The 1,153,433-nt window shown below is 41.8% G+C and overlaps 5 protein-coding genes and 1 long non-coding RNA gene across 11 annotated transcripts; 4 read left to right on the top strand and 2 right to left on the bottom strand.

Moving 5' to 3' along the window:
• Positions 1-233,770: 233,770 nt before the first annotated feature.
• On the top strand, positions 233,771-237,757 carry LOC140194653 (alveolar macrophage chemotactic factor). Its single transcript, XM_072251908.1, has 4 exons — positions 233,771-233,872; positions 234,822-234,954; positions 235,463-235,546; positions 236,298-237,757. Exons 1-4 carry the CDS (start codon positions 233,812-233,814, stop codon positions 236,353-236,355), a joined length of 336 nt encoding a protein of 111 aa, XP_072108009.1. The 5' UTR covers positions 233,771-233,811; the 3' UTR covers positions 236,356-237,757.
• A 31,884-nt stretch (positions 237,758-269,641) lies between these two features.
• Positions 269,642-353,289, bottom strand: cnot6l (CCR4-NOT transcription complex, subunit 6-like). 2 transcript variants are annotated; one of them, XM_072253152.1, is made up of 13 exons: positions 353,125-353,289; positions 316,473-316,654; positions 316,089-316,211; positions 315,152-315,338; positions 311,558-311,643; positions 309,390-309,479; positions 308,411-308,479; positions 301,742-301,899; positions 296,059-296,213; positions 282,249-282,397; positions 280,719-280,952; positions 280,096-280,298; positions 269,642-274,331 (listed from the first exon to the last, which is right to left on the bottom strand). In XM_072253152.1, exons 3-13 carry the CDS (start codon positions 316,198-316,200, stop codon positions 274,122-274,124), a joined length of 1,653 nt encoding a protein of 550 aa, XP_072109253.1. In that variant the 5' UTR covers positions 316,201-316,211; positions 316,473-316,654; positions 353,125-353,289; the 3' UTR covers positions 269,642-274,121. The 2 variants fall into 2 exon arrangements, with proteins under 2 accessions (XP_072109253.1, XP_072109252.1); XM_072253151.1 differs by lacking the exon at positions 316,473-316,654 and having other exon boundaries at positions 269,643-274,331.
• An 11,491-nt stretch (positions 353,290-364,780) lies between these two features.
• On the top strand, positions 364,781-433,378 carry mrpl1 (mitochondrial ribosomal protein L1). 2 transcript variants are annotated; one of them, XM_072253149.1, is made up of 9 exons: positions 364,781-364,864; positions 383,561-383,666; positions 391,296-391,563; positions 393,868-393,951; positions 395,754-395,825; positions 400,902-401,013; positions 405,337-405,437; positions 430,850-430,931; positions 432,424-433,378. In XM_072253149.1, exons 2-9 carry the CDS (start codon positions 383,590-383,592, stop codon positions 432,534-432,536), a joined length of 909 nt encoding a protein of 302 aa, XP_072109250.1. In that variant the 5' UTR covers positions 364,781-364,864; positions 383,561-383,589; the 3' UTR covers positions 432,537-433,378. The 2 variants fall into 2 exon arrangements, with proteins under 2 accessions (XP_072109250.1, XP_072109249.1); XM_072253148.1 differs by lacking the exon at positions 364,781-364,864 and adding an exon at positions 364,907-364,964.
• On the bottom strand, positions 432,677-453,541 carry LOC140195207 (uncharacterized). Its single transcript, XR_011885388.1, has 3 exons — positions 453,379-453,541; positions 448,417-448,477; positions 432,677-434,278 (listed from the first exon to the last, which is right to left on the bottom strand). It is a non-coding gene; the product is annotated as an uncharacterized lncRNA (long non-coding RNA).
• Positions 453,207-1,017,704, top strand: fras1 (Fraser extracellular matrix complex subunit 1). Of its 3 annotated transcripts, XM_072253145.1 has the most exons (71): positions 453,207-453,885; positions 466,811-466,842; positions 664,355-664,462; positions 667,627-667,719; positions 668,591-668,750; positions 671,254-671,387; positions 680,179-680,262; positions 682,865-682,966; positions 687,631-687,822; positions 688,788-688,877; positions 694,839-694,986; positions 700,706-700,849; positions 712,420-712,554; positions 721,957-722,100; positions 729,147-729,287; positions 738,760-738,900; positions 744,483-744,656; positions 752,711-752,851; positions 765,122-765,265; positions 768,331-768,483; positions 768,593-768,739; positions 770,350-770,496; positions 775,162-775,302; positions 780,150-780,290; positions 780,616-780,756; positions 786,853-787,123; positions 799,470-799,554; positions 804,983-805,303; positions 826,413-826,575; positions 832,136-832,314; positions 847,575-847,697; positions 849,174-849,288; positions 853,394-853,531; positions 855,282-855,314; positions 859,396-859,527; positions 863,441-863,569; positions 864,687-864,934; positions 866,059-866,195; positions 875,305-875,467; positions 879,811-879,964; positions 880,844-881,107; positions 884,168-884,356; positions 906,903-907,022; positions 909,722-909,901; positions 912,378-912,502; positions 917,164-917,304; positions 927,856-928,083; positions 928,717-928,830; positions 935,837-935,987; positions 938,134-938,293; positions 941,959-942,127; positions 945,981-946,227; positions 949,134-949,478; positions 953,045-953,205; positions 961,316-961,463; positions 962,694-962,899; positions 974,183-974,339; positions 975,180-975,380; positions 977,105-977,292; positions 977,995-978,270; positions 989,999-990,231; positions 995,652-995,812; positions 999,125-999,339; positions 1,001,274-1,001,424; positions 1,001,508-1,001,615; positions 1,004,723-1,004,882; positions 1,006,774-1,006,890; positions 1,008,851-1,009,017; positions 1,011,241-1,011,446; positions 1,012,168-1,012,314; positions 1,015,969-1,017,704. In XM_072253145.1, the coding sequence occupies exons 1-71, from the start codon at positions 453,813-453,815 to the stop codon at positions 1,016,545-1,016,547; spliced, it is 11,655 nt and encodes a 3,884-aa protein (XP_072109246.1). In that variant the 5' UTR covers positions 453,207-453,812; the 3' UTR covers positions 1,016,548-1,017,704. The 3 variants fall into 3 exon arrangements, with proteins under 3 accessions (XP_072109246.1, XP_072109247.1, XP_072109248.1); XM_072253146.1 differs by lacking the exon at positions 855,282-855,314; XM_072253147.1 differs by lacking the exons at positions 989,999-990,231; positions 995,652-995,812; positions 999,125-999,339; ... (6 more) ...; positions 1,012,168-1,012,314; positions 1,015,969-1,017,704 and adding an exon at positions 980,843-981,172.
• A 49,054-nt stretch (positions 1,017,705-1,066,758) lies between these two features.
• Positions 1,066,759-1,128,000, top strand: anxa3a (annexin A3a). Of its 2 annotated transcripts, XM_072253143.1 has the most exons (14): positions 1,066,759-1,066,838; positions 1,082,616-1,082,668; positions 1,085,058-1,085,180; positions 1,092,166-1,092,253; positions 1,093,988-1,094,082; positions 1,098,107-1,098,220; positions 1,105,759-1,105,849; positions 1,109,784-1,109,863; positions 1,110,501-1,110,560; positions 1,111,830-1,111,923; positions 1,112,010-1,112,105; positions 1,116,795-1,116,853; positions 1,121,164-1,121,286; positions 1,126,556-1,128,000. In XM_072253143.1, exons 2-14 carry the CDS (start codon positions 1,082,654-1,082,656, stop codon positions 1,126,613-1,126,615), a joined length of 1,098 nt encoding a protein of 365 aa, XP_072109244.1. In that variant the 5' UTR covers positions 1,066,759-1,066,838; positions 1,082,616-1,082,653; the 3' UTR covers positions 1,126,616-1,128,000. The 2 variants fall into 2 exon arrangements, with proteins under 2 accessions (XP_072109244.1, XP_072109245.1); XM_072253144.1 differs by lacking the exons at positions 1,105,759-1,105,849; positions 1,109,784-1,109,863.
• The last annotated feature ends 25,433 nt before the right edge of the window (positions 1,128,001-1,153,433 follow it).

The following is a 1,153,433-nucleotide window of genomic DNA, read 5'->3' as shown; positions in this document are numbered from 1 at the left end:
AAATTTGGGGTGACTTGTAAGTTTTTTTTTGTACAAGGGAGGGATTTCGATCTTTTTTTTTGAACAGCTTCCATAGTTTTCTTTGTTTTGTGACTATCTGGAGAAGACAAATTTCAGAGTTGTGTACTGCATACCTACTTCAAGAATAAATAAACCTCTGAACCTCCAAACCTTTTGAATGAGAAGGAGGGGATCCAGGGGGAAGTGATAGGCAGGTGAGAAGAGGTAATGGGGAATAGAGGAGGGGAGGAGGATTTTAAAGGATGGAGAAATCGATAATCATGCCATCAGGTTGGAGGCTACCCAGAGGAAATATAAGATGTTGCTCCTCCACCCTGAGGGTGGCCTTATCATAGAAGAAGGAATGGAAAAGAAATGAGTTTTCCACTACTGAAATAATTAGAGCAAAATGAAAAGCTCACTTCAGAGTATAAAACTCAAGATTGAGAAACATTCTCGACAAGCGTTCCAAAACATAAACTAATATATCCAAGCATAGTGAGACACTAAAATCAATAAAATTGATCAGCTTATAGAACAGTACAACATAGTACAGGCCCTTCAGCCCACAATGTTGCGCCAGCTGTCTCTGGACAAAATATAGCTGTCAAAGTCTTCCCGACAAGATCATTACTACAGACTATAGAATAGTATCCCACAGGAACAGGATCTCCAGCTCGCGATGTAGTGCCAAACTAATTAAACTAGTTGCTTAAACATCTAACTAATCCAATCCTTCCTTCTTACACAATGTCTATATCCCTCCATTCCCTGCACATGCGTACGTCTAAGATCCACTTAAACAGCTCAACCATATTTGCCGTTAATATCCTTCAGCAAAGGAAAATTGTCATCCCTGTCTGAAACTCTGTAACTGACTTCCTCCAGCACTGTACAGATAATGCTTAATGGGAAATGAATGCCAAGAACAAATAGAAAATCAGTCTATGACAATCAGCATTTAGCACAAGGTGCCTGTGCTAGATAATCTTTGTCTTTCCCTTCCCCTCATCATGCTCCACATTTTTCACTGAATGTGATGGCATGTTTAATTCTCCTCATTCCTTTGCTGGTCTCCCAATGAGATTGAACACATTGGCTTCTATCACATTAGACTCATAGAAAAGTACAGCACAGAAGCAGACCCTTCAGCCCATCTAGTCTATGCCAAACCATTTAAACTGCCTACTCCCATTGACCTCCTTACCCCTACCATCCATGTACCCATCAAAACATCTTTTAAATGTTGAAATCACGCTCACATGAACTTGTGCTGACAGCTTATTCCACACTCTCACAACCCTCTGAGTAAAGAAGTTTTTTCTCATGCTCCCCTTAAATTTTTCACCTTTCACCCTTAACCCACAACCTCTAATTGTAGTCTCACCCAACCTCAGTGGAAAAAGCCTGCTTGCATTTACCCTGTCTATAACGCCTCATAGTTTTTTCAAAACCCTCTCAATCCTCTATGACCCATGGAATAAAGTCCTAACCTATTCGATCTTTCCCTATAACTCAGGTCTTCTAGACCCGGCATCATCCTTGTAAATTTTCTCTTTACTCTTTCAACCTTATTAACATCTTTCCTGTAGGTAGGTGACCAAAACTGCACACAATACTCCAAATTTGTCCTCACCAATGACTTATACAACTTCAATATAACATCCCATCTCCTGTACTCAATACTCAGTAACTATAAATGTACTCTCAATACTGCCTATAGATTATCAGTCTTAAATATAGTGATCACAGTGAATTATGTTGCAAATGAGTGCTAAAAAGGTATGGTTATTGAGCTGGTGAATGAAAATTACAAAACCATTTCAGGTCTTCCCAAAGATGAGAGAAATAGTGAATGGCTGAGCAGCTGTGTATTATCAAGTATTATCAGTTAGACAGTCTGATGCAGCTGGTTAAGTAAGGGGTCCTAGAAAATTCACTGTAGTCCTGATGCTTGACCTGACTTGGGTAGTAGAATGCAAAATATCAAGCTTTTGTAGTTTTCCTGGCTATTCTTCTTAGGCAATCCCTTGGGATTGAGAATGACTTTCTTCCACTTTGAGTTTGTTGGTTGTGAGTAGCTAATGCAGCCACGCTAGGAACCACAGACTCTTCCTCAGATAGACAGGAGGTGCTGATGGCCCTCGTGTGTTGTAGTTCATGAAGATTCGCTGCTTCTGTGTGTTCCCGATGTATGAATGCAAGGTCCCCAACTCCCTTACTTTGAACATTATGAGTTCAAAGCACCAGAAGAAAGTAGGAATGGTGCTTTTATCCAAGAAGATTTTGAATACATCCAACTCTTTCATCTGTCCATCTGATAATCCCTTCCTGTTTAAAAATGTGCAGTAGAACAGGAAGGAGCACTCCTCTCTTGTCTCACATTAACTCAACAAAAAATCCTCTCCCTCCATGAATTTTTCAGTGAGTGTTAGTTACATTACTGTAACAATCAATGAAAATTATTCACCAAATTCAATCCAGGGTGTTGAGAGGCAGTTAGTTCATTCAGAGAGATGATTATCCATTTTAAGTAGATACTCTTGGCAGTTAGATATTATCAGTTGCCATCTTAACAGTCCAAAATCCAATCTACACCCTCAAGATGACCTTAACTTCATTCTAATTATTCACAGCAAACCAGTAATACCCTTTCTGAACTATTTTGAGTCATCAGAAGGAATGAAATGAACAAGTGCATAAACCTTCAGGTTGTTAACAAAATAAAGATTATGACTCCCTAGGCTACAAAGATGATCTAATAGCTGCATAGTTGCCCATTTTTCATGAAGCCTGTAACGATAGCAAAGCCCACACCTGGTCTACCTGCACTGTAAGCTGAAGGGAAAGTGAAGGAAATTGCTGTGACAGGTGGTGATGGAATAATGAAAGGGGGCCTGTGAAGGGAAGAGTTGAAAGGAAGGGAGACTGACTGAAGTAGTGAGGTGAGGGGAGAGTGATGCCTAAAGAAACAGACAAGTGCATATGTGATTTCTATGCATTAACTGTATGTTCACAGTTCAGTTGTAGCTGCTTAGAGTATGTTTAGGCATCTATCAGTTTCTGTCTACACTGCTAATTGCTTATGTGTCAGTGTACTTCTCTCTTCAGTAACCCTGGAACCAGGTGCCATTGGAAAGACCTCACTTTGTCAAGTTCATGTGATGTCTACCAACCTCCCCATGGATGTCCTCCACTCCTCATAGCTGGAGAAGAGGGAAGTCATCCTTAATCAGAAGAGAGTGCCAGAAAGAAGTCCTTCTCAAGAATTGTCAAGTCAAGTTTATTGTTTCTCCGGACCAGTGTGTAAAGCACAGTAGTACACTAACACATACTGTATAACAATAACTTATGAAAGTAAGGATGAAATCTACCAATGAATTTTGCATAAATAAAGTGCATAAATTAAATATTGTCAGGTATTGAACAGATTAACCAGTGACACTTCAAATACAATGTGGCAGGGAGCTCAGAAGTCTCATGGCCCGAGGGAACAAACTGTTTCCCCATCCTCACCATTCCTATCTTTATGCATCAGCCATTCTCAGTCTTTTGTAGGGACTTCCAGTCTGATACTCGGCTGTTCCCATAGCAGATGGACATGCAGCTTCTCAGGAAGCTCTCAATGGTTCTCCTACAACATTCAGTTAAGATGGTGGGGTGGGGGTGGGAAGTGGAGGCTCTACTGTGCCTTCTTGTTAAGAGAGGTGATTGAGGGACCAGGTGAGGTAATTGTGATGTGAACTCCCAGGAACTATGTGTACTTAACTCTCTACAGGGGAGCTGTGTACTTGCAAACAGGGATGGTTTATCTGCATCTTCCTGAAGTCGACAATGGTTTCCTTGGTCTTCTCCATGCTCAGACTTAGGCTGTTCTTCTCACACCAGTCCACCAGCTGCTCCTCTTCCTTTCTGTAATCTGAGCCACCTCCTTTGTTGCCGAGGCCAACCACTGTTGTGTCTTCCTCAAACTTGATGACAGTTTGAGCTGAATCCTGTGACAGAGTCATGCATCAGCAGTAGGCTGAGCATACAGTCAGGCGAGCACCAGTGCTCAGCAAAATCAAATAGAATTGTGGCCTTTCTGTTAATAAGACCAGGATCCAGTTACAGAGGGAGGTGTTGAGACCAAGCAAGGACAGTTTCCCTACAAATTTCTGGGCTACAGTGTTAACCACCACACTGAACTCTTTAAATAGTAGCCTGGCATAGGAGACTCCATTTTCCAGGTGGCACAGGACAGAGGCTATAGCATCATCAGTGGATTGATTTGAGCAACAAGTGAACTGTAAAGGGTCCAATGTAGCTGGAGGTAAGGCTTTAATGTGCTCCATGACCAGCTGCTCAAAGCATTTCATAATAATCAATGCTAATGCCACCAGATGATAGTCATTTAGACAAGATATTGTTGCCTCCTTTGGCACTGGAATGGTGTTTGCCACCTCAGAAACCAAGGAGAAAATGGTCTGTTCCAGGGAGATGTTGAATATATCCATCAGCACCTCAGGTAGCTGGGTGAACCAGTACCTGCAGTACAATCAACAAATGGCTACTGCTCACTGACAGTTTGAGATGCCTTTGTACTTCTCACAAATACTTAAATATTCTTTCAGTCTGGATTCTGGAATCTCATTCCTTGGGATACCCAATCTTGACCCATTCACTGTAGTGTGGTGGCAGATTAAAGACTTAGATTAAAAGCATGGAGACAAAACCATGGCTTTAACATAATAAAATTGAAAGGCAGTTTGTTGGGAATCAGCTGCAATTCACTGGTATACATACAGGTGAATAACCTTCATTTCAGGACTATGATATAGAGATGAATTTGTGATCCCATTGCAGCATAATCAGGAATGATCAAGTTAATAATCAAGAATAATCACAAAGCAAATAATTAGAAGCCTGTGATCTGGTCATTTGTGATCATGAATAATTGATTCAATCTGAAGACCAACTCCATTTGTTCTAGGAGCTAAGGATGCACAAAGTGAAAAAATGTGGCTGTTATCTCATTGAAGTGATTCTCAACTTCCTCAGCCACTACCACCACTATCATTTCTTCAGGGTAGGTGGCTTCTTACATAGAAGCTGATCTCTGCAGGAACATGTTGTGACTAGCCTAATAGTGGAATTAGATTTTATGAGAACTCTGGGTGGTTTTGAAGTGTGGCTCAGCCTTTGCAAGAGCGAGGAAAGAACAAACAGGGATAGAAATGAGATGAAAGGTACATCAAAGCAAAGGTCCAGCCTGGAGCCTAAAACTGCAGAAAGCTTCCTTCAATGATTGTATTTTGCTATTTGTGTCACAAGGTAGCAGTCAGGCACAATATTCTACACACTACCATATGATAGCAGAAGGTAGTGCATGTCAATGAATGCAATTCTGGAAATTTAATTGCATAATTCTTTTTTTCAGCCTTATGGTTTTAAAAAAAATGATGGGAATGGTGGAGCAACTCAATGGGACGAATAGCCTAATTCTGCTCCTATGTCTTATGGTCCTATGACCTAAAAAGTCTGAGTGCATTCATTCAATCTATGTCCTTCATAATCTCATACACCTCTAAAAGATCACCTCTCTTACATTCCTAGCAATGAAGTCTTAGCCTTTCCAACATCTCCCCATAACTTTGTCCTTCAAGTCCTGGTAGCACTCTTGAATAGTTTCTGCACTCTAATTTAATAACATCTTACTTACAGCATCGGTACCCTACACAACCACACCTTAACCTCCCAACGTCTATATCAATGCCCTGAGTTATGAAGGCCAGTGTGTCAAAGGCCTTCTCACCACCCTGAATACCTGTGATTCCACTTTCTGTAATCAATGTACTTGTATTTAATACTGTTTGTCAACACTCCCCAGGGCTTAACTACCTGGATTTCACTTTCTAAAATATCTTTTATACAAATTAAAGTCCATTTGCCATTCCTCAGCCTACTTCCTTCTTCATCTACTATACCACCTCCAGTATCATTTGCAAACTTAGTAACAAGTCCTTATGCAAAATGTTGACATAGAAGACAAGTAACAATGGACCCAGCAACAACCCCAGACAGATTCTGAGATAAGTATCACACTTCCACCTACAAATGAAACATAGCAACTTCTGCCTGAGAAGCAACTTGGATCTGCTCCAAACTGCCTACTAGAGCAACAGGTCAACAGCAGACCTCATTTGCTCTTCACTCAACCTTGGAACATCTGGACACCAAAGTTGCATACATCAGGATTTTTTGTTGACTACAGCTCAGCATTCAATACCATCCCCTCAAAAATTATCAGTAAGCTCCAAGTCCTTCACCTCAATACCCTCTTGTGCAACTAGATCCTTGATCTCCATCAGCACAGGTGTTCCACAAGTCTGTGTGCTTAGCCCCCTACTCCACTCGCTTTGACCTTATGACTGCTCCAATGCCATATTCAGGTTTACTCACACTATTGTCATAGTCTGAATCAAAGGTGGTGATGAATCAGCATCTAGGAGGGAGATTAAAATCTGACCCAGTGGTGCCACAACAACAACCTCTAACCTAATGTCAGCAAGACCAAGGAGCTGATTAGTGACATCAGGAGAAGGAAACCAGAGGTCCATGAGCCATATGAGGTCATATGAGGATCAGAGGTGATGAGCACTGGCAGCACAGTACTTCCTTAGGAGTTGGCAAAGATTCCCATGACATCTAAAACTTAGACAAACTTCTATAAATATGTAGTGGAGAGTATATTGACTGGCTGCATCATAGCATGCTATGGAAACACCAGTGCCCTTGAATGGAAAAATCCTACAAGAAAAGGACACAGCTCAGTTCATCACAGGTAAACCTTCCCCATCCATCTCCTGCAGCTCCACACAAAGACCTTTGGCCTTTGAGGGGTCTATTCTCTCTAGTTAGTCTTCCTCCCTTAATACAATTATAAAATCACTTTGCATTTTCCTTAATCCTCTCTGCCAAAGTTACCTCATGCCCCTTTTTTGCTCTCCCAATTTCCTCCTTGAGTACATTCTTCTATTCCCATTGACTGACTTGATTCAAATTCCCTGTTCATGACACATGCATCCTTCTTTTTCATAGCCAGAACCTCAATATATCCCTCATCATCCAGGGTTGCCTCCTCCTACCAGCCTTCCTCTTTAGGAAGATGTAGACCTCATGCCCACAAACAACCACTCAATCCACCTTTGCAAGCTCCTTTCTCAGACCATCAAAATTTGTTTTACCCCACTTTATAACTTGAACTTTTGCATTAGTTCTGTCCCCTTCCTTAATTATTTTATAATTAATTGAACTATGGTCAATGGTCCTAAAGTGATCCCTCATTATCACCTCAGTCTCTTATCCCACACTATTACCCAAAGGTAAGTCAAGATTTGCCCTCTCCTTAGTAAGCCCGTTATATATTGCCCAAGGAAACTCACCTGGACACACTTAACATCCTAAATTCTTCTCATGGTGAAAACCTGTTTCCCATCAACAGACCCAGGTGATGGTGGAACTGATGGTGATGGGACTAAAGGGCTGGTGTTTACAGGCTTTAACTTGGAAATGTGGGAAGTGGGATTGATCTTGAGGGTCTTGGGAAGTTGCAAGGTGTAGGCCACCAGCTTTACTTTCCTGAGAATACTGAAGGGACACCAATTTCCTGTACTCCATTCAGAGAGGCAAATCCTAAGTCAACGGCCCAACCTGTTGCCCAAGCTGCAAAACTCATCCTGGTCTTCTCTTGTGGTTAGTCTTTATTTAAGCCTTCCAGGTAGAGGCTAACAAAATCTCCGTTGCCCTAGTCCGTTTCTCCTTCCAGCATTGGGCTAGATCTTCAGCTGCAGCAGCCCCAACATTGGCCTCCTGCTCAGGGAAGAGTGGTGGAGAACTGGCATTCCAGAGGAGACATCTTGTGCGCTGAATGCCGTAAAGGTGGCCTCTGACCACATCAAATGGTCTCACCACTCATCCAGGCTTGCAGAGGCCAGGCTCCTTAGGGTTCATTCCAAATCTTTGTTCACCCACTCCATCTGACCATTGGACTGTGGATGAAGCCCAGACGAAAGACTGTTGGCCCAGTTACAGAATGCCCTCCAAAACCATAATGTGAATTGTGGACCCTGATCCAACACAATGTCCATTGGAAAACCATGGATCCTGAAGACCTGGTGTAGAACAATTTCAGCTTTTCTGCTGCCAATGGTAGTCTGTCCAAGGCAATGAATTTACAGGGCTTCAAAAACCAGTTGACAATTACCATGATAACAGTCTTCCACTTGGAAGGAGGAAGATCTGTGAGAAAGTCCATGGAGATGTGCACCAATGGTCTTTCCAGAACAGGCAGAGGATGAAGGAGCCCTTGAGGTTGGGTACAGGCCTCCTTGCTCCAGGCACACACCTCACATGCCTGCATATGTTGACAGACTTCCATCACCATTTCAAGTCATGAATCTCTTAGTGAACTCGAGGGTCCTTGCAATCCCTGGGTGAGCGACCATTCTCGATGCATATCTCATTAAGAACTTGAGACCAGAAGAGACTAGGAATGAACAGCCAACTTGGAGTGCCATTCTGAAGAATCTCCCCTTGTGCCTGTGTCTTGTGAACAAGTGTGTTGATTCTCCAATGAATTGATGCTATCACTGTGGCTTGGGGTGAAATGGAAGTATGCTGCTTTTCTTGTTCAGGTTCGCTGAACTCTGGGACAAGACACCTGGTTTCTGGTTCTTTGACCCCTGTCAAAAGGTCAGGATGAAATTAAAATGTTTAATGTTCACCTCTGCCAGGGATAGCCACCTGGAAAAGAAAATACACATGTTTATTGTCAGTTTATTGTCCAAAAGTGTCCATTGAGGCAATACTGCACCCATTGACTTCCATGAAGGTCTGGGTTAAGTGCAACCAAAGTGGGATCTGTTGTGAACCCGTTGTTTGAGCTCTGCAAAAGCAGCCTTTGCTTTGGTAGTCCAAACAAAAGGACCCGTGGATCTCTTGGTTAATGCTGTCAGCTGAGCCACCACTGAGCTAACGTTTCAGATGAACTTAAAATTAAAGTTGGCAAATCACAGGAATCATTGGACTTGTTTCATACTAGAGGGTTGTGGTCAATTTCTGATTGCCTGTGTCCTACTAGGGTCCATCATGAAATTGCCATTAGAGGTGATGAAACCCAAAACTGAAATGGAGGCTACATGAAATTTGGACTTCTCCAGCTTGACATAAAGTCCATGATTAAGAAGCCTCTTTAGGATATCTCTGATGTGAACAACGTGCTCTTCCATGAACTTCAAGAAAAATTATTAATTATTACTTTATTGTCATCAAACAATTGATACTAGAGCATCCAATCGTCACAGCGATATTTGATTCTGCACTTCATGCTCCCTGGAGTACAAATCAATAGTAAATATTAAAAAAATTTAAATTATAAATCATAAATAGAAAATAGAAAAGGGAAAGTAAGGTAGTGCAAAAAAACCGAGAGGCAGGTCCAGATATTTGGAGGGTACGGCCCAGATCCGGGTCAGGATCCATTCAGCAGTCTTATCACAGCAGGAAAGAAGCTGTTGTCAAATCTGGCTGTATGAGTCTTCAAGCTCCTGAGCCTTCTCCCAGAGGGAAGAGACATGAAAAGTGTGTTGGCTGGGTGGGTCGTGTCCTTGATTATCCCAGCAGCACTGCTCCGACAGCGTGCGGTGTAAAGTGAGTCCAAGGACAGAAGATTGGATTGTGTGATGTGCTGTGTTCACGATCTTCTGCAGCTTCTTCCTGTCTTGGACAGGACAACTTCTATACCAGGTTGTGATGCACCCTAGAAGAATGCTTTCTACGATGCATCTATAAAAATTAGTGAGGCTTTAGTGGACAGGCCAAATTTCCTTAGCTTTCTCAGGAAGTAGAGGCACTGGTGGGCCTTCTTGGCAGTGGACTCTGCTTGGTTGGACCAAGTCAGGTCATTTGTGATATTGACCAAGGAAATTAAAGTTTTTGACCTGTTCCACATGTGCACCACTGATCTAAATGGGGTTGTGCAGTCCACTACTCCTTCTGAAGTCACCAACCAATTCCTTCATCTTGCTGTCATTGAGGGATAGGTTATTGTCTTCACACCATGCCACCAGGTTCTTAATTTCCTCTCTGTACTCAATGGATTAGGAGACAAAGGCTTACTTATAGAGAGCATCCCAGAGCACATAGTTTATAAAGGCCTGGAAAACTGTTGATGCTTTTACAAGGCCAAAGGGCATGACCAGATGTTCAGTGCCCTGTTGGTATATTGAAACCTGTCTTCCACTCATCACCTTCCTTTGTGCCAACCAGGTTGCATGCACTCCACAAGTCCAGCTTCAAAAATACTCTTGTCCCTTGAGGAATTTTGAAGGCAGTGCTCATGAGTGAAAGTGGGTAATGATTCTTGACCATTATGCAATTCAGCCCTCTATAATCAATAGATGGCCACAGGCCCCTGTCCTTTTTCTATACGAAGAAGCCAGCACCAGCTGGAGAGGTGGAGGGCCAAATGAATTTCAGGACAGGAGCCTCCTTAATATACTCCTCCATACTACTTCCCTCCAGGCCTAAGAGCACATGTAATTGACCCCAGGAGGACAAGTACCAGGCAGTAGATTTATTGCACAGTCGTAGGATCAGTGTGATGGAAGAATTGAGGCCTTGTAGATGGGAGGGATTTCTAACATCTTGAGTGCTGCAATTACCACAGAACTTTCCCCTGAGGACAACTCCTAAGACTCCATCTGTAGGAGGGATGATTCACCAGACCCCAGAGATTCCTCCAAAGGATCACAAGAGTCTTTAGTGGAAACAGAGGCTATATCACAGTCCATATCCTTATCCATATTCTCAGATAATGGGGAGTGAGGCAGGACAATTGGTCCTCATGCTCCTGGAACTAGGCTCCAAGGGTCTCTCTTTTGGAGCCTTCCCATTAGATGATATCTGGCAACTAGAGCCTTTAGGTTTAGCTGCTAGAATTCCAGACTGCTTGGCGTTGGGCACAAACTTGGCTTCTTCCTATACTAGAGAACTAGTTCCAGCACACCCCTGACTGGACAGGGTCAAGACTTGCACAGGCCTGTTGTCTGGAGCCAGATTGTCTGCCCTTGAAGACAGGACTGTTTTCTGAAGGCTCTAGGTTACCCCAAACAGAAATCTACCACCTCATCAGCCAGTGGTCCCAGGGGAGTCTGGGAGGTCAGAGCACCAAGCTGAAAACATATCTTCTTGCAGCAACTGGGCCATGCAATTATTCCTCCTTCCTCCAGTTCACAGAAGGGTTATGCTGGGAGAGCCAAGAGTACCCAAGGATCATGGGCATGTGAGGAGACTCAACGATATAGAAACTAATGTCCTCTGCCCTCATCCGCAAAACCAATATCTGCTGCCAGATCTGCCCAGAACCAACGGATGGCTGCCCAAGGCGCTGGTGAGACCTCACTTGGAGTACTGTGGGCAGTTTTGGTCTCCTTATTTAAGAAAGGATGTGCTGACATTGGAGAGGGTACAGAGAAGATTCACTGGAATGATTCCAGGAATGAGAAGGTTAACATATGAGGAACATTTGTCCGCTCTTGGACTGTATTCCTTGGAGTTTAGAAGAATGAGGGGAGACCTCAGAAACATTTCAAATGTTAAAAGGCATGGACAGAGTGGATGTGGCAAAGTTGTTTCCCATGATGGGGGAGTCTAGCACGAGAGGGCATGACTTCAGGATTGAAGGGTGCCCTTTCAGAACAGAAATGCGAAGAAATTTTTTTAGTCAGAGGGTGGTGAATCTATGGAATTTGTTGCCACAGGCAGCAGAGGAGGCCAAGTCATTGGGTGTATTTAAGGCAGAGATTGATGGGTATCTGAGTAGCCAGGGCATCAAAGATTATGGTGAGAAGGCAGGGCAGTGGGACTAAATAGGATAAAATGGATCAGCTCATGATAAAATGGCGGAGCAGACTCGATGGGCCAAATGACCTACTTCTGCTCCTTTGTCTTATGGTCTTATGGTCTAAGACAGTTGAGGGCAAAGGGCCGACTCAACTCCTGCTGTGGTATGTTGAGCTGACAGGCAGTTCCCATGTCCAGGAAATTTCTAGCTGCCCCAGAGTCAAAAAACAACACTCACCCTTCGTCGGTTCATACCCTAGGAGATTTCCATCCTGAGCGTGACACTAAACTCCACGAGGCTGGGGCTAGTGGCTGCTACTGTCACAGTCCTCCTGACCCTGGATGGTCTTAACAGTTCTTCCCATTCCAGCCATTCTTTTGGGCCAAGCAAGGTCAATAGTGAAGTCGGACACTGACCATCAGCCCTGTCAAATCTTCCTCAGTCTGAACCTTGGCTGGCTCTGGCAGGGTGATGGAACACCTTCCTCATGGCCACCATGAATTCCTCTGAATCCAGGCAAGCCTTTAACCTTCATTCCCAATGTTGCGGTGGTCCAGGCCAGGGCGCTTCCAGTCAGAAGACAGATAATGAAGGCTGCCTTTCTGCACTCCAAAGGGAGCCAGGACGGCTGGAGTTTGAAGACCAATGAGCATTGAACGAGGAGGCTACAGCAAAAGCCCGAGTCACCATCGAATTTCTCCGGGGCTGGAAGATGCACTGGCACTGTAGCAGGACAGATTGGTTCTCCTGAGCAACTGACCTCTTCCTTGCGCAAGTTGACCAACGGCTACCTGGAGGTCATGTATCTCCAGATTCTGTCTGGAAATATTTTCACTGTGGCTGGTAACTGCAAAGAAAAGACTGATTCCCCACTGGCTCCATTCTGGCTCAATTGTACTGTGACCAGAGTCCATGGCGAGGATGGTTTGAACCTGATTGTGGAGTACCTAAGGCTAGGATTGAGACATAGTATCAAACTGGAATGTGAACTGAGCACAAAACAAACGCTAAATTATATCACTAGTAGGGCTTACGACTGAGTACTGAGGTTCTGTTCAGGTACTCCAAGTACTCAATTCTTGGCACCCAAAACATGGTTGGCAATTAGCAGGAAGGTCCTGAATATTTAAAGCTCCAGAAAGTGACAGTGTAAACACCAGAAGCTGGCACTGTTGGGTGTGTGTTGTAACACTGCCCATCCCAGTTTTTATATTTGTCAAAGCCCAAAGTTCATCCACCTTACTTGTAGGACCTCTTGCACTGAAATTAATGCAACTTAATTCAATAGACTTTCCTCACTCTGCCATTCTTCTGCCTGTCTTGCACATTCAACTTGCTGACACCGACTTCAGCATCACATTGCAGGCTCTCATTTGCATTCATGATGCTTGAGATCCCACACTTCTGCCAGTCTCCCTCTTCCCACCACCCCCAGCCCCACCCCAGAAGAGCTAGCTATTAAGTGAACTTAGTCAGACATTTCCTCTCCTGAGAGACATTGTGATCTCAGTGAAATTTCCACATCATGGGCACACAAGATTCTCACGTGACTCTACTTTGGATCATTGCAAGGGAACCTGAACCATTTTTCTTTCAAGAAAAGACAACCAGGGAAATCTGAAGGTAAGCCAGGTACAAACTAATCTTGTTCCCATCACCTCCAATAAGACCACCTGATGTAAAGTATGTATTCTAGGTGTGTCATTAACCTCTGACAATGCCCATTGGGAGTATGCAAACAGCTAATCAAGAAAAGCAGCTTTTTGGAAGGATCAGTGGGTGGGGTGGCTGTAATTGACAGGTGAATCAGAATGCAGACTTCATGGACCGGACCATGACAGATATGGACATTGTGTAGACAGAGGAATTAGTTTAGCTGCCACTTGATAACTAATTTGATTGGTTTGGCACCACACTGTGGGCATAAGGGCCTGTTCCTGTGCCATGTTCTATGTTCACTCGGCTGTTTGAATTTGTTGCTCTAGATTCCAGCATCCGAAGTGTCTGGCGTCTCTAACTGACTCAGGGTCTTTTGAATTGGTTATTCTCCAGTGTGGGTGCCTCACACATTCTCAGACACCCTTCTTTGCATACTGCCTGGGCATTGCTTTGATTGTGTGGCCAATTTCCTGTCTATAGATCAACTCATTTTCCACGAATTACTTCTTCTTTAATTTCTTCAAATCCCTGATAGCACTCCTCCACAATAACATTATGTGTAATGAATGTTTTTTTTCTAGTGAACGTTGCTTATATGATGTTATGCTCCTTTGATGTTTTTGTAACTATATTTTTCACTACACATGCACATACATTAATTGTTTATATGATTGTAAACTCAAGTTTGTTTTGCTAAACACCAAGTCTTTAAATATCATGACAGCTTTTCATGGCAGAATGTCTTTGTCTGTTTATTCAGCTCACAGCATGTGTTAGCATTCAGCATGACTCGAATTTCTCACATTGATACTGACCAGATATCCAGGCAACATCATTGTGACCAGGCTCCCCACCATGCTTTCTTCATTTTGCTACATACTACAATGCTGGTTCAGATCAATTTTGCTGGAGTGAAATAGAACTAGGGAAACTGGAATCTGAAAGGAATGGGACAGAGATGGAAATCAAGAAATAATGGTGATTTGAACTGTTATATTCAAAGTTCAAAGTAAATTTAAAGTAAAGTTCAAAGTAAATTTAAACTACGCATGAGGTGCCGGAGGATTGGAGGATAGCTCATGTTGTTCCGTTGTTTAAAAAAGGCCCTAAAAATCCAGGAAATTATAAGCTGTTAAATTTGACGTCGGTAGTAGGTAAATTATTGGAAGGAGTACTAAGAGATAGGATCTACAAGTATTTGGATAGACAGGGACTTATTAGAGAGAGTCAACATGGCTTTGTGCATGGTCATCATCATCATCGTCAGGTGCCATACCCAGTTTGAGCTTTGACTGCCATGGCCACACACTCCTGTTTCGGGTCAACTGGATCAATTCATTGGTATTCATTTCCAGTTCTCTGGCTGCTGTCTCCAATCATCATTTGACTTTGTCTTCCTCTTGCTTTCTTCCCTTCAATCTTCCCCATAATTACTGTGCATTCTAACTCCTCTTTTCTAATCACATGTCCAATGAAGTTACGTTGCCTTTTCAAGATCTCATACATTATTTCTCTTTTTGCGTTTGCCCTGTTCATGACATCCTCGTTAGATATTCGTTTCGTCCATGATATTCTTTGCATCCTCCTCAAAAACCACATCTCTGCTGCTTCAATTCATTTCCTCATGTTACTAGATATTGTCCAACATTCTGAGCCATATAACGTAACTGGATAAACGTAACATTTCAGTACTCTGAAGCCGGTTGTCATGCCTAGTATACTCTTCATTCTCGTAAAGGTGTCTTTTGCCATCCCTATTCTTCTTTTGATGTCCATGTTGCACCTGCCATCTGATGTCACCCGGCTTCCTAAGTAGCAAAGGTTCTGTACCTGTTTTATGTCTTCCCTGTTTATTCTCAGCCTGCAGATAGGATTCTCCTTCTTTTTGAATATCACCATACATTCTGTCTTTTTGTAATTTTTGCACTTTCTTCACAACTATATCAATTAAGTTTTGTAGTTCTTCCTCCGCACTTGCAATTAACAGTGTCATCTGCATATCTGAAATTATTAATGTTTTCACCGCCAACTTTGATTCCCAAGATGTCTCTTATTTTTTGTAATATTGTTTCACTGTACACATTAAGTAAATCAGGGGAGAAAACACAGCCTTGTCTAATGCCTCTCTTGATTTTCGTAAACTGACTCACTTCTCCATCTATTCTTACAGCGGCAGTTTGTTCCCAGTACAGATTTTTGATTAGGCAGAGGTGTTTTGAATCTAGATATAGAGTTCTCTGTAATATTTCAAATAACTTATTGTGTTTCACTTTATCAAATGCTTTTGTGTAGTCAATAAAACAAACAAACAAATCTTTTTGCACTTGAATAGTTCGTGCTGATAGTATCCTTAACATCAATATTGCATTTTATGTACCTTTGTCTTTCACAAAACCACATTGTTCTTTACCTATTTCAGCTTGTATCTTACTTTTAACTCTTGTCATCAAAATTCTTAGAAGTATCTTGGTGATATGACTTATTACACTTATGGTCCTATGTAATTCACATTCTATTGCTCCAGGTTTCTTAGGAAGAGTGATAAATACTGATTTTTTCATCTCTTCTGGTATTATTCCAGTCTCATAAATGTCATTGATTAAATCAGTAAGTTTTTCAATTGCATAATCTTCAAGGGCGATAACTTGTTCTATTACTAATTCATCAGGGCCTGCTGCCTTTCCTTTTTTCAACTTATTTATTGCATTACAAACTTCGGATTTTAAAATACTTGGACCTTCAATGTTTTTCTTAATTTCTGGTTTTTCGCCTCGACTGTCTTCAAACAATTCCTGAATATACTAAGTCCATCTGTTCATAATCTCATCTTTTTCTATGATAATGGTACCGTCCTCTGCTTTCAAACATCCACCTGAAGAACAGAGGAGCTTTTTACCAGTGATATTCTTGATTTGTTGTTGTAACCTTGTTGGATCAGTAACAGAGATTCCTTCAATTTGCTCACATTCCTGGTTTAACCATTCTTCTTTGGCTTTTTGACATAAGCTTTTAACTTTTTATGTAAGGACTTATATTCTATAGGATTTGCTTTCTTCTGTCTCCTTTCTTCCATTAGATTTTTGATTTCATCTGTCATCCATCTATTCTTTGTGCTTTTTACTTTTTTAGGAATCACTGACTTTGCTGATTCTACCAAGGCATCCTTTAGAGAGTTAAATTTCATTTCTACATGATTGCTATCATCTTCAACAGATTCTATTTCTAGACTTTGAAATCTATTCCTTACTTCAATTGTAAATTTTTGTCTTATGTTTTCTTCTTTAATTAATTGCAAGTAGTCAAGGGATTGTTCAGGTTTTTGCTTCTTTAGTTTTTTTAAGTTTTACTTTTACATGACATACTACTGGGTTATGGTCACTATTACAGTCTGCACCTGGATATGTTTTGCATTGAGTCACGGAGTTTCTAAATCTTTGGTTTATATTAATAAAGTCAATTTGATTTCTAGAGTTATCACCTGGACTCTTCCAGGTCCACAAATATCTTGGATGGGTTTTAAAGTAGGTATTCATAATGACCTGATTATTCATCTTAGACCATAAGACCATAAGACAAAGGAGCAGAAGTCGGCTATTCGGCCCATCGAGTCTGCTCTACCATTTTATCATGAGCTGATCCATTCTCTCATTTAGTTCCACTCCCCCACCTTCTCACCATAACCTTTGATGCCCTGGCTACACAGATACCTATCAATCTCTCCCTTAAATACACCCAATGACTTGGCCTCCACTGCTGCCCGTGGCAACAAATTCCATAGATTCACCACCCTCTGGCTAAAAAAATTTCTTCACTTCTCTGTTCTGAATGGGCGCCCTTCAATCCTTAAGTCATGCCCTCTCGTACTAGACTCCCCCATCATAGGAAACAACTTTGCCACATCCACTCTGTCCATGTCTTTCAACATTGGAAATGTTTCTATGAGGTCCCCCCTCATTCTTCTAACTCCAAGGAATACAGTCCAAGAGCGGACAAACGTTCCTCATATGTTAACCCTCTCATTCCCAGAATCATTCTAGTGAATCTTCTCTGTACCCTCTCCAACGTCAGCACATCCTTTCTTAAATAAGGAGAACAAAACTGCTCACAGTACTCCAAGTCAGATCTTACCAGCGTCTTATAGAGCCTCAACATCACATACCTGCTCCTATACTCTATTCCTCTAGAAATGAATGCCAACATTGCATTCGCCTTCTTCACCACCGACTCAACCTGGAGGTTAGCCTTAAGGGTATCCTGCACGAGGGCTTCCAAGTCCCGTTGCATCTCAGAACTTTGAATTCTCTCCCCATTTAAATAATAGTCTGCCTGTTTATTTCTTCTGCCAAAGTGCATAACCATACACTTTCCAACATTGTACTTCATTTGCTCCTTCTTTGCCCATTCTTCCAATCTATCCAAGTCTCTCTGCAGATTCCCTGTTTCCTCAGCACTACTGGCTCCTCCACCTATCTTTGTATCATCAGGAAACTTAGCCACAAAGCCATCTATTCCATAATCCAAATCATTGATGTACAACGTAAAAAGAAGCAGCCCCAACACGGACCCCTGTGGAACACCACTGGTAACTGGCAGCCAACCAGAATAGGATCCCTTAATTCCCACTCTCTGTTTCCTGCCAATCAGCCAACACCCTATTCACATATGTAACTTTTCTGTAATTCCATGAGCTCTTATCTTGCTAAGCCACCTCATGTGTGGCACTTTGTCAAAGGCGTTCTGAAAATCCAACTATACAACATCCACTGCATCTCCCTTGTCTAGCCCACTTATAATTTCCTCAAAAAATTGCAATAGGTTTGTCAGGCAGGATTTTCCTTTAAGGAATCCATGCTGAGTTCTGCCTATCTTGTCATATGCCTCCAGGTACTCTGTAACCTCATTCTTGACAATCGATTCCAACAACTTCCCAACCACCGATTTCAAGCTAACAGGTCTATAATTTCCTTTTTGCTTCCTTGCCCCCTTCTTAAATAGCAGAGTGACATTTGCAATTTTCCAGTCCTCCGGAACCATGCCAGAATCTATCGACTTTTGAAAGATCATTGCTAATGACTCCGCAATCTCTACAGCTACTTCCTTCAGAACACGAGGGTGGATTCCATCTGATCCACGTGATTTATCTACCCTTGGACTATTCAGCTTCCTGAGTACATTCTCTGTCGTAATTGTGACTGCGCACACTTCTCTTCCCTGCCACCCTTGAGTGTCCAGTATACTGCTGATGTCTTCCTCAGTGAAGACTGATGCAAAATATTTGTTCAGTTCCTCCGCCATCTCCTTATTTCCCATTACAATCTTTCCAGCATCATTTTCTATCGGTCCTATATCTACTCTCACCTGTCTTTTACTCTTTATATATATGATTTGCACCATTCTACCCATTTCTTACTTCTTTCATTTCTTTCCCCTAGTCCAAATTTTCCTATGGTATTTCCATCAGCACCTTGTCCTACTTTAGCATTTAGATCTCCCATGACAATAACAATATCTTGAGATTTGTTCTTTGCTTGTTCAAGCTCTTCATAGAATTTATCTATATCCTCATTTGTTCCATCTGTTGTTGGTGCATATACCTGTATAATTGCTAAATCAAATGGTTGTTCTCTGAATCTAATGAGGAGCACTCTTTCTGATATTGCCCAATGTCCTAAAACACTTTTTGCCATGTTTTCATCCATAAGAATTCCTACTCCATTAGTATAGGATGTTCCACAAGAATAAATTAGTGTTTTATTTCTATTCTGACATGTTCTTGCACCTATCCAACGAACTTCGCTAATTCCCATGATGTTAATTTTTAGTCTTTCCATTTCATTTATCACAGGGTCCAATCTTCCTGCTTGATATAGGGTTCTTACATTCCAAGTGGCAATAATTTCCTTTTGTGTTACTTGAATTTTATGAGCAGTAGCTTGATGACGGTTGGGGATCCCCTGCTGACGAGAATCAACCGTGCTGAGCAAAGCATCTTCAGAATTGTCTTGAAGATCCTCTTGACGCTGTTGTTGTGTGATACATTTTGTGGGTTTGTCCATGGCTTTCTTAGCAAATAGATTCTAGGAAACCTAGTACCTAGCAACGGTGGTTTGCTATTGCCTACCATTAGGCGAACTAAAGAATCACCATTTCTCTTCCCAAATGTTCATCCGCCTGTACTATAGCCAGTGACATTTGAGGTCCTAGCTCATTTGCCTTCTTCATCAGAAGTTCAGTTACTGAACCTGCCGGATCTGCCGTTGGCCTTTGCTTGTATCTTGAGCAGGAACCTTTGCAGCTGCTACCGTTCCGGGTCAGAGCGGCCCTGAGAGCAATGAATGACTAAGGGGTAACTCCACTTTCCCCAAAGCTCTGAAAGTCCCCAATCAGAGCCTCATCACCGGTTGCAGTTTAGAGTCATACCCAGGACAAATTTGGAAGGGCAAACCAAGGTAGAACATACAAGGTAAATGGTAGGGCACTGAGGAGTGCAGTAGAACAGAGGGATCTGGGAATACAGATACAAAATTCCCTAAAAGTGGCATCACAGGTAGATAGGGTCATAAAGAGAGCTTTTGGTACATTGGCCTTTATTAATCAAAGTATTGAGTATAAGAGTTGGAATATTATGATGAGGTTATGTAAGGCATTGGTGAGGCCAAATTTGGAATTCGTGCATGGTAGGTCATGTTTAACCAATCTATTAGAGTTTTTTGAGGAGGTTACCAGAAAAGTAGACAAAGGGAAGGCAGTGGATGTTGTCTACATGGACTTCAGTAAGGTCTTTGACAAGGTCCCACATGGGAGGTTAGTTAGGAAAATTCAGTCGCTAGGTATACATGGAGAGGAAGTAAATTGGATTAGACATTGGCTCAATGGAAGAAGCCAGAGAGTGGTAGTGGAGGATTGCTTCTCCGAGTGGAGGCCTGTGACTAGTGGTGTGCCACAGGGATCAGTGCTGGGTCCATTGTTATTTGTCATCTGTATCAATGATCTGGATGATAATGTGGTAAATTGGATCAGCAAATTTGCTGATGATACAAAGATTGGAGGTATAGTAGACAGTGAGGAATGTTTTCAAAGCTTGCAGAGGGATTGGACCAGCTGGAAAAATGGGCTAAAAAATGGCAGATGGAGCTTAACACAGACAACTGTGAGGTATTGCACTTTGGAAGGACAAACCAAGGTAGAACATACAAGGTAAATAGTAGGGCACTGAGGAATGCAGTAGAACAGAGGGATCTGGGAATACAGGTACAAAATTCCCTAAAAGTGGTGTTACAGGTAGAAAGGGTCATAAAGAGAGCTTTTGGTACATTGGCCTTTATTAATCAAAGTATTGAGTATAAGAGTTGGAATGTTATGGTGAGGTTGTATAAGGCATTGGTGAGGCTGAATTTGGAGTATTGTGTGCAGTTTTGGTCACCAAATTACAGGAAGGATATTAATAAGGTTGAAAGAGTGCAGAGAAGGTTTACAAGGATGTTGCCGGGACTTGAGAAACTCAGTTACAGAGAAAGGTTGAATAGGTTAGGACTTTATTCCCTGGAGCGTAGAAGAATGAGGAGGGAATTGATAGAGGTATGTAAAATTATGATGGTATAGACAGAGTGAATGTAATCAGGATTTTTCCACTGACGCTAGGGGAGAAAAAACCAGAGGACATGGGTTAAGGGTGAAGGGGAAAAAGTTTAAAGGGAATATTGGGGGGGTGTTTCTTCACACAGGGAGTGGTGGGAGTGTGGAATGAGTTGCCAGATGAAGTGGTAAGTGTGGGCTCACTTTTAACATTTAAGAAAAACTTGGACAGGTACATGGATGAGAGGTGTATGGAAGGATATGGTCCAGTTGCAGGTCAGTGGGACTAGGCAGAAAAATGGTTCGCACAACCAAGAAGGGCCAAAAGGCCTGTTTCTGTGCTGTAATGTTCTGTGGTTCTAAATGTCACCATATACAACTCTAAGATTCATTGTTTTGTGGGCATACTCAATAAACCCATAGAATATTAACTATAACAGAATCAATAGAAGTCCGCACCAACCTGGGCATTCAACCAGCGTGCAAAAGACACCAATCTATGCAAATACGAAAAGAAAGAATAACAATAATAAATAAATAAGCAATAAATGTCAAGAACTTAAGATGAAGAGTCTTAGAAATTGAGTCCATAGGTTAAGTGAACATTTCAATGATGGGTCAAGTGAAGTTGAGTGAAGGTATCCCCTTTGGCTCAAGAGCCTGATGATTGAGGCATAATAACTGTTCCTGAACCTGGTGGTGTGAGTCTTGAGGCTCCCGTGTCTACTCTCTGATGGCAGCAGCAAGAAGAAGGCAGGTCCTGAGTGGTGGAGGTCCCAGATGATGGCTGCTGCTTTCCCAAGACAGCAATTTGTGCGGATGCATTCAATGGTGGGAGGGCTTTACCCACGATGGACTGGGCTGTATCCAGTACTCTTTATAGGATTTTCCGTTCAAGGGTATTGGTGTTTCCATACCAGGCTGTAATGCAGCCAGTCAATTTACTCTCATCTATATTATTCATCTATAGAAGTACAAAGTTTTAGATGCCATGCCGAATATTCCAACACTACTAAGAAAGAGGTGCTGCCGTACTTTCTTCATAATTGCACTTATATGCTGGAGCCAGGACATGTTCTCTGAAATAATAACACTGAGGGATTTAAAGTTGCTTTTCCTCTCCACCTCTGATCCTCTGATGAGGTCTAGTTTATGAACCTCCGGTTTCCTTCTCCTGAAGTCAAAAGTTGTTGTTGTGGCACTACTCAGTCAGATTCACAATCTCCCTCCTTTCTATAGGCTGATTCTTCACCACCTTTGATTCAGCCTATGACAGTGGTGTCATCAGCAAACTCGAATATAGCCTTGGAGCTGTGCTTAGTCACACATTCATGAAGTGAGTAGAGCAGGAAGCTGAGCACACAGCCTTGTGCTGCACCTCTGTTGATGGATTCATGGAGGAGACCTTGTTGCCAATCTGAACTGACTGGAGTCTGCAAGAGAGGAAATCAAGGATCCAATGCACAAGGAGGCATTGACGCCAAGATCTTGGAACTCATTGATCAGTTTTGATGGTATGATGGTATTGAATGCTGAGCTATAGTTGATAAAGAACATCCTGATGCATGCATCGTTGCTGTCTAGATGTTCCAGGGCTAGGTGAAGAGCTAATGAGATGGCATCTGCTGTCAACCTGTTGCTCCACTAGGCAATCGGAGTGGATCCAAGTCGCTCCTCCAGCAGGAGTTGATATGTTTCATCACCGACCTCTCAAGGCACCATCACTGTGGATGTAAGTGCTACTGGACAATAGTCATCTAGGCAGGTTACCATGCTGTTCCTAGGCACCAGTATAATTGAAGGCTGCTTGAAGCAGGAGGGTACCTCAAACTGCCGATGCGAGATGTTATAGGTCTCAGTGAACAGTCCAGCCAGTTGATCAGCACAGTTCCTTAGTACTTGGCCTTGTACCCTGTCTGAGTTGGATGTTTTTCTTGTGTTCACCCTCATGAAGGCTGCTCGCATATCAGCCTCAGAAGGTCAAGTGATATCTGTAACAGTGAAATTGTCATGGTCCGGTCTGAAATCCGCATTCCGGTTCACGATCTGATCCGCGGACTCCAGACTCCGGGTCTTCTGGCTGTCCCTGGTTTCAGATGGACTTAATCATAAGCACCTGATGCAATCTTGGGGCTGGGAATATAAGTGGCCCTGGGATCAAGTGTGGGTACTGGGTTGTCTTGTCAGTCTCTCTTTGAAGCAACCTACTGCTGAAAGACTAGTGCAGCCATTGAGATATAGGTTTGGCTGTTCTGTAGCCTGTTGAGGTTACCAGCCACCTTGAGTTTTGAAGCCACCCAGGACCTGGGTCCCTTCCTGTCCCTTGCCTCTGTGGGGAAAGCCAGGCTATTTGATGTTACCCTGTGGTTAGTTCTGTGCCTTCCTGTCCTTGCCTCTGTAGGGTAGAGTCCTGTGTCCTACCCAGGAGCCCGGGCCTCGCCATGTTTCCGCGAGGCCTCCAGGAGCCTGAGCCTCGCCACGTCCTGCCTGGTTTTGGGGTCTGAGTGTGACTCAGGACCCAGGTTCTGGGTCCTTGTCCAGTCTCTGGCTTGGAGTCCATGCCCAGGCTCCTCGTTCCCAATCCCTCATCCTGGTCCTGCTTCCCTAGCCTAGACTGTGTTCCTATCCCTACTCCTAGTCCGCATCCTGCCCCGTCATTTAGTTTTGTCCTGTCCTGTTCCTAGTACTTCAGTGTCTGTGTCTTGCATTTGGGTCCGTTCCCAACGCCCCCCTTGTGACAGAAATAGAATTAAAATTATTTACTGAAGTTGAGGATGACTTTCATCATTGAAATCTGTCTTCATTGATATGTAGCTCATAAGTATGAAAAACTGTGATAGCTTTGGAGCCATTGTTTCCCTGCATCAGAGACACAAGTAAATCCTGACCCCAGGTTCTGCCTGGGTGGAGTTTGCAGGTTTTCCCTTTCCTCCCACACTCCCAAGCTGTACAATTGGTTAATTGACCTGTTTCCACTGCTCACAGTAAATTGCCCCTGTATGTATAGTATGTCAGTAGTAGAATCTGGGAGGAGATGCATTGCGAATGTGGGGGAGTATTTTTAAAAAAGGGATTAATGTGGGATTAGTGCAAAATGTGTGGGCTCTGTGGGTCAAAGGTAATGTTTCCATTGTGGCTCACTGATAGCAGATAAGCAGTGATAGGCATTTTTATGGAAATATGTCTTAATTCACAACAGAGGTTAATTGTAATTAGAAATAAAGGCTCTATCAGAAGGATGTTAGACTGGGGAGCTTCATTGCAAAGCCTGATATGAAACAGGCAATTGCTAACATTTAAGCAGCAAAAACATGAAATGCAAATACATTCATTTCATTCATACATTCTGACAAGAAAACCGAATCCAACTATGGTTTAAACATGTTAAGATCCAAAGAGAAGCCGTGTAATGTTGTCAGGAAAAGTTGTAGGCCTGAGGATAACAGTTCAGCCAAAAAGGACCAAGTGTTTGTTTAATACAGGTGTTCCTATCCTGGGGTCCATGGCAATAAAAGGTTGGGAACCTCAGCTTTAATAGAAGAAAAATAAAATAAGAGTAAATTTGTGAGGAACATAAGTTTTTACAAGTATGTAGGAAGAAAGCAAAAGCAAGTGTAGACCCTTTTTATTAATCATTCTGATGCAATTAGAAAGAGGAGAATCTGAACTGGAGATAGAGAGAGTGGCAAACTAACTATACAGTACAAATGCTTTGATTCTATCTTCATGGGTCTGGTCACAAATAACTGTCCAAAAACACTGGGGAACACTGGGAAGCATGAAAGGAAGTCAGGAATTGTTTTTAAAAATTATTGGAGAAATTAATGGCACTGAAAGCCATTAACCCCCCAGGGGTGAAAATCTACATTCCAGTGTGGTTAAAGGGACAGTTATGGAACTAATAGACATGTTGTTTATTAAATTTAAAAAATCATTTGTATGTGGAACAGTTCCTGCAAGTTGGACGTTGCCAATTAGAATACCTCTTCAGAGTAAAGGAGAAAAAATAGGGAACTACAGACTGATTAGCAATTGATAAACAAAATGCTATAGTCTACTATAAAACATGTGATATCGGATCACTTGGAAAAATTCATCACGATTAACAGTCAGCACAGTTTTTTGGTGGATTCATAAAATTATACTGCATAGGAACAGGTCTTCAGCTCAATATTTCTATCACAATCAAGTTGCCCATCTATGCTGATCCCATTTTCCTGCATTTGACCGAAATTCCTTTAAACCTTTCTATTTATGTACCTGTACCTATTCAAGTGCTGGTACCTGTTGCTTTCTTAAGGTTGTTATAGCCAGGAGTAGTAATGGGGACAAGCTCCCACAACCAATTAAATGCTCCCAGTGGCATGTGACTCAATTAGTCTCTGACAACCAAGTCCAGCTCCTGGTCTTCATGTGCGGCTTAGCTTTGTAAACCTGGCGGAACCACTTCTACTGACAGGAGAAGGGGAAAAGGAAGGTTGCTGGTGCCTTAAAACCAGTTGCTTTGGGCGAGGGGGCTCATCAGCTGTGGTTGGCAGCTCATCTAGGAGAAGCTGTATTGTGGCTATACACACTCATGTGGAAGGCTTTGACAGTAAACCCCGAGGGAAGAGTCCGGAGCTGGGGTCCCTAAGGTAGCTCTACCTTGAGTTCAATGCTGACTGGCTACTCCTGTAACTCCACTGGTGCCAGGCTCTGCCGTTACTTTGTGTTCATTAAATGTGTGGGGAGTGGGGGCTTGTTACATGGGCAACAGCTTGCTTTCCATATTGTACTATCCTGGCTTGTTTGCATATCTAGACAGCTAGGGCACAACATGCATGGTCAACCCGACCAACAGAGGCCTCAGACAGTCGAGAGCAAATGTCTTTTTAACATAATTGTACCTGTTTCTATCCCTTCTTCTGGTAGCTTGTTCCATAAACTCACCAACCTTCTGTGTAAAAAGACTCCCTCCTCAGATCCCCTTTAAACCTTTCCCTTCTCACAATAAGCCTATGTTCTCTCGTTTTAGACTCCCCTATCCTGGAAAAAGACTGCTGCTATCTGCCCTATCAATGCCCCTCATAATTTTATAAAACTTTGTATAGTTATCCCTCAGCCTCCATCACTTCAGGGAAAATAATTGCAGGCTATTCATTTTCTCCTTGTATCTCAAAACGTCCAGTCCAGGCAACATTCGTTAGAATCTTTTCTATACCCTCTCTAGCTTAATCCTTCAATATCATCCTCCCTTCCAGGGAATTGATGGGAATTGATCCTAAGGTCTTATTGTTCAACAACACTGGGCCCTGCCATTCAATGTATATGTGCTGCCCTGGTATAACTTCATTTCACATTTGCTTGAATTATGTTCCATCAGCCAATCACCTACCCACTATCACACTTTATCTTTACGACAAGGAAATCTGTCATGAATGAACAGCGGCAGGCAGCCAAGTTTCAGCGCTCCAGCTTCCTGGAGTACGGTTAGTTGCCACTGTCCCCTTAAGACTCTGACTGCCAATTATTGCCTGCCACATTCCTTCACGGAAAGTCTGTACTGAGTGCTCAGTCGCTGGAGTTCTATTTCTAGCGCTACTGTTTGTGATTTTGCCTTTGGATTTTGTTTGTGTCATCTTGTTTATTCTGAGTCCAAGTCAATTCTAGACCTTACTCTACACTTGGTTTCACCATTATCCATAGCTCCCTTGTTACAGTATTATTGAGCCATTGTGAACCCAGCACAGTACGAATTTCTGTGACTGCATTGGAGCCCGTGTTGGCAGACACATATGCATCAGGAGATCCTCTCCAATCTCCAGGAACTCTGTCTCTGTTAGGCAGGATCTGAGTTAAGGCTGATTTATACTTGTGCATACTAGCTTACGCTGTAGCCTACGCAAGTGGACTATGCCGTTGTGGGCATTTATGCTTGTGTGTTGGTGTGTCTGCGTCTCTCTGCAATTCACCGCCAAAAAGCTAGTTGGCATTGGGGTTTCTATGCCACTGTGTTGAGTTTCTTTGTGTTGAAACTCAACACGAAGAGACTCAAACTTCAAACAATGGTGACTGAAACTGAAGGAAGGTGAATTTTCTGTGCTTGTCCGGCCACTGAGACATGGACGAGGAAGTACATTTCAAATATTTTCGGATGTCGGCAGGTAGATTTGACGATTTGGTTCATCGTCTCCAACCATTTATTTCGCATCATTGTACGCACAGTATACTCAGAGACTGGCAATCACCATTCGAGTTTTAGCTTCAGATGGAAGTCAACAGGCTGTAGCAGCTAGCTACAAACTGGCGTCAAGCACAGGGTCCTCCATAATTTCAGAGGTCTGTAAAGCTTTATGGAAAGCTTTTCAGCCAGAGTTCCTTCCCTGCCCTTCAGCCTCCCAATGGGAAGCTATTGCAGTGTAGGAGGAAATGCGATGCTACCAAGCGGACCAATCACAGTTCTTCGGTCTGTGTCGCCGTGACACAGTTACATTTTGGAAGAGGTGCGCGTTAGGCTACAGTGTAGGGTTCAGTGTAAGTACAGTGCAGGTACGTGGTTACGCCATACCTACGGCATACATTTGATGCACAAGTATAAATCAGCGTTTAGGCTGGATCAGATGCATGTTCGAGCTGGAGACTGTCATTATTCATAAGGGATTGCTCCACCTACTGGCTCCCAAGTGGTATGACAGTAACCCTGAAGTATGCCAAAGATTCCTGGTACAATGAACCTTGGCCTTTCAGTTACAGTCATCCAAGTGGCTGTCAGAGCACAATAAGGTAGCCTTTATCACCTTGCTTCTTACTGGAAGTGCCCTTGCCTAGGTCACTGCACTCTGGGAGAAGGATTCACCTGTCTGTATCAGTGCAGACGTCTTTTCCAAGACTTTGAGGAGGGTGTTCTATCACCCTGTCGGAGGGCTTGGGTTTGTGATAAAGCCCCTCAAATTGCGCCAGGGGAATCATTCTGTGGCCGATTCTTCCATAGATTTTTGTACCTTGGCTGCAAAGAGCACTCGGAATATGAAAGCACCGTCTGCTTTATTCCAGAAGGGAGTAAGTGATGCCCTTGCTGTTGCGACCTGGTAGAGGATGCAGAGAGTCTTATGGACCTGGCGATTTGACTCGATAACTAATTACCCGGAAGGAGAAGGGATAGACAAAGGAGATTATTCTGAAGAGACTCTCCCCCGACTATCCTCTGTCCTCTCCTATTCCCTGGACTAGGAATCCTCCTCAACCACTGCCAATCCCAGCCTCCAAGAGATCTGTGCAAATATGCTGAACCAGGCGCTCATGAGCTGAAAGGGGGAAGGAGGGAGAGGTGCTGCATGTGCTGCAAGACTTTATCAGATCTCTCATCCCTGACTGCTGAGAAACTCCCGGGACTGCCCAGCATAGGGAGTGCTGTGCCGTTTGCTACACTCACTCTGGTTCAGCTTCCCATGTCACTTTCACAGGGAGTCCAGAAACATTCCCTAGACAGCTTTATTGACTCTGGTGCAGTGGGGGATTGTTTGGACCTTGGACTCGCCAGAAGATTGAAAATCCTGTCTCAAGCTGTGGCTCCTTCCAATAGTCCTGGATGGGAGACCTTTTGTGCCAGGCAGATCAACCACCAAACATCTCCACTCAAGGTCAAGATTAGCCAACATGTGGATTCAATCCAGCTCTGCCTCATTCACTCTGAATCAGAATCAGAATCAGGCTTATTATCACCGGCATGTCATGAAATTTGTTAACTTAGCAGCAGCAGTTCAATGCAATACATAATACAGAAGAAAAAATGTAATAAAATGAATAGATTAAAAATCATGCAAAAACAGAAATAATATATATTTAAAAAGTGAGGTACTGTTCATGGGTTCAACGTCCATTTAGAAATCGGATGGCAGAGAGGAAGAAGCTGTTCCTGAATCGCTGAGTGTGTGCCTTCAGGCTTCTGTACCTCCTACCTGATGGAAACGGTGAGAAAAGGGCATGCCCTGGGTGCTAGGGGTCCATAATAATGGACGCTGCCTTTCTGAGACACAGCTCCTTGAAGATGTCCTGGGCACTTTGTATGTTAGTACCCAAGATAGAGCCAACTAGATTTAGGACCGACTGCAGCTTATTTCAGTCCTATGCAGTAGCCCACCAACACCGCCCCCCCATACCAGACAGTGATGTAGCCTGTCAGAATGCTCTCTACAGTACATCTATAGAAGCTTCTGAGTGTTTTTGTTGATATACCAAATCTCTTCAAACTCCTAATGAAGTACAGTCACTCCCCAGAAATACCACTCATTCTGGGCCATCCCTAGCTGTCATCCCACAATTGGAGAGTCAATTAGACTGCTGGAATTGTTCTGAGTAGGTCAAATGAAATACCTCCAAAAGGGGCCTTCTGAGTTACCTCCCAAATTAGCTTCTGAGTTTACTTCCGAGACAACTTCCGACATGCCTGCCGAATTACCCGTTTAACCCTCTGCCTCTAATCCCAGTGTATCTAATTTGTCCAGAGTACCTCCATAATATTCAGACCTGCTGGAGGTCTTCAGCATGAAAAGGGCCACGACACTGCCTCCGCACCTAGCCTACGACTGCGCCATCAATCTGCGACTGGGTACTTGTCCTCCTCGGGGACAGCTCTACTCTCTATCAGCCCCAGAGAGAAAGACCTTGGGGGGCTTCATCTAAGAAGCTCTGCTGTCACCAGGAAGGATGGTGGACTAAGGCCCTATGTAGACAACAGGGTGCTAAATAAGATCACTGTTAAAAAACCGTACCCTGTCCCTCTCATGAACATGGCCTTTGAGATTCTCCAGAGAGCTATAATATTTAGCAAGTTGGACCTCTGTAGCATCTACAACCTAATCCACATTCATGAGGGAGGCAAATGGAAAGCAGCATTCAACATACCTACGGACATATACTGGATCATGCCTTTCGGATCAACAAATGCTCCAGTGGTATTTCAAGTCTTCATGCTCTGGGAGATGCTACACAACTCCATCTTTGTCTAACTAGACAATATAATTATTTTCTCTCAGTCTACTCAAGAACTCATCCAACAAATCCATTGTAGAACTTGCTGGCTTCTCGAGAATCAAGCTTGAAGAGCGAAATCCATGTATCTACAGTCTCCTTCCTTCAGTTTGTTAAACCTAATGGCAACCTACAAATGGACCCCGATAAGACCCAGGCCATGTGGAATTGGCCGCAACCCACCTCCATGAAATAACTCCTGCAGTTTCTATGTTTTGCCAACTTTTACAAGCAGTTCATCTGCAATTTCAGTTCAGTGATGACGCTGCTCACCAACATAACCGAGAAATCTACTGGGCCCTCTGTTGGATCCCAGAGGCTAAGGTAACTTTTGCAGAGATAAAACAAACATTCATGTTCACAGCTATCCTAGTTCCACCAGACCCTGACTTGCCTTTTGTGGTAGAGGTCAACACGTCAGACATGGCTGCAGGGGCCATATTGTCCCAACGACCTTGCCTCGGACCACAAACTGCATCGCCATGCCTTCTACTCAAGACATCTTTCTCCCGCAGAAGCAAACTATGACATCAGGAATCAGGAATTGTTGGCCAGTTAAAATGGCACTGGAGGAGTGGAAGCACTGGTTAGAGGGGTCCAAACATTCGTTTTTGTTATGGACTGACCACAAAATCCTAGCCTACATCCAGGATATGAAGAGGTTAAACTTCCTTATTACTTACCGCCCACAATCAAAAAAATCAAAAACCAGAATCCTCAACAGTTCGAAGCCCCTAATGGGGAAGAGAGCCCTTCAGCTATAATTTCCAGTTCTGGAGTGGTGGCGTCATCTACTGGAACATAGACTTGAAAGTGCACCGAGCCCAAGAGCAACATGGGACAGACCTAGGTAATGTTCCCAGACCTGTTCATTCGGAGCTGCTCAACTGGGGACACACTTCAAAGCTGGCTGGGCATCCAGTGGTGGCTCACACCCTAGAGTTCATCAAGCGATATTATTGATGGCTTAGCATGGCTAAAATCTCTGGGAATATGCCTTAGCATATGACTTCCGCACACGAAGTAAAGAACCCTGACCACAGCCTCAAGGTTTGCTTCAGTGTCTTCTCATTCCTACTCGCCCTTGTCCCAGACTTCCATGGACTTTGTCACTGGTCTTCTGGCATCTCAGGATAAGACAGTAACCATGGTGGTCAAATCAAGTTTATTGTCATTTAACTATATACATGTATACAAACGAGACAACATTCTTCCGAACCAGGACGTAAAGCACGGTAGTCCATATAGCACACAATAACCTATGAAAGTAAGGATGGATTACACACAAATAAACAAACTAAAGTGCATAAGTTAAATATTGTAAGGAACAGAACAGATTAACTAGTGACTTTCAATACGATGTGGCAGGGTGTTCAGAAGCCTAATGTTCTGAGGGAAGAAGCTGTTTCCCATCCTGACCATTCTTGTTTTTATGCATCGGAGTCTCCTGCCTCATGGTAAAAATCAAAGAGCATGCTGGATGGATGGGTGGGATTCTTAATCATACTGAGGACCCTGCGTATGCAGCACTCCTCATAAATGTCCCGGATGGATGGTAGGGAGACCCCCATGATCTTCTCAGCCTTTCTCACAGACTTTTGTAAGGACTTCCGGTCTTTTGCTCAGCTGCTCCCACACCAGATGGGGATGCAACTTGTCAGGATGCTCTCAATGGTGCTCCTGTAAAATGCAGTTAAGATAGTTGGGGGGCAGTGGCGGGATCCTCACTTGTCTCAATTTCCTTAGGACGTGGAAGTGCTGTTGTGCCTTCTTGTTCAAGGAAGTGATATTAAGGAACCAGGTAAGGTCATCCATGATGTGAACTCCAGGAACTTGGTGCACTTAACTCCTTCTAGGGAGGAGATACGTATTCGCAGAGGAGGGATGGTTCATCGGAACCTTCCTGAAGTCTACAATGATTTCCTAGGTCTTGTCACACCAGTCCACCAGCCACTCCACTTCCTCTCTGTTTCTGTCTCATTATGATTGTTGATGAGGCCAACCACTGTTGTGTCATTGGCAGCTTGATGACACGGTTTAAGCTGGATCCTGTGACACAGTCATATGTCAGCAGTGTGAACAGCAGTGGGTTGGACACTCGGTCCTGGGGAGCGCCAGTGCTCAGCATAATGCAACTAGTGACGTTGCACTCAAGCTTGGTGCGGCCACCGCGAAGGTCCGGTGGGGAAGGACCACAGTTTAAGGTTCATCACCCGTGGGAGTGTGAGGGGTTGGGTGGGGAGGAGACTAACCCTCATCAGCGGTGTGGACAGATAATCAACATGGTGCCCCAGGAGTGGGTGGAATTGTTGATTTGCAAAAAGCATCAGAGCCAACGCCTGCCTTTATTGTTGATAATTTTATTGTTAATAAGTTTTAACTCTTGACCAAGGGTTGAGAGTAAATGAACGGTTTATTGTAAACATCTTTCATATGTAAATGAACAGAGAGTCAACGCATTATTTTATTGTAAATAACTTTATTGAATAAGGACTCAGAGTCAACGAATGTTTTTTCTTATATGTAAATAACTTTATTTTGTAATACTTCTGAATAAAGTATTTTTAGAGAAACAAAAACTAGTGACGTTGCTGCCCACATGGACTGACTGTGGCCTTTCTGTTAATGAGTCCAGGATCCATTTACAGGAAGAGGTGTTGGGACCCAGCAAGGACACTTTCCCTGTCAGTTTGTGGGAAACTCAAGTATATAAGCAGAAGCTTGGCATATGAGACCTCATTTTTCAGGTGGGACAGGACAGAGTAGAGGGTAGATGCTATTGCATTGTCGGTGGATCGATTTGAGCAATAAGCGAACTTGAAAGGGTCTAATGTAGACAGGAATAAGGCTTTAATACACTCCATGACCAACCGCTCAAAGCATTTCATAATGGTTGATGTTAATGCCACTGGAGGATAGTTACTTAGGGAGGTTACTGTTGCCCTCTTTGGCACTGGAATGATGGTTGTCACCTTGAAAACCGAAGCGACAAAGAATTCCAGAGAGATGTCAGTTAGCTGGAGTAACCCTCAGTTCGGCTAGCTGCTTAATCTAGGGGAAACAGCCCTTAGCCCAGCTAAGCTTAAGAAATCACGTTTGGGTGGATGCTGCACAATGTGTCTCCTGTTACAAGTCAGGACCACGAAATAAGGAACAGTACACATTTGACTATAGGGTTAGTAAAGAAACAAAAAAATGGACCCGTTCTCATGAAACAGTCTAATGCGCAGCGTTGAGGTGCGTTTAATAGGTAGCGGGAGCTTGTCCCCACTCTCCACCCCCCCCCATTGAGGTGCGTTTAATAGGTAGCGGGAGCTTGTCCCCACTCTCCACTCCCCCCCCATTGAGGTGCGTTTAATAGGTAGTGGGAGCTTGTCCCCACTCTCCACCCCCACCCAGCTGTAACAACATTAAGGAACCAGATATTTGTTCAATGCAGCATAATGAGGTGAAATCTGAAGTTTCCATACATATCAGTAAGAAATGCAAAGTATGACAGGAATACAACCTTGGACGATATTTATATTTCCTCACAATTTGCACAAGTTCTATTATGATTATTTTATTTTATCTTGTTGCGCAAGTTAGATATAGTTCATGTTTATAATTTAGGTTCTATGTAGAGATAGCTCAGTAGCGTAGTGGTTAGCACAACACTTTACAGTACAGACAGCCTGGGTTGAATTGCCTGTAAAGGGTTTGCACCCAGAGGAAACCCCATGACCAAGTGGGTTTCCTCTGGGTGCTCCAGTTTTCTCCCGCAGTCCAAAGACATACTGGCTGGTAGGTTAATTTGGTTATTGTAAATTATCCTATGATTAGGATAAATCAGGGGTTGCTGGGCGGAGCAGTTCGAAGGGCAGGAAGAGCCTAATCCACGCTGTATCTCAATAAATAAATAGACTTACGTTTGTCATCTTTGTAACCTACTGCGCTGCTTCTGCAAAACGCTAATTTTCATAACATTTATACCCTGGGTATGTAACCTCATAACAATAAACTTACAGTCAAACTGATTTAAACGGTGAGAGATCTGAAATGTTGATGTGCAGAACAAACTGTGTGACTTGTACCCCAGTTAACTAAAAGCAAGCATACAGGTGCGGCAAGCAATTAAAAAGGCAACTGGACTATTGGTTTTCTTTGCAAGAGGCTTTGAACACAGCAGCAAGGATATCTTGCTACAGTTATACAGAGTCTTGGTGAAACCACACTTACAATACATTATGCAGGTTTTATCTCCTTATCTGGGCAACACTTACAATACAGTTCTTTCGTTATGTGCCTCATATGATGTGCACAATCATGGTCTTTCCATGACCGTGATTGTTCTTAGCAAATTTTTCTACACAAGTGGTTTTCCATTGCCTTCTCTGGCCAGTGTCTTTACAAGATGGGTGACCCCAGCCATTATATGACCAAAAGACATAGGAGTAGAATTAGGCCCTTTGACCCATCAATTCTGTACTGCCATTTCAGCATAGCTAATCCATTTGCCTCTGAACCCATTCTCCTGCCTTCTCCCCATAACCTTTCATGCCCTGACTAATCAGGAACTCCACAGCTGCCAGGGGCAATAAATTCCACAGATTTTCCACGCTCTGGCTAAAGAAATTTCTCCTAATCTCTGTTCTAAATGGACGTCCCTCTATTTTTAGGCTGTGTCCTCTGATCCTAGACTCTCGCATCAAAGGAAGCATCTTCACATCCACTCTATCTAGGCCTTTCACCATTAGATAGGTTTCAATGAGATTCCCCCCCTCCCCCATTCTTCTAAATTCCAGCAAGTACAGGCCCACAATCATCAATCGCTGCTCATATGACAGCCCTTTATCATATCAATACTCTTCAGAAATTATCTGCCTGGCATCAGTGGTTGCATAACCAGGGACTTGTCATATGCACCAGCTGCTCATATGACCATCCACCACATGCTCCCATGGTTTCACATGCTGATCAGGGGGAGCTGAGCAGGTGCTACACCTTGCCCAAGGGTGATCTGCAGGCTAGCGGAAGGAAGGAGCACCTTACACCTCCTTTGGTAGAGACGTAGCTCCACCCCAGCAACACTACCATAGAGTAAGTGCAGCAAAGGTTCATTGGATTGATTTCTGGAATAGCAGGACCATTGGAAGAGCAGATGTTCGTTTGATAAGACCTGTAATCACTAAAGTTCAGAAGAATGAGAGGGTATCTCATTGAAAAATAGAATAGAAACTGCTGACAGGATTAGACTGGAAGGTGTATCCCCTAGCAAGACATTGTGCAATGAGGGGTCACATTCACAGGATTTAGGGGAAGACATTTAGGATGAAGATGAAATTCTTCACTAAGAGGGTGTGGAACTTGTGGAATTTTCTACTACAAATTGTGGTGGAGACCTAGCTGCTAGGTATATTTAAAAAAGAGGTAGATAAAGGTGTCAACTTCCATGAGGAGATGGCAAAAATATAGTACTGAGGAAGGGTATCAATTATGATTAAACTGAATGGGAGAGTAGGCATTGAAGGGCTGAAAAGCCAACTCCTTCATATTATTTTCTATGTTTCCATGATTTATCCATGCCTCACTAAGGAAATTAACAATGGATTGAAAGGAAGGTCACTCAATGATACCAAGATTCGTCATATGTCAGAAGAATGGGAATATTTTGGAATCAAGAAGGAGAAAATTGGTTATGCGAATAAGCTGACAAGTAAAGTAGAAACATAATAATGAGAGCTGGCCACTTGAATATAAAATATATAAAGATGAAGTGAATATTGGTCTTTTAAAACTTGAGGATAGAGAATTAATAATAGAAAATAGAAAAATGGCAGAGAACTTGAACAGATTTGCATCTTCATCTAGGCAAGCTAGTGGGACAAGAGTCCCATGAGTCTGATGGTCAGTATGCTGGGATCTTAAAAAATAATAGCTGCACAGTGATGGATGCATTGGTCATGAATATTGCAACTAAGCAGAGACCCGTTGCCATGGAAGGCTGATTTGAGACTGGGGTGCTGAACTTGGTGGCTAAAAACATTGATCCAGGCAGTCTTGCCTTGTGATCCAATCTACATCCCAGGCCACATCTTCAACTTATTCCCTACTGAAAGGAGAAGCCATTGAAAGTAATTGGCTAACACGTGTGTAAGATTGGTTCTGAAATTTTAGGTAGGGATAGGAGAACTAGACTCTTGAAACAATAGGAAGAAAAGCCAGGGAGTAGTAGAAAGGGGTAGATACAGAAGAACTGGATCCAAGGATCAATAGAAGAATTGGCTTTGGATATTTTTCCCCTTTGAGTGCTGCTCCATTTAAGGCATCTTTTTCTTCGAGACTGCCTTGCAGATATGGGCCCTAGGTAGGTACTTCACCGAGTTGTACTTTTTAGATCTTCATTGGAATATTGATGTTAAGTGCTTTGAAATCATAAAATCTGCTGATATTGTTGAAGTAGAATTCTTCTCTGGACTAAAACTGTCATCCGACTTAACTTGTTGGAAGAATGGCATCACAGTCTTCTTTGCTATTCACCCAGATATTTTGTCACTGTCAGGTTAACCTTTCCGAATCTCTCAGCAAATGTTATGGTACTTCTTAGAACCACACACCTTCACTATTTCCCCAGTATCCTATTCTGTCATTTCTAACCTGCTGGAAGGTCACGGTACACAAATATTGTCATGTAGGCTGTATCATATCACTTTGTGGTTTGTGATATCTTAATCTGTTATAACTCTATATTTCATATTTACTTCCAAATTGGGCTTAAGAAAACTTAACCACATCCTGGGTCACATATACATCAGCATTTCTGCAGGAGTATATTTTGTGGATTGTGGTTTGGTTCAATAGCTGAGAAGAAATAATGTACAGTGTCAAAGTTCCATGATGATCTATTGCTCATGACCTATTTTCCTTCAAAGCTTCATCGATTATGTGAACTGCATTTCAGTTCAAAGTACATTTACTATCAATCTATGTGTACATTATACAATCTTAACGTTTGTCTCCTTACCGTCAGCCAAAAGACAAAGAAACCCCAAAAAAACCCATTTTTAAAAAAAGACTGTTAAACACCCAAAGTGCAGAGAGAAAAAGAAATTGTGCAAGCAATAAAAGTAAGCAAATAGCATCCAGATCTAAAGTTTTACGAAAGTGAGTCCACAAAAATGAAAACAACAGGAATTCTGCAGATGCTGGAAATTCAAGCAACACACATCAAAGTTGCTGGTGAACGCAGCAGGCCAGGCAGCATCTCTAGGAAGAGGTACAGTCGACGTTTCCTGAAACGTGACTGTACCTCTTCCTAGAGATGCTGCCTGGCCTGCTGCGTTCACCAGCAACTTTGATGTGTGCTCTACAAAAATGAAGCTAGGCATCACTGCAGCTGGAGCAGGCCGCAGGCTCATTTCAGCACAGAACAGAGCCGAGTAAATGTCACGGAGCAGAGAGCAGTACTGGTCCATCCCTCACCTCCCATCCTGACACCCTGACCTTTTCAATCTGTACCAGTGCTTAAATCGTTCAAACATTGGGTCACTCCTCACTCTCAGACCCCGGTTCTGTTGGTTTGATATGCTCTGGGGTCCCCCGCCACAATTCAGCCTGTACCCAACCTTTCCAATACGGCTCGGCACTTGAATCAATCAAACCATAGATCTTTCCTCGCTCTCAGGAATGGCCCTGGCTCTGAATCAAATCTTCTTTTCTCCACCTTGCCTTCGCTCACCTCAATTCTGCCTCGCCTCCACTCATCTCCCATCGTTTGCAGTGATTGTTTACTAGAAAATGTGTTATTAATGAAGTATTTAGTTGTTTTTTTGTTTTGTTTGCTGCCGATATGTAGTTGCTAGGCTTCACCAGTGCCATCTTAAACCAGAAGACTTCCTTGAAGCTGAGTGAAAGGATTAATGAAGGTGGTCTTCTGGAATTGCTGAAACTGACTGGCATCCTCTAAAAGACCATGAGTGACAAAGACATTCATAGTTCCTATAAAGCTCTGTGCCAATGGATACCCACACAAGCTTTATTTCTAACCTCACTAAATAGTTGTGGATGCCCAGGCATTTTTCAAAATGAACCTTACAGTTTGATTGGAATGGTTATGTAGTTGACTTTCACATGAAGACCTGTGCTTCAGTAGGTATGTTCTGCAGCCTAACATACTCAGATTCACACTCAGATTCATTTATTTATTTGTCATATGTACATTAAAACATACAGTGAAATGCATCATTTGTGTTCACAGACAACACATGTGCCTGTATTACTGCACATTCCAGCATCAACAAAAAGTGCCCATAATTCTCAGCAGAACACAGCAAGCAACAAAACAACAGCTGAACAAGCCCTGGTCCTCCTCCCAATCCACACATATATACAGCCCTTCAACTCCAGGACAGGACGTCTCAGCAGACTCGTGGATGTGCAGACATTGGACCTTCGACTTCCCCAGCAGACTTGCAGATTCAGCCATCAGGCGTTGACTTCCAGACTTCTGATCAATCTTTAGTCTCATCTCCAGGACTTGCCGATGACAATGGGTCCCCAAGCTCCGGACTCACCAACACTTGTGCCTCCTGCCTGCAGGGAACTCTGATCCCAGAACCCACTGATGACTTGCTGACCTGGGGGCCTCTGGCCCTCGTCCTCGCTGATCAGCTGGTCTAACATCCAGTCATGAACATTCTCTGTCCAGTTCACTGGACTTCGAATGTGGAGCAGAAGCTTAAACTTAGGCCTGATCTCAAACTCCCCCACATTCCTGTGCCTAAATCCTAACGTGGCTCCCATTTCCTGTCTCTGTCCTCAAAACCATCCCTGCAAATTTAAAAAACAACTAAGTCAGAGCAATGACCTTGATAGAGACCACAGCCTGACTTGAAACTACCAACTACTTGCTAAATCTTCTATATCTTTGCCCAAGCCAGACCAATGGAGAGGTCCATTAGTTCCTGCCTTCAAGTTCACTCTTTCCTAAGGTTCTTCATGGGGCTTTTCAATAATCATGCTTTGCAATTCCCTCAGCAGCACTACGCTATGTCCTTACCCTATGCAACTTTAGTTGGTAGCCAATTTGTACCTGTATAGACCTGTATTCCCAGATCACTTTGTACTACCTTACTCCTCAGTGCCCTGCGGCTCACTGTGTAAGACCCACTCTGGTTGGTCCTCCCAAAGTGCAACACTTCACACTTGTCTGCATTAAATTTCATTGCCTTTTTTTTCCAGCTGGTCCAGATCCCACTGTAAGCTTTGATAGTCTTCCTTGCTGTCCACTACACCCCAGTCTTGTCATCTGCAAATTTGTTGATCCAGTTAACCACAGTATCATCCATCACCAATCCCTACAGCACTCTACTGGTCACAGGCCTCCAGTAAGAGAGGCAACCATCTACTGCCACTCCCTAGCTACTCCCACAAAGCCAATGTCAAATCCTATTTACTACCTTCATCTTAAATGCAGAAAGATTGAACATTCTTAACTAACCTCCCATATGGGAATTTGTCAAATGTCTTGCTAAAGTACATATAGGCAACTTCAGCTGTCTTGCCTTCATCAACATTCCTGGTAATCTCCTTGAAAAACCTTAAAATTGGTTGCACATGACCTACCACACACAAAACCATGTTGACTATCCCAAATCAGTCCCTGTCTATCCATATATTTGCACCCATAGAATACCTTCCAGTAACTTTCACTCTACTGATGTCAGGTTCACCTGCCTACAACTTCCTGGTTTATTGTTAGAGACTTTCTTAAACAGTGGAACAGTATTAGCTACCCTCCAATAGTCTAGTTCCTCACCTGTTGCTAATGATGATTTGAATATCTCTGCTAAGGGCCCTGCAATTTCTGCACTTGCATCCCACAGGGTCCTAGGGAACACCTTGCCAGGCCCTGGGATTTGTCTGCCCTGATCTGCCTCAAGACAGCAAACATCTCTCCATCTGTAATCTCTATAGGGCTCATGACTTCACTGCTGCTTTGCCTCAGGCCATAGACTGTGTCCGTCTCCCAAGTAATACAGATGCAAAAAATCCATTTAAGATCTTCCTCATCTCTTTTGCCTCCACACATAGATTACAGAACTGATCTTTTAAAGGACCAATTTTGTTCCTTACAATACTTTTGCTCTTAAAATATCTGTAGAAGCCCTTAGGATTCTCCTTCACCTTGTCTGCTAGAGCAATCTCATGCCTGCTTTTAGCCCTCCTGATCTGCTTCTGAAGTGTTGTCTTGCATTTCTTGTACTCCTCAAGCACCTCATTTGTGTGGGCACATGGCCAAGTGGTTAAGGCATTGGACTAGCTACCTGAAGGTCGTGAGTTTGAGCCCCAGCCGAGGGAATGTGTTGTGTCCTTGAGCAAGGCACTTAATCACACATTGCTCTGCAACAACACTGGTGCCAAGCTGTATGGGTCCTAATGCCCTTCCCTTGGACAACATTGGTGTTGTGGCGAGGGGAAACTTGCAGCATGGGCAACTGCTGGTCTTCCATACAACCTTGCCCAGGCCGGTGCCCTGGAGAGTGAAGATTTTCCAGGTGCAGAACCATGGTCTCGCAAGACTAACGGATGCCTTTACTTACAAGCACCTCATTTCTTCCTGCACCCACTTTTTTTCCCCTTAACCAGAGCCTCAATATCTCTTGAAAACCAAGGTTACCTAAACTTGCCATCCTTGCCTTTTACTCCAACAGGCACATACAAGGTTTGTACTCTCAAAATTTCACTTTTGAAGGCCTCCCACTTACCATGTACACCTTTGCCAGAAAACAACCTGCTCCAATCTCCACATGCCATTTCCTTTCAGATACCATCAAAATTGTCCTTCCTCCAATTTAGAATCTCAACCCAAGGACCAGACCTATATTTTTCCATAATTACCTTAAACTAATGGCATTATGATCACTAATGCAAAGTGTTCCCCTACACAAACTTCTGTCACCTTCCCTGCCTCATTCCCCAATAGCAGATCAAGTATTGCATGCTCTCTCATTGAGACTTCTATGTGCTGATTAGAGGAAACTTCCCTGAACACATTTGACAAACTCTATCCCATCTAGCCGTTTTACAGTATGCAAATCCCAGTTAATACAAACGTTTGTACATAGAAAGTTAAACCACTACTATAACAACCTTATGTTTCTTTCAACAGTCTGCAATCTCTTCACAAATTCTCATAAATCCTGTGGACTGTTGGATGGTTTATAATATAGCCCCATTAACATCGTTATACCTTTCTTATTGCTCAGTTCCATCCATAAGGCCTCACTAGATGATTTCTCCAGTCTGTCCTAGCAGAGCACTGTGACATTTTCCTTGATGCCTCTCCTCCCCTTTAATCTCTCCCACCAATGAAACCCTGGAAATTTGTGCTGCTGGTCCTTCCTTCCTTAACGAAGTCTCACTAATGGCTACAACATCATAATTCTATGTGTTGATCCATGCCCTGAGCTCATCTGTCTTTCCTACAATACTTAGACCATAAGACATAGGAGTAGAATTAGGCCATTCAGCCCATCAAGTCAGCTCCACCATTCCATCATGGCTGATCCCAGTTCCCACTCAATTCCTTACACCTGCCTTCTCACCATATCCTTTCATGCCCTGACTGATCAGGAAACTATCACCTTCCATCTTAAATAATCACACGGACATGGCCTCCACCGCAGCCTGTGGCAGAATATTCTACAGGTTTATTACTCTCTGACTAAGAAAATTCCTCCTTACCTCTGTTCCAAAAGGTCACCCCTCAATTTTGAGGCTGTGCCCTCTAGTTCTGGATACCCCCACCGTAGGAAACATCCTCTCCACATTCACCCTATCTAGTCCTTTCAACAGTCAGTAGGTTTAGTGAGATAACCCACATTCTTCTAAATTCCAGTGAGTACAATCTCAAAGCTGCCAAACACTCTTCATATGTTAACCCCTTCATTTCTGAAGTCATCCTTGTGAACACTCTCCAATGGCGATACATTCTTTCTGAGATATGGGGCTCAAAACTGTTGACAATACTCCAAGTGCGGCCTGACTAATGTCTTATAAGGCCACTGTATTATTTTCTTGCTTTTATATTCTATTCCCCTTGAAATAAATGCCAACATTGCATTTGCCTCAGGGAACTCCTAAGTCCCTCTGCACCCCTGATGTTTGAACCTTCTCCCCCTTTAGTTAGTAGTCTGCACTGTTCCTTTTACCAAAATGCATTATCATACATTTCCCAACACTGTATTCCATCTGCCACTTTTTTGCCTATTCTTCCAATTTGTCTAAGTCCTGCTGCAATCGCATTGCTTCCTCGGCACTACCTACCCCTCTACTTATTTTCAATATCATCCACAAACTTTGCCACAAAACCATCAATTCCATTATCTAAATCATTGATAAACAATGTGAAAAGCAGTGCTCCCAATACTGACCCCTGAGGAACACCACTAGTCACTGGTAGCCAACCAAAAAAGGACCCCTTTATTCCAACTTGCTGCTTCCTTCCTGTCAGCCATTCCACTATCCATGCCAGTATCTTTCATATAACGCCACAGGATTTTATCTTGTTCAGCAGCCTCATGTGTGGCACATTAACAAACACCTGAAAATCCAAGTAAATGACATCTAGTGCCTCTCCTTTGTCTACCCTGCTTGTTACTTCATCGAAGAACTGTCAGTCAAGATTTCCCTTTACAGAAACCATGCTGACTTTGACTTATTTCATCATTAATCTCCAAGTACCACAAAACCTCACCCTTAATAATAGACTCCAACACTCTAACTAGCCTATAATTTCATTTATTTTGCCTTCCTCCCTTCTCAAACAGTGGAGTGACATTTGCAATCTTCCAGTCCTTCAGGACCATGCCAGAATCAAGTGATTCTTGAAAGATCATGACTAATGCATCCGCTATCTCTCTCAGGACTCTGGGATGTAGTCCATCTGGTCCAGTTGACTTATCCCCCTAAAGATCTTCCAGTTTGCTTAGCATTTTTTCCTTTGTAATAGCACTCACTCTTGCTCCGTGACACTCACAGACCTCTGGCAGACTGCTAGTGTCTTCCACAGTGAAGACAGCTGCAAAGTACCTATTAAGTTCATCTTCCAATTCTTTGTCCCCCTATTACTACCTCACCACCATCATTTTCCTGTGATCCAATATCAACACTCACCTCTTATTTACTCTTTATATAACTGAAAAAAAAAACTTTTGGTATGTTGCCTTGCAACCTTAAATGCTTTCCCTTGGCTTTTATGCAGTCATTAGCTTCCCTTGTCAGTTACCGTTGCCTACTGCTGCCATTTGAGAACTTCTTCCTCTGTGGGACATATCTATCCTGCACCTTGTGAACAATTCCCAGAAACTTCAGCCATCTCTGCTCTGTCATCATCCCTGCCAGTACTCTCCTCCAATCCACCTGAGCAAGCTCCTCTCTCATGCCTCTGTAATTTCCTTTATTCCATTGTGATACTGACACATGTGAGTTATGCTTCTCCCTCTCAAATTCATCAATAATTCTTGAATTGAAACACATGCAACTCAGAATATTAATCCCAGCATGCTCAACCTTTTAATTTCTGACTTTGTCTGAGGTCTCCACAACCACTCCACTATCTGTTCTGGTTCTCATCTACTCTGGCACTCTGGTTGTCGTTCCCCGCAACTCTAGTCTACCACCCACCCCACCCCGGGGCAGTCCTAGCAAACCTATCCACTAAGATTTTAATCCCCCTCCAGTTTAGATGCAAACCATTTCTTCTGTACAGGTCCTGTCTCCCATGGGAGACCTATTCTCCAAAAATCTGAAGCCCTTCCTCCTACACCAAATTCCTTAACCATGTGTTAAACTGTATGCTCACATGGCATGGGTAGAAATCCTGATATCACAACCCTTGAGTTCCTGTCCTTTAATTTAGCACCTAACTCCCTGAACTCTCTTTGCAGAACCTTGTCTCACTTCCTATCTATGTCATTGGTACCTATACGGAGCACGACCTCTGGTTTCTCACCCGCCCACTTAAGAATGCTGAGGACTTGATTGAGATGTCCTGGAAGGCAATGTACCATCCAGGAATCTCATTCTCTTTCTCAGAACCTCCTTTCTGTCCCCCTAACTAAAGAATCCCCTATCACCACAGCTCACCTCTTCTCCCTCCTTCCTTTCTCAGTTACAGAGTCAGTCTTAGTGCCAGAGACCTGACCACTGAGATCTCCCCCTGCTAGGTCATCCCCACCCCAACAGTATCCAAAGTGGTGTACCTGTTGTTGAGGGGAATGACCACAGGGGTTCTCTGCACTGGCTGCTTAACCCCTTTCCCCTTCCTGACTGTCACCCAGTTTCCTGTGTCCTGTACCATCGGTATAACTACCTCTCTATATGTCCTATCTATCATCCTCCCAGCCTCCCAAATGACCCGGAGTTCATCCAGTCCCAATGCCAACTCCTTCACACGGAATGTTAGAAGCTGCAGCTGAATGCACTTCTTGTAGGTGAAGTTGTCAGGCATACTGGTGCCCACATCCTGCAAGAGGAGCACTCAGCCATCCTGCTTGGCATCCCTACTGCTCTATCTGTGCAATTATAAAGAAGGAAACAATGAGTAAACAGCTTTTCACTTTCTCTCACTCAAGATTCCCCTCACTGAAGCTTTGAACAGCTAAAGCTTCAAATCCCCACTCTAACAAAGGTACTCTGCTTGCCTGTGCCTTATTTTGTATTTGTCCTTGCTGATGAATCCTAATCTTTGATTGGCTGCTGTTCAAATGCCGAAACTCCCATGAAGCACTGCTTTTTAATGCACACTCACCAATGTTTTACAAAAGTTATTTTTTTTTTACTATTGTTTATTCAAGTGATGTGGGCTTCATAGCTGAGCCAGCATTTAATTTAATTGTCTGTCTCTAATTGCCCTTGAGAAGGTGTGTTGAGCTGTCTTCTGAACCACTTCAGTCTGTAAGAAGTGGATACACACATAATGCTTTTAAGGAGGGTGGGTTCCTGAACTTTGACTTAGTGACAGTGAAGAAAATGCAATCTATTTCCAAATCAGGGGTACGTGAGTGTTGGGCAATTCCAGGTAGCTGTTTGCCTATGCTTTTGCTGACCTTGTCCTTTTAGCAGTAGGATCTTGGGTTTGGAAGGCACTGTCTAAGGATTCTACAGTACATCCAACAGATGGTACAATCTGCTACTACTGGTTATAGATAGGAAGCCGATCAAACACATTGCTATGTTTTGTATGGGGTTGAGCTTCTTGATTGTCTTGGAAGCTGCATTTATCCAAGCAAGTGGACAGAATTCCATCGTTCTCCTGATGTGTCTTTTGGATGGTGGGCAGGTTTTGGGGAGTTAGGAGATAAGTTACTCATCACAGGCCTCCTAGTCTTCGACCTACTGTTGCAGCACAATGTGTATATGGCTACTCCAATTCAGTTTCTGATCAGTCCTAGGATATTGATGGTGGAAGATTCGGTAACAGTAATGGCCTGGAATGCCAAAGGCTGATAGATTGTCTTTCTCTTATTAGATATCATCATTGCCTGGTACTTTTGTGGCATAATTTTTTACCTGCATCAATTAGCCCAGGCCTAAATATTGTCCAGGTCTTGCTGCATTTGAATGTTAACTGCTTTATTACCTGAGGATTTGCAAATGAAATTTCAGCATTGTGAAATCATCAGTGAGCAACTTTATTTGTCTTCTTACAAGTGAAGGTCCTTGCTGAAGCAGCTGAACGTGGTTGGGCATGGGACACTACCTTGAGCAACTCCTGTAGGGTGGTCTTGCTATCAAGTCCACAATAACAGCTCACAACTGGGGTTCTTCATGTAGAGGTCATAATACGTTTTTGCTATTTCCCTCACCACCATAGATATTCTTTTAATAATTAATGAATCAAGTATAGAAAGTCATACAATGCTGCTCTGAGGAAACAGATGAGCTTCTAAGAAAATGTTTTGAGTCAGTAGACTGGTCTATGCTCAAAGACTCAGTTGCCAGCCTAGATGAGTATGTCACTACCATCATAAATTTCATCAGCAAAAGTGTTGAAGACTGTGTACCAAGGAGGGTGTTCCAAATCAGAGAGTATGGATATACTGGGAGATCCACTCTTCTCTGAAGTCTAGATCTGCAGCATTCAAATCAAGTGACCCTTACCGGGACCAGAAGTCAAGATGTGACAATGGTAAAGCTATCAGAGATGCTAAGAGACCGTATCAGCCCAAAATTACATACTGCAACAGACCTCTCTGGGGTACTGCCACCTTGTCATGTTGGAGAGGCTCGTGTGGACCTGAGAGCGATGCTGTCTGGAGCTTAGCTCCTGGTAGGATCACCCACGGCGGTAAGGGCAAGGGGGAGGATCCAGACAAAGCATGGCCCAACCAAGATCTCAATGGCAGAGCAGCCAGGAGATGGTAGTAAATTAGGGCCTCTGGAATCTCTTAAGTATGAGGACTACCACAACGGCTGTGGAGGCAGAGGAAGACTACAGCAGCAGAGGGTCCCCAATCATCTTGGTCTTCATGCCATTGGATTTTGGCCCTTCCTCTGTCAAGAATCATGTGGCGGCTGTTCGTGCATCAGTCTCGCCATGCTAAATGAACTCATGCACAGACATTTCTCCTGGCTTGGTAATCCAATCAACCAACTTAGATAAAGCCTTGTGGCGATCAGGAAGTGGTGACAGGAGCAGGACAGTGCAGTCGGGATGCTCCCAGCCACAACCTGGCACACAGACAGTGTGTGTTAGATACAGTTGTCTTGCTCTCGAACTGAGGCAGATAGGCCTTATCAGCAACTGCACCCATGATTGAGCAGACCTATTCAAAACCCACTCTGCTCGCCCCATATGGGGAAGGGGCTAGAAAAGATGCCCCATAAACAGCTGGCCTCCCTACTCCTGACTGGATTACTGTGTCCAATGGGATCACCAAACTGCAGTCTGAAACTAAAGCATATGAATTTCGGACCCTGGAATGCATTGACACTTATGATCAGTGAAACCAGTGACCATCCTGAAAGATGTACTGCCATCATCTCAAGAGAGCTGAGAAGATTCCAAATTGACCTTATCACCCTCTCTGAAACGCAACTGGTCGAGGAAGGGCAATTGAAGGAGAAGAAGGGTGAGTACACCTTTCTCTGGAAAGGGAAATCAGCAGATGAACCCAGAATCCAAGGAGTTGGATTCACCATAAAGAACAGCATCATCAGTCACCTCTCCGAATTGCCATTTAACATCAATGAATGTCTCATGACCATGTGCCTTCAGCTCCCTAACAACCAAATGGCTACAGCTATGAGTGCCTGTGCTCCAATCCTAGGCTCACCAAGCAATGTTAAGGAGACCTTCTACGCTGACCTAGACCGCATATTATCAGATATTCACAAGGAAGATAAGGTCATTCTTCTTGGAGACTTCAATGCTGGAGTTGGCAGGGACAGTGACTCCCGGAAAGGCACAATGGATTGCTCCTTCTTTCCAAGTGTGCTGAATATCACCAAAACCCTGTTCCACCAGAGAAATAAGGTGCAAACTTCATGGATGTATCCTCATTCAAAGACTTGGCATCTTATAGATTACATCATTGTTCAGAGGAGAGATCGCAGAGATGCAAAGAGAAAAGAGCCATGGTCAATGTTGATGATGGCTGGACACACCATTGGCTTATTCATTCACAAATGACCATCAAAATCATTTTTGAAGAGTAGAGCGCAAAAGAAGCTGAGCCATCCCAGGTTCAACGTCAAGAGTCTAAAAAAAACTGTGAAGATACAATGTCTTCAGGCCACCCTTTCTGAAAGACTCCCAAAGCAGTATCCAGAGGACAATGAAGCAGACTGAACCATACTGAAGATCACCATCATTGATGCTTATAAAAACATCATTGGATACAAGACCAGGAAAAATAAAGATTGGTTTGATGAAATAGAAGAGCTTGTCAACAACAAAAGGAAAGCTTTATTTGCCTGGCAGAAGGACATCAACTGCAAGGCAAAAAGAGAAGCCCACTGCAAAGCTAAGGATATAGTCCAGCATCAAAGTCAGAGGTGGACTGAGAGGGCCCTAGAAATACAACAGCTAAAACTAATTGGCTACACCAGTGATAATTAGATGTGTCATAGTGAAGGGAGTGAATACGTACACAATCAATTATTTTGTGTTTTATATTTGTAATTAATTAAGATCACTTTGTAGAGATCTGTTTTCACTTTGACACGAAAGAGCCTTTTTCTGTTGATCAGTGTCAAAAAAGCCAAATTAAATCCATTGTGATTCAATGTTGTAAAACAATAAATCTTCCAAGGAGGGGGTGAATACACTTTTATAGGCACTATAATTCCCCTTCACTCCAAAGGTGGACAAAGACTGCTAAAGGACAATGATGACATCAATTCTTGATAGAAGGAACACTTTCAGAAGCTACTTAATCATAACACCACTGTTGACAATGCAGTCATCAACCAGCTCCCACAATGACCCATGAAGAAGTACATGTGTAAGCCTTCAAGTATCAAAGAGGTGCAGAGAGCTTGCAAGAAATTGAGGAACAACAAGGCCATTGGGATATCCTCAAGGAAGGTGGCACAGAACTTTTAAATCATATTCATGACTTCCTTGTCAAGATCTGGGACCAGGAGAAGATTCCAGCTGAACTCAGGGATGTCCCAATTGTCACACTCTGCAAAAAGGGTGACAAAGTTGACTGCTGAAATTATAGAGGCATCTCCCTCCTCTCTACAACAGGCAAGGTATTCGTGCAAATTTAATATAACCAAAATGGCTTCTCTGAGGTGTTATATTAAAATGGCTCTCGTACTGCTAATTGCTGAGCAAGGGGTTCTCTGTAACAGCAATGCTTGGCTTATACAATGTGATAATGGAAACTGTATTCATTTGTTAGCCCAGGGGTCCCCAACCTTTTTTGCACCGCGGACCGGTTTAATATTGACAATATTCTTGCGGACCGGCCAACCGGGGGTTGGGGGGAGGTGTTCAAGTAGGGTTAAACTCACCTCATCATGTCTTTTACAGTTAGGGTTGTCAACTTTCTCATTCCCAGATTACGGACAAAAGTAGCAGTCAAATCCCGGGACACTTTACCCCAGGAAAGACTACCATGACTATGAAGCTTGCGCGGGCACCTGTGTGCGCATGCGCGACGTGCGCGTGTACGTGCCGATTTTTTCCCCACAAATTGGTTTTGCCTTCATATTCACACCTACACTGTATATATATTATTTCTAGGCTGTGTATTTATCATATCATTTCTGTCTTTACTATATGTTAGTGTTATTTATTTTCCATTTTATGTGTTATTTGGTATGATTTCTTAGGTTATTTTTTGGGTCTGGGAACACTCAAAACTTTTTCCCATATAAATTAATGGTAATTTCTTCTTCCCTTCACGCCATTTCGGCACGAAAGGTTTCATAGGAACGCTCTACCTTAGCGGGGGAAATACGGGACAAACCAATTTAGCCCATTATATAGAATATCCCGGCAAATACAGGACAGTTGGAAACCCTATGTTCAAGTTCAACAGTGCGCGACAGGGAATGAGGAAAGGTGCAGCTGATTCTTATCGTTTCCTCACGGTCCGGTAGCACATGCTTTGCAGCCTGGTGGTTGCGGACCGCTGTGTTAGCCAGTGGAAGTCATGTTCTGTTATCCTGTATATGTGTGCTGAGTTGAGGAGCGCAGACTTTTTTGGGAGGCGAGCGGAGAGGACGGACGTGTGAGGAACAAACAGCAGTTCCAGGGTGGCAGATACCGAACCTCGGGGGTTTGGAGGGTGGCTGGAGTCTCAGAAGGACGTTGTGGATGGAATCGGAGGTGTGAGCGCCAACGTATTAAAATATTATGTGCACAAGACTGATAAGTTACTTATGTGGCACCTTTTCTTTTAGTTGTTGCTACTAACCCTTCACCAAAATTTGCTATAAAGTATAATTCTTTACTTGCACTTTGTATACTGTTTCATATTTGTGTCCTGGCTGATCATTGGGCGACTCACACCTTATCCGCACCAAAGCATTTGCACTGTTTGACGGGGTCGACAGCTATTCACCCTAGGCAACAGGAGTCAGTGGGGGCAAAGGCTGTTACATTTGGAAGGGAAGATGGCGTCGCAACGCAGCTCGCAGCGGCCACTCCAGTGGTGATGTCTGTTATTTGTCAAGTAGGGTGCCGTGCACAATCCTGATTTGATGGAGATGGACGTGAGAGCACAGAGATACATCTGGAGAAACCTCTGAATTGCCTGCTGCTGCTGCTACTGTGTGGCCCAGAATCTCTGGAGGAGAAGGCCCGAGTCCTTGGCTTTGCTTGTTGCTCGGCGGCCAGGGCGGGGTTGAAGCACTCAGTAGAGAATGGTGCTCGGAGAGGCTGTGTCAGAGGGCTGATCGGAGGCTCAAAGTTTTTGGACGGACTCAGAGTCCGCTGCGGTTGGGTGCTTCCAATGGTGTGCATCGGCAAGTTGGCAGTGTTTGGAGGTTCATGGCAGGGAGAGTTCCTCCCTTCTGCCACCTGCGTGGGATGATGAGTCTATCGGGACTTTGAGACTTTTTTTTATCGTGCCCATGGTCTGCTCTTTATCAGATTATGGTGCTGCTTTGCACTGTTGTAACTATATGTTATAATTACGTGGCTTTGTCAGTTTTAGTCTTGGTTTGTCCTGTGTTTTCTTGTGATATCATTCTGGAGGAAAGTTTGTATCATTTTTTAATGCATGCATTTCTAAATGACAATAAACATAGAAACATAGAAAATAGGTGCAGGAGTAGGCCATTCGGCCCTTCGAGCCTGCACCGCCATTTATTATGATCATGGCTGATCATCCAACTCAGAACGCTGCACCAGCCTTCCCTCCATACCCCCTGATCCCCATAGCCACAAGGGCCATATCTAACTCCCTCTTAAATATAGCCAATGAACTGGCCTCAACTGTTTCCTGTGGCAGAGAATTCCACAGATTCACCACTCTCTGTGTGAAGAAGTTTTTCCTCATCTCGGTCCTAAAAGCCTTCCCCTTTATCCTCAAACTGTGACCCCTCGTTCTGGACTTCCCCAACATCGGGAACAATCTTCCTGCATCTAGCCTGTCCAATCCCTTTAGGATTTTATACGTTTCAATCAGATCCCCGCTCAATCTTCTAAATTCCAACGAGTACAAGCCCAGTTCATCCAGTCTTTCTTCATATGAAAGTCCTGCCATCCCAGGAATCAATCTGGTGAACCTTCTTTGTACTCCCTCTATGGCAAGGATGTCTTTCCTCAGATTAGGGGACCAAAACTACACACAATACTCCAGGTGTGGTCTCACAAAGGCCTTGTACAACTGCAGTAGTACCTCCCTGCTCCTGTACTCAAATCCTCTCGCTATAAATGCCAGCATACCATTCGCCTTTTTCACCGCCTGCTGTACCTGCATGCCCACTTTCAATGACTGGTGTATAATGACACCCAGGTCTCGTTGCACCTCCCCTTTTCCTAATCGGCCACCATTCAGATAATAATCTGTTTTCCTATTTTTGCCACCAAAGTGGATAACTTCACATTTATCCACATTAAATTGCATCTGCCATGAATTTGCCCACTCACCCAACCTATCCAAGTCACCCTGCGTCCTCTTAGCATCCTCCTCACAGCTAACACTGCCGCCCAGCTTCGTGTCGTCCGCAAACTTGGAGATGCTGCATTTAATTCCCTCATCCAAGTCATTAATATATATTGTAAACAAATGGGGTCCCAGCACTGAGCCTTGCGGTACCCCACTAGTCACCGCCTGCCATTCTGAAAAGGTCCCGTTTATTCTCACTCTTTGCTTCCTGTCTGCTAACCAATTCTCCATCCACATCAATACCTTACCCCCAATACCGTGTGCTTTAAGTTTGCACACTAATCTCCTGTGTGGGACCTTGTCAAAAGCCTTTTGAAAATCCAAATATACCACATCCACTGGTTCTCCCCAATCCACTCTACTAGTTACATCCTCAAAAAATTCTATGAGATTCGTCAGACATGATTTTCCTTTCACAAATCCATGCTGACTTTGTCCGATCATTTCACCGCTTTCCAAATATGCTGTTATCACATCTTTGATAACTGACTCCAGCAGTTTCCCCACCACCGACGTTAGGCTAACCGGTCTATAATTCCCCGGTTTCTCTCTCCCTCCTTTTTTAAAAAGTGGGGTTACATTAGCCACCCTCCAATCCTCAGGAACTAGTCCAGAATCTAACAAGTTTTGAAAAATTATCACTAATGCATCCACTATTTCTTGGGCTACTTCCTTAAGCACTCTGGGATGCAGACCATCTGGCCCTGGGGATTTATCTGCCTTTAATCCCTTCAATTTACCCAACACCACTTCCCTACTAACATGTATTTCACACAGTTCCTCCATCTCACTGGACCCTCTGTCCCCTACTATTTCTGGAAGATTACTTATGTCCTCCTTAGTGAAGACAGAACCAAAGTAATTATTCAATTGGTCTGCCATGTCCTTGCTCCCCATAATCAATTCACCTGTTTCTGTCTGTAGGGGACCTACATTTGTCTTTACCAGTCTTTTCCTTTTTACATATCTATAAAAGCATTTACAGTCAGTTTTTATGTTCCCTGCCAGTTTTCTCTCATAATCTTTTTTCCCCTTCCTAATTAAGCCCTTTGCCCTCCTCTGCCGAAATCTGAATTTCTCCCAGTCCTCAGGCGAGCCACTTTTTCTGGCTAATTTGTATGCTTCTTCTTTGGAATTGATACTATCCCTAATTTCTCTTGTCAGCCACAGGTGCACTACCTTCCTTGATTTATTCTTTTGCCAAACTGGGATGAACAATTGTTGTAGTTCTTCCATGCAATCCTTAAATGCTTGCCATTGCATATCCACCGTCAATCCTTTAAGTGTCATTTGCCAGTCTATCTTAGCTAATTCACGTCTCATACCTTCAAAGTTACCCCTTTTTAAGTTCAGAACCTTTGTTTCTGAATTAACTATGTCACTGTCCATCTTAATGAAGAATTCCACCATATTATGGTCACTCTTACCCAAGGGGCCTCTCATGACAAGATTGCTAATTAACCCTTCCTCATTGCTCAAAACCCAGTCTAGAATAGCCTGCTCTCTCGTTGGTTCCTCGACATGTTGGTTCAAAAAACCATCCCGCATACATTCCAAGAAATTCTCTTCCTCAGCACCTTTACCAACTTGGTTCACCCAATCTACATGTAGATTGAAGTCACCCATTATAACTGCTGTTCCTTTATTGCACACATTTCTAATTTCCTGTTTAATACCATCTCCGACCTCACTACTACTGTTAGGTGGCCTGTAGACAACTCCCACCAGTGTTTTCTGCCCCTTAGTGTTACGCAGCTCTACCCATATCAATTCCACATCTTCCCGGCTTATGTCCTTCCTTTCTGTTGCGTTAATCTCATCTTTAACCAGCAACGCCACCCCACCTCCTTTTCTTTCATGTCTATCCCTCTTGAATATTGAATATCCCTGAACGTTGAGCTCCCATCCTTGGTCACCCCGGAGCCATGTCTCTGTGATCCCAACTATATCATAATCATTAATAACAATCTGCATTTTCAATTCATCCACCTTGTTACAAATGCTCCTCGCATTGACACACAAAGCCTTCAGGCGCTCTTTTACAACTCTCTTAGCCCTTATACAATTATGTTGAAAAGTGGCCCTTTTTGATGCTTGCCTTGGATTTGTCGGCCTGCCACTTTTACTTTTCTCCTTACTACTTTTTGCTTCTACTCTCACTTTACACCCCTCTGTCTCTCTGCACTGGTTCCCATCCCCCTGTTGTGAACTAACCTCCTCTCGCCTAGCCTCTTTAATTTGATTCCCACCCCCCAACCATTCTAGTTTAAAGTCACCTCAGTTGCCCTCGCTAATCTCCCTGCCAGGATATTGGTCCCCCTAGGATTCAAGTGTAACCCGTCCTTTTTGTACAGGTCACGCCTGCGCCAAAAGAGGTCCCAATGATCCAAAAACTTGAATCCCTGCCTCCTGCTCCAATCCCTCAGCCACGCATTTATCCTCCACCTCATCGCATTCCTACTCTCACTGTCGCGTGGCACAGGCAGTAATCCCGAGATGACTACCTTTGCAGTCCTTTTTCTCAACTCCCTTCCTAGCTCCCTATATTCTCCTTTCAGGACCTCTTCCCTTTTCCTACCTTTTCCTAATAAACAAGGACTGAGTGTCCTCATAAACTAATCTAATCTAACCAGCTTTCACCTCCGGCAGAAGATCTCCTGCTTCAGTCTCAGTGTGAGACTGAGGAACATCTGACATGATCTTTACAGCACAACCAGCTCCATCCACTACCAACTCCACCCTCTACCACCTCAATGACCTACACCCGCCAGCCAGCTCCATCCTCTACCACCTCAATGACCTACACCCGCCAACCAGCTCCATCCTCTACCACCTCAATGACCTACACCCACCAACACTGCAATAGTGGATCAGAGATTGGCCTCCTCAGTCACCTCAAGACCCATGAGTGACCAGATCAACCAGCAGGAGTAGAATCATACTCAACTGCGAGTAATCGCTGATAATGATGATGACTATAACAAGCTACAATACAAAGTCAGGCAGCATCACTGGCAATAGCACATGCCTTCCTAATGAGCTTAACACTCTTTCTGCACATTTTGAACAGGAGGGAATGAGAATATCACTCCCACCCCCATCCTGTCTGTCATCAGTGCATTTGAATCTATGATGACAGTCACGTATGTGAGATCAGTCTTAACCACAGAAAGCATTGGGTCCAGATGGTGTCCCTGGCTGTCTTTATATCATGTGTGGATCAGCAGGCAAGAGTATTTGCAGGCATTTTTAAATTCTCCCTTGTCAGGCTGTGATTCCCTCCTGCTTTTATACCTCCACCATGATTATTCTATATATTGGCACTCCACAAAGATACAGCCTCAGCCTCATGATCTACTCTACCTCCTCCACTATGGTCTACATTGTACATTCATGTGTCAAGTCAAGTTAAGTTTAATGTCATTCAACTTTTTACATGTATACCATCAAATGAGGTAACATTTCTCCAGACCAGGGTGTAAAGCACAGTAGTACACATGTCACACAAATAGCACGTAATAGCTTAGGATAAACAAATATTGTAGGATACAGTACAAATTATCCAGTGACACTTTGAATGCAATGCAGCAGGGTGTTCAAAAGCCTAATAGCCTGTGGGAAGAAGCTGTTTCCCTATCTGACTGTTCTTGTCTTTCTGCATTGGCATCTCCTGCCTGATGGTAGAAAGTCAAAGAGGATGTTGGATGAATGGGTGGGATCCTCAATAGTACTAAAGCCTGATTTATACTTCTGCGTTAACTCGACGCCGTAACCTACACAAGTGGCCTATGCACGTTGAGAGCATTTATACTTGTGCGTTGGTGTGTCTGCATCGCTCTGCAATTCGCGCACATCATGCATGCGCACACAACTGCCCGTGCAAGGCTTCATGGTCATGGTAGTCTTTCTCGGGGTAAACAAGCAGCGAGCATCTTTTTTCGTAAAAGCGAAATGTGTCCTTCATAATTTCGGAGGTCTGTAAAGCTTTATGGAAAGCATTGCAGCCAGAGTTCCTTCCCTGCCCTTCAGTCACCCAATTGGAAGCTATTGTAGTGTAGGAGGAAATGCGATGCTACCAAGGAGACGAATCACAGCTGTTGCGTTCTGCGTTGCCGTGACGCGCGGTTACATTTTGGGAGAGGTGCGCATCGCAGTAACGCAGGCTCTGGCGTAGGGATCCGTGTTGCCTTTGCGTAGGGTTTGCGGCAACGCAGCACTTACAGCGTCACATTGACACAGGAGTATAAATCAGGCTTAAGTGTTCTGCATACGCAGAGCTCCTGAAATATATTCCCAATGGATGGTATGGAGACCCATATAATCCCCTCAGTCATTCTCACAGTCCTTTGTAGGGACTTCCAGTCCAATGCTCTGCTGCTCCCATACCAGATGGAGATATAGCTTGTCAAGATGCTCTCAATGCTGCTCCTGTAAAACTCAATTAAGATGGGGGGGGTGGGGGGAAGCCTCGCTTGCCTCAATCTTCTCAGGAAGTGGAGGCACTACTGTGCCCTCTTATTCAGGGAGGTGATATTGAGGGACCAGGTGAGGTCATTCATGATATGAACTATCAGGAACTTGGTGCACTTAACTCTTTCTCTACGGAGGAGCCATGTAAGCGCAGAGCAGGAGTTCATCGGCACCTTCCTAAAGTCCACAATCATTTCCTTGGTTTTCTCCACATTCAGACCTAAGTTGTTGCTCTCACACCAGGCCACCAGCTGCTCCTCTTTCTTTCTGTACTCCACCTCATCATTGTTGTTAATGAGGCCAACCACTGTTGTGTTGTGTGCAAAGTTGATGACACGGTTTGAGCTGAATCCTGCAGCACAGTCATGCGTCAGTAGTGTGAACAGCAGCTGGCCAGACACTGCTCTAACCCCATCAGCAAGTTTGCAGATGATGCCACCAGAGTGGGCCATATCTCAAACAACAATGGATCTGAGCAGAATAAGGAGATAGAGAGCTTAGTCTCATGCTGTCATGACAAAAGTCTTTCCCTCAATGTCAACCAAAAAAAACCTGGTCATTGATTTTAGAAAGGGGGGCAGTGCACATGCTCCTATCTGAGAGAGATGAGTATTTCAGTGCCTACGTTTGAACATTAACAATAGCCTGTCTGGTCCAACTATGTTGAAATCACAGCCAAGAAAGCTCACCAGTTCCTCTACTTCAGGAAGCCAAGGAAATCTGGCATGTCCCCATTGACCCTGATCAATTTTTATGGATGCACCATAGAAAGCATTCTGTCTAGTATGGCAACCTCTCTGCATTAACTGCAAGAAACTGCAGAGAGTTGTGGATCGAGTTCAGCACATCACAGGAAACAAGCTCCCCATTACAGGCTCTGTCTATATTTCTTGCTACCTCAGTAAAGTAACCAGCATAACCAAAGACACCGACCACCCTGGACAATCGGCCTTCGCCCCTCTCTCATCAGGCAGAAGACAAAGAAGCCAGAGGGTACCTACTATCAGATTGATGGACAATTTCTATCCCAGTTATCAGACCCTTTGGATGTTTTGTATGATAAGGTTACCTGTTGCCTCACAATAAGACTCATTTTTGGTAGCATTTACACTTTATTCTGCATTGTTATTGCTTTACTTCATTCTACCTCAATCCGCTGTGTGATGATGTAATCTGTGTGAACAGTATGCAATACAAGCTTTTCACTGTATCGTGGTACATGTGACAATCATAAACCAATACCCATGTTGGTCACCTTGATCATTTAGGCCAAAGGTCATGTAATAACGCTGTATGACTCTATGTTTCTACAGCAGCTCAGGCAAGTCTGTGGACAGAAACAAGTAAAATAACTTTTAATCAGAACTGGCAAATTTAAAGTTTTAAGCTGCAGAGATTGGAAGGGTTGGAAAGGACAAGGTAAATGTCTGCATAAGGTGGATACCCTGATTATCCGATTATCCAGGTAGCATAGCCATTCTTGGTGCCATCCAAGAGAATGTGATGGATGCATATTAATTCCAAATTATCTGTTTGCAGGTAATGTTAATAGATGTGGATGAATAAGGGTACTAGAGGGAGAGAAAAAAATGTTAGACTTGTGAAATACAAAGTACAACTCTTGCTCAAATAAAATCTAAAATCAAAGCGAATGCTAGAAACAGCAAGCAGACAGGAACATTGAGTTAATATTGCAAGAGCATCCTTGTACAAATGGGTAGGCCCACTGTCTCTGCCCCATTGAACTTGTGTCTGCAGACCTCAACTCCATTCTATTTCCCTTGGTTCAGTCCCTTCCCACCTACATCTCACCATCTGTAATTTCTTCGGCTCTTCAACCTTTTGACCACATTTTGACTCAGACTCGCTATCATAGCCAAATATACTTTTTTGGAACGTGCCTCCGCCGCCAACTTACTCCAGTTGGCTTTAGGATTCGTTTTCGAGCCTCTCAATTTGGACCTTCTGAGGATCCCAAGTACTCACATTTTATTGACTCTGCCTCTCGTCGCTTCTCCCGTCAAGCTCTGAAGGCAACTCTCTCCACCATGAGGAGGTACTTGGTGTCCCTATCCCAGACCCTTCCACACCTCCGGGACACTTTCTTCGCCGTCTGTAATGGTCCTACCCATTATTTCATTCTCTGTCGGATCCATGCCTGCAATCACCGTTTTTTTGACCTTGTCATGTTAGGCAAAGATCGCAAGATCTTACATCTGCAGACCCCAGAGCCTGCTGGCCCTGAAACTAGCAGGCATGAACTTCAGATTGCGGCTCCTGCCATTGATCTCCCCGGCTCCAGCACCCCAGGGCATATTCAAAACCCGGACTCCAGCAACAACCATGGACACCTTCACAGCGATTGCGCAACCACCAACTGCGACTCCAGCCTTGAACTCCAGGCCGGGTCTTTATGTGCTGCTGTTGTGACTCCTGTCTCCCCTTCCCCCACCACCACTCCGCAGCCCCGTCTTCCTCAGATTCCACCGTCAGCTCCTGGGCCCTCAGAGGCTCCGTCTTCCTCTCACCCCAATCCTCCCCTCTCCACTGACACCCCCAGCCTCCCCCCTCCCACCTCTGATCCCAGTTCTCATCCGTGCCGAGTCTTTACCATCCCCTCCGACCTTCAACTGTCGGAGGCAGAACGCTCTGTCCTCAGTAAGGGCCTCACCTTTGTCCTCCTTTGCCCACACCTCAGCGAGTTCCGTGTTCGCCATGACGCAGAACTCTTCTTCCGCCGTCTCCGTCTCTGAGCCTACTTCTTCAACAAGGACTCTTCCACCCCCACCGATGACCCCTTCTCCCGTCTTCAACCCTCCTCCTCTTCATGGACACCCCGCTCTGGTCTTCTGCCTGCTCTAGATCTCTTTATTGCTAACTGCCGACGGGACATCAACCGTCTTGACTTCACCGCACCTTGTTCCCATTCCAACCTCACTCCTTCCGAACGCTCTGCTCTCCACTCCCTCTGCACTAATCCTAACCTTACTATTAAACCCGCCAATAAGGGGGGTACTGTTGTAATCTGGCGTACTGACCTCTACCTTGCCGAGGCACAGCGACAACTCACAAATACCTCCTCTTATTTACCCCTCGATTGTGACTCCACTAAGGAGCACCAGATCATTGTCTCCCACACCATCACCGACATCATCCGCTCAGGGGATCTCCCATCCACTGCTACCAACTTTATAGTTCCCACACCTCGCAGTTCCCATTTCTACCTCCTACCCAAGATCCACAAACCTGTCTGTCCTGGCAGACCTATTGTCTCAGCTTGCTCCTGCCCCACCGAACTCGTTTCTGCATACCTCAGCATGGTTTTATCCCCCCTTGTTCAATCCCTTCCTACCTATGTTCATGACACTTCTCACGCTCTTAAACTTTTCGATGATTTTAAGTTCCCTGGCCCCCACCGCTTTATGTCCAGTCCCTATATACTTCCATGCCCCATCAGGAAGGTCTCAAAGCTCTCCGCTTCTTTTTGGATTCCAGACCTAACCAGTTCCCCTCTACCACCACTCTGTTCCATCTAGCGGAATTAGTCCTCACTCTTAATAATTTCTCCTTTGGCTCCTCCCACTTCCTCCAAACTAAAGGTGTAGCTATGGGCACCCGTATGGGTCCTAGCTATGCCTGCCTTTTTGTTGGCTTTGTGGAACAATCTATGTTCCAAACCTATTCTGGTATCTGTCCCCCACTTTTCCTTCACTAGATCGATGACTGCATTGGCACTGCTTCCTGCACGCATGCTGAGCTCGTTGACTTCATTAACTTTGCCTCCAACTTTCACCCTGCCCTCATGTTTACCTGGTCCATTTCCGACACCTCCCTCCCCTTCCTAGATCTTTCTGTCTCTATCTCTGGAGATAGCTTATCTACTGATGTCTACTATAAGCCTACTGACTCTCACAGCTATCTGGACTATCCCTCTCCTCACCCTGTCTCTTGCAAAAATGCCATCCCCTTCTCGCAATTCCTCTGTCTCCGCCGCATCTGCTCTCAGGATGAGGTTTTTCATTCTAGGAGGAGGGAGATGTCCTCCTTTTTTAAAGAAAGGGGCTTCCCTTCCTCCACCATCAATTCTGCTCTCAAATACATCTCCCCCATTTCACGCACATCTGCTCTCACTCCATCCTCCCGTCACCCCACTAGGAATAGAGTTCCCCGGTCCTCACCTACCACCCCACCAGCCTCCGGGTCCAACGTATTATTCTCTGTAACTTCTGCCACCTCCAACGGGATCCCACCACTAAGCACATCTTTCCCTCCCCCCCCCCCGCTTTCCGTTCCCTACGCCATTCATACCCCCGATCCCTCACCACTGATCTCCCTCCTGGCACTTATCCTTGTAAGCAGAACAAGTGCTACACATGCCCTTACACTTCCTCCCTTACCACCATTCAGGACACCAGACAGTCCTTCCAAGTGAGGCGACACTTCACCTGTGAGTCGGCTGGGGTGATATACTATGTCCGGTGCTCCCGATGTGGCCTTCTATATATTGGCGAGACCCGACGCAGACTGGGAGACCGCTTTGCTGAACATCTACGCTCTGTCCGCCAGAGAAAGCAGGATCTCCCAGTGGCCACACATTTTAATTCCACATCCCATTCCCATTCTGATATGTCTATACACGGCCTCCTCTACTGTAAAGATGAAGCCACACTCAGATTGGAGGAACAACACCTTATATTCCATCTGGGTAGCCTCCAACCTGATGGCATGAAAATTGACTTCTCAAACTTCCGCTAATGCCCCACCTCCCCCTCGTACCCCATCCATTATTTATTTATATACACACATACTTTCTCTCTCTCTCTCCTTTTTCTCCCTCTGTCCCTCTGACCAAACCCCTTGCCCATCCTCTGGGCTTTCCCCCCCTCCCCCTCTTCTTTCTCCCTGGGCCTCCTGTCTCATGATCCTCTCATATCCCCTTTGGCAATCACCTGTCCAGCTCTTGGCTCCATCCCTCCCTCTCCTGTCTTCCCCTATCATTTTGAGATCTCCCCTCCCCCTCCCACTTTCAAATCTCTTACTAGCTCTTCCTTCAGTTAGTCCTGACAAAGGGTCTCAGCCCGAAACATTGACCGTACCTCTTCCTAGAGGTGCTGCCTGACCTGCTGTGTTCACCAGCAACTTTGATGTGTGTTGTCTGCAACATTTCACATGCTCTTGGTCTCCTCAATAATTTTCAATTTCCTTGCCCCGATGGCCTCTTTTTCACCGTGGGTGTCTAGTCCCTATATTATTCTATCCTTCATTCAAGAAGGACTTAAAACTCTCTGCTTCTTTCTTGACAAAAGACCCAAACAGTTCCCCTCCACCACCACTCTCTGTCCAGCAGGGAACTGGTCCTCACCCTCAACAATTCCTCCTTTGGCTCCTCCCACTTTCTCCAAACTCAAGGGGGGGCTATGGGCACCCACATCGGCCCAATTATTTCTGCCTTTTTGTTGGCTATGTGGAACAGTCCTTCCTGGAAAAGCTTTCCAACTCTTTCTGATCTACATTGATAACTGCATTGGTGCTGCTTCATGCACCCATACTGAGCTCATCAATTTCATCAACTGTGCCTTCAACTTCCACCCTGTTCTGAAATTCACTTGGTCCATTTCTGACACCTCCCTCCCCTTTCTCAATCTGTCTTTCTTCATCTCTGGAGACAAGCTGTCAACAGATATCTTTTATAACCCTACCAATTCCCACAGCTATCTCTGTCTCATCCTATCTCCTGTAAAAATGCTATTCCCTTTTCTTGGTTCCTTTGCCTCTGCCACATCTGTTCCCAGTATGAGACTTCCCTTTGCAGTACATTAGAGATGTCATCCTTCTTCGAAGAACAGGGATTTCATAAGATCATAAGACCACAAGAATCAGGCCATCGTGTCTGCTCCACCATTTCATCATGGCTAATCCAATTTGCCTCAGCCCTAATCTCCTGCCTTCTCCCCATATGTCTGAGTGCCCTGACCTATTAAGAACCTATTAACCTCTGCCTTGAGTACACCCAATGACTTGGCCTCCACAGCCACCTATGGCAATGAACATCCCATATTCACCACTCCCTAGCTAAGGAAATTCCTCCTCATCTCCATTCTAAAAGGTCCCTCCTCTATCCTGAAACTGTGAAAATGGCAGAGTTTGTCATCAAAACGTTGGTCAAAATCAATACCTGTACCCTGCTGGAAGCCTGAGAAGAGCTTATTTGTCATATATGCCAGGAAGGCACTAGATTCGATGTGCGCCTATGCTACAAGATCATCTACCTTATTCCATATACTGCACACGTTCAAACATAACACCTTCAGTCCTGTATTCACCCTTTTTGATTTTGTCCATCTCTTAGGTTGCAACTCATCCTGTTGTCTGCAACTTTGCTCTATCAACAGCCTCTCCTCATTACATAGTACCTCTGTTTGTAAACCAGCTACCTCATCTTCAGCACTATCATCCATCTTTCCTCCTTGCATTGAAATAATGCAGCTCAGGACAGCATTCACACCATGTTCTACCTTTTGATTCCTAACTTTGACTGAGGTCTTACAAACATCTGCCTCCATGATCTCTCCACTAACTGTTCTGGTACTCTGGTTCCCAGCCCCCTGCAACTCTAGTTTAAACCCCACCATGCAGCATTAACAAACCTTCCCACTAGAATATTGGTCTCCCTCCAGTTCAGGTGACCCCTCTGTACATGTCCTCCTTCCCTAGGAGAGAGCCCAATGATCCAAAAATCTTACGCCCTCCTTCTTACACGACCTCCTTAGCCATGTACTAGACTGTATGGTCTTCCTAGTTCTGGCCTCACTGGCATGTGGCATGGGTAGTCATCCTGAGATCACAACTCTGGAGGCCCTGTCCTTTAACTTAGAACCTAACTCCCTGAGCTCCCTATGCAGAGCCTCATTATTCATCCTACCCATATCATTGGTACCTACAACCTCTGTCAGTTCACCCTCCATCTAAAGAATGCTGAGGGCTCAATCTGAGATGTCCCGGGCCTGGGACCCGGTAGGCAACATACCATCCGGGAATCTCATTGTCACCCACAGAACCTCCTGTCCATTCCTCTAACTAACAAATCCCCTAGCAACTAGAGGCAGTGCGAAGTCAAGATGGTGTTAAACAGCGACTCCTTTGCTTGCTTCTTCGGAAACAGCTCTACCTCTCAAGACCCAGACCTGGAGTTACTCTCTGACCTCGGTTCTCTGCAGGAATGGGAACCACTCTCCGGGCCTCGCGACTGGCCGCATTTTGATATGCCAAGGACGCGGCCTAGAAGGCAAGCACACCTTCAGGGTTCCAGATTTTCATGCCTCTGGAGGCGGGCTGATTCAAGGCCAGCGTCCCTGACTGAATCACCACTGGAGAACGCAGAACATTGGGAGCAGCGGATTGGCTGCTGGGAGCTGTGCGTCCAGACAGCTGCGCCATTTTGCTGTCGACTTTCTGGGCGCAGAGCTCGGAAAAAGTGACGCAACAGACTTTTAACATTGTAAATCAGCGAGTTGTTTGCTATGTCTCTCTTCTTGCTGTGAAACAGGGACACCATTTTTCCCTTATTGGGAAGAGAGAGAGAGCCTGTGGTATGTTGATTGACTGGGTGAACGAGTAGCTTTTGGAGTACTGCAAGTCTGTGTCCTTATTGATGACTTGATGCACACTTGAGTGCTTGGTGGAAGGTGCTGTTGCTTTTTTCCTGGTGGGGGGAGTTGTTGTCTTGTTGCTGCCTGTTTGTGGGAGGGGGGAGCTGAGGGGACTTTGGGGTTCTAACGTTTAACTGTCGCTCATTCTTTGGGGACACTCCCCTGTTTTTGTAGATGCTTGTGAAGAAAAAAGAATTTCAGGATGTATATTGAATACATTTCACTGACATTAAATGCATCTATTGAAACCACAACCTGCTTTTTCTCCTCTGTGCCCCCGCCCCCAGTTCTGAGTAACAGAGCCAGACAAATTCCTGTCCTCCACTATTAATGCTGCCCTTACCCGCATCTCCTCCATTTCACAGACATCTGCACCTATTCCATCTTCCCACCACCTTAACAGGGTTAGAGTTTCTCTTGTCCTCACTTACAAACCCCATGAGCCTCTGAATCCAATGCATCATTCTCTGTACATTCCGCCATCTTCAAAGGGGTCCTATCACCAAACATGTCTTTGCCTCCCCCCCATCCCATTTCCCACTGAGATCGCACCCTCCATAATTCACTTGTCCATTCATCCCTTCCCACTAATCTTCCTCCTGACACATATCCCTGCAAGCAACAAAAATGCTCCCTCACATCCATTCAGGGCCCCAAATAGTCCTACCACACGAGGCAACAATTCACCTGCAAATCTGTTGAGGTAATCTCCTGTATCCAGTGTTCCCGATACAGCCTCCTCTACACTGGTGAGACCCAGTGTAAACAGGGAGACTGCTACATTAAGCACCTCTGCTCCATCCACAATAAGAGGAATATCCCCATTCCCATTCCGAGATGTCAGTCCATGGCCTCCTCTTCTGCACATTGAGGCCATTCCCCGGGTGGAGGATCAATACCTCATATTCCATCTTTCCCTCCCACTACCCTTTTCTTCTATTCCCGACTCTGTCCTCTTTTTTTCTCCGGCCCTTTGTCTTTTCCACCTATCACTTCCCAACCTCTTCCTTCACCCCGCGCGCCCCCCCCACCAACCAACTGGCTTCACCTATCACCTTCTAGCTTGTCCTTCTTCCCCTCACCCCATCTTTTAATTCTGATGTATTCCCCTTCCTTTTGGGTCCTGATGCAGGGTCTCAGCCTGAAAGGTCGATTGGTTATTCACTTCCATAGATATTGTCTGACCTGCTGAGTATCCCCAGCATTTTATGTGTGTAGCTCTAGATTTCCAGCAGCTACAGGAGCTCTTGTGTTCCTTATAGGATAAACTGGACGCAAATGGTAAAAGCTGGTTATATGAAATTAGAATTGAGTTTCAAGGGCTGCAGCATGTCTGTAGATGAAAGATAAGATGCTCATTCTTCAGCTTATTGGGCACCCGTAAGTTTCAAAATACTTCATGGTGAAGTAAGACTGTTCACCCAAGCACCAATGAATGCCTCTGCATTTCCTCAAGTGCCATCCACAACCTTAGTCCCTCTCTCCCATTTGGGTCTATTACATTACACACATTTCATGCAATCTACAGTAAATCAATTATTATCTCTTATCAGCGAGAATTCAACATACATTTCCCAGAAGAAGAATTGTGAGCTAACATTTGTTTCAGCACTGATTAAGATCTCACCGTTGGTAGAATCTGATAGTATCAATAGATTTCCTGTACACCACCAATATTGATGCAAGGAAAGAAGATGATCTGCAATGTACCAGTTACTGCTGCCAGTGTAAGGTCTTTGAAATATTTACACTAAGATCAACAGCATTTTGATACCCCTTCAGTGGATCCCCTTATCCAATTTTGTTAACATTTGATGACTTTCTTCAGCTTCATCTGACTATTTTCAGCTTCTTCAAATTTCACATTTGAGGTTTTTGCCATGTGCATATATCCGCTGGGTATAAAAGCCATAAAAATCACCTCTTCACAGCAGCAGCACAGTACACTACAGACATGACAAACAGAAATTGCATAAACTTAACAAAATTATACATACCTTACATAACAGATTGAACAGAAGTAGAGATAACAGGCAGGATAGACAAATGAGAGTCAGTAGATGTTGCTTACTTGGATGTTCAGAAAACCTTTGATAAGATGCCGCACATGTGGTAAAAATAGGAGGACCAGCATTGTGGGAACATGATTAGCTAAGACAACTACAATTTGATTAGGGATCCATCCACCATCTGCAGGCCACATTCCTTGTAATAGAGTCAAATGAAAGTGAATTCAGAAAGGTACTGGATGATGCCACAACTGCCTCCATGCTGAACAGCATGAAGAATTGCCCAACAGGTGTTATTGCCAAACTCAGTGCTCTGGTTAGAAAGCAAGGAATGCTGCTCAGCGGAATCGTAAAAGTGACAAAAGCAGTTGTCCAACTACAACAGCTTTTGTAGGTAACAATCTGAGAAAGCTTCTGATATGTTAGTCAGACAGTTACTTGTGAAATGTGGCTTGGTTTTGAGTAGAAAGAGAGTTCAAGGAGCTTCAGGAAAGTTGCAAGCATTCAGCTTTTGTGAGTTTAAAGAACCAGAAACTACTCTGTGTGCATTAAAGTTATTGCATGAACTTCAAATGGGAGACAAAAAAGTTGCTTGTAAGAGTAGATGCAAAGACCAAAGCCCAGCTGGATGAATGGAAGGCCAAGAAGAAAGGAGTCAATGAAGATACAAAAACAGATTATTCATTAGTTGATATTGTGGATGAGGAAACCAAGAGGTGAGATGAGATCATAGAGGGAGCAATAGAAGGATTAATAAGAGAATACACCAGTGAACTAAATGCACCTTCCGAAGGTCAAGAGTCACAAGCTAGAAGAAGAAAAAGGAATAAAAAGAAAGTTGGCTACCACTATTAGAGCCACTTTCTGCAGGCTCAGAGTCAACTCTTACAACCACCACAGAGGAGGCCCTAGATCCTGAGATTATTTCACAGCCACAAGTCTCACCAAGCAAAGTGATCCCTCTTGTCAGGAAAGATGTGTAGCCCCCCGGTAAGACTCAGGCTCACTCAGCTCATTTCCGTCAAGGGGGAGCAGCCTTCGGCCCCACCAAACTAGGTAATCAAGTTTGTGTGGGTGCCATGTGATGTACCCCACCGGCCAAATAACAGACAGCGCACAATGTATGATTTACAGATTACACATTTTAAATCTTACTGGAACTATGTAATTAATAGAGATTCAATACAAAAGGAAAGTAAAAGGTGCCAAACTTATCAAAGTTCAACCACTTCATGCACAACCATTGGAGCTCAATTAATGGAGTCTTCTCTCCACCTTTCAATCTCCTCCAACCTCCACGACCCGCCGCCTGGGACCAACCATGGTGGTTGACCAAAGCACGTCCAGCACGTCCTTCCTCTTCGGTTCTCCTCCAGAAAAACCCTGGGCCTCAGACTCCTCTCCTTGCTGAAAACCCTGGGCCTCGGACTCCCACTTAGGGTCCATTCCGTTGCCCAGCTTACAGTATCGCGTCTCCTCTCTCTGTTCCCATCGCGCCTTCTGCCCAAAGCCCATGAAAACAACAGCTTACAGACACACAAGAAAGAATAACATCTATCCCAATTGGTTAGCAAATGAATACAATTCTCATTATCAGTAATTATAACCCAAACAAGCTGCTACCATTAATTCAGCAGTTAACATTACAGAGAAGCCATTTTATTAGCCTAAGCAGCAACATACAAGAAGAAACCCCTTACAGATGTTATTCCACAAGAGTAAGAAATCCTCCACAACAATTAAACTCTTAGGTCTGAATGGCACAATGTAAAATTTACTATGCTGAGGTTGTCTGTATATGTTAGTCGTTTTATATAGAATACTGTGTATATAGTTGAGATGCATTCTATATTGAGTTGGAGTTTTTAGCTAAGCATAGAGGAGTGTTCTGTATTTAATATTTCAGTAATATTTGAGTAATCTTTTATATATTGTTTGATTAAGCCTTTTAGTTTGTTTAAATAATTCATTATGGGTTATATGTATAAATATATGAACTGCATATGTCATCATGCCACCATGTGATACATAGTTAGACCCAAATTTCAGACTCCCATCTTCCTTTGAATTAGTTTCATATTTTGAAGTTACAAAACATAACAAGATCAATGCAAAGGATATATGTTTTGATATATATTATGACAAATAATAAAGTTAATATTTAAACTTGGGTGACAACTGGAGATATGTCTCTACTAATGGTGGTGTAAGGCACCCTTTCCTCCACTAGGCTTCAAACCACCTTTGGGCAAGGTGTGATACCTCTTAGTCCCCCCCAGTCAGGGTCATGTGAACCACCTTTGGGCAAGGTGTGACACCCCTTAGCCCCCCAATCAGGGTCATGTGAGCCATGGGAGCAGGTGGTGTACATCAAAAGTCCTGGTTATGTGACCACTGATGCCAGGCAAACAATCTCTGAAGAGTATTGATGATAGCTGGGGCCACCTGTCTTGTAAATGACACACCATTTCTATAGAAAAACAGCACAGCACATAATAATGAAGATGATGATGATGAATGTCTAAACTAAGAAAATATCAGGAGCATTCAACTAAAAAGGATTTATGCAAACAAATCTGTTAAAATATACAGTGTAATGTAATATTTTGAAAGTGTGGCAGAATAGACAGTCAAAAAAAGGAATGAATATTGATCTTATGGCAATTCCCCATAGTATTACCAGTACACATTCCATTTGTGGCATGTCCTGGTCCTGAAAAATTTAGTCTACTGCTAATTTCACTTCCATGTTCTGTTTTGCAAAGCTTAAATCTTTACTGAACATTGGTTTTCTCTTTGTACGGCCAGTAATCGTACATGATATTTCAAAGGATTTGCTATTTGTACTCGTTGTCGGCTTTCTTGCTCACGTACTTCAACAAATATTTTTGTATAGCTCTAGAATCTGTGGTTGGTGAAACCATTTGTCGTAAGAAGACTGAAACTGGTGGCAGATTTTCGACTCTGCACTTGACCTCATTAAATGCAAGAAACCAGCAGATGTTGTAAATGACATTTTGCTTCTTCATAGTCTACAACGGAGTTCGCACAAAATTATTAATCTGATTTAAAACTCAGTTTCTTTTGCATAAGCCATTGAAAACAACACTCTTGCTAAATAAGGGATAAGTTCATTTTAACTGGAATCACAAGTATAATTATTGTTAAACGATTTCCATATCTCAACAGGAAAATGTATACATGTGGAGATTAGTTCCCTCAGAACTTCCATAGATTTTGGAATTTTGCTTTAGTTTGTTAGCACTATTTCATATTCTGCCTTAATCTATATACATATTCCAAATTTTGCTTTCTAAAAATAATTAGTCATAAAGAAGGTTCTTAACCAGCTTGTCGATTTTGGACCGTAAGACCATAAGACATAGGAGCAGAATTAAGCCATTCATCCCATCAAATCCACTCCACCATTCCATCATGGCTGCTCTCAGATCCCATTCAACCGCATACACCAAGTCTTCTCACCATATCCTTTGATGCCCTGACCAATCAGGAAACAATCAACTTCTGCCTTAAATATACCCACAGACTTGGCCTCCACCACAGTCTGTGGCAGAGCATTCCACAGGTTCACCACTCTCTGGCTAAAATCCTCCTTAACTATGTTTTTAATTTTGAGGCTGTGCCCTCTAGTTCTGGATACCCCCACATAGGAAACATCTTCTCCACATCCACCTTATCTAGTCCTTTCAACATTCAGTAGGTTTCAATGAGGTCCCCCCATATTCTTCTAAATTTCAGTGAGTACAGGCCCAAAGCTGTAAAATACTCCTCATATGTTAACTCCTTCATTCCCGGAATCATCCATGCGAAAATCCTCTGGACTCTCTCAGTCCTTGTGCAAGACTCCCAGAAGTTTAATTTACAGGTTGAGTCTGTGGTAAAGAAGGCAAATGCAATGTTGACATTTATTTCAAGAAGAATAGAATATAAAAGCAAAGAGACAATGCTGAACCTTTATAAGACAGTAGTCAGGTCACACTTGGAGTATTGTTAACAGTGTTGGGCCCCATATCTCAAAAGAGATGTGCTGTAATCAGAGAGAGCCCAGAGGATGTTTGCATGGATGATTCCAGGAATGAAGGGGTTAACATATGAGGACCATTTGGCAGTTTTGTCCCGTTGCACTTCTGATGTTTGAATTTTCTCCCCATTTAGATAACAGTCTGTATTATTGTCCCTTTTACCAAAATGCATTATCATACATTTCTCAACACTGTATTCCATCTGCCACTTCTTTGCCTATTCTTCCAATTTGTCTAAGTCCTGCTTGCAAATGTATTGCTTCTTCAGCACTATCTATCCCTCCATCTATCTTTGTATTATCCACAGACTTTGCCACAAAGCCATAAATTACACTATCTAAATCATTGACAAATAATACTGACCCCTGAGGAACACCACTAGTCTCTGGCAGCTAATCAGAAAAGGCCCCCTTTATTTCCACTCACTGCCTCCTGCCTGTCAGCCATTCCCTTATTTGTGCCACCTTCTTTCCTGAAATGCCATGGGACTTTATCTTGTTAAGCAGCCTCATATGTGGCACCTTATCAAATGCCTTCTGAAAATCCAAGTAAATGACAGCCACTGCCTCTTTTTTGTCCACCCTGCTTGTTACTTACTTGAGGAGCTCTAACAGATTTGTCAAGCAAGACTTCCCTTCACAGAAACCATGCTGAGTTTGACTTGTTTTATCATTAGTCTCCAAATACCCCGAAACCTCATCCTTAATAATAGATTCCAGCACTTTCCCAACCACTGAGGTTAGGCTAACCAGCCTATAATTTCCTTTCTTTTGCCTTCCTCCCTTCTTAAAGAGTGGAGTGACGTATGCAATTTTCCAGTCCTCTAGAACCATGCCAGAGTCAAGTGATTCTTGAAAGATCATGACTAATGCATCTGTTATCTCATCAGCAACCTCTCTCGAGATGCTGGCATGTAGACCATCTGGTCCAGATGACTTACCCACCTCAAGACCTTTCAGTTTGTCTAGCACTTTTTCCTATGTAATAACTCCCTGACACTCATGGACCTCTGGCACACTACTAATGTCTTCCACAGAGAAGACTGTTGCAAAATACTCACTAAGTTCATCTGCCATTCCTTTGTCTCCTATTACTACCTCACCAACATCATCTTCCATTGGTTCAATATCAATTCTGACCTTCCTTTTACTCTTTACATAACTGAAAATACTTTTAGTATCCTGCTTTATATTATTGGCTAGTTTGCCCTTATATTTCACCTTTACCCTTCTTATAGCTTTTTTTAGTAGCCTTTTATTGGATTTTAAAAGCTTCTCAATCACACAACTTCCCACTCACTTTTGCTACCTTATATGCCCTTTCACTGGCTTTATGCAGTCCTTAACTTCCTTTGTCAGCCTCAGTTGCCTACTCCTGACATTTGAGAATTTCTTCTGTGGGACATATCTATCCTGAGTCTTGTGAACCATTCCCAGAAACTTCAGCCATGTCTGCTCTGCTATCATCCCCGCCAGTATCGTCCTCCAATCCACCTGAGCAGGCTCCTCTCTCATGCCTCTGTAATTCCCTTTATTCCATTGTGGTGTTGATACATCTGACTTCTGCCTCTTATACATGTGACACGTGACTTTTCGTGTTGCTGAATGCCACATATCCTATATAACTGGTTTTCTGACTGCCAAAAATTGTGTGCCAGAGAACAAGAAAGCCCTTCAGAGCCTTTTTGTAATTTCATGAGCAGTTCTCCTCATTGTCAACAGCAAAGTGTGCCACTTCATTGCTGATGACAAAATCTCAGCTCCTACTTCGCACACTCTCTTTGGGATTTCCATCATTGTCTGAATCAAGTTACACAGAGGATATAAATTGTTAAGGAAGAATGCAGTGCAGGTTTTATATGTCTTGTGCCTCCAGCAAGTCTACTACTAATGGTCTATTACATTTCTTGACTTACCAGGGGAGCATTACCCAGCACGGCAGCACAAGACAAACTAGTTTGTTCATCTAGAAATAACAGCTTTGATTTAATGTAGCCTTATTCATAAAATAAAAGGTTCCAATGCATTTTGCAAGAAGATTATTGAACAAGAATGAACAGCAATCTACTAAAGGAGATATTTGGACAGATTGTTGAAAGCTTGGTCAAAAGGTAATGATATTAGGGAGCATCTTGAAGGAAGAGAGAGAGAGTGAAATAGAAAGTTTTGGCAAGGGGATTTTAGAGCTGAATTCCTAATTCTTGAGCTCTGTGGCCATGAGAACACTTTTTCCCCAGCTATTCAGGCTACCTTGATTTTAACATCTCCATCAGGGCTCCTTATAATGTACGCTTGTTGCAAGGGGAATGCCCCTTTTTTCCACTCAGCTATAGCTCTTCGCCTCTGAAATCGTGTTGATAACTATTCCTATGTAGGCCCTTCATACCTTCCCCCACACGTAGAACCTAAAACTGGGCACAATGCTACAGTACTCTTGTGCTCCGTGCCTCTATTTATAAATACCCCAAAACCATGAGCTTCATTAGCCATTTGCTTAACCTGCTCTAAAATTTTCAATAGGCCATGTACAGTATATATACTATCTGTCTGTTCTTAAAACCTTAAATTTACGCTTTATACCATTATTTCACATTCTTCCTCCCAAATTATAAACCTTCACTTTTGTAGTGTTAAGTTTCATCTGTCATTGAATTGATTATTCCACCACCCTATTCTTATCAGTTCACTGTGCTCCCAAATATTGTGTTCTATGTAAATTCCTGATTATTATTCCCTACCACCAAGAGTAAACAGGATTAGTCCATATCTCTTGGTTCCATTTCATCATCATCTTTGAATAAAGTATCATTTGCAGTTTTCCTGTCATTAGATATAACCTGTGAATCAATAGATTTCAGGAGGGTTATATTCAGGAGCTCTGCAAGTTCCTCCCTTGTTCCTTTCTGCAGCTTAAAGTGCATGCCATCTGGACAGGTGATTTATCCACATTAACTCGAGCTAGCCTCTCTAGTACATCCCCTTTAGGGTCCACCTAACACCTTAATCACATCTTCCTTTGATGACACTCCAGCAGCATCATCTTCCTCAGTTAAAAACTAACAAACATGGCAGCCATGATCTTTAATCAGCTCCTCTTTCTGTAGGTATACCTACAGAATGCTTTGGACTCACTTTTATGTCAGCGACCATTCACTCCCATACTCCTCTTTGCCTGTCTTATGTCATTTTTCCTTTCTCTGATCATCCTTACATTCACTTGTGTAAACAACCTGGCCTCTTCGTGTATTGGTTTACCTGTTCTCCTCATTGTTTGGTTATCCATGAACATCTGCCTTTAATTTTGCCTCACTTCAAACTCTTGAGAATGTTCCTAGTTTGAAACATTTCAATTTAAAGGTCTTCCTTTGCTCAAAGACTTGTTCAAAGCAAATCTCTACCAGTAGTTTGAAAGTTTGGAGCAGATCGCAGAGGTAGAGAGCTTCTAAAGCAAGAATAAGTATTCTTAAAAGCCAAGATCTACTTAAACTGGAACCAAATTAATTCAACAAAATTCAGAGCTAACAGAGACAGGTCATGGTGTGATCCAGGATATTAGCAGCAGAGTTTATGAACTTTAACTTTAAAGTCAAGGCCATCATAAATTCTGCATGTGGTAGAATTTATACAAGGTAGAATGAGGGAGGTCAGAGAGTTCATCATTTATTGGGCACTTAGAAAACTACAGTTAAATCTCTCTGTGCAAGTGAACTAAACATAAGAAATATTAGACAGTAGATATTTTGATATCCAGGGAGCATCAAAAATGGCTATTCACAGGATTCAATGCCAGGCTGGACCTATAGGAATTAATACCATTTCAATTGTATGGCAACTTTATTCATTTGATATGATCTCTCCACAGTGGAGCCAAAATGAGATTCCATGGTCATTTACATCAACTCCATTTTCATGTCAGTTAATATACAGTTTAATATTAGAGTGAATTTTGTATCCATTTTTGAATTAATTTTAATTTTGGTGAGCCAGCTATATTATATTCTTTTCTGATTGTTATTTGCTTCATTAACGTCTTTTACATTGTCGCTTTTATTCATTCTTTTTCTTCCTTGTCTTACCTTAGAATAAATCCAAGACAATTTCTGAAACCATCATATGTCTACCAGATAAGGTCTGACTCAAAGTTGATGTTCCATTGCCAAGCTGACTGCTCACAAAGGAATTCCATTGACAACAGGTCTTGAGCTTGTTTTGCTCAGAGTTCAGAGCTACACAAATTGGAACCGTTTGCATTTTCACCACTAGGGTACGCTGTAACTTCACTTTCATCTATTATTTGAACAAGGATGAGATGACGGAGAATTGTGCTCTGGAGGTTAATGTCAAACCATATTAATGAAGAGCAATGGGGAGATAGGATTTGATTCCTGTCACCTGAGGGAATACAAGTTAATGATAGGCTGTAATAAGTAAGCTAGGTAAGAGTGACGAGTCCAGGAATGAACATGTGTTTACAGCATCATGCTTTGGCATACAGCTTCTGAGCAGGCTCCTGATTTCTGCTTTAATTGGTCTCAGAGGTTTAGGGGAAAGGATATTTGATGAAATCCAACAAGAAAATGTTTTGTACTGTCTTTATCTGAGGTGCTAAATACAATGTAAATAGAGCACTTTCCTGGAGCTCAGTGCACTGGACTGCAGTATTGAGGCAATGATTTCACTGGTGAGGAACATAGGCATCCAGAATATTTCTTTCCCCGAACTTTTGGATCTCCATAGTTTATAAATTTGTCAGGCTTTATTCATTATTTTCTGCAATTTTGTCTGCTCTTTGACATTCATTGCAAGGTACAGCAGTGTGCTCTGCCTCTCCACGGGCTCCAGCAGCACACATGTGAAATCTCTTCAGATCAGGGAGCCCTCTCCTTCTCTTGCTGCCACTAATCCTCCCGTTGGAACAGCAAAAGGAGAGTAAAAGAATGTCATTTACAACCATCAAATGGCACTTACATTCTAAAGTGACTCCAACCATTAAACATTGTCATCTTCCCTCAATTAGGGTAGATGCAGGGTAACTTAAAATTATTAAATATCATCTCGAAGTACCTATCTCAGAAGATTCTGACAGGCCACATAAAAACAAACTAGAAAGAAGAGTAACTGCTATTTGTCTCCAATCATTTGGAAAGCGGTGAAATGATCGGACAAAGTCAGCATGGATTTGTGAAAGGAAAATCATGTCTGACGAATCTCATAGAATTTTTTGAGGATGTAACTAGTAGAGTGGGTAGGGGAGAACCAGTGGATGTGGTATATTTGGATTTTCAGAAGGCTTTTGACAAGGTCCCACACAGGAGATTAGTGTGCAAACTTAAAGCACACGGTATTGCGGGTAAGGTATTGGTGTGGGTAGAGAGTTGGTTAGCAGACAGGAAGCAAAGAGTGGGAATAAACAGGACCTTTTCAGAATGGCAGGCGGTGACTAGTGGGGTACCGCAAGGCTCAGTGCTGGGACCCCAGTTGTTTACAATATATATTAATGACTTGGATGAGGGAATTAAATGCAGCATCTCCAAGGTTGCGGACTACACAAAGCTGGAGGGCAGTGTTAGCTGTGAGGAGGATGCTAAGAGGATGCAGGGTGACTTGGATAGGTTGGGTGAGTGGGCAAATTCATGGCAGATGCAATTTAATGTGGATAAATGTGAAGTTATCCACTTTGGTGGCAAAAATAGGAAAACAGATTATTATCTGAATGGTGGCCGATTAGGAAAAGGGGAGGTGCAACGAGACCTGGGTGTCATTATACACCAGTCATTGAAAGTGGGCATGCAGGTACAGCAGGCGGTGAAAAAGGCAAATGGTATGCTGGCATTTATAGCAAGAGGATTCAAGTACAGGAGCAGGGAGGTACTACTGCAGTTGTACAAGGCCTTGGTGAGACCACACCTGGAGTACTGTGTGCAGTTTTGGTCCCCTAATCTGAGGAAAGACATCCTTGCCATAGAGGGAGTACAAAGAAGGTTCACCAGATTGATTCCTGGGATGGCAGGACTTTCATATGAAGAAAGACTGGATGAACTGGGCTTGTACTCGTTGGAATTTAGAAGATTGAGGGGGGATCTGATTGAAACGTATAAGATCCTAAAGGGATTGGACAGGCTAGATGCAGGAAGATTGTTCCCGATGTTGGGGAAGTCCAGAACGAGGGGCCACAGTTTGAAGATAGAGGGGAAGCCTTTTAGGACCGAGATTAGGAAAAACTTCTTCACACAGAGAGTGGTGAATCTGTGGAATTCTCTGCCACAGGAAACAGTTGAGGCCAGTTCATTGGCTATATTTAAGAGGGAGTTAGATATGGCCCTTGTGGCTACGGGGGTCAGGGGGTATGGAGGGAAGGCTGGGGCGGGGTTCTGAGTTGGATGATCAGCCATGATCATAATAAATGGTGGTGCAGGCTCGAAGGGCCGAATGGCCTACTCCTGCACCTATTTTCTATGTTTCTATGTTTCTATTCACAACAAAGTTGTTTACCATCCCATCTCCACACACTCCTCATTCTGAGGAACCCCAAAATATAGATAAAAGTACAGCTCAGTCACATTACTCACTGGACTGGCACTGGCAGTAAAATGAGCTCCAAAAGATTATGCTCACTCCTGGTACTTGACCAAACACTCATAACTGAAAACATTTTTATTCCCTTCTGAGTACTTCAAGTAACTTCATATTCCTCAACTCTCATTTTGCCCCAATAGTTTAGCAGACAGATCATGAAATAAACAAGTTGTGACCATCACAAGACCTGCAATATTTAGACCATAAGACATGGGAGCAGCATTAGACCATTTTGCCCAAGGTATCTGCTCTTCTATTCCATCATGGATGATTTAGTATCCCTCACAGCCCATTTTCCCTACCTTCTCCCCGGAACAGTTGACACCCTGACTAACCATGAACCTATCAAACTCTGCTTTAAATACTCAATGTTTGGTCTCCACAGTCATCCATGATAATAATTTCCACAAACTCACCACCCTCTGTCTAAAAGAATACCTTCGAATCTAAGTTCTAAATGAATATCCCTCTATTCTGTAGTTGTGCCCTATGATCCTAGACTTGCCTACAACAGGAAACATACTCTTCACTTTCACTCTTTCTAGACTTTTCAATATTTGATAGTTTCAATAAGATACCCCTTCATTCTTCTAAACTCCAGTGAGTACAGGTCAAGACCCATCAAACACTTCTCATACATTAACTCTTGCATTACTGGAATCGTTCTCATGAACCTGCTCTGGGCCCTCTCCAAAGCCAGCACACCTCTTCCTAGATAAGATGCCTCAAACAGCTCTCAATACCACAAGTGCATTCTGACTAATACCTCAGCATCACATCCTTGCTCGTATATTCTAGTCCTCTTGAGTGGTAACACTGCATTCACCTTCCTTACTATCAACTCAACCTTCAAGTTAACCTTTAGGGTATCCTGCACAGGGACTCCCAAATACCTCTGCATCTCTGATTTTTGAATTTTCTCCCCACTTAGAAAATAATCTACAACTTGATTCTTTCTAGCAAAGTGCATGACCATTCACTTGCCAACTCTGTACCCCAACATTTTTTTGACCCATTTTCTTAGTCTGTCCAAGTCCTTTAGCAGATTCCCTGCTTCCTCAAAACTACCTGCCCCTTCACCTATCTTTATATTGTCTGCAAATTTGGGCACAAAGCCATTTATTCTGTCCTCCAAATTGTTGACATATAAGGTGAAAAAAAAGCCCTGTGGAACACCACTCGTCACCAGCAGCCAGATGGAATAAACCCCCTTTATCCAAACAATTTGCAGCCTGCCAATCAGCCAATCTTTTATCCATGCAGGTATCTTTCTTGTCATACCATGGGCCCTTAACTCTTTAAGCAGACTCCTGTGTGACACCTTGTCAAAGGCCTTCTGAAAATCCAAGTAAACAACATCCACTGACTCTCATTTGTCTATCCTGTCTGCTATTTTCTCAAAGAATTCCAACAGATTTGTCCAGCAAGATTTCCACTTAAAGAAACCATGCTGACTTCGGCCTACTTTATCATGCACCTCCAATCATCCTTAATAATGGACTCCAACATCTTTCTATCCACTGAAGTCAAGCTAAATGTCCTTTAATTCTTTTCTTCTGCCTCGCTCCCTTCTAGAGTGGAGTAACATTTCCAATTTTCCACTCCTCCGGAACCATTCCAGAATCTAGTGATTCTTGGAAGATCATTATTAATGCCTCCACAATCTCTTCAGCTATCTCTTTCGGAACACTGGTGTGTAGTCCATCTGGTCCAGGTGACTTACTACCTTCGGACCTTTCATCTTCCCAAGTACTTTCTCCTTAGTAATAGCAACTATACTCCTGCCCCTTGACACCCTTACATTTCTCACATACTGCTAGTGTCTTCCACAGTGAAAACTGATACAAAATACTTATTAAGTTCATCGACCATTCCTTGTCCACCATTACTACATTTATAGTGTCATTTTCCAGTGGTCCGATATCCACTCTCATCTCTCTTTTACTCTTTACAAACCTAAAAAAAAACTTTGGCATCCTCTTTTATGTTATTAGCTAACTTACCTTCATATTTCATTGTTTCTCTCCTTCTGCATTTTTTTAAGTTGCCTTCTGCTGGTTTTAAAAAGCTTCCCAATCCTCTAACTTCCCTCTAATTTTTGCTACACTATATGCCATCTCTTTTGCTGTCTTTGTCTTCCCTTGTCAGCCACAGTTGCCTCATCTTCCCTTTGGAGTCTTCTCCATCTTTGGGATGTATCTATCCTGCACTTTCCAACTTGCCCGCAGAAACTCCAGCCATCCCTGCTGGTGCCCCCTTCCAATCATCTTTGGCCAGCTCCTCTCACCATGTCTCTGTAATTCCCTTTACTCCACTGTAAGACTGATAGAAATATGAGAAAATATGCAGATCTGGAAATCCAAAACAACACACAAAATGCTAGAGGAGCTCAGCAGATCAAGCAGCATCTATGGAAAAGAGTAAAGAGTAAACACTTTGGGCCAAGACCCTTCTTCGTGATGAGAAAGGAAGGGGAAAAGTCAGAGTAAGAAGGTGGGGGAGGGGAGAAATGTGCTGGAGAAGGGGGAATCTGATAGGAAAGGAAAAAGATCATAGAAGAAAGGGAAAGGGGAAGAGCACCAGAGGGAGGTGATAGGCACCCTCACCTTCTTACTCTGACTTCTCCCCTTCCTTTCCAGTTCTGAAGAAGGGCTCAGCCCAAAATGTTGACTGTTTACTCTTTTCCATTGTTGCTGCCTGACCTACTGAGTTCCTGCAGCATTTTGTGTCACACATTTCACATTTGACTTTATCTTCTCCCTCTCAAACTGCATTTAATCATTTATAATGTATAACAAGTGGAATTGGAATTGCCTATCCTTATCCTCCCTTGATGAGGTGAGCTCTTTCAAAGTTCAATTTATTATCAAAGTGCATATATGTCAGCAGAAACAACCCCGAGATTCACTGACCTGCATGCATACTCACTAAATCCATAGAATAATGACCATAACAGAATTAATGAGAGAATGGTGTGTGAAGTTATTCACTCTGGATCAAGAGCCTGATGGTTGAGGTGTAATGACTGTTCCTGAATCTGATGCTGTGAGTTCTGAGGCTCCTGTACCTTCCTTTTGCTGGCAGCAGCAAGGAGAGAGCATGTCCTGGGGGAGGGGGGCAGGTCCCTGATGATGGATGCTGCTTTCCCGTGACAGTACTTCATGTGGATGTGCTCAATGGAGGGGAGGGCTTTACCTGTGATGGGCAGGGCCGTATCCACTACTTTTTGTATGATTTTCAGTTCAAGTGCATTGGCATTTCCATACCAGGCTGTGATGCAGCCAGTCAATATACTCTCCACTGCTCACCTAAAGAAGATTGTCAAAGTGTCATGGTCCGTTCCGTGAAGTCTGTGTTCCGGTTCACGGTCCGGTCCATGGTTCCTTGTTCCGGAGTTTCCCTGGTTTCTGTTGTGGGCACATGATTCTCGTTTTGGGGCTGAGACATAAATACCTCTGCAAACCAGGGATTCCCTGCTGGACTGTTCTGTCCCCATCCCTGTCTTTTCCCCCCTTGCCTGACTCTCTGCCTGCTCACCTAGCCTGGATACCACACCTGTATCACTGAAGTTTTACTGCTGGAGCTAGACTGGAGCCTTGTTAGGTCAAGATAAGGAACTGTCTGTCATTCTTTGGTGTTTGTCTCTTCTTGTCCTTGCCTCCACGGGGTAAGTCAGGCCATTCTGCCATTGCCCTGTGGTGGTATCTGTCTTGTCCTTGCCTCCATAGGGTAAGTCAGGCCATTCTGCCATTGCCCTGTGGGGGAACCTGTCTTGTCTTTGCCTCTGTTGGGTAAGTCCAGCCATTCTGCTGTTAGCCGATGGATGGTCCTGTCCTGCCTTGGCATGGAGATGAAGTTGAGTCTTGGCTTGTCTAAGTATAAGTCCTGGCTCTATGCCTATGTACTGTCCTGTGTCATGTTGAAGATGAGTCCTGGCTTTTTGAGGGATAAGTCCTGGCTCCATGTTGATGTACAGTTCCCAGTCTGTCTCCAAGCTCCAGCCTCTGAGTTATCAGCCTCTGCAGTCCAGCAGGGAATCCCTGGTTTACAGAGGTATTTATGTCTCAGCCCCAAAATGAGAATCATGTGCCCACAAGACCCCAAACCTGTCTCCAAGCCTCAAGACCCCAAACCTGTCTCCAAGCCTCAAGACCCCAAACCTGTCTCCAAGCGCAAGCCTCAAGACCCCAAACCTGTCTCCAAGCCTCAAGCCTCAAGACCCCAGCCTCCAGTCCTTGTCCCTGCTCCTTGTCTGTATCCTGTCACGTCCCTACTCTAGTTAAGTCCTGTTCCTTGTACTTCGGTGTCTGTGTCATTTAGGTCTGCCTCCAATGCCCCCAATGTAACACAAAGTCTTAGATGTCATGCCAAATCTTAGCAAACTCCTAAGGAAGTAAGGGGCTACCATTCTTTCTTCGTAATTGCACTTACAACTCGACCTGGAACAGGTCCGAGGAAATAAAAACACTAAGGAAGTTAAAGTTGCTGACCCACTCCACCTCTAATCCACTGATAAGGATTGGGTCATGGACCTCTGGTTTCCTTCTTCTGAGGTCAATAATCAACTCCTTGGTCTTGAGTAAGAAGTTATTGTTATGGCACCACTCGGCTAGATTCTCGATCTCCCTCTTATCTGCTGATTCATCACCACCTTTGATTCAGCCTAAACAGTGGTGTCATCAGCAAACTTGGATATTGCATTGGAGCTGTGCTTAGCCACACAGTCATAGGTGTAAAGTATGTAGAACAGGGGGCTAAGCTCACAGCCTTGTGGTGCACCTGTGCTAATGGAGAACATGGAGGAGATGTTTTTGTCAATCCTAACTGACTGGGGTCTTCAAGTAAGGAAATCAAGGATCCAATTACACAAGGAGGTATTAAGGCCAAGGTCTTGAAGCATATTGATTAGTTTTCAGCTAATGATAGTATTGAATGCAAAGTTGTAATTGATAAAGAGCATCCTGATGTACGCACCTTTGCAGTCCAGATGTTCCAGGGTTGAGTGAAGAGCCAAAGAGAAGGCATCTGCTGTAGACCTGTTGCTTCAGTAGGCAGTTTGGAGCAGATCCAAGTCACTTCTCAGTCACGAGCTGATATGTTTCATCACCCACTAACCCCTCAAAATACTTCATCACTGTGGATGTAAGTACTACTGGATGATAGTCATTGAGGCAGCTCACCACCTCCTTCCTAGGCACCAATATACTAGGGTCCAGGATATCTCATCTAGTCCTCAGCATTCTTAAGTGGGAGGGTGAACAGCCAGAAATTGTGGTCCTTGTAGGTACCAATGACATGTAAGTATCAAGGATCTGCATAGGGAGTTCAGGGAGTTAGGTGCTAAGGTGCTAATGCCCTCCAGGGTTGTGACCTCAGGATTGCTACCTGTGCCACAGGCTAATGAAGATCGAACTCGGAAGATTATACCGTTGAATACGTAGCTAAGGAGTTGGTGTAGGAGGGAGGGCATAAGATTTTTGGATCATTGGTCTCTCTTGCAGGGAAGGTGGGACCTGTACAGAAGGGATGGTTTGCACCTGAACTGGAGGGGGACTGATATCCCAGTGGGAAAATTTGTTAGTACTGCATGGTGGGGTTTAAACTAGAGTTGCAGGGTGATGGGAACCAGAGTCCCAGAAGAGTTAGTGGAGAGGTTCTGGAGAAAAAGGTTGGTAAGACCTCAAACAAAGTTAGGAAAATTAACAGAAGGCAATGAAAAAGTCACTACAAAGGTAAAGATGGAATATGAAAGTAAGTTAGCCAATAATATTAAGGAGGGTACCAAAAGTTTCTTCAAATACATGAAGTGTAAAAGAGAGGCAAGGGTGGATATCAGAGCACTGGAAAACAATGCTGGAGAGTAGTAATGGAGGACAACAAAATAGCAGATGAACTGAATAAGTATTTGCATCAGTCTTAACTGTGGAAGACACTAGCAGTATGGTGGAAGTTCCAGGTTCTAGGGGTCATGAATTGTGTCATTACCATAACTAGAGAGAAGGTTCTTGGGAATCTGAAAGGTCTGAAGGTAGATCAGTCACCTAGACCAGATGGTACACACCCAGGGTACTGAAAGAGATGGCTGAAGACATCATGGAGGCATTAGTAATGATCTTTTAAGAGTCACTAGATTCTGGAATGGTTCCAGAATGCTAGAAAATTGGAAATGTCACTCCACTCTTCAGAAAGGAGAAAGACAGAAGGAAAGAAACTATAGGCCAGTTAGTCTGACCTCAGTGGTTGGGAAGATGTTGGAGTCAATTATTAAGGGTGAGGTGCCAGGGTACTTGGAGGCATATGATAAAATAGGCCATAGATTTTCCTCAAAGGAAAATCTTATCTGACAGATATGTTGGAAATTTTTGAAGCAGTAACAAGCAGGATAGACAAAGGAGAATTGGTTGATGTTGTGTACTTGGCTTTTCAGAAGGCCTTCGACAAGGATCCACACATGAAGCTCCTTAACAAGCTACAAGCCCATGGTATTACAGGAAATATTCTAGCATGGATAAAGCAGTGGCTGATTGGCTGGAGGAATAAAGGGAGCCTCTTCTGACTGACTGTCAGAGACTGGTGGTGTTCCACAGGGCTCTGTGTTGGGACCAATTTTTTTTTTTTTTTAACATCATATATCAATTATTTGGATGATGCAATTAGTGGCTTTATTGCAAACTTTACAGATGATATGAAGATAACTGGAGGGGCAGGTAGTTTTGGGGAAGTAGAGAGGCTACAGAGAACTTAGATTAGGAGAATGGGCAAAGCAGTGGCAGATGGAATACAGTGTCTGGTGTATGGCCATGCACTTTGGTAGAAGAAATGAAAGGGTTGACTATTGTCTAAATGGAGAGAAAATACAAAAAAAAACTGAAACACAAAGGGACTTTAGGGAATTGTGAACAAAAAACTCTCAAGGTTAATTTGCAGGTAGTCTGTTGTGAGGAATGCAAATGCAATGTTAGCATTTATTTCAAGAGGATTAGAATATAAAAGCAAAGGTGTAATGTTGAATCTTTATAAAGTACTGGTGAAGCCTCACTTGAAGTATTGTAAACACAAAATACTCTGCAGATGCTGGGGTCAAAGCGACTTTCACAACACGCTGGAGGAACTCAGCAGGTCAGGCAGCATCCGTGGAAATGATCAGTCATCGTTTCGGGCCAAAACCCTTCGTCAGGACTGAAGAGGGAATGGGCAGAGGCCCTATAAAGAAAGTGGGGGAGGGTGCGAAGGAGAAGGCTGGTAGGTGCCAGGTGAAAAACCAGTAAGGGGAAAGATAAAGGGGTGGGGTAGGGGAAGCATGGAGGGGATAGGCAGGAAAGGTGAAGAAGGAATAGGGGATTGTATAATGGTAATAGAAGGAGACGAAACCATGAGGGACATTGACTGATTATTTCCACGGATGCTGCCTAATCTGCTGAGTTCCTCCAGCATGTTGTGAGTGTTGCCTTGAAGTATTGTGAGCAGTTTTGGGTCCTTTATCCTAGAGGATGTGCTGAAACTGGAGGGGGTTCAAAGGAGGTTCACGAAAATGATTCCAGGATTGAATGGCTTGTCATATGAAGAGCATCTGATGGCTCTGTGCCTGTATTCACGGGAATTCATAAGAATGGGGGGTGACCTCATTGAATGGATATTACTTAGACAGTTCCCCAGTGCACAATGGGATTTACCCCAGGTTATTGAATTCCCCATTGTGTTACGGCCCGGGGAAGTAGCGAGAGTGATGGGAAACTCCAAATTTCCCAGAACCTTAGGCCAAGGCCCTCTTAATGGATGCTCTGGAAGACCACGAAGAGGAGCTGGGCTTACCTACAGGGTACTGATAAGGCCCAAACTGCAGAAGCCCTCGGTTGTACAGGTGAACAGGATGGCAGTGTCGTCAGGAACACTACGAAGAGGGAGGTCACTTTCAAGCGGGGGATGCCCCGGGTGCATCTTTTCCTGGTGATGGTAATGTCCAGTGTCCCTGTGAGACAAGCCAGGGAGAAACTCTCTTCGAACAAGGGAATGTTGACTGCTGAGTCATTCAACTCTGGGGACTCCCCAATTCCTGTGGGTTGGAAGAGGAGGTTGATTAAAAAAAGATGTTGAAGCTGGGGGTGTCTTTTCCACTGACAAGTTTGATGTGGGTTGTTCCAAGAGCACTCTTCACACTCTCTGGGTGACCGAGGATACACCGTTCAGAGAAAGGCCATGACGACTGGCCCCTGCAGAGGTGGAAGGTGTTCAGCAGCACTTGTGTAAGCTGAAGGAAGCTGGGATCATCACCGAGTCCTGAAGCCCCTATGCGTCCCCAATAGTAGAGGTCCAAACGAAGAATGGGAAAGGATGGATGAGTGTGGGCTATAGGACTCTGAACAGGCGCATTGTCCCTGACCAGTATACTGTCCCAAAGATTGAAGATGTGTTGGCCTGTCTGAGCGGTGTGAAGTGCTTCAGTGTGCTGGACTTGAGGAGTGGATATTACCAGATCCCTATGAGTGAGGCCGACAAAGAGAAGATGGCATTTTTATGTCCTCTGGGATTTTTCCAGTTCAAAAGGATGCCCCAGGGCATATCGGAAGCCCCTGCAACCTTCCAGCAGGTCATGGAGAAGATGGTGGGGGAAGATGGTGGTGCCTGCTTGAGGTATTGGTATATCTGGATGACCTCATAGTGTTTGGGTCCACCTTGAAGTGAGGCTGCTGAAGGTGCTGGGCCACCTAAAAGCTGAAGGGTTAAAACTTTCCCTGGACAAGTGCCAGTTCTGTAAGACATCTGTCAGCTATGTTAGGCACATAGTCTCACGGGATGGAGTAGCTATTGATCCATCTAAGAGAAAGGCGGTGACCACATGGCCAAGGTCCCAGACTGTGAGTGCTTTGTGCTCATTCCTTGGGTTCTGTGGGTATGATCAGAGGTTCGTGAAAGGCTATGCGAAAGTGAGTCACCCTTTAAATCAACTTCTGTGTGGTTACCCTCTCTTGGGGAAGAAAGGGGTGAGGAAAAAAGGAGAAGAGGGTAAAGGGGATCTTTGCCCATCGGAGCCTTTTGGACCGAGGTGGAATGCGAAATGTGAAGAGGCCTTTCAGACACTGAATGAGCTGCTGACACAGGCGCCTGTGCTGGCTTTTGCAGACCCCCGATTGCCATATTTACTGCATACCGATACTAGCAGAGAGGACTTAGGGGGCATCCTGTATCAGGATCAGGGCACAGGGTGAGACTGGAGTCTGTCATCCTCTGAGGAAAAACTACCCCACACCAAAGTTGGAGCTCCTGGCCTTGAAATGGACTGCGGTGGATAAGTTGAGTGACTACCTCTCCGGTGCCAAGTTTGAGGTGAGGACAACAATCCTCTAACTTATATCCTGACCTCGGTGAAATTGGATGCCATAGGCCATTGGTGGTTGGCGGCTTTGCCTGCCTATGATTTCTGCCGGGAAGTAGGAACATTGACGCTAATGTTTTGTCCCGACATGCTCATGAAGGGCTGGACAGGGACGATGAGTGGGAGAGCGTTCCTGCCCCGGGGGTGAAGGCCATGTATCAGTTTGCCATTACTGGGAAGGCAGAGGAAAAGGAGGGGCAGGATCGAGCGGTAGATCAATTGGGAGCTTCTGATGGCGCCATTCCACAAGTTTACTGTAACCTGACCGCTCTGAAGACAAACCAGTTGCCGGAATTGAGTCCTGGGGGAGTGGCAGCTGGGGATGACCCAGGTATCGGTACCATTTGGTCAGCAGTCAGAAAGGGAGACATGGCCCAAGCGGAGAAGACAAAACACGCTACAGTGCCTCCATTACTGAGAGAATGATCCAGATTGGAGTTGAGAAACCAGATCTTATATCAGGTCACGTCTACTCCGGACCGATCTCAGCATTCCCAGCTGGTTCTGCCTGAGAAGTATCAGAGGATTGTGTTGAAGTCACTTCATGATCATTCTGGCCATTTGGGAGTTGAAAAGACCTATAGGTTGCTCAGAGATCGGTTCTACTGGCCCCAAATGAAGCCAGAGGTCGAAGAGTACTGCAGGTCGTGCATTCGCTGCATATGGAGGAAGACATTGCCTACGAGGGCGGCTCCATTGTCCCACTTGCAGAGTGCGGGGCCCCTTGACCTGGTGTGTATGGATTTCCTGTCAATAGAACCAGATGGAGGGAAACCGTCCGCCAACTGGAAATTCCAGATGCGACCTAATGATGACAACGACAATGACAAGAACCAGATGCCAGCAACATGGAGAATGTCTTGGTCATTGCCGATCACTACACCAGATATGCTCAAGCTTTCCCTACCAAGGATCAGAGGGCATTCACGGTCGCCAAAGTGTTATAGGAGAAGTATTTCATTTATTATGGCCTTCCCAGGTGGATACATAGTGATACAAGAGTAGGGTCATACATAAACTACTCAGCATGCTTGGAGTCAAGAAGTCGAGGACTACTACATATCATCCGCAAGGTGATCCCCAGCCCGAGAGGTTTAGTTGGACCTTGCTAGACATGCTAGGAACCTTGGAAATCAGCAAGAAGAACAAGTGGAGTGGACATATTGGACCTCTGTTCCACTGCTACAACTGTACACAAAACAAAGCTACCGGGTACTCATCATATGTTTGCACGCAAGGCGAGGTTGCCCATCGACCTCTGTTTCGGGACTGGCGAGGAAGACCTACCACCAAAGCCTCATCTGAAGTATATGTCTGATATAAGAAGGGAGCTGAAAAAGGCTTCTGAATTAGCCAAGGTCATAGCTGCCAAGCAGAATCAAGGAAATAAGAGGAGGTATTTTCAAAAGGTTAGGTTCTCCCATCTCTTGCCAGGAGACCAAGTCCTCATAAGGCATTTGGGGCTACCTGGGAAGCATAAGTTTCAAAGGTTTCAAAAGTACATTTAATGTCAGAGAATTGTATACAATATACATCCTGTAATTCTTTTTCTTTGCAAACATCCATGAAAACAGAGGAACGCCCCAAAGGAAGAATGATAGTTAAATGTTAGAACCCCAAAGCCCCCCTCAGCCCCCCCTCCCATGCAGAAACAGCAGCAAAACAATGACCCCCACCCCCCACCACCAGCAAATAAAGCATCTGCACCCTCTACCGAGCACAGAAGATGAGGAAATGGGGGTATGGTAACTTATGCTAACTCCCTGCTGATTGAGGAAGAGATTCCCAAACCTTCTCATGCTGAGTCAGGTGAAATCGGGGCAGGACTATCTGTGGACAGACTAGGTTTCATCAGGACCATGAAGGGGATGATGGAGGGGCTCAGTCAAGTGGCAAAGAGATCTGACTTTCAGGAGGGCACGAGCAATATACTGGGGTGGCAGTATCCCATGGAGTGTCGGGATCGAGTAGATGACGGGATAAGGAGGCCTCAAAGAATCAGGAGCCCCCCAGAAAGGCTGGCCTATGTAGCACCAGGGGAACAGAGTGCTATGACTATCCCCCTAGTGAGATATGTCACTACCCTTTACAAATGGATTGGAGGATCTGACATCACAAAGCTCTTTTACAAACGGTGTTATTAATAATGGGATGATAAATTATTTCAAAGTCATGAGGACATGACTACTTTGGTGGGGGGAGAGTGTAATGCACTGGTTCACATGGTTCATATCTTTTCTCTGTTATTTTTTCTTTTCTCTGTGTAAGCTGCTTGTTTGGGTTACTGTTGAAAAGAGATAGGAGAAATGTGTGCCATCCAATTGGGATGAATGGATTCAGGGAAGGTTTCTTTGGTGAGGAACACTAAGGTTGGGCTTGGGGCTTTTGAGAGGGTGGGGAGGGAGATGACTGAACAGAAGAGGTTGGAGGAGTCGACCCGGAGTGGGGCCATGATTTGTTGAAGCCCGAGGAGATCGAAGGAGGATCGGCGAAGGGGAAACCGTGGGCTCCATTAGACTGTCCAATTTTAAATGGGCCCTTTTTTTTTTGCTTTCTCTTTACTAACCCTTTAGTCAAATTCAGAATTATAAAGCTAAATCTTTTAATTGTCTGTGGTGTTCTGTCTGTTATTTCGTGGTATTTATTTGTAACGGGGGAACAAATCACACAGCATCCACACATACGGGGGAATGTGGGGGGCTTTGCACTTCGATCTCCCACACTTGGCAGGGCTGGAGGGTGTCTCTCCTAGACTTATGTAGCCAATGGAACCAGAGCATTACACTAGACTTTTGAGGTGTTGGTGTTCGTGCCATCAGGTTGGAGGCTATCCAGACAGAAAATAAGTTGTTGCTCCTCCAACCCGAGTGTGGCATCGTGGCAGTAGAGGAGGCCATAGACTGACGTGAGGATGGCAATGGGAATAGGAAGTGGAAATGAAACAGGTGGCCACCGGGAGATCCCGCATTTTCTTACGGACGGAGCCACCCTCCCACCCACCCCTAAGACACCAACAGAATGCCAGAAATGCGAGTGTTAGGAGACAGAAGTAAGTGCAGTCACATTTTCTAAGGAAAAGGTTCTTGGGAAATTGAAATGTCTGAAGATAGATATATCACCTGGAACAGATGGACTACACCCCAGGTATCTGAAGGAGGTAGCTGAAGAGATTGTGCAGGCATTAATAGTGATCTTTCATGAATCATTAGATTCTGAAATGGTTCCAAGGGGCTGGAAAATTGCAATTGGCACTCCACTCTTCAAGAATGGAGGGTGGCAAAAGACAGGATATTATGGGCCAATTAGCCTTAGTTCAGTGGTTGGCAAGATGTTATTAAGGATTTGGTTTTGGGGTACTTGGAGGCATGTGGTAAAATAGGCCATAGTCAGCATGGTTTCCTCAAGAGAAAATCTTGTCTGATAAATCTGTTGGAATTTTTTGAGGAAATAGCAGGCAGGATAGACAATGGAGAATCAGTGGATGATGTTTACTTGGATTTTCAGAAGTCCCTTGACAAGGTGCCACACATGAGGCTGCTAAGCAAGAAAAGTGCCTATGGTATTACAGGAAAGATTCTAGCATGGACAGAGTATTGGCTAACTGGCAGAAGGCAAAAAGGGAGAATAAATGGAGCTTTTTCTGATTGGCTTCTGATGATTAGTGGTGTTTCACAAGGTTCAGTGTTGGGTCTGTTACTTCTAACATTATATGTTAATAACCTGGAAGTTGGAATTGATGCACTTGTGTCCAAGTTTGCAGATGAGACAAAGATAAGTGAGGAGTGTGTAGTGTTGTGGCTGCAGGGAGCTGCAGAAGGACTTGGACTGATTAGGAGAATGGGCAAAAAAGTGACAAATGGAATACAGTGTATGGTCATGCAAATGCAAAACTCGGAGGTGCCTAGTACAGGATTCCCTAAAGTTTAACTTGCAGGCTGAGTTGATAGTAAGGAAGGCAAATGAAATATTAGTATTAATTTTCAAAGCAAGTATGTAATGCTGAGACTTTATAACGTATTGGTCAGATCACATTTGGAGCATTGTAAGCATCTTTGGACCCCATATCTAAAATGCAGTTGTGGAGAGTCCAGAGGAGCTTTACAAGAATAATTCCAGGAATGAAAGGGTTAACATATATGGAGGGTTTATTAGCTCTGGGCCTTTACTCGCTGGAATTAAGAAGAATGAGGGGGAGATCTCATTGTAACCTACAGAATACTGAAAGGCCTAGGTAGAGGATGTGCAGTGGATGTTTCCAAGTGTGGGACAGTCTAGCACCAGAGGGCACAGACTCAGAATAGAGGATATCCCTTTAAACAGGGCTAAGGTGGAAATTCTTTAGCCAATGGGTGGTTAATCTGTAGAATTTATTGCCACAGGCAAACCATTAGGTATATTTAAAGAAGAGGTTGATAGTTTCCTGGTTAGTAAGGACATAAAGAAGACAGCAGAATGGGATTGAGAGGGAGAATAAATCTGCCATTATAGAATGCTGGAGCAGACTATAGTCAATGGACCAAATAGCCTAATTCTGCTACCATGTCTTATGGTCTTATTGAGGAAGATATTCCAATAATATTCCAGGTTTTTGGCCCAGCTACAAAGAGGGAAAGATAATGTACTTCCAGGTTCATGTGATGCGTGACTTAGAAAAGAAACATTTACAGTAGATGTTTCCGGATATCAACTCTTCTTCATCTTCTTGCTGGTAGAGTTTGAGATTTGGAAATGCTGGTAGGGTAGCCTAGGTGAGTGACTGCAGTGCATTTTGCCAGTGGTGTTCATTGTAGCTGTAGTGTGGCAGCAACGGATGAAGGGCATATCAGAATGCGGAGCGTGGTTCCAATCAAATGGACTGATTTGTCCAGATTCCATCAAAGTCTCAGGAGAGCTGTTGGAGTTGCTTGTTCCGGGCAAGAGCACATTTCTTAATTGCTACAGTTAGGACAGTGTAAATTGGTAAATTTGTTCATTATTGTCACAGGTTCAATGAAAAGCTTGCCTTGCATACTATTCACACAAATCAATTCATTACAACAGGGCACTGCAGTAGGACAAGGTAAAACAATGACACAATGCTGAAAAAGGTGCTGCAGTTACAGAAAAGTGCAGCGCCAATAGACAGTGGGTGCAAAGTCATAATGAGGCGGACTGTGAGGTCAAAACCATACCTTATCATACTAGGGAACTGTTCAGAAGTTTTATAACAGCAGGATGGAAACTATCCTTGAGCCTAGTGATAGGTGCTTTCAGAGGTTATACATGCTTTCAGGCTTTTATAACTTCTGTCCAATGGAATGGGGAAGGAGACTGAATGCCAGGATTGGGTCAGGCCTTTGATTATGTGGCCTCTTTACCAAGACAGTGAAAAGACCTCTGGTTTAAGAGCTTAAACTTCCAGTTTAAGATGGCACCACTAAGTTGGATAGCAGTTTACAGGTAGTTTAAAAGGCAAGAAAGTTGACTATAAACAACTTAATAGCACTTTTTCTGAGGTATATTGTGGTAAACTATCACCACAAACGATGAAGAGGCAAGTGAAGGCAAAGTTGACTCAAGGGATGAGTTGTGCTGGTGCGTACAAAGTCAGAGCGTAACATTTTCGAGACTGTGTGGGAGTTGGAAATGGTGTCGGAATTGAGGATGCAGTTGGAGTGAGTAATTCAGAGAGGACTCAAGGCAGAGGAGTATCAATGCCCATCCATAAACAAGGAGTGATGTTGGGTTAGCGCTGAGTTGATTTGGAAAGTTCAAGGATGGCTTCAGGCCCAGATAGACTGGAAAGGCAAGACATCGGGACCAGAGGCAGGGGCTGGGCAGATTCTGCTCACTCTTCCGCAATGTTCACTCTTTTCTCCATGGCACTGAGGCTGGGAGACTGTTCTGGCTGCTACGTGCTTCATGGTGATTTGCTCCACTATATGATGAACTGAGACCGAGGCTTTGGGCCTACACAGGGTGCTCTGGGATTCAGGTCTATAGACTCATTTTGGTTCTGAATGCTGTTGCTTGATTTAATGTTTGTATGATTTGTGTTATTTTTCTCTTTCTCTGCGCATTGGCTTTTGGTCTTTTTTTTGATTGGGTTCTTTTGGGTTTCTTGCTTTGTGACTGCCTGTAAGCAGATGAATCTCAAGGTTGTATAATTTATACATACTTTGATAATAAATGTACTTTAAATCCTTTGAATTCTTTAAAGAACAGAGAGAATTCATGAAGAGGAGGCTGGTTTCTGTGATATGCTGACCTCTCTGAAATTTCTTGCACTTTTGGGCAGAGCAGTTGCCATACCAACCCAAGATGCATCCAGATAGGATTATCTAAATTGTGTACATCAATAAAAATTGAGGGTCAAAGTAGACTGGTCAAATTTCTTTTGGCCGCCCGAGGAAGTAGAGGCAATGCTGATCTTTCTTGTCTGTGGCATCAATGTGTTGGATCAGGCCAGGGTATTGGTGATGGTCACTCCTGGGAACCTGAAGCTCGCAACCTCAGCACCATTGCTGTAAATAGGAACATATGCACTGTCTCCTTCCTGAAATCAATGACCAATTCTTCTGTTTTGCTGACATTGAGGGAAAGTTTGCTGTCATGACACAAAGTTCATAGGCTTCCTATGTCCTTTTTGTACGCTAACTCATTGTTATTCCACAGATAGCCACGATGTGCTATCATCTGCAAACCTGTTAGAGCAGAGTCTGTCCATGCAGTTAACGTATGTACAGGGAGCAGATTAGGGGATTGTTGACACAGCCTTAAGGGGCACCAGTGTTGAGAGTAATCGTGGCAGAGGTATTTCTGTCTACTCTTACTGATTGCTCTCTAATGATCAGGAAGTCTAAGAAGTGCTGAGTCCCAGATCAAGGAGTTTGGAGATGAGTTTGTGTGGTACTCTGGAAGAATAATCTTACGTCCACAAAAGTGACGGTGGATTCAGGTACATTTGAGATTGTTAGGGAGGGTGCTGACACTTTAATCCAGTTCTGTTCAAAAGTGCCTCAAATTAAGCTCATTAGGAATGGATGCGCTGATGTCAGCAATGCTGCCTGGTTTCATTTTGTAACCTGTTACAGAACCTAAGCTCTACCACAACTGACAGCTGGTCTGGGATTCAGTTTTGGACTAGCATTGTATCTTGGCATTCCAGATTCTCTACAGCATCCCGTTTCAAATGGGATGGGCTCTGAAAAGACCTGACAACTCAAACCATTTCTCCATTAGTAACAATAAATTGTTCTCCAACTTACAGTCCTGCTGACAACTCAGTTTGCTCCACGTGAAATCAAGAAAGAGCAGAGAGAACTGAAATTTAGAGAAGACTATTTGACAGACAACCTAGCTGAGTGTGCCACCACTGTAACAGACTTTATTAGCAAGTGTGGTGATGACTGTACGCCAAAGAGGGCAATCTTGTTGTTTCCAAACCAGAAAACATGGATGAACTGGAAGATACACTCCATACTGAAGTCTTGGACTGCTGTGTTTCAATTGGGTAACCGCTTCCCATGCATAAAATCAAGATCAGAATCAGGTTTAATATCATTGGCATATGTCGTGAAATTTGTTATTTTGCAGCAGCTGTACATTGCAACATCGCAATACATCAATAATAATATTTTATATACATATATATAAATACATGAAGCCATGTGCACTGCTAGAAATGTAAATAAGTAGTGCACAAAGAGAGCAAAAAAAATAGTGAGGTAGTGCACATGGCTTCATTGCCCATTTAGAAATCTGATGGCAGAGGGGAGGAAGCTGTTTCTGTAGCATTGAGTGTGTATCTTTCTTGATTGTAGCAATAAAAAGAGGGCAATTCCTGGGTGATGGGGGTCCTTAATGATAGATGTCACCTTCTTGAGTCATCACCTTTTGAAGGTGTCCTCAATGCTGGGAGTTTAGTGCCCATGATGGACCTGTCTGAGTTTACAACTTTCTGTGGCTTTTTCCAGTCCTTACAGTGGTCTCTCTATACTTGATAGTGATGCTAGCAGTTAGAATCCTCTCCACGATACATCTGTAGAAATTTGCTAGAGTCTTTGATGACATAACGTCTTCTCAGACTCGTAATGAAATATAACCTCATGCATGCCTTCCTTGCAATTGCATCAATATGGTTAGATCTTCAGAGATGTTGACACCCAGGAACTTGAAACCGCTCACCCTTTCCACTGCTGATCCCTCAGTGACGACTAGCGGAATTTCCCTCAATTTCCCCTTCCTGAATCTACAATCAATTTCTTGCTCTTACTGATGTTGAGTGCGAGGTTGTTGTTACAATGCCACTCAACTAGCTGATGTGTTTCACTCCTGTGTGCCTCCTCAGCACCATTTGAAATTCTGACAACAGTAATTCTGTCAGCAGCAAACTTATAGATGGCACATGAGCTTTGCCTAGCCACACAGTAGCAGGCATAGACAGAGTAGAGCAGTGGGCTAAGCACTCATCCTTGAGGTGTGCCAGTGTTGATTGTCAGTGAAGAGGAGCTGTTATTTCCAATCTGCACTGACTGTGATCTTCCAATGAGAAAGTCAAGAATCTAGTCCCACTTTTTTGAGCTTGTTAATTAGAACTGAGGGTATGATTGTGTGGAACGCTAAGGTGTAACCAATAAACAGCAGCCTGACATAGATATTACTATTGTCCAGGTGATCCAAGGCCAGTGAGATTACCTCCATTGTCAGCCTATGGTGGTGATAGTCATATTTCAGTGGATCCAGGCTCTTGCTTAGGCAGGTGTTGAATCTGGCCATGAGCAACCTTTGAAAGTACTTCATCACAGTTGATATGAGTGCAACCAGGTCATGCTCATTGAGGCCACTCAGCTTGCTTTTGCTGGGCACTAGTATGATTGAATTGGGTGAGAACCTTGAACTACAGCAGTGAGAGATTGAAGATGTCCTTGAATACCTTCATAAAACTGTAAGAGTTGCCAGGGGACAATATCAATCCAAAATTGGTCCCAGGCCAATCACAGTTCTGAGAAGACTTGCATGCTATAACAAGCTACAAAACAAAATCAGGCAGGACTACCAACAACAATGATTCCCTTCCTGACAAGATTAATGAATTCTATGCATGTTTTAAACAGAAGAAGGATGGAATGTCACCACCTGCCCTGACAGATTCACATGAACCTGTACCTGTCATGGTCCGGTCCGTGAGTCTGCATTCCAGTTCATGGTCTGGTCCGTGGACTCAGGACTCCGGATCTTCCAGCTGGCCCTTGTTTGAGTTAATCATAGGCACCTGATTCCCATCTTGGGGCTTGCAATATAAGTAGCCTTGGGATTAAGTGTGGGCTGCTGGTTTGTCTTACCATAGAACCTACAGCACAGAAACAGGCTTTTTGGCCCTTCTTGGCTGTGCTGAACTATTTTCTGCCTAGTCCCACTGACCTGCATACGGACCATATCCCTCCATACACCTCCCATCCATGTATCTGTCCAACTTATTCTTAAATGTTAAAAAAGAACCCGCATTTACCACCTCGTCTGGCAGCTCATTTCATATTCCCACCACTTCCTGTGTGAAGAAGCCCCCCCCAATGTTCCCTTTAAACTTTTTCCCCCTCACCCTTAACCCATGTCCTCTGATTTTTTTCTCCCCTTGCCTCAGTGGAAAAAGCCTGCTTGCATTCACTCTCTATACCCATCATAATTTTATATACCTCTATCAAATCTCCCCTCATTCTTCTAAGCTCCAGGGAATAAAGTCCTAACCTATTCAACCTTTCTCTGTAACTGAGTTTCTCAAGTCCCGGCAACATCCTTGTAAACCTTCTCTGCACTCTTTCAACCTTATTTATATCCTTCCTGTAACTTGGTGACCAAAACTGAACACAATACTCCAGATTCGGCCTCACCAATGCCTTATACAACCTCATCATAACATTCCAGCTCTTATACTCAATACTTCGATTAATAAAGGCCAATGTACCAAAAGCTCTCTTTACGACCCTATCTACCTGTGACGACACTTTTAGGGAATTTTGTATCTGTATTCCCAGATCCCTCTGTTCCACTGCACTCCTCAGTGCCTTACCATTAACCCTGTATGTTCTACGTTGGTTTGTCCTTCCAACGTGCAATACCTCACACTTGTCAGTATTAAACTCCATCTGCCATTTTTCAGCCCATTTTTCCAGATGGTCCAAGTCCCTCTGCAGGCTCTGAAAACCTTCCTCACTGTCTACTACACCTCCAATCTTTGTATCATCAGCAAACTTGCTGATCCAATTTACCACGTTATCATCCAGATCATTGATATAGATGACAAATAACAATGGACCCAGCACTGATCCCTGTGGCACACCACTAGTCACAGGCCTCCACTCAGAGAAGCAATTCTCTACCACCACTCTCTGGCTTCTTCCATCGAGCCAATGTCTAATCCAATTTACCACCTCTCCATGTATACCTAGCGACTGAATTTTCCTAACTAACCTCCCATGCGGGACCTTGTCAAAGGCCTTTCTGAAGTCCATGTAGACAATATCCACTGCCTTCCCTTCATCCACTTTCCTGGTAACCTCCTCGAAAAACTCCAACAGATTGGTCAAACATGACCTACCACGCACAAAGCCATGTTGACTCTCCCTAATAAGCCCCTGTCTATCCAAATGCTTGTAGATTCTGTCTCTTAGTACTCCCTCCAGTAACTTACCTACTACTGATGTTAAACTCACCGGCCTATAATTTCCCGGATTACTTTTCGATCCTTTTTTAAACAACGGAACAACATGAGCCACTCTCCAATCCTCCGGCACTTCACCCGTAGACAGCGACATTTTAAATATTTCTGCCAGGGCCCCCGCAATTTCAACACTAGTCTCCTTCAAGGTCCGAGGGAACACCCTGTCAGGTCCCGGGGATTTATCCACTTTAATTTTCCTCAAGATAGCAAGCACCTCCTCCTTTTCAATCTGTACAGTTTCCATGGTCTCACTACTTGATTCCCTCAATTCCATAGATTTCATGCCAGTTTCCTTAGTAAATACAGACGCAAAAAACCTATTTAAGATCTCCCCCATTTCCTTTGGTTCCGCACAAAGCCGACCACTCTGATCTTCAAGAGGACCAATTTTATCCCTTACAATCCTTTTGCTCTTAATATACTTGTAAAAGCTCTTTGGATTATCCTTCACTTTGACTGCCAAGGCAACCTCATGTCTTCTTTTAGCCCTCCTGATTTCTTTCTTAAGTATTTTCTTGCACTTCTTATACCCCTCAAGCACCTGATTTACCCCCTGTTTCCTATACATTTCATATAACTCCCTCTTCTTCTTTATCAGAGTTGCAATATCCCTTGAGAACCAAGGTTCCTTATTCCTATTCAATTTGCCTTTAATCCTGACAGGAACATACAAACTCTGCACTCTCAAAATTTCCCCTTTGAAGGCTTCCCACCTACCAATCACATCTTTGCCAGAGAACAACCTGTCCCAATCCACGCTTTTTAGATCCTTTCTCATTTCTTCAAATTTGGCCTTCTTCCAGTTCAGAACCTCAACCCTAGGATCAGATCTATCCTTGTCCATGATCAAATTGAAACTAATGGTGTTATGATCACTGGAACCAAAGTGCTCCCCTAAACAGACTTCTGTCACTTGCCCTAATTCGTTACCTAACAGGAGATCCAATATTGCATCCCCTCTAGTTGGTCCCTCTATATATTTATTTAGAAAACTTTCCTGAACACATCTTACAAACTCTAAACCATCTAGACCCCTAACAGTATGGGAGTCCCAATCAATGTATGGAAAGTTAAAATCCCCTACCACCACAACTTTATGTTTCCTGCAGTTGCCTGCTATCTCTCTGCAGATTTGCTCTTCCAAGTCTCGTTGACTATTGGGTGGTCTGTAATACAATCCCACTAATGTGGCCATACCTTTCCTGTTTCTCAGCTCCACCCATAAGGACTCAGTAGACAAGCCCTCTAATCTGTCCTGCCTGAGCACTGCTGTAATATTTTCCCTAACAAGCAATGCTACTCCCCCACCTTTCATTCCTCTGCCTCGATCACATCTGAAACATCGGAACCCTGGAATATTAAGCTGCCAGTCCTGCCCTTCCTGTAGCCAAGTTTCACTAATTGCTACAACATCATAATTCCACGCGTCAATGCACGTCCTCAGCTCATCCGCCTTCCCCGCAATACTCCTAGCATTGAAATATATACACCTCAGAAGATTTTTACCACCACTCACAACCTTTCCATCAGTGGATTTGCTTAAACTTTCAACATCATTTATTTTCACCCCAGCCACACTGTCAGCTCTGGCACTTTGGTTCCCATTCCCCTGCAAATCTAGTTTAAAGCCTCCCCAATAGCACTAACAAACCTCCCTGAAAGGATATTGGTCCCCCTGTGGTTCAAGTGTAACCCGTCTCTCTTGTACAGGTCCCACCTGCCCCAGAAGAGGTCCCAATGATCCTGAAATCTGAAACCCAGCCCCCTACACCAGTCCCTCAGCCACTTGTTCCTCCTCCAGAGCATCCTATTCCTACCCTCACTGGCACCTAGCACAGGTAGCAATCCTGAGATTACCACCTTTGAGGTCCTGCTTTTCAACTTCCTACCAAGCTCTCTATACTCCCTGTCCATGACCTCTTCACTCTTCCTTGCTATGTCATTGGTACCGATGTGCACCACGACATCTGGCTGGTCACCCTCCCACTTCAGAGTGTCATGCAATCGATCAGAGACATCCTTGACCCTGGCACCTGGGAGGCAACAAACCATCCTGGATTCTCTGTCACGACCACAGAACCTTCTATCTGCACCTCTAACTATCGAGTCCCCTATCACTACCGCTCTTCTCTTTCTCCCCCCTCCCTTCTGCACTGCAGAGCCAGACTCAGTGCCAGTGATCCGGCTACTGCAGCTTGTCCCAGGTAAGTCATCCCCCCCAAAAGTATCCAATGCGGTATACTTGTTGTTGAGGTGAATGGCCACAGGGGAACCCTGCTCTGCCTGCCCTTTCCTCTTCCCTCGCCTGACAGTGACCCAATTTCCTGTCCTCTGCTCCTTTGGCGTAACTACCTCCCTGTAGCTACGATCTATAACCTCCTCATTCTCCCGAATGATCCGCAGGTCATCCAGCTCCTGCTCCAGTTCCCCAACGCGGTTTGTCAGGAGCTGCAGCTGGATGCACTTCTTGCAGGTGTCGTTGTCAGGGACACCGGAGGGCTCCCTGACTTCCCACAACCTGCAAGAGGAGCATTCCAACATCCTGCCTGGCATTCTCTCTACGCTAGACAATCTGAACAAAAAACTTACCGGAACCTACCCTGGCCTCTGCCTGTTCTCGCCAAGCAACCTTGGAGCAACCTGCTGATGGAAGGCTAGTGAAGCCATTTGTGATCTCTAGGCCTGGTTGGAGGACCACCGCTTCATGGAGCCTTGTTGTCACTTGTTGGAGTAGTCTTTGTGGTGTGGATTCGGCTGTTTCCTGGGCCAGCTGAGTGGCTGCCAGCCACTCCAAGCTAGGTAGGGATCTGGCTGTTTCCTTAGCCAGCTGAGGTTTCTGGCTGAACTGAGACTTGGAGCTTCCCCCAAGCAGAGCTGGAACTGTCTGTTGTTCTTTGGTGTTTGTCTCTTCTTGTCCTTGCCTCTGTGGGGTAAGTCAGGCTGTTCTGCTGTTGCCCTGTGGAGGGTCCTGTCTTGTCTTGTCTTGTCCTTGCCTCTGTTGGGTAAGTCTGGCCATTCTGCCATTACCTGGCGGAGGGACCTGTCCCACCTTGGTGTGGAGATGAAGTTGAATCCCGGCTTGTCTTAGGATAAGTCCTGGCTCTATGTCTACGTTCTGTCCTGTCTCATGTTAGTGTCATGTTAAAGATGAGTCCAGGCTTGTCGAAGGATAAGTCCCGGCTCTATGTTGATATTCAGTTCCCAGTCTGTCTCGGAGCTCCAAGAACCCAGGCCTCGACGACCCCACAGGCAAGCTCCAAGAACCCAGGCCTCGACGACCCCGCAGCCAAGCTCCAAGAACCCAGGCCTCGACGACCCCGCAGCCAAGCTCCAAGAACCCAGGCCTCGACGACCCCGCAGCCAAGCTCCAAGAACCCAGGCCTCGACGACTCCGCAGCCAAGCTCCAAGAACCCAGGCCTCGACGACCCCGCAGCCAAGCTCCAAGAACCCAGGCCTCGACGACCCCGCAGCCAAGCTCCAAGAACCCAGGCCTCGACGACTCCGCAGCCAAGCTCCAAGAACCCAGGCCTCGACGACCCCGCAGCCAAGCTCCAAGAACCCAGGCCTCGACGACCCCGCAGCCAAGCTCCAAGAACCCAGGCCTCGACGATCCCGCAGCCAAGACCCAAGACCCCAGCCTGTCTCCAAGCTCAGGCCTCTAGCCCCCAGCCACATCCTGTCCTCAGCCTCAAGCCAAGCTCAAGACCCAAGACCCCAGCCTCAAGCCAAGCTCAAGACCCAAGACCCCAGCCTCAAGCCAAGCTCAAGACACAAGACCCCAGCCTCAAGCCAAGCTCAAAACCCAAGACCCCAGCCTCAAGCCTCAAGAGCAAAGACCCCAGCCTGTCTCCAAGCTCAGGCCTCTAGACCCCAGCCACGTCCTGTCCTGAAGCCATGTCATGTCCCTGCCTGGTTCCGGGGTCCGATCCCGAGGCAAGACCCAGGTTCTGGGTTCTTGTCCAGTCTCGGGCTCGGAGTCCAAGCCTTGTCTCCTAGTCCATGGTTCCTAGCCCTGGTCCCGCTTTCCCTAGCCCTAGTCTGAGTTCTTGTCCCTGCTCCTTGCCTGAATCCTGTCACGTCCCTACTCCAGTCAAGTCCTGTTCCTTGTACTTCTGTGTCTGTGTCTTGCATTTGGGTCTGTTCCCAGCACACCACGTGACAGTACTTATAGTCAGCATTGCATATGTCAGACCAGTCTTCTGGAAAATTACTCATGGAATGCATTTGGCATGGATAGTGACCCTAGCCTTTGTTAGACTCCTGTTTATTGACTACAGCTTTGCTATCAGTACCATATTTCCAAACAAACTCTGCTCCAAATTCTCAGACCTGTGACTCACCCCCACCCTCATTTGAATCTAGATCCTTGACTTCCTAAACAAAACAGATCACATCAGGCAGCATGTCTCCGTCATGATTATTCTAAACACGGGTGCCCCACAGAGCTGTGTTCTTAACCCCATACTCTAAATCCTGTACACTCACAAATGTATGGCCGGATTCTGTTCTTCGAGCTTGCAGGTGAAACCATGTTGTGGACCATCTCCCAAATAATGATGAGTCAGAGGACAAGAAAGAGATAGAGAGCCTGCTGGCATAGTATCATGACAATAACCTTTCTATATAAGTCAGCAAAATAAAAGATGTAGTCATTGGTTTTAGGAAGGATAGTGAGTGGTACAAACACACTTGTTTATACAAATCGTGCTGAGATTGAAATGGTTGGGAGTTTCAAATTCCTAGGAGGAAACATCACCAATAACCTGCCCTGGTCCAAGCACGTACACTCCATGGCCAAGAAAGCCTAGCAGTTCCTCTACACTCTCAGGAAAGCCTAGCAGTTGCTCTACACTCTCAGGAAAGCATACCAGTTCCTCTACATTCTCAGGAGGCTAAAGATATTTGGCTCCTCCAGTTTGACACTCACCAATTTTTATTGACACACCATAGAAAAATTATTATCCGGATGTATCATATAACAGCTTGGTATGGCAACTGTTCTGCCCATGACAGCAAGAAACTGCTGAGTGTTGTCGACACAGCTCAGCACATCATGGAAACCAGACTTCACTCCATGCACTCTGTCTACAGTAAAGCAGCCAACATAATCAAGTACCTTTCACAGTTTGGACATTCTCTCTTCTCCACCCTCACACTGGGCAGAAGATGGGAAAGCCACAATGTATGTACCACCAGCTTCAAGCACAGTTTTTATCCTGTTGTTATTAGATTAATGATTGGTCCTCTTATACAATAAGATGAACTCTTAACATCATGATTTACCTTGTTATGGCCTTAGATCTTATTGCCTTCCTGCACTTGCAGTTTCTCTCCAAGTATAACACTATATTCTGCATTCTGTTATTATTTTACCTTTGTACTACCTCAATGTACTGATATGTTGAAATGATCTGTATGGATAGTATGCAGAACAAAGCTTTTCTTCGTAACTTGGTACCTCTGACAAATAATAAAGCAACTTATCATTTAGAACGATAGTGCTGCCACTCAGCCGCTATGGGAATATATGGTTTTTTTCTGAACAGGACTGTTTAGTAGTCACTCCTACAGTACTCTCATGGACAGTTACATCTGCAACAAGTCAAGTCACTTTTTATTGTCATTTCGACCGTAACTACTGGTACAGTACACAGTAAAAACAAGACAAGATTTTTCAGGACCATGGTACTACATGAACAATACAAAAACTACACTGAACTATGTAAAACAACACAAAACTACACTAGACCACAGACCTACCCAGCACTGCATAAAGTGCACAAAACAGTGCAGGCATTACAGTAAATAATAAACAAGACAATAGGCACTGTCGAGGGCAGTAGGTTGGTGTCAGTCCAGGCTCTGGGTATTGAGGAGTCTGATGGCTTGGGGGAAGAAACTGTTACATAGTCTTGTCGTGAGAGCCCGAATGCTTCGGTGCCTTTTGCCAGATAGCAGGAGGGAGAAGAGTTTGTATGAGGGGAGCATGGGGTCCTTCATAATGCTGTTTGCTTTACGGATGCAGCGTGTGGTGTAACTGTCTCTAATGGCAGGAACAGTTAGATTGGTCAGATGAGATCAAGTAGCTAACCCCTCAAATCTTTTCTTTTTTTATTAATTTGAGATTCAGTGCGGAAAAGGCCCTCCCAGCCCTTCGGGCTGCATTGGCCAGCAATCCCCGGATTTTAATCCTCGCCTAATCACAGGATAATTTACAATGACCAATTCATCTACCAACTGCTACGTTGTTGGACCGTGGGGAGAAAACAGGATCACTGAGATATTTTCTTTCATTTCATCATACAAGTTTTCTCCAACGGTGAAAAAAGTTAATCTGATCAGGTTAATAAACCTTACAACTTGAGTTAAACTTTAAATGTTGTACTTCATGAATTTCACCAAGTTTACAGAATCTCAGTTTATGGCCTTTCGCTTGTGTTTGTAATTGCATTCCAGAATTCCCCACTACAGAGATGCCTCCAAGTCAGTCACCTTCCACAAGGTGATAACATCTGCTGCTGACTTCAGGCCTTAAGAGACAGCAATGAACCACTGATACCTAGCAGACTCTCCTCATTCTCCGCCATCCTCAACAGGATCCTACAAGTTGCCTCCTACCTCACCATTATTCAGGGCCCCAAACAGTCCTTCCAGGTGAGGCACCAGTTCACCTATGCGTCTGTCAGGGTCATCTACATTATCCACTGCTCCTGGTGCAGCCTCTACATCAATGAGACCCAATGTAGTTTGAGGGACTGTTCCATTGACCATCTTGCCTCAAAAGGCAGGATTTCCCGATGGCACCCATTTCAGTTTGATTTCCAATTCCATTCCAACATGTCAGTCTATGGCCCGCTATCATGGAGGCCACTCTCAGGCTGGAGGATCAACACGTCATATTACATCTGGGTAGTCTCCAAACTACCCAGAATATCAATTCCTCTAACTTCTGTGAATTTCTAATCCCTCCCCCCCTCTCTTTTTCCATTACCCTTTCCCCATTCTGGCTCCCATTTTACCCCTTCTTTTCCTCTCATCTGCCCGTCGCCTCCCCTTCTCTTTCCCTTTCACCAGTGGTGCACTCTCCTCTCCTATTTAATTCCTTCCTCTTCAGCCCTTTCCCTCTTCCACCTATCATCTCCCAGCTTCTCACTTCACCTCCCCCTCCCAATCCACAGGGTTTCATCTATCACTTGCCTATATGTGCTCCTTACCCTCCCCACTCCCCAACTTCTTATTCTTTCCCCTTCCTTTCCAATCCTCATAAAGTAGCTCGCCCTGAAACATTGACTGTTTATTCCCCTCCATAGATGCTGCCTGACCTGCTGAGTTCCTCCAGCATTTTGTGTGTGTTACTCGGAATCTCCAGCATCTGCAGAATCTCTTGTGTTTAAGACTTCATTGTCGTTCTACAGCAACTCAAAGGATTTGGAAGCCAACCAGGTCTTAACCCCATACAGGATTTTACTGATCTTTATAATTCCATTGAAAGTAGTGATGACAACAGTTCAGAATAAAGCGCTGTACTGGTAGTGAAACCTACCTAAATGTTAACTTCAGTGCTTCTTCCAAATGTTGATCAACACACAAGTGCACTGATTCATCAGCTAAGATGATCTCAAGTGTGGTTAACCTTCTAATGCAGAACAGGAACCTAACACTGAGCTAAATCTGACAAATGTTCAGCTGGGTACTGAATATATTGCAGACTATAAATTTCACACCTCTGTAACTACTGCTATTTGTCACGCTCCTCCATCCGTTGCATATTCTATACCATCCGATACAAGAGTTTCACTTTTTGTCACTCCTTCCTTCTGCAGTATGCCATTGTATAGATCGTCTACACTGTCCCACATTAGCCTCTCACAATGTGTGACAGTGCACAAAACATACCTTTGGTGACACTTGGATTTTCCTTTCAGTGTCTATATGGCATGTCAGTTTAAAGAAAGAATCTACAGTTAAATCTTATCATTTGCAATCCTTGAATATCCCAAAACAATTTGTGCACAACGACATACTATTGGAACATTAGTTACTGTTTTTAGACAGAAAAAAATTAAAACAGACAAGTCAAAGATTTTTTAGGTTTCCACTCAGATGGTTCACCCAGTTTTCAGCAATAGCTTATTAGCCATCTCATCCTTCTCGTTACCGTGCTTACTTAGTCAATATCACAGATGCAACAACATCTCTAATGAGAGAACAGTATATCTGGATGAGGCCAGATAAGGTCAGTTACTTAGACAACATGTTTGCAAATACTTCAGCCTAGTTTCTTGCATTAAAAAACTACGTATAGCATGTCACCTTTCCTAAGTCTGACGTCTAAATTCCTGAAATGAAAAACTGTGGAAAGCGGCCAGTGAGTGAGTGGGCCAGTGAAGGAGTGGAGCTTTGAGGCTTTGACTTGAGAGATTCTGGCAGTTTTGGCAGTTGGACTGTGCGATCAAGATTTGAATAGCTCTGCAGAAAGCAGGTGATTAGACAATCAAGATTTGAATAGCTCAGACTCAGCAGAAAGCAGCTGATTAGGCAATCGAGGTCAGGTGACCAAGCAGTTTGAAAAGCTCAAACAATAAATAGAGGGGTAGCTCAAGCGGAACGGCCAGTGAGTGAGTGGGCCAGTGAAGGAGTGGAGCTTTAAGGCTTTGACTCGAGAGGTGGAGGATAAGCTTTCTGCCAATTAGGCTTTACAATGCCCCCTGAGACAGTAATGTGCCTCTCATGTGAAATGTGGCACTCTTGGGGGAGCTCCCCTCTCCCACAGAGTCACATCTGCCGGAAGTGCATGCAGCTGGGCAATATGGAAGATCGTTTAAGGAATCTGGAGCAGCAGCTGGATGACCTTCTACTCAAAAGGGAGAATGAGTCATTCATAGATGAGAGCTACAGGGAGGTAGTCACACCTAGGCAGTCGGAAGCAGGTCATTGGGTGACAGTCAGAGGGGGGAAAGCGAAGGTGAGCAGACAGGTAGTGCAGAGCACCCCGTGGCCATTCCCCTGAATAATAAGTTTACCGTCCTGGATACTGTTGGCGGGCACAACTGACCAGATGTGAGCCATGGTGGCAGGGCCTCTGGCACTGAGTCTGACCCTGTGGTGCAGAAGGGTGGGACGGAGAAGAGGAGAGCTGTCATCATTGGAGACTCTATAGTCAGGGGAGCAGACAGGAGATTTTGTGGATGTGAGAAGGACACCCGCATGATTTATTGCCTCCCGGTGCCAGGGTCCAGGATGTCTCTGACCGGGTGCACAATATCCTGGTACAAGAGGGAAAGCAACCAGAAGTCGTGATACATGTTGGTACCAACGACATAGGCAGGAAGAGGGATGAGGTCCTGAAGTGTGAGTTTCGGGAACTAGGCAGAAGGCTGAAAAACAGGACCTCAAGGGTGGTGTTCTCAGGATTGCTGCCAGTGCTACGTGATAGTGATGGTAAGAATTGGAGGAGATGGCAGTTGAATGCGTGGCTGATTTATTGGTGCAGGGTGCACATTTTTAGATTTTTGGATCATTGGGATCTCTTCTGGGGAAGGTGGGACCTGTACAGATTGGATGGGTTGCACCTGAACTCGAGGGGGAGCAATATCCTTGCAGGTAGGTTTGCTAGCATGGTTCAGGAGGGTTTAAACTAATTTGCAAGAGGGTTGGGACCCAGAGCGATAGAGCAGTGAAAGCAGTGCATGGAGTAAAGTCAGATCTAACATATAGAGAGGCTTTGAGGAAAGAGAAGCAGAATAAACGGTGTAAAGACAGTAAGGTAGAAGGGCTGAAATGTGTGTACCTCAATGCAAGAAGCATGCGGAACAAAGCTGATGAACTGAGAGCTTGGATACATACATGGAATTATGATGTAGTGGCCATTACAGAGAGTTGGCTGGCACCAGGGCAGGAATGGATTCTCAATATTCCTGGAGGGGGGAAAAAGGGAAGGATGGGTGGCATTACTAGTCAGGGATACTATTACAGCTACAGAAAGGGTGGGTAATGTAGCAGGATCCTCTTTTGAGTCAGTATGGGTGGAAGTCAGGAACAGGAAGGGAGCAGTTACTCTATTGGGAGTATTCTATAGGCCCCCTGGTAGCAGAGATGCTGAGGAGCAGATTGGAAGGCAGATTTTGGAAAGGTGCAAAAATAACAGGGTTGTTATCATGGGTGACTTTAACTTCCCTAATATTGATTGGCACCTGATTAGCTCCAAGGGTTTAGGCGGGGCAGAGTTTGTTAAGTGTGCCCAGGACGGATTCCTGTCACAGTATATTGACAGGCCAACTAGAGGGAATGCCATACTAGATCTAGTATTAGGTAGCAAACCAGGTCAGGTCACAGATCTCTCAGTGGGTGAGCATCTGGAGGACAGTGACCACTGCTCCCTGGCCTTTAACATTATCATGGAAAAGGATAGAATCAGAGAGAACAGGAAAAATTTTTAATTGGGGAAGGGCAAATTATGAGGCTATAAGGCTAGAACTTGCGGGTGTGAATTGGGATGATGATTTTGCAGGGAAATGTACTATGGACATGTGGTCGATGTTTAGGGATCTCTTGCAGGATATTAGGGATAAATTTGTCCCAGTGAGGAAAATAAAGAATGGTAGGGTGAAGGAACCATGGGTGACAAGTGAGGTGGAAAATCTAGTCAGGTGGAAGAAGGCAGCATACATGAGGTTTAGGAAGCAAGGATCAGATGGGTCTATTGAGGAATATAGGGTAGCAAGAAAGGAGCTTAAGAAGGGGCCATGAGAAGGCCTTGGCGAGCAGGGTAAAGGAAAACCCCAAGGCATTCCTCAATTATGTGAAGAACAAAAAGATGACAGGAGTGAAGGTAGGACCAATTACAGATAGGAAGTGAGCGAGGTCCTCAATGAATACTTCTCTTTGGTATTCACCAATGAGAGGGAACTTGATGACGGTGAAGACATAATGAGTGAGGTTGATGTTCCGGAGCATGTTGATATTAAGGGAGAGGAGGTGTTGGAGTTTTTAAAATACGTTAGGACGGATAAGTCCCCAGGCCTGATGGAATATTGCACAGGATGCTCCATGAGGCGAGGGAAGAGATTGCTGAGCCTCTGGCTAGGATCTTTATGTCCTCGTCGTCCACGGAAATGGTACCAGAGGATTGGACGGAGGTGAATGTTGTTCCCTTGTTCAAAACAGGTAGTAGGGATAGTCTGGGTAATTATAGACCAGTGAGCCTTGTGTCTGTGGTGGGAAAGCTGTTGGAAAAGATTCTTAGAGATAGGATCTATGGGCATTTAGAGAATCATGGTCTGGTCAGGGACAGTCAGCATGGCTTTGTGAAGGGCAGATCATGTCTAACAAGCCTGATAGAGTTCTTTGAGGAGGTGACCAGGCATATAGATGAGGGTAGTGCAGTGGATGTGATCTACATAGATTTTAGTAGGGCATTTGACAAGGTTCCACATGGTAGGCTTATTCAGAAAGTCAGAAGGCATGGGATCCAGGAAAGTTTGGCCAGGTGGATTCAGAATTGGCTTGCCTGCAGAAAGCACAGGGTTGTAGTGGAGGGAGTACATTCAGATTGGAGGATTGTGACTAGTGGTGCCCCACAAGGGTCTGTTCTGGGACCTCTACTTTTTGTGATTTTTGTTAATGACCTGGATGTGGGGGTAGAAGGGTGGGTTGGCAAGTTTTCAGACGACAAAAAGGTTGGTGGTGTTATGGATAGTGTAGAGGATTGTCAAAGATTGCAGAGAAACATTGACAGGATGCAGAAGTGGGCTGAGAAGTGGCAGATGGAGTTCAACCCAGAGAAATGTGAGGTGGTACATGTCCACAGATCCCTGAAAGTTGCCTCACAGGTAGGTAGGGTCGTTAAGAAAGTTTATGGAGTGTTAGCTTTCATAAGTCGAGGGATAGAGTTTAAGAGTAGTGAGGTAATGACGCAGCTCTATATAACTCTGGTTAGGCCACACTTGGAGTACTGTGTCCAGTTCTGGTCGTCTCACTATAGGAAGGATGTGGAAGCATTGGAAAAGGTACAGAGGAGATTGACCAGGATGTTGCCTGGTTTAGAGAGTATGGATTATGATCAGAGATTAAGGGAGCTCGAGCTTTACTCTTTGGAGAGAAGGAGGATGACAGGAGACATGATAGAGGTGTTCAAGATATTAAGAGGAATAGATAGAGTGGACAGCTAGCGCTTCTTCCCCAGGGCACCACTGCTCAATACAAGAGGACATGGCTTTAAGGTAAGGGGTGGGAAGTTCAAGGGGGATATTAGAGGAAGGTTTTTTACTCAGAGAGTGGTTGGCACGTGGAATGCACAGCCTGAGTCAGTGGTGGAGGCAGATACACTAGTGAAGTTTAAGAGACTACTAGACAGGTATATGGAGGAATTTAAGTTGGGGGGTTACATGGGAGGCAGGGTTTGAGGGTCGGCACAACATTGTAGGCCGAAGGGCCTGTACTGTTTTGTACTATTCTATGTTCTATGTTTTATGTTCTATAACCAACCTATGCCTGCTTTTTCCCATTCCCAAAAATTCTGTGACCTCAAGAAAGCTTCCAGTCATCAGTTCCAAGCAGAGAATTCTCTCTTAGGAGTGCTGCTGTTGTACAATTCCAGTGACCTGGTTTCAATGCTGACGTTGATTGCTCTGTATGTGGAGTTTACAAGTTCCTCTGTGACCACATGGGATACTCCTGCATGTTCCACTTTCCACACACATCCAAAGGTGTGCTGGTAGGTTAATTGGTACTGAAAAATACTCCTCAAATCGGAGAGGGCAGTAGGATCAGTCAAGAGTTGACGGGCATGTGGCAGAGTGGGTTACATGATAATAACTGGGAGAAATTATAGTACAGATCCGAAAGCAGTCACAAACATGATAGGCTGAATGGCCTTATTCAGAAAGTATGTATTTCAGGATTTCTCCCATCATAATAAAGCATCCTCAACAAAATTTCAGATTCCAGAGGCTTGTTAAATTCTCTGTTGTGGAAGCTTAAATGTGTATCTGTGTCATGGGCAGCATGTCTGTTGAATGTTGTACATTTTAATCTAATCCATACTAAAAGGTGATATATCGTACATCATAGTGTCAGACAGTGTGCTGGAGATTAAACTGACCTCAGTTTCAAGGCATCAGCAATACAAAACTCAGCTCCTGTAGCAAGTGTTTTAAAACACACAACTTAGGACATAGAACAGTATAACACTGAACAGACTATTCAGCACACAATGCTGTTCCGATCTTGAAGCTAATTTATACTAAATATGCTCAGAATCAGAAAAGGAATTAGGTTTATTATCACCGGCATGTTACATGAAATTTGTTAACTTAGCAACAACAGTTCAATGCAATACATAATATAGAAGAAAAAAAAAATAATAGTAATAATAAAAAATAAATAAATCTTATTCGGTATACTTTATGCAGTATACGTATATTGAATAGATTAAAAATCGTGCAAAAAACAGAAATATTATATTTTTTTTTTAAGTGGAGGTCATGGCCAAGGATTCAATGTCCATTTAGGAATCGGATGGCAGAGGGGAAGAAGCTGTTCCTGAATCGCTGAGTGTGTGCCTTCAGGCTTCTGTACCTCCTACCTGATGGTAACAGTGAGAAAAGGGCATGCCCTGGGTGCTGGAGGTCCTTAATAATGGACGCTGCCTTTCTCAGATACCACTTCTTGACGATGTCCAGGGTACTTTGTAGGCTAGTACACAAGGTGGAACCGACTAGATTTACAACCTTCTGCAGCTTCTTTTGGTCCTGTGCAGCAGCACCACCGCCCCCCGCCCCCCCATACCAGACAGTGATGCAGCCTGTCAGAATGCTCTCCATGGTACATCTATAGTGGTTTGAGTGTATTTGTTGACATACCAAATCTCTTCAAACTCCTAATGAAGTATAGCCACTATCTTACCTTCTTTATAACTACATCAATATTTTGAGACCAGGTTAGATCCTCAGAGATCTTGACACCCAGGAAATTGAAACTGCTCACTCTCTCCACTTCTGATCCCTCTATGAGGATTGGTATGTGTTCCTTCATCTTACCCTTCCTGAAGTCCACAATCCGCACTTTTGTCTTACTGACGTTGAGCGCCACGTTATTGCTGCAGCATCACTCCACGAGTTGGCATACCTCACTCCTGTACACCCTCTCGTCACCATCTGAGATTCTACCAACAATGGTTGTATTGTCAGCAAATTTACAGATAGTATTTGAGCTATGCCTTGGCACACAGTCATGTGTATATAGAGAGTAGAGCAATGGACTAATCACACACCCTTGAGGTGCACCAGTGTTGATCGTCAGCGAGGAGGAGATGTTATCACCAATCCGCATGGATTGTGGTTTTCTGATTTGGAGGTTAAGGATTGAATTGCAGAGGGAGGTACAGAAGCCTAGGATCTGTAACTTCTCAATCAGGATTGAGGAAATGATGGTATTAAATGCTGAGCTATAGTCAATGAACAGCATCCTGACATATGTGTCTGTGTTGTCCAGGTGGTCTAAAGCCACGTGGAGAGCCATTGAGATTGCATCTGCCATCAACCTGTTGTAGTGATAGGCAAATTGCAGTGGATCCAGGTCCTTGCTGAGGCAGGAGTTCAGTCTAGTCATGACCAACCTCTCAAAGCATTTCATCACTGCAGACATGAGTGCTACTGGGCGATAGTCATTAAGGCAGCTCACATAATCCTTCCAGGCAATGGTATAATTGTTGCCTTTTTGAAGCAAGTGGGAACTTCCGCCCATAGCAGTGAGAGGTTGACAGTGTCCTTCAATACTCTGGCTAGTTGGTTGGCACAGGTTTTCAGAGCCTTACCAGGTACTCCATTGGGACCTTCCACCTTGTGAGGGTTCACTCACTTTAAAGACAGCCTAACATCAGCCTCTGAGATGGATCACAGGATCATCAGGTACACCAGGGATCTTCACAGCTGTAATTGTTTTCTCCTTTTCAAAGCGTGCATAGAAGGCGTTGAGCTCACCTGGTAGTGAAGCAATGCTGCCATTCATGCTATTGGGTTTCACTTTGTAGGAAGTATTGAACTGACTTTATTTCTTATATCCTTCACATATATGAGGAGTAAAAATCTTTACGATACGTCTCCATCTAAATGTGCAATGTGCAATCATAGTAATTTATAATAAATAGAACAGTCAATGTAATATAGAGTACACTCAAATCATCGTGAGTTCATCAGTCTGATGGCCTGGTGGAAGAAGTTGCCTGTTGGTCCTGCCTTTTATGCTGCGGTATCATGAGGATCATGAGGATTCAATGGCAGGACCGAATCACCAACCAGGAAGTCCTTGACAGAGCCAACAGCACAAGCATTGAGGCAAGGATCCTCCAGGCCCAGCTATGCCGGACTGGCCATGTAATCTGCATGGGTGAAATAAGAATCCCCAGGCAGCTGTTCTACGGTGAGCTTGAGCATGGCAGTCACAATCAGGGCCGCCCAAAAAAAGATTCAAAGACAATCTGAAATTGTACATCAAATGGGCAGACCTCCAGCCTCGACAGCTTGAGGAGTCCGCAGCCAACAGGGCTGCATGGCGCGCCCTGACCAGAAAAGCTGAATCTGACTTTGAGGATGACCGAAATCAGTGCCTTGCAGCAGCACGAGACCTACGCCACAAAGCTGTGAATGCACCTGTTCTAACAACACCATTCCATGTCCGACCTGCAACCACATGTGTGCTTCAGCCTTCGGCCTCCGACGCCACACGTGTATCCACAGATGGCTGCACAATGTTTAGCCTTCCTTAGACCCCGAGAGACAACCACCACCACTTTCCGGCTGGTAGCAGCTGGAATAGTTGTGGTTGGGATGGTTTGGGTCCCTAGTGATCCTACGGTACCTGCCTTTGTAAATGTCCTGAATCATGGGAAGTTCACAACTACAGATGTGCTGGGCTGTCTGCACCACTCTCTGCAGAGTCCTGCGATTAAGGGAGGTACAGTTCCCATACCAGGTAGTGATGCAGCCAGTCAGGATGCTCTCAGTTGTGCCCCTGTAGAAAATTCTTAGGCTTTGGGGGCCCATACCAAACTTCCTCAACTGTCTGAGGTGAAAGAGGTGCTGTTGTGTCTTTTTCACCACACAGCTGGTGTGTACAGACCACGTGAGGTCCTTGGTGATGTGGATGCCGAGGAACGTGAAACAGTTTACCCTCTTAACCCCAGATCCATTGATGTCAATAGGGGTTAGCCAGTCTCCAGTCCTCCCATAATCCACAACCAGCTCCTTTGTTTTTGCAACATTGAAGGAGAGGTTGTTTTCTTGACACCACTGTGTAATGTCTTGCAAGATCTGCCAGAGTTGTCGTGCATCCAATGTCACCTCCAACCTCATTCTAAATTGTCTCTTCACCTTTGAAATAGCCCTTCACAGATCATACCTGGTTTTCTGGTACAGGCCTGGATCAACAGACTTGAATGCCACAGATCTAGCCTTCAGTTAATGACATACCTCCTGGTTCATCCACGACTTTCGGTTTGGGAATAAGTCCTTTTAGGCACACGCTCATCCACACAGGGTTTTAATGAAGTTGGTAACAAATGCAGCATACTCATCCAGGTTCAAAGATGAATCCCTGAATACAGACCAGTCCACTGATTCAAAGCAGCCCTGTAGGTGCTCCTGTTCTTCCCTTGTCCATATCTCCTTGGTCCTCACTGCTGGTGCTGCAGTCTTCAGTCTCTGCCTATACTCAGGGAGTAGAAGTACAGTTCCTTCTATAAATCCTCCATTCATGTGTCTATCTAAAAGCCTCTTGAAGTCTAACAATCTATTTCTACATCTACCCCTGGTAACCCATTCCAGGCACCACTCACTCTCCTTGTAAAAGTCATGCCACTCATATTGCCTTTAAACCTACCTCCTCTAACCTTAAAAGCATGCCCTCTGTATTTGACATTTCAACGCTGAGAACAAGATTCTGACTGTATCCCATGTCTATACTTCTCACAATTTTACAAACGTTCATCGGGTTTTCCTCCACTTCTGATGCTAGGGAATAGGGAAAACAGCCCAAGCTTGTCCAACATTTTCTTACAACTCATACCTTCTAATCCAGGCAGCATCCTTGTAAATTTCTTCTTCACACTTTTGATAGTCTCCATATCCTTCCTATAATGGGGTGATCAGAACTGCACAAAATACCCCAAGTGCGGTCTGACTAAAATGGTGTTTAGCTATTTAATACCATTAATGGTATTAATAACTTCCTTACTCCTGTACTCACCAGCCCAATCAATGAAGGCAAGCATGACATACACCTTCTTTACCAGCTTATCCATTTGAGTAACCACTTTCAGTGAACTGAGGATGTAGACCCCAAGTTCACTCAATAACTAACATATCTATCACTAACTGTTTAATTTATTCTTTCATTTACATTGCAAAGTGCAATTCCTCACTCCTTCTCTGATCAAGTTCCATCTGCCACTTTTCTGCACATAACGGATCTATACCCTGCTGTATTCTTTGAATATCATTTACAACTGTCCACAACTCCATCAACCTTGGTGTCATCTGTAAACTTGCTAAACTACCCATCAGCATTTTCCTCAAAATCATCAAAATATAGTATATCACAAGCAACAGAGGTCCCAGCACTGATGTTTGAAGAATACTACTGGTCACAGACTTCCAGCCAGAATAATAGCCTTCCATCCCTACTCTCTGCCTTCTATGGTCAAAACAGTTCAAAATCCAAACCTTCAATTCACCTGGAGTCCATTCATCTTTATCTTCCGTATCAACCTACCATGAGATTTATTTTGGATGCTAAGTGTCCCTCTCAGTTCCAACCTTTAAGACCCAACCAGTCTACTCTCAAACCTTAACAAAGTGACAGAATGGGCCTTTACCGATGTCATCATGCCCACTGCCGCCCAGCTTCAATTTCAGCAAGACCACTGAGCTGCAGACTTCATCATGGTTTTGGTCCGAATTTAGAGCTGATATCCTAAGGTAGCGTGAGAATAACTGATCTTTATATCCTGACAGAATGTGGCATCAAAGAAGCTCTGATAAAACTGAAGCCGATAAGCACCAAAAAGGAAACATTCCAAAGGGTGGAGTTAGACCTTTCCCAAAAGAAGATGGTTGTGTTGCTGAATGTTAATCAGCCCAGGAGATGACTGCAGGAATTCCTTGGGGTGGTGTCCTAGGCCCAAACAACTTCAACTGGTTCATTAATGAGTACAATAAATTGCAGAGTTGGAAATACAGCCTAGTTTATCACAAAAACCAGCCTCTCCTATCTCACTATTACAAGATTCTTGAACAGATTTTTGTATGATAAAGATGAATTCTTGATCTCTCAGTCTACATTGTTGTGGCCTTTTATCTATTTATCTTTCTGCTCTGCTATTTCTCTGTAACTATAACTGTATTTAGTTATTGCTTTTACAACCTCAATATACTTACATTTGTTTGGATGCAAAACAAAGTTTTTGGAACGTGTGATAGTAATAAATTAATTACCAATTATCAATAAATGTCCTCTTCAAAGGTGAGAAGTCGTCATACTATGTTCAATTCCTCAGCAAATGTGCCTGCCTATATGCAGACAAAACTCAAGGTGTAAAATTTGTTCATTCTTTGATGATAAATGTGCTTTGAATCTTTGAAATGAACCAGTCCATTTTTTATGCCTAGAAAAAGCTCAGGCATAAGTAAGGAGTAGCAGACACCAATCATGCCATAAGACCAATCAGGCAATGATCATCTCCAAGCGTGGGTTCTACCACCTAACCTTGAAATTCAATTGCATTACCATTGCAATGTCCCCTCCATCAATATCCTTGAAGAGGTGGAGAGGGGTCGCCCTTTACCAGAAACTCAACAGAATTTGCCATGTATATAATATACTTCGTAGCTACAAGAACATGTCAAGAGAATATTCCCATATTCTCCACAATTCCATATCACATAGATGGGGCTAGATGATCCATTGAGCCTGTGTTGCCTCTCAGAGAAATCCTGTCAATCTTATTTCCTTGTAAACTTCTCAGATGCCTATCAACATCTCCTGGATTTCTGCCATCCATCTATATGGGATGATTTTCTATGGACAATTAACCTATCAACTAGCACATTTTTGGGATGTGAGAAGAAATTAGAAGATATAAGGCAGTGAGGTGAAATTCACTTCCCTTAACTAGATGAGTCAAGATGCTTGATTGGCTCCTCATCCAGCAACCCAGGCATTCAATCCCTCCACCTCTTACACACGATGCCTGCAACGCATCCTTCTCCAAGTTAATATAAGTTGCAAGTAGTTACTCATCTGTCCAAAATCTCCCAAATCAATGACCTTACTAGAAAAATAGAGTACATGGGAACAGCATGACCTGCAGTATCCCTCCAAGTCACACATCATCCTGTCTTGGAAATGTACCAACATCCTTTCATCACCATTGGGGGTAAATCCCGGAATTTGCTGTGCAACTGCATTACAAGAGCACTTCCACCAGAACGTCTGAAACAGATCAGTAAGACAATTCTCAAGGGCCATTGGGGATTAATAATAAATGCTGACATTGACAATGACACTCAGATTACTAAAAAAGGAATATATCATAAAGAAATAGCTCACAAAGGAAATCATGAGCCGGGCCAGAGTTCACAGTTAGCAGTGAGCTGTTCTTTTTGTGGTGCACAGGTGGCTGGATCATTGATACTGAGGAACCACCATAGAAAGCGTACTTCTGTGTTGCTGGGTGGGTCTATAAAAAGGCTCACACATAATCACAGTGAAAACTGACTCACACATGACCCTGGATTGTCAAAGTTAATATTTCTGAATGTCTCAGACAAGTATATTTTTTAACCTTCAAAATATAAAAAAGGACATTTTTTTTAAAAAAATGCATTGTTGAAAACCATCAATAGACATTCAAGTGATTTTCCCGCACTGGGACGAGTGATGATACCCTTTCTGCACCTGGTCCAACTCAGTATGGGATGTCTGAGTTGATCGCCAACCACAAGCAGTGGGGGATCTCCACAAGTTCACCTCGCACACCGTACTCATGATTTCTAGCATGCAGGTGGAGCAATATCTGTAGACATGCTCATGCTTCTACGGTATATGTGAAAAGCCTGATGTTGCTGATGGTAATACAGCACAGTGGCAGCAGTTCTGCAGGGAATTGCTGCAACTTCCCTGCAAAATAGGTAGAAGTGCAAGAGACATCAGGAACATCAGATAGCTTGATGAATAATAGGCCTAAATATCTCCTACTTATTACATTCAAAGTTGAAGACAAATTGGCAATGCAAACCTTGTGGTAAGATATAAATGTGGAGAAATTCAGGTGCAGTCTTAAGAGTACATTGACAAGTGACTACAAATGCTGGAATCTTGTAACAAGCAAGATGCTGAAGGAACTTTGCAGGACAGACAGCAGCTGTAGAGGAAAGTGGACATTCTATGTTTTGGGTTGAGGCCCTTCATCTGGACTGAAAGTTCGAGGACAGGTAGCCAGTATGAAGGGTGGGAAAAAAGGTGGTCAGTGACAGATGGATCCAGATGTGGATGGGCAACAGGTGGAGGTGACAGAGGGCTGCAGACGATGGATACCAATAGCAGAGAAAAGCAGAGCGTGTAATCCAATAAAAGGCCTGATGTTGGGCCAGGGACCTAATGGGAGGAGTGTGTGTATGATGGGCCGATATATAGGTGGAGGAGGGGAAAGAAACAGGGTGATGGGGGGCTGTGAAGCATGTAGGAGGAACTGGATCGATCAGAGAAAAGGAACAGAGGAGGGGCTATTTACTTGTGACTAAAGAATACAATGTTCATGGTCATTTACTTTACGTTTACTTTATACTTTATTGTCACCAAACAATTGATACTAGAGCATACAATCATCACAGCGATATTTAATTCTGCTCTTCATGCTCCCTGGAGTACAAATCAATAGTAAATATTAAAAATTTAAATTATAAATCATAAATAGAAAATAGAAAAGGGAAAGTAAGGTAGTGCAAAAAAACTGAGAGGCAGGTCCGGATATTTGGAGGGTACGGCTCAGATCCAGGTCAGGATCCATTCAGCAGTCTTATCACACTTGGAAAGAAGCTGTTCCCAAATCTGGCCTACAGGTCTTCAAGATCCTGAGCCTTCTCCCGGAGGGAAGAGGGAAAAAAAGTGTGTTGGCTAGCTAGGTTGTGTCCTTGATTATGGCCATGTCCTTGATTATCCTTGATTTCCCCTCAATCTTTCAATCCAGTTGGCTGGCTTCAACCCAGACATTAGCTGTCCATTTCCCTCCACAATTGCTGCTGACAACTGAGTTCCTCCACCATCTTTCTTGTAGAACAATGACCAAAATGGTCGGCATCTGTAACATTCATTTTGCAACCAAGGTCTAAGAGTCAGAATGTTGCTCATATTCTTTCTCCTCTCCTGGGACCAGATTTGGCAAGTCAGCCACAAGTTAATTCTGATTTTGGGGGAAGGACCTTTGACCAGATATATCCTACCAACTTCAGCAGTTCCAGCTACAGCAGTAACATCTCACTGCTTTGGAGAATTCAATGATAGGCTCTCCCCACTCCCCCTAAGGGAAATGTTTCACAATTTGGTTTAACAGGAAGGTTCCACCGGAAATAATGCAAAGTCATGTCAGTCTCAGAAGGATGACTCAAGACAGAAAGTCCCAGGTCAGATCTTCTAGAAATATTCATTGTTGTGCTTCACTCAGTTCTCAATTACTAAGTGCTGAAGAAGAGTTATTCAGTTGGATTTTTGGCAAGGGTGAGTTAAAGTTAAATGAAGGCCAACACACCATATGCCTGTCACCACCCTATCAATTTATGGAGCATCTTTGAGGGATCTATAGACATCCCTCTGTTTTCCCACACTGCTAAGAATCCTGCCATTAATTCTGTACTCTGCCTTCAAGTTCAAACCTCCAAGGTGAATCACTTCACATTTTTCAGTATTGAACTCTATCTGCCACTTGTCAGCCCACCTCTGCAGCCTATCCATGTCCCATTGTAACCTATGACAACCATAGAACCATAGAACATTACAGCACAGAAACTGGCCTTTTGGCCCTTCTTGGCTGTGCCGAACCATTTTTCTGCCTAGTCCCACTGACCTGCACCTGGACCATATCCCTCCATACACCTCTCATCCATGTACCTGCCCAAGTTTTTCTTAAATGTTAAAAGTGAGCCCACATTTACCACTTCATCTGGCAGCTCATTCCACACTCCCACCACACTCTATGAACCCATTAATGTTCCCTTTAAACTTTTCTCCCTCCACCCTTAACCCATGTCCTCTAGTTTTTCTCTCCCCTAGCCTCAGTGGAAAAAGCCTGCTTGCATTCACTCTATCTATACCCATCATAATTTTATATACCTCTATCAATGCCTTATACAACCTCACCATAACATTCCAACTCTTATACTCAATATTTTGATTTATAAAGGCCAATGTATAAAAATCTCTCTTTACGACCCTATCTACCTGTGACGCCACTTTTAGGGAATTTGTATCTGTATTCCCAGATCCCTCTGTTCTACTGCACTCCACAGTGCCCTACCATTTACCTCGTATCTTCTACCTTGGTTTGTCCTTCCAAAATGCAATACCTCACACTTGTCTATATTAAACTCCATCTGCCATTTTTCAGCCCATTTTTTCAGCTGGTCCAAATCCCTTTGCAAGCTTTGAAAACCTTCCTCACTGTCCACTGCACCTCCAATCTTTGTATCATCAGCAAATTTGCTGATCTAGTTTACCACATTATCATCCAGATCATTGATATAGATAATGAATGACAATGGACCCAGCACTGATCCCTGTGGCACACCACTAGTCACAGGCCTCCACTCAGAAAAGCAATCCTCCACTACCACTCTCTGGCTTCTTCCATTGAGCCAACGTTTAATCCAGTTTACTACCTCTCCATGTATACCTAGCGACTGAATCTTCCTAACTAACCTCCCACGCGGGTCCATGTCAAAGGCCTTACTGAAGTCCATGTAGACAACATCCACTGCCTTCCCTTCATCCACTTTCCTGGTAACCTCCTCGAAAAACTCTAATAGATTGGTCAAACATGACCTACCACGCACAAAGCCATGTTGACCCTCCCTAATAAGTCCCTGTCTATCCAAATACTTGTAGATCCTATCTCTTAGTACTCCTTTCAATAATTTACCTACTACCGATGTCAAACTTACCGGCCTATAATTTCCAGGATTACTTTTAGAGCTCTTTTTAAACAACGGAACAACATGAGCTACTCTCCAATCCTCCACACTAGTCACAACTCCACCAACCTTTGTGTCATCTTCAAACTTACTAATCCACTCTTCCACTTGATTATCCAGGTCATTTATAAAAGTCACAAAGAACAGGGGTCCCAGAACAGGTTGCTGCAGAACACCACTGGTCACCAACCTCCGGGCAGAATACTCTCCATCTGCCACCCTCTAGTTCTGTGAGCAAGCCAATTATGAATCCATACAGCCAAGTTTCCCTGGATCCCATGCGCCCTGACTGACTGAATGAGCCTACTAAACACATTACTAAAATCCACATACTCGACATCTACTGCTCAACCTTCAGCAGTTTGTTTTGTCACTTCCTCAAAGAATTCAATCAGGATTGAAAGGCACAATCTTCCCCTCACAAAGCCATGCTGAATATGAATATTAGATTTTAGATTAGATTATGAGGACACGCAGTCCCCTTTTATTGTCATTTAGTAATGCATGCATTAAGAAATGATACAATATTCCTCCAATGTGATATCACAGAAACACAGGACAGACCAAGACTGAAAAACTGACAAAAACCACATAATTATAACATATAGTTATAACAGTGCAAACAATACCATAACTTGATGAAGAACAGGCCATGGACATGGTAAAAAAAAAAGTTCAAAGTCTCTCGAAAGTCCCACATCTCACGCAGACGAGAGAAGGAAGAAAACTCTCCCTGCCATGCCCGACCACAGTCCGACTCTGAGTCGTCCAGAAACTTCGAGCCTCAGACCAGCCCTCCGACACCAAGCACCATCTCTGCCGAGCACTTCAACCCCAGCCGCGGCCGCCAGTAGCAGGCAAAGCCAAGGATTTGGGGCCTTCCCTCCGGAGATTCTCGATCGCACAGTAGCAGCGGCAGCATACCGGGCATTTCAGAAGTTTCTCCAGGTGTTCTCCTGTGTTTCTCACGGCTGTCTCCGTCAAATCAGAATTGCGCACAGTACCCTATTTAACAAATACGATATCATTTCACCGGAGAGCTGAGCATGCTGTATCACGCCGCCATCTTCTCCTTCCACCTCTAAATGTATTACTAAATGACAATACAGGTTTCCCCTGCTATCCGAAGGTAGAGTGTTCCTATGAAACGGTTCGTAAGCCGAAATGTCGTAAAGCGAAGAAGCAATTACCATTTATTTATATGGGAAAATTTTGTGAGCGTTCACAGACCCAAAAATAACCTACCGAATCATGCCAAATAACACATAAAACCTAAAATAACAGTAACATATAGTAAAAGCAGGAATGATATGATAAATACACAGCTTATATAAAGTAGAAATACTTCTCTACAACGATTGCCTGCACAGATCTCCGTAGCGAAAATCTCACGCAAGTGCTCTCGGCAGAAAATCTCACGCAAGCGCTGTTGGCATAAACGCGCTCTCCAGTAACCTTTAAACTATGAAGCTGCCAAATCTACCAAATAACACGTAAAAATACACAGCCTATATAAAGTAGAAATAATGTATGTACAGTGTAGTTTCGCTTACTGGAATTGGGAAAACAGTGCCGAGCACACCTGATGATGGCGTGTTAGACTGAGTCGTCGCAGGCTGGGTGGTGCAGTGGCCCCTACCCTCCGGGCCACCGACCTGATACATTGCCGCACAGAACGCAGCAGTAGCCAGGAGGCATACAGCACATCTTAAAGAAAAAAGCCGAAATAAACATGCTAATTAATTAGGTGCTGTCCGGCACATAATTGTTGGCGCAGATCAGTGCCGATTGCCGATTGCATCGCCTCTGATCTGGGCCGACAATTACGTGTCGGTGGCACCTAATTAATTAGCATGTTTATTTCCGCTTTTTTCTTAAAGATGTGCTGTATGCCTTCCGGCTACCGTTGCGTTCTTCGCGAACCGGTACAGTACCTGTCCGGGGCCCGGGTGTTGGGGTGGTGGGACACGGAGGTGTCATCTCATCGTCGATCAGGGCAGGCAGCTCATCTTCTCCTTTGACTGCCTGCCTCGATGTTGAAGGTCGAGGTTTGTCGTCTGCTGTGGCTGATGTGGAAGGCTTGCTTGACTGCTGAGCCTCGCGCATTTTTCTATCATACAGTTGTTTGTAAGCACTCAAACCATCTTGCAAATATCCCCTAAACCTATGTACCCTTTCAAAATTAAAGTCGTACTTTATCATTGCAGCGAAAATCTCACGCAGTTGCTTCACTTTCTGCATTCGGTTTCGATTGTTATCCTTTCCTCTTCCAACTGCATCAGCTCTTCATCTATCAGTTCTTGGTCATGGGATGCCAAAACCTCTTCAACATCATCTTCATCAACTTCCACAAGCCAAACTCACTTTGTCCTTGCTTCGTTCACCACGATCGAAACGCTTAATTATGTCTAGTTTTACGCTAATTGTAACACCCTTCCTCTTTCAGGCTTTTCCGACACCTTAGAACTCATCTTGCTAATGGCTGCTCAATGCAACGTGTTTCAGCAATGCCGTTCCGAATCCGGGGAGAGCGGCTGCTCGGGGCACGCACTGCCTTTTATCGTGCGCTGATTTTTTGTCACGCGCTGCCTTTCTTCATAACAGTGAAAACACCTTCTGAAAGCGAAAACAGGGTGCTAATGTAGGTCTTTCATAACAGTGAGGTTTCGTAAAGCGAACGTTCGAAAAGCAGGGGACGCCTGTAAAAGAGGACTGCGTGTCCTCATAATCTAATCTAAAATCTAATATTCATATTCAGCATGGCTTTGTGAGGGGAAGATTGTGCCTTTCAATCCTGATTGAATATTAGGTATGAGATTGATAGAGATTGATAGGTCAGTGATTGGGTATTGTGTTGGAGCAGTCTCTGGAGATCAGGAGAGCAGTAGGTGGGATATGACAGTTGAGTGCCTCTTGTTGAACTGCATCTAGGCCTGTGGCCTCCATTCCCTGCCTTTATCTCCATGTTTGTCTCATCCTACTGCCTATTCATTTGGTGCTTGGAAGACTTCAGATTTGCCAGGGTGTATGAAATTTCTCCCTCCAGCACATTGACCAAGACTTCCAGAGCTGTGTTAGGAACCTAACGTCTTCTATAATTTTTCATTTATAACTGATAAAAACATAAAAGCACCCCAAAGGCCCACTTGGTAAAGTTTTGATTGTTTTTCATTAATAAAACTTTGTGACAACAATAAATACAACCAAGCAGCATTTACATTTTGTTTTCAGAATGCTTTCAAAATCTTTTCAAATATTCTACAACTCAAAAGCGTAATGTTCAAAGCTCAAAGTAAATTTACAATATGCAGCCCTGAGATACAATTTCCTGTGGGCATACTCAGCAACTCTATAGATTAGTAACTATAATACGATAGATGAAAGATCAACCAGTGTGTAGAAGACAACAGACTGTGCAAATGCAAATTTAAATAAATAGCAATAAATAACAAGAACATGAGATCATGAGATAAAGAGTACGTAAAGTGAGATCATTGGTTGTGGGAATATCTCAATGGATGGGCAAGTGAGTGTAGTTATCCCCTTTAATTCAAGAGCCTAATTGTTGAGAGGTAGAAAGAGTTCTCGAACCTGGTAATGCGAGTCTGGTGGTTGAGAATACCAACAGAGTAAATGCTCAGGCAGAAAAAGGACAAAAACCTAAAGGTAAGGTAATTGTGTGAACTAAGATTTTACTGAAAATGGATTTCATTCCAGATGCTTATACCAGCAAAAATTCTGCTAACAGTCTCCTGTATTCACCAAATAGATCACAACTTTGCTAAAGGAAATCGAACGAGGCATCGTACTTTACAATATCTTCTCAGGCGCTCAACTCATTTCCTGGTAGTTTGCAAAGCAGGCTATCTTTAGCTGCAGTAAAAGCAAGTAAAGTGAAAATATCCAAGCATGATCAGCAAAATGCACAAGCTCCTTAAAGAAGCAAAAGACAGTCGTTATCAATGTGTCTAACAAGTGGCAGATTTCTACACGTACTTTGTACTTGAAAATCAGGGTCTGTAGATTACAAATCATAGATAGGCTTCATTATATAGTTTGAGGAATCAGTATGCAGACATACCTCACCAGCCCATGTCCACTGCATTGATTTAGTTGCACTTATATAGATTGAAAAAAACCCAAAGCTGATACCTATTAGTAACTTAAGTTTAACAACTTCAATTACCTGAACAGCAATAAAACTTAAAAACACACAGAAAGTGAAATTAAAATGAAAAATCAAAAAACGTGAGTGCAAGCTGTTCAGAACAATTTCCACAATCTGCATAGTTTTTCCTTCCCTTTAGATGTACAGGTGGGCTTGAAGCCAATTCACAAAGTCACTACCCTTTTAAAATTGGGCCTCCTGCTGATACAAGCAACAGGGAGCAAAGCGTTGCCTACATTTAGGTCACTAATATGAGTAGATAGCATAACTTTCAGATCCAACTTACAAAAGGTTAGCTGTGTTTGAGGATCATCATGCTTCAATATGTTTTCCAACTTTGTGTTCAGAAATGTGTGTCATGGAGAACTGGGAAGTAGATAATGTTGTTTCATAGGGGGCAATTGATCCACAGAAAGAACAATCTGATCTAAAAGCTAATACCAGGTCTCTGATATTAGCTGGACAGATTGTCAAGGAATCTAAATTCATTGAAGGTCTTGATGGGATAGTCTCATTATTTTACCATAGGATATTGAATGTCAGGCACTCAAAAAAATGGAAACCAGGTAGAAGGAAACAGTAAAAACAGAAGACCAATAATGGGAATCCATTAGGGTGAGAAACTAAGCTGTGAATAGACACAATGAGAGACTCAAAATTCAAGTTTATTTATCACATACACATTGAGACATACAGTGAAACGTATCTTTGTGTTAGCAACCAACACACCCGATGATATTCTGGGGGCAGCCCACAAGTGTCACCAGACATTCTGGTGCCAATATAACGTTCCCATAATGCTCAGCAGAACAACATAGGACACAACAAGCAACAAAATGACAACAGCAAAACAAGCCCTCTTTCTCCCTCCCACCCTTGCACATACATAGTCCTTTAACCCCAGCAGTCTTGAAACCCATTGACGGAGAGGATTATCAGAGATTCAAGGACTAGAAACTAGGATTGGGGAGGGGAGGCAAATGACTTTCTTGAGTAAACAGCTCTAGGAAATACACAAGAACACAACTTTTTATTTGTCTCTGTGACTCTATAACAGATTGAGTGGAGAACAAGTTTCTGTGCAAAAGCAAATAGACTTGGAATTTTATTGTAGCTCCACTCACAACATGCTGGAGGAACTCAGCAGGTCGAGCAGCATCCATGGAAAAGATCGGTTGACGTTTCGGGCCGGAACCCTTCGTCAGGTGGAAACGTCGACCTATCTTTTCCACGGATGCTGCCTGACCTGCTGAGTTCCTCCAGCGTGTTGTGAGTGTTGCTTTGACCCCAGCATCTGCAGATTATTTTGTGTTATTGTAGCTCCAACTCTGCAGTGTTTGACACAGAGAATAGCTTCAGGTGAGTTCAGTTCAAAGGGAAGAAACAATCCTCCTGTTAATATAGCAAGGCTTAAGAACATCTTATTGGCCCATCAGACACAATGGCATTCCAGGGCCTGATAGGATTTCTAAGTAGTTGATAATCTAGAAGTTAGAAGTGAAGTAAAATTACCTTTACAGTTTTACTGGGGGGAAAAGTGATGAAGGTAGAATCAAACAGAAACATGGTAAAAATAATAGGATAAGCACAAAGACAGCAAAATACAGCTTAAATCAACTCGGAACTCATTACAGGACTGTCAGAGATGATAAAGATTAAAAGATGCAACAAATCTACATCTGGATCCAACACAGTGAAAGTTCTGCATTGTTATTTTCATTCTCCAAAAACTGAAAACCAAAGCAAAATTGACGACATTAACTTAAAAATGAATGGAAGTACCAGAAAAATGAAAGGGCTGAAAGAAATTAGTGTGTGGACAATGGGTTGGAATTGATGGACAAATAGACCAAAATAGTACCAGTATTGAAAACAGAAAACAACAGAAACTCTGGCAATGGCAGATACACTCAACTTCACTCAGTGTAAATTAGTGAAGTTGTTTGTCGGATGTCAGCAGGAGGATTTTAGGAGCAGAAAATGCTGAAAATACTTAACAGGTCAGCTAGCTTCTGTGGAAAGAGATCTAACATTTTAGGTAAATGGTCCTTCGTTGGAAATTTAAAAATGTGCAGACAGAACAGATTTTGAACAAATGGAGAGGGGGAGAAATTCAGATTGTGTAAGAGTGGAAGGTGGGATTAACTGAATAAGCAAGAGGACCATGGAGCAAAGTGTACGGGGCTGTAAGTATATGGGACCAGTAAAAAACAAAAAATCCATCTAGGGAATCCAAGTGTTAAGTCAGAACCATTCCAAGCATAGACTGTCTGAAAGACTTCGTATACATGTGCTTTTATTTAAATGGGGTATGATGTGGGATGTGTGGGAATCTGGTAGACAAAAGATGAAAAAGCCTATTATGGCCTTGGGAAAGAGGTTTAGGGTGAAGAATGAAATAGGGGAAAGAAAATACTGGTTGACAGTTTGTCTCCTAAACCGAAGCTAAAGGAAGGAAGGAAACTGACAGAGATGGGCCATGTGAAGGCAGGGTGGGGATATAACTTTGAATCCATGCAGGCAAAATTGTCCAATCTGTGTTATTGTCATGACGCAGTATCTATACAGCCATCTGTCTGCCCAAAAAAAGAGATGAGGAAGAGGCCCAAGTAATCAGAGGTGCAAAGGGACTTGGGAGTCCTCGTGCACGATTCCCTAAAGGTTAATTTGTAGATTGAGTTGGTGGTGAGGAAGACAAATGCAATGATAACAATCATTTTGAGAGGACTGGGACATAAAAGCAAAGATGAAGCTTTCTGAAGTATTGGTGAGGTATTGTGAGCAGTTTTGGGTCTCTTTTCTAAGAAAGGATGTGCAGGCATTGACAAGGGTTCACAAAAATGATTCCAGGATTTAAAGGTTTATCACATGAAGAGCGTTTGATGGCTGTGGGCCTCTGTTCTCTGGAATTCAGAAAAGTTAGGTGTGACCGCATTGAAACATATGAAATGTTAAAAGGCCTTGAAAGAGTGGATGTGAAGAGGATGGCCGGGAAGTGGGGGTGGGTGGAGGTCTAACACCAGAGAACACAGCCTCAGAAGAAGGGTGTCCTTTTAGAATCGAGTAATGGAGTTAAGGAAGAATTTCTTTAGTCAGAGTGGTGGATCTGTAGCATTCGTTGCCACATGCAGATGTGGAGGCAAAGTCATTGCATATATTTAAGGCAGAGCTTGATAGATTTTTGACTGGTCAGGGCATGAAGCGATACAGGAGGAAGGCAGGAGATTGGGGCTGAGAGGAAAATTGGATCAGCCATGATGAGATGGTGGAGCAGATGCTATGTGCCAAATTGCCTAATTCTGCTCCAATATCTTATGGTCTTATGTCTTTAAACAGGAACAGAACTTCCTACTTAATCCACAAAGAGGCAGGCACAGCCTTGATTGACACAAGTTTACTTCAAGTCTCCTTATACTTGGAAGAACCAAAAGAAAACTAGTGGATATTATTTAATGTTTAAAAAAAACAAGTTAAGCAAGATACGATGACAGTGATAGATGGGAACTGTTTGCATCTCCATCTAAGAGCTCAAGGGCTGTATCATAAAGAGACCTGCCTCCATGATGAAATACAAAGATATAGACTGAGTAACTAGAAAATTGGTTCTAGGTGGTCTCTGAGGTATCATAGATGCAGTTAGAAAAAAGATTCATCAAGGGAAGAAAAGGAATGGTATAGAAAGAAAGAAGCACAAGTTGAATATGATAGTTCTATCAGATGAGTCAAGCTTCTGTGACTGGGGAAGGATATGTATTATGAGTTTGGAAGTCATCTGGGGAAGATGTCCAGAAGGCAAAGTTAGTGATGGTCTGGGTTAAAAAATGCCTGATGTTGATGATGGGCTCCTGTCTACAAGGTTTTCAGGTTAGGGGGAAGATTGAGCTTCAATCACCACATGACAGTAGCATTGTCTTCTCATCTTATTTAATCGCATGATGACTCATTAAATCTGGAAGGCAGATGCTAGAAGATCAAGGAGGTTCAGCTGATGGGTATAATGAGAAAAGACTTGTAATCCTGTAACCACCGAGCAACACAGCTCTCAGTAGGACAGATCCTGCCTGACTGATGATGGAGCAGCAGCCAAACTAAATATGATAAAATCTCCAATACCAGAACATCTAACGTGAATCTCATAAAATCTATCACCTAAACATACAGTAAATAAAGCATGGATTAATAAAACTGGTGGAAAATAAAATAACTGGCATGTGAAAGATGTTGTTCAAAGGGAAGAAAATCAGTGTAGGAAGATGGGATCAGAGTGGAGTAGTGTGGACAATAGCTCATGGCTAAGTCCAAGCAGTTTCTGATTTACGTCATAAACTTAGATTCAGAAATGGAAAATACTTTAATTAAAATTCCTAGTACAAGTTGCAAGAGATCTCAGAATCTTAGGGCAAACCATTCATCCAACCATTGCAGAACCACAAGCAAAAATGTTAATAGCATGTTGAAATAAAGACCAAGTTAACTGACTGCAAGTCAAAGGATGGTCTGCTGAAACTGTGATGTGTACCAATCAAGCAGCATTTCGAACATTGTGCTCTACTTCAGTCAAAACGTAACAAGGGAGACATTTAAGCTTGAGAAACAAAGCAAAATAGGGTTACAAGATTGATCCCTAATGTCAGGCCTGTCGGTTAAGAGGAAAGACAAGAGAGACTTGTACCTAGAAATCTACTTCACTTGGTAGTAGTAATTGTTCAATACAATAGTGATTATCTGCTTAACCCTTCTTCCAAAATCCAATGCCAATGAAACATTATTACAAGTTATAGACCAAAAATTCTGGCACGTGGTTTGGGTTTTCTCAGCATTAAACATCTGAAATCATTGATATGTGGATGAAACACAAATGCAATTCAAATCACACCTCTCTAGAAATGCAACCTGGCATTTTTGATTTTAAATCTCCACTGGAACCAAAGTTATCAATCATGTATAAAACATCATTTCCTGTACAACAGAGCTGGCAAAACAGATGAAAGCAAACTAGTTCATGTGAAAAATTTGGATTCTCAGAAGTTGGAAATGATCAAACACAATTAGAGAACGCATTATTGGAAGTATTATGTACAGTATACAAGAGTGATAATGGATTGAAAGTTTATTAACAGAGAGGAATAACTGAATTATTTTCAGGTTATGCAGCTGTACTCAGTGGATGCTGTAAAGATCACTGCTGGGCCCCAGCTGTTCACAGTCTATGCCAGTGAAGGGATCATGTGTAATTTATCTTACTTTGTTGATGATTCAAAGCCTGGGGAGTTGGAGAAGATGTGGGTTATGCAAGAGCATGGTAGATGGAATATTAACATGGGAAAACATGAGGCCATCCACTTTGGCAGAAACAAATTAGAAGATTAAAGTACTTTTTTCAAATGATGAAGCACTGCAATTGAAACAGGTAGATTCAGCATGCAATTAGGAAATCAAATGCTATACTGTTTCTTTATGAAGAGGATGCCATTCCATGAATACTGACATCTTGATACAATCATACAGAGCCCTGATGACAGAGAGAAACACAAGAAGATGAGAAATAGGAGAGGTAGTAAGCCACTCAGTTCCTCAGTCAACAAGATTATAGCTGATTTTCTATCTAAGCACTATATTCCTGCTCAATCCCTAGTGTACAAATTGGTTCCTTAAGCCTGCTCTGCCAATTAAAAAGATCACTGTTGATTTTCAAACTCAGCACTATATTCCTCTTCTATTCCTTTGATTCCTGTAATTTCCAGAAATATATATATCTCTGTTTTGAATGTAATCAATAACTGACTCCCATATTATCACAGACACCCCACCTCTCCCGGAAGTTCCGGGAGTCTCCCGCATATTAATAGTGGCTCCCTGATGCCCACAAACTATATACAGTATCACGGGAATCAATTTTTTTTGAGAGCGAGCAAGTGAGAGAAAGCAAGCGACAGCACGAGAGCAAGCAAGTGAGAGCGCGAGGGAGCGAGCGAGAGAGAGAGCGAGAACGCGCCATGGCAGAGTGTTCCAAAAAAAAAAGAAAATATAAAACGTACGTCACCCCAGACTACACTAAAGTGTACCCCTGCCTAATAGGGGTCAAAAATAATGACAGTGTTGCTCACTGCACTGTTTGCAACAGTGACTTTTCTATTGTCCATGGTGGGTTAAGACTGTAAAAGACATGTTGAGGTGAGTTTAACAGGTGTCATTGCTTCATTAGCATAGCTAACGTTATTTAAACTAGCTGGCTAGCTGCTAAGGAGTTACTCTATTGCAGACATCCCACCTCTCCCGGAAGTCTCCCACAAACTGATGGTGCTACATCCCTGAAATCAGTTTTTGCAGGGTGGGATGTCTGGTATCAGGATAGCAAATTCCAACAATTCTCAACCCTTTGAGTGAAGGAATTGCTCCTCATTTCAGTTGTAAATGGCCTATCCATTATTTTGTGAATCCATAGTCCTACACTCCTCATAAACACAAGAGATTCTGAAGTTGCTGGAAGTCCAGAGAAATGCGCACTAAGTGCTGAAGGAAATCAACAGGTCAGGCTGCATCTATAGGAAGGGATAAACAGATAACATTTCAGGCTGAGGCCATTCAGTTTGGACCGGGGAAACACTATCCCTCGCAACTAGCTTACTGAGTCCACGGAGTCGTCTGCACATTTCAATGGAGTCATCTCTTATTCTTCTAAACCCTATAGAATAAATGCCCAGTTGACTCAATTCTTCCTCTTACGTCAGACTCATCATCCAAGCAACCAGTAGCAAGTAAGTCCTTCCTTAGGTAAAGGGTGCAAAACTGGGCACTATACTCAAGCTGTGGCCTTAAATAGCACACTGCAATTAATGATGCTTAGTAAGCCATCATTACTCTTGTACTCAAATGCTCCTGCAATAAAAGCTAACATAATATTTACCTTACAAGTTGTGAAATATTTTGTACAAGCCAATCTCCCTGTCTAAGGAAGTGTAATATCTCTGGTTTAAGACCATGCTTTATTTTATTAATACAGTTATGCTATTGGGTATTTTATCTTCTGCATATTTTCTCAAAATGCAATGTGTTCCTTTAACTATATTATACAATCGAGTAACTCAGTTGATTGATAAGTTAGACTTGTTAAATTAGCCAACAGGATTTGTCTTGTTAACATTTATCCAATAAGAAGGCCAGCAACATTCTAGACAGATTGGGGGTAGCCATTTTCTGGAAGGAAAAGAAGAGAAATGAAAGAATGGAAACACATGACAAACATGAGTGAAGAACGTGGTGAAACACTCAAAGGACCCATTTGGAAGAACAGATACTGCTGTCAGAAGAACCTCATGCAGACAATGGTCTCACAGACGTTGTACAGATAACTTTTAATTAGCTAGCTATCACACAATCTTGGAGAATGTTGAACTCCCTGTCCTTGGACATGGCAACCAATCACTGACCACATTATCTTCTTTCTCCTACCCCCACACTCACTCCCCATCTCCGCATTACTGCCCCTGAAGTCTTGGGTTCAGCTGATCAGTTTGAAATCACAAGTTTTGATTCCATGCCAAAAGCTGAAACAGGCTAACAACCACAGTAACTTATTTCATCATTAGCATTCACTTCTTTATATATTTCCCAACAAAGAATTACAAAATAAGATTAAAGCACAAATGGGTATTAGAATATCCTGAGTACAAGTCAAAGAAATTCTAGTGATCACAGCCATTCCCAAAAAAAACTATTGATTAATGACCAAACCAGGGCTCCTAATACAGCAGTAATAATAAAGATGGAGAAGGATGAAGCCGAGATTCACCTGGATGTTACCAGTGAAGAGCACATCAGATGTGAGGTGAGACAGGAAAGACTGGGTTTGTTTTCTTTGCAGCAGAGCTGGCTGGAGAGGGATTTGATCAAGACGGGTAAGATCATGAGGGGCAAAGAAAGGGTACATGTATGAGTGAGTTTCACACGGAAGGTGGTGAATCTGTGGAATTAATTTCCACAGTCGACTGTGGAGGCCAAGTCATTGGATATATAAAGTTGGGAAAGACTGCTCTTTACGAAGGAGTGGACTGTGTAGTTAATTTAATGGCTAATCTCTTGCACAAGATGGCTTTCAATACTTATTTTCATTATACTTAAAACATTATATCTGTAAAACCACACTCACCTCCCCCACTACAATCTTCAGTAGTGATCTCACATGTTTTATGTAATCATCACTGACATAATTATCTTGCTTTAAAAATCCCCAGCCTATTTTTGTATAAAGTATAAATCGGAAGGGTTCACTCCAGACAGTCCATTAATCAGCAAATATCTGTCAGTGTTGCATAACATTTTTCACCAGTCAATTAAATTAGCATGTAGCAGAATATCCCTCCACTGTCCATTTAATGAAAGAAGAATTAAGCAAGAAATAAAATAACCTCAGAGATTTTGCAGAGTTGTTGGAATATATTCCAGGTTTTCACAATTTAGAAGGGAAAAGAACTTCGCATGAAATAACTTGATTCACATCTGTACATCTTTCTGACTGACAAGGATCCTTCATGCAAAGAATTAGCAAAACGTGAAAATACAAGCTGTAAATTTACCTGCAGCAGGGACATAGGTAGGTAAAAATTACCTAGCTCCTGCCGTTAAATGTAATTTCACATCGTCTTCGTAGAAATCAAAAGATGACATTGGTACATTTAAATTGCTTCTTTCGACCTCTTCTGAATTTCTTCTTCATTTTTGAAACACAGTGATGCGTTTTGAATCTTGGCAGGCAGGAGTTTGCACTCCTTTGATGACTAATCCTGGTTCGAGATACTGATGCTGGCTGCAAGCAGGGCCATGGGTAGGTGAAGTTTACCCAGTCCATTGTACTTTGCATAAAAACTCCATTCACGGAGAAAAGTCAATCTTCTGAATCTTCTACTCTGTTTCACTCTAGAGGCTACATTATTGGAGTTGTTTAAAGAGGGTAGATAGCTTTTTGAATGGTTAGGGTGTCAATAGCCTGAATTTACTGGTTACTTTTATCTTTCCAGGCTCTATGTGGAAGGTTGTCCGGGGCCTTGCACTTCAAAAGATAATGCTAATGTTGAGTAGACATCTAGATCACAGTCAGATTTATTGAAATGAATTTGTTGTTTTTGGCGGCCATAATGTGCAAGACATACAAATTACTACAAATTACAGACAAATAAACAAATGAAAAATTAGGTAGAGTTCATGGGTACATAGACTGCTCAAAACTTGGATGGCAACGGGGAAGAAACTTTTCCTAAAACATTGAGGGGTGGCTATTTAGGCTCCTGCACCACCTTCCCTGTGGTAGTAATGAAAAGAGAACATGTCTAGATGGTGAGCATCTTTAATGATGGATGCTGTCTTCTTGTGGCAGCACCTTTTCAAGATGTCCTCAGTGATGGAGAAGGTTAACATAGATAGCATAAAACATTGCAGCACAATACAGGCTCTTAAACTTGGAAAATGTGTTGCTCAAGTGGTCGATGGTTTGGCTGAGTTGTTCTCAATTTACTCGCAAATGTTTCACCACCATATGAGGAGACATTGAAGTGTGCTGTTAATTGTGGTGTTCTCTGAATGCTTGGCCTCAAAATACTTATCAGTCAGCTGATTGGTTGTCATTACGGGAACTCAGTTGTGATGTGGGGTGCAGAGGGGGAAGTCTCGTCACTCTTTGGTTGTGTGGTTACCTTCATGTATTGTGGTCTGGAATTCTGCCCTTCAATGTTGTGCTGACCTATTTAACCTACTCCAAGATCAAGTGGGCTTGCAGATCATCCCAACGGCGGAGCAGGCGGAAGAGGAGACATCTCCCAACGGCTGCAAAGGCGGACGAGGATGCCCAACAATGGGTAGGGAGGCTTGCGAGCACGCTGCAAGAACTGTCGTAGACCCACAACACTCAGGGCTTGTCTACCTAGCGTGTGAAGCCTGGATTCGGCGGACTGCGCGGAAGAAACCATCACTGGTTCAATGGGCAGAAAGGCGATTCTCAGCAATGCGTGGTGGAGCGCTAAGAGGGCACAGTGAGACACACAGAACACTGCTGGCCATCCACTGCATCCTGACCTATCTCCAGCCGTCTCGACTATGTCTTGCCACTGGGTCCAGATAGGCCGGGACGAGAGAGTGAGGCTGACGACCTGCACAACTCTCCCTCACTTTAATCCACGTCAAGCGCAAGTCATGACTTCAAACCCAACGCGCAGCCTGAAGTCCTGTGGCGATGGGGGAGTGGCGAAGCAGCAGGTACGGATACACTGGAAGCTGTAGTCACAAACCTGCACACAGGCCGCCCAGGGCATAGGGTCGCTCTCTACTGGACTGAAGCAGCAGTTGAGTTCGGAAGCCCCCTGGGTGTCTGAGCAGCCCTCTTTAGGATCGCTCTGCTCACCTCCATGGAGGAAGGGGCTGGAAAAGGTGCCTCAAACATGGTCTGCTTCACCTCACCCTGGCCAGCTTACCGCGGCTGGTGGGGATCCCTCATAGCGGTCGACCTACAACAGTGAAGAAGAAAGTGATGGTGCTCAACCTTGGCACATGGAACGTGAGAACTCTGCGAGATAACATCAAGGCAGACAGACCAGAGAGAAGAACTGCACTGGTTGCAAAACAGCTAGCTCGCTACAACGTGGACATAGCAGCTCTCAGCGAAACGCACCTAGCAGACAAGGGCCAGCTGACAGAACATAGTGGTGGATACACGTTCTTCTGGAGCGATCGCAGCAGCGCTGAACGACGAGAAGCAGGCGTGGGATTTGCCATCAATTCTAACCTCGCCCGTAAAATCACCAAGCACCCAGAGAGCATCAACGACCGCCTGATGACACTTCAGCTCCCACTTGCAAACAAGAAGAGTGCTACGCTGATTAGTGCCTACGCTCCCACCATGACCAACCCAGATGACATTAAAGACAAGTTCTATGAGGAACTCGACGCCCTCATCTCAGCAATCCCACAGTCAGAGAAGCTCATCGTTCTCGGGGACTTCAGTGCCAGAGTAGGGACAGACTACCAAACCTGGGAAGGGATCATTGGAAGACACGGCACTGGCAAGTGTAACAGCAACGGCCTTCTGCTCCTCAAGACGTGTGCCACACACGACCTTGTCATCACCAACACCCTGTTCCGCTTACCCACCCGTAAGAAGACGTCATGGATGCACCCACGCTCGAAGCACTGGCATCTGATTGACTACATCATCACCAGGAAGAGGGACAGGATGGATGTCAGAGTGACGAGAGCCATGTGTGGTGCTGACTGCTGGACCGACCACCGCCTCATTGTGTCCAAGTTCAGGCTTCGCATTCTGCCCGTGAGAAGACCCCAAGGGCAGAAGACTGCAAAGAGGTTGAATGTCTCTAAGCTGAAAAGCAGCAGGGTTGCAGAAGAATTCGTCAATGACCTTGAAGGCAGACTGCCAGACACACCACAGGATGATGGGACCAGCGTTGAGGAACAGTGGATGGCCTTCAGAGATGCTGTCTACACTACCGCCCTCGAACATCTCGGACCAGCAACCCGAAGAAACCAAGACTGGTTCGATGAGAATGATGAAGAAATACAGGCACTACTAACGGAGAAACATCAACATTACAGAGCGCATCAGAACGACCTCACATCGCTAGCCAAGAAAGGTGCCTTTACCAACGCAAGAAGAAAGGTGCAGAAAAAACTTCGCGAGATGCAGGACAGCTGGTTCAGCAAGAAGGCCGATGAAATCCAGGGCTATGCAGACAGCCATGACATAAAGCGCTTCTACGATGCGCTTAAGGCTGTATACGGACCCAGTCCTCTGGCTCCTCACCTCTCCTCAACACAGATGAGACGCAGCTGCTGACAGAGAAGAAGCAGATTCTGGATCGGTGGGCTGAGCACTTTAACAACATCCTTAACCGCCCTGCCGACATCAACGACGAGGCCATTGCCCGCCTGCCCCAGGTAGAGATCAACAAGAACCTCGACACCCTCCCCACAGTAGATGAAGTCAGGAAGGCAGTGAAGCAACTCTCCTGTGGCAAAGCACCAGGACCCGATGCAATCCCTGCTGAGGTATACAAAGCAGGAGGCCCTGTCATGATCCAAAAGCTGACTGTACTCTTCTAGTCCATGTGGAAAAAGGGACAGGGCCCGCAACAGCTGAAAGATGCCAGCATAGTCCACATCTACAAGAGGAAAGGCAACCGCCAGTCTTGCGACAACCACCGAGGCATCTCCCTCTTGTCCATTGCGGGGAAGATTCTGGCCCACGTCCTGCTCAACCGCCTTCTCCAACATCTTGAGCAAGGTCTGCTCCCAGAAAGCCAGTGCGGCTTCCGTGCTGAACGTGGGACCGCGGACATGATTTTTGCTGCGCGCCAACTCCAGGAAAAATGCCAGGAGCAACACAGCGACCTCTTCATGACCTTTGTCAATCTAACCAAGACTTTCGATACGGTCAGCAGAGAAGGCTTCTGGAAGATCATGGAGAAGTTTGGCTGCCCCAGCAAGTTCATCACAATTGTCCGGCAGTTCCACGACGGTATGATGGTGAAAGTTCTGGATGACGGCGACGAGTCGGAGGTCTTCCCAGTGACAAATGGTGTCAAACAAGGCTGTGTTCTTGCCCCGACTCTGTTCAGTATGGTATTCTCTGCCATGCTGACAGATGCCTTCCGTAACTACGAAGAAGGAATCCACGTCAGGTACAGGACTGACGGCAGGTTGTTCAACCTTAGGCGCCTGCAGGCAGTTACAAAGGTGCAAGAGACTGTCATCAGAGACTTGTTGTTTGCTGATGACTGCGCACTCAACACCAGCACAGAGCAGGAGATGCAGCATGAAATGGACTGCTTCTCACAAGCCTGCGACAACTTCGGTCTCACTATCAGTACCAAAAAGACCGAAGTTATGTACCAGCCTGCCCCAGGAAAGCCATACCAGGAGCCGTGCATCACGGTGAAGGGCCAGAACCTCCAGGCAGTCGACAACTCACCTACCTGGGCAGCATACTCTCTCGCGCAGTGAACATAGGCGCTGAGGTCAACAACAGGATTGCCAAAGCCAGCGCCGCCTTTGGGAGACTCCGTGAGAACATCTGGGAGCGGAGAGGACTCAGCCTTACCACCAAGCTGAAGGTCTACTGTGCAGTGGTCCTTACCACCCTCCTTTACGCCAGCGAGACCTGGACTGTCTACAGCAGACACGCCAAACAGCTCAACCACTTTCACCTAAGCTGTCTCCGCAGACTCCTCCACATCAGGTGGCAGGACAAAGTCCCCGACACGGAAATCCTGGAACAAGCTGGGCTCTGCAGCGTCTGCACCCTCCTGCTGAAAGCTCAAGCCAGGTGGGCTGGACATGTGGTCAGAATGCCAGACAGCCGATTGCCTAAGCAGCTGCTGTACAGAGAACTGTGTCAGGGCAAGCGCTCAGTCGGGGGGCAGAAGAAACGTTACAAAGACTGCCTCAAAGCGTCCCTCAAAGGCCTGGGTGTTGACATCAACACATGGGAGACGCTTGCCCTCGACCGTCCAGCTTGGCGCAGTAAGGTCACCACAGGAGCCCGTGCAGCTGAAGTCAGGCGCATCATCGAGGCGCAATGAAAGCGTGCTGTGCGCAAGGCCTGAGCAGCATCCACTGCCACGACAGCACCCACCCACTTGTGTCCCACATGTGGGCGAGACTTCAGGGCCTGGATTGGCCTCATCAGTCACCTCCGGACCCACAGCCACCAATCTCCCATTTGACTCTGAAGCCATGGTCATCTTCGACTACGAAGGACGAACAACAACTCCAAGATCAATATAGAAACATAGAAAATAGGTGCAGGAGTAGGCCACTCGGCCCTTCGAGCCTGCACCGCCATTTATTATGATCATGGCTGACCATCCAACTAAGAACCCCGCCCCAGCCTTCCCTCCATACCCCCTGATCCCCGTAGCCACAAGGGCCATATCTAACTCCCTCTTAAATATAGCCAATGAACTGGCCTCAACTGTTTCCTGTGGCAGAGAATTCCACAGATTCACCACTCTCTGTGTGAAGAAGTTTTTCCTAATCTCGGTCCTAAAAGGCTTCCCCTTTATCCTCAAACTGTGACCCCTTGTTCTGGACTTCCCCAACACCGGGAACAATCTTCCTGCATCTAGCCTGTCCAATGCTTTTAGGATTTTATACGTTTCAATCAGATCCCCCCTCAATCTTCTAAATTCCAACGAGTACAAGCCCAGTTCATCCAGTCTTTCTTCATATGAAAGTCCTGCCATCCCAGGAATCAATCTGGTGAACCTTCTTTGTACTCCCTCTATGGCAAGGATGTCTTTCCTCAGATTAGGGGACCAAAACTGCACACAATACTCCAGGTGTGGTCTCACCAAGGCCTTGTACAACTGCAGTAGTACCTCCCTGCTCCTGTACTCGAATCCTCTCGCTATAAAGGCCAGCATACCATTCGCCTTTTTCACCGCCTGCTGTACCTGCATGCCCACTTTCAATGACTGGTGTATAATGACACCCAGGTCTCGTTGCACCTCCCCTTTTCCTAATCGGCCACCATTCAGATAATAATCTGTTTTCTTATTTTTGCCACCAAAGTGGATAACTTCACATTTATCCACATTAAATTGCATCTACCATGAATTTGCCCACTCACCCAACCTATCCAAGTCACTCTGCACCCTCTTAGCATCCTCCTCACAGCTAACACTGCCACCCAGCTTCGTGTCATCCGCAAACTTGGAGATGCTGCATTTAATTCCCTCATCCAAGTCATTAATATATATTGTAAACAACTGGGGTCCCAGCACTGAGCCTTGCAGTACCCCACTAGTCACCGCCTGCCATTCTGAAAAGGTCCCGTTTATTCCCACTCTTTGCTTCCTGTCTGCTAACCAATTCTCCATCCACATCAATACCTTACCCCCAATACCGTGTGCTTTAAGTTTGCACACTTATCTCCTGTGTGGGACCTTGTCAAAAGCCTTTTGAAAATCCAAATATACCACATCCACTGGTTCTCCCCTATCCACTCTACTAGTTACATCCTCAAAAAATTCTATGAGATTCGTCAGACATGATTTTCCTTTCACAAATCCATGCTGACTTTGTCCGATCATTTCACCGCTTTCCAAATGTGCTGTTATCACATCTTTGATAACTGACTCCAACAGTTTCCCCACCACCGACGTTAGGCTAACTGGTCTATAATTCCCTGGTTTCTCTCTCCCTCCTTTTTTAAAAAGTGGGGTTACATTAGCCACCCTCCAATCCTCAGGAACTAGTCCAGAATCTAACGAGTTTTGAAAAATTAACACTAATGCATCCACTATTTCTTGGGCTACTTCCTTAAGCACTCTAGGATGCAGACCATCTGGCCCTGGGGATTTATCTGCCTTCAATCCCTTCAATTTACCTAACACCACTTCCCTACTAACATGTATTTCGCTCAGTTCCTCCATCTCACTGGACCCTCTGTCCCCTACTATTTCTGGAAGATTATTTATGTCCTCCTTAGTGAAGACAGAACCAAAGTAATTATTCAATTGGTCTGCCATGTCCTTGCTCCCCATAATCAATTCACCTGTTTCTGTCTGTAGGAGACCTACATTTGTCTTTACCAGTCTCTTCCTTTTTACATATCTATAAAAGCTTTTACAGTCCGTTTTTATGTTGCCTGCCAGTTTTCTCTCATAATCTTTTTTCCCCTTCCTAATTAAGCCCTTTGTCCTCCTCTGCTGAACTCTGAATTTCTCCCAGTCCTCAGGTGAGCCACTTTCTCTGGCTAATTTGTATGCTTCTTCTTTGGAATTGATAACTATCCCTAATTTCTCTTGTCAGCCACGGGTGCACTACCTTCCTTGATTTATTCTTTTGCCAAACTGGGATGAACAATTGTTGTAGTTCATCTATGCTACCTTTAAATACTTGCCATTGCATATCCACCGTCAATCCTTTAAGTGTCATTTGCCAGTCTATCCTAGCTAATTCACGTCTCATACCTTCAAAGTTACCCCTCTTTAAGTTCGGAACCTTTGTTTCTGAATTAACTATGTCACTCCTCTCCATCTTAATGAAGAATTCCACCATATTATGGTCACTCTTACCCAAGGGGCCTCTCACGACAAGATTGCTAATTGCTCAAAACCCAGTCCAGAATAGCCTGCTCTCTAGTTGGTTCCTCGACATGTTGGTTCAAAAAACCATCCTGCATACATTCCAAGAAATCCTCTTCCTCAGCACCTTTACCAATTTGGTTCACCCAATCTATATGTAGATTGAAGTCACCCATTATAACTGCTGTTCCTTTATTGCACACATTTCTAATTTCCTGTTTAATACCATCTCCGACCTCACTACTACTGTTAGGTGGCCTGTACACAACTCCCACCAGCGTCTTCTGCCCCTTAGTGTTACGCAGCTCTACCCATATCGATTCCACATCTTCCCGGCTTATGTCCTTCCTTTCTATTGCGTTAATCTCTTCTTTAACCAGCAACGCCACCGCACCTCCCCTTCCTTCATGTCTATCCCTCCTGAAGATTGAATATCCCTGAACGTTGAGCTCCCATCCTTGGTCCCCCTGGAGCCATGTCTCTGTGATCCCGATTATATCATACTCATTAATAACAATCTGCACTTTCAATTCATCCACCTTATTACGAATGCTCCTTGCATTGACACACAAAGCCTTCAGGCGCTCTTTTACAACTCTCTTAGCCCTTATACAATTATGTTGAAAAGTGGCCCTTTTTAATGCTTGCCCTGGATTTGTCGGCCTGCCACTTTTACTTTTCTCCTTAGTACTTTTTGCTTCTACCCTCACTTTACACCCCTCTGTCTCTCTGCACTGGTTCCCATCCCCCTGTTGTGAACTAACCTTCTCACGCCTAGCCTCTTTAATTTGATTCCCACCCCCCAACCATTCTAGTTTAAAGTCACCTCAGTAGCCCTTGCTAATCTCCCTGCCAGGATATTGGTCCCCCTAGGATTCAAGTGTAACCCGTCCTTTTTGTACGGGTCACGCCTGTGCCAAAAGAGGTCCCAATGATCCAAAAACTTGAATCCCTGCCCCCTGCTCCAATCCCTCAGCCTCTCATTTATCCTCCACCTCATCGCATTCCTACTCTCACTGTCGCGTGGCACAGGCAGTAATCCCGAGATTACTACCTTTGCGGTCCTTTTTCTCAACTCCCTTCCTAGCTCCCTATATTCTCCTTTCAGGACCTCATCCCTTTTCCTACCTATGTCATTGGTACCTATATGTACCACGACCTCTGGCTCCTCACCCTCCCACTTCAGGATATCTTGGACACGATCAGAAATATCCCGGACCCTGGCACCATGGAGGCAAACTACCATCCGGGTCTCTGGACTGCGTCCACAGAGTCGCCTATCTGACCCCCTTACTATTGAGTCCCCTATCACAACTGCCCTCCTCTTCCTTGCCCTACCCTTCTGAGCTACAGGGCCAGACTCTTTATAATCCTTCCCTCCTATTTTCCCTCTATTTTTCCATTATCCATAGGCCAGTCTAAGAGTTTCTTAAATGCTTGAATGTATTTACCTCAACCACCACTCCTGTCAGCATATTCCACGTACCCACTACTTACTGTGAAAAACACTTACCTCTGCCATCCTCCAATCACCTTAAAATGATGCCCCCTCATATTAGCCATTTCTGTCCTGGGATAAGGTCTGTAGCCATCCACTCGACCTATGCCTCTTGTACACCTCTATCAAGTCACCTCTCATCCTCTTTCTATGAAGGGGTGCCCAACACTGAACTCAATATTCCAAGTGTAATCTAACCAGGGTTTTGCAGAGCTGTGGCGTCACTGTACCTCACAGCTTTTGAACTCAATCCCCAGACTAAAGGTGGCCAGCACACCCTGTGCCTTAATAACCCTATCAACTTGCTTAGCAACTTTGACTGGTTTATGAAAATGGACCTCAAGATCCCCCTGTTCCTCCACACTGCAATAAATCTTGCCATTAATCCTGTATTCCGTCTTCAAATTCAACCTTACAAAGTGAATTACTTCACACTTTTCTGGGTTGAATCCCATCTGCCACTTCTCAGACCTGCTCAGACCTGCCAATGTCCCGTTACACCCTCTGCAATCCTGCACTATCCCTCCACCTCTCTGCCTTCAATGTGCTTTGTCACATCCTCAAAGAATTCAATCAGGCTCATGAGGAATGGCCTGCCCCTCACAGCGCAATGCTGGCTATCCCTAATCAGACGATGCTACTGTAAATGCTTGTAGATCCTGCCTCTAAGAACCTTCTCCAATAATTTGTCCTTTACTGAATAATTCTCACTAGTCTATAATTCCCAGGGTTATCCCTACTCCTTTATTCGAGCAAAGGAGTAACATTTGCCACGCTCAGATTATCTGGTACTTCTCCTGTGCCCAATGAGAATGCAAAGATCAACACCAAAGGAGCAGTAATCCCTTCCTTCACTTCAGTTGTAAGTTGGGGTATATCACATTCAGCCCTGAGACTTGTCTATCATAATGTTTTTCCAAGGACTCCAGTACATCCTCTTTCTTAACGTTGACATATTCCAGCTTATCAGCCTGTTTTACATTGTCCTCACAAACTTCAAGATCTTTCACTGGTGAATACTGAAGCAAAGTATTCATTAAGGACGTAACCTACTTCCTCTGATTCCGGGCACACATTTCCTCTTCTATTTCTGATCTGTCCTCCCCTCATTATAATCATGCTCCTGTTCTTCACATACGTGTAGAACACTTTGGGGGTTTTCCATAATGCTACTCGCCAAGGCCTTCTCATACCCCATACTAGCTCACCTGTCCCATCTTCAGCTCCTTCCTGGATTTCTTGTAACTCTCTAGAGCCTTGTCAACCATGGCCCTTCCCCTACCATCCTTTCCTTGTCGCAATAGGACAAAGCCACGCAGAATCCAATACAAGTGCTCGATAAACAACCTCCACATTTCTGTTGTGCATTTCCTTGAGTACGTCTGTTCCCAAAGTAGGCTACCAAGATCCTGTCTAATGGCATCATAATTCCTCCTCTCCCAAATAAATATTTCCCCATAACATCTGCTCCTATCCCTCTCCAAAGCTATAGTAAAGGTCAGAGAGCTGTGGTCATTGTCTCCAAAATGCTCACTCATCCAGCAATCTGCCACATGACCTGACTCACTGCCTAGTATTAAATCCAGAACAGCCTCTTCTCTAGTCAACCCATCTACAGTACAGAATGGTGTCAGGAATTCTTCCTGGACACCCCTAACAGATTCCACCTGATGCAAACTTTTTGCCTGTGATGTGCCTGTGATGGAGCTGGCTATGTTTATAACCTTCGGCAGTCTCATTCACTCCTGTGCATTGGAACCAGAATGTTCTCCACCACATGTCTGAAGAAAATTGCTGGAATCTTTCATGACATATCAAATCTCCTCAAACTCCTAACAACATGGATGAGGCAGGAAGTGCCTGACAGGGTGAGTAACTGAGGGCTTGAACACCTCCTGTTTCTTATACTAGGCCTCTCTGCCTCCCAGTGCTCCTTCTCCATTGACCTGGTTACAGGCCAGAGATTCCCAGGAGTCTTTAGGGGTGCAGCATTTAGACCATAAGACCATAAGACAAAGGAGCAGAAGTAGGCTATTCGGCCCAGCGAGTCTGCTCCACCATTTTATCATGAGCTGATCCATTCTCCTATTTAGTCCCACTCTCCCGCCTTCCCACCATAACCTTTGATGCCCTGGCTACTCAGATACATATCAACCTCTGCCTTAAATACACCCAATGACTTGGCCTCCACTGCTGCCCGTGGCAACAAATTCCATAGATTCACCACCCTCTGACTAAAAAAATTTCTTCGCATTTCTGTTCTGAAAGGGCGCCCTTCAATCCTTAAGTCATGCCCTCTCGTACTAGACTCCCCCATCATCGGAAACAACTTTGCCACATCCACTCTGTCCATGCCTTTTAACATTCGAAATGTTTCCATGAGGTCTCCCCTCATTCTTCTAAACTCCAAGGAATACAGTCCAAGAGCGGACAAACGTTCCTCATATGTTAACCCTCTCATTCCCGGAATCATTCTAGTGAATCTTCTCTGTACCCTCTCCAACGTCAGCACATCCTTTCTTAAATAAGGAGACCAAACCTTCAGATCTTCTTCAGATTTTGAGTGCATGCTCTGTCCACCTGAGAATTTCATCCCATGATAGAGTTTGAATAGAGTGTCACTTACTGGAGTCCAGAGTTGGGGCTGCAGATCAAGTGACTTACCCACTGTAAGCAACTGAGTGCCTGGGAGAATAGACGAACGCAAACAACAGGAATTCTGCAGATGCTGGAAATTCAAGCAACACACATCAAAGTTGCTGATGAACGCAGCAGGCCAGGTAGCATCTCTAGGAAGAGGTACAGTCGACATTTCAGGCCGAGACCCTTCGTCAGGACTAACTGAAGGAAGAGTTAGTAAGAGATTTGAAAGTGGGAGGGGGAGGGCGAGATCCAAAATGATAGGAAAAGACAGGAGGGGGAGGGATGGAGCCAAGAGCTGGACAGGTGATTGGCAAAGGGGATACGAGAGGATCATGGGACAGGAGGTCCGGGAAGAAAGACAAGGTGGGGGGGAAACCCAGAGGATGGGCAAGGGGTATAGTCAGAGGGACAGAGGGAGAAAAAGGAGAGTGAGAGAAAGAATGTGTGTATAAAAATAAATAACAGATGGGATACGAGGGGGAGGTGGGGCATTAGCGAAGTTAGAGAAGTCGATGTTCATGCCATCAGGTCGGAGGCTACCCAGATGGAATACGAGGTGTTATTCCTCCAACCTGAGTGTGGCTTCATCTTTACAGTAGAGGAGGCCGTGGATAGACATGTCAGAATGGGAATGGGATGTGGAATTAAAATGTGTGGCCACTGGGAGATCCTGCTTTCTCTGGCGGACAGAGCGTAGGTTTTCAGCAAAGCGATCTCCCAGTCTGCGTCGGGTCTCGCCAATATATAGAAGGCCACATCGGGAGCACCGGATGCAGTATATCACCCCACCGACTCACAGGTGAAGTGTCGCCTCACCTGGAAGGACTGTTTGGGGCCCTGAATGGTGGTAAGGGAGAAAGTGTAAGGGCATGTTTAGCACTTGTTCCGCTTACAAGGATAAGTGCCAGGAGGGAGATCAGTGGGGAGGGATGGGGGGGACGAATAGACAAGAGAGTCGCGTAGGGAGCGATCCCTGCGGAATGCAGAGGGCTGGGAGGGAAAGATGTGCTTAGTGGTGGGATCCCGTTGGAGGTGGCGTAAGTTACAAAGAATAATATGTTGGACCCGGAGGCTGGTGGGGTGGTAGGTGAGGACCAGGGGAACCCTGTTCCTAGTGGGGTGGCGGGAGGATGGAGTGAGAGCAGATGTACGTGAAATGGGGGAGATGCGTTTGAGAGCAGAGTTGATAGTGGAGGAAGGGAAGCCCCTTTCTTGAAAAAAGGAGGACATCTCCCTCGTCTTAGAATGAAAAGCCTCATCCTGAGAGCAGATGTGGCGGAGACGTAGGAATTGCGAGAAGGGGATGGCGTTTTTGCAAGAGACAGCGTGAGAAGAGGAATAGTCCAGATAGCTGTGAGAGTCAGTAGGCTTATAGTAGACATCAGTGGATAAGCTGTCTCCAGAGACAGAGACAGAAAGATCTAGAAAGGGGAGGGAGGTGTCAGAAATGGACCAGGTAAACTTGAGGGCAGGGTGAAAGTTGGAGGCAAAGTTAATAAAGTCAACGAGCTCAGCATGCATGCAGGAAGCAGCGCCAATGCAGTCGTCGATGTAGCGAAGGAAAAGTGGGGTACAGATACCAAAATAGGTTTGGAACATAGATTGTTCCACAAAGCCAACAAAAAGGCAGGCATAGCTAGGACCCATACGGGTGCCCAAAGCTATACCTTTAGTTTGGAGGAAGTGGGAGGAGCCAAAGGAGAAATTATTAAGAGTAAGGACTAATTCCGCTAGACGGAGCAGAGTGGTGGTAGAGGGGAACTGATTAGGTCTGGAATCCAAAACGGAGCGGAGAGTTTTGAGACATTCCTGATGGGGGATGGAAGTATATAAGGACTGGACATCCATGGTGAAAATAAAGCAGTGGGGGCCAGGGAACTTAAAATCATCGAAAAGTTTAAGAGCGTGAGAAGCGTCACAAACATAGGTAGGAAGGGATTGAACAAGGGGGGATAAAACCGTGTCGAGGTATGCAGAAACGAGTTCAGTGGGGCAGGAGCAAGCTGAGACAATAGGTCTGCCAGGACAGACAGGTTTGTGGATCTTGGGTAGGAGGTAGAAACGGGAAGTGCGGGGTGTGGGAACTATAAGGTTGGTAGCAGTGGACGGGAGATCCCCGAGCGGATAAAGTCTGTGATGGTGTGGGAGACAATGGCCTGGTGCTCCTTAGTGGGGTCACGATCGAGGGGCAAATAAGAGGAGGTATCCGCGAGTTGTCGCTGTGCCTCAGCAAGGTAGGGGTCAGTACGCCAGACTACAACAGCACCCCCCTTATCGGCGGGTTTAATAATAAGGTTAGGATTAGTGCGGAGGGAGTGGAGAGCAGAGTGTTCCGAAGGAGTGAGGTTGGAATGGGGACAAGGTGCGGTGAAGTCGAGACGGTTGATGTCCTGTCGGCCGTTAGCGATAAAGAGATCCAGAGCAGGCAGAAGACCAGAGCGAGGTGTCCATGAAGAAGAGGAGGGTTGAAGACGGGAGAAGGGGTCATCGGTGGGGGTGGAAGAGTCCTTGCCGAAGAAGTAGGCTCGCTACACTAACATTATTTTTCTTTTACTATGGACAGATTCAAATATATGGATGGCAAGTTCACTACAGTAACTGGCAGGGATGTGCAGTGATGGCCCATATGCAGAGGGAGAGATACTGAAATAGATGAACAGTTCACTGGCTTTTATTGAGAAGTGTGCAGAATTAAAGGAAAACCAATAAATGCTAGGCTAACAGTGCCATTAACTGAACTGGAATCTAATGCTGACACTATGGCTTGGAACAAAGATAAGCATGCACATAGAACATAGAACAGTACAGCACAGAAACAGGCCCTTTGGCCCACAATGTTGTGCCAAACTAACTAAAAAGTAAATCAATAAAACCCAAAAAAAAAACCCTCCCACCAACACCATGTCTGTATCCCTCCTTCTTCCTTCCATCCATCTGCCTGTCTAAACATCTCTTAAAATCCTCAAATGGATTTGCCTCTACCACCATAGCAGGCAGTGGATTCCAGGTATTGACCGTCTAAGTAAAAAAAAACTTGCCCCTCACATCCCCTTTGAACCTACCCCCTCTCACCTTCAATGCATGCCCTCTACTATTAAATATTTCTACCCAGGAAAAAAGATGCTCCCTGTCGACTCTAACTATGCCTCTCATAATCTTATAAACCTCTATCAGATCTCCCCTCAGCCTCCATCGCTCCAGAGAAAACAACCCAAGTTTATCCAGCCTCTCCTGAGAGCACATGCCCACTAAACCAGGCAGCATCCTGGTAAACCCCTTCTGCACCCTCTCCAAAGCTCAATACCCTTCACATAGTGGGCAACCAGAACTATGTACAATACTCCAGATGTGGCCTAACTAGAATTCTATAAAGTTGCGACATAATCTCTTGACTTTTGAGCTCAATGTCTTGACTAATGAAAGCAAGCATTCCATAAGCCACTTAGCCACCCTATCAGCCTGTGTAGCCATTTTCAAGGAGCTATGAACTTGGATCCCAAGATCTCTCGCCTGAGCAGCACTGCCAAGGGCCTTGCCCTTAACAGTGTACTGTCTCCTTGCATTTGCCCTGCTGAAGTGCAATACCTCACATTTATCTGGGTTAAACTCCATCTGCCATTTCTCTGCCCATATCTGCAACTGATCTATATTGTGCTGTATTCTTTGCCAGTCTTCTACATTATCCACAACTCCACCAATCTTGGCATCGTCCGCAAACTTGCTACAACATGAAGCGTTAATGTAGCTCTGCTTTTGATCAAGAGTAAGGGAGTTAAACACCACCACAATGTAATAATCGGTGGCTGGAACGTGCATACCCACAAGCTTGATTACCGATCCCGTTCTGCAGCCTGCCGGTGAAGCCATCCGTACCCCATGGCAGAATCCATGGTTGTGACAGTAACAGCTTCTGCAGATATAAACAAAATAAAAATATACCATGGAAATGAAATTCAGAAGAAATTTTCCCAGTTGCTATGGTTTATGTTTGCACCTTCTGAGGATTTGGGATCCCGGGGCAGGGATTGACTTCTGATAGGTTGGTATCCAATGGTTGAGGTTCAGTTCAGAGGATTTAGGATCCCAGGTCAGGTGGGACCTCTATGAGTTTTGATCTGGGGGGTTAGATTGCACTCCAAGATGATGAGTTAGGAGCAGAGTATTGATCTTGTGGGCAAGCAAATTGCAATGTGAGAAAATTAGGATTTCAGCTTAGAGTGGGCTGATCCTGGAAAGAGATTCAAATCTTTGTGGAGGGGAGCTGCTTCCAAGATGGGAGGAATAAGATGCAAAGAAAAGGGATTCAAATGTGAGGATTCTGTGAACTAAACATAATTGGTTTATGATTCTCACAAGTATCGTGATACAGTGAAAAGCTTTTGTTTGCAGCCTGTCCAGACAGATCATGGAGTCTTAAGAATAATGCAGCAAAGAAACAAGCCCATCAGCCCAAATGGTCCACGCTGACCATAACATTCTCCTTGCTCGTCCCATAACTCTACAAGACCCGCCCCTCCATGTACCTATCCAAATGACTCTCAAATGTTGCATTTGTACCCATATCTACACTTAAGTACATCAAGGTAATACAAAAGAAATGCAACATTTGTTGATTAGTGGTTGCTGATTGCTGAAGGCCCAGTGAACCAAATGGTTTGCATCCATGTTGCATCATTTTGACTGTATGACCCTATGACAAGCCCAGTTTGCAAACCATTGTGCTATGTTCATGAGATAATTTATTTACTTGTCAACTGGGTGAACTAAAATCTTATTATGTAGTTTTATCTAAGCTAGTTATATATTTTTTTTTAATTTATTCATTGACAGGATGTGGGTGTCACCAGCTAAGCCAGCATTTATTGCCCATCCTTGGCTGCCCTTGAGGAGATGGTGATGAGCTGCTTTCTTCAACCGCTGCAGTCCCTGAGGTGTTGGTACACCCGCAGTGCGGTTAGGGAGGGAATTCCATGATTTTGACCCAGTGACAACGAAGGAACGGCAATATGTTTCCAAGTCAGGGTGTTGAGAGACTTGGTCACATTGATCATACTTCATCAGGATTGAAATCTTACAAGTAAATTTGGAATTAGCCATTGCTAATATTTATTTATTTATTTATTGGCATACAGCGCGGAATAGGCCCTTCCAGCCCTTTCAGCTGTACCACCCAGCAACCCCCAATTTAATCCGAGCCTAATCACAGGACAATTTACAATGACCAATGAACCCACTAACCTGTACATATTTAGACTGTGGAAGGAAACCGGATCACCCAGAGGAAACCCACACAGTCACAGGGAAAACGGACAAACTTCTTACAGTAGCCGCAGGAATTGAACCCAGGTCACCTGTACTGTAACATGCTGTGCTAACCACTATGCTACCACTTGTGTATAGTTTGAAATTCTCAAACTGCAATATGATCTCCTTGGGATAATGATTTAATTCTGTGATTTGTCAGCAAGTTTTAAGGGTCATTTTTGGCAGTAATTTGTTTGAATATTTATCTAAAAATATTTCAAATAAACCACAGCATGTGATACACTGCATAACTAATTGACAATCAGAAGTCAAATAGTAATGCATTAAAATGATTAATAGTGATCGGTGATCAAATTTTAAAGATGATGCCAAAAGCCTGCTCTGACAATATGAAAGTGAACACAGGATATAACTACAACACCAGATGTCCGTTCTTGCACTTCACATATTTAATTTGGTAGAAAACTGCAACCTGGCGCTGTGCCACAAACTGTCTGCACCAGTGATGACTTGGGGCACCATCTGTGTGGAGTTTGCACATTCTCCCTGCGAGCTTCCCCTTTAGTGCTCCACTTTGCTACCACATCCCCGATTAGTAAATTAGTTGGTCACTCCCAGGGTGTGAGAGCCACAGGAGAATCAGGAAGGATTCAATTAGTATTTGAATCACAATAGACTACAGGAAAACAACTGGGACTCATGAATGCCCTGAAGTTCAGTATAAACATGGTGGGCCAAAGAGCATCCTTTTATGATACTCTTTGATGATAAATGTGAAATGATGATCCCACAAGTCAGGAAATCAGTCCTCTGAACTGTGCAGCAGCATTTGTTTCCCCAAGTGAATACCCTACAAAATTTAATAGAAAGCAACATAATTAGTAAGTCAAACTTCCTCCAAAAGATGATTACAAAGCTTGGTTGTAGATTAAAGAGTCAAAGGGGAGTGTGGGTGGAAGAGGGAATGATGATCATAATGGTGACTTTTGAGGACAGTTAATTCTGGCATTGACCTGGATTGATGGAAATCAACTTAATCACAACTTTTAGATGACTTACTGTAACCATTCTAATCCAGGTGGACACAAGAATGCAGCAATAAAAAATGTTCAGGCTCAGGAGATGGACTTTGATTCTCCCTAATCCTTTGACCTTGGTCTTCTCTTTGGCAATCAGTCATTTTTCATGCAAAAAGTTAATAAACAAGTCCCCAATATGCAGCTGTGAGTAAGGAGGAACTTGGGGATTTTACATTAAAAAATTTAAACTTCTTCTGAGAAAGTAAATATTATAAATAGCAGATCTATAAAATTATACATTCACTTTGTTAACCTAACTTTAATGCTTTGCATAAATTGAATGAATTTGGGCCATTCATCTCAACCCAGGCATTACTCAGCTCAATGAAAATATTTTATAATTAAATGTTTGCTGAAACTACATTATATATGAAGTTATATTAGATTAATTTAGTTAAAAATGTACACCTTTGTCATAATTATAACACTGTAATAGGTTTGAATGTTAAGTCAGGAAAGCTTTTTTTAATCAGTGAGGGAGAAATGCTACCATGAGGGTAGATATGGTAAATGACATGGATGGATTAAAGAAGAAAATCAGGAGTTTTTTTTCAAGAAATGTGAACAAAACATTTCTCTCCATATTTTCTGCTTTTTTGTTGGTGTATTTACAATGCTGGCACAGCAGTTAATACTGCTGCCACACAGTCCCATCAACTACTCACATTTGATGCTGACCTTGGTTTACTGTTTATCTTCATTTTGCATGTTCTCCTTGTGATGAATATCGGCCATTGGAATGCTCTCCCTCTAGTATAATGGATATTGGAAAATAACAAGTGCTCTGTCCCAAAGAGAGGCCAGTAGGTTAATTGGCAAGTGTAAACCACCACTAATGTGTGTGGGTAGCAAAAGGATTATGAGGTTGATGGACATGTGAGGGATAATAGAGTTATAGAGTCAGAAGAGTAGAGCACAGAAACAGGCCTTTCAGCCCATCTAGTCCATGGTGAAACCACTTAACCTGTCTATTCCCATTGACCTGCACCATAGCCCTCCATACCCCTACAATCCATGTACCTATCCAAACTTTTAAATGTTGAAATTGAGCTCACATGCACCACTTGTGATGGCAGCTCATTCCATGCTCTCACAACTCTGAGTGAAGAAGTTTCCCTTCATGATCCCTTTAAACTTTTCACCTTTAACTCATGACCTCTAGTTGTAGCCCCTACTAACCTCGGTGGATAAAACCTGCTTGTATTTTACCCTATCTATACCCCTCATAAATTTTTATATCTCCATCAAATCTCCTCTCAATCTTCTACATTCCAAGGAATAAAATTCTAACCTATTTAATCTTTCCTTATAACTCGGGTCCTCCAGGCCCAGCAACATTCTTACAAATTTTCTCTGTACTCTTTCAACCTTATTTATATCTTTCCTGTAGACAGGTGAATAAAACTGCCCAAAATACTCAAAATTAGGCCTCACCAATGTCTTATACAACTTCAACATAACATCCCATCTCCTGCATTCAATACTTTGACTTATGAAGGACAATGTGCCAAAAGCTTTTTTTATGACCCTATCTACCTGTGACATCACTTTCAATGAATCATGGATCAGTACTTACAGATGCCTTTGTTCTACTGCAATCCCCAGTGCTCTACTGTTCACTGTGTAACGCCTACCTTCAAACTTGGTCCTACCAAAGTGTAACACTTCACATGTGTCTGAATTAAATTCCATCCGCCATTTTTCAGACCATGTTTCCAGCTGGTCCAGATCCTATTTCAAGGCATGTTGCTTCCTTGCTGTTCACTAAACCCCTAATCTTGGTGTCATCTGCAAATTTGCTGACCCAGTTAAACACATTAACATCCAGATCATTGATATAGATGACCAACAACAATAGACCCAGCACCGATCCCTGCGACACACTAGTAATAGGCCTCCAGTCAGCGAGGCAACCACCTACTACTGCTCCCTGACTTCTGCCACAAATCCAATGTCTGATCCAATTTACGAATTCATCTTGGATGCCAAGCATTCTTGACCAACCTCCTATGTGGGACCCTGTGAAGTGCCTTGCTAAAGTCCATGCCTTGCCTTCCAGTGCCTCCACTGCCATGACTTATTCATCATTCCTAGTAGGGAACGTCGACTCAGACCATGAGAGGCCTGCATCGGGCATTTTCATGCCTTACAAGGCGCAGATTGGAAGTCTGTGTGGGGCACCACTCCTCACACAGACACTAGAGCAATGAGTGATTAAGTGCCTTGCTCAAGGGCACAAACACGCTGCCACAGCTGAGGCTCGGACTAGCGACCTTGAGGTAACTAGATGAATGCCTTAACCACTTGGCCACATACCTAGTAACTTCCTTGAAAAGCTCTATAAGATTGGTTAGACATGATCTACCATGCACAAAGCGACACTGACAATCCTTTATCAGTCCACTCAAATATTCAATCCCGCAGAATACCTCCCAATAACTTTCCCCAGTAGTGGTGTCAGGCTCACCAGCCTACAATTTCCTGATTTAATTTTAGCACCTTTCTTAAACAGTGGAACAACATTAGCTATCATCTAATTCCATGGCACCTCTCCTGCCACCTAGGATGATTTAAATATCTCTGCTAAAGCCCTAGCAATTTCTGTACTTGCCTCCCACAGGTTCCAAAGGAACACCATGTCAGGCCTTGGGGATTTAGCCACACTAATTTGCCTCAGAACAGCAAACACAGCCTCCTCTGTAATCTGTATAGGGTCCATGAAGTTGATGCCATTTTGCCTCACTTCTATAGACTCTATGTCCATCTCCTAAGTAAATACAGATGCAAAAAACATAGTTAAAACCTCCGTCATCTCTTTTGGCTCCACACATGGATTACCATTCTTATCTTCCAGAGGACCAAGTTTTGTTCCTTGCAATCCTTGTGCTCTTAACATATCTGAAGAATCCCTCGGGATTCTCCTTCACCGAGTTTGCTGGGGAAACCTCATACCTTCTTTTAGACTTCCTAATTTCTTATGTGTTCTCTTGCATTTCTTGTAGTTCATAAGCACCTCATTTGTTCCTACCTGCCCATACACCTTTTTTCTCTTCACCAGGGCCTCAATATCTCTTGAAAACCAAAGTCCCTTACACTTATTAACTTCACCTATTATTCTGACAAGTGCATATAAGCTTTATACTCTCAAAATTTCGTTCTGAAGGTCTTCCACTTACCAACTACACATTTGCCAGAAAAGCAGCCTGTCCCAACCCACACTTACCCAATCATTTCTGACACAATCAAAATTCTCCCTCCTGCCATCTGGAGCTGGTGTTGAGGCACATTGTGTAGTCCTGTGTAGGTCTGTAGTCTAGTGTAGTTTTTGTGTTGTCTTACGTGGTCTAGTGTAGCCTTGTGTTGTCTCACTTAGTCTAGTGTAGTTTTGTGTTGTTTCATGTTGCACCATGGTCCTGGAGGAATGTTGTTTCGTTTTTACTGTGTACCGTACCAGCAGTTTATGGTTGAAATGACAATAAAAAGCGACTTGACTTGATTGGCATTTCTCCAATTTAGAATCTCAACCTACAGACCAGACCTACCTTTTTGCATATTTACTTTGAAATTAATGGCATTGTGGTCATTGGATGCATTGTGCATTGTGGTCATTGGATGCATTTGCCTAGACAAATTTCTGACACCTGCCCTGTCTCAATCCCTAATAGCAGATCCAGTATCGCACACTCTCTCATTTGGACGTCTACATGCTTATTAAGTAAACTTTCCTGACTATATTTAACAAATTCTATCAGATCTAGTCCTTTTACAGCATGGGAATCCTAGTCAATGTGAAAGCTTAAGATCACCTACTACAACAGCCTTACGTTGCTTGCAGTAGTCTGTGATCTCTCTACAAATTTGTTCTTCAAAATCCCACAGACTGTTGTGTGGTTGATAAGATAGCCCCATTAGCATGGTTGTACTCAGTTCCAGCCATAACACCTCATGAGATGAGTTCTCCAAACTCTCTGACTGAGCACTGCTGTGACATTTTCCGACTATTAACGCCACCCCTTCTCCTTTAATCCGTCCGGCAATGTCGCATCTAAAACAACAGAACCCTGGAATATTGCCCCTCCTGCAACCAAGTGTCACTAATGATTACAATGTCATAATTCCATGCCCCTAGCTCCTTCACCTTTCCTACGATATTTCTTGCATTGAAGTATACGCAGCTCAGGGTATTAGTCGCACCTTTTGATTCCTGAATTTCTCTGAGATCTTAGCATCAGTCTCCACAACCTCTCCCCTATCTGCTTGGCACTCTGGCTCCCACTCTCCTGCAGCTCCAGGTTAAATCCTCCTCCCCTCCACCCCCTTCAACACTAGCAAACTTTCCACTAGGATATTAGTCCCCTGCCAGTTCAGGTGCAAACAGTCTCTTCCGTACAGGTCCCATATTCCCTGCAAGAAAGCCAAATGATCCAAAACCTGAAGCCCTCCCTTCCACACTAACTCCTTAGCCACATGTTAAGCTGTATAGTTTTCTTATTTCTGGCCTCACCAGTATGCAGCATAGGTAGCAATCCTGAGATCACAACCTTGGAGGTCCTGCTCTTTAACTTGGAACCAAGCTCCCTGTACTAATTTTGCAGAACCTAGTCACCCTTCTGACCCAAGTCATTGGTACCTCCATGGACCATGATCTTTGGCTGTTCACCCTCCCACTTAACAATGCTAAGGAGTCAATCTGAGATGTCCCAGCTCTGGTACCCAGGAGGCTACATACTATCCAGGAATCTTGTTCTCATCCACAGAACCTCCTTTCTTTTTCTGTAACTAACAAATCCTCTATTACCACAGCTCGCCTCCTTTCTCCCCTTTCTTCTGATTCAGAGAGCCAGACTCTGTGCCTGAGACCTGACTGCTGTGACCTTCCTCTGCTCAGTCATCCTCCCCCCCTCCCCAACAGTATCCTGAATGATATACCTATCATTGAGGGGAATGACCACAGGGGTACTCTGTAATGACTCGTTAACCCCTTTCCCCTTTTTGCCTGTCAGCCAGTTTAATAAAAAGTTACAGGGAAATTAAAGGGGACTGATGAGAATGCTTTGAGAGCCAGCATAAACTGATTAGGCCAAAGGCCTTAGAAAAATATGGAAAATAATATGAGAAATAATACAATAACAAAGGGGAGAAAGAAATAAAAGGTTGTGCTGATTAGGTTAGATTAAACAGGAAAGAACATGGTACACATGCTGCATACCTTCTGGCAAAGACTCGTTGGGCACAATGGCCTGTTAATGCACTCTATATAACAAGTAATTGCTAACACTTCTTCCCTTAAACAAAGCTGACAGCCATGGTTCAGTTACTTACAACTTTTCCAGTAAGTCAGAAGATAGTGTCATCAAATCCCACTCTATAAACCTGAGCATTAGACGAAACTGAAATGATATTGGTTTACCAAAGGAATCCTGCATGGCCAGAAGGTGCAGTTTTCCAGGTAAGGTTGTATATCTGTTTTCTCAGATAAACATAAAAATCTCAAGCCACATTTTTAATTATCAAAATACATATAAAATGCAAAAATGTTTAGAGATACAAACAGAGGGATGGTTTCCTTAAAATTATTGCTAAGCCATTTTGGAGCATAGTGTAAAGTACTTCTTCTGCACAAAGGTTTGTTCAATTGTGAAGCCTATTCGCCCATAAGACTCCCAGAATGAAAATGAAATTTTCAGAATTTTATATCATTCAGAGTTGTAAGGATTATGAACCATTCTTACCTCTGAAGTACATCATTCCTGATCAAATCAAATGCTCTGCAGCCAAATATCAGGGGTATTTTCTAATCATAAACTAGAGAAAATCTGCAGATGCTGAAAATCCAAGCAACACACACAAAATGCTGGAGGAACTCAGCAGGCCAAGCAGCAACTCTGGAAAAGAGTACAGTTGACTTTTTCCACTGAGACCCTTCAGCAGGGTTCTGCTGAAGGGTTTCGGCTCGGAAGGCCAACTGTACTCTTTTCCAGAGTTGCTGCCTGGCCTGCTGAGTTCCTCCACCATTTTGTGTGTGTTGCTGGGGTTTTTTCTACCTAGACAGTGGTAAGTGGATGGAACGCACAGCCTGGTGAGGTGGTAGGGGCAGACAAAACAGGGATATTTAAGAGACTCTTAGGTAGGCACATGCATATAAGAAAAATGAAGGTCAATGTGGGAGGGAAGGGTTGGGTTGATTTTGGAGCAGATTAAAAGGTCAGCACAGCATTGTGGGCCTTAGAGCCCATACTCAGCTACACTGCTCTATGTTCTATGTAAACTCCCATTAATTGCATCACTATTTCATCAATTTCAAAGAATCTAAACGGCAATGGCAAACACGTACTATTTCATTGCAAATATTTTCACAACAAATCTCATGAATGCTCTATTACAGGGTTAATCCCAGGATTGAAATGCTTATCATATGAGGAGTGTTTGATGGCTCTGGTTCTCTACTCACTGGAATTCAAAAGAATGAAAGAGGACCTCATTGGACCCTATCGAATGTTGAAAGGTCTCAACAGAGTGGATGTTCAGAGAGGATGTTTCCTTTGGTGGGGGAGTCTAAGACTAGAGGACTCAGCCTCTGAATAGAGGGACATCCATTTAGAAAAGAGATAAGGAGGAATTCCTTTAGCCAGAGAATGGTGAATCTGTGGAATTTTTTGCCCCAGAAGCTATGGAGGTCAAGTCATCGGGTATAATTAAGGCAGCATTTGATAGATTCATGATTCGTCAGGCATGAAAGAATACGGGGAGAAGGGGCTGAGGGGGAAATGGATCAGCTTTGATAGAACGGTGGAGAAGACTTGATGGGTCAAGTGGACTAATTCTGCCCCTATATTGTATGGTGTTATGGTCTATTTGTGACTAAGTTAGCACCTAATAAGCAAGGCTGACAGAAAATATTTCTAAACCTGACACACAAAAGTAATAAATCTACAAATATAGAAAATACTTATTCAGCTTCAAGTAAAAATAATTGTCTGAACATTGGAATGATTTTGAGCATGAGATTGTAGACAATGCCGGGGCAGCTTAGAAAAACAGGTACAATGGTACATCTTTCTTCATGATTAAGAGCTTTAAGGGTTCATCACAACTTTTGGGTTATCCCATCAGTCACTTGGAAATGGCTGCCCACAACTGGGCAGGTTGGTGAACGTGTTAGCTGAGTAAGAGGAATATACCAGCCAAAGATTTCTAATCAGAACATTCAAGTACGCATATCTATTTTAAGCATTTCATATTGATGAGGCAGCAAAAAGGAAGAATGTACTTTAAAGGGTTTCTGAAATTGTTTGCAGAGTGATTGATGATGCTGAGTGAAGATTTCCATATAAGCATTCAAAATTATATGGAAGAACTTTATGACTCTGCCACTGAGATTAGTTCCAAGGTCAATGCAGTCATTACACCTCACACCTCTTTCTCTCTACCCACTCAGCAGAGAGTTCAGCATAAGCACCAAGTTTCCAGAGGCAAGCCACCCATACTTTTATCTGACACAGCAAGCCGCACCATACCTTCAGCAGATCTGCCGGAGTCATCCCGCTGATAAATGCCAGCCTGTTGCTGAGTGGTGTGATCTGTGTAGCAGATGCCTCTACCAGGAGTGGAACTGATCAAGTTCTACCCAGAGAGCCATTAAAAACTAAAAATGACAACCAGTTAAGACCCCTACCCCCATCTATTCCTACCTCATCCTCAGGGATTAGCCAGCTGTCAGACCTTAGAATATTTAAATATTTCTGAATGTCACAGATGTGTTCAGTGCAATAAAATTAATATTTATTTAAAATACTTAGCATCTTTAAAATTTATAATGATGAACTAAACTAGTGGTGCCAGTGACCAATGGTGATGTTTTGTAGACAGTGCACAAAACTACTAGCTACTCTTGTAGATATACTGTACTTCTGAACTGCAATCACTGCAGTCTGCAGCCTGTAATTTCCCTTTTAAGGATGTTCTTTCAAATTGACTAAACAATCCGGCACCTTTGCAGTCTCCTGGGGGGATTCAGCAAACTAGATTCTCCAGAGTGCAGGTGCGGCTGAGGTGCCGTCGCTGGGGGTGAACAGTGTGTCAAAGCCTGGTGGCAGAAGATGAATCTGTGTTTGGTTCCATTTCTCCACGCCAATTAATCACCAAGAGATTAAAGTCATCAAGGATAAGAGTGGAAAATGAACAAGTATTCAGTGCCATCTGCCTGCGTTTGACTGGTCTCCCTTTCTTCTTACTACTGCTATCAGAGGGGGTGGTTTTGGGTCCCATGCTGCCAGGTTCAGGAGCAGTTGTTGAACCTCGATTCCTGGTTGGGCATCACTCACCTCAGCACTGAACGGCTCCTTTCCCAGGACTCTGCAGTTCGGGTTCCATGTATTTTTGTTTACCTTTTTTTTAACTATTTGTGCAATCTGATCAAGGCGTCAAGGCCAAGGGCAAACGGGGAACTGGTGTTCACCTCACTGCTCCACGAGGTTTATTCACCACAGTGCTGAACTGGCTCCATGCTTGTTGGCTGCAGCCTCTGTGCTCCTGGACTGACTTCACTCACCTCAGCACTCAACTGGCTCCGCGACTGTGGAGTTACTTTCAGAAACTCTGCAGTTCATGTTCTGTATGTTAGATTTTTTTTTATCGTTTGCACAATCTGTTCATTTTTCGCACATTGGGTGTTTGATGGTCTTTATGGTATGGGGTTTATTAGAGGGGTTCTCTTGTGTTGTTTTGTGGCTGCCTGTAAGGAGACGAATCTCAGGGTTGTATACAGTATACATACAGTACTTTGATAATGAATGTACTTTGAACTTTGAACTTAAACTCAGTTCATTCAGGGATTCAAGAGCAGAATTAGGCCATTCTGCCTATTGTGTCCCTCTGGTATTTCATCATGGCTAATTTATCATCCCTCAACCCCATTCTCTGCCTTCTCCCCATAACCTTTGACACGCTTACTAATCAAGAACCTATCAACCTCCACTTTAAACATACCCAATGACTTGGCCTGCACAGCCGCCTGTGGCATTGAATTCCCCAGATTCACCACCCTCTGGCTAAAGAAATTCCTCCTCATCTGCTCTACATGGTCCCTCTATTCTGAGGCTGTGCCCTCTGGTCCTAGACTCACCCACTATAGGAAACATCCTCTCCACATCCACCCTATCTAGGTCTTACAACATTCGATAGGTTTCAATGAGATTCCACCCCTCTCCGTTCATTGTTCTAAACTCCAGCAAGTACAGGCCCAGAGCCATCAAACACTTCTCATACATTAACCCTGTATGTAAATTACCCAGATCTCTCACAGCATTTCCTGTCCAAGGAAACAAACTTAACTGTTTACCCAACATTAGTTTCAGACAATTTATACCACCTTATCAGTAAATTTCTGAGAATCAGATTTCAGAGTACGGTTGGGAAATGGCAGACACAGACTTTCATAGCTCCACTGGACTTTACACCATAGAAATTGGGTCCTTAGCCCATCATGTACATGCCAGTCACAAACAAGAGAAAATCTGCAGATGCTGGAAATCCAAGCAACACACACTAAATGCTGGAGGAACTCACCAGGCTAGGCAGCATCTATGGCAAAGAGTACAGTCAATGCTTCGGGCAGAGACCCTTCATCAGGACAGGTCCTGCTGAAGGGTCTCGACCCAAAACATCTACTGGTTGGTCTTTTCCATAGATGCTGCCTGGCCTGCTGAGTTCTTCCAGCATTTAGTGTGAGTTTCTTGTACATGCCAGCATGTTTTTCACATTGCTATTGATACTGATTTATTATTGGCATAATAATAAACACAGGCTCTGCAACAGGTGTAATCTTTGCTCAAAAACTCCCAGACTAAAAGTTATTCGAGCAAATACAACTGTGGGTGAAGAGACGATTTTGATTTAAGCACGTATGACATATGTATAAATAGATGTCTCACAATATGACTAAGTTATTTCAAAACTATTATCAAGAACTTCAAATAACAATTATCAACAGAGTTAAATTAACAACTGCACATGAATTGAGTAATACGTTTTGAAATGTCATTCGCTCCACTGATGGTATCACTGGGGATTTGGAAAACATCTTGAACGTGTGAAGCACAGCCACCTACTCAATAATGCTCCTCCACTTTCCTCAACTACGTACTTACTTTAATCTCTGAAGATCACCCGGTGCATAATTAATATAATGTTTCCAATTTATGATTAAGTTCATCTTTGGAGAAAATAGTTCCGTTTATCATCCGAGAATGTACACTGAATACATCCACGAAAAACGGAAGAGCCCCAAAGAATGAATGACTGAAAAATGTTAGAGCCCCAAAGCCCCCTCTCCCGCGCAAACATCGATGCGTCAACCTCCCCTCCCCCACCGCCCGTTTCAGCAAAAGTGTCCGCATGTACCCTGCACCCAGCAACAGCAGAGCACCCAAAGAGACCATGATCAACAGTCAACAAAAATTATTGTTTACCCAACAGTGTCCCTCTCCCCCTCTCCAAAGAACCAAAGAGCTATCATTTATTTTCAGAGTGAAAGGGGAGAGAGTCCCCGTTCACTCTGAAAATTGCTGACATTCGCTGTTCAGATGTTACAGTCTGCTGCATCGGTTTTTATTCCGAGATTGTCCAACTCGAGATTCGGCAGCAAAGTCCACTCCCCGCTACCCCCCGGAATGAATTCAAGATTCTCAACAGTTGAGTGACAAAGTATTTCTTCAACTTTTCCTTTTATCTTTCTACCTTTTGACACAACTTCTTAATGAGTACACTGCAGCTGTCTTTCATAAACAAGCTGACTGATGATGCTGATACCCTGGCTGTAGAGGACGTGTGTGAAATTTCGGACAAGATAAATACTGTATGTTAAAAGATTTAAATTTAAAGGCGTTGGATATTTGAAAGGAGATTAATAATCAGGTCTATATGAAGTATATCTCATGATATTAAAAGCATACAAATACAAAGTTTTAAATGACAATTTTTTTCAAAACTCCATCCCCTCCTCTCCAACACACATGACCCTTCCACCTCTCATCAATGTAGTTATAAAGAAGTCAAGACAGCGGTTATACTCTTAGGAGTTTGAAGAGATTTCGCATGTCAACAAGTACACTGAAAAACTTCTATAGTTGTACCATAGAGAGCATTCTGACAGGCTGCATCACTGTCTGGTATGGGGGGGGGGGCTACTGCACAGGATCAAAAGAAGCTGCAGTGGGTTGTAAATCTAGTCAGCTCCATCTTGGGCACTAGCCTATAGGGTACCCAGGACATCTTCAAGGAGCGGTGTCTCAGGAGGGCAGCGTCCATTATTAGCGACCTCCAGCACCCAGGGCATGCCCTTTTCTTTTTTTCCTTTTTAAAATTTTTTTATCCCTGAACCCTTGAGTCAGTGTTAGAATTATGTAAACCATAGCTTACAAAACAAAATTATCCATAAAATAAAAACAAACATGGAAGAAATAAGTATCAATATAATAACTACGTGTGTCTATTTAGACCTCTAATAACAGAAAAGACTGCCATTCAGCAATATGCCTCACCACTACATTCACCACTATTCCCCCCCGAAACCTAAATATTTGCCCCATTTTTGTGTATAGATGTCCAATCTATCAAACTGTTTGTAAAACACACGTTAAAAAGCTGCCACTTTGGCTATTTCTGTAACCCACTCCTGAAATAATGGTTCCCCCCTCCCTCAAGTCCCTCCAACCTCTGAGTATAATTTGTCTTCCTACCATTATACTTGTCTGGATCCAATTTTGAGAGTGTTTATCCCCAAGTAACCCAAATGTGTCTCCCAAGACAAAAAGTCTGGGGCAGAAAGGGAGTTGGAGGATAATTTCAGCATAATTGTATAAGGGCTAAGAGAGTTGTAAAAGAACGCCTGAAGGCTTTGTGTGTCAATGCAAGGAGCATTCGTAATAAGGTGGATGAATTGAAAGTGCAGATTGTTATTAATGATTATGATATAGTTGGGATCACAGAGACATGGCTCCAGGGTGACCAAGGATGGGAGCTCAACGTTCAGGGATATTCAATATTCAGGAGGGATAGACATGAAGGAAGGGGAGGTGGGGTAGCGTTGCTGGTTAAAGAAGAGATTAACGCAATAGAAAGGAAGGACATAAGCCGGGAAGATGTGGAATCGATATGGGTAGAGCTGCGTAACACTAAGGGGCAGAAGACGCTGGTGGGAGTTGTGTACAGGCCACCTAACAGTAGTAGTGAGGTCAGAGATGGTATTAAACAGGAAATTAGAAATGTGTGCAATAATGGAACAGCAGTTATAATGGGTGACTTCAATCTACATGTAGATTGGGTGAACCAAATTGGTAAAGGTGCTGAGGAAGAGGATTTCCTGGAATGTTTGCGGGATGGTTTTTTGAACCAACATGTCGAGGAACCAACTAGAGAGCAGGCTATTCTAGACTGAGTTTTGAGCAATGAGGAAGGGTTAATTAGCAATCTTGTCGTGAGAGGCCCCTTGGGTAAGAATGACCATAATATGGTGGAATTCTTCATTAAGATGGAGAGTGACATAGTTAATTCAGAAACAAAGGTTCTGAACTTAAAGAGGGGTAACTTTGTAGGTATGAGACGTGAATTAGCTAAGATAGACCGGCAAATGACACTTAAAGGGTTGACGGTGGATGTACAATGGCAAGCATTTAAAGATCGCATGGATGAACTACAACAATTGTTCATCCCAGTTTGGCAAAAGAATAAATCAAGGAAGGTAGTGCACCCGTGGCTGACAAGAGAAATTAGGGATAGTATCAATTCCAAAGAAGAAGCATACAAATTAGCCAGAGAAAGTGGCTCACCTGAGGACTGGGAGAAATTCAGAGTTCAGCAGAGGAGGACAAAGGGCTTAATTAGGAAAGGGAAAAAAGATTATGAGAGAAAACTGGCAGGGAACATAAAAACGGACTGTAAAAGCTTTTATAGATATGTAAAAAGGAAAAGACTGGTAAAGACAAATGTAGCTCCCCTGCAGACAGAAACAGGTGAATTGATTATGGGGAGCAAGGACATGGCAGACCAATTGAATAATTACTTTGGTTCTGTCTTCACTAAGGAGGACATAAATAATCTTCCAGAAATAGTAGGGGACAGAGGGTCCAGTGAGATGGAGGAACTGAGCGAAATACATGTTAGTAGGGAAGTGGTGTTAGGTAAATTGAAGGGATTGAAGGCAGATAAATCCCCAGGGCCAGATGGTCTGCATCCCAGAGTGCTTAAGGAAGTAGCCCAAGAAATAGTGGATGCATTAGTGATAATTTTTCAAAACTCGTTAGATTCTGGACTAGTTCCTGAGGATTGGAGGGTGGCTAATGTAACTCCACTTTTTAAAAAAGGAGGGAGAGAGAAACCGGGGAATTATAGACCAGTTAGCCTAACGTCGGTGGTGGGGAAACTGCTGGAGTCAGTTATCAAGGATGTGATAACAGCACATTTGGAAAGCGGTGAAATGATTGGACAAAGTCAGTATGGATTTGTGAAAGGAAAATCATGTCTGATGAATCTCATAGAATTTTTTGAGGATGTAACTAGTAGAGTGGATAGGGGAGAACCAGTGGATGTGGTATATTTGGATTTTCAGAAGGCTTTTGACAAGGTCCCACACAGGAGATTAGTGTGCAAACTTAAAGCACACGGTACTGGGGGTAAGGTATTGGTGTGAGTGGAGAGTTGGTTAGCAGACAGGAAGCAAAGAGTGGGAATAAACGGGACCTTTTCAGAATGGCAGGCGGTGACTAGTGGGGTACCGCAAGGCTCAGTGCTGGGACCCCAGTTGTTTACAATATATATTAATGACTTGGATGAGGGAATTAAATGCAGCATCTCCAAGTTTGCGGATGACACGAAGCTGGGTGGCAGTGTTAGCTGTGAGGAGGATGCTAAGAGGATGCAGGGTGACTTGGATAGGTTGGGTGAGTGGGCAAATTCATGGCAGATGCAATTTAATGTGGATAAATGTGAAGTTATCCACTTTGGTGGCAAAAATAGGAAAACAGATTATTATCTGAATGGTGGCCGATTAGGAAAAGGGGAGGTGCAACGAGACCTGGATGTCATTATACACCAGTCATTGAAAGTGGGCATGCAGGTACAGCAGGCGGTGAAAAAGGCGAATGGTATGCTGGCCTTTATAGCGAGAGGATTCGAGTACAGGAGCAGGGAGGTACTACTGCAGTTGTACAAGGCCTTGGTGAGACGACACCTGGAGTATTGTGTGCAGTTTTGGTCCCCTAATCTGAGGAAAGACATCCTTGCCATAGAGGGAGTACAAAGAAGGTTCACCAGATTGATTCCTGGGATGGCAGGACTTTCATATGAAGAAAGACTGGATGAACTGGGCTTGTACTCGTTGGAATTTAGAAGATTGAGGGGGGATCTGATTGAAACGTATAAGATCCTAAAGGGATTGGACAGGCTAGATGCAGGAAGATTGTTCCCGATGTTGGGGAAGCCCAGAACGAGGGGCCACAGTTTGAGGATAGAGGGGAAGCCTTTTAGGACCGAGATTAGGAAAAACTTCTTCACACAGAGAGTGGTGAATCTGTGGAATTCTCTGCCACAGGAAGCAGTTGAGGCCAGTTCATTGGCTATATTTAAGAGGGAGTTAGATATGGCCCTTGTGGCTACGGGGGTCAGGGGGTATGGAGGGAAGGCTGGGGCGGTGTTCTGAGTTGGATGATCAGCCATGATCATAATAAGTGGCGGTGCAGGCTCGAAGGGCCGAATGGCCTACTCCTGCACCTATTTTCTATGTTTCTATGTTTCTATGAAACTTGAAACTTCACCAATATACTTATGTATCATAATCCAAAATTTTTGAATTCTGGGACAGGACCAGATCACATTGTACCAAGTCCCCTTTATCCACCTCAAAGCACCAGCATTCAGGGGTGTTTTTCAACCCTAATCTATGTAACCTTGCTGGAGTCCAATGAAAACGGTGTAGTATCTTAAACTGAATAAGGCACACCCTCTGGTCTCTTGACATTGTTTTGACATTTTTGCAAATTTTGTTCTACTCTTTTGTCTCAAAAGTCACACTCAGGTCTTTTTCCCATGCTCTTTTAAGACCCAACAGAATTTTGTCCCCAAAAATTTGTGTTAAAGCTGAATAATAAGTTGAAGCTTCGTGACCTTTACCATATGCAGCCAGTACAGTAGACAGTATCATAGCAACTTGGGGGATTGTGGTGTAGAACCAAAAGTTGTGTGTGGCAGATGATGCAGTTGAAGGTAGCTCCAGAATTGTGACCTAGAAATCTTGTATTGTTGGGTTAATTGATTAAAAGATTTTAAACTATCACCATTATAGTGGTCTCCCAATTTAATTATACCTTTCTCTTGCCATTCCCTTCAGAAGAAGGGGACTTATCAATACACAACTTTGGATTCATCCAGATACTCGAGGCTTCATTCAAGTATGGATTAAATTTAAATAATCTGGCTAGTTTATTCCAGAACAAATGCATATGTGATATAATTGGGTGAGACCTTGCCTCAGGAGGTAACTTGACAGACAAACATTGTAATGGAGGGATGGGAGGAAGAGCAGAGCACTGTATACGATACCAAGGAGATGCTCTCTCTGGAGGGAGAGACCAATGTGCTAAATGCTTAAGAGTAAAGGCATAGTAATAATATATTAACTTTGGCAAACCTAAGACCCCCCCTTTCAACTGGCAATTGTAATTTGTTGAAGTTTAAACATGGGCGTTTACCATTCCAAATAAAAACCTTAGTTATTTTATCAAATTGCTTAAAATATGTTAATGGGATTAGCACTGGTAAGGATTGGAAAAGATAATTAATCTTTGGAATGCTATTCATCTTCAAGGCAGTTACTTTTCCTGACATTGACAAATACAATGATGATCATCTGTGTAAATCACATGAAATTCTCTGCAATAATGGATCAAAATTTGCCTTTACTAAATCCTTCAGTTGAGGAGGAAATTTAATACCTAAATATTGTATACCCTTCTTTAGCCAGTGAAGTTGGCCTGGGTTCAGGGGAAGCAGGTTCAGGGCAATATGCAGTCAACAGCAGTGCTTCTGATTTCGTCCAATTAACCTTATAACCTGAGAATCTAGAGTAAGACTTTATAATGTTAAAAAAACATGGCACCGACCAACTAGGGTCCGACACAAATAATAAAATATCATCCACATAAAACATCAGCTTATGAACCTGTCCTCCCACAGATACCCCTATAAAGTTCTCATTCTCTCTGATAGCTGCTGCCAGGGGCTCCAAAGCTAGACAGAACAACATTGGGGAAAGTGGGGAACCCTGTTGGGTACCCCTTCTAAGAGAGAAATAAGGGCATGCTCTTTTCTCACTGTTACCATCAGGTAGGAGGTACAGAAGCCTGAGGGCACACACTCAGTGATTCAGAAACAGCTTCTTCTGCCATCCGATTCCTAAATGGACATTGAACCCTTGAACACTACCTCACTTTTTTAATATACAGTATTTCTGTTTTTGCATTTTTTAATCTATTCAATATACGTAATTGATTTACTTATTATTAACATTTAATTTATTATTGTTTGTGTTCTTTTCTCTGCTAGATTATGTATTGCATTGAGCTGCTGCTGCTGCTAAGTTAACAAATTGCAGGTCGCAGGCTGGTGATAATAAACCTGATTCTGATTCATCCAAGCCCTAATCCGAACATTGAGACTGAAACACGGTACAGAATTTAACACAGAGAAGTGCAAAGTTCAACAAAGCAAGAGATACACAATGAATGGGTGCTTTGTAGTTTGGAAGAACAAAGGAGCCTCAGAGCATGTGCTGATGAATCCTTATGGGAGCCATGTCGATCAATGAAGTGATTAAAATGATAAATGGGATGCCTTCTTTTATCAGTTGAGGCACGTGATGTAAAGCGGGGAGGTTAAACTAGAAGGATGTACAAAAACCCATTGGAACACTGTTTGAGCACAGCCTCCAGCTGAGAAAAATCACATTATTGGTAAGATTTAATTGCACTGGAGAGGGGACAGGCAAGATTTATGAAAATTCTTAGCCATCAGAAAAGATCCAGTAAGATAAGTTGAACTGAGTTGTCTGCAGTTAAGAGAGCCTTAGAGTAAATTTCTTAACTTTTTCTTTCAACAGAAAAGAGTGGAAAAACCAAGGGGCAAAGATTTAAAATGCTTGGGAGGATTAGAAGCTGGTCTGATGTGGTGACATGTTTACATAAGGATTTTTAGCGCACTTTTGTGTTTGGTTTTGGAGTTCAAAAGGATGTGTTATGGGTTTTATTAAACTAAATGTTTCACTTCGTTGTGTTTGCAAAAACCTCAAAGAGATATTGGTTATTTCTGACCACTTGTCCATTCATCAAAAGTGGGTATGTATCAAGCAAATCTCTCCTATGCCCCCATGGTTACAACAAAAATAACCTCAGCCGAATCAGTGCCTCTTTAAACATTAATTCACCAGTCCTGATAGCACTCTCATTAACCTCCCATGCATCCTCTAATGCTCTGTCTTTCCTCCTGAGCTAAACATTCTCATTCTAAGCATTCTAATTGAAGCCCATTGTTTAATAGAAGCCTAGTGTGATCTTCCTACTTTTTTATTCTATGTTTCATCACTGAAGCCAATATTTATATGCCCCTTAACCACATGACCTACCTGGTGAAGATGGCGCTGAGCTGCAGTCTCCATCAGACTTAGCTGTTTTTCAATTTGTAGGATGACTTTGGATCACAAAGGAGAGCTGGGGGTTGGGGGTGCAGGTTAGTGTTCAGGGACAGGGATATGTGGACATTGAGGTCAGGCCAGAGCCCAAGCCTCTGCTCCGAGCTTCACATTCCGCATCCAAAGGCCAACGTCGTGGACATGTGAAAAACTACCTCGGCTTGATATGTGCAATCAGGGACCATCTTTAGGCATGACGAGACCTTATGTGATTGTATAATTGTGCTAAGTAGAATAGTATAAAGGCACCTGCTCTATCCCGGCTGTCATACCTCACTGTCAGGTAACCATGTCCGCCGAGGGTCACCAGTTGAAAAAACACAGATGATAAGCCGCAACAACTCGCTAGTGCAAGGGGGCTTATTTAGTGCCAGGTGAAAAAAGTGCAAAAGCTAACCAAAAGTTGTGAAGAAAATAATACTTATGAATAGACAAATAAAAACAAACACCTATCTACAAACCAATTACAAGTATACAGAGGCTTTCTCCACAACACATTTTGTCTTTAACTTTCCAATATAACAATTCACCAACCATCAAATCCAACCTCCACCCCTCTCTAGCAAAGCCAGACTGAGGGTTTAAATCTACCTCCACCTGGCCTAGAAGGACCAGGAAATTCTACTGTTGGTCTGGGGGAATCACGTGATCAGAACATAATAATTATTTCACGTGAAGAATTGGAATATTTTAAACAAGGATTCCAACATCCTACAGTTTCATTCCACAACAAGTGCCTTAGTTAAGCCCACAGATCAGTGTCCACACGCTCAGTTGAATATAAGAGAATAATGCCTTCCCCCAGTGGTGTTGCCTGTGTAGGGTGTGGTCCGCCTGCTCCCACTAACACAGGCATTATCTTAGGACACCCCAAACTGCCCCTTGGGTCTTTGGGGGCCATCCTGCTGTCTGCAACCCGATGTAACAGTGTGAGTGAAAATAAATGAGATTGCTGGAATGCCTGTGTCCAGAATCCTTATTTTTATGAGATATAAATCAGTAGAGCATGTTAATTGAAGGGATTGTTTAGATTAGCCAAAGTTAGCAATTGTTTTTCTGTTGGGGATGTGTAAATGGTGAACTCAAAAGAACTGCAGGACGAGAGGCAAAGTGTGTGAACTACTGGGGAAAGGAGACCAGGGACAGAATGAGGAGGACAAACCCGGCAAAGGGACAAGATTAGCATTGCCAACCTGTTCTGTCCAACCAACCAACATGCAGATTCCAGTCTGAATCCATGTTAACATAATTTTTGCTGTTGTGATCATCTTCATCTTTGCCTCGCTGTTCCTTTGCATGCCATTACCATCATTCCATCCACGTCAACTTGCATCTGATGGGCACTCCCAGTTTGTGTTAATTCTTTTAATTTTAATTTAGCCCCGTTAATGATAGATAAATACATATGGCGAAATCTTTATGAGTAGGAAGGCAATGAAGCCTTGAATTCTAATTCTGCAAAGAAATGGAAACTATAGAAAATGTGTCAGTAGAATGTTACATACCCGGAGTATGATTTTATTCTGTTCCTGTCCGATCAGCGACACCCGTGTGCCTTATTTGTAATTCTGTACTGTCTAATGAAGCCATGAAACCATCAAGACTGCAGAATCACTTCTGTAAAAGACACGCAGAGAAAACTACTTATGGTATTGCTCTGTTCCAGAAGATTAAAGAATCATACCAAGTGTTGCACATTCAAAAAATTTGTCAAGAAAGCTAAAGTGACCTTGATAGTGGTCTCATTGAGTCTCATAACATTTCCAAAATGACAGCAAAGTGTGGAAAATCTCATACAATTGGTGAAAGATTAATAATGTCTGCTGCATCAGAAGTGCTCACCACTGTTCTCAAAATGGATACCAGTATTTTAAAATCAATTCTTCTGAGTAATAACTTTTTAACTAGTCATGTTGATGAAATGTGTCAAGACACTGAGTATCAGCTATGCATAGAGCTACAAAAAGCAGAATTTGGGATATAACTGTGCAAGACAATAAGGCTTTGCTAATGGCAATCCGAGAACATGATCTCTCATGCAACAGATGAAGCACTATATATAACAGGTTGCCATGCTGGTTTTGTGGCATTTATGAAAAACAAAATCCCAAGTCTGTTTGCAATCCATTCTGTAATTTATTGTCGACATCTCGCAGCCAAAAACCACAGACAGCAACCTTTTTCATGCATGACTCTTGTCATAGCTTCTATCAACAAAATTAAAGCTCATCCATTAAAGAGCAGCATATTTCACCAGTTTTGCCAAGATAACGATGGAGAGTTTGAATGCTTCCTTCGTCACACTGAAGCGCGTTGACTGTCAAAAGGCTGCTGCTTAAAACATTTCTTTGATCTTTTTGAAATTGTGGGTGAAATTTTGCTCAAAGTCGACAAGAATTTGGGAAATAAGATTGAACTTCTGTGTGGACATGTGGCATACATAGCTGTTCGAGATGACAAAATGAACATTCTAACTATGAAACTTCAGGGTGAGAATTTCAATTTAATCCAGGCAAAAAGTGCGGTGTCCACTTTTATTGGAAAATTAGAAATATATAAGCAAAACATTGGGAGAAGAATGTTCTCACAGTTTCCCTTTATGGAAAGTAAGGCAATCTCTTTCACAGAGTGTGATTTACACCGCAGTCACTGAAGAAGTATTTTCAGAACCGATTCAAGGATTTGAAAGATATGGAATTCTGGACAGGGTAATTAATCCATTTCTTTGCAAGGCAGAAAAAACAGGAAGAGAACTTGCAAGAAGAAATTATTGAAATTCAGAATGATGAAGAAGCAAAACTGCTTTTCAAAACTGTTGGCTTTTTTGGTATGTGGCTACTGTCATACAAAGTTTCCTGGTCTTTGAAAAGCCAAACTGCTCTTCATTGCATTTCCATCCTCCTACCTTGTTGAAAGAGGCATCAGTGCAGTGAAACACATACTCACAAAAAACAGAAATCACTTGGACGTTGTTATGCATGGGGACTTGAGGCTTTTGCTGTCACAACTTGAACCAGATATTTCAACTCTTGCTAAAAACCATCAAGCTAAAGGTTCACAAAGCTGCTATGCAGCATACAGGTACTGTGTAAGCTAGGTTGAAAGACAAATAAAAATGTATATCAGAATGTTTCTCATGTTAGCATATGGTAGACATGTTTTTACAATGTGTGGGTGCCGGAAAGTATATTGTGCCGGAAAGGGCCATTAACAAGTATGAATGTGCTTTAGGAAACACTAAGTTCAAGGATGCATTCATTGATTGCATTGTATGAAGATAGTCCATATCTACACTAGTGTCTGCACTGATTTTGTTCATTTACAGTCAATCAAAATAACACATACACTGGATGAATTCAAAGTTCAAAATAAACTTATTATTGAAGTGCATATACGTCATTATATACAACCCTGAGACACAATTCCTTGTGTGCACACTCGGCAAATGTATAGAATACTAACTATAACAGGATCAATGAAGGATCAACCAGAGTGCAGAAGACCACAAACTGCACAAATGCAAATATAAATAAATAGCAATAAATAACAAGAACATCAGATAATGAGATGCAGTCCTTAAAGTGAGATCATTGGTTAAAGGAACATTGGTTATAGGCTCCTCGAGGATCCCGCAGCCAAGCTCAAGACCCAAGAACCCCAAGCCTCAAGCCTCTAAAGCTAAGACCCCAACCTCGTCCTGTCCTGAAGCCATGTCATGTCCTTGCCTGGTTCCGGGGTCCGAGCCCGAGGCAAGACCTAGGTTCTGGGTCCTTGTCCAGTCTCAGGCTCGGAGTCCAAGCCTTGACTCCTAGTCCATGGTTCCTTGTCCTGGTCCCACGTTCCCTAGCCCAAGTCTGCGCTCTTGTCCCTGCTCCTTGCCTGAATCCTGTCACGTCCTTACTCTAGTCATGTCCTGTTCCTTGTACTTCAGTGTCTGTGTCTTGCATTTGGGTCTGTTCCCAGCACCCACTTGTGACAGAGGTATTGAGACCAAGGTTTTGGAGCTTATTGATTAGTTTTGAGGGAATGATGGTATTGAATGCCGAACCGTACCCAATAAAGAGCATCCTGATGTAGGCACCTTTGCTGTGCAGATGTTCCAGGGTTGCGTGAAGAGCCAATGAGATGGTACCGGCAATGGATCTGTTGCTCTGGTAGGTAAATTAAAGCAGATCCAAGACACCTCTCCGGTTGGAGCTGATATATTTCATCACCAACCTTTCAAAACACTTCATCACTGTGGATGTAAGTGCAACTGGGCAATAGTCATTGAGACAGGTCACCTCACTCTTCTTTGGCACCGGTTTAATTGAAGCCTGTTTGAAGCAGGTGGGTACCACGCACTGCTGAAGCGAGAGGTTAAAGATCTCAGTGAACACTCCAGCCAGTTGATCAGCACAGGCTTCTAGTAATTGGCCAGGTACCCATCTGGGCTGGAGGCTTTTTGTGGATTCACCCTGCTGAAGGCTGCTCACATTCCAGCCTCAGAGACTGAAATCACTGGATTATCAGGGTTTGTGGGAGTTCATGATGGTTCCTTCATCTTTTGACAGTCAAAGGAAACATGGAAAGCATTGAGGTCATCTGGAAATGAAGATGAGGCTTCAGATGTAGTATTTAAAATTCAAATCTGAATCCTTGTCTTGTTAATTCTGATTTTACAAGGACAGCCAAACTCTGAAGTTTATCAATGAAAAAACAGAGACAAGAACAATATATTATGGTGTGTAATTATATGCGTACATAATAAAGAGCTTCAGTTTCCAGTATGCAATGCCAACCCAAACAGGAGGTGGTACTGGAGAGCTGGGCACTTACTTGGGTCGAGCGGGAGCCATGAAAGAAAAAGGCTGCACTGGAAGCGAGTGAGGATGGCAGCCTGCGTGGCAACAGAACACAGTGTGTCCAGAAGTTTACCGGATTCACCAAAAGAGATGCAGGTGAAGGAGCCCAAGAAGACTAGAAATGGATGGGCTAAGTCTTCCTGCACCTATGCAGTTCACCAGCAATCTAACTGGTAACCAGAAGCACCTTAAACAACGATTCAATAAAGAACTTCGGGAAGGCAGAGTGAGGTTAAGATGGCACTAAATGGCAACTCCTTTGCTTGCGTCTTCAGAAACAGCTCTATTTCCATCTTTAATATCTTTATTTTTCCCTTTCAGGGTTCTTTTGAAGACCCTGACCTGGAGTTACACATTGACTTTGGTTCTTTGCGGGAATGGGACCCGCTCTCGGGGTTTCAGGACTGGCTGTTGTTCGGCACACCAAGGATTCGACATCACACCTGTGGGATGTCGAATGCTGGGTGAAGCTCAAAGTCTTTGGGGTAACTGCAAGTCTGTGTCTCTGCTATTTCTTTGCTCACGCTTGAGTGCTCGGTGTTAGTGTTGATGATTGCTTTTTTTTGCCAGTGGGAGGAGGGAAGATTGTTGCTCGCTGCTGCTTACACATGGGAGGGAGGGGAGCTGGGGGTGACAATGGGGTTCTTATGTTTAGCTGTCATTCATTCTTTAGGGCACTTCTCTGTTTTTGTGGATGTTTGCGAAGAAAAAGCATTTCAGGGTGTATATTGTATACATTTCTCTGACATTAAATTGGACCTTTGATACTTTGAATATATATTTAGCAGCAAATAGAGACAGAAGGATGGATGAAAATTTTCTACATGTTATTAGCGAAGGTACTTTGGACATCTACAACAGCTTTCAAATTGATGAGACAGCCTGTAAATTGGACACACTGGTGAAAAAATTTGAGGAATATTTTGTCACAAGTAAAAATATCATGTTTCAAAGATGTAAGTTCTTTTCCTGTGACTAAAACCAAGATGTAACCTTTTACCAAAACTTAGCTGAGCTTCACACATTGAGTAAGTCTTGTGATTTTGGGGAGTTGAGAGACGCACTAGTTAAAGACAAAAGAGTTTGTGAAGTTTAAAGAGAAAGATTGCTCAGCAAAAAAAGAAGATTTAACACTGGAAAAGCCTGTGTAGGGTAGTAGAGACCACACAAACACAAACCAAGGAACTGCACAGGGCTGAAACAACAGTGCATGCTGTGAAAACAGAGGGGCATAGCACAAGGCATTTCACAAAGAGGTGGGCTCAAACAGCAAATGCAGCAAGTGTGGAGGTAGACAAATCCCAAAAACGTGTCCTGCTTGTGGAAAGTCCTGCAATAGTTGTGCGAAGGAGTATCATTTTGCAAAGAGCTGCAAAGCTGAGATTACCAAAAGAAAGATGCACACAGTTGCTGAGGAAATGGAGGGAATCCTCGTAGAGTCTTTAAAGATTGCAGGGGTTGGTGAGATGAAATGGATTGTTCCAGTGACTATGAATGAGACTGTAATTCCATTCAAACTTGACTTCAGAGCCCAGGTGAATCGGTTGTTCATCAATGATTACAAGACTCTCAAAGTAAACAGTAAGATTTACCTAGTGAAATTAAAAGTGACACACGATATGTGAAAAAATGTACCAGTAAAAGGGGGCTGTGTAGTGACCTTCAAGCACAAGGGGCAGCAACTAAAAGAACAGCTACTGGTTGTGGTAAAGGGAGTACAAACAATAGGTGCATGTAAAAAGCTCAAACTGGTGGAAAGACCAAAGGTGACCACACTTCACTTATGGAAGACTATGCAGATGTCTTTGAGGGGCTCAGGTGCTTACCTAATGATACTGAAGAAACTCCTAACAACATCCATGAGAGCTCCAGAGAGGCACAAGAACCCCACCTTCCACAGACATCCATACCAGCTACACCAGTGTGACAGTCAGGGTGCCAGTGCTGAACCGAGTGATCATGATGAAGAATTCGCCCGTCTTGCTTCCACACCATGCAGCTTTCGCTCAAAAATCTGTCTCTTATCGATTTCCAGTTAAAAACTGGAAATCAAAATATCTCCGTGGTCTTCTCTGTAGTTGAAGAGGAAAAATGAAATGAAAGATGGGGAGACTACACAGACCCCAAGGTCAGGACAACGGCAACAGTTCAACACAAACCAACAGGAGGAGTTGCTGTGTATGATACATACTCAACAGAGTGTGCTCTGTAAATTGAGACAGAAGCGGTTGGAACTTGAGCAAAGACTCCCAAATCACATGGAGGTAGTCCATGGCTCCATTATGTGGCATGCAGAGCGAATTATGGTCACACGGCAAGAAAAAGAACAGAGGAGAGCAAATACGATCTTAGCAGAAGGATGTGAAAGAAAGGAACATTTTGATCAAAGATCTCAAAAACAGTACAGTAATATTAACACAGCAAATGAAAGCAAGACATCTGGGGAACAAACTGCAGACGAAATGGATCATCAAACCACCTCGGAGACTGATTGAGAGTTGTTGAATGAACAGGGGACTGTATTTGCTCATTACAATTGAAGTTAATGTAAAAATATTTGTTGGAAACATTATTGTTTCTTGCACATTTATGAGGACATAGTATTATGTTTGTTCTTCCTTTAAATGGGGGAAATATGTTATTATATGTGTAAAGTTCCAGTGTGCAATGTAGGTGGTTTACCCAGAACCGAAATTGGCGTTGGAGAACTGGACATGCACTCAGGTCGAGCTGAAGCCATGACTGTGAATAGGTATGTGTTAGTTTTACCCAGGCTGCTTGTCTTTATTAAGAGCAAACATAACAAGCAGGATATGCAAGTTCATCAGCAGGTCATCAGCTTCTGTATTGTGGCACATATTAGGAAGCATATCAAGGCCTGAGAGTAATTGGTAAGGAAATGTACTCTAATGGCATCAGACATGAATCGATTCAATTATATTTAAGCAACTTGGGAGTCTTCTCCTTGGAGCTAAGAAGGGCAATAGAACATTTCATACAAAATACCCATTATCATGAAGATTTAGCTGGAGCAACAAGAAGGATTTGTTTCCAATAGCAGAAGAACTATTCACAGATTTAACTTACCTGACAAAATAACCGAAGGTAATTTAACAAGATAGCACTTTATACAGTGAGATTTTACAATCTGAAAGTCACAACCCAATGGAGTCATAATTCAGACTCAAAAGAGTTGCAACAAGTCCAACTGAAGGAACTTCTCTGCTATTATAGCATTCTATGGTATTGTACGTTTTCACAAAAAAAAACAATGTGAGGTGTTTTATGTTTAAGGGAAACTGTAACAACCTATTTATTGTACTCCAAGCATTGAACACAATAAGCGCAGAAACAGAACTTCATGTAATACATCATCACGTCTGACCAGCCTCTTAAAGTGAACCCCAACTCAATGTCAGTGGTTGTGAATTATGTATGTTTCCACGAATTACATTACCTTACATAGCCACTCCCAGCCTCCCCCCTCCCCCCCCCCCCCCACCAGCAATGAGACCCTGTCTGGAGCTGGGACAAGCTGCCCGGCTCTGATCCTATGTTCCATGGGTGGAGGAATACCAGGTGCCTCTGGCTCATCCATAGGTGTGTTGACACGCCCACGGTCATGTCATGACGGCAGAGGCATGATAGTGGAATTCTCCACATCTTGGTGGGCCAGTTTAAAGTGATCTACCAAAACGCATTCAGGTTTACCCCTCTTATCTAGAATAGAAGTCTTTGCTGTCCATTCCAAAACACAGAGCAGGCCACCATAAGGGATAAGGGGGCCTGAGGGGATGTTGGTGTGCATCATGGTAGCTGAAAGCAAACGAGGTGGAGTGTAGGACAACAGGAAGCCGAGAGTGTTGTACGCCTCATTGGTGATGGGAGGCAGGAGTAGGTGAAAAGGAATTGAATTTACTGAGGAGGGTGGAATGCTGTTGAGAGGCCGGCTAGGCGGTCGTGGCATCAGGAATAAAATCACCTGGCACTCGTAATGGCTGCCCATACACTAACAGCCGCAGACGACTGCAGGTCCTCTTCTGGAGCTGTTCTGAGCCCCAGCAGGACCCACAGGAGACAATCATTCCAGCACTCATTCATCAGGGAATCCCGCAGAGCAGCCTTCAAGGAGCGGTAAAACCGCTCGCATGGGCCATTGGACTGTGGGTGATACACTATGGTGTGATGTATCCTAACGCTGAGGTTCTGGGCCATCGCAGCCCAGAGTCTCACATGAACTGGGGACCGCAGTCAGAGGAAATATCAGATGGGGTGCCAAGTGGAGGAGCCTAGGTGCTGATGAACGCTTGAGCCACAGCCATTGTCGATGCTAGAGAGACAATCTCTGGCCACCATACAGTCCACCATAGTAAGAAGGTGCATGAAAAAAAGGTTAAGGGAAGGGGGAAGAGACCTAACAATGTCCACATTGACATGGTCAAACCATCGCTCAGCAACCTTAAAAGGTGCCAGTGGTGCCTGGACATGACGGTTAATTTTTCCTGCTCTGCTTACACCGCACACAGGCACACACATCCTCCTGAAGGCCAAGCCACACAAACTTTAGAGGTGCAATTAGGTTCTGTGAAGCCTTCTGGCCCAGATGCCTAAAGCCATACACGGAGTTAAAAACAGTCCACCTCCAGTTTGTGGCACTACGGGGCGAGGACAACTGGTTGAGATGTTGCACAGGAGAGAGATCCCAGATTTGCTGAACTTAATGTTAGGTCACCGGAGGCCCGTGACTGCTGTTCAGTAAGCCTGGACCTCTGGGTCAGCAGCTTGGTTGGCACCTATGTGTATGGACTCAGCAGCTGGCTGTGAGAGGCAATCAGCATTATTTTTACCCTTGATATGTTATATCAGTTGTGAATGCAGATTTGTAAGCCAGCTGGCATTGCTACCTTGCCGACCAAGGGTCTGATATTCTGGCCATCGTGTGCATGAGGGGTTTGTTGTCAATGAACACTGTGAAATGGTGACCCTCAAGAAGAAAACGAAAATGATAGAAACTGAGAAACTCATGGTCAAACATGGGGGACAGAGCTGCGATGGAATAAGGCAAGTGGCTGTGAAAGACCACTGACCAACAGTTCGTGCACAGCACCCCAGGCATCGTTAGTAATGGCTATGGGTACATTGGGGAGTGGTCGTGCCAGTAGGGTCACGTTGGAAAGAGCTTGTTTGGTATCATCAAATGCCCCAATCACGTCCACTGACCAGTCAAGCATTTGATTATAGGTGTTGTCTTTAAGCACACTATACGGGGAGCATAAGTCCGGCAGCTCATGGAATGAAGCGGTGATAGAAATTCACGATCCCCAAAAGCTCACGTAGTTTTTTAGCAGCATGGGTGGTGGGAAGTCTATAATAGCTACCTTTTCTGCAAGGGGTTTTGCACCTTCTGCAGAGATGTGATGGCCGAGAAAGTCAACGGTGACAACCCAAGCTGGCATTTAGCAGAGTTAATATTCAAACCGTGTTGGCTTAAGCATTCAAAAAGTCTGCTGAGATGAGATATGTGTTCAGATTTGGATGCACTGGCAGCAAGTATGTCATCCAGGGAAACAAAAAGAAGATCTATGGCTTTTAATAAAGAGTCCTTCAACCCACTGGAAAGTCTGTGCTGCATTTTTGGGCCAAACGGTATGCGCAGATATTCAAAGAGGCTCAATGAGGTAATCACAGCCGTTTTTGAAAAGCACACAAGCACATGATGCTAGCTCCTAAATAAATAGACTTTGGAAAAAATGAACTATTCAGCTAAACGTGCAAAAAGTCTTGGATGTCTGTGACCGGGTAACGATTGGGGCTGGTGACTTCGTTAAGGTGTGGTAATCATCACATGGGTGGCAACCACCATCGGACTTAGAGACTATTTGGAGGAGCGAAGCCCAGATGCGAACCAGTTGGAGTACAACGCCGAGTCTTTCCATGTTGGCAAACTCAGCCTTCACGTTTAGCAGCTTTTCCGGGTGTAGACATGGACTGGCAAGCCAGTTATGGAAATGTGGTGCTCAACCCCATGTTTTGTGACTGTAGTGGAGATGTGGGCTTGGTGAGTTCTAGGAATTCACCCAGCAGTCGAGTAAACTCCCATGTGGGGAGGGCATGCACTTGACAGAGTCATTATGGGGAATTACTGAGTTAGCAGGGTAATGACCCAAAGTCCATAAGACCATAAGATATAGAAGTAGAAGTAGGCCATTCGGCCCGTTGAGTCTGCTCTGCCATTCAATCATGGACTGATCCAATTCTTCCAGTCATCCTCACTCCCCTGCCTTCTCCCCATGCCCTTTGATGCCCTGGCTAATCCAGAACCTATCTATCTTTGCCTTAAATGCACCCAGTGACTTGGCCTCCACAGTCACTCATGGCAACAAATTCCACAGATTTACCACCCTCTGACTAAAGTAACTTCTCCACATCTCAGTTCTAAAAGGACATCCTTCAATCCTGAAGTTGTGCACTCTTGTCCTAGAATCCCCTACCATGGGAAATAACTTTGTCATATCTAATCTGTTTAGGCCTTTTAACATTCAGAATGTTTCTATGAGATCCCTCCTCATTCTCCTGAACTCCAGGGAATACAGCCCAAGAGCTGCCAGGTGTTCCTCATCAGTAACCCTTTCATTCCTGGAATCATTCTTGTGAATCTTCTCTGAACCATCTCCATTGCCAGTATATCCCTTCTAAAATAAGGAGCCCAAAACTGCACACAATACTCCAAGTGTGGTCTCATGAGTGCCTTCTAGAGCCTCAACATCACATCCCGGCTCTTATATTCAATACCTCTAGAGATGATTGCCAACATTGCATTCGCCTTCTTCACAACTGACTCAACCTGGAGGTTAACCTTTAGGGTATCCCGCACAAGGACTCCCAAGTCCCTTTGCACCTCTGCATTTTGAATTCTCTCCCATCTAAATAATAGTCTGCCCATTTATTTCTTCCACCAAAGTGTATGACCATACACTTTCCAACATTGTATTTCATTTGCCACTTCTTTCCCCATTCCCCTAAACTATCTAAGTCTCTCTGCAGGCTTTCTGTTTCCTCAATACTCCCCGCTCCTCCAACTATCTTTGTATCATTGTCAAATTTAGCCACAAACCCATTAATCCCACAGTCCAAATCATTGACATGCATCATAAAAAGCAGCAGTCCCAACACCGATCCCTGTGGAACTCCACTGGTAACCGGCAGCCAGCCAGAATAGGATCCCTTTATTCCCACTCTCTGTTTTCTGCCGATCAGCCAATGCTCCACCCATGCTACTAACTTCCCTGTAATTCCATGGGCTCTAATCTTGCTAAGCAGCCCCATGTGCAGCACCTTGTCAAAGGCCTTCTGAAAATCCAAGTACACCACATCTACTGCATTTCCTTTTGTCTACCCTGCTTGTATTTTCCTCAAACAATTGCAGTAGGTTAGTCAGGCAGGATTTTCCTTTCAGGAAACTATGCTGGCTTTGGCCTATCTTGTCATGTGCCTCCAGATAGTCCGTACACTCATCCTTAACAATCAATTCCAACAACTTCCCAACCACTGATGTCAGGCTAACAGGTCTATAGTTTCCTTTCTGCTGCCTCCCACCTTCTTAAATAGCAGAGTAACATTTGCAATTTTCCAGTCATCCAGTATGGTGCCAGAATCTATCGATTCTTGAAAGATCATTGTTAATGCCTCTATAATCTCTCCAGCTACTTCCTTCAGAACCCAAGAGTGCATTCCATCAGGAGATTTATCCACCCTCAGATGATTAAGCTTCCCGAGCACCTTCTCAGTCGTAATTTTCACTGCACATACTTCATTTCCCTGACACTTTTGAATGTCTGGTATACTGCAGATGTCTTCCGCTGAGAAGACTGATGTAAAATACGCATTCAGTTCCTCTGCCATCTCTGCGTCTCTCATTACAATAGCTCCAGCGTCATTTTCTATTGGTCCTATATCTACCCTCAACTTCTCTTTTACCCTTTATATACTTAAAAAAGCTTTTAGTATCTTCTTTGATATTAGTCACCAGCTTCATTTCATAATTCATCTTTTCTTTCCTAATGACCTTCTTAGTTTCTTTCTGCAAGTTTTTAAAGCTTTCTGATTCTCTATCTTCCCACTAGCTTTGGCTTCATTATATGGCCTCTCTTCTGCTTTTACTTTGGCTCTAACTTCTCTTGTCAGCCACAGTAGTATCCTTCTTCCATTCAAAAATCTCTTCCTATTTGAAATATATTTGTCTTGCGCTTCCCTCATTTTTCACATAAACTCCAACCAATGCTGCTCTGCTGTCCTTCCTGCTAGTGTTCCTTTCCAATCAACTTTGGCCAGTTCTCCTCTCATGCCATTGTAATTTCCTTTATTCCACTGAAATACAAGCACATTGGAAATTAATTTCTCCTTCTCAAATTTCAAATTTCAATCATGTTGTGATCACTGTTCCCTTAGGGTTCCTTAACCTTAAGCTCTCTTATCACCTCCCGAACATTGCACAATACCCAATCCAGCACAGCCAATCCCCTAGTGGGCTCAACAACAAGCTGTTCTAAAAAGCCATCCCTTAGACATTCTACAAATTCTCTCTCATGAGGTCCAGTACTAGCTTGGTTTTCCCAATCCACTTTCACGTTAAAATCCCCAATGATTATCATGACATTGCCCTTCTGCCACGCCTTTTCTATCTCCTGCTGTAATTTGTATTCCACATCTTGGGTGCTCTTTGGAAGACTGTATACAACTACCATTAGGGTCCTTTTACCCTCGTTATTTCTTAACTCAACCCATAGAGACTCTACACCTTCTGATACTATCTCATCTCTCATCCCTTTCTAATGATTTAATATTATTTCTTATTCACAGGACCACACCCTCTGCCTACCAACCTATCTTTCCGATACACCGTATATCCTTGGATGTTCAGCTCCTAATGGCAGCCATCCTTTAGCCAAGTTTCAGAGATGGCCACTGCTCACACTTACCAATCTGTAGCTGAATTTCAAGATCGTCCATTTTATTTCTTATACTGCATGCATTCAAATATAACGTTTTCAGTCAAGTATGTTTTGCTTTCTGTTTTAACTGCACCATGCCTCTGTTGCCTGTGAATCATCCCACTGGCTGTGATCATGCCTCATCTTCTCCCCATCCTTTTATCATCTCTGTTGCACGCTATCTTTGATTTATTTCTGTTTCCCCCTTCCTCAGCCCTATCAGTCCAGTTCCCATCCCCCTGACAAATTAGTTTAACCCCTCTCTAACAGCTCTATTAAAGCTGCCCACTAGGATATTGGACCCCTTTGGGTTCAGGTGTAACCCATCCTTTTTGTACCTCCCTCAGAAGAGGCCCCAATGATCCAGGAACCTGAAGCACTGCCCCCTTCACCAATCTCTCAGCCTCACATTAATATGCCTGAATCATGCTATTCTTGTGCTTGTTAGCACTTGATGTCCACAAACTGGTAGTTCTTACGATTGACTAACAATTCTTGGACACATAGGAAATCTGCACCAAGCAGAGGTCTATCACTTTAGCCAGACGAGGTCCCATGTGTAACGTCACCCATTGGGTCCTGTAGGTCTGGATCCTGCTGCAGTTGGTGGCCTCCAGTGAGGTTTTGTCCCTCTTCGTCTACTCATCAGTAGGTGATATTGGCACCACACTCACTTCAGCACCCGTGTCACACAGGAATCATCACCCTGAGAGGGTGTCCATATTAACAGTAGACCTCCCTGGCAGCTAGAACCCACGGTGTTCACAGACCTCTGATTTCCTGATGCACTGGCCGTGTTGAAGCTGCAAGGCAGTTGGCATTTTCTAGCATTTGTACAAAAGCAAACTTGGTAAAAGCACTGATGTGGGGTAATCTGTTTTGCAGCATTAGTTAGTTGTCTATTTCGCGTTCTTATGTTGGGAGCCTTGCTGGCAGGGCTTAGTGAGGCAGGGAAAAGAGGAGGAATTATGCACTGCTGCCCAGCTGAGTATAGCCTCATTTTAGAATACTCCACCTAGTCCTTCACGGGTGCATTAGCAAGGGCAATGCAAACTTGATCAGGCATTTGCGGCATAAAGAGTTCTTTAAAAATAAAACAAGGATGATGATTTCCCAGGAATGGACAAGTGGTCCATTAGCTCTGATGGCTTAGCATCACCGAGTCTAGGCAAGGAGAGCAACTGTTTGACGTAATCAGACTCTGATGGTGACTTTTCAGTGTCTGGTATTCATTGAGTTCGGCAGGTGTTCAAGCAGACTCACCACTCTCACTACAACTTTCAAAAGGGCATTATTTAGCTGGCTGGTGGATTCAAAGCGGCAAATACCAAGGATGCTTACAAAATGCAAACATGACAAAAATAGAAAATATTTTGATTTAATAGAGCATAAGATGCGTAGTTTCCATATTCATTTTTCTGTTCCGTGCTATTCCGTTGAGAGTACAATTTATTTGATCAGTTATAAAATTAGCAGGAAAATTATTTTTACATCAATAAATGCCAGTAATCACTTCACACCTACGGCAAACTAGTGATAATAGATTTCATGATAAATTCCCCTTAGTGGTTTGCAGTGTCGTTCTTCGTTTCTCGAGTACTCATTTAGCACCAGCACTCATGCTGTATATTATAATACTGGGATTATAATTTTTGCAAATTAGATTTTTCCTCCTATTTTACAGCTATGTTTACAATAGTGTTCTTGCAATATTATATATCTGCAATTCAGGATTATATATCTGCAATTCAACACACATTCTAAGAGCATATCTTTTCTGCACATCTCAAAGCTTAACCCCTTTTCTGTTCCATGACCCTAACAAATTCAGCTGTCTATAAACAAAAGTATGTCATTCCTTCCAAAAAGTGCAATGCTTTCTTTGATCAATACAACCATGACTTCATTCCATACCACATCCTTTCAAAATATACTGTAACCAGAAATGTTTAAAGGCAGTTCCTGTAGTTCCTGTCCATATTTAAACTTGGCCTCAATTGTAGCTCACTAGCCCCAAGTAGCAAATTGTTTCTGTATCTTACTGATCTCAGTGGTCACCACATTAACACCTTTACCTGTATGATCAAGCAGTGCTAATGAACTGTTTTGTTGTGTCTGTGCACAATTACATATCAATTAAGTAAAGGTATGCATGCAGGAGAAAGCCATCATGAAAAAGCCATCATGGGCACTAACAAAGGCATGAGTACAGTATAGTACACAATGAAAGACACGCTGAATTTAAAGTGAAAATAGCATGGCAATGGCTTCAGTCGGGGAAGTTGATAAATTTGATAGCACTACTGAAGGCTGAGAGTTGTATATCGAGAGGTTGGAACAATGTGGAGGAGCAAAAGAAAGCTCCTATGCTTCTTAGCTTAATGGGTGAAAGAACGTACAGTCTCTTACGCAACTTAGTAACCCCTGCAAAGCCAGTAAGCAAGATGTTCGATGAAATTGTTACAATTTTACAAAATCACTTCAGCCCTAAACTGCTGGTAATAGCTGAGAGGTTTAGATTTTACAAAAGGAACCGGTCAAAGGATGAAAGCATTTCTGTATATGTTGAAAAACTGTGCAAACCTTCCTAGTACGGTGACTTTAGATATGTACCTTCTGATGCATTAAGGGAGAGGCTTGTACGTGGCATAGGTAGTCAAAGCACTCTAAAGAGGCTGCTATTCAAAAGAGACCCAACCTTAGAACAGGCATTTACTATTGTAGTATCATTAGAGACTGCAGTAAAGGATGCAGCAGACTACAGAAAAGAAGATTAGAATGTGAAATGCACAGCTTATCCCTGAATGGTGCAAAAATCCAGGAATGTTCTCAATCTGGCAAATCCTCCCATGGTGCAAATGACTGTTGGTTCAAAGAAAAAGTCTGCAGTAAGTGTCACAGGCAAGATCACAAAGAGGGAATGTGCAAAGCAGAGTAAAAGCTCAACCAAGTTACAAGTCTCAAACAGAAAACTAAGCAAATGCATGCAGTTACTGAATGTAAAACAGAATCAGACAACATAGAGTCTGACAAAGGTTAACTGTCATGCCTAGAACTGCATAGTAGAACTAAAGCAGATCACAAAATCATCTGGATCACAATAGATGTGTCCAGTGTAAAACTGAAAATGGAGCTGGATACAGGGTTAAATTTGTCCATAATTCCAGAGGCTGACTACGACAGACTGTTTTCTAAGGTAACATTAGAGAAAACCTCAGTGATGCTAAAGACCTACACAAGCAAAAAAGTGTCTCCTAAAGGCAAACTGGAAGCAAATATGACGTATGGAGGCCAAACACAACATCTAGAGCTTTATGTATTGAAAAGCAGACAGCCAGCACTTTTCAGATGTGAATGGTTGAGAAAAATCCAACTAGACTGGCACTCAGTCAAAGCTCTCAGTATGGCATCAACAGGCAACTGCAGCCCAAATGGTAGCACTAACCAGAGACTGGCCCAGCTGCTCAATGCTAATCAGAAGGTGTTTGAGAAGGGAATAGATAAACAGATCGAGGACTTGGACAAAGGCTGTTCAGGATGCCAAAAAGTACAAAATTCAACCCCACAGGCAGCATTACCCCATGGGAGTGGCCGTCATCACCATGGCAAAGAGTAGATATTGACTATAATTGCCCATTCGTGGACTCCATGTTGCTGATTGCTGTGGATGTTCTTTCAAAGTGGCCTGTCACGTGTCCAGCACCCATGAATATGTAATTGAGTCAAGTTTTATAAACAAACATAAACATTTATTAAACTCTGCTCAACAATAGCGAAAAGTATTCAAACGACTAACTTAACTGGAAGTTAACTGCTATACGGCAACTCTGGAACAGTTCTTAAAGTGGTAAATTCAAACACAGTCTTAAAATGGTAAATTCGAAAGTCCAAGTGATTTACACAGTCAATAAGGAGAGACTTCTCTGGAAACGGATTTCTTCGAAGACATGACATTACTGCTGATTTCGTCCAAAGGATTCACGGTGAAGGAAATAAAATGGCTTAAAGGAACTGACACACATCAAAGTTGCAACCAGTTAGCCCTGATGAAGGGTCTCGGCCTGAAACGTCAACTGTACCTCTTCCTAGAGATGCTGCCTGGCCTGCTGTGTTCACCAGCAACTTTGATGTGTGTTGCTTGAATTTCCAGCATCTGCAGAATTCCTGTTGTTTGCGTTTTTAAAGGAACTGATCTTTCCCTGGTGAATGAACACTGCACAAACCTTCCTGATCTTACAGGGGTTATCTCAGATGCAGGCCACTATCTCTGAACGAAGATTCAATAAGGTCGATCCTGTATTAAACCACTGAACAACACCAACTTTACTCAATCCTTCAGGTTCCCGTATTTTAGTAAGGTCTTCACTCTCGAATACTAGACTTATAATAGAAAGAAAAACTCCAATTTAAAATGAAACTGCGTCATGAGACGAATATGCAGCATAACGGAGTAACTGATGAATTAAACAATGAATCAATTGTGTAACAACAAGGGTTTCCCGTTATATACCTGTTGAGAACATGTCATCAAGTGACCTCACACTAGCGGGCAAATTACATCACCCCACCATCACAAGATCATCACATCATGCTCACAAGATACTCAATTACATCATGGTCATAAGACAGTCACAAGATATCCATGAGGTATGTAACAGGCCAGAGGTTATATCAATGAAGTTAACCATCTCAGTATAGACTGTCATCACTCTGAGGACTATCTTCCGTCAGAAACAGCTTACCCAAACAAATTGTGAGTGACAACGGATCACAATACACATCAGAAGAATTCCAAATGTTCATGAAAAAAAAGTGACATCAGATATTTCAAGTCAGCTCCTCACCACCCAGCAATGAATGAGTTAGCTGAAAGGTTTATCCAAGCCTTCAAAAAGTCCATTAAAGTGATGGACATGAAGGACATTTCTCTACAGCACAAGGTGAACAATTTCCTTTTTGTGTATCGGAACTCTGTTCATACAACAACGAATCAAACACCTGCAAAGCTGTTCTGAGATCTCACTTAGACATCCTGAAACCAGACCTCCAGATGGAACTACAGAATAAAGAGTTCAGCCAGTTTGCAAGTAAAGCAGCAAGGAGCTTCAAAATTGGACAGGGAGTCCTAGCGCTTGATTACTGTGAAGACAAGTGGACACCCAGTAAGATAGCTGCAAGAACTGGACCACTGATGTACATAGTGGATGTTGGAGATCAGACATGGAGATGTCCTGTGGACCAGATACCGGATGCTCAAAAGAAGAACACACCTGAGTCGACTGCATCCAACAAGGTGGTCACATTACAGTCACCAGACTTGTCTCTCAGTGATGATGTCACCGACAGCAGCGTGACACAGGAAACCAAGAATGTTGTCTTAGACAAGACACCTGCCAAACCTGATGCCATTCCACAGGTCCAGAGGCACTATCCTGAAAGAAACAGAGCACCACCCAAAAGACTGAACCTTTAGAACTATGAAGTTAGTGATAGACTGTTATTGTGAAAGCACATTTATTTTGAGTATGGGTTTATGAAAGTGAAATTGAATGTTTTGTACACACACAGTTTTATGTTGCTTTAATCTATAGGAGGAGGAAGTGTAATGTACGGATCTATTTCTTTTAGAGCAATGACAACCTTCCCCTATAGCACTATGTATTGACTTGTTGTCTGTGCATGCACTGTTTATGCATGCACGTTGTTCTCTCTCTCTCATTGCAATGTGAATACAGTTAAAGCCATCTCCCGTGTGTGTGCCTTTACTTTATTGATATGTAGTTGTGCACCATCCCCTTTCTGTCTATATTGTTACTGCTTGTCCTTCCTGCCTACCTACGCACATCCTCTTTCACTTCGGTTACCATGTCCTAGTTCCTCTTCCACTCATCAGGTAAGTTGAAACCCCCCCACCCATCTCTCAGCACTATGTTGGGCTTCCCATTAGGGCATGGACAGATGAATTCTACCCAGTCTGCACAGGTTCCTGATCCATAGCTGGATCCAGTGCCAAAGGAGTTGAAGTTTTCATTCCTGTCACAGTTTTGCAGAGATACTTATTTGCACCTTTTCTAAGTTTACCTGCTCGTCAGCACTGCAAGCCAATCAGAAATCATCACCTTTAACATTCTGATGTTTAAAACTCTATCTGCAGACCTCATACTTTTTCCTACCCATGCGATTTGTTCCAAGATCGTGTGAAACTTCCTGCAATTCACTTTCACTGACAGAATTCCATGCACCAGTTTGCTCGATGCATCGACCTGGCACAGACACACAGCACACTCTTTAGGACTCGTATCTACATTTAGACCTCATAACAAAAACAATTATGGATTTTTAGCACCTATATCACCACCTTATTACTGGCATCATCCAAATAGCACCCCAACACTGATACCACCTCCCTCCACCACCCTGACACTGATACCACCTACTCTAGCGACACAGGTTTCTCAAAGTGCACTATTCCAGTTACCTTGCTGTCATCTGAAAGATAGTACATCTTAAGACTCGAGGGGTAGCACTCACATAGGCCCCAGCTATGCCTGCCTTTTGTCAGCTATGTAGAACAGTCCATGTTCCAAGCTTTCACTGTTAATGCTACTCAACTCTTTCTGTGCTACATTGATGACTGCATTGGTGCTTCTTCATGCACCCATGCTGAGCTCGTCAACTTCATCAACTTCGCTCCAAATTCCATCCAGCCCTTAAATTCACTTAGACCATTTATGACACCTTCCTCCTCTTTCTCAATCTCTCTGTCTCCATCTCTGACAAAAGCTGTCTACCGACATCTTTTATAAACCAACCAATTCCCACACTTACCTTGACTGTAGGTTTTCCCACCTGTAAACTGCTGTTTCCTTTTTGTCAGTTCCATTGTTTCCACTGCATCTATTCCCAGGATGAGGCTTTCCCTTCTTGAAAAGAAAAAATATTAATATAAATCACAAGCATAAGTAAATAGTGTAAAATAAAGAATAACGAGGTCGAGTTCCTGAGTTCATGACCATTCAGAAATCTAATGCCAGTTGGGATGAAGGCTCGAATTTTTGAGTGTGGGTCTTCAGCTTCCTGTATCTCCTCTCTGATGTTAGTAACTCTCCCCCACCACCGTCATCCAGGGCATGATCTCTCCTCACTGCTGCCATCAGGAAGGAAGTACTGGAGCCTTTGGTCCCACACCACCAGGCTCAGAAACAATTATTACCAGTTAATCATCAGGCTCCTGACCCAGAGTGGTTAACTTCACTCACCCCAACATTGAACTGATTCTACAAAACATGGACTTATGGATTCACTTTCAATGACTCAATATGTTCTCTATATTTATTACTTATTTATTCTTATTATTTTGCTTTTTGTTTATTTTGTTTTTGCACAATTTGTTCTCTTTTGTGCATTCGTTGCTTGTCTGTCTTTGCTGTGTACAGTTTTTCATTGATTCTGTTGTGTTTCTTAGTATTTACTATGGATGCCTGCAAGAATATGCATTGAAGTAGTGTATGGTGACATATATGTACTTTGACCATTAACTTGCTTTGAAAGGAGGCCCTGTCTAGGATGGTGAGAATGGAAGCCACCTTCTTCAGACACCACTTCTTGAAGATGCCTCGATGGTGGGGTGTGTTATGCCCATGATGAAGCTGGCTGAGTCTACAAACCTCTGCAGCCTCTCGTGATCCTGTGCATTGGAGCTTCCATGCCAGGCTGTGGTGCAGCCAGTCAGAATGCTCTCACCGTACTTTTATCAACATTTATAAGAGTCTCCGGAGACATACCAAATCTCCTGAAACTCCTAAAGAAATAGAGCTGCTGATGTGCCTTCTTCATGTTTGTATTGATGTGTAGGGCCCTGGATTGATCACCCAAGATGCTGACACCCAGGACCTTCAGGTTTGTTGTTTAAAAGCAATTCATCATATCCAATTATTTAAAGATAGGTGTGCAGACCAGGGAGCTTGGGCTGTATCGGTCAAACCTTTAGTTGAAGTAGTCACTTGAAATCAAGTCTGAATCCACTCTGTTAAGGTCTAGGTGCCTGAACAGGCACTGCTATGAACATTCCCCTCCTATTGTTCACAAATGGTGACTGTACTTGATAAAATAGCATAGATCGCTGTTCCCTTTTGACCTTCTCCCTCATTTCCTACCTGATCCCAGAATGGATGGCCTTGTGGGCGCTTGCATGAGTGGTGTACTTCCCGCAGCTTCCTAAGGGCAATCTTTGGAAGCCCTTCTATAATCAGAAAGAGGTATTGAATAACAGTGGTATGCAGTAAAGGCTGGGTACTGTACATCATACTCTACTGCATACAATAACGTTACTGTATCTGTATAGTTCCTTGCAACAGAAGCAGATGTTTCTGCTTACCAGTTCACAAATGAAATAATAGCCTGCTTCTTGGCCTAAAGTAATCTATTAACAGTTCTTCCTAATAGGCTTTGCCTAAGATGCTCATATGACCCACCTATCTTACAGTTGAAGCAATGGGCATTGCAGAGTTCATGATCTAAGCAGGTCCTTTCACAAATGAAAACCTTAGATGCCTGTTTGACTAAAGCTTGCTTTCACTAATAATACTGTCCTTTGAAAATATAATTACCTAATGAGCAATGTACTCAATATTTTGCAGTATACAGTGCCTATAAAGAGTATTCACCTCTTCTTGGAAGCTTTATCGTTTTACATCATTGAATCACAGTGAATTTAATTTGGCTTTTTTGACACTAATCGGCATAAAAAGACTCTTCTGTATCAAAGTGAAAACAGATCTCTACAAAGTGATCTAAATTAATTACAAATATAAATCACAAAATAATCGATGGCATGTATTCTCCTCCTTTAACATGACACACCAAATCATCACTGGTGCAGCCAATTGGTTTTAGAAGTCACATAATTAGTTAAATGGAGATCACCTGTGTGTAGTCAAGGTGTTTCAATTGATTGTAGTAAAAATACACCTGGATCTGGAAGGTCCAACTATGGGAGCAAGAACTGGAGGGTTGGAGTTGCTGAGCTGAGACTGGCAGTTGGGGCTATGGATTGAGTGGGTGGGGACTTTGGCATGGAGGAGCCTAGTAGTTTGGAAAGGGTTAGTTTGTAGCCTATGGCTGCAAAAGGGAGAGGGGGTGCTGAGACTGAAGGTAGAGGGTGGGAGACTGTGGAATACTCCAGAAGTAAGGGTGGTAGCCAAGAAAGGGGTGCATCAAGTGAAAGACCTGAAGTAATGGGGGACAACAAATTGAGGAAAATGGGTGAATTGGAGGAATTTATAGTTCTGTATAAAATTAAAGGTCAGAAGGATGGAGAAGGGGGATTTAGAGCCCTTAATCCTTTGAAAGTGGCAGCAGCATTAGAGAACCAAATAGGTAAAGGATTCCAGGCCAAGATTTTATCTAATGGATTGTTGAAAATTTGTTGCAAAGATATTGACCAATACAACAGTGCTAAAATGGTGGGGAAATTGGTTGTGAAAGTGGAGTGTATTACTCTGAAAGAAAGGAAAGGAGTTAAGGGGGTAGTGTATGGTATTTGGTCTGGCATGACTGAAAAGGAAATTTTGGACAATATTAAAGGTGGTTGAGTGATTGAAGCCAAATGATTAAAATCAAGAGAAGATGGTAATTGGGATTCCCCTGTTCTGGCTTTTGCAGGTGATGTTCTTCCAACTAGAGTCTATCTTGGGTGCATGTCTTATCAAGTTAGAGAATACATTAGGCTCCCTTATGCTGTTATAATTGCCAGAGATTTGGACATGTTGTTGGTTCATGTCAAGGTAAAAGAAGATGTATGAAATGTGGAGAGGATCATGATATTAAAGCATGTAAGGCAGCAGTGCCCAAATGCAGTAACTGTGGAGGGGACCATATAGCGGCGTTCGGAGGACGTGAGTATTTTAGTAAGGCAAAGCAGATTCAGGATGTTAGTATCCAACAAAAAATATCATATGCTGAAGCAGTAAAGAAAGTTGATAGAGAGCAAAGTATAAGTAAAGAAAAGATTGAAACGATAGGGAGTCAGCACATTCCGAGTTCTCCAACTATGGTTCCTTCAAGCATGTTGTTGATGACTAAAGAGTCTTTTTTGGCGTTTGTTGTTGATGTACTGGTCAGGGCTAAAACTACAGCCAAGAGGTCGGATATGATGAAAGTAGTTGTTGGAGCTGCAGAGAGATTCCTTGATATAAAACAGATTTCACCGGAAAAATTACATGAGTATATGACAGACAGACAATCACTGAATACATCCCAGTTGTCGGGATCAGAGAGTACGGAGGTGCTTTATATGGATGAAGAGGCCAATAATTAGTATTTGGATGTTTTTAATATTACAATGGAATGCAAGAAGTTTATCCGCAAATGGTCAAGAATTAAAAAGATTTGTTGGAACTTTTAAAAACAAGCCTGATTTGATCTGTATAGCTGTGTACATACATCTATTGATGCTTCTGGACACATCTTCAGTGATGTTCCTGGAATCATCGGGTGTTTCGGGTCTTTCAACATCATACAACCTCCTCCAGGTGACCCAGCCGGGGCTGATCAGACCCCAGCTTGTGTCCAGATGGCTAGCTACTTATGACTCCATGGCTTCCCTCTTTTGAGCCACAGCCATCTTGAGGCCCTCTCTGCCACATCAGTGGTACTGTGGATGGCTCTTCTCTTCCTCTCTCCCTCGATGCCCAAAATGCTGAAGGCTCTAACTAAAGAACGGGCTACAAATCCCCTACAACCAACCTCCACTGGGAGACACCTCACTCTCCATCCAGCTGCTGACAATTGCTGACCAGTCCTGTGTACTTGGAGAGCTTCCTTTCAAAGGCCTCCTCCAAGCTATCTTCCCATGGGATTGTCAGCTCCAGCAGCACCACTTGCTTAGTAGACTCAGACACTAGGACAATGTCTGGTCTCAGGATGGTGGTTGCAATATGGTTGGGGAACTTCAGCTGCCCCTCGAGGTCCACCAACAGCTGCCAGTCCCTTGCAGAGGTCAGAATGCCTGCAGATGTTCTTTTGGCAGGTATTGGCTGCTCCCCAGCTCTGACAAAGGCAATGGTCTGCTTGGAGGGTCGGGACCACTTCGCCCACTCAACTCCTGTGCTGACGGCTTCAGCGATGGTCTTCAGGACCTGATCATGCCTCCACCTGTACCGTCCCTCACCAAGTGCCCTTGCACAGCCGCTGAGGATGTGCTCCAGGGTTCCTCGCTTGGAGCACAGTGGGCACGCAGATGACTCTGCCTTGCCCCATGTGTGCAGGCTTGATGGGCTTGGAAGCACATCGTACACTGCCTGGATGAGAAATTGGATGAGGTGTGGTTTAGCTTTCCAAAGATCAGCCCAGGTCACTTTCCTCTCAACCGCATTCTCCCATCTTGTCCAAGCTCCCTGTTGCATCATTCCCACCGCCTTGCAGGCTCTCATCTCCTCCACTACTGCTCTCACCTCCTCCTGAACTAGACAACGCCTTTCCTTCCCTCTGGTGTCCATTTGGGGAGTTGGAAAGGATCCTAGCCCAGCTCGGCCTCGTGTGTCCACTACCTCCAGCCTCCTGTGACGCAGCCTCGCCTCTGCCTCCTGAACAGCTTCCTCTGCCCTCCACTTCCTGCCAGTACTTACTTGGATCCCTGCTCTAGCCACCTTCGGGTCACTTGAGTCCCTATACTGTAGCACTTCTCTGGCTCTTGTTACCTTGAATTCTTCCTCCAAGGATTTGAACGGCAGTTGTGGTTTGTTGTGGTGTCCATAGAGTGCGATGCTGCTCAGGCTCTTTGGCAGCCCCAGCCATCTCCTGAGGTGGTTGCTAACCCTCCTCTCTAAGGTTTCGACTGTCGAGATCGGAACTGCATAGACGAGGAGGGGCCACAGGATTCTGGGAAGAATGCCATGCTGATACACCCAGGCTTTAAACTTCCCAGGTAGGCCAGACTTGTCCACAGATTTCAGCCAGCCATCCAGCTTGGTGCAGGTTGCCTGAATGGATGTTGTGTCCCTTAAAGAGCTGTCAAAAACTTTGTCTAAGCTCTTGACAGGCTTTTCTGTGATGGTTGGGATGGCTGTGCCTGCGATGCTGAACCGGAACTTGTTCTCCACCTTCCCTTTCCTCAGCACCATCGATCTTGATTTGGCAGGTTTGAAACGCATCCGGGCCCACTCCACCAGCTTTTCGAGCTCTTGCAGAATCCTCCGGCAGCCTGGGACTGATTCTGTGGTGACTGTGAGGTCATCCATGAATGCCCTGATAGGTGGTTGCCGTTGAGCGGAATTCATTCTGGGCCCTCTGCACTCTGGTTCAGCAGACTTAGTGAGCATGTTCATGGCTAGGGAGAACAGTGTCACTGAGGCAGCGCACCCTGTGATGATGCCGATCTCCACCTTGTGCCAGGTTGATGTAATTGCTCCTGAAGAGACCCTCATCCTGAAGTTGCTGTAATAATCAGCGATAAGGTCTCTGATTCTGCTGGGGACGTGATATTTGGTCAGTGTGAGCTGCACCAGCTTGTGCGGGAATGGAGCCATATGCATTTGCCAGGTCGAGCCACAACACTGACAGGTTGCCCTTGTTCTCTCTGGCCTCCCTGATGAGCTGTGTCACCACACCAATGTGCTCCAGACAGCCCGGCATCCCTGAAATGCCACCCTTCTGGACTGATGTATCAATATAGGTGTTCTTTGCTAGGTAGGTGCACAACCGGTTAGAAACTGCACTGAAGAAGATCTTCGCCTCGACACACAGCAGGGAGATGATGCAAAACTGATCTATCTGGGTGGCATTTTCCTCCTTCGGCATCCACACCCCTTCAGCCACTCTCCACTGTTCTGGGATCTTCCCCCTTCTCCAGAAGGTTCTCAGGATCTTCCACAGATGCAGCAGGAGTTTGGGGCAATTCTTGTACACTTTGTACGAGGTGTTGCTTGGTCCTGGAGCCGAGCTTGCCCTTGCTTTGCGGACAACCTCTCTGACTTCCTTTAGTTGCAGCTCTGACATGTCGAACTGCACATCTGGTTCAGGTGGGTCTATTAGGATGCCACACTCTCCACACTCCTGCTCTCTTTCAGGATCATTACATATCTTCTTCAGATGTTGGTCTATGTCTTCCTGCGAACAGGCCAGTTTCCCACTGCGCTTCTCCCCCAGCAACTCCTTGGTGAACTTGAAGGGGTTGGCAATAAAGGCTGCAGGTTTTCGAGCCCTTTCACGACGCCGCCTCCGATGCCACTCTGCCCGGCAGGGGACTCTGATCTTCTTTCGTAGTATGCACATCAGCTGGGCCAAGCCAATGCACTCCTCTTCTCCTGCCTCCTTGTATTGGGACTTCAGCACTTTCATCTCCTGCCTGATGTTGTGGATCCTCAATGCTCTTTGGTTCTTCGAGTAAGATGCTTTGGAGCCTTCCTTCTCCTCTTCTCCGAACCGTTCAGCTGCGATACTGACAATAATTGTTGTGATGGCTTGCAGCTTCCTATCAACCCCTCCCTTCGCTGTTGCCTCCAGAATTTGGTTAACATCTTCATCAAACTGCTTCCACAGTGAAGTCATGTTAGCTGCAGGCCATTTGATCCACCTCCTGTTAGACTTCATGTTAGAGGGATTAGTTTACAACACTTGGAGGAGACATGGTTAAAGCCTCATTTAGATTTTGTGATCCCTGGATATGATAGTTTGAGAGCTGACAGAACAGGTAAATCTGGTGGGGGGTGTGCAACTTTCATAAAAGCAGGACTCCAGTTTAGAAGACTTGATTTTAAATCTAACCTTGAAATTGTGGCTGTGGAGGTTTGGCGCTCTCGTGGTCAAATAACTTTGATTAACTTTTATAATCCAGGTAATATGATGTTATCAGATTTGGATGAAATTTTGAATAAGGTAAAATCCCCAGTAATCTGGGTTGGAGATTTCAATGCCCATAATCCTATATGGAGTAGTGAAAGTAAAGATAGTAATGGAGTGGTAATAGAGGAGTTTCTAGATAAATACAACATGGTACTGCTAAATGACGGAAGGCCTACAAGATTTAATATTGTAAAGAATACTTGTAGTCACTTAGACTTATCTATCACTTCCTCAAATTTAGCTGGGGTTGGGGAATGGGATGTTATGGACAGATACACACTAGGAAGTGATCACTATCCTATATTATGTTTATTTGGTAGAAATTTGATAGTAGGAGAGGTCTGCTAGATATAATTTTTCTTTGGCCCATTGGGATGAGTACCAGGAGAAAGCTGTGGATATAATAGAAGAGATTAATAGCGAGGGCTCCATAGATGATTGAAATGAATCCCTCTGTTCTATAATTCATAAAGTTGCTCAGTTGACTATTCCACTACGGAATGTACTTAAGGCTTAAGCATTAGTTTTGTGGTGGAATAAAAATTGTGATATAGCAGTAAGAAACAGAAAAAGAGCTTACAGGAAATTAAGAAAGTACCCAGTGTTAGATAATGTTATGGAGTATAAAAAGGAAAGAGCAATAGCAAGGAGAGTAATTAAAAATGCAAAGAGGGATAATTGGAGAAGATTTTGTGGAACCCTGGGCCCTGAGACACCTATAAAGCAGCTATGGATGATCATTCACAGAATGTCAGGGATATATAGGAAACCATCTATCCCAGCTTTGCTAGAAGGAGATATTGAAGCTGTAACCAATAAGGAAAAGGCTGATATGTTTGTAGAGGTGTTCCAAGCATTACACAGTTCTGGAGAGTTGGATGATTTGAGAAAGGAAATTATGTTAAAGGAAAGTTGGAAATTGGACAGGAGTTTGGATGATAATGATTCCATAAATTTGTTTTTCTCTCTTCAGGAATTGCAGGAAGCTATCCAATCAGGTTCAAACACTTCTCCTGGTAGGGATGGACTGTGTTATGAATTGCTTAAGCATTTAGATGACTCTGTATTAATAGAAATTCTAGCATTGCTTAATTCAGTGTGGAAAGAAGGAAAATTACCAGTAGAATGGAAGCATGCAGTGGTAGATCCAGTTTTAAAGCCAGGTAAGGACGCGTCTAGTCCTAGTTCATATCGGCCTATAGCATTAATGTCAGTGCTTTGTAAGACTATGGAACGAATGGTCACCAACAGACGTTTATTTTTTGGAGAATAAGGGACATTTTGCTGTCTATCAAAAATGGTTTTAGAACTGGAAGATCAACAATGGAATCTGTTGCCCTTTTAGATCATGATATTAAAAAAGCATTTCAAAATAGAGAGGTAATGGTAAGTGTATTTCTAGATATTGAAAGAGCATATGACTCACTATAGAAGGATGACTTAAGGCAGGTACAAAAGGCTTTAAGATCAGTTGAAAACTGGGCTAATAAATGGGGTTTCAGGATTTCTGCTTCTAAGTCCAAATACATGATTTTTGGCTTTAGAAGAAAGATTCCTGATTGTGAATTGTGTCTATATGATTCTCCACTAAAAAGAGTCAATGTATTCAAGTTTTTAGGTGTCTGGTTTGATGAAAGACTTACTTGGAGGGTTCATATAGATAAAACAATTGGAAAGTGTGAGAAAGTTTTAAATGTTATGAGAAGTATTGCTGGATGCGACAGGGGAGCAGGGCGGGAAACTATGTACTTAATATATCTAGCTGTGATTAGATCAGTTATAGATTATGGTTGTATTGCTTATGGTTCCACTGCTACGGCAGTGCTTGGAAAACTGGACACTGCAGTCCAAAGCACTTAGACTCTGTTGTGGAGCTTTTAGAACATCAGTCCCGGCATTAGGTGTGGAGATGGGAGAAATGCCTCTACATTTAACACGAATTCAGTTGGGCCTGCAGTATTGGGTAAAACTAAATGGATTCACTCACAGCTGTCCATCAAACTGTTTTTTGCAGGGGAAGTTGGACCGCCAAAGTAAAATTGAAAGATACCCATTTTAAGATTTGGTTAATAACTGGGCTGTGGAATTGAAACTGACTGAGGAAGACATAGTTGACCAAATTTGCTTGCCACCCGTCCTTTTTTGGCTCTTTCCAGAAACAGAAGTAGACCTATTCCTCTTTTTTCAGCTTCAAGGAAGCAGTGCAATTTCATCAGCGTTCATCACAAATGAATATTTAAATAAATGGGGATCTTATCTGAAGATTTTTACTGATGGCTCAGTGGACCCAGAGAGCAGTAGGGCAGGATTTAGGATGTATGTGTCTCCACTTGGAGTTAAGATTGGTCACCGGGTTTCAGATGGTGTTTCTGTCTTTGCAACAGAATTATTAGCAATCCTCTGGGCCTTATGGTGGATAGAAGACTCTCAACCACATAGGGTTATCATCTGTTCGGATTCTGCTGCTGCCTTAGAGTCTATAAAAGGGAGTAAATCAAAAGCTCATCCTGACATAGTTATTGAGATTCTCTTAGTGCTTGTGGTAAACCATGTATATATGTTGTAACTCGGTTGCCTGTCTGGACACACCCCTCTGCTGACTGCCCCTGTGGCTCCTCCCACAGAATCCTGTATAAAGGTGTTCGCCTTGCCCCTCCCCTCAGTCCAGGGGCAGACACTCACTGTGGAGGTCGTATTGTACAGCGAATAAAAGCCTTTCAGTATTCACCAAACCTCAGTCTTTTGGAGTAATTGAAGGTGCTTCAATTTTATTCGCTGTACGTTTTAAAACATGGAACAGTCCCTGAGACCAGACAAATTAGACCTCGATCTGCAAATGCCTGATGCTGGATACGCTTTCGAACTCTGGCTGGCCTGCTTCGAAGCGTATCTAGAGGAGATTAAAGCAACCGATCCCATAGCGAAGCGCAGAGTCCTACTCTCCAGGGTCAGTCCACGGGTTTATTCGCTGATCAGAGACCAGCCAAACTATGACTGCGCGAAGAACGCACTCAAAAGACAATACCTGCGGCCGATAAACAGCGTCTATGTTTGGCATCGCTTAGCGACACGGCAACAACGGTCCGGGGAATCGAGTGCTGAGTTTGTCCAGGCCCTACGGACGCTCGTGCAAGCCTGCAATTGCCAGGAGCTGACGGCGGCACAGCATGCAGAACTCCTAGTGAGAGACGACTTCGTCACGGAGACCAGGTCAGTGTACGTGCTCCAGCGGCTGCTGGAAAAAGCCGATCTTACCCTAAGTTCGGCGATCGAGCTGGCTGATACGTTGGAGGCCGCTCTGCATAACTCCGAGGCTCTCCAGGCACGCGATCCCCGGATGGCCTCGTGGGCGCCGCAAACCCCGCAACCTGCCAGCGAATCGACCTTGGCTGCCGCCAGTCGTGAGTCCGCGAAGTGTTACTTCTGCAGACTGGAGAAGCACCCCCAGAAACGCTGCATGGCCCGACAAGCTACCTGTTCCAGCTGCGGAAAGAAGGGCCACTTCGCCAAGGTCTGTAAGTCAAAACCGCGAGCGGGATCGAGCAGCGCCACGTGCCAGACGTGGGGGTCACCATCTTCCCTGCACACTGCCACCACGTGCGAGACATGGGGGCAGCCATCTTCCCTGCCGCCATCTTCCCTGCACGCCGCCACCACGTGCGAGACATGGGGGCAGCCATCTTGGTCGGCGCCACCTCCCACCACCTACGACAAACAGGTGCTCACGGGCCACCCCACCGCGCCGGACCAAGACAGCGACCCCACCCTGGCTTCCGTGACCCTCGACCAAAGCGCTCCCCACCAGCTCGCAAGGTCAATGATGGACATCCTGGTGGAGGGGCACAGGACAAGCTGCCTGTTTGACACAAGCAGCACGGAGAGTTTTATCCACCCGGCCACGGTGCAGCATTGTGGACTCATGATATGGCTGGTAAGTCAGAGAGTCACCATGGCCTCTGGATCGCATACAACAGACATCCGGGGGGGTTGTGTAGCGACACTAGTGGTGCAGGGCACAGAATATCAGGACTTTATGTTACTGGTCTTGCCTCAACTGTGTGCCCCTGTGCTGTTGGGGTTGGACTTCCAGAGCCACCTGAAAAGCATGACAATGAAGTATGATGGGCCCCTCCTGCCAATTACTGTCATAAATCCCCTGTTTTGTAGAGATATGTCACGTACCCCGCTACTGACCACACACACACACCGACCCGCGCATCCCACCCAACATCATGCCAACTGCCACACTACCGACACCACTTGCGGCCTCTCCACCCTCAGGATCCCTCCCCCATCGCTATTCACCAACCTGACCCCCGGCTGTAAACCTGTGGCAACTAAAAGCAGGAGGTACAGCGCGGGGGACAGAGCTTTCATTAAGTCGGAGGTGCAGCGGCTGCTCAGGGAGGGGGTCATTGAGGCAAGCACAAGTCCTTGGAGGGCGCAGATGGTGGTTGTTCGGAACGGGGAGAAGAATAGGATGGTCGTGGACTATAGCCAAACCATCAATAGGTTCATGCAGCTCGACGCGTACCCTCTACCCCGCATCGCGGATATGGTCAATCAGATAGTACAGTACAAGGTGTACTCGACCATAGACCTAAAATCCGCTTCCCATCAGCTCCCCATCCACCGGGAGGACCGCCCTTACACTGCCTTCGAGGCGGACGGCAGGCTTTATCAATTCCTGCGCGTCCCTTTTGGCATCACGAATGGTGTATCTGTCTTCCAGAGGGCAATGGATCAGATGGTGGACCAGTGCCAACTGAAGGCCACGTTCCCATATCTGGATAACATCACCATCTGCGGTCACGACCAGCAGGATCACGACAACAACCTCCAAAAATTTCTCCAAGCGGCCAAATCTTTCAACCTCACCTATAACAAGGACAAGTGTGTATTTGGGACCACCCGACTTGCTATCCTTGGGTGTGTCGTGGAGAATGGAGTCATTGGCCCTGACCCCGACCGTTTGCACCCCCTGTTGGAACTCCCTCTTCCCAATACCCTCAGAGCCCTCAAAAGGTGCCTGGGCTTCTTTTCATATTACGCCCAATGGGTCTCTAACTATGCAGACAAGGTCCGCCCCCTGGTCAAGTCCACCACATTCCCCCTCTCTGCCGAGGCCCACACGGCCTTCAACCGCATAAAAGGGGACATTGCCAAAGCAGCAATGCATTCGGTGGATGAGGCCATTCCCTTCCAGGTAGAGAGTGACGCCTCCGACTTTGCGCTGGCTGCTACCCTCAACCAGGCAGGAAGACCAGTGGCGTTCTTCTCCCGTACCCTTCAAGGCCCTGAAATTCGGCACTCTGCGGTAGAGAAAGAGGCCCAGGCCATAGTGGAAGCTATAAGGCACTGGAGGCACTATCTTGCCGGCAAAAAGTTCACCCTGCTAACTGACCAGCGCTCAGTCGCGTTCATGTTTAATAATCAGCAGCGGAGCAAAGTCAAAAATGATAAAATTCTGAGGTGGAGAATCGAACTGTCCACCTACAACTATGACATCAGGTACAGGCCTGGGAAGCTCAACGAGCCCTCCGATGCCCTATCCTGGGGAACATATGCCAGCGCACAGATCGACCGGCTATACACCCTACATGTAGACCTTTGCCACCCGGGAGTCACCTGGCTTTTCCACTTCGTGAAAGCCCGGAACCTGCCTTAATCCCTTGAGGAGATCAGGATGATGACCAGGGACTGCCAAGTCTGCGCAGAGTGCAAACCGCACTTCTACCAACCCGAAAAGGCACAACTAATCAAGGCCACCCGCCCCTTTGAGCAACTGAGTGTTGACTTTAAGGGCCCCCTTCCCTCCATCGACCGCAATGTGTACTTTCTTAACGTAATTGACGAGTACTCGCGGTTCCCCTTCGCCATCCCCTGCCCCGACACCACTACCACGTCAGTTATAAAAGCCCTGCGCAAGCTCTTCACTCTGTTCGGATACCCATGCTATATCCACACTGACAGAGGGTCCTCGTTTATGAGTGACGAGCTGCGCCAATATCTACTGGCTAGGGGAATTGCAACCAATAGGACCACGAGCTATAATCTCCGGGAGAATGGATAGGTAGAGAAGGAGAATGGCACAGTGTGGAAAGCCACACTCTTAGCCTCAGGTCAAAGGGACTGCCGGTCTCCCGCTGGCAGGAGGTCCTTCCCGAGGCACTCCACTCCATCCGCTCCCTGTTATGCACAGCCACCAATGCCACCCTCCATGAGCGACTCTTTTCTTTTCCCAGAAAATCGACCACTGGAACCACCCTACCAACTTGGCTGACGTCCCCGGGGCCAGTGCTGCTCCGGAAACATGCGAGGAGCCATAAATACTCCCGATAGTCGAGAGGGTTCACTTACTTCATGCGAACCCCCAGTATGCCTACGTGGTTTTACCTGATGGGTGGGAGGACACGGTCTCCATCCCGGACCTGGAGCCTGCAGGAGCTCCAGGCCCCTACCCTGAACACTCCGTGGTGACTATTGACCCCGTACCCACCAATGTATGTACCTACGAGACACCGTGCACCCCAAACCCTATACAGACACCACATGACACTCCCATACCGGGCGCGACGCACATGCACGAGGGATTACCGACGCCTAACGTGCTGGCACCTGAAGTCAGGCCGGAGCCAGCACAACCGCCATCGCCGGTGCAATCACCGCCGGTGCTACGTAGATCACAGCGACGGACTCGACCGCCTGATAGACTTGACCTGTAAATATACTTCTTGTAAATATTGTCAGTCACTTCACCCCACAGGACTCTTTTTAAAAAAAGGAGGGGTGAATGTGGTAAACCATGTATATATGTTGTAACTCGGTTGCCTGTCTGGACACACCCCTCTGCTGACTGTCCCTGTGGCTCCTCCCACAGAGTCCTGTATAAAGGTGTTCACCTTGCCCCTCCCCCTCAGTCCGGGGGCAGACACTCACTGTGGAGGTCGTGTTGTACAGTGCCTTTCAGTATTTTACCAAACCTCAGTCTTTTGGAGAAATTGAAGGTGCTTCAGTGTTGTTTAGAGTAGGGAAGATGGGTTGTGCAGTTAGATTTTCATGGATACCTGGGCATGCTGAGGTGGAGGGAAATGAAATTGTGGATGGCATTGCAAAGTCTTCCTTACAGAGCAGGCAAGTAGAAATTAGAGTTCCCCTAGGCAGAGCAGAATTGAGAAGTAGGATTAAAAAAGTATAAAGAAGAAGTGGCAGGAGGATTGGAAAGATGAATTAAGGGGCAGGTATTATTTTTCTAGTTAAAAAGGTCTCAGACTGCTATCTTTTAAGTCGTGGAGATATGGTGAAATTTACCAGACTTAGGTTGGGGTATTGTGGGTTAAACCATTATTTAAAGATAATAGGAAATCATCCTACTCGATTATGTGACTGTGGTAGTCCAGAGACAGCCCAGCATGTTTTGCTGAGCTGTAATCGATACATAATTGAAAGAAGCATGTTGTTCAAGAGGCTATCTGGCTTAAATTTATTTTGGTTTTCTATTAAATCTTTGTTTGGCCATCAAGAGAATTAACATCTGATTGAAGAGTATTATTCAGTTTATACGTGAGACTAGGTTGTATTCGAGAATTTGAGTTCCTTGAAGTTCTATAATTAATTATACATCCTGCAGAGGGCTGTAATATGCCTAGATGCGTCTAAACAGGAAGAAGAAGAAGAAGAAGAAGAAGAAGAAGTCGAAGTCGTCAGTATTCTGGCAAAAACTACACCATGAAGACAAAATAACACTCCAAGCAACTCCATGAAAAGGTTATTGAAAAGCACAAGTCAAAAAATTTCCAAGTCACGGAATATCCCTTGGAGTACAATTAAGTCAATCATTGAGAAATGGAAAGAATATGGCAAAGCTGTAAATCTGCCTGGAGCAGGCTGTCCTCAAAAACTAGTGACTGTGCAAGAAGGGGACTGGTGAGGGAAGCTACCAAGAGACCTATGATGACTCTGAAGGAGATACAAGCTTCAACGGCTGAGACGGGGGAGACTGCACATACAACTGTTGTCTGGGTGCTTCACCAGTTGCAGCTTTATGGGAAAGTGGCAAAGAGAAAGTCACTTTTGGGGGAAAAAAAATACTCTCATGAAGTCTCAACTAGAGTTTTCCGAAAGGCATTTGAGAGACTCTGAAGTCAGCTGGGAGAAGGTTCTATGATCTGATGGAACCAAAATTGAGCTTTTTGGCCATCAGATTAAATGTTATGTTTGGTGCAAGCGGAACATCACACATTGAATGGCAGAGCAGCCTCGACGGGCTGAATGGCCAACCTTTGCTCCTATATCTTATGGTCTAATATCAAAAACATGCCATCCCTACTGTGAAGCATGGCGATGGATGCATCATGTTGTGGGGATGCTTCACTGCAGCAGGTCCTGGAAGGCTTGTGAAGGTAGAGGATAAAATGAATGCACCAAAATACAGGGAAATTCTGGAGGAAAATCTGATGCAGTTCAGAGGAGAACTGCGACTTGGGAGAAGTTTTATTTTCCAGCAAGACAATGACCCCAAGCATAAAGCCAAAGCTACACAGGAATGGCTTAAAAACAGGAGTGGCCAAGTCAGTCCAGATATCAATCCAGTTCAGAATTTGTGGCTGATGTGAAATTGGCTGTTCACTCACAATCCCCATGCAATCTGACAGAGCTTGAGCAGCTTTTTAAAGAAGAATGGGGAAAAATGGCAGCGTCCAGATATGCAAAGCTGATCAAGACTTATCCATACAGACTCAAGGCTGTAATTGCTGCCAAAGATGCATCTACTAAATACTGGCTTGAAAGGGGTGAGTAATTATGCAATCAATTATTTTGTATTTTAAATTTGTAATTAATTTAGATCACTTTGTAGAGATATGTTTTCACATTGATATGAGTCTTTTTCTGCTGATCAGTGTTAAAAAGGGGGGGTAATTCAATTCAGGGGGGGTGGGGAGTGAATGCTTTTTATAGGCACTGTATGTGATGACATTTGGCTGTGACTTACTTTTTTTTTATTTGCAGTCTTGATCTTATATTTTCTTTAGCTAAAGGAATCCAGCCTCCCAAACTGATGTTGTGCATGTAGATTTCAAAAAGGTATTTGAAATGGTTCCACATTAGATCTCACAGCGTAATGATAATGCTGTGTTTAGCAAGTCCACATACATGTGTCTGCCTTAGTGTGATATTATTATTTTAACTGGTATTCAAATGGATAAAACCCCAGTTATTGAGAAATGTGCAATATCCGAGTCTGAGTCTGTGGGACGACCCAGTGTTTGGACAACCTAAGTGCCAGGCCAGATGGATTGAAAAGGCAGGGCGTCAGGACCAGAGGCAAGGGTCGAGCTGATTCTGCTCTGCAAAATTTTACCCTGCTCTCCTCATTGCTGAGGCTGTGAGACTGCTCCAGCTCCTACACGAGCTTCGTGGTGATTCACCCCGCTGAGTGAAGAATTGAGATGGAGGCTTTGGGCCTACTCTGGGCTGCTCTGGGATGCGGGTCCATGGACTCTATTTGGTTTGGAAAGTTGCTGTTTGCCTTTGTTGTTGTTTGTATGATCTGTGTTTTTTTTTGATCTTCCCCTGCACATTGGGGGTTGGTCTTTCTTTTTCATTGGGTTATTTCGGGTTGCTTGCTTTGTGACTGCCTGTAAGCAGACAAACATCAAGGTTGTATAATTTGTACATACTTTGATCATAAATGTACTTTGAATCCTTTGAATATTGCTTCATCAAGGAAGAGTCACTCTAATATACCGTATCTGTGAGAGATAAACTAAATCAATAGCTTGTTTATTACAATCACAGGTACTGAAATGCAGTAAAAAAAACTTTGTTTTGCATGTTGTCCATGCAAATTATTTCATTACAACAGTGCATTGAGGTGGCACAAAGTAAAACAGTAACGGAATGCAGAGTAAGTGTACAGTTACAGTAATGGTGTGGTTCTGACAGACAAAAGACTCAAGCCCATAACGAGGTAGTCTGTGAGATCAGGAGTCCATCCCATCCTACCAGTCAACTGTTCAATAGACTTATAACAGCGAGATAGAAACTGTCTTTGTGTTTGGTATCTGCTTTCAGACTTTTTTAATCTTCTGACTAATAGGAGGATGTCCAAGATGGGTAGGATCTTTGATCTTGTCAGCTTCTTTAACAAGGCAGCAGGATGTGTAGACAGAATCCATGGAGCACGGGCTGTCTGCTGTGCTGTGCTGAGTCGTGTCTCCAAATCTCCACAGTTTCTTGCAGTCTTGAGCAAAGCAGTTGCCGTGTCAAGCCTTGATATATCTGAATAACATTGTAGTGTCAGTGGAGCTGAACTAAACAGTGGGGCTGAGAGAAGATAACAACGAGAGAAGAAGCTGAACACTTACTGACCAAATGTCCAGCGTCATTGGATGTGGCCAGGTAAACTCCACCATTGCTTCCAATTTTCAAAGATACTTCTAATGTCGGAGAAATGTATACAATATACATCCTGAAATGCTTTTTCTTTGCAACCAACCACGAAAACAGAGGAGTGTCCCAAAGATTGAATGACAGTTAAATGTTAGAACCCCAAAGTCATGCCCCAGCTTCCCTCCCTCCCGCGTGTAAGTGGCAGCAAGCAACGATCCCCCCTCCCCCACCAGCAAAAAAAAGCATCAGCGCACCCCCCCCCCAACCAAGCACTCAAGTGTGCCGCAAAATGACAGCAAAGACAGACTTGCAGTACCCCAAAGATGGACGGGAGGGATCACTGACAAAGGAAAAGTAGCCCAGTGTATGCAGCACTCTGATAAAGATCGCTGCGTGGAAGAGAGATCACGATAATCCTCTCGGCAGTCCTCGCAATCCTTTGTCGGGTCTTGTGGTTAGATGGAGAGAAGTGTGGGAGAAGGCTGTTCTCCAAAGTCCTAAACATCTCCTAAGTTAATTGGATACATTATTGGCTTGTTGGTAGAAAGCAGGTGGTGATGATAGAAGTTGGTTCTTGGGCTCGAGGCCTGTAACTAGTAACGTGCCTCAGGAGTTGTTGCTGGGCTCATTGTTGTTTGTCATCAATATCAAGATTTTGTATGAGAATGCACAAGGCATGGTCAGTAAATTTGCAGATGACACTAAAATAGGTGGGAGGGTAGACAATGAAGAAAGTTATCAGAAATTATGGGGAGGGGGCATCGTGATCAGCTGAGTAACTGAGCCGAAGATTGGCAAATGGACTTCAAATCAGAGGTGTTGTACTTTGGAAAGTCAAATACAGGTAGAATGGCGGTGAACAGCAGCGTCCTGGGTAGTGTTGCAAAAAAGAGGGACCTTGGAGTACAAGTATATAGTTCACTGAAAAGCAGACAGGGTGGTGAAGAAGGCTTTTATCATGCTGATCTTCATAAGTTACAGCACTGAACATCAAAGTTGGTACGATTGTACAGGACGCAGGAAAGGCTGCATTTGGAGTGTTGCATTCAGTTTTGATTCCCCTGCTATAGGAAAGATGTTATTAAACTGGAAAAAGTGCAGAATAGGTTGACAAGGGTACTTCCAGAACTTGAGGGACTAAGTTTAAGGAAAAGTTTGGACAGGTTACAATGTTATTCCATGGAGCATAAGAGATCGAGATAGGTGATCATATAGAGATGTATAAGCTGATGATGTACAATAGCAATTTGTAAAAGCAGTTGAACAGGTACATAGATTTGAAATTTTTAGCAAGTTATACCTAAACACTGACAAATTAGGGTAGCTTGGATGGAGCATCTTGCTGGGCATGCACCAGTTTCATCAAATGGGCTATTTTCAGGTTGAGTAATTCTGACTACCTGGGGAGTAATTTTAAATTTTGCTTGTTTTGGAAGTTCTTCATTAAGACTGAGGGTACGATGGTGTTGACCACTACAATGTAACCAACAAACAACAACCTGATATACTGTAGGTATTGCTGTTGTCTAGGTGATCCAAGGCCAAGTGGAGAGCCAGTGAGATTGCATCCACTGTAGACCTAATGTGGCAATGGGCAAATTGCAGTGCATCCAGGTCCATGCAGGAGATGTTTCTGGCCATGACAATTTCTCAAAGCACTTCATCACAATAGATTGTACCCCATGCAATGCATATTGAGAAAGTAAGGAGGCATGGGATCCAAGGGGACATTGCTTTGTGGTTCCAGAACTGGCTTGCCTACAGAAGGCAAAGAGTGGTCATATTCGGCATGGAGGCCTGTGACCAGTGGTGTGCCTCAGAGATCTGTTCTGGGACCCCTTCTCTTTGTGATTTTTATAAATGATCTGGATGAGGAAGTGCAGGATGGGTTAGTAAATTTGCTGATGCCACAAGGATCGGGCGTGTTGTGGACAGTGTGGAGGGCTGTCAGAGGTTACAACAGGACATCGATGGGATGCAAAACTGAGCTGAGAAGTGGCAGATGGAGTTCAACCCAGATAAGTGTGAGGTGGCTCATTTTGGTAGGTCAACTATGATGGCAGAATATAATATTAATGTTAAGACTCTTGCCAGTGTGGAGGATCAGAGGGATCTTGGAGTCAGAGGCCATAGGACACTCAAAGCTGCTACAGGTTGACTCTGTGGTTAAGAAGGTATACGGTGCATTGACCTTCATCGATCGTGAGATTGAGTTTAGAAGCCGCGAGGTAATGTTGCAGCTATATCAGACCCTGGTCAGACCCCACTTGGAGTACTGTGCTCAGTTCTGGTCGCCTCACTACAGGAAGGATATGGAAACTATAGAAAAGATGCAGAGGAGATTTACAAGGACGTTGCCTGAATTGGGGAACATGCCTTATGAGAACAGATTGAGTGAACTTGGCTTTTTCTCCTTGGAGTGACAGAGGATAAGAGGTAACCTGATAGAGGTGTATAAGTTAAGAGGCATTGATCGTGTGGATAGTCAGAGGCTTTTTTTCCAGGGTTGAAATGGCTAACATGAGAGGGAACAGTTTTAAGGTGCCTGGGAGAAGGTATAGAGGATATGTCAGGGGTAAGTTTTTTTTTATGCAGAGTGGTGAGTGCATGGAATGGGCTGCCAGCGACAGTGGTGGAGGCAGATACGATGGGGTCTTTTAAGAGACATGGAGCTTAGAAAAATAGAGGGCTATGGGTAACCCTAGGTAATTTCTAAAGTAAGGACATGTTTGGCACAGCATTGTGGGCTGAAGGGCCTGTATTGTGCTGTAGGTTTTCTGGTCTATGTGAGTGCAATTGGGTGATAGTCATTGAGGCAGCTTGCCCTGCTCTTGGGCACTGGTATAGTTTTTGTCCTTTTGAAGCAGGTGGGAACCTTTGACTGCATCAGTAAGCGATTGAAGATGTCCTTGAATACTCCCAAAGGTTTTCAGTGCATCTTCAGGGCCTAACATCTTGCGAGGGTACACTCTCTTGAAAGATGTTCTGATGCCAACCTCCGAGACAGATCACAGGATCAACAATGTTGTAGGGATTCACACAGGTGTAGTTTTGTTCTCCCTTTCTAAACGTGCATAAGAGGCATAGAGTTCATCTGGGAATTAAGCACCACAGCCATTCATAATGTTAGGTCTTGCTTTGTAAGAGGTAATGATATGCAAACCCTACCAGAGCTGGTGTACGTCTGATTCTGTCTCTAATTTCAATTGGAAATGTTTTACAATAGCCTTCTGTAGGTTGTACCTGGACTTCTTGTATAGTTCTGAACCAGCATTCTTGAATGCCACAGATTTAGCCCTTAGCAGACTATGAATCTCCTGCACCAAGATAGAAACATAGAAAACCTACAGCACAACATAGGCCCTTTAGCCCACAATGCTGTGCCGAACATGTCCTTACTTTAAAAATTACCTAGGGTTACCCTTAGCCCTCTATTTTTCTAAGCTCCATGTACCTATCCAGGAGCCTCTTAAAAGACCCTATTATAGCCATCCCCACTACAGTCATTGGCAGCCAATTCCATGCACTCACCACTCTCTGCGTATAATTTTTTTAAAAAACTTACCCCTGACATCCCCTCTGTACTTACTTCCAAGCACCTTAAAAATGCAGCCTCTCATGCTAGCCATTTCAGCCCTGGGAAAAAGCCTCTGACCATCCACACGATCAATGCCTCTCATCATCTTATAAACCTCTATCAGGTCACCTCTCATCCTCCGTCGCTCCAAGGAGAAAAGGCCGAGTTCACTCAACCTATTCTCATAAGGCATGCTCCCAAATCCAGGCAACATCCTTGTAAATCTCCTCTACACTCGTTCGGTGATTTCCACATCCTTCCTGTGGTGAGGTGACCAGAACAGAGCACAGTACTCCAAGTGGGGTCTGACCAGGGTCCTATACCCCTGTAACATTGCCTCTCGGTGCTTTAACTCAATCCCACGATTGATGAAGGCCAATGCACCACAATGCCTTCTTAACCACACAGTCAACACGTGCAGCAGTTTGGAGTGTCCTATGGACCCGGACCCCAAGATCCCTCTGATCCTCCACACTGCCAAGAGTCTTACCATTAATACTATATACTTTATGATGAGTTAATCATAAAGTATACTCCACCTCCTCTAACTTTAAAAGACTGACCTGTCCTGTGTTTGCGGAGAATGGTGGAGCCTTCGGACTGCAGCGCTGCATCCAAAGTGGTGAATGTAAGTCATGTTCCCATAAAGTAAAGTACACAGCGGCTGCTGATCACACTTGGGTACTGCGATCATGCTCTGAGGTCTTTGGTCATATCTTCCAGAGATTGTACTTTCAAAAGAAGAATAGTTTGGAGGGCATTTCAATCGTACCAGTGTACCTTCTTTGCTTCTGTTTTCTTAAAGGGGAGCTGCGTTCACGACCCAAGTCTGCCATTTGGGGTTCACTAATTATGAGTATTGATAATTTTTAAATCTCTTGAAATAATGTTGCTTACTGAAGTACCCGTGGCTGTGACTGGATTTCAGCTGTAGTAGTCCGAAATGGGAATGCTTGATTATTCCCATAGGAGCTGCATACAAGGAGTCACCACTTAACAATGCCATCTTACATCTTTTTCAGAGAACTGGTCCCCATATAATAAGTAGTCAAGAAAGGGTAGAGAGAATTAATGGACACTGTATTAGGAGGTGCTGGAACAGGAATGGGTACGGTTAACTCCTTGAATATTGGAAATTGATTTATTCTTCTCACATAGTAAAGTACAGTGGAAAAACCTTTTCTGCATGCCTATCATTTCAAATCATAAATGTGTGGAGGCAATACAGAGGGAAAAGCTGAGGGATGCACTGAAGCTTGGTGCAGCCAAGGTAGAGACTCTGTGGGGAAGAACCACATGAAGTGACTGAGCTGGGAGGGGAAGCCCCTCAAAGGAGGAAAGTGGGTATAGCCCCAGGGGGCTATATGAGTGGCAATGGTGCAATGATCAATAATGTTAACTTCTGAATGTATTGGCCAAACGACACTAAGACTGTAAAAGGTTTTGCACAGTTTTTTTTCCTTTTGCGTATATATTTTATTACAAATATTTTTTTATTTTTGGAATAAAGATGTGAAAAACAATCACAGAATACAGAATGTTACATTTGCAGAGTCAAGTGTGGTGCAAACAGACAATAAGGTGAAAGGCCACAACAAAATAGATAGTGAGTCAAGAGTTCATGATATAGAAAGTCTGGTGACAGTGGAACCAATGCTTCCCTTGAGCTTTGTGGTGTGTGTTTTCAAACATTTGTATCTTCTGCCTGATGGGAGGGGGAGAACAGAGAATGGCTGGGATGGTGGGGTCTTTGGTTAGAATCAGATTTATTGTAACTGACTTAAGTTGTGAAATCTGATTATGTTCACTGCTCTACAAGGCAGCAAGACATATGGACGGTGTCGATGGCTGGGAATTTCGATTTTGTTATGGTCTGAGCCGTGCCCAGAACTTCTGCAATTTCTTGCAGTCTTGTGCAAAGCAGTTGTCATACCAGCTGTGAGCATCTGGAGCCAATGTCTTCTATGGTGCATCTATAGAAACTGGTGAGGGGACGTCTTGAATTTCCTTCTGCTCCTGAGGAATTAGAAGTGCTGGTATGCTTTCTTGACCATGGTATCCATGTGGTTGGACCAGGACAAGCTACTGGAGATATATACACCTAGAAACTTGAAACTCATGCCAGGGTGTCACCTGTTGCATCTGCCGAGGAGAGGAGACACCGGAGTCGGTGTGGGAGAGAGCAGTGGCCTCTGGGTATTCTGGATTCCATGCTAGGTTAGGTGCTGGCTCCTCCCATCAGTGCTGCTCTCTAGTGTTCGCTGAGTGGAAGACCAGCTGATCTGCACTAACATGTGATAAGGAGCTGCTCCATACTTGTTCTTGCAGAAACGTGGCTCCAGGACAGCATCCCATGCACCCTCAATCTACAGGCCAGGACACTCAGGGTCTTGGGCTATATTTTTTTTGTGACTGTGTTTTTCTACTTTTGTAACTACGTGCTGTGTGTGCCTGCTGGTTCTGTTTACAACCTGAGCCCCAGAGGAACACTGTTTCATTTGACATTATAAATGTGTAAGCTTGAAAGACAAATAAACTTGAACTTAACCTTAACCTCCACCTCAACATCATGAGTGCTTCACCCCACTTCCTGAAATTAAACATTTGTTTTGGTGACATTTTGCTGAGAGGAAAGATTATTATCATGGCCACCCATGTCACTAGGTTCTCTGGATCACTTTTGTTCTGTCGCATTGTTGTTTGAGATTTGGCCCACTACAATAATGTAATTTGCAAACTTCTAGATAGAATTAGGGCAGAATCTGGCCACACAGTCATGAGAATACAGGAAGTAAAGAAGAGACTGAGGACACAGCCCTGAAAGACACCAGTGTTGAGGTTAATCATGGTGAAGGTGTTGTCAACCACGGCAGACCTGTTTCAGCAGAAAGTGAATTACAGTGGTTAGAGGTTGTCAGGGGGGCTGGAGTTGATGTGTGTCACGACCAGCCTCTTCAACAACTTGATGGGGAATGCCAGAGCCACCAGGCGGTAGTCACTAAGGTATGTTACTTTACTTGTCCACCGGGACAATAGTGGACCTTGTGAAGCAGGTGAGCTCAGATTGAACCAGGGAGAGGTTAAAAATGTCTGCAAGTACCCAGCCATCTTTTCTGTGCAGGATCCGAGGACGTAGCCAGGAACTTCATCTGTGCCAGATGCTTTCCATAGACTCAGTCACAGGAAGACTGGCCTGCAAGTCTGAATATAGGTACAGGAGCACTGTTGAGGTGGGTGGTGTCATTTCACTACCCTTCTGTTCAAAACGTGCATAGGGTGCATTGAGCTCATCGGTAAGCGATGTGCTGTTTTCAGCAAGCTGTCCGATTTCATTTTATATTCTGTTACAGCACTTACGTCCTGCCACCACTGACACCTTGTCTGGACCTTTATTTCAGACTGATATTGTTTTTTGACACCCTCGTGCCTCAATTTCCTGTACAGATCTGGGTTGTCTAATTTCAACACCACAGACCTGGACTTCAGTAGGGAATGGATTACTTGGTCCACACGTGGTTCCTGATTGGGTCACCACGGTTGACCTTTTCATCAGCAACAGCGTGCCTGACTCTGTGACCGAGATGATATATTGCTCCTATTGTCTTGTATTCTCGATTTCTTACAGTGCTAACCAGAGTAGATGTTGGAACCGTGAGTTCTAAAATGGTAGCTCTGATCCTAAATCTGGATTACATTCTGATTAATGTCAATATCTGCCTTCTCTGCAGAGCAGTGATTGGCTACGTGCATCCTATCAGCCTTAACATTTTGATGTCTGATTTGACCCACATTACAAATATACAGCACACAAAGTCATCAAATGCTAATTGGAATCAGAACAGTCAACGCAACAGCCCATGAATGGATGTGACAGAACTAAGTCTTGCAATGACTGCAGTCTCAAAAAAATTCACTTATTCACTGGACTGTGGTTCCTGATAATGAGTGAAATAACTTTCTCACTCAGAACTTGCCATCTGGTTTTGATATGTATCTTTTAACCACCTACCCCCAAATGTACTCCTTGTGGATACAGTGGCTTATTTTTAAACAACTGCTTTCATATTCTTAAGACTTGTGGTATGTGGCTTCATTGTGGTAAATACCGTCAAGATGAATTGAACAATTTCCAGTAAGTTCAAAAAAGTCACAGCTATCATGTACATCTGGTAAGACCTACTGACAAAAAATTTTTTGCAACTTAAGGCACTGCCAATGAAAGTTTGTTGTCTTAAAACAGAAAACTGATTGCAGTAGTGCAACACTTGCAAGGAGCAAATTGCCTTTGTATTTACATGAGATTAGACTCTTGGTTTTGTATTCATTCAAACCACTGAGGGGAAATAATAAATCTTTAAAATATTACTGTTCCACAGTGAGGAAAGATGATCATTGAAATTTCACACATGGAATTTTAATAACCAAAGCTTGACATTAACCCTTCCCTACTATTGGAATGATCATAGTTGTGTTGTTGAGATGATCATGATACTTTCCCTCTGCAAGGTTCCTAACATCAGCCCACTACATGCCAGTGTCAAAGAGCAGAGATAAAATAAGATATTCTACAGATGATGGAAATCCAAAGGAATCCACATAAAATGCTGGAGGAACCCAGCAGGTCAGGCAGCCTCTATGGAAATGAATGAACAATCTTGAAGAAGGATCTCAGCACAAAATGTTGATTTTTTATTCATTTCTATAGATGCTACCTGAGTTCCTCCAGCATTCTGGATGTCTTACTCAAAGAACAGACACCTCTTGATGATGTCATCAGAACCTGTGTTTCCATGGCTTGAGACAGGCCAGCAAAATTTGTCAGACACCCATGTTCCATCCACCAAAAGTTCAGATTTGTATAATTTCTTCTACTTTTTAAACTTCCTCACAAGGTAGTAAGTCAAAGAACAAACCCTACTATTCCTTTCTTGCCTTACCTTGGTGAGAATTGTTCTTACGGTGACTTGAGCACTCCATAGATCCTTTAGATCCTGCTGTTGGTGGTATTTGCAGACATTTTAACCTCTCCCTTCTTCAGTATGAGGTTCCCAGATGCTTTAAAAAGACCACTATCCTCCCGGTACCTCAGAAAAAGAAGGCAAATGCCTTAAAGACCACAACCTGGTGCTTCTGCCATCCACTATCATGAAATGTTTCAAGAGGCTGGTCATGGCATGCATTAACTCTGGCCTCCCAGACAACCAAAATCCACAGCTATTCGCCTACAGCTGAAACAAGTCTACTGCAGACCCATCTCCCTGGTCCCACATGCCTCTGGAGCATTTGGACAGTAAAACATCTACACCAAACTATTGTTTATTGACAGCAGCTCTTGCCTTCAATACTATAATTCCAAACAAAATCATCACCAAACTCCTAGACCTGGAATTCTGCATATTCCTTTCAAACTTACCTTTGAATTCCTGACTTCCCACAATACATGAAGAAAGGAACCAAAATATTCGAAACACCTATCCTCAACACAAATGCCACACAAGGCTACATGTGAGCCCCGTGCTTGGCTCCCTGTACACTCAAGACTGCACAACCATATTCTGCTCTATTCCTGTTTATAAGTTTGCAGATCATACAATTGCTGTTGCTGCATCCATCATATAGGACTCCACCATCTAGGCCATGCTCTCTTCTCGCTGCTGCCATCAGGAAGAAAGTACAGGAGCCTCACCACCAGGTTCGGGAACAGTTATTACCTCTCAACCATCAGGCTGTTGAAGCAGTGGGGATAACCCCACTCAAGTTCACTTGTCCCATCACTGAACTCCTCCCACAACCTATGGACTCAGGGATTCTTCATCTCATTCTCGGTATTTATTGCTCATTTATTATTATTGGTATTATTATTCTCTTTTGTATTTACACATTGGTTGTTCATCTGCCCTGAGGGGTGTGGTCTTTTGTTGATCCTTTTGTGGTTCTCGGATTTATTGAGTACGCCCACAAGGATGTGATTCTCAGAGTTGTGTGTGGTGAGATGTATGAAGTTTGATGTAAATTTTATTTTGAACTTTAAACTTTGAAGTAGGCAATTCCTCAAATAATATTGAGCCAGAGTACAGGGAGGGAGATGGAGGCCTGCCGGAATGGTGTCATAACGATAACCTTTCCAAACTTTTTGTCAGCAGAATAACAGAATGGACCATTGACGTCAGGAAGTGGGGGATGGGGGGAGACGAGGTGGAGACAGTGCACATATTCCTGTTTACATCAACAATGCTAAGCTCAAAAGGGTTGAGAGCTTTAGGCTCCTAGGAGTGAACATCACCATTATCCTATCCTCATCCAACCATGAGGATGCCACAACCGAGTAAGCCACAAGTACCTCTCCTTGCTCAGGAGTCTAAGGAAATTTGGCATGACCCCTTTGACTCTCACTAGTTTTTATCGATGCACCGTAGAAAGAGTCCCATCTAGATGCATCACAGCTTGGCAACTGTTTTGCCCATGACTACAGAGAGTCTTGGACATAGATCAACACGTCACATTAACTGGCCTCCCCTCCATGCACTCGTCTGTACTTCTCATGGCCTGATAAAGTAGTCAGCTTAATCACAGATCCCACCCATCCTGGACATTTTCTCTTTTCTGCTCAGGCAAAAGATACAAAAAGACCCGAATGTACGTACCCCTAGACTCCAGGACAGCTTTCTATCACACTGTTCAAAGGCTACTGAGTAATTTCCGAGTAAAATAAGATGGACACTTGACCTCACAATCAACCTTGCTCCTTATTATCTACCTGCAATGCACTTTCTCTATAACTATTACACTTCTATGTTCATAATGCATTCTGTTATTGTTTTACCTCAATGCTCCGTTGTATAATGAAATGATTTGTATGGACGGTATTCATGTTTTTCACTATGTACCTTAGTACATGTGCCAACAGTAAACTAATTTATCTATTTACAGCTCCTAAGTGTTTCTCAGACATGATACGTTTCCTTCTGTATTCAGCTGGGAGTATCGGGAAATAGCAATTAAGGACTTGGGAGGTGAAACTATCTGATTCTCATACTGCAATGATCAGAAGGTCCAGCAACATCTTGCCTCCTATAACACTGTTTATATGTGGATTTTTCTCTTGCCTGTTTGTATTATTTTATGTAAATAATTCTGAGAATGTTGCACATCAGCTCATTTATTGTATTCAATATAATACTTACAAGTTCTTCAGTTTCCATAGTATCTACATGTAGTTCACAATTAGTCCTGTTGCACTCCTAATACTTACTTGATGGTTAAACATTTAGCTAACCAGCCTTTCGGCCTAACATCATTCAGGTCTGAAATAGTCTGTGAAAAATGAATAATTAATGTGGAACCCAAGAATTTTCTCTTCCCATTACCCTAAATTGAACAATCCAATTATTATTAATTCAAGGCACCATTTCAACCTCATAGTTTTAAGCAAGCTCTCCAGTAAACTGGTTTAGGAATTTTCATATTGAGTTACAGATTGAACTCCACTGTAAATACTAAATTTAAATAAAACTTTTTTTGCAACACACATCAAAGTTGCTGGTGAACGCAGCAGGCCAGGCAGCATCTGTAGGAAGAGGTGCAGTCGCCGTTTCAGGCCGAGACGTCCTGACGTTTCAGGCCGAGACGTCCAGACAGATGCTGCCTGGACGTTTCAGGCCGAGACGTCCAGACAGATGCTGCCTGGCCTGCTGCGTTCACCAGCAACTTTGATGTGTGTTGCTTGAATTTCCAGCATCTGCAGAATTCCTGTTGTTTGCGTAAAACTTTTTTTGTGTGTGTTTCGCAGATATTTTTCTCCCCGGGTTGCAATAAACAACTTGCAACAAACAATTCACAAATTTTTTGCGGGCATACTGAATTTTCCTATTTCTGCCCAGGCTGTTGGAACATTAATAGTGAAATAACGTATTAAATATTATTTTGATTAGCTAGGTTTAGAAGATGAATTTAAACTAAGCCTTTGTCAGTATTATGCTCTCCAAATTGTGGTGCTAAATAAAATGTCCAGCATTTGGAAGTCTATAAATCCATCATAAAGGCCAAGTTATCTTCCACACATCATGGATAATCACAGTGCAAATTGGAAGTGTGCAGGAACATGTAACTTCCCTAATAATTATGCAAAACATAAGGTTACGTATGCATTTGTTTCACAACAATTGGATGAAATTTGATGTAAAATGAAAGTAGTCAGGTTGTTTGTAATTTCATGTTATGGTTTTGATTCTTTAAAAATAAGTACTGAAAGTTAATTTGCAGTACTTTAGAGGTAAATAGTGTAGTAATTATTAAGTATTACTCATTCATAGAAAATTACAGCATCAAAATAGGCCCTTCGGCCCATCTAGTTTGTGCCGAACTATTTAAACTGTCTACTCCCATCGACCTGTACCCCTGGACCATAGCCCTCCATACCCCTACCATCCATGTACCTATCCAAACTTCTCTTCAATGTTGAAATCAAGCTTGCATGCACCACTTGTGCTGGCAGCTTATACCACAATCTCACAGCCCCATGAGTGAAGAAGTTTTCCTACGTGTGCCCCTTAAACTTTTCACTTTCACCCTTAACCCGTGACCTCTAGTTGTCCCACCCAACGTCAGTGGAAAAAGCCTGCTTGCATTAAACCTGTCAACACCCCTCATAATTTTGTATACCTCTATCAAATATTCCACATTCCAAGGAATACAGTTCTAACCTATTTAATCTTTCCTTATAACTCAGGTCCCCCAGACTGGGCAACATCCTTGTCAATTTTCTCTATACTCCTTCAAAATTATTTACATCTTTCCTGTCAGTAGGTGACCAAAACTGCTCACAATACTCCAAGTCAGAACTCACCAATGTCTTGTACAACTTCATCTTAAATGTTATAACTTTGAATGTTTAAACTTTTTCCCTTGCATTCTTAGTCTTCCCCCACCACATGTACTAAATTCACAGCTACTCTAGTGTAAAACAGTGCAGAAACAGAGCTCTAGCCCACACATCACCATCATTTTCATACTGACCATCAAGTATCGCTGTGCTTAATCTTATCGACCAGTACTTGACCTGTAGCTTTTACAGTGCATTCCAGATAGCATCTGCCTGCTGTTTAAAAAATAAATAAATAAATAAATTTTCAAGTTGGATCATTCTACTCCTCACTTTAAAACTATCTACTCTAGTTTTACAGATTTCTGTTACAGGGAAAGGTATCTTAATCAAAGACACGACCCACCCAGCTAACACACTTTTCGTCCCTCTTCCCTCTGGGAGAAGGCTCAGGAGCTTGAAGACTCATATGGCCAGATTTGGGAACAGCCTCTTTCCAACTGTGATAAGACTGCTGAACGGATCCTGACCCGGATCTGGGCCGTACCCTCCAAATATCCGGACCTGCCTCTCGGTTTTTTTTTTGCACTACCTTACTTTCCCTTTTTTATTTTCTATTTATGATTTTATAATTTAAGTTTTTAATATTTACTATTGATTTGTACTCCAGAGAACGCAAAGTGCAGAATCAAATATCGTTGCGATGATTGTACGTTCTAGTATATATTGTTTGGCGACAATAAAGTGTAAAGTAAAGTACTTTCAACCTTAATAACACCTCTCTTAATTTGTATACTATGATGATGTAGCCCCTCGGCCCCCTACACTTCAAGAAAAACAAAGCCAGTCTACCCTGTATCTCCTCATAACTAAAGCATTCTGTCCCACGCATCATCAACTAAATTGCTTTTTCAGTATAACATCCTCTCTCTAGTGTGACAGCAAGAACTGCACACAACACCCCAGCTGTGGCCAAACTGGTATTTTATAAGTTTGTACCATCACGTCCTAGCTAATAAAGGCCAGCATCTTGTAAGCTTTCTTCGGCATCGTATCTACCTGTGCTCCCACCTTTGGAGATCATTAGAGGTGAAAACTAAGGTCCCTTTGTTCCTCAAAACTCACCAGTACATAAATGCTCATGGTATATGTCCTACCATTTTGGACTGTCCAAAATGAATCACTTTGTACTTATCAAGATTGGATTCCTTCTCCCACTGCTCTACCCAATTGATTGGCTGATCAATATTGTTCTGAATCCTTTGACTATCCCCTGCATACTCAACAGAACTGCTAATTTTTGTCATCTGCGGACGTACAACTCATACCTCCTACATTCCGATTAAAATTGCTGGTATATATAGGATGACCTTTAAGGGACCAGCAGCAATCTGCATGGTACACCACGGGGCATTGGTTTCTACAACCCTCTACCATCCCTCCTACTTCAATAATCTTCAATATCCCAGCTCTCACCATATAAACCCATGTGGCAGTTTTTCACACACTTTATATCATATCAATTGTGTTAGTTCTTATCAAAGGTTAATCAGGATATCCCACCAACAAATATCAATGACGCATGTGTTACAAGGAGGCTGCCTTCCTGTAAAGCAGTTCATATTACAATTTTCTGTAACGTAAAGTGAATCTCTGGCTCATACATCAAGAAATGTGAGCTGAACAATACAACTTTTTGTTTATTAATTTACTTTTTAATCACATGAAATATGTAAGAGTGAACTTTATTCGGTATCTCAAATTCTTGAGCCGTGTTCTATGGAATTTGTGAAAGCAGTTCTTCCATTATTGAAATGGTCTGAAAGTTGGTGCCTCCTGTGCTTGTTAACTATCCCTGATCTGACACCTGCCTTTCCAAGTTTAGTTTCAACCTGACTCGCTGAATTTGCTGACAACTTACTCATTTAAGAGCAAAATGTATAGATTCACCAAGATGACTGATGTGATTTTTTTCCCTATTTGACCTTCTATCTCAAATGCCCATCTAGAAGGGTATTACATGAACAATACCATATCTCACTCCCTTATTTATCAATATTTTAGATTGATCATCAATTCCTTGCTGTAATTACTGTCATCAATGTCATATATAAACTAAATTGACTATTCAATAATAATGATGATCATCCTTAATTTGTTTTGAAGCAAGCAATTTGTAGTTTAATATTTTGAATTGTTCTGATAAGATCTACTGAGTTTTTTCCATTGCTGGAATTTATTTAAAATTATATGGTATATGTGCTTTTATTTTTAAAATCTCTTCAATCTTTAGACCTACTTTTAATTAATTTTTCAAAACGTTTTGCAAAGTTGATTAATTTTGAACATTTTAATGGTTTGGTTCTGAAGTAATTTTACGTATTTCCCTTCTGTCAGTTCAATCCTTGGAGCTGCTGAATACTACACATTCCCACCACGTCTGATATCCTCCTGATGATCTAACTCAACTAGCAACCCAGCCTGAAAGTAGGTGGGTAGTGGGACTAGATGCTAAATTAGACAGTTTCAAACTGGCTGTCAGTATCATCATGTGAGGTGCTTTACACCCACTTCCCTTGATGCACACAAAGCACCTACCTTTATGCTGCCCACTCATTAATACTTCCAAGTAAAGCAGAGATTCATGTGCATCTCCTCCAGCCTGCTGTGTTGCATTCGGTTCTCATGATGTGGCCTCCTCTACATTGACAAGATCAAGCACAAACTAGGTAACCTTCTGTAGAGCATCTGTGCTCTGACCACTATAGATATGAAACATAGAGACATGAGACTGGAAGTGCTGGTATCAGGACCATAATACAATCTGCTGGAAGAATGCAGTGGGTCGAGCAAAATCTGTAAGAGTAAGGAAATGTCCATGAAACCCTGTGACTACATCATTTCACTTCCTTCCTCGTTCAATGAAGTAAACATCCCTTGCAGATGAAGCAGATATTCTTGTGCAGCTTGCTCAAAGTATTTGGTATTCACAATGTGGTATCTATTGTATTAGTGAAACCATGTGTAAACTACATGACAGTTCTGCAGAGGCCCAGCAGTGTGTCCACAATAACCACCTTGAGCTTTTCTGGTTGCATGTCATTTAAACTCTCCATTGCATTCCCAAGCTGACCAGTCTATCCTCAGCTTCCTCCACGGCCATGGTGAGGCCAAATTAAAGGTAGAAGAAAAAAATAAACTTGTATTTTGCTTGGCTAGCCTATAACTCAATGCCATCAACATTGGATGTTCCAATTTGAAGAACCTCCTCCTGCTGTGTTCCTCCATGCTCCCAACTACCCAGCTAGATTCATTCTCCCTGGACTAGTCCAAATCAATGGTCTTCAGTCCAGGTGAAGAGTCCTGCCCAGAAACATTGACTGTCCATTTCCCTCCACAAATGCTGTCTGACCTTCTGAGATCTTTCAGCAGATGTGTTTTTTTTTAACTATTAAAGGGAAGATTGGAGCCTCTGGTAAACACTGACCAACAGTACCAGCTGATTCCCCTCCAGATCACACAATATTCTGACTCAGAAAAATGTGGCAGATCCTTCTTGGTATTTAATTCCAGGGTCTCAGTTCCCATTAGCAATGTGGGAGCATTTTCACCAGCAGGACTGTTGGTGCAGGACAGCAGGAAGATAACTCGTCATCTTTTCAAGGTGAATTAAGAATGAACAAAAAACACTGGCCTTACTGGCAATGGCCAGATTCCAAAGAACACTGACGTTTTAAAAAAACTTTCTGGATTTCTATTTATTTTATTGAGATACAGGACTGAATAAGCCATTCCAGTACCTCAAACCGTGCCACCCAGCAATCCCTTAACTTAACCCTAACCTAATCATGAGACAATTTACAATGACCAATTAACCCACCAACTGGTAAGTCTTTGATCTGTGGGAAGAAACCGGAGCACCTGGAGAAAACCCATGTGGTCATGGGGAGAACATACAAACTCCTTACAGGCTGTGGTGGAATTGAAGCCGGGTCACCTCTACTGTGAAACTCTGTGCTGACCACTACGCTCATTTTAGGCAGAATATATTGATGGATGATACACAATGTGGACTCCACAGATCTTGTATCCGTAGTGGCCTGGAGACCCTCCAGGCATACATTTTGAGATTGTGGGAGAAAATAGCTGTTACAATCCATATCAGGAGTCAAGCAACAAGGGTGTGGGTGCGGTGGACAGAGAGCTTGCCTTGTGGACAGGCCAGAGAATAGGGCAACTCCAGTGCTGGCTTACAGAAGATAAGGCCAAAACGGATGGAAGACTCAAATGAGAACTTTGGTGGAGCAACTCACAGCGGAACGAGAAACTGTACAGTGAAAGGTTTGGTGTAATGCAGACCTGGCACAGTGAAGGTATCCAATATCAAGGAAAATGGAAGAGCCAAGCATTAGGCTATCATGAGACATTGTGCGATAACTGGAGATCATGCTTCCAAGGGAGCAAATGTAGGTACAACCCTGATATGGCATTAATAGTCACTGACTCGGCTTCTACTCCAGAATAACTAGAAACCAAACAATGGCTGGTTGCTCCAGTAAACCCACAAACTTCTGTGAAGAAAAGTGAGCTGACTGCCACCTGAGCTCACACTGTCTCCGTCACGAAGGTGGGCAGAGCATCCACCCAGCAGGAACCCCCTGTCCTCTTTGATTTTCCCAAACCCCTGTACTGCTCCCCATCAGCATCTATGATTGAGTGTTTTTCCCAGATTGATGGCACTCACACCACAAAAGCTCAGTATGAAATCAGATCTTCTCGACCTAATATATGAAGGTGCCCTGCTGAAAGAAAGCAGCTCTCCAGCTTCACTATTTCCAGTTTCAGGTCTGTGCTGTATGGGAGCATGAGGACAGACAGAGAGGTGGAAGTGAGACACAAGGAGGATGCACAAGGGTGATTAGTCTCATCAGCATTCTTTGGTTGATAAATTTAGACCTGCCTTTGCTTTTTGAATCACATCCAGTTGGCTACGTTAACAATCAGCAACAGAAGGATAATATGGCATTACTGATGAATGGAGAACCAAGGATCTGAGTTACTAGATTTGCAAATGGTGCAGCTTTTCAGGGACACCTAACAAAGAGATGTTTGGGTTATTTTCTCTGTCTCCTCCTCCTTCACCTCTGCAGCTTCTGGCAGTTTATCTGGTGTCAGAAGCTAAGCCACATGATGTCAAGATTGTGCAGTGACCATGCACCCTGTACATCAACTTTGGTTCTGCCAAGTACAGCAACACTCAGGGCACACTCACATTGTTATTTCAATGTGCTTTCAGTCCGCCCTGTCACACTTCATGTGGGTGGAATGACAACATTCCTTGTCCACACACTCTCCGAACACACATAGATAATGCAGCAAGGTCCTATTGGGGAGTCTGGCGGGTTTCTAAGATTGTAGTCCAGTGATATAGAATAGGTTGTGAGTGGGGTTTGCTATGGATGAGGTCTGAGGCAGAGCTCATTGTAGGTTGCTGAGGTTTATTATATGTGGGGTTTGTAAGAAGGATGAAACCACATCAGGAACCATCATACTGTCTTCCCAGAGAACAACTTGTCCTGAATACACATACTGTATCACACTGCATCAAATAAAAGTCTCTTATTGCTGGATATTACATGAATTTATTGTGTATTAAATAAGTAAAAGATGAAAACCAAACTTTAATACATACTGTACTTGGCCAACTACATTTTGCAACAAAAAGGTGCCAGAAAAAGATCAGCAATATCATGAAGGATCCCACGCACCCTGCCTATGGACTGTTTGTCCCACTTCCATCAGGGAAGAGGCCATGTAGTTTCAATGCCAGGACCACCAGACTCAAAAACAGTGACATCCCCCAAACTGTCAGCTGATCAACACCGCCACCCATTATAAACTAATCTTGTGTATTTGTATTTACTATGCTTTTATTGTGTTCTTTATGCTTACTGTATTTTTATTCTACATTGGGTCTGGAGTAGCAATCATTTTGTTCTCCTTTACACTTGTATTCTGAAGAATGACTATCTTGAATCTTATTGATCAGCTTCTGAATGCAGCACAGTCCTTGAGCTGTCTGCTTTAGCATCCATCAGTGAAAAGGAAAGGCAATGCCACAGGCCCTCTGGGTATCAATCTTAATAGCTAAGAGCTTGCACCATGCCCTCAGAGAGTAAGGTAAGGCGCTGGACATGGTTTCTCTCATCCACCTCAATGACCACTGTGCTTCAGTTAATAATCTTATCTGGGAATCTCTTAGCTTAGCAGTGGGTCCAGGTCAGCAAGGACCTGGAGCCATTGCTATTTGCCTATCGCCACCATAGGTCAATGGCAGATGTAATCTCAATGGCTCTCCACCCAGCTTTAGACCACCTGGACAACACAAACACCTACATCAGGATGCTGTTCATTGACTATAGCTCAGCATTTAATACCGTCATTCCCATAAACTTGATTGAGAGGTTGCAGAACCTGGGCCTCTGTACCTCCCTCTGCAATTGGATCCTCAGCTTCCTAACCAGAAGACCACATTCTGTGCGGTTTGGTGATAACATATCCTCTTCGCTGACCATCAACGCTCAACGCTGGTGCACCTCAGGCGTGTGTGCTTAGCTCACTGCTCTACTCTCTATGTAGACTATGACTGTGTGCTAGGCATAGCTCAAATACCAACCATAAATTTACTGATGATACACCATTGTTGGTAGAATCTCAGGTGGTAACAAGAGGCGTACAGGAGTGAGATATGCCAACTAGTGGAATGGTGCCACAGCAACAACCTGGCACTTAACGTCAGTAAGACAAAAGAGCTGATTGTGGACTTCAGGAAGGGTAAGATGAAGGAACACATACCAATCCTCATAGAGGGATCAGAAGTGGAGAGAGTGAGCAGCTTCAAGTTCCTGGGTGTCAAGATCTCTGAGGATCTAACCTGGTCCCAACATATCGATGTAGTTATAAAGAAGGCAAGACAGCAACTATACTTTATTAGCAGTTTGAAGAGATTTGCCATGTCAACAAATACACTCAAAAACTTCTATAGTTTACTGTGGAGAGCATTCTGACAGGCTGCATCAGTGTCTGGTATGGAGGGGCTACTGTACAGGACCAAAAGAAGATGCAGAAGATTGTAAATCTAGTCATCTCCATTTTGGGTACTAGCCTACAAAGTACCCAGGACATCTTTAGGGAGCAGTGTCTCAGAAAGGCAGCGTCCATTATTAAGGACCCCCAGCACCCCACCCGAGGCATGCCCTTTTCTCACTGTTACCATCAGGTAGGAGATGCAGAAGCCTGAAGGCACACACTCAGCGATTCAGGAACAGCTTCTTCCCCTCTGCCATCTGATTCCTAAATGGATATTGAATCTTTGGACACTACCTCACTTTTTTTAATATACAGTATTTGTTTTTGCACTTCTTTAAATCTATTCAATAAACGTAATAGATTTACTTGTTTATTTATTATTATTATTTTTGGGTTTTTTTCTCTGCTAGATTATGTATTGCATTGAACTGCTGCTAAGTTAACAAATTTCACGTCACATGCTGGTGATAATAAACCTGAGTCTGATTCTGATGTTCATGTCTCCCTCTAATGAGAGAGTAGGAATGCAAATGCAATAAATCTCATAGCCCCAAACAAGAGAAAATCTGCAGATGCTGGAAATCCAAGCATCACACACAAAATGCTGGAGGATCTCAGCAGGCCAGGCAGCATCTATGGAAAAGAGTAAACATTGGTGTTCTGGTCCAAGACCCTTCAGCAGGACTGGAGAAAAAAGATGAGAACTTAAAGCAAGAGGGTGGAAGGGAGTGGAGGAAGAAAATATGAGGTAGTAAGTGATAGGTGAGATCAGGAGAGGGAGTGAAGTAAAGAGCTGGGAAATCGATTGGTGAAACAGATTGGCTGGAGAAGGGGGAGCTGATAGGAGAAGACTGAAGTTCATGGAAGAAAGAAAAGGTTGGAGGAGCACCAGAGATGGGCAGGTAAGGTAAGAGAGCAAAATGAGAATGAGAATGGTGAAGGGTGACCATTAGTGGAAGTTTGAAAAATTGCTTCTCATGCCATCAGGGTGGAGGCTACCAAGACGGAATATAAGGTAACACACATCAAAGTTGCTGGTGAACGCAGCAGGCCAGGTAGCATCTCTAGGAAGAGGTACAGTCGACGTTTCAGGCCAAGACCCTTCATCAGGACTAACTGAAGGAAGAGTTAGTAAGAGATTTGAAAGTGGGAGGGGGAGGGGGAGATCCAAAATGATAGGAGAAGACAGGAGGGGGAGGGATGGAGCCAAGAGCTGGACAGGTGATTGGCAAAGGGGATATGAGTGGATCATGGGACAGGAGGTCCGGGGAGAAAGACAAGGGGGGGGGGATCCAGAGGATGGGCAAGGGGTATAGTCAGAGGGACAAAGGGAGAAAAAGGAGAGTGAGAGAAAGAATGTGTGTATAAAAATAAATAACGGATGGGGTACGAGGGGGAGGTGGGGCATTAGCGGAAGTTAGAGAAGTTGATGTTCATGCCATCAGGTTGGAGGCTACCCAGATGGAATATAAGGTGCTGTTCCTCCAACCTGAGTGTGGCTTCATCTTTACAGTAGAGGAGGCCGTGGATAGACATATCAGAATGGGAATGGGAAGTGGAATTGAAATGTGTGGCCACTGGGAGATCCTGCTTCTTCTGGTGGACAGAGCGTAGGTGTTCAGCAAAGTTGTCTCCCAATCTGCGTCGGGTCTCGCCAATATATAGAAGGCCACATCAGGAGCACCGGACGCAGTATATCACCCCAGCCAACTCACAGGTGAAGTGTCGCCTCACCTGGAAGGACTGTCTGGGGCCCTGAATGGTGGTAAGGGAGGAAGTGTAAGGGCATGTGTAGCACTTGTTCCGCTTACACGGATAAGCGCTAGGAGGGAGATCAGTGGGGAGGGATGGGGGGGACGAATGGACAAGGCAGAAAGCAGAGGGGGGGAGGGAAAGATGTGCTTAGTGGTGGGATCCCACTGGAGGTGGCGGAAGTTACGGAGAATAATATGTTGGACCCGGAGGCTGGTGGGGTGGTAGGTGAGGACCAGGGGAACCCTATTCCTAGTGGAGTGGCGGGAGGATGGAGTGAGAGCAGATGTACGTGAAATGGGGGAGATTCGTTTGAGAGCAGGGTTGATAGTGGAGGAAAGGAAGGAATATAAGGTGTTGATCCTCAAACCTAAGTGTGGCCTCATGGCAGCAGTAGAGGTGGCCAATGACTGACATGTCGAAATGGAAATGGGAGCTAGGATTGAAGTGGGAGGCCATCGGGAGACCCCACTTTTTCCGGCAGGTGCTCAGCAAAGCGATCCTCTAACCTACATCAGGTCTCACCGATACACAGGAGGCCGCACCGGGAGCACCAAACACAGTATGTGACTCCAACAGACTCACAGGTGAAGTGTTGCCTCACCTGGAAGGATTGTTTGGGGCCCTGAATGGTAGTGAGGAAGGAGGTGTAGGTGTTCCACTTGCAAGGATAAGTGCCAGGAGGAAGATCAGTGGGGAGGGACAAATGGACAAGTAAGTCACATAATGAGCGACCCCTGCAGAAAGTGGGGACGGGGTGGGGGAGGGAAAGATATGCTTGGTGGTGGGATCCTGTTGGAGATAATGGAAGTACAGCAGTGCTCTACAGTAGCTTCGATATCAATGTGATCCTTGAGCTTGATGGTTTTTAGCAAGAGTTGAAATATCTGCTTCAAGTTATGACAGCAAAAACCTCAGGTCCCCAAGCACAACAATGTCCAAATGGTTTCTGGTTTTTTGTGGCTATGTGGTTCACTATGTGCCTCTTTTAACAAGGTAGAAAGATGGAAATGCAATGAAGAGCAGTTCGGCTTTTCTCCAAAGACCAGGAAACTTCATATGACAGTGTAGCCACAGAGCAGAAAAACTGACATTTTTGAAAAGCAATTCTGAATTTCAATAATTTCTTTTTGCAAGCTCTCTTCCTGTTCCTCCACCCCCTCGCAAACAAATGAGTTAATTACTCAGTCCGGAATTTCCAGATTGTTCAAATCCTTGAATCGGTTCTGAAAATCCTTTTTCAGTGACTGCAGGTTTAAGCAGTATAACTATATTACCATATAGCAATTACAGCACGGAAACAGGCCATCTTGGCCCTTCTAGTCCGTGCCGAACTCTTACTCTCACCTAGTCCCACCGACCTGCACTCAGCCCATAACCCTCCATTCCTTTCCTGTCCATATCACTATCCAATTAAACTTTAAACGACAACATCAAACCTGCCTCAACCACTTCTGCTGGAAGCTCGTTCCACACAGCCACCACTCTCTGAGTAAAGAAGTTTCCCCTCATGTTACCCCTGAACTTTTGCCCTTTAACTCTCAACTCATGCCTTCTTATTTGAATCTCCCCCGTTCTCAATGGAAAAAGCCTATTCACGTCAACTCCCCCTCATAATTTTAAACACCTCTATCAAGTCCCCCCTCAACTTTCTACACTCCAAAGAATAAAGAGCTAACTTGTTCAACCTTTCTCTGTAACTTAGGAGATGAAACCCAGGCGACATTTTAGTAAATCTCCTCTGTACTCTCTCAATTTTATTGACATCTTTCCTATAATTCGGTGACCAGAACTGTACACAATACTCCAAATTTGGCCTTACCAATGCCTTATACAATTTCAACATTACATCCCAACTCCTATACTCAATGTTCTGATTAATAAAGGCCAGCATACCAAAAGCTTTCTTTACACCCTATCCACATGAGATTCCACCTTCAGGGAACTATGCACCTTTAGTCCTAGATCCCTCTGTCCTGCAGCATTCTTCAATGTTCTACCATTTACCATGTATGTCCTATTTTGATTAGTCCTACCAAAATGTAGCACCTCACATTTTTCAGCATTAAACTCCATCTGCCATCTTTCGGCCCACTCTTCTAATTGGCCTAAATCTCTCTGCAAGCTTTGAAAACCTACTTCATTATCCACAACTCCACCTATCTTAGTATCACCTGCATACTTACTAATCCAATTTACCACCCCATCATCCAGATCATTAAAATATATGACAAACAACACTGGACCCAGTACAGATCCCTGAGGCACACCGCTACACACCGTCTTCCAATCTCACACACAGTTATCCAACACTACTTTCTGGTGTCTCCCATCCAGCCACTGCTGAATCCATTTTACTATTTCAATATTAATGCCTGACGATTGAACCTTCCTAACTAACCTTCCATGTCGAACCTTGTCAAAGGCCTTACTGAAGTCCATATAGACAACATCCACTGCTTTACCCTCATCAACTTTCCTGTAACCTCATCAAAAAATTCAATAAGATTTGTCAAACATGACCTTCCACCCACAAATCCATGTTGACTGTTCCTAATCAGACCCTGTCTATCCAGATAATTATATATACCATCTCTAAGAATACTTTCCATCAATTTACCCACCACTGATGTCAACCTCACAGGCCGATAATTGCTAGGTTTACTCTTAGAACCCTTTTTAAGCAATGGAACCACATGAGCAATACGCCAATCCTCTGGCACCATCCCCGTTTCCAATGACATTTGAAGTATTTCTGTCAGGGACCCTGCTATTTCCACACTAACTTCCCTCAAGGTCCTAGGGAATATTTTGTCAGGACCCGGAGACATATTCACTTTTATATTCCTTAAAAGTGCCAGTACTTCCTCTTCTTTAATCGTCATACCTTCTTGTTTCCTTTACCTTACACAATTCAATATCCTTCTCCTTAGTGAATAGCAAAGAAAAGAAATTGTTCAAAATCTTCCCCATCTCTTTTGGCTCCACACAAAGCCGTCCACTCTGATTCTCTAAGGGACCAATTTTATCCCTCAATATCCTTTTGTTATTAATATAACTGTAGAAACCCTTTGGATTTATTTTCACCTTACTTGCCAAAGCAGCCTCGTATCTTCTTTTAGCTTTTCTAATTTCTTTCTTAAGATTCTTTTTACATTCTTTGTATTCCTTGAGCACCTCATTAACTCCAAGCCGCCTATATTTATTGTAGATCCCTCTCTTTTTCCAAACCAAGTTTCCAATATCCCTTGAAAACCATGGCTCTCTCAAACTTTTAACCTTTCCTTTCAACCTAACAGGAACATAAAGATCCTGTCCCCTCAAAATTTCACCCTTAAATGACCTCCATTTCTCTATCACATCCTTCCCATAAAACAAATTGTCCCAATCCACTCCTTCTAAATCCTTTCGCAACTCCTCAAAGTTAGCCTTTCTCCAGTCAAAAATCTCAACCCTGGGTCCAGTCCCATCCTTCTACATAATTATATTGAAACTAATGGTATTGTGATCACTGGACCCGAAGTGCTCCCCAACACATACCTCCGTCACCTGCCCTATCTCATTCCCTAACAGGAGATGCAACACTGCCCCTTCTCTAGTTGGTACCTCTATGTATTGCTTCAAGAAACTATCTTGCACACATCTGACAAACTTCAAACCATCCAGCCCTTTTATAGAATGGGCTTCCCAGTCTATGTGTGGAAAATTAAAATCTCCCACAATCACAACCTTGTGCTTACTACAAATATCTGCTATCTCCTTACAAATTTGCTCCTCCAGTTCTTGGTCCCATTAGGTGGTCTATAATACACCCCTATAAGCATCACTACACCTTTCCTATTCCTCAATTCCACCCAAATAGCCTCCCTAGACGAGTCCACTAATCTATCCTGCCAGAGCACCGCTGTTATATTTTCTCTGACAAGCAATGCAACACCTCCCCTCTTGCCCCTCCTATTCTATCACACCTGAAGCAACGAAATCCTGGAATATTTAGTTGCCAATCACACCCCTCCTGCAACCACGTTTCACTAATAGCTACAACATCATATTTCCAGATATCAATCCATGCTCTAAGCTCATCCACCTTTCTTACAATGCTCCTAGCATTAAAATAGATGCATTTAAGAAACTCTCCACCTCTTACTCTCTGTTTATCCTTAATGGAGCAAGTAACTTTGTTATCTTTTTCTTCCTTGTCCCCTGCTTCTTTGGTCTGAGTGCTCCCGATCTCTGTCCCCTGCCTATCCTCCCTCACACACTATCTACTAGCTTTCTCTATTTGTGAACTAACCTCCTCTCTCCCAGTACTGTTGCAAATCACCATCTGTGAAAGAGAGTACCATACCTTTCATGCAAGGGAACAGTAAGAACATTCTTCTCCCAATGGTTTGCTTATATAATTCCAATTTTCCAATAAAAGTGGACACTTGCATTTTTTGCCAGGATTAAATTGATATTCTCACCCTGCAGTTACATGTTTAGAATGGTCATTTTGTCATACAGATCGCCTAGGTATGCCATATCTCCAGATAGAAGTTCGATCTTGTTTCTGAAGCTCTTGTTGACTTTGAGCAAAAATTCAACCACAGTGTCAAAAAGATCAAAGAAACATTTTAAGCAGCAGCCTTTTGACAGCCAATACATTTCAGTGTGAAGAAGCAAGGGTTCAAACTCTCACCATTATCTTGCTACTCCTTCTGTTGCACAAGAAATCCATTAAGACCTGAGGTTTGATCAATTTAAACATTGAGCCAAATTGGAAAGGTCAGGTATGGGCCAAATTGAGGCAGTGGGGGCCCAGGCATGAGACTGTATTGAAGTGGCAGGGCCCCAGTCCAACAGCAAAGAACGACATAAGGTTTGGATGATTTCACTTCTGGGCCAGATTGAAATGGTCAGGGTGTCGGGAATGGAGGTTTACTCATCTCTGTGCTGAACTAAGGCTGTGATCTGCAAGTAATGGATTTTGATTCAGATGCAATGATTCCTGGTTTCATGAACTTCAGTTCTGAATGCTAGTTGCTTACTTTTATTGTTTGCACAATTTGTTTTTGTTTTCTCTCTGCACGTTGGGTGTTTGACAGTTTTCTTTTGTTTTATCGGGTTTCTTTGGTTTGTAGCTGCCTGTAAGGAGATGAATCTCAAGGTTATATAAAGTACACATACTTTGATAATCAATGTACTTTGAAGTTTGAAGTAATCAAATTAATTGGAGGTATGGTCGGAGGGTTTCATGGTTTGTTAAACTGCACAACCCTTCATTGTTCCTTAATGTTTTCTGGATCACCAGTTTCACATTCAGCTTCCATACCTCTATTCCATCTTTCTGATCTTCCTGGAGTTAATGGTCAGCCAGTAGGAGCCAACGGTCATTGACGTGAGTTCAGTGGGTCTGACCGTGAGTACTTGGGCTACAAACTGGGGGACTATCCAGGATCAGACTAACTATGTGGTTTTAACCAGATGTATTGCAGTCTTACCCCATCTACAGGATTGTTGGGTATTGCACGACCTGGCAACTTAATAGATTCAGTGGAAGTGAATTAAAGATGCTGTTAAAATCGCTGCCCATCACAAAGATTTAGATTTCCACAGAAAGTAGTAATGGGAATTGCTGGAAGGTGCTAGCCATTCATTCTACAGATCAAAGGCAGTAATGAGTCAAACATACATTGCATCCCTGTCAGAAATCAAATAAAACTGCAGATTCTAGAAATCTGTCTTTTAAAAAAAAAACAAATTGCTGGAAACCTTCAGCAGGTTAAGCAGCAGTTATGGTAAGAAGAATAGTTAGCGTTTGTGTGCCAGAGCACTGATCTCACAAGAAAAAGTTTTGAATTTGAAATTATATTGTTGAAGTGGCCAGAGAGACAAGCAAACATTCAGTGGCCAGAATGAGGAAAGTTGCACCAGCATATTGCTTTATGCACAGAGATACTGGAAGCCAAGAAATAATTGTTTAGGGCTTACCTATAAACTAAAGTGATTATTTCTAAAATCAGGCATAAATAAATGGAGAAAGTTCATCCTTCATCCTTGTATTGTTTTGGAAGAAATGATTCAAAGAATGAACAATTATGCTTATGTCATGTTTTTCTTTGCTCTGATGTCATGACTTCCTTTGTATTTGCACTTAAATACAAGTCTGATTATGCCAAATCAAGACACTCTGAAGGTTGCCAGCTTCTGACTGAAACACAAAGGTCATACAGATTTGCTGACGATGAAGACTCAGACTACGTTTTTGTTGGTGGCGGTAGCTGTTGTTTGCCTAGCTGCTCATGGTAAGTACTAGCCATGTAGTTTAAATTAAAACTGGATGATTGGCAATTATGATTCATGATGGATTTAATTGGTTCTGAAGCAAGATACATGTTCATGTTACTACTGCAAAGCAAGTGCGAATGATAATTGTAAATATTTGAGAAGTATATGATTGTGCCATATACTGTTTGAATACTTTCATAGAAATAGTTTGTATCAACTTCTCATTTAAAAGGAAAGTGAGTACAGATGATTACTGTCCCATATATGAAACAAAATCCATTATAGCTTAAACATCCAATACGATTAATCTATGTTGGCATTACTCTGATTATAAGAATTAAAATAGCTGACCTTTTGGGGGGAGTTTCAGTGACCGATTATAAAGCCCTGAAATGAGTCATTGTAGATAAGATTGGATCCAATCAAGCTGGTAGTCTAGACTGAAGTGAGTAGCATTCACCACTGATAATTTATCATGCTGTTACGGTATAGTGTAAACATATTTTCATCTTCAATTCCAAATTATTCAAAGACTTTCTCTTGTATGCCCACTTTGTATCGAGCTAGTGCCCAACACAGGATAGCAACCAATTCAATGAAGTACTGAGACCTGTTTTGCAAATATTTTCTGTTAACTGACAAGGTTTCTGTCACTGGCAGATACTCAAAGTTATGCCCATTACCTTTATAGAATGCACTAGGGAAACATGTAATTTTCCCTTTAATTTGCAGACAAATTGGGGAAGGATTGTACATATTAATAATGAATAGGCCATTATATACATTCAGTAACAGCATAAGATTTTGGAACAGTATAGGAATTTGGAAAACAACATCTAAAACTGAATTTTCTGTATTGTATTATTCAAGGAAGCAGTTTGCAACATGTCAGCAATTTTTTTCCAGCTACTTTTAACTTTCTTGGCACTATTATAGACCTTTCTTTTTCTTTTCCTTTTGTGATAGGTTTGTGTGCAGCAGGTCAAAAAATCTCAAGATGCAGATGTGTGAGAACTACATCTCATGCCATTGATCCCAGAAAGTTTCAACATATCGAGATCTTTCCTCAGGGTCCCTACTGCAGAAAGGTGGAGATTTTGTAAGTACAAAATTCAGCCTCCTATAGTGAATCTAAGAATTCAACTCCACAAGTCTGAAAAATTATAGTTTGCTTGATGCAGAGTTAGCAGGTGGAATTAATAAATTTTACATTATCTTAAATAAGCTTCCCACACTGATAAAATTGAAATCACACATTTATGTCGACTCCTTAGTCAGTAAGTGTGGAGAAATGTTGAATTAAACATATTAAATATATTTTAATATCTGAGTATGTCCTTAACATGATCTATTTTCATTGTGTTTTAAGACAGCAAATCTTATAGCTGTCTAAGGTTTGTCTGTAATTTATCAGAATTTTAGATCTGTTTGCATAATGGCCCTTCTTTTTGAAACTGCCTTTGAATGTATTCATTTAATGGCTATCTTTTGTTCAATGAATGTTTTAAATCACTGTTCATATAAATTATGATAGAAAACTCATTTGCAGGAAACAGTGCCATATCTTCTTTATTTTAACCAAAACACTTTCTCGTTATGCATTACAGAATTACCCTGAAGACAGGGACAAAGGTCTGTGTGAATCCTGAAACCGCATGGGTCAAAAGAGTTATTAGGATCTTGATTGAAAGGTAAATCCTGTTCATTTAGGCAAAATTTTTGTATCATCTGGATTTTAATTGCATGCAGGACCATCTACACGTGCATAATGCACTAAAGTTCAATTAAGCACATTATTAATGTGAGAAAAATACATAGATTTATAGAATATCTTTCAGGACATTAGAACAACATTTCACAGTACAGGTGACCCAGGTTCATTTCCCGCCACTGCCTGTAAGGATTTTGTACGTTCTCCCTGTGTCTGCGTGGGTTTCCTCCCACAGTCCAAAGACATACCAGTTGGTAGGTTCTTTGGTCATTGTAATTGGTCCTGTGATTAGGCTAGCATTAAATCGGAAGATTGCTGGGTGCTGTGACTCGACGGGCCAGAAGGGCCTATTCTGCACTGTATTTCAATAAATAAATATTTCAAAAGTCATTGCAACATTTGTGTTATCACTGTTGTTACATAGAAAACACAGTAGCCTATTTGCACTTGGCAAGTTGCCTTGTGAAAATGATCAAATAATTTATTTTTATTTTAGTCGTCTGAAGAATAAGCCATTGTGATAATACTGATATAGTATTGAATCTTCTATGTCCACCCAAGTGAACACTTTAATGTCTCATTTGATAGCTCATCCAAAACATGAAATCTCTCACTTTGCTCTTGTTCAATCACCGATCTCCCAGCAGAAAGCAATACTTAGCTGGTAAATTTCAATTAGAACCAAACTAATGTTTCAAACTCACTTTATCTTTCTTTCTGGTATTTCCTAGAAAGAAAAGCAATGAAGCCTCTCTGCCAACCACTGCAGCAAGTCCATTGGCCGGATGAAACAAAATGTCCCTTTGATAAAGCAGATTAATGAGCCAAACAGTTATTGATAAAGCACATCGTAATAGTCCTGTCAATAGCTGAAATGTTCTGTTTGTTTACATATGAAATCCTCAAATCTTTGTCATTTGTTCATTATCTTTAATTCTTCTATATAGCTCCTGAGCCATAAATTTTAATATACCATTATATGTTTGTCAATAATTTCACATATGAGTATAGAAATGCAATGGAATTTTATTTTTTTATTGTTGATAAATATCAATTACTTCTTCAATAGAGTTAAATGGATGGAAAGCTTGAAGATGCATGTTTTAAGCTATTAAATTCAAACATTAACCAGTGTTTGACTACTAGATGTTAAGGTTTCTAATGATAATGTAATCGGATACAATGGTAACATGAACTCAATGCATTTTGTAATGTCATTTGCATAGGCATTGAGCTAGAACATGAAGGGCTTCTTAAAAAAACAGTGAGTTAAAGTGTCTCTGTTTATGGGAGGGGCTGATGTGTTTACTTTGTGTGGGGGCACCTCGCACATCTCCATCCCTCCCCCTTAGCCCCAACTACCACAAGCCAAACAACAGAAAGAGCATTGTGTTACTTATGGAGGAAGCCAGGTGGGTTGTAGTTTGTGGCTGTGTGGGGTAGTCTGAGTTAAAAAGGTGATCGTGATCAGGTGGACATCAGGTGAGTGGGTATAGCTTCAGGAATGTGTAAAGAGCAACTAAAGTCCCTGAAAACAAAAGCAGAAGCATTTTGGAGGGAAACGGAGACCAGGCAAAACACTTAACTTGGGGCATACCCAGAGGAGAAAAGACACAGTCCCTCTTTTAGGCTCAACCTGTATCAGAATGCAAAGCCCACATCATCTTTCACAAGCATGAATTGTGACAAAGAATCTTTTTCTCCAAGTCATGTCTAAACATGCCTTGCATCACGTTGGATAGCATAGTGACATCTCCATCATTAAAATAGGGTAAATTTCGAGAAATCATCAACGATCAGGTTTATCATTAAGATCACCTAAATCGTAAACGTTGCACCTCACGAAGAATTTCTAGCCCATTGTTTCATGTCCTGAATGGAAGGTAGCTCTGCTAAATTGTTATACTATTGGAAACCAAATGACAAATTATTTTGTACCAAGATTTTTATAGTTTAAGTAGTTGAAGGTGTTAATTAGATGGTGTTAATGCACAATTGCAGTAACTGCTTATTTTTTAAATATTTCATTCCACTTTTGTATGCATCTTTACAAGTCCTTACACATATACCTGGATTATGTGTACCACTGTAAATGTAGAATGTGAGTGTATGTGTATCTTCAAAACCAGTGTAACAATTGATATAGATGTTGATGCTTTGATAAACCATGCACTGCTCTTAGTTGTCTACATTCAATAAAGTCTTTTATTTTGAAGCTCTATCCTTGTCAATCACTCTACTGACCAGCAATATAATCTACAGATCCTCAATGTAAAGACCAGTACTGGTTGTTGCTCCTTAGGGAAGTAGCAGGACACAAACAAAATGCAAGGTTTGTGAGGTGGACTTTTAGTTCCCAACCTGGTTCCCACGGACACCTCAGTCCATGGCATAAGAAAAGGTTGGAACCCCTGAGTTACAGTAACATTAATGATAGGCAGTGGACAATATGCACATGGCAATTATCCTGACAAGTACCAGAAGCCTAAATGATTTACCCAGTGGCCAAATAAGTGGAGATATTCTTGAGCATGAATAGTATAATCAGGGCCCCGAAAGAAGGGAGAACAGAGCAACCGGGGGGGGGGGGGGGGGGGGAAGGAGGTTCTAATATTACTATAACATGAGCTAGAGACATTCAGATCATCTGTGAATTTATTAACTTTGTAAGATGAGGCTCCTTACAAGAATGTCGTGAAAACTTTGAAATATTTTAACAAAGTGTCTTCAACAGTTTTAAGAGTTGCAAATTAAACAACTGCAACCAGTGACCAGAAAGCACACATGCTAAAACATGAGATTTTCAAATGTTTTAGATCACATGCTATGGCTTCAGTAATGTGTCCTGTAAGCAAAATAGGATTCAAGCAGAACTGTTTGAACTTAAACTTCAAAGGAGAGAGAGAAATAGCCATCAATATGGAAATATCAAGCAGAATTGCTGAAGGCACTCTGCGAAGGTGCAGATGGGAAGCAAGTCCACAGAAATTACAGTGACTCCATGATCATCCACAATCAGGTCATGTGGATGCTGCAAATGCAAGTAGATAAGACGAGTAAACTCGTCATGTATTCTCTGGAATTAAGAAAAGTTAAATAATATCCCATTAAAGCTCACAGCATTCCTATAAGATTGGAGCCAAGGAGGCTATTTTCCCTGTTGAATGTATATGAATCGGTTACATCCGAAATAAAGGATATGGAGCCAGGGAGGCTGTTCCCCCTTTTGTGGAGTATATAACAAGTGGATACATCCCCAAATAAAGGATAAACTATATATAATTTAGATGAGGAGAAATTTCTTCACAAGGCTATAGTATGATTAATCTTCGGAATTTTCAAACCCTGGATGAATGTGGAAGCTCAATCATCTGTTAAACTCAAATTCTGATGTCTGAGCAATAAGGAAATCAAGGGACATGAAGATAACACAAGAACATGGCTTTGCAATAAAAGTTTAGTAAGAATCATGTTGTCTGCTTCTGCTCTTCTTTTGCATGTTCTTATGCACAGGGCATATTAAAGTGCAAGATCCAGAGGAGGACCTGTAACTGTTGACAAAGATTGTGGTCCTTGTGTGTCTCAAATTCATAGGATAAATTTGTAGGGTAGCATAGTAGTTAGCACCAGCAGCCACAGCCTGTCAGAAGTTTGTACATTCTCCCTGTGACCTCACAGGTTTCCTCCGGGTTCTCTAGTTTAACCTAAGAGTCCAAAGACATACCAGTTGGTAGGTTAGTTGGTCTTTGTAAATTGCCCCATGACTAGGCTAGGATTAAATCTGGGGGGTGCTGGGCAGCACACCCTAAAGGGCCAGAAGGATCTATTCCACACTGTATCTCAATAAATAAGTATAAAATATATACCAGTATCTTTGTGGTAAAATCCATACAATGGAAACAGGCCAAAGACATAGCGACAAGTAAGAGAAATGGAATTTACTGGGAGAAAGGAATGAATAGGAGATTCATGACTATACACTGATAATTATGCACATTGATACCAAGCAAGTTGGTTTATCATGAATCACAATGTCTATCACAAATACCTCAAATACTTTCCTTAACACAAGAGTAACCTGCTGATGGACACACATACAAGAAGTTCAAAGTACATATATATGTCACCATATACTGCCATGAGATTCATTTTCTTATGGCAATTCACAGTAGAACAAAGAAACACAATAGAATCAACAAAAACCTATACACAAACATAAACAGACAAACAACTATCATGTTTGTTGATAGAAGACTACAAATAGTGCAAATACAAAAACAACACAATAACAATAACAAATGAACAAATAAATAAATAATATTAAGATATGAGTTGTAGAGTCTTTGAAAGTGAGTCCTTAGTTTGTGAAATCGGTTCAGTATTGGGGTGAGTGAAGTTATCTACTCTGGGGCAGAAACCTGATGATTTAGGAGTAATAATGGTTCCTGAACCTGGTGGTGTGTCACCTAAGGCTCCTGTACCTCCTTTCCAATGGCCATAATGAGAAGAGAGTATGGCCTGGGTGGTGGGAGTCCTTGATGATGGATGTTGCTTTCCTACAACAGTTCTCTTTGCAGGTGTGTTCAATGGCGGGGAGGGCTTTATCTGTGATGGACTGGGTTATGGCACAGACAAACTTTTGGTTCACCAGTGCACAACTATGGATCCAGTTACATATTGCTGGTAACTGGATTCAAAAACAGCATGCACAACAGATTGTCAAAAGATCCAATGATATGGAACCAAGATCTATGGGGAAATTGAACAGCACTGAATGGCTAATTTTCCCAGAGGCTGAGTTAGAAGAATCAATGAAGTATACATTTTGAGATGTTACAAGTGTTTTTTTTTAATTAAACACATGCATTTACTGCGTTATCTGTTCAGGTATCTGGTTGCAAAGGCAGTTAATTTGCCATTGGGTTGATTGTGGCAATATCTGCAGAAAGTCATTGTGAGATGGAAAAGCAAAATTACAGAGGACAATATGAGGAAAGCCAGAAATTCAGATCAAGGTGAAATGCTGTTAAACGAAGAATAAACCATTTTGTTCAATGCATCATTTGGACAGCAGATAATTACAGGGCACAGCAAGTAGTTTAGAAGAGGAATCTGACTTGCTCAAAGGTTACAAGAAAGTCATTTCACTGGAAAGTTAGGCCAACAGATGTAATGTGGCAAAAATCCACATAGGGTGGAAGGCAGTAAGCTTGGTGCAGAATTTGCAGCAAGTACTGAACAAGGCTGGATGAATCTTGAGAAAGACTGCATGATTTTGAAAACTTTACTTATTCACTGAATTACTAAATAACCAATTCAAGCTCAGGATGAAGTGGATAATTTGGAGGATGATTGTAATATGCCATGCAGGCGAGTTACAAGCTCCAAAGGTCCTGTGAAGTATATATTCCTTTGTCCTCAATATAACTTGGCTCCAGATATTTTAACATAAGAGCAGAAAAGGCAGTTGAAAATGACAGTGACCGGCATGAGTCTACTGGAAAATATCAACAGAGGGAGAGTGAGAGCGATAACTTTCTATCTACATAAAATCTGAGTATCCCCTTTCAAAGGGAATCTGGTGGTCCATGTTGTAGTAATATTGCAGCAATCAGTATGTCAAGTATACTTCATCCAGATTGCAAAGGTTGGACATCTAGAGATCATGTACTGTTCGTAAATTGTTCCCATCTTTTCATTTCTATCTCTACCTAAAGATTGGCACACTTGTTCCAACACTTCTGCAAATACCTCCTTTAACAATCAACCAGGAGGAGACAAATCGATTATACTTTTATACTTTATACTTTATTGTCGCCAAACAATTGATACTAGAACGTACAATCATCACAGCGATATTTGATTCTGCGCTTCCCACTCCCTGGATTACAAATATTAAATATTAAAAATAGTAAAAGATAGTAAGTATTAAACATTTAAATTATAAATCATAAATAGAAAATAGAAAAATGAAAAGTGAGGTGCTGCAAAGAAAACCGAGAGGCAGGTCCGGATATTTGGAGGGTACGGCCCAGATCCGAGTCAGGATCCGTTCAGCAGTCTTATCACAGTTGGAAAGAAGCTGTTCCCAAATCTGGCCGTACGAGTCTTCAAGCTCCTGAGCCTTCTCCCAGAGGGAAGAGGGATGAAAAGTGTGTTGGCTAGGTGGGTCATGTCCTTGATTATCCTGGCAGCACTGCTCCGACAGCGTGCGATGTAAAGTGAGTCCAAGGATGGAAGATTGGTTTGTGTGATGTGCTGCGCCGTGTTCACAATCTTCTGCAGCTTCTTTTGATCTTGGACAGGACAACTTCCATACTGGGTTGTGATGCACCCTAGAAGAATGCTTTCTACGGTGCATCTATAAAAATTAGTGAGGGTTTTAGGGGACAGGCAAATTTCTTTAGTTTTCTCAGGAAGTAAATGCGCTGGTGGGTCTTCTTGGCAGTGAACTCTGCTTGGTTGGACCAAGTCAGGTCATTTGTGATATTGACCGCAAGGAACTTAAAGCTTTTGACTTGTTCCACTTGCGCACCACCGATGTAAATTGGGTCATGCAGTCTGCTACTCCTTCTGAAGTCAACAACCAATTCCTTCGTCTTGCTGATGTTGAGGGATAGGTTAATGTCTTCGCACCATGCCACCAGGTTCTTAATTTCCTCTCTGTACTCAAACTCATCATTACCCGAGATACTGTGACAAGAATACACATGGATAAGATGTAGCTGTCCTGTGTGATCAGCAGTTGGTCTGCCACCTGTCTTCAGGAGAGAGAGAGATAAGGGAAACAATGGAGCAGCATTTGGAGATGTGTAATGAAGGGACGGGCGAGAGAGCTGTCTAGAGCAGCCCCCCTTTTGAACCCTGAACTGTTTGAAGTGATGGACAGGCCATACCCCAGCAGGGGGATAAAAAGGGACAGGTTCGCTAAAGCAGGACACACACGACACCCGAGGTAACAAGACCCTGGAAACGGTGCGTCTCTCACAAGTCGGTGGGAAGTACCGGGCCATAAACGCACAGGATGGAAAGGTACAATCGACGGGAACCTGGTGTGTGTCCACCCTTGCCTGGGTGCCAGGTTCAGCGCAGGGAAACGATCGTGTCTGGAAACGGAGGGGTCATGGTCGGTGACCTCAGATGACATCACAAAGGACTCGCCCGAAAGCTGACTGCGGAGGTCTGTGTGTGGAAGCCTTGACTATTCATTCATCTTTTGCTCTCTCTCTCCTCCCTCCCCCCCACTGTCCATCGCCACAGCAGCGATTACTGCGAACTGAACTGAACTTTGTGTTACTTTGAAACTGGTCATTTACCCCTAGACAACGATAGAGCTTGATTGATTCTGTTATCTTAATTCTGTGTACATGTATGTTTATCATTGCTGAACTGTTGCATTTATTATCCGTTTGATTAGAGTACTGTGTTGCTTGTTTCTTTAATAAAACTTTCTTAGTTCTAGTAATCTAGACTCCAACTGAGTGATCCATTTCTGCTGGTTTGGCAACCCAGTTACGGGGTACGTAACAATACGGCCTACAATTGTTGTGTCATCAGCAAACTTATATATTGAGTTTGATGGAAACTTGGCAACACAATCATGGGTGTACAGTGAGTACAGCAGGGGGCTGAGTACACAGCCTTGTGGGGCACCAGAGCTCAGGGTGATTGTAGAGAAGAGCTTGTCCCCTATTTTTACAGCCTGGGTCCTGTCTGTGAGGAAGTTGAAAATCCAGCTGCAGATCTGAGTGCTAAGGCCCAGGTTCTGGAGCTTAGGAATCAGTTTACTTGGAATGGTGGCATTAAAGGCAAAGCTGTAGTCAATTAAACGGAGCCTTGCGTATGCGTCTTTATTCTCCAGGTGTTCTAAGGAGGAATGTGGGGCCAGAGAGATGGCATCTGCTGTTGACCTGTTGCTCCGGCAGGCGAATTGCAAAGCGTCGAGGTTGACCGGTAGGCTGTGGTTGATGTGTGCCATAACCAATCGCTCGAAGCACTTCATAGCAATTGATGTCAGAGCCACAGGTCGATAGTCATTCAGGCATGCCACCTTGCTCTTCTTCAGCACTGTTGCCTTCTTAAAACACGAGGGGATCTTAGACTGAACAAAGGAGCAGTTGAAGATGTTTGCAAACACTCCAGCTAGCTCACTTGCACAGGCCCGGAGAACCCATCCCAGGACGCCATCTGGGCCCGTCGCCTTCCTTGGATTTATCTTCAGGAAGGCCCTTTTAACGTCCTCCTCAGTGATGATGAATCTCGATGCCACCAGGTCCGGTTCATCCGGAGGGTCGGGACGCTCCTCTTCTGTTCGAATCTTGCGTAGAATACGTTAAGTTCATCAGGAAGAGAAGCGCTACAGTTATTGATATTCCCAGCCTTTTATTGCACCCAGTGATCTCATTTAGACCCTGCCATAGTCTACTGGCATCCTTCTTGTTAGCCTGGGCTTCCAACTTGGCTCGATATTGCCTCTTGGTGCCCTTAATGGCCTTCTGGAGTTAACGCCTGGATTCCGTGTAGCGACTGGTATCCCCGGACAAAAAAGCCGCAGCTCTAGCCTTTAAAAGGGACTTGACCTCATAATTCATCCAAAGTTTCCGGTTAGGGAATACCCGGATCGTCTTGCGAGACAAACAGTCCTCCGTGCATTTCCAAATAAGGTCTGTGACAGCTGAGGCATACTCATCGAGTTTAGTTGCCGAGTCCTTGAATACTAATCAGTCCACCGATTCAAAGCAGTCACGGAGGACCTCATCCATTTCCTCTGTCCAACACAACACTACTTTTGACACCGTGACCTCCCACTTTAGTGACTGTTTGTAAGCCGGGAGGAGGAGTATGGTCTGATGGTCTGATTTTCCGAAGTGAGGTCGTGGGACAGAACGATAGGCATCCTTGACTGCTGTGTAGCAGTGGTCAAGTATATTCGGGCCTCTAGTGGGGCAGGAGACATGTTGGTATAACTTTGGTAGTGCCTTTCTGGGATTGGCCTGGTTAAAGTCCCCGGCTGTAATGAGCAAAGCCTCCAGATACCTGGTCTCAAGTTCACTGATGTTGGCATACAGTATGTTCAGAGCACATTCCACGTCCGCCTGGGAGGGAATGTAGACCGCTGTCAGTGTGACCAAGGTGAATTCCTGTGGCAGATAGTAGGGACGACACTTCACTGACAGGTGTTCCAGGTCCGGGCTGCAGGAGCTTGTCAGTTCCACTGTGTCTGAGCACCACGCAGTGTTGATCAGTAGGCAGACACCACCGACCCTCGTCTTGCCCGAAGACGCCATGTGGTCCATCCGATGGATCAAAAATCTCTCCGGTCAGATGGCAGTCGGGGTTGGCAGGGGAGAGCCAAGTCTCGGTGAAACAGAATACACAGCAGTTCTGCATCTCCATGCAGTAGATGAGTCTCCCTTTAAGATCATCCACCTTGTTCTCTATGGCTTTCACATTAGCTAGTAGGATGGTGGGCATAGGGACCCTGAAGCCCCTCAGCTTCAATCTGACTAGCAACCCAGCTCTTTTCCCATGCTTTCTCAGTAATTAGTGCATCTTTGTAGGTTTCCATCGATGCAGTGTGTTGTTGTCAGCTGTTTGAGGTTGGTGGACGCATCCCGCGGAGGTTGATCAGCGGATCGCGTTGTCGGGCGCTCCGGGTCGGGCCGAGTGATGGTGGAGGCTCCGCTGCCACTTCCAGCTGCCAGAGGCCTGGGCTGTCAATTGGGTTGGGCCCCAAAGTTGACACTTAATCCCAGATGGCCGGGCTCCTGGCTGAAACAAGTCCGTAAACCGAGTCACGGTTGCGGAGGCCTCCGCTCCAGTCGAGCCTCGGGCTCAATTAATTTGGAATATACTATACAGTATGTCCACATACATGTATAGTATATGATTTAGTGTGCTAGTATGGCATTCACATTGGTTTTTAAAATCCTGTTTATTGAGGGAAGTGCAGTGTATTCCCTAAGAAAAGGAATAGTCACTGTAACAATTGTCATGGTCAATGGACTGAATGGTACCAAGATAATCAATTTTTTTTATTGGAGAAAGGCTAACTTTAAGGAGATGCGAAAGGATTTAGAAGGAGTGGATTGGAACAGTGTTTTTAACAGGAAGGATGTAATAGACAAACGGAGGTCATTTAAAGCTAAAATTTTTAGGGTACAGAAACTTCATGTTCCTTTTAGGTTGAAAGGAAAGGTTAAAGGATTGAGAGAGCCATAGTTTTCAAGGGATATTGGAAACTTGGTTCAGAAAAAGAGAGATGTCTACAATAAATATAGGCAGCATGGAGTAAATGAGGTACTCGAGGAATATAAAGAATTTTAAAAGAATCTTAAGAAAGAAATTAGAAAAGCTGAAAGAAGATACGAGGTTGCTTTGGCAAGTAAGGTGAAAATAAATCCAAAGGGTTTCTACAGTTATATTAATAGCAAAAGGATAGTGAGGGATAAAATTGGTCCCATAGAGAATCAGAGTGGACAGCTATGTGTGGAGCCAAAAGAGATGGGGGAGATTTTGAACAATTTCTTTCCTTCGGTATTCACTAAGGAGAAGGATATTGAATTGTGTAAGGTTAAGGGAAACAGGTAGTGAAGTTATGGAAACTATGATGATTAAAGAAGAGGAAGTACTGGCACTTTTAAGGAATATAAAAGTGGATAAGTCTCCGGGTCCTGACAGGATATTCCCTTGGACCTTGAGGGAAATTAGTGTGGAAATAGCAGGGGCTCTGACAGAAATATTTCAAATGTCATTAGAAACAGGGATGGTGCCGGAGGATTGGTGTATTGCTCATGTGGTTCCATTGCTTAAAAAGGGTTCTAAGAGTAAACCTAGCAATTATCGGCCTGTGAGTTTGACGTCAGTGGTAGGTAAATTGATGGAAAGTATTCTTAGAGATGGTATATATAATTATCTGGATAGACAGGGTCTGATTAGGAACAGTCAACATGGATTTGTGCATGGAAGTTCAAATCTTATTGAATTTTTTGATGTGGTTACTAGGAAAGTTGACGAGGGTAAAGCGGTGGATGTTGTCTATATGGACTTCAGTAAGGCCTTTGACAAGGTTCGACACAGAAGGTTAGTTAGGAAGGTTCAATCATTAGGTATTAATATCGAAGTAGTAAAGTGGACTCAGCAGTGGCTAGATGGGAGACGCCAGAGAGTAGTGGTGGATAACTGTTTGTCAGATTGGAGGCCGGTGACTAGTGGTGTGCCTCAGGGATCTGTACTGGGTCCAATGTTGTTTGTCATATACATTAATGATCTGGATGATGGAGTGGTAAATTGGATTAGTGAGTATGCAGATGATACTAAGATAGGTGGAGTTGTGGATAACGAAGTAGGTTTTCCAGCTTGCAGAGAGACTTAGGCCAGTTAGAAGATTGGGCTGAAAGATGGCAGATGGAGTTTAATGCTGATAAATGTGAGGTGCTACATTTTGGTAGGACTAATCAAAATAGGACATGCATGGTAAATGGTAGGGCATTGAAGAATGCAGTAGAACAGAGGGATCTAGGAATAATGGTGCATAGTTCCCTGAAGGTGGAATCTTATGTGGATAGGGTGGTGAAGAAAGCTTTTGGTATGCTGGCCTTTATAAATCAGAGCATTGAGTATAGGAGTTGGGATGTAATGATAAAATTGTACAAGGCATTGGTAAGGCCAAATTTGGAGTATTGTGTACAGTTCTGGTCACCGAATTATAGGAAAGATGTCAACAAAACAGAGAGAGTACAGAGAAGATTTACTAGAATGTTACCTGGGTTTCAGCACCTAAGTTACAGAGAAAGGTTGAACAAGTTGGGTCTTTGTTCTTTGGAGTGTAGAAGGTTGAGGGGGGACTTTATAGAGGTATTTAAAATTATGAGGAGAATAGATAGAGTTGATGTGGATAGGCCTTTTCCATTGAGAGTGGGGGAGATTCAAACAAGAGGACATGAGTTGAGAGTTAAAGGGCAAAAGTTTAGGAGTAACATGAGGGAGAACTTCTTTACTCAGAGAGTGGTGGCTGTGTGGAACCAGCTTCCAGCAGAAGTGGTTGAGGCAGGTTCCATGTTGTCATTTAAAGTTAAATTGGATAGCTATATGGACAGGAAAGGAATGGACGGTTATGGGCTGAGTACAGGTCGATGGAACTAGGTGAGAGTAAGCGTTCGTCACGGACTAGAAGGGCCGAGATGGCCTGTTTCCGTGCTGTAATTGTTATACGGTTATATAGTTATAAAGATGACACATTTACTCATGAAATAGGCAGATAGACACCAACACACACAAAATACTGGAGGAACTCAGCAGGCCAGGCAGCATCTATGGAAAAAAGTAAACAGTTGACATTTCAGGCTTTCCAGCATTTGCAAGTTTTCTCCCTGAAACGTTGACTGTTTACTCTTTTCCATAGATGTTGCCTGGTCTGCTGATTTCCTCCAGCATTTTGTGTGTGTTGCTTGGATTTCCAGCATCTGCAGAGTTTCTAATGTTTGAGATAGACACCGACACTACTTAATGGAATAAACAAAAATACATTAAGTAAAGCTACTGAATGTGAAGTGTAACAAGTTATGTGAAACTTGGACTCACTAGAGAGATCAAAACACAGAGAGGGGCTGGGCCCAGCTGCTTGGTTGAGTATGGTTAAAAACTCTCAACGTCTAAGGACAAGAACTTTATTCAACATCAACAGGTGCACTCCGTTGGAAGCCTGGACAGTGAGATGCCCATAAAAGAATGTTGTTGACTGGCATATTCCAGGCTACAGGAGTACATGCTGAAGGATGCACTGAAGCTTGGTGCAGCCAATGCATAGGTTTTATGAGGAAGAATCACAGTCTAGGGTCCTTCCACTACCAGATATTGAAATATTGAATAATGAAAGTGCATATTAACCGGGGGGGGGGGGGGCACATGAATACATGAATGGCAATAGTGTTAAGGTTAAAAATAAACATTAACACTACCATATGTATTGAACAAATGACACTAAAAACGTAAATACTTTTTGTACTGGGGTTTTCTCTTTCTACAGTAGATATATTTCATTATCAATTATTTTGAGCACTGGTCATCTGAGATCTGGTAATATCAATAACCTCAAAGTAATTGGAGCTTGTCACAATAGAATAAATTAATTTGACATGAATATAAGCTCTTGATTACTTAAAAGCAAAATTCCTTTTGGGAGTTAGTTAAAATTTGAAGTGAAACCAGCCACATTTCTTCAAGTTTTGAAAGACCTTTTAAAACAAAAAGTAGTCAGCTAGAAGATAAATTTATTTGAATTTTGGGGTGCCAAGTTATGTTCATTTGAATTTCACAAAAATATTCTGGTCTATCATTGCTTCACTCTCATACCCTTTCAGACATTGGTAGCTATTGCCTCACCTGTCTGACTCCTAGAGACTCAAATTTGCTGATACTTTTAATATCTCTCCCCATTCCCACACCATCACCTTCACTCCATGACAAACTTGGGGAACAGCACTTCACTTTCTACGTGGGTAGTTTACAAAAACAATGAATTCTCCAAGTTAAGGTAAATGGCTTCACCTTAGTCCCTTTCCTCTCTCCTTCTCATCTACCCAGTTCCTACTACACTCTACCCTACCCCCCCCCCATTGCTCTGTTTCTTTCCCCTCTTCACCCACTCTGTCTACTCATTAAACACACATACTCCTCTCATTGGGCTTCCCCCACCCTTCTCCCAGTTGTCCCATTTGTTGGCAGACTGGAAGAGACTGAACAGCATCTTTGAATAGATTTTGTGTCCTCCATAGAATTATGCTCTCCATTGCTTCTGAGCACAAGGTTAATTGTGCCTGCATGGGTCCTTTGAAAGCATTCAATACAAACGTAGAGACCGGATTTGCCATAACTTTGTTAATTCACGTATAAATCCTTCTGAATGATCTGAGGGATTCTGATACCGTCATCAGAATTGTACTCAATATTTACTGTGAAATTTTACAGAGACAATAGAGAAAGCTTTGCTCAAGGGACAGTGAAAAGGAAAATTAAACTATAGTTAGCTTATACCCACGAAAATCCCCATTCTCCTGTGAAGGAGAATAAGGTTCACTGTTGAATTGGAGTATCAATGACCCCTTTGCTATACTGCAGCACCCTATTTATAATTACAAGATAGAAATATCCTGAATAGTTCACCTAAGGATGTTTATAGTTTGGTTTTCATCACCCAATGATGACAATGTAAGAGCAGAAGAGATTCAGAGTACTCATAAGGATGTGAACTATGGCTCTTTGGGCCACCTCAAACCAAGAGAAGTGAAAATTTACACGTTCCTCTTGACTACTAACAATCCTCTTCCTTCTATTTTTCTTGATCTCCTAAACAACAAAGATATTCAAAGGTATTGCCTTGGTAACATTCAGGTGTAAGAATTTCTAAACCACAATCTTACATCAGTGGGGGTTCTGTAAGTTGAGTTTCAACAGAGAAGTAACATATGTTGCAATACTGCTGCACAAACAATAATTCCACCCTTCACAGCAGCAGGCTGCTGATGGAAACCCCAGTTCTCGCAAATTCTGCACAACTGCTTCTGGCAATATTCCCAACTAAAGAATAAACTAAATATGAAATAAAACAAGGATAGGAGCAACAGAAGCAAAGCTATAATGTTGAAGCTTTATAAAGCACTGGCGAGGCCTCACTTGGAGTATTGTGAGCAGCTTTGGGCCCCTTATTGTAGAAACTGTGCTGAAACTTGAGAGGGTTCAAAGGAAGTTCACAAAAATGATTCCAGGATTGAATGGCTTGTCATACAAAAAGCATCTATTAGCTCTGGGCCTGTGTTCACTAGAATTCAGAAGAATGTGGAGTGACCGCTTTGAAACCTATTGAATGGTGAAAGGTCTTGATAGAGTGAATGTGGAGAGGATGTCTCCTATGGTGGGAGAGTCTAAGACCAGAGGACACAGCCTCAGAATAGAGGGGTGTCCTTTTTAGAACAGGAATGAGGAGGAATTTCTTTCACAAGAGAGTAGTGAATCTGTGGAATTCTTTGCCACTGTGGAGGCCAAGTCTTTATGTATACTTAAGGCAGAGGTTGATAGACACTTGATTGGTCAGGGCATGAAGGGATAAAAAGATAAGGCAGGACACTGGGACTGAGAGGGAACTTGCATCATCCATGATGGAATGGTGGCACAGACACAATGGGCCAAATAGCCTTTATTTGGCTGAGATCTTTTGGTCTAAAACATGGCCTACTACATAATTGGGCTGAGTATTACCAGCATTTTCTGTTTTTATTTTACATTTCCAGCACTGGCAATTTTCAACTGTTGTAGTACCTTTTTTTATTCTGGCATCTTCTCCCTTCCTTCTCAGTCCTGAGGAAGCAACTTGGCCAGAAATGTCAACTATCTCTACATTTCCATAGATGCTGAGTCACTCCAATATTTTGGGTGTGTTGCTTTGGATTTCCAGCATCTGCAGACTTTCTTGTGTTTATGACTCATTATCCTGCTTGGTCTAACTATGCTAAGGTACTTTCATTCCTTTTTCTCATGTATCATCAGTAAGCTTTGACATCTTAAAAGTGATTAATAAACAGATTATGCTATGTAAAAATTCACACCTCAAATATGTCTCTGGTCTTGTTGCAGTTAGTCTTTGTGGTTGAATGCTACACATTCGAACCACATGCTATCGCTCCAGGTAAAGGCTCTCCAAAGTGGAGACATCTTCTCTGCAGTTTACACTATTAACCACAGAGCTCTCATTTGTTAAAACGATCTTGGCTCCCTGGACTGAACACTCAGATGCATACCCCATGGTCCTCCTGTGTGCTGCTGTGCTAGAAACCTGGTGCAAACCCAGGCTCACTGATGGGAATCTCACAGCAAGGGTCACCTATGCTGGTTACAGAGGAGCTCCTGTGAGAGTTTGTGTGTTCCTGTCAGGATTAAAGGCAAATTGAATAGGAATAAGGAACCTTGGTTCTCAAGGGATATTGCAACTGTGATAAAGAAGAAGAGGGAGTTGTATGAAATGTATAGGAAACAGGGAGTAAATCAGGTGCTTGAGGAGTATAAGAAGTGCAAGAAAATACTTAAGAAAGAAATCAGGAGGGCTAAAAGAAGACATGAGGTTGCCTTGGCAGTCAAAGTGAAGGATAATCCAAAGAGCTTTTACAAGTATATTAAGAGCAAAAGGATTGTAAGGGATAAAATTGGTCCTCTTGAAGATCAGAGTGGTCGGCTTTGTGTGGAACCAAAGGAAGTGGGGGAGATCTTAAATAGGTTTTTTGCGTCTGTATTTACTAAGGAAGCTGGCATGAAATCTATGGAATTGAGGGAATCAAGTAGTGAGACCATGGAAACTGTACAGATTAAAAAGGAGGAGGTGCTTGCTGTCTTGAGGAAAATTAAAGTGGATAAATCCCCGGGACCGGACAGAGTGTTCCCTCGGACCTTGAAGGAGACTAGTGTTGAAATTGCGGGGGCCCTGGCAGAAATATTTAAAATGTCGCTGTCTACGGGTGAAGTGCCAGAGGATTGGAGAGTGGCTCATGTTGTTCCGTTGTTTAAAAAAAGATCGAAAAGTAATCCGGGAAATTATAGGCCGGTGAGTTTAATGTCAGTAGTAGGTAAATTATTGGAGGGAGTACTAAGAGACAGAATCTACAAGCATTTGGATAGACAGGAGCTTATTAGGGAGAGTCAACATGGCTTTTTGCGTGGTAGGTCATGTTTGACCAATCTGTTGGAGTTTTTCGAGGAGGTTACCAGGAAAGTGGATGAAGGGAAGGCAGTGGATATTGTCTACATGGACTTCAGTAAGGCCTTTGACAAGGTCCCACATGGGAGGTTAGTTAGGAAAATTCAGTCGCTAGGTATACATGGAGAGGTGGTAAATTGGATTAGACATTGGCTCGATGGAAGAAGCCAGAGAGTGGTGGTAGAGAATTGCTTCTCTGAGTGGAGGCCTGTGACTAGTGGTGTGTCACAGGGATCAGTGCCGGGTCCATTGTTATTTGTCATCTATATGAATGACCTGGATGATAATGTGGTAAATTGGATCAGCAAGTTTGCTGATGATACAAAGATTGGAGGTGTAGTAGACAGTGAGGAAGGTTTTCAGAGCCTGCAGAGGGACTTGGACCAGCTGGAAAAATGGGCTGAAAAATGGCAGATGGAGTTTAATACTGCCAAGTGTGAGGTATTGCACGTTGGAAGGACAAACCAAAGTAGAACATACAGGGTAAATGGTAAGGCACTGAGGAGTGCAGTGGAACAGAGGGATCTGGGAATACAGATACAAAATTCCCTAAAAGTGTCGTCACAGGTAGATAGGGTCGTAAAGAGAGCTTTTGGTACATTAGCCTTTATTAATCAAAGTATTGAGTATAAGAGCTGGAATGTTATGATGAGGTTGTATAAGGCATTGGTGAGGCCGAATCTGGAGTATTGTGTTCAGTTTTGGTCACCAAATTACAGGAAGGATATAAATAAGGTTGAAAGAGTGCAGAGAAGGTTTACAAGGATGTTGCCGGGACTTGAGAGACTCAGTTACAGAGAAAGGTTGAATAGGTTAGGACTTTGTTCCCTGGAGTGTAGAAGAATGAGGGGAGATTTGATAGAGGTATATAAAATTATGATGGGTATAGATAGAGTGAATGCAAGCAGGCTTTTTCCACTGAGGCAAGGGGAGAAAAAAACCAGAGGACATAGGTTAAGGGTGAGGGGGGAAAAGTTTAAAGGGAACATTGGGGGGGCTTCTTCACACAGAGAGTGGTGGGAGTATGGAATGAGCTGCCAGACGAGGTGGTAAATGCGGGTTCTTTTTTAACGTTTAAGAATAAATTGGACAGATACATGGATGGGAGGTGTATGGAGGGATATGGTCCGTGTGCAGGTCAGTGGGACTAGGCAGAAATTGGTTCGGCACAGCCAAGAAGGGCCAAAGGGCCTGTTTCTGTGCTGTAGTTTCTATGGTTCTATGGTTCTATGGAGAGCTGTAGTGAATGGTGCAGCATAGTAAATATGGGACATTTCTGGGCTCTGGACATACTTGCTCAACCAGCAGACAGATCGCCCAGATCCTTATGCACTCCCTCATCACCTCCTGTGAATATAATGTAAGTTCCTGCCTCCCCGTCATTGCTAACCATGCATCTGAAGAAAGGGAGACAGCAGCTTCCACCATATCCAACTGGTGGTGATCAGAGAGATTGCCATATCTATGTGGTCAGTCCAAATAACACAACCGCTGCCAATCCCCAGGAACAACCCATAATCACCGTGTTAGCCAAATTACTCCCCAACTCAATCTCTCAGCACTGAGGGACCACACTCCTGCCCCAAACTCACCCGACACAAGCCTTCACAGGCTGCCTGTGTCACGAGCGATTTAATTTAGGAAATGCACCAAGTTCCAAGCACAGCAGCACTCTCAGTAATGCATCCCTAAGTATATAATACTACGATGACCACAGCTTGCACAGATCCATCAGCACACCCATTTTTGGGAACATAACCAGGGCACTGAGAAAGGTACCACTTTCTTCAGTTTTAAAATTTTCATTTAGGTCAACCATCAGGAGCCTACTTTCTCATCTTTACCTGTTCAAGAGCCAGCAGCACTCTCATCCAGCTGGAGGCCAAAGTGCAGCAACAGTTCATCTTGCCATTTGTTAATATGCAATTCAAAGTATTTGGCGTTATTCATACCAGCTGACGTTTCAGTTGGTGCTTCAGTGTTCAACAGAAAGTCTGACTTACTATTCTAACGAGGTAAATCCTGGAGTAAATTCTGAGAACAACTCTTACTCAATGCACATTTAAATTTATATGAATCCTGCTGGGTACACAAAAAATCTTATTAAAAAAAGAGGAAGCAAAATGACTTTCATTTGTGCCACTGCTTACAAAGGCAAATAGCAAAAGTAGAGCTATCCTTTAATAAATATCTGTTTTTATTCCATAACAGATGCTGTGACAAAGAAAGGCATAGATGTACAGCAGGCAGCACAAATATTTGACAGTGAGTTAGTGCCGGAAAGTTTAGAAATTACATAATGCCATACTAAAACAAAATTTAATTTACTTGCTACAATTAATAACCCAGCAGTTTAAAGTTAAAATTACAGTCAACAATGCCATGAGTTTTCTTTCTCTTAAATTAATGGATTTCAGCCAAACATCATTGCAATGAAGTTTCAAATTGACTACGTATTTTGTAGCCACAAAAAGCAATAAAGTAAACAAGTTAAGATAATCAGAATCGAATGCAGCTTCAAAAAAAAAGCACAATCAAAAATCTAACTAAGCAAAGCTATTTTTAAATAATAATGGATCAGCTTTCAAAATTCACTAATGACAAATTGAGTAATTTATATTGTGATAACAGTTCTTGAAAATGTCATCCAGATGTTGTTATCCTTTTAATATGCAACAATGTTTAATTTACTAAGGTTTAATAAAGATAATTTTTTTTTAAAAATCAATAGGTCCATTCACAACAACTAAATTTATTCACTAATTTGTTCCTTTGTTTTTAAATAATTCCTACAAGTTCAAATCCTTGTATTCCCTGAAATGTGTAAGCTTTGACCAAGGACTTGATATTTTTATATCAGTGCTGATAGGAAGTTATGACGTATATATCTGTACATTTTGAGCACAATCAAAGTGAAAATCAAAAGTTCAGTCTATGGAATTTTCATTAGATCTGACAATGGGTGTTTGACCTTAAATGTTAATTTGGTCTTTCTTTCCACAGGTATCATGCAACCTGCCAAGTGTGTTCAGCATTCTCTGTTTTTATTTCAGGATTCCAGCATCTGCAGTTTTTTTTTAATTTTCATTGTAGAATCTGCCAACTGGAGCTTTGAATTGATTAAGGCTGTATCTTCCCATTTTAGAGAAAAAAATGCTTCCTTTCCCGAAGATAAATCCCCCAAGTTTGAGATCAAGTGAGTTTCATATTCAGATTAATGAATGGAATGTACTTTTGTTATTGATTTGGAAGAGAACCACATATGAGGTGCTCATCAGGCTGCTTCCACTCCTGACTTTACACTTACACATTGCAGCAGGGTCAGGAAGGCGTCAGAGATCAGATACCACCACATTTGGCCTCCCACTCTCTACTTGACTCAGCAATGTAGCCTGGAAGGAGCCCAATTACTTTGAGCACTCTTCATTTCTGGCTTTACATGACGTCACACAGCAAACTTGGATAGAAAGGCATGTGATTGTTTTAGTGTTTTGTATGTTTTAATCAATCAAACAAATTTTACTGTAAAATTTAACTATATCAAATACATTCAGAAAATGTTGAAAGGCCACTGTTTGCACAAGCTAATTGTAGCATTTCAAATGCCCATAAAGGCACATGAGGTGACAGGATGTGTCATTTGAGGCCTAGTCATTGGCCTTACACTGTTTGGTTGTATGCGACAGATATGTGTGATGCTTGCTGGCACAAAATGTGATGGCAACTCCAGGATCACATCAGGAATAAGCCTGAGGCATAGATCAGACCTTTCCATTTAGGTTTTGCTGGGAGATGCTGTAGTTTTATGTTGTATTGCCACTTTTTCCTTCAGCATGATGACAGTGTTTTAGAAATCCTGCACAATTGTCTGCATTCCACATGGAGACCAATGGCAGAACCTTGCTGAGATCTCCCAATATTTACACTGCGTCAGGTTAGGATCAATTCCTGTTAGAATTCATATGTTTGTATCTAGGAGGTAGTGGTAGTTTTGTGTGTCAAAGTGGCTACAAGATACGTAACAGGCAGAGCAATCACCAGTGACTGGGATCATGGACAGTAGGAAAAGGGTAGATGTTACATATTTTTGAGATTGCGGAGATATTTTTCTTACTTTATAGCGATCCGAATAAATGCGTACAGATTCCATAAACTTTTTCTTTAGTAGCACTAAGATAAAACTTAATGCAGAGATGTATTTAGGAGTGGAGTTTAGCCTGCACTCAGCTTTACCCGCACCTGAAAATTTTAAAACTAAAATCATTTTCACATTGTCTATAAGAGAAAAGGAATTAAAAAGCAAGCCAACAAAAACAACAACTGGCAGGGCCCTATTCTGGAAAAAAACGACCAAAAATAGTTTCGTCAAAAACACTCAACAGGTCTGCATCATCTGTTAATTGAAAATACTGGACTACATTTTGTGGTGCTTTGTTTGAAGGAAGTCTAAGATTCTTCTTTCAGAAAGGACATCATCTAGTTGCCAAAAGCTTAGTGCAGAAACATCAAAGAAATTATCATTTTAACAATGAAGAATAAATTCATGCATTGGTTCAAGTATTAAGGCAACTCAACAATGTGCTATAGAAAGGGAGGTAAACTTCATCAGAAATTGAAATTCTTTCAAGAAGTGAAAGAAACAAATGCAACCATAAAAAGCATTATTAAAGCTGTTTAGCCATAATCATATCTGGAGTGATGTTTTAATTATAAATATTACAAGGTATTTTTCTTCATTCACAAGTACAATAGTAGTAGCTGCTCAGTTACAAGAAGGTCACTCTGTGAAGTGCATGCTTTAACAATAAGTTCTACAAAAGACTTAACCACTGGTATAATTTTGTTTTACAAGTCAATAATTTGATATGTTTCATGGCAAACTCACTGTGTCTATTAATGCTCTAAACACCAAATGAGATCAAACAACTTCAGTTTCACAATATAGCAAGCTATAGCTCCAAAAGGGAAAACGGAAGGATAACCCAATGTAATGCTTTAGAAAGGAAAAGGCCTTGTAGACTGGGTGTAAAGGTGCTTTCACAGCTGAGGCCAAAGCAGAGAGGCTATAAATGTAAAGTGTTTATAAATAAACCCAAATTTGTGTTATCTGTTTTTTACCCAGAGTATACTGGAATGTGAAATCTTCTACGGTAAGTACCAGTTAAATGATGAGCACAGATTAATTTAAAGGAAGGATGGAAATTGAAAATGAGACAGAACCCAGCATGTGTTAGAATCTGTGGTCAATTACCTTATGAAATAACTCATCATACAGCACAGAAACGGGCCCTTCAGCTCAACACAATGTCCACATTGACCACTACCCACTTTGAAATTTGAGAAGGAGAAACTACATTCCAATATGTCGGTATTTCAGTGGAATAAAGGAAATTACAATGGCATGTGAGGGGAAATGGCCAAGGTTGACTGGAAAGGGACACTAGCAGGAAATACAGCAGAGCAGCAATGGCTGGAGTTTCTGTGAAAAATGAAAGAAGTGCAAGACAGATATATTCGAAAGAAGAAGAAATTTTCAAATGAAAGGAGGACAGCAATGTGGCTGACAAGTGAAGTCAGAGCCAAAGTAAAAGCAGAAGAGAGGGCATACAGAAGTGAGGTTATACTAGCAAGCCAGAGCTAGTGGGAAGATGGAGGATAGGGAAGCTTTTAAAAACTTGCAGAAGGAAGCTAAGAAGATCATTAGAAAGGAAAGGATGAATTATGACAGGAACTGAGTGCATATTTTGCATCAGTCTTCACAGTGGAAGACATCTGCAGTATACCGGACATTAAAGAGTGTCAGGGAAGTGAAGTATGTGCAGTGAAAATTACGACTGAGGGGAGTTCAGGAAGCTTAATGGTCTGAGGGTGGATAAATCTCCCGGTCCTGATGGAATGCACCCTCCAATTCTGAAGGAAGCAGCTGGAGAGATTGCAGAGGGATTAACAATGATCTTTCAAGAACCGATAGATTCTGGCATTGTACCGGATAACTGGAAAATTGCAAATGTTACTCTGCTATTTAAGAAGAGTGGCAGGCAGCAGAAAGAAAACTATAGACCTGTTAGCCTGACATCAGTGGTTGGGAAGTTGTTGGAATCCATTGTTAGGGATGAGATTACGGAATACCTGAAGACACATGACAAGATAGGCCAAGGCCAGCTTGGTTTCCTGAAAGGAAAATCCTGCCTGACTAACCTACTGCAATTTTTTGAGGAAATTACAAGCAAGATAGATAAAGTAGATGTGGTGTACTTGGATTTCCAGGTGGCCTTTGACAAGCTGCTGCACATGAGGCTGCTTAGCAAGATAAGAGCCCATAGAATTACATCGTCATAGTCATATTTTAGTAATCCCGGGGGAAATTGGTTTTCGTTACAGTTGCTCCATAAATAATAAATAGTAATAGAACCATAAATAGTTAAATAGTAATTGTAAATTATGCCAGTAAATTATGAAATAAGTCCAGGACCAACCTATTGGCTCAGGATGTCTGACCCTCCAAGGGAGGAGTTGTAAAGTTTGATGGCCACAGGCAGGAATAACTTCTTATGACGCTCTGTGCTGCATCTCGGTGGAATGAGTCTCTGGCTGGATGTACTCCTGTGCCCACCCAGTACATTATGTAGTGGATGGGAGACATTGACCAAGATGGCATGCAACTTAGACAGCATCCTCTTTTCAGACACCACCGTGAGAGAGTCCAGTTCCATCCCCACAACATCACTAGCCTTACAAATGAGTTTGTTGATTCTGTTGGCGTCTGCCACCCTCAGCCTGCTGCCCCAGCACACAACAGCAAACATGATAGCACTGGCCACCACAGACTCGTAGAACATCCTCAGCATCGTCCGGCAGATGTTAAAGGACCTCAGTCTCCTCAGGAAATAGAGACGGCTCTGACCCTTCTTGTAGACAGCCTCAGTGTTCTTTGACCAGTCCAGTTTATTGTCAATTCGTATCCCCAGGTATTTGTAATCCTCCACCATGTCCACACTGACCCCCTGGATGGAAACAGGGGTCACTGGTACCTTAGCTCTCCTCAGGTCTACCACCAGCTCCTTAGTCTTTTTCACATTAAGGTGCAGATAATTCTGCTCACACCATGTGACAAAGTTTCCTACCGTAGCCCTGTACTCAGCCTCATCTCCCCTGCTGATGCATCCAACTATGGCAGAGTCATCAGAAAACTTCTGAAGATGACAAGACTCTGTGCAGTAGTTGAAGTCCGAGGTGTAAATGGTGAAGAGAAAGGGAGACAAGACAGTCCCCTGTGGAGCCCCAGTGCTGCTGATCACTCTGTCGGACACACAGTGTTGCAAGCACACGTACTGTGGTCTGCCAGTCAGGTAATCAAGAATCCATGACACCAGGAAAGCATCCACCTGCATCGCTGTCAGCTTCTCCCCCAGCAGAGCAGGGCGGATGGTGTTGAACGCACTGGAAAAGTCAAAAAACATGATCCTCACAGTGCTTGCTGGCTTGTCCAAGTGGGCGTAGACACGGTTCAGCAGGTAGACGATGGCATCCTCAACTCCTAGTCGGGGCTGGTAGGCGAACTGGAGGGGATCTAAGTGTGGCCTGACCATAGGCCGGAGCAGCTCCAGAACAAGTCTCTCCAGGGTCTTTATGATGTGGGAGGTGAATGCCACCGGTCTGTAGTCATTGAGGCCGCTGGGGCGCGGCATCTTCGGCACAGGGACGAGGCAGGACGTCTTCCACAACACAGGAACCCTCCGGAGCCTCAGGGTCAGGTTGAATACATGGCAAAGTACTCACATAGCTGACGGGCACAGGCTTTGAGCACCCTGGTACTGACACCATCCGGTCCTGCAGCCTTGCTTGGGTTGAGACGTTTCAGCTGTCTTCTCACCTGTAGAGCTGTGAAGCCCACTGTGGTGGTTTCGTGTGGGGAAGGGGTATAGTCATGAGAGCAGGGTGGGGGACTGTGAGGAGGGGTAGGAGGGGAGAGTGGGATATGTGTTGGTTGGGGGCCGACAACAGATGGCTCATGTGTGGGATGTACAGGGGCCACACTGTCAAATCTGTTAAAGAACAGGTTAAGTTCATTGGCCCTGTCTGCACTGCCTTCCGCTCCTCTGTTGATAGTTTGCCGGAACCCAGTGATGGTCCTCATCCCCCTCCAGACCTCTCTCATGCTGTTCTGCTGGAGTTTCCACAAGCTTCCTCCTGTACCTGTCTTTAGCCTCCCTGATCCTGGCTTTCAGGTCACTCTATATTGGGGAGTTAGCAGCATGGGTAGAGCATTAGCTGATCGCCAGAAAACAGAGTGGGAATAAAGGGATCCTATTCCAGCTGGCTGCCAGTTACCAGTAGAGTTCCACAGGGGTCAGTGTTGGTACTGCTGTTTTTTGATGGTGTATGTCAATGATTTGGACTATGGGATTAATGGATTTGTGGCTAAATTTGCCAATGATACAAAGATAGGTGGAGGAGCGGGTAGTGTTGAGAAAACAGACAGCCTGCAGAGAGACTTAGATAGTTCAGGGGAATGGGCAAAGAAGTGGCAAATTAAATACAATGTTGGAAAGTGTATGGTCATACACTTTTGGTGGAAGAAATAAACAGGCAGACTATTATTTAGATGGGAGAGAATTCAAAATGCAGAGATGCAAAGGGACTTGGGAGCTCTTGTGCAGGGTACCTTAAAGGTTAACTTCCAGGTTGAGTCGGTTGTGAACAACGTGAATGCAATGTTGGCATTCATTTCTAGAGGTATAGAATACAAGAGCAGGGATGTGATGTTGAGGCTCTATAAGGCACTCGTGAGACCACCCTTGGAGTATTGTGTGCAGTTTTGGGCTCCTTGTTTTAGAAAGGATATATTGACATTGGAGAGGGTTCAGAGAAGATTCACAAGAATGATTCCAGGAATGAAAGGGTTACCATATGAGGAACGTCTGGCAGCTCTTGGGCTGTATTCCCTGGAGTTCAGGAGAACAAGAAGGGATCTCATAGAAACATTCCAAATGTTAAAGAGCCTGAACAGATTAGATATGACAAAGTTATTTCCCATGGTATGGGAGTCTGGGACAAGAGGGCACAACTTCAGGATTTAAGGATGTCCATTTAGAACAGAGATGCAGAAAAATTACTTTAGTCAGAGGGTGGTTAATCTGTGGAATTTGTTGCCACGAGCGGCTATTGAGGCCAAGTCATTGGGTACATTTAAGGCAGAGTTAGGTTCTTGATTAGCCAGGGCATCAAAGGGTATGGGGAGAAGGCAGGGGAGTGGGGATGACTGGAAGAATTGGATCAGCCCATGATTGAATGGCGGAGCAGACGCGATGGGCGGAATGTCCTACTTCTGCTCCTCTGTCTTATGGTCTTATGTTGATTGAACTGGATGAGAAAGCTCAAGAGGAGTTTCTTATGAAGGATCAACACTAGTATGTACTTACTTGGTTAAGTATACTACTTGGCATAAAAAAGTTGTATTTTAATATCAAATGCTGCCAATGCAAATTTTGTAATCCTTGCTTCGATATTTCAATTGCAAGAAAACTCTTATTCCACTACCCAATTGTTCAGATATGCAAACAGCTTGGCATCTTGCTCATCTGGTGTTGATTCCCACACTTCCTTTAACACAGAAGTGCCTGATTCCCACACTCTCTAATACAACATGGTTCCAAATACTGTATTTCATTCAAACTCACTAAGGTCTCTTTTCATGTGCTCCCCTGAACCTGGAAGGCCATGATTTAATTAAAGTCACTGCGTCCCTATTATATGCACTTGGTGTGCTAGCTTAAGAAAGCTTTACTTTACTGTCATTTTGTCCTCAGGTTTTTTGACAAGAATCATACAATGCCCTGTACAATTATAACTTTATAAAAGGGGTACTATACTTAAGACTGCATGATTTTAAATTTGAGTGCATTATGATTGCAAAACCATTTCCATTTTTGATTCCCATTTTTTAACTCTTGACCCCTCTGCTAACATCATGCTTATTTTCAGGCAATCTATCATCTCCAATATCCACCTCAAACTTTCAGTACCATGTCAATCATCTATCACAAACATAAACACACAGAAGAGTAGAATTAGGCTATTTGGCCCATCGAGTCTGGTCTGCAATTCCATCATGGCAGATTTGTTATCCCTCTCTACCCTACTTTCCCTGTAACCTTTGACGTCCTGACTAATCAAGAACTTATCAACCTCCACCTTAATCTCTTCCTACCTTTTTGCCGATCCAGACTCAGTTCCTCATCAGTTAACCATGCATCCTTTTGTGTTTCTCTGGCACTATTCAGTTTCCAATTTTAGAGCAAACTCAAGTACTCTATCCCATTTTTACCTCTTTAGCTCTCACCATGCAGGGACTCCCAAGTAATCCTTGCAAGTTGTGGACACAATCACAGATACAAGCCTCCCCTTCATGGATTCTGTCTTCTCATCTCACTGCCTCAATAAAACAGCTGATAAGATCTCACCCACCCTGGACATTCTTCTTTTCCCTTCACACCTTATCATCCATCCAGGCACAATACAGTACTTGGGACTCAATATCAAATTGAACAATTTCAATTATCAGCCTCTCTTGTCAGTGTCAGAATAGAAACATAGAACATAGAAACATAGAAAACATACAGCACAATACAGGCCCTGTGGCCCACAAAGCTGTGCCGAACATGTCCCTACCCTAGAACTACCTAGGCTTTACCCATAGCCCTCTATTTTTCTAAGCTCCATGTAGTTTCCAGGAGTCTCTTAAAAGACCCTATCGTTTCCGCCTCCACACCGTCGCCGACAGCCCATTCTACGCACTCACCAATCTCTGCGTAAAAAACTTACCTCTGACATCTCCTCTGTACCTGCTTCCAAGCATCTTAAACTATGCCCTCTCGTGCTAGCCATTTCAGCCCTGGGGGAAAGCCTCTGACTATCCACATGATCGATGCCTCTCATCTTGTACACCTACACCTCTATCAGATAACCTCTTATCCTCTGTTGCTCCAAGGAGAAAAGGCCAAGTTCACTCAACCTATTCTCATAAGGCATGCTCCCCAATCCAGGCAATGTCCTTGTAAATCTCCTCTGCACCCGTTCTATGGTTTCCACATCCTTCCTATAGTGAGGCGACCAGAAATGAGCACAGTACTCCAAGTGGGGTCTGATCGGGGTCCTATATAGCTGCAACATTACCTCTCAGATCTTAAACTCAATCCCACGATTGATGAAGGCCAATGCACCATATGCCTTCTTAACCACAGAGTCAACCTGTGTAGCAGCTTTGAGTATCCTATGGACTCAGACCCCAAGATCCCTCTGATCCTCCACACTGCCAAGAGTCTTACCATTAATACTATATTCTGCCATCACATTTGACCTACCAAAATGAACCACATCACAGTTATCTGGGTTGAACTCCCTCTGCCACTTCTCAGCCCAGAATGAGCCAGTTCTGAGAACAGGTCAACCACTTGTAGCATAAACTTAGTTTACTGCACTCCACAGATGTTATCTTAACTACAGTTCATTTCTGGAATATTTTTGCGTTCTACATCTCACAGTACGAGCACATTTCAAAGTTGCTGGTGAACGCAGCAGGCCAGGCAGCATCTCTAGGAAGCGGTACAGTCGACGTTTCGGGCCGAGACCCGTCTCGGCCCGAAACGTCGACTGTACCTCTTCCTAGAGATGCTGCCTGGCCTGCTGCGTTCACCAGCAACTTTGATGTGCGTTGCTTGAATTTCCAGCATCTGCAGAATTCCTCGTGTGTACAAGCACTTTATAATATTTAATATTTCTCTTGAACCGCTGGCACAGAAAGCAATGACATTACTTATAGTCCTATACACATCTGATGATGAGTCATTGACCTGAAATATTGATCCCATTCTACAATCTTGCCAACACTCACATCAAACCATTCAGTAGAACTAATCCTGCCAATCACCAAGTTGATAATTGTTGCCAAATCTCCCCACATCTCCCTTGTTATGAATAGTGCATTCCAACTCAGATGTTTCTTGCTTTGGAATCAATAACTAAATGATCTGGCTAATGATATGCAGCCCCAAAAAAGTGGCATTTTTTTTGTAATCTCTTCTCAGAATGACTTTTACCCAGGCAACAGATTAGTAAGTCCCTCTTAAATCAGTGCAAGAAGAAAAATTCCCAGTAGCCATTAAAATGTTATTATTTTTAATTTTCATTCAGCAGCACTGAGGTTCACTCAAGGCAGCGACCAAGCATATGTAAGAGGTAGCATGGTAGCGTAGTGCTTTACAGTACAGGTGTCTCGGGTCCAATTCCCACCACTGCCTGTAAGGAATTTGTATGTTTTCTCCATGACTGTGTGGGTTTCCTCTGGTTTCCTCCCACAGTCCAAAGACATACCAGTTGGTAGGTTAATTGGCCATTGTAAACTGTTCCTGAGATTAGGCTAGGATTAAATTGATTCCTGGGATGGCAGGACTTTCATATGAAGAAAGACTGGATGAACTGGGCTTGTACTCGTTGGAATTTAGAAGATTGAGGGGGGATCTGATTGAAATGTATAAAATCCTAAGGGGATTGGACAGGCTAGATGCAGGAAGATTGTTCCCGATGTTGGGGAAGTCCAGAACGAGGGGTCACAGTTTGAGGATAAAGGGGAAGCCTTTTAGGATCGAGATTAGGAAAAACTTCTTCACACAGAGAGTGGTGAATCTGTGGAATTCTCTGCCACAGGAAACAGTTGAGGCCAGTTCATTGGCTCTATTTAAGAGGGAGTTAGATATGGCCGTTGTGGCTACAGGGGTCAGGGGGTATGGAGGGAAGGCTGGTGCAGGGTTCTGAGTTGGATGATCAGCCATGATCATAATAAATGGCGGTGCAGGCTCGAAGGGCCGAATGGCCTACTCCTGCACCTATTTTCTATGTTTCTATGTAAATCGGGATTGTTGAACAGCAAGGGCCTATTCCAGTACGTACGTAAAAACGTAAATATGTACGAAAGTAAGTAGATTTCAGAAGCTAAAATTAGACAGGGTTTTTGAGGAAATATAAAGAGATCAGGAGGCCTAAAAGGGGCTATGTGTTTGGCAAGTAGAATTAAAGAGGATCTCTAGGCAGTTAATGCATACCTTGAAAACAAAAGGATAATTATGGAGAGGGTGGAGGGATTGGAAGATGTACATCTCCAGCATGAAAAACAAAAGGCGAGTTACCAAATGAGTATTTTACATTGGTATTCACCAAAAAAGACATGGGAGATAGCAAAATCAAGATGGGGTGGACCAATATTCTAAGACATGTTGATATCAAAGAGTTAGTGGGGTTGAGTCTCTTGAAGAGCAGTAAAAGTGGACAAAGCCCCAGAGCCTGATGAGATCTATCCCAAGTTATTGAGATATATATTGCTGGGGCCTTGTATCATCTTTAGCTGCAGGCAAGATCCTAGAGAGGTGGAGAATAGCCAGTGCTGCTCCTCTATTTAGTAAGGGCAGCAGAGATAAACCAGTAAATTACATACCTTATATAAGTGGCAGGGAAATTATTGGAGAAGATTCTTAGGGATAATATCTGCTAACATCTGGAAAAGCACTAGGCTCATCAGAGTTAGTCAGCATGACTGTGTGGGGAAGGCTACATCTTACAAATTGTATTGAGTTTTTTGAGGAGGTGATGAACTTGAATGATTAGGATAGAGCAGCAGACTTAAAAAACGCTTAAAACAAAGTTTCTCATGAAAGGCTGATCCTAAAGGTTAATGAACATGGGATCCATGCAGGCTTGGTAGATTTTTTTGGCCATAGAAGACAGTGCTGGAGGGGTGTTATTTTGTCCAAATGTCTCTGATCAGTGGTGTTCTGCAAGGGTAGTGTTGGGACTTCAGTTGTTTGTACATATAAATTTTGGGATGAAAATAGATGGTCTGATGAATAACTCAAACACGAGGAAATCTGCAGATGCTGGAATTTCAAGCAACACACATAAAAGTTGCTGGTGAATGCAGCAGGCCAGGCAGCATCTCTAGGAAGAGGTACATAATCATAGTCATACTTTATTGATCCCGGGGGAAATTGATTTTCGTTACAGTTGCACCATAAATAATAAATAGTAATAGAACCATAAATAGTTAAATAGTAATATGTAAATTATGAAATAAGTCCAGGACCAGCCTATTGGCTCAGGGTGACTAACCCTCCAAGACAGGAGTTGTAAAGTTTGATGGCCACAGGCAAGAGTGACTTCCTATGACGCTCTGTGCTGCATCTCGGTGGAATGAGTCTCTGGCTGAATGTACTCCTGTGCCCACCCAGTACATTATGTAGTGGATGGGAGACATTGACCAAGATAGCATGCAACTTAGACAGCATCCTCTTTTCAGACACCACCGTGAGAGAGTCCAGTTCCATCCCCACAACATCACTAGCCTTACGAATGAGTTTGTTGATTCTGTTGGTGTCTGCTACCTTCAGCCTGCTGCCCCAGCACACAACAGCAAACATGATAGCACTGGCCACCACAGACTCGTAGAACATCCTCAGCATCATTCCACAGATGTTAAAGGACCTCAGTCTCCTCAGGAAATAGAGACAGCTCTGACCCTTCTTGTAGACAGCCTCAGTGTCAGTCGATGTTTCGGGCCGAGACCCTGCGCGTAAAAGTTGCTGGTGAACGCAGCAGGCCAGGCAGCATCTCTAGGAAGGTCTCGGCCCGAAACGTCGACTGTGCCTCTTCCTAGAGATGCTGCCTGGCCTGCTGCGTTCACCAGCAACTTTTATGTGTGGTCTGATTAATAAGTTTGCAGACAGCATAAAAATTGGTAGAGTTGTGGATAGCAAGAAGGTTATCAAAGGCTTCAGCAGGATAGCGAGCAGTTAGATATGTAAGCAGGTAAATAACAGATGGAGTTTTACACTTTGGGAGGTCAAGTAAAAAAGGCAAGCTTATCATACATGGCAGGACTCACGTACAGAGGGATCTTAGGGTACAAGTCCATAACTCTTAAAACATGGCAACATAAGTACATAAGCAGTAAAGATGTATGAAATGCTTGCCTTCATCAGTCAGGGTACTAAGTAGAAAAAGGGCATCACGATAGCATAGTGGTTAGCATGACGTTTTTAGAGCTCAGAGTGTTCTGGAGTTTAGAGTTTAATTGTGGCACCATTCTGTAAGGAGTCTCTCTTATGTCCTCCTCAAGGAAAGCATGGGTTTTCTCCAGATCCTACAGTTTCCTCACACATTCCAAAGACCCTACTTGGGTAAGTTAACTGGTTGTTGTAAGTTGTCCTGTGATTAGGTTAGAGTTAATCCGGGTGGTCAGGGGTTGCTGGGGTGGAAGGGCGTACTCCATGTTATGTTGCGAAATCAAAAGTTATTAAGTCATATTGCTGTTATATAAAACTCAGGTTAGGCACATTTACAATATATGTGCAGTTCTGGTCATAGCTTTACAATGTGGAGGCATCGTGGTTAGCACAAACACCATGGACTGAAGTACCTGTCCCTGTGCTACACTGTACTCTTTCATGATTTAATGATTCGTACCATGAACATACACGTAAAACAGTTTTCTGGAGCCCTTCTCTCTTACCTCCATAAGACCATAAGACAAAGGAGCAGAAGTAGGCCATCTGGCCCATCGAGTCTGCTCCGCCATTTTATCATGAGCTGATCCATTCTCCTATTTAGTCCCACTCCCCCACCTTCTCACCATAACCTTTGATGCCCTGGCTACTCAGATACCTATCAATCTCTGCCTTAAATACACCCAATGACTTGGTCTCCACTGCTGCTCGTGGCAACAAATTCCATAGATTCACCACCCTCTGACTAAAAAAATTTCTTCGCATTTCTGTTCTGAATGGGCACCCTTCAATCCTTAAGTCATGCCCTCTCGTACTAGACTCCCCCATCATGGGAAATAACTTTGCCACATCCACTCTGTCCATGCCTTTTAACATTCAAAATGTTTCTATGAGGTCTCCCCTCATTCTTCTAAACTCCAAGGAATACAGTCCAAGAGCGGACAAACGTTCCACATATGTTAACCCTCTCATTCCCAGAATCATTCTAGTGAATCTTCTCTGTACCCTCTCCAACGTTCTTAAATAAGGAGACCAAAACTGCCCACAGTATTCCAAGTGAGGTCTCACCAGCGCCTTGTAGAGCCTCAACATCACATCCCTGCTCCTATACTCTATTCCTCTAGAAATGAATGCCAACATTGCATTCGCCTTCTTCACTACTGACTCAACCTGGAGGTTAACTTTAAGGGTATCCTGTACGAGGACTCCCAAGTCCAGTTGCATCTCAGAACTTTGAATTCTTTCCCCATTTAAATAATAGTCTGCCCGTTTATTTTTTCTGCCAAAGTGCATAACCATACACTTTCCAACATTGTACTTCATTTGCCGCTTCTCTGCCCATTCTTCCAATCTATCCAAGTCTCTCTGCAGACTCTCCGTTTCCTCAGCACTACCGGCCCCTCCACCTATCTTCATATCGTTAGCAAACTTAGCCACAAAGCCATCTATTCCATAATCCAAATCGTTGATGTACAATGTGGAAAGAAGCAGCCCCAGCACTGATCCCTGTGGAACATCACTGGTAACTGGCAGCCAACCAGAATAGGCTCCCTTTATTCCCACTCTCTGTTTCCTGCCAATCAGCCAAGGCTCTATCCACGTATGTAACTTTCCCGTAATTCCATGGGCTCTTATCTTGTTTAAGTAGCCTCATGTGTGGCACATTGTCAAAGGCCTTCTGAAAATCCAAATATACAACATCCACTGCATCTCCCTTGTCTAGCCCACTGGTAATTTCCTCAAAAAATTGTAATAGGTTTGTCAGGCAGGATTTTCCTTTAAGGAATCCATGCTGAGTTCTGCCTATCTTGTCATATGCCTCCAGGTACTCTGTAACCTCATCCTTGACAATCGACTCCAACAACTTCCCAACCACCGCAAATTAATATCCATTGTTTCTTACCCTTAGATTTATTTAAATCGCAATAGTTTTAAGCTTCCAAGGGAGTCTTACCTAAACAATGAGACACAGAGAATGGACATTTACTATAAAAGCATCAAAGTGCAGTAAAGGCTTTCAAGTTTCCAACATATTGGAATCATTGCATCAAAAGATATAGATTTCTTCTACACAGTTTTAAAAGCTGCTGCTAATCAGAAATATATATTTAAAAAATGGACAGAAGATAGCATTGCATACAGCATCATTAGACTAAAGTACAACTTTCCGACTTGTATCTGGTTAATGAAGGGCATAGATTGTTTAATTTTGTATGATGTTTATAATGCAACATGACAATAAAGTGCAGCAGCATGAGATTAAATTAATAAACATTCATAATTTTGTTTTGAATTTACAGCACTATATAGAATACAGGCAATGTAGAAATTAAAACTCACCAGTGTTAATGGGGGTGGAGGAAGAAGCCCAAATGACACTCATTTATTGTATCATTCAAAACTCATTAAACACAGGAGAATATTTTCAAATGGTTGTTTATTGCCTACAGTTAAAGAAAATAAAATACACAGGTGCAAGGGAAGAAGCAGACATAATTTAGCCCCATACATTTAGAGCAATACCTGACCTCCGTATCCAAAATTACCTTTCTTTAAATCTTTCTTCTAGTAGCATAAGCGAAGCACTCCTGTCTGAGCTGCCAAAAGTTTAAAGACACACTATGTGAATAATTACTGGCTTGGTTCGTATATTTCAAATAGTAATTAAACAACTCTGGTCAAGAGCAGATCAGATATTGTAATATATTTAAGAAAGTCTGTATATTAAAATTTTTCACTTTATACATTTCACTTTTTGGATTTAAAAAGAATTTAGCCAGTGAAAATCCAAGAACTTCCTACAATGTACTCAAAGTATATTACCATCTGATATAATACTAAGAGTCAATTTACTCTACATCATTTTAATCCATTGACTTTGAGAAGAAACGTATATTTTTGTAGAGAGGGGAGAGAGCAATATCTGATTGCTCATAGTTCAGGAGAATAAATACTACCCAATGACCAATAATTCAATACAGACTCTGGTGACCCAGCACAATTCACTTTCATTTCCTATTAACCACCATGATAATTTTTAATAACAATATTTTCTTTAAAAATACATGTTATAAAAATAAAGATGGCCAAATGCTGAACATGTTTGATCAATGTTTTAAAAAAACAAATTCACTACTACAACATTGATAAACTATAATCTTTTAATACAATATAAGCGAAGTTTTGCAAACCGAAGCACCACAGTCTCAAAGAGTCATATCACTCATTTTTTCTTGGTATAATCGAACGTCTAAAAACATGCACAATATCCAAGTTATGCAGTGATTTAACTGCAGCTCACTCTAAAATCCCACTGGCCACTTAGCAAAATCTTTAAAGATGTGTTAAATCAGAACTACAATTTCCGTCCAAATTACATCTTCTAAAATTGTGTGTATAAGTAGCCTCAAAGTTACACTTTCCAGAGCTCAACTGAAGAAAGCAAATACAAGAAAGTCTCAATGGCCATCCTTTAGGTGTTTACACAACAGTACATCAATTCTAAATTCATTTTGCCTTCCAAGATCAGCATGCACTTTCTTGTAGTAGTGGCTTAAACAGCTGAGGTACAAGATGTAAAAATCTGAACCCATTTATTCTGATATTTTCAGAACTTGGTCTCTTTCCCAATGGTAAGATGGGAAAAATTTTGTGGGTCATCAGAACCAAGAATTTAATGATTCATTTATGAATTATCAAGGCAGAGATTTTTGAAAATAAATTAACTTTATTTCAAACAAATTAACAAAAGTACAATGATCTTTTTCAGTTCTTAGGAGCCTGATCTGATTTAAAAAGAGGTACTTAGAAATAGTCCCTGAAGAACTGATGTGGAAAATGCATTTTAAATTAGCTCAATTTAAGAATCCTGCACTAACATGTAAAGTACTTGTGAGTTAAAAGCTGATTAAGTGGTTTACTTTTGGTATATGGTTAACTGCATTTTTCTCTCTCTGCAGTGTATTAATCTCTGCCATAAACAATTCTAAAAACATGTAACTATTACCTCTAAAATCTGCCTTTTGTAACTGAAGTAATGAAACTCACGTTTCACTATAAATCACATTACTGAACATAAATGCTGAGTGATGTGATACCTTGAAAGACTGGAATTCAGTAGCTTTTCAATCCATTGAAGTTAGCAAGGATTTCTGATAAGAGAAATTATTACTGAACAAGGAAGGAGAAGCTTTCCACATCAAATACATAATACCTAAAAAGTAATGAATACCTTATGCATATGTAGCCTTTGTCACTGAGAGTAGGTCCCCTGCTTTTCACAAAGGCAAAAAAGACAAGTTGTGCTAGGAATAGGATGGAAAAAAAGCTGGTCTCAGAACTCATTGTGCCATACCTGACTTATGGTGCAGTTTCCAATGTCTCACATTCCTTACACCAAAGATAAACACGCTACAGAGCTTGTACAAAATTGTTTTTAAGTTGTTTTTCTGCCTTTTTTTTACATAAAACTTCACAAATCTTAATAGATTTATTGTACAGAATTTTAAAAGTTGCCTAGGGAAGGCCTGTCAGGTTTTCTCTGCTTGCTTGGGCAGTGTTGGTACTTCAGCAAATCGAATGAGGCACATTGTTATGAAACAATTGATATAAACGTAACAGATATATGTATGAATCTGACTGTGCTTTCTGTATTATTTGCCTGGACAACTGTAATTAACACACATGGCAAATTTGCTCATCTCTGTTTTACATTTTTTCCTTTAAATGTTATTTCACTCAATTGAAATATATAACTTTATTATATATTTTAATTTAACAAACACAGTTATCAGAATTTTGGAAAAATACATACAGAAGCAAAGAAAACCTGAGGAACACCCTCTTGCAACAGAGTGTCTCGATTCCTTTATATTGAAAGCAGACAAAGTTTGCAGCTATTAACATTTAAGCTTTCCCAAAAATTGTTTTCCTCTTCAATTATAAAAAAGAAAACAAATATTCAGTAAATGGGCTCCTCTGAAGTTCATATACAATCATTACAGATTAATTTCAAATTCCATTTTATACATACAGATCAGACAAAATATTTGGAGTGAAGTATGGGAGGATAATATTGCTTGTAGTTATTAAAATAAATGCATGGAATAAGCTAATTTATCATGTTTTAAGAAGCAAGATCATAATAATTTTATGCACTAGGATTAGGATAAATAAAAGGGCCTAAAAAGTTCAAATCTTCTCAACCAAAAAAATCTAGTTTTTAGAATTTACTTGGTCCTTCTGGTGTCCCACTATCATCAAATTTATCTTGCTCCATAATTTATGTCCTTAAATACACATTCTTTCAAAAATGTAGGCTTTAGAATTAAAGTGCTGACTTAAAACAGATTTCAGATAATCTTGATGCCAAAATCCAGTCAAATATCAGAGGTGGTTAATGGTAAATATTATAAATAGGCCTTGGCCGCTTGTAAACTTTATTCAATGTAATACCAGCATTATATATTCAATTAAAAAGATTTCCATATCAGAAGTTATGTTGTTCTTTTGATTCAAATAACCCTACATATTGGTTCTTGAAATGCAGTAGTTTTTCCCCCTCCCTCTTGTGGCTGGGGTGGGGGGGGGGGGGGACACATTAAACAGATTTCATATTTACTGCACCAATCAAAATCCATTTCTTTATAAAGTGCAATACATTATTGGAATAAACAGCTTGAAAATTAACGACCATTAGATGGTGCTCATTTACTGCACAATAACTTTAAGGTACTTGATTTCACAACTAACTTATTTCTGATGCTTCTCAATTACTGCTTACTCTATGGTTTACTTCATCGTATCAAGAAAAACTTGGTCTCAACCAATCACTTTACTAAATTGTACTCCCCTGCATATGCAGCAGATTTCTTCTTCAAACATCTTGGATTACTTTTAAATACATTTTCAGTAATCAATTTGGAAAATTTTAAACTTGCCTCTCTCTCGAAAGCAATAAATAACAGGCACCTTTAATGAAACCAGGTATGAACTACATACCAAGCAAAAAAGAGATTAGACCAAATCACAGCTGGACAAATTTCCCTATGGCTTCAATTAGCTCTTCATTCAGATCCAACAGAGATCCACTAAACTGCTGAAAGGACGAGAATAAAGGAGGAATGCTGGTCTTCAAAAGCAAAAACATACAAAGAATTAAATGTATTAAACAATTAAAGCAAACAATGAGAATACTGTAAATGACTGACATAGACAAGGAAATGGAGGATGACAAATGAAAAGGCATTAAATTGTCATCCAAATATTGAGAAATGAGTCAAGACAATTTTGGTACCGGACATATAAAAAGATCCAAGGCAACTAGGGCAGGGACAAAACTTAGAACAAGTATCTCAAGGTATTTTGCCTGTCGGTCTTTGGAAGAAGAATCAATGGCACTGTATAGCAAAGCATGTAATGCTGCTGTTTTAATGCCAGATTAGGCATATAATCCGACAGGAAAACATGAACACAGTATATAACATTGTGAGATTAAACACTTCGAGTTATGAAAAATGCTAGTTCCAGTGTCCCCAAAGGTTTGAGTAAAACATCAGTTTGTTTGCTCCGGCCTTAGTGACAACACAGTGAAATAAACTATGAAACAGTAACACTAGAAACCTACAGAACACACACTTTAAAAGAGAACAAATAACGTTCTTTTTTTTTTTACAAGCCATACTTCACTCCGTCATACTTTGATTTTATAATTGTACAAGTCCATAAAAGCAGGCAGTGCCTCCAGGTCAGGGCTCCAACTACCTCCTGTTAGGCAAGTGCACACCATTCAAAGGTGGCAGAAAAAGCTGAAGTTCAAGCTGTATTAACAGTGAGAAGTGATCAGAAGGAATATGGGGGTGCGGACATCCAGTGATAGAGTTTTCCACAAGCCACTGAGGATCCAAAGGGCCAAGAACACCCAGCACTCTCATTAGAGTCTTGGAATAGAAAATGTAGTCAATAACACCCTAGGAGACAAAATAAAAGGAAAATGATTTTGACATTAACCTGCAGCAAGTGAACTTCTATCTATCTTACTGAAATCATAAACATCTTTCAGGTCAATAAAGAAATATTAAATTATTGACAGAAAAAAAGTTCAAAGGAAGCAAAGGGTTGAGTCAATTTATTTACATTGTCAACCACGTGGACATATGCACCTTTCTAAGCACATCTTCCTACAAAGATATATTTTATTAAAAACTATGAGGAAAGAGCAGGGATTACAAATCACCACCTGGAAGTTCTTGATTGTTAACCCATTTACTACATCATGAGTCATATAGGGGAAAATTCTTTATAAGCAGTTCTTAAACTATCTTGCAGTACTCATCAATCATAAGAAAAGTTATACCTAAAGGTATTCAATTGTCATGAGTGCAATTTACCTATTGGTAGTACTGTTCCATTTGAAGTAATTTTGGCTCACCTCTCACACACAAAACATTAAGATATAATCCAGGTTGAAAACAAATGGTGCTGCTGAAGGTGTCATCTTTCAAATAAGATGCTCAACCAAAGTCCCAGCTGCCCACAGAAGTAGATATAAAAAATGCCATGATACTATTTGAAGAGCAGCAGGGAAATTTATCTCGTGTTCTAATATTTACCCCTTAAATCAAAAATCATTAATACATTTAAGATGAATATGAATCCTACTGTGCTGTGCTCAAACTTGGTTGATACACTTCATTAGATTATTTTAAAAAACGCTGCAAATCATTTGTTTCAAACTCTTGGAGACTTGCAAAATCAAGAGCTGTACCATAAATGGGGAGGGGGATCACAAAAATTGAAATTGAAATCTAAGAGTGACATCACTCACAAAACAATGTCTCAAAGTTATACATGTAAAAGGACACAATTTACCTGGAACATCTGTGCCTGCATTTGTCACACAATTGCTCTCATCATTTTTATTTACCCTTTTCTCACATTCCCTTGTTTGAGTTTTCTCTATGTACCTATCTAATCCTTTCATAAATTTAAATCATATGATACAGAATGCCATTTTAGTTGATCAAATCTGTACTAGCTCTTGGATTGACATGTCAAGAAAGTCTATTCCTATATTACCAGAGTACAAAATAAAGCTCATTTGGTATCCAAACTTAACATTAGAATTTCAATTAATCTGCATTGGTATCCCGTCTTAATCCTCAACATTTGTTTCAATTGTATAGCATAAAGATGTGCATAAGGTTTTACACACTTGTGTAAAACTGTATGCCTTTAATATTCCCCACCTCATGTTTTCTAAACAAAAACAAGTAAAATTAGAGGCTGTAATATCCTTAACCATGCAAGGCAGTGTAAGTTTACCAGTTATTATTTCAGGTTATACTTCATATACTTTATTGTTGCCAAACAATTGATACTACAACGTACAATCATCACAGCAATATTTGATTCTGCGCTTTGCACTCCCTGGAGTACAAATCGATAGTAAACATTAAATATTAAAATTATAGATCATAAATAGAAGATAGAAAAGGGAAAGTAAGGTAGTGCAAGAAGACCGAGAGGCAGGTCCGGATATTTGGAGAGTACGGCCTAGATCTGGGTTAGGATCTGTTCAGCAGTCTTATCACAGTTGGAAAGGAGCTGTTCCCAAATCTGGCCATACAAGTCTTCAAGCTCCTGAGCCTTCTCCCGGAGGGAAGAGGGACAAAAAGTGTGTTGGCTGGGTGGGTTGTGTCCTTGATTATCCTGGCAGCACTGCTCCGACAACGTGCAGTGTAAAGTGAGTCCAAGGACGGAAGATTGGTTTGTGTGATGTGCTGGGCTGTGTTCATGATCTTCTGCAGCTTCTTTTGGTCTTGGGCAGGACAACTTCCATACCAGTTTGTGATGCATCCTAGAAGAATGCTTTCTACAGTGCATTTATAAAAATTAGTGAGGGTTTTAGGGGACAGGCCAAATTTCTTTAGTTTTCTCAGGAAGTAAAGGCACTGGTGGGCCTTCTTGGCAGTGGGACTCTGCTTGGTTGGACCAAGTCAGGTCATTTGTGATACTGACCCCAAGAAACTTAAGGTTTTTGACCTGTTCCACCTACGCACCACCGAAGTAGATGGGGTCATGCGGTTCGCTACTCCTTCTGAAGTCAATAACCAATTCCTTCGTATTGCTGTCGTTGAGGGATAGGTTATTGTCTTTGCACCATGCCACCAGGTTCTTAATTTCCTCTCTGTACTCAAACTCATCATTACCCGAGATACGGCCTACAATTGTGGTGTCATCAGCAAAGTTATGTATTGAGTTCAATGGAAACTTGGCTACACAATCATGGGTGTATAGTGAGTCTTCTCCCTGGATTGTCACCTTGTCGTGGTGGAGAAGCTTGTGTGGTCCTGTGATCCCGAGAGCAATGCCGTCTGGAGCTATGCTCCTGGCAGGGTCACCCATGGTGGTAAGGTCGAGGATGAAGTCCCTGACAAAGAACAATCCAGCCAAGACCTCAACGGTGGAACAGGCGGACAAAATTACTTCGGACTCAATGGCTGTGAAGGCAGATGAAGGCTGCAACAAATTCATCAGCTTCAATCGTCGTGGTTTCCATGCCACTGGAATCTGTTGGTTGATTTGTCAAGTATCATGTGCTTCTTGGAGCGCAACATCAAGTACACGTTAAACAAATACACGCACAGGCGTCTTCGCTCTGTGGACCACTTCTTCAGAATGGAGACCATCATCCTCGACCTCGAGAGATAGCCACGACGACAATGACAAACAGTGAGTACAGCAGGGGCTGAGTACAAAGCCTTGTGGGGCACCGGTGCTCAGAGTGATTGTAGAGGAGAGCTTGTCCCCTATTTTTACAGCCTGGGTCCTGTCTGTGAGGAAGTTGAAGATCCAGCTGCAGATCTGAGTGCTAAGGCCCAGGTTCTGGAGCTTAGGAATCAGTTTATTTGGAAAGATGGTATTAAAGGCAGAGCTGTAGTCGATTAAAAGGAGCCTTACGTATGCGTCTTTATTCTCCAGGTATTGTAAGGAGGAATGTAGGGCCAGAGATGGCATCTGCCGTTGACCTGTTGCTCCGTTAGGCGAATTGCAAAATGTCGAGGTTGACTGGTAGGCTGTGGTTGATGTGTGCCATAACCAATCGCTCGAAGCACTTCATAGCAATTGATGTCAGAGCCACAGGTCAATAGTCATTCAGGCATGCCACCTTGCTCTTCTTCGGCACCGGGATTATCATTGCCTTCTTAAAACACAAGGGGATCTTAGACTGAAGCGAGGAGCAGTCGAAGATGTCAGCAAACACTCCAGCTAGCCCGCTTGCACAGGCCCGGAGAACCCGTCCCGGTATGCCATCTGGGCCCGTCGCCTTCCTTGGATTTATCTTCAGGAAGGCCCTTCTAACGTCTTCCTCAGTGACGATGAATCTCGATGCCACCAGGTCCGGTTCATCCGGAGGGACCGGGACGCTCCTCTTCTGTTCGAATCTTGCGTAGAATACATTAAGTTCATCAGGAAGAGAAGCGCCACAGTTATTAATATTCCCAGCCTTTTCTTTGCGCCCAGTGATCTCATTTAGACCTTGCCATAGTCTACCAGCATTCCCCTGGTTAGCCTGGGCTTCCAACTTTGCTTGATAGTCCCTCCTGGCACCCTTAATGGTTTTCTGGAGTTCACGCCTCGATTCCGTGTAGCGACTACTATCCCCGGACCTGAGAGCCGCAACTCTATCCTTTAAAAGGGACTTGACCTCATAATTCATCCAAGGTTTCCAGTTAGGGAATACCCGGATCGTCTTGCAAGACACACAATCCTCTGTGCATTTCCAGATAAAGTCCATGACAGCTGAGGCATACTCATTGAGGTTAGCTGCCGAGTCCTTGAATACTAGCCAGTCCACCAATTCAAACCAGTCACAGAGGACCTCATCCATTTCCTCTGTCCAACGCAACACCACTTTTGATACCGTGACCTCCTGCTTCAGTTTCTGTTTGTAAGCTGGGAGTAGGAGTATGGCCTGACGGTCCTATTTTCTGAAGTGAGGTAGTGGGATGGAACTGTAGGCATCCTTGACTGCTGTGTAGCAGTGGTCAAGTATATTCAGGACTCTAGTGGGGCAGGAGACATGTTGGTATAACTTTGGCAGCACCTTCCTGAGGTTGGCCTGGTTAAAGTCCCTGCCTGTAATGAGCAAAGCCTCCGGATACCTGGTCTTAAGTTCACTGATGTTGGCATACAGTATGTTCAGAGCACACTCCATGTCCGCCTTGGGGGGAATGTAGACCGCTGACAGTATGACTGAGGTGAATTCCAGTGGCAGAGTAGCGACAACACTTCACCAACAGGTTGATGACAGGTTGGAGATGTGGCCCATTCCAACCAGCACCTCTCTGGACCAGACAACAACACATAAGTGACATCGGAGACCTCAAAGTGCCCCAGACACTTCCCTGGAGCGACCACTGTAGAGCCCTGTTGGTGGACATTCACAGCTACCAGAAGTGAGGCCTCTGCCAGTGACCTGGGAAACCGAGCCCGTTGATGACTTTTTGCGAAATTCTTTCCTCGGGCAAGTGCACAGTTGTTGTACTGGTGATATTTGCTGACTTTTCAACCAAAATATCACATATTAGAGGAGTTAGCAATACTTAAATATTACCTTAGTGTAAATGCACTCAATTCTCAACAATATTTTAGTACCAAGACTAAAATTAGTACCTGGCTTGAAGTATAATGAGAAGTTGATAGACTAGGACTTTCTTTCCCCCAGAGCATAGGAGTCAGTGTGGTGGTGTTAAGGAGTAAATGTACAATCATGAAGGTTACTAATACGACAGATGGTCCCATGGTCTCTTATCACCCCCAGAATAGGTGAGTCTAAGACTAGAGGGCATAGGCTTAATGTGAGTTAATATTCTCCCCACAGTGTGTGTTGGATATATGAAACAAGAGGAAGTGGAATAGGCAGGTACAATTACAACATTTAAAAGATATTGGGACAATTTCATGGCTAGGTTTATAAGGTTATAGGCCAAATGGAGGCAAATGGGGCTCGCTCAGGAAGCCACCTTGTCTGGCACGGGCAAGTTGGGCCAAAGAGCTCATTTCCATATTGTACAATGTTATGGCTCAACTAACATCTTAAAATAAAACATACAATTAAAGCTCCAAAAAACTAAAAGTTTAAAAATTTAAACATTTTATTAAATTGCACTTATATGATCTGATGCCTGACTTTCAGAACAATTCCTGTCAATTGAACTGAATGGAGTTACTGAACTCACACAAGGTCTAATGACCAACACTGTGATTTCCAGTGATCTAGGACTGCAGGAAGTTGGCACTCTGTCACAAGACTCCATGAAGAATCTAACATCAGAGTGCAACTGGAAAGTTTGAAATTTCACCAAGTCACTCTGAGAAATGTTTTGGATTTTTAATCTGACGCTCCCTGTAAAATGTCATGAAGTACCACCTGAATACATCAGAATGCTGGTCTTGGTTTTGAGTTTAATTATATGAGCAAATACACTTTTAAGTATTTAGTCAACAAGTTGGCTGAGTGCTTGAGTACAATTCTGAGCACAATTTTCTCTGAAAATAAGCACACAAACTTAATTAGAGCACTCAAAAATTTAATTCTGCACCATCAGCACAAAATTCACCAGAAACACTTCATTACTGGATGCAAACTTGTACCCAACAAAGAACTGCAAGAGGTCTGTAAGGCACAAGCTCAAGATTACAGAAACCACAGTGTAGTCAATTACTTACCTTGAAGTCAAAAGTATAATTTGTGTAAGGCATCAAGTTGTTTTCATAAGCGCTCTTGAGTTGGAAATCATGAGTAATTCTGCCATCTGAAGTTCCATTCTTTCCATTGCAGCTGAAGTTTGTCAAACACTCGTTGTACCTCAGTTCCTTGAAATCCTTGTGATTCTGTGCAACACCTCCAGTGCTCAAGTATTCCACAACGCCTACACACCAAGTGATTCAAGCCATTACTTATCAGTTACCAGAAACATGTAGTTTAGAGACAGATAATTTTTGTTTACAGCATTATGCAGCAATTTGTGTTCTTATGCAGCAAGTATCATGAACATTATAATGCATTTTACAATATTAACCCGTTGAATACAAGGAATTGTAATATCTTAGCAATAAGATCCTTATCCACCTCCAAAGGTGGCCAAAGTACATGCAAAGAATTTAAAACTGAACTGATTATTTCTTTTCAGTATAATATTTAAGATATATTTTACATCTATAATTCCACTCTTTACAGAAAATCATAGTAAAATCTATGGACAACTTTTGTTTTAAAATTTATGTGTTTATTTACAATTTAAAGCCCAAGTACTAATCAATTTACTGTATACTGTTCTGAACAATCTTACCCGAATCTGGCAGTGAATTAAGGTCTGCGCACAGCACCAACGGGATGCAGTTGGGGTCTGCAGAAGGACAACTTGGTCTAAGGGATACAGCTGACTTCTCAAGGATAGCTTTGAGTTCAGATATAATCATCATGGTTTGAATGAGCTTCACATCAGAGTATTCAGGGTCCCAGTGCATATGTGCATTAGCCACCAGAATTAGCTGCTTCTCTGCTCCATGAAGTGCCTTTGCACCTGAAAGGGATGACGCCTTTAAATGTATGCAGCAATTGAACAAAAAAAACAAAGTTAGATTTACTTAGTGTCTTTCACAATGTCAGGACATCCCAAAGTGCTGATAGCCAAAGAATGTTCACTTGCATTTCTGGAAATATGGCTACAAACTCATCCACAATAAAGTCTCACAAACAGTAACAAAACAAATCTCTTACATGCTGCCTAAAGAAAATCATCAGCTGAAGGGGTAGTTGAATTTTTCTTATCTGATTTGAACAATGTTGTGAAATGTTTAACATCCACTCGAGGATGAAATACATATTGGTTTAATGTCAGATTTGAAAAAAATCACTACTTCCAACAGTATTACACCAGATGGACTGTATCCAAGGAGGTAGCTAACATCAGCATCCAAGACAGACATTTGCCACAAACATAATGTATACTGAAAGATACAGCTTTAACTAGATTTTCTTAAAGTGAGTCCAGCAGTGAAATGTTTAGTAGCATGTTCTTCCGGTTCACTGTTCTACCCCTGGGAAAGATGTCGAGTCAAAAACATCTTTAACTGATCTTGGCAGGCATTACTAAATATCTGCTCAAATTACAAAGGACAAAGGATAAATGTTATGCAAAAAAATATACCCGAGTATTGGTCTTCCCCTCAAATGCAAATCACACAAGAAGCTTAAGCATTCTGTTCTTTAAAAAAATGTTTCTGTTTTTGATGGAGAGGAAATAATGATCTTAATAATATTTGATCTGTGCTTATGGATGCTTCAGTGTGAAGTATTACAAAAGAGCAACAATATAAAGGTCATTCCCTAAATACCGTTTGACTTTCAATAGTCTTTGATAATGAAAACATTATATATTTGAGTTTTCTTTCACTTCAGTGTCAGATGACACATCAGAAAAAGAGATATTTTACAAGTCACCCTGGGTTAACCTCAACTAATTTTTCTATGGAACAGCATTAACAAAGGCCAATAACCAATCTTTATACCTCAGGAATGGGACATAAATGGAGCAAAATATTTCATACAAACTTAACTCTTCTACATATATGCACAGCCAGCGCAGATAACAATACTCTCCTACTTAAAGTAAGAAAGGAAAAATATATATAGTGAAATCTAATATAACAAAATCAGCAGAGATTAACCTACTCTTCCATCAGCAGGGAAATTCAGAGATTAAGTTATCTTTTAAAAGCAAGCACTGAGCAAAAAAAAAAATCACATCCATTAGCTTTATCAAAAAGTCAAAGAGTTTACTTTTAATTTGCAATTCTAAAAAATACACAACATGTACCTCCAAAAAGATCCTTGTGGACTTCCAAAAGTACTGCGACCCCAATGTTATCTTTCGTCATGACTCGATTTAGCATTGCTTCAGAGCCATCTGAATTGGCCATTGCCAATTGGTTGAATTCCACAGTGTGCTTCTGCACCAATGCAAACCTGAAGTTGAGAGAAAAGAGAAAGAGGGGTCGGGGGAGGGAGAAAGAGAGAGAGAGAGAGAGAGAGAGAGAGAGAGAGAGAGAGAGAGGGGAAGTGAGGGGGAGATGGAGGAATGAGGGAGGTGAGAAGGAGTGAGGGGGAAGTGAGAGAGGGGTGGAGGTGAGAGAGGTGGAGGTGAGAGAGGAGTGGAGAAGTGGGGGGGAGTGAGATGGGGAAGTGAGGGGAGGAGTGGGGGGAGGGAAGTGAGGGGGAAGTGAGAGAGGGGTGAAGAAGTGGGGGGAAGTGAGGGGGAGGGAGTGAGGGGGGAGGGAGGGTGGGAAGTGAGGGGGGAGTGAGGGGGAGGTGAAGTGGGGAATGGGGGAGGTGAGAAGGGCGGAGGGCGAGTGGGAGGGAGAAGGGAAGAAAGAGAAGACAGAAAGAGAGGGGAAGAGAGAAAAGATATTAAGTATTTCTTACAAAATAACCAAACAAAGGCATACAGGGTCAACACACAGCATATTATCAAAATTGAAACATCAGATAGCACATTTCAATCATCACATCTTACAATATAAAAATGTAAATTAACTTTTAACTGCAATAAAAGTGATTTTATGTTCTAACTTCTGGCCACTGGCAAGGTGACAAAGGTTACAATGTCTCTATTAAGGGATTAAATTGTAAAGTTAGTGAATTACCAATGTATCTTACCTTTACAGTTTATGCCATAACAGAAATAACTTACAACACAAAATTAATAGTCAGAAACCAAAACAAAAACATCATTCATGCCTCCACTCCCTACTCACCTGTCTAAAATTTCTTAAAGAGTAGATTTAGAGCAGTGGTTGCCAAACCTTTTTGGTTACCACCCCCTTGGCTCCCAGAGCACATCCTGAGCCCACAACTTCTGACTATTACGTAAAAACTATAAAGAATCTTGATTTACAATGCACAGTGAAAGGAAAAGGAACTGCAAATTCAAAGCAGTGACAAATAATAGCGAAGTATATTCAAATCTACTTAAAACTACAAATAAAATTACATAATTACAGTAAAGATCCATTTTCATCAACAATTTTAGAGCATACATTAGGCTAACTATTCAATACTTCTTGCTTTTTCGCCTTTCAATGAGATGGACGGTACAGTGATATCAACTTCTCAGTAACAGGCTGAATGTCAATCAGAAACGGTCTCACATTTTTATGTTCAGTAATCAGCAGTCTGTTTTGTTGTTTTGAAAGAAGTTGGGTGATTGCACTAAAATTGTGCTCCACTAAATATGATGTTGGAAAGGCAATAGAGAAAATCTTGACATGTTTTCCATGGTGCAAGATAGTGTTCAGAGACTTCTTTCTGCAACCATGTCTTGATATTACTTCGTGAACCTGGGCTTCAGCTCAAAGTCATTTTGTAGCGAGATCATTCTTCCTCCATCCATTAGTGCCTCATTACAGGTGTTCAGGAATGGATTTATTACCCAATCTAGAATTTGGATCAAGAGGTCCTGAAATCTCTCTGACTTGTCTCTATGCTGCTCACCCAGTTGGGCACTGTATACTTGAAGGTCATTCAAGTTCAGGCTCAGTGTATTGTCATCCTGCTGGACACATGTATACCACCAAATGAAACAACATTCCTCCAGACTAAGGTGCACAACACAGTACATATACTCAGGTATATAACACAAAAAAAATTACCACAAATAAAAAGGTGCACATACAACACAAGTTAAAAAGTACATAGAATAACGCTACTGATCCTTCATAAGTGATTAGACATGGATGGTGGCAGGGAGTTCAGTAATCTTACAGCCTGGGGAAAAAGAAGATGTTTCCTACTCTACCAGCTCTTGTCTCAATGTTATGGTACCTCCTGCCTGATGGTAAGATGTCACAGTGAATGTTGGATGGATGGGAGGGATTATTGACAATGCAAAGGGCACTGCACACGCAGCACTCCTGCTAACTATTCGCGATTGGTGGAAGAGATACCTCGATAGTCCTCTCAGCAGTTCTCGCAATCTTTTTAGGAAGGATTGGTATTATGTCTTTCTCTTCCAATTCAGAGAGGCTCAGAAATTGGAAAAGGTCAAGCCAGCCAATGTTACGCTTAAATAGGTTTAATTTGGACAGAAATGTAGAGACAACTGATTGACTTTGATCTCACATCTTTTACTTGCAATTGAAGATCGATTTCATTAAATTTTGTGAATAATTCAGACAAAGAACATGCCTAATATTTTTGAGTTGATTACTGAATGAAGCATCTGAGCCTTCAAAGAATTTTACCACAGTTTCAATAAGTACATAAGAGTGTCTCAGGCAGTTTCCTTTTGAGAGCCATTTGACTTCTGTGTGCAACTGCAAATGTTCAAACCGTTAAATAAATAAATAAGAAAGAATTGAGAGAATTTACCACTGTGATAACAGTATTTAGTGATTTGTACAGCTGATCACATAGGTTTTTTGCAACAAGATATTCATTGTGAATTACACAGTGAATGGTAAACATGTCATGTACAGCTTTATTCAAGAAAGTAATACCCCACAGTGGTATTCTGTCACTGATGGTGCCCCATCAGTTGCACAAGGGAGAATGTTAATGAGCAGCCATTAACATTCAACAACCACACAACCACACAACCAGCACTTTGGCTGTTGTTAGTTGCTTGGTGCAACTACAAATCCATATTTCAGATTCTCCACACTATACTGTCTTTTTCGTTTGGTCTGTTTTGGCCATTTTCATTGTGGATTAACAAACATGGTAAATCAACTATCGTTTAAGTCTAACCTCAAGCACTGCGATCAATAAAGGGGAGAGTTATGATGTCATCATAGCTCAGACAAAATCTGATTCTGCGTGAAGAATCATTAACTGGGGCAGCGATATCCTGGTTGGGCCATAGAGAAATGCAGTCAAGGGCACTAAGAAAGGGCAGATTCTGCATTTTACCCAACTGAAAGCCATACTCAAATTCACAGATACTGTGTCACTGCTTAGCGTACGGGAATCATACTATTATACTATACTAGTACACTAGTATCTGTACTATAGTGAGGTGAGGACTTCCGTCGGCCAGTTGACCATGGATGTTGCACCCTAGCTGTCTAGGTACATGAGCCTAGGCAGTAAGCTATTGCCCATGTGGCAAACTCCCCCTCTCCATACATCTGACGAAGCCAAAGGAACAGCAGAGATGCTACAGTTTGGTACCAGCAGTGTCGCAGGAGTTGCCAGTCAGCATTGAATTCAAAGTAGGACTGCCTCAGACACCAGCTCCAGATTTTTCCCTCTGGGTTTACTCCCAAAGCCTTCCCCATGACTGGTTGCAATCCACAAGGCAGTAGAGGTTTGAGATTTTCTTGTCCTAGATGTGCTGCCAACCATGGCTGACAAGCTCCATCTGACCGAAGCGACTGGTTTTAAATCACCAGTAGCCCTCTTTGACCCTTCTCCAGTACCATAGTAGTGAATGGCAATAATGTGTGGACCAGGCCCAGAAATAACACGAGTTCTTCAATTCAAATTTCTCATATGTCAAATACAGAAGTGTCACATAGCTTTTCAACATTGTATGAAAATTCAAAGTAAATTTATTATCAAAGTACATTTAGGTCACCATATACAACTCTGAGATTCATTTTCTTGTGAGCGTCCTCAATAAACCTAATAACCATAATAGAAGTAGTGAAACCATACCAAAAGGGAAGACAGCCAAAGACAGCAAACTGCAAATACAAAAATTTATAAAGGATAGTAGATAGATAGACAAGGTTAAATTAGATAGATAGGCAATAAATATTGAGAACATGAGATGACGAGTCCTTGAAAGAGAGTCAACAGGTTGTGGAAACAATTCAGTGATGGGGTGAGTGAAGTTGAGCGAACTTAACCCCTCTGGTTCAGAAGCCTGATGGTTGATGGGTTCGAACTGTTCCTGAACCTGGTGGTGTGAGCCCTGAGGCTCCAGACTTTTGATGCTGCTTTCCTCCAGCAACGCTCCACGAAGATATGCTCAATAGTTGGGAGAGCTTTACATGTGATCAACTGGGCTGTATCCACTACTCTTTGTAGGATTTTCCTTTCAAGGCCATTAGTGCATCCATACTAAACTGTGATGCAGTCAGTAAATATACTCTCCAGCACACATCTTTAGAAGTTTGTCCGTTTTATATGTCATGACGAATCTTCACACACTCTTGAGGAAGTAGAAGTGCTCCCATGCTTTCTTCGTAATTGCACTTTCATCTTGGGCCCAGGACAGGTCCTCTGAAATGGAAACACCGAGGAATTTAATTTGCTGACCCTCTCCACCTCTGATGCCCCGATGAGGACTGGCTCTCGAACATCTGGTTTTGTCCTTTTGAAGTCAAATATCAGCTCCTTGGTCTTGCTAACATTGAGTAAGAGGTTGTTGTTGTGACACCACTCAGCCAGATTTTCAATCTCTCTCCAATATGTCATATAGTCATAGGTGTAAAGTGCGTGTAGCAGGCAGCTAAGCACACAGCCATGTGGTCCACCTGTGCTGATGGAGATCATGGAGGAGATACTGTTGCCAACCCAACCTGACAGGGGTTTCCAAGTGAAGAAATAGAGGATTCAATTGTACCAGGAGGTATTGAGACCAAGGTCTTGAAGCTTTTTGATTAGTTTTGAGGAGATAATATTATTGAATGCCAAGCTGTAGTAAACAAAGAACATCTTGATGTATGCATTTTTGCTGTCCAGATGTTCCAGGGTTGAGTGAAAAGCCAATGAAATGGCACCTGCTGGAGCCCTGCACATTGGAGCAGATCTAAGTCACTTCTCAGACAGGAGTTTTTATGTTTCATCATCAATCTCTCAAAATACACATCACCGTGGATATAAGTGCTACTCGAGGCAGGTTACCACATTTTTTATAGGCACCGGTATAAATGAAGTCTGCAAAAATGGTTGGGTACCACAGACTGCTGAAGTGAGCGGTTAAAGCTCTCTTTCTTCTTCTTTCTTTATTAATCTTTTTATTGATTTAAAAGAAACGTAATTACAAACGAGAGGAGAATTATCTCAAATACATATATCAATAACAAAGAGATTGAAATAGACATTATCAAAATCATACACAGTGTTAAGCTAGTACATAATATATAATAAAAAAGAAAACAGCAATTCTACTCTTATCAGTTCATAAAGAGGAAAGAAAAAACTTTGAATTTTAAATGAAGGAGGAAAAAAAACTCACTACACTATACAAAATAAAAGAGGGAAAAAGGGACTGGGCAGTCCATTCTGAGGATACGACCAGAAAAAAAAAGAAAGACATTCTGATCAAATCTAAAACTTCGAAGAAAAAAACTTGGAAGAGTAATAAATCAAATCAAATGAAAATATTGGATAAAAGGTCGCCAGATTTGCTCAAATTTAAAGGATGTATCAAATGTCCGACTTATTTTCTCTAACCTTAAACAGCCAATAAAAGACAGTAGGTGAACTAGAATGCTTCCATTTTCGTAGAATGCTCTCCCAGCCAATAACGTTGAGCAGAAACAGGAATATTTCCTGGTTTCGATGGGGTAATCCCAAATATTGCCGTCAGTAAATTAGGTTGTAGGTCCAGATCCAAGACTTTTGATGATGATTTAAAAACATCCCTCCAAAAATTATCTAACTTTATACAAGACCAAAATATATGAGTTAAAGTGGCCACCTCAATATTACATCTGTCACAAATAGGACTGATGTTGGAAAAAATACGTGCTAGTTTATCATTTGACATATAAGCCCAACGTACTACCTCGAACTGTATCAAGAAACGACGGGCACAAATAGATGAGTTATTAACCAAATGAAGAATTTTACTCCATTAATTATCTGAAAATGACTCGAACTTCCAATTCCCAAGCACGTTTAATTTTATCATTAGATATCATTTGTAAATTCAATATCCGTTTATAAATTATAGCTATCAACCCTTTTTGAAGTGGTTTAAACTGAAAAAGAGCATCTGTCATATTAGGTGGATAGGCAGAAGGGTAATTTGGCAGCAAACCACGTAAAAAAAATTCCTAATTTATAAATATCTAAAGAAATGTACATTAGGTAAACCATATTTATCCACTAACTGAGAAAAAGATATTAAACAGTCCTGTAAAAACAAATCTGAAAAAGTTGTTACTCCTTTGGTTTTCCAAAATTAAAAAGATCTTATCCAAAATTGATGTTTTAAAAAATAATTAAAATGGATATTACTAGAAAGAATGAAATTATTTAACTCAAAAAATCTATGAAACTGAAACCAAATTCTTAAAAGTATGTTTAATAATAGGATTAAGTTTTGTCTACCAATCTTATAAAACAAAAAGGGAAGAGGAGCTCCCAGTAAAGAGGCCAAAGAGAACCCCTTCACCAAGTTTTCCTCCAAATCCAACCATGAAGGACATTCATGTATGTCTGAGTAATGAATCCAAAAAGTAATATATCGAATATTAATTGCCCAATAAAACATTCTAAAATTTGGTAAAGCCATACCACCATCCTTTTTTAATTTTTGTAGTAAAGGTTTACTCAATCTAGGACTATTATTATTCCAAATATAAGATAAGATTATAGAATTTATTCTATCAAAAGATGTTTTAGGAACCAAGGTAGGAACTGCCCGAAATGTATATAAGAATTTCGGTATAACTATCATTTTAATAGCATTAATTCGACCTATTAATGATAACGTCATAGCTGACCATTTAGAAAGCGTTTGTTGGGTGTAGTCAATTAATGGGAGAAAATTATACTTATATAGGTCCTTAAAATTTTTAGTAATTTTAATACCTAGACAAGTAAAGTAATTTTTAGCAATACTAAAAGGTAATTGATGATATTGATCTGAGTGATTATTAATAGGAAATAACTCACTTTTATATCAATTTAATTTATATCCAGAAAAAACACATGCAGAAAATATAGATAGTATAGAAGGAATAGATTCCTAGGATCTGAAATATAAACTAACAGGTCATCTGCATGCAATGAAACCTTGTGTACTTTGTCCCCTCTTAAGACCCTGAACAGTATTGGAATCTCTAAGAGCAATAGCAAGGGGTTCTAAAGCCAAGTTAAATAATAAAGGGCTAAGAGGACATCCCTGCCAAGTACCTCTGTATAATCTAAATCAAGGAGATTTTTGATTATTAGTTATAACTTCGCCAAATAAACCTTCTGAACAGAGGGCAAGATCTTTTTCAGCGTGTTGGCGCAAAGACTTACAGAGTACCTGAAACAAAACCATTTCATTGATACGTCAATCCAAAAGGCGGGCATAGCAGGCTTCTTGGGATGCCCTGAACATACCAGCGGCATATGACATCAAATCCAGATGGCTAAGAAAGAAGGAAAGGATCTGCATGTCTTGTTCCTCGACCTGGCCAACGCCTATGGATCAGTTCCTGATTCCCTACTGTGGACTGCTTTTGAATTCTTTCAAGTGCCTGCAACAACAACAAATCTGGTAGAACACTACTTCCAGGATCTGCAAGTTTGTCCTACAACATCAGACTTCACTACAGCGTGGCAACCACTGGAAGTAGGCATCATGGCGTGGTGCACCATCTCCCCATTGGCCTTTACTATGTCAATGGAGCTCATTATCAGAGCCTCAAAATGGGTTGCGGGAGGTAAACAGCTAGTTTGGTCAACGGTTACCACCGATACGAGCCTATATGGACGATATAACGATACTGACGACAAATGTCCCCTGCACCAAGAAACGTCTGAAAAAGCTTCATCAAAACGTCACATGGGCGAGGATGAAGATCAAGCCCAGCAAGTGCAGAAGCATCTCCATTGTCAAAGGTCAAGTCATGGATAAAAGATTTCATATTGACGGAACACCTGTCCTAACTGTTTCAGAAATGCCAGTGAAGAGCTTGGGCCGAGTGTATGATGCTAAGCTCAAGGACACTGAGCAGTTTAAACAACTAAAAAAGGATACCATCATGTACATAGCTTGCATCAACAAGACCTTGCTGCCAGGAAAACTCAAACTGTGGTGCTTCCAGTTCAGCATACTCCCAAGACTCATGTGGCCTTTAACAGTGTATGAAATCCCCATCAGCAAGGTTGAAAAGCTTGAAAGAATGATCAGCACACATGTAAAACAGTGGCTTGGACATCTGCGATGCTTAAGTCCTGTTGGACTGTACGGGAACGGCAAATTGGAATTACCAATTGCAAGTCTTGTGGAAGAATTCAAATGCACCAAAGCAAGACTGGTCATGACCCTCAATGAATCTGAAGACACTGTTATTCGAACAGTGGCCCCCCCCCCCCCATGTGGCAACGGAGAGGAAGTGGAACCCATCTGAAGCCGTTCAGAGTGCTAAGTCTGCTCTTTGCTTCAGGGATGTGGTTGGCCAAGTCCAACATGGGAGAGCCGGGCTCTGGCTCATCCCAAAAGCTCCTCAGTGGCACAAGTGCAGAAGAGACGGTTCGTGGTGGAGGAGTTGAGAAGACAGGAGGAGGCACAGCGAAACACCAGGGCCATCTCAATGGCCAAGCAGGATCAATAGACTAATTGGGAGAGCCTGGAAAAGGGGAAACTTAGCTGGCGTGACATCTGGGAGATGGAGGGATCTCCGCTAAGTTTTGTCATCAAAGCCACTTATGACCTCCTACACACACCCCTGAAACCTGAACCAGTGGTGGGGAGCACCTGGATCACTAAGGCACATTTTAACAGGATGGACCACGAGCCTCACCCAGGGGCAGTACACTTGGCGGCATAACCAAGTTCTCAGACAGCTGGCATCAATCTTGGAACAAAGGCGAATCACCACAAATGCTCTCCCACAAACATTGGCAGGAAATGTCCACATCACACAATTTGTACCAGCAGGCCAACCTCCAGAGCACCATATAACATCAAAAGATATAAGCATTCTGCAGGTTGCTCGGGATTGGAAAATGGACAAGGACTTGGAAAAAAAGCTTGTGTTTCCCCCAGACATTGTGGCTACAACACTCCAGCCAGACATAGTCATGTGGTCCACAACAGCCAAGCTGGTATATGTTGTGGAATTGACAGTAACATGGGAAGATGGTGTTGAAGAAGCTTATGACAGGAAAAAGACCAACTACTCTGAACTGGCAACTGAAGCTGCCCAGAATGGTTGGAAGACCAAGATTTTCCCGGTAGAAGTGGGATGCAGGGGATTCGATGCTACATCTACGACCAGATGGGGGTGAGGGGTCACTCCCTCCAACAATCAATCAAGTCCTTGTCAAATGCAGCAGAAGAAAGCAGTAATTGGATTTGCATTAAAAGGAAAGACAACAACTGGGCTGCAAGATGAAGACAGGAGGGTATGGAACTGAGGGGGTGTATCTGGGACGCCAGGTAGCACCGTTGAGCCCTCTGGAGACGCTGTGGGCTTATCAACGCAACAACAAAGAAGGAGGGTGCCCACCTGATGACCCAGATGACGAATTCAGTGAGCTCTGCCCAGTAGCAGACAGGCTTCAAGAATCTCACTAAAAAGCGAATATAACATGTTCGAAAAGAACTTTAATGGCTCACCGGTTTCCATATTTTCAGGCAAACCCAGTATGCATAAACTCACCCTGCGACTTCTGCTTTCCAGATCAATCGTTTTCTTCTTAATTCTTGATAACTCCAAGTAACCTCATTGATTTTCTTTTCCATAGAAGATAACTTCAATTCTTGTTCTTTGATAGTTTGACTTGTTAACTCCTGTTCTCTTTCAATTCTATGAGTGCTCTGTTTAAGCATCTGATATTGATCTTCCAGATTCTTCAAAGATTCCTGAACAGCAAAAATAGTTTTTTCAAGCTTTTCATTAGTGTTCGTCAGCTTATCGATTTTGGTGTCTACCGTACCAATCTTAGCATCTATAGCTTCTATTAAAGAGAGCATTCTTTCTGAAGTAGAGACGTCCTCTGATTTCTTTCTTTGTTCAGCTTCGGGAAAAGTTTTGCCACTTCTTAATTCAATTCCAGATCGAGTATCAGCCATCATAATTAAATCATAAATCCTTCAGCAAAAGTAATAAATCTTCAAACTTTAAACAAATCTAACAGTGGAAAGTAAGTTGTAAAAGATGGAGCTGCGACAAACACGCCTTACTCCATAAGCTGCCAAGGAGAGACCTGTAAAGATCTCAGTAGACACTCTAAACAGTTGATCAGCACAGGTCTTCAGTACTCAATCAAGCACCCCATCTGGGCCAGATGTTTTCTGTAGGTTCACCCTCGTGAATAATGTTCTCACGTCAGCCTCAGAGATAGAGATCATCTGGAGTTGTGGGAGTTTGTGATAGTTTCTCCATGTTTTGATGGTCAAAATGAGCATAGAGGGCATTGAGCTCACCTGGAAATTAAGTACTGCTCTCATCTATGTTGCTTGATTTCATTTTGTAAGAGGTGACAGCACTTAAGCCCTGCATTGAGCGCTGTCTTCATTGATTTAAGTTTAGTCGAGAACTACCACTTTTCCTGTGAGAAGGCTTTCCAGAGATTGTATCTGGACCTTTTATAACTTTCTTGATCATCAGACTTGAATGCCTCTAATCTGGCCCTCAGCAGACTGCGAATCTCATGGCTCAATCCGGGCTTCTGGTTGGAGAAGACTGAATGATTTTGTGGGGACACACTTGTCTACGTCTATTTTTATAAAGTCCATGACAACCATGGTATATTCATTCTGATCCACAGATGAGTCCTTGAACACAGCCCAGTCCACCAATCCTGTAGTCACTTCTCTTCCTCCCAACCTCTGCTTTCCTAATCTCTGGAGCTTTGCTCTTTAGCATCTGCCTGTATATGTTTTATAGTACAAGCTTCAAGCAAAGTCTAAAAGAAGTTAGCAAGAGATGAGGTGATTCTATGATCATTGTAATCAATTACGAAACATTTAGGATCAAAGGCTTATAAAAAGTAATTCATTTCTTAAATTAAGCCTATAATCCCCTAACTGTCCCCTTGCTACTGAGTACCACCCCCCACCCCTTAGAAACTCCTACTATCACCGGGGGGGGGATATTGCACACTTTGGGAATCACTAATTTAGAGGGAAGCAAATCAAATGTCCAAGTCTACAAATGCCAAATGAATGACTGATTTGAAATAGTCTAAACATGAAATCTCAGAAAGAATTTAGGGGAAAAAAAAGAATTCAAATCCAAGACACAATAGCTTCGAATGCAATTTTGCAACAATCTGGCGTAGAGTATTATGTAAAAATCAAGAGTTCACTCAGCTAGTGGAATATAATTACTATAACTGTAAATATGAGTTATAACATATTGGAATGAAGCAAAACAAGCTATGGGGAAACTGGTGAGTCATGCAGCAAGAGACGGTTGATGTTTCAGGTCAGGAGCCCGCATCAGGCAAACCACCCCAATTCCCGTTTCTCTCTCCTCATCTACTTGAGCTTATGACAATAAACTTTACTTCAACTTTCGACCTTCTTGTTACATTCAACTCAGGCCCCATCACCGCTCTTCTACCCACCTATCACCCACATACTCCTTCTACAAGCTGATAGCCTGCCCTGGTCCAACCAGGTTGACACCAAAACCAAGAAAGCTCACCAGTGTCTCTTCCTTGGGAGAATCAAGACATTTGGCATGTTCCCTTTGATACTCACCAATTTTAAATGGATGCACCATAGCAATTATCCTGTCCAGGTGCATCACAGCTTGGTATGGCAACTGCGCTGCTCATGACCACAAGAAACTGCTGAATTGTGGACACAGCTCATCACCTCACAATAACAAGCCTTCACGTCATGGACTCTGCTGCCGCGGTAAAGCAAGCCAGCATAATTTTCTCTTCTTCCTCCTCCCTTTGGGCAATAGATACTAAAGCCTTGCAGGCTCATAAACCACCAAGCCTATAGACAGCTACCATCCTGTTGCTACAAGATTATTGAACAGCTCTATAGAATGATTAGATGGACTCTTGACTTCACAATCTACTTTGTTATGACCTTACATCTTGTTGCCTATTTCACTTTCTCTGTTAGTGTAATAATCATAATTCTGCACTCAATGTTTTACCGTGTAGTATCTCAATGATCGATATGAACTGTATGCAAGACAATAATAAACCAATTTACCACTGGCTCCCATCCCTCACTATTCCCATCTGCCCTCCACACTTCCCTTACTTAATTCTATGCTCCATTTTCCTTTCCTATTAAATTTGAATATCTTCATCCCCTTCTTGCCTTCACCTATCACCTCCCTGCTTCTGTCACTATTTCCACTCTCCCCTCTATCTGCCTATCACTTCTCTTCACCTGGATCAATCCATTGTTTGCAAACTCTTGCTCTGCCCTTCTCTTCACCTTTCTATACTGGCTACCTCCTCTAGCTTTCAGTCTAAGTAGAGGATCTCAACCATATGTCAACTATCCATTTCACTCCAGATGCTGCATGACCAGACAAGTTCCTCCAGCAGTTTTATTTTTGCTGATTCCAGCATCTGCAGAATTGTGGGTCCACTCGTAATGGCTATGCTGCCTGGGAAGAGGATTTTGAAGGTTAATTAATTAGGCCTACTTGTCTGTCAGAGATGTAAAGGAGATAAATTGAAACAGGAAAGGAGAAAGGAAAATAACGTGATGAGAAACAGAACATGACAAATAAAAATATTGAACATAATCAGCAGGTTAGGCAACATCCATTGAGAACAAAGCAAAGAAACGTAAAAACTACCAAAGCTGGAAATCTGGAACAAATACAGAAAGTAGCCCTACCCATCATTTACAGAGCTCTATGTTACACCATGACAGAAGTGCACTGAAAACGGAAAAGCTTCATGAATTTCAAATTTCTAAGTATCTTGCATGTGCAATATGGTTCAATAACCTAAAACTATAAAGTGTATAAAAGTTCAATAAAGTGTGATCCTATTGCTTATGCTAACTTACAAGCAATATACTCAGTACCACAGTTCAGTAAAATTGGCAGAAAAGCTGGAGCTTAACTGGCAAAAATGAATAATGGAGTAGGAGCATTTTCAAACCAACTTCAAGGATGCATCAGGACTGGGTAAAAAAAATCACCAAGCTTCTCCAAATATTTCCAGAAATACATGATACCAAATTTCAGACCAATTTGTACTTTGTCATTTAAGCTTAAACTTCTGGCTCACCACCTCTACTCAGCAGCCCCAATCTTCTGCTTACACTGTACCACAATTACTTTTGGCTGAAGGACAGAATAAGTTACAATGAACATGCCTTTGAATTCTTCTTTTTACAAGAAAATCTTCAACTATATTATCACAAGGGTTGCAACAAACCACATCCGAAAATACACCTATTACAAATTACATTTTCTTGACAGAATACGAGAACACCCAGCCAGGCAAAGCAACATTTTCAAATAAACATGAGCCACAACACCTGCTAGCTTACCACCAAATTGTGATTATGGACTTTAATTCTAGTGGATGTATCATAAAATCTATAAATTCCTTACACTGGATTAGCGAGTGGCTTTGTCAATCATAGCAACCATTTTAGACATACATGATGAATGAAGTTAATGTCTTCAAATATAGTGCCCATTGTGAAAATAACAAGGTTTCTAAGTTAACAAATTTAAAATTCTCTTCATCAGAAGCTCACTGTAACAGAGACTATTTCATATCCAAAATGCTAAACATACTTCTCTGTTTTGAAGAATATTGCACATCCATCTACATGCTTCCTTTCCTGTTCAGACATTAATTTGGCACGAGATTTTGGACAGAAGAACCCATCATAGCCTCGTTGCTTCAACTCAGGCAGAAAGAGATTAAAGTATTGCTCCGTTTCTACTTCCTATTAAAGAAAAAAGAACTTCGTAAAACTTGAAAATCTATCAAGACCAAAAAAGCTAAATGGCGAACAATTTGAACACATATTTATAGTAGATGACCTATTGAGAGACATTAATTGACAGTGTTACAGTGCCAGAAATCAGGTGAGAATCCCAGCCCTCCCTGTTGCTATGTCAGGAACATAGTGCAAGCTCCTGCCCGCTCTGCCTCTGCAAGCTGCTATGCCAAGAACCTGACACAAGTCCATGTCCTCTGCTTGCTCTGTCACACCAATAAATTGCCCATTGCTCAGTGTATAGGAATTTCCTGTGAAAGCAAATGTTAAACTAGCAAAGGGAAGAAGTCTGACTGCTCAAAACTGAGATGTTGAGCTTTGATACTGCACAACAACCACCATAACGAACAGAATTCATTGCTGGCGATTGTCTGCAGCTATCTGATATACTGACTGACTGGATTCTGCGGCTTTTTCTCTGATTGCATAATTGCACCACAGCTTTTCCCAGCTTAAAGACTCTGTTATGGAGAGCAAGGGAGAAGGGAAGGGAAGAGAGGAGAGGAGAGGGAAAGGACAGAGGAAGGAAGCGAAATTACATCTTCTAGGACATTGATGAAGGACTGTAAGATTCAAGCAGTCTATCAACACATCAAGGAGGTGCTGTCAGGAGTGGAAACAAAATGCAGGAGGTTCATGGCACAGCAGTTCATGGATTCCTTTTATTTTTGAAAGAGGATACTTACCTGGAAGTGCTTGCAATGGGTGGCTAAGAGTATCAAAATGAACTGGCATCCTGTGGGGTAGTACCAAGCAGAATAGTCTTGTATTTATTAAGTTCAAAAGGTCCCTTATTAAAAAGTTTTAACTTCTACCAGCTTCAAAGATTTGTCCAGGTGACATATACCAAAAAAACCCAGAAAATAAAAGTAGACTATTTAAAACTTAGCCTGATTTGCCAATCAACACGATCACTGTTAATAATCTATTTCAGTATGCTGATCCTGCCTTCTCCCTATATCCCTTGAGTCCCTAATATCTGTTCATTCTCTCCCTCTAAATGTATACCATTCTGTACAGATGTGTTTTCATTCTTTCCACCTAAACAAACCACATCACTGCATCTGCCATATTGCTAAGACCTTCACCAATCAGCCCACGTTCTCTTGCAGCTCATTACTAATCACGCCACTTTCTTCATCTCCACGTTTTGTGTCTTCAATGTATTGAAAACCATGTCATTGAAACATATCAAAAAATGAAGTAGTTCCAGAAATCACACTTGAAGGATGCCAACACATACTTCCTTCATGTCTGATAATGAGATCAGTGCCATCCTCTGCTGTTGTCCCCTGGCCCATTGTGTATTCACATTAGCAGTGCTCTTTTAATTGCCATTAGATTTCATTTTGACACTATCTGAAATATACCATATTACAAAACATCTTTTGGAAGTTCGCATACACATTAACCACCACTTTAAAAGGTCACTTAAAAAACTGGAAGTCAAGCAAACGTAACATACCTTCAATAAATCTACAATGGGTTATTATTAAACTATTTTCATGTAATCATTAACTTGGTCCTGGATTTTCAGCTTCTCACAAGTACAACTAACTAGCTTTGCTTATTAATAGTTGACTACATTTGTAGTTCTTTAATTGTGTGGCCACATTTCCATTGAAACACCTTCAGACTAGTTTGCCTTCCTAACCTAAGCACTATCAAATTTTTAAATTACTTCACTAAATGTAATGCTATCAAATATTACCTCTTCTTCTACAATGGAACTATTACAAACTTCTTAATTAATGGCAGGGAGTGCAAAGTACACCATTGTCTTAACAATATGACATCTTTTGGATGGTTAATTACGCATCCTTCAATTTATGTTTATTCTTAAAGAAAAATATCTGACTTCAAATGCATAATATTTTGCAACAGATATCAAAAGGAGTAACTGGGGGAAAAAGCCATATTTCCCTCTTCTTTGATCTGTTAAAATCTGTGAACATGAGAAGTATATAAATGGCTTCTCAAAGTGACAATATTGTACCTGATTTACCAAACAGTGAAAAAATACTCCTCCATTCTCAAAGTAGGTTATTAAAATGGGCTTTGTTGCCAAGAAAAGATGACAGTAGAAATAATCTCTTAAAGGTCTAATGACAAAAACTGAGCAGTTGTCAAGGTACATCTACAGTTGCAAGAAAAAGTTTGTGGACCTTTGGCAATTACCTGGTTTTCAGCATAAATTACTCATAAAATATGGTCCAATCTTCATCTAAGTCACGATAATAAACAGACACATTTGTCTAAACTAATACACACGTCGTGACGAAGGGTCTCAACCCGAAACGTCGACTGTACCTCTTCCTATAGATGCTGCCTGGCCTGCTGCGTTCAACAGCATTTTTTGTGTGTGTTGCTTGAATTTCCAGCATCTGCAGATTTCTTCGTGTTTGCGTGTTTAAACATACAAACAATTGTAGTTTTCATGTGAAAATTGGTCACACTGTTTAATCATCTACAGTCCAAGCTGGAAAAAGTATGTGAACCCTTGTATTTCATCACTGGTAAAATCTCCTTTAGCAGTAATAACCTCCACCAAACATTTCCTGTAGCTGCTAATCAGACATGTTGGCGTGTGACCAAGTGGTTAAGGTGTTCGTCTAGTGATTTCAAAGTCACTAGTTCGAGCCTTGGCTGAGTCAGCGTGTGTGCCCTTGAGCAAGGCACTTAACCACACATTGCTCTGCAACGACATCGGTGCCAAGCTATATTGGCTCTAGTGCCTTTCCCTTGGACAACATCGGTGACATGGAGAGAGGAGACTTGCAGCATGGACAACTACTAGTCTTCCATACAACCTTGCCCAGGCCTGTGCCCTGGAAACCTTCCAAGGCGCAAATCCATGGTCTTATGAGACTAACGGATGCCTATATAATCAGTTGCACAACAGCAAATGAGAAACTTTAGACCTTTCCTATGTACGAACCTGTTTCAGTTCATCAATATTTTCAGGATACCTTGCATGAACAGTCCTCTTCAGGTCATGCCACAGCATCTCACTTGCATTAAGGTCTGGACTCTGATTTGGCCATTCCATTTTAAACCATTCTGTTGTTGATTTACTCATCTTTTGAATCATTGTCTTGTTGCATCATCCAACTTCTATTAAGCCTCAGGTGATAGACCGCTACCCCAACATTTTCCTGTAAAATGTCTTGATGCAATTTGGAATTCATTGTTTCATCAACGGTGGCAAGCTGCCAGGCCCTGAAGCAGCAAGGCAGCCCCAAACTATGATGCCCTTTCCACCACGTTTCACAGTTGGAATGAAGTTTTGGTGTTGGTGTGCAGTGCCTTTTTCCCTCCAAACATAGCAGTGTGCATTTCGGCCAAAAAGTTCAGCTTTTGTCTTACCTGTCCACAGAACATCATTCCAGAAGCATACAGGTGGTCCTTTGCAATGATTTTTTTGGAAAGCAGTGGTTTCCTCCATGATGTCCTTCTACGAACACCATTCTTGTCCGGTGCTTTTCTTTTAGTGGCACATGAACAGAGACCTTAGCAAGCTCTAGAAATTTCTACAGGTCTTTTGGGTTAGGCTTGCATTCTTTTTCTCCTCCTTCAGCATTGCATGTCATGCTCTTGGTGTGATATTTGCAAGACACCCATTCCTAGCGAGAGTAGCAACAGTACTGAATGTCCTCCATTTGCAGACAATTTCTCTCACTGTGTACCTGATGAACACTGGAGTCTTTAGAAATGCTTTTGTAGGCTTTTCCAACTTCATGCCTCTCTACAATTCTTCTAAGATCCTCTGAAAGCTGTTTTAATCGAGGCATGGTGCACATAAGCAAATCTTGAGAAGAGCAGGCTCTGTCAGTAACCTGACTTTGTGTGTTTTTTTTTATATAAAATTGGGCAGAGCACCTCTACACCCCTCACCTCCAATCTCATCTCATTGATTGGAACACATGACTCCAAATAGTTTTTATAGAAGGCATTACCCCAGAGGTTCACATACTTTTTTGAACCTAGACTGTAATTGCTTAAATGGCATACTCAGTATTGAAGAGAAGAAATACAATTGTTTGTGTGTTACTTGTTTAGGTAGATTGTGTTTGTCTATTATTGTGATTTAGATGAAGATCAGACCACATTCTATGAGTAATTAATGCAGAAAACCAGGTAATTGCAAAGGGTTCACAAACTTCTTCTTGCAACTGTATATATTTTTTCAAATAGAAAGAATTTCCATTTCAGTTCTACACCACATCCCATTGTGGTATTATAGCATCTATTTATTGTTTTCCATTCAGAACTTTGTAACTATACAAAAGACAAATATCAAACAAATCAATGTAACATAGGCAGATTTTGCAGAAGAATCCAATTATTATTAATTAAAGGGACAGGTAATTGAAAAAGCAGCATAATAACACTACGCTAAAGTCATGCCTGGAATTGTCACTGCAGTTTCATGGTTTAGCACTCAATGTAGTTAACCTGGGATAAAGTAGAAGACACAGAAAGCATTGAGTATACAACACTTAAATTGATTGGATGCTAAGAATTGACTGGCTGCCATTTTCTTGAGGTTCCCAATCATTCCTGGAACACATCTGAACCACTCCAATCAGGTTCCCACTCCCGCCATGGACTGAGCCCTTTGGATATGATCAGAACTGAGATAAGCACTTGTATACTGGATAAGCCAAAATGTTCTCGGACTAAAAACTGACAAGATTTAAACCATTTCTTCAGGCCATCAAAAATTAATACTTTCCATTCAACTGTTTCTCCATGAAACTAAAGTAGATTGCTCATAAGCTTAGTTCCTTTTGTCAACCAAGATGAACTTCAGACCTACAAATCTGCACTGTTTCTCAGTTAACTAACATCCTAGATTTGAAATTCTGATCACGCATAGCCTTCTCTTACCATATTTTTTAGGCAAATCTAGCCCTAAAACCCTCCATTTGCACTCTTTCTCTTTTGACCTCTTCAGCCTCAACTCCACAAATGTGATCTTCTGTTGGGGGCCTCACCTGCTTCTGAACAACCTTTTTATTTTCAGATTACTAAAACCTACCAACTGCATCAGTCATAGCCATATCATCATCTTACTCGGCTTCAAATTTTGTTTAATAATAACCCTATGTAGACCCTTGAGGTGTTTAGCTAATAAATGCAGACGTGATAATTTTATTTTTCTTGGAAACATGATCAAAAGACAACATTAAAAAGGGAGTTCGGATTATGGAAACAAGTGCACGTTGTTCATTTCTTCATCCTGAGTAGCAAAGGGAGACAAATCTTGAACATCATCATCCTTCCTACACAATGGTTGCAAGTTACAATCTAAACTCAACCATTCTACCTCGGATTTGAATATTGAACACTGTGGTATTTAGCCACCCCATCATGTATATGAATGGTATACAGCTCCCTCATCAATTATTACAACTTTTCTTTTTTATTGTTGGCAGGGAGGAATAACATTTGTTTAATGCATATCTGGCTACCTGAAGGCTTAAGATGTCAGCATCACAGTTTACGATTTCTTCCATGATCCCTTTTTTCCTGTACTCCCAGTTCAAAGCCCAGGATGGGCAGTAGCCGTACAGCTGTCTTGTAGCATATTTGTCACATAGAACATTATAACACATGACAGTGAACAATGCTGTAAAGAAAATCCATACATCATTAAAAGGTGTATACCATTATCAGTTCAACACTGGGATTTCACTGGATATGATGGAACAATTAATAAAACATGCAATAAAATTAATATACATGCAGAATTAAAGACAAAACTACATGGACGTTACAGATTGATATCACTGTGACCCAAAAATGCACAAGGATGATTTATTAGAAATTACAAAGTTCACAAAAATACAAACATGCTAATAAAAGAACATTAGTGTGACTTCAGATTAAATGCAAAATAAATATTTTTATTGTAATTCTTCAATTCATAACAATACCATCAACATAAACCACTATTAGATCAGATATAATATATGTTCCATAACTGGAGTTCCTTTAATTTTGTATCTGAGTACTTGATCAATAACCTTGGGAAAAAAAACACCTGCTTCTGATATTGCTATACATAAGAGATACCCATACTTTCTATATGTTCATCAAGAAAACTAGTTTTATCAGACTTTAAGAAACAAAATTGTCTATTGCTGTTAACAGTATAACTGTTGCTGAAAAAATTACACTGTTTAGCCACAGTACACACTATCATGCATTGCAGAGAGCATGGATGAATGGAAGGTTGGTAGCAGGAAAGAGGGGGTAGAGAGGGTCGGGTCTAGGGAAGCTGTGGGGAGTGGACAATTAAAGAGAATCTACCAGGGTTCGATTCCTAACACGAACTGCTGCTGATGATCTGACAGTCTGATCTGCTACCCTGGTCAATGCATTGCAAGAAATTATGTTGTCATGTGCACAGGACAACACAATTCATCAGGAAATTCAATACTCAGCCACTTTTCCAAAGTAGTTCAAATCAATCCATAAAAGTTCATATTCCTTAATGGACTAAAGCCGATTACTAACACACAGTGCCAAGTAAACATAACATAATCAGTTAAGTAGATTTGTGTTCATGAAACTTAACAGTGAAAAAATAGAGAAATAGTTAATCAACCAAATCAATGAATTTATGGTTCTTTAAAAGCTCCTCTAGGTATTGCTTTAAGAGGGAAAGCCAAAAGAAAACTAATGAACACAACACAATTGAATGGGAACAGCATGACAACATTTCTGCAGTAGATGGAAGTACGAGTCTAACATTATGGTTCATCAAGAATCAGATGTCTTTACAAATTACACCAGAATCACAGAGGAATTTTGCCAAGTAGTTATCCAATGAGCTATTCATTAGACAGCACAGTAACAGTCTTCATTTCTCAATCGTGTCTAGTGTTGTTCATCTTGTACTTTACACAAACTGCTAATTGCGATCCTGTATTGGAAGTCTCCTACCAATATTGGAAAAAAAAAACTATAAATAATGCAATTCAAACTCACTTTAAGTGCAGGATAAACACTGCAGCAGACTTCAATTTTAACTCAATTACTGGGCATCAATGAATTCAAATGCTGGAATTTTCACCTCCAAATATGATCATGAAATCAAGACTCAATAGAGTGCGTGAGGTGGCAATAACTCAGCCCGTGGCAGCCAAAAGTGTTGCAATTAAGATGGGACTTGGAAGTAACCCAAGTTAGTTGAAACAAAGGCCTTCAAATACTTTTTCAGGTATCTTATAAATACGAGGTTTTCTTTTTCCTTCCTCACAACTCTTTCAGACATTGAGTTCTACATCCCAACTGTAATCAGAGAATTGAACAGAGAGGGTACATTTTGCCCTTCAACTTAGTGCCTGCTCCAAGTAAAGGAATCCCATCAGTCCTAGTCTCCCATCTTAACTCATGGGTCAGCCAATTACTTACCTGTGTCTATTCAAACCCCCTTCGAAAAATGTGACAGATTCTATTGCCATCTTTCCTTTGTGCAGTGAGTGCCTAATCAGGGCTTACCTGTGTAACAAAGTTCTTCCAACTATTAGGAACAATCTGTATATCGCTATCAAATATTTGCTCAGCTGTTTTTGATTGAGAGAACAACCTCAAGACCTCCACCTAATCCTCACTGGCTCTCTACTCGGCCTTTGACCACCTGGACAATACCTATTGTTTACTGATTACAGCTCAGTGTTCAAGAGCATCATTCCCTCAGTACTGAAGAGACCACAATCAGTGTGGATTGGTAACAGCATCTCCACCTTGCTGACAATCAACACTGGTGCACCTCAAGGATGCATGTATAACCCACCGCTCTGCTCCCTCTATACATAATGGTGTGGCTAGGCACAGCTCAGACACCATGTATAAGTTTGCAGAAAACACTTCTGTTGTTGGCAGAATCCCAGATAGCAACAAAAAGGCACACAGGAGTGAGACACACTGCCTGGTTGAGTGTATTGCAACAACAACCTTGCACTTAACATCAGCAAAACTAGGAACTGATTGTGGACTTCAGGAAGGGGAAGTCAGAAGAACACACACCAGTCCTCAAGGAATCAGCAGTGAGAAGGGTAGGCAGCTTCAAATTCCTGGATACTTCTGTGACCCATTGTGTGGCCAGTTAGCACTCAGACTTCGATCTGTTCGGGTCGGTGGCATATGAGAACACGAGGTATCACAAACACGGAGAGCTGAACTAGTAGATATAAACGCGGTGTGCGCATGCATGTGTGCTTACGTAAGAGATGAAACTCGTGTTAGTTCGGTGAGGCAGAGTCACCAGTTGCGAAGAGTGGTTCCCAACGATTTGGACGGAACGCCAGAGTGGGGCGTGTATACTCACTGGGGGAGCTACATTTCAGCATACGCATTTTGAGAGTGTAATGCAAGCAGGCATCACGATGGCAGATTGTGGAGTACATACTCTTGTGGTTTTTATGTATGTGATGTTTAACTGGTATCCATAACTTATATTTTGCGTAGTGTGGTAATTAGTGTGGAGATATTTCGGGGAGAAGTTTTACCCAGATATATCTGTTAGGATGGCAACTATTGAGGTCAGGCAACATCAGGCCAAGAACCCTGATGATCTGAGCCAGCCTGTGACCCTGCTTGCTCACAAGAGAAATTAAGCTAACTGACTTGTAGTGGCTACATATTTCCATGCACTCCTTTTTGAAAACAAAAAGTCCCATTTGCCATTTTCTAATCTTCTGACAGCTTCTCTTTATCGAAGGAAATTTTCCTCAAGCTGTTTGTCATGATACAAGGATAACTCATTTCCATTCCTTTTCTGTGTGTTCTGAAGTGGCTAATACAAGGCCTACATCAAGAGGCAATGAGGACATTGTATTAGCATCCCTCCCAAGAAGGCATTAAGAACAAGGTTTGAAGCATTTGCTACCTCTGAAAATCTTTAGCTGTGTTACGAACTGGAGTAGATTCAAACAACAGGAATTCTGCAGATGCTGGAAATTCAAGCAACACACATCAAGGTTGCTCGTCAGTTAGTCCTGACGAAGGGTCTCGGCCTGAAACATCGACTGCACCTCTTCCTACAGAAGCTGCCTGTCCTGCTGCGTTCACCAGCAACTTTGATGTGTGTTACTGGAGTAGATTACTTGTTTCAGAAGTCTGGTGTCCATTTTGAACTGGCTTAGTATAATTTGTCTTAATACTCAGGATGTTGATCTAGAAAGGAAATTAGGACAATGCTTCCAAGTGTTACTTCCCCTCAGTAACCTCAGATGCATCCCATCAGATGAGGTTAAGTATGGTCAGCCCTTCCAGTATATCTGAATTAATGTTCACACCATCCTTTAGTTCCACTTGACTCCCCCCTCCCCAGTTGACCACATACTCTCCTTTAAGATTGACCAAAAAGAGTACTCCTTTAAGATCATAATTTAACTTTGCTTCTTTGCAATTCTTTTATCCTTACTTGGTTCAACCCTCCCACTACATATCTACAGATTGCTCTTTGGTTTCCCTTTTTCTATTAAAAGCATTCTTTTCTCATGTCTTCTTTTCCTTTCTCATTTCTCCTGTCAGCTAAATATTTTATCCTCTCAAATTATTATTCACATGGCAAGAACCATATACTCACTTCACATTTCATTTGATCAGGGGAGCTCTGCCTGTGGTTCATAACCCTCTCTGAGTATTCTGTGTCCTTTCATGCCTTTTACTCCAGTAAATACATCTAGCAAAGCCTACCATTTCTGACCTTCAACAATATCCTAATCATTTTGGGGTAACTGAAATCTCCACCTTCCACTTCCCTCAGACACCAGCACTCCGCAGTAAATATAGGTAAATAATTTTCATGAAAACCTGCTCCTCCATTTCCTCTTTACTGCGTGTTGGCCTATAACATATAGTGTTAACCACTTTGCTTCTAAAATCTAACAACTGCTGCAATTAGCATCTGAAAGATGCCTTTCCTCATATTCCAGGCTCTAAATGATAAAAGAAGGTACTCCATGCTTTCTTTAACCACCCTATATATCTATGTTCTGACCTTAAAGCAATTTGTTAAAAGGCATTTCAAGAGTGGTTCCACTCCTTATCCCAAGTATCGCATATTTATCATGTATTCCTTTGTCTTGACAACCCTCCACAAATTATCTCACACTTGTGCAGACTGAATTCCACTTGCTACTTTTATGCTCAATTAACCAGGCCATAGGCATCTTACTGAAACTTCCTTTCTATTATCGAATACACTGCTATTTTCAGCAACATTGGCAAACTGGTTCTGAAAACAAGTATGAGTCAACAGACCATTGCATCAATGAGGAAGTACTGCACCGTAAGAGATGTCATCATTCACATGACATATTAAACCATAACCTATCTGCTCTCTTAAATGCACATCCAGGCACTATTTCAATGAAGGAAACTATTCCCCATGTTTTGCTTCACTTAACCATAATTAACTAATAATAACTGGTCACCATCACTTTGTTGTTTGTGGGAGCTTGCTGTCAACATATGGACTGCTTTATTTCCTAGGTTACAATAGTAATTCCAAGATTATACCATACAGTGCAAAAGTCTTAGGTACATATATTTAGCTAGGGTACCTAAGACTTTTGTACAATACTGTAGTAATTTTATGTATTGCACTGTACTGTCACACAGAAAAAAAATTCATGACTTATGTGAGTGATGATAAACAGGATTCCGAAATGGATCTCAATTGTGAACCGAGAGTGGAAAGGGGGCAGGGAGAGGGCAATCATGGTTGGAAAAAGGGGAAGGGAGAGGGGCGGGAGCAGGAAGCACCAGAAAGATGTTCTGTAATGATTAATAAACCAATTGTTTGGAAACAAATGACCTCTCAGGGCTGCACCGCCCCCACCCCTGGAACTCCTTCTCTGTCACCTTTTCCACACCCCTCCTGCAGTGTCCCACCCTCACCATTCCCAACATCCTTTGCTTCTGCCGGATTTACAAACTTGCTCTCTACTCCACATTGACAAATACAGTACTGTGCAAAAGTCTTAGGCAGCTAAGCTATCTGCCACTGAGAAGTGGCAGATGGAGTTCAACCCAGATAAGTGTGAGGTGGTTCATTTTGGTAGGTCAAATATGATGGCAGAATATGGTATTAATGGTAAGACTCTTGGCAGTGTGGAGGATCAGAGGGATCTTGGCGTCCAAGTCCATAGGACACTCAAAGCTGCTACGCAAGCTGTCTCTGTGGTTAAGAAGGCATCCGGTGCATTGGCCTTCATCAACCGTGAGGTTGAGTTTAAGAGCCAAGAGGTAATGTTGCGGCTATATAGAACCCTGGTCTGACCCCACTTGGAGTACTGTGCTCAGTTCTGGTCCTCTCACTACAGGAAGGACGCAGAAACCATAGAAAGGGTGCAAAGGAGATTTACAAGGATGTTGCCTGGATTGGGGAGCATGCCTTATGAGAATAGGTTGAATGAACGCGACCTTTTCTCCTTGGAGCGACAGAGGATGAGAGGTGAGCTGATAGAGGTGTAGAAGATAATGAGAGGCATTGATTGTGTGGATAGTCAGAGGCTCTTCCCCAGAGCTGAATTGGCTAGCATGAGTGGGCATAGTTTTAAGGTGCTTGGAAGTAGGTACAGAGGAGATGTCAGGGGTAAGTTTTTTTTTTTACGTAGAGAGTGATGAGTGCATGGATTGGGCTGTCGGCAGCGGTGGTGGAGGCGGAAACCATAGAGTCTTTTAAGAGCCTCCTGTATGGCTACATGGAGCGCAGAAAAATAGAGGGTTATGGGTAAAGCCTAGGTAGCTCTAAGGTAGGGACATGATCGGCACAGCTTTGTGGGCCGAAGGGTCTGTACTGTGCTGTATGATTTCTTGTCTCTATATGCGCCTAAGACTTTTGCACAGTATTGTATAACTGACCACATAGTGCTTCAGACCAGCCAGGGATTGTGAAAAAACAGCATATAAATGCAAATCTCTTTTTCAGCTGTTAACTGCTGACATAAAATACTTCTACTAAATTAATCAAATTCTTCAAAAAAAAAAGGTTAATAATCAATTAAATAAATCAATTAAAATGCATGACAACCCTTTCATATTACTCAAGCAGCCAGGAATCTGTGAAAATCCACTACATCATCAATTTAATTCTAAAATAATGCAAGTTTATACTATATTACCTGTTGGCAACACTTGGTCTCTCTCCTTCAATGTGACCCAAGGTCGCTGAGGAAGCTGCTCTGGATGAACTTGGGAGAGAAAATAAAAGCTCTCTTTAAAATACAATTTTTTAAATTTTATTTAACCCATGCTCTAACAACACCAGGATTGAAACAAGAGAATACACAATCAGGAACAGCATTTTTCCAAAACATTCACTGGAAATTTCAAAAAACAAAACCTGTTTATGTTGTTTATTTTTCTGATTCATTTAAGAGGTGTATTTTGGCTTGGTGAGAAAGGGACAATGGAAGGTCAAAACTGGGAGTGAAAAACATCATGTCTCAAGACTTAACATTATTTTCACAACAAATTTTAAACTGAAAGTCTCACAATGGGATAATGCTGAAGAAAGTGTAGAGAAGATTCACCAAGAAGATTCACCAGGATGTTGCCCAACACTAAAGCAAGATAGTGTTTTAGTAATGGGGAAAGACTTGAGAGGTTAGGTCTGTCTTCCCTAGATTGGATGAGGTTAAGAGGGAACATGACTGATGGACTGTATATAAAATAATGAAGGGTTATAGAGAAGGTAAACTACAAAAATCTTTCTCCCTTATCAAAGGTAAATAAAACTAGAGGACGTAAGATTGAAGGGGGCTTGAGGGGAATCTTTTTACCACCCAGTGAGTGGCACAAATCGGGAATGTATCATAGGAGAAAGTGAGGGAGGCAAAGTTGTTGACAGCAATTAAGAGATGTCCAGATGAACATTTAAATTGCCTTCACATTGAAAGCAATGGGCCAAGTGTTATAAGATAGGCTTGACACGCATGGATGTGCACTGGTCAGCGCAAACATGGTCAGCTGAATAACCTGTTTGCATGCTGGATGATCCTATGACTGTGACTTTAAAAATCCAGAGATGTAATAATTTTAAAAATGAATGCAGTAACAAAATATTACTAAGATATTAGTGCAAGGATCTCATTGATATACCTGCTAAATTATCAAGCATATAGTTCAGTAGCTTTCTTGTTCCATCTGGTTCTTGATAGAGGTTCAAGATATCCTGTGACAAAGGATTGCCTGTCACCAGAAAATATTAAAATCCCATTAAATTCCGTATGTTGATAATAAGGCTGAAAAAAAAAGTGATATCTATTATTGTTAGTTCCCTTATAAATTACTTCTCAATCACAACTCAGCAGGCAAGGTGAATAAGGAGTCAAAAATCAAAAAAGACTGATCACAGCTAGCAAAAACCTGAGAAGCTAGGGCAAAATTGACAAAAAGTACCGATTTATAATCTTAACAGAGGAATTAGCGACCACGATGTTGAAAATAATAATGGTATAAAAATAATAAAACTAAATGATAGTTATTGAAAGAATTACACGTTTCCCTAATCACCGAGAAATTAATTTCCAATGCATGGATTCAGATTTCATTTTAATTTGATTAATAATGTGAAATGTAAGGATTCCAGGAGTTAGACAAACATTAGCTTGTATCCTTCTATAGCTAAAAGTATACAGCACAAAAAGTACATAAAAATACTTCTGCACATTTCAAACATCACAATTACTTCCGTCCTTGGACTCACTTTACACCGCACACTGTCGAAGCAGTGCTGCCAGGATAAACAAGGACACGACCCACCCAGCCAACTCACTTTTCATCCCTCTTCCCTCGGGGAGAAGGCTCAGGAGCTTGAAGACTCGTACGGCCAGATTTGGGAACAGCTTCTTTCCAACTGTGATAAGACTGCTGAACGGATCCTGACCCGGATCTGGGCCGTACTCTCCAAATATCCAGAACTGCCTCTCGTTTTTTTTGTGTTTTGTTTGCACTACTTTACTTTCCCTTTTCTATTTATGATTTATAATTTAAAATATTTAATATTTACTATCAATTTGTACTCCAGGGAGCACGAAGCGCAGAATCAAATATCGCTGTGATGATTGTACATTCTAGTATCAATTGTTTGGCGACAATACAGTATAAAGTACTTTGCTTTATAATTAGTGCAGTAACTCTTTGATGATGTGTTAATATTAGTAGATTAGAAGAGGGATTAGAAGATTTCACACAGATACTGGAAAAACACCCTTAGATAAACTACGTTGGAGAAACAAACTTTGAAAATCATGTCAAACAGTAAACAAAATAGAAACAAGGCACGAAATATTTTGAACTGTACTCTTATAAACTACAAAACCGCAAGACAGTAGGGAACTTAGCATTAACACGAGAAATTCTGCAGATGCTGGAAGTTCAAGCAACACACATCAAAGTTGCTGGTGAACGCAGCAGGCCAGGCAGCATCTCTAGGAAGAGGTACAGTCGACGTTTCAGGCCGAGACCCTTCGTCAGGACTAACTGAAAGAAGAGCTAGTAAGAGATTTGAAAGTGGGAGGAGGAGGGGGTGATCCAAAATGATAGGAGAAGACAGGAGGGGGAGGGATGGAGCCAAGAGCTGGACAGGTGATTGGCAAAAGGGATATGAGAGGATCATGGGACAGGAGGCCCAGGGAGAAGGAAAAGGGGGAGGGGGGAAAAAAACCCAGAGGATGGGCAAGGAGTATAGTCAGAGGTACAGAGGGAAAAAAAAGAGAAAGAATGTGTGTATATAAATAAATATATATTACTTATAATATATATTTACTTATAATATATATAAACTTAGCAGCTGTGTTCTTCAAACATGTGGCTTTGACAGAGGTCACACAGCAAATGCACTTTTAAGGAACTACACCAAAAAAAATTCTGAAAGATTGCATTTTACAGAGCAGAATCAGAATTAATATCACCGTGATATTTCTTAACTTTACGGTGGCAGTGCAATGAAATACATGATACAGAGGAAAAAAAATCTGAGTTCACTTCACTTATTTAAAACTGAACTACTTTGCATAAGAAGTTCCTAGACAATGACCACCTTTTTTTACTTGATCACATCTGCTTTGCTTTTAAACTGAAAGTGTATTTCAGAATAAATGAATATGTAAACATAAGTGATGTTATGAGATGGTCATAAAGCATATACTACCAACAGTTAAGATCAATGTATTTTTTTTAAAAGAGCATTCAACAATATTTTTAAGTTCCAAAAGTTATAAGTTACAAGATAGGATACATGAAAGAAGATACTCATCAGGCCTGACCTTTTAACCCCAGGGTTTGTAGCTGGAACAGTCGTCCTAGCTCGTAAGGCAAAACCCGTAACAGATTGTTATTTAAAAGCAAATCCCTGTAAAAGAGTAAAAAAGCTTCAATGTAGACTTTTGTTCAGCTTTTCATGTTTTTCCCCAAATGCTACTTTTCAAATTTCAGATTTTTTGTATCAAGTAGCATCATAATCAGGCAAAGGTCAATGGCTTCCAGAATCATGGGACAGGGATAATGTCCCACCATCTCTAGCCTTGTTGTAATCTTTATGCACATAAGTTTTTAAATCAACCACAGATTGCTGTGCCTCTGAATCCCTAACTACTGATGTTAAATACAACTCCACTCCATTCATTTTTGCTTTATATAATTCAAGAAGTTTAATATTAATTTCTTTTTTAAAGCCACTGCCACTACGCTGGAGTGACCTATTTACAAAACACAATGATAGTATGGTACCATTACATAATGGTTCTTAAAAAATTGAAGTATCAGTGAAACCCTTTAAAAATATCACCCAGTGATTGTTGCATTTCTCCAGCCCGGCTTCCTATATCCTAAATACCCAGAGCAGCATGCCAATAAGCAAAATAGCCCACAATCAACATTGTGTTATTATTCTACAGTACTATCATATCCATTGAGTTAAATCATTGGACTACCTGGCAATAACACAAGGAGATTCCATGACCATTTCTCATTTCCAATCTTGATAAGCTCAATACAAGTACAAGAGACAAACAAATGGTTCCAAATACTTTTACCTAAAAAGCATCCCACATGGCTTTCTCTCAAGATCTGCCAGTTCATTGGTGTCTGTTTCCAGCCTATTTGATTCATTTCACAGAACACTTTCTAGTGGCTGAATAGATACCGAAGCCCACGTGCACTGGCCTCTTAGCCGCAATGCTCAAAGTATAAAAAACATAATGTCCCTCTAACCAAAATGTATCTATAGCACTTGTATCTGCCCAATAATATAAATAATTGCTCAAACAAAAATAACAGCACAATCTTCCTAATTATTAACAACTTCCCCACTGCATGGAACCACTCCAAATCCCTTGCTGGGACTAGATCTGCACAAATACTATCTTGAAAAAATGTCTTTTTTCCGCATTCCAAGAGCAAAGTCATGTTCCTGAATTCTGTTGATAACTGTGGAAGTACCCGCAGCTGCATCTTCAGGAAGGACGTCTTAAGAGAAATGCATTAAACTACAAGGAAGCATACTCACAAGCAGAGGTCCTTCAGACTTTAACCCAGAGAATGCACCATATTATCTTCCTGAGACTGTACCAAGGCCTTTGTCAAAAATGCCTGACTGATAACCCAAAAGGTATTGGAGGCAAAGTCACTGCTTGTCTCAGATGTTGAGCAAGGTTACCCTGGGCAAGTCCACAGGAGTTGAACTATGATATAAACCTACTGTGTGCTCTTAGAATTCAGTGTGGGCTTGTCACGCCTATTTCTTTTCTTGATACAAGTCACCAAGATGCAGAGAACATTCATTTGACTAGTTCTGTGTCAAGAACAAGTACTCAATTCGCGTAGGTACTATTGTCCAGGTTGCAGCTAATCATCTTCAGAGTCTGCAGCGATGCAAATATTCAGAAATTCCTCTCAAATGCAGAGCAATAAAAATGATTTTATTTTGTAAGATACAAATCTTGAACCATGATAGACAGCTCTACTTTATGAAGTTTATGTCTCTGAAGGAGCAGCCATACTTCCTCACATACAGAGTACGGAATTGTTTGCCAATCGGTTACATTATCCATGCCTCAAAAATCCACATCCATGTTGCTGGTCTCGTGACTGGCAGACAACACTGGAGATACTTTGGATGGCAATGAATGAATTAGATGTCACTCCACTTTTCAGTTTGTGATCAAAGCCATTCAGGGGCTGAAACCTGATTTTGGCTCAAGCACTGCCGTATGTCTTGAGAACAACCAAAGATATGGAACAATTCTGCCAGATCCTGCCTCCATTCAGAGTTTTGCACTGGTATGATCATGTTCAAATGGGTAGGTTTCACATAAAATGGAGATTCCGATAATGCAAGTAGACGATGTTGACTAGTAAATGTTGCAGAGATCTACAAGACTTCTTTTCAAGGATCTCGGGAAATTTGGACTGAAGTCTTTAATGAATTCTTTGGTTCGAAAATTTTTTTAAATACTTTTACAATTTGGAATAGCTAGAAAATGCAATACCTTACCTTATATAAGGTTTTTTAAGATCTTGACTGGGTCTCACAATAAACACTGCTATTGCACTACAATAAGCTCTGCAGAATTCATCCAGCTTGCTTTTAGAATGAACAAATCAATAGGCTTGAAATTTACAGCGACTACATTTTCATTGCTAGTCTTTAAACAGATTTACACTCAATGTTGCTCTGTGAGTGTTAATAGACATTTGAACCATTAGTAACCAATCGGGTTTCTTGGCTATGAATGCCACTTAAGAACTCATTTACATTATAGTAAAATGGAAACATTTAATTTTTTCAGGTAAAATACTATGTTTAGGAATTGAAGGATACCAAATGTCAACACGACGTTCAGTATATTAAGGAATTCTACAAACCCACAATAAAGGCAACTTTGAGAGCCATTCATTTCTTGTTCCTCATTGATGGCTTTCCTCACCAATATGCTATGCTCAACCATCCCCTCTTCCTATCAGTTATCCTGGAGTAGCAGGCAATGACTTCAGCTTATTTTCTTTACACAAAGTGTTGTAGGATTAGGTAAATGTACAGCAACTCTATTTTCCTACTTCAAGGTCTGTAAGTTCCAAATTGTTAAACTGATTTCTTTTCAGCTATCCCAGCAACTTTTATACCTCAAGCAGATGATGTTACTGGGTAGCTATTTTTTAAAGTTTTAATTCCACTTTTGCACTGCAATTTTTGATTCAACATTGGAGTATTTCCTGGTGATGCTGCACTTGGTTTGTATGTTGGTTTGATACTGCATTCTTCCAGAATTCTAGTACACACCTCTAATTCCACAGATGCACAGGAGAAAGAGACTTCTGTTCTTTGGGTTTTAAGCTTTATGTTTCAATGGACTTTGCATTACTGTCTCACCAGGCTTTATGTATCCATTCGTTTCCTGGAACTTCTGAATTGGTATAGTTTCATTTTTAAGTCTTCTGATGAGCAACTACAACAAAAGGAAAAAGCTAAAAAGAGAATTGCAGTTCCAAATGCCCCATGAAGTTAGAAACTAACCTTCATTTTTATTAGTCAGAACAGAGCAACGGCACTCAGTTACGGGAACATCTGGAACATATTCCTACCAGTCACATGATTTGAATGTTTCATTCAGATTGTTTTAAAACATACTAAAAGCAATTCTTAATTTTTAAAGCAGCAGCAACAAAACTTATAATATTGAGAATCAAAGGACCATTTATTTTTTATTGAGATCACCTTTATATATAGAACTTCAGTCATGACCTTAGACATATACTTAATTCATAGTAATTCAATTGTGAACTGCAAAATAGTTAAGTCCACAACTTTAATCTTATAGAAGCTACTGTGCTTGTAGAGAAAATTGATCTTAGTCACTTACCTGAGTGACACCATATTTCCAATTTCAGCTGGTAAACTGCGCAATTTATTAGAGGATAGATCCAAGTAAACTAGATTATTGAGCTTGGCAATATCAGGTGGAATGCGTGTAAGGTTGTTGTCGTTCAGATGCAGCACAGTCAAATGCGTCAAAGACCACAGTGAAGTACTCAAGCTCCTCACTTTACCTATATGAAGAAAAGAACATTGAAATATAAAAATATTTTAGAGAGTTTACCTAGATCTAAATTTTTAAAATAATTGCATATATGCTGGCTGTATTAAATATTTGTCGGACAGTGGATTTCTCAGATTATCTGCATTTTAACAGAGAATCACAAGATAACAAAAACATTTGCAATCAGCCAGACCTCTGGCATCTCTGCAATTACAGAATAAATAGCTTAGCAGTTTGGCTTTAATCTTCATTTCGCTGAAGGATCTTTTATTGTACTTTATGTTATTTGCTGGTCAGAATCTTGAAGTAAGGTAGGAGTCAAGTCGAATCATACCCTTATGATACACCAGACAAAAGTAGGTTACGTAGATTTTTCTATTCCCGGCCTTGAAATGTGGATGCCACTTTTAGCATTTTTACCACCAAAACCAAGACCAACTGTTCAATACACAAGAGGAGGGCATTTCCCAGATGAATAACCTCTGCATCTAATCTAGAGTGACTGGACAACTGCGCATAACAAATTTTCAAACAATAACTTGCCAGTCTGGACCATATGCAATGCAACTGGTGCATTATGGCATTTCTAAAATGGAACAAAAACATTATGCCTTAAAGAAAATTCAAAAGATGAATTTTTACATTTCAAATTTCACAACATCAACTTTCAAGGCTTCAAATAACTGCCAGCATTTGCTCTAAGATCCTTACACCCCATGAGGGAAGCATGGCAGCATTTGGCAGAGCCACAGTTACTCACCAGAGATTTCCAATTCTGCCCAGTGTGATTTCTTCCCATTAGCTGCCTCTTCTAATGACATGATTGCATATATTTTACGTAGATCTTTTGGATCATATTTTTCTTTTGACATTCCTATTAAACCTAGAAAAGAAAAATTGTTGGTTTCTCAATGCAAATGGCAATACCTTTCTCCTTTATTTACATTTCTATTATCAACATGAAACTGAAAATCTTACATCATATGACAGTGCAACGTCAAATTTATAGCTTTAATTAGCATCTGCACAATCTCAAGACACTGGTATTGATTCCAGCACACTGCCAAACACTTAAACATTAGTGTAATTTTCTTTACAAGATGGTCAGATGGATCAAAATTCAACTGCAGTAGGCCCTCCTTACCTGCAAGGGACTGGTTCCGGGACCCCTCACGGATACCAAAACATGCGGATGCTCAAGTCCCTTATTCATTCTGTCTCAATACCGTTGACCTTAGGACCCAGTGGAACCCTGGACCTTATTTAACCTGTCTCAGTGCGGTGGGCATTAGGACCCAGCGGCGGAGCTCTGAATCCGCAGTGTTTCTGTTCACGAAAACAATCACGATCACGATTGAAAATAAAGTGGAAATAATAAAGCGATCAGAAAGAGATGAAACGCCATCGGTCACTGTAAAAGCGTTAGGCTACAGTCGGTCAATGATCGGAACAATTTTAAAGGATAAAGTGAGAAAGGCTCTGCCCCGATGAAAGCTACAATTATTACTAGGCAACGCAGTGGTTTAATTATTGGGTTTTGGGGTTTTGGGTTTTTGATTCTCTACATCAACCCGGCACGGATGGAGAGCGCGCTTGGGAGCGGTCTGTCACTGGATCGAACTCGGGAATTTTTGTTCCCGAGCCAGCGCTGAAACATATGTTTCTTAAGTGTTTTATATGCATAGAAAAGTAAAATACATACTACATACTAAGACAAACGTTTGACTAACTGACGCTAAATAATACCGGATGTACCTGTTCCAACTTACTTAGTAAGAGAACTTCCGTTTTTTTTTCCGATTCTGGTCCACGATAACCTATGCACATCCTCCCATATACTTTAAATCATCTCTAGATTACTTATAATACCTAATATAGTGTAAATGCTATGTAAAATAGTTGGTATACTGCATTGTTTAGGGAATAATGACAAGAAAAAAAAGTCTGTACATGCTCGAACAACAAGTGCTGGAAGAGCACTTCCGGGTTTTCTCGATTCACGGCTGGTTGAATTCGCGCATGTGGAACTCGCGGATAAGGAGGGCCAACTGTATATAAAAGTATCAGATTGATTATCACTGACCTATGTCATGGAATTTGCTGCTTTGGGACAACAGTATAGTAGAAGACTTAAAAATCACTAGAAGTTTCAAAAATAAATAAATAGTGTAAATAAACACTGACAACTTGACAGTCACATTAAGTCCCTAGTGAGCATTCCTTTTGATGAATTCAGTTTATAGCAAAAGAGTTCCTGCTCTTCTGCATTAGGCACGCAAGCCACTCAAGTTCATTTGTAGTATTACAGTATTTTGAAGGAAAGGATTATTTTGATTCAGCTGATATGGAGTGTTATTTGACATCTCATTAAAAAAAGGACTACTCTGCTTCATAATGCATGAAAATTTCAATTATAACTACATATTTAAAAATCTGCTGCTTAAGCTTGTAACATGGTTACAACTAATTCACCATATAGGAAACAAAGCAATAAATGTAGGAGACAAGTCAGCAGTGCCTCAAGCTTGGTTAACAATTTAGCCTCAAATATTTATTTTTGCATGCCTGGAACCTATATGGACTGACAAACAAGAGAAAATCTGCAGATGCTGGAAATTCAAGCAACACACACAAAATGCTGCAGGTGACCGTACTTTTTTCTCCATAGATGCTGCCTGGCCTGCTTAGTTCCTCCAGCATTTTGTGCGTGTTGCACTTATATGGACTGATTAGCTTTGTCTCTTAAGTCAGAAAATTATTTTATTTGCATTTTCAGAAGCCATTTAATAATATGCCCCATAGAGAACTATAGAAGGTATATACGATTCAGAAGTGCCAGCATTTGTACATGACACAAAACAGTGAAAGACACTGATCAGATGAGGAGGATTGAAGTAAAACATCCAAGTTGACAATATTAGGTCCAATTCTTTTGCAAAACATTATTGACAATTTTAACGAGTTTTTAACCAGCAAATTAATGAAAACAGCCATCTTTGCAAGGTACAGTGCACCTGAATGCATATAAAGAATTTTCACTGACCGCAAACAGAAAACAAAATGCACAAGTATCCCAATCATTTCCAGGGGTGCATAATAAAACTGGTACATAAATATATTATAATATAAAATATTAAGGGGAATGTAAATATATCACAATCTTCATGCCTTAAGTTAATTTCCTTTTAGGGCCAGAGATTTCACTAAACTATAACAAAGATTCAATCCATATCAAAAATGTTTACACCTCATTCATCAATGCTTAACACTTCTAAGATATTTTACAGTGATACCTGTTTGTAAATCCCTGAAATTCTCATCAACATCAACTATCCTGGAGACACTCCAAAACACAATCAATAGAACTAGTGACATGAACTTCTGGAATTCAGTGTTTAAATGCTCATATCCACAACTGGCTTCCCACTTCGCATCATGGCTGTGAATCCTATCAACTTCACTGTCGTTCCAACCGCAAAGTTTCGCTTAAATGATATAACTTCTGAGAATGATTTTAAGAACTTTAGCTTACAGAGAACATTAGATTTTAATCAACAAGTTTCCTTGCTGGTGTCTGATTAGAAATACCGTAATGACATTTCTTAGATCCTGAGGTAACATTGTAGTCCCCTGCCCAAGGCAACTCCTGACGATATCAATTTCTCAATATTCATGTTATGGTTATCCTATTAATAGGAAAGGGTGTGCAGGGAAATGATAGGGTATCCCAAGACATCAGCTGTACACTTTTGGGAATTCAATGTGGAAAAAACTGGAGAAGGAGACCCATTAAAAAAATTACTTAGCCAAAACATTTACTGATTGTCTATTTTACAGATTTAGTCTTATCCATACCATAACTCTTTCTATACACAGAATCCATCTCAGTACAAGTTTTTAAAAACAAACTAAGGATTTTATTCTACCACAAAACCACCAAGTACCAAACTATGAGGCAAGTAGTTTTGATATTAACTGCCACAGGGTATATTCAGGGCATTAGGACCAGAAATGACAACTATCATTGGGCATATAGTCAGCCCTCCATATCCACAGGGGATTGGTTCCGGGAACCCCTCGGATACTAAAATTCGTGGATGCTCAAGTCCCTTATATAAAATGGCGTAGTATTTGCATATAACCTAAGCACATCCTCCCGTATACTTTAAATCATCTCTAGATTACTTATAGTACCTAATACAATGTAAATGATATGTAAATAGTTGTTAGACTGTTATTGTTTAGGGAATAATGACAAGAAACAAAAGTCTGTACATGTTCAGTACAGATGCAACCATCGTAGCTCAGTCTGGGAACGCTGATGCTACCTCAGCGAAAATAGCATTCAGTGTTTGTTTTGCAGCAGACGTTAGAGAGGAAGTGCGCACCCTGAGCAGCGAGAGTGGTGAAAAGTGAGAATAGCGCTCAGCATTTGTTTTGCAGCCAGCCGTCATAGAGACAGTGTGCACCCCACTCAGCGAGAGTGGCAAAAAGCAAAAATAGCATTCAGCGTTTGTTTTGCAGCGAGCCATTATAGAGGCAGCGTGCACACCATAGCTTTGAACTGCGTGAGATTTTCGCTACGATTGACAGTGCTGCAATGATTGCAGAAAAGTATGACCTTAATTTTGAAAGGGCATGTAGGTTTAGGGCAGGTTTGCAGGATGTTTTGAGTGCTTACAAAGAACTCTTTGATAGAAAAATGCATGAACCTTCCAGTATGCTCGCTGTCTTCCAGATTCTGGTAAGTGAAACTACACTGTACCGCACATACATATTTCTTCTTTATATAGGCTGTGTATTTATCATATCATTCTTGCTTTTACTATTTGTTAGTGTTATTTTAGGACTTATGTGTTATTTGGTATGATTTGGTAGGTTATTTTTTGGGTCTGGGAACGCTCAAAAATTTTTCCCATATAAATTAACAGTAATTGCTTCTTCACTTTACGCTATTTCCACTCTACTTTCAGATAGCAGGGGAAACCTGTACAGTATTTTTGATCCACGGTTGGTTGAATCCGCGGATGCAGAACCCACGGATACGGAGGGCCGACTGGATAAGGCAAAGGTTGATAGACTCTTGAATAGTCAGGACACAAAAGACCTGAACAGATTAGATATGGTAAAGTTATTTCCCATGGAAGGCGGGGTCTAGGACAAGAGGGCACAACTTCAGGATTGAAGGACATCCATTTAGAACAGAGATGCAGAGAAATTTAGTCAGAGGGTGGTAAATCTGTGGAATTTGTTGCCACAAGCAGCCGTGGAGGCCAAGTCATTGGGTGGATAGTTAGGTTCTTGATTAGCAAGGGCATCAAAGGGTAGGGGAAGAAGACAAGGCAGTGGGGATGACTGGAAGAATTGGATTAGTCCATGACTGAATGGTGGAATGGGCCAAGTTGCCTATTTCTGCTCCTATATCTTATGGTCTTATCTTATAGCACAAAGAGGTACGGGGATAAGGTAGGAGATTAGGCTGAGAGGCAAATGGATCAGCCATGATGAAATGGTGAAGCAGACTAGTTGAACAAATTGGCCTAATTCTGTTCCTATGTCTAATATTTAATAAGTACCTGTCAAATTACAAATGAAAAGAAAATTATTTTGACATTAAGAATTAAGTCATTTTTGTGAAATAATGCTAAAAGCTAAATAATTCCATAATTGAAGATATATTTGAAAGCCACAGCTCCTCAATAGTCTGTGTATATTATTACCACTGCTCATTATTTTTATTAATTACAGTCTAATTGTGCCCAGTAATTTCCCACGACTTTTCAGAATAAATAAGCTACAACAATAGTATAAAAGCCGAAAAAAGATAGGTTGTTTAAAAGCAACACACATCAAAGTTGCTGGTGAACGCAGCAGGCCAGGCAGCATCTCTAGGAAGAGGTGCAGTCGACGTTTCAGGCCGAGACCCTTCGTCAGGACTAACTGAAGGAAGAGTGAGTAAGGGATTTGAAAGTTGGAGGGGGAGGGGGAGATCCAAAATGATAGGAGAAGACAGGAGGGGGAGGGATGGAGCCGAGAGCTGGACAGGTGACTGGCAAAAGGGATACGAGAGGATCATGGGACAGGAGGTCCGGGAAGAAAGACGGGGGGGGGGGGTGGGGGGGGGAACCCAGAGGATGGGCAAGAGGTATATTCAGAGGGACAGAGGGAGAAAAAGGAGAGTGAGAGAAAGAATGTGTGCATAAAAATGAGTAACAGATGGGGTACGAGGGGAAGGTGGGGCATTAGTGGAAGTTAGAGAAGTCGATGTTCATGCCATCAGGTTGGAGGCTACCCAGACGGAATACAAGGTGTTGTGCCTCCAACCTGAGTGTGGCTTCATCTTTACAGTAGAGGAGGCCGTAGATGGACATGTCAGAATGAGAATGGGATGTGGAATTAAAATGTGTGGCCACTGGGAGATCCTGCTTTCTCTGGCGGACAGAGCGTAGATGTTCAGCAAAGCGGTCTCCCAGTCTGCATCGGGTCTCGCCAATATATAAAAGGCCACATCGGGAGCACCGGACGCAGTATATCACCCCAGTCGACTCACAGGTGAAGTGTCGCCTCACCTGGAAGGACTGTTTGGGGCCCTGAATGGTGGTAAGGGAGGAAGTGTAAGGGCATGTGTAGCACTTGTTCCGCTTACACGGATAAGTGCCAGGAGGGAGATCAGTGGGGAGGGATGGGGGGGACGAATGGACAAGGGAGTTGTGTAGGGAGCGATCCCTGCGGAATGCAGAGAGAGGGGGGGAGGGAAAGATGTGCTTAGTGGTGGTTTCCCGTTGGAGGTGGCGGAAGTTACGGAGAATAATATGTTGGACCCGGAGGCTGGTGGGGTGGTAGGTGAGGACCAGGGGAACCCTATTCCTAGTGGGGTGGCGAGAGGATGGAGTGAGAGCAGGTGTACGTGAAATGGAGGAGATGCGTTTAAGAGCAGAGTTGATAGTGGAGGAAGGGAAGCCCCTTTCTTTAAAAAAGGAAGACATCTCCCTCATCCTAGAATGAAAAGCCTCATCCTGAGAGCAGATGCGGCAGAGACGGAGGAATTGCGAGAAGGGGATGGCGTTTTTGTAAGAGACAGGGTGAGAAGAGGAATAGTCCAGATAGCTGTGAGAGTCAGTAGGCTTATAGTAGACATCAGTGGATAAGCTGTCTCCAAAGACAGAGACAGAAAGATCTAGAAAGGGGAGGGAGGTGTCGGAAATGGACCAGGTAAACTTGAGGGCAGGGTGAAAGTTGGAGGCAAGGTCGAGTTCTGCATGCGTGCAGGAAGCAGCGCCAATGCAGTCATCGATGTAGCGAAGGAAAAGTGGGGGACAGATACCAGAATAGGCACGGAACATAGATTGTTCCACAAACCCAACCAAAAGTCAGGCATAGCTAGGACCCATACGGGTGCCCATAGCTACACCTTTAGTTTGGAGGAAGTGGGAGGAGCCAAAGGAGAAATTATTAAGAGTAAGGACTAATTCCGCTAGACGGAGCAGAGTGGTGGTAGAGGGGAACTGATCAGGTCTGGAATCCAAAAAGAAGCGTAGAGCTTTAAGACCTTCCTGATGGGGGATGGAAGTATATAAGGGCTGGACATCCATGGTGAAAATAAAGCGGTGGGGGCCAGGGAACTTAAAATCATCGAAAAGTTTAAGAGCGTGAGAAGTGTCACGAACATAGGTCGGAAAGGATTGAACAAGGGGTGATAAAACAGTGTCGAGGTATGCAGAAATGAGTTCGGTGGGGCAGGAGCAAGCTGAGACAATAGGTCGGCCAGGACAGGCAGGTTTGTGGATCTTGGGTAGGAGGTAGAAACGGGAAGTGCGGGGTGTGGGAACTATAAGGTTGGTAGCAGTGGATGGGAGATCCCCGAGCGGATAAAGTCGGTGATGGTGTTTAAAACATTGTTCAAACAAAGCCTGTTGAAAATTTTGAAAAACATCATGTAGTGAACGGTCATAACTAATATTGAGAGATGAAGGTAAGAACAGATAGAAAGGGATAGGTTGATTTCCTTGTTCAGGAAGAGTAGATGTAAAAAAGACTAATTGCACACACACAATGTTTTTACTGAAAAGTTTAATGCTGAACCAAGGTTGTCAGTTGCATGGCCAAATGGCAGTACCCATTATAATAACCTGTGCAAAAAACTGTTTTCAAAGTCAGGTGGGGAAGAGGGATATCTCAGTCTCTGCCCTTGCAATAGATCCATGCTTCTAAATCAAACAGATTGGCAGAATAGTAGCTGAAGAAAGTAATTCTGTCCCTTATTTCCTACCTTCAGTGTGACAGAACAGGCTGGCAATGCTAATTCTCCTGCTAACCTCGCTCCTTTGCCTGTTTAATCACTCCTCCCCATTCTGTCTCTACTCTCCTTTCCCCAGTAGTTCACGTACTTTGCCCTCCCATTCTGCAGTTCTTCGGAGTTCACCATTTACATACCCCAACAATCATTAGCTTGGCTAATCAAAACTTTCCTTTCAGTTAACGTGCTCTACTGGTTTATAACTTATAAAAATAAGGATTCCAGACACAGGCATTCCAACAATTTCATTTATTTTCACTCTCCCTGTTACATCAGGTTGTAGACAGCAGAACAGCCCCAAAAGACCCAAGGGACAGTTTGGGGTGTCCTAAAATAATGCCTGGGTTAGTGGGAGCAGGCGGACCACACCCTACACAGGCAACACCACTGGTGAGGAGGCATTATTCTTTTATATTCATCTGAACATGTAGACACTGATCTATGGGTTTAACTAAGGCATTTGTTGTGGAATAAAACTGTAGGATGTTAGAATCCCTGTTTAAAATGTTCCAATTCTGCATCTGAAATAATTATTATGGTCAGATCATGTGATTACCCACCCCCTCCAGACCAACAATAGAATTTCTTGGTACTTCTAGGCCAGGTGGAGACCAGAGTTGATGGCTGGTGAATAGTTATATTGCGCCTTTGCTTCCTGAGAAAACTAAAGAAATTTGGCCTGTCCCCTAAAACCCTCACTAATTTTTATAGATGCACCGTAGAAAGCATTCTTCTAGGGTGCATCACAACCCAGTATGGAAGTTGTCCTGTCCAAGACCAAAAGAAGCTGCAGAAGATCGTGAACACGGCGCAGCACATCACACAAACCAATCTTCCATCCTTGGACTCACTTTACATCGCACGCTGTCGGAGCAGTGCTGCCAGGATAATCAAGGACACGACCCACCCAGCCAACACACTTTTCATCCCTCTTCCCTCTGGGAGAAGGCTCAGGAGCTTGAAGATTCGTACGGCCCGATTTGGGAACAGCTTCTTTCCAACTGTGTTAAGACTGCTGAACGGATCCTGACCCGGATCTGGGCCGTACCCTCCAAATATCCAGACCTGCCTCTCGTTTTTTTGCACTACCTTACTTTCCATTTTTCTACTTTCTATTTATGATTTATAATTTATATTTTTAATATTTACTAACTTTTGCTATTTTTAGTATTTTTAATATTTAATATCTGTAATACAGAGAGTGGGAAGCGCAGAATCAAATATCACTGTGATGATTGTACGTTCTAGTATTAATTGTTTGGCGACAATAAAGTATAAAGTAGTTAAAGATAAAGTGTGGCGGGAAAAAGCCACTATATATTTGTAATTTTTTTGTACATACATGGCTGTTTTCATTTGTCTATTTGTAAGTACTTTTTTTCTTCACAACTTTTGGGTAGTTTTTGCATTTTTTTCAGCTGGCACTAAATAAAACCCCTTGCACTAACGTGCTGTCCTGGCTTACCATCTCCCCCCCCCCCCCCCGCCCAACTAGTGACCCTCATCGGGCACACTTACCCACACCTGTTAGCAAGGTATTACACTCAGGGCACCAAGGTCAAGTTCAGCAATGTCAATATTCAACTTAATTTCCAAGCTAATTCAGAACACAAATAATTGAAATCAAGTTTTTCCTAAAATTTTACTAAACAACTCTTTCAGTAAAGTCACTGTGCTATTAGGAAGGAGACATTTTTAATGTGCAATATTTACTTCCATCTTTTATCAGTGATCCAATTTTGATTAAGCAATATGTGGTCCCATTACAAAATACCTAATAAGTTATGGGAACTACAAAGGCTGGGTACCTGCAGCCGTAAACTTGTGGTTTTGTTAACAAGAACTGTTGTGTGAGAAGTTCCTAGAGCCTGAAATCATGTGGGAGCTGTAAAACCAAAAACAGAGTAAAGAAGAAACCACTGCCTTTACCTCTTGTGTACCTAGTTCTTGCATTTCCTCCTTTATTCTCCCAATTCAAATAACATAATAATGTCATTGTCCCCAGCTGCCTTCTCCACATCGGCAGCTCTTAGTTTTTATACAATGGACATTTTTTTTGCCCAAAAGCCACAGTGACAAAGAAGGTAACATAGAAACATAGAAAATAGGTGCAGGAGTAGGCCATTCGGCCCTTCGAGCCTGCACCGCCATTTATTATGATCATGGCTGATCATCCAACTCAGAACCCCGCCCCAGCCTTCCCTCCATACCCCCTGATCCGCGTAGCCACAAGGGCCATATCTAACTCCCTCTTAAATATAGCCAATGAACTGGCCTCAACTGTTTCCTGTGGCAGAGAATTCCACAGATTCACCACTCTCTGTGTGAAGAAGTTTTTCCTAATCTCGGTCCTAAAAGGCTTCCCCTTTATCCTCAAACTGTGACCCCTCGTTCTGGACTTCCCCAACATCGGGAACAATCTTCCTGCATCTAGCCTGTCCAATCCCTTTAGGATCTTATACGTTTCAATCAGATCCCCCCTCAATCTTCTAAATTCCAACGAGTACAAGCCCAGTTCATCCAGTCTTTCTTCATATGAAAGTCCTGCCATCCCAGGAATCAATCTGGTGAACCTTCTCTGTACTCCCTCTATGGCAAGGATGTCTTTCCTCAGATTAGGGGACCAAAACTGCACACAATACTCCAGGTGTGGTCTCACCAAGGCCTTGTACAACTGCAGTAGTACAACTGCAGTAGTACCTCCCTGCTCCTGTACTCGAATCCTCTCGCTATAAATGCCAGCATACCATTCGCCTTTTTCACCGCCTGCTGTACCTGCATGCTCACTTTTAATGACTGGTGTATAATGACACCCAGGTCTCGTTGCACCTCCCCTTTTCCTAATCGGCCACCATTCAGATAATAATCTGTTTTCCTATTTTTGCCACCAAAGTGGATAACTTCACATTTATCCACATTAAATTGCATCTGCCATGAATTTGCCCACTCACCCAACCTATCCAAGTCACTCTGCACCCTCTTAGCATCCTCCTCACAGCTAACACTGCCACCCAGCTTCATGTCATCCGCAAACTTGGAGATGCTGCATTTAATTCCCTCATCCAAGCCATTAATATATATTGTAAACAACTGGGGTCCCAGCACTGAGCCTTGCGGTACCCCACTAGTCACCGCCTGCCATTCTGAAAAGGTCCCGTTTATTCCCACTCTTTGCTTCCTGTCTGCTAACCAATTCTCCATCCACATCAATAACTTACCCCCAATACCGTGTGCTTTAAGTTTGCACACTAATCTCCTGTGTGGGACCATGCTACAAGAAATACTACACAAAAGCCCAGAAAAAACAAACCTGTTTTCCTCTCCACAGAAGCTGCCTGACTTGCTTAAATATGTATATATTCATTTCTTTTTCAACTAACTGCAGCATTTTGCCTTTGTACAGTAGAGGCCCTCTGTAAGTCATACCTGACTAAAATTTCTCAATAGAATTAAGTGTTATTTTCTCGCATCCATTACTGGAATACAAAAGTCATGCATACATTCGATTCTGGAGTGGTTTATAAGCCAATATGTATGCTGGATAAAGAACTACAATTGTACAAATCTACTTTTCACAAACCATATGGCTACCTTATACTGAGATAAACTGACCTCAAAATCTGAAGACATAAAAAGGAAGCACCAATGATCTTAACTCAGCTAAATTTTCCAAATATAGTTCTGCAATAGGTCTTGTCCTTCACTTTTGAAATATTAAATGGCTTGGCTGCATGGAAGGTAGTTTTTTTAATGTGAGAATATTCATGATTTCACCTTTCAAAAAGTGCCTTTTCTTCAGATGTTGGTGTTATAAACTTCAATGGACAAGAAAATATACATTATATAGAAAACAATGTTTCTGAGCAGAGAGAACTTTAACAAAATTACCAAGCCTAACCAGGCTGGAACAGAAATTTACTCATCTACCTAAACATGGAAAGGCATAATAAATGTTTATCCTGAAAACAATGATTAACTAATTGTTTCCTATTGAGGTTAGTAAGACAGGTATTAAAAAAAATGTTCGTTGTGTGGCTTCTTGCTGACGAATACACATATTATCCTTAATTTGTTAGTGTCAGGCATAGCAGAGAAACAGGCCCTTCAGCACAGGCCCACGCTGACCAAATCTCACCCATTTACACCAATCCTAAATTAATCCCATTCTCCTTACAGTTTACAAGGCCAGCTTGAAAAAGTCCCTAAAGAATTATCACCAGCATATCACTTGTGGAACCAGAGGAGCCACACACTGGACCAGTGTTATACTACCACAAGAAAGTTTACCGTGCCATCCCACACCAATACTTCAGAAGGTCTGATCACCTGGCTGTTCTTTTACTTTGACCATAGGCAGAGACTGAAGAACACAGCACCAGTAGTGAGAACCAAGAAGGAATGGACAAGGGAGACAGAGGAGTGCTTACAGGACTGCCTTGAGTCAGTAGGATGGACAGTATTCAAGGATTCATCTTCAAATCTGAATGAATATGCCATAGTTGTCACTGACTTCATTAAAACCTGTGTGGTTGTGTGTGTGCCAATGAGAACATACTACACAGATCTGAATCAAAAATGGTGGACAAAGTAGGAAATTCATATTCTGCTGAGGGCTAGGTTTGTGGCATTCAAGTCTGGTGACCAAGGCCGATACAAGTCCAGGTATGACTTACAGAGGGCTACCTCAAGAGCAAAAGAACAACTCCAATTGAGGCCAGAGGTGGAATCAGATGACGGTCAACTCTGGTAGAGTTTGCAGGCCATTACTTCCTACAAAGCGAAACCCAACATCATGAATGGCAGTGAGGCTTCAGCCCCAGAGCTTTCTAAGCACACTTTGAAAGAGAGAATAAAACTATATCTATGAGGCTGTAGCACCCAGTGACCCTGTGATCTTTGTCTTGGAGGCCGACATAAGAACATCTTTCAAGAGGGTGAACCCTCGCAAGGTGACAGGCCCCGATGATGTACCTGGTAGGGCTCTGAAAACCTGTGCCAACCGACTGGTGGGTGTGTGAAAAGACACTTTCAATCTCTCACTGCTACAGTTGGAAGTACCCACCTGCTTCAAAAGGACAACAATCGTACCAGTGCCCAAGAGCAGGGTGAGCTGTCCTAATGACTATCATCCAGTAGCACTCATATTTATGGTGAAAAAGTGCTTCGAGAGGTTGGTCACGGCTAAAATCAACTTCTACCTAAGCAAGGACCTGGATCCATTGCAATTTGCCTATCACCACAATAGATTTGCAGTGGATGCAATCTCATTGGCTCTTCATGTGTCCTTGAAGCACCCGGACAATAGTAATACTTATGTCAGGTTGTTGTTTATTGACTGCAGCTCAATATTTAACACAAATTATTCCTACATGTCTGACCAAAAAGTTCAAAAACCTGGGCCTCTGTATGTCCCTTTGTAACCGGATCCTCGACTTCCTCACCTGAAGACCACAGCCTGTGCAGATTGGAAATAACATCTCCACCTCACTGATAAGAAAAACTGGCACATATCAGGGATGCATACTTAGCCCACTGCTCCACTCTCTCAACACTCATGACTGCATGGGTACGCACAGCTCAAATGCCATCTATAAATTAGCTGATGACAACTATTGTTGCAGAATTTCAGATGGTGTCAAGTTGATGTACAGCAGTGAGACAGATCAGCTGGTTGAGTGGTATCACAGCAACAACCTTGAACTCAACGTCAGTAAGACTGAAGAATTAATTGTGGATGTCAGAAAGAGTAAGGCATGGGTACACAAGCCAGTCCTCATTGATGAATCAGGAGTGGAAAGGGTGAGCAAATTCAAGTTTATAGGTGTCAGCATCTCTGAGGATCTATCCTGGACCCAACATATCAATGCAGCTACAAAGGAGGCACAACAATGCCTGTATTTCATTAGGGGTTTGAGAAGATCTGGTAAGTCACCAAAAGCACTTGCAAATTTCTACAGATTTACCATGGAGAGCATTCCAACTGGCTGCATCACCGTCTGGTATGGGGTGGGGGCACAGCACAGGATGGAAATAAGCTGCAGGGTGTTGTGAAGTCAGTCAGCTCCACCATCTGCACCAGCCTCCCCGGCATCCATTTCATCTCCAAGGAGCGATGCCTCAAAAAGGAGACATCCATCAGGAAGGACCCCATCACCCAAGGACATGCCCTCTTCTCATTGCTTCCATCAGGAAGGAGGTACAGGTTCGTGAAGACACACACTCAACAATTCAGGAACAGCTTCTTCCCCTCTGCCATCTGATTTCTGGATGGACATTGAACCCACTTACACTACCTTACTACTTTCTTTCCCCTTTTTGCGCTATTTAACATCTTAAATATATATATTTACTGTAATTTACAGTTTATTATGTATTGCAATGTACAGATTTCATGACATATGCCAGTGATATTAAACCTGATTCTGATTCTAAATGCTCAAATTTTATTATTTAGCTACACAATAGGGCAATTTGCCCACTTTGGTTTGTGGGAGGAACTCTGAGCACCCAGAAGAAACTGATTCAATTACAGAAAAATGCACAAATTCCACACAAACAACACTCAATGCCAGGAATATAAATGAATTTTCTGCACCATAAGATAGCAATGCACTATGCCATCCAGCAGAAAAACAACATTTCTACACCTGTCAAAATAAACTAAGCAAATTTAAAGCAAAATTTCACACAGCGAGTTTCCTTTGCTAGTGTGGTTGTAAAAATCATCAGAAACAAAACAAAATCAACAATTGGCAAGGTTCTTCAGATAAAATAGCTTTTTTTTTTGGATTTAAAACTACAGAGGTTTGTATATGCCAACATAAAATTACAAAAGATCTGTTTACATCATTTATATTATGGCCAAATTATTTGCCAAGGGAAATCTCACATGCAATTGTGGTTGTGTACATCCCTCCCTCTGTCAACCCGACGTCGGCATGTAACATCATTTACACCATCATAGCCAGATTACAAACCCAGCACCCGAGTGCCCTCATTACCATCTCGGGTGACTTCAACCATGTTACCATGGCTAGAACACTGCCCAAATTCACGCAGTATGTGAGCTGTACAACCAGAGGGGAGAGGACTCTGGATTTGATGTACGCTAACGTTAAGGATGCATACAGCTCCTCTCCCCTCCACCCATGAGGAAGGTCAGATCACAACCTGGTGCATCTAAAACCCTGCTACGTGTCTCTGGTGAAGAGTAAACCTGCAACCTCGAGGACAGTGAGGAAATGGTCGGAGGCTTATGAGGCGCTCCACGGTTGTTTTGACGTGACAGACTGGCAGGCACTCTGTGAGCCACATAGAGAGGATATTGATGGGCTCACAGAGTGCATCACTGATTACATCAACTTCTGTGTGGACTGCAATGTTCTGACAAGAACTGTCCTTTGTTATTCAACTAACAAGCCATGGGCACCGAAGGATATTAAGGACATCCTGAACACTAAAAAGAGGGCGTTTAGAGAAGGAAATAGGGAGGAGCTGAGGGCAATACAGAGGGACTGAAAGCCAGGATCAGGGAGTGTGGCGACCCACTTTCTGGCACACACGAACCGGCTCACAACAGCGCGCGCAGGCAGAGGGCCTGCCCCAAAAAGGGCGCCAGGCCATCTTCATCAGCAGGGGGAAAATCCCGCGCGCAGAAAGGGTCTGGGAATATGCATTCCCCACAGCAATCCCGCCCAGGGAGGGCGGGAACGGGAGGGCTTTAAAGCAGGCCGCGAAGTTTGAATAAATCTCTTTCATCGCAACTCTAACTCACCGACTCCGTGTGGTTATTCTAGCGCTGTGTGTAGCACACCGCTACAATTGGTGACCCTGACGGCCCAAACGATATTTGGACCAGAGATGACCGACGCTGCATCTGTTCACGCAGTTTTGTTAAAACTGCCAAGCTTCTGGAAGCTGCGACCCCAATTATGGTTCGAACAAGCAGAAGCACAATTCCACATTCGGCAGATAACCTCGGAGTCCACTCGCTACTACTACGTGCTGAGCTCACTCGACCAGGAGACTGCTGCACAAGTAGAGGAGTTTATACAGTTGCCCCCGGAGGACGGCAAATACACAGCATTCAAAGCCCTGCCCATAAGGACTTTCGGACTCTCACGGCGCGAACGAGCACGCCGCTTAATGCACCTGGATGGTTTGGGAGACAGGCCGCCGTCAGCATTAATGAACGAGATGCTGGCCCTGGCTGAAGGACACAAACCCTGCCTCATGTTTGAGCAGGCATTCCTAGAGCAACTGCCCGAGGACATATGCCTGTTGCTGTCCGACGCAGATTTCAGGAACCCCCAGGAGGTGGTGGCCCGAGCAGATGTGCTGTGGAATGCCAGGAAAGAGAGAGGGGCATCCGTCGCACAGATCACCAAGCCGCATGCCCAACGACAGACCAGACCAGGCCCGGCAGCAGAGCCTACAAAACCCGGCGACGGGAGGGAGGAGCCCAACGAACAATGGTGTTTCTACCACCAGCAGTGGGGCACAGAGGCCCGCCGCTGCAGACCACCCTGCAAATTCCCAGGAAACGCCAGGGCCAGCCGCTGCTGATGGCCACGGCGGCTGGCCATCAGGACAGCCTCCTGTACGTCTGGGACAAGCAGTCGGGACGCCGCTTTTTGGTCGACACCGGAGCGGAGATCAGCGTCTTACCTCTAACGAGTTACGACACCCGCAACAGAGAACCGGGACCCACCCTGAGGGCCGCTAATGGCAGGACAATACGAACCTACGGCACCGCACGGTGCGGCTACAGTTCAGCTCCAGCCAGTTCACGTGGGACTTCACACTGGCCGCCGTGGCCCAACCACTGCCGGGGGCAGATTTTCTACGAGCCCACAGCCTGCTGGTCGACCTGCAAGGGAAGCGATTAGTCCACGCCAAGACTTTTCAAACGTTCTCCCTGGGTGAATCACAGTTGCCAGCCCCACACCTGGACTCCATCACGCTGTCCGATGATGAATTCACCAGGGTCCTGGCGGATTTCCCATCAGTACTGACACCGCAGTTCACGGCAGCCATGCCCAGACACGGAGTACAGCACCACATCCCGACCCAGGGACCACCCCTCCACGCCCGTGCTCGAAGGCTTCCCCCGGACAAGCTCCGACTGGCGAAGGAGGAGTTCAAGAAGATGGAGGAATTAGGGATCATACGACGGTCCGACAGCCCATGGGCCTCCCCCCTTCACATGGTGCCCAAGGCAATGGGGGACTGGAGACCACGCGGTGACTACCGCAGACTGAACGAGGCTACAACACCAGACCGCTACCCTGTGCCGCACATTCAAGACTTTGCAGCAAACCTACACGGCGCAAGGATCTTTTCCAAGGTAGACCTCGTCCGGGGATACCATCAAATCCCTGTACATCCGGACGGCATCCCCAAAACAGCACTTATCACCCCATTCGGACTTTTCAAATTCCTCCGAGTGCCGTTTGGTCTAAAGAATGCCGCACAGACTTTCCAGCGGCTAATGGACATGGTGGGACGCGACCTGGACTTTGCATTCATCTATTTGGACGACATCCTCATAGCCAGCAGTAGTCGGCAGGAGCATCTGTCCCACCTCCGCCAGCTCTACTCCCACCTGAGCGAATTCGGCCTTACAATCAATCCAGCCAAATGCCAGTTCGGACTCGAGACCATCGACTTCCTGGGCCACAGGATTACTAAAGACCCCGCTGCCCGCCAAGGTAGACGCGGTCCGCCACTTCCCCCGACCCAACACAATCAAAGGCTTGCAGGAATTCGTGGGTATGGTGAATTTTTACCACCATTTCCTCCCCTCAGCAGCCCGAACCATGCACCCTCTGTTCACCCTGATGTCGGGTAAGGGCAAGGACATTACCTGGGACAAAGAGACCGCAACCTCTTTCGTTAAAACCAAAGAAGCCTTAGCAAACGCCGCGATGCTAGTGCACCCCAGAACAGACGTTCCTACTGCCCTCACGGTGGACACATCCAACACAGCGGTCGGTGGAGTGCTGGAACAACTCATCGAGGGTCGCTGGCAACCCCTGGCGTTCTTTAGCAAACACCTACGACCACCCGAACTCAAATACAGTGCTTTCGACCAGGAGCTATTGGCACTATACCTGGCAATCTGGCATTTCAGGTACTTCTTAGAAGGTAGGCCCTTCACCGCGTTCACAGACCACAAACCGCTTACCTTTGCGTTCACAAAGGTGTCCGACCCCTGGTCGTCCCGCCAGCAGCGACATCTGTCTTACATCTCCGAGTACACAACGGACATCCGGCATGTCTCTGGAAAGAACAACATCGTGGCGGACGCACTTTCCAGACCTACCGTACAGGCCCTGTCCCAGGGGGTGAACTATGCAGCGCTGGCAGAGGCACAGCAGGAAGACACTGAGATCCCCAGTTACAGGACTGCAGTCTCCGGTTTACAGCTTCAAGACCTCCCCGTAGGCCCAGGTGAGAGGACCCTACTATGTGACGTAGCTACCGGCCAACCCCGCCCCATCGTCCCAGCAGCCTGGCGCCGGCGGGTTTTCGAGTCCATTCACAACTTAGCGCACCCCTCCATCAGGACAACCATCCAGCTGGTCGCCAACAGGTTCGTGTGGCATGGACTTCGTAAGCAGGTCAGTGAATGGGCCAAAACGTGCATGCAGTGCCAAACGGCCAAGGTGCAGCGGCACACCAAGGCTCCGCCGCAGCGGTTCGAACCCACTCGCTGGAGGTTCGACCACATCCATGTGGATATCGTGGGGCCCCTGCCAGTGTCACAAGGAGCGCGGTACCTCCTAACGATGATAGACCGCTTCACCAGATGCCCAGAGGCAGTCCCGCTCACCGACACCACCTCCGAATCCTGTGCCCGAGCACTAATCGCAACCTGGGTAGCATGCTTTGGGGTACCGGCCCACATTACCTCCGACAGGGGCGCCCAGTTCACCTCCAGCCTGTGGTCGGCTATGGCCAGCCTTTTAGGAACACAGCTACACCACACAACTGCCTACCACCCACAGTTGAACGGACTAGTGGAGCACTTCCACCGTCACCTGAAATCGGCTCTCATGGCCCGCCTGGAGGGGCCTAACTGGGTGGACGAACTTCCCTGGGTCCTGCTCGGAATCCGCACGGCGCCCAAGGAGCATCTACACACCTCGTCGGCCGAGTTGGTGCACGGCGCGCCCTTGGTTGTCCCAGGAGAGTTCATACCAGCCCCAAGGGGGCAAGAGGAAGAACCCACAGCAGTCCTGGACAGACTACAGGAGAGGCTCGGTAACCTGGCCCCCATACCCACTTCACAGCACGGACAGAGCCCGACCTGCGTACCCAAAGACCTGCAGAACTGTAAGTTTCTTTTTGTACGACGGGACGGACACCGGGCACCGCTACAGCGGCCCTACGAAGGACCGTTTAAGGTGATCAGGAAAAAACGGGTCCACGTTTGTGCTGGACATTGGGGGGAGAGAGGAGGTATTCACGGTGGGCCGACTCAAACCGGCCCATGTGGACTTGGCACAACCGGTCCAGTCTCAGGCACCATGGCGCAGGGGCGGACCTCCCAAACAGAGGCCGATCCAGACTGTGGACATTGGGGGAGGTATCGCCAGTTCTGGGGGGGGGGGGGGGGTTATGTGGCAACCCACTTTGTGGCACACACGAACCGGCTCACAACAGCGCGCGCAGGCAGAGGGCCGGCCCCAAAAAGGGCGCCAGGCCATCTTCACCGGCAGGGGGAAAATCCCGTGCGCAGAAAGGGTCTGGGAATATGCATTCCCCACAGCAATCCTGCCCAGGGAGGGCGGGAACGGGAAGGCTTTAAAGCGGGCCGCGAAGTTTGAATAAATCTCTTTCATCGCAACTCTAACTCACTGACTCCGTGTGGTTATTCTAGCGCTGTGTGTAACACACTGCTACAGGAGGCTAAAGACAGGTACAGGAAGAAGCTTGAGCGGAAACTCCAGCAGAACAACATGAGAGAGGTCTGGAGTGGGATGAGTACTATCACTGGTTCCGGCAAACTAGCAACAGAGGAGCTGAAGGCAGTGTGGACTGGGCCAATGAACTTAACCTGTTCTTTAACAGATTTGACACTGTGGCCCCTGCCCATCCCCCACATGAGCCATCTGTTGTCGGCACCCAACCAATACATTTTCCACTCTCCCCTCCTACCCCTCCTCACAGTCCCTCACCCTGCTCTCATGACTATACCCTTTCCCCACACGAAACCAGCACAGTGGGCTTCACAGCTGAACAGGTGAGAAGACAGCTGAAACGTCTCAACCCAAGCAAGGCTGCAGGACCGGATGGTGTCAGTACCAGGGTGCTCAAAGCCTGTGCCCCTCAGCTATGTGGAGTACTTCGCCGTGTCTTCAAACTGAACCTGAGGCTCCGGAGGGTTCCTGTGCTGTGGAAGATGTCCTGCCTCGTCCCTGTGCCAGAGACGCCGCGCCCCAGTGGCCTCAATGACTACAGACCAGTGGCATTGACCTCCCATATCATGAAGACCCCGGACAGACTTGTTCTGGAGCTGTTCCGGCCTATGGTCAGGCCACACTTATGTAACGCTCAGTTATATTGGCTCATATATGTCTAGGGGAAATCCCACCCAGCACCTGCCTCAATGCTTCCCACAGAGTCGGTTGCCCCCTGAATCAATCCCAAACATCAATCGTCAGCCAGCACACCCAGTACTTTTTACCAAGTACACTTTATAGATATTACTAATTCTATGACATTAATATAAATTCGATACAGAAAAGGAAGTAATGGAAAAAAAAGATGCCAAGACTTATCAAAGTCCAAGTTCTTTGCGCGCATCCGTTGGAGCTCAATCGATTCCTGACGACCACCCAAATCCTGTCGACTCACGGCTCGGGACCACCCAAAGTGATCGACCGGCGCCTTTCCGCACATCCTCCCCTTCTCTCCTCCGACTCCCCGCCAAAACCCCGTCCCCAGTCATATGATACAGCATTATCATCCGAAAACAAAACGATACATGACCACCCATTGGCTAATAGCACCCTGCTATCTGTATTAACCCAAGCAAATGTTTAGCTAGAGACTTTCTCAGCATTTAACATAACAAAGAAGCATTCCCAGTATAACATAACAAAGAAGCCATTTTAAATTTAACACACAAAAAAAAAGAAAGACACCATACACTTAGATCCCCTCCAGTTCGCCTACCACCCCCGACTAGGAGTTGAGGATGCCATCGTCTTCCTGCTGAACCGTGTCTACGCCCACCTGGACAAGCCAGCGAGCACTGTGAGGATCATGTTTTTTGACTTCTCCAGTGCATTCAACACCATCCGCCCTGCTGTGGATGCTTTCCTGGTGTCATGGATTCTTAATTACCTGACTGGCAGACCACAGTACGTGTGCTTGCAACACTGTGTGTCCGACAGAGTGATCAGCAGCACTGGGGCTCCACAGGGGACTGTCTTGTCTCCCTTTCTCTTCACCATTTACACCTCGGACTTCAACTACTGCACAGAGTCTTGTCATCTTCAGAAGTTTTCCGATGACTCTGCAATAGTTGGATGCATCAGCAAGGGAGATGAGGCTGAGTACAGGGCTATGGTAGGAATCCTGTCACATGGTGTGAGCAGAATTATCTGCAGCTTAATGTGAAAAAGACTAAAGAGCTGGTGGTAGACCTGAGGAGAGCTAAGGTACCAGTGACCCCTGTTTCCATCCAGGAGGTCAGTGTGGACATGGTGGAGGATTACAAATACCTGGGGATACGAATTGGCAATAAACTGGACTGGTCAAAGAACACTGAGGCTGTCTACAAGAAGGGTTAGAGCCGTCTCTATTTCCTGAGGAGACTGAGGTTCTTTAACATCTGTCGGACGATGCTCAGGATGTTCTACGAGTCTGTGGTGGCCAGTGCGATCATGTTTGCTGTTGTGTGCTGGGGCAGCAGGCTGAGGGTAGCAGACACCAATAGAATGAACAAACTCATTCATAAGACCAGTGATGTTGTGGGGATGGAACTGGACTCTCTCACGGTGGTGTCTGAAAAGAGGATGCTGTCCAAGTTGCATGCCATCTTGGACAATGTCTCCCATCCACTACATAATGTACTGGTTGGGCACAGGAGTACATTCAGCCAGAGACTCATTCCACCGAGATGCAACACAGAGCGTCATAGGAAGTCATTCCTGCCTGTGGCCATCAAACTTTACAACTCCTCCCTTGGAGGGTCAGACACCCTGAGCCAATAGCCTGGTCCTGGACTTATTTCCTGGCATAATTTACATATTATGGTTTTATTACTATTTAATTTTTTATGGTGCAACTGTAACGAAAATCAATTTCCCCTGGGATCAATAAAGTATGACTATGACTAAAAACTCACATTTTCCTCATATTGAACTTTTTAATGCAAACCTGTTAAACAAAGCAAGCTTAAATGCACTGTACCTTTCCCAAATAATAATTAAATATTGCCTTTCTTGTCTTGTCATTTAATCTAACAAAAAGATTTAGTCTCTCCTTGCATCTTGAACGCAGTCCCATAGTCCAGAGGTGACAGGGCACAATTTAAATGTGCAGTATACCCAACTTCTTAGTATTATATTAATGCTATTCGGGGCACTTTACTGATCACAGAATGATATATTATTGAAGGAGCCATCACATTTCATTTCACTGCTTTACAGCATCTTCAAGACTTTCATGGCCTACCAAAAGTGTGGTGCCCAGAACTGAACATAACACTTTGGTTTAGGTTTAATAGTATTTTATGTTTTGACATAGCTCTTCTTCATTCATATTGAATATCTTATCGTAATTTGTGCCTACAGCATTCTGTCACACCAACTAATTTTCCTCCTTCAAAACGGCTAATTTGCATTAAGACAGTGCCTCCTACATGCCCACCATACAAGATTATGTGTCTTTGATCAGATCCCATTCCAAAGAAACTTAAGTCTTCAATGTACATTTTTTAACTCAGGACATTTTTTCTTATTCTCCTCACCAACATGCATGACTGCATGGGGGTACTTAGGAGATTACAACTCTTAGTTTCTGTTCATCAATTTACATCTTATTTTTCAAAGCTGCCCAAGATGTTGCTGCTGTTGCTGATATTAGGAATGTACTCCACAGAGAATTTCCTCGCTCTCTACCTCAACGGACTAACAACCAATTGCTACCTTCTTGATATCGCTGCTGTCCTACAAGGGACTATCTTCTGGAATGTACTTTTCAGAAAATCCTTATGCTCCTATGATTCCAGCTGCTTCTTTAAGCTTAATATTCTTGAGTTTAAACAGAGTCATTATTTTCTTGGCATATCCAATGTAACAGAACATTGGCTAGTCCTAAAAAATTAAGGTACACTTCTTGGTTGTTAGGATTGAAGCTGTACTCAGCGATATTGATACCATTAAATTACAACAAATCAGAAACAGCAATGTGACATGAGGCTTTTTACACCATTCCTTTCGTATAGGACATAGACATTGAATAGTACAGTACAGGAACAGACTCTTTGGCCCACAATGTTGTGCCGTACCAGCTAAAAGGTACATTTAAAAACCCCCAAAACCCCTCCTACCTGTACAATGTCCTTATTTTCCCATCTTCCTCACGTTCATGTGCATATCAAAACATCTCTTAAAAGCCTGTAATGTATTTGCTTCTACCACCATGCCAGGCAGCGAGTTCCAGGCATCCAGCACTCTCTGAGTAAAAAATTTACCCTCACACCCCTTTTGAACATACCCCTTCTCAGCTTCACTATTTGCCCCTTGATATTAGACATTTCAACCCTAGGAAAAAGATACTCCCTGTCTAATCCATCTAAGCCTCTCATAATCTTATTATCCTCTATGAGATCTCCCCTCAACCTCCACTGCTCCAGCGAAAACAACCCAAGTTTGTTCAGCGTCTCATGATAGCAAGGCTGCAGCCTGGTAAACCTCACGCACCCTCTTCAAAGCCTCACATCCTTCCCATACTGGGGCAAACAGAACTATATTCCACAAGTTTCAAAATAGCATTTCATTTTGTTTGAATGTTATTAAATACTCACACCAATTACTGACAGCAGAAGGTAAAATGGTCACTAATACACACAAAGAAATATACTCTTAAAACAAGTACTCTGCATAACTAAATAAAATAAAAGAAACAAGATCGAAAGTAATTTTGGCAGAGATAAATTGCAAAGCGTAATTATGAAAGATATGACAGAGTTATTAATACAGAGGAACATAAAATTCAAAGTGACATTCACAGATTAAGCACCTGGGCAAAACTGTGGCAGACAAGATTTCAGAGCAGGTAGGTGTAAGCTTGAATCAACAAAGAGAAAGATCAATATTAGTTCACCTGTGAAGAATTACAAACATTGATTAACAATGTTAATTGTATTAACAAATAGATTAACATTTGTGTGCAAGGAGATCAGTAAAAATGTAATAGGTGAAAATTTAATTAAAAACTTCAGATGCTGGAAAATGCAGCAGGCAAAATATTTTAAATAACCAAAAATGTGAATCTCAATGCTTACAATCAGAGTTATAATCTAAAAATGAAAGGTAGTTTTGTTATAGTGTATGCTAGACTATATCTAGAGTATTGTCTGTCGTTCTTAGCACCATAGCTTACTAAGCATACAGTCGGCCCTCCGTATCCACTGGGGTTTGGTTCCGGGACCTCCCTGTGGATACCAAATTCAGCGGATGCTCAAGTCCCGTTTATAAAATGACCCTACGTATATCCTCCCGTATACTTTAAATCATCTCTAGATGACTTATAATACCTAATGCAATGTAAATGCTATGTAAATAGTTGTTATACTGTATTACTTAGGGAATAATGACAAGAAAAAAAGTTCTGTACGTGTTCAGTACAGACGCATCCATTGTAGCTCTCCTGGGAACGCTGATGCTGCCTCGGCACCAGCCGATGCCGGTTCTCCCGTGATCTTTAATTTCTTGAGGCTGTAGTGCTTTACACAGCTAGCCAGCCAACCATTACTAGCCTTAAACTCCTTCCTCTCGCTCACAACACAAGTAGCGAAGGAGCGAGACATGAGGCAAACAATGCTCAAACAATGAGTAATACTTTTAATCATCTCTAGATTACAGTATTTTAGCCTTTGAGGAATTGCTTTGATCACTTAATTGCTTTTTAGGAGCGATTTTTTCACAAAAACAAAGGGTGCACACAACACAAGTAGCGACCGAACGAGACACAAGGCGAACAATGCTCAAACAACAAGTGCTGGAGAGAGAATTTCCGAGTTTTTTTTTTGATCCCGATTCGCGGTTGGTTGAATCCGCGGATGCGGAACCCCGGATACAGAGAGCCGACTGTACAGTGACCTTGGTAAGTGTGCAGAACCACAATGCTACAAGGTGAGGACATAAACAGGCAAGGGAGCTAACAGAAAACAAAAGTAGAATAACTTAATTGGTGTTCTTAGGATTTTGAAAGCAGAGGGAGTGTTCGACAGATCCAGGAAGATCATAGGATAGGTGTACAAAACTTCAAAAACCGAAACAAAGTCTTTCATTAGAGAAGCCAGAAAGCACTTCTTTGCAAAAAAAAAATGACAGGAATGAGTAAATTTCTCCCTGTTGTGATGGGGTCCTGAATTACCCCCATGAACTGTGCTTTTGAAAAGAGAAAGAGAGAGGTGTCCAATACAGGCACCTTGTTAAAAAGAGAGGGATAGAAAGAGAGAGGCCAAGACTGCTCACAGTTTGTTTATACTCTCTACAAGGACACTGGCAGCTTCCAAGTTCTTATAGAGAGAGAAGGGAGGAGCTGTTTGATAGACAGCTAATATTCAGCACGGTGAGATAAATAGAAAGTCAACTGTTAGACCTGGAGACACATGGTTTTGGACACTGAATTAGATTTGTAGTGCCAACAGAAAAAGTAGGTTTTGGAGGAACGATCAGGCGGATTGATCAGTGGCTCTCGCAGTGTGAAGAGGGAGTGAACGGTGGGGAGTTATTTGTGTGTCCAACCCTCGCCTGGTTTGACAATTCCACCACAGAAGAACGGTCCTCTTTGTTGTGGTCATAGTCAGTGACTTCTAAAGGATTTTGGAGGACAACGGGAAGATCGATGGCGTCAGCTCACCTGAAGACTCAAATTTCTCCCTCTCTCTCTCTCTCCATCACTACTCAACTCAATACCACAAACTGAACTCAACTTTACTCATCATCGTAAGACTTAAGACTCTACTTACCCCTAGACTCGAAGAAGCTTGGTTTTCATATATTTCCTCACATATATGTATGTGTGTGTGTGTGTGTGTGTGTGTGTGTGTGTGTATATATATAAACACACACACACACACACACACATATATATGATTTTATATATAAAAAAATTTATATATATATAAAATCATTGCAAACCTGTTTGATATGTCTGCATTTATATTACTGTATTGCATAGTTACTAATAAATACCATTAGTTAATAGCAATACTGGACTCCAAAGTGTTTTCCATTTCTGCTGGTTCTTTAACCCGTCACGGGGTACGTGACACCGTAAAGACTACTTTTTCCTCAATCCAAGGAATATGGAGCTGAAAGGCCTGCCCACATATATAATCACAATTTATTAAGTCAATAAAATAAAAACCGGATTTTGCCTAAACTGATAACATGCTTTAAACTAGACAAATAAGCGTTGACGGGGGTGGTAATACCATGCATTTAATCATTGAATACCACAAAGTAATTTTGTTCTCTATGTCTCAGGTTCTTGCAGTTCTGGAAAACAAAACAAAAATATAAAACTAAATTGTATTGAAAAATAATTTAAATTATAAACTTCTGGTATTTGTCTGAGTCTTGCCTTAACTTTTGTAAATTTGCACAATGGAAATTTAATGGAATCTAGCTGCAATCAAAGCAATCATTATCCATAAATACAAATTTTAAATATTTGTCAAGCATCTTTAATGAATCAGGATATCCTAAAGTTCTCAGAAAACATTCCTAACATTGTACAAGAAGGCGGCACTTTTTCTGAAGTTTCGTAGACGGGGAAGAGTACAGGGATTAATTCCAGAGCTTTGTTTTTAAACATTTAAGGCACAGCTTCTAACACCGAGACAAAGCAGAGAGGAAATGTTAAAGGGCTTAAATTCAGAGAACAAAATAGCTATCATCCTGTTGTAGGGCAGAAGAGGTTACTGAGACAGAGGAGCAAAATCACTGAGCAACTGAGTACAGGAAGTCAAACTTTTTAAAGATCATGGCACAACAAGACCGAAAAACAATGTTTTGGTTATATGAGCAACACACATAAAAGTTGCTGGTGAACGCAGCAGGCCAGGTAGCATCTCTAGGAAGAGGTGCAGTTGACGTTTCAGGCCGAGACCCTTCGTCAGGACTAACTGAAGGAAGAGTGAGTAAAGGATTTGAAAGTTGGAGGGGGAGGGGGAGATCCAAAATGATAGGAGAAGACAGGAGGGGGAGGGATGGAGCCAAGAGCTGGACAGGTGATTGGCAAAAAGGATACAAGAGGATCATGGGACAGTAGGTCCGGGAAGAAAGACGGGGGGGGGGGGGGCGGGGGGGAGGACCCAGAGGATGGACAAGGGGTATATTCAGAGGAACAGAGGGAGAAAAAGGAGAGTGAGAGAAAGAATGTGTGTATAAAAATAAATAACAGATGGGGTACGAGGGGGAGGTGGGGCATTAGCGGAAGTTAGAGAAGTCGATGTTCATGCCATCAGGTTGGAGGCTACCCAGACGGAACATAAGGTGTTGTTCCTCCAACCTGAGTGTGGCTTCATCTTTACAGTAGAGGAGGCCGTGGATAGACATGTCAGAATGGGAATGGGATGTGGAATTAAAACGTGTGGCCACTGGGAGATCCTGCTTTCTCTGGCGGACAGAGCATAGGTGTTCAGCAAAGCGGTCTCCCAGTCTGCGTCGGGTCTCGCCAATATATAAAAGACCACATCGGTAGCACCGGACACAGTATATCACCCCAGCCCACTCACAGGTGAAGTGTTGCCTCACCTGGAAGGACTGTTTGGGGCCCTGAATGGTGGTAAGGGAGGAAGTGTAAGGGCATGTGTAGCACTTGCTCCGCTTACACGGATAAGTGCCAGGAGGGAGGTCAGTGGAGAGGGATGGGGGGGACGAATGGACAAGGGAGTTGCGTAGGGAGCGATCCCTGCGGAATGCGGGGGGGGGGGGAGGGTAAGATGTGCTTAGTCGTGGGATCCCGTTGGAGGTGGCGGAAGTTACTGAGAACAATATGTTGGACCCGGAGGCTGGTGGGATGGTAGGTGAGGACCAGGGGAACCCTATTCCTAGTGGGGTGGCAGGAGGATGGAGTGAGAGCAGATGTACGTGAAATGGGGGAGATGCGTTTAAGAGCAGAGTTGATAGTGGAGGAAGGGAAGCCCCTTTCTTTAAAAAAGGAAGACATCTCCCTCATCCTAGAATGAAAAGCTTCATCCTGAGAGCAGATGCGGCGGAGACGGAGGAATTGCGAGAAGGGGATGGCGTTTTTGCAATAGACAGGGTGAGAAGAGGAATAGTCCAGATAGCTGTGAGAGTCAGTAGGCTTATAGTAGACATCAGTGGATAAGCTGTCTCCAGAGACAGAGACAGAAAGATCTAGAAAGGGGAGGGAGGTGTCGGAAATGGACCAGGTAAACTTGAGGGCAGAGTGAAAGTTGGAGGCAAAGTTAATAAAGTCAATGAGCTCTGCATGCCTGCAGGAAGCAGCGCCAATGCAGTCGTCGATGTAGCGAAGGAAAAGTGGGGGACAGGTACCAGAATAGGCACAGAACATAGATTATTCCACAAAGCCAACAAAAAGGCAGGCATAGCTAGGACCCATACGGGTGCCCATAGCTACACCTTTATTTTGGAGGAAGTGGGAGGAGCCAAAGGAGAAATTATTAAGAGTAAGGACTAATTCCGCTAGACGGAGCAGAGTGGTGGTAGAGGCGAACTGATTAGGTCTGGAATTTCTTCCCGGACCTCCTGTCCCATGATCCTCTTGTATCCCTTTTGCCTATCACCTGTCCAGCTCTTGGCTCCATCCCTCCCCCTCCTGTCTTCTCCTATCATTTTGGATCTCCCCCTCCCCTTCCAACTTTCAAATCCCTTACTCACTCTTCCTTCAGTTAGTCCTGACGAAGGGTCTCGGCCTGAAACATCGACTGCACCTCTTCCTAGAGATGCTGCCTGGCCTGCTGTGTTCACCAGCAACTTTTATGTGTGTTGCTTGAATTTCCAGCATCTGCAGAATTCCTGTTGTTTTGATTATATAAAATCATTATCACCTTACACTCAAGATTCACTAACATAATAGTAACTAAAATTATCATTGTGGCCAAATGACAAATTCTAAGATCTTAGGAAAGATTTTGGCCTGAAACACTGACTACTTATTCTTTTCCATAGATGCTGCCTGACCTGCGAGTTCCTCCAGTATTTTGTGTGTGTTGCATTTGACTGGTTCTCCTTCCAGCCTCAGTCACTTCCTCCATCTATTTTCATATTGGTCTTCTTGCAAGCTTGCTTTTCGTTATTATCCACTGGTAGGAACAACAAAGTATCATCTTCAGCCGGTCTCTGAAGCATCTGGGTGTTTCATGAAGTCACGGATCACTATTGCTCAAACTCTCCCTCAAAGTCCAAAGAACAAAAGAGCTGACCATGGATTCCAAGAGGAATGGAGACAGGCTCACACCGATCAACAACAATGGGACCGCAGTTGAAAGGGTGGGTAGTTTCAAGTTCCTTGGTATACACATTACTGAAGATCTCACCTGGAATGTACACACCAGCTGTGTGGCAAAAAAAAGCACAACAGTGTCTCTTCCACCTTAGGCAGCTTAAGAAATTTGGCACGGGTGATAAAGTTTAAGGGAATGAGGGATTCTTAGATCCCTGTAAACAATGAATTAAGTACTGACTATGTCTGAGACTACAGTGTGTTTGAATAATGTCTCACAGCTGCCTTCTTTGGAGCAAGATGATTAAAGTTCGCCCAGATCCACATAAGATGTCCCTGGGCTTTTCACACCTTTTGATTTTGACAAAAAGCAGTACCTGATGGAAATTAGACAGAACATTCCTTTCTTAATTAAAGCATAAATTTGACGGATGTTCTTATCTTTGTAATTAAGTTGTGGCTCCAGCAAACCAGGTAGGACATTCCTTCCTTTAATTAAGGTGGCTGGAGTGTCTAACAAATTGATTGTACTTTTGTATCAATAGTCCATTGACTTGACCGGAATAGTTATTAAACTGATTGTTCTCTGTATCAATAGTCCATTGACTTGACCGGAATGATTATCAAACTGATTGTTCTTTTGTATTGGTGGCCTTATAACTTCTGACAATTCTGACATCAGGCAGTGAACTTGTAGAACCACCAGGGAGATGAGAAAGGGTCTCTCCCTGATGGCAGGTCCAAGTTCACTCGCCAGCTGAGCTTGAAGAAATAAACGGGTGAAAAGATAAGTAGTGATCTTTTTGTGCTGTCGTTATTTGATCTAGCAAAGTTACATTTACACGAGCCTCTAATTCTTTAAGACCTTCCGAAGGGGCACCACACAGAGCATCCTGACTGGCTGTATCACTGCCTGGAACGGGAAGTGCACCAGCCTGATCGCTGGGCATTGCAGAGAGGGGTACGGACAGCCCAGCGCATCTGTGGATGTGACTTCTGTCCAGTGAGGACATTCACAGCAGCAGGTGCATAAAAGAAAGCCTGGAAGATCATCGGGGACAACAGTCACCACAACCATAAACTATTTCAGCTGCTTCCATCTGGCAATTGGTACCGCAGCATTAAAGCCAGGACCAGCAAGCTATGGGACAGCTTCTTTACATTGCGAAGGAGTCATAAGGCAAAGATTTTTACTCCCTTATGTCGTGGGACGGATGTAAGATTTAAATAAATTCAAATAAATTCATGCTTGAAGATGCTGCCACTTTCTCGAACATCAAGCATGTGGTACTATTTTCAGATCACACAATAAAAAAGAAAACTAAATATTTGCCTCCCAATCACATAGTGAACTCACCCTCCAAACAACCCTTCGTGCATTTGAGAGTCAAACCTCAAATGAATTAAATTGTCACCGGAGCAAGCTGATCCATTTGCTCATGGATCAAAAAGAAATAACACTGCAAGCCTGAATTTTCCTCCTTGGAACTATTTTTTATTGAAGGTTTTTAATTTTAAAAAGTTGCAGGCACTGGAAAGTTAATTACAAAATGCCAAGGCTAAACAACTGTAAATAACTTTTGGCCTCAAGCTAGAATTATGAAAAGCAATTGCAAGGAGGCAGGTAATATATAACTTGACTTAATCAACCTCAACTAACAATGTTTGTAATAATACTCGTATTGACTTAGTGATACTTAGCAAACTCCACTTGTCACCTAATTTAATCAAAACCATTTTAAAAAGAACTAGGAAGCCAACTAAAACTGACTTCCCTCATGATGCTTTGAACAGAATTACATAAAATTACAATAAAGGAATATGCTTGACAATTCGATCATTCCACCATTACCCCAACAGCCCTTATTCCAAACATTAGTTGTTTCTATTCCTTCAACAGCCTCCAAACAGTTTCAGTGATCAACTCTAATAAACTTTGCACCACCTTTATGAAGAAATATTAGCACTCTATAATTTGAACATTTTATTTTGTAACCAAGTGAAAGTACTTAAGTATAGAAGAGGCCTTACTGCAATTACACGAGACTTTGATAAGACCATACCAGAAGTATTTTGTACTGTTTTAGTATTATATAGTCTCATAAAATGGTATATAGTTGCAAGAAAATGTCTGTGAATCCTTTGCAATTACCTGGTTTTCTATATTAATTACTCATAAAATGTGGTCTGATCTACACCTAAGTCACAATAATGGACAAACACAATCTGCCTGAACTAATAACACACAATTGTACTTTTCACGTCTTTATTGAATACATTGTTTAATCATTCACAGTCTAAGCTGGAAAAGTATGTGAAGCCTTAAATTTACTAACTAGTAGAACCTCCACCAAACAACAGCGAGGAGGAAGTTTAAACCATTCCTCCATACAAAACTGTTTCAGTTCATCAATATTTCTGGGATACTTTGCATGAACAGTCCTCTTCAGGTCATGCCACAGCATCTCAATTGGGTTAAGGTCTGAACTCTGACTTGCCCATTCCAAACCACGAATTTTCTTCTTTTTAAATCTTTCTGTTGTTGATTTACTCTTGTGTCTTGGATCATTGTCTTGTTGCATCACTCAACCTCTATTAAGTTTCAGGTGACTGACCACTACCCTAACATTCTCCTGTAAGATGTCTTGATACAACTTTGAGTCCATTATTCCCTCAATAATTGCAAGCTGTCCACCCCTGAAGCAGCAAAGCAGCTGAAAGTCATGATGCTCCTTCCACCATGCTTCATAGTTGGGATGAGGTTTTGGTGTTGGTGTGCAGTGCCCTTTTTCCTGCAAACATAGTGGTGTGCATTTATGTCAAAAAATTCAACTTCTGTCACATCTGTCCACTGAACATTGCCCCAGAAATATTGGGGAACATTTAAGTGATCTTTTGCAAACTTCAGACATGCAACAATGTTTTTTTTTTGGAGAGCAGTGGTTTCCTCTGTGATGCCCTTCCAAAAACACCATCCTTGTTCAGCATCCTTCCCATAGTGGACACATGAACAGAGACTTTAGCAAGTTCTAGACAATTCTGCAGGTCTTTTGCTGTTACCGTTGAGTTCTTTTTCACCTCCTTCAGCATTCATTGATTGGAACACCTCATTCCAAATAGCTTTTGTAGAAGGCATTACCCCAGAGGTTCACATACGTTTTTGAACTTAGACTGTGATTGTTTAAATGGTGTACTCAGTATTGACAAGAAAAAGTGCATCTGCTTGTGCGGTATTAGTTTCAGCAGATTGTGTTTGACTATTATTGTGACTTAGACGAAGATCAGACCACATTTTATGAGTAATTAACGCAAAAAACCAGGTAATTGCAAAGGATTCACAGACATTTTCTTGCAACTGTATATGCCATAGAGATTAGAGAAATTTAGTAGACTATATCTCTATTCCCTGGAATTCAGAAAAATGAAAGGCAACATTATTGGAACTTCAAATTCACAGTGTGGCTGTGAGGAAGATACTTCTCACAGCTAGTAAAGCTAATGATCACAGATTCAGAATAAGGGGTGACCCAATTCCTTTGAAGATGCAGACACATTTCTTCACAGGATAATGAATTCTTGGAATTTTCTGTGTCAATGGATTAAGTGACTCAATCATTAAAGTTATTAAAAAAAATACATGTACGAATAATAATGACCTGGGACATTGAAATAATGCAGGAAAAACAGTGCTGAGGTAACAGAGCAGACATGATTTTGATGAATGGTGGCACAGAATCAAAGGTCCATAATTCTTACTCCTGCCCATTTCCTACGTCCTCAAACATACTTAATCTTCCAATACTTTTACTCAAGATGCATGAAATAGCCTGTAGTTCACCCTCCATGTACCAGGCTGTATCTGTGTGCACTTATCGTGCTTCTGTTCTAGTGCTTTGACATCCTTCTTCAAATATGGTTCCCAAAATAGGAAAGAACTCAAAATAGATTTACCAACAGATACCAACTCCTGACACAGAACTCTGGATTGGAATAGCATTTTATAATTAAGAAAGGCCTCATTCCCCTAAACGTATTATGACTACATGAAACGTAACCCTGGACCCCAGTGCTTCCAAATCATTAGTACCAACACCTCTCCACTCAATTTATTGATTGTTTAGATTATAAAAATAAATTCTCTCTCAAAACCTCAGACTATCCTAGACAAAAGACCAATAAATGATTTAGTAAATTTTGAAATTACTTGTGCTATTTGAAACCTGACAGCCAATTTACACACAGTAATACATCAAAACAGAAATGATCTGGTGTGATAACCTGGTAACCTGATAAAATATTGACTGTTGACCAGCACAGTTCTGCTCTTCAACAAAATACTGCCATGGGAACTTTTACCAGTAACATACACAAGTAACTGTACATTTATTTAATATCCCATCCGAAAGATAGCACTTCCAACAATATTAAGTACCCTGTACAGTGTCAGTGCTGATTTTGTGCTCAAATTAATGCTAGGATGCATACAATCAAGAAATTGATAGATAAATGTAAACTAGGAGACTTGTTTGGCTGGAGACATAAATACACAAAGAACTTATAAAAGGGAAAAGAGTAGTGAGCACAAACAGGGACTTCTTACAAACTGGTAAATTTATAATGGAATTAAGTAAATGACAAAGCACTAAGTATTGATAAAAAAAAGTTAAAATTATATAGAAAGCTGATACGTCCAAAGGATTTATATCCCAGTCATGAAAAAAGTGGTTCAAAGAATTATTGTCAGGGGTAAGTTTTCTTGCACAGAGAGCGGTGAGTGCATGCAATGGGCTGCCGGCAACTGTGGTGGAGGCAGATACGATAGGGTCTTTTAAGAGACTCTTGGATAGGTACATGAAGCTTAAAAAATAGAAGGCTATGGATAACCCTAGGCAATTTCTAAAGTATGTACATGTTCGGCACAGCTTTATGGGCCGAAGGGCCTGTATTGTGCCGTAGGTTTTCTATGTTCCTGGAAAAAATAAAGAGTAGGAATATACAGTGTTCTCAGGTGGTCCGGGTGTAACTATGTAGATTATCATAGCGATCAGTGCCTGAGCTCCAACTTTTCACAACCATATAAACTTGATTAGTTTTCTGAGTTGGTGAACAAGGTGATGAGGGAGGACACTGGTGTTAACAAATTGGACTTTAGTAAGGAGTTTGACAAGCTCCTCATGGAGGGTTGATCAGGAAGATTAAGACACATGGGATTCACAGTGAATAGGTAGTTTGGTCTCTCAGAATCTGCTGGCCCATAGACAACAGAGGGAAGTTGTGGAAGGCTGGTGGTCTGCGATCAGTAGTGTTCTTCAGGGATTAGTGCTGGGACCTCTGTTATACACCTTGAATGAAAATGTAGATAGGTGGGATAGGATGTTTGCAGCCAACACAAAAATGGTGGAATTATGGACAGTGAAAAAGGCCATCAAACAAAACAGCAGGACAGAGACAAGTTACATTTATGGGTGGGAAAATGACAATGTAGTTTAATCTGAGAGTGAGGTTTTGCACTTTGAGGGGTCAGATTTAAGGGGAAATTATCGTTAGCAGCAGAATCCTTAACAGCATTTATGTATTAAAGTTGTTGTCCAAGTTCATACCTCCCTAAATGTGGCGATGCAAGTAAATAGAGTAGTAAGGAAGGCACTTGGCATACTTGTCTTCATCACTAGGGACAGAGTACAAGAGTCAAGACGTCATACTGCAGTTGTATAAAACTTTGGTTAGGCTACACCTGGAGTATTGTGTGCAGTTCTGATCAGCCCATTACAGGAAGGATGTGGAGGCTTTGGAGAGAGTTCAGAAGTTTACCAGGTTGCCTCAATTAGCTACAAGGAGAAGTTGAGCAAATTTGTATTGTTTTATCGAGAGCAGCAAGACTGAGGAGACACCCAATGAATAGCTGGTATCTTTTCCTAGGGTCAAACTATCGAATACTGAAGAGCATGACAATAAGGTGAGAGAAGTAAAGTTTAAAAAAATGTGCAGAACAAATATTGTTTTATATAGAAAGTGGTAGATACCTGAAATGCACTGCTGGGTTGGTAGTGGGGGTAGGTATGACAGTGGCTTTTAGCTGGGCACATGAATATGTAGAGAATGGAGGGATATGGATCACATGCAGGTAGAAGATATTAGTTTAACTTAACATCCTGCTGAGCACAGACATTGTGGGCCAAATGGACTGATTTGGTCTTTACTGTATAATTTGACAGAGCGCAGAAGATATTTATTTTTCAAGTTTGTGGATAATACCAACCTAGGTAGGATTGTGAGTAACAAGAATGCAAGGGATCCCAAGGGGAAATGCAGAAACCGTGGGACTGGCTGAGGGAATGGAAATTTGGGAAAAATGTAATTTCAACCATTTGCACACACAGGAAAGCAGAGCATTTGTTAAATAGTGAAAGGTCAGTCCTGTTGACATTAAAAGGATCCAAGATGTGCTTGTACTGAAGAAAACATGCAGATAAAGCAATCAATTAAGAGGACAAATACTTTATTAGGCTTTGAATTACAGGAATAATTGTTACTTTAATGGTACAGGATCTTGGTAAGACTGCACCTGGAGAACAGTGTACAATTCTTATCTAAGAGTAGATGTAGAAGGAATGCAGAAATTATTCATTATACTGGTTCTAGGAATGGTAAATTCCCCCATGAGGAGAGACTGAGTAATACCTTATTACCTATAATACCTTATTCTCTATAATTTAGAAAAATGAGAGGAAATCTCAACCACAGTTACAAGATTCTTAAAAGGCTAAATGCAGGTCAGAGTGCAAATTCTGCAGATATTAGATGTCAGATATTTCCTCTGTCTGAGTCCAGTACCAGAGGACACAGGTTCAAATTAAGGGGCAGGCCATTGAGTACAGAACAGAAATTTCTTCAACCAGAGGGTGATGAACTTTTGGAATTCTTTGTCTAGGAGGGCAGTCTCAGTATTACTACTCACTAAAAACACTGATCATAATTTTACATTAAGAAAATCAAGAGATATGTGGGTAATTATGGGAAAATGATGATGAGGTAGAAGGCAAGCCATAATTTTAATGAATATTGCAGGCTCAATAGGCTAGAGAGTCTATTCCTGTTTTTATTTCTTTCCATCCATCTCTCTCAGAGACGAGAGTATTAATTAAGACATGACTGAACTCACAATGATACTTTTGCAGACGTGGTGAACGAAAATGTGTGGGTTATTTTTAATCCTCAGGGCAGAACCCTGGGGGAATTGAAAGTATTGTGCAAATATATAGTGTTGACTCTCGAACAGTAGAAAACAGAAACAAATAATTTAAATCAAACAAATAAGCTGCAATATGAAACTTTCAGTTTCGTGTGTTTACTTATTGTCCCTTTTTAATTCTTCTGGCTATTTTCTTCGACTCCCCTAGGATAACCCAACCCCCGTGAACCAGGCATTCGGGTACATTATCAACCAAACAAATCAAATTCCCAAACTCCTCGCTCACAGGCAGAAAGTTCCCCCACCCCTCCTACTCCAACTCCAGCCTTTCGGAATGAGGCTGAAGGATCTGCTGCGTGGAACAAACACCGAGATAAGCGAGAGGTACAAGGCCTTCGCACTCAACTTTCCACACAACATCGGATCCCTAGCACTGGCGGCGGCGGCAGGAAGCCCGACCCTTACCGGGCTCCTTCTCCAGCTGCTCCCCGCGGCCTTCACAACGGGATCGGATTCAAACCCCGGCCTCTCAACCAGACCCGGCCTCAGAATTTCCCCAACTCCCTGGCCTAGTGTCCCGGCAGGAGCAGGGGCTTCCCGAGTCCGAACCCCGGGCTCCGCACTCACCTTCAGCTGCCGCGGCGCTCACATCTCCGCAGAGCCGCAGGGCGGGAGACACTGACAACGAAATGCGGCCACTAAGCTGCGAATCCAACCCAGGCCGCGCCGACTCACTGAGCCGCTGTCATGGCGCTACCTCCGCCAGCAAAGCTAACAGCCGCCTCACTTACTCCTCCCACTACCTGTACACAATATGCACAGTGTATGCGTGGTGCAATGTATTCAGTGTACTCTGAGGATAGGGTGTAAAATTATATACACACATTGCACAAAAAACAATGTGTGTAGTCTGTGCGCACCCTTGGGTGGCGAATATACAGCACAAATCATCCAAACTATACGTATATGCACATACTGCGGCCCATATCCAAACAACACACAGTATAAATACTACATACACACACGTGTATATATATATATATAAAAACAACATACGTCCATATATGTATAAACAATAGCTGTACATTTACACAATTGAGTCTGAGATACTTAAGTTCTTTTCACATACTGTATCACACTGCTTTTGTACCCAGCACAAAGGAAATTAATCTAAAATACAATAACCAACCACAATCAGCTCCTTTATGCACAGGCCACTTTCTTGTCAAATTTGTTCTGCACTCAACATCTGTATGATGTGCATGCAGTTGAGCGTTACATTTTAATGTCACTTGTGCAGAACTTCCTTGAACATTGGGTTCACAAATGGCACAAGCCAATCGCACAGAAGCCCCCTAAAAAAAAGGGCCTAATTTTGTGCAAATCGAGGGCCAGCCCTACCAAGCACATAGCTCTTTTATGTCATTTAGATCCAACAAAATGTTTTGACCACATGCCTGCCATTGCTCAGAAACAAGTCACAAATCGGTGATCCCCTTCTTCAGCAATATCTGGAGCTGAACCTCAAATCCTATTTCCCCCACCCAATCTCCAGAGATAACTAACGCACAATGTTCCAAATTGATCTGACTCCTGGACTCATTCCAAGTCATTAAGAGTATTCAAAGAAAAGCACAAACGGTTCATAGACTAAATGAAAAGAAAGGTGAGTGGAACCTGAGCCGTAATCATGAGGACTATAGTGAATGTTGAGGCAAAAATATAAAAAGAAGTGTAAGCAGGAGTTATTTTAATAAGACAATATATATCATACTTGGACAAAACAGAAGCCATGTTAAAGGACCTGCTTACATTGAAAATTAGACACAAGATGTTATGGCTGAAGCTCAAATAGAAGATGAACATTCATCATATGTATGGGAAATGACATCCAGGCTTTGCTTCCGGTTAAATACCCCTGGCCTGATTGGGAGAAAATGGCAAGTTTGCAGACAACACCACAGTGGTTTGCCTGATCAGAGGGGATGACGAGACAGCCTACAGGGACGAGGTCCAACACCTGGCTGCGTGGTGTGCTGACAACAGCCTGGCCCTTAACACCCAGAAGACCAAGGAGATCACTGTGGACTTCAGGCATGCTAGGAGCCACACTCATGTCCCCATCTACATCAACGGAGCTGTAGTGGAGTGTGTATCAAGCTTCAAGTTCCTTGGTGTCCACATTTCTGAGGATCTCACCTGGTCTCTGAACTCCTCCATCCTGATCAAAAAGACGCAACAGCGTCTTTATTTCCTGAGGAGCATCAAGAAAGCTCACCTCTGTCCCAGGATACTGATGGACTTTTACCACTGTACCATTGAGAGCATACAAACCAATTGCATCTCAGTGTGGTATGGCAATTGTCCCGTATCAGACCACAAAGCACTCCAGTGTGTGGTGAAAACTGCCCAGTGGATTATCGGCACCCAATTGCCCACCACTGAGAACATCTGCCATAAACGCTGCCTGGGCAGGGCAAAAAGCATTATCAAGGATGCATCTCACCCTAACCATGGACTTTTTACTCTCCTCCCATCCGGTAGGCGCTACGGGAGCCTCCGCTCCTGCACCAGCAGGCACAGGAAGAGCTTCTTCCCTGAGGCTGTGACCCTGCTGAACCTCATATCACAGCACTAAGCAGTATTGCACCCATATTGTACTGTCTCAGTACTTTTATATTTGTGTGCTGTAGCCTTACTTTTTATTCACAGTTATTTTGTAAATAACACTATTCTTTGTATTTCTAGTTAAATGCTAACTGCATTTCATTGGCTTTGTATCTGTACTCGGCACAATGACAAAAAAGTTGAATCTAATCTAATAAAATTAAGAGTGGAACTTGCATCCCAAGGGTAGATATGAATCAGATGCATTCAGTAACATGTATGTTTTAGAGAGACTGAGTGATTGAAGCTTAGTAGATAGTGTATTTAATTTCATCCAACTTAAACTGAAATTATTTACTTTTAATTCAAACACATATGTTAGTATGATTTAATTCAGTTATTGCAATTCAGAACCATTTTTATTAGCTTTTCCCACACTGAGGTTTTGTCAAATAACCATCTACTCCCACTCTAGCTTCTACCACCAAGCCAATGCTGAATCCAATTTACCACTTCATCCTGAATGCCAAGTGATGTAACCTTCTGGACCAACCTTCCATGCGTGACTTTGTCAAAGGCCTTGCTAAAGTCCATGTAGACAACATCCACTGTCTTTCCTTCATCAAACTTCCTCGTAACCATCTGAAACATTCTATTAGATTGGTTAGAATGACCTACCATGCACAAAGCATTGTTGTCTTTCCCTAATCAAGCACTGTCTAACCAAACATCTATATATCCTGTTCTTTAAAATACCCACAGCTGATGCCAAGTTCACTAGCCGTTAGTTTCTTGGAGCTTTCTTGAGGAAAAGAACAATATGTGCTATCCACCTGTCCACCGGCACTTCATCTATACTGAAGGATGTTATAAATATCTCTGCCAGGGCCCCTGAAGTTTCTGCACTAGCCTCCTACAAGGCCCAAGGAAACGCCTTGTCAGGTCAGGTCCTGGGGACACAGCTAGTTTAATTTTCCTCAAGTCAGCAAGTACCTACCCTCGGTAATCCCGATACCTTCCACAACCTCAGTAATCTTTGCCTCAGTCTTATAGCCCCTGGATTTATCTCCTGATGCAAAATATTTGTTTAAGATCTCCTCCATTTTTTTCATTTACATGTATAGTTGACCATGTTAATCTTCAAGAGGCCAATTTTGTCCCAGCTATCCTTTTGTTCATTATATATCTATGGAAAATAATATGTAGCGTTAAGTTTTATGATTTATCGTAAAGCACAACGGAATGTATTTCTACCCAACTAAAGAAGTCAGACCCCGTTTGTACATTAGTGTGATAGGAGCTACAAGAAGTGCTCAGGAAGAATCTACTAATTAAAACTAGTAGATCTGTTCTTCATACATCACCATGTTAACTAAGGCCTTACTTAATCAAGGGACCACATTAGCAGGAGACTTTGGCAACAAAACTTGTTTGTCCATGGAAGGCAGAGAGTAGGGGTTGAAGGCTATTATTCTGGGTATTAGGTCCATGACCAGTGATATTCTGCGAAGATTAGTGCTGGGACCTCAGTTGTCTGTGATACAGATCAATAAGCTGATGAAAATATATGTATATGGGTGACTTAAAAATACAGCTGGATATTGACAATTACAGATATGGGCAGATAAGTGGCAGATGGAGTTTAATCCAGTTAAGTGTGAGGAGTTGCACTTTGGGAGATGAAATGAAAGGAGAAAGTTTATAGTTAATTGTAGATCACTTAATAGCATTGAAGTGCAGAGGGAACGCGGAGTCCAAGTCTATGGCTACTCAAGTGGATAAGGTGGTAAAGTACGTATATTGCATGCTTGACTTCATTGATTGGGTGATGAGTATAAGGAAGTTATGCTGCAGTAATATAAAACTTTACTCAGACCACACTTCAAGTATTTTGAATGCAATTCTGTTCGCCCCATTAAGGGAGTGATGGGAGACTGTAAACAACAGGAATTCTGCAGATGCTGGAAATTCAAGCAACACACATCAAAGTTGCTGGTGAACGCAGCAGGCCAGGCAGCACCTCTAGGAAGAGGTACAGTTGACGTTTCAGGCCGAGACCCTTCGTCCTGAAACGAAGAGTCCTGACGAAGGGTCTCGGCCTGAAACATCAACTGTACCTCTTCCATGTATTAGAAATTATGAGTTATAATGAAAGTTTGAACAAATTTGGGTTGTTCAGCACAGGGCATCAGAGTCTGATTGGACTCTGGGAACCTGATAGAGGTACTTAAAATTGTGAGAAGTATAGACAGGGGAGATGGCCTTTTCCCCAGTGCAGAAATGTCAAATACCAGAAGGCAAGCTTTTAAAATTAAAGGGGGAAGTTTAAATTCGATGTAAGCAGCAAACGTGTTGGCACAGAGCCTTGTAGGTGCCTGGAATGGATTACCAGGGCTAGTAATAGAAGCAGGTAGCTTAGAGAGTTTAAAAGACACATGAATATGAAGGGTGCATTGATTTTGACTCAAGTCACTGGAGAATTGGTGGACATGAAAGTCTTTATTCTTCACAACGAACTTTCTCTTGGAGATGTTCTCTGTAGAGTCTCGAACTCAAAAGTATATCCTAGTTCCAAACCCTTAAGATCAAAGGCAACTGCAGGTGAATCAATACAATTTCAATCGTTACATGGACATTGTTTGCTTCAGTATTTTGAGTTGGCAATGTTTCTTTGGGATTGCATAGAAAACATCTGTGAATTTTCAAATACAGTACTGTTAATGGGACAAGCTAATTGCAAGCTTCCTTGAAATTGTTTACAATGCTTCAAACTACTTAAACCCATAGATTGATACATATGCGAATAACTTGGTCACAATTCTGCATATCATTGCTCTTAGTTTGTGGGCCAGCCTGTGCTTCAGACAGTCCCGTTTATCCGCAAGGGAGTGCTTCTAACCTCAATTTACTATTTACATTAAGAGCAGAAGACTGGCTCTTGCCTGAATTAATATCCGCCCTCCAGAAAACTCCCTAACATACCCTCCTCTTGACCCTTGGACAGAATCTGTCTCAGGAAGGCTAAACTTTAAGGAGAATCTAATTAAGTAGAGCAGTAAAAATATCCTTCACTTTGGATTTCCTCCCCAATTAATAACCTATCATGTATCTACGTTTGTACATCTACATTATCTATCGTTCCTAGTTGGCTATCAACAAGACTAAGCAGAGATAGCAAAAAAAGTTCTTGAAATTTAATCATATCCTCTTCTTGGACACATATGTCTTCTTGATTTAATTCAGTCTTGACTTAATTCAGGCATAGCTCAAATACCATCTATAAATTTGCTGATGATACACCCATTGTTGGTAGAATCTCAGGTGGTGATGAGAAGGTGTACAGGAGTGAGATATGCCAACTATTGGAGTGGTGTCACAGCAACAAACTGGCACGCAATGTCAGTAAGACGAAAGAGCTGATTGTGGACTTCAGGAAGGGCAAGACAAAGGAATACATACCAATCTTCATAGAGGGATCAGAAGTTGAGAGAGTGAGCAGCTTCAAGTTCCTGGGTGTCAGAATCTCTGAGGATCTAACCTCGTCCCAACATATCAATGTAATTATAAAGAAGGCAAGACAACAGCTATACTTTATTTGGAGTTTGAAGAGATTTGGCATGTCAACAAATACACTTAAAAACTTATATAGTTATACCATGGGGAGCATTCTGACAGGTTGCATCACTGTATGGTGGGGGGAGGGGCTACTTTACAGAAGTGAAAGAAGCTGCAGAAGGTTGTGAATCTAGTCAGCGCCATCTTGGGTACTAGCCTACAAAGTACCCAGGACATCTTTAGGGAGCAGTGTCTCAGAAAGGCAGTGTCCATTATTAAGGACCTCCAGCACTCAGGGCATGCCGTTTTCTCACTGTTACCATTAGGTAGGAGGTACAGAAACCTGAAGGCACACACTCAGCGATTCACGAACAGATTCTTCCCCACTGCCATCTGATTCCTAAATGGACATTGAATCTTTGGACACTACCTCACTTTTTAAAAAATATACAGTATTTCTGTTTTTGCACATTTTAAAAAATCTATTCAATATACATAATTGATTTACTTGATTATTTATGATTATTATTCTTTTCTCTGCTAGATTATGTATTACATTGAGTTGCTGTTGCTAAGTTAACAAATTTCACGTCACATGCCGATGATAATAAACCTGATTCTGATTCTCATTCTGAGAATAATCTGACAACCAGTCACATAGATCGATCTACAGGAGGATTTGGAATGGTCCCTATTCAAAAAGAACCTCACCCCAGTGGCACTCCCTTCCACACTATCCCTTTGATAGCTGGCCTAGCCGTTGAAGGGGTCCAGCTCATTTGTGTTCACTCCCATTCAGGCTGGTGTGGCTGCCTTCAGATGCTCTGTGCAATTTCTTCTTTTTCTCAGTCTGACCTGCCACCAAAGTTCTGATCCACGTAGCTAATCATCTACTTCTGTTGTGTTTTTAATATTTCAGTAATTACTTGAGTAATATTGTAAATATTTTGTTTGATTAAGCATTCTTTGTTGTTTACATAATTAATTACGGGTTATATGTAAAAGTACATGAATGGCACACGTCATTGTCATCGTCATGGCTATCCCTCGAGGTCGAGGATGATGGTCTTCATTCTGAAGTTGCCCACAGAGCAAAGACGCCTGTGCGTGTATTTGTTTAACGTGTACTTAATGTTGCACTCCAAGAAGCACACGATACTTCACAAATCAACCAACTGATTCCAATGGCATGGAAACCACGACAAATGAAGCTGGTGGATTTGTTGCAGCCTTCATCCGCCTTCACAGCTGTTGAATCTGAAGTAACTTCATCCGCCTGTTCCACCATTGAGGTCTTGGTTGGATTGTTCTTTGTCAGGGACCTCACCCTCAACCTTACCGCCATGGGTGACCCTACCAGGAGCATAGCTCCAGATGGCATTGCTCTTGGGATCAGAGGACCACACAAGCCTCTCCACCACGACAAGGTGACGATCCACGGAGAAGACATCATTGTGCCACCATGTCATAAGTACGTGCCTCACTAAAAGTAAAACAAAACTAAGCACAGTCATCTCCTGGCTTTTCTTTCAACTAATTTTATGTTTTCGAGCATAATCCCATCCAGAATCAGCCTTCATTACAAATTACCGTTACCATTACATTTTAACACTCTAATCACTGTTTGCTGACATGCTCTTCCTGTGTCTTCTGCATTTGTGTTCTCATTCCTTTTCATTCGCATGTCTGCTTCCATCTAAAGGCTGATGGTTATTATTTGCTTTCCTGTAATGAGGGTGTTAGTAGGCTGACTCACTTGGTCAGCTTTCTCCCTCTGGTTCTCCATGGTCAGTAAAGGTGGACTCTCATTTGCATTTTACCAGACATGATGGACTTAAAGTACATTCTGCATTTGCATTCTTGGAGACAGGAATGCCCTGAATCCTGGTTATTCATTTGTATTTTTTGAGACACACACTGTGATTGTTTCAACAAGCTTCCCAAAAGAACTAAAATTCAACCAGCACATTGACAATATCCAATATAGTGTGACATTCTGGGTGGGGACATGGTCAACAGCCTGCCCCTGCATTTCTAATGACCAGTACTGTTTATTGTTCTTGTGTTAAAATGCTTTTGTGGGATTATGGCGGGAAGTTCCAGTTCATTTATTGTTACATTTTAGCTTGGGTTATACAGTTATTTGCTTGTGTATTTGTGGGTCACCCTAACTGTAACCGGGGTGTGTGATGGTCACCTCCCCTGTCTGTATGAGACTGGTTGGGTTCACTCTCTGGGTCATGGTGCCCGGTTTGTTTTGTGTTTATCATAATAAGACGGTTGTTGAGTTAAAGAGCTTCCTCGTTTGTCATTATTGACCAAATGCTCACCACAATGTGTTTTGTTAAGAAAAGCAATATTTCAGTTCACTCTCAGGTGTTCCAATCTCCCTCCAAAAACATAGATGTCAAATTCTCCCCCTTGAATATACACAAATCACCAAATCCCCAAAATGCCAATTTCTTTCTAGAATGTGGGAATCTTATTTCTGGAATAGAGTCACACATATTTCCATCACCTTAACCTGGATTCCACATGAAATCTGGGTCTAACTGATTGCAACAGACTGGAATCTGGGTCCCTCTCACTCCAATACTCCAAGGCAAAGAAAAAATAGACACAAACATAAAGCACAGATAAGACAAAACAAAAATCTTTGCTCACACTTTTGTTCTTCTGCAGCTTCACAAATAAACTGGAAAAAGAATTTGGAACAAACATTTAATACATAATAAACACATTTTCCAAAGAACATTCGAAATGAAAAGGTGGGGCCTCTACACATGCACATACACACAATATATTAGAGATGGCATAAGAAGACATCCTGCAAATTCATTTCACATCAAATAACAGAATCTTCCACTTGGATAAATTGAAACACCTTCCAAAACAGATTTATCAAACGTGACTTTACAATACTTCACTCATGTATTCTTTCTTTCTTTCCCACTGTCCTTTAAGTGAATTTAGGTGTGACAATACACAACATTTTTCGAAGCCAAACTACTTCTCTCAATGTTTAAATTCAGCAAAGCATCTTTGTTGAAACATAGAAACATAGAAAATAGGTGCAGAAGTAGGCCATTAGGCCCTTCGAGCCTGCACTGCCATTCAGTATGATCATGGCTGATCATTCAACTCAGAACCCTGTACCTGCCTTCTCTTCATACCCCCGATCCCTTTAGCCACAAGGGCCATATCTAACTCCCTCTTAAATATAGCCAATGAACTGGCCTCAACTGTTTCCTGTGGCAGAGAATTCCACAGATTCACCACTCTCTGTGTGAAGGAGTTTTTCCTCATCTCGGTCCTAAAAGGCTTCCCCTTTATCCTTAAACTGTGACCCCTCGTTCAGAACTTCCCCAACATTGTGAACAATCTTCCTGCATCTAGCCTGTCCAATCCCTTTAATATTTTATATGTTTCAATAAGATCCCCCCTCAATCTTCTAAATTCCAGCATGTATAAGCCTAGTCGATCCAGTCTTTCATCAAATGAAAGTCCTGCCATCCCAGGAATCAATCTGGTGAACTTTCTTTGTACTCCCTCTATGGCAAGAATATCTTTCCTCAGATTCGGGGACCAAAACTGCACACAATACTCCAGGTGTGGTCTTACCAAGGCCTTGTACAAATGCAGTAGTACCTCCCTACTCCTGTACTCGAATCCTCTTGCTATGAATGCCAGCATACCATTCGCCTTTTTCACTGCCTGCTGTACCTGCATGTCCACTTTCAATGACTGGTGTGCAATGACACCCAGGTCTCGTTGCACCTCCCCTTTTCCTAATCGGCCACCATTCAGATAATGATCTGTTTTCCTGTTTTTGCCACTAAAGTGAATAACCTCAAATTTATCCACATTAAATTGCAACTGCCATGAATTTGCCCACTCACCTAACCTATCCAAGTCACCCTGCATCCTCTTACCATCCTCCTCACAGCTAACACTGCCGCTCAGCTTCATGTCATCAGCAAACTTGGAAATGCTGCATTTAATTCCCTTGTCTAAGTCATTAATATATATTGTAAACAATTGGGGTCCCAGCACTGAGCCCTGCGGTACCCCACTAGTCACTGCCTGCCATTCTGAAAAGGTCACGTTTATTCCCACTCTTTGCTTCCTGTCTGCCAACCAATTCTCTATCCACATCAATACCATACCCTCAATACCGTGTGCTTTAAGTTTGCACACTAATCTCCTGTGTGGGACCTTGTCAAAAGCCTTTTGAAAATCCAAATATACCACATCCACTGGTTCTCCCCTATCCACTCTACTAATTACAGCCTCAAAAAATTCTATGGGATTCTTCAGACATGAAATGTGAACAAAGTCACCAGAAAGACACTGAAACTACTGGATATAGAAATGTTTTAGTCAACCAAAACGAGCAGCAAGCATCACGTTGAGACCCTCTTGTAGGAAGAGGTCTCCCGAATAATATATTACATGACATTTTGATATGCTAAAGATCAAAAGTAAAAGCAGGATAATTCCATAGTTACAATATATCTACAATGCTTCCTTTGAATTGCATATACAGTTGAAGTCAGAAGTTTACATACACCTTATCCAAATACATTTAAACTCAGTTTTTCACAATTCCTGACATTTAATCCTAGAAAACATTCCGTGTCTTAGGTCAGTTAGGATCACTACTTTATTTTAAGATGTGAAATGTCAGAATAATAGTAGAGAGAATGATTTATTTCAGCTTTTATTTCTTTCAACACGTTCCCAGTGGGTCAGAAGTTTACATACACTTTGTTACTATTTGGTAGCATTACCTTTAGATTGTTAAACTTGGATCAAACATTTTGGGTAGCCTTCCACAAGCTTCTCACAGTAAGTTGTGGGAATTTTGTTCCATTCCTCCAGACAGAACTGGTGTTTGTAGGTTTGTAGGCCTCCTTGCTTGCACACGCTTTTTCAATTCTGCCCAAAAATAATGGAGGAATTGGATGATACACAGGTAGAGGATACTTGCATAATTTGGCTTCAAAATTGGCACAACATCATGGGCTGAATGGCTTATGCAGTGTTGGTACTACTCTATATTCTTTGTTCTGTTGGAACTTCAGACCTTGAACAGAGGCAGCAATCATTGACAGATGTGAAGATCATGCAGTGAAGATGAGGTCAGAAGAAACTGATCATGCACCTTCTCATCAATGGTTGCTCAGGAACTTATCTGAACATCAGTGAATTTGTGAAGGTGCTGTGCTTTGACTTTAAATGTGTAAAAGAAACTTATGCTTCGTACAATGGGGATGAGAGTATGTGAATAGTCTTCTCTCTCCCTTCTTGAAGCTGCCATGAGCTTCCTGCAGCCTGCCACTTTCATTCTCCATTCCACTCTGACATATTGATCTGAGGCCTCCTGTGCTTATATAACAAAGCCGTATGTAACGTTGAGGAACACCACCTCATCTTTCATCCAGTATTTTACAATCTTCTGGAGTCAACATCAAAGTCTACAACTTTAGGTTACTTGTTTTCTGTGTTAGAACTCAAAGAGTCAAGCAACGTCTGTGGAGTCAAAAGGGGTAAGTTGACATTTTGGGTTGAGACCCTTCATCAGTCCTGAAGCTGCCCACGTGCGACCTCTTTTAACATGGTCAAGTGTTGCACACCAACTACCACATGAGCTTGACAGAATGAAGTTTTATTCAGATGGAAAGGGGCCAGACCAAGAATCTATAGACCAAGTTTGGCAACATAGACATCAGAGTACAGATAGGGAGAAATGTGCGCAAGACCTTAATTTGCCCACACTCACTTACGCATATGAATAAACTCAAACACATACTCGTGCCCACTACCATCTCCTTGCTGTCTTCATACATCCTCTCATTCTCAATCTCCCTTGTCCCGATATCTCCTCTCCTTCAAAGTCCTCCCACCCTCTTACAGTTCTCTTCCTTCGGACCCCTTCCCACCAGCTTTTAGAGCCCCCACTTTCTCTTGCACCTTATAACTCCACCCCTTTCCCTGCCCAGTGGGAAGGGCCGTTTCAAGTGGCACCTGAAATGTGCACTACAAACTCCCACATCAATAATTTAACAAATATACATGTGCGCTGGTTGGGAAAAAAATATATATATATAGCCGGGTAAGATGTTGGGTGACTGAAAACAGCGAGTAACAGCCAACATTCAGGAAGTTGTGTGGCTAGAGTTCTGTTGCACACGCCTCTCGTAAGGTATCGGAACCAAAGTTTGGGAGTCTGTATTGTGGGGGACATTAAATAAGTAAAGCACGGCTACAATAATCGGCAATGGCGGCGGGCAGGTGCTGGCGAGGTTAGTTGGGGGCGATGTAGCGGAAGTGGGGCTTTTCCTCGGGTGCTAGTGTCTTTTGTACCGGGACACCTAGCGTTGGGGGTGGGTGGTTGTTGTCGCCGCCCTGGAAATGAACGGGGCGGGGAGGAAGAGAGACAGAGAGGAAAAAAAACAAGCTGGAAGTGAGGGGGGGGGGTAGGGAAAGAGGAAGAGAGACTCCCCTGGCTTGGGGAATTAGTGGTGGATACTGGTAGTCGTGAGATGACCGGCAAACGTCATCATTCATTCTTTAGGATGTAGGACGCGAGCTTGTAACTGAATCTAACGAATTTACCTCATTCCTCAAAGATCTTGCATGATTGTGATTTTTCACGACAGGTCTTCAAACAACTTTCACAGTGAAGTGTTGTAGCACCATGCAGAAAACAATTGTTTTACCTCATACCACTTTTAAAGCGGAACTGACCAATATTACGTGTATTATACCTCTAGTAGGAAGGCAGAATCACGCCTGAAATAATTGTCTGCCTTACATAGCACAGTTTTCTCCAGATGCTAGGTTTGTTAGGCTGTCTTCCCTGTTCGGGCTTTAACTGTCTGTACTTCTGAGTCTGTAGTTGAACTGTGATTTTGTTTTCTGCAAGCTTTAGTACGTATTTCTAAATCTTCCTTTCTAAAATCTTCTTCCAATGTGGAATACATTTTTCTATCGTGACTTCGTATAATTTGTATAAATTTGTTGAGTCACTGCTGCCACATTGGTAATTTTGATGTGGGCTTCTTTACTTTGTCCCCAACTCTGAGTAATGATAGTTCTTTGTTACCTCTATTATTATAATGTGTGGCTCTGTTAGTTTCCTCCAGTTATCACCTTTCATTCTTCTGAGGTTCTTGTTCCAGCAGGCATTCTGCCATTTGGAGTAGAGTTCTCCTTTGTATTCCAATAAGTTTGTATGCAAGACTGCTTGTTGTCTCTTGTTTATAAAAGATGGGAGGATTGTGGTGTGATTGTTTAGCTCTTTTTCAGCTCAAACCGGGTTAACAATGGATTCCGTTTATCAGGATGTTCTTGAGGCTTTTTTTTCATAAGCTGAAAAATACTTAAAATCTTTTGAGATGGTAACTGTTTCATGAGTGAAATCAAATGAACACAAACCAATAAGAACAGTATCTAAAAGTGCTGAGAGAGAGGCAACTTGTATTATTCATAGGAATGGGTATATACATTGGACTTATGAATTTACTACTGTGAGAGCTCATATGTACGGTTGCCTGTACTTTGGGCATTTTTAACCTGTGGAACAGCCTGTTGTCCCTTGGTCACCTTCACTGAATTCTGTGCCTTTCCATTACTCTGAGGAATGTTAGGTTGTCTCTTTCTTTGAAAATCTCAAAGTTTATCTATTTTGAGCTGCGGTTAGTTATGTGATAAACACATTGGGTTGTCACAGCTTTTCCCTGAGCTTGTGTATGATCATAAATGAACAAGTCTTTCTTTCACAGAATTGCCATTTATTAGGCAGCATGTACCTTGTGTTGAACTGGTACTTGGAATTTGACCTGTTGCTCTCATCCACTCCTGAGACCCTTGATGAAAGAGAAAAAGACATTTGATGTCTTTTTCAATGTAAATTTAAAAATAATTCCTGTTTGTAGGAGTTATTTTTCAATCCACATTATGCACACTTTTACCTCATTTTTCTTATTATTAATTTCTCTTTCAGCCACTCAAGTTGCTGTCTACAGTATTGTAATATTTAAATGAGTTTAGTTGTACTTTCCCTGTTTTGACTATGCTTCAGTAGGTGTATCTCTGAAGCATTTCTGGCGTGGGTTTGGATAGCTCTGCAGCTTTGTGTGTCCAGATAAAATTTTTGTTTGTTTATTTAGAGATACAGCATGGAACAGGCCCTTTCAGCCGAATGAGCCGCACTGCCCAGCAACCCACCTATTTAACCCTATCCTAATCACAGGATAATTTACAATGGCCAATTAACTAGTATGTCTTTGGACAGTGGGACGGAACTGGAGCACCCACGTGTTCGAGGAGAGGGAATACAATCTCCTTGCTGGAGTTAATGCTTTCTCAAGTTGGACACTCTCACTTCAAAAGTAATCTAATTTCCAACTGATTCATTCAGATTTTCAAAATTACTACAAGCTTGCCTTCATTATGGTCCCTGCTCCTAGTTGCAATACCCTTGTGATGCTTGATGTGCACTCATATGAGGATATTTAATATGATGTAAATTTCACCTTTGTGATTAATAAGATGGAATAAATACTTTTGTCTGCTGTGGTTCTGTCTGCTAAGAGCTGGTATGGACCCAATGGGCCTCCAATGAACCTGAATGCACAGTCACTATTACAAAAGCAAGGTCAGTCTTCTGGAGAGACAACCTTCAGAAGGCATCTGGCCTGGATGATGTTCCTCGCCGTGTCCCTAGATCCTGCGTAGATTAGCTGGTAAAGGCATTTGCAGGGAATTTTAACTTTCCCCTGCTCCAATATGACATTCCCACCTGCTTTGAGAACACCACTACCATCCCAGTATCAAAGTAAATCAAGGTAATGTGCCTTAATGACTGCTGCTTGGTGTTTCTAACAGCCACCATCATGAAGTGCTTCGAGAGGCCAGTCATGGGGCATGGATTAACTCCAGACTCCCAAATAATGTAACAATGTTGACTCAATGCAGTTTTTACTTGCTGCTGAACCAGGTCTACACCATCTCCTTGGCTCTACATTCATTTTGAGAGCATCTGTACAGTAACGACATATATGCTAGATTACAGCTCTTCCTACAACTCTATAATTCCAAGCAAACATCTCCAAGCTCGTAGAGCAGCAATTCAATACTTCCCTTTGCAACTGTATCTTTGACTTCCTGATCAACAGACTACAGTCAGTAAGGATTGGCAGCAATACCCCTGCCATGATAATCGTATTTACTTTGACCTTCACTGATTTTTATCAATACACCATAGAAAACATCCTACTTGGATGCATCACAGCTTGATATTGCAGCTGCTGTGCCCATAACCGCAAGAAACTTCAGAGACATGCGGGCACAGCTCAGCTCATCATGGAAACCATTTACGAACTTTGTCAATATTTCTTAATGTAGAGCAGCCAGTTTTGTCGAAGGCCGCACCAATCCTGGTCACTCTCTCTTCTCTTCCTTCCACAAGACACAAAAGGTCTCCTCTTGGCAGCTCAAAGAGTAAGATGCTTTTGTCGTGGCTCCATCCTTCACAACTTACTTTCCACTGTTAGATTTGTTTAAAGCTTTGAAGATTTATTACCTTTGCTGAGGGATTTACGATTCAGTTACAATGGCTGATACTCGATCTGGAATTGAATTAAGAGGTGGCAAAACTCTTCCCAAAGTTGAACAAACAAAGAAATCAGAGGAAGACTCTACTTCAGAAAGAATGCTCTCTTTAATAGAAGCTATTAATGCTAAGATCGGTACAGTGGACACTAAGATCGATAAACTGACAAACGCTAATGAAAAGCTTGAAAAAACCATTTTCGCTGTTCAGGAATCTTTGAAGAATCTGGAAGTTCAATATCAGACGCTTAAACAGAGCACTCATAGAATTGAAAGAGTACAGGAGTTAATGAGTCAAACTATTGGAGAACAAGAATTGAAGATGTCTCTTACGGAAAAGAAAATTAATGAGGTTACTTTGGAGTTATCAAGAATTAAGAAGAAAACCATCGATCTGGAAAGCAGATGTCACAGGATGAATTTACGCATACTGGGTTTGCCTGAAAGTACGGAAATCGGTGAGCCATTAAAGTTCTTTTCGAACATGTTATATTCACTTTTTAGAGAGATTCTTGAAGCCTGTCTGATACTGGACAGAGCCCACCGAATTCGATGTCCTTAGCCTTCAGCCGAAATGAAACCTTGTCCTGTGATATTATGTTTGCATTACTTTACAACCAAAGAAGCTATTCTTCGGGATGTATTCAAGGAAGCTATTCAAGGAAAAGGGATAAGCTAATTTATAATGGAGTAAAGATTTGTATAGTTGAAGATTTTACCCCAGAGATTTATGCTGAAGGAATTAAGTATCGGGAAGCCATGGCTGAACTTTATAAGATTAACTGTTGTCCTTCTCTGCGCTATCCGGCTCGTCTGATAATTACTCCACCTAATACTCGTCCAAAACGGATTGACTCCCCAGAAGACGGTTGGAAATTTATAAAGGAGTTGAAGCCCATTTCGCAAGCAATTTGAAAAGTTAATCCTCAGCTGGGAGCTGTTTGTAGCGGCTTCGATGATGAAAGTCCGCTCCACATTTTATGAGTGCCCAGACATGCACTTGGTTGATTTACTTAGATCTGTTGTTTGCTTTAATAGTTAATATAGGTTTGGATTATATATAATTTTTTTTCTTTGATTTGTAAGTCTTTAACACTAGTTGTAGTATATTATTTGGTTGGATTTATCTTTTTTTTGAATACTTTGAATATTTTGAATGAATCTAAGATGGCTATCGTTAGTTAGGTTTAACTATTAATATAATATGAAAATATTTGGAATTTGTTTATTTCTTTACGTACCCTTTGTTATGTCTTTTTGGTGGTGGTAACGTATTACGTTGTAAGCAGGGGCTGCTAACTGGAGATGGGTCAAGGGTCATTAGAGTAGCACGCTGTCTGCCTATTGGACGTTTTCCGGGGGGGGGGGGGTGGGTCTATTAGATTAGTTTTTTTTCGACTCGGCAGTCCTGAAAGGTGTTTTTTTTTTTATCAATTATCTTGGTTTTTTTTCTGATCGAGTCATGCTTTGTCTTTTCTTCGGATTTAGTTTGCGCCTGTGTATTAGCTTACTTTATAAAATTTTAAATTAAACTTTAAATATGGATCTTAATAAATTAATGTAATATTTTGGAATCTGAACGGTATGAACCAGACTACTAAGCGCAGAAAGATTTTTAAGAAATTAAAAATTTCATGTGGATATTATTTTTGCGCAGGAGACTCCTATCTGTAGGCAGGATGAAAATCGTTTTTTTAAATTTTGGAAGGGACCCTTATTTCATTCTTCAGTAAATAAAATAAGAGGGGTATCTATTTTTATTAATTCTAAAACTTCTTTTGTACATTTTAATGCTGTTACTGATTTAATTGGCAAATATTTAATTGTTATTGGTCTGTTATGTGGTCAAAAGGTGGCTTTAGTGTGTGTTTATGCACCTAATATAGATAGCCCTGAATTTTTTTAAGAAGCTGTTTTCTGTGCTGCCAAATTTAAATGAACGTAAATTGATTATGGGCGGTGAATTTAACTGCTGTCTCAGTCTGTCGATTGACAGATTGTCCACCAATCCGTTGCTTCCTAATAAAGCTGTGATTTGTATTAATTCTTTTTTATTAGAATATGGTCTGGTTGATATTTGGAGACTTATGCATCCTAAAGATAAGGATTTTTCTTTTTTTTTTCCATATGTATACCATAAATACTCAAGAATTGATTATTTTTTTTCTGGACACATGATTGGTGCCCTCTGTCGCTGATTGTGCATATGATGTGATTCTGTTGTCGGATCATGCACCCATGAAATTAACTTTTCAGTTCTCTGGTAATACTCTGAAGATACCTCAGTGGAGATTTAATGCTACATTGCTACAAGATTCAACCTTTGTAATTTTTATGGAAAAGCAAGATTCTCTATTTTTTGAATTAAATATAATTGAGGGAATGTCAAACTTAGGTATTTGGGACATGATGAAATCTTTTCTTAGGGGACAGATAATTTCATACTCAGTAGGTTTAAGAAGGAAAACCAAGGCATAACTTTTAGTGATTACTAATAGGATTAAAGAAATAGACAAAGTTTATTCAGTAATGCCTAGTGAAGATCTCTATAAGGAAAGGGTGGAACTCCAAACACAGCATGATTTGCTTTTGACTTTTCCCATTAAGCAGCAACTTCTTAAATCTAAAAGTCCCCATGCATATAAAATTGACAGGTCAGGCAAATTATTGGCTGGTCAATTAAAAGCAAATATGGCTAGAAGACAGATCTTGAAAATATGAAGACCTGATAGAACTGAAATGGTAGATCCTTATGAAATTAATAAGGCACTTATGATTTCTACTTTAACCTTTATAAATCTGAATTTTCAGACAATATTACTTTTATGAATAGATTTTTGCAAAAATTGAATATACCTGAAATTTCTAACCAAGATATTAATACAGTAGATGCGCCTATTAAACAAGAGGAAATAGCAAGGGCTATATCCTCTTCCCAACCAGGTAAGGCTCCGGGACCGGATGGATATACAATGGAATTTTATAAGACTTTCAGTGAAATACTTACATGTCAATTATGTCAAATTTTCACTGATTCTATATCCTCCAGGAATCTCCCGAAAACTTTTTATGAAGCTTCAATCTCATTAATTCCTAAAAATGAAAAAGGTTTATCTGAACGCACTTCCTATAGACCAATCCCTCTACTGAATGTGGATTTTAAAATTATTTCTAAGATCTTGGCTAATAGACTTGAGAGTATTTTACCTAATGTTATTTCCAATGATCAATCTGGATTTATTAAAAATAGGTGTTCATGTTTTAATATTCGAAGATTATTACATGTTATTCACTCCTCTCCTTCTAAAGTATCTGAATGTGTTGTTTCTGTTGATTCAGAGAAAGCCTTTGCTAGGAGTGGTCTTACTTATTTGAGGTTTTGGAAAGATTTAATTTTGGTCCGGGAATTTATTTCCTGGATCAAATTGATCTATCAAACCCCTATGGCTGGACTTACAACTAATAATCAAAATTCTCCTTACTTTAGATTATACAGACGCAGGAATGTCTTTTTAGCCCTTTATTATTTAACTTTGCTTTAGAACCCCTTGCTATTGCTTCCAATACTGTTCAGGGTATTAAGAGAGGGGACTAAGTACACAAGGTTTCATTGTATACAGATGACCTGTTAGTTTATATTTCAGATCCTAGGAAATCTATTCCTTCTATGTTATCTATATTTTCTGAATTCAGTAGTTTTTCTGGATATAAATTAAATTTACATAGAAGTGAGTTATTCCCCATTAAAAATTAGACAGCTCAATATCATCAAGCACCTTTGGTATTGTTAAAAATTACTAAAAATTTTAAGGACCTGTATAAATATTTTCTCCCATTAATTAATTGTACACAACAAATTCTTTCTAAATGGTCACCTATGACATTATCATTAATAGGTCAAATTAATGCTATTAAAATGATAGTTCTACGGAAATTCTTATAGATATTTCAGGTAGTTTCTTCCTTTGTTCCTAAAACGTTTTTTGACAGAATAGACTATAATCTTGCATTTGGAATAATAAAAATCCTAGATTGAGTAAACCCTTATTGCAGAAATTAAAAAAGAATGATGGTATGGCTTTGCCAATTTTTAAATGTATTATTGGGCAATTAATATTCAATATATTGCTTTTTGGATTCATTTTTCAGACATACAAGAATGTCCTTCATGGTTGGATTTGGAGGAAAACTCGGTGAAGAGGTTCTCTTTGGCCTCTTTACTGGGAGCTCCTCTTCCCTTTTTGTTTTCTAAGATTAGTAGACAAGACTTTAATCCCATTATTAAACATACATTAAGAATTTGGTTTCAATTTCATAGATTTTTTGAGTTAAATAATTTTGTTCTTTCTGGTGATATCTATTCCAATTATTTTTTTAAACTATCAATTTTGGATAAGGCCTTTTAAATTTGGGAAACCAAGGGAATGACAACTTTTTCAGATTTGTTTTTAGGGGATTGTTTAATGTCTTTTTCTCAATTGGTGGATAAATATGATTTATCTAATGTACTCTTTTTTTAGATATTTACAAATTAGGAATTTTTTACGTGGTTCGCGGCCAAATTACCAAGTGGTTTCATTTTAAACCACTTCAAAAAGGGTTGATAGCTATAATTTATAAACGGTTATTGAGTTTACGAATGAAATCAATGATAAAATTAAACATGCCTGGGAATTGGAATTTCAAGAGTCATTTTCAGATAATCAATGGAGTAAAATTTTTCATTTGGTAAATAACTCATCTATTTGTGCCATTCATTCCTTGATACAGTTCAAGGTAATGCATCAAGCCCATATGTCAAAGGATAAACTAGCAGGTATTTTTTCCAACATCAATCCTATTTGTGACAGATATAATATTGAGGTGGCCACTTTAACTCATATGTTTTGGTCTTGCATAAAGCTAGATACTTTTTGGGGAGATATTTTAAAAATGCTATCAAAAGTCTTGTACCTGGACCTACAACTTAATTTATTACGGCAATCTTTGGGATTATCCCATCGGAAGCAGGAAATATTCCTGTTTCTGCTCAACGTATGATAGCCTTTTCAACTTTATTGGCTAGGAGTGGAAGGATTTTACTGAAGTGGAAGGATTCTAATCCACCTACTGTCTTTTATTGGCTTTCCTCCATTATATCCTGTTTAAATGTAGCCCCCCCGGCCACCCTCAGGGTCGCTCGGCTCGCTGTCGTCTAGGGAAACAGCCTCGGCCCCACCAAACTGGGTAATTCGTTTGTGTGGATGCTGTGTGAGGTACCCCGCCCCGCCCAAATAACAGACATTACACCAGATGCAATTAAATGATTTACAGTTTATAGATATTACTGGAACTATATAATTAAAAGAGAATAAAATATAAAAGGAAAATAAAAGGCGCCACACTTATCAAAGTTCAATCTCTTTGTGCACAAAAACCGTTGGAGCTCAAGGACCTTCTTCTTCACCCTGCGAGCCCTCGGACCACCTCGACCGGCCGCCTGGGACCAACGACGGTGGTCGACCAGACGCTCCACACGAGTCCGTCTCCGTCTCCTCGCCGAACGTCCCGCTCGGGGTCCGACCCCGTTAGCGGACTCACAGCACCTGGTCCATCCTCTGTCTCGCTCTCCCGCCTTCTCCCCCAAAACCCCACGCATACAGTATCTTCAAATACACCAAAACCATAACAACTATCCCAATTGGTTAATAGCACCCTCTTAGCACCCTCTAAACCACAATAAGCTGCTAGCGCAAACTTTCTCAGCGTTAAAGCACAACAAAGCCGCATTCCCCAGATTAACATAACAAAAACGCCATTTTAATTAGCCTCCGCAGTAACATAAAAATCGAAACCCCCTTACACTCTCCCCCCACCAAATAAAGTCATGTCCTCATGACTTCTAAATAACTCGCTACCCAACACACAACACACACATACACAGATACACACAGTGACAGTGCTCCCCAAACAGTGGACCTTACTCCCGTCCCACGGGCGCTAAATAGGCCAACCTATCTGGGAGCTTCTTAACCCTCTGAGACCTCCGTACCCCCTCACCTAAACCCACAAGGCTCAGACACTACTAGGGATACCTCGGGCCTGCTTGCCAACTCCTCTCTCACTCAGGCCACCACTACAGCTCGGAGCCCCCTGTCCCGTGGCCGGGGCCCCGCCTCTCCTCCTTCCTGATCCTGCCGTAACTCAGACTGCCCACAGCTAGCCCTCCCCACTACACCTGACTCAGTGGGAGAAGGGCCAAAAGTCTCTTCCTCAATCACGGGGAAGTTAGCGAAAGACAGCATATACCACATGTGCAGCACATCATCCTTCGAATCCGTATTCTTCCTCATTCCTTCGATCGGTAGCTGCTGTTTGAGTTTCTCCAAACTGAAACATTTAGCTGGGGCTACCCCTTCAGCCTCCTGCAGTCGAGACGTCAGCTTCTTCGGGGACTCCTTCAACTCTCGCCACAGCCTCAGCAGTTCTGACTCAGGGTTCCTGGCCATCTCAATCTGGGACGCAGTTACCCCACCAGCTTCTTCCACCCTGACCTGAAAAGCAGCAGTTAAAGGATGTTCAGCCTCCAGTTGTTTCTTCCTGAGGGCGTCTTCCAGGTCAACTTTCAGTTTTTCCACTTCATTTAAACTCGCGATAGTCATCTTCAGGTTCCTTTCAAGCGTCCGCCTCCCTTTTCCGAGATCTGTCCTCCATTTCTTTACCTCCTCGGGAGTGTAGTCAAACTCCCCTCCCTGGGCTCTCGGTTTTCTGTTGACCTTAGTCAGAACACTTCCTTGATCTTCCCCAACTTGTAAATCTTCCAATCTGTTCTGAATGGACATCTTGAGTTTCTGCTGATCCCTTCGAAGGTGGGTTTCTTCTCGCTGGATTAATTCGTCAGTATATGACCGCAGTGCGGTGCAAATCCCCTCTCTTCCCTGTGTCTCATTCAGATTGACGACCTGGGTTTCCATCCCCCGGTCCACCACCGTCTGTCCCAACACCAGGAAGTTCAACTGGTATGTCGGGTCATTTTCCTCACATTGCACCAAACTCCTCCAGCCAAAAACTCCTCCACATTTGACACTTCGCTTCGGTCGCCCGGGCTCAGCCACTCGTCTCGCCTCATAGTCCCCCCAGGCGAATCCAAGCTCTAGGCAGTCATCCACATACGTCAAAACTCCACACACCTTCACTTCCCCCATGGTTTTCCTCATGCCCCGCGGGAAGGATGCAGGGGGTCCGGATATGCCCTTGGGCATCTTTTCGGATCGGAAGAATCCTAGGGAACTAGTAAAGGCCATCTTCGGCTCAGCAGCCGCACTCCTCAGGATCTGGCAACATCCACTCCTCAGATCCAGCACATTAAACCATGTCGCATCATCCACACACACGCTGCCTTCATCTTCCGCGCCGCCAGGTTCCAGTTGCCGCGACCTCTCTCTCACTGAGGTGTCTTCAGCGGTCAACTCCCCTCCCTCGTGGTAGTTCGGAGCATCTACTAAGAGGGTCTCACCCTCAGCTACTTTCCCCAAGCCGTACCACCGCTGGGTCTCGTTTAAATTCGGTACCGACTCAAGGCTGCTACACACGTCCTCAGAAGCAACTCGACACGCTGGGTGCCCAGAAAATGCCTCCATGAACTCCAGGGTCATTAACCAATCATCGTCTTCTGGATAATTACCGGCACTAGTACCCAAAGTCTCGGGTGCCCTTGCGGTTGTCAAGGATAAATGCTTCAGACACCGGTTGTAAAACGAACTGTACAACAACTTGATCTGTGCGCCGGGGTCAAGGATAGGTTTAGCATCGCTTCCCTCTATCCATAACGACACCCTGGGGCGTGGCCCCTCCAAGCCTTCAGGAATAGGGTCTTTTCCTTGCGGAAGTTCAGTGGTACATTGCTAGGAACGTGCTTCCCCAGAGACCGCAGGCCGTACCCCCACTGGGCCTCCACTAAGTTTCCCGACACCTCTCTGATCAGCTGAACAACTGATCCCCTGAAATGATCCCCCTGGCACTACAAGCAATTTAGCCGCCCTCCTCGCCAGAGAAGACACACTGAAAACTTTCCCCCCTCTTTCAAATAACTGACAGCTGTCACTCTGGTGTAAGTGAACCTGACAGCTCTCACACCGTCACCAGCCCGCCTCCTCAAACTTTCAACCAATCCCTGTCGCTCTCCCTCAACCAAGCACTGCCACTCATCTAACAACTGAGAGATCCGCTCCGCCCACGTCTCCGCCCCTCCTGGGGTGGACACTATCCGCAGTGCCAGGCGGAGCCTGCCAGAGCTAGAACATTTATTCGCAGACTCTACCTCCAAATCAGACCACTCTTTCCTCTCTCTCCCAACTGCATGGACAGCCCCGAGTGCCACCTCTAACTCGTCAATGCTAGTCTGAACTCGAACAAAGACCGCACCCACAACGCATACAGCAATCAACAGCAAATAACCCACAGAGACACACATTACAGATTTAAACAGGGCACCCACACAGCATACCAACAGACTCAAGCATCCCGGACGAGCCCCCACAATGTAGCCCCCTGGCCACCCTCAGGGTCGCTGGGCTCGCTGTCGTCTAGGGAAACAGCCTCGGCCCCGCCAAACTGGGTAATTCGTTTGTGTGGATGCTGTGTGAGGTACCCCACCCCGCCCAAATAGCAGACATTACACCAGATGCAATTAAATGATTTACAGTTTATAGATATTACTGGAACTATATAATTAAAAGAGAATAAAATATAAAAGGAAAATAAAAGGCGCCACACTTATCAAAGTTCAATCTCTTTGTGCACAAAAACCGTTGGAGCTCAAGGACCTTCTTCTTCACCCTGCGAACCCTCGGACCACCTCGACCGGCCGCCTGGGACCAACAACGGTGGTCGACCAGACGCTCCACACGAGTCCGTCTCCGTCTCCTCGCCGAACGTCCCGCTCGGAGTCCGACCCCGTTAGCGGACTCACAGCACCTGGTCCATTCTCTGTCTCGCTCTCCCACCTTCTCCCCCAAAACCCCGCGCATACAGTATCTTCAAATACACCAAAACCATAACAACTATCCCAATTGGTTAATAGCACCCTCTTAGCACCCTCTAAACCACAATAAGCTGCTAGCGCAAACTTTCTCAGCGTTAAAGCACAACAAAGCCGCATTCCCCAGATTAACATAACAAAAACGCCATTTTAATTAGCCTCCGCAGTAACATAAAAATCGAAACCCCCTTACATAAGAAACCATAAAAGCCATAGAAAAACTACAGCACAGAAACAGGCCTTTTGGCCCTTCTTCGCTGCGCCGAACTATTTTCTACCTAGTCCCACTGACCTGCACACGGATCATATCCCTCCATACACCTCCCATCCATGTATCTGACCAATTTATTCTTAAATGTTAAAAAAAGAACCCGCATTTACCACCTCGTTTGGCAGCTCATTCCATACTCCCACCACTCTCTGTGTGAAGAAGCCCCCCCCCTAATGTTCCCTTTAAACTTTTCTCCCTCACCCTTAACCTATGTCCTCTGGTTTTTTTCTCCCCTTGCCACACTGGAAAAAGCCTGCTTGCATTCACTCTATCTATACCCATCATAATTTTATATACCTCTGTCAAATCTCCCCTCATTCTTCTACGCTCGAGGGAATAAAGTCCTAACCTATTCAACCTTTCTCTGTAACTGAGTTTCTCAAGTCCCGGCAACATCCTTGTAAACCTTCTCTGCACTCTTTCAACCTCATTAATATCCTTCCTGTAATTTGGTGACCAGAACTGAACATAATACTCCAGATTCGGCCTCACCAATGCCTTATACAACCTCATCATAACATTCCAGCTCTTATACTCAATACTTCGATTAATAAAGGCCAATGTACCAAAAGCTCTCTTTATGACCCTATCTACCTGTGATGCCACTCTTAGGGAATTTTGTACCTGTATTCCCAGATCCCTCTGTTCTACTGCACTCCTCAGTGCCTTACCATTTACCCTGTATGTTCTACCTTGGTTTGTCCTTCCAAAGTGCAATACCTCACAGTTGTCTGTATTAAACTCCATCTGCTATTTTTCAGCCCATTTTTCCAGCTGGTCCAAGTCCCTCTGCAGGCTCTGAAAACCTTCCTGACTGTCCACTGCACCTCCATTCTTTGTATCATCAGCAAATTTGCTTATCCAATTTACCACATTATCATCCAGATCATTGATATAGATGACAAATAACAATGGACCCAGCACTGATCCCTGTGGCACACCACGAGCCACAGGCCTCCACTCAGAGAAGCAATTCTCTACTACCACTCTTTGGCTTCTTCCATTGAGCCAATGTCTAATCCAATTTACCACCTCTCCATGTATACCTAGCAACTGAATTTTCCTAACTAACCTCCCATGCGGGACCTTGTCAAAGGCCTTACTGAAGTCCATGTAGACAACATCCACTGACTTCCCTTCATCCACTTTCCTGGTAACCTCCTCGAAAAACTCCAATAGATTGGTCAAACATGACCTACCACGCACAAAGCCATGTTGACTCTCCCTAATAAGTCCCTGTCTATCCAAATGCTTGTAGATTCTGCCTCTTAGTACTCCCTCCAATAACTTACCCACTACCAACGTCAAACTTACCGGCTTATAATTTCCCGGATTACTTTTCGATCCTTTTTTAAACAACGGATCAACATGAACCACTCTCCAATCCTCCGACACCGACATTTTAGCTATATCTGCCAGGGCCCCTGCAGTTTCAACACTAGTCTCCTTCAAGGTCTGAGGGAATACCCTGTCAGGTCCTGGGGATTTATCCACTTTAATTTGCCTCAAGATAGCAAGCACCTCCTCCTTTTCAATCTGTACAGTTTCCATGATCTCACTACTTGTTTCCCTTAATTCCATAGGCTTCATGCCAGTTTCCTTAGTAAGTACAGATGCCAAAAACCCATTTAAGATCTCCCCCATTTCTTTTGGTTCTGCACACAGCTGACCACTCTGATCTTCAAGAGGACCAATTTTATCCCTTACAATCCTTTTACTCTTAATATACCTGTAAAAGCTCTTTGGATTATCCTTCACTTTGATTGCTAAGGCAACCTCATGTCTTCATTTAGCCCTCCTGATTTCTTTCTTAAGTATTTTCTTGCACTTTTTATACTCCTCAAGCACCTTATTTACTCCCTGTTTCCTTATACATGTCATACAACTCTCTCTTCTTCTTTATCAGAGTTGCAATATCCCTTGAGAACCAAGGTTCCTTATTCCTATTCACTTTGCCTTTAATCCTGACAGGAACATACAAGCTCTGCACTCTCAAAATTTCTCCTTTGAAGGCTTCCCACTTACTGATCACATCCTTGCCAGAGAATAACCTGTCCCAATCCACGCTTTTTAGATCCTTTCTCATTTCTTCAAATTTGGCCTTCTTCCAGTTCAGAACCTCAGCCCTAGGACCAGATCTATTCTTGTCCATGATCAAGTTGAAACTAATGGTGTTATGATCACTGGAACCAAAGTGCTCCCCTACACACTCTTCCGTCACTTGTCCTAACTAGTTTCCTAACAGGAGATCCAATATTGCAGCCCCTCTAGTTGGTACCTCTATATATTGATTTAGAAAACTTTCCTGAACACATTTTACAAACTCTAAACCATCTAGACCCCTAACAGTTTGCAAGTCCCAATCAATATATGGAAAATTAAAATCCCCTACCACCACAACTTTGTTTCCTGCAGTTGCCTGCTATCTCTCTGCAGATTTGCTCCTCCGGTTCTCGCTATTGGATGGTCTATAATACAAACCCACTAATGTGGCCATACCTTTCCTGTTTCTCAACTCCACCCATAAGGACTCAGTAGACAATCTGTCCTGCCTGAGCACTGCTGTAACATTTTCCCTGACAAGCAATGCTACTCCCCCACCTTTCATTCCTCTGCCTCTATCACATCTGAAACATTGGAACCCTGGAATATTAAGCTGTTAGTCCTGCCACTCCTGTAGCCAAGTTTCACTAATTGCTATAATGTCATAATTCCATGTGTCAATCCAGGCCCTCAACTCGGCTGCTTTCACCGCAACACTCCAAGCATTGAAATAGATACATCTCAGAAGATTTTTACCACCACTCACAACCTTTCTATTTGTGGCTTTGCTTGAACTTTTAACATCATTTATTTTCACCCCAGCCACACTGTCAGCTCTGGCACTCTGGTTCCCATCCCCCTGCAAATCTAGTTTAAGGCCTCCCCAACAGCACTAACAAACCTCCCTGAAAGGATATTGGTCCCCTTGTAGTTCAAGTGTAACCCGTCTCTCTTGTACAGGTCCCACCTGCCCCCTACACCAGTTCCTTTGCCACTTGTTCATCCTCTAGAGCATCCTATTCTTACCCTCACTGGCACGTAGCACAGGTAGCAATCCTGCGATTACCACCCTCGAGGTCCTGCTTTTCAACTTCCTACCAAGCTCTCTATACTCACTCTCCAGGACCTCCTCACTCTTCCTTTCTATGTCATTGGTACTGAAGTTTAGAGAAAATAAGAAGTCAGACATTTAATCCTTTAAATTTGAGCAAATCTGGCGGCCTTTTATTGAATATTTTCATTTGATTTGATACTCTTCCAATTTTTTTCCGAGAGTTTTAGATTTAATCAGAAAGTCTTCCCTTTTTTTTTGGTCGTATCCTCAGAATGGACTGCTTAGTCCCTTTTTTTTTCCTTGTATACTGTAGTGGTTTTTTTTTTCCTCCTTCATTTTAAAAATTTAAAGTTTTCTTCTCTGTCTCCATGAATTGATACGAGGAAAATTAGCTGTCTTTTTTTTTATTATGTACTACATATTAGCTTAATACTATGTATGATTTTGATAATATCTATTTCACTTTGTGTGTATTGTTATTGATATATTTGAGATAATTCTCCTCTTGTTTATATATACATATTCTTTTTCAATCAATAAAAAGATTAATAAAGAAAGAAAAGCCTTAAAGCATATACCATTTGGCTGAAGGAAGTGCTTCTATCCCACTGTTTTAAGACTATTTGAATGATTCTCTATATGATAAGAATGAATCTTGACATTACAATGTATCTCCCTATGAACTTGCATTTTATTGTCTGCCTGCAGTGTGCTTTCTCTGTAACTGTAATCCTTTATTTGTCACTCTATTGTTTTACCCTTTACAATCTCAGTGCACTGTTGTAATTAATTTGTTTGTATGAACGGTATTCAAGACAAGTTTTTCCAATTGTGAGTGTCTGGATGTGCAGACTGTTATTGGACAATAGCAACCCAGTATATTTAAAGGGCAAACAACAGGAATTCTGCAGGTAACTTGGCAGAAAAACTAAATCTTCTTGAAATATTGGAAAATTTAACAATGTTACAAGCTAGGCTTCAGCTGGAACACAATATGCAGTTCCTGACATATGGGTGTGATATGGTGCATGAATAGAGATTCACATTCTGGTAAGATGGCAGCGGGCTTGGTCACAGTAGCTTCTATGGGGGTCAGCCAAAGGTGTTGTTGTCTTTTTTTTAAACAAACTTTTTACGATTGCAAGACCCTGCTGGACATAAGAAATGGAAAGAGCTGGACTTGGTGTGGATTGTGTTGCTGCCTAAGTCAGAGAGGCGTTGGAGGAGACGGTGTGCAGTCTAGTCGCTTTTCTTGTGATTGCTAGACCCTGTTGGACATTGTTAATGTGGAGTGGTCCAAGTCCAATTCACTGATTTATTGGCGGACTACGGGGGAGCTGCGTGGCCTTGGTTGCATCAAGCTGTGGTGTCACCATATGCAGCTGCCCAGCAGAGAGGCATTGGAGTTGTTGCACTCCTTTGGAGTGCCGGAGGCAGTGTGCAAGGTGTCCAAGCTGGAGTCGGTGCTGTCCCCTAGTATTCGCTCTGCAGAAGACGAGCCATGTTGTGCTTGACTGCAGACTGCTGCAACATTCATGGACTCGGGGACTTGGACTATATATTTTCTGTGTGATTGTATTTTACTGCTATCTTGTATATGCTCTATGTGGCTTGGGCCATGTACGTCTGTTGGTATTGTGTTTTTTCACCTTAACCCCAGACTAATGTCATTTCATTTGGCTTTATTCATGGGTATTCGTATATGTTTGAATATCATTAAACTTGAACTTAATCAGGCCTGACAGTTTCTGAGATTTAAGAAAATGAATGTCATCTGCACCGTATTTCACTTGCACTGTAATTCAATTTGCATTAAGTCCCTCCTGCCTTGATCCCCAACATGGACACTATTTCAGTTGTTTGCTCTTCCTCTCCATTTCCTCCTTCCATATTTGCTTAGAGCCTTGTGTAAAGTCAACAATCTATGTCTGTTTACAAATACTTATTGATGTGAGTATTTTGAGTATTTTCTATTTTTATTTCAGATTTTCAGTTTCACCTTTTGGGAGCAAGTGGAAGTGTTTGAAGTTTAAAAAGGATTTGATAGTAATTGGGTAAAACTGGATGAAAACCGTATTTCATTTATTTTTGGTACCTTAAATGGGGTGTATGTTTTATCCGACTGCCTGGTGTATCTAACAATATCACTATATCCTCAGTTTTGTCCTCTAACAAAATGGCAGTATTAGAACCTTGTATGTGCATCTGCTGCTGGTGTACTAAGTGCTGGGAAGTGGGTCATTGCTATTGAGAACTCGCTCATGGTAGCCCTGCAAACTACAGTAGAGAAAGAAAATGCCATTTGGAAGGAGTGGAAAATGGAAGAGGGAGATAAAAATCAACAGGCAAGTAAGCAAGTTAGGATGGGAGGAGAGGAGTTAAATAGTGCAGAGTTGGGTATTGTAGTCCATTTCTCTTCCCTCTGCCCACACTCCACCCCTTCCCCTTCCCCTTCCCTACCCCATGCAGTAGTCTGATTAGGTCCCATACTACAGTGAATGACTGACTTAGCTGTCACTGGTGCGAGAGTTTGCAGCATTTTGTTGAGACGCCGTTGTCTATTTGATAAAAGACTGAATAAAGTAATCGTTGGAGAGTCAGTATAAATAAAAATGATAGCCTAACAAGGACCTTTATAATTCAATAATTTTCCCCTTTTGTTTTGCTTGTGTTAAACCTTGTGTTTTATTGTGAGTCAGTTAAAGTGTGTGATCTTTCGATCTTTCTTTTTAGATAAGTCAGAATCATCAGCATCAGTGTGCAAAATAAAGCAGAAATGACAGCAGTGGCAGGATGAATTACAGCCATAATGTATCACATAGTTGCAAGCACATTTCAGTGTTTAATATCTAACTAGTAATAAAGATGATTATAGTTGTTTTTCTTTATTTTTCAGTGCTCACTGGATGCCATATATCTACATTAATGAGGGATCAGAGCTGGAGTGGAATATGCCCTTTACTGAAGAAAGATTTTCCAATCAGGCATTTTGCTGCACTGAAGTATGATATTTTTCAGTTATTTAAACATTATGTATGTGTGTGTACGTGTGTGTGTGTTTTTTATATATATATATATATATATACACACACACACACACACATACACACACGCAAAAGTTTGGGCACCCTGCATGATCAGTACTTAGTAACACCCCCTTTGGCAAGTATCACAGCTTGTAAACGCTTTCTATAGCCAGCTAAGAGTCTTTCAATTCTTGTTTGGGGGATTTTTGCCCATTCTTCCTTGCAAAAAGCTTCTAGTTCTGTGAGATTCTTGGGCCGTCTTGCGTGCACTGCTCTTTTGAGGTCTATCCACAGATTTTGAATGATGTTTAGGTTGGGGGACTGTGAGGGCCATGGCCATTTTGGATTTTGAGGTGTGTTTAGGATCATCATCCTATTGTAGAAGCCATTCTCTGTTCATCTTCAGCTTTTTTTTTTACTGACGGTGTGATGTTTGCTTCCAGAATTTGCTGGTATTTAATTGAATTCATCTTCCCTGTACCAATGAAATGTTCCCTGTACCATTGGCTGCAACACAAGCCCAAAACATGATTGATCCACCGCTGTGCTTAACAGTTGGAGAGGTGTTCTTTTCTTGAAATTCTGCACCCTTTTTTCTCCAAACATACCTTCACTCATTGCGACCAAAAAGTTCTATTTTAACTTCATCAGTCCACAGGACTTGTTTCCAAAATGCATCAGGCTTGATTAGATGTTCCTTTGCAAACTTCTGACGCTAAATTTTGTGGTGAGGACGCAGGAAAGGTTTTCTTCTGATGACTCTTCCATGAAGGTCATATTTGTGCAGGTGTCGCTGCAGAGTAGAACAGTGCACCACCACTCCAGAGTCTGCTAAATCTTCCTGAAGGTCTTTTGCAGTCAAATGGGGGTTTGGATTTGCCTTTCTAGCAATCCTACAAGCAGTTTTCTCGGAAAGTTTTTTGGTCTTCCAGACCTCAACTTGACCTCCACTGTTCCTGTTAACTGCCATTTCTTACTAACATTACAAACTGAGGAAACGGCTACCTGAAAACGCTTTGCTATCTTCTTATAGCCTTCTCCTGCTTTGTGGGCATCATTTATTTTAATTTTCCGAGTGCTAGGCAGCTGCTTAGAGGAGCCTGTGGCTGCTGATTGTTGGGACAAGGTCTGAGGAGTCAGGGTGTTTATAAAGCTTTGAAATTTGCATCACCTGGCCTTTCCTAATGATGATTGTGAACAATCCCTAGCCCTAACAAGCTAATTAAGGTCTGAGACCTTGGTAAAAGTTATCTGAGAGCTCAAATCTCTTGGGGTGCCCAAACTTTTGCATGCCACTGTATGTATATACAGTATATGTGTGTGCATATATGTGTGTGTGTGTGTGTGTATATGTACCTGTGTGTATGTATATATTTATGTATATACGTATAAAAATGATTTCTAGAGAGATTTACTAAATTATTAATCTCTGTATGAGGTTTTTATCTAACAATAATGGAACTAGCGAGAGGCGGGGTGGAGCTGTGTCTCTAGCAAAGGAAGTGTAAGGTGCTCCTTCCCAACTAGCCTGCGGGTCACCCTTGGTCAAGGTGTAACACCTGCTTTAGCTCCCTGATCAGGGTCACATGAAGCCATAGGAACTGGTGGTATGAGCAGCTGGTGCATATCACAAGTGCTGGTTATGTGATCAATGACGTCAAGCAGACAATCTCTGAAGAGTGTTGATAGTGGCTGGGGTCACCTGTCTTGTAAAGATGCTGCCCAGAAGAAGGCAATGGCAAACGACTTCTGTAGAATTTGCCAAGAACAATCATGGTCATGGACCATGATCACCTGTGTCATACAACACGACACATAATGATGACGATTGGAACTAAGTTAGTGAAGTAACTTCGACTCTCTCAAGTGCTTCTTGTATAGACTTGATGAAAGGCTCTTGTGTTCTTGTAACTCAATGAGATCGTGTCTAATCTGTAATTTAGCACCAAGCATCTCGCTTTTCCACGTGCCTATAATACCTTATGTTAACATAAGTCTTTCAAGCTCTGATTTAAAATAGGTAATTGATCTACATAGCATGAACAACTGCTATTTTGGGAACAGAATCCAAATTCTTATTCCCTCTGAAAGAAATGTTGGTGTTTGATTATAAACAAGCTCAGTTTTGCCAGGTAGATTGATGTCAATGGTTCCTTTCATTGTATAATTGAAAATTTCTCTCCCTTGAATTGTGGGAACGCTTATGTAAAGGCATTCAGAAACACAATCTCGAACAAGGAAATGGCGGCGTAAGGAAAGGGTCTCTTGACAAAGAGAAGGTAAACTGCCCCAAAATCGAAATTAGACAAATACTTAATATTGTATAACTATATTAATAAAAGGGGCAAGGATGATGTCTAAGAACAAGATTAAAAAGTCCGCTCAGAAGGCTGATAAACACAAAGAGACGCAGCAAGGCGCCGGACCTAGCTCCCCCACGGCAAGCTAGGATGGAGATAATGAGGAGGAATCCATAAATCTGTCTTTGATTCTCAGAGAGATTCGCGAGTTCCGACAAGATAACAACAAACAGCTGGAAGATATTAAAGAAGAAATAGTAAAAACTAATTCGAGGATAGATGAAGCCGAAGTGAGGATTGTAGGAATTGAGGAGAAGCTATAAAACGCAGAGGAAGTGATAGTAGAAATGCTAAAGCTACAAGAGCAGCTCCAGTGGAAGCTAATAGACCAAGAAGGCCGCTCAAGAAGGAAAATGTGAGGATCTACAGAATTCCTGAAGGAACTGAAGGTAAACCTGGACTGATGATTCCCTTTGTGGAGAAGCTGCTTAGAGAGAACCTTGACGTACCGGACGCAAAAGACCTACAGATAGAAAGGGCTCACCGTGCGTTGGCACCACAGCCTCCGGCAGGCGCCCAGCCCAGATTGATTCTAGTCAGATTTCTCATTTACAGAACGAAGGAAGAGGTGCTTAAACGGGCATGGCAAAAGAAAAGTTTCATGTGGAGCAACTGTAAAATCAGTGTAGACCACGATTACGCACCAGGGATCCTTGCCAGACAGAAGAAATATGCGGAAACACGGAGGGTTTTGAAGGAAAACAGCATCAGATTTCAGACCCTGTATCCAGCTCGGCTGAGAGTCTTTTACGACGAAGGGACAAAAACTTACGCTACGGCGGAGGAGGCAATGTCGGACTTGGTGGACCGGGGACTACCTATTAAAGGTATCACCCAACTGGAGTCGCTACTGGAGAGGATTCAGCAGAAGTCGTGGCAGCCAGTGCGGCAAGGACGTTCCACACGAACCAGAGTGTCAAACTACAAGGAAAAGCTGCAAATATTCAGACGCGAATGTACAGAGACTGAAAAGAGTAAATCGGACTTAAAGGTAAAATGAAAGTTGGTAACTGAAAATAAACTAGACGGATTAACTTGAATGATAGCAATATGGTCGAGACCTAAATAGGAGAAAATTCTCTATGATTATTCACACTGCGGAGGGCCCTCTGACACAGGGTGAAGATAGAGGTTATCCCTCTGAACTGAGGCGGGTCAGTGCTCAGGCCTCACTGTTGGAAGTTGGGAAAAATTTTCAAATGTTATACATTCAAAAATGTCTAGGGTGTGGTTATATGTTTTGGTTTACTGTTGAGAAGGGATTGCTTACTGTTTGGTTAGAAAAGGAGAGTTTTTTCTGCTAGAGAAAAATGCAAATTGAATTGGTAAAAATAATTTCCTATAATGTTAATGGGGTTTTGAATCCAATTAAAAGAAATAAGATTATGTCTAAATTGAAAAAAGAGAGGGCACAAATAGCTTTCCTCCAGGAAACATATGAGCCAGAAACACAATCTCTCTGAAATGGTCAGTTGATGCTCAGCTGTTGGTACCCGACCTTTAAATCAGAGGTGGTAGGTTTAAGTTCACACCATTTCAAAAACTTGAGGAGAAAAATCCAAATGATATTTTGGTATTGGATGAGGCATGAAGCTGAAGTCTAGTGTCCATTCAGATACATGTTGTATAAATAAGAGGGGTAGGCGTAATAAGCTGTAGCTTCAGCCTATACCCTTTTGGTCTGTTTTAAAGAATATCTATGTTTTTTTTTGTTGTAATTTTGGCCTATAAAATCATCATTATGAAATCATCGTTGAAAATGATGCTTTTTGTTATGTTTGTACTGACCGAAATAAATTTCTTTTATTCATTCATACATACATGTAAGCAATTCCATAAAACAATTATGAAGAAGAATAAAGAAGGTTTGCTAATATTGTCTGGCTTCCTCAATCACAAAAAACAAATGTTCACGATTTTTTTTAATCTGTTAGGAGTTTGTTGTGTAGATACTGACTGCTCCCTTACCTATATTATTATAGTGGGCATATTCAAATGCAATTCATTGGCCAGGAAGCACATTGAGAAATCCTGGGCTGGGAAAGATATATTTGCTTTGTTGTTTTTAAAACAATTTTGTGTATGTCATTTGGAAAATGTTAAATAACTTTTAAGGAAAGTTAAGTAAAGACCAACAGGTGGCTGAAGACATGGTGCAGGAGGGAAGGCTTCAGATATATCGATAATTGGGCAGTTTTCCAGGGAAGGTGGGACCTGTTCTGGCGGGACGGTTTACATCTGAACTGGAGGGCGACAAATATTATTGCAGGTAGGTTTGCTAGAGAGGCTCCAGTGGATTTAAACTGATATAAGTGGGGTGGGAAACCAGAGAGTAGGAACAGATGTAGGGGAGAAGGAAGAAAAAGGAGATAGTAAAGTTGTTTGCACCGTTCGTGATAAACAGAGAGTAAGAGATGGAAGGTTTCTTAAATGCGTTTATTTTAATGCTAGGAGCAGTGTAAGAAAGGTGGATGAGCTTAGAGCATGGAAATAATGATGTTGTGGCTATTCGTGAAACATGGTTGCAGAAGGGGTGTGATTGGAAAGTAAGTATTCCTGGATTGTTGCTTCAGGTGTGATAGAATCGGAGGGACAAGAGGGGGAGGTGTTGTATTGCTTGTCAGAGAAAATATTACAGCGGTGCTCTGGCAGGATAGATTAGAGGGCTCGTCTAGGGAGGCTATTTGGGTGGAATTGAGGAATGGGAAAGGTGTAGTGACGCTTATAGGGGTGTATTATAGACCACCTAATGGGGACCAAGAACTGGAGGAGCAAATTTGTAAGGAGATAGCAGATATTTGTAGTAAGCACAAGGTTGTGATTGTGGGAGATTTTAATTTTCCACACACAGACTGGGAAGCCCATACTGTAAGAGGGCTGGATGGTTTGGAGTTTGTAAAATGTGTGCAGGATAGTTTTTTTTTTTTTTTTTTTTTGCAGCAATACGTAGAGCTACCAACTAGAGAAGGGACAGTGTTGCATCTCCTGTTAGGGAATGAGATAGGTCAGGTGACAGAGGTATGTGTTGGGGAGCACTTCGGGTCCAGTGATCACAATGCCATTAGTTTCAGTATAATTATGGAGAAAGATAGGTCTGGACCCAGGGTTGAGATTTTTGATTGGAGAAAGGCTAACTTTAAGGAGATGCGAGAAGATTTAGAAGGAGTAGATTGGGACAATTTCTTTTATGGGAAGGATGTAATAGAGAAATGGAGATCATTTGAAGGTGAAATTTTGAGGGTACAGAATCTTCGTTCCTGTTAGATTGAAAGGAAAGGTTAAAAGTTTGAGAGATCCATGGTTTTCAAGGGATATTGGAAACTTGGTTCAGAAAAAGAAATATCTACAATAAACATAGACAGCATGGAGTAACTGAGGTGCTTGAGGAATATAAAGAATGTAAAAAAAATCTTAAGAAAGAAATTAGAAAAGCTAAAAGAAGATACGGGGTTGCTTTGGCAAGTAAGGTGAAAATAAATCCAGCGGGTTTCTACAGTTATATTAATAGAAAAAGGATAGTGAGGGATAAAATTGGTCCCTTAGAGAATCAGAGTGCACAGCTATGTGTGGAACCAAAAGAGATGGGGGAGATTTTGAACAATTTCTTTTCTTCAGTATTCACTAAGGAGAAGGATATTGAATTGTGTAAGGTAAGGGAGATAGGCAGGGAAGTTATGGAAACTATGATGATTAAAGAAAAGGAATATAAAAGTGGATAAGTCTCCAGGTCCTGATAGGATATTCCCTAGGACCTTGAGGGAAGTTAGTGTAGAAATAACATGGGCTCTGACCGAAATATTTCAAATGTCATTAGAAACGAGGATGGTGCCGGAGGATTAGCGTATTGCTTATATTGTTCCATTGTTTAAAAAGGGTTCTAAGAGTAAACCTAGCAATTATCGGCCTGTAAGTTTGACATCTGTGATGGGTAAATTAATGGAAAGTATTCTTAGAGATGGTATATATAATTATCTGGATAGACAGGGTCTGATTAGGAACAGTCAACATGGATTTGTGCGCGGAAGGTCATGTTTGACAAATCTTATTGAATTTTTTGAAGAGGTTGCTAGGAAGGTTGAGGAAGGTAAAGCGGTGGATGTTGTCTATATGGACTTCAGTAAAGCCTTTTACAAGGTTTCACATGGAAGGTTAGTTAGGAAGGTTCAATCGTTAGGTATTGATATTGTAGTAAAATGGATTCAACAGTGGCTGGATGGGAGATGCCAGAGAGTAGTGGTGGATAACTGTGTCAGATTGGAGGACGGTGTGTAGCGGTGTGTCTCAAGGATCTGTACGGGGTCTGTTTTATATATATTAATGATCTGGATGATGGGGTGGTAAATTGGATTGGTAAGTATGCTTAATGAAGTGGGCATTCAAAGCTTGCAGAGAGATTTAGGCCAGTTAGAAGAGTGGGCTGAAAGATGGCAGATGGAGTTTAATGCTGATAAATGTGAGGTGCTACATTTTGGTAGGACTAATCATGGTAGAGCATTGAAGAATGCAGTAGAACAGAGGGATCTAGGAATAATGGTGCATAGTTCCCTGAAGGTGGAATCTTAAGTGGATAGGGTGGTGAAGAAAGCTTTTGGTATGCTGGCCTTTATAAATCAGAGCATTGGGTTTAGGAGTTGGGATGTAATGTTAAAATTGTACAAGGCACTGGTAAAGCCAAATTTGGAGTATTGTGTACAGTTCTGGTCACTGAATTATAGGAAAGATGTCAACAAAATGGAGAGAGTACAGAGAAGATTTACTAGAATGTTCCCTGGGTTTCAGCACCTAAGTTACAGAGAAAGGTTGAACAAGTTGGGTCTTTATTCTTTGGAGCGTAGAAGGTTGAGAGGGGACTTGATGGAGGTATTTAAAATTATGAGGGGGATAGAAGTTGACATGGATGGGCTTTTTCCATTGAGAGTAGGGGAACATTCAAACAAGACATCAGTTGAGAGTTAGGGGGCAGAAGTTTAGGGGTAACATGAGGGGGAACTTTACTCAGAGAGTGGTAGCTGTATGGAATGAGCTTCCAGCAGAAGTGGTTGAGGCAGGTTCGATATTGTCATTTAAAGTTAAATTAGATAGCTATATGGACAAGAAAGGAATGGAGGGTTATGGCTGAGTGCAGGTCGGTGGGACTAGGTGAGATTAAGTGTTCGGCACGGACTAGAAGGGTCGAGGTGGCCTGTTTCTGTGCTGTAATTGTTATATGGTTATGTTTTCACCTTATTTTGTTCTGATATAACAGAGCTACCAAAAAAGTACAGAATGATCAGAAGCAAGAGGACCTAAACACCAACATCAAGAAAAAGGCCAAATCAAACAGGCGCAAAGTATATGGTTTGACAGCCTTGGAACCGATTGATGATGTCTATCAGGTCCAGTATTATCCAAAGACAGTGTTTGACATTGAGACGGCAATTGAGTCTCTGAAGAAGTTTCAGCAGTTAGATTTTACTTATCCAAAGCAGCCTGTTTACATTGATTTGCGTCTTGACATGAAACTGGAAAAGAAGGTAATGTTCATAAGTATCTACTTTACATTTTGATTAAAAATAGCCTATGTTACTGATTTTAAACTCCTATTTCTGAGAGGAATCAGTGAAGTGTTTCTGTGTTTTTTAATATTATTGCACGTAAATAGCTATTTGACCTTTTACTTATTTTGTACAAAGAGGCCTTCCAGTCTATCAGTTTCATGCCAGCTCCCCATTAAGCAATCCTTAGAGCCTCAGGCCCACTCTCTTTCCTTTGTAACCCTTTAATATATCTTATTTTTCTTGCATGACCATCATCTTCCTGTTTGTTGTTTTTGCCATTGATGTGGAATAATTTACAGCAGTATATCTGGGATGTGGGAAGAAACTGAAACACTCAGTGTAAACTTGCACAGTTCTGTGGAGAATGTTCACACCCACACAGCCAGCATATTCAAAGTTCAAAGTAAATTTATTATTAAAGTACATATATGTCACGGTATGCAGCCTTGTGATTCATTTTCTTGTGGGCATACTCAATAAATCCGTAATAGAATAATGACCACAATAGAATCAATGCACCAGCTGCACCATCTTGGGCATTCAACCAATATACAAAGGACAACAAACTGCCAGTACAAAAAGAAAGAAATAATAATAAATAAGCAATAAATATTGAGGGCATGAAATGAGTCCTTGAAACTGAGACCACAGGTTGTGGGAACATTTTAATAATGGGGCAAGTGAGGTTGAGTGAAGTTATCACTCTTGGTTCATGAGCATGATGGTTAATGAATAGTAACTTTCCTGAACCTGGTGGTGTGAGTCTTAAGGCTCCTGTACCTTCCAGGTGGCATCAGCAAGAAGAGAGCATGTCCTGGTTGGTGGTTTCCCTGGTGATGGATGGCTGCGTTCCTGCGACAATGCTTTGTGTAGATGTGTTCATTGGTGGGGAGGGAATTGATGTTTCCATAGCAGGCTGTGATGCAGCCAGTCAATATACTGTCCACTGTACAGCTATAGAAGTTTGTTAAAGTTTTAGCTGTCATGGCAAATCTTCTCAAACTCCTAAGAAAATAGAGGCGCTTCTGTGCTTTCTTTGTATTGGACAAGTAGGGTTAATGCAAGTAGGCATTTTCTATAGGGGTTGGGTGAGACCAGAAGTAGAGGTTATAGTTTTAAGGTGAAATATTTAAGGAGAATCTGAGGGGGAACTTCATTTGGTGGGTTGTGCAAGTATGGTACAAGCATAAGTGGTGGATGCAGATTTGATTGTACCATCTAAGAGAAGTTTTGATTCGTACATGGATGGGAAGGATATGGAGGTTCTATTGTGCAGGTGAAGGTTGATGGGACTAGACAGAATGACAGTTCAGCATGTGCTGCAGTACTCTGTGACTCAACGACTGTTAGTTCCCTTTTCATTTAGATGCAAATATCATAAAGTAAAACTGTTAATCCAGAACACTTGGGACTTGGTGGTGGACTAGCAGATTTTCTAGATATCCGATGTCATTTTATTACTACTCAAAACACTTTGAATTCGCGATTTTTAAGTGAAACTAGAAAATTTGAGGTAGTAGAGGAAAAAGAATCTGGTAAGTTTCAAGACAACAAACATCACCCAGTGATCCAGATTTGTGAATGGTTGGATCGTATGGGATTATTTGAATTTTACTGTAAGTAATCCCTGGCATTTATGTGCCTTATGGTTCATTTTTGTAGGTCAAAATCGGTTTCTCTTTAAATTTTCAACCTAGTTGCTCTGTATGAATCAAGTCTGATAATGTTGGGTCTGTTTGTCCCTTTAACTAGTTCTGCTATCCTTCATAGAATTGTCAACCAGGAAATGTTAATCATAACAAAAAGTACTGTGACATAAGTTAACACTCACCTTCAACTGGCATTTTATTCATATGCATTTTTTGGTTTATTAATGTAGATCAAGCCCAGAGGGCTAAGAACTCTAATCTTTATTGTTCTGGTAACTTGAAAGCAGTTGGTTCAGAGTTGAGTTTTTTTTTTGTTGTACATATGAAAGCATTATTTTAATGAATATCCTCTAATTCTTCTTTCCACAATTTGTCCTGCCTCATTCTCTAGCCAAAAGAGCAATAAGATCAATTGCTAATCAATTTTGTCAAGAGAGGATGAGAATTGAAGTAATTTGGAATGTTTCTTAATAGTAGCTGCTTAACACAACAATAATAATATCAGAAACTTGGTCAGGTGTGTTCTGTTAACCTAAAAGAAAACGTACTCTTATTAAATATTTTGGATATATGAATGTTAAGTATACTTTGCGACATTTCGACCATGACTTGAGGTTTTTCTTGTATTCAGAAAAAAGTGGATCCATTTGTCAGAATTGTGCAGTTGCCGTATTCTTTTATGACCAAGCTCAACACTGTGGTTGTATTCACAGAGGTGAGTAAGAATTGTATACATGTTTAATTTTATTTAGAAGTGCCTTGTAGTAGACTTTGTGGATTCTTGTGTGTTCCATGGATGGGATGTAACTCTTAGTAAGCTGTCCTAGACCAGCGGTCCCCAACCACCGGGCCGCAAAGCATGTGCTACCGGGCCGCGAGGAAGCGATATGACTTGGCGATACGAGTCAGCTGCACCTTTCCTCATTCCCTGTCACGCCCTCTGTTGAGCTTGAACGCAAGCGAGGTCATTACCCACACGTCATCCATGTCAGCGCGGGAAGGAGCTCAATTCCTCGAGCTTGTGAATGACGGCGGGCTGAAAAGTATGTTTGACATAACATCTCTGCCGGCATTCTGGATCAAAGTCAAGGCTAAAAATCCTGAGATAGCCACGAAAGCACTGAAAACGTTGCTTCCATTTCCAATATATCTCTGCAATGAATGCAACGAAAGCTGAATTGCGGAATAGACTGGACATAAGGAACCTCCTTCGACTATCGCTGTCTCCCGTCACCCCTCGATAGGACCGTGTTGTTGTAGGGAAACAAGCCCAGGGCTCCCACTGATTCAGCGATATTGGTGTGTTGCAATGATTTTATATGTTCATATGGGGAAAATATGTGCTGTGTGTTTAATATCCAAACGTTACTTAAAATGTTATGATGCTATTGACTTATATAACCATATACAATTACAGCATGGAAACAGGCCATCTTTGCCCTTCTAGTCCGTGCCGAACGCTACTCTCACCTAATCCCACGGACCTGCACTCAGTCCATAACCCTCCATTCCTTTCCTGTCCATATAGCTGTCCAATTTTTCTTTAAATGATAATATCGACCCTGCCTCTGCCACTTCTGCTGGAAGTTTGTTTTAGTACTTACTTCAAGCTCCCCTGATAATTGAGTTATCACTATATTCACGCGAGGAAAATATGTGCTGTGTGGTTAATATTAAATTCATTAGATAAACCCCTTCAGAAAGGAAATCGAGTGTATTAGCCATTTATCACCTATATTCCGGTCGTGATTAACACCCCCCCCCCGAACAGAATCGCCAAAAAAATCGTACACGCATGCGCACTGGTGCCCGCGCAAGGCTTCATGGTCATTGTAATCTTTCTCGGGGTAAATCCAGCGTATTTGACTGCTACTCTTGTCCGTTGGCAACCCTACCGCTCCCCGGTCGGCCGGTCCGCAAGAATATTGTCAATATGAAACCGGTCCGTAGTGTGAAAAAGATTGGGGACCCCTGTCCTAGACTACCAAAGACTGGTATGATATGTTTATTAACTGAAATGTTTTGGAACTTTATGAAGAATGAAAGAAAGGAGACTGCCCAAATGGGAAAATTGAAGATCCTTTTTAAAATTAAAGCACTAGTTCCTTTTTCATGTCAGGTCTGATTTATTTATCTTTTGCATATGACTGCCTAGAATCTGTAGTTTGGCTAGGTATCCCATGAAACTTTAATCATGTGTATTTTGTTATTGATTTTGTAATCTTTCAAGTGTGGGATTACTCTCAATAGTATCCTCCAATTAGGATTCTTTAAAACACTGCAGGTGTTTGAAATCTACAATACAAATATAAAATGCTGGAAACAGTTAGCAGAGTGGAATGAGGAACAATTAATGTTTAAGGTCAAAGATATTTTGTCAGAACTTTGTGTTCTTGAAAGGGTCTTTAAGCTGTAAGCTAATTCTTTCTGTTGATGCTGCTTGACCTGATGAACATTCCCAGGATGTGTTAAAGTCTCTCTTCAATAACATATCTAAATATACTGGTCTCCCTTCAGAATCCAGAAGAAGTTACTGTTGCTCAGCAGCATGGAGCGGATGTTGTGGGTGGAACGGAACTTGTACAAAAGGTACGTACTTATGCAGTTGAATTTACTTTTCACAGCTAAAAGTGAATACACCATCAAAAAGTTCCTTACTATCATGCTGACCTATTAGTGAAATCTGGTGATCTTATTTTTAAAATTTCAAAATTAAGAGTTATCTTGCATTTTTGCCTTATAATGTAAATCATGAAGCACAATTTTAGGTAGCTATTTCTGGCACTATCATTTTTTTTGGGAAATCATTAGGGCTTCCTTTGTAGGTTGTTTTTCAGCCCCAAATTCTTGGTGCAAATCGTTCAGTATCAAGGGTGCAGCAGTTTTTCAAGGAAAATGGTCTTTGTGAATTAAGCAAAAGAGAAACTATGTTGTCTCTGTAACTGAGAATCTGCATGACTCTCAAACTTCGGAGGAATAATTTATTTTTCCGTTATGGATGCTGGGTACCCTTTATTTGACAAAAGCTGTTGCTTTAGAAGAGCATTCTGTTGACTAGTTTCTTACGTGAAGACTAATATATGCTTTCTTGCCCAAGGCAACCAGCATATCTGTGCTTTCTTTCAGCAGTTGTTCATACTTCTCACCTGATTATGCCATTATTGTTTTTCCTTTGGCTTCTAATCATGTATTCATTACTTTGAGGATTTATGGATTTAGGAGTAAAGATGAATGGCTGTCACAGGTCCCTGCTTTTCAAGCAGAGACTCGTGCGTCCCAGCTAGCAGACGCTCTCCAGGCTTACTCAAAAAACTGCTATTATTTTATATATATTGAAATCAGTTTTCCACCCTCAGATCTCTCTCGACTCATTCTACAGCTAACTCCTTTTTTTTGTGCTTGTAGTAATCCTAATAGAGGTAGAACCTGCAGTTCACTGATGTAATATACTGCAAGCATCAGCAGTTAGAAATAGAATAGAATATACTAAGTAAACAGAGATGAATGCTGAACATGGAACAGCATTCAGTGTTATGCAGTTGTAACTGAATCTGCAGATTTGCTACTTTGCTAACTTACATTCTGCCAGCGTACAATACTGAAACTGCAACATTGCAGACCCTATTAGGGAAATTATCTTCACACCACTTAGTCTGTCAAGTACCCTCTGAGAGGTGCATTTCAGTGAGACTCCACAGTATACCTGTTCTACTAAATCTTTCCTTAGGACAGCCATGCTCTCCCTGGAATGTTCATTACCTCACTTACAATAAAAACAAAATAACATGCAGGGAGGTATCATCAAGCTGATGATTTGTTGCAAAGCTTCCTTCCTTTTATAACCCGTTCTTTTCTGGCTGTCTGCCTACTACATTAAATGTACTTTGTGTTACCTGAACAGCAGCAGAGCCATAGCGGCCTAACGCTTGGCAGTTAGCCTAACATTTTACGGCACCAGCAACTGTAAGGAGCTTATGTTCTCCCCATCGGTGTGTGGGTTTCCTCTGGATGGTCCAGTTTCCTCCCATATTTCAAAGATGTACAGGTTAGAGTTAGTAATTTGTGGGAAGGCTATGTTGTGCCAGATGTACAGTGACACTTGTGAGCTGCCCCCAGCAAATCCTCGGACTGTGTTGGCTATCGACGCAAATGACACATTTTTCTAGGTTTTAATGTACCTGTGACAAATAAAACTCAACTTGAGTATTGTTTCCTAAACACAACATTTAAGGTTCTTGAACAATTAAAATAATAATCTGCTATTTTCATACTTTTCCAAATAAGGAAGAGGATCTCGTATTTTATCATATTCAGATTTACCTACTTATCACATGTATATTGAAACATATTGTGAAATCAGTTAAATTCATTTACAGCCAACACAGCCCAATGATGTGCTGAGGGTAGTCTGCAAGTAGAATTGACCTCTGGTGCTCTCTGAGGTTTGTTCATTTTCTGGACGATTGTCTGAAGTTCTAATGGATGCTCTGACTCCAATGACACAACGGTGAATTATTTAACTGTTGTAAATTACCGCACATGGTCTGTTAGTGGTAAGCGCATTCAAAAGAAGTGATGAACGAGCATTTATTAAAATAAGTTGCAGAGTTACAGGGAGAGGGAATCGGCCTGGGAGCAGTCATAGATCAGGTGGCCCGAATGGTTACCTCCTTTTGTTAAATTTAAGTCTGAATATTAAATGATAGTTGAATTACACTGTTCTCATTGCTCATGTTACATTGTCAGATGTGCCTCATATTTGTGGCGCATTGGGTAGCATTTTTGCCATTTCTGTAGCATTTGACAGTTTTTCATGAGGCTGAGTTACTGGATCAATGCTCAACCCAGCAGGGATGGAAAATGTGCAAGGCGGCATCTATAGAAATGAATAAATAATTGACATTTTGGGCCAAGACCCTTCATCAGGACTGGAAAGGAGGGAGAAAACACCAGAATAAAGAGGTGTGGGAGGGAAAGGAGGATAGCTAGAAGGTGATGCGTGAGCCAGGTGGATAGGAAAGATAAAGGGCTGGACAAGAAGGAATCTGATAGGAGTGGAAAGTGGATTGTAGGAGAAAGGGAAGTTGGGGGGAGTGGGACCCATGAGACCATAAGATAAAGGAGCAGAAGTAGGCCATTTGGCCCATCGAGTCTGCTCCGCCATTTTATCATGAGCTGATCCATTCTCCGATCTAGTCCCACTCCCCCGCCTTCTCACCATAACCTTTGATGCCCTGGCTACTCAGATACCTATCAATCTCTGCCTTAAATACACCCAGTGACTTGGCTTCCACTGCTGCCCGTGGCAACAAATTCCATAGATTCACCACCCTCTGACTAAAAAAATTTCTTCACGTTTCTGTTCTGAATGGGCGCTCTTCAATCCTTAAGTCATGCCCTCTCGTACTAGACTCCCCCATCATGGGAAACAACTTTGCCACATCCACTCTGTCCATGCCTTTTAACATTCGAAATGTTTCTATGAGGCCTCCCCTCATTCTTCTAAACTCCAAGGAATACAGTCCAAGAGTGGACAAACGTTCCACATATGTTAACCCTCTCATTCCTGGAATCATTCTAGTGAATCTTCTCTGTACCCTCTGCAACGTCAGCACATCCTTTCTTAAATAAGGAGACCAAAATGGAATATAAGGTGTTGTTCCTCCAACCTGAGTGTGGCTTCATCTTTACAGTAGAGGAGGCCGTGGATAGACATGTCAGAATGGGAATGGGATGTGGAATTAAAATGTGTGACCACTGGGAGATCCTGCTTTCTCTGGCGGACAGAGCGTAGGTGTTCAGCAGAGCGGTCTCCCAGACTGCGTCGGGTGCTCCTGATGTGGCCTTCTATATATTGGCGAGACCCGACGCAAACTGGGAGACCGCTTTGCTGAACACCTACGCTCTGTCCGCCAGAGAAAGCAGGATCTCTCAGTGGCCACACATTTTAATTCCACATCCCATTCCCATTCTGACATGTCTATCTACAGCCTCCTCTACTGTAAAGATGAAGCCACACTCAGGTCGGAGGAACAACACCTTATATTCTGTCTGGGTAGCCTCCAACCTGATGGCATGAACATTGACTTCTCTAACTTCCGCTAATGCCCCACCACCCCCTCGTACCCCACCCGTGATTTATTTATATATACACACATTCTTTCTCTCTCTCTCCTTCTTCTCCCTCTGTCCCTCTGACTATACTCCTTGCCCATCCTCTGGGGTTCCCCCCCCCTGCCTTTTCCTTCTCCCTGGGCCTCCTGTCCCATGATCCTCTCATATCCCTTTTGCCAATCACCTGTCCATCCCTTGGCTCCATCCCTCCCCCTCCTGTCTTCTCCTATCATTTTGGATCTCCCCTCCCCCTCCCACTTTCAAATCTCTTACTAACTCTTCCTTCAGTTAGTCCTGATGAAGGGTCTCTGCCTGAAACGTCGACTGTACCTCTTCCTAGAGATGCTGCCTGGCCTGCTGCGTTCACCAGCAACTTTGATGTGTGTTGCTTGAATTTCCAGCATCTGCAGAATTCCTCGTGTTTGCGTTGTTGTTCATTGATCCTGTTTACAGTTACTGTTGTATAGATTTGCTGAGTGTGCCTGCAGGAAGAAGAATGTTAGGGTTGTATGTGGTGACATGTATGTACTCTGATAGTACATATTACTTTGAACTTTTCTCTGTTAAGTAGGTTAAGTTGTGCACAGAATAAATCTGCACAAATTGTGTTTTCTAAACAACTTATTCATTGTAGGGAATAAGAAGTAAATAAGAAACTTTAGACAACTTTCTTCTTTGAGTAACTTTAAAGAGCAAGCTATTGCATATTCATATTCATTTTCAACTAAATATCTGGAAGAAACACATTTAGTGTTGATTTTGAAAGTGAATTGTGTTTGGTGCGTCAGAGTTTGTTTACTTAAAGACTGAGAACCAGCCAACAGTCTATCCAATCTTCAATTTATTGTGTAGTAACTGTTATAAATATTGAAATCTTTCAAATGCTGCTTTGATGAATGATTAGATGTTGTGTTTTAAATGGTTACACCTTAAATGAGTAACAAATGAAAACTTCAGGATTTTTTTCCCACTGTTTCATCAGTTGACAGTTTTATTCCATGCGTTCAGTATGTTTCCTTTGGGTATTGAATTTTATTTATTTTTTTTGTCAATTAATTATTGAAAAATTTAGCCTGAAACATCTAAATCCCTGTCAGTATTGGCAATTCTCAGGTTACCCGAGGCAGAGTAAAATCTTTCTCAGCAGTTTCATTAGCGCCAACACTTCATTCCACTTCCTTGATGCCCTTCCCTTACTGCTTTGCACAATTATCACAGGCAGATTTTATAGGAACTCCTAATAACATTTGAGATTTCATCTTGCTTCAATTTAGAGAAGAAACATTGACTCATCAGATTGGCTAAATGCAAACACAGTTCTCCTAGGTATTTTGCTTGCTTTTATTAGATCCTTTAATACTGTGTCCCAATGGTGATAATTGATTTTAATGGAAGCAGTGGAGAGCTTATTCAAGATGTTATGATACCAGTAGTTAACAAAGCAAAGTTGAATTGAGACACGTTGAAAAGAAATATAGTGGTGAATAACTTGTCCAACAGATTTGACTACCTGTTGCCCATTACTGAGTCCATTTTATAAATTATTTTTAGATCTTGGATGAAGAAATTCAAGGGGACTTCTATGTCTCTGCTCCTGACATAGTATCCAAACTGGTGCCTCTCAAAAACAAGCTAAGGAAGAAGTTTCCTAAAAGCAAACGGGGTAAATATAAGAAAATATAATGACTACATTTATGTACTTGCTTTACATGTTTATAAGTTATAATATACAGGTTTCCCCCGCCATCAGAAGGTAGAGCGTTCCTGTGAAATGGTCTGTAAGCCGAAATGTCGTAAAGCGAAGAAGCAATTACCATTTATTTATATGGGAAAATTTTGTGAGTGTTCGCAGACCCAAAAGTAACCTACCAAATCATGCCAACTAACACATAAAACCTAAAATAACAGTAACATATAGTAAAAATGAATGATATGATAAATACACAGCTTATATAAAGTAGAAATACTTTTCCACAATCATTGCCTGAACTGCTCTCCGTAGCGAAAATCTCACGCAAGCGCCGTCGGCAAAAACATGGCGCAAGTGCTCTCCAGTAACCTTTAAGCTATGAAGCTGCCAAATCAGACCAAATAATACGTAAAAATACACAGCCGATATAAAGTAGGAATAATGTATGTACAGTGTAGTATCACTTACCGGAATTGGGAAAGCGTGGAGCCCACTGATGATGGTGTGTTAGACTGAGTCGTCGGAGTTTGGGTGGTGCAGTGGCCCCCACCCTCCGGGCAGCAACCCGATACATTGTCCTGAAGTATGCAGGGGTCCAGCGGTAGCCGGGAGGCACACAGCACATCTTTAAGAAAAAAGCCGAAATAAACATGCTAATTAATTAGGTGCCGCCCGGCACGCAATTGTCGGCCCAGATCAGTGCCGGTTGCATCGCCTCTGATCTGGGCCGACAGTTATGTGTCGGGCAGCACCTATTTAATTAGCATGTTTATTTTGGCTTTTTTCTTAAAGATGTGCTGTGTGTCTCCCGGCTACTGCTGCATTCTCTGCGAATCGGTATCTGTCCGCGGCTTGGGTGTTGGGGTGGTGGGACACTGGGGTGTCATCTGGTCGTCTGTTTCCATTAAAGCAGGCAGCTCATCTTCTCCTATGACTGCCCGCCTCGATGTGGAAGGTCGAGGTTCATCGTCTGCTGTGGCTGATGTGGAAGGCTTGCTTGACTGCTGAGCCTCGTGCATTTTTCTATCATACAGTTCTTTGTAAGCACTCAAACCATCCTGTAAATATCCCCTAAACCGACGTACCCTTTCAAAATTGAAGTCGTACTTTATCATTACTCATTTGGTTTTGATTGTTATCCTTTTCTCTTCCAATTGCATCAGCACTTCATCTATCAGTTCTTGGTCATGGGATACCCAAACCTCTTCAACATCATCTTCGTCAGCTTCTACAAGCCAAACTCACTTAGTTCTTACTTAGTTCACCACGATCGAAACGCTTAATTATGTCTAGTTTTACGCTAAGTGTAACACCCTTACGAGCTCTTTCAGGCTTTTCCGATACCATAGAACTCATCTTGCAAATGGCGGCTCACAGGCATGTGTTTAAGCAATGCTGGCGAGAATGCAGTTCCGAATCCGGGGGAGAGTGGCTGCTTGGGGTGCGCACTGATTTTTTTTGCATGCTGCTTTTCTCGTAACAGTGAAAACACCTTCTGTTAGCGAAAACAGGGTACTAATGTAGGTCTTTCGTAACAGTGAGGTTTCGTAAAGCAAATGTTCGAAAAGCGGGGGACACCTGTACAATAATTCCATTGGCAAATTTATATCTCTTCTGCAGGAACTGTCAAAGCCCAAGGTGATTACTCAGAATTAAGCTACACTTATTTTGCAGTACAAACTGAATATGCACTTCCTGCTTGATAGTTGAAAATAAGCTTTGTGTTCTCAAAATGCTCAGGAAATGAAATAAAAGTGTTATTTACTTTTGGATAATGCTAACCTATTTGCTTTGTTTATTTCAGTAGCTTTAACATTCAAAAGCATTGATTTAGTAGTGATGTACTGTCTTAATGAAGCAGTATTGTAAACTTTGCGGATATGTTTTGTATTCAATTTTTTTCAAAATAGACCATTATTTTCACTTTGTTCTCCAAGGTACTAATGGTCACTTCCAATTTTAATATGTTAATGTTGTGCTCTCCTAACAGGAGCATTATAGTTTGCTTACCCCAGTCCAAAAAATACCTGTTGAAGTCTACTTTGTTTTCAGTTCTTTAATTAACTTATTGACCAGGCTGCCACATTTCCTATAATACTATTATAGGAAATGCCTGCAATGTAGTACTTGTTTTTGCTAATGCATATAACTGAAAAGCTAATTTAATATTCCAATATGCTTTGATAAAAGAAACCTGAATTGTTTTGCATTCTGTTGCTGACATGCTGGACCTCTACCACTCTGCAGAGCTGTGATAACTTTTGTATTGAAGTAGACGAGTGTTTCCTGTTCATTTGTGTCCTTTTTAATTATGTCTGATATTCATGTTCTTCTTGTGCAGCTCTCTGGAAATTTGTGCCTGTTATAATAAAGGAAAATTTAATGTTTTGTTTTAAATTTTTAAAAAATTGCACATTTTATTGTCACAAATTGTTGCAAAGCACTATGCAGAAATGATGGAACTAAATTTGCTATTGCTCCAGACAGAGGGACGGGAAAGCAGTTTATTGTGGTAATCGTCTCAAAGGCAGAGAAAAAAATGGGAAAGATTTAAGGATGAAACTTTGATACTTTTATGTTAAAGAACACTAACATGACTTGATCAAAATATTTCTTGTGGCCAAAGTGATCTAGGATCAAAAATTATTGCATTGTTGCTACCCATAGTCAGATTTCATTCTGGCCCTGTGTCGTATTCAAGAAATGTCCATTTTCAGTCCTGTGAATGAATCTGTGAATTTTTGGTGTGCAGAATATGTTTCAGTGAAGAACCACAATGGCTCAAGTGAATATTACATTTTTATCAGTATGCCTTATTGAAATAATCGTTTGATAAATAATTGCAGATATATAAATAAAATAAATCTATTGTTGAAAAATATCGAAGATAGAAACTATTTAAAAATTTTTTTATGAACAAAAGGAAAATGAAAACTGATTCAGCTAGCCACAGAGTAGGTGCAATTTCTAGTTACAGTATTTACTTATTTAGAGATGCAGGATAGTAACAGACTCTTCTGGCCCAACAAGCTCTTATCACCATTATAGCCATATGTCTTGGGAACATGGGAGGAAGCTGGAAAACCTGGAGAAAATCCACACAGTCACAGGGGGTAAATGTACAGATTCCTTTCAGGCAGTGGCAGGAATAGAACCCTGGTCACTGACACTATAATAGCATTGCTCTATCCACTACCCAACTGTGCTATCCATACATTGATCTGAGAACATCTGAGTTATGTTGGGATTTTTCATGGAGTCTTAAAGGACAGTGTAAACTTCGTCATATTTCTTGGCTTTTGGGCAAGAAAACTTGCCCACTGAAGCTGTGACAGACCCTGTGGACCCATTAAGTTCATGTGAAGAAACGATTTGGGGCAATTATAATATTTTTAATTTCAGTTCTTCTTTTAAATTGTATTATTTTGTATAGTATTTGTACATGTTTATGAATTTCTTTGCCAGTCACAAACATTGAACTTAAACAATAGCATGTTAAGTTGGGCCAGTGATATTCTGGTGGGAGATTGGCCACTTATGCTTGGAGCGACCCTGGCACCACTGATCAACCAAATGTTAGTGGCTCATTGGAAAACTTTTCAGAGATAGGCTTGAGGAATATGGTTTAAGGCAAGCAATACATGAAATTGGGCTGTTTAATGGCAGATTACTATCTGACCCCATCCATGTCCAACCTGTGTATTTACAAACAAGAGAAAATCAGCAGATGCTGGAAATCAAAGCAATACACACAAAATGCTGGAGGAACTCAGCAGGCCAGGCAGCATCTATGGGAAAAGATTAAAGAGTCAGCATCTCAGCCCGAAACGTCAGCTGTATACTTTTTTCCATAGATGCTGCCTGGCCTGTGTGTGTATTGCTGTGTTAATTGACAGGATATTTAAATCAACCACTTGTCATGAAATTTTTTTGTAAATAACTATTATTTGGGGAACTTATTTTGTATCTGTAGTAATGTTCGTACGATTTCAAATGTTAAAAGAAATTCTGCGTCTCCTGCATAACTGATGTTGAAGACACTACTACTTGGCATATATGTGGAATTTGAAGCACAATATTATTTTAGGATAGGAAATAAATTTTTGCTAAAATGATTTGCAGACCTCCAATCTGCTGCCGTGCTGCCTGGTGTACAACTTAAACTACCATACCACTTCTGCAGTATTTTTAAAAGGGAGGTTTCTCCTGTTGGATTTCTTTTGAAATTCCATGTTATAATCGAATGCAGCAAACTCGTTAGACTTATTCTGTATTTTCTGTAACTTTGTTTCCCAGGTTCTGTTGGGCACAATATTCCTGAAATGATAAAAGTATTTAAAACTGGCCATGAATACCAGGTGGAACGTGATTGTTATGTTCTTTCGAAAGTAGGAACGGTAAGTTCAGTTGGAACACCAGAGACTTGTTTTATACTTAATGTTCGGTGCTTAAGTTTGTTGTAAAGTAGATGTTCCTACCCTGATCATACCTTGCTTTGTATCTTCAGCAATTGAGCAATTTTTTCAAAAGCAACTGACCATTTCACTTGAATATTTATAATACTGCCATATTCTTGCCTATGTCATACTTTTTGGAAGATCTAACTTCCTTTCAGGGGATGAAATAATTTTAGAGGAAAAATATGCATTTTACTTTTAGTAAGACAGAAGATGGAGAGGGATGTATCAACCACAGAGAACATCTGATAAATAAAGTTAGGGTGGTAGTGGTTACCAGTACATTAAGCTTCTTCCTCTGTAAATGTGTTGTTCATGACAAGACATTCTCTAAGGAAAGAGATGTGACTGTGGAAGTGAGTCTTGGTCAACTCCTTTGAGCACTAGATGGGAAAGAGAAACCATTGAGAGTGAACAAAGTTAAAGGGCAGATGGAAATCCCATCAGAAAGGGAAACTTCCTGGTTAACATTCCTGGAAGAGAAGTGTTAATAAATTTATCAGTAAATGATGATAAATAAAAGCTGTGGATGCTGGAAATCTGAAATGATCTGAACAGAAATGATCAACATATCAGTTCTACACCCTTTCACCAGAACTGGCAAAGAAAGATATCATTGAAGCAGGAGAGAAGGTGATGTAAGGATGTGTAGAGCAAAAAGAACATCTTTTTGAGGGGGGACTGAAGATAACCTAATAATGCCAGTTACCAGCACATTTAGCTACTGATACGAAATCAACATCCAAAACTATAAAGCTGCCAACCTGAAAAATTACAGGAAGAGAAGAATAAACAACAGGAATTCTGCAGATGCTGGAAATTCAAGCAACACACATAAAAGTTGCTGGTGAACGCAGCAGGCCAGGCGGCATCCATAGGAAGACATGCAGTCGACGTTTCAGGCCGAGACCCTTCGTCAGGACTAACTGAAGGAAGAGTGAGTAAGGGATTTGAAAGTTGGAGGGAGAGGCGCTGCTTCCTGCACGCATGCGGAACTCGTTGACTTTATTAACTTTGCCTCCAACTTTCACCTTGCCCTCAAGTTTACCTGGTCCATTTCCGACACCTTCCTCCCCTTTCTAGATCTTTCTGTCTCTGTCTCTGGAGACAGCTTATCCACTGATGTCTACTATAAGCCTACTGACTCTCACAGCTATCTGGACTATTCCTCTTCTCACCCAGTCTCTTGCAAAAACGCCATCCCCTTCTCGCAATTCCTCCGTCTCCGCCGCATCTGCTCTCAGGATGAGGCTTTTCATTCTAGGACAAGGGAGATGTCTTCCTTTTTTAAAGAAAGGGGCTTCCCTTCCTCCACTATCAACTCTGCTCTTAAACGCATCTCCCCCATTTCACGTACATCTGCTCTCACTCCATCCTCCCGCCACCCCACTAGGAATAGGGTTCCCCTGGTCCTCACCTACCACCCCACCAGCCTCCGGGTTCAACATATTCTCCGTAACTTCTGCCACCTCCAACGGGATCCCACCACTAAACACATCTTTCCCTCCCCCCATCTCTCTGCATTCCGCAGGGATCGCTCCCTACGCAACTCCCTTGTCCATTCGTCCCCCCCATCCCTCCCCACTGATCTCCCTCCTGGCACTTATCCATGTAAGCGGAACAAGTGCTACACATGCCCTTACACTTCCTCCCTTACCACCATTCAGGGCCCCAAACAGTTCTTCCAGGTGAGGCAACACTTCACCTGTGAGTCGACTGGGGTGATATACTGTGTCCAGTGCTCCCGATGTGGCCTTTTATATATTGGCAAGACCCGACGCAGACTGGGAGACCGCTTTGCTGAACATCTACGCTCTGTCCGCCAGAGAAAGCGGGATCTCCCATTGGCCACACATTTTAATTCCACATCCCATTCCCATTCTGACATGTCTATCCACGGCCTCCTCTACTGTAAAGATGAAGCCACACTCAGGTTGGAGGAACAACACCTTATATTCCGTCTGGGTAGCCTCCAACCTGATGGCATGAACATCGACTTTTCTAACTTCCACTAAGGCCCCACCTCCCCCTCGTACCCCATCTGTTACTTATTTTTATGCACACATTCTTTCTCTCACTCTCCTTTTTCTCCCTCTGTCCCTCTGAATATACCCCTTGCCCATCCTCTGGGTCCCCCCCCCCCCCTTGCCTTTCTTCCCGGACCTCCTGTCCCATGATCCTCTCATATTCCTTTTGCCAATCACCTGTCCAGCTCTTGGCTCTATCCCTCCCCCTCCTGTCTTCTCCTATCATTTTGGATCTCCCCCTCCCCCTCCAACTTTCAAATCCCTTACTCACTCTTCCTTCAGTTAGTCCTGACGAAGGGTCTCGGCCTGAAACGTCGACTGTACCTCTTCCTACGGATGCTGCCTGGCCTGCTGCGTTCACCAGCAACTTTTATAGGAAGAGAAGGATAATTGGCTCTTTGGTACCATCTATCTTTCATCGAGATCAGAACTGAGCTCTCAACCAGAGAAAACGCCAAGCTGCACCCAACCTGTTGAGTCCTGTAAAAATTCTTTAGGTTTCAATAAGGTCTTTCATTTAGATAAGCACAAGAGAATTCAGGCTTTTTCTTGGGCAAGATTTAATCAATACGGTTTGTGGATTGGACTCTGCAGTTCATGTTGTGACGTGTTTCTGGCTTCTAGTTGCTCCTTTTTTTTTTGCTATTTTGGGCGATTTTTGAATCGGGGCAGCCTGCAGATAACAAACACAGATGTGAACTGAATGTGCCTGGACTCTTTCGATTTTGTGGTTTGTGTTTTTTGGGGTTTTTTTTGTTGCTGTTTGCTCAATTTTGTGTGTGTGTAGTGGGTTAATGTTTTTCTTTGAAATCGTTCCATGCTTTTCTTTGTTTCATGGCTGTCTGTGGGAAGATGAATCTTAGGGTTGTATACTGCATACATACTTCGATAATAAATATACTTTGAATCCTTGAATCAAAGCCTGCCATCCCTCTTATCAGTCTTGCAAATCTTCAATGCACTTATTCTGTAACAAGCATACCCTTTTCCAGGCTAAGGAGACCCAAAAATGTATGTAATATTGCAGCTGTGGTCTCACCAACATCCCTTCTAACTGCAGAAAGCTATCTATACTAAACTCCTAATGAAGGTCAACATACAATCAACCTTCCAAATTGCTTGCATATTGATTTTTGGTGATTTGTGTACAAGTGTGCTCCAAGTCCCTTTGAATATCAACATTACACTGGAGTCTTATGATTTATGACAAAATCTGCTTTGCTGATTTATGCATCAAAGTGGATCATTTCAAAGTTTTCACATTGTTGTATCTACCATATTCTTGCCCAGCCACTTAGCCTTTCTCCTCTTGAAACCTGCTTAGAACCTTCTCGCTATTCTTGTTCCTACCTTGCTTTGTATCATCAGCAATTGTGAAAATATGAAGTTTGATCCATTCAGCCAAAATTTCAGTAGATAGGTCAAACATGATTTCTCTTTAAATTCAGAGTCACTCTATTCATTGTTGTTCTTTTCTTGGTGTTCTGGTATTGCATCCTTCATTCTAGATTCCAACATTTTCCATGGCACCTGGGTAACAGGTAAGTAGCTCCCCCTCTTTGTCAACTTCCCACTCTCCATCAACCTCCCAATCTCCATCCCCTGCCCCAGTGATAGCCAGGGTTTCATGATATCTGCATTCAATTCCTTTGGAACGTTAGAATGGGATCATCAGAACTGGGAATTAAGGACTTTCTCTCACCAATCTCTTTACAGATTCTATCTTTTTACTCCTACTTCCTTAACTTCCTTACCCTGCTACATCCTTGGTTTTCTGGAATGTCAGACAGGTTGTATGTATTGTCCCTGAAGGCAGACACAAAACAGTTAACTTCTCTTCCATTTCCTCTGCTCCCTAATACTGTCACTAAGGGACTTGTAAGCTCTTGATAGTCTATTACTTTTTACGTACCTTGCAAACTCTTGCAACCTGCTTTTGTGTTCATTGTCATTGTATTCTTGTATTCTGTCTTGCCTTTCATTCTCAATTTGATAACTCCTTTGCGTTTTAAAATGTTTCCAGTCCCAAATACGGTAAAACTGCATCCTACTTCCCCTTCCGCTCCCCCTCCCCGCAAACCCCACCTTCCACCACTCTCCCATATCTTCACATTTTCCCATGCTCAGATTAATAAACCTCCATATCCTGATACCCAGTCGGAGCAAGGCGCCTCACCTATATAGCTTGTGGTTTGAGTCATTCTAGCTTGATGTGAAAAGAATTGAATTAATACCAGATGCAACTGATACAAATTGGTTACTGTCAGCATTACTTTTGTAATTTTTTTCAGATCTATGCATCTCCAGATTCCTTTAACATGTTGGTCCAATTTTGAAATGTTAGGTAGATTAAGGTATAATATAGTGTCTAAATTTGATTGTGAAATTGTAATTTTCAGATGAAATGTGGCATATTTCATATGATGAGTGCTTACCCTCAAATATCTCTTTTTGAAACTAAATTGGTGAATTTGGTTGTTTTGATTAACAGTACTGTTATCAAGAACTGTAGTATTGTGGAACAAAATGATACATCAAATTTTTTACTTAATGAAAATCAAGAAAATTACAGATGCTAGATATCTAAAATAAAAACAGCAAACACTCAGCATCCACAGAAAGAAGAACAGTTAACATTTAAGGTTCGTGACTCATTGTCAGATTCATTCCCATTCCACAGATGTTGCCTGATGTACTGAGTGTTTCCAGGATTTTCTGTTCAAATGTACTGGTTTGCTTATGAAACCTTTAACAATTGAATTTTTACATGTGCATATGAGGTACAGATTAAATTTGAAGATAATGCAACTATTTTAAGTGGACTTCTCTTCAAGTTTGATTTTAAAAATGATCCAATTTCCTTTCATTTAGGTAAAATAAGTTGTAACATGAAGATAGATTATCAATTGATGTGCGTAGTACTATATTTGTCACTGTGGAGCGGAGAGAGAGTTTGTAAATCTGGCATGGAGTAAAGGATATTGGGAATGGTGAGGGTGGAGTGCTACGGAAGGGGTGTGGGACAGGTGGCAGTGATAGAGTTCCAGAGTGGCGGGTGGCATGAGTGCAGACACACCCAGCCCTGAGACACCAGGCAAGGTCATTTGATTCCAAACGATTGGTATATTGATGATTATAGAATGCCTCTAGTGCTTCCTGTTCCATTCCCTCTCATTTCCCCTTTCCACAACCATGATTCCCTTTTCCCTACCCCCTTCTCACTCTCAGTCCACAATAGGGACCCATATTAGAATTATGTTTATCATCACTTACACATGTCATGAAATTTGTTTTATCTTTTTTGGCAGCAGTATAGTAAATTATATAAAATTACTACAGTACTATGCTGAGGTCTTGGGCACACCAGTTTAATGTATGTGCTTAAGACCTTTGCACAGTATTGTATATTTTAAAAAGTTTGCGTAGGCCCTTCCTTGATTACTCTAAATTCTTGAGAACAGAATCTTCTCATAATCTGCGGAATTCCTTTAGGAGGGTGAACCCACAGAATGCGTCTGGCCCAGTCGGTGTACCTGCCCAAGTACTGAAGTCCTGTATGCTAATCAGCTGGCGGGTGTGTTCATTGATGTCTTTAACATCTTCGTTGACTGCAGCTCAGCATTCATCCCCTCAAAACTAATCCATAATCTCCCAGACCTAAGTCTCGATACTTCCTTGTGCAACTGGGTCCTCTATTTCCTCACTTGTGCACCCCAGTCATTTCCGATTAGAGCTCACTTTGAAATTTGAGCAGGAGAAACTAAATTCCATTGTGTCGGTATTTCAGTGGAATAAAGGAAATTACAATGGCATGAGAGGGGAATGGGCCAAAGTTGACTAGAAAGGGACACTAGCAGGAAGGACAGCAGAGCAGCAATGGCTGGAATTTCTGTGAATAATGAGGGAAGTGCAAGATGGGTATATTCCAAATAAGAAGAAATTTTCGAATGGAAGTAGGATGCTACAGTGACTGACATGTGAAGTCAGAGCCAAAGTAAAAACAAAAGAGAGGGCATACAAGGACACCAAAGCTAGTGGGAAGATAGAGGATTGGGAAGTTTTTTTTAAAAACTTGCAGAAGGAAACTAAGAAGGTCATTAGGAAGGAAAAGATGAGTTATGAAAGGAAGTTGGTGGCTAATATCAAAGAACATACTAAAAGCTTTTTTAAGTATATAAAGGATAAAAGAGAGTTGAGGATATATATAGGACCAATAGAAAATGAAGCTGGAGAGATTGTAATGAGAGATGCAGAGATGGCAGAGGAACTGAATGCATATTTTGCATCAGTGTTCATAGTGGAAGACACCTGCAGTACACTGGACTTCCAAGAGTGTCAGGGAAGTGAAGTATGTGCAGTGAAATTACGACTTGAGAAGGTGCTCAGGAAGCTTAATGGTCTGAGGGTAGATAAATTTCCTGGACCTGATGGAATGCTCCCTTGGGTTCTGAAGGAAGTAGCTGGAGAGATTGTGGAAACATTAACAATGATCTTTCAAGAATTGATAGATTCTGGCATTGTACTGAATGACTGGAAAATTACAAATGTTACTCTGCTATTTAAGAAGGGTGGGAGGCAGACCTGTTAGCCTGACATCAGTGGTTGGGAAGTTGATTCGGTAGTGAAGAAGGCGAATGCAGTGTTGGCATTCATTTCTAGAACTATAGAATACAAGAGCAGGGATGTGATGTTGAGGCTCTATAAGGCACTCACTCATGAGATCACACGGAGTATTGTGTACAGTTTTGGGCTCCTTGTTTTAGAAAGGATATACTGATATTGGAGAGGACTCAGAGAAGATTCATGAGAATAATTCCAGGAATGAAAGGGTTACAGGTTTTCCCCACCATCCGAAGGTAGAGCGTTCCTATGAAACGGTTCGTTAGCTGGAATGTCATAAAGCGAAGAAGCAATTACCATTTATTTATATGGGAAAATTTTGTGAGCGTTCGCAGACCCAAAAATAACCTACCAAATCATGCCAAATAACACATAAAACCGAAAATAACAGGAACATATAGTAAAAGCAGGAATGATATGTAAATACACAGCCTATATAAAGTAGAAATACTTTTCCACAATCATTGCCTGCACTGTTGTCCGTAGCGAAAATCTCATGCAAGCGCCGTCAGGAAAAACACGTGCAAGCGCTCTCCAGTAACCTTTAAGCTATGAAGCTGCCAAATCAGACCAAATAACGCATAAAAATACACAGCCTATATAAAGTAGAAATAATGTACGTACAGTGTAGTATCACTTACGGGAATCAGGAAGACAGCGCCGAGCACACTGATGATGGTGTGTTAGACTGAGTCGTCACGGGTTGGGGGTGGTGCGGTGGCCCCCACCCTCCGGGCAGCAAACCGATACTCATCCGCGAAGCATGCAGTGGTCCAGCGGTGGCCGGGACGCACCCAGTACATCTTTAAGAAAAAAGCCGAAATAAACATGCTAATTAATTAGGTGCCGCCTGGCACGTAATTGTCAGCCCAGATCAGAGTCAGTTGCCGATTGCATCGCCTCTGATCTGGGCTGACAATTACGTGCTGGGTGGCACCTAATTAAATAGCATATTTATTTTGGCTTTTTTCTTAAAGGTGTGCTGTGCCCCTCCCGGCTACTGCTGCATTCTCCGCGAATTGGTATCTGTGGCCTGGGGTTGGGGTGGTGGGACACTGGGGTGTCATCTCATCGTCGTCTGTTTCCATTAGGGCAGGCAGCTCATCTTCTCCTATGACTGCCTGCCTCGATGTCGAAGGTCAAGGTTCGTCGTCTGCTGTGGCTGATGGGGAAGGCTTGCTTGACTGCTGAGCCTCGCGCATTTGTCTATCTTACAGTTCTTTGTAGGCACTCAAACCATCCTGCAAATATCCCATAAACCAACATACCCTTTCAAAATTAAAGTCGTACTTTATCAATGCAGCGGAAATCTCACGCAGTTGCTTCACTTTCAGTTCGCTACTGCATTCGGTTTCGATTGTTATCCTTTCCTCTTCCAATTGCATCACCTCTTCATCTATCAGTTCTTGGTCATGGGATGCCAGAACCTCTTCAACATCATCTTCGTCAACTTCCGCAAGCCAAACTCACTTTGTCCTTACTTCGTTCACCACAATTGAAATGCTTAATTATGTCTAGTTTTACGCTAAGTGTAACACCCTTACGAGCTCTTTTAGTCTTTTTCGATACCTTAGAACTTATCTTGAAAACGGCTGCTCACAGGCATGTGTTAAAGCAATGCCGGTGAGAATGCCGGTCCGAATCCGGGGGAGAGTGGCTGCTCGGGGCGTGCGCTGCTTTTTATCATAACAGTGAAAACACCTTCTGTTAGTGGATACAGGTAACTAATGTAGGTCTCTCGTAACAGTGAGGTTTCGAAAAGTGAACGTTCGAAAAGTGGGGGGCACCTGTACTGTATGAGGAATGTCTGGCAGCCCTTGGGCTGTATTCCCTGGAGTTTAGGAGAATGAGGGAAGATCTCATAGAAACATTCTGAATGTTAAAAGGCATGAACAGATTAGATATGGCAAAGTTATTTCCTATGATAGGGGAGTCTAGGACAAGTGGACACAACTTCAGGATTGAAGAACGTCCACTTAGAACTGAGATGCGGAGAAATTACTTTCGTCAGAGGGTGGTAAATCTCTGGAATTCGTTGCCACGAGCAGCTGTGGAGCCCAAGTCATTGGGTGCATTTAAGGTAGAGATAGATAGGTTCTTGATTGGCCAGGACATCAAAGGGTATGAGGAGAAGGCAGAGCAGTGGGGATGACTGGAAGAATTGGATCAGCCCATGATTGAATGGCGAAGCAGACCCGATGGGCTGAATGGCCTACTTCTGCTGTCATATCTTATGGTCTTATAGTATCTCTGCAAGAACCATTGGCACAGGTGTAGCACAAGGCAGTATGCTCAGCCTCCTGGTCTACTCACTCTATGCCTGTCATTGTGTGGCTAAGTACAGCTCCAGTGCTATATCTAAGTTTGCTAAACTGTAAATGCCTGAATCAAAGGTGGTGCCAAATCAGCATATTGAGGGAGATTGAAAATCTGGTTGAATGAAGTCACAACAACCTTTCACTTAGTGTCAGCAAATTCAAAGAGCTGATTATTGACTGCAGGAGGATGAAACTGGAAGTCCATTAGCCAGTACTCAATAGGGGATTGGAGGTGGAGAGGGTCAATAACTTTGAATTCCTTGGTGTTATCATTTCGGAGTATCTGCACTCGATCAGCACACATGTTCCATTACAATGAAGGCACGGTATCGCCTCTACTTTCTTAGAAGTGTGTGCAGATTTGACATGTTATCCAAAACTTTGACAAACTTCTACAGATGGACAGTGGAGAATATCTTGACTGGTTGCATCACAGCATGGTATGGAAAAGCCTACAAAAAGCAGTGGATACAGCTCAGTCCATCACAGTAAAAGTTGTCCCCACCATTGAACGCATCTACATGGAGCGCTGCTACAAGAAAGCAGCATCCATCATCACGGACTCCCACCATGCAGGCCGTGCTCTGTGGCATGTTTTGTAAACTTCGGTAAGATGGTGGCACACCCAGTCATAGCAGTTTATATGGGCCAACCACAGTTGACAAGGGAGGTCACTCTGCTTGGCATGAGAGACTTGTGGCTGTGAAACTATTTCAGGTTCTGAGGACTTCTCCGTGGTGGTTGTAAGAATTGACTCTGAGACGGCAGGAAGTGGTTCTGACTATTCTGGACAGCTTTTTTCTTTCTCTCCTTTTCTCGGCTTTTCTCTCTGGATCTACTTTGATCCTTGCTTCTCTTTCATACCTTTCCCTTTCTCATTCATGTCCTTTCTCTCCATCTCTTTTCAGTTTGACTTTTTCTCACCTTTTTGAAAAACTAGGTCTTGTTATCCTCTTTTATTTCCATAGTACTTAACTCCTCCTCTTTCTTTTCCTTTTTATTCTTTCTTGTTGATGCATCTTGAACTTTGGAAGATGCATTTAGTTCAGTGAAGTATTCTCCTATTAATCTTTCTATTGCTCCTTTGATGATCTGATCTCTGCTCTTGGTTTCCTCCACAACATTTGACAAATCCTCTTTTTTCGTATCTCCATTCACCCTTTTCTTTTTGGCCTTCTATTCATCCAGCTGGGCTTCGGTCTTAGCATCTACTTTTACAAGCAGCATGCAACTTTCCTGAAGCTCCTTGAACTCTCTTCCAGCTTAAAACATTTTGCAAGTTAGAACCTAATTAACATATCAGAAACTTTTTCAGATATGTTGCCTACAAAAACTGTTGTAGTCAGACTGCGGCTTTCGTCACTTTCATGATTCCTTTGAACAGCATGGTCCTTTCTTGATCCAATATGCTTTCTGACCAGAGGTGGAAAGGTTGACACCAACACCTTTTTGCCCTCTGTTGGGCAACTGTTCATGGTGTACAGCATGGAGGCAGTTGTGGTATCATCTAGTAACTTTCTTAATTCACTTTCAGTTGACTCCATTACAGGGGATGTGGTATGCAAACGGTTGATGGATCTCCAATCAAGTTGTAGTTGTCTTAGCCACTCACATCTGCACAATGCTGGCCCTCCTGTTTTTACGAGATACAAGTCCAATGTGATTTGTTGGTTGTTATATTTCACTGTTATGAATGTCATCCCCACAGGAATGATCTTTTCTCCAGTATAAGTTGGATATCTGGAGGCTTCAGTTCAGTATCTTTGAAATATCATTCAAATTAATTGTGTGAAATAATTGAAACAGCTGAACCAGTGTCCAATTCCATTTTAATTAATTTGCCATTCACATCTGGTGTAAGCCATATTGTTTGAGTGTTGTTAGTTTGCATATTGTAAATCTTAAGGCTACTTATTCCTGTGTCACTCTTACCATCATTAGATTTTTCATTGATGGTGTGGAGTTTTGTGCTCTTTTTGAAACTGCAACTTAACTTTCTATCTTCCGATAAGATGGTGGCACATTTGGATGCAGGGGCCTATTGGGGGCCAACGAAAGCTGTTCTTTTTTCTTCGTTATATATGTTTTTTACGACCGCAAGACAATGCTGGACTCCCAAGAACTTTGGGTACTGCAGACCTCCAAATAGTAGCCAAGATGTGGGGTTGAGATTGCAAAGGGAACTGGAAAAGGCATGTAATAAGGGTAATGTCACAATTATAATTTGGGACCTCAATTGCAAGGGGATTGGGAAAATCATGTTGGTGTTGGATCGCAAGAGAGGAAATTTGTTGAATGCTTATGAGATAGCTTCAGGGAAAGGCTATCTTAGATTAGGTCTTGTGTAATAACCCAGATCTTATTAGGGAGCTTAATGTAAAGGAACACTAAGGAGGCAGTGATCATAGTATAATTGAATTCATACTGCAGTTTGAGAGGGAGAAGCATAAGTCACATGTATCAGTATTGCAATGGAATAAAGAGAATTACAGAGGCATGAGAGAGGAGCTTACCCAGGTGGAATGGAGGAGGATATTGACGGGCCTGACATCAGAGCAGAGATGGCTGAAGTTTCTGGGAATAGTTCACAAGGTGCAGGATGGGTATGTCCCACAGAAGTTGTTCTCAAATAGCAGGGGTAGGCAACTGTGGCTGACAAGGTAAGTCAAGGACTGCGTAAAAGCCAAGAAAAGAGCATATAAGGTAGCAAAAGTGAGTGGGAAGTTGAATGATTGGGACGCTTTTAAAATCTAACAAAACGCAACTAAAAGGCTATAAGAAGGGAAAAGATTAAATATGAGGGCAAACTAGCCAACAGTATAAAATAGAATACTAGAACATTTTTCAGTTATATAAAGGGTAAAAGGAATGTCAGAGTTGATATTGGACTACTGGAAAATTATGCTGGTGAGGTAGTAATGGGGGACAAAGAAATGACAGATGAACTTTATGGGTACTTTGCATCAGTCTCACTATGGAAGACACTAGCAGTGTGTAAAATGTCTGTGAGTGTCAGGGAGCAAGAGTGAGTGCCATTGCTATTACAAAGGAAAAAGTGCTAGGCAGTCTGAAAGGTCTTGAGGGGGATAAGTCAACTGGATCAGATGGACAACATCCCAGAGTCCTGAGAGAGGTTGCTGAAGAGATAACGGATACTTTGGTCATGATCTTTCAAGAATCATTTGATCCTGGCATGGTCCCGGAGGACTGGAAGATTGCAAATGTCACTCCAGTCTTTAAGAAGGTAGGAACGCAAAAGAAAGGAGATTATATGCCAGTTAGCCTCAACTGGAAAAGTATTGGAGTGTATTATTAGGGATGAAGTTTCAGGGTACTTGGAGACTAATGATAAAATAAGTCAAAATCAGCACGGTTTCTGTGAAGGAAAATCTTGCCTGGGAAATCTGTTCGAGTTCTTCAAGGAAGTAACAAGCAGGATGGACAAAGGAGAGGTAGTGGATGTCATTTACTTGGATTTTCAGAAGGCATTTGATAAGGTGCCATACATGAGACTGCTTAGCAAGATAAAATCCAATGTCGTTACAGGAAAGATACTGGCATGGATAGAGGAATGGCTGACGGGCAGGAGGCAGTGAGTGGGAATAAAGGGCGTCTTTTCTGGTTGGCTGCCAGTGACTAGTGGTGTTCCTCAGGTGTCAGTATTGGGTCCGCTACTTTTCACATTGTTTGTCAATGATTTGGATAATGGAATTGATGGCTTTGTGGCAAAGTTTTTGAATGATATGATGGTAGGGTGTACTGAAGAAGCAATGCGATTGCAGCAGGACTTAGACAAATTGGAAGAATGGTCAAAAATTTGGCAGATGGAACACAGTGTTGGGAAATGTATGATAATGCATTTTGGTAAAAGGAACAATATTGTGGACTATTGTCTAAATGGAGCGAAGGTTCTAACATCAGCGAGGGACTTAAGAGGGACTTAGGAGTCCTCATGCAAGACACTTCAGCTGGATTGGTTGAAGCAGCCAAATTTCAAAGCAAACTGTATGCCTTTAAATACAATGTACTCAACAAAATTGGCACTCATTTTTTGTTGGCTATTTCATTTGCTTTAAGATATTGCTCATTATCTCAGTAAACATGAGCCAGTTACCCATTGAGCAATCAAACCTGTCTTTTCTGATGGAAACCGTCATTTTTGCTCTTTATTTTATTTATTATTATCATCGTCACCCAGTACTCACTGTTTATAAACTCATGAATTCTTCCATTTTCTGCCTTTAAACTCAAACATCTCGCTGTACTTGAGCAGGTAGATAGTTGTCTGGAATTCATTTTAAAAATACCTCAATGCCACTGTTATGCCTTATGAACACCAAAACATTAAATTAATTGCAAGAAAAAAGATGGGAGCCCAAGGGAATGGGTCTTAGTTTGTTTTTACTTTAAGCGAGGGGCATGCATAATGAATTATTTAAACAACAAAGAATACTTAATTAAACAATATATTTACAGTATTACTCAAATATTACTGCTATAGTAAATATAGAACACTATCTTCTGCTGCCATCAGGAAGGAGGTCCAGGAGCCTTAGGACCCATGCCACCAGATTCAAGGACAGTCATTACCCTTAAATCATCAGGCTCCTGAACCAGCAAGGATAACTTCACTTGCCTCAACACTGAACTGAATCCACAACCTATGGGCTCTCTTTCAAGAACTTTCCAGCTCATATTCTCAGTATTATTTATTTATTTTTACTGTTGTTGTCATTTTTTTCTCTATTTGCACAGTTTTTTCCCACACATGAATTATTGTTAGTATTTGAGTGTAATTTTTTCATTGATTCCATTGTATTTCTGCTTTGAATGCCTGCAAGAAAATGAATTTCAGACTAATATATGATGAAATATATATAGTTTGATAATAAATCTACTTTGATATTGTAATATCCAAATTTTTGACATTTCATGGTCATCTCCAGGACACTGCGGCTGTGAAGATTGCCCTGGCTGCTGTGCGCTATGCCTGCTAATATGATGAACTGATAATCGAGGCTTTGGGCCTACTCTGGGCTGCTCCGGGAAGCAGATCTGTGGACTCGATTTTAGTTCAGAATCCTGTTGTTTGCTTCAATTGTTTGCATGATTTTATTACCTTTTTTTCTCTCTCTAGCACATCGAGGGTTGGTCTTTTATTTTTATTTTTTTTAAATGGGTTCTTTCGAGTTTCTTGCTTTGTGGCTACCTGTGAGCAAGCAAATCTCAAGGTTGTATAACTTATATATTCTTTGATAATAAATGAATCTTGCATCTTGATGTAATTACAGGGTTTGATAGTAGGCTTCAGAGTCACTGGGTTATACAGAACGGAAACAAGTCTCATGGTGCATTGAAGCAAGGGTCATTTTGCTCTAAACTTTTCTTAACCATGTACCTGTTCAAGTATGTTTTTAAATGTTAAGATAACTGCTTCAAGCACTTCGGTAGTTCATTTCATATATGGACCACCCTCTGGGTGGAAAATCTTGCCCCTCAGGTCTCCCTTAAAACTTTCCCTCCTTGACGATGTCTTGGATGCTATGGAGGCTAGTCCCCAGGATAGAGCTGACTAAACTTACAAGTTTCTGCAACTTACTTCGATCTTGTGCAATTGCCTTTCCCTCCCCCCTCCCCCCCACCCCCACACAATACCAGACAGTGATGCAGCCAGTCAGAATAATCTCCATGGTACATTTGTAGAAGTACCTGATCCCTTGAGTCCTGGTAACATTGCCATGAATCTTTACTACTTTTGTCTGATAATCTTAATATTTGAAACTTGTGGATGACCAAGACAATACTTATGTGGAAATTAAACTAAACTCGTGTTTTGACTTGTGTTTCCTTAAGCAGTAACGGTTGCAATTGTAGTGTTCAAATGGCAGGAAGTTGTGTGTTTGGTTATTGTCATTGGAGAGTGTGTTCGTTACAGCTGTGTATCAATTGGTTTGTAATCTTTCACTGACCTGGCCTGTTTAAATGTAAGTCACCAAAGCTTAACAAAATGGGAAGTCTAATTCAAGACAAGTTTGGCTGCTAGCTGTGCTGTATGGGGAACTTCCAGAGAGAGTGTGTAACAGAACATAGCAGATAATATGGAACATGTATTTTGGAATAACTATAGGGGAGGGGGTGAAAGAAGGGGACAGTTATATGCTTATTGCGACTGCACTCCATTCCCAGCACTAAAAATAAAGTTGAAGTACTGCTGCAGCTTTTGCATTCTCATTATGCGCTCGTAAACGGCAATAAAGATCAGTGTACTCTTAACATGGAGGTGGCTTGGTGTCGTGGGCGTTCTGAAATGATTTAAATAATGAATTAGTAATGTAACTGGATGTTGCTTGTGAACCTTCTGTGCTTGTAAAAAAAACATTATTTTTTGTAACCTTAACTGGTAGATTGTGGAATAATGATTTCTGAATACATTTCCTGAAGGTTTCAGATTCAACTTATTTCATTATTTAATCATAAAATCTGAACCTGTTTGGAAAATTTGTGATGATTTACATCTAATCTTAACTCGCTTTTCCCCCAGAACAGCAGACTCATTAGAGGAAGTGTCCAGTGCAAGCGTGGTTAACAATATTTTAAGCCACATCAAAAACTGTCAGAAATCTGTTTAAGATTAAAATCGGTTACTGTGTAATTTATTTATGAAACAGAAGGTAACTTCCATTATTTCCAGCATCTTTTCATCATATAGTGATAAGATAAATGTTATAGTTATTTGTGCATTAACACTGAAGTTGTTAGAACTGATGGAATGATCTATATCGTTCTATGTATTTAAATGAGATACAGCCACTCTTATTGGAACTGAATAATACTAAAATGTACATTGGGATCGTTGTGATTTAAGTATTTTGATTTTTATTTCCAAGTTTGTCTTTATGAAGTTAAATGTTGGTATCCATTAGCTTTAACTTTAAACATTAAATATTAATGGAGCTACTTTGGTGACTCATACTTTATAAAAGGATGGTCTTCAGATTTGATTTGACTTTCTGGTTACAGTTCACTGCCTACCTTGAAACCAACTGTCACAGAGGTTTTGTTTTTTTTTCTCCCTCATACTCCACGTAATTTGCCAGCAGTTATCAGTACAGGGGCACACCAGTGTTGATGATATTGGGCAATTTGAACATCAACAAAACATTACAGCTCTGTACAGGCCCTTTTCGGCCCACAATCTTGTGCTAACCTTTTAACCCATGCCTCCTGCATAGCTCTACATTTTTCTGTCATCAAAGTGGTCAGTTCAGAGTTTCTTCAATGCCTGCAACCAATCAAGCTGAAAGATTCGTATCATCTGAAAATCAAGCTGTAAAAAGTTTAGTATTTAATTTTAAATTTACAAGACAAAAACGCCCTTGGTGCAAATATGTTTATGGTGCAAGCTGAAATAGGACAAACTCTTGGAGAAAAATGTTGTTAAAAGCTTTGAAATTTTGAATTGATTATCAGAAGAAATCAAATCCTACATAAATGAAACTTAATTTTAAGTCCAAGGAGATTATTAAACATTAAAATTCAACTGCCATTAACATGAGAAAGTCTGCAGTTGCTGGAAATACAAATGCTGGAAGTACTGAGCAGATCAGGCAGCATCTACGGAAATGAATAAAGAGTCGGCAGCTGTTTTGGGCCAAGATCATTCATCATTTAAAATACCATATTCATCAACATACAGTACATCTCAGAAATATCCGAAAAGAAAGGTGACTTGTGCATCTTTGCAAAGAGGAGAACTGACAGGATATAAAAAGATAAAAATAGCCCAAAATGTTGACAGTCTATTCACTTCCATAGACGCTGCCTGACCTGCAGAGTTCCTCAAGCAATTATGGTCACAACTCCTTCACTACAGAGTAACATTTTTGTGCTTTTTTCCAATGGAGAGAATGCTTTATAAATCTTATCAGTTCACTGATCTCTACAACACACATCAAAGTTGCTGGTGAATGCAGCAGGCCAGGCAGCATCTCTAGGAAGAGGTGCAGTCGACGCTTCAGGCCGAGACCCTTCGTCAGGACTAACTGAAGGAAGAGTGAGTAAGGGATTTGAGAGGGGGAGGGGGAGATCCAAAATGATAGGAGAAGACAGGAGGGGGAGGGATGGAGCCAAGAGCTGGACAGGTGATAGGCAAAAGGGATACGAGAAGATCATGGGACAGGAGGTCCGGGAAGAAAGACAAGGAGCGGAGGGGGACCCAGAGGATGAGCAAGGGGTATATTCAGAGGGACAGAGGGAGAAAAAGGAGAGTGAGAGAAAGAATGTGTGTACAAAAATAAGTTACAGATGGGGTACGAGGGGGAGGTGGGGCATTAGTGGAAGTTAGAGAAGTCAATATTCATGCCATCAGGGTGGAGGCTACCCAGACGGAATATAAGGTGTTGTTCCTCCAACCTGAGTGTGGCTTCATCTTTACAGTAGAGGAGGCCGTGGATAGACACGTCAGAATGGGAATGGGATGTGGAATTAAAATGTGTGGCCACTGGGAGATCCTGCTTTCTCTGGCGGACAGAGCGGAGATGTTCAGCAAAACGGTCTCCCAGTCTGCGTCGGGTCTCGCCAATACATAAAAGGCCACATTGGGAGCACCGGACGCAGTATATCACCCCAGCCGACTCACAGGTGAAGTGTTGCCTCACCTGGAAGGACTGTTTGGGGCCCTGAATGGTGGTAAGGGAGGAAGTGTAAGGGCATGTGTAGCACTTGTTCCGCTTACACGGATAAGTGCCAGGAGGAGATCAGTGGGGAGGGATGGGGGGGACCAATGGACAAGGGAGTTGCGTAGGAAGCGATGCCTGTGGAATGCAGAGAGAGTGGGGGAGGGAAAGATGTGCTTAGTGGTGGGATCCCGTTGGAGGTGGCGGAAGTTACGGAGAATAATATGTTGGACCCGGAGGCTGGCGGGGTGGTAGGTGAGGACCAGGGGAACCCTATTCCTAGTGGGGTGGCGGGAGGATGGAGTGAGAGCAGATGTACATGAAATGGGGGAGATGCGTTTAAGAGCAGAGTTGATAGTGGAGGAAGGGAAGCCCCTTTCTTTAAAAAAGAAAGACATCTCCCTCGTCCTAGAATGAAAAGCCTCATCCTGAGAGCTAGGATGAGGGAGATGTCTTCCTTTTTTAAAGAAAGGGGCTTCCCTTCCTCCACTATCAACTCTGCTCTTAAACGCATCTCCCCCATTTCACGTACATCTGCTCTCACTCCATCCTCCCGCCACCCTACTAGGAATAGGGTTCCCCTGGTCCTCACCTACCACCCCGCCAGCCTCCGGGTCCAACATATTATTCTCCGTAACTTCCGCCACCTCCAACGGGATCCCACCACTAAGCACATCTTTCCCTCCCCCCCCCACCCCCCGCATTCCGCAGGGATCGCTCCCTACGCAACTCCCTTGTCCATTTGTCTCCCCCATCCCTCCCCACTGATCTCCCTCCTGGCACTTATCCGTGTAAGCGGAACAAGTGCTACACATGCCCTTACACTTCCTCCCTTACCACCATTCAGGGCCCCAAACAGTCCTTCCAGGTGAGGCGACACTTCACCTGTGAGTCAGCTGGGGTGATATACTTCTTCCGGTGCTCCCGATGTGGCCTTTTATATATTGGTGAGACCCGACGCAGACTGGGAGACCGCTTTGCTGAACATCTACGCTCTGTCTGCCAGAGAAAGCAGGATCTCCCAGTGGCCACTCATTTTAATTCCACATCCCATTCCCATTCTGACGTGTCTATCCACGGCCTCCTCTACTGTAAAGATGAAGCCACACTCAGGTTGGAGGAACAACACCTTATATTCCGTCTGGGTAGCCTCCAACCTGATGGCATGAACATCGACTTCTCTAACTTCCGCTAATGCCCCACCTCCCCCTCGTACCCCATCTGTTACTTATTTTTATACACACATTCTTTCTCTCACTCTCCTTTTTCTCCCTCTGTCCCTCTGAATATACCCCTTGCCCATCCTCTGGGTTCCCCCCCCTTGCCTTTCTTCCCGGACCTCCTGTCCCATGATCCTCTCGTATCCCTTTTGCCTATCACCTGTCCAGCTCTTGGCTCCATCCCTCCCCCTCCTGTCTTCTCCTATCATTTTGGATCTCCCCCTCCCCCTCCAACTTTCAAATCCCTTACTCACTCTTCCTTCAGTTAGTCCTGACGAAGGGTCTCGGCCTGAAACGTTGACTGCACCTCTTCCTAGAGATGCTGCCTGGTCTGCTGCGTTCACCAGCAACTTTTATGTGTGTTGCTTGAATTTCTAGCATCTGCAGAATTCCTGTTGTTTGCACTGATCTCTACAGTTTACAGTAACGCAGGTTACAATAGTGCACCTTGCACAGGGGCAGGAAATCACCGCCTACTACTGTTTGCTTTCAGTCCTTATCTACACTCTAGGAGTTGTTGTATTACCACTTATAGTGGTGAAAATTGATAGACTTTTATTCCCTTTGCAAATTCTGATTCATTTTATCTTTATTGAGTCTATATTTGATTTACTTTGATCCTTGTTGATTAAAAGATAAAGGAACCAGCAAATAATGGAAACTGACGTAAACATAACTTAATTCACATTTGTAAAAAGCAAACCAGATTAATATTTTGGGTCTTAAGATTTGGATGGAGGATTAATGATAATTTTTCTCTTGATTGTTCCTAATTGATTTGCAATATTTTTTATTATTTTCTACTATTCCTTGGATTAGAATGCATTTTATAAATAAGATCAAGGAAGAAACATTAGCAAGATTCATGCATTTTCACCTTAATGAATTTTAGTCAATTTCATGGTAAAATAAGTTATTTAAGTGAATTTATTTTTGTGACTGTAATAGTCGCAAATAACTATAAACAGGTTTCAAAATATCTCTGCTGATATTATAGAAGTTTTGTATTTATGATTTTTCTTATTCAATGCCATCACAATCAAGATGATAAATAAGTTTAATAACATGACTTCTAACTCGTGTGTAGCTTTGGCTTCTGTTCCATTGAAGTTTTATTAAACGAGCCAAGTATTGTGATGTTTACCCCTGTTGGTACTGGAAACAATTGTAATAGTGTGCATTAGGATTTAGACCTCAAATATACACTTTCAGTGAAAATGTTCCTGTTCAGATTTCATCTTCAGCATTGCCATGGATGAGGGAAATGTATAGAGAATTTATGGAGAAATATATTTATTCTTGTTCCTCCTTCTGTATTAGTAAGTAGCAGATTGTTCCTGGCACTATTACATGTTGAAAAAGTTGTTATTCATAGCTATTTTGTATCAGTGAGAACAACTGTTAGGTAGCACCCCATTATAGTTTATATTCAGAATATTGAACCTCGTGTGCATTTCAAATCAATGTTGCATGTTTATGCTGATTTATGCTGATTTTCAAGTTCTTTGTTCTAGTTTGTTTTCCCTTCATAGTAGCAATTCTTTTCAGACTTATGAAGGTGGCCATAATTCTAGGATTTGCTCTATCCACTGTTAATATTTATTGAATTTTTTTCCAACTTCTCAAGTACAGTTTGAAATTGTGATCTTGTTTTTCTAGTGAGAGGTATCATCACTGAGTACTTCCTTGTTTTTACTTTATATCCTCACTATTGCATTTGCAATGTGCCAATGATGAGAAATCCAGATTTCACTTGTGACTTCCTCTAACCTTAACATGTTCAAACTAATTATACCCCCACGATTGCCTTGGCTGACTCACTTTAAACATGGGAACAAACTCGAGTTTGCTCACCTTAATCATTCAATATATCATTTCATGAGCAGTAAATTTTAATTGATTAAAGCTTAAAAGCAATAGATGTGCTGTATCTGTGCATTTTTATGCATATATCTTGTAGCAGTAAATTTCTTGTGTATAAAGTGAACAAAAATACTATAACATTAAATATGGTGTAAAACAGTGGGCCTAATCTTTAAAAAAATGTTTAAACTGCTTTAAAAAAAATTACTCCTAAAATGGATGAATGAATCAAGAGTATTGTGCAAGATTGGGTATTGATCTAGGAATGAATTGTAGTTTGTGTATTTATTCATCAGAAATAGTATTTGTGTATCTTAAGGGACATCTACTGCAAAATTATACTGCCATAGTTAAACCTCTACTTTTAACAATGGCGGTTTTGGTGCTGTCTTACTGAAATTGATTGTTGATCATTGTAAGCTTGGACAGCACTTGATCAGAACTTGAGATACAAAAGTAGAAAAGTGTTGTGTTTCCTGGATGTGACATCCTCATTTTGATAGTAGCATAAATTTGAAATGATTTGTGTTGTAATTGGATTTTTCTTTAATATAAAAGTTAAGACTCCCTAGTTAACATAGACATAAAACAGTACCACACATGTACAGGTCTGATGACTCACAATCTTTGTACTTGCCTAAATGGCTCTGAAGTGTGGTAACAAACAAGAGAAAATCTGCAGATGCTGGAAATCCAAGCAACACACACATTGCTGGAGGAACTCAGCAGGCCAGGCAGCATCTAATAAAAGAGTACAGTCGACATTTTGAGCTGAAATTCTTTGGCAGGACTCAGTCCTGCTGAAATGTTACCATATCTGTTTCCTTGGCTTTCCCTGGCAGTATGAACCAGGTATCTACCATTCTTTGTGAAAAAGGGGGGAAAAAAAGACTTGTCAAATAAATCTTCTTTAAACTTCGCACCTTCTCACTTTAAAAATGTGCCCTCTATTATTTGTCATGTTCGCCCAGGGGTAAAGGCTCTACCTAGCATGTCTACCTCTTTAATAATCTTAGCTGATATACTTAGATCAGCTTGTCCCATAGTCACCAATGCTCTAGATTAGTGGTCGCCAACCCGTCGATTGCGATCGACCAGTTGATCTTTGAGACTTTCCCAGTAGATCCCCGAAAAAAATCAAAAATAAATACACAAGTACTGTTGTAAAGTGAGCATTATAAAAATAATTAATACTAATTAGGATAACAGTAATATAGCAATACTTTTGCTTCTGAAAGCTGTTTGAAAAGGGAGATTGTTTCCGGTTTGCGGGGTTTTAGTTCCATTCTTTCTGTCCAGTGCTCATGTGTGTAGCTCCCCCGCCATGCATCGCGGTTTCAGTGTAGCTTGTGCTGCATCAAAGTGACCAATTAGATTAAATAAGAGTACAGACTGTTGCAAACATCAATATACAGCACTCGCTGGTGATATCCTTGTAGCATGGCGGGGGCTCCACGAAGGAAGGCAAAAACGTAAAAATTCCATCCAGAATGGAAGAGGAATTTCTTTTTACCTTGGTGAAAGGCAAGTGTGTATGTATGTTGTGCCACCAAACACGAGCACTGATTAAAAGAGGGAATCTGGAGCGGCACCACAACACCAACCACCAGAAGCTTAAAGACACCCCCCCCCCCCCCCCCCAAAGAGCGCAATTCATTCCAGGAAAGTTGAGAAGCTGAAATCGGGGTTGAAAGCCCAGCAATCATTTTTCACAAAACATGCTGCTCAAAATAAGGCTGCTGTTGAAGCATCATTTCATGTAAGCCACCCAATGTTCCCCAAACTCTGGACCATGGACCGATACATTGCCGCGAAGAATGCAGTGGTGCAGCGGTAGTCGGAATGCACCCAGCACATCAGATGATCTGGGCTGACATTACCGTGCTGGGTGATACCTAATTAATTAGCTTGTTTATTTCGGCTTTTTTCTTAAAGGTGAGCTGGGTGCGTTCCGACTACCACTGCACCACTGCATTCTTCGCGGCCTGGTATTGGTCCGCGGCCTGGAGGTTGGGGACCACTGGGCTAAACACAAGAAGCCTTTTACAAATGACAATTAATTCAAGGAAGCAATGACCATTACTGCAGAGACTGTTCTTAATAACTTTGAAAACAAAAACGACATCACAACCGCAATACATAATATACCGCTTGGCTCTGCAACAGTGACAAGGAGGGTATTGTCACTGTCAGAGGGTGTGGATATTTTTCACTACAGTTCGATGAATCCCTAGATGTAATGCAAACAGCTCAGCATGTTATATTTGTCAGAATGGCTTTCCAGGATTTTACAACAAAGGAGGACTTCCTCACTCTTTTGCAATTAAAGGAGAGAACGAGAGGTGAGGATATTTACAATGAGTTTAAAAATATGTCTGTGAAAATGACATCCCCATTCATAAACTGGTGGCAATTACTACTGATGGGGCCCCAGCAATGCACAGTGTGCGCATTGGTTTTATAGCACTAAAAGTCAGTGACTACTTCGGGTCAACTTATCTATGTGAAATTGCATTTTCACAGATGAAAATTATTAAATCTAAGTACAGGAGCTGTCTTACTGACAGACACCTTACAGACTGTCTCAGACTGGCTGTCTGTAGTTATGAGCCAAATTTCAGGGAACTAGCAGAAAGTATTCAGCCCCAGTCATCACACTGAGTGCAACAATCAATTTTTATTTATTTATTTTTCGTGTTGAAATAAAATTAAATAATGAAACTTAGAATTAAAGGTGTGAAATATTGTAATATTCTGAAAGAAAGACAGCTATGGCCTGTTTCATATGCTACTTACAGTGTTTTCTATTTTGAATTAATTTGAAAGTTTGACAAAAGTATTTTGTGTAATTCAAATACAATTAGCCCAAATAAAAGGCCTCAAATTGGAAGTACAGTCTGAGCTGTGTTTCCTCTAAATGATTTAGTAGGTAGATCTTGCCTCTCACTAAGGTCGAGGTAGGGGATCTTGGGCTTGAAAAGGTTGGTGACCACTACTCTAGAGAAAGCAATCAAAATGTATACATTCTCTCCTTGCAGCTTGCATTCAACAATTCAGACAGCACCTTGGTGAACCTCTTCTGCACCCTCTTCTAAGGCTCCGTGTTCTTCCTGTAATGCGTAACTGTAATTGTACATGATGCTACAAATGTGGCCTAAACAAAGCTTAAGATAGTTACACTATGACTTTCTGACTTTTGTATTCAACACCCTGACTAATGAAGAAAAGCATGCAACATACCTCCTTTATCACCCTTTTACTTGCTGCTTTCAGGGAACTATGGACCAGCTCTCCAAAATCCACTTTTTACTGTACACTCTTCACTGTGACACCCCAGTGCGTAAAATCTCATTTATTTGACAAATTTCCTCACTATCCACAACTCTGCCAATTCCTGCAAACTTACTAATCAGACCATCTGCATTATTGTATATACCACAAGCAGTCCAGCACCGATGGTTTCCAGATCACTGATCACAGACATCCAGTCAGAATAACACATCTCCTCTGCTAATTTATGGCCAAGACACTATGTGTTGTAACCTTCTGTATCAGCTCACTTTGAGGGACCTTGTTGAAACTTTAGTAAAGTCAATGCATACAACATCCATTGCCTCATCCCTGTCAATCAAATTTGTCACCTCCTCAAAAAATTAAGTGTGGGTGACTGCAGTTGCAAGGCGTCAGGAGGAATTCAACAGGTCAGGCAGCATCTGTGCGGAGTGGAATAGACAGTTGACTTCTCGGGTTGAGACACTTCATCAATCTGGGTGAAGGGTGTTCATCCGAAATGTCAACTGCCCATTTCCCTCTATAGATCGTGCCTGATGTGTTGAGTCCCTCAGCAGCTTTTGGTGTAAGACATCACCCATCCTGCCCTGCACAAAGCCATGCTGATTACCCCTAAAGTTAGGAGCACGGAAAATCTCAGTGTTCCCCCGCCCCCCCCCCCCCCTCGGAACTCTGAGTTAGCTACAATGACAGGAGGATTGGTTGAGAGTTGACTTCGTTTGGAATTCTTCTTAAGCCCATCACCCGTACTGGGGCATAGGCCACCAACAGCAGCTCAGCAGAGTCCTCTGTCCTGGGCTGAAGGTTGATTGGGCCTGTGGCTTCTGCTCTCACCACACAACTTCACATGCATCTTCTAAGCAAAGATCCTTCCTTGCCCAGGGAGCTTCTGTTGGCACTTCAGTAGTGCTGGGATTTTATGGCATGGGGTTGCTGACCCCATGCCCACCCCTCCTGCATTGTTGGAATTGAGGGCAAAATTGATAAGCTTTCACTTTGATTGCCATGCAGTCGTCCTTGCTGAATTTAAGCATGTGAGGACTGAACATAGACAGAGTTCAAGTGCGTGCCACCAAGTGGTAGAATTGCTGCACTTCATCAGGGAGAAGTAGCTTGCATTTAAACAACGGCTGTGGAGAGATACTGTCGAAAAATAACTGGTAGCTGGTAAATGAACGGAGGGTGGACTGGAAAATCTTAAGTGAGCAACAGTCAACAAGTTCAACAGTTGTGGGATGTGAAGCTACACATTCATTAAGTCCTATATGACTCAGATTTTATTTGTGTTGACGGTATTCTTGGCTGTATACTGTACTTAGCTGTTCAATTGCTTTTCAGCTGGATATGCCAAAAGAACACATTATAGCGAATGTTGCTACAATCATCAAGGATGTGTGTACCCAGAGACCAGTGAGTTTTGGTGAGTGATAATTCAAGACATGCTAGTGATATTAAACCTGATTCTGAAATCTTTTGGAAAAATGCACCAGATATCATCCATGTGATATTCAGTGTATACTAAATCTATATAAATAGTGAAGATGTGATGCAATTTGTGGGAGTACTATGGAAACACAATGCTTTTTGTTGTTCTTGAGGTTGTAGTTGCAGTTTACCTGGAGCTTGCATGGTGATTAAGTGAGTTCAGTGAATCTCTTCAGCCATTGACTATGAGGTTTGCAAAAGAAATTAGTATGGAATTGCTAGTCTTCCTGAGATTCTCACAAGGATGAAAGGAAGTTCAGGTGGATAGTTTACTCTGATTGAACTAAATAAAAAGATCTTTTGTGCACATAATGAATAACTTAATAAAGGTCTTTTGTGCACTTAATGCATTGCGTGTGTGTGTGTGTGTGTGTGTGTGTGTGTGTGTGTGTGAGAGAGAGAGATGGAAGAAAACAGTTGAGCCCTCATTTCTAACATCCTCTAATGAGAGCATAAATTCAGAATGGCTTGTGCTCCATCTGGATAGTTTAAAAACAATAAAGTCAAAGCTCTTTGATTAACAGCAGAGAAGGTTCTGAGTTCTTTATCCTTACTAAGTTAGCTATAATTAGAAGAATGATTTTAAAAAATTGCTGGAGAAAGGATGGTAAAATTCACAACTTTTACTCCAATTTCTCAATCCAATTGAGAATTTGTGGCTGGATGTTAAATGGGCTGTTCACTCATGATCCCCATGCAATCTTTGACAGTGTTTGAGCAGTTTTACAAAGAAGGATGGGGAAAAATTGCTGTCTACAGATGTGCAAGGCTGATAGAGCCCTATCCACACAGACTCAAGGCTGTAATTGCTGCTGTAAGATGCATTTAATAACTACTGACTTGAAGGGAGTGATAATTATGCAATCAGTTTTGTGTTTAATAATTGTAATAAATTTAGACTATCTTGTTTTCACTTTGACACAAAAGAGTCTTTTCTGTTGATCAGTGTTTTTAAAAAAGCCAAATTAAATCCACTGTGATAGTGTTGTAAAACAATAAAAAATGAAAACTTCCAAGGGGGTGAACGCTTTTTATAGGCACTGTATACAAGTGCATAATACACATAGACAGACATATAATTCATTTGCATGCCACTAAGCAATAGTTTCTGCTTCATTGTAGAGTTGAAGTGCCTTTTTAAAATTGTTTTTTTCCAACTAAGATACTTATTGAAGTAAAATATGAATTTAATATTTGGATTAATATCTTCACAAGTTAGAAGGAAGTATATCCAATGTTCCTTTATCAATGACCAATGACCATTTTAGATACTTCCCTTAAACTTTGAATACCAATTTTTAAAAAAACAAAGAAATTACATATTTCATAAGACTTGCTGCAGATCCTGGGCTTAGTTTGTATTTCCAATCTATATTTTTATTTTTAATATAAACACTGCCTAATTTAACTTGTCTGTCTTTTCTCAGGTCCATTTGTTGAAAGAGCAATTATTTGCAGTGCAACCAGTGAATCTATGTTGTTTAAAGTAGATCCTTTCTTGCCTCAAATAACAGAAGACAATGAAGAAGAGAATCAATAGCACTATGGTTAATTATTAACTACTTTTGTACAAACTACCAATGGCATATTGTGATGCAATAAACATTTATATATGTAATAAGTTGATAAGCTGAATATAAAAAGGAATCTCTGAACAGGAGTCAAGTGCATCTTATTAAAGTTGATTTAAAAGGCTTGTTAAATCTTACAGAATAGTACTCTTAAAAACAAGACTCTGCCTTAGTCAGCAGGTTTTCAGCAGATATGGCTTATCACTGACCTCTTCACTTTGGTTCCAGTGTTTGAAGATTTTCTGTTGATAGTTGCAAAGTTAAAGTTTCATTCAAAATAACCATAATTTTATTAAATAGTGGAGCAGATTTGAAACATTTATTGATTTGTTCTTAGTTACAATGTTTCTATGACTTCAGCATCCTTACATTATTCTCAAGAAATGGTGCATAATCTTGAGGACAGGAAATTGCTTCCAGACTTATCCATAGTCATGTTTGGGTGAATATCTGGAGCAAGGTACAGTATTTTAACTAGGATACAATGTGAGCACTGATACATGTCCTTTTGTTGAACATTCCACCGACAACATTAAAAGAGTGCTTCCATAATCATACTTGGCTGGATGGAGTTTCTTCTTTGAGATGAATTGTGGAATCCTCCATATTGCCATATTATGTGAAGAATGACAGATTACTGTAAGTATATTTTAACGATTTGATCTAATGTTGGTACACTTTATTTTTTTATGTGAATATCAATACAAGTCTGCATTAGTTTACTAACAGTACCTGTGTAGTTTTGGTAGACAATACACAGAATAATAGCTGTCAGTTATGTTCTGATGTTTTCTGTAAATAAAAAGGAATAAGTCACTACTTTGAACACCTTCCTACTTATTTTGTACAGGAAAAGGAAGTAATTCTGCTTCTGCTCATACTCCTATTCTAGAAAGTATTGTGATTTGTTTCTAGAAGTTTCTATCTTTATCTACCTCTCACCTTTACTATTTCTGTGCAGAAGTGAGCTGATATTTTTCTAGCAATGTTGTTATGGTTTACAGGATTAGTCTCAATGGCTTAAAGGATTTTTAAAAATCTGTGCAAGTCAGGGGTGACATGCTGGATGACTAGAAGACAGCAAATGTGTTATCTTTATTCTGGAGGGCAATAGATATATAGACCTGAGTTTAATGTCAGTGATAGGCTGAATCTAATGTTAGTGGTGGGAAAAGTTCAAGTTCGTTGTCATCTGACTGTATATGTATACAACCAATCAAAACATTATCCTGGACTATGGTGCACACCCACTAAACCCATATCACACACAGCACATAAAACAAAATATTGCCACAAGCACTGAATAAAATATAATTCAAAGTGCGTGCAATGCACAGCACAGATAACTAGTTCACAGCTCGCTGTTCTAGTGACAAGACCTCAGTGGTGGTATGGTATTCGTTAATCTCACAGTTTGAGGGAAGAAGCTGTTATCTAGTCTGGTAATTCTAATCTTGATGTTCCGGTACCTCCTTCCTGATGGTGGTGGGTCGTAGAGATTGTGCGATGGGTAGTAGGGATCCTCAGATGGGCACTTCATGTACAACACTCCTGGTTAATGCCACAAGTGGGGGGAGGAAGATCTCCATGATCCTCTGGGGTTTTTACTATCCTCTGTTGGGTCTTGCGGTCCAATGCCTTATAGCTTCCATATCACACAATGATGCAACTAGACAGAACTAGACAGAACACAACGCTCTCGATGGTTCTCCTGTAGAAGTTGTTAGAATGGAACACAAAAGCCAGAAATTAATCGAAGATCATCAGTATCTTTGTTAAGGGGAGATCCAGTCCAGCAAATTTGTTTCAATTTTTCCAAAGGCTGCAGAACATACTGATGAGCTTAGTGCAAATTAACAACATCATAAAAGTGAAAAAGAAGGGCATATAACATAGCAAAAATTAGTGGAAAGTAAAGGATTGAGAAGCATTTAAAAACCAGAAGGCAACTAAAAAAGTCATAAGGCGAGAGAAGATGAAATCTGAAGGTAAGTTATCCAATAATATAAAAGAGAATGCAAAGAAGTTTTTTCAGATATATAAAGAGTGAAAAGGAGGTGAGAATGGTATTGGACCACTGGGAAATGACCTGGAGAGGTAGTAATGGGGGGAACAAAGAAATGGCAGATGAACTTAAGTATTTTGCATCAATGTTCACTGGAAGACACTAGTAGTATGCTAGAAATGTAAGAATGTCAGGGGGCAGAAGTGAGTGTAGTTGCTGTTACAAAGGAGAAGGGCATTGTGACGATGAAAGGTCTGAAGGTAGATAGGTTACCTGGACCAGATAAACTACACCATAGGGTTCTGAAAGAGCAGAAGAGATTGTGGAGGCATTAGCAATGATCTTTCAAGAATCACCAGATTCTGGATGCTACTTGAGGACTGGAAAAGTAAAAATATCACTCCACTCTTTTAAGAAAGTAAAGAGGCATTAGAAAGGAAATTATAGGCCAATTAACCTGACTTCAGTGGGTGGAAAGATGGACTCCAAGGACGGGCTTTAGGGGTACTTAGAGGCACATGATAAAATTGGCTAAAGTTAGCATGCTTTCCTTAAGGGAAAATCTTGCCTGACCAATCAATTGGAGTTTGAGGAAATAACAGGCAGGAGAGACAAGGGAGAGTCAGTAGTTGTTTACTAGGATTTTCAGAAGGTCTTTGACAAGGTGCCGCATATGAGTCTGCTTAACAAGATAAGAACCCTTGGTTTTACACTGAAGATAAGCATGAAAAGAAGATTGGCTGACTGGCAGGAAGCAAAGAGTGAGAATAGAGGAAGCCTTTTCTGGTTGGCTGCTGGTGACTAGTGTTCTGCAGGAGTCAGTGTTGCCACTGCTTTTTATGTTATATGTCAATGATTTGGATGATGGAATTGATGGCTTTGTGGCCAAATTTGTGGACGATATAAAGATGGGTGGAGGGGCTAGTTGTGTTCAGGAAGAAGAGAGTCTGCAGAAGAACTTGGACATATTGGGAGAATGGGCAATGAAGTGGCTGATGGAATATATTGTAGGGTGTATGGCCATGCATTTTAGTGGAAGGAATAAAGGTGTAGACTGTTTTCTAAATGGGGAGAAAACACAGAGGTGCAAAGAACTTGGGAGTCTTTGTGCAGGATTTTCTAAAGGTTGATGACCAAAAGTTTAGGACCCTTGTAATTTAAGACAAGTGACAAATTACATCCAAAAATTAGTTTGATAATAGGAGACTAAGATTGATGGTGGAGGATTGTTTTTGTGAGAAGCTTGTAACATAGTCATAGTCATACTTTATTGATCCCGGGGGAAATCGGTTTTCGTTACAGTTGCACCATAAATAATAAATAGTAATAGAACTATAAATAGTTAAATAGTAATATGTAAATTATGCCAGTAAATTATGAAATAAGTCCAGAACCAGACTATTGGCTCAGGGTGCCTGACCCTGGCCTTACGAATGAGCTTGTTGATTCTGTTGGTGTCTGCTACCCTCAGCCTGCTGCCCCAGCACACAACAGCAAACATGATAGCACTGGCCACCACACCAGTGATGTACTACAGGCTACCAAATTATATTGATTAATCAGATGAACAGAGCAACAGCAGATGGAATTTACAAACATGTAATATTGAAAGTGTGAGGTAATTTATTTTGGGAAAATTAGTAAGGATAGAGTATATACAATGAAAGGTATGTCTTTTGTACAGGTGTGCTGAACTCCTCTATCATTGAGGATGGGGATATTTGTGGAGCCTCCTCCTCCAGTGAGTTGGTTGATTGCCCATCACCATTCATGGTTGGATGTCAGAATCAGGTTTATTGTCACCGGCATGTGATGTGAAATTTTTAAACTTAGCAGCAGCAGTTCAATGCAATACATAATCTAGCAGAGAGAAAAAATAAACAAGTAAATCAATTACATATATTGAATAAATTTTTAAACATGCAAGAACAGAAATACTGTGTAGTTTAAAAGAAGTGGTGTCCAAAGCTTCAATGTCCATTTAGGAATCAGATGGCAGAGGGAAAGAAGCTGGTTCTGAATCGCTGAGTGCGTGCCTTCAGGCTTCTGTATCTCCTACCTGATAGTAACAGTGGCAGAATATAGCATTAATGGTAAGACTCTTGGCAGTGTGGAGGATCAGAGGGATCTTGGGGTCTGAGTCCATAGGACACTCAGAGCTGCTATGCAGGTTGACTCTGTGGTTAAGAAGGCATACATTGCATTGGCCTTCATCAACCGTGGGATTGAGTTTAAGAGCCGAGAGGTAATGTTGCAGCTATATAGGACCCCACTTGGAATACTGTGCTCAATTCTTGTTGCCTCACTACAGAAAGGATGTGGAAACCAGAGGAAGGGTGCAGAGGAGATTTACAAGATGTTCCCTGGATTGGGGAGCATGCCTTATGAGAATAGGTTGAGTGAACTCGGCATTTTCTCCTTGAAGCGATGGAGGATGAGAGGTGACCTGATAGAGGTGTATAAGATGATGAGAAGCATTAATCATGTGGATAGTCAGAGGCTTTTTCCCAGGGCTGAAATGGCTAGCACAAGAGGGCATAGTTTTAAGGTGCTTGGAAGTAGGTACAGAGGAGATGTCGGGGTATGTCTTTTACGCAGAGAGTGGTGAGTGCATGGAATGGGCTGCCAGCTGCGGTGGTGGAGGCGGAAACGAATAGGGTCTTTTATGAGACTCCTGGATAGGTATATGGAGCTTGAAATATAGAGAGCTATGGGGTAAGCCTAGGTAGTTCTAAGGTAAGGACATGTTCAGCACAGCTTTGTGGGCCGCAGGGCCCTGTATTGTGCTGTAGGTTTTCTATGTTTCTAAAAGGGCATGCCCTTGGTGCTGGACATCCTTAATAATGGATGCTGCCTTTTTGAGACATCACTCCCTAAAGAGGTCCTGGGTACTTTGTAGGCTAGTACCCAAGATGGAGCTGACTATATTTACAACCTTCTGTAGCTTCTTTCGGTCCTGTGCTGTAGCCCCTCTATACCAGGCAGTGATGCAGCCTGTCAGAGTGCTCTCCATGGTACAACTATAGAAGCTTTTGAGTGTATTTGTTGACATGCCAAATCTCTTCAAACTCCTAATAAAGTATAGCCACTGCCTTGCCTTCTTTACAACTACATCGATATGTTGGGACCAGGTTAGATCCTCAGAGATCTTGACACCCAGGAACTTGAAGCTGCTCACTCTCTCCGTTTCTGATCCCTCTATGAGGATTGGTATGTGTTCCCTCATCTTACCTTTCCTGAAGTCCACAATTAGCTCTTTCATCTTACTGATGTTAAGTGCCAGTTTGTTGCTGCAGCACCACTCCACTAGTTGGCATATCTCACTGCAGAGCTTAGATCTGATCTGTTGATTGTGGCACTACTTAGCTCTGTCTATTACTTGCTGTTTATGGTGTTTGGCAGGCAAGTAGTCTTGTATTGTGGCTTCACCAGGGTGACATCTCATATTGAGGTATGCCTGGTGGTGTTCTCGGCATGCCCTCCTGCACTCTTCAGCATTGATCCCCTGGCCGGGTAGTAATGTTAGAGTGGGGGATATGCCAGGCCATGAGGTTACAGATTGCAGTTGAGAACAATTCTGCTGCTGCTGATGGCCCACAGTGTGCCATAGACACCCAGTCTTGGGCTGCTAGATCTGTTTGAATTCTATCCCATTTAGCACAGTGTTAGTGCCACACAACATGGTGGAGGGTTTCTTCAATGTGGAGATGGGACTTCGTCTCCACAAATCCTGTGCAGTGGTCACTTCTACCAATGCTGTCATGGACAGATGCTTCTGTGGCAGGCAGGTTGGTAAGAATGAGGTCAAGTGTGTTTTTCCCACTTGTTGATTTCCGCACCACCTGCTGTAGTCCCAGTCTAGTAGCTCTGTCCAGTAGGACCCGACCAGCTGGGTCTGTGGTGATACTACTGAGCCACTCTTGGTGATGGACATTGGAGTCCCCCACCCAGAGTACATTCTGTACCTTTGCCACCTCAGTGCCTCCTCCAAGTGATGCTCAACATGGAGAAGTACTGATTCATCAGCTGTGGGAGGATGGTACGCGGTAATCAGCAGGAGGTTTCCTTGCCCATGTTTACCCTGGTACCATAAGACTTCTTGGGGTTCCGAGTCAATGTTGGGTATTGTCAGGGCAACTCCCCCTCTGTTGTAAACTGCTGTGCCACCACCTCTGCTAGGTCTGTCCTGCCAGTGAGACAGTCCATACTCAGGAATGGTGATGGAGTCTGGAATGTTAACTGTCAGTTCCATCAATTAAAATATCATAAACCTCAGCTATCTGTTAATGGGTAACATAATCAAATGAAAGCAATACCTGTGTGCATGTCACTAATAACAGCTTCTTAAAATGGGTTCTTCAATAATGAAGTAAATATGAGGATGCGAGATTTGATTTCGTTGTTTCCCCTCAAATTGGGTAAATGACTTGGACTAGGGATAGATCAGACTTCCTAAGTAATGAGCTCTTGGTTGTTATGGTATCTATTATCAGACCTTAATACCAAGGACCATAAATTCTAGCAGTTATACTAAGGACTGCAACGGTCATTGGTTCTAGACTTTAAAACTCCGCAGTCATGAACATTTTTTCTACAATTCAAAATTACAAGAAACTTTTAAAGGATATCTGAATGGCAACCTTTAGCCAACCATCTCCCCATACTGTTTTTCTTTGGACACAATTGATTCTTGGAGGGGTGTATCTTTACAGTAATCAAGCAGCCTTCACTAGTTCATGTCACTCATTTAATGGAGAAAAAATCTAAAGATGTCGCAAAGTGCAGTTTCTTGAAGGTAATATAAGAAATACACTAGAGAAATGGCATATAGTAAATTCCTGCAACAGCAATGTGAGACTGTCTGACATTTCCCTTCAATACATGTTAGAAAGCAGTAACATTTTGTTTCTTTCCTAAGATGCAGCAAGGTCAAAATAGTATTGAGTATTCATCACCTGAAATCCATGCTCATTTGGCACAAGTGTCCGATATATTTCAAAGGCATTAAACTCTGCATGAGGTGACAGTGACTTGAAGCTAACTTGGCCTAGAATAAATGTAAGTTAGTCGTGACTCATGTTTTATTTGTATTGAATGTTAGGAGCTTCATATCATATTTTTCAGCTATGTTCCGTTATTTGCAAAGCCATGTATATGAATCAAAGGCTACAAATTCGGTGTGATCAGATCCCATTTTTAAAGATGGTAAATTTAGGTTACTCTTGGGTTAAAGGAGAATATGGAATGGACCAGCAGTTCTTGAGGACAAAAGGAAGTTTCAAAAAATATTGCAGATTCCCATCAATGCTTGAGTCAGTTGTATCCTGGACTGTCTGTGTAAAATGAAGAGTTAAGGTAAAGGCTTAAAGTAATGTTAAAAAAAAACATACTTAGCTTTTGTTGTTTTGAGTAACAATTCATCTATAGAGAAAGGAAATAACAATAGTGGTTCTGGCACATCTGCTGTGGATAAAAAAGGGCAATTTTAGCATTGATGGAATTACTTAGGAGGCATGCTAGCAGCTGTACTTCATTAGGAGTTTGAGGAGATTTGCATGTTATGAAAGAATCTAGCAAATTTCTACAGCTGAAGCATGCAGAACGTTCTGAATGGTTGCATCAACGCTTGGTATGGAAGCTCCAATGTACAAGGTCAAAGGAAGCTGCAGAGAGACTTAGCCAGCTCCATTTCGGCACAATTCTCCCCATCATCAAGGATATCCTCTAAAGGTTGCACATCAAGAAAGCGGCATCCATCATTAAGGACCCTCAATCTCCAGGACATGCCCTCTTCTCATTACTATCATTAGGGAGCAGGTAGAGGAGCCTGAAGATGCACTCTCAAAGTTTTAGGAACAGCTTTCTCCCCTCTGCCATCAGATTTCTGAACAGTCCATGAACTCATGAACACTACATCACAATTTGTCTTTTACACATTTATTTTTTATTGCAACTTATACTGCATGTTTTGCAAGATGCTGTTGTCATGAAATAACACATTTTACGGCACAAAGATGCTGGAGGAACACAGCAGGCCAGGCAGCATCTACAGAAAAATGTACAGTTGATGTTTCGGGCCAAAACATCAACTGCACTCTTTTCCTAGATGCTGCCTGGCCTGCTGAGTTCCTCCAGCATCTTTTGTTTGTATTGCTCGGATTTCCAGCATCTACAGATTTCCTCGTGTTTGAAATTTTATAGCATACGTAAGTGATAATAAACCTGATTCTGATCCTGAGAAGATTAAAACCAAATTGATTAAAAGACAAAGGTTTTTTCTGCTCTTTCCCAAAATGAACCACTTGATTTTTAGATGTTGAAAGTATTAATCTCTTGGAATTGTGAAATAGCAACTGAGGAATAAAATTATGGTAACAATCTGGAATATATAAAAAGCTCTAGTCATGATGACACAAGACTGCTGCATTGTAAAAAAAAAAAAAAAAATCTGGTTCATTGATTCCCTGCAGAGGGAAAATCTGCCATGTTTGCCTATTCTGTGCTACCCTGTGGGTGTAATCAGCCCCTCAGCCATAGGGTGACTCTTAATGACATTCCTCTATGTATGTAAGCTTCTTCCAGCCATGCTGGGCACGTGGCCAAGTGGTTAAGGTGCTTGTCTAGTGATCTGAAGGTCGCTAGTTTCAGCCTCAGCTGTGGCAGTGTGTTTGTGTCCTTGAGCAAGGCACTTAACCACACATTGCTCTAGTGTCTGTGCGAGGAGTGGAGCCCCACACAGACTTCCAATCTGCACCTTGTAAGGCATGAAAATGCCTGACGCAGGCCTCTCAAGGTCTGAGTCGATGATCCCTCCCTCCTCCCTCTTTCTCCATCCATGCTGGCATTGGCTGGAATGACCACAATAAAGTTCATATGAAAAACACCCATCCTCACATCAAAGGTACCTTCCATCTTATTCGGTGGCTCTATAATTGTTTTAGACTATTTACATATTACTATTTAACTATTTATGGATTTATTACTATTTAATTATTTATGGTGCAACTGTAACGAAAACCAATTTCCCCCGGGATCAATAAAGTATGACTATGACTAGATAAAATAACATAAATAACAGATTGGATAGCTTGGATCTAAGCATCCACCGTCACTATTCAACCAAGTAAGGGACCAGGTGCAGTAGGAAAACACATCTCTAGTTGGAGTCATATCTTGAAAAAAGGAATATGGTTGTGGTTGTTGAAGGTTATTCATCCCATCCTCGGGACCCCATTGCAGAAGTTTCTCAGAGTAACGTTCTAAACCCTAAAACTTTAAGCTATATCATCAATGAAAAAAATGTTTGATAATGATTGCATTATATTAAATTCTATTCACAAGTCTGACAAATAAAGCTGTTCATGTCTCACTTAGGCATAAATAAGTGGTAATGGACATTCACAACACTAAAGTGCCAAACAATAACCATCTCCAACAAGATAAAGTTTGTTCGTTGCCCCTGATGTTTATTCACAAATGCTCAGTCAACATCTTCATTCACCAGACTCAATTGGACCTGCCACATCAATACTATACATCAGATGCAACATATACTGGTGCAAGTATTTCATCTCCTAACACCAAAAAGACTTTCCACGGTCTTCTAGACTCAAAGTGGCAAACACAGGTAGATAACGTGGTTAGGAAGGGATATGGGATACTGTCCTTCATTAGTTGGGGCTTTGAATACAGAAGAAGGGAAGCTATATTCTAAAATAATAAAATCTTGGTCAGACCTCAGCTGGAGTACTGTGTGGCTGCACACAGTACTTCAGCTGAGGTCTGACTAACCACATTGTACACCTGTGTTTGCACTTTCAAGTATCTATGGATTTGTATTCCAAGTGACCTCAAATTCATCAATACTCCCTAAGACCCTTCCATACATGGTATTTATCCTAGCCTCATTAGTGGTCACAAAATGTATCACCCCACATTTGTCTGGATTAAACTCCCTGCAGGTTATCCGTCCATTTCACTAACACATTGATATCTCTCTGCAGACAGACTACCTTCCACAGTACCAACAATTCACCAATCTTCATGTCACTTGCAACGTTATTGATCATGCTTCCTATATCCACAGTGAAGTCATTCCACACATATATAAGAAACAACAGGAATCTCAGCTAGTCACAGGCTACCAATCATAAAAAACAACTCTCGGCTACCACTCTCTGTCTCCTTGCCAAACTAATTTTCGATCCTGTTTGTCAACTTGCTCTGGATTCCATAGCTAAAATCTTTTGAAATGGTATCCCATGTGGGACCTTGTCAAAGGGCTTACTAAACTCAATGTAAATCACATCTAATACTTCACCTTAGTGATACATATGGTTAGCTCATAAAGATATTTGATGAAATTGGTCAGGCAAGGAAATGCCCTTGGCAAAGCCAAGTTGGCCATTTCTGATTAGTTTCTTCCTTTTCAAGTGATCATTAAGAACACAAGAAATAGGAGCAGAAGTAGGTTATGTGGCCCATCGAGTCTGCTCCACCATTGAATAACGTCATGGCTGATCTGGCCATGGACTCATCTCCACCTACCTGCCTTTTCCCCATAACCCTTAATTCCCCTTCTATGCAAAAATCTATCCAACCTTGTCTTAAACATATTTACTGAGGTAGCTTCCACTGCTTCATTGGGCAGAGAATTCCACAGATTCACCACTCTCTGGGAAAAGCCGTTCTTCCTCATCTCCATCCTAAATCTACTCCCCCAAATCTTGAGGCTATGTCCCCTAGTTCTAGTCTCATCTATCAGTGGAAACATCTTTCCTGCCTCTATCTTATCTATCCCTTTCATAATTTTATATGTTTCAATAAGATCTCCAGATTAATCTACCGTTTCAGATTTTTTTTCCAATATCTTGTCTACCACTGATATTGGGTTCAAAGATCTATAGTTAGTAGATCTTTCCTGGCTGCTTTCTTGATTTGCTGTCCTCCTGTCATCTGGTACCTCACTTGTGTCCAGCAAAAACTTAAATATCTCGGCCAGAGCCCCAGCAATCTTTTCCCTTGCCTCCTGATGCGGCCCATCCAGTTCTGCAGATTTATTGATAAATTAATAAATTGGTTTACTGTCACGTACTGCGGTACAGTGAAAAACTTGTTTTTCATGCCATCCACTCAAATCATTTCATCATATCAATTCTTTGAAGTCCTGCAAGGGAAAAGCAATAACAGAATGCTATTATAGTGTTACAGTTTCAGCAAAAGTGCAGTGCAGGAATGTAATGAGGTGCAGCGTCATGAAAAGGTAGATTAAGAATTCAAGAGTCCATCTTATCATACAAGAACACCATTCAAAAGTCTTACAACAGTAGCATAAAAGCTTTCCTTGAACTTGGTGGTACACGCTTTCAGGCTTTGATATATTCTGCTTGATGGGAGCAGTGACAAGAGAGAATATTTGGTGTGGGTCAGGTCTTCGATTATGATCTCTGCTTTACTGAGGCAGTGTGAAGTGTGGAGTCCACGAAGAAGAGACTGGTATTTGTGATGTGCTAAGTTGTATCCACAACTCTCTGCAGTTTCTGGCAGTTTTATCCACCTTTATGCCTTCTAAGGCATCAAATAAGCACTCTTTATCTAAGAGGATTTGCACTAACCTGTCACCTACCTCATCACTGAATTCTCAATTACAAAATCTGTTTCCTTTGTGAGTTCTGATGAAATTACTGATTTAGGACCTCAACTATACCTTCTGCCTCCATGTAGAGATTCAACTTGTTGTCCCTTCCGGGCCATACTTTTTCTTCTTATTCTTTTGTCCTTAAAATACATATAGAATAACTTCAGATTTATCTTCGTCCTGCCTGCCTGTGATTTTCAATGAGCCCCGCTTAGCTGACCTAATTTCTTTCTAAAATATCTTTTATATTTTTAATAGGCCTCCCCTCATTGGTTCCTCATACCTATGATAAACCTCCTTTCTTCCCTATATCCAATCCTCAATAACCTTCGACATTTCGAGTTCTCTATACTTAGTCATAGTCATACTTTATTGATCCCGAGGGAAATTGGTTTTGTTACAGTTGCACCAACCAAGAATAGAGTATAAATATAGCAATATAAAACCATAAATAATTAAATAGTATTATGTAAATTACGCCAGGAAGTAAGTCCAGGACCAGCCTATTGGCTCAGGGTGTCTGACCCTCCAAAGGAGGAGTTGTAAAATTTGATGGCCACAGGCAGGAATGACTTCCTATGACACTCAGTGTTGCATCTCGGTGGAATGAGTCTCTGGCTGAATGTACTCCTGTGCCCAACCAGTACATTATGTAGCGGATGGGAGACATTGTCCAAGATGGCATGCAACTTGGACAGCATCCTCTTTCCAGACACCACCGTCAGAGAGTCCAGTTCCATCCCCACAACATCACTGGCCTTACGAATGAGTTTGTTGATTCTGTTGGTGTCTGCTACCCTCAGCCTGCTGCCCCAGCACACAAGAGCACACATGATAGCACTGGCCACCACAGACTCGTAGAACGTCCTCAGCATCATCCGACAGATGTTAAAGGACCTCAGTCTCCTCAGGAAATAGAGACGGCTCTGACCCTTCTTGTAGACAGCCTCAGTGTTCTTTGACCAGTCCAGTTTATTGTCAACTCGTATCCCCAGGTATTTGTAATCCTCCACCATGTCCATCTTTGAGTGAGCTATAGTCCAAGATAGAATTAGATGTTTTCAGTTCAATTCAAGAAGCTGTTATTGACCTGCCTGGTCCATTGATTTTTTTCCAGTATGTTCTGATTCTAGTTTCAGATTTCCAGAATCTGCCACTTTTTAAAAATAAAACATTATTCTTAATGGCTCACTTGCTATCAGCCAGTCTGCTGACTAATCAGAGCCATCAAATTAGCATTCTGGTATTGAAGACTCAGTCTGCAAGTTGTGTCTAATTACTATGCATCCATGCCCAAGTGCCCTTTTTTATGTGATTTGTTAGAGCATGGCTTGGGTGTCAGTAAGTTATAGAAAATGGAAAGCATATGAACACCAGCTAATTAGAGTTTGATGGGAACACTGTAGATGAATAGAATGAGAATCAGTTATTGTGTTCTTTTAAACAGTAATGGCTGTTACTGATGCAGTATAGAGGGCAATTTAAAAGCTGCCTAGTTGAAGACTACAACACCAAAATCCCAAAATGATAGTAGAGGTAATGTGTAAATGTCTTATGTACTGTCACTGCAATCACTTTCAAAGAACCTAAAGGCAGAAATGTTCTCATCACTGCTATCTGGGAGAGGTTCTGAGTATGAGGACACACACTCAGGGAGGGCTTCCTCCCCTCTGCCAGCTGTTTTCTGAACAGTCCATGAACTTCACCTCACCATTTTCCTCCCTTTTTACACTATGTTTATTTTTGTGTATTTCTTATTGTAACGTACAGTATTTTTAAAATGTATGGCACTGCACTGCTGCTGTAGAACAACAAATTTCATAACACATGTCAGTGATAATAAACCACAAGAGGATGAGCCTTGCAGTGAATACCCACCAGGTCCTCCACTGCCTACCTACTGCACTACCATGACTTCCAGGAATAAAGGCTTATGGCAAGACCTTGGAAAAGGAGGACCATATCTTGGAAGCCACCTGTCAGTGAAGGGAAAGAGCAGTATCTCTACCTTCAATGCACCAGCCAAGCCTTTGGTCATTTGAGAAAAGTGCTGCACAAAACAGTGATTCCTGACCTTCTGTCCACATATGGCACTTAAAACTACTTGCAGAAGGCACCAGAAAAGTACCCGAGGACCAACAGATCACAGTACCTGTGTGCTCTTCCAGACCGACATCAGTACTCACTCTCAGTCAGCTATTTCAGGCAAGCCACATTGTTCACACGCTTGACACTAGACTCCTGAAACAGATATTCCATTCTGTGAACTGTCATGGGTAAAGATCACCAGGCGGACAGAGGAAATTTTCAAGGATGTGCTCAAAGTCTCCTTGAGGAAATGCAATACCCCAGTGACTTCTGGGAATCCCTGGCTCACAGCTGTTTATAACGGAGGCAAATTTTAGATTGTATTGAAAACTTCAAAGCCATATATCAGGCAGATACAGAGACTATGCATAAGAGGCAGAAGGAAGAACCCCTCCTTCACGTGCTACCCAGCAGCATCTCCTATCCCATATGTAGAAGTCTGCAGTTCATACATTAATCAGTCAAAATTAACAAAACAGTAGACGAAGCAAGTCTTCCTTTAGACCAAGGGACTACCAAGGGAGAAGTACATGGAGCGCTTAAATGGTTCAAGTTTGGACATGACTGCAAACTTAATATTCCTGATTCTAACTTTTTGAAAAGACTGGGTCTCATATGTTTAAAGGGAGGGTGGAAGGCTGGGTGTGGTATTAGTCATAACCACAAAGGAGTACAGTTAGACTTTATTTGATTATTTAATCTCTCTATTTCTCTACAGCAGACAATGAGATTGAGGTGGCCAGGTGTGGGCCGTGTAAATCTGCACTAAAGACAACAGACTGTATGTTTCATAATTATCCCTCTTTTTGGTTTCCTAGGTCTTGGGAAACAAACTAGCAAAAAAGGTTATAGCAAAAAATACAAACGTACAAAAAGCTGAGCACAAAGGGACTTGGGAGTCCTTTTGCAGGGTTCCCTAAAGGTTAATTTGCAGATTGAGTCTGAGGTGAGGAAGGCAAATGTGATATTAACATTCATATCCAGAGGACTAGAATATAAAAGCAAGGATGTAATGTTGAGATTTTGTATACACTGGCGAGGCCTCACTTGAAGTTTTATGACCAGTTTTGGGCTCTTTATCTTAAAAGGGATGTGCTGAAACAGGAGAAGGATCAAAGGAGGTTCATGAAAATGAATCTAGGATTGAATGGCTTGTGATATGAATAACGTTTGATTGTTCTGGGCCTGTATTCACTGGAATTCAGAAGAATGAGGGGTGACTTAATTGAAACCTATCGAATGGTGGAAGGCCTTGACAGAGTGGATGTGGAGAGGATGTTCCCTATGGTGGGACAGTCTAAGACCAGAGGACACAGCCTCAGAATAGAGGGGCGTCCTTTTAGAAGGGAGATAAGGAGGAATTTCTTTAGCCAAGGAGTGGTGAAACTGCAGAATTCTTTGCCACAGGCAGCTGTGGAGGCCACGTCTTTATGTATATTTAAGACAGAGGTTGATAAATTCTTGATTGGTCAGGGCATGAAGAGATACAGGGAGAAGGCAGGAGATTGGGGCTGAGAGGAGAATTAGATTAGCCGTGACGAAATAGCAGAGCAGATTCGAGGGGCCAAATGGTCTAATTCTTCTCCTATATCTTATGTTCTAAGACTTAATTTTATTTAAGATTATCTTTATTTGTCACATCTACATTGAAACATATAGTGAAATGGATTGTTTGCATCAATGACCAACACAGTCATCACCCACAACTTACTAACCCTGACCGTATGCTTTTGGAATGTGCAGGAACCGGAGCACCTGAAGGAAACCGACGTGGTCATGGGGAGAAAGTGTAAACTCCTTACAGATAGTGCTGGAATTGAAACCAAGTCACTGGCACTGTAACAGTGTTATGTTAATTGTTATGTTAAAGGAAAAGCAGGTGTTGGCTAACTCCTATTGCGGAGTTTCAATCTGGAATGTCAACCATACCTCTGCTTCCACAGTTGCTGCCTGATCCACAGAGTTCTTCCACTAGTTTGTCTTTTGTAACATCGCCAACATTTTGTAACACCAACATTCCAAGCAACTTTTAAATGATGTGAATAGTCACAATTGTTTCCTAGTTTTGATTGAAAATTAGGAACAAGTAAGTTTGATTTAGATGTTGCATGAGACCTACCAAAAGTACTGGCTTTGCTGTTTTTCCTTTGAAGTTCGGTTAGCTGCAGGGCCTCCACTGTCTGGAAAAAAATGTGAAGATTATAAACACAAGAGATTCTACAGATAATGGATATCCAGAGTAACACACACAAAATGCTGGAGGAACTCAACAGGCCAGGCAGTGTCTACGTAGGATAAACAGTCGATGCTTCAGGCCGAGATCCTTCATCAAGGTTATGATGAAGCGTTGCAGCCCAACTGTTTAGTCCTCTCCACAGATGCTGCCTGACCTGCTGAGCTAAGTTCCTCCATCATTTTGTGTGTTACTCTAAAATAAAAAGATTGATTTGATGAGATTGTAATCTATTAAGTCAATACCTGAATCTGAATCAATACACCACAGAGTTTATAAAAACAGTCGTAGATGAGTGCGTCATTCGGAGTCTTTCCTGGCCAGAAGTCCTGGATAACCCCTGAGACCTGTGATCTGCTGAAATCAGAGGCATTCAAATCTGGCGACCAAGAAAGTTATGAGAGGTCCAGGTATGATCTCCGGAAAGCCACCTCATGGGCAAAGTGCCAATTTCAATCTAAACTTGAATCAATGAATCAACAGTTGTGGCAGGGCTTGAATGCCATCACCTCTTGTAAAGTGAAATCAAGTAACATAGGTGATACCTGGGCTTTGCTTTCAAATGAGCTCAATGCCTTCTACGCTCTCTTTGACTGTCAAAACATGGAGGAACTATCACAGAACTCACACAGCCCCTGATGATCCTGTGACTTTGTTCTCTGAGCTCAACAGAAGAGCATCCTTCAGGAGGGTGAACCCACAGAAAGCATCCTACCCAGATGGGGTACCTGACTAAGTACTAAAGACCTGTGCTGATTAACTGGCTGGAGTATTCACTGAGTTCTTTAACCTCTTGAGTGGTGCCATAACAACAACCTCTTACTCAATGTCAGCAAGACCAAGGAGCTGTTTATTGACTTCAGGAGGAGGAAACGAGAGGTCCATGAGCCAGTCCTCTTTGGAGGATCAGAGGTGGAGAGGGTCAGCAACTTTAAATTCCTCAGTGTTATTACTTCAGAGGACCTGTCCTGGGCCCAGCACATAAGTGCAATTATGAAGAAATCACAGTAGCCACCTTTACTTCCTTAGGAGTTTGTGAAGATTCAGCATGTCATCTAAAACTTTGACAAACTTCCAAAGATGTGTGGTAGAGAGTATATTGACTGGCTGCATCACAGCCTGGTATGGAAGCACCAATGCCCTTGAATGGAAAATCCTACAAAAATATAGTGGATATGGACCAGTCTATCACAGATAAAGCCCTCTCCACTATTGAGCACACCTAGATGGAGTGCTGTTGCAGGAAAGCAGCACCCATCATCAGTGAGCCCCACCACCCAGGTCACACTTTCTTTTCACTGCTGCCATCAGGAAGAGGTTTCAGAAGCCTCAGGACTCACACCACCAGGTCCAGGAACAGTTATTACCCCTCAACCATCAGGCTCCTGAACCAGAGGGGATAACTTCACTCAATTTTACTTGCCCCATTACAGAAGTCTTCCCATAACCTATGGACTCACTTTCATCTCATGTTTTTGATATTTATTGCTCATTAATTAACTTACTCCCTGTCTACTCTATCTATGCTTCTCATAACAAAATAAACCTCTCTCAGATCTCCCCTCAGCCTCAGGCACTTCAGAGAAAACAACACAAGTTTGTCCAGCCTCTCATGATAGCTCATACCCTCTAAACCAGGCAGCGTACATACTGGTAAACCTCTTCTGCACCCTCTCCAATCATCCCTATAGTGGGCTGACCACAATGCTCCAGATGTGGCCTAACCAGAGTTTTTTAAAGTTGTAATATAACCTCCTGACTTTTGAACTCAATGCCTCGACTGATAAAAGCGAGCAATCCATAAGTCTTGTTAACAACCTTATCGACCTGTGTAGTCTCTCAAGGAGAGGTGAACTTGGATCCCAAGACCTCTCTGCTCAGCAACACTGGTAAGGATCTTGCCCTTACATTCCAATCCCAAGGCATTCTTCAATTATGTGAAGAACAAAAGGATGACAGGAGTGAAGGTAGGACCGATTAGAGATAAAGGTGGAAAGATGTGCCTGGAGGCTGTGGAAGTGAGTGAGGTCCTCAATGAATACTTCTCTTCGGTATTCACCAATGAAAGGGAACTTGATGATGGTGAGGACAATATGAGTGAGATTGATGTTCTGGAGCATGTTGACATTAAGGGAGAGGAGGTGTTGGAGTTGCTAAAATACATTAGGACGGTTAAGTCCCCGGGGCCTGACGGAATATTCCCCAGGCTGCTCCACGAGGCGAGGGAAGAGATTGCTGAGCCTCTGGCTAGGATCTTTATGTCCTCGTTGTCCACGGGAATGGTACCAGAGGATTGGAGGGAGGCAAATGTTGTCCCCTTGTTCAAAAAAGGTAGTAGGGATAGTCCAATTATAGACCAATGAGCCTTACATCTGTGGTGGGAAAGCTGTTGGAAAAGATTCTTAGAGATAGGATCTATAGGCATTTAGAGAATCATGGTCTGTTCAGGGACAGTCAGCATGGCTTTGTGAAGGGCAGATCGTGTCTAACAAGCCTGATAGAATTCTTTGAGGAGGTGACCAGGCATATAGATGAGGGTAGTGCAGTGGATGTGATCTACATGGATTTTAGTAGGGCACTTGACAAGGTTCCAAATGGTTGGCTTATTCAGAAAGTCAGAAGGCATGGGATCCAGGGAAGTTTGGCCAGGTGGATTCAGAATTGGCTTGCCTGCAGAAAGCAGAGGGTCGTGGTGGAGGGAGTACATTCGGATTGGAAGGTTGTGACCAGTGGTCTCCCACAAGAATTGGTTTTGGGACCTCTACTTTTCGTGATTTTTATTAACGGCCTGGATGTGGGGATAGAAGGGTGGGTTGGCAAGTTTGCAGACGACACAAAGGTTGGTGGTTTTGTGGATAGTGTAGAGGATTGTCAAAGATTGCAGAGAGACATTGATAGGATGCAGAAGTGGGCTGAGAAGTGGCAGATGGAGTTCAACCCGGAGAAGTGTGAGGTGGTACACTTCGGAAGGACAAACTCCAAGGCAGAGTACAGAGTAAATGGCAGGATACTTGGTAGTGTGGAGGAGCAGAGGGATCTGGGGGTACATGTCCACAGATCCCTGAAAGTTGCCTCACAGGTAGATAGGGTAGTTAAGAAAGCTTATGGAGTGTTAGCTTTCATAAGTCAAGGGATAGAGTTTAAGAGTCATGGGGTAATGATGCAGCGCTATAAAACTCAGGTTAAGCCACACTTGGAGTACTGTGTCCAGTTCTGGTCGCCTCATTATAGGAAGGATGTGGAAGCATTGATAAGGGTACAGAGGAGATTTACCAGGATGCTGCCTGGTTTAGAGAGTATGCATTATGATCAGAGATTAAGGGAGCTAGGGCTTTACTCTTTGGAGAGAAGGAGGATGAGAGGAGATATGATAGACAAGATATTAAGAGGAATAGGTAGAGTGGACAGCCAGCGCCTCTTCCCCAGGGCACCACTGCTCAATACAAGAGGACATGGCTTTAAGGTAAGGGGTGGGAAGTTCAAGGGGATATTAGAGAAAGGTTTTTTACACAGAGAGTGGTTGGTGCATGGAATGCACTGCCTCAGTCAGTGGTGGAGGCAGTTAGTGAAATTTAAGAGACTACTAGACAGGTACATGGAAGAATTTAAGGTGGGGGGTTATATGGGAGGCAGGGTTTAAGGGTCAGCACAACATTGTGGGCTGAAGGGCCTGTACTGTTCTATGTTCTAAACAGTGTACTGTCTCCTTGCATTTTCCCTACCAACGTGCAACACCTCACATTTATCTGGGTTGAACTCCATCTGCCATTTCTCAGACCAGATCTTCAACTGATTTATATCACAGTGTATTCCTTTCCAGTCTTCTATACTATCCACAACTCCATCAATCTTGGTATCGTCTGCAAACTTACTAACCCACCTACCTACATTTTCATCCAGGTCATCTGTATACACCACAAACAGCTGCGGTCCCAATACAGTACAGACCTCCAGTTCGAATAACTACCTTCAACCACTACCCTGTCTTCCATGTACTTTGATAAAAAAAATTACTTTGAACTATCGATTGCATCCTAAGCCTATCTTAAATAGTTACTGTAAATTGACTTCACTTTGCATTCAATGTGCCTGAGAAGGCATGTGTTTGTAGGTAAATATTGACTGTTAACTAATTTACGTATAATTGTCTGTTAATTTACGTATTATTACGTAAGCAGCAGCGATCAATTCGCTGAAAACACAGGAGGGCGCCATTGGATGCAAGAATAAAATTGTAAACTGAAGCACAAACTTTCTTGCAACCGTCAATCACGGAAACATTTGACCTTCCTTCCCGAAAGGAAGAGTACACAAGCGCCTTTCTGTGTCATTTTGCGGAGGTCCAGCGAACCGGTCCTTCAGCTGAGCGATCGAGTCCGCGGAAACTCCCCGGCGCTCGCGGGGGATCGGGTTTCACTCGTCACGTGACGCAGTGGCATCCCGGCCCGAACGGGTTCGCGCTCAATTCTAACTTCACGGACTCCCACACTTCCCTGATTTTCCATCTCATTCCTCCCAAGTCGCCTCGACCTCACATGCGTTGCTCTCATACGGTGGAAGCCCGTGGGTACTCTGGAAGGCAAAGCTTCCTCCTGCGACCCCCGACTTTCTGAGAGAAAGACCACTCTCATAGTTGTTCCATTTGATCGGCTGATTGAGCTATTAAGGACCAAGGTTCGCGACAGATTTCTTTCTCTCTCAATTTGGTGACTTCGTGAGCATTGCAATCTGCGAAAGATTTCGCCGTGAAGCGCCGGGAATACCTTGCATGGGAAGAGTAATGATCATACAATAAGTTTCTGATTTGAAAACCCTCCATATCCCACCCCTCCCCCAAATTACACATACCTCCTCCCGTCTTCCCCCGATCCTTGCCTGCTCTCTCTATCCCCGTAGTAACTGGCAAGGAGAGGTAGATCTCGACTTGTGCAGGGGACTCGCATCCACCCGGCAGCTCGGCGAGCACCTCCGATCCAGCGCCGAAACGTACGCTACCAAAACTCGCTGCTACTGGTGCGGCTCATCCCGCCCCCATTACGTGCTGAGGGGGGGGGGAACCTTGGAAAGAGCACTTGCAGCCACATGAAAACATTTGGCTCCGGCGCAACTTGCAAGTGCTCTTTAAAAAAAAGACATTTATCTATTTATGCAGTCTCCGATGCATTAGCTTAAACAGCACGACGGATCCATGAAATGTATTTTGGAAGCGGCCGACTATCGACTTTAAACTAACAAGAAAATATTACCAACCAAGAGAGATTTTCTTTAACCGGATCACCATCATGAATGACTTGAGTCCTTGGGTTGGTGCTGCTGTGCTGATCGGCTTAGTAACCTTGCCGCAGCCGACTGAAGGTTGGTACATGCAATATACAAGTTTACTAAGTGACGTTGTGTTTCTTTCCATCAATTTTTGTACCAAATCTCTACTGCTTGTACTCTTCGAAGTGATTTCTTCTGAACAAGGATTCAAACTTTTGCTATAGCGTTAATGTTAGGAATAAGCCTAACGGTAACCAAAACTAAAAATGGGGAAAAAAAAGCACTTTAGGTAGTTTGTATTTAAATTGCAATTGAAACAAGCACATTAGGAATTTTCCAGACGTATCCCGAAAGACAATTCTATCACCTAGCTGCACAAATTGTTACATTTTTCAGAAATGGCAGTTTCAGGAAATTCTGTTGCGCCCTTATTTGATTATAATGGTCCGTATTAGAGTTCCAGTACCGTTTGTATTTGGGAAGGAAAACTCGCTGCAAATTCCACCCATTCACTTATGGGAATGAATACGAAATTGCCTAAATTGTGACACTGGTACCAATATCGAAGTTCCTTGACTATTTAATTCTCTTATCGACCTGTACTTATCGAGTTGCATTGCGTTTACTCTTTTTTTCCTGAATCGAATGCCAGAATTGTGGTTTCGTAGGTACTTTGTCGCGGCGGCTCATTCATAATTCGGCGGCCGTCTTTGAGTTGGGTTAAAAGGGCAATATTCTATTTTAATGCAAGGAGTGTTCATGGATATGGGCACAACACATCTTCCACATACATGGCCAAGTTATGTCTTCGGAATTAGGAGTAATTCAGGTGAATATTTATCGTATGTTTTACATAATGCCATATCACCTCTTGAAATATGCTACAAACTGGTGGGGTCCACATTTTTGCAAGGGTATTTGCACAGGTATTACTGTAAGTTTGTCGTCTATTTAATAAATATAGGAACCAGCACTTATATATAACTTGGAAAGAGCAATCAAACAATATTATAGTGTCACCGTAAACAACCATGTCCTTTTTAAGATATAGCTTCCTATGCCTTGTGTGACAGCCGTCCCAGGCTACGGGGCACGTTTTGACCTCACCGCACCTCAGAGCTCTGCACTCACGACGCGGTGTGGGTGTGCATTTATTTAGTTTAATTTTCTGAACGTGGCCAGAATAATATAGAAGCTACAATCATATTTTTCATTCACTCCTCAGCTGTAACAGTTTTCTAATTTTGTCTTTAGTTCTGCCTTTTATGTGCGCTCATTAAGGCGCGCGCAACTACTTTTAATACCTCTATTATTGGCTAGTGTGTTGCAAATTTTAAGTGTTTCTCCAGGTATTAATTATGGTTATATTACAAGAGTAAGCGACAATTTAAAGAAGGTACAGTAAAGATATAATTGATCTAGTATTCATTAAAAGTAGGATAAATTATTCTGCATAACTGGTAACTTTGAGCGGATCCTTTGTTTGGAAATCAATTCAGTAGATGGGGAAATGATATAGAATCAGAATCAGGTTTAATATCACCGACATAGTTCGTGAAATTTGTCTTTGCGGCAGTAGTACAATGGAATAGCATACAGGAAAAACTGAAATACAATAAATATAAACAAATAGTTAAGTTAAATAAGTCGTGCAAAAATTTTTAAAAAGTAGTGAGGCAGTGTTCATGGATTTAATGTCCATTCAGAAATTGGATGGCAGAGGGGAAGAAACTGTTCCGGAATTGTTGAGTGTGCCTTCAGGCTCCTGTACCTCCCTCCTTATGGTAGCAAGGACAAGAGAGTATGTCCGGGGTGATGAGGGTCCTTAATGATGGATGCCACCTTCTTGCAGCACTATTCCTTGAAGATGTTGTGGCCAGTGCCCATGATGGGGATGATTAAGTTTACAACTCTCTGCACTTTATTTTGATTCCGTGCAGTGGCACCTCCGTACCAGACAGTGATGCAACCAGTCAGAATGCTCTCCATGGTGCATCTGTAGAAATTTGCAAGCACCTTTTGTGACATACCGAATCTCCTCAAACTCCTAATGGAATATAACCACTGTCGTGCCTTCTGTGTAATTGCATCACTATGTTGGGCCCAGAATAGATCTTCAGAGATATTGACACCTGGGAACCTGGAATTGCTCCCTCTTTCCACATCTAATCCCTTAAATGAGGACTGGTGCGTGTTCTGTCGTCTTACCCTTTCTGAAGTCCACAATCAGTTATTTGGTCTTACTGTTATTGAGTGCAAAGTTATTGCTGTAACACTACTTAACTAGCTGATAAATCTCACTCCTGTATGCCCACTCATCACCAGACATGTTTTCTGCAGAGGAGAGGTTGATATGGACTTTACAAAAAAAAAGATTGATTTTTGCTTGACTCTTGCATCATGATTACAATAAATGAGGCAAATCTTCTCTCTATTTTAGATAGAAAAGAGTGGAATTTGTTACTGCCATTAATATGTTAATGATACAATAAGGATTAGCTACTGGAAATGAGCTTCAGAATCAGGTTTATTATCACTGAATGTCTGCCATGAAATTTGTGTTGTGGCAGCTGTGCAATGACATAAAAATTACTGTAAATTGCCAAATAAATAAATAGTGCAAAAGGACGGAATAACAAAGTAGCATTCATGGATCATTCAGAAATCTGATGGCAGCAATGAAGAAGCTGTTCCTGAATTGTTGAGTGCAAGGCTTGGTTGTAATGCGATGATAGTTACAAGAAGAGGGCATTACTCGATAGTGAGGGTCCTCCTTCAGGCATAGCCTCTTGAAGATGTTCTCAATGTTGAGGAGGGTTGTGCCTATCATAGAGTTGGCTGAGTCTACAATCCTCTGCAGCCTCTTCAGATCCTGTGGATTGGAGGCTCGACACCAGGCTGTGATGCAAACAGTCAGAATACTGTACATCTAAAGAAGTTTGCAAGAATCTCTGGTGACATACCAAATCTCCTCAGACTCCTCATGAAGTAGGACTTTTAGTTGAGTACCAGGATTCATACTAATTAAAATGCTCAACACTGAACTTGCCTTGCATTGTGTAACATTATTTAATTATGAAGTTGCTGGAATGAATACACAGTGAAAATTGCTTGGTGATTCAAGCCATCTGATGCTAACAATTGGGAACTCGCAGCCACTTTATTAGGTACACCTGTAGACCTGCTTGTTAATGCAAATATCTAATCAGCCAATCATGGCAACAACTCAATACATTGAGCATGCAGATATGGTCAAGTGATTCGGTTACTGTTCAGACCAAACATCAGAATGCAGAAGAAATGTGATCTAAGTGATTTTGACCATGGAATGATGGTTGGTGTCAGATGGGGTAGTCTGAGTATCTCAGAAACAGCTGATCTCCTGGGGATTTCATGTGCCTAGAGTTTACACAGAATGGTTCAAACCCCCCCCCACCCCACCTGAACAAAAAAATCCAGTGAATGGCAGTTCTGTGGGCCTCCTGTACCTAATAAAGTGGCCACTGAATGTAGATTAACAGGTGGAGTTGTGATTTTAAATTTTAGATATATCCACATCCACTTTTGAATGTTGGTACCAGAGCCCACCACTAAGTTGATAATGTGGCTATGTTCACTTGTGAGTGTGGATAAATGTGAAGACATAGTTTTCCTAGAGAAATCTGTCTAACATATCCACACATATTTTCCCATTTAAGAGTTTTTTTTTGAAGGGATTTGGGGGAAAAAAGTTACTCTCAAGTTTAAAAATTTGTTGAAGTATTATGCTTTAGAGGTGCACAGAAAATGCTAATATGCAAACAAAGCAAATTTGTCATTTTTAAGTTGATTGTATAGATGTATACAGTTACAAACACCTTTAACAAATTATATTGGAAAGTCTTTGATCTTACCTAATCAAATGAAAGTGGACATTAAAGTAGTCTGGAACTCAGATCAGTCAGCAGGATTTTAGGAAATGTAATACTGTATGGTAGTAAAGTTGTTAAAGAGAAAGTTGCAGGAGTTTTTACCTGGTAGTACCATCAGAATTGATAGAAAATTAGTGAGAAGTCATCTTGCATATTGTGTTAGATTTGATGTGGGCAAGGTGTCATCTTCTTAATTTTGAATTCAAAATTGTGTGTTCTATTTGAATTAAGTGTACTTGATATTAACTATATTTTGCTGAGCTAAATATAGGTTGTGTAATCAAAGTATCTATCATTTTATATTTTCCAGGATTGATTCCTGCTTTTTTGACATATTTTTGCTTAGCATCTGACTGCTGCAGACATTTTAGTTTGTATGTTCAAGGTTCATGGGCTCTGTAGACTAAACTGGCAGTTAATTGCCCATCCTTACTTGAACTTGTGAAAGTGTTGATGAGTTGCATTCTAGAAGTGTTGCAGTGCTTGAAGTGTGTTGTAACCAAAATCATGTTTGGGAGAGAGTCCAGGATCTTGACTCAGTGATGGTGAAGAAACATGATTTTCCAAGTCAGAACTGAGTGTGGCTTGGAGGGCAACTTTGAGCAGCTGGTGTTCCCATGCTTTGGCTGCCTTTGTAGATGATAGAGACCATTGGTTTAGAAGGTGTGTAAGGAGCCCTGGTGATTTGCTGCAGTGCAATAGTGCAGATTATTGCTGCTGTGTGTATGAGTGAATGTTTGTGGATGGATTGCTATGTCCTATATGGTATCAAGCCTCATGAGTGTTGTTGAAACTGCACTTCTCTAAGAAAGTGAAGAGTATTCCTCAAATGCCTGACAAGCGTTGTTTTGCAGAGTCAGGACCGGACATCCTAACTGTCCAGAGCTGATGTTGAGAGGTCAGAGATCAGTTCCCTCCAAATTGTACCACTGTGCGGACACCTCTGTCTTTCTGGTGGGACAGAACACACGCAGGGATGGAGATGGTGGTGTTTGGGACTTTGACAATAAGGAATAATTCAGTGAGTTTGACTATGTAAAGTTGATCAGTCTGTGAGACAGCTCTCCTGGATTTGACAGAAGCTTTCAGATGCTGGCAAGGATGACTTCACAGAGTCAATGAGGCAATTTCTACTGCTGGTCAGTTCTGGGTGACCCAGTGGATTTTATTTCTTTGCCGCTTCCTAGTGGTTCATTACAACGGAATAGGTTGCTAGGCCATTTCAGAGGTAATTCAGGGGCAGGTAAGAGTTGTTCACATTGCTGTGGGGTCTGGAATCACATTATGCTGAAACAGGTAAAGTAGGCAGTTTTCACTGCCATACCCCCTCAGGTCAGGGCAGTACAAGATAGAGAGCCCATGTTGCAGGCTTCCCCCTCTTCCCCCATCCGATGAATCCGTGGAACAGCAGAGACCAGTACAGTTTGGCACCAGTGGCATAGCAGGAGTTGCCAGTCAGCATTGAACTCGACATAGGACTGCCTTAGGGACTCTAATTCTGGATTTTTCCTCTGGGTTTACTCCTGAGGCTTTCCACATGAGTGGGTATAGCTGCAAGGCAGTGGAGGTTTGAGATCAGAGTTTTCCTTCTACATGAGCTGCCAACCATGGTTGATCTGTCCAAAGCACCTGGTCCTGAGGCACTAGTAAACCCCCCTTTCACTTTTAGTCAATAGAAGCAGTTGAGCTGGGCTGTGTAGCTAAGCCACATGTGAAGACCTGGAACTGCACTTGGTTGTTGGAGGCTATTTGAGACACACACCATTGAGAGCATCTAATAGGTAGTGGGAGCTTATCCCCACTACCACCCCCGGCTATAACAGCCTTACGGAATCTTAGGGAAGACTCAGTGATAATATGACCTTGTCATCACTTCTCCCACCCCACCCACCGAATCTTAGTATATGTGTTAGTGGGTTAACATGTGAATGAGAAAGTTCCAATGACACTCCTGTATGGAAGAACAAGAGCGTTGCCTGACTGGAGTTAATGTTTCTTAATGTTTCTTTTATTTTGTTTTTATTTTTTTATTGAGATACAGTGTGGAATAGACCCTTCAAGCTATGCCGCCCTGCAAACCCCCCCCCCCCCAACTTAACCATAATCTAATGATGGGACAATTTACAATGACCTATTAATCTACCATTCGATATGTCTTGAATTGAATTGACCTTATTACTTACATCCTTCATATACATGAGGAGTGAAACTCTTTACTTTACATCTCCCTCTAAATGTGCAATGTATAGTAATTTATAATAAGTAGTATGTACAACAGGATAGTCAATATAACATAGAAATACTCATGTGTCAGCATGAGTTAATCAGTCTGATGGCCTAGTGGTAGAAGCTGTCCTGGAGCCTGTTGGTCCTGGCTTTTATGCTGTGGTACCGTTTCTTGGATGGTAGCAGCTGGAGCAGCTTGTGGTTGGGGTGACTCAGGTCCCCATTGATCCTTCGGGCCCTTTTTACACACCTGTCTTTATAAATGACCGGAATAGCGGGAAGTTCGCATCTACAGATGAGCTGGGCTGTCTGCACCACTCTCTGCAGAGTCTTGCGGTTGAGGGAAGTACAGCTCCCATACCGGGCAGTGATGCAGCCAGTCAGGATGCTCTCAATTGTGCCAGTGTAGAAAGTTTTTAGGATTTGGGGGTCCACACCAAACTTCTTCAACTGTCTGAGGTGAAAGAGGCACTGTTGTGCTTTTTTCACCACATAGTCAGTATGTACAAACCACGTGAGATCCTTGGTGATGTTTACTGTGCAGGGTGATGACTTCTTCTCTGTTAGATGCCTCTTTATTATTTGAGATTAGGCCAATCAGTGTAGTGTCATCAGTAAACTTAAATAGCAGATTGGAGCTGTGGGTGGCGAGACAGTTATGGGTATACAGAGAGTAAAGGAGGGGGCTTCGGACACAGTCCTGAGGGGTACCTGTGTTGAGTGTTAGAGGCGCAGAGGTGAGGGAGCACAATCTTACCACCTGCTAGCCATCTGACAGGAAGTCCAGAATCCAGCTACATAAGGCAGGGTGAAGGCTGAGCTTTTTGTCAAGCCTGGAGGGAATTATGGTGTTAAATGCTGAACTATAGTTCAAGAACAGTATTCTCACATAAGCATCCCTCTTCTCCAGATGTGTAAGGACACTGGTTAGAGCTGTGGCTATTGCGTCATCTATCAATCGGTTGTGTCAGTAGGCGAATTGTAGAGGATCGAATGTAGGTGGTAGCAAGCTGTAGATGTAGTCCTTGACCAGCCTCTCAGAGCATTTGCTTATTATTGAGGTGAGTGTGACAGGACACCAGTCATTCAGACATGTTACCTTAGTCTTTTTAGGTACCGGAACAATGGTGCATGTTGTGAAGCAGGAGGGCACTCAACATTAGGAGAGGGAGACGTTAAAAATGTCTGTAAACACACCTGCCAGTTGTGCTGTGCACAACCTGAGGACTGCCCTGGGATGCTGTCCAATCCCGCAGCCATGCAACTGTCCACTTGTTGGAAACACCTGTGTACTTCAGCCTTGGGGACGACCAAGCTGCAGGTCGCATCAGTTGTAGGTCTCCTCAAGGGCTCAGTGTGGGCAACACTGAATCAAGCATAAAAAAAGATTTAGCTCATCTGGGAAAGAGGTAGTGATGTTGGAAACTCCTCTGCATTTAGCTTTGAAGTCTGTGAAGGTGTGCAGACCTTGCCATAAGCTGCATGTGTTGTTGGTGGAAAGTTGTGTCTGGATCTTTGGACTGTGGGGGGAAACTGGAGCACCCAGAGGAAACCCATGTAGTCATGCAGAGAATGTACAAACTCATTACGGACAGCGATGGGAATTGAACCCGGATCGCTGGTACTGTAAAGCATTGTGCTAACTACTACGCTATTATGCCACCTGAAGGTGATGTTACATTGAGACCATATTATGGTAATGTTAAAAAAAAATTCATGATGCAGTGAAGTTAATCCTGATGTCCTGATTAATAGTTAGTATTTAAACAGCATTACTAAAATAATCTACTTAATCATCTTTGTTTAGCTACATGTGTGAAAAATATTGTTTTGTTATATCTCTCGTAATAGGAGTGTCCATGCACTTTCTTAGCTATAAAGTTCTTTGACAGCAAAGGTGTATGAAAGATGCTATACAAATGTAAGACTTTCTTTTTATTCAGAAGCTTTTCAATTTTTTTTGAGTTAAAGTTAAACAATGAATCCCAAAATCTTGAGGTACCAGTTGCTATATTGAAACATAGTACATGGGAACTAGTGTGACTTTTAAGTTTTTAGAGTCTGTTCCATTGCTTAAAGTGCTCCTAACCATCACCACCGTCACTCTTATCTTTGCACTAAGCCTCTTGACACTTTCAACTAGAGAATTTCAACTAATCCACTATCTGTAAACTTCTGGGGGATTAAATTCCGGATTTCCAAAACGGTCTGTGTGTTTGCTGGCTGCAGGAGAAAGAATTGAATGAAAATGCTTCCTTTGCTAATTCATGTATAGTCAAACTGTATTTTTTTTCGATTGATACCCTTCTGCATCAGTTAAGTAGATGAATTTCCCAACTATTTTACGCAGTTGAACTAGATCAAGATGTAACTACATTAATTCAAAGCAGTACAAATTCAGGTAATCTAACCTTTCCTCTAAACGGCAACATTCTGGTATTTTTTCATTAAAGGAAATTAATCCCTTCAACGTCAATATTTTGAGTGCTCAAAAATGAATGCATGTCGATTCGGAGCTGATATGTACACATAAATCATTATTTTGACACATTTGAATTAAAGTCCCTTCATTGCAAAAGCCAACATTTTTCATTAGCCTTTCTCAGTGACTTTTAATAAAACATAATATGTGGTTATATGTGCTCACACAAAACAAAGTTCATTGTCTTATGTTAACACAACAGCTGAAAATTTGTTTTATATTTTTACAAGCTTTTGAAAATGAGAAAAGGGATGCTCAGTGGGAGAAAGATTGTCTTCCTTCAGATCATGGTACTAAATTTTTAAAATCACATTCATTTTGATGATGTCTCCAGTTGATAGTTAAAAAGGTCAATTCTCTTGGCTTTCACTTGTGTGCTGAAGATCACATGAGAGAGGGAGCAAAAGAAATAAACAATGGAATCATTGCAGCCAATCAGAATTATATAATTAGATGTAATATTTCTTTAAACGATGAAGCTGAATTGTGGAAATGGAAGTGTAATGGCCTGGTTCATATTTTTACTGTTATGCTGTGTGTATTTCACTTTGGCAGTTCTGTAAGAGCAGTCTGTTCTGTTTCCATGCTTGTTTGGGTTATTGTTGAAGGTAGATGAGGAGAAATGTGTGCCATCCAATTAGGATGGTCAAATTAAGGGAAGGTTTTCTCTGGTGAGGTTGGACTTGGGGTTTTTGTTCAAGAGGAGACGAAGAGAGAAGATGCTGGGGAGAACTGGTCGTAGTGTACAATCTGGTGGGAGACCGTTTGTTCGAGATGGATTGCGAGTGATGTTTGGAAGATGGGGTGTGCTTTCACGTTGACCGAGGGCCCAGCGTGTGAGTGACAGAGAAGTTCAAGATCAGCTCCAACTTGGGTACATTTGACTGTTTAATTAGAATGGGCCCTTTTCTTTTTGTTATTCTTTACTAACCCTTTAGTTAAGATTCGTAAATATAATTCCTTTAATCGTAAGCAGTGTACCGTCTGTTATTTCATGGCACCAATTTGTAACAGGGTAGCAAATTATGCATCATCCACACAAAGTGGGGTTTGGGGTAGGCTCACACCTCAATCTCACGAGTTCGGTGGGACTGGAGGTTGTCTTCCCTAGTCTTATGCAGCCGAGGAAACCAGAGAATTTCAGAAGTTACTCTTTGGACTTAACAGAAAATTTGGATAGGAAGCTACCTATGGTCTATCATCATTGGTCAGGGTAAAGTAGGTGGGAGCTTTGGGGAGGGAAGCCAAGATTAAGGGCTTGTGTCTGACGTCTAGAATGAAAGTATGTGATTGTGCTCTGAGTGAATGGTTAGTAAGAAAAGAGATGATAGGAACATTTTGCTTGATTTGTCATATCATTCACTTTCTAGCTTCTGCTGCTTCTGTAACTTGTTGCTTGATATATTTTCCTGGATTACTTGTGTAATGTTGCTCTTGCCTCAGTTCCATTATCTTTAGAGAAAAGTGGAGCTGAAGTCCATCCACGATTGCATTTAGCCAATGTGCCCGGTGATTTACTTCTGTCTTGCACAGTTGATCCACAATAATGGAGTTTACTGAAAAATAGTATTTTAACCAGGATATTTGAATTCCTATACAGGTCCTCTCCAGCTTACAGGCACCCAAATTATGTACAGCCTGTACGTATGATTAAGCGTGAGGTAGATCAGTAGTATGGATTTGCCATTCAGCAGCTATGTGGGAATTTGGTTTGTAGCAGCATTTCCAACACATGAACTGTTTCGTTTATGAACGACGGAACCCTGCCATTATCTGGGGAGGACCAGTATATATACAACTTTATTTTCCAATATACCTTCATTTTCTTTTGCAGCTTACTTATGATAAAGAGACCTAAACAACAAACATAAAAAGATAAATTGTTATTATTTTTCTGTCTTTATTATACATTGGATACAACAGGGTTCCAAATATTTAAACACTTAAGTAACTTAATATAGAATCTGAGTAGCATTTCTTCAAGAGCTTTTTTTGATTAATCTTTAATGACAATGCACAGTAATTTTCATACCAATACACCCTGCAATTATTGTTAGAATTTGTTTAAGGATAAAACTCTAAAAAGGATACACAGGTATCCTCTCAGAGTTCAGACAGAATGATAAATCCTACAATTTTTTTCTTGAATCGTACTGCTTCCACATTACAGTGAAATATAGCACATTATTTTTGATGCTGGTAAAAAGTTCTAGGATGTCTTCACTTGTATCTTATGTGACGAGATTTGACACAGGATTGCTGGATCAAAGTGTTGTGGTGGGATTGGCAGAATGTGACTGATAATGAGGAGGAATATGTGCTGGGAAATCAGGGAACTAATTTTCTGACTGTTGTTTCTTCCAGGTGTCACTCCGTGCTGAAACATCAACTCTCAGCCACTGTATTAAAATTTAATATTAAATTATGTAGAGTAGTAAATTGTGTCTTCAAAGTAACTATGACTTGAGGCTTCCATGAAGCAATGGAAGATCACAGTTGTATTTGAGATCAAATTGAATGTCCATAATATATGATCAGTGAATTTCTGCACACTACAGTCTGTCATTGTTTGCTTCAATGTGTTTTCTGCATCTCAAGGAGAGGATAGCATAATTTCCCCTTGCAGTTGTCTTTCCAGAGCATTGCAGGAAGAACAGGCCATTTGCCCTAGGGGTAGGTATTGTTAGGACAATGTGGCTAGACTTGGGTGCCGAATGGAATAGTTATCTGGTTGCCTTTCATCCTTTGATAGCTTTCCCCTTTTCTGTCTGCCATTCCCAGCATTGCTCTGATTACAGAGCAACACCCCGATCTCCTTACCTGTAACCTGCTGATCCCATAATCACTTGAATCCCAGGTTTTAATCTCCCAGTCTGGTGCCCACTTCCCCCCATTCTCAAAGCTCATAGGAGGTCTTGAACTCCCATTGTCTCTGTCCCCATACTCCTTGCTGGGTTTGCACAGAGGGATTGCTAATTGTCCGTGCTAGGCTCCCTCCTACTTGCAGGCCGGTATCCTTGTATTCGTTTTCAAGAGCAAGGCTCAATGTGCTTTATTAGCTAAATAGGACCAATTAGACAAACAACTACAGCAATATGTACTGGTAGTGAGTGGTGGGAAAAGCAGTTGCCAGTACTATTAGATGACGCTGCAAATGTGGCATCAAATAAAGTTTGATGTTTCAAGAGTAGTACATCTGTGACAAGCAATCAACTAAATTTGTACAGTATGTACAGAGGGATAAGTGTTGGAACTGATGTTGGAAATGTTTGTTGCATCTTGAATTTGTTGCAGGACCTGGAGGATGTCAGCTTCCAGTATTTTTTACTTACAGGTGAAATTCCAGGGAGCTTTATTATCTTAATAATATATAAAGTAGGAAAAGGTACAGCCTTTGTCAGTAAGCCAATCATTTTGAACAGACCAGCTTTCTGATGTAATATTTTAACAAAAGTTTTGATGTTTAACCTGGATTTTGTAAAGCCAAAGGCCGTCACATGAAGTGTTATTTTATTTTGTATTCATGAATTATTAGTTGCTAAAAATCAAAAATAAAGCTAGTTGAGTAGCCTTGGCAGAGTAACAAAGAACTTTTTGTATGCCTTAATATTTATGCCTGTTGTCAAAACACTCACCTTTGTGGTAAGAGGTTGAGAGTGAAAATCTCACTCGAGGAGATTGAGCACAAGGGCTAGATTCTTGCAACTGTGTAGTATTTAGAGAAAATTGCACTGTTGGAGCTGACATTATTTGGATAAAATTACAGTCCTGTTAAATTGTGCACTGCTCCAACACATATGAGAAACTCCATGACGTTGATTGAAAAATAAGCAGGGGGTCCTTTTGCACAGCAATTGTTCCTGAATGGATCAACTGGTCATTATTTTATCTGTCTTTATAACTACTCTTTTGAATGAACGCCCAAGACTTGTCAGTCCTTAGTCTTTTTTGCTACTTTGTCTGATAGCATTCCTTTGAAATGTCATGATGCATATTACCTAATTAAAACAGCCATCTAAATGTAGGGTATTGATGTGAGGGTATTACAGCTAAACTTGTTTCAATGGCTATCCATAGCCTATGTATTACTGAGAATGACAAGTAACTGGGAATAGGATCCCAACTCTCCCTTTCATGTGTTACTAAGACCGATTGTGGTCTTCTCTGATTACCTCTGGCTGTGATAATTCAACTAGCTGCAGAGCAGAAATTAAGCCTATGGTCTAGTCTCATAGAATGTATTCATCCTCTGAAAAAGGGAGCCATTGACCAGTATATTAAAAAATGCAACGTGAAAGAAGGCAATAAACTGTGGTATAATTGTACATGAGGCAGAATTAGAACTTATCTAATTTATCCATGGTTCTTAATGAACTGACTTTGTGTTTTCTTTCTCCAGGTGTGTGCATTCATCAGGGGTCACTTTTTGCGGTAGGTTAAAATTTCATTAATTTCATAAGAGTTGTATTTCTTTTCATTATGTATGTCACAGTTCAATGGAAGAATGTTAAGAAGTATGAAGGTTTGATGTAGCACCTTTGAAAATATTGCTGGTATCAATCTGTACACTTATTGACCACTTTATCAGGTACAGGATGTACCTATTAAAGTGGCCACTCAGTGTTGATTTCAAATACAAAACTCCACAAGGTCATATAACAGATGATCATTTTTTTAAAAAAGTGCTGCAATTAATGTAAGCATGACGAATATTACATTATGGTTAGCTATGCGAAATGCAACTCTCATGTTAAATATGAGATGTACTTGGGCAGGGAATGACACTGCATTTCAATATCCCATAACATTGAACACGCGGAGTGAAATAAAGGACCAATTATTGCTGTAAACATGTTTTCTAATTAAACTGTATTGGGTAATCATTTGGAGAAGAGAGGTTTTAATTTAATTTAAATTGTAGTTATAATCCAGCCACCTTCCTTTCAAATGTTGAAGACCTTTTCATTTTTAATTAAGCATCTAGAAGTTTGTGTCAATCTCTAATAAATTTGCTAAAAGGAAATGGCTTGTATTTAGCAGCCTTTAGGACTGAGGTTGTCAAACATTATTAGGAATGCTCCACTATTGCAATTCTTGAAGAAGTTAAATCAGCTGAATCACAAGGTTAATGTTTAATTTCTTTGTTGAGAGGCAACACTTAAGCAGCTACCAACGTCCTGTTATGCTTGTGTTATAAACCAGACTCACAGCAAAGTAAATGCTGAGTTGCACATACCCACAATGCTGTTAGTCATGGAAACCCTGTCACAGATTGAAGAATTTTCCACTATTAAAAATGTCATGGTTTTTGGCATTATGATGTCTTGTACTACTAATGATTTTGCCTTTAGTATGGGTACAACAAGCACTTCTACGTGAAATCATCTCAGTCTTAAACTTTATTTTGGAACATTTCAACTCATTGCGCATGTTCCCTGATTTTTCTTTTTATTAATGGAGTTGTTTTGGATGTGGGGTGAGGATGGAAATTATTGTATATCTGACTATTGAAAAAGAAGACACTGATCATAGCTGGAAAATGGGGAGAATGCTTAGAAGTTGAAAAGAGATTTAAGATCTCTTAAGATACAAGAGATCTTAAGTGGAAGTGACGTAATATTAATTAATAAAAGGAAGCAAAAGTAGTTGAAGGTTAATTTTTGTGATGACATACATAGATGATCAAACCACATTTGGTGTATGGTGTATATATAACTTTGGTTACTAAATCTATGACTCTGGAATTGGTCCAAAGAGATTTAAAAGGATGTAATCAGAAATGTGTGCTTATTTAGGAAAGCATAAAACAGATGGTACCTCTTTACGCCTACACTGGCAAATGTTCTATCAGAGGTCTTTCCAATTCTGAAAGTTTTGGATAACACAGATAAAGGAAATGAAATAATGTTTGTGGGCAAGTGCCAACTATCAATTTCACTATCCTTGCATTTACATTTTAGTCCTCTCGAAATGAATGCTAACATTGCATTTACCTTCCTTACTACTTCAAACTGAAAGATGACCTTCAGGGAATCCTGCACGAGGACTACCAAGTCACTTTACACCTCTGATTTCTGAATTTTCTCTGCAGTTAGAAAATGGCCTACACTTTTACTCCTTCTACCAAAGTGCATGAGCATACACTTCCTGCCACGTCTTTGCCTACTCTCCTAATCTGTCCAAGCCCTCCTTCGGACTTCCTGCTTCCTCAGTATTACTTGCTCCCTTTGTACCTATCTTTGTATTGAAAACATACTTGGCCTCAAAGCCATCAGTTCCTCTCATACAGATCATTACATATATGAGGGCTGATTGATAAGTTCGTGGTCTAAGGTAGAAGGAGTCAATTTTAGAAAACCTAGCACATTTATTTTTCAACATCGTCCCCTCCTACATTTACACACTTAGTCCAGCGGTTGTAGAGCATATGGATCTTGGACCTCCAAAAAGTGTTCCCAGCAGGGGTGATTGATAAGTTCGTGGCCTAAGGTAGAAGGAGATGAGTTATTAACTTCAAACTTTCTGCATTATCACTCAGAACTGAACTGCACGAGCATGTAACGAGAGCGTCTTGGACCTCCAGGTGGTCTACAGCAGGGGTGATTGATAAGTTCACGCCTAAGGTAGAAGGAGATGAGATATACAGCTCTCGTTACATGCAGGAGTGGTTCAACTCTTTGAGTGAAAATGCAGAAAGTTTGAAGTTTCTCCTCATCTCTGTCTACTTTAGGCCACGAACTTGTCAATCACCTCTGCTGTGGACCACTTTCTGGAGGTCCAAGACGCCGACTTCTACAAAGAAGGGATCCGTATGCTCCATGACCGCTGCACTATGTGTGTAAATGTAGGAAAAATAAATGTGCTAGGTTTTCTAAAATTGACTCCTTCTACCTCAGGCCACAAACTTATCAATCACCCCTTGTAGAGTGAAAGGTGCCGGACACACAAAAACATTGATAACCATTAGTCATTGGCAGCCAACCGGAAAGGCTCCCTTTATTCCCACTCCCTTTTGCTAGTCAGCCAATCTTCTGTTTCTGCTTGTATCTTTCCTGTAATACCCTGGGCTGTTATCTTGTTCAATAGGCTCTTATGTGGTGCCTTGTCAAAGGTGTTATGTTTTGTAACTTCAAAATATTAAATGAATTCAAGGAAACACTGATGTCCAAGAAATGTGGGTGTAATTTCATGTTTTACATTAAGTGAGGTGTGCATGTATCATGGTAGCGTGATGTATGTAATTGACGTATTTAAGCGAAAAAGAAATAATTCAATATTATTGAAATATTAAATACATAACAAAAGGCTTCTGAAAATCCAAGTAAACAATATCCACTGATTCTCACAAACACGAGGAGATCTGCAGATGATGGAATTTCAAGCAATACACATAAATGTTGCTGATGAACGCAGCAGGCCAGGCAGCATCTCTAGGAAGGGGTACAGTCGACATTTTGGGCCGAGACCCTTCGTCAGGACTGTATCTCTTCCTAGAGATGCTGCCTGGCCTGCTGCGTTCACCAGTAACTTTTGTGTGTCCACTGATTCTCCTTTGTATATCCTGCCTGCTATTTCCTCAAAGAATTCCAACAAATCCTTTAGATTTCCCCTAAAGGAAACCATGCTGACTTTGGCCTACTTTATAACGTACCTCCAAGTACCCTGACAACATCCTCAAGACTCTAACATCTTGCCAACCATTTGATGACTTCCTCCTGCATTTTGTTGTTTTTTAACCATTTAAGTCAGATCTAGAGAGAACGAAATTAATTGGTGACTGTTTTGAGGATTAAATAATTGTGCAGGAGAATTCTGAACTTGGCAGTTTTCGTGGTATATTTTGGAGGAAAGAAGATAGCTGTGCTCATTAACAATGCCAGAAAGGTCCCATGACCTATTTTAACATAATTAAAAATAGTACACGTTTGTACATGAGTTGTGGACTGGTGCAAAGTGCAAGTTCAAATAAGTAAAAGTTGTTAAAAAGCCCCTGTTTTCGGGTAGAAGCAGGATCTCTCATCAGTGCTGGTGCTAATCCTCTGCACAGAAGTAATTTCAATTTAATGTTTTCTGCATGCATTAGCTTTCAAATACTAACTGCTTGTGACTGATGTTCAAATTTGAAACATGGATGTTTTGGTTCTTTTCCAAGTAATGGTTCAAGACTTTGAGAGATCAGGGTATTGACTACATGAGACCTTTTATTATTTTTCACTTGTACTTTTCAATGATATTTTTCTGTTTTTAAATAGTTTTTACAGTAATGTATTGCATAACTTACTTGCTTCATGGGAAAAGCTAATAGCTTTTTGCTTACAAGGCCTTTCATTTTGAAAACAGACAATACCTAACACTGCTTTTTCATTAGCCCACTGAAGTTCTTGGCCTAGAAAGGGGTTACTTGCTGCCTGGAAAAGGGTTACCATCAAGGACATCTTCACGAAGGTGCCATCCATCATTAAGGACCCTGACCTTCTAGGACATGCCCTCTTCTCATTTCTACTGTAACGCTCAGCTATATGGGCTCGTATATATCTAAGGGAAATCCCGCCGGGCACCGGCCTGGACGTTTCCTGCTGGGTCGGTTGCTGTACCACTGCCACCCAAATCAATCCCAAATGTCAATCATCAGCCAGCACACACAGTGCGTTCTACCAAGTACACTTTATAGATATTACTAAGTCTATGACATTAATATCAGTTCAATACAGAAAATGAAGTAATGGGGAAAAAAAAAGGCACCAGGCTTATCAAAGTCCGAGTTCTTCGTGCACTAGTTGGAGCTCAATCGATTCCGGACGACCACCCGAATCCTGTCGACGCACGGCTCGGGACCACCCGGAGTGATCCACTGGAGCCTTTCCGCACGTCCATCGTCCTCCCCGTCTCTCCTCCAACTCCCAGTCTCTCCTCCGTCCTCCCCGTCTCTCCTCTGACTCCCCCCGCCCAAAAATTCCGTCCACCGTCCTTCCCATCTCTCCTCCGACTCCCCGTCAAAAACCCCATCCACCGTCCTCCCCATCTCTCCTCCGACTCCCCCCAACCCAAAAACCCCGTCCACCGTCCTCCCCGTCTCTCCTCCAACTCCCCGTCAAAACCCCCGTCCACCGTCCTCCCCGTCTCTCCTCCGACTCCCCCAACCCAAAAACCCCGTCCACCGTCCTCCCCGTCTCTCCTCCGACTCCCCGTCAAAACCCCCGTCCACCGTCCTCCCCGTCTCTCCTCCGACTCCCCCCAACCCAAAAACCCCGTCCACCGTCCTCCCCGTCTCTCCTCCGACTCCCCGTCAAAACCACCGTCCTCCCCGTCTCTCCTCCGACTCTCCGTCTCTTCTCCGTCCTCCCCGTCTCTCCTCCGACCCCCCCCAAAAACCCCTCCACCGTCCTCCCCGTCTCTCCTCTGACTCCCTGTCAAAACCCCCGCACTACTGTCGTCCTCCGTCTCTCCTCTGACTCCCCGCCAAAAACCCCGTCCACTGTCCTCCCCATCTCTCCTCCGACTCCCCGTCTCTCCTCTGACTCCCCCCCGCCCAAAAACCCCGTCCACCGTCCTCCCCGTCTCTCCATCGACTCCCCGCCCAAAAACCCGTCCACCATCCTCCCTGTCTCTCCTCCGACTCCCCGCCCAAAAACCCGTCCACCATCCTTCCCGTCTCTCCTCCGACTCCCCCCCAGCCAAAAACCCCGTCCACCGTCCTCCCCGTCTCTCCTCCGACTCCCCCCCGCCCAAAAAACCCCGTCCACCGTCCTCCCCGTCTCTCCTCCGACTCCCCGTCAAAACCCCATCCATCGTCCTCCCCGTCTCTCCTCCGACTCCCCGCCAAAAACCCCCGCACATCCGCCGTCCTCCCCGTCTCTCCTCCGACTCCCCGTCAAAACCCCGGCACGTCCATCGTCCTCCCCAGCTCTCCTCTGACTCCCCGCCAAAAACCCCTGCACATCCGCCGTCCTCCCCGTCTCTCCTCCGACTCCCCGTCAAAACCTCCGTCCACCGTCCTCCCCGTCTCTCCTCCGACTCCCCGTCAAAACCCCGGCACGTCCGCCGTCCTCCCCGTCTCTCCTCCGACTCCCCGTCAAAACCTCCGTCCACCATCCTCCCCATCTCTCCTCCGACTCCCCGTCAAAACCCCGGCACGTCCGCCGTCCTCCCCAACTCTCCTCCGACTTCCCGCCAAAAACCCCTGCCCGTCCGCGGTCCTCCCCGTCTCTCCTCCAACTCCCCGCTAAAAACCCTCGCACGTCCGCCGTCCTCCTCGTCTCTCCTCCGACTCCCCGCCAACAGCCCCCGCACGTCCGCCGTCCTCCCCGTCTCTCCTCTGACTCTCCCCCCCAAAAACCCCCACACGTCCGCCGTCCTCCCCGTCTCTCCTCTGACTCCCCGCCAAAAACCCCCGCACGTCTGTCGTCCTCCTCGTCTCTCCTCCGACTCCCCGCCAAAAGCCCCCGCACGTCCACTGTCCTCCCCATCTCTCCTCCGATTCCCCGCATGTCCGCTGTCCTTCCCGTCTCTCCTCCGACTCCCCGCCAAAAACCCCCGTCCACCATCCTCCTCATCTCCCCTCGATTCCTCGTCTCTCCACCGTCCTCCCCGTCTCTCCTCTGACTCCCCGTCACAAACCCCCGCACGTCCACCGTCCTAGTCTCTCCTCCGACTCCCCGCCAAAACCCCGTCCCCAGTCATATGAGACAGCATTATCACCCCAAGAAATGATAACATGACCACCCATTGGCTAACAGCACCCTGCTGTCTGTATTAACCCATGCAAATGTCCAGCTGGAGACTTTCTCAGCATCTAACATAACATAGAAGCCATTTTAATCCACATACGCAGCAATTTAAAAGATTAACATTACAAAGAAGCCATTTTAAATTTAACATACAAAAAAAAAGACCCCGTACACTCCCCCCCGACAAATAAAAGTCATGCCCTCATGACGTTAACAGGATTCACCAGTGCTCCTTGCAAAACACAAATCCCAACCCAGGTGCATAAAGCAGTGACTTAACTTTCCAGGGCTGTAGAGATCACACTCTGTTCTCCTGGCGCTGTATAAATCAACCTCTCCGGGGCGCGGGGGTGCCTACTCCTCTGAGACCTCTGTACTTCCTTCGCTGACTCTTCCGGTTCAGCCACCCCAGGTGACACCCCGGGCCTACCTGTCGGACCCTCACCCTCACGGGGACCCCTCGGCACCTGTGAGCCCCCTGCCTCAGGTTCTGGCTCCACCCTCTCCTCCCCAATTCCAGCTGTATTACAGGCGGCTCTGCAACACCCTCCCTCCTCTCCCCTAACTCAGTGAGGGAAGGGCCAGGAGCCTCTTCTGGCACCGGGGAATCAGCGAACGGAAACAGGTACCACAAGTCTGAATCATCGTCTTCCGATGACGTATCCCTTTTCGGGGTGGGGACCGGCCCCGTCTCCTTCGCAGTGGGCTCTTCCCTCGCCCTGCGCCCTCGCAGAGTCCTCGTACTAGCTGTAAACTCCCATTCGGACTCTGGGTCTACCTTCACCTCTTGACCCAGAGGCAACAGGTGGTTCCGATGGAGTACCTTGGCAGGCCCCTTCCCATCCTCGGGTCTTACCCGGTAAACAGGGAGATTCGGCATCTGACTCTCCACCACATAGGGGGTGGCTGCCCAACAATCCGCCAACTTGTGCTTACCAGGTAGTCCTAAGTTCTGGATAAGGACTCAGTCTCCCGGCAATAGCTGGACGAACTTTACTTTCTGATCATACCTCTTCTTATTCCGCTGATTCTGCTTGGTGGCCGCCGCCTCAGCCAACTCGTACGCCCTTTTCAACTCTCTCCTCATATCGGACGTGAACTTCAGATATGGCTTCGAAGGTATTTCACCCACTTCAGTCCCAAAACACAGATCAATGGACAACCTCGCTTCCTGTCCAGACATCAGATAATAGGGCGAGTACCCCGTAGCGTCATTGCGAGTACACTACTATCAGGGAGCAGGTACAAGAGCCTGAGGAAGCACACTGAATGTTATTAGAACAGCTTCTTCCCCTGCACCATCAGATTTCTGAATGGTCTATCAACCCATGAACATTACCTCACTGTTCCTGCTCATTTTGGACAATTGATGTTTGTGTATATTTCTTAATGTAACTTCTGGTGTGTTTTCTGTGTTGTACTCTACTACACATAACAGCAAATTTAATGACACCTTAATGATAGTTGTCCTGATTCTGATGCTGCATGTCATTTTGGCAGAACAATCTCTTTTTCCCGAGACCCCATTTGTTGAAAGGTCAATCTTTTGTTTGTTCTGTCCTGTGAGTACAAGGTGGGGGTTAGAGCAGGAGTTTCCAACTTTTTTTGATGCCATGGACTCCTACCATTAACCACGAGGTCTGTGGACTCGCGGTTGGGAACCCCTGAGATAGAGGATATGGGTGAAGGGAGGTCTGAGAAGGGTGGAAGAGGATGGGGTAGGGGTGAGATGCAAATTAATACCTTGTATTTTGGTTGGATTTTCAGTGACAGTGAAGGGTCAGTAGTCACTTTTAGCTACTGATTGGAGGCCAGAATTTGTGATAGTTAGAACAATGAGCCAGGGTTATGAGAGTGAAAGTTGGGTTCATAGCCCAGTTTTGATCTCCCTAATTTTTATTTTGATTCTAAATCTGAGTTGGGGCAGGGCTTATTAATGGGGAAAGGGAGGCTCATGGTATTGAGTTTATGATCTGGGTTGAAGGTGGGTGGGTTACCAAGGGGCCCACGAAGGGTCTCAGGGAAAGCCAGAAACAGTAATCATGTAATTTCATGCAACCTACCCGAAGGATCTTCACTATATGGAACTATCAAGTGTTTTACCCTATAACAATGAACCAGGCCTTCCGTATTGGGGAAAAAAAACATTGCACAAGAAGCTCCCATTGTCCTTGCATGCATAATGGAATGGCCTTGGATGCCATCACTGCACGTTGCTGTATACTTTTGCAACTACGTGGGATAGTTGAACAAGCTAGAAGGAACATTTAATAAATATTAACAATTTGTTGGGGAAGATAGAGAGTTATACGGTTGAACTTCAAGCCAGTTACTAAATCACATTTTAATCAATGATTATAATGGCCCCAGTACCTGGTGACTCTGCGCGTGCTCTCCTGAGCAAACTGCCCTCCACACTATCCTATACCCGAGAAATCCTTCTAAACCTCCAATCTGCTACATCTAGCAAGATCAACCACACTGTGGCGAAGTTACTGACCCAGATGGAGATCATAGATGCGCCAGAATTGCTTCTTCAACTCCAGACCGCACCTGGACCTGACCAGCGAGGCCTGGTCCGAGGCTCACCACGTTCCCGGAGACCCGCGGTCTGTTATGGTGCCGGAGCGCTTGGAGACGCGGCCCATTCCGACCAGCACCTCCCCGGAGCAGACGACCATACAGAAGTGACATCGGAGAACTCAAGGTGCCCCAGACGCTCCCCCAGAGTGACCACCATAGAGCCCCATTGGTGGCTATCCACAGCTGCCAGAAGTGAGGCCTCCGCCGCCGACCTCGGAAATTGAGCCCAAGGCTTGGCTGGAGCGGAGGCCTCTGCAACCATGACTCAGCTCACAGACTTGTTTCAGTTGGTAGCCCGGTCCTCTGGGATTAAGTGTCGGCTTCGGGGCCTGACCCGGAGCGCCTGACGATGCGATCCCCGTGGGACGCGTCCACTAACCTTAGAGCTGCATCGATGAAAACCTGGAAAGATGCACTATTTACCAAGGAAGCGTGGGAAAAGAGCTGGGCTGCTGGTCAGATTGAAGCTGAGGGGCTTCAAGGTCCCTGTGGCCACCATCCTACTAGCTAATGTGCAAGCCATAGAGAACAAGGTAGATGATCTTAAAGGGAGACTCACCTACTGCAGGGAGATGCAGAGCTGCTGTGTATTATGTTTCACCGAGACCTGGCTCTCCCCTGCCACCCCCAACTGTGCCATCTGACCAGAGAGATTTTCGATCCATCGGATGGACCGCACGGCGTCTTCAGGCAAGACAAGGGGAGGTTGTGTCTGCCTACTGATCAATACTGGGTGGTGCTCGGACACAGTGGCACTGACAAGCTCCTGCAGCCTAGACCTGGAACACCTGTCGGTGAAGTGTCATCCCTACTATCTGCCACGGGAATTCACCTCGGTCATACTGACAGCGGTCTACATTCCCTGCCAGGCGGACGTGGAGTGTGCTCTGAACATACTGTATGCCAACATCAGTGAATTTGAGACCAGGTATCCGGAGGCTTTACTCATTACAGCTGGGGACTTTAACCAGGCCAACCTCAGAAAGGCACTACCAAAGTTATACCAACATGTCGCCTGTCCCACTAGAGACCTGAATATACTTGACCACTGCTACACAGCAGTCAAGGATGCCTACCGTTCTGTCCCACGTCCTCACTTCGGAAAATTGGACCATCAGGCCATACTCCTACTCCCAGCTTACAAACAGAAACTGAAGCGGGAGGTCACGGTGTCAAAAGTAGTGTCACGTTGGACAGAGGAAATGGATGAGGTCCTCCGTGACTGCTTTGAATCGGTGGCCTGGTTAGTATTCAAGGACTCGGCAGCTAACCTCGATGAGTCTGCCTCAGCTGTCACGGACTTTATCTGGAAATGCACGGAGGACTGTGTGTCTCGCAAGATGATCCGGGTATTCCCTAACCGGAAACCTTGGATGAATTATGAGGTCCAGTCCCTTTTGAAGGCTCGAGCTGCGGCTTTTAGGTCCAGGGATACTAGTCGCTACACGGAATCCAGGCATGAACTCCGGAAAGCCATTAAGGGTGCCAAGAGGCAATATCGAGCCAAGTTGCAAGCCCAGGCTAACCAGTTGGATGCCAGTAGACTATGGCAGTGTCTAAATGAGATCACTGGGCGCAAAGAAAAGGCTGAGAATATCAATAATTGTGGCGCTTTTCTTCCTGATGAACTTAACGTATTCTACGCAAGATTCGAACAGAAGAGGAGCGTCCCGACCCTCCGGATGAACCGGACCTGGTGGCATTGAGATTCATTGTCACCGAGGAGGACGTTAAAGGGCCTTCCTGAAGATAAATCCAAGGAAGGCTCCGGGCCCAGATGGTGTCCCGGGACGGGTTCTCTGGGCCTGTGCAAGTGAGCTAGCTGGAGTGTTTGCTGACATCTTCAACTGCTCCTTGCTTCAGTCTAAGATCCCTTTGTGTTTTAAGAAGGCAACAATAATCACGATGTCAAAGAAGAGCAAGGTGGCATGCCTGAATGACTATCGACCTGTGGCTCTGACATTAATTGCTATGAAGTGCTTCGAGCGATTGGTTATGGCACACATCAACCACAGCCTCCCGGTCAACCTTGACACTTGGCAATTCGCCTACCGGAGCAGCAGGTCAGCGGCAGATGCCATCTCTGTGGCCCTACATTCCTCCTTAGAACACCTGGAGAATAAAGACGCATATGCAAGGTTCCTTTTCATTGACTACAGCTCTGCCTTTAATACAATCATTCCAAATAAACTGATTCCTAAGCTCCGGAACCTGGGCCTTAGCACTCAGATCTGCAGCTGGATCTTGAACTTCCTCATAGACAGGACTCGGGCTGTAAAAATAGGGGGCAAGCTCTCCTCCACAATCACTCTGAGCACTGGTGCCCCACAAGGCTGTGTACTCAGCCCCCTGCTGTACTCACTGTACACCCATGATTGTGTAGCCAAGTTTCCATCAAACTAAATATATAAGTTTGCTGATGACACAACAATTGTAGGCTGTATCTCAGGTAATGATGAGTTTGAGTACAGAGAGGAAATTAAGAACCTGGTGGCATGGTGTGAAGACAATAACCTATCCCTCAATGTCAGCAAGACGAAGGAATTGGTTGTTGACTTCAGAAGGAGTAGCGGACCGCACGACCCCATTTACATCGGTGGTGTGCAAGTGGAACAGGTCAAAAGCTTTAAGTTCCTCGGGGTCAATATCACAAATGACCTAACTTGGTCTAACCAAGCAGAGTCCACTGCCAAGAAGGCCGACCAGCGCCATTAATTCCTGAGAAAGTTAAAGAAATTTGGCCTGTCCCCTAAAACCCTCACTGATTTTTATAGATGCACCATAGAAAACATTCTTCTAGGGTGCAAAACAACCTGGTATGGAAGTTGTCCTGTCCAAGACCGGAAGAAGCTGCAAAAGATGGTGAACACAGCCCAGCACATCACACAAACCAATCTTCTGTCCTTGGACTCACTTTACACCACACGCTGTTGGAGCAGTGTTGCCAGGATAATCAAGGACACGACCCACCCAGCCAACACACTTTTCGTCCCTCTTCCCTCTGGGAGAAGGCGCAGGAGCTAGAAGACTCGTACGGCCAGATTTGGGAACAGCTTCTTTCCAACTGTGATAAGACTGCTGAACGGATCCTGACCCGGATCTGGGCCGTACCCTCCAAATATCCGGACCTGCCTCTCGTTTTTTGTGTACTACCTTACTTTTTTCTGTTTTTTATGTATGATTTATAATTTAAATTTTTATCACACATTTGTATTTATTATCGATTTGTACTCCAGGGAGCACGAAGCGTAGAATCAAATATCGCTGTGATGATTGTATGCTCTAGTATTAATTGTTTGGCGACAATAAAGTATAAGTAAAGTAAAAAAGTAATAGTAGGTTCTACTGTCTTATTTGGTGCTTTTTCAGATAATTGATAAATACAAAAGTTATCTAAAAAACCATGGAAACAGACAGTTATGATGATTGCTAGTTGAAGAGACTACTTAACTACAGGCGGTGAATGTTTCATTATGACATTCTCCACATATTTGGCACTCTGATCCAAGCTTTCCTAGCTACAATATAACAATATCTGCAAGACATATCCATTTTTATGGAGTCATTGTATTTCTGCACATTGAAAGGTATGAGTAGTAAATGATGAGGTAGCCAGTTATGCGTTGGGAAACTGATCATCACAAGGAAGATGAAGGTGAGTGAACCACTTGTTGTTAGGAAGGTACAATTAGCACAGACATGGCAGAAACCATTCATTGTACATCAAAAGAACAGAATGTTAGAGGCAGATGTTTACACATGGTACCTGACCATAATGCTTTGTTTGGGAGGAAGCTTTGCTTTGAATGTTTTCATAAAATAAGCAAGCATTAAAAAAATCATAATTTTTGGGCATGAAATTACAGTAATTATGTATGAGATTTTTTAAATATTCAGAGCAACACTGTCTTCCTTTGTTAATAGTTTTATTCTCTATTTGAATTTTTGGTCATCCATCACTTTAAATCCTTAACCATGTTCTTTCTATGACTTCAAATCAAAATATATTCTGATCTTGAACTGCTCGTTTTCTTTTCGTCCTTTCAAATTCTCTTAAGAATCTACATCTGTATTTGGATCAGATGGCCAACTCTTGCTCATATTTTTATTATTATTCTCTAATCGTGTTGTGATCTCTTCTTTTAATTATATACTAGTAAAAATATTGTATGGTAGACTAACAAGAACGGAGTCCATTTTTTTATCTTGGAGTCAACACAGTTCAGAAGACGATCTGTTTAGCACATCCCAGCAGAACTATTCTCTGCTCCCTCTCTGAAATCTTGTGTTTATATTCTTATAAATGTAAATGCAATTTTGTTTTGAAATCTGTTCCTTCCACCTTTGTTGGCAGTAAATTCCATGTCATTAATGCTCAAATTTCTTAAAGAAAGAAAGTCTTCCTTACATCCTTCCTATACATCTCATTCTGAACCTTAAATTTGTGTCGTCTGGTTGATGAATCACCAGGGAATGAGGACAGTTTTTCTTTGTTGATCATGCTGAAACTTCTATCATCTTGCACACACCTATCAAATCTCCCTTCTTTGTACAAACAAACCATCCCAGCCCCTCCAGTTTCATCTTGCTTCTGAAATTGAAGTGAATTGAATTGACTTTATTTCTTACATCCTTCACATACGTGAGTAAAAATCTTTACGTTACGTTTCCATCTAAATGTGCAATGTGCAGTCATAGTAATTTATAATAAATAGAGCAGTCAATGTAATATAGGGTACACTCAAGTGAGCACGAGTTCATCAGTCTGATGGCCTGGTGGAAGAAGCTGTCCTGGAGGCTGTCGTTCCTGGCTTTTATTCTGTGGTACGGCTTCCTGGATGGTAGCAGCTAGAATAGATAGTGGTTGGGATAACTTGGGTCCCCAATGATCCTCCGGGCCCTTTTGACACACCTGTCCTTGTAAATACCATGTGAAGTTCACAACTACAGATGTGCTGGGTTGTCCGCCACTCCCTGAAGAGTCCTGCGATTAAGGGAGGTACAGTTCCCATACCAGGCAGTGATGCAGCCAGTCAGGATGTTCTCAATTGTGCCTCTGAAAGTTCTTAGGATTTGAGGACCCATACTAAACTTCCTCAACCGTCTGAGGTGAAAGAGGCATTGTTGTGCCTTTTTCACCACACAGCTGATGTGTACAGACCATGTGAGGTCCTTGGTGATGTGGATGGCTAGGAACTTGAAGCTGTTTACCCCCTCAACCCCAGATCCATTGATGTCAATAGGAGTTAGCCCATCTCCATTTCTCCTGTAATTCACAACCGGCTCCTTTATTTTTGCGACATTGAGGGACAGGTTGTTTTCTTGACACCACTATGTCAGAGGGATGACTTCTTCCCCGTAAGCCACCTTGTTATTGTTTGAGATAAGGCCAATCAATGCAGTGTCTTCGGCAACTCTAATTAGCAGATTGGAGCTGTGGGTGGTGACACAGTCATGGGTATACAGAGAATAAAGGAGGGGACTCGGTACGCAGCCCTGAGGGGTTCCTGTATTGAGTTTCAGAGGGTTGGAGATGAGGGAACCCACGCTTACAACCGGCTGGTGATCTGACAGGAAGTGCAGGATCCAGCTGCCCAAGGAAAGGTCAAGACCGAGGTCTCTGAGCTTCTTGTCGAGCCTGGATGGCACTATGGTGTTGAATGCTGAACTGTAGTCCAAGAATAGCATTCTCACATAAGCATCCCAGATGTGTAAGGACAGTGTGTAGAGCTGTGGCTTTTGCGTTACCTATCGATCAGTTGTGTCACTAGGCAAATCGTAGGGGGTCCAGTTTGGATGGTAGCAAGCTGCAGATGTAATCCTTGACCAGCCTCTCAAAGCATTTGCTTATTATTGAGGTGAGTGCGACAGGACGCCAGTCGTTCAGGCATGTTACTTTGGTGTTTTTTGGTACAGGGACAATTTGAAGCAGGTGGGCACTCTACACTGGGAGAGGGAGAGATTAAAAATATCAGTAGACACACCTGCCATTTGTGCTGCACACATCCTAAGTACTCGCCATGGGATGCCGTCTGGTCCCTTATCCGTTGGAGCTTTCTAGCAAAATTCTCTGCACTTTCTCAAGGACCTTTGCATCCTTACTGAAGGGTGGTGGCCAGAACGGGATCCAATACTATAATTGTGCCTTTGCTGGTCAGCAAGACTGTGGTGAGACTAAGCCTATGGGGAAGGGGAGGCTGGTTGAAATGGACTTCTCTCAGTAGGACCAAAGAATGCAGGATTTGCTAGCCATTAGAAAGCCATTTAAACAGTTTGAGAATTGATACATATGAAGTAGGAAGATAAAAACGGGAGTTGGTCAAGTGGTCCTCTCCAGTATAATGGTTGCTATGTTAGCTTGCTTACCTCCCATCAGACTCCCTTAAATGCCCAAAGTCTATTCAATGCAATATTGAAAATGCTCAATTGATGAACATCCACAGCTCTTCTATGTGGAGGATTCCAAAAAATTATCACTCCTTGATTTGCTTTGTATGTCTCCGAAATGACTGACCTATAATTGTGGCAGATACATTACTAATCAGTATCAGGTTTATTATCACCGGCACGTGTTGTGAAATTTGTTAACTTAACAGCAGCAGTTCAATACAATACATAATATAAAAGAAAAACGATAATAAGTGAATCAGTTACAGTATATGTATATTGAATAGATTAAAAACAGAAATAATATATATGTTAAAAAGGTGAGGTAGTGTCCAAGGTTTCAATGCCCATTTAGGAATCTAATGGCAGAGGTAAAGAAGCTGTTCCTGAATCACTGAGTGTGTGCCTTCAGGTTTCTGTATCTCCTATCTGATGGTAACGGTGAGAAAAGGGCATGCCCTGGGTGCTGGAGGTACTTAGACGCTGCTTTTCTGAGACACTGGTCCTTGAAGATGTCCTGAGTACTTTGTAGGCTAGTAATCAAGATGCAGCTGACTAAATTTACAACCTTCTGTAGCCTCTTTCAGTCCTGTGCAGTAGCCTCCTCCCCCATACCAGACAGTGATGCAGACTGTCAGAATGTTCTCCACAGTACATCCATAGAAGTTCTTGAGTGTATTTGTTGACATACCAAATCTCTTCAAACTCCTAATGATGTATTCTTACATTTGTTACGTTACGAACCCAGCAGCAGCAGAATATGGGATGGAATCAGGATACTATTGCAACACAACAAAATTTATTAGCATTTAAGCAGAAACATAGAAAATTAAACAAGCGACTCACTTAAAACGAAGTTAACAGTGCTATGCGTCTATAGCTCCCAAGCAGTTAAACTTAGAAACACTTCTAAACAGAGTCTTACTGAAGCACTGTTTAAGAATGTCAGTTCAGAAAGATTCAGGGATTCACAGGGTAATTGAAAGGAGAGACTTTTAGATTCGAAGTGTAGTGAAGAGACGATCTTGAAGGTGGAGATTCAAAATACAGTGAAGAAGCGAGTCTCGCAGAGATACGTCAGAAACAGCCACCGTACCTTTCCGAAGGCGATCTGGCAGAGACGCACAGTAACTTTTGAACAGTGATTTCACCAAGTGGCCACCCTACCTTTACAGTGGAAGCGAGTTCACGATGCGGTCTGTTTCGAAGAGTCTACGAAGAGTCCACAAGAACTGAGAATTTCACCATGTAACTGATAGATGTCCCTTTTCCAGGACTGGTCACCACACACCCATGACATGCAGGGGTTTACCAAAATGGGTGCCAAACACCCACGTTTGGATTATGAAATGTCAGTCATTTCCGAAATACACAGCGTTAGAGACTACTCACTCCCTTTTGGGTTTGATTGAAGCTTGCACTCTTCACTCTCACTAACGACTCTGCTGTCCAAACACAAAGACTCTCCACCAAAGTGTGTCTCTGGAGCAATCTGCGCTGCTCCTTTTATACTCTTGGGGTAGGTCCTCGCTGACACTCACAGAAACAAAGTCATAGATTCCCAGTACATCACGTACTCTCCCAGGAATTGAAACTGGGGTTCATAACACCTGCTCCCAAGAAGAGAAAATTTTGATCTATCAGGAACAAAATTTTAACTACAATTTACACAATATACAAATGTACAAAATCTGTAAAATGTACCATACATATACGGTTATCATACAGCACTCTACAAACTAATATATTACAGGTGTGTATACAAATATCAAATTTCACTCCATTAATAATAAAAAAATGCATTGCAAGTTCAACATCCGGACAACCTGTTGGCAATTACATTATCTTTACCTTTAACATGAGTTACTAAGAGATCATATTCCTGTAAAATTAGACTTCAGTTCAGTAACCTACTTTTGTTTTTCATTACTCAAAATAATACTAATGGGTTATGATCAGTGTAAACCGTGAGTAGTTTCTGAGTTGTGACAACATGCACATCAAAATGTTGCAGAGCCACAAGTGGTTACCACAATACCACGCCCGAATTTAGCTACGGGTCATCCCAAAGTGGTGGCCACAGGGTACTCAAACCGAATCCACGTATGGATTATCACCAACAGTAGCTTATCACAAAGGGGACCATCTTCAAGGGAAAACTACCACCCAGGCAAGGGTAGACACACCGGTAGATTCCACAAGGTTATCCCAATTACACCACGTGATAGCCACTTATCCAAACCCACTACATACGAAGTAACTCCAACAGTGATTTGCCACAGGGGTGCCTTCTTCAGTGAACTACCACACCCAGACAAGGGTTAACACACACGTGGTATTCACAAAGGTTTTCCCTCACCAGATAACCCACTCCTGTGGATTAGTTATGTGACAACCACACTTTCGTATTCGAATAGAATCAAACTCACCCTTACAGGCCACTTGGAGAGAGTCCAAATAGTGATCTCTTTGTCACTAGGTTTCTTCTGTTTCAAATCATCTCTCTTCCCTCTTCTCTGCAACTACCTCCAGCTGCAGCAACCATGAGAGTCATTTATCAATACTCTGGATCAATCCCAACTCACCCCTTTGGACTACTGAAAGTTTAAACCATCGACCCCACCCACTGGTGTCTTTCCATGATCGAAACCATATTCGACTCCCCTCTAAAAGCAAGTCTTTGATCAAGGAGCAAAATTTTTAATTGTGAATTACAGAGTGTAAAGCAATACATATGTGATTATTATGTAGCACATTACAGAAGCATATACAAATACTAGTTTCTATTTCACTCTTAAACTTAACATCCAGACAGTCAATCAACCATGATATTATCTTTGCCTTTCACATGGTTTGTTACAAAATCAAATTCCTGCAAAACCAGATCCTGTTGTATTCAAAATGGATTTTGATCAACCATTTTCCCTTGTCCACTTTAAAACAGAACAATTAGCTATCACGTGATCAGCTTGCTTCCCAGCTCGAATAGGACCTTCAAAGACTGCCTGAACTTTACCCTGAACAGGTGCCAACTCATCACCAATGTTTTCTAAACTAATCACACTCATTAAACTTACTGAAATCATAATTACCTTGTAAAAAAAGTTCCAAACAAGTCATTAATTCTATTTCCAAGACCTTTAGTCCCATGTGGTTCCATAGTAACACCTGCAGGTGGTCCACTTCCCTTTATTTTGAAAAGTCTTCAAGCCCTGCCTCTCCAAACCACAAACTTGGTAAACAAAACCACAACCCTGGGGTTGTTTATTTCTAAATTCCAAAACATAGTTGAACAACCCAACATGTACTGTCTCAGCAGACCACTGCTCCTTCAGCAAGGTCAAAGGTCTTGAAACCAATCCAGACTTCTCAGAATGACTGAATTCCTTTCCAACCAAATCAGACATGTCAGGCTTTACTTGAGCTTCAACACCATGTTCAGCATCCCGCAGGTTTACAGATGCTTCAACAGCCTGAACACAGGCAATTGGGACTGCCTCCTCTTCCAGGCTTTCATCACTTGTCCCAGCTTCAGCTTCTAATTCACCTGGATCATCCCAGCTACTCTCTTGGAAGCTCTCATTCGGGAGAAACTAAACCTTCTGGGTTAAGGCAAACTTGTCTGCTAACTTAGCAGACTCTGAAAAGGTAGCAGCCTCTTTCATCTAGGTATATCTTTATCTCATCAGGGACACAACCTTTAAATTCTTCAATCAAAACCAACTCTTTCAAGTTTTTAAAATCATCACCCATATTTTTGTATGTGCATCATCTCTCAAAACACACAGATCTGTCATAGGCCAAAACTACATACAGTGGCATGCAAAAGTTTGGGCACCCCGGTCAAAATTTCTGTTACTATGAATAGCTAAGTGAGTAAAAGATGAACTGATTTCCAAAAGGCATAAAGTTAAAGATGACACTTTTCTTTAATATTTTAAGCAAGAAAACCTTTTTTTATTTCCATCTTTTACAGTTTCAAAATAACAAAAAATGAAAAGGGCCTGAAGCAAAAGTTCAGGCATCCTGCATGGCAGTCCTTAATAACACCCCCTTTGGCAAGTATCATAGCTTGCAAATGCTTTATGTAGCCAGCTAAGAGCCTTTCAGTTCTTGTTTAGGGGATTTTCTATTTTAACTTCATCAGTCCACAGGACTTGTTTCCAAAGTGCATTAGGCTTGTTGTTAGATGTTCCTTTGAACCTTTTGAATAGAACTTTTTGGCCACAATGAGCAAAGGTATGTTTGGAGAAAAAAGGGTGCAGAATTTCATGAAAAGAACCCCTCTCCAACTGTTAAGCACCGGGGCGGATCGATCATGCTTTGGGCTTGTGTTGCAGCCAGTGGCACAGGGAACGTTTACTGGTAGAGGGAAGAATGAATTCAATTAAATACCAGCAAATTTTGGAAGCAAACATCACACCGTCTGTAAAAAAGCTGAAGATGAAAAGAGGATGGCTTCTACAACAGGATAATGATCCTAAACACACCTCAAAATCCACAATGGACTACCTTAAGAGGTGCAAGCTGAAGGTTTTGCCATGGCCCTCACAGTCCCCTGACATAAAAATAAACATCATGGAGAATCTGTGGATAGATCTCAAAAGAGCAGTGCATGCAAGACGGCCCAAGAATCTCACAGAACTAGATGCCTTTTGCAAGGAAGAATGGGCGAAAATCATCCAAGTAAGAATTGAAAGACTGTTAGCTGGCTACAAAAAGCGTTTACAAGCTGTGATACTTGCCACAGGGGGTGTTACTAAGTACTGACCATGCAGGTTGCCCAAACTTTTGCTTCGGGCCCTTTTCCTTTTTTTGTTATTTTGAAACTATAAAAGATGGAAATAAATAAGTTTTCTTGCTTAAAATATTAAAGAAATGTGTCATCTTTAACATTATGCCTTTTGGAAATCAGTTCATCTTTTACTTGCTTAGCTATTCACAGTAACAGAAATTTTGACCGGGGTGCCCAAACTTTTGCACGCCACTGTAAGTCTGGTTCTCGGACCTTAACCTCGCCATCACTAGCTCAAATTCCCTCTGTTTATTTGCTTCTCTTTCCATCACCTCCATTTTAAATTTCTCGAACTTCATTTGCTCCAAATGTAGCTGCATCTCAATGTTACTTACTGGAAACTTCACTAACACCTCCTCATCAAACACATTCGTATCCACATAGTGCTCAACTATCTCCCTTTATCATCAAACACATTCGTATCCACATAGTGCTCAACTATCTCCCTTTGAATCACCAGTTTTGTTGTAGTCGTTGTTATCCCCGTAAGCTTCAATTCCTTAGTAATTTCCGGCACTTCACCCTTTTTTGTTTTTCCTAATGCCGCAGGGGTTGGTGATATCAGAAAACTCCCAACATGCATTGCTGCTGAATTCCACACACAAACCAGTTAAACAAAAAGAATCATGTATTTCCCCTTTTCCCAATTAGATCGTTAATTAACTAGTAAGCTCCAAATTGGTCTGATCGTGGACGAGCCCCTAGTTGTTAACGTTATGAACCCAACAGCAGCAGAATATGGGATGGAGTCGAGATATTATCGAAACACTTCGAAATATATTAACGTTTAAGCAGAAACATAGAAAATTAAACAAGCGACTAACCTAAAACGAAGTTAACAGCGCTATACGTCTATAGCTCCCAAACGGTTAAACTTAGAAACATTTCTTAACAGAGTCTTACTGAAGCACAGTCTCAGAATGTCAGTTCAGAAAGTTTCAGGGATTCACGGGGTAATTGAGAGGAGGGACTTTTAGATTCGAAGTGTAGCGAAGAGACGATCTTGAAGACGGAGATTCAAAATGCAGTGAAGAAGTGAGTCTCGCAGAGATACGTCAGAAACAGCCACCGTACCTTTCTGAAGGTGATCTGGCAGAGACACACAGTAACTTTTGAACAGTGATTTCACAAAGTAACTACCCTACCTTTACAGTGGAAGCAAGTTCATGATGTGCTCTGTTTCGAAGAGTCCACAAGAAGTGAGAATTTCACCACGTAACTGATTGACGTCCCTTTTCCAGGACAGGTCACCACACACCCAAGACCTTGCAGGGGTTTACCAAAGTGGGTACCAAAAATCCACGTTTAGATTACGAAATGTCTTAGTCACCTCCGAAATGCACAGCGTTAGCGACTACCCAATCCCCTTTGGGTTCGATCAAAGCTTGCTCTCTTCACTCTCACTAACAACTCTGCTGTCCAACACAACGACTCTCCACCAAGGTGCCTCTCTGGAGCAATCTGCGCTGCTCCTTTTATACTCTCAGTGCAGGTCCTCACATGACACTCACAGAAACAAAGTGACAGATTCCCAGTACATCACGTACCATCCCAGGAATTGAATCTCGGGTTCATAACACACTATCTAACACATGGGAGCAGTTTCTTAAGATGTACTCTTCTGATTATTTTCAGAATCTCTACATTCAGTATGAACACTTCTCATTTTTGTAAACTCCATTCAGTTTAGACCATTTTCTTGATCTTTGTGAGCCAAAGTTCTTTATTCCTGGAAACCAGCTAGTCAATCAAAGCAGCATTGACTGCACTAGTGACACCAATATCTACATTGCTGCCCAATTTTTGGTCCTGTATTTTAAGAAAATGTCTTTATTCATTTAAAACTGTATTTAGATTTTCCCCTGTAGACCTTAGGTCTGTAATGAATCAGTATTTTGTAACCTGATTTAACCAGCACATGCCAGATAGTAAAATCAAATTCTTTCAGTCTAATAATCTTCGTCAAACATACCAGTGTTGAACCTGTATGCCACCATACTGAGTTTAGCCCTTTTCAGAACTTGCCTCCTTGAATCCAAGACGTGTACAGTATTTCTGGTGTGGACTCAAAGCCTACACAAAATGCAGCAAGACTTCCTTAGTTTTCTAGTTCAACTCCTTGGCAACATAGAATTTACCCTCCTGATTGCTCGCTGTTATTTTCCAGCACATCAAATCTACAGTCTTTTCTCTTCATGGTTCCCTAGAGTGATTAGAATCAGAAATAGTTTACAAGATAAAAATTTTGGATTTATATGATTACTTAACTGAGCAAAGTATTGATTTATCTGTGAACGTTATAAGGTTGACATGCTAAAACATATATTTCAAATCACAAAAAAGACACCAACCGTATACAGAGTTAACAGATTTACATACTGTATTAGCCGATACCATTTCTATTAATCATCTTGCAATGATTATATTTTACTCACAATTTCTGGATTAAAAAACCCATCTAGTAGACAGGGATACGAGGCAGAAACGTCACTCAATTTAATATAAATAAATTCTGCCATCAATTTTAACACAACTAAAGGATGATTGTTGAAAACTATTTGTTTACAGGAGTTCAGTTTTTGCAAGACATCCTAAAATAAATGCTCTGGGTATTTTAGGACATTAATATTCAAAACAAATCAGTGGGAGGTAGTTTGTATTGAAAATAAGACCATTGTAGATTCTGATTTTTATCACCAGAGATGCTGCCTAACAAGCTGAGTATTTTCAATATGTTTTGACTTTCTAATGTAATTATTTGTTGTAACAAGGATCTAGTGGTTTCCTGGCATATATGACGAATAAATTCTTCTTGTGCTTCCATGAAGATGGCAGTGTTTGTCATTGAAACGTCGGTTATAATCGATATCTGCACCTGGCTGGAAGCCTGAGAAGAATTTACTTGGTGGAACAATTCATATATGTTTTCATGCCATAAACCTTCCAACATCAGCAGTTAAAAGGTTTGATTTCAGTGATGAAAAGTCATTGATGTGAAGGTTATGTCTGTTCCTCTTCCTACAGACGTGGGCTTGATCTGCTGAATATTTTTAGCATTCAGATTCCAGTATCGACACCATTTTGTGGGTGTATGATCAAATAATAAGAAATGTATATGCCAAAGTTACGGATAAAATTCATATATACCTAGCAATGAGGTAACAGGAAATACAAGTATTGGTCCATCAACCAAGGGATCAACCTCAAAAATCAACTTTGTTGCAAACAGGACTTAATGCTTTGGTGAATCCTTGGCGAGACTGGAAGGGACTGATATTAGAAGATGAATGTTCTAGCTTGCAGAGGGAAAATAATCATTTGATCAGGGCTTATTTTCTGTTAGAGAGCTGTTGACTGTCAATCAGTGTGGAGGCAAAAATGCTTGCAGATAAATTCTTTTACCTCTTGCCTGGTACAGGGACTGAAAGTAATTTGAGAATTGAATGGGCTGGGGCAGAGTGTCAGGGAAGCATTCCAGGAATTGTGAGCAAATGGTATATTTATTTTGGAAATGTCTTTGTTGTAGCATAGACACATTTCCATTTTTACATCTGAGGACTACCGGGTAGAAAGCCTTTGCATTACCAGAAAAAGAATCACAGAATTGCAAGTATGGGACTCTGATTTTTCAGCCTTTGAATGACAAGATAAATTCAGAACATTGGCTCTCAACTTTCATCATTAAATAGTTCTTCATCATTAAACAGTTCCTTTTAAGATCATAAGACATGGAGCAGAATCAGACCATTCAGCCCATCGAGTCTGCTCCACCAGGTGAAAATGGCAGATTTATTGTCCCTCCCAATCCAATTCTACTGCATTCTCCCAATAACCTTTGATACTTTAGTAATCAAGAATCGATCAACTTCTGCTTTAAATGTACCAGTCTGTGGCAGTGGATTCCACAGAGTTACCAACCTCTGAATAAAAATATTTCTCTTCACCTCTGTTCTTAAGGGACACCCTTGTATTCTGAGGCTGTGCTCTCTGGTTCTAGACTCCCCCACTATTGGAAATATCCTCTCCATGTCCACTCTATCTAGGCCTTTCAATATTCGATAGGTTTCAATGAGATTCACCCTGATTCTTCTAAACTCCACCAAGTACAGACCCAGAGCCATCAAACGCTCTTCATATGTTAACGCTTCATCCCAAGAGTCATTCTTGTGAACCTCTTCTGGACTCTCTCCAATGCTGGCACATCCTTCTTTAGATAAGGAGTCTAAAACTGCTCCCAATACTCCAAGTGCAGTCAGACCAATGCCTTAGAAAGCTTTAGGTTTATTCTAGATTTCATGAAGAATGAAATAGTTGGTACATCATCCAGCTTTGTGTCTTACTCACAACTTGTGTAAGCACTTTGTGTTGGCAATTTATACATTTCAGTGTGGCATACAAGCCTTTTCAGTCAGTTCCCCAAGTGAGTAGCAACCAGCAGATGCAGCACTTATGTGCTTTCATCATTACTGACGTGAAACTTTTCAACTCAACAAGTGGACTGAAATTGAAACAAGGTTTTAAGAAGTGCAAAGGCAGTGCTTTAACATGCTTTGCCTAGTACAGTTAAGACCATGAACCAGTTTTACTGGAACTTATGAAAGAAATTAGTGGGATGCTGCACCATTTAATTAAATTGGCTTTTGCTGTTCCAGCACAAGCTTTAATATTTGTAAGTTTCTTACCTTAGTAGTTCATTGTTGGAGCCTTGGTAACATGCAGTCATCTAAGCAGTACTTGCTCTTCAGCAGTTCAATAATTTACTAGCAGTACGTCTTTGTCCATCCACAAGGGTAGCTAATGACCAACTAGCCATTTTTGGCATCACTTGTTAATGATTTGAAGCTGTGAACTGGAGGATAATTTAGACATAAGTGGTCTTCACTTCCAGTGTTTAGCTTGGTGGTCAAGTAAACATTCGAAGATTAGCTCATGGATGCTATTTGATCTGATGCCCATTGTATACTCTTGTCCAGGTTTCTTTTCTGCGGCTGTTGGTGAAAAATTGTGGTGGTGAGAATCCTTCCCTTCAGCCTTCCGTCAGCTGAAAGTGAAGAGATAACCTAAGGTGAATATTTGATGCGAATGAGGTTGAATTGGGCAGGATAAAAAATGGTCAATCTTCCATCATGGTATCTGTACTACTCTTTGACCTCAGTAGAACTGAAAACACAGAATGCATAATAGATTTCCAATGTGATGCTGCACACTTTATTTTTTATGCAAGTTAAATTTCACTCACATGCTTATTTTTTTTTGGCAATTGATTGATAATTGTTGATTTTGTCGATTGAGTGATGTGGTGCTTTGCAGTCTCTGAGGGTGTTCCATGAGGCTTCGAGTGAAGTGTGTGGCCTCGAGACCAAGAAGCCTGGAGCCTGGGTGCGAGCCCACGATTGACTCCATTTCTCGGCAATCTGGCCGATTAAAGCACTGTGGAATATTGAAATCACTGAGGCGAGTATGGAAGACGAGCAGATGTCCAGTGCCATCTACCAGCCTCTCGCTGCTGTCAGAGGAAGGTGTCTGTGTTTGAATGATCTCTCTCTGCCTCGATGTTGTTGGAGGATGGTACCAGAGTTCTCGGTCTTGGGCAAGGTTTAATTGATGTGGTTTGTGGATTGGACTCTGTAGTTCAGGTTATGATGTGCTTATGATTTCTGGTCGGTCTTTTTTTTGTTGCTATTTTTGGCAATTTTCAATCGGGCAGCCTGCAGATAACGAACACTGAGATGAGCTGAATATTGCTGGACTGTTTCAGTTTTCTGTTTTATATTCCGTGTTTTGCACTCATTTTATTGCCATTTGCGAGATTTGTTTTTTATTGTGTGTGGGTGGGGGGGTGTGGAATGTTTGATGTTTTTCTTTGAACAGGTTCCATGATTTTCTTTGTTTAACTGCAATCTGTGGGGAAGATGAATCTCAGGGTTGTATACTGCATACATACTTGCATTATGAATGTACTTTGAATTTTTGATTTTTATTTCTTGAGGAGCAAGAGTTCTTATTTAAGCATGTGCAACAGCCAAAATGCTGTTTTAAAGATAAAAAATTAAATTAATTACAATTTTAGATAGTTGTAGAAAGATGTAAAGTAAACAGAGAGCCCTTTCAGCTTTGTCATACCATCAGTAATATATTTTCGTCACATTTGGCACGGCAGCTGTTTCTGTCCAACATTCCTGCACTGAGGCATTTCTGCCTACAGCTGTTAAGTTAATCATTGGGGTTGAATTTAAGACAAAAGCTATCAGCTGCCTCCTGGAATAGTACTTGTGTGTCAGAGTTGAAGGAAAAATGATGGATCAATAACAAAAGGTTGTGGGGTTGCTCAATAGTAGGGGAAAAATGAGATTTGTTCAACTAGAGGTGATTCCCTGCTTAATTTAAATATGTTAATATCTCTATTTAAAAATAGAAGTAATTTAGTAATGTTATCAGAAGTAATTTTGATGTCAAAAATTAAGGATGCCAGAATTGAGTAAATAATTTTAAATAATTGAGTATTTTATTAAAATGCACGCAATAAATCAGTAATTTCTTTTTAAATATGGAGTTTACTGTGGCAGCAGACAATTACTAGTATTCCCATACAGTAAAGAGTATATGAACTTTGCAGTGTATTCTGTTAAATATATATTTAAGAAACATGATTTGCCTTTTTTTTGTCCCGAGCTATAACTTTAGAACTATGCTCTTGCCTGGACTTTTTGTTATTCTTATCTTGTCATACTTCTCTTGTACTTCCTGTCATACATCTTCTTATCAGCTTGGCTGTTTTCTCGCATGAAAAACATTATTTACTTCTTCCATAATGCATTTCGAAAGCATGTGCTCGTGAAATTTTGCTTTTATTATGTTGTTCTGTGAGAAGAGTTGAAGAGTCATTAAGATGTGATTCATGTACTGCTTCCTTTCGGATACTTTACATTTTATTGGAGGTGTAAGAACGCCAAAATATGTCAAAAATATATTTTTATGCTTTGAAGCAATACTGGGCAAAATGCCATGGAGGCTGATTAAAAATTTCAGGTAGCACACACAACCTGCTGCTATCTTACTGTTTTGACCAAGATTTTGCTCCTCTGATCTGCAGGGTCCGTCAACAATCCTTTCCACTCAAATGCACAACAAATGAAATAAGATGAGCGATGAGATTTGTATTTCCGCAAGATTTGCTTCCCATCTGCTCCATCATAATACTCATTTCCTTGGCTGATGAATGAGTATTGAGATACTTAAGAAACAGTATTTATAGATTACGAGATCCATCATTGGAAAGCTTCCACAATTAGGTCTTTAGAGGGAAGGGTTGTCATTGATGAAGCAGCTTAAGGTGCCTCGGCTTAGGAAACTTCCCAAGCAATCCCGCTGGACTGTGACGATTCCCCAACATTAGTTATAGTAACATTGCTTTTTGGGGGGCATTGGCTTCATTTTTATCACGGGTCCTTGATACTCAGTCAAGTATTAATTTGATGTCAAGGATAGAGATTCTTTCGTCACCTGTAGAATGAAGCATCTCTGTTTTATGTTTGGATCAAAGCTGTAGTGAGTCCCTGAGCTGAGTACTCTTGCTGAAAGCCAAATTGTAGATGAGTCAGTAAGTGCCACTTCTTTGACAGCTTTTGCCTCTGTTTTGATTGGGTTGCTTTATGTCCATCAGTTGAGAGTTCTAAAACAGAATAATTTGGATAAAGTACATATCAAAGTTCAAAACACATTTATTATCAAAGTATCTTATCGTATACATCCTTGAGATTCGTCTCCTTATAGGCAGCCACAAAACAAAGACACCCAATAGAACCCATTAAAAAAAGAAAACACCCATATGCAAAAAAAAAATGTCAACAACAAAAAGTAGGCAAATAATGTTCAGAGCTAAAGTTCACGAAGATGAGATCACAGCCATGAAGCCAGTCATCATTGTAGACTGTCCAGGAGCCTGTTAGTTGCAGGCTACAGCCTCAGTTCAGTGCGGAGATGGAGTAAACCTCACTGTGCAGCGAGCTGAACACCAGACCGTCCCTTGCCTCTGCCCCGACACCTTGACCTTTTCCATCTGGACCGGTGCTTATATTGGCCAAGCATTGGGTTATTCCTTGCTTGTGGACCTGGGGCCTGCTCTCAGTCCCGACCCCACTGCCTCGATTCTGCCTGTACCTGACTCCTACCTGACCCGGTGCTTAAATTGGTCAAACATTGGCTTATTCCTCGCCTTGAGCCCAGGCCCCGCCGCTTTGACTGTTAAAGTTAAAGTCTGTTCCGAGCCTTGTGGCCCATCAGGCCAGTGCTTATGCCAGTTTCTGTGGCGTGAAGCAACTGAGAGTACGAGACCCCCCCCCCCCCCCCGGGATAGGACGCCAGTCTATCATGAGGTTAACCCCCAGCATTTGCCGGTACCCATTTTCAGCTGGGTGGACTGGAGCAGTGTGTGGTTAAGTGCCTTGTGCAAAGATACAATATGCTGCCCTGGCCGAGACTGGAACCAATGACCTTCAGATCATGAGCCCAACCCCCTAACCACTTGGTGCTTTGCCATAAATCTGCCACTTTGAATCAGCTCCAGGTCTGCTCCAGCAACGGCAATCATTGGCTTGTTCCCTGCTTCAGGCCCAGGCTCTGTTGCCCATGTATATATCACACTGCAACATTCCTGCACCTTCAAGACTTAAGTTCAGAGTGCAAAAATGCCAGGTCGTACATATGCTTCAAAAGTTCAACTCCAAAAGGGAAGTTACAGGCTATTGATTGTAATGACCTTTTTCAGAAAAAGTGAGATTAATAGAGTAATTTAGTGGTCACCAACCTTTTTAAACCCAAGGTCCCCTACCTCGGCCTTAGTGAAAGGCAAGATCAACCTACTAAATTGTTTAGAGAAAAAACAGCTCAGATTGTACTTCCAATTTGAGGCTCCTTTATTTGGACTAATTGTATTTTAATTACATAAAATGCTTTTGTCAAACTTTCAAATTAATTCAATCAAGAAAACACTGTAACTAGCATATCAAACAGGCCATAATGGCATCGAGCTCATCCAATAACGCCTTGAATAAGTGGTGCTGGTGCAATTTTGCTCAAATCAAGTTTATCAGTTTGACCACCAGTGTCATTACATGAGAAAAGTCCATGACCTTCCCAGCCAAGGCCTGCTGATGAATCACACAGTGATAATCCAGGAAGTTGGGGATATCAGGGTCATTACGGCACAGTGCTATAAAACCAACGCGTACGCCGTGCATTGCTGGGGCCCCATCAGTAGTAATTACCACCAGTTTATGAATGGGGATGTCATTTTCACGGACATATGTTTTAACCTCTTGTTCTCTCCTTTAATTGCAAAAGGGTGAGGAAGTCCTCCTTTGTTGTAAAATCCTGGAAGGCCATTCTGACAAATACAACAAGCTGAGCTGATGGTATTACATCCAGGGATTCATCAAACTGTCGTGAAAAATATTCACAGAGTGACAAGTCCTTTAACACTTGTCGATCCATGTCCTCTGAGCAGCATGTTTGCTGGGCCTTCAACCCCGATTTCAGCTCCTCAACTTTCCTGGTATTGGTAAACTGTTACTGAGACACTAGTATAAGTTTCAGGGGTATGCAAGCTAATGACACCACTGGTTTTGTTTCCCATTTCTTTTTACATTTGGGGAATGTTGGAATTTGAAGGGGGATAAGTGTTGTAATGTGAGCATTATAAAGATAAGTTAATACCAATTAGGATCATGGTAATATAGCAATACTCCCGCTTGGGAAGCTGCTTGTAAAGAGAGATTGTTTCCGGGTTTGTGGGGTTTTCCTTCAGGTTTTTTCTGCCCGGTGCGCATTAGTAGAAACCTCTGTATTACTGTCCCAGATAAGTTGTTCCTTTTGGGTCTGAAGTTGTCGGGTGGTCCTTTTTCAAAGTAGATGTTACTACATATTCGCATCAAAAGGTTTATCAGACGTAATGTATTTGTGTATTTATTTTTCATTTTTTTTTGGGATCTACTGGGAAAGTCTCAAAGATCGACCGGTCGATAGCGATTGACTGGTTGGTGACTACTAACGTAGTTAGTAGTTTAGTTTGCTGGCAGTGCAGTGTCGCTGTATTTCAGTCGCACCAGTTTGTTCTGAAGAGACTCAATATAAAAATCATGGATTGATGATGAAGCAGGTGCCTTGTTAACTTTTATAAAGTAGAAGTTACAGGGTGAGGGGGGAAACAGGGTTAAGGAATATGATAGTACATGAGATTAGAAAGCTGCTTGTGGAGGATGATTGGCACAGGATTGTTTTGTCTGTGCATTAACTACACATTTCCAATTAATTCTCTGCATCCTTTTTCTTTCTGACTTCCCACTCAGATGGATTTTAGCAATTTTCTGCTTATTCACTTTTTATTCCCTTCCCTTTTTCTATGGCTCCATATTCATCATTACACTTTTGCATGAACAACACAGACAAAATTGTCCACAGTAGATTTCTATACTGTACCTGATTTAACCAATTCTTCTTTGCTGCAACTGTCTCTTCTTGATTATAAAAATAAAACAAGCCATTAGCTTAATTTTTCCATCTGTCGGAGTTGAGAACTGTGTCACCAGGGAGAATAGTCTGATTTCCATTGAGTGCTGGGTAAACTGTAGTTGATGACGTCAAACTATAATGTCTCCCTTTCTCGAGCACTCACTGTCCTTTTGGCCTGCTGTTGATTTTCCACAGCTGTTATTGATTGCTGCCATTGTTGGAGGGAGAAGAAACAAATTTGAACCAAATCAAGTTAGACTTCTGGCTTGTCAGCCACAATAATTTTGCTGCAGTCATGCAAAGATTACAATGTCCGAATTACATATGCCACAGATCTTTGAATCTTTTACTTCGCAAATTGACCCTAGCAATGGTAATATCTCTTCCGCCAGTTAAAGTGTTGAAAACATTACCCAGTACTCGATTTGAATACAGTCATACAACATGTTTATCTGATGCAAGTCACAGCAATTCATTGCCTTCTAATACTGAGCAAGGCATTGTATGAAGTGCATTTTTTTTTTGCAGGATGCAGGTCATAGGACGATCTATGGACAATATAATCTGAAAGTGTTTTAAACTTATAGGTTATATTTTTTCCACACTTTTTCTTCTGTTTATACTTGTGATGGAATTCTGTAGGTTGTATCTTACATCTTTTTTCTTGCAGTTATTGAAAGATGCCAGAAAGAAACATTTCTGTCCTGTAGAAGAAATCCAAGATTTATGTTTTATAAGAAATAAGCATTGCAGCTGTTTAATCTATTGATCTAGTAATGGACTCTAGTACAGTACTGTACATTTGAATTGCAGTGGAGACAGGAGTTTAACTGTCCCAAGAAAGGTGTGATTTGTGACTGACATCAATATTAACAGAAATTGAAAGCTCAATAAATAAGAGTAGAAAACTACTTGCAGCACAAGCTTTTAAATGAACAATTAGGTTTTACTTTCTCATTGTGGCAGTATGAATCCCTCAATCCCAAGGTAAGAGGTTTGTATGGGTAATTCTTTCTGCCTTGAAAACCAAAGAGTGATACACAGCAATGTTTCAAGCCAAGTTAGCACAATGAGGAGGAATAGTACACTATGAGTCTGTGCAATGCAAAAAGAATGGTTAAATAATGAGGAAACATAATTTTCAGTAATTAAAAATATAAATGTTTTGCAATACACTACAAGAAGGTTGAAACATTTCCTTACATAATGTTTTGCAGGATCTTTTATGCGTATCTGAGAGGGTTGAAGTGACTTAGGTTTGCATCTGAAAAATGGCATTGCACTGAGAGCAAAAATTAGTGGGAAGTTGGAAGAGTGGGAAGCTTTTAAAAACCTACAGAGAGCAACTAAAAGAGTCATTAGCAGGGAAAATATGAAATATGAAAGCAGGCTAGAAAACAATATTGAAGTGAATAATAAAAAGATTTTCAAGTATGTTAAGAATAAAGGAGAGATGAGAGTGGATGTAGGACTGCTAGAAAATGAGGCTGGAGAAATAATGGGGACAAGGAGATGGCAGATGAACTAAATGAGTATTTTGTATCAGTCTTCACTATAGATATCACTAGCAGTGTGCCAGATGTTGAAGGATTTGAAGGAAGAGAAGTGAGTGCAGTTACAATTACAAGGAAGAAGGTACTCAAAAAGCTGAAAGACCTAAGGGTACTTAAGTCACCCGGACCAGATGAGCTGCACCCCAGGTTTCTGAAGGAGGTAACGGTAGAGATTGTGGAGGCATTGGTAATGATCTTTCAAAAAATCACTGGACTCTGACATGGTACCAGAGACTGGAAAGTTGCAAATGTCACTCCACTCTTTAAGAAAGGAGGAAGGCAGCAGAAAGGAAATTATAGACCAGTTAGCCTGACTTCAGTGGTTGGGAAGATGTTGGAGTCAGTTGTTAAGGATGAGTTTATGGAGTACTTGGTGACACAGGACAAGGTAGGGCAAAGTCAGCATGGTTTCCTTAAGGGAAATTATTTCTTGATGAACCTGTTGGAATTCTTTGAGAAAATTACAAGTAGGATCAATAAAGGGGATGCAATGGATGTTGTATATATGCACTTTCAGATGTCCTTTGACAAGGTGTCACACATGAGGCTGCTTACCAAGTTAAGAGCCCCTGGTATTGCGGGCAAGTTACCGGCATAAAGCATTGGCTGATTGGTAGGAGGCAGTGAGTAAGAATAAAAGGATCCTTTTCTGGTTGGCTGCCTGTAACTAGCGGTATTCTGCAGGGGTTGATGTTGGGATCTCTTCTTTTTAGCTGTATGTCAATGATTTAGATGGTGGAATAGATGGCTTTGTTGCCAAGTTTGCAGATGGTACGAAGATTGGTAGGGGAGGGCCGATAGTGTTATGGAAATGGGTAGGCTGCAGAAGGGCTTAGACAGATTAGGAGAATTGGCAAGGAAGTGGCAAATGAAATACAATGTTGGAAAATGCATCGTCATGCGCTTGAGTAGTGGAAATAAGTGTGCAGACTATTTTCTAAATGCAGAGAGAATCCAAAAATCTGAGATGCAGAGGGACTTGGGAATCCTTGTGCAGAACACCCTAAAGGTTAACTTGCAGGTAGAGTCAGTGGTGAGGAAGGCAAATGCCATGTTAGCATTCATTTCAAGACATCTAGAATACAAAAGCAAGGATATGATGCTGAGGCTTTATAAGGCACCTTGAGAACTTTGAACAGTTTTGGGCCTCTCATCTTAGAAAAGATGTGCTGGCATTGGGGAGGGACCAGAGGAGGTTCACAAGGATGATTTCAGGAATGAAAGTGTTATCATACGAGGAACGTTTGATTGCTCTGGGTTTGTACTCGCTGGAATTTAGAAGGATGATGGGGAGGGGGGATCTCATTGAAACCTTTCGAATGTTGAAAGGTTTAGACAGAGTAGATATGGAAAAGATATTTCCCATCGTAATGGAGTCTAGGATGAGAGGGCACAGCCTCAGGATAGAGGAGTGTCCACTTAAAACAGAGAAGTGGAGAAATTTCTTTAGCCAGAGGGTGGTGAAATTGTGGAATTTATTACCACAGGCAGCTGTGGAGGCCAGGTTGTTGGGTGTATTTAAAGCAGAGCTTGATGGGTTCTTCATTGGACACAGCATCAGAGGTTACAGGGAGAAGGCTGGGAAGTGGGGCTGAGGAGGAGAGTAAAAAAAGGATCAGCCATAATTGAATGGTGGGACAGACTCAATGGGCCAAATGGCCTAACTCTGCTTTTATGTCTTATGGTCTTAATGGTATCTGTCTGAATTTTAGGGATAAGCTTCTATAATGAATCTTGGTTCTACTAACTGGGAGAAGTTACTCTAGGGCATGATTACATGTCTGCACTTCATAGTTCACTGCAGGCTTAGCTTCAGCTACATTCTCAGAGTTAGTTACAGAAGACAAGTATCAAAAACTCAGAACTTTGTCTTATCTTGTTGAGGCATAAAAACAGATACAATAGAATCTATTGCATTTATTCAAAGTAAAATGCATAAATATATGGTTCAAACAAGCAATTGACGTTTTTGGACCTATTACATTGGAAACAGTGGATATCTTGTAGCTTGGGTATTATGAGTGTTTATTTATTAGTTATCTTAGTGGAAGCTCAGCTACTCTCTATTGATTATGGGCTGTTCTGATGAAGACTTTGAAGAGTTTCCCTCTCCACCTTATGCTGTGACAATTGGAAAAGAATGTGGAGGCCAGATTTAGTTATGAGAGAAATCTGATTCCGATTCAGATTAGAGACAAGTGACACACAAAATGCTGGAGGAACTCAGCAGGCCAGGCAACATCTGTGGAAAAGAGTACAGTCAATGTTTTGAACCAAGACCCTTCATCAGGAGTGCTGCTGAAGGGTTTTGGCCCGAAATGTCAACTGTATTTTTTTCCATAGATGCTGCCTGGTCTGCTGAGTTCCTCCAGCATTTTGTGTGTGTCACTTGGATTTCTAACATCTGCAGATTTTCTCTTTTTTTGGAGGGGGGGCTCGAGACAGAATCAGGTGCATAGCAGCTCTGGCAGGGTTTGCAGGCCATTTCTTCCAACACAGCAAAACCTAACATCATGAATAGCTGTGATGAGCTCAATGTTTTGAAAGGGAGGATAAAACTACATCTCTGTGAACTACTGCAGCTCAAACTGCTGATCCTGTGATCTCTGTCTCAGAAGCCAATGTCAGAGCATCTTTCAAGTGGGTGAGCCCTCAATGCGCCAGGGCCTGATGGTGTACCTGGTAGGGCACTGAAAACCCATGCCAACCAACTGGCGGAAGTGAGCAAGGACATCTTCAGTTTCTCACTCTTCAATTACAGGTTCCCTCCTCTTCAAAAAGGTGACAATTGCATCAGTGGCCAAGGGAAGCTGCCTCAATGACTATCGATCATTTGTGCTCACTTCTGCTGTGATGAGGCACTTTGAGTGGTTGGTCATGGTTAGAATCAACTCCTGCCTAAGCAAGGATCTGGACCTGCTGCAATTTCCCTATTGCCACAAGATGTTTCAAGCAGATATAATTTCACTGGCTCTCCAGTCAGCCTTGGAACACCTGGACAACAGGAATACCTACATCAGGCTGCTGTTTATTGATTACAGCTCAGCATTCAACACCTTCGTACCCTCTGTACTAATCAACAAGCTCCAAAACCTGGGTGGGTCTCTGCACCTCCCTTTGTAACTGGATCCTTGACTTCCTCACTGGAGACCACTGTCTACGCAGATCAGAAGTAAAATCTCCACCTTGTTGATAATCAACACTGGCGCACTTCAAGAATGTGTGCTTAGCCCATTCTCTACACCCAAGACTGCGTGGTTAGGCACAGCTCAAATGTCATCTATAAATTTGTCGAAGACACAACAATTGTTGACAGATTTTCAGATGGTGATGAGGAGGTGTACAGAAGCAAGATAGATTAGCTGGTTTAGTGGTGTCGAAGCAACAAATTTGCAATCAACGTCAGTAAAGTCAAGGAATTGATTGTGGATTTCAGGTAGAGGAAGTCGAGGGAACACACACTAGTCCTTATAGAGGGGTCAGAAGTAGAGAAGGTGAGCAGTTTCAGGTTCCAGCATGTCAACATCTCTGAGGCTCTATTCTGAGCCTAGCATATTTATGCAAATTACAAAGAATGCACGATAGCTGCTATATTTCATTAGGATTTGAGGAGAACTGGTATGTCACCAAAGACTCTCGCAAATTTCTACCGATGTACCATGGAGAGCATTCTAACTGGTTGCATCACCATTTGTTTTGGAGGGGCCATTGCTCAGGATCAGAAGATGCTGCAGAAAGTTGCATGCTCAGCCAGCTTCATCATGGGCACCAGCCTCCCCAGCATCCAGGACACCTTCATAAGACGATGCTTCAAAAAGGCAGCATTCATCATTCAGGGCCCACATCACTCAGGACATACCTTTCTCTGGTTGCCACCATCAAGGAGGAGGCACACACTCTCAATGTTTCAGGAATAGCTTCTTTCCCCTCTGTCGCCAGATTTCTGAATGGACAATGAACCCATGAATACTACCCCAGTAACTTTTTCCCTTCTCTTTCAGCATGTCTTATTTTAAAAAATATACATACTGCTGTCGCAAAACACTAAATATCACAACATATACCATGATATTAAACCTAATTCTGAACCCATGATGGAAAGTTACATTAATAGTTTAATGCTGTGATAGTGCATTTGAGATTAGTTTATTGCAAAGCCAGTCTTTATTTCCCACTTTTCAAACTGAAGCCACTTAGTCTGACTTTACCCATGGTGGTTAGTTTCTCTGGAATGCCTCATGCATTTTTACAGTTGCTTTTACAAGCAGTAACAGGAATTTAAAGGTAAATCTAGCAGATTTCTAATGCTTTCCATGCTTTCTTTGATAAAACTTAAAACAAAATTATTTGCATTTTAAGATTTGGCACTCACCATGTTTCATCAGTCAGTGATTGATTGCCTATCACATCGCACTTTAGCACTGTTATACCAGATAAGACTATTTGTGGTCTTTTGGAAAGACAGGAATTTTTATTGTCACCCAGGACCATTTTATAGCTGTTCATCTTGATTTATTGTAAAGTAGGAGGGAAAAGGGAAATGAATTCCTGCAACAGGATGTTGTAAAGGATTTGATCACATTTTTCTTTTATTTTTTGCCTTCCTTTAGGTGGCAAAAGGATGTCAATTTTCTTTCAATGTATGTTTACCGATTTGATCAATTCATTTAAATCTAACTAGCCAGTTAGTGCTGGAGTTGGCACAAGTTGTGTGACTAAGCTGTTTGAGCTCCTATTACATTTTTTACGTTGATAGCTTAAGTATGGAAGCCATATTGCAAGACTAGTAATGAACTTATTTGAAGTACAAGTTGTTCAAGCCCTGCAAGTGTGGGCAGTTGACAGAAGCCAAGCACTCACCATCATCTAAAGCATTCATGATCATCTTTATTTGGAAGTTTTGGGTGGGTCATCTACCTCTGCCTTCTGAAGTCTGCTTTGTCACACATGTCAATAATTGCCCATTTAAATTATTTCCACTTTGTCAGCAAGAGGTAACTAAGCATCCTGGATATATTTTGACACCATTGTTGAAGATTTGTACTGTGGAACAAGTCATGCATTTAACATGAGTGTTTTTACAGATACCAATTGATGCCTACCACCAAAGTGGAAAACTGCCCAGGAAGGCCTGGTCCAAAAGAAGTTTGCAAATTGAAATCAAGCCAATGACTGCTGTATTGGCTCTTTCTCATTCATCACTATAGTGATATTAAGTGTCACTGGGTCCGTATTAAATGGCAGTTGCTCACTTGCGGTTGGATCACTGATGCTCTTTTTGGGTTCTGGACCTCTTGTATCTTTGATTAAAACATCTAGTTATGTGGGCAAAAACACCTTGTTAATAAGAGAGGTCAGAGGAGAATGGCCAGACTGGTTCAAGCTGATAGGAAGGTGACAGTAACTCAAATAACCACACTTCACAACGAGAGAGCATCTCTGGATGCACAACAGTTTGAACCTTGAAGTGGGTGAGCTACAGCAGCAGGAGACTGTGAATGTACAATAATACACGCAGTGGCCGCTTTAATTAGGTACAGTACCTTTTGGCCCTAATAAACTTGTAAGTGTGTGTATTTCGAGATTGCATCTCTGACTTTTGCTTTAAGATGATAGGTAGGGACGAGAGCGTTAAAAAAGACATTTGCTCTGGAGATGCTTCCATTCCTAAACATTGCTGAAATACTTGTAATTGGAATTTTTTGGGAAACCTTTGCAATGCAAGATTATTTATGACATTTTTAACTTAAACTTCGCTTTATAGCTGAGAGAACTGCTTTAGAAAAGATATAAAATGCAGTATGTTATCACAAATGCACAATGATCCTTGTGCAGAGTCTTCTACTCAGTGTTATCCAGTTTTGTATGTGTCTTTCAAAAATGTTGCATTGTATGATTATTTAAGACATTGTTAGTGCCCACTTCTGTAAATCAGATATCATTATCCTCTTGTTAGGATCTGCTCTTTGACCTGCTTTTCAGTAGCAGCACAGAAGCCCATATAAGTTGATAAGTTATTACAGACAAATATAAATTTGCTGTTTTCCCTCAGCTGATTCCCAGCAGGATGTAAACATTTCTATAGCTATTCATGGGTTGAAACAAGTCAAGTGCAGAACAAAAGGTCAATATTCTCCTGGGTTAAGGGACATTTTCTTTAGCTGAAAGGAGTTTTAAAGTGCTTCCTAGTGTTCAATGTAAGCAGTGGTGTTCAACCCAGATTATGGTGAGATACTAATGGAAATTCAGACCATTGGCAAATTAAAGACCATCAGACAAGAGGGTAGGACGTATGATTTCCTTTCAGCTCTATAAATTACAAAATACTTGTAATCAGAAATTTTTGTGAAATCTTTGCTGCAGTGCAAGATTGTGACACTAACTTTGCTTTATTGTATTGCTAAAATAACTACTTTAGAAAAGGTACAAAACATATTATCACAAAAGTTACAAATATACAGTGACCTTTGTGCAGAGCCTTCCACTCAATGTTGATCCAGGTTTATACACACGCCTTTCAACGATGTTGTATCTTAAAATTATCAAATACATAGATATAAACCCATTTTTAAAAGTATACTGTACATGATTTTCAATAGAGGAACCCAATATGGATGCAATATGTAACAACTGGCTGAAATTCATTGAACTTTCTGTGAATTGGCATTATTCTACATTATGACTCCGCTGTACAAATAAATTGTATGAAAAATGTGTTGCCTTGTAAGCTGCTGCTGCTGAAAACCACTTGCCTTATTTATTGTAGTGTCATTTTGTCAGAAGGAGAAGAGAAGTGGTGTGATTCTTCTGACTTCAAAGGGAATTATGGATGATATTCATGGAAAGGAAATACAGCAAAACTTAGGTGGTCACTGAGCTGATGGTAACACACATAAAAGTTGCTGGTGAATGCAGCAACCTGACGAAGGGTCTCGGCCTGAAACGTCGACTATACCTCTTCCTAGAGATGCTGCCTGGCCTGCTGCATTCACCAGCACCTTTTATGTGTGTTGCCTGAAATTCCAGCATCAGCAGATTTCCTCGTGACTGAGCTGATGGTGACTGGTAATATTTGGTTTTGATCAGAAAATAGCACTTCCCTCAGCAACATATGCAGCTTTGCAATGATTCTCCTGGTTGCCTGGCTGAGCAGGATAAAACAGTACAGGCTGTCCCCAGGTAATGACAGAGCTCCGTTTTTACCAATGTCCATAAGTCAATTCTGTACATAAGTTGGAAACTTAGCAAAAATTTCTTGATATGGTAGCCATACTTATAGATTATTGTAATGACATCAAAAACACTTAACACTAGTAAGACGTTCAAAGTAAATTTATTATCGAAATAATCAGTATAGTATATTATAGTACTGAGGAAGAACAATTAGTGAATATGGAGACAGATGGAGAAAATTAATTCTGTCATTTGTAGAAATGGAAATATGTAGGTATTATGGGACCTCATTCTACGTGCTTGGGTGTCCATAAGTCAGCTATTTGTAACCCATTCTGTGTACATTTGGGACACTGTTTCAGCGCCAAAAGCCATCCTGAATTTAAGAGCAGCTGATATTGTTCCAAGGGGAATTCAGGATTGCCCTTTCTTTGCCACCAGAATTGTACCAATGAGAATATCCAATCTTCCACCTGAAAAGTTCAGTCATGAACTGAGCAAACTCATGAATCAAGTTCTCTCTCTCTGTGAGATGCATTCCTAGCAATATCATCTTTCTCTAAACATTTCTCAAGTCATCTGTCATCTGATTGTCTTTTAAAAATGCAAAAGTATCTATCTGCATTCTTCTGCACTGTTTTGGAAAGCACTGCCCATGTTTACAAAGAACTTGGAACAGTATCTGTTGACTCAGTGGCAGAGCTGTCCTCTGTGACTTGCTAGTTACTTTGATGATGGATATATATGCTTGGCAGAACAAATTTATCTTTCTCTTTCATGCTACTTTGACCAAATGTGAAATCCTATCAGTTCGTGATTGTATCCTGCCAAGCCGATTATGCACAATATCGCCCTGTAACACATGGGTGTGGAGCTACAGATGGAAGTGGAAGTGGGGGGTGAGTCTGCAGGTTTGAATTAAGTTTTGCAGCTGGTCATGACCGAATACCAGGAGTGGATGTTACTTGGCCAAAACCTTTCATATGTATATTTTGGGTTGGTAAATAATCCATATTCTGGCAAGCGAAAGCTGCAGAACTAATTATTTATTGAGATACAGCGGGGAATAGGCCTTTTCAGCCCCCTGATTCACACTGCTCAGCAATCCCCTGATTTAATCTGAGCCTAATCACAGGACTATTTACAATGGCCAATTAGCCTACCAACCAGTACGTCTTTGGACTGTGGGAGGAAACCAGAACACCTGGAGGAAGTCAGTGTGGTTATGGGGAGAACATACAAACTCATTACAGGCAGTGGCAGGAATTGAACCTGGACCCACCTATACTGTAAAGTGCTATGCTAGCCACTATACTACCATCATCCCTAATTTAATTTCCCTTGTTTCTCCAGTGAAGGTTCAGGAGTGCAAAGGGTTTTAGAATAGACAGTGATTCTGAATTTAAGGGTTGTTTAGAAGAGCAGGTAGGTGTAGTTCATGTTCGGCATCAGTCTGAGATAAAAGGCCATGAGTGAAAGGCAATGTTATTTGATTAAGAAGTTCAAACTATATTTGTTAAAAAGGAGAAAGAGCGCTGGGATTTTTGTTTTAACGATTTGTATTTGGAAAAATGATTAAATATAGATAGAATGATGAGGCATTTAGAGATTAACCTGGTGCCATTTCAAGTAAAGTGAAGCTGCTGCCGCTGAGTGGAGCTTTCTCCACTGTACCCAGTAACGCAACTTAACTTCAAATTCAAAAGCATAGGTCTCACTGGTCCCATGTGATTTTTTTTTCAATTTTCTGAAAGTTGGCCTTGGTAGCACATTTTGAACTGTTGTAGTTATCATCCTCGAATCTAAGGCCGAGACTGCTGAAATTAATTTCATCTGAGATCCTTGCCTGTCAGAAAGAAATTGCAATCACCTCAATGGCTTGGACTGTGTTTAAGTTCAAAAACTATCTTAAAAACAGAACCCACCTCCTCAATCCTCAGCTATTGTTATGGGTTTTTATGTGTGTATTCATATTTTGAAAATGAATTCCTTGTTGTGTCTACGTGAAGCTGGGAGGAAGGAATCATTCCTCAGATACTTTGCAGTTTTCCTTTATTGCTGGGTGTTATTTTCCATCAAGGAGCAATTCCAGATCTGCTCTTTTTTTGTGTTTTAACTTACTTCATGCAAGTGATTAGTGCAGGAGGGAAATGCTGAAACTTGTTCACCTACCTCGAACAGTAAAAAAAATACAAGTGCCTATAAAAACTATTCAACCCTCCCAGAAAGTTTTCGTGTTTTATTGTTTAACAACATTGAATCACAATGGACTTATTTTGGCTATTTTGAAACTGATCAACAGAAAAAGACTCTTTCGTGACAGTAGGGGAGGCTCCTCCAACCTGAGTGTGGCCTCATCGTGACAATAGAGGAAGCCTCCTGTATATTGGTGAGACCTGATGCAGATTGGGAGACTGCTTTGCCAAGCACCTAGCCTCCGTCTGCCAGGGAAAGCAGATACTCCCAGTGGCCACCCAGTTTAATTCCACTTCCCATTCCCATTCTGACATGTCAGTCCATGACCGCCTCTACTGTCGTGGTGACTACTGTCAGGTTGGAAGAGCAAACCCTTGTATTTCATCTGGGTAGCCTTCAACCTGATGGCATGAATATCGATTTCTCGAACTTCTTGGAATGATCCCCCTCCCTTTACCATTCCCCATTCCCATTTCCCTCTCTCACCATCACCTCCCTCTGGTGCTCCTCCCCCTTTTCTTTCTTCTATGACCCTCTGTCCTCTCTTATCAGATTCCCCCTTCTCCAGCCCTGCATTTCTTACACTTTAAACTTTAAATCTCTACTTCACACCTCCCCCCCTCCGGTTTCACCTATCACCTTGTGGTTCTCCCTCCCCTTACTATCTAACTCTGACTCCTCATCTTTTTTTCCCAGTCCTAATGAAGGGTCTCAGCCTGAAACGTTGACTGTACTCGTTTTCTATCGATGCTGCCTGACTTGCTGAGTTACTACAGGAGTTTGTATGTGCTAGTCTAAACCCAGTCTAGATGTGCAAAATGTAAAACTATTGACAAATAAGAAAATCTGCAGATGTTGGAAATCCAAGCAACACACACAAAATGCTGGAGGGACTCAGCAGGTCAGGCAGCATGCTTCGGGCTGAGACCCTTCTTCAGGAAAGGAAAGGGGAGGAAGCCATTAACTAGATTTATCAGTGTTATCTAGGAAGGAGAAGCAGAATTAATGCTACAGATTGAAGACCTAACACCTTTTCTGCAAGTTCAGATAAAACAAAACTTGTTTTTCGTTCTTCTCACTTCTGATAAAGACTTTTCTATTGAAATATTATCTTTGTCTCTTTTCACAGTAGTTGTCTGATCAGCTGAGTATTTTAATTTCAGGTTTCCAGCATCTTCAGTTCTTAAAATTTTATTTTGTAATTTTTTTTCTTGGTATAATATATCTCTTGACTCAAACTCCCCATATTTCCCTTAAGCTTGAAGGAGGAGAAAGCCAGAGCTGAATAATTGAATTAATGTGTTGAGAAAATTTACAAGAATAATTCTGGTAATGAGTTATTTCAGATGCAGGATGAGGGTGGAGAAGCCAGTGCTGTGAGAACACGTGGGGGCAATGAAGATTGAGAGGATTTTTGACCGTTCAAGATTATTGAGAAATGTTCCTATTGCCAACCATCAAGGGGCTACGGATTCATTTTTAAAAATTTATCCAAGGGATGTTGCTTTGCAGGCTAAGCCAGCATTTAATTTCCCATCCCCATTTGCTGTGGAGAAGTTGGTCGTACTTTGCTGTCTGAACAGTTCTTGAGTTCTGGGTATAACTACAATGCTTTTAGGGAAGAAGTTCTAGACATTTGATCCAGTGCTAATGAGGTTATGATGATACATTTCCAAGTCAGGATAGTGTGTGACTTTGAGAAAAACTTTGAGCTAGTCATGTTTTAAAAATTTTGCTCCCCTAGTCCTTCTAGCTGGTAGAGGCTGTGATTTGGAAGGTACAGACTGATGAATATTAGTGAGTAGCTGTAGTGCATCCTGTAGATAATACAAACTGTTGCTACTGTGAATGGTTGTTGATGGGATCCTTATCAAGCAAGCTGCTCTGTCCTGTATGATGAAGCTATTCTTGAGCATTGTTGAAGCTGGATTCGTCTAGATGGTTCTTGGTGATGGACAAAATACAGAGGAATGCTAGGAAAACTATAGTTTAGGCATTTATAATGTTCTGTAACATTCCTGTAAAACTGGTGGAAACAATCAATAATGACTTTCAAAAAGGAATCTGAAATATCTGTTATTAGATTTATTGAGTATGCTCACAAGAAAATGAATCTCAGAGATGTATACAGTGATGTGTACTTTGATAATAATTTTACTTTACCTTCAAAATTCTGTGGACTGAATGGCAGCCTCCTGCACTGCAGGAATTTTATAATTCTTTGAATGTCCACCAGTTGTTGTGCTCTGTGCTGAAATTTGGTTTTGTTGGAAGGTGAGTTGAATTAATGGCTGACAATCTCATTCAGTTACCACCAGATAGCAGGGGTAAATTTCTTTCCGGTGTATTTATTTGGTTTTTATATCTCATTCTTTGGGTTTATAAGATATCACCTTTAAACTTTTTCCTTACAGCTAAATTAATAAAAACAAAAAGACATAATTCATGGTTAAATAAAACAAAAAATTATAATGGTATTTCACATTTTGATGAAATTTTGAATCCTGATTTTATGTGCCAAGTATATGAGGCATGATATAAAGCTCTTTGAGAGACAGATTTTCTTGGAGTGTCTCCATTTTGGCTACTGTAGCTTTGGTAGAAACTTATTTAGACACAGGATTTAAAGTTACAGGGAAGTTTTGGGATTGGAACTGGCTAAATGTGGCAAGTATGCATTGTGGCAGATACTGTCCGGCATTATGTCAGCAATGGTTCAATTTAATATCAGAGAATGTGTACAGCATACAACCTGAAATTCGTACTCTTTGCAAACATGACAAAACAGGAAAAACCCAAAGAATGAATGACAAGAACATCAGAACTGTTTTGATGTTACAATCTGCCACGTTGCTTCTCCAAGCCCTCCCAACTTGAGGACTGACAGTCTCTGTCTCTCTATCTCTCTGTCTCGCTGTCTCTTTCGTCCACCCTCCCCCCCCCGAAAAGAACAAAGGGACATGAGATAAAAAGAATATGCTGATACAGGTGTCCCCCACTTTTCGAACGTTCGCTTTACAAAACCTCACTGTTATGAAAGACGTACATTAGTACCCTGTTTTCGCTAACAGAAGGTGTTTTCACTTTTACGAAAAAAACAGCGTGCGATAAAAGGCAGCGCGCGCCGAGAGCAGCCGCTCTCCCCCGGATTCGGAACGGCATTCTTGCTGGCATTGCTTTAACACGTGCCTGTGAGCAGCCATTAGCAAGATGAGTTCTAAGGTATCGGAAAAGCCTGAAATAGCTCGTAAGGGTGTTACACTTAGCGTAAAACTAGACATAATTAAGCGTTTCGATCGTGGTGAACGAAATAAGGACTAAGTGAGTTTGGCTTGTGGAAGCTGACGAAGATGATGTTAAAGGGCTGATGCAATTGGAAGAGGAAAGGATAACAATCGAAACCGGATGAGTAATGATAAAGTACGACTTTAATTTTGAAAGGGTAGGTCGGTTTAGGGGATGTTTGCAGGATGGTTTGAGTGCTTACAAAGAACTGTATGATAGAAAAATGCGTGAGGCTCAGCAGTCAAGCAAGCCTTCCACATCAGCCACAGCAGACGACGAACCTTGACCTTCGACATCGAGGCGGGCAGTCATAGGAGAAGATGAGCTGCCTGCTCTAATGGAAACAGACGACGAGATGACACCCCAGTGTCCCACCACCCCAACACCCAGGCCGTGGACAGATACCGATTTTCAGAGAATGCAGCAGTAGCCGGGAGACACACAGCACATCTTTAAGAAAAAAAGCCAGAATAAACATGCTAATTAATTACGTGCTGGGCGGCACCTAATTAATTAGCATGTTTATTTTGGCTTTTTTCTTAAAGATGTGCTGAGTGCCTCCAGGCTACCGCTGCATGCTTCATGCATTGGTATCGGTTTGCTGCCCGGAGGGTGAGGGCCACTGCACCACCCAAGCTCCGACGACTCAGCCTAACACACCATCATCAGTGTGCCCGGCGCTGTCCCAATTCCGGTAAGTGATACTACACTGTACATACTTTCTACTTTATTTCTACTTTATATCTTCTGTGCATTTTTATGTGTTATTTGATATGATTTGGCAGCTTCATAGCTTAAAGGTTACTGGAGAGCGCTTGCGCCATGTTTTTCCTGACGGCGCTTGTGTGAGATTTTCGCGACAGAGAACAGTTCAGGCAATGATTGTGGAAAAGTATTTCTACTTTATATAAGCTGTGTATTTATCATATCATTCCTGCCATTCCTGCTTTTACTATATGTTACTGTTATTTTAGGTTTTATGTGTTATTTGGCATGATTTGGTAGGTTATTTTTGGGTCTGCGAACGCTCACAAAATTTTCCCAAATAAATAAATGGTAATTGCTTCTTCGCTTTACAACATTCTGGCTTATGAACCGTTTCATAGGAACGCTCTACCTTCGAATGGCGGGAGAAACCTGTGCTTGGATGAACTGGAAGAAGTCGCTCAGGTCTACAAAAACCTCTGGCAACATCTTTTCTAGTTCATAATCTGATTAGGGATAGTCAGCATGGCTTTGTCAAAGGCAGGTCGTGCCTTACGAGCCTGATTTAATTCTTTGAGGATGTAACAAAACACATTGAGGTAAGTAGAGCAGTGGATGTAGTGTATATAGATTTTAGTAACACACATCAAAGTTGCTGGTGAATGCAGCAGGCCAGGCAGCATCTCTAGGAAGAGGTACAGTCGACATTTCAGGCCGAGACCCTTCATCAGGACTCAGTAAGCCAGATTTCAGTAAGTCATTTGATAAGGTTCCCCATGCAAGGCTTCTTCAGAAAGTGAGGAAGCATGGGATCCAGGGAGACCTTGCTTTGTGGATCCAGAAATGGCTTGTCTGCAGAAGGCAAAGGGTGGTTGTAGATGCTTCATATTCTGCATGGAGGACGGTGACCAGTGGTGTTCTGCAGGGATCTGTTCTGGGACCCCTCCTCTTTGTGATTTTTATAAATGACCTGGATGAAGAAATAGAAGGGTGGGTTAGTAAGTTTGCTGATGACACAAAGGTTGGGGGTGTTGTGGATAGTCTGGAGGATTGTCAAAGGTCACAGTGGGTCATCGATAGGATGCAGAACTGGGCTGAGAAGTGGCAGATGGATTTCAACCTAGATAAGTGTGAAGTGGTTCATTTTGTTAGGTCAAATTTGAAGACAATATAATAATGGTAAGACTCTTGAGGATCTGAGAGATCTTGGGGTCTGTGTTGATAAGGACGCTCAAAGCTGCTGCGTAGGCTGACAGTGCTGTTAAGAAGCTGTATGGTGTGTCATCAACCATGGGATTGAGTTCAAGAGACGTGAGGTAATGTTACAACTATATAAGACGTTGGTCAGACCCCACTTGGAGTACAGTGTTCAATTCTGGTCACCTCACTGTAGGAAGGATGTGGATTCTATAGAGAGAGTGCAGAGGAGATTTACAAGGATGTTGCCTGGATTGGAGAGCATGACTTATGAGAATAGGTTGAGTGAACGTGGCCTTTTTTCCTTGGAGTGACGGAGGATGAGAGGTGACCTGATAGAGGTGTACAAGATGATGAGGGGCTTTGATCGTGTGGACAGCCAGAGGCTTTTTCCCAGGGCTGACATAGCTAACCCGAGGCGGCATAGTTTTAAGGTGCTTGGAAATGGGTACCGAGGGGATGACAGGGCAAGTTTTTCACATGGAGAGTGGTGGGTGTGTGGAATGTACTGCCAGCGGCGGTGGTGGAAGCGGATACAATGGGGTCTTTTAAGAACCTCTTAGATAGGTTCATGAAATAGAGGGCTATGCTCTGGGGCAATTCTAGGCAGTCTCTAGAGTAGGTTACATGGTTGGCACAGCAAAGAGCCTGTAATGTGCTGTAGTTTTCTATGTTCTATGTTCTATTGTGATGTTTGGGCAAAATCTTTAAAGACAAAGTGCAACTTGCAAAATCTTTGAACAGGATTAGCGTGTTGCCCTTGTGTAAAGAAATGTTTTTTGTTGATGTATTATTCATTTCTGTGACAAGCAGTCACATTTAGATGCTTTCCTAAACACCTGGAATAAATTTTAAAGAAATTCTTACTACTGCAACTAATACCCAGTGGGAAATAGGTGATGATGAGAAGTTGTGTATGTAATAATTATGTGTGTAATAACAGGAGGAAGCCAGTAAAAGACTCATTGAACATGGAGCAGGGCTATATCATTAGCAAGCGGTTGATTTTGATTTGTCAGAACCTGTTAGACCTCTCATTGTTTAACCACCAATATTGAGTTGAATGTCTGGAGTCATTGTGCTCGTTGGGATATAATAAGGTATAATTTTTAGCTGTTGTAAATATAGGTTTTGCTAACATAATTCAATTTGAGGCTTCTTCACTTGTGACATAATAGGCTATGACCTTCTGTAACCATCTGGAAATAAAATTGCCTTTGGCCTGAGGTTAAGAAGAGCAAGGATAAGGGACCCTTTTTCTCGGTACTTGTGTTCAGTTCAAAGGCTATGGTCCAGAAATTCCTTGATTTGGAGTGAATGAAACACTGATTTTACCCTTGTGATGGACTAGTGGGGAAAGTTGATTCATTAAGACCTCTACTTGACTTGTCCCACCCTTTGTACACACTGCAAGGATGCCGTTATACAGCGATCCAATGCTAGGATTTGCAACAGGGTCCTCGCAGCAGTTGAGGAGGGTGGGTGTCTGATTTCTTGCCCTTGTGCAGAGGGAGTGGCTCACAGCTGCACACTCTCATTTGTGACCTTTACAGTATCTATTTGGTGTGATCAAGAAATAGTGTTAGCATGGGTAAAACTGCAGCTGGACTTCCATCACAATTTTATTAAATATTTCATTAAATTGTATTAGTAATGCACTACTGCTGATGCACTTAAGCCTGTTGTCAGGTCAGGATGTCTTCTGGATGTCTCTGGTGAGCATAATGTTTGCTTTACTGGTGATGTTAGGCAGCAGTAAGTAGGTGGTAGAGGAAGGAGCTCTCTTTACAAAAGCTGATTAGTGTACACAAACTAGTTAGCTTGGACCAACTGCACACTCATATGTCAAACTACTGGAGACTCTCATACTGATTGATACCAACCATATTGAATAACTGCACAGAATTATCTACCCTGAAGGTAACAAAGACGAATAGCTACAATTATTTAAATTGTTCTCTTCCTTTGGATGTCAGCTTTGGTGGCTTTGCAATTGCTGCAATATAAACTTCTAATCAGCCGATGATGGATAGCAAAAGATATCATTTTCCAAAGTACACAAGATATTTTGCAGTCTTTCTCTCGCTCACTCTCCTCTCGTGCTCTCGCTCTCTCTCACAATGATGAGTCTGAACTCAGGAAGAAGATAGAGAGCCTAGTGACACGATGTCACGACAACTTTCCCTCAATGTCAGGAAAACAAAAGAGCTAGTTATGAACTTTGTCAGGGGTGGGGGGGGAATGTTGCACATATTCCTGTTTACATCAAGGATACTTGTTATTATATTTGTGTGCTGTAGCACTTTTTTTATTCACAATTATTTTGTAAATAACACTGTTCTTTGCATTTCTGGTCAGATGCTAAATGCATTTCATTGGCTTTGTATCTGTACTTGGCACAATGACAATAAAGTTGAATCGAATCTAATCTGAGGTTGAGAGCTTCAAGTTCCTCGGAGTGAACATCACCCATAGGCTGTCCTGGCCCAGCCGCGTTGATGCCACGGTCAACAAGTTTACTAGTGCCTCTACTCTCTCAGGAGGCTAAAGAAATTTGGTATGCCCCCTTTGACACATGATTTTTTTAAAATCAATGAACCTATCCAAATGCATCATGGCTTGTATGGCAACTGCTTTGCCTGTGACTGCAAATAGCTGTAGAGAGTGGTGGACACAGATAAGCACGTCACAGAGTTCAGCCCTCCCCTCTATAGATTCTGTGTAGAATTCTCCCAGCCTTAGCTAAAGCAGCCAGCATAATCAAATACCTCACCCATCACTGTCAATTCTCTCTTCTCTCTCCCATTGGACAGAAGTTAGAACAGCCTGAAAGCCCATAGCATCAGGCTGATGGACAGCTTCTATACACTGTTGTAAGACTGTTCAACAGTTTCTTCTATGATTAAAAAGGACTGTTAACTTCAAAATTGACCTTGGTATGATCTTGTGCTTTATTGTCTAGCTGCACTGCACTTCCTTGGTAACTGTAACCCTTTATTCTGCAACTCTGTTCTTGTTTTACGATGTTCTACATCTGTGCACTGTTGTAATGAATTGATCTGTATCAATGGTATGCAGGACAAGTTTTTCACTGTGCGTGTGACAATAATCGATATCCCAATTTAACAGTGGGTGAAGCAAGCCTCCTTTTGGTATTTGTGTAGGTATATGATGTTACGTGATGACTGCACCCTACCTGCATGTTGGCTTCCAACTCATTTCAGCCAGTCTGCATGCAACGCTGGCTGGTAACATTTTCAGCTCTGATTGAAAGCTGGCCATCCAAGCACTAAGTTTGTGCACTCCGGATCTGGATAATTTCTGCATTCAATTACTTTTGGAAAGACTCCAGGGTATTGATATTCACTAATTTTCCTTGAAATATATTCTATAATTAATCACATGGTTTATGTCTTAAAATTGCCTTTGGTTAGTTTACAATTGTATTCTTTTTTTCAGTTTTCCATCTTTAATTTAAACGATTCATCTTTTCTTCTTTACTTTCTTGGAAGCCTGAGTGCTTGCGTCCTAGATGCTTGCACTTCAGGCTGTAAAGGTATATATTTTCCAATTTTTTTCCTTATACAGCAACTAGTAACATAACCTTGCCAGTCTCCTCTGTCTTGTTGAGGATAATTGGCTAGAGCTCAGAGGGCACTTTGACAGCAGTTTGATTTCTATTTGACGTGGCTTCTAATGCATTCTATTTTGGCTACATTGCATTCTTTGGAGATGTTAACTAGTTCATTAACCTAATTCTGCCAGATATCTGAAGCACTTGGTAGATTGGGCTTCAAGATGGGAGTGGACCACAAATGTGTTTTTTTTTGTAGCAGAACGCATGGTCATGAGAGATGGAGCAAAAGATATAGCGATAACTTACTGTTGTGATTTTCCCAAAAGAACAGAGGTGATTCATTGGTGACCACAAAAATAATCTGGGGAGGTTCTGCCCTCAGCCGCACCCCAGTGACATTTGTACGTCCTGTTAGTGGCCATCCTGTTCTGGTGTGTATGCTTCAGTGTGCAGGCTGCTGCATGGCTGCACAGACGGTGAAACTATTGCATGCCCTTGTACAACACTGAGCTTGTTGTGAAGACAGCATTGATAGACATGGTATTTTTGGTCTGGATCGCAGATGCTGGGTTAAAAACTTTACTGCTATCAAATGTTGATATTGATCTTCTGAAGATGAAGAAAAGCATGAAAAAGCAGAAATTTTCAGAATGTGCTGGTAATGTCAGAATTAGACTTCAGGGCTAGTATTTTTACAAAGGGTACGAAGAGGACACAGCTTCAAACAAAACCAGTCAAAAGCAAGAGTCAGCAGACCTTTCACAAACATTTGATAACACTGCTGCCAGTGGGGGAAGATCAGCAGAGGAACAATTGGTCTATTTGTCTGTATATTTGTTTTTAGTGAATTGTGCACTGAAGCAGCCACAACTGGAATCATCAATGATCTTCTTTACCTTTTTGTAGTTTTTAACCACATTGGCCCCATCCACCAAACTTTGTCTAACAACTGCTTCCCATACAGTCCCCTGAATTATGTTTCTTATTCCGTGTGTTCTCTATCTCCAAACCTGTAAAATTACTGCTGCTGTAATGCCATGTGCTTCAATTTATTTTCTGGTGAAATCTTTATCCTTATCTTCACCTAAGCTGAAACTCTCAGTTTTGACGTTATCCTCCCGTACTATTTCATTGCCTATCTGCTACTGCAAAATACAACTCATCCAAAACTCTTGCTTAATGGCTTCTCCTCTTAGTCCCATACTGCTACCTATCTTTGTTCTTTGCCACTCACATTCCATCTGACATTGGAACATCTTTTAAGTCTGTAACACGGATTCTGTAGATAATTGGCGGGGGGGAGGGCGCCAAAACTTTTGCAACTTGCCCTAATAAATTTGGACAATTCAAAATAAGGAGGAAATCATTTCACATTTCATTGTTGTTTTTCGCCCATGCTTTTTATTCTGGAAATGTATCAAAATTATAATGTGTGGGACTGGGCACGGGGTCACCTACCCAGTTGGGGCATTCTTTGCAATAATCCTTGGAGTTTGCTCCCAGTTTAAAGGTTAGCTATTAAAGAAGGTTATTGCTGTCTCTTCTGTGTGGAATTAAATCAGTTTAGACATTTTGAAAGCACTTATCTTCTCATTAAATTACAAATAATTGAGAGTATTGAGTTCTTGGCATCTGGAGTGGAGAAAATTGGCATAGGAGTGTTCTTGTTTTTGCTGAGTGCAACTCTTTGAGGGTTCCGTTTTCATGTAAAGATAAAGGAGAGACTTGTACTTACAACCTTGGGTTGACCCAATGTGGTTTGCGATCACTGAAGTACTATTGAAGTGCAGTCACTGTAATGTTGACGAAGGTGAGGGTGACATTAGGGCTGGTACCATTGTTCCTTGGTGTTTGAAGTCAGAAGCTAAATGAGAATCTGAGTGTCTGTATTTACTTCAGACAACCCACCAGGGATCACTTTCAAAGTTTCATCTGTTGATCGCGATTTATTTTATGACTTTCACTATTTGATGATTTTTGAGTTAAGGAACTCAGAATGGCTTTCTTATCAGTTCTTTGCATTCATGGTGGTAAACAAAGATTGGATTACAATACAGTCCAGGCTCCAAACACTTCTGTTCAATATCTACATGAAATCACTTTTACAATCTAGTTCATGCTTTAATATATTTGTTTGTTCTTTCTGTACAATGGGCTTTGCAAAAGTTCATTCAAAAGTTCTGTCCTAAATGAAAACCCAGAAATGAAATAACCAGCACAACCCAACTTACTGCTTGCTGGCTGTTCAGCTGAAGTGCATCAGTAGGTTGATGTAAATGTTTTAACCTGCATTCCTCCATTTTATTTGGAGGCAGGGGATTATGCTTAGAAATTCTAATGCACTCTGAAGAGTGCTACGTGTATACTGATGCAGTGGGATACAAGCTTGAGTCAAGATTCACAACGAATAGCATACGTGACTTCTGGCGAGGGTTACGTACCATTGAAGACTTCAAAGCCAAATGTAGTGGTGCCGCCAACAACGTGGCTCTCTCCCGGATGAGCTCAATCGCTTTTATGCTCGGTTCGATGTCGCTAACTCTGAGCCTCCGAGGAAAGCCACCGCTACAACTTGTAACCTGGTCATCTCTGAGGCACACAGATGTTTCCAACGAGTGGACAGTCACAAGGCTGCGGGACCGAATTACGTCCCAGGGCGAGTACTCAGCATGTGCACAGTACAACTGGCAGGTGTGTTTACAGACATTTTTAATCTCTCCCTCTCCCAGTGTAGAGTGCCCTCCTGCTTCAAATTATCCACCATTGTCCCTGTACCAAAAATGACCAAGGTAACATGCCTGAATGACTGACGTCCTGTTGCACTCACCTGAATAATAAGCAAATGCTTTGAGAGGGTGGCCAAGGGTCACATCTGCAGCTTGCTACCACCCAAACTGGATCCCCTACAGTTCGCCTACCTACACAGCCAATCGACAGATGACGCAATAGCCACAGCTCTACACACTATCCTTACATATCTGCGATGCTTATGGGAGAATGCTGTTCTTGGACTACAGTTCAGTATTCAACACCATATTTCTATCCAGGATTGACAAGAAGCTCAGAGACCTCGGCCTTATTCCTGCCTTCTGCAGCTGCATCCTGAACTACTTGTCAGATTGCCAGCAGGTGGTAAGAGTGGGCTCCCTCACCTTCAACCCTCTGACTCTCAGTACAGGAGCCCCTCAGGGCTGTGTACTGAGTCCCCTCCTTTACTCCCTGTATACTCATGACTGTATTGCCACCCACAGCTCTAATCTGCGAATTAACCCCAATTGATTGGTCTAATCTCAAACAATAATGAGGTGGACTACAGGGAAGAAGTTATCTCTCTAACACAGTGCTGTCAAGAAAACAACTCCTCCCTTAATGTCGCAAAAACAAAGAAACTGGTTGTGGATTACAGGAGGGATGGAGACAGGCTAACCTCTATTGACATCAATGGGTTGAGAAGTTAAACAGCTTTAAGTTCCTCGACATCTACATCACCGAGGGCCTCACATGGTCTGTACATACCAGCTGTGTGGTGGAAAAGGCACAACAGAGCCTCTTTCACCTCAAAAAGTTGAGGAAGTTTGGTATGGGCCCCCAAATCCTAAGAATTTTCTACAAGGGCACAATTGAGAGCATCCAGACTGGCTGCATCACCGCCTGGTATGGGAACTGTACATCCCTTAATCGCAGCATTCTGCACAGAATGGTGCAGACAGTCCAGCTGATCTATAGTTGTGACCTTCCCATAATTCAGGACATTTTCAAAGACAGGTGTGTAAAAAGGGCCCAAAGCATCATTGGGGACCAGAGTCACCCCAATCACAATCTATTCCTGCTGCTACCATCTGGGAAACGGTATAGCAGCATAAAAGCCAGGACCAACAGGCTCCGGGACAGCTTGATTAACCCATGCTGACTTGAGTGTATTTCTGTGTTACATTGACTGTTCTATTTATTATAAATTATTATAAATTACTATGATTGCACATTGTAACTGAGATGTAACGGAAAGATTTTTACTCCTCATGTATGTGAAGGATGTATGAAATAAAGTCAATTCAATTCCAGGAGACCAGCTTTGTAGATGTTCACAGTCTGGATCTCTTCTCCTGAGAGTGAGTTTGGGAGACTGAGCTCAGGCCTAATTGATCATTGGAGTCCTGTGGATAGAGGGGAATGTTTGGGGTGGCTTGAGACCAGGGTGGTTGGCATGTCATGGGGGCAGTTTGGGAGCACAGCTGGTAGTTTGTAGCAGATATACCACTCCTTTCAGCCCTTTCACCTCTAAAGAAAACAGACCCATCCTATTTAGTCTCTGCTCATTGAGGAAATGCTTCATCCGAGCACCTGCAGTGTTCCATCAGGAGTGTTGCACAAGGCATGATGGTGTCCTCTGCCACAGGAAGGCAATATCAAACTTGAATTAGAAGTAAGACAGTCAAATTTTGGGAGTGACTCAAAATTATCTTCCTATTATATTTCATTCATGGTGGAAAAATAATTGCTTTTCAGTTGCATTACACTGGGAAAATAAAAACACAGTTCTGCAATTGAATTTCCAGGCAATTATGAGCCCGTTGTTTATGTTTCCATATATGCCCAAATTTCCAGCAGGATTGATTTGTGTAAAATTGCCATGCTAGGTTATTACCTTTTTCCTAAACCACCTCAAAATGCATCCTGCCTTAACCAAATCCCTTGTTCTTGTAACACTGGATCCTTCTCTTTTCCTTATCTGAGTTTCCTTCTACTTTGCCACTTGGCAGTTCAAGCAAACTCCTTTCCATTCCATCCTCTTTTCTTCCTCTCTCCCCCTACAACTCTCTAGCACTCTTTCCCTTCAAACAAACTTTTCTTTAATACTGAACTTGAAAATATATCAGAATTGCAAAATAAAAGCTGTTATACTTCTTTCTCCCCATTTGTATCTGTTTTTATACATTATTGTGCAGAAATTGTAAGTTAGAACCATGGTCATTGACCTTTTCTGATATTCTGACAGGAGTAACAGAGTTGTACACATAGAAACAGACAGTTCATTTCCACCCCCCTTCACCCCACCCTATATCCACTCTGACCAGTGAGCACCCCTCTACATTAATCTCATCTTCATCACTTAGTTCATAGCCTTCTGTGCCTAACTGGTTCAAATGCTCATCAAGAGATGACTCAAATACTGTCAGCAGCTCCTTTACCACTGTCTCAGGAAGTGCACTGTAAGCATTTGTCACCCTCTGGGTGAGAAAAATCCCCTTTGTATCCTCTGTGGATCTCTTCCCTCTTACCTTATATCTGTGTCCTCTTATTTTGTGGTCTACTGATAAAGGCAAAAGTGTCCTGACCTCCTCAGTTTTTATATATCTCATTCGCGTCCACTCTTAACCTTCTCTGCTCTAGGCTGACCAGACTAGATTATACAGTCTTTTCTTTTAACTGAAAAGCACCATCTCAGGTAGTACCCTGGTAAAACTCCAACATGCAGCAAAACTTTACAACAGGATTGCAAATTATGTTTGATGATCATTTCTAGTATTGAATGCAAAGACTAATCTAGTAGCTCTACATGCTCCTCTAGTATTCACGCCAAGTTCATAATTTGGCTGTACTGAAGATGGGTGACAATGGTGGTGGAACATCTTTCCAAGTTGAGCGCAAAAGTTGGTTTGAACATCTGAGGGATACCAGTACAGTACTTGAATTTCTATTGTGTTTACTTTTAGATATGATTGTCAAACCACCTGCATATCAGAAAATTGGTTTCAAATACCATCACCATTTTAGTTGTTCTTTCATCATTAAATACTTTTTATTCCCCCAAACAATATCAACCAGTATTTCTACTGTAAGGAATGAATACTTCTAAGCATTGTTAATTTTCACTGGAATGAATTATGCAGATTTCAGCTTTTCTGAGTATACTGAATCATATATAAAATTGTAGTATTTGGAAAAAGAAATAGCCTTGAACAATCATTAATCCCTAAATGGGAAGTTTTGTGTCACTTCATATAACTTTTTCTCCCCAGCTTCCTGAATGCCTCAGTGTACATTGCATTTTGGAACTTCTCCAATATTCGTAGTTCCAGCCAAAAGTTTACAATGAGAACGATGGTGAGACTGTCAGTGCTCTTCAATGCTATGGAGGAAATCCGATGGTGATTCCATCAGATCACAAGTTTACACAGCTGAACGGAGTCACCTACAGTAGCATTCACTGATTCCTTTCTGTACCACTGGGGGAGCTGTTGCAACTACAGCATCATTTGTAACAATCTGAATTGGCAAGAAGCACCTCAGCTATTTAAAAAAAGATCTCCATTGTTAAATAGACCCTGGAAATATTGTGTTGTATAAAATGAGTCATTAATAGCATGTTAAGATGTACTTAAGCATATATTTGGTGTGAAAACCTAAAATCTATTTTTGTATGTCTATTTAAATTGTCGTTGTCTGAGATGAGGTTTTCAGATTTCTATACAGGTTTAAAATAACAATAAAAAAAACTTTTTAATTTATGAGGTTTACTCCTCTCTGTACTCAACTGAGACTGTGGCTTGCAATTAAGTGGATTATGGATTTGCTGCAATGATGACTGATTTCCTGGCTATGGACTCACTTTTGTGAATGTCGTTTGCTAGCTTTGATTGTTTGCACGGTTTGATTTTATTTTGCACTTTGGATGCTTGTTTTTTCTTAATGAGCTCTATTGGGTTTCTATGTTTTGTGGCTGGCTGTAGGAAACAAATCTCAAGGTTGTATATAGTATACATACTTAGATAATAAATGTACTTCGAACTTTTGATGGTTTCACTTTTCTTAATCACATGGGTATGTTATGATCTTTAAGTTATACTCAAAAATATTTATAAGTTTAGGGTGAAATTGTGATTTTATTTCTTGGTTTGCTGGCAATGATAAACCTTTGATGCACTTGGTCAGTAAATCTAATTGATAACCTACTACTGTGTGATACCTGAGACCCTCTTGATATCAGGAAGGATGAAGTCCATACTCCTGAGGTTGCTGGAGCAGCTTTCATTTGATACTTGAGCTTAGTGGCTTCTTCACAAAATTGAGACTATTTGTTTTATCTTAAAGCATCTTCAGTCCTTCTCAGGCTTTTTAAGCTTTCCAACTTTATATCTCCATCTCCAGCTCCATGAAGAGTATTCTGCAAGTTTATTGTCATGTGCATAAGTAACCTGAGGTACAGATACCCGAGAAGATTTTGCCTGTAGTTGCATCACAGGCACATTGTTTCAGGCAAAACAGAACATTAGTTGTATCTAAATTTTATAAGACTGCAAAGCAAGACATAACTGCAAACAAAAGTGAGACAAGCTCATGGTGATATGTAGTGTTCCATTGTTGACTTAAGTTTAGGAATGTGCAGGTTAGTTCAAGAAGTTGAGGATTGCAGCAAAGTAGCTGAACATGGTACGATGGACATTGTAAACATTCTACTTGAACTGGTTTGTTTAGTGCTGATGTTTGCGATTAAACCATGGTCATCATTGGAGATAGCAAAACACCAGTGTTTCTTTTTCCATGGTTAATATTGTGAATCAGGCCTGCGGCAGCCCTAATTTGGGACCGAGGGTGGCTGCACATCTGAACTCTGCACAGTGACCATGCAACTAACTGGAAACAGTTCAACAATGCAGAATGCATCTGGTTTGCAAGTGTCCTTTAGTGAAAGAAATATGATATACTTGCCTAGCTGGCTTATGAGTTAGACTCCAGTCATATCAGTCTTGTGTCTAGCATCTCACTGAGTTAAGGTGACAACAGGAATAAGCAGCAAATGCTTGTCTTGCCACTGATCTTGTCATCTCATGAACAAATGAGAAATAAGTCAGCACCACCCTGATTAATACACTACGGATTAGCTGCGGTGCTGTATCTTGCATTTACATAGCACCTCTAATGTACGAAAACATCTCAAAGGGGTTCACAGGAGTGTAGTTTTTAAAAAATGAATGACTTGGACCTTTCAGAGGAATTGACCAAGGATAGTGTTTTGGGAAATATCTTAACGGAGTGGAAATGGAAGATTTTGGAGAAATAAATGTGGAGTGGAATTGTGGTCCTTCTGTGGGAATAAAGGAGGCTATTGAGATTCAGAGGTTGGTGCGATAGAGTAATGTAAGTGGGTAGAGAAAAATTGTGAGTTTGACTTATTGGTGACCTTGAGTCATTGCAAATCAGTGAGGGGGAGTAGGTTCTGCATATATGTAGTATGGTTTAAAAAGGAGGGGAAAGCCTAGCTTGTTAGGAAAACTTGGAATAAAGCCAAGACTATTAGTGTTGTAAAGTGAACCCACATTAGTGTACCAGTTAGAGTTTAAAAACTGGGGGAGTGTATTTTGCTATTTTGTAAATGGTTAAATTATGCCTTTCATTATTGTACTCTCATTAATAAACCTATGAAATTCAGATGATTTCCTACCTGCTTGCTTACTTAACTGTGATGTGATAAACTGGGGAAACGGAGGAGTAAATAAATAATTGAAAGCAGCTTCATGGGAAAATTGAAGGTGGTTTTGGAGCTAATAAAACAAAGTAAGCTGGTGTGCAAGGCAGGAACGTTTCATCAGAAGCCTCATTGCGCTGTTTTGTCAGCACTACCTGACTGCCTGGGGAAAGTCAACAAGAAAATAGTTTCGTTTTCAAATCAGCACTTGTAATGTACTAGATATTTGGCATCTTCCAACCGCCCTTTTTGTTTGCCTAAATATGTCACATCTTCATGCTGCACATTTGACTTTTAGCAGCCTAAAATTCAGCAATGTATTATAAAGCTTGCAAATTTCTAGTTCACTAAATTGTCTATTGTGTGAATCTTTTGTCTTGTGACTTTAGACAGGACTTTGTGAGGTTTCAGAAGTTTGTCATCTTTTCTGTGGTTGAGGTTCATATAGAGAGAGCACTGTTATTTCAGCAATTAATGCAGCACCCGCAGGAAAGGTAAAGCCTTTGTCTTCTGCCAGAGCTAGGTATTTATAGCTGAAGTTTATTCATTCATCTATTTTTTGGGATGCATTATATTGCCAAAGGGAAAAAAGACTGAATGTGCAGACTATTAATGTGTTTGTAGAAGATCTTGGAAAGTATTGGAGGAGATGTATGTCTTGAGTATTCCATCCTAAGTATCTACATTAATCATTTTTTGTTCTTGAATCTACTTGCCAAAAACACCTTTGTGTATTTTCAGATACATTTTTATTTATGTTTTATGAAGAGATAACTAATTGCCACAAGTGCCTGTTCTTGATAAAGACAGGAAATACTAAAAGGAATTACTTGGATAATTTGTTGGTTATGTCGATTTAGATTTTTCTGTGAGCTGGGGCTGATAAACTGTGGATTTGATGTGATTCCTGCCTGGAATTACAAACACAGCAACATTTTTGTGTGTGCTGCCATTTTATCTGATTGCCACACAATGTGTTTGAAGTTTCCTGCAGCCTTTGCCCTAGTTGTACTGTTGCCAGATTTTTTATATGGAACAGGTTTTAATGAATTTCTTATTACAGATTATCACTTCAACTCTTGGAGCTAATCAAGTCTTTCAGGAAAGCAAAGGTTGACTTAATGGCTACAAATGTTTGGATGAGAAGAGCTGCCAAATACTGTGCATCCATATCACAGAAGCAGGAGGGAAAATTAAATAGACATCCAATGTCATTGCTGGACATTGGACAAGTTATTTCTTTGGCTGATATTTTCATCATCCTGTGTATTTATTAATTGCAGTTATTGTGAATTAATTTAAGCGAATTTAGTCACATTATTTATGGATATGTGTACTGTTAGGAATGTGTGCATTTATTAGCCATTGCCAGATGTTGATGTTAATTGCCTTCATCAATAATTTCGGTTTCATCAGTATTACTTTGTATAGTTTGCATTTTTTTTAATGAAGAGACACCTACAGTGCATCTGTTGCAAATAGTCATGGCGTCACTTAGCACAGAACGAGGCTCTTTGGCAAACTGATTCCCTATTGGCCCTCAAGCAGTAATCCCACACTTACTCTCCCAATATTGCCATCAGCTCCTCTCAGATTCCACTGCTCACCTGCACATCAATTTACAGTGGCCATTTAAATGACATTCTGCACACCTCTGTGACACGGGTAGAATTCGGTGCTTGTGCAGCTCCAGGGCTGGTAAATGGATCAATACTTTTTAATAGATGTGTGATTGTCCACAGGAAGACTTCAATTTCTTCTTCTCAGGAGGTCCCTTCGAATGATGACTTGCCTCTGTACCAGTTCCGTGGCTAATGAGGCTAGTGTGGGACCCGCAAACGCTAACACATGGGAGAGGAGATGCTTGATAAGTGGGAAGGTGAGTTCTTTGAGGTCATGTGCTCCTTCTGCCATTTATGCCAGGCTTCTGCATTCTGATAATTTGTCCTCAGATTTTCTAAGTCATTTTAAGGTGAGGCTTCATTTGAATAGTCAATGGCCTAAGGGCATCTGAGTGGATAAGAAGGTCTAGGCTTTGGTATAGCACCCATGACTATTTCTTCATTTTACTCTTCAAAAAAAAATCTCATTTATTATTGGAAACACCCAGAGAAACAGCATCTCTCTGTGGAATAAGTGAACTCAAGTCTTCCGTTACTACCCTTGAAATCAAGTTGATGAAAAACGTAGAGGAAATCACTATCCGAAACTTGCCCTCTTCTACTAAACTGTAAAACACTAAGGTGAGCAATAGAATATCAGACAGGCACGGACCTGCATTCCACCATGCATTGGTTTTCCAGCACATCTGACAGTGTTCTTATTATCTTGTGTATTGTGACAATGAACCTCGTCAGATGTCTGTGAGATTACCTTGGCTTTATAATGTACATGAGAGGAAGCTCAGAGAAATAGACCCAAATAGACTGGAGGGAATTTCACCAGCACTGCAGTTGGAATGAGCTGCAAGTGAAAGATAAGTATTATTTGCTACCTTATCCTTCGCACCATCAAAGTGATCAAAGGGATTGTAATTATAGTGTATTGACTTCCACCAGAGCAAGTATTTGTACAGTCTTTTATTCTGTGGCCATCTTCACAGCCACCTCCCGCTTAAAAAAGCTTCGGGTTCTCATTTGTAAATGGTATTTCTAATTAGCCAGGAATTCAGCCTTTGTGAAACAAAACACTGTGTTTTTCTGCCAAAGGCAATCTTGGAGCGCAGTAATACATAAAAGGACATTATAATGTGAGAAATCATGCTAGCTAACAGCCACAGTTTTGCATGACAATTGAGTAAAGAATTCTGACAGTTCTCAATGAGTAGATTCTGGTGAGGATGTAGAATCTGTTACTATTTGGCGAGTCAGAAGCTGAGAGGATAGGCATGCAGCAAAACTCAAAGTTTGGTATCTGACTCTCCTGGTTCAATTTCCTGTGCTACCTTGGGGCTCAGCTTTTTTATATTAGGGGAATTAAGGGTTATGGGGAAAAGGCAGGTTGGCAGAAACGAGTTCATGGCCAGATCAGCCATGATCTTATTGAATGGTAGAGCAGACTTAGGGCCTACTCCTGCTCCTATTTCTTATGTTTTTATATTTGTGTTCTTCTGTTTTACCCAAATACGAGAAAATCTGCTGATGCTGGAAATCCAAAGCAACACACACACAATGCTGGAGGAAGTATCTAGGGAGAAGAATAAACAGTTGGCGTTTCAGGCCAAGATCCTTCATTAGGTCTCAGTTTCCCAAACGCTTTTTAAACTCAATGAGCACTTGTTCACACACTTCCTTTTAATTTATCCAGTGAGCAGGAAAATTTATTGGATACTTTGTGATATTTAATAATAAGCAAGTTAAAATGTGTTGCTGTAGTTATATGAGTAATTTGGCAGGGGGATGGGAACTGAAGTGATAGAGCAGAGGAGGGGGAAAACAGAAATTAATCTAAGATAGTGAGCAGTAAAGATGTCAGGAAAGACAGGCAGGTGATGGGGCAAATTTGCAGCCATTGGGATGAGTTGCAGTGCAATAAAGTTGCAGTGCAATCAAAACAAAAAATACCAAATACTGGACTTAAGGTGTTATACTTAAATGCACGCAGCATAAGGAATAAGGTGGATGATCTTGTCGTACAGCTACAGATTGGCAGGTATGATATTGTGGCCATCACTGAGACGTGGCTAAAGGATGCGTGTCTCTGGGAGCTGAACGTCCAAGGATACACGGTGTATCGGAAGGATAGGAAGGTAGGCAGAGGGGGAGGCGTGGCTTTATTGGTAAGAAAAGATATTAAATCATTAGAAAGAGGCGACATAGGATCGGAAGGTGCAGAATCTTTATGGGTTGAGCTAAGAAATTGCAGGGGTAAAAGGACCCTGATGGCAGTTATTTATAGGCCTCCAAACAGCTGCAGTGATGTGGACTACAAATTACAACTGGAAATAGAAAAGGCTTGTCAGAAGGGCAGTGTCATGATAATTGTGGGGGATTTTAACATGCGAGTGGATTGGGAAAATCAGGTCGGCACTGGATCTCAAGAGAGAGAATTTGTAGAATGTCTACGGGATGGCTTTTTAGAACAGCTTGTTGTTGAGCCCACTAGGGGATCGGCTGTACTGGATTGGGTATTGTGTAATGAACCGGAGGTGATTAGAGAGATTGAGGTGAAGGAACCCTTAGGAGGCAGTGATCATAACATGATTGAGTTCACTGTGAAATTAGAAAAAGAGAAGCTGAAATCTGATGTGTCAGTATTTCAGTGGAGTAAAGGAAATTACAGTGGCATGAGAGAGGAACTGGCCAGAGTTGACTGGAAAGGGACACTGCTGGGAAGGACGGCAGAGCAGCAGTGGCTGGAGTTTATGCGAGAAGTGAGGAAGGTGCAAGACAGGTATATTCCAAAAAAGAAGAAATTTTCGAATGGAAAATGATGCAACTGTGGCTGACAAGAGAAGTCAAAGCCAAAGTTAAAGCAAAGGAGAGGGCATACCAGGAAGCAAAAATTAGTGGGACGGCAGAGGATTGGGAAGTTATTAAAAGCTTACAAAAGGAAACTAAGAAGGTCACTAAAAGGGAAAAGGTAAACTATGAAAGGAGGCTAGCAAATATTATCAAAGAGGATACTAAAAGCTTTTCCAAGTATATAAAGAGTAAAAGACAGGTGAGAGTGGATATAGGACCAATAGAAAATGGTGCTGGAGAAATTGTAATGGGAGATAAGGAGATGGAAGAGGAACTGAATGAGTATTTTGCATCAGTCTTCACTGAGGAAGACATCAGCAGTACACCAGACACTCAAGGGTGTCAGGGAAGAGAAGTGTGTGCAGTCACAATTACGACAGAGAAAGTACTCACGAGGCTGAATAGTCTAAGGGTAGATAAATCTCCTGGACCAGATGGAATGCACCCTCGTGTTCTGGAGGAAGTAGCTGTGGAGATTGCAGAAGCATTAGCGATGATCTTTCAAAAGTCGATAGCTTCTGGCATGGTTCCAGAGGACTGGAAGATTGCAAAATATCACTCTGCTATTTAAGAAGGGGGCAAGGAAGCAAAAAGAAAATGATAGACCTGTTAGCTTGACATCAGTGGTTGGGAAGTTGTTGGAGTCGGTTGTCAAGGATGAGGTTACAGAGTACCTGGAGCCATATGACAGGATAGGCAGAACTCAGCATGGTTTTCTTAAAGGAAAATCCTGCCTGACAAACCTATTGCAAATTTTTGAGGAAATTACAAGTAGGCTAGACAAGGGAGATGCAGTGGATGTTGTGTATTTGGATTTTCAGAAGGCCTTTGACAAGGTGCCGCACATGAGGCTGCTAAACAAGATAAGAGCCCATGGAATTACAGGAAAGTTACATATGTGTATATGCGTTGGCTGATTGGCAGGAAACAGAGAGTGGGAATAAAGGGATCTCTTTCTGGTTGGCTGCCAGTTACCAGTGGTTTTCCACAGGGGTCTGTGTTGGGGCTGCTTCTTTTTATGTTGTACACCAACAGTTTGGATTATGGAATAGATGGCTTTGTGGCTAAGTTTGCTGATGATACTACGATAGGTGGAGGGGCCGGTAGCGCTGAGGAAACAAAGAATCTGCAGAGAGACTTGGATAGATTGGGAGAATGAGCAAAGAAGTGACAAATGAAATACAGTGTTGGAAAGTGTATGGTTATGGACTTTGGTAGAAGAAATAAATGGGCAGACTATTATTTAAAAGGGGAGAGAATTCAAAGTTCTGAGATGCAACGGGACTTGGGAGTCCTCATGCAGGATACCCTTAAAGTTAACCTCCAAGTTGAGTCGGTGGTGAAGAAGGCGAATGCAATGTTGGCATTCATTTCTAGAGGGATAGAGTATAGGAGCAGAGATGTGATGTTAAGGCTCTATAAGACACTGGTAAGACCTGACTTGGAGTACTGTGTGCAGTTTTGGTCTCCTTATTTAAGAAAGGATGTGCTGACATTGGAGAGGGTTCAGAGAAGATTCACTAGAATGATCCGGGAATGAGAGGGTTAACATATGAGGAATATTTGACTGCTCTTGGACTGTACTCCTTGGAGTTTAGAAGAATGAGGGGGGAACCTCATAGAGACATTTCGAATGTTGAAAGGCATGGACAGAGTGGATGTGGAAAAGTTGTTTTCCATGATGGGGGAGTCTAGTACGAGAGAGCATGACTTGAGGATTGAAGGGCACCCATTCGGAACGGAGATGCGAAGAAATTTTTTTAGCCAGAGGGTGGTGAATCTGTGGAATTTATTGCCACAGGTGGCAGTGGAGGCCAAGTCATTGGGTGTATTTAAGGCAGAGATTGATAGGTATCTGAGTAGCCAGGGCATCAAAGGTTATGGTGAGAAGGCAGGGGAGTGGGAGAAAATGGGAGAATGGATCAGCTCATGATAAAATGGCGGAGCAGACTCGATGGGCCGAATGGCTGACTTCTGCTCCTTTGTCTTATGGTCTTATGGAGTAAGATCTAGTAGTCTGAAAACTGGCTGGCAGAACCAAAGTTGCAAGCTTGGTGGATGATTGGAGTTATACTCCATAAAGGGATGTGACATGTATAGTATAAGGTGTGGAAGAAAGCATATGGAAATTTCCTATTCTACTGGTAGTAAATGACTACAGCCCTGAAATAGCTGGAAAATTCATTCCAGTGGTCTCCCAAGCACTTGTTTGTGTAGACTGATTTGGTATCTGTAAGTCAGTGTTTGAAACCTGTGAAGGACCTGTATAATGTTGGCTCTATTGCAAACTGTATAGACTATAAAAGAAAAATGTTTTGGTGCAATGCAAAAAATGTTGGAGGACCTCACTGCTGTGTATTTAATGTTTCAGTAATACTGTAAATATTTTGTATGTTATGGTTTACAGGCATTGCGGGTTATCTGCAAAAGTATGTAAATGGCATACATCATCATATCACCACGTGATAAGTGTACATCTCATTTAAAGTAAAGTTAGAGTCTCATTCTTTCAATTAAGTTTTATGTTTTTGAGTTACAAAACTTAGCAGTGGTGATGAGGTATTGTTTTGAAATTTATCCGTTGACCACTTTCCTGTTTTTAAAAAAAAGTCCAGTGAGACATTCGAATTTAAAAAAAAGTACAGCGAGAAACTTGAGTAAATTAAAACTGCAACACGTGCATGATCGAGTTTATATAAAAACAAGTCCAAAAACGGACAGATTCATGGGTTCATAAACAGTGAGTACTGGGTGATGATCATTTGAAAAAAGGGCAGCTACATCAGAATGACTGCTGTATTAGATTACGCAAAAGATAACTGAATATTGCATACTGAGCAATGTTTTAAAGCAAATGGAATTTCCAGTGAGAAATGAGTACCAGTTTTGCAGAGTACATTGAATGGAAAAGCATACAGTTTGTTTATCAAACCAGCAAAAATGATCTTTGTTGTTATCGTAAAAATAATGCGGGAACATTTAGAACTGAAGCCATTGTTGATTGCAGAATGTTTTAGCTTTCATAAGTGGAATCAAAAGGAAGGGGAGTCCATTTCAGCTTGCATGTCTGATGCACTGAGGCATCGTTTAGTTTGTGGAATCTTAGAAGAAAGCATTCAAAGACAACCCCAAACTGAAGCACCAAACAAATTTAAAAGAGCAGTTGAAATAGCTGTATCAATGGAAACAGCAGACAAAGACACAATTAAGATACAGTCAGGAATGAAAGTGAGCATGAACAAAATTGCAATGTCCAAGTTGAAACTGGACAGGCCAAACCAATTGTGTTACTGTTGTGGCAGGGGCTCACATACACCAGCGGTCCCCAACTACCGGGCCGCAGAGCATGCGGTACCGGGCCACGAGGTAACGATATGATTTGGTGATATGAGTCAGCTGCACCTTTCCTCATTCCCTGTCACGCACTGTTGAGTCAATACGCATGTGAGATCATTACCCGTGCGTCATCCGTGTCAGCGCGGGAAGGAGATCAGCTCCTCGAACTTGCAAATGACGGTGGGCTGAAACGTATGTCTGACATAACAGCTCTGCCGGCATTCCGGATCAAAGTTAAGGCTGAATATCCTGAGATAGCCACGAAAGCACTGAAAACGTTGCTTCCATTTCTAACATATCTCTGCGAAGCGGGGTTTTCTGCAATGAATGCAACGAAAACTAAATTGCGGAATAGACTGGACATAAAGAACCCCCTTCGAGTATCGCTGTCTCCCAGCACCCCTCGATAGGACCGTCTTGTTGCAGGAAAACAAGCTCAGGGCTCCCACTGATTCAGTGATATTGGTGTGTTGCAATGATTTTATATGTTCATACGGGGAAAATATATGCTGTGTGTTTAATATCCAAACATTACTTAAAATGTTATGATGCTATTGACTTACTTATATAACCATATAACAATTACAGCACAGAAACAGGCCATCTCGGCCCTTCTAGTTTCTAGTCCGTGTCGAGCGCTACTCTCACCTAGTCCCACGGACCTGCACTCAGCCCATAACCCTCCATTCCTTTCCTGTCCATATAGCTATCCAATTTTTCTTCAAATGGTAATATTGAACCTGCCTCTACCACTTCTACTGGAAGTTCATTCAACACTTACTTCAAGCTCCCCTTTCCTCGCAGATAATTGACTTGTCACTATATTCATGCAAGGAAAATATGCGCTGTGTGTTTAATATTAAATTCGTTAGATAAACACTTTTAGAAACGAAATTGAGTTTATTAGCCACTTATCATCTATATTCCGGTCGTGATTAACACCTCCCCCCCCCCCCGAACAGAATCGCCAAACATGATTTACGGAAAAAAAATCGGCATGTACACGCACGTGCAATGTCATGCATGCGCACTGGTGCCCGCGCAAGGCTTCATGGTCGTTGTAGTCTTTCTCTGCTGTGACAAAATAGCAAGTTATCAGAAGATTGAGGCCGATAAGAAAGACAATGGGGGAACATTCAGAAATGTTAATGGGAGACGAAAGAGATTAACGAAAGGAGACACAGTTCCGAGTATTGTCAGAGACCGGTTGCTTTGAACCTGAACTGTTTGAAGTTTGATGGACAGGCGATACCCCAGCAGGGGGATAAAAGGAACAGGTTCGCTAAGGCAGGACACACTATGACACCACGAGATAACGGGACCCTGGAAAAGTGGTGTGTCCCCACAAGTTGGTGGGAGTTTTGGAGGTCTAGTCGCGGGACCAACCATAGACGCACAAGGTGAGAAGGTATGATCAGCGGGAACCTGGTGTGTGTGTCCACCCTTGCCTGGGTGCCGGGTTAACCGCAGAAGAACGATTGTATCCGGAACGGAGGGGTCACAGTCGGTGACCTCAGAAGACATTAAAAAGGGCTCGCGCCGAAAGCTAACTGCGAGGAATATCAAAGGTCTGTTGAATCCGATTTGAATATCGGCATTCGCTCTCTCTCTCTCTCTCTCTCTCTCTCCCCCCAACGGTACGACAGCGATTACTGCGAACTGAACTCTGTGTCACTTGAGACTGATCATTTTACCCCTAGACTGCGATAGAGCTTGATTGATCCTATTATCCTAGTTCTGTGTACATGTGTGTTTTATCATTGCTAACCCGTTGCCTTTATATCCTTACGTTTAGAGTACTGTGTTACTTATTTCTTTAATAAAACTTTCTTAGTTCCAGTAATCCAGACTCCAACTAAGTGGTCCATTTCTGCTGGTTTGGCAACCCAGTTACGGGGTACGTAACACTGTGTAAAAAGAACGTATTTGACCGCTACTCTTGTCAGTTGGCAACCCTACACCTGCCCCCCCACCACCACCGGGTTGGCCGGTCTGCAAGAATATTGTCAATATTAAACTGGTCCGCAGTGCAAAAAAGGTTGGGCACCCCTGACATACACCAAACCGATGCAGACTTAAAGGTGAAACCTGCAGAAAATGCAACATAGTAGGACACATGCAACGAGTACGTCAGGCAGACTAAAATAAATGGACTGCACAAGGAAGAGAAAAAGGTAAGAAGTCAAGTTGCAGTTTCAAAGAGTCTGGAGAAAAGATAATTCTTATGGAAATAGCATTCATAACAGTAAAATACAACAACAACAAGCCACATTGGGCTTGTATGTGTTAAAAGCAGGAGGGCCGGAATTGTGGGATCGTGATTGGCTGACCATACTGGATATAGTACTAAACAATGGACTGGTCAGGTACTAGATACTTAGTTGGTGACAGTGACCACAACACCCTAACTTTTAACCTAGCCTTGGTCAACGATAGGTGCAGATGGTATCGTAAAGTATTTAATTGGAGGAGAGGGATTTCTAAAGCTATTAGGCAGGAAATTGAGCGTGTAAATTGGTAACAGATGTACTCAGGGAAGAGCACAACAGAAATGTTGATGTCGTTTAGGAAGCACTAGCATGGGGTTTAGGATAGGTTTGTTCCATTGAGACAGGGAAAGGTGAAGGAACCATGCTTGATGAGATGTGGAGCATCTAGTCAAAAGGAAGAAAGAAGCATGCTTGGGAAGCAAGGATCAGACAGCGCTATTGATAGTCACAAGGTAACCAGGAATGAGCTTAAGAAGGTACTTAGGAGAACTAGAAGGCAATGTGAGTAGCATTAAGATACCCCCAGGGTGTTCTACACATACATAAAGAACTGGAGCATGACTGGAGTGAAAGTAAGGCTGATCAGTGATAAAAAAAGGAAACAGATGCCTGGACTTGGAGGAGGTAAGGGAGGTGCTTAATGAATACTTGGCTTCAGTATTCATTAGAGAAGGGGACCTTGACAAATGTGAGGACAACACAAAACAGGCTAATATGTTGGAGGTAACATCCCAGGGCTGAACAGGACATAGATGCAAAGGAAGAGATTGTTGGATCTTAGATGATCTTTCAGAAGATTGGTGGGCAAACTATTGAAGGGGGTCATTAGGGAGCGCATTTACAAGTATCTGGAGAAGCATAGTCTGATTAGGATTTGTCAGCATGGTTTTGTGTGGGGCATGCCGTGCTTCACAAGCTTGACTGAATTCGAGGATGTGACAACACAAATTGATAAAGGTAGTGCGGTAGATGTGGTTTATATGGGGGTTAGTAAGGTGTTAGATAAAATTCCCCATAGTAGGCTCATTCAGAAAGTCAGGAGGCATGGGATCCAGTGAAACTTGGCTGTGTGCATTCAGAATTGTCTTGCCCACAGAAGGAAGAGGGTGGTTATAGATCACTGCTCTTTGAGATTTTTTATAAATTGCATAAATGAAGAAGTGGAATGGTAGGCTTATAAGGTTGCAGAAGGTTGGTGGTGTTGTGGATAGTGTAGAAGGTTGTCTTAGGTTACAATGATAGGTTGCAGACTTGGGCTAAGAAGTAGCAGATGGAGAGTTCATTCCAGAATATGTGAAGTGATCCACTTTGGGAGGTGAAACATGAAAGTAGGGAACAGGGTAAGTGGCAGGATTCTTAGCATTGAGGAGGAAATGAGGGATCTTGGGGTCCTTCCCAATTGATCTGTCAAAGTTGCCATGCAAGATGGTGGATAAAAAGGTGTATGGTGTGTTGGCCTTCATTAGCCAGGGATTGACTAACCACGAGTTAATGTTGCAACTCTATAAAAGCTATTGGTTAGACCATACTTGGAGTATTGTGTTTAGTTCTGGTCACTGCATTATAGGAAGAATGTAGAAGCTTTGGAGAAGGTGCAGAGGGGATTTACCAGGATGCTACTTGGAGTTCTGCATGTCTCATGAGAAAAGTTTGTGTGAGCTGGGGTTTTGTCTTTGGAGAGGAGGATGAGGGGTGACTTGATACCAGTATATAGGATGATAAAACACATATTCCCAGGGTGGCATTGGCAAATATGAGAGGAATTGGAGGGAAGCATAGGAGGGATGTCAGGTAGAAATGTGGGTGTATGGAAGGCACTTCCAGTGGTGCTGGTAGAAGCAGATGCATTGGAGACCTTTAAGAGACTTTTCAATAGGCACTTGGATGACAGAAAATGGGGGCTATGTGTGAGGCAAGTGTTAGTTTGATCTTGGAGTAGATTGGAATGTTGACAATACATCATGGGCCAAAGTGCTTGTATTGTGTTGTACTGTTCTGTGTTCAGATCAGTTCAGTGCCCAGCGAACTTGTCATAAGTAGTTATGAATGGTACTGAATCACTAGTATTGTAGAGGAGTCTCGAACAACATCCACCATTCTCAATAGTGGTAGCAATCAGCCTGGTCATGTTAAAGGCAAGGCTGAAGTATTTGCAACCATCTTCAACCAATTTTGATTTGTAATGATATTTGTGTGTAATAGTTACATGTAGAAGTGTTGTGAAGAAAGCACAGCACTGCTTCTACTTTCTTAGGAGTCTGTGGAAATTCGGCATGACATCTAAAATTTTGAGAAACTTCTATAGATGTATAGTAGAGAGTGTATTCACTGGCTGCACCATGACCTGATATGGAATCACCAATGCCCTAGATTAGAAAATCTTACAAAAAGTAGTGGATTTGGCCTAGTATATCACAGGTAAAGCCCTCCCAAACATTGAGCACATCTACATGAAATGTCGTCTTAGCAAAACAGCATCCATCATCAGAGATCCCCACCACCCAGGTATGCTCTCTTCTTGCTGTGGCTATCAGACAGAAGATAAAGAGTTGCAGGACTTGCATTGCTAGGTACAAGAACTGTTGCTACCCTTCAACCATCAGTCTCTTGAATAAAAGGGGGCTGGTAAAATATTGTATTAATCCAGAATCAGGATGTGCAAAACTTTTAAGTCATTAGTCAAGACCTTTCTAGATTGTAACTCAACTGATCCTGCTGAGTACAAAGCAACTCACTAGACTAAGATGTGGAAGAATTGTTTGACAGAAGTACTATTTGACAGGAGGGCATTTTATTAATTATTCCACTTAAATGTCCTTCTGCATAATCAATAACCAGATCCAAACAGCTTAGCTGTCTCTAAAATTCAAGGTAAATGCTAATTTAGGTACATGTTACAAATACTATTACTGAAATCAGAGAGGGCTTACAGGAGCCTGAAGAAGGTTGTGGAAATAAGGGAAAATGGGGTTGAGAGGGATAATAAATCAGCCATGATGAAATGGTGGAGTAGATTCAAAGGGCCAGCTGGTCTAATTCTGCTCCAATGTCTTATGGACCCACTTTTAATATTTTAGGAACAGCTTCTTCCCTTCTGCCATCAGATTTCAGAATTGTCCATGAACCCATAAACACTACCTCACTATTCCTCTTTTGCACCATTTACTTGTTTGTTGCACTTTACTGCTATCACAAAATAACAAATTTCGCGACATACATCAGTGATATCAAACCTGCTTTTGGTTCTATATTTAATACAGTAGTTAAGCATTCAATGCTTCAAATTTCAGATTCTTTTCATGTGCTTTGCTAACAATAAAGGTGTTATTCTAGTTCTACAAAATAGGTACTGAAAGATAAAATTGTTTTAAGGGTCCTTTCGTACAATTTAGCTTTTGGCACTTCATAATTCCCAACCATCTGAGTTTAAACCTTTCCAGAAAGGTAGGATCAATGGAGTCATAATTTAAGACGTGCACATATTTCTAAATTTTGGGTTTAAATTCAGTATTGAACAAAAAATAAAGCAGGAAATATCCAGCAGGTCAGACAGCATCTGCTGAGGGAATCTGATTCTTGCTTTTTAGAATCTAACTGCAACCCAATTGGCATGTTATACTTACACTACGCTATGTTCCCTTCCAATAGTTGTATCTATTTGTTATTAGGAACTCTACCTTGAATATATTGAGTACAGCTGCAACTTTTCTCAAAGTACAGTTAAACTAAATAAATTTCCAATGCTATGGGATGTCACTGTATCTAATAGAGAGTACCGCACTGAAATTTGTTGGGGTTGTACAAATGACTTCTGTAGTTTTAGGCTCTGTGTAGAAAAACAAACCCGAGTCCCTATTCCTCACAGTGTATTCCAGGGTGCTGTGCAGCAGATAGACCTAAATGAAATTCTTCTGACAATAAGACAGTATATTACCCCTGAATGAGGCCATATATTTTAAAACATTGTTCCAACAAATTTCTTTGTACTCTAGTCAAGAGGATTGTAATGAGTGCAAAGGTGAGTTTGGGCTGGCAGTAAAAACGGCTTCCATTGAAGTGGGTTGAAGTACAACATGCTTGTGCAACTAATTTTAATGCAAATTCAATTAATTTAATCTAAGATATTAAAAACAAATGGTACGTTTCTTTTTAAATCGGTCCTCAGCCAGATGATTGATGGAGGTGAGAGTTTCCTTGGTTTACTGTAATAATGTTTTCCAACTGTTCTATACTGATTGAGCTGAATGAATATTTTTGAGGAAAATGGTTAGAGAAAACAGACTGGTCAATGTGCACTTACATCTAATTTCAAAAAGAATTAATTTGTTTTCTGATTAACAAGATTAATGAGAATGGTTGTCATTCTATAAATATTAAACATATATTTAAGTTCTTGCTCATATGGTCTGTATCTTAAGTATCAGTATCTGAAGCATGTGTCCACAATGCTAGAGTGAGTGAAAGGAAATAGGATCCTAACATGCACACTGACAGTTCCTAAGTATGAGCTATTGAAATATATCATTTAAAATGTTTGTACTCTTAGAGCATTGCCTGGCTTCATTTTTTTTCTTGCTCACCACCTGGCTACAAATATATTTGCCTTTTGTCCGTGACATGTCTGTGAGCAAACTGTGAATGGGTGTTTATGTTTCAGACTCTTTCCTAAGATTTGTATTGCTAATCCTCAGGCAAGTGACTTGAGGAAATCACACATATGCTTGCCATTTTTTGTTGCATGATGCGTTCATTGGGGAAGTGCTGGGTAGTAAAATTGATGATCATTCATTGTGAAGACTTGAGGCAAGCACTGACTTGATCCATTGAACAGATGTTCCAACAACTCAACCTGTTGTTGTTGGGCCTTGCACATGCATTTCTTTTATAGATATAATGAATGAAGAGGAAGAATTTTATGCTGAGATTATTTAAAACTGATGTACGCTGAAAGAGATACAGTTGGGCTGTGTCATTGATCTAGAAACTTAAAAAGAAAATTCATACACTAAAACTTATATAAATGACAAAAACGTCATTTTCAAAATGTGCACAGTGACTGATTTTAAAATTAAATTGAAATCTTGAATTATTTGGGCTACATAACTCCCTTCATTTCTGTCAGCTATCTATTGAAGAGATCTCTGCATTCCAGATGTTATTTTTGCACATATATCACACAGATCTTTGGAAATTGGTGAAAAATTAATTATTTGCTATGGCGAAGGCAAAATTTTCACCACTTAGGGATGACTCAAAACAGAACAATAAGAAGATAGAAAATATTGTGCAGAACACTGCAGTAATAATGAAATCATAAAGTCTGAAAATCTTGATATCAACAGGTGAATGTTAAATTATACACTCTTGGTATTAGCTGTAGCAATGGACAACACTGTGGTTGATGACTGCATGTGAACTAATCCAAAGATTAGATTACGAAGAAAGATGATACTACCCAGGTTTGTATATCTTGCAAGAAGGCATGATTTGATTCAGGTTTTTAAGATTTTGACAGGATAGCCAGAGAGAGATTTTGTCCTACATGCGTAGACTACATCAAATAGATTTAAATTTAAAATAAAAAAAAGCAGACTAAGTAAGATGGAAGTAGCATTACAATTCTTCATCCATTGAATGGCAGAAGTGTGCCACTCTGATCCAGTAGGGAGGAAGATGCTGGTTCAGCATATAATTTTATATTTGTTTTTTTTGATGGGCAAGTGTATAAATAGTTATGGAGGCAATGGTAAGATATGAAGTATTATTGATCTCACTGATGTCATATCAGGCTCAAGGGAGTCTGTGAATTATTCCTTGTGGTTCTGGTTTTTAAGATAGCTGGCATCTTTTTCCAGAAAAATGCTGAAGGTTTTCTAACATTTGTGAAGTGTTAGGCCCCCATTAACTAGGTTTAAATAGATTTCCTTAAGTTATTTGATCATTGCCTCACAGCTGCTAAAAGTCATAATATGAAAATGAATCTCTTGTCTAAACTAGGAGTTGGAGGCTGTAGGAGGTAATATTCTTGGCATAACTATATGTCACAGTCATATTAATTTTAGATATATCTGTTGCTTCTCAAAAGCATGGGTTTACAGTACAGCAGAACTAATTTTAGCATGTAATTTTTCAATACTTTACCAATCTGAAAAACTGTAAAATTGACATGATGCAATACTGCTGGCATGCAGATTAAAAAGTAAACTACCTCATTGAATTCATGAAAATGATTACATGTATAAATTTCATTAAAACATCTGAGAGCAGAAAGGATCATTTGGTGAACCTACTGATAATGTATTTGACAAACTGACAGATGAACCTCAGAATCTGACATCAGTTGAAAAGGATAAACTGCTCTGCAGCTTTATTTTAGTAATGCTAGAAAGGATTTACCTCTTGAGCTCCCCATTTGAGTGTGTGCACGTCACCATGCCTGCAGTAAGTATCATTTTTCTAAAAATGGGACTGGACTTTCAATTTAGAACATTCTAGGATTACAATGTACATGGTTCACAGTCGATGAAGTTCTTTTGATATGTACAGTGTGTAACCCTCGCTTAGTCTAGTGGTATGATCGAGGGGTGATATCCCCTGCCCAGCCAAACCTTAGAACTTTCGTTTGGGTGAATGCTGTGCCTTGTGTCCCCTGTTTCAAATCAGTATCCCGTAATGACGAGCCGTACACAGGATGAGGTTAAATAATTAAGATTTTATAACCCTTACTTGAGCTATGGGGTTAGTAGAGAACCAAAATTAAAATAAAAAGGTGCCACTATATCTTTATTCAGTCTGTGCACTAATAATTTGTTGGAGCTCACGCAATATCCTCTTTTCACCATTCAATCTCCTCTGAACTCCGCTGGGTCCCGAGCCTGCTCGGAGCCCGCCTCGCTAGCCATCTCACAGCATGTCTTCGTGTGCGTCTTCTCTCTTCATCCCCATGGCGTGTTCTCACCAAATCCCATGCAAACAACAGCTTTCAGATACACAAGAAAGAATAACTTCTGTTCCAATTGGTTAGCAATGAATACAAGTCCTGTTATCACTAATTATAACCCAAACATGCTGCTACAGAGAACCCCTTACCTCAGCAGTTAACATCACAGAGAAGCCACTTTATTATAACACTACAGAGAAGCCATTTTATTAGCCTTAGCAAGTAACATGAAAGAAGAACCCCTTACAAGTGCAAGAAAAAGTTTGTGAACCCTTTACAATTACCTGTTTTTTTGCATTAATTACCCACAAAATGTGGTCTGATCTTCATCGAAGTCGCAATAGTAAACAAACACAATCTGCCTAAACTAATAACACACAATTGTAATTCTTCTCGTAAATACTGAGTACACCATTTAAAGAATCACAGTCTAGGTTCAAAAAAGTATGTGAACCTTTGGGGTAATGCCTTCTATAAAAGCCATTTGGAGTCAGGTGTTACAATCAATGAGATGAGATTGGAGGTGTGCTTTGTAAAGGTGCCTTGTCCTATAATAAAGATGTACTAAGTCGGATTACTGAAAGAGCCTGCTCTTCTCAAGAAAGATCTGTTTATGTGCACCATACCTTGATCAAAACAACTTTCAAAGGACCTTAGAAGAAGAATTGTAGAGATGCATGAAGCTGGAAAAGGTTACAAAAGCATTTCTAAAGACTTGGGTGTTTACCAGTCCACAGTTAGAGAAATTGTGTACAAATGGAGGAAATTTGGTCCTGTTGCTACTCTCCCGAGGAATGGGCATCCTTGCATCATACCAAGAGCATAATGTGCAGTGCTGAAGGAGGTGAAAAAGAACCAAAGAGTAATAGCAAAAGACCCACAGAAATCTCTAGAACTTGTAAAAATCTCTGCTCAGGTGTCCGCTATAAGAAAAATATTGAACAAGAATGGTGTTCGTGGGAGGAAAACCACTGCTCTCCAAAAAAAAACATTGCTGCTAGTCTAAAGTTTACAAAAGACTGCCTAGATGAGAGCAAATTTTTAAGTTTTTGGCAGAAATGCACACCACTATATTTTGTGGAAAAAGGGCACTGCACACCAACACCAAATCCTCATCCCAACTGTGAAGCATGGTGGAAGGAGCATCATGGTTTGGGGCTGCTTTGCTGCTTCAGAGCCTGACCAGCTTGCAGTCGTTGAGGGAACCATGAATTCAAAATTGTATCAAAGAGTGTTTACAGGAGAATGTCAGGGTAGCAGTCTTGTCACCTGAAGCTTAATAGAAGTTGGATAATGCAACAAGTCAATGGTATGAGACACAAGTGTAAATCAACAATAAAGTGGTTTTTGAAAAAAAATCATGTTTTGGAATGGCCAAGTCAAGTCCGGACCTTACCCCAATTGAGATGCTGTGGCATGACCTAAAGAAGGCTGTTCTTGCAAAGTATCCCAGAAATATTGATGAACTGGAAGGGTTTTGCATGGAGGAATGATCTAAAATTCCTCCTCGCTGATGTGCAAGTCTGATCAGCAGCTACAGGAAATGTTTGGTGGAGGTTATTGGTACTAAAGAAGGTTCTACCAGTTATTAAATACAAGGGTTTGCATACTTTTTCCAGCCTGCATTAGATTGGATTAGATTATGAGGACACGCAATCCTCTTTTATTGTCATTTAGTAATGCATGCATTAAGAAATGATACAATGTTCCTCCAGTGTGATATCACAGAAACACGAGACAGACCAAGACTGAAAAAACTAACAAAAAACATAATTATAACGTATAGTTACAACAATGCAAAGCAATACCATAATTTGATAGAAGAACAGACCATGGGCATGGTAAAAAAAAAATCTCAAAGTCTCTTGAAAGTCCCAGCATCTCACGTAGACGGTAGAAGGAAGAAAACTCTCCCTGCCATGAGCTTCCAGCGCTGCAAACTTGCTGATGCAGCATCCTGGAAGCACCCGACCACAGTTCGGCTCTCAGTCCATCTGAAAACTTTGAGCCTCCGACACGGAGCACTGAGCACCATCTCTGCCGAGCGCGTCGACCCCAGACCCGGCTGCCAGCAACAGGCAAAGCTGAGGATTTGGGGCCTTCCCCTCCAGAGATTTTTGATTGCACAGTAGCAGCGGCAGCAGCCGGGCATTTCAGAAGTTTCTCCAGATGTTCCTCCGTGTTTCTCACGTCCGTCTCCATCAAATCAGGATTATGCACAGCCCCTATTTAATAAATACGATATCATTTCACCGGAGAGGCCGCACGTGCTGCGTTGCGCCACCATCTTCTCCTCCCCTCCTCAGATTGTGAATGATTAACCAATGTATTCAATAAAGACAAGAAGAGTCCAATTGTTTGTGTGTTATTAGTTTAGGCAGGTTCTATTTGTCTATTATTTTGACTTGAATGAAGAGCAGACCACATTTTAAGAGTAATTAATGCAGAAAACCAGGCAATTGCAAAGGGTTCATAAACTTTTTTGTAACAGTAGGACCTTTGCTAATATAGCATGTACAGAAGTCAATTTGCTCATTGCAACTTCCCAGCGTTAATTTGGTCATGATTAAGGCATCAATATTTATCTTTGGCTATGATACAGTCCCCTGCCACCTCACATTGTTTTTTAAATATTGACATGGGATTTGTTGATAGGACAGATGTAAAATCTCATACTTTTATTTGCTTCAGATGCAATCTGTGCAAGTCTTTTACCAAGATAATGGTCTGCAAAATGATCAATGTTTCTGTTCATCTAATGAGAAAAAAATACCGATGATTACATATTCTGGCCCTGCAAACTTTGCTTATATTCAAGAAAAGATTTTTAGTGTAATGGTAAGGTGAAATATCGTGGGTAGAATGTCCGTTGGTGGTGGGAACTGTAAAATATATGAAAATATATGTAAAGCTCAAGAAATACCCTGGACTAGTAAATGAAATAAGTGAGGACATTGCAAATGTATTAATAATTATTTCCCAAGTTGAAGGTTCAGGAATTGGGTCTTGTGTTGGGAAAATGCCATTGTGACATTGTTATTTAAGAAATGGAGATGAAGAAACCAGATAACTGCAAAATGGCAGATGAATATTATTTGTGAGCAAGTTTAGGAATCAGTCATTTGAGACTGTGAGAATAAGCATTAGTACAAGTTCTAGTTTGTCGCAGAGGATCAGAGACTTCTCAAACTTCTGCTAATGCCCCACCTCCCCCTCGTACCCCATCCGTTATTTATATGCACACATTCTTTTTCTCTCTCTCCTTTTTCTCCCTCTGTCCCTCTCACTATACCCCTTGCCCATCCTCTGGGCTTCCCCCCCCCCACCTTTTCTTTCTCCCTAGGCCTCCTGTCCCATGATCCTCTTATATCCCTTTTGCCAATCAACTGTCCAGCTCTTGGCTCCATCCCTCCCCCTCCTGTCTTCTTCTATCATTTCAGATCTCCCCCTCCCACTTTCAAATCTCTTACTAGCTCTTACAGTTAGTCCTGACGAAGGGTCTCGGCCCGAAACGTTGACTGTACCTCTTCCTAGAGATGCTGCCTGGCCTGCTGCGTTCACCAGCAACTTTTATGTGTGTTGGTTGAATTAAACCACTGCGTTGCTTAGTGATAATTGTAGCTTTAATTGGGCAGGGCCTTTCTCATTTTATCCTTTAAAATTGTTCCGATCGTTGACCAACTGTAGCTTAACGCATTTCCAATGACTGATGATGTTTCACGTCTTTCTGATCGCTTTATAATTTCCACTTTATTTTCAATAGTGATCGTGATTATTTTCGTGAACAAAAACACTGTGGATTCAGAGCTCCGCCACCGGGTCCTAATGCCCACAGCACCAAGACAGGTTAAATAAGGTCTGGGGTTCTGCTGGGTCTTAAGGTCCACCGCATTGCGACAGGTTGAATAAGGGACTTGAGCATCTGCGTTTTTTGGTATCTGCGAGGGGTCCCGGAACCAATCCCTCTCGGGTAAGGAGGGCCGACTGTATAAGCAGCCCATAACCAAATGAGGAATTAATAAGCAAAACAAGAAATATGAATTGTAGGCAATGACCTTGTTACAAGATTTGATAGTTGTGAGGTTGTCAGTGGAATGGAAGGGTGAGGGTTTGATTTCAGATGTGACATTGATATTTTCCCTTGAGATTTTAGTGAGGCTCAAGATTTGAATGTAGGTATCAGTGACAAAGAGAAAAGGATAAGAATGTGCATAACAGAGTTTGCTGATGACATTCTGTAAGGAGGAATTGTAGAATTTCTGGAAGGGAACAGGGAGTTACAAAGTAACAATCACCCCAAGTATGTCAGTAAACGATAGCAAACAGAAACATTATTTTCATGGGTTTGCACAGCAGAGGAATTAAAATAATATTGTGATCCTGGGTGTGTATATATCTTGGGTAAGATGTGAAGAAAGGAATTGTGAAGGCTTATAAAATGCTGATCTTTGAAAGGAGTTGAAGTAAAGAAGTAAGGGGCTTAGGTGGCAGTCATATAAGCCTTTGGTCAGGGACAGCGTATTCAATTTTGGATGTTATATGTTGGGCAGAACTAACAGCCTTGGGAAGGGGTATGCATAGATTCATTAGAATAAATCACCAGGTTCAAGCTTACAGGAACATAACAATAACTCAAATATACATATGTTTTTACTGTGGTGTGCAGAAGAGCATCTCTGAATGTACAAACCATCGATGGATGGGCTACTGCAACAGAAGACAATGGGCATACACTCAGTAGACGTACCTAGTATGCCAGCCTCTTCAGTGTAGTATGGTTACCTTGTCCCAGATCTTGCTATTTTACTGTAAGACGTGACGATTCCAGGGAGAAAGAACAGAGAAATTACAGTTATACACCTTTCATGACATTGAGACCTTTAGAAGATTCTTACAGATATGAAGTATTCTGGTCTGGCCAAATTTATGACAGAAAAAATAAGCTTTAAGTTTTGTAAATATAATAAATAACTGTTTGGTTCAAAGCTGATAATCGCTGCATGTTCAAGTTAAATTTATTATCAAATAAATGTCTGTCACCATATACACCCCTGAGGTTCATTTTCTTGTGGGCATACTCAATAAATCCATAATAGAATTAATGAAGGACGCACCAACTTGGACGTTCAACCAATGTGCAAAAGACACAAACTGTGCAAACACAAAAAAAGTAATAATCCTTACAGAAACATCTGCATGATACTAAGCTAAGGCATATCATCAGTGATGTTACCTGGGGTCTTCAGGTGTTTCGATTCTTTCGACATCTTACACCCTCGCCCAGGTGAGCCAAACAGGGTTGATCAGACCCTGGCCTGTGCCCTAGCAGCAACATGAGATGAAGAGTGCTTGAAAGTGAGTCCATTGGCTGTGGGAACATTTCAACGATGGGGAAAGTGAAGTTGTGTGAAATTATCCCCTTTGGTTCAAGAATCTGATGGTTAGGGGTAATAACTGTTCCTGAGCCTGGTAGTGTGGGTCCTGAGGCTCTTGTGCCTTTTTGCTGACGACAGCAGTGAGAAGAGATCATGACCTGGGTGGTAGGGGTCCATGTTGATGGATGCTGCTTTCCTGCAACAACATTTCATGTAAATGTGCTTGATGGTGGGAAGGGCCTTATCCGTGATAGAGTGGGGCATATCCATTGCTTTTTGTGGGATTTTCCATTCAAGGGCACAGGTGTTTCCATACCAGGCTGTGATACAGCCAGTCAATATACTGTCCATTACACACTTAGAGAAGTTTGTCAAAGTTTTAGATATCATGCTGAGTCTTTGCAAACTCCGAAGAAAGTAGAGGTGCTGCTGTGTTTCCTTAGTAATTGCTTTTACCTACTGGGACCAGAATACGTCTTCCAACATAATAACATTGAGGAATTTTAAGCTGCTGGATCTTTCTACCTCTGATCCTTCATTGAGATCTGGCTCAGGAAAATCTGGCTGCCTCCTCCTGAAGTCCATGTTCTGCTCCTTTGTCTTGCTGACTTTTTGAGTGAGTGTTGTTGTGGCACCGCTCAGCCAGGTTTTCAATCTCCTTCCTATATGCTGTTTTGTCACCGCCTTTGATTTAGTTTACGAAAATGTTGTCATCAGCGGACTTGAATTTGGCATTGGGACTGTGCAGTCATAAATGTAAAGTGTGTAGATTAGGTGGATAAGCACACAGCCTTGTGGTGTATCTATGCTGATGGAGATCGCGGAGGAGATGTTGTTGCCAATTTGACCCGACTGGGGTCTGCAAGTGAGGAAATCAAGGATCTGATTCCACATGGGGGTCTTGAGTTCAATGTCTTGAAGCTATTGATTAGTTTTGAGGAACTAATGGTATTGAATGCTGAGCTGTAGTTGATTTAAAAAAAAATCCTGATGTATGCAGTTTTGCAGTCCAGATGTTCCAGGGTTGAGTGAAGAGCCAGTGAGATGACATCTGCTCTGGACCTCTTGCTCCAGTGGTAAACTGGAGTGCATCCAAGTCACTTCTCAGGCAAGAGTTGTTATTTCTCATCACCAGCCTCTCAAAACACTTCATCACTGTGGATGTAAGTGTTATTGAGATGTGGGACATTTGAGAAACTTTGAACTTTACTGTGCTCATGGACTTCTTCATCAAGTTATGGTATTGTTACACTGTTTGTAACTATATGTTATAATTATGTGGTTTTGTCAGTTTTTTTAAGTCTTGATTTGTCCTGTATTTTGTGATATCACACTGGAGGAAATAATGTATCATTTCCTAATGCATGCATTACTAAATGACAATAAAGACTATAAGACCATAAGACAAAGTAGCAGAAGGCGGCCATTCGGCCCATGGAGTCTGCTCCGCCATTTTATCATGAGCTGATCCATTCTTCCATTTAGTCCCACTCCCCCGCCTTCTTACCATAACCTTTGATGCCCTGGCTACTCAGATACCTATCAATCTCTGCCTTAAATACACCCAATGACTTGGCCTCCACTGCTGCCTGTGGCAATAAATTCCATAGATTCATCACCCTCTGACTAAAAAAATTTCTTCGCATTTCTGTTCTGAATGGGCGCCCTTCAATCCTTAGGTCATGCCCTCTCGTACTAGACTCCCCCATCATGGGAAACAACTTTGCCACATCCACTCTGTCCATGCCTCTCAACATTCAAAATGTTTCTATGAGGTCTCCCCTCATTCTTCTAAACTCCAAGGAATACAGTCCAAGAGCGGACAAACGGTCCTCATATGTTAACCCTCTCATTCCCGGAATCATTCTAGTGAATCTTCTCTGTACCCTCTCCAACGTCAGCATATCCTTTCTTAAATAAGGAGACCAAAACTACCCACAGTACTCCAAGTGAGGTTTCACCAGTGCCTTATAGATCCTCAACATCACATCCCTGCTCCTATACTGTATTCCTCTAGAAATGAATGCCAACATTGCATTCGCCTTCTTCACTACCGACTCAACCTGGAGGTTAACTTTAAGGGAATCCTGTACGAGGACTCCCAAGTCCCGTTGCATCTCAGAACTTTGAATTCTTTCCCAATTTAAATAATAGTCTGCCCATTTATTTTTTCTGCCAAAGTCCATAACCATACACTTTCCAACATTGTACTTCATTTGCCACTTCTCTGCCCATTCTTCCAATCTATCCAAGTCTCTCTGCAGACTGTCCGTTTCCTCAGCACTACCAGCCCCTCCACCTATCTTCATATCGTCAGCAAACTTAGCCACAAAGCCATCTATTCCATAATCCAAATCGTTGATGTACAATGTAAAAAGAAGCGGCCCGAACACGGACCCCTGTGGAACACCACTGGTAACCGGCAGCCAACCAGAATAGGATCCCTTTATTCCCACACTCTGTTTCCTGCCAATCAGCCAACGCTCTATCCACGTATGTAACTTTCCCGTAATTCCATGGGCTCTTATTTTGTTAAGTAGCCTCATGTGTGGCACCTTGTCAAAGGCCTTCTGAAAATCCAAATATACAACATCCACTGCATCTCTCTTGTCTAGCCTACTGGTAATTTCCTCAAAAAATTGTAATAGGTTTGTCAGGCAGGATTTTCCTTTAAGGAATCCATGCTGAGTTCTGCCTATCTTGTCATATGCCTCCAGGTACTCTGTAACTTCATCCTTGACAATCGACTCCCAACAACTTCCCCAACCACCGATGTCAAGCTGACAGGTCTATAATTTCCTTTTTGCTTCCTTGCCCCCTTCTTAAATAGCGGAGTGACATTTGCAATCTTCCAGTCTTCCGGAACCATGCCAGAATCTATCGACTTTTGAAAGATCATCACTAATGCCTCCGCAATCTCCACGGCTACTTCCTTCAGAACACGCGGGTGCATTCCATCTGGTCCAGGAGATTTATCTACCTTTAGACTATTCAGCTTCCTGAGTACTTCCTCTGTCGTAATTGTGACTGCACACACTTCTCTTCCCTGCCACCCTTCAGTGTCCGGTATACTGCTGATGTCTTCCTCAGTGAAGACTGATACAAAATACTTGTTCAGTTCCTCTGCCATCTCCTTATCTCCCATTACAATTTCTCCAGCATCATTTTCTATCAGTCCTATGTCTACTCTCGCCTGTCTTTTACTCCTTATATACTTGAAAAAGCTTTTAGTATCCTTTTTGATATTATTTGCTAGCTTCCTTTCATAGTTAATCTTTTCCCTCTTAATGATCTTCTTGGTTTCCTTTTGTAAGGTTTTAAAAACTTCCCAATCCTCTGTCTTCCCACTAATTTTTGCTTCTTTGTATGCCCTCTCCTTTGCTTTAACTTTGGCTTTGACTTCTCTTGTCAGCCACGGTTGCATCCTTTTTCCACTCGAAAATTTCTTCTTTTTTGGAATATACCTGTCTTGCACCTTCCTCATTTCTTGCATAAACTCCAGCCACTGCTGCTCTGCCGTCTTTCCTGCCAGTGTCCCTTTCCAGTCAACTTTGGCCAGTTCCTCTCTCATGCCACTGTAATTTCCTTTACTCCACTGAAATACTGACACATCAGATTTCGACTTCTCTTTTTCTAATTTCACAGTGAACTCAATCATGTTATGATCACTGCCTCCTAAGGGTTCCTTCACCTCAATCTCTCTAATCACCTCTGGTTCATTACACAATACCCAATCCAGTACAGCCGATCCCCTAGTGGTCTCAACAACAAGCTGTTCTAAAAAGCCATCTCGCAGACATTCTACAAATTCTCTCTTGAGATCGAGTTCCAACCTGATTTTCCCAATCCACTCGCATGTTAAAATCCCCCACAATTATCATAACACTACCCTTCTGACAAGCCTTTTCTATTTCCTGTTGTAATTTGTAGTCCACATCCCTGTAGCTGTTTGGAGGCTTATAAATAACTGCCATCAGGGTCCTTTTACCCCTGCTATTTCTTAGCTCAACTCATAAAGATTCTGCACCTTCCGATCCTATATCACCTCTTTCTAATGATTTAATATCATTTCTTACCAATAAAGCTACGCCTCCCCCTCTGCCTACCTTCCTATCCTTCCGATACACCATGTATCCTTGGACGTTCAGCTCCCAGAGACATGCAACCTTTAGCCAGGTCTCAGTGATGGCCACAATATCATACTTGCCAATCTGTAGCTGTACGACAAGATCATCCACCTTATTCCTTATGCTGCGTGCATTTAAGTACAACACCTTAAGACCAGTATTTGATACTTTTCGCTTTGATTTCACTCCAACTTTATTGCACTGCAACTCATCCCAATGGCTACAAATTTGCCCCATCACCTGTCTGTCTTTCCTGACATCTTTACTGCTCACTATCTTAGATTTATTTCTGTTTTCCCCTTCCTCCGCTCTGTCATTCCGGTTCCCATCCCCCTGCCATATTAGTTTAAACCCTCCCTAACAGCCTAATAAAAGAGGACTATGTGTCTTCATAATCATAATCATATTGGACAGTAGTCACTAAGGCAGGCTACCTTGTTCTTTTTAGACACTAGTATAATTGAAGCTTGCTTGAAGCAGGTTGCTAGCTCAGACTGCCAGAGCACGATACTAAAGATCTCAGTGAACACTCTAGGTAGTTGATCAGCACGGGTCTTCAGTACTTGGCCATGTACCCTGCCTGATAGGATGCATGGATTCACACTCCTGAAGGCTGCTTGCCTGTTGCCATCAGAGACTGAAATCCCTGGATTATTGGAGGATGTGGGAGTTCGTGTTGGTTCCTCCATGTTTTGACAATGAAAGCGAGCATAGAAAGCATTGAACTCACCTGAAAGCAAAACCCCGTTGTTGCCTGCGTTGCTGGATTTTACATTATAAGAGGTGATGGCATTCAAGCTCCACCACAACTGTCGAGCATCCTTCACTGATTGAAGTTTAGTCTGGAGTTGTCACTTTGCCTGTGGGATGACGTTCCGGAGATTATCCCTGAACCTCTTTTAAATTTCTTGGTCCCAGACTTGAATGTCTCTGGTCTGGCTCTTATCAGATTGCAGATCTCATGGTTCATCCAGTGCTTCTAGTCTGGGACTACTCGAAATGATTTAGTGGGGACACACTCATCTAAGACAGTTTTAATTAAGTCCATGACAAGCATGGTGTATACATTTCCTGTGACCACCTCTTCGTTGTACTAATCTCTGGAGCTTTGCCCATTAGCCTTTGCCTGTATTACAGGTAGGAGAAGATGCTGAAGCAAGTACAGATACACATTCCTTTATCCGAAATTCTGAAATCCAAAAAGCTCCGAAAACCGAAGTTTTTTCGCCAACAGCTGACGTCACTCAGGTGTGACGTGGCCGCACGAGCAGAGGCCGCCGGACATCAGTTGTGGCTCAGTGCTCGTACTGGTTACACGTGCATTTGCTGTACGCTGATATTTTGTGTTCACTGTTCACTTTGTGTTTAATTTCACTATGAAAATGTCAAAAAGAGCTGCAGATACCCCTATGGGTAACAATGAGAAAAAGAAGGAAGCATCTATCATTATCGATAATGCAGAAAGTCGAGTTATTGCAGAAGCTTGATTGTGGTGTGTATGTGGAGCGTCTTACTGAAGAATATAGTGTCAAACTACCACTGAATATGATTTAAATGAACAGAAAGACAAGTTATTGAAGTTTTATAGTGACAGTGACATTCTACATTTATTCCAATAAGTCATTTACCATGTGTTTGATTCGGTTCGTTTGAAGCTGTATATTTTTATGTTTTATTGAATGTTTTTGTTGAAAATAAAATAAAATAAAATTTCTTGTTGTCATTATTCCCTAAACAATACAGTACAATTATTTACATAACATTTACATTGTATTGAACACACTGATGAGGGAGAGGGAGAAGTGGAGAGTCGGTCATCGTGCCCGATGCTGGCCCCCTAGGCCTGGGTTGACGTAGTGGTAGTACATTGTATTAGGTATTATAAGTAATCTAGATATGATTTAAAGTATACGGGAGGATGTGCATAGGTTTGGTGTGCCGCTGGGTCCTACAGTCCACTGCCCTGAGACAGGTTAAATAAGGGACTTGAGCATAGGTGTTTTTTGGAATCGGGGTGGGGGGGGGGGTCTGAAATCTTAAAAATTCTGAGATGCAACTGGCCCCAAGGATTTCGGATAAGGGATTGTGGACCTATAGCCACTTCACGTCTTTTGTGTGTTTCTGGAGTGCAGGAGGCTTTCCTATCACTCTGGGAACAAAGAAGTCATGTTATAAATTCTGACCCCTCCAGCTTGTTCCCATTACTGAGCTCAGTGTTATTTGAGACAAAGCTGCTGTGTTCATTAAGATCGTGAAAGTGAAAGGACAATGTGCAACAGATGTGTTGTTCATTCTCACGGATAAACACTAGAATAGAGAAACAGAAGAGCTGCAAAACACAGTTTTGTAATGGCGACAAGTGCCAATTAGGAGTCCAGAGAAAATGATTGCTTTTTCTGCCAAGAAAAGTTAAAATTTAATTATATGTCCATATACCAAGTTAACAGTTGAAAACTTTCCACTGGACATTTTAATGAGCTTGTGGTCATTTTCACTTGAGGGTTAGAGTTGGTAGGGATGGTGAGTTGAATTGTTCACACAAGCAGAGTTCTGAAAAGGACAGTCTTATTAAAATCTTCCCTCATATCCTTGAAGCTATATTTTTTAAAATTAATATTGTTAGCAAAAATCTGGTGAGCTTTAAAAAGTGTAAGTTCTCAACCTCAGTTTATGGGTTCATCCACGGGTAAAGATTATAAATAGGAGTACAAGAAAAGGGGACGTGAGCGGACTTTCAGTTCTCAAGCTTGGTCTGCTGTACAGTAAGATCATGGCGATCTGATCGTGGCTTTGCCCTCGCCTGTCCATTGCAGCTAGTCTTTTGATACCCTTACAGAATAAAATATACCTGGAATATATGTAATGAGTCAGCCTGTACAAATCTCTTGTGGTAGTCAATTCCAAAGATTTGCAGTACTCAGAATAAAGCAGTTCTTTCTCCTCTTAGTCTTAAGTGAACCATCTCTCATTTCTGAAACTATGGCTCCAAATCTACATTTTCAAATGAGGGGAAGCAACCTTTCAGCACTATCCTGTTAAGGCCCTTCAGAATATTGAAAATCCTAAAGATTTGATCGCTGAGAATAATGGAGTAATGTCTTTCCTGACAAGTGGGGGTCACTCTGTGTGGCAGATGAGACGTGGCTGTGAAACAGTCTTAGGTTCTGGGACCGTCTCTGTGGTTGTTGTAGGAGTTGACTCTGGGTCTGCAGGAAGTGGTCCTGACAGCTCTGAATCCCTTTCTTCTGGCTGTGTTGGCGTCCCGAACAGTGCATGGCAAGCTTCATTGGACGATGTGGATCATAATGTGTGAGTGCAGTGTCTGGCATCACCATTTCCTTTGCCTTTTTGAAAGCCATCTCACTGCTTTGTCCATTACGATTTCTCCCCAAGTAGTAATGAGTTCAAGGGGTGGAGCACAATAGCCAGGTTTGGCAGGAACCTGTTGTAGTAATTACCAAATCCTAAAGAAGACAGCAACTGTGACACGGCCTTTGGCTTTTGGGTATCCAATAGTGCTTGAACTTTTTTAGTACACTTGTGTAATTCTTGTGCATCAATAGCATGACCACAGTGAGCAATGTTGTTTTAAAGAATTCACATTTGTTATGTTGTGCTTTGAGCCCATAATCTTCTAATCATTTTAATACTGTCTTGAGATTTTGGAGAAGTCCCTTGTCATCTTTACCAGTAACAATAATGATATGCAGGTAACACTGAGTGCCTGGACAGCCTTGCAGCACGTGTTCCATGGCTTTCTGCCAGAGTTCAGGTGCAGATGCTACTCTAAAAGTTCAAAGTTCAAAAATATATTTATTATTAAAGTATGTATATGTAGACCCTCGACTCTGGTCCCAACACTCTGCCTTTTCAGTTTAACTGGCCCAGCATTTAAATTCTCCAAGCACGAGGTTGTCCCCTGCACTTGGACCTGGGCCCCACTGCAGTGATATGCTCTGGGCTTCTTCCAGCCCATACTTGACCTTTCCAAATGGGCAAAGCCCTTAGTGAGTACTTATAATGAGAAACACATTGGACTTCCATCTCCATATCTAGACAAGCCTCCGCTAAGTCCACTTTGTTGAAGTGTCATCCCCCAGAAAGGATTGCAAATTTATCCTCTATCCTTGGTAGAGTATATTGATCTGGATTGATGGTGACATTTCAAATCACTACAGAACTTGAAATACCCATTCTTCTTGGCTCCTGGGACCACTGGCATTATATATAGGCTCCGTTTAACCTTGGAAAGAATTCCTTCAACCTACATGTAATCCAATTCACTAGCTACTTTATCACCGATGGTATAAGGAACTGGGTGGGCTTTGTAAAGCTTAGGCATGGCATTTTCATTTAATGCTATTTTAACCTTGAGTTTTCCAGTGCCATCCTTGAACACTACTGTGGCATCATCCAATACTTTTCTTAATTCACTTTCATTTGACTCAATTGCAGGGCATGTGGCATGCAAATGGTGGACGGATTTTCAGTTGAGAGCTGAATTGTATCTTTGTCTGCTGTTTCTATTGTTAGTTGTTTCAACTGTTCTTTTAAATGTAACTTGTGCTTCCATTTGGAGCCATTTTTGAATGCTTTCTTGTAAGATTCCACAGACTAAATGGTCTTTCAGTGCATCATTTAAACCCATCATTGCACTGACAATGTTCAGATAATCTCTTCAGTTCAGCTACTCATGCCAAAAATGGACTCCTCTTCCCTCTGATTTCACTTCTAAAACCTAAAGCATTTTGCAATCAAGAAGAGTTTCAGTTCTAAATGTTCCTGCAATAGTTTCTGATATTAGCAAAGCTCATTTCAGCTGGTGTGGTTGGAGCAGTTAAATTTCTAAGCAAACTATATGCCTTTAAATCCAATACACTCAGCAAAACTGGCCCTCGCTTCTCATTGGTTATTCCATTTGCTTTAAAATACTGCTCAATTCGCTCCATATACAATATCCAGTAACCTTGTGTATAATCAAATACAACAATCTTTCTGATGTAGCCAGCCATTTCTGCTTGTTTTTATGATTATTATCACTCAGTACTCACTGTTTATGAACCCATGAATTATTCTGTTTCCTGTCTTTTTTTTACAACTCGATCATCTTTTTATTTGTGAGAAAAAACACTTTGTTTATATAAACTCGACTGTCTCACTGTGCTTTTTTAAAAACGCAAACTCCTTATTGCAGTAAAACAGATAGCTAATCATCTCAGGTTCGTTTAAAACTTCTTCAATGTGACTGTTGTATTTTGTAACTGCTAAACAAACTAATCAAAAAAGAAAGACACAGGACCGGGAATGTGAGTCTAGCTTGGTTTTGTGTTTTAATTGAGATGTGTACCTCTGACGTGGCAGTGTAATAGTGTATTCCATTTGTGTATATTTACTTATAACCTGCAATGCATTATATAAACAACAAAGAATAGTTAATCTACCAATATTGCTCAAATATTACTGAAATATTAAGTACATATGTGTGATGATTAAGTGTAAGACAAAGGCTGCTTACCAGTGGATCATTATTTCAGATTTGGAAATAATGGTGATTCTAAGGTACCTCATTAAATATTCTTAAATCTGAAACTCTAGGGCCCCAGATATCTCAGATAAAGGGTGCCCGACAGATATCAGGAAATTTAATTGCATCATGCAGATGCACCATACTGAGAATCTCGGTCCAAGTCATTAATGTAGACTGTATGTGTCCGAGACTCCAGACTGATCCTTGTGGCACCCATTTAATTTTGGCTTCTCAACCTGAAAAGGATCCATTTATTCCGGCCAGCTGGTGTACCATTGCATTACCCATGGTATTGTTTACTCCATAATCCCCATATCATCCTTTTGGTCCATGCATTTGCAAACCATGAAGCCAACCTAAACTAATCCCATTTTACATTTGTGTAGTAATCCTATGAAATGAATTTTAGAAATCTAAACATCTGATAGTTATCCTTTATCCACTTTGCTTGATATACCTCAAAAACAAATAATTTTTCAAACATGTATTCTCTTTCATAAAATAATTTTTGACTATGCTTATGTGCATTATCATTTTCTAAGTGCATCACTTTACTTAATAATGAATTCCATTAGTTTATCAGTGAGAAATTTTATCATAAACAGCTTATATTTCCTTTGTTTATGCTTTCTTTTCATTGATTTGCACAGTTTTTCAACCTTTTGAAACTTTTCCAGAATCTAGGAAACTTCAGAGGATCACAATTAATACATGCACTGCAGTTGTTGCCAATTCCTTCTAGATCTGAAGAAGTAGGCTATCACACCTAAGGGATTTGTCAGCCTTTAGTCCCATTGTTTTGTTTAGTACAATGATTGCTTGAAGTTCCTGTCTCAATCTTGCCCTTGGATTTTTTGATAGAATTGAGTTGAAAAGTTACTTAGGCAATCACAAATCGCAACATATTACAATATTTTATATTACTTCAGCAAGTTGTATTTTTATTATATTTTATGCTTGTCTGTTTATTTTGCTCCTTACTAACAGTTTTACTCTTGGCTGATCTCAGAATCTTCCCAGTCCTCTGGTTAATTATGAATCTATGTAACTATTTAAAAAAAATTATTTGATCTATACTTAACTCTGTTTTATGGATGGACTGCCCTTCTTGCTTCTAGTGTGTGGCACTTATTCTTTTACACTTAACGTGCATGTAGAATTAGTTTTGTACATGTTTTAATTTGTTTGTTCCACTTCATCTGAAGTCCAGCTTATTAAGAAATTTGATCTTCCTCATCTGGCTGACATTTTCCCAGTGTTAATCAGGCACATGATGGCATTAATTTTTGGGGCACCTATTAATGCCATTCTGGCCAAGTTTGGATTATGAAGGCACAATCTACAAATGTAAACTTTATTTTTAATTTGCAGTTTAGTCAGGAGCAAACTGTTATCCATATGCAAGTAAATATTTCTCCATTCGTGTTTTTCCAGTAGTTTCTGCCACAGTCATTTCTATTACTGCATTCTTCACATTAAACACTAAAACACTGCCTCACTGTATGGTGCTGTAATCACTATCCTTATGCCTTACAGTGACTTGAGGCCACAGATTACATGGGCTTCCATTACCCTAGTTCATTATTTAGGTTGGTTTCCACATCTACTATAAAAGGCTGCTTTTACCCATAGACAGACAGACACAGTCACACGCACCCTCCTTCTCTTTCCTCATTCCATGGTGGTCTTGTACCTCTGTGCCATGGTTACTTGAGACAGTTTATGACATTCCCACACTCCCCAGCATCAATACAGGAATGATGCAGCAACTACCAGCTCTGACAATGTTGGCAAAGGTTTAATGATCATCAGTGTGTGCTTCACCCGAAAAGATTTAAAGCTCAACTTATTACAAATTTGTGAACTCCCTGTTTGAATGTTGTGGGTCCGCTGTTAATGTCAGAGCTACCATTGTGTACAGCAAAAGCCATGTGCCCAGACAAGATTCCAGCTGTAGTACTGAAGACATATGCTCCATAACTAGCTGGTTGTGTAGTTCTGCTTGTTCTAAACAGATACAACCCTGGCATCTCCCTGATAAAGTGGAACATTGCCCAGGTGTAACCTGTCACTAAAGGCAGATGAAATCCATTCTGACTAATTACTGTCCAATCATCAACAAAGTGATGGAAGCTGTCATCAGCAGGGATATCAAGTGGCATTTAGTCTCCAATGCCAAGTTACTGCTGCCCAGTTTAAGTTATGCAAGGACCACTCAACACCAGAACTCATCACAGCTTAATCCAAGCATGGATCAATAAAATCAATCCCAAGGTAAGGCAAGAGTCACTACCCTTGATATCAGAACAGCATTAGATGAAGTAGTTTTGGTATAACTGAAACTGGTGAGCATTAAAAAGAAAACTTCACAGTGGTTGGAATGGTTCTGTGTGCACACGTAGATTGCTCTGGTTGTTAGAGATCAATTTTAGTTGCAGGATATCACTCCAGGAACTCCTTAGAGCATTGTGCTAGGCTCAACCATCTTCCGTTGCTTCATCACAGACCTCCAAAACTAAGCAACATTTGGTCGGGATGTTCACTGATGATTCTGACATGTTCAGTTTCATTTGCTACCTCTCAGAAAATATACTAGTCTATGCCTTCGTTTAGCAGGAACTGGGCCCATTCAGGCATGGGCTGTGCATAGACAAGTAAAATCAGAGTAGATAAATGTCAGTCAGTTACTACCTCCAATAGGAGAGAGTCTGTGCCCTACCATTGATATTCAGTGACATTTCCAGGCTTTTACTGGGTCTTGTGGGTGAGCATAGGTGACATGATCTGGACCAGTCATGTTTATGCAATGGTTACAAGAATAGGTCAGAGGTTGAATATACTGCAGGGAGTGTTTCAGCTCTTGACCCCCCCCCCCCCCACCCCCCCACCCCCCAAGGCCTTTCCACCATCTACAATACATAAGGAGTGTGGTAGAATATCTTTTCTGTGCTTGGATGAATTCAGCTTTAGAGAAGTTCTACACCATTCAGGCAAGGTAATCTGTTTGACTGGATCCTCATCATCTTGAGGCCCTCCATCGATTGGGTCGATTATGGATTTTGTGAACCAACTCTACGTGATACACAAGCCAGGGCAGTACAATGTGGAAAGCAGTTTGCTGTCCATGTTAGCAGGCTTCCCTTCTCCATACAGCTGATGAATCCAAAGGAAAGACGGAGTCCAATTCTGTTTGGCACCAGTGGCATCAAAGGGGATACCAGTCTGCACTGAACTCAATGTAGGACTGCCTTAGGGACTGTGACTTTCGATTTTTTTTCCTTGAGGTTTATTCCCGAAGCCTTCACAATGAGTGAGTTTAGCCACAAAGCAACAGCAGTTTGAGATCTGAGTTTTCCTTTTCCTGGATGAGTTGCCAATCATGGCTGACGAGTCCCATCTCCCCAAAGTGACTGGCTTTAAGGTGCCTGTTACCTGCCTTTGCTCCTTCTGTCTGTAGAAATGGTTCCTCCGGACTTAACAGCTGAGCCACGTGAAGGCCAAGAGCTAAACTTGGTTGACAGAGGCTATTTGAGATACACACCATTAGGAGCATTTAATAGGTAGTGGGAGCTTATCCCCACTACCACTCCAGGCTATAACAACTGTGGACTTTTGATGCAATATTCTATGCAAAATAAGAAACTGCGCCAGATGCAAGTTGAGTCTATCTAGAGCAGTTTCCCCGTCAAAGCGGGAGATTGAGAGTTCAAATTTCAGTCCATCTAAATCTAGGCTGTCCATCTGTGCATTGCTGATGGACTAGTCTTCTATAAGAAGTATTGTCGGTTGAATTAGATGTTGAACTGATACCTTAGCTAGTCTCAAAATCATTGAGAGAGATTGTTGTGCATGGATTGAATGTCATGTCAATGGCTTGGCAAAAGGGTACTTAACTGATAGGATGGAGAAATGGAACATCCTTGGGTCACAAAAGCTAAAATGTAAGTGCAATTCTGTATTTAATACAACGACTATGCCCTGTAAAATAAGTAAGTTGCTACATTATTGCATTTTCCAGCAGAGCAGAAAGGTTAAAGAGATAATATGTTTGTTTTTTCTCTGTTTGCTGATATATGTCAATCAGCAAGTGGGTGTATTATCATTAACAAATCCAGCAGAGCCACAGATAACTAGAAACTGCTGTTTGTTTTACAGTTGCAGAGTTTGAATTACTACAAGAGTACAGAGTGCATTTCCATTTATTTGTAAAAGACACTGTTAAGGTGATGGTGAATTTGAAAGTAGCAATCCATTTAAGAATTCAGAGAATCATTCAAAAATTGAAGGTGGACTTAACCGAGCAATGTTCAAATAGAACCTGGTCCTTTTGGTATGTCAGAATATAAACTTTCGTAGAACTTCTTGTTATTCTGGACAAGTCAGAGAGAAAAATAAAATTATCATCCTCTGGATGATACAGTTATCTAGGTAAAATTTAATGCTTTTCTTTCTTTATAAACAATGTGCTGTGTTTATGCCTTTTTGAATATTTTTTGGTAGAATATGGAGAAAGAAGGCTCCATTGTCTAAATAAATGCAGAACTTCTATATTCTTTGTAGGTAAAGGTGAGAAGCAGAATGGATGCAATCTTGTGAATACAGGAAATACAACTTGTTAGCAAACATATTTTTGGATGATATGAATAATCTTGATTCATGTAGAGTCACTTAGTGGCTCAAATGCATGTGTGAGTGTGGAAGTGAACCACATAAAACAAAGCTCAAATCTTGGAGCTAAAGATGCATTGATACGCATTGTATTGCAGAGAGGGTGGGATGGCCCTATTGGTAAAAATATGAAATCAAATCCTTAAAAAGAACATAGGTTCAAAAAATGTAGAATCCTTTCAGATAGAATCAAGAAACCGCAAGGGGAAAAATGATCCAATGGGAGTTACATGCAGGCCTCCAAACAGTACCCAGAATGTGGGATACAAATAGTCAATAGACAATAGGTGCAGGAGTAGGCCATTTGGCCCTTCGAGCCAGCACTGCCGTTCACTGTGATCATGGCTGATCATCTACAGTCAGTACCCTGTTCCTGCCTTCTCCCCATATCCCTTGACTCCGCTATCATTAAGAGCTCTATCTAGCTCTTTCTTGAAAGCATCCAGAGAACTGGCCTCCACTGTCTTCTGAGGCAGAACATTCCACAGATCCACAACTCTCTGGGTGAAAAAGTTTTTCCTCAATGACAGTGGGACAGAGAAAAGGCATGCAAATTGGGCAATGTTATGATTGGGAGGGGGGTGGATGGATTTCAATATGCAGGTAGTCGAAGTGGACAGAGTTAGCGTGGTGAGGCTTCAATTAGAGAAGGCAAAAAAGAAAATCTGTAGTTAAAATCCCCCACCCCTTTTCCCTTCTTTATATCTGCTCAGTTAGGACCGTAGAGATGCCAGGCAAGATAGCTGAATTCTCCTCTTGTGGGATTAGGGAAGGCAGGGAGATTTCCAGTGTCCCTGATGACTACAACTGTGAGAAGTGCATCTAACAATCCGCGTTCTGGTGTTGGAGCTGGAAATGGATGAACTCTAGATCATTTGGGAGGCTGAAGGGGAGATGGATAGGTCATGTAGTTGGTAATTACACACACGCAAGGTGCAGGACACAGGAAACTACGTGACAGGTAGGGCAACAGGCCAGTGCAGAGTACTCCTGTGGCCATACCCCGGGAAAAAAAAAACACCAGGTGCAGTGCCAATAAAAATTATTCACTGTCCTTGGAAATCTTTATATTTTATTGATTTACTGAAGCACCTTCAATTACTCCAAAAGACTGAGGTTTGGTAAAATGCTGAAAGGCTTTTATTCGCTGTACAATACGACCTCCACAGTGGGTGTCTGCCCCCGGACTGAGGGGGAGGGGCAAGGCGAGCACCTTTATACAGGACTCTGTGGGAGGAGCCACAGGGGCAGTCAGTAGAGGGGTGTGTCCAGACAGGTAACCGAGTTACAACATATATACATGGTTTACCACATTTACAACATTGAATAACAGTGGATTTAATTGACTTTTTTTGACACTGGTCAACAGAAAAAGACTCTTTCATGTCAAAGTGAAAACAGATCTCTACAAAGTGATCTAAATTAATTACAAATATAAACCACAAAACAATTGATTGTATAAGTATCCACTCCATTCAAGTCAGTATTTAATAGGTGTACCTTTGACAACAGTTATAGCCTTGAGTCTGTGTGGATGGGTCTCTATCAGCTTTGTACATTTGGACATTGCAGTTTTTCCCCATTCTTCTTTACAAAACTGTTCAAGCTCTGTCAGATTGCATGGGTATTGTGAGTGAACAGCTCTTTTCAAGTCCAGCCACAAATTCTCAATTGGATTAAGGTCTGGGCTCTCACTGAGCTACTCCAGGACATTAACTTTGTTTTTAAGCCTTTCCTGTGTAGCTTTGGCTTTATGGCCATAGGTCATTGATCGTTGTCTTGCTGGAAAACAAATCTTCTCGCAATTTGCTGTTCTCTTGCAGATTGCATCAGGTTTTCCACCAATATTTCAAAAGTTCAAAGGTACAATTTAATGTCAGAGAAATGTATACAATATACGTCCTGAAATGCATTTTCTTCGCAACCATCCACGAAAACAGAGTGCCCCAAAGAATGAACAGCAATTAAATGTTAGAACCCCAAAGTCTCCCCCCCCCCCAGCTGCCCCCTCCCATGCGTAAGCAGCAGCAAGCAACAATCCCCCCCTGCCGCCACCGGGTTTCCTAGTATTTTACTGCACTCATTTTATCCTTTACTTTCACAAGCCTTCCAGGGACTGCTGTAGTGAAATACCCCCACAGCATGATGTAGACACCACCGTAGTTCATAGTAGGGATGGTGTGTTTTCGATGATGTGCAGTGTTTGGCTTATGGCAAACATAACGTTTAGACTGATGGCCAAAAAGCTGAATTTTGGTTTCAGACTATATAACCTTCTTCCACAAAAAATGCTGGTGAACGCAGCAGGCCAGGCAGCATCTATAGGAAGAGGTACAGTGGATGTTTTGGGCCGAGACCCTTGGTCAGGACTAACGTTAGTCCTACAGGAGAAGATGTAGAATCCTTGTGGGTACAGTTCAGAAACTACAAGGGTAAAAGGGCTCTGATGGGAGTTATAAACAGACCTCCAAACTGTAACCAGGATGTGGGATACTAATTACAACAGGAGATAGAAAAGGCATTCAAAAAGGACAATGTTATAATAGTCATGGAGGATTTCAATATGCAGGCACATTGGGAAAATCTAGTTGGTGATGGATCTCAAGAGAATTTTGTTGAATGCCTAAGAGATTACTATTTAGAACACCTTGTTGTTGTTCCCACTAGGAGAATGGCAATTCTGGATTGGGTATTATGTAATGAATCTGATTTAATTAGGAGGCAGTGATCGTAATATGATAGAATTCACCCTTTAGTTTGAGAAGTTAAAATCAAACATATCAGTATTACAATGGAGTAAGGGGAATTACAGAAGTAAACATTGCCTGACAAATCTGTTGGAATTCTTTGAGGAAAGACAGGCAAGATAGACAATGGATCGTTGATGTTGTTAATTTCAATTTTCAGAAGGTGTTTGACAAGGTGCTGCATTTGAGGCTGATTAATAAGAGAAGAGCCCATGGTATTATTGGAAAGGTACTAGCGTAGATAGATTAACTGTCTGGCAGGAGGCAAACAGTGGTGAATAAAGGGGCCTTTTCTGGTAGACCACTAGCAGCTAGTGATGTACCGCAGGGGTCAGTGTTGGGACCTCTTCTTTTCATAATTGAATGAAGGAATTCATGGCTTTGTGACCAAATTTGTGGACAACATGAAGATAGGTGGAGAAGCAGGTGTGTTGAGGAAGCAGGGTGTCTGTAGAAGGACTTGGAGAGATTGAGGGAATGGGCAAACAAATGTCAGATGAAGTATAATGTAGGGAACTGCGAGACATGGAATATTTTCTAAATTGGCCACTAAGCTGCAACGCTGCTGTTTGCTGTCCTAGAACTTTGCAAATTATATCTCAGCTAAAGGTAGTGGCAGTAACGTGGATTGCAGGTGTAAATGTTAACCTCGTTTTGCTGCACCTGAATGAAACAAAATGGTATATGATGGGGGAGAAAAGATTATGTGTAGGAAGTGGGGTGGGTGGACTTTTAGGTCTTATTGTAAGTTTCCCCCCTCCATCCTCCATCTGATTCTAATTGTCTTCACCTCTCCCTTCTCCTCTAATGGCTGCCATTCGCAACTCCTTCACTTTCAGAATCCAACGCTCTCCCTTGCATAGCTGCCTCCCATCTTCACAGTCTCCTATCCCACTTATTTTCTCTTTGCCTCCACCAATCACAATCTTCAAACTCCAGTCCTGCTTATCTCCCCCTACCCGACACTACCTGCCGGCCATCTTGCCTCGCCACTCTCAGTCCTGATACAGGGAATTGTCCCGAAATGTTGAAAAATTCCTTCCTCACGTAGATTTTGCTTGACCCACTTTAAGTTCCTCCAGCAGATTGTTTGTTGCTTTAGATTCCAGCCTTTGCAGTCTCTTGTGTCTCTTGATTTTTGGTTTTGGTGAGGTATTAACTTGCAATTCTTACAGTAACATCTTTATGGAGATAAACAAAAAGGTTGTAGAAGCATGCATGCTTGCTGAAGCTACTGGTTTATTGGGCAACAGAACGTTGGGCAACACACAGAAAATTCTAGAAGAACTCAGAACTCATAATGTTGGCCTTTCTCTGAGCCATTCCAATCTATGATGCTGTGTTATTTTGTCAGCATAATACATGATTTTCAAACATTGCATTATCCCTTTGTGTTTATGTTTATCCCTCCACTGAATTGTTCAAGTCCTACAGGAAAAGTTTTATTTCTTTTGCAGATCCTTCAGCTGTTATGAAATTTGACACTTAATTAGTATCAAGAAATTATTTGCCCTGAAGAAGTTTCAGTAGAATTACCAAGCAATAATAATAAAAACTCTTCACCTTTGTCAGCACAACATGTTCTGACCACAGGGGTAAACTATGGATGAAGCACATTTATATTATTAAGAAGTAAGGACTGACTGAAGCAATAAATACTAATAGCTTCAAATTTACAGCTTAATTCCCCTTTTAAAGTTCTGAAATTATGTTTGGCATTGCCAATTTGTGATTAAATTAGGCAGAGTTTCTAGACTGTTGGGAATGCTTGTAGTTGTTGGGCTTTTGGGTTAGCTTTCTACAGTGTTCTATGAATAATTTAAAAGCTATTTATTACACCAGGATTTCATCTGGCAACTTCACCCCCAAACAATCCTGTCACAAACATTTTCAAGCATGTTAAGTTTTGTTTTTGAGAATTGATGGAGTATGTCAAAATTAAGGTGAACATCAGATCATTTAGAGCTTGGAGTTCCTGTTCCATTTTAATTTTAATGCATCAGATTTCATTATCTGAGCACAATTACAGGGGCTCGAGGGTGGAGAAACCCATTTTGTTAAGTTCAGAAATTATTTTGTGTATCAGAGTTTTAATTCAATTTGAATGTTGGTAAATGACTAACAGAAATTCTGCTCGGGCAGCTTATTTGTTCAATTAGTTGGCAATTGGTGAATGTTTAGGTGTATTTAATATTTGCCGTACCTAAAATTTCCAGAACAGAATCCATACTGTGCAAAGAAGCAATGCTCTTTCCGCGCTAATGTGCGAGGGGATGGATTTAATTAAATTTTTTAGAGAAGAAATTTTGAAGAGAAGGCAGTAGCTTAATATAAGTGGACAGAAAGTTTTGCTGTTGCTTGGCTCACTTTTAACTTGTCTTTCCATCAAAATGCTGTAGGGACTGTTTGGGGCCCTGAGTGGTAGTGAGGGAGGTGGTGTAGAGGCAGGTGTAGCATTTATTCCTGTTGCAAGTGTACGCGCCAGGAGGGAGATCAGTTGGCAGGGATGAATGGACAAGGGAGTCGCATAGGGTGCAATATCTGCGGAAAGTGACAGGGTGGGGAGGGGGAAGATGTGCTGGTGGTGGGGAAAGATATGCTTCCAGGTGAGGTGACACTTTACCTGTGAGTCTTTTGGGGTCATCTACTGTATTCGGTGCTCCTGGTATGGCCTCCTGTATATCGGTCAGACCCGATGTAGATTAGGAGACCGCTTCACCAGCACCTATCCTTCATCTGCCAGAAAAAAACAGGATAACCCAGTGGCCACCCATTTCAATTCTACTTCCCACTCCCATTCCAACGTGTCAGTCTATGATCACCTCTACTGCCGCGAATAGGCCACACTAAGATTGGAGGAGCAACACTCTATATTCCATCTGGGTAACCTCCAACCTGATGGCATGAACATTGATTTCTCGGACTTCTGGTAATTGACCACACACCCCCACCCCTTTCTCCTTCACCATTCCCCATTCCCATTTCCCTCTCTGACATTATTTCCTTACCTGCCCATCAACTCCTTCTGGTGCTCCCCCTCCACCCTTTCCTTTCTTCCATGGCCTTCTGCGATCTCCTATCGGATTCCCCCATACCTCCTTCACCAATCGACTTCCCAGCTCTTTACTTCATCCCTTCCCCTCTCCTGGTTTCATGTATCACCTATCACCTTGTACCTCTTCCTCTCCTCTCCCCACCTTCTTACTCTGACTTCTAATCTCTTTTTTTCAGTCCTGATGAAGGGTTTTGGCCCGAAATATCGACTGTTTACTTTTCCATAGGTGCTACCTGCCCTGCTGAGTTCCTCCAGCATTTTGTGTGTATTACTTTGATCACCAGCATCTGCAGGTTGTCTCTTGTTCCTGAAGTAAAGGAGAAGATGGCAGTACGACGCAACACGCGCAGCTCTCCGGTGAAATGATATCGTATTTGTTAAATAGGGTACCATGCACAATTCTGATTTGATGGAGACAGCCGTGAGAAGCACGGAGGAACACCAAGAGAAACTCATGAAATGCTTGGTTCGCTGCTGCTGCTACTGTGCGATCGAGAATCTCCGGAGGGAAGACCCCAAAATCCTTGGCTTTGCCTTCTGCTGGCAGCCGGGGCTGGGGTCGAAGTGCTCGGCAGAGACGGTGCTCGGTGTTGGAGGGCTGGTCGGAGGCTCGAAGTTTTCGGACGACTCAGAGTTGGACTGTGGTCGGGCGCGGCAGGGAGAGTTTTCTTCCTTCTCCCGTCTGCGTGAGATGTGGGACTTTCGAGAGACTTTGTGATTTTTTTTTTACCGTGCCCATGGCCTGTTCTTCATCAAGTTACGGTATTGCTTGCACTGTTGTAACTATATGTTATAATTTTGTGGTTTTTGTCAGTTTTTCAGTCTTGGTTTGTTCTGTGTTTCTGTGATATCACACCAGAGGAATATTGTATCATTTCCTAATGCATGCATTACTAAATGACAATAAAAGAGGACTGCGTGTCCTCATAATCTTAAAAAAAAGCAGGTACTCTGTTCAAAGATCTGTCAAGGAAAGAGGTTGCTAGGCTGACAAAGGGAGTTTCCTTCAGAACATGCAGCATTTCCATGGACCCCTGGCATTTCCTGACCCCCTATTGCTCAGTGTTGTGAAAGAGCATAGAGGCTGATGTGGAAAGCTTTGAGCCTGTGCATTGGAAGCACACAGAAACCCTGCATGTGTGGAAGGAGACTAATACCCATTGGACAGGTACCTCCTGTTCCTGCATTGATCTCACGAGACACCTCAGAACCCAGAAAACTGGAGCAGAAGTAAGTTATCCTCAATCCCAAGTGACTACCTAAGAGTGAAGATGGATGCCACAAGTGAATTGGAATGCTGATGGCAGAGGCTGCAGAGAGACTCAATCTGTTAGCTCACTCTGCCACAGGGCTCCCTATCCTGAATGGAGAATATATGGCTACAGGAAAGAGACTTATTTTATTAGAAAATATAGACTTAGTTGTTAATTAAAAGTTTTAACCATCTTGAATTACTAGCTTCATCATTTATAGTCCTTCAAAGCTTTTGAATGTTGTAACTTTATTGTAGCAGGGTTTGCAACTCTGGCATCTGCCAAAGGTTTTCTCAGCGAGTTAGTGGGCAGAGCTTGCCTGACCCAAGCCCCTCCACTCAGATCCAAAGAGCCTTTATCCAGTGATACACAAGTGAAGTGTTGGTCAATTGCTTATCACTAGAACTGATAAGAGTCAGTGATCTCAATTTAGCAAAATCTGGTCAACATAAAATGAAAGGAAAAAGCACACTGAAGTGCAGTGGATAATACAACGTAAGAGCAATTTAGAAAACTCAAAGTGTTCGAGCAAGATGAAAAATCTAGAAGCAGGTCATTTAAAAAAAACTGAAAAAGATATTCAGAACTTTTGATAATGAAATGGAAGTGAGAGCAGATGATCAATGACTAATTAGATTAGATTATGAGGACACGCAGTCCTCTTTTATTGTCATTCAGTAATGCATGCATTCCGAAATGATACACTGTTCCTCCAGAATGATAACACAGAAACACAAGACAAACCAAGACTAAAAAACCTGACAAAAACCACATAATTATAACGTATAGTTACAACAGTGCAAAGCAATACCGTAATTTGATAAAGAACAGACCATGGGCACAGTAAAAAAAAAAGGGTCTCAAAGTCTCTCGAAAGTCCCACGCAGACGGTAGAAGGGAGAAACTCTCCCTGCCGTGAACCTCCAGCGCCGCAAACTTGCCGATGCAGCACCCTGGAAGCACCCAACCACAGCCAACTCTTGAGTCCGTCTGAAAACTTTGAGCCTCCGACACCGAGCACCGAGTACCATCTCTGCCAAACGCTTCGACCCCGGCCCCGGCAACAGGCAATAAGCAAAGCCGAGGATTTGGGGCCTTCCCCTCAGGAGATTCTCGATGGCACAGTAGCAGCAACAGCGAAGCAGGCATTTCAGAAGTTTCTCCAGATGTTCCTCCGTGCTTCTCACGTCTGTCTCCATCAAATCAGGATTGTGCACGGCCCCTACTTAGCAAATACGATATCATTTCGGAGTGGCTGCGTCATGTTGCCATCTTCTCCTCCCCTCCATTATGCCATTTATTGTAGAAAAAAAGAAATTAATATACCTGACATTCCGGGGTGGAGGGTAGCTGATACAGTAGAGCCACTGCTTCAACAGCTGCAGATACCCAGGCTGAAGCACATTCTCTCTGGGACCTTGTGGGCTGCTGCTTGGTGCTCCAATTTTCTCTCAGCTTAAAATGTACGGATTGACAGGATAATCGACTACTATAATTTGCCCCTTTTGTGTAGGTGAGTGGTACAATCGAGGACAAATTAATGGCACGATAGGGAAAATGAGCTTGGTGCAGAAAGCGTATAAATGGGCGGGTTTGATCTGTGGAGATCTGATGTGCCACCTTCCGTGCTATGTATTATAATACTAAATAATCAAGGATTTGACATCACTAATATCAATATAACCCTGAAAAATCACTTTTTATAAATTTATTTAATTATAAAATAGATTATAGGCAGTCCCTGGGTTGCAATAAGGTTTTGTACATGAGAACATGAGGACTTGGTGTCTCCAAGTCAGAAACATTCATTTTCTAGGGTTAACCATATCACATCCTTGCACTCTGCATATATTTGCTCTTGTTCTGTCATTTCATTGAAATATCATCCTACCATTACCCATAATTAAACCAAAGGAGCATATACTGCATCTAGTCATCAATGAATACCATGAGAAGTTTTATTATTAGCTTGAAAATACTTCAAAATTTTCTGGGATAATTTGGATAAAGTGGATTTCTGCAAGTCAAATCATTTGTAACACAGGGAGTCCCTGCAGGCTGGAGATTTGCTGGACATGGAGTCTGGTGGGGTGGTAGGTGAGGCCAAGAGGAACTCTACCCCTGGCGGGATGGCAGGAGAATGGGGGAGGGCAGAGGTGTGTGAAATGGAAGTGATGTAGTTGAGGGCAGCGTTGATGGCAGAGGAAGGTAAACCACTTTCTTTGAAAGAGGAGGACATCTCCATGGTTCTGGAGTGAAAAGCCTCATCATGAAAGCAAATGTGGCGGAGATGGAGGAATTGAGAGAAGGGGGTGGCGTTTTTTCAAGTAACAGGGTGGGAAGTGGTATAGTCCAGGAAGCTGTGAGAGTCCGTGGGTTTGTAATAGACATTAGTAGATAAGCAATCTTCAGAGATAGAGACAGAGAGATCGAGAAAGGGGAGTGGGGTGTTGGAAATGGACCAGGCAAATTTGAGGACTGGGTGGAAGTAGGAGGCAAATGATGAAGTTGACGAACTTGGCATGAGTGCAAGAAGCAGCACAAATGTAGCGTAGGAAAAATTATTAAGAGTGAGGACAATTTCCATAAGACGGAAGACTGGTGGTGGAGGGGAACTGGTTGGGTCTGGTATCACCCATCACCTCGTGGTTCTTCTTTCCTTCCCCCCACTTTCTTACTCCAATTTTTTTCTAGTCCTGATAAAGGGTCTCAGACTGAAACGTCAACTGTTTACTCTTTTTCATAGATGCTGCCTGGCCTGCTGAGTTCCTCCAGCATTCTGTGTGAGTTGCTTAGATTTCTAGCATCTGCAGATTTTCTCATGCTTGTGATCTGCCATCCTTCAATGCTTTTTAGACATGATTACAGACTGGCAGAAGAGATTGAAAAGCCAGTTGACTAGCATGATGCTCTGCCGGCTAAGTCATCTGCATCAGATGCCTTCTGTGGATTCAGCCTGCTGAAGGATGATCTCACGTTGTTGATATATATTAGTTTTTTATTTTGCAAATGTATTTGTTCTGCGACAAGGGTGTACTTTATCCAAACGTAAAAATTCTGATAACTCACATTTTTTAAACCTAGCTAAGTCCCTGAATAACGTTGAATAACTTTCATCTTCTTAGGAGGTAAACCTTTGTGAAGTGACAGTAGAAAGGGCATTGACTCCTTTCTTGGCCAGGGAGGTAAAAATCTTGAAATGTGATTTGTGTTTTTTTTCAAAATCAGATCTGCAGTTTACTAGGGCAATGAACAATTATCAGTAGATTACTTTGTATCTGGCTAATAGTTTCTACGGTGATTTCTTATGTGCTACTCTGGGAACCACAGCATATGGAATTCATAGAGGAAAGTGGGCAAGATTTAAAAGATGAGTTGTGATCTTACTGAGCAGTAGAGCAAGGGTTCCTGCTAATATTACTGAGGTTCTTTTATTTTTGTGGCTGGGTGTTGCAAAGCAGGAGGAGGAACTTTAAAAGAGAGTGCTTGTGAAATATGTGACATAAACCCACTGGTTAATGATATGTCTGTTCTCTGTAGTGGTGAATTTGCTAAAGTTAGTTAACACATTCAAGATATTCTTAAGAAATGGTAATTAAACATACAAAGATCATTTTATGTGGTGGTTGTTGCTGCTCTTTCTATAGTACTGGGTGGTCCTTGGCAAGTTGTTCTATATTTATACAAGTTGCCATGGGAAGCACTTTAGGCTTCTGATAAAACTAGTTTATAAGCTGAATTTAAATATTTACAATGCACTACATTAAAGGATTTGCTGGCCTTGTTGCTGTAATCAGCAGTTAGAAACTGACGCAAATTTTCAGATGGCTGTGAGCTTTGTATTTACACCCACGTTGCAGGCAGGGTGCCTGTCTCACATCCAATGCATTATGGATTCCCATCTCATTCATCCACCCCAACACTCCCCAGTTTGCTTGTGAACCTTGAGCATTTCAAAGCCAATTTATCTCTTTAACAGTAGAAAAATCTGCCAGTCAGTAAACCAGTTGCAGCAATTAAAATGACAATAAAGCAAACCAATGCCTGGTTTTCATTTGGGATGTTTGTGTCACAGGAATTTATTTTCATCCAAGATTGGTAACAGGCATTTTGTGTTTGGACCAACTCCTGTGCTTTGTTGTAAATGGTTTGTTAAGTGTAAATGGTTTGTTAAGTGTCGTGCAGACGGGAATAGTCCTGGGCATATAACCACTTCACTGGGCAGTCAGGTATGGAAACGGTGCTGTGCCTTGCTAAGGGACTGTTTTATGTACTTGTGCAGCAGGCCACATTGAATCTTTCCTCTCAAACAATTTAGAAATATTTCATTTTAACTTTCACACCATCCCTTCTTTCCAGCTGCTCCAGTCACTGATCGAGCTCATGCAGTGAGTAACTGAGGCATGTCAACCATCAGGTTCAGAGGCAGGTGAAGTGAAGACATATATTCAGCAGATCGGGCAGCTTCTGTGGAAAGAGAAACTCAGTTAACTATAGATTACGTATCCCCTCCCCCCATTGGGAAGGTCAGATCACAACCTAGTGCATTTAAAACCCTGCGTCTGACAAGTAAACCTGCAACCTTGAGGACAGTGAGGAAATAGTCGGAGGAGGCTTATGAGGCGCTCCAGGGTTGTTTTGAGGTGACAGACTGGCAGGCACTCTGTGAGCCACATGGAGAGGATATTGATGGACTCACAGAGTGCATCACTGATTACATCAACTTCTGCGTGGACTGCAATGTTCCGACAAGAGCTGTCCTTTGTTATTCAAATAACAAGCCATGGGTAACAAAGGACATTAAGAACATCCTGAAGGCTAAAAAGAGGGCGTTTAGAGATGGAAATAGGGAGGAGCTGAGGGCAATACAGAGGGACCTGAAAGCCAGGATCAGGGAGGCTAAAGACAGGTACAGGAGGAAGCTTGAGTGGAAACTCCAGCAGAACCACATGAGAGAGGTCTGGAGGGGGATGAGGACCATCACTGGGTTCCGGCAAACTAGCAACAGAGGAGCGGAAGGCAGTGTGGACAGGGCCAACGAACTTAACCTGTTCTTTAACAGATTTGACATTGTGGCCCCTGCCCATCCCCCATGAGTCATCTGTTGTTGGCCCCCAACCAACACACATTCCACTCTCCCCTCCTACCCCTCCTCACAGTCCCCCACCCTGCTTTCATGACTATACCCCTTCCCCACATGAAACCACCACGGTGGGCTTCACAGCTGAACAGGTGAGAAGACATTTGAAACGTCTCAACCCAAGCAAGGCTGCAGGACCGGATGGTGTCAGTACCAGGGTGCTCAAAGCCTGTGCCCCTCAGCTATGTGGAGTACTTCACCATGTCTTCAACCTGAGCCTGTATCTCCAGAGGGTTCCTGTGCTGTGGGAGATGTCCTGCCTCATCCCTGTGCCGAAGACACTGCACCCCAGTGGCCTCAATGACTACAGACCGGTGGCATTGACCTCCCACATCATGAAGACCCAGGAGAGACTTGTTCTGGAGCTGCTCCAGCCTATGGTTATGCCACACTTAGATCCCCTTCAGTTCGCCTACCAGCCCCGACTAGGAGTTGAGGGTGCCATTGTCTACCTGCTGAACTTTGTCACATGGTGTGAGCAGAATTATCTGCAGCTTAATGTGAAAAAGACTAAGGAGCTGGTGGCAGACCTGAGGAGGGCTAAGGCACTGGTGACCCCTGTTTCCATCCAGGGGGTCAGTGTGGACATGGTGGAGGATTGCAAATACCTGGGGATATGAATTGACAATAAACTGAAGAACACTGAAGCTGTCTACAAGAAGGGTCAGAGCCGTCTCTATTTCCTGAGGAGACTGAGGTCCTTTAACATCTGTCGGATGATGCTAAGGATGTTCTACGAGTCTGTGGTGGCCAGTGCTATCATGTTTGCTGTTGTGTGCTGGGGCAGCAGGCTGAGGGTAGCAGACACCAACAGAATCAACAAACCCATTCGTAAGGCCAGTGATGTTGTGGGGATGGAACTGGACTCTCTGACGGTGGTGTCTGAAAAGAGGATGCTGTCCAAGTTGCATGCCATCTTGGACAATGTCTCCCATCCACTACATAATGTACTGGTTGGGCACAGGAGTACATTCAGCCAGAGACTCATTCCACTGAGATACAACACAGAGCATCATAGGAAGTCATTCCTGCCTGTGGCCATCAAACTTTACAACTCCTCCCTTGGAGGGTCAGACACCCTGGACTTATTTCCTCGCATAATTTACATATTACTATTTAATTATTTATGGTGCAACTGTAACGAAAACCAATTTCCCTTGGGATCGATAAAGTATGACTATGACTTTTAATAAAATTTTAAACCATAGATATAGGAGCAGTATTAGGCCCTTTGGCACATTGAGTCTGCTCCACCATTTCATCATGGCTGATCCAATTTTCCTCTTAGCCTCAGCCTCCTGCCTTCTTCCTATATCCCTTCGTGCCCTGGCCAAACAAAAATCTATCAAACTCTGTCTCAAATATACATATAGATTGGACCTCCACAGCTGCCTGAGACACATAATTCCACAGATTCACCACTCTCTGGCTAAAGTAGTTTCTCCTCATCTTTGTTCTAAAGAGACACACATCTATTGTGAGGCTTGTGTCTTATACTCTCCCACCATAGGAAACAATCTCTCCACATCTACTCTATCATGGACTTTCACCATTTATTAGGTTTCAAAGATGTCACCCTTCATTCTTATGAATTCCGGTGAATACAAGCCTAGAGCCATCAAATGCTCTTCATATGACAAGCCATTCAATCCTGGAGTAATTTTGTGAACCTCCTTTGAACCTTCTCCAGCTTCAATACATCCTTTCTAAGATAAGGGGCCGAAAACTGCTCTCAATACCTCAAGTGAGGCCTCACAATTGCTTTATAAAGTCTCAACATTACATATTTGCTTTTCTATTCTAGTCCTTTTTTTTTAATATGATTTTTATTGAGTTTTCAAAGTGATACATGAGAAAAAAAAATCTATCCTCCCCCCTCCCCTTAATCCTCCCCCCCGATATATACTCCTACCTAAAAAGAAAAGAAAAAAAGAAAAAAAAAGGAACCACCTGAATATTGGAAGGTTTGCACATGCTCCATGGGATAAAAATAAATTTAATATATATTTGTTACTTTCCCCCAAGGAACCAAGATCTTCATCATCGGAGCTATAAATAAGGGCTCCAAATATTCAAAAATGTTACATATTTATCTCTTAAAATCTAAAACATTACTTAGCTTCTCAACTCTCATAGTTCCCTGGGGAATCTCTTTGAACTTCACCATGTTGCTATGTGTTTCCCTCCCAGTCATCCAGGCAAAAAGAAAAAAAAGATAGATAAGATACAAAAAAAGAAAAAACAAAATACCCCCCCACTAATGTTGTGAATGAAAAGATATACAACACTATCATCTCCATTGTGCGGGTCGTGGCTATTGCCACGCTTGCACACATGAATAACGTAGCGATTGGTCAGTGTTTCTTCCAGCTCCCCAGTAACAAAAAATTATATATATATAGAAAAAAATTAATGTTATTATTCCCAGCTAATATTCCTCAAATTTTAACCTTTCTTCCCCTCCCTCATATAATTAATAATATATTTATATATTCATCCGCCTAAAAATTCAACAGGCCTAATCCTTGATCTAGTCTTCATCTTCAATCCATCTCGCTCCCCTAAGTTTGTTCTTGTATCTGGTGAATATTCAAAGAATCTGGCACAAACTCCTCTGTTTTCCGGTAATCGTCAAAAAATCTTTTTTCTCCACCAGGCAAAAAAATCTTCAAGGTTGCAGGATAGTGCAATATAAATTGATAACCGTGATCCCATAGGGCTTTTTTCACTGGATTAAACTTCTTCCTTCTTTTCAAAAGTTCATAACTTATGTCAGGGTAGAAAAAAATTTTCTTCCCTTCTATCATCAGTGGCCCTTTTCTCTTCTTGGCAGCTTGGGCAGCCGCCTGTAGAATCCTTTCTTTGTCTTGAAATCTTAAGAATTGTATTAAAATTGATCATGGATATTGGGCATCTTGTGGTTTTGGTCTTAGAGCTCTATGTACCCGCTCAATTTCAATTGATTGGTCTTCCTGTTTCATTTGCAAGGTTTTTGGGATCCATCTTTGAAAAAATTCTATTGGATTATCTCCCTCTGTACCTGCTTTAAGACCCAACAATTTTAATGTTATTACGTCTACTAAAATTTTCCAACACGTCCACTTTCTCCGAGAGTCAATTTCTTTCCGTGTTCCAGACAAGCACATTATTTTCTGTTTTTTCCACTCTATCGTTAATATGCTTCATTGTTCTTTCCACCTTCTGAAGTTTCTTATCCATTTTATCTGTCTTTTCATAGCTTTATCATAGCACATCTTCACGTCTCTAAGCTCTGTTCTTAATTTTCTTAGCTCGGCCGTTAATTGCAATAAAGCCTCTCTTATGTCTCCGTCGTCTCCTTTACTTCCAGTCTCTTCCAGTTCTTCCTCCTCTTCTTCATCTGTGTTCTCTGCGATATCCAATTCTGACTCTGAGTTACTTTCAGTTGCAGTGGCCGTCGGTTCTTGTAGTTTAAATTGTGTCGATTTGCGCATGCGCAATTCCGGCATCTTCTTCCGAGAGACCGCTACCGCCGCCATTGCTCCCCGTTCTTCTATGCCAGAGATAAAATGTGTCTCCTCTGAAGGAGATCCAATCTGAATCCGAGGCTCCATCGCTGCAGTAGGCTCTTTTTTCTTCCCATCTCGCGGCGACTTTACAACAACAGACTTTTTCTGTTGCGGTTTACGAGGCATATCGTAGAGTAGTCTTACGAAGTTTATAAGTAGTTTTCGGAAAGTATTTATTAACTTTGTTTAAACGGTACTTTGCTGATTTTTTACGGGAGAGCTAGATTTACACGTCTCAATCCTATGTCATCATGTGACGGCCCCCTATTCTAGTCCTCTTGAAATGAATGCTATGATTGCAAATCCCTCCCTCATCACAGACTCGACCTGCAAATGAACCTTTAGGGAATTGTGCACAAGGACTCCCATGTTCCTTTGCACCTCAGATTTTTATGTTTTCTCTCTATTTAGAAAACAGTCAACCCTTGCATGACAATACACTTCCCGATTCTGCCATTTCTTCGTCCATTCTCCTAATCTCTAATTCCTCTGTAGCCTCTCTACTTCCTCAAAACAACCTGCCCCTCCACTTATCTTCATATCGTTTGCAGACTTTTCACCATACAAACCATTTACTTGCAATGTAAAAAGAATCGGTCCTAACACAGACCCCTGTGGAACCCGAATAGTCACCGGCAGCTAGCTAGAAAAAGCTTCATTTTTTCCCACTCTTTGCCTCCAGCCAATCAGCCACTGTTTTTAACCATTCCAGAATCTTCGCTGTAATATCTTGGGCTCGTAGCTTGTTAAGCAGCCTCACGTGTGGCACCTTGTTAAAGGCCTTCTGAAAATCCAAGTACACAACATCAACTGATTCTCCGTTGTCTATCCTCCTTGTTATTTCTTCAAAGAATTCCAACAGTTTTGTCAGGCAAGATTTTCCCTTGAGGAAACCATGCTGACTATGGCCTCCATGTTCCTCCAAGTTCTCTGGCACCTCTTCCTTGATAATCAACTCCAACATCCTCCCAACCACTGAGGTCAGACTAATTGGCCTATAGTTCCCTTTCATCAGCCTCTCTCCCCTTTTGAAGAGTGGAATGACATTTACAATTTTCTAGACTTCTGGAACCATTCCAGAATTTAGTGATTCTTGAAAGATTATTACTGATACCTCCACAATCTCTTCAGACACCACTTTCAGAACTCTGAAGTGTACACCATCTGATCCAGGTGACTTATCTACCCTCAGACCTTTCAGTTTCCCAAGAATCTTGTCTCTAGTTATGCTAACTCCAGACACTTAATGCCCTCCGATGCCCGGAGTTTCCACCATACTGCTCGTATTTTCCATAGTGAAGACTGATGCAAAATACTTATTTAGTTTGTCTGCTATTTTGTTGTCCCCATCACTACCAACATTGTTTTCCAGTGGTCTGATATCCATTCTTGCCTCTCTTTTACACTTTATATGTCTGAAGGAACTTTTGGTATCCTCTTCAATATTATCTACTAGCTTACTTTTGTTTTCAGGATCAGAATCAGGTTTAGTATCACCAACAGGTGATGTGAAATTTGTTAACTTAGCAGCAGCAGTTCAATGCAATACATAATCTACAGAGAGAGAAAAAATAAATAAAATAATAATAAACAAGTAAATCAATTACATATATTGAATAGATTTAAAAAACTTGCAAAAACAGAAATACTGTATATATTTTAAAAAAGTGAGGTAGTGTCTAAAGATTAAATGTCCATTTTGGAATTGGATGGCAGAGGGGAAGAAACTGTTCCTGAATTACTGATTGTGTGCCTTCAGGCTTCTGTACCTCCTACCTGATGGTAACAGTGAGAAAAGGGCATGCCCTGGGTGCTGGAAGTCCTTAATAATGAATGCTGCAAGTCCTTAATAATGGATGCTGCCTTTCTGAGACACTGCTCCCTAAAGATGTCCTGGATACTTTGTAAGCTAGTATCCAAGATGGAGCTGACTAGATTTACAACCTTCTGCAGCTTCTGTCGGTCCTGTGCAGTAGCCCCTCCATACCAGACAGTGATGCAGCCTGTCAGAATGCTCTCCACGGTACAACTATAGAGGTTTTTGAGTGTATTAATCTTCTAATAAAGTATAGCCACTGTCTTGCCTTCTGTATAACTACATCGATATGTTGGGACCAAGTTAGATCTTCAGAGATCTTGACACCCAGGAACATGAAGCTGCTCACTCTCTCCACTTCTGATCCCTCTGAGGATCAGTATGTGTTCCTTCGTCTTACACTTCCTGAAATCCACAATCAGCTCTTTTGTCTTATTAACGTTGAGTGCCAGGTTGATGCTGCAGCACCACTCCACTAGTTGGCATATCTCACTCCTGTACACCCTCTCGTCACCGCCTGAGATTCTAATAACAATGGTTGTATCGTCAGCTAATTTATAGATGATATTTGAGCTATGCCTAGCCACACAGTCATGTATATATAGAGAGTAGAGCAGTGGGCTAAGCACATACCCCTGAGGTGCACCAGTGTTGATCATCAGCCAGGAGGTTATGTTATCACTGATCTGAACAGATTGTGGTCTTCTGGTCAGGAAGTCGAGGATCCAATTACAGAGAGAGGTACAGAGGCCCAGGTTCTGCAACTTCTCAATCTGGATTGTGGGAATGATGGTATTAAATGCTGAGCTATAGTCAATGAACAGCATCCTGACGTAGATGTTAGTATTTCCAGGTGGTCTAAAGCCGTGTGAAGAGCCATTGAGATTGCGTCTGCCATTGACCTATTGTGACAATAGGCAAATTGCAATGGGTCCAGGTCCTTGCTGAGGCAGGAGTTCAGTCTATTCATGACCAACTTCTCAAAGCATTTCATCACTGTCGACGTGAGTGCTACCGGGCGATAATCATTAAGGCAACCCACATTATTCTTCATAGGCACTGGTATAATTGTTGCCTTTTTGAAGCAAAAAGGCAACAATTCTACCTTCCTTCTCAATTCTTCAACAATTCCTTATTTAGCTTCTTATTGACTTTTTTTGTTGCCTTTCGCTGGTTTTTAAAAGCTTCCAATCTTCTAATTTCCCGCTAGTTTTTGCTGTATTATATGCCCTCTCTTTGGCTTTTATGTTGGCTTCAACTTCTCCTGTTAGCCACAGGTATGTCATCTTTCCTATAAAATACCTTTTCATCTTTGGGATCTATATATCCTGTGCTTTCCAAATTGCTTCTAGAAATTCCAGCCATTGCTGCTCTGCCGTCATCCTGGCTAATCGTCTTTTCCAATCAATTCTGGCCAACTCTTCTCTCATGCCTCCAGTTCCCTTTACTCCACTGCAATACTGATATACTTGACTTTCGCTCCTCCCTCTGAAATTTCAGGGCGAATTTGGTCATATTATGAGCACTTCCCTAAGCGTTCTTTTACCTTGAGCTCTCTAAATCAAGTCTGGCTCTTTACACAACTCTCAATCCCAAATAGTTGATCCTCTTGTGGACTCAACCATGAGCTGCTCCAAAAAGTTATCTTGTTGGCACTCTAGAATTCCCCCCCCCCCCCCCCGATAATCCAACACCAACCTGATTTTCCCAAACTTCTTGCATATTCAAGTTCCCCATTACTATTGTAACACTACCTTTTGGCATGCATTTTCTATCTCTTGTAATTTGTAGGCCTTATCCTTATTACAGTTTAGGGGTCTGTATGCAACTCCCATCAGGGTCTTTTTACCCTTGCAGTTCATTAATTATCTTTATCCACAATGATTCAGCACCTTCTGACCATATGTCACCTCTTTCTAATGATTTGATTTCATATTTCACCAACAGTGCAACACCACCCCCTGAGCCCTCCTGCCTATCCTTTCCATAAGACCATAAGACATAGACATAAGACATAAGAGCAGAATTAGGCCATCTGGCCAATCGAGTCTGCTCTGCCATTCAATCATGGCTGATCCTTTTTTTCTGTCTCTCCTCCTCAACCCCAGTTCCCAGCCTTTTCCCCGTAACCTTTGATGTCGTGTCCAATCAAGAACCTATCAATCTCTGCCTTAAATACACCCAATGACCTGGCCTCCACAGCTGTACGTGGCAACAAATTTCATATATTCAGCACCCTTTGGCTAAAGAAATTTCTCCTCTGTTTTGAAAGGGCGCCCCTGTATCCTGAGGCTGTGCCCTCTTGTCCTAGACTCTCCCACCATGGGAAATGTCCTTTCCGCACCTACTCTGAAACCTTTTGAATGTTGAAAGGCCTAGACAATGAGCCCCTCCCCCACCCCCATCCATCTGAGTTCTAGCGAGTTCAGACCCAGAGTTATCAAACAATCCTTGTGAACCTCCTCTGGACCCTCTCCAATGCCAGCACATCTTTTCTAAGATGAGGAGCCCAGAACTGTTCAAGTACTCAAGGTGAGGCTTCACCAGTGCCTTATAAAGCCTCAGTAGCACATCCTTGCTCTTGTATTCTAGACCTCTTGAGATGAATGCTAATATAGCATTTGCCTTGAGCACCACCGACTCGACCTGCAAGTTAACCTTTAGGGTATTCTGCAGAAGCACTCCCAAATCCCTTTGTATCTCAGAGTTTTGGATTTTCTTCCCGATAATAGTTTGCACATTTATTTCTACTACCGAAGTGCATAACCATGCATTTTCCAACACTGTATTTCATTTGCTACTTTCTTGCCTATTATCCTATTCTGTCAAGTCCTTCTGCAGCCTAGCTGTTTCCTCAAGACTATATGCTACTCCACCAATCTTTGTATCATCTGCAAACTTGGCAAGAAAGCCATCTACTCCATCATCTAAATCATTGATATACAGCATTAAAAAAAAGTGGTCCCAACATCAACCCCTGCGGAACACCACTAGTCACTGGCAGCCAACCGGAAAAGGATCCTTTTATTCCCACTCACTGCCTCCTACCAATCAGCCAATGCTCCAACCATGTTAGTACCTTTCCTGTAATACCATGGGCTCTTAACTTGGTAAGCAGGCTCATGTGTGGCACCTTGTCAAAGGACTTCTAAAAGTCCAAATATACAACATCCACTGCATCCCCATTATCTATCCTACTTGTAATCTCCTCAAAGAATTCCAACAGATTTGTCAGGCAGGACTTTCCCTGAAGAAAACCATGCTGACTTTGTTCACTTTGTACTGTCTTGTCCTGCTTCACCAAATACTCCATCACCTCATCCTTAACAATTGATCCCAACATCTTCCCAACACAGGTCAGGCTAACTGGTCTATAACTTCCTTTCTTATAGAGTGGAGTCGCATTTGAAATTTGCCAATCCTCTGCCACCATGCCAGAGTCCAGTGATTTTTGAAAGATAGTTTCTAATGCCACCACAATCTCTAACGATCTCTAAACAATCTCTAACGATTTCTGAAAGATCCCTAATCTTTCAGAACCCTACGGTGCAGTTCCTCTGGTCCGGGTAACTTATGTACCTTCAGGTCTTTCAGCTTTTTGAGCACCACCTCTCTTGTAACAGTAACTGTACCCACTTCTCTTCTTTCACACGCTACAACATCAGGTATACCGCTAGTGTCTTCCACAATGAAGACTGACGCAAAATACTCATTTAGTTTATCAGCCTTCTCCTTGTCCCCAGTATTACTTCTCCTGCTTCATTTTCTAGCGGTCCTCTATCCACTCTGCTTTCTCTTTTATTTTTAACATACTTGAAAATACCTTTACTATCCACTTCGATATTATTTGCTAGCTTGCTTTCCTATTTCATCTTTTCCCTTCTAATGATTTTTTTAGTTGCTCTCAGTAGGTTTTTAAAATCTTCCCAAACCTCTATCTTCCCACTAATTTTTGCTTTGTTGTATGCCCTTTCTTTTGCTTTTACAATAGCGTTGACTTTCCTCCTTAGCCACAGTTGTACCATTTTACCATTTGAGTATTTCTTCATTTTTGAAATACAATGTTGTATCCTTGGACGTTAATCAGAATCAGATTTATTATCACCGGCATATGCTGTGAAATTTGTTGACTTAGCAGCAGCAGTTTAATGAAATACATAGTATAGAATTAGAGGAAAAGCAATAATAATAATCAATCAATCAATCAATTACAGTATACAGATGTTGAATAGATTTAAGAATCATGTAAAAACAAATAATATGTAAAAAAAAGTGAGGTAGTGTTCACGGATCAAAGTCCATTTAGGAATCGGATGGCAGAGGGAAGGAGCTGTTCCTGAATCACTGAGTGTGTGCATTCAGGCCTCTGTACCTCCTACCTGACGGTAACAGTGTGTAAAGGGCATGCTTTGGTGCTGGGGGTCCTTGATAATGGGGGCGCTGCCTTTCTGAGACACCGCTCCTTGAAGATGTCCTTGGTACTTTGTAGGCTGGTACCCAAGATGGAGCCGACTAAATTGACGACCCTCTGTAGCTTCTGTCGGTCTTGTGCAGTAACTCCCCCCCACCCCCCATACCAGACAGTGATGCAGCCTGTCAGAATGCTGTCCACGGTACAACTATAGAAGTTTTTCAGTGTTTTTGTTGACCTACCAAATCTCCTCAAACTCCTAATGAAGTATAGTTGTTGCATTGTCACCTTTATAATTGCATTGATATGTTAAGGATACTATCAGAACGAGCTATTCAAGTGCAAAAAGATTTGTTTGTTTGTTTTATTGACTATACAAAAGCATTTGGTAAAGTGGAGGACAATAAGTTATTTGAAATATTACAGAAAACTCTAGATCTAGATTCGAAAGACTGCCACCTAATCAGAAATCTGTACTGGGAACAAACTGCCTCTGTAAGAATAGATGGAGAAGTGAGTCAGTTTACAAAATCAAGAGAGGTGTTAGACTAGACAAGGGTGTGTTTTCTCCCCTAATTTATTTAATGTGTACAGTGAAACAATATTACAAAAAATAAGAGACATTTTGGGAATCAAAGTAGGCAGTGAAAACATCAATAATTTCAGATATGCAGATGACACTGTGTTAATTGCAAGTACGGAGGAAAAACTACAAAACTTAATTGACATAGTTGTTGAAAGTGCAAAAATGGGTCTATCTATCAATTGCAAAAAGACAGAATGTATGGTGATATCCAAAAATAAGGAGAATCCTATCTGCAGGCTGAGAATAAACGGGAAAGACATAAAACAAGTACAGAACTTTTGCTACTTAGGAAGCTGGGTGACATCAGATGGCAGGTGCGATATAGATATCAAAAGAAGAATAGGGATGACAAAAGACACCTTTACAAAAATGAAGAGTATACTGACCAATAAAATAGGTATGACAACCGGCCTCAGAGTAATGAAATGTTACATTTATCCAGTTATGTTATGTGGCTCAGAATGTTGGACAATATCTAGTAACATGAGGAAACGAATTGAAGCAGCAGAGATATGGTTTTTGAGGAGGATACAAAGAATATCATGGACAAAACGAGTATCTAATGAGGATATCATGAACAGGGCAAACACAAAAAGAGAAATAATGTATGAGATCATGAAAAGGCAATGTAACTTCATTGGACATGTGATTAGGAAAGAGGAGTTAGAATGCACAGTAATTATGGGAAAGATTGAAGGGAAGAAAGCAAGAGGAAGACAGACAAATGATGATGGAGACAGCAGCCAGAGAACTGGAAATGAATACCAATGAATTGATCCACTTGACCTGAAACAGGAGTGTGTTTCCATGGCAGTCAAAGCTCAAACTGGGCACGGCACCTGATGATGATGTTAGGTCCTCAGAGATCTTGACACTCTCACTCTCTCCACTTCTGTTCCCTCTGTGAAGATTCGTATGTTTTTCTTCATCTTACCCTTCCTGAAGTCCACAATCAGCTCTTTCATCTTACGTACAAGGTTGTTGCTGCGGCAGCACTTCACAAGTTGGCATATTTCACTCCTGTATGCCCTCTTGTCTCCATCTGAGATTCTACCATTGATGGTTGTATCATCAGCAAATTTGTAGATGGTATTTGAGCTATGCCTAGCCACACAGTCATGGGTATATAGAGGGTAGAGCAGTGGACTAAGCACATACCCCTGAGATGCACCAGTATTGATCATCAGTGAGGAGGCGATATTATCACCAGATTGTGGTCTTCCGGTTAGGAAGTCGAGGATCCAATTGCAGAGGGAGGTACAGAGGCCCAGGTTCTGCAACTTCTCAATCAGGATTGGTGGGAATGATGATATGAAGGGTTGAGCTATAGTCGATGAACAGCATTGTGACATAGGAGTTTGTATTGTCCAGGTTGTCCAAAGCCATTGAGTTTGCGTCGGCTGCTGACCTATTGTGGCGACTGGCAAATTACAATGGGTCCAGGTCCTTGCTGAGGCAGGAGTTCAGTGTAGTCATGACCAACCTCTCAAAGCCTTTTGTCACTGTAGATGTGAGTGCTACTGGGTGATAGTTATTAAAGCAGCTCACATTATTCTTCTTAGGCAGTGGTATAATTGTTGCTTTTTTGAAGGAAATAGCAACTTTTGCCCACAGCAATGAGAGGTTGAAAATGTCCTTGAGTACTCTCGCCTATTGGTTGGCATTAGTTTTCAGAGCCTTACCAGGTACAGCTGTAATTTTTCAGCCATGATTGTGTGATGCCTACAACATCATACCTGCCAATCTGCAACTGTGCTGCATTCATCTACCTTCTTCTTTATACTGCACACATTCAGATAACAACACTTTCAGTCCTGTACTCATCCTTTTCGATTTTGTCTGCCTTTTACATTGCAGCTCAACCTGTTGACTGTAATTTTGCCCTATCAATGGCCTCTCCTCACCATACATTGCCTCTGTTTGTAAACCAATTACCTCATCTTCAGCACTATTATCAACCTTTCCCATGATACTTCTTGTATTGAAATATATGCAGCTCAGGACACCATTCACACCATGTTCAATCTTTTGATTCCTGACTTTGTCTGAAGTCTACACACCCATGATTGTGTAGCCAAGTTTCCATCGAGCTCAATATATTTGATGACACAACAATTGTAAGCCGTATCTCGGGTAATGATGAGTTTGAGTACAGAGAGGAAATTAAGAACCTGGTGGCATGGTGTGAAGACAATAACCTATCCCTCAACGTCAGCAAGACGAAGGAATTGGTTGTTGACTTCAGAAGGAGTAGTGGACCGCACGACCCAATTTACATTGGTGGTGCGCAAGTGGAACAGGTCAAAAGCTTTAAGTTCCTTGGGGTCAGTATCACTAGTGACCTGACCTGGTCCAACCAAACAGAGTCCACTGCCAAGAAGGCCCACCAGCGCCTTTACTTCCTGACAAAACTAAAGAAATTTGGCCTGTCCCCTAAAACCCTCACTAATTTTTATAGATGCACCGTAGAAAGCATTCTTCTAGGGTGCATCACAACCTGGTATGGAAGTTGTCCTGTCCAAGACCGAAAGAAGCTACAGAAGATCGTAAACACGGCGTAGCACATCACACAAACAAATCTTCCATGGACTCACTTTACATCGCACACTGTCGGAGCAGTGCTGCCCGGATAATCAAGGACATGACCCACCCAGCCAACACACTTTTCGTCCTTCTTCCCTCCGGGAGAAGGCTCAGGAGCTTGAAGACTTGTACAGCCTGATTTGGGAACAGCTTCTTTCCAACTGTGATAAGACTGCTGAATGGATCCTGACCTGGATCTGGGCCGTACCCTCCAAATATCTGGACCTGCCTCTCGGTTTTTTTGTACTACCTTGTTTCCATTTTTCTATTTCTGTTTATGATTTATAATTTAAATTTTTAATATTTACTATCAATTTGTAATCCAGGGAGCAGTAAGCGCAGAATCAAATATCGCTATGATGATTATACGTTCTAGTATCAACTGTTTGGGGACTATAAAGTATAAAGTCTTACCAACATTCACATCCACAACCTCTCCACTAACTGTTCTGGTACTCTGATTCCCATCCCTCTGCGACTCTAGTTTAAACCCTACCGTGCAGCATTAACAAACGTTCCTGCTAGAATAATTAGTCCCTGTCCAGTTCAGGTACAAACCGTCCCTCCTGTACAGGCCCCACCTTCCCTGGGAGAGAGCGCAATGATCCAAAAATCTTCTGCCTTCCTTCCTACACCAACTCCTTAGCTACGAGTTAAACTGTATAATTTCCGTAGTGCTAGCCTCACTAGCACATAGAATGGGTAGCAATTGTGAGATTACGACTCTGGAGTTTCTACCCTTTAACTTAGCATGGAATTCCATGAACTCCCATGCAGAACTTCGTTACTCATCATTCCCATGCCATTGCTATCTATGTGGACCATGACTTTTGGCAGTTCACCTTCCCACATAAGGATGCAGAGGACTCGACCCAAGATATCCTGGACTATGGCACCCAGGAGGAAACACACCAGCTCAGTCACGCCCTCAGAACCTCCTGTCTATTCTCATAACTAACGAATTCTCTATCACCACTGTATGCTTCTTCTCCCCCATTCCCTTCTGAGGCACAGAGGCAGACTCAGTGCCAGAGACCCGACCACTGTGACTTTCCTCTGTTTGGACACCCCTCCCCCCACCAACCCCTGACGATATCCAAGGTGATATGCCTGTTACTGAGGAGGATGGCCACAGAAGTGCTCTGCACTGACTCCTTAACCCCCTTTCCTTTCCTGACTGTCACCCAGTTTCCTGTGTACTGCAGCTTGGGTGTAACTACCTCTCTATATCCCATGTATCACCCCTTCAGCCTCCCGAATGATCCTGAGTTCATCCATTTTCAGCTCCAACCTCTAAATATGGATTGCTAGAAGCTGCAACTAGATGCACTTCTCACAGTTGTAGTTATCATGGACACTGGAGGTCTCCCTGCCTTCCCACATTCTGCAAGAGGAGCATTTCACTGTCCTGCATGGCATGTCTACTGTCCTAGCTTAGCAGATATAGATATAATGCCCTGGTTCACACCTTTACTGTTTTGCTGTAGGTATTTAATTTAGCAGCTCTCTTCTGCTTTCAGCCTGATTGGGTTATTGAAGATAAGGGATGATGTGGAATGTGTGCCATCCAATTAGTGGGAAGTTTTCTTGGTGAGGGACAATAAGGTTGGGCTTGGCTTTTTTTGTTTGAGAGGAAATGAAGAGAGAAGATGCTGGGGAGAACCATTATTGAATGCGATCCAGTGGGAGCCGTTTGTTCGAGATGGATTGCGAGCGACTTTCAAAAGGTAGTGTGTGCTTTCGCGTTGACAAAGGGTCCAGTGCGTGAGTGACAGAGAAGTTCAAGATGAGCTCCAGCTTGTGCACATTTGACTATTTAATTAGAATGGGTCCTTTTCTTTTTGTTATTCTTTACTAACCCTTTAGTTAAGATTCATAAATGTAATTCCTTTAATCATATGCAGTGCACTGTGTGTTATTTTGTGGCATTAATTTGTGACAGGGTAGCAAATGACACAGCATCCTCACAAACCGGGGTTTGGAGTGGATCGACTGCGCCTCAATCTCACCAGTTTGGCGGGGTCGGGGGGTGTCTTCCCTAGACTTGCGCAGACAAGGAAACCGGGGTGCTTTAGAAAGAAGGGAAGGAAATAAAACTTGGGCTCATCTTTCCTTTGCTTTCTCCAAGTAAAGCCTCTCTTTGCTGAAGCCTCAGAGCTAAAGCCGTAAGATCACCACTCTGACTATGTCCACTGAGACGCTGGCTGCTGTGCTGGCCGCTGCCTTCCTCTAATTTGCTGTTACTAATCAATCCCCAATGCCTGTGGGTCACTGGTCAAAGCTGCTTTACGCTGCTGTGACCTGCTCCTGCGTTTTATCCTTGGACAGTGGACCTGATTGAAGTCCCCTCCTCTCCAAACCTCCGATGTCCAGATTTGCCGCTATCTGTTCTTTGATAAATGTTATCAGAAATGGGCAAAGTTAGAAATCCAGCATTTGAAATTTCAGCAAGCGGGAGGAGAGGTCAAAGGGGGAAGAGCAACAGAGAATTTTTGGGCATTAACATATCGAATAACCTGCTTGAGTATAGCACATAGAGGCAATCCCAAGAAAGGTGCACAGGCAATGTTCCTTATTTTTAGAAGGTTCAAGTGGTTTGGTGTGTCTCTGAACACTCTTCCAATAGATATGCTCTTGAAATGATCCTGAATGGACCGTAACTGTCCTGCAATATGCCTTTTGTGTTTTATATTCTGCGTTTTTGAGCATGTCTTGGTGCCTCTTAAGCAATTCTTCTGAGTGTGCGGGGGAGGGGAGGGTTGGACATTTCTCTCTGGGCATGATTCTTTGTTTTGTTGCTGTCTGTGGGAAGATGAATCTCAGGTTTGAACACTGCATGCATACTTTGATAATAAATGTACTTTGAATCCTTGAATTTTTGGTTGGCTGATAATCTGGTACGGCAATTTAAATTCACAGAAATATGAGAAGCTGCAGAGACAAGTAGACTCTGCTTCATAGATAACAAGCGCATCCCTCTCCTTCGTTGGTAATATCTATCTGAAGCACCAAGTCAAAATGACAATATTTGTCATCAAAGATCCCCACCAAATGGGCGATATCATCTCTGGGCAGGAGGTACAGAAGCCTGAAGTTGCACTCCAGCAGGTTCAAGAACAGCTATTTCTCTTCAACTACTTGGTTCTTGAACTAAGTTGCAAAAACCTCAGGATAGCAATACTATGAACACTTTGCTTTAGACTGGTCTTTGCTTTATTTTTTTTTAAATTGTATATTTTATCTTCAGTTTATGGTTTTTTTGTGCATGTTGTGTATCTCCTGTGATGTGTCTGGGATGCTGCTGCAAGTAAATCTTTCATTGTACCTGTGCATACGACAATAAACGTCGACTTCAATTTGACTCACACTAGAAAGGAAGGTTGGTTGGATGTTGAATTCGTTGTTGAGTTCTGAAGCTGTAATGTACCAAGACTACAATGAAAAACTGTTCTTTGACCTTTTATTTGCCTTCATTGAAACTGTGTAGGAGGCCAAAGATGCAAAGGGTTTAAGAATTAAAATGAAGGCAATTGGAAACTCAAGGTCACATTTGATGACTGAAAGGAGGGATGCTGCACAGCAGTCTCCCACAACAGTCAGCAGTTCTACATTTAGTTTCTCCAATGTAGATGGCCACAGTTTGAGCATTAGGTGTAATGCATAATTTACAAGATTCCCACCACCCAGGCCACTTTTTTTTCACACCGCTTCCACCAGGTAGAAGATACAAAAGCCTCAGAACTCCCACCGCCAGGTTCAAGAATAGTTACCTCCCCTCAATCATCAGGCTCTTGAACAAAGTAGATAACTGCACTCGCTCACCCATCCATTGAGATGTTCCCATAACCAATGATCTCACTTTGAGGTCTCTTTCCCTTATTATCTTGTGTTCTCGTTATTTGTTGCTATTTATTTATATTTGCATTTGCATGGTTTGTTGTTTTCTGCACTCTGGCTGATCTTTCATTGATCCTGTTATAGTTACTATTCTATAGACTTACTGGGTATGCCCACAGGCAAATGAATCTCAGGGTTGTACGTACAGGTGACATACATGTACTCTGATAATTTACTTTGAACTTTAGAAGTACAAGTGAATTTCTGCCTCATATACTGATGCAAGCATTGCATCTGAGGTGGCTGAACTTGACCATGATTATGTCGGTGCAGTATTTGGTGTCAGTTTCACTGGTGGAATGGAACTCCTTTTGACTGTTGAGGGAAGGACCATGCTGCAATGCGGATGAGTGACAAAGCTCCAGTGACCAAACACCACTGCGCTTCATTGGTAAAACACGCATGGGAATGGTCACTCAGAATGGTTGGTCTTAATTGTCATCAGGAGGGAGGAGAACGAGTGTCATTTGTAGTAAAAGTATTAAGGATTAGTATGACTCTTTCAGAATCATAATCAAATTTACTATCACTGACGTATGTTGAGTTTCTTGTTTTGTAGCAGTAGTACTGTGCAAAGCATACTATAAGTTATAACAAACATAAATAAATGGTGTGAAAGAAGAATAATGAGGTAGTGTTCATGGGTTCATGCTGAGCAGAGAAAAAGCTGTTCTTAAAATGTTGAATATGAATCTTCAGGCTCCTGTACCTCCTTCTCAATTGAAGTAATTTGAAGAGGGGATGTCCCTGACTATGGCTTGGTGAGGGTCCTTCCTGAGGTACTGTTGTGGCATGGATGAAGTCACCGGAGAGACAGAGTCACTGGTAGATACAAAGCAGCTTCTTTATTCGACACAACAAGGTACAGCAAGCATCATACGGACGGAGACACTTTCCATAGAAAGATCTGCTAGCCCAATGTAGGCTCAATATTTATATGCTAAACACAAAGGGCAATCACTATTTACAAAGTTATAGACAAGTTTCCTTTTGAAGCTACATGCAAAACATCACACGTTCTGACTTCATCCTTTCCTCCTGACGCCAACATGTCTGGGTTGGTACTCACAGCCTTTAGGAGTGCAAGTCAAATCCACAATACATTTATTTGGTATTTTACATGCTAACATAGAGGACAATTAATATTAATAAAGTATGGATAAGGTTGTCTCCGAAACTACCTGTAAACTTCACACTTCCATCCGCAGCATCTGGCTAGTATTCTGATATTCACAGCTTTTAGGAAATGCAGTGTTGTGAAAGAGAGGCGGGACTGCGCAGGCATGTGACGTCGGGCAGTGCAGCGCGGCAGATTTAAAAGGGCTCGAAATCCTGCTTCGGGTTTGAGCAGGAGTGCGGAGGAAGACATTTTTGAAATTTTCATTTTTTTTTCTCCAATGGTGTTCTGAGAGGCGGGACTGCGCAGGCGTGTGACGTCGGGTAGTGCAGCGCGGCAGATTTAAAAGGAACAGAGCCTCATACAGCGGGCAGCGTAGTTTGCAGGCGGCGGAGTGAGCCGGGAGCAGAGTGAAGACTTACGGGCTTAGGCGGAAACGGGCGAGGTGAAGAAGGTTTGGTATTCATTTTCTGTTGTTATTTGAGGAGAGGGGCAGTATGAGTGTGAGGTCAGTTTGTTGTTCTTGGTGTCGGATGTGGGAGGCCCTGGAGTCTCCAAGCCTCCCGGACGTCTACATTTGTGCCAAGTGCGTCGAGATGCAGCTCCTAAGGGACCGCGTTACGGAACTGGAGCTGCAGCTCAATGACCTTTGTCTGGTCAGGGAGAGTGAGGAGTTGATAGAGAGGATTTGCAGGTAGGTGGTCACACCAGGGCCACGGGAGGCAGACAAGTGGGTCACGGTCAGGAGGGGGAAGGCGAAGAGTCAGGTAATAAAGAGTACGCCGGTGGCTGTGCCCCTTCACAATAGGTACTCCTGTTTGAGTACTGTTGGGGGGGACAGCTTACCCGGGGGAAGCGACAGTGGCTGTGCCTCCGGCACAGAGTCCGGCCCAGTAGCTCAGAAGGGTAGGGAAAGGAAGAGGAGGGCAGTTGTGATAGGGGACTCGATAGTAAGGGGGTCAGATAGGCAATTCTGTGGACGCAGTTCAGAGACCCGGATGGTAGTTTGCCTCCCTGGTGCCAGGGTCCAGGATATTTCTGATCGTGTTCAAGATATCCTGAAGTGGGAGGGTGAGGAGCCAGAGGTCGTGGTACATATAGGTACCAATGCATAGATAGGAAAAAGGAAGAGGTCCTGAAAGGAGAATATAGGGAGCTAGGAAGGGAGTTGAGAAAAAGGACTGCAAAGGTAGTAATCTCGGGATTACTGCCTGTGCCACGCGACAGTGAGAGTAGGAATGCGATGAGGTGGAGGATAAATGCGTGGCTGAGGGATTGGAGCAGGAGGCAGAGATTCACGTTTTTGGATCATTGGGACCTCTTTTGGCGCAGGCGTGACCTGTACAAAAAGGACGGGTTACACTTGAATCCTAGGGGGACCAATATCCTGGCAGGGAGATTAGCGAGGGATACTGAGGTGACTTTAAACTAGAATGGTTGGGGGGTGGGAATCAAATTAAAGAGGCTAGGCGAGAGGAGGTTAGTTCACAACAGGGGGATGGGAACCAGTGCAAAGAGACAGAGGGGTGTAAAGTGAGGGTAGAAGCAAAAAGTAGTAAGGAGAAAAGTAAATGTGGCAGGCCGACAAATCCAGGGCAAGCATCAAAAAGGGCCACTTTTCAACATAAGTGTATAAGGGCTAAGAGAGTTGTAAAAGAGCGCCTGAAGGCTTTGTGTGTCAATGCAAGGAGCATTTGTAACAAGGTGGATGAATTGAAAGTGCAGATTGTTATTAATGATTATGATATAGTTGGGATCACAGAGACATGGCTCCAGGGTGACCAAGGATGGGAGCTCAACGTTCAGGGATATTCAATATTCAGGAGGGATAGACATGAAAGAAAAGGACATAAGCCGGGAAGATGTGGAATCGATATGGGTAGAGCTGCATAACATTAAGGGGCAGAAAACGCTGGTGGGAGTTGTGTACAGGCCACCTAACAGTGGTAGTGAGGTCGGAGATGGTATTAAACAGGAAATTAGAAATGTGTGCAATAAAGGAACAGCAGTTATAATGGGTGACTTCAATCTACATGTAGATTGGGTGAACCAAATTGGTAAAGGTGCTGAGGAAGAGGATTTCTTGGAATGTATGCGGGATGGTTTTTTGAACCAACATGTCGAGGAACCAACTAGAGAGCAGGCTATTCTGGACTGGGTTTTGAGCAATGAGGAAGGGTTAATTAGCAATCTTGTCGTGAGAGGCCCCTTGGGTAAGAGTGACCATAATATGGTGGAATTCTTCATTAAGATGAGAGTGACATAGTTAATTCAGAAACAAAGGTTCTGGACTTAGAGGGGTAACTTTGAAGGTATGAGACGTGAATTAGCTAAGATAGACTGGCAAATGACACTTAAAGGATTGATGGTGGATATGCAATGGCAAGCATTTAAAGATTGCATGGATGAACTACAACAATTGTTCATCCCAGTTTGGCAAAAGAATAAATCAAGGAAGGTAGTGCACCCATGGCTGACGAGAAATTAGGGATAGTATCAATTCCAAAGAAGAAGCACACAAATTAGCCAGAAAAAGTAGCTCACCTGAGGACTGGGAGAAATTCAGAGTTCAGCAGAGGAGGACAAAGGGCTTAATTAGGAAGGGGAAAAAAGATTATGAGAGAAAACTGGCAGGGAATATAAAAACTGACTGTAAAAGCTTTTAAGATATGTAAAAAGGAAAAGACTGGTAAAGACAAATGTAGGTCCCCTACAGACAGAAACAGGTGAATTGATTATGGGGAGCAAGGACATGGCTGACCAATTGAATAATTACTTTGGTTCTGTCTTCACTAAGGAGGACATAAATAATCTTCCAGAAATAGTAGGGGACAGAGGGTCCGGTGAGATGGAGGAACTGAGCAAAATACGTGTTAATAGGGAAGTGGTGTTAGGTAAATTGAAGGGTTTAAAGGCAGATAAATCCCCAGGGGCAGATGGTTTGCATCCCAGAGTGCTTTGCATCCCAGAGTGCTTAAGGAAGTAGCCCAAGAAATAGTGGATGCATTAGTGATAATTTTTCAAAACTCGTTAGATTCTGGACCAGTTCCTGAGGATTGGAGGGTGGCTAATGTAACCCCACTTTTTAAAAAAGGAAGGAGAGAGAAACCGGGGAATTATAGACCGGTTAGCCTAACGTCGGTGGTGGGGAAACTGCTAGAGTCAGTTATCAAAGATGTGATAACAGCACATTTGGAAAGCAGTGAAATCATCGGACAAAGTCAGCATGGATTTGTGAAAGGAAAATCATGTCTGATGAATCTCATAGAATTTTTTGAGGATGTAACTAGCAGAGTGGATAGGGGAGAACCAGTGGATGTGGTATATTTGGATTTTCAAAAGGCTTTTGACAAGGTCCCACACAGGAGATTAGTGTGCAAACTTAAAGCACACGGTATTGGGGTTAAGGTATTGATGTGGATAGAGAATTGGTTAGCAGACAGGAAGCAAAGAGTGGGAATAAACAGGACCTTTTCAGAATGGCAGGCAGTGACTAGTGGGGTACCGCAAGACTCAGTGCTGGGACCCCAGTTGTTTACAATATATATTAATGACTTGGATGAGGGAATTAAATGCAGCATCTCCAAGTTTGCGGATGACACGAAGCTGGGCGGCAGTGTTAGCTATGAGGAGGATGCTAAGAGGATGCAGGGTGACTTGGATAGGTTGGGTGAGTGGGCAAATTCATGGTAGATGCAATTTAATGTGGATAAATGTGAAGTTATCCACTTTGGTGGCAAAAATAGGAAAACAGATTATTCGCTACATCGACGACGGCATTGGCGCTGCTTCCTGCACGCATGCAGAACTCGTTGACTTTATTAACTTTGCCTCCAACTTTCACCCTGCCCTCAAGTTTACCTGGTCCATTTCCGACACCTCCCTCCCCTTTCTAGATCTTTCTGTCTCTGTCTCTGGAGACAGCTTATCCACTGATGTCTACTATAAGCCTACTGACTCTCACAGCTATCTGGACTATTCCTCTTCTCACCCTGTCTCTTGCAAAAACGCCATCCCCTTCTCGCAATTCCTCCGTCTCCGCCGCATCTGCTTTCATGATGAGGCTTTATGTCTTCCTTTTTTAAAGAAAGGGGCTTCCCTTCCTCCACTATCAACTCTGCTCTTAAACGCATCTCCCCCATTTCACATACATCTGCTCTCACTCCATCCTCCCGCCACCCCACTAGGAATAGGGTTCCCCTGGTCCTCACCTACCACCCCACCAGCCTCCGGGTCCAACATATTATTCTCCGTAACTTCTGCCACCTCCAACGGGATCCCACCACTAAGCACATCTTTCCCTCCCCCCGTCTCTCTGCATACCACAGGGATCGCTCCCTACGCAACTCCCTTGTCCATTTGTCCCCCCCCATCCCTCCCCACTGATCTCCCTCCTGGCACTTATCCGTGTAAGCGGAACAAGTGCAACACATGCCCTTACATTTCCTCCCTTACCACCATTCAGAGCCCCAAACAGTCCTTCCAGGTGAGGCGACACTTCACCTGTGAGTCGACTGGGGTGATATACTGCGTCCGGTGCTCCCGATGTGGCCTTTTATATATTGGCGAGACCCGACGCAGACTGGGAGACCGCTTTGCTGAACATCTACGCTCTGTCCGCCAGAGAAAGCAGGATCTCCCAGTGGCCACACCTTTTAATTCCACATCCCATTCCCATTCTGACATGTCTATCCACGGCCTCCTCTACTGTAATGATGAAGCCACACTCAGGTTGGAGGAACAACACCTTATATTCCGTCTGGGTAGCCTCCAACCTGATGGCATGAACATCGACTTCTCTAACTTCCACTGATGCCCCACCTCCCCCTCGTACCCCATCTGTTACTTATTTTTATACACACATTCTTTCTCTCACTCTCCTTTTTCTCCGTCTGTCCCTCTGAATACACCCCTTGCCCATCCTCTGGGTTTCCCCCCCGCCCCTTGTCTCTCTTCCCGGACCTCCTGTCCCATGATCCTCTCGTATCCCTTTTGCCTATCACCTGTCCAGCTCTTGGCTCCATCCCTCCCCCTCCTGTCTTCTCCTATCATTTTGGATCTCCCCCTCCCCCTCCAACTTTCAAATCCCTTACTCACTCTTCCTTCAGTTAGTCCTGATGAAGGGTCTCGGCCTGAAGCGTCGACTGCACCTCTTCCTAGAGATGCTGCCTGGCCTGCTGCGTTCACCAGCAACTTTTATGTGTGTTGCTTGAATTTCCAGCATCTGCAGAATTCCTGGTGTTTGTCATTATACACCAGTCATTGAAAGTGGGCATGCAGGTACAGCAGGCGGTGAAAAAGGCAAATGATATGCTGGCATTTATAGCGAGAGGATTCGAGTACAGGAGCAGGGAGGTACTACTGCAGTTGTACGAGGCCTTGGTGAGACCACACCTGGAGTATTGTGTGCAGTTTTGGTCCCCTAATCTGAGGAAAGACGTCCTTGCCATAGAGGGAGTACAAAGAAGGTTCACCAGATTGATTCCTGGGATGGCAGGACTTTCATATGAAGAAAGACTGGATGAACTAGGCTTGTACTCGTTGGAATTTAGAAGATTGAGGGGGGATCTGATTGAAACGTATAAAAGCCTAAAGGGATTGGACAGGCTAGATGCAGGAAGATTGTTCCCGATGTTGGGCAAGTCCAGAACGAGGGGTCACAGTTTGAAGATAAAGGGGAAGCCTTTTAGGACTGAGATTAGGAAAAACTTCTTCACACAGAGAGTGGTGAATCTGTGGAATTCTCTGCCACAGGAAACAGTTGAGGCCGGTTCATTGGCTATATTTAAGAGGGAGTTAGATATGGCCCTTGTGGCTACGGGGATCGGGGGTATGGAGGGAACGCTGGTGCAGGGTTCTGAGTTGGATGATCAGCTGTGATCGTAATAAATGGTGGTGCAGGCTTGAAGGGCCGAATGGCCTACTCCACCTATTTTCTATGTTTCTATGTTCCTATGAAATCAATCCACAGTACTTTGTCAAACAGAAGACTGGTGGCCAAAGTCCTTTAAGTGTAAATGAATCATCTACCCAAAAACTCACTCTAACAGTACCACCTTTGATGAGGGGAGGCTTGTGTCTGTGATGGAGCTGGTTGAGTCTACAACCCTGTGCAACCTCTTTTGCTCCTGCTCATTGAAGCCTCCATACCAGGTACTGATGGAACCAGTCAGAATGCTGTCCACCAGACGTTCATAGAAAATAGGTAGAATCTTTGGTGACATACTAAATCTTCTCAACCTCCTAATTTCGTGCTTTCTTCGCAGTTGTATCTGTGTGTGGGCCAGGATAGTTCCTCTTAGATGTTGATGCCCAGGAGCTTGAAGTTTCTCACCCTTTCCACTGCTGGTCTCCCATTAATGATTAATGTGTGGTCTCACAACTTCCTCTTCCTGTAGTCCACAATCAATCCCTTGGTCTTGCCGACATTGAGTGCCAGGTTGTTGTAGTGACACCAGCTGATCTATCTCGCTCCAGTGTGCCTCCACATCACCACAATAGTGGTGCTGTTAACGAATTTGTAGATGCTGCTTGAGCTGTGCCAAGATGCGCAGACATGTGCATAAAGAGAATAAAACAGCAGAATAAGCACTCATGCTTGAAGTGTGCCTGGGTTGATTGTCAGTGAGGAGACATTACTACCAAGCCGTACTGACTGTGACCGCCCAGTGATCTTGATAATTTTATATAAGATACATATAAACAGTAGTGCTGATGAGAACCATTTGCGCTATTGTCATTTATTAAACTTTTTATTCTGAGCAATTAGCAAAAAGTATTATTTGCAATAAATTCTAGGGAATGTTATGATTTCTGAAAGAATAACTCAATTCAGTGGCAGGGTATATAATTGCTTTGTCTACTTGCAGTGTTAAAATGCTACTCGTGTAATAAGCAATTTGCTGTAACTGATGTTGCCAGTAAACTTTGTAATGTTATTTTAGCAGGAGCAATTCAACAACTAGTGTGACTGTAAACAGTTACTAGAACAAAAAAAATCAATTGTATGTGTGCTGTAATCTATTGCTCCTCTCCTCCAATGTGAGGCTATTTCTCATACTCAACTATCAATGTAAAATAGAACTGTTTAGTGAAGCATTTGTACAGTAATCAATATATCCATGTACTAACGTATAAAGCTGGGCTTCTCAGTTCCAAGTTTTCCAACACAAGTTTTGGCAGTACATATGATGGGAGGTATTTAACAATGCATATATTAATATTTATCACACCATGTGCTCCACCCCACTTTACCACCATATGATGAAGGTACTGCAATCTTATCAGTCAGTGGAGTGCAGTCTTTATTTCCCAGGTCTCATTTAAATTCAGTCATGCATCAGAGCAGGGAAGAGGAGCAGGAAGAGTATTCAGCTGAGAGGCATGTTTTATCTTAATTTACTTGTATAGCCCTGCCAAATAAAAAAGTGGTAGAATTGGGTCTTGCGTTTGGGAATGGGTAAATCCAAGAAGGTGGACCCAGTTTTCACAAAGACTTTAGAAAAAGAACAGTTATCTTTCTCACTTCTTTTCATTGGCTGATTGTTTTCTGAGCTGTTCAGCTTGGTGGGAAAGTCAGAATGTCTCCCTACTCCTCCCAGATTTAAATTAAAGTTTTAGTCTGGTTGTCTCTGACGTTGACAGTGGAATGAGGCTAGTGGTCTGACCCCATAATTCTTCTACACTACTACTCAGAGCAAAACTGCCCATATCTAAGAATAAAGTTAACATTTATGGAAATGTAACATTTATGGATCTAGTAAGAAATAAGAACTTGCACTGATAGTGGATTTGATTTTAATTTAGAGAAACCCTTTGCCTTCAGAGAAAGAAATCCTCCAAAAGCTTCACCTTTCCCTGGTGGTTTGGCACAGTGTTAGTCTAAAGAGTGCTTAAGTCTGTGATTGTGACTTCGGCTCCCAGCCTTCTATGTCAAAGTACTGCTATTGCAATTGACGAAAGCATTATAAGGGCTATTTTTGTCTTGAAGGATGTCAGTGTGTGGTCTTTCATTTACGGATAAGGGTACTGATGACAGCCACCACTGGAATAGCAAATACTTTGCTGTGTTGAAATAATATGTGGCAAACTTTCTGCTTGACTGCAGTGAAGAAAAGATCTTGCATTATGTAGTACATCGTACAGCCCGGATTGAGACTCTCATCCATCTATTTTTGAAAGTGTGTTTGTCAAAGAAATCTGGAAAGAGATGGCGAAGAGCAAATACTAAACTACTGATGTGGGAAATCTGAAATAAAAATGGAAAATGGTAGTGATATTTAGCTGATCAAGCAGGGTGTGTAGAGAGTGAAACATGGTTCATGTTTCAGATCATCAGAAAACAGCTTGAATTGAAGAAAAATTCTCTTCGTATCTTTATCTTCCTGTTGATTTCAGATGTAAGGTCATTGACCTGAAACATCAACTATTTCTCTTCCGCGGATGCTGCCTGACTTGCTGGGAAGATCATTGTTAAGGTTGATCGCCAACAGTCACATAACGCAAGATCCTGTCCCCAACTACATAATGTTAGATTTTGTACTCCGGAGACTCTGAGCCACACTTCAACAGCTACTGGTGCGCCCTCAGCTCTGCTAAAGATGTCCTCCAGTCTGCCCAAACCTTGCTACTCCCTCAGTGGAAGAAGCTGTCCATGAACAAGTGTTGCAGTTTGGGTTTTTGCAAGGTCCAGAGCTATGCAGCTTACTACAGAGGATGCACAGGGAAAATCTGTAATTTATGGTTCTCCTCTCATGTTGTAAGCTTCGTCAACTGCATCATGGGCACTAGCCTCTGTAGCATTACAGGCCACGTTCAAGGAGTAATGCCTTAAAAAGGCTGCATCCATCATTAAAGACCTCCTTCACCCTGGACATGCCCAGCTCTCATTGCTACCATCAGGAAGGAGATACAGGAGCCAGAAGGTAGACACTCAAAGATTCAGGAACACCCTCTTCCTCTCTGACATTCAATTTCTGAATGGACATTGAACTCATGAACACTACCTCATTACGTTTTTATTTCTATTTTTGCACTACTTATTTAATTAAATGAGTTGATATACAGTATATATACTTGCAGTAATTCAGTTATTTTCTCTATTGCATTGTATTGCTGCTATAAACTGAACAAATTTAGTGATGTGCTGTGATATTAAACATGGTTCTGATTCCGCATACTAATGGTGTGCAGCCCTCTGAATTGTTTGCTTAGTAAATGTCAGTACAATGAGTGGATATAATGTGAAGAAATTCATTGCTAAGACTAAAGTATGAGTATGATTATTTTGTATTACAAAAATTGCCATTTTATAAATTGAATATTATTTTGAAAAGGAATCTTGATTTCACAGCATTTTACAGCTTAGGAAGCACTGCTATAATATAGGAAAATAAATGCAAATTTACAACAATGCCTTAAATTTGCAGGGAAGTGTGGTCAAGATGGTGCTGAGCTGCAGTTTCTTCAAGATTGTGACTCAGACTAGTTTTTTAAGTTCATGGGGTGGTTTTGAGGACAGAGAGGGGAGTTGGTGGTCAGGTTAGAGCTTAGGGACAGGGATGTGGGGAGATTCGAGGTATGATTAGTGTGTAGAGACAGGGAGGTAGAGGAGCTATGGGTCCGGTTTCTGCTGGGTACTCAGCAACGTGGACAGGTGACGATGGACATCTGCAGTCTAGGCCTCCACTTGCATTTGAAGGCTGGTGAAGTGAGCATCAATGCTCGAAAGTCAGCAACATGAACAGGTGGCGAATGATATCCATAGATGTCAGGCTATCCCAGATTGATGGTGCCTGAGATTGGATGACCATGCAAGCAGTAGGTTTGAAGAGGCCCAAGTGCGAGTGAGTACACACACCCAGAGTTCCAGCCTGGAGTCTGAAGTCCTGCCATTGACTAGTCCAGGGGTCAGCACTGAAGACTGAAGCTGAAGGTCGAACGGTAATCCGGACGTCAAAGCTGGATGGCCGAATCCTGGAGACTGAAGGCATGTCTTAGAGTTGGAGGATTGTACATGGGTAGGAGGGAGGGAAGGGGCTTGTTTTGCTGCTGTTGTTTCGTTGCTCGTTGTATTCTGTGTTTTTTTTTATGTTCTGTATTGATCTATCAAGCATTGTGGCATGCTATGTTGACACCAGAATATATGTGATATTTGTGGGCTGTGCCCAGTACATCCTTAAGTGTGTTGGTTGTTAATGCAAATGACACATTTCACTGTATATTAACATCTAAATCTGAGTCTGGGAATGATGGGACCAGGGGAGCTGGTACATCAGGCTACATGATAAGTACTGTTGTGTCTCTGATGTAGCTTATGTCTTAAGCAGAGCATTTCCTTGGAACTGTTCTTGTGCTGCCACAGCTTGTTAGAAACCCAGCTGAACCTTCACTCAACCAAAAATTTCAGGCTAGATGCACTCTTTGTACATAAAACACACGAGCAAACTGTTCTTTTCCCCATTTTTTTTCATAGTAATCAAACTGTTGTGCCTTTCTAATGATTTTGAAGGCAATGTTCATGTGTGCTGCTTATCTATATGCATCACACATCAAAGTTGCTGGTTCTCTTACTAACTCTTCCTTAAGTTAGTCCTGACGAAGGGTCTCTGCCAGAAACATCGACTGTACTTCTTCCTAGAGATGCTGCCTGACCTGCTGCGTTCACCAGCAACTTTGGTGTGTGTTGCTTGAATTTCCAGCATCTGCAGAATTCCTGTTGTTTGCATTATCTATATGCATGACTGAATAGGTAAAAGATTTAAAAGCAGATTAATGTTATTTGTGCTGCTCATAATTCATGTGTTCCACTTTAGCTGGGAGTCTTACCCAGCTACATACTGCCATGATGCTATAGAGCAACATCTATTATTCTGTCTGGGTAGCTTCCAATCTCATGGTATTAACATAATTTTTCCAAATTTCAGTCATCAGTTCCCTCTTTTCCTCGCTCCGCCCCCCCCCCCCCCATTCTGGTTGCTCTCTCCCTCCTCGTCTCTCACCTGCCCGTCTCTTACCTCTGGCTGCCCTCTTCCTTCTATGATCCACAGACCTGTCCTATCAGATTCCTTCCTCTTCAGCTCTTAACTCTTCAACTTATCACCTCCCAGCTTCTGACTTTATTCCTCTCCCCCACCCACCCCCCTTCCTCCTCACCAGGTCTTATCTATCACTTGCCAGCTTGTACTCCTTCATCTCACCTTCTCATTCTGGTGTCTGTCCCTTTCTTTTCCTGTCGTAATGATCGGCCTTAACCCAAAACATTGACTATTAGGTAGAAAGATAGATAAATACTTTATTGATCACAAAGGAAATTACAGTGTCCAGTGTCACAGTAGCTGTACAAGTGCACATTCAGTTTTGGAAGAGAAGTAAGAAAGAATAAAAAAAAGTTTCCTAAAAAGTAATATGTACGAGATTTACAAGTCAATGATTACAAAATTTACACAATTTCAGACTTCATTTCTCCCTTTAGATATTGCCTGACCTGCTAAGTTTTTCCAATACTTTTTTGTGTATTTGCTGGATCTCTTATGTTAGCCTTCAATATCTGAATAGTTTTGAATTTTGATGTCACTTAATTTTGCTCAATCAAGTAACTATATTTAGTCAATAAAGAGCCTCAGAGTTCAAGTTGAAAGAAGCATTGTCTACCTGCCAAGATTGGATAGTAACTGGGCAGGGATGACACCTGTCCCTGCACCAGTAGTGTAATTGCGCCCATTTCTGTGTGAAATTTTAACAAAGCCCGCGTGGAAACTTGTTCTAAAGGTGCATGATGCACTGCCCTTCCAGCAGACTCCCAATGTGAGCGGTTTTGAACTAAGCCCAATAATGTGTCATCTTGTTGCTGGAAGCTTATGTTGCAGATAATTTGGACAGATTAAGAGACATATAAATTACTATAATCTGTTATTGTTGTCCTGAGTTGAATGATTGTAACGTCGGTGAAATGTTTTGTCTTGTGTTGTAGTGACAGTAATTGATGCCATACTCTGCTATAAATACAGTGGATCCTGATTTCAGCTTAAAAAAACAAATGACACAATGAGATTTACTGGAAAGAGAAACAGAATAAATATCAGAAGGGTGTTGGACCTGGGATGTGACATCTGTTTTTCTTCCTCTGACACTCCTGATGAATGTATCCAGGACTTCATTTTTATTTCAGATTTCTAGCATCTGTAGTTTGCTTTGATTTTCATTCAAAAAGATTTATTGTTGTTCAAGGCATTATTGATTCAAAAAAAAAACCCAGACTGTTGCATTTATGACTAATTATCTGTTAGGTTGGATGGAAAATTTCAATTAATTCATTGGAAACTGGGTAGTTTATCATTCTTCCAACACCCTTGAAGAGTGTTTTGACACTTTTGCCATTCATGTATTTAAAATAAATCAGCTACTAGAACGTTCCTACTTCTCCCCCCTTACCATCACATTGAACCATGCCTGCATAAAATTGCGGTCTGGCAGTCCACTGGCTCCTACACGGCAGTCACCACGCTCTTTAGAGTGAACCTGAATAGTAAGTGTTGACAGTACTGTATATTCATAACATGCGTTACTCTGAACTCCTTCAACATCTGCATGCTTACATTGAGTTGTTACTGGATGAGGATCAGAGTTTTCATCTTCCGATTACAGTATTTGTTTCAAACATTACCAATACAATTGCTACAGAAAATTTTTCAAGAGTTAAATAAATGTGTGAGAAAATTTCTTTGGAAAGGTAAAATGTCAAGAATATCATTGGAAAAATTGACATGTAAATTTAGGTTAGGAGGGTTACAACTTCCAAACTTTAAAAACTATTATAAAGCAAATCAACTTAGATTTATTGCTGCTTTCTTCGATGATCAAAAACCAGCATGGATTAAAATAGAACTAGATAAGATAGGAGAAAATAGACCTGAAGATTTTATATATAAATGGGAATCTAAATGGATATGGGAAAAGAAAGAATCTCCTATATTAACACATTTGATTGATTTATGGAATAAGATAAGTGATAATGAAACACAGAAATCTCTATTAGCAAGGAGACCTTTGTTTCAAAACAGACTTATTCCTTTTACAATGGACAATCAACTTTTATATAATTGGTACCAAAAAGGGATTAAATTTATAGGAGATTGTTTTGAACGAGGTATATTAATGTCATTTGAACAATTAAAGGATAAATATAAAATATCTAATAATACTTTCTTTTGTTACTTTCAATTGAGGGCTTACTTAAAAGGTAAGCTGGGTCAAACAATGTTTTTGCCAAAACCTAATGAAATTGAAATTTTAATTCAAAAAGGGAAAATTAAAAAATTTATTTCTTGTATGTATAATTTGATTCAAGAACAGACAATTAAACAAGGAACCCATAAGTCAAAGCAAAAATGGGAAACAGATTTGAATATTAATATTGATGAAACAAATTGGTCAAGACTCTGTCTTGACTGTATGACAAATACAATAAATGTTCGACTTAGATTAGTACAATATAATTTTTTACACCAATTATATATTACACCACAAAAAATAAATAGATTAAATTCAAATCTATCTGATAAATGCTTTCGGTGTAATCAAGAAATTGGTACTTTTTTACATTCTACTTGGTCTTGTTTTAAAATTCAACCCTTTTGGATAAATTTAAGAGTCCTATTGGAACAAATTACTGGAACTCAACTTCCACATAACCCTGTATTATTTCTATTAGGTGATATTGAAGGGATAAAACCGAAACTTAAATTGAATAAATATCAGAAAGAATTTATAAAAATTGCATTGGCAGTAGCTAAGAAGACTATAGCAGTTACTTGGAAATCTGATTCGTATTTAAGTATGGATCCTTGGAATAATGAAATGGCTAGTTCTATTCCACTCGAAAAAATTACTTATAATTTAAGAGATAAATATGTAACATTTTTGAATATTTGGCGCCCTTACTTACAAAAGATAGGATGGCATATTTAAGTGCTCCGATAAAGACCTTGGTCCCTTGGGGAAAGTAACGAATGATTATACCAATTTATTTTGAATCCCATGGAGCATGTGGAAACCTTCCAACACCCAGGCGGTTCTTTTCTTTTTTCTCTTTCTTTCTTTCTTTTTAGGTAGGACTATATATATGGGGGGGAGGGGGGAGGGTAAATTTCACCTTTTCATGTATTCTTTTTGAAAACTCAATAAAAATTATATTTAAAAAAAAAAGTTTTCATCTTCCTGCTGCTGAGGAGGATTGCAAAGTTTCTGTTGCTATTTCAGCAAAGACATTTTAGGATAAGTCTTGCATCACTCCAGTTCCTGACTCTGAATCATGATTCATAGCAACACTGTTTGAACATTTGGGAGTGCAGGTTAGCATGTTACATTTCATTATATTTTTGTGACATACTAGGAGGCTATTCCACCCTTTGAGTCCTTGCTGGCTCTCAGTCTAATTCCCTCCTTTACCTTCCTGTAAACTGTTCTCTCCCACATGCCCATCAACTCTCCAATTTCCCTGGGGCATTTTACAGTAGTTTATTTGCACATGTGTTCAGAATGTGAGAGGAAACCCATGGTCACAGGGAGAATATGCACACTCCACACACACAGCACCTAAGGTCAGCATTACAACTGAGTTGTTGAAGCTATACAGTAGCAAAGTCCATTTTATTATCAAAGTATGTATATGTAAGGGGGTTCTCTGTCACGCTAATGGTTAAGGCTGATAAAATGGCTTCTCTGTAGGTGTTATAATAAAATGGCTTCTCTGTAATGCTAACTATGAGGTAATGGGTTTCTGTAGCTGCGATGTTTGGGTTATAACTACAGATAACGGGGAACTAACCAATGGGGGGGACATGTTATTCTATCCGTATGTCTGGGAACCGAGCTTGTTCGCGGGCTTCTTGTTGAGAGCAGAAGAGGAAGGACGCGCTTGGAGTGCTTTGGTAGACCAGCGGGCGTGGTCCCAGCCGAGGGTCAACGAAGTTCGGAGGAGATCGATCGGTGGAAAGGAGCCATAGTTCCGTGAGCTCCAATGAATTTCTTTGTGTACGGGACTGTTTAAAACCAAATACAGTGGTGATTTTTTCTTTTATATTTTGTTTGTCTACTAACCACATAGTCACCGTAAGATTTATAAAATGTACTCATTTAATGGATTATTGTGTACTGTCTGATTTTTGCATTGTGCATTTCTACTGGGTTACATAACACAGCATCCACCTCAAACTTGGTTACGCAGCTTGGCAGGGCCGAAGACTGCTTCCCCTAGACGAACACGAGTTGAGTGAGCCTGAGGCTTACATATACTTTTATACAACCTTGAGATTTGTCTCCTTACAGGCAGCCTCAATAGAACCCATTTAATCAAAATAAGACAATCCATACACCCAGCAACACTGGGCTTCAAACTTACTGAACATTCATTTTAATTAGCTTTGTAACACTTCAAAGTTCAAAGTAAATTTATTATCAAAGTTACACATATGTCACCATATGCTACCCTGAGATTAATTTTCTTGCAGGCATTCACAGTAGAAAAAGCATATATATTAAAATCAATGACAAGCTACACACAAAGACTGTCAAACTCCCAATGTGCAAAAGGAGACACGTGCAAATACAAAAACAAACCCGAACAGTGATAAAAATAATAAATAAGTAAGTAAATGAATAATACTGAGAACATAAGTTGTAGTGCCTTTGAAAGTGAGTCCATAGGTTGTGAAATCAGTTCAGTGCTGAGGTGAGTGAAGTTATACAATTTAGCTGTCAGCTCACCTTAGTGGGGGAGTGAAAGGGCAGGCATCGTAGGCATAGCAGTTGCTGCCGACACACACACACAAAAAACTAAATAAAGCCCACTATATTAGGCGATTACTTGGTTTTAATCTATTTTGCAGCCATTACGGCCCAGAATCTATCTTTAGAGGTTGACAGAAGCAAGTCCCTTGAGCCTAACTCTACCACATGAGGACATTTGATTGATTTGATAGAATTATAGCTTTGTAGTCATTCCTAGGAAAGCAATGATTTGTAAAGACACTGCATGTGTGTATTGATTGATATGTTAACTCTTCTAATAGTTTTTCATTAGTAGTTTTGAAGTCAAAAATGTATGTCAAGATCACTTATCACTTAAATAGTAATTTTACTCCTGATAATTTTGGAAGTTTACTGTTCCATTTGGTGTATCTACCATGCACCAATATCTGCACATTCACTTCCCCTTTGGAGAGAGTTGAGAGCAACATCGTCTAATTTGCCTGACATGTCATGCGGTTGTTACTGACAGTGGAAATGAGGGCAAGAAAATGGAACTGCTGGAGATGAACTGCCTCACAGGTCCAGGCACCCAGTTTGATCTTGACTTCAAACACTGTAGTTTCCTCCCAGATCCCAAAGGTGTGCTGCTTGATAGGTTAATTGCTTCTGTAAAGTACCTCCTGCGCAGGTTGCTAGTGGGAGAATCAGGGTGGTTTAGGGGCCTGAGTGAGGGAGTAAACTACAGTGAAAATAGGTGCTTCAATAACTGGCATAGAATCAGTGGGCAGAATGGTCGCCTCCTCTGTTGTAATTTAGTATGAGAGCCATTACTTCCATAAGAAGTGAGATGATGTGAGTGGGGTTGGCGGTGGGGGTATGGCTTTAGCTGTTATAACGGGCTCAATGAATGGAGATCAGCATTTCATGATGTTCTTCATCAGAAGACCACTGTGAATGCGGATTAGAAATAACATCTCATCCTTGCTGACAATCAACACTGGCACACCTCAAGAATGCATGCTTAACCTACTGCTCCACTCTCTCTACTCAAGTAACTGTATGGCTGTACACAGCTCAAACGACATCTATAGATTCAGCAATGATGCAACTGTTTTGGGCAAAGTTTCAGATGGTGACGAGACAGTGTATGGGAGTGAGCTAGATGGGCTGGTTGAATGGTGTTGCGAAAACAGTCTTGCATTGAACTACCTTGCACTGTAAGATCATGGAGTTGATTGTGGACTTCAAGAAGGGGAAGTTGACTAAGAACACAACAGTGGTTCATTGAAGGATCAGCAGTGGAAATGGTGAGCAGCTTCAAGTTCCTGGATGTCAACATCTCAGATCTATCCTGGGCCCAGCATATTGATGCAATCTGGAAGAAGGCACACCAGTGGCTATACTTCATTAGGAGTTTGAGGATACTTGGTATGTCACGAAAGACTCTAGCAAATATCTACAGAAGTATTGTGGAGGGCATCCTACCTAGATGCAACACCATCTGGTAGGAGACACTAATGCACAGGTCTGGATAAAGCTGCGGAGGGTTGTAAACTCGGCCACTTCCATTACTGGCACGGGCCTCTACACTATTGAAGACAATTTCAAAAGGCAATATGTTATGACGGTGACATCAATCATTAAGACCCTCACATGCCTTCTTCTCATTATGAACATTCGAAAGGAGGTACAGGAGCCTGAAGACACACGCTCAGCTTTTTAGGAACAGCTTCTTCCCCTTCACCAACAGACTTCTGAAAGGTCAGTGAACCAATGAACACTACCTTAGTATTTTGCTCTTTTTTTAAACATTCAAGCATTCAAGCGGTGTGGCATGGCAGCAGCGGCCTTTTGGATCTGGTGTTACTTTAATTTAATTTTAATTTTAAGGCTCCTTTTTTCCCTTTTTTTTTGCTTTATATTATCCGTGATCAGTTCTACATGTATAGGAGTTTTGGTAATTTCCACTATTTGGTTTTGCAATTACTCTTTTTTTAAATGTAACAATACATCTCATATTATCTGTATTATTGCTATGTTTTGTTTCTATATTTTGAAATTAATAAAAAGATTGAAAAAGAATTTTAAGGCTCAATTTTTGATTAGGACACATGGATAACAGAGTGACTATCTACCATCGTCGGATACTGCTGCAATACAGAGATCACCCAAAAACAAACCTTCATGAAGATCTGCTGGTTAAATTACGCGACCTCGGTTTGCTGAGGGGATTGGGCCTACAGTCCTCGGAGCTGCCTGATGCCGGTGGCCGGAGGTGAGGGCATCATAAGAGGTGTGCGAGGGAGCGGAAGCGAGGCAAGCGGGCAGGAGTCCATGCCAGGCAAAAAGCAAGCCCTAGCCAGCTGGCTCTCCCGTACATTCTGCTCTCCAATGTCCGCTCCCTGGACAATAGATTGGACTACATCCGACTCCAACAAAATACACGGTGGGAGTACAGAGTCTGCTGTGCATATGTTTCCATGGAAACGTGGCTCACCAACAGAATCCCAGACTTAGCTATTCAGCTGGACGGGCTTGTCTTGTTTCGAGCTGACAGAGATGCAGCTCTTTCCGTTAAGACTCGCGGTGGTGGCTTGTGTGTTTACATCAATACGGAATGGTGCAAAAACTCTGTGCTGGTTTCGAGATACTGCTCATTGCTAGTGGAGTTTGTGACTGTTAGATGCAGACCATTTTATTTACCACGAGAATTCACCACTGTCCTTATAGTCGATGTCTACATTTCCCCCAGCGCTAATGCTAAGGAGGCGCTGTGTGAACTGTGTGGGGCTATTAGTGAACTGCAGAATGCAATAAACTGTTTATTGTCACCGGAGATTTTAACCACGCAAACCTTAAGTCAGTGCTCCCCAGATTCCATCAGAACGTGGACTTTGCAACGAAAGGGGAGAGCGCGTTGGACCTTGTTTACACAAACATGCCCGATGTGTTCCGGGTGGAGCCCCGCCCCCACCTCGGTTACTCAGATTACATCTCTGTTATGCTAATCCCAGCATACAGAACGCTCGTCAGGCGCTCCAGACCAGCTCAGAAGCAGGTGAAAACCTGGCCAGCAGGAGCCATCTCTGCTCTTCAAGACTGCTTTGAGCACACTGACTGGCACATGTTCAGGGAGGCTGCAACCGATGGCGACTCTACCAGCTTCGAGTGACTAGCTACATCAACAAGTGCATCGATGATGTCACTGTGGCCAAGACCATCACTACATGTGCTAACCAGAAGCCATGGATGACTGCGGAGATGCATGCACTGCTGAGGACCCCCCATGACTCTGCCTTCAGAGCAGGCGACAAGGCAGCCCTAATAACAGCGAGGGCTAAACTGTCCCGGGCTATCAGAGAGGCAAAGCGTGCACATGCCCAGCGAATCCACAGCCACTTCCAGGACAGCGGTGACACGAGGCGCATGTGGAAGGGCATTCAGGATATCACCAACTACAAGACAACACCACCTGCCTGTGCTGGTGATGCCTCCCTCCCAGATGTGTTGAACAACTTCTGCGCTTGTTTTGAGATGGAAAATGGAAGACCACCTCTCCTCCAAATGACCAGGTGCTGTGTCTTAATGTGGCCGATGTTGAGGAGAACCCTGTGCAGGGTCAACCCATGGAAGGCTGCTGGTCCAGACCGTATTCCTGGCAGAGTGCTTAGAGGATGTGCAGACCAGCTAGTAGAGATTCTCACTGACATCTTCAACATCTCCCTGGGCAGCGCCATCGTTCCTACGTGCTTCAAGGCCGCCACCATCATCCCTGTGCTGAAGAAGTCTTCAGTGTCCTGCCTCAACGACTACCATCCCGTTGCACTCACATCCATCATCATTAAGTGTTTCGAGAGGCTCGTCATGAGGCACATCAAGACCCTGCTGCCCCCCTCACTGGACCCCCTGCAGTTCGCGTACCCTCCCAACAGTTCAACAGACGACGCCATTGCCATCACCCTCCACCTGGCACTAACCCACCTGGACAAAAAAGGCGCATATGTTCGAATGCCGTTCATAGACTTCAGTTCAGCATTCAACACAATTATTCCTCAGAAACTGATTAGAAAGCTGAGCGTACTGGGCCTGAACACCTCCCTCTGCAACTGGATCCTAGACTTCCTGAATGGGAGACCTCAGTCAGTCCGGATTGGAAGCAGCATCTCCAACACCATCACACTGAGCACGGGGGCCTCCCAGGGCTGTGTGCTCCGTCCACTGCTGTTCACTCTGCTGACCCACGACTGTGCTGCAACACACAGCTCGAACCGCATCAAGTTTGCCGATCACATGACCGTGGTGGGTCTCATCAGCAAGAACGATGAGTCAGCGTACAGAGAGGAGGTACAGTAGCTAACGGACTGGTGCAGAGCCAACAACCTGTCTCTGAATGTGAACAAAACAAAAAAGAGATGGTTGTTGACTTCAGGAGGACACAGAGCGACAACTCTCCGCTGAACATCGACGACTCCTCCGTAGGGATCGTTAAGAGCATCAAATTTCTTGGTGTTCACCTGGCGGAGAATCTCACCTGGTCCCTCAACACCAGCTCCATAGCAAAGAAAGCCCAGCAGCGTCTCTACTTTCTGCGAAGGCCGAGAAAAGTCCATCTCCCACTCCCCCATCCTCACCACATTCTACAGAGGTTGTATTGAGAGCATCCTGAGCAGCTGCATCACTGCCTGGTTCGGAAATTGCACCATCTCGGATTGCAAGACCCTGCAGCGGATAGTGAGGTCAGCTGAGAAGATCATCGGGGTCTCTCTTCCCGCCATTACAGACATTTACACCACACGCTGCTTCCGTAAAGCAAACAGCATTATGAAGGACCCCACACACCCCTCTTACAAACTCTTCTCCCTCCTGCCATCTGGCAAAAGGCACCGAAGCATTCAGGCTCTCACGACCAGACTATGTGACAGTGTCTTCAAACCAAGCCATCAGACTCCTCAATACCCAGAGCCTGGACTGGCACCAACCTACTTACTGCCCTTTAATGTGCCTATTGTCTTGTTTATTATTTATTGTAATGCCTGCACTGTTTTGTGCACTTTATGCAGTGCTGGGTAAGTCTGTAGTCTAGTGTAGTTTTTGTGTTGTTTTATGTAGTTCAGTGTAGTTTTTGTATTGTTCATGTTGCACCATCGTCCTGAAAAACGTTGTCTCATTTTTACTGTGTACTGTACCAGCAGTTATGGTTGAAATGACAATAAAAAGTGACTTGACTTGAAAAAACATTTGTTATCAAAGAATGTATAAATTATACACCTTGAGATTTGTCTGCTTTCAGGCAGGCATAAAGCAAAAAACATGAAGAACCCAATTTAATAAAAAGAAAGACCATAATCACTGTGCAGAGAAAGAGAAAGAAAAAAAAACGATTATGCAAATAATAGAAGGAAGGGACAGTGTTCCAAACCAGACTGAGTCCTTGCATCTGCTCCTCGAGGCAGCCGCCGTCGGTGCAAGCCTTGGTCTCAGTAGCACAGCAGCTGCAGCAGTTCACCGCGGACAGATAAATGAACATCGTGCGAGAGCGATTGAGATCAGCCTGACCGTCGCCACTGGTTCAAACACTTGGGCTTTCTAGTCCATCTGGTCTGACATTTAAATTGTCTAAGCACCAGACAGTGCCTCACTCTAGGGCCCTCGCCCTAGTGAGGTGATACACTTGGGGGGGGCCCCCCAGTCTGACATCATTCTTGATCTCACCAAGTCGGCTGGGTGCTTGGAGCGATCCAACCTCTCACCCGGGTTAGGAGGAGGGGCATTGAAATTTTTCCGCATCGACTCCTCTCCAAATCACTTGCTCCATCTCCGATACCAACTCTGTGTGCCAGGAACACGTTGTGCTTTGGCTTTGCGATGCTCCCAAATGGCACGTCCTTTGAATCATCTTTGTGTCTGCTTGCAGCTTCATTGTGTGGACTGATAGTATACCACAATTTTCCTCAGAAAAGGTGTTATTGGTAATGTTTTAGTCAAATTTCTTGCTTTTCCAATCACTAGCAAACAGTAAGCAGTTTTTGCAGTATTTATTTTCATATTCCTTATGTTAACTGAATAATTTTTTTATGCATTGCACTGTATTGCTGTCTCAAAACAACACATTTCAAACCACGTGTCAGTGATAACAAAGCTGATTTTGTCAAATTAGCATTCTCAACTCTCTACCTCAGCACTCCAGATACTTTTGACTTTAGTCATGGTGTAAGATTAAATGCTAGATGATCTGTACAAACAAAAGTTGCTCCAATTGTATTGCTTTGCATGAACTCTTACGCCCTATCCTTTTCCTTTGACTTACACCAAGCTTTAATACAGTAATATTTGTCTTGGTGCATATTGCATTAAATTGAGAATTTTTGTGCTGCTGATTTTGGTGCAGAATGCTTTATCGAGCTTCCTATTTTTTCAAAACCCGTTCAGGTCATATGAGAGTATCTTTCCTGGGACCAGCATGTGTCATTACAAAGGAGGCATGATGGTGCCCTCACTTTATTAGAACTTTGCATAGATTCAGCATGACACCAAAAATTTGACAAATCTCTATAGATGCACAGTTGAGTGTTTCATAACTGGTTGCATCACAGCCTAGTATTTGGAAACACCAAATGTCCAGAAATGGAAAAGGCTACAGTGAGTGTGGATGCAGCCCAGACAACCACAGGCAAAGCCCTTCTCTCCATTGAATGCATTTACATAGAGTGCTGCCACAATAAAGCAGCATCCATAATTAAAGACCCTATTATCCAGGCCATGCCCTCTTCTCAGGCAAGAGGTACAAAAGTCTTGGGTATAACATCAGCAGATTCAGGAACAGTTATTGTCCTCCAACCATCATGCTCCTGAACCGGTGTAGCTAACTTCAATCACCACAACTCTGAGGTGACTTTACGACCTACAGACTAGCTTTCAAGGCCTCTTTGTAACTCATGTTCTTAGTATTATTCTTTTTAACTTGCAGTTTGTTTTCTTTTGCACATTGGTTATTTGTCAGTCTCTGTTTATGTATCTATGGTGAGGAATGAACAATTAACATTTTGGGCCAAGTCCCTTCATTAAGACTGGAAAGGAAGGGGGATGAAGCCAGAATAAGAAGGTGAGGGGAGGGGTATCCATGGATGCTGCCCATCTGCTGAGTTCCGCCTGCCTTTTCTGTTTGTTGTTCTGGATTTCCAGCATATGTATGGTTGATTGTAAGTTCTATTCTATTGCTACTTTTCCTGTACATGCCTGCAAAAAAATGAATTTCGAGTTAGTATAAGGTAGTTTTTATGTGCCTTGATAATAAATTCACTTTTTTATTTTGAAGTTGTGAAAATTAGCCTGATTATCGGTTATACCGATTGAGGACAGTTGTGACATCTGTTTGAACCTGCTCCATCCTGTCCATTGCACAGATCGCTTGAACTGCACCGGAGAATTCAAAATAGCTTTATTGAACTCTGTAATATTAGTGCTGAGCTCAGCAATCTTCTTTTGATAGCTCCAGATATGTTTCAGTAAGTAAGTATAATAAAACATCAGTGACTATCACATTTGAGAAATGAGACTCTGTGATTTAAAATCAATGCTTCTTCAAATGTATTATGGATTGCTGACTATTTTATCCAAGTCTCAATTAATTTACTTGTGAAATAAAATATTACATTTTATGCACTCTTCAGAACTTTCTTTTGAAATAAAGTAAGTTTGGTGAAATCCAAAATACATTTTTTTGGCAAGAACTACTTGGCATCCTCTTCCCAGTAATGCATCTGACACTGCAGAAAATCTATGGGCCTGAATGGTTTTCTAAAAATGTGAAAGTGAAGTAAGACTCCTACTATTGGAATGTATTCCTCTTGCCGTCCATTAACTTTATTACCAAGGCTCTACTCAGTCAAATACTGCTTTAATGTTGGAGCAGCGTTGTCAGCTTGCCTCTTGACTTTAGCTGATTGGTCCAACTGTGATGAGGTATGCATCCATGTGGTGGTGATGAACCCAGTCTAGGTCTTGGTAAGTAAGCGATTAGAAAGTAACTGTCTCCTGCTAGCACTGTTGATGACAACCTTGTTTCATTTTTGATGTAAAAATGATTCGATTGGCTCGCAATTATTGTGTTTGGCTATGTCCTTCTGTGAGTGAACAGGATACTCTGGATACCTCCTTTAAGCGCAGGGTTCTGCAGAGAGTGGTGCAGACAGCCCAGGGCATCTATAGTTGTGAACTTCCCGTGATTCAGGACCTTTACAAAGACAGGTGTGTAAAAAGGGCCCGAAGGATTATTGGGGACCCAAGTCACTCCAATCACAATCTATTCCACCTGCTACCATCTGGGAAATGGTACCACAGCATAAAAACCAAAACCAACAGGCTCCGGGGCAGTTTCTTCCACCAGGCCATCAGACTGATTAACTCACGCTGATTTGAGGGTATTTCTATGTTACATTGACTGTTCTATTTATTAAAAATTACTATGATTGCACATTGCACATTTAGACGGAGATGTAACGTAAAGATTTTTACTCATGTATGTGAAGGATCTAAGAAATAAAGTCAATTCAATTCAATGAGTTTTCTGCAGTGTTGGATAGATGCCAGTGTTTTCATATATTAGCTGGAGGTGTAGCTGGTCTGGTATGCTGGCTTTCAGTTCTACAGTTGGATAGATGCTTGGTCCTGTGCCTCCTCCTGGATCCTGAACAGTTCTTAATAGCACACGAAGCGGATGGAATTTGATAAAATCTGGTTTCTGTGATGGTAGCGATTTCTGAAGGAATTCAGAAAGGATCGTCTGTTTGAATATAGGGGTGAGATTTTCAGGTTAGTCTTTAGCACTCACAATCTGGGCCCATTGTTGTGAATGATGAATGCTTTTGGGGCCTGATACTCCTGTTAGTTGTTTAAGCATCCAACCATATCAGTGAATAAAGAAAACAGACCTGCCTGAAACGTCGACTGTACCTCTTCCAAGAGATGCTGCCTGGCCTGCTGCGTTCACCAGCAACTTTGATGTGTGTTGCTTGAGATTCCATCTGCTTTGCTGGGGATGACATCACATAGTCCTGACTCTTTCCTTCCACTTTTGCTGTTGGTACTCTGTTTTGAGCTGCCTCAGATGATGCATTTCCATTTTGCATGAAACACTCTGGTTTCCTCGGCTGCATAAGTCCAGGGAAGACCACCTCTGGCCCCACCAAACTAGTGAGATTGAGGTGCACTCCCACCCCAATCCCCAGTTTGTGTGGATGCTGTGTAATTTACAAATTGATGCCATGAAATAACAGACGGTACACTGCATACGATTAAAGGAATTATATTTATAAATCTTAACTAAAGGGTTAGTAAAGAATAGCAAAAAGAAAAGGACCCATTCTAATTAAACAGTCAAATGTACCCAAGTGGGATATCATCTTGAACTTCTCTGTCACTCACGAGCTGAGCCCTCTTCAATGTGAATGCCCACACCACCTTCCGAATGTCACTTGCAATCCATCTCGAACAAACGTGTCTCCACCAGATTGTATGCTACGACCCGTTCCCCCCAGTGGCTTCTCTCTTCATCTCCTGCCGAACAACAAAAAAAACCCAACACTAACCTTATTGTTCCTGTGACACCAAGCAAAGCTATCGGACGATTGATGCTAATGAGTGAGATAAGAAAGACAATGGAGAAACATTCAAAATGCTAATAAGAGAGAAGAGAGGGATTAACGGAAAAGAAACACAATTCAGAATATTGACAGACCGGTTGCTTTGAACCTGAACTGTTTGAAGTTTGATGGACAGGTGATACCCCAGCAGGGGGATAAAAAGAGCAGGTTTGCTAAGGCACACAACACAGCACGAGACCACGAGACCCTGGAAAGAGCAGTGTACCCCCACAAGTGGTGGGAGTTTGGAGGTCCGGTTTGCGGGAACCGACCAGAGGCTCACAGGCTGTAAAGATACGATCGGTGGGAACCTTGGGTGTGTGTCCGCCCTTGCCAGGGTGCCGGGTTCACCACGGAAGAACGATCGTATCCGGAACGGAGGGGTCACAGTTGGTGACCACAGCGGGGATAAAAGGATAAAAGACATAAAAGGGTCTGCCCGAAACCAACTACGAGGACATCAAAGGTCTGCCTGAACCAAATTGCATCTATCTATCTATCTCTCTCCCTCTCTCCCTCTCTCCCTCTCTCCCCCTCTCCCCCTCTCCCCCTCTCCCCCTCTCCCCCTCTCCCCCTCTCCCCCTCTCCCCCTCTCCCCCTCTCCCCCTCTCCCCCTCTCCCCCTCTCCCCCTCTCCCCCTCTCCCCCTCTCCCCCTCTCCCCCTCTCCCCCTCTCCCCCTCTCCCCCTCTCCCCCTCTCCCCCTCTCCCCCTCTCCCCCTCTCCCCCTCTCCCCCTCTCCCCCTCTCCCCCTCTCCCCCTCTCCCCCTCTCCCCCTCTCCCCCTCTCCCCCTCTCCCCCTCCCTCCAATGGTATAACAACAGTGATTACTTCGAACTGCACTAAACTGAACAGAACTCTGCTTCACTTAAGACTGATCATTTTACCCCTAGACTGCGATAAAGCTTGGTTGATTCCTATTACCCTATTTCTGTGTATATGTGTGTATTATCATTGCTAACCTGTTATATTGATATCCTTACGATTAGAGTACAGTATTACTTACGTCTTTAATAAGACTTAGTTAGTTCCTAGTAATCCAGACTCCAACGACTGTTCCATTCTAACTAAACAGTCAAATGTACCCAAGTTGGAGCTGATCATGAATTTCTCTGTCACTCACGAGCTGAGCCCTCTTCAGTGTGAATGCCCACACCACCTTCCGAACATCACTTGCAATCCATCTCGAACAAACGGGTCTCCACCAGGTTGTACGCTACGACCGGTTCCCCCCAGCGGCTTCTCTCTTCATCCCCTGCCGAACAACAAAAAAAACCCAACACCAACCTTATTGTTCCTCACCAAGAAAAGCTCCTGCTAATTGGATGGCACACATTCTTCAACAATAACCCAAACAAGCCAAAACGGAGCAAGCTGAAAACAAGCAGTACTTATAGTACTGCCAAAATGAAATACATATAGCATAACAGTAAAAATATCAACCAGGCCATTACTGCATGGTTGTAGTGTCTCACAAAGTGTGGAGCAAGTGTTTTGAATGCAGGCAGATCTTTGGTTCCACCGTGACCACTGGAAGGTCACTCTTCCCTCTGTTATTCTGGATGGATCCATCTTTCTCTGGGAGATTGATTGGAACAAGGCTAAACCTCCTTTTGGTTCACAGACCTCCAACCACAGACACAATATGGCCATAAGACTATTAGATATTCTTCTAAGCTCCAGTGAGTATAGGCCCAAAGCCATCAAACGCTCCTCACACGTTAACCAATGCCAGCATATCTTTTCTTAGATAAGGAGCACAAAACTGCTCATAATAGTCCAAGTGTGTCTTATAAAGCTTCAGCTGTACATCCTTGATTTTATATGCTAGTACTCTTGAAATGAATGCTAACATTCCTTACCACAGACTCAACCTACAAGTTAACCTTTAGTTAATCCTGCACCTTGACTCCCAAGTTCCTTTGCACTTCTGATTTTTGAATTTTATCCCTGTTTAGAAAATAATCTACACTTTTTATTTCCTCTACCAAAGTACATGACCATACGCTTCCCTAGACTATTTTCGATCTGCCAACTCTACTCATTTTCTCAATCTGCCGAAGTCCTTCTGCAGACCCTGTTTCTTCAACACAACTTACCCTTCCACCTATCTTATTATCAACTGAAAAATTGGCCACAAAGCCAGCAATGGCAATTTATGTCAGTCAGGATGTTTCAATAGTGGGTCACCACCAAGCGACCCTTGGTGATGGACAATGAAGACCCTTCCCAGAGTATATTGTTATTCTCTGTGCTGCTCAGTAGGCTGGAGGAACACTATAACACCAGGTGAAGGAGGGAATTACGTGATCTTTAGGAGGAGGCTTCCTTGTACCTGCTGTACTTGATCCATTTCTTAGGCTCTGGAGTTGATGTTGAGGCCTCCAGTGGATATATCTGTTGGTGGACTTGATGCATCCAGAGATTGTGCTGGAGGAGTCGGGCACATTCTCAGTACAGATTGAATCCGTGCAGCTATATTCCTTGGCTAATCTATGGGACAGCTTTTCCAATTGCATTTGATTCGCCTATTGGCAAGATCTGGTAATTTGATCATATTTCTTCCCTGAAGGAAACCTGGTCAGGGTTTCAGGAGAATCTGATAAGTTTGATATCAACAGAAATAATGACTGGCTATGCATTTTGAATTAAGTTTATGATAAAATTTCTCAGCAACCACAATGGGATTTGAGATTGCATCTTTGATGTGTCATTCATACTCCTGTCTTGCTTATGGAGTTTGCTCCTTCTGCTCAGTCACAGTTGAACAATCCTGTCACTAAAATCATTGCTGTTCAGTTTTTTTCTTTGCTCTAGTGACTATAATTTTAAGCTCACCAAGGAGTTGAGATGGTTTCTGATCCTTCACTTCATGATCTTCTTGAATTTAAACTACCCTATTGGATATATCAAAACAGGAATTGATAGTGAGAGGGAGTATTCTTTTAGTTTGCTGAGTTTACCTTATTCTTTTAGTTTATCTCAGAGCAGCGGCTGAGTCAAGATAGGCTTCTCATCCAAGTTGGGTGAGCACTTGTTTTCCCAGCTGACGAGCTGACATGATCTGACTCTATAACAGTATTTTGATACTCACAAAGGAGAGTAAAATGTCCATGTTCCCATTCTCTCTCTAATAATCAAAGGGCTCTTATTTTGTTGTTTTGATTTGTAGCACACCTTTTACTGTAGCCCATATTGTCCCCTAAATTTGAATTAAAGTTTAATTTCCTACAAGCCTGTCAGCCCAAAGAGGTCAAAACAATCTTACTTAACTTACCATCAGCAGAACTAATATGTCAAAGATGTTTATAATGGTGCACACTAAAATTAAATCCAAAGTATTTAAAAATGTGTTATTAATATAGATGCACATATTTAAAATCTTATTTTACATAGACTGCTTAGTGGATGACATTGAAAATCATTTTTATCCCACAGGAGCTGAGGGATTTCATAAATGATTCATGACCATTACTTTATGGGTAATGTGGCTGAACTCATTCATTGCAGTAAAAATCTGGCTTCATGGTTTCTGTTCAACTGCTGCTGAACAAAGAACATGAACATGACAAAAAAGCCTCTTTTATATGGTAAATAAATCAATATGGGAAACAGACTTGCAATACTGCCGGTCTAATTTTAGTAATGTTATCTTGCCATGTAATGCACAGAACACTGAGTGTCATGTTGTTCAAGCCTCAGACTGCACCATTCACCTATATTCCACCATACTTTGTTCCTTGAGGCCGTTTATTAGTTTCAGACATTCTAACTACCAGTACTTGCTTAGCAGTTATTGCTTATATCATGAAATTAGAAAGTCATTTGAAACTGTCCACTGGTTCTGGTTCCCATTTTAGTGACACTTTTTGGCCAAGTAAATTCCATTGATACTTGTAAGACAGGAATTAAACAGCTTGCAATAGCACATAGTTCCAACCACAAATGGATACAGCTTTTATAGTTACGGTATTAAAACACTGCACTGAAATTCTGGAGGATTGATCTCACAAAATAAAAAGAGCTGTTGCCTGCTAAGAACATCTGAAAACTGATTTTGTGAACAGACATCACCATTTGGGATCCTGATTCTCTGGTAACAGGTGCTGCTCTAACCATGGAGAGGATTACTGTGACTAGAAAATGAGACCTTTACCTCAAGTTACATTTTTTGAAACATTAAGCCTCTAAAGCAATAGGCATTGTAGGTACAACCTTACATTGTAAAGCTTTTGATGCCAAAAGTTATATATAAAAGAAACATCTACATGCAGCCGTAGTCCTTGGAATTGTTGGTGAAATGTCCAAACACCATTTTCAATTTAGACAACTGGAAAATGAATTAAATTTTGAAAAATACAAAAAGCATTTCTCTGCATTCTGTCAAGTGGTTGCCATGTATTTTCTCAATCTTCACTTCAAAAGTAAAAGGATAATTTCCTACTTGCTAACAAACTTGTGGCATCACTGTTAAACTGGTTTGAATGGCTGATTTTTGCTACTAAGTGGAGTTGACATCAGATCTTGAGATTCCCTTGCACTCCAGTGTATGACACTGAAAAATGCTGCATCCTGCAATGCGACATAGATCTTTAATGAAATGTCTTTGGGATTTGGTGAAGAGCAGCAATAAGTCAGAGGAATGTTTACATAATTTTTTTGGATACAAACCTTGATGAAAATTGAATTGTTCTAATGCAGTTTAGAACAATAGCTGAAGTAAAGAATAATACCCATTACTGATGGCAGAGAAGCCCAGTCATTATGTTAGAGTGTTGTATGTTTCAAAGGCCTATTGATTTCTATAGTGATCAATTGAGGAGATGGTAGCAATGTGCATTGCACGGTTGAATGAATGATCCCAAGCTACAGAGGAGTCTGAGAGTTCTACAGTCCATTGTTCCATGCCAACCCTTTTTGCATTAATCACCTTGAGACATTATCCTTTAATACATGGTTTACTTAAATATCTGTAAATGGAGTAATCCAACACATCCTCTGTGGCACATTTCTTGTAGCCCATCCACTTCAAAGTTTGAAGTGTTGTATGTTGTGAGATGCTTTCCTGCACACCAGTGTTGTAACACATGGTTATTTGAGTTACCATTGCCTTCCTGTCAGGCTATTTTCCTCTGATATCTCTCATTAACAAGGTGTTTTCATCCAAAGAACTGCAACTCATTTTTGTTTTTCTCACCTTTCTCTGTGAATGCTAGAGACTGTTGTGCTTGAAAGTTACAGCAGTTTCTGAGATACTCAAATAACCCTCTTGGCACCACAGTAATTCCAGTCATAGTCACTTTGATCACATTTCTTCTCCATTTTGAGATTTGGTCTGAACAACAGCTGAACCTCAATCATGTCTGCATGCTGAATGCGTTGATTTGCTGCCACATGATTGACTTATTAGATATTTCTGTTAATGAGCTACTGAGTGTAGCAGACTGCATCATTGGCCCTACCTACCACCCTAAGTAATCATTCTCTTTCACTTTCATGTGCAGTGACTGCAGTTTCTATTACTATCTACAAACTGTACTGCAGTTATTCACCAAGCCTATTTGACAGCACCCCTCCTACCTTCCATCTCTACTACCAAAGAAGACAAGGACAGCAGGTACATCAGGCACTATCACCTACAAGAGAAAGTCTGCAAATGCTGTAAATCTAAGCAACACTCACAAAATGCTGAGGAATTCAGCAAGTCAGGCAGCATCTATGGGAAAAAAGTACAGTCGAAGTTTCGGGCCAAGACCCTTCATCAAGACTGGCCTGTACCATCACCTGCAGGCTTCCCTCTTTGATGCACACTCTTTTGACAGACAGGTCTATCATGGGATCTTCATCATTGCTGAGTTTAGATCCTGGCACTCTGAAGAAGGCTCATCACCATCGTTTCAAAGGCAATAAAAGCTGGCATTGCCATTGATGCTCTGATTTTTATGTTCGGCTCCTGTGATAAACTTGTGAGTTTTGGCTTCTTATATAAAAAGTGGGGAATTAGATTAAAGCAATTGCCCTTGGAGTCACTGAACTGAATAGCTTCTAATTTTGTAAAGATATATATGGCACATCACTCATCATTGTAGCTCGCCTTTGTAGTCCATTTAGCATCATCCAGAACAATGTTTTCCCAAGCCCCAAATGAGAATTTATCTCATCTTTTCCCTCACAATGTTAAGCTGCACCTGAATTCTTCCTATCTTTGGAACTTGCTACTTTGTGAACATTCAAGTAGTTCCTGGCCACTAATGAACAACACTATTTGTGTTGTGGAGATTCTCAAGTGAGAAAACACTAATTCGTTTTCAGCACTATATTGTAACAGTATCTGGGATGGTGATTGTCCATTGCAGCACATTTTTGGTCAGTTTAGAGGAAAACGAACATAAATTAGTGTAGGACGTATGCCTCAGAATGTGAGCAGTAAAATACAACAGCATCTCTTGGAGGGAAACAGGAAATGAGAATACTTCTCCAATCATGGATGTTTTAATCTTATAGTGTTGTGTATGAACAAAAGGCCCTCTATATAAGCAGACAAGTGATATTCCAATTGAGCTCAGGAGTGATGATACGTTGCTATACACAGTCAGGCTGACAGTAACAATAGTGATTCTTAGAATCGGTCTTTTGCTTTGCAGATCTTAGACTAGAGCAGGACTGCAGAACATTATGTTTTTAGCTTTTCTACTGATTTTTCTAATGTTAATTTTAGTTGAAAGATCTTAGTTGGAAGGACTTGTTGGGGGGGGGGGCGGGAGCAGAAGACTATCCCCTGTAGGGGAATAAAAGTGGCAGGATGTGTGCCTGCAGACTTCCCTGATGCAACTCTGTGCTGTCAGAGAACTTTGAAACCCCCAAGAGGTTTGCTCCTGCCAAACTGATAGAGGACTTACTGAGCAGAGTCCAGATGAATTCCTGTTGATCTTTTACCCTGCTCCCTCCTGTTCGTGCTCCCAGCTCACTATTCTTTCTGAATGCAACCCCACACCACCAAGCCCCCAACGCACAGGACCCTGTCCTGCCCAATTCCAGCAACCAACCTACGACACAGGCTAGGTGGGAAGGCCTACCCTTCTACCAGAGGCACATCTGCTAGCATAGAAAGTGTATTGTATGGATCTACTTCTTTTAGAGCAATGATCCCCCCACCCCCTCCTCACTTCGTATTGACCTGTTATCTACACATGCGCATTGTTTTCTCTCTCACTCTCTCTCTTTCTCGCTGCAATGTGAATATACCAGTTAAAGCCATCACCCATGTGAGTACTTTTATTTAATATATATGTAGTTGTGCACAGACACAACAAATCGGCAATGAGTACGAACCTGAATGTCAGAATGTATCAGGAATTGCACCGACAGTTATGGCACAATTATGGGATGAAACAATGAGAGTTATACAGCATGAGAAAGCCACCACGGATGCTAAACAAAGGTGTGAGTAAGTGCCTGCATTGTACACAGTGAAAGACACACTGAATTTAAAGTGAAAATAATGTGGCGATGGCTTCAGTCAGGACAGTTGACGAAGTCGGTAGTGCTAATAGTCATAGCCATACTTTATTGATCCCGGGGGAAATTGATTTTTGTTACAGTTGCACCATAAATAATAAATAGTAATAAATGAGTTATTTATTGAGAGGAATGAAATGATTTGTAATGTGGAGGAGCAAAAGAAAGCCCCTACGCTTCTTAGCTTAATGGCTGCAATGGCATACAGTCTCTTACGCAACTTAATTACCCCTGAAAAGCCAGCAACCAAGGCATAAGGTGAAATTGTTACAATTTTACAAAATTGCTTTAGCCGTAAACCACTGGTACTAGTCAAAGGATGAAGCCTTTCTGAATACATTGCAGAACTGCACAAACTTTCTCAGCACTGTGACTTTACAGGTGGACTTTCTGATGCATCGAGGGATAGGCTTGTATGTGGCATGCATAGTCTAAGCACTCAAATCTTAGAACGAGGATTTACTATTGTAAATCTTCAGCAAAAGATGCAGCAGAACTACAGAAAAGACTGTTAGATACTGCAGCAAAAGATGCAGCAGAACTACAGAAAAGATTAGAATGTAAAATGCACAAGATGTCCCTGAATGGTGCAAAAAGCCAAAAAATGTTTTTGATGTGGCAGATCCTCCCATGATGCAAATGACTGTTGCTTCAAAGAAAAAGTCTTCAGAAAGTGTCTCAGAGAGAGAATGTGCAAGGCAGACAAAAAGCACAACCGAGTGAAAAGTTTCAAACATAAAACTAAGCAAATGCACAAAGTTACTGAATGTAAAACAGAATCAGACAACACAGAGTATGACAAAAGTGAACTGTCATGCCTAGAGCTGCATAATATAACTGAGGCAGGTCAGAAAATGATCTGGATCACAATAGAAGTGTCTGGTGTGACACTGAAAATGGAGCTGGATACAGGGTTAACTTTGTGTATAATTCCAGAGGCTGACTACAACAGACTATTTTCTAAGATACCATTAGAGAAGACCTCAGTGACGCTAGAGACCGACACAGATGAAAAAGTATTTCCCAAAGGCAAACTGACAGTACATGTGATGTACGGAGACCAAACACAATGGTTAGAGCTTTATGTATTGAAAAGTAGAGGGCCAGCACTTCTCGGATGTGAATGGTTGAGAAAAATCCAACTAGACCGGCACTAGGTCAAAGCTCTCAGTGTGGCATCAACAGGCAATGGCAGCCCAAATGGTAGCACTAACCAGAGACTAGCACAGCTGCTTAATGCTAATCAGGTGTTTGAGAAGAGTATTGGTACTGTAAACTCAAAGGCATGAAGGCCAGGATTGAACTGGATGAAACAGCAACACCAAGATTCCACAAAGTATGTCCAGTGCCTTACGCACTATGTTCGACAGTGGATGCTGAACTGTAGAGCTCGGAGACATCTGGAATTCTCGCCAAGGTTGAGTGGAGCGATTGCGCAACACCCATTGTATTGTCCCAGTGATCAAGAAAGGGAAGGCCAGAGCCGTGTGCATATGTGGGGATTTCAATGTGAGCATCAACCCAGTGCTGCATACTGTGCAGTATCATTTGCCATGAATAGAAGACATTTTTACATCTGTGGCAGGTAGGAAGAGGTTTTCAAAGATTGACTTGTCACAAGCCTATCTGCAAATGGAGACTGAGGAGTCAAACGGGAAATTCCTCGCAATCAACACTCACAAGGGACTGTTCCAGTATAATGATCTCGTCTTTGGAGCCCACTCTTATGACATAGAGTTCAAGGGTACCAAACAACACAGCAACACTGATGGCTTGTCACGTCTTCCGCTGCTGGCAACTAAAAAAGTGAAGTCTTCGTACTGTGACCCAGTAGAAGGGTTCCACACCGCATTGATGGACCAGTTGCCGGTAACAAATTCTGAAATACAAAGGGTAACAAGGAATGGCCCGATATTGTCGAAAGTCTGTGACATCACCATGCAAGGATGGCCTGCTCATGGCAACTCTATGTTTCCAGAGTTCTCAGCGAGACGAGATCAACTGTTCGTATGTCAAAGAATGCTGATGTTGGATCTTATGTTGTGGTTTCCTCCAAACTGCGTACCAGAGTGTTAGAGAATCTGCATGAAGGACACCTGGGTACAGTCGAGATAAAGAGTCAAACCTGAAGCTATGTGTGGTGACTGGGAATTGATTAACATAGAACATAGAAAACCTGCAACACAATACAGGCCCTTCAGCCCACAATGCTGTGCCGAACATGTACTTACTTTAGAAATTACGTAGGGTTACCCATAGCCCTCTACTTTTTCTAAGCTCCATGTACCTATTCAAGAGTCTCTTAAAAGACCGTGTCGTATCCGCCTCCACCATGGTCACCGGCAGCCCATTCCACGCACTCATCACTCTCTGCGTAAAAGAAAACTCAGCCCTGACATCTCCTCTGTACCTACTTCCAAACACCTTAAAACTATGCCTTCTAATGTTAGCCATTTCAGCCCTGGGAAAAAGCCTCTGATTAGCCACACGATTAATTCCTCTTATTATCTTATACACCTCTATCAGGTCATCTCTCATCCTCCGTCGCTCCAAGGGGAAAAGACCAAGTTCGCTCAATCTAATCTCATAAGACATGCTCCCCAATCCAGGTGACATCCTTGTAAGTCTCTTCTGCACCCTTTCTATAGTTTTCACATCCTTCCTATAGTGAGGTGACCAGAACTGAGCACAGTACTCCAAGCAACACATATCAAAGTTGCTGGTGAACGCAGCAGGCCAGGCAGCATCTCTAGGAAGAGGTACAGTCGACATTTCAGGCCGAGACCCTTCGTCAGGACTAACTGAAAGAAGAGCTAGTAAGAGATTTGAGAGGGGGAGGGGCAGATCCGAAATGATAGGAGAAGACAGGAGGGGGAGGGATGGAGCAAAGAGCTGGGCAGTTGATTGGCAAAAGGGATATGAGAGGATCATGGGACAGGAGGCCCAGGAAGAAAGAAAAGGGGGAGGGGGGGAAACCCAGAGATGGGCAAGGGGTATAGTGAGAGGGACAGAGGGAGAAAAAGGAGAGAGAGAAAAAGAATGTGTGTATATAAATAAATAACAGATGGGGTACGAGGGGGAGGTGGGGCATTAGTGGAAGTTAGGGAAGTCAATGTTCATGCCATCAGGTTGGAGGCTACCCAGACAGAATATAAGGTGTTGTTCCTCCAATCTGAGTGTGGCTTCATCCTTACAGTAAAGGAGGCTGTGGATAGACATATCAGAATGGGAATGGGACGTGGAATTTCCAGCATCTGCAGAATTCCTTGTGATTGCATTTTTAACAACAGTACTCCAAGCAGGGTCTGACCAGGGTCCTATATAGCTGTAACATTACCTCTCAGCTTGTAAACTCAATCCCACGGTTGATGAAGGCCTTCTGGTTAAGACCGTATGCCTTCTTAACCACACAGTCAACCTGTGCAGCAGCTTTGAGTGTCCTTTGGATTTGGAACCCAAGATCCCTCTGATCCTCCACACTGCCAAGAATCTTACCATTAATGCTATATTCTGCCACCATACTTGACCTACCAAAATAAACCACCTTACACTTATGTTGAACTCCATCTGCCACTTCTCAGCCCAGTTTTGCATCCTATCAATGTCTCATTGTAACCTCTGACAGCCCTCCACAATATCCACAATCCTCCAACCTTTGTGTCATCAGTGAATTTACTAACCCATCCCTCCACTTCCTCATCCAGGTCATGTATAAAAATCACAAAGAGTAGGGGTCCCAGAACAGATCCCTGAGGCACACCACTTTGAAGGCACAACAGATTGAAGACTTGGCCAAAAGCTGTTTGGGATGCCAAAAAGTTCAAAATGCACCCCCACGGGCACAATTACATCCACGGGAGTGGCTGTCTTCCTCATGGCAAAGAGTACATATTGACTTTGGTGGACCTTCATGGACTCCATGTTTCTGATTGCTGTGCATGTTGATTCAAAGTGGCCGGAGGTTATATCAATGAAGTCAACCACGTCAGCAAAGACTATCTCTGCTCTGAGGGCCGGCTTTGCCAGAACAAATTGTGAGTGACAACCGACCACAATACATGTCAGAAGAATTCCGACTGTTCATGAAGAAAATTGGCATCAGGCGTTTCAAGTCATCTCCTCACCACCCAGCAATGAATGGGTTAGCTGAAAGGTTTATCTTCAAGAAGTCCATTAAAGTGATGGACAAGGATGACAATTCTCTACAGCACAAGGCGGACAACTTCCTTTTTGTGTGTCAGAACTCTGTTCATTTGATGACAAATCAAACACCTGTAATGGTGTTTGTGAACAGGAATCTGAGATCTTGCATAGACTTCCAAAGTGAAGTATAGAATAACCAGTTCAGCCAGTTGCCAAGTGAAGCAGCAAGGAGCTTTGAGATTGGACAGGAGGTCCTAGGGTGTGATTGCCGAGATGACAAGTGGGCACCTAGTAAGATAGCTGCAAGAACTGGACCACTAATGTACACAGTGGAAGTTGGAGATCAGACGTGGAGATGTCATGTGGACCAGATACCGGATGCTCAAAAGAAGAACACACCTGAGTCGACTGCATCCAACAAGGTGGTCACATTGCAGTCACTAGACTTGTCTCTCAGTGATGATGTCACCAACAGCAACGTGACACAGGAAACGGAGAATGTTGTCTTAGACAAGATGCCTACCAAAGTTGATGCTACTCCATAGGTCTAGAGGCGCGATGAGAATGTTGTTGTTGACAAGACACCTGTCAAACCTGATGCCACTCCACAGGTCAGAGGCACGATCCAGAAAAAAAACAAAGCACCATCCAAAAGACTGAATCTTTAGAATGGTGAAGTTGTTATGGACTGCAATTGTAAAAGCATGTTTATTTGGAATAGGGGTTTATGAAAGGGAAACTGAATGTTTTGTGCATGTACAGTTTTATGTTGCATAAAACTGCAGGAGGAGGAGGTGTAATGTGTGGATCTATTTTCTTAGAGCAATGACCCCCCCACCCCACCCCACCCACCCGAGCACTATGTATTGACTTGTCTACACATACGCAGTTCTTGTCTCCCCCTCCCCCTCTCCCTCCCCCTCTCCCTCCCCCTCTCCCTCCCCCTCTCCCTCCCCCTCTCCCTCCCCCTCCCCCCCCTCTCTTTCCCCCTCCCCAACATGAATACACCGTTAAAGCCATCTCTTGCGTGCATGCTTTTATTTAATATATATATAGTTGTACACAGACACAATGGAGAGCATGATGGAAATCAGCCAAGGCCAAGATCCAGCACGGGTCTGTGAGGATAAGAGCTCTGGGATTGAGCATTAAATCAGGAAGTTGTGAGGTTGGGGGTGGTGTGTTGATCATCATTGTTCTGAAGAACAGAACAATCCTTATAATCGCTCTGGGTTAGAACTTTAAACCTGGCATTATCAGACTGAATCAAAATCAGAAACATGAGAAAATCTGCAGATGCTGGAAATCTGACCAACACACACAAAATGCTGGAGGAATTCAGCAGGCCAGGGAACATCTATGGAAAAAAGTACAGTCGATGTTTTGGGCCGAAATCCTTCAGCAGGATCAAAATCGGATTTATGCCATGAAAATTAATGTTTTGTGGCAGCAGTACTGTGCGAGGAATAAAAAAAATGATAAGTTACAATAATAAATAGTGTGAAAGACAAATACCAAGTCAGTTCAGAAATCTGATGGCGGAGGGGCCATCAGACTTCTGTACCACCTTACTGATAGTAGTAGAGAGATCACCATGAATTGGTCTGGGTCCTGCTCTGAGAATCCTCTCTCAGTTATGCAGGAACAAACTTCTCTGGTGTTTTCAAAGATCTATGGCAAGGGTTTCCAGTCTTTTTTGTACCATGGATCCTAACATTATCCAAGGGGTCTGTGGAGCCCTGATTGGGAACCCCTGGTCTATGGGTATGCAGGTTATGGCATTTCCTAGGCTACTAACCTTTCCAGGGGAAAAATTGCTGGAAGATACTGAAGGTGGCTGGATCCCTCCATTTGTTTCATGTCATACCAAAAATGAATATTACATACGTTGTGATCTACCTAGTAAATTCAAGATAATCTTCAATATTTAATACCTAATAAAAATTGGATTGCTTAGTGCATGGAAGTTTTTAAGTTGTGCTGACCAGTTTCTGGTGTATTATCAATGGGCGGTGCTCTGAGGAAGGAAAGCAGTACATGCCCATCACCTTTGGGTCACAAAGTCAAGTCTAGCCCCAGTCCAACTGGATGATTTCACTGCTGCATTGTATTGCAACACAGGTGTCAGATGAGCTTGCTAACTGAAATTTCCTCGTATATTTCTGCATTCCATGCTGCATGTAGACTGACTACATATTGGGTGGAACAATATCTGTTCAAACCTAAATGTGCATGCTTAAGTGATATTTTAATATCTTTAGTGTAGACTCACCATTATAACATAGAAAATATTCTAAATGACACATGGGGTATCTCCACAAACAGCAGTGGATTATGACCAAATAATCAATTTCAATGATCTTGATTGAGACCCCAAGACATAGGACAGAATTAGGCCATTCGGCCAGTGAGTCTGTTCTGCCATTCTATCTTGGCTGAATTATTATCCCTTTCAACCCCATTCTCCTGCCTTCTACGCCTATTCTTTGGTCCTGACTGAAAAAAGAAACTATCAATCTCAACTTTTAAGTATACTCAATGATACAGCTTCCACAGCCGTCCATGGAATGAATTTCACAGATTCTCCACCCTCTGGCTAAAGAAATTCCTTCTGATCTTATTTCTAAATGGACATCCCTCTATTCAGAGGCTGAGCATTCTGGTCCTAAACTCATCCACTGCAGGAAACATCCTCTGCATATTTACTCTGTCTAGGTCTTTCAATATTCAATAGCTTTCAATGTGATCACCCCTCATTCTTCTAAACTCCAGTGAGTACAGGCCCAGAGCCTTAACCAATAACCCTTTCAGTCCTGAAATTCTCATGAGCTTCCTCTGGACCCTCTCCAATGCCAGCACATCTTTTCTTAGATAAAGGGCCCAAAGCTGCTCACAATACTCCAAGTGCAATCTGACCTTAAAACCTCAATGTGACCTCCTTGCTTTTGTATTGTAGTCCTCTCAAAATAAATGCTAATATTGCATTTGCCTTTCTTACCACTGACTCAATGTGGATGCTAACCTTTAGGGGATCCCCCTCCCCCACCCCCCAAGTCCCTTTGCATCTCTGATTTTTCGATTTTCTCCTTGTTTAGAAATTAGTCTATACCCTTAATGTTTCTACTAACGTGCATGACCATGTAGTTCCCTACAGTATATTCCATCTGCCAAATCTTTGCCTATTCTCTCGATCTGTCTAAGTCCTTTTGTAGACTCCCTGCTTCCTCAATACTACCTGTTCATCCAGCTTTCTTTGTATTGTCTCCAAAGCTGGCCATAAAGCCATCAATTCTGTCATCCAAAGCTTTGACATTCAATGCAAAAAGATGCGGTCCCAATACTGACCGCTGTGGAGTACCGCTAGTCACCAGCAGGCATCCAGAATAGGCCCCTTTTATTCCAACTGTTTGCCTCCTGCCAGTCAGCCAATCTGCTATCCATGCTAGTATCTCCCCTGTAATACCATGGGTTCTTATCTTGTTAAGCAGTCTCATGTACGGCATCTTATCAAAGGCCTTCTGAAAATCCAAGTAGGCAACATCCACCTACTCTCCTTTGTCTCTCCTGCCTGTTATTTCCTCAAAGGATTCCAACAGGTTTGTCAGGCAGGATTTCCCTAATTTATCATGCGCCTCCAAGTGCCTTGAAGCATCATCAGGTAAGTATTACCCTATGATAACAAGGTAGGAGTGCCCTGCTCTTATGGAATATATATCATAGGTTTTTTCAACTCCTCCCGAGGCAACAGATTCTTGAGTGAAAGTGCACTTAGTACTGGAGTGTCAGCCTGAATTTGTATGCCAAAACCTCTGATTGACTTTATGTACAATGAACTGACACTGCTTAATACTTATTTAAGTATATCGCTACAGTATTGTGCAAAGGTCCTAAGCACCCTGATTTTTTTTATATGGTTTCATATGGTATGGCCTCTAAAGAGCCATGATTTCAACATCATCAAGGCTGTCTGGAGAGACAGAAGCAAGCGAGACAGCCTGAATCTGCAGAAGAACTGTGGCAAGTTCTCCAAGATGCTTGGAACAACCTATCAGTTGATTTTCTTGTAAAACTGTCCAGCTTTCTTTGTATTGTCTCGAAAGCTGGCCATAAAGCCATCAATTCTGTCATCCAAAGCTTTGACATTTAATGCAAAAAGAAGCGGTCACAATACTGACTGCTGGAGTCACCAGCAGCCATCCAGAATAGGCCCCCTTTACCACAGAGAATTGATGTGGTTTTAAAGCCAATGAGTGGTCACTCCAAATGTTGTTTTGATTTAGTTCTTTTACTGTTTACTACTCTTTACAGTTTTTTTGATATTTAGAAACTTTTCATTATTTTTGAAAACATCTTCACTTTATAGAATTTTTTTGTGCAGTACTCTAGTAGTCTTCATGTCTTGTTGTGAATGGAATTTTAAATTTCCATCATTTGGACCCAGTTCTAAACCTGAAAAGAGTGCTGTAGCAGATAATTTGTAATGTCATAATTCTTTAGTGAACTTCAGACTTCATTCTGTGGGATTTGTGTCTGTTATTTGGCAGAAACCTTGCATATTAAATCCAGAATATTTAATTACAGGTCAACCTTCACTAATCCTGCACCATTGGGACCTGAGGAGCGCTGGATTAGTGAAAATGCCGAATTACAAAAGGATCACATTAAGCATAATCAGTGCCGGATTATTGAAGGAACTGGATTACAGGTAGTCGGATTAGTGAAGGTCGACCTGTACATTGTTGCATAGAATTTACTAATCGAAAATTATGCAGAGGAAATTGTGCAGAGCATGTGCTGATGTCTGCATCTGAAGCCCTTGTTTGTATTCCTCCACTCACAGAACTGCACAAGGACAAGGTTCATAAAATTTTGCTAAGAAAAATAATTAGAGCCATTAGATTGTTATATTATTGGCTCTGTTGTTGTACTGCAGCTGAAGTTGTAGCCATGTCAAGGTGATTAAAGATTCCTGTCATCTTGAATTGCCCGTGTTTGCTAACCCGCAAAGAACTCTAGTAGAGACCCTTGCTATGGATCATTAATTAAAACACTCTTAATCCAACACATTTCGCTCTATGGCTCCCTCTAGCTGGACTCATGATTCTCCTACCAAACAGGAGAATTTAAATTCAGTTAATTGCCTGTAAATTTTAACCATGGAAGTCTCAGACTGTCAGGGGGAAAAAAAAATGATATGCTTCAGGTTAGGAAATATATCCTTCTTTGTGGTTCTGATGTGTGACTCAAGGCCTGTGGCAGTGTGACTGCTGTCTGACACAACTGACAGAACTACTCAGTGTATTAATTTATAGAATACCTTCATGAGAAGGACTGCACAGTGGTCCATGACTACAGTACCTACTACCTTCTCATTGGCACGGGGTGAGCAATAACTACTTCATCAATAAAGGCTATGTCCTGCCAAATAATAAAAATAGTTCTCTACTTCAAGTCTGTGGAATTGGTTTGATTTCCCTTGTGCTCCACAATTCAGATTTCCCCAGTTTAACTCTCCCACAATCCAGTTCGATCGTTTGGTCTTCCCCCTCCTTTTTTCTGGTGCCATGTTCCTCTTTATTTCCTCTACCCCTTTTTGTTCAAATGGTTTTCAGTTAAAAATTCCTGTGTCATTCCCTGTCTCCATTCCACTCACTCTCTTTGTTGATCCCAGCCTCCAGTGGCTATGTAACAATGACTGTTTCTATTCACTAATAAGTCTGGGTTCCTTAAGGTTGTTACATCTGGGGTTGGGTTAGTGGAGAGAGGCTCCCACTACCTATTGAATGCTCCCAGTGGCGTGTGTCTTAAATAGCCTCTGAGAACCAAGTCTAGCTCCTGGCCTTTACATATGGCCTAGCTACTCTGCCCAGTGGAACATTTCTGCTGACAGGAGGAGGAGCAGAAGAGGGTTACTGGTGCCTTAAACCAGACGCTTTGGCTAGATGGGGATCATCAGCTGTGGTTGGCAGCTTGCCTAGGAGAAGGATAACTCTGATCTCCACTGTCTTGCGTCTATACACACTCATAGGGAAGGCTTCAGGAGTAAATCCTGAGCAAAACTCTGGAGCTGGAGTCCGTAAGGCAGTCCTGTGTTGACTTCAATGATGACTGGCATCTCCTGCAACACCACTGGTGCCAAATTGTATGGGTCTCTGCCACTCCTTTGGATTCATCAGCTGTATGGGGAGAGGGAGCCTTCTTCATGGGCAAAAGCTTGCTGTCCATATTGTACTGCCCTGGCTTGTGTATCATGTAAACCAGCGGTCCCCAACCACCGGGCCGCAGAGCATGCGCTACCGGGCCGCAAGGAAGAGATATGGTTTGGTCAGCTGCACCTTTCCTCATTCCCTGTCACGGCCACTGATCAGCCATTACGCATGCGAGGTCATGACCTGCGCGTCATCCGTGTCAGGGCGGGAAGGCGAGCAACTCCTCGAGCTTGCAAATGCTGCCGGGCTGAAAAGTATGTTTGACATCACATCTCTGTCGTCATTTTGGATCAAAGTCAAGGCTAAATATCCTGAGATAGCCACGAAAGCACTGAAAACGTTGCTTTCATTTCCAACATTTTTCTGCTAAGCGGAGCTTTCTGCAATGAATGCAACAAAAACTAAATTGCGGAATAGACTGGACATAAGGAACCCCCTTCGAGTATTGATGTCTCCCATCACCCCTCGATAGGACGGTGTTGTTGCAGGGAAACAAGCCCAGGGCTCCCGCTGATTCAGCAATATTGGTGTGTTACAATGATTTTATATATTCATACGGGGCAAATATGTGCTGTGCGTTTAATATCCAAATATTACTTAAAATGTTATGATGCTATTGACTTATATAACCGTATAACAATTACAGCACGGAAACAGGCCATCTCGGCCCTTCTAGTCCGTGCCGAACGCTACTCTCAACTAGTCCCGCCGACCTGCACTCAACCCATAACCCTCCATTCCTTTCTTATCCATATACCTATCCAATTTTTCTTTAGATGATAATATCGAACCTGCTTCTGCCACTTCTACTGGAAGTTCGTTCAACACTTCAAGCTCCCCTGATAATTGACTTATCATTATATCCATGCGAGGAAAATATGCGCTGTGTGTTTAATATTAAATTCATTAGATAAACCCTTTTAGAAACAAAATTGAGTGTATTACCCACTTATCACCTATATTCCAGTAGTGATTAACACCTCCCCCAAACAGAATCGTCAAAAAGGATTTGCCTTGGTGGTGGGGGGGGGGAGGAATCGACAGGTAACGACGCGCATGCGCATTGGTGCCCACGCAAGGCTTCATGGTCATTGTAGTCTTTTGGGTAAACAACGCATTTGACTGCTACTCTTGTTCGTTGGCAACCCTCCCCCTCCCCCCCCGGTCGGCCGATATTGTCAATATTAAACCGGTCCGCAGTGCAAAAAAGGGTGGGGACCCCTGATGTAGACAGCCGAGTCACAATATCCATGATCGACTCCAATTAATGGAGGGCCTCAATCAGCCACAGTGAGCAAATAAATAAGTGATAATCAGGATCCACTCCAAGAATGCCACATTCTTCAGTCACCCCTTCACCCACAGCTGTCCTGGTAAGTATCAAGACCAACTACTTTGTAATAATAATTATTTATCAAAGGATGTGGCTGTATTGGAGAGCCTGCAGAGAAGATTCACCTGGATTAAGAGGCTTCAGTTATGGCGAAAGATTGTAAAGGTGGGGCTTGTTCTCCCTGGAGGAAAGTCAGCTAAAGGGTGACTCGATGCAGATATAAATGTTTATGAGATGGTTAAAATCTTTTTTCCCATGGTAAAACAGAGGAATCAGTTTAAGATGAGAGAAAAGAGTTTAAAGGAGATCTGAGGGGTAAGATATTTTACATGGTTGCTATCTGGAATTTGGTGCCAGAGAAGGTCATGGAATCCGATACAGTTTGTTAAGTTTGAGACATTTAGGTGGGCACTGCAGTAGGTAAAAGCACAGAAAGATACCATTCTTTTTCAGGCAGGTTGTCAGAAGAATTGGCATGGACACTGTCCTAAAGGGCTTGATTCTGCTCTAGGACTGATGTCTATTATTATTCTTTGTGCATTGAATTGAATATTTTCCTCTGCCGAGCAAGGTATAAAGGTCTCACAAAAACTTGTTCAGAATTGCTGGGGTTGACTCCTTCTGAAAACTGTGTTTCTGATTAAATGTCACAGTTTGGGATTAAATATGCAGCAGTGGATGCCTGGTGTTTTGTTTCAGGGTGGTAATTAGATAGAATGATTTCCAGTGAGTGATGGTTAGATAATTTGATTATGTTGGTCTTCTTGGCTGAATTCCAGTCTTGCAATTTTGGCAATTTGTTGAGTTATTTCAAGGCAGTTCTTGCGAGGCTCTACTCGTGCATGGAAGCTTAGTCAGCTGGAGCATAGATCAGAAAATTATCTCAGACTGTAGCAAACTTAGTTTGTGACACTCTTAATTTGTAAATGATTAAAATTAATTCAGCATAACTCAGGTGCCTTACAAATTGGGTGTGCTGATCTGTGTCACTGATTCTTCAATATACTCCTCAGTCTGGAATTTGCCCCATAATGTTTACCACTGTTTAGGCTGTAAGTGAAAAGATGCTGCCATTGAACATATTGATTGTTTGTGCATCTTATTATTCTGTGAGTTCCTCCTAATTTATTTCCTCAACTTGCTTCCATGCTGGGGCTTGATCCGAAATATCGATCATCCTTTGCCCCCACATATGCTGCTTGACCCGCTGTCTTTTTGGCAGCTTTTTTTTTGCTCCAGGTTCTAACATCTGCAGACTCTTGTAGTCATGATACATTATCATTTATGACCAAGTTATTACAACATTTATTTTCTTCACATCAGTTTGCAAGGACTGAAAAAGATGCAAAGGTCTTCAACTTGCTCCTTCAACTGGTTCCCTTACACAGATGCTGCCTGACTTGCTGAGAGTTCCAGCATTTTTGTTTTTTTTTTCACTTTATTTTGTTCCTCTATTTGGAAGCATTTCATCAAATTTCACTTATGAATTTTGTTATGAATTAAGAGTATAATTGTTTTATTTTTACTTTTGTCTAATTTATAAGAAAAATTCATTCATGACTGTTTTTATATTAACCTGCAAATTTTAGCTTCGATGTTTTCCCAAAATAAAATAATGGTATTTTCTAACAGAGCACTTGTTTAGATCAATGTGTGAACAATACTTCAGTATTAACTGCTTAACACCAACTCGAGCTGCTGCAAACAATGCTTCCTGTACATCATCCTCAACATCTACAATGATATCAGGATGCGGATTTGACACAACATGAAGTAAAAGCAGAGGATGCTGTAATTACTTAGGTGGTCAGACAACATTTGAGGAGAGAGAAAAACAGATACATTATTAATCCTGTTGTCTTCTTCATAGATGCCACCTGACGTAAATATTTCCAACAATATGTTGATACTTTTGATTTGATTTGCATTTTTACTGTCCTATTTTACATAGTGATTTGAATATTCTGTTTTCATAAATTTAGTGTGATTATTTTAATAAGCCAACTTTTCACTTTTGAAAATGATAAATAAACTTTACAGTTTAGTGCTAAGTGATGTGGATCGGGTCTGTGAGTTGATGTTAGCTAAGGCAGCAACTGAGATGCTGCAGTTGGTTTCAATAATACCTGCTGAAAATGCTCATTCATTAGGTGAGGACACAATTTCCTCTATACCTCCTCCAGAGGAAAGAGCAATTTTCCATGGCTTACTGAGAGTGCTTGGACGAGGTAGAGGGGCAGAAATGTTGGCATGGATGTGGCGCACTGACGGCATGCATTTCTGTATTGTGCAGGTCCGTGACTCCGAGGAGCACAATATATAGACAAGGTTCCGGCAGCTGCACGTTTACTTACATTTATTTTGATACTGCGCGGAAAAGGTCCTTCCAGCCCTTCTTTGGACTTTGGGAGGAAGCCGGAGCACCTGAAGAAAACCCACACAGTCACAGACGAAACATACTAACTCCTTAAAGGCAGCAGTGAGCATTGAACCTGGGTTGCCAGGAGTGTAAAGCGTTGTGTTGACCACTATGCTACCGTGTGGCCCAAAATCACAGGTCATTAGTTTGTTCATAGAAAGGCAAGAAAGGGAATAATAACTAAAATTAAAACGATTTAGGAATACTGCCATATACACAGACAAGCTTATCGTTACTGATTATTTTTACTATTTTACATTTTGCCGAGCCTGGTAGAAATGTCATGGAGTGATTTGCTATTTTCTGCCTTATTTGATGACAAATTCCAAATTCCAGTTGGCAAAGTCACAGGTGGGATTGGTCTTCCGTAAGTGTACTCCCTGACAAGGAGGCTGCCCAGGACTCCAATGCATTGTGGCTCATCAATGCCTGATCTGCTGTTTTTAACCTGAGGACTGTGGAGAAGCACCACTGTCTCCCCTGTTGAGTAAAACCTAGTAGCTAGAGGCAGAAGAGGCTTCTATCCACCTTTCTCATTATCACTATAACAGACAGCCAAACGTGCTTGGCACTTTCATTTATAGGTTGAGGAATGGAATGGTGCACCGTTTTGAAAAATTAACACTACAAGGAGCAAACTCAGAAACTGTAATGCTGTTCTCACTTAGAGCTGTTTAAAAAACAAACCATCTTTTCTCATCCTTCTAATGTTTTGAGTTAGCAAAATGTCACATTTAATTAACCAATTAAGCATCTAATATACAATTTTTCGCCTACCATTTCGGTTTTTAATTTCTCGGCTTTCTTCTCAATGTTCATGTGTAAAACCTTAAAAACAAATCTACTTCAAGAATAATTTATATTATATGTTATTTTCAAAGTCCATAAATCTTTTTTTTTCTGGATTTTGGTGATCTTCAGGCTGAGCTCTGCTGAAACTTTCGGTTAGGTGGTGGCATGCATACATGCAGCAGCTTTTTTCTTTATTAGATGTGTTTTTATACATGGTAAAACTATTTTTGTCTCTGATAACTACATGTACAGCACATCTAAGGCATCAGTGAGCTGCTCATTGTTGGTGGATTAGACGGCCGGGCTGTTGTAAGAGTCGACCAGTGGTTCAGAGAAAGTGAGTTGGCCCGCTGGGCTGAGAGAGTCGTGTTCGGCTGAGGGATTTGAGTTAAGCTGTTGGTTTGACTTTGGAAGAGCTTAACTGGGTGCAGACCAGGCTACTGCCTGCTACTTGAAGGCACCAGAATTGGTGCCTCCAAGTTGAGGCGAAGGCGGCATGTAGTGAAACCGTGAGTGAATGTCTTGGATGGTTCTCTTGCGATCACAAAACCCTGTTGGACATTAATTGCCACAGGCCTGCTTCCCTTGTTTGGTGAATAGAAAGGTGACGAGACAGCAGTGTCACCTTTGTTGTAGTGAGGACTAGGCCTGTAGACGCAGGCTTGTGTTGTAGTGTGGCATCCGGGCTTGTTTGGGGGTGGAGGCTCCCATTTGTGCTGCCCTCCAGTGTTGGATTGGTGGATGCAGGCTGGACTGCTGGGAACTATCAATTTGTGGGCCTTGTTGCTCAGGGTCTTGGAATACAAATGAGTTTTCTTATGTGACTACATATATTTTTTTCTCCCTTTCTCTCTTTCTCTTTATTTTGAATACACGTGTATGTTTTTGCATCTTGGCCCCCAGAGGAATGCTGTCTCATTTAGCTGTATCCATGTATAGTTTGAATAACAGTTAAACTTGATGTGATTTGATTTTGATTTGATTTAAGTGGAGAGCTATTGCAAATCTTACACATGAAACAAGTATGAGTAATTGTTGCAGACTTTCTCATAGGTGAGGCCTCTAACTCCACCCAGCAAAATATTATAACTGGTTCTATTTTACCAAGGGCCCTCAGAATCTCACATCTTATATTTTATCATAAAATCACCTTTTCTAAATTCCAATGATTAATAATCCTCCCAATCTGTTCTCAGAAGGCAACATTTTTATTCCAAGGGTTGACTTACAGAGCCTTTTCACCGCTGTTCCCAGGTCTATTTTCAGTGCAGTGACCAACATTGTGCGAGTGTAGTCTCATTAAAGCTATGTCCGAATGTAGCAGCACTTCTTTTGTTTTGTTCTCTGCTACTTTAGCTATCTCCTTTGGGTTGAAGATGAATTGTTTTCAGTAAGTGAAAGGTGCCAGTGTGCTATTTTAATGTGGCATAGCTGTTGAATGTAAGCTACAACCAGGAGGGATAACTTCAGTCAACCTCATTCGCCCCGTCACTGTACAGTTCCCACAACCTTATTGACTCACTTTTAAGGACCTTTCATCTCATGTGCCAGATATTTATTGTTTTTTTTATTTATTATTTCTTTTTTTTCTTTCTTTTTGCATTTGCACAGCTTGTCTTTTGCACACTGGTTGTACCCCCTGATGATGCAGTCTTTCATTGATTCTGTTTTAGTTATTGGATTTATTGAGTATGCCTGCAAGAAAATGAATCTCAGGGTTGTATATGGTGACTTGTAAGTAATTTGATAATAAATTTACTTTGAACTTTGAACATGGCTTTTGTTAGAGCAAGATGACTGGAGGGCTAGCTGTGCTTGATAGACTTGCTTCATGCACAAGTGGGCGGATGTGTGCATTTACACAATCAACCAGGTGTGAACATGCAGGTGGGCAGGCACACAGGCAGATGTGTACACACACGGGCAGATAAACACATATGCAGACAGCTACGTACGGCTATGTATTCATGCTCTAACTACAAACAGGAACATTTTATCCTCAAGTATGACACATAGCAATGTTCTTGCCCTCACACTTTTCCCTAATTCTCTTTCCTCCTTACTTCCCCTCCCCCTTTTTCTCCCTTTCTCTCTTGCCCCAGCTCTCTTAATTCCCCCCCCCCCGCATTCTCTTTTCCTTACTACTCTCCCTTTAGCACCCCAGGTTACCCAATAGTCCACTCTCCAGACATTCCAGACTCCTTCCCAGGAAGAGGTTGCCCCTACAGCCGCTGTTTGCTCACTCCAAGCCTGCTCCCTCACCACTGACATACATCTGCCAGTGTAGTCTGAGGCTCATGGTCACCCACAGCTTGGTTACTGAGCTAGGCTATACATCTGCTGGCATCACTCTTTGGGAGAATGCCGATAATCACGGAGTTGTTTCAGCACCTGTCTGAGGGAAGTCAAGTCCAAGTCTCTACAGTTTTCAGATGCTATGATCTGCATTTGCACTACAACTGCGGTACCACATTGACATTCCATCAAGCTTTAGAATGGAGGTCAGCCCTTGGAGTCACCACATTTAAATGCTATTCTGGTTTTCTATTTTTCCTGCTGAGTGGATTTCCTCATGTTTATCCAATTTACATTGCATCCACAGTCATTTGCTCACTTACTTAACCAATAACATCTCTTTGCAAATACGTTCTGTCCTACTCACAATCTACATTCCCACCTACAGTATCTGCATGCACTTGCATCACATAAAATGCAAGAAGAAATCAGCAGGTCAGGTGATATCTATGGAAATGAATAGACAGTCGACCTTTCAGGTTGAGTCTGTTCTTCAGGACTGGAAGGAGGATAGCTGTAAGGTGATGGATGAAGCCAGGTGGGTAGGAAAGATGAAGGGCTGGAGAGGAAGGTATCTTATAGGAGAGGACAGTGGACCATTGGAAAAAGGGAAGGAGGAGGGGACCCTGTGGGAGGTGATAAGCAATTGAGAAGAGGTAAGAGACCAGAGTGGGGAATAGAAGAAGAGGGGAGGGGGAAGAATATTTTTTTACCAGAAAAAATTGATGTTCATATTGTTACGTTACCGGCAACAATGAATATTAATCGAGACAGGTTATATAAAAACAACCAAATATTTATTAAGTATGTAGAAACGATAAGGGAAAAAAAAACAAAGGAAAACTTTAACCGGAGGTTAACAGGTACACAGCCGTTCACCAACTCCACTCGGCTCTGGTTCTTAAAGTGTTAAATGTGGAAACAGTTCTTAAAGCGATACAGTCAGATACAGTTCTTAAAGCGATAACTTCGAAAGTCCAACAGTTTTATACATTCAATTTGGAGAGACTTCTCTGGAGAAGGATTTCTTCACAGATGCACCTTTATTGCTGGTTCTGTCCACAGGATTCCCGATGCCGAAAGTGAACAGTTTAAATCGACTGACCTTAAATTCCTTTTAGAGAGAGAGAGCCTTTGTGCATGAACTCATTGCGCTTTTACAAGAGTTACCTCGATGCAGGTTCTGTCCAACGAAGACTCAATATGGTCGATTCTTTATTAAACTGCCAAACGATGCCGACTTCTCTCGATCCTTCACTTCGATGAATTCTTCACTCTCCCTTCAAAACTGTCGGAATTGAGTAAATTGGCACTTCCAGCCACAAATTTCCAGTTCAAATACAATATCTTGTAAGAGAACGCACCTTCTGTTTTAAAAATGAAACTGCGTCACAAAACAAACACGCAACAGAAACGGAGGCACAACATGTTCTACCTGGAAATCTACAAACTCAAAAACCCATTGCGTCACCTGAGTCGACCCTTATATAGTCACGGGGCACATGTCATCACGTGACCTCACATCGGCGGGAAAATCATATCAGGTGACCTCCAAAAGACCATTACATCATTCTCACAAAAAAAAAACAGATCTCCTTGAGCATGTAACAATATCATCAGGTTAGAGACTACCCAAATGGAATTGATGTTCATGTCATCAGGTTAGAGACAACTCAAATGGGATCTGAGCTGTTGCTTCTCCACCCTGAGGCAACACTTCCAGGTGAGGCAAAACTCCACCTGTGAATCTGCTGGTGTCGTCAACTGTGTCTGGTGCTCCCGATGCGGCCTCCTCTATATGGCCACCCCCTTCTCTTGTGTCATGATATGGCCACCCTCAGGATGAAGGAGCATCATCTTGTATTCCATCTGGGTAGCCTCCAACCTGATGGCATGAAAGTAATTTCCTTCTCCCATCCCATCTTTTGTTCCCCACTCTGGCCTCTTACCTCTTCTTACCTGCCTATTACCTTCCTGGGGTCCCCTCCTCCTTCCCTTTCTCCTGTGGTCCACTGTCCTCCCATCAGCTTCCTTCGTCTTGGGACAGTGGCTTCACCTATCACCTTTTAGCTATCCTCCTTCCCATCCCCCCCTTCCTTTCCAGTCCTGAAGAAGCATCTTGGCCCAAAAGGGTGACTCTTTATTCCTCTCCATGGCTGCTGTCTGACCTGCTGATTCCCTCCAGTAAGCATTTTGTGTGTGTTGCTGTGGATTTCCAGCATCTGCAGATTTTCTCATCTTCATGATTGCATGCACTTTCCTGGTCCCGTCATCTAAAGAATTAAATGAAAAATAGATGTGGCTCCAGCATTGATACCTTTGAGATTACATTCCTTCCAGAGTTTACAAAATGCCAATTTTATGGACATCCATGTATATGAATGAGTGTTTTGGATCTAATTGGATGGATGTGGATATATTTGCTGGATTATAGGCATCTTCTGCTAGGGGTATGGGGTATTCCACCAGCTTTCTCTCTCCATCAACCTCTCTCTCCTTCCGCCTGTCCCATCTCCCCAACTACACCAGGTGTGAGGTCCAAAAGCTAAGCAGACTCACGTGCTTGGTTATGGAATCAGTGAGGATGGCTGCCAGCCACTCTTTCCCATCTTCTCCCTCTCCCATTGCAGCTGTTTCTTTGATCCTCTGTTTCTTTTCATTTCCAACTTACAAAAAAAAAGGGTTATAACCAGTTTTTGGGAGCAGAATCCTGTTGTAGCCCAAGGACTGCCTGTACTTACAGGTAACTATCCATACATTCTGCTGTCTGTCAATTAACACATTCTCTAGTGAACAGATTGTTTAGCCTCCTGTCCATGAATCCTTAACTTGAGGAGTAAGATTTCATATGCTACATTATACCTATAGGTGGATCCCCAATGTGCCCTCATGTTTGTTAGACAAGATTTTTATTCATAAAACCACATTGGTTGGTGCTGGAATGTGTGACTATTTGGGCGTATTCTGGAGTTAGGGTATATGACAAATATTAAGTTCAGTAGCAGCCATTCCTCAGATTTGAACGTGGATTGTAGATTGAATGCAGCTCTGAACAGTAGTTTTCCTGGAGTTGCTATCAAACCTGACAATGCTGATTAGCACTCATTTTGGGTGTCTGGAGTGTGAGTGCAAAGAAGGAAGTGTGAAATTAAATGTAATTAAAGGAAGCATTGTAGATACATTGGAACAGTAGAATTGTCCTGCTGTTATCTTTGATCTTTGGCAGTATAAAGGTTGCATGTAATTTTGGGTTGAGAGGCCTCTTCCTCCAAGAGTGTCTCATTTGGTTGAATAAAACACTTCTATATCCATTAGCAAAAGTAGCAACAGTTCTCTACTTGTTTTATGTCTTCCCCATTTATTCTCAGCCTGCAGATAGGATTTTCCTTCTTTTTGGATATCACCATACTGGGTGACATCAGATGGCAGGTACGACACGGACATCGAAAGAAGAATAGGGATGGCAAAATACACCTTTACGAGAATGAAGAGTATACTGACTGATACTAAACTAAAGTAACCCGCCTAAGGGTACTGAAATGTTACATTTATCCAGTTATGTTTTATGGCTCAGAATGTTGGACAATATCTAGTAACATGAGGAAACGAATTGAAGCAGCAGAGATGTGGTTTTTGAGGAGGATGCAAAGAATATCATGGATGAAATGAATATCTAATGAGGATGTCATGAACAGAGCAAACACAAAAAGAGAAATAATGTATGAGTTCATGAAAAGGCAACGTAACTTCATTAGACGTGATTAGGAAAGAGGAGTTAGAATGCACGGTAATTATGGGAAAGATTGAAGGGAAGAAAGCAAGAGGAAGACAAAGACAAATGATGATGGAGATAGCAGTCAGAGAACTGGAAATGAATACCAATGAATTGATCCACTTGACCCGAGACAGGAGTGTGTGGACCATGGCAGTCAAAGCTCAAACTGGGCACGGCACCTGATGATGATGATGATGTCCACTAGCTTCACTGTTTCTCTGGTGACTTTGTTCACGTTAAACATGGCGACACTTGCGGGCTGCCCCCAGCACATCCCGAGATTGTGTTGATTGTTAACGTACACATTATATTTCACAGTACATCTGGCTGTACGTGTGATAAATAAGACTGAATCTCAATATTGACTCCACCTTCATGATAATCTGAGTCCCTAAGTGAGATAACAATAGGAACTAACTACCTGAAGTGTGGCAGAGGTGTGTTCTTGGCATTATTAATGCTGCTGTCTCCCCTTTTCTTCTTGTCCCAGGCTGACAGCTGGCTCCGTACCACTGCTATTAACTCTCAAGTGTTTTTACAGGGTTTAGCCTGTGTGTAATGTTCCACCTCAGGAGAGACTGCTTGATTGTGACCTAATGCCTTGAGCAGCTGAGGAGATAAATACTGTAGTAGCTCAGGGGATCTGAAAATCCTGGAACTTGATAGGTGTAATCAATTTGCCCAGACTTGTGGGGAATTTCAATGTTAGATCCTCGTGTTTGCCATGGCAACAGTGAAAACATAAATAGAATATCTCCCTTTGAATTCAGTGCTGACATAATGCTAATGACAAAGAATGAGGCGTTTGACATCAAACCATCACTGTCGGGATTGGTTGCATGGTGTTATGTTACCACAGGTCTGGACTAAGTCCCTCCGTGGCAGCTGGAGAACTTGCACCCACTCAACTCAACCAATTCTGGAATAAAGGCCTATTATCAGCAGTAGTGACCATGACGGCACCAGATAATGTTAAGAATCTATCCAGCTCATTAATATCTTTCAGGGAAGGAAGTGTCACATAGTTTTCCTGTTTAGCCCAGATGTCATTCTAGTCTGTAGCAAATCCATCATAATTGTTCTCTGGAATAGCTCGGCATGCCTATTAAACTGCTAATATGCACTGAACTGCTAAAGCACAACAAGATAAGAATTTTACTGGTTGGATCACGGAAATTGATGAACTCCAAGCGATATATTGCCCAACTCAGCAACTGTGTACAATCTTTGTAATTAACAACTGGGGTCATGCCAATGTTGCAGAGCCTTCCTTCAGCATAACGAACTAATAGCTGACATGGTCAGATCACTTCGGAGTGACACCTTTGATGCCATGTCCCAATGGTCAGTGTTAGTGTTTCTGAATACGTCTTGCTGCACTGGCAGAACAGACTTTGCCAGCAGTGTACAGTGGCACGTGGTCAGGCGAGAGTAGGTCAGGGAATACTCGAGATTGAACATGATCCTCATAGCATCACTGAATGTCAGCAAGGAAGCCTTTTTTCTCATTTATCAATTACCACTCTTGAAGTAGGTATAATCTCGGTTATCAATAATGATTGTTACTCTGTGACTGTCAATCTTTGTAGCTTGTGGCAGGTGATTTTTTTAAAAATCCACTTTCAGGATGTAGGCATAGCTGGCAATGTAAGAATATTGCACCGAAGCAGGGATAATTCTTCAAACCCCTTGCGCCTCCACAATTCATTTCAGATCAAGGCTCATTTAAGATCAGAGAAAGTGGTTACTTTTATCTGAGACCCACTTTCCTGCACTATCTCATATCCCACTAGTCTCGTAATATCTATATGTGTATAATTGTAGTTGGATACCGGGAATACTGATGAGAGAAAATAGGTCACAAGGAAATGGGTGGTGAAGTAGGATTGATAGGGTTGCTCTGAGTGTCAGCACTGACGTGATGGGTTGAGTGGCCTGTGTCATGAGACTACGAAGAAATATTTGAGAAATTGTATTCGGTAGAACATTCCAGAGACAGTTTGTGATTACTTACGGAATAAAATTACAGACTTGAAACCCTTGGCATCTTATGTGCATAAGTATATGCCCTCTACGGTTGACTGTGTTTGAGGATAAGAACTCCCTGATCTAACATCTGTCATGTTGAAGGATACTTGGAATAAGCATTGAACATAGCAGCGACATGGAATAGACTCTGGGTGGGACTTCAGTGCTCAGCTCCAACTATGGCTTATTAGCACCACAAACTGGGTTCTGCAGTTCCCAATGCCAGATTGATTAATGAACCAACATATAGTGAGAAAACATTCCTGATTTAGTCTTTCTCAGGTTAACTGTTGTAGATGTAGCTGACCATGACTGCACAGTAATTGTGGAGACAATGTCACATTTTAATACGTTTTTTACCTTCTGTGTCCTGTGCCTGATCATCTTGTTAAAGAAGGAAGATACAGAGCAGATCTAGGAGTTCAAAAGTGCATATCCATGATGCATGATAATTAGCAAAAAATATTTTTTCCACAATAATTTGTACACCATTCCTATTGGACTAGAAGGCAAGGCTTATTTCAGGAAGAACTGTGGGGTGTAGAGCTGGAGCAGCACTTGACAAGCTAAAGAATGAGGTTCCAAACTGATGAAACACAACAGGGCTAATCAATCCAAAGTATCATATTTAAACTCTGCAGTCTTTTCACATACAGATGAGCTTTCAATTAAACAGCTAACGAGGCTGAGGCATTGTGAGCATGCAAAATCTTGAGAACTGGGGGGCGGGGTGGGATTGTTGGCATGTAGCACGAGAGTGCCAAAGGCTCTTGCACTTGCAACGTATTTCAGTTTGAACTCACACACAGTTTATCATTCTCACTCTGCAGTAAAAGCTGTGCACTATGGATGTAGGTAGGGCTATAGAACCCATCATGTAACTTCAACATTCACACCTTCCTCCACTTGAACTACAGTCTGAACCTTTTAAAAATTCATTTTATGGGACATTGGCAAGACCAAAATGTATTGCTCATCCCGTTTCAGTTGAGAGGATGATGGTGAAACTCCTTGAATCACAAAAAGTCTCCCAGTGTGGTTGTATTGGTGGTGTAGGGTTTGGACCCATATTCTCTAACAACACCTCTCAAGTGCACAACGTTAGCCACTTAAAACTAGGACAGCTGCAAGTGTATCGGAAAACACTACCTACATATTACACATCATTTTGATGCAAATCTCTATTGCTGTTCATTTTGTATTTGGATGAAACTCCTATGATTTTCTGATGAACTGCTCTGTGAAAGTACCTGAATAACAATGATCACAGTGGTAATTAGCATCCGATTTTAGTTTATCCATCCATATCTGGGGCAGTACTGGAAGAAGCAGGAGAGGTGTAATAGAAGGGCTCCAAGCCAATTATTTCATTTGCACAAAACTGGATGAATTGGAATTGAGAAATTCTCCCTTTGGCATTTGTGGAGGATATACAGTATCCGACAGACAATATTGTTGCTAATTGGAAATAACCTGGGCTTGTGAATTAGTGCGTATGTGCTAGAGCTCTTCTGGACATTAGTCAACTGATGTACACCATTTATTAGCACCATTTCTTCCAAGGCCAGTCTCTTCAGGAACCCTGAAGAGAATTCCAGTCTCGTCCCCCAACTCCTTCCCTAAGTACACAGATGATAAGTTAACAAATTTCATGACACATGCTAGTGATAATAAATCTTATTCTGATTCTGAATAAGGAACACAAATAGAGTCAAACTCTTTTAAAAATATCTTTTTTTTAATGGGTGAGTAAGGTTTTTGAAGTGAGTGTTTACATTGGAAAGTCTCATCTGCTGCTGCAAGGCCTTAATCTATATGTCTTCATTGATTGTAAGATTACATCTAATAACTACAATTGAGAATCTTAATTGTAATTAATAGGATTAGTCGCCACGTAAAGTGGAAATCATTATTTCTCTGGTTGTTGGCCATCTGTGGTTGGTTAATGTACACCTAAATGACATGATTTTGACATAATGCACAGCAAGAAAAACAAGGATGTTTCTATGTAGCATTTTTACTTTTCAATTTTTTTCAGTCGTGTTCTTACAGGATTTTTTAGTTCTGCATAACCCTTTGACCATATGTTTAACTAGTTCCATGGTTAGGATTGCAATAAAAATTGATGCCTAGGATAATTTGTGAAGCATGATATCAACAGAAATTCTTCTTTGGCCTGGCAAGTCCTTGTTTCTTTGCCTGGTTACCATGCCCTTATGTTCTTTACTGTGTCAAAGCTGAATGAAATTGCTTTTTAAACTATTTAACACATTCAGATTGCATATCAGCAAATACGATGTTAGCATTCATTTCAAGAGGTCTCGAATATGAAAGCAAGGATGTAATGCTTAGGCTTTATAAAGTATTGGTCAGACAGTTCTTGGAGTATTGTGAGCAATTTTGAGCTCCTTATCTAAAACTGATGTATTGGTATTGGACTTCTCTAACTTCCGCTAATGCCCCACCTCCCCCTCGTACCCCATCTGTTACTTATTTTTATACACACATTCTTTCTTTCACTCTCCTTTTTCTCCCTCTGTCCCTCTGATTATACCCCTTGTCCATCCTTTGGGTTCCCCCCGGCTTGTCTTTCTTCCCGGACCTCCTGTCCCATGATCCTCTCGTATCCCTTTTGCCAATCACCTGTCCAGCTCTTGGCTCCATCGCTCCCCCTCCTGTCTTCTCCTGTCATTTTGGATCTCCCCCTCCCCCTCCCACTTTCAAATCTCTTACTAACTCTTCCTTCAGTTACTCCTGACGAAGGGTCTCGGCCTGAAACGTCAACTGTACCTCTTCCTAGAGATGCTGCCTGGCCTGCTGCGTTCACCAGCAACTTTGATGTGTGTTGGTATTGGACATGGTCCAGATGAGTTTCACAAGAATGATCCTGGAAATGAAAGAGTTAATGTAAGGGGAGCATTTAATGGTTCTGGGCCTGTGATTGCTGGAGTTTAGAAGAATGAGTGGGAAATCTCATCGAAACCTAGGCAATATTGAAAGGTCTGGACAGAGTGGATATGGAGAAGATGTTTCCTATAGTTGGGGAGTTTAGGCTCAGAAGCAACTGTCTCAGAATAGGACATCCTTATGGAATAGAGATGAGAATTTTTTTAGTCAGAGAGTGTTGAATCTGTGGAATGCATTGTCAAACGGCTGTGTAGAACAAGTCATTGAGGATATTTAAAGCGGAGTTTGATAGGTTCTTGATTAGTAAGGGCGTCATAAGTTACGGGGAGAAGGCAGGAGAATGGGTTTGGGAGGGATAATAAATCAGCCATGATAGAATGGCTAGCAGACTCAATGGCCTAATGCAGTTCCTATGTCTTATGGGCTGTTGCCACATTTGTCAGTCCTGGAGGCAGAAGAGACTACAGAGGCTGTAACCTGGAGCAATCTGTAATCTGATGGAGGAGCTCAGTGGTTCGGGCAGTATCTGTAGAGGGAAATGGATAGTTAATGTTTCAAGTTGAAACCCTGCATCAGGAAAGAGAGTGCATCATCAGTCTGACTGTTATCTGTCCTTTTCTCTTTTGGGCAATGTGTTCGTCCTAACTTTCCTCTCAATTCCAAACTCCTTACTTTTAAAGGTTTTGCACCATCTTATTAAAACACTTTGCCATATGATAATGAATTTAATTGGTCTTATAATTGCTGCTGTAATTTTAGACTCTTCATTGGATTACTTTGTGGATGCCTGCAGGTCCAAGAACCTGAGGTTAGTTTCCTTCACATTCTCTCTTCATTTAGTTTGCTAATATGTTGGCTAAGGTTAGGAACTCAATAGGAGCTGCTTGGCCTGCTGAGTTCCTCCAGCATTTTGTCTGTGTTGCTTTGGATTTCCAGCACCTGCAGATTTTCTTGTGTTACGAAACTTAAGTAGTTAGAAAATTTTGTGGAAGCCTGTAATATTATTCAGGAAAGGGCATTTGCCATCTTTGCCCTGTCTAGTCTGTAGATCCACCACAAAATGGTTGACTCTTACAATCTTCTGAACTGACTTCATAAGCCATCTAATGTTGTCAAAGTCATCATGTTGAAATAGAATAAGAAACTCTTGACATTGACTAAAGCATTGAATTTAGATGGCAAAAAAGTTACCTGAAGCTCCTTTGACCTCTCAGAGTTCTTTTCATGAACATACGGGGATTGGGGCAAGAGTCCCAAAAAGTGAGAAAATTAAAAACAAAGCTTGCAGCTGTGCAGTGCAATGTATAAGTAGAATATACCCACAGATATTAACACTAGAAAATTAACTGAATGATCTGGATACATGAGAAAATCTGCAGATGCTGGAAATTCAAGCAACACCCACAAAATGCTGGTGAACGCAGCAGGCCAGGCAGCATCTATAGGAAGAAGTACAGTCGACGTTTCAGGCCGAGACCCTTCGTCAGGACTAACTGGAAGAAGAGATAGTAAGAGATTTGAAAGTGGGAGGGAGAGGGGGAGATCTAAAATGATAGGAGAAGACAGGAGGATTTTTCCAATTTCTGGTAATTTTTTTCCTCCACTATCCATCAAAAACTTCTATAAATATACTGTGGAGAGCATTCTGACTGCTGCATCACCATGTGGTATGGGGGAGGAGCAACTGCACAAGATCAAAGTAAGTTGCAGAAACTTGTAAAACTAGTCAGCTCCATCATGGCCACTAGTCTCCGCAGTATCCTAGACATCTTCAAGGTGTGGTGCCTTAGGAAGGCGGCGTCCATCATTAAGGATTGTCACCAACCTGGACGTACCCTCTTCACACTGTTACTGTCAGGAAAGAGGTGCAGAAGCATGAAGGGACACACTCAGTGATTCAAGAAAAGCTTCTTCCCTTCTGTGCTCTGCTTTCTTAGTAGACATTGAACAGATGAACACTACCTCACTGCTTTTTTATTTCTGTTTTTTGTACTACTTATTTTAACTTAATAATTTAATAGATCTTATTAACTTAATGTAACTCAGTTTTTTTGTTCTCTATATTTATTTATCATGTATTTCAATGTATTGCTGCCGTAAAGTTAACTAATTTCATGATGCTTGCAGTGATATTAAATCCGATTCTGATTATGATTCTGTCTTCTTCATTTCCCCACTCTGGCCTCTTACCTCTTCTCCTCACCTGCCTATCACCTCCCTTTGGTGCCCATCCTCCTTTCCTTTCTCCCATGATTCACTCTCCTCTTCTACCAGGTTCCTCACCCTCCAGCCCCTCGCCTTTTCCACTTGTTACCTCCCAGTTTCTTACTTTATCCCCTCCCCCACTTACCTGGCTTCACCTATCACCTTCGAGCTTGTCCTCCTCCCTTTCCCTCCATCCCCTCCACCTCCTCCCCCTCTCTCCACCTCCTTATTCTGATGTCTTCTCCCTTCCTTTCCAGTCCTGAAGAAGGGCCTCGGCCTGAGATGTTGATTGTTTACTCGTTTCCATTGATGCTGTCTGACCTGCTGAGTTCCTCCAGCATTTTATGACTGGCACATTTTAGGCTGGAGGTGCATTTCCTTTTATTATTGCGTAATTTCTGTTTACCTGCTATTAAAGAGAGGTCACGTGTTCTGTAAAACCAGAATGCTGAATACTTTTAATTTTCTCTTGTTAGAACATAGCAGGGAGCGTGAGTATATTGCTTCCATGTTTGGGGGGTCTATGGCTGAGGGAATTGTAGGCAACCTATGTTCAACATTAGCAAAGTAGGTGCCTTTCTCAGCATTCAGTTAGTCTGTGCCAAAGGCAGCATTACTTGCATGTCATTTCTTGGTAGCCTGACTGCAGTCATGGTGAAAGAACGAGTGGTTGTTGTGTAACAGGAACCATTGGCATGTGAGGAGAAGGGTCAGTTATGAGGATACCAAAGGTTTAAGGTCTGTCCTAACTTCAGTACAGGCAGCTGATGCTGGCTCTCCTGGTACTCTTAATGGAGTTAGATAATTTCTGTTCATCTGCCAGCCTTCAGCCCATGGTTGTAGCATCCAGCAGGAGTCCATCTCATTTCAAGAGAGGTCAGGCTATGTCAGCAAATGTTGTGAAATGTGTAGGGATAATGTGCTACCTGTTCAGAATAAGTTTTATTATTTAAGTACATATATATCACTATTTACAACCCTGAGATTTATTTTCTTGTGAGCATACTCAGCCAATTCTATAGAATAGTAATTATAACAGGATCAATGGAAGATCAACCAGAGTGCAGAAGAACAAACTATGCAAATGCAAATATAAATAAATAGTAATAATTAACAAGAACGTGAGATAGAGTCTTTAAAAGTGAGATAATTGGTTGTTGGAACATTTCCATAATAGGGCAAATGAAGTTGACTGTAATTATCCACTTTTGTTCAGGAGCCTGATGGTAACTCTTGTGTTTTGTAACAGTTAATTAGATAAGTAATTAAATTAAATTAATTCATAGAAACTCATGGGAGTCCGTAAATAAGGGTGTAGTTTGAGTTTACTCTAAGCGAGACGCACACTTACAATATCGTAACATGACAATGTATGCAATTATTGTGTTTTTACAGAGAACCTATAATCAGTTATTTAAACAAACAAGAATGTTTAGTCAACCAATATATATATTCAAGATTACTCAGATATTATTGAAATATCAAATGCACAACAGTAACTGTTCCTGAATCTGGTGATGCTCTTGTACCTTTACCTGATTGCAGCAGTGAGAAGTGAGCATGACCTGGGTGGTAAGAATCTCTGATGGTGGTTGCTGCTTTCCTTTCAGTTAGAGGTACTCAGTGGTGGGAAGGACTTTACCTGTGATGTACTGTGCAAAATCCAATACTTTTTGTAGGAATCACCAGCAGATACCTGCTAGAACGTGTGTGTGGTATGTTTAAATCCTAATTTGTGAAGATGCATCACTGGAGTGATCAGGGAGAAACAACGAAATCTCTTTATTTGTTCAAACTGCACTCTGTGTAGACACAATATGAGGATAGTGCAGAACATGGGAGGATATACCTTGGCATTCAGTGGGCAAGTGGCAACTGAAAGTTAATACGGGGAACTATGTGATGGTATGTTTCAGTAAATAAATAGATGGCAACATTATAGGTTTGAAGGTGCCATTTAAAAAGTGTAGGAACAGAGGGATATTTTGTGTATTTGTACATTCTTTTTCATTGTGGAATATGAAAGAATTGTTAGTAAAGCACAAGGGAACCTAGGATTAACGAACCAAAACACGTAATTTTTCTGCTGTCGTCTCTGCATGTTCTCTCCATCAAGATATATCATCATGGTAATTTCACTGCCCTTAATGCTGCTGGAATTCAAAGGTTCAATTTAACATCGGAGAAATGTATACAATACATCCTGAAATGCTTTTTCTTCGCAAACGTCCACGAAAACAGAGGAGTGCCCCAAAGAATGAACGACAGATAAACATAAGAACCCCAAAGTCCCCTACCCCCGAGCTCCCTTCCCTCCCGTGTGTAAGCGGCAGTGAGCAACAATCCCTCCTCCCCCACTGGCAAAAAAGCAAGCATTGGTATCACCATCGAGCACTCAAGCATGGGCTAAGCAATAGCAAAGACACCGACTTGCAGTTACCCCAAAGATTTCGTGTTTCTTCTGGCATATGACACACTGCAGATTCTCTCTTTCCCTAATAAGGGAGAAGGAGGTGTCTCCGTTTTTTAGGACAGCAGTGAAGGTCCTCCATCTCTTGTGGTGTTCAGGGCTTCCTTCATCATGCCAGTAGCTTCCTCTTAGTTTTCACTACTGTCAGTCAAACATGCCCTGAGTTGCGACCCAGGAATGCCATTGCATACAGATGCAGAAGGATTTTTCATTGCTGTTTTGGTAACAATTTTGTTTTACCAGTCAGGGTTGTTAGCCCTGAGCTGAACCTCTGCACCTGGAGGACAGGTGGACCACTCTTATTCTGGCCTCTACCCTTTGACCAGTTTGGCATGGGTGACCCGACCAAGAGCCAAAGCATAAAGCCTTGACTCCAGCCAGCATTGCTGTACGGGTCATTGGAGGCAAGCAAGCCTCCAAACAACGGCAAGGTTGAGGTCCTCTAGGAGGGTCATCCTGGTAAAGGTGGGGCAAAATGTCAGGAAAGAGCAAGCGACTGTGATCTGGAAATGGATACCATGCCATCTTGCAGTTACTGTTGAGTACTGGCAAAGAGAACTTTGGTGAACAGTTAAATGAGCATGCCAATACATTGCAAAAACATTGATGATCTCACAAAGAAAAGCAAGAACAAATGGAAAATTAGCAAAAAATGACTGTTGGTGCAAAATGAAAACAAGTAACATATTTATTGAGATACAGTGTGGAACAGGCCCCTGCAGCCATTTGACCCCCACTGCCCAGCAATCCCCCAACTTAATCGGTTGCCTAATCACGGGACAATTTACAATGACCAATTAACCTACCAGTCGGTACATCTTTAGACTGTGGGAGGAAACCCACGTGGTCATGGTGAGAACACATAAACTGCTTATGGGCAGCGGCAGAAATTGACCACAGGTCGCCTGTATTGTAAAGCGTTGTGCTAACCACTAAACTGCAACACTTGGCCCACTGCTTGTGTCGTTCAATGTTGGATGCCTGCTATAATGAACATTGAACAATAAATCTTACCTGCCTTATTGTGCTGGATAAATTTCATTGTCTACATAGTGTTAGGGAGTTGTACTGTACAGAAGCAGGCTCTTTCCTCCACTAAGTTACACCAATCCCTACATTCTCATCAACTCTCTCCGATCCTGCCACTCTCCTGCATGCTATGGGCAATTTATAGTGAGCTGCTCTTAGCCATAAGAATAGGGTGATGTGGCTGAGAAATTGGGATGCAGGGGTTAGTGTTTCAGATTAGTGGATCATTAGGATCTCTTTTGGGGAAGGTATCAACTCTATAAAAGGGATGGGTTAAATCTCAAAACAAGTGGGACCAATGTCCTTGCACGCAGGTTTGCCCTAGTTGTTGGAGAGGCAGTTTAGGCAATAGAATGCTCCTCCTGTGAGATGTGGGATTTCAGGGTACCCAATGGTTTCCCTGATGGCCACTTCTGCAGGAGGTGTACCCAACCTTAGCTCCTGACTTACAAGGTCAACAAACTGGAGCAGGATGTACTTTGGATTATTCAGGAGGCTGAAAACCTCAAAGATGTGACTTTTACTGAGGTGGTCACAGCCAGAGTGCAGGCTTCAGAGAGTAGATGGGTGACCACTAGGAGAAGTAAGGGGAATAAGCAGTCAGTACTGGGTTCCCCCATGGCCCATTCCCCTCATCAACAAGTATGCCACTTTAGACGCTGCTGGGGAGGAGGGAACTATTCTATCAGACCACAGCAACAGCAGAAGCCAGGCCAAGTGGCACTGTGGCTGACTCTGAGGATCAGCAGGGAAGGGGAAGGTCAGGCAGAGCGATAGTGATAAGAGACTCGGTAGTTAGCGGGACGGACAGCAGAATTTGTTGCCATGAAAGTGAAGCCAGGATGGTGACTTGTGCCCCAAATGCGAAGGTCAAGCATGTTTCAGAGTGGCTGCTGAAGATTCTCAAGAGGGTGGGTGAGCAGTATTTGGCACCAGAGACATAGGAAGAAAAGGGGGGAATGGTCCTGTGTAGTGAGTTAGGGAGCAGGATAAAGAGCAGTACCTCCAAGGTAGTAATCTCTGAGTTACTCCCAGTGCTATGTACCAGTCATGTCAGGAATAGGATGATGGTACAGCTGAATGAGTGGCTGAGGAAATGGGGCAGAGTTTCAGGTGTCTGGATCATTTGGGATCTCTTCTGGGGAAGGTATGACCTGTACAAAAAGAATGGGTTATTCTTGAACCCGAGGAGACCAATATCCTTGCAGATAGGTTTGCTAGAGCTACTGGGGATGGTTTAAACTAATTTGGCAGGGCAAAGGAACTGGAGTGATAGGGCTGAGGATGGGGCGGTTGGTATACAAGTAGATGCCGTCTGTAGTGAGGAAGGACAGGCAAAATTACAGTTAGTGCGATGAGTTGAAAAGTAACATGGGGAAAATTCAAAAAAGGTAATGAATACATAACTGAAGGTGTTATATTTAATTGCACGTGGTATACAAAATAAGGTAGATGACCTTGTAGCACAGTTAGAGATTGGCAGGTATGACATTGTGGGCATCACTGGGTCATGGCTGAGAGCAGATCGTAGTTGGGAGCTTTACATCCTAGGATACACATTGTGTCGAAAGGACAGGCAGGTAAGCAGAGGGCATGCAGTGGCTCATTTGGTAAAAAATGAAATCAAATCCTTAGAAAGGGGTGATGTAGGATTGAAAGATGTAGAATTCTTGTGCGTAGAGTTAAGAAACTGCAGGGGTAAAAAGACCCTGTTGGGAGTTATATACAAGCTTCCAAACAGGAGGCAGGACGTGGCATACAAATTACAACAGGAGGTAGAAAAGATATGTAAAAAGGGCAATGTTACAATAGTCACTGGGGATTTGAATATACAGGTCCATTGGCAAAATTAGGTTGGTGCTGCATCCCAAGAGAGGGAATTTGTAGAATACCTTTCGGAGCAGTTTTTGATTGAGCCCACTAGGGAAAAGGCAATTCTAGATTGGGTGTTATGATTAGGAACCAGATTTGATTAGGGAGCTCAAGAACCCTTAGGAGATAGTTCCTCTGACCTATTGAAGTGACAATGATCACCGCACACCTGGATGAGCATTGGAGCATTGTCTCTTACTAGTATCGGTCATGACGTGCTTTGGCTAAGATTATTATGAATGACAACAGCATAAAGAGCCGAAACGAAATTGATGGTGAGATGATTTTTTATGTGTTAATGTGTGGTTTGGTAGGCAAAATGCTGACTTGAATATAATGTGTAAGGTTGGTGCAATCTAAATCTACAAGTCAGCAAAAGTTAATCTGGAATTGTAGTGTATTTAATATTTCAGGAGTAGTTGAGCAAAATTGTAAATATAATTGTTTGATTAACCATTTTTTGTTTACATAATACATTGCTGGTTATCTGTAGAAGTATGTAAATGGCACACGTCATCACACTACCATGCGATATATACTTGTCTCGCTTAAAGTAAGCATGAAGTTAGACTCATATTCCTGGCTCTTTGTTTTTGCTTTTAATTAGTTTTATGTTTTAGAGTTACAAAATTTAACAATGGTGATGAGGTATGTTTTAAAATAAAGCTGAGATGAAGCACAGTGAGATGATGCTTCTTCACAAAAGGAAAGACAATTGAATAAAAAAAGACAGAAAACAGAAGAACTTATGGGTTTGTAAGCAGTGAGTACCGGGTGATAATAATCATTTAAAAAAAAGTGCAAAAATGGCTAGGATATTTTAATGCATTTGATTACACAAAAGATAACTGGAATATATATACTGGGTAGATTGAGCTGTGTTTTAAAGCAAATGTAATAGCCAAAGATAAACAAATGTCAGATTTGCAGAGTGCATTGGACATAAAGGCGTACAGTTTGCTTAGAAATTTAACTGCACCAACTAAGCTAGCTGAAATGAGCTTTGCTGATATTGTGAAAGTAATGCAAGGACATTTAGAACTGAAGCTATCATGGATTACAGAACACTTTAGGTTTCATAAGCAGAATCAAAACGAAGGGGAGTCCATTTCAGCGTATGTGGCTGAATTGGGAAATTGTCCAAGCATTGTCAGTTCAGTGATAGGCTTAATGATGCACTTAGAGATCATATAGTTTGTGGACTCTTACAAGCAAGCATTCAAAAACAGCCCCTAACTGAAGTACAACTTACATTTAAAAGAGCCTTTGAAATTGCTGTATCAATGGAAACAGCAGGCAGACACAACTGAGTTGCAGTCAGGAATGAAAGTAAGCATGAACAAAATTGCAATGTCTGGAAAGAAACCTGACTGGCTGAACAGATCGTGCGGGCTGAACACCGTGGAGTGGGCTCACTTACAGCAGACAAATACAGAAATAAAGACAAAACGTGCAGAAAATGCAACATAGTAAGATACATAAAAGAATATGTCAGGAAGACAAAATAAATGGAATGCACAGGAAGAGAAAAGGATAAAAGGGTCAAGTGGCTGTTTCAAAGAGAACAATAATCTGCATGCTGCCGACGAAAAGTCTGATAATGATGAGAGTTGCGCAGGACTGGGCAGCCTTGAAATTTACAATGTGAACACTAATGATACACAAGCTATATCGCTTACACCAGAAGTGAATGATAAGTTAATTAAAATGGAATTTGGACACTGGCTTGGCTGTTTCAGTCATTCCACAAAATAAATTTGAATGGAATTTCAAAGATAATGAACTGAAGACTGTAGATATCCAACTAAGAACTTATAATGGAGAAAAGATAACTCCTGCGGAGATGACCTTCATAAAGTGAAATACGAAAACCCACAAGCCACATTGAGCTTCTGTGTGGTAAAAAGAGGAGGGGCAGCATCGTGGGGATGTGATTGTCTGAGGCAGCTAGAACTTGACTGGAGATCTATCTACCATTTGCACGCCACATCCCCTGTCATAGAGTCAACTGAACGTGAAATAAGAAAGGTACTGGATAATACCACAGCTGTCTCCATGTTGAATATGGTGAACCATTACCCAGCAGTTGGAGTTTAGGCTGAGCAGGGAGAAGTGCCATGTATTTAACATTTCAGTAATACTTTAATAATACAGAACATCGCTGGTGAACCATACGGCACTCTGTGGGCTGCGGGCAATACTTATAAATATATCTCTTTCAAGTTGCTGCAAAGTGCAGCATGTAATTTCCCTCTAATCAATGTACTTACAAATTAGCTTAATAATCTACAAACTTCACAAGTGTCTGAAGATCTCAGCTGAGTGGACAGGTGTGGCTTTAAGCGGACGAAGTTAGGCGGAAAGGCGAGGTGGGTGGGTGGTGGTTCCAAGCCAAGCTGAAACACAGAGGGATGAGGCTCCCTTTATTCAGCACCTGATTAGCAATTGTGCCATCCTGGAGGACAAAGTTGAGGACCTGAGCAAGAGATTGATCTGAGTGAAACTTTGTCTCCCAGCATACGAGATACAGCAGTCAAACAGCAAAGCTTCTCCATTTACCGAAGGAACAGAACTGTTGATTCAGAAAAGGCAGAAGGTGGAGGTGTGTGTTTCATGATTCTCTCTCGGTGGTGCTCTGATTTAGTTTTGCCGTACTCATGTCCCCTTGACCTTGAACACCTAACTGTCAAATACCATCCATTCTCTTTACCTAAGGAGTTCTCCTCTGTAATCCTGACCACAGTTTACATTGCACCAGTGGCCAACGATAATCAAGTACTTGAGATACTGCATGATGCCATCTCCAAACAAGAAACAGTCCATCCCAATGCATTTCAAATCATTGTTTGGGACTTCAACCGGGCTTGTTTGAAGAAAATTCTACCTAAATGCCATCGGCATATAACCTGTAGTACCAGAGGTCCTAACAAACTGGACTACTGTTATACTAAGATAAGGAATGCCTACCATGCCATGCCCAGATCACACTTTGGTAAATTGGATCACTTGGCTGTCCTTCTCCTACCTGAACACAGCCAGAGGCTAAAGAGCGAGGCTTCAGAGATTAGGGCAACAAAGAGGTGGATATGGGAGGTAGAGGAGTGACTACAGGATTGCTTAGAGTCAGTGGACTTAGGTCATGTTCAAGGATTCATCTTTGTCTGAATGAATACACCATTCATTCACCATCACCATCACAGACTTTATTAAAACAGTTGTAGACAAATGTGCCGCTACAATATCATTCAGAATCTTTCCCAAACAGAAGCACTGGATGAACCATGAGATCTGCAATTTGCTGAGGCTCAGGTCAGTGGCATTCAAGTCTGCTGACCAAGAAAGTTACAAGAGGTCCAGGTATGATCTCCACAAAGTCACCTCACGGGCAACATGGCAATTCTGGACAAAACTTGAATCAATGAAGAAGGCTCGTTAGTTGTGGCAGGGTTTGAGTACTATCAACTTTTATAAAGTTAAATCAAGCAATGTAGGCACTGGAAGTGATTCGCTTCTACATGAGCTCGATGCCTTATATACTCGCTTTGAGAGTCAGTCATGAGGAACCATCACAGACTCCCATATCCCCCATCAATGCCATGATTTCAGTCTCTGAGGCCAATGTACGAGCAGTGTTCAGGAGACTTAACCCATGAAAAGTCTCTGGCCCTGTTGGGGTACCAGGCCAAATAGTGCAGACCTGTGTTGAGTAACTAGCTGGAGTGTTCACTGAAATCTTTAACCCCTCGCTTCAGCAGTCTGAGGTACCCACCTGCTTCAAGAAGACTTCAATTATACCGGTGCCCTAGAATAGCATGGTAACGTACCTCACTGACTAGCACCCATAACACTTAGACAAACAGTGATGAAGTGTTTTGAGAGATTGGCAATGAAGCATATCAACTATTGCCTCTGGAGCAACTTTGAAATTTGCCTACTGGAGCAACAGGTCCACAGCAGATGCCAGCTCATTGACTCTTCACTCAACCCTGGGACATCTGGACAGCCAAGATGCATACATCAGGATGCTCTTCATTGTCTGCAGTTCAACATTTAATACCATCATCCCTTCAAAGCTAATCAATAAGCTCCAAAACGTTGGGCTCAATATCACCATGTGCAATTGGGTCCTTGATTTCCTCATTTGTAGATCCCAGTCTGTTCAGATTGGCAACATCTCTTCCACAATCTCCATCAGCACAGGTGCACCACACTGCTGTGTGCTTAGCCCCCTTCTGTACTCAATTTATACTTATAATTGCATAGCTAAGCATATCTTCAGTTGTTATATTCAAGTTTGCTGATGACGGCACTGTCATAAACCATATCAAAGGTGGTGATGAATCAGCATATCGGAGAGAGATTGAAAACCCGGCTGAGTGGTGCCATAACAACAACCTCTTATTTAATGTCAGCAAGACCAATGATCTGATTATTGACCTCAGCAGAAGAAAACCAGAGGTCCATGTGCCAGTCCTCATTGGAGGATCAGATGTGGAGAGTGTCAGAAACTTTAAATTCTTTGGTGTTATTATTTCAGAGGGCCTGTCCTGGGCCCAGCATGTAAGTGCAATTATGAAGAAAGCACAGCAGCTCCTCTACTTTCTTCGGAGTTTGTGGAGATCCGGCATGGCATCTAAAACTGACAAAATTTGTAGTGGAGAGTATGTTGACTGGCTGCATCACAGCGTGGTATGGAAACACCAATGCCCTTGAATGGAAAATTCTACAAAAAGAAGTGGATACAGCCCAGTCCATTGTGAGTAAAGCCTCCCCACCATTGAGCATATCTACATAAAATGCTATCACAGGAAAACAGCATCGATCATTAGGGACCACCACCTCCCAGGACATGTTCTCTTCTCACTGCTGCCATTGGGAAAAAGGTACAGAATCCTCAGGACACACCGCCAGGTTCAGAAACAGTTTCTACCCTTCAACTATCAGGTACCTGAACCAAAGGGGATAACCTCTTTGCACTTCAGTTGCCCCATCATTGAAATGTTCCCACAACCAATGCACTCACTTTCATGGATTCTTCATCTCAAGTTCTCAATATTTATTGCTTATATAGTTATTATTTTTATTGTATTTGCACAGTTGGTTGTCTTCTGCACTCTGGTTGAAACCCTGGTTGGGCGATCTTTCATTGATTCTATAAAGTTTATTATTTTATAGATTTATTGAGTATGGCCACAAGAAAATGAATCTCAAGGTGACTTCTGTGTACTTAGATAATAAATTTACTTTGACCTTTATTTGAGTAATATTGTAAATATATTTGATTAAGGATTCTTTGTTGTTTACATAAGGCATTGCTGGTAAAAGTGTGTAAATGGTACAGTGCAACACACATATGTCATCCTCTTTTTTTCTTCTTTCTGAGATGTGCATGACATCACATGTTATGAGCACGCCTGGCTTAAAGTAAACATGAAGTTAGACTCACATTGCCCACTCTATATTTTCAGTTTTCTGTTTTGGAGTTACAAAACATAGCAGGAAATATTTTCTTCATTTCACATTGACCATTTTTCTTTTTTCTGCAGAATAATACTGTTTGGAAGCCAGATTCTTGCCAAGTTTGCAGCTGCCACAGCGATATCGTCCGATGCACCGTTACCCAGTGTCAGAACCCACAGTGTGATGTCCACAAGGTAATCCTGCACCTGAGTGTCTCTTGTCATCAATGATAACTACCTTCTTCAGATTTTACTGGTAACTTGTTTGTGGATATTAATGGCTTGCATTTCACAGATTTAGAGGGATAAGTAAGGTATAAAAATATATTTGATATATGAATAATTGTGTTTAATTTACAATTCTGTTATTTTCTTTGTAATATCTGAAAATATGCTGTCTTAAAATGGGGAAAGAGAGCAAAGCAATACTCAGAACCACACCAGAGTATTCAGGCCTAGAGAGGTATTTGTTGGGGAGTTGGGGGGGGTGTGGTTGTGTGTGGGTGAGATGAAGTGGGGGAAGAACGCAGGGTTTCAACGCGAAGTGTTAGTAATCCATTTCCCCACACAGATGCAGCTGAGTTCCTCTTGCAGTTGGTGCTGCTGCACCAGCACCCTGTGGTCTCTTGTGCCTCCAGGTTTAGGGCAGGCACACCATTTTGGATGGCATTCCAAATATTATTACATTCTGTGGAATAAAGACAGAGTAAAATAGGGCACAGATGAGTTGTTAGGGAAGTTTTCAGTTAGGGTATGCCAGCAGCTTGAAGGAATATTGATGCAGGGAACCAGGTCTGACTCCAGATGATATGACGTATTTTCACCTTGAAGGTAATATTTGTAAGCGGTTCGTCCAGATGCCTGAATCCTCTGGTGATTGACAGATGGGAACTATGAAAATCCTGCCAAACCTCATCCTTTCCCTCGTGCTTGGTTTGCCAGACACTGTATGATTCATCTGCCTCAGGCCCTGTACAGTTCGGTAACCATGTATCATCTGAAAGAAGAACTAGCATTTAGAGCTCAATTTAGGGCAAGGTGGTAGTTGCCAGCTATGACCCACAGAGCAGGGGTAGTTGTGGTATTGGTAATAGAACTTTTTAAAATGGCGGTTTTGATTCCTGGTTCACATGGATGCCACATTTACGCTGCACCATGCAGTCCTCACTATGGATTTCCTTCCACATGAGGTGAACATTTTTACCGATGAAAGAGTAAAATTTATTCAATAGAGCAAAGCTGCCAAATGAGTGAACTGAAATTGTGCCCTGAGGCGAAACAGGATAAGATGTGTAACCTCCCATGCCGATAGACGTGAGAAGCAGAAATAAGCTTCATGTGTGGTATTGAGAACAAAGCCTGGTTGGTAGGCATAATTTTTCTTTGTTGCTGTAAATGCAGACATAAAAATTTTGTGCACTTTCCATTAACATCAAAAATTCTCACATTGGTCTATCAAAAAGCATTGGTTGAAGACTATGCTCACATTATTTTTTAAGTGATTAAGGAGTTTTGCCTCCACTTCTTGAAGTACAATTCAAGCTTTGCTTTTTTTTTATATGAAGCAGATGCTCTGATGCCTGTCATAAGATTTATTTAATCTCAGTTTACTTACTTATTTTCATCTTAAAAGACAGTTTCAAATAACACTTTGCCTGTTATTTTTTAAACATAAATCTAAACATATATTGTAGAAATATTGGTACAATGAATTCTGCTTACTGAAGCCTGAAATGCCAGCAGCTTCAAGTACAGCTATTTCCCTTCAAACATTCTGCATTTGAACCAACCTGCACAACTCTAATTATTGCAACACACATAAAATGCTGGAGGAACTTAGCAAGTCAGGCAGCGTCTGTGGAAACGAGTAAAGAGTCAATGTTGGGGCTGAGACCCTTCGTCAGGACTGAAGAAGGGTCTCAGCCTGAAATGTTGACTGATTACTCTTTTCGAGAGATCCTGTCTGGTCTGCTGAATTCTTCCAGTATTTTGTGTCTGTTGCTTCGGATTTCCAGCATCTGCAGATTTTCTCATGTTTGTGCAGCTCTGAAAACTACCTCAGTAGAGCAGAACTTTGACGTTTTTGCACTACAGTGGACGCATTTCTGCTAATTGTGTACTTGTAAAAATTCTGTATAAGTTTTGTTTAATTTATGTTTTTCTTGTGAATATCAAGTGTCTGATGCTATTGCAAGTAAGTCTTTATTACACTTGTGCATATGAAAATAAACTTTGACTTTACAGACTGATGATTTTAATGTTGGACTAGGTAAAGAGAGTTTCAACTTAAATCATTGTAAATAATTTCAAGTTGATGGGTCCTTGGAGTTGTGGCTGCTGTTGAGTTACCAACATGATAGTATTCCCCCAAGGCAAATATCATGTGAACTTGCAACAGAGTTGGAGCTCTTTCTTGCCTTTGATATTTTATCTCCTCCTTACCTCCCTCTGAAATCCTCATTCACACTTTTGTTATCTTCAAATCTACAAAATGTAGTGGATTTGGCCCAGTATTCAAGGGCAAGGCCCTCCCAACCATTAAAATGCTGTCGTAGGAAAGCCGCATCCATCATCAGAGATCCCCACCACCCTGGTCATGCTGTCTTCTCACTGATGCCATCAGCTAGAAGGTACAAGAGCCTCAGGGCTCACACCACCAGAGTCAAGAACAGTTACCATCTCTCAACCATCAGGCTCTTCAGTAAAAAGGGATAACTACACTCACTTGCCCCATCTTTGAAATGTTCCAACTGCCAATGATCCCATGTTAAGGACTCTTTATCTCATTATCTTATCTTCTCATTATTTATTGCTATTTATTTATATTTGTATTTGCAGTTTGTTGTTTTCTGCACTCTGGTTGATCTGTCATTGATCCTGTCATAGTTACTATTCTATAGGTTTTCTGAGTGCGCCCACAGGAAAATGGATCTCTGGGTTGTATATGGTGACATGTATGTACTTTGATAATAAAATTTACTTTGAACTTTATGTCTGCCAGTTACAATGCATTTCCAGCTGGTCTCTCTCATGGTATCCTTTATTTGATAGCTTGCTGCATGAATAATCTTCAGTCCCATGGACATTAACTAGATTTGGCTTTTAATTAACAAATGCATTCACATTATCTCCAGCTCCGTAACACCCCCAAAATATCTATGCTTCTTTAGCCAGAGGGTGGCATTTTACATACATTGTTTAATGAGAATAGCAGATGTTATCATGAATGTCTCGTAAAAGCAAGGTAAACAAGATACTTTTGCTACAGATAATGTTAAACAACTTAATTTATAAGTTTAAAAATTTTAGATTTCATGTGAAATATTTAACAACTGTTGTTTTACTCTTCCCATTTTAAGGGGGAAATCTTCAAAATAAATCCAAATAATTGCTGCCCTGAGTGTGCTTTGAGGACACATAACTTCTGTGACTATGAAGGACAGATTCATGGGGTAAGAGTTATTGTCATGGGGAATTGGAAATTGGATTCTGCTCTAGGGTTATCTATGATATTTAACAATATCTTGTTTGGATCTAGTCATACTTATCTTGTAAATAAGCAGTTCATCCCTTTCTCTCCCTCCCTTCACCCCCTCTCACAGTCATTAATCTTTATGCCTCTGAGACTCAGATCAGCAGAATGCTTTAATATCTGTACATTTTCAAGACTCATACCTTAGAAGGTACCATTCTCAATCGTGACAACAACTGCGTTTTACAGCAGGTAATGTGAGGGATGGGGATATAGGACATGACAGTATTGGTAGGTTTGATAGGTTTTGGTTTCCAGTGATATGGGGACAGGGTGATGAGTGTGTAAGCTGAGTTAATGGAGGATGAAGGCAGGCCAATAAGAACACAGGAATAAACAGATCTGGCGATGAGAAAAGCATTAAGAATTTCAGCAGCAGAGGTCTAAGGTTGCAGTAGACTATAATAAAGTGACGTAAGCACATACCTGATACAACAGAGAGTGCTTATCTTGGAAGAGGTATTAGGAGGGAAATGCAAGTGGTTGAGTATCATGCTTATGACCAGAATAAGTTTCCACATGGAATTGTTCATTTAACCTCAGGAAGTAAATAAGAATCTGCAATGGATACTTCCACTGGACAATCCTGAGACTGAGTTGGGATGAATGATACTCTGCTTATCTGCTCTAATGACCAGCTATTTGATAAATTGTAGGCTTTGGGTAGGTGCTCAGGACTTTAACAAGAAGTCTGAACTAAATGCAGAAATATAATGTCTGTTGTTGTAACCAAATAAAAAATAAGTGTAACTTAAAGAGTAACAACGCTTTTGTTACTGATGTTTTTGCAGGATGGCACCGAATGGATGAGTACAGATTGTATTGTTTGTTCCTGTACCAATAAGCAAGTTAAATGTAGCTTAAAATATTGTCCCTCCATTTCTTGTGGGAAAGGAGAGACTATGAACACTCCACCTGGAGAATGCTGCCCAAAATGTGTCAAGACCGGAGGTGACAAATCAAATATTTCTGCTTGCATTACCTTAATGTTTTGATGGGTTAATTGTCATGATGTTTGTTTTACTTTGTTAATTTATTCATGATTAATTGGTAAAAAGTTAATTGAAAGAAAATAGTTGCATGAAATATTGTCAACAGAATAAGCATTTTGACATTGTTGTTTTAGCCTATGAGAGTCAGGTTAGCTCGTTTAATGATACTCTCGCCACTGAGTTAATACATCTTCTGCTGAGCTAACTCATCCCCCACCCGCCTCTGTAACCTGATCCCCTAATCTAGATTGATATGTTTGTGCTGTGCAGAGGGAATGCTCCATTGCTCAAGGTTGCAGCTTTTCGTCAATGCATTAAAGTGAAGTCTCAGAACCTTGTTCATTTGTATATGAAAAATGTCTTTATATGTGACCTAAGGGGTCAGAGGTGACCTAAAGGGCCTATGGAAGGTAGAGGGTGGTAGTAGATGGAGAGTATTCTGCCTGGGGGTCAATGATCAGTGGTGTCCGCCGGGATCTGTTCTAGGACTCCTGCTGTTTGTGATTTTTATAAGTGACTTTGATGATGAAGTGGAAGGGTGGGTTAGCAAGTTTGCAGATGACACAAAGGTCGGTGGGGTTTTGAATAATTTGGAGGGTTGATTTAGGTTGCAACGGGACATTGACAAGATGCAGAGCTGGGATGAGAAATGGCAGTTGGAGTTCAACCTGGAGAAGTGTGAAGTGACGCACTTTGGAAATTCAAATTTGAAAGCACAACACAGGGTTAGTGGCAGGATTCTTGACAGTGTGGAGAAACAAAAGGATCTTGGTGTCTACGTACATCGTTCCCTCAGATTTGCTGTGCAGGTCAATAGGATTGTAAAGGTGTATGGTGTGTTTGTCAGGGGATTGAGTTCAAGATCCACGAGGTAATGTTACATCTCTATGAAACCTTGGTTGGACCACACTTGGTATATTTGTTCTCTTGTCAGAAGGGTGTGAAAGATTCAGACAGAGTGCTGAGGAGAGTTACCAAGATGCTGCCTGGACTAGGGGGCATTTAGGAAGATGGGTTGCGCAAGCTCTGGCTTATCTGGAGCAAAGTTGGGTGAGAGGTGCGCAAGAGGATAAGAGACATAGATAGAGTGGATAGTCAGAGACATTTTCCCAGGGTGGAAGTGACAAATACAAGGGGTGATAATTTTAAGATAATTGGAAGAACGTATGGAGGGGATATCAGAGGTAACTTCTTTACATAGAGGTGGGTGTGTGGAATACACTTGGTCAGGTGGTAGAGGCAGATACATTAGAGAAACACTGAGAAAGGCACATGGATGATGTACCAGTGGAGGGCTGTATAGGAGAAAAGGGTTAGATTGATCTTAGAATAGGTTAAAGGTCAGCACAATATCATGGGCTAAAAGGCCTACTCTGTTGTAATGTTCGCTGTTTAAATGCACCTTTTATATGAAATGTGCCTTTAAATGTGCTCATAATGTGTCCTTAATATCCAGCAGCTTCTCACAGCCATCCTACCTACTTTCCTTAGCCAAAATCATCAGTCAAAGACATTCACTGGTTTTCTATCTTATTTTTTATCATTGGATCTTGCTGCTTGCTGCATGCAAATCAGCTGCCGTCAACTGATAATATTCATACAATCATAAACAATTAAGTTGCTGTTTAAACACAAACTTAATTTTTATTCTGGTTTCAGTTCTTTTTTTTAAATGGAAGTGTCTTCGTTAGGCTGAGGTGTGTTTGTAAAGTAAAAGCTGGATTGACCAAAACCTGATCATTTGGCCTGACCCCATGTAAGCCCAGTTCTGTATATTATTTTTCATGGCTGACCCAACCTGATGCAACTAGATTCAGAGCCATTTGCAAATAAGCCGAGGATAAGATTGTTTTAGTTGCACATGTACCGCCATTGATCAAAAGCAGAGGATACCCATGGTAATATGAAATAAATAAATAATCTTAATTTGAATGATGTGCTGAACCAGGTTCCCATATCCAACCCAGCCTGAACCCAAATGTTTGATCAGATCAATCAGCTGACCTGACCACCTGCATTCAGTCATGTTTGGGTCAAGTAGTCAGACTGTAAAGTGCTCATGTATAGTCAAGACAATAGGATGAAAGAAATTTTATTTTATTGAGGTACAGCGTAGAATAGGTTCTTCTTGCCCTTGGAGCCACACTGTCCAGTAATTACCCCCCCCAAGTCCTCCCCCCCCCCCCAAGTTTAATCCTAGCCTAATCAGGGGACAGTTTACAATAACCAATTAACCTATCAAACGGTATGTCTTTGGTCCGTGGGAGGAAACCAGAGCACCCAGAGGAAGCCCATGCGGTCATGGGGAGAACGTACAAACTTCTTACATGCAGCGGCAGGAATTGAACCTGGGTCACCTGTACTGCAAAGCATTGTGCCAACCACTACACTACTGTGCTGCCCTTTTTTCAAATGCTATTTTTCATTACTCATTGACTTGTATCACTTGTTTTTCTGAACAGGTTCATGTTTGTTTGAGGGAAGAGTGTACCGGGATGGTGAAGATTGGAAACTGACTGCCTGTTCAAAGTGTGTCTGCAACAATGGTGAAGCACAATGTTATACTGCAGAATGCCAGCCAGTATATTGTAAAGGGGTGAGTGGCATGCTGTTGTAGTGTACATAAGAAATGTACCTGTGTAGATAATAACATGGAGCCACCAGACTTTCTACATTGATGTTCATGGTCAAGCCATCTGTGTTGTATCTACTACAGGGGTAGACCGAGCTGCAACCTGCCCAGCATTTCATTACCAGATCTAGCCAATTTTCTTCCCTCTCATTCTTGGTGACCTGCTGCTTGTCATCTGTGTCTCACTGATCCATTTTATTTAGGCTGGAACTTGTAAACACTCAATTTGGAAGGACAGTGTTTCTGGTCCAGAAGCTGAACACGTTTTGCGTAGGAATCAAAGACCAATTTTTTTAAATCTTCGAACCGGTTTCAAAGATAAACTGCACTCTGGGTCTTTTCTTTTTTTTAAACTGGTCAGTAACTGACTCAGCATCTCTGTGAAATCTTAATTTCTGGGGCCTGTCACTTTCAAGAGAGAAACTGCAATAAAGCTTTTGTGCCTGCTTGCTTTCATTAGTGAAGGGCTAGAAAAAAAAACAAATTGCGTCAGAAAGTAGCCTTTAATTGCACAGAACAAATTTTATTGCATTTAGCAGCTTTCCAATTAGCAATCAAAGAAGATTAGCCTGGAGTGCGTTGTCGGAAAATGTGCAGCCAGCAATGTCTTGGCCATGGTTATGTACAATCAATCACTGTTGTCTATTCAATTTTTAAAATATAACCTTTTGATGTTTTTCTCTGAATGTTAGTTTTGGTAAGTATCTTTGCAAAACATTCTGAATCTTCTTAAGACAAGATCCATTGAGAGCTGAGTAAATTAAAATTCCTAATTTGCAAATACCTTGGCATATTACCTAATGGTGAAAATGAGTGGGTAGTCAGGGAGAGAGATTAACTGGGAAAGAGGTGTTACCAGGTGAACGCGTTGAAAGAGGAAGAGGGCTTTAGGTATGCGGTGAAGGCAGCTTGAGAGTCAACAAACTGGTTGGCCAAGTTATGTACTACCTGAGAAGATAACTTGAGAAGAACCAGCAATTTGAATGAAATATTATGTCCATAGAAAACCCATCAAGCTTTGCAAGGATTGACATGAAGCTGGAACACACCTTGGAGTATGAACACTCTACGTTTAGCAGTCTCTCAAGGCTGGAAGTAGCACAGGCCACAAAAATGTTGCTGGAGAATTCTAGCCTTGACCTAATAAAGAAAAAAAAAGTTACATCGAGTTTTCAGCTGTTGAGAGGGAGAATTTGGGATAGAGAAATATTTTGAAGGTAAGGGAACAAGATTTCAGTGACATCAAGTGGGAAGTCAGCGCAGTCAATGTACATGTTATGAATCTATATTTGTTGTTCAGCCTGAGGTGGCAGCTCAGAATTGAGGTAGGATGCCAGTCTTAGAAGGTTAGATTTAGATTTGTGAGTAAAAACTAGGTAAAGCCAGTCTTCCGTGAAGCCTTTCATGACTAAGCCTCTCGTGAGTATATCCCTGCAGAATCATTCACAGTCTTCCCCAGCCAGAAGCCCGAGATGAAATAGGAGATCTGCAGTCTGCTAAGGGCCACATCAGAGGCACTTGGGTCTGGCTACGAAATAAGATACGAGAAGTCCAGGTATGATCCAGGAAAGCCTTCTCATGGATGAAGTGGCAATTTCAGACTAAACTTGAATCAATGAAAGATGCTTGACAATTGTGGCAGGGCTTGAATGCTATCACCTCTTACAGAGTTAAATCAAGTGACATAGGTGACAATAGTGCTTTGCTTCCAGATGAGCTCAATGCTTTCTATGCTCACTTTGACCTTCTCAGCACAGAGGAGCCATCTCAAACTCCCAGAGTTCCCAATGACCTTGTAATTTCAGTGTCTCCAGCTGACGTGAGAGCATCCTTCAAGAAGGTGAATCCATGGAAAGCATCTTGTCCAGATGGGTACGTGAAGGAGTACTTGGGACCTGTGCTGATCAACTGGCTGGAGTGTTCACTGAGATCTTTAAGCTGTCACTTAGGCAGTCGGAGGTGCCCTCCTGTTTCAAGCAGGCCTCAGTCCTATTGGTGCCAAAGAAGTAGGTGGTAACCTGCCTCAATGATGATCGTCCATTCACATTTACTTCCACTGTAATGAAGTGTTTTGAGAGATTGGTGAAATCTGCGTTCTTAGCTACATTAACACAAGGCTGTGTGTATAGCCCCCTACTCTTTTTGCTTTACACTTACGACTGTGTGGCTAAGCACAGCTCCAATGCCATGTTTAAGTTTGCTGATGCAGTTGACCGAATTGAAGGTGGTGACAAATCAGCGTATAGGAGGGAGATTAAAAATCTGGCTGAGTAATTCCACAACAACCTCATACTCAATGTCAGCAAGACCAAGAGAGCTGACTATGAACTTCAGAGGGAGAAAACAGATGGTCCATGAGCCAGTTCTCATCAGGGAATAAAAGGTGGAGAGGGTCAGCAGCTTTAAATTTTGCTGTAAATACTAGATTCAGACACAGGGTGCAGGAGCAACACATTATATTCTGTCTAAGTAGCCTGCAAACTGATAGCATGAACAGCAATTTCTCAAATTTCCAGGAATTGCCCCCCCCCCACCACCACCATTTTCCATTCCTGGTTCCCACTCTCACCTTGTTTCCTTACCTGCCAATCACCTCCCTCTGGTGCTCCTCCCCCTTCCCTTTCTACCACGGCTTTCTGTCCTTTCCTGTCAGATTCCGCCTTCTCCAGCCCTTTATCACTTTCAGCAATTGACTTCCCAGCTTGTTACTTCACCCCTCCCGCCTCCCCATTTCACCGATCATCTGTCACCTGTACTTCTTCCCCCCCTCCACCCCCCACCTATTCTGACTTCTCCTCCTCCTTTCCAGTCCTGAAGAAGGGTCTTGACCCAAAATGTTTACCAGGTAACATCCTAGTAAATCTCCTGTACACCCTTTCTATGGTTTCCACATCCTTCCTGTAGTGAGGCGACCAGAACTGAGCACAGTTCTCCAAATGGGGTCTGACCACGGTCCTATATAGCTGCAACATTACTTCTCGGCTGTTAAACTCAGTCCCACGATTGATGAAGGCCAATGCTCCATATGCCTTCTTAACCACAGAGTCAACTTGCGTAGCAGCTTTGAGTGTCCTATGGACTGGGACCCCAAGATCCCTCTGATCCTCCACTCTGCCAAGAGTCTTGCCATTAATGCTGTATTCAGCCATCACTTTTGACCTACCAAAATGAACCACCTCACACTTATCTGGGTTGAACTCCATCTGCCACTTCTCAGCCCAGTTTTGCATCCTTTCAATGTCCACTGTAATTGACAGCCCTCCACATTATCCACAACACCCCCAACCTTTGTGTCGTCAGCAAATTTACTAACCCATCCCTTTGCTTCCTCATCCAGGTCATTTATAAAAATCACAAAGAGCAGGGGTCCCAGAACAGATCCCTGAGGCACACCACTGGTCACCAGCCTCCATGCAGAATATGGCCCGTCTAAAACCACTCTTTGCCTTCTGTGGGCAAGCCAATTCTGGATCTATAAGGCAGTGTCCCCTTGGATACCATGCCTCCTTACTTTCTCAATAAGCCTTGCATGGGGTACCTTATCAAATGCCTTGCTAAAATCCATATACACTACATCTGCAGCTCTACCCTAATCAATGTGTTTAGTTACATTCTCAAAAAATTCAATCAGGCTCATAAGGCACGACCTGCCTTTGACAAAGCCATGCGGACTACTCCTAATCATATTATGCCTCTCCAAATGTTCATAAATCCTGCCTCTCAGGATCTTCTCCATCAACTTACCAACCGCTGAAATAAGACTCACTGGTCTATAATTTCCTGGGCTATCTCTATTCCCTTTCTTGAATAAGGGAACAACATCTGCAACCCTCCATACCACCACATTCAATTGCAGGTACTACCCCTCTAGCATTGGGCTCTTGAACCACTGGGTATAGCATCACTCAACTTCTCTCGCCCCATCACTGAATTGTTCCCACAATGAATAGACTCATTTTCAAGGATTCTTCATCTCACATTCTTGATATTTATTGATTATTTATTTTTTATTACTATTTTCTCTGTGGTATTTGCACAGTTTGATGCCTTTTGCATACTGGTTGTTTTTCCACCCTGTTGGGTCCAGTGTTTCACTGATTCTATTATGGTTCTTGGATTTACTGAGTATGCCCACAAGAAGTTGAATCGCAGGGTTGTATATGGTGACATAAATGTACTTTAAACTTTGGTTATATTATTAGGGTTATGAATTAACTGCTTTATTAAAATCTGCAACACATTTTGTTTCTCGTCTTTTGAAAGTAGATTATGAACTGAGTAAAGAAATTGCAAAGTAAAACTGACCTTTATTAAGCTGCCGAAATAATGGAGATTCCCTCTTACATCCTAGTGCCATAGTTAAATATTTCTCATATCAGCAGTACACTAGGTCATTTAAAAATGTATTTGATTCTACTTGGAAGTGGAATCATTCGTAACGAAAGTAGATGCTTCTATTGATTTGTACAGGCTCTACTTCTAAATTCCCTCTCACTTGACAAGACAGTTTTTTAAGTTAATTTCAGAAATCATCCTTATTATTGTGAATTTTAAACGGTGTCATCCCACAGCCAGAATATGTTTCCAATGCAGTTTTGAACAGCTTCATTAGAAAAGGCTGTTTTGAATAAGGGAGTGCACTCAGTGAAGACTTGTGTCTTCAGTTGGAGCAGGTGGGAGACCAAGGTTAGTAAAGGAAGGAGGAGCAGCTGAGGCACACATAAATGGATCTCCTCCTCAATCTTTCTGATCTGCAATGCCATTAGTGATAATGAATGAAGCATACAGCTAAAGGAATGCTTGATGCCAAAAGAGGGAGAAGACTTTTAAACTGTGGTTATAAAGTAACTAATTCCTCCTGTTGAAAGGAATAACAGTTGTATGTAGGAATGTTTCCTTTGTGAGAGATTCAGTCTTGTGTAGTTTATATTTATAAAGGTCCACATGTTTCATAAATGTCCCCTAATTCTAAAGCAACTGGAAAAAATCAGTATTAGATAGCTATGATTCACCATGGCTATATTTAAATCAGTACATAGATTGTCTATGCTGAGCTGCGTACCGGGGGAGATTTCAGTACTTTAGAAAAGCATACTTTTGTGTGATTTGGATTTAAAAATAAAGCCTAATTTGTTTTCCCCACTAGCACCATTTATTAGGTTGCTGCTTGTCTTTATGAAGTGTTTCTTTTGGAGTTTGTTGATTTTCTTTTAAAATAAAGGAAGTTTGCATAAACCACTTGCATTTACCATGTTCATACACATAATGCTATTGAGTTCATCTTTGCATAGTGGTAAATAACATCTAAGTGAAAATTAAATAACATATAACAATTACAGCACGGAAACAGGCCATCTTGGCCCTTCTAGTCCATGGTGAGCTCCTACTCTCACCTAGTCCCACTGACCTGCACTCGGTCCATAACCCTCCATTCCCTTCCTGTCCATATATCTATCCAATTTAACTTTAAACGACAACATCGAAACTGCCTCAACCACTTCTGCTGGAAGCTCGTCCCACACGGCCACCACTCTCTGAGTAAAGAAGTTCTCCCTCATGTTACTCCTAAACTTTTGCCCTTTAACTCTCAACTCATGTCCTCTTGTTTGAATCTCCCCCACTCTCAATGGAAAAAGCATATCCACGTCAACTCTATCAATCCCCCTCATAATTTTAAACACCTCTATCAAATCCCCTCTCAACCTTCTACGCTACAAAAAATAAAGACCTAACTTGTTCAAACTTCCTCTGTAATTTAGGAGATGAAACCCAGGCAACATTTTAGTAGACCTCCTCTGTACTCTCTCAATTTTATTGACATCTTTCCTATAATTTGGTGACCAGAACTGTACACAATACTCCAAATTTGGCCTTACCAATGCCTTGTACAATTTCAACATTACATCCCAACTCCTATACTAAATGCTCTGATTTATAAAGGCCAGCATATCAAAAGCTTTCTTCACCACCCTATCCACATGAGATTCCACCTTCAGGGAACTATGCACCATTATTCCTAGATCCCTCTGTTCTACTGCATTCTTCAATGCCCTACCATTTACCATGTATGTCCTGTTTTGATTAGTCCTACCAAAATGTAGCACCTCACATTTTTCAGCATTAAACTCCATTTGCCATCTTTCAGCCCACTCTTCTAACTGGCCTAAATCTCTCTGCAAGCTTTGAAAACCTACTTCATTATCCACAATGCCACCTATCTTAGTATCATCTGCATACTTACTAATCCAATTTACCACCCCATCATCCAGATTATTAGTATATATGACAAACAAAAATTGGTCTAAAGAATATATATATTTTAAAAACCTAGTTTTTAGTTGGCAAATGATACTGCATTGTTCTGGAGTCATCACGTCAAATTCAGGAGAGGGGTTTTATACCGAACATCATTAACTCTGGAAAGTAACATAATGCCTTCAAAATAAAGTCAGCATTGTTGCCCTGGTATCACCAGACAGGAAATAAATCCAATATAGTAATTTTCATGGCAAAATGTACTTAAGGTAAACAATAACTTGTATTCAGTTATGTAACATGACCAAGTAGTAATTAAAAGTTAACAAATGTTAGACTATTGTTGTTACCTTGGTACCAATATTTGTAGCAGATGAATAATGTCGAGTTGTAATGGTATTTCATGTCTTTTTTAAAACAGTCTGTTCCAGCAGTTGGTGTTGAGGTGAAGTGTCAGTGAGAACCCTATGAAGGTTTTCTCTTCTTCCCAGTATTATCTGCAACTGTTGGTTATTCTTGGCTGATTTAATAAGTTAGGAGGAATCAATGCCAGCCCAATTTCTACATGGACTGTCAGAATGAAAAATTTGATGGGCTAGCTTTTTTGACTGTGCACAGATAGCACCTTGGAATTCATTTAGTATTCCAAAATAACTTGTAATTGACCTGTATAGTAGGAAAGAAGATAATAAGGGTGAATTGAGAAATTATTATCCTTTGCAAATTCTTTTCCATAATAAATTTCAGTTATTCTATCTTACTGCCACATAGTGTATTCTGAAACTTTCCTCCTGTAAGTTTGCAATTACTGTTTGCAGCACACTTGGTGGAATTTAGCCAATTGTTATAGCCCAGGGCTCTTTACAGAATCTTTCTTGTAAGTTGGCTGTAATTTCCTGATACTTTGGCCATGAAGACCTGGTTCAGGAATAGCAACTTATCTCAGTAGAGAGACTGGCTAGGAGATATGCAGTATTAGGGGATTTATAATCTTTAATTAACTTAGTTTTCTTAAAAACAATTTTAAAGCATGATAAATATTTAAATATTTTAGTAGTTTTACTTTATAAGTATTAGCTACTTTTTGATTTTTAATAGTTTGGAATAGTTTTGAATATTACAAAGTTATTTTTGTCAGAAGTAAAAATAGGTGATTGGGAAGGATGATGTGGCGTGGTAGCTATTCAAAGACTCTTCCGCAGCTTCAAAAACTGTATTTGCTCCATTCCAGTCCTGTGATGGGAGTATATAATAAATATCGTGCGGCATCAGGACTACTTCGGTCTTCAAGCTGACCTGGTAGATTTCAGAAAGGTCATGCTGCATTAGTGAATGACCAGAGTGTTGGAGTTTGATGTGATCAACAAGTTCTGGTCCATAGTTAACATCGACCCTGCAGGTATTAATTTTTTCCTTACCTTTAGCCCTTTTGGATTTGCACCGGCACATTTTACCCATTAGATCACCATAAAAAAAAAATGACAATTCTGAGACGTGCACTGAACGTAAATGAATGTTCCGCTGGAATTCAATTGGTTGAAATGTTGCACATGTAAATTCTGGCTCTTCCTTCTCCTTAATTTATAAATAATTTTATAGGTTTACTGCTGGCCATGATGGCTACTTTTCTCTAAATGCCGTTTTCTCTGAATGACACAGACACCCTTCAGAAATCTCCACAGTATCTTGAAAAGGTGAACTACTTGCACTGTTCTTATAAGAGAAGTATGACAACACAAAAATATAGCATAGTAATATAAAAATTCTAATTAAATTGATACTTAACAAGAATTTTGCAGGATGGAATGTTAAAAATCTTCTGAATCCAAACAGCATTAATGCTCACAAGGCTTCTGAAAACTTCACTAAGTTTATGGTGGACAAAGAAGAGAAGTCCACAGAAAATTAAAATCACAGGACAGACAACCCCATGTTACAGTTGCTTAGGTTACAGAAATTGTCTTTTAATGAATTAATAAATCAGGACTGAAAATTTTTGAGATCAGAAATAAAATTTGCTCTCATGGAATTTATATAGAATACAAATGAGTTGTTAATTGATACATTAATTGTATTGATGCATGAGTCATTAACTGACATTAATACAAAGGAAATGAGAAGAGGAGATCTATTTCCTACTGCCAAATAGAGCTGAATTACCCTGAACATAATGCTCTGGTCTAAAGTGTCAGTGTTAATCTGCAGAATAAAATGAGATTGGTGATTATAAAAATACATTTATGAACAAGCTTTCCAATGTAAAGCAGAATGATTAGAGTAAAGAATTTTTGCTTAGGTTGGAGCCTGCATTAACAGGATTGATAGAGGTGAAGCCAAAATTTTTCTTAATTTATCAACAGTCACAACTTCAATCTGAATGTAATTGTCTGAAATTCCTGTTATTGTCATTTAGAATTTAAATATTAATAAATGAAATTATTATCAGTCGTAGATCCATCTACGGCTGCTTATTATTATTTTTTGTCTCTGCTCACTGTAGGATGAAGATGTGGTATTGCAGGTTGGAAAGTGCTGTCCTGACTGTCTGCCAAAATCCTGTTCATTGGCGGGGAAGGAGTACAAGGTAACCTTGAAGATGAACTGCAAGTTTTGGCTTTATGTTCATGGGCCCATTTCCAAGTCAGACAACACGACAAACCAGTCTTTGATTTCTTGCAGCTTTGTCTGCTACTTTAACAGTGGTTAGAATCTGATTAAAAAAAAATTCTTGTACAAGTTCCTTTACCTTAGCTTGTATAATATATTCAATAGGAACTAGTTGCTTTTCAACCCTGGCTGAAATATTTGCTGTGTGATTTCAGGCAGATCTTCAAAGTTAATTTCATTTCAATTGATTTCCAGGTTTCTGATTTAGCCGTGAACTTTGCAGCAAGTTAATTGCACGGAATAGCAGTTTGTCAGTTTTGTTTCTGTTTTAAAACCTGTGTGCATGCCGTTTCTAAGTTAGTTAGCTTCCTACACATCCCTTAAAATGTTTACTAGTGCGCTTGTGAAGTGCACAGCTTTTCCAGAATTGTGTCTGAAGGTGTCCTTTCGAGTATAGCCTTTTGTCACTTCGATGCTATGTTCGCCAGTCTAATTTGAATAAGAATCAGAATCAGGTTTAATATCACCAGCATATATCGTGAAATTTGTTGTCTTTACAGCAGGAGTACAATGGAAACATGATAAATATAGAAAAAAAACTGAGTTACAATAATTATTTATATGAACCTTAAATAATTAAGTTTAAATAAGAAGTCAAAAAATAATGGAGGTAGTGTTCATGGGCTTAATGTCCATTTAGAAATTGAATGGCAGAGGGAAAGGTGTTCCTGAATTGCTAGGTGTGTGCTTTCATACTTCTGTACGGTAACAATTGGAATAGAGAATGCCCTGGGTGCTGGGGTTCCTTAATGATGGACGTCGCCTTCCTGATGCACTGCTCCTTGAAGATGTCGTGTGTACTACGGAGGAGAGTAGCCATGATGGAGATAATTTTACAAGTTTCTGCACTGTATTTCAATCCCGTGTAGTAGCTCTCCCATTCCCCCATACCAGACAGTGATGCAGCCAGTCACAATGCTCTCCACGGTATACATGTGGAAGTTTTCAAGTGTTTTAGTTGACAAACCCCTAATGAAATATAGCCGAGCTGATGTCTTGCCTTCTTTACAGTTGCATCAATATGTTGCGGCCAGGTTAGGTCCTCAGAGATATTGTCACCCAGGAATTTGAAATTCTTCACTCACTCCACTTCCAATCTCTCTATGAGGATGAGTTTACGTTCTCTTGTCTTACCCTTCCTGAGTCCACGGTCAGCTCTTTAGTTTTACTGGTATTGAGCGCAAGGTTGTTGCTACGACACCACTCAGACGCAAAATATTGCGATAACTCTCATCATTCTGTGTCCAGAGTAGAATCCTATGATGCTACAAACTATTAAATTTTTTTTTAAAGAGGTTCTTCCATGTATTCAGGCATTTTATTGGAAACAATCTTCACTGCTAATTATGCTCTGGAGAAGTGCCAGATTATTTAAGGAAGCAGTTTTTAATGACCATCACTCTTGTAAACTAGAACATTTTGATATAACTAACTGGAATGATATTGCAGCAATGCAAGTGATCAAGTTCAAGCTTAATTGTCATTCAACCACACTCATGTATACAGGTAATCGAAACAGTGTTCCTCCTGGGCTAAAGTACAAAACACAGTACATACAGTAACAAATAGCCATGACTCTGCAAGAACAAGCATGTAGCGGTTCCTTATCTCATGCTACATCAGCCGCAGATGAAGGCATTCCAGCTTGTCTTCCGGGGGCGAACATTGGGAAACAGCATCAAAGAGAGAGCCAGCCTTCAGGGGCCAGTTCCCAATCCAGCACAGATTCCAGCATGCCCATCACACTTCTGTCTCCCCCCACCCCCCCCATTCCCCTTCCCACCACGTCTGATGCCTCCTTCTTTGCGTACTGTAACAGGCAACTGTGCGGCTTGAGGGCCTGAAGCGTACAATAATGGAGGCCACACAACTTCAGTGATGATGATGATGATGACGTTGACTCATGCCTGAGAGGCCTGCGTCGGGCATTTTCATGCCTTACAAGGCGCGGATCGGAAGGCTGTGTGGGGCACCACTCCTCGCACAGACATTTCGCAGTATTATTTTACGAGGCCAAGTTGTGCGCTTGACATCAACCTGGCACGGATGGAAAGCGCGCTCGGGAGCGGTCTGTCACTGGATCGAACTCGGGAACCTCTGTTCTCGAGCCCGGCGCTGATCTCACTGCGCTACCAACCAACCATAAGTCTCCCCAGTGAACCAGTGAACTGGATGTAGTATTTTGTATTACCAATGTCCAACAGGATCCTGCAATCACAAGAAAAAAATGTTTAGGACAGACATTTGCACCACCTGTTGGACCTGGAGAGGCCAATACAATGATTAAAAATGTCACAACTCAGATGTTTATAAACACTTTTGGAGGTATATGTTAGAAAAAGAATCTAAAATATCTTATATTACACTCAACTAGTTGCTTTTCAATTGGGAGCAAGTAAAGAAATCATTAACACCCTAATTGCCAGATAATTCATTCCATTCAGTGTAATTATACTACAGGGGGTCTGGTGAAATATAAGTTGAGTATCTCTCTTGATAAGCCGTTCTTTGTTTTGCAGCATGGTGACCAATGGGAAAAGGGTGAATGCACCAGCTGCATATGTGACCGTGGTGAAATAAGATGTTTTACGCAGATGTGCCCAGCACTGACTTGTGAAAAGGTAATGGCAGGTTGCTGTCCTCGAGGAAAAAAGTGTGACATTTTAGTGACATTACTGAGTGGATTTTAGTGTTATTTCACCTGAGTTCAGGAGAGTCAGATGTGCTCATTCGAAAGCTTTCCGGGATTTACGGCATGCAATCCCACTATGTGACATCTGGCATGCATTTGCACATCCCCCAGACTATTTTTGTAGGTGTCAGTACAGTTCGATATTTATGTGAGTGAGCTAGTCTAACAAAGATCTCTTCTAAGTGGTGTGTGGAAGAGAAGTGTGCTGGCTCCCCAGATGTGCTTCTTGGTAATTAGCTCCAATACAAATCTCACTGACATCATTTAAGTTTCTGCTAAAACCTGCAGCAGCTGTGTCAGAGACCTCCCACTTCAATGCACTTCTGGGAGTTGGTCCTAGGCCCTGAAATATAGCAATTTAAATATACGTCCTTTATGCTGTTAACTCTATGTTTCCTTTGGGTGCATTCATTAGTAACTAAAAATGAACTAATTGAATCTGAGATGGGTTGAGATCAGATCGGTTTCATAAATGAATAGCCAGCTCCAACATTCAGTGACTGTTGTTCTATTTAAATTGCTGCTATCTAGACTTTGATTCTGAGAAGTCAATATTTTTCAATCATGTCCTTGTACTTCAGCTGCTAAAGCTTTCTCCCACATATGCATGAACAACTCAGTTGATTACTGTGTATCTGGTAAAAAGCAAAAATAGATAGCAGATGCTGGAAGTCTGGAACAAAAAGACAAGGTGTTGGAACAACTCATCAGGGCAGAGCATCAGTGGAATGATAAAGCAGCCTGCTTTCCTCTTCACGTTTGCTGCCTGACTTGCTGAGCGTTTCTGGCATTTTCTATTCAAGGAGTTTTCATTAATGTGAAGAGTTGAATTGTAGTTGCTAATCTTCTGGAATCTGGTCTGTCTTACTGCCCATTATGCTTCTGGTGATTAGGGCAGCAGTGAATGTCCTCCATCTCTAGTGGTGTTCAGGGCTTCCTCCATCATGTCAGTAGCTACCTCTCAGTTTTCACTACCGTTAGTCATGCTGATCCCGGCTGGAGACCCAGGAATACTGTGACACTCAGTCGGAGAAGGATTCTTCATTGCTGTTTCCATATAATTTTGTTTTACCTGTCTGAGTTTTTAGCCCTGAGCTGGACCTCCAAACCTGGAGGACCAGACCAGTGGACCACTCTTGGTCTGGCCTCTATCCTTTGACCTGTTTGGCATGGGTGACCCTACCAAGAGCCAAAGCATAAAGCCCTGACTCTAAACAGCATAGCTGTCCAAGTCATTGAGGCATGCAAGCCTCCAAACCATGACAAGGTTGAGATCCTCTTGAGGGAATCTGGTCTAAAGCTCACCAACCTTGACAGGTACTTGAACAAAAGACCTGTGTTTCAATCTGGTAATCATAGGTAAGAGCAGCAATATCAATTGACTACTGTACTTGGGGGTTTTCTATAGGAAACAATGGTTAAATGACATTAAGCAATCTTCACATTTACATCATGCAGTGATATGTTTTGCAGGGTGCATAGCGGAAGGATTTGTCATAACGATTGAGGGACATGTTTTGGCTGTGAACAGCTTTAAACGCTCCCACCTGTCGTTTGATATGGCTAACCTAGCAGATGGGCCTATTGAGGGTTTCCAAAACATTCCATGCCCTCATCTGTCCAGTAATTACAAATGCTATGACTTTGAGAGTTTGGGTGGTAACTTCAGATTGGTGTGCCTGTTTGATTTTGGAGAAGTTTGTGAGTCTGGTGAGGTGTAAGGCAGAAGGAAATGCTACAATTCAACCCACTTAACTGTTTTACTAATCTTGTTTCACTCATGTGTTGAACAAATCCAAGAGTTTGAAGAATAAAAGGGAAAGTAGTTTTTACACAAACGTTTGAAATACGTAAAGGGAGGAAAATTTGTCATTCTTTCTAATATTCTTGTTTTTTTCTGATCAGGGCTTTAATGCATAGGTACATTTTAGAGTCTGAGTCTTGGACACTACAGCAAGGATGCAGGCCTTTCATCCCAAACATTCTATGCCAACCACTGTGCCCATCCAGCTAGTCCCAATTTCTTACGTTTGGACCATATCCCTCCAAGCTCCATTACTCCATGTCCCTCTTAAATGATACTATCTTACCTGCCTTAACCGCTTCTTCTGGCAACTCACTCCAAATGCTCAGCAGCCTCTGTATGGAAAACCTGTTCCTCAGATCCTTTTTAAATCCTTCCCCTCTCACTCTATCTCGTGTCTCCTTGTTTTGAACTCCCCTACCCTATGGAAAAGACTGCTACCATCCACCTTAACTACAGTATGCCTCTCAAACTTTAAGTGCTTCTTTAAGATAGTCCTTCACTCCCCAACACTCCAAGGAATAAAGAATAGCGTAGCCAACCTCCCCCTATGATTTAGACCCCCTAGGCATGGCAACATCCTCATAAATGTTTTCTGTGCTCTTTGTGGTTTAACTGTGTCTTTCCTATAACAGGGTAACCAAAACTACACTCCATACTTCAAGTGAATCCTCACCAACAACTTGTACAACTGCAACATAATGCCCCAACTCCTATATCCAATGCCTTGACTGATGAATGCCACTGTGCTAAATACCTTTTTGTTATCCTGTCTACCTGTGTCACCACTTTCACCAAACTGCATTGTACCTCTAAATCCCTCTGTTCTTTTACACTCTGTCGTTCCCTACCATACATAGTATAAGTCTAAAATGTGTGCCATGCACAACTTTTCACACACAAAACCATGCTGACTCCTTCTAATCAGACTCTGCCCATCCAAATATTGGTAGATCCTGTCCCTCAGGATTCCCTTCGGTAAATTCCCCACTGATGTCAGGCTGATTGGTTTGTAGCTTCCTCGCTTGTCCTTGCTACCTTTCATAAATAACAGAATGAGATTAGCCACCTTCCAGCCTTCAGCAACTGCACCAGTGGCTAACAATAAAGCAAACATCACGACAAGAGCCTCTGCAGCTTCTTCTCTTGCCTTCCACAAAGTTTGATGATGTACTCATCAGGCCCTGTGGATTTATTTACCTTAGTGTGTTGCAAGGCTATCCCAGGCCAATACCTATCCCAGTAATATGGATGTTCTCCAAAACATCTCCTCTTGTTTCCCTTATCTCTTACCAACCATGAATTTTTCTTCAGTAAAAACTGAGGCGAATTATTCATTGTAAGTCACAAATCTCCTGTGGCTCATCATAGTTAGCCCTGCTGATCTCCAAAAGGACCTACTCTCTCCTGACCCATTCCCCCAGACCCTTTCTTTTACTCATGGAACCTCTTGGGATTTACCTTAACCTTACCTGCAGTTCTATCTCATATCTTCTCTTTGCTCTTCTGATTTCCCTAAGAGTCTTCTGAATCTTGTTATAGTCATCAAGTGATTCACTCATTTCCAATCTGCTAATTGTATTGTATGCTTCCCTCTTTTTCTTGACCAGACCCTCAATATCTCTTGTCAGCCAAGATTCCCTAAATGTTCCATGTTTACCCTTCACCCTAACAGGAACAAATCACATATCACATGCTTAAAAGCCTCACATTTGCCATTTGTGCCGTTCCCTGATAATTATCCAAAAATTAGTCCTGCTCGAGTTTAGAACTCCGATCTGTGGACCTGTTCTATCATTTTTCATCACTATATTAAAACTAATACTTTTAAATAGATGCAAATAGATGGGTAATGCAAGTCATAATCAGCAGTACCTTCCATTTCTTAGTGCTAGATTATCATCAATTGGTATACAGAATTTACTGGATGTAACAATTTTAAATGCTTCCTGGTGGCTTCCAAATATAGTCAATACTGTGCAATATGGCAGCTCTAAAACAATAGCTAGAATATATTGAGATTACGTTATCACATAAGTATTACAATATAAAAATGATCAGCAATTAACTAAAGAGATTAAAACTTGTCCAAAAGGCATTTTTGCTCTGTCAGAATATCAAATAGGCAAACTTAATGTGAGCATTTTTCTATCCATTCATAAATTTAAAATCCATTAACAAAAATTAGTTTTATACTGTATGTATTAAAAGGAAACTTAGCTGGAATACATTTTCAAGTTATCATATATGTGACAAAATAAAAGAGTCTTCACAAAGCCAAAGCATTCAGGTATGTTTGGTGAATTGGAATGATAGAATGTCTCAGATTTCAACAGCTCTGGACTTATTTCTTGCCTGAAGAATTTCTTGGGCCCTGGAAAATTTGAATAGCTTAAAAAATCTTGAAGTTTGCAAGCTCAAGCAGATTAATGCTTTTTCTGTATTACTTGGTGAAGGTGGAGAAGATATATCTCTTTCCAGTTATAAAAGCTGGCATCAGTCAAAGTCAGTCCCTGTCTTCAATCCCACCAGCCTCTGATTTCTTACTCTTTCTGATCTCTGCTCTTTTTGATTCCTGGTTTCCTCTTCTTTGCACCTTAGCTTTGGTTTGGTGCTCAAGGAGGAGCCTTCATTCAACTTGGAATCACTTGGTCTTCCAGTTTCTCAGATCTATTCTTTCTAAATCCTAACCCCCCCCCCCCAATCCTTCTCCCTGCATTTTGAAATCTCCTCAAGATGCCAAAGGAATCTAACTTTGATATCCTATACCAATATTTTTATATCTACAGGGGCAGAGTAAAGTCAAAAGATTTGGACGTTGCTGTGAGGAATGTGTGCTTGGGAAAGGACATTGCCAGTATGAAGGTGTCATCAGGTACCATGGAGAGATGTGGAATATGACTGGCTGCGAGTTCTGTATGTGCGAGAAAGGACAGATACTCTGCCAAACAGCAGAGTGTGCCAGGGTGGAGTGCTTGTGGGTAAGGAGCTCCCTCTGCCTGTCTTGTTGAAAAATGATGGTGTGGCTCTGATTCTTTCAATTTGAATGACCTCATAGAAATAGTAAGATGCTGAGTTCAGTGGTTGACAATTATCTTCACATCACGGAACTAATGTGGGTAGACTTCTGAATTACTTTGTTTTAGTATCGTCTTGTGCACAGAAGAAGGGAGGAAACAACTTAGAATAATAAACGTTATTTATTACTAACAAAGGCACTGCATGCCCAGTAATTATAAGAATGGTGTCAATTATTCTTACACAGCAAACGATTCATGGTCCCTTGGTGTTCTCACACAGAGGATATTGTGCCTTTAACTTCTTATGTTAGACTTAGAAAACTACTGAGTCTTTGAAGTACACCGATGAATGAATCCCTAAAATATTTAAATGAGTAGAGTAATCCTTGAGTTGCTGGATAAAAGTATCATTAGAACATGCAATTAGGATGTAAGGTGCAGTCATGTAGAGTCCTTTTGAACTTGCTCATTAGCAATATTATGTCTTTTATTGATCCCATTACCATTTCACACACTTGGTCAACCATGGATGACTTTAAGGATTTTTGCTACCTTATCTTTTCAGAATTGTATAATGAAAGGCCTGTTCTCTGTTGACACTCCCAACCCCTCCAGAAGAGAACAGGGCATTTGTTCAGCAATTAAAACTCCACTGTGAAGTCATGCTGGATTTCTTATTGTATCTCTGCATGTCCAAAGAATGAGTTAATCTAGTTGAACTTGGACTGCTGCTGTAAACTGCTCTGTCTATATGCTAATGACAATCCTACCCAACATACTGACCTCTTACTGCAGTGGTGAAGCAGAGGTACCAGAACCCAGGGCCTAATATATACATTAATGTACACCCTAATAAGTCTGCATTTACATACACTGGTGATTGTGGTAATTACCTGATTTGAGTAAATCTTTGTAATCATCTGTAGGATGAAGAATTGCTGCATTTCCCTGGAAAATGCTGTCCTGAATGTGTGCTGGTGACTAGTTACTGTGTTCATGAAGAGCAAGGCGCAGAGGTGGGTACCATGAAATTGACACTATGCTCAGAAATACAATCAAATACCAGGTGTTTGAATGGTGACAGCAGTTCTAAACATAAGCAATAACTAGTCTTGGTGAAACACAGCAAACGATTCATGGTCCCTTGGTGTTCTGGTGTTGCTTATGTTTAGACAGCAGTTCTAAACATAAGCAATAACTAGTCTTGGTGAAACACATTTAATGAGGAAAAAATGGATTGATTTGCTAAATGAAACGTGTCCAGGAAGTAACTCACACAAAATGCTGGAGGAACTCAGCAGGCCAGGCAGCATCTAGGAAAAGAGTACAGTCGGTGTTTTGGGCTGAAATCTTAACTATTTCCCAAATGCACATTTTTTAAAATTTAGCACAGTTTTAATTTTTTTTCTTACTTACTGCCCATTATGCTATTGGTGCTTAGGGCAGCAATTTAGGTTCCCTATCTCTGTCTATCCTTGGCCATCTTCTCTATTGTGTCCCAGGTGTGGTTCAGGGACCTCAGTACTTTTACACACAGATATTAGAGGGATTCTTCATTGCTGTTTCCGGAACAATTTTTTTTTGACTTGTCAGGGTTGTTAGTCCTGAGCTGAACCCCTGAACCTGGAGGACCGGTGGACTACTCTTAGTCTGGCCTCTACCCTTTGGCATGGTTGGGATTTCCACCAATAGCCAAAGCACAAGGCTCTTACTCCAGCCAGCATAGCTCTTTAGGTCATTGAGGCAGGTACGCCTCCAAACCCTACAACAAGATTGGAGGAGCCTGCAAATTCCTAGCTCATTTATTCATAATATGTGATACCTAGTCCTGGTAATGTGCCATTGTGGGCTTGTTCCTAATATATATTAGGACATCAATTGATTAATTGATCAACTAACTAACTATTTATTTAAAATTTATTTTATTTATTATTTATTTTTAATTTTTTTTCTCTCTCTTCTATATTATGTATTGCATTGAACTGCTGCTGCTAAGTTAACAAATTTCACGTCACATGCTGGAGATAATAAACCTGATTCTGATTCTGATTCAGGGCCCATTTTTATATCCCAGAAAATACTTGAGAGTTTGAGTAAGGCCTCAGCCAACAGGAATCCCACATTTGTGCAGCAACTCATGAGCAGTTACTTGCTTCTCTTTCCATCCAATACAACCCTTTTGTCTGGATATATCATTCAGCATACAGGGCTGGAAACAAAGCCAGGCTGACTAAAGCAAGAAAACCAAGTTGGCACTGGGGAAAGCCAGCCTACTCAACAAAGCCAAGCTGGAAACAGTGCAGGCTTACAGGTGACTTATAGTTGTGATTAACTTTTGCCAGTTGAAACTTTAAGTAGATTTCAGCTACACTTAAAATGTCCCTCTGTTTATTGTCAAAATATAACTGAAGTGTAATTAGTCAATTAATCTTTTTGATCTTGCAAAGTACAGTTTGGTTTAAAAAATATGTAATTAGCCGTGGATGGGTTTGGAGTCAAGCTGTTGGAAAGACAATATACTTAGACTACTGATGAAGGGTCTCAACGTGAAACATCGACAGTTTACTCTTTTCCATTGATGCTGCCTGGCCTGCTGAGTTGCTTCAGCATTCTGTGTGTGTTGCCTGGATTTCCAGCATCTCTTGTGTTTGGTTTTAGACTACTTGCTAAGTATTTCACCTAGTACACTGCTTCTTCACCAAGTTGCTTTTTTGGGGGTCACACTGTAGCGTAGGAGTTAGCGTAATGCTATTACAGTGCCAACTGTTGGATCGGGGTTCAGTTCCCAGTTTCGCCTGTAACGAGTCTGCACATTCTCTCCACGATGTGTGGGCTTCCTCTGGGTACTCCAGTTACCTCCCACATTCCAAAGACACATGGTTAGGGTTCGTGAGTTGTGGACACTGGATGTGTTACCACACTTGAAGGCTGCTCAGCTCAAATCTCGCGGAGATTTTTGATGTAAATCACACATTTCTCTGCACATGTGACAATCAGGTGAAACTCTTTTCCTTGGTCACAGTAGTCTTGGTTGAATCAATTCAGTAGTATCCAGAGGAGAGCTAATAGTGAATGGATTTTCCAAATTATTGGGCATCTTTAATGGGAAACATGTGACTGTAGAAGTACCAGCACCTAATTTCAAACCCATTCTGCAGAGATACAGATCAGTTATTTGAATATGTGTCTGATGGCTACCAACCTGTTGGTATCTTGGCTTTTCGTGCCCTGTGTGTCACCCAGGCACACCACAGATCTGGGTAGCAGGCAAGAACTGAACTTTTGCAGATCCATCAGGTTCAACTTTACGACTGAATTGTCCTGATTGTTGTAATTGGGACATGGTGTAGTGTTGTGGTCTTGTGCCATGTAACTCCATCGAATTGGTTGAAATTCAACTCCATCGGTTGAAAGACCATGGACAACCTTACCATCCGTTTATTTGTGATCTCTCTGACATTCAGAAATAATGAAAAATCAAATAAAGGTTTCATTTTCTTTAAAAAAAATTAAATACTAAACAAAGCCTAAACACTAAGAGCATTCAATAATAAGTAAAACATTTATCAATATTTAATCAAGTATATTTGTCATAGCTAAGCACTTCCACTCCATCTGCCAAAAGCAGAACTTGCTGGTGGCCTAACATTTTAATTCCAATTCCTGTTCCAACGTGTTGGTCCATGGTCTCCTCTTGTGCCACAATGAGGCCGCCCTCAGAGTGGAGGAACAACACCTTATTTTCTGTCCAGTCCTGCCGAAGGGTTTCATCCTGAAATGTGGACTGTACTCTTTTCCATAGATACTGCCTGATCAGCTGAGTTCCTACAGCATTTTGTGTGTGCTGCTCCAGCATCTGCAGAACTTCTCATGTTTCTACCTGTCATTGTGTTACACTTCACAGAAACAGGTCCCTCAGTCCGCTCAGTCCACACCAGGCATCGGGCACTCAGTTTTTGTACCATACACTCATCAACTCCCCCTGGATTTGAAAAGACTACCTTGGGCAGGCCAAGGCGTTAATGCCACTGAAGGATGTAGTGCTCAAATAGTCGACCACTCCTATGTGTTAACATGTGGGAAGAAATGGGAGTTCCTGGAGGGAAACCCCCATGGTCAAAGGGAGAACTTACAAACCCTACTATTCTATGTTCTACGTTGTCAGTATGGGCTCAGGACTGAACCTCGGTTGTTGGAGCTGCTCTTCCAGCTGCACCAGTCTGCCATCCCACTATTTGTATGTGTGGTTCAATATACTTCTCAGAGATTGACAGTTCTCATCTTCAGCTCGTCTGACAAATATGATTTTATTAAGCCTAATTTTGCATTTGCTAAAATTAGGCTTTGGTTTATTAAGAATTGATAATGCACATTACAGGGCAATGATTCAGAGTTAAATGTTGGAAGATACTGTGTGAAATAGCAGCCTGGGAAAATTTACTTCTAGATTCAACTAGGTTGAAAGAAGCAAAACAGATTGGGTTAAATGTTCATCTTTACTCTATGGGTGGTGGTTTGTTGAAGTGGGTTCCAGCCTGTTACTTCATCCCTGTTATTATACATTAATTCCAATAGAAATAAAGCTGGGCAGATCCTGCTGTCTGCCCAACCAGATTGACATCAGGAGAGATGTTTATATAGAAATTACTTTTTTGCAGCATTTATGAGCAATTTCTTTTCATTTGTTAGATGTACCATTCAGATTTGAAAGGTGAAAAACACCTGCAGGTAGGTAGTTCCTTTTGTGACTTCTTTGGTACCTTAGCGAAGTGTAACTCAGAAGGAAGTCATCGAATAGGCTTTAGTCCCACTGACACCTGTGTGAGGTTGGAGGCAATGAAACTCTGAGAGGACGATATGCAAAGAGTGAGGAGCAATGTAAATGGTAGAAACCCAGTCCACTTTAGTAGAGGCTTGGGATTTCTGAATAGAAGCTCACAGCTCCACTGGGAATATTTAACAGGAATTGCTAAGTGAAGGCTGGAGTCTTGAACTTCAAGCCAGCTGGTTATTGATTCTGCGCCAAACACATTTCACCACTCTACTCTTCACGGGGTCCAGAGTTGTGTGGTTGGTGGTGGGGGAGGGGGATGTGCTGGTAGTAGGTTAATGATTGCAGACTTCGAAGAATTTCCCAGTACTGTAGATTGTCAACTTGGCTGCACAAATCTAATATTTCAAGAGACCCATTCATTCCCATTGGATCATAGTCATAGTCATAATCATGCTTTATTGATCCCGAGGGAAATTGGTTTTCGTTACAGTTGCACCTTAAATAATTAGTGATAAAACTATAAATATTTAAATAGTAATATGTAAATTATGCCAGGAAGTAAGTCCAGGACCAGCCTATTAGCCCAGGGTGTCTGACCCTCCAAGGGAGGAGTTGTAAAGTTTGATGGCCACAGGCAGGAATGACTTCCTATGACGCTCAGTGTTGCATCACAGTGGAATGAGTCTCTGGCTGAATGTACTCCTGTGCACAACCAGTACATTATGTAGTGGATGGGAGACATTGTCTAAGATGGCATGCAACTTGGACAGCATCCTCTTTTCAGACACCACCGTCAGAGAGTCCAGTTCCATCCCCACAACATCACTGGCCTTACGAATGAGTTTGTTGATTCTGTTGGTGTCGAAATAGCTGCTGGTGGAACAGAGGAGATAGAAAGTAATTTTGCTTTTTTTTAATTGAGTTAATTTTAATATATTATTCAACTTCTTTGTTTTTTTTAAAATATTTCAGTTTTTAATTTTCTTTGATTGTAAAAAGAAAAACAGGCATTCTTGACTGTTTGTGAGTGTCAGAATTATTCAAGGGCATTTAGGCTCAATTACGGTTCCAACATCCTGTAAGTTTGGAGAAAAGTGTTTTAGGCCAACAAAACTGCTGCCAGCAGGAAGAAGGTACAAGAGCCTCAGGACTCACACTAGCAGGTTCAGGAACAATTATTAACTCTCAAGCATCAGGCTCTTGATTCAACTTCATTCAACTTCATTCACTCCAACACTGAACTGTTCCCACAATCTATAGACTGACTTTTAAGGACACTTCATCCCATGTTTTCGATATTTATTGCCTATTTATTTATTATTATTATTATTTTTTGTATTTACTCACTTTTTTCACTTTTGCATATTGGTTGTTTGTCCGTCTCGTGTGCGGTTTTTCATTGATTCTATGTGCCTCTTTGTATTTACTCTTAATGCCTGCAAGAACATCAGTCTCAGGGTACCATATGGTGACATACATGTACTTTGATACTATATTTATTTTGAACTTGGAACCTTTGGGACCTGTTGGTTTCAATCAGCAGTTCCTTGTGCTGTGCTGGGCTTTGTTGATCGGGCAGGAAGGGTAGATCCACTCCAGTAGAGTCCAGGCTTTCAACCATGGGCCAGGTGAGCTCAGGTGGTTCACCAATCAGAGGAAATCTAAGCCGGAATGAATGCCAACTTCTTTATTATTATTTGGTATTTTGTGAACTTACTGCTTTTCCAGCATTGAATTCTCTGATCACTACTATCTTTGCATTAAAAATGCACTTTAGTATCACTTTATACTGCTTGTCTGCATAGCTATCAGTCACCTGCTTTCCCTATATCAAATAAGAGCAGGTTCTCCTGAATGATGTTTTCTATGACAAAATTTAATATCTTATGCAGTGTAATGTAGTCTGTGATTTTGCTAATTTGAAAGTGAATCAAGTGTGTGTAAAAGTGGAATTGTCAAGAGAATTCTCCATAGCAGTGAATATAATCGCACCACTATTTTATAGTAACTATTTTAGTTTCCCATTTTAATAAATTATGGGATACTATCGCTTAAAATTATCAATAGAAGATATAATTACAGGAATACAGGTATTCTTTCTCCTACTCAGTCAATGATTTGTGCACATTGACCTCTGATCGGTTTAGACCAGAGTTATTTTATTAACTTATTCAATATTCTTTTTAAATCTCTCACTAAATAGAATGGAGAGAAATGGCATGAAGGTCCTTGTAAAGAATGTGAATGTCGAGATTCACAGGTGACCTGTTATAAGCGCTCCTGCCCTCTGTGTCCTGCTGGTAGCCTTGCTGTGAAAGTGAATGGGGAATGCTGTCCTGATTGCCAACCAGGTATGGAAGATAGCGGGCAGAGGAACCATTAGTAGTGACAGAAGATAACAGAGTAGAGAGAATCTTAGATTGTATATCTTTGAATTATGCATATCAAAAGGTATGCCACGGATTATAGCTCTAATTGCTTGACCTTCACATTGTTTGAACATAATCACAAATCCTCTTCATATTCATTAAGAATACTGCTAGTACAAATGTAAACATGAGTTCAGATATGCGATTGCATTTATATAAGTACAGGGCTATATGTGTAAGCTTGTCCTCGTGTGCATATCTATATGTGTCCATAAGACATAGGAGCAAAAATAAGGTCATTCGGCTTATCGAGTCTGCTCCACCATTCCATCGTGTCTGATTTATTATCCCTCTCAACCCCATTTTCCTGTCTTTTCCCTGTAACCTGAGACACTTGTCTAATCAAGAGCCAATCATTCTCCATTTTAAATCTACTCAATGACTTGGCCTCCATAGCCGTCTGTGGCTCTGAATTCCACAGGTTCACTACCATCTGGGTAAGGAAATTTCTCCTCATCTCTGCTTTAAACTCCTCTCGACCTTCTCCAGTTCCAGCACATCATTACTTAGATAAGGGAGCCAAAACTGCTGATAATACTCCAAGGACAGTCTGACCAACAATTTATAAAACCTCAGCATTACATCCTTGCTCTTATATTCTAGTCCTCTTGAAATGAGTGCTAACATTGCATTTGCCTTCCTTATCACTGACTCAGTCTGCAAGTTACCCTTTAGAGAATCCTGCTCATGGACTCCCAAGACACTTTGCGTCTCTGATTTTTGAATTTTCTCTCCATTTAGAAAATAGTTCTTGCCCTTATTCCTTCTGTCAAAGTGCATGACCATGTACTTCCCTACACAGTATTCCACCTGTTACTTCTTTGCCCATTCTCCCAAACTGTCTGGCCTTCTGCATACTCCCTGCTTTCTCCACACTACCTCCACCTGTCTTCGTATCGTCCACAAATTTAGCCACAAAGCCATCAATTCCATCATCCAAATCATTGACACGTAATGTGTAAAGAAGCAGGCCCAGCACTGATCCCTGCACAACACCACTAGTCACCGGCAGCCAACCAGAAAAGGTGCCCTTTATTTCTACCTTTTGCCTCCTGCCAGACAGCCAATCTTCTAACCATGTTAGTATCTTTCCTGTCATACCATGGGCTCTTATCTTGTTATGTAGCCTCATGTGTGACACCTTGATAAAAGGCCATCTGAAAATCCAAGTGAACAACACCTATTGACTCTCCTTTGTGTATGCCACCTGTTGTTACCTCAGAGAATTCCAACAGGGTTGTCAGCCAAGATTTTCCCTTGAGGAAGATATTCTGCCTTTGGCCTATTTTAACATGTGCCTCCAAGTACCCTGAGACCTCATCCTTAATAATGGATTTCAACAACTTCCAAAACACTGAAGTCTGGCTAACTGGCCTATTTCCTTACTAATGCCCCTCCCTCCCTTCTTAAAGAGTAGAGTGATTTTTGCAATTTTCCAGTCCTCCAGAACCATACCAGAATCTATCCAAAAAGCTATCTCGTCAGATTCTACAAATTTCCTCTCTTGGGGTCCAGCACCAACCTACTTTTCCCCAATGTATCCGCATATTGAAATCCCCCATGATTGTTGTAACATTGCCCTTTTCACATACCACTTCTATTTCCTCTTGTAATTTGCATCTCTCATCCTGGGTACTGTTCAGAGGCATGTATGTAACTCCCATTGGGGTCTTTTAACCCTTGAAGTTTCTTAACTTTACCTACAAGGATTCCACATCTTCCGATCCTATATCACCTCTTTCTAAGAATTTGATTTCATTTTTTACCAGCTGAGTCACCCCATGCCCTCGGCCTACCTGCCTGTCCTTTGGATGTAACGTGTATCCTCGGGTATTATGCTCCCAACTATGATCTTGCTTCAGCTTGTGATGCCCACATCGTCATACCTGACAATCTTTCAATTGTGCTACAAGTTTACCTACCTTATTCCTTATACTGTGTGCATTGAAATACAACATCTTGAGTCCTGCTTTCATGTGGGATGTTTTCCCCCCATGTTACACTTCAACTCATTCCACTGACATCAAGTTTGCTCCATCATCTGCCTCTCCTTCCTCACACACTCACTACATACTGCATCTACTTGTTTGCCAACTGATCCATCCTCAGCCTAGTCACTCCAGTTCCCAGTCCCCTGCCAAATTAGTTTAAACTCTTCTCAAAAGCTCTAGCAAACCTGCCTGTGTCTATTGGTGACCCTCGGCTCAGTGTAACCCTTTCTATTTGTACAAGTCATACCTTCTCCGGAAGAAATCCCAATGATCCAGAAATTTGATACCCTCCCTCCTGCACTAATTTCTCAGCCACACATCCATCTGCCAAGTCATCCTATTCTTACCCTCCATGGCGCGTGGCACAGGTAGCAATCCAGTGATTACTAGCCTGGAGATCCTGTTTTTCAGCTTTCTGCTGTACCTAACTCCCTATATTCACTCTTCATAACCTACTCCCATTTCCTACCTATGTGGTTGGTACCAATTTGTACCATAACTTCTGGCTACTCACTCTTCCCCCTTTAGAATGCTGTATACTTTATCTGTGACATCCCTGATCCTGGCACTTGGGAGGCAGCGTAGCAACCTGATGTCTCTTTCCCGTGCACAGAATCTGCTGTCTGCTCCTCTAACTATGGAATCCCCGTCACTACTGCACTCCTCTTCTTTCCACTTCCTTTCTGTGCCACAGAACCAGACTCAGTGCCAGGGACTCGGTCACTGTGGCCTCCCCCGATGGGTCATTCACCCCCCCCCCCCCCCCCCCCAAAACAGCATCCAATGTGGTGTACGTATTGTTGAGGGGAACGGCTGCATGGGTGCTCTACACTGGCTGCCTATTCCCTTTTCGTCTCCTGGCAGTCACCCAGCTACCTGCTTCCTGCAATATAGGGGTGACTATTTCCCTGTAACTCCTATCTATCACCATCCCATTTTCCTGAATGAGCTGAAGGTCTTCCAGCTGTAGATGCAATTCCTTAGCACAATCTCTAAGGAGCCGCACCTTGATGTTGATCAGGGAGATAGGTGGTCTCCCAGCATTCCTACATCTCACACCTCATCTGTGTTTTGTGTTTTGTATCTCTGCGTAGAGGCTGGATCAGAACTGTAATCTTATAGCAGATGAAAACCCTGCACAATGTAATCCCACCAACAGTATCAACTATTTGGAAATGTTAACACAGTTGAATTAATTCCAGGGACTGCACAGAATAATATTTAGCAGAACCTGTTGTTATCTTGCATATTTGTGTTTGACTGGAGCCTCACCTACCAAATGTTATTGTACAAAACATTGTAGGCACAACACTCAGTTCAGGTGGTTGATATAGTGAGACTCCATTGTAAATGTGTGATTTGTTAAGAATACCACTATAGATTAGGGTTTACAGCTACTTTCTACTTTTCATATGTTAATTTTCTAATTTCCTGTTGTTTCTTTGTAGAATTAATTAGTAAGTTTGAATTCTGGACTTTATTGTTACTTGTGCACTGATCTCTTCCTGCATACTTCGGTACTAGAAAAAATAGCATTTTTCTTGTTTAGCTCTGTATCTTTATTTACAGGGGGCTAGTCTACATGTAACATGTCTTTTCAATGCCTCTACTTTATTGTGTAGAACTCGGCATTTTTTATTTCAGTGTTCTAGTTGTTACTGCTAGCTGACACACACAGTTTCTCGAATTCCCCATGAGATTTCTCCATTTCTCCCTTTGTAAGTAAAGTGGTGTGGAACAGTGCACAGGCAGCTCCTTATGTTGTTCCACTATTGTCTCTGTTCAAGGTCTGATGAGCTGATTCTGGAAGATTGTATCTCACTGATAAGGAAGTAAAAACCAAGTGCCGCCTTCAAGTGAAGCAGTTGCAGAGTGCAGTGCATATGCAACTAAATCTCATTGATGTAGATCAGTTTCGTGTTGTGGCCTTACATTTTTATGTCCACACTTGTGACATCTGTTCCTGATTGTCATCCTGTAATTACATGAAAACACTTCAAGGCATTTAGAAAGTCTCGAAAGCGTAAAATCCCTTTAGGGAATCCTTGGCTCAATAAAGAAAAGAGGATACCTTGAGACGTCACAATGATAAAAAAAAGCAGATGGAACAACAATGGTGTAAACAACACACCCATCTGCCCTGTCAAGCACCACCTGTCCCACCTGTGTTAACGTCTGTGGATCCCACCTCAGGGCCCTCCACCCATCTGTAAACTCACAGAACTGGAGATGGAACAGGTCAATGTTAACATTAGACTGTATAAGAAGAGATAAATGCAATAGGTTTGTGATAACAGTGGAATATTACAGGCTAGCAAAGATCAGAGTGCTTGGTAGTTTATGGAATATATTTGCTTGAAGTTAGGGCAGGAGAGAGAAGTCTCTTCAAGTATAGAAAAGACATGAAAGAAAGATGCTGAGTTTTACCACTGATACACATTTGTAATTGACAGTGAACATGAATGTTGTAAGTTTTTCACTTAATAACAGCAATATACCCACACACATTTATCAAAAAGCCACTCCTACTTTTAATTCTAGAATTAATTCCCTTCTTCCCATTACAAAACACTTTCTTTTCTGCTAGTAGTGAAGAAGAGCTCTAGGAAGAAAAAATGCTTAAATTTCCTGTGGATACTAAACGTTAAATAGCAGAAAGGGAATTTGAACCTAATTGGGTGACAGGATCATTCCAGTCTAGGCTGCAGGCAGCAGATACCATCCCATTGGCTTTCTCCAACTACTGTTCCAGTTGCTGCTTCATTTCTTCAGGAGGGGGAACTGTCTCAGGGAAAACATTGAATATTCATATTAAAATTGCATATATTTTTTTCAAGGTGCATCACAACTGATGGATATTTAAGTGATGTTGAAAGCACCAGAGAGGTGTTTTGCTTTTCAAAACCTCAACAAGAGTGTGAGTGAAGAGAAAGGTGACAGTCCTGATTTGCCAACACAGTCACCATCCTCCTCAGTGATTTTCCCCTCCAGTTTCCCTGCTGTTCATACTCACTATTCACATGCTTATCTTTCACAGATCACACCTCACATCCAGTGCACAGAAATGGTTCCTTTGCACAGTTAATTAAGCTCCTGCTCCTGCAGTCAACTCCCTCACTCTTTGACCTCCTCCCTTTTAAAGTACAACTTCTTAACTCTCCCAGTTAAATGTGCATCCTCTCCTTCCCCTGCTAATTGGCAAAGAGTACTTTCCCTCGTCCAAAGTTGTTTTAGGCTTCTTTGTTTAATTTTTGCACTTACTGTCCAGACATTGCTCTTGACTCCTGTTTAAACACCTTTGAACTTGCAGGTTGATGATCCCAAATTTATAGGAATCAGATTGATTTAAAGTCACCAGTAACAGGGAAGGGGGTGGGTAGAGTAGGGATTAAGAGGGCAGGAATGCTAACTTTGCTTGACATTAATTCCTGGTAATTCCTTGAAGCAGATGCATGGATAATGTTCTCAAAATACTAACAATCTTCATCAAAAACTACATTTAGACTATGAACATACATGAAATAATAATGTTAAAAATCCAATTTTTAAGTATTGTTTGAAGGATAAGTGGAGAAATGGAAATGTCTGTGGAAATAATTAGTTTCACATTGCAGGACATCCATGATTCTGTTTCATTACTTCCTTGATAGTTTTGTGCCATCCTGATTGCCTGACCTGTACACAGTCTCCTGATCATTGTGAGATCTGCAAGAATAAGAGCAGAGTTCTGCAGAATGGCCGCTGTCTGGAGCACTGTGACCCTGGATTCTATGAAGTTGCTGGATTGTGTAAAGGTATGTAAGAGTCTTCTGATCGTTCAGCCTTTCTGAATGCTGTGAAAGTCCCCTTTGAAAAACAGGCAATAATAGATTATTTCTAGTATCTGGTAAATATTTGTCATCAGTGTAGTAACTGTGTGTTGATTGAAAGCTTTGTCAAAGGAGTAAGTATTCTGATGGTCCAAATAATACTGAGGCAGCCTGCAGAGAAGAAGTCAGCACCCTAACACAGTGGTGTCAAGAAAACAACCTCTCCCTCAATATCACAAAAACAAAGGAACTGGTTGTGGATTACAGGAGGAATAGAGAGAGGTTAACTCCTATTGACATCAATGGATCTGGGGTTGAGAGGATGAACAGCCTTAAGTTTCTCGGCATCCACAGCAATGAGGATCTCACATGGTTTGAACATACTGGCTGTGTGGTGAAAAAGGCACAACAGCGTCACTTTCACCTCAGGTGGCTGAAGAATTTTGGTATGGGCCCCCAAATCCTAAGAACTTTCTATAGGGGCACAATTGAGAGCATTCTGACTGGCTGCATCACTGCCTGGTACGGAAACTGTACTTCCCTCAATCGCAGGACTCTGCAGAGGGTGGTGCAGACAGCCCAGTGCATCAATAGATGTGAACTTCCCACCATTCAGGACATTTACAAAGACAGGTGTGTAAAAAGGGCCCGAAGGATCATTGGAGACATGAGTTACCCCAATCACAAACTGTTCCAACTGCGACCATCCAGGAAATGGTACCGCAGCATAAAAGCCAGGACCAACAGGCTCCGGGACAGCTTCTACCACCAAGCTTCAGACTGATTAATTCATGCTGATGCCATTGTATTTCTATGTATATTGACTGTCCTGTTATACATATTATTTATTATAAATTACCATAAATTGCACATTTAGACAGATGTAAAGATTTTTACTCATGTATATGAGGGATGTAAGTAATAAGGTCAATTCAATTCAATAAGGGTTAAACTTGTATTAAGAGTTTAAGAAACTGTGTGGTGGATATTTCGCTAACATCCTTTACAATAGATGGGCAATAAATATGTCTTTTGAGGTAAGATCACTATAATAGCATTGCTGCACTTCTGGGAGCTGTTGAAAGAAAGCCATATTAGATCTTATTTTCCCCATCAGCTCTGGAAGTGGAAATATATCTTGTTGTTACTCTTAAACCTCCTTCAGGTCTTGATCTGTTCATTAAAGCTGATGGACATCTTTGTCTAATTTCTATCATCAAAGTCTTTTAGGATGCTCTCTAGTTGCTTTAGAAATATTCTATCCCATTAAACGAATGTCACCTAAAATACTTACAAAAAATCTTTAAGTTATATGATCATTAACTTTGGTAAGAGATTTCCCTCATTGGGCATCATTTGAAATTTTTACAAACATCTTTGTTTAAATCAGTAAAGCTTGAAACAAGGCTCTGCTCAGTTGATTGCAGATATGTGTCAGAGGACTGAAAGATGGGATCAGAAATGGAGAGTACGAGCAATTCCAAGTTACTGGGTGTCAGTATCTCTGAGGATCTAACCTGGTTGCAACATATTGATGCAGCTATAAAGAAGGCAGTCCAGCGGCTGTATTCCATTTGGAGTTTGAAAAGATTTGGTTTGTCACCTAAAACACTCAAAAACTTCTACACATGTACTTTGGAGAACATTCTGACTGGCTGCATCACCGTCTGGTATGGTGTGGGGAGGGCTACTGCACAGGATCGAAGTAAGTTGCAGAAGCTTGTAAAATTAGTCAGTTCCATCATGGGTACTACCCTCCACAGTGTCCAAGACATCTTCAAAGAGCGGTGGCTCAGGAAGGTGGCGTTCATTATTAGGGACCTCCACCCCCCCCCCCCCCCCAGGATGTGCCCTCTTCTCAGTGTTACCATCAGGAAGGGGGTACAGGAGCCTGAAGGCACACACTCACACACTCAGTGATTCAGGAACAGCTCCTTCCTCTCTGCCATCCGATTTCTAAATGGACATTGAACTCATGAACACTACCTCCCTACATTTTTAAAATTTATTTCTGTTTTTGCACTTCTCATTTTAACTTTATTTAATATGCATATATATACTTACTGTAATTCAGATTTTTACCTACATTTATCATTTAATGCATTGTATTACTGCTGCAAAGTTAATAAATTTCATAATATATACTGGTGATATTAAAATAAAGGTGTACTTGTTTTTCAAAAGAAAGCCAGTGCTAATTGAATAATGATAGGTTAGTTGCTTGAGGAGGGGAAAATGGTAGTATTTTCCCAAATGAGCAAAATGGTATCAATGGCAGGTTCATATGGACAGTTGTGGTAGAAGGGAGAAATTATCTAGGTGCAGTGTATATGTATATAATCATTTAGGAATGGCCTTCATGGGGTATTACTTAGAGAAATATTATACAGGGCAAACTGGTATTGAATGAGAGTATATAGCAAATTGGATTAAAACCGAACCAAAAATTGGTCATTTTTTAAAAAAGTGATCAGAAGTGGGTTGGAGTCCAACATGATTCTGTTGTGGTGGTACATTTTTTCACTGCATATCATTGATTTGACCATAGTTTTGTTCATATTTATAAATGCTGCCATAAAGGAATTGTCTTACCATTGGAAAATAGTTGCAAACTATTTGGGAACATTGAAAATTTTAGGATAATGTCCTTAAAAGTGGGGAGGGAATTCTATAAGTAATATATTTCAGTACAAAAAACTTACGCCCTGACTGAAAGTAAGTAATGCCAAGGAAGAACAGAAGGTTCAGGTTTACAGAATGTCAGGGAAATTTAAATGCGAAGGAAGACTTAAATAATGTATTTTGTTTTGAACAGACAAAATACAGGGGCTAAGTCTAGAACTAGCTTCAGAATTAGGGGTTGCTCATTCAAAGTAGAGATGAGGAGGAAATAAGACAGCACAATGATGCAGCCTGGTTTGATCCTGACCACCAGAATAGTGTGTGAAGTTTGCATATTTTCTTTGATGGCTGGGGTTTTCCCCTAGTGCTCCAATTTCCTTCAACATCTCAAACACATTCAGGTAGACTTATTGGATATTGTAAATAATCTTAATAGTATATAACCCTAGAAGTAAAAAAAGGTCAAAGGTGAGTTGATGGGTATATGAGAAGAATCAGTTTACCAGCAAAGTAGAGGGGAATGGCTATGATATGAATGCTGTTTTGGGTACAGACATGCACCAGATTGTCTGAAAAGCCTCATTTTGTGTTGCAGTAAGTGAAGAAGTGAAGTTGTTTTCTTAGAGAGATGTAAATCTTTGGAAGTCTCTAGTCCATTGAGCTGTAGAAGCAGTTTCATTGTATATTTTCAAGGTCAAGGTGGAACATTGCTGATCTGTAAGGGAATTAAAGGAAAACAGTGATCTGGAACTAAGCTCAGAACATATTAGCCGTGATTTATGAATAATGGAGCAGACGTACTGAGCCATGTGAACTACACTCTCTCTTAATTCTTATATTGTTCTCAAGACAGATGATAGATTAGTGCTTCTGAGAATGAAGGCAGCAGCTACAGATAAAATCAAAGATATTCAGTTCAGGGAACAATAGAAAAGTTCTTAACCAACACCTGAAGTGTGAATTCAATTTTCAGGTTAGTCATTGGGGCAAAAGCTATGCATCTAAAAGAAGGAATGAAAATTTGAAAGGATATGAGAATATGGTTGATAAATTTGATTCAGATTATCTATTCTTCTACAGAGCAAATACTGACACTGGTTGGGCCACAGTCTATCTAAATGTTTGAATTTATTAAAGGATTGAACATTATTAACTATGAAGATCACTGGATTTCATATTTAATTATTTAGCAAGGGAGATAGATATAAAACATATGACCTATAAATAAATCATTATCAATATCAGAGAGAGTCTATCCTCAGTCACTGCAAATGTGAAGTAATATTTGTGGAATTCCTATCTAGTAAGTTGCAAAAGCAAAACTTGAGACTTACTTTCTTACTTGCGGTAGTATTAAGGTGAGTAAGTAATAGACTTGATGGATAATTCAGCCTAGGCTTGTGCAGTTTTAGTTGGTACGCTTCTATTGGTTATTTAAAGCTTTAACACGGTGGGTTGACAAAAAGAATGGCTAATTGCATTTTTTTTGCACACTTGTTGAAAGATCTAACAATGAAGATGGCTACTTTGATATTAATTTTAAACATTTCTTCCAAATCTCCTCCTCAGCTTCCCTTCAAAAACAACCCCGAATTCTCAGTTTTCTCTGTGAACTGACACCCCTCATCCTTGGTGCTTTTCTGGTCAATCTCTTTTTTAATTTTTGGAGGGCTTAGAAGCCAGCCGGATCTGAGTATTATACTCTCATGGAAATCTAATTGGTGTTCTCCAAACTTTCAGTATGTAACTTCCTGATGAAGGGTCTTAGCCCAAAATGTAACTGTTTATTCTCCTCTATAGCGAGCTAGCTGGAGTGTTTGCTGACATCTTCAACTGCTCCTTGCTTCAGTCTAAGATCCCCTCATGTTTTAAGAAAGCAACGATAATCCCAGTGCCGAAGAAGAGCAAGGTGGCATGCCTGAATGACTATCAACCTGTGGCTCTGACATCAATTGCTATGAAGTGCTTCGAGCGATTGGTTATGGCACACGTCAACCACAGCCTACCGGTCAACCTCGACGCTTTGCAATTCGCCTACCGGAGCAACAAGTCAACGGCAGATGCCACCTCTCTGGCCCTATATTCCTCCTTAGAACACCTGGAGAGTAAAGACGCATACGTAAGGCTCCTTTTCATTGACTACAGCTCTGCCTTTAATACCATCATTCCAAATAAACTGATTCCTAAGCTCTGGAACCTGGGCCTTAGCACTCATTTCTGCAGCTGGATCTTCAACTTCCTCACAGACAGGACCCAGGCTGTAAAAATAGGGGACAAGCTCTCCTCTACAATCACTCTGAGCACCGGTGCCTCACAATGCTGTGTACTCAGCCCCCTGCTGTTCTCACTGTACACCCATGATTGTGTAGCCAGGTTTCCATCGAACTCAATATATAAGTTTGCTGATGACACAGCAATTGTAGGCCATATCTCAGGTAATGATGAGTTTGAGTACAGAGAGGAAATTAAGAACCTGGTGGTATGGTGCGAAGACAATAACCTATCCCTCAACGTCAGCAAGACGAAGGAATTGGTTGTTGACTTCAGAAGGAGTAGCGGACCGCACAACCCAATTTACATCGGTGGTGCGCAAGTGGAACAGGTCAAAAGCTTTAAGTTCCTCGGGGTCAATATCACAATTGACCTGACTTAGTCCAACCAAGCAGAGTTCACTGCCAAGAAGGCCCACCAGCTCCTTTACTTCCTGAGAAAACTAAAGAAATTTGGCCTGTCCCCTAAAACCCTCATTAATTTTTATAGATGCACAATGGAAAGCATTCTTCTAGGGTGCATCACAACCTGGTATGGAAGTTATCCTGTCCAAGACTGAAAGAAACTGCAGAAGATTGTGAATACAGCACAACACATCACGCAATCCAATCTTCCGTCCTTGGACTCACTTTACATCGCACGCTGTCGGAGCAGTGCTGCCCGGATAATCAAGGACACGACCCACCCAGCCAACACACTTTTCGTCCCTCTTCCCTCCGGGAGAAGGTTCAGGAGCTTGAGGACTTGTACAGGCAGATTTGGGAACAGCTTCTTTCCAACTGTGTTAAGACTGCTGAACAGCCCTGACCCGGATCTGGGCCGTACCCTCCAAATATCTGGACCTGCCTCTCGTTTTTCTTGCACTACCTTACTTTCCATTTTTCTATTTTCTATTTATGATTTATAATTTAATATTTACTAATTTTTACTATTTTTAATATTTGATATTTGTAATCCAGGGAGCGGGAAGTGCAGAATGAAATATCGTTATGATGATTGTACATTCTAGTATCAACTGTTTGGCAACAATAAAGTATAAAGTAAAGTATAAGGTATAAAGTATAGATACTACCTGATTTGCTGAGTTCCTCCAGCATTTTGTGTGTGATGCTCCAGATTTCCAACCTCTGCAGAATCTCTTATGTATATAACTTCCTTGCCTTTGATTTTTAATTGTATGTTCATAAGCCAAAATTCAAGAAACTTTTTCAGTAGTGTTCTCAACAGGCTCTACTTCTTTTGAAATATCTGTGCATATATCAAAACCCTCCTGACACCATTGCTTACCATTGACAAAGCATGTCAATGAAGCCAGAGCAGTGGATACAGTACGTATAGGTTTGGGTAAGGCATTTGACAAGGTTCTCCATCGTAACTCATTCAGAAAGTCAGTAGGCATGGATCCACAGAAATTTGATTGCATGCATTCAGGACTAGCTTGCTTATAGAAGGCAGAACGTGGTAGTAGATGGAGCGTAATCTGCCTGGAGTTCAGTGACTAGTGGTGATCCGCAAGGATCTGTTCTGTGGTCTCCTGCTCTTTTTGATTATTATAATTGACTTTCCAGGCAGGAGTTGATATATTTCATCACTAGCCTCTCAGTGCACTTCGTCACAGTGGATGAAAGTGATTTGGATTCGCTCCAATTTGCCTGCCGCAACAACAGATCTACAGAAGATGACATTCCATTGGCTCTTTGCTCAATCCCAGAACATCTGGACAGTGAAGATGCATACTCTACATCAGGATGCTCTTCAGTGACTACAGCTCAGCATTCAATATTATTGTCCTCTCAAAACTAATCAATCAACTTTAAGACCTTAGCCTCAATACCTGCTTGTACAGCTGGATCCTTGATTTTCTCACTTGCAGACCTCAGTCATTTCCTGTTGGCAACAACATCTCCTCCACAACCTCCATCAGCACAGGTGCACCACAAGACTGTATGCTTAGCCCATGCTGTACTCATTTTACACTTATGACTGTGAGGCAAATCAAAGCTCCAATGTCATATTTAAGTTTGCAGACGACACCACTCTCATTGGCTGATTCAAAGGTGGTGATGAATCAGCATACCGAAGGGAGATTGAAAACCTGGCTAAGTGGTGCCACAACAACTTCTCACTCATTGTCAGCAAGACCAATGACTGTTGACTTCAGGAGGAGGAGACTGGAGGTTCAGGAGCTAGTTCTTATCAGGGGATCAGATGTGGTGAGGGTCAACATCTTTAAATTCCTCAGTGTTATTATTTCAGAGCATCTGTCCTGGATCAAACACACAAGTACCATCACAAAGAAAGCATGGCAGCACCTCTACTTCCTTCGGAATTAGCGAAGATTCGGCATGTCATCTAAAACTTTAACTATAGATGTGTGGTGGAGAGTATACTGACTGGATACATCATGGCCTGGTATGGAAACACCAAAGCCTTAGAATGAAAAATCCTACAAATGTAGTGGATACAGCTGAGTCCATCATGGGTAAAGCCCTTTCCACCATTGAGCACACCTGCCCAGAGCAGTCGTAGGAAAGCAGCATCCATATTCAGGGTAACTACCACCTAGGTCACGCTGTCTTCTCATTACTGCCACCAGGAAGGAGGTACGAAAGCCTCACGTCCACACCACCAGGTTCAGGAACACCTATTACCTCTCAAACATCAGACTCTTGAACCTGAGGGGACAACTTCACTCAATCTCATTCACCCATCACTGAACTGTCCCCACAATGTATGGACTCACTTTCAAGGACTCTTCATCTTATGTTCTCAATGTCCATTGCCTATTTATTTATTGTTAGTGTTTTATTTTCTTTTTTTCTATTTGTATAGTTTGTTGACTTTTACATGTAGCCCCCCCCCCCCCCCGGCCACCCTCAGGGTCGCTCGGCTCGCTGTCGTCTAGGGAAACAGCCTCGGCCCTGGCAAACTGGGTAATTAGTTTGTGTGGATGCTGTGTGATGTACCCCACCCCGCCCAAATAACAGACAATACACCAGATGCAATTAAATGATTTACAGTTTATAGATATTACTGGAACTATATAGTTAAGAGAGAATAAAATATAAAAGGAAAATAAAAGGCACCACACTTATCAAAGTTCAATCTCTTTGTGCACAAAACAGTTGGAGCTCAAGGACCTTACTCTTCACCCTGTGACCCCTCGGACCACCTCGACCGGCCGTCTGGGACCAACAATGGTGGTCGACCAGATGCTCCACACGAGTCCGTCTCCGTCTCCTCGCCGAACGCCCTCCTCGGGGTCCGACCCCGTTAGCGGACTCACAGCACCTGGTCCATCCTCTGTCTCGCTCTCCCACCTTCTGCCCCAAAACCCCGCGCATACAGTATCTTCAAATAAACCAAAAACGTAACAACTATCCCAATTGGTTCATACATATTTCTTATCACACTCTAAACCAAAACAATCTGCTAGCGCAAACTTTCTCAGTGTTTAACACAACAAAGCCGCATTCCCCAGATTAATATAACAAAGAGGCCATTTTAATTTGCCTCCGCAGTAACATAAAAGTCGAAACCCCCTTACATACATATTTGTTATTTGTCCTGTTGGGTGCAGTCTTTCATTGATTCTATAGTGTTTCTTGTATTTACAGTGAATGCCCACAAGAATGTGAGTCTCCGTATTGTATATGGTGACATATATGTACTTTGACAATAAGTTTATTCTGAACTTTGAAATGACTTGGACAAGGAAATGTATGGGTGTGTTAGTAAATTTGCAGATGACACAAAGGTTGGTGGTTTTGTGGATAGTGTAGAAAGTTGCTAGAGGTTACAATGGGATATTGGTTTGGTGCGGGGATGAGTTGAGAAGTGGCAGATGGAAAATTGTGAAGCGATACACTTTGGAAGGTTGAACTTGAAGGCAGAGAACAAAGTTATTGGAAGGATTCTTAGCACTATGGAGGAACAAGGATCTTGGAGTCTACATCCATAGATCCCTCAAAGTTGCCATGCAAATTGGTTGTGTGGTTAAGAAGGTGTATAGAGTGTTGGCCTTCATTAGTCGGGGGACTGAGTTCAAGAGCTGTGAAGTCATGTTGCATCTTTATAAAGCCCCAGTTAGACCACACTTGGAATATTGTGTTTAGTTCTGGTTGCTTTAGGATGTGGAAGCTTTACAGAAGATGCAGAGGAGATTTACCTGCATTAGAGAACATGCCTTGGGAGGACAGGTTGATGGAACTGATGTTATTCTCTCTGAAGTGGAGGAGGATGAGAGATAACTAGATAGAGGTGTACTATATAAGATGATAAGGGCCATAATTAGAGCAGACAGCCAGAGACTTTATCCACAGTGCAGAAATGGCTAAATGAGGAGATATAATTTTAAGTTGATTGTAGGAAAGTATAGAGGAGACGTTAGAGGTGGACTTTTTATACAGAGAGCGGTGGGTGTATGGAATGCGCTGCTGAGTGGGGTAGACACAGATATATCAGAGATATTTAAAAGATTCTTAGATAGCTACGTGGATGGAAGAGATATGGAGCATTGTGCAGGTGGGTAGGGTTGCATTGATCTTTGAGTAGGTCAAAAGATTGGCACAATATCCTGGGCAGTAATGCCTGCACTGTGCTGTACTGTTCTGTGTTGTATTTTACCACTAACTACCATCACTCCTGCTTCCCAACCTTGGCACTCTGTTTCTACATCTCATTCAAAGTCAGGCCACATCTTTGCTCTCATTCCTCCTCATTCTTCTTGCCTATTGCTTCCCCCCCACCATCTGCAACTTTCTAACAGCAGCTTTACTTATTTCTGACTTCATTGATTTCGATTGAAGTTCACTTCCACTAAGTTCTCGGAGGAAGCACTGAAGAGAGCTGATGTGGTTAGTGTTCAAACTTCACTATATTACGCTTAACCTGTCTGCTGTCTCCTCTTTCCATATACAGGTGTCCCCTGCTTTTCGAACGTTCACTTTACGAAACCTCACTGTTACGAAAGACCTACATTAGTTCCCTGTTTTCGCTAACAGAAAGTGTTTTCACTGTTACGGAAAAAGTAGCGCGCGAAAAAAGGCAGCGCGCGCCCCGAGCAGCCGCTCCTCCCCGGGATTCAGAACGGCATTCTAGCCGGCGTTGCTTAAACTCATTCCTGTGAGCAGCCATTTGCAAGGTGAGTTCTAAGGTATTGGAAAAGCCTAAAAGAGCTCGTAAGGGTGTTACACTTAGCGTAAAACTAGACATAATTAAGCGTTTCGATCGTGATGAACGAAGCAAGGACAGTGAGTTTGGCTTGTGGAAGCTGGCGAAGATGATGTTGAAGAGGTTTTGGCATCCCATGACCAAGAACTGATAGATGAAGAGCTGATGCAATTGAAAGAGGGAAGGATAACAATCGAAACCGAATGCAGTAGAGAACAGACCAAAAGTGAAGTATTCTAGGAACTGAACGTAATCAACTGCGTGGGATTTTCGCTGCAATGATAAAGTATGACTTTAATTTTGAAAGGGTACATTGATTTAGGGCATATTTGCAAGATGGTTTGAGTGCTTACAAGAACTGTATGATAGAAAAATGCGCGAGGCTAGCAGTCAAGCAAACCTTCCACATCAGCCACAGCAGACGACGAACCTCGACCTTCGACATCGAGGCAGGCAACTATTGAGCACATGAAACACTGTTGTAGGAAAGAGACATGCAACCTTTAGAGAATCTTGCACCTCAGTTTTCTGAATTGCCCCCCATTTATAAAATATTGTTTCTACTAATATGCATGACAGTACACTTCCCCTGTACTGAATTTAACCAATTTTGAATCCACAGTACTTTAGCTCATTAAATCAAATGATTTTTAACTTCACCAACATGATCTATTGTCTTCTAAAAATACACACAAACAACCCAATCCTCACCAGCTCTTTTCAGTAATTCACCTGAGAAATGGAATGGATTGAAGGCAAAGCAACTTGAGCCAGCTGAAAGAAACAGTGAAAAAAGTTTAGGCTTGCAGATGGCATTGGGAGTAGCTATGTGATTTTTTTTTGGCTGGCAAATGGTGCATCCATGCATCACGAGGAGCTCAAAGGAATAACAAAGGAGTCAACTCTGAACAGTGGAGATGGTACATCTTTAGCGGAAACAAAATGTAGCAGCTACTTGAACAAACCAATGCTGCTGCTAGAGACCAGGCATGGGGAGTTCTTGTATGACACACCCTCTGATCAATCCAATAATAATGTTCAAAAAAAAATCAAAGAAATGTATTCGATCCTTTATTAGCAACTAGCAAAACATACAGTCTCGAAGCGATGTAACTTATGAAACTGAAACTAGTGATATTAAACATAATTAAATGGACTTAAGTGACATTAAGTAGAGTTATACAATTTCAAATGTAACTATGACACCCAGTGGTCTCCAGCTCTAAACTGCTGGAACAAACTATGAATTCGTAACTAAACCCTTTACTTTTACCACGCCCCCACCCATGTGATGAGCTACCATAATAAACATAATAAATGTGCAACATAGAACACAATGCAGATAGAAAACAGGTGCACGGCTCCTATACATAAGGTATAGTGGTGGTGTCAGGTTCTTGTCCAATAACAGTAGATCTTTGTTTTCTACTAGTTCTATTTATAAGAAGAATCATATGGTCTTAACTGTGATTTATCTTTCTTCAACACAGAGTGTGACAAGTCGTGTGCCACGTGTCAAAGTGAATTTGAGTGCACTTTGTGTAAGGACTCCTTGCTGCTGAAGAATGGCCAGTGTGTGACTTCTTGTGGGGAGGGGCATACTCAGGATCATTTGCTGTGTACTGGTATGTTTTTAATAGTTTGGACAAATAACCCTGCCAAAAATCCCATTCATCTTTATAACTTCAATGAAATTTGGTTAGGTCAAATGTTTTGTGTGAAACACAGGGAATGTCTGTTTACTCACTGTTACATTTGCAGAAAGTCCATGGAATTGCCAGGGAAACAGTAGAAGTGTCTAAAATTAGCAGATTCTGGGTAGCTGGGACAAGCTCCAATTTTTTCTGCTGCAGTTTACTACTAAAAATAATAAAATATGACTATATAAATAAGGGTAAGCTAACTAACCTTTTGCTCCTCTTTCACCATTCACTTTGCCTTTTTTTGTTCATTCTTGGATCGCAATATGACTGGTTAGGCTAGCAGCTACTATCTTTTTCTCATTGTGTGGGCCAAGGGATATGCAGAGGAAAGTTGTATCGCCTACATGCAAACAATTGTGTATAGATTATGGCCTCGCCTAGCATTGTCCAGTATTTATAACTCATTTAATTGACCACACAATTTATCTTTAAATGATAAAAAACTTTACCAAGTTTACACCCATGTCACTTTAGGGAGTGATAATAAATTTATATTTTATTACTCTTCTATGAACTTCTGATTTTTATTTATTTTCATATTCCATAATTCTTCCATGATTCAGTCATGCTATACGTTTGCAAAACCTGCTCTTCCATTTAGATAGACTTCCTTAAACTGTCTTGCAGTTCAAAGTAAATGTATTTGCCTGGGTTTTAAACAATTATCATGATCAAAGTACTGGAGAAACCTATGGAGTTCTTCATCAACAATCCTGCTTTGTAAAGCAAAAAAAAAACTTCAGATACTGGCGATCTGAAACAAAAACAGAAAACGCTAGAAATACTCTACAGGTCAGACATAAGAGCAACCGTTACCATTTTGTGTGGGTATAAGATTCTAATGTAAGGTCATTGACCTTAATGCCATTTCTTCTCCACAGACGCTGCCTAAGCTGCTGAGTATTTCCAGTAGTCTCTACATGTATTTCAAATCCAGTTTTATGCTACTAGGAATGTAACTGGATTAGTAATCCATGTATTTGAACAATTTAGAAACCTCTTAATCAGGGAAGTTACGTTCAGTTAAGTAAATAATCTGGAGTTTTAAAAGAAAAGATGGTATCAATAATATTGCTGTGAAACACTTGGTTTGTTATAAGAATGTATTTAGTAATAGCCTTCAAGGAAGGAAATGTACTATACTTAACCGGTCTGTCTCAAATGTGCATTACAATGTGATTAACTATTAACTTGCATCAGAAATGGCCTTTGAAAACCTTTTGACTCAGGGTCAATTGAATAGACAGTAAATGTTCATATCCCGTGAGGGAATTAAAAATTGGTGCTTAGCAGAGCAAGAACAAACTAAAAATGATCCCAACATTATTAAGCCAGAAGATCCAAAGCTTAGTCAAACAGTAGTTTTTTACTGTATATCTTGGTTTTGATTTTTCCCATAAATGTTATGTGCTTATTATTTCCTTGATCCAATGAAATATCATATAAACAACATAAGCAATAATATAGCAAGCACACTTTGTAAGGCCTATTCTGACTTTGTCACAGTTGTTACTCAATTTCCAGTCATCCTTCAGTTATTGAGATCTTGTACTTGCTGTTGAGTGCCTTCTATTCACTCGCATGAATATACGTATCGTTGGAAATCTGTTGAAATTTCCAATAAGTTACCACTTTTAAAGCCCTGAAAAGCTTAACAAAAAACTGCAATGGATTTTTCTTTGCAGAGGAGGCAGTTAATTCTTGCATAGTACAATAGATGAAAAATTAAGTGTTGGAGAGCTACTATTTTCTGGGCAGTCTGCAACAAAATATTTTTTGATGAATAATTTTAAATGGAACCAAGCCAAGATTTAGTCAGCAGTATAAAGAAGCCACATTTATTGGTATTTATAAGTTGCATAATATTGCTCTCTTTGCCTCTGATAACTACAGCTCAGTTAGTAAATCACAAACATGAGAAGCCTGCCAATGCTGGAAATCCAAGTTAACACACACAAAATGGTGGAGGAACTCAGCAGGTCAGACAGTACCTATGGAAAAGAGTAAACACTCAGTGTTTGGAGCAGAGACCCTTCATCAGGACTGAGAGGGAAGGTGGGGTGGAATGCCTGAATAAAAAGGCAGGAAGAAGGAAAAGAGGCTAGTTGAAAGGTGATAGGTGAAGCCAGGTGGTGGGAAAAGTCAAGGGCTGGAGAAGAAGGAATCTGACAGGACAGGAGAGTGGCAGTAGAAGAAACGGAAGGAAGAGGAAAGTAATAGGCAGGTGAGAAGAAATGAAAGGTCAGAGTGGGAAATAGAGGAAGTTGGGTGGAGAGGGGGAATTTGTTCACCAGAAGGGGAAAATTGATATTTATGTCATCAGGTTGGAGGGTACTCAGATACAGTATAATATGCTGCCCTTCCACTTTGAGGATGGCCTCATTTTGATACAAGAGGGGGCCATGGACTGATATGATGAAATGGGAATCGGATTTAAAATGTCTGGCCACTGAGAAGTCATGCTTGCATAATGTTCCTCTATTTGGCTCTGATAACCATCGCTCAGTCGGTATCAGTTTTGACTCTGAATCAAAAGTTTGTGGATTCAAATGTTTTAAGTCTTTTAACCAGTATTAGTCTGGACAAAAAGTAAATACATTCCTCTTTATTGCCAAATAATTCCTATTTGTAGCTAAGTAACATAGAAATGAGAGATCCTCTGTTCAAATAGAGCATTTCATATGCTCAGCAAGTCACACAGTACTTCCTAACCAATGGAATAATTGTGAAGCATATGCACTTAGTTTTTGGACATTTGTGTCAGCAAATAGGGGCATAGGATCTGACAAAAGAAACCCTGGGGTAAGTGATCTTGCTTAAAAGAAAAAACGTTGCCCACAATTTAGCATGAACTTGGAGTAACGTTATGAAATCTTTAGTATTCACTAGGAGGGACAGGCAATGTCTTTGCTTTTCATTTAATCTGAAAGAATTGCACCCCTGACATTGTAATATACCCCTCAATCTACATTGAAAGAGAGCACCCCTCACAATGTAGCTTACCCTCTTATTCCACCCAAAAGGTTGCACCCCTGACAGCGTAGAACCCCTGATTTTCCACCGAAAGCTGGACCATTGACAGAAGTTACCCCACTCATTCGGCCCTGACAGTGCAGTACCACACCCTCAGTCTACTCTGAATGACTGCGCCCTAACAATCTACACAGAAACATTTCATTTCTCTCACTGCTACTCTGAATTGTCACTCCAGATGGAGCCCCAGATTTCTCCATTTCATCCAGTTTGTGCAAACTAACTGTTGCTTTCAGGTGGTCCTTGTTTTTGTTCTCTGTACTTCTGCAGCATTGATTGTGGTCAGGCTGGGGAAGGATATGTTATAATGGATATTTGCTGCAGTGGGAATTGGTTGAATCAAATGCATGCAAACAACTGTTCTCTTTCCCCCATATATTCGATGGGCTGTTTTGCAGTTTCAGTTGCCTGTTTATGGAATCTGGCGCATGCAAAGAATTTAATCACCTGCACTAAATAATAAGATTGTGTGCTGTGAATTATGCATCATGTTGACGATAAGAAGCTGGTGATTACGTACTTTGAGCATGGCACTGAAGATTCTGCAGACCTCATATAAAAATTTGTGGACTCTGGCTTTGCCATAAATCATTCTCTGCCATTCCTTATCATATCTTCAATTTTAGTGAGACTCATTCAAAATCAGTTACTTTAATGTAGTATCTTACATCAAGTAATTTAGATGAATGTACTGTGGATTGATTCTGGTTCTCATCCCATTTGGAAAGTAACTTCCATATTTCATGCCTGATATAGATATGCCTTACCTGCTACTGTTTCAAAAGTAACAGCACAGCAGTGTAGTTTTATTAACCCCAGTGGGTCCCAGATGTCCATACTCGATATCTGACCCCAGACAATGAAGGGCATCCAATCACTAAATATAAATATATCAGAGCGAAGGGGAAAAACCTCTGGACCAGAGCAACAGAGATCACCAGCTGTGACCAGAAGAGGATTAATTGCCTTTACAACCTGGGCGTAATGAGGCAAATTGACTGCCATCCCAAATTACATAGAAACATAGAAACATAGAAAATAGGTGCAGGAGTAGGCCATTCGGCCCTTTGAGCCTGCACCACCATTTATTATGATCATGGCTGATCATCCAACTCAGAACCCCGCCCCAGCCTTCCCTCCATACCCCCTGACCCCCGTAGCCACAAGGGCCATATCTAACTCCCTCTTAAATATAGCCAATGAACTGGCCTCAACTGTTTCCTGTGGCAGAGAATTCCACAGATTCACCACTCTCTGTGTGAAGAAGTTTTTCCTAATCTCGGTCCTAAAAGGCTTCCCCTCTATCCTCAAACTGTGGCCCCTCGTTCTGGACTTCCCCAACATCGGGAACAATCTTCCTGCATCTAGCCTGTCCAATCCCTTTAGGATCTTATACGTTTCAATCAGATCCCCCCTCAATCTTCTAAATTCCAACGAGTACAAGCACAGTTCATCCAGTCTTTCTTCATATGAAAGTCGTGCCATCCCAGGAATCAATCTGGTGAACCTTCTTTGTACTCCCTCTATGGCAAGGATGTCTTTCCTCAGATTAGGGGACCAAAACTGCACACAAATTGAGTTATATTACCTTGGAAGAGTCTGACTTTGAGTCCTGATGAAGGGTCTCGGCCCAAAACGTCGACTGTTTACTCTTTTCAATAGATGCTACTTGCCCTGCTGAACTCCTCCAGCATTTTGTGTGTGCTCCTTGACTTTGGGAACTTGTTAATTTGAATGGCTCTGTGTCGTTACTGGGCTGAGCATTTTATGACCAAGTACTCGATAGCTAGTAGAGCCTTTGCTTCATGGTGCTGGAGACCTCTGTCCAATTCTGACCTCAGGTACTGTCTACATGGAGTGTGCATGTTCTCTGTGTGAGTGTTTTCTCTTCTCGGTTCCCTGGTTTCCTCCTAGATTCCAAAGACATGAAGGTTAATTGGATGCTGTAAATTACCCCTTGTATGTAGGTGTCTGGTTGATCAAGGTGTGGGAAAAATAAGGATGTGATGAATGTAGAACTATTGTAAATGGGTGTGTGATGGTCAGTACAGACTTGAACCAAAGGGCCTATTTGCATTCTGTATTTCTCCATGGATTTATGAGGTTGAGAAAGGAAATTGTATTGATAGCCAAGTTCAGAGGAACAACATAGGACAACATCAAAATGTTTGCAAGTAGTGCAACAATGTTGCAGCTACCTGAATACTCAATAAGTGATTACTCAGTGCAAGAACTGGAAATTAAAAAGGCACTTTAAAATATAAATGTTAGGATATATTTTTTGCAGTCTCAAGCTTTAATTGAAACTGTTATGAACAAATTTTCCTTTTTGAGTCCCTGTCTTATTTTGTGGCCTCATGATTTATCATTTATTTTATAATTGGAAAATTTCAAGTGTCAACTCTATGTTTTCGCAAGTAAAAACTAGAATTAACGAATATGTAATTTACAAACCCCATTTCCAGAAAAGTTGGGATATTTTCCAAAATGCAATAAAAACAAAAATCTGTGATACGTTAATTCACGTGAACCTTTATTTAACTGACAAAAGTACAAAGAAAAAATTTTCAGTAGTTTTACTGACCAACTTAATTGTATTTTGTAAGTGTACACAAATTTAGAATTTGATGGCTGCAACACACTCAACAAAAGTTGGGACAGAGTTAAAATAAGATTGAAAAGTGCACAGAATATTCAAGTAACACCGGTTTGGAAGACTCCACATTGAGCAGGCTAATTGGTAGCAGGTGAGGTATCATGACTGGGTATAAAAGTAGCGTCCATCAAAGGCTCAGTCTTTGCAAGCAAGGATGGGTCGCGGCTCACCCCTTTGTGCCAAAATTCGTGAGAGAATTGTTAGCCAGTTCAAAAGGAACATTTCTTAACAAAAGATTGCAGAGAATTTAGGTCTTTCAACATCCACAGTACATAATATTGTGAAAAGATTCAGAAAATTCAGTGCGTAAAGAGCAAGGTCGGAAACCACTGTAGAATGCACGTGATCTTTGAGCCCTCAGGCGGCACTGCCTAAGAAACCGTCATGCTACTGTGACAATTATAGCCACCTGGGCTCGGGAGTACTTCGGAAAACCATTGTCACTCAACACAGTCTGTCGCTGCATCCAGAAATGCAACTTGAAACTGTATTACGCAAGGAGGAAGCCATACATCAACTCTATGCAGAAACGCCGGCGAGTTCTCTGGGCCCGAGCTCATCTCAGATGGACGGAAAGACTGTGGAACCGTGTGCCGTGGTCAGATGAGTCCACATTTCAGCTAGTTTTTGGAAAAAATGGGCATCGAGTTCTCCATGCCAAAGATGAGAACGACCATCCAGGTTGTTATCAGCGAAAGGTGCAAAAGCCAGCATCTGTGATGGTATGGGGGTGCATCAATGCCCACGGCATGGGTGAGTTTCATGTATGTGAAGGTACCATTGACTCTGAGGCGTATATTAGGATTTTAGAGAGACATATGTTGCCACCAAGGCGACGTCTCTTCCCGGGAGTTCCATGCTTATTTCAGCAGGACAATGCCAGACCACATTCTGCACGGGCTACAACAGCGTGGCTTTGTAGACACAGAGTGCTTACGCTTGACTGGCCTGCTGCCAGTCCAGATCTATCTCCTATTGAAAATATATGGCGCATTATGAAGAGGAGAATCAGACAACGGAGACCATGGACTGTTGAGCAGCTGAAGTCTTATATCAAGCAAGAATGGACAAAATTTCCAATTGCAAATCTACTACAATTAGTATCCTCAGTTCCAAAACGATTAAAAAGTGTTATTAAAAGGAAAGGTGATGTAACACAATGGTAAACATGCCTCTGTCCCAAGTTTTGTTGAGTGTGTTGCAGCCATCAAATTCTAAATTTGTGTATATTCACAAAATACAATTAAATTGGTCAGTAAAACTATTCAAAATCATTTCTTTGTACTTTTGTCAGTTAAATAAAGGTTCATGAGAATGAATATATCACAGATTTTTGTTTGTATTGCATTTTGGAAAATATCCCAACTTTCCTGGAAATGGGGTTTGTAGTATATTCTTTGACTGCCCAAATAAATTGACCATGATTTTCTCCCCAAAGGGGAAGAAATTATTCTCATCGCTGACTTTGAAGAAAGTTGCTGCAGCAATCTAGCAATTCCTCTTGTGTAGATTTACCATTTTATAGTAAGAACAGAAAATGTTGGAAACATTCTGCAGCTCCATAATAATGTGTTTTCTCTCCCTGGTGATGTTGATGAAATTATTTTATCTGAAATTTCCTTCCACAGATGCTGCCTAGCTTACTGAGTGTTTCCGGTGTTGTTTTGTTTCAAATTTCAGCATCTACAGTTATTTTGCTAATGTCACCACTTTTCACAATATTATTTACTGTCAGGCATAAAGCGCTATTCTTCAGGTCTAACTGCAGTGATGTCACTAGGAGCCAGTTGTATTGAAAATAATTTTTCCAAGCAGCTAATCAGGAAATTAAATAAAAACTATTTTAAGTGCATTTATCAGATTTTTGCACGTAGTTGCCAATTCTAACCTAACTAAACTGGTGCAGGTGGCGACCCACGTCGATTTATTATACTTGAGTGACGTATCCTCAGCTCCAATAATGATTATTCCAAAAGTTAGAGGTACGTATTTGATTCTTTGTTAGCAACTTGCAAATTCAAAATCTTTAAGTGATGAATCTTAAGCATACCCAAGTGTAAGTTAAGTATAATTGAGCATTCAACAGAAGAAATGATATCTGTTGGCTCCCCGCTGCAACTTGCCTCAAACAAAGCATGAAGACGTAACTTATTCCCTTTGTTTTTACCCTCCCCCACTCATGTGAGCAGCTACCATAGTAAATGTGCAACACACAATACAATGCAGATAAAGAACAGGTACATGGACCCTTCAATACAGGTCAGTGCATAAACACAAGATTAGGATAATATAAATTTTGTTTTTAAAGAAATTAAAAAAGAAATAAAGCAAGAAATATTTATTTGAGGGCATACTAGTTCACATTTGCAAAATTGCTATTTTATGGTGAGTGAAGTTGCTTCCAGTCATTGAGGTTTGTTACCCTATTAGTTACACATCATTCGGCAAGGTATTGCATTTTCAGGCATATTACAGGAAGAGTGGTTTCTATGTTTAAGTGTACTTTCTTAATATGCTGAATGTTGCTGCCTGTTTGATAGTTTAATGAAGACAAACCTTAACATTTTCAGCACCATTGCATGCAGTATACAATAGTTTGTCTTCTTCAGATAGCCACGAAACGAAGAAAACAATGGAAGCCATTCAAAGAAAAACATCAACCATTCCCCCCACAAAAAAACAAATTTTGCAAACAGTAACACAATCATCAACACCCCCGCCCCCGCAAAAAATAAATCGAGCAAACAGCGCCAAACAGCAAAAAAAGTCGAAAACACAGAATATAAAAAAAACCATAAAACTGAAAGAATCCAATTTGAGCTACAGTCCTCAGTCTGATCCGTAAATCGCAGAATTCAGTACCATCCTCTGACAGCACCGAGGGGGGGAGGGAGAGATCACTCAAACACAGAGGCCTTCCTTCAAGAGCTGCGAGTGACAGACCATCACATACAGATACCTTCCATTGGGAGCAGCAAGTGAGAGTCCGTCACACAGATTTGTTGTGATCTTCATATTGAGCAGATAACTATCGGGACAATACTGAAGCATTGATCGTTTCAAAGCCTTTCACACCCTTGTAGATGGGTGCATTTCTTTGCATCAGTGGCCCCACATCTTGTTGATGAGTAGCTCTGGGTGTCAATAATATAAAAGCTGTAATGAGGTCCAAGTCTTGGAAACGATACCTGGTTTCCTCCAGTATTAACCTTTGGTTAAAATGAGGAACGTATTTGTGTGAAGCTGTTGGGTGACTGCTGTTGGGGAGAAGGCCATTTCAACAGCAGTTTCAAACTATTAATTAAGTATTGGAATATATTTTAAAAACTATTGTCAGCTTTGAGTAACCTCACTCCTTGCCTGATGTGTACCCACTTTGTGGCTCTCTCTCTCTCTCCTAAGCAGGAAACTCTTACCTTATTTGTCATTTTACACATTTAATATATCTTCATTGGCATTGACTGTGGTTTTATTTAAATTATTAAAAACCTCCGGAAATGTGGGAATGTTTGTCTGAAAGTTAGAAGTTAAATTGGACAGTGGCATTGGTGGCTGGTTATTAACTGTAAGTTCATGATTTCCAGTTTTGTTATTTCAGCAGAGGTTTGACAATTATTTTTAATTGTTTTTCTCAGCTTGTCATGAATCCTGCTCAATGTGTCATGGTCCTTCAGGAAATAATTGCATTAGCTGCAGGGATCCATCGCATCAGCTGAAAGATGGTGCCTGTGTTTCCAGCTGTGGACCTGATTACTTCACAAAGAATGGAAGTTGTCATGGTAAGCCAATACCTCTGGAAGGGTTTGTATGTTTGCATATAAAATTCTCTTTAATTGGAAAATATTTGATTTGCTGCTCAAGCTTTAATATCTAAAGTATTGTAGACAGCTCTGCTGCATTATCCTCCAGTAATTATGCTAATGATTGTCCTGTAAAGTAGATAGAGTTTTGTTTTTGGAAGAGATACTTGTCTTTGGTGCCAAGAGATAATTCCTTAACACGGATGGTGTTGCTAGCTTTTTCTTTCTAGCTCAGGGCAACTAGAGCACTCAGGTGTATGGAGATGCTGACAATACAGGTCCCCGATTGCCATCTTGTGTGTATAATCTCCAGACATGAGTGAAGGTCCAACATTTTCAACAAAAATGTAGAAGTACTTTTCAAGCAGTTGTGCACATTTGTCTGGATCTGCAGAAAGTAGTAGATTCCATGTTATCAGCAACATATTTTTTTAAGTATATAGAGTTCTCAAATACAAATATGACATATTTCAGTGCAAAGGACATCATTTACTCCACCACTAGCATTCTGAAATACATTTCACCTCCCTTAACCCTTCTATTTACAATTGAAGTACTTCCATTGTTTGCGTTGAAACTTTCTAAGTTGGATTTTCCAGCATTTGCCTTCAGTGACTAGAACATTGTACTTGGTTTGGTTTGATCAATTTTGAACATGAGTCTATCAATATATTCAAAGATTCAAAGTACATTTATTATCAAAGTCTGTATGCTGTATACAACCCTGAGAATCGTCCTCCCACAGACAGCCATGAAAGAAAGAAAACCATGAAACCAGTTTAATGAAAAACATCAAACTCCCCAACGCACAAGTAAAGAACAAATTGTGGAAACGGCAAGAAAAAAAATGAGTGAAAAACATAGAATACAAAACACTAAATTGCAAAGAGGTCCAAAGAGTCTGGGCATATTCAGTTCAGCTCAGCTCAGTTCATATCAATCTCACTATCTGCAGGCTGCAGTGCTAGTCTGGCCCGATCAAAATGACACAAAACAGCAACAAAAAAAGGAGCATCCAGAAACCAGAAACACATTATAACGTGAACTACAGGGCCCAGTCCACAAACTGAATCTATTAAACCCTGCCTAAGGCCCGTGGACTCCAGCAGCATCGAGCGAGAGGGGGAGAGAGAGACTGTCACAGGTTGAACACCCACCCACCTTCTGTTCTTGACCTCATCGATTTCAATCTTCCTTGATGCTTTAATTGGCAGGATTGGCGAGAAGTAGAGTCGATCTTGGGCTGGCACTCTAGGCTGCAAGTTTTGCTTGAAACCTCGCCAAGCTCCCTCAGAGACAGCTAAGTGCCAGATCACTGAATTGGTCTGAAAGCAGACCACCAAAATGTAGATCACAGGCTCCAACAGTAGCAGAACCATCTTTGAAAGAAAAAGTTGAAGTAAATGAAATGAAAGTAGTTTTATGAACTCTTTGAAGGATGTTGCCCTTGGTCATCTTGTTTGCTGGTCTCATCTTCTGGATACTGTGGTTCTAATATGTTTTCTACTATCTTGGTTAAGTTCAATATTTTGTTTGGCTTTGCTGATTTTTGTACGGTTGGATTTTGGTGCCATGCTACCATAGTGGTTAGCGCAGTGGTATTACAACTCAGGGTGTCGGAGTTTGGGGTTCAGTTCCAGCACTGTCTGTAAGGAGTTTGTATGTTCTCCTCATGACTGCGTAGAGTTCCTCTGTGTGCTACAGTTTCCTCCCACAGTCCAAAGGTGTACTGGTTAGTAATTAATTGGTCATTGTAAATTGTCCTGACCTTAAGTAGGGGTTAAATAGGTGGGTTGTTGGACTGGAAGGGCCTGTTTCACGCTGTATCTCAAAATAAGTTTTAAGATGTGCTATCGAAGACATGCGACAGCTTACTGGCAAATCATAAGACGAGATTTGACTAAAGAATTTACTGATGAAACAAATAGTGGTGAACTATCACTGTTGGCAGTGAGGAGGCAGGCAGAGGCGAGTGCGCCATGCTAGAGCACTTTGAGGTGTGACGAGTTTGAGCTGGGGAAGCAGACGGAGTTCGTTCACTAACCAGAGATGGAGTGAGTGATTTGGAGAGGAGTCAATGCAGAAGGATTTTGATGCCTGTTCACCTAACCTGGGTGCAAGGTTGAATCACTCCAGGCGCCAGACTGATTTGGTGAGATCGAGAACAGCTTGGGGCGGGGGCCCGGGTGTATCGTGGCGTTTGGATCTGGGTCGTGGAACGTGTCACTGCTTGGTGCTTGGGCAATCTTAATGCTGGCCCAGATAGACTGGAAGCCAGTGTGTTGGGTAAGGAAGCGAGGGTCGCCTGATCTCACTTGTTGTCCCGTGAATGTTCATTCCTTTCTCCGCAGCGCCGAGGCTGTGAATTGATCCAGCTGCTGTGTGATTCTGCACCTCTGGTGTGAAAACTGGGGTCTGAGCCTTGGCTTTGGCATACTCTGGCTGCTGTAGGAGTGGACCTGGGACTTGGTCTGGTGTGGGATGCTGCTGGCTTGCTTCTTTTGTTTGCACGATGTGTGTTTTATTTATCTCTCTCTTTCTCTGCACAGTGGTTTTTGGTCTTTTTTAAAAATTGGGTTATTCAAGTTTCTTGTTTTGTCGCTGTCTATAAGCTGATATATTTCAAAGTGTGTAACTTATGCATTCTTTGATAAGAAATGTGCTTTGAGTCTTTGAATAAATGATGAATGAATAACTACATAAAATGCTCAAGGCCGAAGAAATCATCTGTTCATCTACAGAAGATCACCTTTCAGTGATACTGAAGTCTGAACTGGAATATTATCTAAAGAGCCAATCACTGCAACTCTGTTTTGGCTTGTGGATCTGACACACTGCATGCCAACAGTTAACACAACACGCAGCTCACACTGAATGCTGTGCTTTGCTTTAGCCGAAATTCATTTGCCATATCTATTTATCTATTGTGGGAAAAGATCTCTCTCTGCCACTCAAGGATTTCGGTTGCCCTCATTTTCTGTTTGCGGCAGTCAGAGATTTCAAACAACAGGAATTCTGCAGATGCTGGAAATTAAGCAACACACATAAAAGTTGCTGGTGAACACAGCAGGACAGGCAGCATCTCTAGGAAGAGGTGCAGTCGGCGTTTCAGGCCGAGACCCTTCGTCAGAGATTTCATCCCACATTGCTGGTATGTACCATACTACACTTTATAGTTTGGAGATCCCTAGTACATTAATAAGGCCATTGACACACTCCTCACCAATCGCCTCCACTTACTTCTCCTTTAGCCTACAGCAGCACACAAGGACATTGCGCACTCTGCATTGCATGCTTCTTGCAACTCCAGATATTTCAAAATCCTTGGAAACTTCCTCCCAGAAATATGTGTTCATCCCCTGAAACACAAAATGCTGAAGAAGCTCAGCAGGTCAGATAGCATCTATGGAAGGAAATCCATTTGTGGATTTGAGCCGAGACCATCGTCCTGTGTATGTTAGGATTGCCAGTTTGAATGGGAGACATTCTTTCTCCTTGTGTTGTGATTCAACAACCTTGTGAGGCCCCGGTCAATTAACTGAGGAGTGCTCTCCAGCTCTTGATAATCACTGGAATGGTCACGGTCACGTGAACAACACACTCCAATACCTGCTTTTGTGAGTCTGTCTGTTTAATGGTCTATTAATGACCTCTCAGTTGTGTTCAAGTTGTGGTAGCAGCAAATAATTTGACCAATAATGCCGATCAATCGCAAAGTAGAAATGGGGAAATGCAGTAATTTTAATAGTTTATGGATACGTTTAATGAAGTTTTAACATCCAAATAGTGGTACTAATAGATTTCTCGTTCATGTCTCATTCAGCTTTTCATCCAGAGCTAATTTAGTATAACTGATAGAAAATATATAGTGCCTACTTTTTTAAGGTGTTTTTATGCAGTTATGAAATCCTTTCTTATTAACTGCTATCTTTTCTCCCTCACCTCACCAAATAATCTTTTATATTTCCTATTCTTTTATATTCCATAAAATTTGCTTTTGTCATTACTTGGATAAGTCACATTGTTATAATAACTACTTAATTCATCTATTAATTCACAGAGGATTATCTTTAGCTCATGTGGAATTGAGTTTCTCCCACCCCACTTCTCACTCCCTTCTAGTATTTGAACATTGTTATTTTGTTTCTGAAAACTTACTTATCATTGATTTTTATTCCCATTGATCTGAGTAGGTTTAGTTGCTTTTCTTAGTCAAATATCTTTCACTGTTCTCCCTCTTTCAGTTATGATGTGGTTATTGTTTCTTAGAGGAGCTTTTACCTGGACTATGCCAACTTGCCCAATGAAATCTCCCAGAATTATACCTGGAACAACATTTTTCCATGTAGGAACAGAATTCAAATGTGACAAATAGGTGACATTTATTATAGTCATGATATTTCATTTTTCTCCCTTTAATTTGCCTACATTTCACTTCTTCATGTTCTCTATCCATTGTTCCACTTCATGGGAATGTGAATATAGGACCAGGAAAATAGGTTACTTGCCCCTGAAGCCTTTCCCATGAACCAATATGATTATGACTGATCTGCATGAGACTTCAATCCTGCTTCTGTTCCAGCTATCCAATGTCCTCAGTTCCCTGATCTTCCAAAAGATGCATCCACTATCTTCAGATATCTCCAGTGATCTACCTTCCACAGTTCCCTGGGCTGGAGAAATCCAGAGATTCAACATCCTCTGCAAGAAGAAATTCCTACACACCTCAGTTTTAAATAAACAGCCTCTTATAACTATGTCCCCTCTTTCCTGACTCACCTACTAGAGGAAACATCTTAACATCTATCTGTTGTATCCCCAAGGGTCCCGTACATTTCAATAAGATCATCCCTCATTCTCCTGAACTTTAAAGAGCAGATCTAGCCTTCTCAAGCTCTTCACGATCGAACAAGCCTCCTACCATAGGAATGAATCCAATGTAACTTTCTGGGGCTTTTTCCAGATTTATTATATCTTTTTAGATCTCTTCAATAATGAGAGCAACATTGGTGTGGCCGTACTGGAAAGGGACATTGTGTTAACAGCCCCTTAAGCCCACCAAATCTGTGTTGTCCATCAGACGTCGACTTTAAATTGTACCTACCCTGGTCCATTTTATTCACATCAACCCCGCACCCCCAACCTCCCCACAGATCCCAGTATTTATCTATGCTCTGCACCAAAATGTCTTACCAACCTGTTGGTAGGTAGGAGGAAATTGGAGCATCCAGAGGAGGTCACAGGGGAGCAGGCAATATCTATCTATATCTATATCTATATCTATCTATCTCTCACTCTCTCTCTCTCTCTCTCTCTCTCTCTCCCTCTCTCTCTCCCTCTCTCTCTCCTCTCTCCTCTCTCCCCTCTCCCCTCTCCCCTCTCCCCTCTCCCCTCTCCCCTCTCCCCTCTCCCCTCTCCCCTCTCCCCTCTCCCCTCTCCCCTCTCCCCTCTCCCCTCTCCCCTCTCCCCTCTCCCCTCTCCCCTCTCCCCTCTCCCCTCTCCCCTCTCCCCCCTCCCCTCTCCCCCCCCCTCTCCCCCCTCCCCTCTCCCCTCTCACACACTCTCTCACACTCTCACACACTCATCAGAAGCGCTTCTGAGCTCCACTGTGCTGCTCCATCATCCCCAGTTTTTGTCTGTTTTAATTCTAACATGCTTGTGATAAAGGCCAATAAGTCATTTATTTTCCAACTACTGACAAGCTAACATCTTGTGTTCAAGGATCCTCTTGGCTTATAGGTGGTTGTTTCATTGGGAAGATCTTCAGCTTCAGGCCAGGGAGAGTCGGCATAGATGACAGCCCCATTCTCTGCAGTGGGGTTCTGGATGATGTGGGAAATAAAAGGGAGCTACAAATGTTATTTTACTGCGATGTTTTTAATGACATTTTAATAGAGTCATAGAAAGGTACTGCTCAGAAATAGGCCCTTCAGCCAATCTAGTCTGTGCCGAACCATTTAAACTGCCTATTCCCATCAACATGCACCGGAAACATAACCCTTTGTAATCCTACCAACCATGTGCCCATCCAAAGTTCTCTTAAATGTTGAAATTCAGCTCACATGCACCACTTGTGCTGGCAGCTCATCCCACACTCTCACCACCTTCTGAATGAAGAGGTTCCCTGAAACCTTTCACCCACACCCTGAACCAGTGACCTCTAGCTATAGTCCCACCCAACCTTAGTGGAAAAAGTCTGCTTGCCTTTTCCCTATCTGTACTATTCATAATTCTATATACTTCTATCAAATCTCTCTCAGCCTTCTACATCCCAAGAAATAAAGCCCTAACCTATTCAATCTTTCCTTCAGTCCCAGCAACATACTTTTAAATTTTCTCTGTACTCTTTCAACCTTATTTTCATCTTTTCGGTAGGTAGATGATCAAAACTGCATACAATATTCCAAGTTAGGCCTCATTTGTTTGAATTTTCTAAATAGATTTTAAAACTTTTTTATTCTTTAAAACTATTAGTGTAGCTTTGAAATATCTGTGATATGAGACATTTAAAACTGTTGAAGTTCCTTTGATAACGCTGTCAGATGCTGTTATGGCACTTCATGATGGGGCATGTATACTGGACAATCTAACGTCTCACATTTCACATTTTCACAACACTGTCCCTGAAAATTAAAGAGATACTTTGTCTTTTTATAATTTAGGCAACAAGTGCTCTGCAAAGCACAACACCTGCACGAAAAACTGAGTTCAACTCCTGTTTGTTAAACTCAACACTCAACTGGCCTTCAAATGCCGCTGGTCTTGCAGCTCAAACATTTTTTAAAAGTTTTAGAAATTGTTAATCTATGTAACATCTTGCACAGGATAAGATAAATAGTTTTGTAAATGGGGCACAGTCACAAGTTTTCATAACTATACGGATTACCTGAGGCACTGGAAAAGTACACTAACTTAAGTTTATTAACTGCTTCCATGAGTGATCTAGATAATTAACTAGTGTGACTTTGCTTTGCAGTTTAATCTGTTTAACTTAGCTTGTTTTTTTCTTTTTTCTTTATGCACAGCATGTGACTCATCTTGCCAGACTTGCCATCATGACAACTCAAGATGCCTGAGCTGCTCTGAAGACAGGGTTATATACAATGGGAAGTGTGTCTCACATTGCGCTGAAGGCTTTTACAAAGATGTGGCTAACAGATGTGCAGGTAAGAACAAATATTGAATGTAGGAAAATAGGGTCTCCCATTTCAACATGAAAAATGAAAACTTGAATTATTTTTACAGTTTTCACGAAGCTCACTGTACTAGAGCAGCTTAGGATTGTGGATTTGACCTCTTTTATATATTATCTTTTGAATGGTGTTACGGGATATGATATGCTTTAGTGTCAAGACAGAAAATAGTACAAAAAAGCATATGATACGATTTAATTTGAACCCTGGAAAATGTTCAAGGGAGAAACATTTCTCTCTGTTAGTTTTCTTTATATGTGATCCACATTGTGAGATGATAGCCCCCCCCCCACAACTCTGATTCATTATCACTAGAATTAATTAAGCAGATGAATGTGTTTCTCGCATGTTGGAGAAGGATGTTTTGAGACAAAGTTCAGGAATAATCCTTGTCTAATGTAACCCATTATTTCCAGCGTGGAGGTCATTCTCTGTCCTTTGAGGTATTTATATTCCCTGTCCTGTTTGTGTAGTCTCCAGGGTGATTCCCTGTGTGTCAACAGACAGCCTTCTTTATGGTTATTCATAGAATGGATGAAAATAGGCAGGGGAAACTTGCCTGTCGGAAGGGTCAGCCTAGACTTAGCATCACTTCATGAGTGGCACATGATGCTTAGGATACAAACTTTGGGGTCTGGATGTCTTGATTTAATGAAAGATAAAGACAATGCCCATTTTTTTCCTGTAGTTTATAGAAACACATTTTTAGAAACTGCATCTTTTTCTTCCCTGTGAATTTGTTCCCTCTTTTAAATATGGTGAGAAATAACATTTGATAGTATTTATTTTATTCATGTTGTGGGAATTAGAGACATGGGCAAACTACTTAGAGTGCTGTACCTCATTTAGAACTCACACTTGAGGATCGAAATGCCTTTTGGTTGGATTTTATTTTTGTTTTTAACTGCATTACAATGCATTAACTTAACGCTTCAAATTAACTGAGATCATCAGAGAGATCATTAAGTTAGATTGCCAATCTAATCACCTGTTTGAATTCTCTGACCTGGAGATTCTGCTTAACTTCACCGCTGTCTATCTGGCAGATTACCATTGAAATTGATGCAACCGGTACAAAGGACCATGGAATATTAAGCACGACCTTTTAAAATTTATCTTACATTTCTGCGTTTCGTTATGCTACTTTTAAAAGTATTTCAACTCAGTTGAGCCCACGAGCTAGTGCTTAACACGCAAACACGAGGAAATCTGCAGATGCTGGAATTTCAAGCAACACACGTAAAAGTTGCTGGCTCAGGTTGGAGGAACAACACCTTATATTCCGTCTGGGTAGGCTCCAACCTGATGGCATGAACATTGACTTCTCTAACTTCCGCTAATGCCCCACCTCCCCCTCGTACCCTTCCGTTATTTATTTATTTATATACACACATTCTTTTTCCCTCTCTCCTTTTTCTCCTTCTGTCCCTCTCAATATACCCCTTGCCTATCCTCTGGGTTTTCCCCCCCCTCCCCCTTTTCTTTCTCCCTGGGCCTCCTGTCCCATGATCCTCTCATACCCCTTTTGCCAATCACTTGTTCAGCTCTTGGCTCCATCCCTCCCCCTCCTGTCTTCTATCATTTTGGATCTCCCCCTCCCCCTCCCACTTTCAAATCTCTTACTATCTCTTCCTTCAGTTAGTCCTGACGAAGGGTCTCGGCCCGAAACATCGACTGTACCTCTTCCTAGAGATGCTACCTGGCCTGCTGCGTTCACCAGCAACTTTGATGTGTGTAGCTAGTGCTTAAAATGGTTTACAGGTCTTTTCACTGATTTTAGGAATTAAACTGGAGTATTTGTCCACAAGGACATGAAGAGACATGTTTTGAATTTAAAAACAAATCTTATGATGATGGAAATGAAAATACCAAGTAATAGTTTTTTTTCCCAAACATTTAAAAAAAAAATCAATTTCAGTATTTTAATTGTAGAATTTCCTCTTCTTGGGAACTTTGCTTTGGGCTTAGTTTGATGTTGGATTCTCAATCCATTGCCACACTCCTGATTTCTGCTCAGGTGCACTGGGTTGGTGCAGAATCACATCATGTCCTGGTTACCTATTGATGTTGTTTGATTCATGTGGGCGAAGCCAGCAGCAATTGCTGTTTCTCAACGTTACCCAGTTACCGTGTGTCTATGATTTGGACAACAGCCCAGTGTTTTGAAGCTATGGTCTATGCAGTGCAAACACTTCCAATCAGAAAAGCATTGTTCCACCACCACCCTCTTCCTCCAGCACCAAGTTAATTTTTGAATCCAATTAGGCAGCTGACCTTGGTTCCCACTGGCTTTAACTTTAACTTTACAGAGCAGTCTACTATGCAGGACCTTGTTAAATGTCTTATGAATGTCCCTATCTAACAAACAATGTGTACACTGCTGGTAGGATGTAGCTTGTCAAGCAGCATCTGTGGAAGCAAATTGATGGTCAACGTCTTTGTAGAGGAAAGTTAGCCAGTATTTAGAAGTGAAAAGGGATGGATGAGATAGTCTGGTAGGTGACAAGTAAAATTAGATACGAGACAGGGAGGGGGGGATGATTAGATGGGTGCACCTCCCTCAACTTGGTCTGTTGCATTTAGTGCTCACAATGTGGTCACCTCTGCATTTATGAGACCAAATGCAGAGCAGGTGATCAGTTTGCACAGCATCTGTACTCTGTCTCAATCAATATCCTGAATTTACAGTTGCTTGTCCTTACAATTCCCTGCCCCATTCCCACATCAACCAGTCTTTCCATCCCCCACCTGGCTACGTTTGCCCACTATACCCCTTTCTGGTTCCACCTATCACCTAGCAGCCTCTGCCTCACTCTTCCCTCTGGTTGTATTGTGGCTAGCTTCCCTCTACACTTGCAGTTCCAATATAAGGTCTGGGCACGACCAACCTCTTGACCTACTGAGTTCTTCCTGCAGTTTACGTTTTGTTCCAGATTCCAGAATCGGCAGTTTTGTGTAACAATATCTCCCACACTACCTTAACTGGACTTCTTACAGTATTGTTTGCGTCACAATGGGTGATTGCAAGATCCGATATCATATGTTTACTGCTTGGTGGAAACTCTCTAAGGCTAAGTTCCGACTTCATCTTATCCTAACTATGATTTGACACATTTTCCCCATCAGTAACTCAGCAAGTTTCTGTCCAGTGGGTATTCTTGCAGCGGAACAAAAAGTCTATACTTGTCCAAAATGCCTGATTTGATGTGTGATCACTGCTTTAACATCAAGGTCAATAAATCACACTTTCCCTCTGGAATTCCTCTTTGTTGTCCTAGTTGGACTAAATGTATGTAAGGACTGGAGTTAATACGATCATTAAAAAACTCATATTGAGCTTTGGTAAGCAGTTTATTGGTGAGTCAGACTGCATAGCACAATAGGGGTACCTTGCTTAGCACTCAAGATGTATTTCCATATGTGACAATGGTAATGGAATCTGTGCTGAGAAGTTCATTATAGTGTTGGATATAGAGGGGTGCTGGAGGTGCTATAGTCAGTACTGCAGATCAGGAGGTGAGCACAAACCCCAGTCCATGCCACTGTCTTGTAGCCAAAATCACCTATGGAGGGGGCTACCAGTGGCAACTGGTGTTGGGTGGCCACTGCGCAAGTAGTGTCACCAATCAATGCTGGAATACAGGGTTTGGGCCTGTTTGCTGGGGATTGGCAGCTGGTGTTCATTTGTGTTGGCAGACCATTGCACTAAGCCTCAGTCTTACCAGTTATGGTGGAATCTTGTTCTGGTTCTGAGGCTTGTCGCAAATCATTGATGCTGAGTTTTCAGAGAGTGGATCTTTTCTGAATCTCCCCATTTAGCTTGGTCACACACTGTGAAGACTGCACCATGAAGATTTGCACATTGGATAGGGTGAATGGTGGCATCCGTTAGTCTCGGTCGACCATGGATCTGCGCCTGGAAAGTCTTGCCTCAGTCTGTGTTAGAGCAGCGTCTGTTGTGGCTGTAGAGGCCCAAACGGCAGTGACAGTCTCGGCTGCAGCGACTGCACTTGAAGGCGTAGTCCTCCAGTGTTGTCTTGGTGCTGTTTTTCTGATGAGTGCGCTTTTCTTCAGCAGCCAGCCTTAGCTTTTCTTCTCCTCTTTTTAGACCTCTGCGTAGTTCCAGCCTCCAGTGAGAGCGATTGCTTGCGACGTCCTCCTGCCTCTTGACGTTTATTTTCAGTGACTTCATGTTTCTCTTGCAAACGTCTTTGAAACAAAGATGGAGCCGCCCTTGTGCTCTCTTGCCAGAGGCCAGTTCCGCATACAGCAGGTCTTTCGGGATCCTCTTGTCTGACATGTAGTGTACATGGCCCAGCCAGCGGAGACGGTGTTGCTGGAGCAGGGTGAAGATGCTGGGTATCTGGGCGCGGGCCAGGACCTCATTGTTGGACACTCAGTCAGTCCACGTGGTGTCCAGGATATGTCTCCACGTGGTGTCCAGGATATGTCTCAGGCTGCGAAGGTAGATGGCGTTGAGACGCCGCTCTTGTCTGTAGTAGAGGCTCCAGGTCTCGCTGCCATATAGCAGTGTGCTGAGGACGCAGGCCCTGTAGACTGCAACTTTGGTGTGCATCATCACCTTTCTGTTCTCCCAGACTCCCTTTGTCAGCCTGGCGAATGTTGAAGCTGCTCGTCCGATCCGTCTGTTGATCTCGGGGTCTAGGGAGAGGCTGTCCGTGATGGTGGAGCCAAGGTATGTAAACTCCTGAACTACCTCCAGCAGCTCGTAGTTGTTGATGGTAATGACAGGGGGGCTCAATCATCACCACGAAACCAGTCAAAGGACATTTACAAAGCACACAGTTTTTTTAAAATACAGGTATAGTGTTTTCCAAACCTTAGTAATTTCACTCTTCTGTGGCAGATTTTGTATTTATTAACACGGTCTGTAATTCATTAACATGGTCTGAAAGAAGCTACAGCTGGATGCAGTTCTTGAAGACGTAGTCATCAGGGACACTGCCTTTTCACATCCCGCAAGAGGAGCATTCCACTATTCTATTGGCATCTCCACTGCTCTAACTGTACAATAGAAAGAAAGTAAAATCAAATGAAAAAAAAAACTCTGCCTACAGCCTCTGCTTCCCCTTGTCAAAACCTCAACTCCCCACTCCAACACTGGCCCACTCATACAATGGCCACTCTGCTTAAGCCTGACTTCGTTTTATTGCCTAATTGTGCACAAACCAATTTCTCCTCTGGAACTGTGACACGCAGAATTTCCCAACTGCTCTCGCTCACTTCTTTTGAAGCCTGTCTTCTGCTCCTCAATCCAATGTCCCTTGAGAACTATGGCGCAGTGAATGGTCTGACTGCCCCTACTTGTTTCTTTTGAAATCTCGCTCCAATACGCAATCCAACATCACCTCGGAAACTCTGGTGCATAGAATAACCTTACACATAAAAATGCTAAATATTAGAGGAGTAGTCTGAGCAGAAACTTCACGGATAAGCAATGTTTTTCTAAATTTTGGATACAATTTTTGTTGACTCGGTCAATTGCAATAAAAGCAGAAACTTTAAAGTTTCAATCCTCTTATCAGCTTACACTTTGAAATATTTGCAGATTGATAAGAAGTCTTTCAAGATTTAATGTCATCAACTTTCTGTTCAGCTTTTGTGCTTCCATCCTTGGGTGGAAAAATGTTTTTTTAATGTTATTTTCAATTGATCCATCCAATGAATGATTTAGCTTAAACTGAGGCTCGAAAGTGGGAATGTAATAACTGGCTATGCAAAATTCAAATACAGATCTGAAGAATTGTTTTCCCACAAGTATTAGATGCAACCAGTAGACTCCCATCAAAGCAATTAATGTCATATGATGATTGTTTTTAAGAAGAATTAGACAATACAGTTAGTTTAGAATTAAATATAAATAGAAATAATCCAATATTTTGCAGAATATTGTGCAGGTCAACAGACTTCTACAACTCTCTTTTTAAAAATTCAACCTTCCCTTGGAACACCCACTGTATTCCCATAATTTTAAACTTGCAAGCAAGTAGGGCTGCACTTGGATGACCTCTGACTGTGTTTGATCAAATAATACGTATGAATTTAGTGTCTTTTTTGCTTTGGGCACTTGAATTCAGATCAAAATCTCTGTGCCAAAGATTATTTTGGAAATGTACTGATAAAGACGTCAAAATAAATGTAGCCTTTGGCCTGGCTGTCATATAGTTTCCATGTGGAATGGTAGGTCATGTGAGTTACTCCACCCCAGTTGCATTGCTTGGAATTTGAATACCATACGGTTAAAAATACTGAACATAATCCTGCACATATGTAGGTCTAAATAAACAATACTACTGTCATAGACTGCTTTTGGGAATTGAACTTATCAATTATGTTTTTTTTCCCACAAGTAGAGTTCACCCTATTAATCTCATTTTGTATTGTTAGAGTATTCACTTTGTTGAGCAAATAGTGGAGCACTCTTCTGCATTTTAGGAGGTTCCCTCTTAAACTGTAACTAGAACAGTTAGGAGTGAGGTAGAATCCAGAGTAAAGGTGAAAAGCATCTTTGAATAAGTTTATAAAGCTATTGGTAATAATGTAAATCAAATTTCTAGACTTCATGACATTAAGGAGGTGGAATCTATTGCAGAGCAGATTAAGTAGTAAGAATCCTGTAGTACAAATGAAAAGCATGAAAATTATGATGTTGATTTTCTTACTTTCTAATTTTATTCTTTGGGAAAATTGCATTTGTTACTTCGTACTGAAAGGGTCATGAGGATGTCTGCGCCAGGAAATGCTGATGTTGAGTGAATTCACTTCAGAATGTTTTGAGAATTGTTGCCTGGCTGTGTGGGCACATCCCCTACAATGTCCAGCCCCACACAACCAGAACAACAGCATGCTGATGTTGCCACTGTCAAATGAATCGATGTGGTTCATACCTATCCAATTGAAGCACTGAATTTCCACTTCTTCTTCATCATTGCTGGCGAATTCAACTAAGCTAACTTCACAAGTGTTTTACTAAAGTACAGGTGCACATTCGAAATTCTGAAATCCAAAAAGCTCCGAAAACCGAAGTTTTTTTGGCCAACAGTTGACGTCACTCAGGTGTGACGTGGCAGCACTTGCAGAGACCACCAGATGTCAGTTGTGGCTCAGCGCTCGTACTGGTTACACGTGCATTTGCCGTTTGCTGATATTTTGTGTTCACTGTTGACTTTGTGTTTAATTTCACTGTGAAAATGTCAAGAAGAGCTGCAGATACCCCTATGGGTAACAATGAGAAAAAGAGAAGGAAGCATCTGTTTCATTATCAATAATGCAGAAAGTGGAGTTATTGCAGAAGCTTGATCATGGTGTGTCTGTGTGGCATCTTACTGAAGAAGATAGTGTTGGAACTACCACTGTATATGATTTAAATAAACAGAAAGACAAGTTACTGAAGTTTTATAGTGACAGTGACGTCCTGCATTTATTCCAATAAGTCATTTACCATGTGTTTGATTCGGTTCATTTGAAGCTGTATATTTTTATGTTTTATTGAATGTTTTTGTTGGAAATAGATTTTTTTCTTGTCATTATTCCCTAAATAATACGTATAACAATTATTTACATAGCATTTACATTGTATTAGGTATTATAAGTGATCTAGAGATGATACAGAAGGATGTGTGTAGGTTTGGTGCGCCACCGGGTCCTAAAGTCCACCGCACTGTGGGCAGGTTAAATTAGGGACTTGAGCATACGTGTTTTTTGGTATCGAGGGGTGGGGGATCTGAAATCCGAAAAATTCTGAATTCTGAAATGCAACTGGCCCCAAGGATTTTGGATAAGGGATCGTGGACCTGTACTCTTAACGTGTCTCCTATCCCACCAGGGCCCCAAACACCCTTGTCTACTGCTGATTGATGACTGATTGGTTGTTCATCGTATCTGATGATGACTGTTAGGTTTGTGCAGATCTGTTGTGTCCAAGTTGTGAGCGACAGAGCTGTCCACAATAAGGACATGAAAACTGTGCTGGTTCTGGAAGTGGAGTCACTGCTTTTTTTTTCCTTCTTTGTCGGGCAGTGATTAGAACTGCTCATTGCCCCTCCTCTAGATTGTTGTGACCAAGGCTCACCAGCCACTTCGGTCTAGCCGCACTCTGTTCCGGACATTTTGGTACATGCCCAGTGTGTGCAATGTTAGCTTTCACGCAGTTTTTGAACCTCTTATGGGACCTGCCTCGATTCCTCTTGCTCAGTGAAAACTCACCACATTTTACATTAGACACCCCGGCCACAATTTGGCAAATCGGACACCAGGCTGAGCTCCTTCTGCTGTATGCAAACAGAGGCTGAAATGTGAAGATCTGGTGCAGAAAGTTTTTTCTCAGTGCCGGTCTGAGGAAACAGATGAGGATATTTATAAAGGCTTTGAGTCAGTAGACTGGTCTGTATTCAGAGACTCAGCCGCCATACTAGGTGAGTAGGTTCCGCACTCTCATGGATTTTATCCACAAGTGTACCGAGGACTGTGTATTAAACAGGACAATCCGGCTGTTCCCAGACAGAAACCATGGATGGACTGGGAGATACACTCCCTACTGAAATCTAGGACTGCAGCGTTCAAATCACGTGAGCCTGACCTTGACAAAAATCATGATATGACCGCCATGTAGTCAGTTAGAGCTAGAGAAAGCTGGGTGTGATTTCCTTTTGTTGACCGCTTAACTTTGCTTAATTCCGCTTAAGTACGTTTAATATCACTCTTTTGGTTTCATTTGTTTTATCATTTCAAGATTGTTCGTTTAGCTAGCTACTAATAGAGGATCAAATACATTTCTTTGATTTTGAACATTATTACTATTAGATTCTACGGAAGACGTGTCCACCAGGATTAACTGTGCCTCTCCCCGTGCCTCGTCTCTTAGCGCTGTGGGTTGTTCGAGTAGCCACAACACAGCACGTGTACCAATAATAAACTAATTTTACCATTTATTGTTTCCATTTCTACCTTGCTGCATCTTCAGTCGGAGCCTTTTCTGAAATATTATTCATTGTACTTTATGTCACTAGTGTTCAAACAGCTGTGTTTTTTGGCATGTTTTACATGTGATCAGTAAAGGATGGGGCACTCTAAGTAAATTGTGAGGCGCTCTGCACTCTCCGCTGTTGCATGGGTAGGCCTGTACCATTCCTTCTCTTTCATTACACCTTTCGGAAAGCTGCCATGTTGTAAAGTCTGCTTGGAAAAGAAAAGTTTTTAAAGCTATGGGAGAAGGGTAGATAAGTGAGAGTCATTGGCAAAATCTTTAACAGGAGTAGTACAGAAATAATGGGCTGAATATGCTCCTGTGTGGTATGAAAGTTTGGTTGTGTAACACGATCTCAGTACATTCAGTTTTGTTCATGGGTTTTCCACTATAACCAATTGCTTCCTCATTCAGCTCCTCTGATTTATGTGTTTACAGCTGTGTCCTCTCTTGTTTCAGCTTGCCACGTATCCTGTGCAACCTGCGCTGGCTCTTCGCCTGTGCTTTGCACCTCCTGTGCCAATCAGCATGTCCTGCACAAAGGCCAGTGTCTCTCAGCCTGTCCTGAGGGGTTTTACTCTGCACATGGAACATGCCAAGGTATACAGTATGGTTGTGGAAGTATGATACACTGTTGATTTTTGATTGAAGCTGAAGCAGTCCTTCTTACAAAGCCACAAATTCCTTTGTCTTCCAGATATTTCATATTGGTTTTATTTGCTTTAATTACTTGTTAAAGTTTGCAGTAGATTCCATAAACCTTTCATTATTGACTCAATGAGACTAATTTTGACCCAATAGTAGTAATGATTTCCAAAACTGCAAATCAAACCAAATCTTTAATACCTGCACACTTAAAACTGGAGTTATGGATGCTGCTGGCAGAGTTAGCTCACTTTTCCACGATGTGTAACTCCGCTTTTTAACTACAAGACCAAAGAGGTGGACGAGTTACACTACCTGTATGGGAGAAGGTCAGATTGAGAATTACTGGGAGGGCTCGTATCCAGTGAGGCACTACAATTAGAGTTCAGAAATATGATAAGTGTAGTCACTGTGATGGGGCTACAATATAGGCCTCCCAAAAGCCAGCAGGAGCTAGAGGAACGGATATGTAGGCAGGCCGGAGAAAGATGTGTAAACAACAGGTTTTCTGTCGTGGGTGACTTAAGGTTTCCTAATGTAGACTGGGACGTCCTTCACACCAGAGGCTTAGATGCAGCAGAATTTGTTAGGTGACTCTAGGAGAGTTTCTTGAAATGCATTATAGCTAGTCCAACCAGGGGATAAAGTCCTAACCTATTCAACCTCTGATTCTCAAGTTCCAACAGCATCCTTATAAATTTTCTGTGTATTCTTTCAAACATTGATATCTATTGTGTATGTAGGTGACCAGAACTATACACAATACTCCAAGTGTGGTTGCACCAACTTCTTGTACAATTTCAACATAACATCCCAACTCCTGCATCAATACTTTGATTTCTGAGGACCAATGTGCCAAAGGTGTCTTTATGTCCCTGTCTAACTGTGGTGCTATTTTCAAGGAATTATGGATCTTTACTCCTAGATCGCTGTGCTGTACCTCACTCCTCAGTGTCTGACCATGCACTGTGTAGCTGGTTTGTCCTTTTCAAGTTGCAACACCTCACATTTGTCTGCATTAAATTCCACCTTTCACTGTTCTGCTCATTTTTCTAGCTGGTGGATAAGGCGGGGGAACAGATGAGAGTGCTACGTTACAGGAAGTCTAATTACACCAGTATTAGGTAGGAACTGGGGAGAGTAGATCTGGAGTGGTTGTTGTTTAGTCCACATCTAATATGGGTGTTGTTTAAAGACTATCTGATCAGAATTAGGGACTGAATGTTCCTGTGAGGAAGAAAGATAGGGATGGCAAGGTTCATGAATTTGATGGAGTCTATCTCAGATTATTAAGGAAGTTGCTGAGGCCTTATCAGAGACCTTAATATCCTTTTTAGCCACATTCAAGGTCTGAGAGGACTGGAGAATTGTTTAATGCTCTGTTTAAGAAGGAAGGGTACCAGGGATAATCATGCACTTACATCAGTGATAGGGAAATTATTGGAGAAGATCCTTAGGGATAGGATTTATTCATATTTGGAAAAACTTGGACATATTAGTCAGAAACAAGAGAAAAAAATCTGCAGGTGCTGGAAATCTAAGCAACACACACAAAATGCTGGAGGAACTCAGCAGACCAGGCAGCAATGCTGGAAATCTAAGCAACACACATATATTAGTCAGCAGGGTTTTGTGTGGGTGTGGGTCACGTCTTATGAATTTGGATTGAATTTTTTGAGGAAATAACAAAGACGAATAATGAGAGTTGGGCAGTGAATGTCGTCTACATAGAATCCATAGTGATATGTTGGACTGGTTTCAGTATTATGGAAGATAAAAGGGAATGGCAGAGGGAAGTTATGCTGATTAAAGTCTGTGAACAGTGTGTTCTTCAGGAATCAGTACGGTGACCTCTGTTTCTGAGATATATATCTATAAATGATTTGGGTTGAAAATGTAGGTGGGCTGATTTGTAAACTTGCAGATGACACAAACATTAGCAGAGATGTACACAGTCAGGGAAGTTGTCAAAGGATACTGCAGGACAGAGATCATTTGGAAATATAACAGACAAAGAGGAGATAAATTTTAATCCGGACATGTGTAAGGAGTTATGCACTCATATGGAGAAATTTCAGGACCATTTAGAGCATTGATATTGAGATCACAGAGGGATCTTGGGGTCCAAGTCTATACCTCCCAGAAAGAGTAACATTGGGTTGTTAAGAAGGTATATAGCATTCTTACCTTTATTGGGCAGGGTGTTGCATATAAATTTTGGAAATCATGTTACAGCTATATCAAATGTTTGGGTAAGCCACATTTGGAATGTTGTGTGCAGTTCTGGTCTTGGCATTTTAGGGAGGAAGTAGAGGCTTTTAAGGCTGTGCAGAAGCAGTTCACTAGGATGTTGCTTGAATTAGAAAATATTGGCTGTAAGAAGAGGTTAGACAAACTTGGATCGCTTCCTCTGGAGTGCTGAAGTTTGAGAGGCTGACCTGACAGAATATATGAAATTGTGAGAGGCATAAATAGGGTAAAATGGTCACAAGCTTTTCTAACAATGTTAAATACCGTGGGACACAGCTTTAAGCTGAGAGGGCCATTTAGAAGGGAGTTTTAAAGGAGATTTGTGAGGTAAGTTTATCACACAGAGCATGGTAGGTGCCTGAATATGCAGCCAGAGGTGCAACAGGAGATGGCAGAAACAAATATGATTTTGATAAGTGCATGAACAGATGGGGAATAGAGCAATATGGACCCTGTGCAGGTAGATGGGACTACTTTAATGTGGCACCATGGTTGGCACAGGTATCAAGGATCTGGGGTCTGGTGCGGTGCTGTACTCTTCTGTGTAGCTTTCATGTCTCACTGTTTATCCCACCTTTTCTGTCATTCTTAATCACTCGCTGATGCAATTTCTATGAGCAATTTAAATCTTAAATTATATTTCTTTCTATACACTGTTTGATCGGACTGCATGCCCACAAAATCCCGGTAGGGAACACAGGGTTGGAAAAGGCTAGGTCACAGCATGTCTGCTCTGAAGTCTTAAAAAAAAATGTCAGGAGTGCCATCAGAGAGTTGAATTACTGCAGCTGCTCACCCCAAAATCAGAGCATCATTTGGAAAGATGTGCTTTGTAAAATAAAACGTAAACAGCTGAGAAGGATAATCGATGACTCATCTCCCATTAATATTCTCCTAACCCTCCACTGCAATGTTTCAGGAATGTATTCACTGTGTTTCTAAACATCCCAACTTTAATTATCTGTATGCTGTAAAACAGTGTTGCTGTACAAACACTTGCTGAATAACTGAAATTCTTCAAGGTCAATGCAGTCAAAAGCTACCATTTATTAACCATCTAAGGGACAGTGTTGTGTAGTTACTCAAAGGTAGAAATCTGTGAGCAGAACTGGCATTAGGTAATATTAGAAACGAAACATTCTTGACAAATCTTTGAAAAATTATAGTCAAATGCTCTAGCAAATATGAAGTTCAGTCCTCAGTTTCGGGGAATTAATTGTATAATTCTGACATATAGAATTAATTAACATGTGTGGCACCAGACCTTCTACAACTTGTTAATTTTGGAATTAAGTATAATACTGCTATCAGTTCCAAAGTGGTTAGACCTGGCCATGTTTTATTTCCTATCCCTATTCCTTTTCTGACATGTCAGCCCATGGCCTCCTCTTCTGCCTTGATGAGGCCATTTCATGTTAGAGGAGCAATACCTCATATTCTATCTAGATAGCCTCCAATATGACGGCATGAGTATCGATTTCTCTTTCTGGTAATTTTTATCCCTGCTCCCCTGTTCTTCATTCCCTACTCTGGCTCCCATCTTGCGACTTCTCCTCACTTGCCTATCATCTCCCCCTGGTGCTCCTCCTCCTTTTCTTTCTCCCATCATCCACTCTCCTCTCCCATCATATTCCTTCTTCTCCAGCCCTTTCCCACTTCCACTTATCACCTCCCAGGTTCTTACTTCAACCCCCTCCACCACCCACTTGGCTTCACCTGGCTTGTCCTCCTTCCAATCCCCCCATATTTTTATTCTGACACCTTCCTCCCTTTTTTTCCAATCGTGATGAAGGGTCTTGGCCTGAAACATCAACTATCTATTCACTTCCATAGATGCTGCCGGCACTTTGTGTATAAAACTCTCAATTTCCTTTTTGTTATCAGGATCATTTTGCATCATGTTCAGTAGAGAATGCTGTTTTTTTCCCCCCACAGACAATTTTGCTTGTAAGCTCACTCAGAGCGTGATGACTTACTTCTGCCATTGAATCTGGAATCAGCTTTGACGCAGCTCTTAGGAAAATGATTTTGAAACTTATTTCAATGGAAATTTCTTGTTGTGTATTCCTTGCTGACTATTTGATGCCTGGGATCTGCAGTGTCTGCCGAGAATGACTGAAAAAAGCCTGAGAGATAGCATTATCTGATTTATTTCTGCATTGCTGTTAATCTTATTTGCTATTGAATTAAAATCTGAACGGATGCACCTATGATGTGGTTTGGTTTTTGTTATACCATGAAGGAATATGGTTGAATAGTGGTAAATACCTTACAAATATTCTCCTTCTGACAAGTAGCAATTGTATATTTCTGTGGCCTATTAGAACTGATTATCATTTCTTGGCTAGCTGTCTTATTCTGTTTCAATTTGAAGTTTGATGTTGCTTCCTCCCATATGTCCAGTCACTATTTGAGAAACTAGGTCGAGGCACTTACTGTAGTTTTAGCGGGTAATGAAATCACTGACAAATCCAGCATTTATTGCCCATCACTAGTTGCCCAAGATGCTGACGTTAGTGTGAGTCAAATTGAGAGAAACTCCCAATCATTTCAGAGTAGCTACAGCAGTGTAATGCTGGGATAGCATTTAGGTCAGACCAAATATGGATGAGAGGCTTCTTTCCCACATGATCATTGTAAAGTGTTTGATTTTTAAAAAAATTTTACGCATGTAAACTGATACAACTTTTTTTAAAATTGCAAATGACATAGTGAAACTTGAACTCCAGGTTCCCTCTACTTATGGTTCAAAACTATGAGAGACTAGTCATACAGCAGAGAGATTACAGCACAGTACAGACCCTTTGACACCCTCCCCCCACCCCCATGTTTTGCCAACCTTTTAACCTACTCTAAGATCAATTTAACCCTTCCCTCCTACATAGCCTTTGGCTTTTCTATCATCCATGCGCCTGACCAAGAGTTTCTTAAATGCTGCTGATGTATCTGCCTCTATCACCACTCTTGGCAGGATGTCTTGTGGCATTAACACTGATCCACCAGAATTTTGGCTGCATTATGTTGGTCTTGGATGCTGAAGTGTGGTCTGTGTGAGTGGCCTGTTTAGATTTCCTTCATCTCCAGGAAAAATCAGCAGCCTTCTGTGCTGGGCTTTCCTTCCACAGTAATGCAGTAACATATGCACTGCTCAAGGGTTACAGCTTAGATGTTCAATGGTCATAACCTATGGAAGAATTTGATTAATGCTGGATAATGTTTCTTTTCCAAAAGAGCACAATCCCATCTTAAAACATTAGATCCTCATTGTTATTTTATTTTCTCAAAAGCCTGCAGCCCTTCTTGCCGAGCGTGTATTGGACCCAAGCATTCACAATGTATCAGTTGCCTCAAAGCTGAGGAGGCCATTCAGATTTATCAGGAGACTGATGGAGTGCCACATGGAGTGTGTGTGGCTAATTGCAAGCCACATTTCTTCCTGAGTCCCACTAAAGTGTGTGTAGGTAAGTGCTTTGTGACACAAAATGTGATTTCAATTGCTCTTCAATTAGGTTATCCAGGTTTAAAATCCAGCATATCCAGGTTTAAAATTTGTATCACACACAAAATGCTGGAGGAACTAAGTAGGCCTGGCAGCATCTATGGATAAAAGTACAGTCAACGTTTTGGGCCGAGACCCTTTGCCAGTTCTGCCTGGCCTGCTGAGTTCCTCCAGCATTTTGTGTGTGTTGCTTGGATTTCCAGCATCTGCAGATTTTCTCTTGTTTAAAGTTTGTATACTTGTTTACACTATATAAAAATAGGAATACTGTCTGTGGAAGTTTATTTTTTGAAACTATAAAAGTTGTTAATGTTTTGTAACTCCATAACTATAGAGTATTTAGCCATCAGTATTTGCGAACTAGATGTTGGAGGTTCCAAATTTATCAACAGAAATGAATGACAACGTCAAAAACTGGATTCTTCTCTTAAATAACCATTCAAAGATTCAAAGTACATATAGCATAAAAATATTTATGCAATATACAACCATGAGATTCATCTTCCCGACAGACTGCCACAAAACAAAGAAGACCATGGAACCCCTTCAAAGAAAAGGTAACGTACAGGTTAGCACAATGCTTTACAGTACAGGCAGCCCAGGTTCAATTCCCGCCACTGCCTGCAAGGAGCGTGTACGTTCTCTCTGTGACCACATGTGTTTACTCCAGGAGCTCTGCTTTCCTCCCATAGTCCAAAGATGTACCATGTAAATTGTACATTCCTGTCGATTAGGCCAGGATTAAATGGGGGATTGCCTGGCAGCGTGGCTGAAAGGGCCAGAGGGGCCTACTCTGTGCTGTTTCTCTATAAATAAATAACAACAAACAACCCCACCCCCCCACGTGCAAAGAAAAACGAATCACGCAAACAGTACGAAAAAAAAAACACAGAATATAAAACACAAAATTGAGAGGGTCCAGGCATGTTCAGTTTCAGCTCAGTTTTTGTTATCTGCAGGCTGTCCCAATTCAAAATTTGCCCAAAATAGCAACAAAAAAAAAGGGAGCAACCAGAAACCAAAAGCACATCGTAATGTGAACTCCAATGTCCAGTCCACAAACCGCATTGATTAAACCTTACCCAAGACTCAGGAGTCCAGTACCCACCCTCCAACAGTGTGGAGGGAGAGAGAGAAGTCATTCAAGAGCAGAGATCTTGCTCTGGGAGCAGTGAACGAGACGGAGGTCGACGGCGTTGAACATCCCCTCGGCTTCTGCACTCGCCACAATGATTTCAATCTTCCTTGGCGCTTTAATCGGAGAGATTAGCGAGAAATGGAGTCTAGGCTTCTTGGCCTTCAGGCTGCACACATCACTGAAAACCCCACAGAACCTTCTCGGAAACATCAAAGGACCAGATTGCCCAATCGGCCCGAAAATATGCCACCAAAATATAGATCAGATGCTTCACCTGTAGAAGAACTGCATTTGAAATAAAAAGGTGTAAAAAAAAGTAGTTTGGTGAGCCATCTGCAAGACATAGTTCTTGGTCACTTTGTACGTTGGCTGGTAATGCGGAGAGATCAGCGCCAGACTCCAGAGTGAAGATTCCCGAGTTCAAATCCAGGTCAGGCCACCTCCGAGCACGCTTTCCACCCGTGCCGGGTTGAATGTCGAGCTAGCCACTCGGCGTCGTGAAAAATACAAGGGTCGAGTCAGGACTGTTCATAGGGTGACCCGGTTAATCCTGACACCATGTGCCAGACAAGAATGGCTGAATGTCTGGTACGACACGCTTAAAAAAATACTTTGTATGCTGGTACCATCTTCTTCGGGTCTTCCCCTCAGAACTTCAAAACATCAAACCGTCAAAATGAAAATTAATTTTTGGTATTATAAAAAGTGGTTGTCATGCGCATACATTCCTCTGTCCTAACTTCAATGTAATATAATGCATTCTTACCATGTGTTACTGTTCTTACCTCAGTTACTATTAATTATTGATGGAATAATCTAAATGACAGCTGCTGAAAGATGACTTTGTTAAGCCTTCTCATGAGCACGTAAATGCCAGTAGGAATTGCTCACTGAGATTCTTCAGCAAGCACCTGTAATAATCGCTTTATCTCTGTCAAAATGGATCTTATTAAAGTCTAAACAATTCTATGTTATACACTATCATGGTACTTAATTAACTTTGACAGAAAGTTAGGATGAGAAATGATTTTAAAAAATGCAGTTGACAGAAACAAGTGTTGTTCTTCCAGCAGTGAGCGAAATAGTGATTTGTTAATAATGCGTACTCAATATCCTGGTCCAAATTTAATGCCAACTTAAATCTTAGACTTCTTTTTGTTTAGTTACAGTACATCTGAAGGCTACAGCAGTACTTGCTATATCTCCTTAACTCCTTTGTTGATTACACGTTTCTCTCTGTGTTAGGAAATGCATCCACCTATGCCCCCATCTTCTAGAATTCTTTCCCTGGACCTTTCATCTTGCTTTGTCTTTCCTCAGCTTAACAGGTTCCTTACACCCATCGGCATTTTACCTTTAACTTATTCATTTTATTCTACATGTTCCTTCTACTCCTAACTTCAACATTGAGGTATTTTCCTAGATTTAAGTTGTAACTTGTTTATCTCTGAAATTTACCTCCTTTTCTGTGAAAAGCTGAACATAATACATGAACATCTATTGAGAAAGTACTCAGCTCAGCCTGGAGGACGATGATGGTGTCGTGACCTCTGAAATAAATGCTGTTGATTAACTATAATACCATATTTTTATAAACATTCCTGTAGCTGATTGATTCCCAAAACCAGAAGAAGTGTGTTGTGCATTTAATATTTCAGTAATATTTGAGTATTCTTGTATATGTATTGACTGATTAAGCTTTCCTGTTCATTTAAATATTTCTTTATGGGTTATATGTATATGTAAATTGCATACATTATCACATGACCACATGCTACGTGCATGCTTTGCTTAAAATAAACTTTAAGTTAGACCTGCATTCCCAGACTCGTGTAAATTGATTTAATCATTTGAGGTTACAAAACATAAGGTGATTGAAAATTAAACATCTATGGACACTAACAATCTGAAATATAAACAGGAAATGCTGGAAATATTCAGCAGGTCAGGAAGTATCCATGTAAAGAGAAACAAAGGTAGCATTGCAGATACAGCACCTTCATAAATTGGGGGGGAAATCAAGCTAGTTTCAGTTGCAGAGAGAATGCGGGAAGGATGGATGGGATAAAGAGAATGCGTCTTATTGGGTGAGGCCAGGTGTTCCCAATAATTACAGGATCACCAAGTTAACAGATTTCCAAGAGCAGGATGAGAAAGGGAAAATAAGCAAAGTAACATGCCAAAAACTGTGAAGTGAACTCAGAGTAGTTTCTGAAATCAGAAATCCGAACAAGGATGTTCAACATACACAGTGCAGCAGGCAGTGTCTGTGGCGGGAGAAAAATTGATTTAGATTTAGAAATGAGTAACCTACAGCAGAAAGAAAAAAAATGATTGGAAATTGTTGAGTTTGACATTATGTCCTGAAGGCTGCAATATAGCTGAAGTGGCAACTACTAAACTAGTCAATTCATGACCTGCATTTCCCAGGTCATGCCTTGTTCTCATTGCTACCATCAGGAAGGAGGTACAGGAGCCTGAAGGCACACAGTCAGGGATTCAGGAACAGCTTCTTCCCCTCTGACATCCGATTTCTGAATGGGCATTGAACCCATGAACTCTACCTCATTACTTTTTTATTTGTATTTTTGCACTACTTATTTAATTTAACTATATTTTATTTACATATACCTAAAATAGGTATGTGTGTGTGTAGATAAATATATATATATATATATACACACACTTATTGTAATTCGCAGATTTTTTTCTATTATTATGCATTGCATTATACTGCTGTCACAAAGACAACAAATTTCACAACCTGATTCCGATTTCAATTCTGATTCTGTGTGATTGAAGCTTGAGAGAAAACAAATCCCTAACCTGTTATCTCACATCAGTGTAAAAGCCTGGAAAATGGTGATTGCCTATGTAGTGTTTTAGCGAGTTAGTTGACATGTTTTGAACAGAGTATTGTCATCCTGGGGATGCAAAGGACTCTGGATATTGGAACTTGGAGAAAAAAATACAGACTACTGGAAGAACAGAGCGTGTCCAGTCGCAAAGTGATGGCTGAAGTTTTGGGTTGAGGCCCTGCTTTGGGATGTGATAGTGCCATGAAGTAATACAGCATGGATATAGGCCCTTGCTCCCAACTGGTCTCTGCTGACTACAGCATCCTTCCTGCTGGTCCCAGTTGCCGCATTCGGTCCATAACTTTCCAAACATCTCCCCTCCATGGACCCATCCAGGTGCCGTTTAAATGTTGTAATTGTACCCACCTCGATCTCTTCCTCTAACAGCACTCAGGTCTCTTTTAAGTCTCTCCTTTCTTCTCTTGTACATTTGCCTCTAGTTTTGGACTCCCCAACCCTGGGGAAGAGTCTATGACTGTCCATCTTATCCATACCCCTCATGATTTTCTAAACTTCTATGAGGTCACACCTCGTGTTACTTTTCACTGAATAAAGATTCAGTGTGACTAGCTTCTCCTTGCGACTCACACCTTACAATCCAGCCAGCATCCTTGTGAATTTGTTCTGCATCTTCTTTAGCATGACAAAGTCTTTTCTATGACAGAGTGTCTGAAACTTTACGCTGCACCAATGACTTGTATAACAGCAACATAATGTCCCAGCTCCTAAACTCGTTGTCCTGGCTGATGAAGGCCAGCATGACAAATGCCTTCTTTACCACCTGAGTACTTGTGTGGTCACTTTCAGTGAGCTGTTCCTTAAACTCCCGGGTCCCTCTGCTCCACAACTCCTGTCCATGCTCTGTAATAAATCCTATCCTGGCCTATCTGTCCAAAATCCATCAGCTCACACTTAACTAAATTGAAATCCATTTGCTATTCCTCAGCTCATCTCCCCACTTGATCGAGATCCCTTTGTAATTCATTGTGGCCTGTTTCACTATCAACAAGACACCTAATCTGTATAATCAGCAAACCTGCTAATCCTGACATCTACCTTCATATTCAAATCATCTACATATATAATGAATAACGAAGGTCATAACAAGGATCCCTGAGGCACCCCACTAGTCACAGGGCTGCAGTGTAGAATTGACCTTCAACCTTCAACCCTCTACTTCCTCTCATCTAGCAAATTCTAAATCCACCTCCAAACTCTCCATGAGTCCCATGTGACTTCACCTTTATGTAAGGGGTTTCTTCTTTTATGTTACTGCATAGTATAATTAAAATGGCTTCTTTGTTATGTTATAATTGAAATGGCTGCTTTGTTATGTCATAATTGAAATGGCTTCTTTGTTATGTTAACTGCTGAGAAAGTCCTCCCGCTAGCAGTTTGTTTGGATTATGTTACTGATAAGATGGTGAATGAACCAATTGGGATGGATGTTATGCTTTCTGTGTGTCTGTAAGTTAGTGTGATGTGCAGGTTTTTTTGGGAGAAGACGGGAGAGAGAGAGACTGAGGATGAACCAGGTGCTGTCAGTCTGCTAATGGGGTCAGACCCCGAGCAGGAGTCCAAGGTCCAGGGTGTTTGGTGAGCAGAGGAGACGGAGACAGACTCGTGTGGAGCGTCTGGTCAACCACCGTTGTTGGTCCCAGGCGGCAGGTCGAGGTGGTCCTAGGGGTCACAGGGTGAAGAAGGAGGGTCCTGAGCTCCAACTGTTTGTGCACGAAGAGACTGACCTTTGTTAAGTGTGGTGCCTTTTATTTTCCTTTTATATTTTATTGTCTATTAATTATATAGTTCCAGTAATATCTATAAACTAAATCATTTAATCGTATCCGGTGTATTGTCTGTTATTTGTGTGGGGTGGGGTACATCACACAGCATCCATACAAACTAATTACCCAGTTTGGCGGGGCTGAAGGCTATTTCCATAGACGACAGCGAGCCGAGCGACCCTGAGGCTGGCCAGGGGGGACTACATTTAGATCAGTCTGCCATGTAGGACATTGTCAAAGGCCGTAATAAAGTCTATGTAGACAACATCCCATTAGTAATCTCTTTGAAACGCTCCAAAAGATTCAACAGATGTGACTCCCATATGCAAAATCATGCTATTTGTGAATTGACCTTGACTATCCAAGTGATGGGAGATCTTATCCTTCAGAATTTCCTCCAGTTACTTGCCTACAGCTGAAGTCAGGTTCAATTCGCTAACCTGTAGTTCCCTGTTCTGTGCTTGCTACCCTTTTTGAACACTGAAACAATATTAGACTCATCTTCTGATATTTTGTCATTGGCTAACAATGAAGCAAATACTTTGGTGATTTCTTCCCTGGCTTCCTATAAGTCCGGCATCGCACTTAATCTGACCTTGTGGATTTCACTTTATCTTGACCCAAATTGGTGACTACTTCTTTGCTTAACCTGCAGAATTCTTCAATCATTGTTTCCACCTTCAAGGTGCAGTAATCATGCAGGCACATTACTATTGAGTTTCATGTGCTAAAATACCTATCACAGGCTCAGATTACCAGCCGCAAGTATCCTCTTGTGCATATGTAACATTGAGTGGTTTAATGCATTCATTTTAACCATCTAATTATTTATAACACATCTGAGGCCAGAGCCAAAGAGTGTCTGTGCGTTTGATTTCCTCAGGCTGTTGTTTCACACATTTATAGTTCTAGCACATTGTGTTCTTTAATATTTCTGGAGTAGATAGATATCTATGAGAAGACTGAAAGAGGATCATACCAGTTGAAGTGGCATGCAGCGGTTATGATGCATGTTGGTTAAATGTCATTATATTGGAATATTTTGAATGTGATAATGATATTTCTGTTTGATTCCTTTGCATATTTGTTGCATTTTCTTTATTGCACCAATTTTAAGCTTCATTAGGCAATGCTTTATAAATAGCATGACATGACTTAAATGGTTCATCTTTAGTTCTCTGTTTTTATTAACCTACTTGAGATTCCTTTCCTGCAGATGTTGATTGTTGCTGAAACACAGTTCCATGTACTCCAGTTACTTTCCTAAACCTCACTTTCATTGGGTATTGTGAGTTCTTTCAATGAGGTTGAGAAAAATCATAAATGCTTCCAATACCCTCTTGAGCTGACATTGATAAGTACCGTGAACAATAAGTCAGCACTTAGAGTCTTAACCAGAACAAGCGAAAACATTGACTGAATTTATTTGTGAAAATTGTACCTTGCAGCCATAAGCATATACTGCATTCATGCTGAGGCAGAGTGATTTTCTAATGTTGACCTTAGTTTTTATCACCAATAAAATAGATTTTTATTTTATTCTGCTTTACAGAGTTTTGACATTGTTGTCCCAGTGTACAGTCTCACTAGCATTGGGAATATTTGCCTCTTTATTTCCTGTCTGTTAATTTGATGAATTGCCATGCATGCATATTGCTGAGCTCCATGCTGGCAATGCAGTTCTGTGAAGTTATTCCCAGTCTGTCACTGTAGCTTGTGCCTGATCATAGTAGAGTGAATTCCACTGTTTGAAGTTCTAATTTCACAACTGACCCTGGGACATGCACCTGATACCACCATCCACATTATTAAAACTTTTTGGGTACTGGCTTACTTGCTAATGAACAATTAAGTGTTTTCTTAATCACTCTACTAGAAAGGCTTCTTATTTTGGCATTTGCGAGTACAGAAGGATGTTGCTTTACGTACTCGTGGGATATGTGCATAAGTAGATAGATAATTAAATAAACTGAGCACAGTTGAGTACAACACTTAGGAATTGTAAATTCCTTCTGATCAAAAAGTATGTTTAAAGAAGAACTATATAGTCCCTGAACAGGGAATATTGATATTCTTGTTAAAACAGTTGGTAAAATTTTTGGAACATCTGAAGAAAGTAGAATTAAATATTGTTGCATTTCAGAAAACACTTCAAGGATAACCAAGAGACTTGTGGATGGTAAAGTACTGAATATTAATGATGTTTTGTGTGTGTCGTTTCTTATCTTGCATACAGAGTGTCATTCCACTTGCATAAGCTGCACAGGGAGCAGTGCTCAGAACTGCACAGCCTGTTCTTCACCAAGAGTCCTACATGAGAGCAGGTGTCTCCATAGATGTCCAGAAGGATTTTATAGTCAAGACAAAGCCTGTTATTGTACGTCTACTTCTTTTACAATTCTATTGTACAAGTACTTCTCTTTCTCCTTCCACCTGTGCCTTGTATAATTTGCTGTAGTGTTCTGCCTTGCATATTAATAGATGCATTCTTAATTTCAAAATGGCCAGCGAGGAATATGAATCACATGGTCCACAAAAAGCGCATTGTTCAGCTTATTGCAACACAGAAAATGATGGAGGATCTCAGCAGATCAGGCAGCATTTACGTAAATGAATAAACAGTCGATGTTTTGGTGTGTGACCCTTCAGGACTGTAAAGGAAAAGGGAAGACACCAGAATAGAAAGGTGGGGACAGAGGAAGGAGGATAGCTAGAAGGGGACAGGTGAAGCTAGGTGGGTAGGAAAGGTAGAGGGCTGGAGAAGAAAAAATTTTTAGCAGGCGAGTGTGGACCATAGGAGAAAGGGAAGAAGGAAGTGGCCCAGGGGGAAGTGATAGGCACGTGAGAAGAGGTAAAAAGCCAAAATGGGGAATAGAAGAGGAGAAAATAGTGAAATAAGTTTTACCAGAAGGAGAAATCGAAATTCATGCCATCAGAATGGAGTCCACCCAGACACACTGATGGTGGCCTCATCTTGGCGCAAGAGGAAGCCATGAACTGACACATCGAAACAAGAATGGGAATTGGATTTAAAATGTTTGGCCGCTGGGAAGTTCCGCTTTCGGCAGATGGAATGGAGGTGCTCGATGAAGCATCTCCTTGATTGCTACCTTGTTTTGAACAAAGTAGTCAACAAATAACTAAAGGAATCAAATGTTGTATTTCCAAATTTGCTGATGGTACTCAAGTGGATGGAATTTTGAGTACAAAGGAGGATGTAGACAAGCTTCAAGGAGAAATTGAGAAAGTATGTCTTTCATTATTACAAGAGGATATAAATACAGGGATGACAAAATTTTGCTACAATTGTATAGAGCATGGGTGAGACAGCCCCTGGAGTAGAGAACACAACAAAGGTTTACTTGACTGGTTCCAGTAGTGATGTGGTTAGCATTTAAGGAGAAATTGAGGAATCCAGGTCTATATCCTCCAGTGATAAAGGGGTTGGGGAGAGAAGCAATTTTGCTGAAACTTAGAAAATTCTTCCAGAACTCAACAGACGAGATGTAGGAAACATGATGTGCAAGCTGAGGTATCTAAAACTAGAGATTACAGTCTCTGAATCAGGCTGCTTAGCACCGAGTGGAGAAATTGTTTCACTCATAGAGTGGTGAAGCTCAGTTGTTAGAGTTCTTTCAAAAAAGAGAGATTTAAGTAGATTTTGGCCTTTGAAGGCATCAATGGAAAAATGGGTGAGATAGCACAATAGTGCTTGTGATGTACAGGATTAGGTGTGATCTTGAAGAATGGTGGAGCTGAGTGGATAATTTATCAACTTGTTTCTTGTGTTATAACAGTTAGGATGGAATAATTAAGTAAAGGTTATGTCTCATTAATGAAGCTGATTTTTTTTAAATGCATTCAGTTGCATGCTGGTGACCATCTGTATTGTTTAAATAAACTTCCAGAAGACATTTTATGTGTCATCTCAAGAAATAATACACTAAAATGAAAGCATACAGAGTTGGAGGTACCTTATTCATCAGCAGGTGGGTTAGAGAATAAGGAAAAATGGAATGCTCTCTGTTTTGGTGTTGCTCAGAGGATTTGCCTCAAAGTCTTGGCCTTTCACTATGAATACAAATGACTTGGATGAAGAAAGCAAAGTTAATAGGCCTTGCAAGTTGAAATTATAGAATCTGGAATATAAAAAGGGGTGAATTCATACTTCAGTAAATTCTCATTTATTCAGTACTTGTGCATCACACAACTGGCAAAAATATTAAGCAATTTAATTTTTTAAACTGTAAATTTGAATTTGATGCAAAATGTCACAGTGATGCAATGCAACTAGAGAATTGAGCCACAATGAATAAATTGCTCTGACCTTTTCACAGGTGATTTTAGTTTATGTAGTCACCTATCCCAAGTGAGGTTCTATGCAAAAGTCTGTGCATAGTCTACATAATATTGGTTTGTCATTATGAAAATAGGCTCTGTGAATTTCTGTTCAAGTGTTACACAAAATAAGCATGAAAAGACATTCTTAATTTTAGTGACTATTAACTGTGAGAACAGCAACATCTTCTCTTGACAATTTGCTACTTCATGAGTGTCTATCCTTAAAATATAGAATTGTCAGTGTAAAATATTGTATATCACGGGTAAAGTCCTCCCCACCATTAAGCACATCTACATAAAACGCTGTCGTAGGAAAGAGATCCCCACCACCCAGGCCATGGTCTCTTCTTGCTGCTACCATCAGATATAAGGTACAGGAGCCTCAGGACTCACATCACCAGGTTCTAGAACAGTTACTACCCCTCAACCAACAGGCTTTTGAACTAAAGGGGATAACTACACTTGCCCATCCATTGAGGTGTTCCCACAACCAATGATCTCACTTTAAGGATTCTTTATCTCATTTGCTCATGTTCTCTTTATTTATTGCTGTTTATCGATATTTGCATTTGCACAGTTGTTGTTTTCTGCACTCCGGTTGATCTTTCATCCATCCTCTTATAGTTACTATTCTATAGATTTGCTAAGTATATGACATGAGTGTACTTCGATACTAAATTTACTTTGAACTTTATTTCATAAAAGCCTAAGGAATTGACATAGTTTGGCCATTTATGCATAGAATACTACTGTGTGATCTACAGTATTTTTGAGTAATTCTCATACAAGTGTCACCATTGCCCACCCACCACCTGCCCCCAATCCCCGTCGATGCCAAATGGTTGAGAGTATGCTGTAAATAAATGTAAGACTATAGTTTTGAGTTCATGTGTGGTTATTCATTTTAGGTTGCACAAAATTAAATATGTTCCCACAGGAGGCAGTCCCTTGGGTACTGTGGTTGGTGACAGAGTGTTCGAATGCTCAGGTCAGTGGAAAGAATCAAATAATTAACTAGAAGTCCCTAACAGAACTTCAGGTCAACAGGGCTGGAATACAGACATGGGAACTGAACATTACATTATGCATCTTTGTTGAAAGTTCAAAGTAAATTTGTTATCAAAGTGTATACTCTATATGTCACCATATACATCCTTGGAATTCGTTTGCTTGTTGGAATACTCAAAAGATCCAATAACCATAATAGAATCAATGAAATATTGCACTAACAACCAGTGTGCAAAAGACAACCAACTGTGCCAATACAAAAAGGAAAACAAGAATAATAATAATAATAATAAATAAATAGAGTAAATATTGAGAACATGAGATGAAGAGTCCTTGAAGGTGAGCCTGTAGGTTGTGGGAACAGTTCAGAGGCAGGGTGAATGAAGGTATCCTCTCTGGTTTGAGAAGCTGATGGTTAAGGGGTAGTTAATTTCCTGAACCTGGTGGTGTGAGTCCTGAGGCTCCTGTACCTTCTTCCTAATGGCAGCAGCAAGAACATAGCATGAATTGGGTGGTGGAGTCCCTGATGATGGGTATTGCTTTCCTGTGACAATGCTACACATAGATGTGCTCAATGGTGGGGAGGGCTTTTCTTGTGATGGACCAAATCGTACCCGCTACTTTTTGTAGGATTTTCCATTCAAGGGCATTGGTGTTTCCATACCAGTCTGTAATACAGCCAGTCAATATACCCTCCACCACATCTATAGAAGTTTGTCAAAGTTGTAGATGTCATGCCGAATCTTTGCAGACTCCTAATGAAGTAGAGTCTTCTGAGGAATTGATACCACTGAGGAATTTAAAGTTGCCGATTTTCTCTACCTCTGATCTATTGAAGAGGACTGGTTCATGGACATTTGGTTTCCTCCTCCTGAAGTTAATAATGATCTCCTTGGTCTTTCTGACATTGAGTAAGAGGTTGTTGTGGTACCACTGGGTCAATCTCTTTCCTATATGCTGATTCATCACCACCTTTGATTCGACCTATGACAGTGGTGTTGTCAGCAAACTTGAATAAGGGATTGGAGTTGTGCTTAGCCACACAATCATAAGCGTAAAGTGAGTAGAGCAGGGGGCGTAGTACACAGCCTTGTGGTGCACCTGTGCTGATGGGGATGGTGGAGGAGATGTTGTTGCCAACCTGAACTGACTAGGTTCTGCAAATGAGCAAATTGAGGATCCAATTGCACAAGGAGGTATTGAGGCCAAGGTCTTGAACCTTATTGATTAGTCTTGTGGGGATGATAGTATTGAATGCTGAGCTGTAGTCAATAAAGAGCATCCCGGTGTATGGACCTTTGCTGTCTAGATGTTCCAGGGTTGAGTGATGAGCCAATGAAATGGCATCTGCTGTGGACCTGTTGTGCCCGTCGGCAAATTGGAGCAGATCCAAGCTGCTTCTCAGGCAGGAATTAATATGTTACATCTCCAACCTCTCAAAACATTTCATTACTGTGGGTGTAAGTGCTACTGGACGATAGTCATCGAGCCAGGTTACCATATTCTTAGGCACCGGTATAATTGAAACAAGTGGGTACCTCAGACAGCTGAAGGGAGAGGTTAAGATCTCAGTGAACACTCCAGCCTGTTGAGCCGTACAGGTAACCCATCTGGGCCTGATGCTTTTCGTGGATTCATCCTCATATCCTCACATTGTCCTCAGCGATTGAAATCAGAGGCTGTGGAAATTCATGATTGTTCCTCTAAATTTTGACAGTCAAAGTGAGCACAGAGGCGTTGAGCTCATCTGGAAGTGAAGCCTTGTTGTCACTTATGTTGCTTGATTTAACTTTTTAAGCCATGATAGCATTTAAGCCCTACCACAGCTGTCGACCATCCTTCATTGATTCGAGTTTCATTTGGAAATGCCACTTTGCATGTGAGATTGCTCTCCAGAGATCGTACCTGGACCTCTTGTAACTCTCTTGGTCACTAGACTTGAATGCCTCTGATCTGGCCCTCAGAAGATTGCGGATCTCATGGTTCAGCCAGGGCTTCTGGTTGGGGAAGACTCTGAATGATCTTGTGGGGACACACTTGTCTACAACTGTTTTTTATAAAGTCTGTGACAACCGTGCTGTATTCATTCAGATCCACAGATGATTCCAGTCCACTGACTTGAAGCAATTTTATAGTCGCTCCTCTGCCTCTTGTGACCACCTCTTTGTTGTCCTAATTTCTGGAGCTTTACTCTTTAGCCTCGTCCTGTTTGTAGTGATCCCAAGTGATCAGACTTCACGAACGGTGGTCTGGGCTTAGAATGGTAGCCATTCCTTATCTTAGTATAACTGTGGTCATCTATGTTAGGACCTCTAGTGTTACAGGTTATATGCTGATGGTAATTGGGCAGAGATTTCTTCAGACAAGCCTGATTGAAATCCCCGACTCTGATGTGAAATATGTCTGGGTGGGTTGTTTGTTGCTTGGTGGAGGCATCATGCAGTATCTCAAACGCTTGATTGTAGTCGGTCATTGGGGTATGTAAACTGTGGTCATGATCATGGAGGAGAATTCACTTGGTGGAAAGAATGGTTGGCATTTGATCACTGAGGTGTTTGAGTTCGGGGGAATACAAGAATGACAAAACTGCCATATTGGAGCACCAACGAGAGTTTATCATGAAACACACACCTCTGCTTTTTGACTTAACTGAATCAGCAGTTTGGTCCCTCCTGCGTATCGAAGAGCCTTCGGATCTGATTGCAGTATCTGGTGTACTCTGAGTAAATCACGTGTCAGTAAAACTAGAACACAACAATCCCTCATTTCCCTATCATACAACATCCTTGCCCTTTAGATGCTCAATTTTCTTCTCCAGCGATTGCACATTTGTCTACAAGATACTGGGTAGAGGGACCCTCACCCCCCTGTGTTTCAGCCTGGCTTGAGTGCCCCCTTCCCCCCTCCCCACTCACTTCTAGCCATGGCAATGAACCTTCAACTGCTCAAAGGTGCTGTACCTGCCTGCTTGAGAGTTAAGTCCGGCAACTCCTTCAGAAGATTATGAAATCTGTGGTTTATTAAGCCGATTAAAAAGTACATTGCTTAAAGGGAAATTACAGATTGCATTAGAGTAATTCAAAGGCGGAACTGTATATTTAGATGTTTGTATGTAGCTGGTATAACGTCACAATGGTGCCATCTGGCAAATTATTTCAGTGTTCAGTTTTGGAAGTTGAAAATTTGGGAAGATCCATTGGCCTACAGGATACACAGCACTGTTTAGCCAGGTAGTGATGGATTACTCGATACAGTCAGCTTGGATAAAGGTTGAAAGGTTCATTTTATTGACAACGTATGCAAGTACAATACAACTCTGATATTTGTCTTGTCCAGATAGTCAAGAAATATAGAAACACCATGGGAACTGATGAAAGAAAAGACATCAACTCCACCCCCCCCAGCATGAAAAAGAAAAGCAAAACTCGCAGACCCCAAAATCCCCCACCCCCTCCCATGCAGAAAAAAACCCATGATAATAGCATCAAATCCCCCACATCTCCCCTGCAGGTAAAAACTGTGATAATAGCATCAAATAGCCCAGTCCTCCCCTGCAGAAAAAAAGCAGCATCAACAATAATCCCCCACCCCCTCCCCCACAGAAAAAAACAGGGACAATAACATTGCCCAACTTCCTCATTCACAGAAAAATAATAGAGACAATAACAATCCCTGACCCTTCGACCACAGAAAAAAAAAACAGCGACAATAACAATTCCTGATCCCCTCACCCACGGAAAAAATGGTGACTATAACAATCCCCAACCCCCTCACCCACAGGAAATAAACAATTCAAATAAAACAATTCAAGACCCCCTCACTCAGAAAAAAACAGTGACTATAACAATCACTGACCTCCTCACTCACAGAAAAGTACAGCGACTATAACATCTAAACCCAAGCCCCCCCCAACACAAAAACTTAACAGATCACCCACCTGCTAATTGGCCACAAGGAGAAAAACACCGAAAAACTGAAGGAAACCACTATAAAGTACAATCCAATAGTCACATACACTTCAGAATATGGAAAGCACCTTTTCGTCTGTATGTGAGGAAAGCAGTCGCATGAACTCAGTCCTGCTTTCCCTGGGTGCTTTGATGGAAGAGGTGTGATCTGACTCGTGTGCAAAATAGGATTCAATATGGCAGACACTGAAAACAGTTTTCCCTGGGTGGGAATTCACAGTGAGAGGATAAGAGTAGAGCTGGGTATTTAAGCAAATGGAGAGGCACAGCTCCATACCCCAGGGCAGTAGAAATCTGATTCCCTTTTCCACAAAAAGCTGGGTCAAAGCTGATCCCATTAGTAAAGAGCTATGAACTAAAGGTGGGTAAAGCAAGTTGGGGACAGAGTAATCATGATTTGACTGAATGGTAGAAGAAGGAAGTTTAAACAATCGTCCACTTCCATTCTTCTGAAATTCCAACAGTGATTGAAGGCGTCATGCATTGTTGCAGTGAGTCAGATGGGTTAACATTTTGCCCTTCATAATCCAAAATAGAAAGATAAAGTGCTGGAAATACCCATTTAGTAAGGCCAAATCTGTGGAGAGGTGAATATTGAATTGAATTGACTTTTTTACTTACATCCTTCATATACATGAGGAGTAAAAATCTTTACATTATGTCTCTGTCTAAGTGTGCAATGTGCAATTATAGTAGTTTATAATAAATATTATGTACAACAGGATAGTCAATATAACATAGAAATACAAATGTGTCAGCATGAATTAAGCAGCCTGATGGCCTGGTGGAAGAAGCTGTCCCAGATTCTGTTGGTCCTGGCTTTTATGCTGCGGTACCATTTCCCGGATGCAGCTCGAACAGTTTGTGGTTGGGGTGACTTGGGTCTCCAATGATCCTTCTGGACCTTTTTACACACCTGTCTTTGTAAGTGTCCTGAATAGTGGGAAATTCACATCTATTGATGCACTGGGCTGTCACCACCACTCTCTACAGAGTCCTGCGATTGAGAGAGGTACAGTTCCCATACCAGGCAGTGATGTAGCCAGTCAGGATGCTCTCAATCATGCCCCTGTAGAAAGTTCTTAGAATTTGGGGGGGCCATACCAAACTTCTTCAACCATCTGAGGTGAAAGAGGCGCTGTTGTGCTCTTTTTCACCACATAGCTGATATGTGCAGATCACGTGAGATCCTCAGTGATGTTTATGCCGAGGAACTTAAAGCTGTTCGCCCTCTTGACCCAAGATCTGTTGATGTCTGGGATTAAAAATTAAGCTGTAAGATGATGACCTGATAGTGAATGCTTTGTTGCTGGTCTCATTTGGAAAGGCAGGGCAAAGTCAATTAGTGTTCTTGCTCATGGCAAGTGGTAGATGAGACATGTTGGAATTGCCCTAGTAATAGTGAACAAGGTTAGAGTTGGCTATTCTTTTTGGTTGTTGCTGAATTCTGTATTGTTGCCTGTATGACATGAAGAATTGCCACATGTTTACATCATCGCCTGAAGTAATGTGTTAGATAACAAGAATGATCCAGTAATGTCCCCATTGGAGTAACTACGAGCAACATAGAAAAACAACCTCTGAAAATACACCAAGTTGTGCATTTATTCTGTGGCTGGTTGTGTATCGACAATGTCCGTGCTTTATACTTATACTTTATACTTTATTGTTGCTAAACAATTGATACTAGAACGTACAATCATCACAGCGATATTTGATTCTGCGTTTCCCGCTCCCTGGATTACAAATATTAAATATTAAAAATAGTAAAAATTAGTAAATATTAAAAATATAAATTATAAATCATAAATAAAAATAGAAAAATGGAAAGTAAGGTAGTGCAAAAAAACCGAGAGGCAGGTCCGGATATTTAGAGGGTATGGCCCAGATCCGGGTCAGGATCCGTTCAGCAGTCTTATCACAGTTGGAAAGAAGCTGTTCCCAAATCTGGCCGTACGAGTCTTCAAACTCTTGAGCCTTCTCCTGGAGGGAAGAGGGACGAAAAGTTTGTTGGCTGGGTGGGTCGTGTCCTTGATTATCCTGGCAGCACATAACCGACAGCGTGCGGTGTAAAGCGAGTCCAAGGACGGAAGGTTGGTTTTTGTGATGTGCTGCGCTGTGTTCACGATTTTCTTCAGCTTCTTTCGGTCTTGGACAAGACAACTTCCATACCAGCTTGTGATGCACCCTAGAAGAATGCTTTCTAAGGTGCACCTATAAAAATTGGTGAGGATTTTAGGGGACAGGCCAAATTTCTTTATTTTTCTCAGGAAGTGAAGGCGCTGGTGGGCTTTCCTGGCAGTGAACTCTGCTTGGTTGGACCAAGTTTAGGTCATTTGTGATATTGACCCCGAGGAACTTAAAGCTTTTGACCTGTTCCACTTGCGCACCACCAATGTAAATTGGGTTGTGCAGTCCGCTACTCCTTCTGAAGTCAACAACCAATTCCTTCATCTTGCTGATGTTGTCTTCGCACCATGCCACCAGGTTCTTAATTTCCTCTCTGTACTCAAACTCATCATTATCCAAGATATGGCCCACGGTTGTTGTGTCATCAGCAAACTTATATATTGAGTTTGATGGAAACCTGGCTACACAATCATGGGAGTACAGTGAGTACAGCAGGGGGCTGAGTACACAGCCTTGTGGGACACCGGTGCTCATAGTGATTGTAAAGGAGAGCTTGTCCCCTATTTTTACAACCTGGGTCCTGTCTGTGAGGAAGTTGAAGATCCAGCTGCAGATCTGAGTGCTAAGGCCCAGGTTCCGGAGCTTAGGAATCAGTTTATTTGGAATGATGGTATTAAAGGCAGAGCTGTAGTCAATGAAAAGGAGCCTTACGTACGCGTCTTTATTCTCCAGGTGCTCTAAGGAGGAATGTAAGGCCAGAGAGATGGCATCTGCCGTTGACCTGTTGTCCGGTAGGCGAATTGCAAAGTGTCGAGGTTGACCGGTAGGCTGTGGTTGACGTGTGCCATAACCAATCTCTTGAAGCACTTCATAGCAATTGATGTCAGAGCCACAGGTTGATAGTCATTCAGGCATGCTATCTTGCTCTTCTTCGGCACTGGAATTATCGTTGCCTTCTTAAAACATGAGGGGATCTTAGACTGAAGCAAGGAGCAGTTGAAGATGTCAGCAAATACTCCAGCTAACTCGCTTGCACAGGCCCGGAGAACCCGTCCTGGGGCACCATCTGGATTTATCTTCAGGAAGGCCCTTCTAACGTCCTCCTCAGTGATGATGAATCTCGATGCCACCAGGTCCGGTTCATCCGGAGGGAGCGGGACGCTCCTCTTCTGTTCGAATCTTGCGTAGAATACGTTAAGTTTGTCAGGAAGAGAAGCACCACAGTTATTCATATTCTCAGCCTTTTCTTTGCGCCCAGTGATCTCAATTAGACCCTGCCATAGTCTACCGGCATCCCTCTGGTTAGCCTGGGCTTCCAACTTGGCTCGATATTGCCTCTTGGCGCCCTTAATGGCTTTCCGGAGATCACGCCTGGATTCCGTGTAGCGACTGCTATCCCCGGACCTAAAAGCCGCAGCTCTAGCCTTTAAAAGGGACTTGACTTCATAATTCATCCAAGGTTTCCAGTTAGGGAATACCTGGATCGTTTTGCAAGACACACAGCCCTCCGTGCATTTCCAAATAAAGTCCGTGACAGCTGAGACATACTCATTGAGTTTAGCTGCCGAGTCCTTGAATACTAACCAGGCCACCAATTCAAAGCAGTCACGGAGGACCTCATCCGTTTCCTCCGTCCAACGCGACACTACTTTTGACACCGTGACCTCCTGTTTCAGTTTCTTTTTGTAAGCTGGGAGGAGGAGTATGGCCTGATGGTCCGATTTTCCAAAGTGAGGACGTGGGACAGAACGTTAGGCGTCCTTGACTGCTGTGTAGCAGTGGTCAAGTATATTCGGTCCTCTAGTGGGGCAGGAGACATGTTGGTATAACTTTGGTAGTGCCTTTCTGAGGTTGGCCTGGTTAAAGTCCCTGGCTGTAATGAGCAAAGCCTCCAGATACCTGGTCTCAAGTTCACTGATGTTGGCATACAGTATGTTCAGAGAACACTCTACGTCTGCCTGGGGGGGAATGTAGACTGCTGTCAGTATGACCGAGGTGAATTCCCGTGGCAGATAGTAGGGACGACACTTCACCAACAGGTGTTCCAGGTCCGGGCTGCAGGAGCTTGTCAGTGCCACTGTGTCCGAGCACAATGCAGTGTTGTTCAGTAAGCAGACACCACCGACCCTCGTCTTGCCCAAAGATGCCGTGCGGTCCATCCGATGGATCAAAAATCACTCCGGTCGGATGGCACAGTCGGGGGTGGCAGGGGAGAGCCAGGTCTAGGTGAAACAGAATACACAGCAGTTCTGCATCTCCCTGCAGTAGGTGAGTCTCCCTTTAAGATCATCCACCTTGTTCTCTATGGCTTGCACATTAGCTAGTAGGATGGTGGGCATAGGGACCCTAAATCCCTCAGCTTCAGTCTGACTAGCAGCCTAGCTCTTTTCCCATGCTTCTTCAGTAAATAACGCATCTTTCCAGGTTTCCATCAATGCAGTGTGTTGTTGTCAGCTCTTTGAGGTTGGTGGCCGTGTCCTGCAGGGATCGATCGGTGGGCGCTCCGGGTTGGGCCGAGTGACGGGGGAGGCTCCGCTGCTACTTCCAGCTGCCGAGGGCCCGGGCTGTCGGTTGGGTCGGGCCCCGAAGCTGACACGTAATCCCGGATGGTCAGGCTCCTGGCTGAAGCAAGTCTGTAAGCCGAGTCACGGTTGCGGAGGCCTCTGCTCCAGCCGAGCCTTCGGCTCAATTTCCAAGGTCGACGGCGGAGGCCTCACTTCCGGCAGCTGTGGATGGCCACCGACGGGGCTTTACGGTGATTGCTCTGGGGAAGCGTCTGGGGCACCTTGAGGTCTCTGTCGTCATTTCTGTGTGGTTGTCTGCTCCGGAGAGGTGCTGGTCAGAATGGGCCATGCCTCCAAGCGTCCGGCATGGTAGCAGACTGCTGGTCTCCGGGAAGGTGGTGGGCCTTGCTGGTCAGGTCCAGGTGCGGTCTGGAGTTTAAGAAGCAATTTTGGCGCGATGGTCTCCAACTGGGTCAGTAGCTTCGCCAGGATGTTGTTGATCTTGCTAGATGAAGCATATTGAAGGTTTAGAAGGGCTTCTTTGGTATAGGATAGTGGAGAGGGCAGTTTAATAGTATGGAAGTAAAATTCCTGCTGTTTTACGTGTTCAGAATCAACAAGTTATATCTACCCGGCTCTTTTAATTTAATAACTTATTCAAAGGTGCTCATTTTTTGTGTTTATTTTCTTTTCTAGCTTGTCATCCTTCTTGCAAAGAATGTGATGGTCCCTCAGATGCAGACTGTGTGACATGCCACCCTCACGCTACCCAGCTGAATGGATATTGCAGAACTGGCTGCACTGACGGCCAGTACCTGAACCAAGTTGGATACTGTGTTGGTAAGTGAGCACCTTAAATGTACATTACGAATTGAAAAGCATCCATTATCTCATTACACATCACAAAGTGTGCCATGCGCCCTCCTTCGCCTAGATGTGGATCTGTGGCTGAAGCATTAGGTTTTAAGGTTTCAGTGTGATGCTCTCTGTTTCCAAGACCTGCTTATTTTTCAGCTGAGAAATGGCCTTTTTGACCTGTAGGTTGGGAATGGAGATTGTTTGATGTGGTATAGAGTTCTGCCATTTATAAGGACAGAGTCACAGTAGAGAATAGCATCAAAATTTTTCTTCCAGTATCTGTTGACTCTTGCTCTGTCCTTGATGGGCTCAGTCCATGTTGACTCTCTGTGAGGTGGGGCCTTGACTGTTTGGGCTAGAGAGAAAAAACTCTCAAAACAAACAACTGAAGCCTTTTCACCATGTTGTTAAGGTCAGGATTTTCAACTGGACCTCTGCCTCCAGCTAAAAATGTTTCCTCTCTTGATAAAAGACGGAGGTTCCAATCCAATAATACCTTTTATTAAAGGTTAATTAGCTCCTGGATCTCCTTGTAATTGTCATCAAACCAATCCCAGTTATTCTTTTAGACCTCTGGGCCGCGAAGCATGCAGGGGTGCAGTGGTAGCTGAGGCGCATCCAGTACATCTTTAAGAAAAAAGCCAAAATAAACAAGCTAATTAATTAGGTGCTGCCCGGCACGTAAATGTTGGCCCAGATCAGAGGCAATTGCCGATTTCACTTGCTCTACACGATGTTCACTCCTCTTTCCAGGGCGCTGGAGCCTTTAGCTGTTCCATTGTTTGGTCAATTTAAACGCCAGCCCAGACAAGCTGAAAAGAGACAGGGCTGTCAGGATCGAGGTGACATGTTGAGTCTACACAAACTTCTAATAAAGTATAGGTGCTGCCGTGCTTTCTTTGTAATGACAGTTACGTGCTGGTCCCAGGACAGATCCTCTGACACTTTTCAGAGAGAGAAATGTCGATCCTTAGTGCCGAAGAATTTAATGTTTTTGACCCTCTCCACCTCAGTTCCTCTAATGAAGACTGGCTTCTGGGCGGCACCTAATTAATTAGCTTGTTTATTTCGGCTTTTTTCTTAAAGATATGCTGGATGTGCTCTGGCTACCACTGTACCCCTGCATGCTTCGCGGCCCGGTATCGGTCCGTAGCCCGGAGGTTGGGGACCACTGTTTTTGAGAACCCGATAGTCATTTCGCAGGGGCCAGTAAAGGGGGTACTTTATGACAGACTTAGAGCAGTGCATATTGTCTGGCTCCTGCAGGCTGGAAGTTAACATGCTGTCTGTGAGGTGCTGTCAGAGTAGAGCTATCTTTCCAGGGTATTTGCAAGCTGTGATATTGATCCTCTAACAGCCACATTTCCATTGATGTTGATGTTCTGAGACCGTGTTGGTGAAGATATTTGTGCCGATCATGTGATGTTCAGTTCAGTGGTCATCAGTACCTGTCATGGTTCAGATGATGCAGATGCCTCTTTTTAACAGATGCTAGGGATTGGACAAGGAGTGTTGCCACTGTGTCTTGTTTTTGTTCCTCTTTTGAAATAGGCTGTTTAGTATGACAAGTCTGTGCCCCAAGGAAAGGACCCTGTTGTCTAGAAAACTCTGCATCCATGAAAATAGAAACAGTCTTAACATTTTGGGTCTAAGATCTTGCGTCCTGGTCCTGAAACATGATGTTGTTTGTACTCCCACACGTGCTTCTTAATAGATTGGAGTTAGCATTCTCTACTCTTTCTTTGCCAAATCATGCTTCGCCACTTTCACCATGGTATTCCAGTTGCCCAGATGGATCAGTTTGTTTCTTTTCCCAATGTGGAAAGGGAAATCCACCCTGGAATCAGCCGAAGCTTTCAGGATTGGAGTGAATATATTGCTGATCGTAGCATGGTCAAGAGGTTACTAATTCAACAGAAATTGTTGCTTGGCTAGCTCATTCTTTATAGTAAGTTAAACTTCTTTCTGTGAAGTTAAACTTCCTTTCCAAGATCGTTTCTCCTGAAGAGAATATACCCCTTGTTTATAAACTGGCCATCTCCTGCCCATTGTGTCTCTTTCAGTGCAGCGTTGACAATGCCCAAGTGTCTGAGTTCATTGGCTGTCATAGTAAAGTGATGTTCAGGCCTGTAGCTACTGGGACTGTCCAAAAAGATCCTGACATTCCTTGTTCTGAAGTGGAAGTTGCCTGTGTGTGGGGTTTTATTTAATGTAGGTAAACTGTCACATACCAGTAACCACAGAGGCTTCACAGCACAGTGCTTTGATCCAATTGCAAAGTGTCTAAGACTAGGCTGTACAGAAGGGTTAGTAACACAAGGATGACTAGACCGGTCTCCTACCGTACAACTGATCTACATTCCTGACTTCTGGCTCCAGCGGCACACCTGATCCATATTCCCAATTTTCCAACCACTGCTAATGGTCTGGCCACATTGCTGATTCCTAGCACCAACCACAATCCTTCAGAACTAACGATTGACAGGGGTATAGCTATTGCCTCTCGCTATACCTGTCACTTGCTGCTGCTGGAGAAGCTGTCTGCATGTGGCAGTCTCTCACTTACTGCTCCCGAGGGAAGGTCCTTGTATTTGAGTGATCTCTTGGTGAGGTTTAACCAGCGGATGGTAGATTTGGACTCTAATTCAGATGTTTTCTAGTTCCAGTTCTGGTTATGGTCACTTTTTTATCCCTACTTTTGGATTATTTTTGAATCAGTGCTGCGTGAAGATAATGAACACTGAGCTGAACTGAACTGAACCGAAATATGCCTTTTGATTTTGTGTTTGAAGTTCTGTGTTTTCGCTCTTTTTTTTTGTTTCTGTTTGTACAATTTTTTTGCGTGAAGAGGGGGAGGGGAAGTTTGATGTTTGAAGATTTTGTTTGAACAGTTTGGTTCTTTGTTTCGTGATTGTCTGTGGGGAAGATGAATTTCAGGGTTGTATACTGCATACATACTTCGATAATAAATGTACTTTGAATCTTTGAATCTTGAATCCTTACTATTCAGGATTACCAGGACCAATAGTGTGTTTAATTTGTTTCAGCTTGTCATGCAGAGTGTCAGCGGTGTGTGGCTAACCTTCAAGGTGCAGGCAGTGTCTGCCTGACCTGTAAGGACAACCACGAGCTGTTGCTTGGAGACCACTGTATTTCTCATTGCCCTAAGGGGTACGTCATGAGCAGCGGTACTTGCAGAAGTAAGTAATAATAATTATAAATAAGCACTTAATAGTAAATATTTGTAGCTTCAGTTTTTATTGAAATTGGGAAGGTCAATAATTCTTGTCTTTCCTATGACAATTTTAGGATGCCATCCATCATGCAAAGCCTGCAGTAGTGGAGGAGCTTATGGTTGCACTGACTGTGAAGCAGGCCTGGTTCTTGCCCAGAATGGCATGTGTATGAGTGCCTGCCCCCAAGCGTATTACAGTGATAGTGACCGGATCTGCCAGCGTGGGTATCTCTGTGACCATGTGCTATGTGAAACCCTGCCTTCATATATGTGAAAACCTGCTGATTGCTTGTTGGGACTTGTACTGAGCGGGGCGGTGGAACCTCTAACTTTACACCCCCAGTGAGCTGCCATCATCAATAGTTACAAAATGTGAATTTGTTCTGTGAATAAAAAATGAGGAGCACATGCCTTTAGAAGCAATAACAGAGGACCCTATTGTAAATGTAGATATAAATGACTGTATGTGTGGCATAAAGTTGGAGTGTGTTACAAATAAAGCAGATATTTTCCGTGTGCAGTGGGAAGGAAAAACTATTCCATGTATGTTGCAAGAAGTTTCATCAGAGTGAGCACTCAGTGGGCACTCTATTAGATACACTTGCTCATTAATGTAAATAACTAATCAACCAATCATGTGGAAGCAGCTCAGTGCGCAAAAGTACGCAGACGTGGTTAAGAGGTTCAGTTGATCAGATCAAACATCAGAAAGGGGAAGAAAAGGGACTTAACGAGGCAATCCATATGATGGATTCACCTGATCAATACACACGTATAGTTTGAAGAGATGTGACCGGATAGCAGTGAACAGTTGCAATAGTGGGAATATTTTCCTCTTCTTATGAGTTTCAGAGGCTTCCTGTATTATTCTCATTAATACTCTCATTAATAGACTACAATGAAGATTCCTCAACAGTTAATCACATAAATATAGAAACAATTTACAGACAATAATTTTCTGTTGGCCTTGAGATATCATTAAGTTGTTTGAAATTCTCCGGTGTCAAATTGTATTTTTAGTCATTGTGTTCACAAACTGAAGTGTTTTTCCCATGATAACATTTTTGAGAATGTTACCTCTTTGCCTTATTAACTTTATAAGGCTGCTGATGCTCTTGATATTGTAAATGATTCACTGAACACAAAAGGATCTCATGCTGTGCTGCCAGATGTGGAGTTAGTTATGTAATTGTATGGATCTCTGATAACTATTATTTGTCTTATTTGCGTTGCCGCCAAAGTGTCCTCAAATAATTCTAGCACTGAAGAGTTCTTAAGCATTTTGTTTTATTTCTAGTCTAGTTAATACATTATCAGGCCGTTTTGATCTCAGTTGGGCTTGTTGATTTAAAAGATTCTTATCACTTCTGGCGACGATTTGAAATTCTTGTGATCATTTCAGAATCAGAATCTGGTTTATTATCCCTGACGTATTCAGTTAAATTTGTTGTTTTGTGGCAGCAATGCAGTGAATGGCATATAAATTACTATAAGTCGCAGAAGTAAACTGGAAAAGACAAATAATGAAATAGTGTTCATGGGACTGTGATAGCAGAGGGCAAGAAAAAATATTGTATGGCCCTTCAGGCTCCTGTACCCTGAATTCATTCATTAAGTTGATTGCTAGTTCTCCAGTTGTTGTGGCATTTGTTTTTAACATTTGCAGCCAACAGTGTGGCAAAATGAAGTTAATAATCAAACAACATGTAGACATTTAGTCCAGGCCTTCTGTAACCTGATTCATTTTTAGATGAGATGTAGTCTTTGATAATATAGTTTGTTTTTTTTAGGGTGAAATATCTCAATCAATTTCCTCCCTTTTATCTTTTAGCCTGCAGTAGTCAATGTTTGACTTGTGAGTCAGATTCAGCCTGTTTGACCTGTAAAGACCCAACTAAAGTTTTACTCTTTGGCGAATGTCAATATGGGACCTGTTCCCAACAGTACTACATTGACTATTCTTCAGGAATTTGTCAAGGTAAGATAGTTCATCTAGTCACTTCTTTCAGAGATCTGGTTTTCTTTATTTCATTAGTTTTCCCATTTGTTTTAATTCTGAAAATAATTATCAAAAAATGTGGTAGTATGATGTGGACATTTGAAGCCAGTGTGCAGCTTCTTGTTGAATCCTGTGAACAGCAGACATTCACGGAAGATTCTTCATCTGGAGTTCTGTAAATCACTTACCCGAGTAAAGAAACAGTTGTAATTTTATAAGCAATTTTTAAAAATGTACTTGAATAACAATGTAAAAGGTGAATATTCGACTGAGAGCATTGTTATGCAGAGTGATTGATGCCAGTTTGAGCTTCAGGCTCTTTTGCTTTTCAGCATGATTAAAACTGTGTGCAGTAGCATCCCTTGTTTGCTAGGTGTGCCCTTGTGATTCCGAGTATAGCTTGCTTATTTTACGCAGAGTAGAAAAAAATGCAAATTATAGCATGAAGAATGTGTTAAACACTTCCTTTAGAAAGGTAGGAAAGTGTTGTAAAGGGATTAGATAGTTGCTAAATCAAATGGCCCTTGGAAATAATTGCTACATTTGGCTTAAGAGTAATGTGACTTGAAATAGTCTTGAACTAAGTTGTTCTTTTTTTTATAAAGAATTAGAGAAAATTAAATCAACAACAGATTACAATTTTGAAAATCCTGCGAAAGGTTTCAGTGATATATGAATATTTGAAATCCATATATTTCATTAACTGGGGTGATTAGATTGCCAAATATTTATGGAGAAGTTAGTAATAAGTTGGGCTCTTTATTTGAATTTAATTTTGTTTAACGTTAATGAAAATTTAGACATCTGAATTTACTCTTGAGTGGTTAAAGGATAGTTTCATCAGTGAATTGTACAGTGATGTCAGTAATTTTATTTTGGGGCTAAGTGTATATTTCATTTTATTATATTTGGAGATTTGACTCTGCTACCTTTATTTAATATTCAGTGTTGTATTATAAGTTTTTTGCCTCTGCTGTCTTTACCATTGATTGCTCTTCTATTTGTTTACTCTTTAGTAAATCCAGACGTTCAGGTTGGAACTTACACATACTGTATGTACCAACCCCACCCCCACCCCCAATATTGACAGAGGAGGTGACATAATAACAGTAGGCAATCATAGTGTAATATAAAATATATTGTGTAAACTGCAGAGGAAAGGAATTGTATCTGAACTGAATGCATTACAGTTTTGAGTTTAAACTTCTGTCATTTAATGCAATCACTATGGCCTTTAGCTATGTTGTTACCTGTTACATTTGTTACGTACCCCGTAACTGGTTTGCCAAACCAGCAGAAATGGATCACTCAGTTGGAGTCTGGATTACTGGAACTAAGAAAGTTTTATTAAAGAAATAAGCAACACAGTACTCTAATCAAAAGGATAATGAATACAACAGTTCAGCAATGATAAACACACATGTACACAGAAACTAGGATAATAGGATCAATCAAGCTCTATCGTCGTCTAGGGGTAAATGACCAGTTTCAAAGTGACGCAAAGTTCAGTTCAATTGAGTTCAGTTGAGTTCACAGTAATCACTGCCGTGGCAATGGACGGGGGTGGGGAGGGAGGAGAGAGAGAGCAAAAGTGAATGAATATCCAAACGGCTTCCACACAGACCTTCGACATTCTTCGCAGTCAGCTTTCGGGCGAGCCCTTTGTAATGTCTTCTGAGATCACCGACTGTGACCCCTCCGTTTCCAGATATGATTGTTTCTCTGCGGTGAACCTGGCACCCAGGCAAGGGCGGACACACACCAGGTTCCCGCCGATCGTACCTTTCCACCCTGTGCATCTATGGCTTGGTCCTGCGACCAGCCCTCCAAAACTCCCACCGACTTGTGGGGAGGCGCACCGCTTCCAGGGTCTCGTTACCTCGTGGTGTCGTGTGTGTCTTGCCTTAGCGAACCTGTCCCTTTCTATCCCCCTGCTGGGGTATCGCATGCCCATCACTTCAAACAGTTCAGGGTTCAAAGAGGAGCCGGTCTTGACAGCTCTCCCGTCTCTTCATTAACATCTCCAAATGCTGCTCCATTGTTTTCCTTATCTCTCTTTCTCCTGAAGACAGCTGGCAGACCAACTGCTGATCCCACTGGTGCCAGCACAGGACAGTTAACATCTTAGTCTATGTGTACCTTTGTCACACATTATACATTTAAATCAGATTGGATAATAATGCTTTAAAGCTCTTTGACAACCAAATGTTGCAGATAGCTTACTCACTTATTTAACTACTTTAGCAAACTATACAATTACATCTTATTTTTATCTAAATCTAAGAAATTGTATCATTATATCAGACTGAAATTGGGCATTTGGGTTCTATGCCCATTGTGGTTGGGTGGGCTATATTGAAAATGTACTCTTGGCAGTAGTCTCCTCTTCTCCATCCTCTCACGCTGCCCAAGGCTGTGTATTGGTAAGGCTGGTTTAATGGTGTCCACCTAAAGGGAGAAAGACTCCAACTCAGCAAGGAGAAGGGTGAGTTTCAGCAGAGTATCCCCTATTGTAACTTGACCAATGCAGCCATTGCTTTAAGGCGAGAAGGTTGTTGTTAGGGACATCATTAACCTTTGATGATATTGTCATTTAATACCATCATTCCCACAATCCTGATTGAGAAGTTGCAGAACCTGGCCTCTGTGCCTCCCCCTACACTTGGCTTACTAACTGGAAGACCACAGTCTGCGCGGATTGGTGATAACATATCCTCCTTGCTGACGATCAACACTGGCGCACCTCAGGGGTGTGTGCTTAGCCCACTATTCTACTCTCTATATACACATGACTATGTGGCTAGGCACAGCTCAAACACCATCTATAAATTTGCTGATGATACAACCATTGTTGGTAGAATCTCAGGTGGTGACGAGATGGTGTACAGGAGTGAGATATGCCAACTAGTGGAATGGTACTGCAGCAACAACCTGACACTCGATGTCAGTGAGATGAAAGAGTCGATTGTGGACTTCAGGAAGGGTAAGACGAAGGAACACATACCAATACTCACAGAGGGATCAGAAGTGGAGGGAGTGAACAGCTTCAAGCTCCTGTGTGTCAAGATCTCTGGGGATCTAACCTGGTCCCAACATATCAATATAGTTATAAAGAAGGCAAGACAGAGGCTATAATTTATTACGAGTTTGAAGAGATTTGGCATGTCAACAAATACACTCAAAAACTTCTATAATTGTACCATGGAGAGCACTCTGACAGGCTGCATCACTGTCTGGTACAGCAGGGCGGGTGAGGGGCTACTGCACGGGACTGAAAGAAGCTGCAGAAGGTTAGAAGTCTAGTCAGCTCCATCTTGGGCACGAGCCTACAAAGTACCCAGGACGTCTTTAGGGAGCGGTGTCTCAGGAAGGCAGCATCCATTATTAAGGACCTCCTGCACCCAGAGCATGCCCTTTTCTCACTGTTACCATCAGGTAGGAGGTACAAGAGCCTGAAGGCACACACTCAGCGATTCAGGAACAGCTTCTTCCCCTCTGCCATCCGATTCTTAAATGGATATTGAAGCTTTGAATACTACTTCTCATTTTTTCATATACAGTATTTCTGTTTTTGCATGTTTTTTTAATCTATTTAATGTACGTAATTGATTTGTTTATTTATTATTATGTTTTATTTTATTTATTATTTTTCTCTTTTTGCTAGATTATGTATTGCATTGAACTGCTGCTGCTAAGTTAACAAATTTCACATCATATGCCTAATAAACCTGATTCTGATCCTGATTCTGTACAGTGTTGTCTTCTGCTGAAATCTACACCTTTTCACTTTCATCTAAAGTCATTGGGTGATCGTTTATTTTATTTATTTATTGAGATACAGCGTGGAATAAGCCCTTGTGGCCCTTCGCGCCTCGCCATCCAGCAACCCCAGATTTAACCCAGCCTAATCCATGGGCAATTTACAATGACCAGTTAACCTACCAACTGGTACACCAGGAAGAATGTACAGATGCCTTACAGGCAGTGGTGGGACACAGGAATTATGGATAATTTTACTTCTGCTTCCATAGCTGCTGTGACCAAAAATGCTTCAAAACACTTTATGTCTGCATGGCTGGGTATGACACGGTAGTGCATTTATCCATTGATCTCTCTGACAGCTACAAGCAAATGAATATTTGACCCTCCCATCTGGTCTGCATTGAAGTTACTATCACTGTGCATTTTACCCATCAACGTACTGTAATAGGATGTCAGCAGCCTTCATGTCAGTGTACTTAAACACTACCGTCCCTGGGTACACCATCTTTAAAATTAGATTCGCTCAAGATATATTGATTTTGGAACCAATTTTTGATAGTTGTTGAATTATAGCCCTTTTCTTTTGCAAACATACTGAACAAGGTGAGTCTTCAAAATTGGCTTAATGTACTGACAATGTATTTCAAACGTATTCCACAGCATTTCAACAATTAGAAAAACTGTTACCAGATCTTTGTCTCCAATTCTGGTATATTGTTTTTGGCAAAAGGGGCTGCACATCTATGGGTGCAGATCCATTTTTTACTGATCTCTCAGAACAAACGGAATCAATTTAGCCAGGATGCGTAGCTGGCTCTGTTTAAAAATAAGCACATTAATGTGTTATCTTTAAAGAACTAACAGTGGTTTTTATTTTGATAGAGTGTGACTGGACCTGCAATGCTTGTAAGGGACCCCTCAAAACTGACTGCCTACAGTGCATGGATGGCTATATTTTGCAAGAGGGCTCCTGTGTAGAACAGTGTAAAGCAGGCTTCTACAAAGCAGGAGACGAATGCATACGTAAGCCTTCATTGTTATTTGTACTTTAATGTTATATGCAACAGGAAAGCAGGAAAGTGTCAGGTTCCGAAGTATTGTTACTTATCCAATCACTAACGATTATTTTATTGAGGTACCATGAATCATCTGTCGTTTGCAAAACTTTTGCCCAGAAATTATATTTTGCAGAGAAACACATGCTAAAGAGGCACCATTGCACTAATACCATTACCATATCATATAGGGCATAATGACAAAATCCAAGTAGCTGTGCCTAATTTTTGGAGTTGCATGCAAAGTGCAAGCTGATCAGTGCAACGTTGCTCTCTAGGTGAGCAATTGAAGCAGCTGTTTATAATGGGAGCCTCGGCTGATTGCGGTGAGGCAGATGCTCTTCGTGTTGGCACAGTTAGTGGATAAACATACTCAGAATCAAACAACCCATTCTCCAATGCTCCGATGAAACTGTGACAATAGGGATGAGAATAGGAAAGGTCGATAAAGGTAGAAGGCCTTTAACAACAATGTGCAGACACAGCCAGTCTGTGAGCCCATGGAGGAAGAATTCATTATTGTCTTCTGTGACAGACTCCCTAAGCATAATGCAGGGAAACACTTGAGCAGGACACCTTCCTACATTAAGACCAGCTTTGCTGATCAAGTTCCGCACCGTTTCTTAGTCATATGTTTGCATTCCGTGTTGCAGCAATGAGGTCAAATGTGTACTGCATGAAAGTTGATTGAAGTGTCTCTCCAGCAGAGTCCTTAGGTGAGTCTGATGTGCAGAATCAGCAGTTTAAATTACCATGCTGAGCAACGTGCATCAGGCGGTGTTGGAATATAGTGGATTCTGGTTAATTGGTCCATTGATTAATCGGGGCAGCCACCTGTTTGGGTCAACCCTTCAAGAACAAAAGCTGATCGATAAATTAGTTGGGATTCCCTTTGTATACTTGGGACACTATGCTGCTTAAATGGGACGGGACACTGTTGCCAAACAGTTTCTAACGAGCGTCAGTTGCATGCACTTGCGTGACTGTTAGACACTACACCGTGCTTAGAGCAAACAGTTTTTAAATAGCGTATGTATTTGTGTTCAAATAGCAGTGAATTTTGTCACAGACAGTTGAGAAATAAGCTGTAAGACAATTCAGAACTGTTCTCCTGACTGAAGTTTCAAGCATTCGGGCTTGGCGATACTAGAAACAGCTGGGAGTGAAACTGAAATGAGTTCACTACTTCAGTAAGTTAGGAACTACCAAGAATTAACATAGAACATAGAATAGTACAGCACAGTACAGGCCCTTCGGCCCACAATGTTGTGCCGACCCTCAAACCCTGCCTCCCATATACGCCCCCACCTTAAATTCCTCCATATACCTGTCCAGTAGTCTCTTAAACTTCACTAGTGTATCTGCCTCCACCACTGACTCAGGCAGTGCATTCCACACACCAACCACTCTCTGAGTAAAAAAAATCTTCCTCCAATATCCCCCTTGAACTTCCCACCCCTTACCTTAAAGCCATGTCCTCTTGTATTGAGCAGTGGTGCCCTAGGGAAGAGGTGCTGGCTATCCACTCTATCTGTTTCTCTTATTATCTTGTACACCTCTATCATGTCTCCTCTCATCCTCCTTCTCTCCAAAGAGTAAAGCCCTAGCTCCCTTAATCTCTGATCATAATGCATACTTTCTAAACCAGGCAGCATCCTGGTAAATCTCCTCTGTACCCTTTCCAATGCTTCCACATCCTTCCTATAGTGAGGTGACCAGAACTGGACACAGTACTCCAAGTGTGGCCTAACCAGAGTTTTATAGAGCTACATCATTACATCACGACTCTTAAACTCTATCCCTCGACTTATGAAAGCTAACACCCCATAAGCTTTCTTAACTACCCTATCCACCTGTGAGGCAACTTTCAGGGATCTGTGGACATGTACCCTGAGATCCCTCTGCTCCTTCACACTACCAAGTATCCTGCCATTTACTTTGTGCTCTGCCTTGAGTTTGTCCTTTCAAAGTGTACCACCTCACACTTCTCTGGGTTGAACTCCATCTGCCACTGCTCAGCCCACTCCTGCATCCTATCAATGTCTCTCTGCAATCTTTGACAATCCTCTACACTATCTACAACACCACCAACCTTTGTGTCGTCTGCAATCTTGCCAACCCACCCTTCTACCCCCACATCCAGGTCATTAATAAAAATAATGAAAAGTAGAGGTCCCAGAGCAGATCCTTGTGGGACACCACTAGTCACAATCCTCCAATCTGAATGTACTCCCTCCACCACCACCCTCTGCCTTCTGCAGGCAAGCCAATTCTGAATCCACCTGGCCAAACTTCCCTGTATCCCATGCCTTCTAACGTTCTGAATAAGCCTACCGTGTGGAACCTTGTCAAATGCCTTACTAAAATCCATATAGATCACATCCACTGCACTACCGTCATCTATATGCCTGGTCACCTCCTCAAAGAACTCTATCAGGCTTGTTAGACACGATCTACCCTTCACAAAGCCATACTGACTGTCCCTGATCTGACCATGATTCTCTAAATGCCCATAGATCCTATCTCTAAGAATCTCTTCCAACAGCTTTCCCACCACAGACGTAAGGCTCACTGGTCTATAATTACCCGGACTATCCCTACTACCTTTTTTGAACAAGGGGACAACATTTGCCTCCCTCCAATCCTCCGGTACCATTCCCGTGGACAACGAGGACATAAAGATCCTAGCCAGAGGCTCAGCAATCTCTTCTCTCGCCTCGTGGAGCAGCCTGGGGAATATTCTGTCAGGCCCCGGGGACTTATCTGTCCTCATGTATTTTAACAACTCCAACACCTCCTCTCCCTTAATATCAACATGCTCCAGAACATCAATCTCACTCATATTGTCCTCACCATCATCAAGTTCCCTCTCATTGGTGAATACCGAAGAGAAGTATTCATTGAGAACCTCGCTCACTTCCACAGCCTTCAGGCACATCTTCCCACCTTTATCTCTAATCAGTCCTACCTTCACTCCGGTCACCCTTTTTTCCTTCACGTAATTGAAGAATGCCTTGGGGTTTTCCTTTACCTTACTCGCCAAGGCCTTCTCATGTCCCCTTCTTGCTCTTCTCAGCCCCTTCTTAAGCTCCTTTCTTGTTTCCCTATATTCCTCAATAGACCCATCTGATCCTTGCTTCCTAAACCTCATGTATGCTGCCTTCTTCCACCTGACTAGATTTTCCACCTCACTTGTCACCCATGGTTCCTTCACCCTACCATTCTTTATCTTTCTCACCGGGACAAATTTATCCCTAGCATCCCGCAAGAGCTCTCTAAACATTGACCACATGTCCATAGTACATTTCCCCGCAAAAACATCATCCCAATTCACACCTGCAAGTTCTAGCCTTATAGCTTCATAATTTGCCTTTCCCCAAATAAAAATTTTCCTGTTCTCTCTGATTCTGTCCTTTTCCATGATAATGCTAAAGGCCAGGGAGCGGTGGTCACTGTCCCTCAGATGCCTCACTGAGAGATCCCTCACTGAGAGATCTGTGACCTGACCCGGTTCATTACCTAGTACTAGATCTAGTATAGCATTCCCCCTGGTTTCCAGATCTAACATACAAGAATTGTGTCGACAATCATCTTGAAAGTTACGATAAAAATGAAGATTTGGGGACATGATCATAAAAATCATTGTATGAGGGAAGTTCATTATCTGCACTTGGTGTCCGTGTTGATTCACAGTCAATCAAAAGAACACAACAGTGTACATTAGACAAACTTCTCCATCCATAACTAGTAGGAACTAATACACGGTATTATTTATTTATTGAACTATAGTGTGGAATAGGCCCTTCTGGCCCTTTGACATCACCCAGAAATCCCCCCTCCAATTTGATGCTAGCCTACGCATGGGACAATTTACAATAACCAGTTAACCTACCAACCAGTACTTTGGACTGTGGGAGAAAATCGGAGCACCCGGAGGAAACCCACGCAGTTACGGGGAGAACATAAAAACTTCTTACCAGCAGCTGCTGGAACTGAACCCGAGTTGTTTGTTCTGTTAAACGATGTGCTAACCACTAAACTACCGTGTCGCCCCAAGTGCTGTAGTAGCATTGGTAGTGTTCCAATTTGTTCTGTAATTCATTTAAATACATAATTTGTTACTCAGTTAAACAGTAGTTTGTCTTTTTTATACCTTTTTAACTAAATCCATGAAACTTTGGCTAATTGGGGCAGCTGCTTAATTAGAACATACTGTGCGGGTCCCGATGTGTATCAGCTCATCAGAATCCACTGTATTTAGTAATTTAGTGCATGAAGGTAGGTGTGTATAATATGCTTACATTTCTAGATCCTTTCAATTATAGTCGCCAAATAAAATGAGTAATCAGTAATTAAAATTGCAAAATATATTTTTCATAAACTGAAGCTAGTTGATCCCTAGATATAGTCTGAGAGTTCACTAATTGTGCAATATGCTAATTTTCATAGCTCTTGTACAGATCTGACTGAAGTTCCATTTTCCACTATTGAGAAGTATTTGGGAATCAGTGATTAGAATTATTTTTGTTCCCATATATTTGCATTCCTTCCTGCATAAAGCCCTTAAATTTGAAGATAAGTGACCATAAAGAATCTTCCTATGTTGTGCATTTTTAGCAAACATTTTGAAGATAAGATTCATAAGTATTCATCTTATTAGGAATCAACTGTGTTCATGTTTCCTAGAAACATTAACAATAGACTTAACAGTTCTTCTTTCTATTGATGTTACTGAAACACTCCTTCCTGTGATCAAAATTTGAGCAGGTTGTTGTAGAAGATGTGAAATGACTGTATTTATTGTGTATTCTGTAGGATGTAATGAACGCTGCTTGAAGTGTATCAGATACAATGTGTGCATCCATTGCGAGACACCTTACCTACTGTTAGGAACACAATGTGTTCAAGACTGTGGAAAAAGATACCACTCTGATCACGATCATCAAAGATGCGTAGGTGAGACAATGGCTACTTCTACAAAGAAAGCAAACAGTTTTTAGTACAGAGACCACTCCCATAATTGTAGTGATGTTACATCTATATTGGCGTAGGAATGTGTAGTGACACTTGCATGCTGTCTGCAGCACATTGTTAGATTTTGTTGATTGTTAACACAAATGACACATTACGTTATATATGTTATTCAGCATTTTCTCTTCTCGAAACATTGACACTTAGTTAGAAGGTGCCTGTGGCTCTGGTCTCCTGGATACGACTGTTCAGTTATTGTTGTGGCTCTCCACCACTGCAACATTTTAACCTGTTCCATCCTCTCCTCCAGATTGCTTGAGTGGGTGTTTGGAATGTGACAGTGCCTTGCAGTGCAAGCGTTGTGATAGCACCACCTTTCTGAAGAACACACTTTGTGTTTCTGACTGCGGTCCAGGTTACTATGGCAATGTGCACGAGAGAATATGTGAAGGTAAGTGATTGTAGAAGCAAGGAAATTGGGAGAATAGCAAGTGTGATTTCTGTGCTATTGTATAATTTCATCGAAGTAGGATGGTTTCCTGTTCATTCAACTCCCTTGACACAATCCTCACAGGGGGATCTCATCAAGACAGGGAGGTTGGGAGTGCAAAGGAACAACTGCTCATGAAGCATAGTTCCATGAAGAGAGTGAAACTAGTGCAGTTCCACTTGGTGTGGAGGTGACTGCTGTATCCTGAGCTTCAGGAGGAGCTTTTGCTGTCTGTATTCATTGTACAACATACATTGCAAAGCCCAGCTGACAGCCCATGTTCAAGAGAGGACTGAACTGCAATTCAGAGAAATAATAACAAAGTTGAGATTGATCTGCAGCATAATCTGTTGTACAGTTAATAACACTGGAATTACACTAATAATACTGTATTACTAAGCCTCAGGCAAAAATCAGGCTTCATGAACCATTCAATCCCTGTTTTACAAAATGTAGTACTACTCTGCCAGAGCACCTTTTTAAATGGCACACAGGACAAGGAAACATTAACTGTAAGAAACCTGCACCTCACTTATTTTGAAACTATATCAAGGTCAATGCATTTGCCAATATGACCTCAAAAATCTTCAACCATTCTTGGAGTGGGGCCATGCTTGTGCTGTGGCTTACCTCCCCGCTTTCTTTCTTACTTACTGGTTAATTTATTTATTTTTCATTTATTGATTGATTGAGAGAGTGTTGAATAGGCCTTTTGAGATGTGCTTCACAGCAATCTACCAATTTTATTCTAGCCTAATCACGGGACAATTTACAATGACTGATTAAGCTACCAACTGGTATGTCTTTGGACTGTGGGAGGAAACCGGAGCACCCGGAGGAAACCCAGTAGTCACGGGGAGAATGTACAAACTCCTTCCAGGCAGCAGCCTGTACTGAACTACTGCATTCCCGTGCCACCCCCTTTCTGCTTACCTAATGGATGTTGTGGATCATTCCATAGATAAGACATGAGGAATTAATCTTACAAAAGTCTCCTTACTTGCAAAGTCTGCCATTTATTTGCTCTAAGAGGTCATGCAATAGAAATTCATTCTCTTGGCAATGTGTCTGATGTGTTGACATGTGCAGATTGCATTCCACTTCAGAAATCCAATTCACTTGAAGAATTTCTACCCTAACAGAACTAAAGGAAGATAACTAGACACAATAATTCCTTTTCATTGATTGAAGGAGAGGTTTAGAACTCCAGTAACCATTTCAGATGTATTAGACAAGGTAGTGATTTGATCAAAAAAGCCAGATGTTGCTTGAACCTTTTGCCTGGCACGTCAGGTGGTGTGATATCTTGATTTTAGATAACATCTATCTCCTATGTTGTCAAGTACAAGGCTACCTTTATATACAGAGAAATGTTTGGTAAATACCTATGTGATCAGGTGGATAAAACTGGAAAATAGCTGTAACATTGATTTCCTTCAGACTTTGCAGAATAAAGAAGTTAGGAGACTTGTGGGTAAAATTGATTCAATTGCTAAGACTGCAAAGCAAACATATAATTTTTATCTGTAAATCAATCCATGAAATTGGTTACATAAATGGTAGCCTAAGTGAAAGGTGAGATGAACAAATTCAGTTGCATTTTTATAGCAAAAAAAATCCTGCTCAACAAGTCAAGCAGCATCTGTGAGGGGGCAGAGGGAGAAATTGCCAAGTTTCAGGATGAAGCCCTGCAGCAGAAAAGAGGGTAGAGAGGGAAGGTAGCCAGTATAAAGAGGAGAGGGGAGGGTGAGAGAGGGCCAGTGGCTGGCCTATAGACCTTACCTTTCAGTCTGCTAACCTTCACATCTAGCTCAACATCCTTTGCTATTTATGCTAGCTGCAGCAAGGTCTACCACCAGCCACACCTTCTGCTGCCAACATCTTTCTGCCTTCTGTGGGACTGCTCTCTCTGTCACTCCTCGGTCTGTTCATCTCTTTCCTCTCTTCCACCAGTCCCCTTCCCCAGACACCTTGCCCGGTAATGGTAGAGATGTAACACCAATCCCTTCATTTTCTCTCTCACCACCATCCAGGACCCAAAAAAAACATTCATGATGAGGCAGAGATTCATTTGCGCTTCTTCCAATCTCATTCCTTGCGCTTGGTGCTTTCGATGTTGCGTCCTCACATCAGTGAGACCAAGTGAAGACTTGGCAACTGCTTTGCCAGGCACCTGCATCTGAATTACAAGCCCATTTAATTTGTTGCCTCTTTCCCACACTAACCCATCTATCCTCCGCTTCTGCCACCTCCAACGGGATCCCACCACTAAGCACATCTTTCCCTCCCCCCCTCTCTCTGCATTCCGCAGGGATCGCTCCCTACACAACTTCCTTGTCCATTCGTCCCCCCCATCCCTCCCCACTGATCTCCCTCCTGGCACTTATCCGTGTAAGCGGAACAAGTGCTACACATGCCCTTACACTTCCTCCCTTACCACCATTCAGGGCCCCAAACAGTCCTTCCAGGTGAGACAACACTTCACCTGTGAGTCCACTGGGGTGATATACTGCGTCCGGTGCTCCTGATGTGGCCTTTTATATATTGGCGAGACCCGACGCAGACTGGGAGACTGCTTTGCTGAACATCTACGCTCTGTCCGCCAGAGAAAGCAGGATCTCCCAGTGGCCACACATTTTAATTCCACATCCCATTCCCATTCTGACATGTCTATCCACAGCCTCCTCTACTGTAAAGATGAAGCCACACTCAGGTTGGAGGAACAACACCTTATATTCCGTCTGGGTAGTCTCCAACCTGATGACATGAACATCGACTTCTCTAACTTCTGCTAGGCCCCACCTCCCCCTCGTACCCCATCTGTTACTTATTTTTATGCACACGTTCTTTCTCTCACTCTCCTTTTCCTCCCTCTGTCCCTCTGAATATACCTCTTGCCCATCCTCTGGGTCCCCCCCCCTTGTCTTTCTTCCCGAACCTCCTGTCCCATGATCCTCTCGTATCCCTTTTGCCAATCACCTGTCCAGCTCTTGGCTCCATCCCTTCCCCTCCTGTCTTCTCCTATCATTTTGGATCTCCCCCTCCCCCTCCCCCTCCCCCTCCAACTTTCAAATCCTTTACTCACTCTTCCTTCAGTTAGTCCTGACGAAGGGTCTCGGCCTGAAACGTCGACTGCACCTCTCCCTACAGATGCTGCCTGGCCTGCTGCGTTCACCAGCAACTTTGATGTGTGTTGCTTGAATTTCCAGCATCTGCAGAATTCCTGTTGTTTGCATTTAAATATCCTCTGCTTCCTCTATTTCCAGGTGAGGCCAAGTACAAAGTAGAGGAGCAGCATCTGGTATTGAGCCTGTGTAGTCTACAAACTAACAGCAAGAACTACAAATACTCCAATTTCAGTTAACATACACCCTCTCTACTTTTTCTTCTCTTTCTCCTTCTGAGCCTCCCAGTTCCTGTATATATGCACACACGCACACCCCTTACAACCCCTCCCAATCATCCTGTTTCTTTCCCTTCCTCCACATACCTCATGTGCCTTTTGCTCACACACTCTTCGCAGTGTCTCCTCCCCATACTCTTTCCCTTTTGCTCGCCTCACCACCCCTCCTTTGATTCCATGCTCCACCTACTTTCCCTATCAGAGTCTATCATCTGCAGCTCTCTGTTGTCTCCATTTATCACCCCCTGGCTCCGTCACCGTTTCCACTCTTTCTTCCTCCATCTGCCTTTCACCACTCCTCACCTGGATTCATCTAACGCCGACCAGCTCTTGCTCCACTCTCCCTCTTCACTTCTTTATGCTGGCTTTACCTTTTCGTCAGATGAAGATCCTTAATACAGAATGTCAATTGTCCATTTCCCTCCACAGATACTGCCTGACCCACAGAGTCTATTTTTTTCTCCTGATACTTGCAGTCTCTTAAGAGTCACTGAAAGATGGTGCGATCTTCCCTGATGAGCAGGAGCCATTCCACCATTGGAGGGAGTTTTGTCCAATTGAAATTCTGATAGCCTGGAATAAGTTAGGCATGCCATGCAGGTCGACGTTTCCCTGGATCCTCTGTCTTGTTTGTACAGTAGCAGATGCATTGCTGGCTCTGAGATTTCAGGGACTGTCTTCTGCCTGGCTTTACCAGCTGATGGAGGTTACTACCTTCTGTGAAAGAGATCATGAATCTAAGCATTGTTGGCATCTAACTATTCCAGGTCCGTTCTCTATGCAAACCTAACGAGCTGAGTAATCCCATCGTAACACCACCCCATATGTTTGAACCTCATGTTTGAGACACACAGCAGAAGTGGAAGAAAGGGTTAATTATCTGCAACACTCAGAATCAGAATCAGGTTTATTATCACCGGCATGTGAGTGAAATTTGTTAACTTAGCAGCAACAGTTCAATGCAATACATAATCTAGCAGAGAGAGAAAAATAATAATAATAAAATAAAACATAATAAATAAACAAGTAAATCAATTACATATATTGAATAGATTAAAAAATGTGCAAAAACAGATATACTGTATAATGAAAAGTGAGTTAGTGTCCAAAGCTTCAATGTCCATTTAGGAATCAGATGGCAGAGGGGAAGAAGCTGTTCCTGAATCACTGAGTGTGTGCCTTCAGGCTTCTGTACCTCCTACCTGATGGTAACAGTGAGAAAAGGGCATGCTCTGGGTGCAGGAGATCCTTACTAATGGACGCTGCCTTTTTGAGACACTGCTCCCTAAAGATGGGTACTTTGTAGGCTAGTGCCCAAGATGGAGCTGAATAGATTTACAACCTTCTGCAGCTTCTTTCAGTCCTGTGCAGCAGCCCCTCCGTTCCAGACAGTGATGCAGCCTGTCAGAATGCTCTCCACAGTACAACTATAGAAGTGTTTGAGTGTATTTGTTGACATGCCAAATCTCTTCAAATAAAGTATTTATTCTAAATTTATTCCTGCAGCTACGTGGACCAACTATTTCTTGAGCAGGGAATTGATGCATGGCCTGAAAATGGTGCAGCACTTTCAATGTTTTTTTTTTGTAACAACCATACAATGAATATTTAGAATGAAAATTGAAAAATCATGTATTTTTTAAATTTATTAACTGAAGGGTTTAATGGAATAGAGTATAACAAAGAAAATCTTTCACGTTTCATAGATTTTTAAACTTAGATGGCTTTGGCATTCAGCATGCCGGTGGTTTATTGACAATGAGCTACTACTTCAATTCTATGTGTATTGTTGCAACTTGTAAAGGTGTTACAACTTGAAATACTGACAATGGAAATACGTTAAAGCTCCAAAATATTTCAAAGTAAAGGTTATGCTACATTTATTATTTACAAATTTTATGGATTATATTTATTAACACATAATTACAGGATATTTCACAATTATGTCAACATAGATTTCAAAATTATATAAGCATAACATATAAAAAAATTCCAGCTGTGTGGCAACTAAGGCTATGTGCATGGGAGCATTTCAGTTACTGTGCAGCTGTGCACCCTTGCAGATTAGAGGGAACAATGATTTTCTGGTTCCCTCAAACCCTCACCCATCAAAATACGAACACAGCCCATCATTCTCTGTTGCCCAGGATTAGCCACTACTCCTTCCCAGTGTCAATGGCAACCATGGCAAAAAGCAAAAAAATTGGTTACTTTGCCTGGACTTGTTCTTGTGATCCTTAAACTGAGGCCACAACTGAGCTACAAATGGTGGACATAAAAGAGCAGTTCCCTACAGTATTTTTCTGACCTTCCACCTACATCATTAAAAGCATTCAGTCATTAAAATCTGGTCATTATTACATTACAGTTCAAATAATCTTTCTGTGCATCACAGTTACTACACTTTCAAAGAAATGATTAGCTGTAAAGAACTTTGGTATATCTGGAGTTCACTTAAATATGCCACGCAATTGACAGGGTACAAGATATATAGGATATATAGACCCTTAGGCCAGGGTCTTTATTTCAGGACGGGAGAATGTTGATAGCCCTCAGTCCCAAAAGCCTTTCAGAAGCAGCACTCAATTTCTAGACCATACTTTTTCAGTGAATACATCTATCCTTAGTTAACATAATTTTTTTTATCTTCGCAGGTAATATTTATCCACCTGTTATTCACATGACTAGCCCTCTATTTGTGGGAATTGGTGGCAGCCAGGTACTGAACACTTCTGTCGTGAGTATATACGATGCTGACACACCCAGTGAGAACCTTGTCCTCTATGTTGTCGACTCTCCGGACAACGGGAGATTAACTAGAATGCAGAAAGGGGTAAAGACCAATCTTCAGAAAGGAGACACGTTCACCACCGCCGAGCTGAAGGAACACAGCATCTACTTCATTCATGATAAAGATAAATCTAGGTTAGTGACTTCTGTAGAATCTGACCTGTTTATTATTCAGTGAATGTCTGATCTTCAGGCACTGGCAGTTCTGAACATCACATTGCATTGATATGCAAATCCTTTAAAGGTTTGTTTATTGTAGTGGTGAAGCTTCAAAACTTACAAAAATTTAATTTGGGAGCCAAAACTTGAGGAGCAATGCAGTGTGTGATATAAATTTTAATGCTCAATCTAATTACATCAACTTTCTTTCAAATAAATTTGAAGTGTATAAAATACAACACTTCAGGAGAAGTATTTGTATGATCATGGATTTTATGGGGGTATGGCAGCATTAATAACGAGGAGGCTAGATGTTTTTAGACCAAGAGTGAACTATTAGAATATGTGCTGAACCTTGTTGATGCATTGTACAGCACGCAGTTTGATAAATAAAATAAATTGGAACATCTTCATTTTAAAGGGAAGTCAGCAACTTAACCTGTCCTACCTCAAAGAATACTCTCCCCCTGCCCATTCACTTATGTTGACAGAGAAAGAAATTGTTTGTTCCATCAGTTCCTTGATCATTTCCAGGACAGGAATCTCATCAGTCCTGTCCCTCCTTATTTCTTTGTAGCACCTCAGCTTCTCTCTCCCATACAAGCCCATCAACTCCCTTCAGTTTTTGTTTGCTATTAAACTTCATTAAGGGGAAAATGATAGTAGGCAACTGACCAACCAGCATATTTTTGGGATGTAGGAGGAGACTGGAGTACCAATTGGAAACCCATGCATTCACAAGGAGAACATGAAGCGTTGAGATCCCTGTTCATCACAGTCCCTGACATCTCTATCTTAAGCTCCTGGGGTTCTCCTATCAATGACAAGTCTCCTGTCAAAGGGGAAGTACAGCACTTTTTTTTAAAAGTGCCGATGGGAAAGCTCTCCTTGCAGTTGAACTGAATGTATGACACAGAGGTGAACATCTGAAAAGAAAGATAGTACTAATCACAACTGCCCAAAGTGAGTATTTTGCCAGCAGCCGTTCACCGAACTCTGTGCATTATGTTTGTAATTAATTTTTGGTATCATTGCCAGTAGATAAATCAGGACAATTTTGACACATTGACTGAGCATTGGCCACATCGCTAAACATTTAGAGGTGCTAATTAATCAATTAGGAATTAAAATAATTAAAAATTAATTTCACACATTTATTAAGTATCTCTCAATATTCTATGTTTTATGGAAGGAGTAAGCACTTTCTGATTTAGTGGGCTCATGAATTATAAATAAATCATTTTATTCAATACACTCCAGTTATGAGATTTCGTACTGTTTCTTGCAGTCTTTTACTTTACCTTAATCAGAAAACCAATGAGATCTCCAGACAGATATAAACAATTGCAGTAACACATATAAAAGTGGATAGTAAAAGTTTTTCCAATTATGTTAAAAATAAAAGAGAAATGAGAGTGGATATAGGACCGATAGAAATTGAGGCAGGAGAAATAATAACGGGGGACAAGGAGATGCAGATGAACTATACGAGTATTTTGTATCAGTCTTCACTAGCAGTGTGCCAGGTGTTGAAGGGTGTGAGGGAAGAGAAGTGAGTGCAGTTACTATTACAAATGAGAAGGTGCTCAAAAAGTAAGTCACCCGGACAAGATGAACTGCGCTCTAGGGTTCTGAAAGAGGTAGCGGTAGAAATTGTGGAGCCATTAGAAATGATCTTTCAAGAATTATTGGCCTTTGGCATGGTTCCGGAAGACTGAAAAATTGCAAATGTCACTTCACTCTGTAACAAAGGTGGGAGGCAGCAGAAAGGAAATTATTGACCAGTTCGCCTGACTTCAGTGGTTGGGGAGATGTTAAAGTCAATTGTTACGGATGAGGTGATGGAATACTTGGTGGCACAGGGTAAGATAGAACAAAGTTAGCATGGTTTCCTTCAGGGAAAAATTCTGCCTGACGAACCTGTTGGAATTCTTTGAGGAGATTACAAGTAGGATAGATAAAGGGGTGTGGTGAATGTTGTATATTTGGACTTTCAGACGGTCTTTCACAAGGCGCCGCAAAGCTGCTTACCAAGTTAAGAGCCCATGGTATTACAGGAAAGTTACTAACATGGTTAGAGCATTGACTGAGGCAGCGAGTGGGAATAAAATGATCCTTTTCTGGTTGGCTGGCAGTGATTAGTGGTGTTCCGCAGGGGTCAGTGTTGGAACCACTTCTTTTTATGCTGTGTATAAATGACTTACATGATGGAATAGATGGCTTTGTTGCCAAGTTTGCAGATGCGAAGATTGGTGGAGGGGCAAGTAGTGTTGAGGAACCAGGTAGGATGCAGAAGGACTTAGACAGATTAGGAGAATGGGCAAGAAAGTGGCAAATAAAATGCAGTGTTGGAAAGTGCATAGTCATGCACTTTTGTACTAGAAATAAATATGCAGACTATTTTCTAAATGGGGAGAAAATCCAAAAATCTAAGATGCAAAGGGACTTGGGGGTCCTTGTGCAGAACACCCTGAAGGTTAACTTGCAGAGAAATGTATACAATATACATCCTGAAATGCTTTTTCTTCACAACCATCCATGAAAACAGAGAAGTGCCCCAAAGAATGAAAGACAGTCAAATGTTAGAACTCCAAAGTTCCCTCCCCAGCTCACAGTCCCTCCTCCCCCCATCGGCAAAAAAAAAGCATCAGCACCTGCCTCTGAACACTCAAGCATGAGCAAAGCAACAGCAAAGACACAGACTTGCAGTTACCCCAAAGACTTCACGTTTCACCCGGTATTTGACATACCACAGGCTCGCACTCTCTCCCTAATAAGGGAGAAAGCAGTGTCTCCATTTTCACAGTGACTTAGGAGACATAACAAACAACTTGCTGGTTTATGGTGTTAAAAGTCCGTTACGTCGCCTCTTTCGAGCTCTGTGCCCAAAGATTATGAATCTCTGGGCACATAGCCGCAGATATTCTGACTCCCCCGATGACACACTGATCTCCTGTTGTGACACCGACCTTCGGTTTGACCGTCTCCAGAGCCTCAAGAGCCTAGACGTCCAAATTTGAGCTGAATACTTAGGCCGAGCCCTTTGCATGCCAAACAACGGCCAGTCATAAAAACCTGAGAGCTCATCTCATTCCCGCAAAGAATCGGAGTTGGTGTGTTACTCCAGGTCAGGGTCTTCAAAAGAACCCCGAAAAGGAAAAATAAAGATGGAAAATAAAGTTATTAAAGATGGTTGAGTCGGTGGTGAGGAAGGCAAATGCCATGTTAACAATCATTTCAAGAGGTCTAGAATACAAGAGCAAGGATGTGATGCTGAGGCTTTATAAGGCACTGGTGAGGTCTCACCTTGAGTATTGAGTTTTGGGCCCCTCATCTTAGAAAATATGTGCTGGGATTCGAGAGGGTCCAGAGGAGGTTCACAAGGATGACTCCAGGTATGAAAGGGTTATCATACAAGGAACGTTTGGTGGCTCTGGGTCGGTACTCGCTGGAATTCAGAAGGATGAGGAGGGATGTCATTGAAACCTTTTGAATGCTGAAAGGCCAAGACAGAGTAGGTGTGGAAAGGATGTTTTCCATTGTAGGAGATTCTAGGACAGAGGGCACAGCCTCAGGATAGAGGGGCGTCCTTTCAAAACAGAGATGCGGAGAAATTTCTTTAGCCAAAGGGCGGTGAATTTGTGGAATTTGGTACCACAGGCAGCTGTGGAGGCCAGATTGTTGGGTGTATTTAAGGCAGCGATTGGTAAGTTCTTGATTGGACAAGGCATCAAAGGTTGTGGGGAGAAGGTCAGGAACTGGGGTTGAGGAGGAGAAGAAAAAAGGATCAGCTATGATTGAATGGTGGAGCAGACTCGATGGGCCAGATGACCTATTTCTGTTTCTATATCTTATAGTCTTAAGCTATAAATCAACCCTGTTTCCCATTTTTTAGTGGGATTCTACTGGCATTGGCTAAGGAAACATGAGGTCTCTGAGGGCATATTAGGAACTTTGTGATGTCTTCCCCTTCCATTGCAGTCCTGAAGAAGGGTCTTGGGCTGAAAGGTGTACAGTTTATTCATTTCCACAGATGCTGCCTGACCTGCTGAGTTTTTGCTGTGTTGTTATTAGGAACTTTAGTTCAAACTGATCTTTTCAGTTCAGAATACTGCCTTTGCAAGCTCTACTATTTCTTCAATATCAACAAAAAATGCTGGAAACAGTCAACAGGTCAGGTGGCATTTGTGAAAACATTTAAGGCTTTGGGTCGTAAGACCCTAGAGTGTTTTCAACAATTTTGGGTTTGAGTTTAGATCTGCAACATCTGCAGTATTTTGGTTATTTATAACTCTCGTATTCATAGAACAAATAGAACATAGAATAGTACTGCACAGTACAGGCCCTTTGGCCCACAATGCTGTGCTGACCCTTAAACCCTGCCTCCCATATAACTCCTCACCTTAAATTTCACTAGTGTATCTGCCTCCACCACTGACTCAGGCAGTGCATTCCACGCACCAACCACTCTCTGAGTAAAAATCCTTCCTCTAATATCCCCCTTGAACTTCCCACCCCTTACCTTAAAGCCATGTCCTCTTGTATTGAGCAGTGGTGTCCTGGGGAAGAGGCGTTGGCTGTCCACTCTATCTATTCCTCTTAATATCTTATATACTTCTATCATGTCTCCTCTCATTCTCCTTCTCTCCAGAGAGTAAAGCCCTAGCTCCCTTAATCTCTGATCATAATGCATACTCTCTAAGCCAGGCAGCATCCTGGTAAATCTCCCCTGTACCCTTTCCAATCATTCCACATCCTTCCTATAGTGAGGTGATCAGATCTGGACACAGTACTCCAAGTGTAGCCTAACCAGAGTTTTATAGAGCTGCATCATTACCTCGCGACTCTTAAACACCGCATAAGCTTTCTTAACTACCCTATTTACCTGTGAGGCAACTTTCAGAGATCTGTGGACATGTACCCCCAGATCCCTCTGCTCCTCCACACTACCAAGTATCCTGCCATTTACTTTGTACTCTGCCTTGGAGTTTGTCCTTCCAAAGTGTACCACCTCACACTTCTCCGGGTTGAACTCCATCTGCCACTTCTCAGCCTACTTCTGCATCCTATCAATGTCTCTCTGCAATCTTCAGCAATCCTCTACACTATCCACAACACCACCAACCTTTGTGTTGTCTGCAAACTTGCCAACCCACCCTTCTACCCCCACATCCAGGTCGTTCATAAAAATCACGAAAAGTAGAGGTCCCAGAACCGATCCTTGTGGGAACCACTAGTCACAACCCTCCAATCTGAATGTACTCCCTCCACCACCACCCTCTGCCTTCTGCAGGCAAGCCAATCCTGAATCCACCTGGCCAAATTTCCCTGGATCCCATGCCTTCTGACTTTCTGAATAAGTCTACCGTGTGGAACTTTGTCAAATGCCTTACTAAAATCCATGTAGATCACGTCCACTGCACTACCCTCATCTATATGTCTGGTCACCTCCTCAAAGAACTCTATCAGGCTTGTTAGAAAAGACCTGCCCTTCACAAAGCCGTGCTGACTGTCTCTGATCAGAACATGATTCTCTAAATGCCCAGAGATCCTATCTCTAAGAATCTTTTCCAACAGCTTTCCCACCACAGACGTAAGGCTCACTGGTCTATAATTACCCGGACTATCCCTACTACCTTTTTTGAACAAGGGGACAACATTCGCCTCCCTCCAATCGTCTGGTACCATTCCCATGGGCAACAAGGGCATAATATTCCTAGCCAGAGTTTCAGCAATCTCTTCCCTCGCCTTGTGGAGCAGCCTGGGGAATATTCCGTCAGGCCCTGGGGACTTATCCGTCCTAATGTATTTTAGCAACTCCAACACCTCCTCTCCCTTAATATCAACATGCTCCAGAACATCAACCTCACTCATATTGTCCTCACCTTCATCAAGTCCCCTCTCGCTGGTGAATACCGAAGAGAAGTATTCATTGAGGACCTCGCTTGCTTCCACAGCCTCCAGGCACATCTTCCCACCTTTATCCTTAATCAGTCCTACCTTCTCTCCTGTCATCCTTTTGTTCTTCACATAATTGAGGAATGCCGTGGCGTTTTCCTTTACCCTACTCGACAAGGCCTTCTCATGGCCCTTTCTTAAGCTCTTTTCTTGCTACCCTATATTCCTCAATAGACCCATCTGATCCTTGCTTCCTAAACCATGCTGCCTTCTTCCACCTGACTAGATTTTCCACCTCACTTGTCACCCATGGTTCCTTCACCCTACCATTCTTTATCTTCCTCACTGGGACAAATTTATCCCTAGCATCCTACAAGAGATCCCTAAACATTGACCACATGTCCATAGTACATTTCCCTGCAAAAACATCTTCACAATTCACACCCGCAATTTCTAGCCTTATAGCCTCATAATTTTCCCTTTCCCAATTAAAAGTTTTCCTGTCCTCTCTGATTCTATCCTTTTCCATGATAATGCTAAAGGCCAGGGAGTGGTGGTCACTGTCCCCCAGATACTCACCTACTGAGAGATCTGTGACCTGACCCGGTTCATTACCTAATACTAGATCTAGTATGGCATTCCCCCTTGTCGGCCTGTCAACATACTGTGACAGGAATCTGTCTTGGACACACTTAACAAATTCTGCCCTGTCTAAACCATTGGAACGAATCATGCGCCAATCAATTTTAGGGAAGTTAAAGTCACCCGTGATAACAACCCTGTTATTTTTGCACCTTTCCAAAATCTGCCTCCCAATCTGCTCCTCGGTATCTCTGCTGCTACCAGAGGGCCTATAGAATACCCCCAGTAGAGTAACTGCTCCCTTCCTGTTCCTGACTTCCACCCATACTGATTCAAAAGAGGATCCTACTACATTACCCACCCTTTCTGTAGCTGTAATAGTATCCCTGACCAGTAATGCCACCCCTCCTCCCCTTTTCCCCCCTCTCTATCCCTTTTAAAGTACTGAAATCCAGGAATATTGAGAATCCATTCCTGCCCTGGTGCCAACCAAGTCTCTGTAATGGCCACTACATCATAATGCCATGTATGTATCCAAGCTCTCAGTTCATCACCTTTGTTCCTGATGCTTCTTGCATTGAAGTACGTGCACTTTAGCCCTTCTACCTTACTACCTTTACACCCTTTATTCTGCTTCTCTTTCCTCAAAGCCTCTTTATATGTTAGATCTGGCATTACTCCATGCACGATACTTGCAGTTCTTGCATGATCTTTATCCTCCTCCACCTCACTATCTACTCCAACACTTTGGTTCCCCTCCCCCTGCAAATCTGGTTTAAACCCCCTGGAGCAGCACTAGCAAACCTTCCCGCAAGGATGTTAGTCCCCCCTCCAGTTCAGATGCATCCTGTCCCGTCGGAACAGGTCCCACCTTCCCTGGAACAAGGCTCAATTGTCCAGAAACGTGAAGACCTCCCTCCTGCACCAACTCCTTAGCCACGTATTTAGCTGCATTATCTTCCTATTTCTAGTCTCACTAGCATGTGGCATGGGTAGCAATCCTGAGATTGCAACCCTGGAGGTCCTGTCCTTCAACTTTGCACCTAACTCCCTAAACTCTCTTTGCAGGACCTCTTCCTTCTTCCTATCCACATTATTGGTCCCTACATGGGCCACGACATCTGGCTGCTCACCCTCCCTTTTGAGAATACTGAGAACTTGATCCGAGATATCGCGGATCTTGGCACCAGGGAGGCGACGGACCATCTAGGATTCTCGATCTCTTCCACAGAACCTCTTATCTGTCCCCCTAACTATTGAATCCCCTATCACTACTGCTCTCCTCTTTTCCCTCCTTCCTTTCTGAGCTGAGGGTTCAGTCTCGGTGCCAGAGACACAACCACTGCAACTTGTCCCTGGTAGGTCGTCCCCACCAACAGTATCCAAAATGATGTACTTATTATTGGTGGGAATGGCCACAATTCCTTGATAAAATTTCCAGTTTATTAAAATTGCATTGCAATAAAATAGAGATTCCAAGAAGAAATATGACAATCAAATATGTGAATTCAGCAAATTCTTGCATTTAATATATCTGTTGCTTTTACTTGAGCTAAACTCTAAATATCAAAACTGTAATTGTTTCTTTAAGTTAATTTGTTTTCCATTGGGAACATGCTGTATTTTTCAATTTGCTTCAGTTTTTTTTAAACGTCCATTTAGGATGTCATTGAGAATATTACTTTCACATTGACAAAATATTAAACCATATTCCGAATCAAGCCTTTAGCACACTATAATAATATATACAGCATGTTATGTGTTCCATGATTACTTATTGACTACAGTGCCACCTCAGTACTCTTAACTCTTAGGAAACCAATCTCCAAACTCCTAGACTTGGGATGCAACAGCCCCCTTTGTAACTGGATCCTTGACTTCCTGACCAGCAGAGCACCATCAGTAGAGATAGGCAGCAACACTTCTGCCGCGATTATGCTCAACGCTTGTGCATCACAAGGCTGCTCCACATTCCCTGCTCTACTCCTTGTACAGTCATGACTTTGTGGCTAGATACTGCTCTAACTCTATCTATAAGTTTGCAGCTGGTACAGCCATAGTGGGCTATATATCAAACAACGATGAATCGGAGAACAGGAAGGATATAAAGAGCTTAGTGACAAGGTGACAGCACAATAACCTTTTTTGCAATCTCAACAAAAGAGCTGTTCATTGACTTCAGGAAGGGGGCAATGTACGTGATCTTCTTTTCATCAACATTGCTGACATCAAGAGGGTTGAGAATTCCAAATTTCTAGAAGTGAAGATCACCAAAAGGCTGTCCTGGCCCAACCTCATTGATTCCCACAACTGAGAAAGCTCACCGGCATCTCTGCCTCCTCAGGGGTGTAAAGAAATTTTGCCTTAACTCTTTGATTGGCACCCATTTTTGTCAGTGCACTGCAGAATGTATGTTATGCAGATGTGTCATGGCTTGGTATATGTCAACATGTTGACAACATGTGGAGGCTTGCGTGTTTCAAGGACTCCATTAGGCAATGCCAACTCAGGGCCACCCATGTTCAACGGCTGTGGATGAGGCGCCAAATGAAGATTGACCCAACCTCGGGTCCCAAACGGACAGACTCGCATCTGACCCTCCCGGGCCATGTCACACTAAACAACAGCATGGCAACTGCTCTGCCCATGGCCACAAGAAACTGCAGAGAGTTGTGTACATCATGTAAACCAGTCTCTTGTCCTCACTTCTTGCTGCCTCAGTAAAACAGCCAGCACTATCAAAGACACCAATCACCCTGGTCATTTTTTTTTTCTCTCCCCTCCCATCGAGCAGAAAATACAAAAACTTAAAGCAAATACCACCGGGCTCATGTTCAGCTTCTACACACTGTTATAAGACTTCTGAATATTTCTCCAGGATGATAACTTAGGTTATTGACCTCACAATGTGTCTGCTTGTGACCTTGCATATTACTATCTGCCTGGACTACATTTTCACTGTACTGTAACACATCATTCCGTTTTGTCTTGTACTTGCTCAATGCATTGTAATGAGTTGATCTGTACAGATGGTATGCAAGATAAGTTTTTTGTTCTACATGTAACAATAATAAATCAGTTCATAAATGTATTGATTTATACTTAATATATTAAGTCCCAACAATATTTGAAACAATACAGCAGGTGAGTCCACTGACAAGAATTAACAAGATTTTAACTGAAGAGAGTCAGGTGGATTGAAGGATGTACAAGTCCAGTGATGGATCAAAGTTCAAAGTACATTGATTATCAAAGTACAGGTTTCCCCTGCCATCCGAAGGTAGAGCGTTCCTATGAAATGGTTCGTAAGCCGGAATGTTGTTATGCGAAGAAGCAATTACCATTAATTTATATGGGAAAAATTTGTGAGCGTTCGCAGACCCAAAAATAACCTACCAAATCATGCCAAATAACACATAAAACCTAAAATAACAGTAACATATAGTAAAAGCAGGAATGATATGATAAATACACAGCCTATATAACTTAGAAATACTTTTCCACAATCATTGTGCACTGTTCTCCATGACGAAAATCTCACTCAAGCGCTGCCGGCAGAAACACAGCGCAAGCGCTCTCCAGTAACCTTTAAGCTATGAAGCTGCCAAATCATATCAAATAACACGTAAAAATACGCAGCCTATATAAAGTAGAAATAATGTATGTACAGTGTAGTATCACTTACCGGAATTGGGACAGCGCCGAGCACATTGATGATGGTGTGTTAGGCTGAGTCCCCACCCTCCGGGCCGCAGACCGATACTGATCTGCGAAGCATGCAGGGGTCCAGCAGTAGCCGGAACGCACCCAAAACATCTTTAAGGAAAAAGCCGAAATAAACAAGCTAATTAATTGAGTGCCGCCTGACACATAAATGTCGGCCCAGATCAGAGGCGACGCAATCGGCAATCACCTCTGATCAGGGCCGACGTTTACATGCCGGGCGGCACCTAATTAATTAGCTTGTTTATTTCAGCTTTTTTTCTTAAAGATGTGCTGACTGCGTTCCAGCTACCGCTGCATTCTCCATGAATCGGTATCTTTCTGGGTCCTGGGGGTTGGGGTGGTGGGACACTGGGGTGCCATCTCATCATCGATCAGGGCAAGCAGGTCATCCTCTCCTATGTCTGCCTGCCTCGATGTCGAAGATCGAGGTTCATCGTCTGCTGTGGCTGATGTGGAAGGCTTGCTAGACTGCTAGCCTCGTGCATTTTTCTATCATACAGTTGTTTGTAAGCACTCAAACCATCCTGCAAATATCCCCTAAACCTACGTACCCTTTCAAAATTAAAGTTGTACTTTAGCATTGCAGCGAAAATCTCACGCAATTGCTTCACATTCAGTTCCTGGACGATTTCAGTTTTGGTCTATTCGCTACTGCATTCGGTTTTGATTGTTATCCTTTCCTCTTCCAGTTGCATCAGCTCTTCATCTATCAGTTCTTGGTCATGGGATGCCAAAACCTCTTCAACATCATCTTCATCAACTTCCACAAGCCAAACTCACTTTGTCCTTACTTCATTCACCACGATCGAAATGCTTAATTATGTTTAGTTTTACGCTAAGTGTAAGACCCTATGAGCTCTCTTAGGCTTTTCCGATACCTTAGAACTCATCTTGCAAATGGCTGCTCACAGGCACGTGTTTAAGCAATGCTGGCTAGAATGTCATTCCGAATCCAGGGGAGAGCGCTGCTCAGGGCACGCGCTGCCTTTTATCGTCCGCTGATTTTTTTCACGCGCTGCTTTTCCCCACACGCTGCCTTTTTCCGTAACAGTGAAAACACCTTCTGTTAGCGAAAACAAGTAACTAATGTAGGTCTTTCGTAACAGTGAGGTTTTGTAAAGCGAATGTTCGAAAAGCGGGGGACACCTGTATGTATACTATACACAACCTTGAGATTCTTCTCCTCATGAACAAATCCAACTGGACTGACAATACAGATGCTAGTTTTAACCTAAAATGGTTTAACTATTGCTCCAGATCTTTTGGTGCAAACCCATCAATATGCTGCAATATGATTACTGCCAAATGTGCGATTCCTGTAAGGGTGCATTAGCTTCAAGCTTGCTGGTTGCTCTTCCCAACAGTTTCCTGACTGCTGTGATGTTGAAGACGAGCAACACTGCTTCAACTCCTCAGTCTGCACACTGACAGATATTACTGGGAGCAGTGTCTCCACTCGTTTGAATGGAAAGGCACAGCCCTAAGGGACATAAAAATTGTTTATTTTGCCATTTTTAGTTGAAGTTATGTAAATATTTTAATTGTTTAAATGTTTTCAATGTTTTTTAAATTGCATTTTCATTGTTTTTAACAGACTTGACCATTTAGAAAGTCAGGGCATTTAGAAGCTTCATGTGTTGTAGAATGGTTTGACAGTCAGCTGACCCTGTGAGCCTGACTTCATCAGATACTGTATTAGTTTTCTGCTGGACGTCTTATTTCATATGGCAACATGTCAACACTTGCTAGTTCTTTGTTCTTTTGGATTGAGATGGATTTGTGAAGCCAACTCCCACTGAGAGTTCATACCTTGCTCTGCTACAGGCAGTAGGTTCTGGCCCATTGGTGTTTCGTAGCAAATAGAATGAACAATTTGCAGTTCCTTGAAAGGGACCCATTCAATTACTATTAGAAGTTAATGTATATCATGTTTGTTACGTGGCTGTCAAATAGCAGGAACCTTCTACACACCTTGAAGGCTGAAGAGCTCAATGATATCTCTACTTTCCTGGATGAGTTTACAAATTCAGCTAAGTATTATTTTTAAGTTTTAAAATTACTTAATTTCTTTGACTTTAATACTTTATTTTGTCTTTTTGTCTTTGATTTTTGCCAGGAAAGGGAAACTTACCCTGAGAGCCAGTGACCACCAACTGTTCTCCCTTCCAGAGATCATTAAAATTCAAGCTCTTTCATTCAAGGTACCAAATGAAGTTAAATATTTAGATGCTGCTTAACCTGCTGTGTATTTCCAGCATTTTATCTCCTTTTATTTCAAATTTTCGGTAACCATGGTAATTTCCTCAGAAACTAAATCGTTCCTTTTCATACTTACAATGCTTTTTCTGCAAGAATAAGTATTCAAGAATAAAAAGTGTCAATGCCCAGGGTTTTAAACTGAGCAGATTGTCTTTCATATTCCTTTGAGGTAATGCTGGATCAGCCTCATTCATTATAATCTCCAGTCGTACTTCCCTAGAAGTTGATTCCCTCTTTCTGAATGTCAGAGCTGATTTAGGATCTTAAAAGAAAATGATTTACCTAAGAACAAATGATGAACCTGGAAACTTGTTGTAGACAAATGAAAGAGTACCAAGTGAAGCACCACAAATTGTGAGTGCCTCTTGTGTAAGCTTGAGAAACTTGCACGTTGGTATATATGAAGTCACTAAAATGGAAGTGTATCCTGTGGGAGCTTCTCTTCTACGTTGCTTTTTGACTATAAATCATTCTCATAATGCAATTTATATTTGCTTTGCTGTAGGGTAAGCTGTAAGATGAGGCATCAAAATCCTGGTGCTGTGGCTTTGAGACTTTGCTTTTCATCTTTGGCAAGGCACATTCACAGTGCAGATACCAACTAAGATTGAAGGACAGAATGAACTTTTGTACCGTGGAGGAAAGAAAAACAAAACACTTGTGTAAGAGCGAGGAAGAAAAATCTATGTGCTTTCTTGGCTAAGAAAGCAAATGGCACGTTGGCTTTCATTGTACCAGGGCAGGAGTTTAAACAATAAGGAGGTTTTGTTACAAATTGTAGAGTTTTACTGAGAGCTCATCTGTGATACTGTGTACAGTTTTGATCCTCTTACCTAAGAGAACACTGGAGGCAGTACAAAGAGATTCACCAGGCTAATTCCTGGTCTGAGAATTCCTTTCAGTTTAGAAGAGGACTAAATCAATATGTCTTTGGCAAGGCCACCACCTAGTTGCATTGTGCCTTTAATGATTTGTAAGTGTGGGAATGGTTTGGAGGACAATTCTGCTGAGACACTAGAACTCAAATAGAGAGTGATCATTGTAGTTCTATCCCCTTCTTTAGTATCTAAGGAATCATCTGTAATAGGTCAGTTCTTTCATGTAATCATTGGTGAATAATTAAAAAGTTAAGTAATTAACTTCTCTGCGACTACTTAGCTATTTGGCTCGTTTGCTTTTGTCGCATAGATTTACATATTACACATATGCCAATATGTCTTGTTAAGGTAATTTTATGAAATGTAAATTAAATTATAATTAATAATTCATAATAGCATTCATTCTGTAATTCCAACTTCATTAGAAGTAAATAGAAAAGTGCTGTGCATGCTTTTCAAGCAGTTTTATCACATCATAACTCAGGTAATGGATAGTCTGAAAGAAAAGATGCTTTTAATCAAAGACCTTGAGATGAATTAGCAAAACTTGGATAATAAAAATGGTACAGAGACATCGAATCTGAATAAAAATTAAGAAGAGGTACTTAAAAACCTATTAACTTAATTAATCATAGCGTTCCCCAGGACCACCTGATGCTTACTGAAGAGCTTGTTCACCATCAATTTTTAGTCTTGAACCACAAAGTACTTATGGACGATCCTTATGGATACTCACCCTTCCTATAACAGTAACAATGAGTTGTGATGTAGATGGCAGAGTTTTATATGGATTTGTAGGTGGAAGGACAGTTTGCAAAGCATTGTAATTGTCACAAAGTGACTGTGTACAAGAGGAGCTACTAGCAGTGGGCAATAATCATTAACAGGTGTAAGATTAAGAGTATTCTTTTGCCAGTTTTGTTGTGTCCTCACCTTGTTGTTCATTTCTCTTTCTCTTCTAATTCATTTGTTTTCTCATATTCTTCTTAAATTTGTTGAAATACCTTATCAAATTGCTAACAATCCAAGTGTCATTTCTCGTGTGAACAGAGACATCAGTAGTGACAGGCTATTTGAACATGAGTTATATCACAAACAACCTTAACATTTAGTTATCTACGTACAACAGGAACTACTGGATAGTGATCATAGGATGAAGCCCTGACTAATTCATCCCAGATATCCTACACCGTGTTGCAACTGTAATCTCTGCTCCAAGTGAAATTGGTTGAAATTGATTCTATGGTGCTCCTAATGTTTTTTTTCCTCAGCTCATCTACTTCTGAACCCTAATTTACTGTCTGTTACCTCCAGCTTTAGTCATTGTGGTGTCTTTGTGTCAAAATTCTGCTTGCTGGCTTGTGAGAAGAACACATTTATTTAAAACTTCAATTCATTTACATAGCTGATAACTTGAGATGCAGATCTACACCTATTGTTTCATCAAACCCTATCTGTACCAGTCAATTTTTTGATTAAATCAAGGTATTGCACAGTTGGAGGTGAAACATCTTTATCTTTTCTAACACTTCTGAACAGAAATAAGGAGGCATTTCGTTAGCCAGAGAGTGGTGAATCTGTAGAATTCTTTGCCAAAGGTGGCAGTGGAGGCCAAGTCTTTATGTATATTTAAGGCAGAGGTTGATAGGTTCTTGATTGGTCAGGGCATGATGGGATACAGGGAGGGGGCAGAAGACTGGGGCTGAGAGGGAAATGATCAGACATGATGGAGCAGACTCAATGGGCCAAATGACATAATTCTGCTCTTATATTTTATGGTAAGACCATGAGATCATATGTGAGTCCTTGAGATGCAATGTCTGATCCAAATGAAGGGAAATGGAAAATCTGAATACTGTCCACCCACTAATTGAAAATTTAATAATTGTTTCTGATTAAACATTCAAGAAAGAAGCTAACATGCTTTTGAACAGTCTTTCCTAAAACATCATCACACTGTCTTTGTATTAGTAAATGTTACATTTTGTCCATTTAAAAGAAAAGATGCTAACCTTCTTGGTCTTCTCTTCTCCCACCATTGTAGTCTTCTGATAAATGTTTAAGCCTGTCCAGAGGTTGATATAACAAAGTCCATCCAAACAATCCTCTGATACGGAAAAGTGAATAATAGTGCAACTCAATCATAGAGCACAAACGTCTTTGAAATAGAGGGCAGGATTTATTGAAGTTTTAATTATTTAACAGTGCATTGATGTCAATAAGTGCATGTTAAATTGGCTTCTTTTTATCCATTCAAAACTTCTCCTGCAGTGAAAGGTGCAGTTGCAATGTCTGTGTGAAATTAGATGAATGATTTCTTTATTATTTTTGTCTTACTGTATGTGTTCTGCAAGATTAGGGAAAGAAGGGCTGTGGGGACCTAGTGCAGAGGAAGATAGGAGACGATGGGCTAATCAATCATGGTGATGTTGAATGGTGAGGCAGAAACGAAGAACTGAGTGGTCTGCTCCTGCTTCTCTTATGTACTCATGCATTTGCTTTTGTTGGGATGTTAAAGGCAACAGATGGAGGTGTGTGTTTTAATATGACTGTCACTGGTGCTCTGATGTGACAGTTTCGTCGAACTCGTGTTCGCCAGTCTTGAACATCTAATGATCAAATACCATACACTCTATCTACCTCGGGAATTCTCCTCCATGATCCTGACTACAGTTTACCTACCACCAGCGGCTGAATTTAATCAGATGCTTGGGATATTGCACGATGCCATTTCCAAACAAGAAACAGTCCATCCCGATGCATTTCAAATCATAGTTGAGACTTCAACCAGGCTTGTTTGAAGAAAACCCTGCCCAATTAGACACCCTAAACACCCTGCAGGATGAAAAACAAGACCTGTCAAAGGGCCGATGAACCCTCTCGTAGGGTCAATGGCCATCTAGCAAACACATGCTGTGAAGCGCGGAAAAGGCATCCCTTGCATCGAAGCTTGGTCTGGCCATTCACTGCAACAGAACTTCCCCCAGCCGTCTTGGACCCCACCATGCTGCTGGATCCAGGAGGGGATGTCGAGAGGGTGGGTCTGGACCTGTGCAACCCCCTACTGATCTAAAATCCACTCACGCACACGCTGTTCCTTTCTGAGGAGTGGGGTACCACCCCACTAACTGACTGAAAGGAACATCATCATCCTATGGGATGGATAGCCAGAGAGAGAGAGACTTCCAGATGAGCTCAATGCTTTCTGTGCTCACTTTGACTGTCAAAACATGGAGGAGCCATTACGAATGGCCTTAGCCCCTGATGATCCTGTGGTTTCTATCTGAGGCCAATGTGTTAGCAACTTACAGAAGGGTGAATCCACAAAAAGCATCTGGCCCAGACGGGGTAGCTGGCAAAGTATTAAAGTCCTGTGCTGATCAACTGGCTGAAATGTTCACTGAGATCTGTAAAGTCTCACTTGGGCAGTGTGTGGTACCCACCTGGTCAGGGATACTTCACTTATACCAGTGACTAAGAAGGACACGGTGACCTGCCTCAATGACTATTGTTCAATCCCACTTACACCCACGGTGATGAAATATTTTGAGAGTTTAGTGATGAAACATATCAACTCCTGCCTGAGAAGTGACTTGGATCCACTCCAGTTTACCTACCAGAGCAAAAGCTTGACAGCAGATGGCACCTCAATGGGACTTCAGTTAACCCTGAAACTTCTGGACTGCAAAGATGCATATATCAGGATGCTCTTTATCAACTACAGTTCGGCACTCAGTATATCATCCCCTCAAAACTAATTAATAAGCTCCAAGATCTTGGCCTCAATACCTTCTCGTGCAATTGGATCCTCAATTTCCCCACTTACAAACCCCAGTCCTGACGAAGGGTCTCGGCCTAAAACGTTGACTGTACCTCCTCCTAGAGATGCTGCCTAGCCTGCTGCGTTCACCAGCAACTTTGATGTGTGTAGCTTGAATTTCCAGCATCTGTAGAATTCCTCGTGTTTGCATTTTTAAACCCCAGTCAGTTTGGATTCTCACAGTCATAATACTTTGTACTTTGATAATAAATTTACTTTGAACTTTGTATAATGTTTATGCTCACTGAAAAAATACTGTAAACTACCCTTAACCTCAGGTTCATTTAATTTAATGAAATGATTATGTATTTTTAGAATATTAAAAATAATGTAATTGTAGGTCCTTAAAGGAGCAATGAGGCAAAATACTGATTTTTAAAGTATTTTATTTTATAGTTTTGATTTTAAATTTAATTTAACTTCTTATCCTTAATATACTTTTAGTTTTAGTTAAAACTAAAAATTTTAATTTTTATGTTTCTTTTAAATGTGAATATATTAATGTTTTATTAATTTTAAAAATATTTTTTATTTTCCAAGGAAGATTTTTAATAGAAACACTTATTTGATTATCTTTATTTAGTATTGTCTTTAATTGTAACACAGTTATTTTAAAATTAATCATCAAATAGACAGACAAGTGATATTTAATTACTATCTGTCTCTTTCCAGGGCCCGTATGTGCTGACTAATAAAGTCTTATTGCTCAGTAGAGGTGAACTAGGTACCATTTCTAACCTGGTTTTGGACATTCATGATGATGACAATCCCTCAGATGTTGTACTAAGGGTTTTGGACCCACCAAAACACGGACACCTCACCTTGCTCCCAGCGGATGTCAAGGTACAAATGTTCCAACTGGAAGATCTCAAAAGGGGACAGGTGTGTTACGTTCACGATGGAGTAAATAGCCTGCCTGACAAAGTTCTTCTGCAAGTAAATGATGGCCATAATGTCCTGAATGTTCTCCTCCTGATCAACATAATCCAAAAGGTACTTATCCAAAATGATCTTAGAAATCATGCTAATGAACTTTTGAAGAGGGCTGTTCATCATTTTGATTAAGGTCGTTGGTAGAGACGTTTCACCCCACCCTCATGTTATAGGCATTTGGGTATAAGAAATCTGCCTTGATAGAGCTCAGAAATTACAATCCAAAAACCTGAGATATGGGAAAAAATTGGTCTTCCTGAATTAGTGTGGAAAAGTTTTTTTTTCATTATGTATCCTCTTTGTGATATAGACAATTGCGATATGGACTATTGCGTTACTCTCTAACATGTGGTCGGCTGTATTGTACCAGTCCACTACTAAGGCAGGGTTAATGTCAGCCAAATGTGATCTAAGTAATTTCAGTTTTGTCACCCCATACGCCTAAAATGAGGTGCATTTTGCCAATTCCATTTACTTAATCAGCCATCATCTGTGTGCTATTGCTGTTGAGAGTAAATTATAGACCTCCCAGAACAAACAATCTCTCTTGTCAATTTTTCAGATGCATATTTTTAAAGTAACAGCATGTTTGAAAATACCAGTGAACACATTGTTATCAAAACGTCTAACAGATTCCATGAGAAAGATGAATATAATTTTGGCAATATGCCTGTCAGATAAAAGTCAATATTGATTTTGTATAAAGATAACCAAATGACATTGGCATGGGGTTAATATGTTGTCCAAAAGTTGATGAAGAACGTAGCATGACAGAAAATCTATATTTATCCAAAGATATGCAAAGATATTACCCTAGAGAAATCCTGTGTGAGTTTTGTTTTGTCCAGTTTCAACTGTCTGTCTTGATCTGTGCAGCAAAAAGAGGCAAAAGCAGTTGGTGATATTATTTCGTTGCTGAATTTTAGACTATTTACATATTTTATGAGCCACTTAAATTTAGTAGATGCTATAAATATAACAGCTTGCAGAAGCATTTGGTTTAGTGTGAATTTTCAAAACCATTAACTATCTTGTAATAAAAACACAACTGCATGACATTTATATCAGGAGGTCATGACACTTTGGACACCTCACCATATAAAGATAGCCTGAATCATAATTTAATGCCAGATCATGTGTTAGTATAGTCTGATGTCCTGTTACAATAAGGTATGGTGCTTGAATTTTCTGCTAGATCAGATTGTACACTTTGGCGTCAATAATTGTCAACCATGTACATCAGAACAAATTGACAGAGAAGGGAGTGTGCCATGTTCCAGAGATAGTGGACTCTCACAGTTGCCAATTTCACTTAAATCTCAAAGATATGGGATAAATTGTTTTCCTTTTATTACATAATTATCAAAAATTTCTAGGGGATGGGATTGGGGGAAAATGACTAAAAGGAATAAAAAGCTGAAATAAGAAGTATAAATGTAGAGAAAACTCAACAGGCCAGCAAGTACTGACACGAACATTAACACTACAGGTACTGTCTTTGCTACTGAAGTATTTGCAGCATCTCTTTTTAGTTTGTAAAGTCAGGTGGAGATCGTTATGCTGTGTATCCATCTGTTTCTACTCAAAGGCTCAAATCGTCATTGTAGCTATCCTGATTACATCTCAGCGTTCCACGCCTTCAGTACTATTCAACAAGCTCCAAAACCTGGGCCTCTGTACCTCCCTCTGCAACTTGGATCCTTGGCTTCCTCATCAGGAGACCACAGTGGGTATGGATTGGTAATAACATCTCCTCCTCGCTGACAATCAGCACTGGTGCACCTCAAGGATGCGTGCTTATCTCGCTGCACCCATGACTCTGTTTGCCGATGACACTATTGTTGACAGAATCTTAGATGGTGATGAGGAGGCGTACAGGCGTGAGATAGATTAGCTGACTGAGTGGTGTCACAACAACAACCTTATACTCAACTCAAAGAATTAATTGTGTACTTCAGGAACACACATCAGCTTTCAGAGAGGGATCAGCAGTGGAAAGGGTGAGCAGTTTCGTGTTCCTGGTTGTCAGCATCTCTGAGGATCTATCCTGGACCCAACATATTGATGCAATTACAAAGAAGGAAAAACAGTGACTATTAGGCGTTTGAGGAGATTTGCTATGTAACAAAAGACTCAGGAAATATTCTACAGATGTACCGCAGAGAGCACGCTAACTAGTTGTGTCATTGTCTGATATGGAGGGCCAATACACAGGATCGGAAAACAACTACAGAAGATTGCAAACTCAGCCAGCACCATCATGGGCACTAGACTCCCCCACATCGAGGACACTTTCAAAAGGCGGCGAGTCCTCAAAAAGGCAGCACCCATCATTGAGGACCCCTATCACCCAGGGCGTGCCCTCTTCTCATTCTTACCATCATGGGGGAAGTACAGGCCTGAACACACATACTTAGCTTTTTAGGAACATCTTTTTCCCTCTGCCAGCAGATTTCTGAATGGAAAATGAACCCATATACACTAACTCACTCTTTTCCCTCCTTTTTGTAATTGATAGCTTTTAATCATGTATTGTACTGTACTGCTGCTGCAAAACAACATATTTCAAGACATATGCCAGTGATATTAAAACTAATCCTGATCTAACATCGTCCATTAACTTGCCAATCTGCTCAATCATTTGGTCTCTTCATTTGTTGGGCACTTTTAATCTTTGAGTTGGAATTACAGAAAATTATGAAGATTAATTCAGAAGCATTAATCATTTCTGGTTGGCATTTATCTGACATACTCTGTGTAAAACACCCAAAATAATATTTTGGAAGTTGAAAGTTAATTTATTGTCAAAGTACATGTATGTTTCTGTAGACTACCCTGAGCTTCATGACCCTGAGACACACAGGACTGCAGGTACCAGAATCTGGAGCAAAAATTGAGCTGCAGCTGGAAATGTGTGAGTCAGGCAGCATCTGTAGAGAGAAAAAAGGCAGTCATTGTTTTGGGTTGAGACCTCTTGACTGGGCTGATAGGGTAGAGGGGAGATGACCAGTATAAAGAGTTGAGAAGGAGGGTTGGGGCAAGAGCTGGTAAGTGACAGATGGATCCAGCTGATAGGCAGATAAATGGAAGAGGGATGGGTGGAAATAGCGATGGAGGCTGGGAGGTGATATATGGAGGCATCAAAGGGCTGCAGATAATAAAATCTGATGGGGAAGGAAGGTGGAGTATGGAACCAAGTAAGGGGAGGTGGGATGGGCTGATGGGAAGCAGTAGGGGAGGGCACCCAGTGAGATGGTGTGTAGGTGATTGGCAGATGGAGTGGCTGGGGGAGAGGAATGAAATTGGGTGCAAGTGGATTGGGAATTGGAAGGATGAGTATGTGTGAGATGGCCTGGATAGATCAGAGAAGAGAAGCGAATAGTGGGAACTTGTTTACCTGAAAATGGGGAATTGGGTGTTCACGCCATCAGATTGAAGACGACCCAGGCAAACTATGAGGTGCTGATTCTCTAGTACATTTTTACTTTGCACATTTTTGCTGTTATAGGTGTTGACCTATTAAACAGCTGACAGTTTATTTAATCCATTAAAGTTGACCTTTGTGCTGCTGTGGGAACAGTTCAATACAGTATTGGCTGTATCATTGCAAACAATCCAGTGGATGAACTCAATGGGATGGGGGGTGTGGGGAAGGAATTGTTGATGTTTTGGATTCCTTTAGCAGATAGTTTGTTGTTCCATATGCCACATCAGCAGTCTTTTGTGTGTCTAAACTGTGTTGTCAAACAATGATACTCTCTGTCATTACTGTTCTTAAGATCCTTTCTGGGGTGGGGGGGAAACTTAACCATTTTGAATGATAATCCAATCCACTTAAAGACTGATGACTGAAAAGAAAAACAGTCCGAAAATGAAAGGAGAGATTTTGACTATAGGTGCTGATATTGATTTTTAGGGAATAAAATATTCATTGAAAGATGTGGCAGGTCTGCAGTCTTATATACATTATTATGACTAACTGAAATGACAAGTCTTAGGAACATGGTGTGATTTCAAAATGTGATTGCACATGTTTTGACTATCAGGTTAGTATTCTGTGTTACTACTTTCCTCAGTTTACTTCTTGGCTATTAACTCTAGCCAGGAGAAAAGTGTTAATCTATCGAGTCTTGTACGCAGCTTCTCCACTCTCCTCCATGTGCCCTTCTGAATCTGATAAATAATCCTGTATCTCATTAACTTATGCCAACTTGTAAATTCACATTCTGGATTCACCTCAGTAACTGCAAGCCTAATCGATATATCAGCTTTTGATTGAGCAGGGACTACCTCAAATGTAATTGTTCTTTTTTGAAAATGTTCAGAAATCAAAACATGGTAAGGTTCCTGGAGACACAAGAGACTACAAGTGCTGAAATCTGGAGCAGAAATCAAGCACCTGATTTCCTCCAACATCTTGCTGGGTGAAATGGATAGTTTGATATTTTAGCTTCAGAAAGGTTACACTGGCAACATCCCCTCTATTGTTCAGTGAAAGGTCCTGACCCAAGAAGATAACTATCCATTTCCTCACCCACTAAATTCCTATTCTATCTTGCTTTTTTTATACAAACAACTCATCATAAAAATGGCTTATTCTGCGAACCTTAACTCCTCCATCTTTTCAGTGGAGATAACAAAGATTTTCAGTTAATTCTCAATAACAGACCCATTTCCATTTTTTCACAGTCCAGTTGGAAATGTCCATTCATTGTTTCTGATCGGAAGTCATCTGCAGAAGCATCCAAAAGTGTGACCAAAAATTATCACTAGCACACTCTTTTAGTATGAAAGGCTTTGCATTCGTCTAAAAATGCCTCTTGAACTTGTCTGTTAGTTTTAAGGGAACAACATAATCATCATCATTATGTGACAAACACGAGAAAATCTGCAGATACTAGAAATCCAAAGCAACACACAAAATGCTAGAATAAATCAGCAGGTCAGGCAGCATCTGTGGAAAAGATGGTGCCTGCTTACAACGCTTCTTTAGTCAGCATCTTCTGGATAGATTACAAAACCATATATTTCACTTATTTTATGTCTTTTACATTTATTTTTCATCTTGGATGTGATTCTGGAGCTGTTGGAGCCTGTGATTTGCTGTTTGGAGATCGTTTAGGTGTTCCAGTGCTCTGCAGTCTCTGAGAAGATTCTGGAAGGCAGAGTGAATCCTGCCATTATCAGTACTCTTCAGAGATTGTCTGCTTGGCGTCAGTGGTTGCATAACCAGGACTCGTGATATACACCAGCAGCTCATATGACCATCCACCACCTGCTCTCATGGCTTCAAGGGGGCTAAGTAGGGTTGGAGCGCCTTTCACTTCCTTTGGTAGAGACATATTTCCACTCTGCGACCCAAAGGGAACCACAGTTGACTCAAATTACATTCTTTCAACTTCCATATGAGTCCATGCTACCAAGCTGCTAAGCAGTTAAGACCAGTTTGGCAATACGTTTTCGAACAAATTTGATGATTTAGGAAGTGGAAAAAAAAGGGAACCCTCTGGATGATACTGTGGGTAATCAGTGATCGTGGTTTATGCATACTTAATGCCAACACTTAGTCCAAAGAGGAAGTGGCCTTTGACCAACATAGAGGTTTTGTTTTTGTGTCGTAGATGATTCAAATACTGAAGAAATACCAGGGAAATTATGTTGAAAGTAACTCAGAGCTCAGTACTCAGAGACTGTGCAATGAGGGATTTTTTTTGGCTCTTCTCTCTTTTTGATCTCTTAACATGTGCAGTGTCCTAGCAAGCAACTATCTCTCATCAAAACCAAACTGACTGCTCATTCATGTAATTTATTATGCTCTATAATATCCCATCAATGATCTCCTTTCACATTATGCGGCCTTGTTTATGTACCGATTGGCAATTTCCCTATGTTACAAGTTTAGCATTAATAATAAATCTTCGTGAATTCCCTGAATTTGAGTAAAGATTACAAAAAAATACAGATTCTTTGATATTCAGTTGCACCCATTTCCAGGTTTCTCCTCAGAGACGCTGATTCAGGCTGGAGAAAAGCATAGCTTTTTTACAAACAGGCACTCATCAAGATAATAATTACACCTTGTACATGATGGACAATTTAACGTTTTCCATTCCTAGCATGGATTCATAGGCAGCAACTGTAGCTTCACACAAAAAGCTGGAGGAATACAGCAGGTTAGGCAGCATCTACGGAGGGAAAATGGAGAGTTGGTGCTCAGGGTTGAGACCCTTCATTCCACTGTCCTGAAAAAGCCTATCAACGGAAACTGTCGACCGTCAATTTCCCTCCACAGATACTGCCAGACTCACTGAATTCCTCCAGCCTTTTGTGTGCTGCTCCAGATTGCAGCATCTGCACTCTCTTTGGAATCAGAATCAGACTTGTTATCGTTGTTGTATATGATGTGAAATTCGTTGTTTTGCGGCAGTACAGTGCAAAGATGTAAGGTTACTATAAATGACAAAATAATTAAACAGTTTAAAAAAAAAAGGAAGAATGAAATAGTGTTTATGACTTCATGGACCATTCAGAAATCTGATGGCAGAGAGGATGATGCTGTTTCTGAATCATTGAATGTAGGTTTTCAGGCTCTGGTACCTCCTCCCTGATTACTCACTACCTTCTTGAGGCACTTCCTTTGGAAGATGTCCTCATTGGTGTGGAGGCTTGTGCCTTTAATGGAGCTCACCGTGTCTTCAAGGCTCTGAAGCCTCATATGATCCTGTGCATTGGTACCTTCATACTGGGCTGTGATGCAGTAAGTGAATTTTCCACCATATATCTATAGAAATTTCGAAGCATCTTTAGTGATATATCAAACCTCCTCACACTCCTAATGAAGTAGTGCTACTGGCATTTCTCCTCCATGATTGCATCAGTGAGCTGTGCCCAGGACAGATCCTTGGAGATGTTAACACCTAGGAACTTAAAGCTGCTCAGCCTTTCCACTGCTGATCCCTCAGTGTGGACAAGTGCATGTTCTCCTGATCTCCTCTGCCTGAAAACCACAATCATTTTGTTGGTCTTGGTGAGTGCAAAGTTGTTGTTGCGACACCATCAACCAGCAAATCTATCTCACTTCTCTATGCTTCCTCGTGGCTATCTGAGATTTTATCAATAACAGAGGTGTCATCTGTGAATTTTTAGATGGCATCTGAAATGTGCTTAATACACAGCCGTGAGCATCGAGAATAGAGCAGTGAGCTAAGCATGCATGCATCTTTCAGGTATGCCTATGTTGACTGTCAGCAAGGAAGAGTTGTTATCACTGATCTATACTGATTGTGCTCTCTTGATGAGGAAGTCAAGGATCCAACTGGCAGAGGGAGGTACAGTGACCCAGCTTTAGAAGCTTATTAGAACTTATCCTCATCGACCATGAGTGAGAGCATATACTTTGATTAAGACTGAGGCACTGCATAACAGCATGCTTCCTTAGCTCATTAATATAATTTGCATTTTAATGGCACTTTTAAGGAAGTAAACTAAGTCATGGAGGGATTCTTAAACATTGATAAGAATTTAATCCATGGCCATGTGGATTAGAAACCTCTGTGCTTCAGTTAGAACCACGATATTGGATGAAAAATCATTCTATCCATTAGGAAACAGGCAGCAAATACTTTAATGTACTTAAGTTTTCATAGGGTGCGAGTTACAAAGCTGCAAGTGGCGGATCCTCGAGGAAACTGTGGAATGAATGAGGTTTATGTGCAAGACTTTGTATTTAACTTCTCAGCAATGGAGTATTACCTGTTCAGCAATAAAGAGAATAAATGTGTATGAGAAGTTGAAGGATTTCTTCACAACTCAGTTTTTATCTATTGCACATTTTGTGCTTGCATTCTGAGAGTCATTATAGCATATTGTGAATAATATTGGATATGTTGTTTACACTCTGTGGACACTTTATTTGGTAATGCAAATATCTAATTAGCCAATCATGTGGCAGCAACTCATTGCATAAAAGCATGGTCAAGAGGTTCAGTTGATGTTCAGACCAAACATCAGAATAGTGAAGAAAGTGTCTAGGTGACTTCACCCATGGTGCCAGATGGGGTGGTTTGAGTATCTCAGAAACTGCTGATCTTCTGGGATTTTCATGCACAACGATCTCTAAGGTTTATGGAAATGGTGCGAAAAACACAAAATCATTCAGTGAGTGGCAGTTCTGTGAATGAAAATGCCTTGAGAGGTCAGAGGAAAATAGCCAGACTGGTTCAAACTGACATGAAGGCAGCAGTAACTCAAATAACCAGAAGTTACAAAAGTGGTGTGCAGGTGAGCTTCTCTGAATGTACAACACATTGGAATCTTGCAGCAGAAGGCCTGAGTGTATAAAAATAACACTCAGTGGCCACTATACAGGATTTACTTAATTTAGTGGCCTCTGAGTATATATTCCAGTTCATAATGTTTATTTATTCTGCCTTTCATTTTATAACCCATATTTCCTGTCATTACTTTTACAGTATTCGGGTGGGGGGGGGGGGGGGAAAGCAGTCCAAAGCAATAATTATAATTCAGAAATGCTTGCAGTTTAATGTGGGCACTCCAGATTCTGTTAAAAAGTTAGTATGGAGACAGTTTTGCTCAATGAACAGCCAAACATATTCTTTTTTTTCTAACTAAGGACCTATCTACATATTATATAGGTTGAAAACTAAGTTATAAGAAGACATAGATTTGAAATTTTTGCTATGTTTCCTGATGAACGTTGAAAGAACAGAGGACTAGAGCAAAACACATAAAAGTTGAATATAAGTTTTAATTTCCTCCCTCACTATTATTCAGGGCCCCAGACAGTCCTTCCAGGTGAGGCAACACTTCACCTGTGAGTCGGCTGGGGTGATATACTGCGTACGGTGCTCCCGATGCGGTCTTCTATATATTGGCGAGCCCCGACACAGATTGGGAGATCATCTCGCTGAACACCTACGCTCTGTCTGCCAGAGAAAGCAGGATCTTCCAGTGGCCACACATTTTAATTCCACGTCCCATTCCCATTCTGATATGTCTATCCACGGCCTCCTCTACTGTAAAGATGAAGCCACACTCAGGTTGGAGGAACAACACCTTATATTCCATCTGGGTAGCCTCCAACCTGATGGCATGAACATTGACTTCTCTAACTTCCACTAATGCCCCACCTCCCCCTCATACCCCATGCGTTATTTATTTATATACACACATTCTTTCTCTCTCTCTCTCCTTTTTCTCCCTCTGTCCCCCTCACTATACCCCTTGCCCATCCTCTGGTTTCCCCCCTCTCCCTTTTCCTTCTCCCTGGGCCTCCTGTCCCATGATGCTCTCATATGCCTTTTGCCAATCACCTGTCCAGCTCTCGGCTCCATCCCTCCCCCTCCTGTCTTCTCCTATCATTTTGGATCTCTCCCACTTTCAAATCTCTTACTAGCTCTTCTTTCAGTTAGTCCTGACAAAGGGTCTTGGCCCGAAACGTCGACTGTACCCCTTCCTAGAGATGCTGCCTGGCCTGCTGCATTCACCAGCAACTTTGATGTGTGTTGCTTGAAATTCCAGCATCTGCAGATTTCCTCGTGTTTGCGGACTACAGCAAAAACCTGGCTTCATGCTCCATTATCTTGTTAAAATTATACTTTGAAGGAAGTCAATTTTCAGTTGTTGCTGGATTCTAACAAGACAAGCTCCTCTTGTTTGCCATCTCTGCCTTAACTTCTGAATTTAAAGGATTAATGTTTGCTCAGGTGTTCCTTTCTCCTGCAGATATCTTTGGACATTATAGATTGCTCTCAAAGGCACAAAAGGAAATTAAAACTTATATTCAGAAATATGTGATTGTAAGCAAGTGTTTTGATTTGGATTTAGCTCAGTGTTGGTGCTCAGAAATAGTCAAATAGTGCAGATGGATTGAAAAACAGACTATGATAAAGGGCTTGAAGGGATCGATGCATCTTGTAAAAGACAAGACAATTAATAGCTCATGTGGTCCACATCACCCGCTAGCCAAGTGGCTCCAGACTTCTTACTGTTACCCAAACATTCCCTCAAGATCTAACTTCCAGAGGTGAAAATTGTTGCCCTTGAATACAAGGAGTCCTGGTGAACCTCATGTCAGTGGACATTAAGAGGCTGATTTTACAAAGGCAGTGGTTGTACTTTGCACCAAAGAAAGTGGTTGTGGTTGTAGAGGTCAAGCACCATATCTTCAGGGCTATGTCTTAGGCTCAGCCATTGTTACAGCCTCATCAATTACCTCGGACAGTTGTACGATGTTGGATAATATTTGTAATTCCTCAGCAAATGAACCAGTCCATGTGTGTGTGTGTGTGCAGCAAGACCTGGATAATGTTCAGGCTTGGCCGATAAGTGCTAAGTAATATTCACGCCATAAAAACATCATTGACAACAGAGAATTTAACCATCTCACGAGAAGTTCCCCACTGTTATAATCCTGGCAGTTAGCACAGACCAACAGACCAAAACTCAGCTGGGCCAGCCACATTCTTACTAAGTGTATAAGTATAAGAAAATACTTTATGCATCATGTGCACTGATATACACGAGTGACCCAACTCCAGACACTCGAAGCCTTGCTACAAATCTAGAAGACATAGATCAGAAGACACTGGCCTTCCCTTGCCTGCATGAGTGTAACTCAGTAAATTTATCACCATTCGGAACAAAGCAATTCACTTTATTCCCTTTGTCAGATAGTTTATTTCCGCCCACCACACTTCTACAGGGGCTAAAATGTATACCATTTGCAAAATGCTACTCTGACAGCAACCTATCACAGGTGTGACCTTTACCAGCAGTCAGAGGGCAACATCAGAAAGGTGTGATTCATCCTGATTTGGAAATACATCCGTGCTCCTTATTGTCATTGAGTGTACTTCATGGAACTCCCTTCTCAACAGCATGATAGGGGCTGAGCAGATAGCTCACCACTAGCTTCTGAATGATTTAGAGACAGGCTGCAAGTGGTTGCATTGCTAAATCCTGAACAGTGATTAAATATGAGAATTGTGGAATACACAAAGGAAACCCAATCAAGCAAGTTGACTTGGGGGGGGGGGGCGGGGATGAATGCAATGTGTGTAGTGTAGCGTTGGTAGCCAGGGGGAGATGGTAGTCATGGCTTGATAACTTTTATCTTGGGATCTGCTTTGCCAGGTTGCTGTTGGTTGTTGGGATGATGTTGATAGCTGGGGATTGAAAGGTAGCCAGCACAGCAGCGTAACGGTCAGCATAACACGACCTGGGTTGAATTCCCGATGCTGCCTGTAAGGAGTTTGTACTTTCTCCCCGTGACCGCTCGAGTTCCTTCTGGGTGCTCCGGTTTCCTCCCACTGTCCAACGATGTACTGGTTGGTTGGTCATTGTAAATTGTCTAGTGATTAGGCTAAGGTGTGAATTGGTGTGTTGCTGTATGGTATGGCTCAAAGGGCCCGAAGGGCCTACTACACACTGTATCTCAATCAATCAGTAAATAAAGGGTCACTGGATGAGTGGTGGGGTCAGATTGGCTCTCCAAGTTGGTGACAGTGGGGTAGTTTGGGAAAGGGGATTTGGCTTGTTTAAACTAATTTGGGGTGATAGGGCTTAGAATGGGGGAATTGGCATACAAGTAGAGGCAGTGTGTAATGAGACTGTGAAGAAGGACAGGCAGATGTTAGGGCAAAGTTGCAGTCAGTGGGATGAGTTGAAGTGTAACATGGGGGCAAAATCAAAAGAGTGATGAATACAGGCCTGAAGGTATTATATTTGAATGCACACAGTTTATGGAATAAGGTAGATGATCTTGTACCATAGTTAGATTGGCAGGTATGATGTTGTGGGTATCACTGAGTCATGGCTGAAAGAAGATGTTGGGAGCTAAACATTAAAGGATGCATATTGTATCAAAAGGACAGACAGGTTGGCAGAGGGGGTGGGGTGGCCCTGTTGGTAAAAGGTTAAATCAAATCCTTAGAAAGAGGTGACATAGGATTGGAAAATGTAGAATCTTTGCAAGTAAATTAAGAAACTGTAAGGATAAAAAGACACCGATGGGAGTTATATTCAGGATTTCAAACAGTACCCAGGATATGGGATCTAAATTTAAATGGGAGGTAGAAAAGGCATGTAAAAAGGGCAATGTTACAATAGCGAAGGGGGATTTCAATATGCAGGCAGATTGAGAAAATCATTTTGGTGCTGCATCCAAAGAGATGGAATTTGCAGAATGGAACAGCCCACGAGATGGCTTTTTAGAACAGTTTGTGGTGAGTTCATTATAGAAGAAAGGCAAATCTGGAATAGGTGTTGTATATTGAACCAGTTTTGATTAGGGAGCTTAAGGTAAAGGACTAATATGAGGCAATTCACCATGCAGTTTGAGAGGGACAAGATGAAGTCAGATGTATCAATATTTCAGTAGAGTAAAGGGACTTAGGAATGAGAGAGGAGTTGGCCAAGGTTAATTGGAAGGGGAGACTAGCAGGGGTGATGGCAAAACAGGAATGGCTGGAGCTTATGAGGACAATTTGGAAGGTGCAGGATAGATACATCTCAAAGATGAACAAGTATTCTGAAAGGAGAATGAGGCAACTTCAGCTGAGAAGCAGTCAAGCAGTGCAATATCAAAGCAAAAGAGTGAGCATATAATATAGCAAAAAGAAGTGGGAAGTTGGAGGATTGGGAAGCTTCTAAAAACCAATGGAGGACAATGAGAAAGAAATGATTAGGAAACAAAAGATGAAATCTGAAAAAGAGGTATCCAATAATATCAAAGAGGATGCAACATGTTTTTTCAAATATGTACAGAGTAAAAGCGAGACAAGAGTGGCTATTGGACTGCTAAAAATGATAATGGAGAGGTAGTAATGGGGGACAAAGAAATGGCACACAAACTTAATAAGTATTTTGCCTCTCTCTTCACTGTGGAAGAAACTATCAGTATGCCAAAACTCTAGAGTAGTGGGGGAAGAGGTGAATGTAATTGTTATTACTAAGGAGGAGATGCTTGGGAAGCTGAAAGCTCTTAAGATAGAAAAGGCACATGGACCAGATAGACTACACAGCAAGTTTCTGAAAGAGGTAGCTGAAGAGATTGTAGAGGCATTAGTAATGATCTTTCAAGAATCACTAGATGCAGGAATGGTTTCCGAGATTGGGAACTTGCAAATGTTACTCCACTCTTTTAAGAAAGGAGGGAGGCAGAAGAAAGGAAATTATAGCCTGACTTCAATGGTTGTGAAGGTGATGGAATCCATTACTAGGGATGAAATTTCAGGATACTTGGAGGAACATGATAAAATTGGCCAAATTCAGCATGGTTTCCTTAAGGGGAAACCTTGCCTGAAAAATCTGTTGGAATTTTTTGAGGATATAACAGGCAGGATACACAAAGAGTCAGTGGATGTTGTTTGCTTGGATTTTCAGAAGGCCTTTGATACGATAAGACCCCATGGTATTACAGGAAAGATACTAGGATGGATAGAATATTGGCTGACTGGCAGGAGGCAAAGAGTGGGAATAAAGGGGTCCTATCCTGGTTGGCTGCTGGTGACTAGAACTGGTGACTGCCAGTGACAGGGGTCAGTATTGGGACAACTTATTTTTACATTATATGTCAATGATTTGGATGATGGAATTGATGGCTTTGTGACAAAGTTTGCAAATGATACAAAGATAGGTGGAGGGACAGGTGGAACTGAGGAAGCAATGAGTCAGCAGAAGGACTTGGATAGGGAGAATTGGCAAAGAAGTGGAAAATGGAATACAGTGAAGGGGAGTGTATGGCCATGCACTCTCGTAAAAGGAATAAAAGCACATAAAGTTTTCTAAATGGGAGAACATTCAAAAATCAGAGGTATAAAGGGACTTGAGAATCCTTGTGCAGGATTCCCAAAAGATTAACTTGCAGGTTGAGTTGGTGTAAGGAAAGCAAATGTAATATTAGCATTCATTTTGAGGACTATTAGCTGAGCGTTTGTATGGCACTGGTCAGACTGCACTTGGAGTATTGTGAGCAGTTTTTGGTCCCATATCTAAGAAAAGATGTGTTGGCATGGGAGAGTGTCCAGAGGAGGTTCAAGAGAGAAAAAAAAAATCCATGAATGAAAGGGTTAAGGTATACCGAGCATTTGATAGCTGTGGGCCTTTAGATTGGATGATGAGAACACTCAGTCCTCTTTTTATTGTCATTTAGAAATGCATACATGTATTAAGAAATGATACAATGTTTCTCCAGAGTGATATCACAGAAAACAGGACAAACCAAAGACTAACAGTGATAGAACCACATAATTATAACATATAGTTACAGCTGTGCAAAGCAATACCATAATTTGATGAAGAACAAACCATGGCACGGTAAATAAAGTCTCAAAAGTCCCCGAGTCGATCGACTCCCGAGTCCCCGATAGCGGCGGCAAAAGGGAGAAGCTCCCTGCCATGAACCTCCAGGCACCGTCAACTTGCCGATGCCTTGGAAGCAGCCGACCACAGCCAACATTGAGTCCATTCGTCCGAAAACTTCGAGCTTCTGAGCAGCCTCCCGAGTGCCATCCTCTGCTGAGTGCCTTGGACCTCACCTCGGCTGCTGAAACACGCAAAGCCGAGGATTTCGGGGCCTTCAGCTCCGGGGTTTCCAGTTACCACACAGTAGCAGCTGCAGCGAAGCGGGCATTTCAGAAGTTTTCCAGATGTTCCTCTGTGCTCTCACGTCTGTGTCCATCAAATCAGTATTGTGCACAGTCCTCTACTTGACGGATAACAGACATCATCACTGAAGTGGCCGCACGCGCTGCCGTCGCGTCACCATCTTCTCCTCCCTCCTCAACTCCTAAGTGGAGTTTAGAAGAATGAGGAGGGATCTCATTGAAAAGTATTGAATATTGAAAGGCCTGGACAGAGATAATGTTTTCTCTAGTGGGGTTGTCTAGGACCAGAAGGCTCGTCCTCAGAATAGATGATGTCCATTTAGAACAGATGAGAAGGAATTTCTTTCACCAGTGAGTGGTGAATCTGTGCAACTCTTTTCTGTGGATGGCTGTGAAGGCCAGGTTATTGAATACATTTGCTCTGGACGGTGACAGGTTCTTGATTAGTCATGGTGTCAAAGGTTACAGAGAGAAGGCAGGAGAATGGGTTTAACAGGGATAATAAATCAGCCATACTGGAATGGCGGATGAGATTCAATGGCATGAATTTGTACATCTTATGCTCTTACGGTCTTATGCATGCTATTACACGTTACTGCTTTTTTTTTTGTTTTCTCCACAAGGAAAGTCACAATATTTGAGCAAGTCACACATGGTCATCGATGTTCATTTGTCCTAGAAAACAACGCAAAAATAACATGCACCATGCAGCCCAGTTTCTGCTCTAATTGAAGGAATGTGGTGGAAGTGCACCATCTACACTGAGAGAACGTGGTGGAAGGGCACCGTCTACAGTGAGGGAACGTGGTGGAAGGGCACCGTCTACACTGAGGGAACGTGGTGGAAGTGCACAGTGTACACTGGGGGAACGTGGTGGAAGTGCACCGTCTACACTGAGGGAACGTGGTGGAAGGGCACAGTCTACACTGGGGGAACGTGGTGGAAGGGCGCAGTCTAAACTGGGGGAACGTGGTGGAAGGGCGCAGTCTACACTGAGGGAACGTGGTGGAAGGGCACCGTCTACACTGAGGGAACGTGGTGGAAGTGCACCGTCTACACTGAGGGAACGTGGTGGAAGTGCACCGTCTAAACTGAGGGAACGTGGTAGAAGTGCACCGTCTACACTGAGGGAACGTGGTGGAAGGGCACAGTCTACACTGAGGGAACGTGGTGGAAGTGCACCGTCTAAACTGAGGGAACGTGGTGGAAGGGCACAGTCTACACTGAGGGAACGTGGTGGAAGGGCACAGTCTACACTGAGGGAACATGGTGGAAGGGCACCGTCTACACTGAGGGGAACGTGGTGGAAGTGCACAGTCTACACTGAGGGAACGTGGTGGAAGGGCACCGTCTACACTGAGGGAACGTGGTGGAAGGGCACAGTCTACACTGGGGGAACGTGGTGGAAGGGCACAGTCTACACTGAGGGAACGTGGTGTATGTGCACAGTGTACACTGGGGGAACGTGGTGGAAGTGCACCGTCTACACTGAGGGAACGTGGTGGAAGTGCACAGTCTACACTGAGGGAACGTGGTGGAAGGGCACCGTCTAGACTGAGGGAATGTGGTGGAAGGGCACCGTCTACACTGAGGGAACGTGGTGGAAGGGCACAGTCTACACTGAGGGAACGTGGTGGAAGTGCACCGTCTAAACTGAGGGAACGTGGTGGAAGGGCACAGTCTACACTGAGGGAACGTGGTGGAAGGGCACAGTCTACACTGAGGGAACATGGTGGAAGGGCACCGTCTACACTGAGGGGAACGTGGTGGAAGTGCACAGTCTACACTGAGGGAACGTGGTGGAAGGGCACCGTCTACACTGAGGGAACGTGGTGGAAGGGCACAGTCTACACTGGGGGAACGTGGTGGAAGGGCACAGTCTACACTGAGGGAACGTGGTGTATGTGCACAGTGTACACTGGGGGAACGTGGTGGAAGTGCACCGTCTACACTGAGGGAACGTGGTGGAAGTGCACAGTCTACACTGAGGGAACGTGGTGGAAGGGCACCGTCTAGACTGAGGGAATGTGGTGGAAGGGCACCGTCTACACTGAGGCATGTACTTGGAGTTCTACTATCCAGGAGTAACTACCATAGTTGTTCTGATCAACACGCTGTTGGCACATTAGAAATATTTAGGAATTAAGGAGCTTGCCTTCACTTTGGGTTGATTCAGAATCAGAATCAGGTTTATTATCACCGGCACGTAACATGAAATTTGTTAAACTAAATTTGTTAACTTAGCAGCAGCAGTTTAGAAGAGAGAAAAGATAAATAAATAAAATAAAAATAATAGAATAATTAATAAATAAATAAATAAGTAAATCAATTACAGTATATGTATATTGAATAGATTAAAAATGTGCAAAAAACAGAAATACTGTATATTAAAAAAAAGTGAGGTAGTGTTAAAGGGTTCAATGTCCATTTAGGAATCAGATGGCAGAGGGGAAGAAGCTTTCCTGAATTGCTGAGTGTGTGCCTTCAGGCTTTTGTACCTCCTACCTGATGGTAAAAGTGAGAAAAGGGCATGCCCTGGGTGCTGGAGGTCCTTAATAATGGACGATGCCTTTAGTGTTTCTGAAGGATGTCCTGGGTACTTTGTAGGCTAGTACCCAAGATGGTACTGACTAGATTTACAACCTTGTACAGCTTCTTTTGGTCCTGTGTAGTAGCCCCTCAATGCCAGACAGAATACAGTACAATTGTAGAAGTTTTTGAGTGTATTTGTTAACATGCCAAATCTCTTCAAACAACATATGAGGTATAGCTGCTGTCTTGCCTTCTTTATAGCTACATCGTTGGGACTAGGTTAGACCCTCAGAGATCTTGACACCCAGGAACTTGAAGCTATTCACCCTCTCCACTTCTGATCCCTCTATGAGGATTGTTATGTGTTCCTTCATCTTACCCTTCCTGAAGTCCACAGTCAGCTCTTTCATCTTACTGACGTTGAGTGCCAGGTTGTTGCTGTGGCACCACTCCACGAGTTGGCATATCTCACTCCTGTACGCCCTTTCATCACTGCCTGAGATTCTACCAACAATGGTTGTATTATCAGCAAATTTATATATGGTGTTTGAGCTATGCCTAGCCACATAGTCATGTATATACAGAGAGTAGAGCAGTGGGCTAAGCACACACCCCCGAGGTGCGCCAGTGTTGATCGTCAGCGAAGAGGTTATCACCAATCTGCACAGATTGTGGTCTTCTAGTTAGGAAGTCAAGGATCCAATTGCACGGGGAAGTACAGAGGCCCAGGTTCTGCAACCTCTCAATCAGGATTGCAGGAATGATGGTAGTAAATACTGAGCTATTTTCATAGTTCATGTTTAGGAGACAGTCTATGTGTACCAGGTTTTGAGAGGGACATGTACTTTGATAATGTTAAGTTTATGAGATCAGAACAGGCTTTCGAAGCCTTTCCACGTGTCCTTTATGAATATTTGCTTGTCAACTCATATAGTTATTCTAAGGCCATGATGACATGGCCTTCCTCAGCTACCTCAGGGGCCTTTAGAGTGAGTGAATTAAGTAAGTGTACCACTCCCCTTTTCCCCCAGAACGAGAGTGTACCAGAATCTTTGATCAGCGATCGCTGATCCAGCCCATTAAGTGCCTGGTTGTATAAGTCTGAGAGACGACAATTTTTGAATGATTCACACATGGCTGCTTGCACCCTTTCTTAGATTTCCGAGATGCTCTTTGCATAAACAAAGAAAACAACACCAAGAATAAGGTTGTGTGTGGGAATAACCTTCATTAAATTTAATAACCATTATTTAATTTAAATAGATGTCTGAGATATTTTTCCTGAAAGTAACTGTCCTAAATACCACATCTCTACAATATTGTTTGCAGTATTTAATAATATATGCATTGCTCAGCAATCAATAATACTGTATCATCCCTTAAAAATTAATCTGTTAGCTACAAGACCTTGGCCTCAATAACTCCTTGTGCATTTGGATCCTCAATTTCCTCACTTGCTGACCCCAGTCAGTTCAGATAATCAACAGTATCTCCTCCACAATCTCCATCAGCACAGGTACACCACAAGGCTATATGCTTAGCCCCCTGCTCTACTGGCTTTGTGACGGTGTGGCTAAGCACAGCTCCAATGCTGTATTCAAGTTTGCTAATGACACCACTGTCGTGGGCCAAATCAAAGGTGCTGACAAATCAGCATATAGGGGGCTGATTGAAAATCTGGCTGAGTGGTTTCACAAAAACAGCATCTTACTCCCAATGTCAGCAAGACTAAGGAGCTGATTATTGACCTCAGGCTGAGGAAACCAGGAATCCATGAGCCAGTCTTCATCGGAGGATCAGAGGTGGAGAGGGTCATGAACTTCAAATTCTCCAGTGTTTCCATTTCAGAGGACCTGTCTGGGCCCAGCGTGTAAGTGATATTATGAAGAAAGCAAACTAGTGCCTCTAATTCCTTAGGAGTCTGCGAAGATTCAGCATGACATCCAAAACTTTGACAGACTACTATAGATGTGTGCTGAAGATGTGTATATTGACTGGCTGCATCACAGTCTGGCATGGAAACACCAATCCCCTTGAACAGAAAGTACTACAAAAGGTAGTGGATATGGCCAGTCTATCATGGGTAAAACCCTCCTCACCATTGAGCATATCTACATGGAGTGACGTCATAGGAAAGCAGTATCAATTGTCAAGGACCCACACCACTCAGTTCATGCACTCTTCTTGCTGCTGCCATCAAGAAGAAGGTACATGAGCATCAGGACTCACACCACCAGGTTCAGGACTGTTCAACCATCAACCATTACCACTCAATCATCAGTCTCTTGAACCAACAGGGTTAACTTCACTCAACTTCACTTGCCCCATCACTGAAATGTTCCCACAACCCATGGACTCACTTTCAAGGACTCTTCCTTTCATGCTCTCGATATTTATTGCTTATTTATTTGCTATTATTATTTCTCTTTTCTTTTTTATTTGCATAGTTTGTTGTCTTTCACACACTGAACGCTCGGTTGGTGTGGTCTTTCATTGATTCTGTTATGGCTGTTATTCCATTATGAATTTATTGAGTATACCCACAAAAATGAATCTCAGGTTTGTATATATGTACCTTGATAATAAGTTGACTTTGAACTTTGGGTGTCTCATGGCCCTCAGAGGGATAAAAAAATGTCACCTCATCCCTTTCTTAAATGAGTGACCCCCTATTTTAATGCAGTGGCTCTAGTTCTAAATTCTCTTGGAAGAGGAAATATCCTCTCCACATCTATCCTGCAAGACCCCTTCAGGACTCTATTCCCTATCCAATCTGCAGGTGCTTATAGCAAGGACAATGGATTGTCATCTTGTGGGATATTGTGGTTTCAATAGAGGCACATTGAGAAGGATTCAAGTGCTTTATAAATTGTGTTTTATTTGCCACATGAGATATATGTTCTCTGAGCTTGGAACAGTTTACGAAGGATTGCTTGGATTGTTAGCCAATTGTGCAGGAGGTATTGGTTAAGTTAATGGATTTGTAGTCAGAAGTTAGGATCATAGATCGAGAGACATGAGTTTGAATTCCAATAGCAGCAGCTGGGGAATAATTTTGGAAATGAAAAGAAACTATTCTCAGCACCTGTTATGAAACTGCTTGGTGTAGTAAAAGTCTGTCTGGGTTAGTGATGATAGACTCTGACTCATGATTGAGACTGGTGATTATTATCTTCCTTCTTTGTTCTGATCAATAAATAAGGTTGATTCTTAACTAACTACTTAATTCAGGATTTGTGTAGGACAGCCTTGTGATTTTGAAGACTTATTTGGTAACTGTTTTGAAGTGTGTGAATAGTTGTTCATTTATTTATCTAAGCAGTGTTGTGCTGAGTACTGTTAATGACTAGATGGTGTCCTAAAAATCGAATCTGTTAAGTAATTTGTTAATGAGCAACAGCAAAGTACTGTACACCTTATCGGCTTTTCCCCTGATGAATTTCCAGTTCTTGATGTTGAGTATTTCTGAGACTGAAATACAATATTATGTTTGGCAGGGTGCAACACATTGAGCTAACATTTACTGAGGAAAGCTTCACAGGCTGCTACAGAAGTGATACTACCAAAATATTCCTAGTGATCAAGAATCTGTGGACGAATTTAAAATCAATACGGAGAGTGATTAAGTAGAATGGAGGGAATGCCTTGTTTATTGGGTTGTGGGGTGGAGAGCCGAGCAGAGAGAGAATGGAGGTTGGTATTAAATACTTTGTAGGATAAAACTCAGATAATATTTTTAAACAGAGGAAGAGACAGACTTGTGGGGTCAAGCAGTTAGATAGAATGCTGTAGCAAAAATATAGTGGACTGAATAATTATCTTTTGTTTTGAACTTCCAGCTTGATGCCAAATGTATCAAACTGATTTGTCTATTCAAACTTATTTTGTATTGGACTCTTGCAATTGACCAATGACAATTATTATTATCCATTGAATCCAAAAGCATATTTACCTTGTGTACCACTCAGATTGGATGTGTTGTAATTTAACTAATTTAATTTACTTTCTAGAAGAATGGCAAAGGACCACAACTTCTGAATAACTTGCCAGGATGGGTCCCTGAAGGTGGATTACTAAAGATCACAAACAGACTACTGAAGGCAGAAGACCAAGATGCCAATGATTCAGAAATAATCTTCAATCTCGTAGATGCAAAGGAAAGCCCTAAATATGGTAGTTAATAGCTTGTCGTGTGAATGCGTTCAAATGCCTCTATTTGACCCTTCTTCACTTGTGTTGAGCATTGTAACCTGAGTCTTAAATTCTATCAATGATTAACAGGTTAACTCAATATTCTCAGGTCAACTGCTCTTGGAAGGTGTTGATTGGTGTCATGAAAAATTTACAAAATTGTCTCTGCATTCTCATTAGTTGAATGGAAAAGCTTGCTTGCAAACTATTAATTTTCTTTTATCCCACTTTCCTGCTTCCTTAATAAGAAATAAAATTGGTCCTTCTTCTAATAGTTATTAGGGCATTCCTAGACAGTGATTCTCCAACCAGTAGATTCTGAGATTCCGTTTTTCTTTATTTACCTCATCGCCGCAACCTCATCATTTTGAAGACCTTGGTTCTTTTGCATGCTTACTAATAGCCCTCTAGTTCAGTGGTTCCCAAAGTGGGTGATATTGCCCCCAGGGGCGATGGAAGCTTCTGAGAGAGCGATAATGATAAAGGAAGAGGGCAGTTGGGTGGCAGTTGAGGGATAACAGGCTTAATTCCAGAATTGAATCACTTTTAAGTGTTTGATCCTCAGTGCCTCATGATTGATTCTAATGATCACGTAATCACCTCTTCTCTTGGTAACCCACTGTTCTCTTAGCTTTTGTTTGAAAAAACATTATATTTGTTGAAAAGCAATGTGACACCTTTGTATTTGGCATATCATGAGAACTCTGGACAGAAGAAATCGTGTTATTTCCGGGCCCAGCCCACATGTTATTATCATTCACTACTCTGTTACAGTGTTAGCTAGTATAATTTCCATACTCTAATCACACAGTGATGCAATTCCTGTGAATTAGGGTATGGAATTCAATGGTTAAAGTTCAGAATCTGCCCTTTTGAATGGTCTCGACCAATTTTTTTACCCACAGCCCAACCGAGATATTGCTGCCCCACTTTATGTACCTTCAGGCAGAGAATCAGATTTTGCCTGAGCTATGATGATGTCATAACTTCCTCCTTTATTGATTGTAGTGCTGAAGTTAGACTTAAACGATAGGTGATTGACCATGGTCATGAATCCATTAAGAAAAGGGCAGAAGCAGACCGAACAAAAAAGATGTATAGACAGTAAAGTATAGAGAATCTGAAATATGGATTTATACAAGCACCAAGCACCGGTTGGTTTTTTTCAAATGCGGCAATGAAACCATCCAGGCTCCTTGAACATTTGAAGAGAACAAGAATATGGCTTGTTTGCAGTCACTTCCTGAAATAGTTCAGAAAGAGAAAACACTTCAAAACACATTTGCCAGCACTTCACAACAAAACAGTAATAGTTTGCATGCTTCATACAACATTTCATTGCTCATTGCTGAATCTGGAAAGCCCCATACAATTGGAGAAGAACTGATTTTGCCAGAAGTAAGGGAGGTTCTGAGTATTAGTCACCAGAGCAACTAATTTAAGCAATTCCACTCAGTGACAACTTCCTTCAAGGACAAATAGATGAAATGTTTGAGAACGTGCAAGATACGTTGTGCAACATACTTAGGACAACAAAATTTGCTCTGTAGTCGGATGAATCAATTTTGCTAGGCAATGAATCTTTGCTTCTTGGTTATGTTCCCTTCTTAAAAGATTAAAGCATGACTCAAGAGTTGTTAGTTGCAGTTAAGAAGACGGATACGAAGGGGAGTCAATATTTCAATGTGAAAGATATTCCGCTCACCAATATCTTTGCAGATGAGGCAATATCAATGACAGGAGGCCACCAGGAGGTATTTGCTTCAGATGCTGTTGTTCGTCATCATATCTGCAGATAACTGCAAGGCCAAATTGAAGTGTGTTGAATACAATGATGTGAGTCATGTTACAGCCTGTATAACCTGGTTCTCCTGCATGATCATCCAAGGTTTCAGAATGCATTCAGAGCATGGTGGAGAAGAAGAGGAAGAAACTTTGTTGTCTGTGAACTCCTTATGCGCAGATGTTTGTAACAGCAGTCTAGCCACTAAATCCTGTTCCAAGATTTGCTTAGCTGAAGAATAATAAGATGATGCTTTCAAGATGTGTGTTATGCTCAATGATCAGAGCAACAGATCCTTAACCTGGTCAGAGGTCTTTGATCTGTTTGTATCCATGGCAGGTCATCATTCTACATCTTGAAGACCTGTGCTGGTGTAATGGAGAGATCAGGTAGAAGAGCACAGGTTATCAGATTGAAGCGTGGAATGGTGGCATTACTCTTGCACTTCCAACGCTGATTATGTGTAATGACATTCCAGACATTCGCAAAGAAATACCAATTCTTGAGGCTGCTCTCTAACACACCAACTTCAAGTGTCTTGCCAAGCAGATCCCACCTCTAGATGATAAAGTCCATATCCTACTTCTGCTTGGGAGAGATATCCTCACAGCATACAACGTCAGGAAGTATATCAACAATCCTGGTAATGCAGCCTTCACACAGAAGCTGATCCTAGAATGGGTCCTTGTTGGTGAAATGTGTTTAGGGAACATTCACACCTTTAAAACCAACTTTCTGGAAAATGGGTGGCCTTCACTATTCAGACCTTGCACAAACCATGTTAACCTGAAGGGAAAGGTAAGCTCCTTCACAGCCTCAATATGGTCTCTCGCAAAGCGCGTATCAACAGTACTCCCAGAATAACCCATCTTGTGAGGTAGATATGACCGACACTGGACTTGGGCAGAGAAAAAAATGATCTAAATGCACTTTCTCTACCCAATGCCCAGTTGCTAGGCAAAAGCACAGGACTAATCCAGAGTATGGTGGAAAATCTCCGAAGACAAATGGAAATGGTCCCAGACATGAAAAGATAACCTGAGCAACATCAAGACATAAATGACATGTAGAAGAACAGCTGTGTGATCTGATTATCAGTGAATGGAGGGACTGTCAACACAGTGCACTGTGTAGAGTGTGTGGTTCCCAGTGACCCAGCAGCTGTGTGAAATGCAGTGAAGGACTCTAAGGTGCTGAGAAATATCAACGACCAGGGCTGCACTTGGGATTTTAATCCATCACACTCGTCACATATGGGTGGCGCATGGGAGCACATGACTGGAGCGTTGAGAAAAGTCTTGGACTTGATGCTGACTCTTACAGGATCTTCCAGCTTGAGTCTTGAGGTTCTCTGCACTTTCATGGCAGAAATAACAGCAATGGTCAACCGAGGCTACTTGTTCCAGTCTCTGCAGACACGTACTCACCTTTGATTCTTCCTCCTACAATGCTACTCACACAGAAACACAGTGCACCACCTCCAACAGGAAACTTTACTGAAAAGGACCTCTATAATCAGCAATGGTGTCGTGCAGAATTTAGGGGATCAATTCTGGAGGTGATGGAGATAAGATTATCTGCAGGCACCGCAATTTGCCACAAATGGCAAGAAAAATGCTCTAACATTGAAGAAGATAATGTTGTACTACTCAAGGACAACAATGTAGCCCAAAATGACTGGGCCATAGCATTAGTAATATGATCCTTTCCAAGTGAAGACGGGAAAGTTCGCAAAGTAGAGCTCAAGATGGCAAAGCAAGGGTCAGGCAAGAAGTTTTTTAGGCCCGTGAATGAAAAGTAAGACTGAACTTTGTAACCTGTTTCATTAACTGTTTGTGACATATTTACAGATGGTAGGTGGGGAGTATCAGGCCTTTACTTTGAAATATAGTGGTGCTGACTTTAACTCTGATGGCACTGCCGCCTTTAAATTTGAAAGTCAGTTGGACCACATGAAGAGAGCAGCCATTTTGTTTTGGCGGGGTCTTTCAGTCAGAGCGAAGCACTTTTATACAATTCAGCATTGTCTTTCCTTTGTTTGCACCATTATAAATCATTGTCAGTGTTGTTTCAGTTCATAAAGGAGAACAGTATTTTGTGTTAATATTACAGAAAAGTTTATTCCCAATTATTGGTATTTTGTTCAAGCAATCTTGGTAATTTAATTATTATGCATATTTTAAACTTTGTTTCCCCATTTAGTGTAGAGTTTTTGGATATTTTATGTGTAAGCCTTGCTTCATAGATTCCTACTGTCTTATGAATGTGTGACTTAATCACTTGCTGCATTAATTACTTACAGTATTTTTCTGGATTGTTCTCAGTTTTACTCATATTCAATCCTATGTGTGCGTGCTGCCCAAATAAAGCACCTGGAGCATGGGCGCTGTATCCCGACTTCCGTGAGTGGAGTTTGGCTTTCTGCTGAATTGTGTACTTCCTACTTCACACACAAGGAGAGCAGCACACAGTTCCTATTTTCTTTCATTGTGCATCGTAACTCAAAGGTCTTTATAGTTTGTATGTAATGGTCGGAAAGGGAGAAGGGAGGCGCTGGGGATGATCCAATGAGACGGTAACTTGGAAAAGTTTGGGAACCATTGCTCTAGTTCTTTAACATTCCTTTAAAAGTAAAGCCAGACAGTCTTGCATCATCTAAGTGAAGCCGAAATGAAAAAGGAAGATCCTGGAAATGCAGGTCAGACAGCATCAATGGAGAGAGAAACAGAGTTAACACTTCATTTCTGCTGAAAGGTCATCAACCTGAATCATGAAATGTTTCTCCTTATAGGTAATGACTAATCTGCTGACTATTTGCAACATATTCTGTTTTTATTTTAGACCTTAAGCATCTGCATTTTTTACTCTTTGATCTGACTGAAGCTCCTTTGTAACTTTTCCTTTGACCTTTTATGCATCTCTTACTTAACAGTTTGCAACTTCTGATCGATTAATCTATTAATCTGGGAAAGACTCCAGCTTGAGCATCATGTTTTTCTAATCGTGTATTCTTTGACTGTCCACTGTTGTATATGTTCCATTAACCGCCTATCAGCCTGTCTGTTGCAGTGTTGCAAGATGAGTGCGATTATGATGTGATTTAGAGCAGTGGTCCCCAACCTCCGGGCCACGAAGCATGCAGGGGTGCAGTGGTAGCTGGGACGTACCCAGCACATCTCTAAGAAAAAAGCCCAAATAACCAAGCTAATTAATTAGGTGCCGCCCGGTACATAAATGTTGGCCCAGATCAGAGGATTGCGTAGTGAAATCGGCAATTGCCTCTGATCTGGGCCGACATTTACATGCCGGGCAGCACCTAATTAATTAGCTTGTTTACTTCGGCTTTTTTCTTAAAGATGTGTTGGGTGGGTTCCGGATACCGCTGTATCCCTGCATGCTTCGTGGCTCGGTATCAGTCCGCGGACCGGAGGTTGGGGACCACTGATTTAGAGGCATCTGCAATTTGTTTCATATAAATTCTACTGTTTTATTGTTGGATAGATGCCAATTTGAAGAAGAAAATGGTTGGCTTTGATTTCATACTGGCCTCTTTGTTCCCAGTTGGCTTGGTAGCCATATTTCACTTCATGGAGGAGGGGACTTTTTTTTTAGAAGTTGCAAGTTTATACCCAGTATCCAAATTTGATCCTTTAACCACATACAATTTAGAATTTGTTGCCTGATTTGACTCTGTTTTCAGTAGCGCCAGTGTATTTTATCTTGACTTTCTGCTGTAATACTAACTTTAATCCCCAATAGGTGATATAATCCTTATGTTGCCGATGCCAGCTGATGGTCCAGCAGATGGTTGGCAAAGGCTGCCTGATGTGAAAATGGCCACTGTTACAAACTCATTTACACAGCAGGATCTCAATGATGGTATGGTGTGGTATCAACATTCAGGAATTGCCTCTACAGAAGATTCATTCATTTTTCAGGTACTGTCATAGAAGTTTGGAATTAAGTTCCTCTAGTTATTTATAAACTTTTATAACTGTCTCACATAACTAGTGCTGTCACCAGTGTAAATTTACTAGGTCTGGTTTGGAAAACTAGTTTAAAACTGTCAGAGTTGTGCTAGCTGTCTGAATCCAACAATTAACCATGTCTTAACCATGTTTACATGTTTTTGTGTATTGAGTTGCTGCCACATGATTGGCTAATTGGATATTTGCATTAATAAGCAGGTGCTCAGTTGTACCTAATAAAGTGGCCTCTGTGTGTATCTTTGGGTATTTGTTTGTAAGACTAGCCAGGACAAGTTGAGCAATACTTCACAACTACTTCTAAAATTTATTTTTCGGACAGCTTTTCTGTAAAATTCAGAACCAATTTTTTTATGGTCTTAGTCTTTGATTTAATTAGTGCGTTTCATTGTACTTAAACAGTTTAAGGCTTACCACATAGTCATCAGCATGCAACTAACTTGGCTACAGGAGGGGCAGGACTGGCAGCATAATGTTCCAGAGTTCCGATGTTTCAGACGTGATAGAGGCAGAGGAATGAAGGGTGGGGGGGGGGGGTGGCATGGTGAGTCAGGGAAATTGTTACAGCAGTACTCAGGCAGGACAGATTAGAGGGCTTATCTACTGAGGCCATATGGGTGGAGCTGAGAAACAGGAAAGGTATGACCACATTAGTGGGGTTGTATTATAGACCAGCAAATAGTCAGCGAGAATTGGAGGAGCAAATCTGCAGAGAGATAGCAGACAACTGCAGGAAGCATAAAGGTATGATAGTAGGGGATTTTAGTTTTCCACATATTGATTGGGACTCCCATACTGTTAAAGGTCTAGACGGGTTAGAGTTTGTAAAATGTGTTCTGGAAAGCTTTCTAAATCAACTAAAGAAGATGCAATATTAGATCTCTTATTAGGAAACAAGTTAGGACAACTGACGGAAGTGTGTTTAGGGAAACACTTTGGTTCCAGTGATCATAACATCATTACTTTCAACTTGATCATGGATAAAGATAGATCTGGTCCTCGGATTGAGGTTCTAAACTGGAAAAGGGCCAAATTTGAAGAAATGAGAAAGGATCTAAAAAGCGTGGATTGGGACAGGTTGTTCCCTGGCAAGGATGTGTTTGGTTAATGGGGGGCCTTCAAAGGAGAAATTTTGAGAGTGCAGGGTTTGTATGTTCCTGTCAGGATTAAAGGCAAAGTGAATAAGAATTAAGGAACGCAAACAACAGGAATTCTGCAGATGCTGGAAATTCAAGCAACACACATCAAAGTTGCTGGTGAATGCAGCAGGCCAGGCAGCATCTCTAGGAAGAGGTACAGTCGACATTTCAGGCCGAGACCCTTCGTCAGGACTAACTGAAGGAAGAGCTAGTAAGAGTTTTGAAAGTAGGAGGGGAGGGGGAGATCTAAAATGATAGGAGAAGATAGCGTGGGGGGGGTGGGGATGGAGCCAAGAGCTGGACAGGTGATTGGCAAAAGGAATATGAGAGGATCATGGGACAGGAGGCCCAGGGAGAAGGAAAATGGGGAGGGGGGAAAAAACCAGAGGATGGGCAATGGGTATAGTCAGAGGGACAGAGGGAGAAAAAGGAGAGTGAGAGAAAGAATGTGTGTATATAAATAAATAACGGATGGGGTACGAGGGGGAAGTGGGGCATTAGCGGAAGTTAGAGAAGTCAATGTTCATGCCATCAGGTTGGAGGCTACCCAGACGGAATATAAGGTGTTGTTTCTCCAACCTGAGTATGGCTTCATCTTTACAGTAGAGGAGGCCGTGGATAGACATATCAGAATGGGATGGGATGTGGAATTAAAATGTGTGGCCACTGGGAGATCCTGCTTTTTCTGGTGGACAGAGCGTAGGTGTTCAGCAAAACGATCTCCCAGTCTGCGTCGGGTCTTGCCAATATATAGAAGGCCACATCGGGAGCACTGGACGCAGTATATCACCCCAGCTGACTCACAGGTGAAGTGTCGCCTCACCTGGAAGGACTGTCTGGGGCCCTGAATGGTGGTAAGGGAGGAAGTGTAAGGGCATGTGTAGCACTTGTTCCGCTTACAAGGATAAGTGCCAGGAGGGAGATCAGTGGGGAGGGATGGGGGGGACGAATGGACAAGGGAGTCGAGTAGGGAGCGATCCCTGCGGAAAGCAGAGAGAGGGGGGAGGGAAAGATGTGCTTACTGGTGGGATCCCGTTGGAGGTGGCGGAAGTTACGGAGAATAATATGTTGGACCCGGAGGCTGGTGGGGTGGTAGGTGAGGACCAGGGGAACCCTATTCCTAGTGGGATGGCGGGAGGATGGAGTGAGAGCAGATGTGCGTGAAATGGGGGAGATACATTTGAGAGCAGAGTTGATGGTGGAGGAAGGGAAACCCCTTTCTTTAAAAAAGGAGGACATCTCCCTCGTCCTGGAATGAAAAGCCTCATCCTGAGAGCAGATACGGCGGAGACGGAGGAATTGCGAGAAGGGGATGGCGTTTTTGCAAGAGACAGGGTGAGAAGAGGAATAGCCCAGATATCTGTGAGAGTCAGTAGGCTTATAGTAGACATCAGTAGATAAGTTGTCTCCAGAGATAGAGACAGAAAGATCTAGAAAGGGGAAGGATGTGTCGGAAATGGACCAGGTAAACTTGAGGGCAGGGTGAAAGTTGGGGGCAAAGTTAATAAAGTCAACGATCTCAGCATGCGTGCAGGAAGCAGCACCAATGCAGTCGTTGATGTAGCGAAGCAAAAGTGGGGGACAGATACCAGAATAGGTTCTGAACATAGATTGTTCCACAAAGCCAACAAAAAGGCAGGCATAGCTAGGACCCATACGGGTGCCTATAGCTACACCTTTAGTTTGGAGGAAGTGGGAGGAGCCAAAGGAGAAATTATTAAGAGTAAGGACTAATTCCGCTAGACGGAGCAGAGTGGTGGTAGAGGGGAACTGATTAAGTCTGGAATCCAAAAGGAAGCAGAGAGCTTTGAGACCTTCCTGATGGAGGATGGGAGAATATAGGGACTGGACATCCATGGTGAAAATAAAGTGGTGGGGGCCAGGAAACTTGAAATCATCGAAAAGTTTAAGAGCGTAGCAAGTGTCACGAACATAGGTAGGAAGGGATTGAACAAGGGGGGATAAAACCGTGTCGAGGTATGCAGAAACGAGTTTGGTGGGGCAGGAGCAAGCTGAGACAAAAGGTCTGCCAGGACAGGCAGGTTTGTCGATCTTGGGTAGGAGGTAGAAACGGGAAGTGCGAGGTGTGGGAACTATAAGGTTGGTAGCAGTGGATGGGAGATCCCCTGAGTGGATAAAGCCCGTGATGGTGTGGGAGACAATGGCCTGGTGCTTCTTAGTGGCGTCACAATCGAGGAGTAAATAAGAGGAGGTATCCGCGAGTTGTCACTGTGCCTCAGCAAGGTAGAGGAGATTGAGGAACCTTGGTTCTCAGGGGATATTGAAACTCTGATAAGGAAGAAGAGAGAGATGTATGACATGTATAGGAAACAGGGAGCAATTAAGGTGCTTGAGGAGTATAAAAAGTGCAAAAAAATACTTAATAAAGAAATCAGGAAGGCTAAAAGAAGACATGAGGTTGCTTTGGCAGTCAAGGTCAAGGGTAATCCAAAGAGCTTCTACAGGTATATTAAGAGCAAAAGGATAATAAGAGATAAAATCGGTCCTCTTGAAGATCAAAGTGGTCGGCTATGTATGGAACCAAAAGAAATGGGGGAGTCTTAAATGGTTTTTTTGCGTCTGTATTTACTATGGAAACTGGCATGGAGTCTGGAAATAAGGCAAACAAGTAGTGAGGTCATGGAACCTATATGGATTGAAGAGGAGGAGGTGCTTGCTATCTTGAGGCAAATCAGAGTAGATAAATCCCCAGGACCTGACAGGGTATTCCCTCGGACCTTGAAGGAGACTATTGTTGAAATTGCTGGAGCCCTGGCAGATATATTTAAAATGTCGGTATCTACGAGTGAGGTGCTGGAAGATTGGAGGATAGCTCATATTGTTCCATTGTTTAAAAAAGGCTCTAAAAGTAGTCCGGGAAATTATAGGCCGGTAAATTTGACGTTGGTAGTAGGTAAATTATTGGAAGGAGTACTAAGAGATAGGATCTACAAGTATTTGGATAGACCCAGACTTATTAGGGAGAGTCAACATGGCTTTGTGCATGGTAGGTCATGTTTAACCAATCTATTCGTGTTTTTTGAGGAGGTTACCAGGAAAGCGGATGAAGGGAAGGCAGTGGATGTTGCCTACATGGACTTCAGTAAGGCCTATGACAAGGTCCCGCATGGGAGGTTAGTTAGGAAGATTCAGTCGCTAGGTATACATGGAGAGGTAGTAAATTGGATTAGACATTGGCTCACTGGAAGAAGCCAGAGAATGGTAGTGGAGGATTGCTTCTCTGAGTTGAGGCCTGTGACTAGTGGTGTGCCACAGGGATCAGTGCTGGGTCCATTGTTATTTGCCATCTGTATCAATGATCTGGATGATAATGTGGTAACTTGGATCAGCAAATTTGCTGATGATTGGAGGTGTAGTGGACAGTGAGGAAAGTTTTCAAAGCTTGCAGAGGGATTTGGACCAGCTGGAAAAATGGGCTGAAAAATGGTAGGTGGAGTTTAATACAAACAAGTGTGAGGTATTGCACTTTGGAAGGACAAACCAAGGTAGAACATACAGGGTAAATGGTAAGGTACTGAGGAGTGCAGTGGAACAGAGGGATCTGCGAATACAGATACAAAATTCCCTAAAAGTGGCGTCACAGGTAGATAGGGTCGTAAAGAGAGCTTTTGGTACACTGGCCTTTATAAATCAAAGTATTGAGTATAAGAGTTGGAATGCTATGTTATCGTATAAGGCATTGGTAAGGCCGAATTTGGAATATTGTGTGCAGTTTTGGTCACCAAGTTACAGGAAGGATATAAATAAGGTTGAAAGACTGCAGAGAAGGTTTACAAGGATGTTGCTGGGACTTGAGAAATTGAGTTACAGAGAAAGGTTGAATAGGTTAGGACTTTATTTCCTGGAGCGCAGAAGAATGAGGGAGATTTGATAGAGGTATATAAAATTATGATGAGTATAGATAGAGTGAAGGCAAGCAGGCTTTTTCCACTGAGGCAAGGGGAGAAAAAAACCAGAGGACATGGGTTAAGGGTGAAGGGGGATAAGTTTAAAGGGAACATTGGGGGGGCTTCTTCACACAGAGAGTGGTGGGAGTGTGGAATGAGCTGCCAGATGAAGTTGTAAATGCGGCTCACTTTTAACTTTTAAGAAAAACTTGGACAGATACATGGATGAGAGGTGTATGGAGGGATATGGTCCAGGTGCAGGTCAGTGGGATTAGGCAGAAAAATGGTTTGGCACAGCCAAGAAGGGCCAAAAGGCCTGTTTCTGTGCTGTAATGTTCTATGGTTCTGTAAAAATCATGAAACTACAAAGAACATTTGAAAATTATCCAGAAATGTTTTTTTTATTGTCGTTTCTCCTCTTTTATGGCCGCATTTCTGTGGCTGTTGCAATGCAAGTTATTTGGATAAAATCAATTCAGTTATTGATTAGTGGGAAGAAGGACTGCTGTAAGTATTGAAACCTTGGTACATGTTACCCATGCTATCCAACCAATCAACTTCCTTCTCAGGCTGCTGAATTCACTTGTAAAGATACTTGTATAAACCAAATCCATGTTATTCTTGAGAACCCAGGAAGCCAGTTTAGTGAAACCATTATCTACAAATCAAACTAGTTAACCAGCAATATGCTACCTTATAGAGCCCATATTGGGACTTAAACATGCTCATGCTTGTAATAGCAAAAAGCTGCATATACTGGAAATAAAAACCCAGAAAATCCCGGAAATGCACAGCAGGATAGGCAGCGATTGAGGAAATAAAAGCAGTTAACATTTCAGGTCCACGATCATTCATCAGATCTGGAAAGAGAGAAAAAGGGTAAGTTTGCAGTGCCACAGGAACAGATCGATCTAAGAGAATATCTCTGATGCAACATAGCAGAATAGTTAAAAGCAGGATAATTCTTTATCGTCTGTGTAATGCATTATTAATAACGAGCTCTAGGACATACCCAGTCAAGTAGGCTATACAGTAGAGAAAGAAAAATTGAGCCAAAATTAAAACATGAAGAAATGGTTAGTTCTGATGCAGATAGAAAGAAAAGTTGAGCTATTGAATGTTGGAGAATTGGATATTGAGGCCAGAAGTGTGTAATATCCCCAGCAGAAGATAAGGGTTTTTTGGAACTTATAGGTCAGTATGGGAGTTTAAAGTTGTGGGGCTCAGGTTCACTCGTGTTGTCTGCAGTTTCTCTGCAATCAAGAAATCTGCTTCTAGTATTCCCCATGTGGTGCCACTGATGATGGTTCTCATTTATACTCAATTATTTTATTGCAAATTTGTTTGAGAAATTTTTGAAAAGACACATGGTGTACATCTAAATGGTTCAAATTTGTGTTACTGACCAGAGATGATGGATAAGTCTATAGGCTAAACTTAAGGCTGGAAGTCTATGAATTTTGTATGAGAATGATGCTGGAAATTAATTGATCTATGGTGTGGTAAGTTTAAAAAAAAAATCATCGCAGATAAGTAAAAGATGAGAGTGGTCTATGTGTACATTCTCCTCGTGACCACGTGTGTTTCCTCCAGGTGCTCCAGTTTCATCCCACAGTCCAAAGACGTACCAGTTGGTAGGTTAATTGGTCCTTGTAAATTGTCCTGTGATTAGGCTAGGATCAAATTAAGGATTGCTGATCGGTGCAGCTCAAAGATCCGGAAGAGCCTATTCCATGCTGTATCTCAATAAATCAAATTAAGACCATAAGACCATAAGACAGAGGAGGAGAAGTCGGCTATTCGGCCCATCGAGTCTGCTCCGCCACTTTATCATGAGCTGATCCGTTCTCCCATCTAGTCCCACTCCCCCGCCTTCTCACCATAACCTTTGATGACCTGGCTACTCAGATACCTATCAATCTCTGCCTTAAATACACCCAATGACTTGGCCTCCACTGCTGCCCGTGGCAACAAATTCCATAGATTCACCACCCTCTGACTAAAATAATTTCTTCGCATTTCTGTTCTGAATGGGCACCCTTCAATCCTTAAGTCATGGCCTCTCGTACTAGACTCCCCCATCATGGGAAACAACTTTGCCACATCCACTCTGTCCATGCCTTTCAACATTCGAAATGTTTCTATGAGGTCTCCCCTCATTCTTCTAAACTCCAAGAAATACAGTCCAAGAGTGGACAAACGTTCCACATATGTTAACCCTCTCATTCCTGGAATCATTCTAGTGAAACTTCTCCGTACCCTCTCCAACGTCAGCACATCCTTTCTTAAATAAGGAGACCAGAATTGCCCACAGTACTCCAAGTGAGGTCTCACCAGTGCCTTATAGAGCCTCAACATCACATACCTGCTTCTATACTGTATTCCTTCTAGAAATGAATTTCAACATTGCATTCGCCTTCTTCACTACTGACTCAACCTGGAGGTTAACTTTAAGGGTATCCTGTATGAGGACTCCCAAGTCCCGTTGCATCTCAGAACTTTGAATTCTTTCCCCATTTAAATAATAGTCTGCCCGTTTATTTTTTCTGCCAAAGTGCATAACCATACACTTTCCAACATTGTACTTCATTTGCCACTTCTCTGCCCATTCTTCCAATCTATCCAAGTCTCTCTGCAGACTCTCTGTTTCCTCAGCACTACCGGCCCCTCCACCTATCTTCGTATTGTCAGCAAACTTAGCCACAAAGCCATCAATTCCATAATCCAAATCGTTGATGTACAATGTAAAAAGAAGCGGCCCCAACACGGACCCCTGTGAAACACCACTGGTAACCGGTAGCCAACCAGAATAGGATCCCTTTATTCCCACTCTCTGTTTCCTGCCAATCAGCCAACGCTCTATCCACGTATGTAACTTTCCCGTAATTCCATGGGCTCTTATCTTGTTAAGTAGCCTCATGTGTGGCACCTTGTCAAAAGCCTTCTGAAAATCCAAATATACAACATTCGCTGCATTACCGTTGTCTAGCCTACTGGTAATTTCCTCAAAAAATTGTAATAGGTTTGTCAGGCAGGATTTTCCTTTAAGGAATCCATGCTGAGTTCTGCCTATCTTGTCATATGCCTCCAGACAATCCTTGACAATCGACTCCAACAACTTCCCAACCACCGATGTCAAGCTAACAGGTCTATAATTTCCTTTTAGCTTCCTTGCCCCCTTCTTAAATAGTGGAGTGACATTTGCAATCTTACAGTCCTCCGGAACCATGCCAGAATCTATCGACTTTTGAAAGATCATCGCTAATGCCTCCGCAATCTCCACAGCTACTTCCTTCAGAACACGAGGGAGCATTCCATCTGGTCCAGGAGATTTATCGACCTTTAGAATATTCAGCTTCCTGAGTACTTTCTCTGTCGTAATTGTGACTGCGCACACTTCTCTTCCCTGCCACCCTTGAGTATCCGGTACACTGCAGATGTCTTCCTCAGTGAAGACTGATGCAAAATACTTGTTCAGTTCCTCTGCCATCTCCTTATCTCCCATTACAATTTCTCCAGCATCATTTTCTATTGGTCTTATATCTATTCTCACCTGTCTTTTACTCTTTATATACTTGAAAAAGCTTTTAGTATCCTCTTTGATATTATTTGCGAGTTTCCTTTCATAGTTAATCTTTTCCCTCGTAATGATCTTCTTGGTTTCCTTTTGTAAGGTTTTAAAAACTTCCCAATCCTCGGTCTTCCCACTAATTTTTGCATCCTTGTATGCCCTCTTCTTTGCTTTAACTTTGGCTTTGACTTCTCTTGTCAACCACGGTTGCATCCTTTTTCCACTCGAAAATTTCTTCTTTTTTGGAATATACCTGTCTTGCACCTTCCTCATTTCTCGCATAAACTCCAGCCACTGCTGCTCTGCTGTCTTTCCCGCCAGTGTCCCTTTCCAATCAACTTTGGCCAGTTCCTCTCTCATGCCACTGTAATTTCCTTTACTCCACTGAAATACTGACACATCAGATTTTGGCTTCTCTTTTTCAAATTTCACAGTGAACTCAATCATGTTATGATCACTGCCTCCTCAGGGTTCCTTCACCTCAATCTCTCTAACCACCTCCGGTTCATTACACAGTACCCAATCCAGTATAGCCGATCCCCTAGTGGTCTCAACAACAAGCTGTTCTAAAAAGCCATCTCGCAGACGTTCTACAAATTCTCTCTCTTGAGATCCAGTGCCGACCTGATTTTCCCAATCCACTGACATGTCAAAATCCCCCACAATTATCATAACATTACCCTTCTGACAAGCCTTTTCTATTTCCAGTTGTAATTTGTAGTCCACATCCCTGCAGCTGTTTGGAGGCCTATAAATAACTGCCATCAGGGTCCTTTTACCCCTGCTATTTCTTAGCTCAACCCATAAAGATTCTGCACCTTCCGATCCTATAACACCTCTTTCTAATGATTTAATATCATTTCTCACCAATAAAGCCACGCCTCCCCCTCTGCCTACCTTCCTATCCTTCCGATACACCGTGTTTCCTTGGACATTCAGCTCCCAGAGACATGCATCCTTTAGCCAGGTCACAGTGATGGCCACAATATCATACCTGCCAATCTGTAGCTGCATGACAAGATCATCCACCTTATTCCTTATGCTGCGTGCAACACCTTAAGACCAGTATTTGATACTTTTCACTTTGATTTCACTGCAACTTTATTGCACTGCAGCTCATCCCAATGGCTACAAATTTGCCCCATCACCTGCGGTCTTTCCTGACATCTTTACTGCTCACTATCTTAGATTTATTTCTGTTTTCCCCTTCCTCTGCTCTGTCATTCCGGTTCCCATCTCCCTGCCAAATTAGATTAAACCCTCCCTAACACCTCTATTAAACTTCCCTCCAGGATATTGGTCCCCTTCGGGTTCAGGTGTAACCTGTCCTTTTTGAACAGGTCATTCTTCCCCCAGAAGAGATCCCAATTATCCGAGAATCTGAAGCCCTGCCCCCTACACCAGTCTCTCAGCCACGCATTCATCTGTCTGATCCTACTATTCTTCCCCTTGCTAGCACGTGGCACAGGTAGCAATCCCGAGATTACTACCCTGGAGGTCCCGCTTCTCAGCTTCCTTCCTAAGTCCTGGAAATCTCTCTTCAGGACCTCCTCCTTTGTCCTATCTATGTCATTGGTACCAACATGTACCAAGACAACTGGGTGCTCACCCTCCCCCTTTAGAATATTCAGGACCCGATCCGAGACATCCCATACCCTGGCACCTGGGAGGCAACACACCATGCGGGTATCTCTATCAGGCTCACAGAATTTCCTGTCTGTTCCCCTGACTATGGAATCCCCTACAACTACCGCATTTCTCTTCTCCCTCCTTCTCTCCTGCACAACAGCGCCAGGCTCAGTGACAGAGACCCAGTCACCGTGGGCGTCCCCTGTCAGGTCATCCCCCTCAGCAGCATCCAGAACAAGATATTTGTTGCTGAGGAGGACAGCCACAGATGTGCTCTCCACTATCTGGGCATTTACCTTCCCTCTCCTGACAGTCACCCAGTTTTCTGACCCCTGTAGCCTAGGGATGACTACCTCCCTGTAGCTCCTGTCTATCACCTCTTCACTTCCCCTAATAAGCAGTAGGTCATCAAGCTGCAGCTTCAGATCCCTAACACGGTCTCTGAGGAGCTGCATCTCGGTGCACCTGGCGCAGATGTGGCCATCAGGGAGGCTGGAGGTCTGCCAGGATTCCCACATCTGACACCCCGAAAAAAGCACTACCCCTGCAGGCATGCTATCTAATTCTACAGGAATGAACAGGAAAAATAAGTCTACTCACTCACTTACCTCGCCAAACAGACGAACTTTTTAAACCGTTAGCTCGTACCGTTAGCTGTGAGAGCCCTGCTGTTCCTGTCTGTCCGGGCCGATTTGCGAAAGGGGGGGAGCAGGGAGAAAAATAAAGAGTTGACGCTTCGCTCTCATCTCTTCCCGTTTACCGCCGAAGTCCATTGAAGCCAAAGCCCTATGGTCTGCTCCCACTCACTAATAAATTAAATAAAGTTATTCCTGAAAGTGGATATGTTTACCTATTGTTACATGTTATTAAATACGCGACAATAATAAGATCTATAAATTACTTTCCTGCAAAACAAATGTGCTACACAGTTCAAAATACCTGAACACAGAGTATAGTAACTTTGTGTACATTTCAAGGCATCTTGGTATTTGCTGGAATACTTGACTCCTGATGTTTTTAGTATGATTGTTTGCCATTAAAATGACACTATAAACAGAGCAATTTGCAAAACTCATCTGTGGCAGGATTTTCAATCTCTTAGATCAGCAAACCAGAAGTTCCCTGTTACATTCTGATTTTCCTGACACTACTTCCTCTAAAGTCATTAAGGAGCTGTAAATCAAAACTTGACAGTATGGGGTTCTGTAACCACCACCTCTCTCAGGTGCAGTTTCACACATCATCCAGGAGTACTTCTTTACATGATGGTGAGATTCGTGGTCACTCTTCAATCATTGGCTTCAGGTTGCTACTGGTCTCCATTGCTTCTCAAAATTTATTGCTTACTACTGCCTTTGAAATACCACCCAAGCTCTAAATAAGGCGGGGTGATTAGGAGATTTTATCTATGTCTCATTCTGTTCACGGTAGCAAAAAAGCGGACACAACTATTTCCCCTAGAATGTATTCATGAAGGGTGTTTGTGATTCCTATGAATAAAGAATGTGCCTCCTGTGGACACTGTTCTTCACCAACCTGTCAAGATTCCTCATCCCCTGGGAGCACTCCCTCAATCCCCTCCTATCGTTCAACAGCTGCAGTGCCCTCCAGCTGGAAGCCTGGTTGTTGTTTGTCTCTTTAAGAGTTGCCTGAGAGAAGTTGTGAGAACTTCTCTCAGCAGCCGAACAGCAGTGGTCAGCCTGCTGTATCTGAGTTTTTCATTACACAGGGAAACATAATAATAGTTATGTGAACTTTGCCGCTGAAGATTTCTATCTCTATGTGACTTTTATAAACAGCGGTAGTGTGAGCAATAATTCTGTTTTAATACCATCAAAACATATTAACGCAATTTCTAGCCCTAATTCTTGGCATGGCAGTGTAGTGGTTAACACAATGCTTTACAGTGCAGGTGATCCGGGTTCAAGTCCTGCTGCTTCCTGTCAGGAGTTTGTCCGTTCTGCCCTTTAGCGCTTGGGTTTCCTCCGGTTGTTCTGGTTTCCTCCCACAGTCCAAAGACGTACTGGTTGGTAGTTAGTTGGTCATTGTAAATTGACCCATGATTAGGCTGGGATTACGGGAAATGGCTGGGCAGTGTGGATCAGAGGGCTGGTAGGTCCTATTTTGTGCTGTATCTCAATAAAATAAAAAACAAAAATAAAGTAAAATGCAAACTACCCAGCACAGAACAACTTAATTTAATTGAAAGTGAAGCGAAGGACCATTTGGCTCAATTCTTGGAGTGTGCAGTAATTTTGTTATTTGACATGAAATTATCCTGCAATCCGATCTCCTTGGTAAGTGATTGATAGGATGTTAAGTTCAAGCTGTATAAGATATTGGCAGCAGACATGGTTCAGCATGGACTAGATGGGCTGAATGGCCTGTTTCTGTGCTGTACTTTTTTATGACTCTATGATTTTATGGAAGGCGTTCATACTTTGGACCAGAGACTTCACCTGAGTCCCTGTGATTATTTACCGTCAAGTATGATGACTTCAGCTGTTTGGGCCATGATGGGGAACGTAGGAATGCCAGTCTGAAAGTGTCTGACTCTCTGAGAATGATTATCTGAAGAATCTTTATTTTTAGGTCAGGCTTTAGGACAGGATTTTATTTTGTTGCAAGCGACATTCACACCAAATTTAATTTGGCAACCAAATGCTAAACCATTTGCAGGGGATTTAAAGGGGTTACTTGTATCGTCGTGACTGAAGTGATCATGCTTTGAGATGATGGCTTGTTTTACAGAATCGTATGCCCTGTTGTGATCAATTATCTGTTTGGTGTTTGATTCTGTGAAAGTATCTTGGTATGTGGAAATGGTTTAAAACTGTACAAATACTTCACCTCTGAAGCAAAAGACAAACTGCTGGAAGAGCTCCGAAGATTTGTAGAGGGAAGGGGATGGTCAGTGTTTCAGGTCAAGACCTTTCATCAGGATTGTGAGTGTAGTGGAGAAATAGCCAATATATAGAAGTGAAAGGGAAGGGCGTGACAGAGTCTGGTAAGTGATTGATGGAAGCAGATGAGAAGGGAGATGGGGTGGTGGGCAAATGAAGTTGGGTATGTGGGGAGGAGTATTAGAGGTTGGTAGGTGAAAGTGGAAACAGGTAAGGGAAAAGAGTATTCCATACCGTCATGTTCCTTTCCTGCTCCCACCAGTCCACCCAAGGTCTTTCGCTTTGTTCTCCTTCCCTTCCCTTCTCCCAAGACTCGTTATCTTCCCCCTCTTGGTTCCATCTGCCTGCATACCTCTCCACTCGTGCTTCTTCTACCTTGCCTCACTTTTCTGATCCCTTCCCAACCTAGTTCCATCTGCCTGCATACCTCCCTTATCTGCATCCACTTGTGTAGATTACTGGGCCAAAAGTAGGAAACATCAAAATATGTTCCATTAAACATATTGATTGCAACTTGTGAGTACAAAGCAACATGAATACATTTTAAAAGCAACTTTCGTCTTGATGACATCATAGGCACTATATAAACTTGTTCATTCATCTACTACATAAGAACTTTAATTACCTCTTGTCTAGTTTTCTTGAAATTCTAGTGATTTGCCATTCTGGTCATCTGGTCCTGTTCCCATGTCTTTTCAACTCACCAGGGGCCCTGGGAAGGGATCAGAAAAGTGAGGCAAGGTAGAAGAAGCACGAGTGGAGAGGTATGCAGGCAGATGGAACCAAGAGGGGGAAGATAACGAGTCTTGGGAGAAGGGAAGGGAAGGAGAACAAAGCGAAAGACCTTGGGTGGACTGGTGGGAGCAGGAAAGGAACATGACGGTATGGAATACTCTTTTCCCTTACCTGTTTCCACTATCACCTACCAACCTCTAATACTCCTCCCCACATACCCAACTTCATTTGCCCACCACCTACTCACTGGGAATCCATTATCATACTACCTTTGAATTCACCAGGGATCATGTATTAATAGGAGTAATATCCATTCTTGGAAAATCTACTTGTTCTACACCATCAATGTCCTGTAGGTTCTGGACTAACAGTGTTTAACCTATTAGAATTGCAGACCAGGATCCATTTTTCTGCCACTATGCCTTTTCAGTCCACTCTCCTGTGAGCCGTGGATCACAGCCACATTCTGGCGATGTCACTGCAAGCTTGCTTTGCAGCAGGCCAGAGACTGTGGCAACGTACAAAAAAGGTGGTAGAGCATAGCAAGGAGCCGCTGGCTCATACTTGTTCAGGATATTAAGACTGGATTCTCAGATGCTCACCAATGAAGATTGCAGTCACATTTTCTCTAACATTTTAACATTCTTGCAGCTTTGTTCACAGCATACACAAAGAAACCATCTGGGACATTTTGATATTCTTTTGGATGAATACAAGCTGAATTCCTTTTTGCAAATATTATTTCAATTCCTTTATATAAGAACAAAAAAGTTCAAAGTAAATTTATTATCAGAGTATATACATATCATTAGATACATGAGATTCTTTTTTCTGTGGGCATACTCAGCAAAACTATAGAGTAGTAACTATAATCAGGATCAACGAGAGAACAAGAGCATAGAAGACAACAAGCTATGCAAATGAAAATACAAATCAATTGCAATAAATAATGAGAGTATGAAATAATAAGACAAAGAGTCCTGAAAGTGAGATCATTGGTTGTCAGAACTTCTCAGTAGATGAGTGAAGTTATCTTCTTTTGTTCAAGAGCGTAATGGTTGAGGGATAGTAACTGTTCTTGAACCTGGTGGTGCGAGTCCTGAGGTTCCTGTACCTTTTACCTGATGGCAGCAGGGAGAAAAGAACATGGACTGGGTGGTGAGGGTCTTTGATGATGGATGCTGCTTTCCTACAACAGCATTTCATGTAGATGTGCTCAATGGTTGGGAGGGCTTTGCCCATGATATACTGGGCTGAATCCACTACCTTTTATGTAGAATAATATAATTTGTTGAAAGAATCACCCACTAATTTTTGTTAATTGCAGGTATCAGACAATACTGGGTCCTACAATGGAGACGAAAGCCATATATTTAAAATTGGAATCTTGCAGGAAAACAAGGATGCTCCACAGCTCGCTCCAGGAATTGTTACCCCACTACAGATCACCGTAAGAACTACTTGGTTGTTCCCCACTATGTCTGCTTGAGTTAAGTTTAGAAAATTTGCTGCAGGAGGTTTTCATCAAGACAAGGTGAATAACCCCATTTACTGTGCAAAACAATCTATGGGGAAAAAGTGGAGTTCAGGAAATTCAAGAGCTCCAGCGCCAGAATCTGTTGTGTACTTTTCAGTTCTGCCACGTAGGCAGCAAGTTGACAAATCCCCAGTTTAATAAACAGCAATTAAGCAGTTTCTGGAGAGGACTGGTGGCCTGCTCAGTTTGAAAATGACCTTGATGCTCTTTAATAATTGCTACAGAATGTAAGCTCTAAATTTGAACTAAAAATGAGGTTTTCTGAAATGCACTTTTAATGGCCTTATGATATTTCTTCCTTACAGAATGAAAGTAATGTCTGCGGGTCACTGGCCCAATTTAATTATAGTTACAGACATGTTCAGATTCCAGTGCATTTTGGGATATAATCTGCTATCAAGCTTTTAATTGTAGCGTCATTTATACCTATTTTGTTTTTGGATATTAACCACTGCAATGTAAGCCTCACATTTGATAAAAAAAATTATATGCAGTGTATTCCTGTTAATTGGGACACATCAGGAACTGGTACATTTTGGCAAAATTAGGCAATTGCCCAAATTAATCAAAGTTTCATGGAAATAGTTAAAATGTATTTTTAAAAAAAGGAAAACTACTACTTAACTGAGTAACAAATTGTGTATTTAAATGAAATACCAAACATATTAGAACATTCCCAAAACTACGACAGTGCTTACAGTGCTACAAATCTGTATTAGTTCCTAATAGTTTTTGACGGAAGAATTCATCTACTGTATGCCGCTGTGTTCTTTTGATTGACTGTAAAAGAACAAAAGTAGTACAGACACCTAGTGCAGATAATAGACTACCGTCATATAATGCTTTCGATGATTATATCTTCCAAATCTTCATTGTAACATTTGCTATGATTGTCAGTATCATAAAATTCTTTGTAGTTCCTAACTTGAAGTAGGGAAACTGCTTCATTTTTAATCCTGGCCATTTCTGGTATCTCTAAGACTGAGTGCTTGAAACCGCAGTGAGCAAAACAGTTCTGAATTGTCTTACTGCTTATTTCTTGCCATCTATCAGCGATAAAAATCACTGCTTTTTGAACACAAACACACAAATAACGCTGCTTAAAAACAGTTCACTGTAAACACGGTGTGGTGTCTTGTGGCCACACAAGTACATGAGACTGACTCTAGTTAGAAACTGGCAACAGTCTTCTGTCCCAAATAAGTGGTATGGCGTCCCAAATAAACGAGGGGAATCCTGGATATTTTCTCAGTTTTTGTTCTTTAAGAGTTATCCCAGATAAGCACCTGCCCTGATTAACTAATAACCATATTAACTGGAATTTACTGTATGGAGAGAACATTTATATTGTGAAATATGTTTGCTTGACTAGCACTTCTGTTTTCTTAGGCACTTGAAGACAGAGTTACAATAATCCAGGCTACACAATTATCCTTTGTAGACAAAGACACACCAAGCCAGGATCTAATCTATAATATCACTGTTCCACTGCTCCCAGATCACGGCAAGTATTAATAATGTGCCCGATGTGGAAATATTTCTTGTTTATTTTTATAAATGAATGTACAGGTTGGAGCATAGAATACACATATAAAATCTTTGTTGCTTCTGTTGTTTGTGGTTGGTAATTTGTTAAATGTGATGGTAAAAGATGAAGACGGAGACAGTCCACTGATGATGTCTCCTCACCTGGTGGCAGAATGCTTGCAAGTAAATTGCCAAGATTGGAGAACAACTCAATCCAAACAAAGACAGAAGCGTTTGTTTTTATGTAACAAAATGTCAAAAGATCCACCCAAACATCTGTGCTCCCTTCACATCTTCTAATTGAATCAAGCCCAGCGCTCTTTTTTCTTTTTTCTTCTTTTTTTTGCTCTTTCTTTGTAGGTTGTAAAGAGAGTTTAAAAATCAATTACTTGGGAGTACAGCTCAGTGGCCACTTCCCATAGGGTTAGCGAGTGTGTGCTACCTTTAGCATAGTCCCATATGTATATAACACCGGCTGGGAGACAATAGCAGCACCAGATAAGGTTGAAGCAGTATTTCCATTCTGTTTCCTGGTTTCCCATGCAGAATGCATCAGGGCTAGAGGAGGCTGGTTCTTTACATCACATGGAAATTCACTCCTTAAAGATCAGTCACATGATATGGAGTGGCATTGTAAACTAGAGTAAGTAGAAACTACCTGAATGATCCCAATGAACCAGTCCAGCCTCATAACAGTCAAAATGTATTCATAGCCTTTCTTTAATTGCTTGATTTACTACTCTAAAGTAATATGAGCAAACTTAAAAAAAAATGCTAAACCCTCACTGGTTCCAAATACATTACCCCAGAAACTAAAGTGAACAAGCAGTGAAGGCAGTCAGAGTGTTAAAAGGACAACTGCTTCATTTTTGCTCAACTCAAATTTTTATCTCTTTCTCTACCCTTTGGTTAACATGTCTCATTTTCCTTTGAATACCTTCTCCAGAAGTAAAATATGGCAGATGCTTCAGATACTGGAAGCGTAAGATTTAAAAAAAAGTCGGGATATACTCAGCAGGTCAAGCAGCATTCGGAGAGAGAGAAATTGTGAATGTTTTAGTAGGGGAACCTTTCATCCTGAAGCTGACAGCAATGTCTGGAGTCCATTCAGGCACACCTGAACTTGAAAAATCATCCCTTCAGCTCTTTAAGTTGACACTGAGCATCAAGCATCCATTTGCACTGGGCGTTCTCCTTACAGTTATCGAAAGAAAGACAGATGCAGTGTTAGCATTCAAATTGAGATGACTAGAATGTAATGCTGAGGCCCTTTATCTAACAAAGGATGTGCTGCCATTGGAGAGGGTCCAGGGAGGGTTGAAGAAAATATGATCCTGGGAATGAAAGGATTAGTATAGGAGGAGTGTTGGATAGTTCTCAGCCTGTGTTCACTGGAGTTTAGAAAAATGAGAGGGGATCTCATTGCAACCTATTGAGTATTGAAACACCTAAATGGTGTCGATATAGAGAGCATGTCTCCAGTAGTAGCGCAACAGGGGGCACAATCTCTGAACAGAAGGACATCCCTTTAGAACAGAGATTTGGAGGAATTTCTATGTCCAGAGGGTGGTGAATCTGTGCGCTTCATTGCCGCGTATGATTCTGGAGGCAAAATCATTGATTATATTTAAGGCAGTGCTTGATAGGTTCTTCATTAGCAAGGTCATCGAGGTTTACGGAGGGAAGGCAAGAGAATGGGGTTGAGAGGGATAGTAAGTCAGCCATGATGGAATGGCAGAGCAGACTTGATGGGCTAAATGGCCTCATTCTTCTCCTATGTCTTATGCAGTCTCCTCCCGCCTAACCTTCAGAAATGGGTAATCTGATAAGAAATTGAACTATTCAAAAACTATTTTCAGTTGTATAAACAGTCCAAAAACATTGGACTTTGATGCATGAAGTGAATCAGTGAATTTTAATTGTGTACAGTGCCATAGCTACTGGTAGCAGACTCACTAGCTCTAAAACATTAATTTTATAGTCCACATCTGATATTCCTGTAAAAGAATATTTCATATTTTACTGCCCAACAAATTTGATCGTGTAGAGCACTATAAATATTGGTATGTGTTTGAAGGCTATATTAAAGACCTCAAAAGCCTAGGAAGCTGCTGAATTTCCCTTATCTCTTTCTCCACATTCCTGAGAATAGAGCTGGATGAGGGAATTGTTAAGAGGAAAAGATCCACCTTTTTGAGCCTTGTTTACTTGCGTGTAATAGCTTAAGCTCTGCTTGAAGAATAAGGAATTGGGATAGGGATGTGTAGGAGAATCAGGATGAAGCATCTAAATCTGGGGAGAGTGGTTGAAAATATTGAGATTGGTTAACGTCTGAGTACAGCAGGTAAATCAAAGATGCCAACTGAATAAAGGTCCAAATGTCAAGACTGATATCTGCTCAGCCTTTAAAATACACTGCTGCAAAGCAAATAATGCTGTTACATTTTTTTCTGACAATTCACAATGGCAGCTGCACTGTAAAATGCTGTCATTTAATTTCCCTTGCAACAGTCCAAATAAGTGTTGCATGTGAAATGATGTCCTCAGGTACATGTATGACACAAGACTGTACAAGTGCAATTCACAATCAAAAGCATACAGTGGAATCTCCAGGGCACTATTTGATGTGGAGTGCAGAAGATTGAGGGTTTACTATATTCAAACATATAAGATCCTATGGGGCCTAATAAGGTCAATGTTGAGATGCTTTCACTAGTGGAAGATTTATGACTAAGGGGACAAAGTTACTAAATAAGGGTGCAATCATTTAAGACTAAGGCACACAGAAATTTCTTCTCTCAGAGGTTATTGAATCTCTGGAATGCTTTGTCAGTAAGGATAGTCAAAGCCAAATCATTAGAAATATTTAAAGTGGAGATGGGACAAATATTTAAAGGTCAGAATTGAAGGTAATAGTGAACTGGTGAGTTTCCAAGATCAAACTGAATGGCAGGGCAGGCTGGATATACCCCTTCTCCATTATTATAATGTTCTTGTGTGGAGGTCTTTCTAAACCTAGGAAAGGAAATCTTCATACACCATTTGAAAAACAAATGGCTATACCATTCATATTTTTAGGTAATTGAACTGAAGGTAATTATTTCTTTAGAAAATATGAAATTATGATATTTGTATTTTTGCATACTATCCTTGTAAGGCACAGCTTTTTATTTATGCTATTTAACATGTATTGTTAAAATTGTGCTGCTTAATTTATTTCAATAATTCAATCTAAGTCTCATGTTCATCATCATGAGCTTTAAGTGCTGTGTCATATAGATGTGGGTGATCGTGGCCTTACCAGGGCCAGATTGTTCTTGGCAACTTTTTCTACAGAAGTAGTTTGCCATGTTCAGAAAGTGAAATGAAGAAGAAGAGCATAAGACTAAGAGGGAAATTTGACAGAATGTTTTAAAGGTCTCCAATATTTAAAATTTAATAAGCGGACTTCACATTTGTAACAAGAACATAAAGTTAAGGACAAGAGAAATTGTCAGGCAGCACAATGAACTGTAAAATTTTCACTTGTACCTGAATGGACCCTTTTATTGGTACATTTCGTGCTTGTCCAGTGAGCCAGTACCATAACTTCTCTCCCTTCACGTAGTGGTGCCGTAAAGCTTTATAGAGAAGCAGTGCACATCGGGTAAGGGCGTTCCAAACTCTGCATTTTAATGCACGTTTGCAGGTGTCAGAAGTTACTCACAAGTTATTCTTTGCTGTTGATGAATACCACTAGTCTCACTGTCATTTTTTTCTACAAAACTCAGACCTATAATGTACCAGGTGGCACAGCACCTTACAGGCGACCCGGGTTCAATTCCGGCTGCTGCCTGTGACCATGTGGGTTTTCTGCCACAGTCCAAAGATGTACCAGTCGGTAGGTTAATTGGTCGTTATAATTTAAGACTACCTGTCAGTGGGCTAGGGTTAAATCAAGATTGCTGGACGGAGTGCTTCAGGGCTGGAAGGGTCTATGCCAAGCCAAATCTCAATAAATAAATAAATATGTAAACATGCTATTTTGTAAACAGTAGAATGCTTTGTTTCATTGTTCTATAAACTGTACTACTTTAATTTAGGTACACTTGAACGCTCTGACAAACCTTTCTTCCCAGTCACATCATTCACTCAGGCTGACATTGACAGTGGGAGGATTCTGTACCGACCTCCAGCTGCATCTTTCCATGTGCAAGGCTTCTTCAAATTCTCCTTCACTGGTAAGAAACATGGTGCAAAAAAATGTTCAAATTAAGGTTTTCATTTTTATTTGGTGCACACATTGTTGCTGCTTATTCCTGAGTGCAGCTATTGGCTTTTATCCGCATGGTCAATATCTCACACATTTTTAACTGGGCTACAATTAGCACACTACAAGTAACGGCCAGTAGGAATGAGGCTGTTCTTGGAACTCTGTTAGAGGTCATTTAATTGTGAAGTAAATGGGTCCCTAATTATGAAAGGAAACAAGAAGTATTATTTTCTGTGTGACAGAATTCCATTCTAATGTTGTTAGTTTTTCTCACTGAGAGCATTTACTATAAATAAGCTTCTCCATTTTATACCTCTATCAATTATCCAGTCCCATTAATACATAAAGGAATGCATACCTCACTAAAGCACCATTTTAGATGTTACTAAGGCATTTGAGATCAATAAGGAATGTAAGAGAATTGGATTGTTAGGTTATCATTCCCTTACCTAACCATTTGGTTAACTAGGCAGAACATCAGCTGGATCCCATTCTAGCAGTGGAGTTTTCTTTCTGCCTATACCAATCATAGTGTGTCATCAATCTTCTGCAAAAAGATATTACTTAGAGCATGGAATTTGGACCAATCAACTTGACACAGTCGGATCAGAGTAGAGCAAATTTTCACCTTGTTGACCAATTAGCAACTTTGATTATTATGAATTAGTTAATGTTACAAAGCAAGGCTTCCTTGATTATGCCTTAAAAGCCATTATATTTCCAGCTTCCCACACCAGCAATCATTATGGTATTCAGAGTGGTTGAATTCCTGGTGTAGCGTAAGGAGATTGCCCAAGTTTTTAATTGCCATATGAGGAACTTAATTGTAAGCTTCACCTGATGGTGCACGGATGGCTCAGGTTAGGTGGTCCTTGCACACCTATGTCCACCAATCTGTCTGTTGACACACCCCAACTGCATGCCCATCATGCTAGTTATCTTTACTCTCCTTATGTTCCTGGACTCAACATTCTCATCTATAACTTACAGCTGGTTCAAAATTTTGACAGGAGCACCATTTGGAGGTACTGACCAACTGCATTACTGTCAAGTATGGGAATTGCAGGGCATCTCATTGCCAGTCCCTACAGAGGATTGTGAGGACTGCTGAAAGGATCACCAGGAGCACTGCTTCCTGTTGTCAGTGATCCCTCCCATCTGTCCAACGTTTGCTCAGATCCCCTACCATCAGGCAGGAGGTATCGTAGCATTAGGACAAGAACTCTTAGGGTAGTAAACAGCTTCTTCACGCAGGCTGTAAGACTACTGAACTAACTATCACCACCTAAGTCTCATCATCAATGAAATGCCAGTAGCGTTATACTGTTTTCTTTTAAGTTTGTGTCATAAATGCACCTAATTTATGACACAAGGTAATATTACTCTGTGTTATGTGTGTGAGTTAGGATACGTACTGTGTTGTGAACCTTGGTCCAGAGGAATGGTGTTTCGTTTGGTAGTTTCATGCGTACCGTTGAATGAACTCAAAGTGAACTTGAAGTCGTTCACAAACCACTGCTTGAGCATTGAATTACCCATTATCTGTGGTTTAAATCCTGGTTGATTATTTAGCTGTCGTTTTTGTGCATTTCAGTTGATTATGATACCCCAAAATGTGAACCATTCTTTATACTGTAGTATTGCCAAATTTATTTAATCCATTTCCAACAGTGGACATCTCCAAGCTATGTGATGTGAGTCTGGTTTTATTCTCCTAGGTCTGCCTGAGTCGGTGAACTTCCTTTTCAGAGGTACATAATTCTTGATGTTAACTTTCCTTGGAGTGCCTCATTGAATGGATATCTAATACCCTCGGCGAATTCTGTAGAGATGGCTGAGAGATATGCTCAGAACCTTTCACATTTGATAAAATGTATCATTGCAGTCTTATAAGGGAAAGAAGTATGGAGTGATGGCTATAACTTTGTACCTCCAGACTTTAAGGGATTTTCATGCTTGCTTCTCTCCTAACGCCTCATACTCTGTCTTAGATGTTAACTTGTTAACTTGGTGGAATGGTCATCTGAGAAATGAAGAACTTAAGACTTCTCAAAATCTGATTTCTGAGAAGTCCGAATTGGCAAATCATGGAAAGTCTAGAGTTAGCATGTGTTTTAATCCTCTGATTATGAACCCATGAGTAATAACTACCCATTGGCTGGAATGTGGGCTAATTTACAAGGTAATTTCCTTGGGTTTTCTGTTAACATCTTTGCATGGCTATATAAATCAGGACTCAAGAAAAACAAGTGGTAATTGCTGTTCTGAAACCTGAATTTCAGTATTATTGCTTCTCCTATCATTAAACACTGAATTTATTTGAGCACTATTTACATTTTTGTTTGCAAAGAACAATTATTTTTAAGGCTTAGAGAATTGAAATTGTTGACATAAAATCTGTGCACTTCATTCACAGGAGTATTACACATTTCTGTCACAAGATAAAGTTCAACTTAAATTTATTATCAATATACAAATGTGTCACCACATACAACCCTGAGATTCATTTTCTTGTGGGCATTATCAAGAAATCCCTAATAGACTAATAACCGTAATAGAATCAGTGAAAGACCTCACCAACTTGGGCATTCAACTAGTGTGCAAAAGACAACAAACTGTGTAAATACAAAAAGAAAATAATAATAATAAATAAGCAATAAATATTGAGACTATGAGATTAAGAGTCCATGAATGTGAGTACATAGTTTGTGGGAACATTTCAATGATAACATTGAGTGATTGTTATCCTTTTTCGTTCAAAAGCTATATGGTTCAGGGGTAATAACTGTTCCTGAACCTAGTGGTGTGAGTCCTGTGGCTTCTCTGCCACTTTCCTGGTGGCAGCAGTGAGAAGAAAGCATGTCCTGGGTCGTGGAGGTCCCTGATAATGGACACTGCTTTTCTGCGACAATTCCTCTTGCAGATGTGTTCTGTGGTAGGGACAGCTTTAACCATAATGGAGTGGGCTGTACCTTCTACCTTTGTAGGATTTTTCATTCAAGGGCATTGGTGTTTCCATACCAGGCCACGATACAGCCAGTCAATATACTCACCAGCAGACATCTGATGAAGCTTGTTGAAGTTTTATATGTCATGCCGAATCTCACAAACTTCTGAAGAAGTGGAGGTACTGCCATGCTTTCTTTGTAATTACACTTATGTGCTGGGCACAGGACAGGTCCTCCAAAATAATAACACCGAGGTATTTAAAGTTGCTGACCCACTCCACCTCTGATCCTCCAATGAGAACTGGCTCATGGACCTCTGGTTTCCTCTTCCTGAAATCAATAACCAGCTTCTTGGTCTTGCTGACATTGAGTAAGAGGTTATTATTGTGGCACCACTTTGCCAGATTTTCAACCTCCCTCCTATATGCTGATTCCTCATCACCTTCGATGCCACCATGGTGGCGTCATCAGCAAACTTGAGCATGGCATTGGAGCTGTGTGTAGCCACACACTCATAAGTGTAAAGTGAGTAGAGCAGGGGCCTAAGCACACAGTTTTGTGGTGCATCTGTGCTGATGGTGATTGTGGAGGAGATGTTGTTGCCAATCCGAACTGACTGGGGTGTGCAAGTGAGGAAATCAAAGATCCAGATCTTTGTACAGATCTGTATCCAAAGATACAGGGAGGTATTGAGGCCTAGCTTTTGAAGCTTATTGATTAGTTTAGGGGGGATGATGGTATTGAATGCCAAGCTGTAGTTGATAAAGAGCATCCTGATGTATGCATCTTTGCTGACTAGATGTTCCAGGATTGAGTGAAGAGCCAATGAGAGGGTATCTGTTGTGGACCATCTGGTAGACAAATTGGAGCAGATCCAAGTCACTTCTCAGGCAGAAGTTGATATGTTTTATCAGCATCCTCTCAAGACTCTTTATCACAGTGGATGTAAGTGCTACTGGACAATAGTCACTGAGGCAGTCACCACATTTGTCTCAGGCTCCGGTATAATTGAAGCCTGCTTGACGCAGTTGGGTACCTCAGTCTGCTGAAACAGAGTTACACATCTCAATGAACACTCCTGCCGGTTGAACAGCAGAAGCTTTTAGTACTTGGGTAGGTTGCTTTTCGTGGGTTCGCCCTGCTTGCATGTAGGTGTCAGAGACTGAAATCACATGATCATCAGGGATTTCCTGAGTGTACCTCCATGTTTTGACAGTCAAAGCGAGCATGGTATGCATTCGACTCATCTGTAAGTGAGGCCTTGTTATCACCCAACTTTACAAGAGGTGATGGTATTCAAGCCCTGCCACAACTGTTGAGCATCCTTCATTGATTCAAGTTTAGTGCAGAATTGCCACTTTGCCCATGAGATGGCTTACTGGAGATCATAACTGGACCTCGTGTAACTTTCTTGGTCACCAGATTTGAATGCCTCTGATCTGTCCCTCAGAAGATTCCGGATCTCATGGTTTATCCAGGGCTTCTGGATGGGGAAGACGCTGAATGATTTTGTGGGACACACTTGGCTACGTCAGTTTTAATGAAGTCCATGACAACCTTGGTGTTTTCATTCAGTTCCACAGATGAGTCCTTGAACACAGCCCATTCCACTGACTCGAAGCAGTCCTGTAGCCTCTCCTCTGCCTCCCATCACCACCTCTTTGCTCTAATCACTGGAACTTTGTCTTTAGCCTCTGCCTGTATTAAGGTAGGAGAAGGACAGCCAAGTGATCTGATTTTACCAAAATTTGTTCTGGGCATGGAGCAGTAGGCATTCCTTATCTTAAGTCCTTAACTCAAGTGGTCTTGTGTGTTGGAACCTCTGGTGCTGTATGTTATATGCTGATGTAATTGGGAAAGGTTTTCTTCAAACAGCCCTTGTTGAAGTCCTCAACTATGATTTGAAATGTGCTGTGATTGACTTTTTCTTGTTTGGAGACTGTATCATGCAGTTACCTCAAGCACTTGATTATATTCGGCCATTGTTGGTATGTAAACTGCAGTCAGGATTATGGAGGAGAACTCCCTAGGTAAATAGAATGGATGACATTTGACTGCTAGGTGCTTAAGGTCAGCCAAACATGTGTTCAACAAAACCGCCACATTGGAGCACTACCAAGAGTTTATCATGAAAGGCACGCCTGTGCCTTTTCCCTTTTCCAAATTAGCGGTTCAATCCATTCTACAAATTGAGAAGCCTTCTAGTCCGTTTGCTGTATCTAGTGTGCTAGGAGAAAGCCGTATCTTGCACAGACATGGAACACAACAGTCCCTCATTTCTGTCCAATACAGCAACCTTGCCTTTGTTTTCCAGTGATTGCACATACACTAACCAGATGCTGGGTAGAGTGGTAAATAATTAATATAACTCTTACGCCTTTTCCACTCTAACCCCATTTAAAACACTAGTAATTAATTAGGGTAAGGGCCTGGTCAAGCCAAGAGTGGCACCAATTTATGACTCTTTGCAAAACGATCTATGAAGCCAATGTAGGTTGACCTATATAGAGTGCCTTGTGCAGCAGCTAGTTTTTTGCAATTATGTGATCTGTTCATGGTGAAAATCACACCTTGCCACTCAACTCTGCAGCATATAGAACTTCTGGGACATCATAATGCCACTGCTCTCTTACTATTTAATAAATAAATTACCACATGCTCTGATAAATTAGAAGCTTATGAAATCACACAGTTGAGATGTTTTGTAGTTTGCACCAACTGAAACGTTAGTCAAATTCTACACATAGGAGAAACATGCACCTGCTTTTGTAACATTTTAAAATGGGAATTATGTTATTACAGTAAAATTACTATGAATCATGAATACCTGAGGTTTCACTAGATTTATTTGCAACCTTACAATCTTTTCTTTGTACGTCTACAGTTTCTGATGGTGAACACACCTCTCCAGAAATGGATTTTACCATACATCTGTTGTCCACTAATCAACAGCCTCCCATTTTTGAAATATCAGAACCTTTCATAGAGGTCAGCCAAGGAGGCAGAGCAACTGTCGGTAAGCTATGTCCTAATCTGCCTTCTGGTTCACTGTTTATTTGTTTAAAATATGAATATTTCATACCCAAATTGAACAACAATCAACTGACACAGATATATACAGGTGAACCTAGCATTTCAGCCAGTTGGATTTTGGTAGTTCACCTTTGCAGAATACACAAATCACTATCCAAATATCTAAGACAAAGAATAAAATTTACACTTATAGAATACAAGTCGGGGGGAGGGTGCATAGTGGGGAAACAAATAAATAAGCAAAAAAAATTGAAAGAAACAACAAATTTTGTCTATTTTAATTTTTGACTAACATCTCTTGACACATTTGCAAAAAATATGGTACATTTTTTCATTGCATTTGGTTTGTTTTGCTGCCTGGTTGTTTTCTTCAAAGAATTGTCCTCAAGATCTGTAAAACAGGACCAGGAAGTTGCAGTGAAAGTTGTAAACATAGATGACCACTGTTATTTGTTGAGTTATATCAATCAAACTACATTATATGATATGCATTTAGTAGCATTTATGTCCATTCAAGCTAAAGACTGAAAGATGACTCCAAATGTAGCTTCCAGTCACTTAAAAGATTTCCTTTGGAAACCAACAAGGCAATATCTTCAGTGGCCCTTAACTGTGAACCAGCAGCTGTAGTATTGCCATTATTGTTGATAGATACAACCCGTAGGAACGGGTCTCCATATAAAACATGGGATTCAAAGGGAAACAGCATTTAACGTTAGTAAGGAACGTGATTATGACAGAGTATCCTAGGGTCCCGGTCCCTCCATAATGAGGGTCACAGTGAGATGGTGGTCAGGGTGCGGAGGGCTGCATAACAAAACTCAAATAATCTGCTTTCTGAGTATTGGGAAATCTCACTGGTTCATCATCAGCTCTGCTGAAAAAAAGTGATGAAGCAGATGTATAGTGCAGTGAAGGTTAGGATCAGGAATAGAGTTTCTCATCAAATATCTCTTAATGAGAGACGAACAACACTGTATAGCAATAGTGACTGATACAACTCTACATTATTAGCAGACCACTGTTCATTTAGCTATATACATACATTACTCAGTGTGTATGACTTGAAACCAATGATAGCATTCGTAATCTCTCCTCTGGGACAAGCTGCGTCAATTTCTCTATGCTTCCTTGGAATGGGAGACAATGTTCCAAATTCAGTCTCACCAAAACCCTCTGTAATAGCTGAAAGGTGTCTTTACTCCTTACTCAGTTTATCTTTCAATAAAAGCTAATGTACTGTTTGTCTTCATTTTTGCTGCCCCTTCGTAATCACTTATTTTTAAAAATATTACACTTTTCTATTTTTTCAATCAGAGCAGATGAGCGAACAGTATACATTTTCCATGTGGCGTGTTCTCAACCATTACTGTGCTTTTTCTTAAAATCGCCTTAAACCATTTCGACAATCTTCTCATAACACAAGCTGGTATACCAATTTATTTCAACAGTAGAATTGAATTATGCTTGGTTCTCAGTGAGAAGATTGATTACACTGGACAACAATTTTTTTTTCCCAAAGGTGTTGCTTCCTCAGAATTTTTTTTTGTTTGAAACTGAAGCTGAACACATACAATTTCAGACTACCTGTATCATGTAGGACTTCGGAGAAACAAGAAATTAACTTATTGAATATAATGTGTTTAATTGCACAATGGTGCTGACACCTTGCAATAGTTCAACTAAGCTTAAAATGTTTTATTGAGGATTTTCATTTGAACTCTGAGGCATTTCACTAACATGTGTAACAGCAATCAGCCAGCATTTATGGATTCCATTTGTTCTGATACTGTTTCTCCATGGCCACAATGTCCTGGTGAAACCTTTCACTGTGCTCATCATTTACAGTGCAAGATTTGCAGGGAAGAAGTCTAAATGGGAATGCAGAATTTGAATCTGTAGTGACATACTGCACTACATGTTTTTGCATACTTGAAGTATGTTGTCAGCCCAACTGCATGTAGTTTGGTGCTCTGTAGTTGCTAAGAAAATTTTCAATAGCATCCTCGAATACCTTCCATGCGATTTTCTCTGGTCCTTTGAATTCCCTGTCAATGATAACCTGTGGACCATCAAAAATACCTTCCTTAATCTTGGCATCAGTTATTTTGGGAAACATCTGTGAAGGATTTCGGTATTTGAAACAGAAATTTATAGCCTGTGGCAGCTCGCCCACGCGGCAAGCGAACCGGCTCCAACAGTGGCAACCGAGAGGACTCTGAGTGCGGGCAGACCTCAGCCCGGAAGCCGACGTCACTTCCGCCCCGCAAAGAGCCGGGGTTGCTGGGAGCGGGCACTTAAGCGTGCGCGGATTGAAACAGTAAACGGTTCAACAAGACCCTGCTCGACTCAGTGTGTTGCTTTCACTTGTTGCGTACCAGCACGACTATAAGCCTTTCTAAAACCTGTCCTGCCATGCAGCATCTGCCCTGCTTATGCTTGGACAAGATAGAAAACTTTTCAGCTTACATTATGGGTATCATTTAATTGACTTGAATTATGAATTGAAATAACAAATATAGGCATTTAAAAAAATGGTGTGTGATAGGGAAGTTTCATGGTCATCTTCATGATCAGCAGTCCCAAATCCACATGATGCACATAAAAGTATTCAGGAAGCAAAATCTTTGATGTCCAGTGATAGATTATGACAAACTGGGACTCCTGGTACTGCTGCCTGTCTCATCTCAAGAGTCATACCTCCTCAGTCTGAAAACTGCCTGCTCTTTTTATTTGTCCATTAACCAGTCTTCTATGCCATTTTTCTTACCCCTCGATCCCATGTGCTCTAATTGTGTTTTAATAACCTTTTATTTGGGTAGGTCAAAGCGGCTTTTATTATCATTAGTATGGACTGAAATTGTGGCCAGGTTCTGGGTATAATTCACCTTTCTTTGGTAAATCAGAGATAAAGCTCATGACCTCTTATATTCAGACATTAAATTTCTTTGTTCAAAATATTGTCCAAGGGGTAATTTTACAATAGAGTTGCGTGTATAAAATACTGGTATTTGTTTAAAACCACAGTCATATACTTCAGCTTCAGTCAGAGCAGAAAATTAGCAAGAGCTGTTTGGGCATCTGCTGTATAGTGTGGAAAGGGTTCAGTGTTAGATAGGGTTAGACACTTGTATGTGCTATACAGAACAAGACAGACCAGGGCAGCAATGGCTAACACGACAGGACATGATTTTAAGGGAATTAGAGGAATGTACAGGGGTGGTATCAGAGGTAGGTTTGGTACAGAGTGCATGGGACACATTGCTGCAGTTGCTGGTACAGGCAGATTCATTAGGGTTATTTAAAAGACTATTAGATAGGCATATGGATGAAAGAAGGTGAAGGGCTATGTGGACTAGGTGAAATGGAGTATTGTGTGCAGTTCTGGTCACCATATTTCGGGAAAGACGTAGATGCTTCAGGAAGTTAGTAGCAGAGTTTCACTGTGATATGGCCCAGATTAGATGATATGATTGAGAAGAGGTGGGACCAAGTTTGAGTGGTGGCCTGATACAAGTATATAAAATTACACAGTAGATAGAGTAGGTTGTCAGACTCTTTGCTTCCCACACCTCCAGAGTGGAGATGTCAAATACAAGCAAACATTGTCAAAGGTGAGAAGGGGAAAGTTTAATGGAGATTTATAAGGTAAGTTTTTTTAAAAAAAAACACACACAGACAGTGACAGGGGTTTGGGCTGCACTGTCAGGGAAATTGGTGGAAGCTGATGCAATAGTAATGATTAAAAGGCATTTAGACAGGCAGAGAATGGAGAGATATATCCCAGATGGGATTAGTTAGATTACCATCATGGTCAGCACAGACATTATGGCTGAAGGGCCTGTTCTTGTGGTATACGCTGTTATCTAATTGAATGTCACTCTATTAATCTTAAGGTTTGAGTCAGCTAGCTGTACGTGATGCAGACACGCACCCAGATGATCTTCTCTTTGAGCTGCTTGAACCCCCTCAGTTTGGAGTGCTGATTAAATCAGACTACAGCGAGCCAGTGGAAATGGTGAAAGGTGAGTCACATTTGCAGTGCTAGTTGATTTTCTGTCACTAGATGCGATGTAATCAGATGTACTGATGTAGTCAGGACTTACTGCACAGAATCAAAATAAGCTGCAGAGAGTTGTATGCTTAATCAGCTCCATCATGGACACTAGCCTCAGTAGTATCCAGGATGCCTTCAGGGAGCACTGCCTCAAAAAGGAAGTGTCCATCATTAAGGAGCCCCATTACCCAAGTTATGCTTTGTTCTTATTGCTACCATCAGGAAGGAGGTCAGAAGCCTAAAGGCACACACTCAACGATTTAGGGACAGTTTCTTCCCCTCTGCCATCTGATTGTTGAATGAACAAGGAACCCATGAACACGACCTCACTACTTCTTTTATTTCTATTTTTGCACTACTTACTTAATTTAACCATTTAATATATACACTTACTGTAATTCAGTTTTTTTCCTATTATCATGTATAACATTATACTGCTGCTGTAAAGATGACAAATTTCATGACATAATTATTCTGGTGATATTATACCCGATTCTGATTTTATATTGTCCATGCTACCATCTTCATTGAATGATATCATCTGTTCATGTGATCAGCATCTGGCTGAGGACAGTTTTCACTTCGGCAGTTTTGCGTTATAGTTATTTTCAAATTCACGTCAGTTGGATAATTGAGTTATTTGAAAACTTTGATGTATAATAACAGTGTGGACTTGGAGTAGGGGTGCAGCATGCTTCCCAGCCTCTTGATTTACATTTTTTTTCCCGTTACAATTTGTTTCTTCAATGTATAATCACTTGTGAGATCTGCATATGGAAAATTCTTAGGTTGTCTGTGGTTCTGATGATTAAATGGCCCATCATGCCAAATGAATGTAATTTTCAAATCTGCAAATATAATAATACTAATCTGCAGCAAGATTATTATTCATATTTATCTGTATGAATGTGTGTAATGATATTTCTAAATTGATCACAAGATTAGGTCTTGTATATTCCAGTGACAACTTTACAACAAATTTACATCAGAAGTAATGTTTTAGCGACCAATTCACATGTATTAATTATATGATTTTTTGTGTGGTTTAATCATTAAGATATTAAATGCCTTCTCAATTTCTACAGGAGAAACTTTCACACATGATGATGTAGTACGGAACATACTTCATTATGTACACGATGGCACCCCAGCCACTGAGGACAGTATGCAAATCTTAGTCACTGATGGAGTGACAACAGCAACAACACTGCTGGAGATCCATGTCTCAGGAACAGACAGTGAAGGACCTCAGCTTGTACCCGGTTCTCTGTTAACTATTTCCGTGCCAGAGAAAAGCTTTGCAACTATAACAAGATCTCACCTGGCTTACATTGTAAGTATTTATCAATTTTCTGATAGGTAACTAGTTCTTCTTCAGCTTATTGCTCTCAAATATGCAACTGAGTTCAATTCATTAAAATAACACTAGTTTAATTACTTGTATAATCTATCCCCCAAAATATTGCTCTAATTTTTAGTGGTTGTTGTAATATTTCTATTAAGGTATTCCTTTGAGTACTGGATATTAATAGCACCTCTTTGCAATGTTCTGTTCTGAGTTTTCCTTCCCACTTCACCTTTCCCATGTGATCTTTCCTTTACAAATACTTTTTACTTGCTTTTCTATTTGTTCCTTTTATGCAGACACTTTTACTTCTTCAATTTTCTGGTACTTCTCAGTTATTGCCATTTCTTCTATTTTTGCACTTGACACTTTTATGTATGTGCCATTAAAACAATAAATGCCAAAAAGCAGATAAACTGTCCTAGAAAACAAAATGCCTTAAAGCCCTCAATGTATGTATTATCTTGCATTTGCACTTGAAAATCTGTTGTCACCTAGTTCAAGTTGAGAATAAATAAATCCAGTTTATTTATTACATCCCATTTAGAAAGTTGTGCAACAATTTTCATTAGACCCATGTACCCAACAATCTTACAAATGGACACACTTTTTGATTTAATTTGTATTCCTTGACAACAAACCCCCTGCCCATTAACTTCACCTGATAGGCAGCCAAACTTATTCACTACACGGGAAAATCATTGATGGAAAGCCACTCAATGCCCATGTTGCTGCTCAACAGAAGATTCCAACACAACCCTCCTCCACCTGTAATAGTTTTACGTGATCCTATAAGAACACCAAAACTATGAGCAGGAGCTGTCCGTCTGGCCCACTGAGCCTACTCCACCGTTCAATAAGATCGTGGCTGATCTGGCTTTGTGCTCAGCTCCTCCTTCCTGCCTTCTCCCCTGACATGTGAACATTTAAGTGTGTGTTAAATGTATTTAATGAGGTAGCATCTACAGCTTCTCTGGGCAGAAAATTCCACAGATTCGTTACTCTGGGAAAAGCAGTTTCTCCTCATCCCTGTCCTAGATCCGTTCTCCCAAATTTGAGTCATCAGAAGAACTAATGGACCTGAACATAACTATCTTTCTTTCACCCTTTAGGATAACAATTCACCTGAGAGTAAAATACGGATTCAGTTGATATCTCTGCCCATGTATGGGTTTCTCACCAATGGCCACCAGGAGCTGTTAGAATTTTCAACTTTTACAATGGAAGATATTGATAACCAAAGAATTAGGTAAAAGCTTGGGGGCGGGGGTGGGAAATTCAGTCAAGAATATGTACAACATGTCAGTACTGGTCTTTCTATTTCTTTATCTTATTTTCATTTTAATATCTTTAATCTTTCAGTGAGCAGCTTTGAAATTGAACCAAATTAATTAATCTACCATTTCCCTGCTGGTGATACAGATTCAAAGGTAGTCAGTCTTGCCTAATTGCAGAATCTTTGGCAGAACCCTCAGTCATAATGTGAAAGAGCTTTGAGTTGAATTTACAAGTGATTAAATGTGGACAGAGCAAATGGAGTGTAGATATGAAGTGTGGGTTCACTGTTATGATGTGGTGCATTTTTTAAAATACATACTTTTGGGTATAAATCTCATAAGAAATAACAGTTACATGGGAGAAAGTTGGCAGAGAGCGAGAGAGAGATTCAGATTAAAGCAAAAGACCTGTAATACTGTCAAAAGCTGAGTTTAGTTTTAACATTAGAAGGACATTTGAATTCAGCAAAGGATGACAAAGGTATTGATGTAGAACAGAATGTGAATGTAGCTGATTAAGGATATATAATATCATGAAAATTTCTGCAAGTATGTAATATTGAAATGATTAGTGACAATCTGCCTTACAGCCAGATGCAGGAGAAATTTTAATGGTGAAGTGGATTTGAGAGCAACATTAAACAGTAATTTGTACTTCTGCAGGAAGAAATCTGGAAAAAGTGATGAGCCAAGAATCTATTGAGAATAAAGAACTTAAAAGATACAAGTTTTAAGTGAAGAAATAGTACTGTAGAAATTGCTAAGATTTAAAGCTAACAAATCCTCTAGACCTTTTGCCCCTGTGCTGGATATTATGATTGCTATGGAGACAGATTGCATCAATTTTAATTTCCTGGGCATTACATGTGACGTTGACCCCGACTTCAAATCATTTGATTAAAAATTGGTTAATGTGTCAACTGAAGAAAAAAATGAGAAAATCTTAATAAATGATTGCATGCTAGAATGACAGTGCACAATTGCTGCCAGAGCTTGTTATCAAGATAATTGAAAGTTAAAGTCACAGAACTGACTGCACTAATTGTAGCCTTTGGCACCATGATCCAGTAATGCTGTAGGTGCTAACTTTCAGAATAGCTAGTGCATCAGGGAATTCTACTTCTGTCAGACATTGTTATGTTTTGTGACTCCAAAACAGAAATGAATTTAAAGAAAAACATGGGGACCGGGATAAATGTGTATTCTTTGATTTTACTTTTAATGAGGCGCGCACTGACATGGTGGCATAATGACGTGTGCCATTTACATACTCATACATCTAACCAATCATGAATTAAGTATACAACAAAGAATGCTTAATTAAACAATACATTTAGAATATTACTCAACTATTACTGGAATATTTAACACACAAGACACAACCTATAAATTAGGTCAGAAGTTGTGCTGGTGATATTTGAGCACTGTCACAGAACAGTAATGAAATGCCAAACATAATATAGTGGAGGTAACTGTACTTTTGATATAAGAAAAAAATAACTGATGACTACAGGTAGAAATTCGACAGAATATGTGACTAGCAGCAAACTCTCTTGTTTTCAACAGGCCCATAATCCCCAAATAGCTTGGCAGATGCAAGATTTATTCCAAAATTCCTGACATCAGTTTATAAAAGCCAGTCATTAACATCACACATCTAGAAGTCTCACTGTGAGAAGAATAATCACAACTGATATTTGCATTAATTAAAATGCATCAAAGTCATAAAAGAGCACTGGAAAGTGTCAAAATGTAACAAATATGAGCCAAAGGAACATGAATGGCTCTGGGGAATTGATATCCGTCCATTTCCTGTGCCTAACAATCTGCTGCCACCACTCCCCTGGCAGCCCATTTCAGCTACCTCTGTGCACAAAGACTTGCCCCTCACTCCTCCTTTAAACTGCTCACAACCCAACTTCAATGCACATCCACGAGTTTATTTATTCACCTAGGGCAGGGGTTCTCAGACTTGTTTTTAATGCCGTGGACAAATACTATTAAGCAAGGGGCCATGGACCCCAGTTTCGGAACCCCTGATTTAGAGATACAGTGTAGAATAGGCCCTTTCTGCCCTTCGAGCTGCACCACCCACCAAGAACCCTGATTTAACCCTGACCTAATCACAGAACAACTTACAGTGACCAATTAACGTCTTTAGACTATGGGAGGGAATTGGAGGACCCAGAAGAAACCTTTGGGAGGAAACCGGAGGACCCCGAGGAAACCCATGTTCTTGCCATTTCTATGCCTGTCATTCATTTATGTTTTATAAACTTTTATCAGGTCTCCCCTCAGCCTCCAACGCTCCGAAGAAATCAATCCAAGTTTGTTCAGTTTCTCCATATAGTTCATACTACTAATCCAGGCAATATTCTGGTAAACCTCTTCTGGACCCTTTCCACATCCTCTACATTCCTCTTTTAATGGGTGACCAGAATTGCACACAATACTCCACAAGTGCGATCTAATGAAAATGTTGTTGCAATGTGACTTCCTGGCTCTTGTATTCAATGCCTCAGGTAATGAAGGTGAGCATGCCATATGCATTATTTTCCACCCTGTCCACTTGTGTTGCCACATTCAAGGAGCCATGAACTTGCACTCCCAAGATGGCTCTGAATAGCAATACTGTTAAAGATCTGCCTTTAACAAGATACTTCTCCCTTGCATTTGACTTAATTCCTCACGCTCCTTGGATTAAATTCCATCTGCCATTTCTCTGTCACTATCTGGCCAAAACAATTATCTTGTATTAAAGAGGCTAATTATAGACCCCTTGCTTCAATGATTGGTTTTCTCCAAGGAGAAAAGCTCAATTTTTGCAAGCAATTGTCCATCGTCTGTTTGCTGCAGAAATTCCTTCACGTTTCCAGTTTACAGCAATGAGTGTTGTAGTCCTGAAGGGATTAGGAAGATTAAAGTGTTTCACCTTGACAGCAGAATTGCACATTATTCCTGAAACTGATTGTTTGGTGCTGATATATGAATCTTTTAGAGGTATTAATTTATGTAAAATAGATAATGATCTCTCCATTAAAATAATGAATTTCAGATGGAGATATTGAGTATCCATATTTTAATTATAAAATACAGATATGTTACCATATACTTCCTTGAGGCTTACTTTCTTGTGGACTTAAGGAAAATAAAGAAATGTAATAGAATTTATGAAAAACAATACATGAACAGACTGACAAACACATCTCAGCATATTATTTTCACCCTTAACATAACAGTATTGTCTCTAAATTAGAATTAGGTTTACTGGGGAGTCTGCCAATTTCGAGGGGCGGGGGCAGTTGCGGTGGAGTTCACCTCCTGCAGTCGCCCAGGAAACACCGGACATGGTATGGAGTGGTGTCCATGCTGGGTCGGGGGCTGGCCCCGCCTGTCAGTGCTGCCCTCTAGTGTTTCCTTGGTGAAAGACAAACTGGATTGTGTGCATTTGCCGACTGCTACAGGCTTGTTCCAGCCAACAACGTCCATGTACTATAAATCTACAGGGCATGACATTCAGGGATTTCGGCTATATATATTTTTTGTGTGACTGTATGTTTACCACTATCTTATGTATGCTGTATGTGCCTTGTGCTGTGCATGACTATTAGTATTATGTTTTGCACTTCGCCTCCAGCAGAAAGCTGTTTTGTTTGGCTGTCTATATTCGTGGGTACTTATGTATGGTTGAATAACAATTAAAGTTGAACTTGAACTTGGGTTGAAGTGGGAAATCTGTTAGTATGCATTAACAAGTAATCATATTTCAGTAGGCTTTTTCATGACTTTTAACAGTACATATAGCACAGCTTTTGAAATTAAAATACATTGTATTCATCTTTGCTAGAGAAATCAAAAAGTGCAGCAGCTGGGCTGCTTCAGTCATGTTTTGTAACTTCAAAACATTAAACTAATTCAAAGGAATACACAGGAATCTGAAATACAGGTCTAACTTCATGCTTATTTTAAGAGAGGCACACTCATGCTATGCAATTCATGTAATTATACATATAACCCATAATGAATTATTTAAATAATGCTAAATCAAAATATATTTACATTATTCAAATATCACTGATATTATATACGCACAATAGCTTCTACCACACAGGTGGAAGTTACTGCCAGTAAACTTCTTGCTGCTGATATACTGTAAATATAGTCTATCCATACTATGGCTTTAACAGTCACATACTTCCAACTGTAAACCAAACTGCCATCCTCAAGCACAAGTTAATCAAATGACAAGTCCCCCTAGAGACACCTCCTTAAATACCCTCTTGAGTGAACAGGGCAAAGGTGGGGCTTAATGCTCAGTTCTGATTGGCTGGATCTGAACTGCCTATTAGTTGGGAGTTAGGAAGGAAGTTGAGAAGCAAGACTGCAAAGGTAATCTCGGGATTACTGCCTGTGCCACGCGACAGTGAGAGTAGGAATAGAATGAAGTGGAGGATAAATGTGTGGCAGAGGAATTGGAGCAGGGGGCAGGGATTCAGATTTCTGGATCATTGGGACCTCTTCTGGGGCAGGTGTGACCTGTACAAAAAGGACGGGTGGCACTTGAATCCCAGGGGGACCAATACCCTGGCGGGGAGGTTTGCTAAGGCTACTGAGGAGAACTAGAATTGTTGCGGGGTGGGAACTGAACTGAAGAGACTGGGTAAGAGGCGATTGACTCACAAAGTAGACAGTATGAGAGGGAGGATAGGCAGGTGATAGAAAAGGGACACACTCAGACCGAAGGTTTGAGGTGTGTCTATTTTAACGCAAGGAGTGTTGTGAACAAAGTTTAGAGCGTGGATCAGTACTTGGAGGTATAATGTGGTGGCCATTACAGAGACTTGGATGGCTTAGGGACAGGAATGGTTACTTCAAGTGCCGGTTTTAGATATTTAAGAAAGGACAGGGAAGGAGGCAAAAGGGGTGGGGGCGTGGCACTGTTGATCAGAGATAGTGTCACGGCTGCAGAAAAGGTGGACACCATGGAGGGATTGTCTACGGAGTCTCTGTGGGTGGAGGTTAGGAACAGGAAGGGGTCAATAACTTTACTGGGTGATTGTTATAGGCCACCCCATAGTAACAGGGATATCGAGGAGCAGATAGGGAAACAGATCCTGGAAAGGTGTAATAATAACAGAGTTGTCGTGATGGGAGATTTTAATTCCCCAAATATCGATTGGCATCTCCCTAGAGCAAGGGGTTTAGATGGGATGGAGTTTGTTGGGTGTGTTCAGGAAGGTTCCTTGACACTATATATAGATAAGCCTACAAGAGGAGAGACTGTACTTGATCTGGTATTGGGAAATGAACCTGGTCAGGTGTCAGGTCTCTCAGTGGGAGAGCATCTTGGAGAGAGTGAACATAATTCTATGTCCTTTACAATAGCATTGGAGAGAGATTGGAACAGACAAGTTAGAAAAGTGTTTAATTGGAGTAAGAGGAATTATGAGGCTATCAGGCAGGAAGTTGGAAGCTTAAATTAGAAACAGACGTTCTCAGGGAAAAGTACGGAGGAAATGTGGCAAATGTTCAGGGGATATTTGTGTGGAGTTCTGTGTGGGTATGTTTCAATGAGACAGGGAAGTTATGGTAGGGTACAGGAACTGTGGTGTACAAAGGCTTTAATAACTCTAGTCAAGAAGAAAAGAAAAGCTTACAAAAGGTTCAGAGAGCTTAGGTAATGTTAGAGATCTAGAAGATTATAAGGCTAATAGGAAGGAGCTTAAGAAGGAAATTAGGAGAGCCAGAAGGGGCCATGAGAAGGCCTTGGTGGGCAGAATTAAGGAAAACCCCAAGGCATTCTACAAGTATGTGAAGAGCAAGAGGGTAAGGTGTGAAAGAGTAGGACCTATCAGATATGACAGTGGGAAAGTATGTATGGAACCGGAGGAAATAGCAGAGGTACTTAATGGATACTTTACTTCAGTATTCACTATGGAAAATGATCTTGGTGATTGTAGTGATGCCTTGCAGCAGACTGAAAAGCTTGAGCATGTAGATATTAAGAAAGAGGATGTGCTGGAGCTTTTGGAAAGCATCAAGTTGGATAGGTTGCCGGGACCGGATGAGATGTACCCCAGGCTACAGTGGGAGGCAAGAGAGGAGATTGCTGAGCCTCTGACGATGATCTTTGCATCATCAATGGGGACAGGAGAGGTTCCAGTGGATTGGAGGGTTGTGGATGTTGTTCCTTTATTCAAGAAAGGGAGTAGAGATAGCCCAGGAAATTATAGACCAGTGTGTCTTACCTCAGTGGTTGGTAAGTTGATGGAGAAGATCCTGACAGGCAGGATTTATGAACATTTGGAGAGGTATGATATGATTAGGAACGGTCAGCATGGCTTTGTCAAGGGCAGGTCATGCCTTACGAGCCTGATAGAATTTTTTGAGGCTGTGACTAAATACATTGATGAAGGCATTTGATAAGGTACCCCATGCAAGGCTTATTGAGAAAGTAAGGAGGCATGAGATCCAAGGGGACATTCCTTTGTGGACCCAGAACTGGCTTGCCCACAGGAGGCAAAGAGTGGCTGTAGACGGGTCATATTCTGCATGGAGGACGGTGACCAGTGGTGTGCCTCAGGGATCTGTTCTGGGACCCTTACTCTTCGTGATTTTTATAAATGACCTGGATGAGGAAGTGGAGGGATGAGTTAGTAAGTTTGCTGATGACATAAAGGTTGGAGGTGTCGTGGATAGTGTGGAGGGCTGTCAGAGGTTACAGCGGGATATTGCTAGGATGCAAAACTGGGCTGAGAAGTGGCAGATGGAGTTCAACCGGATAAGTGTGAAGTAGTTCATTTTGGTAGGTCAGGTATGATGGCAGAATATAGTATTAATGGTAAGACTCTTGGCAGTGTGGAGGATCGGAGGGATCTTGGGGTCCAAGTCCATAGGACGCTCAAAGCAGCTGCGCAGGTTGACTCTGTGGTTAAGAAGGCATACGGTGTATTAGCCTTCATCAATCGTGGAATTGAATTTAGGAGCCAAGAGGTAATGTTGCAGCTATAGAGGACCCTGGTCAGACTCCATTTGGAGTACTGTGCTCAGTTCTGGTCACCTCACTACAGGAAGGATGTGGAAGCCATAGAAAGGGTGCAGAGGAGATTTACAAGGATTTTGCCTGGATTGGGGAGTATCCCTTATGAGAATAGGTTCAGTGAACTCGGCCTTTTCTCCTTAGAGCAACGGAGGATGAGAGGTGACCTGATAGAGTTGTATAAGATGATGAGAGGCATTGATCGTGTGGATAGTCAGAGGCTTTTTCCTAGGGCTGAAATGGTTGCCACAAAAGGACACAGGTTTAAGGTGCTGTTGCGTAGGTACAGAGGAGATGTCAGGGGTAAGTTTTTTTACTCAGAGTGGTGAGTGCGTGAAATGGGCTGCTGGCAACGGTGGTGGAGGCAGATAAGATAAGGTCTTTTTAGAGACTTTTGGATAGGTACATGGAGCTTTGAAAAATAGAGGCCTATAGGTAAGCCTAGTAATTTCTAAGGTAGGGACATGTTTGGCACAACTTTGTGGGCCGGAGGGCCTGTAGTGTGCTGTAGGTTTTCTGTGTTTCTATTCCTGATTGGTTAGTTTGAATTAGCTTTGTTCTGATTGGTTATTGTGCCATACAGTGGCAGCTTAAATGAAAAGCTAAGATGAATTTGCCAAATATATGGTGTCCCGTTAATTGCAAAAGGAGTGGACATAATTACAAAAAGGGAAAGCAAATTGGCACCTGGAAGACCCAAAGAACTGTGTCAGGGAGTTGTGTGTTCCATACCTCTATCACCATGCCAAAGAGTATATTTATTGGTGAGACTGGAAGGCCCTTGAAGGACCATGATAGCTGAACATAAGAGTACCTTAAAAAACTTGAGAGCAGAATGAAGTGCGACCCCTGAACACTGCCTATCTTGCTCATATAGACCGAGGTTTGATGAGGCTAACATCCTTGACAAGAAAGAAAGTGCCTACGAGAAAGATTAAGAACTCACTAGAGATAGGTTCTAAGAGTGTAGAGAGAACTTCAGTCTAACACCTCACATACCTAAAGAGGGTTTAGCCTAAAACATTGACCAATCAGAACAAGGCCAATTCAAACTAACCAATCAAGGATAGGCAATTAAGATTGAGCATTAAGCCCCACCCATGCTCTGCTCACTTGAGGGGGTATATAAGGAGGTGTCTCAGCATTAGACTAACTTGTGCCTGAGCAAGATGGGTTGATTTACTGTGGAAATGTTGCAATCATTAACTGTAAGTATGTGATTGTTAGGCCAAAGGATAGTGTGGATCGATCTGATAACCAGTAATAAAGCTCTGTGGTCAGTTATTGTAAATGTAGTTTATACCACTTTCAGTACTGTATATTGTATGACCCATACCACCTCTGGTCCACTGAGACCAGGTACCTGGTATGACTTCATAGTGAAGGGATGTATTTCCTGACACTGGTTTTTGCTGTGATCTCGCTAGAGTTGTAGCATAACTATAGCCTTTGGACTGACAACTGACATTGACTGTTATCTCGCCCACTGAATTCTGTGAGTTTGTCCTACTCCACATTGTACCTCCTCCTTGGCATGGCATGCAGCTGTGTGGTTATCATTGGCTGTAATCACATTAGTTAGCTGGAAGTGTAAACTTGCCACAACAAAGGCAATTAGTACAGTTCATTACCAATCAGGAACAGGGGACCATTTCAACACAATATTCAATTCCTATGACTCTATGCTTTGGTTAGCTTTTTAAGTTCTGTAAAAGAGGGTGGTACACAGAGCTTACTGTATTTTAAGGTTTTTCTGTGTTATGGACTTCTGGTTTGATTTCAAATGGGCATTTTAGGTTTTATTTTGCTAGTAAAATTAGGTTAAACCAATGCATTATTGAATATCAGTTATTGATTTCAAGCATGAATTATTGTTTCATAATTATTTTAATTGCGATTAGACTTGGTATATAACTATAAATCATACAGTGGAGTGCTGAGTGATATTTTTAGCATATATAGGAAAATATTTGACAATTATTGTTTAATCCAAATGCTTGCCCATATTTGCTATCTGCCTAACTTGTGCCTTATTTAAACAGATACACTACCGACTATGATGCCAACAATCAACCTGTCACTGATATATTCCACTTTGCCGTCTATGATGTTGATAATTACCGTCTTGACAACCAAATATTTACCATTACCATCACTGGTAGCAAGAACCACTCACCACATGTTAATCCCAGGGGTGAATTTACTGTAAGTATAACCTCAAGCAAATGAAGTCAAACTAATGCAGGTGAAGTGATTCTCAATGAGCCATCTGCCTATCCATCTATCTATTGATTGGATCCAGGCAGTGCTGACAAGGCCAGCAATGCTTGCTCATCTCAAATTGCCCTTGAGAAGGCCGTGATGGGTTTTTATACTACTGCCATTCTTCTGGTGATTTTACCTTTAAAGTAATGTTGGGAATGGAGTTCCAAGTTTAGATTCATTGACAATGATAGATCAGTGATATGTTTCTCAATCAGTCTGCTGAGTGTCTCGGAGGGGAAGTAGTAGTGTTCCTATGTGCCTGTTGGTGACAGAACTCACAAGTTTGGTCAGTTAAGTAATTACAGTGCATTTTGTGATGGTACACGTGAAAGCCAGTGTGCACTTCAGATTAGCTGGAACTGCATTCACTCATGCGCATGGGAGGTATTGTATCGTGCTCTTCAACTTGAAGGATTGAGAACCTGTGATTTACTTTTTAATTGTAGTTAGTATTAATATTTTTGATTAACTGCAATTGTATATTTTAATAATTGTATTTTTATTTTGTTAAATTAAATCTGTTTCAGTCATTTTGGAATGTCTGATATGATCAGAAACAGTTCAAATTCAGACTTAATATATTTGGCATATGTCATGAAATCTGTTTTGCATCAGCAGTACAGTTCAATACATAGTTAAGACAACTATAAATAGCTATATATATATATTGAAAAAAAAATTAAGAGGGGGAAAAATGGTGAGGTAGCGGGCAATAAAAACAGTGGGTTCATTGTCTATTTAGGAATTTGATGGCAGAGGGGAAGAGGCTGTTCCTGAACCATTGAGTATGTGTTTTCAGGCTCCAGTACCACCACCTTGGTAGCAATGAGATGAGGGCATGTTCTGGGTGATGGGGTTCCTTCATGATGGCTGCGTCTTCTTGAGGCATCGCCCTTTGAAGGTGTCCTGGATGCAGGGGAGGCTGGTGCCCACAGTGGAGCTGGCTGAGCCTGCAGTTTCTTCAGCTTTTTCCAACCCTATACAGTGGCCGTTCCACACCAGATGGTGATGCAACTGGTTAGAATGCTCGCCATGGTATATCTGTAGAAATTTTGCGAGCGTCTTTGGTGACGTACCAAATCTCCTCAAACTCCTAATGAAATATAGCTGCTGTCATGTTTTCTTTACAATTGCATCAATATGATGGGCCTTGGATAGATTATCAGATTTGTTAACACCCAGGAACATGAAACTGCTCACCCTTTCCACTTCTGATCCCGCGATGAGAACTGATGTGTGTTCCCTAGATTCCCCTTTCCTAAAGTCCACAATCAATTCCTTGGTCTTACTGACATTGAGGGCATGTTTATTGAGCCACCAGTCAGCCTGCTGTCCCTGTATGGCTCCTCATCACCATCTGAAATTCTGCCAGCAAAGGTTGTGTCATCGGCAAATTTGTAGACAGCGTTTGAGCTGTGCCTAGCCACACATTCATAGGTGTAGAGAGTAGAGATTTCAAATCTCTTACTAGCTGTTCTTTCAGTCAGTCCTGACAAAGGGTCTTGGCCCGAAACATCGACTGTATCTTTTCCTGTAATTCAGAATCTAATGTTAGTTATTTAACTCAAAATAAAATGGGATGGAATTGGTAATCTTTAACATTTTAAGGAAGAGTATGGCCCATTATTATGACATGGCTGTTTCTGGGGTAATGCCCATTGTCAGTGTGTGCCAGGTGTGAAGTGTCAGTGATTTAATTAATTTAATTCTCATAAGAATCTAATGTGGTTTTATGCAGTTAAAGCTAACATGGGCCTAATGGATAGCACTTGAAAATGGACTTTGAAGTTGCAGGACTATGACATACAAGATTAGCCCATCTGTCTGGAGGTGAAATATGATTTAAAAACACATAATATTAAGTACCACTTCAACATTATCATTATGGTAAATGATCTCAAGTATTTGTATCTCAAACACAATGAGACAAGTTTGTTTCTCTTGAAGCAAATTTTGCAGCCAGTCACTGCAGGGTCCCAAACTCAAGACTGAAAGTCTGGCCTTAAATAAAATTAAAGGTGAATCAAGGGAACTGGGGTTATGCAGGATGGCAGTGCTAATGTTGAAAAGCAGCCAATACTGAATGAGGAAGCAGGCACCAGGAGGGTGTGACATAGAACACTCTTACTTCAGGGTCTAAAGTTAACATACCAGTATGGTTGTACTTGGTTTGGGCTTGTAATTTACATCCCATTGTGTATGGAACTATTAGCCTGGAAATTGAGCTGTGGCAGACTTACCTAGCATATATGAAGCCTCAGTTTTTCTGAAAGGAGCCTGTTCAGCCAGTCCTGACCCCTTGGACTCTGGGCTTGGAACTATTTTGGGGTGGGTTCTTCTAAATCTGTAGGTGCACGTACCCCTACCCCACAACCACACTGGGAGACTATACCCGGGACACAGTGCGCTCTAAGAACTAGTATGCTGCAACAGGCTAGTTAGCAGCAGGCCACCTCAATGCACTTTCTGCTTCATTGAGTGAAAAATTTGTGTGATGCAGAAAATATTCATGGTTTTTATCTACTAAAAGCACACATAACAGAAATGATGGAGGGGATTGACAATGATATAAAGAGATTGTAACTATCAGGAGTGATTGTTAGTTTGAAAAGGACAGGTGTATGATCGCTAGAAGGATAAAGGCCTACTGATGACCATGCGGAAATTATTAACATTATGAATATGTCTTGTGAATGTGAAGGCGGATATTTTATTTGTAGTGTGACACCCACAAAATACTGGAGGAACTCAGCAGGTCAGGCAGCGTCTATGGAAATGAATTAATAGTTGACGTTTCAGGCTGAGACTCTTGTTCGGGACTGAGAAGGAAGGGTGAAGATGCTAGACTAAAAAGGCAGGAGGAGGGGAAGGAGGCAAGCTGGAAGGTAATAGGTGAGTTGGAAAAGTACCACACACAAAATGCTGGAGGAGCTCAGCAGGTCAGGCAGCATCTATGGAAATGAATTAATAGTTGACTTGTCGGGCCAAGACCTTCCATCAGGACTGGAGGAATAAAAGATGTGGAGTCAGAGTAAGGGGGGGGAGGGGCGGAAGAAACATGTTGATAGGTGAAACTGGGATGGGGGGAATAGATGAAGTAAAGAGCTGGGAAGTTAAATTTCATTGGCTTTGTATCTGTACTCAGCACAATGACAATAAAATTTAATCTAATCTAAATGGTGAAAGAGATGCAGGGCAGGAGAAGGGGAAAATCTCCAGTCCTTAAGGGTCTCATCCCAAAACAGTGACTGTACTCTTTTCCATAGATGCTGCCTGGCCTGTTGAGTTCTTCCAGCATTTTGTGTATGTTGCTTGGATTTCCAGCATCTGCAGATTTTTTTTCTTGTTTTTGGGTGGGAAAGGTCAAAGCTGGAGAAGAAAGAATCTGATAGGAGAGGAGAGAGGACCAGAGGAGAAAGGGAAGGAAGAAGGGACCTGGCGGAAGTGATAAGTAGGTGAGTAGAATTAAAAGGTCAGAGTCCCGAATAGAGGAAAGGGGGGCAGGTGATAATTAGACTTGCACTACTTGTAGAATGTCCAAACTAGAAGTCATAAACTTAGGGCCGGCTGGTGGCAAAATGACATCGGCGCTGGACCCAAGAGCGGTCGGGTCGGGTCTGCTTCCCATCCATGCCCAGGTTGAGTGTCGAGATCGCAACTCGACCTCGTAAAATAAAGGGAAAATACTGCGAAAATGTCTGTGTGAGAAATGGCCCCCCCTCTCTCCCCCCCCCCCCCCCCCGCGCCTTGTAAAAAGCCATGAAAAAGACCTTCATGGACACATGCACAGGCTGGTACGCATGCAGGCACATGCCCCCAAAAAAACCATAAACTTGAGCAATCCACTTGTAAAGCCAATAGGTAATTTAGGAGAACATTTTTTTAAGTGTATAGAATTCTGTGGAGTCAACTTGAGTATGTGAGCTAACTGCCATTTAGGGCCAAGTAACTGAAAGGAAGACCAGTACTTCAAAGGGAAAGAAATAGAAAGGATACCTAGCTGTTTTAGATGAAGAAAGGCTGAGAGAAGCATATGTGGATCAGAAATGTCAGTGGAGACATTTTTCCACTGTACAACTCTAAAGCAAATGCTTTTTTGGGTCTACTATGGACCCATGCCTCACATGTTTCTCTTATGTACACATGAGCCTTTGTTTAATTTCACAGTAAAAAGAGCACATTGATTTGCTGGGCTCTTAATTGAGGTTTCCCAGTACGCGGTTCAATGAAATGTTCGTTATTCTTCATCGTGAGTACATTTCTCCCTGGTTTTCTGTCTCCAGCAGAAGAAAGGTGAACCTCCAAGTATGACTGTTGAAGCTGTGCAAGTAAAGAAAGGAACGGGTGCTGTGATCAGAAACACCTCCCTTAGTCTGATTGATCTGGATACACATGAGGATGAACTGGTGTTCAGAGTGACCAAAAAGCCCAGCCATGGTAAGTCCTTGGGGAGAAGATAAGGGATATGACAGGCACTCAAGATTTAAAACCTTTGACAGAAAAGCTTCATCTGCCTAGATCTTACTCTGTAAAATCCTATCCCTTTAAACCAAGTTCCTACACTTTAGTGATGGCTTCAAACCCCATCAGATTTTCCAAGTGGCCACTCCTGGATTTTTTTTTTTTTTTTTGCAGTTTGCTCTTTAAAATGCAGAATTAGGATCAGGTTTATTAACACTGACATGTATGGTGAACTCTGTTATGCAGTAGCAGTACATTGCAATTCAGGTTTTTATTATGTATTGCCGCAAGAAGGGAAGTAAGAAGGGATCTGATGGCAGGGGGGACAAGTCTGTTCCTGAATCGTTGAATGTGTGCTTTCTGACTCCTGTACCACCTCCTTGATGGTAGCAATGAGAAGAGGGCAGGTCATGGTTGATGGGGTTCCTTGATGATGGAAGCTGCCTTTTTGAGGCCATTGCTCTTTAAAGATGCCCCAGGTGTTGAGGAGGCTAGTACCCATGATGGAGCTGACTGAGTTTATAACTTTCTGTAGTTTATTTCAATCTATAAATTAACTTGGAACACTGTTTACTGTTCAAGGTGCTACCCAAAAGCAATTTCGACTAAAAGCTGAATGAGTTCCACCTGGAATAATAGGCTTTGTAATGCCTGACCTTTGTGTATTGATTTCCAATTAAGCATGAATACAATTAATAATGTTCTGCATGAGCAATCATGGGTATATCACATTGTCGTTTGTCACGGACTTTGGCCATTCAACTATTTGTGATGCTGTAATATTCTTAATTGTTTTTAATACATGAAGCATGTTCTGTTTGAATAGCTTATTGACATATTAATTAAATGAAACAGGCAAACTTCGGAAAAGACAATTTTATACGGAGCCTCTGGAAAATGGCCGTGTGCTGACACAAGGTTCCTCCTTCACGTACCAGGATGTGCTAGATGAGTTAATTGTTTACACCCACGATGGAAACAACGTGAAGTCAGATGAAGTCCACTTCTCCTTTACCGACGGCCTGTACACAGAAAATGGGAAAATGGAGTTCTTCATTTTAAAGCAGAAGAATGAATCACCACGACTATCAATCAACCGTGGCCTACAGTTCTCAGCAGGCAAGTGTTATTGAGCCCTGGAGTAATATAGCACACAGGCTCTTTGGCCCAACTGGTCCATGCCAAATACAGCAATCTCCGTGGTAGTCCTAGTTCACTTTCAGCCCATAACTCTACAAACCCCCTCCCCTCTATGTACCTATTCAAATGCCTCTGAAATGATGCAATTGTACCTGACTCGACCACTTTCCCTGCAACTCATTCTAGTATCTACTGCCTTTTGTACAGAGGTTACGTCTCAGCTCTCTATTAAATCTCTTCCCTCTTGTATCTGTGCCCTCTAGTTTTGGACTCCACAACCCAGAGTGAAAGACTATGATCATCCATATTACCTATATCCTTCAAATTTTTATAAATGTCTGAGGTTGCCTCTCATCCTCTTGCACTGCATGGAATAAAGATTCAGTATGACCATTCTCTCCCTATAACTCAGTCCTTCGAGTCCAGGCAGCATCATTGTAAATCTCTTCTATACTGTCTCCAGCTTGGCAATCTCTTTCCAATAATGGGCTGACCAAAACTGTACACAATACTCCAAGTGGGTCCTGAACAATGACGTGAATCCCCTACTCCTAAACTTGATATCCTGATGGATGAAGGCCATGATGCTAAATGCTTTCTTCACCAGCCTGCTTACATGTGTAGTCTTTCAGTGAACTCTGTACTTGTACTCCTGAGTCCCCTTGTTCCACAAAACTCATCAATGCCCTACTATTCACTGTGCAAGTCCTGCCCTTGTTGAACTCTCCAGAATCCATAATCTTACTCTTAACCAAGTTAAAAATCCATTTGCCATTCCTCAACTAATTTGCTAAATGATCAAAATATCTTTGTAATTCATTATAACCCGCTTCACTATCAACAAAGCCCCCTAATTTAGTAGCAAACTTGCTAATCATGCCATGTACATTATTATCTAAATTATTTTCATAAATAATTGAACAACAGAGATTCCAATGGTGACCTCTGAGCACTCGATTAGTCACAGGCCACCAGTCAGCAAATCAGCCTTCTACCATCAGCCCCTGCCAATTCTAAATCCACCTCACTAGTTCCCTCTGAATCACATAAGATCAGCCTGCCATACGTGACTGTATGAAATGATATGTATATAGATAACGTCCCCTGCCCTACCTTCATCTTCGTTCCCTCTTTGAAAACTCCCCTTATTTCCCTCTTTGAAAACTCGAGGATACCTCAGACATGACCTCCCATGCTCAAAACTATGCTGACTCTTGATTAGGCCTTGATTATTTAAGCAATTGTAGATTTTGTCCCTTAGAATTTCCTCCAGTAACTTCCCTACAATTAGAGTCAGGCTTCCAGCCTGTGGTTCCCTGGTTTGACCTTACTACCCTTCCTGAACAAATGGAATGACATTAGCCACCTTCCAGTCGTCCAGTGGCTAACAACGGGCCAAATGTTGAAGGCATTTAGGTGGTGAATTTGTATTGTCTGCAGTAACGTTGATGGAATTTTCAGACAAATAGTGTTAACTCCATTTTTTTCAATGTTCATTTTCTTGCTGAGGGTAAATTTTGGAATTGAAGAAGATCTGACAATCTAAGCCATTAAATTGTAAAGTTGATGATTATCCATATCAATGTATTTTAAATAAGGATTTGCTTTTAATGGGTACCTTCATTTCCATTTATAAATACATGTTAGTAGATTATTGCAGATGGATAGTGCATTTCCAATCGACCTGACTTCTGTGGAGTTTGTCTCTGGTAGGTGGATAGGTCAGGGAAGAGTCCACTGTAGTTTCCATTGAATCTCATCTAAAACCTGAAGATGACCATGGGATTGGACTCTAATACTGAGTACTTTATGACCATTGCCTGCCTTGGTCTGTTTGAGCAAGGAGCTGTAAGGAGCTTGGAAGAATGAAGTCACATCATAGTATTGGTTCAAAGCCATTCAGCAAAGGAGAAAGTGCCAACATAAGAACAATTAAATCCCTGAAAATTTACAGCTCAGGAGTCCATTCATCCCATTATGTCTGGACTGGTCAAAACCCTTTTCCACTTAATCCCACCTTCCATGCCTGCAGGTCAGAGTTCTTCAAGTACAGATCCAGGTGTTAGTGAGGATTTCTGCCTCTACCACACTTTAACTCTGAATTGCAGTCCCACATCCATCCAGGGAGGGGAAAACATTCTCCTCATCTCCCCTCAACAACTACTTCCACTTTTAAACAGATTTGCTTGAATTTTGACAGCTCTGAACAGGACTGTCTCGTTTACTGTATCTCGGCCCTCCGGGGACCTCTGTTACGTTTCCCCACCAGCCTCTCCAGGTCTTGCCACATAGCTAAGTATTTGTTATCTTGCAAAATCCTTGTAATTCTCCCCTGCAATACTGTCACATTTTTATTCATTTAAATAATTAATTACAGGTTATATGTAAAACTACATTAATTGTGCATGTCATCACACATAGTTTATATTGCATTTTGTAACTTAAACATTAATTCAAATGAAGCATGGGAGTTCAAAGTTATGGGTGTAGATCGAGTTTACTTTCAGTGGGGCACAGGTGTCACATGGTAGTGTGATGTATGCAATTAATGGATTTTTACATATAACCCTTAATTATTTAAATGAACAAGAATATGTAATCAAACAATATATACATAAGTTTACTCAAATATGATTTGAAATATTGAATACAAAACAGTTCCCTGTACACAGTGTTCAATCTGTGGTCTAACCATCATTCCCACTTTTTCTGCCTGGCTACAATAAAATGCCATTTAAGCACATTATAATCAGATGGAATTTCACCAAATGAGTTTTCAGTAGAATGGATTATTGCCATGAATTCAGCAGTATGTTAATTTTCCACTATTTGTAGAAAGGTATGAATGAATTCTTGTTTGTTAGGGGGCTGTCTTAGTTCATATTAGAGCAAAGTGCAAAAATCACTTCCTCTAAAACAGCCAGAAGCACTGAGATTACCTTAGAAAGCAGAGCATTTTTGTTGCATAATCCAAAATAAAATAGTAACTGATCAGGTGAGATTGTGATTCTTTAACAAAGTTATTTCTTTTAAATATAGGTTCTGTCTCAGTAATAACACAGCAGCATCTTCGAGCTACAGACATTGATTCCGATGATGAAAAGCTCACATTTGTTATAACCAAAGACCCCACAGTTGGACGACTGCAGATGTCGAAAACTGACAATTTGGTTCAAATCTCAATTAGGGGACCTATTAAAAAATTTACCCAAGCAGACATCAACAAAGGTAAGTAGTTATAATGAAAAGCAACTATACAGTTGCTTGACAAAATAGAGAAACTCCAAAAAATGGCTACCAGTAATTTCCTAATTACCTGGTTATCTTTACTGTAAAATAAGCTGTATATAGAGTAGCAAAAACTGATAGAAACTCTCAGGCCAGGCAACTTCTGGTGGATTTCCAACAGCTGCAGTTTTTGTCTCTGGTATGGAGAATAATGTCCAGCATAATACTGGAAGTCAGAATTCTCCAAAGGAAGTATTCAGTCATGTGCTGACTAATTGGAGTTTACTCTTCATTGGTTTGCTAGCCATATGCTGTTTAAAAATGCAAACACTGATTCCCTGTAAAATTTCAAAATGGGACAAAAATATGAGAACTAAAGCAGTGGCATTTAGTATATGAAATTGTACACCAAAATAGGACCTCGACTATTCTTGCCAGGACTTTGATACTGTGCTCACAGGTGTTGAGTTCTGGCCAATTTACTTTTGCAGCTCCCCTTTTTTACTGGGTGTCTGTGGATACAGGCCTGCTTAGCCCCTGACTAACAAACCAATGGACTCAGCAGTGAGAAAACCCTCTTTTTCAAACTCCGTATGTCTAGGGTCTATCTGACTTGGGTCACACCAGACCGGGAGAGCTGGAATGTTTTGAGCACCTGTACCTTAATCTGAACAAATTTTGTGTAAGTGCTGCCCACTTGCAATTACTCATTGGCAAGAAATAACAGATTGTACATTGCAAACAATTATAAAGAAAGTATATTTATAAATTTCAGCTTTATCAAACAGTTATTAGGAAAAAGAAAAGGAAAAAAAAAAAAATAAAAAGGGCCCATTACAGTTAACCCAGTCCAGGTGCCAAAGAAGAATAATGTGAGCTGTCTTAACTACTATCACCTGGTAGCACTCTCATCTACAGTGGTGAAATGCTTTGAGAGGTTGGCTATGACTAGACTGAACTCCTGCCTCAGCAAGGACCTGGACCCATTGCAATTTGCCTATCGTCACAATAGGTCAATGGCAGACGCAATCTCTATGGCTCTTCACACTGCTTTAGACCACCTAGACAAAACAAACAACCTACATCAGGATGCTGTTCATCGACTATAGCTCAGCATTTAGACATAGACATGGTCATACTTTATCGATCCCGAGGGAAATTGGGTTTTGTTACAGTTGCACCAACCAAGAATAGAGTACAAATATAGCAATATAAGACCAGAAATAATTAAATAGTAATATGTAAATTATGCCAGGAAATAAGTCCAGGACCAGCCTATTGGCTCAGAGTGTCTGACCCTCCAAGGGAGGAGTTGTAGAGTTTGATGGCCACAGGCAGGAATGACTTCCTATGACACTCAGTGTTGCATCTTGGTGAAATGAGTCTCTGGCTGAATGTACTCCTGTGCCCAACCAGTACATTATTTAATACCATTAACACCATCATGTTTTGTACTTCAGTATTTCCCTTGATATATTGATAGGAACATATCCTATCCAAAACACCAACCCATTCCTTTACTGGGTCCCTCCGTAGTTTTACCTCTTCTTCGCGATTTAATCAGAATCAGGTTTATTGTCACCAGCACGTGTTAACTTAGCAGCAGCAGTTCAATGCAATACATAATATAGAAATAAAATAAAAATAATAAATAAATCAATTACAGTATACTTGAATAGATTAAAAATTGTGCAACAAACAATGTATATTAAAAGTGAGGTAGTGTTCATGGGTTCAATGCCCATTTAGAAATCAGATGGCAGAGGGGAAGAAGCTGTTCCTGAATCACTGATTGTGTGCCTTCAGGCTTCTGTACCTCCTACCTGATGGTAACAGTGAGAAAAGGGCATGCCCTGAGTGCTGGAGGTCCTTAATGGGCGTTGCCTTTCTGAGACACCATTCTTTAAAGATGTCCTGGTTTCTTTGTAGGCTAGTACCCAAGATGGAGCTGACAAGATTTACAACCCCTTGCAGCTTCTTTCGGTCCTGTGCAGTAGCCCCTCCATACCAGACAGTGATGCAGTATATCAGAATGCTCTCCACGGTACATTAATAGAAGTTTTTGAGTGTATTTGTTGACATGCCAAATCTCTTCAAACTCCAAATAAAGTATAGCTGCTGTCTTGCCGCCTTTATAATTGCATTGATATGTTGGGATGAGGTTAGATCCTCAGAGATTCTGACACCTAGGAACTTAAAGCTGCTCACTCTCTCAACTTCTGATCCCTCTATGAGGATTGGTATGTGTTCCTTTGTCTTGCCCTTCCTGAAGTCCACAATCAGCTCTTTGGTCTTACTGACATTGCGTGCCAGTTTGTTGCTGTGACACCACTCCACTGGTTGGCATATCTCACTCCTGTACACCTTCTCATCACCACCTGCGATTCTACCAACAATAGTTGTATCATCAGCAAATTTATAGACAGTATTTGAGCTATGCCTAGCCACACAGTCATGTGTATATAGAGAGTAGAGCCGTGGGCTAAGCACACACTCCATATGTGCACCAGTTTTGATCATCAGCAAGAAGGATATGTTATCACCAATCTGCACAGATTGTGGTCTTAGAACCATAGAAACTACAGCACAGAAACAGGCCCTTTGGCCCTTCTTGGCTGTGCTGAACCATTTTCTGCCTAGTCCCACTGACCTGTACAAGGACCATATCCCTCCATACACCCCCCATCCATGTACCTGTCCAATTTATTCTTAAATGTTAAAAAAGAACCCGCATTTACCACCTCGTCTGGCAGCTCATTCCATACTCCCACCACTCTCTGTGTGAAGAAGCCCCTCCAATGTTCCCTTTAAACTTTTTCCCCCCTCACCCTTAACCCATGTCCTCTGGTTTTTTTTTTTCTCCCCTTGCCTCAGTAGAAAAAGCCTGCTTGCATTCACTCTATCTATACCCATCATAATTTTATATACCTCTATCAAATCTCCCCTCATTCTTCTACGCTCCAGGGAATAAAGTCCCAACCTATTCAACCTTTCTCTGTAACTGAGTTTCTCAAGTCCCGGCAACATCCTTGTAAACCTTCTCTGCACTCTTTCAACCTTATTTATATCCTTCCTGTAATTTGGTGACCAAAACTGAACACAATACTCCAGATTCAGCCTCACCAATGCCTTATACAACCTCATCATAACATTCCAGCTCTTATACTCAATACTTTGATTAATAAAGGCCAATGTACCAAAAGCTCTCTTTACGACCCGATCTACCTGTGACGCCACTTTTAGGGAATTTTGTATCTGTATTCCCAGATCCCTCTGTTCCACTGCACTCCTCAGTGCCTTACCATTAACCCTGTATGTTCTACGTTGGTTTGTCCTTCCAACGTGCAATACCTCACACTTGTCAGTATTAAACTCCATCTGCCATTTTTCAGCCCATTTTTCCAGCTGGTCCAAGTCCCTCTGCAGGCTCTGAAAACCTTCCTCACTGTCTACTACACCTCCAATCTTTGTATCATCAGCAAACTTGCTGATCCAATTTACCACATCATCTAGATCATTGATATAGATGACAAATAACAATGGACCCAGCACTGATCCCTGTGGCACACCACTAGTCACAGGCCTCCACTCAGAGAAGCAATTCTCTACCACCACTCTCTGGCTTCTTCCATCGAGCCAATGTCTAATCCAATTTACCACCTCTCCATGTATACCTAGCGACTGAATTTTCCTAACTAACCTCCCATGTGGGACCTTGTCAAAGGCCTTACTGAAGTCCATGTAGACAATACCCACTGCCTTCCCTTCATCCACTTTCCTGGTAACCTCCTCGAAAAACTCCAACAGATTGGTCAAACATGACCTACCACGCACAAAGCCATGTTGACTCTCCCTAATAAGCCCCTGTCTATCCAAATGCTTGTAGATTCTGTCTCTTAGTACTCCCTCCAATAACTTACCTACTACTGACGTTAAACTCACTGGCCTATAATTTCCCGGATTACTTTTTGATCCTTTTTTAAACAACGGAAAACCATGAGCCACTCTCCAATCCTCTGGCACTTCACCCATAGACAGCGACATTTTAAATATTTCAGCCAGGGCCCCCGCAATTTCAACACTAGTCTCCTTCAAGGTCCGAGGGAACACTGTCAGGTCCCGGGGATTTATCCACTTTAATTTTCCTCAAGATAGCAAGCACCTCCTCCTTTTCAATCTGTACAGTTTCCATGGTCTCACTACTTGATTCCCTCAATTCCATAGATTTCATGCCAGCTTCCTTAGTAAATACAGATGGAAAAAACTTACTTAAGATCTCCCCCATTTCCTTTGGTTCCGCACAAAGCCGACCACTCTGATCTTCAAGAGGACCAATTTTATCCCTTACAATCCATTTGCTCTTAATATACCTGCAAAAGCTCTTTGGATTATCCTTCACTTTGACTGCCAAGGCAACCTCATGTCTTCTTTTTGCCCTCCTGATTTCTTTCTTAAGTATTTTCTTGCACTTCTTATACTCAAGCACCTGATTTACCCCCTGTTTCCTATACATTTCATACAACTCCCTCTTCTTCTTTATCAGAGTTGCAATATCCCTTGAGAACCAAGGTTCCTTATTCCTATTCAATTTGCCTTTAATCCTGACAGGAACATACAAACTCTGCACTCTCAAAATTTCCCCTTTGAAGGCTTCCCACCTACCAATCACATCTTTGCCAGAGAACAACCTGTCCCAATCCACACTTTTTAAATCCTTTCTCATTTCTTCAAATTTGGCCGCCTTCCAGTTCAGAACCTCAACCCTAGGACCAGATCTATCCTTGTCCATGATCAAATTGAAACTAATGGTGTTATGATCACTGGAACCAAAGTGCTCCCCTAAACAGACTTCTGTCACTTGCCCTAATTCGTTACCTAACAGGAGATCCAATATTGCATCCCCTCTAGTTGGTCCCTCTATATATTGATTTAGAAAACTTTCCTGAACACATTTTACAAACTCTAAACCATCTAGACCCCTAACAGTATGGGAGTCCCAATCAATGTATGGAAAATTAAAATCCCCTACCACCACAACTTTGTTTCCTGCAGTTGCCTGCTGTCTCTCTGCGGATTTGCTCTTCCAAGTCTCGTTGACTATTGGGTGGTCTGTAATACAATCCCACTAATGTGGCCATACCTTTCCTGTTTCTCAGCTCCACCCATAAGGACTCAGTAGACAAACCCTCTAATCTGTTCTGCCTGAGCACTGCTGTAATATTTTCCCTAACAAGTAATGCTACTCCCCCACCTTTCATTCCTCTGCCTCGATCACATCTGAAACATCGGAACCCTGGAATATTAAGCTGCCAGTCCTGCCCCTCCTGTAGCCAAGTTTCACTAATTGCTACAACATCATAATTCCGCAACATCATAATTCCACGTGTCAATGCACGCCCTCAACTCATCCGCCTTCCCCACAATACTCCTAGCATTGAAATATATACACCTCAGAAGATTTTTACCACCACTCACAACCTTTCCATCAGTGGATTTGCTTAAACTTTCAATATCATTTATTTTCACCCCAGCCACTCTGTCAGCTCTGGCACTCTGGTTCCCATCCCCCTGCAAATCTAGTTTAAAGCCTCTCCAATAGCACTAACAAACCTCCCTGAAAGGATATTGGTCCCCCTGTGGTTCAAGTGTAACCCATCTGTCTTGTACAGGTCCCACCTGCCCCAGAAGAGGTCCCAATGATCCTGAAATCTGAAACCCTGCCCCCTACACCAGTTCCTCAGCCACTTGTTCCTCCTCCAGAGCATCCTATTCCTACCCTCACTGGCACCTAGCACAGGTAGCAATCCTGAGATTACCACCCTTGAGGTCCTGCTTTTCAACTTCCTACCAAGCTCTCTATACTCACTGTCCAGGACCTTCTTCACTGTTCCTTGCAATGTCATTGGTACCGATGTGCACCACTACATCTGGCTGATCACCCTCCCACTTCAGAATGTCATGCAATCGATCAGAGACATCCTTGACCCTGGCACCCGGGAGGCAACAAAACATCCTGGATTCTCTGTCACGACCACAGAACCTTCTATCTGCACCTCTGACTATCAAGTCCCCTTTAACTACCGCTCTCCTCTTTCTCCCCCCTCCCTTCTGCACTGCAGAGCCAGACTCAGTGCCAGAGATCCAGCTACTGCAGCTAGTCCCAGGTAAGTCATCCCCCCCAACAGTATCTAATGCGGTATACTTGTTGTTGAGGTGAATGGCCACAGGGGAACCCTGCTCTGCCTGTCCTTTCCTCTTCCCTCGCCTGACAGTGACCCAATTTCCTGTCCTCTGCTCCTTTGGCGTAACTACCTCCCTGTAGCTACGATCTATAACCTCCTCATTCTCCCGAATGATCTGCAGGTCATCCAGCTCCTGCTCCAGTTCCCTAACGCGGTTTGTCAGGAGCTGCAGCTGGATGCACTTCTTGCAGGTGGCGTTGTCAGGGACACCAGAGGGCTCCCTGTCTTCCCACATCCTGCAAGAGGAGCATTCCAACATCCTGCCTGGCATTCTCACTGCACTAAACAATCTGAACAAAAAACTTACCGGAACCTACCCTGCCCTCTGCCTGTTCTCACCGTAGCCTGTTTGAGCCAAAGCCGTCCCACTCTGACTCAGTCCACTCCGACGATGGCCGCTGTATATGGTGGTCTGCTTTTTAAACCTTGGCGTGCTACCTGCACCTGCACCTGCACCTGCGCAGTGCAGACTCTTCTCCCTGAGCAGTGTTTTTAAAAAAAAAAAAAAAAAAAAATAAAAGACTTTTTCTACCCGATTTCTTCACTCCTTCTCAGCTGCTTGCTTCGACTGAAACAAGAACCGTTGAAAATTTCTCTTTTTAAACCTTGGCGCGCTACGTCACGCGCCTGCGCAGTGCAGACCCTTCTCCCCGAGCAGTGTTTAAAAGAAAAAAACAACTTTTTCTACCCGATTTCTTCACTCCTTCTCAGCTGCTTGCTTCGACTGAAACAAGAACCGTTGAAAATTTCTCTTTTTAAACCTTGGCGCGCTACGTCACGCGCCTGCGCAGTGCAGACCCTTCTCCCCGAGCAGTGTTTAAAAGAAAAAAACAACTTTTTCTACCCGATTTCTTCACTCCTTCTCAGCTGCTTGCTTCGACTGAAACAAGAACCGTTGAAAATTTCTCTTTTTAAACCTTGGCGCGCTACGTCACGCGCCTGCGCAGTGCAGACCCTTCTCCCCGAGCAGTGTTTAAAAGAAAAAAACAACTTTTTCTACCCGATTTTTTTCACTCCTTCTCAGCTGCTTGCTTCTTCCGGTTAAGAAGTCGAGAATCCAATTGTAGAGGGAGGTACAGAGGCCCTGGTTCCGTAACTTCTCAATAAGGATTGTGAGAATGATGAACAGCATCCTGACATAGATGTTTGTATTGTCCAGGTGGTCTAAGGCCGCGTGAAGAGCAATTGAAATTCCATCTGCCGTTGACCTGTTGTGGCGATGGGCAAATTGCAATGGATCCAGGTCCTTACTGAGGCAAGAGTTCAGTCTAGTCATGACCAACCTCTCAAAGCATATCATCACTGTAGATGTGAGTGCTACTGGGCGATAGTCATTAAGGCAGCTCACATTATTGTTCTTAGGCACTGGTATAATTGTTGCCTTTTTGAAGCAAGTGGGAACTTCTGCCTGTAGCAGTGAGAGGTTGAAAATGTCCTTGATTACTCCTCCCAGTTGGTTGGCACAGGTTTTCAGAGCCTTACCAGGTACTCCATTGGGACCTTCTGCCTTGCGGAGGTTCATCCTCTTCAAAGACAGCCTAACATCAGCCTCTGAGACAGATCACAGGGTCATCAGGTGCAGCAGGGATCTTCACAGCTGTAGTTATATTCTCCCTTTCAATGTGGGTATGGAAGTTGTTGAGTTGATCTGGTAGTGAAGCATCGCTGCCATTCATGCTATTGGGTTTTGCTTTGTAGGAAGTAATGTCTTGCAAACCCTGTCAGAGTTGTCATACATCCGATGTTGCCTCCAACCTCATTTGAAATTGTTTCTTCGCCCTTGAAATAGCCCTCCACAAATCATGGCTGGTTTTCTGGTACAGACCTGGGTTGCTGGATTTGAATGCCACAGATCTAGCCTTCAGCAGACACGGACCACCTGGTTCATCCATGGCTTTTAGTTTGGGAATGTACAGTAAGTCTTTGTAGGCACACACTCATCCACATAGGTTTTAATGAACTCAGTTCAGGACTTGATCCTGAACAACCAAGGATCCATGGAGTAGGTTTTGCCATCCGAAACAGCCTACTTCAGAAGCTGACAGAGCAACCACTGGGAATCAACAAACGTCTCATGACTCTGCAAATCTGACTTGTCAAGAACCAACACGCCACCATCATCAGCGCCTATGCTCCAATTCTGGATGCTGAAGATGAAGTAAAGATGGACTTCTATGCCCAACTTGACCACGTCCTTTCCTGTTCCCAACAACGACAAGATCATTCTCTTGGAAGACTTCAGTGCCAGAGTCGGGAAAGATCATAGGCTCTGGACTGTAATAATAAGCAAGGAAGGAGTTGGCAAGGTCAATGCCAATGGAACACTCCTCCTCACCAATTGTGCTGAACACAACCTGGTGATTACAAACACCCTATTTTGCCAGAAAAACAGGCACGAATTCTCCTGGCAGCATCCACGCTCCAAACACTGGCACCTCATCGACTACATCATCGTACGATCTTGGGACCAACAAGATGTACTGATAGCTGTTACTGGTGCCGACAAGTGCTGGACAGACCATCGACTCATCTCGTCCATCATGAGAAAGAAGATTCAGCCCAATAGCGAAGACCAAAATCAGAACACTTAAGAAATTTAATGTTGATATCCTTCAAGACATCAGCCATGTACAGAAGGTCCAACAAAATCTTCAAGTACAACTGCCTCAACAAATTCCACCATTTGTAGAAGATCACTGGAATCAATTGAAGAGTGCTATCATCACCTCCTGCAAAGAAACAATTTGGTTCAAGATGAAAAAACATCAGGATTGGTTTGATGATAACGACAAAATACTCCAACAACTCATTGACGAAAAGAGAAACGCTTTCTTTATCTTACAAAGTGTCCAACGATCGGCTACCAAAAGGAAACGCTATCAGGAATGCAAGGCTGCAGTCCAGAAGAGCACTCGAAACCTGAAAAACCAATGGTGGAGGAAGAAAGCTCAGGAAATCCAACAACTAGCAGACGCCAACAACACTCAAGGCTTTTTTAACGCAACCAAAGCTATTTTTGGCCCATCCACTCACGGTCAAGCCCCTCTCTAAAGCAAAGATGGTTCAACCATCCTGAAGAGCAATGCTGACATCAATTCTAGATGGAGGGAGCACTTTGAAGATCTTCTAAATCAAACCGTCTCATTTGACAGGAATGTGATTAACAACATTCCAAAACAGCCCGTTGAAGACTCCCTAAGCAAAATACCAACACTTGAAGTAAAGGAAGCCATAAAAACCTTGAAAAACAACAAGGCCGCTGGACTCGATGGAATACCAACCGAGGTTTACAAAATTGAAGGTAACCTGCTTAATTATCAACTGCATCAACTTCTCATCAAGATCTGGATAAATGAAGACGTACCAGCAGACTTTAGAGACTCAGCAATTGTTACCATCTGCAAAGGGAAAGGTAATCGATCCGAATGCAGAAACTATCGTGGAATTTCCCTGTTAGCAACAGCAGGGAAGATCCTCACCCGCATCATGAATAATTGGCTCAAGCCTTTAGCTGAGAAGATCCTTCCAGAGATACAAGCTGGTTTTAGACCATCACGTAGAGCAATCGACATGATCTTCACAATGCGACAACTACAAGAAAAATGTCGTGAAAAACTTCACCAAAGCCCTTGACTCGGTATCAAGGGAACTCCTATGAGATGTCTTATCCACCTATGGATGCCCTGAAAAGTACATTCGAATCCTGAGAAGCCTCCATAATGGCTTGCTTGTCACAGTCATGGTTAGCAACAGTAACTATGAGCCTTTCCAAGTTAGATCAGGAGTAAAATAGGGATGCATAATTGCCCCAACTTTGTTTACCATCTTCATTGCGACAATCATCCACATTATCAAGGACGACCTACCCCCAAGAATCAAAATTGTCCACAGAACAGATGGCAGACTTCTCAGTCTTGCCCGTCTCAAGTCCAAAATGAAGATATCCATGAGTTCGCTCATCAAGTTCCAATACGCAGATGACAACAGTGTTGCAGCTCTTTCAGAAAACCACCTACAACAGATTCTGACTGCCTTCAACCATGCAACACGAAACTTGGACTTGCCATCAATTCCAAGAAGACTCAGATCATCTATTAACCGTCACCAATTGAGGAAAAATTGGATAGAACCATCAATTCAACTTGGCGAAACAACCCCGGAAAACGTGAACCACTTTCCGTACCTTGGAAGTCACCTCTCCTCCAATGTCGACCTTAATGACGAGATCCAACATAAGACCATAGACCATAAGACAAAGGAGCAGAAGTAGGCCATTTGGCCCATCGAGTCTGCTCCGCCATTTTATCATGAGCTGATCCATTTTCTCCTATTTAGTCCCACTCCCCTGCCTTCTCACCATAACCTTTGATGCCTTGGCTACTCAGATACCTATCAATCTCTGCCTTAAATACACCCAATGACTTGGCCTCCACTGCTGCCCGTGACAACAAATTTCATAGATTCACCACCCTCTGACTAAAAAAAATTCTTCGCATTTCTGTTCTGAATGGGCGCCCTTCAATCCTTAAGTCATGCCCTCTCGTACTAGACTCCCCCATCATGGGAAACAACTTTGCCACATCCACTCTGTCCATGCCTTTTAACATTCGAAATGTTTCTGAGGTCTCCCCTCATTCTTCTTAAATGCGCTGGAATAGCTTTTGGACGTCTCTGAACAAGAGTCTTTCATGATCGTGACATCCGAACAGATACCAAAATGCTAGTATACAAAGCAGTGGTAATCCCAACACTCCTGTGTGCGCCAGAAACCTGGACAACATACCGACGACATCTGAAGGCACTTGAAAAGTTCCATCAATGCTGTCTTCGAAACATGTTAAATATCATCTGGGAAGATAGAAGAACCAACGTCAGTGTGCTAAATGAAGCAAAAACCACAAGCATTGAAGCTTACGTCATCAAGAACCAACTAAGATGGAGCGGTCATGTTGTTCGGATGAAAAACAAATGTTTGCTGAAACAAATCTTCTACTCCCAGCTTAAAGGCGGCAAACGTAAAAGAGGCGGACAACAGAAGAGATTCAAAGGCGTCTTAAAAGCCAACATGAAGAAATATAACATCGACGTCAACAATTGGGAAACCAATGCCAAGGACAGAAAACTCTGGCAAGCCATCATCCGAGAAGGAACAGCAACTTTTGAAACCAACAGATGTGCAGAATGAGAAGAAAAGAGAAGACAATGGAAAGAGGCAGCAACAACCAAAGCCTGATCTGCTGTCTGGAACGACCTGTCCTGAATGCGGAAGAACTTTCAAAGTTAAGATTGGACTTATAAGCCACTTGAGAGGTCATAGATAGATCAACAGAATGAAGACCATCATTCTCGACCTCGAGGGATAGCCACGACGACGACGGATGAACTCAGTAACAACTACAACATACTCATCCAGGTTCGAAGATGAATCCCTGAATACAGACCAGTCCACCGATTTAAAGCAGTCCTTTAAGTGCTCCTGTGCTTACCGTTGATTTACTTTCTGAAGTTTTTCCTGTTGATCTTCTCCACAGTTGCAATGGAAAATACTAGTCACTTCCCTGGTCAAAGATCCCTGCCCATTTGCAACCCTCGCCTTGGTACATCCTAACAGTGTATTCGACTTCCTATCGGCCATGTCATGCTCGGTGGCAGCACCAACTGGCATCCTCCAAGATACCTCTGCCATTGTGTCTTTCACAATATCCTGCAAAACTGCTTGTGTAGCATCAGGGGTCACTTTAGCCACAGAAGCTACTACCAAGGGCTTTGACCTGCCGAGAGTGGTCTCGCACTCCTCCACTGCATTATCCTCCTCTCTAACTTCCCTGAGTAACCGGCCAAAGATGGAGGAGGACATATCTTACGGATCATTAAAATTTGTAGAGCTATCACGTCATGTGACAGTGCACCCTCCACAACTTGCTCCATCCTCAAGCCATTTCTCTCAGACAGCTGAATACCCCCTTTCTGACAACTTCTCTCCTTCCTCCTGCAATGTGTGCCTGAATTTCATCCTAAAATCGGCTGCACTTCCAGCAGTGCCAAAAGCACCTTCTGGAGCTTGCAGGTAATTAGCTGACATGGCTAATGGATTTTCTGCCTTGAGGCACCTCACTATATCATCTGCCGGGCCCTTCAAGCTCTTTACCAGTTTCTGTTTTTGCATATTTATCTGAACACTGCCATTCATCCAGTAACTGAGATATCTGCTCAGCATAAACCTCATATTCTTCTTCCCCATCGGGTGTGGGCTTGACCTCTGAGAACACTCCCAGCCTACAGTAACTTCAGCTCTCCACAGATACAGTGCCTATAAAAAGTATTCATGCCACCTTGGAAGTTTTCATGTTTTATTGTTTTACAACATTGAATCACAGTGAATTTAATTTGGCTTTTTTGACATAGATCAGCAGAAAAAGACTCTTCCATATCAACGTGAAAACAGATCTCTACAACGTGATCTAAATTAATTACAAATGTAAATTACGAAATAATTGATTGCCCAAGTTTCCCCTCCTTTAGCATGACACACCAAATCATCACAGGTCACATAATTAGTTAAATGGAGATCACCTGTGTGTAGTCAAGGTGTTTGAATTGATTCTAGTAAAAATACACCTGGATCTGGAAGGTCCAACTGTTCAGTCAGTGTCCTGGCAAACACTACACCGTGAAGCCAAAATAATACTCATCCACGTAAAGGTTATTGAAAAGCACAAGCAAGGAGATGGATACAAGAACATTTCCAAGTTGCTGGATATCCTTTAGAGTACAGTTAAGTCAATCATGAAGAAATGAAAAGAATATGGCACAGCTGTAAATCTGCCTAGAGCAGGCTGTCCTCAAAAACTGAGTGACTGTGCAAGAAGGGGATTGGTGACGGCGGCTGCCAAGACAACTCTGGAGGAGTTACAAGCTTCAGTGGCTGAGATGGGAGAGACTGTGCATACAACAACCGTTGATGGGGTGCTTCACCAGTTGCAGCTTTAAGGGTGAATGGCAAAGAGAAAGCCACTGTTAGGAAAAAAACCTCATGAAATCTCTGCTAAAGTTTACCAGAAGGCAGGTCGGAGATGTTGAAGTCAGCTGACAGAGTTTCTATGGTCTGATGAAACCAAAATTGAGCTTTTTGGCCATCAAACTAAACGCTACGTTTCGCATAAGCCATCCACCGCATATCATCAAAAACACACCATCCCTACCATGAAGTGTGGTGGTGGCTGCATTATACTGTGGGGATACTTCATTGCAGCAGGTCCTGGAAGGCTATTGAAGGTAGAGGATAAAATGAAAGCAGCAAAATATAGGGAAACCCAGGAGGAAAATGTGATGCATTCTGCAAGAGAGCTGTGACTTGGGAGATTTGTTTTCCAGCAAGACAATGACCCAAGCATAAAACCAAAGCTACACAGGAATGGCTTAAAAACAACAAAGTTAATGTCCTGGAGTGGCCACGTCAGAGTCCAAACCTCAATCCAATTGAGAATTTGTAGTTGCATATGAAAAGGGCTGTTCACTCATGAACCCCATGCAATCTGATGGAACTTGAGCAGTTTTGTAAAGAACGGAGAAAAATTGCAGTGTCCAGATGTGCTAAGCTGATAGAGACCTATCCACACAGACTCAAGGCTGTGATTGCTGCCAAAGGTGCATCTACTAAATACTGACTTGGAGGGGTTGAATACTTATACAATCAACTATTTTGTGTTTTATATTTGTGATGAATTTAGATCAATTAGTAGAGATCTGTTTTCACTTTGACACAAAAGTCTTTTCTGTTGATCTGTACCAAAAAAAGCCAAATTAAATCCACTGTGGTTCAATGTTGTGAAACAGTTAAAACATGAAAACTACTGGGGCTGGTGAATACTTTTTGTAGGCACTGTATGCTTATGCATATTAACCAGTGATGTAATAGCCAAAATGAGCTCAGAATTTAAATCAACTGCTGAATGACTCATTAGACTTCTCACATTGGACAATTCCTTCCCCTCACACGCAGAAATGAGAGCAAATTATCTTTAAATTCTTCACCCTGAGCCACACTTCTTGCCCCTTCCCTAAGAGTGTGGACGATCCAAGGCCCTACTTCTCCAGGCAGCACAATTGCACCAGACAGATCCGCTCTCATCATGTCCTTGCTGGTCTGCTCTAACACAACATCCTTGCTGCTAATTGATCAAAATGCCATTCAGCAAGGGTAGCTTTCCCATATACCTTTCTGAGGCCTCTGTCGGTCAGCGATGACCATGCATGTTGCCTGGGCAGTATGATATAGAGAGCAAGTTAAGGGCTAATACTTTAACGGTACTTAAAACCCTAATCAACAATTCATCTGAGTTGCGGATATCCGCACCGCTCAGAAGTCAAGCGTTTGTTGTGAGTAATCTCTTTGAATCGCACCAAAGCTTAATCTCCATGGTGTTGATACACAAATCTTTTTCAGGCATTAGTTTAAACACAGACTTAAACATATAATCACTTAATTATTACAGCAAATACACAGTGTTAGTGAATCAGATCATGGACGATAGCCCCCACAGTGAAGCCCCTTCTTACTGCGCGTCTCTAGAAACACGGCCGGTTAACCCCTCACTAACAAGCCAATGGACTCCGTGGTGAGAAAACCACCTTTCTCAAAGTTTGTACATCTAGGGTTGGTATGACTTGGGTCCCACCTGACGGGGAGAGCCAGGATGTTTCAACTTCCCACAATCAGAGCGAATACTGTGCAAAGGCTGCCCACGTGTAATTACCCCTCAGTAACAAATAACATAGTAGTCTGTATACAATTATAAAGAAAGTATATTTGCAAATTTCAGCTTTATCGAAAAAGAAAAAAGATGTCCATATAGTTAACCCAGTCCAAATGTGCACATAAGTTAGAGCTCATTTTCAAGTTGTCTTTAACTTGTTAGCTGAACCCATGGACTGCATTAATGCACACACCACCTTCCAAAGGTCCCTCGAAATCCATCTCGTACAAACGGACTATCCCATGGGAGTATTGGTCCTTTCTCCTTGAAGCTTTTCATCTGCACATTGTGCAACAGGAAAGGCATCCTCAGCCATCTTCCCTCCCGCCTTCTCCCAGCTCCTGCCAAAAGACCTTAGTGTCCACCACCAAAACCTTTCCACTCAACGTTCTCTGGAACCTTCTCCCAATTCCACCATCTAGATTGCCTGGCACAATAATCCTAACCTGAACAACATAGCCCCTTAACTTTAGCTCAAACCCAAACATGTTAAAAGCAGAACAGACTGCTCTTGCAGAACTGCTAAAATGAAATACCTACAGCACAGTAGTAAAAATCTTAACCAGGCTGTTACATTTGAAAATGGGTTACTGTTTACCATACTCATTCTGTGCAGCCAAAATAAAGAGACAGAAAAGGCTGCCATGGAAGAAAATATTATTGCCTCCAGTGTGTCAAAGTTCATAGTGAATGTTATTATCAGAGCACATAAATCGCACTATATACCAACCCTGTGGGCATAATCAGCAAATCTATAGAATAATAACTATAAAAGACCATAAGATATTGGAGCACAATTAGGCCATTTGGCCCTTCAAGTCTGCTCCGCCATTTCATCATGGCAGATCTAATTTTCCTGTTAGCCCCAATCTCCTGTCTTCTCCCCGTGCCCCCTCATGCCCTGATCAATCAAGAGTCTATCAGCATCTGCCTGAAATATACATAAAATCTTGGCCTCCACAGCTGCCTGTGGCAAAGAATTCCACAGATTCACTACTCCCTGGCTAATGAAATTCCTCCTCATCTCCATTCAAAAAGGACTCCCCTCTATTGTGAATGTCCTCTGGTCTTAAACTCTCCTCTCCATATCCACTCTATCAAGGCCTTTCACCATGCAATAGGTCTCAATGAGTTCACCCCGCATTCCTCTGAATTCTATTGAATACAGGCCCAGAGCCATCACACGCTCTTCGTATGACAAGCTGTTCAATCCTGGAATCATTTTATGAAACTTCCTTTGAACCCTCTCCAGTTTCAGCACCTCCTTTCTAAGATAAGCAGCCCAGCTCTCCATATAATAATCCAAATGAAGCATCACTAGTGCTTTATAAATTCTCAACATTACATCTTTGCTTTTGTATTCTGGTCCTCTTGAAGGGAATGCTAGCACTGCATTTGCCTTCCTCACCACAGTCTCAACCTCCAAATTAACCTTTGGGGAACTATACACAGGGACTCCCAGGACCATTTGCACCTCAGTTTTTGTATTTTCTCCCTATTTAGAAAACAGGCAACCCTTTCATTTCTTATACCAAAGGACATAACCATAAACTTCCTGACACTATTCCTTTGCAATTTCTCTTCCCATTCTCCTAATCTAAGTCTCTCTGTAGCCTCTCTACTTCCTTAGAACTACCTGCCCCTCTACCTATATTCATATCATCTGCAAACTTTGCAACACGGCCATCAATTTCATCATCCAAATCACTGACATATAACGTAAAAAGAATCTGTCCTAATACAGACCCCTGTGGAACACCTCTAGTCACAGGCGGAGAACAAGAAAAGGCTCCCTTTACTTTCACTCTTTGCCTCCAGCCAATCAGCCACTGCTTTATTCATGTTAGAATCTTTTCTGTAATACCATGTTAAGCAGCCTTGTATGGCGTCTTGTCCGAGGTCTTCTGAAAATACAAGTACACAACATCAACCAATTCTTTTTTTTTTGTCTATCCTTGCTCGTTATTTTTTCAAAAAATTCCAGCAGATTTGTCAGGTAAGATTTTCCCTTGTGGAAACCATGCTGACTATGGCCTATTTTATCATATACCTCCAAGTACCCTGAGACCTCATCCTTGAAAATTGACTCCAACTTCTTTTCAACCAGTGAGGTTGGATAACTGGCCTATAGTTTCTTTTTCTCTGCCTCTGTTCCTTCTTGAAGAATGGAGTGACATTTGCAATTCTCCAGTCTTCCAGAACCATTCCAGAATCTAGTGATTCTTGAAAGGTCTTTACTGATGCCTCCATAATTTCTTCAGCCACCTCTTTCAGAACCCTGCGGTGTGCACCATCTGGTCCAGGTGACATGTCTACCTTCAGACCTGTCTGTTACTCAAGAACAACCTCTCTTGTAATGGTATCTTCACACACTTCATGACCCACAATGAAGACTGATGCAATATACTTCTTCAGTTCATCCGCCGTTTCCTTGTCCCCCATTACTCCCTCTCCCGCATTGTTTTCTAGCTGTCCAACATCCATTCTTGCCTCTCTTGCACTTTATATATCTGAAGAAACTTTTGTTATTCTCTTTAATATTACTGGCTATTTTACTTTCATATTCCATCTTTACCTTATTAATGATTTATTTTTTGTTGTCTTCTGTTGGTTTTTAAAAGCTTCCCAATCCTCTGATTTCCAACTAATTTTTGCTCTACTATCTCTTTGGCTATTATGCTGGCTTTGACTTCTCTTGTTAGCCATGGTTATGTCATGTCTCCTTTAGAATATTTCTTCCCCTTGTGAATGTATATAACCTGTGCCTTCTGAACTGCTGTCAGAAATTCCAGCCATTGCTCCTCTGCCATCATCCCTGCCAGTGTTCTTTTCCAATCATTTCTGGCCAAATCCACTCTCATGCCTTTGTGATTCCTTTTGCTCCACTGTAATACTGATACTTATAACTTCAGCTTCTCCTTCTCAAATTTCAGGTTGAATTTGATCATATTATGATCACTTTCCCCTAATATTTCTTTTACCTTAAGCTCTCTAATCAATTCCAGTTCATTATACAATACCCAATCCAGAATAGCTAATCCTCTAGTTGGTCAACCACTAGCTTCTCTAAAAAGCCATTTCATAGGCACTCTAGAAATTCCCCCTCCTGGAATCCAGCACCAACCCGATTTCCCCAAACTACCTGCATGTTGAATTCCCCTTTTGGCATGCATTTTCTATCTGCTGTTGTAATTTTGTAGACCACATCCTTACTACTGCGTGAGGGTATGTATACAATTCCCATCAGTTTCTTTTTATTCTTACAGTTCCTTGACTGTTATCAACAAAGATTCAACACTTTCTGATCCCATGTCACTTCTCGCTAATGATTTGATTTCATTTTTTTTACCCACAAGCAATGCTGCCCCTCTGCCTTACTGTCTGGCCTTTCGATACAATATGTATCCTTGGACATTATGCTCCTAGCTATAATCTTTCAGCCATGATTTAGTGATGTCTGCAACGTCATACTTGCCAATCTGTAATTGTGCTACAAGTTCATCTACCTCATATACTGCATGCATTCTAATATAACACCTTCAGTCCTGTATTCACCATTTTCAATTTTATGTGCCATTTATGTTGCAATTCATCCTGCTGACTGAAATTTTGTCCTATCAACAGCCTCTCTTCACTACACATTGCCTCTGTCTGTAAACCAACTTCCTCATCTTCAACAAGATTATCTGTCTTTCCTACGAAACTTAGTGCATGGAAATATAGGCAGCTCAGGACATTAGTGCACTATGCTCAATCTTTTGATTCCTGACTTTTTCTGAGGCCTTACCAACATTTGTCTCCACAATCTCTCCACCTGCTGTTCTGGCACTCTGGTTTCCATCCCCCTGCAACTCCAGTTTAAAGTCCTTAAAATGAGTTCATTGGTTGTAGGAACATATCAATGATGGGGCATATGAATGTATTTATCCCCTTTTATTCAAGAGCTTGATGGTTGAGGGGTAGTAACTGTTTGGAGCCTGGTGGTGCGAGTCTTGAGGCTCTTGTACCTTCGACCTGATGGGTGGTGGTGACCTCTTATAATGGATGCTGCTTTCCTATGACAGTATTTCATGTACATGTGCTCGATGGTTGGGAGGACTTTATCCTTGTTGTCCTGGGTGGAATCAACTACCTTTTGTAGGATTTTTTTTTGTTCAAAGGCATTGGTGTTCCCATATCAGTCTGTGATGCAGCCAGTCAATACACACTCCACCAGTTTGTCAAAGTTTTTGATGTCATGTGGAATCTCCTAAGGAAGTAGAGGCGCTGCCATGTTTTCTTCACAATTGCAATTATGAGCTGGATCCAGGACAGATTCTCTGAAGTAGTAACACTGTAATTTAAATTGGCATCCCCTTGTGATGAACTATTGGCAGATGGCCCAGACAAAATGATTAATTGTCTACAAGTGATCAGAACAATTGTCTGCATTCAGTAGAGGGAGCTCCCAGGGAATTATCTCTCATTATGTTGGCTATTGAACTACAAGGGTAGCAGGTGCTGTGTGCAGGAAATTTACGTGACAGTATAGACCACAATTATTGGTGTCTCATTTTGAAACACTGTGGAATGTGTGGAATGTGCTCCAGGATTATTTTTTGTAAAGTAATACTGTAGTTCACAGGTGAGAAGCTCAAACTCTTGCTGGCACTTAAGGAAATTTGAGCTGTGTGGCCAATGATATCTTTGGCTCTGTGACAGACAAAGTGTCAATTATCAGGCATGCAAAGAAATGTCACATCTGGAGATGCTGGGCCAATTTCCCAGGTGGTGATTATTGATGCAGTAATGGTTTGTGCGAACTAATGCATGACAAAGACCTCTTGTGCACTCATTATGTATCAAGTTGGGTGTGAATGCGTTTCATTTTGGGTAATACAGTCTCTATTTGGTGTCTGCAATACTGCTAAAAGCTTGTAATGGGAAAGTTATTTAAGTATGGAATCAGTAAAAGTACACACTGTACAGTGTACTTTTTAAGAGTTTGTTGAATAACTATTATTCCATGAGTCCTTGTGCATTTTATTCAGCAATTTCATATCAATATGCTTTTTACATATGATTCATATTTGTGTTAGTCTTTAAAGGTTAAATAATTGTGCTTAAGAAGAATTGATCACTGTGTATGCCAGCATAAACTAAAGTCAGTCAAGTTTATTGTCCTGTGCATCAGTACATATACGTACAGGTGCAATGAAAGGCTTACTGCAGCAACACAGGTACTTAGCGACATAAATGCAGCATTCACAAGACAAGTGTAAGCAAATAATGCACAATTTTTACAGAAACAACATAATTAGAAAAAACAAAGTCCATTTTAGTGCAAAATGATCAACGTTAGAAATTATTTGTGGAAAATCCACTGGTATTATGTGACAAAGGGATAGATTAATCACTGCATTCTCTCAGAAGAGAGACATGTACACCCACTGAATCTGGGTGCTGCTGTCCATCTTGACCTCCTAACCATCTCCATGAGTAGTCAGAAATCATCTTGCATTGCTCCCTAAATTGTGAATTCCATCACCTGTCTGCTGAAGAAGCATGCCTGCAGCATGCTCTGAATATTCTATAAAGAACAATGTTGGAAAGCTTTGATATTGACAAGTGCTGAATTGGTTCATCAGCATCTGAACTAAAGATAGGTCAGCTTTTGGATCTGATGCTGTTGCTCCTGAAACGTATTTTTATGGTCCTGGACACACTCTGTGTCTATTTGATCTTGACTTTGGAGAGAGTGATTTTAGGATTGGATTGGTGGTCTAAGATTTTCACAGGTTTACTGTTTTCTATCACATCAGCTATATACTTCGCAGGAGAATTTTTCAATTTTGGAAGAGCAATATTTCAAAGGAAATCACTGAACTCAGAAACCAAATTAAACATAAAAACTGAACAACACTGAAGATTTTTAAAATCTTGAGTACAGGTGTCCCCCGCTTTTCGAACGTTCGCTTTACGAAATCTCACTGTTACGAAAGACCTACATTAGTACCCTATTTTCGCTTTCAGAAGGTGTTTTCACTGTTAAGAAAAAAAATTCAGCACGCGATAAAAGGCAGCGCGCACCCTGAGCAGCCGCTCTCCCCTAGATTCTCGCTGGCATTGCTTAAGCACGTGCCTGTGAGCAGCCGTTTGCAAGATGAGTTCTATGGTATCGGAAAAGCCTGAAAGAACTCGTAAGGGTGTTACACTTATGGTAAAACTAGACATAATTAAGCGTTTTGATCGTGGTGAACGAAGTAAGGACAACGTGAGTTTGGCTTGTGGAAGTTGACGAAAATGATGTTGGAGAGGTTTTGGCATCCCATCACCAAGAACTGATAGATGAAGAGCTGATGCAATTGGAAGAAAAAAGGATAACAATCGAAACCGAATGAGTAATGATAAAGTACGACTTTAATTTTGAAAGGGTACGTCAGTTTAGGAGATATTTGCAGGATGGTTTGAGTCCTTATTCAAGAACTGTGTGATAGAATAATACGTGAGGCTCAGCAGTCAAGCAAGCCGTCCACATCAGCCACAGCAGACGACAAACCTCGACCTTCGACATCGAGGTGGGCAGTCATAGGAGAAGATGAGCTGCCTGCTCTAATGGAAACAGGCGACGAGATGACACCCCAGTGTCCCACCACTCCAACCCCCAGGCCATGGACAGATACCGATTCATGGAGAATGCAAAGGTAGCCAGGAGGCACACAGCACATCTTTAAGAGAAAAGCCGAAATAAACATTCTAATTAATTAGGTGCCGCCGACAATTATGGGCGGCACCTAATGAATTAGCATGTTTGTTTCAGCTTTTTTCTTAAGGATGTGCTGTGTGCCTCCTGGATACCGCTGGACCCCTGCGTTCTTCGTGGTAATGTATCGCTCAGCGGCCTGGAGGGTGGGGGGTCACTGCACCACCCAAACTCCAACTCAGTCTAACACACCATCATCAGTCTGCTCGGCGCTGTCCCAGTTCCCATAAGTGATACTACACTGTACATACATTATTTCTACTTGATATCGGCTGTGTATTTTTACGTGTTATTTGGTATGATTTGGCAGCTTCATAGCTTAAAGGTTACTGGAGAGCACTTGCACCGTGTTTTTGCCAACAGCGCTTGCGTGAGATTTTCTGCCGATGGCACTTACGTGAGATTTTCGCTCCGGAGAACAGTTCAGTAATGATTGTGGAAAAGTATTTCTACTTTATATAGACTGTGTATTTATCATATCATTCCTGCTTTTACTAGATGTTACTGTTATTTTAGGTTTTATGTGTTATTTGGCATGATTTGGTAGGTTATTTTTGGGTCTGCGAGCGCTCACAAAATTTTCCCATATAAATAAATGGTAATTGCTTCTTCACTTTACGACATTTCGGCTTACGAACTGTTTCATATGAACGCTCTACCTTCGGATGGTGGGGGAAACCTGTATATTGTTAACTTGTTAATCCTCCAGTAACATTGAAAATACTGATAAAATAATAACATTTTTAAAAGCATGCTGAAACAATATTGATAATTATTTTCAAATTAATATTTTTTTTCTGTTCCAGGATTTATAGAGTATAGACATGAAAAGGGAAGGCCAGGTGGAAGTTTTGCTTTTAAATTTGATGTTGTGGATATAGATGGAAATAAACTCCTTAATCAGTCCTTCTTCATCACTGTTTTCGGTGAGAGTGCCTTCACTCTTTGCTTGTTTCATTCTTAAAGGACAGCACAATATCATGGGCCTGTACTTTTCTGTTTTTTATTCATTGTTAAATGTCATATTTATATGGTGTGTGCTGGTTTGTATCTTAACACCTATTTTGGGTCCAAAATCCATGTTGTGTGCAACATAGAAAAGTTACCGGGATGTACCCCCAAATGGACTTTCTGAAGTTGGGGTTCCCATGTTAACTAGCCAAGGTAGCTGCTAATGCACATTGTTACCCATAGGTCACCTGTCATTAGAGGGGTGCTCTGAGGCTAATAGGCTTTAGTGGGATTGGGAACCTGTGTATAGAAGTTTCAAACTTTATTGAAAGATCATTTTAAGAAGAAAATTGATTTTTTTTGGGAACTTGGATCTTGATTTATCCCCAGATTGATCAAAAGTTCAGGCATTCTCTTAGTTAAATTTGTGATAGGTCTCTGTAAAATTAAAAATAATGAAACACTCCGGATGTAAGGGACTTTTTAAACCTGCAGCTGTGCGATCACTTTTAGCAAATGTTAACTTTGAGGAAGATCCTAGATTTAGAATGCCAGACATTCTACTCTTAGATCACTCCATCTAACATGACAGCAGATCTCCAAATATGGGTCCTAAGCTAGCAACCTGACTTTATTGAACAATTTCACTTGCTGATTCTGCTATCTTTATAATTGTAGTGTATTGGAACAGAGTGCACAGCTACACAAAGTGAAGATAAATCATCTGATGAGTACATGAAGGAATTTGCAGGGATGGGTCTCTATTTAGGGTTCTTTCAGGAGTCAGGAATAATGAGCAGTCTTAAATCCAACATTTAAGTTTATTTTAGATTACAAACATACAAATACTAAGCAAACTAAATCGAGAGTTGAGAAATGATACTGAGAAGTGAATGTGAAAATGAAAGAGCAAAAGAAAAGATGGCGCCTCTGAAAAGTCCATCACTTTTATAGATAAGAAGTTCCTAATAGGCTAATGGCAAGCTAATAGGCTGCATAATTAAAACCTTTGCAACATGTGGGTAATATGCTAATTCCTAACCAATGAAAAACGAGAAAGGTGAAAAACTATTTGTTTAGTTGCTATATCGCTTTCTACCAGTGAGTGGGATGAACCATCACACACTGTGAAAAATATGAGTTTGTTTAAAAAGTACAAATCCTTATAAAAAGTATTATTTAAAAAAGTGGTGACAGGGGTGATGATTAGTCTGTCATCACTGGTGGGGAAGATGCTGGAATCAATTATAAAAGATGAAATAGCGGAATATTTGGATAGCAGTAGCAGGATAGGTCCGAGTCAGCACGGATTTACAAAGGGAATTGATTAATCTTCTGGAACTTTCTGAGAGTGTAACTATGAAAATGGACATGGGAAAGCCAGTGGATGTAGTGTACCTGGACTTTCAGAAAGCCTTTGATAAGGTCCCACATAGGAGGTTAGTGGACAAAATTAGAGCAAATGGTATTGGGGTTGGGGTACTGACATGGATAGAAAATTGGTTGGCAGACAGGAAACAAAGAGTAGGGATTAATGGGTCCTTTTCAGAATGGCAGGTAGTGACTAGTGGGGTACCGCGAGGCTCGGTGCTGGGACCACAGCTATTTACAGTATACATGAATGATTTAGATGAAAGGATTAAAAGTAACATTAGCAAATTTGCAGATGACACAAAACTGGGTGGCAGTGTGAAATGTGAGGAGGATGTTATGGGAATGCAGGATGACTTGGACAGGTTGGGTGATTGGGCAGATGCATGGCAGATGCAGTTTAATGTTGATAAATGTGAGGTTATCCACTTTGGCAAGAACAGGAAGGCCGATTACTATCTGAATGGTGTCAAGTTAGGAAAAGGGGGAGTACAACGAGATCTAGGTGTCATTGTTCATCAGTCACGGAAAGTAAGCATGCAGGTACAGCAGGCAGTGAAGAAAGCTAATGGCATGTTGGCCTTCATAACAAGGGGAGTTGAGTATAGGAGCAAAGAGGTCCTTCTGCAGTTGTAGAGGGTCCTGGTGAGAGCCCACTTGGAGTGTTGTGTACAGTTTTGGTCTCCAAATTTGAGGAAGGACATTCTAGCTATTGAGGGAGTGCAGCGTAGGTTCACGAAGTTAATTCCAGGGATGGCGGGACTGTCATATGTTGAAAGAATGGAGCGACTGGGCTTGTATACACTGGAATTTAGAAGGATGAGAGGGGGTCTGATTAAAACATATAAGATTATTAAGGGATTGGACACGCTAGAGGCAGGAAACATGTTCCCAATGTTGGGGGAGTCCAGAACCAGAGGCCACAGTTTAAGAATAAGGGGTAGACCATTTAGAATGGAGTTGACAAAAAACTTTTTCATACAGAGGGTTGTGGTTCTGTGGAATGCTCTGCCTCAGGAGGCAGTGGAGGCCAATTCTCTGGATTTTTTCAAGAAAGAGTTGGATAGAGCTCTTAAAGATAGCGGAGTCAAGGGATATGGGGACAAAGCAGGAAAAGGGTACTGATTGTGGATGATCAGCCATGATCACAGTGAATGGCGGTGCTGGCTCGAGGGGCTGAATGGCCTACTCCTGCACCTATTGTCTATTGATGGGAACTTGAACTAACAACCCAACTCTTCTCTTCTTGCAAGGAGGCCGGGATATAATGTTGTGGATATTAATTTGTGTTTTAATTTTGCAGAAGATAAGCTTCCACCTACTATTGTAGTTAACAAAGGTTTAGTACTGGAGGAAAACTCGGTGAAAAAAATAACAACACTTCAGCTGTCAGCAACTGACCAGGACAGTGAACCTGGGGAACTAATTTACAGATTAAACAAGCAGCCTCAGTTGGGCCATATTGAGCATACTGCTTCTCCAGGTAAAAGGAAAAGATACTTGCCTTCTGCTTCTGCAGAGAATTGAAATCATTATGATTCCTAAGAAATTACAGTTTAATGAAACCAATTAAAATGTGAGACTGATTTTTATTTTGTAGTAAATGTTCAGACTGAAATTCCATCCGCAGTCTTTGATTTGGGCTAGAATCCCAGTTTGAATTAAGAAGATCCATTGAGTGAAATTACACCATGTTCTTGTCAACCTTATCCCTTCCATAAATCTTTCTCTCCCTTTCGAAATAAGGATAATTAACAAACAGTTCCAATTGGATCAGTAAGATTGCCTAGCACCGTGGCTTTAAGGCTTAATAGGATGAACAAATGAATGTTTTGATTGTGTACATTATGTTTTCATTAAATTTAAGTAAAAATAATTCCGTTGTATTTCTTGGGAATGACATAGATCACAATTACCTTACCTATGTTAATGTGCTTAATGGGGAGGCTAATGCCACAGTTAGCCCCGAGCCTATATCCCTCAACTTAAATAGTAAGCTTATTTGTAATAATAATTATTATAGCTGTAATAAAACTACCATTTTCAGAAATAGGGTAGTATAGTGGTTAGCACCACACTTTAGAGTTCAGGCAACCCTGGTTCAGTTCCTGCTGCTGCCTGTAAGGAGTTTGTACGTTCTCCCTGTGACCACGTGGGTTTCCTCCGAGTGCTCTGGTCTCCTCCCACCGTCCAAAGGCCTACCGATTGGTAAGTTAATTGGTCATTGAAAATTGCCCCGTGATTAAGGTAGGATTAGTTCAGGGGATTGCTGGTTGGTATGGTTTTCTTCGATTTAGCTTCCATTTGGCAGTACTAATATGTGATGTGTAAATTATCCATTTTCAATTTCTCCAGTCGTGAATTTCCTTTGGCCTTAGTTGCTCTAATACCTTTGATTTTGTAAGTTACATCAAAATATAGGTCACTTCTAGAGAACACCTTGTATAGTACATCAATATTAAGCTTGAACCAGAAGCAGAATATAAATTTATTGTGAAAGTGTAACTTTATTTGTCCCTCTGTCTCCATTCTGAGTCAGGGTAAAACTATTAGATCTGTTCCTGAAACTTGTGATCCTTGCATTTTCAAAAGCTGACCTCTTTTCTCCACTTATTTTCATAGAATTTTCAGGACTCCAGAGAATTGGCCTCCACTGCCTTCTGAGGCAGCGCGTTCCACACCTCCACAACTCTGTCCTAAATGACCTACCCCTTATTCTTAAACCATGCCCTCTGGTACTGGTCTCTCCCAGCATCTGGAACATATTTCCTGTATCTATCTTGTTCAATCCCTTAATAATCTTATATGTCTCAATCAGATCCCCCCTCAATCTCCTTAATTCCAGCGTGTACAAGCCCAGTCTCTCTAACCTTTCTGCATAAGACAGTCCGGACATCCCAGGAATTAACCTAGTGAACCTAATATTGTACTTAAGTTGGCAAAGCTATTGTAATTGTTTAAACAATCATCCAGTTACTTATACCAGATGGCTGGGACTGATATACATTGGTTCAGGGCCTCCCCTTGTGCCAATTTGAGACCACCCTTGGGGTGCCGGAGCAACACTGATCTTCTGTCTGGGTAGCTTCCAACTTGAAGGCATGAATATTAACCATATAACAATTACAGCATGGAAACAGGCCATCTCGCCCCTTCTAGTCCGTGCCGAACACTTACTCTCACCTAGTCCCACCGACCTGCACTCAGCCCATAACCCTCCATTCCTTTCCTGTCCATATAGCTATCCAATTTAACTTTAAACGACAACATCGAACCTGCCTCAACCACTTCTGCTGGAAGCTCGTACCACACAGCTACCACTCTCTGAGTAAAGAAGTTCCCCCTTATGTTACCCCTAAACTTTTGCCCTTTAACTCTCAACTCATGTCCTTTTGTTTGAATCTCCCCCACTCTCAATGGAAAAAGCTCATCCACGTCAAAACTCTATCCATCCCCCTCATAATTTTAAATACCTCTATCAAGTCCCCCCTCAACCTTCTAAGCTCCAAAGAATAAAGATTGATTTCTCCTTCCAGTTTAAAAAAAGTTCCCTCCCCTCTGCTGTTCCCCACTCTGGCCTCTTACTTCTTCTCACCTGCCTATCAGCTTCCCATTGGGTCCACTCCTTCCCTTTCTCCTATGGTCCACTCCTGTCCTATCAGATTCCTTCCGTTCCAGTGCTTTACCTTTCCAACCTACCTGGCTTCATCTATCTCCTAGCTATCTTCCATCCCTTTGCCCCTTCCACTTTTTATTCTGGTGTCTTCTCCCCATCCTTTTCAGTCCCGATGAAGGGTCTTGGCCCAAAACATTGACTGTTTAGTCATTCCCATAGATGCTGCCTGACCTGTTGAGTTCCTCCAGCATTGTGTGTCTGTTGCTCTGGATTTCCGGCATCTGCAGACTTCCTCGTGGTTTTGATTGCGTTATTTTGTATTATGTTTTATTGTTTCCAACAGGAACGAAGGTCACCCATTTCACTCAGGCCGATCTTGCAGCTCGCAGCATTCAATATGTCCACACAAGCGATGAAGAAAAACATTCTGACGATTTCACCTTTTCAGTGTCCGATGGTGTCAATGAGGTAATGAAAGGGCTGATATTCACAGGGGCAATTAAAGTACAAGTGCTGGTTTGAGACTGATGATTTTCATTTCAGGATGGTTTTTGTATGCATAAGGATAACCTAAGCCAGTGCACAGCAAGGGAGGTGTGCAGAGTGAAGATCAGGGCCGGGTTGGTAAGGTAAAGCACTACTAAAAGAAGTTAAGAATGTGTTCCAGAGGACATGAAGTGAGCATGAAGGGGCAATACAGTGGCGTAGCAGTATATGCTGTTGTCTTTTTAAACGCAAACAACAGGAACTCTGCAGATGCTGGAAATTCAAGCAACACACATCAAAGTTGCTGGTGAACGCAGCAGGCCAAGCAGCATCTGTAGGAAAGGTACAGTTGACATTTCAGGCCAAGACCCTTCGTCAGGACTAACTGAAGGAAGAATGAGTAAGGGATTTGAAAGTTGGAGGGGGAGGGGGAGATCCAAAATGATAGGAGAAGACAGGAGGGGGAGGGATAGAGCCAAGAGCTGGACAGGTGATTGGCAAAAGGGGATACGAGAGGATCATGGGACAGGAGGTCCGGGAAGAAAGACAAGGCGGGGGGGGACCCAGAGGATGGGCAAGAGGTATATTCAGAGGGACAAAGGGAGAAAAAGGAGAGTGAGAGAAAGAATGTGTGCATAAAAATGTGTCACAGATGGGGTACGAGGGGGAGGTGGAGCCTTAGCGGAAGTTAGAGAAGTCGATGTTCATGCCATCAGGTTGGAGGCTACCCAGACGGAATATAAGGTGTTGTTCCTCCAACCTGAGTGTGGCTTCATCTTTACACTAGAGGAGGCCATGGATGGACATGTCAGAATGGGAATGGGATGTGGAATTAAAATGTGTGGCCACTGGGAGATCCTGCTTTCTCTGGCGGACAGAGCGTAGATGTTCAGCAAAGCGGTCTCCCGGTCTGCGTCGGGTCTCGCCAATATATAAAAGGCCACATCGGGAGCACCAGACGCAGTATATCACCCCAGTCGACTCACAGGTGAAGTGTTGCCTCACCTGGAAGGACTGTTTGGGGCCCTGAATGGTGGTAAGGGAGGAAGTGTAAGGGCATGTGTAGCACTTGTTCCGCTTACACGGATAAGTGCCAGGAGGGAGATCAGTGGGGAGGGATTGGGGGGACGAATGGACAAGGGAGTTGTGTAGGGAGCGATCCCTGCGGAATGCAGAGGGGGGGGGAGGGAAAGATGTGCTTAGTGGTGGGATCCCGTTGGAGGTGGCGGAAGTTTACGGAGAATAATATGTTGGACCCGGAAGCTGGTGGGGTGGTAGGTGAGGACCAGGGGAACCCTATTCCTAGTGGGGTTGCGGGAGGATGGAGTGAGAGCAGATGTACATGAAATGGGGGAGATGCGTTTAAGAGCAGAGTTGATAGTGGAGGAAGGGAAGCCCCTTTCTTTAAAAAAGGAAGACATCTCCCTCATCCTAGAATGAAAAGCCTCATCCTGAGAGCAGATGCAGCGGAGACGGAGGAATTGCGAGAAGGGGATGGCATTTTTGCAAGAGACAGGGTGAGAAGAGGAATAGTCCAGATAGCTGTGAGAGTCAGTAGGCTTATAGTAGACATCAGTGGATAAGCTGTCTCCAGAGACAGAGACAGAAAGATCTAGAAAGGGGAGGGAGGTGTCGGAAATGGACCAGGTAAACTTGGGTGCAGGGTGAAAGTTGGAGGCAAAGTTAATAAAGTCAACGATTTCTGCATGCGTGCAGGAAGCAGCGCCAATGCAGTCGTCGATGTAGCGAAGGAAAAGTGGGGGACAGATACCAGAATAGGCACGGAACATAGATTGTTCCACAAACCCAACAAAAAGGCAGGCATAGCTAGGACCCATACGGGTGCCCATAGCTACACCTTTAGTTTGGAGGAAGTGGGAGGAGCCAAAGGAGAAATTATTAAGAGTAAGGACTAATTCCGCTAGACGGAACAGAGTGGTGGTAGAGGGGAACTGATTGGGTCTGGAATCCAAAAAGAAGCGTAGAGCTTTAAGACCTTCCTGATGGGGGATGGAAGTATATAAGGACTGGCCATCCATGGTGAAAATAAGGCGGTGGAGGCCAGGGAATTTAAAATCATCGAAAAGTTTAAGAGCGTGAGAAGTGTCACGAACATAGGTCGGAAAGGATTGAACAAGGGGTGATAAAACAGTGTCGAGGTATGCAGAAATGAGTTCGGTGGGGCAGGAGCAAGCTGAGACAATAGGTCGGCCAGGACAGGCAGGTTTGTGGATCTTGGGTAGGAGGTAGAAACGGGAAGTGCGGGGTGTGGGAACTATAAGGTTGGTAGCAGTGGATGGGAGATCCCCTGAGCGGATAAAGTCGGTGATGGTGTGGGAGACAATGGCCTGGTGCTCCTTAGTGGGGTCACGATCGAGGGGTAGATAAGAGGAGGTATCCGCGAGTTGTCGCTGTGCCTCGGCAAGGTAGAGGTCAGTACGCCAGACTACAACAGCACCCCCCTTATCGGCGGGTTTAATAATAAGGTTAGGATTAGTGCGGAGGGAGTGGAGAGCAAAGCGTTCCGAAGGAGTGAGGTTGGAATGGGAACAAGGTGCGGTGAAGTCGAGACGGTTGATGTCCCGTTGGCAGTTAGCAATAAAGAGATCCAAAGCAGGCAGAAAACCAGAGCGGGGTGTCCATGAAGAAGAGGAGGGGTGAAGACGGGAGAAGGGGTCATCGGTGGGGGTGGAAGAGTCCTTGTCGAAGAAGTAGGCTCAGAGATGGAGACGGCGGAAGAAAAGTTCCGCATCGTGGCGAACACGGAACTCGCTGAGGTGTGGGCGAAGGGGGACAAAGGTGAGGCCCTTACTAAGAACAGAGCGTTCTGCCTCCGACAGTTGAAGGTCGGAGGGGATGGTAAAGACCCGGCACGGATGAGCTGGGATCAGAGGGGGGAGGGGGGAGGCTGGGGATGTCAGTGGAGAGGGGATGGTTGGGGTGAGAGGAAGATGGAGCCTCTGAGGGCTCAGGAGCTGACGATGGGATCTGAAGGAGACGGGATTGCAGAGTATTGGTGGGGGAAGGGGAGATGGGAGTCACAACAGCAGCACTTGAAGACCCGGCCTGGAGTTCAAGGCTGGCGTTGCAGTTGGTGGTTGCGCAATCGCTGTGAAGGTGTCCATGGTCGTTGCTGGAGTCCGGGTTTTGAATATGCCCTGAGGTGTTGGAGCCGGTGAGATCAATGGCAGGGACCGCAGTCTGAAGTTCGTGCCTGCTAGTTTCATGGCCAGCAGGCTCTGGAGTCCGTAGATGTAGGATCTTGCGATCTTTGCCTAACATGACAAAGTCAAAAAAACGGCGATTGCAGGCGTGAATCCGACGGAGGATGAAATAACGGGTAGGACCATTACAGACGGTGAAGAAAGTGTCCCGAAGGTGTGGAAGGGTCTGGGATAGGGACACCAAGTACCTCCTCATGACTTGTCTCACAGCTTCTTGGACCCAGTTCAAAGTAAATTTTACTATAAAAGGACGTGTATGTCACCATATCCATCCCTGTGGGCATACTCAACCCAGATTGGATCATGATCTCATGCTACAGGTGTGCAGTCTGACCATTCTCCTAATTAACACATGATTTTTCTGAGGTGCTGCAGTTCTCTCCCACATTGCAAAGATGAGCTGATATGTTGATTGGCTACTGTAAATCACCAGTGTAGGGAGCTAGCTAGGTGTGGGGGTGCTAGGGGCAGTAGATGAACCAGAGAGGGAGAGAGAGAATACATTGAGGACTACAGTGAAAAGGTTTAGAACTGATAACACTGTTCTTTTGGACTGGCATGGACTTAAAAATGGTTGACTGTCTCCTTGTGTGGCCCAATAAATGTATAAACTACCCAGATGTTAGAGAATTAGAAGGAATTTGCAGTGATGAATGGTTTGAGAAGATCACAGGTGTTGAAGTAAGGCAGAATAGATGTGGCAGATTGCACTGAACTTGTTCTCCTTTAACCTAGCTTGGTACTGAAGCTTCTCAGTCCATGCTGAATTGTCAGGCAAGAAAGCCATGGCTGTGAAAGATCAAGAGCATAGCAGTGGCTTTGTAACATAAAGGTGAAGAGAGTCTGTAGAAAATCACTGGTCGTCAAGCCATCCATTCCTTGTAATGAGGAGGAAGAACATGTTTCCAGCTGATAATTCTGGGACCCATTATATAACCTACTGGAAATGCCATTGCATGCACAATACTCCCCTGCCCCACCCCCAAAGGTATGACTACCAATTTTCATGGTTGTAAAGGATACAAGCAGCGCACGGCTAAATTTGCAACACGCATTGTCATGGCTAAGGTTTTAAGTCATCGGAACAAACTTCTGGTGCATTCTACCTTGATAACTGTCAAGAGGTATAGGAGTTAAGACCTCCTGGTATTTTTATGTATTCAGGATTCTAGGGTGTTTACATTTTCTTCAGTTTGTATAAATATTTGACATCTTCATATTAAACTTAACAGTTTGATTTTGATGTCTAAGCCAGAGCTCAAGTATTCACAAACAATAAGATAATTATTTTGCTAAAATATAGTATCAAGTCTAGTCCATATCAATCTTTGCTTTTACCTGTAAAATTAATTGAATAGCCTTGCTCAAAGCTGTGTTAGTCCTTGTCTGAAGGTTGCATTGTCTTCTTCAATAAATCAGGTGACTCAAACGTTTTCCATTACTATACGCCCTGTGGATGATGCACTGCCAGTGGTGCAAATCCCCGGAATGCGAGTGCAGGAGGGAGTGAGAAAGACGATCACTGAATTTGAGCTGAAAGCTACTGATGAAGACACCGAGGTTAGTCCTTAGCTCAGCAACACCTAACTTTATCTGCATTATTGATATTATCCTCATTAAAAAGTTATGCTTCCTGCCATCATCTGTTCATTTTCTCACCGAAGCAAATATGCTTGCTGCTTTTAGTTTGTAAAGGGAACAACAAGGAGTGAATGAAATAGATTGTTGCATCCACTCACTGTTCGATCTCTGCTTTTATGACTGCAGCATGTTGGAATTTAAGGATGTGCATTCATAATCAGCACAATCCATTATTGATTGCAACATGTACAAAACACTGGAGGAACTCAGCAGGTCAGGCAGCATCTATGGAGAGGAATAAATTGTCGATGTTACAGGCTGAGACTCTTCATCAGGATGGCTTTCCACAGGTGTTGCCTGACCTGTTGAGTCCCTTCAACATTGTGCATGCGTTGATCTGGATTTCTGCAGAATCTCCTGTGTTTATGATCCCATATTGATTGTTTTCTGTTTTATTCCCAAATTAGTCATTCTTAAGATTCTGTATTACAAACAAACAAAACATCAATTTCTAAGTTTAAAGTTCAGAGTAAATTTTGTTATCAAAGTACATATACGTCACCATATACAACCCTGAGGTTCATCTTCCTGTGGGCATACTCAGCAAATCTATAGAATAGTAACTCTAACAGGAAAAATGAAAGAAGTCCGTACTGGGACCCCCTGTGGCCAATCCTCTCAGCAACTGGTATACCCCTTTGGATACTGCTGAGGGGGTGACCTACCTGGGCAAGGCAGCAGCACTGTGGTTGGCTCTGAGCCTCGGAAGGGTAGGGTGAAGTCAGGTGGAGCAATAGTCATAGGGCAGGGGTCCCCAACCTTTTTCGCACTGTGGACCGGTTTAATATTGACAATATTCTTGCGGACCGGCCGACCGGCGGGGGGGTTAGGGTTGCCAACGTACAAGAGTAGCAGTCAAATACGTTGTGTTTACCCCAAGAAAGACTACAATGACCATGAAGCCTTGCGTGGGCACCAGTGCTCATGTGTAACTTGTGCATGCCGATTTTTAAAAAATCGTTTTTGCTGATTCTGTTGGGGGGGAGGTGGTGTTAATCACGACCAGAATATAGGTGATAAGTGGCTAATACAGTCAATTTCCTTTCTAAAAGGGTTTATCTAATGAATTTAATATTAAACACACAGCGCATATTTTCCTCACATGAATATAACAATAAGACAATTATCAGGGGAGGACAGAGGAGCTCGAAGTAAGTGTTGAACGAACTTCCAGTAGAAGTGGTAGAGGCAGGTTCCATATTATCATTTAAAGTTAAGGTGGATAGGTATATGGACAGGAAAGGAATGGAGGATTATGGGCTGAGTGCAGGTCGGTGGGACGAGGTGAGAGAAGCGTTCGGCATGGACTAGAAGGGCAGAGATGGACTGTTTTCATGCCGTAGTTGTTATATGGTTATATAAGTCACTTATAATAGCATCATAACATTTTAAGTAACGTTTGGATATTAAACACACAGCGCATATTTTCCTCGTATGAGCATATAAAATCATTGCAACGCACCAATATCGCTGAATCAGTGGGAGCCCTGGGCTGAATACTTGTTTTCCTGCAACATCACGGTCCTATCGAGGGGTGATGGGAGACAGCGATACTCAAAGGGAGTTCCTTATGTCCAGTCTATTCCACAATTTAGTTTTCGTTGCATTCATTGCAGAGATATGTTGGAAACGGAAGCAACGTTTTCAGTGCTTTCCTGACTATCTCAGGATATTTAGCCTTGACTTTGATCCAGAATGCCGGCAGAGGTGTTATGTCAAACGTGCTTTTCAGCCCGTCGTCATTTGCAAGCTCGAGGAGTTGATCTTCTTCCCGCGCTGACACGGATGACGCGTGGGTAATGACCTCACATGCGTTCAAGCTCAACAGTGCGTGACAGGGAATGAGGAAAGGTGCAGCTGACTCCTATCGCCAAATCATATCGTTTCCTCACAGCCCGGTAGCGCATGCCTTGCGGCCTGGTGGTTGGGGACCGCTGTCATAGGGGACTGGATAGTTAGGGGGACAGATTCGAGATTCTGTGGCATCAAAAGTGACGCCAGGATAGTGTGTTGCTTCCCGGGTGCTAGAGTCCAGGATGTCTCTGAGCAGTTGTAGAATATTCTTGAATGGGACAGTGAGCAGCTGGAAGTCGTGGTACATGTTGGTACCAATGATATAGACAGGAGATGGGTAGAGGTCCTGCGCAGTAAGCTTAGGGAGTTGGGAAGGAGGCTGAAGAATAGGACCTCCAAGGTGCTAATCTCTGGATTACTCCTGGTGCCACGAGCTAGGGAAGGTCAGAACAGGAAGAAATCACAGACTATTGAGTGGATGACGAGATGAGGCAGGGTTAAAAGATCTTGGATCATTGGAATCTTTTCTGGGGAAAGGGTGACCTGTGCAAGTGGGACAGGTTGCACCTGAACCACAGGGGAGCCAATATCCTGGGAAGGAAGTTTGCAAATGCTGTTGGGGAGACTTTAAACTAGATTTGCAGAGAGGTGGGAACTGAAGTGAAGAGGCAAAAGATGGGGCAATTGGTGCACAAGTGGAGACAGCTTGTAGGAAGTTTGTGTCGGACAGGCAGATTTGCTATGTCAACAATACACTCAAAAACATCTATAGATGCGCCATGGAGAGCATTCTGATAGGCTGCACCCTGTCTGGTATGGGGGGGCGGGGTGGCTAGAGCAGTGTCTCAGAAAGGCAACAACCATTATTATGGACCTCCAGCACCCAGGGCATGCCTTTTTCCCACTGTCACCATCAGGTAGGAGGTACAGAAGCCTGACGGCAAACACCATGGGCCGATCCAATTATTCTATTCATCACCACTCCTCTGCTTTCACCCTATACCCTTTGATGCCCTGGCTAATCAACAACCTATCTATCTATGCCTTAAATACACTCATTGACTTGGCCTCCACAGCCGCTTGTGGCTACAGATTCCACAGATTTACCACTCCCTGACGAAGATAATTTTTCCGCATCTCAGTTCTAAAAGGACGTCCTTCAATCCTGAAGTCGTGCCCTCTTGTACTAGAATCCCCTACCACGGGAAATAACCTTACCATATCTGATCTGTTCAGGCCTTCTAACATTCGGAGTATTTCTATGAGATCCTCCCCTCATTCTCCTGAACTCCGGGGAACACAGCCCAAGAGCTGCCAGACATTCCTCATACGGTAATGCTCTCATTCCTGGAATCATTCTTGTGAATCTTCTCTGACCCCTCTCCAATGTCAGTATATCCTTTCTAAAATAAGGAGCCCAAAACTGCACACAATACTCCAAGTGTGGTCTCACGAGTGCCTTATAGAGCCTCAACATCACATCCCTGCTCTTGTATTCTATACCTCTAGAAATGAATGCCAACATTGCATTCGCTTCTTCACAACCAACTCAACCTGGAAGTTAATCTTTAAGGTATCCTATACAAGGTCTCCCAAGTCCCTTTGCATCTCTGCATTTTGAATTCTCTCCCCATGTAAATAATAGTCTGCCTGTTTTATTTCTTCCACCAAAGTGCATGATCATACACTTTTCAACATCGTATTTCATTTGCCACTTCTTTGCCCATTACCCTAAACTATCTTAGTCTCCCTGCAGGTTCTCTGATTTCTCAACACTACCCGCTCCTCCACCTATCTTTGTATCATCGGCAAATTTAGCCACAAATCCATTAGTACAGTAGTTCAAATCATTGACATACATCGTAAAAAGCAGCGGTCCCAACACCAACCCCTGTGGAACTCTACTGGTAACTGGCAGCCAGCCAGAATAGGATCCCTTTATTCCATAAGACCATAAGACAGAGGAGCAGAAGTCAGCCATTCAGCCCATCGAGTCTGCTCCACCATTTTATCATGAGCTGATCCATTCTCCCATCTAGTCCCACTGCCCCGCCTTCTCACCATAACCTTTGATGCCCTGACTACTCAGATACCTATCAATCTCTGCCTTAAATACACCCAATGACTTGGCCTCCACTGCTGCCCATGGCAACAAATTCCATAGATTCACCACCCTCTGACTAAAAAAATTTCTTTGCATTTCTGTTCTGAATGGGCGCCCTTCAATCCTTAAGTCATGCCCTCTCGTACTAGACTCCCCCATCATGGGAAATAACTTTGCCACATCCACTCTGTCCACACCTTTCAACATTCGAAATGTTTCTATGAGGTCCCCCCTCATTCTTCTAAAATCCAAGGAATACAGTCCAAGAGTGGACAAACGTTCCACATATGTTAACCCTCTCATTCCTGGAATCATTCTAGTGAAACTTCTCCGTACCCTCTCCAACATCAGCACATCCTTTCTTAAATAAGGAGACCAAAACTGCCCACAGTACTCCAAGTGAGGTCTCACCAGCGCCTTATAGAGCCTCAACATCACATACCTGCTCCTATACTGTATTCCCCTAGAAATGAATGCCAACATTGCATTCGCCTTCTTCACTACTGACTCAACCTGGAGGTTAACTTTAAGGGTATCCTGTACGAGGACTCCCAAGTCCAGCTGCATCTCAGAATTTGAATTCTTTCCCCATTTAAATAATAGTCTGCCCGTTTATTTTTTCTGCCAAAGTGCATAACCATACACTTTCCAACATTGTACTTCATTTGCCACTTCTCTGCCCATTCTTCCAATCTATCCAAGTCTCTCTGCAGACTCTCCGTTTCCTCAGCACTACCGGCCCCTCCACCTATCTTCGTATCGTCAGCAAACTTAGCCACAAAGCCATCTATTCCATAATCCAAATTGTTAATGTACAATGTAAAAAGAAGCGGCCCCAACACGGACCCCTGTGGAACACCACTGGTAACCGGCAGCCAACCAGAATAGGATCCCTTTATTCCCACTCTCTGTTTCCTGCCAATCAGCCAACGCTCTATCCATGTATGTAACTTTCCCGTAATTCCATGGACTCTTATCTTGTTAAGTAGCCTCATGTGTGGCACCTTGTCAAAAGCCTTCTGAAAATCCAAATATACAACATCCACTGCATCACCTTTGTCTAGCCTACTGGTAATTTCCTCAAAAAATTGTAATAGGTTTGTCAGGCAGGATTTTCCTTTAAGGAATCCATGCTGAGTTCTGCCTGTCTTGTCATATACCTCCAGGTACTCTGTAACCTCATCCTTGACAGTCAACTCCAACAACTTCCCAACCACCGATGTCAAGCTAACAGGTCTATAATTTCCTTTTTGCTTCCTTGCCCCCTTCTTAAATAGCGGAGTGACATTTGCAATCTTCCAGTCCTCTGGAACCATGCCAGGATCTATCGACTTTTGAAAGATCATCGCTAATGCCTCCGCAATCTCCACAGCTACTTCCTTCAGAACACGCGGGTGTATTCCATCTGGTCCAGGAGATTTATCTACCTTTAGACTATTCAGCTTCCTGAGTACTTTCTCTGTCGTAATTATGACTGCGCACACTTCTCTTCCCTGCCACCCTTGAGTATCCAGTACACTGCTGATGTCTTCCTCAGTGAAGACTGATGCAAAATACTCGTTCAGTTCCTCTGCCATCTCCTTATCTCCCATTACAATTTCTGCAGCATCATTTTCTATCGGTCCTATATCTACTCTCACCTGTCTTTTACTCTCTATATACTTGAAAAAGCTTTTAGTATCCTCTTTGATATTATTTGCTAGCTTCCTTTCATAGTTAATCTTTTCTCTCTTAATGACCTTCTTGGTTTCCTTTTGTAAGCTTTTAAAAACTTCCCAATCCTCTGTCTTCCCACTAATTTTTGCTTCCTTGTATGCCCTCTCCTTTGCTTTAACTTTGGCTTTGACTTCTCTTGTCAACCACGGTTGCATCCTTTTTCCATTCAAAAATTTCTTCTTTTTTGGAATATACCTGTCTTGCACCTTCCTCACTTCTCACATAAACTCCGGGCACTGCTGCTCTGCTGTCCTTCCCGCCAGTGTCCCTTTCCAGTCAACTTTGGCCAGTTCCTCTCTCATGCTGCTGTAATTTCCTTTACTCCACTGAAATACCGACACATCAGATTTTGGCTTCTCTTTTTCAAATTTCACAGTGAACTCAATCATGTTATGATCACTGCCTCCTCAGGGTTCTTTCACCTCAATCTCTCTAATCACCTCCGGTTCATTACACAATACCCAATCCAGTACAGCCGATCCCCTAGTGGGCGCAACAACAAGCTGTTCTAAAAAGCCATCTTGCAGACATTCTATAAATTCTCTCTCTTGAGATCCAGTGTCGACCTGATTTTCCCAATCCACTTGCATGTTAAAATCCCCCCCAATTATCATAACACTGCCCTTCTGACAAGCCTTTTCTATTTCCCGTAGTAATTTGTAGTCCACATCCCTGCAGCTGTTTGGAGGCCTATAAATAACTGCCATCAGGGTCCTTTTACCCCTGCGATTTCTTAGCTCAACCCGTAAAGATTCTGCACCTTCTGATCCTATATCACCTCTTTCTAATGATTTAATATCATTTCTTACCAATAAAGCCACGCCTCCCCCTCTGCCTACCTTCCTATCCTTCCAACACACCCACTCTGTTTTCTGTTGATCAGCCAATGCTCCACCCATGCTAGTAACTTCCCTGTAATTTCATGGGCTCTTGCCTTGCTAAGTAGCCTCATGTGCAGCACCTTTCAAAGTCCTTCTGAAAATCCAAGTACACCATATCTATTGCATCTCTTTTGTCTACCCTGCTTGTAATTTCCTCAAAGAATTGCAGTAAGTTTGTCAGGCAGGATTTTCCTTTCAGCAAACCAAGCTGGCTTTGGCCTATCTTCTCATTTGCCTCCAGCTATTCCGTAATCTCATCCCTAACAATGGGTTCCAACCACTGATGTCAGACTAACAGGTCTATAGTTTCCTTTCTGCTGCCTCCCACCCTTCTTAAATAGCGGAGTAACATTTACAATTTTCCGGTCATCCGGTACAATGACAGAATCTTATCAATTCTTGAAAGATCTTCATAAATGCCTCCGCAATCTCTCCAGCTACTTCCTTCAGGACCCAAGGGTGCATTCCTTCAGGTCCAGGAAATTTATCCACCCTCAGACCATTAAGCTTCCTGAGCTCCTTCTCAGTTGTAATATTCACTGCAGAAACTTCACTTTGCTGATGCTCTTGAATGCCTGGTATACTGCAGACATCCTCCACTGTGAAGCCTGATGCAAAATATGCATTCAGTTCCTCTGCCATCTCTGCATCTCTCATTACAATATCTCCAGCGTCATTTTGTATTAGTCCTATATCTACCCCCTACTCTCTTTTACCCTTTATATACTTAAAAAAGCTTTTAGATTTACTTATTTATTATTATTACTATTTTTTTTCTTCTATATTATGTATTACATTGAACTGCTGCTGCTAAGTTAACAAATTTTTGGCACATGCCAGTGATAATAAACGTGATTCTCATTCTGATAGAGCAAAGATGCATTTAGCTAGATGATTTGTGATGTGTCTATTTTAATGCAAGGAGTATCAGAAACAAGGCAGATGAACTTAGAGCGTGGATCAATATGTGGAACTATGATGTTGTGGCCATTACAGACATTTGGATGTCTCTGGGGCAGGAATGGCTGCTGAGTGTTCTGGGCTTTAGATGTTTCAAAAAGGACAGGGATGGAGGCAAAGGAGGTTGGGGAGTGGCGTTGCTAATCAGGGATTGTGTCACAGCTGCAGAAAAGGAGGAAGCTGTGGAGCGATTGTCTGCTGAGTCATTCTGTGTGTAAGTCAGAAACAGGAAGGGGGCAATAACTCTACTGGGTGTTTTTATAGAACCCCAATTAGTAACAGAGGCATCAAGGAGCAGGTGGGGAGACAGATTCTGGAACAGTGCAATGATAATAGGGTTGTTGTGATGGATGATCTTAACTTTCCTAACATTGACTGGCATCTCCTTAGAGCAAGGGGTTTGGATAGGGTGGAGTCGTTAAGTGTGTTCAGGAAGATTTCTTGATGCAATATGTAGATAAGCCAATTAACAGAGAGGCTGTACTTGATCTGGTATTGGGAAATGAACCTGGTCAGCTGTTGGGTCTCTTGGTTGGAGAGCATTTTGGAGATAGTGGTCACAACCCTACCTCCTTTACCATAGTGCTGGAGAGGGATAGGAGCAGACAATTTGGTAAAACATTTAATTGGGGCTGTATGATGCTATTAGACAGAAACTTGGCAGCATAAATTGGGAGCAGATGTTCTCAGGGAAATGCATGGCAGAAATATGGCAAATGTTCAGAGAACATTTGCATGGCATTCTGAATAGGTAGGTATGTTCCATTGAGGCAGGGGAAGGATGGTAGGGTTAAAGAAACATGGTGTACAAAGGATGTAGAAAATCTAGTTAAGAAGAAAAGACAAGCTTATGAATGGTTCAAGAAACTAGTTGCTGTTAGACCTCTAGAAAATTACAAGGTTGCCAGGAAGAAGCTTAAGAATGAAATTAGGAGAGCTAGAAGGGTCCATGAGAAGCCTTTGCCGAGCAGGATTAAGGGGAAAACCCCAAAGTATTCTACAAATATGTGAAGAGCAAGAAGACGAGCCACAGACCCATCAGGTGCAATAGTGGAATCGTGTGCATGGAGTTGGAGGAGGTAGCGGAGGTACTTAATGAATACTTTGCTTCAGTATTTACCAGAGATAAGGACCTTGGCAATTGTGGGGATGACTTACAGTGGACTGAAATGCTTGAGCATATGAGAAAGAGGATGTGCTGGAGCTTTTGAAAAGCATTAAGATAGATAAGTCGCCGGTACCAGACGAGATATACCCCAGGGAGAAGTACCAAAGGATTGGAGGGTTGGAAATGTTCCCTTGTTCAAGAAAGGGAGTAGAGATAACCCAGGAAATTATAGACCAATAAGTCTAACTTCAGTGGTGGGCAAGTTGTTGGAGAAGATCCTGAGAGGCAGGATTTGTGAGCATTTGGAGAGACGTAATCTGATTAGGAATAGTCAGCATGGCTTTGTCGAGGGCAGGTCGTGCCTTACGAGCCTGACTGAATTCTTTGAGGATGTAACAAAACACATTGATGAAGGTGGATCAGTGGATGTCGTGTATATGGATTTCAGTAAGGCCTATGATAAGGTTCCCCATGCAAGGTTCATTCAGAAAATAAGGAGGCATGGGATCCAAGGAGACCTTGCATTATTGATCCAGAAATGGCTTGCCCACAGAAGGCAAGGGGTGGTTGTCACATTCTGTTTGGAGATTGGTGACTAGTGGTGTTCTGCAGGGATCTGTTCTGGGACCTCTGCTCTTTGTGATTTTTATAAATTACCTGGATGAGGGAGTAGAAGGGTGGGTTAGTATGTTTGCTGACGACACAAAGGTTGGGGGCGTTGTGGATAGTCTGGATGGTTGTCAGAGGTTACTGCAGGACATCGATAGGATGCAAGACTGGGTTGAGAAATGGCAGATGGCGTTCAACCCAGGTATGTGTGAAGTGTTTTATTTTGGTAGGTCAACTTTGATATCAGAGTATAAAATTAATGGTAAGACTCTTGGCAGTGTGGAGGATTTGAAAGATCTTGGGGCCTGTGTCGATAGGACACTCAAAGCTGCTGTGTATTGTGTGTTGGCCTTCCATCAGCCATGGGATTGAGTTCGAGAGCCGTGAGATAATGTTACAGCTATACAAGACCTTTGTTGGACCTCACCCGGAGTACTGTGTTCAGTTCTGGTTACCTTACTACAAGAAGGATGTGGATACTATATAGAGGGTATAGAGGAGACTTACAAGGATTTTGCCTGGATTGGAGTATGTACCTTATGAGAATAGGTTGATTGAACTTGGCCTTTTCGCCTTGGTGCAATAGAGGATGAGAGGTGACCTGGCAGAGGTGTATAAGATGATGGGAGGCATTGATTGTGTGGATAGCCAGAGGCTTTTTCCCAGGGCTGAAATGGCTAACACAAGGGGGCATAGTTTTAACATGCTTGGAAGTAGGTCTGGGGGGGATGTCAGAGGTAAGTTTTTTTTTCCACACAGGGTGCATGGAATGCCAGCAAAGATGGTAGGGGGCGGGTACAATAGGGTCTTTTAAGAGACTCTTAGATAGGTACATGGAGCTTAGAAAAATAGAGGGCTATGCAGTAGGGAAATTCTGGGCAGTTTCTAGAGTAGGTTACATGGTCGGCACAACATTGTGGACTGAAGGGCCTGTAATTTGCTGTAGATTTCAAGTTTCTCTGTTCAATGAAAGATCAACCAGAGTGCGGAAGACAGCAAACTGTGCAAATGCAAATATAAATAATTAGCAATAAATAATGAGAACATGAGGTAATGAGATTGAGTCCTTAAAGTCACTGGTTTGAGAACACCTCGATGGATGGGCTAGTGAGTTTTTTTTTGGCAAGTGTAATCATATATGAAGTGGGCTGTAGGGTTTTGGAGCCACTAGACTCACTATTCGGGCAACAACACTGTAAATACCCTTTGTATTAACGCTAAGGTAATACTTTGAGTGACTACATGTGAGCTTATCTGAATGTCTGCTTACTGCTATGAAATCTGGTCTGACATCCCAGGCTGAGTCTTTAACCTTTACCATTGTGCAACCGCCCCGCCATGGGACAATTGAACGGACCAATAATGGCTACCACTATCGTCAGACGAACACCTTTACGATGGATGATGTTTATCAGAACCACATCAGCTACAATCATGATGGCAGTAACTCTCTCAAAGATCGCTTTTCTTTCACTGTGTCTGATGGGACCAATCCTTTTTTCATCGTTGAAGACGCAGGAAAGGAGGTCAGTCCTTGTCAGAGATAATTGTGTTAACAGGATTCTGTGGACCAGAGAATAATGAGTACTTTTGCTGTTGTCAGCTTTTTAAGCATTTCGCGCTGCTGCTGTTGGCTCAAGGAAGGTGGAAGTTTTAAGACCATGGGAGAGGCGTGTGTAAAATGTATGGTGTGAGAGTGCTTGCGTAAACTTCAATACCTGCTGAGTCTGTCTAAATGGGAATCGGCAGGAGTCCAGGACCATCCAATCAACCTGTCATTTTGCTATGGTCAGAAACACTGAACAGTACAACACACTGTAGGCCCTTTGGCCCATGATGTTGTGCTGACCAAATAAACCTACTTCATGATTAATTGAACCCTTCCCTCCTACACAGCCATAATCCTCCATTGAAAAGGATTCCTGCATCAATGTTCATGTGATGCACATTCCAGGCTTCCGGTGAGCAAATCACATTGGAGTAAAATTGGCCTTTGACATTGGATAAATGGTCTGAGAGCTTAAGAGAAATAGATCAGTGGAAGTGGTGGGGAGGTCGAACTGTATGTGTTTATCTTAACTGGATTTGTGGCATTCTTGTGATTGTACCATAGGTATTACACTAACTGCATACATATTTTTTTTATTACTCGCTGTTAGATTGTGACAGCTGCTCACCAGAGGTTCAAGATTGATATTCTACCTGTGGATGATGGGACTCCAAGAATTGTTACCAACCTGGGACTACAATGGCTGGAGCTCATGGACAATAAAGTAATTCCATTTCCTGTATTTCCAGCAGCTGTGTAAGGATTCAAAGCACCAGTGAGGCAACAAATTAAAAGCCGAGCCTTCCATTGCAAGTTATGAAATTTGTGTTAGTTTGAAGCAGTATTGAAACAATTAATTGATAGAATTAGTGATGCAATATAAGAGTAATTGAGGAGTGGAGGTAAGGCATAAAACGCTTGGTGGGTCAATCATCTATGGAGGGAAGTGAGGAATTGACATTTGGGTTGAAAACCTTCATCAAGAGTGGAAAGATGATGAAATTAGGCCAAATGAAAGCTCTGGATCTTAAATGTCAACTGTCCATTTCCCTCCTTAGATGCCACCCAATCTGCGAGTGCTTTGTGTTGCTCCAGATTCCAGCATCTGCAAACACTTGTCTCTGTTGAATAGCATTTTCTTTTTATGCTGTGGTGAAGCTACCTTGTCACTTATACAGCACAGAAACAGGCCCTTCAGCCCATCTTGTCCATAGCTATCACCAGCTACTCTCTGCATTAATCCTATTTACCAACATCTAGTCCATACCTGCTCTATCCAGTGATTCAAGTGTTCATCTTGATACTTATAAACGTTGTGAGAACATCTGACTCCAGCAACTGTCCAGCAGTGCATTCCAGATTCCAACCACCTTCTGGGAGGAAGAATTCTCCTTCAGCTCATCTCTAAACTTTATACTGCTTACCCTAAACCTGATTTCCCCTTGTTGTCCTGGAAATACCTACTCCATTACAAAGGTTTGTTGCAGGTGTCCCAATGTCAGGTTTGGCTGCAAAGTTTGTTGGTGCCTGGACCTGGCAGCCACTGCACAACAGAAAAGAAGGTAAATCCAGGGGCTTGGGGGTAGTTTGGAGGGAGAAGGGCCAGTTAGGTTTGAAGGGATGCAGGGTGATTTCTTTTGGGTGGGAATGTGCCTGGGCATCAGAGCTTGTTGCACGGTTAGAGCTTTGGCTTCAGGAGAGGAGTATTGTAAGCGCAGTGGTGGGATGTGCAGTCCAAGGGAACAGGTAGGTTGTAATAATTGAAGAGCCCTATTACGGTTTGGGGTCCTAGTACTCTTCTTGAATTTGTTCCAAGAGGCTCCCTTTAATTGGCAGTAAAATGAGACAGGAAGGTGCACTTTAATGTCCTTGGTTGTTGTGGATAAAAGTTATTTATAAATTATTTAAATAAATAAGTATTTAAATATACTGTCTGGTAACAATATTAAATGATTTAAATATTACCTATTCCATCTTGGGTATCTCTGTATGATTGGCATTTCTTTGAGTGCATAAGTCCTAAACCTGTCAGTGAATTCTCTATTGTATTATCCTGCTGGGCTCATGCACAGTGTTTTGCAGGCTGTTTATTCATTTTTTTTTATTTTTATGTTTTTAGTTATTTAATCATTTTAAAGAATTGTAATTAATGTTTTCTATTTTTAATTTTAAGGTTGACAAAGTTTTTATTAGTTTCTTTTAAAATGGTTTCCTGTGATTCTGTCTATGCAGAAGGCAGGGCTTTGCCATCTGTGTGGTGATCCCAGTGGTCTGTTGCCTGTCCTGTTTGGTAATTACCGAATTACATTATAGAGTCTTACAACATGGGCGCATGCCCTTCCGCCCAACTACTCTGTGCTGATCAAAATACCCATCTATGGTCATCTCATCTCCCTGCATTTGACCCATGTTCCTGTAAACCTTTCCCATCATGTACCTATCCAAATGCCTCTTATTTATTTAAATATATTATTGCTGCATCTCACTCCAGCACCATGCTGGGTACTGAGATTCGTTTTCTAGGTCTAGTGGGGGGAGATTTGGGTGAAAGATGAAGGCTGATGTAAAGCGCCAATGTAAGCCCTACTCAGCAATATCTGGACGACTGTGTCCAGATAAAAATAAAATGTGACAGAATTTTAATTTGGACATTTTTATTAAAAAGGGAACCATGCTGGGAGAGGAAGAAAGAAGAGAAATTCTTAATTCATTAGCAACTGACCTAAAGTTTTTGAGAGGAGAGAATTTGCTTACAAGTCTAAACATCTGGTAAATCTGAGGCAAGGAGCTAAAAAGTTGTTCTGGTGCCACCTCGTGGTGGCAGTGTGAATTTGCATGTGGTCAAGAAAGCAAGAACGTTGAGATATTACACTGTCTGTATCCGTAGTGACTGTTTTTAATGAAGCTTGGTCAGAAAGGTGCTATCAGAAATTTAGGCAGTCGACTTTCTTCTCCAACCTTCTTACTCGATATCCAAATGTTATAATACATATATATTCCAAAGGAGGAGGAGAAGATGGCAGCACGCATAGCCACTTCAGTGGTGATGTCTGTTATCTGTCAAGTAGGGGACTGTGCACAATTCTGATTTGATGGAGACAGACGTGAGAGCACGGAGGAACATCTGGAAAACTTCTGAAATGCCTGCCTCGCTGCCGCTGCTACTGTGTGGTAACCGGAATCTCCGGAGCAGAAGGCCCTGAAATTTTCGGCTTTGCTTGTTTCAGCGGCCAGGGCGAGGTCGAAGGCACTCGACAGAGGATAGCGCTCGGGAGGCTGTATCGGAGAGTCTGGATGAAAACTCAAAGTTTTCAGATGGATAGACTCAGTGTCGGCTGTGGTTGGCTGCTTCCAAGGCATCGGCAGGTTGACAGTGCCTGGAGGTTTATGGCAGGGAGTATCTCCCTTTTGCCACCTGCTATCAGGGACTCGTGGACTTTTGAGACTTTATTTACCGTGCCATGGTTTGTTCTTCATCAAATTATGGTATTGCTTTGCACTGCTGTAACTATATGTTATAATTATGTGGTTCTGTCAGTGTTAGTCTTTGGTTTGTCCTGTTTTCTGTGATATCACTCTGGAGAAACATTGTATCATTTCTTAATGCATGTATACATTTCTAAATGACAATAAAAGAGGACTAAGTCTTCTCATAATCTAATCTAATATCCAAATAAATACCATTATTTTGTTTCTGTCAGATTCTAACTTGTGATTGTATGCTGGCTATAATTTTCCATTTTCTCTGAGTTACCGCAGGTCACGTGAGCTGAAAATAAGCTTTAACATTATTGAGGTATTCCAGGTTTGTCTTAAAAAATTAGTATAACTAAAGCAATAATAACTTGCATTTAAATAGTATCCACAGCAGAAAAATATACCAAGGTGTTTCACTTAAACATTATTAAATGAAACTTAATGCCAAGTACATTATAAATATAAGAGAAGATAACCAAATAGCCAAATATTTGGGCTTTCAGAAGGGGAATGTGGAAAAGTAGAGATCTGGAGGGAATTTCAGCAGATGGAGACTGTTCACAGAAGTCAGAGCAAATAAAATCAGGGATTCTTAGGAGACCAGAATTGAAGGAGTGCTGACATTTTGGAGAGTTTGATGGATAAGGATGTAACAGAAGAGCTAAGGCCATGAAGGGATTTGAAACCTAGGATAAGAATTTCAACATAGAAACATTGCTTAACTTGGAGTCAAGGTGCGAAGTTATCATAAACAGTATGTTTTAGTGTTAACAATTCTTCAGTTTGTTAATTCATCTGTCATGTCAAATAAACCCAGGGCTCTGATCTACTGCAGACATGTACTTAACTTGTGAGTTCATTGAAAATGCACAGAAAGCGTACATTTTGATTTACAGGGCACTACATTTTGTGTTATTATCAAATAAGTTTTGATAACTGCATTTGAGCCAATGTGTAATTTCAAGTGAATAAGTACAAAGCTGTAAATGGGACTAGCATAGTAAACTCCACCAGGAAAACAAAGGCATTGTATTGGGCTGTTTTCTGAATAGCAATAGCATTAGTAACAAGCAACCTGAGTGGGATAGCTGCAGGAACTGCATCAATTTATGTTTGAAATCAAGATTAACATAGATTCGAGTTTTGATAGAGATTTTTAATGGCAGGATAACCCTTTTAATATGTGCACAAATACTTAAAACAATACAATTAAATTTTGATTGCATTATCTTTCGCAATAAAACTTGTTTCAAGATTAATTTGCTTGAACTTCCTAAGTATGGAGTGAAAATCGGAAAGAAATTGCAGATGTCAGAGATCTGGTAAAATAGATAGAAAATGCTGGAAACACAAAACAAGTCAGCAGAAAGAGAAATGAAAATAACATTTTAGGTCTTAACACTATTTCTCTTTTCACAGATGCTGCCTACCCAACTGAGTGTTGATCCAGTATTTTCTGTTTTTAAACTAAATATGGAATGTTGTGCATTCAGAGTAGTCATTTGAGGGAATAAATACCTGTGTAGTTGCAATGTATATATCTGATGGCCATCACCATGCATAATGGACAGAATTCCTACCTTAGGGGAGGCCTTGTCAAATTGAAAGCCTTCTGACCACCAAAAAAAGATCTGAAAAATAAGTGTCCTCTTTAAATTCCTTCACCAGGTAATTTTTTAATGTATAAATTTATTTTGGAACAGTCTTGCTTCAATATTTGAATAATCCAGAATGCTCAGGTCTTTGGTGCCAACCCAGCAGCTTTTTATGGGCTTTTGGATGTTATTTTTGTTTATACACCAACACATTTTTTAAATTCACTTTTTCTAAATGTTTCACAGCTGATAAGTTTAAAGGGAATACATTCAAGGAGAGCATGAGAACTAGGTCCCTGGTGATTTTTAAAGACAGCCTATGAACTAGGCCCTGGTCTGTCAGAGGGCTCTCAGGAACTGAGGCCATGTTTTGTTAAAGGGAGCCGTCAGGAACTACCACCTGGTGAGCTGGGTGTCGAAATATGGAGATTTCTGAATAGCCAGATAATTTTGCTGGTGTTATATAATTCTAATTTGGTTAAGTATTTTGTATTAGACATGCATACAATCATCGTAAAACTATACATACATTTCTGAGATACTTGGCAGGAAGAATAGAAATTACATGCCTTTGCTCTCCATCAGGAATTTTCCCAGAGCTGCTCCATTACATCCACCATATTCAACATCATTTTGTTTTTCGATATGACATCCTGCAAACCTTTTTTCAGAGTTGGGGCTGGTAAGGGCATCAAGGAAATTGCAGCTATAATTGCAAGCTGTTTGCAAGAGATCACCTGCTGCTCTCAGATCACTAGTGCCTGGACATACTGATCTCTCTGGTGTGCCTGTGACCATGGTCTTGCACTGAGAGACCACCTTCCAGAACTGGCTGTTGTCAGGGACACAGAGGGCCTCTCCAGCTTATAACTGCTAACGGCACAAAATCTTAGAATGACTCTGAACCTATTGCAGTATTTAAAAAAACCGTACTGAATTCAGTTTTTAAACGTAAATGTTTACAGAGTCAAAGCACATTGATGCACACAGACACAGCACTCTAGTATTTATTACACTATACTGCAGCCACAAAAAAAAAGTTCATGGCATATGTGATTGACAATAAACCTGATTCTGGGTCTTCATTGCAGACGGAGTGGGAAAGGGGCAGGGAGAGGGGAATAATTGGCAAGGGAGAGGGAGGGCGTGGGAAGCACCAGAGAGACATTCTGTAATGATCAATAAACCAATTGTTTGGAATCAAATGACCTTGCCTGGTATCTCAGGGCTGGGTGTGTCTTCACCTGTACCACCCCTGCTCCAGCACTTCTCCGCCATCTGTCCCACAACTCTCCCGCTGTGCTCCACCCTCACCATTCCCACCATCCTTTGCTCCCGCCAGATTTACAAATTCACTTTCTGCTCTACGTTGACAAATACAGTACTGTGCAAACGTCTTGGAGACCCTAGCTGTATATATGTGCCTAAAACTTTTGCACAGTTCTGCATAGTTACTTAAATTAACATAATTAACTCAAATGAGACAGCTTGTCTTCTCCTGGTTCCTGATCGGTCCCATTCAGTTTAATGGGCTGGTTGACCTGGAGTGGGTTCAGCCAGCAGGCTTCCCTGCCTGGGTGCTTGAAAATCTCTTATTGTAGAAGACTATTTGGCCCATTGGCTCCATTCTGGGTCCCATTTGCATTCCCATCAGACCCTCTCCTCTACTCACTTCCCTCTCTCGTATGACCCGATTCACCAACCATGAGCAGTCAATTGGTTCACCAGCCGACATTACTTTAGGTTTGCTGGAGGAGACTGGAATACTTGTGGGAAATCCACCTGATCATGGGGCGAATGAGCAAATTCCACCTGGGATTGAACCCAATTTATGGATGCTGTGAAGCAGAAGTACAACTGTAGCACCTTATATTTGCTATTGTCAATAGTTGTTTTAATATTCAAGGGATATGGGCTTTGCTGACTGACCCAGCATTTAACTGTGTCCTTAATTGTCCATTGAGAAGGCGGTGGTAAACTGCCCTTTTGTACTGAGGTGTGGGGACAGCCGCAGTGATGTTAGGGAGGGAGTACCCATCAACATTGAAGGAACGACAATATGTTTCCAATTCAGGATCGTGTGTGGCTGGGAGGACAATTTCTAGATGGTGATGTTTCCATTTTTTGCTACCCTTGTCTTTCTGGTTGGTAGAGAATAGGTTTGGAAGGTGCTCAGACCAGTCTTGGTGAGTTGCTGCAGCACATCTTACAGATTGTAACAAAGCCTTGTTGCCGTGTATCCGTGGTGGCGTGAGTGACTGTCTTTGGGGAATTTCTCGACTCAGGATTCCTAGCCTCTGACCTGCTTTGGTAACCATAGGAAGAGTCTCCCATCGCAGCACATTTAAGTTACGGGTACCTGCCCACTTGGGAGCAGCTCGTTTGTGAATATGCCCACATATAGAATTCAGCAAAAGATTGATGCACAAACAGAAAATACAGCAGATGGTGCCACACTTCTGGAGAGAAACCAGATATTTGGGTCAATAATCTCTCGTAAGCATTTTTTTCTGGAAGATTAAAGCTCATTTCTATTTTTTTGATTTTAATCTGTACCTACATTAAAAACTGTATTTGTAGCAGTATTTGCATGATTCTATTAAAAATGTTCTTTCACATATCACAATTCTGTGTAAAATGTCAATATTTCCCAATCAGGCTATGAATCTGATCACCAAGAGGGAACTGTTGACTATTGATCCTGACACTGAAGACAATCAACTGGTTTATGAGATTACCTCCAAACCGAGCCATGGACAGCTGGAGAACAAGCTACGTCCTGGAGTTCCTCTAATGACATTCACACAGGGTGAGCTCTTGTAGACTACTTCTGATGCTTGCATGCAGCCGTAGCTGTTTGAGATGAAACGCCCCGATGCAACAGACAATATTAATTGTGTATAGTAGTCTTTCCATCAGAGTGTACAGGAGAGAATTTTCCTATTTCTTGTGGGTAATGAACACAGAGGATATTACCAATGACTGGGTAGAGTTCGTTGTTGTACCTTAAATGTCGTTTTTCTTCTTGTTCAGCCAGATGTAGTTAGTGTATTGTCAGCCAGAGCTGCCTTACTCCAGTGCCCAGGAAGAAATCTTCCACCATCACCTCCATCCCACCTCTCTCAGCCTGATACCAGACTAAGAAAACTTACCTGTTCCCTGTTTTCTTTTTGCAAGTGTTGCTAAGATCTAGCTTGTCAAAAGTCTTTTGAAAATTCTTACATCTTACATCTACAAAGTTACCTAGTCTATTTGTCTCTAGGAAATTCAATATAATCAATTAATCGCAACTACCCCTTTTGAAATCCATTGTACCACTAACAACAGCTTTGCAAAATAAAGATTCAATTCTCACTTTAAAAAAAAGTTAAGCTCTCTGTTCTAAAGATTTACATCAGAGAATTCAACATTCCAACTCTTTATGTAAATAATATTTTACCAGCACTATATTTGTCATTTTTATGATTATCTAGCATTTGTATCTAGTCTAACTCACCTACTGTTTGCTTCATTGGTGTTTCAGCTTGGTGCTCAACACTTGATGCCAGTAAAGCTCCTTCCAATCTATGATGTGGAAGAAGCCCGACAAGAGGGTCTTGGTTGACAGAGTCCAACATCCCTCTGTATTCCCTTTCTGTTGACCAACATACTAACCTGCTCTTAAGCCGACTTCTCTCTTCAAAGTTCAGGGTGGATGGAATACAGTCATTAATTGTAAATGACATGCAAGGAGCAAAACCGAAGGGCCTGGCATCTTATTGGAAAAAACAGTTATTGGGTTGGAGTGGATAATCAAAAGAATATGATATTTCTCACACTTTTTTGATGTGTTTAACACAACAGATACTGCAGCACAGGGCAGAGATACTGCAAATACCTCTGCCCTGAACATTTATAAATTCTCTTTTGCAACTCACATTTGAGGCGGGTGACTCAGGAACATACCCGTGGAGTTTCTGGTATCTGAGTAAGTTTCTGGTACTGTTGTGTACCAAAGCATCACACAAAGAATGCTGGAGGAACTCAGCAGATCAGATAGCATCTATGGAAATAAATAATCAATGTTTCAGGCCAAGACACTTAGGAATGAGAAGGAAGGGGGAAGATGCCAGACTAAAATGGTGGGGGGGGGAGGGGAAGGAGGCTAGCTGGAAGATAAGTGAAGCTTGGTGGGTGTGAAAGGTCAAGGATTAGAGAAGGAAGAATCTGATAGGAGAGGAGAGTGGGCCATAGGATAAAGGGAAGGAGAAAGGGACCCAGTGAGAAATGACAGGTGGGTAAGAAGAGGAGGTGTACCAAGTGGTGTTCTACAGGGGAGCACAGGAAAGAGCTGCTGAAAACCCTTCAACAAGATAATGCTCGAAAAATTATTCTACAAGTGCAACAACATAGAAACATAGAAAACCTACAGCACAATACAAGCCCTTTGGCCCACGATGCTGTGTCAAACATGTACTTATCTGTACTTAACATTCTTCATTAATTTTCTGTTTGTAGAGAACAAGAGTTTAAGTTCTGATTACTTTACATATAACATTCTTTTCCTCTTCTTCCTTCTATATGATGTCATTCTTACCCTCAACATGTCAACCTATAGCTGGGGAAGTGATGACTCCCTTCTGTTAGACTGTTTTAAACTCTGTTTGGCTCTGTTTACCACACCCTGCTATCGTGGACTACCCTGTTCAATACTACTATCACTTCTTATGTGGATGGTGTGAATGTTCACCCATTACTGTATAATATTATGGTAATTCTTACACTAGCATCTTATCAGTGTGGCCTTGGCAATCTTGTAAATGTTGACTTGTAAATCTTGTACATTTTATTTTTAAGGTAACTTTTAAAAAAAGTTTTCTTCTCTTCTAATATTTGTATATCTGTGCACTTGTAATGCTACTGTGACACTGTTTTCTTCTGGGATTAATAAAGTACCTATCTATCTATCCATCCAGAGGATATTAACTTGGGTTTGATCAGCTATGTTCTAAGTGAAGATAAGATTCAGAAGACAATGGATGCATTCAAGTTTTTGGTGAAAGATAGCAAGCCCAACATTGTCAGCGATAATGTGTTCCACATCCAGTGGTCACTCATCAGCTTTGAGCACACCAGGTAGGAATCTCTAAGGTGTTGCTGTCTTAATTCTGTTGCCTTTGAATATTATCACAGAAACTCTGGCATTGTTACATGAATGACAAAATGCTTTGGAACAACTGAAGGCTCTTATCTAAATATACAACAAATGCATTTTCTAGCCAATGCACAAATGGTAATATCAAGAAATTTGCTGAGATAATTTTGTTTTGCTGTGCTTCAGGTTGATATGTTGATTAAATGATCTTGCCCTCTTTCCCCAAGTAAGGCTGTTTAATTATGCAAAGCTAGCTGATGTTACTTTGGACAGTGAATTGGACACTGCAGCACCTGAAGAGACCAAGAAGGTTGGAGTGAGGCTTAAGAGGCCACAGGCAGCCCATAACCTTCCATTCACTGGCACAGACCTTGCTCCTACTACCTCAAAATAATTATCAATGTTCTTTGAGCAGATTATGGACTTGAGTGCCAAGAATGAAATTTCTAATGCCAATCCATTTCCTGCCTCTCAATTGACATTGACCTACAGCGAGTAGAGAATTGGAATCTTGGTAGTAGTGGCAGGAAAACTGAATATAATCATGCAGGATGCTACTCATAATTCAGGCAAGATCTTTGTACCCAATGAGGTAGCAGGGGAGGTGCTAGAGATGGGAAGGTGGGCAAGAGGCACCAGGAATGGGTGTGGTTTGTGTACAAAACCAAGACCTTTGCTGGTAACAAACTTCAGGGAGTGATCACTCCGCCTATAGAGAGTTCAGGAGGGTAGGGAGTCAGAGTGACTGAGATTCAGGCAGGCAAGGCAGATCAGATGGGCAATATCTGAAGGTAGATAAGTCACCTGGAGCAGATTGATTCTCAAAGAAGTGGCTGAAGAGATTGTGGAGGCATGATTTCAGTTCGCCAGATCTCAGTGTTTGGGAAGATGCTGGAGTTTATTATTAAGGATGAGATTTCAGGGTACTTGGAGGTACGTGATAAAATAGGACAAGGTCTGCATGGTTTTCTAAAGGGAAATCTTGCCTGACAAATGTGTTGGAATTCTTTGAGGAAATATCAAGCAGGATAGATAGACAAAGGAGAGTCAGTGGACGTTGTTTGTTTGGATTTTCTGAAGGCCTTTGACAAGGTGCCACACATAAAGCAGCTTAGCAAGCCTATGGTATTCCAGGAAAGATACTAGCATGGATAGAAGATTGGTTGAGCAGCAGGAGACCAAAATTGGGAGTAAAAGGGGTATTTTCTGGTTGGCTGCTGGTGACCAGTGTTGTGCCACAGTGGTTGGTGTTGAGTTTTCTTCCTTTTATGTTATACAGTATATCAATGATTTGGATGAAGGAATTGATGGCTGTGTGGCCAAGTTTGCAAGCGATATGAAGATAGGTGGAGGAGCAGGTAGTGTCGAGGAAGCAAGGTGTCTGCAGTAGAACTTGTACAGATTGGGGGAATGAGCAAAGAACTGGTAGATGGAATAGAGTGCAGGGACGTGCAGTTTGGCAGAAGGAAGAAGGATGTGGACTATTTGTTAAACAGGGAGAAAATTTTAAAAAATCATCAGGGTGCAAAGGGACTTGGGAGTCCTCATGGAAGATTCCCGAAATGTTAGTTTGAGTCAGTGGTAAGGAAGTTAGCATTCATTTTGAGAGGAGTAGAAGACAAAAGCAAGTATGTAATTCTGAGGTTTTATCAGACTGCACTTGGAGTATTATGAACAGTTTTGGGTCCTTTATCTTAAAAAAAAATGTGCTGACATTGGAGATGATCCAGAGGAGATTCAGGAAAATGATCCCAGGAATGAAAAAGGTTAATAAATGAAATTTGATGCTTTGGGCCTGTACTCAGAGGTTTAGAAGAATGGTGGGGGGGGCGGGGGGTTGGTGTGGAATCTCTTAAAACCCATCGGATATTGAAAGCCCTAGACTGAATGTATGTGGAGGGGATGTTTCCTCGATTGTGGGAGTCAATGGCAGAATGCAGAATATCATGTTACAGTTACAGAGAAAGTGAAGTGCAGGTAGAGAATAAGAGGGCACAGCCTCAGAATAGAGGGATGTCCATTTAGAACAGGGATTATGAGGAATTTCTTTAGACAGAGTAGTGAATTTATGGAATTCATTACCACATACAGCTGTGAAGCCCAATTCATCAAGAATATTTAAAACAGAGGTTGATAGGTTCTTGATTAGTCAGGGCATCAAAGGTTTTGGGGGAAGTCGGGGGAATGTGGATTGGAAGGATAATAAACCAGCCATGATGGAATGGTGGAGCAGACTTAATGGGCCAAATGGCCTAATTCTGCTCCTAAGCCATGTGGTCTAATACAGGAATGTGACACTCACAAAACTCAATTTTGTTTTTGGCATTGGTTTATTATTGTCACATACTTAGAGTGAAAATCTTAGTTTTGCAAACCAACTGTACAAATTATTTCAAGACAGTTACTTTGAGGTAGTACAAGGGAAGAAAACAATAGCAGAATGCAGAATATCATGTTACGGTTACAGAGAAAGTGTAGTGCAGGTACAGAATAAGTTGCAAAGACAGGAGGAGCTGGATCGTGAGGGCAAGAATTCATCTTTAAAGTACAAGAGATCCATTGAACTCTTTCAACAACAGGATAGAAACAGTCATTGAGCCTGTTGATGTGTGTTTACAGGTTTTTGTATCTTCTGCATGATGGAAGAGTGGTGAAGAGAGAATATTTGATGTGAGAGGAGACTTTGCTACTGTTGGTTGCTTTTACGAGGTAGCAAAAAGTGTACACAGGGATCTGGAGGAAAGGCTGTTTCTCGTGATGCATTGAGCTGTGTCCATAACTGCAGGTTCTTACGGTCTTGTGCAGATCAATTGTCACACCAGGCCATGAAGCAAATTGTAAAGAGCATGTAATTACACCCATATGGCATGCAGGTCCGAGGGAGACAAAAATATTCATTTTGATATCCACCGGCATATGTCATGAAATCTATTGTCTCTGCGGCAGCAGGACAATGCAATGCAAAGCAGTTGAGGCTACCTCAGTAAATGTATTGAAGATACGGCAAGTAGGTGGAGATGAGCCCATGGTCAGATCAGCCATGATCTTATTGAATGGTGGTGCAGGCTCGACGGGCCAGATGGCCTCCTCCTGCTCCTATTTCTTATGTTCTTAATATAGAAAAAACATGAGCGTGTGAGCTAGGGTGAAACACATGCATTTTATTCATCCTTCCTAATTTTTCTCTGCTACTTTAACTAGTTGAGACAGTTTTGTTCACTTTCTGAATGACCCTATTTTATGATATTCACTGCACTTGGGCATAAACCCAACAAAATATGTTCATACCTCTCCATTTTGGCCAGCTTGTCATGTTGTTTCATTTGCTGGGATTTCACTTTTGCCAAAACTGAGGAACCCTATCTGTGATCAATGTATAAACCCCTTAAATATCCACATTGATAATCTCTCCATTATAGGATTTCCTATTCTCAGTTTTGGTCTGTTCCAAGGAGTGTTGTTAGGCAGCTGGCGGTGTAGTGGCATCCACACCGGAACTCTGGGCAAGTGGTCCCAGTTTTGAATCCAGCCGGCTCCTCACCCACTTTGCATCTGTACTGGGTTGAGCATTGAGCTAGCAACTTGGCCTTGTAAAACAGACAGAGCTATGAAAGGAAGTCTGATATCAGCTTATTTGTGTTTGCAGCTACAATGTGAGTGAAAAGGCAGGCTCTGCGAGCATCACAGTGAAGAGGACTGGTAACCTCAATCAGTATGCCATTGTACTCTGTCGTACTGAGCAAGGATCAGCAACCTCTACTTCGGGAGCTGGCTCAAAGCTGGGCCAGCAGGATTATGTGGAGTATGCGGGTCAGGTATGTGCAGGATTGATGTGACTGAGAGTGGAATTAGGAATTAAATAATATCTGATGGTTACATGACCAAACCCATTGCTTTAAGTGTTTCAAAAGGTGTGTTTTTTACTGAAACCTTAGCCTTTCCTTCTAATAGCGATGGATGGGAGCCAGAAATGCACATGCCGTGGATGTGAAGGTCACAAAGACAAGACCATAAGACATAAGAGCAGAATTAGGCCATTCAGCCCATCGAGTCTGCTCTGCCATTCCATCATGGCTGATCCTGGATCCCACTCAACCCCATACACCTGCCTTCTCGTCATATCTTTTAATGCCTTGACCGATCAGGAGCATATCAACTTCTGCCTTAAGTATACCCACAGACTTGGACTCCACCGCAGTCTGTGGCAGAGCATTCCACAGATTCACTATTCTCTGGCTAAAGAAATTCCTCCTTACCTCTGTTCTAAAAGGTCACCCTTCAGTTTTGAGGCTGTGCACTCTGGTTTTGGTTACTACCACCAGAGGAAACATCCTCTCCACATCCACTCTATCTGGTCCCTTCAACATTCGGTAGTTATCAATGAGATGCCCACACATTCTTCTACATTCCAGTGAGGACAGGTCCAAAGCTGCCAAGCGGTCCTTATATGTTAACCTCTTCATTCCCAGAATCATCCTTGTGAACCTCCTAGAAACATAGAAAATAGGTGCAGGAGTAGGCCATTCGGCCCTTCGAGCCTGCACTGCCATTCAGTATGATCATGGCTAATCATCCAACTCAGAACCCTGTACCTGCCTTCCCTCCATACCCCCTGATCCCTTTAGCCACAAGGGCCATATCTAACTCCCTCTTAAATATAGCCAATGAACTGGCCTCAACTTGTTTCCTGTGGCAGAGAATTCCACAGATTTACCACTCTCTGTGTGAAGAAGTTTTTCCTCATCTCGGTCCTAAAGGGCTTCCTCTTTATCCTTAAACTGTGACCCCTCGTTCTGGACTTGATGGTTCACTATTGCTGGAGTGGCTGCTGATCGAACACTCCCGTAGAGTTTCTGATGCATCCTCTTTTTGGCAGCTTCAGGAAGTATCCTGCTTAGTTTGCTCATGTTAACCACATTAAAGCACAGCTGAACCCACAGTTATGTGGATCCAAATAATCATTTTTATTGTTTGATAGATCCAACATGGGCTAGTTTGGGCCACGCTGCCCCTGCCCCAGCAATCCCTGACAGACCCAATTAACCCTAACTTAATTGCAGAACCATTTACAATGACCAATTAGCCTACGCCATACATGTTTGGGCTGTGGGGGGGAAACTGGAGAACCCAGAGAAAACCCACACCTACAGGAGGACATACAGAGACCCCTTACAGAGCATTGCCGTAATTGAAGTCTGAAATTCAGAACATCCTGAGGCGTAATAGTGTCACGTTAACCACTGTATTACTGTGGCTCCCATGCCTTGTACAATATGACCAGTGTCTCAACTGTACCCTGCTTCGTGTTTTCTGCTACCTCTGTTATTGCTCAGGGTGTGTTGTCAGAGGTGAAAGTGGAAATGGAAACTACACTGAAGGGGTCATTGTATCATCATGAATGCAGAGATCGATCATCGGAAGTGTTGTAGTGCTTGGGACTGGGACAAGCCCAAGCTTCTGATGTTCTGTGCTCCTGTGTGCTGCCATGCCAGGATCCTGGAGCGAACCTTTGCCCACTGCTGGTACACCTGCAGCGATGCTCAGCGTGAAGGGGGCTGGCGTTGAGTCGGCTAAGATGAGCGGTGAGACTGCTCAGTGCTGAGATGTTTGGCATGGGGCTGGGACAGCGAGTGTGAGCATTACTGGGATTAGCAGAACTTCATACTGTGTGGCGACAGACCACCTGGATTCTAACATTTTCCTCGTAGATAGATGGAGGTTGCTGTTCCCCTACCCGTTTGTGTTTGGCTGCTCAGATCTTTCCACCTGGAGATGTTTCCGTGGTAACCAGTTCAACAGTCAGCAACTGTTGTAAATAAAAGTTGTAATTTGGCCTTTAACTCAAATATTTTGTATTTAAATATCTTTATATCATGAAATAGTTATCAAATCTTGATAGAAAATCCCTGAACTATTTTCCATAACCTTTAACCCTCAAAGTAGATGGGTTCAACCTAGTGTCATTTTTCAGGAGCAAATGCCCCAGGTAACTTGGGATTTGACTGGATTAGAGGAACACGATTTGATTTTTTTTCAGCAACTGTTTTACCAACTGAGAAACACAAAAATAAGAGTACCAAACAGCAGCACCATCTTTTAATGATATCCTATTCTGGATTGCTTTGACCTGGAGAGGTGGTTAGGTGGACTACAATTTTTATGGTAGGTGATAACATTAAGTAGCAGTTGTTGGATTGGTTGTATAATTTCAGTGCAGTTGATTTCACCTAACTCTACAGTCAGCTTGCCCATATGCATTTTCAGCAAAAATTGTGCAGAAGTAAGATTTGAAGGAAGGAACAGAATGAAGTATACCTGTACTTCAACAGGGAAAAGCCTTGCTAACATAAAGAGAATAGAGTGACCAGGATTAGTAAAGGGAGCAACAATCCATGTTTCACTCTGCAGGGAATCACAGACCAACTTGGAACCTCCCTGATAGCTGCTGATGAAGGGACCCACCCCTGCCCTTCACTCCGTATCTGCATTCTCTTTTTTCACCACCACACTATACCAAAATCATGGCTTACTGTGAGCGGGCCGGTCTTGGGCTGAGTCTTGTTGCATCTGGCTCTGCATCAGTCTGTCTGCCTCTCTGAACCATCCCCACTCGTTGCTGGGCAGGTATAGCACATGACCTACATGGATGTTGGTGTTTGGGTGATGTGCCCTGGTTTATATGCCCTCTTTCCCAGTGTTATTGAAAAGTTCAAATATGGAGACTGAAATGTGCAAGGGGAAGCATCTGCTCTTATATATATCAAGCTGTCCTAAGCCTCACCTGCTGCCTTTGATAGAAACCCATACATCCTTTGGAATTAGGAGCAACTTTGATGAGAAATGCAATTGGTTTATTGTTGTCACATGAACTGTGGTACTGTGAAGCACTTGTCTTGCATACTGTTCCTACAGATCAATTCATTACAGTGCAATGAGATAAAATGTAAAACAATAACCGAATGCAGAATAAAGTGTAACAGCTTTTAAGAAAGTGTGGTACAGGTTGACGATAAGCTGCAAGGTCATAGCAAGGTAGATTGTGGTCTAGAGTCCATCTTATTGTACTGGAGAACATTGAATTGTCTCAGAACAGAAGGGTAGAAGCTGTACTTGAGCCGGATGGTACTTGCATTCAGACATTTTTATCTTTTGGCTGATGGCAGAGGGGAGAGGAGAGATTTTTTGATGTTGGTGGGGTCTTTCTGCTGCTTTACCGAGGCAGTGACAAGTATAGAGAGTCCATGGAGGGAAGGCTAGTTTCACAGTGCGCTGAGATGTGTCTACAACTCTGCAGGTTCTTGTGGTCACGGGCTCCATATAAATTAAACTGCTGCTAAAATGTATATCCTCACTCAGATTTCTGGATGCAGGTATAAACACAGTCAGAGAACAAACCTTATGCACCCTGATTTCCATTCGCCTCATTTTCTTTCCAAATTCCTTAGATGGCGAGATTTATATATAATAACTCATTGGGATCAGTTTCAGTGCCATACCTAGTATAGAGGTTCAAGAGCGCCTCGTGCCAGGGTTAACAATTATGGCTGATAGTATACCCTAATATCTTTACATCCTTCCTGTAACTTTTCATGAGTATTGAAAAGAAACAAAAATTTCTTTTGGGATTTAAGATATTAAGTTTTCTTCATATGTTTGGCTTTTCGTTAGGTTCAATTTGATGAGAGAGAGGATACAAAGGCTTGTACAATTGTTATAAACGATGACCAGGTGTTTGAAAATACTGAAAGCTTCATTGTGGAGTTGAGCATGCCTGCATATGCATTGCTTGGGAAGATTACTAGAGCCAAAGTGAATATCAATGATACAGAGGATGAGCCTACTCTTCAATTTGACAAGAAGCTCTATCGAGTTAATGAAAGTGCTGGATTCTTGTTTGCTCCAGTCGAAAGGAAAGGTTTGTATATATTATTTTTTCTTTCATCTATGAATGTTAACTGAAAAGAAGTTTAATTTTTGATGCATTGTTCATGAGAATTTTGGCCCTTTTCTTAATGGTGTGATGGATGCTGTCATTGTATTTATGCAATCCATTTAACAATGAATTTTCAACAAATGTTTTTGGATTTTGAAGCCAAAACTACATTTATCCTTGTAACACACATTGTTGAAGTTTGGGCCCTTAGGATTATTGTGTTCCAATTGAATTTTCTGCTCTACGTAAACTTTAACCCTTTTTCTGTCAGTCTGTTACATTGTACCAGATTTTACTTCCTTAATAAGTTCAAACAGGTAGCATATGAGAATAAATTGTTTAAAATAAAGCAGCTTCTACAAGGATGCATTAATAAATGAACTGATGTTTTGGAGTGATAATCATTCAGACCTGAGCAGCAAACAAAACCAACATCCTTACCTCAAAGAATGTTTGTTTTATTTATCCATGGGTAACGATTAAGGCAAAATGGAAATGTATTTACTCTTCCCACTGGTTGCATTCTGACAGTCACCAAATCAACACTAGTTATCTTGTTCTTGGCCTCATTGGTCCCGCAAGTTGATTAGTAGACTCATATTTTATCTTTAAATTCATTTCTGCACTCTGCTGAAAGGTGTTGGAGGTTTCACTGGAAAATATTGGAAGTGTTCTGTACTCAGCTTTCAAAGTGCAGAGAGAATCATAGACCAAGCATGGGATTGTTTTCAATCTATTTATTAATTAATTGATATACAGTGTGGAATAGGTCTTTCTGGTGCTCAGAGCCACACTGCCCTACAATCCCCTGATTTAATCCTAATCACAGGACAATTTACAATGACCAATTAACCTACTAACCTGTATGTCTTTGGACTGTGGAAGGAAACCAGGGCACCCGGATGAAATCCATGCGGTCACAGGGAGAATGTACGAACTCCTTACAGGCAGTGGTGGGAATTGAACCGGGGTCAGCTGTACTGTAAAGTGTTGTGCTAATCACTTCGCTACCATGCCATCCCTGAACTTAAAATTTTACTTAGATAAATAAATTTACAGAAATGGCTGTGTTTTCTGTTAATTTCAATGTTTTATACTGATATCAGCAAAATAAAGAGCGAGACCTTCAAATTTTGAGTCTTGAGGATTAGCACCAAAACATAAAGCAGCTTCTTAGAACAGATTATGATATTCTCTTCTATTTAGTTAGCCCTAAGTGTCACTCATCTGAAGAACCAGTCAACAGTTAGGACAGTTTTAAATATGAGTGAAGTTTTACATATTTAAGTGGGTTTGCAATCTATCTCCCTCATAATAACATTCTCTAGATAACGTGTTAGCTATTATCTACTTTCTTTATGGCGCTTCCCCCAACCGTGTCCAATTTTCTTGTTATGATGTAAATTTTGACCTATGGATTTAATTGTCAATTAGATTACATTTTATTTTGCTGCATATTTGTTGTATCACTTTAAAACCTTCAAGGTGATTTAGCTACTAAATAATTTCCATGTGACAGCATGGGTTATAGAAACAGCTCAATGATGAATAATTATGAAGTCATGTGAGAAAGCTGAGTAAGAGCTGAATTACGATAGTGTTCAGATGTTTTGGTATCTTATTTATATTTCTGCTGTTCAAAGTTAAATTAGAGCAAAGAAACACGGAGCATATAGCATAACTGCACAGCTTCAGAGCCTCCAGCCCACCGTATTGCCAAGTTAAACTGATCCATCTGCCTCCACATGGTCCACCTCAAATCCCTGCCTGTTCCTGTGTCTTTAAACATCTGTAAATGTTGCTTTAGTATCCACTTCTACCACCTCCTCAAACTGTACATTCCAGGCACCTACTGTTATGTTTTTTAACGTGCTTTTTTTTTACTCAAACATCTCGTAGCACTTTTTTTAAAACTGGAACGTTTGGCTGCACTTCAACAGGTAGGTAACCATCTCAGGTTCACTTAAAATGTCTTTGTCACCACTGTTATGCTTTGTAACTCCACAACATTACTCTAACTGAAAGGAAAAGGCACGAGTCTAACTTGGTGTTTACTTTAAGCAAGGCACACATGTACGACATGGTAACGTCATGGTGTGTGCAATTTACTTGTTTTTACACATAACCCATAATATTAAAATGAACCAGAATGCTTAATCAAATAATATATATAATCAAATACTACTGAAATATTAAATAGACTACCACTCTCTCCCTGTTTATATATAAAGGTAGGAATAATCCTTTTCCCCTTTCACATTAAAGCTGTGCTTCCTAGTATATGACATTTCCATCCTGGACCATCTACCCTATTCATGACACTCATAATTTTGTATACTATTTGGTTGCCCCTTCAGCCTCCGGTCCAGAAAAGGAAGTTCAAGTTTATCCAAACACTCGTTGTAGCTCGAACACTCCAATCCACAAAACTACTTTGTAAAATAATCCAGAAAGTACTGGGAATTTAGGCAGCATCTGTGGTACAAGAAATAGATACAATGCTTCAGGTTCAAGTCCCTCTGTTTGATTTTCAGATATTGTATTATAAGGCATTTGTTGTGAATCCATGCTCTAATTGAAACAATGACAAGAAAAGATGAAAACTCAATTGCCTATCTGCTTAAAGATGCCAGGAGTTTTACAACACAGTAATAAGAAGCATCCTTTGCTATTGCTTCCACAAGGCAATAGTAATCTTAATTTACAGATATTATTTCCATGTTCCAACTGGAATGCCTTGAATGAGACTGAGACTAATGGAACATCGACATGCAGAGAATTAGAGAAATTGAAGTGCAGGCACAATTTCTTTTAGCTTTGGTTTTGTGTGATCCAGATGTGATTTGGAAAGTGTGTGTATATCTCACTGAACTGTGGTCCCTCTCCAGGAGACACCAGCAGTATAGTTTCTGCCATCTGCTACACTCTGCCTAAAACAGCCAAGGGCAGCAGCCTATATGCCTTGGAGTCCGGTTCTGATTTCAAATCGAGAGGAATGACAAATGACAATCGTGTGGTCTTTGGCCCTGGTGTAAGCATGTCGACATGTGATGTAAAGCTGATTGATGACAGTGAATATGAAGAGGAGGAGGACTTTGAGATTATCTTGGCTGATGCCTCTGACAATGCACGGATTGGGAAAGTTGCTGCTGCCAAAGTAATAATAAATGGCCCCAATGATGCCTCTCTGGTATTTCTTGGAAACTCATCTTTTACTGTTAGTGAAGATGCAGGTAGGCACACAATTACCCACAGTTGTCATCAGTTGGTATTTTCTGATTGTAATATGAAGAATGGTAATAGAACCATAGAACCATAGAAACTACAGCACAGAAACAGGCCCTTTGGCCCTTCTTGGCTGTGCCGAACTATTTTCTGCCTAAGTCCCACTGACCTGCACGCAGACCATATCCCTCCATACACCTCCCATCCATGTATCTGTCCAATTTATTCTTAAGTGTTAAAAAAGAACCCGCATTTACCACCTCGTCTGGCAGCTCATGCCATACTCCCACCACTCTCTGTGTGAAGAAGCCCCCCCTAATGTTCCCTTTAAACTTTTCCCCCCTCACCCTTAACCCATGTCCTCTGGTTTTTTTCTCCCCTTGCCTCAGTGGAAAAAGCCTGCTTGCATTCACTCTATCTATACCCATCATAATTTTATATACCTCTATCAAATCTCCCCTCATTCTTCTACGCTCCAGGGAACAAAGTCCTAACCTATTCAACCTTTCTCTGTAACTGAGTTTCTCAAGTCCCGGCAACATCCTTGTAAACCTTCTCTGCACTCTTTCAACCTTATTAATATCCTTCCTGTAATTTGGTGACCAAAACTGAACACAATACTCCAGATTCAGCCTCACCAATGCCTTATACAACCTCATCATAACATTCCAGCTCTTATACTCAATACTTCGATTAATAAAGGCCAATGTACCAAAAGCTCTCTTTACGACCCTATCTACTTGTGACGACACTTTTAGGGAATTTTGTATTTGTATTCCCAGATCCCTCTGTTCCACTGCACTCCTCAGTGCCTTACCATTAACCCTGTATGTTCTACGTTGGTTTATCCTTCCAACGTGCAATACCTTACACTTGTCAGTATTAAACTCCATCTGCCATTTTTCAGCCCATTTTTCCAGCTGGTCCAAGTCCCTTTGCAGGCTCTGAAAACGTTCCTCACTGTCTACTACACCTCCAATCTTTGTATCATCAGCAAACTTGCTGATCCAATTTACCACATTATCATCCAGATCATTGATATAGATGACAAATAACAATGGACCCAGCACTGATCCCTGTGGCACACCACTAGTCACAGGCCTCCATTCAGAGAAGCAATTCTCTACCACCACTCTCTGGCTTCTGCCATCGAGCCAATGTCTAATCCAATTTACCACCTCTCCATGTATACCTAGTGACTGAATTTTCCTAACTAACCTCCCATGCGGGACCTTGTCAAAGGCCTTACTGAAGTCCATGTAGACAATATCCACTGCCTTCCCTTCATCCACTTTCCTGGTAACCTCCTTGAAAAACTCCAACAGATTGGTCAAACATGACCTACCACGCACAAAGCCATGTTGACTCTCCCTAATAAGCCCCTGTCTATCCAAGTGCTTGTAGATTCTGTCTCTTAGTACTCCCTCCAATAACTTACCTACTACTGATGTTAAACTCACCGGCCTATAATTTCCCAGATTACTTTTCGATCCTTTTTTAAACAACGGAACAACGTGAGCCACTCTCCAATCCTCCGACACTTCACCCGTAGACAGCGACATTTTAAATATTTCAGCCAGGGCCCCCGCAATTTCAACACTAGTCTCCTTCAAGGTCCGAGGGAACACTCTGTCAGGCCCCGGGAATTTATCCACTTTAATTTTCCTCAAGACAGCAAGCACCTCCTCCTTTTCAATCTGTACAGTTTCCATGGTCTCACTACTTGATTCCCTCAATTCCATAGATTTCATGCCAGCTTCCTTCGTAAATACAGACGCAAAAAACTTATTTAAGATCTCCCCCATTTCCTTTGGTTCCGCACAAAGCCGACCACTCTGATCTTCAAGAGGACCAATTTTATCCCTTACAGTCCTTTTGCTCTTAATATACTTGTAAAAGCTCTTTGGATTATCCTTCACTTTGACTGCCAAGGCAACCTCATGTCTTCTTTTTGCCCTCCTGATTTCTTTCTTAAGTATTTTCTTGCACTTCTTATACTCCTCAAGCAGCTGATTTACCCCCTGTTTCCTATACATTTCATACAACTCCCTCTTCTTCTTTATCAGAGTTGCAATATCCCTTGAGAACCAAGGTTCCTTATTCCTATTCAATTTGCCTTTAATCCTGACAGGAACATACAAACTCTGCACTCTCAAAATTTCCCCTTTGAAGGCTTCCCGCCTACCAATCACATTTTTGCCAGAGAACAACCTGTCCCAATCCACGCTTTTTAGATCCTTTCTCATTACTTCAAATTTGGCCTTCTTCCAGTTCAAAACCTCAACCCTAGGACCAGATCTATCCTTGTCCATGATCAAATTGAAACTAATGGTGTTATGATCACTGGAACCAAAGTGCTCCCCTACACAGACTTCTGTCACTTGTCCCAACTCGTTTCCTAACAGGAGATCCAATATTGCATGCCCTCTAGTTGGTCCCTCTATATACTGATTTAGAAAACTTTCCTGAACACATTTTACAAACTCTAAACCATCTAGACCCCTAACAGTTTGGGAGTCCCAATCAATGTATGGAAAACTAAAATCCCCTACCACCACAACTTTATGTTTCCTGCAGTTGCCTGCTATCTCTCTGCAGATTTGCTCTTCCAAGTCTCGTTGACTATTGGGTGGTCTGTAAAACAATCCCACTAATGTGGCCATACCTTTCCTGTTTCTCAGCTCCACCCATAAGGACTCAGTAGACAAGCCCTCTAATCTGTCCTGCCTGAGCACTGCTGTAATATTTTCCCTAACAAGCAATGCTACTCCCCCACCTTTCATTCCTCTGCCTTGATTACATCTGAAACATCGGAACCCTGGAATATTAAGCTGCCAGTCCTGCCCCTCCTGTAGCCAAGTTTCACTAATTGCTACAACATCATAATTCCACGTGTCAATCCACGCCCTCAACTCATCTGCCTTCCCTGCAATACTCCTAGCATTGAAATATATACACCTCAGAAGATTTTTACCACCACTCACAACCTTTCTATCAGTGGATTTGCTTAAACTTTCAATATCATCTATTTTCACCCCAGCCACACTGTCAGCTCTGGCACTCTGGTTCCCATCCCCCTGCAAATCTAGTTTAAAGCCTCCCCAATAGCACTAACAAACCTCCCTGAAAGGATATTGGTCCCCCTGTGGTTCAAGTGTAACCCGTCTCTCTTGTACAAGTCCCACCTGCCCCAGAAGAGGTCCCAATGATCCTGAAATCTGAAACCCTGCCCCCTACACCAGTTCCTCAGCCACTTGTTCCTCCTCCAGAAAGCAACCTATTCCTACCCTCACTGGCACCTAGCACAGGTAGCAATCCTGAGATTACCACCCTTGAGTTCCTGCTTTTCAACTTCCTACTAATCTCTAAAAGAATATGATGGAATTTTAAAATTATATTGCTATTTTGGTTTGAATATTGAACAAGTAAATGAGATGGATCTCTCTCATCCTTATTGTGAATGAGATTCAGCTTAAAGAACAGAATTTATGAAATGCAAAATTGGCAAAATCTGTGAGCAGTTGTTCCTCCAAAAGTTGCTATATTTTATAACAATGAGATGAATTTTTCTTAGGCTTCCTTGAGATACCAATCATCAGGCACGGCAGTGATTTGTCCACACCTACGTCAGTGTGGTGTGCTACCCGCCCTTCAGACCCTCCGTCTGCGACGCCAGGCATCGACTATATCCCCAGTTCCAAGAGGATTGATTTTGCACCTGGCAAAACAGAAGCGGTAAACTATTTTGTGCCTGAGTATCACAATGTACAAAAAAAAAGCATAGACATATGTGTGAAAGCAGATGGAAAATAAAGTTTTATAACTTTAATTCCCCGTTAATTCCATTGACTGTTAGTCACAGCTGCTCGGAAAGGTTATGTAAGTACTTTCAGATACACTAAGACCCATTCCACACTGCCAGATAAAGATTAGTGGTTAGAGTTGATGTCATAAAACCACAGACAACACTGACCCAAATTTTCCATACTGCGAAAGTTTCACTGATACCCCATATTTTTAACAAGCACTGTGTTATGTGCAGTATGCTGATGGTACTGAGCAACACTGGCACACAGGGGAGGTGAACTCTGAAACTTGGGTAGACCATAGAACAGCACAACACTATACAGGCTCTTCAGCCCACAGTGTTATTCCAGACTAATTAAAGCTGACTAAAATTATCTCTTCTGCACACAAAAAGTCCATGTCCTTTCATTCTCTGTGCATCCATATGCATTTCTTAGAACCTCTTAAATACCTCTATCGTATTTGCTGCTTCCATTATACTTGACAGTGTATTTCAGACCCCTGCCATTCTATGTGTAAAATAAAACTTGCTCTGTGCATCTCCTTTCAACTTGTCCCCTCACTTTAAATGCATGTCCTCTACAGTTAGAATTTTCAATAGAAGAGATACCATACTGGCTGTCTAGCTATGGCTCTGGTAATTATAAATTACTTTCAGTTCTTTGCTAAGTCAAACTAGCCTCGTAGTTTCCCAAAGGTTAGGTCGGGGGGCAAGTACTTCTCACCCATTGCCTTTTATACATCTTCTATAAGAGACTGATGACTGAAGTCTAGGAAATCTGACCTACCGGCTAGAGATTATTAGTTACCCTATGAAGGGCAGAAAATGTAAAGCAATTCTCAAAGGAACCCTCATTGTAGAAGCTATGTGAACTTGGCTGAATCTTCTCTCCTTATACGGGGCTGGATTGTGCAGGAACTGGTCCACTTCTTGTGCTGTGCTCCCTGCCCTTAATGAGATTCAGATGGTGATTAGGCTTCGGGCCACCTAGCACTGCAGCTCCACCCCAGAATAACTCTGACAAGCTTTGGCTGAAGGCCAGTTTGAGTTGTGACAGTTTTTAAAAAATAATCCGTAGTATTCAGAGACAAAACTATTATAATAAGGAAGGTTAGGAATTCTTCCAGGTGTCAGGGTGGAGGTGCATCTCTACCAAAGGAGGTGTAAGGTGCTCCTTCCCTCTACTAGCCTGCAGGGTACCCTTGGGCAAGGTGTAGAACCCGCTTAGCCCCCTAATCAGGGTCACATGAAGCCATGAGAGGAGGTGGTAGATGGTCTCGTGGGCAGTGTATCACAAGTCCCAGTTATGCAATCACTGATGCCGGGCAGACAGACAGTCTCTGAAGAGCATTGATAATAGGTGGGGTTACCCGCCTTGTAAAGACACTGCCCAAATGAACGCAATGGCAAACCACTGTGTAGAAATATTTGCTAAGAACAATCATGGTCATGGAAAGACCATGATCGCCCATGTCATTCAACATGGCACATAATGAACGAATGAACAAGAAGTTCTTAAACTCTTACTTTCCCCATTTTCCAAGCAAAGAATCCCATAGAAATTAATGGGCTTTCTTATTCTACACCAGGTCTGATTGAGAGAAGAAGTAGATTTCTCTGCATGATACTGGGGAATCCCCACATATCTTGGCTCTGCCTTTGGACTGTACTTGGAGCTCATTGAGGGTTGAAGAGCAAATCTGTCGACATCAGTCAGCCAGTAAAATCCTGGCTCAGAACCAATGCTTGTTTACAAGCCCAGGACTACTTGCGTGGGTGTAACTAACTGTTGCGGTTTCCTTTAAGACTGTTGGCCTCAGCTAGCACAATTCTCTCTAACGTAGCAGGCCTCTTCAGCTTTGAACAGCATTAGCTAGAATTACAATTAGTTTCATATTTGCGTATTTCAAATTTACTGATTTGCAAAAACAAATCTTATCATTGGAAATGCTGTAAGTAAGATTTATCTTATTGACATTACTGTGGATGACCTAGAAGGACATGAGGGGGAAAGAAAAGAAAGACCTTATTATTCGAAACAATGCTTTTCCTTTTCACCACACCTATCGATAGATGTTCATATTGCTTAAAGATTAGGTTTTATTTGTCAAAGTTCAAAGTAAATTTATTATCAAAGTATATATATGTCCCAAATACAACCATGAGATTCATTTACTTGTGGAAATACTCCTGGACAAAATGGGATCTGCCTAAGCACAAGATCTCATAGGCAGAGTTATGGAGACTGGAGCCCTTTCGTATTTCCTTCCTCTTGCGATCCGTGTATCCGAACTGTAAGCCCTGTGGTCAGAAGGGGACACTGGCTCATATACTGTCCGGGTGTAAAACAGCTCTAACTCAAGGACGGTATAGGTAGTGCCATGATAGGGTGCTTCTGGCTCTTGCTGACACACTAGAGCGAGAGAGCTGCAAGAAGAGGACGGCTGGCACAGATTTGAGGAAGGCCATCACCTTCATCAAAGAGGGAGCCAGACCTTTTGTAACCAAACAACCAAAGCCCAATCTGCTGCTAACGGCCAAGTCCTGGGAGATGAGGGTCGATGTGGGAAGAAGGTTGCAGTTCCCAGATGTGGTGCACACAACCCTACGCCCACACATTGTACTGTGGTCAATCGAAGACAAGAAAATAATTCTGGTTGAGCTGACTGTGCTATGGGAGGAGCGATGGGAAGAGACTCATGAGAGAAAGGCCTTGAAGTACCAGCCCTTAGTACAGGAGTGTAAAGACAAGGGATGGCAGGCATGGTTGTTCCCCGATTGGCTGCAGAGGTTTCCCAGCCAAATCAGCATGGCGGTTGTTGTCAGATCTGGGCCTGAACGAAAGGAGCAAAAAACAAGCAGCTCGTAGGGTGGGGGAAGAGGCAGAACGAGCCTCTAGTTGGATTTGGAGTAGGCGAGAGGAGGGAAGCTGGAAGCCAGGAGCAGATGGGCAGTGATTTGGCCACCACTGCCGGCCCACCAACTGGAGAGTGTCATGGTTACGGGTCGAAACACTCGGTGGAGGTTGGGAACCACTTAATGCCATCTGCTCCTGGCTGAAGGCTATGGTTACCTTGTAAGGTAACTGGAGAATGCACCCTAACAGGTGTATGTAACAAGCCAATCTATATAATTATGACTATAATAGAATCAATGAAAAACTGCCCAACTAGGGTGTTCAACCAGAGTGCAGAAGACAATAAACTGTGCAAATTCAAAAAGAAGAAATAATAGTAATAAATAAATAAGCAATAAATATCGAGAGCATGAAATGAAGAGACCTTGAAAGCAAATCCATGGGTTGTGGGAATATTTCAGTGATGGGGCAAGTGAAGTTGAGTGAAGTTATCCCCTCTGGTTCCAAAGACTGACGGTTGAGGTTTAATAATTGGTGGTATGAATACTGAGGGCCTTGTACCTATCTGACGGCAGCAGTGAGAAAAGAGCATGTCCATGGTAATGGGGGTCCCTGATGATGATTGCTACTTTCCTGTGATAGTGTTTCATGTAGATGTACTTAGTGGTTGGGAGGGCTTTACCCGTGATGAACTGAGCTGTGTGCACTAGTTTTTGTAGGCTTTTTCATTCAAGGGCATTGGTGTTTCCGTACCAGGCTTGTGGAGCAACCAGTCTATATACTCTCCACTTCACATCTATAGAAGTTTGTCAAAGTTTTAGATGTCATGAGGCATCTCTGCAAACTCCTAATATTGAGTGAAATGAATTGCTTGCATCAATGACTAGCACAGTTTGAGGATTGTGCTGGGTGCAACTCGCAAGAATAGCCATGCTGCCACACTTCCAGTGCCATCATAGAATGCCCGCAACTCACTAACCCTTACCCTGTCTTTGGAATGTGGGGGGAATCAGGAGCACCCAGAGGAAATCCACATAATCACGGAGAGAACGTACAAACTCCTTACAGACAGCAGTGGGAATTAGAACATGAAATATAGAACGGTACAGTGCAGGAACGGGCCTTTCAACCCATAATGTTGTGCTGAAACAATTGTATTAGTAATCAAATATTTAACTAATCTAATCCCTCTGCCTGCACAACATCCATGTCCTTCCAATTTCCTCACATTAATGTGGCTATCTAAATGTCTCTGTTATTGCCTCTATCACCACCCCAGGCAGCACATCATATTTACTTTGAAATTACCACCTCTCACCTTAACTACATGCCTTCTGGTATAAGACATTTTAATTTGAGAGAAAAGGTATTGTCTGTTTACTCTGTCTGTCGTAATCTTATACACCTCTATCAGATCTACCCTTTGCCTCCGCCATTCCAGAGAAAACAACCCAAGTTTGTCCAACCTCTCATTGTAGCATGTACTATAATCCTGGTAAACCTCTTCTGTACCCTCTTCAAAGCCTCAACATTCTTCCTATAATGGGGTGACCCAGTACCCCAGATGCAGCCTATCCAGAGTTTTATGAAGTTGCAACATAATTTCCTGACTTTCGAACTCTATCGCTCAACTAGTAATGGCAAGCATGCCATATGCCACCTTAACCATCCTATCAACCTGTGTAGCCACTTTCAAGGAGCTATGGACTTGGACTGCAAGATCCTTCTGCTTATCCACACTGTTAAGGATATTTTCCCTTAACACTCTACTGTCTCTGCATTTGACCTATTAAGATGCAACGCTTTTTATTTGGCTGAGTTAAACTCCATCTGCCATTTCCCCACCCGTTTCTGCAGCTGATCTATATCCTGTTGTATATATTACAAGCAGCAGAGGTCCCAGTTACAGATTTCTGCAGAACATCACTAATGACAGACCTCCAGCTAGAATATGTCCCTTCAACTACTGTCCTCTGACTTCTATGGGCAAGCCAGTCTGAATCCAAATGGCCAGTTCATCATGGATCCCATGTATCTTAATCTTCTTAATCTTCCCATGAGCGACCTTGTCAAGCTCCTTACCAAAATCCATGTAGGCAAAATCCACAGTTCTACCTATGTCAATCACGCTTGTTACCTCATCAAAAAAACTCAAATCAGGATAATCAGGCATGAATTCGGACCATAAGAAATAGGGGCAGAATTAAGCCATTGAGTCTGCTCTGTTATTTCATCACAGCAAATCCAATTTTCTTAACCCCAATCTCTTCCCCCACCCCCATACCCCTACATCCCTGACCAATTAAGAATCGATCAACCTTAAATATACATAAAGACTTAGCCTCCAGACTGTGTCTTCTGGTCTTAGACTCTCTCACCACAGGAAACATGCTCTCCACATCCACACTATCAAGGCCTTTCACCACTTGATAGGTTTCAGTGAGGTTTCCCCTCATTCTTTTGAATTCTAGTGAATTCAGGCCCAGAGCCATCAAATGCTCTTCATACAATAAACCATTCAATCTTGGAATTATTTTTGTGAACCTCATCTGAACCCCCTCCAACTTCAGTATATCCTTTCTAAGATAAGGTGCCCAAAACTGCTCAAATTCTCCATGAAGCCTCACCAGTATAAATCCACACTAACTCTCCTTAATTAGGCCATGGTTTTCCAAATACTCATAAATCCTATCCCTAAGAATTCTCTTGTAACTTCCTCAGCACTGAAGTGAGATTCACTGGTGTATAATTTCCAAGATTATCCCCGGTTCCCTTATTGAATAATGGAACAAAATTAGCTACTCGCCAGTCCTCCAGGACTCACCTGCAGCTAGAGAGGACATAAAGATATTGCTCAAGGACCAAGCAACCTCTTTTCTTGCTTCTCTCAGTAATCTGGGTATATCTCATCAGGCCCTGGGGATTTATCCACTTTCATGCTCTTTAAGAGAACCAACACTATGTCCTCCTTTACCTCAGTACCCTAGCATATCAATACGCTCAGTGCTGATTTCCCTATTCTCCACGTCCTTCTCCTTGGTAATGTACTCAATTACAGACCCCATCCTCCACATTCAAGCAAATGTTTCCTCCTTCAAACCTTGAGTGGTCCTACCCTATCTCTAGTTATCCTCTTGCTCTTGCTGTATGTACAGTTTGCCTTGGGGTTCTCTTTGATCCTGCTTGTCAAAGACTTTCATGGCTTGGCTTTCCTAATTTCCTTCTTGAGTTCTTTTCTGGCTTCTTTATAATTCTCAAGGGCGTTGTTTGATTCTAACCTTCTAACTTTCTCTTTTTCTACTTAACTAAATTCATCCCCTCTTGACAGACACAGTTCTCTTACCCTGTGATCCTTGCCCTTCTTTCTTACTGGAACATATCTGTCCTGTACTCTGTGCAGTTGGTTTTTAAACACCTCCACATGTCAGGCGTAGATGTGCCCAAAAACAGGTTTCCCTATTAACTCTCCCTAGTTCCTGCCTAATGCTCTCATAACTTACCCTGCTCCAATTTAATACTCTCCCACAAGGTCCATGCCTATCCTTATCTATGGCTATCTTAAAACTTATGGAGTTGTGGTCACTGCTCACCCACTGAGAGGTGGGTCACCTGGCTGGGTTTATTAGCCAAGACCAGGTCCAGAATGGCCCCTCCTCTTGTTGAACTATCTATATATTGATTTAAGAAACCCTCCTGGATGCACCTAACAAATGCTGCCCTGTCTAAACCTTTTGTACTCAGAAGATTCCCATTTATATTAGAGAATTTGAAATCCCCCATGATGACGACCATATTTTTTAAAAAAACTTTTCTCAATCTGCCTGCATATCGGTTCCTTGGTGTCCCAGTGGTTGTTGGGTGTCTGTAGCACAATCCCATCTGAGTGATTGCACGCTTCCTATTTTTGAGTTCTACCCATATAGACTTAGCGAACTCCATTATGTGTCCTCTGAGTGCAGCTGTGATATTCTCCCCGATTAGTAGTGCAACTCGCCTACCATTTTTACCACTTCTAACTTTCCTAAAACATCAAAACCCTGGGACATTAAGCACCCATTCTTGCCCCTTTCTCAGCTAAGTCTCTGTAATGGGTACAACATTTTAGTTCCAGGACTGATCCATGCTCTAAGTTAATTACTTTTACCCATAATACTCCTAGCATTAAATACATGCACTTGAAACTCTCCATCTCGTTCTATCTATTACTTTGCTCCTGCCTGCCTTTGCTGGCCCTGATATTCTCCTTCCTCTTCATCCCTCCACTTTCTGACCTGGTGCTCTGATTGCCATTCTCCTCCTGAACTATTTTAAATCCTTCTAAGTAGCACTAGCAAGCCTCACGGGCAGGGCACAGGTTCCCCTCCAGATCAGCTGCAACCCATCCCTCTTGTACAGGTCACCCCTGCCCCAGAAGAGATCCCGGTAATCCAAGAAACTGAAACCCTGCCCCCTGCAACGTTTCCTCAGCCACTCACTCATCTGTACTATCATCCTTTTCCTGCCCTGGCTAGCACGTGGCACTGGGAGCAATTCAGAGATCACTGCTCTTCAGCCTCTTCCCTAACCCCCCGTACTCCCCCTTCCTACCCATGTCATTGGTGCACCATAACCCTCGGCTGATCATCCTACCCCTTGAGGATATTCTGCAACAGCTCTGAAACATGCTGGACCCTAGCACCCGGGAGACACACACCATCCTGGCATTTCCTTCGCGGCCACAGAATCTCTTGTCCGTCCCCCTAACTACTGCGCTTCCTATCGCCATCACTCTGCCTGTCTTTACCCTTTCCTGCTGATCCTCAGACTCGGCCCAGTGCCACTGGCATGGCCGCTACTGCTGTGGGGTAATAGGCCTTCCGCAGAACTCCCCCCCAGCAGTATCCAAACAGGTATGTACACTTGTTGCTGAGGGAAATGGTCACAGGGGAACCCTGACTATTACTCCCCTTACTTCTCCTGGTGGTCAACTGTCTTCCATCTGTATTCCGAGTGTGACTACTTTATTAAATGTTTCATCTATGAGGTTTTCAACTCCATGATGGTCCTGAGTACATCCAACTCCAGTTCCATGAAGTGAATCCAAATCTGTGATTGCTAGTGAATGGTCGTTGCACTAATCAACTTAGCCATCTGATGGGCAAGGCTCGTGAATCCTCATGCTGTTACTTTTGTCCTTACAGACTTGTGTCTTAACTATTCTGGATGATGTGCAGAACCCGATCATTGAAGGGAATGAAACTTTCATTGTATTCCTGAGCTCAGCACAAGGAGCAGAGCTAACTAAACCATATCAAGCCATCATTGCCATCAATGACACCTATCAGGACGGTAGGTTGTAGTAATGACAGTTCATGCAGAACGTTTCTGTGTATCTACTAATTATACTTTGCACACGTGTAAGAAAGTCTTTTGAGTTAGATTTGTTTAACTAATGTTTCATTGCACTTGGCTTGTGTTCAGTTTTTATTTATTAATGCAGTAGCTGTCCTTGTTCCTTTTCGTGCCTTGTGGCACATTGGGTGGCATTTTTGTTGTTTCTGTAGCATTTGACTGTTTTCATAAGGCTGAGTTGCTAGCTTAAGCTCAACCCAGCACGGATGGAAAGCATGGAAGTTGCTGGCTAGATTCAAACTTGAGACCATTTGCCTTGAAATCTGGTGCTTAAGCCACTATGCCACCGGCCAGCTTAATGCAGTAGATCAAGATGCAATTAAACTGAGTGAAAAGAATGTTGTCATTGGGAATTTATTTCATTTGTTTAAAGATGCAGCACAGACCAAAGAATCCATGCTGCCTAATTGCACCCATGTGACCAATTAACCTACTAACCTGTATGTCTTTGGAGTGTGTCTTGACATAAATTTTATTTCTGCAGAACTGATCCTTGTGTATTTTGTTATGAACCAATGTCAGGTTTGTTATGGGAAAAGCACCGGATTCAATTAATGTGTCCAATGAAACTAAGTTATCTACATTTGGAATTTTCCGTAACCCAGTAAAAGGAAACAAAAGAAATACTTGACTAACCTTGGTTTTTATTTGTGTAGTCATTTCCATTCCCTCCACTTCAATCAAGTGCATTTCCTTAAGATAGAAAGCAAGATTTTCTCCTTTTTTGACCTTGTACATGAGTTTAGCTTTATCCACATAGATTTTGTGGAAAACATTTACCTTGAAAGTGTTGTGATGATTCTAAAATAGTAACCTCTCTCTTCTCTCAAGCTTCATAAACTTGAAGGAACTGACGGTGGCTGGTATACCATAATGACATGAATAGCATTTTAAAGTTTAATTTTAAAAAACTACTGTAGATGCTGGAAATACTGAAAACAGCAGATGGTTATGCATTAGCGACTAGAAATGTTCATATTTCAAATGCGGAATCAACACTTGCACAAAGGACAACACTTGCATAAGAATGTATTGTTGTATTTTATGCTCTGGGTTAAGAATTCATCAGTGAGCTGGGTGGGGTTAAATTTAATAAAAGTCATGTTAAGAAAAATGTATTTTTTCCAATAATTAAAAAAGTATGTTAAATCTTTATGGACGTTTCAGTCCCAAGCATGCAGTTTGGTAAGGATGTCTACAGAGTAAAAGAAAAAGACAATGAGCTGAATGTTCCCATAATCCGAACTGGTGATCTCAGCTATGAGTCCTCTGTGAGATGTTATACACAGCAGCTGACTGCAGCACTAACGGAGGACTTTGAAGAAAGAAGAAATTCAGATGATTCACGCCTTACATTCCAGAAAGGAGAAAAGGTAAACCTCACTGTGGCACGTGTATAGATTCATTTTCCACTTTCTTGTAATTTCCTTCAACTTAGTGGGAAATCTGACTGTTGTATTAATAACAGAATACCCCAGAATAATGCAGGGGAAGCAATATTCCTATTGTTACTCAATAACATCATCGTTCATGTAAGTACTTATTACCTAACCCAATTATTCTCATTCTCCCACCTTCTCTCTGTAACCTTTAACCCCCTTACCAATCTCTGCTTAAATACACTTATTGACTTGGCTCCACAGTCCTCTGTGACCAGATTCCACAGGTCCACTGCCCCCTGCAGAAATTCCTCCTTATCTCAGTTTTATTCTGAGGCTATTCCCTTGGATCTCAGACTTCCCCACTCATGGAAACATTGTTTCTATAACCACCACACATCAAAGTTGCTGGTGAATGCAGCAGGCTAGGCAGCATCTGTAGGAAGAGGTACAGTCGACGTTTCAGGCCAAGACCCTTCGTCAGGACTAACTGAAGGAAGAGTGAGTAAGGGATTTGAAAGTTGGAGGGGGAGGAGGAGATCCAAAATGATAGGAGAAGACAGGAGGGGGAGGGATAGAGCCAAGAGCTGGACAGGTGATTGGCAAAAGGGAATACGAGAGAATCATGGGACAGGAGGTCCGAGAAGAAAGACAAGGGGGGGGGCCAGAGGATGGGCAAGAGGTATATTCAGAGGGACAGAGGGAGAAAAAGGAGAGTGAGAGAAAGAATGTGTGCATAAAAATAAGTAACAGATGGGGTACGAGGGGGAGGTGGGGCATCAGCGGAAGTTAGAGAAGTCGATGTTCATGCCATCAGGTTGGAGGCTACCCAGACGGAATATAAGGTGTTGTTCCTCCAACCTGAGTGTGGCTTCATCCTTACAGTAGAGGAGGCCGTGGATAGACATGTCAGAATGGGAATGGGATGTGGAATTAAAATGAGTGGCCACTGGGAGATCCTGCTTTCTCTGGCGGACAGAGCGTAGATGTTCAGCAAAGCGGTCTCCCGGTCTGCGTCGGGTCTCGCAGATATATAAAAGGCCACATCGGGAGCACCGGACGCAGTATATCACCCCAGTCGACTCACAGGTGAAGTGTTGCCTCACCTGGAAGGACTGTTTGGGGCCCTGAATGGTGGTAAGGGAGGAAGTGTAAGGGCATGTGTAGCACTTGTTCCGCTTACAAGGATAAGTGCCAGGAGGGAGATCAGTGGGGAGGGATGGGGGGGACGAATGGACAAGGGAGTCGCGTAGGGAGCGATCCCTGCGGAATGCAGAGAGAGTGGGGGAGGGAAAGATGTGCTTAGTGGTGGGATCCCATTGGAGGTGGCGGAAGTTACGGAGAATAATATGTTGGACCCGGAGGCTGGTGGGGTGGTAGGTGAGGACCAGGGGAACCCTATTCCTAGTGGGGTGGCGGGAGGATGGAGTGAGAGCAGATGTACGTGAAATGGGGGAGATGCGTTTAAGAGCAGAGTTGATAGTGGAGGAAGGGAAGCCCCTTTCTTTAAAAAAGGAAGACATCTCCCTCGTCCTAGAATGAAAAGCCTCATCCTGAGAGCAGATGCGGCGGAGACGGAGGAATTGTGAGAAGGGGATGGCGTTTTTGCAAGAGACAGGGTGAGAAGAGGAATAGTCCAGATAGCTGTGAGAGTCAGTAGGCTTATAGTAGACATCAGTGGATAAGCTGTCTCCAGAGACAGAGACAGAAAGATCTAGAAAGTGGAGGGAGGTGTCGGAAATGGACCAGGTAAACTTGAGGGCAGGGTGAAAGTTGGAGGCAAAGTTAATAAAGTCAACGAGTTCCGCATGCATGCAGGAAGCAGCGCCAATGCAGTCGTCGATGTAACGAAGGAAAAGTGGGGGATAGATACCAGAATAGGCACGGAACATAGATTGTTCCACAAACCCAACAAAAAGGCAGGCATAGCTAGGACCCATACGGGTGCCCATAGCTACACTTTTAGTTTGGAGGAAGTGGGAGGAGCCAAAGGAGAAATTATTAAGAGTAAGGACTAATTCCGCTAGACGGAGCAGAGTGGTGGTAGAGGGGAACTGGTTAGGTCTGGAATCCAAAAAGAAGCGTAGAGCTTTGAGACCTTCCTGATGGGGGATGGAAGTATATAAGGACTGGACATCCATGGTGAAAATAAAGCGGTGGGGGCCAAGGAAACGTTCCTGATGGGGGATGGAAGTATATAAGGACTGGACGTCCATGGTGAAAATAAAGCGGTGGGGGCCAAGGAAACGTTCCTGATGGGGGATGGAAGTATATAAGGACTGGACGTCAATGGTGAAAATAAAGCGGTGGGGGCCAAGGAAACGTTCCTGATGGGGGATGGAAGTATATAAGGACTGGACGTCCATGGTGAAAATAAAGCGGTGGGGGCCAGGGAAACCTTCCTGATGGGGGATGGAAGTATATAAGGACTGGACGTCCATGGTGAAAATAAAGCGGTGGGGGCCAAGGAAACGTTCCTGATGGGGGATGGAAGTATATAAGGACTGGACATCCATGGTGAAAATAAAGCGGTGGGGGCTAGGGAAACGTTCCTGATGGGGGATGGAAGTATATAAGGACTGGACATCCATGGTGAAAATAAAGCGGTGGGGGCTAGGGAAACGTTCCTGATGGGGGGATGGAAGTATATAAGGACTGGACATCCATGGTGAAAATAAAGCGGTGGGGGCCAGCTTTATTTTCACCATGGATGTCCAGTCCTTATATACTTCTATCCCCCATCAGGAACGTTTCCTTGGCCCCCACCGCTTTACTTTCACCATGGATGTCCAGTCCTGATGGCATGAACATCGACTTCTCTAACTTCCGCTAATGCCCCACCTCCCCCTCGTACCCCATCTGTTACTTATTTTTATGCACACATTCTTTCTCTCACTCTCCTTTTTCTCCCTCTGTCCCTCTGAATATACCTCTTGCCCATCCTCTGGGTCCCCCCCCCCCCGTCTTTCTTCCCGGACCTCCTGTCCCATGATCCTCTTGTATCCCCTTTTGCCTATCACCTGTCCAGCTCTTGGCTCCATCCCTCCCCCTCCTGTCTTCTCCTATCATTTTGGATCTCCCCCTCCCCCTCCAACTTTCAAATCCCTTACTCACTCTTCCTTCAGTTAGTCCTGACGAAGGGTCTCGGCCTGAAACGTCGACTGTACCTCTTCCTAGAGATGCTGCCTGGCCTGCTGCGTTCACCAGCAACTTTGATGTGTGTTGCTTGATGAGAAGCTGATCCATATATTTAAAGTTCAAGATTAAAGTGAATTTATAATCAAAATACATGTATGTCACCACGTACAACCCTGAGGTTTGTTTTCTTGCGGGCATACTCAGTAAATCCAAGAAACATAGAAGAATCAATGAAAGACCCCAACAGGATGGACAAACAAGCAATGTGCAAAAAAAAACAACAAACTGTACAAATATAAAGGAAAGAAAAATGAATAATAAGAATAATAATAAATAAGCATTAGATGAAGAGTCCTTGAAAATGAGTCTACAGGTTGTGGGGACAATTCAGTGATGGTGCGAGTGAAGTTGAGTGAAGTCATCCCCTTTTGGTTCAAGAGCTTGATGATTCAAGCATAATAACTTCCTGAACTTGGTGGTGTGATTCCTGAGGCTCCTGTACCACCATCTTGATGGCAGCAGTGAGAAGAGGCATTGGCTCGGGTGATGGAGGCCCTCGATGGATGCTGGTTTCCTACGACAATGTTTCATGTAGGTGTGCTCAATGGTGGGGAGGATCTTATCCGTGAAGGACTGGGATATATCCACTACTCTTAGTGGGATTTTCTATCCAAGGGCATTGGTGCTTCCATACAGGCGTGTTGCAACTAATCAATGTACTTGCCACTACACATCTATAGAAGTTTGTTAAAGTTTTAGATGCCATGCTGAGTCTTCACAAACTTCTAAGGAAGTAAACTCATAAAGCAACCAGAAGCTCCAAGTACCAGCTGCTGGTAGACAAAGCAGTCATGTGAGACTCCAAGAACAGGCAAACTAACCTAAGCACAACCTGGATTGACTACCAGAAAGCAGGTGATGCAACGCCCCACACATGGATCCTGGAATGCCTGTCTCTGTGCAAGGTCAACAAGACACCAAGGACCTTAATTACAGACTCAAAGGACTGTTGTAGAACAATGCCAGAATTTAACTCAAAGCCAATAGCACAAGTGACTATCAGATGTGGAATACACCAGGGTGATGTACTATCTCCGCTGCTGTTCTGCATAGGCTTGAATTCCCTCAACCAGGTCATCTCAAAGAGTGGAGATGGGTACAGGTTCAAGAGTGGAGTGACCATCAGCTACCTCCTGTACGTGGATGACGTCAAGCTGTACGCCAGAAATGAAAGAGACATTGACTCACTAATCCACTTGACAAGGGTGTACAGCAGAGACATCAGGGTGTCATTTGGACTGGAAAAGTGCAGCCGATTGTAATGAAGAGAGGCAAACTCATCAAGACTAAAGGATTTGAATTACCTGAAGAGGGCACAGCAGATGTGGAGGACAGTTACAAATACCAGGGGATCTTGCAGGCGCATGGAAGCCAAAATGAGGACACAGGGCTGCAACATCCAAGTACCTCTAAAGAGTGAGACAGGTCCTAAAAAGCCAGCTGAATGGGAAGAACAAGATCAGAGCCATCAACACATTCACCCTACTAGTCATCAGGTACCCAGCTGCAATAGTGTGCTGGCCAAGAAACAAACTGGAAACTGCTGACATCAAGACCTGGAAACTATTAACAATACATGGAGGATTCCTTCAAAGTCCAACGTTCAGCGACCGTACACCCGCCGGAATAAAGGAGGGTGGGGCCTTGGAAGTATCTAGGCCGCAGTCCTAGAAGAAATGCGAAACATCCACAAGTGTGTCAGAAAGATGGACCTTAAGTTTGACCTGCTAGGAGTTGAGGGTGTGGATTGACATGTGGAATTATGACATTGTAGCAATTAGTGAAACTTGGCTACAGGAGGGGCAGGACTGGCAGCTTAATATTCCAGGGTTCCGATGTTTCAGATGTGATCGAGGCAGAGGATTGAAAGGTCGGGGAGTGGCATTGTTTGTTAGAGAAAATATTACAGCAGTGCTCAGGCAGGACAGATTAGAGGGCTTGTCTACTGAGTCCTTGTGGGTGGAGCTGAGAAACAGGAAAGGTATGGCCATATTAGTGGGATTGTATTACAGACCACCCAATAGTCAAAGAGAATTGGAAGTGCAAATCTGCAGAGAGATAGCAGGCAACTGCAGGAAACATAAAGTTGTGGTGGTAGGGGATTTTAATTTTCCATATATTGATTGGGTCTCCCATACTGTTAGGGGTCTAGATGGTTTAGAGTTTGTAAAATGTGTTCAGGAAAGTTTTCTAAATCAATATATAGAGGGACCAACTAGAGGGGATGCAATATTGGATCTCCTGTTAGGAAACGAGTTAGGACAAGTGACAGAAGTCTGTGTAGGGGAGCACTTTGGTTCCAGTGATCATAACACCATAAGTTTCAACTTGATCATGGACAAGGATAGATCTGGTCCTAGGGTTGAGGTTCTTAACTGGAAGAAGGCCAAATTTGAAGAAATGAGAAAGGATCTAAAAAGCGTGGATTGGGACAGGTTGTTCTCTGGCAAAGGTGTGATCGGTAGGTGGGAAGCCTTCAAAGCAGAAACTTTGAGAGTGCATAATTTGTCTGTACCTGTCTGGATTAAAGGCAAGGTGAATAGGAATAAGGACCCTTGGTTCTCAAGGGATATTGCAACTCTGATAAAGAAGAAGAGGGAGTTGTGTGAAATATATGGGAAACGGGGTAAATCAGGTGCTTGAGGAGTATAAGAAGTGCAAGAAAATACTTAAGAAAGAAATCAGGAGGGCTAAAAGAAGACATGAGGTTGCCTTGGCAGTCAAAGTGAAGGATAATCCAAAGAGCTTTTACAGGTATATTAAGAGCAAAAGGATTGTAAGGGATAAAATTGGTCCTCTTGAAGATCAGAGTAGTCGGCTTTGTGCGGAACCAAAGGAAATGGGGAAGATCTTAAATAGGTTTTTTGCGTCTGTGTTTACTAAGGAAACTGGCATGAAGTCTATGGAATTAAGGGAAACAAGTAGTGAGATCTTGGAAACTGTACAGATCGAAAAGGAGGAGGTCCTTGCTGTCTTGAGGAATATTAAAGTGGATAAATCCCTGGGACCTGACAGGGTGTTCCCTCGGACCTTGAAGGAGGCTAGTGTTGAAATTGCGGGGGCCCTGGCTGAAATATTTAAAATGTCGCTGTCTACAGGTGAGGTGCTGGAGGATTGGAGAGTGGCTCATGTTGTTCCGTTGTTTAAAAAAGGATCGAAAAGTAATCCGGGAAATTATAGACCAGTAAGTTTAATGTCGGTAGTAGTTAAGTTATTGGAGGGAGTACTAAGAGACAGAATCTACAAGCATTTGGATAGACTGGGACTTATTAGGGAGAGTCAACATGGCTTTGTGCATGGTAGGTCATGTTTGACCAATCTATTGGAGTTTTTCGAGGAGGTTACCAGGAAAGTGGATGAAGGGAAGGCAGTGGATATTGTCTACATGGACTTCAGTAAGGCCTTTGACGAGGTCCCGCATGGGAGGTTAGTTAGGAAAATTCAGTCACTAGGTATACATGGAGAGGTGGTAAATTGGATTAGACATTGGCTCGATGGAAGAAGCCAGAGAGTGGTGGTAGAGAATTGCTTCTCTGAGTGGAGGCCTGTGACTAGTGGTGTGCCACAGGGATCAGTGCTGGGTCCATTGTTATTTGTCATCTGTATCAATGATCTGGACAATAATGTGATAAATTGGATCAGCAAGTTTGTTGATGATACAAAGATTGGAGGTGTAGTAGACAGTGAGGAAGGTTTTCAGAGCCTGCAGAGGGACTTGGACCAGCTGGAAAAATGGGCTAAAAAATGGCAGATGGAGTTTAATACTGACAAGTGTGAGGTATTGCATGTTGGAAGGACAAACCAACGTAGAACATACAGGGTTAATGGTAAGGCACTGAGGAGTGCAGTGGAACAGAGGGATCTGGGAATACAGATACAAAATTCCCTAAAAGTGGCGTCACAGGTAGATAGGGTCGTAAAGAGAGCTTTTGGTACATTGGCCTTTATTAGTCAAAGTATTGAGTATAAGAGCTGGAATGTTATGATGAGGTTGTATAAGGCATTGGTGAGGCCGAATCTGGACTATTGTGTTCAGTTTTGGTCACCAAATTACAGGAAGGATATAAATAAGGTTGAAAGAGTGCAGAGAAGGTTTACAAGGATGTTGCCGGAACTTGAGAAACTCAGTTACAGAGAAAGGTTGAATAGGTTGGGACTTTATTCCCTGGAGTGTAGAAGAATGAGGGGAGATTTGATAGAGGTATATAAAATTATGATGGGTATAGATAGAGTGAATGCAAGCAGGCTTTTTCCACTGAGGCAAGAGGAGAAAAAAACCAGAGGACATGGGTTTAGGGTGAGGGGGGAAAAGTTTAAAGGGAACATTGGGGGGGGGACTTCACACAGAGAGTGGTGGGAGTATGGAATGAGCTGCCAGACGAGGTGGTAAATGCGGGTTCTTTTTTAACATTTAAGAATAAATTGGACAGATACATGGATGGGAGGTGTATGGAGGGATATGGTCCGTGTGCAGGTCAGTGGGACTAGGCAGAAAATGGTTCGGCACAGCCAAGAAGGGCCAAAAGGCCTGTTTCTGTGCTGTAGTTTCTATGGTTTTTAATACCTTAGACAGCAGGCAAGGGACATGAAGATGGAAGTGGGTGAAGCAGAGCCAGAGGATCAGAGGTCATGGCAGGACAAGCCACTGCACGGGATGTATCATTACCAGATATCAGAGGTGGCTGACAGAAGAAAGTCCTCCCAATGGCTGGAAACGGCAGGGCTGAGGGACCACACAGAGGCACTGCTCATGGCTGCACAAGGACGGGGGCTGAGTACAACAGCAATAGAAGCAGGGGTCTATCACACCAGACAAGACCCAGGATGCTGACTGTGCAAGGAATCCCACTGAAACATCCAGCACAGAGTGGCAGGGCGCAAGATGCAGGCAGGGACAGCATACGCTGAATGGCACAACCAAGTCGCAGGAATTGTGTACAGGAACATCTGCACAGAGTATGGATTGGACTCTCCCAAATCCAAATGGGAAACACCCGAGAAGGTATTGGAGACTGACAGAGCTAAGGTCCTGTGGGACATTCAAATACAGACTGATAAGCAGGGACTGACCAACCAAACGGACACAGTAGCAGAAGAAATAGATGTGACAATCCTGAATGACAGTAACATCAGGAAGAAAGAATGAGAAGCTGGAGAAATACCAGGGGTTGAAAGAGCAGATAGAAAAGATGTGGAATGTTAAAGCAAGAGTAATCGTAGTGGTGATAGGAACTCTTGGAGCTGTGACACCTGGACTGGGAGAGTGGCTCCATCAAATTCCAGATGCAATATTTGAGATCTCGGTCCAGAAGGATGCACAATCAGGAACAGTAAGGATACCATGCTGAACCCTCAAGCTGCCAGGCCTCTGGTAGAGGACCCGAGATTGAGGGAAGAATACATATACACACCACCCATAAGGGGTGAGGATATTTCTTTTTTTAAATCCAATAGCTTTATGGAAGCATCTTAACCACATGCTCTGCAGCAGTTCAAGAAACCAGTTCAGAACCATCTTCTCCAGGGTAATTGGGTTAGGTAGTAAATACTTACAGGACCAGTGATGTCCAGGTTTTGTCATTGAATAACATACCAGAACAGACACCCTCTCCCACCGCCCCCCCCCCATACCAGACGGTGATGCAGCCAGTTAGAATGCTCTGCACGGTACATCTATAGAAATTTACGACTGTTTCTTCAAACTCCAATATAATCACTTCTGTGCTGCCTTCGTAACTGCATCGATCTATTGGGTCCAGGATAGATCCTCAGAGATGTTGACACCTAGGAACTTGAAATTGCTCACTCTTTCCCTCTGATCCCTCTGAGGACTGGTGTGTGTTCCCTTACCCCTTCTGAAATCCACAGTCAGTTATTTGGTCTTTCTGAGGTTGAGTGCAAGGTTGTTGCTGTGACAGCACTCAACTAGCTGGTGTGTCTCAGTCCTCTTTGCCCTCTCATCACCATCTGAAATTTTGCAACAGTTGTTGTGTCATCAGCAAACTTATAGATGGCATTGGAACTGTGCCTAGCGTCACAGTTACGTGTAAAGAGAGAGAGTAGAGCAGTGAGCTAAGCTTGCATCCTTGAGGTGTGCTAGTGTTGAATATCAACGAGGTGCAGGTATTATTTCTGATCCATGCAGACTGTGGTCTTCTGGTGAGGAAGTCGAGCATCAGTTGCAGAGAGGTACAGAGGCCCAGATTTTGAAGATTTTGATTGGACCTGTAGAAATGATTGTATTAAACATTGAGCTGTAGTCATGATGTCAGGGCATGTGCTGTTGTGCCGGTAGGCAATTTGGAGCGGATCCAAGTCACTTCTCAGGAAGCAGTTGATATGTTTCATCACCAGCCTCTCAAAGCATTTCATCACTGATGTAAGTGATACTGGGTGATCGTCATTGAGGCAGGTCACTATGTTCTTAGGCACTGGTAAAACTGAAGCCTGCTTGAAGCATTTGGGTACCTCACACTGCTGAAGCGAGAGGTTAAAGATCTCAGTGAACACTCCAGCCAGTTCAGTTGATCAGCACAGGTCTCTTGTGTTCAGCCAAATACCCCATCTGGGCTTTCCACATGTTCACCTTCCTGAAGGAAGTTCTCACATCAACCTCAGAGACTGAAATCACAGGATGTGGGAGTTCATTAAGGTTTTTCCAAGTTTTGATGGTCAAAGCAAGCATAGAAGGCATTGAGCTCATCTGTTAGCGAAGCCTTGTTGCCACCTATGTCACTTGGCTTCGCTTTGTGAGAGGTGATGGCATTCAAACTTGCCTATGAGAAACCAAGGAAGAGCATACTTTCATCCCTCTGGCAAAAGTGAGCAGCACGAGAACCAAACAAAAATATCCTGCTTGTTATCCCCAGAGTTAGACATTTACTGAAGTGAAAATAAAACTAAAGAGCTATTTTTGACGCAATCATCAAATCAAAGAACTGAAATGCTGTTTAGATTGTAACAACCCCTGACAGATGACCACCCCAAGTTATTTTTCATGCTCTCGTGATTGACATTTTACTTTGAGCTGCAAACAAGCTCCAGCAGACCTGCAGAGGTCTGAGTTGCACAACACCTCAGTCGTCCGTGTGTTATATGATCTATTTCAAATCCATCAGGCTCAAAAATGCTCTTTGCATAATACATTGGAAATTTTAAAAAAAACAGTGATAAAGATGTCAATCAGAATTTCAAAAAGCTGTGAAATACGTGGTAGATATGCACTTACAATCAATCACTTTGTCAAATAAACTACTTGGGTAAAAATTACAAAAGTGGGAAAAATGACCTCTTTAAAAGAAAAATGCTTTAGATGTCTTCCATTGTCTGTGACCAGCAGACTTTCGGGATACCATGCCATTGCCACTGGGACCTGAAAGATCTCTCCATAGCAGACATAATCTAGTAGTATAAAATGCTGCCACAGAAGTGAAGAGAAACACATATGGGTGAGTGTTTAGGACAAGGGGTGCATGTCCTCACTATAGGTAGTTACACTCTTTCCTCCCCCATGTTGATGCAAAGGGAGACCAATGCTGTAAGTAGCTTTGAGCCTTTGAATCATGAGGTCATGATTCTATAGATAGTGTAATGTGTATCTCTGCTGTCAGGAAGAACTGTAGACCCAGCAAGGATGTTTGAAACATGCAGGGATTTACAATCTCTACAATAGCTTTAATATCTATTTAAGAATCAGCCATCTCAATGTGGACTTCTGGTTATGTCTCTTTGCCAAATTACCTTTGCTATTGGTTTTACTGAGAGTTACATGCACAAAACAGATCCAACTTGGATCTAAGGCTCAAATTTGTATTGGTAAGGCGGAGATGAGACACGTGTTAGCAACTTCATTGGCACTGGAAAAAAACTCATTCATACCATGGTGAATTGCAACAGCAAGAGTTTCAACAGCAAGTAGTTGCTATCACCTTAAAACAACCATAAAGTAACTTTCATGCACAATGTTTGCGTGTAAAGTGGGCACAAATGGGTCCAGTTTGGGGGATGGGGTGGTGGTCTCATCTCTCCTTGAGAGCAGCACAGTCCTTTGGTCTAATATCTAACTTTAATAAAATATAGGTGAAGAACTGCACAGTGTTGATAAATGATGATACCGTCTTTGAGCCAGAAGAGAAGTTCCAACTTCACCTGGGCCATCCCTTGGGCAATCACTGGAGTGGAGCCAAAGTTGGGAAAAATAATGTGGCCACTATAACTATCTCAAATGACGAAGATGGTAAGCTGCCTCGTTTTGCCTGAAACAAATCTTGGAATAATTCATAAATTTAAGATGTGTACGGGTTCGTGATTCTAATGCGGTGCTTCTTTTCAATAAAAATTTCTGGGAGGTGAGGAATGACACACAACTGAGGTGGGGAGTGACACATAGCAGAGGTGAGAGGTGACATGTATCTGTTAAGTGAAGGGTGACCCATAACTGAGGTGAGGACTGGAAGGGCAACTGTCACACCTTCCACTGCAAAAATGACAACTGGAGGCCAGGGTTATTTTTTAATCCTTCTCCATATACTGTACCCAAATCTTCTTGTTATATTGCAGTATTTGAACAGAATACCTCAAGAGTAGTTGGCCAGTGCACTGGAAAGTCTTTCCATAACTCGGCAGTGTTTTATTTTGTCACTCAAATACATAGGGCAGTATTAAACCCAACTCTGTTCCTGTGTTGCTACGGATCTATTTTTGGTTTTAAATGGGGGAGAGAAGATGCCACAGTGAAACCCTTCCTGTTCTCATAGTGTTTCAAACTCTGTACTGTAAGTGCTGCTCACCTTGTTGATATCCATTGTTAAGGTTAGTTCACACGGCTCCAACTTAAATATTGATGATTGAATTTAATCTCTGCACAAATTTGCATAAAAAAAGGTATAATTTGAAGAAGTTTGCATTACTTGGGGTTAGTCAAAAGATCATTACTGTAGAGTGTAGTCTGAATGGATGTTGCTCACTGTGTTCTTGCACCAGGCATGCCAGGAGTCTCTCATGATTTGCTTTAATGTTCTTGACCTGAATTTGATTCTGGTTTGTTGTTTATTTTTGGTGCTTTTCTTTTTTTTAGCCCCAACGATTGAATTTGAAGAACCAGCATACCAGGTGCATGAACCGTTGGGCCCTGACGCCATTGCAATACTGAATATCAAGGTGTTGAGGAAGGGGGATCAGAACAGGACGTCGAAGGTTCGCTGCAGCACTCGCGATGGCTCAGCACAGTCTGGCATAGACTATAACCCTAAGAGCAGGGTTCTCAAATTCAGCCCGGGTAACAAATGTCATATTTATAAATTATATGAAATTTCAGAATGTATTAGAGTTGCAGTTAATTGGTTGCTCTTTGTTGACCATATTATAAACAGCTAAGTTCAAGTTTGGAGCTGAGAGACGATGCTCAGATAAAGAGAGTGAGGATGAATTTCGGCAGGTTTAGGCTATACTCACTCGGCTGAACTCACTTCAGTGTAGAGTTCACCTGATGTTTTACTCTACAGTTGGGATAAATCCAAGGCCAGATTCCTGGATATTTTCTGCTTCCCTAAAGGTGTATTGAGATCTTGCCCAGCATCTGGGTTCTGCCAATCCCATGCCTAAGCCTGAAGTGTTATGTCGAGCTGTTGTGAGCCCAACTCACAGTCAGTGTAATTTACAACAGCTTTTTGTTTTTAACAACCATGTTCTATGTAACTAAAGCAAATATATAAATACACAGGTTCTTTGATGAAAAGGCAATATATTGAAAATATTCTTTATGGCTTTGACATTGTATGGAACTAAACTCACAGCACTGCATAGTTTTCAATGAGCCATGGTGTTATTATAGCGCACAATGAGGCTATGTCTGCTCTGGAGAGCAGCCTCCAGAGGCAGTCCTATTCCACAGTTTTATCCCCAAAACCCCAATCTCTTTTAGAAATTGTTGACTGTTTCAGCTTGCATCAGCCTCATAAATGGAGTATTCCATTCATCACAACTTCAGTGTCAATGAGATTTCTCTTCACATCCTCACAGTATCTTTTACTTGGAACCTTAAATCTGTGTCCCCATTTCTTGTTCCATCAGCTAAGGGTAGTAGTCTTTTTTGATTACCCCAGCTGTCATAACCTTGTCCAATTCTCTCACATTTCTCTTCAGTTTTTTTCAACTTGATCTTGTGGTCGGAATTAGTTTACTACGCTCACATGTTATGAAATTTGTGTCTGGTGACAGGAGTACAGTGCATTACATAAAATAAACCACAGATTGTAATAAAGATGTATAGAATTTAAATAACTAGTGCAAAAGGTGATGTAGGGTTCATGGGTTCATTGTCTGTTCAGAAATCTAGTGGAGGGGAAGAAGTTTTTCTTAAAACATTGAGTGTGTGTCTTTGGGCTCCTGTGCCACCTCTCTGATGGTAGTAATGAGAAGAGTGCACGGTATTAATGAAGGATGCCACCATTGTGACACATCACCTTTGGAAGATATTGTTAATGGATGGTATCAGGAGCCTTTCTGCTGAATCTCTTCTGTACCCTCCTAGGACCTTCACATCCTTCACATCCTTCTCAAAGTATAGTGATCAAGATGAGATGTATGTTTTTAACTTATTACAATTAGTTTGAAAAAAAGGTCTGAGTGAATTTTGCCTTCCATATTGAATAGCTCCCTTTAATGTTGCACTGGTGTTGAATCATATTTCTTTCAATCCAATAAACAGTGCGGGTGCAAGTGGAATCACCTTATCGAAACTAGGCAAAGAGTGTAATGCCTGATCTTTTTACTCCTAGTTTGTTCTTCCTGCCAAAAATGATAGCACACTTGAGTATTTGCAAGTGACAAGCTTGGTAGCAAGGACTGGAAATGGTGCTGAAACATTTTGTAGTGGTGTATTAGGAGAAGGTTGCTGTGGCTCTTCTGTACTTATTCTAGCCTCTGGGTAGTGCTGTATGAATTAAATTCTTTATCAGGTTCTGCACTGTGATTACCATCATTCATTTTCTTTTTCTACAGGCATTGACCACATCCTGTTTAACGTGGAAATCCTCTCCAACGAAGAGAGAGAATGGCATGAGTCCTTTTCCCTGGTGCTGGGGCCAGATGACCCTGTTGAGGCTATTCTTGGTGATGTAACTATGGCCACAGTGACTATTCTCGACCAGGAGGCAGCAGGGAGTCTAATTTTGCCTGCACCACCTATTGTAAGTTGACAGGCAGCTGCTCCACTTCCCCTGAGGCTGAGCAATTGAGTTCACCTGTTAGATATCTGTCTCATTGTTAGATCTGAGGTGTAGCGGAGAATCGGAGCAGATTTATCTACGTGAAGCTAAGTAGAGTTCATTGTCATTGTAGTGAGGTACAGGTACAATGAAAACCTTAGAGTGTAACATATTGTTGAATGCCACTGTGTGTCATCAGGGAGTGTGGAGACTCTCTTCTGCTCAGCTCAGGCCTGCTTGCAAATCCTCACAACTTGGGGTCATGCCATGAAGAAATGCGGAGAGACCACCTCAGGCTCCTTCAGGAGATAAAGATGCTGGGCCAATGACCACTAACCTGTACTCTGGGATTCAGTTTGCTGTTGCTTCAGTTTTACCACTTACTACTTTGCACTCTTCCCCCTGCAAACTTAGGGAGTAGATTGATCTGCACACCGTGTTGTTCCTAACACTTGTGTGGATCCAACTCTTCCAGTCTACTTGGCACTTCCCATTAACGACCTGAGCACCAAACATTATCTCTGGGTAGTTTTCTGCCATCTGCAAGGACATGTGGCAAGTCTAAAATGTTCAAAGGGATGAATGTTGGAATGAAATTGGAATGCAGCTTTGTTCCATATGCACTGAAGTTCAAAACAGAAATATATTTTCCCTAATCTTGACCATTTATTTATATTACTGTAGGTGGTGTCTTTAGCCGATTATGACCACGTTGAAGAGGTAACAAAGGAAGGAGCCAAGAAGACCCCATCTCCTGGCTACCCACTGGTGTGTGTAACACCATGTGACTCACGATTTCCAAAGTACTCAGTTATGAAGGAGCGCTGTGATGAGGCAGGAATTAACCAGTCTACCATCCGCTTCAGCTGGGAAGTGGCTGCACCCACAGATACAGGTGGAGCCAGGTCCCCCTTTGAGACTGTCACGGACAATACTCCCTTTACCAGCACCAACCATGTGGTAAGTACAGAGAGTCAAAGAACCAGCAGAAAACTCACTTCAGCTGAAAGCCCAGACAATCGCCAGGAGGCTTGAAGTAATTGTTCTTTCAGCAGTGCAAAATTTAATTTATGCCACAGCTTGGATAAAAATGAAATGATTGAAGTGGAAATTACAGAACTGGCAATTAAGTAATTTCCTTGAGGGCAGAAAGAAATGGTTAAAAAAAAACCAGCTTAAAAGATTGATTAACAAAGGTAGACGAGGCTGCTTATTGCCTGTTTCCAAATGTTAGAATTTAAAATTCTTTCTCACTGCTTATTATTTTGTGAAAGACTGTTACTAGTTGTTATTTCTCCTGCCATGAAACAAGCATAAATAATTCAATATGCAATAGAAAATCGAGTTTTTTCGAGCAACAATTTCCAGGGTATTTTGTGTATGTTTGTTGGCCTTGCTCTTTTTGGAGTGTGGCAAAGAAACCTGGTCCACGTTGTCACGGGAGCCAGCATTCTTGGACTCTTGGCAGCACCACAACAGACTGAGACTCTAAATTAGGTAAGTCGAGAAATATTGGAATTGGTTTATTAATGTTAAATTTACTGAGGAGCTGTGAAAGGCTTGTCTTGAATACTGTTCACACAGATCAAATCATTACATTGAGGTAGTATAAGGTCAAACAATAAAAGAATGTAAAAGAAAGTGTAACAGCCACAGAAAGTGCAGCAAATCAAACACAAGTAATTCGGCAGATCTCGGAAGTCCAGAGCAACACACGCAAACTGCTGGAGGAACTCAGCAGGTCAGGCAGCATCTCTGAAGTTGTATTAAACAGTTGGCATTTCAGGTCAAGACCCTTCTTCAGGACTCAGAATGCATTACAAGAAGACAAATAGGTGCAAAATAATAATGAGGTAGATTTATGAGGTTAAGAGTCTATGTTATTGTATTAGGAAACCATTTAGTTGTGTTATAACACTGGTGTCGATGCTGTCCATGAGCCTGGTACAATATGATTTCAGACTTTTGTACCATCTGTCCAATGGGAGAGAAGAGAAAATGTCTGGGATTGGTGGTGTCTTTGGTGATGTTGGCTACTTCAGTGCGGCAGCAAGAAATCTGGACAGAGTCCAGGACGGGGAGGCTGCTGTCCATGCTGTGCTGAGCTGTGTCCACAACTCTGCATTTTTTCTGTGGTCACCAATTGCCATGCCAAACTGTTTTGTATCTAGACAGGATGTCTTCTATGATACATTGATAAACATGGTGAGGTTCAACAGGGGCATACCAAATTTCTTCAGCTTCTTAAGGAATTCGAGGGACTGGTGAGCTTTATTAACTATAATGCTTACGTTGTAGGATGGGGACAGGCAATTGGTGATAGGAACCTGAGGATATCAACTCCCTCAACCGTTGATGTAGACAGATGCACGTGCACTGCCTTTGCGAAGTCAGTGACCAGCTCTTCGACTCATCTATGTCCTCAAGCTCTTCATGCTAACTCCACTCCCAAGTATAGTACACTACACTCATCTCTCCAGGCCTGCCATCACTCTATCACTGAACTTTCCTCCCTGCAATCCCCCACCTGACTATCTGCTGCCGTCCAGCCAGAAAACCCATTAGCCCACTAGTGTACAATTCTACCTCCTACCCATCACAGCATTCATCACACTCTGCTAGGTTTGGTGTGTTTTTCCCTCTCTGCACCTCCCCCACCCCCCCTTCCCCAACCCCCATCTCCCTCACCATGGCTCCAGCCAAGAGCCTCCCTGTAAAGAGAGAAATGGGAAGGAAATTTCTGCTGCAGCTGTGCTTCAGGTTATGGGCTTCAGTTATGACTGAGGTTAGCAGTAGGGTTGCCAGGATTGAACAGGTTGCCACCGTGCCCCTCCAGGGTACCTACTTCCATTGTGGGGTATAGGGCCGGAATGTTTTGACAATGAACGCACTCGGCATCCAGTGCAGTTCTGTTGAACCTTCACTTTCTGGCCGTCAGGGATTCTGACCTGGTTGAGGTTCAAACTTCCTCCCTCACTGCTCTGGGTAGCATGAACTGCTGCTATCCCTGCAGTTCAGTTGCTCCCATATCAGAGTAAGTGTGTTATGCAGTTGCGATCTTTGCAGGACACCGTGTGAAGCTGAAGGGAGCTTGGACATGATGGTGTTCATATTTACTCTGACCTTGTTCTGTGGGGCTTTCAGGTTCCTTTTTTAAAGTTTTATTCCTGGTAAGTTCTTCCTCTTTTCACTAAGGCACAACTTCAGAACCGGGTGAAGTATGGTGCCCTCCCACTCCATGTCACAGTGAGAAACTTCATGCATAGAAGTGGACAGAGAGAGGGAAAGTTAAAATTCATCAACAACCTACAATATTTCCATCTTGTAAGAAAAAATAGTCTGGAATTAATCCAAATGGTATCATTAAAATAAGTTTTGAGGATCATAGAATTTTAAATCAAATTCATTGAAATTGAATAGTTAGCAAACCAATTATATTTCAAGCACAAAGCTTTGCAAATAGATTCAGAAAATCCTGCATTAGGTGTCAGGCCTTGACATGTATCGCTTTCTTTCCTTTTTTCTCCCATAGGTGGTGCCATAACCTCAATGATCCAATAATGAAAACAAAGGCTGGGCATCCTGGCAACATTTCTCTCCAAAGAGCGAAGGAATTTAATCTGTTGATTGACTGCTTTGTGCATGGGCTATATTGTTTCTAAAATTTGTTCCTCATATATGAATTTCCACCCTTGGGACTCTGCAGACATAGGGGCAGGCATATCACATGAAGGCTGTTCCACCATTCAATAGGTCATCACTTCAGCTTCTCAAGCCTGTCTATACATGGTCATCTTGTACTCCCCTTGCTTGTCAAGAATCTATCCACTTCTACCTTAAATGTATTTAGAGTCATCATTTACTGCCCTTTGAGAAAGGGAATTCCAAAGACTCATAACCCTCAAAATGCTGATGTCAAATGATAACAGTCTTTGTTTTAACTTCACTTGTGTAGAATTAGTTTCTATATCAGAAAGTTTGCTTTCACACAACAACTGAGTCTGCACTTTTTGAAATTAAAGAGTATTTCTTGGTCTGTGGTGATCAGTGTAAGGCAGCAGTCTTTTTTTCATCACTCCTCCCCCAACTGCAACTCGCTGTTGATTTCTTTGATAAAGCCTGTTAAGTGTAATGACTAAAGTTTGCATAATATCTGCAGTCCATTCTCTTCTCTTTATTTGTAAACTTCACCCACCCCCAAAATAATGATCATTATATAGCACCTCAGAAGGTAGAAAAACAGAGTGAACATTGTCATTGTTGAAAGCTAGGGCCTTCCGGGTTCTGATTTGGAACTCTAGTGATGTCATTGCCAAAATCCGCTTGCATTAAATATAAAGTAATTCTTCAAAGGTAAAAAATGATTGAGCTTTGCAAGAAGTTTTTGCAGAAGTTCCTTCTGCAGCAGATACCAGGGTGAGGCAAACTCTTCAACTTGCTGCAGCATCCATTGTGATCCTTGGTGCACTTCGACGGGGAGCCTGGTTCCCAGCCCACTGCTATGGTCTAGCTCAGCACAGTGCAAGACTTACTCAGTGCAGATTGCTGAGTAAAATGGTGAGTGATGTTGACAGTGGTGAGGTACTTCTATTGTTCTGGCTTGCTGACTCACAAACCTGTCATTTAAAATTGAATATCTGGAAGAAAGCTTTGACAAATTTTCAGGACCAATCAAAAAATAAAAATGTTTAAATTCCAACAATTCAAGGGAAGCCTAAATTACAAGTGCCAAAGAAATGTACTCAGATGTATATGTGCACATGCTCTTGCTCTCTGTCCCGCGCACACACATATGAAAGCCTGTGCTGTCGTGCAGCTTCCCAGGCATTCATGGACAAGATAGAAAGCTTTTCAGCTTACATTCTGGGCATTTTATTCGACTTGAATTATGGTTAGAAATGACATATATAGGCAATTTCAAAAGAATGGTGCGTATTCGGGAAATTTCATGTTGATTTTCATGATCAGCAGCCCAAAATCCCTAAGATTCACCCAAAAGTATTCAGGAAGAAAGATCTTTGAAGTCCGGTGTTATCAGACCTATAACAGTGGAAATTCAATTCATACTCTCGCATTTGACATCATGATGGGTCTGAGTGGGCACTACAAAATTTCCATAGCTGGTGGTATGTTAACTAGCAGTTTGCACTCTAGCATTAGCCTGGACTTCCCTGAACAGACCTGTACATTTCAGCGGAGGATTTAACCTATTAACTTCCAATAGCCAAGTAGACTGTTCCATGATGTCCATCAACCTGACTGCTCCAACACTACTATGACGCCCATAGTACAGAGAGAAAGAGATGAAATTTCAGGAGCAAAATGAAGTGATACCTGAAATCCTAACATTCTTCACCCCTTTTAAGGTTAGATTTTATAAAGTGCCCTGGTTTAGAAAGTAATTTCATTAATTACATCCCCAAAGTGTGCTGGTTACAAAGCAAACAAATTTTAGTACAAAGTTTGTTTTATTATACAGTCGGCCCTCCTTATCCGCGAGTTCCACATGCGCGAATTCAACCAACCGCGAATCGAGGAAACCCGGAAGTGTTCTTCCAGCACTTGTTGTTCGAGCATGTACAGACTTTTTTTCTTATCATTATTCCCTAAACAATACAGTATAACAACTATTTTACATAGCATTTACACTGTATTAGGTAATATAAGTAATCTAGAGATGATTTAAAGTATACAGGAGGATGTGCTAAGGTTATCGTGGATCGGGATCGAAAAAAAAACGCAAGTTCTTTTACTAAGTAAGTCGGTACATCCGGTATTATTTAGCATCAGTTAGTCAAACGTTTTGTCTTAGTATATAGCATATATTTTACCTTTCTATGCATATAAAACACTTAAGAAATGTATGTTTCAGCGCCGGGCTTGGGATCAAAATATTTTGATGTGGAGGATCAAAAACCCAAAACCCAATAATTAAACCACTGCGTTGCTTAGTAATAATTGTAGCTTTCATCGGGGGAGGACCTTTCTCACTTTATCCTTTAAAATTTTTCCGATCATTGACCGACTGTAGCCTAACGTTTTTCCAATGACCGATGGTGTTTCACCTCTTTCCAATCGCTTTATTATTTCCACTTTATTTTCAATAGTGATCGTGATTATTTTCGTGAACAGAAACACTGCGGATTCAGAGCTCCGCCGCCGGGTCCTAATGTCTGCTGCACTGAGACAGGTTAAATAAGGTCTGGGGTTCCGCTGGGTCCTAAGGTCCACTTCATTTAGACAGGTTGAATAAGGGACTTGAGCATCTGCGTTTTTTGGTATCCGCAAGGGGTCCCGGAGCCAATCCCTCGCAGATAAGGAGGGCCGACTGTATTGACACAACTGTGTTTCCAATGATATTTGTACTAGAATATCTACATTGGAAAAATGTGTGCAATATTTTGAGTGGGTTAAGTTATTGTGATAAATACTTAAAATGTGATATTTCTCCATCTAATAACCAGGCTTGTTTCCTTTAATTACTTGAATCAATCAAAGTCACCCTTTTGCAGACTTGGCCACAATCTCAGTCTTAAAAATTCAGTATTTTGTGCATACAGTGATTTTTGAAATAATTTTCCAAAATTACTTTTTCTTTGGATTAGATCCTGATCAATAAATTAGAAATAGAGTTTCTGCTCGTTCCATTAATATCACCAAATATGCAATGAATTAGGAAACTTCAAATATGACTTGTACCCCAAATCACTTGCATTCCGATGTTCCAAAACTTTTAGCACTAACTTAAGTTTCAGTTTGCCCAGATCAGGCCTCCCTTGCTGAAAAGGAGTTTTCAAAAAGGTGTCAGATTCCTGAGGCTGTACTATTCAAGAAGACTTTTAAAACTGGTTTTATTCCCTGTAGGGAGCAGGCCCTAGAAAGGCACCTTTTAAAAAGATTACTCATGAAATACTTGCTAAGAGACTGAATGGTACATCAATGAAACCTTTAAATCATGTAATCCCACCTCTCCCGGAAGTTCCGGGAGTCCCTGATGCCCGCAAATTATATACAATATAACGGAAATCAATTTTTTTGAGAGCGAGCGAGAGAAAGCAAGCGAGAGCGCTTAAGAGCAACTACAAGAGAGAGAGAGCAAGAGCGCGCCATGGCAGAGTGTTCCAAACAAAAAAAGAAAATATAAAACGTACGTCACCCCAGCCTACACTAAAGTGTACCACTGCCTAATAGGGGTCAGAATAATGACAGTGTTGCTCACTGCACTGTTTGCAACAGTGACTTTTCTATTGCCCATGGTGGGTTAAGACTGTAAAAGACATGTTGAGCTGAGTTTAACAGGTGTCATTCGTTCACTAGCATAGCTAACGTTATTTAAACTAACTGGCTAGCTGCTAAGGAGCTATTCTATTGCAGACATCCCACCTCCCCCCAAAGTCTCCTGCAAATTGATGGTGCTACCCCCCCTGAAATGAGTTTTTGCAGGGTGGGATGTCTATATATAGACTTAAATGACCTGACTTACTGTAAACTCAAAACCTGGAAATGCTGATTAAAATGGCTATCTTTGGTGGTGTCCATTTACAACTACGTTAATTAAATTGCCTCATTGCCATTCTTAAAAATGCAAGTGTGGATCCAGCCCTGATGAAGGGTTTCAGCCTGAAATGTCAACTGTTTACTTTTTCCATCGGTGCTGCCTGGCCTGCTGAGTTCCTCCAGCATTTTGTGTTACTTAAAAATGTAAGGAGTAATTTTACAATGGAAAAAAAGACAGGAAATACCGGAGATGCTTAGCATTTCAGCCGGCATCTGTGGAGAGAGAACCCAAGTTGATGCTTCAGCTTGATGACCTGGTGATCTTTAATCAGAACTAGAAAAATGAGCAAACAAATGTGGAAGCTGAGAAAATAGACGAGGGGTATGGAGAACAAGGGGATAGAGTAGAAACCAAGGTAGCGCTGGTGATAGAAATACTGAAGCCATCTAAGAGGAGTGAAAAATGTTGATCTGTTGGGGACAAAGGAAAAAAAGTGTTACTCTGAGATCAGCATGCATTCAACACCCTCACTTGGATGGCACTGACAGTGTTTCATCAATTGGGCAGTCTTAGTCTCTAACCTAACCCAGGTAATCCCTGTGCTCTCTTCTTCCCTCCCATCTCAGCAGCTGAATTCACCCTTGTTTTCTTACTTTTCCTGTCTGTTGAACATTTATCAGTCTGAAATACCTGCATTAAGTGTTTCCCTATCCATGAATTCTGTTTGTAAGCATATCCATCATTCTAAGTGTTAATGATGAATTTACAGCCTTTGTAGATTTTTGCTTTTCAATGCTCTATTAAAATACCTGTTGCTGGTGCTAGTTTAGTTTATGCAATTTAATTGCACAAAAAAATATACAGGAATGTACTGGGAGAAAATTTCAAGTGCAATTATGGGCTATTTCCTGATTTACACCAGAAAACAGAAGAAAATTAGTCATTGCTTGTTAGCTCTACACATGTGGGAGAATCTCATCTACAGTATATAGTTCTCCCTCCACTGAGGGACAAGTATAACTATTTGCTGATGTGAAAATGAAAACGAAACAGCAGATGCTGGAAATTTGAAAGAAAATGGTTGAAGTAGGAAACAGTCCTTTTCTCAGCATTGGTAAAGAGGGAAACATTTTGACTTTAAATTACAGAGAGAATGGCAAGGAATGGATAATATAAAATAAATATTTCTGAATGAGTGTTTATAGGATTGCCATGAGAATAAGTTGCAGAGATGATTTGAGTGATATGTCAATGGAAGTAGTTACAAAGAGAAGAATTGGAAAGCAATCAGAAGAAGGCAGTTAGAAAGCAAATTCAGAAATGACTAGTGTTGCTACAGAGAGAGAAAGAGAGGAAGTTACCTTAGATTGCATAGTGACCAAAATGAAGTTTCTAAACGCAAAATGTCGACTGTTTATTTTCCTGCTGAATTCCTCCAGCATTTTGTATGTGTTGATTTGGAATTCAAATGATTCCTCTGTCACTTTATGCACAGCCTTAGGTAGTGGAGAGCCTTATATGCAGCACCATGAAAAAAAATACGAAGAAAAACCAACTCTGAATGTGACTGTCAACAATGATCAAGAAATAAAAATGCTATTGATTTGAGATGATACTGCATACCAAGGTGTGCTGTCTCAGCATTAAAAACATTAACAAGTTGCTGAATTTCATTTTCTGTAAGATGGTAAGAAACAAATACACTGAACTTTCATGTAATACAGTATTGCATTTAAAACAAAATTCATCAAATTCTCCTGCTGCTGAATCCAGTAAGGACAAGTTCATAGAGATCATCAACAGAAGCATTGTAACAAATCACCAAGGCTCCTGAAACAGCATCTCACAAACCCATAAGCTCCACTCCAGAACAAAATGATTAGGTAGGGTGGGAATACCACCACCTCCTATTTGTCTTCCAAATCAGACATCATCCTGATGTATTGCTGCACCTGTATGTAAGCTAGGAAAGAATCCTGGAATTGACTCACCACCGTTGCCTCAAAGACAGTTAAGGATAGGCAATAAACGCTGCCTTTTAGTGACACCAAAAATGCCATGTTTGAATAAAAGAGATACTCCAGCATAGTTTGAGCATACTTTGTTTCCCACTGTGTATCTTGTTTCATGCTGCACATCGGTTATCATTTCTAATTGTATTTGTTTATTGAAGTACCACAGAATAGGCTATACCAGCCCTCTGAGCCGCACTGCCCAGCAATCCCCGGTTTAATCACGCGACAAGTTACAGTGACCAGTTAACCTACCAACCAGTGCATCTTTGGACTGTGGGCAAGGAAACCGGAGCACCAGGAGAAATTACAAACTCCTTACAGGCAGCGATGGGAATAGAAACCAGGTCACCTGCACTGTAAAGCGTTGTGCTAACCACTACATTACTGCGCCACCCAATCATGCAGGAAAACAACTTTCATCATTCCATTGTAAACTATAACCATCATGGTCTCTGAGCCAACTTGAAAATTTAGTGTTAAATGAGGTTTCTTTTTTAACTTGAGTAGAGATGTGGAATTCCACATAAGAATAATTGGTTTACAACAGATCTGTTGATTCCACTCGTGTTACAAGGAACCACTCAAGAGTGGAGACTTGTATTTTGTATTCCAGAACCAGCGTAGCAAGTGATTGTTAGGTGAGCTTGAATGCTCTGTTGAAATTCAGACCATTGATGCCATGGATTATATCCTTTCTCAAGCTTTCTGAAAAAGATTATATTCGAGATCCAATTATGATAAACCCTGAAATTACAATTCATGCTGTTGTTGGTGTAGGTTATATATAATTAACGAGTGCATGACAAAGTTACGTCTTTTAAGCAGTTTGTACCACACCTAAATTTGAGCCCAAAAGTTCCACTTCCTCATTGCCAACAAAAATGGAGTAAAGATTGATAGAACCTAGAATGAAATTGAAGAGTTTATGCGGAAGACTTTTTGTCTGGACAGTGAGGAACGTTTTCAAAGATTGCAGAGGGATTTGGACCAGCTGGAAAAATCGACTGAAAAATGGCAGATGAAGTTTTAATACAGACAAGTGTGAGGTATTGCACTTTGGAAGGACAAACCAAGGTAGAACATACAAGGTAAATGGTAGGGCACTGAGGAGTGCAGTAGAACAGAGGGATCTGCGAATACAGATACAAAATTCCCTAAAAGTGGCGTCACAGGTAGATAGGGTCGTAAAGAGAGCTTTTGGTACTTTGGCCTTTATAAATCAAAGTATTGAGTATAAGAGTTGGAATGTTATGGTGAAGTTGTATAAGGCATTGGTGAGGCCGAATTTGGAGTATTGTGTGCAGTTTTGGTCACCTAATTACAGGAAGGATATTAATAAGGTAGAAAGAGTGCAGAGAAGGTTTACAAGGATGTTGCTGGGACTTGAGAGAGTGAGTTACAGAGAAAGGTTGAATAGGTTAGGACTTTATTCCCTGGAGTGTAGAAGAATGAGGGGAGATTTGATAGAGGTATATAAAATTATGATAGGTATAGATAGAGTGAATGCAAGCAGGCTTTTTCCACTGAGGCTAGGGGAGAGAAAAACCAGAGGACATTGGTTAAGGGTGAAGGGGTAAAGTTTAAAGGGAACATTAGGGTGGGGCTTCTTCACACAGAGAGTGGTGGGAGTATGGAATGAACTGCCAGGTGAAATGGTAAATGCGGGTTCACTTTTAATATTTAAGAAAAACTTGGACAGGTACATGGATGAGAGGTGTATGGAAGGATATGGTCCAGGTGCAGGTCAGTGGAACTAGGCAGAAAAATGGTTTGGCACAGCCAAGAAGTGCCAAAAGGCCTGTTTCCGTGCTGTAATGTTTCTCTTGGGGCTGTTTGTTAGATTGGGGCTGGAGTGGACACAGGGAAGCTACTAAGTTTGAATGGAAAATAATTTTTAAAAAAATTGAAGTGTTACAGAAATTTAACTTCCAGCCACAGATTAAAAGAAAATTATTGTAAAATTAGTATGCTTCAAGCAAAATCAGGCATTAAAAGAATACCCTGCCCAATCAAGTAGATATGTAGGCGAGCTTGTCATCATAGATAATTAATGCAATGTTAATTAAAGCATAAAGATAGTTGAACGGATGTATGGTTATGAAAAACTAAAGTCTGTAAGTACTGCACAGGGATAGATGATCAAATACACTTTGACCAGTCTAGCCCCAGGCATTTTGGCACCATCAGAACAACATCTGTACAATGCACCCGATCACGGCTGATTGATGTAAAATGGAACACTTGATTGGCAGACAAACTTGTATCTCTAGGGACTAGGAAAGGGAGGTAGAAAATTCTGGAGGTTTGGTTCTCTGGATTTCTACCTGATTCTGTTTAACTCTCTTTAGAAATGAAAAATTCTAAAGGATTGTTAACAGTGTGTGTGCTGTTTTGACTGTTAAAAGGTGATGAAAGAGATGTTTCAGTTGTGACAGGATTCATTTCTTAGTGCTTATCAAGTTTTCTTAGTTAACAATGTAATCAATTGTATATCAACTATATTTATTTGTGTTGACAATTTTGCTTGTTATATTTATTATAAGCAAATATAATCAGCATTTTAAAAATCTAAGTACGGTTCTTGAATCTGCAAACTATGACATAACTTTTCTGTTAATTAAATAACTGAGAAGTGAGTAGATTAGTCAAAAAAAAATTCAGATTCTGCAAACAAAACTACTTCCCTCTGGTTAAGTATTGTTAAGGTGATCTTTGCTGGAGGAACTGTCCACTGATGATTGTATTAAACTTGAGCAAAATTTGTTTGGTTGTTTCAGATTTATCATGTACCTCCATCCTTTCCTCAGTACAGGAGTATACAGTATATGCCTTTTAAATTAAATACTTGCCTTGCTGTTAACATGCTAGAATTTTGCCCTTCATGTTGAGATTTATTTCATCTTGGTAACTAAACTTTTCTAAAATACTGAAATTAAAACAGCAATTGCTAAATTAGGCAGCCTCAACAAAGGGAAAGTAATAACAACATTTTAGGCAGTATTTTATCAGAAATATACTCTGGAGCAAGATCATAAACCCGAAACATTTCCCTCGCTCAGGTGCTGCTTGACTTTCTGAGTATTTGCAAGTGTCTTTGTTTTTGTTTTTATTTCTTGTTTCCACCTTTTGCAGTGCAGAACATCAGTGACTGTTCCTTTAATCTCTTGCTATATAGGTCCTTGATAGTATCTACTTCAGCCGTCGATTCCATGTCCGTTGCGTTGCTAAAGCAGTGGACAAGGCTGGCCATGTTGGAACACCACTGAGGAGTAATGTTGTCACCATAGGAACGGACAATTCAATATGCCACACACCTGTGGTGGCAGGGACAGCAAGGGGATTCCAGGCCCAATCTTTTATAGCAACCTTGAAGTATTTGGATGTCAAGCACAAGGAACATCCCAACAGGTATTGTGCAGATAGAAGCTCACTATCGTTATTATGGCAGGCTTCTGATTTGTACAAAAAAGATTGTGATCATAGGTTGCAGAAATGTGAGCACAAGTGCTCACCTTTCCTGGGTAAAATCAGCTCATTCAAGAAATTTTGGGTATTTCTGCGGCCAGTCCGCACTCTGGCATGCAATAGGCTTGCATCGAGTGACATTGTGAGGCATGCACTGCATGTTTCCATCCATGCTGGTCAAAATGGTGCCAGCATACCACGGTTGACATCCACAAAAATGTCTATTTTACTTCTTTTACATCTGTTTTTCATCTTAAATGTTTCTGGAACGGTTAGAGCCTGTGATTTTCAGTCTGGAGATCGATTGATCCAGCATTTCACTGTATCCAAGAAGATTCTGGGAAGTGAGCACATACTTGGGCAGGCTGTAGGTGAAGAAACTTTGAGACAGGGCATGAGCCAATATTTGACTCTATTTCGCCGATTAAAGTGTTGATGAAGATTGAGACATCGAGGCAAATGCAAAGACGAACGAGACTTCAGTGCTGACTTCTTGCCTTTTGATTGCTACTGAGAAGGGGTCTGTGAGTGGCCCATTACTGTGTGGCTCACTGTGGTAGGCGGGTAGGCCATAAGACCATAACATCTAGGAGCATTCGGCCCATCGCGTCTGCTCCACCATTCAATCATGGGCTGATCCAATTCTTCCAGTCATCCCCACTCCCCTGCCCACCCCATACCCTTTGATGCCTTGGCTAATCAAGAACCTAACTATCTCTGCCTTAAATGCACCCAATAACTTGGCTTCCACAGCTGCTCGTGGCAATAAATTCCATAGATTTACCACCCTCTGCCTAAAGTAATTTTTCCGCATCTCAGTTCTAAGAGGACGTCCTTCAATCCTGAAGTTGTGCCTTGTACTAGAATCCCCTACCATGGGAAATAACTTTACTACATCTAATCTGTTCAGGCCTTTTAACATTTGGAATGTTTCTATGAGATCTCCCTCATTCTCCTGAACTACAGGGAATACAGCCAAAAAGCTGCCAGACGTTCCCCATACAGTAACCATTTTATTCCTGGAATCATTCTCATGAATCTTCTCTGAACCCTCTCCAACCTCAGTATATCCTTTGTAAAATAAGAAGCCCGAAACTGCACACAATACTCCCAAGTATGGTCTCACAAGTGCCTTATAGAGCCTCAACATCCCATCCCTGCCTCTGCGCTCATCTGGTGTCTTCATTGATGAAGGAATATGTTATCGTGGTTCTGCTTTATGGATTGGACTGTGGACTTTTTCAGACTTGTGGTTTTATATTCTATGTTTTTTGCCAATTTCTTTCCATTTTGTTGTGTGAGCATAGGGGGTTTGGGGGTTGTTGTTCTTGTTCCATTTTGTGCAGAGGCAGGAGGGTTTGGGGCCAATATTCTACGGTTTTATGCAGGGGAAATGAGGTTTGGGGGTTGGTGATCAGGATGCCGTTCTTTTTTGTGTGGAGGGTGGGTTTGATGGTTCTCTCTGAATGACTTTCACGTTCTTTCTTTGTTTGGTGGCTATCTGGAGAAGACGAATGACAGATACATACTTTGATAATAAATGAACCTTTGATACTGACGTAAAATGGTGCTCTGATCTCCAGAATACAAATACTGTCAACAGTCTGGGTAGAACCAGGAACATTTTGTGCTAGCTTGTTGCTTCTTTTGTGCTTAAAGTAGACGTTGGGGCAGCCCAGACACCTCCCAGTGCAGATGGCATGGTAGTGTAAGAGGTTAGCACAATGCTTTACAATTCAGGGGACTGGGCTTTATTTCCCACCACTACCTGTAAGGAGTTTGTACCTTCTCTCCATGACTGCATGAGTTTCCTCCGGGTGCTCTGGTTTCCTCCTGCAGTCCAAAGATGTGCCGGTTGGTAGGTTGATTGGCATTGTAAATTGTCCCATGATTAGACTAGAATTAAATCGGGGATTGCTGGCACTGCAGCTCGAAGAGCCAGAAGAGCCTATTCCATGCGGTATGTCAATGAGTGAATAAATTACAACTAGCATGGATTGTGTTCTCCAGCATTTAGCTGCTGGAATACTCCTTCAATGAGTGGGGAGAGGAAATGGAGGATATTGGGATAGGTGCAATGTGAAATCAGTGAAAAGAGGATAGACTGAAAGCCATTTGGGATGATGAATCCAGGAGTAGATTCTTTGGGGAAGAGTGGGAGTGTAGTAATAGGTCAAAGAAGGAGAGGGTATCTGAAGAGAAGGACATAGATTACAGAAATTGCAGGTGACTGTTGACAGATTGCATTAAATGCCACACCACACAAATTGCTCCTTGATTTTCTTCCTCTCAGGAACAGAACTGTTCTTTTTATGTATTGAATCTCCCCAGGTTATGCAAGAGTTCAGAGAAATGTCTGCAACCTGGTTTCCTTGAGTCGGAAACACTGTCGGTTATGATTGCAAAAGTTGCCCTGATGGGTTAATTAGCTACAGTCTAGTACAGATCTTATTTATTTTTAGATCTTAGCTTGAATTAGTTGATTAGAATGGATCTCTATGAGTGCTAAACAACAAAATGCCAAACCAGAGAGTTTCAGCCTGTGTTACAAGGCAAGGGGAGAGAATATATTGGAATGTACAGCCAACCAAAAAGGACAGTAGTTGATGAATAAAGAACCATCTGCATCAATGTTCAAATTGCAGGGTAGCGACTTAGTCTGCGTACAGTTTGCTTATTATAATTAGTAAATTTTACATTTCTCCATATGCTCACCTTGCAAAGAAAAAGAGCGACTGACTGCACTTTAAGGACAGCCAAACTCTAGAGTGAAGCCATTCCCTAATTAGATCAATTTATTTTAATTAGTGTGAGTATACCTAAGCTTTAGCCTCAATTAAACATGAAAAGTGAGGATTGTAATGAAACCATTGGAACAGAATTTTTCATGATGGCAGTTTTGCAAGACGGAGAAGTGTTGCTCCTGTAGATATTTGGGCAGAATGGTTTTCTGATGTCAGGATGATAGAAATGCATCCTATCCTAAAAAGGTTAATATTGTTAATATTGGGTATCATCGATAACAAGGGGGTCACATCCCCTCTCAGCCTTCTAAATTCCAGAGTATACGAGCCCAGTCGCTCCAATCTTTCGACATATGACAGTCCCGCCATCCCGGGAATTAATCTTGCGAACCTACACTGCACTCCCTCAATAGCAAGAATGTCCTTCCTCAAATTTGGAGACCAAAACTGCACACAGTACTCCAGGTGTGGTCTCGCCAGGGCCCTGTACAGCTGCAGAAGGACCTCTTCGCTCTTATACTCAATTCCCCCTTGTTATGAAGGCCAGCATGCCATTAGCTTTCTTCACTGCCTGCTGTACTTGCATGCTTGCTTTCAGTGACTGATGTACAAGAACACCTAGATCTCGTTATACTTCCCCTTTTCCGAACTTGACTCCATTTAGATAATAATCTGCCTTCCTGTTCTTACCACCAAAGTGGATAACCTCACATTTATCCACATTAAACTGCATTTGCCATGCATCTGCCCACTCATCCAGCCTGTCCAAGTCACCCTGCATTCTCATAACATCCTCCTCACATTTCACACTGCCACCCAGCTTTGTGTCATCGGCAAATTTGCTAATGTTAGTTTTAATTCCCTTTTCTAAATCATTAATATATAGTGGTACCCCACTGGTCACCGCCTGCCATTCCGAAAGGAACCCATTAATCACTACTCTGTTTTCTGTCAGCCAGCCAATTTTCAATCCTTGTCAGTACTCTTCCCCCAATGCCATGTGCCCTAATTTTGCCCACTATTCTCCTATGTGGGACTTTATCAAAGGCTTTCTGAAAGTCCAGGTACACTATATCCACTGGCTCTCCCTTGTCCATTTTCATAGTTACATCCTCAAAAAATTCCAGAAGATTAGTCAAGCACGATTTCCCCTTCGTAAATCCATGCTGACTCGGACTGATCCTGTTACTGCTATCCAGATGTGTCGTAATTTCAACTTTTATAATTGACTCCAGTATCTTTCCCACCACCGACGTCAGGCTAACCGGTCTATAATTCCCTGTTTTCTCTTTTCCTCCCTTCTTGAAGAGAGGGACAACATTAGCCACCCTCCAATCCACAGGAACTGATCCTCAATCTATAGAACATTGGAAAATGATTACCAATGCGTCCACGATTTCTAAAGCCACCTCCTTAAGTACCCTGGGATGCAGACCATCAGGTCCCGGGGACTTATCAGCCTTCAGACCCAACAGCCTTTCCAACACCGTTTCCTGCCTAATATAAATTTCCTTCAGTTCATCCATTACCTTAGGTCCTTTGGCCACTATTATATCTGGGAGATTGTTTGTGCCTTCCCTAGTGAAGACAGATCCAAAGTACCTGTTCAACTCATCTGCCATTTCCTTGTTCCCTATAATAAATTCACCCGTTTCTGTCTTCAAGGGCCCAATTTTGGTCTTAACTATTTTTTTTCCTTTTCACATACCTAAAGAAGCTTTTACTATCCTCCTCTATATTCTTGGCTAGTTTAATTTTGTACCTCATTTTTTTCTCCACGTATTGCCTTTTTAGTTACCTTCTGTTGCTCTTTAAAAATTTCCCAATCCTCCGGCTTCCCACTCATCTTTGCTCTGTTATGCTTCTCTTTTATTTTTATACTGCCCATTACTTCCCTTGTCATTCCCTTGTCCGTTACCTTGTTTGGTGCAAAGGAGGATGAGGGGCAACATGATACAGATGTACAAGATGATAAGAGGTATAGATGGGTATTAGTCATCATTGCCCTTGGAAAAGGGCACTGGCTGTCCACTCTGAGGGCATCCTTTCAAGGTTAATGGAGGAAACTTTACAGGAGATGTCAGAGGTGGGATTTTTAGAGACTGGAAAGTGCCTGGAATGCATTGCCATTGGTTACTGTAGAGAATTTAAGAGACTCTCAGACATGCAGATGGATGAAAGAAAAATGCATGGCTATGGTCTACTTAGGAGGAAAGGGTTGCATTGATCATGGGGTATGTTAAGAGGTTGCTCAGTATTTTGGGTAGAAAGGCCCATAGTGAGCTGTAATGTTTTATGTTCAAGCAAGAGAAAATCTTTGGGTATCAAAACTACCCTCTACACATTAATGACTTACCAACTTAATTGCAACAATAAAAGCAAATTTATATAGTATTGATTTTGTTATTCATATAAACACTTGCCCTTGCTCTGAAATGAACTTTTTTGTTTTGTGTTCTTTCTAGTAAACATTGTGTATAGTTTATGTTTAATTTGCTTTTGTGTATATGGTGATATGTGCCTGTCATGCTGCTGAAAGAAAGTTTTTCATTGCGTCTGTGCATACTGGACATGTACTTGCGCATTTGACAATGACTTTGACCTTTCTTTTCTGTTCAGGATCCACATCTCAGTGCAGATTCCTCACCAAGATGGTATGCTGCCTCTGGTATCCACCATGCCACTGCATAACCTTCACTTCCTCTTATCGGAATCCATATACAGGCACCAGCACATCTGTTCCAACCTGGTTACGCTGAAGGACCTCAGGAGTATTACAGGTAGAACTGTGAGGAAATTCAAATGAGTACAGCCTGACATAGTGCAGCTCCTGCTGCCATCATGATAATTTAACTGAGAGTCAGAAATTACAGTGCACATAAGTAAAGGTCCTATCACGTTAAAATTCTAATATGTTCCCACGGTTAACAGAAGCGTGAGCTACGCACCAATTCAAAGAGATTCTGCAATAATTTAAGCAAAAGAAATTCATCATGAACACAAGACAAGAGGCTTTGTGCCATTTCATTCACAAAAATTATTATTTTTGGAGGAATTGCATGTCAAATATTGATTCAAGTCATGGTTCGATTGCTATATGCAATACTAGCTTTTTGCCTTCATTTATGCAGACACAGTTTTCCAATTTATCCATGTAAAGATGCATCAGGAAAGGAACAAAAAAAAAATTGCGATAGTTTGGTTCATATGTTTCTGATATTCCACTAAACCAATGAATAATTAAACCTGAGACAAAGAAGTGTTTGTATTGATTTATACACATTTGTGATTCTATTATGAATAGAGAGCTGATGAATCTTTGGCTTTTCAAGAATCTCCTGTTGAAAACTGTGCCCAAATTCCATGCATTGAAAGATTCAAATTTGTTGATAACTGTTTACTTTACGATTGTCAATGTTATAGAATTCTACTGCCCTTGTTTTAAAACATGTTCCACTTACAGTATACATAGGAAGGAAGTGTTCACAACTATTAGTAGTTCTTTTGTTATCCTTGAAACCACAGAATGAACAATTTTCAACAATGTGATCAATACCTCTGGTTAGTCCTTTTTCATGCTTATTTTAGTGGCTGTCACTGTATACAAAATAAATCATACAAAATACACTGTATTCCAATTAATTGGGATATATCAGGGCTAGTATAAACAAAAGACAAACTGAGTAACAAATTATGCATTTCAATGAAATACAGAACACATTAGAACACTACCAATACTACTACAGTACAGTACTATAAAACTGTGTTGTTATTGAAGGAATTCAGCCAATGTACACTGCTGTGTTCTTTTGATTGACTGTAAATGAACAAAATTAGTGCATACATTAGTGCAGATAATGGACTGCCTTCATACAATGCTTTTGATGATTGCATCCCCAAATCTTCATTTTAATTGAAGATGATTTTCAATATTTTCAAATTCTTTGTAGTTCCTAACTTGAAGTAGTGAAATTGTTTCATTTTCACGCCTATGCATTTTTGGCACCTCTAAGCTTGAACGCTTGAAACTGCAGGGAGTAAAACAGTTCTGAATGACCCTACTGCTTATCCTTGCCAACTATCAGCAATGAAAACCATTGCTTTTTGAACATATACACATGCAGCCTACTCTTTTTAAAAGCACAGTGTGGTGTCTAATGCCCACACAAATGCACGTGACTGACGCTAGTTAGAAACTGTTCAGCAACGTTGTCCTCCCCCACCTAAGTGGCATAGTGTTTCAAATAAACAAAGGGAATCCCAGCAATTTTCTCTATTAGCTTTTGTTCTTTAAGAGTCGTCCCAAATAAGCAGCTGCCCTAATTAACCGGAAACTACTGTATAGGAATATCTGCTAAATGAAGGAAATAGCAGATTTAACAAAATGTTAAACATTTTAACCATATTTGTGCTAATATTGTCACGATTTTACCATATCTGGATTCTATCCATAATTTGTAAATTTAGTCACCTCTCAAGCATTCTGTTTATAAGGCTGACTGCATCCAAAAATTCAAACAGATTATAAACTGACGTTGTAAACCTGTGTGTTTTCTTTGTGCACTTAAAAAAAAAAATGCTTTTGTGAGATTAATCAGGTGAAATATTTCTGTAGTTAACTGAGCAAGTTGAAAGAACAAAAGCACCAATCATACTGTGCCCAAGAAGAGTGTGGTTACCCTTCCTAAATGACTATCGCCCAGTGGCTCTTACATCCACAGCGATGAAGTGTTTTGAGAGGCTGGTGTTGAAGCGTATCAGCTCCTGCCAGTGGCCAATCGGATCCACTCTAATTCACCTACTGAAGCAACAGGTCTGCAGCAGATGCCATCTTGTTAGCTATTCACGCACCCCTGCAACATCTGGGCATTAAAGTTACATCTATCAGGGTGCTCTTTATCGATTACAGCTCAGCATTTAACACCATCATCCCCTCAAAACTAATCAGTAAACTCCAAAATACAGGCCTCAATACCCCCTTGTGGAAATGGATCCTGGATTTCCTCACTTGTAGACCCCAGTTGGTTTGGATTGGCAAAGCATCGCCAGAATCCTCCATCACTACAGGAGCACCACAGGGATGTGTACTTAGCCCCCTGATCTCTTCACTTTACACCTATGACTGTGTGGATAAGTACAGCTCCATCACCATATACAAGTTTGCTGAGCACACCACTGTTGTGGACTGTGTGAAAGGAGGTGATGAATCAGCATACAGGAGGGAGATTGAAAACTTGGCTGAGTGGTGTCATGACAACAGCCTCTCACTCAATGTCAGTGAGTCTAAGGAACTAATTGTAGACTTCAGGGGAGAGAAACTGGATGTCCAGAAGCCAGTAATCATTGAAGGATCAGAGGTGGAGAGGGTCAATAACTTTAAATTCCTGGGTGTCACTATCTCAGAGAATCTGCACTAGACCCATTATATAAATATAATTGTGAAGAAAGCACAACAGTGCCTCTAATTCCTCAGGAGTCTACAGAAACTGAGCATGTCATCGAAGATCTTGGGAATCTTCTGTAGATGTGTGGTGGAAAGTATGCTGATTGACTGTATAACCTGGTATGGACACACCAATGCCTTTGAGTGGAAAATCCTACAAAGGGTACTGGATTTGGCCCAATACATCACAGGTAAAACCCTCCCAACCATTGAGCACATCTAGATGAAACACTGCTGTAGAAACGCAGCATTCATCATCAAAGATCTTCACCAACCAGGCCATGCTTTTTTCTTGCTGCTGCAATTAGGTAGAAGGTACAGGAGCCTTCGGACTTGCACCACTGGGTTCAAGAACAGTTATTACCTCTCAACCATCAGGCTCTTGAACAAAAGGGGATAGCTGCACTCATTTAAGGACTCTGTTACATTGGTATTTCATGCTTGTTATTTATTGCTATTTATTTATATCTGCATTTACTCAGTTTGTTTACAGTACATGATGTTTACAGTTTACAGTTTTGTTCTATAGATTTACTAGGTATGCCTGCAGAAAAAGAATCTCAGGGTTGTATGTGGTGACATGTATGTGCACGCTGATAATTAATTTTACTTTGAACTTTGAACATTAAGTAAATGGTGTGTTTTGCAGACTCTGGATTTCTAGATTATGTCATCTATGACAGCATCACACTTGGGCCTGGGTATGATCGGCCATTCCAGTTTGACCCGAACGTAAGAGAACCCAAAACCATTCAGCTGTATAAACACCTCAACCTGAAGAGCTGCATCTGGACATTCGATGCCTACTATGATATGACAGAACTTATTGATGTCTGTGGTGGCTCCGTGACAGCTGACTTCCAGGTGATTATTAAAAGAAAAATTTTTTAAAATGGTGAGATGTTTATTCTTATTTAAATTTGGTGATCATTTACTTAGGATAAGAGTCCAAATTTTTAAACAAATTGCTTTCTAACTCCAACTAAATAAAATTTCCATTAAATTTCACACAATGTTATAGTTGGAAGGAAGAATGGCATTATAGTTTATAAAACATCCCTAGTTTCTGTGCTGGTATCTCCCACAATTGTAACTTGAAATGTTTATAATCATTAACTTTTAAAAATTTTAAAACTATGTCAGTAAAAGATGTCTGATCACGACTTCTCAAAGTAATTTGCATTCACTTAAATACCTGTAACGTTTCGTTATATTGGCTCGTATATGTCTAGGGGAAATCCCACCCAGCACCTGCCTCAACACTCCCCACAGTGTCGGTCACCGCCCGAATCAATTCCAAACATCAATCATCAGCCAGCACACCCAGTACATTTTAACAAATGCACTTTATAGATATTACTAATTCTATGACATTAATATAAATTTGATACAGAGAGGAAAGTAATGAAAAAAAAGACACCAACACTTATCAAAGTCTAAGTTCTTCACGCACATCCGTTGGAGCTCAGTCGATTCCTGACGACCACCCGAATCCTGTCGATTCACGGCTCGGGACCACCCGGAGTGATCGACCGGAGCCTTTCCGCACGTCCGCCGTCCTCCCCGTCTCTCCTCCGACTCCCTGCCAAAATCCCTGTCCGCCGTCCTCCCCGTCTCCCCTCCGACTCCCCGCCAAAAACCCGTCCACCGTCCTCCTCGTCTCTCCTCCGGCTCCCACGAAAAAGCCCCCCACGTCCGCCGTCCTCCCCGTCTCTCCTCCAACTCCCCGCCGAAACCCCGTCCACCATCCTCCTCCGACTCCCCGCCAAAAACCCCCGCATGTCCGACGTCCTCCCCGTCTCTCCTCCGACTCCCCGTCAAAAACCCCCGCACGTCCGCTGTCCTCCCCGTCTCTCCTCCGACTCCCCGCCAAACACCCCGTCCACCGTCCTCCTCGTCTCTCCTCCGACTCCCCGCCAAAACCCCGTCCACAGTCATATGATACAGCATGGTATCCAAAAACAAAACGATACATGACCACCCATTGGTTAATAGCACCCTGCTATCCCTAATAACCCAAACAACTGTCTAGTTAGAGACTTTCTAGCATTCCTCAGTATAACATAACAAAAGAAGCCATTTTAAATTTAACAAAAAGAAAGACCCCGTACATACCTTTGAATGGCTGTTATGTAAACAAAGATGAGACATAACTTGTACAGAGAAAACCATGAAAACTGCAAATTAAATGAATGATATTTCTGAGTTAGGCAGTCATAGTTGGAAAACAATGACCTGGATATAGGAAATATAATGCTCTTCTTTGAACAGGACCTTTGAATCTTTGCTTTGAAATAATTATACTAACCTAAATTATGTGCTTGAGTTTAACACAAATTGATTAATATTGATTTTAGAAGATAATGTAAAATGATGATATTGATTGTCATCAGTTTAATGAATCCATTGAATTCAACAGGTGGCAGACTTTTTATACGTGTGTTTGAAAAGTAAAGAGTGAGTACGCTTCAAAGGAGATAAAGATATTACAGTTGAAAATCTTTCTGCAGAAAGAACTTTCTCATCCAAAGCTGAAATACTGCTCATTACATTCAAACTATCTTCTCATTTTAGTCTATCCAGTCAATTTACACACTTTTATTTTGTGATGTGCACATTGGTGTGAATTTGTGGAGGTGAGAGGAAGCAAAGACTTTGTAGTATTGTTTCATTGAGGGGTGATTGGATTGTGTTGTGTTTATGGTAAAGTGTACAGAAAATGAAATTTTTAAGCCAAGAAACTTACTCTTCAAAGGGTTTTATTCTGACACGATTCTTTATCATTCTAACATTTGCAGGTTCGAGACTCTGCCCAATCATTCCTGACCGTGTCAGTGCCCCTGTATGTGTCTTATATTTACGTTACAGCACCAAGAGGCTGGGCTTCACTGGAGCATCACACTGAGATGGAGTTCTCATTCTTTTACGATACTGTTCTATGGAGAACAGGTAGATCAGAAAAGCCACAAAAAATTGTTCTGTTTCACTTATTTTCATTCATCTAAAGCTTTTCTTCAATTTTCTTTATACAGGAATTCAGACTGACAGTGTGTTGTCAGCACAGCTTCAGATAATACGGATTTACATAAGAGAAGATGGTCGTCTTGTCATTGAATTCAAGACCCATGCAAAATTTAGAGGTACTTTGAAGGACATTGAAAATGAAGAAAGACAAAAGAAATATGTACAATAGAAATGTATACTCCATAAATCATTTTACAATAATAACATACATATTAGCATTTATTGTTTTATTTACTATTGACTTTAATGCCAAGAGGCTTCAGAATATCCACTGAAGTTTTGGAATGGTAAAAAAGTAACGGCCAACAATTGTTTTGGTTGTTGATTGTCAGCTGTACATTTTGCAGACATGGCTCCAATGTACACCCAAATAGGCAAGTACCTTAGTAAAAGTGTTCTTTTGGTTTCAAAGCAAGCTTTGGGGTTGCAATCAGGAGCAGGGGGACTAGAAAATTATAGGACAGGGAAACTGGGAGATATTTGGGAAACGAAAGTGATTTAAGTAAAAGGACCAGCAAGGGATGGGTGGTAGTGTTTGCATGGTTGGGGTCCCACAGTTCAGAAAGTACAGGACTACTAATTAGAATTTGAGAGATTTCTCCTTGCATGTATAAAAACTGTTTGTAAAGAACAGATAACAATGATCATAGACGTTTCAAATACTTTGGGTCACAACTTCCAGCGATGCCTTTGCAAAATCTAGTCCACCGTGAATACTAAGGGTTTAACATGGAACTACATGTCATGTTAAAAGTTAAGTTAAAAAATTAAAGTCTGTCCCGAGACTTATAGGCTCATCAGGCCGGTGCTTATGCTGGTTTCCATGGCGCGAAGCGACTAAGAGTACAAGACTCTCCCCCCCGATAGGACTCCAGTCTATCGCGAGGTTAACCCCCAGCATTTTGGTGGTACCCATTTTCAGCTGGGTGGACTGGAGCAGTGTGTGGTTAAGTGCCTTGCTCAAGGACACACGCCATGTAGAGCAGAGAAATTCCTACACTCGAATTCTGTTCACAGAGGGGCTGAAATCTAGAATCATCATGAACAATAAAAGTAACAGATTTAGGGTGTGATTCTTCAACACTGATAAATCATTGCCTTGAAATATGGTTTGGAATTTATTTGTACCAAATGTGCTATCTTTTCAGTCATCATACTTGTGTGTAATAGTTTCTGCGCTAAGATACTAATGATGGGCTAATATTGTAAAATTTGACAAAAAATTACTTCATTCTTTTGGTGTGAGGTTCAAGGGTGATGGTATCTTTATAAAATCCAGTTAGATTATCCTTGAACTTGGCTCTGCTTCAAATGAAAATCTCAGTATCCCTTGATTCCTTTTTCAATACACAATAAACCTATCAACCTCAGTGTTGACAATACTCAATGACTGAGCAGCCTAAGGTTTGGAGGTTAGAGAATTACAAATACTCAGAACTGCAGCAAGACTTCATTACTCTTGAAATAAAATATTACCACATTATACTGACTCAGGCCAGTATTCAATTTGCCTTGATAATTCTGTGGTTCACAAACAATGACATCCATATCGATCTGGCCACAAACAGTTACCCTTCCTACAGTTTGAAATATCTAGTCTTTTACTGTACTTCTATACACTAACCAAATTCACATTCCCCCATATTAAGCTTCTATTTACTACATTTGCATCTAACCACAAAACCTATGTCTTAATGGAGTCTGTTTGTAATCCCTACAGGTTTACTTTTCCATATTGACGAATATTTTGGACGTGTTACAGCAGATCCTACATCTAGTCACTAGGGTCAAAGCAGTGATCCTGGTAGTAACAGACTGTCACACTGCAAAATGTTTTCTTTAATCATATTTCAACCAAGGGTTTTCATCTTGATATGTTAACTCTTCCTCTTTCCAGAGATGCTGCCTGACCTGTTGAATTTTCTGACTATCTTTGACTTTCTTTTTCGTTGAATCCCACTCCCTCTCATCTGTCCTTTAGCTAGTCTGCTATCCATGCTAATATCCATGCCCCCAGCCCAACTCCCTGAGCTCTTGTTCATAAAACTCCCAGGACAATGGGATATTCATCAGTGGAATCACTGTTCTTGAAAGTGATTGCAACTTTCTTAAATTTATTTTTGGGGGAGGGTCTGCAGAAGTTGGTGTGTGGGAGATGACTACTTTCTCTTCCTCCTCCATTAACCTCATCTAAATAGTGGCAACTACAAACGGCTTGCCGTTTCCCTTCCATTGCATGCCTCTGTGCCTCTGTTGACTTTTGCCAGGAGAAGAGGTGATAAGATTAGTTTTCCAGTGGGGTGTCATGCTGTCTGTTTAGTCTTTTTAACATAATTAGCTCTACGGCTTCAAAGTAAAATTCCTTGCCACCAATTCATTAAACTGAAGTTTCCCAGGAGCCCTGCACACCCATCTGCCCCTCCATTCACTGACACTGTTGACCAGACTTTTCAAGAGGCACTTCATTGCTCTTCCCCACCGAGCTGGATTCTGAGAAAAGAACAACATTGGCGCCAGGAGGCTGCCACATTCTCTCAGTTGGCCCAGACCCAGAAAATGAGGACAGAGTCACAGCAGGCTTCTGACCAGCAGATAGAGGCCTTGCCTCAATGGAGCTCGGGCAGCAATGCTGCCATTGAAAATAATCACCCTTCTGTGCTGTGCATGGCGCACTAAAAGAGGCATTGATAAGTTCCAGTAAACATTTCTCTTGTGTCACATTTTACTTTCAAGCATGTGTAATTACTCTGAGCACTCTGCTAAGAGTTCTCTCTGATTTGGATACAGCAAGCATTGGCATGAAATCCTGTCAGTCTTCTGAATCTAGGCTTTTCATCAGGTCCTGCCAAACTGGCCCTACAGCTGAATTCCAAACAATGAAATCTCTTATTTAAAAAAATACTCCTCTCACATCTAAAATGGAAAGTGCGAGTAAGCCAGTGAAAGGAGAAAGATGATATTTTTTACTTTTAAAGAAGGGCAAGGCCCATCATAAGTAGAATAAGATTTTAAATAATAAAGGAATAACTTTGGTTAAACCATAAAGATGCTTAAAACTGCATTGGTTAATGGGTTGAATGGATGTTCATCCACTGACCACATTAGAAATGTACACATATTGTTGGATATGTTACTCAAAGTAAAGAACCTAAACTTGGCCACAGAACTGATTTCTGAGCTGAGAGAGAACAACCTCACCTGTGAGGTTTACTTTCCTTTTCAGGACATTTTGTGACGGATCACCACACGTTGCCAGGACAGAAGTCTCAGATTGTGGCTCCTGACCATTTAGGAGGCATTGAATTTGATCTTCAACTTATCTGGAGCACTCAAACATTTGATTCTCCATATCAGCTGTGGCGAGCAACTAGTTCCTATAACAGGTAGAGTACAAAGCCATTCCCTGTGCTAATCGGGGACATTTTATGGACAACTATATTTCAAGAGCATACTTTTTAAAAAATTGACAGCCTGTCTTGTTTTGAACTTCGCTGGCATGTTTTGGAAAGATGTATACATTTAACTTTGATAGATTTTAACCCTTTTAGGATATTTTCTCAGCATTGGATGGTGACATTATTGTTTTGAAAAAATATACTGAAGATGGTGGAAATCTGAAATTAAGGCAGAAATTTCTGAAACAGTCTACAAATCAAGCAGCCTCTGTGATGTGGAATAGAGATGTTGTTTCATACCTTCAACTTGAAATATTCTCTTTGTTTCTCTTTCTCCAGATGCTATCTGATTTCATAATGGAACATTTTAGGTGAACTATAAAGTTACCCACTGATCATTGATTCATCGTAAAATAATAAGTATAGTTTGGATATTGGTGAGGTTTGCTCAATCAGAGAGTGCAATAGGAATGCACAGAATACCTTAAGGGGAGGAAGAAATGATCTGCATTGTTGTGGTTTAGATAATATATAATGCTTTACCGGGGTTTTTGAGGACCATCTGTCACAGTTATGGTGGGTGATCCATAGAAGCCATGTGGAAATTCAATCCCATTATCATCTGACTTGTATAAGGAAACCTTTCAACTATGCCTGTTTCTTCAGAATATAACCCCATATGCACGTTAGCATATACAACAGATATATGTGACATAATTTCTTTTATTTATGCATTCCATTTTTACTTTGAAAAGGATACATTTTCTTGATGGGGAGAGAAAAGCACATTACCCCTATTTAAAATCAAATAGTGGCAAATAATTAATCCATGTGCCATAATGTGGACATAGCATGACAGGGAATGGTGGTCTCATTTATACAACTGGCAATGTGAGGTGCAAATGCAGAATGTTTCCATATTTATTATAGATAGAATTTTAATGCAAAACCTGCTCGAGGCAACAATAACAGTTTTGTCTTGGCACATTTGCCATCTGAGTTAGTTGACCAAAGTTCATTGTTTGTATTGTTTTGTTCACAAATGAATTAATTTTGTATTGATTAATGTCATTGTTAAAATGGGCGAATGAATTCAAATATATTTCTCTGCCAATGTAAACAGCAGTCTTTGAAACAAATTCACATTAGATGATCTTGGAGTCTCACATTTAAGGTGACTGGTATTTTTAACAATAGTATAATGGGTAATAAGAACTGAATGATCCAGTAAATATGCACTTTGTTCAGCTTTTATATAAAAATAGCAAGAATAGACATCTTGTGATCATACATTCAGAAAGAGTATTTTGATCTTCCAAGTGTATGCTGAAGATCCTATACAAATACTCCAATAATGAGTCTATTTATTAAGTACAAAATGCATGAAACATTACTTTTTACCAAGCATGTTATTAAAATGTTTACAGTCTGGGATCAAGATCTGTTGAATGTTGGTGGGGTGGGATGGGGTGGTGGTGTGAGCATTTTAGACTTTATGGCCTTTCTTTTCAGAGTATTGCTAAATGTTCTTGTGCTGTTAATTAACATTGTACTTTGCAAATGCTGACTATTTTATGTGATTTTTTAGCCTGTCAGAATTTGAAACTGAGTGAGTATTCATCTTAGCAAACTATGATTGTACACGATATTCAATTTAAAAAGCCTTTTGGACGCAGGAAAATATTTGTGGTAAATAAAATGATATTATAAATGATCAACTCAGCATATTCGAAGTTATTTTAGTTAAAAAGGCTACTGGGGATAGCATAAACATACTGTATCAGCACTTATTAGTTAGGATTCAATACGTGATTCAGCAGTAAATCTATTTTTGAGCAGTTTGAATACTAATTTTTTTCTAATGTTTACTTATCCATAGAAAAGACTATTCGGGAGAGTACACCATTTTTTTGATCCCCTGCACCGTCCAGCCCACGCAGCCTTGGGTTGACCCTGGAGATAAGCCATTGGCCTGTACAGCACATGCTCCTGAAAAGTATGACCTCGTTCTGACCTTGCAGTGCAAGCACTGCACTTTTTCAGCTTCAGTTCAAAATGTAGAACGCAGGGGATTTTTTTGTTTTGTGTTGTAAGGGATTTGCATTATGCTTTTTAATCATTATACACACACACACACACACACACACACGATAAAATATAACGTGTAGTATAACTGCAAAGTTCAGATTACTGTAGAAAACTGGAGTTAATATTGCACCTTGCTTCACACTGATTTTCCAGCCTCACACCACTGAGCCTTCTGTAATATGCAATTGATAATGAAATGAGCAAAGATAGAGCTTATGACTGCAAGAAGCTATGATGCCATCACTATTGTAGAATAATTGCCAGAACACTCTTGATCTGGCTGATTCCACACTGTCCAACCACCAGCACCATCACCATTATTGCCATGCGTGACTACATTGGTTCCAATCAAGCTCCCGGTCATCCCACAAGGCAAAGTGGTCTGTGAGCAGCAACTAAGCCTCAGTTCTTGCCTCCACGACACTCTGTTAAACTGAAGACATATCTTCAATATAGATGCTGTTGAGTGTATATCAAGAACAAGCAACATTTTCTTTAAACTTAACATACATGTATGGCCCTTCCTAATTTGAAAACATAGATTAGATCTTTGCAAAAATAGATCTTGCCCAACAAAAAAGTTTAATCACAGGTCATAAAAAAACTGGCAATCAGATTAAACAAATAAAGGAAACCTTATTTATCAAATTAATTATAACTTAGACACACATTTGTTGTTTTACTTTTGGAACATAGAAATCTACAGCACATTACAGGCCCTTCAGCCCACAATGTTGTGCCAACCATATAACCTACCCTAAAAACTGCCTAGGATTACCCTACAGCATAGCGCTCTATCTTTCTAAGCTCCATGTACCTGTCTAAGAGTCTCTTAAAAGACCCTATTATATCCACCTCCACCACTGTCGCCGGCAGTGCATTCCATGCACCCACCACTCACTGTGTGGAAAACATCCCCTCTGAACCTACTTCCAAGCACCTTAAAACTACAGCCCCTTGTGTTAACCATTTCATCCCTAGGGAAAAGCCTCTGGCTATCCACACAATCAATGCCTTTGTCATATTTGTACTGGTTATTTGGTCATTTGGGGCTGAGAATAATCTGCTAGCATTTGGCGTGTCTGTTTGGAGTTTTGGTCTGCTTGTGCTGTGTCTTTGCTCAGTAATGGCCAGGTTTACTCCTTTCCACTCATAACAGTGGCACTCATTTAATATGACATTAAACTGAAGCCCATCTGCTGCCTTGTCCCAATGTAAGCAATCACACTGATGAAGAGCAGAAGACCTATCACTGGTGTTAAAGTTAATGTTTATCCCTCCAACATCATTAAAGCAGATTACCTGGGCATTTGCATCATGTCACTTGAAGATTGACTATTGTATTTTCCACACTGAAAGTGTGAGTAGACTTTATAAAATACATTTATTAGCTTTAAAGCAATGTAGGTCATTGACAGGTTGTGAGGATTGCTTTCTAAAACCTGTGCTATTCAAAGTGCTAAATCCACTCGGAATACACCACAATCACATACAGTTGTGTTGACATGCAGCTGATGCCTAGTTCATTTAAATCTCTGTGCTGTACTCTGCAAGTCTCTGATTTCCACAATAAATTAAGATTACGGTTTAAACTTCATTAAGCTGTTCTTGCAAGCACATCATTATTTGAAAGCTGAAATTTATATATTAAGATGGTGGCATATATCTAGTAATGGACAGTAATCAAAGTAAAAGGAATCACTGGTAGCATAGTTGTATCAAGAATTAATCGAAATGTATTGTAGATTCCAGCTCTGAAAAGTAGCTTTTATTTTCACTGTATGCTGCTGCTTACTTAACTGGATAGTTTAAGTAAATGTCTCCTGAGATAATGTCAGTGTGTTAACATTATTGTTCTTTCTTTCAAGGTTCCTTGTCCCAATTGCATTTCAACAGACAAATCGCCCGGTACCCGTTGTCTACTCTCTCAACACAGAGTTTCACCTTTGCAATAATGAAAAAGTCTTTATGATGGATCCATCTGAAACTGGGATGTCTTTAGCTGAAATGGATTACAAAGGAGCCTTCTCTATGGGTACGCAGGTTTTAAATATAATATGAACCACAGTCTTGCCTTTATGTAAGAGATTTTATAGTTGCTAACCATTCATTATCATCTGTTTATTTGGCCTCAGTTGAAATAACAGTTGCTTAATTATCTCGCTGAAATGATTTATCATCTGATAAATACTCATAATATCCTTAACCAGTGGAAAATAGGTTAAAGAAAATTGATTTTTCAACTGGATCCTCTTGTTATGATAGGAGTGTTTGAGAGGCATTTGGATAGGCACGTGAACTGGTAGTGAATAGACCAAGTATGGGTGTAGGTTCTGTTAAATTAACATTATGGTTAGCACCAGCATTGTGGCCAAAGGGTCTGTTCTTGTGCTGAACTGTTGTATGTTCCTATTTTTTGTGCTGAACCAGGATACAGTTGCTCTTTTCAACTGGAATGTGTAGTCAAGGGGCATATTCAAAGAATTCTAAGTATTCCTTAGAATAAAATTTGCTGTAAGCATTGTCTGTATCTTCTCCATTGCCTTTGTTTTTTTTTCCTTTTCCATCACTTTTCTCTTTTAGAAACATATTTCTTTTGCTTCTATTGTGGTCAAAAATACTTGGCTTTTATAATCCTGGAAGTCATAATGTACTTTACAGCGAATGCACTTTGTTGAAATGTAGCTTCTGTCACAATGTTGGAAATCTGTACGTGCTGAGCTTTCATAGACAGCAACAAAATAATGAGCAGATGACCTCTTTTTATTCATTGCTTGAGGGGCTAACTGTTTGCTGGGAAAGAAAAGAGAGCTTCCTTGTGTTTCTTCAAAATATTCACATTGAACCATTTACTTCCAACTGAGAAGGCAAATGTGAAACCGGATTAATATGTGATCTGCAAGGGCAGGACTCTTAATAGGGAGTTCTGATAGGAAGTCCTGTGTAGATTATTTGCTCAAGTCTCTGGGCTAGTATCCAGAGGTAGAAGAGTAATGAAGGGATTAACTTGCATTGATCTTAAAGACAGATTCAGTCCAAGCAACCCAGAATAAACTTTCCATATTCAGATTCTGAAAAATGTATTCCAGTAGAGCTAATTGTTATTTTCTATGAATACAGTTGACCCATATTGGGATGCTGCTACTGCTCCCTTACTCTCTTGCTGTTTTGTGTATGTCTTTCCTAACCAAATTCAGTCAGTCTGTTGAATGAAGAGTTTAGGCTTCCAAATTTGAGAAGTATAGCACAGGCACCACACCATCTGGATGCTGAAATCCAGTACAAAGAGTATTTATTTGAACTCTAGTCTCGTGCTAAACTGTTCACCTATTTGATTGGTAAATCATGTGATAGATTTAGAGAGCAGGAACTTATCCTGGAAACCACATTCTGGAGCAGTGTTAAATCCAAATTTTATTGTTCCACTTCCAGGAATAAATAATGTCAAGTCACTTAATCTGTTTTCTTCATCTTTAAATCCATGGATTTGGGTGCATTTTTGAATTATCATCCATTGCAGTCCTTAATTTATAAAATAAAGCTTAAGTACTTAATGGTCCAAGTGGCCTCTTTAGAAAGAATGCCTTGTTTCATGCATCGCTGTCCGTCCAACAGAGCAGCTAAGAGATGGCAAGCTCTTCATAATTTACTATAGCAAGCCATCCTGGTTCAAAGTGAAGTCACTGTAATCTTTTTGACTCTGGAACACTCCCCAGCAAAACCAAGGGAAGAAAGCAAACAAACTTTGAGATCTATTTTTGACTACAAAGGAGTACAAGTAAACCACCACAGTTACTTTTTAAAAGTCAAGCATTCTGCTGAAGTCTTTCATTATCTTTTTCCTCCTCGAGACTCTCAACATGATGGGTTGAGGAGTATTTCTGAACCATGCTATTTTAAAATGTTCTGCTTAAGATTATATACCACTTCCCATAATTAAAGCACTTTTATTTAGAATTTCTTGGCACTAGGTTAAAGATACAACCATTTCTTGCTCAGCCCATTTTTAATGGATCTTATTTAATCTTATCCTGACATAATGTCTAAACTGAAACATGTACTACAATACTTTTGAGTAGTTGTGTTTTCTAGAGATATCTATACATTTTTAAATAACATCAGTTCCTGTCGAATATGGTGATCACAAAATGTGTTAATGCTAGCAAGATGTGGCCAATTATCACAGGATGTGTGTTATAACCACATTGTGTGCATTGCCCATGAGCATTTGGTTCATGTTCCTCTCTTGCTTTTCCAGGTCAAAGGTTGTACGGACGTGTGCTGTGGAACCCCGAGCAGAACCTCAACGCTGCCTACCGATTGCAATTGGAGAAGGTGTATCTCTGCACTGGGAAGGACGGCCATGTCCCTTTCTTTGACCCCACTGGGACTATTTATAATGAAGGTCCACAGTATGGCTGTATCCAGCCCAATAAGCACTTAAAGCATAGATTTCTCCTTTTGGTAGGTTTGACAACTTGTGAATTGTAGAATTCTGTGAGTGGAAAACGTATCCATTTTAAGCTGTTGGTTTTTAGATGACTTGAGTGTGAAGTGAGGTGGGAAAATGGACATAAAGTATCCAGCTGTCATCTGTAACCTATTGATTATTTTAACGTTTACATTACTGAAGAGAAGAGCAAACTAAAAGTTAACACTCTATCGCCCTGAGGTGTGGGCAGGTACTGATGATATTCCATGCCTCTTCCTTTGAGCCATCTTGGGAGGGGCTTGAACCTTGTAGTTGTATTCCTTCTCCAGATGTCCAGGGCCTTCAAATGCAATGGTGTTTTTGTCATCCTGTGTAATATATTGATTATATAATCTTCAGCAAGTTTCGGTGCTGTCATTGAAATTTGGTACAACGAGAAACCTTGCTTCCTCGGTGCAGGGAAGAGGGATATCTTCTCTGTTAGCTCCACACTCTTCCAGGCAGTCTGGTACTTCTTCTGTTTCCAATTATGTAGTTCAGTTACAGACTGGCTCCTGCATTTCATCCCTGTTTTAATAATAGCGATGGACTCTGTGCTTTTGCACTTTAAAACTAGCACAGCTAATGCAAACCTTTTATAAAACCACAGTAATTAACAGGAATTTTATTACAGATTTTGTTTGGCTTTTGTAGATTGCCTGTAATTGCTGGCTCTGTGTGAGTGTTAGCACTTGTCCTTTTGTTCTTTTTAAGGATCGCAACCAGCCAGAAGTAACTGATCAGTATTTTCACGATGTACCTTTTGATGCTCAGTTTGCTTCTGATGCACCAGAATTCCATCTAATGACGAGCATGCCTGGAGTAGATGGTTTCACTATGAAGGTTGATGCTCTTTACAAGGTCTGTTTGTTTACTTAATTGCCATTATCGATCATTAAATAGCAGTCAGTTTCCTGTATTGATTTCAATACAAGAGCAGAGATATCTTGCTCCAGTTACTCGTGGCTTCGATGAGTTTGGAACTGGAATACAATGTGCAGGTCCCAAGGAAGGATATGCGTGTGATGCAGGGAGTTCAGCAAATGTTTAACATGGAACGAAAAACAAACTGGAGGAGGAGTTCAGTAGGTCAAGCGTTATCTGTGGAGATGGAAAGCTGGTCTGTGTTACAGAACAAGAGCCTGCATATGGACTGAGTGTATAGAGGGGAGTTGGCCAGTGTAAAGAGGTGAAAGTGGTGTTGGGCGGCTGGTAAATGGAACCAAGTGAGGAGTGATGATGGGCTGATGGAGCCAGATATGGAGGGAGGGAAGAGAGCTTTGAGACAAAGGCTGTGGGTTATAGATGGAAATGCTGGGGAGGTAGAGCTACGTGAGTGGAGAGGAAAGGTAGATACAGAGGCTGGAAGATGGTGTGAAACCAGGTAAGGAAGAAATTATGGATGGATGGAACCAGATGGGGAACCCAAGGGAAATGAAGCCTATGTGTTTAGATATGTGGGTGATAGAGCAGATGGGACCATTTGAGAGTGAGGAATTAATTTACATAACTGGGTGGGGGAAGAGAATAGGAAAGGTGAACGAGAGAAGACAGAGTGCCTAGGTGGACTGGTAGAAGTGGGAAAGGAATTCAGGGGCGTGGGAAATTCAATGTTTGTACCATTGAGTTATGGAGTACCCAAGTGCTGTTTGTCTAGTTTGGGTTTAGCCTCACCATGTTTGTCATATGTATACGTGTTTCCTCCCAAAGATGTGCAGGTTGTTAGATATATTGACCATTGCAAATTACCCTAGTGTATACGTGAATGCTAGAAATGGAGGGAAGTTGATAAGTATGTGGGGAGTATATTTTACAGAAAAATTAATGGATGAATGGGAATCCTGGGAGCCAGCTTGGTCCTGATGGAATGTAAGCTAAAACAGACTGGGCCTATTTCTACTCTGACTTCAGAAAACTACAGGGTGATCACATTGAAATATACAAAATTTTTACAGGACAAACACATAGCTAATGTTTCCTTTGAATGGGACACCATCTCAAAATAAGGGTTAGCCATTGAGGAATAAGTCGAGAAGAAATCTCTTCCCTCAGAGAGTGGTAAATTTTTGAAATTCCCTACCAGCTGGGCAGTGGAGGCTCATTCACAATGTCTGTTTAATGGATCTCTGGATATTCAGGGAATCAAGGGATATTCAATTAGTTCACCAAAGTGATGTTGATGTAATGTTATTGGGTGGTGGAGCAGGCTGAAGGATGGCTTGTTGGTCTTGTTTCTGTTTTGCATACACTTTGACAAGTAATAGAATACAATATCATCTCAATAGTAGTGTAAGTTCTGAATTATCCTCCACAGCTAATTCAACATATGATTAAGGTTTCTTCCCACTCTCTCCATTTTGTAGATGATTACCAGCTTGGAAATCCATTAGCTAAGTCATTTATTTTGCCTGTTATCTCAGCTCGATCGCAGTTCATTATCTTTATGCATCAACCTGTGAAGGATCCTAGCTTGAATGTGCTATTGAGAATCAGGCACAGAGTCAACATTTTGGTGCCATTTCCCAATATCTTTCTCTCAGTCTCTTAATCCATGTTCTACTGGAGGGGAGCCAGTCACTTAAGCTAACAAAAGAAATTATCAAGAGTAGTGCAGCTTTTAAAATTTATATTTATTTAGAGATTCTGCATGGAACAGGCCCTTCAGCCTAATGGGCTACACAATACACTTATTTAATGCTAGACTAATCACAGGACAATTTACAATAACCGATTAATCTAATATCTGGTACATCTTTGCACTTTGGGAGGAAACCAGAGCACCCAGAAGAAACCCACATGGTTCACGCGGAGAATGTACAAACTCTGCACAGACGGCAGCGGAACTGAACTGCAAACTCTGGAACATACTGAGTTGTAATAGCATCGCACTACCGTGGCGCCAAAATGACCTGCTTTCTCCCACATGGGGGGACTGATCTGCCTGATGTGACACAACCATTCGCTATCAGCATATGGAGAGCAACTGGTCACATGCTGCAGTTCTTAAAAGGGGCACACCGATCTCACATAAGCTCCAGTGACAGTGGGGTGGGGGGATAGATGAGGTTTGGAGGCGGTGGATCTGGAACTGAGTTCATGTGGGCTGGAGAGTGGGAAAGTGGAACATTTAGTAAAGGCTGCGGGGAGTGACAAGAGGCACAGCACTGGTGCACTCATTGTGGTTGGTGATGCAGGATGAGAAGAGGGGACTAAGGAAAGTATTGTAAATATATGCATGCCTCCCAGGTCAGCACAAGGGCATCATGACCATGTTCTTCTAAAATAACCAACAAGCCACTTCCAGGGCAATGAGTTCAAAATCCTCTAAAGCTTTCCAAGAGGAGCATAGCTTGGGGAACAACACATCACAGGTGTCACTTTTGGGCTAAAATTGCATTGCAAAATTGACCCATGACAGGAAGTTCCCAAACCAGTTTCATAAATGCTATGATCTGGCTTTGGAGTTGGTTCCAATGCAATTTACTCCAAGTTAAAGACCGTCACATAATATTAAGAAAAACATCACCAAGCTAACCCAGGCAAATACTCCTTCAAATGTATCGAACACTGTGATGATGTGTTGTAAAATGTAGTTAGTGACATTCCATCTGAGGGACAATGTTGAATCCTGTTTAATCTAGTACCTACAAGATTGTTACTAAGTAAACTATTAAATTCTCTTCTAACCTAAGGTAATGTTTCCTTTTACATTGCTGCCATTCATTTATTCTGCATACCTGGCCACTGTGTGGAAGCTTGGGCAGATCAGAGCCAAATCTGTTTCATAACTTATACAATACATAAGAACAGGCTCTTTAATCCTTCAGCTTATTCTGTCACTGAGATCTTGGTTGAGCTATGACCTAACTTATCCATCTTAAAATCACTTAATTTTTGTAAATTAACCTGACTATAAAATTAAATATCCAAACTCTCAACAGGACACCTGCCTTTCTCAAATAAGTTACGCAGCGAAGACTCCAATAATAATTTTCTAAATATGTTCAGGAGTGGAGGTGGAGGGTGGTGCCAATTGTAAGATTCCTAATGTTCAAGATGAAAAATAACATGTATTTTGTTGAGGGTTTCTCAGGCATATCCCAAATGATGATTGTGGAAATCCATGGATAGGGAGCACTATGCTCAACAAATTACAAAAAAATATATCTTGTGCCCTGAGAGTAGCTGCTGGTTTCCACATTTACAGGGGTATACTCATGATGAGTGGGCAAGGCAGCCATTCCCAATTATCAGCTGGTGAGTTGGTAGCATGTTTAGATTTTGATGCTTATCACTACTGAATAATGGTTTGCTCTACTAACCCTCTCCAATCAAAAATAAACAGCACACCAGCAAATAGTGGGGGAGAAAAACCAGATGAGCAAAATTTCCTCTGCAGTGTCATGCTTATTATTTATTTAGCAACAGTTTAGTTGCAGGTACATCATTTTGTGGTTCTGGTTACACATTCCTAAATCATGTCTCCTTAAAACACCTTTGTCTCTTTCATCTCAGGTGGAAGCTGGCCATCAGTGGTACTTGCAAGTCATCTATATTATTGGTCCAGAATCACTTTCTGGCCCACGGGTTCAGCGCTCACTTAGCTACCAGCTCACACGCCGAAAGCGAGATCTGGTGGATCAGAATGGCAAGCTAACACTTGACAACTCTTTAATTTATGACAGTGACAATGATCAGGTCAAAAATGGCACCAACATGAAGAACTTAAGACTGGATTCCGAAGCTTTGGCTCAAACCTTGCGCAAAGAGGCGTCAATCGGAGGAGCCTCTGCTGCTGTTGTTCTGCTACTCCTCTTCCTCACTGCTGCTTGCTTTTTAGCAAGAAAGTGTAAGCATAAGAAGAAATTGCCCAAAGAGGTCCCAGAGGAATATCCGCTGAACACGAAAGTTGAAATTTGTAACAAAACATTGAACAGACATGAGAAGAACTTAAATGGCAGGCACTGCACCTCAAAGAACATCAATATACTGAATATGAATGACGATATAGTTCGAGCAAAAGGTGTCAAGGTTAAGCAGGTAAACTTCAACATTAAGCTCCGAAATAATTTGCAGGATGGAACAGAGGTTTGATTGACAAATTTTATCACAAAAGCTGTATTTTCTTTTTGGTTGGGAATGAGGATGGATGAGGGTAGTGAAGAGAGCAATCCTTACAATAATAATAATAATAAATAAATAAAAATTGCAATGAAAAGGAAAATTGTTTGAGTGCTTCCGATTGTGCCGTGTGATCCATTTTGCAATTGAGCTACCTCATTCTATGCAAGCATGCTAAACATTAATACAGTTCTCGTTAAATCAAGTGCAAAACTCTGAAAATGGATGCCTTTAGTGAAGTATCCACTGTCCCTTTGTAGCCTTTGTTAATATTTTTCTACTGGTAGCTCAATCACTGTGCATGCTTTTAAATATTCATGATTTTACATTTTCCGATGGCCTGGCTGACTGATCATTTGAGACGTATGAACATGTCTGTAAAAAAAAAATTTAGTTACATGAGTATTATTACTTTGTTTCCAGCTATGCACTCGTATTGTCATATAAAAGTTTGTTTATCATTGGATGAGATATGTAATTTTCTTTTAAGTGCAATTCCTTTATGGAGACAAACTTCATCCAGGTTAACTTGTACCACTAATTGTCAAATTCTGTGCTTAGCAGTAATCATAATACTCACTGGTTTTATTTCAACTTGAAAATTTTTTTCAATGATTTTTTTATTCTTGTGATGAAACTTTGGACAGACCAAACTCAGGCAGATATTGTTAATTATTTGAATATCATTAGCAGCCCCCATGGAATCTTGGATTGTGTTATTTCAATATCAGTTTACTAGTACTGTTTCATGTACTGTTGCTTTTTATCCTTAGTGGTGTAGTACAAGTAAGCTTCAGTGTTTTTTTTTGTTAAATTGAAAATGTGACAAATCATATTGGAATTATATTACTGTATGCACAAGAGGATCTCAGCAGATTCTGCTGATGGTAAACAATAACACACTACTGTTGTCAGTTATTTTGTTATATTTGTGAGAAAAGAAGCCATTTGGACTTTGTTTTCACTGTGAATCGGCCCAGTGAGCAAGCTCTTATTCAAGCTATTGAGTGATCCAATTGTGGTATTGATTTTTTTTTCTTCCTTTTCATCAGTATGTTGAGCTAATGATAAATAATCTGACTGCTACATTACTTAACATATTTTCAGCTAATAAAACACATTTTATTTAATGAGGATGTATCTTGACTTCTTATTGTTCTTTCATACCCCCTTGTGGCTCACCATTTTCAGCCAACATTTGTCTGACCACACAGACTAAATCAACCTGTTAATTTTGATTCAAACATATTGGGCCACATGTCACATAATACTGACATTGTGCTTTAGTGATGAAGCTTTATCAAATCCCAGTGGCTAAACACAGTCGGGTACTTGTTGCTCTCGTCACATACTGCTTGTGGATATTTTCTGGAGTTCATAATGCATGATGTAGGTACACAGTCAGGCTATGAACATGAGAAAATCTGCAGATCTGCTAGAAATCCAAAGGAACACATACGAAACGCTGGAGGAACTCTGTAGGCCAGGCAGCATCTATGGAAAAGAGTGAACAGTTGACGTTTCTGGCTGAGACTGTTATTCAGGACTGGAAAAGAGGGGGAGAAGTCGGAGTAAGAAGGTGAGGAGAGGAGAGGAAGAAGTACAAGGTGGTACGTGGAACCGGGGTGGGGGGGGTGCGCGTGAAGAAAAGAACTGGGAAGTTGGTGAAAGAGTAAGTGCTGGAGAGAAAGGGAAATCTGACGGAAGAGGGCAGAAGACCATGGAAAAAGCACCTTTGGTCTGTCTGCCACAAAAAGTGGGATGTCCCGGTAGCCACCAATTTCAATTCTGTTTCCCATTCCCATTCTGACATGTCAGTCCATGGCCTTCTCTGTTGCCATGATGAGACCACACTCAGTTTGGAGGAGCAACACCTTCTGTTCCATTTGGGTAGGCTCCAACCTGATGGTATGAACATGGATTTCTCAAATTTCTGGTAATTGATCCCCCTCCCCTCTCCTTCAACAATCCCCATTCCTGTTTCCCTCTCTCACTTTATCTCCTTACCTGCCTATCATCTCCCCTTCCCTTTCTTCCGTGGTCTTCTGTCCTCTCCTACCAGATTCCCCCTCCTCAACCCCTTTATCTCTTTCAACAATCAACTTCCCAGCTCTTAAATTCACCTCTCTCCTTCCCCATCCTGGTTTCACCTATCTCCTGCCACCTTGTTCTTCTTCCTCCCCTCCCCCACTTCCTTACTCTGACTTCTTCCCTTCCTTTCCAGTCATGAAGAAGGGACTTGACCAGAAACATCGACTGTTTATTCTTTTCCATAGATGCTGCCTAACCTGATGAATTCCTCCAGCACTTTGTGTGTGCTGGACTGTCAGGCCAGTTAGGATTTTCAGTAATGGCAAATCACAGGCAGTGACTGTTTTGTATGAGATTGTGTTGCCGAACTCCTACATTACGTGCTTATGCTTCGAGGCGTCCCATGCACCTGTCTCTCACGCACGCAGTCTCTCTCACTCGCAATCTCACTCCCGCACTCTCATGTACAAGCAACACACACAAAATGCTGGTGAACGCAGCAGGCCAGGCGGCATCTCTAGGAAGAAGTATAGTCGACGTTTTGGGCCGAGACCCTTTGTCAGGACTAACTGAAAGAAGAGATAGTAGAAAGAAAGAGAGAGATCTCTTCTTTCAGTTAGTCCTGACGAAGGGTCTCGGCCCAAAACGTCGACTGTACTTCTTCCTATAGATGCTGCCTGGCCTACTGTGTTCCACCAGCACTTTGTGTGTGTTGCTTGAACTTCCAGCATCTGCAGATTTCCTCGTGTTTGCCTCTCATGTACAAACTCACCAGAACTGGGGTCCTGGGGCATTCACCTTCATTGATTGGTTTCTTCTTGAAGTGGTTCCTTGATAATTGTCGCTATCAACCTGCATCCCAACCTTGCCTCACAGTTTATTTCCCCAGGCCAAATGCAGAAAAGGAAATCAGTGCTGTTATATACCACATCATATGGGTGAGTTCACTTCGGAGCGTTGCACCTCTTCAAATATACAGTATATTTGCTCTAGGCATTTGTGTATAGATTTTCTATTAAATTTAAAAACTTAGATTATGAACTCAGATTACCCTCCTTTAAATTTGAGGTTGGGGCTTGATCTAATTCAAAGTTTTTAAGGTAATCAAAGATTACCAGAAGGTTGTTTTTATTTGTGATTTTGAAGTTTACAGTTGAGAAGTCTCAATTCTTTTATTGGTTTAATGAGTTGCAGATTGACATTGTTCTCTGTGTGAACTACATCATGGTATTACTGCTGATAGGTTAGCATTAATTTTATTACATCCTCTTGTTCTGAACACCCTTACCGGTTGTTCCAGCATCTCTCATTCAGATTTATTTCTCCGGGAGCTGATGAGGGTTGGTGGGTACCTACGAAGCTATTAAGCACAGCAAGATTTTGCCACCGAGTTTGTCTACAGGTGTTGATAGGCACTGGTATCAGATCACTCCTTGAAGACTGTACGTTAAACACTGGACCTTCATGTTTGCATTACTTACCAAATTGCCAAAAGTAGTTTCATGGCACTAAAATACTTTTTGGAAAAGTGTTGATCTAATGATGGATAGAGCATCTGTAATGTGGAAGCAGATCTGAGGATCCGAAAAGTGGAACAGATTTTAATTGACCACGTTAACTATTTATTTAAAAATGAACAGTGAAACACTAAATAAGTCTAGCTAAACAAGTGCTCATATGAACTGCCCTACACTGCACAAACTACAATACTGAACATTCAGTTACCCTTTAATTCAATGAGTACTCCATTAAACTTCACCAAATTACAAGGCTAAAGAACTAAGCATGCAAGCAAATACTTAACTAAATAACACAGGGGTTCCGTCTATGTCTGCAGCGCGGGTCCTTCAGCACTGGTTACGACTTAAGGCTGAAGTTGGCCCTGGGGATGTTAAGAAAGAGGTTAAGTCTCCCACACGTGCTATTCTTGCACCGCTGAGGTGCTCAGAGCTGGAAACTGGTGCTATGGCGTGCCAGCCAACCAATAGGAAAGAGTGACCGCACCCTTTAAATGGGCCAGTCACTGAGTGACAGGGTGGAAGCAGTTTCCGACCAGCGAATAAGCCAACCCCCACATGGCAGCATTGAGACGATGTGACACTCTCATTTTCAATTTATCATTAATACAATTTTCAATTATACTGTCCAGACTGTGAAGCTAAAGTGGAAAGATAAATCTATTAATCCCACACTTTCAGTAGTTAGCTATGTGTTAAGGGTATGGAATTTATTGATAGGACAACAGCGTTCTCTGTCCTGACCCTGGTAGAAACAAAGAACTAGTGAAGTCAGTCAATAATCTTTGTTTAAGCTAATACAGTATTGAAATAAATTTATAAATTGGAGAACTGCATAGTGGAAATCAGAAATAAAGAAAGAGCAGAGCATGCTGGAAACAGTCAGGCAACATCTGTGGAAGGAGAAAAACAGTTCACATTTAACCTTCCATTAACCTAATGAAGGCTTAACTCTTTCACTTTCCACAGGTGCTGATTTACCTGCTAAGTGTTCAGCATTTCCTGAGGGAATACATATCTTGAAAGAGCCTTAATCTTATAACACATGTTAATTCAGGAGAGTGTGACTGTACCATGTTTATTCGGATTATGCCATGCCTGTAACAGCAGTCAGGATGAATCCTTGGGGAGCATATTTTTCTGGAAAGGAAACAAGGTCTGAGGCAAAACTATTGTCTGACACACTTCAACTGGAATCTATTTCAAACATCTTAAAACCTCATTAAATAGGGAGGCGAATGAGGGAAACAAGAGACCTGAGCAACAGACAACCTGCTGGAGGAGCTCAGCAGGTTAAGCAGCATCTGTGGGAGGAATGGGATTGTCAGGGTTTCAGGTTACAACCTGCATCATAACTCAGAAGGCAACGATGTGTGTAAAAACAAGCTGCTAATTGAAAACATTACCTTCAATTATTGAATTCCTTTTATTGCTGAACTCAAATGACCATACACAATGTTATAACGATATATTCATTTGGAACAGTTCTGGGAATAAATTGATGCAACAGGAGATTTTGCCCATCTATGACAAAACCCGAACCAAGTACAGAACCCATTGCCTAGGGAACCTGCTATCAGCCAGCAACTTCATGAGGTGAAACGTCATGTTTCATCCTTCCATAGTTTGACCAGGATTTTCACACTGGCTGCCAAGCCTAATTTTAAGTTGACACATCTGTATTAGAAGAAAATATCAGCCATGGCCTATCCTTAGCATTTTTATGACTGTCCATGTTCTCAGCAAAAGGTTGCAGCGTGTGTCACATTAAAGATGTTTGTTAAGCTTTTTCTGGCCAGTCTTAAGCAACTCTTCAGTGTTGTGGATTTGAAGATAACTGTTTTGTGTACAAAAGGGATTTCAGAAGTTCATGTGTAATAAGGACACACTAAATTGAAGAAACCTTTGACTATCAGGTCCTTAATCTATCCCACCATCTAATATGATTATGGCTAATATATGCTAGCTCCTTCTCTGTACTCTCTATTCCACAATCTATCAAATATTTACTCATCTCTATTTTAAATTCTTATAATAATCCAGCTTCCTTCATCCACAGGGGCAGATAATTGCAGAGATTCACCATTCCCTGCAAAAAGAAATTTTTACATACTTCAATGCCCCTATCTTGAGGTTATGTCCCCTTGTTCAAGCCTCTTCCATGAGTGAAAAGCTCCCAACATCTACTGTACTCTGTCAAGCCTCTTTAGGATCTTACATGTTTAAGTACAGTCACCTCCCATTCTTTTCAGCTCAGGGCCCACAGACCCAGAGTATTTAGTCTCTCTTGGTAGGACAATTGTCTCATCCCAGGAATTAGTGTCAACTTGAAAAGTCTTAAAAATGAAGAGGAAAATCCAGAAAAATGTTTATACAAATTGTTTGATTGTGTACAGCTGCGCCCCTCCCTGATGGGAAAAGAGGTGAACTTAAAAAGGATGGGTGTTAACTTAAAAGTTCTGGAATTTATCCCCATCAGAGTTTGTGTATCGAGAGAAAAAAGAAGAACTCAGCAGGCCATCATTAATTATGGAGGCAAAGAAATGACCAACATTTCAAGTTGGAACCCTGCGTCAGAGTTTTTAGTTCCACATTTCAGCATCTGCAGCCTTTTGAGTCTCCAGAGTTGTGTATTGATGAGTTTGGTGTTTCAAGCAGACGTATAGTAGGCAGCACAATATTCAGCTGTTGAGTAAAATACTGCGATGGTGGAACTATGAATAACAGCAGGTTTTATTTCCTAACTTGTACAGGCAAGTTTTTGGGCATTTTTTAAATTCTTGCCTCTGTTTTTCAGATATAAAAACAGTAATTTAGGGAGCAGTTCAAAGGCTACTCTAAGTGCCTTTTCTCCACAGAACATAATGTAGAGGGCATACTTGCCTTGTGGGAAATTTGTAGTCATTCATGATGTCTAAACCTATCTAGGATTTGAAAGGTGGCTGTGAGGTGAACAACAGATGCAATAGATTTCCTTCTCTCCTAGCTGTACAAAAACACTTGAAGTTGGATACTCCGATCTGAGGTGCTGAACTTAATAAGAGGAGATTAGAGCCAAGTTTCTGTCGTAAATTTCATAAACCACATCTGAATTAGGTACAAGAGAAAACCTGCAGATGATGGAAATCAAAGCAACACGAACAAAATGCTGGAGGAACTCAGCAGGCCAGGCAGCATCGATGGAAAAAAGTACAGTCGACGTTTCGTGCCACGACCCTTATGTGTGTGTTGCTTTGATTTCCAGCACCTGCAGATTTTCTCTTGTTTGTGATTGGATTACCACACCGTGGTCTCTTCCAGAGATGCCTACCCTGAAGAAGTTTAAATCTTCCCTTCCGCCCTGCTGAAGGGAATCGGCCAGAAACGTCAACTGCACTTTTTTCCATAGATGCTGCCTGACATGCTGAGTTCTCCGGCATTTTGTCTGAATTAGGTAGTTGAGTGTATTGGTACATGATAGTCCAACTGTTCATAGCATCTGGAAGGATGGAAGCATCTCTAGAGATTGCAATTCTCCCCCTTTTTGGATTCTGAAAAATCTGCAAGGTAATTGACTGAAATGAAACAGGCACTAAATTGAGATCAGCAAGAATTTCACAAATATTTTATGTCATCAATATATCTATCTTTAACTTGTTAAACCAGCATTCTTCTACACATTAGAGAATCTGTTAATGTTGTGTGTCACGCATTTGTGCCCAAAGGCTATGTACTCATGTAACTGCCATATTCCAGCATAAAATCAGGTGAGATAGACATATCTCTGAAGTATACTTCTTGCCATTAAATATGTCTCATGTTAGGTAAATTAAATGGGCAACATCCCCTGTATGGCTCTGACTGTGCTGGTAAGTAGTGGCTACCTTCACAACTACTGATGGACAGAAATTTGATTTGCAGACCCTTGAGCATAATAATGTGTTTGGGATATGCCATCCAAAGCTCCACATCCTGGTAATCAGTTGCTAGTTCTGTCAAAACATTAACAGGGATTTTGATTTTCACTCCTGGGCAGAAATACAAATAATTAACTTGTCCAGGTACCGAATCAGGGCGTTTCAGCAGTTTTCACACCTGAAGAATCTCAAAGTAGGGTCTGAGTCCTGAAGAAGGGTCTCGGCCCGAAACGTCGATTGTTTATTCATTTCCATAGATGCTGCCTGACCTGTTGAGTTACTCCAGTACTTTGTGTGTGCTGCTTTGGATTTCCAGCATCCGCAGAATCTCTTGTGTTTAAGATTTTACACCTGTGACTTTTTACATATCACTCAACAAACAGTTGGCAAGTTGATTAGGACAGGAATTGAATGGTTGTCTTCCAAGAACTATTGCAATCCCTTGGCCTACTTAGTGGTAAAAGAATTAAACATGAAAATCCTTATCAGAATTGTAAATACCTCAGTTTAGACAAAATAACATAAATGGGTTGAACTGATTCAGAGAGTGAGTAGGACTTCGGTTATGTTGTGCATTATGCACATTTCAATGGTATAAGAAAACATGAAGAAATAATTATGGAAAGCCAGTGGGAGCTTTGTTTAAATGTTAACTTGTAGTGAAAGCATTTTGTTGCCATTTTTAGATGTCAGTTGTGTGGAATATCTGCCTGTAATTTTGTCAGGTGAATTTAATGCTCTGACTGCTTGGGACAGTGGCTCAGTGGTGTAGCAGTTAGCATATTAGATTAGATTATGAGGACACACAGTCCTCTTTTATTGTGATTTAGTAACGCATGCATTAAGAAATGATACAAGAAATGATACAATGTTCCTCCAGAATGATATCACAGAAACACAAGACAAATCAAGACTGAAAAACTGACAAAAACCACATAATTATAACATATAGTTACAATGGTGCAAAGCAACACCATAATTTGATAAAGAACAGACCATGAGCATGGTAAAAAAAAGTCTCAGTCTCTCGAAAGTCTCATCATCTCATGCAGATGGTAGAAGGAAGAAAAACTCTCCCTGCCATGAGCTTCCAGCACCACAAACTTGCCGATGCAGCACCCTGGAAGCACCCGACCATAGCCGACTCTTGAGTCCGTCCGAAAACTTTGAGCCTCCGACCAGCCCTCCAACACCGAGCACCGAGCACCATCTCTGCTGAGAGCTTCGACCGCGGCCCCGGCAACAGGCAATAGGCAAAGCCGAGGATCTGGGGCCTTCCCCTCCAGAGATTCTCGATCACACAGTAGCATTTGATGTTACAGTGCTAGTAACCTGTGCTCAATTCCACTGCCATCCGAAAGGAGTTTGTACATTCTTCCAGCGTCCGCATGGGTTTCCTCTGGGTACTCTGGTTTCCTCCCATATTCCAAAGAGTTCATGAGTTGTGGGTATGCTGTCTTGGCGCAGGAAACATGGTGGCACTTGCGGACTACCCAGCATAATTCTCGCTGATTTGATTCGATGCAAACAAATCATTTCACTGTCTGTTTTGATGCTTCAATGTACCTGTGATAAATAAAACGAATCTTTAATGGAACTTATGTATGTAATTAAAAGAACTTACCGAACTGCTTTACTGTGATAAAATATCCATATGGACATTCAGCTGCATTGGAGGATCTTTGCATAAGAGACCCACAGTCTGTCAAAAAAAAACTTGCTATGTGAAGCAACACACACAGAATGCTGGAGGAACTCAGCAGATCAGGTAGCATGTATGAAAATGAATAAACTGTCGACATTTTGGACTGAGAAATAAGGTGGAAGACACCAGAATAAAAAAGTGAGGGGAAAGGAAGGAGGCTACTTGGAAAGTGATAATGTGAAGCCAGGTGGATGGGAAAGTGATAATGTGAAGCCAGGTGGATGGGAAAGGTAAAGGGCTGGAGAAGAAAGAATGTGATAGGAGTGGACCATGAGAGAAAGGGAAGGAGAAGGGGACCCGGGGAGAAGTGATAGCAGGTGAGAAGAGCTAAAAGGCCAGAGAGGGTACTAGAGAAGAAGGGAGGGGCAGGGAATTTTTTTTACTGGAAGGAGAAATCAATATTCATGCTGTCAGGTTGGAGGCTACCCAGATGGAATATAAGTTTTTTTTGACAAGCTTCTTGAAGATGGAATAATGGAAGAAAGTTGGTCTCAGTCATTTCTAGATTAGGCTCTTTGAGGATGAAGTTGCTCTTCCAGCACTTGGCATGGTCCATTTAGTCCTTTTTGGTACTTGATATTGCACCAAGCACTATTGCTGTTCCTAATGGACTCCCCAGTGGAAATCTTTTCCCTGAGCTGTTTAGGAGAGAAGATAAACTAACAAGATTTTACAAAGCTGATGTGTCTCCTGCACACCTAGTCTGTGAGTGGGTGTGAACCCACACACTTCAAGAGCTGATTAACATAAGCTTCTTCGTCCTGATCTCTTTCTGTGCTGAAGAGGTTTCATGAACACTGACCACCTACCCAAGTGGAACCACGGTTGTCATTACATAGCCACAAAATGGCAGAGAGCAAGTTCAGACTTCTTGTCAGAAAGCACTTCACACACATATTAATCGTCTTCAAGCTGGGAGTAATGAAGATGGGAGCTGCAGATCTATTCTGAAGCAGTTGAAGGTGACATGTGGAAAGGAAGGAAGGATGCCTCCTTCATTTGCCCCAACCTTTGTGATATAATATCTGGTGTGCTCCACCAAGAACATATGAAATAGGAGCAATAGGAAGCCATTTGAAATTTGTCCACAGTACGTCACAATCATGGGCGATCTTTAACCTTGGCGCTGTTTTCCTGCACCATTTCTATGTTCCTTGATCCTCTTAATACGCAAAATTTTACTCTGCTCTGTTTTGATTGAACCCATTCCTGAGTCAACACAGACCTCCAGGGCAGAAAATTCCAATGATTCACCAACTTCTGCTTGAAGAAAATAATCCTAATTTCCTAAACACCTTACCCTGTACTCTGAGATTGTGCTCTCAAATCCTAGACTCCCTAACAGGAGAAACATTCTCCCTGAATAGACTCAAGTTGGGGTTATTGTCATATGCAAATGTATGGTGAGGTACAGGCATAATGAGAAAAATTGCCTACAACAGCGTCACAGGCATGTGGGTTCAGATAACATGCAAAACATAAATTATACATAAAATAAGCATAGATTATAAAAGACAGTGATGAAGAAAAGACTATGCAAACAGGACAATAATGTACAAATAAAAAACAATCAGAGACTGATTATTGACTACAGGAGGATAAAACCAGAGGTCTATGAGCCAGTTGTCAGCAAGGGATCAGAAGTGGAGAGAGTTAATAACTTTAAAATTCCTTGACATGTTTATTTCAGAAGATCTCTCCTAGGTCCAGCGCATAAGTGTCATTACAAAGAAGGCACAGCAGCGTCTCTACTTTCTTAGAGTTTGTGAAGATTCGGCATGTCATCTAAAATTTAGACAAACTCTGTAGCTGCATTGTGGAGAGGATACTGGCTGCCTGATGACCTGGTATGGAAACACTAATGCCATTGAATAGAAGAGCCTACAAAATGTAGTGGATACATCATTGGTAAAGCCCTCCCCACCACTGAGGGCATCTGTAAAGAGTGCTGATACAAGGAAGTAGCATCGTTCACCAAGAACCCCCACCATGCAGGCCATGTTCTCTTCTTGCTGCTGGCATTGGGAAGGAGCTAAGGCACTTTAGGTCCCACACACCAAGCTCAGGACCAGTTGTTACCACTCAACCATCAGACTCCTTAACTTCACTCACCCCAACACTGAAATGATTCCACCTTCAAGGATTCTACAGCTCATGTTCTCAATGTTATTTATTACTTGTTTCTTCTTACTCTTTTGTTTTCAAATTTGCACAATTTGTTATCTTTTGCACACTGATTGTCCATCTTTGTGTGTGGTTTTTCACTGATTCTATTGTGTTTCTGTGAATCTCAGGGTAGTATCTGGTGACATGTATGTACGTTGAAAATAAATTTACTAGGAACTTCGAAGTCCATTGTAGTGCATAGTCCACAGTATTGTACTGTTGAGGTCAAGCCTGTAAGACCCAGTAAAATCTGTGTTAGTTTCAATGATCTTCTAAGTCAGGTGTAGTAGGAGCTTTTAGGACCTCTTTGTGGGGTTGTGGGTTTGGAAGACAACAGTTTTAACAGGTTGGCTTTGAGCCATTTCTGTCCGCATCCTGCATCAGAGCAACTCACATATCCAGGTTCCCTGACAGTTCAAAGAAATTAATTAGCTGCTTTCATAATTGTGACAACACTATCAAAGAGGATATATTGTAATTAACTTACACTTCTTCCTTTGAATACTTTAGGATGCCAAACAGTTCCACATTCTTACATTTACTTAAAATACCAAAGGTAAATGCTATTTGTCTATTTTCTGCTGACATGTTAGGTATTGTTTCAATGCATTTCCTCTTCAGAGAAATTACATCACTTTGCACCTGCCTATCCTATTGGATTCCAGCCATCTTGCTTCACAAGAAGCACTTTTCCTGTTCCCAGATGTTCATTACATCAGTACGCGTAATTTAACATTTAAGTTTATTTAAAGTTATGAGAAAAGTTTGAAGATCCCTGATAAGGCAGTAGAATTAAACAGTACCAGCCTGTGAGATCACTATCTCACAGAGGGCAGGTTGGGGGTGTGAGAGAAGTGTGCAGAGTATACAGTACCTTCTTAATGCTAAAATAATGACATCGTTAGAGGGACATTGAGAAGCAGAGAGATCCTGGAATACAGTTATGTATAGATGTTTAATATTAAGCAGTTGGTAGAAAATCCCATTAGAGTCAAATGAGATTGTTTTTGTATCTCAAAACATTAAACATTTATGTATGAATTGTTATTCTGTGTATTTGTCTGCTGGCTTTTATCTTCATTCATAAGGTGTGAGCATCATTGTCTGTAATTTATTTACCCTCTCTGAATCCGCCCCCCCCCCCCCCGAGCTGACTGGCTTGCGAGGCCATGTCGGAGGGCTGTTAAGAGCCAAGATCATTAGTCCACATCTACAGTTGTATCTGGACCAGTTCTGGTAAGGATTGCAAGTTTCCTTTGCTGAAAAATGTTACTGAATCAATTGGGTCTGACATTTCATAGTTAGACCATCTTGCTGTCGAGCTCTGTCCCTTGATTACACTTTAAGACTCAATTTTGTGGGTTTTATCTTGTTTATTTTCAAATAACAGAACATCTACTGCCAAAAATATCTGTTTTTTGTATAAAATACAATGAATAGTAAAATCAGAGTGAAGAGTAACATAAATAGAAGATAACAGGAATACTCAGTAAGGTCATACAGTTCTTGTACAGAAATGGAACAAGAATAAATGTTTCTGGTCAATGGATTTTCACCACTTCTTGGAATATCTGGAAAATAAGAAAGTTTTAAGTATTCCTGAATGAATCTGCAGATTTTAACTCTACTGCCTTCAACCAGATGACATTTAACTTCCACTTACTAAAAATATTATAAGAGCATGCTGTCTATTGTTGAAAAGAGAGATTCGGTTCTCAAACGTTTCCTCTTCAGTGAAATTACACCAGATAATGAAGTATACCATATACTGTATTTCTACACTGAATATTTGCAGTATTTTCTATTTTTATCTTCAAATTCAAGCATCAACAGTTTTGCTTTTTTTTCTAAAGGCAAACAGTATGTGTACATCTATAAGAATTTAGGTTTATGCACATTCATCTAATAAGGAAACATACCTCACTACTTTTTTAATTGTCGGTTTTCTTAACAATGGTAATAGATAACTGATTTCATATTGGGGGAATCAGTAACATGATATTCACAATCTTCAAGCAGCTCAGCAAAGCATTTTGAATGCACTTTGACTGAGACTTCTTTGCTACTTATTAGATCACATTTCTCAATCGATGTATTATTTCCAAATGATAGGGTTTCATTTTATAGTTTACTGAGGATAGTAGATCTTCTCTCTCCATGACATAAAACATGTAGTCACATATTTTCCTTTTATTCTTTGCAGTGTGAAGAAACAGAAGGATCTTGTGGTCCAAGTCCATAGATCTCACAAAGTTGCTCTGCAAGCTGATTGGGTGATTAGAAGGCAAATGGTGTGCTGGCTTTCATTAGTCCAGGAATTGAGTTCAGGAGCCTGTGAAGTAATGGTACAGCCCTATAAGACTCTGGAAAGCCCATACTTGGAGTATTCTGTTCAATTTGGGTTGCTTCATTATGGGAAGAATGTGAAAGCTTTAGAGAGGATGCAGAGGACATTTACCAAGATGCTACCTAGATTAGAGAACACTCATTATGAGGAAAGGTTGAGCAAGCTAGGGCTTTTCCCTTTGGAGTGAAGGAGGATGCGAGACAAATTGATAGAGGTGTATCAGATGAAGAGAGGCATAGAAAGAGCCAGCACCTTTTTCCCAGGGCAACAGTGGTCAATGACGAAGGATCATTTAAGGTGAGTGGTGGAAAGTTGAGTGCAGATGTCAGAGGTGAGGTTTTTACACATGCTTTGCCAGTGTTGGTGATAGAGGCTGATACAACAGGGGCATTTAAGAGACTCTTTGATTGACACATGGATATGAGAAAAATAGAAGGCTATGGGCTGAACACCTACGCTCTGTCCGCCAGAGAAAGCAGGATCTCCCAGTGGCCACACATTTTAATTCCACATCCCATTCCCATTCTGATATGTCTATCCACGGCCTCCTCTACTGTAAAGATGAAGCCACACTCAGGTTGGAGGAACAACACCTTATATTCCGTCTGGGTAGCCTCCAACCTGATGGCATGAACATTGGCTTCTCAAACTTCTGCTAATGCCCTACCTCCCCCTCGAACCCCATCCAGTATTTATTTATATACACATATTCTTTCTCTCTCTCTCCTTTTTCCTCCCTCTGTCCCTCCCACTATACCCCTTGCCCATCCTCTGGGTTTTTCCCCTCCTCCCCCTTTTCTTTCTCCCTGGGCCTCCTGTCCCATGATCCTCTCATACCCCCTTTGCCAATCACCTGTGCAGCTCCTGGCTCCATCCCTCCCCCTCCTGTCTTCTCCTATCATTTCGGATCTCCCCCTCCCCCTTTCAAATCTCTTACTAACTCTTCCTTCAGTTAGTCCTGACGAAGGGTTTCGGCCCGAAACGTCGACTGTTCCTCTTCCTAGAGATGCTGCCTGGCCTGCTGCGTTCACCAGCAACTTTGATGTGTGTTGCTTGAATTTCCAGCATCTGCAGAATTCCTCGTGTTTGAGGTTATGGGCTGTATTTGAGGGAAGAGTTAGATTGCTTCTGGAGTAGTTTAAAAGGTCATCATAGCGTTGTGGGATAAAAGGCCTGTACCTCATGGTACTGTTCTATGTCCTGTTGTCTATGTTCTATGAATCTGTGTCATTCCAAGTTGTGAAATGTTACCTCCTCTGTATAATATCCATTTATATATTCAGATAATTCAGAAAGTATTTTGATTAACCTGAACAGTGTAATGCTCTCATGTTCTACTTTAACTTATGGTCAATAGTTGTGGGCTTATTTCTCACCCATTTTTATTCCAGGTGTTTATGCTGATTTAATTTCTCTGAGAGCTTCCAAATCCACTTACTACATGCAACTGGAGAGTTTCATGATCTTTGCGTCATCAAACTACCTGCCATCTTCCATGGTTTAGATCAGGGGTCTCCTACCTTTTTATGTCATGGACCAACAGTATTAAGGGAGGGTTCCATGGACCTCAGGTTTGAAGCGTTGGTTTAAATGTTTTGATTTTAATACCTTGTTATTGGTGCTTTTCTCTTCCCTTGGCATTTCATCTCTATGCCATCACATTTGATTTGCACCTTTTCTTCTGGTGGCAAACCCACAGTTTGGCCCATAGTCTTACAGCAGTTTTATTTTCTGTGAACACCTATAGTTCTCCAAATCATGCGCAGAGCTTCCTTTCCTTTGGTTTGTCATTTTATTTTTCTGTGGTCTAATGAGTTAGCCCTGCCTCCTTTCCCTGGATTGACATGGAGGTTGACCGTTAGGGCATTTAGCCTCTTCATCTACTTGTGGCTTTGTGTGTTCAGGATAAAGCAATCAGCCATTCCACAGTGAGTTGCTGTTTCCTGATGAAGGCAATCTGCACGTCTGGATATCATAAGTCCCAGGTGCACTGGCCCACTAGTCTTCTATTATTTCTATTATTTCCTTGATGTTGTATTTCCCATCTGTGTTTCTAAGTCACATAAGGAAATTGTTATCAGATTCACTGACTTCCTGCCTCAGGCTTCGGAGGTCATATCTTGGCTCTCGTGATTCTATTTAGGCTTGAGCTATGCGTTGAATTTTTATTTTAGACCATAGGACATGGTAGTGTAGAGGTTAGCACAATGTTTTAGAGTACAGGCAACCTGGGTTCAGTTCCAGCTGCTGCCTGTAAAGAGTTTTTACCTTCTCTCTGTCGGCATGTGTGTTTCCTCTGGGTGCTCTGGTTTTTTCCCACAGTCCAAAGACGTACTGGACCGCAGGTTAATAGGCCATTGTAAATTGTCCTGTGTCTAGGCTAGGATTAAAACAGGGGATTGCTGGATGGTGTGACTCAAGGCCAGAAGTGCCTTTTCCACATTATATCTCAATAAAATAAATACAATTTTAAAAAAAACACAGGAGCAGAATTAGGCCATTCAGCCCATCGATTCTGCTCTACCATTTGATCATGGCTGATCCATTTCCCTCTCAACCTCACTCTTCTGCCTTCTCCCTGTAACCTTTGATGCTCTGACTTATCAAGAATCTATCAGTCTCTGCCTTAAATACATTCAGTGACCTGGCCTCCACAGGTGCCTGTGGCAGTGAATTTCATTCTCTGGCTAAAGAAATTCCTCCTCATCTCCAATCTAAATGGACGACTCTCTATTTTGAGGTTGTGCCCTCTGGTCCTGCATTCCCCCGCTATTGGAAACATCTTTCCACATCCACTCTACCTGTCTTTCAAGATTCGATAGGTTTCAATGAGATCCTCCCTCATTCTTCTAAATTCCAGTGAGTAAAGGCTCAGAGCTGTCAAATGCTCCTTATATGATAGCACATTGATGAAGGAAGAGCAGTAGATGTAGTGTATATGGATTTCAGCAAGGCATTTGATAATGTACACCATGGAAGGCTTATTGAGAAAGTTAGGAGGCATGAGATCCAAGGAGATATTGCTTTGTGGATCCAGAACTGGCTTGCCTACAGAAGGCAAAGAGTGGTTGTAGACGGGTCATATTCTGCATGGAGGTCAGTCACCAGTGGAGTGCCTCAGGGATCTGTTCTGGGACCCTTACTCTTCGTGATTTTTATAAATGGCCTGGATGAGGAAGTGGAGGGATGGGTTAATAAGTTTGATGATGACACAAAGGTTGGGGGTGTTGTGGATAGTGTGAAGGGCTGTCAGAGGTTACAGCGGGTTAGGATGCAAAACTGGGCTGAGAAGTGGCAGATGGAGTTCAACCCAGATAAGTGTGAGGTGGTTCATTTTGGTAGGTCAAATATGATGGCAGAATATGGTATTAATGGTAAGACTCTTGGCAGTGTGGAGGATCAGAGGGATCTTGGGGTCCAAGTCCATAGGACACTCAAGGCTGCAATGCAGTTTGACTGTGTGATTAAGAAGGCATACAGTGCAAGTCCCTTTGCATCTCTGATTTCTGAATTTGCTCCCTGTTTAGAAAATAGTCTATGCCTTTATTTTTCTACCAAAGTGCATTATGATACATTTGCAGACACTATATTCTATCTGCCACTTCTTTGCCCATTCTTCTAATCAGTCTAAATCCTTCCTGCTTCCTCAACACTACCTGCTGTCCACATAGCTTACTGTTATTCGCATCATTGGACACACAGCTGTCAATTGTATCATTCATTCCATTGACATATAATGTGAAAAGAAATGGTCCCTTCCCTGATCACTGTAGAACATCACTAGCAGCTAACCAGGGAAGACATTTATTTCCACTCTTTGCCTGCCAGTCAGTCAATCTTCTATCTATGCTAGTATCTTGCTAGCCATGAGCTCTTATCTTGTTGAGCAGCCTCATGCATGGCACCTTGTCAAAAGCCTCTGAAAATCCAAGTACACAACATCCACTGATTCTCCTTTGTCTATCATTCCTGTTATTTCCTTAAAGAATTCCAACAGACTTGTCAGGCAAGATTTCCCCTTGAGGAAACCATGCTGACTTCACCTATTTTATCATGTGAATCCAATTACACTGAAGCCTCATCCTTAATAATGGACTCCAACATCTTCCCAAACGTTGAAGTCGGGCTAACTGGTCTATAATTTAATGTCATTTGCCTCCCTCTCTTCTTAAAGAGTAACGTGACGTTTGTGATTTTTCCAGTCCTCTGGAACCATTCCAGAAACTAGTTATTCTTGAAAGATCATTACTAATGCCACCACAATCTCTTCAGCTCCCTCTTCAGAACCCTGGATGTAGTCTTTCTGGTCCAAGTCACCTACTTACCTTCAGACCTTTGGGCTTCCCAAGATCCTTCTCTTTAGTAATAGCAACAATACTCACTTCTGCCCCCTAAACAGTTTCAAATTTCTGACATATTGCTAATGTCTTCCACAGTGAAGAATGACACTAAATACTGATTGAGTTTGTCCACCATTCTTTTGTTTCTCCATTACTATCTTCCCAGCGTCATGTTCCAGTGTCCAATACCCACTCTCATCTCTCTTTTATTATTTCTATATCTGAAAATACTTGTGGTATGCTCTTTTATATTAATGGTTACCTGACCTTCATATTTCACCTTTTCTCTCCTTATTGCTTTTTCTGTTTTCTCCTGTTGGTTTTTAAAAGCTTCCCAATCCTGTTGCTTCCCAGTAAGTTTTGCAATATTGTTTGCCCTTTCTTCTGTTTATATGTTGGCTTTGATTCCCTTGCCAGTCATGATTGCCTCATTCTCCCTTGTATCAATCCTGTACCTTCCGAATTGCTCCCAGAAACTCCAACCATTGCTGCTCTGCCATCGTTCCTGCTAGTGTTCCTTAACTTAATCAACTTTGGCCAGCTCCTTTCTCATACACCTGTACTTCCTTTTACTCCACTGTCATATAGATACAGTATATCTGATTTCAGCTTCTCTTTCTCAAACTGCAGGGTGAATTCTATCATGTTATTGTTGCGACTGTGATCGAAGTCCCCAGAAAGATATTGAAGCTGGTGATATGGAAGTCTTTAGCAACAAGCAGGCATTCTTATGGAGACTCTTGTGGTAGAGTCTCATAAACTCAAAAGTACATCACATTTTTATACCTTAACAGCAGGTGATGCAATACAGATTCAACAGTTAGAGTAACAATACTTTGGTTTCACAATGCTGCCTTTGAATTACATATCTACAGTGGGAGATCTCTCTGAATGTTCAAATATCTTTGCTGAGAAAAACTAATTGCAAACTTCTCTGAACTTACATAATGTTCACAATGTTACAATAGAGCAAGTTCCTTAAACCCCTATTGTCTTAATATTTGGCTCTTGCATATGCAATACTGTATGTTAGTTTGTGGGCTAGCCTGTGCTTTTAACTTCTCTTCTATTGCTTGCAATATACATTAAAAAAACTGGAGACTGGCTCTTGCTTGAATTAATATCTCGTTACTCCAGAATACCATCTAAACTTCCCTCCTCTTATCCCCTGGACAGTAATCTGCCCCAAGAAGGCCATACTTAAGGAGGATCTAAGTAAGTAGGGCAGCGAAAATGCCCTTTACTTTGGATCCTCTCCCTAACTACTAACCTGTCATATCTCTATGTGTACCTACATCTACACTAACATCCCTAACTGGCTGCCTACAAGACTAAACATTCTAGAAATTTGCTCATATCCTCTTCTTAGATATTTTTGACTCCTAATGTCAACTAGTCTTTAAAATGCAGCTTTGTTATTCATGTGCTTATTGCCTCCTGTTCTGGTGACCCATTGCAGTGTATTCACATCCTTATCTTTGTCCCTTCACTATTGGTAGCTAGAACTCAGCAGTCATGGAGTTCTGGCTATCAGATATTGAAGGGACAAAGATAAGGATAAAGGTGAGTTTGGGGTGGTCTCTATTTGAAGGGTGCAAAGACCGCAATCCAGTGGCACCTCCTCCCACACTGTATTTTCGAATGCTGGCCAACCACTGAAACGGCTGTTACAAGGATTGCCACTTAGTAATACAGTAATGATCAGTTAGGCACAGAGAGAATCTGTATTTACTGACAATCTTTATCGTATCTTTATTTCCTCAATTAAAGAGCATGTGAAATTATACATCTGCACACTTTCTAAATATCCCTGACTCTCAATGAACAATCCAAGAGTAACAAAAATAATACCCTAGAAAGGAGTCAATGCTCTGATGTGGGGTCTTCCACGACCATGATGAGTGGTCTCCGGTGAGTCTTGCTGCCTTACAATCGAAGCCTCTCATTTTTATACACTTTTCTTACCAGTTTAAATGCTGCATTTCAATCTGTTTGGCTCGAGGTCATCTGACTGACCTGTGTCACCTACTTATTGGCTCTAGTCCAAGCCAGCATCCATTTATTGCCCTCATCCAAAAGTGACAACTGGTAATTTATGGTAATTATGTTCCTCCAGCATTTTGTGTGTGTTGCTTGGATTTCCAGCATCTGCAGATTTACTCTTGTTGCTAATTTATGGATCTTTGTTCTAAATCAGTAACCAAACCAATAACCAGCTTGATTCACTCAGGGCAGATGCAGGCTCCACCATTCACAAACCTGCATGTTAGATCATACCAAGGAACACCTCACAAATAACTTCTTATTTGGAAATGACCTCTAGTCCAGCAGATTACCAAGAGCATCGTTGTGTCTACTTTAAAAAACTGATTCAGTTGAGCAAAATGAGTTCACAAAATGGAGCATAGAGAGCAGCTTCACAAAATGGCAGCCTGCATTTTTTTCGACCTAATGGCAAGAACAAAGACAATTGGTTTGTCTGCTTCCACTATCCTTTATTCATTCAAATTCACTGATTGGTAGATTGTAGTTCTTTCTGGCCAACAAGGCCCAGCTCATTTGTGTCCATTCCCATTCCAGGTTGGGGTGGCTGCCTTTGGAAGCTGTGTGCAATTTCTTCTCTTTCTTGGTCTGCCTTGCCAACAAGGTTATGGAAATTGATATTTCTGCTGTAACTCAGATCCTGTACATCTATTTTCCCAATATTTTACTATCCTGACCTATATAACTAATTGCCTACCTTTCAGAACCAGCCTTCATTACGAAGTAACACCATTGTTTTTCTTTATCGTGCTGTTTGTGGCTTGCTGACCCGCTCTCTGCGTCTTCTGCATTTGCATTCGCATTCTATCTCCTCTGTGAGCCTGCTTCCATTAGGAGTGGTCTGATGTGAAGCAGCAGGCTGGTGTTCACCACTGAGATTCTCTGTAATGACTCTGTTACTGGGTAGACTTGATCCCTTGTTCTGTCTGTGAAGGCAACAAGATGAATCATACAGTTTAGCCTGCGTCCAGCACTTCTACCGCTTGCCTCATTGACCCTGCACACAGGCACAAGTGTCACTTGTCAGAGCATCACCTGTGGTGCTATCCACCTGGGAATGAATCCTGCCTTACCATGGCTTGGTTACCAGGCTGTGTGAGGACTATCTTTTCCACCACTGACTCTCCTTGATCAGCAATATGCTGTTGGTGCTTTGCTCTGTCCCTCAACATGTTAACCTGGTCCTTCAGGCTCCCATATAATCTTACTAAATTGGCTCTAGTATTTTCTGTCTGTGTAGTTTCAATTTCTGTCATTTGTTGCTGTCCTTGCTCTTTGACCTGCCCACTCATTCTTTTTTGGCACCTTTCTCTCTCCTTTCTGGTGGGTCTTTACTTTAACTGCTGCTACCTCTGCAGGCAGCTGTGCATTTCTAACACTTCTTATGTGTGTTTGGTCCCGACCAGTTGGACCTCCTGACATGATTCACAAGCATTGTCCCATCTCCTGTCCCTGCACGGGTCTGCTATCTCTCCGTGGGAAACATCGGCTATTCTACAGGTCACACATGTTCTCTGCTCCTGTCTTGTCCATGTTGTTTCTCCCTTTCCTGAGTCTATGATAGCACCTGCCTTATTTAGTGTGTCTATCCTCCAGCTGTTTGTCTGACCTGGATGCTGTATCCACCAGCTCTATAATCTGGTCGACAGTCAAATCAGACTGAGAGGGTGCTGCTGTGGTTTCTGCCTGTTTCAGTGGGTGGTTCTTAGACCTTCCTCTCTTTTTAGAACACTGCTTCCAACCATAGCCTGATAGGCCAGAGCTGTAACAAGTAATCTCCTTTACCCTTCTATATCTGTTCTGACAGTCCCTAGCTAGATGCCTCAGTTGCTGGCACACTAATCCTCTGTGTCTTCACTTTGCAACTTTGCGACCTCTCTTCCCCCTCCTCGGTCTATCTCACTGGCATAAGGTACTATTACTGGGTAACTCGATCTCACTGCTATCCCCAAGTCTAAAACATCCTGGTGAGGGGAGCTCAGGCCTTCCAGGATCTTTATCAGGAAGACTGGATTCTCTAACCCAGAATACTCCTCATTTGCTGGATATTTATGCTTTGCATAATCCATGGCAGGATCATCAGCTCTCTGAGTTCTGACGTTATCACTTCCCAGTTATTCTCACCTACCCTCAGTCGCTGCCTCATTTCCTCCTTAAAGCCGTGGTAGCTCTTGTCATTAATGGCATTCCTACAAGTTGCCCATGTACCACCTCCCATTCCCTGGGCCATACTATCCTGTATATTCCTAGAGCATTTTGCTTTTACTAACGTGTATATCCTTAGGGTGACTCTGATGAATTTTGATCATTTCTTCAAATTTACACCAGAATTCTGAATTCCCACAAGTGACTTTAAGTGACAGCAGCTCTGAAAAAATGCTCAGTTTCTCCCCAGGGGTGAAGGGTCTGTGAATGGTGGGCAGTAATCAGTGTTACGGGCTGTCTGAGTCACTAGGATTCTCCACCTGTCATTGTCTGATATCAACTGGTGCCACTCCAACAGATATAGCTGGATATAACCTCTCCCTCAAATATTTCCACACTAATTCCCATATTACACAAACTATAAGGGATGGAAAAAAATAAACAGTGCAAACTTAAAACCACAGAGTATGTATTCTGCAATCTTCCACTTCAGAACCTATGATGCCTGTTGTATTCACCGTTACAAAGTTCTGTTTTCCCAAAGTTTCAAACTTATTCTTAAAACACACACACACACGCACAACTCTTTTATAGCTACCAATTCAGCTCTCTGCTGTACCCTTTGATATTTTGTGATCCATGGTCACAGATCTAGGCATGGAGTACCACTCACACCTTAGACTGCTTAATTTGTGGATCACAAACATATCTCAGATGAACCCCCAAATGTTGTGACTGTGATCGAGTTCACTGGAGAGAGACAGAATCTGCTGATATAGAAATCTTTATTCATCACAACAAGCAGGAATTCTTGTGCAGACATTCCTGGTAGAGTCTCATAAACTCAAAAGTACATCACATTTTTATACCCTTAAGGCCAAAGATAACAGCAGATGATACAATACAGTTTCAATAGTTACAAAGTCATCCAATACTTTGAGTTTGCAGTGCTTCCTTTAACTTGCATATCTAGAGTGGGAGACACCTCTGAATGTTCAAATATCTTTGCTGAGAAAGACTTTCCTGAACTTACACAATGTTCACAATGTTACAATGGTACAATTTTCTTAAATGCCTACATGATGCAGGGCATTAACACAACCATATTACTTTGATGGCTGATACATGTTCAATCTCTTAGTTTGCGGGCTAGACAGTGCTTTTAACTTCAATTTATTGTTTGTAATTTAGAATAAAAACTGAAGACTGACTCTTGCTTGAATTAATATTGGCTATATTCACATAACTTCAGAAAACTCCCTAACATTATGATTATTGGCTCCTAAGGATTCCTTTACCTTAAGCTCCCTAATCAAATCTGGCTCATTACATAACACTCACTCCAGAATTGCCTTTCCGCTTGCGGGCTCAGCCACAAGCTGCTCTAAAAAGCCATATCATAGGCATTCTACACATTCCTTAACTTGGATTCCAACACCATCCTGATTTTCCTAATCTACCTGCATATTGAAACCCTCATGGCTTTTGTGACATTGCCCTTTTTACCTGCCTTTTCTATTTCCCACTGTAATTTGTACCCCACATCCTTACTACTGTTTGAAGGCCTGTATATAATTCCCATAAGAGTTGTTTTACCCTTGCAGTTCCTTAACTCTACCCACAAGGATTCTACATCTTCTGATCCTATGTCACCTCTTAATAAAGATTTGATATTGATAATGTTTCACACAGCAATCAGATTAGTGACATTTTTGGCTATTAGATCTGAGAGGAAGTGAGTTGCTAAAGGCAGACCGTGATTATATACTGAAACATTGGTAATTGATGGTCCATATTCTGCAAGGTCCAGAATTAGGGCCATTAGATTAGATTATGAGAACACTCAGTCCTCTTTTATTGTCATTTAGAAATGCATACATGCATTAAGAAATGATACAATGTTTCTCCGGAGTAATATCACAGAAAACAGGACAAACCAAAGACTAACACTGACAGAACCACATAATTATGACATATAGTTACAGCAGTGCAAAGCAATACTATAATTTGATGAAGAACAGACCATGGGCACAGTAAAAAAAATAGTCTCAATGTCCCCGAGTCGATGGGCTCCCGAGTCCCCACTAGCGGCGGCAAAAGGGAGAAACTCCCTGCCATAAACCTCCAGGCACCGTCAACTTGCCGATGCCTTGGAAGCAGCCGACCACAGCCGACACTGACCAGCCCCTCCGATACAGCCTCCCGAGCGCCATCCTCTGCTGAGCGCCTTCGACCTCGCCCCAGCCGCAGAAACAAGCAAAGCTGAGGATTCGGGCCTTCTGCTCCACAGATTTCGGTTAACACACAGTAGCAGCGGCAGCAAAGCGAGCATTTCATAAGTTTTCCAGATGTTCCTCCGTACTCTCACGTCTGTCTCCATCAGATCAGAATTGTGCACGGTCCCCTGCTTGACAGATAACAGATATCAATCACCGGAGAGGCCGCGCGCTCTGCCATCACGCCGTCATCTTCTCCTCCTCCTCCTGATTTTGTAGTTTGTATTAATGACTTGATGATGGTTTGAAAGTTTGCCAATAATACCAAATATCAGCAATGTAGTCATCTCCTCCAAAGTAACTGGAAGGATAAATGAACCAATTTAATAATCCCGTCTTGGGCCAGCATCCTGAGCATCTAGCTGCAACGTTTAGCTGCAGATGGACATGCCCAACACTAGATTCCAAACACTGTCTCTTTAATCTAAGCTTTGTCACATTACAAATTGTAGAGAGAAGAGTCAGGATTCCTTAAGCAAGGAGATGAGGCTGAATACAGGGCTACGGTAGGAAACTTTGTCACATGGTGTGAGCAGAATTATCTGCAGCTTAATGTGAAAAAGACTAAGGAGCTGGTGGTAGACCTGAGGAGAGCTAAGGTACCGGTGACCCCTATTTCCATCCGGGGGCAGTGTGGACATGGTGGAGGATTACAAATACCTGGGGATACGAATTGACAATAAACTGGACTGGTCAAAGAACACTGAGGCTGTCTACAAGAAGGGTCAGAGCCACCTCTACTTCCTGAGGAGACTGAGGTCCTTTAACATCTGCTGGACGATGCTGAGGATGTTCTACGAGTCTGTGGTAGCCAGTGCTATCATGTTTGCTGTTGTGTGCTGGGGCAGCAGTCTGAGGGTAGCAGACACCAACAGAATCAACAAACTCATTCGTAAGGCCAGTGATGTTGTGGGGATGGAACTGGACTCTCTGACGGTGGTGTCTGAAAAGAGGATGCTGTCTAAGTTGCATGCCATCTTGGTCAATGTCTCCCATCCACTACATAATGTACTGGTTGGGCACAGGAGTACATTCAGCCAGAGACTCATTCCACCGAGATGCAGCACTGAGCGTCATAGGAAGTCATTCCTGCCTGTGGCCATCAAACTTTACAACTCCTCCCTTGGAGGGTCAGACACCCTGAGCCAATAGGCTGGTCCTGGACTTATTTCATAATTTACTGGCATAATTTACATATTACTATTTATGGTTCTATTACTATTTATTATTTATGGAGCAACTGTAACGAAAACCAATTTCCCCCAGGATTAATAAAGTATGACTATGACTTAAAGAAATGCATCATCTCCAATAACTGAAAATTTCTGATCCTTGTGAGAAGCATTTGGGATGGCATTAACTTTGAGTCCACGCTTCAGGAATGCACAGAACAGATGCATTTGTGACAAGGCTGTGCAAGGGCAGACCACTTCATAAGCTACTCATATGTCGTCTCTTCTGGAGTTTCCTACCCCATCACTTTTAGTATGTATTACGACATATGTTTACAGTGACACTAAACACTAAGAAGAGCATGTTATCCTCAATCCTGAGGACAGCACATGTACCAGATCAAGAAAGTTCAAGGTTCCATGAAGATATCAATGAACTGGTTAGGATGCACAGAAGTGTAAAGAGTGAGGGTCAGCAGGGCTGTTATGTTGTGAGGGTAAGGGGTTGTATAATCACAAAAAATAGAAGTACAAAATGACCTAATTTTAGGAATAATTAAGTGAAGTGCTTCATCCTTAAAACTCAGTTCATAAAGTCTTAATATAGTCAAAATTGGAGTCAGTTTTCACATTTATAATATTTGATTGCATTGAAAACATCTTCTAATGTTTGAATTATTGATGGACTGACAGACTTCTAAAAAAAAGGTCTCCTCAAAAACACTATTTTCTTATTTTCTAGTTTTTATGGTTATGCTGTATTTGAGAGTGCAGGTTTAAATAAAGAATTGCTCTATCATGTCTGTTTTGATTATATCATTATGTCCAAGCTTCCCTTTCTACTTGCAACTTCCTTGTGCATCAGAATATATGTGTTAACACTGCCTGTCAGTTATTGTACTAATCTCCCATCAACGGAATTTTTATTAATTGAAGACTATCTTGGATACTATACAGAGAGATACAGAGATTTATATTCACAGAGAGATACGTATGTTGAATAAATTAGCTGCATTGAGGTACATGGCAATGTCATAATACATACTAAAAGTGAGGTTATAAACTGCTTTTAAAATTTTAGAATTCTTATCAATGCTTCCAATTCCTTCCATTTCTATAACTCTGTAAGATATGGACACTCATTCAATTCTAGGGACTTGAGCATTGGCATTGCTGAATTTTAAAATTTACGTTCGAGCAGCCATGCCCGCCATCAAAACAATGAAGTTGTGGAATTGCTTCTCGAAGTTATTCAATCTCTGCTTCTTTCTCTTCCTTTTTTACAATTCTGATCACCAATTAACTCCTGTAGCAAAGTCTCCCTGATGACCCATCTGCCAAGCACCTAGCAACAGCTTTCTATAAAGCTAAAAATATCACTTCTGTTGTTGCTATTCAGAGTTATGAAGTCATGTGAAAACAAAGTAAGCATCCCCTTCTTGTCTACATTTGAAAGCAACTCTATATGTGAGTTCCTCCAGTATTTTGGGTGTGTTGCTCTATATATTAGTTAAATCACTCAGTTTTTGATGCCAACAAGAGGAGAACAATAAAACCTGTACTCTGTACCTTACCATGTCCCAAGAAAGCAGGAGTGGCTAGCTACAGCCTCTTCTGCCAACAGTATTATATAAAACAATGGGCATTTTAAATTTTGTTATATTTCCCAAAGATTGGTGGGTTGCGTGCAAATGAAGGGAACTGATCGCAGTAGTTAACGTTTTCTCAAGTTATCAGTTAAGTCTTTTTAAGTTGATTTTCACAAGCAGATAAAGTTAATATCCAGCACATGTTCTCAGCTTCTTAAAAGTGATCTTTCAAATGGAGGCCTACTTCAGCTTTTCATGAGGGTAATTAAATCTGTATTTGATCCATCCTTTTTTTTCCAGCTGGTATATTCATTTGACAGAGTTTACAGGAAAGACTCACATTGATGTAGTAAATACTACATCCATTCTGGTTCTCTATATGTGCCACAAGTCATTGGGATAGTTTTGTTACTGCTGTAATTTAGAATTGGCTGGAGATGGAGTCGTGTGTGTTTATGTTCTTTTCAGCTTGATTTTGACAATCACCTCATATAATCCAGTCATGTAAGCATGTATGGTGATCATCACAGCTGTAGGAGCCGTGTACTCTGTGTTGAGCGTTTATCATGTTTATTATGGTAACTAGTCACATTGTATGTTTGCTGTTTGCTAATAAAGGATCAAAGCAAGGAATTTGACTCTTAGGAGCAATCGTTTTATTGGAACTGTGGGTGTGTCATGCAAGTATAACAACTCTGTCTGGCGTCATAGGCTGGCGGCAATTGTTTTGTTTTGAGTTTGGATTAATTTTTGCCACTACAACAACTTATCCGCATAGCTAGATTATACAATGATCTACCTTTAGTTCACATTCACCCCCTCGCATTCTCTATTTCCTTTCCCTGCAAGCTGTGAAGCACAGACCCATGAGTGGCAGAAATTAAAGTGTGTACCTGACAAATCCAGTGTTTTCAGTGAGAGTGAGTAAAGGGCACATAGATCACATTGTGTATGGACCAGGTTGAGTGGCTGCATGGGTGAATACTAAAGTGCGTATTGGCATACAAAGTCAAGGCCAGGTGGATTCTAAGTATGAGAGGTATGAGGAAGAAATTGACTGATTATGTTTGGCAAAACAGCAAGAATAGCTTTAGCATGCTTTAACTCTGCTGATTTTCTTTTAGGTCCACCAGACATCTAAAGCATGAAGGGACATGGACACGCCCAGTGCTGTCCACAGTGTGCAATGCATGCCTGTTACCGTACCTTGTACCTTGAGACTGTATGTGTCCTCTGCCTTCCATTGTCTTCCTGTAGAAAACATCTGTGGAGCTGTAGGTGGTTCTTTCAATAGTTAGTAAGCGGCAAATGGGGAATTTACATTATTTTCTATTAGATCTGGGAAAAGAATCAACAAAATAGAATGTGACCTCAAGCCGAGGGGAATTCCTGTACTTAAAAGGATATTGTGTGCACTGACAAAAGACCATGAATCTGAGTTCATCTGTTATCTGCACAATGCTGAGCATTTCCAGTAAAGTTTCACTTTGCTTCAGATTACTAACATTTTTTTTCTTTTTCCTTCATTGAAAATAAAGCTGTAGGGAGCAAATTTCCAGTTAAGGTCAAAGTTCAAAGTTCCAAGTTAAAAGCAAATGTATTATCAATGTACATAGATGTCACCACATACAACCATGTGATTTATTTTCTTGCAGGTGTAACACCCTTGTTAAGATTTTTACTGCTATGCTGTATGTATTTCATTTTAGCAGTCTGTAAGAGCAGTCCGTTTGGATTTGAGCTAAGATAAGGTGCTTTGTTGTTTAACTTAGGAATGTTGTGTCAGCTGATTAGGATGTGGGCGGGATCAATGAAATCAAGACTCAGCACTCCACAGGAGCATATGCAATTCTAATAAGAAGTACACACCACTAAACGTAAAATTTCAACCCAGAAAAATGAAGAAATTTTCACTATAGAAGAAAAGCGTAACCATTCAAAGAATATGACCCTCCATGGAAGATACCCCTATGATCTGAGCAGACTAAATGTCAACAAGAAAGTGTCAAAAATCTGGCTCAGAGTTGTAGACCTCTTCCCAGAAACAGAGGGGTTCCTTTTGGCAATGCAAGACCAGATGGTTAACACAAAAATGATCAAAAATACATAATAAAAGACCAACAAATTCAAGACAATAAATGCAGAAAATGACAAGAGAAACCAGAAACCAGATCCAACACATTACAGGATCCTATAGCAGTTCAACTCAATCTGATTACTTACATATACACGATCACGTGGTAAATATCATTCACCAAAATCTTGCTTAAAAATACAAATTCATAAAAGACACCATACCTTACTATAAATACAAGCTGATCCAGTTTTAGAGCATGAATCATACAAATTATATTACAGCCAATCCAATATACAGATAGGATAATCCATAATAATCGTCTGGATATGATATTACAGGATACTCAAGAAAGAACAACTTACCTAAGAGATAAAGCCATTCCAAACACATATAACCTACATAAATCAGAAAGTGAAAAACACCAGAAATATGCTGAATTAAAAGAGCAAATTGAAGGACTTTGGAACATGAACGGGGTATACATTGTCCCAATTGTAACACCTACAGCTGGTATCAACCCAAAGGCACGACACAATAGTATTAAACAATGAGGGCTCCACAGCAATATCGATGTAAATCTTCAGAAAGCCACAATACTAAACGCCACTAGAATACTCCTAGCAATTAGAAGTTCTGAGCAATTGAGGAATAAGTGTGCTTGGATATGTCTGCACCTCAGGTTTTACCTGAGAAAAGTGTTTTTAATTTTCTACAATAATAATAATAATTATAACTAAGCAATAAATATTGAGGACATGAGTTGAAGAGTCCTTGAAAGCGAGCCCTTAGGTTGTGGGGCAGTTCAGTGATGGGGCAAGTGAAGTTATCCCCTCTGGTTGAAAAGCCTGATGGTAGAGGGGTAATAATTTTTCCTGAATCTGGTGGTGTGAGACCTCATGCTTCTGTACCTTCTTCCCGATGACAGCCATGAGAAGAAACTATGGCCTGGATGGTGGGGGTCCTTGATGATGGATGCTGCTTTACTGTGCCATCACTCTGTGTAGATGTGTTCAACAGTTGGGAATGGTTTTATTCATGATAGGCTGGGCTGTGTACACATCTTTCTGTAGGCTTTTCTGTTCAGGGGCATTGGTGTGTCCATAACCAGGCCATGATGCAACCTGTCATTATACTCTCCACCACACATCTATAGAAGTTTGTCGAAGTTATAGATGACATGCCAAATCTTCACAAACTTCTAAGAAAGTAGAGGCTCTGCCATGTATTCTTCATTATGGCATTTACACACTGGATGCAGGAGAGATCCTCTGAAGTGATAACACTGAGGAATTTAAAGTGTTGACCCTTTTCATCTCTGATACCCTGATGAGGACTGGCTCATGGACATCCAGTTTCCACCTCCTGAAATCAGTAATCATCTCCTTGGTCTTGCTGACATTGAGTGCCATAGAAGTTGTTGTTGTGGCACTGCTCAGCCAGATTTTTAGTCTTCCTCCACTATGCTGATTCATCACCACCTTTGATTCAGCCTACAACAGTGGTGTCATCAGCAAGCTTATATATGGCATTAGAACTATGCTTAGCCTCACAGTCATAAGTGTAATGCGAGTACAGCAGGAGGCTAAGCGCACAGTCTAGTGGTGCACCTGTACTGATGGAGATTGTGGAGGAGATGTTGTTGCCAATCCAAACTGACTGGGGTCTGCAAGTGAGGAAATCGAGGATCCAGTTGCACAAGGAGGCATTATGGTCAAGGTCTTGAAGCTTATTGATTAGTTTTGAAGGTATGATAGTATTGAAAACCAAACTATAGTCAATGAAGAGCATCCTGAAGTACAGTATGTATCTTCATTGTCCAGATGTACCAGGGTTCAGTGAAGAGCCAATGAAATTACATCTGCTGTTGACCTGTTGTGACGGTAGGCAAATTGCAGTGGTTCCAAATCACTTCTCAGGCAGGAGTTCATATGTTTCACCAACAACCTCTAAAAGCACTTCATCACATTGGATGCAAGTGCTACTGGATGGTAGTGATTGAGGCAGGATCCTGTACTCTTCTCAGGCACTGGTATAATTGAAGCCTACTTGAAGCAGATGGGTACCTCAGTAGATATTGCTGAATATTCCAGCCAACTGAGCAGCACAGGTCTTTAGTACTTGGTAAGCTACCCTGTCTGGGCCAGATGCTTTCCTTGAGTTCACTCTTATGAAGGATGTTCTCATGTTGTACTCAGAAGATGAAATCATTGAAATCATCAAAGGGCTGTGGGAGTTTATGAAGCTGCCTCCAGGTTTTGATGGTCAAAGTGAGCATAAAAAGGCATTGAGCTTATCTGGGAGTGAAGCCTTGTTATCATCTATGTTGCTTTGTAGCAGGTGATAGCACTCGAGCCCTTCCACAGCTGTCTAGCATCCTTTGATGATTGAGGTTTGGTCTAGAATTGCCAATTTGCACGTTAGATGACTTTCCAGAGATTGTACCTGGCTTTCAACAGATTGCTGATCTCATGGTTCATCCAAGGCTTCTGATTAGGGGAGACTCTGAATGATATTGTGGGGAGGCACTTGTCTATGACTGTTTGTATAAAGTCTGTGTCCACTGTAGTGTATTGCTTCAGATACTCTCATGAGTCTTTGAACACAACCCAGTCCACTGACTTGTAGCAATCCTGTAGCTTCTCCTTGAGTGCTGCAGGTGATATATTGATGATAATTGGGCAGATAGTTCTTCAAACATGCCTGATTGAAGTCCCTGATAATGGTTTGAAAGACACCGCAATAGGCTGTTTCTCGTTTGCTGATGGCGGCTCTCAATACATTGAGTGCCTGTTTAACATCTATCTTTGGTGGTATGTAAACTGTGGTCAGGAACATGGGGCAATACACTCTTGGTACGTAGAATGGTCAGCAATTAATCATTAGATGTTCTGGGCCGGGGGAGCAAAAGTTCAACAAGTCCGCAAAATCCACGTGGACACCATATTTTCCATTCAGGTAGCTGTCAATTCACAGGAGACTGAAAAAAGCAATACTATCATGTTCAAACAACAAAACTGTGAGTCAGATTCACCAGCTATGTTATTCTTGCTCCCTGATGCAAAAGAGAAATACACTCTGACTATTGCACCAAAGTCCACTATTGTCAGTCACAGAAAAAAACCTGGGAAAACATCCAAGAACAATTAAGCTTGTGATCATAAAGAGTGAATAAAAGAAAGTCTGTAAAACATTACAGAATACAAAAAAACCCATAAAGTTAAGGGTATAATGTAATTGTAAAGGCAGATGATTTGCAGATTAGATGAGGGATCGTCTAGTTCTTGCATACTGTTTAGGCTAAATTAGTTCAAAGTTCAACCACTGCGTTTTTGTACAATCTCAATAGGCACCAGTGCTTATGATATGTTGCCCACCATGCTGCCTTTGGAAAGTGATACTTTAAGGCGCAAGGTAAGCGCGAGTTAGTTCTGAGGATTGGTCGATTACATGCTGACTGAATCATAGATTATTAATAATGAAATGATGGGAAGTGTGGGGGATGATTACTGTAAGACCATAAGACATAGGAGCGGAATTAGGACATTTAGTCCATTGTGACTGGTCCGTCATTTCTTCATGGCTGAACAATTTCCTACTCAACTCATTCTCCCCATAACCATTCACGTCCTGACTAATTAAGAACCTATCAACCTCCACCTTAAATAGAACCAGTGACCTGCCTCCACAGCCACCTGTGACCATGGGTACCACAGATTCAATACTCCCTGACTAAAGAAATTCCACCCCATCTCTATTAGAAACGGATGTCTCTCTATTCTGAGATGTGTCCACTGGTCCAAGACACCCTCTGCACATCCAGTCTATCTGGGTCTTTCAACATTCAATAAGTTTCAATCCACCCTCATTCTTCTAAGCGCCAGCCAGTACAGGTCCAGAGCCATCAAGTGCTCCTCATATGATAAGACTTTAATTCTCAGAATTATTCTCCTGAGCACTTTCCAATGTTAGCACATCCTTTCCTAAATGTCGGGGCCCCAAGCTGCTCACAGTACTCCATGTGAGGACTCGCCTGTACCTTATAAAGCCTCAGCATTTCACCCTTGCTTTTCTATTCTAGTCCTCTCAAAATGAATGCTAACATTGCATTTGGCGTCCTCACCACCAACTTAACCCGCAGATTAAACTTTAGGGAATCTTGCACGAGGATTCCCAACCCCTTTTTCACCTCAGATTTTTGTATTTTCTCCCCATTTAGAAAATAGTCTATGCTTTCATTAATTCTACCAAAGTGCATGGCTTCCTGACACTGTATTCCATCCGCCACTTCTTTGCCCATTCTCCTAATCTGTCTAAGTTCTTCTGTAGTTTCCCTGCTTCTTCAACACTACCTGCCCCTCCACTTATCTTCATATCATCTGCAAACTTGGCCAGAAAGCCATCAATTCTATCATTCAAATTATTGACGTACAATGTAAAAAGAAGAGTTTTGTATACTGACCTCTGCAGAACACCACTACTCACTGGCAGGGCAGTCAATCAGTATAGGTCCCCTTTATTCCCACTCTTTGCCTCCTGCCAATCAGCCAATGCTCTATCCATGCCATTATCTTTCCTGTAATCCCATGGGCACTTAACTTGTTAAAAAGCTTCATGTGTGGCATCTTGCCCAAGGCCTTCTGAAAATCTAAATACACAACATCCACTAATTTTCCTTTGTCTATTCTGCTTATTATTTTCTCAAAGAATTCCAACTGATTTGTCAGGCAAGGTTTTCCTTAAGGAACCCAAACCCATGCTGACTTTGGCCTATTTTATCATGTGCCTCCAAGTAATCTGAAACCACATCCGTAACAATGGACTCCAAAATTTTCCCAACAACTGAGGTCAGGCTAACTGCCATATAATTTCCTTTCTTTTGCCTCCCTCCTTTCTTGAGTGGAGGGACATTTGCAAGTTACCAGTCTTACCACACCAGTTATGGTTAGCACAACGGTACAGTACAGGTGACCTGGGTTCAATTCTTGTCGCAGCCTGTGAAGTGTTTCTATGTTATCTCCATGATCCCACAGGCTTCCTCTGGGTGTTCTGGTTTCCTCCCACAGTCCAAAGACATACTGTTTGGTAGGTGGATTGGTCATTATAAACTATCCCACAAGGAAGGAAAGGAAATTGCCTTTTAAACTCACAGGGAGCATAGGCCATCAACTTTTTTCTGTTGATGTTTCTGTAGCAGGCAATTTCTTTTTTATGAGGTCGAGTTGCTAGCTCCATGCATGGATGGAAAGCGTGCCAGGGAGCCAGCTGAGTTAGAACTCGGGAGCCTTCGTTCCGAAGTCCAGCGCTGATGCCACTATGCCACCAGCCGGCCAGTCCCACAAGTAGGCTAGGATTAAATCGGGAGGTTGCTGGGTGGCCTGGCTTGAAGGGCTGGAAACGTCTACTCCGTGATGTATCTTAATAAACAAATCTGTTGATTCTTGAAAGGTCATCACTAATGCCTCCACAATCTTTTCAGCGACCTCATTCAGAACCCTGGGGTGTAGTCCATTTGGTCCAGGTGACATATCTACCTCAGACCTTTCAGTCTCCCAAGTACTTTCTTTCTAGTAACTGCACTCACTTTTGACTCCTAACACTCTCAAATTTCCAGCATACTGCTAGTGTCTTCTACAGTGAAGACTGATGCAAAATACTTATTCAGTTCACCTGCTATTTCCTTGTCCCCCATTACTCCCTTTCCAAAGTAATTTTCCAGTAGACCAATATCTACTCCCCTCTCTTTTCACTCTTTTCTATCTGAAAAAAAACTTTTGGTATCCTCTGATATTATTAGCTAGCTTCTCTTCATATTTAATTTTATCCCCCCCATGGCTTTTTTAGTTGCCTTCTCTTAGTTTTTAAAAGTTTTCCAATCCCCTACCTTCCCACTAATTTTTGCTCTGTTATATTCCCTCTCTTTTGCCTTTGACTTCCCTCGTCCACCAGGGTTGCAACACCCTGCCTTTAGAGTACTTATTTTCCTTTGGGATGAATCTATCCTGCGCCTTCTGAATGGCTCCCAGAAACTCCAGCCATTGTTGTTCTGCCTTCATTCCTATTATGTCCCTTCCAATCTTTAATTCTCTTTATTCCACTGTAACACTGATACATCTGACTTCAGCTTCTCCTTTTCAAATTACAGGGTGAATTCTATCATATTATGATCACTGCCTCCTAAGGGTTCTTTCGGCAGCTAGCCTTGGGCCCTGTGGGCGGCTTGAACATACTCATTATCTCAGGATTCAGACTATCTGACATGCTTGCACAGACATTGCAACTTTCGCTCCTCACAATTGATAGCCAAGCAAGTAGAGGGTTATGTGAATAACAAATGTCCAGCAATCAAGACTGAATTCAACTTGTCTGAAGACTGTACAATAATTATAGGTGTGGACATGATTACGAGAATCCATAGCTGTCAAGAGCTATGGTCTTATGAGGAGCATACTGGCATGCATGTAGTAACCAGGTGCGAAGTAGGTAGCTCTTATATTCACCTAGTGTACAGTTCACTTACAGATTGGAAAGCAATCAATTTGATGGAAATTCCAATCAGCCAAGACAGGAAGTCTAGAGGAAAGAGCAGTTAGAGGAGGCATGACAGAGCAATTTCATGTTGTTGGGGAGCTGCCCTGTAATTCAGCACATATGCATGGAGCGTTTTAAAACTATACCACATATAGAGAAAGCAAGTTGTTAAAATCAAACACACCCTTGCAAGCAGTAGAGTTTGCATCATAAGAGTTTGTGAATGTAATGGAATTCTGAGAGGAAAACAGTAAATGCTGGAAATAGTCAGCTGTGGAAAGTGAAAAAAATATTTCAGGATGAAGACTCTCCATCAGCACCTTATTTCTGTTTCTCTTTCCATAAATGCTGCTTGACCTGCAGAGTATTTCCTTGAACTGCTCATTGAATCCAATAGCAAATCTTCTGAAAGGCAATGAAATCCACCTTGTGCTTTATCAATATTTTACTGTTCAGATAACAAAGGGAAGTAATCTACTCCTTATGTACAGTTTTAGAATTTTGCTGTAGAGGAAAAGGATCTTACTTCAAAAGTTATCACTGCACAGGTGAAACAAACTTTATTGCATTCGAAAAATATAGGCAGGACAGAAAGTCAGCCATCGCTGCACATGTTGCAATTGTATCTGCCTCGACTACTTCCTCTGGCAGCTCATTCCAGGTATACATTACCCTCTGTGGAAAGAAGTTACCTCTCAGCTTTCAAATATTGAAAGGCCTAGATAGAGCGGACATGCAGAGAATGGTTCCAATATTGAGAGAATCTAGGACCAGAGGGCACAGCCTCAGAATAGAATGATGTCCTTTTAGAATGGAGATGAGGAGGAATTTAAGCCAGATGACTGTGAATCTGTGAATTAATTTCCACAGATGGTTGTGGATAAGCCAGGTCATTGAGCATACTTAAAGTGGAGGTTGAAAGGTACTTAATTAAGTAAGGGCATTAAAGATTATGGGAGAAAGCAGGAGAATAGTGTTGAGAGAGAAAATAAATCAGCCATGATCGAATGGTGGAGCAGACTCAATGGGCCAAATGGCCTATTTCTGCTCCTATGTCTTATAGTCTATGGTCTTAAGACCAGCACATGACTGAAAAAGACCAGCTGATAGCATTTGCAATAACCTTCTACTCTAGGTGCCAAGTGTAGGTTTCATTTCTGCTTTCTTCTAAGCAACACCCTCCTCCATCCATCAGTGGCTGGCAATTTGATTTACCTTTTTTGATGGCAAGAAGCATCGAGACCACATCACCACATCTCAACTATGGTGCTAAAACAACCATGTAAACTGTTCTTATACAGTTAAGTGACAAATCCCAGCCAGTATCCTGTTGAATTCCTCCTGCACCCTTCCCTTTCAGCTTTGTTATCTAATCCTTTCTGTAGTGCGGTGACCAGAAAAGTGCACATACTCCAAGTGCAGTTTAATCAATCTTTTGTTCAACTGCAAAATGACTTCTCAACCCTCACACACATTGCTTTGTTTTAAGAAGGTAAGCACATTATCCCCTCTATTATCCTGTGATCCCCTCCAAGCTGATCGCCAAACTTCGCCAGCTTGGTATCAGCTCATCCCTCTGCAATTGGACCTTGGACTTTCTAACTAACAGACCCCAATCAGTTAAATTAGACAACCTCTCCTCCTCCACTCTCACCCTGAACACCGGCGTGCCTCAAGGCTGTGTGCTGAGCCCTCTTCTGTACTCCCTATTCACTTATGATTGCATTCCAGTACATGGTTCTAACTCCATCATCAAGTTTGCAGACAACACCACGGTGTTTGGCCTGATCAGAGGGGATGACGAGACGGCCTACAGGGACAAGGTCCAGCACCTGGCCACGTGGTGTGCCGACAACAACCTGGCCCTTAACAGCCAGAAGACCAAGGAGATAATTGTGGACTTCAGGCATGCTAGGAGTCACACTCACATCCCCATCTACATCAACGGAGCTGTAGTGGAGCGTGTATCAAGCTTCAAGTTCCTTGGTGTCCACATTTCCGAGGACCTCACCTGGTCCCTGAACTCCTCCATTCTGATCAAAAAGGCGCAATAGAGCCTTTATTTCCTGCGGACCATCAAGAAAGCTCACCTCAGTCCCAGGATACTGTTGGACTTTTACTGCTGTACCATTGAGAGCATACTCACCAACTGCATCTCAGTGTGATATGGCAATTGTCCCGTATCAGACCGCAAAGCACTCCAGTGTGTGGTGAAAACTGCCCAGCGGATTATTGGCACCCAATTGCCCACCATTGAGAACATCTACCATAAACGCTGCCTGGGCAGGGCGAAAAGCATTATCAAGGATGCATCTCACCTTAACCATGGACTTTTTACTCTCCTCCCATCCGGTAGGCACAACAGGAGCCTCCGCTCCCGCACCAGCAGGCACAGGAAGAGCTTCTTCCCTGAGGCTGTGACCCTGCTGAACCTCACATCACAGCGCTAAGCAGTATTGCACCCATATTGTACTGTCTCAGTACTTTTATATTTGTGTGCTGTAGCACTTACTTTTTAGTCACAGTTATTTTGTAAATAACACTATTCTTCAGGAGGAGAAGATGGCAGTGCGACACAGCTTGCAGCGGCCACTCCGGTGAATGATGTCTGTTATTTGTCAAGTAGGGTGCTGTGCACAATCCTGATTTGATGGAGGCAGACGTGAGATCACGGAGGAACATTTGGTGAAACTTCTGAAATGCCTGTTTCACCGCCGCTGCTACTGTGTGATCCAGAATCTCCGGAGGGGAAGGCCCCGAATCCTCGGCTTTGTTTGTTGTTCAGTGGCTGGGCTGGGGTCGAAGCGCTTGGTGGAGATGGTGCTCAGTGCTCAGTGTCAGAGGGCTGGTCGGAGGCTCGAAGTTTTCGGACGGACTCAGAGTCAGCTGTGGTTGGGTGCTTCCAGGATGCTGCATCGGCAACTTTGCGGCGCTTGGGGGTTTGTAGCAGGGAGAGTTTCTCCCTTCTACCGTCTGCGTGAGATGATGGGGTTATCGGGACTTGAGACTTTTTTTTACCGTGCCCATGGTCTGCTCTTTATCAAATTATGGTACTGATTTGCACTGTTGTAACTATATGTTATAATTTTGTAGTTTTGTCAGTTTTAGTCTTGGTTTGTTCTGTGTCTCTGTGATATCTTTCTGGAGGAACATTGTATCATTTTTTAATGCATGCATTTTTAAACGGCAATAAACGAGGACTGAGTGTCCTCATAACCTAATCTTTGCATTTCTGGTTCGATGCTAACTGCGTTTCATTAGCTTTGTATCTGTACACGGCACAATGACAATAAAGTTGAATCTAATCTAATCTAATCTAATTAAATACATTTTTCAACACCTTATTACACTGCAGCGATCATTGCCAATAAGGCAAGAATCTAACCACCTCCTCTTGACCTTCAGTATTTTTAGTATTTCTATCTGGAGGAAGTAAATGGAGCAGAATTATCAGCGTGGTGGACATGGTGGACTTGGAGTATATTTTTAAAGATTGAAGTTCCTTGATTTTCAATGGCATGAGGGTCTTAAACCACAGTCCTTACCCATATATCATTTGTGGTGGGTTCACTGATATCAGTTACTCCCTTAGCAAGTGGTTTGGGGCCTTGGAATGTGACAGTTCTCAGTATTTTGGTCATATACAGCTCTTACAAGTTGCAGACGCACCAGGTTCTGTCTTTCACTAAGCTGATAATCTTCCAGAGCAGATGTTGTTTGTCTCAGTGTGTCCCTGGGAACAGTCCTCTGAGCACGGAGTGCTATTTCACACAGCTGTTCAGGACAATGCTTGACAAAGCTCATTGCTCCTCTTTCCTGACCTCTTTTGGCAAACTCCCATTCAAAAAGGAAATGGATGATAAGTCCATCCACGGTCAGCTTGCCCTGTTGTCAGCAAGCACGAACGATTCAGTAAGGAGGCCTCTTCTCACCACGAACCAAACAAGGTCTTTATGATTGTATCAAGAGTCTACTTGAGGAATTATTTAATCAGATAACATTGCCTTTTATTAATTACCTTTCCTATAGGATTTGTATAGACGCTGTATAAAACCAGAAATCAGTAAGGGACAATGCGGCTTTGTGGAAAACACTGGAACCAGAAATGCAATTTTCATGCTACGGATGATCTGTGAACAAGCCATCTAGGTACAAAAAGACATCTACCTATGTTTCATTGACTGTACAAAAGCTTTTGACACTGTCAGACAGCAAGATCTTCTGGAAATGCTTCAAGATCTTGACATAGATGGGAAAGATATACGTTTCTTAAGAAACTTATACTGGGACCAGACAGCATCCATCAGAATAGAAGGAGAAGTGAGTGAGTATGTGAATATCGTGAGAGGAGTCAGGCAAGGTTGTGTCTTTTTGCCAGACTTATTCAACCTGTATCGTGAAAATATCTTGAAAAGTATTAAAGACATCAAAGGATCCACAATTGGAGGCCATAATATAAATAACATCAGATATGCTGATGACATCGTACTAATAGCTGACTCAGAATCAAAACTTCAAGAACTACTCACTATAGTGGCAGCAGAAAGTAATCGCAGAGGCCTCTCAATCAACACCAAGAAGACAGAAAGCATGATCATCTCCAGAAAGACAAACATCCCACAATGTGTGATCAAGATCGGAAATACAAACATCAAACAAGTCAACAAATTCAGATATCTTGGCAGCCTAATAACAAGTAATGGCAGGTGTGACACAGATATCAAGTACAGGATAGCAATGGCGAAAGAAGCTTTCCAAAAAATGAAGAGCATATTAACAGACAGAAAGATGAGCACGTACACTAAAAACAGAATACTGCAGTGCTACATTTATTCTATCTTGCTTTATGGAAGTGAATGCTGGACCACTTCTCCAGCAATGGAAAAGAGACTAGAAGCAGCTGAATTATGGTGCTACAGGAGAATGTTAAAAATATCATGGACCACACACACATCAAATGAAGAAGTTCTCAGACGGGCCCAAGCAGTTCGATCACTCATACCAACAATAAGAGAAAGACAACTCAGATTCCTTGGACACATCATGCTGAAAGATGAACTAGAAAAACTCATACTCTCTGGAAAGATTGAGGGGAGTAAACCTAGAGGAAGACCTCAGCTTACGTACATCAAAAGCATAGCCAGGTGGCTACACATCGAGGAAATGGAAGTCATCCAAAAAACGAAGGATAGATCTATATGGAAAACCATGGTCAACAAAGTCTACATCGGATATGCTACCTAGACAGACAGACATAGGTTTTGAGGGTTCTTTGTGTTGATCTCTAGTAGATTGATTATTACTCATGGGTAACTTTACGACTGAATCGCTGTGCAGAACAGACAATGCATTGTCCAATGAATGGAGTAACCAAAGTTATGTGGCTAGGCACAACCTTTACAAAATCTGGACAATAGAACCAAAACAGATATTGATATTTCAGGTTCTACTTCCAGTTCAGTGAAGCTACACATATAGGTGGATCCAAGGATATTTACTGACTGCCCATTACACTGCTGTTGCTTAGGGCAGCAATAAAGGTCCTCCAAAGTATAAAAGTGTTCTTCATTGCTGTTTCTGTAACAATTGTTTGTTGTCCAGTTAGGATTGTTAGCCCTGAGCCGAACTCCCAAACCTGGAGAACTGATGGACCACTAAGTCTAGCCTCTACTCTTTGACCTGTTTACCACGAGCCAAAGCACAAGGCCCTGACTCTAGCCAACATAGCTCTCTGTATCATCGAGCCACGCAAGGCTCCAAACACTATGACGAAGTTGAGGTCCTCTTGGAGGAGACCCAAGGATGTCAAGTACATTTTCCTACATTTCAGTGGCTATTTAATCATTGCTTCACTGTGGATATGAGTGAGTTTTGATCTCCAGGCTTAGTTGTAATGCCGGAGCTGAAACTGGGCCATAGCTTCAGCTGTCATTAGCACCTCACATCTGACGATCAGATTTTCCCTGCAATTGGTGGAACAGCAGCTGAGTTATTGAAATGACGGCAAAATTCAACACGTTTGTCAAGAGACATAGGTATTGGTTTTGGTTTATTATTGTCAAATGTACCAAAATACAGTGAAAAGGTGTCACCCTAGGTTCAGATATGGCCCAAGTGCGGAGCAAGACAATAAACAATAAACAAATAAGAAAACAATAAATGCCAGGCCAAACAGGCCGTTAACTAAAACTAAATGGAAAACGAAGCCTACACTGCAGCTGAAAAGAACAACTAAGAATAAAACGAATACCGGTAGTCTTCAGATTCAGTTGACTCAACAGTCCAATTTCTCAGACAAGGCAGAATGCAGAAAGTGAAGTGTTGCTGTGTCCGAGTCTCAACAAATACTGCGATAGAATGAATGGAGTTAAATACTATCGCAATGAAATAATAATTAGCTGACACGTGCACATTCACGAACGCAATTGGTGTATCTGATGCGCTGCTGAATCCATGGTTGTGACAGGGTCCCCCTCTCTAGGCATAGCTCCTGAGGGGCCACACACCCAAGTCCGCTGGAAGTCCCGAATGAGGGACTTGTCCAAGATGTCCTTCAGTGATGCTGGTAGATAAGTGCCATGGTGTGCACTGCCAATATCGGAGCCAAGGACTTCCATGCAGAGACAGAAACAAAACCTTAGACAGAGGTAGCTTGACCAAGTGACACCGTGAGACAAATCATTCTCAAAATGATGACCCTCCGCTTGGAGCTAATCTGGCATCTGCTTCAGCAATAAAACTAACACAGAATCCGAACTTATCAAAATAAACTTAAACAGAAAGCACCAGGAAACCACGTTACAAAGAGCAAGTCGCTCGAGAAAAACACAATCTCTAAAACCATTAATAACTTAAGCAACAATTAACCATTTCAGGTGCTCTAAAAAAAAATCTCAGAGCCCAAAAGCTCTCTGATGCCCTACACAGGCCTAAAGTCACTACAGGACCCTGCCTTCCTATAGCTGGCACCTGATGGCCCTGGAAGGCCTGAAAACTCAAGAAACCTGGGGAACTTGAGAGGGCCCTGGTAACCCCAACAGACTCAGAGACCCAAGGAATCCCGAGAGGCTTGGGAACCCCAACAGACTGAGATCAAGAAACCTCAGGCGGGGCCGAGAGGGAGGCTTGGGAGTCCGAGATGGCGAGGACATTGAAAAACCCTAAACACATTAAGCCTTGGAAAGGATTGAAATCCTGGGAACATAGAAAAGTCCTTGGGAAACCTTGAAACCTAGAGAAGGAACTTTTTCAACTCTTGTTCACAGTGTTTCATCTTTCACAATTTTTTCCAGAGGCATTTAGGATATACTCTCAATTTTACAGATTAAGACTGCATAGACAGGTTTCTTTCATCACTAATCTAGGTGGTTCTCTGTAGATCTGTTTAACTTGCTACATGAAAATTCAATTTTCCCAGTCTGTACCTTGACTTTCATCACGGGGTTAAAAATACTCTTGATGGGGTTACTTTACTTGTGTATTTGCACACTGCAGCCAGAGATCTGCTTTTGGAGTAGGTCTCTTCCACAATTTACATTATTGACTTGAATGCTGAATCAACTGATAAGCTTGCTTGGAGCGCTCATTTGTTATGCAGATCTGAGTCACGGGACCACAAAGCTGGGAACCTGTGTACTTGTGACTTGAAAAGCTTGGAATGGATACTGGAGAGACTCAATGTAGACTAGAGAAGCCCGGTATGTAGACTCGGGACTCTTGGAATGTAGAGACAGGATATGCACTGAGAATAAAGGCAGCCTCTTCTCAAGCCACTGATGTCAAAATGTCACTGTTCAAGCTTTGCCTTTACTTGGCAAGATCCTTCTGTCATGCTGGAGACAGAAACAAGAGTCCACACATAGGAATTCCAGTGGAACATTGCTACCTCGACGAATCACTCCGACCAATTAATCTCATGGCCAAGGTCAGCCGCTCTCTGTCTGCTGGGTCCATATTTGCGTGGTCGAGACTTGCTGTCAACGGGTTCGGATATGGTCCAAATGTGGAATGAGAGACACTGAAGCAGGATCATTAGATCACAGACTTTAATGCGAACAGTGTTAAAGGGAGAGAAAACAATAAACGCCAGGCCAAACAGGGCCGTTAACTAAAACTCAAATGAAAAATGAAGCCTACACTGCGGCTGACAAGGTCAACTAAAAATTAAACGAATACGGGAATGAATGGAGTTAAATAGTATCACAATGAAATAATAATTAGCTGACACATGCACATTCATGAGCGCAATTGCCGCATCTGATGCGCCGCCGGATCCGCGGTCGTGACAAAAGGTTGTCTTGCATACTGTTTATGCAGATCAAATTACTAATGCCTTTGAATGGAAAAGCCTACAAAAAGTAGTGGATACAGCTCAGACTATTACTGGTAAAGCCCTCCCCACCATTGAGCACATCTACAAGGAGCACTGTCACTAGCATCAGTATCCATCATTAACGACCCCCATCCTGCAGACCTTGCTACGTTCTCACAGCTGACTCTAGGAATTAGATACAGGAGCTTTAGGTCCCGCACTACCCTGTTCAGGAACAATTTTTACCCTTCAACCATCAGGCTCCTGAACTAGAGTGGATAACTTCATTCTTCTCAACATTGAACTGATTTCGAGACCTATTGTCTCACTTTCAAGGACTCCTCAACTAATGTTCGCTATATTATTTATTAATTAACAAATTTATTTTTCTTTTTGTACTTGTACAACTTGTTGTCTTTTGCCCCATCGACTCATACCAATTTTTATTGATAACATTGTGGTTTGTCCATTTTTGTTTGCGTATAGTATTCTTTCATTGAGGGTAGCAGACACCAACAGGATCAACAAACTCATTTGTAAGGCCAGTGATGTTGTGGGGATGGAAGTGGACTCTCTCACGGTGGTGTCTGAAAAGAGGATGCTGTCCAAGTTGCATGCCATCTTGGAAAATGTCTCCCATCCACTACATAATGTACTGGGTGGGCACAGGAGTACATTCAGTCAGACTCATTCCACCGAGATGCAACACAGAGCGTCATAGGAAGTCATTCCTGCCTGTGGCCATCAAACTTTACAACTCCTCCCTTGGAGGGTCAGACACCCTGAGCCAATAGGCTGGTCCTGGACTTATTTCCTGGCATAATTTACATATTACTATTTAACTATTTACGGTTTTATTACTATTTAATTATTTATGATGCAACTGTAACGAAAACCAATTTCCCCCGAGATCAATAAAGTATGACTATGACTATTGTTTCTGTTGTGTTTCTTTGTAATTGCTCTGACTGCCCACAAGAAAATGAATCTCAGGTTAGTATATAGTGACATGTATGTACTTTGATAATGAATTTATTTTGAACTTCAGACTTTGAAATCATTACACAGTAACACTCACAACACACTGGAGGAACTCAGCAGGTCGGGCAGCATCCGTGGAAAAGATCGGTCGATGTTTCGGGCCGGAACCCTTCGTCAGGACTGAAGAGGGAAGGGGCTAATGAATCTAAGAGTCCATCTTATCATTCAGGAGGTCCATTCAAGAGTCTGATATCAGTGTGATAGAAGCTTTCAGACTTCTGTATCTTCTGCCCAATGGGAGAGGGGAAAAGAGATCATGTCTGGCAAGGGTGGGGTCTTTAATTATGCTTGTCGCTTTACTGAGGCAGTGAGAAGTAAGAACAGTCCATAGAGACGAGACTAGTTTTTGTGATATGCTGAGCTGAATTCTCAGCTCTCTGCATTTTCTTGTGGTCACAAGCAGAGCATTTTCCCTACTAAGCCATTATGCATCCAGACAAAATGCTTTCTATGATGCATCAGTAAAAATTGGTAAGAGTTGACGGGGAAATGCCAGAATTCTTTAGGCTCCTGAGGAAGTAGAAATATTAAAAGCTTTCTTTGTGGTTGGACCAGGATGGGGTATTGGTGATGTCACACCTATGGACATGAAGCTCTCAACCCTTTCAGCTTCAACATCATTGATATAGACTGGACATTGAGCAAAAGACTGATGTTGCTGACATTGAGGGGAAGTTTGTTGTCATGACATCATGTCACTTGCTCTCTATCTCCTTCCTGTACGCCAACTCACCATTATTGGAGATGCAGTCCATTTCAGTGGTACCATTTGGAAACCTGTTGGTGGTGTTCGAGCAGAATCTGGCCATGCAGTCACGAGCGTATAGGGTGTAGAGTAGTAGGCCGGTGACATAACCTTGTGGAGCAGCAATGTTTGGAAGAATCATGGCACAGGTGTTGCTGCCTGTCCTTACATGGTTTAAATTCCATTGCTTGAGCAATTAAATTAATTTAAATGCATTTACAATTTAAAAAAATAAAGGCTATTCTCAGCAACAGTATCCAGAAGACTGATGGGTCTCAAACCCTCGGTGAGATAGGGAGTTGTCTATCCCAGCATGTGAAGACAGACTCCGGTGGATTGAGCGGACGAGACCAATGGAAGGACCAACGGTCAAGAAGGCGGTCTCTGCAAGTGTCGTGGAATGTGTAGAGCAGGACAAGACACAGAAGATGTCCTGGTCATCCACTGCACCTAGTCCCATCTCCAGCCGTCTAGACTCTGTCTTGCCACTGGATCCAGATGGGAATTGGGAAGAGAGAGTGAGGCTGACGCTGCGCAACTCTCCCTCACTTAAATCCAAATCACGCGCTAGTCTCGACACCATCATTATGGTGTTGAGGTCCTCATCGACGCCAACGATGGACAAACAACCATCCAGAAGACTACTTAACTCTTGTAAGAACTCTCTTTAGAGCAAGAAGTCTGTCATCGTTACTGGTCCAGCCTGTGTAAGTATGATGGCAAATGCACCAATGTGATTGACTCTTAACTGAAAACTCGGTTTAATTGGGGATGGACAATGAATAACAGCATGGCCAGCACCATCACACCTTGTGAGCAAATGCATTAAAAAAATTGTGAGGAATAGTGCTGCTTCCACAATCCCTACATCTGCTTCACCTTGTCTACCTGCACCATCTGGGTTGGTGCATGTTCTGGCCCTTGCTTCCCAATATCTTCAGGTAATTAAATTTGATGGTGAAGGGGACAAAGGATTGGTCAGATTAGTTGCCAAGCAACATGACCCCATTTTTGCTGCTATCCTCTCTGGCCCCAAGATTGGTGTGAATTCATCACCGATGTTCATTAATTTGTGGAGCAAAGGGTCGATCCAGCAGAAAGCAATAGCTTTGCCTGTTCTGTGGCTTTAAGATTAGTGTCTTTATTTTCTAGGATCATTGTCCTTTTATTCTCCTGATAGACGTGCAAAAGTTAAGATTGAGCATAAGATGAAAATAGAAAACAAAGGGCAGCCTTGTTTAAGTACAAAGGAGAGTTTCATAGGCAGCAGTAAAAAGTGGTGTCCTATCAAACTGCTTAATGTAGGTTACATTCTATAGAAAATCATCAGTGATTGAGTCAATTCTCTTACAGAGAATTTATATCTGATGTGTATTTAGATTTTTAGATTTTAGATTTTAGAAATACAACCCTGTAACGAGTCCTTCTGGCCCCATGAGTCTGTGCTACCCAGTTACACCCAGGTGACCAATTAACCGAGTAATCTGAACATCTTAGGAATTCAGAATAGTTTCTGACTGCTTAGTTCTAGTTAGGGATTCAATCGTATCTATTTGGAATAGATGTGGATATTTACATTATCAGCTCGAACGAGGAGGTCTTCTTGATGATATGTCATAGGGTAACATAAAATCAGAATTCAACAATGTCTGCTTTATATAGAAGATCAGTTGCGCAGTTCTAATTAATGGGCGTGAAACAGAAAGCTTTCTGGTGAAGTCTGACAGTGCAGGATGAACAATATATGAGATTAATTGTGTTCAAGTGCCAAGCATGCTGTGACTGGGAGCTGAACCATGCAACAAAACTGTTATATAATTAATTCCTCTTTCATTGCTCACGACCTCAGAAGTTGTGTGAAAGCTTATTGGTAGAGCAGAAGGCAAGAAATATGATTTAAAGCATTACTAATAACACCTTTTCTGAAGTAAATTGTGGTCAACTATAACTGCAAACAATAAAAATGCAAGCTGAGGTAAAGCTGATTCAAAGGATGAACCACGTGGGAGCACCACAAAGCTAGAACACAACATGTTCAAGACACGGCCACAGATGGAGTTGATATCACTGTTGCTGTTGCAGGGAAAAATTGGAGGGCAGTCGATGCAGAAGAGAGGTTAGACGTTAGATCACTTCAAGTGCCGAGTCGATTTGGTGAGATCGTGAACTGCTTCAGGCTGTGAGGCTCAATCATGTTGCTGCACTAGGGTATGTGCCCTAGAGCGAGATACTACTTGGTGTTGGACGACTTAAATGTCAGCCCAGATGGACTGGAAAGCCCAAGTGTGGAGTCAGACTGATTTAGCTCGCTCTCTCGCGATGTTTGTTCCTTTCTCCGATGGCTGCGATCTCTGTAAGTTTTATGGCATTTTTGCCTGCTAATATGGTGAACTTGAGGTCAAGGCTTGGGCCTATTACTGCAGGTGCTCCAGGGGGCGGATCGAAGGACTCAATGTGGTTTGGAATGCTGTCATTAGCATCTACTGTTTGCATGATGTGTGTGTTTTTTTCCCTCTTTCTCAGCACAGCGGTTATGGTCTTTCTTTTTTTAATTTGGGTTCTTCGGGTTTCTTGCTTTGTGGCTGCGTGTAAGCAAACAAATCTCAAGGTGTATAATTTATACATTCTTTGATAATAAATTTACTTTGATCTGATTTGAAATGTTTGGTTTCTGAACGAGGGACAATGATTTGTGCTAATTTGGATATTTCTTCTATGGAAATGAAAAACGTTAAGATATTTTACCTGAGCACACATTTGCTAAGGTGGTTAGCAATCAATTGGTCAAATGTTGGTTACAATGAATGACAAACAGTTCTTTCTCCCTCAAATAATGTACTTCCTACTCTGATTGGCTATTTAAACATTCAATTTGCATTTTTGTAACAGAACGGAAATAGGAGCTATATCAGTTGTATCAATCTCAATTCTGATTTTGGACTAAAGAATGTAATTCTTATAAATTCATCTCACATATGTGTACTCAGCAAATGGAAATTGAAATGCTCCTTGATAATTTTGACCCAAATTTATTAATCTATTTGTGGCCTAGTTCATTGATCTAATTCGATTCTTTCAACATGCTTCTGAGCACTGGGCTGTCAACAGCAGTCATCTCAAGACAATGGAGGGACACCAGCAATGTTGCCTCTGTAAAATTCTCCAAATTCACTGGAAGAATAAGCAACTCAGTTTCCGATTCCTTTTCCAAGCCAGCATGCCCAAAATTGAGACCCTTGTAATTTGAAAGAGGGACCAAGTCTGGCTTCACTGGGCAAGCCACATTGCTTGTATGTCCAATACCATATTCCTGGAATGGGTTCACATTCCAACATTTGTCCTGCGAAGTAAACTAGGGTACAGTAGAAAGATGTCATTTGACCCAAAATGTTCGTGAAGATCCTCTGTAGTTTCTTGGTACAAATTACCATGCTGACAAATCCATCTACAGTAGATTTTCCTCATGATTATTCCAAATCCAATTGGAAGAAAATATCAATTTTGTTTATTATCTCTCAAAGATCACCTTTCTTAACAGATGCCCTTATGAAGACTTCACTTAAACTATTCAATTACATATAGTTTATGATGTCAGGAAAAAACTGCATTAAAAAATTTCTGCGGTACTTTTCTGCTTTAAATTTTACACAATTGTTAGGTTTCACCCAAACCTAACTATTTCTCTGTATTTTAGTAAATGTGCAGTTTTTTGAGGGGAAATTTTTAATATTTGCTGATTTTTAAAGGGGTTCAAGTTGAACATTTAAGGTTACACGAACAAGATATTTAATATTAGGCAGGAAAATTATGATTTAATCCTGAAATTAAATAGGATCAATGGAGGTACTGTGCACACCAACTATATACACTGTAGATGAATGTAAAGTGTGCTTAAACTTACAGATCACTTTTATCTCGATGGAATATATTATTATGTGTACATGTTTGACAAATATAATTGAGGTGTAGGCTAAATGGGATTTTGTTCTATTTTTAGGTTTTTCATGGAAAGAATGCCATTAAAAGAAACATTCTGACTTTAGTTACAAGCTGAACCAAACTAAAGGCTATGTTCAGGGACTTTATGGAGCATCTGGAATTGCTGCAGAGGCAAAGATCCCTCCTTTGTGGTGTGGTTGTGAAATAAGCCTATAATTCTGCACCAAAGCGGCCGTTCAGGAGCTTTGCATAAAAAACCACAAAATCTGATTGCAATGGTACTGCATCATTTCCGATCGGTTATTATGTATATAAAGGAGAACCTGAGCAAATTGCTTGCCTGAGTTCCAGAGGACTTCTGCTTTATCTGGGGAGAAAGGTCTCAGGAAGATTAAGGTAAAACAAAATAATGCGTATCAAAAATCAACAAAATAGTCAAAAAATATTAGTTTTGCTTTGCAGGGTAAAGACAGTACTTTAAACTAAAATTTACATCTTTACAGTAAGTACTAAACTACTGCAGTTTCCTGTTGAAGGGCAACATGTTGACTGATCCAGGGACAAGTTTGTGAACATGGTTTTCAATTGGTTGATTTTTTCGTTTATGTAGGATTGTGATTGCTCTAAATATTAATAATTAGACAATGGCTAAACAAGAACAAACCTAGTAAGTTATGTGCAACAATTTAGGGTAGGGAATGGTGGGGTGAAAGGGTCAGATGGGTATTTATTTTTTAATTAAAACTGTTGTCTCAGGAGAGTAAGTTAATCCTGAAGTGCTGGAATTCCAGAGTTTTAAGTTGAACATCTTTGCAACTGGAAATTATAGAAACCCTAGGGAATGCTGTTAAGACAGAATTGATATAGATAGAATTAAGAAATGAGAAAGGAAATAACATGTACTGTGTGGATGCAACACAACCTTCTGAGCTGGAATGAGATCTGTTTACAATTTGAGAAATGTATTGGAAAAACAGGGAATACTGCTGGGTCATTTCATCTGTTGCTCAAATAGAAATTAGGAAAATACATATGCTTCTGAACCCTAGCCTCTGTGCAACTGGATCCTCAGCTTCCTCATCAGGAGACCACAGTGTGAAGATTGATATTAACATCTCCTCCTCACTGACAATCAACACAGGCATCTCTCAAGCATGCATGCTCAGCTCACTGCTTTACTCTAGCTGTTCATGACTGTGGCTAAGTATGGCTCACACACCATCTATAAATTTGCAGAAGATGTTACTGTTGTCGGTGATGAGGAGTGAAAGAGATCATCTGGTTAAGTGGTGTTACAATAACCACCTCCACTCAACATCAATAAGAACAAGGATTGACTGTGGACTTTAGGAAGGGGAAGTTGAGGGAACACATACCAACCCTCATCGCGGAATCAGCAGTGGAAAGGATGAGCAGTTTCAAGTTCCTGGGTATCACCATTTCAGAGGAGATGTCTTGGGGACAATACAATGATGCAATCATGAGGAAGCCATGCCAATTAGGAGTCTGAGGGGATTTAGTATAACACCAAAGACTCTTGCAACTTTCCACAGATGTACAGTGCAGAGCATTCTGACTGGTTGCCTCACAGACTAGTATGAAGGTTCAAATGCACAAGATCAAAAGAGGCTGCAGAGGATTGTAGATTCAGCCATCTCCATCACAGCCACAGCCCTCCCTGCCATTGAGAACATTTTCAAAAAGTGGCGTCTTAAAAAAGTGGCATGTATCAAATAGAGCCGTCACCATCCGGCACATAGCCTCTTCTCAATACTGCCATCAGGGCCTAGAGACCCACACTCAGTGATTCAGTAACAACTTCTTCCCCACTGCAGTCAGATTTCTAAACAGTCTATGATCATTTCCTCACTATTCCTTTTTTATGCGCACTATTTAGTGATTTTGTAATTTATAGTAATTATGCCTTTGCACTATACTGCTGTAACAAATCATCAAATTTCATGTCAAACAAGACAGCGATAATAAACCTGATTTTGATTCTAGAAATAACATGTTACAGAATACATCTGGATCTGATTCTTTATTAATTGGCAATAGCTATACAGGAAAGAAACTGTCCCTGATGTTAGTTTTGGGAAATTGAATTGAGCAAAAGTGCTGGACTAGCAAAAAGGGAAGCTCAGTGCCTGCAAAAGTTTCCAGTTCAAGTTAATAGTACAGAAGAGTTAATGGATAACTTGTCAATTCAGAACATTTTCAAATATGAGTATAAATGATAAAATATTTGCCTTCTTAAACAGATGAAAGCATGTTTCAAAGTATGTGCATATCAGGAAAAAATTACTGAAGTTTTGATGAAGAAAAAGTGATTTGCACCTGTATCACAAGAGTCACTATTTTAAGATATCATAGATAAGGCATAACAATAAGTGTAACATCTGGGTCTTACTACATGCTTCATAAGGTATCTCAGAATAAGTTTGTTGGAAGCTCTGAAACATTTGATGCAAGGAAAATGTTGCAACTTGGTTAATACCACGAACAGTCACCTGAAAGCAAAAAATTAAGGAGAAGGGATGGAAGAATCTCTCGAGGGCAGGGATAAGCCCACCTTTCCTTCTGACCCACACAAATTAATTGTGTTTGTTGGGTTTTGACAAAACTTAAGGTAATAGGGTCAACAGAGATGATTTTATTTCTCAGGGCAGGAGAAGGGGTTCAAGAAGTTTTTCGAGAAGTGAGATGGAGAATGGGCAACTGAATTGGCAGGCCTATAATTTAAATAACTTTAATGTGTAAGTTCTGGACTTGTTTTACCGTTCTGAAGAAAGCAAAATAAAATTAGAGACTAAGTCAGGCCAGATCATTAGAGTGTATTCTTCTTCCCCACATGATAAACTACAGCGCACATTAATGGGAGGGGGCAATTAGTTCAAAGCCTTTGCAAAGATACACTACAAACTTATTGGACAGCACAAACGAAATGCGGGAAGAACTCAGCAAGTTTGGCAGCACCTAGGATGGAAAGTAAACAGTCGCTATTTCAGGTCAAGGCCCTACATGAGGACTGGAAAGGAAGTCAGAGTAGGAAGGTGAGGGGAGGGGAGAGAGTACAAGATGGCAGGTTACAGGCAAGACCCAGTGAGAGGGAAGGTAGGTGGGTGGGGGAGAGGGTGAAGCGAGAAGCTGGGAGATGATACATGGAAGAGGTAAAAGGCTGAAGAAGAAGGAATCTAATAGGACAGAACTGAAGTGTGAGTACCTCCCCTCTCCCCCCTATCTTATTCTTGTTCCTGCCCCTTCCTTTCCAGTCTTGATGAAATGTTTCTGACTGAAATATCAAATGTTATTCTCCTCCATAGCGTGTTGCCTGTCTTGCTGAGTTCCTCCAGCATTCTGTGTCTTGGTGTAAATTTCCACCATCTGCAGAACCTTTTGAGCTTACAACCTAATCTGACTCCAGTTGTCTGAAATATCCCACAAACAATATTGTTAGGCGTTGCAAACTTCTTACCACCAGTTTCCTTGTATAAATAGTGAAGTGAATAGATATGGACAGGTAACTGGCACCACAGTAACGTAGTGGTTAGCACAACACTATTACAGCTCAGAGTTTGGAGTTCCATTCCGGCGTCATCTGTAAAGAGTCTGTCTGTCCTCCCTATTGAAGGCGTGGGTTCTCCCCTCGTGCTTTGGTTTCCTCCCGCAGTCTAAAGATGTACCAGGTAGGTTATTGGTCATTGTAAGTTAGGTTAGGGTTAAATCGGAGTTGTTGGGGGTTGCTGGGGTGGCTCAGTTTGAAGGGCTGGAACAGCCTAATCTGCACTGTATTGCTAAATTCAAGCACAAATAAATAAATAAATAACCCCTACTTTTGAGATGAAAAGCATGTGGCCAATCCATTGTAGTCATTTGCATTAATCATCTAAATATAGGGAAGGGATAGGACAGGCCACTAAGTAGAATGCAGTTGGAAGAACTTTCATCAATTTGACACTGTACTGATCGTCTGTGAAGCACATAATCCCCTTGTTACATGGTCCTCCAGTGCTGAAGTGCCTTGCTTCAGTCCTGACAGGCTGAGTGACGTGAATCTGTGCATTTCATTGGATGGGCTGCTGCGGGAGAACACGAAGTTGCTCCTCTCATGCTTCCCCTCAAAATTATCTTAAATGGATGATGTCTAGGACCACAATAGCAAATTTGAGGGCCTCATGCGTAGAGCTTGCAATCATGCATAATCTGTCTAATTATAGTGGTAATTGTCCTTAACTGAGGTGCTGGGAAACCTTTATTATCTTTAATTTTAGTTAGATCAGAAAGCTCCTTGTGGCCCTATCAAAATATTCCTGCCTATGTGAACCATTCCTGTACTGCTTGCCTGCTCAGTATTTTTGTCACTTCCCTTGAGAAATCATATTGTGGAGCAACTTTTATACAAGTGAGGGCCATTAGGCTCAGGCATAACATCAAACAGGAAGATGATATCTGATAACTAGCCATTCTGAATCACATTAAAATCAGTAATGGTATTTCTTGATATTGTTCAAAAATTCAAAATTACTTTATATGAGCATAAAATAAAATGTTTGATTATTCTTCGGTTGCACTCATGATCCGATGGATATACGTGGGACCCCTGCTGTTAGTGAGGTACACAAATGACCTGGATGAAGATGTAGATGAGTGGGTTAGTAAGTTTGCGGATGACACCAAGATTGGTGGGGATATGGATAGTGTAGAAGACAGCACAATATAGATCAGTTGCAGACATGGGCTGAGAAATGGCAGTTAGAGTTTAATCCAGATAAATGTGAGGTGTTTTACCTTGGTAGGGCAAATGCAAGGACTGTTAAGGGCAAGATCCTTACCAGTGATGCTGAGCAGAGAGATCTTGGGGTCCAAGTTCATAGCTCCATGAAAGTGGCTACATAGGTCGATATGGTAGTTAAGAAGGCTAATGGAATGCTTGCTTTTATTAGTCGAGGCATTGAGTTCAAAGGTCAAGGGGTTACGTTGCATCTTTATAAAACTTTGGTTAAGCCATACCTGGAATATTTTGCCAAGTTTAGGTCGCCCCACCGTAGGAAAAATGTTGAGGCTTTGGAGAGGGTCCAGAAGAGGTTTGCCAGGATGCTGCCTGCTTTAGAGGGCATGCACTGTCATGAGAGGCTGGACAAACTTGGGTTGTTTACTTGGGAGCAGTGGAGGCGGGCAGGGAGATGATAGAGGTTTATAAGATTATGAGAGGCACAGATAGAGTAGAGAGGGAGTATCTTTTTCCCAGGGTTGAAATATCTAATACCAGAGGGCAGGCATGCATTGAAGGTGAGAGAGGGTAAAGTTCAAAGGGGATGTGAGGGGTAAGTTTTTTACTCAGAGAGTGGTGAATTCCTGGTATGGTGACAGAGGCAAATACATTAGAGGGTCTTAAGAGGCGTTTAGATAGGCACATGGATGTGAGGAAGATGGAGAGATGGACCTTGTGTAGGGAGGAGGGGTCAGTGATTGGGTGTTTTTGATTTACTTTTTAGCTGGTCCAGCATGACATTGTGGACTGAAGGGCCTTGACCTGTGCTATACTGTTCTATGTTCTTTGTAGAAGGTGGAGATTTAAATAAAAAGGATCCTGTTGTCACTGCCTATGACTGAGTGCCTTATAATGAGCTTGTTTTGAAAACGAGAGACTGAGTGAATTTGTCTTGAATTAAGTCCACCTTATGGTGGGACTCTAGTTGATTTTACCATTGTCTTATTGCTGACTTGATAATGATTATTTTGTACTCTGTGTTATAATTATAACAAGTACATGATGCTTTGTTTTGACTTGAAGGAATGCCTGAAACTAAGAATGAAACTATCTCTGTGGTAAACAGAACATAATGATCCTGTCATTGAAGGAACAGACATCCTTGGTATCAAACAGTTTGGTAGATACAAGACATTTGTGCTTGTTCAAATTTTAGTAGGATACACTGATATCGTGTTATCAACCCAACACCATGAATCATCTAAGGAGTAGAACTCTTTCAAGTACAGATGGATAATTTAAATTCTATTTAATAAAGAGCAAGAGGATAACATGGATAATCCTTCACCTGGATTAATCTTGGCTGAAAGAATTAATGCAATAGTCAGATATATACATATGCAACACACACAAACTGCTGGATGAACTCAGCAGGTTAGGCATCATCTATGGAAATGAATAGGCAGTCGACATTAGGACTCGGCCTAAAACATCAACTGTCTATTCATTTCCATAGATGTTGTCTCACCTGCTGAGTTCCTCTAGCATTTTGTGTGTGTTGCTTTGGATTTCTAGCAACTGCAAACTTCCTCTTGTTGAAGATGTATGCATATATTGTATATAACAGATACGGTATGTAAAAAGGCAAAGGTGAGAAAACATAGACTAACTTCTAGCTCTTTAGAGGTGCAACTGATTCTGTCTGCTTTACCTGATAGTTTCTACGATTCTGTTTGGAAGAATGCAAAATCTGGCCAGTGTTACTGCTTATTACAGCTTCTCCCCAACTCAGATCACACCCTTTATTTGCTAATCGTGGAATGCCTCATGTGCGGTTAAATTAATTCTATATAAGCCGCAGACCTTCTAGAGATGCGGATTTCAATTCCAAATAAATCCACTGTTTTTCAGCCCTCCAAAGCTGGAGAACAAACCAATAGTTAACTGCTCAACTCTCATTCAAGGAAACAACAAATGGAATTTGGATCTATTTCTATGACAAACAGAAATGCTAACTGCACTTCTCTTTTTCAGTGAAAATTACATGTTGTGTGAAATTCCACAGATCCACAGATGTCAGTGAAGCTTTGGATTGGGAATAATTTCCGATCATCTTGTATGAAGAGACCAGAATCAGAAGGACAGGGAGACACGACGCTGGAAGCTGTATTTTCAATCACTGTAGCTTTGCAAGTGTTACAGTGGCATAGATAAAGTAAAAGGGATGGAGAGTGCAGTGGAGATTACTAAAGTCTTCAGAGTAAAGAATAAGTTTAGAAAGGGATAAGAATTTAACTTCAGGCAACATGGAGATAATTGAAAAGAAGGGTGGTGAATATAGGATTGATGGTGTAATATTCGAATGCTCGCAGTATATGAAATGAGGTAGACTATCTTGTAGCACAGTTAGAAATAGGCAGGGATGACACTGTGGGCATCACACAGTTGTGGCTGAAAACAGATCACAGCTGGGTGCTTAACATCCAAAGATGCACATCATATTAAGAGGATAGGGAAGTAGGCAGAGGGAATTAGGTGACTTTGTTGGTAAAAATGAAATTAAATTATTAGATAGGCATAGGATCAGAAGATGTAGAATCCTTGTGGACAGAATTGAGAAACTGCAAGGATAAAAGAACACTGATTGGATTTATATCAAGGCCACAAAACAGTAGCCAGGATGTGGGGTACATATGACAATGGGAGGTAAAAAAGGCATGTAGAAAGGGCAATGTTATGATAGTCATGAAGGACAACTTCGTTCTCCTTCACTCGTCTCATCACTGAACTGTTCCTACTAAGCTCACTTTCAAGCACTCCTCATCTCATGTTCTTAATATTTGTTGCTTATGTATGTATACATGTATTTACTTATTTTTCTTTTTGCATTTGCACAGTTTTTTTTTGCCCATTGGTTGTTGTCCCCTGTTGGATGAGGTCTTTCATTGATTCTATGGTCTTTCTTTTATTTACTATGATTGCCCGCAAGAAAAGGAATCTGAAGGTTGTTTATGGTGACATATATATACTCTACTGATAAATGTACTTTGAACTTTATAGTTTTGTAACAGTTATACAAGGTACTCGTGAATCTTTACCTGGAGTATTACACATATTATTTTTAAAAAAAAGATCAACTTTGTAGGCAATCCATAAAAGATTCACTAGGCTATTTTTTTAAGATAAGTGGGTTATCCAGCCATGAGTAGTTAAAGGTTCAAGATTCGAGATTATTTATTGTCGTTCTTTGGTACACAAGTGTAAAGCAGAATGAGATGATTGTTACTCTGGATCCATTGCAGCATAAAAAAGCACAATAATATCATAAGTACAAATATAAATATAAAACCAATCCAATAAAACACAGAGTTCATGTAACTGTTATATACAGAGACTCATTGTATGTCGTATAGTGATGCTAGGTGATGTGTATGTTGTGGTGGTGGGGTGGCTTAATGAGTGAAGATGTTGGTCAGCCTGACAGCTTTAGGCAAGTTTTTGAGTCTAGTGCTCCTGACATGACTGTTCCATGGCCTCTTCCCTGATGTGAGTGGGACAAACAGTCCTTTATGATATTACTGACCTTTTTCTGACACTTTTCTGTATGTATGTCCTTGATGGTGGGTAGGCTTGTACCAGCGATGCAATGGGCAGTCTTAACTAGTAATTGTAGAGCAGTGCTTCCCAAACTTTGATGGATTACCACTCCCTTGGCTCCCAAACCACATCCCCAGCACACCCCTGTCTCTTCCTGGCCAATACATAAAAACTACAAATAATTTAAATTTACAATGCACAGTGAAAGAAAATAGGAACTGTAAATTCAAAGCTGTGACAAATGATTGCAAATATTATTCAGATCTACTTAATGCTACATATAAAAATACTTTATTTAATTGCAGTAAAAACAATATTCATCAACAGTTTTAGAGCATACATTAGTTGTCCAACTATTCACTACTTTGTTGCTTCTTCACCTTTCAATGAGATGGATGAGCTGGGTGCAGTTAAATCAGCTTGTCAACATGAGGCTCAATGACATTCAGAAGTCTTCAATCCCCAAATTCAGTAACTTGCAGGCTGTTTCATTGCTTCGAAAGAAGCTCAGTGTCTGCACTGAAACTGTGCTCCACTGAATATGACGTTGGAAAGGCAGTAAAGGATATCCTGACCTTTTTCCACAGTGCACGATAGTCTTCAGAGATTTCTTTCTGCAAACAAAAGTCTTGATATAATTTTTGAACTTCAGCTTCAGCTCAAAGTCATTTTGTAGCGAGATCATTCTTCCTCCATCTGTCCTGTTAGGTTCCTCATCACCAATGTTCAAGCATGTATTTATTATCCAATCTGGAATTTTGATCAAGGGAATATCCTGAAATCTCTCTGATAGGTCTTCATGTAGCTCACCCAGTGGGCACTGTATACCTGAAGATCATCATCTGGTATTCTTTCTTTCTCGTGCACCTCAGAGGAGGTTGGAAATTGGAAAAGGCTGTGACAGCCAATGTTGCACTTAAATAGGGTTAACTTGGACAGAAATATGGAGATGACTGATTTGACTTTGATAAGATTCACAACATTCCCTTGCAATGTGAAGATTGATTTCATTAAACTTTGCAAATACTCCTAACAAATTAACAATTTAATGTCCAACATTCTTGAAATTATTACTAAATGAAGCATTTGAGTCTTCAAAGAATTTTATTACATTTTCAAAAAATGCATTAAAATGTCTCAGTTTCCTTTTGCAAACCATCTGACATCTGTGTGCAACAGAAAGCATTCAGATTGTTCATCATTCTCAATGCAAAGCTCTCGAAATAGTCAAGAATTGAAAGCATGGGACTTGATTTTATTTACCGCTATGAAAGTATTACTTAATTATTTGTGCAGCCAATCACTTAAGTTTTGTGAATTACACAGTGAATGGTAAATATGTTAGGTACCGCTGTTTTCAAGAAAGTAATAATCCCACAGTGGCATCCTGTCATTCATGGTGCCCCATCTGTTGCACAAGAAAGAAGGTAAGATGTGACCTGGAGGCCAAGAAGCCTGGAGACCCTGTGCTAACCCATGATTGACTCCATTTCTCACTGATCTCATCGATTAAAACGCTGAGCAAGATTGAAATCAACAATGATGAGAGTGCCGTTTGCCTGCATTTGACTGGTCTCTTTCTCTCTCTCTCTCTCTCTCCCTCCCTCTCTCTCTCTCTCTCTCTCTCTCTCTCTCTCTCTCTCTCTCCCCCTTTCTCTCTCTCCCTCTCTCTCTCTCTGTCGCTAGCTGCTGGAGGAAGGTGCCTCCATTTCACCGGTCTCGCTCTCTTTCCCTCTTGTTTGGTACTGCCGGAGAACGGAGCCAAAGCCTTGGATCTTGGGCAAGGCTTAATCGACATGATTTGTGGATTGGACTCTGCATTTCATGTTATGAGGCATTTGGGTTTCTGATTTATCCTTGTATTCTTGCTATTTTGTACAATTTTGGTCAGGACAGACTGGCTCTGCAACCAGCAGTCAACGAATGACACAGTGCTATGTTGACTTGAACTAAACTGAACATTCCTGAATTGTTTCTGAGTGGAATTGCCTTAATTATTTGATCTGGTGACTTATGCAAAAACCCTACTTGGTACCTCCCTTACTACTGCCAGATTCAGTTTTTCTCCGATTGTATGGGGCTTTCCAGATTTAGCAATGAGCAATGAAATGTATCAAGCACGTAAACCGTCACTGTTTTCTTGTGAAGTGCTAACAAACATGTTTTGAAGTGTTTTCCACTTCTGAAGGGTTTCACAAAATGACAAACATTCTTTGATTTATCAGAGTGTATTCTCTTCAAACCTTCATGGAGCCTGTATGGTTTCATTGCCTCATTTGAAAAACTCTTTCATGCAACAGACATCTTAGCTGCTGTTGGTTCCTCGGTGCTGGCATAAAACCATATTTCAGATTCTCCACACTGTACTGACTACACTTCTTTTTCATTTGGTCATCCGCCATTTTCATTATGGATTAATAGCAACAGTCAGTCACCTCAACAAACGTGGTTTGCCCTACCAAGCACTGTGATAAATAAAGGGGAAAGTTATGAAATCATCATAGCTCAGGCAAAACCTGACTCTCTGCCTGAAGATACATAAAGTGGGGCAGTGATATCTCGGTTGGGCTGTGGACTCAAGTGTTGTTAAGACCTTCAACAGGTCAAATTTGGAACTTTACCCCATTGAACATCATACTCTTATTCACAAGAATTGTGTTGTTGTGTGATTGCAGTACAGGAAGCAAATTACTTAACACTGTAATACAGTAGTGAATGGTAATAATGTATGGATCAGGCCCAAAAATAACACAATTTCTTCAGTCCAGATTTCTCATGATATGCCAAATACAGAAGTGTCACATTGCTTTACAATAACTAAAATGTGTTTCAAACAAAGTCTATGAGAACAGTGGTTAGCAAGAGATGTGGTGATGATTTCATCATTGTAATCATTTATGAGGCATTCAGGATCAAATGCTTATGATGATTAACTCATTTCTTAAATTAAGCCTGTACTCCCTCAGCTTCAACTCTTACCACTGAGTGCAAACCAAATCCCCTTTATCTTTATCGCCCTCCCCCCTTAGAGACTTCCACCACCCCCAAGGGTGGGGGCAATATTGTCCACTGTTGTAAGACCCACAGTGCAAGTTCCATATTAAAGGGCGATACAGCATTTTACAATGCTTTCAACGGCACATCTATAGAAGGTCATGAGTATTGATGTGCATAGACCAGCTCTCTTCTGCCTCCTCAGAAAGCAGAGGCTTCGGTGAACTTTCTGGACTGTGGTCAATGCGTTGTGGGACCATGAGAGGTTGTGTGAGCTGTGCACTTCTAGGAGTTTGAAACTGTTTGAAGCTGAGCCACCATTGTGAAGAGGGGTGTGAAAGGTATGGGTTTTCCTGAAGTCGATAAACATCTGTTTTGTTTCGTTGACATTGAGGAAGAGGTTATTTGCCTGGCACCAGGCCTTGAGCTCTTTCACCTCCTCTCTGTAGGCCACCTCATCATTGCTGGTGATGATCGCCGCCACTGTCGTGTCATTGGTGAACTTGACAATGTAATTGATGGGGTGTTTGTCTGTGCAGTCCTGTGTGAGTGGAGTGTACAGCAGTAGGCTCAGTACAGAGCCTTGGGGAAGCTCCCGTGTTGAAGATGATGAGGAGGGAGAAGTAGTTGTGCATCCCGACTGTTGAAGATTCTCCCATCACTCTGCTGATGATTGGAAGTAGAGTGATCGGAAAATAATTAGCCAGATTGCATTTGCTCTCATTTTGGGAGCACGGCATTCCTTGGCAGTTTTCCACATTGGTGCCGATGTTGCAACTACACTGGCACCATTTCTGGAGGTACAACCAGCTCTGGTCTACATGTTCTCATGTTATAGTTCAGATGCAGTTTGGTCTCATAGCTTTGGTTGTATTGAGTGCTCTCAGCTGTTTCTTGATGTTGTGTGGGGTGGGTTGACTTGGCTGAAGACTGGCTTCTTTGATGTTAAGATCTCGGGAGGAAACCAAAACAAATCACTTGTTTGCAATTACCAAATGAACATGGTTACAAATGCTTCAAATGTTTCTTTAGAAATCCACATGTAGAGTCTTGCTCTCAGTGAGGGTGGGGATGCTCTTTGAGCCTTATCCTTCAATTAATTGTTTAATTGTCCACCAGCAGTCATGGCCCAGTGATCTTTGCATTGTGATATTGTTTCACTCTGCCTATTAAAAGCTCATTTTCTGTCTAACACACATGAAGTCCATTGTTGGAGTTTCACAGGGCTGACTCCTCATTTCCAGTGATGTTTGTCTCTATTCTCAGCAGTTTTATTCTGCTTCCTTCATTGAACCAGGATTAATTTCCTGACTTTATATCAAAGGTAGCGTGGGCCTCCACAAAATCTACGTGGTAGTCTCTCCTGCCATCAATCTGTTGGGCAGGTGCATTTGGTACATGTAAATAGATAAGGATGAAGTTAAGCAGTTTTAACCTTTATGATTGCTCATTTTTAACCTCCTGCAGACACAGCCTGGTAGCTAAGTAGGCTAGTAGGTGAGTAGGCGAGAGCTAAGTATGTGAGTAGGCTCTTTCCACTTAGATTAGGAGAGATAAATATGAGAGGACATGGCTTTAGGGTGAAAGAGTAAAGGTTTAGGGGGAACTTCTTCACTCAGAGAGAGGTGGGAGTGTGGAATGAGCTGCCATCTGACGTGGTAAATGCAGGCTCACTCCTAAGTTTTAAGAATAAATTGAATAGATACATGGATGGGAGAGGTCTGGAGAGTTATGTACTGGGTGCAGGTCAATGGGATTAGCGGAATAAAGTTTCAGGACAGACTAGAAGGGCCAAGTGACCTGTTTTCTGTGCTGTAGTGTTCTATGTTGGCGTTTGGCCAAGCAGTTAAGGTGTTTGTCTAGTTATTTGAAGGTCGCTAGTTCAAGCCTTGGCTGAGGCAGCGTGTGTGTCCTTGAGCAAGGCACTTAACCACACATTGCTCTGCGACGACACCAGTGCCAAGCTGTATGGTTCCTAATGCCCCTCCCTTGGACAACATCGGTGGCGTGGAGAGGGGAGACTGGCAGCATGGGCAACTGCTGGTTTTCCATACAACCTTGCCCAGGCCTGCGCCCTGGAAACCTTCCAAGGTGCAAATCCATGGTCTCATGAGACTAATGGATGCCCAAAAAAGTGTTCTATGGTTCTAAGTCTTCATTACTTCAGGAGGATACTCAGTGATAATCAAGAGAGGGAGTCATTACACATGTAGACCTGATGCCAAGGGACTTCTTGGGTTTGGGGTCATCATAATGAAGGAGATGGAGAAGTAGCTGATAAGAACAGGCATGTTAGCAGAAAGCCAGCGTGGATTTAGAAAGCAGAAATCTTGTTTTACTGGAGAACTATGAAGTGACAACTAAAATTTATGACGACAATAGAACAGTTGATGTCATTTACTTCAACTTTCAGAAAGCTTTTGATAAGATACCCCTAAAGGGGTTAATAATCAAATTACAGGAGGTAGGGATTCAGGGTAAGGTGTGTGAATGGGTGCAGAATTGGTTGAAAAACAGAAAACAAGTTATTGTGAGAGGATCATTTTCACACCGAGAAGATATTAAAAGTAGCGTTCTGCAGGGATCAATTTTGGGGCCACTGTTGTTTCTAATTTACATTAATGCTTCGGACAAGCACACAACAAATAAGCTAGTAAAGTTTGCAAAATTAGGGAGACGGGCTAATAACATACAGGCAGCAGAAACAATATAGTTAGATCTAAACAAAATCCAGATATAGGCAGATAAATAGCTGATGAAATTTATTGTAAGCAAATGTAAAATATTATGTATAGGAGGTATAAATATTAGATATAAATGCACAATGGGAGGTGGGTCATCAGTTATAAAATGCACTGTATGAGGAGGATTTGGGCATCCTGGTAGACTCATCACTATCAACATCTAGACAATACACAGAAACAATTAGGAAGGTTAATAGAATCCTGGATTATGTAACGCACTCAATGGAGTCCAAGTCTAGAGAAGTTCTCCTTAAGCTATATAATGCGATTGTGAGGCCACACCTTGAATACTGTGCACAATTTTGGTCTCCATATTTTGTGAGGGACGTGAAGACACCGAGGAGAGTTCCGAGAAGGATGATTAGACTCATTCCAGGTCTGCAGAGTATGAGCTATGAAGAAAGATTGAAAGAATTCAATCTTTTCAGCCTAAGTAGGCATAGAATGAGAGGAGACATGATAGAAGTGTTCAAAGTCATTAAATGTATGAGTAAAGTGGATGCCAGCTGCTACTTCAAAATTAAAAACAAAATAATCTGCAGATGCTGTTGTCAAAGGAGCACTCACAATGCGCTGGAGGAACTCAGCAGGTCAGTCAGCATCAGTTGAATAGATTAGTCGACGTTTCGGGCCGAAACCCTTCGTCAGGACTGAAGGAAGAGCTTTGGGGAGGGTTTGAAGAATGCTGGTGGTTGAAAAAAACAGTAATTTGAAAGACAAGGGGTGGGGGAGGGGAAGCAGGGAGGTGATTGGCAGGAGAACAATGCACAGTAGTAGAAGGAGGTGGAACTATGAGGGAGGTGTTTGTGAAATAGGGATAGAGGAAGGGAGGGGGACGGAATTACCGAAAGTTGGAGAATTCTATATTCATACCAAGGGGCTGGAGACTACCTAGACCATATATGCTCACATCACCTCCCTCATAGTTCCGCCTCCTTCTACTACTGCGCATTGTTCTCCTGCCAATCACCTCCCTGCTTCCCCTCCCCCGCCCCTTTGTCTTTCAAATTACTGTTTTTTTTCAACTACCAGCATTCTTCAAACCCTCCCCAAAGTTCTTCCTTCAGTCCTGACGAAGGGTTTCAGCCCGAAACGTCGACTAATCTTTTCAGCTGATGCTGACTGACCTGCTGAGTTCCTCCAGCGCATTGTGAATGTTCCTACTTCAAAATTAATCCATCATCAAAGACACAGGTCACAGGTGGAGAATGGTTAAGGGAAGATTTCAGACTAACACCAGGAAGCATTTCTTTACGCAGGGAATTGTGGACACATGGAATAAACTACCTAGTTGTGTAGTTGAGAGTTGTACCTTAGAGACTTTCAAATCTAAACTCAATAGTTATTTCAACACATTATGTGAATAGGAATTTGGCAAGTTTTTGTTGTGCTGAATGGCCTGTTCTTGTCAAAAACTTTCTCATGTTCTAACGTCAATGTTGAAGACTTCAGTGGTTTTCCTGTCCCACCTGTCACAAAATCCTGCTGGTGGCATGACAAATACCCAGGAATTATGATAGTGGGTTTGGAACATTGTTTATCAAGGGATAATTCTGTGAGTATGATGGGATATTGCATAACTCATCTCTGACAGTTTTCCCAATTAAGACCAGTCCCCAGATGTTTTTGAGGAGGACTATGTATAGTTGATTGGGCTGAGGGTGGCTTTTGTATAACTGAATTTTGAAACTTGGCTAAATAGTCTGTCCAGTTCTATTCCTTCACTGTTTGAACATAATGGTCAGTAATTGTTCACCTGCAGAGAATATTTGGGAGTTAAACACATGGGGTGACCTGAGGTCACAGGTAGACCTTTCCAAGTAAGGATGGTATATATTCCCTTTCCCCTAAGAACATTAGTTATTAAATGGCTTTTACAACAATATGGTAATGTCCATATTCATCATTACTAAAGTTTATTTTTTGTATTCTCTTTTCAATGTTCCAAGTATTAACAAATTAAATTCCATGGCTGCTAGGATTGAATTTGAATTCAGGTCTCTGGACTGCTTGCCCAGTTCACTGAATTACTAGTGTTAGCTGCTGCAGTTTGGATCTATATGCATATGTCAGACCTTAAAAGACCTGCTACATTCTTTACATTTCTTTCCTTTTTTTGTTTCATAGTGCTCTCACCCTTAACGGCATTGTTAAGTGAAGCAGACATGTCATCCGCATGGGTAAGTTATAAGCTAAATTCAATATGATATCTGTCCAGCAAGGAAAGTCCACCAGCTTTACTCAATATCCAAAAGAAACAGTCTCACAGGATGGGATGCTAGTTGCCTGATAAAAGATCTCTGAATTGCAGCAGTTTAATTTAAAAGAATATCTTTACCACTGAAAAATATTTCACATACATTTTCAATGCTCTTTAAGGACGCTGGCGTTAAGATTGTCAGTTTCCAATTGAAATCTTGTAATATTTAAGAGAACTTTACAGAATCTGTGAAGTCCTTACTGCAAACAACATTGAACACTTTGCTGCACTGACATCCCGCTGGCCAATGGTGATTCAGCTGATCCTTCTCGGAACTGAAGAGCCGAAGTACTTGATTATTCTTTAAAATGTATGGCTGATGCTGCTTCAAATATACAATGTTATTCCTGATGAGGGTAAGGTTATACAATAATTAAGAGGCATATAGACGATCAACCACAGTGCAGAAGACAACAAACTGAGCAACGGCAAATATAAATAAATAGCAATAAATAACTGGAACATGAGATAATGAGATAAAGAGGCCTTGAAAATGAGATCACTGATTGTGGAAACATTTCAATGATGGGGCAAGTGAAGTTGAGTGAAGTTACCCCCTTTTATTCAAGAGCCTGATGGTTGATGATTGAGCTCATGTGCAGTTGGATGGGATAGTTTAGCTTGATATCAGGGTCAGTACAAACATTGTAGTCTGAAGGATGATGTTGCACTGTTCTGTGTTCTACATGTGCAGACTTAAGAGATGCAGGCTAAAGAGATGGATATGGTTAGAAAACTTGTGGAGGAACACTCTGAAAGTATTGATAACACTAAACCTATGCAAATCATTGTTCTGAATATTTTGCATCAAACTGAGCACTGTAATCCTGTGGAGAAGACTGAAAGGATTATTGCAGAGAGAAAATGTTTTCAGAGAAAGGCAGCAAAGCAATTACAGCTCTTATAAAATTTAGATTAAAGACAGACATCTATTAAAGGTGTTCAAAACTATAAAGTAACCTCGAGAAAATCTATGTATCTTCATGGATCAGTGAGTCAGTGACTGAAGGGTATACATTTAAAATTGCCACCCAAAGTGTGAAGGGAGACTGGGATTTTTCTACTTACAGGATTAGAACAGTGGCATAAACATAAAAGTCAATAAGAACTTGAAAAGAGGAAATTTTAAAATTTTACAACAGAAGGTGCTGAGAGGAGGAACGTGGTTTCATATAACACTGTTTTTTAACAAAGCTCATACAATGGTAATTGGTCAAGTGATTTGTTTTGCTGTATGATACTATAATTCTGTTTAATAATAAAAAATAACATTCAAATTTTAGCTCGGCTATATTTAGGGGATGTTTCTGAGATACATGAAACTACAGAAATATAAATGCACTTTAGGAAAGTGAGTTATTATGTGGCACATGCATTCTTCATCATACTTGGATGAGGGAAGGGGATCAGTTACATCCACAGACTTTATAGAAGTCATTATCATGAAGACATTGTCTTTTTAAGAGAACAAGGAACCTATTTTCATGATTATATTCTCTAATACTGAGAGATTATGATTGTCATTATATATTATTGCCCTTTATTTAGATCATTTAAAAGAATCACACATGTCATTCATATATTCATTGTTTGAATTCGTATATTTTTCAGGTTGAAGAATGTATCTTTTATTTATTATTTTTTACCTAATGAATAATTATAGTTGCAGGGAATAGTACAATTTGCTTGTTAGAGGTTCATGTTGTGATCTATTTGATCTATTCACAACGCTGCTTCATTGTGGTGCTGTCTGACACAAATTGGGATGTATGACTTGTAAAGTTACTGGCTTAATAGGAGATGAACTCTTCATATCCTTTTTCTTCTTCATTTCCACAAAAGTTGATCTCTCTAACATACCAAAAAAGTGTATGCAGCATTAGAGAGTGAAATAGTGCTGAAGTGTATGTGGCAGATCATGGAAAATGGGTCTGGTCCCACACAGTTTATTGTGTTTGCCAGCATAGTGCTGGTAATCCAGAGACCTCAGCTGATACACCTGGTGTGTCCAAAAAGACAAGAGTGGCAGGTTCATTACAACATCTTAGCATCCCTTTCAAGTTACTTGACAATCCTGACTTATGAATTTGTACCTATTACTCATCATTGCTGGGGTAAGTTCTCTATTAATTTGGCTACTTAACAGTGGGATCATCTTTATCAGCTGGATTGCAGCAGTTTGAAAAGTGAATCCCCACCACCATCACAAGAACAAGCAGTGACCGTGACACCCTCATCCCTTGAATGAATAAAACAGATACCCAAAGGTTTTAACACAGCTTGTTCTTTTCACTTCTCATTGCTGATAGCCCGCTGGTGGAGGAAGTGAAATCTGGGCACCTACTGGTGGATATGGCCCTGTTCGCTGTGGTGGTCTTGGCGAGCAATTTTCTCTGGGAGGTGACGTGGTTCCAATGCCCATCAACGCATATGTGAGTGCTTTTTAATATAAAAAGATGCAATTGTTATATCAGCATATTAAATTCACTGGGCACCGCTAACAGCAATTAACATGAGTCTATTGTTTGATGTCAAATACAGAGCTGTTAGCATCATATCTTATAAGACAACATTTGATTTGTTGCATACGATTCATTTGAAAAGACAGAGCTCTTTCCAAAAGGGCTTGTTAGAACAATGGCCCCCAACCTCCAGGCCGCGGACTGATACTGATCCGCGAAGAATTCAGCAGTGCAGCGGTAGCCAGGATGCACCCAGCACATCTTTAAGAAAAAAGTCGAAATAAACAAGCTAATTAATTAGGTGCCACCCGGCACATAAATGTCGGCCCAGATCAGAGGTGATTGCTGATTGCATCACCTCTGATCTGGGCCAACGTTTACATAATGATGCAACCAGAATAGAACACAATACTCCAGGTGTGTTCAGACCAGAGTTTTACAGAGTTGCAACATTCCCTCATGGCTCTTAAACTCAATCCTCCAACTAAAAAAGGCCAACACACTATCAGTTCGTCTGGCAACTTTGTCTTGGGTCTTAAGATCTCTCTGTTCTCAAGCTGCTAAGAATCCTGCCATTATCCTTTTACTCGGACTTCAGGTTGGACTTCCAAAAATATATCACTTCACACTTTTACAGATAAAACTTCGTTCTCCACTTCTCAATGCACCTCTGCATCCTGTTTACGTCCCATTGTAACCTACAACAACCTTCTACACTATCAACAACTGCACCAACCTTTGTATCATCTGTAAACCTAATAACCTACTCTTCCACTTGCTCAATGTTCTCCTCACATATTTTATTTCTTGAATCTCTGTCACTGTACCAAAATATTCCGGACTGAATGATCGCAGGGTCTATCTTTCAGCTTTTTGTCAATTTTATATTAAAACCAACTTATTAGAGGAAGGAGCAAAAGGCCATGGGATACATCTGTCTGTGGAAGATCCTGGCTTCCGTATGGCAATCCAGCATGTACTGAAAGAGTCCACAGTACATGGTTTCTACGTACAAAAACTGGACCATATCTTCAGTTAAGGCATTGCCATTACAAAAGACATTTAGGTAAAATTCTCTGAATCTTTGAGGATTAGCCGAGAGGTAATGTTGTAGCTATATAGGACCCTGGTCAGACCCCGCTTGGAGTACAGTGCTCAGTTCTGGTCGCCTCACTACAGGAAGTATGTGGAAACCATAGAAAGGGTGAAGAGGAGATTTACAAGGATGTTGCCTGGATTGGGGAGCATGCTTTATGAGAACAGGTTGAGTGAACTTGGCCTTTTCTCCTTGGAGCGACAGAGGATGAGAGGTGACCTGATAGAGGTGTATAAGATGATGAGAGGCATTGATCATGTGGATAGTCAGAGACTTTTCCCCAGGGCTGAAAAGGCTAGCATGAGAGGGCATGGTTTTAAGGTGCTTGGAAGTAGGTACAGAGGAGATGTCAGGGGTAAGTTTGTTTGTTTGTTTGTTGTTTTTTTTAAACGCAGAGGGTGGTGAGTGCGTGGAATGGGCTGCCGGCGGCAGTGGTGGTGGAGGCGGAAATGACAGGGTCTTTTAAGACTCCTGGATAGGTACATGGAACTTAGAAAAATAGAGGGCTATGGGTAAAGCCTAGGTAGTTCTAAGGTAGGGACATGTTCAGCACATCTTTGTGGGTAGAAGGGCCTGTATTGTGCTGTAGGTTTTCTATGTTTCTATGTTTTCATGTATGAAGTCCGGAATACTAATTCAGCTATTGAGCTGAATTTTCATGTGTTCAGGGTATTGGTGTGGGAGTGTTGGTGGTGGTGGTGGTGGGGGGGGGGGGGTGGAATAGTGCAGAGATAAAAACAAAAAAAAAACCTACAGCAGATCACTATAACTTGCTGTTCTGAGGAGGAATTCTGTTGATTTTAATATGCTAATTATTTAATTGCAGTGTGTTTAATTGCAAATGTGTTTCTAACAACTGTCACTTGTAGCCGTTTTTTCTGCTTGCTTCTGTGAAAGACTTCCTTACCTGCACTTCCACTGGCTGATTACATGGAAAGATCTGAAGATTTGTCCTCGTGTTAGGATCCTCATGTAATCTGTGAAGTCAGTGTGGCTATCAAATAGGCTCTGCTTCTTTGAATTCAGCTGAAGATGAAGATTATTGAGAGTACCATACCATGAGGCACAGTATCATTACCTAGGTTTGCATGACAATGCTAACACCAGTTAGTGCAGGAACAGTTTGCCCCTCATCGATCTGCAGTGTCCATGGAAGAGGGGAACAGCAAGCATATTCAGCTGCCAGGTGGCCAGACCCAGCACGTGGGATTGGCGACCAAAGCATAAATTTCCTTAGTGCTCCAAAATATTAGTGAGTAAGGAGTTTTGGTCTCACTTGGTTATTGACTGATATTTGCAGCCTCCAAGTTGAAGATCTGCAGCAAGACCAGTGGCCACCCGGCTACCTGCTACATGCCTCTGGATTCGATCAGGGACTTGCTGCATTTTGTTGATTGGTGAATGACCAGTGCACAACTTGGATAATTGATAGCTGGGTTACCTAGCCAGACAATCTTGTACACGTTGCAGGTTTTGTGGATCCGGCTGTTTCCTTATGGTGCATGTTGTGACTGTCAATGAATGCCACCGGAGAGGCATGCAGCTGGTCGTATAGAAGTCTTTACTCATCACAAACAAGCTGACAGCATTTGGAATCACTCTGGATAGTGGCTCCCTGACCCAACATTACATCATATTTTTATATTCTAAAGACCAAAGGTAACAACAGGACAATTCTATAGTTGCAATGCATTCATAATGCTTCCTTTGAAAAACATGTAATTGTCAAACACCTGGATCCTCAAACCAGCACTCAAAACATCACTAGTCACTGCTCTCTGAGCTGCATCCATGCATATGCAGACATCCCAGGTCTCGCTTGGCTTGCATTTAACACCAGTCAGCTACTCCAAGAACACCATTGTTCTGAGCTGCGTTTTAAATTCAGTCTACAATCCATGTTCAGAATTGAAGACTGGTTGCTGTTGAAATTAATATTTGCTATATTCCATAACTCCAGAATATGCCCTAACAGCGCATTTGGAAATTAAATGTTTATTAAATTCATGTATTTCACTATCAATGCATAACCTTATGAAGATACTTCAAGAAGTATGAGCAAAAGATATTTGGGCAGTTCCAGTGAGAGCTTTGGCTATAGTCATCCCCCTTCACTGGTTTCTCAGAGTTTGATGTGGACTTGCTGCCTGCTACTTGCCTACAAACATTACCACATTGATGTGTGACTAAAACCTTTGATTGTAATTATTGTGCAATGCATAAGTGTATATGCTAGAGTAATGCTTCCATATGTGGGAATCTGCAAGGACTTGTTTTATGCTCTGTGAGTTTTAAGCTGCTGCTTGTAACAATCGTTAATCACAGCAGGTGGTCAGCCCATATAATGAAGCTTTTCTGAACTGCCCAACTATAGCAATAGACAACCAGGCAGCAGATAGAAGGAAGAAAATGTTCCAGTTACTAGGCCTAGACTTAGAAATTCTGTCTGGTGAAATCAATGCCAGTGTTCTGGGATTCTCAAGGGCAGCTGTTCATAGTGAATGGCAGGAGGATGCAGGAACCACAGCATGGAACCTGCTGTAGACCTCACTGGCTAACCCAGTGAAAGTTTTTCTGCCAGGCCTTTTCTGCTTCACCATCAGCCTTCTTGATGGATCTTTGGCCCATTGTACATCAGAAGGCATCTGTATCTCACTGCAAACCTACCAGTCCCCAACAGTACACACACCCTGCGACACCTAAACCAGATATTGTCTTTGAGGATGTAACAAAACACGTTGATGAAGGTGGAGCAGTGTATGTAGTGTATATGGATTTCAGTCAGGCATTCGATTAGTTTCCCATGCAAGGCTCATTCAGAAAGTATTGAGGCATGGGATCCAAGGAAACAATGGGTGGCTGTAGATGGTTCGTATTCTGTGTGGAGAACGGTGACCAGTGGTGATCCACAGTGATCTGTTCTGGGACGCCTTCCTCTTTGTGATTTTTATAAATGACCTGGATGAGGATGTAGAAGGATAAGTTAGTAAGTTTGCTGATGACACAGAAGTTGTGGATAGTCTGGAGGGTTGTCAGAGGTTACAGCATGACATTGATAGGATGCAGAACTGGGCTGAGAAGTGGCAGATGCAGTTCATCCCAGATACATGTGAAGTAGTTCATTCCAGTAGGTCATATTTGAAGATAGAATATAATATTAATGGTAAGACTCTTGGCAGTGTGGGGGATCAGCGATATCTTGGGGTCTGTGTCCATAGTACAATCAAAGCTGCTGTGCAGGTTGACAGTGTTGTTAAGAAGGCTTATGGTGTGTAGGCCTCTATCAACCATGGGATTGAGCTCAAGAGCCGTGAGGTAATGTTACAGTAATATAAGACCTAAGTTAGACCCCACTTGGAGTACTGTGTTCAGTTCTGGTCACCTCACTACAGGAAGGATGTGGATTCTGTAGAGCGTGTGCAGAGGAGATTTACAAGGATGTTGCCTGGATTGGGGAGGATACCTTTGGGAATAGGTTGAGTGAACTTCGTCTTTTCTCCTTGGAGCAACAGAGAATGAGAGGTGACCTGATAGAGGTGTAAAAGATGATGAGAGGCATTGATCATGTGGATATCCAGAGGCTTTTCCCCAGGGCTGAAATGGCTAACACAAGGGCGCATAGTTTTAAGGTGCTTGGAAGTAGGTACGGGGGGATGTCAGAGTTAAGTTTTTTAACACAGAGAGTGGTGGGTGCGTGGAATGCACTGCCAGCAAAGGTGGTAGAGGCAGATACAATAGGGTTGTTTAAGAGACTCTTAGATAGGTACATAGAGCTTAGAAAAGTAGAGGGCTATGCAGTAGGGAAATTCTAGGCAGTTTCTAGAGTAGGTCATGGTCAGCACAACATTGTGGGCCGAAGGGCCTGTAATATGCTCTAGATTGCTATGTTCTATGTTCTATTGTCAGGATTTCATCCTGTCAATTCCTTCTGACCTGTCCTCAATTCCTAACTCCAAGTTATTTATTCAGAGTGTTCCTTTAAATTTGGAAGTTGAAGTCAACTCACAGGTTACCGTCATGTCCGTTTACTCTAATTTGGCAGGAAATGTGAATGTGACATGGCAAGGTAGGGGTTGGGTTAAAACAGCATTGTACTTCTTCCTGCTTTCCCACACACTGCCAGATTCTCTTGCTCCCTGTGTGTTGAGAAATTCACCTCTAGCCTGGTGCCTCCACTTTATATCAGTTTTATACACTGCCAAACAAGAATCTCATTCAACTTAAATAATCCACTGTACAAGCAAACCAATTTCACTGCATTTTTAAAGCAAACAATATGAAATATCATAAATCTTTCTTTTGAATGTAGTGGACAATAGCTGTTATCGTTAAATGCAGAAAGACAGAGCCTATTAAGTAAATTTACCCAACTCTCTTGAGTCCAAAGCAAAGTTGTGGTCAGATCAAAGAATCAGTGATCATGCTGCTGCCCTATCAATAAGTTTAACATCTTTCAGAAATAGCATCTGGCTGACAATACTTGTTAATAGAAATACATTTCTACTCTGACTGTTCAGGACATTTCAACAGAGTGGAAAACTATGCCATTAATGCATTCAGACTGATAATCCAGAAGTATTACTGTTTTGCCTCCAGCCTAATGTGGAAAGATTTTTTTTCAGGTTTTCCCTGCCCTATGTGTGAACAAGCCACATAAATCTAATATTACAGTTATGATACATGTAATGAATACCACTCCTTATTTGTCTACACTATCAAAGACCTTAATCATCTTACATCTTCAGTCATACCATCTCTTAAATTTCTGTGCAGGGATAAATAAAAACTTGTCTATGAAGTATTTCATTGTAATTAAACCCAGTACTATTCTCGTGAACAAATGCAGAGAATGCTGGAATCTCATAGAATGTGTAGCAGTGTCAGTGGGGAGAGAAACAGAGAAGGTGCTTCACATTAGGAACCTTCATCAGAGCTGGAAAAGTGAGAAGACCAGCTTGTTGAGTTGCAGAGAGGGAAATAATTGTGAGAAGTTGCAGATCAAAGTTGTCAAGGTAACAACCACTTTAAAAACCAGTAGCTAGAGACAGAAAAGGAAATATTAAGCAATTTGAAACAGAAAAACGGGGAGAATGGGGGAGAGAAATTAGCCATAAAATATATCCCTGTTGATAATTTGTTGATTAGAAAGAAATTGTTAACAATGAATTAGTGTCTAGCCTGTCAGCTGTGAGTAACCCAGTTTTAAATAACCGAAAAAAACTAAAACTGTTGGCCCGGCCCAGAATGCTTAATCCCATGTAATTGCTATTCATTTTACTGGTGAAGCGCAGAACTCCAGCACTGGTACAGGTCTGAGCAGACTGTGTCATCTTCCAACATGTTGCCTCTGCTGCCAGCAGCTTCTGAGCTGCAGTATTGGACATGGATCTCCAAAGATTTCCTAGCGCTGGATGAGAAATCTGCTCACAGAGACTGAACTTGATTGAACGTACCACACAAGAACACAAAAGTGAATTCTTAAATTGTGCAAGGAAAAGTTTTCACTGAACTTCTGCCTCCCATTGTGCTGATTTTTTTTTTGAACCTTGGGTCCCTTATATCGACCAATATGTTGCTTTGCTGGAGTATCTTGCTATTCATGTTAGATATGAATGCTGCAAATATTGTATGATTTGGGCTACTATACTCTTTGCACACTAATTGGTGTCAATCTCACCATTATTACCAAAGCAGAATCTCCCGACTTTGATTAAAACCAGATCTGTGTTTCTTCCAAGTAAAGTGTACAGTCATCAAAAATGCTGCCTATAATGATCAATGATATGTTTGTTAAATGAAACAGCCACCCTGTTAAAGTAATTGTTACACAAGTTTATTTTAATTGTTTCATCAAAATAGGTTGGATCCCGTGGGACCATAAAGGATTGTGCTTGCTTCAATGTTGGCAGGGATGTTAACAGTCTGCGAGGTGCAATTGTAGGATTAGGTAAGCACTGGTTAATTTTGATCTTCATTTTAATGTAACACTGCTACAAGTTCCGCATCAAACTTTTTATTTTGTCAGTATTAATATGGCAGGATTCTTGTTAAAATATAAATATTCCCTTCATAGAGCTTGCTGTATCACAAACTGAATGATAATTAAAACTATGACATTATGGATTACATGTGAATAGTACAAGGCCTCTCTCAAGATGAATTTTCATGAAGATTGATCACAAATGTTTAAACTATTTAGAGGGTGAGAAGGTGGAGTGCTCCATCTTTTGAACTTGTTGAGGCAAATACATACTACAGGTATATTTGAAGGAGAACTAGATAAGTGCATTTGTTAGGCTGAGTGGACAGGGAAGGGCTTAAGGCTGATTTATACTTCTGTGTAGTAGCCTACGCAAGTGGCCTACGCCGTTGTGAGCATTTATACTTGTGTGTTGGTGTGTCTGCGTCTCTCTGCAATTCACCACCAAAATGCTAGTTGGCGGTGGGCTTTCTATGCCACTGTGTTGAGTTTCTTCGTGTTGAAACTCAACACAAAGAAACTCAAACTTCAAACAATGGCAACTGAAACTGAAGGAGGGTGAATTTTCTGTGCTTGTCTGGCCACTGAAAGACATGGACGAGGAAATGAATTTCAAATATTTTCAGATGTTGGCAGGTAGATTTGGTTCATCGTCTCCAACCATTTATTTTGCATCAGTGTACGCACAGTATACTTAAAGACTGGCAATCACCATTCGAATTTTAGCTTCAGGTGGAAGTCAACAGGCTGTAGCAGCTAGCTACAAACTGGCGTCAAACACAGGGTCCTCCATAATTTCAGAGATCTGTAGAGCTTTCTGGAAAGCATTGCAGCCAGAGTTGCTTCCCTGTCCTTCAGTTGCCCAATGGGAAGCTATTGCAGCGTAGGAGGAAATGCAATGCTACCAAGTGGACCAATCACAGTTGTTGCGGTCTGTGTCGCTGCGACGCGTAGTTACATTTTTGGGGAGGTGCACGTCTGGCTACGGCATAGGGTACGTGGCTATGCCGTACCTACAGTGTAGATTTGACATAGAAGTATAAATTGGCCTTTATGTGGAGCATAAAGACTGGCCTGGACGTATAGGTATCAATGAGCTCAGCTATTAATTATCCGTAACAATGACAGACAAAGGATGTATCAAAGCCTACCAGAGATACAAGAACAGGTGGGAAATTAATTTGTGAGGACACAAGGAATATGCAAGGAGATATAAACAGATCAAATCAGTGGGCAAAACTCTAGCAGATGGTGTAAGTTGTGGAGAAATACGAGATTATCCACTTTGGCAAACAGAATAGAAAAGCAAAATACTTTTTAAACTCTGTGAGATGATTAACTGTGTCTTCAACCTCAATTATCAATTCAAAATATTGTTTTTATTAATATCAATGGCAGTCTGCACAGAAGTATATTATTAAAGGAAATGCATTTCATAATTATGAGCAAGATAACCCACAGTTGAATTATGGAGTTCTACTGCATTACATATGTCACATGAAGGAAGATGGCACTTTTTAAATTTGTAGTGTTTCTCACTAAAATACAAAACTATCTTGTATTGATGGTACTTATTTTAACTACTTGTTTGTTCCAGATTTTGTTGTCCTTTGTTATTGTTCTTTACCTCTTGTCTAAGCATGTAACACCCAATCACCTGTACTGAGAAACTGATTTCCATGTTTTTAAATTCAATTTTAGGAACTAATGAACAAGTAATCATCGAAATTCTGACACACAGAAGCAACTGGCAACGCCAGCAGATCTCTAAAGAATATAAGGGAACCTGTGGACGTGTATGTATTAAGATCCAAGCTATTTAGATACACTGTCAATTAATAGTTGTTTTGGATCCACAGGCACACAGTTGGCATGAACATTATGCATGTAAATCACTTGTAATTATAGTTAATGATTGAAATATTGCATTTGGTCTGAACAAAATATACAGTAGAATTAGTTTCCTTCCCTTCTCTCTATAAGACCATAAGATTGTAAGCTATAGGGGCAGAATTGGGCCATTTAGCCCATTGAGTCTACTCCACCATTTTATCAAGGCTGATTCATTTTCCCTCTCAGCCCCTATCTACTGCCTTCTCCGTGTAAACCTTCATGCCCTGACTAATCAAGAATCTATCAACTTCTGTCTTAAATATACTCAATAAATTGGCCTCCATAGCCACCTGTGGCAAGAAATTCTGAAGTTTCGCCGATTTCTGGCTAAATAAATTCCTCTTCATCTCAGTTCTAAATTGATGTCCCATACCCTGAAGCAGTGTCCTCTGGTCTTAGACTTCCCTACCATAGGAAGCATCCTCTCCACATCCACCCAAATGAGGCTTATGAAGATTCGAGAGGTTTCCTTGCCCCCACTACTACCTCTCCAGTATAATTTTCCAGTGATCTGATAGCTACTCTCGCCTCTCTTATTAGTTGTATTATATAACATTATCCATTATCTACGGCATGTCAATGACATTGTACTGGTGAGGGTGGGAATGTCTTTAGTAATGAAGTAAGAAAACTGTCATAATTTTGCCACTTAGTTATAATTTTTATGAATAATTATCTGATTAATTCTACTTGGAACTTCTTCGTAACAGTATAGCTAATTCTGTAAATAAGGTGATTGCAAATCAAACATATTTACTTCTGTTCCACTGAGAAGCCATCCAAGCCACTTATTAATTATGTTGTTTAAACATATATACCACTCTAATGTGAAACAATTATTTTACACCAAATTTGTTAGTACATTTTCTTCTATTTGCTGCCAACATTTTTATTGATGAAGTAAATGGAGGAAGAAATACAAGCAAACATGTCAGGGGCTAGCTCGCAGAAGAGTAAGGGGGACTTTCATTGTAAGAAATGGAAATAGATTAGTGATGCATCTTGGAACGTCTAAACTCTGAAACACATTTCCTGGTGCTAAAATAGTAATATAATGGAAATAAAGCAAATAGGATTTGTGGTAAATGGGCACTAGTGATAAATGCGCGCTCTTACTAAATTGATGGTAGCATACTGGTTGGCCGTTGTACTTGTGATATTCACTCCAATTCACTTTACTAGCCAGTGCCCTGTTCATCGATAGAAAAGATACACTACTGCTCTGCCAAGTCCTGCCAGAATGCAACGGTGCTTTAGTACAAATTAACAAAGAATTTTCAGATGCATTTATGTTCGACATTTTTTTTTTGCTTTCGTTGGGATATTCAGCATTGGCAACACCAAGTCAAAGTAAGTTTATTATCAAGGTACATATATGTTACCATATACTGTATTGAAATTCATTTTCTTGCAGGAATTTACAGGAAAATAAAGAAATACAATAGAATTTATTAAAAAGTATACATAAACAAACATTGAAAGAAACCCTATGTTCAAAAGGAGACCATCTGTACAAATAAAAAATAAATAATACTGAGAACATATGGTGTCCTTGTAAGTGAGTCTGCAGGTTGTGGATAAACACAGAGTTGTGGTGAATGATGTTACCTATGCCAGTTCAGGAACCTGATGTAGTAACTCTTCCTGAACTGGGTGATGTGAGGCCTAAGGTTCTTGTACCTCCTGTCTGATGGTAGTAGCAAGAAGCAAGTATGGCCTGGATAGTGGGGGTCCTTGAAGAGGGATGCTGCTTTCTTGTGATAGCGCTCCATGTATATGCATTCAATGGTGGGGAGACTTTTCTTGCGATGATCTATGCTGAATCCACCATTTTCCGTAGACTTTTCCTTTCTTGGGCATTGGTGTTTCCACACCAGGCCATGATGCCACAGTTAGGATATTCTCCATTCTGCATCTGACAAAGTGTGTGGTGACATGATGAATCTGTGCAAACTTCTAAGAAAGTAGAGGTGCTGTTGTGCCTTCTTTGTGATAGCACCATATGTTGGACCCAGGACAGTCCCTCTGATATGATAACACCAAGGAATGTAAAGTCACTGATACTCTCCACCCTTGATGAGGATACGCTCATGGATCTCTGGTTTCTTCCTCCTGATGTCAATAATCAGCTCTTTGGTTTTGCTGGCATTGAGTGAGAGGTTGTTGTTGAGACAAGACGCAATCTCCCTCCTATATGTTGATTCATCACCTCCTTTGATTCAGCCTACAACACTGGTGTCATCAGCAAGCTTACATATGGCGTGGGAGATTTACTTAGCCAAACAATGATAGGCATAAAGAGAGTAATGCAGGGGCTAAGCACACAACCTTGTGGTGTACCTGTGCTGATGGTGATTGTGGAGGAGATGTTATGCTAATCCATACTGATTGAGGTCTGGAAGTGAGGAAATCAAAGATCCAGTTGCACAGGGAGACATTGTAACCCAAGTCTTAGTTCTCAGTGATGAGTTTCAAGGATATAATAGTCTTTAGCGCTGGGCTGTAGTCAATGAAGACCATCTTGATTGTCCAGGTGGTCTAGAGCTGGGTGAAGGAGCAAGTGAAATGACATCTGCTATTGACCTATTGTGATGGAAGGCAAGTCAGAGCATATCCTGATCACACCTCATGCAGGAATTGATATGCTTCACGACCAACCTCTTAAAGCACTTTAGCACAGTGGATGTAAATACTGCTGGGTGATAATTATTGAGGCAGGTTACCACATTCTTTTGGGACACATAAAAGCAAGCATAACATTGGGTAAATCTTATGTAAGCAAGTATATTTCTGAATAATTTCCAAAGCGTCAGATGTTTCAGTGGAACCTTTTAACTTCCAGGTGTGTAGTTATTTGACAGGACAAAGCATACACCAGCTGTGAATTGCAGGTGAACATGCCAGCACCGGCACTCTCAGGATACTGACACTTGTTAAAACAGAAGTCAAACACTGAACAGAAACTTTAATGCTCTTATCATGTAGTAACAAATCAACTTTTAACATAATTTGTCATAGGTTTTAGTTAATGAAGAGATCAATGCTGCATTGCTGTCTCGCCATAAAACTTGCACTTTTACCCATCACTTCTTCATTTATCTTCAAGATTAAATTTTAACTGTGGCTCTGTAAGTGTTGTCAAATAGGTAAGAGAAGATCATGGAAGTTTAGCCTAGAGAGACATGGGCAATCTACTATTCTCAAATAATGCCATCCATTTATCAACTATTTATTTCATTGCTGTACATCTGGTCAATTAGGTAAAAAATATTACTGTAGAATTGAGGAGGTAGGAAGTTTAGCGAAGATTGACATAGGCAACCTGTCATCCTCAAATAATGTCACCCATTTATCAACTGATTATTTATACTTTCAATGACTGCATGAAGTTGACTGGTTCTGAAGTGCTTTCGGTGAGTTGAGAATGTGAACGCTGGTCATAAATACATCAGGGAATATCAGGGCATGTCAAATTCAAGTTTAATTCATTCAACCATACATGAATACCCAAGGATACAGCATTCCTCCAGGGCAAAATATAGTACCAACTGTTTACACAGCACAAGGCACAAATAGCACATGTATGTTAGAGCTTGACATGTAACCACATAAAAAAATATAGAGCCCAAGTCCTGAGTGACATGTCCTGTAAATTGATAATGCATGGATATTATCTGCAAGAACAAGCAGTTCTCAGCAGACTGCAGACAAAAAAATATGCACACGCGCACACAACACACACAATCCAGCTCGGCTTCCACTGAGTGAACACCAGAGAGCAGCACTGATGGGAGGGGCTGGCCCCCAATCCAGCATGGAGGTCATAGATGACTGTTGAGGGAAACAGTCCAAGTAGTTGTTGGTTGTACAGTTGGTTTTGTATTTTTATTTTTATTATTGTTTGCCTGATATGTTTTTCTGTTGCAGGAATTGATTGATGATTTAAAAGGCGACCTCTCAGGTGACTTTAAAAATGTGATCATTGCTCTAATGTTGCCACCAGCATTATTTGATGCAAAAGAGCTAAAAAGAGCAATGGAGGTCAGTTTGATTTTCTTTTGCTTTATGTATCATTCAGAAAGCAGATTGTCAATTCATCAATTGTATCAAAGCTATTTTTTGACACTCTCTGCATTGTAATAATATTGTTGCATTAAAGGCTGAAGTTCACATCTGTAAATTCAAAGGGATGCTTTTATCCTTGGTGTGTGATTCCTCTAGTTTGATTTGGTTCAGATAAAGAAGACAAGAGCTTTGGCTCAGATCCTACCTTTGTTCTGGTTAGTGAGGAAATAGATATTTTGCTTTTGGTAACTAACTGCTGCATTGTATTGGGGTGGACGGTACTTGAAATTCACAAACCAGTGTCACAGTCTGGTAGCTCTGTGACTGAAGGTTCCATATTTGGGGTCAGTGTGATTTTGGTGATGTGATTGTAGAAAGCCGTGAAGTTCTGAGGTTACCTTCCCAGAGGAGCTGAAATAATAAAATCAGATGCCTTGGAAATGGGCTGGAGCTGGCATTGCCTGCATGATATACTAATCCTGCTTAGATAAAAGCACAGATGTCCTTTGCTCACAGTCTTCAGTCTTAACCTTTAACCTCCTAAAGACAGTAGAACTCTTCGATGAATCTTTTGCAGTGTGGCCTGCTTCTAGTCTTGACTTGCCTGAATTGTAAATGGTAGTAAAAATAATGGTAAGTGGTAGGAAAAAGAACATAAATGTAACAAAATATTCTTTTAAGTATTAAACTTAGAGTCAGGTGTTGTCAACCCAAATTTCCATGATGTATGACTTTAATGCTACTAGCAACAGAGTGAGATGGTTAAATTCAGAATATTTAAACAGTCTGCTCCCAATTTCTTTCTCAAAAAAAACACCTTGGAAACAGAGGACAGACTAAAATTCACTTGCATTACTTTAGATATTTAATGATATTAGTGCCCTCCAGCAGCCCTAAACACTGCCTAATCAGAAAATGCCAAATTGTCCCCAAGTTACCAGTTCCTTTGCTCCATCCACGGGAGTAAGAGAACAATGTATGTATGCTGATACATTCTGGACCATTATTGGTGAATAACCTAACTTTGATGTGCTCCTGTTTACTTTTATGACTTCCCATTGCATATTTTCAGTGTTGTCATTATCCACACACAAGCCAAATGTAGGAACTGAGAAATTATAGTTTTGTCAATAATTACAGGTGGCAAATCAAGATGAAATAACACATGAATGGTCTTTGAGAAAAATGGTCTGAGTTATGTTATAGTTATTGAAGGATACAGCAAAGATTCAGACCCATTGACCCATCCAGTTCACACAGGCCATCAAACACACATTTTATTACACTAATCCTAGCTTATCCTATTTTATTCTCTCCAGATTCCCTTGAATTTCTTACTTGCTCCCTGAGGGCAATTTACACTAGCCAATTAATCTATAAATTCCCAGAGTTTTGGGATGTGGGTGGAAGCTGGAACACCTGGAAGGAACTCACTCTCTCACGGGGAGATCATGTAAACCCCAGTATTCATTCATCAAAATAAGTTATTCCTGAATTTCAACAGAGAATGAGAAAACCTGCAGATGCTGGAACTCCAAGCAACACACACAAAATGCTGGAGGAACCCAGAGAAAGAACATATTTGTCTTTCTGTTCTTGCTTCAACCCTTTTATTTAAGAATATCATGTGAATCTCCAATGCTATATCAAGATTCAATATACTAATTGGCATGGTGGCATAGTGGTTAGCACGATGCTTTACAGTATAGGTGACCCAGGTTCAATTCCACCTCTGCCTGTAAAGAGGTTGTACATTCTCCCAGTGACCGTGTGGATTTCAAAGACCTACAGTTGGTGGGTTAATTGGTCATTCCAAATTGTCCCTTGATTAGGCTAGGATAATATTGGGGGTGGCTTGAAGGGCTGGAAGGCTCTATGCTGTATCTCAGTAAATAAATCAATCTCCTTGGAATGAGGCTTGAATCTCAAGTTTACTGCTATTATGCACACACCAGTTTTTAAGTTATTTCAACAGAGTTAATAGTTTGGAAAGGTTGACATGATAAGCCATAATTCTACTACATATCTACTCAGCTTTGATGTTGGACATCTTATCGCCGACAAATATACTTGTGCTGACTATCCCCAGCATTTCAATGAATCTGTAGGTTTGTTTAAAGACATCTGCTGCTACTTTTACTTCCTTTTGCAGCGTATGCGATAGCGACCCCTCAAATAAAGTAGGGCAGGATGTATCAATTTTTTAAAAAAATCAAGCCATCATTGATATATTAGCTCATCATTGGTTGCCATGTTTGAATTTCTGGGAAGTGCTACAAATGTCACTTTTTGTTATATTTCTTTTCCATCTGTTTTTTGGATCTTTCTCATTTTTTTTTGATTTAACATTGAAATCACATTTTTAATCACAGAATTAATAGTTCTCCCTCATCACAGCCCTACTCATTTCCAGTTTTTCCAGATATCGCAGGTTAAGTGTAGAGGGGTCAGTACAGTTGTTATGGACTGAAGGGCCTGCTCCATGCTGTATCTCCCTCCGACTCCGTGATGCTCGAGTTGATGTTGACTACTTTTTATTTTGTGCAAATACGAATAATTTTCAACAGTCTTTGCACGGAAAACAAATTAGAGCAGGAGGTCTGCAGAAGCATGTTTATCTGATGGCCACATTATTGTTCTCAAGTGGGCAGCAATTGTGTCAGTGTTCTGGTGGAGGAAGTAGCTCATCATCCGCCGGCTGAAGGCTCAATAACACAACACAGCTGTAGCTAAGAAACCCGGCTGAGTCCACAGAGAAAAGAGAGCCAAAGCATATACAGAGATGGAAGGAAACAAAATCAGAGACAGATAATACTGAAGTTATATATTTATGAGTGTGTCTGCATCTGTGAAAGATAGGGGATTAATACATGGTCTGAATATTCAAAGATATCTAAAAGCAAACCAATTAGGCCAGATTTTCCCTTTCCTGGACACACTGTTTTCCCTAAGCAGGTCCAGGCTTGGAATAGCGCAAGCACAGCATGCAGAATAAAGTAGTTATGATCCAGAGTAGCAAACTCAAGGTGATAATATGTGAAAATCATTCCTAGTGATGTTAATATGGACTGCTACTAGGCACAAATACCAATAAGAGCTAGTAAATAGGCATTAACAGAGCAGCTGGTTTAATAATTATTACTACTCAGAGAACAGAACTGGTAGGTATTTCCAAATTCACACTGGACTAGGCCTTCCTTAATTGAGTCCACTACCTGGACTCATCATTCATAGACCTAACCCAGCCATATGTTCTCCAGATGAAGAGGAGCAGATAAGATGTAACAACAACGTGACACACAAGTCTCAAGCAATAGATCCTGAGATCTATCCTTTGGCCTTAATGGTCATACACTTACAGATACTGATTACAACATTTCAACAGTAAACCAACAATCTTCCTCAGGCACAAGTTAATCAAACGACAAGCCTCTTCTTCTTTTTTGTTTAATGGCGGTTGGCAACCAGTTTTCAGTGCATTACCGCCACCTGCTAGACTTGTGGTGTTCCAACCAAGTATGTCCTGGAGTTCTCTACTTTAGACAATCTAATTCAGCCTGCAGTTCTCAATTAGCACCACTCTGTAGTTGCAATTCCTCGTGACTGCTTAATGTGCTCTAGATACTGCCGCAAACTGCTATTCTTCCCTAATTTTGTCACGTTTTCATGTAGTTGCATTACCTCAATTACGTTTTCATCTACATCACTTGTAAGACTAAAATCGTCTTGTTAAAGAATCCTAATTATCACACGTTATACTTTTAAAATTGCTGTTTTTCCAAGTCTATCTGCTTTTTCAGGTTTTCCTTTTCTTGGATCGTAGCCTGCAGTTATTTACTGAGACTTCTGAGTTCTTCTTCATTTGCTTCCATGTTTTCATTTTATAATCTGAATGCAGATAATTCACTTTGCAACAAACTCCTTTTCCTTTTGTATCCTTGTAATATTTTCCTTCATTTTCCAATCTCTTTTCCAATTCACAGTCGTTCTTATCGGGCACTTCTATTTGTATTTGGAGCTCTGCAGAGTTACCCTGGGCTTCAACCATAAAATCTGAGGATTTTCCTAAAGTTTTGAAACATAATTCTTAAATTCTTGACCATTTGCAACAAATATACTGCCATTAGATTCCATCCCCCCTGCCTGTGAACTGTTGAATCCTCCATTCAGTGTTTCTTTGACTTCTTCCCACCTAATCCCTTTAATACCAAGATACCTTTCTGCAGACTTGACTATAATTTTAATTTTTTCAGTTCTTTTGCTTGTTTGCACTGAACAATTAATTGCATCCACCATAAAAAGTACAAAATCCTTTCTACTCATTAATAGTGTATCCTTATTTTTCATATTACAGCCCTCACAATTCACCAGTTTAATATTCCCTGCGTTTGTTTGCTTGACAACCTTTTTTCAGCAAATTCTTTCACTACCTCTGCATAACTGATTCCTCGAGTTACTTTCACATATTGTATCTCAGCTGCCTTCTTGCTATAAATGCACCCTCGATAAGCTGCGCTGTGCTCCTCACCACAATTGCAGCATTTCGGCCTAGCTCCCGCTTCACATTTCCCATATTCATGTTCTCCAGTGCATCTCCCACATCTTTGTTTTCCTCTGCAGACTGCCGCAATGTGCCCGAATTTCTGACATTTATAGCATCCTAAAGGCAGTGGTATATATATATTCCAACCGCATAACACATATACCCTAAGTAAATGTTAGTCAGCAATCTCTCTTCATCAAAGTTAATAATTACCGATAAACTATCACACTTTTTCCCATTTCTTGTAACTTTCAAACGTTTGGCCTCAATAATTTTTGCTCCTTTTATGTTCTGTTTAATCTCATCCATAGTAACTTTTGTTGGTATCCCCGAAATAACTCCTCTAGTCCACTTTCTATTGTTGGGTATTAAACATTGTACTTCTTTGCCATCTATTTTACTTAATCTTATCACTTTGCTTTGCTGAGCACTACCCCGACAAATCACTAATAGCAATACACTTTGTAATACCTTTGCTCCTTTAAGTTCGCCTATAATTTTATTAAGCATCTTCGTCAAACAAATCGGGTTCCAATCACCAAAAGACATCCCGTCTTCACTTAGTTTTTTAATTGCTTTAATCTCATTTTCTTTCCATTGTTTTGCTGTCCTGTTTTGATCATCCGCTGACTCCTCAGAGTTTGATATCCCATACCTCTGCTTTCTTTTCTTCCTCTTTCCATTCCATTCCTCTTTCCTGCCGACCTCCATCTCTAGTTCACTTCCACTCTCACCAAAAACTTCCTTCAACAGCTTGGCTCTTTCCTTGATGTTTGTTTTCATTTCCATTCTTGTTCTCCCTCTCCCATTTTCCAGTGAGCTCCACAATCAACTCTCCTATCCTGGGGTCCCCCAGTTCCTAGCCAAATGACAAGCCTCCCCTGAGACACCTCCTTACAAACCCTCTCAAGAGAGCAAGGCTTAATGCTCAATCCTGATTGACTGGATCTGAATTGCCTATTACTAACTGATAAGTTTGAATTGGCCTTGTTCTGATTGGTCAACTATTTTAGGAATATGTGGTGCCAGACTGGAGCCATGGTGAGAGAGCACAAGTCTGGGTATTTTTAACGTTTTTAAGGGGTACAGGGGTTTTTTATAGAATATGACAAATAAACAGGAATAGGATACTAGGATGGTCAAAGATAGGAGGGTGAAGTGTAGGTTTGTATATATATATATGTGTGTGTGTGTGCGCACGCGCGATTGGGTGAAGGGATTTAGAATGTATGTCTAGTGCACATTCTGGAGCAGAGGGTGGCGGTAATGCACCATTAAGCTGGATGCCAACCGCCGTAAAACAAGATACAGACAGACAGACTGGAGCCATGGGGGGTGTGTGTTGGAAGCAATGGGTCGAGGCGGCTGACTGGAAAAAGGTGTAAAAAGGATGTAGGCCTCATCAAATCCTGGTCTACATGAGCAAGATAGGCAGTGTTCAGCAATCCCACTTCATTTTGCTCTCAAGTTTTTTAAGACAACCTTATGTTCTGCTATCCTAGTCTTCAATGGCCTTCCAGTCTCACTGATATAAAAAATTGACCAACTCAAACTGATCAGTCAGTAATAGGCAATTCAGATCCAGCCAATCAGGATTGAGCATTAAACCCTGCCCATGCCCTGCTCACACAAGACACTATTTCTCCAGGGGAACTTGTCATTTGACTAGCTTGTGTCTGAGGAAGATGGTTGGGTTTACTATTGAACTGCTGTAATCAGTATCTGTTAGTACGTGACTGTTAAGGCCAAAGGATAGTATGGATAGATTTGATATCTAGTCATAAAGCTTCTGCAGTCAGTTATATCCTGAAACCCCCATCCTTGAAGTCCCTGTTGAGATTTTTGAATATTCTGATACTTTAATACATTTGAAATCTATTAAAATAGATTTTAATTATTAAGCATATTAAAATTTAAAGCATGAAGAAACAATATATATCAGTGGTAGGTAAATTATTGGCACAGTTGATTCTGAAGGTTGGCTTAAACTGAATTTAGAAAAAAACAAGCTAATCTGGGATAATCAACATTAATTCATTCAGGGGAGGTCATGTCAGCTAAACTTCAATATATTGTTTGTGAACATAACAAGGGAAATTGGGGTTAGTGGATTTAACTTATTCACTTGGACTTTACGCAAAGGGGTATATTTTTCCACTATTCTAATTGATCTGTTTTTTGCCTCCAACATATATTTGATGATAGGATGTTGGATGGTTATCTAACTATATACAGGCATATCAGATGAGGCTGTGTTTTTTTTACAACAAAGGAGAATAGTGGGATTTTATTCAGGTGTAGAAAATTAAGCAAGTTAAAGACTAAGAAATATTTCATATTTTCCTTGACAGAGAAGTCAAGAACCAAGAGACTCAGATAGATGTAGATTTGTTGGTAGAGAGATGAAAGTGAAGCTAAGTGTAAAAAAAATCTCCAAAATAGTCCAAAAAAAAGTCATCATCCTGATGACTTGAAGAGCTGTGATTATTCATCTGTAATGGTGCAGACCTCAGAAGTGAGAATAATTTAGATAGCCTTATGGGTGGAATAGCCTTCCTCATGCCCGAACCTTCAATGATTTTATAATCTTTTTTGAACTCTGACAGATATTGTTGATGCATTTTTAATTTTTTAATACAAGTTCTGGTTCTCAGTTTTAGTTTTTATTGTAAACATGCACCCTTTTGAAGAAATGTCCTCAACAAACAAACAGACCCTTACATGCACATACAACCACACACATTTTAGTTTTAGTTATAAAGGCACCTGATTTTCACTGAGTACTTGAATTTCTCCCTTCTTTAACCAGGCTTCCAGACGAGATTGCACAGGAGTGGAAGATTCCACAAGCTTTTGTAAACTTTCTCATCCAGAAAACAGAGAGGCCAGGAAAAAGACACGCAAAGTCAAAAACTGATATTACCTCAACTTGACTTCTGTTCTGAAATTTCCTTTAATTTAATTCTTTTAGGGTCCTGGCACAAATGAAAATGTGTTGATTGAAATTATTGCTTCAAGAACCAACCAGCAATTAAGAGAAATAAAGCAAGCCTACCAAGAAGGTTGATGGTTTGATGTCTTTTTTTTATTGCATCCAGCACCTAAAGGGGGTGTACGATTTGCCAAATTCAATGTTCAAAAATTGTTTTAGAGCTTTCAGTTTTATTTGTGATGCAAGTTAGAAGACAAGCTGGGGTAATAAGAATAGTTTAATAAGAGTTTGCTATGGTAGCAAGTGCAGATGGTTTAAAGTGTTGCCAATTAACCTATTAATTAAATTAACAACAGTGTGATAACATATGTTGTTAGTTTATCACTCTCCTGTAGATTCTCTGCTTGGATTAGCAACTTAAATCAATGTTCTATAGAGTTCCAGGATCAGTAAATATATACAAGGAGCTGTCCAATAAATGAGATTATTTAACTCCTCCAGTTTGTTCCAATGCACAAACTGTGTCGTGTGCCTTTTCTTGTAATCCTTTTTGATTTATGGTTAACAAAATCAACTCCAATTTAGAACTAACAATGGGGCAGCAGAATGGTGAAGTTAGTAAATTTGCAGCATCCAGTGTTGTGAATTTTGGAGTATGCTTGTTTTCCCCGTGACTGGTCAGCTTTCCTCCTGGTGCTCTGGTTTCCTGTCACGTTCCAAAAATGTAAATTACTCCACAGTTTAGCTAGGTGGTAAAATATATATTTTTTTCTGGTGGCAGGGCTGGGGGTGAGAATGTTTGGAATGTGGAGAGGATAAATTAGAAGGAAAATTTCTGGGAAGTGGGATTGCTCCATGAGTATCAACCTTTATTATCTATATCTTTTGAAGAGCAGATTTATTGATAATTTTAATTGCCTCAGAACTTGGAAGTAAATGAGCATTTTCTGTTAAATGGAATTTGGGTATCTCTGCGGTGGTTATGTAGCATGAGCTCTGGATTAAATAAACAAGCACTTTTACTGATGTAGGAAGAGATGACCGGCAATGTTACATCCATATTGTGAATGAGTATTCATACACAATAAATAAATTGCAACCTGTGCAAATCTAATGTTCACATTTGCCACACTTGGAAGTTTCACTTCTTGTTCCTATCAACCACACTTCTCCTTGGGGCCTGTGGTCTTCTTGTTTTGGTAGTTCCAGTTCTGCCTGGAGAAAATATAAACTGGATTGATTAAACAGTAAGCTAATGTGACCTTTCCAAAGCTGAAGCATTATATAAAGGTGCTTTAGGCAACTATAATTAACAATTCTGAATGATGCTCAGGATTTCTAATTTTAGCAATGATAACAACAGACAGTCATATTATTGGTTCAATATGAAAAGTATAAATGCTGAGGATTTTCTTGAACTCTCAGGATCAAAAAGGGCCTGAAGAATTGCCCAAATCCGCTGCAATGGTAATAAGAGCATTTGTCACACAAAGGGAAAGCTCAAAGATAACAATTACAAATGCAAACCTATAAAATGAATCTAAGTTTTAATAAATGATGGGGTCACCATAGATAAATTTTGTTCTGACAACGTAACGACTTGGAACCAATGATCATTCTGAATGTTGGATTAAAATAAGCAATTCTTTAATGCAGGAAAATTGTAATGATACAGATTGCTTCCTGCCCCAGTGAGGTCTGCTAGGCTGCTCTAGCAATGAGGAAACAGACAGTCATCATAAACTGATCACTTTCTGATTGGCAATGACTGAGATAAAAACACCAAAGCTGATAAATTCGATTACTCACCTATAGTTAGGAAACACAGTTGTTTCATTGTTAGGTTACTACAAAGGGATTTGATAGATTAAGCCAGTAGGTAAACATATGTGAAATGGAGTTATAGTAAGAGAAATGTGAAGTTCAGTTTGACAGGGGAAAATATTATCAATTAAACATTGGGAACTTGTATTTAGAGATGTGTTGATGTTCCAGTTCATAATTTACTAAAGACGAATATGTAGATCCAAAATGTAATTAGGGAAGCTAATAAAATGATCATTTATTGCTAAGTGACATGAATACTAATGTATAGAGGCTATGTAGGGCATTGGTCAGACCACATTGGGACCACCGTGTGTAGTATTGCTCTTAAGAAAGGATGTCAATAAGTTGGAAGTAGTTCTGAAAATGTTTACTGGACAAATGCCTTGAATCATGGGTTGTATAATATGGAAAAATTGGGCAACCTATACTTGTACTTTAAGCACATCTTCCCCACCCTCCCCACCACCCCCACTCTGCTTTCTACAGAGATCGTTCCCGATGTGACTCCCTTGTTCATTCATCCCTCCCCACTGATCTCCCCCCGGCAGTAATCCTTGCAAGCGGAGCAAGTGCTACACCTGCCCCTACACCTCCTCCCTCATTACCATTCAGGGCCCCAAACATTCCTTCCAGGTGAGGTGACACTTCACCTGTGAGTCTGTTGGGATCATCTACTGTACCCGGTGCTCCTGGTGTGGCCTCCTGTATATCGGTGAGACCCAATGTAGATTGGGAGACCGCTTCACTGAGCACCTATAGTCCGTCCGCCAGAAAAAGCAGGATCTTCCCATTCCCATTCCTCTATGTCAGTTCATGGTCTCCTCTACTGTTGTGATGAGGCCACACTCAGAATGGAGGAACAACACCTTATATTCTGTCTGGGTAGCCTCCAACCTGATGGCATGAACATTGACTTCTTGAACTTCTGGTAATGCACCCTCCCACGTTCACTATTCCCCATTCCCTTTTTTCCTCTCATCTTATCTCCTTGCCGGCCCATCACCTCCCTCTGGTGCTCCTCCCACTTTTCATTCTTCCAATGTCTTCTGTCCTCTCCTATCAGATTCCCCCTTCTCCAGCCCTGTACCTCCTTCACCAATCAGCTTCCCAGCTCTTTACTTCATCCCTCCCCCCCCCTCCCGGTTTCACCTATCACCTTGTGTTTCTTCCTCGCCCCCGCTTCCACCTTCTAACTCTGATTCCTCATCTTTTTATCTCCAGTCCTGATAAAGGGTCGATAAAGGCCCAAAACGTCGACTATACTCTTTTCCGTAAATGCTGCCTGACCTGCTGAGTTCTTCCAGCATTTTGTGTGTGTTGCTTGGATTTCCAGCATCTGCAGATTTTCTCTTGCCTATACTTGTGTCTGCTGGGATTCAGAAATTGATACTCAACTGATTTGAAACGTAAAGGATCTCAGTGGGTCTTGAGAGGAATGATATGCAGAATAAATGTGAAAATCTAGAATTTGGTGTTTCTTTAAAAATATGTAGTCTTTGAGTTAAGATGAAGCAATTTCAGGGTTCATTTCCCCAAATATAGACTTTCTTCCTTCTGCACACACTGTGCTTCCCAACAGTACTTGGCCACTCTCTCCTGCCCTTGGAGTCTGTGCTCAACACATCCAATAGATGGAAAAGTGGCATAACACCTGAAGGGCTGCTGCTTGAGGTCAAACCCCAAGAAATACATGGTAGTTGTAAGATAAGTTTGACCGGTAATGTCTGGTGTTCCTGAAAATGAGTAACATTGTACAGGAGAGCCAATAGCAAAACTTCTGAATGGACACAAGTGAATTTGGTGAACTGTGAACAGAACAGGGAGGGTGCTGAACTGTTTTAACACATTGGTAACCAATGCCCATGAATTTCAAGTCACCTTTAAGAAGTACAGAAACTCTTTTCACATGGTGGTCAAGATGGTTCTTACTAGCACTATGTATTTTCTTAAATGAAACCCACATAAAATCCTCCGACTACTCACGTTAGAATGTTATTGAAATCTTTGTTATTGATACAAGTGATCTCTTGCAAATGCAAATAGTTAAGTTACTATTATCCTTAATTGATCCAAAATTTTTACTTTAAATATATTTTATTTAATTTATTGTGACTAGAGTTGTTCTCTTGTCATTTTTGAGTTCATTGAATTCATTTGTTCCTATTTCATTTCTGTAATTCTTGTAATGACTGAGAACAAAAGATTCACAACTTAGTCCATCAATGATATCTTCCTAGAATATGAAAGTGACTTGGCAAAGGATATTACTGAAGAAACATCTGGAGATTTTAGAAGGGCCTTACTCCTCTTGCTGGAGGTACTTCATCAAGTAATTCTTTCTATGCATGTTTTATCACACAGGGAGCTTTGCCTTACTCCATGTGAAAATGTCTGTACATTTCGCCATAAAAATACAATCCATTAGAGTGTATAATCATATTATGGATGACTGACTTAAGAAGAAAAGAGATTTTATTTATATAGCACTTTAGCATGTCTGCATGATGCTCAAGGTGCATTACTAATTTCAATTGCTTTTGAAGTGCAACCATTTCAAAGGATTTACTTTCTTGAGGACATTTCATTTCAGAGCAGATCATATCAGTCCCATTGAAGGTTGGAATACTTTTGTTTGGATTGTGGGTTGTAATAGTACTTTAGATTCTCAACTAAATTCTTTTAGGTAATTGATTTCCAAAAATTAAAAAACCCTAATTCTAAAACATACCGCCAATGTATCAGAACCTGAAAGAAATAAAATATTTATTTCCTCAGGGTTAAGACTTTGATCCAACTTGAAAGATAACCAAATAATTTTCATGGATAAGAGGTTTAGTGGCTGCAGGGAGAATGTGGTTAGTAAGTGTTAAGACAGGAGCAGCTCTTTCTGTACTGAGTGTTATTAAACCACTGTATTTAATATGTAAGCTTTTCATTATTTTGTTTAACACCAGGCTCGAAGGGATGAAAACTGTCAGGGTGTGGATGAAAGACTTTTTAAAAGTGATGCAGAGGTATGTTATTGTTTAAATTAGTCTAATTAGTCATCTGGTAAGATGGTGGCACACTCAGATGCACTGGCTTCTACAGAGTCAACCAAAAGGGTTATTGTCTTTTTTAAATGAAATTTTTATGATTGCAAAACCTGGATGGACACTAAGAACTTCAGGTACTGCATGTCTCCCTCATCAGCGAGTTGCTCATTGGCAGAGAAACTGAAGGAGCTGGCTGGACTTCATGCAGACTGAGATGCTGCCTGCGACACAGAGGTGTTGGTGCGCGAAGGTGGTGTGCAGTCTAACTGCGAGTGATTGTCTTAGTCGCTTCTCTTATGAACACGACACATTCAAAATCTATTGAAAAAGTAAGAAGCATAATGAACTCAACGAAGAAACTTTCCTGAAACCTGCCTCTTGGTCAAGTTAATTCTTCTCCAATGAAATGAATGAAGTCACTGAGTTAGCACAACATTAATCAGTGTAGATTCAGTGAACAGATATCCCAGTATAAGTCTTGGGGAACCATGTGAAGTTGGAACTCCACTACTAGATTCTATGAGGACCATAGTTGGGAATTTCCCAACAGATGCCTCCCAAAACATTTGGGACTTAATTGTTTGCACCTGTTGGGGACAGAAGTTGATTTTCCATTGAAGGAAGGAAATGCCAGTTCTTCCATGCAAAACTGCTAGCATATCTCAGGAAAATCCTGGCATCTGGATAACCACTCTTGTCCAATGGAATGCATACACTAAAATTGCATAGGTGATCATTTCAACAACTGAGCAGTAGGATTGTGGAAGCAGTTACTCTGCACAAACTCTTTATCCTTCTCTCCTAATGATATTCAGATCTCTGCATTTGTGCTAATTTGTGTCTTACCAGCAAAGAGCGTCATTATCTCTGGAGTGCTCTGATTTTATTAGACAATAAATGCATTTTTATCACTATTATTAATCAGTTAATAGTCAAATTCTAATTTTAAGAAATCACATCATTCAAACTTGCTTATTCCTGTGGTTTTATTATTTGGTCATTATGAAGTTAAAAACACAGGTGATGGCCCAGTTTTTACTAGAAGATGAAAATATTCTTAGTTTGCAATTCAAACTATGATTGGATGGCTACCACAAAGAACATGAAAGAACCAATTGGTCATGAAGTCCACTACTTTAAACGTATCATGTACAATTTGTACCAAGGTTGGACTCTTACCACCATTTTCTATTATTGCAACCACTACAGCTGGAGACATTTCTGTAACCATTGCTGTTCATATTCTAGGCACTTTTCAAGGCTGGTGAGAAGAGACTGGGAACCGATGAAATTAAATTTATAGAGGTCCTATGCTTAAGGAGCCCGTCACAGCTGCAAATGAGTAAGAAATTCATTTGATACTGTTTTCATTTCACTCCAAAGTCTGAATAAATAAAATAAATATGTTTCTTATTTTCTTTGTGCTAGCATTTGATGAATATAAACTCATTACCAACAAGACCATGGAAGACAGCATTAAAAGTGAAATGTCTGGAGATTTGAAGAAACTGATGTTGTCATTGGGTGAGTCAAATTAAATGTTGAATGTTCAACATTGAGAACAGCAGTGATAAATAAGACATGTGGAGTTTTGTGCACATATTCTGTTATTCCTCTGACGTTTATCAGCTTCTCCTTTTGAAGTGAAGCTGTTTCTATTTTGTAACAGCTTTGGGTGCATTGCGAAAGCAGTTATTACCATTAGTTGTGGTTATTTGAAGTATCTGTTCAAAGACCACAGCTGATCCTGGGTAGTGATAGCACTGACCACTGGATATTTGACCAGATGGGCTTCTACAGGTGATTGCAATAATTTCCACCACTAATGCAAACAAACCTAATGGATCTGAAGTTTGTTAGACTTCAGTGTGTTCTAGTTACGTACTGCATTAACTTAAAATAAAATCTCATCCATGTTTTCAAATCTTTTGTGGACTCATTACCCTCTCTATCCGTATAATCTTCTCATTGCTGTACCCTGCAATGAGATTTCCATATTCCTACGCTTCTGTCTAGTTGTACAACTCCAAATTTAATTGTTCCACCATTTATCACCATTTTCCAATTCATTAAACTTGGGAATTACTTTAATTTCACTTAGCCATTTTCTTACCTCTGTAAGGTACTTCTTAAAACCAACCATTTTGACAGAGCTTTTGATCATTATTCATGTCTTTGCATATAAACAGCATCAATATTTTGACTGATGACACTCTTGCAAGACAAACTTACTCTGGTAAATGTGTTCTACAAGCCAAAGGAGAAGTTGTTCAGTCCATGATAAGTTTTGGTATTTTTAAGGAGCCAAAGAAAGCAGAGGTCCTGGAATTGTGGTAGCCGGAATCATCCAGAAAGACAGTTATTTAGCAAAGTACGAACCACGTTGAGATATATCTATCACCTCCTTATATGAAACCACCAGCAGTTCAGAAAAAAAATTGGGAATTTCATCTACGTCTTCGGGAATGTTCCAGAATCTGTGTACTGTTCTGGACACAGATTCTGTAGATGATGGAAATCCAGAACAACACACAAAATGCTGGAATGGAAGGAGAGGAAAGGGTGAGGGGAAACTACTGGAAATTAGAGAAATTAGTGTTCATGCTAACATGTTGGAGGCTACCTAGACGGAATATGAGCCACTCTCAGGTTGGAGGAGCAAGACCTCGTATTCTGTCTGCGTAGCTTCCAACCTGATGGCATGACCCTCAATTTCTCTAACTTCCAGTAACTTCCCCCCCCTCTCATCTTACCTCTATTCTTCTCCTCACCTATCTATCACTATTACCTTTCCTTTCAGCTGTGATCCACTTTCCTCTCTTTTCAGATTCCTTCAGCCCTTACCTTTTCCACCAATCACCTTCCAGCTTTTCACTCTATCTCCCCCTCTCTCATTACATACCTTCCACTCCCCCACCTTCTTATTCTGGTTTCTTCCCCCTTCCTTTCCAGTCCCGATGAAGGGACTCATCCTGAAACATCGACTGTTTACTCCCCTTCGCAGATGCTGAGTTCCTCCAGCATTTTGTGTGTGTTGCTCTGTTCTGGAGTGAAGGAATTGTGTGAGATTACATTCAGTTTACAGTATGATGCTAAAATACATTATAGGGTGTGCTTAGACACATCGTCACTGATATAACCTGGGGTCATTGGGTATTTCATGTCTTTTAACATCAGACACTCTCACCTAGGCAACCTAGCCAGGGCTAATCTGGTCCTGGCTTGTGTCCCAGCAACACTGGTCCACACATCACTCCTCTTGAAGCCTAGCCTTCTGGAGGCTCGCTCTTTGGCTTCAGAAGGCTCTTTTCTTTGCAGCCTAAGTAATGCCAAGGAGAGGGTTGGTTCTGCACATTCTCTACACGCTTGCATTGTGCCCTCCACCCCTGCCTCTGGCACTACTCTGCCACTTCCCAGTATTTGGCTTGTGTTCAAACACCTCCTCAGTCTGGTCTTCCCAAGGAACTGTCAGTTCTACCATGACACCTACATCCAGGTTTCTGACAGCGATGATAATGCAATGAAGTCAGGGAACTTTAATTGCTTGCACAGCTTGACTTTCAGTTGCCAGTCAGACCAAAGGAGTAAAATTGATGTTTGTATACTACATAAGCCTGATACCTCCCCCCACCACCCCATGTGTAAATGTCAGCATTTTCCTCCATGATTGTCAGGAAATTTGGGAGTTCTGAACAACTTCTGCAAACTGGGGAATTCGGAACTTCCCCACAGCTCACTGCTGCCAATTTTCCCACAATTATGCCGAGAACTATGATGGCTGAACTTGCACCATTTTAGACCAGGTTGAAGTTAATTGACTCCATTCGATTTAGTGGAGAGGAAAGGATCCTGGAGTAAAAGTAAATTTCAGCTAATATATATTGTTTTTAATTAATTTTATATTCATGTCTTGCAATGTTGTAATGTCCACTTTGTTTAATTTAATTTCTTTCAATTTTAAAATGTTTCAAAAATATGAATGATTATTAACTGTTTTGAATGATTATGAATGTCATGAACCTTCTTTAATGCTGGTTCACTCTCAGGTTGTGGCTCAGAAAATGTCAAAGCATTTGTTGTCTGGGCTTGTTCAAACAATGCTGTAGAATCCCAGTTAAGGTTAGAAGATCCTGTGCTCCCAGTCAAATGTATTTTTGTGGGCCAGGTGTCCTCTTGGAGATCTACACATGCCACTGATGGATTCAAGTATGGGATATAGTGATTGTTGGCAGCTTTCTGTTCCCAGAAAATTTATATGCCAGAAATTCTATTTTCCTTTTTCTGCTGTTGAAGAAATGGAGAACCTCCAGACTCCCAGACATCCATAACTGAGAATGCGAACCCTATACTGATAAAATATTTATCATCATTATTACTGTAGTGATGCATGAGGACAAGCTCATTTCAGAACAGTATAAAGGACAAATCCGTATGTGGAGCCAAAACAGATGAGGGAGATCTTAAACAACAGGAATTCTGCAGATGCTGGAAATTCAAGCAACACACATCAAAGTTGCTGGTGAACGCAGCAGGCCAGGCAGCATCTGTAGGAAGAGGTGCAGTCAACGTTTCAGGCCGAGACCCTTCGTTAGGCCTGCTGCGTTCACCAGCAACTTTGATGTGTGTTGCAGGGAGATGTTAAATGCATTCTTTGTATCTGTATTTACTCGGCAGGTGGATTCAGAGTATATAGAGGTGAGGCAAAGCAGCCTCTGTACAGATTACAGAGGAGGAAGTGTTGCTATGCTGAGGTAAATCAGGGTGGGTAAATCCCCAGGCCCTGACAAGGCATTCCTTCAGTTCCTAAAGGGAGGCAAGTGTAGAAACTACTGGGTCCTAGCAGAGATATTTAAATCATCCTTAGTAACAGGAGAGACACCAGAGGAATGCCAATGTTGTTCTACTGTTTAAAAAAGGCTCTAAACAAAACTCAGGAAATTATAGGCCAGTGAGTCTGACATAATTTGTGGAAAGGTTATTGGAAGTATTCTAAAGGACTGGATATTTAAGTATTTGGACAGACATGGACTGATTAAGGATAGTCAACATGGCTTTGTGCATGGTAGGTCATGTCTAACCAATCTGAGTTTTTCAGGGAAGTTACCGGGAAAGCGGATGAAGGCAAGTCAGTGAGTGTTCTCTACATGGACTTTAGCAATGCATTTGTCAAGAAGTTTCAGTCGCTCGACATTCAGGATGAGGTAGTAAATTGGAATAGATATTGGCTTTATGAGAGAAGCCAGAGAGTGGTAATAGAGAGTTGCCTCTCTGACTGGAGGCCTGTGACTAGCGGTGTGCCTCAGGGATCGGTGCTGGGTCCTTTGTTGTTTGTCATCTGGATGATAATGTGGTTAACTGGATCAGAAAATTTGTGGATGACTCCAAGATTGGGGGTGTAGTGGACAGAGGAAGGCTATCATGGCTTGCGTCAGCTGGAAAAATGGGCTGAAAAAATGGCAGATGGGATTTAATGCTGACAAGTGCGAGGTTTTGCACTTCTGTAGGACCAGCCAGAGTCCCTCATTCTCTGCTGCAGGGAATAAAGTCCTAATGTATTCAAACTTTCCTTATAACTCAGGTCCTCCATCCCAGCAATATCCTTGTAAATGTTCTCTGTACTCTCTCAATTTGTGGATACCTTCCCTTCATGAAGGTGACTCGAACTTTATGTGATATTTGACTTCACTACAGTCTTACACAATTCAATATTACATCCCAACTCCTTTACTCTAAACTGATTTATGAAGACAAGTGTGTCAAAAATTCTCCTTATGATCCTGAGCCTATCTATCTGTGATGCCACTTTCAGGAAATTATTGATCTGTATTCCCAGATCCTTCTTTTCCATCACGCTCCTCAGTGCCTTGAGTTTACTGTGTAAGTCCTACCTTGGTTTGTCCTCCCAAAGTCAAACACCTCACACCTGTCCACACTAACTGCCATTTTCAGCCCATTTTTCCAGATGGTTGGATTCCACTAGTTAAGAAGAAGCTGAATACATGAGGGCAAAATTCATATAAGAAAAATGTAGTGAACTCAGGAGCCTATGTAATAAAATTTTAACTCATGTTGTGAAAATTGTGAAGTATACAGTTCTGTTGAACGTGTATAAAATGCACAGCTCTCTCTAATGCTTATAATGGAGGGTAGGGAGAGAAGAGAATTATTAAACTGGCTCCATGAAATGATTACTTCTGTTTTTCTTTGGCTCAGTTCAGTGCTCAAGGTCTACACCTGCCTACTTTGCTGAACGGATCCATAAAAGTGTAAAGGTAGGTTGGAACTGCAAAACAAATTCTTCAGGCTGTTAATCATTTCTGAACTTTTTATACAGATTCCTTCCACGGACCCAGTGGTCATGAAGTTTGCTCAACAAGATTATCTACCCTAAACAAAGAAGAGTTAAAATCTAGAAAATGAGAGTTGAATTTTATTTAATCCATTTAATATCAGTGTTGCATTAATACAAACTTTAGCCATGCCCTTAAGCAAAAAAGCTGTCACTTTTGCAAGATGAAGATTATATTGCCACCCCAAGCAATCCAGATTGTTTGAGAGGAGATGCAGCTGAACATGAACATGACCTCTCTCTTGTTTAACGTGGGGAAGATGCCATACTCCATTGGCTGCTTTTTCTACTCCTCAAGTTACTATTGGCTTTGAAAGAAAATGTAACATCTTAACTTGACTCATCACTGCTCAGCCTTCCTGCTGAAACTCCCTTGTTAAAGCCTCTACACTTACATTTCAAGTTCAGCCCTTCAATCCCAAAATAACCTTCCTCAAAATGACCATATAACAGACATCCCACCCTGCAAAAACTCATTTCAGGGAGGTAGCACCATCAATTTGCGGGAGACTTCCGGGAGAGATGGGATGTCTGCAATAGAGTAGCTCCTTAGCAGCTAGCCAGCTAGATTAAATAATGTTAGCTATGCTAATAAATGAATGACACCTGTTAAACTCACCTTTTGCAGTCTTAACCCACCATGGGCAATAGAAAAGTCATTGTTGCAAACAGTGCAGCGAGCAACGCTGTCATTATTTGACCCCTATTAGGCAGGGGTACACTTTAGTGTAGTCTGGGGTGACCTACATTTTATATTTTTTTGGAACACTCTGCCATGGCGCTCTCTCTCTCGTCGCTTGCATGCTCTCAAGCACTCTCACTTGCTTTCTCTCTCGCTCGCGCTCTCTCTCCCTCTCTTGCTCGTGCACTCTCGCTTCCTTTCTCTCGCTCGCGCACTCTCACTTGCTTTCTCTCTTGCTCGTGCTCTCTCTCCCTCTCTTGCTCGCGCACTCTCGCTTGCTTTCTCTCTCGCTCGCGCGCTCGCTCTCTCACTTTCTCACTTGCTCACTCTGTCTCGCTCGCTCGCGCGCGTGCTTGCTTGCCTTTGCTCTCGCTCTCTCTCTTGTGTGCGCTCTCTCTCGTGGTTGCTCTCGCGCTCTCTCTTGCTTTTCTCTCGCTCACTCTTAAAAAAATTGATTTCCGTGATATTGTATATAATTTGCGGGCATCAGGGAGCCACTGTTAATATGCAGGAGACTCCCGGAAGTTCCAGGAGAGGTGGGATGTCTGATATAATAGAACATTCTGCCCTTTAATTTGCTGTTCTATAATGCTAGGCCTCTGATAGAAGTTACTTGGTCTTAATTTTTAAACACACTCTTCAGGTTGCTCCTTTCCCATTTTCCTTGGGTATCTTTATTTCCTCCAATCTCATTCTCTCACCTACATTTGTTTTTAGTCTTTTGCCGTTCAATTGACTTTTCCTTGTGTAGACTGTAAGACCTGTAGTCCCGGTTTGCCTTAAATCCTGAAAAGGGCTTCCAAGACTTTTGGGTTTGGTCTTTGTTGACATCTTAACTCAGTACTTTTTAGCCAAATTTATATGACTTTTCAAAATTACAATTAATTGCCTTAATTTTGCCTCAAGCATTTGACTGTTGGGGACAGATACTTGAGATAGTTTTCATAATTGCTATTCTGCTCTATATAGCTTGAAAATTACTGTTGCAACCTCACTTAGCACGTGCATATGACATTTTCTGCGTAGTTTAAGAGCACAATTAAGTTTTTATTTATTTAAAACCATAAGACCATAGGAGAAAAATTAGGCCATTTGGCCCATCAAGTCTGCTCCGATCCTTTTTCCCGTCCTCAGCCCCATCTCCCGGCCTTCTCCCCATAACTTTTGATGCCATGTCCAATCAAGAACCTATCACGCTCTGCCTTAAATATGCCCAATGACTTGGCCTCCACGGCTTCCTGTGGTAACAAATTCCACAAATTCACCACCATCTGGCTACTGAAATTTCCTCACATCTGTTTTAAATGGACGCCCCTCTATTCTGAGGCTGCGCCCTCTTGTCCTAGACTCCCTAACCATGGGAAACATCCTTTCCACATCTATTCTGTCTAGGCCTTTCAACATTTGAAAGGTTTCAATCAGATACCCACTCATCCTTCTAAATTCCACCGAGTACAGACCCAGAGCTATCAAATGTTCCTCATATGATAACCCTTTCATTCCTGGAATCATCCTTGTGAACCTCCTCTGAGCCCTCTCCAATGCCAGCACATCTTTTCTTAGGTACTTTCCTGTAATACCATGGACTCTTAACTTGTCAAAGGCCTTATGAAAGACCAGATATACGGCATCTACTACATTCCCTTTAACTATCCTACTTGTAATCTCCTCAAAGAATTCCAGGGAGGATTTTCCCTGAAAGAAACCATGTTGACTTTGTCCTATCTGGTCCTGTGTCACCAAGAGCTCCATAACCTCATCCTTAACAATTGACTCCAACATCTTCCCATCCACTACATCAGGCTAACTGTCTATAATTTCCTTTCCGTTGTCTCCCTCCTTTCTTAAAGAGTGGTGTGACACTTGCAATTTTCCAGTCCTCTGGCACCATGCCAGAGTCCAATGATTTTTAAAAGATCATTGCTAATGCCTCCACAATCTCTACTGTTACCTTTTTCAGAACTTTGGGATGTAGTTCCTCTGGTCCGGGTGACTTGTGCACCTTTAGGTCTTTCAGCTTTTTGAGCACCTTCTCTCTTGTAATAGTAACTGCACTCACTTCTCTTCCCTCCCACCCTTCAACATCTGACACATTGCAAGTGTCTTCCACAGTGAAGACAAATGCAAAATACTCATTTAGTTCATCTACCATCTCCTCGTCTCCCATTATTATCTCTCTGGCCTCATTTTCTAGCAGTCCTATATTCACCCTCATCTCTTTTATTCTTTACGTACTTGAAAAAGCTTTTACTATCCATTTTGATATTGTTTGCTTCCTTGCTTTCATACTTCATTTTTTCCCTCCTAATGATTCTTTTAGTTGTTTTCGGTAGGTTTTGAAAGCTTCCCAATCCTATCTTCCCACTAATTTTTGTTTTGTAGTATGCCCTCTCTTTCGCTTTTACATTAGCTTTGACTTCCCTTGTCACCTCACCCACAGTTGTACAGGTCGACCTTCACTAATCTGAACACCTGTAATCCGGTTCCTTCGACAATCCAGCACTGATTATGCTCAATGTGATCCTTCTGTAATTCGGCATTTTCACTAATCCAGCACTCCTCAGGTCACAATGGTGCCGGATTAGTGAAGGCTGACCTGTACTAGTTTGCCATTTGTGTATTTCTTCATTTCTTGATTGATTCAGATACATGCGGAATAGGCCTTTTGAGCCACACTGCGATTTAACCCTATCCTAATCATGGAACAATTTATAAAAGCTAATTAACCTACCAACTGGTACCCCTTTGGAACATGGGAGGGAACTGGAGCACTGAGAGGAAACCCATATGGTCACGGGTAGGATCTACAAATTCCTTATAGAAAGTGGTGGGAAATTTATTTAAAGCTTCAAGTTGCCTGAGGAGAGAGTAATTTAGTGATAACCCAATATTTGTTGAGAAATGTGTTAATGAAAATTTTCCATGTCTAGGATCAAATGAAAACCGCATAGCCTTCATGCTCAAATGTATCATACACACAGTGCAACACCTGAACAAAACACAACTGAAAAATTACTTCCATATTAATAACTTTTTCTAATTTGGTTTATATACACCTTTCTGCCTTTTCACAGATACTGTTTGATCTGTTGATTTCTTCTAATGTTCTGCTTTTTTTGATGGGTGTGGAAGCCAAATTATTGGAAGTATTTAAAGTGAAGATACATGCACAATTAAAAGATTGGAAAACTAAGGGCTATGGGGACCATGTATAGATCAGAAGACCATTGTAAATCAGCCATGATCGTATTTTTTGTTGGAGCAAGATTGAGGGGCCCAGTGCCCTACAGCTGCTCGTATTTCCCTGTGTTCTTGTGAGCATCATGTATCTGAACAAACAAGACTGAAATAGTAAATATTGAACCTAAAAGGTTATCCTTAATGTAAAATAGTAAATGTACGATTTGTACGCCCCTGTGTTCATACCATATAAGTGGAGATCTTCACAGGATGCATGACACTTTTGAATGTTGAAATATTACATGTAGATATGCTTCCTATCTAGCCAATTATCATTCTCAATGTAATGAAGAGTGTGGAATTCTTTTCAGGGGGTTGGGACTGATGAACGTACTCTCTCAAGAATATTAGTCACCAGATCAGAAATTGACCTGTTGGACATTCAAGATGAATATATGAAAGCCTCTGGCAAATCCTTGTATGCCACAATTGAGGTAGGTCTTAAATTCTCATGGTAAATATAGTTCTGACTCATCTGGTTTCCCTCTCAGTTTTGGTCATCGTAAGCTCTAGGCTCTTTTCAGTGCTCCTTGGCAGATATTGTGGAGTTTCAGATTTCTCTAAGATCAGCAGTAATTGTAAGAGCTGTATTTCACTCCACCACATCATCCAATAATCACGGAGCCACTTCACAGAATGAGGAAGAACGTAAAGGCAGTTGATGTAGGACAGTGCTTTGTGAGATACCACTGACCATCCTCAAGGAACGTGTGGAGCAATTGGTGTAATGAGCAAAACCTTGTATGTGACTGGTTCAGGACATGTGTCCTCTGTTGGGTCTCAGCATCCTCTCCCACCTGTTTTATCGTAATGCACCTTAATGATGTATAAGAAGGGACACGGCAAATCCACCACTGCAGAAACTCATATAGTGGACCTGTATTGACTTCTTCAGTAGGAGGCATATTTTTACCGAAATGGGAAAAATCTACAACTGAATGAAGTATGGAGGGATCTATGGGGTCTTGTGCATAGATCACCAAAGGTTAGCAGGCAAATGCTGCAAAAAGAGAGCATATATCATATTGATGTTTGTTGCTAAAGGGTTGGAGTTGAGAAATGGGGAATGTGTTTCAATTGTACAGGGTGTTAATGAGATACACCTGGAGTACTATTCAGTTTAGGTCCCCTTTCTAGCAAAGAATATAGTAGCATTGGAAGCAGTCAAAGTGAGATTCACTAGACTAATTCCTGGGTTGAGAGGATTGTCCTATCAAGGAGGACCGTACAGATTGGGTGTCTATTCTTTGGAAGTTAGAAGGATAAGGAGTGATCTTATTCAAACATATTGGATCCTAAGGGGGCAAGAATGCAGAGATTTTTCACTAGCTAGCAGATCTCAAATGAAGGGACAAAGTTTCAGATAAGGGGTTGGGCATTTAAAACTGAGGTGGGTAAAGTTTTCTCAGAGAATCCCTACCCCAGAGAGCTACTTATTGAAGTATTAAAAGTGGAGGTAGATATATTTTTGAAAGATCGGGGGATTGAGGACTTTGGGAATCTGGCACAGAGGAGGAGTTGAGGCCTGAGATATGAGGGGTGATTGATACGTTCGTGGCCTAAGGTAGAAGGACTCAATTTTAGAAAACCTAGCACATTTATTTTTTAACATAGTCCCCTCCTAAATTTATACACTTAGTCCAGCAGTTGTGGAGCATACGGATCCCTTCTTTGTAGAAGTCAGCGTCTTGGACCTCCAGAAAGTGGTCCACAGCAGGGGTGATTGATAAGTTTGTGGCCTAAGGTAGAAAGAGATGAGTTATTAACTCCAAACTTTCTGCATAATCACTCAAAGAGTTGAACTGCACGTGCATGTAATGAGAGCTGTATAACTCATCTCCTTCTACCTTAGGCCATGAACCTATCAATCACTCCTGCTGTGGAGGTCCAAGACACTGACTTCTACAAAGAAGGGATCCGTATGCTCCACGACCGCTGGACTAAGTGTGTAAATGTAGGAGGGGACTATGTTGAAAAATAAATGTGCTAGGTTTTCTAAAATTGACTTCTACCTTAGGTCACAAACTTATAAATCACTCCTCATAGATCAACCATGATCATGTTGAATAGTACAGCTGGTTTAAGGCACTGAGTGGCTTGCTCCTGCTCCAATTTTTGTCCTTTGTTTTCTCTCTGTAGCAAGTACATCATTTTTTTAGTTAAGGTTCAAAATTGAACGGAATTTTCTGGGTGTGCTCTCGCACAAACCCCAACACTAATCCAATAAGCAATCTATATCTGTGCACTCCAATTTGCTCCTAATGAAGGCATAATTTCTAATTGACTCCCTAAATACTTCATGCATCAACATGTTAGTGTAATGCCCTGCTTAAGACTTTACTGCTGTGCTGTAGGTATTTCATTTTAGCAGTTCTGTAAGAGCGGTCTATTCTGCTTTCAGCCTTTTTGGGTTTGAGCTGAGATGAGGGGCTTTTTTTGTTCAACTTAGGAATGTGGTCAGTACGGTGGAATTGAGAGAAGGCTGTAGAGGACAATGGGCAGAGAGGTTTTGTGAGGGACACTGGTGTGGGTTGAGGTATTTTTGGTGGGAGTTGGGAGAAGACAGGAGGGAAGCTGGCTGAGGATGCCATCCCTGTTGCAAAAGGTGCTTTGTGCAGATGAAAGGCTTCAGGGAGGAAGGGCCAATACTCCCGTTTGTTTGAGATGGATTTCCACTGACATTCGGAAGGTGGTGTGTGCTTTCACACAGACTGTGGGTCCAGCACATGAGTTATAGGCAAGTTGAAGGTGAGCTCCAACTTGCGCGCACGTTTGACTCTTGAATTTTAATGAGCACATTTTTGTTTTTTCTTTAATAACTCTTTGGTTAAATTAACGTTCATTGTATGCGGCGCACGATCTGTTATTTCTTGCTGACAGCCTAATGCAGGGAGGCAGTAAATCACACAGCATTCACACAAACCAGGGTTTGGGTGGGTGGGACATCCCAACTTCACGGGTTTGGCGGGACCAAAGTCATATATACCCTAGACGTACGGAGCCTGAGGAAGGTGGGTTTCTCACGAGCCGCTGATTCCAGTGGCTGTTGATGAGGGGTTAATGAGCCATGTTTCCAGAGACACCCAGTAAAAAGGGGTTTCATTAGTTTTCTGTAATTTGCCTAGAGGGCACCCAGGCCCTTTTGAACATTTCCCAATCTTACAGCATTTAAGCAATATTTCTGCAGATGTGGATGACCTCATATTTTTCCACATTACATTCCATCCATTATTTCCTCACACACTCACTTTGATTGAAGCCGCCTTTCAATCTGCTTCCATACTCATAATCCTACCTAGTTATGCATCATCACCAAATTTGGAAATGTGACATTTTGTTCTCTCAGACAAGTTGTTGACATGGATTGTGAAAATTTGGGGTTTAACCATCACAAGTCACAACCCAAGAGAAATCAATTTATTCTCACTTTGTCATCTATTTGTTAGTAAATTCTCACTCCACGTCAGAATTATCTCCATTTTTGTGTTCTAACCTTGTTGACCAGTTTCCGATGTGGGAACATTTCAAAAGCCATCCGAAACTCCTGGTACATCAGTCCTCTTGTTCTCTCATATCCTTGATGATGACCATTATTTCTCATAGGATGTAGGGCATTAAGAATTTTAGGGCAATGGGAAAGCAAATATTACGCTTTATCAATCAACTTTTCTCTGAAAGAATTTTCACATATTGTAGATGGAAAGAATAATTCCCATTGAAAGAACAGTGTAAGTATAGCTTTGACTAGTTACCTTAAAGAATGCTATATGGGTTATACAATAGATTAATTATTTAAAGGAAAATATCTACAATTGCTAATATTGTTTTTATATTTTTATTATTATGAGTAATTCTAAATTTATGTACAATCATGTAAAATGCATTTTGCTTAGACCCTGGATGATAAACGATTTGGGATGATATTGCAAGAAATACTAGTTGGGTTACAGTTGTTTACTCTTGATTTACAGAATCTATACACAAAAAATGCTGTTATTATCTTTTAATTTGGCTCTGATTTGTTTCATAACGACTTCATAGCCATTAATCTTTAGGGAAAATGTTTGATTCTCATAATGACACTTAGGGAATTTAAATTTAAATAAATCTATATGGAACACAAAAATGATATTACTAAAGGTGACCATGAAACCAATGGATTGTTTTTATATAACATTTAGTTCAGTAATACTTTTTAGAGAAGATAATCTAGCATCCTGACGAGTCTGACCAATAAGTGATTTGAGACCCACCAGTGTAATTAAATTCTCATCTCAGGAGCAAGAATGGATGATAAATATCCACTTTTCTAGCAATGTCTACATTCTTTAACCAAATAACAATAAACATACCTAGACAATTGTCCAACCTTTCTGAACCCTAGTCCATTTATAAGAAACCTGGGCTGTTGCCAGAATAAACTAAACAAATGAATTTCACAGAGTACAGAGATGAGAGCATGTAGATAAGCCGAGAGTGAACTAAGGTTCACGGTACAGGATTATTCATTACTCCTGTTGCCCCAGCGATGACCTTCACCTGAGCAGGTTAGTGTCTTGTGGCCCTATCTTCAAGCCCAACCTGTTGATTGATACTGTCTACTGTGAGTGTGATTTATCATTGTGCCAATGCTACTTGTCTGTGGCATGCAAAAGTTCGGTACATCACTTCAGTCAGTTATCATCTTCAAAAGTAAAGTTCCTCTGTCTCTCAGTCCTATACAGGCCCACTCCTCCAGATCTTTTATCAGTGTACTGAAGATTGTATTAGCATTTGAAATTCAACTGTTGTTATTTTTGCAGCCAATTTTCATCCTTTTGTCTTTCTCTGACTCTTCCCTTCCCTTCCCTTTCCGGATTGTTCTGTTTCTATCTTAAGAGATTAATTAGTGACAAACACATGGATCTCTGTTTAGGTAAGTGGCAAACATAATTTAGAAACTAATAGACTCTCACCCTACCTCCTGTAAGGGCTTCATTTCATTTTCCTAGATCCTCCACTTCTGACGTAGTTGCTCTTTTGAGACTTTTTGGAGAAGCGCCTCTGAGATGCCATGGTTCTTTTACAGTTTCCTTTCTACCAAATTTGACAGAACTGCTTGACTGCAACTAATGCAGTTTCAGATAATCTGATGTCACCTTTGTTCCTCCAGGATACTATTCCTGGTCCTCATTTTTAAACTGTCAAACTCTACATCCAACAGATCATCCTTCACAACTTCTACCATCTCCAACAAGTTTCCACTCTTATTTCAGTATCCTGAAGTGATCTTTCCCTTCACAATACCCTCGTCCATTCTTCCATCTCTGCTAACTACTGCCCTTCTAAATGCCCGTGGTGTAATGGGCAATAGGTAGGTCACACCAACACAACTCCCCTTCTAAGTCCCGATCTTCCTTTCTCCTCCTTTGGTCACATTCTGCTAATTTCATTCCCTCCTCAAGCCAAACTTGCTTTCCATATTTTTACTCCAGTATTGAAGTTCTTCCCACCATTCATAGAGGCAATATCCTAATGAAAGATGGAATTATTACAGAGGAGGGAAACGTGTTCTTCTGAAAGACCAACTGCAGTAATGGAAAGATTTATTCTGTAATGTTTTCCTTTTATTATAATTGTTGATGTGCATTGTGTATTTTGAAATCTTCAGCTGTGATTAAATTTATATATGACATTTTACTATTTATTTATTTATGATTTTAGGATGAAACTTCAGGGGATTATAGGACTACCTTGCTTAACATCTGTGAAAAAGGAAATTAAACAGTCTTTGTACAGCTGAACAAACCAATGATATACTTGGATTTTAATGCAAAACTAGATCAGCAATATTAGTGAATTAGGGTGAAATAGCTATCTAAATGACTACTTAAGCTACTGTTTTGCAACTTAATTACTCAGTTTTAAATGTACAATAATTAACAGATTGGGTCTTGCCTCCAGTGGAGGGTGTTAAACTCAGAAAGCAAAAGAATATTATTTCTGGTTCTAACTCTGTAAGCACTCAACAAATTAAAGCACCTGCACCTGGTTTGTGTCTATTTCCAGCTCTGATTTTAGATCAAATGTCCAGGCTTTTAGAATTAGTGTCATATTTAGCAGTTTTTCTCTATAGATTGATTGTTATTCTATTAGATATTCAATCAATGAATTGTTTGATTTAAATTTCTTCTCCATAATCTTACCATACTACTGATTTCTTAGTTAGGATTACTTACATAACCAAATTTTTCATTTAGTACACACACCAGTCGAGGTTACACATTATTATTGAAGAACCCCATATCATATCCACTATCTGTATCTGCACAAGTCTCCCAGTAATCAATCAGAGATAATAGGTTTTCAAAATGATGCCAACTGATAATAAAATTCAGTGAACCTGAAAAAAATTGACCTTCCTGTATGAGAACCCCATTATTATTATCATTAATAAACCAGAAGTTAAATTATTATTTTGTCCAGTTTTAAACAGATTTACTGCTTTAAGCAATCACAAACAATATTTAATCTTCTACGTACACTGCTTGTATAAACTTTCATCATATGCAGCAATGTCCTCTGTGTTTCTTTTAATATATGTACATTCCAGGAATTGTTTTTCTATGAACTGCCTACAGCACTTCATATATAGCTTATGACGTGTTCAGTTGTGTTATGTATACAACATGAACTGTCAGTCACATTTGTTTTCCTATCATTTATTTTTGAAAACTTAATTGATCTGTGCCACATCATTTAAAAGCTTTTGCCATTGATTGATTTGAAAGCAAAACAAGAACTGAGAAGTGTGTCTTGCTTCATGCAGAATATATCCTTCTTAGAGGCTCTCCAGACAATTAATTGCTCAGTCATGGCCAATTAATGAACTATTTACGATGAATTATTTACTAATGGTTGTGACCAGTTTAGGTACAAAACTTGACGTATTTCTGTCTTCATTTTGAAAACAATAAATAAAGTCGTAATAATTAGACCATTTTTGAGTTGTAAACAATTTGCTTATTCAGACTAAATGTTTCATTATAAAGTATTTACATTGCAGTACTTTTAAAGTGTTGTGCTTGCTTCAGCATTATTTAACTGCATTTTTGACAATGCTTTGTAATAGCTCTGACTTATCTTAATAAAGGACCATAAATATACAACTGCATTTCAAATGAAATGATGTGAATTATTGAATAATTAATAGTGAATTATTGTCACCATCTTTAATTAGAATGATTCAGTTTCTGCAGAAGGCAACATTTATCTGTCTAAGAACAATTACAAATCGGGTATATACCATTTTGTTGCAGATTATTAATACTTATTCCAATACACAAACATATTCAAGAGTTAAATTGAGGAAAGCTAAGGCTTATAAAATTCTGTATGTATCAACTCTGAACTGATAATCATCAAAAAGGAATGTCAAAATGACAATCCTGATAAATAAAATATTTTCCTCTTTACTGCCAGAAGATTTGGAGAATTCTGAGCACTTGGCGTAGGCAGTGAGTATATCTCCAGCACTTTGAGGCACCAGATGAATCATGCCTCCAAAGAGTAGGGAATACTGCCTGCTGGTCAACCAGGGTTGAGAAAGCAAGGAGATTCTTTTGGGATTTAACCTCCTCTCCCACTCACCAGGAGCAGAGTCTCAGTTATTACTGATTAATTATGCAATATTTGTGAAAGGCAGTCAACAAAATTAAAACTTATCATGTCACAATCTTTCATCAGAATTTTTACACGTTTAGAAATTTGATTTAAGACTTGATTAAGGGAAGAGGTGGATGAAAGAACAAATAGAGATACCTGACAGTGGAAGGTGGAGGGGTGAGGCTGGAATACGATTATTTAATCACTCCTGCTTTTCAGATCTACAACATTTAATTGTCAGTATCTTAAAAGAATCAGGTGAAGAGTCAAAAATATTTTTATGTGCTAAGCAATAATCTTTGACCTGGAAATCAATCTCTAAATGCAATTAGATAAAGCTGTGAAGAAGCAGTGTGCTTTGGGAAATTGTAGTTAGTGCACAGCAGGCTGCACAATACTTCTGAATAGATTTTGGGTTGGTCTCTGTTGACATTGTCGGGATACTCAAGAGCAATAAGCCCTTTACTCATGATATTGGGTTTGGTAGGAGTTAGGGCGGTTATGGAATTGGTGCTCAATCATTTGGAGAATCAATGACTAGACAACATAGGTTTAAGGTGAGAAGGGAGAGATTCAACAGGAGCTTGTGGGGCAAGCTTTTCATTCAGAAGGTGGGCAGTAGATGGAATCAGTAGACAGAAGAAGTTGTTGAGGCAGGTGTATTAACAATTAAAAAGCACTTGGGCAGGTACATGAATAGGAAAGATTGAGGGGAATATCCATCAAATGTGGGCAAATGGGTCTGTCTGGGATCCTTCATCAGCATAGGCTAATACTGTAAGTCTCTATGCCTCTAAGTGGTGGGGTGCTTATTGAAATGTGTTAGCTTTCATTTTAAAAGTCCGACATAAGATCAGTATTGCGAAGAGTGAACCTGCAGAAAGCACCTGGCCTGGATGATGTCCCTGACTGTGTTCTAAGATCATGCATAGATTGGTTGGCTGGGGTATTAGCAGACATTTTTAAACTCTCCCAGATTCAATGTGAGGCCTCCATCTCCTTTAAGAAGACCACTATTATCCTGGTACCCAACAAAAACAAGGTAACGTACCTAAGTAACTACTGACCAGTGGCTCTGACAACCACCACCATGAGGTGCTTCAGGAGGCTGGTCGTGGTACCCATCACCTCCAGCCTCCCAAACAACCTCTATCCACTGCAATTCGCTTGCTACCAAAATAGGTGGATGCTATCTCCCTGGCCATATACTCATCCCTGGAGCATCCAGACGGTAGAGACGACTGTGTTAGACTATTGTATGAATACATCTCCATCTTCAATTCTATAATTCCGAGGATCTTCATCTCCAAATTCCTAGACCTCAGACACAGCAACTCCCTTTGCAGCTGAATCTCTGATTGCCTGACCAACAGACCACAGTCAGTAAGGGTATGCTGCAACACTTCTGCCACGATTATTCTCAACACAAGTGACCCACAAGGCTGCATCCTCAGCCCTTTTCTCTATTCCTTATACACTCACGACTACATAGCCAGACTCTGTTATAACTCCATCAACAAATTTGAAAAATGATACCACTGAGGTGGGCCATATCTCAAATAACAATGAGTCAGAATACAGGAAGAAGACAGAGAGCCTAGTGTCAGCAACCAAAAGAACTAGCTGTTACATCAGGAGGGAGAGCAGTGCACATGCTCCTGTCTACATCAATGCTGCTTTATTATCAGCAGTTCTATGGGTAAAAAACACCTTGTAAATGAGGGACTCAGATGAGAATAGATAGACTCTTTAAAACTGACAGGAAGGTGACAATAACTCAAAAAAGCACACATTACAGCAGTGGTCTGCGGAGAGCATTTTTGAATGCATGACACGTCAAACCTAGAAATGGATGGGCTACAGCAGCAGAAGACCACAAACGTACAGAAATACACTCCATGGCCACTTTATTAGTATCTCTTGTACCTATTAAAGTTGCCACTGAGTGTTTATTGTGATAAAAGGCCAATTTAGAGTTTACCTGGTGATGTTTATCTGTAAACAATGATTTGCTTTTTGACATTCCTGCACAAAGTAAGACTATGTAAATAAAAGAAAAGCAAGATATGCATTTTTGCTTTAGTACATCACATTTACAGTCATTCTTGTAAAGCAGGAAACATATCCCATTCATGCACTTCAAACTCCAACAAGTAGCAGTGTGATAATGAACAAATTTTCCTGGGATCAGTAGAGACATAAACATTGGCCAGGACTCTGTGTTTAATTGTTCCATTCTTTGAGATCTTTCTCCATCTGACAGAGGATAGCCATCAAAAGGCAGCAGCTCACAGAATGCGCTGTTTCCTCAGTCGCCTAGATATTTTGCATTTTCAACTTTCCGGAGTAGAAGTTGAAGCAGAAATAACTGTATTACAACAAGCTACATAACCAAATGTGAGGAGTCACATGGAGTGAATACCTTAGGTTTTCTCCAACGCTGGCACCTCTACTTTGGGGAAACACTGATGATGAAACAACTTTTGGCTGCCTATGAGCTAGGCAGAGTATTGTAAACGGCACACTCCACCAATCCCCTCTTCCCCATTCCTGTATTTCACCATAATTTTCCCATCTTCATGTGTTCGAAATTTATAATATAATAAACACTGAAAATGTTATTCTTCTGATAAAAATCAAGGTTTTCTTATTTCAATAACAGGTTATAACAGGTACATAAAGCTGGCATATCTCCTGTCATGCTGTACTTGAGGATGATTTAATCTTTGAGTGAGAATGTAAACTGAACAGTAATAAATTAGCAGACTTCGTTGTTAAAAATCTCCTCTTATTATATTTTCCATTGATTCTGTCACCAAGAAATCTTACTTCCTATAATTCAATCAAGTAAGTAAAATATGAAATGAAAAAGAACATAAATGAACAAATGTGAGGGCATACATGATGTGACAACGTATACCAAGACCATGTAAATAAAACACACCCCATAAATTCTTCTCTTGTTTTTATGTTTCCATTGCAAATCCTTTTGGTCATGTTTACATTTGAAATAATGTTACTTAGAAAGAGGTTCCTGTACCATTTCTTTTCTCAGAATGTGCAATGAAAAATAGGCTTTACTGGAATGAGTCATGTGAGCAAAAATCTCCAGATAAAATTGTGACCTTCATAAAATTCGACTAGGCACTTCTGTGTGGGACCAACACATCTGACTTTGCACAGAGTCAGACATTATCTACTTATGTATCTGCATATTTCACTATATACGTACCAACCAAAATTGTACCTCTTACGTGTGATAGTTAAAAAAAAATGCAAGAAACGCAATCCGCTGAAATGATCATTGGGATGCACATTAAAAAAACTTCACTTTGATATCAGTGTGTCGCACACAGCATCTACCTGCTTACATATGTAATGCTCGGGATATTTGCAAACACATCCTGCAATGATTCTGTGTTGTATCCAGCAGGAAAATTTCTGACAGCATTGTGCTGGAATGAATTGAATGGACCCCATTGCTTATGTATGAGACAATAAGTGGACTCATGCCTGGTCAGTTTAGACTAGGAGAGGCCTTTAGCAGAATGTCACACACATACATGATAAACTTGGTCTCTAAATATCAGTAGCACCATCCAAATTACCAAGGAGGAAATGGTAAACTTTCCCATCAAAGCTGCCCACTCTCCTCTGTCTTGTTTGTGTAGTTCATGGAACATTTAGTTAAGCCTATCAAGAAGGATGCAGCAATAGGAGGGGTGACAATGCCAGGAAGTGAGTCATTCAGCTAAAAGATTCTCTGTACATGGATGACATAATCATCTTCTGCTTGGATTCCCTGATTCTCCCCAAACTCCACTGGTCCACAGACTGATAGCCTCTGTGAACAGACTGATTGGCAGTAAGACCATGTTATTTGACAACAGACCCAACTAATCATCTGTTCCCCAACTACCTGAAGGTCCAGGGAACCTAGTTTGCAGCAGCTGGAGCTCATGACAAGAAATGGCTGAAATGGATAGCCGAGGCGAATAAAGGTTAGGATGTGTAACAGTCAATCATGGCTGACAAGAATCTGGTTATCAGTCCAAGGTGCTATTGATGCTGCTACATGTGGTGCAGATGTGACCCATACCCTGTTCTTGAGCTGTGGCAGCCTTCTGAACCATGTTGTACTTCATCTGCGGATCAGAACGGTTGAACTCCATCTCTCCTGACGTAAAATTCTTCACAGAAACAGGCTGGTAGGTATCCAATATTGTTCTTGTCCTGCCAACGCTAAGTGTCACTACATGCTGTACCAATGTTCTACTTGTTTGCATTCTTGCAAAGGATGGACCGGGCTTCATTGCATGAAACATTACATTCAGTTAGACCTTGCTGCAGTACAGCCACTTGGAGAAATATTTCTGCAGAGCAGTCCACCAGGTAGTGGCCAGACCCTGCAAGATAAGAATACAATGGATCCTTTGGAATGATCCCCTGCGCAGACTGTCAAATGTTTGTTGGTGAGTACTGGCAAGTCAAGTCAAGTCAAATTATTTTTATTGTCATTTCGACTGGAACTGCTGGTACAGTACACAGTAAAATGAGACAACATTTTTCAGGACCATGGTGCTACATGAAACAACACAAAAACTACACCGAACTACGTAAAGCAACACAAAAACTACACTAGACTACAGACCTACTCAGGACGGCATAAAGTGCACAAAACGGTGCAGGCATTACTGTACAGGAAATAATAAACAAGACAATAGGCACAGTAGAGGGCAATAGGTTGGTGTCAGTCCAGGCTCTGGGTATTGAGGAGTCTGATGGCTTGGGGGAAGAAACTGTTACATAGTCCGGTCGTGAGAGCCCGAATGCTTCGGTGCCTTTTGCCAGATGGCAAGAAGAAGAAGAGTTTGTATGAGGGGTGCGTGGGGTCCTTCATAATGCTGTTTGCTTTGCGGATGCAGCGTGTTGTGTAAATGTCTGTAATGGCGGGAAGAGAGACCACGATAATCTTCTCAGCTGACCTCACTATCCGCTGCAGGGTCTTGTGATCCGAGATGGTGCAATTTCAGAACCAGGCAGTGATGTAGCTGCTCAGGATGCTCTCAATACAACCTCTGTAGAATGTGGTGAAGATGGGGGGGTGGTGGAGAAGGACTTTTCTCAGTCTTTGCAGAAAGTACAGACGCTGCTGGGCTTTCTTGGCAATGGAGCTGGTGTTGAGGGACCAGGTGAGATTCTCTGCCAGGTGAACACCAAGAAATTTGGTGCTCTTAGCCATCTCCACGGAAGAGTTGTCGATGTTCAGTGGAGAGTGGTCGCTCCATGTCCTCCTGAAGTCACCAACCATCTATTTTGTTTTGTTCACATTCAGAGACAGGTTGTTGGTTCTGCACCAGTCCGTTAGCCGCTGCACCTCCTCCCTGTATGCTGACTCATCGTTCTTGCTGATGAGCCCCATCACGGTCTCATTGCTAATACTCATCAAAAACACTAATATTTTCTTTGGCTGACAGTGAAAAGATCTTTCTGGAATGATCCAGTTCTTCCTTCCACTGCGTACTGCCCTTGAGATGGCTGCAGTTAAATGAGATGATCAGAATCAGAATCCCGTTTCATATTACTGGAATATGTCATGAAATGTATTGTTTTGTGGTAGCAGCACAGTGCAATACATTAAAAAATCTATAAATTACAATAAGATATAAATATATATAACTAAATAAGTAGTGCAAAATGAGAGAAAAAAAAAAGACAGTGAGGTAGTGTACATGGGTTCATTGCCCATTCAGAAATCTGATGGTGGAGGAGAAGGAGCTGTTCCTAAAACGCTGTGTGTGTATCTTCAGGCTCCTCTATCTCCTTCTTGATAGTCACAATGAAAAGAGGGCATGTCCTGGGTTATAGGGGGTTTTAATGATGAATGCAGCCTTTTTGAAGCATTGCCTTTTGAAGATGTCCTCGATGATGGAGAATCTAGTCCCTGCTGTGGAGCTGGCTGATTTTGCAGCTTTCTACAGCTATTTCCAATCCTGCTTAGTGGCCCCTTCATATCAGAAGGTGATGCAACCAGCTAGAATGCTCTCCACGGTACATCTGCCAAAACTTGCTTGATCTTTGGTGACATACCAAATTGCCTCCTAATGAACTCCGAATGAAATATGTTCACTGTTGTGCCTTCTTTGTAATTGCAACAATATTTTTGGTTTAGGAAAGTTCTCTAGAGATGTTGATACCAGGAACTTGAAACTGCTCACCCTTTACACTACTGATTCCTTGATGAGGACTGGTGTGTGATCTCTCGACTTTCCCTTCCTTACGTCCACAACCAATTGGTTGGTTTTACTGACGTTGAGTGCAAGGATGTTGCTGTTGTGACACTACTCAACCAGCTGATCTATCTCACTCACTTACACTTCCACATCACCATCTGAAATTCTACCATCAATAGTTGTGTCATCGACAAATTTATGGATGGCATTTGAAATGTGCTAGCCACATAGTTATGGGTGTAGATAATAGAACAGTGGACAAAACATGCATCCTTGATGAGCACCGATGTTGATTGTCAGCAAAGAGACGTTATTTCTGACCCACATCTGTGGTCTCCTGATGAGGAAGTCAAGGATCCATTTGCAGAAGGAGGTACAGAGGCCCATATTTGGGAACTCGTTGATTAGTACCAAGGGTATGATTGTGTTGAACATGGGGCTGTAATCAATAAGCAGCAGCCTGACGTAGGTATTGACGTAGGTCCAGATGATACAAGGCCAAGTGGAGGGCCAGTGAGATTGCATCCACTGTAGACCTATTGTGATGATAAGCAAATTGCAGCAGGTCCAGGTCCTTGCTTAGGCAGAAGTTGATTCTGGCCATAATCAACCTCTCAAAGCTCTTCATCACGTTAAATGGGAGGGCAACTGGGCTGTAGTCATTGTGTCAGCTCACCTTGTTCTAATTGGGCCCTGGTATGATTGTCGCTCTTTTGAAGAAATTGGGAATCTTCAGCTGCAGCAGTGACAGATTGAAGATGACCTTCAACACTCCTACCAATTGGTCAGGACGGGTTTTCAATGCCCTACCAGGTAGACAATTAGGGGCTGATACCTTGCAAGGGTTCACCCTCTTGAAAGATGCTCTGATGTCAACTTCTGAGACAGAAAGCACAGGACAGAGATTCCAAAATGATACGTTGTCTCCCATGTGCCAGGGTCCGGGATAACTTGGATTGAGTCCTCAGCATTCTTAAGTGGGAGGCTGAACAGCCAGAAGTTGTTGTCCATGTAGGTACCAATGACATGGGAGTTCATGGAGTTAGGTGCTAAGTTAAAGGGCAGGACCTCCAGGGTTGTTATCTCAGGATTGCTACCTGTGTCAGGTGGTAGTGAAGCCAGAACTACGAAGATTATACAATTTAATACGTGGCTAAGGAGTTGGTGTAGGAGGGAGGGCATAAGAGTTTTGGATGCTTGAGCTCTCATCCAGGGAAGGTGGGACCTGTACAGAAGGGACAATTTGCACCTGAACTGGAGGGGGACTAATATCCTACTGGGAAGTCTTGTTAATGCTGCACAGTGAGGTTTAAACTAGAGTTGCAGGAGGATGGGAACCAGAGTACCAGACCAGTTAGTGGAGAGTTTGTAGAGTGGATACTGGTAAGACCTTAGACAAAGTTGGGGATCAAAATGTTGAGCATGGTGTGACTAGTGTCCTGAATTCCATATATTTCAATACAAGAGGTATTGTAGGAAAGGCGGGTAATAATGCTGAAGATGAGGTAGCTGGTTTACAAACAGAGGCAATGCGTAGTGAGGAGAGGCTGTTGACAGGGCAAAATTGCAGTCAACAGGATGATTTGCAATATAAAAGGAGGACAAAATTGAAAAGGGTGAATACAAGGCTGAAGGTGTTAAATTTGAATGCATGCAGTATATGGAACAAAATAGATGAACTTGCAGCACATTTGCAGATTGCCAGGTATGATGCTGTAGGCATCACTAAAGCACGGCTGAAAGAAGATTACAGATGAGAGCTTAATGTCCAAGGATACACATTGTATCAAAAAGACAGGCAGGAAGGCAGATGGGGCAGCATTGCTCCGCTGGTAAAAAATGAAATCAAATCATTAGAAAGAGGTGACATAGGGCCAGAAGGTGTGGAGTCATTGTGGAGAGAGCTAAGGAACTGCAAGGGTAAAATGACCTGGATAGGAGTTGCATACAGACCCTCAAACAGTAGTAAGGGTGTGGTCTACAAATTACAACAGGAGATAGAAAATGCATGCCAAAAGGGCAATGTTACAATAGTAATGGGCCATTTTAAATGCAAGTAGATTGGGAAAATCAAGTTGGTGCTGGAGTCCAAGGGAGGGAATTTCGAAAATGCCTGTGAGGTGGCTTTTTAGAGCAGCTCGTGGTTGAGCCCACTAGGGAATCAACTATTCTGGATTGGGTGTTGTGCAATGAACCAGAATTGATTACAAAGTTTAAGATAAAAGAACCCTTAGGGGCAAGTGATCATAATGTGATCAAATTCACCCTGAAATTTGAGAAGGAGAAACTAAAGTTAAGCGTATCATTATGACAATGGAGTAAAGGGAATTACAGAGGCATGAGAGAGGATTTGGCCAGAATTGATTGGCAGAGATGACAGTACAGCAGCAATGGCTGGAATTTCTGGAAGAAATTTGGAAGGCACAGGATATTTCCATCCCAAAGAGGAAGAAGTATTCTGAAGGAATGATGACACAACCATGGCTAACAAGTGAAATCAAAGCCAACATAAAAGCCAAAGAGATGGCATATAATAGAGCAAAAATTAGTGGGAAGTTAGAGGATTGCGAAGCTTTTAAAAGCCAACAGAAGACAACTATAGAAATCATTAAGAAGGTAAAGATAGAAGTAAGCTAGCCAATAATATTATAGAGGATACCAACAGTTTTTTCAGATACATAAAGGGTAAAAGAGAGGTAAGAGTGGATATTGGACTGCAGGAAAACAATGCTGGAGAGGTAGTAATGGGGGACAACGAAATGGCAAACAAACTGAATAAGTATTTTCCATCAGTCTTTTCTGAGGAAGGCACTAGCAGAATGGTGGAAGTTCCAGGAGTCAGGGGGCATGAAGTGTGTGAAGTTACCATAACTAGAAAGAAAGTTCTTGGGAAACTGAAAGATCTGAAGGTAGGTAAGTCACCTGAACCAGATGGTGTACACCACAGGATTCTGAAAGTGATGGCTGAAAAGATTGTGGAGGCATTGGTGATGATCTTTCAAGAATCACTAGATTCTGGAATGGTTCCAGAATCCTGGAAAATTGCAAATGTCACTCCACTCTTCAAGAAGGGAGAGAGGCAGAAGAAAGGAGACTATAGACCAGTTAGTCTGACCTCAGTGGTTGGGAAGATTTTAGAGTTGATTATTAAGGATGAAGCCTCAGGGTACATGGAGACACATAACAAAATCGGCCATGGTCAGCATGGTTTCCTCAAGGGAAGATCTGCTTGACAAATCTGTTGGACTTCTTTGAAGAAATAGCAAACAGGATAGACAAAGGAGAATCGGTTAATGTTGATTTTCAGAAGGCTTTTGACAGGTGCCACACATGAGCCCATGGTATTACAGGAAAGATTCTATCATGGATAAAGAAATGGCTGATTGGCAGGAGGCAAAGAGTGTGAATAAAGGGAGCCTTTTCCGGTTGGATGCCGGTGACTTGTGGTGTTCCACAGGAGTCTGTGTTGGGAAGGGATTCTTTTTATGTTAGATATCAATGATTTGGATGATGGAATTGATGACTTCATTGCTAATTTTGCAGATAGTATGAAGATAGGTGGAGGGGCAGGTTTTTGAGGAAGTTGAGAGGCTACAGAGGACTTAGATTAGGAGAATGGGCAAAGAAATGGCAGGTGGAATACAGTGTCAGGAAGTGTATGGTCATGCACTTTGGTAGAAGAAATGAGAGGGTAAACCATTTTCTAAATGGAGGGAAAATACAAAAGAACTGAGATGCAAAGGGACTTGGGAGTCCTTGTACAGGATTCCCTAAAGACTAATTTGTAGGTTGAGTCTGTGGAGAGGAAGGCAAATGTGATGTTAGCATTCATTTCGAGAGGACTAGAATATAAAAGCAAGGATATAATGTTGAGGCTTTCTAAAGCACTGGTGAGGTCTCACTTGGAATATTGTGAGTAATTTTGGGCCCCTTATCTTAGAAAGGATGTGCTGACTCTGGAGAGGGTTCAAAGGAGGTTCACAGAAATGATTCCAGGATTGATGACTTGTCATATTAAGTGTGTTTGATAACTCTGGGCCTGTATTCGCCAGAATTCGGAAGAATGAGGGGTGGCCTCATTGAAACCTATCGAATGGTGAAAGGCCTTGATAGAGGGATATGGAGAGAATGTTTCCTATGGTGGAAGAGTCTTTGACCAGAGGACACAGCCTCAGAATAGAGGGGCGTCCTTCTAGAACAGAGATGAGGAGGAATTTTTTTAGTCAGAGAGTGGTGAATCTGTGGAATTCTTTGCCAGTGGCAGATATGGAAGCCAAATCTTTATGTATATTTAAGGCAGAGGCTGATAGATTCTTGATTGGTCAAGGCATGAAGGGATATGGGGAGAAGGGATTGGGGCTGAGAGGAAAATTGGATGAGCCATGATGAAATGGCGGAGCAGACTCAACAGGCCAAATAGTCCAATTCTGCTCCTGTGTCTTAATGATCTTATGGTCTTATGGTCAGCAAATGCTGCAGGGATTCACACATGTGTAGTTTTATTCTCCCTTTCAAAGTATGCATAAAAGGCATTGAACTCATCTGGGTGTGAAGCATCAGAGCCATTCATGATGTTAGCTTTTGCCTTGTAGGAAGTAATGACCTGCAAACCCTGCCAAAGCTGAAATGCTTCCGATTCTTCATCTAACTTCAAACAAAATTGTTTTCTCGCTTCCATAGGTTGTACCTGGATGTCTCGTATTGTCCACAGTAGCTGTTAGTATTTAAGATACTGTATTGGAAAAGATTTGTAGCTCGGGTTGAGGACGTTGTTGTTGAGTGCTCGCCGAGCCGGCTTGTTATCTTGTAGGTGTTCCGTTTCCCTTATACTGTATTTATACATTGTGACAGCGAAGCACATCAATTCTGCTGGACCAATGTCACTATCCTAGGCCAAGCCCGTCAATGACAAGCCCGAGAATTCCTAGAGGCTTTGTTCTCCACACAGAATTCTATCAACAAGCACGTCGAAATGATCTCAGTTTACATCCCACTTCAGTGTCAAGTCGTCGGTCCAGAGCCAAGAGCCAATTCATACCTGATTACACGCATCAATCAATGAGGATGACATTAATCCTACACAACGATCGACTAACACAGCCCGGACAACAATTATCTCCTAATCAGATTTTAATGAACCAATCGCGGATTACATAATTGGTAACCAATAGAAATGGCACACACCCCCCCCCCCGCTACGCACACACAAACTTACTAATCATAGGACATACAAAAAACAAACAATGTAGATCACCAATCTTTCATTTGAAGTTGCACTGATGATGTTGCCTGTAACGAAATGTCTGCAAACTAACAAGCCAGCTCGGTGAGCCACTCAACAACAGAAACAGCTGCTAGTGTGATGGCATTACAGCCCGGAGTGTCGGAGTTTGGAGTTCTATTCTGGCATTGTCTGTAAGGAGTTTGTATGCATTCTCTGTGACCCTGGGTGCTCTGGTTCTGTTCCGCTGTCCAGTTCGTACATTATTTCATCATTGGAAATTATCTGTGATTAGGCTAGTGTTCAATAGATGGGTTGCTGGGTGGCACAGTTTGTTGGGCTGGAAGAGCCTGTTCCTCACTGTATCTCTAAATAAAATATTTCTGCATCACCCGTCTTGAATGCCACAGATTAGTCCTCAATAGATAGTGAAACTCCTGGTTCATCGACAGCTTTTGATTTGGGTATGTCTGGTATGTTCTCAAAGACATACACCCATTCACAGAGGTCTTGATGAAGTCGGTGACATCTATGGCATAGTCATTAGATTCGAAGATGAATCACCGAATATTGTCCAGTACACTGGTTCAAACCAGCCCTCTAATCTCTGACTCCCCTGACCATACCTTTGTGGTCCTCACCACTGGTACTCACCTCAGTCTCAGTCTCCGCCTGTACGCTGGAACTAGAAGTACAGCCAGGTGGTCAGACTTTCCAAAGTGTGGGCATGGGATGGCACTCTTGGTGGTGGTGTTGTATGTTGGCTCCTCTGGTTCCACGGGTGATATGTTAACGTAAATGGTCAGAGACTTCTTCAAACTGGTCTGGTTTAAAATCCCCACAATGACTGACAAAGCATCAGGGTGTGCTGTTTCATGACTACTGATCTTGGTGTTCTGCTCACCAGGGTTGGAAAATACACCACCACCAGGATGATGGCAGAAAACTCACTCGGCCGATAAAGTTGGTGACATTTGACCACTTGAAGTTCCCAGGTTAGGTGAGCGGGTCGGAGGCAGAACCACATCATCTGTGCAGCACGCTGAGTTAATCATCAAGCACACACCCCCTCCTCTACCTTCAGGAGACCGTACACATAGTGGATATTGAAGTCCTCAGATGCAGCACTCTGTCTGAAGTGGTGGTGTGAGCCATGTTTCCTTAAAGCAATGTCCCTCTGGTACTGCAATCTTGCTTTGAGGTCTTCAGTTTTATTTTCCAGACACAGTACATTTGCCAGCAGATAGTAGGGAGCAGGGGTCTAAAGGCGCTGCGTTTTAATCTTACTTGCAGCCCAGCATGCTTTCTGCATTATCTTTTTCTAAGATCTGAGTCTGTAGTCCAGGGTCCACTGATTTTGAATATAAATAGATTTTTTAAATGTCTGAAAACAATGTTGCTTACTGAAGTACCCGTGGCTATGACTGTGGATTTCAGCTGTAGTAGTCCGAAATGGGAATGCTTGATTATTCCCATAGGAGCTGCACACAAGGAGTCACCACTTTCCAGTGCCATCTTCCCTTTATCTATCTCTTTGTGGGCCGTTTATCTGTCAAGAAGGCCTGAACAAGGATATAGTGGTCCTTCTCAAAGATTTGTCCCCAAGGAGATGCACAATATAGAATTCTGTGCTCACTGAGCTGTTCCTACAGAAATTTACTGAGACAAATGTTGACTGCTGCTGTAAGATCATCCTTTCAATGAAAGATCTACTTTGCCCTTTCCAAAACCTCTCAGTTTCTAATTGTAAGGAAATGTCCGAAAACAAATTTTGCCAACTGGTACATTCCAAAGCGCAGGAAAGAGCACATGCTGTGGGACACACTAAAGCTCAGTGTAGGCACAACATATTTTTTTGTGAGAAATACCACAGTCTAGAGTCCTGTTACAACTGGATGCTGCAGCTGGGCTCTTGGTCAAAACCTCTCAAATGCTTCACAGTGCATTGTTTAAGGAGGATTTGATGCTCCATAAGAGAATGCATTGAATTGGTTGCACAATGAGTATAGAGAAAAACATATCATGGTTGCATTTGCTAATTATGAATAATTTGAAAAAAATGCAGCCTTCTATTTCAGTGCAATGGTATAACGTCTGTAATCTTTGTCCCACTGATTATCCCCATCTGATGTAGGTTTGGCAACATTTGTGGCATAGGACACCAGTGGGCCAGTTGATCACAAATCACTTCCCTTAGGCTTTCCCTTCTAATTGCTTCCAAAGAAAGGATGAAAAGACTTCATCTTTATGGGTCTTTTGCAATACTATGGAAGTGATGTTGGGAAAACAAAATATTTCCAAATTTTATGAGATATAACTTATTAAACCCCTTGCTTCTCAAGAGTTAAATGGAGAAACATATTGGTATAATGGTTGCAAATAAATTATATAATATTAAGCAACACACATCAAAGTTATTGGTGAATGCAGCAGGCCAGGCAGCATCTCTAGGAAGAGGTGCAGTCGACGTTTCAGGCCGAGACCCTTCGTCAGGACTAACTGAAGGAAGAGTGAGTAAGAGATTTGAAAGTGGGAGGGGGAGGGGGAGATCCAAAATGATAGGAGAAGACAGGAGGGGGAGGGATGGATCCAAGAGCTGGACAGGTGATTGGCAAACGGGATACGAGAGGATCATGGGACAGGAGGTACGGGGAGAAAGACAAGGCGGGGGGGGGAACCAGAGGATGGGCAACAGGTATATTCAGAGGGACAGAGGGAGAAAAAGGAGAGTGAGAGAAAGATTGTGTGCATAAAAATAAATAACAGATGGGGTACGAGGGGGAGGTGGGGCATTAGCGGAAGTTAGAGAAGTCGACGTTCATGCCATCAGGTTGGAGGCTACCCAGACGGAATATAAGGTGTTGTTCCTCCAACCTGAGTGTGGCTTCATCTTTACAGTAGAGGAGGCCGTGGATAGACATGTCAGAATGGGAATGGGATGTGGAATTAAAATGTGTGGCCACTGGGAGATCCTGCTTTCTCTGGCGGACAGAGCATAGGTGTTCAGTAAAGCGGTCTCTCAGTCTGTGTCGGGTCTCGCCAATATATAGAAGGCCACATCGGGAGGACTGGACGCAGTATATCACCCCAGCCGACTCACAGGTGAAGTGTCGCCTCACCTGGAAGGACTGTCTGGGGCCCTGAATGGTGGTAAGGGAGGAAGTGTAAGGGCATGTGTAGCACTTGTTCTGCTTACAAGGATAAGTGCCAGGAGGGAGATCAGTGGGGAGGGATGGGGGGATGAATGGACAAGGGAGTCGCGTAGGGAGCGATCCCTGCGGAAAGCAGGGGGGGGGGAGGGAAAGATGTGCTTAGTGGTGGGATCCCATTGGAGGTGACGGAAGTGATGGAGAATAATATGTTGGACCCGGAGGCTGGTGGGGCGGTAGGTAAGGACCAGGGGAACCCTATTCCTAGTGGGGTGGCGGAAGGATGGAGTGAGAGCAGATGTATGTGGAATGGGGGAGATGCGTTTGAGAGCAGAGTTGATAGTGGAGGAAGGGAAGCCCCTTTCTTTAAAAAAGGAGGACATCTCCCTCGTCCTGGAATGAAAAGCCTCATCCTGAGAGCAGATGCGGCGGAGACGGAAGAATTGCGAGAAGGGGATGGCATTTTTGCAAGAGACAGGGTGAGAAGAGGAATAGTCCAGATAGCTGTGAGAGTCAGTAGGCTTATAGTAGACATCAGTGGATAAGCTGTCTCCAGAGACAGAGACAGAAAGATCTAGAAAGGGGAGGGAGGTGTCGGAAATGGACCAGGTAAACTTGAGGGCAGGGTGAAAGTTGGAGGCAAAGTTAATGAAGTCAACGAGCTCAGCATGTGTGCAGGAAGCAGCACCAATGCAGTCATCGATGTAGCGAAGGAAAAGTGGGGGACAGATACCAGAATAGGCACGGAACATAGATTGTTCCACAAAGCCAACAAAAAGGCAGGCATAGCTAGGACCCGAATTCCTGTTGTTTATATAATATTAAACCAAAAGTTACTGTTGTTCTTTATCACAGTGCCTTGTAGTACCAACATGAAAACAGCATGCAAGCTCTTTGTATTTATTGTCCCAAAATACCTAAAGGAAAAATGTATTAGATTGTAATGACCTACAATGTGCTTGAAATAGGAAACATGATAAGGGGCTTGCTGCTTTCTGTTGTCTTTTGAAGGGAAGTGTGAAAAAATGGCAGGATACAGCTCTACAGGAAGGATGGCTGGAGGATTTATGCCCAAAAGGAACAAATAGTTAATCATTTTTGAAGGTTGAATGTGTTGGAAAATGATTACATTTCAGAGCTGATTCTGATTAAATCGCATTTATGCTTTGTAAAACATTTGCGGAGAAATATTATGGAAGCTTCACAGAAAATTACAAGCTCTTCAATTTAAGTTCCTTTGTTTAAAAAACCTGCTTTCTTTTTTATGTAAACTACATATAAGCAGCAGGAATATACAAAGCAGCTCAGTGGCAAAATGTGTGGTTTGATCTCTTCAGTGTGTCAGATTCAAAATTTGTTTTAGGTAAAAATTAGATAAAAATCTGACCAGAAGAAACTTGTCATAAACCATTGGCAAATACTGTACAGTTCAAACATCGGAGGGCTCTTTGCTGTAACCACAGCAGCCAGTGCCGAATGGCTGCCTCACATCATGTCCTGTTCAGGCCTCTACTGATATATATCCATTAGTAACATTAAAAACTTCAAACAACATGCTGGGGAGGTGTGTTCCTGTTTCAAACTGGATCTAGTGGTGGGAAACCCTAAGGAGGGGTGGTGGTAGATGGTGGGGATGGAGACAAGTTGCAAGCCAGTAACATGAGATTTAAAAAAAAATAAATTCTTCCTGTCAGCAGCATCGCAGGAAATGAAGCAGTAAGCTAACTTGTGAGTTATAATTGATTTAGTTCTGAGAAATTCAGATTAAACTAAATGAATCTGAAATGCAGATTTATAATTTTTTTATTTGATGGAAAGCTAAAGGAAATTTTCAACAGAAGGCTATTATTTGCCTGTTGCTGGTCATATATGGAAGGAGGCTGGACCAGCTCAAACCAGTTTCTAGTGGGCATTGAACCAGTTTGGCACAGTTGGCATTCTCACTCAGGGAGCACAATAAGGCTTATGTAGGAAATTGGAAAAGCCACATTGTTGCACTAGAATCTTGGAAAGTTGCAACAGAGGGACATATTTGGCCCATCATGTCTGTGCCAGTGATTTTATTCACAAACCACTCCGTCTAAACTGCCTTTCGTGCTTAATTTTCAAATATTTCAATTTACCGTTTTGGAAGCAGCTAGCGGAATCATTTTTAAAAATGATTTATGGATATCTGTTAAACACTCAATCCTCTATTTATCAAAAGTCTACTGCATATACCCAGATTCTAACTGCACTTTATTATAAGAGGTTATTTCTAACTTCCACTGGAATATGTTTTTAATAACCTCCCTCGACACTCGGTGATTTCCAACGTCCCCATTCAGTCTCCCCTTTAACCTCCCTGTGATCTCCAAAATGATACATTTATTTTACTTCAACGATGAAGGGGAGCTATCAATTGTCATTCACATCATAACAATTAGCCAGGCCACATCAGCTGAGGTTTAATTTTCTAATGCCATTCAGATGAAACATGAGTTGCTCAGAATTCTTTCCACCTTGATGCTATCTGAATTTTAAGTGTTTCCATCATTTTCTGCTTTTGTTTCAGATACCCAATATCTTTCAGATCTCTTACTAACTCTTCCTTCAGTTAGTCCTGACAAAGGGTCTTGGCCTGAAACGTCGACTGTACCTCTTCCTAGAGATGCTGCCTGGCCTGCTGCATTCACCAGCAACTTTGATGTGCGTTGCTTGAATTTCCAGCATCTGCAGAATTCCTGTTGTTTACCCAATATCTTTAGCAGTTTTTGTGGTTCTTAAATGTATACCACTGATATTCAGATGCATTCAAATTTCTTTGTATATTTGCCTGCTAGCAAAGCCTGGTAGCTACATTTTGCCTCTTGCCAAAGTTTCATTTGGCATTTTAACAGTGGCACTCATTCTGTGCAACAACCCAGCCCTCTCTCTCACCTGCTTCCTTTCCACACCCCACTCCTCTACCACATCCCTGTGTCAGCATTAGTTTGTACAATTCTTGGCTTTAAAGACGCAGCCTTAAAGATCAGCAAATCAATGACTGGAGATCTGCAACGGATACATGTATTCTTTTTTTCCAATTGTTAGTGGTTTGGTGCCAGCAGTGAATTCTGGCCCACTGTTCCTGGACAGATAGATTGCAAGAGAGGACTGAAAATCAAATACTAAGACCATACACCAAAAACAGTGCCATTCCCAGGGTTATCCACATTGAAATTACCAACTCAAAAACGAGTCAATGCTTTTTAAATTGCATCAAACATTACAGATTCTTTCACCACTGTTTTTGGCATTCAGCATTGCTATAGACAGTTATTGATATAGACAGCATTCACTTATTCTTTTTATTTAAGTGGGTTCTTCTTTTGAATTGCTTTGGAGACAACTGTCACTGTTTTGTAACTGCAGGCATCTGAGATTTGTATGATTCATTTTTATATTCTTACCTCTTTTCACTCTCCGCTCCTTCAGAGCTGAATCAGAATCTAGCCCCAGCCCCCACTACCCGCTCACCCCGCCAAATTCAAACTCATAAGGCTGACAAACAGAGTTATCCATGGGGAAGTAAAGCTGGTGCCAAAATCAATGTGTCAGCCATTCACTGAAGTGAAAAATCTTGCCTTAACAGTTTACTAGAAATCACAAAGAGACTGGCTTAAGAATTATCCAGCTTATCTCTGCCCCCTTTTTAAAAGATTTACACCATTATCTTCAGCCCTCTGGTACAATTATTCTTATATGGAATTATTAATAATTTAAGGCACAGAAACAAGGTATTCTGTCCAAACTTGCTATGTCAGTTTTCATCTTCTACAGGAGCTACCCCAGACTGCTCATTTAATCATGTCAGCATAAGCTTTCATTCCTTTCTCCAGCATGTTTATCTACTTTGCCTTTTAAAAAATTTCTTATGGCAAATACTTTTTCTTCCTGAGCTCCTCACAAAGTCCATGGATGCAGAACACCAGTCCTGATAACATACTTGGATCTTAAGATGGTCGTGCACCACAATATCAACCTTATAAAAAAGTTGTTAAATAAGAATTTAATTTGCTAATGTTTTCTTCTATTTTACCTGAGTACCTTTTGATTTTACTCATCATCATATTTTTTCCTAACCTAACCAAATACTTTTTATCCTTTTGTTTTCTAATCAGATCTTACATTGAACATAATTATTTTGTCTCATTGTTTTCCCAAATATTTCCTGTGATTAGGCTGTTTACAAACTTGCTTCCAAAAGGAGACCTAATACTCGAAAAGAAGGTAGGAGTGGGAATAAAGTGTGCCTTTTCTGGTCGGCTGTCAGCATCTGTAGAGATTGGTATTGAGACGACTTATTTTCACATTCTCTATCAATAATTTGGATAATGGAATTGACAGCTTTTCAGCCAAGTTTCTGGATGATACAAAGATAGGTGGAGGGGCAGATAGTGTTGGGGAAGCAGGGAGTTTACAGAAAGACTTGGATGGACTGAGAGTATGGGCAAAGAAGAGGCAAATAGAATTTAGTGTAGGGAAGTGTATGCTTATGCATTTGGTAGAAGAAATAAAGGCATAGACTATATTCTAAATGGGGAGAAAATTCAGAAATCAGAGATACAAAGGTGCTTGTGGGTCCTCTTGCAGGATTCCCTTTAGGTTAACTTGCAGTTTGAATCAGTGGTGAGGAAGGCAAATACAATGTTAGCATTTTTTTCAAGATGACTGGAATATAAAAGCACGTATGCAACGCTGAAGCTTTATAAAGCATTGGTCAGGCATCACTTAGAGTAATGAGAGCAGTTTTGGGGCTCTGTTTTACCATCAGGTAGGACATCCAGGAGCCTGGAGAAGGTTACAGGAAGCAGGCAAGAGAATGGGGTTGGGAAGGATAAATCAGCCATGATGTTGTAATGGTGGAGCAGACTCAATGGGCCAATAGCCTAATTCTGCTCCCATGTCTTCTGATGAAAATCTGAGATACATTCTCTTAATTATATTACCAATCATAATTAAATAATTACCTAGGAATTATATACTGGTCAGCCTTTTTTCAGTGGAAGGCAAATTGTTGGAGAAGGTTCTTGAAGACAGGATTTGCAAGCATTTGGAAAAGCATAATCTGATTAAGGATAGTCAGTATGGCTTTGTGAGATGCATGTCATGCCTCCTGAACCTGGTTGAATTCTTTCAGGATGCAATATATCACATTGATGAAGGTAGTGCAGTGGATATGGTGAATATGGATAAGGCATTTGATAAAGCTGCTGATGGTAGGCTCATTCAGAAAGTCAGGAGGTATGGGATACAGAGAAACTTGGCTGTGAGGATTCAGAATTGACTTGCCCATAAAGGCAAAGACTGGTTGTAGCTGGTGTATATTCTGCCTGGAATACAGTGACCAAAGGTGTTCCACAGGAATCTGTTCTGGGATCACTCTTTGTGATTTTTATAAATGACATGAATGAGGAAGTGAAAGAGTGGGCTAGTCAGTTTGAAGATGACACAAAGGTTGTTGGAGTTGTGGGTAGTGTGCAAGGTTTTCATAGGTGAGATTGGGACTTTGATAGAATGCAGAGCTGGGCTGAGAAGAGGCAGATCGAATTCAACCCAGAGAAGTGCGAAGTGGATCACTTTGAAAGGTCGAATTTCTAGGAAGAAGTGAGAGGGTTGATGGCAGGTTTCTTAGCAGCGTGGGGGAGCAGAGGGATACTGGGGTCTACAAATTTGCTATGTAAATTTTATAGGGTAGTTAAGAAGGCATTTAGTATGTTGGCACTCATTATTTGAGGGACTGAGTTCAAAGTTCAAAATTCAAAGTAAAATTTATTATCAGAGTACATACACGCCACCATATCCAACCCTGAGATTCTTTATCTGTGGGCATACTCTGCAAATCTATAGAACAGTAATTGTAAACAGCATCAGTGGACAACAAACTATGCAAATGTAGATATAAATAAATAGCAATAAATAACGAGCATGAAATAACAAGATAAAAGAGTCCTTAAAGTGAGTTGTGGGAACACCAGAGGTAGAATGAGTGTAATTATTCCCTTTTGTTCAAAAGCCTGATGATTGAGGGGTAGTAACTGTTTCTGAACCTGGTGGTGCAAGTCCTGAGGCACTTGTACCTTCTACCTGATGGCAGCATGGCCTGGGCAGTGAGGATCTTTGATGTTGGATGCTGCTTTTCTATGGCAATGTTTCACATAGATGTGCTCAATGGTTCGGAGGAGTTTACCTGTGAGGTACTGGGCTGAATCCATTACTGTTTGTAGGATTTTCCACTCTAAGGCATTTGTGTTCCCATACCAGGCTGTAATGCAGCTAGTTAGCACACTTACCACCACAACATCTATAGAAGTTTGCCAAGGTTTTTGATGACATGCCAAATCTCCGCAGACTCCTGAGGAAGTAGAGGCACTGTTGTGCTTTCTTCGTAATTATATTTATATGATGCTCCAATGATTATTGGCTCATGGACCTACGGTTTCCCTCTCCTGAAATCTACTATCAGTTCCTCGGTCTTATTGACATTGAGTAAGAGGTTGTTGTTATTACACCATTCAGCCAAATTATCTCCTACCTGTATGCTGATTCATCGCCTCCTTTGATACAGCCCACAACAGTGGTGTCATCAGTAAATTTGAATTTGGTGTTGGAGTTGTACTTAGCCACACAGTCATAGGTGTAAAGAGATTAGAGCAGGCGGCTAAGCACCGTGCAGTGCTCCTGTGCTGATGGAGGTTTTGGTGGAGATGTTTTGCCAATCTGGACTGGGGTCTACAAGTTCAAGAGCCATGAGGTAATGTTGTAGCTCTATAAAATACTGGTTAGACCACACTTGGGATATTGTGTTCAGTCCTGATCACCTTGTTATAGGAAGGATCTGGAAGTTTTAGAGATGTTGCAGAGAAGGTTTACCAAGATGCAGCCTGGATTAGAGAGCATGTCTTGATAGGCTCAACAAACAAGGACATTTCTCTTTGGAGTGAATGAGGATAAGAAGCAACTTGATAGAGGTGTACAAGACAAGAGATATGTATCGAGTGCATAGCCAGAGACTTTTTGTCAGGGCGGAAGTGGCTAATATAAGGGGCATAATTTTAAGGTGATTGGAGGAAAGTATGGGGCAGGGGGTTGACAGTGGTAAATTTTTTGCACAGTGTGTTTGGATGTGTGGAATACGCTGGCAGAATTGTTGGTAGAACAAGATACATTAGAGACATTTAAGGGACTCTTAGAAAGGCACATGGATGATAGAATGATGGAAGGCTATGTAGGAGGGAAGGTGTAGATTAAAATGTCAGCACAACATTGTGGGCCACTGTGTTATAGTTTTCTATGATCTATGTTTTAATATATATTGAGAAGCAAGTTGGTTTTCAACCTTTGGCCTTGTTGGAATTAGCTTTGAAACAGGTCTGTGAATTTGAAATATACAACTCATCCAACCCAAGTGAATTTGATATTGTTGTTGAAAATCCCCTTGATACATTTCTCTGCCCTCAATGAAAATTTGCCATAATTTACCATTTACCAAGGGAAATTCTTTGAGCATGAAGGAATTTTAAAAACCAAAAAAAAATCCAAATCCCAGACACCCTGAACTACACTGAACCAAACATGTCTTATTCAAGTGTAAACTTAGTTTCAATTCCACTTCCTTTCTTCATAAGAGATCAGCTCGATATTGCTGCCTCTAGCCTAACTTTAATCCCGGTTTTGAGGAAAATAATGGCATGCCTTCCCAATCAAGTGTCGTCAGGTCAGAATTATTCATCCCAATTTTTAATTTGAAAAATAAGGAAATAGATAAAAATATGGAGTAATGCAATATCTGCATATCTCTGCTCGAGTTTCAGTTTGAGATGAGTTGATCATTGAGTCACGCATTTACATGGAACTGTTTGCAATATCAGGAAGTTGCAACGCTTGTCACAGCCAGTGACGTACTTTTGATATATAATCATTGTTGTAATGTAAGAAGCATTGCAGTCAATTTGTATTCAGCTAAATATCAAAATAAGTAATTTATTTTTGATGAGAGTCCAGTTTCTAGTCACTATTGCTTGCTATCTCTACTGCTCTGAGTATCATAGGATATTTTATATCTCCTTGAGAGAACGTAATAGTCCTTGGTTTACTGTGCCTAACACTGCAATATTACCAGACAGTATTTTATAGGATTGTTATTATATTCATATTTATTGTGTCTTTTCGTATTTTAGTTGTGTTCTTTATGCTTATTGTGTTTTTTATGCTGCATCTGATCCAGAGTATTAATCATTTTGTTCTCCTTTACATTGAAAAATGAAAATAAACAACCTTGAATCTTGAATAATATTATTGGATTGCCAAGCATTTGGGGAATGCCAGACATTCAATAGTTGTGTTAGGATTTTCTCTAATCCATAGCAGTTAATGAAAGACAGGGAGAAACAATATATTTATTTAAGATAACAATGGGTCCAGTTTATCCCTAAGCAACAAAAGGCATACAAAATAAAGGGTATATCAGATTAAGATAAGAATGATCAGGTGAACTATTCAGCAATTGTTATTTTAAGAAATGTATCATTGTGGGTATAAAAAAGTCTTTGCAGCCTAGAGCTTTTAGGAGTTACATAGCTATTGATTCAAGAAGGACATTAGCGAGGTCTTGTCCACTTCATTATACAATGTTATAGATACACTTACAAATAAATTAAAAAGTAACTGATTATGAAAGAAAATGATAAAAATAAAAGTTTTTGCTGCCTTTTTTAAAGCGATACAGTGTGGAATAGGCCCTCCTGCCCTTTGAGCCATGCCACGAGCATCCAGCCGACTTACACCTACCCTCCACAGGACAGTTTAACAATGACCAATTAATCTACTAACTGGTAGGTCTTTGGAATGTGGGTGGAAACTGGAGCAACTGCAGGAAGCCCACATGTTCATGGGGAGAACGTACAAACTCCTTGCAGATGATATCAGAATTGAACTCTGAACTCCGACGCCCCCTGTGGTATTGGTGGCATGCTAACTGCAGCGTTACTGTGGCACCCACTTGTTTTTGTTGAAGAATTGAAGGAAGGACGGTGAATAAAATGACATGCAGCATATGACTGGGATAGATCTGAAATTAAAACAAAAGCTAATGTGCAAAGAACAGGATTAAAGTTTATCCAGCAATTAGACTGAGCAATATGTGTCCAAAATGACAGACAGTATTCTAACTGCTAAAGTAATCAGTTCAGAGACTGACTAATTGAATGGATGTCTCATCCCAGGATGTGATTGTAATTCTGAAGATGGACCATCTTTGAATTTCTTGTTAATGTAAGAAATAAAAATGATGAATCCTCCAGAGGATTGGAAAGTTTTTGTTCAAATCAGAAAAAATAAACATGAGAAAGATCTTTATGAACAGGCAGATATTACAGGATGTTCTGCAAGTCAGAATTTATTGAAAAGTAAAGGTAGCAAATATCCTTCTGACTTTGGAGATCTTCATTTTATTGCCAGCCAGTGGTGTAGCGTTATCCACACCATATTTCAAGGCAAGTGGTCTCGGTTTCAAATCCGTCCGGCTCATTTCACGCTTTGCAACCATGCTGAGTTGAGCATCAAGCTAGCAACTTGGCCTCGTAAAAAAACAGACAAAAAATGCTTAAGAGATGTCAAAGTTGCTACTTGACACACCACAAGGCATGGAAAGGATTACGAAAGTTTGGTTTTACAATCAATTGGTGATTTTGCTCCTAAGTCAACAATAAGTGAAATATTTTGGATTTGGTCACATTATCAGTTGAGAGAGAAGAGAATTTGAAGAAAAAATATTCAAAAGTTATGTTTAATCTGCCAGCCAGGAAGATCAGATGGATAGCAACACGAGTCTTTTCTATCTTGGCAAGTAAAAAGATAGTGAAAGAAATAAAACAAGTGTGTAATATACCAAAGTGCATGGAGATAATTCAGAATAAAAACAAAAAATGCTGGTAAAGCTCAGCAGGTCGGGCAGCATCTGTGGAAAGATAAACAGATTTAATATTTCAGGTCTGAGGCTTTTTTGTTAGAACTCAAAATTATGAGTGACAGAGCTATTTCACTAATGTGATTTCATCTCACTGCAGAAATAGGATCATTAGCAAGCAATACTGTACTTGTTTTGCTTTGACAAATGAAATTATAAAAAGCTAGTCCAGCCGTTAAACAAAATATTAGCACAAATGTGTAATGAATTAGTGGAATTTGTAACACATTTTTCTTTGAAAACAGTATATTTGCTGAAAGGGAACTAGCCATAATGGACAAAAAAAAAACTACCGGAAGTAAATAGTGTGTGGAGCGGTATCTGGTGAGGCAGAGAGATGGTCAAC

Source organism: Mobula birostris, chromosome 3 (assembly GCF_030028105.1).
Source record: "Mobula birostris isolate sMobBir1 chromosome 3, sMobBir1.hap1, whole genome shotgun sequence".
Classification (NCBI taxonomy): Eukaryota; Metazoa; Chordata; class Chondrichthyes; order Myliobatiformes; family Myliobatidae; genus Mobula; species Mobula birostris.
This window is presented reverse-complemented; position numbering and strand designations above follow the sequence as displayed.

Bases quoted from the DNA above. Each gene is read 5' to 3' on its own strand.
- cnot6l (XM_072253152.1), bottom strand. From the start codon at position 316,200: ATGTCAAAAGAAAAATATGATCCAAAAGATCTACGTAAAATATATGCA. The intron at 296,214-301,741 runs GTAGCCAGATAT...TTTCTTTAATAG, and splicing joins CTGACATCTTAAGCCTTCAG to GAAGTAGAAACGGAGCAATA. The intron at 280,299-280,718 runs GTAAGATTGTTC...CTTGGTGTGTAG, and splicing joins TAATTCACTGCCAGATTCGG to GCGTTGTGGAATACTTGAGC.
- anxa3a (XM_072253143.1), top strand. The intron at 1,098,221-1,105,758 runs GTCAGTTTGATT...TAATTCTTTTAG, and splicing joins AGCTAAAAAGAGCAATGGAG to GGTCCTGGCACAAATGAAAA. The intron at 1,112,106-1,116,794 runs GTGAGTCAAATT...TCTTTGGCTCAG, and splicing joins GAAACTGATGTTGTCATTGG to TTCAGTGCTCAAGGTCTACA.
- mrpl1 (XM_072253148.1), top strand. From the start codon at position 364,940: ATGGCGGCGGGCAGGTGCTGGCGAG. The intron at 391,564-393,867 runs GTAATGTTCATA...TCTTGTATTCAG, and splicing joins ACATGAAACTGGAAAAGAAG to AAAAAAGTGGATCCATTTGT. The intron at 405,438-430,849 runs GTAAGTTCAGTT...ATTGCTTTTCAG, and splicing joins TTCTTTCGAAAGTAGGAACG to CTGGATATGCCAAAAGAACA.
- fras1 (XM_072253145.1), top strand. From the start codon at position 453,813: ATGAATGACTTGAGTCCTTGGGTTGGTGCTGCTGTGCTGATCGGCTTA. The intron at 859,528-863,440 runs GTAAGCTATGTC...ATTAATCTTAAG, and splicing joins AGGAGGCAGAGCAACTGTCG to GTTTGAGTCAGCTAGCTGTA. The intron at 1,006,891-1,008,850 runs GTATGACCTCGT...CTTTCTTTCAAG, and splicing joins ACAGCACATGCTCCTGAAAA to GTTCCTTGTCCCAATTGCAT.
- LOC140194653 (XM_072251908.1), top strand. From the start codon at position 233,812: ATGAAGACTCAGACTACGTTTTTGTTGGTGGCGGTAGCTGTTGTTTGC. The intron at 233,873-234,821 runs GTAAGTACTAGC...CTTTTGTGATAG, and splicing joins TGTTTGCCTAGCTGCTCATG to GTTTGTGTGCAGCAGGTCAA. The intron at 235,547-236,297 runs GTAAATCCTGTT...GGTATTTCCTAG, and splicing joins ATTAGGATCTTGATTGAAAG to AAAGAAAAGCAATGAAGCCT.